We start from the raw sequence: 1,080,368 nt of genomic DNA on the forward strand, positions 1-1,080,368 counted from the left end.
GACTGGGTTTGGGAGGGAAAAAAAAAAATTATTCTAAGATTGTGCCTCAGGTGTCCATGACTGGGTTTGGGAGGGAAAAAAAAATTATTCTAAGATTGTGCCTCAGGTGTCCGAAACCATCCAGCAGGACCATCACAGAGAAGAGCAAGCCTGACCCCACGTTGCATCTGTTCCTTTAGCGCTAACCCTGTGCTCCGCTGCTGAACTCAGTATTGTTAGCTCTGCACCTTCTGTAAAGGAATGTTGCTTGTAGCCTGGAATATACAGGAGAGTCCATTTGCAGGAGTCTGACCTTTAAAAGTATAACGCTTTCCCATTCATGTAGAGATAAAAAGTTTCAGATCAGAGAGTAACACTTGTCTTGTGGAGGTTTACACGAACAACCTGACCAGACCTGCATGGACAGCTGCAAGAACAGAGGATTATGACATATCCTCCGGAGTCTGGCCAGCACCTAGAAGCCTGCAACAACCAACCGTACCCCCTCCCCTTTTAGTATAAAAGAAGCCTGCATTCTAACTGGGTAAGATGGTTCTTTAGGACTCTAGACCACTGTCTTCTCCACCTGAGGGCTTTCTGAATTAAGTTGCTTTTCCTTGCCCCAACACCTCCTCTCTGGATTTATTGGATTATGAAGGGCACGCTGTACAAACTTAGACACAGTAACACCTTCTGCTTTTAACTGTAGTCTTGTTTTCTTGGTCCCACAAGTGGAATTTCATTCTGCTTGCCTTTTTCTCTTTTTCATTGCATTTGACAGAATTACTGATCCACGACTTATCCACTTTGGAGATGAAATTAAAAGACTATGTACAAACGTGGAAAAACAACGTCTTAGTGGTGTTGGCAGCCAAAAGATATGTTAAAATCCTCATAAATGCTCAGGAACCTGGTGTATTAGAATTTTTCTTAAAGCTTAATAGAAAAAAATATTGAATGAAATTCCCTTTGCTACCAACGATGTTAATCTTGACTATGAGGTAGCATTTTTTTCATCTTTTGTGTATAGACATTTTCATGTCGCATGATGTTTTAAAAGCCTTGATATTTGAAACATTCACTTGAGTTCGAAAGAATGCATCCTCCCTTTGATCCTAATGTAATATCCTTACGTCCCACTAGAGGGCAGTAACTGGAGCACCACCCGGCGGGCTCGGAGGGAGAGAGAGATGAAGCCGTTTTTTTGGACCCGGGAAGAAGATGGCGCCCTCCCAACCCGGAGACGGCGGGGAGTGACAGCTTGCCTGATTCACAGACCCTTCCTCCCACCCCAACACTTTAATAACTTTCCTTGGGCTCTTTTAAATCCATCTCGCGTAAACTGCAAAGCCAGAAACAAGAAGCGTCCTTCTTTTCAAGCCCAAACAGCAGCGAGCACACTAACAGGATGGTTTCCGCTCCCACACGCCCAGCTCCTATGGCTCAGCGCCTCTGTCTCACTTCAGTCTGCCTTCATGCGTCTCTCACATCTTTCCCCGGACAGAGTCCAATATAATCTGCCCTTCTGCATTTTCTGGGTTTCTCCTGTGTTTCCATTTCTAGCCTTTATTAATTTACAAGTTTTCTTACTGGATTATTTGTAATCACCTCTGGTTCCCTAAACTGATTCAGAGTATGTCAGTCTCCTTAAAGAAAGATGCTGGGGCTTCCCTGGTACTTAGACATTAAAGAATCCACCTGCAATGCAGGAGACCTGGTGGGGAATATCCCCTGAGAAAGGGAATGGCTGCCCACTCCAGTGTTCTTGCCTGGAGAATCCCATGGACAGAAGAGCCTGGCGGGCTACAGTCCATGGAGTAGCAAAGAGCTGGACACGACTGAGCAACTAACACTTTTAAAGAGAGATGCTAATAATGAGTAGTAAAAACAGTTAACAAAACAGACGCTACTAGTATCAAATCAAAGGTAATTCAAAATAATCCACTAAAATAAGAATTTAAATTCTTAAGAAACAAACAATTCTTAAAGGAAGGAATATTGAAGGCTTAGCACACAACAGTTACTTTACCAATTTATGGAATCATTAATGGCAGAAAACTTGGAAGTCATTTTACTCTTTTACTGTGGTATGAGAATCCCTCCTGATTTCCAAGTATTCAACCAGTCTCTGCCTGAACACTTCCTGGGAGAGAGAAGAAATTTGGTCTGGAATGAAGAAAGGAGCATGGGCTCCAACACGAACAGCTCGAGTTCTAATCCATGTGCTTGCTGTTACTAGCTTTGTGACCTTGGGTACTATCAAAACCTCTGAAATGTCCTTTTTCTCATCTAATATAGTATAGTTTGATTCGGGGTTGAGTAAAAAAGTAAAGGTCTCAATCTCCAAGACTATTCTAGAATCAAATGAGCTAAGACACTGCCTTTCACAAGTGGTCCGTTTCACTCTGGGACAATTCTGATGGCAACTTGCATTTGCCTCCCTGTGTATTTGCCCCCCATTGACCCTGTTTTTACCCGAATTACTCTTTCCCAGTTTTCCGAGTAGACAAAGACTTTAACCTCCACCCAAACTCACACCTCCTGACCCCCAAACTTAACTCAGGTGTTCCACAGTCCTGGTTAGGACTCCACATCTCTGTCAGCCGTCCTTCATAGCAACACTTCCCAAACTTCCTCACGTGGTACCACATGTGGAAAGTGATGAGATTTGAACAGTGCAGGGCTAGATGGGTAAGGCTGCTCAAAACTCCCAGGTTCCAGGGCAGTCCCGGGGGACCCCAGTGGGGTTGGGCCCAGCTGACCTTGGCAGTGGCTGCTCACCAAGGCACCCTGAGTGCCATTTCCCTTCTGCCAGCCTCACTTCCCCCTCCATGATCATGTTAGCTGGTTTCACTTCCCAAATGAGCTTTTTGCACCCAAATTCTTTTTCCATCCTAGTAAATATCGAGTACCCAAAGAACTGGCAAAATGAGAATAAAAATAATATCCAAGTAAAGTCAACCTTTGTGGACTTCCCTGGTGGTTCAAATGGCAAAGAATCTGCCTGCGTTGCAGAAGACCCAGGTTTGATCCCTGGGTCGGGGAGATCACTGGAGAAGGGAATGGCAACACACTCCAGTATTCCTGCTTGGATTCAATGGACAGAGGAGTCTGGTAGGCTAGAGTCCATGGGGTCCCAAAGAGTCAGACACGACTGAGTGACTAAAACCCACAAAGTAAACCTTAGTGCATTAAATTCTGCTCCAAAGCATGTATCAACCATTAAGGTAAACAGTATCTGGATTAATTAATAAGGTAATTGTTTAAATTCTACTTTGCATGCGGAGGTAATATATTCATATTAAGAGCATTTCCAGACTCATCAGTTCAGTTCGTTCAGTCGCTCAGTCATGTCCGACTCTTTGTGACCCCATGAATGGCAGCACGCCAGGCCTCCCTATCCATTGCCAACTCCCAGAGTTTACTCAGACTCATGTCCATCAAGTCAGCGATGCCATCCAGCCATCTCATCCTCTGTCGTCCCCTTCTCCTCCTGCCCCCAATCCCTCCCAGCATCAGAGTCTTTTCCAATGAGTCAACTCTTCTCATCAGGTGGCCAAAGTACTGGAGTTTCAGCTTTAGCATCATTCCTTCCAAAGAAATCCCAGGGCCGATCTCCTTCAGAATGGACTGGTTGGATCTCCTTGCAGTCCAAGGGACTCTCAAGAGTCTTCTCCAACACCGTAGTTCAAAAGCATCAATTCTTCGGCGTTCAGCTTTCTTCACAGTCCAACTCTCACATCCATACATGACCACAGGAAAAACCATAGCCTTGACTAGACAGACCTTTGTTGGCAAAGTAATGTCTCTGCTTTTCAATATGCTATGTAGGTTGGTCATAACTTTTCTTCCAAGGAGTAAGCGTCTTTTAATTTCATGGCTGCAGTCACCATCTGCAGTGATTTTGGAGCCCAAAAAAAATAAAGTCTGACACTGTTTCCACTGTTTCCCCATCCATTTCCCATGAAGTGATGAGACCGAATGCCATGATCTTCATTTTCTGAATGTTGAGCTTTAAGCCAACTTTTTCACTCTCCATTTTCACTTTCATCAAGAGGCTTTTGAGTTCCTCTTCACTTTCTGCCATAAGGGTGGTGTCATCTGCATATCTGAGGTTATTGATATTTCTCCTGGCAATCTTGATTCCAGCTTGTGTTTCCTGCAGTCCAGCATTTCTCATGATGTACTCTGCATAGAAGTTAAATAAGCAGGGTGACAATATATAGCCTTGACATACTCCTTTTCCTATTTGGAACCAGTCTGTTGTTCCATGTCCAGTTCTAACTATTGCTTCTTGACCTGCATATAGGTTTCTCAAGAGGCAGGTCAGGTGCTCTGGTATTCCCATCTCTTTCAGAATTTTCCACAGTTTATTGTGATCCACACAGTCAAAGGCTTTGGCATAGTCAATAAAGCAGAAATAGATGTTTTTCTGGAACTCTCTTGCCTTTTCCATGATCCAGTGGATGTTGGCAATCTGATCTCTGGTTCCTCTGCCTTTTCTAAAACCAGCTTGAACATCTGGAACTTCACAGTTCACCATATTGCTGAAGCCTGGCTTGGAGAATTTTGAGCATTACTTTGCTAGCGTGTGAGATGAGTGCAATTGTGCGGTAGTTTGAGCATTCTTTGGCATTGCCTTTCTTTGGGATTGGAATGAAAACTGACCTTTTCCAGTCCTGCGGCCACTGCTGAGTTTTCCAAGAAAATAGAAGCAAGGTCCGATGCTGTAAAGAGCAATATTGCATAGCAACCTGGAATGTCAGGTCCATGAATCAAGGCAAATTGGAAGTGGTCAAATAGGAGATGGCAAGAGTGAACATCGACATTCTAGGAATCACCAAACTAAAATGGACTGGAATAGGTGAATTTAACTCAGATGACCATTATATCTACTACTGCGGGCAGGAATCCCTTAGAAGAAATGGACTAGCCATAATGGTCAACAAAATAGTCCGAAATGCAGTACTTGGGTGCAATCTCAAAAACGACAGAATGATCTCTGTTCATTTCCAAGGCAAATCATTCAATATCACAGTAATCCAAGTCTATGCCCCAACCAGTAATGCTGAAGAAGCTGAAGTTGAACGGTTCTATGAAGACCTATAAGACCTTTTAGAACTAACACCCAAAAAAGATGTCCTTTTCATTATAGGGGACTGGAATGCAAAAGTAGGAAGTCAAGAAACACCTGGAGTAACAGGCAAATTTGACCTTGCAATACGGAATGAAGCAGGGCAAAGACTAATAGAGTTTTGCCAAGAAAATGTACTGGTCGTAGCAAACACCCTCTTCCCACAACACAAGAGAAGACTCTACACATGGACATCACCAGATGGTCAACATCAAAATCAGATTGATTATATTCTTTGCAGCCAAAGATGGAGAAGCTCTATACAGTCAACAAACACAAGACCAGAAGCTGACTGTGGCTCAGACCATGAACTCCTTATTGCCAAATTCAGACTGAAATTGAAGAAAGTAGGGAAAACCACTAGACCATTCAGGTATGACCTAAATCAAATCCCTTATGATTATTCAGTGGAAATGGAAATAGATTTAAGGGACTAGATCTGATAGATAGAGTGCCTGATGAACTATGGACGGAGGTTCGTGACATTGTACAGGAGACAGGGATCAAGACCATCCCCATGGAAAAGAAATGCAAAAAAGCAAAATGGCTGTCTGGGGAGGCCTTACAAATAGCTGTGAAAAGAAGAGAAGCGAAAAGCAAAGGAGAAAAGGAAAGATATAAGCATCTGAATGCAGAGCTGCTGGGGTCCAGCCCCGGCTGATCCAGGGTATTCGAAGTGGGGACGGCGTCGGCGAGGGTCAGGATACAATAGCTTCAATTAGATATTAATTAAAGATATAAAGAGTAATAGAATAAGGATAGCTCAGTAGGAAAATTCAGTGGAGAAAAGAGGCTGAGTAGCTTGGTTTACGCGGGAGACCAATAAAACTTCAAGACAAGAAGCTTGCACCACTTACATAGGCCGCAGGCGTCCTTCCGTTCTCCCGAAGGAGAGGAGACACCGAGGCCTCCCCGGTCGGATCTTAGAAGCCCAGGCATAATTAGTAAGCATGGCGGGTTCCATGCTCCAGATGGAAACTCAGCCAGAGTTTGAGAGAGAGAGCGACATGGGGAGACCAGTATTTCGAGAAACTGATCCCAATTCTTTATTTTCCAGAGTCTGTTTTTATACACTGAGATGTTATACAAAAGTCACTCAGGGACAGCAGTCCTGACTTTTATTAAAGTCAGGTGCTTCACACAAATGTATACAGAGGTCTTAGGGGTGTTACATCATCTTCTGGCCAGGGGGCCTGCTGACAATTTATGACCCTCTCCTTGTGACAACGGTCAGTCAACCAGGACACTTATTTCTCCAGGGGTGATTATTCTTAAAACAGACGCCACCCAAATAAAGTTACATTCCTATAGGGTGAGGGTGTAGTGGGTTTTAGGAAAGAATTTACTTAGCCTAAGGTCTAACATGATTAATACCAAAGGTTAATACTTATTTCTTCTATATACTCATTAATGTGTGTAAGGGCAGGGGATGTGAAGACTTAGCAGTAAACATTGGCTCAACAAATGAAAAACCCTTCACCAATACAATTTCTAATTAGCCCATTATACTTATACTAATAGTTTTCTAACTTCTCTAAAGAACCTGTTTTTTAGAAGGTTTAAAGCATCTTGTGCCTCTCACAGTTGGGAGGCTGTGAGCAATCACATGTGGCTGGACAAGCCTGTCAGGCAGGCTAGAGAACCTTCAGAGGAGTTTGTAGGTTGAAACACTCCTATCACGCCCAGGAATTATTATTAACTGGAGCTCTAAGTTAATTCCTTCTCCAAAAGAGGTGGTGGGGGACAGCCCCCCATAAAGTCAGAGGTGTAGGTGAGAGCACAAAGTAGTAAAGTAGGCAGGCTCTGGTTAATGGGGGTAGATGCTCGAGGATTTCCAGGGGGACTCCTGAGGCTCAATCCCGCCTTTGCGTATATCGAGCCTCCTTCCTCATGACCTTTGCCATGGGCAGAGTACCTCACTCTGGCCCCCAACACAGAGCTCCAAAGAATAGCAAGGAGAGATAAGAAAGCCTTCCTCGCGATCAATGCAAAGAAATAGAGGGAAATGACAGAATGGGAAAGACTAGAGATCTCTTCAAGAAAATTAGAGATACCAAGGGAACATTTCATGCAAAGATGGGCTCGATAAAGGACAGAAATGGTATGGACCTAACAGAAGCAGAAGATATTAAGAAGAGGTGGCAAGAATACACAGAAGAACTGTACAAAAAAGATCTTCATGACCCAGATAATCACGATGGTGTGATCACTGACCTAGAGCCAGACATCCTGGAATGTGAAGTCAAGTGGGCCTTAGAAAGCATCACTATGAACAACGGTAGTGGAGGTGATGGAATTCCAGTTGAGCTATTTTAAATCCAGACTCATACTGAGACATTATCTTTCATAGCTAAAGAACTAGGCTGCAAAAGATTTAATGACTTTCAAGATCCCATCTTTAACAGTAAAAGTACTAATTGTTGTCATCGTTCAGTCCCTAAGTCCTGTCTGACTCTTTGAGACCCCATAGACTATAGCACACCAGATTCCTCTGTCCTCTACCATCTCCTGAAATTTGCTCAAGTTCATGTCCATTGAATCAGTAATGCTATCTAACCATCTCATCTTCTGCCACTCCCTTCTCCTTTTGCTTTCAATCTTTCCCAGCATCAGGGTCTTTTCCACTGGGTTGCCTATTCACATCAGGTAGCTAGAGTATTTGGAGAAGGAAATGGCAACCCACTCGAGTACTCTTGTCTGGAAAATCCCATGGACGGAGGAGCCTGGTAGGCTGCAGTCCATGGGGTCGCTAAGGCTCAGACACAACTGAGAGACTTCACTTTCACTTTTCACTTTAATGCATTGGGGAAGGAAATGGCAACCCACTCCAGTGTTCCTGCCTGGAGAATCCCAGGGATGGGGGAGCCTGGTGGGCTGCCATCTATGGGGTCTCACAGAGTCGGACACGACTGAAGCGACTTAGCAGCAGCAGCAGCTAGAGTATTGGAGCTTCAGCTTCACCATCAGTCCTTCTAATGAATATTCAGGGTTGACTTCCTTTAGGATTGACTGCTTTGATCTCCTTGAAGTCCAAGGCATTCTCAAGAGTCTTCCCCAGCACCACAATTTGAAAGCATCAACTCTTCAGTGCTCATTCAGCCTTCCTTATGGACCAACTCTCACATCCAAACATGACTAATGGAAAAATCATAGCTTTGACTATACAGATCTTTGTTGCAGTGATGTTTCTACTTTTTAATATGCTGTCTAGGTTTGTAATAGCTTTCCTTCCAAGAAGCAAGCATCTTTTAACTTCATGGCTGCAGTCACTGTCCACAGTGATTTTGGAGCCCAGGAAAATAAAATCTGTCACTGCTTCTACTTTTTCCTCTTCTATTTCCCATGAAGTGATGGGACCAGATGCCATGATCTTAGTTTTCTGAATGCTGAGCTTTAAGCCAGCTTTCTCACTGTCCTCTTTCACCCTTATCTAGAAGCTCTTTATTTTTCTCTTCACTTTCTGCCATTAGAGTGGTATTGTCTGGATATCTGAGATTGTTGATATTTCTCCCAGCAATCTTGATTCCAGCTTGTGCTCCACCCAGCCTGGCGTTTCGCATGATGTACTCTGCAGAGAAGTTAAATAAGCAGGGTGACAATATATAGACTTGTCATACTCTTTCCATTTGGAACCAGTATGTTGTTCCAGGCACAGTTCTAACTATTGCTTCTTGACCTGCATACAGTAGACAGGTAAGGTGGTCTGATATTCCAATCCCATCACCTCCATTAGCTCTGTTCATAGTAATGCTTCCTAAGGCCCATCTGACTTCACATTCCCAGATGTCTGGCTCTAGGTGAGTGACCACATCGTGGTTATCCCACTCATTAAGATCTTTTCTGTATAGTTCTTCTGTGTATTCTTGCCACCTCTAATTAAGATTTATTGAGCATTTACTATATGCCAGAAATGTGTTAAATCCTTTGCATCATCCCACTAATCATCACAACAACCTTATATTGTTTTAGAGGTGTTACTATACCTATTTTAAAGTTTTGAACTGGAAAATAGAACTTTTTATATAAATAGGCAAGGTAAACTATTTTTACCCTACAAAATATTATTCTAATAAAGGCTGCATACACAGGTGAAGTAGAGAGGATGACAGAGGCAGGTAAACTGATCATTCAACAGCCACAAATTATCCTTTTCCCTGGTAACTTATGAAGAACATTTTGCAGATGAATTATCCATGTGGCTGAATCAAATCTCCCCTATATATTGTACATTCAGCTAACTTTAGACTTCATCTTAAACAAATGGCCACTGAGGTCAGCCCAGTAATCAATAATGGCTGCAAAAGGGTCAAGGTGATTATTTGATTTAGTAGAACTAAAAATTTGCGTATTTTTAGAGCTGACATTATCAGAACTTAAGTAAAATGAGTTGTTTATTCTTGACTTAGTAAGACTTCTGGGTTTGTTTTCTAGATACAGAGATGGAATTTGCACCAAAATTCTAAATACAGAGAAATAGTCCTGAGCATATGGCCAAGTTTTCATGTCGAGATGCTTAAATACTTGTCTGCCCACATGAAACGGCTGTCATATTCCATGAAGCCTTGGCTCCTTAGTTTATATATATTGACTCACATTACAGCTATTTTGTATTTAAAGTAAAATGGAAAATTTGCTGCATTCTACTCAAAACCATGCAAATTACAGATCTTGCTTTTGTTTCTGGGTGTCTCATTTGTTCAAGCTTCTTAGAATAGTAGTCCCAAGCTTGGAAATTACTTAGGTTTCTGGCTATTCTTTTTTTTTCCTTATAATTTAAAAATCAAATTATCTGACTTCATTCTATTTCTGTAAGAGTAGGCAAAAAGCCTGTTCCCTATTAATGATGAGTTGACCATATTCTGACAGTATTTTAAAAAGTTGGACGACACACTGGCAGGAAAAAGTCAATTGGGAAAAAAAAATGTACTCGTATTCTGAAAATGAGTCAGTGTCTGGGAACCAATTGCATTCAACACAGAAGACTGGCTCTGAAGCAGCAAATTGAAAATGTGTCAAGAGAAGCTGCGTATTAAATATATCTAGAGTTGTCAGGCAGGAAATTCTTTATAAAGAATTCTGTTGAATTGCAATGACATCAGTTTCTGAAGCATCTCTAGACTGAATTGATGGATTTAAAAAAAACTAAAATACATCACTAAACACATTCAGAACTTTCCCTAGAATGATTAGAGTCTGCAGGCCTAAAATGTGTTCTGGTAAGTCACTGAGTGTCTATCCTAAAACAAAGTACATTAAAAACACACATATAAACACACTTTTTAGAGAAGCAAAATTACAATGGTGCATGCCAACACGCCAAACAAGCAACAGGGGCATCACAGAAACTGTATATTAAACAACTAACTGGAAAAAGATATCCAAACCATCAAGGTTTTTCCTCCTTTTCAATCTAATAATAAAAGTCACATTATCCCTTCCCTCCCCAAAATAAAAGAGGAAGAAAGAATAGACAAGGTTAACATACACAATGATATTGAAATGCTGTGAGACAGCCTGTTTGCTCAGGTGATTTAGGAAAGAGGCCAAATCAGGTCTTCGGATTTAAGTTGCCTCCCCCTCACCAGGTCACAGGCAGAACCAGGACTACTGGGATTCTACTTGCTGTGACGCACATGACGTTGTGAGCATTTGTAGCACTGTGAAGCTTACAAATCGCTTCCATAGACATTAATCATATTATCCTTATAACAATCCTATCAAGCAAGCAGGACATATATCACTATTACTGCTTCCCTTCCACAGAAGAGACCAAATCCAAGTCTCTAGGCAGCTCAGTTTTCTCTCCTCCAACCACTCCTCAAGCTCAGTTCTTGAACTGTGTGTATATTCTTAAAAGAGTTCGAGTGCTTTCACAAGCTTAGCTTGCCCCTTACCACACTGATATCAGAGGGACTGCATCTGTTTACCGATTTATTCAATGTCAAGAGAACGAGGCTATTTCTGTCATTACACTCTGTGAAATAATGGGTTGATTATTTAAGATGATGAGCACTCCAGAACCAATGCGAAAAAAAATCTATGATAAATCAGGAGACTAAAATAAACATGCATCTTTTCCCTGATGACAACAAGTTAGGAGGCCAGAAAACTAGCAAATGAAGCACCCCCAGCTCGGGCAGTGTCAGAAACCACACTAAAATGTCTCCAGGCAGCGCCCCACCCAGCACTGCAGGAAATATCAAAATACTCCCATAGCAACTGTAACTAAGCCCATCATCAGAACATTGAAAACTGAAATGAAGAAAAAAACATGAACTGGGAACAAACAAGGTTGTTTCCTGGTAGCATGAAGCCCCCTGTTCACTCCCAGAAAGAATAAATATTTAACCATCTGAGGCAGACTGTAACCAGCTATTTCAGCTAGCCAAAACCATCCTTCTAGTTTATATTCACTTTTTTGGCTACAGTTCTCAGTTTATGGGATCTTAGTTCCCCAACCAGGCACTGAACCTGGACCACAACATGAAAGTGCCAACTCTAACCAGTAGGCACCAGGGAACTCCCAGACCCATATTCTTTTAAGAAAAGAAATCAACCAAAGAGTTGAAAACACAAGAAAGTCAGAAATACATGTTCTAAGCATGTGGTAGCATGCTCTAGCCTGATGGATTGGTCCTGAGTCCGCAGGGGAGCCCAGTGACTGATTAACCAGTAACCCTACTATGGCCAGGTAGGTATTGTCGAAGACACGGAAGTGGATCAGAAGTAGATTCTGTCCTTGGAGTGTTCCCTGGTGGCTCAGATGGTAAAGAGTCTGCCTGCAATGCTGGAGACTCGGGTTCGATCCCTTGGTCGGGAAGATCCCCTGGAGAAGGAAATGACTACCCCACTCCAGTACTCTTGCCTGGGAAATCCCATGGACAGAGGAGCCTGGCGGGCTACAGCGCACGTAACAAAAAGTCGTACACAACTGGGCGACTTTACTTTCTTCTTTGGAGTGTTCAGTGCTGTAGGGAGAAATAAATTAGTATAAAATAAGCTAAAATGTTACGGTTGTCAAAAGAGAAATAAGATTATTACCGTTTGATTTTAGATGATTGGAGAGTCTTATGGGTTGAATTGTGTCCAGCCTCCCCCAAAATATGTTAAAATCCTAACCCCTAGTACCTCAGAATATGACCTGATCTAGAAATAAGGTCTTTGCAAATACAATCAAGTTAAAGTGAGGTCACTGATATGGGCCTTAATCTGCTGTGACTGAAGGAGAAGAAAAGAAAAGCCGTGAGTGACAGAGACACAGGAAGAGGATGGAGGAGGCATGAGCAGAGGGATGACACCGTAAGCCAGGGAGCGCCAGAGAGGCAGAGACCAGCAGACGCCCGGGAGAGGCGAGGATGCAGCAGACAGACAGGGAGAAGACGGATCGCTTACGCAGCGATTTCAGACTTCCAGCCTCCAGACCTGTGGGAATAAATTTCTGTTGTTCTAAGCCACCCAGGTCTTGGTAAGTGGTAACTGCAGCCCTAGGAACCTAACACAGAGGGAGAGAACACTTCGTGGGAATAGATTATTGTAAGAAGTTCTTCTAAATGGAACCTTGAAAAACCTTGTTGCTGTTCAGTCGCTCAGTTGTGTCTGATTCTTTCCAACCCCAAGGACTGCAGCACACCAGGCTTCCCTGTCCTTCACCAACTCCCAGAGCCTGCTCAAATTCATGTCCATTGAGTGAGTGATGCCTTCCAACCATCTCATCCTCTGTCGTCCCCTTCTCCTCCCGCCTTCAATCCTTCCCAGCATCAGGGTCTTTTCTAAAGAGTCAGTTCTTCGCATCAGGTGGCCAAAGTATTGGAGCTGGCAACATCTAAAAATGGCAGGAAATGGGATTTCCTATTTCTATGGTCATAGAGTCTACCATTATGAGGTCACACCATGTGCCAATATTGTACCAGGAATCATTTGTGTATCACTGGCTCAGACTCCGGGAGCTAGACTCACCTCCCTAGTTGACCTCCCACCCCACCCACAGTGGTTGACACGTGTGGCAGCTTCAGTTTGGTAAATGGAAGAGGAAAGGTGGGGGGTGTGGGGCTGAGGAGGGGGAGAACAGTGGGGCAGCCGGCACAGCATGCATTTCCACCCAGCCCTGCCATGATACCCTGAAGGAGACAGGATGGAAGCAAGGTCCAGAAGCTCTCTGACCTGTTTTGTTCTGGTGTGAAACCAAGTGCAGGAGGCTCTGCGCTCAGGACTGAGACAGGTTCCAGCCAGTGCAGCCCGTCCCCTCCCCCAGCGCGAGGCCACACAGAGGCATCCAAGGACCAGGCTCTAGGGGAGTTGACCCTCGCGGGCCGTGTTCTCATGGTGGACGGTGACCCTGGGGACACTCCGGCCTTGACGAAGCTGCAGCCAGCGGCCTTGCAAGCAGACGGTGGGCATGTGGGAGATGGGGGAGGAGCACAGAGCAGGGTGGAGGCCTTCAGCAGCGTCTGCGCAGGCAGGGCGGCAAGAGAGCGTCTTCAGGAACTTCGGGGAAGAGCTGGAAATACTTTGAAGGGAGTTCACTGCCTGCAAGCAAGTATGAAGAGATTCATGCCATAAAAATTTAAATAGGAAGGGAATGTGAGACCTTGTTTGGTGATAGCAGGTGAAGGAGGCCCAGAACACATTGGTCAGGACAGATATTTCCCACTCGATTCACCCGAAACCCATCCCTGTCCCCCCTTTCAGGCCGGGAAACTGAAGCTCTGGAGGTTACATAACCTTCCAACCCTGTGACCCAGTCACCAAGTGACCGAACCAGAAATAAATCCGCATTTGGCTTCCTGTGCTCTTTCTGTTATTCCATGTTTGCTGATCCAGGCAGGGGGTGCGCATGACACTTGCAACGAGTTTGGAAAAGACTGCAGGAGGTCAGGACACCAGCCAGAGCTCTGGCAAGAAAGAGAATGCTGCCCAAGTTGTTCAGGTAAAGAGACAAAAGGCACGCGGGTGCAGCTGTGCGCAGCATCAGGAGAACCATCGGGGATGGTGGGAAACGCAGAGGCCAGCAGCGGACAGGAACCATGGCTGTCCCGGGCGGTCCTCGTGGGACCTAGAGCCACAGCGGACAGGCCGCCAGCCTCACCCGTGACCTGGAGGCACACAGCCCTGCCGGGTGCGGCCGCGCGGCAGGGGGAGGGCGGGCAAGGGTAATCCGACCTCTCCTCTCACTGCCCATCTGCCCCTGCCCCCTACCAGCTGTGCCTGCTGGGATCCCTGTGCCCGCTGGAAACCCGCTGTCAGAGAGCCTGGAGAGGCGGGAAGCGGGGATCAGAGCCTCCCCAGACCACGGAGAGGGCGGACACGTCAGTGGAGAGAAGGGCGCTGAGGCCCCGCCCCGCCCTGTCTGGTGTCACTAGGGGTCGTGGCCCCCAGCCTCCCTCGCCCTCTGTTTTCTGCATCAGTTCAGCCGGAGGGAGGCCCTGACGGAGACGCTGGGGCAGGAGAGTAGAAGCAGGGCATTTGCCCTCTCTCCTGCTGCCTTGGGCACTGTCGCAGCAGTGGCTGCCTCTCCAGTGGGCCCTATTCTCGCAGCAAGAACCACCGCGGCCCCAGTTTCTTCCTGGCAAGCCCGGTCCTTTCCCCTTAAGCTCTAGGGAGGGGCAGCAGGGTCTCGCTCCGAATGACCTCGAAGATGCCTCTCTGTCCCACTCCAGGCCTCTCTACTCTGAAATCTCCTGTTTAACAATTCCCTGATACGAAATTCTCTCTGTTTAAAATATCAAAAATATTTGCTGAACTCTGAATGAATGACATAGAAAACACATCAGAAACCTCACCTTCCCAGCAAAGTAGGAAGAAAAGGAATGTAAGCATGACTCACAAACCATCAAAGGACGGAGTAGATGGCTATCGTGAGCCTGTCTCTTGCTCTCAGCGGGACCCCCGCTTCCCCAAGCCCCAGGCTTCCCATCTGCTTTCCAGCCCAGCACGCCCTTCTGACCCCTGAGGTCGCGAACACCATGTAAGAACTATCCTACCAGAATTCTTGGTTTTCTTGCAGAGTTGTCCTCCTGCTACAGTAGTGTTATCAATACCATCCCTGAATAGAGCAAATTGTCTTCTTTCTCTGTTCCTGCTTGTTTACCAGAGAAACACTACTTGGTCAAAAATCTCTTCTCTTGGGATGTTTTTCTGCTCTGTTCTCTGTATCCAGCAGTCCTGCACCCATATCTTTCTCCAGAGTTCCTTAATCTGCTGAGATTCCTATCTGTTGATGCAAAGGAAATCTACTAAGAATCGAAGCCCCCAAACTAATGACAATGTGCTGTAATTTCACATGCGGAATTATAAACAAAGTGGAATGGGTTTATAAAAATGAAGTAAATGCTAATATAGAAAACCCGACAAAGAAAAATCGATGTGATTAAGGTGATAGTCCACAAAACAGTTCTGTGCCTTTTTCACTTTAGAACACCAAACTTCCACCATGCACTTGAAATTAAATTCAATTTACAAAGCTTCCATTTGCCCACAACGCTTCAGGACCACCTACCTTTGCAAACTGAGTTCCAGTTCTAGTTAAGGGTCCGAGTACGTATTAGGACATTTCAGACACAGGTTCAGTGTTTCTCTAACACACACTTGTGTTCTAAGCTGAGATGCATTTAGTTGTTGAATGCGGAGGTGTGATTTGTAGGAAATCACCTTCTTGGTGGGATTCTTCCCACACTCCATCCGTACCCTCTGGCACCGTCTTTGGAATTTCTCCAAAGGTTAGATGTGTGTGTGGTCGCTACTGAGAAGTACTCTTAGGAGCAGCACTTTTTACAGAATGAGGAAGCAAGATTGGACAGAGAGGAAAGGGGGCTCAGTTAGATGCAACTGAGGCTTCAGCCAGTCCCACGGGGACCTCTGGAGCTTGTGGCCCTTCAGAGATGTTCTGGGTTAAGGCAAGGTGTCAGGCCTTCACTTGCTCACGTCTGACCCCGTCAATGTGGGTGGGCCACCCGAGTCGGGCACCCAAGGGCAAGGCCGTGTCCTTCACCCGAGGGCCATGCCTAGCAGGCAGTGGGCTGGGGGACCAGGGGTGAGGGCGGAGGTGGGAGTTGGGGTGAGTCTGTCTGGGAGCCGCCATCAGCAAGCACTGCTCCCAGCTGCCCAGTAAATCAGAGCCTTCGTTCTGATCAAGGATCAGAACACAGAGCACAGTCAGGGAGGTGTGTCTTTTCTTCTTGACACCAGGTTTGGGCTGGCGATTGGCCTTGCCCAGGGAACGGGGCAGAAGTGGGTGTGCAGCACCAAGCGTCGGCCTTAGAGAGCTTGCATGTTTCCAGTCTCCTCATCCCGTCCAGGCAGCCCTGTTGCTCTCAGGCACGTGTGCGTCACCTCCGCAGCTCCCACAGCCACTCGGCCCAGGCTGGTGCAGACCCACTGACCCCCAGGGAGGCCCATCGCAGCCATCGGACAAGTGCTAGCTGTGTACAATGTGGTTTTTATGCTTTGACAGCAAGTGGCCAGGACAGACTCCATCTCAGCCACCCTGGTCCAGCATCCAGTACTTGTGGCGGTTAAATCTATGTGTCACTGTGACCGGCTGTGGGTGCCCAGAGTCAGCGTGATTCCCGGGTGTGTCTGTTAGGGTGTCTCCTGCTGAGACTCGCACCGGAGTCAGTGGACTAACTTGCCCCACCACCACCACCCCCCGTGTGAGTGGACAGCACCCACTGTCACCGCCCTGGATAGGGGAAGGCAGAGGAAGGAGGAATTTGTTTTGTTCCCACCTCACTACTTGAGCTCACTACACCTCACGACATCGCGCCCTATCTTCTGCCCTTGGACTGCGGTTTGCACCATTAGATCCCCTGGCTCGCAGACCTTTGGACTTAGACTGAGTCACACCACTGACTCTACTGGGCTCCAGCATGCAGAGAGCAGATATCATCTTCTTAGGGGGCTTCTCAGCCTCCACAAATCATCATAAGAAATCTCCCCAGGGCAACTCAGAAGCACCTGATCACTGTGAGTTACGGTTCATATTCGCTTGCTTTTATTTCTAGTCGCAGGGATCCTGCCCCTGGAAGGCCCTGTGGGTAAAAGGGGCACAGAGGGCTCAGTCCCTGCTGCCCTCCAGCCCCCGCGGCCCAGCCCTCTGCCCTCCACATGCAGGTTCTGGCTGTGGACGAGCAGCTGGAGTTGGGTACGGCAGTGCCCGTGGTCAACTGGAGTGTCTGCTCACGGGTTCCTGATCCTTGAGCCAAAGACAGTGTCAGATGGAAGAAGCAAGGAGGAACGTGGGGCAGGGACCCTGTGTCTTTCCCCGTGTCTTCCAGCCTCTGGGACTTGCTTCACTTCAAGTCACGTTGTGCCCTGAGGCATCAGGAGCAGCCGTGGGGCCTCACTGTGCAATCACTTCAAACGCTGCTGAGGCTGGGGAGACTGTGTTCCCTGAAAATTCTACTGCCAGGTTTTGGCAATGTGCTTTGCTTTTTTTCTCTTCCTTTTAAAGCTGACAAGGAGAGACAAAGTGCAGAAATAATGTTGACCAAATAAAGAGACTATTTTTTTTTAACCTCATTTGCGTCAGAAAATCCATTCCCAAATGAGCCATAACCAGATGAGATTCCACGTCCCCTGAGTCTTACAAGAGAAAGTTCTAATTGCAAATTTCATATTTTTATGTGCAGGAGATTCAAAGGCAGTTGAGATTTGAAACTGTTCAAATCTCCAGTTCTGAAATCCTAACCATGGCACACTATTCCTAATTATTAGGTTATTTCATTTTAAACATGAGAGACACTGAGAGCCATCCCCCTTCACTCCTCAAATTCCTAAAACAGCCACTAGTTGTTTGTAATGGTGTTAGGAAAAAAAAAAAAAACCAGAAAGAAAACAGTGCATTCCTGAGACATTACAAAAGACCGACAGAAGACGAGCAGGGGCGGCAACTGGAGGAGATCCTGGAGAGGGCTTCTCAGACGCCATCACCGAGCCACCACCGCAGACGGGGAGAGGGCGGCCCGGCACGCGCGGCGCACAGACAAAATGAACAGTCCTCACATCGGTGACGGCTGGCTCTGCGCCGGCCCCGCTCCTCGCGTGCAGCGTGTGCTTGTCCTTTATTCTCACGGTGACCTCACTACTACGCCCATTTTATAGACGAGAAGATTAAGAAACTAGCCACAAGGAGGTGAAGCTGCATCCCAAGAACCCTGGCTAGAAAAGGATGGGGCTGGGATTCAAAGTCTCGCTCCGAGCTTGCGGTTTCAGCCGTGAGTCGCCATGAGTGGTCCTCTCACAAATTTAAAAATGCACGTGGAGGGCAGGAGACAGGACGTGGCGTGGAAGGACTTGAGCTCATCTCCGCTTGTGAGCGCACCAAAATCACAGCTAACGGCTGAACAGCTATTGATAAAAAGGCTGGAACCTACCTAAAAAATCCTACATCCAAAGACAAAGAGGATACCACAACAAGATGGTAAGAGGGCCACACTCATGACATAATAAAAAATTCATATAATAAAAAAATGAATATTTTATTCTGGTCCATGATATTTACACATGTGCTTTAAGTTAAAAATACTCTTTCAAAGGTTTTTATCTACATTTTCCAAGGTCCTACATACTTCCCTTTCAAGTAAAACTGATGCTCCAAGAAGATACACCAAGCGTCTGAGGTGACTGCACAGTTTGAGAAGTACTGACCCAGGGTAGCTAACTTGCCCCCACAAAATAGAAATACCTTCATGGTAGCAGTCATAATTAATGTGTTCAATTCACCAGATATATAAGAAAGATTCATTTCTTCCCCAAAGTCAAGGCAACTAATTCCAAAGGCTGTGGGTACAATGAAATCAAATAAAATAGATTAACAGTAACTTAGCAGAAGAAAGGAGGCTAACACGTGAGTTAGATGCTCACCAGGGCTAAATTCAGCATAAACAGAGACTCGACATAAGGCAGAGCACCTTATAAGCAGAATATTTTTAGTTTGGACCGAGATTCAGGCCATGTAAGAAAGAGAGAGAGAGAGGAAGAAAGTGTGTGTGTGTGTGTACGTGTGACTTTCTGTGTGTGTGTGTGTGTGTGTGTGTGTGTGTGTAAGAGGGAGAGAGAAATTTTGGAGAAGGAGCACAAAGCCTGCTTTTGTTCAGAAAGCCCATGCTATTTAGTTGGGGGAAAGGTACAAGACTCAGAGCAAATTCAACGCTGAATGAGAACAGTGTATGTAATACTAAGAGTGCAACTTATTTTATCAGTTCTACAACGTCGTCAATGACAAGATTCATTCAGGGGGCTTCCCTGGTGGTCCAGTGGCTGAGACTCCGTGCTCCCAATTCAGGGGGCTTGGGTTTGATTCCTGGTTGGGAACTAGATCCCACATTGCTACGACTAAGAAATTCCACGTGCAGCAGCTGAAGGTCCCGAAAGCTGCAGCGAAGATGGAAGATCCCAGGTGCCACAGCCAAGACCCAGCACAACCAAACAAGTAAATAAAACTTCTTTTTAAAAGATTCATTCACATTTCAAAGATCAAAAGCATTTCTTTAAATTTCATTTTGGAATTGATGAAATACAATCATTTATCAAAATCCCATTTGCAAAGTGAAGTTAATACACAGTACAGACTTGCAGGGCCGTGGTGGGGAAGAAATGAGGTAACATATGCCCAACAAATGGTAGGTCCTCAGGAAACATAACAAGTATTATTATTTCTACCCCTTTTTGCCAAAAGCAAGTTGATTTCCTTCTTCTTCAAATAATATTTTAATTTTTACTACAAAAGCTTAAGTTGCAAAAGGGGGCATTCACCTCATTGCACAAATAAAAACATCATGCTGATGGATAAAGCAAGGCACTATTTATCTTCCTCCCCAGATTTTTCAATCTTTACAGAACAAATATGTATGTGTAAGTATCTACACACACATAAACAGTAATAAATCACTTTTTAAAATGTATTCATTGGCGCACCCTTAGGGTATTTCACACTGTACTGCATAAAAGATAAAGTATCACATTAGAGAAGACACAATTCATTAATTCTCTTTTTAAAAGTGTTAGGTACTATGAGTGAAATGAATATAAATTGCAGCATTCTGAAAGAACTTTAGAGACTAGCAGTGTGTCTCTTGTATTTGTGTTTTGAAGATTTTTCTGATCATCCTAATTAGATAGTCTTTCCCAGCCTTGCAAGTTCATGGATTTCTGTATTATGCTTATCATTTTTATGCGACACTGCACATGGTGGGTTACCTATATTTATACCTTATCACCTCTTCTAGCACGCTGAACAACAGTCATGATAGGCTGGAAAGGGCAGTAGAAAAATAAGATTGGAAATAAATGGAGAGTAATTCTAACAACCAGCCTTGGGCTCCAGGCCATATAGGGTTAGAAGGGCTAGAAGGGCTGAATTTGTCCAAGGCATTTCGACATCCATGGACCTTCAGAACTAAAGCAGCAGGGAAAACAGCGAGCTTAATGCTGTTAGGTCCTCTGAGAGAGAGTATATGGGGTTACTGGGATGTCTGTGAAACACAGCCACAGGTTGGAGAATGTGTAGCAAAGGAAGAAGAGCATTTTCAGGCTGAAATAGCAAGGAATCTCATGCTGGGTCTCACAGTGTGGTTCCTGAGTTGCAACACCTAGAAATTTGTTAAAAATGCCCATTCTGGGGGCTTCCCTGGAGGTCCAGTGGTAAAAAACCCACCTGCTAATGCAGGGGACATGGGTTCCATCCCTGGTCTGGGAAGATCCCACTTGCTGGAGCAACTAAGTCCTCGCGTCACAGCTGCTGAAGCCTGTGCACCCAGAGCCCGTGCTCAGCAGCAAGAGAAGTCACCTTAGTGAGAAGCTGGGGCACCACAAGAGAAGAGTAGCCCCCACGCTCTCTGAGTGCAGCAACGAAGACCCCGCACAGCCAAAAAGAAATAAACACATCTTTAAAAAAGAAAAAGAGAGATGGAGGAAAATACCTTCTCTAATTGAAGAGTCCATGCTGATTTCCCTTAAAAAACAAATAAAATGCACATTCTAGGCTCCACCCCAGAGGGACAGAATCAGAAACTGAGGGCAAGGCTCAGAAATCAGTGTTTAGACAAGCCCTTGGAAAGATGCTGAGGTTTGCCAAAGTGTGATGGCCACTGGTCCCAAGGTGGCCGTGGGGAGGACTGAAGGGCAAATCAGCACCACCAGCTGACCGTCACACCATCTCGTGAGTCGCCTGGGAAGCTTAAATTCCAGTATAAGCCAGGAAGTGCAGGGAGCATCATGAAGAAAATCTGCAGGGAGAGGAGATGGTCACAGTGGAAGGAGCTTCCAAAGGCAGCCTGAAGTGGACCCTCTGCCTGTCTATCCTCAGCCGTCCACGATGGAAACTCGGGGCCAGTTGGACCACTAACTATGTGTCAGTGCTTTATAAAACAGCCAAACTTCTAGTAACTACACGTAATTTGTAACGATTAACCCAGGTGCAATTATAAAACCAGCAGGCCAAGCTCCCGGTCTGCCAGTGCAGAAGGATGGGACATTAGCTTTTCAGATGAAACAGATAGAGCCACACAGACTGAAGACTGTTCAGCTTAGCCTCAGTCCAACAGCACATCAACAAGCCTGAGTACCTAAGAAGCACTCAAGTTCATGGAGTGATTTATACTCAGAGATACAAGTTCCTCCTGAACCACCACTGGGATCACCCCCAATAGAACTAACTACGCCTCACGTTGCTTCGGCCCACAAGTTCCTTCATTGCTGTTTATGTCATTTGCATGTTGCTTCCTTAGGAAATTGAGGAGGGGTCCTGGAACGCAGACCGTGGAGATGGATGGGGTGGGGGCTGGCGCCTGCGGGGTGTATATAGCTGGACTCTCTCCACTCCTTGTGCACGACACTGCTCTCAGCTGTCTCTGCTTCTGAGACCCCGCACTGCACACATTGGGAACTTCACCCTCTTTATCTTGTCTGAAACTCCCAATGTCTCCCTGCATTTACTGACCTATTTCAAATAACTATTAGCCAAATACATTTCTTTCCTTCAATAAAATAGATCTTCTTTCTGATCAAACAACCCCCAGTGGGGACTTCTCTGGGGGTCCAGTGGCTAAAACTCCCAATGCAGGGGGCCAGGGTTCCATTCCTGGTCAGGGAACTAGATCCCACCTGTCACAACTAAAAGAGATCCCACATGCAGCAACTAAGGTCTGGAGCAGCAAGATGAATAAATATTAAAAAAAAAAAAAAACCCAAAATACAACCCCAGTGGACATGGCGGGAAGGTAGGATGGGGCATCCACAGTGAGGAACGTGGGGTCTGAGAACATCCGGAGCTTCACTAGGAATGTGTTCAAGGCGAGAGTTTGGAAATGTAGACAGACTTGGGTTCCAGAAGGAGATGAGCCAGGAATTAGCCGTGTGACCCCAGAAAATAGTGATAGCGTTACAGGTTACAAGATAATGCATATAAATGTGCAGGGTTCTCAGTAGAGGGGAACCTCAATAAATGGTAACGTGAGTTTGCCCTTCTTGTAGGTAAACGACACCATCCCATAGGCCAATTAAGAGACAATGGACAATACAGAACCAAGTGATAATTGAGTATTTGCTGCTTTTGATGAGCATAAAAATATTTCTGAGGAAGGAGATACTATGAAGTCTTCAAATAAGATTCAGTGAAAAATACAGTTGTCGAAGAAGAATTCCTAGTAGAAGATATGTCTTCTTTCTCAACAGGGAAGACAGGAAATTTTTAAAAGCTTAATTTTTTGGAGGACTTTTGGGTTTACAGCAAAACTGAAAGGCACAGAAATTCCCCATATATGCCTTGCCCCCACACATGCACAGCCTCTCCCATTATTAACATCACCCAGCAGAAGGATATACATGTTTTGTTTTTTTTTACGGAGGATGAACCTACATTGATAACATCATAATTACCCAAAGTTTGTAGTTTACTATTAACTCTTGCTGTTGTACGTTCTGGGTTTCCCTGGTGGCTCAGATGGTAAAAAAATTCGCCTGCAATGCAGGAGACCCAAGAGACAAGTGTTCCATCCCTGGGTCAGGAAGATCCCCTGGAGAAGGGAATGGTAACCCACTCTGGTGTTCTTACCTGGAGGAGCCTGGACGGCTACTCTCCATGGGGTTGCAAAGAGTCAGACATGACTGAGCGACTAAGCACACACGCACGTTGAACTTTCTACAAATTTGAACAAAACTGAAAGGCACATATCCATCATTAAAACATACAGAGTATTTTCACTGCCCTAAAAGCTGCCTGTGTTCTATCTATTCCTCTCTCCCCACTCCCACCCTGGCAACCACTGATCTTTTTATCATCTTCACAGCTTTGCCTTGTCCAGAATTCTTTATAGTTGGATTTATACCATATACAACCTTTTCTAATTGGCTTCTTTCACTTAGTAATGTGCATTGAAGATTCCTCCATGTTTTTTCATGACTTGATAGCTGACTTATTTTCAGTGCTGAATAACATTTCCACGATCTGGATGAATCACACTCAGCTACTGAAGGAAGGTTGCCTCCCAGTTTGCCAAGTATAGATAAAGCTTCTATAAACAGCTACGTGCATGTTTTTGTGTGGACAAAAGTTTTCAGCACCTTTGGGTAAATATCAAGGGTAAATACCTAGCAATTGGTGGATCATATAGTAAAAATATGTTTGGTTTTTATAAGAAACTGCCAAATTGTCTTCCAATGGGGCTAGACCAATTTGCATTAACACCAGCATGTTCTGCATTTTGGCCCTTCTAATAGTGAGTTGTGGTATCTCACTGTTATTTTCATTTGTGTTTGCATTTCAGTGGTGATATACAATGTGAAGCTTTTCACATGCTTATTTGTCGTGTGTATGTCTTCTTTGGTGAGGTGTCTGTTAACGTCACTGGCCCATTTTCTAATTGGGTAGTTTGTTTTCTTATTGTCAATGTTTGAGTCCTTTTATATTTTGGATAACAATCTTTTATCAGATATGTCTTTTGCAAATCTTTTCTCCCAGTGTGTGGCTGAGTTTCTAATAGTCTTGACAGTCTCTTTCAAGAGCAGACATTTTTTACTGTAATGAAGTCCGATTTCTCATTTTTTTTCCTTTCATGGATTATGTCTTTGGTGTTGTATTTAAAAAAGTACCACTTTACCTAAGGTCATTTAGGTTTTCTCTTATATTTTCTTCTAGGAATCTGTTAATTTTGCTTTTTACATTTACTTCTATGATCCATCTTGAACTAATGTTTGTAAAGCTTGTAAGGCAAGATATGGAATTTTAAATGCCGAAGATTAATGCTAAGCAACTGTCAAACAAGGTTAAAAGCTGTTTGATTGGATAGATTGTAGGAATTAGGAACCACAGAATAATTAGTAAGGAAAGGACTTAACTAAGAACCTCTTCTTAGAGGAGGTAAAGTTTAAAGGAAATTTTTAACTAGAATTTTTAGAAGAATGTTGACAAACTAGTGTAAATAACCTAGATTGTTCAGGCTCTAGAAAGCTGACAATATTTAAAATGAAGCTGGTGGGAAAGAAAAGGATTGGATGATTTTTCAACCATATGAAGAGCTATTATACAAAGTAGAAGTGGCTGCCTGAACAACACCCCTGGTATCTGCCCAGCTCCTTCCCCCTTCTGCGTCAATGGTTCCAATCCACAAAAATGACCACCACACCCATGTTTGAAGGACTTAACCACCCCCCTCCTTGGCCTCAGTTGATGGGACCAAAGGAAACATCTAATCCAAGCTAGGCATTCAGATTCTCTCTTCTGGAAATTTGAACTTGGTCCAGAAGAGTCGAAAGCTTAGTGGTGACTTACCCACTAAGCAGAAGTGACCACGAAATGACTGCTGGAGCAGAGCACCCCTGCCAACCTGCACTGGCCTGTGACCAGCGGGAAGCAACGTGCCTTGCGTTAGGCCCCCAGGACTCGGGGATGTTTGCCGCAGCATTTGCCCTGCTTGAGAATATAGTAAGCCAGACTGTCTCACCTTTAAATATTTCAAATCCTTCAAAAGCTTCTATTTGTTAATGAAAGTAAGGTTTTTGAAAAGTCTAACATTTAGATGACCTGAAAGATGCATCAGAGGGAAAGGGAATTTGGGAACAGGGAAGAAACAGAAAATAAGATATGACTGAGAGGAAGATTACAAAAAATAAATCAAAATAACTAACTGCATTAGTCATGTCTGTCTATAGCCTGTGTCTCTGATGCTTTGGCATCTGGCATCTTTCTGACCCTGGGGAGCCTGGCCCTTCCAGGGCTAACTAGTTTCTAGAGATGGAGAAGCCCAGGCAGTCAGCACCCCTGTGTAAACTGAGGCGTCCAGACCCCACAGGGTAACTACCTGCTCTTCACCTGCCCTTATCGCTCAAGGGCCAGGGACAGACAACTGGAGATGACCCCGGTGCCCCGTAGCCCACAGAAACCACTCCCATGCGTCACCCTAAGCCCGCCCCCACCCCACACCTTCCTCCCCTGGAGCCAGCACTAAGGCTCCCATCCTGTCCTCCCTTCCTCACTCTGCCGCGACGCCCTGGTGCTTTTCCTCAGGGCCCACGCAGCCCAGCACGGCACATGCGCCCCTGCTCTTCTAACTGCGGAGAGCAACCTCTCTCTTCAATGGCAGTGCCCCGACCTGTGCATCTTCACAGTGCCTAAGTAATAATAAAATTTATCCTGAAACCCCAATCAGGTATGATGAGTGAGAAGGAAACCTGACCTTCACCCTCTCCACCTGCCCACTGTCGTTAGTGGTCACTCAGAATCTTGAACACACTCAGCTGTCTCCTGCCTCAGTCCTTCTTTTTGCTTGAAATTTTCTTTTTTAGCATTACTACAAGCAAAGCTAGTGAAGGTGATGGAATGCCAACTGAGGTATTTAAAATCCTAAAAGATGATGCTGTTAAAGTGCTGCACTCAATATGTCAGCAAATTTGGAAATCTCAGCAATGGCTACAGGACTGGAAAAGGTCAGTTTTCATTCCAACCCCAAGGAAGGGCAATGCCAAAGAATGTTCAAACTACTGTATAATTGCGCTCACTTCACATGCTAGCAAGTGAAAGTGTTAGTCATTCAGCTGTGTCTGACTCTTTGGACCCCATGGGCTATAACCCAACGGGCTCCTCTGTTCATGGAATTCTCTAGGCAAGAATACTGGAGTGGGTTGTCATTCTCTTCTCCAGGGGACCCTCCCAAAACAGGAATCAAACTCAGGTCTCCTGCATTGCAGGCAGATTCTTTACCATCTGAGCCACCAGGGAAGCACTACACGACTTGCTAGCAAAGTTATGCTCAAAATCCTTCAGGCTAGGCCTCAGCAGTATGTGAACTGAGAACTTTCAGATGTAAAAGTGGGGTTGTGGAAAAGGCAGAGGAACCAGAGTTCAAATTGCCAACATTTGTTGGATCATAGAAAAAGCAAGAGAGTTCCAGAAAAATGTCTACTTCTGCTTCATTGACTATGCTAAAGCCTTTGACTGTGTGGATCACAACAAACTATGGAAAATTCTTAGAGATGGGAGTAACACACCACCCTACCTGTCTCCCCAGAAACCTGTATGCAGGTCAAGAAGCAACATGTTCCAGATATGGAACAATGGACTGGTTCCAAATTGGGAAAGGGTGTATATTATCACCCTGCTTATTTAACTTCTCTGCAGAGTACATCATGTGAAATGTCAGGCTGGATGAAACACAAGCTGGAATCAAGATTTCTGGGAGAAATATCAACCTGAGACATGCAAATGATACCACTCTAATGGCAGAAAGCAAAGAGGAACTAAAGAGCCTCTTAATGAGGGTGAAAGAATAGAGTGAAAAGCTGGCTTGAAACTCAGCATTCAAATAACTATGATCATGGTATCCAGTCCCATCTCTTCATGGCAAATAGAAGAGGGAAAATTGGAAGCAGTGACAGATTTTTTTCCACTGGAATCCAAAATCACTCTGAATCATGACTCCAACAATGAAATTAAAAGACGCTTGCTCCTTGGAGGGAAAGCTATGACAAATCTAGACAGCATTTTAAAAAACAGAGGCATCACTTTACCGACAAAAGTCCCTATAGTCTAAGCTACGGTTTTTCCAGTCGTCGTGTACAGTGTGAGAGCTGATCCACAAAGAAGGCCGAGCTCCAAAGAATTGATGCTTTCAAACTGTGATGCTGGAGAAGACTCTTGAGAGTTTCTTGAAGAGCAAGGAGACCAAACCAGTCCATCCTAAAGGAATCAACCCTGAATATTCATTGGAAGGACTGATGCTCAAGCTGAAGCTCCAATATTGTGGCCATCTGATGTGATGAGCCGACTCATTGGAAAAGATTCTGATTCTGGGAAAGATTGAAGGCAAAAGGATGAAGCAGAGGATGAGATGGGTAGATAGCATCTTCGACTCAATGGACATGAGTTTGAGCAAACTCCGGGAAACAGTGGAGGACAAAGAAGCCTAGTGTCCTGCAGCCCATGGGGTCACAGAGCGTCAGACATGACTTAGCAACTGAACAACAACCAATAGCTGATTGACAACGTTGTGTTAGTGTCAGGTAGAAAGCAAAGTGATCCAGTTATACATGTATCTACTCTTTTTCAGACTGATTTCCCATATAGGTTATCACAGAATACTGAGCGGACCTCCCTGTGCACAGAGGTCTTTGTGGTTATCTGCTTGGCCTTTTCTTACCCTCTCTCTTCACATGGCTAACTCTCTCCTGGCTGTCCTCCAGTGTCTGTTCACGTGTCACTTTCATAAAAGGCTTTCCTTGACTCCTCAAGCCTCATTATTGTTTTTCACAGTTCCCTGAACTTTTTCTGTCACAGTATTTACCATAAATCACTCTTGAAGCTGTGATTACAAATATCTGTAGCTATTAGTTTACTCACACTCAGTCTGTCCCCCTGGGTGGTTAGTGTCATGAAGTTAGAGTCACTCTTTTATACCGAGTCCCCAGCATCATACCTGACACTAGCCTAGCAAATACTCCATAAATACTTGCTGAGGGGATGAATGAATTCCCAGACTTCTAACCTGAAACCCTGGAGAAATGACACACACTATCTGAGCCAGTATTCACATGTTGAAGAAATAGCAATATTTGTAGAATCAAATAATTAAAGGCTTAGGGAATAAGAGTGAGTGAGTCAGGGAAGGTCGGTGGTCAGGTGCCATGTCCAGGGCACAAGAGCAGTCAGCTCCTTCCTTTGTCTCCTGGGATTGTGCCCCAAACTGGCAGGCGAACCGCCTGCCACCATGATACTCCCACTGAAAGAAGAAAGATGGCTTTTTGATACTGATCTTCCTAAATCCAAGAAGGCCAAAAACTAGTCCAGGCAGGATGGAGTGACCTTAGGCGCTTCAGGCCTGTAGGTGAGCAACTCTCCCCCTTGGCAATGACCAAGACTCCACGTTAAAGCCTCTCCTGGTTCAGGCTGTCAAGCTCAGGGCACCAGCTCGTGGGTCTCCACAGCCTGTGGGCTCCCAGGCTTTGACCAGCACTTTGACCTGAAAGTCCGTTCCCTCTCACTAGAGAGCCTGTGTCCCCTCTTAGGAAGCCTCACCCCGCTCTGACCAGGGAGACTGGGGCTAGTCTTACTCCCAATATCCAATTACAAAAGGACTTCTTTCTTCCACAGCTGGCCTATTTTTCATAATAGAGAAAACCTGCTCAGCAAATATGTGGGCAAAATATGCTCTTTGCAGAAGCAAAGGAGGAAAGAAAAAGCTAGTTTAGATTTTCCTAGAATATTTCACGTCTTATAAAATGTTCGCTGAAATCAGCATGTCACATCCCAGATGCAATTATTTTTGGAGAACAGTTTTTACAAATTTGTAGCGTCATAGTCCAGTCTTTCAAATTGACATTTTTTCATAACTGTCCTCTGCATGCTTGCATGCTTAGTCGTTCAGTCATGCCTGACTCTTAGTGACCCGTGGTCTGTAGCCCACCAGGCTCCTCTGTACATGGGATTGTTCAGGAAAGAATACTGGAGTGGGTTGCCATTTTCCTCCTCCAGGGGATCTTTCCAATGTAGGAATCAAACCCATGTCTCCTGTGTCTCCTGCATTGCAGATGGATTCTATATCCACTGAGCCATTGGGTAAGCCTCAACTGTCCTCTGATCATTGTTCAAAGGGAACTGAGTCATTTCCCCAGTATATTAACGTGGCTTCAATAATGTGGAGAAGGGGAATGGCAGAATAGATCTACAGAAATAACATGCTGAGAAAGTTGACACAGTGCCAGTCAGTGAATGTTGGTGTTTTGAAGTAACAACTACTTAAAGGGATGAAGAGATACCACTAGCCCCACTGTCAGGCACCATCTAAACATCGCACTCTCTCTCAGATGGCTGTCAAATGAGAGTGGAAGGCTCACAAAGCTGAACCTAAAATTCTTAGCTAAGGACAATTAGGTAAGTTAATACGTGTGATTTATCTCTCTCCATGGAGAGCAAAATGAATTTGAAAATCTCTTTGTAACCCAGAGAGTTGGCTCAGGTTCAAACTGCTCCCACCATCTGTTCCCAGTATTAATTTGCCGAGTGACCTGCTGCTGTGTGTTCCCAGCCAGCTCTGCAGTCACAAGTCAAAGTCATGTGGATCTACATTTGGACACATTTGGTCAAAGCCGGTGACATACATGTTATATGATTTGGTTATGCCACTCAACAAGATTCTATATAATCCAAGATTTTATGTATATTCCTCACATGAAAGGTATGGTCTCATTCTGACCATTGGCATCTGTAATAGATTCAATTCTTTTTTTGGTTAAATTCAAAATTCCCAAGCAAAGTTGAGTGGCATGCTATGTTCACTAGTGTTACTGCACCTCTGGTCTTTTCTTTAAACTCACTATTCTCTAAGGATTTCAGAACTGATCTCATCACACTCACTAGCTAGGGCTACAAATACATCCAGAGAGAGCGTTTTTTTGTTTGTTTGATTTTTAAAGCTTAAATAGAGGTTTCCCTTGCTAGAGTAAATCCTTTGAGTTATACAGAAATCTGTTGCCAGAGGTTTCTAGGCCATGTCAAGAGAAAAACCCCAAGATTCTTTAAATTACCACTTGAAAATTTTAGGATCCTAAATTATATATATATATATATATATATATATATGTTTTTGAGTCCTCCCCATCAAATTCATATATTGAGCCCTAACCCCAATATGGTGGTAATAGGAGGTGGGGCTTTTGGAAAGTGATTAGGTATAGCTGAGGTCATGAGGGTGGAACCCCCAGGATTGTATTTGTGACCTTGTATGAGGAAAAAGGGACATCAGTGAAGAAACACCATGTGAAGATACTGTGCAACCAGTCAAGAAGAGAGCCTTCCCCAAGAACCAAATCAGACAGGACCTTGATCTTAGACTTTCCAGCCTCTAAAACTGTTGAGAAATAAATATCCGCTGTTCAAGCCAAATAAAAAAAAATATATAGTTGATTTATAATGCTGTGTTAATTTCTGCTATACAGCAGTGATTCGGTTATACATATACAGACATTCCTTGCCATATTCTTTTCTGTTATGGTTTATCACAGGATATTGAACGGTTCCTTAATGTGACGCTGTAGGACTTTGCTGTTTATCTGTTCTGTATATAACAACATCTGCTGAACCCGCCTCCCACTCTCCCTCCCCCACCGCTTGGCAACCACGAGTCTGCTCTCTCTGTCTGCGAGTCTGTTTGGTAGATAAGTTCATTTGTTTCATACTTTAGATGCCACATCTAAACCACATTTTAAGACATAATTTTGGTAGCCCTGTGAAACACTTTCTCACACAGACCACATAGAGAGAATTTCTGTTTTGTCTGCAGCAGGAGCAAATGTGAATTTATGCCATTTCAGTCATTTTTGCTATTTATCATTGGTTTCCTCGACATTTATCTGGTGCTCAAAATATACCAGAAATAATTTTGCCCTGAATAAGTCTCAATTATAACTTTGTCATTTATTTCACAAAACTTTTTCTCTTCCTTCAAAGTTATTCACTGATGGGGAATTATTAAGCATTTTTCAAATTCCTAACACTAGGTGTGGTATGAAACAGAGCCTTGAAATTTGACAAGCCCTAAAACTCATTACAATACATTCAGGGCAGAGAAGACTTCCACTCTCAACCAGCATCACCTCTGGATGTAAGGCTAGTTTCCCAGCAAAGTGGGAGAGATTGTGGATACCCTGGCTCCATGCGATCAAGGAATTATGTCCAGAGATGTCAGCCAGACAGGCAGGAGCACGTGAGGACAGCAGTGGCCGAAGCTAGCAGGGGAGGGGATTGCAGGAGTGCTCCCTTGGTAGGTGTCTGCCCAGCGTAACAGAGCAGCACCCTGGGGGGGGCTTCCCAGAGCAGAACATCCCCCCCACACACACACCCCACCTCTTGTCTGTAGAAAAACGTTTGCCTCCAAATTCCAAAGAATGAATTTAATCAGAAAAGTGAGAAAATGCAGAAAGGAAAACAAATAAGACAAAATAATAATAGTTTAGCCATTAAACAAAATCAAGGACCTTTCATTTCTCCTCAGGGCTTCCCAGGCAGCACAGTGGTGAAGAATCTGCCTGCCAATTCAGGAGGCAAGAGATGCGGGTTTGATCCTTGGGTTGGGAAGATCCCCTGGAATAGGAAATGGAAACCCACTCCAGTATTCTTGCTGGAAAATCCCATGGACAGAGGAGCCTGGGGGGCTACAGTCCATGGGGTCACAAAGAGTGGGACACAATTGAGCAATAGCACCCGTGCACTGCACGCAACGGCTGTAGATAATATTCTGAGCCATATGCTTGAGCTGTTTTGCAGATACTGAAACCCCATCAAGTGGGAGATGTTAACAGCATGCTGCTCACAAGCACATAGACCCTCAGGCTGGTTGGAACCGACAGGTTGATGCTGTTGACACCCAATTACCACGCCACCAACCAATCAGAAGAATGTCCACGAGTTGACCACACACCCAAACCTTCCTTCTCACCTCCTCATCTTTAAAAACCTTTCCCTGAAAGCCTCCAGGGAGTTCGGGCCTTTTGAATACTCAAGCTGCCAGAACTTCTTGCGTGGGACCTGCAGTAAACACTTTCTTTCAACACGACCTGCTGTCCGTGGACTGGCTTCACGCATATGAGTGAGCAGACCCCCGCCGGGCGGTGACCCCAGCACTCCCGCGGTGGTGAGCGCCCCCCAGCCTCTCCTCCCCATCCTCCCAGCACAGGCTCGATCCACAGAACAGGCTGAGTAGACAAACACCACCGCATCAGGCTTCACTGCGCTCCTGGTCTCTGAGCTGCTGCAACCCTGCCCTGCCTTCAGCTCCTGCCCTATTGCCAGAACAAGCATCACTTAGGTGGGCAAGTTGTTGGTAGGATCCGAGCCAGAAGAGGAAGGAGTGGCTGCTTTTTCCTCCCTGGTGAAGCATGTCTCAGCTGTATCTAATGAGCATCCCAGGACACCCAGGCACAGCGAAGGTAGAATGGTATTATCTCAAGTTTCACAGACATTTTTTCTTTTGGCCTCTGGAGGAAAGAAAATCTATGATTTCCTACTGTTTGTCACTTGAAGAAGTAAGTTATACAGGAATAGAAGGAATAGATGCCTTCGGAATAGAGACCAAGAAAACTTAGGCTGAAATACACCTCTAGGCCCAAGACGGAGCAGCTCCTGCCAAAGGCCAGGTCAGCAAATCAAAACTTCAATAACTTTCTCTGTCCCATGGACAGAGGAGCTGGCAGGCTACAATCTATACGGTCACAAAGAGTCGGACAAGACTGAGTGACTAACACTATATGCTATAAGGATAAATAGACTTACAAGTTGTTTGATCCCTAGGAGCTCTGAGGTCCCAGCAGCTGTGCTAACCCAGGAACCTGGGCCACAGTCTCTCAGAGCTAGAGGAGGAGAATCCAGGCAATAATGTGCAAAACTGAAACCATGGAGAGTAGGACTGAGGGGTGGAAACGGAGCTTTCTTGCGATTTCTGGAGCTTACTTGGCTAACTGGTTACCAGGCCCAGGCAAAGTGAGCTTACAGGTGCGCTTTCAGAGAGGACCGATACAGCAGTCTGTAACAGGAGGTCAGCAGACTGGGCCTCGTGTGTGAGACTCGGGCTGTGCTCTCAGAAGGACTCACATGGTCTTGAAATCATTAATAATTTCCCCTTGAGCTTGTGCTTTGTGAGGTGTGAGGGCGCCCCGCACAGGCACTGAGCGCAGACAGACAGGGTGCCTGCGTGCACAGGCGGGCTCAGGCCAGGAGCAAGGCCTGCGCAGGAAGCCAAGCCACCCAGCGCCGGGTGACCTGGCGGGCACCTGCGTGCCTCGGGGCAGGCAGCTGAGGGTGTGTGGGGTCCCAAGGTGATGGGAGACTGGCCTGGCAAAGGCTGGAGCGGCAGGGAGCGAGGAGGGCCTCCACTAGGGACATGCTGGGAGGACCACTGCCCGTCCATCCTCAGTGGGTCCCGGGGCGCTGCATCTGAACAGACATCTTATCAGCTCAGTGAGGCAGGAAATGCCCGAGCTCAGGCTGTAAACTCAGTAAATTTTGTCTTGGTAAACTTTTATTTTGTAGTGTATTACAAAATAAAGGAAATTATTATGCAATAAAAATATAGACTTAATAGACACTGCATTAAGCATTTTTAAGGGAGTTATTTCAATTCTTCAAGGAGTTTGGAATCTTTGGTTTTGAAAACTGCTGCAGGCTTACAAATAGAAATTAAGTGCAAAGATTGTTCTATTCAGTGGTAAAGAATGCTATTGGATTCACCAGAAAGTTTGCTTGGGTTTTTCTGTAAGACATTATGGAAAAACCAGAATGAAGTTTTTGGCCAACCCAATGGCTTTGAATGAATGAATTATTAAGAAGGAAGATAACTTTAAAATTGCTTTTTTTCCTTGAAATTGAAGATACAACAATGCATGTATAAATGGGTCTACTGAATTTTATGAAAATCATGAAGCCATTTTAGGTTCTTATAAGACCTCCACAGTTAAAGGAAATGTCAGAAGAAACATCAAAATGCCATCGTATGGAATACCATGGAGCCATGAAAATGAATGAAATAATGCCATCTGCAGCAACATGGACCTAGAGATTATCACACTAAGTCAAATAAGTCAGAAAGAGAAAGACAGATGTCATGTGATATCATTTATTGGTGGAAACTAAAATATGACACAGATGAACATATCTCCAAAATAGAAACACACTCACAGACATAGAGAACAGACCTGCGGTTGCCGAGAGGGAGGGAGGGGGGCTGGACTCGGAGTTTGGGATGAGCAGATGCAAACTGTCACATATAGGACAGATAGACAAGGTCCTGCTGCACAGCACAGGGAACCATATTCAGTACCCTGTGATAAACCATAATGAAAAGAATATGAAAAAGAATATATATATGTATATCTGAGTCACTTTACTGTACAACAGAAACACAACATTTTAAATCAACTATATTTTAATAAAAAAAATTTAATGTCATTATATACACTTTCACTGAAAATTAAATTTCCACTCGGGCTTACACGAAACATATTGGTATGAAGAATTAAATCTTTCTAGAAAAATTGTTCCACAAGAAGCATGAGATTTACATGTGTCACAATTTCTATTTCAAAATAATTAATCAGAAACATATCACAACCTTGTCACAGCTTGTAAAATACTCATAAGAGCTTCAGTAACAGCTGCATCAGCAGACCTCAAAAATTTTAACTATAAAACAATCATGTGTGGTCTTGTATTTGCCAAGTGTGACTCATACTACTTTCTGTTATATCAGTTGAAAACGAAGTTGCTAAAAGTGTAAATTTGATGACCTAATAAATTAATTTGCAGAAATCCAATATAGAAGTCTTATGATCATTCAAGATATTATATTATCATGTTATTATTTATTGTAGTAATGAAAATTATGACATCAAAGACATTAATTTTCAGTTTGAAAGTTATGTTGTTACTTAGGTGTCACTATTTCCCAGCTCATCTTTAGTAATAAAGACATTAAGAAAAAGCATTACATTTTAGCTCCTTTAGTGACACTTTACCCCTACTTTTTGAACAAGGGGCTCCACAGTCTTACTTTGCACTGGTCCCTTCCGATCATATAGCCAGCCTGAAGATAGGACTAAACCAAAGAACTGGCTGTCTAACAATTTGCTTTTCTATATCACCCCAGAACTATGGGAGTAAATTTTTTTCTTTTGAAAAGAGGTGGAACAGGAAAGCTTTCACAGTGTCTGTTAAGTTACATCATAAGAACCTGCTCTGATTATTCATGAATTATTCCTAGTGACCTTATTCATATGTACGGTTAAAAAAGAAAACAAACTAATATTCAAAATATGGAAGAATAATTCATTGAGATAATTATGCTTAGGTTTCATCAGCCATTGTCACATTTAACTATTTTTATCCAAGAGTTTACTGAATGTCACCATGTCAAAGGCATGTGAAGTACAAAGAAAGATTTCTTGTTTTGCTTTTGTTTATTTCAGGGGTATTTTGTTTGCCACATGGTGCAGCAGGCAGTATCTTAGTTCCCCAGTCAGGGATCAAACCTGTGTCCCCCTGTGTTGGAAACCAGACTCCTAACCATTGGACAAACAGGGAAGTCCCCAAAGTATAAAAAGTATTTAAAAGGATGTGGAGTTCAGGCTTTAGGATATGGCTTTGAGGCAGGAGACAGATGGACTCCAAGTTCAGTTCAGTTCAGTTCAGTCGCTCAGTCATGTCCAACTCTTTGCGACCCCATGAATCGCAGCACGCCAGGCCTCCCTGTCCATCACCAACTCCCGGAGTTCACTCAGACTCATGTCCATCGAGTCAGTGATGCCATCCAGCCATCTCATCCTCTGTCGTCCCCTTCTCCTCCTGCCCCCAATCCCTCCCAGCATCAGAGTCTTTTCCAATGAGTCAACTCTTCGCATGAGGTGGCCAAAGTACTGGAATTTCAGCTTTAGCATCAGTCCTTCCAAAGAAATCCCAGGGCTGATCTCCTTCAGAATGGACTGGTTGGATCTCCTTGCAGTCCAAGGGACTCTCAAGAGTCTTCTCCAACACCACAGTTCAAAAGCATCAATTCTTCGGTGCACAACTTTCTTCACAGTCCAACTCTCACATCCATACATGACCACAGGAAAAACCATAGCCTTGACTAGATGGACCTTTGTTGGCAAAGTAATGTCTCTGCTTTTGAACATGCTATCTAGGTTGGTCATAACCTTCCTTCCAAGGAGTAAGTGTCTTCTAATTTCATGGCTGCAGTCACCATCTGCAGTGACCTTGGAGCACAAAAAAAAAAAGTCTGACACAGTTTCCACTGTTTCCCCATCTCTTTCCCACGAAGTGATGGGACCAGATGCCATGATCTTCGTTTTCTGAATGTTGAGCTTTAAGCCAACTTTTTCACTCTCCTCTTTCACTTTCATCAAGAGGCTTTTGAGTTCCTCTTCACTTTCTGCCATAAGGGTGGTGTCATCTGCATATCTGAAGTTCCTGATATTTCTCCTGGCAATCTTGATTCCAGCTTGTGCTTCTTCCAGCCCAGTGTTTCTCATGATGTACTCTGCATATAAGTTAAATAAGCAGGGTGACAATATACAGCCTTGATGTACTCCTTTTCCTATTTGGAACCAGTCTATTGTTCTATGTCCCGTTCTAACTGTTGCTACCTGACCTGAATATAGGTTTCTCAAGAGGCAGGTCAGGTGCTCTGGTATTCCCATCTCTTGAAGAATTTTCCACAGTTTATTGTGATCCACACAGTCAAAGGCTTTGGCATAGTCAATAAAGCAGAAATAGATGTTTTTCTGGAACTCTCTTGCTTTTTTGATGATCCAGCTGATTTTGGCAATTTGATCTCTGATTTCTCTGCCTTTTCTAAAACCAGCTTGAACATCTGGAAATTCACAATTCATATACTGCTGAAGCCTGGCTTGGAGAATTTTGAGCATTACTTTACTAGCATGTGAGATGACTATAACCGTGCAGTAGTTTGAGCATTCTTTGGCATTGCCTTTCTTTGGGATTGGAATGAAAACTGACCTTTTCCAGTCCTGTGGCCACTGCTGAGTTTTCCAAATTTGCTGGCATATTGAGTGCAACACTTTCACAGCATCATCTTTCAGGATTTGAAAGAGCTCAACTGGAATGCCATCACCTCCATTAGCTTTGTTCGTAGTGATGCTTTCTAAGGCCCACTTGACTTCTCATTCCAGGATGTCTGGTTCTAGTTAAGTGATCATACCATCGTGATTATCTTGGTCATGAAGATCTTTTTTGTACAGTTCTTCTGTGTATTCTTGCCACCTCTTCTTAATATCTTCTGCTTCTGTTAGGTCCATACCATTTCTCTCCTTTATCGAGCCCATCTTTGCATGAAATGTTCCTTTGGTATCTCTGATTTTCTTGAAGAGATCTCTAGTCTTTCCTATTCTGTTGTTTTCCTCTATTTCTTTGCATTGATCGCCGAGGAGGGCTTTCTTATCTCTTCTTGCTATTCTTTGGAACTCTGCATTCAGATGCTTATATCTTTCCTTTTCTCCTTTGCTTTTTGCTTCTCTTCTTTTCACGGCTATTTGTAAGGCCTCCCCAGACAGCCATTTTGCTTTTTTGCATTTCTTTTCCATGGGGACGGTCTTGATCCCTGTCTCCTGTACAATGTCACGAACCTCCATCCATAGTTCATCAGGCACTCTATCTATCAGATCTAGTCCCTTAAATCTATTTCTCACTTCCACTGAATAATCATAAGGGATTTGATTTAGGTCATACCTGAATGGTCTAGTGGTTTTCCCTACTTTCTTCAATTTCAGTCTGAATTTGGCAATAAGTAGTTTATGATCTGAGCCACAGTCAGCTTCTGGTCTTGTTTTTGTTGACTGTATAGAGCTTCTCCATCTTTGGCTGCAAAGAATATAATCAATCTGATTTTGATGTTGACCATCTGTGATGTCCATGTGTAGAGTCTTCTCTTGTGTTGTTGGAAGAGGGTGTTTGCTATGACCAGTGCATTCTCTTGGCAAAACTCTATTAGCCTTTGCCCTACTTCATTCCATATTCCAAGGTCAAATTTGCCTGTTACTCCAGGTGTTTCTTGACTTCCTACTTTTGCATTCCAGTCCCCTATAATGAAAAGGACATCTTTTTGGGGTGTTAGTTCTAAAAGGTCTTGTAGGTCTTCATAGAACCATTCAACTTCAGCTTCTTCAGTGTTACTGGTTGGGGCATAGACTTGGATTACTGTGATGTTGAATGGTTTGCCTTGGAAAGTACAACTAGCCTGCTGTTTGCATTTCCTAAGACGCGCGGGCTGCAGGTAAGGCGTCTGCACTCTGCCTCCTGATCTCCAGTGTGGAAGTAACAACGGAAACGGTAAATAGCCAGGCTTTGTCACCTGTGGACACTTCAAGGTAACAGTCATGACGAGAAGAGAGGAGTTGCACCTTGTTTGAATAAACGATTAAGGGATCTCTACTTCCTCCCTTCCTTGGGGCAGGGAGACACTACACGCTCCTTGGGGATCAAAAGCAAGAGGACAATGCCAGGCCATAATGAGTTTTGCTTCTTTCCTCCCGGGGGCCTTTGTGTTGAAATCCGTCTTGGCTGAGGATACTCAGAACCAGCATAGGGCTTTGTTCCATGTGGCTGTTCACAAAAACAAAGAGGGAGGTGCCATGTTATACAAGGATCCGTTTCCTTTGCAAAGAATCTCTCTCTCTCTCTTTTAAAGTCATGAAGAGCTAGCGGTGAGACACAATAATCTGTGACACTATCTGTGCGTCTAGGCTGTGCACACCCAGGGGAGGGTCCAGAGACAAATCAGCCAGGGGGGCGAAGCAAGATGATTGGCCAGAGAGAAGACAAAGACCCAGAAAACTGCCCCCATAACAGATTTAAACTTCCCAAAGGCACGACTCTCGGGACTCTCGCAGAGTTCGCCCGTGCATCTTTCTCCATGTACTCTGCTTTCCCAATAAATGTTTTACTTTTCTCTTTACCTTCCACCTTCTGGTCAGAATTCTTTCTTGTCAACGTAGTCAAGGTCTGGAGGACTTAGGCCCTAGCCACTGAACTCTGTCATAGATGGTTAGGACTCCTGGTCAGGGAACTAACATCCTGCTTCACACTCTTTGAGACCCTATGGACCGCAGCACGCCAGGCTTCCCTGTCCTTCACTATCTCCTGAAGTTTGCTCAGATTTATGTCCATTGAGTTGGTGGTGCTATTTAGCCATCTCATCAACTGTCCTCTTCTCCTCCTGCCTTCAGTCTTTCCCAGCATCAGGGTCTTTTCTAGGGAGTCAGCTCTTCACATCAGGTGGCCAAAGTATTGGAGCTTCAGCTTCAGCATCAGTCCTTCCAATGAACATTCAGGACTGATTACCTTTAGTTTGGTTTCTTTTGGTTTGATCTCCTTACTCCAAAGGACTCTCAAGAGTCTTCTCCAGCCCTACAGTTCGAAGGCATCAGTTCTTCAGTGCTCAGCCTTCTTTATGGTCCAACTCTCACATCCATACATGACTACTAGAAAAACGGTAGCTTTGACCATATGGACCTTTGTCGACAAAATGATGCCTTTGGTTTTTAATATGCTGTCTAGATTTGTCATAGCTTACCTTCCAAGGAGCAAGCATCTTTTCATTTCATGGGTGCAGTCACCATCTTCAGTGATTTTAAAGCCCAAGAAAATAAAGTCTCTCACTGTTTCCACTTTCCCCCATCTATGTGGCATGAAGTGATGGGACCAGATGCCATGATCTTAGGTTTTTTTAAAGTTGAGTTTTTAAGCCAGCTTTTTCACTCTCCTTTGAGTCCTCTTAGACAAATACTTCAGTGGTTTTTGTGTATTAAAGGAAAAAGAAAAAAAAGACAAAGTACTTCCTTACCTTTTCACACTAAACAAGAAGAAAAATCTATTTAAACGGTGTCATTTCCCCTCAAACTCCTGCCATGATGTTCAGAGATCATCCCTCAGTATCACCCTCCTGCCTAGAAAAGTGCACTCTTAATTGAATGTTTTGTATCATTGGTGAATAGAGTTCAGCTTTGTGTTGCAAGATAAAGGGGGAAATGTCACACAAAGCAACATCATTCCCCAGGTTACTGAGAAGAGCTCCCGTTGATCCCAGTGTGTCCCCGATGCCCTGTGGATGAGGCCTCGGGCTGTCAGCGTCTGCAGGTGCCTGCGAGGCAGGACACTGCTGCGGGGCCTCTGCTGCTCCCTGAGTGAAGGTCCTACTGAGGTACTGACCCTAGTCGAGAGAGTAATCGGGGTAAACCAACATTTCCTCCTCATGAAGCCTTCTTCAAGTGACTTCAGGCTCTTGAGATGTGAGTCCAGGACGGTGGTTTCCTTTACGTGTTCTTTCTCTTGTCCCCAAGAACAGGACCCATTCTCCACTTCTCTATCCAGATACGTTCCTGAGCTCACCTTGCCCAGTTCCGTGACTTTAGTCTCCTCACCGTGATGACTCATGTTTCTCACTCTCCATCTCTCCCCTGAACTCCAGACCCACATACCCAGCTGTCTATTCAGTGACTATTCAGGGCTTCCCTGGTGGCTCAGATGGTAAAGAATCCACCCGCAATGCAGGAGACCTGGGTTCGATCCCTGGGTAGAGAAGATCCCCTGGAGGAGGGCATGGCAACCCACTCCAGTATTCTTGCCTGGAGAATCCCACGGACAGGGGAGCCTGGTGGGCTGCAGTCCATGGGGTTGCAAAGAGTCAGACACAACTGAGCAACTAAGCACACGGCACATGCAGTGACTCAACTTGAATTTCCAATAGAAACCTCCAGCCTAACACATGCACATACATGTTCTGCCGGTTCTCCTCTGTGTGGTGGGAGCCCCTGCCCTTTACAAGGTAGAGCCCCTTCCACTACAGAAGCTGAAAGTGCTGGGTTCCACTTTCCCAGCCTCTCACTGCTGGAACGCGAGCATGTGAACGAGGCTCTGCCAACCACATCCACCTGCGCCAGACTCTGAAGCCACAGCTATGCACATGGAGAGACCGTGTCCACTCGGGGTCCTTTCCAGGGACACGCTGTGGCAGCAGTGGCCACAGCTGGTCAGGACGCTAACGTGAGCAACAGCAGCAGTGCTGAAGCTGCATTCGGTTCTGGGTCCTGATGAGATCAGCCGTGGGGATTGCAGTGTCTGCCCGGAAGGGAGAGTGTATCTTCACAACACCCATTTCTGAACACGATTTAGGGATTGGTTTCTGGCTTTGTAGACTTGAGGCCTTGCTTCCTCATCCTCCCAGAGATTCTCAGAACTACTTAATGTTCATTTAATGAATTATTTTTCTTAAAGTATCTGTTGCTTGCAGCTAGGAGTCCTGACTTCTAAAATATCTAAACTCAAGACAATCCTCAAGGTAACAACTTCTTTTCCATTAATATTGCTAAGAAATTTAAAACAGTTACAAGAAACAAGTCCAGTTAACCAGTTGTAACTAACCCAGCAGACATGGTGCTAGGAATCCTAAAACATAAGGAAGTCCAGGCTCTGGTTATAAATTAGCATGCTTATGATAGATTTTAAACAATGACTTCATTACAGGCTTCTTTTTCTTATATTTTTTAAACTTTATTTTTAATTGGAGGATAATTGCTTTACAATATTGTGTTGGTTTCTGCAGTACAAGAGCATAAATCAGCCCTAAGTATACATATATTCTTTCCCTCTTGAACCTCCCTCCCACCCGCTTCCCATCCCATCCGTCTGGGTCGTCACAGAGTACAGAGCTGAGCTCCCTGTGTGCAAGCTTCTATTAAAGAAAAAACTCCTATGTTATACTGAAATTATGATATGATGTGATGACATGTTATATTCAAGCAGTTATTCGTGAACACTGCTATAGCCGAGAGCAAGTAACCCTGTACAGCTGCTGTACCTCAATGCATGAGGACGGAATTCTGGCTGGTCCTCTGGGTGAATTTAATTTACCTTCCAGTAAGTTCCTCAACAGAGATGCTAAGGAGTAGGTCAGAGTGGTCTCGGCCAGGTCGTATTTGCGGAAAGCTTATTCCACAATTGCTTTTCTGTTTTCACAAACTTACTTCTCAGTATTTACAAGATCTGGGCTGAATATGATTTTGGATTTTTACCAACTTGTTTCTCACACTAAAGCTGACTCATGGTGTCCTCAGGGTGAGCTCTTTGCAGGGCTCCAGGAGACCTCTGGCTGCAAGATTCCCATAGGACGTGTGAGATGTGAGGTCCAGTTCTGGTTTGTCATCCCTGCCTGCAGCCTCTCCTGACGGTAACTGGCAGCTGCAGCCCACTCACCGATGAGCCACCCTCCGGTGGCGGGCTGGGGGTGGGGTGGGGGCAGGGTACCCTCGAGATGGCGGCAGCCCAGCCCCCTTCAGCATTTTCACCGCATCTGCTGGAAAACGATGAATCCTTTCAACACCAAAGCACAGGTGCGCAGGTTGCATCTGCCCTTCCTTCTCTCCTCCCGAAAAGGCACCCTCCACTGCCCTCTCCTCATTCAGCCGGCACAGGGCACACACAGCAGTACCGCCCTCCCTGTGGGCACCCTCCACCTTTCTGAACCGTTTTGTGAGCACTCCCACAGCCTGGTTTAGAGCGGGGGACGCAGGGTCTCCCCCATCACGGAATAGTTCCCCTCTCACCGTGAAGCTTGCTCTCACCAGTGTCTCGTCTTGACTCCACAGCCGCTCAGTCCCCTCCTCCTCCCCAGCCTTCTGCTCAGATGGGCTGGAGGGAAGTGGGATAAGGCGTTGTCTTTGAGCCAATGCCTAGGAAGCCCAGAGGGCCCATATATCACAATATATCATAATTGTGATACATTTCATATATGATATGAAACATAATTTCATAATTCATTTATGAAGACTGTGGAAGTTTCTTCAGGGGTTGGGGTCCTTGGCATCTTTCGTCATAGTCAGTGATCCTGGAGAAACTTGCATTGTCCCATTCATCACCCCTGTGATGTTCTTTCACTGAAGTGCCCCAACCACAAGTTGACTATGCTTGAGGGCAAACATGCTTTTTGGCAACAAAATCCAAAGTCATCATGGAACAATTTTAGTGGTAGAATCTATGTGTTTGCTTCCATTGCAGTGACTTCTGTTGAGGTAAAATGACCTTTATAATTAGAATGTATTCTTTTTTTAAAAAAAGTTTTTAGTTTTAGTTGTGGCGTGCAGGATCTTCAATCAATGTTGGGGTGTGCAGATCTTTCAGTTGTGGCATGCAAACTCCTAATTGCAGTATGTGGGATCTTGTTCCCCAGCCAGGGATGGAACCTGGGCCCTCTGCGTTGAAAGCACAGAGTCTTAGCCACTGGACAACCAGGGATTATGTATAGTATGTATTCAATAGTATGTATTCTTATTGATTCATTCGATAACCATTTGTGGAAAATCTACCCCTAACCAGGCACACTGCCAAACACTGGGTTACAATGCTGAGCCAAAAATAGATGAGGTGCTTCTCTTTAGGGAACTTACAGTCTAGGGGGTGAGCATAATGAAATAAAAGAATCACACAAATATGTGTAAAATTCAAACTTAATAAACTTGTGGAAGAAAAGACTATAACTAAGAGGACTGGGGAAGCAGGAAAGTGTTCTCAGGTGATCGAGGTAGCAGTGTTTCCACATTATATTAACTGGATTCCAGTGATACAGGAAGAAATAGATTGTGGGCCTAAAGCTGAGTCAAGGCCTCCTTCTGCCAACATCATTTGCCTTTTTCACCACCTGCATTTTAAGAAGCTATGTAATATTGATATTCAGGAAATGTGAAAATGTGAAATTATGAATTGTAGATTGCAGATAAGAGTGGGCTGACATTAGGAACCTTCTAAGATTCAGTTTTTTTCCACAGGTGACCTGCCTTGGTATCTGGTATTGACATTTGATACCAGGTTGGTGAACAAGTAATACTGTATTGATTGAGGATGTTAATGAAATTCCCCAAGCCATTTAAAACAAAATTTCTAGAAAGCTCTTCTTTTCCATGCAAATTCGCTCAGTGACTGAGTGAAGTCGCTCAGTCGTGTCCAACTCTTTGCGACCCCGTGGACTGTAGCCCACCAGGCTCCTCTGTCCATGGGATTCTCCAGGCAAGAATACTGGAGCGGGTTGCCATTTCCTTCTCCAGGGGAAGCTTTCCGACCCAGGGATCAAACCAAGGTCTCCCACATTGCAGGAAGACGCTTTAACCTCTGAGCCACCGGGGAAGCAATAATGAAATTCCCCAAGCCATTTAAAACAAAATTTCTAGAAAGCTCTTCTTTTCCATGCAATGAATATTCCATGCAATGAATATTAGGAATGAATATTCCTAAAACACAAAATTCAAATTAACTATGAGATGACATGTGATTATTCCATATACAAATCCAGGTCAGATCACATCATCACTTAATTATAATGTAAGAAGCCTGGACTTTTCAGGGCTCTAAACAAAGTCTGGTAGCAACTTGGTTAAAAAAAAAACCCAGGCACATGATACGTTACTAATCGTCCTCTGAGAAAATACACACCCTAAAATGTTATACAGTAAGAACTTTAAAATTGTTTCTACCATATTAGGAAATATTAGGAAAAAAGCTTATGCTATGATTAACTGGCATGATTTCCCTTTTGATTTGGTAACCATCATGTTGGTTTGGGAAAACATGAAACAATTTAAGTCAATTGTAAGCTATTTGATTTTCATTCTGTAGGTATAGAACTATAATTTTTCAGTATCAAAATATTATTTTATATTATGATAATTCTCTCAAGGAATATTTGTTGGTAGATCCAAAAAATTAAAGCACATCACTATTCTCTTTTCTTTTCAAATTTTTGTATTTGTTAACCCAGTTATTCTATTGACAGGAAATTACTAATGCTTTTAATAGAGGCTTTTAATGTATTTTGATATGAGGACAGTTTTTAGGTACTTTGATTTAGAGGTATAGAAGAAAGGAATCTTTATTTATTGATCTTATGTGTCAAGCAGTGGACATGAGTTGATCTTATATCATGTGTCAAGCAGCAGATATCAAAAAACGTATTATATTTATTGATCTTATATTATGTGCCAAGCAGCAGACATTATATTGACCAATGCCGTGGACATGGGTTCGATCCCTCCTCCAGGAAGATCTCACATGTCTGGGAGCAACACACCCTTGTGTGCCACAACTACTGAGCCTGGACTCTAGAGCCCACCAGCCGCAACTACTGAAGCCCGCACACCCAACAAAGAGGAGCCGCCACTCACCGCAACGAGAGAAAGCCCGCGGAAAAGCGAAAAAGACCCCCCACAGCCAAAATAAATTAATTAAAAAATTGTAATCATGATAATCTCTGTCGCTTTACAGTTTACAAAGAAAATTTAATGTAATTTTCTTTATGAGTTTACATAATCATAGTTTTAAAAATTAAATAGCTGCACAAGTTTATTGTGAAAGATAATAAAGCAAAAAAAGGTTCATATGCTCTCTTCCCAATTCTTGTTCCCAAAGCACTAGTTTTCAACCCTTTTCTGTTTCGTTTAGTATTTATAGTTGTATTTCTATATTTGGTCAATAACTTTTAAACAATTTTTCAGTTTTATATATCAACTTCCTGTTACAAAAGGTGAGAACGTGTTTCTCCTACACCTTTACTGCCCCTCCACCAACACATACTCACTTATATGTCTCCTTCTTCCTCTTAATGTGATGTATTATTGTCTCATCTTTGAATCAATAATCAGTACCTACATTGCTATGATTATGAAATATTTTTTGTTACTCAGCCATATATGATTATGTTTCCTTTCTTTACCACTTTGTTTTTCTGGTATTTGATCTGTCATTTGCTTAGTTTTCTGCATATCTTGCATTAATTTACCCTGAACGCCTTCTAGAACATATCTTCTCTCACATCCTTTTCCAGCACACTGCACCCTCCCTCAGTTCTGTCTCCTTGGAGACAGCCCTTCCTGCCTCTCCCTCTTCCACCAGTCGGGCTGCGCCTGTGCTCCTGTCTCTGACCTGGGCTCTCCCTTCTCGATCACCTGCGCTGGATCTCCATTTCCTGGATCCTGCACGTGCCCCTTTCTTTGCTGACTCTTTCATTTTAATAAAGCATTGTCTCCATTAGCTTCCTGAACAAATGTGTATAGAAGATAATTTTTTCAGACCTTGTAATGTCATCACTACAGATGGTGACTGCAGCCATGAAATTAAAAGACGCTTACTCCTTGGAAGGAAAGTTATGACCAACCTAGATAGCATGTTCAAAAGCAGAGACATTACTTTGCCAACAAAGGTCCGTCTAGTCAAGGCTATGGTTTTTCCTGTAGTCATGTATGGATGTGAGAGTTGGACTGTGAAGGCTGAGTGCCGAAGAATTGATGCTTTTGAACTGTGGTGTTGGAGAAGACTCTTGAGAGTCCATTGGGCTGCAAGGAGATCCAATCAGTCCATTCTGAAGGAGATGAGCCCTGGGATTTCTTTGGAAGGAATGATGCTAAAGCTGAAACTGCAGTACTTTGGCCACCTCATGCGAAGAGTTGACTCATTGGAAAAGACTCTGATGCTGGGAGGGATTGGGGGCAGGAGGAGAAGGGGACGACAGAGGATGAGATGGCTGGATGGCATCACTGACTCGATGGACGTGAGTCTGAGTGAACTCCGGGAGTTGGTGATGGACAGGGAGGCCTGGCGTGCTGTGATTCATGGGGTCGCAAAGAGTTGGACATGACTGAGCGACTGATCTGATCTGATCTAATGTCTAAAAATGTTTCGACTTAAAAACAAATGGGACCTAATCAAACTTACAAGCTTTTGTACAGCAAAGGAAACCATGTGCTCAGTCGTGTCCAACTCTTTGTGACCCCATGGACTGTAGCTCACCAGGCTCCTCTGTCCATGGAATTTTCTAGGCAAGAATACTGGAGCAGTATTTCCTACTTCAGGGGATCTTCCTGACCCAGGGATCGAACCCACATCTCTTGTGTCTCCTGCATTGCAAGCAGATTCTTTACCACTGCACCACCTGGGAAGCCCCATAAGCAAAACGAAAAGAAAATCTATGGACTGGGAGAAAACATTTTCAAATGATGCTACTGACAATAGCTTAATCTCCAAATTATACAAACAGCTCATATGAGTCCATGACAAAATAACAAACAACCCAATCAAAAAATGGGAAGAAGATCTACATGGACATTTTTCCAAAGAAGACACACTGATAACCAAAAGGCACAGGAAAAAATGCTCAATGCTACTAATTATTAGAGAAATGCAAATCAAAACTATAAAGAGTTCATACCCATCAGTATGGACATCATAAAAATTCTACGACTAACAAATGTTGGAGAAGGTGTGGAGAAAAGGGAAGTACACTGCTGGTGGGAATATAAATTGGTGCAGCCACTATGGAAAACAGTATGTAGGTTCATCAAAAAAACTAAAAATAGAGACTCCCCTGGTGGTCCAGTGGTTACGAATCCATCTTGCAATGCAGGGGACACAGGCTCGAACCCTGGTCTAGGAAGATCCCATGTGCTGAGGAGGAGTAGCTGAGCCTGTGCCACAGCTAGAGAGTCTAGTGCACCGCAAGAAGGATCCTACCGTTCAAAAAGATGCCTGCACCCCTATGTTCATAGCAGCACTATTTACAATAGCCAAGACATAGAAACAACCTAAGTGTCCATCAACAGTTGAATGGATAAAGGTGTGGTACACACACACACACACACACACACACACACACACACACACTAGAATACTACTCAGCCCTAAAAAGAATGAATAATGCCATTTGCAGCAACATGGAGAGACCTAGAGAATTTCCAGGAATTCTTTCTTTGTTCTCATAAATTTCTTTTTTTGTACTCATCTGGTCATTTCATGAATGTATTATTTTTTCCTTATATTTCTGTAGATTGAGTTGAGGTTTTTTATAACTTTTCCTCTCTCTTAGTTTCTGTTTTCTATAAATTCTAGCTTAAATTTTTATTCTGTCTCTGTCACTGGTGTTGCAGACTTTTCTCTGTTTGAAATCCTTGTCTGTTCACTTCATCTAAGGGTGAACGCGTTCAAGTCCACGTTGAAGCTCTTTGTGCATGGGCAGGACATATTAACTGGTGGGCTTCACTACAGAGTGATCATCCGGCTGAGGGGAATTAGGAAAGACCCCCAATTATCAGGATGTTTAGGACTGTCTTTGGGCTTCTTAGAGTTGCAGAGAAAATGTGTCCAATGTTCTGCTTGGAGGCCCTCAGTCTGTTTGCTTCTAACCTTGGAGTGGAATGAATCTATGGTTTCTCTCTTCACTACTAGACTTGCACTTGCTACTCGTGTTTTCGGTGTAGTGGCCTCACTCCAGGGCCTAGTGCTCGCTCTGGTTCACTTGTGTTAGAAAGCAAAGTTTCTGCTGAGTGGGGAGGGGGGTTGAGCAGCCATGTGTGGTGGCAGGTAAGGGGTGGGGGAACAGCCAAGGACAACTGGAGTGTTTAACTGCCTCTTATATAAACTCTCCAAATCCTCCTGCTTTACCTTCTTTTTTCAGAGATTCCTGGCACTTTAAAATTTAGGTTTTATACTTATCCATATACTGTGAGGCCAACAGCTTAGGAAACAACTGCTGTGGAAAAGATAGCCTGTGAGTCGCTTGTCCTGAGAGGAGGAGCAGGCCACATGCCTTCGAACCACATGGGGAAGCTCCAGGGTTGGTCATAAGACAGACGGGAATGGGGGGCTGGGGCCAAGAGCCTTTATTGTGGTTTTCACGGGAGGCGTGGGAGGGGCAGGGCCAGCGGGCTGAGGACTGGGCAGCTTGATTAATTTCAGCTCTGTGGCATTGGGGCTGTCCCTAGCCGCCGGGTACCTAGCCCTGGGATATAGAAGAGGTGGGGGTGATGTGGGCTCAGGATTGGTTGGTTTACAGGTGAAAGGCACATCAAAAGGGATCTTTATCATCTCCAGGAATTGGCTGGTTCTGGGAGGTGCAGTCTCCTCATGAAGTAAGGCCCCAGATGTCAAAACAAGGGAGTAAAAGGTGTGCATAATGTACTTGGCATCACCAGCTCCTGAGCCTCTGAGAAGGACTGTCTGCAAGACGGCTCCCTTCTGGATTCCGTCCACTGCTTGTTCTCAGTTCTGCTTTCATGGATAAAAGATGATTATGACAGGTGAGGGTTACTCACCTGTCCAGCTACTCTCCAGCTTCCAAAATCTTCTCCTGTTGTACCTCCATCATTCTGTTTGAATGGGAGACATTTATGTCTTTTAAAAAAATCCTTTATGGTCATTTGAGTGGGATTTGGAGAGGCAGCAAAGGTGAGTGCCTGTGTTCAACCCACCACCTTTAACTGGTCATCAAATACTACCTCTTACACAAATGCTTTTTCCTTCTTACTTTGAAGGAATGGGGATATTTAACCACTCCACTCCACCCATTTCTGCCCAGAACAGGATATACACAGGGCCATATAACTTACTTATCTTAAAATACTTGAAGAGCTAACACAGAAGAAAGAGTGAGCTTACCCTGAATACCTCCAGACCATATGTAGGAACAAAGAATAAAAATTTTAAAGAGACTGTCCAGATAAACAAAAGAAAAAATATATTATACACTCTGAAAATGTAAGGGACTTCTCTGCAGTCTAGTGGTTAAGATCCTGTGTTTCCATTGCAGGGGACACAAGTCCCATCCCTGGTCAGGGAGCTAAGATTCCGCATGCTGCAACAAAGACCTGGTGCAGCCAAATAAATAATTTTTTAAATGCATGTTTTAAATTTTTTTAATCAAAAAAGAATAATAAAATTTAATCTGCTGCCTCATGAAATAAAGAGCTTTGCATCATGGAACGCATGAAAATGCAGTAGGCAGAAATGTCTGACCCTAAAGATTCCTAATCCCATGGGTCTTCCTGTGACTTCTCTTTTGTAGCACTTATAGTTGCTGTTTTCTCTTCAGGCTATGAGCTGTATACGAGCAAGAGCTGTCTTTATTAATAACCCCTTTACCAGTTAGATTTAGCATGGGGCCTGATACATCGTAGGTGCGCTAAAGCAAACCAAAATTTACATAGCAGATTAAGAACTAGGACGATATTAAATGTATCATGACACTAGAAGAGGATTCTAGAAGAAATAGAATTAAGTAAAGATATTTAATTCAATGTGGGATGATAAGGGAGGACTTCCTAAGGGCAGTGGTGTTTAAATTAATTCTTGTGCTATGTGCTAAGTCACTTCAGTCATGTCCGACTCTGTGCGACCCCATAGACGGCAGCCCACCAGGCTCCCCCGTCCCTGGGATTCTCCAGGCAAGAACACTGGAGTGGGTTGCCATTTCCTTCTCCAGTGCATGAAAGTGAAAAGTGAAAGGGAAGTCGCTCAGTCGGGTCCGACTCTTAGAGACCCCATGGACTGCCCACCAGGCTCCTCCATCCATGGGATTTTCCAGGCAGGAGTACTGGAGTGGGGTGCCATCTTAGAGAGCATAAAAGAGTTAGTAAGGCAAGGAAGGGAGGGAAGAGAATTCTAGGAGAAAAAACATCAGATCAATGTCACAGAGACATCAGATAACATGATGTATTCTGGGAACTTATTCCAAACAGCAGGGTAACATGGAAGACGTGGAGGGATTCGGAGAGAGAGGAGACCAGAGCACAAGACCAGGTCAATGTCACGCTAAGAATTTGACAATTATGTGCTGGAAAGAGTTGCTCCAGACTCTGAAGCAGAAAGTCTTACAGTTCAGTTTGGAAGGGTCATCCTGGCAGCGACAGGTAAGGCGCATGAGAGGCGGAGGCTAGAAGTACAGGACCGAGAGAGAAGTGGGAACCGGGACAAAACGAGAACATAATTCAGCCAAGTTCTTTGATACCTGGTAACAAGAATCACCCTTTCTCCAGCTTCCAAGAACATGTTCCCCATTTCTGTCTGGATCTCCCCAGAATGGCCTTCACTGTCACCGTACTCTTAGGTACCTCGTAAGATTATGGCTGTTTCCACAGCCCTCCTGCTTTCTCTCTTGCACATTCATGTCAATGTACACTTTTTCCAGCAGGAATTTCATGTTACCAGAATTTCCTCTGCTTCTAGAAATTCATTCCTCAGGAAAGGAGTTATGAGAAGCCCTACATGTTTTCCTTTGATCTGATCCCACATGTACTGACAGAAATTCCTCCACATTTGCAGCATATAGATGGTATTTTTTCTTCATATTTCAGTATTAATTCAAGCTGTTTTAACTATCAAATGCTGTGTAATACACAGCCCTCAAATTTAGTAACTTAAAACAATAACTATTTCTTTGCTTGTGATTTTGCAACCTGGGCTGGCTCCATGGGCAGCTCCTGTCTCCCCTACGTGCCACTGAGGAGGCTGGTGAGACTCAGTCTGGGGGTCCACGTGTAAGCTGGCCCTCAGCTATCATGTGGGAGCTCAACAGGGCCGCAGAGGCCTTCATTCTGGGCCATGGGAACCCCCACTGGACTCAGACATTTCACTGCAGCATGGCTACTGAGTCTCAGAGATAAGGAGGAAAGCGAGCGGGGCTTACTCGTGCCTGCGCTCAGAGGCCCTGAACGCCACTTCTCTGCATTCCCCTGGACAAAGCAGCTCCAGGCCCAGGTCAGACTCAAGAGGAGGACATGTAAGCTCTCCTGCCTGAGGGAAGGATGTGCGTGATGTACAGGGATGGGCAGAATTATTTGGAGGCATCTTCAGAGAGTATTTACTACTCAGGTTGCTCCTCAGTGTTATATTTCATTGGTCATATTAATAAGTGGTGTCTCCCAGAAAAGAAGCACAACATTGCTGTTCTAATTTTCTTACTGAAGTACAATTTACATTCAATGAAACAAACAGTCTTAAGTGTACAGTTCAATGAGTTTTGGTGCATGTACATAGTTGTGTAACACGTACCCACATCAAGATACAGATTATGTTTCTCACTTTAGAACATTCTCTTGTGCTTTTTCCTTGTCAAGACATGTTTCCAGAGGGAACCACTCACTGCTCTGACTTTTTCCATCTTAGATTAGACTTCCCCGCTTTAGAACTTAAATGAAATTATAAAGCACCTATTCTGGTGTGCTAGACTTTTGTTCATCATAAAATTTTTGAGATTCATTCATGTTGTTTTGTGTATTATTATTTTGTTCCTTTTAATTATGAGTACTATTTCATTTTATGAATATATTTATAGTTTAGTAACTATTCATTTGTTAGTGGATACCTGAATTGTTTTCCCTTCGAAAGTTAGTTGCTCAGTCATGTCTGACTGTTTATGACCCCATGGACTATAGCCCCCCAGGCTCCTTAGTCTGTGGAATTTCCCAGGCAAGAATCCTGGAGTGGGTTGCCTTTCTTTTCTCCAAGGGATCTTTTCAACCCAGGGATTGAACCTGCTCTCTTGCTTTGCAGGTAGACTTTACCATTTGAGCCACCAAGGAAGCCCTTGATAGTACAAATAAAGTGGTTTTGAACATTCTTGAACTCATACATATAATATTTTCTTTATTTTGGGTTAGGACTAGGAATTCACCTGGAAGTAAATTACTAAGTCATAGAGAAGACATTTCTTTAATTGTACAAGAAATTGTCAAACACTTTCCCAAAGTGGTTGAACTAGAGTTCCAGTTGTTCCACCTCTATCTAAGTATTTGGTGTTGTCAGTCATTAATTGTAGCCATTCTGCAAATGTGAGTGGGCTTCCCTGGTGGCTTATATGGTAAAGAATTCATCTGCATGCAGGAGACTGAGGTTCGATCCCTGGCTTGGAAGGATCCCCTGGAGAAGGAAATGGCAACCCACTCCAGTACTCTTGCCTGGAGAATTCCACGGGCAGAGGAGCCTGATGGGCTACAGGTCATAGGGTCGCAGAGTTGAACAGACTGAGCAACTAACACACACTTAGAAGTGTGATGGTATCCCACTGTTGTATTAATTTTCATTTCCCTGATGACTAATCATGTTGAGCACATTTTCATGCATTTATTGCTCATTCATTGTGATATTTCCTTGTGAAGTGTCCATTAAAGTATTTTGCCCATGTTAAACACATTTACAATGTTTCAGGTGTGCAACACAGTGATTCTGTTTTTAAACTACACATCAATGAAAAATAAATTAGAAAGAAGAAACCCTGATCTCATAATTTCAGATTAAAAGTGGCCTAATTAGAACCCAAGTGTTGTGATTCCCCCAGAACTACTCCCACTGCCCCAAGATCCTGCCGCCTTTCAGAGGGAAGTGCTGAGCACACCCCAAGCACAGATGGTGCTGGGTAGCCAGGCCCTGCACCTGGCTGTGGACAAACAAGGAAAACAAGTACCAACAAGGGAACCTCCTCACCCAAGTTTAGTTCTCCTATTACATCTCAGCAATGCTTTATTAACCTCTGGCAAAAAACCAGAGTCCCTCATAGGCAATATCCATATTAATACCATCCAATTAATATCCTAGGACCCTAACGTTAAATCATCAAGAAAAAAAATAAAGTGTATTATTAAAAATCCTTATAATTCAAGAATAGACAGTTTCCATATCAAGTTACAAAATATGAGATGAAAGCATTCCTGTAACTATGAATACAAAAATCTACTTGTGCTGTTTGCCTTTTTATAAATGAGTTTTACACGTTTTTGGAGAGAAATGACAAAAAATAAGATATGATTCCAATCATATACATAACATATCTCTCTAGTTAAGTCTTCTTTAATTTATCTCAGCAATAGGTATCACATATTTTAATTTAAAATGTTTGTTTATAATCTGCTGTAATTACTGTTAATTTTTAATCTAAAAGTTCCAAGAGGAAATTTCAAGAGAGTATGATAAATTTTTCCCTACAATCTAAGAGAAGACAGAATAGCATCATTACTATTTTAGAAGTAGAAACTTTTGAATAAAAATTTTTAATTAGAAGAAATGAAATATGCACCATTTAATAACAGTACCAAGGTGGAATTTGATGAGTTATGGAAGAGTTACACATGGTACAATACAAAAGTCAAGGAGAAAGCAAATTCAGCCTTTGATATTTCTTAACCAGTTAAAAATAATAAAAACATACTTAGGCAAATCTGTCTTAACTATATGAAAAATTGAATCCTAAAAGATGTAAGAAATTGGAAAAATAAAAAAGATTCTTATGACAACTTCTACATCCAAGATGGCATTCAACATGGATAACAGTCTATTTTTTTAATTTAATGTTTTCATTTATAGAGACTGCTCTTCTTACTTCATTAAATGATTTCAGCATTTAGTAATCAACATAACCAAGCTAAGTCCTTCAGATTTGATCTTTCACTATAATTAAAAGTAGCTGGTCAGTAAGTAGACATTTCTTCAAAGAAGACATACAGAGCCCAACAAACACATGAAAACGTGCTCATCCTCAATAATTATGAACACAACTTAGCAACTGAACAACAGCAACAACAAAGCCAAAACTACAATGAGGTCCCCCCTCACACTAGTCAGAATGGCCACTGTTAAAAAGTCTACAAATAACAAATGTTGGAGAGAGCATGGAGAAAAGGGAACCCTCTAATACTGTTGTGGGAATGCAAATTGGTGCAGTCATTATGGAAAACATTATGGAGTTCCCTCAAAAAGCTAAAAACAGAGTTGCCATATGATCCAGAAATTCCATTCCTGGGCATACATATACTCAGGTAAAACTGTAAAGATAAAAAAGTATTCAAAAAGATACTGCAGGGAGCAATGGAGACACAGACGCAGAGAAAAGACTTGTGGACACAGGGGAGGAAGGAGAGGGTGGGACAAACTGAGAGAGTAGCATTGAAACATACATATTATCATACGGAAAATTAGATAGCCAGCGGACATTTCATGTATGACACAGGGAGCTCAAATCTGGTGCTCTGCGACAACCTAGAGGGGTGGGAAGGGGTAGGAGGTGGGAGGAGTTTCAAGAGGGAGGGGACACATGTATACCTATGGCTGATTCATGCTGATATATGGTAGAAACCAATAAATATTGTAAAGCGATTATCCTCCAACTAAAAATAAATTGATTAAAAAAATTAAAACCAATAAATAAATAACTAAAATAGGCAGGCAGCATGGCACAGGCAACATAAGCAAAAATGTATACTCAGGCCATAGGGAAAAAAAAATCCTGACCTCCTCTCTTGCCAAGCAACAATTCCATAGAAAGTTTGTGTTCTAATGGTATCAGTTCAGTTCGGTTCAGTCGCTCAGTCGTGTCCGACTCTTTGCGAATCCATGAATCGCAGCACGCCAGGCCTCCCTGTCCATCACCAACTCCCGGAGTTCACTCAGACTCACGTCCATCGAGTCAGTGATGCCATCCAGCCATCTCATCCTCTGTCATCCCCTTCTCCTCCTGCCCCCAATCCCTCCCAGCATCAGAGTCTTTTTCCAATGAGTCAACTCTTCGCATGAGGTGGCCAAAGTACTGGAGTTTTAGCTTTAGCATCATTCCCTCCAAAGACATCCCAGGGCTCATCTCCTTCAGAATGGACTGCTTGGATCTCCTTGCAGTCCAAGGGACTCTCAAGAGTCTTCTCCCAACACCACAGTTCAAAAGCATCAATTCTTCGGCGCTCAGTCTTCTTCACAGTCCAACTCTCACATCCATACATGACCACAGGGAAAACCATAGCCTTGACTAGATGGACCTTTGTTGGCAAAGTAATGTCTCTGCTTTTGAATATGCTATCTAGGTTGGTCATAACTTTCCTTCCAAGGAGTAAGCGTCTTTTAATTTCATGGCTGCAGTCACCATCTAATGGTATAGGGAGTATAAAATTTTCATATTCCAGGTATGTTTTATTTTTTCACAGAATCATAACCCTTTATTTGTTTCATAAGTGCTTCTTACATGGATAGAGGAGCCTATACATTTCACAAAACATTCTCAGCTCTAATAACTATTAACATGTTAAGACACATACAATGTCATGAGGCCATAAGCATGTGCTGGGAAATAAAGCCAGACTTTCCCATCTCCAGTGTTACTCACACTTTCTTTAAGAATTACCTAGAAACTGTTAACACAGTTTCCCTGGTCCTGGCCTGAGATTCTGACTTAGTAGGTAAAGGTTGAGCCCTGGAATTTGCGTTTTTAATAAACACAGACATCATCCTGAAAAAAAAGATATATTGACCCCTATGTTCATAACACTGTTCACAACAGCCAAAACATGGAAACAACCTAAATGTTTATCAATAGATGAATGGATAAAGATGTGGTATATAAACACAATGGAATATTGTTGCTGTTCAGTCATGCAGTCGTGTCTGACTTTCTGTGACTACATGGAGTGCAGCACGCCAGACCTCCCTGTCCCTTGAAATTTGCCCAAGTTCATGTCCATTGCATCGGGGACACCATCCAGCCATTTCATCCTCTGACACCCTCTTCTCTTTCTGCCCTCCGTCTTTCCCAGCATCACAGACTTTTCCAATGAGTCATTTGCTCCATCAGGTGACCAAAATACTGGAGCTTCAGCTTCAGCATCAGTCCTTCCAATGAGTACTTAGGGTTGATTTCCCTTAAGATTGACTGGTTCATCTCCTTGCTGTCCCAGGGACTCTCAGGAGTCTTCTCCAGCACCACAGTTCAAAGGCATCAATTCTTTGGAGCTCTGACTTCTTTACGGTTTAGCTCTCACAAATGTACATTACCACTGGCAAGACCATAGCCTTGACTATACAGACCTTTGTCCACAGAGTAATGTCTGCTTTTCAACATGATGTCTAGGTTTATCTTAGCTTTCCTGCTGAGAAGGAATCGTCCTCTGATTTCATGACTGCAGTCACCATAAGCAGTGATTTTAGAGCCCAAGAAGAGGAAATCTGTCACTACTTCCACCATTTCCCCCTTCTATCACATAAATAGGGAGTCCAAAGGGTCGCAAAGAGTCAGACACAACTGAGCACGCAGAGCACACACAAGCACCATGGAGCCAGACGCCACAATCTTATTTTTTTTAATATTTAGTTTTAAGCTGGCTCTTTCACTCTCCTCCTTCACTGTCATTAAGAGGATCTTTAGCTATTTTTGCTTTCTGCCATTAGAGTGGTGTCATACACATAATTGAGGTTGTTGATGTTACTCCCACCTATCTTGATTCCAGCTTGTAATGGCCCGGTGTTTCTCATGATGTGCTCAGCGCATACATTAAACAAACAGGGAGACAGCAGACAGCTCTATTGTCCTCCGTTCCCAATCTTAACCAATCGGTTGTTCCATACAGGGCTCTAACTGTTGTTTCTTGACCCGCATCCAGGTTTCTCAGGAAACAGGTAAGATGCTCTAGTGTTATCATCACTTTAAGAGCTTTCCACAGTTTGTTACCATCCACACAGAAAAAGGCTTTAGTAGATGAAACAGAGGTAGATTTTTTAAAATTTACAGTTTGATTTATAATTAGATATATCTAACTGTATAGAAAGACAAAAAAGACAAGTGAAATATTACTCAGCCATAAAAAATGAAATAATGCCATTTACAGTTACATGGATGGACCTCGAGATTATTACACGAAGGAAAGTAAGTCAGACAGAGAAAGACAAACACCATATGATACCACTTATATGTGAAATCTAAAACATGACACAAATGAACGTATCTACAATAACAGAAACAACCTCATAGACATAGAGAACAGGCTGGTGTTTGCCAAGGGAGTGGGGATGGTGAAGGAGGGAAGGATTGGGAGTTTGAGTTTGAGTTCAGTTCAGTTCAGTCGCTCAGTAGTGTCTGACTCTTTGGGACTCCATCGCACCAGGCTTCCCTGTCCATCACCAGCTCCCAGAGCTTGCTCAAACTCATGTCCATAGAGTAGGTGATGCCATCCAACCATCTCATCCTCTGTTGTCCCCTTTTCCTCCTGCCTTCAATCTTTCCCAGCATCAGGGTCTTTTCCAATGAGTCAGTTCTTGCACCAGGTGGCCAAAGTACTGGAGTTTCAGCTTCAGCATCAGTCCTTCCAATGGACACCCAGGACTGATCTCCTTTAGGATGGACTGGTTGGATCTCCTTGCAGTCCAAGGGACTCTTAAGAGTCTTCTCCAACACCACAGCTCAAAAGCATCAATTCTTCAGTGCTCAGCTTTCTTTATGATCCAACTCTCACATCCATATATGACTACTGGAAAAACCATAGCTTTGACTAGATGGACCTTTGTTGGCAAAGTAATGTCTCTGCTTTTGAATATGCTATCTAGATTGGTCATAGCTTTTCTTCCAAAAAGCAAGTGTCTTTTAATTTCATGGCTGCAGTCACCATCTGCAGTGATTTTGGAGCTCAAGAAAATAAAGTCTGTCACTGTTTCCATTGTTTCCCCATCTATTTGCCATGAAGTGATAGGACCAGATGCCATGATCTTCATTTTTTGAATGGTGAGCTTTAAGTCAACTTTTTTACTCTCCTCTTTCCCTTTCATCAAGAGGATCTTTAGTTCCTCTTTGCTTTCTGCATATCTGAGGTTATCGATATTTCTCCCGGCAATCTTGATTCCAGCTTGTGCTTCATCCAGCTGGGCATTTCACATGATGTACTCTGCATATAAGTTAAATAAACAGGGTGACAATATACAGCCTTGATGTAGTCCTTTACCAATTTGGAACCAGTCCATTGTTCAATGTCTGGTTCTAACTGTTGCTTCTTGACCTGCATACACATTTCTCAGGAGGCATGTCAGGTAGTTTGGTATTCCCATCTCTTGAAGAATTTTCCACAGTTTGTTGTGATCCACACAGTTAAAGGCTCTGGAGTAGTCAATAAGGCAGAAGTAGATGTTTTTCTGGAACCTAAAAAGGTACTTATGACCAAACCTGTTATAAAGGATGTGGATTTATTCAAATAGACTTAATGATCTTAGGCAACGCACACCTCAGTGATTATTATAGTTGACTGTGTCAGAGGTGCTTCCCCAGGTTTTGCAAACTGTGCAAGCCTCTGACAAGCCTTGCGGTACTGTGGAAAGGGGAAGGAGCTCTTAAAGACTGATATTACATATCTTAAGGTATCCCTAGGTGGTGCAGTTGTAAAGAATCCTCCGGCCAATACAGGAGACACAAGAGACACAGATGCAATCCCTGAGTAGGAAAGATCCCCTGGAGAAGGAAATGGCAACCACTCCAGTATTCTTGCCTGGGAAATCCCATGGACAGAGGAGCCTGGCAGGCTATAGTCCATGGAGGTGCAAGAGTTGGAATGACTTAGTGACTAAACCATCACCCCACATTGGGTATCTTACAACCCTAACAAGTGAGGGCTCAGATCAGAATTGAATGCGATATGAAAAACAGAGCAAGATTTCCTGTTCCTGTAACAAAGCTGACTGAGCTTATCTCAACCCTCCCACTGGGTATACATAGACTTGACAAGCTTAGATGAACAGACACAGCTGGATAAACTATAAACACACACACTCAAGAACATATAGCCTAAATCAAGAGAAAGAAAAGGAACAATCCAGGACAGTGCCATTCCTGAGTCTCAAAACAGAGGTTTTAATGACTCAAAGGATTGAAGATATGTCTTGGTCTTGGTGAAAGACAGAGTTGAAAGTGAGACACTTACATAAAGACAAGATGCTAGAAGAGCCATCAAGCTGTGAAAAGAGAACTAGAAAAATTAGATCAAGTGAAATTTCAGAGAAGCAGCAAGGAAGCTTGTCATCCTCTAGGGTTCTGAACAGGCAAGACATTTCTCAAGAGTCAAACCCCAAATTTATACCACGTGTAGGTATAGTCTCTTAATTCATACTATCCATGTGATGTGGTAATTACAGCTGTGAATTTAACATAAATGCTAGTCCCAGATCCATGAATATTTTAAAACTCTGACTTTGGAAAAAGCAAATATCAAAAGCAGATATTAAATCACTGTGCAGGGGCTCAGCCCCAGTCACATAGAAAACACAGCCTCAGTGAAGATGAGTTCACATTCCTAAACTACAAATTACACAAAGACATATAATAAGGCAGAGTCATCAAGGGAAACAAAGAAAGAGAATTAGAAACAATGGAACAATCTAAAAAGGACTAATTAATTGTGTTCAAAATAATTACAGCAATGCAAAAAAGATTCAAAAGCATAAGGAATAAAATAATTTGACTGCGGGAAAAAAATAAAGATTTTAACACAGCAGTGGACATCTAGATTTTTTTTTAACATAGTCACTGTAATTACAAACTCAATGGACACATTTAAACTGTAATTGGAGAGATTAGTAAACTGAGAGATCATTCATCACACATAATGAAGCCCTAAACACAAAAGATATGGAAAATATAAGAGAGGGTTGACTTCATGCAATAGGAGCTCCAGCTGAAGAAAATAAAATACGTTAGAGGCCATATTTGAAGAGATAGGGCTGAGAATTTCCTAGAATTGAAGAAAGGCATTATTGTAGTAGCTCATCAAATATTGTAGGTAAAATAAAAACAACTCGTATTCAGACACTACAGAACAGTAAAAATGAAGAAGAACTCTTAAATGCAACTAGAAGAAAAAAAAAAGATGTATCATTGGCAATGCCATTGGCATTTCTGGAGATGTGTTCATTCAGAGGTATTTCTGCACATTCCATTGCCATAGTGGCTTTCAAATATGAATACTACCATCTGGGACACTCCCACACTACACAAGCTATCAGTGTAAAACTGCCATGGGTATCTTATCTTAGACTTAATCTTCTGTTCATTCCCAAACGCCCCCCTTTGCCTGCCCAATCCATTTATTTGTCCCTCTGGTTGATAGTAACTCAATTTTAAAAATAGCTTCAGTCATGAAATTCCAATCTCTGATCAATGTGGAAATGACTATATTTGAGAGGAAAAAAATTCTGTTGTGAGCAAGGATTTCATTGTTACCATAAGTAGAACATCTCCCCACCACTGTATGTGGCTTAATAATTGTACATCAAGGGAATGGACAACTCAATGAGCTTGAATTCATAATTGACCATTAAAACAAATGGATTCTTATACCTAATCTACCTGCAGGGCACATAACCTTTACTTACATCTAAAATTAGGGTTGATCATATACTCCCCTACTTATTTGGTGAGAACACTGAGAAGAATTTAAATGGAGTGGGTGACAAAATGCTGAATGTGAATAAGGTCTTGAGAATGCATTAACTGCCAGATCATTAGTATGATGTCTAAACTAATATTCCAGTAGATGTACAAGACCATGACACTCTGATGTACCATCAGTGAAGTCCTCAAAAATCAGAGTTGTCTAAACAACCCAGCCGTTTCAGAGATCTCTCAGTACATTAAGACCATTTCAACAAAAACAAATGTGTATATGAGAAAGACTTGGGCAGTGAAGGAGAATAAAGATTTTTATGTTCTAACAATTTATTTATTAGTAAGTGCCTTAAATCCAGAAGTGTATGGATGTTATAGTTAGCTCATGTGAGACAAAAACAATCTGTGAAAAACCAAAAAGGAACCTAGAATGAACTGACGACTCCCTGACTCACACTGGTTAGCAGTTGTCATTAGTGTCTGTAGTGACCGCTATCGGCAGCGTGTTGTGATATTGTGATTTGTAATATGAAAAATATATTTGGTCTTTGTCCTTCTTAGCTCCTGGGATAGAGCTCCTAAGACCTTTGGAATTTCCTATGGGATAAGAGCCTTAAAGGTGCTTTTTGTTATGTTTAGGAGGTGACTTTTGGAAAATCCCGAAGTCACCTGAGGATGGGAGCTGGTTGCCAGGGGAATAAACCCAATAATTAGAGGGTAGGAACTCTCAGTTCCAGCCCCTGACCTCTGGGGACTGAATATTAAGTTCAATCACCTATGTCCAATGATCAAGTAAATTATGCCTATGGAATGATGCTTCCATAAATCCCGAAAGGACCAGCCTGGAGAGCTGGTGACCACACGGAGATGCTGGGAGAGTAGGCTCTGACAGGCATGAAAGTTCCCCAGCCTTTCGCCATAGCTGGCCCTATGCGTCCCTTCTATCTGGCTGGTCTGAGTTATATTCTTTTTTAAAACATTTTTACTTATTTACTTTATTTTTGGTTGTGCTAATTCTTCGTTGCTGCACACGCTTTCTTTAGTCTTGGTGAGCAGGGGCTACTCTAGTTGTAGTTCACAGGTTTCTCACTGCAATGACTTCCCTTCTTTCGGAACACAGGCTCCAGGCTTGCAGTCTTCAGTATTTGCTGTGCACAGGCTTAGTTGCCCTGCGGCACATGCGATCTTCCTGGACCAGGGATTGAACCTGTGTCTCCTGCACTGGCAGGTGGATTCTTAACCACTGGACCACCGGAAGTTCCTATATTCTTTTATAATAAACCAGTATCTCGGAGAAGGCAATGGCACCCCACTCCAGTACTCTTGCCTGGAAAATCCCATGGACGGAGGAGCCTGGTAGGCTGCAGTCCTTGGGGTCGCTAAGGGTCAGACACGACTGAGCAACTTCACTTTCATTTTTCACTTTCATGCATTGAAGAAGGAAATGGCAACCCACTCCAATGTTCTTGCCTGGAGAATCATAGGGACGGGGGAGCCTCGTGGGCTGCCGTCTATGGGGTTGCACAGAGTCGGACACGACTGAAGTGACTTAGCAGCAGCAAACCAGTATCTAGTAAATAAAATGTTTTTCTGAATTCCATGAGCCGCAATAGCAAATTAATTGCCCTCAAGGAGAGGGTGGTGGTTGATTAGAAACACAGGTGATAACCTGGACTTGTGATTGGCATCTGAAGTGGGGGTGGGAGGTGAAGAGGGCAGTCCTCCAGGACTGAGCCCCTAACCTGCAGAATCTTGACGCCATCTCCAGGTAGATAGTATTTGAACTGTATTGAATTGTAGGACAGTCTAGCTGGTGTTTGAAAACTGCTTGCTAGCATGTGGAAAAAAATCAGAATTTCAGGGGATCATCCAAGAAGTCCGCGAGTCACTGTTGATGTTCCCTCTGTTCCTGCTCCATAGCCAAGTCCAGGAGATTCTACCTCCAAACTTAAAAACAAATAGATCCACTTTTCCGTATCAACCCTATTACCAGCTCAGCAAGCCTCCATCATTTCTCCCCTAGATCAGCCTTCCACTGGTCCATTTTTCCTCTACTCTATCCTTTCGTAACAGCCAAAGTAATCTTCCAAGTGGATCTTCTTACCGTCACACTAAACATCCTTCAAAGGCTTCCTAATATTCTTGATATAATCCAAGTTGCCTATGTGACCTACCAGGTCTGCACAATCTGGCCCCTGCCTCCCTCATGCCTTCGTTTTATACCACTTCGTTTTATACCACTCCCCCATACTGGCTCCCTTTCAATTCCTCAAACTCACCAGGTTATTTCCTGCTTCGGGCCTTCGTGCTTGGTGATTCCTCTTTTTAATATCTTTTTCTGCCTATACTTTACCCAGCTGACTCATTTACCTTACAGATAATAGATTGAATGCCACTTTGTCAGAAAAGCTTCTCTTGCTCCAATTTAAAATTTTATACATTTCCATTACATTGACTAATTTTCTTCATATAATTATGAGATATAGCCATAATGTCTCCCTTCCAAGACTATAAGCTCCAAGAGGGCACAAATCATATCCATCATTCAGTTGTCCATCATTGAATACCCAATGCTCAGCACAGAACTTGGCACAATAAATTTTTTTTTTGAGTGAATGACCCAGTAAGGTAGATTATTCCATATTACAGGTGAGGATATTAAGATCCATTGTGAAACAACTTTTAAGACCTGGAATAGCACTCTGGGTCTGAGTAGAAAGTATTACATTAAAAAAATTTCCAGTATCATTTATTTGATTTTGTTGACTATTAGATGCTACCTGTTTAGACCAATACTGTGGCTTCCACTAAGCTTCTCATGAGGCCCATGATGCATTCACATGTGTTTGCAGACCTGTGGTCTAAGTGGTAAAATTCTCAAGGATTTCTTAAGAATGCGTTCTAATTTTTCTTTGATGGTTTTCATTTCATTCATCTACAATTTGTGATCTCTGAAAAGTATTTAATTCATTAGAGTCAGATGCAGGAAATTGACTAGCAAAGATCAATAGACATTTTTCTTCTGGGTCAGGGAAGGTACTAGATTCAGATAATCATTAAATGACTTAAAAGTATGACTTTTCAGAATGTTTTCCCTAAAACAATTTTGTGCCCCTCATTTCTAGTCACAGTAGGTAAAATTTCCTTCCGAGCCCTTCAGATTAATTCTGTTGCCATTTGTGCTAGAGCACAAGTGCAGGGCTTCTACATAGGCTTTCCTTATCTCACTGAAAGGGCTTCCCAGGGGGAGCTAACGGTAAAGAACCCACCTGCCAATGCAGGAGACATAAGAGATGTGGGTTTGATCCCTGGGTTGGGAAGAACCCCTGGAGGAGGAAATGGCAACCCACTCCAGTATTCTTGCCTGGAGAATCCCATGGACACAGAAGACCTGTGTGGGTTACAGTCCATAGGGTCACAAAGAGTCGGACACACTGAAGAGACTTAACACGCAGTCACGCATCTCACTAAAGGGAGTATAAGGAGCTCTGCTGTGTCCTTGGGTACAGACTTGAGTTAAATAAAAGGTGGACTTTACTGCACTGAGAATGTCCAACAATCCCATGGAAGGGCAAAGCAGGGCGGGAGGTGGAGAAGAAAAATAATGATTTGGGGAGGATCCCCTTGAAGACGTTTTTCTCAAAAGAATTTTCTCTCAAATTTGAATTTTCAGATTTATTCTCTGAGATTCACTAGGAATTTTTCTTTTTCCCTTTCAAAAAAATGTGGTAAAAAGTACTTAACATAAAAATTACTATTTTGACCATTTTTAAGTGTACAGTTCAGGGGTACGAGAAATAGTCACATGATTGCACAACCACCATCATTATCCATTTCCAAGACTCTTTTCATCTTGCAAGAGTAAGACTGTACCCATTGAACACTATGGGTTCATTCTCATCTCCCTTCTGCCTCTGGCAACCATGATTCTACTTGGTGTTTCTATGAATTTGACTACTTTAGTTACTTTATATAAGTGGAATCATACTTGTATTTGTCCTGTTATGACTCAGCATGTCTTCAAGGTTCATCCAAGGTAGAGCATTTGTTAAGAATGTGCTTCCTTTTTATTAGTAGTTTTAATTTTTTTTTACAAACCGCCGTACTGTTTTCCATAGTTGCTGCCCCATTTTACATTCCTACCAGAAAGCAGTGTGTCAGGGTTATGATTTCTCACCATCCTTGCCAGTATTTGTTATTTTCTGACCTTTGTCTGTTTTATAATAGTCATCCTATGGGTGTGAAATGGTATCTCGTTGTGGTTTCGATTTGCATTTCCCTGATGATTAGTGATATTGAGCCTCTTTCCCTGGAATTATTAGTCATTTGTATATCTTCTTATATCTTCTTTGAAGAAATGTCTATTCAAGTCATTAGTCCATTTCTTCACTGAGGTTTGTTTTCTTTTCTTTTAAAGGGGGTGTCTATATACAGTCAGCAAAAACAAGACCAGGAGCTGACTGTGGCTCAGACCATGAACTCCTTATTGCCAAATTCAGACTTAAATTGAAGAAAGTAGGGAAAACCACTAGACCATTCAGGTATGACCTCAATTAAATCCCTTATGATTATACAGTGGAAGTGAGAAATAGATTTAAGGGCCTAGATCTGACAGAGTGCCTGATGAACTATGGAATGAGGTTCATGACATTGTACAGGAGACAGGGATCAAGACCATCCCCATGGAAAAGAAATGCAAAAAAGCAAAATGGCTGTCTGGGGAGGCCTTACAAATAGCTGTGAAAACAAGAGAAGTGAAAAGCAAAGGAGAAAAGGAAAGATATAAACATCTGAATGCAGAGTTCCAAAGAATAGCAAGAAGAGATAAGAAAGCCTTCTTCAGCGACCAATGCAAAGAAATAGAGGAAAACAACAGAATGGGAAAGACTAGAGATCTCTTCAAGAAAATCAGAGATACCAAAGGAACATTTCATGCAAAGATGGGCTCGATAAAGGGCAGAAATGGTATGGACCTAACAGAAGCAGAAGATATTAAGAAGAGATGGCAAGAATACACAGAAGAACTGTACAAAAAAGATCTTCACGACCAAGATAATCACGATGGTGTGATCACTGACCTAGAGCCAGACATCCTGGAATGTGAAGTCAAGTGGGCCTTGGAAAGCATCACTACAAACAAAGCTAGTGGAGGTGATGGAATTCCAGTTGAGCTATTCCAAATCCTGAAAGATGCTGTGAAAGTGCTGCACTCAATATGCCAGCAAATTTGGAAAACTCAGCAGTGGCCACAGGACTGGAAAAGGTCAGTTTTCATTCCAATCTCAAAGAAAGGCAATGCCAAAGAATGCTCAAACTACCGCACAATTGCACTCATCTCACAGGCTAGCAAAGTAATGCTCAAAATTCTCCAAGCCAGGCTTCAGCAATATGTGAACCGTGAACTTCCTGATGTTCAAGCTGGTTTTAGAAAAGGCAGAGGAACCAGAGATCAAATTGCCAACATCCGCTGGATCATCAAAAAAGCAAGAGAGTTCCCGAAAAACATCTATTTCTGCTTTATTGACTATGCCAAAGCCTTTGACTATGTGGATCACAATAAACTGTGGAAAATTCTGAAAAAGATCGGAAAACCAGACCATCTGATCTGCCTCTTGAGAAATTTGTATGCATGTCAGGAAGCAACAGTTAGAACTGGACATGGAACAACAGACTGGTTCCAAATAGGAAAAGGAGTTCGTCAAGGCTGTATATTGTCACCCTGTTTATTTAACTTCTATGCAGAGTACATCATGAGAAACGCTGGACTGGAAGAAACACAAGCTGGAATCAAGATTGCCGAGAGAAATATCAATAACCTCAGATATGCAGATGACACTACCCTTATGGCAGAAAGTGAAGAGGAACTCAAAAGCCTCTTGATGAAAGTGAAAGAGGAGAGTGAAAAAGTTGGCTTAAAGCTCAACATTCAGAAAACTAAGATTATGGCATCCGGTCCCATCACTTCATGGGAAATAGATGGGGAAACAGTGGAAACAGTGTCAGACTTTATTTTTCTGGGCTCCAAAATCACTGCAGATGGTGACTGCAGCCATGAAATTAAAAGACGCTTCCTCCTTGGAAGGAAAGTTATGACCAACCTAGATAGCATATTCAAAAGCAGAGACATTACTTTGCCAACAAAGGTTCACCTAGTCAAGGCTATGGTTTTTCCTGTGGTCATGTGTGGATGTGAGAGTTGGACTGTGAAGAAGGCTGAGCGCCGAATATTGATGCTTTTGAACTGTGGTATTGGAGAAGACTCTGGAGAGTCCCTTGGACTGCAAGGAGATCCAACCAGTCCATTCTGAAGGAGATCAGCCCCGGGTGTTCTTTGGAAGGAATGATGCCAAAGCTGAAACTGCAGTACTTTGGCCACCTCATGCGAAGAGTTGACTCATTGGAAAAGACTCTGATGCTTGGAGGGATTGGGGGCAGGAGGAGAAGGGGACGACAGAGGATGAGATGGCTGGATGGCATCACTGACTAGATGGACGTGAGTCTGAGTGAACTCTGGGAGTTGGTGATGGACAGGGAGGCCTGGCGTGCTGCGATTCATGGGGTGGAAAAGAGTTGGACACTACTGAGCGACTGATCTGATCTGATCTGGTCTGATATTACTTAAGTTTACCAGACAATGGACTTCCCTGGTGCCTCAGATGGTAAAGCGTCCGTCTACAATGTGGGAGACTGGGGTTCGATCCCTGGGTTGGGAAGATCCCTTGGAGAAGGAAATGGCAATCCACTCCAGTACTATTGTCTGGAAAGTCCCATGGACAGAGGAGCCTGGTAGGCTACAGTCCATGGGGTCGCAAAGAGGTGGACACGACTGAGCGACTTCACATTCATGTACCAGACGATACTAACCAAATCCTACAGATAAGGTGGGTATCTGACATTAAATTTCTTGCAAATAATTACTATGTTTACAAGACTATATTGAAATTATAGCTAAAACAATTTGTACATTTTTAAACTAAAAAATTTAAATTATTGCACCACATAATTCATATACATACATATGTGCATAAGTGTACAGTTTAGTAGATTTTCAGCAAATCATGTGTAACTAGCACCAAGATCAACAACCAGAGCCCATTAGAAGCCCCTCCCCCATTCACTAGCCCCTCCTCACCTAGGTAATCGCTATCATGACTTTTAGCATATTATTTTTCCTATTTTTGGGCTTTATAGAGATGACCTTACCCCTATGTCCTTTCCTGTCTGACATCTTATGCTCAACTTTATGTTTTCGCAGTTTATCCATGTTGTCGCCTGTAGTAGGTCATCCTTTTCATTGCTGAGAAGTATCCCATTATATGAACACTGTGAATGTATTACCTTATTCTATCCTTGATGGTCTTTTTGGTTATTTCCATTTGGGGTTATTAAAACAAATGCATCGTCAACATTCTGATAACTGTTGGTGCCTTGTAAGCACACATTTCTCTTGGCTGTACACATAACCATGGAACTGCTGGGTCACAGGGTTGGCTTCTATAGTTCAGTTCAGTTTAGTCGCTCAGTCGTGTCCGATTCTTTGCAATCCCATGGACTGCAGCAACCAGGTCTCCCTGTCAATCACCAACTCCCGGAGTTTGCTCAAACTCACGTCCGTTGAGTCGGTGATGCCATCCAACCACCTCATCCTCTGTCGTCCCCTTCTCCTCCCGCCTTCAGTCTTTCCTAGCATCAGGGTCTTTTCAAATGAGTAAGCTCTTTGCATCAGATGGCCAAAGTATTGGAATTTCAGCTCCAGCCATCAGTCCTTCCAATGAATGTTCAGGACTGCTTTCCTTTAGGATGGACTGGTTGGATCTCCTTGCAGTCCAAGGGACTCTCAAGAGTCTTCTCCAACACCACAGTTCAAAAGCATCAATTCTTCGAAGTTCAGCTTTCTTTATAGTCCAACTCTCACATCCATACATGACCACTGGAAAAACCATAGCCTTGGCTTCTATAGTACAGCGCCAAATTGTTTTCGAAAGTTATTACTTTTTTTTTTTAGTAGTTTATACTCCAGCAGCATGAGGAATTCTGTTACTCCACATCCTCATCAGCACTTGGTATCCGTCCCCGTGAAGCAAAGTTTAGGTTGCTTTGGGGGCGAACCTCCGGATTTTGGTTTGGTTGTCTGACTTATTAACCACCGCAGACTTCCACTCGGTCCAGCCACAGCGTGTGAACTCAGCGCGTTTCGACTGGTCTCCACGGTTTTGCTCTCCCCGCCCCTTGGAGGTCCTCTCAGCCAGGCGCATCAGGTGCGTCCAGTCCTGTGAAGACTCTGAAGGCCGCCCCCAGTGCAGCGGAAGCGCGTGCAGCGCCTTCCCGGCCGCCTCCTCGCGCGGCCAGGTAGCGCCCCGCGCCCCTGGCGGCGGCCGGCTGGAGGCGGAGCCCCGCGCGCGCGTGCGCACCGCGAGCCCGGCGCATGCTCGGAGCGCGGAGGGGCCGGGCTGAGCGGAGGCTGGGCGCCCGCTCCCGGCCCTTCCCGGCGAGGTACTGAGCACCACCCGTTCCGAGCCCTGCTGCCAGTAAAGTTCCCGAAGCATCACAGTCACCCCTAAAGAGCGAAGAGGGCACGAGCCGGCCGGACGCCCAGCCGGGGGCCGGCGCGCTCGGACGCGGCGAGGCGGCGGTTGCGCCGCGCCCCGGAGGAGCTGTAGCACCGGGCGGCGGGCGGCGCGGGGAGGGTGAGTAGCGGCTCGCGCACGGGCCGGCGGCCGCACTCCTCGCCCTCGTCGCGGCCCGGGGCCTGCGCAGGGGCGCGGCGGGGCCTCCAAGCCGGGCGCTCGCTCCCACCCGGCCGCCGCGCGCACGCCTGGAGCGCGGGCCCGGGCCCGGCGGCGGCCCCCCGGCCCCCGTCTCCCCGCCCCTCCCCGCGCTCCTGGCGCCCCGCGTCTCCCTGGCTCCCTCGTCTCCCCGCTCTCCCTTCTCCCCGCTCTCCCCTGGCCCCCGCGTCTCCCCCCGCCCCGGTCTCCCTGGACGTGGCGGGCCGTTCAGTGCCGGTCGGGGATGGCTGGGAAAGGGCCCCAGCCCACCCTGGCTTCCAGACTGGGTCCAGGCAGCGGGCCCCTCCCTGCCCGGCCGCACCCTGCCCGGGGTGTTGCCGGGGCGCTCCTGGAATACGGATGAACCGGCTGCGCGCTCCCCTTGACACCCGGCGCGGCAGAGTCGCTTCCCATGGGGACCCCAGGCTCGGGACCCTTAGGGTGTGATAGGGGGACAGCTTCACTGTCACGGCCCGGGCAAGTGACTTTACAGTCTGAGAAGGACTGTTTACGTCTCTAGATTTCATACAGGTCAGGATATCTTCCAGGTAACTTCAGTGAACCTGAGGTTTTCCGTGTTTAAGTATAATCATAACATGTGTTGAAGTACAGGCAGTGATGGAAAAACCACTGTTTTAATCATTGAGTTAACTCTTCGTTTTCTAATGTATTGGACTGCTGTGGATTGTAAACTTAAACTTGGGAATAGAACACATATACAGTATTACTGTCAAGCTTTTAAGGTATTATACTTAGAATGATACTTTTCTAAGAACTTGATTGTGTTGGTTCTTTTTAGTCTGTAGAGAAGTGAGTGGCTGATGATAATCACAAAGGTCAGACTGCCTGTGTTAAGATCTAATTCCATTTATTTTTCTTTATATTTTATTCTTTTAAACGTTATCATGTGATAATGTGGACTTTGTTGGGGAGTGTGCAGTTCTGTGAATTTTAGATTCATGTAACCACCATAATAGAATATGGAACAGTTCTGTCACCTCCAACCACTCATGCTGTCTTTCGTCTCATAAACTCCCCCTTATTCCAACCCCTGGCAATTACTGATCTTCTCTAGAATGTCATGTAAATGGAATCGTACAACATGTAAGCTTTTTTCACTCAGTACAATGCCTTTGAGATTCCTTCAAGTTGCTGCATGTATCAACGTATCCTTTTTTATTACTGAGTAGTATTCTGGTGGATGGATATGCATCCACTGAAGGACGTTGGATTGTTTCTAGTTTATGGTGACTATAGGTGCTGTAATCATTCCTATGCAGGTTTTTGTGTGAACACAAGTTTTTGTTTCTCTGCTGCTGCTGTTGCTGCTAAGTCGCTTCAGTCGTGTCGGATTCTGTGCGACCCCAGAGACGGCAGCCCACCAGGCTCCCCAGTCCCTGGGATTCTTCAGGCAAGAACACTAGAGTGGGTTGCCATTTCCTTCTTCAATGCATGAAAGTGAAAAGTGAAAGTGAAGTCGCTTAGTCCGTCCGACTCCCAGCGACCCCATGGACTGCAGCCTACCAGGCTCCTCCCTCCATGGGATTTGCCAAGCAAGAGTACTGGAGTGGGTTGCCATTGCCTATCATCAGCCAAATGTTTGTGGGGCTTTTTGGAAAGTAAAAGAGAAAAAACTTACCATAGGAGTTTTAAGACTTTCCAGTCAAGGGAAATTCATGCTACTGCTGCTGCTAAGTCGCTTCAGTCCTGTCGGACTCTGTGCAATCCCATAGACGGCAGCCCACCAGGCTCCCCTGTCCCTGGGATTCTCCAGGCAAGAACACTGGAGTGGGTTGCCATTTTGTTTCTCTAGGGTACTGCTACGATTAGTGTTGTAGGATCACATAAAGTATGTTTAACTTTATAAGAAACTGTCACACACGTTTCCAGAGTGACTATCATTTTGCATTCTCACCAGCAAAATGTGAGAGTTGCAGTTGCTCCACTTCCTGTCTAGCACTTGGTGTGGTCAGATTTTTTAATTTAGCCATTCTGATAGGCATATAGTGGTAATGGCAACCCACTCCTGTATTCTTGCCTGGGAAATCTCATGGACAGAATGTGAGCCTGGTGGGCTGCAGTCTGTGGGGTCGCAAAGAGTAGGATGCAGCAACGGAGCCCAGTGTGTCTTTAACTAATGGCCAAAGCTGTTGAATATCTTTTTGTGTGCTTACTTGGCATATATAATCTTGGGTGAATATCTGGCCAAGACTTTTACCTATTTTTAAATTTGGTAGTTTCTTATGTTGACTTTTTAAGGTTCTTTATATGCTCTGGATACAAGTTGTTAGGTATGTTTTGCAACTATTTTCTTGCAGTCTATAACTTGTTTTATTGTTTTAACAGGATCTTTCACAGAGCTGATATTTTTAATTTTGATGAAATCTAATTTATCTATATTTCCTTTTGTACATCTTTTGGTAGCATGTCTAAGAATTTTGCCTAATCCCAGGTCAAGAAGGTTTTCACCTCTAGATATTAAAGTTTTACATTTAGATCTATAATCTATTTTGAATTATTTATATAAGGTGTGAGATTTAGGGGAAGGTTTACTTTTTTGCATATGAATGTCCAGTTGTTCCATCACAATTTGTTGAAAAGACTGCCTTGTCTCCATTTAATAGTTTTGCATTTTTGTCAGACATCAATTGGCTGTATTTGCGTGGGTCTATTTTTGGGCCCTCTGTTGTATTGGGCCTGTGCTGTGTTGATTTCTGTATCTTTCTCTTTGCCAGTATCACTCTTCATGAATGTAGCTTTAAGTGTCTTAAAATTGGGTGGTATGATTTTCTCCAACTTTCAGTCAATTCAGTCAGTCAGTCGTGTCTGAATTTGATTCATATCAAAGAATTTCGTTTTGGGAGGATGCTATTGTAAATATCATTTAAATTTTTTTTGGCTTCAAATTGTACCTTGTTAGGATATTAGAAATACAGTTCAGTCTTATGTGTTACTCTTGTATCCTGTGTCCTTGCTAAATTCACTTACTAGTTTCAGGATTGTTTGTTTGATTCCTTGGACAATCCATAGACAACCATGTCATCTGTGAATAGGGATAGTTTTTCCCTATTGTCTGTAAGCACTTTGTGTATTTTTGTTGCTATTGCTCTGGCCATGCCTAATGATAAACCGGAGTAGTGAGAATGAACATCCTTACCTTGTTCTCACTCTAAGGGGGAAAGCAGTCTGTCTTTCAGAATTAAGTATGATGTTAGCTGTATGTTTTTCTGTGTGTGTTTTTTTTAATAGATGCCCTTTATCAGGCTGAAAAATTCCCCTTCTCTTTCTAGTTTGCTGAGAAATTTTCTCACAAATGGATGTTGAATTATGTTAAATATTTCCTCTGCATTAGTTGATATGGTGATGGGGTTTTCCTTCTTTACTCTATTAATGTGGTGGGTTACATTGATATTTTAATGTTGAAACAGCCTTGCATTCCCAAGTAAAGCCCATTTGGTCCTATTCTTTTTGTGCATTGCTGGATGTGATTTACTCATATTTTGTTGAAGATTCTTGCATTATGTTCATGAGGGGCTGTCTGTCTGGTTTTCTTTTTTGTCCTGTCCTTGTGTGCTGCTGGTATCAAGATAATGCTGGCTTTATAAATAAGTTAGGGGATGTTTCCTTCTCCTCTATATTCTGGGGGGATTGTGTATCATTCTTGAACTGTTTGGTAGAATTCTTCAGTGAAATCACCTGAGCTTGGAGCTTTCTTTTTGAGTTTTTAAAGTTACAGATTTTATTTTCCTAATAGTTATATCAATTTTATTGATTTCTTCTCTTTATTATTTCCATCCTTTTGCTTGCTTTGGGTTTATTTTGCACTTGTTTTTCCAGTTTTTTGACGTGGGAGCTTAGGTTATTGCTTTGAGACTTTTCTTCCTTTCTAAGGTAAGCATTTCAGTTCAGTTCAGTTCAGTCACTCAGTTGTGTCCGACTCTTTGCAACCCCATGAATCACAGCACGCCAGGCCTCCCTGTCCATCACCAACTCCCGGAGTTCACTCAGACTCACGTCCATCGAGTCAGTGATGCCATCCAGCCATCTCATCCTGTGTCATCATCTTCTCCTCCTGCCCCCAATCCCTCCCAGCATCAGAGTCTTTTCCAGTGAGTCAACTCTTCGCATGAGGTGGCCAAAGTACTGGAGATTCAGCTTTAGCATCATTCCAAAGAAATCCCAGGGCTGATCTCCTTCAGAATGGACTGGTTGGATCTCCTTGCAGTCCAAGGGACTCTATTTAGTGTTGTAAATTTTCTCTCTCAGCACTAAGTTAGCTGTGTCCAACAAACTTTTGACACTTTGTATTTTCATTTTATTTCAATTCAGTTATTTTTAAAATTTCTCTTGAGCTTCTGTTTTGGCCCATGGATTGTTGAGAAATCTGTTTTTAGTTTCCAAATGCTTGGAGACTTTCCTGTTATCTTTCTGTTACTGACTTCTAGTTTGATCCCACTGTGGTCTCTTTATTTTAATTTTTTTGAGGGTTGTTTGATGGCCTAGACTATGTCCTATCTTGATACATGTTCAGTGGGTGCTTGAAGAATGTTCTGCTGTTGTGTGGACAGCTCTATAAATGTCAATTACATTCTGATATTTTTATGGTGTTTTTATAATTTCATTTTGTTTTATCATGTTTTCTAGTATTTTTGAGTATTTCTTTGTGTAATTTGTTTAGCCGTGTAGATAATTTATCACAGTCTATTGGTGTCAGCATTTTACAAGCCCAAGCGAAGTATAGAAACCTTACCTCCCTTCACATCCTTTTGTTCTCTCCCATGTATAAATAATTGTCTTAAATGTTTTCTCTACGTATATTGAAAACCACATCGAACAGTATTATGATTTTTCTTTCAACTGTCACATGTAACATAGAACATTCAAGAGGATAAGTCTCTCTGTATTTATCCATATTTTTGCTTCTGTCATCTTTCTTTGGTTCTGATACTTTAGGTTGTTTTAATAATTTAATTATGTCTGAAGTGGAGACCTAGAACTTGTACTTTAACAAGTACTTTTAGATGCTTCTTAAATCATGCAAGTTTATGGAGCATTAGGGCCAGTTACTGAGTCTCCATTAGGGACAAAGAAAGGAATGCTCTTCACATTTCAGACATGTTTTGTGTAGTGGTTGTATAAATGAATTTTTGGTTCAGGTAGCTAGAATATAATAGTTAAGTAGGTAGGAACTTGGATAGCATTAATAATTTTAAGAAATGTGAAAAAATTAGCCCTCTGTTCTAAGGGTCTAGACAGTTCATTCAGTCTAAAATGCAAACAGTACACGTACTACTGCTTCCATTGTGTGAATAACTGTAACTAGTCTGAAAGTAACGGAGAAGGCGATGGCACCCACTCCAGTACTCTTGCCTGGAAAATCCCATGGACAGATGAGCCTGGTAGGCTGTAGTTCATGGGGTTGCTAAGAGTTGGACACGACTGAGCGACTTAACTTTCACTTTCCTGCATTGGAGAAGGAAATGGCAACCCACTCCAGTGTTCTTGCCTGGAGAATTCCAGGGACAGGAGAGCCTGGTGGGCTGCCGTCTATGGGATCGCACAGAGTCGGACACGACTGAAGTGACTTAGCAGTAGCAGCAGTCTGAAAGTAAAGAAAAAAAGTATGCTGTAAGATTATGGGTAATGGATTCATTGTAACCTAAATACTAAAGTGCTGTAACTTAAGAGCTGGATGCTGTCACTTGGTTGCATAGTACATTACACAAAACCCTTTTGGGTGCGGACCTAGGGATGTTAATTATCACTTGTGAGGATGATGAGCAGTTCCCTTAGACTTTGTATTTGTTTCCCATTTGGTGTTAACTATCTATGGAGGATTTCTTCTGGTGTATGAAACTACCATTTTTTGAATGCTTAACTTTCACTGTGCTAAGTGCTTTATATGTATCAATCAATGATCCTGTGAGGTTAAATATCTTCAGAAAACTGAAGCTTGAAGAGGATAAGCAATAACTTCACAAAGAGCACAGAACCAGTAAAAGGCAACTTTAAGTCAGGCCTCAACTCTAAAGCCCATAGTCTTTATCGGCTAATCTTTGTGAAAGGCAGAATCTACTCATTTATCACTACCTAAAAGTCATACATTGTGCTATTGATAAGGATTCAAAAGTGAATATTATTGTCTCTCTTTTCATAGAATTTAAGTTAGATGAACAGAGTGGGGAGGGGGGCCCTTCATCATGGAAACAAATTCTTGGAATTCAGTTTGATTATTTCTTGATAAAATAATTATAGCTTATTTTTATGTCATGAAAAGAATAATTTCATTTTAAACCACAGGTTTGAGAGAGAAGATCTGATCACCTGGAATTAAAGTTGGCACAGAAACCTTTTCAACTCCAAAAATGTTGGAGGAAGATATGGAAGTGGCCATCAAGATGGTGGTTGTAGGGAACGGTGCAGTTGGAAAGTCAAGTATGATTCAGCGGTATTGCAAAGGCATTTTTACAAAAGACTACAAGAAAACCATTGGAGTTGATTTTTTGGAGCGACAAATCCAGTATGTACTTGGCCATTTTGTCCTCTGGGTTTTGGTTTGTGAGCAGTGTCCGATGACGGTGTCGGAATGACGGTGACTGGTTACCGCACAAACGCTAGGCGTCGGGCGGCAGCGATGTTCAGTCACTCACTCCTCCGTGTGTCCTCACCGTCTTTCTCCCCCCTCCTCCATCTCTCCCTTTCCTCTGTCATTTTTCTTCTTTTTTGCTACCCTTCTCCCTTCTCTCTTTTTTTCTACTTATATCTGTTTTATATTTATTGGTGGCACCTTGGGCACGTTTTTAAAAAATTTCATTGATTATTTGGCTGTGTTGGGTCTCAGTTGTGGCGCACGGACTCTGGTTGCAGCACGTGGGCTCAGTTGCTCCGTGGCTTGTGGACCTTGGTTCCCTGACCAGGGTTGAGCCCGTGTCCCCTGTGCTGCAAGTCGGATTAACCACCAGGCCACAGGGACGTCCCATCGTGGGCACTTCTTAGATAGAAAGTAGTGCTTGATTCTGCGGAGATTTCTGTCCACAATTTTATTTGGAAGGAAAGTTACCTTTCACAGTAATTTTCATCTCTTATATATTAAGGGATCTGTTTGTATAATCTTCTCTTTTTAAAACTGGACAGGACTATGTAGAAGTTAGAGAATTAATAATTTATTTTTACTTTAAAGAAATAAGAGAAGGATTTGAGGGGATTAAATACGCCCGTGAAAAGGAAATCCAGTTCTAAAACACATCAAAGTAACAATTTTTGTCCTTAGTCCTGAGAACTTTTGAGGTTATTTTAAATTGTAGGAGACAAACTAAAATTTATCACAGAGAAATAAGTAACATTAAACAAATCTGACGTAACTGTCCCAGACATTAGCATCAGAGATAATTGTGTTCATTGTTGTAAAAATTGTTGAATTTATAATCTGTTCACCTTCTTTCTAAAAATACTTCTGTTTTTGCTTCCTTTCTTAGGTGTCTTAAGAGGATTCATTTTAAATCTTGATGATGTTTATTTTTGTACTTGTTATCTGGACCAAATTAATATTTTAAGTATATAGTTGACCCTCATTATTTGTAGATTCCATGTTAATATTTTAAGTATGCAGTTAGTTACTTCTCATTATTTGTGGACTTTGTATGTTCGGATTCACTACTTGCTAAAATGTATTTGCGACCCCAGACTCGGGACCCCATTCATGGACATGTACAGAGCCTCAAAACATTTGCGTCACCTGCACACACAGGTCTGGTTGAGGCTGAACGCGACGACCTCCATCTTTTTGTTTCATCTCTCATAAGTACATAAGTGGCCTTTTCCTGTTCTGTTTTTGTGTGTTTCGTTGGTTTTGCTGTTTAAAACGGCCCCAAGCCTAGAACTGAAGTGCTGTCTGGTGAGCTGTGATGTGCCTCGTGGAGAAGACACATGTATTAAAGAAGCTTCTTTCAAGTACCAGTAATAGTGCTGTTGGCCATGAGTTCAAAGGTGATGAATCAACAATACATATTAAATAAGGTGTCTTTAAATAGAACAATGCAGAAAAAGAAGTTATATATTGATTGGTTGATGCAGTTGTAACCAGGAGCTTGAAGGCCCCTTGCCGGGTATTTTCGCTCAGAGCCACGGTTCAGGACTTGCTGACTGGCTGTTGGCAGTGGCTCTATAAAGGGACTGCTGCCCGTGAGTAACACAGGAGGTGCACAGAACAGTCAGTGTCTGCGTTAAGGGGCCCGCGCGGTGAGCTGCTTGGTCCTCTCTCTCTGGTCTCCGCGTTAGAGTAGGCCGGCCGGAGGCGGCAGCTGACCTGAGGAAGCTTTCTCAGGACAGGCCAGGATCCTGTGGATACCAGCCTCCACAGACACTCAGTTCCATGTACCAGATGGCATAGTGTTTGCATTTAACCTCCACACGTGCTCCCATAGACTTTCATTATCTCCACATCACTTACAACATCTAATACAAGGTAAATGCTGCGTGAATAGTTGCCGGACACATGGCATGTTCAGGTTTTGCTTTTTGGAACTTTCTAGAGTTTTTCCCACATATTTTCAAAAAATAACTTTATTTATTTCTGGCTGTGCTGGGTCTTTGTTGCTGAGTGGGCTTTTTTCTAGTTGCGGTGTGTGGGCTTCTCATCGAGGAGGCTTCTCATGTGCGGCACTAGGCTCTAGGGCGTGACTTCAGTGGTTGTGGCGCGCGGGCTCGGAAGTCCGGCTCCTGGTTCTGGAGCACAGGCTCCATAGTGTGATTCGCAGGCTCAGTGGCTCTGCGTGGGATCTCCCAGGATAAGGGATCGGACCCATGTCTTCTTTACCACTGAGCCACCCGAGAAGCCCTCCAAATATATTCTGTCTGTGGTTGGTTGAATCTGCAGGTGTGGGCCCTTCTGATGCTAGTCCTAGAGCCACCTCTATCTGTGACTGTTGTTGAAGGAAGAAACACAACAGGTAACTCCAAATCGTGTAAAGTGACAGCGTTAGGGGGTGTCTTTCACCCTTTACTCTCACTGTGGTTAATGGTCTCAGCACTTAAAAGCACTTAGACTTTTTCAGATTGAAGCCCACAATGTAGTTTTAATACCTCCAGATTTTAAAAATAAAGACATTTCCTTTGCATATAAAATAAATTCATCTCGTTTCAGAGTTAATGACGAAGACGTCAGGCTCATGTTATGGGATACAGCGGGTCAGGAGGAGTTTGACGCAATAACCAAGGCCTACTATCGAGGTAAGTTGTGGGTGTCTTTAGTCTGTTTGGATGTGTTCTTTTGGCTGAACAAAGAATTTTGCCTTTTTTGTTCCCCATAGAAGGATTTCTCTTTAAGAATATTTAAATTAATTCCAAAGTATTTTTGAAAACCCCAGGCCCTTATTCTTATAAAGATCTCATTGGGTGGTAAATAATACTTTATACTATAGACTGTTTGTGTCTGCCTTAGAATTACATGACTCATACAGGCATTCCCAGACCTAGTAAGTCAGAAACTATGAAATGTCTTCTCTGACTCCAGGGAAATGACTATGTAGTCAGAGAATGGAAACTACTATAAGAAAAAGGAAAACTCCGGCAAACAAAATGGCATTTTGTTATGACATTAATGTGTGTGGGTACAGCCTTTTCAGGGCTGCACAAATTCAGAGAAGTATGAGGTACAAGTGAAAGGAAAGAGCTACCATGACAGGATCTAAGACTAAATTGTGGGCAGAATTCCCCTTTTTACCTACCTAGCTTTTTTCTCTAAATTCTCAGTATATAATGCATTCTTTTTGTGAGAAATAAATAGGTTGGTTTATTTCTTTTTAAGCTTTTAACACTGTGATTTGCCAGTATTACTTTTTCATTAGTGTGGTTATTTTTTGAGAAAGTAATTACCATTATGTATTTCTAATAAGACAAGTTTGTGTGAGTCTACAATTATTTCAAAATGAAGTTAAAAAAAGAACTGGTCAAATGTGAAAAATGATTTTATTTGTATATGAATAAAAAGGAGAAAATGTTGCAATTGTACATTAAGGATATCATTTGGGTCCCTAATTTAAAGAAAAAGACCAGGTAGCTAAAAATATTTTAATTTCCACTGCAGTTGAGGTTATAACCCTTTTTCCAGTTTTTGCCATAAGACTGTGTTCATTATCATCTATTAATTTTTTTAACTTGGCTCATCGAGTTTGTCACAGACTTCTTATTTTAACTGTTCAGTTTAGTTCAGTCGCTCAGTTGTGTCCAACTGTTTGTGACCCCATGGACTGCAGCATGCCAGGCTTCCCTGTCCATCACCAACTCCTGGAGTTTACTCAGACTCTTGTCCATTGAGTCGGTGATGCCATCCAACCATCTCATCCTCTCTCGTCCCCTTCTCCTCCTGCCTTCAACCTTTCCCAGCGTCAGGGTCTTTTCAGATGAGTCAGCTCTTGGCATCAGGTGGCCAAAGTATTGGAGCTTCAGCTTAAGCATCAGTCCTTCCAATGAACATTCAGGACTGATCTCCTTTAGGATGGACTGGTTGGATCTCCTTGCAGTCCAAGGGACTCTCAAGAGTCTTCTCTAACACCGCAGTTCAAAAGCATCAATTCTTTGGTGCTCAGCATGCTTCATGGTCCAACTCTCACATCCGTACATGACTGCCGGAAAAACCATAGCTTTGACTAGACGGACCTTTGTTGGCAAAGTAATGTCTCTGCTTTTGAATATGCTATCTAGGTTGGTCATAACTTTTCTTCCAAGGAGCAAATGTCTTTTAATTTCATGGCTGCAGTCACCATCTGCAGTGGTTTTGGAGCCCAAGAAAATAAAGTCTGTCACTGTTTCCCTTGTTTCCCTATCTATTTGCCGTGAAGTGATGGGACTGGATGCCATGATCTTCATTTTTGGAATGTTGAGTTTTAAGCCAGCTTTTTCATTCTCCTCTATGACTTTCATCAAGAGGCTCTTTAGTTTCTCTTCCTGCCCTAAGGGTCATGTCATCTGCATATCTGAGGTTATTGATATTTCTCTTGGCAATCTTGATTCCAGCTTGTGCTTCATCCAGCCCAGCGTTTCTCATGACGGACTCTGCATATATCATCCATTTCTCTTTCATATGTTTACAAAAGACATTCTTTGCCAGAAACTAAAACGAGAGCCCGTAATTATTAGTATTTACATCTTAATGGAAGAACTGACTGATGCTGAAGCTGAAACTCCAGTACTTTGGCCACTTCATGTGAAGAGTTGACTCATTGGAAAAGACTCTGATGCTGGGAGGGATTGGGGGCAGGAGGAGAAGGGGACGACAGAGGATGAGATGGCTGGATGGCATCACCGACTCGATGCACATGAGTTTGGGTAAACTCCAGGAGTTGATGATGGACAGGGAGGCATGGTGTGCTGTGATTCATGGTGTCGCGAAGGGTTGGACACGACTGAGCGACTGAACTGAACATTTTAATTTACTATGGGTGATACTCAAATTTCTTTTCCCTTTGTTTCATTTGGACTAGAAGGCTTTAAACAGATTTAATCTCCCTGTATTTAACGTTTTAAAGCTATCATAAGTATATAAATAGATGTGTTAAAAGCTTTTCTTAAAATGTAACTTTTTTTAGCCAACTCTGTTAAAATGGCAGAGGGTGGATACTGAGCCAGGTCTTAAGCCTGAGCTTTTTTCCCCTCACATCCCTATTTGAATTAAGGAACAAACAGTGGCAACATTATGTCAATTTGACATATTGGACATTCTTTTATGCTTTTTTTTTAGGCTCCATAAGAATGCTTTTGGCTACTGACAGCAGAAAATAGATTTCACACTGACTTATTTACCGTCTGTTGACTTGTTAGTGGGAGTAGCTTTCAGTTGCGGTTTTGTTGGGATGGTAGCCTCACTAATCTCCGGGCTGGCACCCTCCCAATGTGGGGTTCCTCCTCATGTTGATTTTCCTCTAGGCTGCAGGGTTACAGTGCTTTGTTCACATCCTTGGGGACCCAAGGTTACTTCCCACAACTGTGCATCAAAAGTCCAGAGCTTTTATCTGATCAGACCACCTTTGACCAGATTACAGTGAGAAGTTAGAGGAAGATGATTAACCTAATCGGCTTGTTGCACATGTGGCCCCCCCAGGGCAGATGGTAGGGTTGGCTGCCTAAACTGTAGGCTGCTGTTCAGAGAGGGAGAGGTGTTCTCAGAGGCGGGGGTGCAGGATGACAATTGGCACCAGGTAACATCTGCTTCTAGTGTAGATTCCAGTGATGATTTAATTAAGCAGAAATAAAGAGTAGGGAGAAAAGGTAAGGTGGGCAGAATGAGTTCTGATGGAGATTCAGTGACTGAAACACTATGCCTTAAAAAATTATGACCTACTAATTTTTATTCTAAAAATGTGTTATTCAAGATACATAAAAATTATATTTAAAAAAAATTATTATAATTCATTTAGAAGACCTATTACAGCAAGATTGTTGCTCCAAGGGGTGGTTATGTTCTTAGAGTACTGGCTTAATTGCACAGTGAGGCATGTGGAAACATGATTTCCTTGTCAGTAGGTTAGAACAGAGTGCAGATCATATTAGGAAGTCTTTAGCACCCCAGATGACTCCTCTTAAACTCTTAAGGAAGTCCACCCTTGGCAATAGAAACCATACTTAGAAAGTTGCATACAACATAAAAGAGATTTTCATTACAGTTTTTTACTGTGACTTGGTTCTCAGGAAAAAAAAAAAGCTTCTGACTAAATATATGGAAATGAGGTTTTAGACTTAAGACCTGTTATTTGAGATTATGCACATAAATAGCTGAGCGCTAGGAATTGATGCTTTTGAACTGTGGTGTTGGAGAAGACTCTCGAGAGTCCCTTGGACTGCAAGGAGATCCAGCCAGTCCGTCCTGAAGGAAATCAGTCCTGAATGTGCATTGGCAGGACTGATGCTAAAGCTGAAACTCTGATACTTTGGCCACCTGATGCGAAGAGCCAACTCATTGGAAAAGACCCTGATGCTGGGAAAGATTTAAGGCAGGAGGAGAAGAGGACAACAGAGGATGAGGTGGTTGGATGGTGTCACCAAGTCAGTGGACATGGGTTTGAGCAAGCTCTGGGGGTTGGTAATGGACAGGGAAGCCTGGTGTGCTGCTGTCCATGGGGTTGCAAAGACTCGGACATGACTAAGCGACTATACTGAACTCACATAAGTAGAAGAAAACACTTATTTTCTTAAAAAAAAAAAAACTTTATTTCACAAATATAAATGAATATAAATTGTTGGAAATTGAATAGCTCTGGACAAGAAACTGGTTTTAAGTTATAATTATAAACACAAGAATTTAGGAATAACAGAATTAGATTGCAATGTCAGGTTTGTTTTGAAGTTACATGAGCATGGAATCTGTGACAAATTGGTTCATTGAATAATTTGTGTGCTTTAGGTTATAAAGTGTCAAAAAGAATAGGGGCCAACATTTTAAATCCTTAGTAATATCTATAATAGTGTTTTTAAAGCCTTGTGATTCCAGCTGGCCTTTTTCAGTGTTCTCTAGAGCAGTGTTTCTTCCAATCTGCTGTGCACAGGAATCCCCTGGGGAGCTCATTAAAATGCAGCCTGACTTCCCTAGGTCTGCGGTGGCTCCAAGAGCCTGCTTTCCCGCCGCCTCCCGGGTGACACTGATCCTGCTCCTCAGCCACTCTGGACTGGCCTGCAGACCATCTTGTAGTATCTGTCAGTGGTTTGAGGACAGAATTAACTCTGCATATTATGTATCTTGGAGACTATTTTCTGAATTGTATTAAAATATGGTGACTTTTTTGGAATGATCTTGTTAATGAGGAATAAACACTTGCTATTGGTGATCTTGTCATTGACACCAAAAATTTATTCAGAGCTCCGTATTCTGATCTGTGCATAAGTGAGGTAGTTTATTAACTGTTAGAAGTGATCCATTTATGGGTGGTTTATTGTTACCTATGATATTGAAGAAACTTTTCCAGTGCTCCAGTTTTTAGGGTAGGTAGTATTGAAGGTATGTTGAATAATAGGAAAATAAAGGTCTTTGTAAAATATATGGATAGAAGACACTAGCTGCTTTTCAGTGTCAACAACAGAGAAATTAAAACATTAACTTTTCCAAAGATGTTTAGCACTAACAGAGGTTGGAGGAAGAAAAAGAATGGAGAGCAGCATGGGGTCATTTTATTTTGTTTTTTTTATGGTCATTTAAAAATTAAATGTAGTTATAATTGATATATGGCAGAAAACAACACAATATTAGAAAGCATTCATCCTCCAATGTAAAATAAACACATTAAAAAAAAATAGTTACAGTTGTTATGCTGGAGAGCCATAGCTCCTGAAGGTAGGGAAACGCAGCTCTGTGTCTCGGCCCCTCTTTATGTGCGCATGGATGGAGGAGCCTGGTGGTCTGCCGTCTGTGGGGTCGCACAGAGTCGGACACGACTGATGCAGCTTAGCAGCAGCAGCAGCAGGCAGTAGAAGGAAAAGGCCTTTCCTTGACAATACCCTCAGCTCATGTCTCTTCTGCGCACTCTTTCTTTAACTTTATATTGGAGTGTAGCTGATTAACAGTGTCGTGATAGTTTCAGATGAATAGTGAAGGGATTTAGCCATTCATGTACATGTACCCATTCTCTCCCAGACTTACCTCCCATCCAGGCCAACTCCTGGTCACTCTTAAATAATTTTTCTCAGCTGCCTCAGTGATTTCTAGTCATAAACATATCTCAATTAGTAGTAGGAATAGCCAGATAATGTAAGTTATATCTCTTTTTCTCTGGGACAGGCCTTGTGGTCTGGGAGGGGAATGCGGATGGCTTCACTCCCAGCTCTTCCCAAGCGGGCCAGGCCCTGAGGCCCCTGGAGCGGGCACGGAGCAGGGTGGCAGGGTGGTGTGGTGCCAGGGCCTCTGTGTGCCGATGGTAGCAGGTGCTTCTCTCTCTGGGACTTCGTCCTGGCTTCCTCGGTGCTTCCCGGTCTTGGGGCACAAGTGTGTCCTTGATTCTGTCAGCTGATTTCCTTTTTGTGGGAGTCAGCGCTGCACTGCCATCTCCCCTGGTGCCAGCTCCCAGTGCCCCGAAGTGGCCCTGCTGGACATGGTTTGAAGTGACCCTGCGCGGGCTTCTGTCCGGTACGTGGCTCACCGCTGCCCGTGTGAGGCCCTCGTGTGCTGTTGGGCCTGCTGTTGGTGCGGCACAGTCACCCTGCAGACGCGGCCCTTCTCTGCTGGTCCCATCAGCTTGGATGCGGGCAGTGCTTCTTTAAGGAAATCCTTCGAGTATCTCCTGCCTTTCCACTTCTTCTCAATTCTTAAAAAATGCTTGAAGAGCTTAAGGGAGTTCCAGACTTGTATAATAGATTTGTAGCCATTTTCTTTGTATGTTTGGCAAATAACAATCTTCTCACACACATTTTGGAATCTGGTATTTGTCATTTGTTTTGTCAGTGCCTCAGTCACAATTCTGTAGGAGTCTTCTTTTAGTTTATTTTTTGTGTCTTTTAGAAAGGACTTTTTTTTTGTTTGTTTAGCTTTTTGGGTTTTCCGTAGCCATGAAGTTAAAAGACGCTTACTCCTTGAAAGGAAAGCTATGACCAACCTAGATAGCATATTCAAAAGCAGAAACATTACTTTGCCAACAAAGGTCTGTCTAGTCAAGGCTATGGTTTTCCCTGTGGTCATGTATGGATGTGAGAGTTGGACTGTGAAGAAAGCTGAGCACCGAAGAATTGATGCTTTTGAACTGTGGTGTTGGAGAAGACTCTTGAGAGTCCCTTGGACTGCAAGGAGATCCAACCAGTCCATCCTAAAGGATATCAGTCCTGAGTGTTCTTTGGAAGGAATGATGCTAAAGCTGAAACTCCAATACTTTGGCCACCTGGTGAGAAGAGTTGACTCATTGGAAAAGACCCTGATGCTGGGAGGGATTGGGGGCAAGAGGAGAAGGGGACGACAGAGGATGAGATGGCTGGATGGCATCACTGACTCGATGGACGTGAGTCTGAGTGAACTCCGGGAGTTGGTGATGGACAGGGAGGCCTGGTATGCTGCGATTCATGGGGTCGAAAAGAGTTGGACACGACTGAGCGACTGAACTGAACTGAACTGAGGGCTATTCAGTTGTTTGGTAGTTTCTCATTTAAAATTGGATAATTCTACTTTGCTCCTTTGGTTTGATAGTCACACATTTTTTTTATTCTTAGGGTGATTCCCTTTAGCTTAAGATTCTGTCTTGGCTTACAACCCACCTCCACACACACACACCCACCCCCCTACACACAGGGGATGGGTGTGGGGTGTAGAAGTGAGAAGCCAGGGAAGGAAGGAGAGCTATCCACAGAGGGTGCAGTGATGAGCCGGTTACTGCTGCGGGCAGCTGGGTGCCCACCCTAGTTAGGGGCTGGGGAGACAAGCTGAGGTTTTCACCCTCCCCCCCTCCTCCCCAGGCGTCAAGGCCTCACTGGGTGCACTAAAGCAGGGGTCCTCTGAGGCCTGGGCAGACGAGCACCCCTGCAGCCAGTGCTGGAGGTGAGGGGGGACCCCCAGCTCTCCTGTGCCCACCTCCCTGTGGATGAATCGAGTCCAGATCCCTCTTCCTCCTCCTCAGCGGGCACTGTGCCCCTTCTCAGTCCTGGGGACTCTCTCCGCACAGCCCCCCACTAAAGAATTTTGTTTTATGGACAGACTTTTATACTTTGATCCTTGATTTTTTAAAAACAAAATTGTGCTTTTCTTAGTTAATCATCCTTACTGCCCTTATCTCTGGTGCTCTCTGCTTAGATTTTTGTTGTTTGTTGGCTGTTTTTGTTTTGTTTACATACTTCTCTGAGTGTTTGTTTGTTTGTTTTTTGTGACTGAGAGCTTGTATGCTTGGAAATACCCTATTGGACCCTCAAATTTAAATGATACTTGACTGGATATAAAAGTCTATGTTTAAAGCTAACAATTTTATTAACAAAGAATGCTTTCTTAAAGTATGAGTAAATAATGTTCTATTTATAGTTTAAGTAAATATGAGAGTTAAACATAAATTTATTGTCCAGTATGCTAGTGTGATCGCTTCAGTCTCTTTCTCCTTCAATTCTGAGAAAGTCTCAGGGTGTGTCTTATCAGTCTGCCTGTCCCCTAGCCCTGAGTTTTGCATAACTGATTTATTCTTTGGTTTCAAGCCTGTGGTAGTGGAGGGAAGCATCTGCTTTTCAGCCATAGTGAAGTGCCATGTTTTCCTTCATTAATTGTTCTTTGGCTTTCTACCAAATTCCCTCAGGGGATGAGCAACTCTGTTTTGGCCTCAGAGTGTCCTGGTAGCCCTGTGTTTGTGTCTGGCCTCTGAGTGGCAGGAGACTCTCACACCTGAGGGCCTTGGAAGGAAGGCGCAGCAATGAGGAGTCCTCTGGCTCAGGAGAGTTTTCTCTTGTCGCCTGCTTTTGTTACCAGGCTGCCTGATTCAGGAGCTAATCATTTGTCAAAACCCTCTTCCAGAAGATTGCTGCTTATTTTTAAAATTAGATATTATAACCTAATATGATAGTTGATGATTAAAATATTGTCAGTAAGTATGCTATGGGAATTCAGTTGAACAGGATGAAAAACTAAAACTTTCTTCCTCTCTATTATATATAAATATTTTACTCTTGGCACTGCACTGGTTCTTTGGTGGGGCACTGGCTTCTCATTGCTGTGGCTTCTCTTGTTGCAGAGCACAGGCTCTTCGTACACGGGCTTTAGTAGTTGGAGCATGTGGGGTCAGTAGTTCCGGCCCCTGGGCCCTAGAGCGCGCAGGCTTTAGAGTTGGAGCATGTGGGGTCAGTAGTTCCGGCCCCTGGGCCCTAGAGCGCGCAGGCTTTAGAGCTGGAGCGTGTGGGGTCAGTGTTCCGGCCCCGGGGCCCTCGAGCGCGCAGGCTTTAGTGGCTGCAGTGCTTGAGCTTTGTTGGTCCTCGGCATATGGAATCTTCCCTGACCAGGGATTGAACCCCTGTTCCCTGCATTGGCAGGCGGATTCTTACCCACTGTGCCACCAGGGAAGTCTGGCATTGGTTCTTAAGTTGTGTTCTTCAGCATCATTGGTATTCTCCTAAAATAAAATAATACAGATTTTTTTGAAAGTAAATAGAATGAGAAAATTGTGCTTTTTCTTAAATCTGCACTGAAGAAAATTAAGAAAAAAGTGACAGGGATTAACAGGAAGAATTTGGCAACAGCCTGTTATTCAGGGCTAGTTTACTGTTCTCTCTGGCTCTTATTGTATCATTAAACGTATTAGTATTTTGTGGTATTTCACAAGGAATGTGTATAATTTTGAGGGCACCTTGATGTACAAATTTGAGAACCACTGTTCTTGGTAAAAATTGGTTCTTTGAAATGGAAAATAGAGTTTATATGTTAAAAAAATAAGCAATGCTACAAAGATGAGTTCAACATTACTTACATAAAAATCATTTTGAGTACATAAAAGTTGCCTGCACCCTGCATAGGACTGTTTCATTAATGTAAATAACATTTTTATTTTGTGACCTTACAGGAGCCCAGGCTTGTGTGCTTGTATTTTCTACCACAGACAGGGAATCTTTTGAAGCCATTTCCAGTTGGAGAGAGAAAGTGGTGGCTGAAGTTGGAGACATACCAACTGCACTCGTACAAAACAAGATCGATCTCCTGGATGACTCCTGTATAAAGAAGTAAGGTGGCCATTGTTGAGGGGGTGGTGGTAATTCTAGAAAGATAAAACCTATTTTATTTCTTTGTATAGACTTACAAAAGACAGGTTTATACTTAAAATTTTCTGTGAGCTATTGTGTGACTGGTTTGAGTTTAAACAAGTTCACTCTGAATCAGAAGTAAAGAAAATTAAAGGAATACATTTTGGAGGCCCTTTTAGAGTTCTAGGTCCTTGCAACTCAATCCAACTGTTTGTGTGAAGTCAAATCTAGACAGAGTATGAGTGTTAACTCTATATGTTCTAGTATCCAGCATAAGTATGTTGATGAGTTTAAATAGGTAAGCAGTTCAAATTCACAGTTTTGTGTACTCAGTACCATTATGTTCACATGTGTGAACAGCATTTGGCATCCAGATAATTTCTCTCTGTAAGTATTAGTTTATTGCATTATTAACATTTTGCTGACTTTGAAAACAGTTGCCTGGTTCTTTCTTACCTTACCTTATTTTTTTGGTATGTTCATTAGTCATCTGATGCTGTGTAACAAATTAGCCCAAAACTTGGTGGTTTAAGACAGCGAACGTTATTTCATAGTTTTTGTGGGTCAGGAATTTGGGAGTGGCTTAGCTGGCTGGCTTCATTTTGGGTGTTTCGTGAGGTTGCTGTCAAGAAGCTGCTGGGGCCTTGTGGTCACTGGAAGGCTGGACTGGGGCAGGGGGTCTGCTGTCAGGCTGGCACCCTTGCTTGGGTCCAGGCAGGAGGCCCCTCTTGAGCTGGGAGTGTCCTTATGGCGCGGCAGCCTCTGTCCCAGGCATGTGATCCCAGAGAGGGAAAGGCAGGAAAGCCGCAGTGCCTCTTAGGGTGCTTATGAGGGACTCTTGAGTCACACACTGTTGTGTTATTGACGACACAGGCCAGCTTGATTACAGGGAGGGGCAGTGTGGGCAGAGGAGTCACTGGGAACCCTTTTAAAGAATCAGCAGCTGTAACGAAACTAGAATTAGGGGTCCTCTCTCGGAGACACTTCAGCATACTGACTTTGGCTTAGGCAGCAAAGTAGTTTTGTAGCCAAGGAGAGTCAAATAGGTAATGCAGTTAAGACTCTGGGAGTGTAATTAAATTCAAGTGTTTTTAAAAATGGAAGAGAGAAAATTAAAGTATTAGATAAAGAAAAGTGATATTTAACTATTCTAAGGCTAGAATTAGTGACTTTATGGAAAAGTGTCTTTTACAATTACAGTGAGATGGCTGGTGTTTACCCCCCAAGAGCAATGACAACTGAAAATCCTCCTCAGGCACTGACCCCCCTCGGGCACTGACCCCACCTCAGGCACTGATTCCCCTCTGCTCAGGCACTCACTCCACCTTGACACTGACCTCCCCTTGTCGGGCACTCACCCCACCTCAGACACTGACCCCACCCCCCACCCCAGACACTGACCTCCCCGCCTCAGGTACTGACTCCCGACCTTGGGCACTGACTCCCCACCCTCGGTCACTGACCTACCCCCTCCCAGGTACTGACCCCTGCCCTCAGGCACTCACCCCACCTCGACACTGATTCCCCCCCCCAGACACTGACCCCCCCTCCTCGGGTAATGACCCCCCCACCTTGAGCACTGAGCCCCCCTCCCTCGGGCACTGACCCCCCCCCAGGCACTGACCCCCACTTCGGGCACTGACGCGCCCCCCGCCCCCCCCCCGGGCACTCATCCTTCCTCAGACACTGACACTGCCCCCAGACACTGACCCCCCCGCCTCAGGTACTGACCCCCCCACCTCGGGCACTGACCCCCGCTTTGGGCACTGACCCTCCCGCCTTAGGCACTGACCCCCGCCCCCTCCTTGGGCACTGACCCCCCTCAGGCACTGACCCTCCCCCTCAGGCTGTATGCAGTAAATGTAGTAAAACAAGTGCTCAGAAAGTACCTTTACATGCATTTTTTTTTTTAACTTGATGTGTAGTGAGGAAGCCGAGGCACTGGCAAAAAAGTTGAAGTTGAGATTCTACAGGACTTCAGTGAAGGAGGACCTGAATGTCAGTGAAGGTAAAGTGCCTCTTAATACTAATGGCAAGACGTTTGTTTTTTCTTCTTATGCCTCTTCTCTGTGTGGTTTGGAAATCATGTTTCTACTTTGGGGGGGAGGGGGGATTGTCTGATTAACTTTATTTTTTTTTTTTATTTTAACTTTACAATATCGTATTGGTTTTGCCATATATCAAAATGAATCCGCAGTCATGTTTGTATTTTTAATGTTTTTATTTAGTTTTGCTTGCACCGGCCTTTGTTGCTGTGCAGGCTCTTTCTCTAGCTGTGAGGAGCGGGCTGCCCTCTGGCCGCGTTGCACGGGCCATTGTGGAGGCTCCCCTCATCGTGGTGCGCTCTTGGGCGCAGGCTCAGCAGCTCTGACCACAGGCTTAGTTGCTCTGTGGTATGTGGAATCTTCCCAACCAGGAATCCAACTCGTGTCCCCTGAATTGGCAGGCGGATTCTTACCCACTGTGCCACCAGAGAAGTTCTAGAAGTCTTATTTATAATGCGAATAGGATTTTTCTCGTTGTTACATGTCATCAAGTAGTGTAAAGGCTTGATGCTGCTCTGGGTTTGAGTCCTTAGTTATTTACTAATGTCTTTGAATAATTCTTACTCTACAGCAGAATTCCAGTGGGCTTTTGTTCTGTTTTTTATCTTTAAAAATACAGCTGACTGTGTGTGAGTGTATATGTGTGTTTTTCAAGCGTACCTTCTAAAGTTGCTGCATTGTCCTGAAACACAGCAGTGGACACCCACTAGGTAGTTACGGCACCCTTAACTTGTATTTCCTACTTTCTGGGATTGGAGGAAGATGATGGTTATTTTTCTCATTCTGGAATTGCTACTTATTTTGTTAGATTGCAGCTTGATTGTTGGAGAAGGCAGTGGCACCCCACTCCGGTACTCTTGCCTGGAAAATCCCATGGATGGCAGAGCCTGGTGGGCTGCAGACCATGGGGTCGCGAAGAGTCAGACATGACTGAGCAACTTCACTTTCAGTTTTCACTTTCATGCACTAGAGAAGGAAATGGCAACCCACTCCAGTGTTCTTGCCTGGAGAATCCCAGGGACGGGGGAGCCTGGTGGGCTGCCGTCTATGGGGTCGCACAGAGTCGGACACGACTGAAGCGACTTAGCAGCAGCTTGATTGTTGCTTCAGTGTCCCAAGTAATACTTATCACCTAAAGAAAGAGGCACCTTTTTAAGACTGAGTCAGATTAGTGTTGCTGAATATTAATTACTGTTCAGGTATACTTTAAAGAGCCAATGACTACAGTGTTATTTTATTTCTTTACTAATAAAATGCGTGTCCACTGTGTATTTATTGGTATTACCATCGTAATTAGGTATTACTCAGATAATTTTTAGAAGTTGAATTTTTTTCAACTCATTTGTATACTTCTAATTTTAAATTTGTTTCATAAATATAAATATTATAATAAGTGATGTACAATAACAGGTTTTCTGTGCATAGATTATACTGACCTGGCAAGGCTTCTGGTTTTGTTTTCATTCCAGTTTTTAAATATTTGGCTGAAAAATATCTTCAAAAGCTTAAACAACAAATAGCTGAGAATCCAGAATCAATGCATTCAAGTAGTAACAAAATTGGTAAGTACCCAGAAAGTTTTAGCCGCATGTTTACCTGGCAAATTTATTTTCCATTCATTATCATATTTACCTTAAAGGATACAGTATGCTCATTTCTTTAAAGAAATGTGAGATTATTAGGAGTATCAGCTCTCTTATTAAAGGTATATTGAGTTAAAAGATTTTACCTGAGGAATTTTCTAAAGGTCTCTCCTATTTGACTTGACAGTTGCCCTGTCTCGGCACCTTTTCCCTTTCCTGCCGCCTTGCTTAGTACCCAGCCTGATTTTAGCATGCGATGCCAGCAGAGTGTCGTGCTCGCCAGGGAGCAGGGACCACCTGCCCGTGTCTTGACTTTGGACAGTGGGTTTCTGGGAGGGCAGGTACTAGTCCTGTCCTAAGGACCCTTGCCTGCACCCCACCTACACATTCACATACGGCATTTTCCTGACCTGTTTTAACTTTTCTTACTTCACCTTTTTTATTGCCTGTGTTCCTACTGTCAGACCCCACACGTGCGCCGACCCATGCCCGGGCTGTAGTGCCAAGCTGCTGTCGTGTCTGGTCTCCTGGGCCCACCCTGTCTCCTCCAGTCTGCTGAGTAGAACCCTTTGCTAGATCCTGGTTGTGCAGCACATTGAGTGCAGGCTCACCACATCCCAGCATTTGAAGACCGTGTGGGCCATCCTTCCTGCGCAGCCTCATGCCTGCTTCCATCACATACCTTGTTTACTGTTCCACTGAAGGCCCGCTGTTTCTTGAGTCTTCTCTTGTGCTCATGTTGGCTCTTCCATCAAGAATGGCCTCCCCTTCCCATCTTCTGTCTGGAACTGTGCATCCTTCGAGGTCTGTGTCCAAAGCTCTTGACTCTGGCTGGAGCACGGCCTTCACTTCTCTTAAACAATCAGAGACCTGAGTGCAGGGTATGTCCAGGGCCCAGTCCCTCCTTCCTGTCGTTTGTCCTTTCTTACGAGTTAGATGTGGTTGACCCTTCCTTTGAGCTCTCTGTGGGACGTCGCGTCTCTTTTATGACACCTAACGTCGTGTCCTGCAGCATCGCTGCACCCCTCAGAGTGTAAGCCCCTTGGGCACGAACAGTCTTGGCTGTCATGGTATTGCCCAAAGTGTCTGTGCAGAGTCTTGTGTATCACGGATGGTAAATAGCTCATGGATTGGAGATTACATTGTGGGACCCTCATAGTGCAAAATGAAAACTGTAACAGTTGAAAGTTTTTCTTTAGTTCATCCCTTTTGTCTGCTCATCACTTTGAGGATCTGCAGACCATTTTGCCATTGTTTTAGCCTGGACAGAAACATCTGCCATCACTGCCAGCTCTTACATGTGTGGCGTCTTTATTAATATGACTTATAACAAGACAGATGCTATTGAGGAAGTTCTATGATGTGAAGTTAGTAAGTGAAGCTATTAAAGTGATCATACAGATTTCAAATTTCAAAAACTGATTGTTACGGAAAAGAGGCAGAGGGATGTGCAGAGAGTGTCGCCTCTGGGCAGTAGAGGCAGGAAGGCCTCCATGCGCTCTTGACCCCACGTGTGTGTCCCGCGGTGCCGTGGGGCTCTGAGGCACTGAGGGGGAGAGACTTCACTGCCACCCTCCTGGTTCTTATTGAACTTGAACTCTCTTATTGTCTATTAAAAATAGATGAAGTGAAAACAAAAGCTTCATATTGTAAATACTTGCAAACGTGGCTAATTTACTAAGAAGCCGGGAGCACAGCCTAGTAGGTGAGCCTGCAGTCCGTCAGTGTCAACATCTGTATCGTCCCTCACTTTTTCCAGGGGTCTTTAGCACGTCTGCTGGGAGTCACTTGGGTCAGAATTCAAGTACCCTCAATGGTGGAGATGTCATCAACCTCAGGCCCAACAGACAGAGGACCAAGAAAAACCGAAATCCTTTCAGCAGCTGTAGCATACCCTAACAGGCCTCAGGGAGGAGGAAATGGAATTACATTGTGCAGTAAGACACGTCCAGCTATCACGGTATGTTACACGATGTTTCGCAGACTTTGCACCTAATCGGCTGTCTGAAAATCGACAGACTTAAACATTATTCTGCAGTGCTTTTCAGAATGGAGCAAGATCTCTGAAAAATTACTGCCCTGTGGACTCATTTTAATTTTTTTACATTAGACGAAGCTTCTCCTGTTATTCAAGGAACGATATAAGAAACATCAAAAACAGGTTTTGCTGAATTTGAAATGCAGAAACACATAAATGAAATGCCTAAATATATTGGTATAGATTTTAATATTAGGGGTCAAGGAAAGATAGCAGGCGTTCTTTTTCTGAAATTGGTCATCTAGCTTTTCTGGGAAATAATATTGACTCTGAATACTTACAAGAATAATATTGAAAGGCGAGCCCTAATCTTGCCAGACTGCATTAGTGTGTACTTTATGATGTTAGTTGTGCGATGTCTGTATATGTGGAACATGGAGGTGTGTGCACACAGATCCCTGGTTCTGGAGTAAAGGAAGGTATGTGCAGTGTTTAAGGAAACATGGAATCTAACTTGTTCATTCATGAAACCATTTACACACTTACGTGTATGTTCTAAGTTTTAATTTTCAAATGAGAAATTCCAGATAGATGTTTTGCAAAATGAGGTTGACTTTAAAAAGTGCTTTGTGCCAAAAATCTCATACCTAATTCTCAGTGCTTTACTAGAATTTATACTGTTGGTAATCTCTTTTAAAAGCAGCTTTCCTCTCTAACAGGGTAGATGAAAGAGGCGTGTAAGTGCATTAGTGCTGGAGCCCCTCCCAGGTGGGCCTGGTCATGGGATCTTTTCCACGTCCCTGCACGTGGGTGGTGGGCTCGAGCTGGCGGCTGCAGGACCCCTGCCCTGGGCAGCGTGGCCACCCCACGCCTGGGGCCTTTTGCTGTTGACAACACAATTCTGAACTTTTAGGATTATACTAGCAGTTTTTTTAAACATACAAGAGGTGATTTTTTTTTTTGTCTTAAACCACATTACCGATTTTATAATGCCCTGCAACTCTAAAGCTTCTTTTTGTTTACACATTTTTATATGTTTTTTTCAGGTTATAATTTTAAAATTTCTATAATCTTCAGTTTGTATAGAACTTTCTCAAGAGCTCTGTCAGCACCAAATACAAAGTAATTGTGGCAGAGCATACATTTTGTGATTTGGACAGTAGCTTTCCAGTGCAGATAAATAATTGCATGAACTGTACTAAAAGTGGTTATCATTCATCAATGACTTGTTTTTAACCCCTTGCAACATATACCTGGTCTTTACAGGATTTAAAAATATGTGAAATAACTTTTCTTAGAAAGTGTGTCACATTTTTAATTATTTGTACTAAATGCATAATGTCTTATATATTCCTTTTATATGTTTTCTCTTTTTTTTAAGTCTGCCATCTGCACCACCCTCATCCCCCTGTCCAGATTAATGTTGAGAACAGAATAGAATTTTTTAGGACATGTCTTTAAATGGTCAGGAGTGAATGTTTGCTTTTCATAATATTGAAATAATCTGGCATTATCTATTTCAAAGTAATATAAAATCTTTATTTTTATGTCACCAGTTGTCACCACTCCCACTGCTGGCAGTGGGGTAGGTGTTGGGAGAAAACCCTGTTCCTGACGTTGGGTGCCCACTGGCAATTCATCTTCCCTTTTCTACTCTCTGGAAATACAGTCCCTTTAATTTTTGCACAAAATATATTTTTCAGCAAACAGTCTTTATAGCAGAAAAATCATATGATATAAAATGTTGTAGTTCTATTTCACATTAATTAAATGTATGTGGGTAGAAGTTTGTTATTTTTCTATATAAAAAATGTACTCTCTGATGATGGTTGCAGTTCCCTTGATATCTGTAATATAATCTTATGTAGTTTTATTTTTTTAAGGAGAACTGGGATCTTTGTTACACGTTTGAATTTTTAATTTGCAATTCTGTATTTTACCTAACCATAATTGGTTAATTTAAATAATTAAATAGGCCCCCAAATCAGTCTCAAGTTACTTTCTCAGTTTGTAAAACCTTCAAAATTGACACTAAATTTTTTTGCTGAGACCTTTAATTCTTTTAAATAACTACTAATTTCTGAACCGTGGCTGCTAAAGAAATAAGGCCCCAGGACACTGTGCATCTGTGCACTGATACGCTTTTCTACATCGTGGCTGGTCCTCAGCTGCGGTGTGGTTGCCTTGTCTCAGAATGCTCAGGATTCCTTTTCCTCTTTGTCTGCCTGTTGAATTAATAGCATATAGAATAGCCCACATGAAGCAACAGAATTATATTACATCAAGCGAAATGGTTTCCTTTTTATCTGCCCAAAGCTGACAACACTCGTGTACTTCTTCAAAACCGAGTGAAACTAACATTACCAAGAAGAGCCCGTCCCACCGTGGCCTGAGCGCACGCTGATCTGGGTGTCCCCGGAGCTGGCAGTGCTGTGCGTGGGCAGGATCACTGAAGGGCCCCTCTGTGCCCGGAGTCCAGGCTGGGCTCTCCTCTGAGATCCTGGACTTGGCTGCAGGACCTGACATCCCAACTTAAAGACTGTCAGATTCTTGCCTCCTCTTAAACACCTTTCAAATAGTTGGTAACTTGCTGAGGTCCTTCCGTCACTAGGGTGTGTTTTTCTGGAAACAAAATGAACTGATCGGTGAAAATCGGTCCCACGGGCAGTCATCTGGTGAACAAGGCAGTCCTGGGCTGAACTGGCGTGAATGGGAAGGGGAGGATTCCCAGATGCTGAGAGTCTATGAGAACTTGAGGAAAACCTGGTTGTCTGCTGATAAAGAAAAAGATGGAACAGAAAATCTTTTATCTCGTAGTGAACCTGATGATAGCAAATGAGCTTGACAAATCAAGAGACTTTGCTAGTTATCATTAAGAATTAATGTCTCCCATGAGAAGAGACATTTACATAAGGTGGACTTGGGCTGGCATTGAAACTACCATGAATGTCCTCAGAGTGTAACTGCTTTTTATGAAAAGACATATAAATATATAAAACCAGTCTGGAGCTTGAGTGTTTTTTTTCCCCCAGTGTGAAAAAGTACCTACCTTTTAATGAAAACTGAATGTGATGTATTCGTCTTGAAGTATTTGGGGAAGGGGACGTGTGTGTATCAGTAAGCACTAGCAGATAGTCTATAGTTGCACTAAAAGAATCAATACACTGGTTATCCTTGTTAGTGAACAAAATGCAATCTAAATAAAGGTATTTCATATGTAATATTAGGAAAAATGCTCAATGCTGAAAAGTTTTCAGTGAAACAGCTACTTTTTAATTATTGAAGACATATAAATTGGTATCTCCCATACAAAAAACTTTGGAAACATATCAAGCCATGAAAATGCATACACCCTTTGACTCAGTAAAACCAGTTGCTAGCAATTTATATAAAGAAAATCGGAAACAAAAGAAGGGAAAAGCTCGGTGTGCGTAAATCTGTTGCATTGATAAGCAACAAACTGGAAACCACCTAAACGTTCAGTAAGTGAATGGGAGGCAATTGTATAACTACACGGGATAATGGTTTGTAAGTTGAGAATTAAAAGCAAACTTTAAAACAGCATTTTTCTTTTTAAAGGCAAATTACAACATCGTATTTCTCTAATGATTAAAACTTTAAAGAAATGATGCATTTTGAAACAGAAAGTAATGAAGTAGTAGAGTGGCAAAATCAGAGGCGGAGTCTCCCATCTTATGTCATGTTTTCACATCTTACCAAGAAATGCATATTAGGAGTTGCGTAAGTCTTTAAGTTCAAAATAATTTGATACAGATGACTAAAAACCTGCTGAATGAAGGTGATGTGATGTAGCGAAGGTTCCCTCCCATCCCTCCAAGCTCACTGCCGGGCTCACAGCAGAGGCGCGGTCAGTCACTGTGTGGCTGCTTTAGGGACAGGCTGGCTGGTCAGCCGAAAGCCCTGTGTGCCCACGTGTCTGTAGACAAAGTCCAGGAGATAACCATAATGCGTCTGCTCCGAGCCAAGCACTTGTTTCCCCACATGCTGTTATCCACAGAATAGTAAAATATATATATAGGAGGTGCTAGATCCTAGTAGAAGACAAGAATTCAATCTAAAAACTTCTAGAAAGGTAATCAAAATATTTCTAATTTTGTTATTCACAAAACTAACAACACTGAGATATTTTGTTCTTCAGAAATAACTATCAGTATCAAATGAATTATATATGACATACACAACTATTATCATTTAAGATAGTTCTTTATCGTTTTTACATGATTGTTTATAAGGACTGTTAGGTTTGAACACTAGTTGAATCTGGCTTCAGCGTTCTGCTGCAGCGTTTTGGAAGCAGCTCCTTTAGAATGCTCCAGCAGCTTGATGGCCTTGTCAGCGTTTTCAATGTTCCTAAGCAGGGTCTCTAGTCGTCTCTTAATTTTCTTCTGGTCCTCGAGAGCGCAGCCGATCACGATGGACTGGAACTTCTGGTCCACCGGCCCCGCAGGCACCTCGGAGGAACACGCGCTGTACAGCGACATCAGGTGACTCCGGGCGTTTCCCAGGTCATCCAGAAACTTGCTGACCACCTCATCGATGATCCGCGTGGCGTGCTTGAGGGACTCCTGCTGCTGGGGACTCCTAATTGTTTCTACTGAAACCTCCACAGTCAGGGTTCGTCCCATCAGACGGTTCGCAGTCAGATTTAATTCTTCTCGTTCTCCTAATCATAAAAAGTTTGAAATATGAATCAATATGAGACACACCTACATCTATGTCAGGAACACTAAGACATTTGTGTGTGGTTAAATCTAGCCTGCGAGCACCTATACATGTCTTAAAGGTATATACTGTTAGCAATAAGATTAACTTAGGATGCCAGGGAAGACTGAGGGCAAGAGGAGAGAGAGGAGGGCGAGAGAGGATGAGACGGCTGGATGATATCACTGACTCAGGGGACAGGAGTCTGAGCAAACTCAGGGAGATGATGAAGGACAGGGAGGCCTGGTGTGCTGCGGTCCATCGGGTCACAAGGAGTCCCCCGAGCAACTGAACAGCATCAGCAGTGAAGAGGATCAGCCTGGACACCAGGTGACTACTGTGGTCATCGTGTCTGCAGAGGCTGGGGCGGGTGTGCTGGTCAGAGCAGGAAATTGTGCCCTGCATCTACAGGACTATGTGCACTAGAGGAGGAAATACCTTTCCTTCTGCCTCTCTGAGCTTTTGGCTGAGACCTTGTGATCAGACAGATTAACAAGCAAAAACAAAACCAGAACCTTATTACCGTGTAGAGCTCATGTATACATGAGACCCCCAGGGAAACTGAGTAACTCCTGGAGATGGCCCAGGCCTCCATCCTCAGGTAGAGATGAGGGGAGAGGCGAGTTTCAAGGGCCCCAGAAAGAGGACCAGAGGTGAGGTTTTCGTGGAGACCCCTTATAAGCGGAGGTTTCAAATGTACATTTCCCTTACAAAACTGTGACCGTGTCTATTTCCAGAGCTGCTCCTGTGCCTGTGGTTTCTCAAAAATGACCAGCCCCAATAATCATTATGGCAGAGGCATGTTTTGGGCGGCACATCCCGTGCCTGTGAGCACACCGTGCCCGGCTCTGGCGGAGGAAACAGAGCCAAGACCCTGGAAGAAAGGCTGGCCCTAAACGAGGCGCTGACCTCATCCCGTCCGACCAACTCGGCCTGTGGTCTGAATCTTGGCCAGCAGGAGGAGGGTGCTGGGTCATCCTCTGCTTATTTGGAAACAAGAAATCTGCGCCGCTCTGTGTAACGCCTTCCAAGTTCACTGCTGGTTGGCCAGGACGAGGGGCAGAAACGCTGACCCACTGAGGCCGTGTGAGGGTCGTGGCGCACCAGCCCCACGACCCGGGGGCGGTCAGGGGGCACACCCAGCCCCCCCGGGGCGGCCCGCCCTCTCTCCAGAAGGGGCTGCAGGGGCGCCCGACCCCCGTCACGCCTCCCCCCACCCGCTCCTGTCCTCTGTGCGCCCCGCTCCCCGCGCGGGCTCACCGTCACTGATCTGCCGCATGTCCTGGCTGTTCTGGATGCTGTGGATCATCTCTAGGAGCACCTCCTTCTCCTGCTCCACGGCCGTGGCCGCCTCCCGCAGAGCCTCCACCCTGCGGGCAGGGACACAGTCAGTGCATGGAAGCCTCGTGCGCCCGCCCCGTCCCCCTCTCCGTCCAGCTCAGCTGTCAGGATGATCGGGGCACGCCCCTAACGCTTCACTCTCTTCTTTCCTATTCTGTCCTTTTTTCCTTCTTCATCCGCTTGCCCCGTGGCTCCTAGTTGCCTCCCTGCTCACAGGGCAAGCATTCTGTTTAGTGCTTTTCTATTTGTAGATAAAAACCTGTACTTGTTTACTCGTCACTGCTTCTTCACTCAGCAGCATATTTCTCTAAGACCCGCCGGGTTCCCTTGTTGCCCAGCCCCCAGCTCCCCTCACCACCCACCCGACTCCTGTCCCCTCGTGGCCCTGAAGACAGGCCCACCCCAGGGTGGCACAGCTGAGACCCAGGGTGTGTCGCCCTGGGGACGCCTCTCCAGAGCAGGCGCTCGGGGCGCCCCTGGGTCCCAGGAACCCCACCAGCACTCGCGTCCCCCAGTTGACAAGCGGTGTGTCAGCACTTAATCTGTGTTTCTTCACTGCTAATAATTTTGGACATCTCTTTGTATCCCTGTGAGCCTGTTCACAGCCGTTGCCTATTTTGCTCTTTCTTATTTAAACTGGGGTTACTGTCCTCTTGAGTTATCTCCCATCCAACCCCATATAATCTGTATCTGGGATGTCCTTCACTGAACACAGAGCCTTACTCTGAAGTGATCAGACCCATCTTTTCCTTGGTTTTGTTTTGCCTTCTGGCTCTCGCAGTGAAGTTTTGTTTCAGGGTCCTCCCGTCCTGAGATTGGGACGTACTTGCCTGCATCTCCTATTAACTTACTCTTTCACTTTTCTCATACTCATGTCTTCATCCATCCAGAATCCACCTCTGTTTATGATTAGATAAGGATTTTGTTTTTTCTCCAAATAGTGAACCATCTTCCCCAACACTATCTACCCTAAATCCATCTTTTCCTCAATGATTTGCAGACTGTCTGCCTCTGAAATCGATTCCTAAGCACCACTTGCCCCAACTCCCCTCCCCACCGCCACCTAGACACACATTCACTTACTGCACAGATACACAACAGTGACTAAAGAATGAGGCTGTGAAATCATCATAAAACAGAACCCTGTGTGTCTGAAGTGCCACAAGTAAATAAGTCACCAACTTATGCAAAATAAATATAAGACCCAGCTCCAGTCCTCTAGCACATGTTCCTGCCATACAAGGGGGTCCCTGCCCCACCCCAGCCACACGCAGGCCTCTTCCCCTACAGGCACCCACCTGTTACCCCCAAAATAGCACCAACACACTGTAAAGTCACAGGGTTTCAATTCTCGGGATACTAAATATATGTTGGACTCTGCTTGTAAGAGCCAGTAGAAGCAAAGAGCTTGTAAGAACCTTGTGTGACAAATGTGGCTGGAAAGCAATCAGAACCATGAGAACTCTACAGGACAGTGACCACGCATCAGACGGCCTTCCAGCAGCAAGCATGGCGCGCTCACACCTTCCACACAAGCAGACTCTCGGCCTGGGCCACACGAAAGGGGTCGGGTGAGCACAAACAAGAAACGCGCTACGAAAGTGACTCTAGTATTGAAATGGCACACGAGTCACTGGTAGAGGAGACGATGATGAAAGAAGAGCTGAATTTTCCAGCACTCCTGAGTTTGTATTCAAATATAAGATGATAAAGAGAAAATTGTTCCACAAAGAAGTATAATAATAAGTATAATAATTTATAATAGTATGTTCATGGAGTTGTTAATAAGAAAATGGCTTGAAAGGAGACACTCCAGAAAAAATATTTAATAAATCTGTCATATAAAGATGTTTTGTCATTAAATGAAACCAAATATAGAGGAAATTGGACGGAACTTTTCTCCCAAGGTTAGAAATTGCCAGGCATTTTCCCTGTGAAAAACAGATTTTGTTTTTTCTAGACTTTTTAATATATGATTTTATGTAAACTTCATTTCACAGCAAAGATACAATTCCATTCTTCAGCATGTGGATCCCCAGGGCTTTCCGGCAGCGTGGCCCTCTCATCTGCTGCCCCTCACCTCCTGAACATTCTTTATCCCTGGCCCAGGTCCACTAGGTGATCCTTTTTCAAAAGCCAGTCCTTTTGGCAGAACGGTTTCCTTAGCAACTTCCTCCTTCCTCTCCCTCGAGGCGTTCGAAACTACATCTGTCTAGTGTATGCACTCCATCACTGGCTTAGTTTTTTATTTTAAAAAGCTGGACCTGGGACTTCCCTGGTGGTTCAGTGGCTAAGACTCCAAGCTCCCAGTGCAGGGGGTCCAGGCTGGCCTGCTGCCCAGGGAACGAGACCCCACACGCTGCAACTGAAGATGCTGTGGGCTGCCGTGAACACTGAGGAGCCCGTGTGCTGCTGTGAAGACCCAATGCAACCAAGTATCCAAACGAGTATTTTCAAAAGCTGAACCTCTACTTAGTTTGCTTAAGTCATCTTGTTACTGTTTATCAGCTATTGGTCTTAATTCAACTCACGTGTGCTGTGTTCAGTCTCTTCAGTCGTGTCCAACTCTTTGTGATCCTATGGACTGTAGCCCGCCAGGCTCCTCTGTCCATGGGATTCTTCAGGCAAGAACACGAGTCGGTTGCCGTGCCCTCCTCCAGGGCATCTTCCCGACCCAGGGACTGAATTTGCGTCTCTTACCTCCCCTGCATTGGCAGGTGGGTTGTTTTTTTTTTTTGTTTTTTTTTTTTACCACTAGCAACACCTGGGAAGCCCTAAATTCAACTCGTATACACATCTTTTTGTCTCTGTCCCTTGCGTTAGTTTTAGAACAGTTAATTACTGAATATTCAAATATTTCCCACCCGCCCTTCCGTGATTTCTCCTGGAACTTTGCCCACAAGAGCGTTAGCCCATTTCACTTTATCCTTCACCTTCTTAACACATCACTTGACAATGCTCCTTGGCAGAGGGGGCAGCTCTGTTTTTACTAGCAGATCCTTCAAGAGCTGTGTGTCCAAATTGGGAAAGAACCGATCCTCACAGCAAGGCTGGCCTGGGCTGTGCTCCTGGAAAACTCTCTGCATGAGATCACAACTAAGCTTTAACTACAGAGGAACTGTTCAGAATGTTCCGTGAGGACAAAATCTGGAGTGTGTGCCTCCTCAGCTGGTCTCGGCAGCCCGGGGACCAGGGGACGAGGTGCCGGGAGACACACCGGCCGCCCCGCAGGCGCCCCGGGCCGGGTGCGGGCCAGCTCCGCTGCTGCGTCCTAGCTGAGTGACCTCGAGCAGCTGCTGACGTTCTCTCTGCCTCAGTTTCCTAATTTATGACACGGGGATCATGAGACGGTATGTGTGACTGAATGAAGTCAACGTGGTAAAGAGATTAACTCACCAACTGACAGCACAGACTAAATTATGAGTTAATAGAGTCACAGAACTATGAATATGTAGGGCTGACTCCCACACCCTTTTCTAGGAAAAATCGGAGCATCCCTGGTCTCCGGTACCCAGGGGCCCTGGGACCAATCCCTGCAGTCAGCAAGGGACCACCACACGCAGCACACGCCCACAACTGGGGCGTGAACACCAGCTTCCGGGTGTTTCTATGCACTCAGCAGTATGAACTCAGGACTGTAAGTAACAAGGCTCCTAATCATCACCCAAATAGTAAGGAACACTCACTACTGAGACACTGGTGTTAAAGCGGGCCGCGGCTTTAGGGTCAGGAGCTAGTCCTGAGCAGGACGGCCTCAGGTGGCCGCCCAGTCCCTCTGGACCTTTACTGCTGCTAAAGGAGATAATGGATGTCCTCCTGCCTTGGAGGGTTTTGGAAGGTTCACATGATACAGTTTATGAGAAGTGACCTTTTAAATTACAGACTCTGACACAGTATTAACTGGGGTGCTGTCTTCTGGCTCCGGGGGTCACATCAGCCCAGCAGGAAACTCAGCTAAAGGACCCCGGCCCCTGCTCCCTTGTTCCTTGGCAGCCAAGCGCCCAGGAGGCCGCTCTGCGGACACTTGACAACAGCCGGCTCCCCGTCCCGTCCGTCTCCTGGGTTGCTCTCCACACCCTCATGGCCCAAGCATCTTCACCACCAGCCAGAGCTTCAGGGCCACTCACAGCCTGCAGAGATGGCATTCAACAGCCCCTGATCTAAATCCAGATCTAAGTGGAATTTTCACTTCTTTCAGTAAAATCATATACTATTCCTACACTTTGAAATATGACATAGTAACTCAAAAACTTCAGGCATAAAGCATTAAGCTCTACAGCCACTCCTCCTGAGCTCTTTTAACTTCTCAAGCCTCAATTTCCCACTTGGAGAATGAGGGTGACATAATTTCCCAAAAGGCACAGGACCTGTAAAGTCAGGCTGGTTAACTAAAATACCTGTTGGAGGGCATCATTTATGAATTATGATCACTGCTAAAATAGTAACAATTGTGAGCAAAGTGCTTGGAGCCACTGACAAATGGAAAAATCAGAGGCCATTTGCACTGGTCACGAAAACCCGTAGAGAAAGACATCACCTTTTTAGGAGGAAGCAAAAAAGGAGGTCTAGTTTCGTGCTAACCCATTAGAAACAACTGGAGTTTCTTCAGCGATTTGTCAGATGCCATCAAACATTTAAAAGCGCTTTAAACACCGTGGACACCAGTTCACATGGCAGGTCATGAAGCACTGAGCAGAATTCTGTTTTCGATTTCATGTGGAGAAAGTTTTTGCCGAAACGTACATTGGAGGGACAGTAAACCCAGACCTCTCGGTACAGTCTGTAATTTTCAGTATGCCTAGAACACTGCTTTATTAGCCACCTGTAACATGAAATTAAATGACAGTATTAATTAACACGTGAATGTCTCATTTCCTTTTAAACTTGATCTTCGGGGCCTTATTCTAGTTTCTAACAGCGCAGTGCTCTCTTCCATGACCCATGTGCCTTCATAAACTCTATTTTTACTTAACCTTCCAAAGCACTTCCTTAACTTTGTCAGCATCACTTTTTTTTAAAAAGAAAGAAGCAAAGCTCGTCAGTCTAAAACTAGAAAAGTCCTTAAAATGAACAATTGAACACACATTTATCAGTCTCAGCTCAAGGGTTAATTCAGCAAGTGATTAACCACTTGTACACGGTAATCAGAATTCACTTCACATTAAGGAAGCCCTGCTGCTGCTGCTGCTGCTGCTGCTAAGTCGCTTCAGTCGTGTCCAACTCTGTGCGACTCCACAGATGGCAGCCCACCAGGCTCCCCCATCTCTAGGATTCTCCAGGCAAGAATACTGGAGTGGGTTGCCCTAGAATGTAGTATTTCAAACAAGAAACTTCCTTTTAAAGATTAGCACCTGCCCTATGTGAGGCATCAAGTCTTAGAACAATAACTCAGCTTCAAGAAAGGAACTGTGTCCTGTGCCGGAGCCTGGAAGAAAACATCCTTTCTTTCCAGCTAGGGAAGAGCCCCCCTGAAATGGCTGAGAACATGCCCTCAAAGTTCTTGAGACCAGAGACGCTGAGTCACTTGTTAACGCTGCTACATAAAATCGTCCACAGGAGCTGCTCTGCCTGTTCACCTGCTTCAGCTGGAGAAGGACCCTTGTCACTCTCCGTGAAATCATGGTGGTGGTGAGCGTCTCATTTTCTGAGAAGATATTGTTTCTTTCTGTAATAATATAATAAAAAGAACTATACAATAAATGACAAAAGTCAACATAAATATTAATAAATGATAGTAAGTGCCTCATTTGGTTATTAATGTACTTTACTAGCAAACAGACCCCTTGTCCTGTTTTGAGATAAAGCACATATGCAGCCCTTCTTAAAATTTTGTCTTACATATACTCCTTTGCTCACTCAGAGTCTGGTAACTATGGGAAAAATTCCCTGTGGTTTTAGGGAGTTTTGGACGCCTTGCTAAGATTTGCCTGTAATTACACCTGCACACAATTTACACGAACTTCAGTGACAATAAACAGTTATGGGAAGTACACAGAAGTCTTCATTCACTGTTAGAGAAAAAATTATTTCCCAAATTTCTTACAAATTATTTAGGAATCCTATACAAGCCGGTGACTACATTTGTCACTAAGGAGTGTCCCCGCACCGGTTTCTATAGGAATTGACAGCACAGCCTGGAAAGAATTTAGGAAAAGAGCCGGGTTGAGGCACTATGTGCTCTGGGAAAACTGGCAAAACAGGCTCTCAGGTTTTCAGGAAAATCTAAGGAACTCAGATTCCTGCATCTTCTCAAATTCAGAAAAGCACTAAAAGCCTTAAGGGAGACAGCAGCTCCTTCTGACCGGTGGTAACCTCTGCGCGCCTGACCCTGGGCCCTGCTCCAAAGTCACATCCTCGCTGACCTCGACCCGACCCTCGCCGCCAAAGCTTCCTTCTGCGCGCTGACCGCCGTGGACACGCCGACCACAGTGACACCCCGACCGGGAAGGGACACGCTGACAACAGTGACACCCCGACCGAGAGGGAGCGCTGCGGCTCGGGCTCTGGCGGCCGGGAAGGTGGGACGGCGCCCGGGGAGGCCGAGCGCCGCTTGGGGAGACACCTGTCCGCTGCTCTCGGGCCTGAGGCCAGACGGATTTTTCTGTTTTGCAAAGAGCTCGGTCGCCCAGCACATAAACCACTAACCGGCCCCGGTCCTAAAACCGCACGCGGCGGGGAGTGGGCCGGAAACACCTGGCCCCACGCGGAAGGTTCTGGAAGCTCCGCGGCGGCACGGCCGTCGTCTCAAGTCACATCCCCCCGACCTCCTCTGTTCGGGGTCGCGCGGTCCCGGCGCTCGGGGCCAGCCGCCGAAGGGTGGGGGGGCCGCTCCGCCGACCCAGCGCTGCGCTGCGCTCAGCGGGGCCGAGGCTGCCCCGCCGCTCCGCCCTCGCCCGCCGCTGCGTCCCCGCGCGCCCCCAGCCCCGCGCACCTGAGCTCCAGCTGGTCCAGGCTCTCGAGCAAGCGGCTGGAGCGGTCGGCCATGGACGAGGAGCGGCAGAAGCGGCCCTCGTTGGCCTTAGCGCTGATCCTCGCCTGAGCCATCTGCGCCGGCCGGGCGGCCCGAGGTCACCGCCGTCCCCACGCGCCAGCCGTCTCCTCGGACGCGCCGCCCGCAAACCCGAAGTCGGGGACCGGGGAACCCAGGTGAGGGCGCGAGGGCTTGGCAGCCGGGCTCCGACCGCGCGTGCTGCCTCGGGGGCGGCGCGGTGGGGCGGCTCCGCGTGGCGCCAGGCCCAGCCCCGCCCCGAGCACGCCCCGGGGGCGAGGCCCGCGCCAACCACGCCCTCGCCCCGCCCCGACCCGCGGAGGGCCCGCCCCCAAACATGGCCGGGGCGGGGCTCGCGTCAGCCACGCCCCACCCAGCCTGGCCCGCGGGGACCCCGCCTCCGACCACGCCCTGGGGCGGGCTCGCGCCAGCCCCGCCCTCGCCCCGCCCCGGGGCCCTCCGCCGCGAGGAAGGGGTCTTTTGCGCAGCCGTGGTTCCTGGGCACCTTCCCGAGGTGAGAACAGGAGTCTGGATGCCAACAGCGAAGCCTACAGAGCAGAAAACAAAAAGCCGCCCTGTCCAGCTGCGTGTAGGGGGCAAGGTGAACCTCACCGTTTTCACACCCACTCTCATGAAAGCATTTGTAATGACTTCTCTGTTTAAAAGCTACTGGTTGGAATTCGAGTGAAATGATTGTTATTTAAGACCGTTTCAAGCCCCATTTGTATAAACCTCCTGTTATGAGAAGACCATGGAGGCCGCTCGGCCACCGTGAAGGTCAGGGAGTAGTAGAGTGGTGGCGGGGCCGGGGCCTTTGCTCGCGTTTCCTCGTGGCTCTGCCCAGCAGTACACGGAGGGGATGCACAGGGCACCTGGAAGGGGATAATAACAGTTCAAGGCTGGAGCCCAGCCTTTAATCTGAGATCAAAGTCAAGGTACTTGAACAGAGATGAGGCCCCTAAGGCTAGATCCCAGTTCCTCTGAACTCTAAAAACTAATTCACAACTGCTGTAGGGGGTCATCTGGCCTCATTAGACGTTTTATCGTACCATGACAAACCTGGAATCCTTAGACACCTCAGACTCTGTGGATTCCAACTCCAGAGAATACCCAGGCCCATCTTCACTCCCCACTGGGCCAACATCCCAGCCCTGCCCTCCCATCTGGTCTGGTGCTGTTTGCACCACTGTCTGTGCTCAGCTCAGCAGCTACAGTGATCCAGAATAAGGCACAGCACAGCACTTCTCAGAAACCTTCAGCGGCTCCTCACTTGTAAAAAATGAGTAAAAGCTAAGGCCTTCAGAAGAGGCCTCAAAGGACTCTTGTCTCCAAGCTGCCTGCGCTAGCCTTACTTTGCATGTCTGGATAAGCTCACTCCCTGCCTTCAGGCCTTTGCTCAAGTTCACTAAGGACCCTGATCGCTCTAGTAGGAACAGCAAGCCCCCGTCCCCGGCCGCCCCCACCGGTCCTTCTCAGCCCATTCGGCTGTTTTCCTTCCTCATCTCAGCACCGCCCGCAGGTGTGCCCCACTGCGGAGGTGAGGGCTTCCTTTTGCTCACTGATGTATTTCAAGTGCTTAGAATAGTAGCTGACAAATATAAGTACTCAATAAATACTTTGTGAGTGAAAGAATAAATGGTTTAAAAGAAATTTAAAGGAAAAATATTGATGGAAAAAAAGAAAGCTCTTTAAGTTGAGGCCTATGCTATTGAGTCTCTGGTTACCCTGCCCGAGGGAGTCCAGGAGAGTCCTTGCACCTTGTTCTTGGGAGAGGTCTGAGTGACCAAATGGTCAGGAGGACAAGGAGACAGAAGGAAGGGTTGGGCTGGTAGGATACCAAGCATCCAAAAACAAACTCTTTAAGGGAGGAATTTTTATTTAAGACAGTCAATGATACCACCAACCAGACGCTGTCAGTACATTACCTATATATCCTTTTAAAAATAAACACTGTCATTCATTTTTTTGACAAAAGCAGTTATTCAGGTATAAAAAGGCATCACGATAAAAACTTTTTAAAAGAAAAAAAAACCTATCACAGTAAAATGAAAAACGAATAAAAGCAAACAAGTAAGCATCGTTGTCAGAAACATTCTCTTGATAATATTCCCCATTACTTTGTGTGACATCCACTCTCCTCCATGTGTCTAAATTAAGTTCAAATGAGTAAGCTGGATTTAGAAAAGGCAGAGAAACCAGGGATCAAATTGCCAACATCTGCTGGATCATTGAAAAAGCAAGAGAGTTCCAGAAAAACATCTATTTCTGCTTTATTGACTATGCCAAAGCCTTTGACTGTATGGATCACAATAAACTGTGGAAAATTCTGAAAGAGATGGGAATACCAGACCCCCTGACCTGCCTCTTGAGAAACCTATATGCAGGTCAGGAAGCAACAGTTAGAACTGGACATGGAACAACAGACTGGTTCCAAATAGGAAAAGGAGTACGTCAAGGCTGTATATTGTCACCTTGCTTATTTAACTTCTGTGCAGAGTACATCATGAGAAATGCTGGGCTGGAGGAAGCACAAGCTGGAATCAAGATTGCCAGGAGAAATATCAATAACCTCACACATGCAGAAGACATCACCCTTATGGCAGAAAGTGAAGAGACACTAAAAAGCCTCTTGATAAAAATGAAAGAGGAGAGTGAAAAAGTTGACTTAAAGCTCAACATTCAGAAAACGAAGATCATGGCATCTGGTCCCATCACTTCATGGGAAATAAGATGGGGAAACAGTGGAAACAGTATCAGACTTTATTTCTTGGGCTCCAAAATCACTGCAGATGGTGACTGCAGCCATGAAATTAAAAGACACTTACTCCTTGGAAAAAAAGTTATGACCAACCTAGATAGCATATTGAAAAGCAGAGACATTACTTTGCCAACAAAGGTCAGGTATGGATGTGAGAGTTGGACTGTGAAGAAAGCTGAGCCCCAAAGAATTGATGCTTTTGAACTGTGGTGTTGGAGAAGACTCCTGAGAGTCCCTTGGGCTGCAAGGAGATCCAACCAGTCCATTCTGAAGGAGATCAGCCCTGGGTGTTCCTTGGAAGGAATGATGCTAAAGCTGAAACTCCAGTACTTTGGCCACCTCATGCGAAGAGTTGACTCACTGGAAAAGACTCTGATGCTGGGAGGGATTGGGGGCAGGAGAAAAAGGGGATGACAGAGGATAAGATGGCTGGATGGCATCACTGACTCGATGGACTTGAGTTTGAGTGAACTCCGGGACTTGGTGATGGACAGGGAGGCCTGGCGTGCTGTGATTCATGGGGTTGCAAAGAGTCGGACACGACTGAGCGACTGAACTGAACTGAAACATGATTTTTAATTTTGTAGTAAGCAGAAATACAATCAGTGACAATTATTAAAACATTAAGCAACCCAATGACCTTAAGGATCATGATGACTACCCCTTCCCCACTGTGTCACTCTGGACCATTCACACATGAGTGTCCCAGCAACACAGCGCCCCTGCCCAGCAGGCGCCTCCAGCACAGCCGTCTCCTGGACACCCGTTCACCTCCCACTGCTGAGCAGGCTCCCCAGACGTCTTTAAGCTCTGTAACCACCTCCCAAAGCCTTAACCTACTCTTAACAAATTAACAGTACAGTGTGCTCGCTTTGGAAAAATGACTACGGCATTCTCAAGCTATGACGTCTACTTAAAAAGCAAGCACGGAGGACAGAACTGACAGCTTAAGAAAGAAAGAACACAAACTGGTTTCCAATGTGGACTGAAAAGACTATATGATAATAATAAAACAAGTCATACTATTTAACACTTAATTATCTAGTTGCAGAGAAAGACCAAAGTTCTAGCTATGATATTTTTTGTCTTAAAGAAAAATTTATATTTATAGAAAAATTTAAGTTTGGTAAATAATTACTACTCAAAATTTTTAGGGATGACATTTCTGGTCAAATAACATGAAGTATATTCACAAAGATTGTATGACAAGCCCCTTTTTAGTCTTCTAATTATATAACATTTTTTATTATTCATCATGGGGCTTCAACATTTAAAAATTAAATATGTAATACCAACTGTAGGACACTGATATTTTAATGAATAACTAACATGAAGATACTTCCATATGAATTAAAAATTTTAAAGGGTTAAGGAAGATTACTCCTGAGTAGACTTTCAACATTATTTTCTAAAGAATACTATGTTTACAGAAATATATATATATATATATATAAAAGGACTAATATTAAAAGTATGCCTAATTCTATGCAAATACTTTTACATCATTCCCTTTAAACAGAAAATAATACAAGTCATATGAAAGTCGAAGTAGGTAAAAAGAATGGAAAAACTTTCTTTTTACTACTTTCAAAGAAATTAGGTTGGTTTTCTTTTTCATTCCAGCAATGTACAGCTCTAATTAAAGCAGGACTATACATCTCAGTGAAAGCCACAAAGAACATTGCTGATAAAATTCTTCATCTGTTTTCACAATCAGTTTCCATTGCTCTCTTCCAATAATCATAAAAAGACCTCAAAGATAATATATATTAGTGCCACATGAGAAGTAAAATTTACAGAAAAAATGAGCTATGATAGTTTTATTTATATTCATTTTCACTCTTAAAAAAATAAACTAGAATTATCTGTACAGTACAATTAAAATTAAAGAACCAATTCTATTTGGGAAACATAAACAATAGTCAAGGGCTTCTTTATTTCTTTTTTTAAAATCCTTTTAACCTAAGTATATGAATTCAAGGTTACCTGGGAAACATGATACCTATATTAGAATATATAATTTGTATTTGCATTAACATATATTCTGTTCCTCTATACATTTTTGCAAATGGCACAAAAACACAAAGCAATATCAGAGTTTGAACATACAAAAGCAAAAACAGTGTGTTTTCAAATACATTTGTACTAGTAGGTCTGTGGTCTCCTTTAGAAAACAAACTCAAGAATTCATCATCCTGAGTCTCTTCAAGGCCACTTGATGTTGTGTGGTAATACCTTTAGTTACATTTCCTCAAGACTTCTTCTAATAGCTTCTTCTAATTCCACATCTGCATTAAAAAAGAATATTTTAACATTTAGGGCAGAAAACTGATAAAAATGTACTTAATGTAAGTCTCATCAACTACATCTGTATTTTCAGGAAGAAAAGGAAATACAACTTGGAGAAACTGAAGATAACTTTGCAGTTTCTTCATCATAAAATTTGACTTTTGAAATATGAGAATCTGGATATGATCTTAAACTGAATTACAGTATATCTGAGCTTAAAATGCTAAGAAACTTATTAGTTATTTCCATTTAGGGACATAGAAAGACAACAAACTTCGAGAATGACTGACAGGTATTCACCAGACTTAACAGGGGAAAAAAGAGTATCTATTTCCAAAAAAGATTTGAGGTAATACATATAAAACTTACCAGTAGAAAAAGAAAGGCAAAATCATGAAATGGCAAAACCTCAAAAGCTATTAAAATTTTAGTTTTAATTTTTCTAGTATCTAAGACAAAGAGTCAAATTCAAGGCTATATAATATCCTCTGAGAAGCATTTATTATATATACATATGCACTCACTGAACAAATTTATTGAATGCCCACTGTATATCAGGTACAAAATACAACAGTGAGCAAGACAGACATTCTTAGGTTCACTGGTCTTTTTCTCCATTTCCTGAGAATGATGCTAAAAACTCAAGGGGGTAATTAGGTGTCAAGTTTCTTGGCCTTCACTAGCTTTTCACACCAGATTTATCTAATCCTGTCCAGTCCATAGGCTCCCGCAGTCTACTGGGTTCACAAGCACAATAATTCCTCTAATATGCAGCCACCTCTTCCTATGAGCTGGGGCACTAGTGTTACATCGTTAGGAATTTAAAACACTACAAGCTACTCTACACTGTGTTAAAGCTAGGTTCTAGGTCAGTGCATTGCCCTAAGATGAATTCAAAGGGATGAAGAAATGTACAGAAAAGCCAAGATGCTCTTAGCAAACAAAGAAGAAAAAGGTGACAAGATTTCTTTTTATGAAAACTTATTACAAAGTTATAGTAATTAAGAATGTGGTACCAGTGCAAATCCGACTGCCAGTGCAGGAGATGCGGGTTCGATCCCTGGGTTGGGAAGATCCCCTTAAGAAGGAAATGGCAACCCGCTCCAGTATTCTTGCCTGGGAAATCTCAGTCCATTGGGTCGGGTACCAAAGAATCGGACACGACTTAGTGACTAAACTACAACAAACCAGCCCAAGAACTGGTGAACAGACCAAACAGGCAGCACCGACAGCTCTATGGAAACCTGATCGATTACACGGGCAGCCTTGCAGAATGGTGGGGCAAGGTGGGGTTTTCAATACATGATGGAGGGAAACTGGTAGGCCACATGGAAAAAAAATAAATTTATCCCCACCTTATGGAATATACAAAAATACAGTTCAGATTTACTGTGTATTAACTGTGTAAGAGCAAAGGTGGAACAACAAACAGCAAAGAACATGGGACTATGTTCAGGACCTTAGTGTAGGGAAAGAATTAAACAGGATTCAAAAACATTATGAAAAAGAATGGTACTTCGGAATGCATTAAAATTCCTTTAATCCATCAAAAGGAGAGTGTAAAAAGACAAGACATAAAGAGAAAATATTTGCAATACACAGATCTTATACCTAAAAAGATTTTCAACCCAGAAAAATCAGTAAAAAGATAGTCAAAACTCAAGAAATCTGCAAAGACACTGGCAAAAGATGTCAAAAGGTCAAATAAACATTAATCATCAGAAAAATGTAAATTCAAACCACAAAAAAATGCCTACCACTAGGTAAAATTAAAAAGACCAATAATTCAATGATTAGTGAAAATGTAGATCAGTAGGAGCTCACACTCACTACTGGAATGAAAAAAAAATTCGAACAACCACTTTTGTAAAAAACCTTGCATAATCTACTAGAGCTGAATGTCAGCAAGTCTCCACCTCAGTATATATTCCTAGAAATGTGGAAATTATTTGCAACAGCCAACCCAATGTCTGTAAGTGATACATGAATTGATTTATGTGTAAAGTTATCTTACAGGTACTGGAAATGAACAAACCAAAGCTACATGCTAACAATCAGATGAATCTGTAAAACAGTGTTAACTAAAGGCATTCAGACCCAAAATATGAGTAATATAGACCATGACTGTGCTGTTCAATGTGATGCACACTGACTATATGTGGCTATTTGTGTTCTGATTAACTGAAATTAAGTGAGGGGGATGCTTCTAGGGAACTGACCATTGTGGGCTGAATTGTGCCCCCCTCAAGATATGTTCTTACCCTGGTATGCGTGAATGTGACCTAATTTGGAAATAGGGTCTTTGTGAGTGTGACCAAGTTAAGATGAGGTCACTAGGGTGAGCCCTAATTCAACATGACTGACGTCCTTATTGGAAGAAAATGCCACGTGAAGATGGACACACAGGTAGATGGTCCCGTGATGATGGACGCAGAGACAGATACATCTACAAGCCAAGGAATGCCTGCTGTTGGGTAAGGGAGTTAGAGAAGGCAAGGTTCAGAAAAAGATGGAAGCCGGCACTTTACAGGAACAGATCACCTTAAATGAGGCGAGAAGGGGCAGCAGTCAGATTAGTGAGCTGCTGCACTAACCCAAGAAAAGAGTAAGTATATATAGGCATATGTGTGGAAATCTACTGTCTTAAGGGGGCCTGTTCTTCTCCAAGGTTGTTCGGAGTAGTAATCTCTTGAACAGCTGGGGCAAGGAATTTTGGAGATCGGCCAGAGGCTGGACCGGCTGGAAGCTGGGCATAACCAACCTAATGTCCATTTTCCCTTTGGATGATAGAGTTCTTTGTTTTGCATAGAATAGTGGGGAGGACCTGGAGGGGAGTTTTAACTCCAGGCTACCTCGAGCCATGCAACTTTCCTTCACCTACAGTTGACATTAACAACCAGAATCTGGGAGCAGGACCATGGCCCTACCAACAGCTTGACCTTAGATGGGTGAACGCGACGACTGTGAGACAATTTCTATTGTTTTAAGCCACCTCGTTTGTAGTACTTAGGTGAGCAGCCCCAGGAAATCAACCCACTGGTAATACTCTTTTTTAATCTGAAAGATGGTCACCTGTTTTGCGAGATGTTTTGTACAATTTCTGTGTGTATTATATACACATATACACACACAGAGAACCAAAAATCTGGAGGACCAGGGTATAAGTTGGGGAAAAGGATCAGAGCTGAAGTGTTCCAGAGTCCTTTTATTGTTTTATGGAGGCAGACAACATGTACATACACTTTAGTCTTTAAGTTACATATAAAAAATGTGATAAAATGCCAAGGTAACCACAGAAAGAACAGAAACAAATACACAGGATACACACCAACTTGAAAAAACAAAGAGGAAGCTAAGAATGAAATTGCAGAAGTAAATACAAAAACATTAATATCTCACAGTGAACTTACAGGAATTAAACTTGCCAGTTAGAATGGATAAAAACGAAAGTAACTAAATGGTTCCACTTCCAATAAACTTCCACTCTAACAGTAGAGTAGCTTATATTGGGGAGAAGGCAATGACACCCCACTCCAGTACTCCTGCCTGGAAAATCCCACGGACTGAGGAGCCTGGAAGGCTGCAGTCCATGGGGTTGCTGAGGGTCGGACACGACTGGGCGACTTCACTTTCACTTTTCACTTTCATGCAATGGAGAAGGAAATGGCACCCCACTCCAGTGTTCTTGCCTGGAGAATCCCAGGGACGGGGGAGCCTGGTGGGCTGCCGTCTATGGGGCTGCACAGAGTCGGACACAACTGAAGCGACTTAGCAGCAGCAGTAGCAGCTTATTGGATTAATTCTCCCCTAGATAACAATTATAAACTATTTTAAGGCACTAAAGAACAATAAAAATCAGGTAGAAATAGGACCGAAGTTAATTATTGAAATAAATGAATTACACAGGGCTAAATATGCAGCTTTACACCTTGTTTCTCATTTGCCTTAGGGCATGCCGACATCCCTGTGAAACAAGATGCAAACTGAGGAGTCAGACAGATGACAGAGGGTGCGAAGGGGAGGTGGTGGCAGGAGGGTAGGAACAGCAGAAAGAGATCCCAGCAGAAATGAGAAAGTAACAGAAGAGGATCCTCCGAATCTACAAATCGTTGGCTGACTTCTGAACTCTGTATACACGAGAAAGGAGCCGAGATTCTCGTGAGAAACAGCAGTCGGAAAGCTAAAAGAAGCAAGCGACTGCTGCCTGCTGTGGCGGAGAGAGAGTTTGGTGTCCGAGTCCAGCAAGTTAACTACCTACAAGAAAAAAAAAATTCCTCAGAGGAAGTTAACAGTATTCTGAGAATCTATAATTTACATCACAAACATCCAGCATACATAAAAAATCACGTGACTTGCAAAGAAAGAAGAAATGTGCCGCACAGTCAAGAGGAAGAGCAGACAAAAGAAACTGACACACAAGATAATCAAGCTACTGATTGGGATTAGCAGAAAAGAGATTTTAAGAAAAGTTAAAACTATTTTCAAGGACATAAGGTTGAGTGGATAAGAAATCTCAACAGAGAAATAAAAACTATTAAAGAGAAAACACAAGTTTTGAAACTGAAAATTTACTAAGTCAGCTTAACACTGGAGGTGGCAGAAGACTGAATAATAAACTTGAAGACTGGACAACAGAAGTGATCAAATATGAAGAAAAGAGAGAAAGAATACTGGAAGAAGATGACAAACCTGTGGGTAAATCTAAACCACAGAACATGCATAACTGGAGTTCCAAAAGAAAAGCAGACAGAAAGTGGGACAAACAATTGTGAAGAAATAATTGGGGGAAACTTATAAACTTAGAGATAACATGAAGCTAAGGAAACTCCAAGTAGATACAAAGATAGCTACATCCAGGGACATTACCAAAAACTGCTAAAATCCAAAGACAAAGAGGAAATATTAATAGCAATAAGAGGGAAAAAATGACATACGTGCATATAGGGGAGCAATAATAGAAATTATGGTCATTTGTCAGGACAAACAAAGGAGGCTGGCCACAAAACAAGAAAATGGAGCTCCAGCTCTAAAGTGCTGAAGAAAAAAACACTAGTTAACCAGAATTCTAAAGCCAGAGAAAATATACTTCAAAATTAAAGGGAAAATAAAGATATTTTCATAAATGAAACAATATTCAACACTAGCAAAACTGCATTACATTAATATAAAACAGGACAGGAAATTCTTTAGGCTGAAGAAAAAGGACATCAGATAGAAACCGTAATCTACTGGAAAGAATGAAAGGTCATTTGAAATGGTAACTATGTGGATAAATATTAAAAACTCTATTTCTTCTTTCCTTTCTTTAAAACTCAAAGCAATGTTTAGAGCAAAAAATAATATTTTCTTATAGTGTTTATAACAAAAGCCAAAGTATATATCTCATAACCGAGCAACCATAAAAAACTGGACAGATTGTCAGAGTAAATCAAAAAGTAAGATCAAACTTAGAGACGTAGTTTCAAATTCAGAATCAGATTTAGAGACGTAGTTTCAAAACAAAGATATAAATAGACTGAAAATAAAAGAATGGAAAAATATACACTGTGTCAATATTAAGCATAAGAAAGCTTGAGTAGCTATATTAATATCAAACAAAAACATTTTATGATAAAAGGTATTACCAGAGATAAAGAACAGTTCATAGTATCATAACGCTAAACAGATCAGTTTAGCACACATCAGAAATGTACATGCAACTAAAAACAGAACTTCAAAACACAAAATAACTAAAGAGAAAAAGTAAATCTACAATCCTTGATGAAGAAGCTCACTGTTACTACTGTGGTAACTGATAGGTTAACTAGATAAAAAAAAAATCACTGAGGATGAAGATCTGATATTATCAACCACCTTGACCTAACTGACAATCAAAAACAGAAATACATTCAAGTGCATACAGAATATTCATCAAGACAGACCACAGGTTGAGACACGAAAGTCTCAATAAATATCAAAAGTTTTAAATTTTACAGAGTATATTCTCTTACCACAACAAAATTAAATTAGAAATAATAAGACATTCAAATATTAATATTTGTAAATTCAACAATATATCTAAAGAGTCAATAGATCAAAGGAGACAATATAAGGAAAATTAGAAAATATTTCAAACTGATAGCAAAAACATGAAAATTTGTGGAACACAGTCAGTTCAGTCACTCAGTTGTGTCCAACTCTTTGCCACCCCATGGACTGCAGCACGCCAGGCTTCCCTGTCCATCACCAACTCCTGGAGTTTACTCAAATTCATGTCCATTGAGTTGGTGATGCCATGGGGACCATCTCATCCTCTGTCGTCCCCTGCTCCTCCTGCCTTCAATCTTTCTCAGCATCAGGGTCTTTTCCAGTGAGTGAGTTCTTCATGTCAGGTGGCCAAAGTATTGGAGTTTCAGCTTCACCATCAGTCCTTCCAATGAATATTCAGGATTGATTTCCTTTAGGATGGACTGGTTTGATCTCCTTGCAGCCCAACAGACTCTCAAGAGTCTTCTCCAACACCACAGCTCAAAAGCATCTATTCTTTTGACACTCAGCTTTCTTTATAGTCCAACTCTCACATCCATCCATGACTACTGGGAAAACCATAGCTTTGAGTAGATGGACCTTTGTTGGCAAAGTAATGTCACTGCTTTTTAATATGCTGTCTAGGTTGTGGAACACAGTAAAAAGTAGAAAGCTGACAAACTACAGTCTGTGGGCCAAATCCAGTCCACCAGTAACTTTTGTAAACTTCACTGTATACTTGACACTCCTTTGTTTATGTATTGAGAATAGCTGCTTTCATGCTATAATAGCAGAGTTGAGTAACTAACAGAGACCACAGGAACTACAAAGCCTAAAATATTTACTATCTAGTATTTTACAGAAAAAGCTTAAAGCTTGCTTATCCTGGCTTAGAGGGAAATAAACATCTTTAAATGTTTACATTTAAAAAATAAGGAAAAAAAAATTCAATCAACAGTCTAAATGTCACATTAAAAAGCTATAAAAGATGACAAAATTTAAGCTCAAAGTAGAAGGAAGGAAATAATAAAGAGCAGAAATCAATGAAATGGAGAGCAGACCAAAAGGAGAGAAATTATCAACTAAAAACAGTTCACTCTTTGAAATGATCAAATAAACTGATAAACTTCAAGTTAGTGAAGAGGAAAACAAAAATTACCAATATTAGGGGAAAAATGAGATGATATCATCAGCAATCCTAAAGAAATAAAAAGTATATAATAAAGGAATACTACTATGAACAACTTCACACTGGTACATTTGACCATCAAGGTAAAATGGACAAATTTCTCGCAAAACATCATTCTCCAAAACTGACATGAAGAAGAAGAACAGGTCCTAGAGTGAATTTTCAACAAATCAGTGGAATAGGTAGCTCCAAACACCTGTCCTTCCACATACAACACTGAAATACACGCCTAAACTGTTGGGCAGAAACAACTTTCTCAAAAGTTTGGAAAATCCTCAAAGGGTCACAGCAACGAAGCAAACACTGAATCCAGACAAAGATCACACAAACACCAGTATGGGGACTGCCCTGGTGGTGAAGTGGATAGGAATCTACCTGCCAATGCAGGGGACACGGTTCCATCCCTATCTAGGAAGATTCCACACGCCTCAGAGCAACTAAGCCCACGCACCACAACCACTGAGCCTGTACTCCACAGCAAGAGAAGCCAGCGCAATGAGAGGCCCGTACACAGCAGTGACGAGTAGCCCCTGCTCACTGCAACTTGAGAAAGCCCACACAAAAGCAACAGAGACCCAGTGCAGCCAAAAACAAATAATTAAAAAAACAAACAAACAAACAGTGGGAAAGCCTAGTGGTATCTGCACTTGCCCTTTCCCCACCACCTCACTATCCCTCCCTGCAGCAGCCCATACTCCTGGTGTGGGACCCTCGTCCCTGGCTCCAGGCAGAGCAGAGCAGAGCAGAAGTCACAACTTACTGCTTTTGTTCTATCCTGTATCTGAAGGCATCGTCTATTTTACAAGCTCAGGCCCCACACTGGGCAGAAAAGCAGTCTGCGTGGCTCAGAAACACTGTGAGGCAGACAAAAAGCCCATGGCCTGGGGTAAAAGATGATGGGTGAGACATACAATAGAACACCTAATATCTGGGAGGAAAAGCCATGAAGAGAATTTCCTTGGGAAATTAGGGCATTCAAAAGCACCTCTGTGTCCTGGGGAATTCAGTAACCAGGCACATACCCAGTACAGGATGCACGCTCAGAAAATGCCTGAGAAGACACTGAGCCTTCGCCACTGGCTGGTCTGCAGGCTCAGTGCACGCTTGCGTGCTAAGTCACTCCAACTGTGCTGGACTCTTTGGCCTGCCAGACTCCTCCGTCCATAGGATTTCCCAGGCAAGAATACCGGAGGGGGTTGCCATTTCCTCCACCAGGGGATCTTCCCGACCTGGGGATGGAACCTGAGTCTCCTGTGGCTCTTGCAGTGCAGGCAGATTCTTTACCACTGTGCCACCAGGCTCAGTGCACAGCTGGCTAAATGTTGAAGGTGCTAGCACACAGCTGAAGCTCAGGAGAGATTGTTGTTTGCTCCTGGTATTCAAAGAAATCTCTGTCAAAACAATAGTTGAAAACAAGCTAAAGGAACAGAGACTTCAGTAACCAAAAATGACAAGGAGTATAGTTTTTGCAAAAATAATCTGGAACTAAGCACATGGACAATTACAGCCTTTGACAATCACAAACAGCACACCAAGGGGAAGACAGAGAATCTGATTTCCAAAGTACTACATTATAATATTTGCACATCCAATTTTCATCAAAAACACAAATAATACAAAGAAACAGTAAAGTATACAAAGTGAAAAAAATTGCATTAAATTGTCCCTGAGGACACCTAGATATTGAATTTACTAAACAAAGACTTTAAACCAGCTGTCTTATGTTCTAAGACCTAGAGTAAACCATGAGCAAAGCAGTAAAGGAAATTGTGAAAACAATGTATGAACAAAATAGAATATCATAAAGAGGTGGATATTATGAAAGGCCACCAAATAGAAATTCTGGAGCTGAAAAGTACAACTAAAGTGAAAAATCTGTTACAGGAGTTTAACAAAATTAAGCAGATAGAAAAAAGAATCAACAGAGTTTAAATGTCCCAAATTTGATAAAAGATATGAATCTACACATCCAAGAAGCCCAACAAACTCCAAACAGGAGAAACTCAAAGAGATTCATGTTGAAGACATGTTACAGTTAAACTGTCAAAAGCCGAAGTCAACAGAAGCAGCAAGAGGAAAGCAACTCATCACGTGTAAGCCGTTTCTAATAAGACGAACAGCTTATTTCTCATAAAGATCATGGAGGCCAGAAGACAGTGAGAGAACATATTTAAAATGCTATAAGAAAAAACAAACAAAAATCTGTCAAGTAAGAATTCTGTATCTACAAAGAATGGAGGAGTAATCAAGACTTTCCCAGACAAAAACTAAAGGAATCTGTTATTAGCAAATCTGCCCTCCAAGAGATGCTAAGGGAATCCTTCAGGTTGAAATGATAGGAAATTAGACAGTGATTCAAAGCTACATGAAGAAATATAGAACACTTACAGCAAATATGTCCTTGTTTTTCTCTGTTATGGCTAAGTCTGTATTTCCCTTATTCTCTTTTCTCTCTGCCTTTATTTCATTCTCTTTGAAAGAGAGGTAATATGACTAAATAAGAAAGAACTCAGCAATAGGAGTTAGAAGGCCTATACTAAATCATGCTCCACTCATTTGGAGGCTATGAATCTGAAAGCAAATTACTAAATGTTTGAAGACTAAGTTTTTATGAAAAATAGGAGAAATATTCTGACTCTTATAGGTTGTTAAAATTAACAGCACTTTTAAATGTGTTAGGTTTTTTTCATATACAATTCAAGTAAAAACTGAACACAGTAGTCTCTTCTTTCTCTGTTCTTTAAACTGGCCACAGAGTTATACTGTTTTACTGTTTACGTTATAGTTTTACTATTTGTTATAATATTAATAATTGTACTGACAACTGCTATTAGTTGAAGGAACTCTAAGGCAAACTGATGACATTTACAGAAAGATGGTTTTACATTAGCAGCAACCCACATATTGCTGTCTTTTACTTCTTTTCCAGGGATTTGGGTCAGAATACCTCTATTGAACATGTATACTTCAGAGCAGACCTTATGCTATGCTATGCTATGCTAAGTCACTTCAGTTGTGTCCGACTCTGTGTGACCCCATAGACGGCAGCCCACCAGGCTCCCCCGTCCCTGGGATTCTCCAGGCAAGAACACTGGAGTGGGTTGCCATTTCCTTCTCCAATGCATGAAAGTGAAAAGTGAAAGTGAAGTCGCGCAGTCGTGTCTGACTCCCAGTGACCCCATGGACTGCAGCCTACCAGGCTCCTCCGTCCATGGGATTTTCCAGGCAAGAGTACTGGAGTGGGGTGCTGTTGCCTTCTCCACAGAGCAGACCTTAGGTGCAGGTAAACAGTGAATACTGATAATAATCACCATCATGGGGAATTCCCTGGTTCCATGCTTTCACTACTAAAGGTGTGGGTTTGATCCCTGCTTGGGGAACTAAGATTCCCACAAGCAGCAGCAACCAATTCAGTACTGCTTACCATGTGCCAGGCTACTCCAGTAAGGCAGGTATACTAGTATTTCTGTTTTTAAAACTGAGGAAACTGACACACAGTGAAGTTAAGGGACTTGGAAAATATTATATCACTCAGAGACCAAAGCTGAGACTACCCAGGATCTTTATAATGGGCTTGGGTAGTTAAAGACTCTGACAGGTCTACAGAGAATAACAAAGATTGAGATAATCACAGCGGGGGGAGAGGAGGCCACAAAAGAAAACTGCCTTTTCCCAGGGCAAAGTCACAAGCAAATTGACCCTGCTTTTTACCACCCATTTGTCAGGCTTTTAAAATGCTGTGTTGAGGAGAGAAGGAATGAGAGGAGATTGGAGAAGTTTTGCTATTGGGTTTGGACTAGAACATGACTTTGCTTCCATGGTGCAGAGTCAACTCAATCACCCAATATTCTCCAGCCAAATGGTTTCTGTCTTAATTTCCTTAATCCAGTTATAGGGAGCTGGGTCCTAGCAGCCCTAACTTATTTTGTTTGTTAGAAGTGTATTCATTCAACGATCATTTAGTGCTAAAACCCTGTGCTAGTTGTTACTGAAATAAAGATAAATAAAACATGATCCTACTCCTTGAATGGCTCACAGTCTGGTGGGCATGAGAAATACAAACAAAAAAATGTTTAAACCAGAGGGAGTCTGGAGATGGGAGCCGCTAGCTTTCTCTAAAGATGGAAGATCTAAGAGGCAGTGATCATACAAAACTGTCTACAAAGTGGCAATTCAACCTAAGAGATGATATTTGAGCTGGTTCTTGCTGGGTGAAAAGGAAGGGAAAGGAAGGCATTGGAGGCAAGTACAGAGGAGGCCGCCGCTCAGTAACTTAGAGTGGACACTGTGTGCTTCTCATACTCATTTTACATAAAGCAGGAAATGAAAACACACGTGACACCACTTTGATTTTCTTGGGATTAGAGCATTATATCTCTGCTTCATAGGACAGTTAATTAAAAGTTTAAAGTATCTTTACTTGAATCCACTAATGTAATACTTTTTCCAAACTAAGACGTGATAAAAATGTAAAAACTCTCAAAATCTCCCAGTCATAAAAAGTGTAACATAGATACAAAATGCTAGAAATTCTGATACATATTCAGTGATACAGATCTCAGATTTCCTGGGTTAGCTAGGAGCCCACAGGACTGTGGATGTTTTTCAAGTGTGGTTATTTAAAAGTTATCATTTTATTTGGCATTTTCCATGGGATTAGTCATGGGTAGTAAGTGAAGACTGTGAAGTCTTAAGTACTTAGGTGCTCAGTGGTATTTCTCTTTTCGTGGACTTCATAAACAACTTAGCTGGCAGTTTCTGTTTAAAACTCACAAACGTTCTTTCATCTGTTTAACCTGTCATTATGTGGCTGCTTAGCACCGAGCCAGACCTCGCAAGACCATGTTGGGAAAACAAGCTGGTCAGAAAACTTGCTTCCAATTAAGCTGTTGACTTACTGCCGATTTTGTTTAACTAATGAATTTTGACTATATGAAAGATCAGTCTTCTCTGAATAGAATCTTCCCTGAAAAGAATCAATTGCACTGCCAGACTCAATTCCCTACCCGAGACAGCACACAGTGTGCTCCTAGTCAGATCCATCGTACTCTAGAGCAGCGCCTGCAAACAGAAGCGCAGCAGCGGGCCATTCCCTGTGCCCGTTTTGCCACGCCTCCTTCCCTAAGTATACATTCCACTCTCAAGTCTCCACCAACCACCACATTGGAACGTATATTAAGACTCCTACTGTGGCAATTCCCTGGGGGTCCAGTGGTTAAGACCTCCATGCTTCCACAGCAGAGGGCATGGGTTCCATCCCTGGTTGAGGAACTAGGATCCCACATGCTGTGTGGCGTGGCCAAAAAATTAAAAAAAAAAAAAAAGACTCCTACTATTGTTCCTGAATGTTAAAGATGCTAATATGAGAGTTTCAACTTTCAGTAAGCTTATTTTCCAAAATCCTGTTGTTTCATTTCCTGCCCAGGATTATGAAAAAGCACAATCTGTTACGGAAAACCCACAGTAAAAGCTGGCACTTACATCACAACCAAACAGTGGCAGCTGGTAAATGATTTGATGTGAAGTGATATAAAAAGTTCTCTTAAACCTATGAAGGGAAACACACCTAATTTATAGAAAAAATCTTGTAATACTCAGATATAAGTGCTTGCTTTCATAGTTTCACTGCATAACTTTTAATATTTTTAATTTAATACTATTTAAATAAAAATTAGGAAACCAAAATCCTTTCTTAGCCCCAGGACAGCAACCTTTTTCTGCAAAGGGTCAAAAAATAATTATTTTAGGTTTGGTTGTGGGATGGGGCAGGATGTATACCATTTGTGTCACAACTAATGCTCTTGTGGTGAGAAAGCAACAGCACAGACCATACTTACACAAGAGTGTGGACAGGCTCCGGTAAAACCTCATTCATTCTACTCCCTAAATTATCTTACACAAGGAAATGCAAACTATCCTTTACATGAAAGAACAGCTTTAAAAAACCAAACAAGACACAGTGCGAGGAGGGGGATGAAGAAAGAGAGGAAGAAATTATAAAACATAGAATCAAGTAGGTGAAGGGTTAACTCCAGTAGGTTACCTTCTGCGGATCTGAATTCTTCTCCCACTGAAGCACTTTTTATACCCAGGTTATCATCACTGTCACATTCTGTAAGGAAGAATCAATAAACGCAAATGTACTTCTGAAAAAGTTACTGTGCCATTAATTTACGTACTCTAAAATGGTATGACTTTCAATGACTCCTCCACTCCTCCCATAGCCAAGCTTACTAATTACAATCCATTAGTATTACACATCTTTCCCTAGTTTTTTTTTAAAAATGATTACCAAATACTACTACATAAATCAAGAAAAAATAAAAATGAATGAAATAGGTAATTCACTTTTAGCTCTATATTCAAAAGATTATTTGAAAAGGTTTTTTTGTATGTTTAGGAAATAAGTTCCAGCATTTTTTTAAAAACTATAAATTTTAAAAAGCTAATTTATGTGGATCCAGCAAATAAACTCCAAAGTTTCATTTGCATTAAATCATCTTTAAAAGATTTCTTAGTGGTGACAGAAAAAATTCTCCTGTAGTTTGAAAATCATAAGCATTCATCTCTACAGAGATGTAGGTTTATTATTAATAATGCCTCTGCATGCCACAAACTCAGTTGATGTCTTTTATGCTTACTAATGAGAGACCTAAGGCTTTAAAATAATGAATGACAGCCACTTAAAACATGAACATGGTACCATCAGGGACCTGGCTTTCACTTTCACTACATTTAAATCAATTTCTATCAGAGTGACTGAATCAGGGTTTAAATAACTGAATACAAATCATATGGACATATATATATGAAAACATGTAAAATCCTAAAATATACATTTAAAAATTAATCAATTTACCATAGTCTACAAATAGAAACCACTGTATAACTCTTACATTCCTTTAGTGCAAAAATTTGTTATGTCATCTTTTGCTGTTCCAGCAAAAACAATGTTTTTTTCTACAATATGTTATATACACTTACTACTTCAAATATTTCAAGCTATGTCTTAGTGAAATAAAACATTATATTTACAATTTGAAGAACAGAAAAATTAATTCTTCAAACATTAGGAACAAAGAAAATGCCCAAGCTTTCCATTATTATAATTCAAAGTCAAGGCCAGTCAAAAGCAGTGTGTTGTAACTGGTCTAAATAACCCATCACTGCAGTGAAGGCCTATGTAGTCCTGGGCTACACAGGGCTATGAGTTTGACACTAGGTTGTGAACATTTTTAAAGGTTTCTTTTGCCTCAATCAGCACCACCCATAGAACAGAGAAAATCATGAATAATTTTTTCTGTCTTCAGTACCTTGCATAGAATTAACTGTACCATACGGAAAGAGGCAGACAGAAGCTCAGAATTAGACTTAACAGCTATTTCACATAATGCCTATTCAACAGGGCACGCCACTGCTTCAGTCGCCTACACTTTCACAGCAGGGTAAACTTATTGCTCAGTTTTTAAGATGGCTTTAGAAACCTGTGTAATTGGTACCAACCTCCATCCCACTCATTTCAAAATGAAGACACAAACCAAAAAAATACAACAAAGTCCCAGGGTCATAAACCAGGTGGCCATGGACAGTGTTCAGATTCAACAAAAACCATCTTGAAACATACTATGCTTTAAAGAGACTTAACTAAAGTCTTTAAACAGTAAACAGACTTTACTAAAGTCTGTTTTCAATTTAAATTCAGTAATTCATAACAGCCTATACTCTAGTTCACCCTTGTATTACTGAAGAAAAACTATTCTAGGAAAGTTCAAACTTTATATAAAATTCAAAGGAAGATGTTTAATTACTGAAGAACTATAAAAACCTGAATACACAAAACTGTTTTTAAAGAGAAAATCTTACATAAAGCAAATCAATATTGTTGAACTAACCTATAAGATAATGTCAAGTTCTTTACACAAACAGATCTTTAAGAGCTTATACAAAAACAAGTAGCAGTTATTTTATCTTACAAAGAGCGTGACAACCAGGAGCAACATCACACAGTGCAAATAAAAATGCTGCTGACATGGTTCCTTTGACTCAAGCAGCCCTCACAAACGGTGACTGCAATTCTACAGTCAAAAGAAAGAAAACAGGGCTTCCTAGTTGACTTACAAAAGATCCTGGGGAACTTAGAAAAGATCCTGGGGAACTTACAATGACAAGTTGGCTATGTTTGACAATCAGCTTACTTTTTAAAGGACCAGAATGCACAATCAAATCTTTTTATCTTCTACAAAAAGAAAAAGCATCTTCCTGTTATTTTTTTAAGCACTCATAGTTGGTATCTACACATGCTCTGCAAAGTCATTAGACTGTAGCACAGCGTCTCTCATCTTCATTCTTCAAGGATGTGGTAAGAGCCAACAACGCACACTAGACTCTCTAACATAAAACTGGGGCTTCGCATCAGTGAAAACCTGTCTCCGCAGATGATGGCTGTCTGGCCCTAGGCAGCTATTTCAACATTTCTGGGCCTCTGTTCTGTCATGTACAAAAGGAGAAGACCTAACATATCCCACCTCACAGTGCTGCAAGGAGGAGTAAACACGCGGAAGAAGTTCTTTGAATGTTATAAACCATCTTCAACACTACAAATACAAAAAACACCTAGCATGGCAGCCGGCATACAGTAGGTCCTCAATAAAAAGATTAGTTCCCTTTTTCTTCTTTAAAACAACACTGAAGTGACAAGTGATGTCTGCATCTTTGAAATATGAGGCCTGAGTTAGAATGAACACATATTTGTGAATAAGATGTGAAAGGTTTAAAAAAAGAAAAAGCCTACCAGGCTCCTCTGACCAGGATCACTAGAAAGCATCCATGTATCTTGGTAAACTTTTAAAAAGTGACAATCAGTACTAAAATAGAACTAATAGAACGATAAGGGGCCCATGGGTGTCAACTCAGGACAGGTTAGTATCGTTACATGTCTCCACAGGGATATGCATATACTGTAATCAAAGTGCTGCTGCTGGAGCCCTGATGCACAGGAGACTGAGTTTACAGGGCAGAAACCATGACACATTCAAATCTTAATCTTAACTTAAAGCCTCATCCTGCTACAGAGAGTAAATGATTTACCCCAAACAGTACCCACAGTAATATTCCGCCCCTGTGAGAGTGCGGGGTGCACACCGACCGCGAGGTCTGTGCACTGAGAAATGCTTCTCAGTTCTAATGCATATTAAATACCATTTCTTACCAAAAACTCTTATTATTCTTAAGGCCATTTGTTAGGAAAGGTGAAGGAATAAAGTTACCCACAAAAATCACTGGTCTTTGATTTTCTAATCAGTTATAAAGTTTATTGTTTGGCCACTTAATTTTAATAATTTTCATTACTTTTAAAATGCATTGGCTATAGCACATGAAAAGATGCTTATTTGGAAAATGGAAATGAAGACCAAAATGAGATACCACTGTGTACCCATTAGGATGGTTATCATCAAAAACAAAAATCAGAAAATAACAATTGTTGGCAAGGATGTAGAGAAACTGAAGCCTCATGACCTACTGGTGGGAATGTAAAATATTATAGTCCATGTGGAAAATAATATGGAGGTTTCTCAAAAAATTAGAATAGAGTTACCATGTTACCTAGCAACCACACTTCTGGGCATATACTCACAGAAACTAACGGAGGGTCTGGAAGAGACGCCTGCCCCCATGCTTACAGCAACATGACTCACAACAGCTAAAGCATGAACACGCACCAAGTGACCACCAATGGGTAAACAGATAGCAAAAGGGGGCACAGACATACAACGGAGCACTACTCAGCCTTAAAAAGGACCCTTCGACACAGGCTATAACATGGGTAAAACCTGAGGAAACGTTTTTCTCAGTGAAATAATAAGCCAGTCACAAAAACAGAAAGGCTGCATGATTTCACTTACAGGACACACTCAGGGTAGTCACATTCATAGACAGAAGACAGAATGCTGGCTCCTCACGGGCTGGGGGAAGGACAGTGGGGAGTTACTGTTTAATGGGCATGGGGTTTCAGTTGTCAAGATGAAAGGAGTTCTGGGGATGGATGGTGGTGATGGCCACACAGCAATGTGAATGCAGTTAACACCATACAACAGGTTTCCCAGGTGGCTCAGTGATAAAGAATCTGCCTTCAATGAAGATCTGGGTTCGATTCCTGGGTTGGGACGATCCCGTGGAGAAGGAAATGGAAACTCATTCCAGTATTTTTGCCTGAAAAATCCCATGAACAGAGGAGCCTGGCAGGCTACAGTCCATGGGGTCACAAAGAGGCGGACGTGACTGAGTGACTTCACACAAACACACCTCGCAACTGGACATTTCAGAATGGTTAACATGGTAAATCTTACATGTGAAAGTGTTAGCTGCTCAGTCGTGTCCAACTCTGCAACCCCACAGACTGTAGCCCCCCAAGCTCCTCTGTCCATGGAATTCTCCAGGCAAGAATACTAGAGTGGGTAACCATTCCCTTCTCCAGGGTATCTTCCCAACCCAGGGATCAAACCTGGATCTCCTACATTGCAGTTGGGTTCTTTACCATCTGAGTCATCAGGGAAGCCCCAAAGCATGTATATTTTGGTTCAATTAAAAAAAGAAAACAGTGGAGAGAAAATCTAAAAAATATATATATAGTGGCTGGGAATCATGTTTCCTTTTTATGGTATTAATGATTAATAATACCTACTATTTACTGAGCACCTATGTGCTTTCTGGGCTTCCCTTATAGCTCAGCTGGTAAAGAATCCGCCTGCAATGCAGGAGACTCTGGTTTGACTCCTGGATTGGGAAGATCTGCTGGAGAAGGTATAGGCTACCCACTCCAGTATTCTTGGGCTTCCCTTGTAGCTCAGCTGGTAAGAATCCGCCTGCAATGCAGGAGACCTGGGTTCGATCCCTGGGTTGGGAAGATCTGCTCGAGAAGGGAAAGGCTACCCACTCCAATATTCTTGGGCTTCCCTTGTGGCTCAGCTGGTAAAGAATCCACCTGCAATGCAGGAGACCTGGGTTCGATCCCTGGGTTGGGAGGATCTGCTGGAGAAGGGAAAGACTACCCCCCCAGTATTCTGGCCTGGAGAACTCAATGGACTATACAGTCCACGGGGGTGCAAAGAGTTGGACTCTAGACACTATACATGTCACTAATTCTTACAGACTTATAGATATGAAAGTGAGACTCACAGAAAGTTGAATATCTTTACCTGAAATCACACTGCTAGGAAGCAGCTGCCTTAGCATTTGAACAAATGCCCATGGCCTTCTTTATACACTGCATCGCCTCTGTTTATTTATCACAAAAATTCAAAATAAAGTACACATGTGCCCCCAAAGAGCAGTAAGTTCAAATGAGCACTGACTATGAATAAATGATTTTAAAAATATGTAGAGTATAAGAAATATTCATAAAAGAACTTCAGTATATAACAATAACCTACACCTTACCTCTAACCCTAACATACCCATGCAGACCTATTTATATGCAGCTTTCACTCCAAATAAAGTTGAAAGAAAGGCAAAATCATAACAGCTCTCAATACCAAAGCAATGCTCCCAAGAGCAGCAGGAGGAAGACAAGGGGGTTGGCCTAGGTGGCAAAGGTGAAAATTAAATATTTTATGAGATTATTACATAGATGTTTTTAAGGATCGGGGAAGGGATGATAAAAGAATGGAAGAAAAAGTGGTTAAAAAAAGCCACGGACACAGGGAATTCTACTCAGTACTCAGTAACGCCCTGTATGGGAAAAGAATCTACAAAAGAGGATTTACAGGTATATGTACAACGGACTCACTTGGCTGTACACCTGAAACTAACACAACATTGTAAATCAACTATACTCCAATAAAAATATTAACTAACATTTTTTTAAAAAGAAAGAAAAGAAAAAAAAAAGCCACAAACAGAAAAAGCAAGTGAATGAAAACAAAAACTATAGAACAGGAAGATAAAATTCAGTACTACAATATGACATAAATAAGCAAAACAGAGTTGACTTTCCTTTAAAGAGCACGAGTGTGCCAGCAGCTCAATGGCTCCTAACTTTGAATTTATCCATTGCAATGAGTGACCAGAGCAAAGTTCTTCACAACAGATCTTCAATCAAAATGCGGCTCTACATATATGAAATGAAGAAATTAGCAAGGAGGAGGGCATACTTGGGAAATGTAAAGGCAAATAATAAACATTCCAAGAAGTAGTCAGTTTCTCACTGAAGTCAGTCATCAGTATCTTTAAACTCTTCTCATGGCTGCAACTTATTAGGATATTTAAAAACTATTCTTTTCTTCTCTCCTACCCACATTTACTTCAGAAATTAAAAAAACAAAAACAAAAAATACCCATCTGGGTCCCTAGAATTATACCCTTTCCTAAATATTGGTTAGTTAAACTGGCCCCCAGCATGCCCATTCACTGAACAATCTCAGAAAGGCAGAGAGAGTGCAGGACAGAGGCTCCTAGTCCTTCAAGGTCATAAAATCGCTCAGGGCTTCGTTCTATTACTGTCAACCTCCTAAATGCTCTTTTTTTTTGGTATTGCCATATTTACTGCTTTCTGGTTTCTCCTATAAGCACTTTGCTTTCTGAAAAACTGAAGATAAATTTAGAATTTCCAAAACAAAATGAAGATCCAGATTCTGAGCTTTACAAAACTCTAATAGCATATTTCAAACCATTAAATATACGAATATAAATTTTATCCTTCAGACGAAAAAGGGCTCCAGAAAATCACGAATTCCTTCTCCTTCTAACACACTGAAAATGAAAGCAGACAAGGAATGAAACACAGCAAAAGCATGAGCGCGTGGCAGTTTAGTGAGCAGGCGGCAGGGCAGAGTGGACAGCAGTTTATTGGCTTCTCTCAGCAGTGAAGTCTCCTCCTTTTGGGCGGTTTGCCCCGAGGCTGCAGCTGCATACCTTTGGTGGTGTCAGATATGCTATTTAACAAGGCACACATCATATCTCCCTCCAAGTGGTGAGGGTTGAGTATATGTGCTGGCCTCTGAGTCTTCTTAAACTGATTCTCTAGCTCCAGAAAACCTTGATCTCCTGAGAGGATGGTGAAAGGAATCTGCTTGGGCAGCTGTTCATCTAGACGGCCAGCCTAAGTTGGAACAAACGGCACACGTCAAATCAGCATCTGTGCTTCCAATCAAGTTACAGCTGTTTCAGAATGAACGCCTACCTAGAAAGGTATATTTCACATGTCCCCTTGCTCCCACTAAAGTATGATATAAAGATCTCATTCACAAATAAAATATATTAATACCATATTTTAAAAATGTAAAGTGCTGCCAATTTTAAGATAAACTGTTTAATGTGCCACTAAGACAGAAAGAAAAAAAGAAGAGGCCCCCATATAAAGGTGGAACAGTAGTAACAGGGCTAAAGTAAGCAAAGTAACAGTAAGGCAAGTAAGCTCAACCTTAAAACTGGCTAGATGGAAAAAGAAATTATCTTGTGGTTTAAAATATAAGCAGCAGTCAACAAATCTACAGAGTAAATTCATGTTATCAGTGTGACACAGAAAAGCTTAAGCAGAAAATTTAATTTAAGCTGGGTCTCAGGTGGGTCATTTCTCCAGGCGACTAGCCGAGACAGAAGCAAATGCAGATTCCACCTGGGCCAACAGTGACTATCATGGGGCGTGCTCATTTCAGATGTTAAATGTGGAAGCGCCTCATGCGTCAGGAGTGACACCTCCTGATCATTTATTCTAGAAACAGTTAAGGTTCTACTGTGCACAGCCGAGGGCTGGCTAGAACTGGGATGAAGCAGTACTGCGTTCTGCATCCCCGCATTCCTGCTCCCAACGGTCTTAAGTAGAACTTGATGCAAAAGGTTTTACACAAAAGACACAGCACTGAAAAGGAATCTACAGTGTCATTACGATTTAAGTGGGAGAATTAATCAAAAGGGTCCTAGATTCACAGCAGATTCTGAATAAAGCAATGACTCACGTGCATACATATGGCGAAATCAGCAGCATCTTTTCTCTTGCTGCAGCGAGGATGCAGGAAGAAGCAGCCGATGCGGTTCAGGTAGTTGTAGACCTTACAGTGGGCCGGGGGCTTCCAGTTGGTGTTTCCCCCTGTCGTGTTTAGAATAATAACAACACTGTTGTTTACAACAGGCATAAACGGAGTCAAATAGAAGAAGCCAGAACCGAAGAGCAGACACAACTGAAAATTCCATAAGGAAAAACAAATACTAGGAAAAAAATGTTTCTAGAAAAAAAGTACCAGAGTAGAAGGCAGAACAGGCAGTTCCAGCACAGGGATCACCAGAGTGCTGCTGAAACCTCAGGAAAGTAGACACCTGCCCCAAACCTGACTAGTAAGCGGAAGACTCACAGGGACGTTAAGCAGAATCACAGTAATGTGTGTGAAATTCTTTGGTGGTGTTCTACATGAATGTATGCATTAGTGGATTTTTTACGAGTACGTTAAGGCTGCTCGCTGAAGTTAAAAAGTGGTCAATCAGGAAAGCTGGACTTACTAAAAGCCTTATCCAGGTCAGTGGGTTTCTATCTTAAGTCCTACTCCTCTTCTTTGTATACGGTTTCCTATCAAACGTGGCAAATGCACCGTATTTCATTGTACTGTGCTTTAATACTGTTGTTTTTTTTATTACAAATAAAAGTCTGTGGCAACTTTGCCTTGAGTGGGCTTATCAATGTCATTTATCAAACAGCATTTGCTAACTTTCTGTCACATTTTGATGATATTCATGACATTTCACACTTTTCCATCATTGTTGTGATGGTGATCACTGATGTTACCATTGTAACTGCTTGGGTGCACCACAAACCATGCCATACAAGACAGCAAACTTAACTAACATGTGTTCTGTGCATTCTCATCGCTCCACCGACTTGCCTTCACTGCCTTTCTGCCCTTTTGGGCATCCTACACCCTGAGACGCAATATTGAAAGTAGGCCAATTAATAAGCCCACAATGGCCTCTAAGTGTTCTAGTGAAATGAAGAGTCTCACATTTCTCAAATTAAACCAAAAGCTAGCAGTGATTAAGCTCAGTGAGAAAGGAGTGTCCAAAGACAAGACAGGCTCAAAGGCAGGCCTGTAGCTAGGTGACCGTCACATGATGACCGTCACATGATGGCCATTGTATCTACTGCTGTGGGCAGGAATCCCTTAGAGAAATGGAGAAGCCACACAATAAGAGAGACCAAAATGCAGCACTTAGATGCAATTTCAAAAATGACAGAATGATCTCTGTTCGTTTCCAAGGCAAACTATTCAATATCACAGTAATTAAAATCTATGCCCCAACCAGTAATGCTGAAGAAGCTGAAGTTGAATGGTTCTATGAAGACCTACAAGACATTCTAGAACTAACACCAAAAACACATGTCCTCTTCATTATAAGGGACTAGAATGCAAAAGTAGGAAGTCAAGAAACACCTGGAATAACACACAAATTTGGCCTTGGGAGTATAGAATGAAGCAGGGCAAAGGCTAATACAGTTTTGCCAAGAGAACGCACTGGTCATAGCAAAAACCCTCTCCCAACAACATAAGAGAAGACTCTACACATGGACATCACCAGGTGGTCAATACCAAAATCAGATTGATTATATTCTTTGCAGCCATAGACAGAGAAATTCTATATGGTTAGCAAAAACAAGACCAGGAGCTGACTGTGGCTTAGAGCATGAACTCCTTATTGTCAAATTCAGACTTAAACGGAAGAAAGTAGGGGAAACCACTAGACCATTCAGGTATGACCTAAATCAAATCCCTTACAATTATACAGTGGAAGTGACAAATAGATTCAGTGGATTAGATATGACAGGTAGAGTGCCTGAAGAACTATGGATGGTGGTTCGTGACCTCCTGTACAAACAGGAGGCAGGGATCAAGATCATCCCCAAGGAAAAGAAATGCAAAAAGGCAAAAGGGTTGTCTGAGGAGGACTTACAAATAGCTGTGAAAAGAAGAGAACCTAAAGGCAAAGGAGAAAAGGAAAGCTATACCCATTTGAACACCGAGTTCCAAAGAATAGCAAGGAGAGATAAGAAAGCCTTCCTCGGTGATCAATGCAAAGAAATTGAGGGAAACAATAGAGTGGGCAAGTCTAGAGATGTCTTCAAGAAAATCAGAGATACGAAGGGAACATTTCACGCAAAGATGGGCTCAATAAAGGACAGAAATGGTATGGACCTACCAGAAGCAGAAGATATTAAGAAGAGGTGGCAAGAATACACAGAAGAACTATACAAAAAAGATCTCCATGACCCAGATAATCACAACAGTGTGATCACTCACCTAGAGCCAGACATCATGGAATGTGAAGTCAAGTGGGCCTTAGGAAGCATCACTATAAACAAAGCTGGTGGAGGTGATGGAATTCCCATTGAGCTATTTCAAATCCTAAAAGATGATGCTGTGAAAGTGCTGCACTCAATATGTCAGCAAATTTGGAAAACTCAGCAGTGGCCACAGGACTGGAAAAGGTCAGTTTTCATTCCAATCCCAAAGGAAGGCAATGCTAAAGAATGTTCAAACTACCGCACAATTGCACTCATCTCACACGCTAGTAAAGTAATGCTCAAAATTCTCCAAGCCAGGAACAGTACATGAACCGTGAACTTCCAGATGTTCAAGCTGGATTTAGAAAAAGTACAGGAACCAGAAATGAAATTGCCAACATCCACTGGATCACTGAAAACCCAAGAGAGTTCCAGAAAAACATCTTTTTCTGCTTTATTGACTATGCCAAAGCCTTTGACTGTGTGGATCACAACACACTGCGGAAAATTCTTCAAGAGCTGGGAATACCAGACCACCTGACCTGCCTCTTGAGAAATCTGTATGTAGGTAAAGAAGCAACAGTTAAGAGCTGGACATGGAACAACAGACTGGTTCCAAATTGGCAAAGGAGTACATCAAGGCTATATATTGTCACCCTGCTTATTTAACATATGCAGAGTATATCATGCAAACTGATGACAAGCTGGAATAAAGATCACAGGGAGAAATATCAACAACCTCAGATATGCAGATGATACCAGCCTAATGGCAAAAAGTGAAAAGGAACTAGAGAGACTCTTGATGAGGGTGAGAGGAGAGTGAAAAAAGCTGGCTTAAAACCCAGCATACAGAAAACTAAGATCATAGCATCCAGTCCTATCACTTCATGGCAGACAGACAGGGAAGTAATGGAAACTGTGACAGATTCTTTTTCTTAGGCTCCAAAATCACTGTGAACAGTGGTGACTGCAGCCATGAAATTAAAACACACTTGCTCCTTGGAAGAAAAGCTATGACAAACCTAGACAGCATATTAAAAAACAGTGACATCACTCTGCTGCAAAGGTCCGTCTAGTCAAAGCTATGGTTTTTTGCAATAGTCGTGTACGGATCTGAGAGTTGGGCCACAAAGAAGGCCAAGCGCCAAAGTATTGATGCTTTCTAATTGTGGTGCTGGAGAAGACTCCTGAGAGTCCCCTGGACAATCAGGAGATTGAACCAGTCAATGCAAAGGAAATCAACCCTAAATATTCATTGGAAGGACTGATGCTGAAGCTGAAGCTCCAATACTTTGGCCATCTTGGGCATCTGATGCAAAGTGTCAACTCATTCGAAAAGCCCCTGATGCTGGGAAAGACTGGGGGGGTGGGGAGAAGGGGACGCAGAGGATGAGATGGGTGGGTGACATCACCAACTCAACAGACATGAGTTTGAGCAAGCTCTGAGAGATACTGAAGGACAGGAAAACCTGGTGTGCTGCAGTCCGTGGGGTTGCAAAGAGTTGGACGTGACTGAGCAACTGAGCAACAATGCAGTTACAGTTATCAAAGCAGTATGGTCGTGGCATAAATACAGAAATATAGATCAACGGAACAGGACAGAAAACCCAGACATAAGCCCAACCAGTTATGGCCAGCTAATCCATGACAAAGTAGGCGAGTTTACACAATGGTGGCAAGACAGTCTCTTCAACAAATGGTGCTGGGAAAACTGAACAGCGACATGTAAAAAAATTAAGTTAACTCATACCTTAATTCCATACGCAAAAATAAGCTCAAAATGGATTAAAGATCTTAATGTGAGACAAGACTATATAAACTCTTAGAGGAAAACACAGGCAGAACATGCTCTAACATAAATTACAGCAGCATCTTTTTTCATCCATCTCCCAGAATAATGAAATACAAACAAAAATAAATGAATGGGACCTACTTAAACTCAAAAACTTTTGCACAGCAAAGGAAACAATAAACAAAATGAAAGACAACTCACAGAATGGGAGAAAATATTTGCAAATGATGTGACTGATAGGGATTAGTCTCCAAAATTTACATTTTATGACACTTAACAGCATCAAAACAAATAACCCACTCAAAAAATGGGCAGAGACCTGAACATACATTTTTCCAATGAGGACATACAGATACACCTATGAACAGATTTCAGTATCTCTAAGAATTAGAGAAATGCAAATGAAAACTACAATGAGGTATCCTGTCACACCAGTCAGAACAGTTATCTTCAAAAAACCCACAAGCAACAACTGCTGGAAAGAGTGTGGTGAAAAGGCAACCCTGTTATACTCTTGGCTGCAATGTAACCTGGTACAGCCAGTATGGAGAACAGTACGGAGGTTCCTGAAAACACTGAACAGAGCTACCATATGACCCTGCAATCCCACTCCTGGGCATACAGCTGGAGAAAAACACGATCCGAAAGGAGACACGCACCCCTGTCCTTCACTCACTGCAGCACTGTTTACAACAGGCAAGACAGGAAAGCAATTTAAACGTCAATCAACAGAGGAACAGATAAACAAGATGTGGTACATATATACGACGGTGTATTACTCAGCCATTAAAGAGAGTGAAAGAATGCCATTCGCAGCAACATGGATGGACCTAGAGAATGTCATATGAGTGAAGTCTGTCAGACAGAGAAGGAGAAATGTTGTATGAATCCCTTACGTGTGGAATTGAAAAAGAAATAATACAAATGAACTTACTTACAAAACAGACAGAGGCTCATAGAGTTAGAAAACTTACGGTTGCCAGGGGAAAGGGATAGTTAGGGACTTTGGGAAGGCCGTGTACAAACTGCTATTTAAAATGATAACCAACAGGAACTACCATATAGCACGTGGAACACTGCTCAATGTGTGCGCCAGCCAGGAGGGAGGAGGTCTCGGGGGAGAATGGATACATGTATATGTATGGCTGAGTCCCTTTGCTGTTCACCTGAAACTACCACAACATTATAATTGGCTATACACCAACACAAAATAAAAAATTTAAAGTTTAAAAAAAAAACTCATGATTGGGGAAGATGTGAAAAGGTCAAAATACCAACAGCAACAGGAGTTTGGAAAAAGTTGATTCCAACTCTCATGGATGACTTGGAGGGGTTCAAGAACTCAGTAGAAAAGGGAACTGCAGATGTGGTGCAAAGAGCAAGAGAACCAGAATCAGAAGTAGAGTCTGAAGATGTGACTGAACTGCTGCAATCTCAAGATAAACCTTTAATGGATGATGAGCAAGGAAAGTGGTTTTTTGAGAATGAATCTACCCTAGTGAAGATGCTGTGATGACTGTCGAAATGACAAGTAAGGATTTGAAATATCACATAAATTTAGTTGATAAAACAGCAGCAGGATTTGAGAGGATCAATTCCAGTTTTGAAAGAAGTTCTACTGTGGGTAAAACGCTATCACACAGCACTGCAGACTACAAAGAAATCATTCATGAAAGGAAGAGTCAGTCAATGCAGCAAACTTGATTTTAAGAAATTGCCACAGTCGTCCCAACCTTCAGCAACCACCACCCAAATCAGTCACTAGGCATCAACATGGAGGCAAGATACCACCCCCGCCAGCTGAAAGATTATGACTCACTGAAGGCTAAGGTAATACTTAGCGTTTTATAGCAATAAGATGTCTTTCAATTAAGACATATTTTAAGACATAATGTTCTTGCCCACTTAACAGACTACAGTAATACTGTAAACATGACTTTTATATGCATAGAGAAACCAAAAAATTCGTGTGACTTGCAGTGGTCTGGAACTGAAACTGCAGTATCTACTGGGTGTGCCTATACGCAAGAGGCTCACTGTACTAAATCTCAGTTAATCAAAGAGAAGTCTCTCTCTCAGGTTTGGTCAATGGCTTATGAAGACATTCAGTGTATGGCCAAACCAACCTGAATGCACCCAATCTCATGTCATCTCAGACGCTGAGCCTGGTTAGTACCCGAATGGGAGATTCATACAAAGATGCACATTTATAAGCAGTAAGGAAGAACTGAAGAGGTCCAAGCTCAAAAGCTAACTCTATTATTTTTATACTTTGCAAAAAAAAAATAAACTTCTCAGCCTAATTCCTTATATTTAAAGGGAGAAAATTATAATAATCAGTAAGCATGGGCTCCCCTGGTGGTTTCAGGTGGTAACGAATTCACCTGCATTGCAGGAGACCCAGGTTCAATCCCTGGGTCAGGAAAATCCCCCGAAGAAGGGAAATGGCTACCCACTCCAGTATTCTTACCTGGAGAATTCCAGACAGAGGAGCCTGACTGGTTACAGTCCATTGGGTCACAAAGAATCAGACATGACTGAGCGACTATTTTTCTTTAAAAAAACAAACAAACCAGTACCTGGCATACTGTAGGTATTGAATAAAAAGGCTCTTTCAATCTGTAGCTACAGATTTATAAACTGTGGGTCCATCAAAAAGAGCTAACACCCATCACAGAGAAATGCAAGGAGAAAAATATTCTAGCACTGTAACTATAATGCAAGGTGACAACATTTCAATTTTGTTTCTATCTCCTATTCAGGAAGGTTCAAGAAGAGTCCTTTTAAAGCAAAACATATTCTAAAGTGTGTGTAGGGAGTGGGAGAGGTAGCCTCAAATGTTTTTCTTATTGCCATACCTTGAAAGCCCCAAATAAATGTTCCTTGGTTAAGATGCCCTGGTAGGTGACCAAAAAAGTTGGACCAGTTATCGAAGTCAACAAAGACTATGTGAGTCATAGTTCTCAGGTAATCCAAGTCTGGGAGCTCAACAACCTCTTCATCTGAGAAAAAAGAAACATCGACAGGAATTTGAGAAGAATTAGCTAAAAACTTTTCAACTTGTCAACTTAACATTAATCTTGCATGTGTTTTTACTTCTATCTAAGCCATGTTGTGAAATCCAAATGACACAGTATATTTATATCAGATAAAAATATTTTGAATATTTCAGAAATGATTGTCCTTTCTACAAATATGTGCCACTGATCCTGGCTTTCTTTAAAAGTCATTTATAAAGGGAATTTTTTTTTTTTTTTAATTAGTGTATTGGAAGATCTAGAAGACCAGGCTTTAAGGCTAAGTAACTAAAACTCGCATCATTCATCAAAATAAACTTTAGAGGTTACTTGCTAAGAACTTTCTTGCTACCAGGAGTCTGTTCTTTTCCTAACCTGGACTGATCCATCGGCATGCCTCTGGCTCCATGCTACGCCCTGGAGTGCAGACGTGAGACAGCCCACACGCTGCTCCTGGGCGCCTCCCGCAAAGACACCTCTTCTCCGCTCTCCCAGGGCCTCTCCGCTCTGACCCTCTCCAACTCTTGTTCTCCCTCCTCTTCCCTCCTGTCACACCTCTTTACTTTGACAGGGCCTTAAGAGTTTCCAGCGGTAGCAATGAAGACCCTGAATGTTTAAACTCTTTTTAAAACAGACAGCTTCTCAGTTCAGTTCAGTAGCTCAGTCGTGTTCAACTCTCTGTGACCCCATGAACCGGAGCACACCAGGCCTCCCTGTCCATCACCATCTCCCAGAGTTCACTCAAACTCATGTCCATCGAGTCGGTGATGCCATCCAGCCATCTCATCCTCTGTCGTCCCTTCTCCTCCTGCCCCCAATCCCTCCCAGCATCAGAGTCTTTTCCAATGAGTCAACTCTTCGCATGAGGTGGCCAAAGTACTGCAGTTTCAGCTTTGGCATCATTCCTTCCAAAGAAATCCCAGGGCTGATCTCCTTTAGAATGGACTGGTTGGATCTCCTTGCAGTCCAAGGGACTCTCAAGAGTCTTCTCCAACACCACAGTTCAAAAGCATCAATTCTTCCGCACTCAGCTTTCTTCACAGCTTCTATTCCACCTAATAAAGACTGACTCAGAAAGAGCCTGCCATTCTTTCTCATTTCTAAACCATTTTCTTATCTCCTTTCTTAAAATACTTAGTAATTTAGATTTAGATATGACAATGACCTCCTGTCAAACATAAACCAACACAAATTCCCCAAAAAGAAAAGAACAGAACATAAAACAGTATGGCCACGGTTCCACTGTTAGAAGAAGAGTTGAATGGGGCTGGAGTACATCATTTAATCAACATAAAACACATGGCTAATGGTGATGGCAAGAGCTACCTGTGCTACAGAGCAAGTCTAAAAATTCAGTAGTTCATAACAATATTTTATTAGCCGAAACTTTTACATATCCTCATTTTTCCACTCTACACTGCATAATTTACAGTCAATTTTTATTTAAAAGAATATATAATTAAAGTTATACTCAAAAGGAAACAATCATACTTCTAAACAAAATAAAAACTTGCACTCTTGTAGAGTTCTTCAATCTTTTTGTAGAAGTAAAGTCTAGAGTAATCCATACTCTGAATTCAGTATTCTGCCTGGTTTCTTGTTTCCACTTAACAACTCAATTTCTAATTGCTATTTTAACTCTAAGTAAAAGCTTTGCTTCCAAAAAGGAATAAGGAAAATATATTCTCAAGTGATCTTTAAGATTTCTCAGAGAATAAGGCCAAAATAGAAACAAAAAGAAATCACTGACTTATATTCTACTGAATTTTAGTCTAAATGATAGTAATGGGCAGTGTACTTTCAAATCTGACTTTCAGAAAACCATCCATTTTCCTTATCTTTCAAAATTCCCAAGTCCTTTGGAAAAGAAAACAAAACGTTATCTAAAATACCTATTAGTGTAACAGGTATTCTTTGTCCCCTCAGGTTAAGAGGGTAGTTGCACGAAGCAGCAGGAACACGGATCTCTGTACCCGCTGCAGAAACGATTACCCCATCTCACCCAACCCCGGGCAGCTGCCCCTGGCCCGCGCCTATCAATCACCAGCACGTGGGACGCCCCGCGTCAGGGCTGGTTACCTGCCGTACCTGCGCTCTGGCCGCTCAGCTCCACCTCAGCGGCTCTGTCCGGTTCTGCAGTCTGCAGCCCGTCTGCGGTCTGTCTGGGCTTTCTCTCTGCCCGGGCGGGTGGTGGGCTCTTGGGCTCGGCCGAAAGGCGGGCCCCCACCGGTCCCCGCAGCGAGCAGTGCTTCGTGTGGAAGTGCTGCTGCGCGCTCTCGGGGTCCTGGAAGGCCTTGGTGCACGTGCCGCACTTGATGAGGCCCCGCGGCGGGGTCTCCAGGTCCGCGTGCGCCTGGCGCACGTGCGTGTGCAGGTCACCGAGGCTCTGAGTTGTGGCTGAGCAAACGCCACAGCGGAACCACAGGCGGCCCTGGCCCAGCAGGGTCTGCAGACAGCGGCCGTGGTCCTCCCGCCTGTTGACTTTGCAGAGGTAGCTCTCGCGGCAGCCGCAGGTCAGCAGATTACCCGTCTCTATTACTGGAAAATCACTCTCCGTTTTAATGGAAGGTTCCGTTTTTTCTGACACAAATACATAGTCTGTGCTGTGGTGCTCCTTATAATGAGTCAAAAATGCATCTTCCACATTAAAACTCAGATCGCAAAGCCCGCAGAAGTACTTCATCTTTACCTCACTGTTGTGCTCATCTTGGCAATGTCGTTGTAGTGTTTCCATCTTGTGAAAAGTCTTTTTGCAATGGGTGCAGCTGTACCTGTGAAACTGGTGACTTGTTAAAGACATGCAGTGTTGCTTTACGCATTCTTGGGAGTCAAACATATCTTCACAAATTCGGCATTGCCATTTACCCCTCGGAGGACGGTTTGCTGGGGAGTGATCAACAATAGTAAGAGCTGAAGAAGGATTCTCAGCAGTCAGATCACTCACCAGCGCGGTACAGGATGATGGCGAAGTGTCACCTGCCACCTCATCCGTCTCATAAAAATACCTGTGTCCACTGTGAAACTCAGTCACATGGGCCATTATAGCCTCTTTCCTCCTCAATTCCTTTTTACATGTCCGACACCAGAAAAGAAAGTTATTTAAATGTGCCCCTCCGTGAATGCGGCTCATGTGTAAACGGATGACTCCCAAATCTTCACACACCTTCCCACAGACCACACACTTGTAACACATTGTGTTTGCTGAGAAAACATGCTTTTCTACTGCATCTTCACTCGGGAAGCGTTGATGGCATTCACAAAACCAGGTTTTAACAAGTGACCTTTCCTTCTGAAAACAAACCACACCCCCAAGGCTTTTAACTCCTAAATTCATCTTCTTTTTTGGAACAGTGCTGCAATCCTGTGAGCTAGATTCTTGAGAGGACATATTTCTTTTCAGTGATGAAAATTTTGACCCATCTTGCAACAGGTGCAGGTCAGAAAGAGGTTTGTTCCCTTCATTGCTGTGGCAATAAAGTAAAATTGATTCTTCCATTGAGTTAATGACTCGGACTTTGTGTCCTAAATTCTGCTTGTGATTCCAGGTACTGGTTTCATCCACAAAGACATGGTTGCAGTGTGGACAGTAACCTCTCAGGAGGAATTTCTCTGCCACCTGAGCAATGCTCTTCTCAGCTAGAGCTACAGGACCGGCATTTCGACAACGAACTCTAAATTGGATAAAAAGATAAACTTGTAAGTATTTCTAAATGCAGTATCTCTGCTTTTTATTGTAGTAATTATTAAGTAAACATGTGTACATAAGCACTAAAGATTGTTTTTCAACAAAGAGGCAGATGATATAATAATATCCTATCTACCTGAACATTACCTACATTTTGTTTAATCCAGACAAATTTTAGAAAAGTAGAAACAATGTAAAATGCACTGATAGGAATGTTATGAGACAAGCAGGTAACTAACTTCTCTGTGGTACAGAGGAACACGACAGTGACATTCTCAACAACCTGGTACCTGTTCTTTAAGAATGGACTGATTTTAGGTCAGGAACATGCCATGCTCGTGGTTGCTTTTACACTAAAAAGTGTCCAACATCACTGTTCATCAGGGAAATCCAGATTAAAACCACAATGAGACTCTCAAAAGAACAACTAAAATGAAACAAGACTGGTAACAGCAAACCTTGGCAAGGATGTAGAGAAATTGCAACTCTCTCACCTGGCTGGTAGAAACATGCACCAGTACACACTGAGAGAATGTCGAGAAGAGACTTATAAAATTAAATACACATCTACTCTTTGATCTAGCAATTCCAATCCTAGATATTTATCCAAGAGAAATGAAGACATATGTCTATAAAATGATTTGTATAAGATGTATGTAATAGCTTTATTCACAATAGCTAAAAACTGAAAAAAATCCAAAGGTCCATCAACATGAGAATGAATAAGCAAATTGTGCTATATTATTCACAAATAAAAAAGAACAATGAACTAAACAATATGGATGAATTGTACAGATGCTATGACAAATACAAAAGAGTACATACTATACATGATTCCATTTACATAAAGATCTAGAGGAGATATGTCAATGTAAGGTAGGAAAAATATCCGAACAGACTGCCTGGGGATGAGACGGTGGGAGATGACCAGGAAGGGAAGGATGGGTTGACAGCTGTATCCAGTCTACAAATCATAAAGGTTAAGGGGGCAGAGGGCTAGGTATGAAAAACACATGAAAAAAATCATAAAGGTTAAGATTTGTATACGTCAATAAATTGAAACAATACGTCAGAAACAAAGAACTATAAACAATCATTAAGCATGGTAAGGCGCATAAAGATGTATAAGAATGGTGGTGTTGAGCATTATCAAAGTTGGGAGATGGATAAATAGGGTTCACTATACTAGTCTGTTGACGTGCATACAGTGAAATTTTCCATGAAATAATTAAGAATAAAAATCCTGGCAGAATGAGGATTTGAATGCATGAACTCAAGAAATACAAGTCAGAACTAGGACTGTTAACATCAGTAATTACACCGAGTTTATACAGAATAATTATACTCAGCTGCCTGTTTTTTTGAGAATGTATTTTACTTGAAAATTTGTGAAAACAACTGTTCTAAGTAAACAAACCCAATTGTATCACTTAGTAGATATAAACTTTTAATGCATGTTAAAGAAATAAGGAGGGGGGAGACCTAAGAGAGCATCAGATGCAAAGTACAGTCTTTGAATTATGAATCCAACAAACCAAATGTAAAAAACTTCAGGAAGTGACCAGGGAAAATTTGATAACTGATCAGATATTTGATGATATTAAAAAACTAGTTTTTTAGGTATCATGGTATTACAGTTATTTTTCTTAAAAAAAAAAAAAAAAAAAAAAAAGAGCTCTTATCATCCATAGGTATATCCTGGAGTATTTACAGATATAATGACAAGATTTGCTTCCAAAGTAAGAATTTCCAGGGATGAAAGTGTCATGTAGTGACAACTACCGAAGCCTGGTGACAGCCCATTAATATACCTAATGGGCTTACTGTATTCATTACTTTTGTATATTGCTTGATAATTTTCATTGTAAAGACAAAAATATCACACTCGATTATTTGATCAATTTGGCCTTTGATTGACATGCATTTTTTCACACATTTGTCATACTTTCCATGCTAGCTGAATCAAAGCCAACATTCTATCTTAACCCTCTCCTCCCACAGGCACAACCCTCAGCAACCCACATGAAACTTGGAACTGTCAGTTTGTTTTACATTTACAGCAGTATCAATGAATCCACTTTTCTCACACTTCTCCTCTTATTCATGTCACTTCATGAAGTTTTTTACATTTGCTTTGTTGGATTCATAATTCAAAGACTGTACTTTGCATCTGATGCTCTCTTAGGTCTCCCCCTCCTTATTTCTTTAAAATGCATTAAAAGTTTGTATCTACTAAGTGATACAGTTGGGTTTGGTAAATTTGGGTAATGTCCAGGCAAATAGCCATTCTCATTTTAAAGGAGAGAAACACAGAATATAAAACTATTTGTTGAATCCCCCTGCTGGTGAAGAGCCTTTTGGGCAGGACCAGTACAAACCTGAAATGGGCAGTAAGCTCCATGTGGGAACGCAGGGTCTGGTGGCAGGCCACACACTTAACTTGAAATGGAACATCTTTGCACAGAGAGATCAAAAGTTTCTTTGCAAAAGATGGAAATGATATTGGCTGTGCCACTGCCTTGTCATCTGAAAGACAAAATGAACTATAACTTGCAAAGATTTGAGTGGAGTGACCCGGCCTTCCTCCCCTCTGCCTTTTCATAACATCCGGTTAGTAAGTGAAAGAAGATAATTATTTATGTGATAAAAATCTATGAAAAGTCATTTTCTAGCTTCAATTAAATGCAATGGATGCTGAACTCATGCTCAGACTAAAATCTGAGTTTAAATGCAGGGATTTACAAAACAGATATACAAAAACATCATTGTACATAAATGTTTTCTTCCCAAGTTTGTCTTCATTCCTCAAAGTAAACCTTACTCTTATGTACAGATAAATATTAAGAATCTTTTTTTTTGAAAAATAAAAACTGAGATAAACATCTTTCACTTTCATGGTTCTCAAAATTAATGTGAAAATAAGTTATCTCAAGAATTATCTGAGATGTACAGTAAATCAGCAAACGTTAAAGGAGTTTAATAATTTTCATCAGAAGAGAGTATGAACATACCACCCAGTTTAAAACTCTGATGGAAATGATTCTTTCCAGACATATGCTTCAAACACTCATCCTTGCTGCTAAAAAGGAGGAAGCAATTTGGACACGCAAAACACTGAATAATCTGAGGAAGAAGGTTGTTTTTATGTCCATCATCTGCAGCTTCCTAAAATATAAGGCAAAGCTATATTATAGACAACTAAAATCAATATTCAGTTTCTTAAGTCAACTTTCAAAATACCCTATTTATTATACATTTGGAATATTTTGTATCAGTTTTTAACATGAAAACTTTTCTTCCCTGTGAACTGTGGAATTGTTTTATCATAAATAAGGTCCCATATATAAATTTTTAAATTTTTTCCTTAAAAACAAATTGTTACCATCTTTCTGTGATAATAAAGATAAAAGTATGTTTGCTTTCTAGACATTTTTTTATAAATGTATATGCAATATTATATAAATGCATAAATGTTTTCATATCACATATGTTTTCTTATGTTTTGCTTTGCCCACTCTGCAATATAACCTATGTTTACAAATATGTATTCTTCCATAAATCTCTCCATGTTTGTCATTTATAAAAAATACATAAAAATAAATATACAAGGGGAACTGCCATTGTTTTATCAAATATTGTTATCTTACAGATCTTCTGCCTCTCAGTTTTCTTATTCCATAATTCCTAACAGAAATCCCTAAAAATCAGCTGGTGTCACTCTAATTTATTCTTTGTAATGATCACAAACTACTTCATGGTGTGGATCTACTAAGATTTAGTCAACTATTCATTTTCAGGCTTTTTTTTTTTGCCACTACAATGATTTTGGAAATATATTTATAAAAATATATTGTTGACTACATATCCTTATTATATTTACTGCTTTTCCCTCATCAGGAGTGGCCCTATTGGGTTAAAAGTTTTTGGTAATTAAAAGATATTGTGTAATTGCTGCTCAAAAGATTCTACCAATTCAGGTTCCCTAGCACTAAATGAGTCTGGCACAGGCTTTTATGGACCTTATTTTCATGTCTGCAGTCTTATAGACATGTGCTGTGTTAACTTGCCTTTCCTGTCTACTTGTGCTATGAGCTTTCATTCATATAATTCTGTGTGTTGCTTACTCCATTCCAGTCTCGGGTTTTATTTTTTCCCCTCTGGTCAACCTGTATTCATTCTTTGTTATCAAACTAACCCTGTCTCATCCTCCATCTTTAAAATATTTTTCATCAAACACCTATCTATTAATTTTGTATATGGTCACCTTAAAATTCTGATAGTCAAACGGGCATGCCTTTTGTCCAGGTTTCCAAACCTGGTTAAGAGCTTCCTCTATTTCTTTATTTTTGTTTTTATTTCCATTATTCTAGGTGGGTCACAAGGATCTTGCTGTAATTTATGTCAAAGAGTATTCTGCCTATGTTTTCCTCTAAAAGTTTTCTAGATTCTGGCCTTATATTTAGATCTTTAAACCATTTTGAGTTTAATTTTGTGTATGGTGTGAGAAAGTGTTCCAGTTTCATTCTTTTATAGGTGGCTAACAAGTTCTCCCAGCACCACCTGTCCTTTCTCCATTGTCAAAGATAAGGTGCCCATAGGTGCGTGGATTTATTTCCAGGCTTTCTCTCTTGCTCCATTGGCCTATATTTGTTTTTGTGCCAGTACCATACTGTCTTGATGACTGCAGCTTTGTAGTACAGTTTGAAGGCAGAAAGATTGGTTCCTCCAGCTCCATTCTTCTTTTTCAAGATTGCTTTGGCTGTTCATCAAAACTTTACAAATAATAAATGCTGGAGAGGGTGTGAAGAAAATAGAACCCTCTTACCCTGTTGGTGGGAATGCAAATTGATAAAGCCACTATGGAGAACAGCATGAAGATTCCTTAAAAAAAAAAAAAAAAACAACTAGGACTAAAACTGCCATCAGTTAAGTTAGTCGCTCAGTTGTGTCTGACTCTTTGCAACCCCATGAACTGCAGCACGCCAGGCTTCCCTATTCATCACCAACTCCCAAAGCTTACTCAAACTCATGTCCATTGAGTTGGTGATGCCACCCAACCATCTCATCCTCTGTTGTCTCCTTCTCTTCCTGCCTTCAATCTTTCCAGCATCAGGATCTTTTCCAATGAGTCAGTTCTTCGCAGCAGGTGGCCAAAGTATTGGAGGTTCAGCTTCAGCATCAGTCCTTTCAATGAATATTCAGAACTGATTTCCTTTAGGATTGACTGGTTGGACCTCCTTGCAGTCCCAGGGGGCTCTCAAGAGTCTTCTCCAACACCACAGTGTTGGTGAAGTTCAAAAGCAGTTCAAAATTCAAACAGTTCAAAAGCATCAATTCTTCAGCATTCAGCTTTCTTTATGGTCCGACTCTCACGTCCATACATGACTACTGGGAAAACCATAGCTTTAACTAGATGGACCTTTGTCAGCAAAGTAATGTCTCTGCTTTTTAATATGCTATCTAGGTTTGTCATACCTTTTCTTCGAAGAAGCAAGTGTCTTTTAATTTCATGGCTGCAGTCACCATCTGCACTGATTTTGGAGCCCAAGAAAATAAAGTCTGTCACTGTTGCCATTATTTCCCCATCTATTTGGCGTGAAGTGATGGGACCAGATGCCATGATATTAGTTTTCTGAATGTTCAGTTTTAAGACAAAATTTTCACTTTCCTCTTTCACTTTCATCAAGAGGCTCTTTAGCTCTTCTTCATTTTCTGCCATAAGGGTGGTGTCATCTGCATATCTGAGGTTATTGATATTTCTCCCGGCAATCTTGATTCCAGCTTGTGCTTCCTCCAGTTCAGCATTTCTCATGATGTACTCTGCATATAAATTAAATAAGCAGGGTGACAATATATAGCCTTGACGTACTCCTTTCCCAATTTGGGACCAGTCTGTTGTTCCATGTCCAGTTCTAATTATTGCTTCCTGACCTGCATACAGATTTCTCAAGAGGCAGGTCAGCTGGTCTGGTATTCCCATCTCTAAGAATTTTCCACAGTGTGTTGTGATCCACACAGTCAAAGGCTTTGGCACAATCAATAAAACATAAGTAGATGTTTTTCTCTGGAACTCTCTTGCTTTTTCGATGATCCAATGGATGTTGGCAATTCGATTTCTGGTTCCTCTGCGTTTTCTAAATCCAGCTTGAACATCTGGAAGTTCATGGTTCATGTACTGTTGAAGTCTGGCTTGGAGAATTTTAAACATTACTTTGCTAGCATATGAGATGAGTGCAATTGTGCAGTGGTTTGAACATTCTTTGGCATTGCCTTTCTTTGGGATTGGAATGAAAACTGACCTTTTCTAGGCCTTTGGCTGGAAACTACCATATGACCCAATAAATCCCACTCCTAGGCATATATCTCAAGGAAACAATAATTGAAAAAGACACATATACCCCAATGTTCACTGCAGCACTATTTACAATAGCTAGGCAATGGAAGCAACCTAGATGTCCAATGGCAGATGAATGGATAAGGAATACTACTCAGCTATAAAAAGGAACATGTATGAGTTAATTCTAATGAGGTGGATGAACCTAGAGCCTATATTACACAGCATGAAGTAAGTCAGAAAAACCAGTATATATTAACATGTTTATATGGAATCTCAGAGAAGGTGATGGCACCGCACTCCAGTCCTCCTGCCTGGAAAATCCCAGGGACGGAGGAGCCTGGTGGGCTGCAGTCCATGGGGTCGCAGAGGGTTGGACACGACTGAGCGACTTCACTTTCACTTTTCACTTTCATGCATTGGCGAAGGAAACGGCAACCCACTCCAGTGTTCTTGCCTGGAGAATCCCAGGGATGGGGGAGCCTGGTGGGCTGCCATCTATGGGGTCACACAGAGTCAGACACGACTTAAGTGACTTAGCATAGCTATTGGGAATCTAGAAAGATGGTACTGTTGCTCCTAATTGTAGAGCAGCAAAAGAGACGCAGACGTAAAGAACAGAGTTTTGGACACAGTGGGGGAAGGAGAGGGTGGCATGATTTGAGAGCATAGCATTGAAACATATACATTACCATATGTAAAACAGAGAGCTAGTGGGATCTGCTGCTGAGAACCTAGAGAGGCAGGGGTGGGATGTGGTGGGAGGTGGGAGGGAGGTTCAAGAAGGAGGGAACATATGTGTACCTATGGCTGATTCATGTTGATATATGGCAGAAACCATCACAATACTGTAAAGCAATTATCCTCCAACTAAAAATAAAAATATAAAAAAAATCCTGATCCCCACAAAAATAAAAATTTTAAAAAGAGCCTCCTCTATCCCAAAATTGGAAGTATTTTTCAGCGTATATTTATATGTGTATGTATATGTACGTGTGTTTGTGTATAAATATAATTTAACTTGTTAATGGTCTTTAGAGTAATAGCCTTAAAAGTTGTATTGTGTCTTCCTAAATTTCTATCATTAAGTATACACAATAGTTTGTGTAGTTGCTTATGAGATGCAACAGGAGGGGGGATAGGAAATTCACATTCATACTAAGTACTTATGGTTCAAATGTGCTTTTCCAGTTAATCCTTACAATAACCCATGAAGTACTATTTTCATTATTTACTAATGAGAAAGCTAAAGTTTAGGTAAGTCAACAAAATCAGCACTGCCCTTCCAGCTGCACCCTCAGAAGACAGAGGGCTGCCATCCACCCAGCTTTATAGCTTTGGTGGGAAATCCTATGCTCTTTTCGTCACTCTTCATCCATTTTATTTTGGTGACAGCGTGTAAAAGATAACCCCTAGTCTGACTTTGTACATTCTGATTAGAAGGTTCCAAAAAAGAGCACTAAAAGCATTTACTAACTTATACACATAACTTACCAATTTACACACATGGCCCCTACTTGAAGAACTCTAAGAAAATAAGCTGTAGTTCAAATGTGAGTTATAACTGGATTCAAAACAAGTTTGTTTAAATTGTCTGCTCAATAGAATAAAATTGTGATTCCACATAAAATTTTATGGGAATATACCTAATTGCAAAGGTATAGCATATTTGCAAATATCTTCCAAAAACCAGAAGGAATGGGAAATATGATGTCTGGTAAGTTAAAAGTACTCAAATCCCTTTTACCACTGTATTTCCAGTCATACTAAATCAAAATACACCATAGAAATTAGAACCACAACAAGATACCACATCACACACACCCCTAGGATGGGTATTTTATAGACAGATAATAGTGCTGGCAAGGCTGTGAAGAAACGGGAGCCCACACACTGTGACCAGGAAGGCAAGCTGACACACTGCGCTGGGTAACAGTTTGCAGTTCTTTAAAAACTTAAGCATAATAACTGAATGGCCCAACAATTAGCTCATTAGAGAACTGAAAACATAGGACCACACAAAGACTTGTACATTTGTTTCTGTCAGCATTATTCACAACAGTCAAAAACGGAAATAACCCACGTGTCCACCAGCTGAACTGACAAACAAAAGTGGCGCATGTTCACACGATGGAAAATTATTTGGCAACAAAAAGCATGAAGTACTGACACAAGCTACAACAAGGACAAGCCCTGAACACACGATGGGAGGTAATGTCTGCTCACCCACAAGGGACGCTGAGGCAGCCTTGGGCTTGCAACACGTCCGCCACCACCCCCCGCACCAGGAGCGAGAAAGGCAGCAAGCTACCTGGGGACAGACCCACTAGCCTGAATGTCAAAAAAAAAAAAAAAGGCTAAACACTTGCTGCTCAAGTATGATCCAAAGACTAGAAGCACTGCCATCACTCAGAAGTTTGTTAAAAATCTTGACTCTAAGGCACAACACTAACCCGCACTTTAAATGACTGGTGCGCACTAAGATTTGAGAGGCACCATTCCAGACAGAAGACACTGGAGACAAAAAGGGAAGGGCAGAAAGGCAAACATAAATTGTGGACAGTTTCACAGAGTTCACTGAAGAGCATCATCTTTATGAAACAGAATGCACAGCTAAGCAATCTTCTAGCGACCTCTTCTGGTTGATTTATGATACGTAATGACAACACCATGCACACTAGCTCATTTTGAGTCCTTGTGATAGACACTCCAAAGAATAAGCAATAAAAAGTCTTTATTAAATACGTATGGCAGGCCCTAAGTGCTTTATAACATATTATGCTTTCTCTCAACAATTCTGGATGAAAGTGTAATGATTTCACTTTAGAGATAAAGAACTAAGCTCACAGGTGTGCCGTGACTTGGTGAGAACACACAGTTAATAAACCTGACATGGAATCCAGGCTTGTCTGACACCAAAGACTTTGCTCTGTTTCACCATACTGCCTCCGGGAAGGCTGAACATTACAAACTTACTTCCCAGAGAGATGGCAAAAGGGAGGCCAAAAGAGCATGGAATGAGCAATTCCTAGAAAGAACGGATAACTAATGAAATTCGGGAAAACACAAATGAGAGTGAGTATTCATTAATTTTAAAGGTTAAAATGCCTATTCAGATTTATTGAAGGAAAAGGATAAATATACTTACAGCATGGAATTAAAAAAAAAACCATGCCCTGAAGGAGTTCTAGTTCTGAAAAGGGTAGAATACTAACAACTCAGTGCAAACAATTCAAAACTGTGTGATGAAGTTGCACCTTTTCCCCTTCTCTCCCCCAACCTGGATCAGGACACTCAGCAGACCTATCATTTCTTTCTTCATGGTGTCTTTTGGGTCCACTTTAAGTTCTTTATTCTAAATGCCCTTATCTAAGTAAACTCTTCTCTCATCTCAAACCTACATTACTGCCAAACTCACCTAAACTGGTCTCCTTGTCCATGTCTTCGAATCCACCCTCAACACGGGTGCCATTCCAATACCACTCAGTCTCTGGTGTCCACCCCCCTCCCCCCAAAAGGAAAAGGACTTTGGTTCTAGAATTAAAGCACTTTAACTCTGAAGACACAAGCATTCTTCTCATCAGGTCACATCCCACAGTCGTGCCAGGACCTGCCCACTACCAAGTTTAAATCCTGTAGCTGTGCAGTCCAGTTACTAGTTGAGTTGGGATCCCCAGGACCACCCCCAGGGCTGGGGGTCTGGCTGGGACTTACAGAATTTGGGGGACAGCTATACTCATGGCTATGGATAGCTATACTCTAATTTATTAGAGCAAAAGGAAACCAAGGGGAAAGGCACACTGGGCAGAGCCCAGAGGAACTAGGTTTAAGATTCCAAAGATCCTCTCCATGGAGACAAACAGAACACACTTGACAATCAACACCACCTTAAAGACTCAGTACCCACCGTACGTGATTCAAGTTGAGCTAGGGCAAAAACCACCACAATATTGTAAAGATGATCCACAAACTGCAGAACAATTATGCCAAAGAAATTCTCGCACTGTTAAGAAAGTGCTAGGACCCACAACAGATTTTCCAGCCTGGGGATCTGGCAAAGGGACTAAGAACCCGCAGGGAATTTGACTTTGGAGGCCAGTGGGATTTGATTACACAACTTACACTGGACTAGGGGAAACAGACTCTTGGAGGGCACAAACAAAACCTTGTGCACACCAGGACCCAGGAGAAAGGAGCACTAACCCAACAGGAGACTGACCCAGACTTGCCTGTGAGTGTCCAGCAGTCTCCGGCGGAGGCGTGGGTCGGTGGTGGCCTACTGCAGGGTCAGTGGCACTGAATACAACAGAGCATGCACCAGACAAGGCAGGACCAGAGATCTAATTGCCAATATCCACTGGATCATTGAAAAAGCAAGACTTCCAAAAAAACATCTATTTTTGCTTTATTGACAATGCCAAAGCCTTTGACTGTGTGGATCACAATAAAATGGAAAATTCTTCAGGAAATGGGAATACCAGACCACCTGACCTGCCTCTTGAAAAATCTGTGTGCAGGTCAGGAAGCACAATTAGAACTGGACATGGAACAGACTGGTTCCAAATAGGAAAAGGAGTACGTCAAGGCTGTATATTGTCACCCTGCTTATTTAACTTATATGCAGAGTACATCATGAGAAACACTGGGTTAAAGGAAGCACAAGCTGGAATCAAGATTGCCAGGAGAAATATCAATAACCTCAGATATGCAGATGACACCACCCTTATGGTAGAAAATGAATAAGAGCTAAAGAGCCTTTTGATGAAAGTGAAAGAGGAGAGTGAAAAAGTTGGCTTAAAGATCAGCATTCAGAAAACTAAGATCATGGCATCTGGTCCTATCACTTGATGGCAAATAGATGGGGAAACAGTGGAAACAGGGGCAGAGTTTATTTTTTTGGGCTCCAAAGTCACTGCAGATGGTGACTGCAGCCATGAAATTAAAAGATGCTTGTTCCTTAGAAGAAAAGTTATGACCAACCTAGACAGCATATTAAAAAGCAGAGACATTACTTCGCCAACAAAGGTCTGTCTAGTCAAAGCTATGGTTTTTTCCAGTAGTCATATATGCATGTGAGAGTTGAACTATAAAGAAAGCTGAGCACCAAAGAATTGATACTTTTGAACTGTGGTGTTGGAGAAGACTCTTGAGAGTCCCTTGGATTGCAAGGAGATCCAACCAGTCCAACCTAAAGGAAATCAGTTCTGAATATTCATTGGAAGGACTGATGCTGAAGCTGAACCTCCAATACTTTGGCCACCTGATGCGAAGAACTGACTCATTGGAAAAGATTCTGATGCTGGGAAAGATTGAAGGCAGGAAGAGAAGGGGACAACAGAGGATGAGATGGTTGGGTGGCATCACCAACTCAATAGACATGAGTTTGAGCAAGCTCTGGAAGTTGGTGATGGACAGGAAAGCCTGGCGTGCTGCAGTCCATGGGGTTGCAAAGAGTAGGACACGACAGCAGCTCAGTGACAACCTTACAAGCCAGTCCGTCTAAGGATGGAAGTCTCGGGCCTGCTGTGTACCCTGCTCTCTGCACCACCCCTATTCCCTACTTGCTATTCTCTGCAGGCTCCTTTCCACCTATCCAAATCCAAGCCTGGAAGACCACTTCTCCTCCGCAGGGCTCTGCCAACTTTTCCAGCTTCTCCTCTCCCCTTCCTCTGAACCTGTTTCCTCTGACGATTACTATTATGGCTTATTCATTCTAGAGCACATGGATTCCCCTCATACTACGGCCACTCGCCAGGGTTCAACAAGACACAGGCTCCCCAAAACTAATGATGGAGCAGACAGCAAACTCACTGCCAAGAGGCACATCTATTCTGGGAACACAGAACTCAATCAGAGACAGCTGAGAGCACAAGTCTCCACTTTGTGTGAACCTACACAGAATCTAGGGTATTACCGACATGACTTTTCAAGAATAGGTCACAGACTAGTAAATTCTGAAAATATGGTTTAAAGAAAAACCTTACTAGTCTTTGGACGTTAGCATTTTACTATTTCAAAATCTAATATTTACTCAGCAAATACCTGAAGTATGAATCTTCGCATAGGTTTTTAGCTACAAGGGTATTTAAGGTGTTACTGTTTATAATGACAGAAAAATGTAAACTAATACATCTAATAGGAAATAAAAAGAGAGGCTTCTCAGCTGGCTCAGTGGGAAAGAATCCACACTGCCAATGCAGGAGACACAGGTTTGACCCCTGATCCAAGAAGATCCCACATGCTGCAGAGCACCTCACCCAGTGGCCAGCTACGACGACAGAGCCTGTGCTCTAGAACCCAGGGACCACAATCACTCAGCCCACAGGCTGCAATTCCTGAAGCCCCTGCACCCGAGGGCCCGTGCTCTGCAGCAAGTGAAGCCACCGCAGTGAGAAGCCTGCACACTGCAGCAACATGCAGCCCCCGCTTGCAGGAGCTACAGAAAACCCACGCAGCAACGAAGACCAGCACAGCCAACCACAAGTAAATAAATATCGTCATACAGAAAACCCACAGAGCAGCGAAGACCGGCACAGCCAACCACAAATAAATAAGTAAATACCTTACAGTCATACAGAATGCCATTCACTTATTTTAAATGTACATACTGATTCAACATTTAAACATTTATGCTTATAACACACTGCTTTTTTAAATTATGAAATAACTTAGATACCTTATCTTATATAAAAATATTTACATATGGAGAAATAACAGAAATATATATATATAAATGTTAATAATGCTTATCTCTATAGTGACAATAGAGTGATATCCCAGTGGTTGCCATGGGGGAGAGGGGGTGGAGATGGGATGGATTGGGAGTTTAAGGTTAGTAAATGCAAACTATAATATTTAGAATAAACAAGGTCCTACTGTATAGCACAGGGAACTATATTCGATATCTTGTGATAAACAATAATGGAGAAGAATATGCAAAGAAATGTCTGTACGTGTAGAACTAAATACTCTGCTGCACAACAGACATTAACACAACACTATAAATCAACTATTCGGGGAGCGAGCTCCGCCCATGGCAAAGGTCATGAGGAAGGAGGCTCGGCATACGCAAAGGGGGGATCGAGCCTCAGGAGTCCCCCTGGAAATTCTCGAGCATCTACCCCCAAAACCAGAGCCTGCCTACTTTCTGCTTTGTGCTTTCACCTACACCTCTGACTTTACGGGGGGCTGTCCCCCACTACCTCTCTCTGAAAAAAGAGTTAGCTTACAGCTCCAGTTAATAATTCCTGGGTGTGACAGCGTTTCAACCTACAAACTCCTTTGGAAATCCTCTAGCCTGCCTGAATAGGTTTTTTTCGGCCACATGTGATTGTTCAGAGCCTCCCAACTGTGAGAGAGAGGAGATGTTCTAAACTGTCTAAACACAGATTCCTTTGAGTTGTTAAAAGATTGATTAGAAATTGTATTGGTGAAGGGTTTTTCACTTATTGGGCCAATGTTTGCTGCTAAGTCTCCATACTCCTTACCTACTGTGTCCTTGGCAGTGTATTGATTGATATAATGGGTGTATAGAAATGTAAGTAGTAGCTCAATGTTTGTAACCTTGGACCCTTGAGTTAATTCTTTTCTTGATGGAGCCCACCTCACTTTTGCCCTATAGGAATGCAGCTTTGTCCAATGCTTTTTTGGAGGCTGGTGCCTGACTTTGGAATAATCACCTTTAGAGAAAAATAAGTTCCTTAAAATGTTAACAGGCCTCCTGGCCAGAAGATGATGTAAATCACCTGAACTTTTGCATATGATAAGTTTGAAAGCCTGGCTTCGATTAGGACCAGGAACTGCTGTCCTTGCATGACTCCGCCCCTTCCCCCATTATCCTCTACGCACAACTTAAAGTATAAAAAACTACTTTGGAAAATAAAGTGCGGGCCTTGTTCACCGAAACTTGGTCTCCCCATGGCGTCCTTTCTTTCACCTTCTAGCTCAATTTTTCCTCTGAGGCGGGGAAGCTCATCAAGCCTACTAATTTTGCCTGGGCTTCTAAGATCTGACCGGGGAGGCCTTAGTGTCTCCTCTCCTTCGGGAGAACAGGAGGACGCCTGCGGCCTTCGTAGGTGACGTAAATTCCCTGCTTTGGAATTTTATTCAGCCTCTTTTCTCCACTGAATTTCCTCACTGAGCTATCCTCATTCTATTACTCTTTACATCTCTAGTTAATATCTAATTGAAGCTATTGTATCCTGACCCTCGCCAACGCCGTACCCGCTTCGAATACCCTGGATCAGCCGGGGCTGGACCCCGGCACAACTATACTTTAATAAATTTTTTTAAAAAAGCGTTTCTTATTTTCTTTTTGTTAGTATTTTAAAACTTTTCCAGAGTGAAAAATATCACATAATTAACATTTTGTAACATTAGTAAGTTAACATTAGTACCTGCTAATATCAAGTCTGATAAACACTTATTACAGGGCTCTTTATTACACTGAATTGAGATTTCACACACTGTGAGTCACGTAACACAACCTTTTAAATACCAGATCTCCTAATACCAGCATTGATAAAGGATCATCACTGACTACATGGCTCTGATATGTCAACCAGCACTGAACAGCAGTGTCCTTAATACCATTCTGATTATCATGTGATTAACTCACAGAACATCTTGAACAAAGTAAGTCAATTTCACAGAGCAATTCAATAAAAAGAGTTTCAATGATAATCTTTAGGACTGTTAGCTTTCAGCTCTCAGGGTTAACTTCCCACAATAACGTTCCAAATCATTTTATTTATCATAGACAATCACAATTTTGATCCTTATGTGCATCACGGTGGACTGCAAGCTTAAGAACAGCAAGAAAACACCCCACGGATCTCCAGGAAAAGAATACCTATCCTTAACTTAGGACATGTTCTTACCTTAGCAAAAAGGTGATCCCTATACTGTTGCTGAGTAACAAAATTTTTATAACATACTACACAAGCAAAGGAGCTGATGAAAGGTCCGTGCAGTGTGATTGTTGGATCACATGGAGAGTGGTCGAACCTACTTGGCAAAACAGAGGGAACATTAGAAAATCTGACATATTCTAGAGGCAGCACTAAGTTGCTTCATTTGTTAAGTCAGACACACACATTCAAGTGTTTGCACTTTTTCTACTGAAGTATTAAATAACGTTCTTTATATTCAAGAAATATCAAGTGGCTCTCATATGCCATGCAATCTCTTGAAACAGTGACCAACAGCTTAAAATTTCAAAAAAGTACTCAAGATACAATAAAATGGATTTAAGCATGTTTCACCAAATTGGTAAACTTCCAGTCTGAAAACTGTACAGCCATTATCTGTTTCTTCTTGCAAGGAACAAAATAAAACTCACAAATAATTGTAAATGAATCACTAGAATAATAATGTCATGTCAAGCTTTCTGGTGCACACCTATTTCCTAAAAATGGCTTTTAATCCTTGTAGTGTCATTTTAATCATTTAACAAATTCGTGTCATTGAAAACTGCCTCAAAGACTTTTTAAAAATTAAAAACACTTAAAATACAGTTATCTGTAGAATACTGAACCCCTCTCCAGAAGGCTCTCACACCAGGGTCAGGCATAAGCAGGATGAGACATCTGGAGAAGGTCAAGAGCCCCAAACTCAACTCCCCTCTTCAAACTATAAGAAGGGGAGACTACGAAGATAAGGACTATTTAACTCCTTTAATATTGCCTTCTCTTGATATTTACTTTCTCAAGCTGTACTATTCAAACTTCAGTAAATTATGGATCTCATAAATAGAACATTTATTATTAATTTTGCTACACTTTGTTTGCCTTTAGCATTTACTTTGCAATGAAATATTATCTTTCTTTGAGCTAGCCCACATATCTGTAAATGCTTTGTGTCTCTTAAAATTTGCTAACGGACTGGATTTCTCTAAAGCTGATCCAAATGTACATCAATGCAAAAAGTCTGGTCAGAATTTTATGAAACATATTAGGACTGAATATCACTAGAATAATCTGACTTCAAGCCTCCTAGGAAGCCTAAGAAATGTAAATTAGAAAAAATTGTATCGTAAGAGTTTGGAACATAAAGCTACAATCGCAATGGCAGAGGTGCCTCACGCTCTCAGTTCATCTTCAGCACCGACTGTTCTGAACATCACACTTACCTTTTCAAATGTCCTAAGAGAAGGTGCCCATTATCAAATTCCTTGTTACAGTGCATTATGGGACATGAAATTGGTTTCCCAGATGCTCGAATTTGGCTTCCTCTTCGGAATGAACCTTTTGTTCCAGAATTAATCGTGCCTGTTTTGAGTCCTGTATCATCAGAATATAAATTCTTAAGTTCCTATTTCAGGTAACTGTCCTTTGGACTGGTAATCAAAATTATGAAAAAACAATAAAAAAAAAAAAACACTGGGCAGCATCAAATGGGTGATCCTACTTGTAATTAAGTGCTTACAAACTTTCTTATAAAAGATATAACAACCTACAAATAAATAGCTATTTGGGACAAGGAAAGCCATTAAGATCTCCAAGTAATATTATCTTGAGGAAAAGAACTGTTCCCTTAAGTTCAACAGTCAAGAAATGTCAAAGATGGAATATATTAGAAAACCAGTTGCTCTACAACCCCTGTACCTGCCTCCCTTCTGTTCATTTATATAAGTTGGCAAAGATTTTTTCTTCTAATTCTTATTTTCTCTTTTAAGTATCTTACACACATTGTAAGGTTCAGTTATACAGGCTGTAACTGAGACAGGGAGGGAATGGGGAGGACAAGGAGAATGCCTTCACCAGTCCTTTTATCTGGTGAAGATTATCCCTTTTATCTGGTGAAGATTATCCCTTTCCGTCATAATCTTGGTCTTACAGTCACACAACTTTCCAGCCTCAGCCAAATTCTGTTTCCAGGCAAACTCCCAATGCATGTTGTACAGTGAAAAATTTAGAGTTAAGTTCTATAAACAAAGAATTTTAAAAATTCTAGGAGGATTCTGATATATAGTTTGACTATTATTATTTCTTATAACTTGTTTCACTCAAATACTTTGAATATTTCATATAACAAAAAATTGTATATTTATCTTTATGGCCATTTCTACCAAGTCCCTAAGCGTTTAACTGGAATAAAATGTTACACCTTTAACATCATCTAGTTAAGATCCCCAAATGGTTATCTATGTTGAAGGTTTCAATGCTCTTCTGTTTATGGAAGAAATGCCTCTATTAAATGCTGTCAAAATGCTTATAAATGTGTTCTATCAATAAAAAAAGACTAACACAGCATTAATCACATTCAAAGAGGCATTAATAACAATACACCTTTTTTTGCTTTAATTTTATAATGCAGTCAGAATTAAGAGTAATTTTTACTGTCCATCCACATTCCAGGTGTTGCCTATTAAGACCTTTATTTAGCCATAGAGGTTCTGGGTAAAAATTAAAGTGGAGAAAGCAATCAATTAGAAGAAAATAAGCTTTATCCAAGGAAAGGCAAAATACAGAAAGATTTAAACAGCTCTTTTCCTTAAACAGTATAGCGTGTTGTTTTTAAATTACTAAGTATTCAAATGTGCAGAAACTGGTCTAACTATAAATGTCTATAAAAAAGTTGGATTTCCAAAGCTTGAGTAATTATAAATAATGTCCTTACACTGCTAAGTCGCTTCAGTCGTGTCCGACTCTGTGAGATCCCATAGACGGCAGCCCACCAGGCTCCCCTGTCCCTGGGATTCTCCAGGCAAGAACACTGGAGTCGGTTGCCATTTCCTTCTCCAATGCATGAAAGTGAAAAGTGAAAGTGAGGTCGCTCAGTCGTGACTGACTCCTAGTGACCCCAAGGACTGCAGCCTACCAGGCTCTGGCATCCATGGGATTTTCCAGGCAAGAGTACTCGAGTGGGTTGCCATTGCCTTCTCCAGTCCTTACACTACTTCTAATCAAAGAACTGAATTATAATGGCTGGATACTTTGGAATAGACTGAATGGAGTCCCTTAATGCTATTGAGAAGTAGAATCTCACTTTTTATAATTGACAGCAAAAAGACATCTCTGTTTTCCCCAGTTCTCCACTCCTCAAAAGAATGGCACCGCAGCAAGTACAGCCCAGTGCTAAAGCCGCTATGCCAGCAACAGCCCCCTGACTCTTCAGTGCTACAGTGTGGCAGGGACCAAGCAAGAAGATAAAACAACCACATAAAAAGAATGTAACTAAAGACCTTAACTCACAGCACAAGCTTATCAGCCGCCAATGAACCAGGTGTAACCTGAAGTGATCTACAGTACCACATCTTGACAAGAATTATAAAGACAGCTAACTGAGTCATTTGTTCCCACTTGATCCACTCAGAAAAATATATACTCAGATGTTCGTGAGTTCAATTTATAGTGAATTAAAATATTCTGAAACTCTAGTACTTTGGCCACCTCATGCGAAGAGTTGACTCATTGGAAAAGACTGATGCTGGGAGGGATTGGGGGCAGGAGGAGAAGGGGACGACAGAGGATGAGATGGCTGGATGGCATCACTGACTCGATGGACATAAGTTTGAGTGAACTCTGGGAGTTGGTGATGGACATGGAGGCCTGGCGTGCTGCGATTCATGGGGTCACAAAGAGTCGGACACGACTGAGAGACTGAACTGAACTGAACTGAAAATATTCTGACAACCTGAAAGCCAGAGATTAGGCCTAAAGGGATATATTACTGACCCAACAATCATTCTAGGCAAGACTTGAAAGTGAAGAATGAGAGAAACAGTATGAGAAGAGAAACATATGAGAGAAACAATTTTACAAGAGATCTTGTAAGCCTTGTAGTTCTAGACCATTTTTGTATCCAAATCTTCCCAAATCTACAGATAGCCTCTAGAGGTGAGGCCCAGGCATGTATTTAAGACTCCCACGTGATTCTGATATAGCTAAAGACAGCAATTTTCAAGTAAACTTTTCTAAAGTAGGTCTGGAATACCAAACAATTCTTTTGTTTAGTTGAATGACAGTCAAATTTGGAACATGGTTCTAGGCTTCCTTTCTGTGTTCATATGCAAATACTCATTGCCCACTCTGGTATAATATTCAACCAACACTTATTGGACATCTCTGTGCAGAGCCTTCTTCTTAGGCACTGACACTAAAAAAGATTAATTAGGCTTAGCCTCTGTCCCCATAACATATCAATCTAGTAAAAGACACAGATATGTAAACATATGAATCCAACACAACAGGGTAAAAACTATAGGCAAAAAATGAATAAAACACTGTGGCATCAAAGACAGCTGGGCAATCAAACTTAGGCAGACTAAAAAACCTAGCACCCTCTAGTACTGAATGTAGTACTTACTTGCCTGTGGCTAACCCCACGGGCAAGTAAGAAAAAAGGAAAAGGCATTTAAGAGAGAGGATAGGGCAAGGGGGGAGGTTTGCCAGGCACAAACATACCGGGAGATAAGAAGGAAATGCAGTGTCAGGGAGTAGCCAAGTGTCAAAATACCTACAAATTACTGGAATTATTTTAAAAGTGGCGATTTGATTCTGTCCAAAGAAAAGCCCTCTGAAAACTATAGAACAAGATATCCAGGTTCAAAGTTGAGCACTGCATACATAGATTATTTCTAAGACTTTGTGCAACTAAACTTTTGGCTGGATTAAATCCACAGCTAAGGTTTCTGTGAGTAACCCAAGCCTCTAAGGGCTCAGTGGGTCTTTTACAAGACAGGCTAGAAAAGCTGCCTTGATGGGACTATCCTGAAAGTGTTAGTTGCTCAGTCGTGTCCGACTCTTTGCAACCCCATGGACTGAAGCCCGCCAGGCTCCACTGTCCATGGGATTCTCCAGGGAAGAATACTGGAGCGAGTTGCCATTCCCTTCTCCAAGGGATCTTCCCAACCCAGGGATCGAATCCAAGTCTCCCACATTGCAGGCAGATTCTTTGCTGTCTGAGCGGAAGCCCCAAGGGACTGTCCTACTGACTCAAAAATTTTACCAAACTATCTGGTGGAAGGAAAACGCTCCACAGTGATTCCTCCAGGAATCTCAGGTCTGTAGAGTTAGTAATGAAGAAGCTACCCACTGCTTTAGATGAGCCTCCCATGTTGACACTTCCAACAAAATATCTACATAGGTTGCATGGACAAATAAGTAAATGCTAATCTTTTCCATCTCAGCTTAAATTCCATTTCCTTACAGAATCCTGACCTCAAATAACCCGTTACACACCTTCACATAGCCTCACATAGTACTATTTCATGTAGGACACACATGAATGAATAAATGAGCAATATCTAATCTGCTCAAGGATTACTTTTACTCAAAATACATTTTTGCCAAAATAGGAAGACAACTGGTAGGTAAAGCAGACCTCCAGTTAAGTAAGTTTTAATACTTTATATACTTACTAGCAACTGAATAAACAGACACAATGCCTTAGGGCTTCAGGGAAGCCTCTGATCTCTAAAGAATACCTGGCATTTTTAACCACTGGTCCACACACAGTCTTGCTGCTTCTGTATCAGAATGTCCTCGAATAAATTCCAATTCTTGTAACCCATGAGCATGCTGAAAATCAATTTTTTCCTAAAGATATTAAGAAAAAAAATCAATTAAACTGTGATTACTAATCTTGTTTCCTTAAGAAAATGATTTTGTCACAACAGTGATCAAAAAATACTGATTATCCTTTATCCCTGTAACTCCAAGTCTAGAACTCTATCCTAAGGAGCTAAGTCAAACCAAAGTTTCCTGCTCTAAATAAGATGTTGATCCCAATGTCATCTCTATTTGCACACAGTTTGCAACAACTTAATCTCCAACAATAGGGTACTGTTTAAGTAAATTACGGTGTGTACATTTCATGAAAGTCATTAGAAACACTAACCAAACTTTTCTGTGAATTAGGAGTATACTTTTGATATCAAGTATGTTACCAAATTGTATTAAATGAATAGGGTCAAATATAAGCAAAGATTATTTCAAGCTATATGTAACTCTGCCTGCTGAGAGGGAAAAAAGCAGAAAATAAATATGATAAATGTCAATGGTTATCTCTGGAATGGAAATGTGAATGATTCTTTTCATCCTTACATTTTAAAACATTTTTTTTCCAATTTTCCAAATGTAGTCTGAAGTATATAGAAGCCTATTAAATATTTGTTCAATGAACAGTGTAAGAGCAGACCTTCATTAGTACTTAATATGTACCAGTACAAAACATCTACTCCATCTAGATCAAAGGTTGGCAGATTTTTTCCATAAAGGGCCACAGGATAAATATTTAAGGCTCTGCAGCCCATACAGTCTCTTTTGCAACTACTCAACTCTGCTGCTGCAGCACAAAAGCAGCCATAGATAATATGTAAACAAATGGACATGGCTATGTTCCAATAAAACTTTATTTACAAAAACAGGCAGTGGGCCAGTGCCAACTACTAAACTAGATGCTTTAGACTTTTACAGTCTCTAAATCTTTCTGGTTATGTTACTGATAAATCTATTTGCATACTCTAATCATGCTGTATCTATAGGTTGGTACAAAAGTAATTGTGGTTTCAGACCATGAATTTTAAATCATTATAACTAGGCTCAACATATCTTTATTAATCAAAATAGGAACCATTACAATCAACACATTTTTGCCAACAAGAAATGTTTATTCCTGTAGCATAAAAATCCATGCTTTGGGATTCAATGAACTCTTGGGAAACATTTTCTGCCTCTTGCTGTTGTGGAAGTGTTTTCGCTGGAAAAAGTTGTTGAGATGCTTGAAGAAAGTGGTAGTTGGTTGGTGAGACATCAGGTTAATATGGTGGATGAGGCAAAACTTTGTAGCCCAATTAGTTCAACTTTTGAAGTGTTGGCTGTGCAATGTATAGTCCAATGTTGTCATGGAGAAGAACTGGGCCCCACTGGTCACCACTGTTGACCAACACTGGTGCCAGGCACTGCAGTTTTCGGTGCATCTAATCGATTTGCTAAGCATACTTCTCAGATGGAAGGTTTCACGGGGATTCAGAAAGCTGTAGTGGATCAGACTGGCAGCAGACTACTAAATAGTGATCGTGACCTTTTTTTGGTGCAAGCTGGACTTTGAGAAGTGCTTTGGAGCTGCTTCTCAGCCCAACCACTGAGCTGGTCGTCATTGTTTGTCATAAAAATCCACTTTTCATTGCATGTCATAATCCAATCCAGAAGTGATTCATTGTTATTGCATAGAATAAGAGAAGACACTTCAAAACAACAATATTTTTTATTTGGTCAGCTCACGAGGCACCCACTTTATTGAGCTTTTTCACCTCTCCAATTTGCTTCAAATGCTGAACGACCATAAAATTGTCCATGTTGAGCTCTTCCGCAACTTGTGTAGTTGTAAGAGGATCAGCTTCAATAAAGGCTCTCAGTTGGTCACTGTCAACTTCCGTTGGCTGGCCACTACACTCCTCATCTTCAAGGTTCCGGTCTTCTTCACAAAACTTCTTGAATCAGCACTGCACTACACGTTCGTTAGCAGTTCCTGGGCCAAATGCGTTGTCGATGTTGCGAGTTGTCTCTGCTGCTTAATGAACCATTTTGAACTCGAGTAAGAAAATCACTTGAATTTGCTTTTAGTCTAGTATCAATTTCCATAGTCTAAATACATATAAAATAAACAGTAAGATATCAGAAAAAAAATACAGCAGGAAATGTGCATTAAAATGATGCATAACATAACCACATTTATTTAAGAATGTATTTCAATATCAAATGGCAAAGTTCAATAATGCAAAACTGCAATTACTTTTGCACCAACCTAATAACAATTAATATTTATTAACCACTTACCATGTGCCAGGCACTATTCTAAAAGCGTCTGAGATCTAATTCTCTCAATAACTCTGTAAGATGGGTACCAGTATGGTTCCCATTTTATAATGGGAAAACTGAGGCATAGGAAGTCCAAATACATTGCACAGGGACAAGTAACAATGCCAGGATTTAAACTCTCATTCTCTAATCTGATTCTAGAACTCATGCACTTAACCAGTATACCATACTGTATCTCAAAAAGGTTTTTATATCCTTAAAAAGAAATAACAAAGCCACAAACGCTAGATTTGCAAGAAACAGACCAGGATACTGAATGACCCTGTTAGCAATGTAACAGGATCTTCTATCAGCATAGGTAAGAGGCAGACAGGGAGATTCAAGACTGTAATCAGAAAAAAAATCAGCTACACAACACTGTTCTAAGTATAGCCATAGAGTACTAATTCTCCAAAGATGCTAATATGCATTATATAGCTATTCCTACATATGTTAGGGGCACATCCCCTCTTGTGAGTCATTTTAACTCTTGGAATATCAACAAGCAAAGCTGGTAACTGGTCAACTAGTCAAGCACAACACATTATCTCTGAAAGTGATTTATTCAGTGAAGATTTTAATAGATTTTATTTTTTTAAAAACATTTCCGTCAAAAGAGATGGACAAACCACTTTAACAGTGAGACACCAAAAATCAAAAGGCCTAGACGAGCTGGAAGATGTTTTCTACTATATTCTGTAGTCACAGTTAACACCTACTACAATTCTTCAAGAATTAGTTTTATTATCTTTCTTTCTAGGTAGTTTATTTTGGTTTTTGTTTTCTGTCATCTATCGATAGTTTTTTTAAAATAAGCTATATATAAGGAAAACCAAATTTTCAAAAAACCATGAATGGATAGCAAGCAAGGAGCTACAGAACCTGTGTGAGTCACTTTCTCTTTAAGAAAGAAATCTAGAAAAATGCATTCTTTAAAATTGGGTAAACAAGAATTTCAAAGTTTTAAAAAACTTTCTCCAACAAGCTAAAGTCTTTAATACACTGAATGAACGTTTGTATAGGTAAAAGCTGAAACTACCCTTGAGAAAAACCCTTGCTGTCAAAGCAACTACTCTGAACTCATCACAAAAGCAGTGAGCATCACTGAGGAAATGGGCAGAAAAAGAGGACAGCTTGATAACCACTCCTCTCTCAGAGACTTTCCCCATACACACACATTTAATGTAATTTGCGGAAAGCTTCCTTAAAAATGAATAGTGTCTCTGCCAGGAAAGAAATAATCTTTTTTTAAAAAAATATCACTAATGTATTAAGCATTTTAAACATACAATTAGAATATTATGCTCTAGTTTAATTGGTATTACATTATAAAGTATTAATAAAAGTCCCCAAACAAAGGTACTTCTAAATTTAAAGATTAAGGTATTTTACATTAGATTAAGCAGATACTAAAACAAAGGCGACAGAAATATATAAATTCCTTTATAATAACAAACGGAACAAGGAAGCAAAAACATACATGGTAAAATTATGCTGTGATTTGTATTTCCATTTTTAAACTCCCAAGAGGAAGTTTTTTTACCCAACTGGCCAACATTTTACTCCTAATAGACATTTGGCAGTATTGGGAGAGTTCTCTAAGGTAATTTCATTTGGTAACCTTCTGTAAAGCAAGTCAAAGTTTGAAATGGTTTATATCATGCAAGATTCTAAATCAGGCTTCATCTTCTATTGCCCTAATTCAATAACCGAAGGAAGAGGTTGAAGTGAAAGTGGTCTGGCTCTATTGCATAGAAAATAACCTTTCAACAGCTTGAAGCCCTGATAAACTGTGATAAAGTAACTAGAAACTTATATAATTCCATGAGTTTAAATTCCCAAAATAAAGTTCACTCAAGTCTATTTTTTCTTTTTTGTTGGTCTGTATACATATATGATCAAAATCCAACAAACAAGAACAGATATAAAATGCCATCACGAACTACTACTAAATCAGTGAGCTATACAGATTTCATGCTGAACTTGTATCCAATTATGTAAGTGTCTATTTAACTTTCTTACAAACAATTCTATAATCTGGTAAAACACCAATGAAAGCAGCCACATACCCTGAATGCCCTGTTCTTTTCTTCTTTCTGCTGTTTCTCCACTTCAACATGGCGGGCTAGGCGTGCCAGAGTCAAGGCGACTTTATCCTTCTGATGGTCAATATGGTCTTTATGCTTATCCTATAATTGAAAACAATTTTCATTACTTTTAGCTAACAAAATGAGCTTTGGGATTACATATATCCATTTACCAAAGAGTTACTATACTAAAGAACCATTTACAGAACTTCCCTGGCAGTCCAATGGTTAAGACTCTATGCCTCCACTGTAGGGGGTATGGGTTTGATTCCCAGTCAGGAAGCTAAGATTCCACATGCCATGTAGTACAGCCAAAAAAATAAAAAGAACCACTTACGTTTTAAATTTTATTTTATATTGGGGCACAGTTGATTTACAATGTTGTGTTAGTTTCAGGTATACAACAAAGTGATTCATTTACAAATATACATATATCCATTCTTTGCAGACTCTTCTTCCATACAGGCTGTTACAGAATACTGAGTTCCTGTGTTACACAGCAGGTCCTTGTTGATTAAGGAATTATTTACTTTAATATTATCAAACTTCTAAGAACTTGTCTTGTTTATGTTTAAATTGTGGTAGTCTGTAGGACAGCTAATCACCCACCAGCAGCTTTGATTTTCACAAAGTTATATAACCTATCAATCATCCTTATATCCTTCTCTTTTTAGGTTTATTCATTTATTTTTTGGCTGCGGTGGGTCTTTTTGCTGCACGTGGGCTTTCTCTAGCTGCGGCAAGCAGAGGCTACTCTTACTGAGGACAGGCTCTAAGGCGCGGGGGCTTCAGCAGTAGCAGCACACGGCCTCCATAGTTGCAGCTCAGGGGCTCCAGAGCGCGGGCCGCAGCAGGTGTGGCCCGTGGGCTTAGCTGCTCTGTGCCATGTGGGAATCTCCTCAGAACGGTGTCCCCTGCATTCCAAGGTGGATTCTTAACCACTGGACTACTAGAGAAGTCCCATCTTTATTTCCTTTATAACCATCTGGATACTGAAGAGTTTGGCTCTGCTTTGCTCTGAGCCTGTAAGGTAATCTTGAGCCATTAGTCCACCCACTAAAAGGTCTGACAGCGCAAACACTCTTGGCTCTGGATTTTCAGCAATTCCTGGACAGTATGTATACAAGAGAAATTATTGATTAAAAAGAAATGATCTAATTTCTGTTTTCTGGCCCAACATACAAGGAAGAATCTTAGAAGTTGCCACTCAATTATAACAAGTAAAAAGCTTGAATGAACTGTGAAGTCAACTGAGTGGAGCAGAAACCCATGCATGGAAACCTCAGTGGGACCAGTGCTGGTGTGGGGACTGGCCTTGGAACTGACTGGGCGCTGGGAGCTCCGTGTGGACAAGTTTTAACCAGACTTAAATGCCAGAGGAACTCAGTCATGCGAGGGCCTCACCCTCTCGTGAGGCCCTTCAGAAGCTTTACCAGGTCTTCAGTGACGGTTGAAGAAAGATCCCATCATGTTTCCAGTGCGGGGAGAAAAAAGTGAGTATTTTGAAGCGTGTCAAGAGCATTAAGTTCTTATTGATGTGTGCCCTTCAGAGATACTACTTCATGAGAAACTACAATCTGAGAGACAGGAAACAGCCATCCTCCCAGGAGAGTGGAAGGCCTGGGAAGCCCTGACATGGTTCCAGTCCAGGGACGCAAGCTCTCCATGGCTGAGACCAGTCACACAGAGCACGACCCTTCTGTTTACTGCAGCTCCTTTACCTAGGACAGCATGTCCACTTTCCACATGAAAACTACAAGCATACCGAAGGGCAGAAACACAGTGTGAAGAGCAAGCAAAGAATGGCAGAGCTGGTACGGATGTTGGAATCATCAGACCAGGAATCTAAAACTACCAAGATTACTATGCCTAGAGCCCTAATGGAAAAAGCAGGCAACATGCAAGAACAGATGTGTAATGTAAGAGAGATGGAAATCCTAAAAGAGAACCAAAAAGAAATCAGACATCAAAACACCACAACACAAGTGAACAGTGCCTTTGATGGCTCACCACAGAGTGCACACCACAAAAGGAAAAAATCTCTGAGCCTGAGAGTATGTCAACAGAAACTTCCAAAACTGGAAGACAGGAAAAAAGACTGAAAAAGAAAAAAAAAAAAAATATATATATATATAAGAACTGTTGGGCTTCCCTGGTGGCTCAGATGGTAAAGAATTCGCCTGCAATGCAGGAGACCTGGGTTCAATCCCTGGATTGGGAAGATGGCCTGGAGACGGGCATGGCAACCCACTCCAGTATTCTTGCCTGCAGAATCCCCACAGACAGAGGAGCCTGGCAGACTACTGTCCATGGGATCACAAATAGTCATGACTGAGCGACACAGTCCATGGGGTCGCAAAGAGTCGGACACAACTGAGCAACTAAGCACAGCACACACACGAGAACTGTTACGAAAGATATAGCAAATGCATAATGGGAATGCCAGGAGAAAGAAAAAGGAACAGAGGAAACATCTGAAGCAGTAACAACAATTTCCCCAAATTAAGAGCAGACACCAAATCAGAAATCAAGGAAGAAATAAAACCTTTCTTTGCAGATGACATGCTTTTCCTAAGAAAATAACATGCAAATAAACCAAACAGAGTTAGGGATGAAGTAACTCACTATGAACAAAGCTAGTGGAGGTGATGGAATTCCAGTTGAGCTATTCCAAATACTGAAAGATGATGCTGTGAAAGTGCTGCACTCAATATGCCAGCAAATTTGGAAAACTCAGCAGTGGCCACAGGACTGGAAAAGGTCAGTTTTCATTCCAATCCCAAAGAAAGGCAATGCCAAAGAATGCTCAAACTACCGCACAACTGCACTCATCTCACACACTAGTAAGGTAATGCTCAAAATTCTTCAAGCTAGGCTTCAGCAATACGTGAACCGTAAACTTCCAGATGTTCACGCTGGTTTTAGAAAAGGCAGAGAAATCAGAGATCAAATTGCCAACATCCGCTGGATCATGGAAAAAGCAAGAGAGTTCCAGAAAAACATCTATTTCTGCTTTATTGACTATGCCAAAGCCTTTGACTGTGTGGATCACAACACACTGTGGAAAATTCTGAAAGAGATGGGAATACCAGACCACCTGACCTGCCTCTTGAGAAACCTATATGCAGGTCAGGAAGCAACAGTTAGAACTGGACATGGAACAACAGACTGGTTCCAAATAGGAAAAGGAGTACGTCAAGGCTGTATATTGTCACCCTGCTTATTTAACGTATACGCAGAGTACATCATGAGAAACGCTGGACTGGAGGAAGCACAAGCTGGAAATCAAGATTGCCAAGAGAAATATCAATAACCTCATATATGCAGATGACACCACCCTTATGACAGAAAGTGAAGAGGAACTGAAAAGCCTTTTGATCAAAGTGAAAGAGGAGAGTGAAAAAGTTGGCTTAAAGCTCGACGTTCAGAGAACGAAGATCATGGCATCTGATCCTATCACTTCATGGGAAATAGATGGGGAAACAGTGGAAACAGTGTCAGACTTTATTTTTTGGGGCTCCAAAATCACTGCAGATGGTGACTGCAGCCATGAAATTAAAAGACGCTTACTCCTTGGAAGGAAAGTTATGACCAACCTAGATAGCATATTCAAAAGCAACAAAGGTCCGTCTAGTCAAGTCTATGGTTTTTCCAGTAGTCATGTATGGATGTGAGAGTTGGACCGTGAAGAAAGCTGAGCACCAAAGAACTGATGCTTTTGAACTGTGGTGTTGGAGAAGACTGTTGAGTGTCCCTTGGACTGCAAGGAGATCCAACCAGTCCATTCTGAAGGAGATCAGCCCTGGGTGTTCTTTGGAAGGAATGATGCTAAAGCTGAAACCCCAGTACTTTGGCGAAGAGTTGACTCACTGCGAAGAGTTGACTCACTGGAAAAGCCTCTGATGCGAGGAGGAATTGGGGGCAGGAGAAGGGGACGACAGAGGATGAGATGGCTGGATGGCATCACGGACTTGATGGATGTGAGTTTGAGTGAACTCTGAGAGTTGGTGATGGACAGGGAGGCCTAGCGTGCTGCAATTCATGGGGTTGCAAAGAGTTGGACACGACTGAGCGACTGAACTGAACTGAACCGAACTGACTGAACCTGTGTAATGAGACATTTACAGCAGTTTTTTTCATAACCTTAGAAGCAACCAAGCACCTTCAATAGGTAAATGGATAACTGTATATATCCAGATGATGGAGTATTATTCACTGCTAAAAAGAAATACTCATTGGAAGGACTGATGCTGAAGCTCCAATACTTTGGCCACCTGATGCAAAGAGCTGACTCATTAGAAAAGACACTGATCCTGGGAAGGACTGAAGGCCAGAGGAGAAGGGGACGACAGAGGACAATGGCCTCAGCATCACTGGATGGATGGCATCACTGACTCAATGGACATGAGTCTGAACAAGCTCCAGGAGATGGTGAAGAACAGGGAAGCCTGGCATGCTACAGTCCATGGGGTTACAAACAGTCGAACATAACTGAGCGACTGAACAACAAAAAAGAAATGAGCTACCAAATCTTTAAAAGCATGGAAGAATACCTAAATACGTATTCCTAAATGAAAGTAGCCGATCTGGAAACACGACATACTGTATGGTTCCAACTATATGGCATCCTGGAAAAGGCGAATCTATAGTGACAATTAAAATAAAATCAGTGGTTGCCAGGCGGAACGGGAGAGGGAGGGATGAACTGGTAGAGTACAGAGGATGTTTAGGGTAGAAAATCTATTCAGTATGACACTTTACAGGTAGGTATCTTACTACATTTGTTCAAACTCATAGAACGTATAACTCCAAGAGTGAACCCTAATGTAAACTATGGACTTTGGGTGATACTGTGTCAACAACAGGCTCACTGATTATTCCATATGTACCACTATGTTGGGGGAAGTTGATAGTGAGGGAAGATATACATTGTGGGCAGAGGTATATGGGAAGTCTCTTCCTCTTTTTTTGCTGTGAATCTAAAATAAAAGTTTTCTTAAAAAATAAACTCTATTAAAAATGTTTTCTACCAGAAAGATTGGTTTAGTAAGATATTAATTACACACGTACAAACCAAAGTTTATGTAAAGTGGGACAGAGTTGCATCAAGCAAACCAAGCAGCGGGTGTGATTCTGCAGGTACACAGGAGTTCCACTGAAGTGAACACATATAACAAAACTGACTGGGGTTTCTGTGAAGGCTGCATTTCTGCAATAAAGAGTGTTCACAGCATCACTCTGGGTGGGAGTCGTCCCAACGGCCATACCACTGCACCAGATATTAGGTGGCATCCCACCAACTTCAAAATGTCCTTTCACAAGTCAGAGGACAACGCAGGGGGTGTGGGCTGGATCTCTGGTCGGAGAGCTAAGATCCCACAGGCCTCATGGCCCAAAACCCAAAACATAAACAACAGAAGCAATACTGTAACAAATTCAACAAAGACTATAAAAATGATCCATATTTTAAAAAATCTTTCAAAAAAGAAAGCAAGCAGAAAAGCAGATCTGGGAGATAATCTGTTAGGAGTAGATGAAAAGAAATGCTAGCTAGAGAAAGGAAGAACTTCAACTTTGAAATCCTTGCATTTAAAAATGACAAAATGGAAGTACTTTAAACAAGAATGTTTTCTCTTAAAGGGTAAAGAAACAAACCATTGCAGCAGGGTGATATTCATTGGATACTTTTCTACCACAAACTTGGGTTTGGGGATTAAGGTTGTTGGTTAAAGCCAGGCATGAGTGGGTCATCTACGAACACCCACTCTCTCCGGAAAGCCAAGTCTCAGGAATTTCCGTGGTTAGTGATCCAAGACGAGGGCTGGCCTCAGATCTCACTTAATCCCACAACAGAGGGATATTAAAATGCATGCTAGGGAATTCACTGATTAGGTCAGAGAAGGCCTTCTTTGGGACAGAAGTTTAACAGGTAATCCAAGGTTCAATAGGTACAGAAATAAATTTTAAATGATCAGAACTCAGGGGGGTAAAACTTATTGCAGGCCACCTTGCTGGTGACCCAACTGCAGAACCAAAGCTTCAGTATCATCAGGCACATGGGCAGAAATTGAACTAGTTTTAGGCTAGATGAAAATGTCTTAAACGTTTGCTGTAGAACTAAGATGAATAGGAATTAATATGCTCTTCAGTTTGGGAATTCCCACCATTCCATTAGTGCCACAATGCTTGCAATTTAAGGTGAACTCACAAAATTCCAGGACTCTTCCTAGGCTAGATTTGGCAGTCTCCGCAAAATCCTAGTCTAAAGAAGTGTTTAGGCCCTTGGAGACTTTTCTAAGAAAGGTCAGGCTTTCAGATATGAAACTTCTCAAACTAGAAATGGAACTGGCTCTGGTAAGAACAATGTGCTTCATGTTTCATTCAGAAAGTTATTCCCAGCTGTAGATTCTGGGTCATCTTTCTTGAAGCACTTGCTGTGGTTACCCTGGATTAACTTCTATATTAAATACTACTACAGAGTAACATTGGAGAAGGCAATGGCAACCCACTCCGGTACTCTTGCCTGGAAAATCTCATGGACGGAGGAGGCTGGTGGGCTGCAGTCCATGGGGTTACTAAGAGTCGGACACGACTGAGAGACTTCACTTTCACTTTTCACTTTCATGCATTGGAGAAGGAAATGGCAACCCACTCCAGTGTTCTTGCCTGGAGAATCCTAGGGATGGGGGAGCCTGGTGGGCTGCCATCTATAGCGTCGCAGAGTCGGACACGACTGAAGCGACTTAGCAGCAGCACACAGTAACATTAGAGTCCACAATGATAGCAAATTATCAGCAAGAAAGTGTATCCATTGTGTTATTTGGGGGGAGATGCACAGGAAAGAAAAGTCCTATGAAATATACTGGGGAGGGAGGGTCTCTATATGCTTATATATAAATATATATATTTTTGGCTGTCCCACATGGCACACAGGATCTGTTTCTAGGGATTGAACCAGTGCCCCTGAAGTGCTGGCGGGGCATCTTAACCACTGGACCACCAGGAAAGTCCCTGTTTGTCAACACCTTACATCTGAGTCAGTTTTTCTTCCATACCCACCCCGTCCCACTAGGGAAGCTGTGTAGGGTCCTAACAGAATTAAGAAGAAAGTTTCAACACCAGAAAAAGCAGATTCTAGTTAGTCCCTATGAAAAAAATTTTTAAACTAAAAGTGAGAACCAGAGGTATGATTCCAGTGACACAGTCTGACATACAAATCCATGGAGGAGCTGGAAGGTTACAGAATGAGGGCCACACTGAGGAAGGAAGAGACTGCTGCAGAGCCTCGGAAGCCAGGTTCCCGTGGCCTGCCCCTGCAGCCCGTCGATGCTCACCCCGGACTCCAGGAGACCTCTCACACACAAAGCAAATCTGAGTTGTGTCCTAGAAATGGTAGCAGACTAAGGATACTGGTTAAATCTGAGTGCACATATCCACAAAAGATAAACCTATACAGGAGACAGTAAGCAAGAATTCTTCTGCTCTAGAAGATAATGTTTATCTTTTAATGGAGTTTGGTAGTTACCATCAAAATTCCAAGTCTAAAAACATACAGCCTGGGCAGGACAGGAAGAGGGCTTTCTCCTGACATCTGATCTGCAGTAGTGGGGTTCAGTGGCGGGTCTCCTAACTCGGGCAGGGGCAAGGGAGGGAGCAAAGCCTGACGGCGGGGGCCCTCATTCTGCCACATCCCTCCTCTCTCTTCCGGCTAACAGAGTACGGGGGCTTCCCAGGTGCCACAGTGGTCAAGGGGCTGCCTGTCAGTGCAGGAGGTGCAAAGAGACACAGGGTGGTCCCTGGGCCGGGAAGGTACCCTGGAGTAGGAAATGGTAATCCTCTCCAGTATTCTTGCCTAAAAAATTCCATGGACAGAGGAGCTTGGTAAGCTACAGTCTATGCGGTCACAAAGAGATGGACAGTACTGAGCACATTTTATCAAGTAAGGGTGTTTTCAAAAGGGAACCAGTATCAATTTGTGTCTTTATTTCATAAGAATTAAGACACATATTCAAGCTAATACTTCAAAACCTCCCTCAGAAGTTTCCTTAATGAATAAACTTAACCTTGTTAAAAACTAGCTACACTGTCCTGATCTTTCTTTTTGCTACAGATGAATACACTGCTTCAAACTTGAAATCAGTTCAGCTGAACTTGAAATCAGTTCTGACTATGAACTCATAACTTTTATGAACTTAGCTCATAAAAGATCATCAGGAATCATGTCCAATGAGAATTCCACTATTTAGGCAAAAATTTTACCGAAGAAATTAATACTTTCATATACTAATCAGTTTAATGAGCTAACAAAAATTTCCTGGGAACTTAAAATTTCTAGCGTTGCTATGAAACTGTGACCTGCTATATGAACTGCAAAATCATTAAACAGGCGAATGACACAGCACAAAAATCCCACCTTTCCATGGAAGCTCTAACATACACGTTTCAATGTCTTTCTTATCACTTGTATTTGTTTTAAAATGAAAATGATCCTATTTTTGGTAAAAATACTTAGAAGCAACCAAATCTAGAAAGCTAAAAATTAAAATGTTAACAGTATTTATTTCTGTCTAGAGGGACTTTTTCCTTTTCTAAACTGTTTTCAAATATTTCTACGTCAGAATATGCAATAAAACTGTTAACGTAGTGAACAACAAAAAGTGTTGAAGATTTCAACCTTCTGTTTGGAAATGCAATGCATGCATGTATGCTAAGTCGTTTCAGTCGTGTCTTACTCTGTGCGACACTATGGACAGCAGCCCACCAGGCTCCTCTCCACAGGATTCTCTAGGCAAGAACACTGGAGTAGGCGGCCATTTCCTTCCCCAGGGGAAATGCAATGGATTTGGTTTAAATCACTACTTTTTACCTTTTAAAAATATAAGTTTAACATCTATCCTTCACAAAAGCAGGTGGAAATTTTGTCTCTAAAAGGAACATAATCTTCTTAGTAAATTGTATTTAACTTTTTCCCTCTGGGTTTTTTTCGTCTCTAGAAGTACAATGACTGCATTACATTATTGCCCAAACATAACAGAAACACATTAATCAGGAATTAGGGCAAGTCATTCTCAGTTCAACAGGCTGAAGAGAATTCCTGAAACAATGCCTTACTTCACACAAACTCCAGTTTCAAAGCCTGCTTCTCACTGATCAGTCCTTCAAAGTTTGGGTCCATGGTTTGGTCTCATGAGCTTTATACCCCCAGAGTAAGTTCTGTTTACCAGAATCCCCTTGTACCTATCTTGTACCTGAAGCTATACTCCCAAATAACATCTTGAAAAGCAACAATTTTTCTCAAGAATGTTATATTCAAATACAGACAGAGCAGAAGAAATAAACACAGCAAAGCAGTACAATATTTATTTACCAACTCCAGCAGCAAAGCTTTAAACCCAAGAAACAATCCTGTTGTACAAAGCAACTTCCTTCCCACCCCCAAACTATTGTTTACAAAGTACATGGAACATACGCCTTATATGAACAAGTCTTAAAACACACATACAGATACACCATATTCTGTAAAGTACTACTCGGTGAAGAAGGCCGTACTATCAAACCTGTTCAAAAAGCTTCTTCCTACCTTGTCTTTTGGTTAATCACCAGTATCTGTATTTATAAAATTCCCCTCCCAGGAAGAATGACTGATTCTCTTTTGATACAGGACCCACCCCCCAAACCCCCCAAAACCACCTCGGAACTTCGGAGAATTTCTAAGCGTCTCCTACTACGAAGTTGTAACAAAGCAAAAGGGAGTTAAGAATGCTTCAGTCCTGAGGGCCACTGCTCTACCTCTGGCACTGTACTGAAAAGGGAGAACTGAGGAGAGGAGAGAAGAGGTCAAAGGGGCAACCAGAACAGGGAAAGAAATCCAAAGCAGAGGAAAAGACAAAAAGGAAGCTGACAGAGTGTCCTCCAGGTGCTGCTGGAGATACCACCGGCACAAGGCGCAGTCCCTGCTTCAAACCGCCAGCGAAGCTACATTCTGAACAAGTACGCTCCCTCCCCAAGCGCACCTCAGGTCATCTGCAGGCCAGGGCACAGGGAGCGAGCCACATGGGGACTGTGGCCCCCAGCTGGCCCTGCAGGCACTGGCCTACATGGAAGGGGCGGCCTCCCCGGGGGTGGCTCCCGGCTCACCCCCGCCGCTGCTCGCGGTCAGCGCCAGAACCTCGTGGGTGACTGCTGCACTATCTGAGAGCCTTCCTTCGGCTCAGTCTAAGGGAGAAAAGGAATTAAATGTCCATAGGAATGGCACCCCACTCCAGTACTCTTGCCTGGAGAATCCCATGGACAGAGGAGCCTGGTAGGCTGCAGTCCATGGGGTCGCGAAGAGTCGGACACAACTGAGCGACTTCACTTTCACTTTTCACTTTCATGCACTGGAGAAGGCAATGGCAAGCCACTCCAGTGTTCTTGCCTGGAGAATCCCAGGGACGGGGGAGCCTGGTGGGCTGCCGTCTATGGGGTCGCACAGAGTCGGACACGACTGAAGTGACTTAGCAGCAGCATACATCTTAGTACACTTTGAACACGTAAGAACCAATACATTCTCATGGGGAATTTATCCTTCTTCAACCCGATCTCCTCAACTGTGCCCATTAAGGCGGTTCTCCGCGGTTCTGAAAGCAGAGACGCCGTGTGCCCCGCACTGTGCACACAACTGGCGCCTTCACCTGATGCCTGGCTCCTGCTCCTCCACTGGCTCCACTCACTCTTCTCTAGTCACATTCCAGCCTCAGCTCAAGCATCTGGTAAAGAAAAGCTTCCCTGGGCCCTGCAGACAGCCCTCTTTTGCCCCAGTCTCACCACAGGCGTTCCTCTAACAGGACAACTACATTGTGTTGGCATTTCCTTCTCTTCTGAAGAGAACAGACCATTTCTTAACAATTCACAGTACCCACAGACCTTCCTCAGGGTCTGCCTGCATATAACAGGTTTTGAAGATGTTTACAAATAAAAAGATTGTTTCTATCAGAGACACAAAAAGACAAAATACCATCCATCAAAAATTGTATACATATACGTACACATCCTAGCTCTTCATTCTACATTCTTTTTAATTTTTTTCTTGTTGTTGATTATGAGCATTTCTTAGCTTGCACTTAAGAGACTGTTTTACTTTAAATATATCTCTCAATACCTTAATCCACTGTTGGACTTGTATAATATGCAGCTTAATATTTCAGCCTTAAAAAACCATAAAGAGGGAAGCATGATGTGACGACATGAACTATTACATACTATTAAATACATCTTCAAGAGAATCTGTATTAATACCATCCCATGGTTATGAGAAATCTATAAATGTGGGCAAAAACAGTATAACCACTAAAGAAAGGCAATTTATATCAGGCTGTGACGTTTCCAAAGTACTTCCAGGCATTATTATCTCATTTGAGAGTAGGAAAACTGAGTCTCAGAGAATAAGTGACTTACTAATATTCACATCAAGGTCTCTGGAATTCAAACACTACGTGCTTAACATCATTCCACCATCTTTCATTAAGCCAATATCCTCAAGACACCAGTTTTTAAAAAATTTTAAGTATGTATCTGAGACAAAATGAGTATAACAAATAAAAAAGGTACAACAAAGAAAAAAAACAGCATCAAGAACCATGGCGGAGATGATCAGTGCTGACAATGAACAGGATACAAATAAGGAATCCACAAAACAGAAGACAACCAGTACCACCTCAGCAAAACCTCAGTGTGAGCATGACTGTCCACTATGACCAAGGTTTCTGATCAGGTAAATGAAATAACCAGGAATTACTTAATGAAGACATTAAGTTATAAGGGATGACAGTACAGCCATAAACACAAAATCCAGGGAAGGAGAAGGCTAGTTGTTTGACAAATTAGCTTCTCAGGGAGGTTAAGACTTTAAGCGGCACCTTGAAAAACAGACAGAGGCCACCGAGCACAATGCTGAGTGGAGACTTTAAGAACAGAGCGCAAACTCGAAGCTCAGCTCCGCCACCTGAGCAAATCGTTTAACGTTCAGTTCCACTTCCTTATCTGCAAAATAAGGGTGCATTTCTACCTCAAGAGTCCCCGCTGCCAGCACAGTGCCTGATACACAGAAGCTCTGCTGATGGAGGTTCCCCCCTCTACTTCCTTCCCAGGCAGGGAGACAACATTTTATACCCAATACTATCAAGGAGCTTCCAACATCTGTCAAATACAACTTTTGTCAAAAGTTAAAGAAAACAGGAGTTGTTATAAGCCATTAGACAAAGCAACATACATCCAGCTGTGCTAATAATCTAAATGAGACTAAATTATCTGCGTTCTACCCAAGGCAGAAGGGAATGGGCTACACACTTGAAAGCAAGAAGCTTATTGTGATTAAATGTCTGTTTTTTTTTAATGGAACTGAAAATTTAAAACTGTGTTTAGTGACTTGGAAAATGTCTTTTTCCCCATCACCCACACCACTGTTGCCTCACTAAATAAAAGCACTATAGATACATGGATCTCAGACATAACGCTTTTAGCACGTCAAGGAAGTGTGAAACACAGGCATTACAGATAAAAGCAAGAGTTAACAAGAGGTCTAACTGTAGCCCTTAAAACTGAATGCTTGATAGAGCCACTTTTATGGGTAATGAAAGGAAACAGAAAGCATAGGATAGCTCATGGGGAAAAAATAGCTATGAAATTCTTACAAAGGGACCACCAACAGAACCTATAAGATAACACTTGAAGCATTTAAAGTCAAAGGATTTTTTTTAATTACCAGATACAATGCATTTACAATCACTTCTACCAAGAAACATACTGCTCAGGAATATCAGAAAACACAATGCAACTTGAGAGATCTCCAAAGTCCTAAAAAAAACTACAGACAACCTGAGAACTCTTACTGAATTGACAAGACATCAGAAAATCCAACAGATCATTTGAAATAGACAGTTAACATGACAAAACCAGTAAAGCGTTTACAACCTAGAGAAAACCGATTAAGATATGGTATTAAATATGTCAGGGCTTCCCTAGTGGTTCAGTGGTAAAGAATCCACCTGCCAATGCAGGAGTCTCGGGTTTAACCCATGCGTTGGGAAGATCCCCTGGAGAAGGAAATGGCCCGGACAGAGGAGCCTGGACAGAGGATCCCCATGGACAGAGGAGCCTGGCGGGCTACAGTCCATGGGGCTGCAGAGTCGGACACTCAGTGACTCAACACACACACACACAGTACATGTGACAGCGGTGCTGTAAGTTCATGATGATGAACTTAAAATTTCTGGTAAGAGAGAAAAGATGCAACTGACCACAAATTACGTATAGCAATACATGCATGTGAAGACTATACAGAAATGAGAAAATAGTACTATCAGGAAATAAGAAGGCATTAAAAACTGAGGAAATTCAATAGCCAATGAGTAGTATGAGACTGAATTGGCTACTTTTATTTTTTTAAGAAAAAGACATTTTTAAGAGAGAACTAGAAAACCTCTTAAAATAATGCTGAAGGCATTGCATTTAAACATACAAAACCACATGAAAATCCTGGTTAGTAGAGATTGGCAGAATAAAAAATATAATCTACATCAAGAGATTAAGGAAGATAAGACATCCTTTTAAGAAGAGGTTTACATAAAGGGAAAGAAAAGATCAATACAAAGAATAACTGAGATGCTAACATCAAAACGACATACATGTTTGGCCTGTGATCACTTCCTGATATATCACACGAGAAACTCAAATAATCTCCAGTAATATCTCAATGGCACTGAACACTACTACAAAAAAGGTTTTCATCCCTATAAAGTCAAGCAGATGAAAAGAAAAGTAATACAAAAGTACCACCCCACTAATCAATACAAGAAAAAAAGACTTAATAAAACAATATTCTCAGCACTCATCCAGGAAGAGAAATTCCACAACATATTTTAAGTTTACAAAACTAGTTATATGTGGAGAAACAACTAAGCGGGTAATGACAGGCAGGAGAGACATACAGATCTGACAGTCAATTACAGGACCAGCCACTAAGAATGGCATCTTTCAAAAGATAAGGAAACCTGAACAGTGCAAGTCTGGGCAAAACATGCCTCACGCCATTAAAAAAAAAAGTTTTCAGTTATTGCAGTCTTTAAACTATTTCTGCAAAGATCTAATCCTTAATTTCTAACCTTCACCAGAATCCCAGTCAATTAAGTGTATCCTCAAGAATACTGAATGTGGCGTTTAACTTTGTTCATCCATGTCATTTAACTCTGTATCCAAGTTTATAGCTAGAAGAGATTCTGGACTGTGCTGATTCCAACCTCCTGTTTACAGTACCTGAGAGGTTATCCTGGATGGAGCAGGCCTTTAAGGACATTATCAATCAGGACACTTAGGCATCATTCAGTAAATTATTAGTATAATGGTAATGTAACATAATGTAATATACTAAATAGTACCCAAGTAGCCTGAGTTTATGCTCTCCTCAAAATATTATTTTGAGGGCTAGGTAAATAAATGTAATAATACATAAAGAAGCTGTCACACAGTAAATAATAATAATAAGTTTAAATGCAATTACACTGATAAGCTGTCACACAGTCTGAAAAAAAAAGATAAAGTGTCAACAAATATACTTTAATTTCCAAATATCTTTGTTTCTTATTACCAAGCAACACACCCACTTACAAATGAGCTGTGTTACTATGGCTATGAACAAGGTTAGACATAAGACAAATGCTTCAATCAGAAACCTAGAACCTAGAGACAGAAAACAAAGCTGCCTCAATGCCCAGAAAACTGAGCCAATCACTAGTAACTAAAATAGCTACTGCTAAGTTATTTAAATAAAGGCGGGGGGACATACTCTACAAGTCCTTCTGAAATGCATCAACAGTGCTGTAATGAAAATAAAGTAACATTCAGAAGGAGAGTACCCTTAGATAGTGCAATTGTACAGATGAGGCATAAACTATAAGATAAAAAAAGCACTATACAGAATTCACATAAATATCACCAGCGACATGCAAGACATTAAAATGTTGTTTTAAACAATAGTGTAAAATTCAAAAAGGCACTTCATATAACAATGAATGGAAACAGTATTTCTGTGTACACACAGTAAACACGAGAAATCTTAGTTTCCACATACATTTTATATCTAGTCAAACAATGACATTTTAAAGAAGGATCATTAGATGCATCCCTTTCAGGAACACCACATCACTCAACCTGTGATGACCGCGAGGCCTCCTAGAAAACCCAGCGACGTTCAAACATCAGAGGCTGGCCTGATGGAGGATCTTGGCTTTGCACACGGCAGACGTGACCTGAAAACCTGTTATCTGACTAATTATGAGTTCCAAATACTACTGCGGCTGTTTCCCTAGACCAAGTCCCCATTTTTAGTTTTATAACATCATCTTCATTCAAGTATGCCAGAGAAAGACTTTAAAATAGCAATAATAAAAAAGCAGGTCAATCGCTTCTTCTGCAGTCAATCGCATCACCTCCAACTAAACCTGCTCCCACTCTACTGCATTCTGCTCCATCCCCACGAGATGGCCGCGTGCTTCAGAAGTCAGCTACCTGACCACTAACTGGATGATTTCTCAATACTTTTTCATTTTTAGGGAAGACCTATGGAGGTCCTTGGGCATATCAATCAGACAGTGGGAAAGAAATGCTACTTATCTTGTTGCTATGGAGCAACAAACATAACGCAGAAGGAAGACAAAAGAAATGCTGCTCTATGAGCAGTGAGGAAAGGAGGAATACACCGAAGTGAACACAGCTAACTCTACTCCAAGGTACACTTAAACTGGTTACAATGGTAAATTCTACATTGCGTCCTTTTTTAAACACCATTAAAAGTAAAAAGTTTCAAAGGAAGAGCAGGTTAGGTGAAAATGCCAGAGCAGTCTCAGAGTCAGGTCTTCAAGCACCATTAATTCCAGTTCAAATTTTGGAAAATAAGAGTTCTCAAAAGTCACCAAATTTGTGACCCAGCACCTAATTCAGGGAAGGGATGGAGAGAAATGGAGAAGCGGGAGCAGTGTGAAGAAGCCTCAGCTAACTGGGAACACCTCGGGCAGCCATCGTGGAGTGTCAAGGTCTTTCTCTCTCTCAAGTTCCCACGGCTATCCTTTCACAGAAGAAACTAGAAGGTCACGGCAAGGGCACGTGAGGCCGCTGAGCTAGTGGGCCAAATATTGTGAACTATTATCATCTTCGTGTGATTTCTTAGGCTTTTGGTTCTTTCAGCCAGTTATCAGTGCTCTTCTAGGGTTCAGTTTGAAGGACAGCTTCTTTGAGCATGGGCCTCAAACAACGTTAGTAAAACTTGGTGAAAAGTACAGAAAAATTAAAGGTAAATGTTAACTCTAAATAAGCCCTGACCAAATTTGCCAAGAGGAAACTATCAAGACTGCAACTTAAGCTTCATCTACCAATACGACAATCAGAATCAATTATAAATTATCCCTGAAATTATCTGACAAAGTAGCTTCCAAGTAGGGATATATGCATCTTTGACTGCTACAGCACACACAAGGAAAGGAAGAAAAAGCAGACAAAAAGTGTGCTGAAGGTGGTTATGACGAGGAGAGAGGATGGCCTTCCAACAAGCCATTAAAAAGTGGACCACCAGGAAAACATCAGGTACCACTATGCAGGCAAGAAACAGAAACCACATGAATGCGAAAACGGTGTCAGAGTCCACCAACAGTGGACCCAAAATACTACGGGAAGCAGAAAAAAATGCAGATGCTTAACAAACCAAGAAATTACAAAATTATCAGTCTATTGATAAAATTTTTTTCTATTTGGCCAAGCAAATAATACTGGATGATGTATTCAGACCCCTCCAATTTGGCATCTTCTCCATCTCTGAAGTCACGCTGTGAAGACAAGGGTCTAAGGGCTGGGACACCACACAGCCACTGCCTCAGGATAAAAACACTATAGGATGTTTAGCTGAGGTATCTGCTGTCAGTTCCAGTCTGATGGAGAAACAGTACCTCGAAGAGCTGGGAACAAAAATGTAAGTTGTCTCTCATGGTAGAGTGTGACTAGGTTAAGGGACGAAAAAACCAAGAACACATCACTGAAGTCTTGACTTCAGACTTTCAAGAAATCGTTAATGGAATCTAGAAAGGGAAGTGTGTGAAATGTACTTTTTACTACATCCACAGTTACACTCTGAATCTGAAGGATTTCTCAGTAAAATCTAGACTGATAGCATCCATTTATTACAATCAGAGGACCAGACTATCAGGCATGTTTGGAATTCTTGCTCTTTCAAGAGTTCAGATTTTGCATGCCGAGACGGTGTAAAATCCTTGATTTCCAGGGCACTAATATGCAATCTCTCTCTTTTTTTGTTTTTAGAGCTTGATGAATCATCAAGCTTAAAGTTTAGAAAGCAGTCAAGGTCATCTTGGTGAAATGTCCAGATTATCCTGCAAGAACAGCATGATCAGGTCTCACAGCTTGTTGATGCTTGACAGACTTGGGAGTGACAACTGCAGATAATTAATTCTGTGTAGCTCTGGGTGGTGAAGACAGTTACTGTGAAAGTTTCCACAGAGATATCACAGGAAAGTCTTCTTCCAGCTGGTGTTCACAGCCCATCTAGAATATCCAGCCACACCACTGGCAGGGACTGGATTTGGCAAATTTTGATTTGAATTCCAGTTCTTGACATATAGCTTCAAGGCTGATTCTGAAGTCTTACAGAGACTGACAGTAGTATGGACACTTGGTGAGCTGATCACCCTGATACAGAGAGATTAAAACACATTTGTCGTTCTGTGGACAAAAAGATGTTTTGTGACGATCTGACAAATGGAAGCCTAAACAAGGAAGCACTGATGACCTAAAAATGAATGATCTGCCTCTGGTGTTAGAGATAATAGGTTATTTCCAGATCCAAAACCTGCTCGCCATCAGTTTATCAGTGAGAGTTTTCTGAGGGGGAAGAAATCTTTATATTTTTCCTTAATCATAAAAGGATTTGGATTCCTGAGGACCCACCTCTAGACTTATTTTGGACTAGAAATAATGCGTAACCTTTGTTCGATCCAACTCAAAGTCTCTACTGCTCACTTGGCCAAGAAAGCACGAGTCTCTGTATTATCTACTTCATTCCCAAAGTCTAGAACTCAATGTCAGCTGTGATCATCCCAGACACGTATTCAGTGTCCTGTGGGGGAGGGGGCATTGTGCGTGGCTGCACTGCAGACCGTGAATGGGTCACTAATTCTTGTACCCATGGCGTTCCGGAGAGTCTGCCCTTTTTCTGTGTCTATAGGGGTGGTTGCGAGGTCTGTACCAGTCCCCTCGGGAGTACCCGCGACTGTGGTAATGTGCTTTCTGGTCGTGACTGTAGAAGCATCGATGCTGGTTATAGTATTTACTGTGGTCTTTATAGTCGTTTTCTTTCACACTGTTTTCTTCTGCAACAACAGCATTCACATCTTGTCCAAAGAGGCAAGTACCATCAAAGGGCAAGTGTGAGATTTTCTCCTGGGTCTTCTTCGTGAGGGATGTGAGCCGAAGCCACGCCTGCCTTCTGTAGTCTATTGCCATCGCCATAACTCTGACCACAGAGTCCATTATGTCCCTGGTAGTACACAGCTGCCAGAGGCCTGCATCCATGCCATCAGATATGATACATCTTGCCTTTCCACGATCAAACTCGGGGTCATGGACCAGGTCCTCCATGTCTTCCCAGAGTTTACGCTGATACTGCGTCATGTAGGCCATGTAGCTGGCAGCTCGGGCTGCGATGGAAGCAGCATGGTAGAACCTGCAGCCCATGACCTCCATCTCCTTTGAGGTGGAATCCAGGGGTGACGTGGTGCCTCCTCTCCTGCTGTGCTCTAGCGCTTCGACAATGGGGCCCCCTGCTGGGGGATTTGGCTGGAAAGGAGAGGTGTCCTTAGCCACAGGATACACCCTGTGTCCCATGAAAGAAGAGGGATGGCAATCAGCAGGGTCTTTGAAAACCTCCGCGGTGGCAATTTTCAGAAGAGGATGCAACGGAGGGACCAAGCGCTTCTTGGAGGTCACACAGTCAGGCTTCCCCTCACACGGTTCTGCTTCTGACTGTAAGGTGACTCTCTTGATAACACCTCTCTGTTCCATTCTTTTCAACAGCCCTGTGAAGCTGGACTGACTCGGGTCAGCTGGCTGCCCTTTGTCGTCGGCCGAGGGGGACTTGCACTCAGCCTCTTCTTCGACTGCGGATATCTGTTCTTCTCTGGAGGTGGAGATGTCCCAAGGAACCGAGGAGGCCTCACCTGTGCGGGAATGATGAAATCGGAAGCAGCTCCTGGACTGCAGGTCACGTATCACTCGGGACATCTCAGCCACCTGTGTCTGGAGATACAGGAGGGCATCCCGCCCGTGCTGGGAAGCTGGAGACTCTACGGGCAAACCCTCCTCGACCTCTGAGGAGGCCATAGACTCTTGGGGCACCAGGAGTGGAGATGGAGGCAGACTCTGGTAATTCTGTGATGGCTCAAGTGTCTCTGTCTCAGAGATCTTAATATCTGAATTACTGTGATCATTTCTCTGGGTCTCCAATGGGTTCTCAACGGAAGAAGGGTGAGAAACCATCCTTTGAGGACTGCTGGCGCAGCGCCCAGAGGAGGAGCTGCTGTCTCCACTGGGAGGAGGAGCCCTGCAGCCAGAGCACATTTCTGGGCGACGACTCTCTGAGGATGGCGCCTTAGACTCAGGCATTCTCTGGGTTATCCACGTGAACAAGAGAACCAAGGAAGAAAGAAAATATGCTTTTAATATGTTAACTTTCAAGTGCAGAGATGCATGTCCAGTAAGTAGAACTCAACTTTTTAAATTATTATAATTAACAATGAAACATACAATCCACTTCAGGTCAGCAAGGGGATCACAGAAGTCAAATCCACAAGTTTCATTACCCCAAAAGCCCAATACCAACTACTGGCGTTAACCTGGCACTCTATGAAAAAAGAGCAAAAACAAGCCCAGTTCAAGGGGCGCCATCCTAGCCTGCTGCTTATTTCCATGTTAGAATAAGAGGTAACAAGACTGCTGATGAAAATAGTTTTTTTAAAAATCCCATTGAACATGTGTAAGACAATAAGCAGAAGTTAATAATGGCAGAGAGAACATGGAAAAGTTCCACTGAAGAGAAAAAAAAAATATTTCTAAAAGTCCCCCATTGCAGAGACACTTTTAGGTCCCTTTAAAAATTCTCATTCACTGACCATAAATAACAAAATTTTCCAGGTGGGCAGTTCTCCTCTATAGTTTGTAGTTTTCAGGAGCTTTGTAACCTTATTGCATCCTCACAACAACCCTGTGAGGTAGGTTATTATTCTTATGTGATAAAGAAACCGAAGTTGATAGGCTACTGATCCAAATTCACAAAATAATAAGGAGCTAAGCGGGAACTAAAACCTAGGTATTTTGATTGTAAGTCCCAGTCCCAATCCCTTGTGTATCATAGGCCACCCTGAACACACAGCCAGGAGTCCTCTAATCCATCAAGAAAACAGTCCAGTAATAGAAATTCGGGCTAAGACAAAAAAAAAGCAAGACAAGACTGATAAAACGGCTCAGTTACTTTGGTTCTCAGAGTAAGGGAAGGATTTGTTTAAGGGTCAAACACACAACCAAAAAACCACAGTTCAGAGAGAACCCCAAATATGAGGGGGAGAGGCGGTTAGAGGGACGATGCCTAAATGACCCAGCAGCCTTCCCCACAATCCATTTCTAAAGGAACTTCTCACAGCCTTTCTTCCAAACAGAATAAATTTTCTGTGGCCACGTGGTTCTGGAAGAAAAGGATCCAGTTCTATAGGGCATCTGAGGAAAGACAGGAAAGGAAAAGGGTGCCAAAAATATTGCAGTTTTATTCCATTTCCCTTTCATCAGATACCACCTTCAAGGCTTAGGACACTCCTGTGTCATGTAATACTTTCACATCCTCGCTCAAAGTAGAGGAACAAAGCTAGAAGCAGAACTTCCAGGCTAAGGACTCCCTGCACTACCTCTCAGGGCTATTCCAACAGAAATGGGCCGTTTCCTAGAGCACAACAGCGCCTAAACATTGACTTGATGACTTCCTTTAGAGGACATCTCTGAACTATGAAAAGCGAAGAAACCCAAGTTAAATGTACTCACCTCACGTTGAGAGGTGCTGGGCTCATCATCATCACTGCTGACCAGGTCAATGTATTCCAGAACAGGCCTCAACGGTCCTTCCTAGAAAAGAACGAACAAACTAACAAACCATGCAAAGCTACTCAAGCTAAATTAGCATTTAAGGCAATCCTTTTTGTTGATGTTGGGACTGACTGGTGAGAACTCTTCTGAAGAGGAAACCTTATGGGTGGTACAAAATAATCAGAACAAATGCAGAGGGAAATGCTCAGAGTCCATGACTAATAAATGATAAAACCTGAAAGAGCCCAAGCCACGAAGGGTATTGGGACTATGCCGACTCCTTGGGGAGAGGATTAGTAACACGGGAACGGTGCTGCAAGAACACAGACACTCTAAGCCAATGCTTTTCAGATGAGATGGGGATCTCTGACTAGAAGCTGGGCTGTATTCTGCAGTCGTGCATCAAACCTGGCTCTCCTTCATCTTTTCTTTCCATCCACTCTGACTCTACCATAGACCAAGTCTTGAACATGAGACTTAAAAGCCTAGATCTTATTCTGTAGGCAAAAGGCAATCAATAAATACTAAGATAGGAATAACATCAATCACACAGAGAAGTATGGCAGCAAGAAAAGCAGGAGCAGGATAATTTATCAGTCCACACATAACAATGCAAAACTAAATAGCAGAGATGGCAAAAATAACGGAAGGGCTTTTTTTTTCAGACTGTAAAGAATCTGCCCACAATGCAAGAGATCCAGGTTCAATCCCTGGGTCGGGAAGAACCCTTGGAGAAGGAAATGGCAACCCACTCCAGTATCCTTGTCTAGAGAACTACATGGACAGAGGAGCCTGGCAGGCTACAGTCCACAGGCTCGCAAAGAGTTGGACATGACTGAGTGATTACACTTTCACTTTCATGGTGCATATACAAAAGGATACAAAGGTGAGATGGAAACAAACACCAAAAAATAATCAACTATAAAAAACAGAAGTCAAACAATAACAAGAAGTCAGAGCTATCTCTAAGATTTCAAGCTTGAATGACTACACAACAGTCACATAAAAGGTATACCTCTGGAATATGGAGATGGAAGGCTGGCATTCTTCTGGCCATAATGGGTGATGTACAACTGGCAGACAGAGGCAACTGGCAGACAGCTGGAAATGCAGGCCTGTAGTCTGGGTACAGGAACATTACTGCAAATGCAGACTGGAAAGCTGCTCCCCTAGAAAATTATTAACTCTAGAACTAAACTGGAACTATGATATTACCAAGGAGGGCAAAGAGGACAAAGAAGAAATTCAAGGAGGTTCTTGAGGAAATGATGGAATTTTAAGATTTAAGAAGAGCTAAGTAATCAGAGATCTATGAGAATCAGGAATGCACAAATCCAAAGAATCTAAAGATAGAGAAAACCTCAATGAAAAGGTATCAATGCAAATGTGGCCAAAAATACTGAGCACCAAAAAAAAAGCCACAGAATTTAGCAACAAGGAGATTTTAAAATGTCTTTGAGAGAGCAACTTTCAAGAAAGTAATGAGCATACAAGTCAGACTACAACATTAAGCAGAAAATGAGGAGTAAAGGCCAAGAGTGATTATTCTTTCAAAAAGTCTATGTTGAAAAAAGAGAAAGGAGCACAGGGGAGATTAGGGCTGGGGAAAGATTTCTCAGGTTGGGAAAGATGGCTGTTGGGAAGCCAAAGTGATATGTTCAGTTGAAAAACTAACAGAAAAAGACCTGGGGTCAGGAGACAGAGGATAACATCTAGGTAAAGATCCTCTCTCTGAGACATGGCATCCAGTCCTACAGACAGCTTGCTTCTCTGCCAGCTTCCATCCCTCCCCAAGCAGGAAAATGCTTTCCCTGCAGGTGGGGTGAAAGTGAAAGTGAAAAGTTGCTCAGTTGTATCCAGTCTTTGCAACCCCAAGCACTATCCAGTCCATGGAATTCTCCAGGCCAGAACACTGGAGTGGGTAGCCTTTCCCTTCTCCAGGGGATCTTCCCAACCCAGAGATCGAATCCAGGTCTCCCATATTGCAGGCAGATTCCTTACCAACTGAGCCACAAGGGAAGCCCACAGAGGGGTGATTCAGCCGCTAAGATAAAACCAGACAGCAAAACTGGGCAGGGGCCCCTTGATAAAGTAATCAGGATTTCTGCCTAAACTGTAAAAATGGACATTTAAAAAAAGAGGGTAAGAAGAATATTCTCCTCTGTGGGATCACAGAGGTGGATCACCTACTTTAAGACCCAAACCTGCCACTTGTCATAAGACTGTCAAAGTCAAACAGTCAAGTCAAGAAGGTAGTGGAGGAGAAAAACTATAATAGCTTGCTCTCCTCAAGAAATGTACATTAGGAACTTTATTACATGCCTACTGAGACAGCACACCAAGAAAGTCCCTGAGCTACCAGAAACCAGGAACACACAGAGGCTGGGGCAGAGCTTCCACGAAGGGAAAGCAGGTAGAGAAAAAAGGGAGATGACAGGCTAACAGGGCACAGAGCACAATGGGACAGGCAGAAAACACCACCATCAGGACAATGGTCACAAATGATGAAAAAGTAGCTGCAGAAACAGAAGGAAAGGCAGGAATAAGGAGAGATCAGAGCAGCAGAAATGCCCCACTGGGGTCAGCCACAACACTGACACAAGCCCACTCCTGAACTACTCAACGACAACGACTTAGGATTCCCAGCAGAATAAAACAATCAGGATTGAGGCCCATAAATGAGAAAAAGCAGGGGTCATTTATTCATTTACTCAAAGCGTGTTACGGAGTTATAAGTGACAGACAGGTAGAAGAAGACAGCATGTGTTTCAGACCCCAAAAGGAAGAGGCTGAGCAGAAGAAACAAAAGGTAACTATCCCAAAGGAAAATACTACTTACAAACACTCTACACTACAGCTAATTTTTACAGTGGATATGGACAAGCTTCCATCATAATGAACCTAAGGAATCAAAACCCTTTGGCCCTCCATTTATTTCACTCTAGTCGGGAACATCTGTCACTGAGCCCCATTCAGGCAATGGTGCTCAACTTTCCATGTACACTGTTCCATTCAATCCCCCACTCCTTGGCTTTTATGCCATGTAACAAAGGAGAAAACTAAGTGAGGCCCCCTGGTTCTGTAATCACAACGCTGGCTGTGTGGCCACACCAACTCTGAGCCAGTCCAAAGTATACACACTACTTTTAAATCAATACTTATGTCCTAAGCTTATAAGATAAGCTACTGTCTCCTTTAATATGAGCAAAAAGACTATCTGCTCTTGTTCCCAACTCTGAATAACTCATAAAACTGACCAAAAGATAAGTTATTAATTCTCCCCAAACAGTAATGTTTATAATACAAATATTAAGAAAAGGTAATTTATTATGTTTACACTGGCTGCTTATATCAAAAAGTATAAACGCATGTGGTTCTCCGATCACAAGGTATTTTTTTTTCTTAAATTTGTTCCATCTATCAACTCTTTCCCTCCATATCAGTAACAAAGTCAAAGAATTCTATTACAAGGCCAAACAATTTAGGGGCAGGAGCACAGGCAGAAGCAAAACAGCTTCTGTTCTGAGGAACACGGTTTAATATTCTAAGGTTTAAAAAATATTTTTAAAGAAATAAGAAGCTTTCATCTTTAATTTGTTTTCTATTTCTTTAATTTTGTACCTCTATGAGATGATGTTGCTGGTTAGTCGCTAAGTCCTATCCAACTCTTTTGCAACCCCCTGACTGTAGCCCTCCAGACTCCTCTGCCCATAGGATTTCCCAGGCAAGAATACTGGAGTGGGCTGCCATTTCCTTCTCCAAAAGAGCTTTCATCTTGTTATTAGAAAACTGATTCTCATACAATGCCAACACCAATTACCTACTAACTGAAAAGTGACATCAATATACTAAAATACAGTCTACAGAAAAGGCAGATAGTCTACTTCAGTCTAAAACAAACAACATGAATTTGAGCACAGATGCAAAAATCTAATCTGAAACCCTAAATAATTGATATATTTTCCCACACAAAGAAAAGTTCCAGACATAATGAACTTCTACAGTCCTGCCTGATTCAAACATTTCAAATGATTCCCAAATGCCTACTTTAAATCAAATTTAGTCCACAATTCAAAATCTATACTATCTGTCCCAACTGCTCCTCTTCCATTTAAAAAACAAAAACAAAAAACGTATCCTCCAGAACTAAGCATAATTGTTTTCTCATTTTGATGACTTGTTTCTTCTCAAACTACCCTTTTAAACACATATAAACACAAAATGCTCCCTGTGCAAAAGTAACAAACCGAAAATCATGTCTTTTTTTATAGCACATGTACTTTTTTTTTTTTTGCACCATGTACTTTTTATAAAAGAACTCTCTCCTACAACTATTTACAAAGTCCTCCTCCCTATCTCATCTCTCACACTGAAACACTGACACTTATGAGCAGGATTTATTTACAGCTAATCTCTGCAGCTCTAAAGTACTTTATTCAGGACTTAACATATTATGAGCTCAAACATTTATTGAGCTAGTTACAACCCCAAGACACTCAGCCAAAAACCACCCTATTTGTCCAAAACCCCTTGAAATAATTTATGAAAATATACCTGGATTTTCTTCCCTATTTCCACATGTTCAATGATTCCACACTACACCAATCATCTTGACTGAAGCCTAAACCTCACGTGCTGTTACCAACATTATAACAAGCTGCCTCAGCAGTTCTGATACCTTCTTATCTAAAGTATATCTCTTATCTGTGAAAGATCATGTCATTAGCCCTAAGTTAACACGGTTCTCTGGGAGTAAATTAACTAACATATCCGCAGTTTCAAAGGATGCAGAGAATAAAGATGATGGCTGAAAAAGGGAAAGGAAATATCAATAACTTAGAAAATTAGAGCAAAAAACCTAAATGAAAAGTGTGTATGGTAACATCTGGGCTTCCCTCATAGCTCAGTTGGTAAAGAATCTGCCTGCAATGCAGGAGACTGGGGTTTGATCCCTGGGTTGGGAAGACCCCCTGGAGAAGGAAATGGCAACCCACCCCAGTAGTCCTGTCTAGAGAATCCCACAGACAGAAGAGCCTGGCAGGCTACAGTCAGTGGGGTAGCAAGAGTCCAAGAGTCGGACACAACTTAGCGACTAAACCACCACCTTATGATAACATTCTGTCTCCTGAGTTAAGCGATGTTTACACAGGTGTGCTGGCTCTGAAAAAAAATCAGAGGGTAAAGTTACAAACTGTGCAATTCTCTGTATGTGTATTTCAATAAAATTTAAATGAAAGGGCTCATTTTTGCATCTCCACATCTATAGCCTTCCTTTCCTTCAGCATGCTAAGTTTAGTTTTGAACTCTGCATTTTCCAAACCACACAAAGACTACCGTACCACTAGGTGGACACACACGGATTAAAGATGGGAGAGTTAGACAAAGAATGAACTAATAAATCTAACCCAGAGTAAATCAAGAAGAAACATCACAGTGTGCTTTTTGTATCTGAAAAATCTTAAGCACAGAACTAGTCATTATCTTTATTGAACAAGCAATACCCAGAGCTGTCAAATATAGACTGGGTTACAGAGTGAAGTAAAAGATTCTGTTTCTAATGTGTTTTTATTGTCACTGAAGTTTTATCACCAAAAAGGCAGAAGGAATGTTTGTAATAGGTTTCTTCTGGTACTGTAATTGCATTAATACATGTAAGTCACTTATCCATTTGGAACTAGCAAACCTTTGAACTTATATTTGGAAAGAGAGATGAATACAAAATGGATCAAGTTGAACACAATTACATTGGTTGTGTATTTTCTATTCTGGATACAAAGATAAAACAGATCCTCTACATTTAAAGTAATACTTAAAAGAATATTCAACTTCAGAGTAACAGAAGCTTATATTAGGTACTAACAAGCTACAATACAATTCTCCATTCCACAAAGTACATATATATATATATATTTAAATCTTATTTTTGTAGAGTCCATCTGTGACTCTCAAAGTAAGCCCTATAGTTCATGAAGAAGTGTGTCCCTCTTTAATTTCCACAAAATGCCAAAGTAAATACTCTCCATTCATAAATTTTGCCATATTCAGGGAGAACCTTTATCCTAAAGAGCCAAACAAACTTCAGAGTTCAATTTCTTCTACCACCATCCCCCAAAACTTAAAAAATTTAAAATGAAAAGGACAGCATACCACATAGAGGGGCAAAGGCAAAAAAAGCCAAGAAAAGATCTTGTGAAAGATTCCTAAACAAACTCATTGAAACACAGCACAACAGATCATCACAATGGTCTAATGTTGGGGTACATAGAGGACACTGTTTAATAACCAATCTTTGAAAACTAAAACTGCCCAAGAACCAAAATACACAAATACACATCCGACAGGGAATTAAAGAAAGACTGCGTGTATGCATGCTTAGTCCCTTCAGACATGTCCGACTCTGCAGCCCTATGGACCATGGCCTGCCAGGCTCCTCTGTCCATGGGATTCTCCAGGCAAGAACACTAGAGTGGGTTGCCATTTCCTTCTCCAAAAGAAAGATTATACACCTTCAATAACAAAACTTCAACTAAGTGCAGAATTCAAAAAGAATCCTTTACAGTACAATTCTCCAGCTAACGAGGATACTAAAATACTACTTTAAGCAGAATCTTTATAAAACTTTAACAGTCTGAGGTGGAAATTATCCCCAAATATATCACAGCACCTCCTTCGGTTATTGCAACCAATGTTTTTCTAACTGTGTTCAGAGCTTCCTATACCCCTGCAACAACATGAGGATTCCTGGGCCCTACCTACAAATCCTGATTCCATAGGTCTGCAGCGGGGAGCAGGATTCTGCACACTTCCACTCCCTCATGCTTGAAAACTCTGTCAGAAGGGGATAAACACAGAAAGATACAGGATGCTCCTGTGATGCAGGCCCCTCACTGTGAACCTGGCCTGCGGGACTGTGATGTAACAGGGTGACCTCAGAGCTCAGTGAGGTCTTCAGGGCACCTGCCCCCACTCTACAGAGACATACAGGCTCTGATGCTGACCTCCTGCAGCCCGCCTCCTTCCCCCTCACTAGCCGCCCCTTCTCCCTAACCTGGGGGCCATCTTGCAGAAGTTACTCTGGTCTCAATTCAAACACAGTCTTAGGAGACCAGAACCCTGTGCACACCAGCGGCTCCATGTACAAAGGAGAGGGGGAGGCATGATCCAGGGTTCAACAGGCCCACAGGCCACAGTCTCTGGGATGGCTAAGGGGGCGGCCGAGACCTCTCTCTGGGCAAACGCTCTACTCCTGTGTCCTGCTGCACGGTGTCCACTCTGATACCCACTCCTGTGACCTGGTCCACGGTGTCCACTCTGATACCCACTCCTGTGCCCTGGTCCACGGTGTCCACTGATACCCGCTCCTGTGCCCTGCTCCACGGTGTCCACTCTGATACCCGCTCCTGTGCCCTGCTCCACGGTGTCCATTCTGATACCCACTCCTGTGTCCTGCTCCATGGTGTCCACTCTGATACCCACTCCTGTGCCTGCTCCACGGTGTCCACTCTGATACCCACTCCTGCGCCTGCTCCACGGTGTCCACTCTGATACCCGCTCCTGTGTCCTGCTCCATGGTGTCCACTCTGATACCCACTCCTGTGCCTGCTCCACGGTGTCCACTCTGATACCCACTCCTGTGCCCTACTCCACGGTGTCCACTCTGATACCCACTCCTGTGTCCTGCTCCACACTGTCCAGTCTGATACCTGCTCCTGTGACCTGCTCCAAAGTGTCCAGTCGGTATGAGACGTCCACACGTTTGCTGGACGATGAGTGAACAGGCGAGGGGAAATCACATCGCGGCTTGTCCCGCACAATCTCTGACTCGGAAAACCCCAAATACCGCTGCTACTTACACTCACAAACTGGATGTCATCTTCGTTTTCCTCCACGGTTGACTCGGACGCCTCAGGCCCAGCTGGAGGGATACATTCTATTATCTATAAAATAAGCCAAAACACAGTTATCCAGACAGCCATGGCTCACAGGAGGCGATTTTTCCAAAGGGAATGAAAAGGCAGAGCTCTCGAGGAGACCGCCCGGAGCCCCAGTCCCGGGACCGCAGGCCCCCGCCGGCCCCTTCTCCCGAGGAAGGAAGCCTGCCCACGGGGCCAACGGGCCTCGGAACCCGCGCCGCGCCCGGGCCCAGCCGCGGCCCCGGGGCCGGGCCGGGCGGCCATTGTTGCCCCCGGCCCAGGCCCACGCCCCTGGGCCCCCAGGCTCCGGATCCCGGGTCATAGGCCCCCAGGCCCAGTCCGCACCCTCTGAGCCTGCAGCACACCCGGCCCAGCCCGCGACTCACCTCAGACCCTGGGTCTCCCATCTCCGCGACCGCCCGCCTGCCGGCACCCGCGCTGCGGTCTCCGCGGCCGCCTCCCCCGCCCGGCCGGCCGTCAGCCCCGCGCCGCCGTGACCCGCCGCCGCGTGACCGCTGAGCCGCCGACTACGCCGCCGAGCCACCGACGCCGCGGGCGTAAAGGGATGCACGCCGCTTCCCGGGAAGAGCAGCCCGCTAGGCCCGCGGCCCCCAGCCTCCCTCGCGCCGCCCAGGCTTCCCGCCCCCGCCGCAAAGACCATTGGGAACTGTAGTTCGGGCCAACTCCCCCGACGCAAGGGCTGCTGGGAACTGTAGTTTCGCCCACACCGAAACCTCCCAAAGAGGCATTGGAACAGCGCGGGGAAAAGACCCTAACCCTTGGAGGGGAAAAGACCCCTCCTGCGCTTCTTGAGGTTGACGTCACTGTCGCTCGCCGGGCGGAGGACTGGCTGCGTCCTGTTTCACAGGGAAGGAGGGGGACGAGGATGGAGAGGAGGGCGTAGGCGTGGGTTCTGTGTTGTTGTGGAAGCGAAGCTCCCTGATAAATCTTAACCTTCAAGGCTGAGTGTTAATGCAGCACTAATTTATTAGTGCTTTTTTCTTCGACGGGTCGGAAATCTGGCTGTTTAGCTGAAGACTAAGATCAGAATCTCTAAACTGAACTGAGCTGAAGATCAGAATAGAAATCTGAGGCAGTCTTACCCTGCTCACCTGTTCGCCATGTCAGCCGCCACTCAGAGCCTGTATTGACGCACCTGAGGAGGAAGGCTAGGGTTGACCTGAAGAAACCTGGCAAGGCTGGAGGACCCTGATTCAGTACGTCTAGGACCCGAGGTCCAGCCAACTGTATTTTGGGGCCCTAGACCAGTGATACTATATCGAACTTTTAAAGATGTTCTCAGGTAGTAGGTTAGTGAAATAGAATAGTTGACTGTTTTCCAGTGTTCACACTCAAAAAAACCTGTAAAATAGTCCACTTATGTTCAGATATGTGTTCTCATTTTTTTCACTTACTGCCTTACCAAAAATACCTACTCGAAGGTTTTGAAAAGAGTTTAAGTTGGAAAATTCTTAGACGCTTTTGTTGCCTGTCTGCATGCATGCCCAACATCTGTTACCTGTTACAGGCAGTAATTATTGCTTAATTCTGTACTTCCCACATTTCCACCATGACTTTATGAGTTCAATTGCTTTTATACATCGTAAGTTTGAGAATTTGTAGAAGCAAGTTGAAAATGAGAGACCTGCTTGCTGTGTTTCCCAAAAGTTGTATGTGAAGTAAATATTTCTAAAATTTTTAAATGTCTATGCAAAACTTATATTTAGAATTCTTCTAACGTGCTTCTGAGAGTTCAGTGGAAAATTTACTTTAACTGTAGGTAGGAGTTAATGGGTAAAATTTGGAAAACAAGAGCCCAAGTATGACCATAACTCTTCAATCCTTTTCATTGCAAGGATTTATCGTGAGGACATAATTTAATCTGTAGGAAAACCGTCACGCAAAATTTATTTACCACAAATTTGTAACAGCAGAAATTGGAAAACATCTAAATGTCTATTGACTGGGAATGGAATGGTTAAACTTTGGCATGTACTTGGCTCAGAACTTAAAGAACCTGCCTGCAATGCAGGATACCTGGGTTCCATCCCTGGGTTCTGAAGATCCCCAGGAGGAGGGGATGGCTACCCACCCCAGTATTCTTGTTTGGAGAATTCCAATGGATAGAAGAGCTTAGCTGGCTAAGTCAATGAGGTCACAAAGAGTCTGACAGAAGGAACTGAGCCACTAACAGTTTCACTTTTACCAACATAAGAATGGGACAGACTGGGACCCTCTGTTGCAGTGCTGCAGTGCTTGCAGCTCGACGTGCTTCTCTTACAGCAACAGAATACAGAGAAACTAAATGGGACTAAAAATGCAAGCACAGGTAGGGCAAATTCTGAACAAAGGAGACCAAGAAATTCAACTGTTACTTCTGAAGAGCCCAGAGCAAAAGCAGGATACTGTACATGCCCCCTGCACACAGCACCACTTGGGTGGGCAAAACACCTAAGCCACCCCTCCAGCCTGACCTCTGGACTCACCCCTACCCTTGAAACTGTACAAACCCCTGTGTCCTTGCCTTTTGAAGCAAAATGCTGACTCAAGAGTTAGTGATTGGGAAATGTGAAGATGTAGAAACAAAGAATAGCTGTTGGGCTAAGGAACTGGTAACAATTTAGACTATAATTCTGCCACATAGCACAGTTACCAAACTCCCAGTTCCCTGAAGGATATAAAGACCTGACACATATTCCTAGATTGTTTTTACAGGAAGCAGCACCCCCCATCCCCAGATAAAAATTGCTGACCACAAGAACATAGATCGTGAACTGGTTGAAACAAAATTGGAGATGCTTGAAACTTCACCTTGGTGCCAACCAATCCAAGAACTGTCCTTGAGCTGATCACTTCCTTCTCCTTAAACACTGAAACTTCTCACTACCTCTCCCGCGGTGGGGCGGAGGAAGGATGGTTCAACACAGTCTTGAGGGCCTTAGCTCACTGTGGCCCCTTTTGCCTGGCAAAGCAATAAAAGCTACCCTTTTCTACTGCACCCAAAACTCTCTATGTTTCTCTTTGGCACCAGTGAACAGAGGCTGAGTTCTGGCAACAGAATTTTGGGGGCTCGTCTGGGATTGACTGGTGGGCAGGTGGCCCTGTGGGGCTGCTAGGCTTGATTAGACTGAGTTTTTCTCCAAGCCAGCCTCTGGAGATGGGGGGGGGGGGTTGGACAGAGGGTGGTTGGGAGATGCCTCTGGAGGCCAAATGGCCAGGCATTCCCCCACCACAGGGCCATCTCCCAATCATATCCAGACTTCCATTTTGGTAGTTGGTGTATAGGGGCAGGGATGGAAGATAGGAGAGAGGCTTCCCTAGCAGCTGCCAAAGCTACCTTTCCCTTGAGGACATCCCCCTCTCCTGCCCACAACAGTCCTGACTTCCTGCTGAGAAAATATTCTGAGGGAGGAGAAAAGTAGCATTTTGGATGTCATGACACCTCTGCCAGCACTTTGGTAAGTCCTCCGGCATACACTCTGAGGCCACTTGACCTTGTCTGTCTGGCGAACCTTATGTTCCCTTTGGAGGATTTTTTTCATCCTGTTTGTAAGGTGCCACTTGGACTAAGGCCACAGGCTTAGGGGGACTTGGAAGCCAATTTAAGCCTTGGGCTATTTGAGTTTTGCTTTTTTTTTTTTTTTTTTTTTGCTTTGTGGCTTCTGTTTGGCTGGCAAGGATTTGGTTTCCTTTGGTTTTGCCAGTGAGTATATAGTAGTAATAATTTGACTCAACATGAGAAGTGCTCCTTGAATTTCATCTGACAGACCCCTAGAAAATTTTTGCAGACTGGTCAACCAATAATTATAAACTTAAAAATAAGGAAAAAATAATTTAACATCATGTGGTCACAATATTCATTAGGCTCCAGAAAAAATCAGTTGAGATGAAACTGTTTTGAAATTCCAAAACTTGTTCTTTTTGCATGTGCAGTTAGAGAAAGCTAGCTTGATACAATACTTTTTTTCAGAACACTATCTCTCAGAGAATAAAAATATTCTCAGAAGAAAACTTGAAGTTAATTCTTATCGTGTCCTTGAAGTACAAATACAGCCCAGTTTTCCTGGGACGTCAGCATTGGGATACTTAGTAAAACTTCAAGCCAAGGGGGAAAAAAGAAGATTTTAAATCAAATGTGTAAATTTGACTATTCTGTTATTTATAAACTAATAAATTTAACTGCAATGCCTGATAAATACAAAAAAATGAAATGAGATCTCTGTCTGGATATATGTATCTCTCAGTATGTTTCTTTGTCTTTGGAAAATATTGTTGGGGTTAATGTGTAAATGAGCTCTACTTAATTGGCTTAAAGAAAAGTAAGTGCTTACAAATAAAACAAATCTAAATTTACCTACTGGTGTCTTCTTGAAAGAGAGAAACTAAGGACGCTTGCATTTATTAAACATGTCTTGTGCCACTTTGAGAAAAGAATTTATGCTTTTGGAAAATGCATGTTTTGGAGGTTACAGAACATGTTCTTAAGTTTGCTAATCAGAGAATGCCAACATGACAAACAGTTCACAATTGCTTTCTTCTTGTTTCTCACTAGAGAGAGGGTTTTTTTTTTAAGTGTTAAAAATGACAACACATAATTAAAGCTACCAAAATGATAAGGGAAACATTTCAATATGTAAAGGAAGCAGGAAGTGAAGTGAAAGTCATTCAGTTGTGTCTGATTCTTTGAGACCCCATGGACTATACAGTCCATGGAATTCTCCAGGCTACTGGAGTGGGTAGCCTCTCCCTTCTCCAGGGGATCTTCCCGACCCAGGAATTGAACCTAGGTCTCCCGCATTTCAGGCGGATTCTTTACCAACTGAGCCACCAGGGAAGCCCATGGAAGCAGGAGATGGCTGCAAAAGAAGGTATGAGGAACAGAATTACATTTTAAGGGAAAAGGAAATAAATCTGACTTACAGGTGGCTGTTTCTGAATGGACAAATAAAATAAGAGATACAGAGAGTGATAAGTTTTGTGGAAAGTGGACCCCAAGAAAAGTATTTTGTACATAATACAAGTTTTCTTGAGATATTGAACCACCTTTGATAACAGACTGTAAGTTTCTTTACCTAAGTGATCTCTTCTATATTTACCTTTGAAATCTTTCATTGTTACTTTGGCTGAATGAGTAACTACAGTTTCACAGGGACCTATGATCCTGTCTCACTGAATGTTCTAAACTCTATATTTTTGATGAAACTTTCTAAGACCAAATTTCTAATAAAGTTCTTTTGACCTCTGGATAACTTTGGGATGCTTCAGTGGCATCCCAATGTGCTCAGTCACTCAGTTATGTCTGACCCTTTGCAGCCCCATGAACTGTAGCCCACCAAGTCCCTTTATCCATGGAATTTTCCCAGCAAGAATATTACAGTGGGTTGCTACTTACTACTCCAGGAGATCTTTGACCCAGGGATTGAACTTGTGTCTTTTGTGTCTCCTGCATTGGCAGAACTGGCAAGCGGGTTCTTTACCACTAGCACCACCTGGGAAGGCCCTAGGCCTCCCGAAGATAGATATTAAACTAATTAGGTTCATTTGGTATGTTAAAAGGCTTCCCTGATAGCTCAGTTAGTAAAGAATCCGCCTGCAATGCAGGAGACCCTGGTTCGATTCCTGGGTCGGGAAGAGCCCCTAGAGAAGAGATAGGAAGGTGCATGGGAAGTATGGTCAAATAAGTAATAAATCTTCTCAGGTTATCCTGGATGGTATACGTCGCCAATACAGATAATCTAGAAATTGTACAGAATTCATAAAGATCTTGTATGTCCTGGTAAAATGTTTTTAGTCATAATTCTAGTTACTATCTCAAAGTGTTACATGTCACAGCAGTAACCAAGTTACTTCTGTCAATTGCACTGTAGTCAGATTTTATGTATGTCATCTTGAGCCTTTTTGTCATTATAGATAGCTATTGTTTCACTCTGATGCCTTAGAAAAATACTACCTCTTCAAGATTTATAGAAAGGACTTTCTAAGATTAAATTAAAATTAACTAGATAAACAAATTTTGTTATTAACAGTAAGCTGGTATCACATTGCAATTTTGTTTTCTCTGTTAAGAATACAAAATTTTCTTGGAATGTGACTTTTGATAACAGACTATGTAAATTTCTTTGCCTTTAAATGATCTATATTTTTAAAAATATTTTGTTACTTTGATAAAGTAATTGAGTACCATTTCACAATGATCTATGAATATTATGACACATATAAATAAAGTTCATTCTGCTTCTACAAAAAGTTAACCCTTGATGGTCAGACTTCTGCTATCCTGATGTCCTTAAAACATGACAACAGTCTACTCCTGAATCAGTGAATTTTAAATGAATAGACAATAGTTATAACTTTAAAAAAATCAAGGCTTTGAGAAATCCAAGATGGTGGCTTAGCTTTTCCTGGCTCCCTAATAAACCTCCGTTTCTATTTGATGAATTAAAGCCTTCCCTGGCTACAGGGCTGATGCCTTCACAGTGAAAAGGAAAAGGTTAGAAAATATGTTTCCCGCCTGGAATATAGGTTCTACAATCCAGTGATCAAGACAACCACTTCACTGGACAAATCATACAAACATTAACAAAAACTTTACAAACCTCTTGAAATTATCACTGTCAAAAGCAGAGACATTACTTTGCCAACAAAGGTCCATCTAGTCAAGGCTATGGTTTTTCCTGTGGTCATGTATGGATGTGAGAGTTGGACTGTGAAGAAGGCTGAGCACTGAAGAATTGATGCTTTTGAACTGTGGTGTTGGAGAAGACTCTTGAGAGTCCCTTGGACTGCAAGGAGATCCAACCAGTCCATTCTGAAGGAGATCAGCCCTGGGATTTCTTTGGAAGGAATGTTGCTAAAGCTGAAACTCCAGTACTTTGGCCACGTCATGCAAAGAGTTGACTCATTGGAAAAGCCTCTGATGTGGGGAGGGGTTGGGGGCAAGAGGAGAAGGGGACGACAGAGGATGAGATGGCTGGATGGCATCACTGACTTGATGGACGTGAGTCTCAGTGAACTCTGGGAGTTGGTGATGGACAGGGAGGCCTGGCGTGCTGCAATTCATGGGGTCGCAAGGAGCTGGACACAACTGAGCGACTGATCTGATCTGATCTGATCATCCTTAATCATGAGACAAGGTTGACAAAACTAATAGAAAAAAAACTGGACTCAAATGGAACAAAGATTAACTATATGGGATTAGATGGACAGTTAAATATTATTATAATTTTTATGACTTGTCTGACATACTACTGGCTTCTAATGTTTGTTTTTCAGATGTTGAAAAGCCCTTTTCTACAAGCTACTTAAGATTTACAACAATTTGGTAATGTACACCTCTGGGTAAAACTAAAATATTTTCCTTTTCTGTCTATCTGGTTCCTCCAGAAATTGGAGACTCGAGTTCTGAGCAAACTTATGAACCTAATGAAATGGATTGTCTCTTGACATGTGCAAGAATCTAGATATTCTGGATGTCTAAAAAGGAGATATCACAGGCAAAATCTGAAGGCAAGCCATGGGCATGGCTTTCTCGGCCTTGAGAGCCTTTTAGAAGTTTACTCTGAAGATCCTAATGAAAGGCTCCAGTGCAGCAGCCAACTTAGAAGACCCCATATGAGCAATTACATGAATAATCAGCCATGTTTGTTGAACCAGACTTATTTTGAACAAATAAGCATTAATTTGGCTGGATTTAACAGAAAGGAGAAGGAAATGGCAACCCACTTCAGTATTCTTGCCTGGAAGATCCCATGGACAGAGAAGCCTGGCAGGCTACAGTCCACAGGGTCACAAAGAGTTGGACACAATTGAGTGGCTTCACTTCAGTAGAAAGGAGAATGATCTAGAGAGGAAAATTATGTCTCAGTAGTATACCTTCATGGATATTAAAGGTTTCTATTTACTGAGGCTTAGCATTTATGATCCATGTCCAAGATGGTTCCTTGGTGCTCTGTTACATTATTATAAAGCTTAATTGAATTAGCAGAATAATATTCTAAGCTTTTCTAAATGTGATCATAAAAATCTATATTTGAATAAAGATCAGATGCCCTGGGAACTGCAACTAAGAGATTATACGCACTGATAAAGACAACATTTAAAGGAGGCTCTCCAGACTAGATAAAAGAACCCATATCAAGTACTCTTAACTAGCACATGTGCAACAAAGCTGAAGGGAACTGACTCTTGAATTCACATTTCCCATTCAAGAAGGGCCTCTGCACTGGACTGTCTAGACGACAAGGGAATACAGGCGTGAAATACTGAGAGAGTCAATTCCTAGGTGGGTTGATAAGAAGTCCAGGGGTCCCCAAGGAAAGAGGGATTTGGGATTCTCAAGGAGAAGACAGGGGTCTGGAATTCTCAAGGAGGACGAAAGGACAAATGTCTTGTTTTTGCTTTTTCTCTCTACATTCCTTAGTCTTAGCCACATGAAACAGTTTATTTTCTTTACACTTGGAACTGATGTCTACACAACAACTCAGTTTAAACTCTGTACTAGGGATTATATAGAAACAATGTATCCTGCCTGAGCACAGTTTCTCCTTCCTGAAAACCTTCTGACTAATCCTGGTATCACAGAATGTATATTATGGGAGTAGGTCTGGTTCAGTTCAGTTCAGTCCAATCGATCATTCGATCAGTCCTGTGTGACTCTTTGCAATCCCATGGACTGCAGCACACCAGGCCTCCCTGTCCATCACCAACTCCTGGAGATTACACAAACTCACGTCCATTGAGTCCATGATGCCATCCAACCATCTCATCCTCTGTTGTCCCCTTCTGCTCCCGCCTTCAATCTTTGCCAGCATCAGGGTCTTCTCAAATGAGTCAATTCCTTGCATCAGGTGGCCAAAGTATTGGAGTTTCAGCTTCAGCATCAGTCCTTCCAATGAATATTCAGGACTGATTTCCTTTAGGATGGACTGGTTGGATCTCCTTGCAGTCCAAGGGACTCTCAAGAGTCTTCTCCAACACCACAGTTCAAAAGCATTGATTCTTTGGCACTAAGCTTTCTTTATACTCCAACTCTCACACCCATACATGACTACTGGAAAAATCATAGCTTTGACTAGATGGACCTTTGTTGGTAAAGCAATATTTCTGCTTTTTAATAAGCTGTCTAGGTTGGTCATAGTTTTTCTTCCAAGGGGCAAATGTCTTTTAATTTCATGGCTGTAGTCACCATCGGCAGTGATTTTGGAGCCCAAGAAAATAAAGTCTGTTACTTTCCACTGTTTCCCCATATATTTGCCATAAAGTAATGGGACAGGATGCCATGATCTTACTCTTCTGAATGTTAAGTCAACTTTTTAACTCTCCTCTTTCACTTTCATCAAGAGGCTCTTTAGTTCTTCTTTGCTTTCTGCCATAAGGGTGGTGTCATCTCTGAATCTGAGGTTACTGATGTTTCTCCTGGCAATCTTGATTCAAGCTTGTGTCTCATCCAGCCCAGTATTTCCCATGATGTACTAAGCAGGGTGACAATATACAGCCTTGAAATACTCCTTTCCCGATTTGAAACCAGTCTGTTTTTCCATGTCCAGTTCTAACTGTTGCTTCCTGACCTGCATACAGCTTTCTCAGGAGGCAGGTCAGGTGGTCTGGTATTCCCATCTCTTTAAGAATTTTCCAGTTTGTTGTGATCCACACAAAGGCTTTGGCAATAGAGGAGAAGCAGTTTTTCTGGAACTCTCTTGCTTTTTCGGTCATCCAGTGGATGTTGGCAATTTGATCTCTGGTTCCTCTGCCTTTTCTAAATCCAGCTTGAACATCTGGAAGGTCACGGTTCACATAATGTTGAAGCCTGGCTTGGAGAATTTTGAGCATTACCTTACTAGCATGTAAGATGAGTTCAATTGTGCACTAGTTTGAACATTATTGGCATTGCCTTTCTTTGGGACTGGAATGAAAACGGACCTTTTCCAGTCCTGTGGCCACTGCTGAGTTTTGCAAATTTGCTGGCATATAGAGTGGAGTGCTTTAACAAAATCATCTTTTAGGATTTGAAATTGCTCAACTGAATTCCATTACCTCCACTAGCTTTGTTTGGAGTGATGCTTTCTAAGGCCCACTTGACTTCACATTCCAGGATGTCTGGCTCTAGGTGAGTGATCACACCATCATGATTATCTGGGTTGTGAAGCTCTTTTTTTGTATAATTCTTCTGTTTATTCTTGCCACCTGTTCTCAGTATTTTCTACTTCTGTTAGGTCCATACCATTTCTGTCCTTTACTGTGCCCATCTTTGCATGAAATGTTCCCTTGGTATCTCTAATTGTCTTGAAGAGATCTCTAGTCTTTTCCATTCTGTTTTCCTCTATTTTTTTTTTTTTTTGCATTGATCACTGAAGAAGGCTTTCTTATCTCTGCTTGCTATTGCTAGATATTGCTAATATCTCTTGCTATTCTTTGGAACTCTACATTCAAATGGGTATGTTTTTTCTTTTCTCCTTTGCCTTTCGCTTCTCTTCTTTTCTCAGTCATTTGTAAGGCCACCTCAGACAACCATTATGCTGTTTTGCATTTCTTTTCCATGGGGATGGTCTTGGTCCCTGCCTCCTATACAATGTCACGAACCTCCATCCATAGTTCTTCAGGCACTCTATCAGATCTATTTGTCAAATCTATTTGACAAATAGATTCCCCTGAATCTATTCGTTGTTTCCACTGTATAATTGTAAGGGATTTGATATAGGTCATACCTGAATGGTCTAGTGGTTTCCACTACTTTCTTCAGTTTAAGTCTGAATTTGGCAATAAAGAGTTCACGATCTGAGCCACAGTCAGCTCCTGGTCTTGTTTTCGCTGACTGTATAGAGCTTCTCCGTCTTTGGCTACAAAGAATATAATCAATCTGATTTCAGTATTGACCATCTGGTGATGTCCATGTGTAGAGTCTTCTCTTGTGTTGTTGGAAGAGGGTGTTTGCTATGACCAGTACGCTCTCTTGGCAAAACTCTGTTAGCCTTTGCCTTGCTTCGTTTTGTACTCCAAGGCCAAATTTGCCTGTTACTCCAGGTATTTCTTGACTTCCTACTTTTGCACTCCAGTCCCCTATCATGAAGAGGACATCTCTTTTGGGTGTTAGTTCTAGAAGGCCTTGTAGGTCTACATAGAACCATTCAACTTCAGCTTCTTCAGCATTACTGGTTGAGGCATAGACTTGGATTACTATGATATTGAATGGTTTGCCTTAGAAACGAACAGAGATCATTCTGTCGTTTTGAGATTGCATCCAAGTACTGCATTTTGGTCTCTTTTATTGTGTGGCTTCTCCATTTCTTCTAAGGGATTCTTGCCTACAGTAGTTGGTATAATGGTCATCTGAGTTAAATTTACCCATTCAAGTCCATTTTAGTTCACTGATTCCTAAAATGTCAACTTTCACTCTTGCCATTTCCTGTTTGACCTCTTCCAATTTGCCTTGATTCACGGACGTAACATTCCAAGTTCCTATGCAATATTGCTCTTTACAGCATCGGACTTTACTTTCATCACCAGTCACATCCACAACTGGGTGTTGTTTTTGCTTTGGCTCCGTCTCTTCATTCTTACTGGAGTTATTTCTCCACTCTTCTCCTGTAGCATATTGGGCACCTACTGACCTGGGGAATTCAGCTTTAAGTGTCCTATCTTTTTGCCTTTTCATGCTGTTCACGGGATTCTCAAGGCAGTACTGAAGTGGCTTGCCATTCCCTTCTCCAGTGGGCCACATTTTGTCAGAAACGTGTGTTTGGTAGGATCTTTCTACTGTTAAGTTCTAATCCTGTTATCCCAAAATGTAAATTGTGGGAGTGGGTCTGGTAAAATTTTCACAAACTTGAGACTTTCTTTTGATTTATTGTAATAATGAATTAAAAAGAATATAATTTCCTTGCTAAAGACTAGCAAGCAGGGCACTCTCTGTCCCCCTTCTGATGTCTATGTGAGCTTTCTCTGTCCCTTTTTCATACTTTAATAAAACTCTCCTATACAAAAGTTCTTGAGTGATCAAGCCTGGTCCCCTGATCCCAAATTCTTCTTCTTTGGAGATCACGAATCCAATACCATTCACCATAAACTATCAATATCTGGATCAGGCCTGTAAGAAACTGAAAACTCAAACATTCGCTCAGTGGTGTCTGACTCTTTGTGAACCCATGGACTGTAGCCTGCTAGGCTCCTCTGTCCATGGAATTCTTCCTGCAGGAATACTGGAGTGGAGTAGCCACTCCCTTCTCCAGGGGACTTTCCTGTCCCAGGGACTTATCCTAGGTCTCCCCCATTTCAGGAGGATTCTTTACCACCTGAGCCACCAGGGAGGCAGGCCTGTAAGAACCATCCAACTATTCAAGTGCACTGCTTACCAAATTTTGTCTTTCTATAAAAATGGAAAGTTGTTGTTTTTCTTATAACCATACTTTTGACCCCAATGATCAGGATGAAAAAAAAAAAAATTCTCTAGTGAAGTTCTCACAGAATATAACTATTCATGACATGTATCACTGTTTGTTTTAAGTGTATTGCTTAAAGCACATGTACAATGCTTGTGTGACCAGGTCTATGAAGAGCTACAACACCTTCTAGAACTAACACCAAAAACTATGTCCTTTTCATCGTAGGGTATTGGAATGCAAAAGTAGGAAGTCAAGAGATTTCTGGAGTAACAGGCAAGTTTGGCCTTGGAGTACAAAATGAAGCAGGGTAAAGGTTAACAGAGTTTTGTCAAGAGAACACACTGGTCACAGCAAACACCCTTTTCCAAAAACATAAAAGATGATTTTACACATGGACATCACCAGATAGTCAATACTAAAATCAGATTGATTATGTTCTTTGCAGTCAAAGATGGAGAAGCTCTATACAGTCAATAAAAATAAGACCTGGAGCTGACTGTGGCACAGATCATGAACTCCTTACTGCAAAACTCAGGCTTCAATTGAATAAAGTAAGGAAAATCACCAGGCCATGCAGCTATGACCTAAATCAAATACCTTGTAATTATACAGTTGTATTGTGTTAGTTGCTCAGTCGTGTCCGACTCTTTGTGACCCCATGGACTGTAGTCCACCAGGCTCCCCTGTCCATGGAATTCTCCAGGCAAGAATATTGGAGTGGATTGCCATTCCCTTCTCGAGGGGCTCTTCCTGACCCAGGGATCGAACCCAGGGCTCCTGCATTGTAGGCAAATTCTTTACCATCTAAGCCACCATACAGTAGAAGTGATGAATAGACTAAAAGGATCAGATCTGGTAGACAGAGTGCCTGAAGAAGGATGGACAGAGGTTCATAACATTGTACAGGAGGCAGTGACCAAAACCATCTCACAGAAAAAGAAATGCAAGAAGGCAAAGTGGTTGTCTCGGGAGCTTTTTACAAATAGCTGAGGAAAGAAGAAAAGTGAAAGGCAAGGGAGAAAGGGAAAGATAAACCCAACTGAATGAAGAGTTCTAGAGAATAGCAAGGAGAGATAAGAAGGCCTTCTTAAATGCACAATGCAAGAAAATAGAGGAAAACAATAGCATGGGTAGGACTAGAGATCTCTTCAAGAAAACTGGAGCTATCTAAGTAACATTTCATGCAAGGATGGACATGATAAAGGACAGAAATAGCAAGGACTTAACGGAAGTAGAAGATACTAAGAGGTTGCAAGAATATACAGAAAAACTGTACCAAAAAAGTCTTAACAACCCAGATAACCACAATGGTGTGGTGACTCAAGAGCCAGACATCCTGGAGTGTGAAGTCAAGTGGGCCTTAGGAAGCATTACTGTGAACAAACCTAGTGAAAGCGATGGAATTCCAGCTGAGCTAATACAAATCCTTAGAGATGATCAATATGTCAGCAAATTTATAAAGTTCAACAGTGGCCATGGGACTGGAAAAAGTCAGTTTTCGTTGTAATCCCAAAGAAGGGTAATATCAAAGAATGTTCAAACAATTGTACAATTGTGCCTATTTCACATGCTAGCAAGGTAATGCTCAAAATCCTTCATGCTAGGCTTCAGCAGTATGTGAAATAAGAACTTTCAGATGTACAAGCTGGGTTTTGAAGAGACAGAGGAAACAGAGATCAAATTGCCAACATACCTTGGACCTTAGAGAAAGCAAGAGAATTTCAGAAAAAAACATCTACTCTACTTCCTTGACTACAATCAAGCCTCTGACTCTGTGGATAACAACAAACTCTAGAAAATTATTAAAAGAGATGCGAATACCAGACCACCTTCCCTGTCTCCTGAGAAACTTGCATGCTGGTCAAGAAACAATAGTTAGAACTGGACATGGATCAATGAACTGGTTCAAAATCGAGAAAGGAGTATGACAAGGCTGTATATTGTCACCCTGTTTATTTAACTTTTATGCAGAGTACATCATGGGAAATGCCAGGACGGATGAATCACAAGCTGGCATCAAGACTGCTGGGAGAAATGTCAACAAACTCCGATAGGCCAATGATAGTACTCCAATGGCAGAAAGTGAAGAGGAACTAAAGAGCCTCTTGATAAAGAGAGAAAGAGGAAAGGGAAAAAGCTAGCTTGAAACTCAACATTTAACAACTAAGATCACGGCATCTGGTCCCATCACTTCATGGCATATAGAAGGGGCAGAAGTGGAAGCAGTGACAGATTTTATTTTCTTGGGCTCCAAAATTTCTACAGACAGTGACTGCAGCCCTGAAATTAAAATATGCTTGCTCCTTGGAAGGAAAGCTAGGACAAACCTAGACAGCATATAAAAAAGCAGAGACATCACTTTGCCAACCAAGGTCTGAACAGTCAAATCTATGGTTTTTCTAGTAGTCATGTATGAATGTGAGAGCTGGACCATAAAAAAGGCAGAGCACTGAAGAATTGATGGCTTTCCAATTGAGGTGCTGGAGAAGACTCTTGAGAGTCTCTTGGACAGCAAGGAGGTCAAACCAGGCAATTCTAAAGGAATTCAACCCTGTATATTCATTGGAAGGACTAATGCTGAAGCTCCAGTACTTTGGCCACCAGATGCAAAGTGCCGACTCATTGGAAAAGACTCTTATGCTAGGAAAGGCTGAAGTCAAAGGAGAAGGAAGCAGCAGAGGACAAAATGGCTGGATAGCATCGCTGACTCAACAGACATGAATTTGAACAAACTCTGGGAGATAGTAGAGTAGAGAGGAACCTGGTGTGCTCCAGTCCATGGGGTCACAAAGAGTAGGACACAACTCAGTGATGAAACAACGTGACAATTCCAATGAAAATTTTAAAGGTATTTAAAGGGAAGAGGGATTAGGCAAGATCGATCATAAAACTTATCTGGGCTAAAAAACTTATGAAAATTGTCAAAACATTGTTAAAAAAATTTTAGTTATAATTATCAGGTATTATAATCTCTAGTAATTAGGACATTAAAATGGCAGAATTAAGGCATAAATTAATTTCATTTCTCTCCCACTTTTTTTCTGAAATGAATATTTAAAAAATAAGTCCATAAAGACAGCAACAGAGGAGACTTTCTTTTGTCATCATCGTGTTGGGAATATAGAATGACTACTCCATGCCAGGTACTCTGTTATGCATCTTACACACGTAACTTCATTTGATCCATATAAACTAATGGTGTATTATCTGGTATCATCTCCATGAGCCATTTGAAAAACCTTTGTGAGAAATGAAATAGAGCAGTAACTGATTTCACAGGATAGAGGAAGCAAACCAGCTTGCCCCAGAAAACCCAGGAGGGACTCAGAACTGACATCAGGTTGTAACAGATGATGCAGATAAGGTTCCATGTAACAAAGAGACGTTGAAAGACTGCATAAAGGGGCCCTAAATCCCTCCTCCTACACATCTCCACATCTCAGCAGTAAGTGAAAAGGAGACATCCAGGGCCCAGGACACCATGAGGAAGAGCTAAAGAGAATTCACTGTAAGTCTTGTTGGGGAACACTGTCACTTCCAGCCCCTTTCCCCTGTCATGTGTGCAAAGTATTATCACTGGGAGAACCACAGGATCCTCTGGAGAACAAGTCAGTACCAATCAAAGGAGTCAGACTCAGACTGAGGATAATCAGGATAATTCCCCACAGAGATAGCTTTCTACCAAGGGACTCAACATTTAGATATGTAAAAACATCCAAGGATCAAATACTAAGACCCTTGAGAGGAAAGGTAAATCTAAGATAGCAGAAAAAAAAGAGGGGGGTGGGGATCTTGGCTGAAAATGGGGCTTCCCTGGTAGCTCAGATGGTAAAGAATCTGCCTGCAATGCGGGAGACCCAGGTTTGATTCCTGGGTCAGGAAGATGCCCTGGAGAGGGGAATGGCTACCCACTGCAGTATTCTTGCCTGTAGAATTCCATAGACACAGGAGCCTGGTGAGCTACAGCCCATGGGGTCTCAAAGAGTTGGACATGACTGAGTGACTTAACACACTGACTGAAACAGATACTACCTAGAAAATAATATTAAAAAATTTTTATTCTAGAGGGCATCCAGAAATCAACACTGTATTTTATTGAAAACAAAACAAGAGAACAAGAAACAGGTCTCCAAAATTAGAATTTTGACAGTTGAAATTAAATATTCAATAGATGTCTGGAAGTTATATAGCCAAGGCAATGTTCCAGAAATGGAAAAAGAAAGAAGGTTGGTTCAGTTCAGTTCAGTCGCTCAGTGGTGTCTGACTCTTTGCGACCCCATGAATCGCAGCACGCCAGGCCTCCCTGTCCATCACCAACTCCCGGAGTCCACCCAGACTCACGTCCATTGAATCAGTGATGCCATCTAGCCATCTCATCCTCTGTCATCCCCTTCTCCTCCTGCCCCCAATCCCTCCCAGCATCAGAGTCTTTTCTAATGAGTCAACCCTTCACATGACATGGCCAAAGTACTGGAGTTTCAGCTTTAGCATCATTCCTTCCAAAGAAATCCCAGGGCTGATCTCCTTCAGAATGGACTGGTTGGATCTCCTTGCAGTCCAAGGGACTCTCAAGAGTCTTCTCCAACACCACAGTTCAAAAGCATCAATTCTTCGGCGCTCAGCCTTCTTCACAGTCCAACTCTCACATCCATACATGACCACAGGAAAAACCATAGCCTTGACTAGATGAACCTTTGTTGGCAAAGTAATGTCTCTGCTTTTGAATATACTATCTAGGTTGGTCATAACTTTCCTTCCAAGGAGTAAGCGTAGACACACACAAAAAACTGCAGAGACAGATAAAATGAAGGAAGGGTGGGAGAACATTACATCCCTGAATTCTGGGAAAATTACTTTTTATACAAATCCTACGAACATTACATAGGATTTGTATAAAAAGTAATAAATTTTCCCAGAATTCAGGGATATAAGTATCCAGATTGAAAGGGTCCATCATGTACCCAGCACAATAAATTTAAAAAGATAAACAACAGGCACATTTTCATCCAGTTCTAGACTATCAGAGACAAAGAAGATTACAAGAGCCCTAAGGAGTATGAGGAGATAGGCTGTACAGAAAAGAAGGTGAACCGGAGTTGCGCTGCACATCTGAATAGCAATTGCTATTGATATCTTAACAATATCGAGTATTGCTATCCATGAACCTGGAATATCTCTCCATTTACTTAGATCTTGATTCCCTTCTTCAGAATTTTAAGTTTTCCTCATATAGACTTTACACATATTTTGTTAGATTTATACCTAAATATTTCTGTAGACAACATATAGTTAGATCTTACTTTTTTAATCTACTCGATAATCTCTTTTAATTACCATATTTTGACCATTCACATTTAAAAAGTGACTACCAGGGCAATTCTCTGGTGGTACAGTGGTTAGGACTCTACATTTCCACAGCAGGGAACCAAGATTTGATACCTAGTTGAAGAACTAGGATCCCAAAAGCTATGTGACAGGGTCAAACAAATAAAAACTTAAATAAATAAATAAAATGACTATTGGTATAGATGGATTAACATATACTACATCTGTTACCTTGTTCTTTTTTCCTTCTTTTGTTTTTGTTTTCCACTCTTTACCTGCCTTCTCTGGTTTTACTTGAGCATTTTATATGATCCTATTTTATCTTATCTCTTGGCATATCAATTATATATTTTTTTTAAATTTTAGTGGTTTTTCCAGTGGTTGCAACATATATTCACAACAAATTTAAGTCCACATTTAAGTAACACAATATTGCTTTCTGCTTACTCTTATTTTTCACTTACTGTATTTTCTTTCAGATGTTCCAAGATTCTCCTTTAATGGTTTACAGAACTTCCTTTAAACATTCATTTTAGCATTGGCCTGTAGATGACAAATGTCCTTAGTTTTCCTTCATTTGAAAATGTTTTGGTTCCTCCTTCATTCCTGAAGGATAGTTTCACCATATAGTATAGTCTATGTTGACAGTTCTTTCAGTATTTGAAAACTGTGCCACTTCCTTCTGGTCTCTTCTGTTATTCAAATTATCTTCCTCTGTATGTAAGGTTGGAGAAGGAAATGGCAATCCACTCCAGTGTTCTTGCCTTGAGAATCCCAGGGACGGGGGAGCCCGGTGGGCTGCTGTCTATGGGTCGCACAGGGTCGGACACGACTGAAGCGACTTAACAGTAGCATATGTAAGGTGCCTTTCCTCAAAGCTTTCAAGATTTATCTTTAGTTTTCCAAAGTCAGACTCTATACAGTTGGTATGGATCTCTTTGGACTTATCTTCTTTAAATTCACTTGGCTTCTTGAATTGAGGTTTGTCTTTGCTCACTGGGGGAAGTTTTCAGAAAATGTATCTTCAAATACTTTTCCAGCCTTGCCCTCCTCCTTTCCTTCTGGTTCCCTGGTGACATGGATACCAAACTCTGTTACAGCCCAAGAGGTCCCTGTAGCTGGACTGTTTTTTCCCCAGGTCTGTTTCCTCTCTATTGTTCAGTTTGTGTAGCTTGTATTGTTTTACTTTTAGATTTACGGATTCCTTCCTCTGTTCCATCCATTCTTCTCCTGAATCAATCCAGGGTTTTTATTTTGGTTATTATACTTTTCATTACTAAAATTTTCATTTGGTTCTTCTTTCAGTTCAGTTCAGTTGCTCAGTTGTGTCCGACTCTTTGCGACCCCATGAATCACAGCACGCCAGGCCTCCCTGTCCATCACCAACTCCCGGAGTTCACCCAAACTCATGTGCATCGAGTTGGTGACGCCATCCAGCCACCTCATCCTCCGTCATCCCCTTCTCCTGCCCCCAATCCCTCCCAGCATCAGGGTCTTTTCCAATGAGTCGACTCTTTGCATGAGGTGGGTTCTTCTTTACATCTTCCATTTCTGAGACTTACTCTTTTTGTGCAGATACTTTCTATGTTTTTGTTTCAAATTCAAAAGCATGTTCTTAACTGCCCATTGAAGCATTTAATGACAACTGCTTATAATCTGTATAATTCTAGCATCTATGGCAACTCAGTTGGTATCTACTGTCTTTTTTGCACTGGAGATAGTCTGGGTTCTAGGAATGACATGCCACTTTATAACTGAAACAGATATAACTGGTTATTATAAGACCTTAGATCTTAAACTTTCCAGAGATACTAATTTAGAAGCAGAAAGGGGGATGTTGTTTGTTGCCTAGTTACTCCCAGGTAGAAGTAGTCCAGGCTTCCTATTTATCTTCTGTTAATACCTGAAATTGAGGAAGAGGCTTCATGCTGAGCAAAGGTAAAAGTCATGACTCTCCATTAGGCCTTCTCTGGTATCAGCGCAGTGGGGTGGGGTTCAGGTCAGTGGTACTTCCTTATAAACTGGCAGAGATGAAGTCCAGGCTCCCCACGTGGCCTTTGGTGATTTGGATGAAGCTACCATGTTTTCTGTGGTAGTGGGCAAAAGCAGAGAGGCTACTGTATAAAAAAAATAGTTTCTGTCTTGCTAGCTTGCCCCTCCCTGATCCTTTGACTAGAGACAGCAGGCTTTCTGCAGGGTTTTTCTATCTGCATCCACTGGCATTTCCAGGTTACTGGCTTCTTCAGTTCCAAGCTTAGGATTTATGAGGCAAAAACTCCGTGGTTCTAAGATGGTTTTGTTTGTTTTCCACATTATCAGTTGCTATTAAAAATGGTAAGTATAAAAATCTTGTTGAAAATTCTAAACCATGAACATCTCTACAACATTAAACAAACAGGAAATATTTCCAACTAATTTTTAAGACAACCTCAATTTCTCTTCAAAGTAAACATGAAAGGTCAATTAAGGCATAAAAACTATATATCTGAAATTTAAAACTGAAGAGAATCTTTTTTCCCTTAAAAGTTCACTGGGAAATAGGAACATTTAGAGGTGTAAACAACTCATAAAAATGAACTGACATATAGGAAACACCCAAAACTAAGCAAACATTTACTGAGATTCTATTATTATGTGATAGACATTACTAATAACCAATGTTCAACTCTTTCCCAGAAACTCACTACCTAGTTGGGGGTGGGGGGTGGGGGGCGGATACAAAAAATTGAACTCTTATAAGGGAAGCAGAAAGATTGAAGACATTAGGAAACTAGTAAAGGATTTTCAGCAGGGGAGAAAAATGGTAAACGACATTCCTCCCTCCCTTGCCTACCTTTATTACTGAAGCTAGGAAATGTCAAAGCTCACATTCTAAGCCTCAACTCCAATGAAGGATGGCCACATTCATACACTTCTGGCCAGTGAAATGCAAACCCACTTGAAAAGGCTTCTGGCAAAGCTCTTAATTTTCTGATATCCAGAGTTTGTTCTTGCCTTAAATCCAGCATGTACAAAACTGTGCCAGCCATCCTGTAACCCTAAAAGAAAGGCCAAAAACATCCCAGGTAACACAGTAATGACACTATCGAGCTACTCAAGCAAAGCCTGCAGCCCTCTCCAGATTTGTTATTCAAAATAAGTCCATTCAAGTGATTTAAGTTAGGTTTTCTGTTATCTGAATATATTCTTGACCAATAAAAGTTTTAAGAATAAATGTATATTTCAGAATGGCCATTCCTGAGTTATTATGGAGGACGGATTGGAAGGGGCAAGAATGACACAAGGAGACTTAAAGAAAATATTTTTATTTTTTAAATCCACACGGAAAAATTCCTGTTCTTCTTTTTTAAAAGAATTTATTTGCCTTCAGAGTAAAAGCACACCAGTTTACAAACTACATTTGTCCAAATTAAGTAAATTCAATAAATCTTATGTCAATTCAGTATCATTAATACTGAATTCAGTGTTACTGGGTAAATTGAACAGCAACTCTAAATTGATCAAAAAATGACATTAAAAACTTTTTTCTTGTAGTTTTTATAGTAAATTTATAGAACTGTCAAAGTTAAAATCTGACCCATACTGATTCATATTAGAAATATGTGTGAAGTTACATGATTTTTAAAGTTTCTATTTCAAAATAAATTCTAGTACTAGTCTAGGTAGCACAAATGGGCTTTTCCCCATATTTGGAGTTTCAAATTTAGATCATTCATATGCTATGTAATACTGGGCACAAAAGTGCCATTTTCTCTAATTACTAATTAAGTATTTGGCTAGCATTTCTGTTGCTGCAGGAAAATCTTGAACTGGTGTTAATGGTATAGTAAGTTTCTTTCACAATTCAACCAACTGGCAGAGATCACTAAATTTACTGTCTTTTAATTTGTTCAGCAATCCTCCAATAAGCTGACATTGATTCATAGCACTGCAACTGTACTCACGACATCTCTCAGAGAAACCATTTCCGAAAACTGAGCCCAAATACTTTCAAACTGTATCAAACAGTGCAACAAAGAAATAAGGGAAACACTACACTCATTTAAAAATCCCAGTGAAATCTGACATTGACCTAACCTAGCTGGAACACCAGTTATTGTGGCAAAAAGTTTTTTTTTTTCCTCATCTAGCTGAAACTTTTGATAATTAATTAAAATATAGCTATACACATTTGACTTTTCAGGCCATGAACTGAAGTTATTTCATAAGCTTTTAAGCCTGATGAGACAAAAGGTACTCCAAGTATTCGTTGGACAGCAACTCTTCTGTTACATAACTCATCTAAAGCTAAAGAAAAGTACTTGTAATTTTTCAGCTTTTGAATCAATTAATCCTTAATACTGTTATAAATTTCTGTATTCCATAAGCAACGTTTGGTGACAACTAAAGACTGTACTTTTTTTCAAAAGATATTTTTAGGCTTTAACTCATAAATTTCTAACAATTTCTATAACTGAAATAATATTACTATCTATCTATGTAAAGCTAGTTCTTTTTCATGCAAGAATTCAAGCTGTTACACATCTGGCCAAATTTAACATACTCAACCCTTTAAAAAATTTTTGTTAGAAATTTCACTGAGATTTCAGGTGCCTAAATTTCAATTCTTTTTTGACCTTTGAAAGGTAACTTCATTCATTCATTCATTACGCATTTTCTGGGACTGTCTCAATACTGTCGACTTTACTGTCTTATTTTTTGTTAAATTACAGCTTGCTTTTCTCTGCCGTAACAAACTGCAATCATCATTCACTGTGACGATGCCACATACCTTCCTCCAGTCTTTCTGTTTACTGTCCTAGTTGCAGTCCTAGCTTCTGCAGCTCTACTGGTTCTTTTTCAGTAGGCCTTCATTTTAAACTAAAAATTGTTCATATTTATATCTAAAACAGAAAAATAATTAAGCACCTTATTTTAATCACCAATTCTGATTTACAAAAGTAATCACTATAATTCCTTTCGTCAACCAAAAATATTCAGATAAACACACTATGTTACATTGATTCAAAGGAAAAAATAATTTACACTGAATACATCCACTGATACTAACCAGTGATTGTTTGTACGTAATACCAGACTTAGCACACTCTAATAATCACCCCTTAAGCAAGATAACAAACTTAAAATATATTTTTTAAAAAACAAGTGAGTTCAATAAAATATTTTACACTATTTTCCTTTTTATGTTTAATTAAAATTAAATATTTGCTTCCTTAGTCCTAAGGCATATGTTGCTAGTGGTTACCATATTTGATAACATATAGGGAAATGAAAAAGACAAAAGCCACAAGGATTGTAGTTTTTATTCTATTTCTCTTTTATTTGCTATAACTTTCAGGGCTTAGAAGTAATCTGGGTTATATTACTCTTTTATATCCTTACTAAACGTAAAACAAAGCCAAAGTGGAATCATTGGATGTTCTTATAGAGTCCATGAAAAACATATTCGGCCTACTCTAGCAGACATGGGCCAATCTCTAAAAACCCACTACTCCAAAAATAATCAACTTTATCTCCTTGGAGAATGCCTTTAAACAGCAATATACGGACAAAAGTTTAACAACTGACTTTCAAAATAAAAATTTATGTATATATAAAGTGTGCAGAACACATAACTTACAAATAATAAATCATACACAATCCTATTTCTGGCCAGCTTGCAGGATCTTAGTTTCCCTACCAGGGACTGAACCAAGGCCACAACAGTGAAAGCACCGAGTCCTAACCACTGGACCACAAGGGAATTCCAACACAATACACTTTAAGTTTCAGAGAGCCAGCTGATTCTCATAGGCTCTTGTTGACTTTTGCTGAACTCCCGTATCTATAGCTAACCTGTGGTTGCAGTTTGACCAGGATTTTACAAAGGCAGTTGCATCCCGACCAGCTAATTCTTTTTCCAACAAATTTATTGTCATTAAATCGGATATATGATCTATAGTTAAACTGTTTCTCACCCTTGTACAAATTATGTTCATTAAATTGAAACCTTTCAGCTTCTGCACTACTTCACTACTGACTACAATGGTGCTATTAGCTTTTTGTATGGTTTTAGGAACTGAAACATTGACTTTATACTATTATTTACAAATTCCCCAAAATCATTCAAATCAATTTCAAATTTTAAAATTTCACACAAATAATTTTTTTTCACCAGTTATCCATGGTGAAGTTATTTCTTCATATGGCCATGTAGAAGGTTCTGGCAAATCAAAATAATTAAAAATACTTTCATCATACTTCCTGTTTGATAAAAGACATAAGTTCATGTGTTGAATTATATTTTCTAGTAACATGTTCCTAGGAAGGGCATTCAATTTATTATTTCTATTAAATGGAATATCTTTAAACTTATCTGATTTAATCAAACCTTCAATTTGAGATTCATGCTTTCCAGTACCAATTTTTAAAATTTCCAAGGTTTTTATTGTGCATTTGATCAATTTTTGTGCTTTCTGAATGTTAGTTGAGCTTGACTGTAGTGCAGTTGAAAGTAGTCAAAATTCTTCAAGAATGTCAATCATTAAAGGTTTTACAAGATATTGGAATGTTAGGTAACCTCTTTGCCAAACCAGAATGCGAATGAGAAAAATGCAAATATATACAGGATATGCATTCCACACAGCAGTAGCAGGTTGCAGACTACAAAATGCCTGCTTTGGTCCCTTTACCTGGCCAATTTTAACAAGTTCAACTTCAAGATCTTTAGGTACATTCCCTAAAAGCTTGTTTTGATTTTTATTAGGTGGATGATAATTGGAACAACTTTTATCAAGAAATATTTTTAAATGATTCACTTGTTTTATTTCAGATATTGAGTCTTCAAGTGACAAATGCAATCGATGGTTTAAACAGTTCCAAATAATAATTTCAGGACAATTTTCTAACGACTTCGTGGCTACTCCAGACTTTCTACCCAGCATTGTATTAGCACCATCAGGATAAAATGCAATTAAATTTGCTTTCAAATACTCATTAGTGAAGCCACAATCATTTAAAGTACTCGATAACGTACTGAAGATACATTCTACTGTGGCTGACACCAGTTCCTTTAAAGTAACAAACAACATAACTGGTGCAGGAGCTGACTATACTGTGTACTGGACATAAATCACGAGGGTCCTCTTCTTTCAAACTGCGGATGCCTCATCAACTATAAGACAGATTTTGGCCTTCTCTTCTATAATATCCTTAAAGATTGTCATCTTCATTTCTTTTGCGGCATGCACTGCTATTCTCACCCCATTTCTTCTTGTAATTCTATTGCCTCTGCAATATCAGACTAAGGTCTATTATGTTTTACTAAACTATAAACTGTCTTGAAAACTTTTACAGTAGCATCAACATTTTTATTACATTATTTATGCACTAAATTAGAAACTGAGTCATTAATTGATTCCTTTAACAATCCTGAATTTTACCATGGGCTTTAGAAACATCATGCTCCTTAATTTTTTTTCGCAGAGAAGCCTGTCTAATAGTTTTATAATTGCCATTAGGGGTTACCAAATATGCAATCCACTCCTTGGACATGTGAACATGATCTTCTGCTTTTAATCCCAAATGCTGAACTGTTGAGTAATCCTTACATCCTAATTTACCTTCTTTTATTTCAAGCCATTTGTACTGTTCTGTAAACATAACCACTTGTTTTTCATTCCAACAATCTGGAAGCACAAGATTATCCAGTTTTTCCTTTGATGAAGATGACGGCTTTTCTTCAATGATTGGTTGTTCAGCATATTTGAAATCCAATTCCTTTGACTTAGACAACCCACAATAGTTCTTATTACTATCGCTACTTTCTGTATCTGTTTTCACCTTCTTCGCATTTAAAAAATGCAAAAATAACCCTGTCATTTTGTCATCCTAGGAACAAAATCTGAAAAATAATTTTACAAATATAAATAAAATTTATGGTAACACTTTTAGGGTTAATGCAGAAAGTTCTGTTAATGATTTCTTAATTTTAGAAATAAAATTTAATCTAGAATACTTACCTTGATTTTCAGTTTGTGCCTATAACTTCAATGACTTGTTAATTTCTTGAAAAATCCACTATCAGTTTTTTAAATTCTATTGTCAATAATAATGTCACAAAATCTGGCTTAATTTTTGATTATTACCCAATTCAACATAAAAGTTGCTCATATTATTTACAAGACAGTTCTAGTGTGAAAAATGGTTGATATTTTCATGTACATGATTAAGAAGAAAGTTAAAAAATATACATCTCAGAACTCCACTCATTCATCAATGATATATCAACACTTGTTGAATCAATGAACAGTTTTCAAATACTGCAAGATTTCCTCAATTTTTCATACAGAACACCGTCTAGTAGTTAAGACACATAACACATTTTTAAGCTTAATCCATATTAAGATTTCACCTATCACTTTCTTCAGTTTAGACAATCAACAAGTAAACCAACCCCTACTTTGCAGTCAACTACCTCGCTGTAAAATACTCCCATCACCCTTCAGGAGCACACCATTATACAGTGTTTCTACCACACAGTACAACAGACGTGAATAACCTCAAGTGTGTAGACATTAGGTTATTGAGATTTGCGTATCTATTACCTTAAATGTAATAATAACCTATTTACTTTCAAATTTGTATACACTTGAACTTTTTAATTGAAGTACAGTTGATTTACAATGTTGTGTTAGCTTCTGGCTTACAGAGAAGTGATTGAGTTATATATATTCTTTTCCATTATAGGTTATTACAACACACAATAGGACCTTGTTGTTTATCTTCTTTATATATAAAAGTTTGTATCTGCTAATTCCAAACTCCTAATTCATTCCTCTCTCCTCTTTGCCTTTCATAACTGTAAATTTGTTTTCTATCTCTGTAAGTCTATTCCTGTCTTGTAAATAAGTTCATTTGTATCGTATTTTAGATTCCATATGTAAGTAATATCATACTTGTCTTGTGCTTGTCTTTCTGACTTATTTCACTTAGTATCATAATCTTTAGGTCTATCCATGTTGATGCAAATGGCATTACTTCATTCTTTTTTATGGCTGAGTTATACTTGAAGTTTTAATAATATCTATGTTTAACAATCAGCTCAAATTTAACAATTGATTCTTGCAAGCCAGTTCAAGCCATGTCCAGAACATACTGCACTTAATGACAGAACTGAAGAAACACAAACATACTTATATCACTACAATAGGTTCTAGGCTCTTTATCATCACTACAGATCAGATCAATGTATTCAAGAACAGGTATTGATGGTCTCTCCTAAAAAGGAAGTCAGCAGACTTACAAGTCATGAACAATCATTGAAACCACATGTACATTTACAGTCACTGGGGTTTTTTGGTTGGAATTAACAAGAATTCCTATGAAGAAGAGGCCTCACAGGTGGCACAAAATAATCAGAAACAGAAGCAGCAGACGTAAAGATTCAGAGAAGACCAATATGCAAAATGACAAAACCGAAAAGAGCCTAAATATACATAGAGGGGGAAAAAGCCAAATATTCCTTGGAAATAGGGAAACAGTCCAAGGATAATGTTAAAAATACAGATATCATGGTACAGTATTTTACAACTGGGATGGTTATCAATAATCTTTTAGATCTCTAAGCTCAAAATCATGGAGTTCTCTGATAGTTCGGCTTCATCCTCTTTATCTTTATGAAATCAAATATCAAATTTCCTCAATCCTTTCCTAACACACATACTACCTTCAACATCAATAAGGCCTTAAATACCCCAGTCAAAACCTAGATTTTATTCTACAGGCAAAGGAATCAAATTAGTAGTGTTGAGATGGGAACCACATTAGAGATGTGTTTCAGGGAGATTAGCAGAGTATGAAATGGGGGATTAGTTAACAAGATAACCAATTCAGACAAACAGTAATGTAGTACTAATGTAGAGTGAGGGCAAGGAGAACAGTGAGCCAGCTGGCGGCCTCTTCTGCAGTACACTGGACTTCAGAAAAATTACGCCAAAGATACTGGTGCTCTCTGTACTCCCCAATTTTCATCCTTCCTTCCTTTCAGCATATTGTGTTTCAGTTCAGTTCAGTGCCTCAGTCGTGTCCGACTCTGAGACGCCATGGACTACAGCACGCCAGGCTTCCCTGTCCATCACCTGTCCCAGAAATTGGTCAAACTCATGTCCATCGAGTCAGTGATGCCATCCAACCATCTCATCCTCTGTTGTCCCCTTCTCCTCCTGCCTTCAATCTTTCCCAGCATCAGGATCTTTTCCAAGGAGTCAGATTTTCACATCAGGTGGCCAAAGTATAGGAGTCTCAGCTTCAGCATGAGTCCTTCCGATGAATATTCAGGACTGATTTCCTTTAGGATTGACTGGTTTGATCTCCTTGCAGTTCAAGGGACTCTCAAGAGTCTTCTCCAACACCACAGTTCAAAAGCATCAATAAACAATATTGTGTTTAGTTTGGCGTTTATATATATGGCAATATACAGAGATGATGCTATGCCATAATGCAAACTGATGGCTGGAAAATTAGATTTATATGAGAAAACTAAGAAACGTAAACCAGAATACATCAAGGAGTAACATTCTTCTCGATAAAAGATAAAAAGAACACAAAAATTTTTTGTATCTGACAACACTCAAGCAGAGACTTGTACCCAGTAGCATTTCATCTTTGCTGGATGGTACTATAAAAAATATAGTAATAAAACACATCCTGATGGAACCCAGCATAGGATAGGGTGAGAGGAAAGTAAATTCTGATCTGAATGTAGCTTAAAATAGAATTGAATTCTAATTTTTCTGTGCCACCATTTAAATGCAACAGGAATATTTTTACTAGATTCTTCTCATATTGTAATTCCACTCAGAGCATATAATTCACTTCTTATGGAGCTGTCAAATTTTTAATCCTCTATTTGTAAACAAAGCTATTTCTATTTATAAGAGGTTCTATCAGGTTGGATATACACTCCTCTGGATGCAAAAATACAAAAAATTCTCTATATTTAAAGTAAATTTAAATTGAGTTCTAAACCTCAGCTGAACACAAGTGGATATATTAACTGTCAGAATTTACAACTTAATTATGCATTTAAACCTCAGAGTATGACACTAAAATTGTACCTATTTTTCCAAATTAATTTTATAGAATTTTACTGTATTTCTCAAAGTAAAACACATATCATAAACACTTACATTACGCATATCTAGAGGTGCACAAAACACCATCAAAGTTATCATGTCCTATTCATTGTCTTTACACCATAATCAGAATCTAAACTATTTTTCCTAATGACCCCTGCAGTCCTCTTTCCTAATGTTTTTCAGTACGAAAACAGACATCATGGCTCTTCAGTTTCCATAGCTGCATCATTTATTCCTCACCACATGGGGAGGTGAAGTCAGCATACAGTTCTTGGTACCTCAAAGCTCCAAGTGTCAAGAAGAGAGTATCATATGAACAATTTTGGGGAAGAACATCAAAGAAATGATCTGGTAAAGAATTTCTATATAACCCTAAGAAAACAACAAAAACAAAGTTACCACAATCCTTAGGGAGGGAATTTTGTTTGATTTAAAACCAAGTCATTTACATGAGTGCCCTAAGCCTACAGCAACTAAGAAACACACAAACATTGTGTGTTTCTCGGTCAACAGGAACCCAGTTAAAGAAAGACTATACTTTTAATAGCAAACCTCAACTAACTATATTCAAAAAGAGTAGTTCACAGTAGACACATTCTCCAGCTAATTGAGATACTACTTTAAGCAGAGACTTTGTAAAACTTAACAGTTTGGGATGGAAATTATCCTGAAATATATCACAATACCCCATTTGGTTATTGCAACCAATGTTTTACTGTGTTCAGAGCTACCTATTGGCACCCCACTCCAGTACTCTTGCCTGGAAAATCCCATGGACGGCGGAGCTGGTAGGCTGCAGTCCGTGGGGTTGCTAAGAGTCAGACACGACTGAGCAACTTCACTTTCACTTTTCACTTTCATGCATTGGAGAAGGAAATGGCAATCCACTCGTGTTCTTGCCTGGAGAATCCCAGGGACAGAGGGGCCCGGTAGGAGGCCGTCTGTGGGGTCGCACAGACACGACTGAAGCGACTTAGCAGTAGCAGCAGCATACCCCTGCACCAACATTAGGGTTCCCAAGCCCCACCATCAAATCCTCATTCCATAGGTCTGCAGCGGGGAGCAGGATTCTGCACACTTCCACTCCCTCGTGCTTGAAAACTCTGTCAGAAGGGGATAAACACAGAAAGATACAGGATGCTCCTGTGATGCAGGCCCCTCACTGTGAACCTGGCCTGCGGGACTGTGATGTAACAGGGTGACCTCAGAGCTCAGTGAGGTCTTCAGGGCACCTGCCCCCACTCTACAGAGACACACAGGCTCTGATGCTGACCTCCTGCAGCCCGCCTCCTTCCCCATCACTAGCCGCCCCTTCTCCCTAACCTGGGGGCCATCTTGCAGAAGTTACTCTGGTCTCAATTCAAACACAGTCTTAGGAGACCAGAACCCTGCGCACACCAGCGGCTCCATGTGCAAAGGAGAGGAGGAGGCGTGATCCAGGCTCCAACAGGCCCGCAGGCCACAGTCTCTGGGATGGCTAAGGGGGCGACCGAGACCTCTCTCTGGGCAACCGCTCTACTCCTGTGCCCTGCTCCATAGTGTCCAGTCTGATACCCACTCCTGTGTCCTGCTCCACGGTGTCCACTCTGATACCTGCTCCTGTGTCCTGCTCCACGGTGTCCACTCTGATACCTACTCCTGAGAGGGTAACAGGCAGGAAGGCCAGGGGTCTCCAAATGGAGGAAATAGCCTGCAAGTGTCAGACATTTTTATCTCTCTTAAGCGGCAGGAGGAAACAAACTACGGATATTTTTTCCTTCTCTATACAAATTTAAAAGGAGGTTTCTCTTCAAATACTGTGTTGCCATAACAACACCTGGTTTCACCTGAAGTTAACTATTTTCAAACCTAGAAACAACCAATGCCTTTTTCTTATGGAAATGTTTGTCTTAAGCTATGCTAATGTAGTATGCATTTACCCCAAACTCTGTCTTCAAGTCGGTTCTGCCTCTCGGCTCAGAACATACTTGAAAAACCAGTTTGTTACACTCAGATATTGTTCCCCTAATCTATGTAAATGAAACTATTTGTATGGTAATCTGCCCTTCTTCAAGATTCAAGTTAATCATTTTATGGCCCAGGATGAATCATTTGGTGCCAAGATTATCCCAAAATGCATCTTATGGGTGAGGGGCCTGGTGCCATTCTGAGTTTTAAGACACTTCTTTCTTTTATTAACAGACTGCTAGTGACTGCTAGCTGCCCTGGTGGCTCAGAGATTAAAGCAGTCTGCCTGCAATGCGGGAGACCAGGGTTCGATCCCTGGGTCCGGAAGATCCCCTGGAGAAGGAAATGGCAACCCACTCCAGTACTCTTGCCTGGAGAATCCCATGGACAGAGGAGACTGGTAGGCTACAGTCCACGGGGTCACAAAGAGTCAGACACAACTGAGGGACTTCACATACATACAAAAGTATGTTGTATGTATATAACATCCAGCTGAAGACTAGCAGGGGGGTACTCTTTCTGCCATCTTTTGATGCCTATGTCAGAAGCTTTCTCTATCTCCTTTATACTTTAATAAAACTATTACACAAAAGCTCTGAGCAATCAAGCCTCGTTTCTGGCCCTGGATTGAATTCTTCTCCTCCAGGGGCCAAGAATCCCAGCGTCTTTGCATGATTCAAAAACAACCTTTCACTCCTGTGCCCTGCTCCACGGTGTCCACTCTGATACCCACTCCTGTGCCCTGCTCCACGTTGTCCAGTTTGATACCCACTCCTGTGTCCTGCTCCACGGTGTCCACTCTGATACCCACTCCTGTGCCCTGCTCCACGGTGTCCACTGATACCCGCTCCTGTGTCCTGCTCCACAGTGTCCACTCTGATACCCACTCCTGTGCCCTGCTCCACGGTGTCCACTCTGATACCCGCTCCTGTGTCCTGCTCCACGGTGTCCAGTCTGATATCCACTCCTGTGCCCTGCTCCACAGTGTCCAGTCGGTATGAGACGTCCACACGTTTGCTGGACGATGAGTGAACAGGCGAGGGGAAATCACATCGTGGCTTGTCCCGCACAATCTCTGACTCGGGAAAACCCAAACACCGCTGCTACTTACACTCACAAACTGGATGTCATCTTCGTTTTCCTCCACGGCTGACTCAGACGCCTCAGGCCCAGCTGGAAGGGACACATTCTATTATCTATAAAATTAGCCAAAACACGGTTATCCAGACAACCACGGCTTGCAGGAGGCGATTTTTCCAAAGGGAATGAAAAGGCAGAGCTCTCGAGGAGACCGCCTGGAGCCCCAGCCCCCGCGACCCGCCGGAGAACAGCGCTGGCACTGGGGACCGCAGGCCCCTGCCGGCCCCTTCTCCAGAGGAAGGAAGCCTGCCCACAGGGCCAACGGGCCTCGGAACCCGCGCCGTGCCCTCGGTTCCCCAGTCCCCCGGAGCCCAGGCTCCTCAGGACCCTAGAGTCCCCAAGTCCCAGGTCCCGCACAGCACCTACCGGACTCTGGCTCAAGGCCGGACCCAGCCCACCACGCATTTCCGACCCTGCGTCTCCCGTCTCCCGCAGTCGTCGCTGCCACCACAGCAGAAAAGACCGCTAGCCGCGCCCGGCAGAGGCCCCCCGCTAGGGTACCGGCGCCCAGCCTCCCTTGCACAGCGCCCGCCTCCTCCCCCGCCTTCAGGGCCTCTGGGAACTGTAGTCCGCTCGGCCAGCCTCGCCGCAAGAGCTACTGGGAAATGTAGTTCCGATCGCGAGACCGGTCGGCGTGTGGAGTGGCGCGAACAAGGAGCTATGAGGCTTGCGCTCCTCCTAAAGCCTGTGCTACTCAAGTAAAATCATAGGGGATCTTTCTTTTCCAGCACCCCCCCTCTCTTTCTCTCTCTTTTAAACCAAAACTATCGTCTAGATACTTTATAGTGAGATAGTGGCCAGGATTTTGTTTATAATTGATTAAGTCGCTCAATCCTGTCTGACTCTTTGCAGCCCCATGGACTGCGGCCTGCCAGGCTTCCCTGTCCTTCACCATCTCCCAGAATTTGCTCAAGCTCATGTCCATTGAGTCGGTGATGCCATCCAACCATGTCATCCTCTGTCGTTCCTTTCTCCTCCTGCCTTCAATCCTTCCCAGCATCAGGATCTTTTCCAATGATGAGTCACTTCTTCCCATCAGGTGGCTGAAGTATTGGAGTTTCAGCTTCAGTATCAGTCCTTCCAATGAATATTCAGGACTGATTTCCTTTAGGATGGACTGGTTGGATCTCCTTGCAGTCCAAGGGACTCTCAAGGATCTTCTCCAATACCACAGTTGGAAAGCATCAATTCTTTGGCTCAGCCTTCTTTATGGCCCAACTCTCACATCTAAACAACTGTAAATAGATAAAATGTGTGAAAACCAGTATTAACTGAGAACATGCAGAGCTTTTTCTCCTTTCCCATCAGTCTGTAGTCTGACAAACCTGATTCTGTATCACCACAGAATCACCTTTATGATCCTGGCCTGCAGTAAGCAAGGTCATACAGTGGCGGAACCATGGGGCATCTCAGGGGATATGAGTGTCATTATTATGAGATTTTAGGGAAGGGTGTAGGGAGGTGAAATGTTGGTGAATCAGTGTTCTCATAGGGTCACAGTCAACTTTAGGGCCATGTGTAAAGGGTTCAGTATTAGGTCTGGGTTGCAAAGGGTCTTGCCAACTTGGGAACTTCAGGTTAATATAGATACTTGATATATATATATATATACTTAATATAGATCATTTGATATGTCCAGAAACTCCTGCACTGGGCATGAGATAGGCTGGTTCTCTGTGTTGAAGAGACCAGCCAACAGAAGGGTATTTCACTCTTCCTGATATATTTTCAAAGAACAAAGTGTCTCATACTCGGATTTTAGAGAACAAAGTTTCTCGTTGAGCAGGTAAAAAGCTCTATTTATCAAAGCCACTTCGACTTTCTGCGGTGTTTCTTTGGGAGAAATCTTGTCCCTTGTTAATGTTTCAGCAGACTTTATGTGCACGAGTTATTTTTGCCCAGCAGACATTTAATTTCTTGTGGGAGATCTCTTCTGCCGGTGTAAATGAGAACATGACATGGCTGGTATTAGATTCAACTGTTTTTTTATTTTTTTCTTTCTTATTCACATATTGCACAAAGAGTGCACAAAAAGTACAGGTGTATTTGTTCCAACTTAATTTGGGGCTTGTAAAGTTGAGAACAGGATGACCTCCACAATGACCTCCCCAAAAGCTGCAGGTAAAGTAACCGTTTCTAAATCCCTTAAATGTCTAGGAAAGATTTGCATTTAAAAGGTTTTCCTAATGTTCTAATAAGCATTCAGTAGAAATGTACTGTGATAGTTTGCTGGCTGGGGGGTGAGGGGTGGGGGTTAGTGGGGGACAGGGGTGAGGAGTGGTGGGGGGATAGTTCAGTTAAGCTCTTGGAAAACAACAGCCAAGTATGTGTCTAGAGCCTGAATGGGCTCATGACCTTCAGTTTGGTATTTGTTGAGGGGACAGTCTTTTCCATTTAGGATACTCAGATGGCACTAATGGTAAAGAACCCACCTGCCCATGCAGGAGATGTAAGAGATGCGGTTTGCATTGTAAGGGGTTGGGAAGATCCCCTGGAGGAGGAAATGGCAACCCACTCCAGCATTCTTCCCTGGAGAATCCCATGGACAGAGAAGCCTTGTAGGCTACAGTCCATGGAAGAGCAAAGAGCCAGACACAACGGAGTGACTAAGAACAGCACAGCATAGCTATGACTAACAATGCTGAGCATCTTTTTATGAATTCCTTTGCCATTGGCTTCCCTAGTGGCTCAGATGGTAAAGAAACTGCCTGCAATGTGGGAGACCTGGGTTTGATTCCTGGGTTGGGAAGATCCCCTGAAGAAGGGAATGGCTACCCACTCCAGTATCCTTGGGGCTTCCTAGGTGGTTCAGTGGTAAAAGAATCCACCTGCCAATGCAAGAGATGCAGGAGACATAGGTTTGATCCCTGAATCAGGAAGATCCCCTGGAGAAGGAAATGACAATCCATTCCACTGTTCTTGCCTGGGAAATCTCTTGGACAGAGGTGCCTGGCAGTCTCCAGTCCTTGGGATTGCAAAAGAGTCGGATATTATTTAGTAAATAAACAACAACAGCAAGTATCTTCATTGATAGTGTCTGTTAAAACCTTCTGTTCATTATTTAAATGGGTTATTTGTTTTCTTTTTTTTAAAAAAATATATATTGTATTGAAGTATAGTTGACTTACAATGTTTCAGGTACACAGTAAGGTGATTCAGATATACAAATACACATTATTATTTTTGAAATTATTTTACATCATGGATTATTACAAGATATTGACTATAGTTCCCTGTGCTGTATAGTAAACCTTTGTTGCTTGTTGAACATTTATTTTTGAAGTAGAAATCTAGCATTCTATTCATAGTAAGTCAAACAAATGGAATCAAAATGTCATAAACTTTTTAGTTAGGCAAAATTAATGTTTTCTAAAATATATATTGCTGGGAAAGATTGAAGGTGGAAGGAGAAGGAGACGACAGAGGATGAGATGGTTGGATGGCATCACCAACTCAATGGACATGAGTTTGAGTAAACTCCGGAAGTTGGTGATAGACAGGGAGGCCTGGTTTGCTGCAGTCCATGGGGTTGCAAAGAGTCAGACACGACTGAACAACTGACCTGAACTGAAAATATGTATTATACATACATATATATGTATACAAAAGCTTTTCTACTACACTTGATACAAAATTGAGAAAGAATAGACAAAAAAGAAGATGAGATGGCGAAACTGGAAAACATAAACTAAATGAAATGGGAGCACTGACTATGAAATAGAAAAAGTGAAACAAACTAGACAAAAATAAAAGATCATCATATAGTCCAGTTGTTCTTAAATGAGAGAAAAAAAGCAATATCTTAGCATTTGTGTTTTTCAAAAAATTTCAAAATCTGATATGCATCTGGATTTTAAAAAGTGATTACAGGTTTTTCTATTAGCTCCTAGTTTTGGTGATAGAGAGTTCTATTATTTTCTGTTGAACAATCATGACACAATGGTAATAAGTAGTAATATTTACATAATCACAAGAGTAAAAGATGTTTATCAATTTTCACAATCAATAACCAGGCAAAAAATAAAAATTACAATTGCAAGCCATAATGGGAACACGATTAACTTAACAATATAAAATAATTACATACAATTTGTGGGGGGGTGGGGGGGGGTGGGTGTCAGGCACAGTGATGTGATAAGTGGAAGTGCATACATGCACACGTTTTCATGCACCCAGCCTGTCTATCTTGTTTGGTTGGTGTATTTAAACTATTTACATTTAAGTTAGTGATTGATATGTATGATCCTATGACCATTTTTCTTAATTATTTTGACTTTATTTTCTGTACATATCTTCCTTCTCTTGTGTTGCCAGTCTAGAGAAGTTCCTTTAGCATTTGTTGCAAAGCTGGTTTGGTGGTGCTGAATTCTCTTAACTTTTGTTTGTCTGGAAAGGTTTGATTTCTCCGTCAAATCTGAAAGAGAGTCTTGCTAGGTAGAGTATTCTTGGATGCAGATTCTTCCCTTTCTTAACTTTAAATATATCATGCCATTCCCTTCTGGCTTGTAGAGTTTCTGTTGAGATGCCTGATGGGAGTTCCCTTGTATGTTATTTGTCATTTTCCCCTTGTTGCTTTTAATATTTTATCTCTGTCTTTAATTTTTGTCAGTTTGATTACTATGTGTTTCAGTGTGTTATGGGTTTATCCTGCCTGGCTGTCTGTGTTTCCTGAACTTGGTTGACTATTTCCTTTCCCATGTTGAGGAAGTTTTCAGCTATTATCTCTTCAAATATTTTCTCAGGTCCTGTTTCTCTCCTCCTTCTGGGACCCCTGTAATGAGAATGTTGGTGCGTTTAATGTTGTCCCAGAGGTCTCTTAGGCAGTCTTCATTTCTTTTCACTTTTTTTTTTCTATATGCTGTACTGTGGCAGTGATTTCCACCATTCTGTCCTCCCAGTCATTTATCCATTCTTCTTCCTCAATTATTCTGTTATTGATGCCTCCTAGTGTATTATTCATCTCTATGTGTTTCTTCTTTAGTTCTTCTAGGTCTTTGGTAAACATTTCTTGCATCTTCTCAATCTTTGCCTCCATTCTTTCCCCGAGATCCTGGATCATCTTCACTATCGTTATTCTGAATTGCTTTTCTGTAAAGTGCCTATCTCCACTTATTTAGTTGTTTCTCTGGGGTTTTACCTTGTCCCTTCCTTTCACCTGAGACATAACTTTCTGCTTTCTCATTGTGATTAACTCTCTGTAATACATTTTTGTTTTAGCTTCTGTGATACTGTACTTCTTGTTGCTTCTGTCTGCGCTTTGATGGATGAGGCTAAGAATCTTGTGTAAGCTTCTTGACTGGAGGGACTGGTGATGGGAAAAACTGGATCTTGCTGTGGTGGGCAGGGCCTTCCTCAGTTCAGTTCAGTTCAGTTGCTCAATTGTGTCTGACTCTGTGTAACCTGTGGACTGCAGCACACCAGTCTTCTCTGTCCATCACCAACTCCCAGAGTTTACTCAAACTCATGTCCATTGAGTCAGTGATGCCATCCAACCATCTCATCCTCTGTCACCCCCTGCTGCTCCTGCCTTCAGTCTTTCCCAGCATCAGGGTCTTTTCCAATAAGTCAGTTCTTCACATCAGGTGGCCAAAGTATTGGAGTTTCAGCTTCACCATCAGTCCTTCCAATGAGTGTTCAGGACTGATTTCCTTTAGGATGGACTGGTTGGATTTCCTTGCAGTCCAAGGGACTCTCAAGAGTCTTCTCCAACACCACAGTTCAAAAGCATCAATTCTTCGGTGCTCAGCTTTCTTTATAGTCCAACTCACACATCCATACAAGACTACTGGAAAAATCATACCTTTGACTATATGGACCTTTGTCGGCAAGGTAATGTCTCTGCTTTTTACTATGCTTTCTAGGTTTATCATAACTTTTCTTCCAAGGAGCAAGTGTCTTTTAATTTCATGGCTGCAGTCACCATCTGCAGTGATTTTGGAGCCCAAGAAAATAATGTCACTGTTTCCCCATCTATTTGCCATGAAGTGATGGGACCAGATGCCATGATCTTCGTTTTCTAAATGTTGAGTTTTAAGTCAACTTTTTCACTCTCCTCTTTCACTTTCATCATGAGGGTCTTTAGCTCTTCTTCACTTTCTGCCATAAGGGTGGTGTCATCTGCATATCTGAGGTTATTGCTATTTCTCCCAGCAGTCTTAATTCCAGCTTTTGCTTCATCCAGCCCTGCACTTCACATGATGTACTCTAAGTTATATAAGTGATGCATGGAAGTTAAATAAGCAGGGTGACAATATCCAGCCTTGATGTACTCCTTTCCCTATTTGGAACCGGTCTGTTGATCCATGTCCGGGTCTAACTGTTGCTTTTTGACCTGCATACAGATTTCTCAGGAGGCAGATCAGGTGGTCTGGTATTCTCATCTCTTCAAGAATTTTCCACAATTTGTTGTGATCCACACAGTCAAAGCCTTTGGCATAGTCAATGAAACAGAAATAGACATTTTTCTGGAAGTCTCTTGCTTTTTTGATGATCCAGTGGATATTGTCAATTTGATCTCTGGTTCCTCTGCCTTTTCTAAATCCAGCTTGAACAAAGCTTTAATCCAATTATCTGCTGATGGGTGGTATTGTAGCTCTCCCTCCTTTGTAGTTGTTTGGTCTGAGGTGACTCAGCCATGGGATCTATGGTAGGGTTAATGGCAAACTCCAAGAGGATTTTCAACAAGGGGGACCTTCCAGTGCCCCGGCTCCTGTGGTAAGGCTCTACTGACCCACACCTCCAGAGGATGCCCTCACATGCTAGCAGGTAGCCTTGGTTCAGTCTCCTGTGGGGTCACTGCTCCTATCCTGTGGGTCTTGGTGCATGCTAAGTTTTATTTGTGCCCTCCAAAACTGGAGTTTGTGGAGTCTTTGCTTCCCCTCATCCTCTGGAAGTCCTATAATCAAATCCTGCTGGCCCTTGAGGCCAGATTCCCTCGGGATTCCCAGTCTGTTTGTCAGATCCCCAGGCTAGGAAGTCTGACATGGTGTTCAGAACCTTCACAACAGGGTAAGAACTTCTTTAGTATTACTGTTCTCCAGTCTGTGAGTCACCCACCCGGCGAGTATGGGATTTGATTTTATCATGATTGTGCCCCCCCCTACCATCTTGCTGCAGCTTCTTCTTTGCCTTTGGATGTAGGGTATCATTTTTGGTGAGTTCCAGTGTCCTCCTGTCAATGCTTTTTCAACAGCTAGTTGCAATTTTGGTGCTCTTGGAGGAGGAGATGAGCGCACATATTTCTACTCCGCCATCTTGAGTCCTAAATGGATTATTTATTTTCTTGTCGAATATTGAGAATCGCTTATTTATTTGGGTAAAAGTCCTTAACAGATCTGTGATTTGCAAATATTTTCTCCCAGTCTGTGGCTTTTCTTTCCATTTTTTTAAAGTTGTCTTTCAAAGAGAAGTTCTTACATTTGATGAAGTCTAATTTATCAATTTTTTCTTTTGGTGGTGTATTTAAGAAATCTTTGCCTCAGCTCAGTTCAGTCACTCAGTCATGTCTGACTCTTTGCAACCCCATGGGCTGCAGCACTCTGGGATTCCCTATCATCATCAATTTCCAGAGCTTGCTCAAACTCATGTCCATTGAATTGGTGATGCCGTCCAACCATCTCATCCTCTGTCATCCCCTTCTCCTGCCTTCAATCTTTCCCAGCATCAGGGTGTTTTCCAATCTTTGCCTAAGAAGTTACAAATATTCTCATTTGTTTTATTATGGAGATTTTAGAATTAGGTTTTAATTTTATGTCTGTGATCCACTTAGAATTCATTTCTGTATATGGTGTGGGATATGATATGGATATGTTATTGTTCCAGGATCAGTTGTTGAAAAGAATAATTTTCATTTGAATTGCCTTTGCACTTTGTCAAATACCAATTGTCCATATTCATGTGGGTCTATTTCTGAACTTTGAATTATATTCTGTTGGTGAAATTTATCTATTTTGATACCCAGTACCACACTATCTTCTTGATTACTATAGTTTTTCAATAAGTCTTGAAATCAAGTAATGTTGGTCTCTCAGCTTTATCTTCTTTTTCTAATTGTTGTAGATGTTAAACTTAGCAACATTTTGTAGTTTTCACTGTCAGATGTTTCATATATCTTGTTAACTGCTAAGTATTTCATATTTTTTGTGCTATTATAACTGGTATGATTTTTCAAATTTAAATTTCTGATTGTTCATTGTTATTACAAGTAAAACTTATTTTTCTTTCCAGGCAGATGCTTTAACCCCTGAGCCACCAGGGAAGCCACCTTATTGAGCTATAATTGACAAATAAAAATTGTGTACATTTAGGTGTTCAACACGATGTTTTGATATTATTAAACATTGTGAAAAGATTCCCACAAACTAATTAACACATGTGTGTGGTGAGAACACTTAAGATCCACTCTTAGCAAATTTCAAGTATGCAAAACATTATTGTTAACTAGAAGGCAATGGCACCCCACTCCAGTACTCTTGCCTGGAAAATCCCATGGATGGAGGAGCCTGGTAGGCTGCAGTCCATGGGGTCACTAAGAGTTGGACACGACTGAGTGACTTCCCTTTCACTTTTCACTTTCATGCATTGGAGAAGGAAATGACAACCCACTCCAGTGTTCTTGCCTGGAGAGTCCCAGGGACGGGGGAGCCTGGTGGGCTGCCGTCTATGGGGTCACGCAGAGTCGAACACGACTGAAGCGACTTAGCAAAAAGAGTCATCTATACATTAGTCACCTCTCTGTACATTAAGTCTCCAGAACTTATTCATCTTATAATTGGAAGTTTGTACCCTTTGACAAACATGCCCTCATTCTCTTCACACCCACAGCCCATGGAAACAACCATTTTGCTCTCTGTTTCAATAAGTTCATTTTTTTTAGATTCTTCATATGAGATCATATGCTATTTGTCCTTCTGTGTTTGGCTTATTTCACTTAGCATAATGTCCTCCAGGTTCATCCACATTGCTGTAAATGGCAGGATTTCCTTCTTTTCTAAAGTGGGATAGTATTCCACTGTGTGTGTGTGTGTGTGCACGCGCGTGCACTCAGTCGTATCTGACTCTTTGTGACCCTATGGACTGTAGCCCACCAGGCTCCTCAGTCCATGGTATTCTCCAGGCAAGAACACTGGAGTGGATTGCCATTTCCTCCTCCAGGGGATCTTCCCAACCCAGGGATCAAGGCTGCATCCCCTGTGTTTCCTGCATTGCAAGTGGATTCTTTACCACTGAGCCACCGGGGAAGCCCACTCCACTGTGTATCTATACTGTATTGTCTTTATCCAGTCTTCTGTCACCAGATGCTTAGGTTGTTTCCACGTCTTGGTTATTGCAATGATGGTGCAATGGACATAGGAGTTCATATATCTCTTTGAGATATAGATTTTATTTCTTTTTATTTATATTACCCAGGAGACACATGCTAAATCATATTGTAGTTCTATTTTTAAGCACTGTACTGTTTTCTTTAGTGACTGTACCAATTTACATCCCATCAACAGTGTACAAGAATTCCCTTTTCTCTGCACATTTGCCAGAGCACTTATTATCTCTCTCTCTCTCTCTTTTTTTTATAATAGTTATCTTAACAGAAATGAAGTGATATGTCCTTGTGGTTTTGCCTTTCATTTCCGTGATGATTAATGACACTGAGCACCTTATCATATAACTGCTGGTGATTTGTATGTCTTCTTTGGAAAAATATCTATTTGTTCATTTTTAAATTGTGTTATTTGTTTTTTGCTATTGAATTGTAAGAATTCCATATATAGTTGGATAGTAATCTCTCTTTAAGGAGAAGGCAATGGCACCCCACTCCAGTACTCTTGCCTGGAAAATTCCATGAGCGAAGGAGCCTGTTAGGCTGCAATCCATGGGGTCGCTAAGAGTCGGACATGACTGAGCAACTTCACTTTCACTCTTCACTTTCATGCATTGGAGAAGGAGGTGGCAACCCACTCCAGTGTTCTTGCCTGGAGAATCCCAGGGATGGGGGAGCCTGGTGGGCTGCCGTCTATGGGGTCGCACAGAGTCGGACACGACTGAAGTGACTTAGCATAGCATAGCATAGCAATCTCTCTTTAAAGAGATTTGGTATGTGGTTTGTGAATATTTTATTCCATTTTGCAGGTTGATTTTGGTTTGTTGATTGTTTCCTTTGCTGTGTCAGAAACTTTTTAGTTTTAGTTTGAACTTATTTGTTTTTGAACAAAAATTTTGAAGGTTTAGTTTGAACTTATTTATTTTTGTCTGTGCTTCTGGTGTTGTATCCAGAAAAATCATTGCAAAGACCAATGTCAATGAGCTTTTCTCCTACATTTTCTTCTATCAGTTTGCATTTTCAGACTTTAATTTAGTTTGAATTAATTTTTGTTTATGAAGATAAGGGCCCAATTTTATTTTTTGCATGTGAATAGCCAGTTTTCCCAATGCCATATATTGAAGAGACTGTTATTTCCCCATTGTGTGTTCTTGGTACCCATGCCAAAACTTAGATGTCTGTATATGGAGTGATTTTATTTCTAAGTTTTCTATACTGTTCTATTGGTCTATTTTTATGCCAGTATCTGTTTTTATGCCAGTATTATACTGTTTTGATTACTATAGCTTTGTAATATAACTTTAAATCAGGAATTGTGATGTCTTCAACTTTTGTTTTTCTTTCTCATGATTTCTTAGGCTACTCAGGAGTTTTGTGGTAACATAAAAATTTTAGGACTGTTTGTCCTATTTCTTGAAAATGCCATTGGGATTTTGATAGAGATTACGGTTGAATCTGTAGATCATTTTATGTAGTTTGGAAATTTTAACAGTATTATTCTTATAATCTATGAACAGACCAGTAGGGGTGTCCCATTTGTGGGGTCTACGTGTGAGGTGTCCCACTCCACTGGTTGGCAGGCCTCCTGGGGGAGCCTGTCAATCAGTGGGTTCCTTGGCCTTTTGTTCAGTTTAAGCCTTCATTGCTTGTGATTCTTATCTCTCTTTCCTGCACCACAGCCTCTCCCCTATTCAGCCATGCCAAATACGTTGGTATTCTGGAAGGGCAAGAAAGAAGTGGGCCTCTTAGCCAGCATTCAGATAACTTATTTGGGCCAGCTCATTCACTACCTCTCTCTTACCCATATGGGAGACATCATGAGTCAAGGAGGTTTCCCTTGGCACTAAGCTGCGCCAGTTTGGGGCGTGGTGATGTGAGTAAAGTGAAACTGTTTTTACCATCTTCAGTCTGTCTATTCTTGTACTTATTTTGTTCAGTGGTGTGCTGGAACTTCTTTGCTGGAGCTGGGGGCTCTCATCCAGAATGAAAATACAGGAAAGATACTCTCATCCATGGATGAAAATGATGATCAGTTCAGTTCAGTTGCTCAGTTGTACCTGACTCTGTGTGACCCCATGTACTGCAGCACACTAGGCTTCCCTGTCCATCAACAATTCCAGGATCCTTCTCAAACACATATCCATCACATTGGTGATGCCATTCAACCATCTCATTTTCTGTCGTCCTCTTCTCCTCCCGCCTTCAATCTTTCTCAGCATCAGGGTCTTTTCCAGTGAGTCAGTTCTTGCATCAGGAGGCCAAGTATTACAGTTTCAGCTTCAGCATCAGTCCTTCCAATGAATATTCAGGACGGATTTCCTTTATGATGGACTGGTTGGATCTCCTTGCAGTTCAAGGGACTCTCAAGAGTCTTCTCCAACACCACAGTTCAAAAGCATCAATTCTTTGGTGCTCAGCTTTCTTTATAGTCCAACTCACACATCCATACAAGACTACTGGAAAAATCATACCTTTGACTATATGGACCTTTGTCAGCAAGGTAATGTCTCTGCTTTTTACTATGCTTTCTAGGTTTATCATAACTTTTCTTCCAAGGAGCAAGTGTCTTTTAATTTCATGGCTGCAGTCACCATCTGCAGTGATTTTGGAGCCCAAGAAAATAAAGTCTGCCACTGTTTCCATTGTTTCCCCATCTATTTGCCATGAAGTGATGGGACCAGATCCCATGATCTTAGTTTTCTGAATGTTGAGTTTTAAGTCAACTTTTTCACTCTCCACTTTCACTTTCATCAAGAGGCTCTTTAGTTCTTCTTTGCTTTCTGCTATAAGGGTAGTGTCATCTGCATGTCTGAGGTTATTGATATTTCTCCTGGCAATCTTGATTCCAGCTTGTGCTTCATCCAGCCTGGCATTTCGCATGATGTATTCTGCATGTAAGTTAAATAAGCAGGGTGACAATATACAGCCTTGATGTACTCCTTTTCCTATTTGGAACCAGTCTGTTGTTCCATGTCCAGTTCTAACTGTTGCTTCTTGACCTGAAGACAGATTTCTCAAGAAGCAGGTCAGGTGGTCTGGTATTCCCATCTCTTTAAGAATTTCCCACAGTTTGTTGTGATCCACACAGTCAACTTTTTTGGCCTACTCAATAAAGCAAAAGCAGACATTTTTCTGGAGCTCTGTTGTTTTTTCACTGATCCAGTAAATGTTGGCAATTTGATCTCTGGTTCCTCTGCCTTTTCTAAATCGAGATTGAACATCCGGAAGTTCACGATTCACATACTGTTGAAGCCTGGCTTGGAGGATTTTACTTTACTAGCATGTGAGATGAGTGCAATTGTTCAGTAGTTTGAACTTTCTTTGGCATTGCCTTTCTTTGGGATTGGAATGAAAACTGGCCTTTTCCAGTCCTGTGGCCACTGCTGAGTTTTCCAAATTTGCTGGCATATTGAGTGCAGCACTTTCACAGCATCATCCTTTGGGATTTGATATAGCTCAACTGGAATTCCAACACCTCCACTAACTTTGTTCATAGTGATGCTTCCTAAGGCCCACTTGACTTCGAATTCCAGGATGTCTGGCTCTAGGTGAGTAATCACACCATTGTGGTTATCTTGGTCCTGAAGATCTTTTTTGTATAGTTCTTCTGGGTATTCTTGCCACCTCTTCTTAATATCTCCTTCTTCTGTTAGGGCCATACCATTTCTGTCCTTTATTGAGCCCATTTTTGCATGAAATGTTCCCTTGGTATCTCTAATTTTCTTGAAGAGATCTCTAGTCTTTCCCATTCTACTGCTTTCCTCTATTTCTTTGCTTTGATCACTGAGGAAGCCTTTCTTATCTCCCTGTGCTATTCTTTGGAACTCTGCATTCAAATGGGTATATCTTTCCTTTTCTCCTTTCACTTCTCTTCTTTTCTCAGCTAATTGTAAGGCCTCCTCAGACAGCCATTTTGCCTCTTTGCATTTCTTTTCCTTGGGGATGGTCTTGATCCCTGCCTCCTGTACAATATCATGAACCACCATCCATAGTTCTTCAGGCACTGTGTCTATCCGATGTAATCCCTTGATTTATTTGTCACTGTCATTGTATAATCATAAGGGATTTGATTTAGGTCATACCTGAATGGTCTAGTGATTTTCTCTACTTTCTTCAACTTAAGTCTGAATACTTAAGAAGAAGTTCATGATCTGAGCCACAGTCAGCTCCTGGTCTTGTTTTTGCTGACTGTATAGAGCTTCTCCATCTTTGGCTGCAAAGAATATAATCAATCTGATTTCGGTATTGACCATCTGGTGATGTTCTTGTGTAGAGTCTTCTCTTGTGTTGTTGAAAGAGGGTGTTTGCTATGACCAGCGTGTTCTCTTGGTAAAACTCTGTTAGCCTTTGACCAGCTTTGTTTTATACTCCAAGGTCAGATTTGCCTGTCACTCCAGGTCCACTGGAGAAGGAAATGGCAACCCACTCCAGCGTTCTTGCCTGGAGAATCCCAGGGACAGGGGAGTCTGGTGGGCTGCTGTCTATGGGGTCGCACAGAGTCGGACACGACTGAAGTGACTTAGCCAGGTATTTCTTGACTTCCTGCTTTTGAATTCCAGTCCCCTATAATGAAGAGGACATCTGTTTTGGGTGTTAATTTTAGAAGGTCTTGTAAGTCTTCATAGAATCATTCAACCTCAGCTTCTTCAGCATTACTGTTTGGGGCATAGACTTGGAGTACTGTGATATTGAATGGTTTGCCTTGGAAACGAACAGAGATCATTCTGTTGTTTTGAGATTGCATCCAAGTATTGCATTTCTGATTCTTTTGTTGACTATGATGACTACCCCATTTATTCTAAGGGATTCTTGCCCACAGTAGTGGATATAATGGTCATCTGAGTTAAATTCATCCATTCCAATCCATTTTAGTTCACTGATTCCTAAAATGTCAATGTTCACTCTTACCATCTCCTGTTTGACCACTTTCAATTTGCCTTGATTCGTGGACCTAACATTCCAGGTTCCTATGCAATGTTGCTCTTTACAGCATCAGACTTTACTTCCATCACCATTGACATCCACAATTGGGTGTTGTTTTTACTTTGGCTCTGTCTCTTCATTGTTTCTGGAGTTATTTCTCCCCTGATCTCTGGTAGCTTATTGGGCACCTACTGACCTGTGGAGTTCATCTTTCAGTGTCCTATCTTTTTGCATTTTCATACTGTTCATGGGGTTGTCAAGGCAAGAATACTGAAGTGGTTTGCTATTCCCTTCTCCAGTGGACCACATTTTATCAGAAAAAGGTGACATTAAACTTCTATTCTGTCATCTTGCTGACCCAACAGCTGAAATACAATTGACTTCTATAAATTGATCTTGTATCTTGCATCTTTGCTGAACTCACTTTTTAGTTTTTCTACTTTTTAGACACTCCATTTGATCATCTGCATAGATAAACCTGTTGTCTGTGGATAAAGACAATCTTTCTGCTTCTCTTCTAATCTGAATGACTTTTCTTTCTTTCCTTGGCTTACTGTACTAGTTAGAAGCTCCAACACAATCTTGACTATATGTAGTGAGAATGAACATTCTTGATTTGTTCTTCCTTTAGAGGGAAAGCATTCTGTCTTCCATCATGAAATATGATGTTAGCTGTAGCTTTCAACTGCTTTGTTAATTTTCACATTTGGAACTTCCTGCAACACGTTGACTTTTTGACCCTCTATTTGGCTATGACAAGGTTAACAGGAGCACTGATATTTGTTATTGACCCCCAGGACGATTAGCCCTTGCCAGGCTCCACCTCACAGTGACCAGGGTCCAAAGAATGAACATGGACATAACTTCCAGTGGATGGTCTATCAGGTGACCACACACCTGAAACCCAGAGAGCAAACAATGACATTGCAGATATTGAATTTAGAAAAAAATTCACCTCAGCTCTTATTTGACAAGCATATACGATCATTAAATATATGAAGCTTTTCAGTTTTTTAGTTCTTTTAAATCTTTTTAAAAAGTTTACAGATAATAAATGCTGAAGAGGATGTGAAGAAAAGGGAACCCTCCTATACTGTTGATGGAAATGTAAATTGATGCAGCCACTAGGGAGAACAGTATTGAGATTCCTCAAAAAACTAAAATTAGAGTTATCATCGGATCCAGCAATTCCACTTCTGGGCATACATCCAGACAGAACTTTGATTTGAAAAGATACTAATACAAGCAACCCTATGTTATGTAAAAAAACTATCAGCCCAGAAAATTATTTTCTCCCTGGATTTTTCACATTAATAAGAAACAAGCAAATGGTTTTTATATTTTCAATGAAATTTATTCATATTTAGTTAAAAGTAGCAAATGTCAACCTAAGTTATTTCCTTAAGAATATTTATTTTGTACAATCACATTGTTGTCAAGCAACCGTTATGGAATGTTCCCGGGTCCACAGTACTGGACTTTGTAACCATCTTAGGGATCCTCCTCTCCAAGTCTGAGCATGGCCTTTTGTGCTGAAGAAGCATGGCTTGACACTGCACAATTGTCACTTGTGACAACCTGACGTCAAATGAGAAGTCTATTGATAAAGAATATTTTATCTTTCATTCGTTTACAAAATGGTATTCGTGTATGTGGCTAATTACTAAACCCATTTTTGTTTTCAATTATTTTCTCCTCTGAAACTATGAAAACAAATTAGGTAAAACTAAGCAATGTAGCAGTATAACCAACAACAAAAAGGCTTTTATCTTATACACAATGTTTTAGATATTGATGCTTTATATTACACACGTGCATTTAATATACTTTAGGCAATAAAAAGAAGCAGGTAAACAGACAAACATAAAAAAGGTTTTTTTTAAAAGTTGATGCATGTTTTAACAATCAAAAACTTGGATTTATTTCTTTTTCAGGAGTACAGTGGAATAAGTTTATAGTAAAATGAAAAGTTCTTCCTGTTCTTATTTTCTCAGATTCTTATTTTATAAATTTTATGTAATCTTATTGCTAAGATACTAGTAGTTCATTAGATATAATGATCAATTAAGTTGATTTTGTTGCTCTCATGTTTGTGAACATTGATTTTTTCACTGTTTACTTTTCCAAACATGTGCTTATACTAAAGATCCAAAAGCTAAAATGGAGAGTCATTGGTAATAATAAATGGAACAGGGATTGATCAGGACAATGATGACTCTTAGGGGTTAAAGTTTTTGTTGTTATGATAAGAGCTCAGATTATCCTGTTGGGTTAGCTGTACAGGGAAGCACTTTGGGGCAGGAAAGTGCATATTTCCAAGAAACTATACTGCATGCTCGTGGGCCTGCTAGAAACTCTGTGGTTTGATGCATCACTGGTACTGAGGGTGGCGTCTACATGCAGCTTCTTCGTGAGCTTGTGCTCCAGTAGGACGGCCAGCGGTGTCCCAAGTGCCTCTCGGCCTGTCCCTGCGCCTGTCCCTGTGCTCACTGCCAGGGAGGCTGCAGAGTCTCCAGCAAGAGCCGGTATTAGACTTACAACTGAAGGTGCTCTTGTTTCAGGAACTGAGGATACCTATAAGAAGCAAGTAAAAAAAAGAAAAGAACATATTTATGTGAGACTTCTTATAGTATTTTTAACAGTTGTTTTTTTTTTTTTTTTAATAAGCTTCCCTGATAGCTCAGTGGCAAAGGAATTGTTTTACGATCTACTCTGAAGAGTTCCGGCATAGGTAACAACTAAAATATTTAATATATATTTTTAACAAATGACTTTAAAGAAAACTTGAACACACAAAGGAAAATGAACAATCCCCACATACCCGTTAAAAAATTATGTACAGTTCTGTTTGTCACTCTTCAATAATACTCGCTGAGTGTTTAAATATTAGGAAATTTCCCAAACCTACCTTACCTCTTTCATAGATATATGAAATTATATATATGTATATATATAAATATCCCACATCTTCTTTGTCCATTCATCTGTCAGTGAACATTAGGCTTCTTCCAGTCTTGGCTACTGTAAATAATGCTTCTATGAACACAGGGGTACATATATCTTTTCTAATTACTGTTTTTGGTTTTTTTTTGGAAAAATACCCAGAAGTGTAATTGCTGGCTCATATGGTAATTTTATTTTTTTATTTTTTGAGGAACCTCCATACTGTTTTCCACAGAGGGTGTACCAATTTTTCAGTCCACCAACAGTACATGAGGGTTCTCTTTTCTCTTTTCTCATCCTTGCCAACGCTTCTTATTTGCTGTATTTTTGATAATAGCCATTCTGACAGGTGTGAGATGATATCTCGTTGTGGTTTTGATTTGCATTTCCCTGATGATTAGTGATGCTGAGCATCTTTTGATATGCCTTTTCGCCATCTGTATGTCTTCTTTGGAAAAATGTCTATTCAGGTCCTCTATACATTTTTAAATGGGGCTGTTTGTGTTTTTTTTTTTATGTTCAATTGTATGAGTTCTCTGTATTTTGGATATTAACTCCTATGGAGTATATCATTTACAAATATCTTCTCTCATTCAGTAGGGTGACTTTTTGTCTTGTTTATAGTTTCCTCATTATTCATTTTTCTTTCTTTGTTTGTTTCTTTTCTCTTCTTTTGCTCTCTTTCCTCTGGTTTGATGACTATATTTAGAGTTACGTTTGGATCCCTTTCTCTTTTGTGGGGGAATGTATTATGGATTTGTGTTTTTAGTTATCATAAGGTTTATATGAGCGTGCTCAGTCGCTTCAGTCGTATCCAGCTCTTTGTGACCCCATAGACTGTAGCCTTGGAGAAGGCAATGGCACCACATTCCAGTACTCTTGCCTGGAAAATCCCATGCAGGAGGAGCCTGGTAGGCTGCAGTCCATGGGGTCGTGAAGAGTCGGACACGACTGAGGGACTTCACTTTCACTTTTCACTTTCATGCATTTGGAGAAGGAAGTGGCAACCCACTCCATTGTTCTTGCCTGGAGAATCCCAGGGACAGGGAAGCCTGGTGGGCTGCCGTCTATGGGGTCACACAGAGTCGGACACAACTGAAGCGACTTAGCAGCAGTAGCAGCAGACTGTAGCCTGCCAGGCTCTTCTGTTGATGGAATTTCCCAGGCAAGAATACTAGAGTGGGTTGCCATGCCCTTTTCCAGGGGATCTTCCCAACCCAAAGATCGATCCCATGTCTCCTGCACTGCAGACAGGTTCTTTATCCACTGAGCCATCTGGGAAGCCCGAGGTTTATATATGGCAACCTATATATACAGATAATTTTTTTTTAAGTTGATAATCTCCTAAATTCAAACACATTCTAACAATCCTACATTTTTACTTCCTCCCCAGAACATGTCATGTTTTTTACATCATATTTATGTCTTTGTATTTTGTGTACTCTTTAACTATTCAACATAGATGATTTTGTCTTTTAACTTTCATACTAGCATTATAAGTGGTGGGTATACTGCCCTTACTGTCTGTTTGCTCTTACTGGTGAGTTTTTTTTCCTTGTGAAATTTTACCTTTCTTGTTTTTCTAGAAATATAATTCTATTTTCTGGTTTTCTGTTTTTTCTGGAGTTTCTGGTTTTTCTTTTTCATTTAGAGAAGTCCCTTTAGAAGAACTACTTCAGTGTTCCAGCTGTGAGAACCCCATGAACAGTATGAAAAAGCAAAAAGATATGACACTGGAAGATGAGCCTCTTAGTTCAGAATATGCTACAGATGAAGAGAGGAAATCAATTACTAATAGCTCCAGAAAGAATGAAGTGAAGCGGTTGGGTCAAACTGGAAACGACACTCAGTTGTGGATGTGTCTGGTGGTGAAAGTAAAGTTTGATGCTGTAAAGAAAAATATTGCATAGGAACCTGGAATGTTAGGTCCATGAATCAAAGCAAATTGGATGTGATGAAGCAGGAGATGGCATGAGTGAATATTGATATTTTAAGAATCAGTGAACTAAAATGGACAGGAATGAGTGAATTTAACTCAGATGACCATTATGTCTACTATTGTGGGCAAGAATCCAGTGGACTAAATGTAGTAGCCCTCATAGCCAACAAAAGAATAAAAAATGCAGCACTTAAGTTCAATCTCAAAAATGACAGAATGTACTTGGTTCTTTTCCAAGGCAACTGATTCAGCATCACAGTAATCCAAGTCTATGCCTCAACCAGTAATGCAAGAGAAGGTGAAGTTGACTGGTTCTATGAAGACCTACAACACATTCTAGAACTAACATCAAAAAAAGATGCCCTTTTCATCACTGGGGATTGGAATGCAAAAGTAGGAAATCAAGAGATACCTGGAGTAACAGACAAGTTTGACCTTGGAGTACAACATGAAGCAGGTCAAAGGCTCACAGAGTTTTGTCTGTGAAACAAAGAAGAGAAGTGAAAGGTGAAGGAGAAAGGGAAAGACATACCCACTGAGTGCAGAATTCCAGAGAATAGTGAGACATAAGAAAGCTTTCTTAAATGAACAGTGCAAAGAAATAAAAGACAGTAGAATGGGAAAGAATAGGGATCTCTTCAAGAGAACTGGTGTTATAAAGGGAATGTTTCATGCAAGGAAATGAACAATACAGGGCAGAAATAGTAAAGACCTAATAGAAGCAGGAGAGATTAAGAAGAGGTGGCAAGAATACAAAAAAGGTCTTGGAGAACAAGATGGCGGGGGAGGAGGTGGACACGGAGTACATCTCTTTTCATGGATACATCAGGAATACACCTTCACACACAGAGATGCATAAAGACCACCAGCTGAGAGTGGACAGGAGTACCTGACCCGTGGAAAAGAATATATAGAACCACGCAAAAACTTGTTAGGATGAAGGAACTAGGGGGAAAAACAGGAGTGTTACTAGGTCTGGACCTGCCTTCAGTGGGTGGGAGAACTGAAGCAGGGGTCTGATCCCCACATCGGGGCAATTGTCTGAGTCAGAGGAAAAACTTTTAAGGCTGAGAGTGAAACAGTTGATCTCTGTCAACCTAAATGGAATGAGAATCAGACAGTCCTTGCTGCAGCCATACATACCCTGGACAGGGACACATGTCCCTTACTTAGAAGGTGCAGTGGCTGGGAGCTGGAGCTTAGGGATTGTGGAGCAACCCCAGGGCAAGGGCTGCTGTCGACTGGAGAGACGGACAGAGAGGATGTGAGGGAGGAGATTGTGGTGGAAAATGCCTGTGGAGGAAAGCCAGGCAGCCATGGAAGCAAGGCAATACTGCTGAGTCACACGTAGGGAGTGGAGCCATCACCATAGCCTCTCTTTCCCCACACGTCACACTGATCAGTAGACGGGATGGCCCATCAAGTGCCTGATGCACCGAACTAGAGTTAAGACCCCACCCAGGGTGCCCCTTTAAGTGCCTGACATGCTGATCTCCAGAGTAGGACCCCAGCCAGGGGGGCCCCTCTATGTGCCTGACACTCAGAACAACATAGAAGGACCCCAGGCAAGAGAACCCTCTAAGTGCCTGAATGGGCGGAGCTATGGAGAAAGACTAGCCAAAGAGGCCTTCTGATTGCCAGCTACCAGAGGCTCTAAAAAAGACTGATAGCACCATAACTCCTGAGGCTGAGGCAGTCCGTGTCCCTGCACACTTGGTGCCACCAGGGTTCCCGCAACCCAAGTAGCTGCACCACCTTCACACTCAACCCTCACTGGGGCAGAGCTGCCACAGGCAAAGAAAAGTCTATGCACATGGGGTCACTTCAATTATGTCCAACTCTTTGCAACTGTATGGACTGTGGCCTGCCAGGCTTCTCTGTCAGGGGGGTTCTTCAGGCAAGAATACTGGAGCGTACTGGCCAATACTGGTTGCCGTACCCTTCTAGAGCACTGTATTTTCTGCTGCCCTAGCCGCCAGCCCTACTGAGTACTGTTGCTGCCAGAACCCCTGAGACTCAAACAGCTGCACTGCCTCCACACCTGGCCCTCACAGAGGCAAACCCAAGCCCTCCAGGGCAGCCTGAGGAGCAAACCCCAGTGGACACAAACCCCCAAACCACATGCAGAGGTGGAAATAAAACCACAATTGAAACCCAGAGGCAGTGTGGCTAAGGAAGAAGACCCAAAACCTCCTCACCAGCTGTACAAGCTGCAGATTAAATCCACACAATCAACAAGGCAGACCCTGTGTCTATGGAATAGATAAAAGGACGTTGAGAGCTCCCACAAAAGAAAACATACTAGTTCTGATAGCTGTGGACATTGGAGGCAAGAGCATACAGGAGTAGGACCAGATTAGAATCCGAGCTGCCCCCACAGCAGGTCCAGAGACCAGCACAGTATTGGAGGCCATCCTAGGGAGGTGAGGTGGACTGTGACTCCCTGACAGCAGTAACTCAAGAAAAACATTTGTTACTCTGTTTTGACTTGCTCTGTGGTTCTTTTGGATGTTCTTTCTTTTTCTTTTTTTTCCCTCTTTCACCTCTCCTCTGTTGTAGTTGTCAGTTTTATTGGCACTATGAAAGCTAATCAAGCTTTTGAGTTTTTTTCTTTCAATCACACTTATTATTGTTGTTATAAACCTCTGCTTCTACATTGGACCTTTGCAGTTCTGTGGAGTTTTTCTTTATTTTATTTTTTTTCTTTCCTTTCTTCTTCTTTTTTTCTTTCCTCTTCTTTTTTTAAATTTTAATTTTTTAAACCTATTATTCTTTCTACATTTATTCCTTTGTTTGCTTTTTCCTACTGTTCTTTTTCCCTTGCAGTTAATCTTTAATGTATATAACTTTCCTTTATCTACCTCTATTTAACTTTGAATATCTATTCTTTCTTTGTTTTTCTCCTTTACTTTCCTCTCAACATATTTGCTAGTTTTGTTTTCTTTGCTTAATCCTCAGCTGGCACCTTGCTCTAGCTTTGTTTTCCAGTTTGTGCCGTAGTTAGTTTTGTTCCTAACTGGTAGATATAACTTTTGGTTTCCGTTTTCACCAGGTCAATCCATTGTACTTTACTTTTATTGGACTGTTCTCATTTTGTTTATGGGTGTATATGTATAGGTGTATTTTCCATTTTTTAAATTATTTTGCCTGATTTTGTAACTGCCATTTGTCTGGGGTTCATCTTTGGTTCCTCGTTTTTGGGTATTTGTTTTAATCTCACTTAGTGCCATAACACACCACTTCTGGAATCTTCATTCCTGACCAGAGATCAAGCCCTGAGCCTTTGGAGTGGGGGCACTGACTCCAAGACCCCAGACTACCAGAGAACTAATCCTAGGGATTATCAAATAGTGAGAACTCCCACAAAAGAAACCACTTGAATACAAGACCCAGCATCTCCCAACCATGAGTAGCACCCTGTGCAGGATGCCTCATCCAAACAACAAACAAAACAAAAATACAAACCCAATCATCAGCAGACAGGATTACCACCTCACTCAGCCTTGCCCATCAGAGGACCACCACCACCAACAAAACAGCACAAATCTCACCCTGTATGAAGTTTACACAAACCCCTGCACCACCATTAGGAGGGCAGAAACCAAAAGAAAGTATTCAACCTTGAAGCCTGGGAAAAGAAGATCTCAAACACAGTAAGTTTAAGAAAAGTAATGAAATGGCAGAGAAATACTGCACAAATGAGTAAAACTATAAACACAGAAGCCAAAATAAATGAAGAGGAGATAAGCAAACTACCTGAAAAAGAATTCAGAATAATGATAGTAAAGATGATCAAAAACCTTGAAAAAACAGAATGGAGAAAATGCAAGAATCAATTAACAAAGACCTAGAAGAATTAAAGAACAAACATACAGAGACAAACATAATTACTGAAATTAAAAATATGGCAGAAGGAATCAATAGCAGAATATCTGAAGCAGAAGAATGAATCAGTGAGCTGGAAGATAAAATGGTAGAAATAACTTCTGAAGAACAGAATAAAGTATGAATGAATGAAAAGAATGAAAAGAACTGAGGATAGTTCCAGAGGCCCCTTGGACAATGTCAAATGCACCAAGATTCAAATTATAGGGGTCCGAGAAGAAGAGAAAAAGAAAAGGTATGAGAACATTTTTGAAGAGATTATAGGTGAAAATATCCCCAACATGGAAAAGGAAATAATCAATCAAGTCCAAGAGGCACAAAGAGTCCCATACAGGGTAAATCCAAGGAGAAACAGGCCAAGACACATAATAATCAAACTAACAAAGATGAAACACAGTAAAGAATATTAAAAGCAGCAAGGGAAAAGAAACAAGGAACATACAGGGGAAACCCGATACGTTTAACAGCTGATCTTTCAGCAGAAACTCTGCAGGCCAGAAGGGAATGGCAGCATATATTTTAAGTACTGAAAGGGAAAAATCTACAACCAAGATTACTGTACCCAGCAAGGACCTCATTCAAAATTGATGGAGAAATCAAAAGCTTTTCACACAAGCAAAAGTTAAGAGAATTCAGTAACCCCAAATCAGCTTTACAACAAATGTTAAAGGGACTTATAGAGTCAAGAAATACAAGAGAAGAAAAAGATCTACAATATCAAACCCCAAACAGTTAAGAAACTGGCAATAGGAACACATATATCAATAATTACTTTAAATGTAAATGGATTAAATGCTCCAACCAAAAGACGCAGACTGGCTGAATGGATATAAAAACAAGACCCATATATGTACTGTCTACAAGAAACCCACTTCAGACCTAAAGACACATATAGACTGAAAGTGAGAGTCTGGATGGAAAAATATATTCTAGATGTCTGGATGGAAAAATATATTCCATGCACATGGAAAGCAAAAGAGAGCTGGAATAGCAATCTTCATACCAGAAAAAATAGACTTTAAAACAAAGAATATTACAAGAGATAAGGAAGGACACTACATAATGATCAAGGGATCAATCCAAGAGGAAGACATAACAATTGTAAATATCTATGCACCCAACATAGGAGCACCGCAATACATTAAGACAAACACTAACAGACATAAAAGCAGAAATTAATAGTAACACAATAATAGTAGGAGACTTTAACACCCCACTCATACCAATGGACAGATCATCGAAACAGAAAATTAATAAGGAAACACAAGTCTTAACTGAAACATTAGATGAGATGGATCTCATTGGTATCTTCAGGACATTCCATCTAAATGCAGAAAAATACATCTTCTCAAGTGCACATGGAACATTCTCCAGGACAGACCACATCTTGAGTCACAAATCAAACCTCAGTAAATTTAAGAAAACTGAAATCATATCAAGTGTCTTTTCTGACCACAATGCTATGAGACTAGATATCAAATACAACAGAAAAACTGTAAAAAACACAAACACATGGAGATTAAACAATACGTTTCTAAGTAACCAACAGGTTACTGAAGAAATCAAAAGGGAAATCAAAAAATTTCTAGAAACAAATGACAATGAAAACACAACTCAAAACCTATGGGATGCAGCAAAAAGCAGTTCTAAGAGGAAGTTTATAGCAATACAATCCTACCTCAAGAAACAAGAAAAACATTGAATATACAACCTAACTTTACACCTAAAACAACTGGAAAAAGAAGAGCAAACCCCCCCAGAATTAGCAGAAGGAAAGAAATCATAAAAATAGAGCAGAAATAACTGAAAAAGAAATGAAAGAAACAAGAGTAAAGCTTAATAAAACTAAAAGCTGCTTCTTTGAGAAGATACACAAAGCGGACAAAACTTTAGCCAGACTCATCAAGGAAAAGAGAGAGAAGAAACAAATCAACATAATTAGAAATGAAAAAGGAGAGATTACAACAGACAGTGCAGAAATACAAAGGATTATTAGAGACTATTATGAACAACTATATGGCAATAAAATGGATAACCTGGAAGAAACAGAGATTCTTAGAAATGTTCAATCTTCCAAGACTGAACCAGGAAGAAGTAGAAATTATGAACAATCCAATTGCAATCACTGAAATTGAAGCTGCAATAAAAAAAATCTCCCCCCCACCAAAAAAGGCCCTCAGATGGTTTCACAGGAGAATTCTATCAAACATTTAGAGATGAGCTAATGCCTATTCTTCTAAAACTCTTTCAAAAAATTGCAGAGGAAGGAACACTTCCAAACTCATTCTATGAAGCCACCATCACCCTGATACCAAAACCAGATAAAGACAACACAAAAAAAGAAAACTACAGGGCAATATCACTGATGAACATAGATGCAAAAATCCTCAACAAAATTTTAGCAAACAGAATTGAACAATACATTAAAAAGCTCATACACCATGATCAAGTTGGGTTTATTCCAGGGAGGCAGGATTCTTCAATATATGCAAATCAATCAATGTGATACACCATATTAACAAACTGAAAGATAAAAACTATATGATAATCTCAATAGATGCAGAAAAAGCCTTTGACAAAACTCAGCACCCATTTATGATGAAAACTCTTCAAAAAATAGGCACAGAAGGAACCAACCTCAACATTGTAGAGGCCATATATGACAAGCCTACAGGAAACATTATTCTCAATGGTGAAAAACTGAAAGCATTCTCCGTAAGATCAGGAACAGGACAAGGGTTTCACCACTATTATTCAACATAGTTCTGGAAGTCCTAGCTACAGCAGTCAGAGAACAAAAAGAAATAAAAGGAATCCAGATTGGAAAGAAGTCAAGCTCTCACTGTTTGCAGATGACATGATACTGTACGTTAAAAACAATAAAGATACTATCAGAAAATTACTAGAGCTAATCAGTGAATTTAGCAAAGTCACAGGATACAAAATCAACGCACAGAAATCACTTGCATTTCTACATACTAACAACGAAAAATCAGAAAGAGAAATCAAGGAATTAATCCCATTCACCACTGCAACAAAAAGAATAAAATATCTAGGAATAAACTTACCTAATGAGACAAAAGAAGTGTACACAGAAAATTTTAAGACACTGATGAAAGAAATAAAAGATGACATAAACAAATTGAGAGATATTCCATGTTTCTGGGTAGGAAGAATCAATATTGTGAAAAAGACTATACCACCAAACACAATCTACAGATTCAATGCAATCCCTATCAAATTACCAATGGCAGTTTTCACAGAACTAGAACAAAAAACTTCAAAATTCATATGAAACACAAGAGACCCCAAATAGCTACAGCAGTCTTGAGAAAAAACAATGGAGCTGGAAGAATTAACCTTCCTGACTTCAGATTACACCACAAAACGACAGTCATCAAGACAGTATGGTACCGGCACAAAAAAAGAAATATAGACCAATGGAACAAGATAGAAAGCCCAGAAATAAACCCATGCACCTGTGGGCACCTTATTTTTGACAAAGGAGGCAAGAATATACAATGGGGCAAAGACAGCCTCTTCAATAAATGGTGCTGGAAAAATTGGACAGCTACATGTAAAAGAATGAAATTAGAATACTTCCTAACACCATACACAAAGATAAACTTAAAATGGATTAAAGACCTAAATGTAAGACCAGAAATTAGAAAACCCTTAGAGGAAAACATAGGCGGAACACTCGAGGACATAAATCAAAGCAAGACCCTCTATGACCCACCTCCTAGAGTAATGGAAATAAAAACAAAAGTAAACAAGTGGGACCTGATTAAACGTAAAAGCTTTTGCACAGCACAGGAAACTCTAAGTAAGGTGAAAAGACAACCCTCAGAATGGGAGAAAATAATAGCAGGTGAAACAACTGACAAAGGATTAATTTCCAAAATATACAAGCAGCTCATACAACTTAATACCAGAAAAACAACCCAATCAAAAAATGGGAAAAAGACCTAAACAGACATTTCTCCAAAGAAGACAGACAGATGACTAACAAACACATGAAAAGATGCTCAACATCCCTCATTATTAGAGAAATGCAAATCAAAATTACAATGAGGTATCACCTCACACCAGTCAGAATGTCCATCATCAGAAGTCTACAAACAATAAATGCTGGAGTGGGTGTGGAGAAAAGGGAATGCTCTTGCACTGTTGGTGGGAATGTAAATGGATACAGCCACTATGGAAGATGGTATGGAGATTCCTTAAAAATCTAGGAATAAAACTACCATATGACTCAGCATACACAGAAGAACTGTACAAAAAAGATCTTCATGACCCAGATAATCACGATGGTGTGATCACTGACCTAGAGCCAGACATCCTGGAATGTGAAGTCAAGTGGGCCTTAGAAAGCATCACTATGAACAAAGCTAGTGGAGGTGATGGAATTTCAGTTGAGCTATTCCAAATCCTGAAAGATGATGCTGTGAAAGCACTGCACTCAATATGCCAGCAAATTTGGAAAACTCAGCAGTGGCCACAGGACTGGAAAAGGTCAGTTTTCATTCCAATCCCAAAGAAAGGCAATGCCAAAGAATGCTCAAACTACCACACAATTGCACTCATCTCACACGCTAGTAAAGTAATGCTCAAAAGTCTCCAAGCCAGGCTTCAGCAATACGTGAACTCTGAACTTCCTGATGTTCAAGCTGGTTTTAGAAAAGGCAGAGGAACCAGAGATCAAATTGCCAACATCCGCTGGATCATGGAAAAAGCAAGAGAGTTCCAGAAAAGCATCTATTTCTGGTTTATTGACTATGCCAAAGCCTTTGACTGTGTGGATCACAATAAACTGTGGAAAATTCTGAAAGAGATGGGAATACCAGACCACCTGATCTGCCTCTAGAGAAATTTGTATGCCGGTCAGGAAGCAACAGTTAGAACTGGACATGGAACAACAGACTGGTTCCAAATAGGAAAAGGAGTATGTCAAGGCTGTATATTGTCACCCTGTTTATTTAACTTATATGCAGAGTACATCATGAGAAACGCTGGACTGGAAGAAACATAAGCTGGAATCAAGATTGCCAGGAGAAATATCAATAACCTCAGATATGCAGATGACACCACCCTTATGGCAGAAAGTGAAGAGGAACTAAAAAGCCTCTTGAGGAAAGTGAAAGTGGAGAGTGAAAAAGTTGGCTTAAAGCTCAACATTCAGTAAACGAAGATCATGGCATCCGGTCCCACCACTTCATGGGAAATAGATGGGGAAACAGTGGAAACACTGGAAACAGTGTCAGACTTTATTTTTCTGGGCTCCAAAATCACTGCAGATGGTGACTGCAGCCATGAAATTAAAAGAAACTTACTCCTTGGAAGGAAAGTTATGACCAACCTAGATAGCATATTCAAAAGCAGAGACATTACTTTGCCAACAAAGGTCCGTCTAGTCAAGGCTATGGTTTTTCCTGTGGTCATGTATGGATGTGAGAGTTGGACTGTGAAGAAGGCTGAATGCCAAAGAATTGATGCTTTTGAACTGTGGTGTTGGAGAAGACTCTTGAGAGTGCCTTGGCCTGCAAGGAGATCCAACCAGTCCATTCTGAAGGAGATCAGCCTTGGGATTTCTTTGGAAGGAATGATGCTAAAGCTGAAACTCCAGTACTTTGGCCACCTCATGCGAAGAGTTGACTCATTGGAAAAGACTCTGATGCTGGGAGGGATTGGGGGCAAGAGGAGAAGGGGACGACAGAGGATGAGATGGCTGGATGGCATCACTGACTCGATGGACGTGAGTCTGAGTGAACTCCGGGAGTTGGTGATGGACAGGGAGGCCTGACATGCTGCGATTCATGGGTTTGCAAAGAGTCGGACATGACTGCGTGACTGATCTGATCTGATGACTCAGCAATCCCTCTCCTAGGCACATACCCTGAAGAAACCAAAATTTAAAAAGACACATGTATCCCATTGTTCATTGCACCACTATTTACAATAGCTAGAACATGGAAGCAACCTAGATGTCCATCGACAGATGAATGGATAAAGAAGTTGTGGTACATATACACATATTACTCAACCATAAAAAGGAACGCATTTGATTCTAGTGAGGTGGATGAACCTAGAGCCTATTATATACAGTGAAGTGAGTCAGAAAGAGAAAGATAATTATCGTATACTAATGCACATATACAGAATCTAGAAAAATGGTACAGAAGAATTTATTTGCAGGGCAGCAATGGAGAAACAGACATAGAGAATAAACTTATGGACATGGGGAGAGGGGAGGAGAGGATGAAATGTATGGAAAGAGTAGCATGGAAACTTACATTATCATATGTAAAATAGATAGCCAACGGGAATTTGCTGTATGGCTCAGGAAACTCAAACAGGGGCTCTGTATCAACCTAGAGGGGTGAGATGGGGAGGGAAATGGGAGGGAGGTTCAAAAGGGAGGGGATATATTGTATACCTATGGCTTATTCATGTTGAAGTTTGACAGAAAACAACAAAATTCTGTAAAGCAATTATCCTTCAATTAAAAAATAAGTAAACTAAAATACAAACAAAAAAATAGAAATAAAAAATAAATAAACTATAGTGATGTATAACATGAAACAGTAGATTGCAATTAAAGGTAATAATATAGATATACTAACTCACAAGTGGGAGTGGTTTTACATGTTTTTAAGAAAAGTTGTCTCTCAACCAGAAAAAAAAAAAAAGGTCTTAATGACCTGGATAACCACAATGATGTGGTTACTCACCTAGAGCCAGACATCCTGGAGTGTGAAGTCAAATGGGCCTTAGGAAGCAGTACTAGGAATAAAGCTAGTGGAGGTGATGGAATTCCAGTTATTTCAAATCCTAAAGGATGATGCTGTTAAAATGCTGCCCTCAATATGACAGCAAATTTGGAAAGCTCAATAGTGGTCACAGGACTAGAAAAGGTCAGTTTTCATTCCAATTACCAAAAAGGGCAATGCTCTTTTTTAGGATTTTCCAAGTAGGGTACAATTGCATTCATTTTACATGTTAGTAAGGTTATGTTCAAAATGGCTCAAGTTAGGCTTCAGGAGTATGTGAACCAAGAACTTCTAGATGTCCAAATTGGTTTTCAAAGAAGCAGAGGAACTAGAGATCAAATTTTCAACATTCGTTGGATTACAGAATGGAGTCGTTGGGTCACAATGGAATTCATTGGGTCACAATGGAATTCCAGGAAATTTGGAATCTATTTCTGCTTCATTGACTATGCTAAAGCCTTTCACTGTGTGGATCACAAGAAACTGGAAAATTCTTAAAGAGATGGGAATACCAGAACACCTGATCTGCCTCCTGAGAAACCTGTATGTGGGTCAAGAAGCAACAGTTAATGGGACATGGGACAATGGACTAGTTCAAAATTGGGGAAAAAGTATGAGAAGGCTGTGTATTGTCACCCTGCTTATTTAACTTCTTTGCAGTGTACATCATATAGCATGCCAGGCTGGAAGAATTATAAGCTGGAATCAAGGATGCCAGGCGATATATCAACAACCTCAGATATGGAAATGATATAATGGCAGAAAGTGAAGAGGAACTAGAGTGCGGCACTTGTCTGGGAAACTATCTCTCCTTCAAACGTCAACGAGAGCCTTGATGGGTGGACTATGTTGATTGAGGTTTCTCTTTTTATCACTTTGACTATACTGTGCCACTCCTTTCTGGCCTGCATAGTTTCTGTTGAAAAGGTGGCTGACAGTGGAATGGAAGTTCCCTTGCTTACATTTCCATCCAGATTTTGGAGAAGTGGACTTCTGTGGGAGACACGCTGTGCATACCAGTAGTGCACGCCCCTTGTGCGCTATCAGGGTGCCCAGGTAGGCTGAGTGGGCCCTCCTGTTGTGGTAGGGCATGCTGTGGGCATGCTGGTATATGGGACTCTCCCTTGTCCAGTTGGCTGCCAGGCCCTGCCTCCTGCAGAAGCTACTGGCTGCTGGTGGAAGGGGCCACATCCTGGCACAGCTGGCTGCCAGGCCTGCAGAGCCCTGGGATTTATGCTGAGCCACTGGGCAAGGCAGGATCCTGGTAAACTGGCTGCAGGTGATCCAGGGCAGGTCCTGTGGGGCCCAGTGAGGGCTGAGGCTTGTGCCAGCCCACTGGTGTGAGGTGTGATCTTGGCACTGCTGGCTGTGGGACCAGGGCTCCCAGTGCTGGTTCTGGCCTTGGGGGTACCAGGGCTTCTGCCAGCCTGCTAGAGGGTGGGGCCAGGTCCCTGTTCAACCTGAGGGGTCCCAAGACTAGTGGTGACCGGCTGGTGGGTGGGTAAGTCCCGGAGCTAATAGGCTAGAGAGAGGGCTCCAAAACGGTGGTTGCCAGCACCAGTGTCCTTGCGGTAGAATGAGCTCCCAAAAGTGGCTGCCACCAGCGTCTCTGTCTCTAGGGAAGTCCCCGTTGCCTCCTACTGGTCCAGGAGGCTGTCCAAGGGCAGCAAGTGAGTCTGACCCAGGCTTCTTTCAGATTGTTGCTTCTGAACTGGGACTTACAATGTGTGAGATTCTGCACATACCCTGTTTGAGTGGGGTCTCTATTTCCTACAGGCCCCTAGCTCTCTTGAATGCAAGCTGCACCTTCAAAGCCAGATATTCTGGGGGCTTGTCTTCCTGGTGCCAGGACCCCCATGGCTGGGAAGCTTGATATGGGTCTTGGACCCATCACTCCCTGGGGAGAACCTCTGCGATTGTGACTATCCTCCTGTTCATTGGTTACTTACTTGGGTCTTGACTATACCATGTCTCCACCCCTCCTACCCTTCTTCTTGTGGTTCCTTCTTCATCTCTTTAGTTGTAGAAGATCCTTTCTGCTAGTCTTCAGGTCATTCCTATTGATAGATGGTCTGCAAACAGGTTTAATCTTGGTGTGCCCCTGGGAGGAGGTATGCTCAGGGTCTTCCTACTCTATCATCCTGGTGACCAGGAAATCATTTACGTCAGGATTTCTCAGCCTTGGGCTTCCCTTATAGCTCAGTTGGTAAAGAATCTGCCTGCAGTCCAGAAGACCCTGGTTTGATTCCTGGGTTGGGAAGATCCCCTGGAGAAGGGATAGGCTACCCACTCCAGTATTCTTGGGCTTCTTTTGTGGCTCAGCTGGGAAAGAATCTGCCTGCGATGGCAGGCCTGGGTTTGATCCCTGGATTGGGAAGATCCCCTGGAGAAGGCAAAAGCTACCCACTCCAGTATTCTGGCCTGGAGAATTCCATGGACTGTACAGTCCATGGGGTCGCAAAGAGTCAGACACAACTGAGCAACTTTCACTTTCACTTTCTCAACTTAGGCAGAATTGACAGATGGACTGGGTAATTCTTTATTATGGGGGCTGTCCTGTATATTGTTGGATGTATAGCAGCATCCCTGGTGCCTCTCTAACCCAAAGGCCTCCAAGACATTTTCACATATCCCCTTTCAGGGGCAGGGGACAAAACCCCTCCCAATCGTGTCTGAGCACTGCTGTATTAGATCACCTTGCAGTTACATGCACATGTAATATTATGGTAGAGATTATATACACTGCAGCAGCCACGGACATTTCAGAAGGCTGTTTGACCACCGAGGAATGTTACAGAGGTGATGGTCTAATATTCTGTGATCCTTATAGATAAAATGTTCTACAGCTCTTGTAAGAAAAAAGCAGAACAATGGAGAAAGGTCAGAAAGATTGGCAACATGAAGCTCTAGGCAGAGTGAGAGCTGCAGACAAGTCACGGAAGTGAGAGGGGATGGACTCAAAGTGGCAGGATGGGCTTAGCTCTTATTCTTACAAAGACGAGTCTGAGCTGGGAAATGTTTGTCTTCTCAAATCCAAGCTGGGGGCCACTGGGAGCTCAGTCCTGCATGGAGGGCACAGTCTACCAGAGCCCTGGTAGGCCTGCTGGGTTTCCTAGATATATTGGAATTCATAGAAATCTACATGGTTTTGAAGTATCTACTGCTTTTACTGCAGTAATGGGAGAGCAATGATTTTTCCAAAGAATACTTTTGAAGGCATGGTGAGGAGGAGTATGGTTTGCCTGAGTAAAGGCAGTCACTTTAGGTTCCTACCCATCAAATGAGCAAAAAGAGAAAAGTGCAGCAGTGCTCCACCAGGTGGCGCTGTAAGTGTAGCAGTGCTCCACCAGGTGGCGCTGTAAGTGTAGCAGTGCTCCACCAGGTGGTGCTGTATCTGACTCATTCATCAAGCACGGCTGAATCAGGGCTTCTGTGACCCTGTCTTTCCCAGTGAATTTTCTCAGTCCTTTTGAAATAATTGGATTGAGCCTATACTTCAAATGAAAGGTATCTGCCAATTAAACAAAAATCCCATTCTACTGTTTATCTCTACTTCTGATTCAAAATATACGCATTTCTATTCCAAGCATCTTGGCCCCCAAGCTCAGGGGCACGAGGCACCAGAGTTTCCTGCATTCATAACAAAAGATTCCTTCTTCCTTTCAGTTTTAATTAATGTCATCACCAGGTGATTTTTATGGCTGGCAAGTGCAAGCAAAACTGATAGAAAAACCTTTTAACTTTAATTTCTTCAATATTCTGCTGTTATCAGATATGAGTTTCATGCCTGCCCTCACAGCCTGGGATATAAAACAGGAAGGAGTTAGGATATGAAAATGCTTTGCGGAGCTCTGAGACACAATTATGTGCTCCAAAAGAGAGCCCTATGACTTGGAGGTCTGGTAACATGACCTGTAGATGGGGAACTTGGCCATGATACAACTGAGGAGCCTCATGTCAAAAAAGAAGTCCATATTTTGAATATCCTGGGATTAACCATAATGAAAAGAATACAAAAAAGAATATATATATATATATGTATATATATACGTGAATCACTTTGCTCTACAGTAGAAATTAACATTGTAAATCAACTGTACTTCAATAAAATAAATTTTAAAAAAAACCCAAGAAGTTCCAAGGGCTCTTTTAAGCAATTAGCTCTTAACTGGGTGACTGTGAGATTTACCATCTACTGAAATTTTTAATCCCTGGGGGAGAAAAAGGATACAAGTATCTTTACCTTTTATAAATTCTTCAGGCAGGTCTGCCAGTATGTGTGAGCCAAGGGAAAGAATTTCCCTGCAGCTATTATAAGTAGGTGTTTTGGTCATTTTGTTTTGTTACAGGAAGAGAGACTATTGTTGACCCTCAGCAGAGGTAGCCTTAAATGTACAGCAACATAGTAAGGGACCCTCAAGGAGGATGAGGTGGTAGTCAGTGATGGATGGGGGAATCGCTGTATTACACTCATATCCACATCTATTTAAAACACAGAAGAAAAAGACAAATGACATGGTCTCAAGGTGACGAATCAGGCAGAGAACAGGCAAAGTGGAAGTCAAAGGCAGAAGTAAAGAAAATGGAAGGAAAACCTGCCCTCACTTGCTTATCATATACTCTGTTTAAAAGTTATTAAAAGCATAACAGTGCACATGTGTCATGTATTTTCCATCAAAATAATGAAGAGGAAGAGTGAGGACAGGTGAAAAGGCCAAGACTTTCACTTAGTAAACAAACACAATTCCACATCACACTCTTGCCTAGGGCAAGGCCTGATCATAAAGTGAATTTCCTTTAGAACTCACTAAAAACAAATAGTTCTTCCTTTGAGTATTTTAATACAAATATATTGGTAAAAAATACTTATCTCACAAATACAAACTGTAACAACTGACTGAACGATTTAAAGACACTGGGAAGCAGGATGGGATGGTAGAGGAGACCCTCGACCAGCGGTTTGTTCTCTGTTCAGCGTTGTAAGTGCAGCCCCAGTGACGGGCCTCAGGGACCTCCCAAGGGTCTGTAGCCCCCTTATTCTAGAGAAGCACTTCCTAAATTGTCATGTGTCTTTCCCCTGGCTCCCTTCTAGCTCCACCCATAGTTAAGACGTGAAGAAAAATAAAACTCCCTCAGTGAAATGCACTTGGGAAACACTATACCCAATATGCCCTTCTTAGAGATTTCTGCTGCACTCGGGCGTGTTTAAAGGGCATCAGAATATTTGAGAGGCTCTGGGAGAGGAGAATCTGTGTACCTGACCCAGCATTTCCCAAGTTTACATCCCCTTCCCTGTCTTTGCTTCACCCCAGGAATACTCATCAGCTTCGCACAGCCAACTGGTCTCCTCCAGCAGAGTGTTTGGGAAAGGCTGTCTCATGGTACAGGCACTGCATCTTCTTGCCACACTGAAAGGATTACAGAGATTGACAAGACTTACCGAGAAGTTCTACTTAATATCCTGAGAGCTCAGAGTTTTGCTTAAATTTGGCTTCTTGGTACAATTGTTTAGCTTTTGCCCTATCATTCTCCTGATTGAAACGTCGTCTGTGCTGGGAAACAATTGCTTTGTGATTCCTGTAACAACAGCAACAAAACACAGAAAAACATTTTATCAGATGGGAGTAGAGTCACAAAAACAAAGAACAAACCGGTGGTTACCAGTGGGGAGTGGGGGAGTAGGGGCGGGGTGATGTTGGGCTGGGAGGATAAGAGGTACAATGATTATGCATAAAGTAAGTTATACGGGCTTCCCTTGTGGCTCAGCTGGTAAAGAATCTGCCTCCAATGCAGGAGACCCTGGTTTGAATCCTGAGTCAGGAAGATCCCCTGGAGAAGGGATAGGCTATCCACTCCAGTATTCTTGGGCTGCCCTGGTGGCTCAGCTGGTAAAGAATCCGCCCGCAATGCGGGAGACCTGGGTTCAATCCCTGAGTTGGGAAGATACCCTGGAGAGGAGATAGGCTATCCACTCCAGTATTTTGGCCTGGAGAATACAATCCATGAGGTTGCAGAGAGTCTGAAACAGCTGAGCAACTTTCTCTTTCACGTTCATTGTACAACCTGGGAAATAGAGCCAATAGTTTATAATAACTGTAAATAGAGTATAAACATTAAAAACTGTGAAACACTATATTGCATGTGTGCCTGCTCAGTTACTGAGCCGTGTCCGACGCTTTTTTTACCCCATGGACTATAGCTGGCCAGGCTCCTCTGTCCATAGGATTCTCCAGGCAAGAACACTGGAGTGGGTTGCCAGTGGGAGATCTTTCCCACCCAGGGACTGAACCCACATCTCCTGTGTTCCCTTGCATTGGCAGGTGGATTCTTTACCACTGAGCCACCTGGGAAGTCCCGAAACACTATATTGTACACCTATAATTTATGTAATACTATACATCAACTATACTTGAATAAAAATAAGTAAATTAATTAAAAACCCACATTATCAGGCCTTTGCATCTTAAGATACGAACTGAGATAAAACACCAAATACCACACATTATAATTTTGGCCTCCATTTTGAAAAAGCAGCCCACACACCATGAGATATTTAAACAGACTATATAGGCAGATTTTCCAAAGCAAAGCAAGAGATAACTAGGTCTATATCATAAACTGAGAACATATGTATGAGTCTTCCTACGGTACCACCCAGCTTAACCCTTGTTGCTTGTTCTGAATATCACGTGCCCTTGACCCAAAATGCTGAGAATTTATTTTTACCCATTCCCAGCATCAGCTGAAACAAGCAGATTCCAACTGACTATTTTCCAACTAAGAAATGAAGTACTATCAAAATACAGAGAGCTGGGATTCAGTGAGTACTTAAAATTGTTACTTGATAACCTAGATTATTATATTTAAGGAGATGAACTTAAAAACTGTAGGTAGGATGGTTACATTAACCTTCATTTTTCTGAATAAAAGATAAGGGACATTTCTAACCAAAATAAAGAAAAAGAATACAAGATATGAACAGTTACTAAAATTTTGTTGGAGTGAATTTTGAAACTTTACTCTTCTAAAGCTATGAATTGTATGAATTCAAATTTTTCAGTGATATAGAATTCATTTTTATTTTAATAACCACCTAAAATTTTTTAAACTAATTAATTTTCGGCCACACTGGGTTCTTGGTGCCTCTCATTGGCTTTCTCTAGTCGTGGCGGCACACAGTGTATTTTTCAGTAGGCGCTTGGGCTTAGATATTCCTCAACATGTGGGATCTTCCTGGACCAGGGATCGAACCTGCGTCCTCTGCATTGGCAGGCGGATTCTTAACCACTGAACCACCAAGGAAGTCCCACTAACCACTTTTAATGTAAGTTGTTCCACAAAATTCACCATGTATCCTAAGAGGTTTCGGCTACCCCGAGATATTTCTCTCAAAGAAAAATAAATCTGAAGAAAAAAAGGTAATGAAAGAACAACCAAATGTTGAATGGTAAACTAATTTCAGATTCATGTGACACAATATAATGCAATCATATCACCTATAATTTCTTGAACTTCATTCTGATTCATAGCTGGTTTCACGGCCTTGTCCCTTGAAGTAGAGGATTTTGCCCCCGTCAGGCTGTGTGTGGCCATGTATTCATTTGTGTAAAGCACCTGCATTAAATCATTAATGAACTTCTGAGGCTTGCTCTTGTTGCAACGTGCAATCTGCCATTTTTCAATCTTGAACTGAAAAATTAAAAATAATAATTGAAAAAACGGAAAAAGGAAAGGAGTATCTAAAGAAATATATTATTCATTGAATTCATACAGACCAGAAAACAAAATCAACATTCTTTAAGGTGATGCCCATATATTTAATATATATTTATATATATATATATATCAGGGGTTAGAGTTAGATGTTATTTTTGAGATAGATTCCCAATATGTATGAGGTATTTGTTACAAAGTGTATTCAAATTCTTGTCATGTAATCTGGATTTGGTGCTTGAAGGATTATTCCACCCTCAACCGTTCCTACTAAACAGAATAATGGCCCACGGACAACATCGTCATCCCCGAAACCTGTGAATGTGTCACCCTATGTGGGAAAATCAACTTTGCAGGAGTCATTAAAGGACCTTGAGATGGGGAAAGCTGGAGAGTATGCTGGTTATTCATAAAGGCCCAATCTAATTATGAGAAGTTTTTACATTTTACCTTTTTTACACTTAAATTCATGTACTTTATTGCAAGTATGAATATATATTTACATACACACATACATATATAATCTTATGTGTGTAAATATATACACACACTGAGCAGTGTCTGGTGTATAATAAGCACACAGTAAGTGTTTAATAATAATAAAGAAAATGGCTAACATTTATTGAGGGCTCACGTGAGCCCTCTGAATGCAGAAGAGTGGCCAAGAAAGAAGACACAGAGGAAGGACAGACTCGGAGAGTGAGAGGTTTGCCTGCTCTGACTGGCTTTGAAGATGGTGGAGGAGGACCACGAATCGGGGCATGTGGGAACATCCTTCAGTTTACAGCTGACAAGAAAACAGGGAGCTCAGCTGTAACGCCACAAGAGACTGAATTCTAGAACCCACACGGCCAGGAAACAGAGCCTTCCCCTGAGCCTCTAGAAAGGAAAGAAGTAGCCCGCACCTTGGGTTTATAGCATCTGAGTTTGTAATATTATAAATCACTCAGTTTGTGGGATCCTGTTACATCGCAGGAGGAAACTGGTACACTAAGATTCAAGTGTTCTGAAAGCTAGATTGTGAGCATTTACAGTTATTACTTGCTCTTGAAGGCATATTTTCCCAGGCTGATTCTAACAAAACTTGTATTTTTAGCTTGTGTTTCTTGATTAAGAGAAATTGGTAAAGAAGACAAAGAATTGTGTTCAGCCAGCATGTACAGGCTGAAATTCACCTGGTCTCAATAATACAGTTTTATAACCTTTAATGCATAATTGTCCTTTTCTCACTGGTTTAAGAATTTTCTAGTTTAATAACTTCATCATTGTTCACCATTTATTTACTAAACTGGATATTTTTCACAGATATTAGATTTATTGTAAAAAAATTGTTTTGTGTCATCAGAATATTATGACTGACCCAAAGTTCCATAAAGTGATCTGATAAGACAATGACTATGTTGTTCTGTGATTTTCATTTCGCCTGTAACTGCACCCCAGAGAAAGATGGGACAGTCTCCCTGCTGACCTGTTTCTCATCCGTCTGATGGTCTTCCTCAGCTTTCAAGGAGATGGGTGAACTGGAATCAGAGTTAGAATTACTGCATGTAGAAGCAAAGGAATCTGGTGAGGAGTTATTCGCTGCTCTCCAGAGGGTGGATGCGGATGTGGACAGGGTTCCTCCACCCTTGAGCAGTGCCTCGGCCATACCGACCAGTTCTTCAAACTGAGTGACGGCCTGCGGTAACACTGAAATGGCAAGAACAGGTAGCACTTTACAGATGCTTGTCATAACAGCATAGACACGTATTTTTTATTGTGTGTCTATGTATAGAAGTGTATAGAACAAACTGTTAACACTTGCTACATCTGGAAAATAAACATGGTAAGAACAGTGATTGGAACACATTTACTTTTTATTATTCAATAATTTAATAATTGCTGAATAATAGTAAATCAGTGTTAAATCATTTGGTTGTTGTATCCGAATATATATGCATTACTTTGTAACTAAAAAAATGTTTTTAGAAGTTGATTCTTTTTCTAATTGCTAATGGTATTACTTGAAGGTGCTTAATCTCTTGTTTGGAGACATTACTGATTGTATCACTTTCCATCAGGCCAGTTTAAGTGACAAGATTAAATAAATAGGTTGCTCACTAAATCTTCTATAATCTTAGTGTATGATTTGCCAGGGAGTCAAATGACATCAAATTATTAAAAATTTATGGCCACAATTCAAATCTATGTGTTCACAGATAACAGATGGATTTTGGTAGTCAGCTTGAATGTTCTTTGTTCCTTTTTTTAAATGGAAACTTACACATTCATAGGTTTCATGCCTCCATGTAAAATGGTCTTCTCTGTTGTTTTATCTAATTTGTTTCCTAAGGACAAATAACATTTTGTTGGAGCTGGAAGACACTTTGAACCCTGTCTAATTCAACTCCTCACTCTGTGGTTGGGGGTAATGCCTGGTAGAGAGGCGAAAAGACTGGAAGTTTTTTGTACTTTTCTAAGCATATTATTGAGCTACATAATCTTTAGAATTATAGATGATTAAAGACCTGAACATCAGATATAGTGATGGTATGTCCAAATCAACACATTTAATACTATGTTAATAGAAAAATAATAGAAAAAAACCTGCTAAAGAAGAAAATCGTATTCTATATTTTTCAGTTAACATTTGCTAAGCACCTCTCATGTGATAGCCAGGTGCTCTGTCAGCAATTACTTATTGAGCACTTAATAATAGCAGACATTTAGCTAGTTTTTACTCTGCACCAGGCACTATTTTGGGAACTTCACTGATGTTTATTCATTTACTCCTCATTGCAATTCTCCAAGAAAGGTATTAATATAATATTATCACTACCCGCAATTTATAGATGAGGACAATGAGGCAATGAGAGGTTAAATAACCCATCAGGGTCTACTCAGTGAAAAGAAGAGCCAACATTCAAATTAGGACTCTGCCCATCCCCTGCTGTAAACCACAATGTTACACCGACTCTCAACATTTGCTCACCACTCTGTTAGGCGCAAGGAATGAAACCGGGAGCAAAACTAGATGCGGTCCTAGCCTTTTGGAACTGGGACAGGTGGGGAGCACTCTTTACCTAACAGTGCTGTGTGTAAGCATTTGGCCTGCTCAGAAAGAAATCTGATCGCCAGCCCTAACCCCCACCCACCACCCCCCAGTTCCTGGGAAGTAATCTCTATACCCTTGAATTTCTTCAGCTATATCAGGAGTGTCACGGTGAGCCCCTCAGAACACATCTGATTTATGTTTATGCTAAGGAGTTTCTCAGGGTGGGGACAATCATACAGCCTAGTCTTAGGGCAGAAGCTGGCCATGGCCAGAAAGCCAGAAAGACCTAGAGCCTGAGTTCAACCCTGTGAGCAGTCAATCAATCTATTATGCTTACATAATGAACTTTCATTTAAAAACTTTGGATGCCCAAGCTCAGAGAGCTTCCTGGGTGGACAATCCTCTGTGTGTATTGTTGTAACGTGTAAAGACTAGGAGGTAATGGGTCCTGGGGACAGAAATTTTTCACTTGGAAACTGATCAGACTCTGCCCTATAGGTCTCTTCCAACTTTGGCTAGTTCTAATTTGTATTCTTTTCTTGTAATAAGTATAACCATGAGTATCACAGGTTTTGGTGAATTTAATGTCTTTAGCAAATTACTGAGCCTGAGAGTGGTTTTTGAAAACCCCTAAATTTGCAGTTGGTATCAGGTGTCTTAGAGACTTGGCCATCTAGAAGACAGTGCACTTAACTTTACGGTTTGGGTAACTCAAGGTGCATGCAAAGAAATGAAAAATTGCAGTTGTTAAGACCACTGAGGAGAGGCAAGCAGCCTCTCCTCTAAGGGAAGGGGCACAGAGGGCTTCTCTGGGGCAGTCAAGAGTTACCTGAGAGCTGCGGGCTGAGCAGGAACTAAATACCTGGAGGTCATCAGGAGCATAGGAAACACAAAAACACAAGGTCTGTATTTAAGGAACTGCAAGAAGGCCAAAGCTAGACTGTAAGGAGAAAAAGGGAATTCCGTATAAAGTGGGTTTTAGAAAACATTCACCGCTTTTTCTAATAATGAAAGCTGTACATGTTCATCAGAAGATATCCTTCTTGCCAATTCTATCTCTGTATCTTTATCGTACATTTTCTTTTGTATAATTAGGACTGTGCTACATCCAGAGCATTGTATCATGGTTCTTTTTTTTTTTCAGTTAAGATCATACATCGAATATTTTACCTATTTTATTAAATCTTGGAAAATATGACCTTTTGAGGTGTAATTTGCTTAGCATCAAAGGTAAGATCTTATATGAAGTCTGAACAGGATATAAGTAGGTATAGGGGGATGAGTTTGACAAAAGAATAAACCCAATTAGCACACACCAATATGTTCATAGAATGTTTCTGTCTGCCCAGAAAGTTGCCTCATGTTCTTTCCAAATAAATTAATTCCTGGACTCACCTCAAAAGCAACGACTAATGTGACTTCTTTACCTGTTCTAGAATTCCATATAAATGGATACAAGTGGTATATTCTCCTTGTTTTGGTCTGATTTTTGTTCTGCATAATGTTTTGAGATTGATTCCTGTTGTGTCAGTTATTCATTCTTTTTTTTTAGGAGAATGAATATTATTTATTTTTATTTAATTATACTTTATTTATTTATTTATTGAAGTACAGTTGATTAATTTGAGAGTTCCTTGGACTGCAAGGAGATCAAGCCAGTCAATCTTAAAGGAAATCAACCCTGAATATTCAATGGAAGGACTGATGATGAAGCTGAAGCTCCAACACTTTGGCCACCTTATGTGAAGAGCCAACTCTTTGGAAATGACCTTGATGCTGGGAAAGATTGAAGGCAAAAAGAGGAGAGGGCAACAGAGGATGAGATGGTCGGATAGCATCACCAACTAAATGGGCATGAATTTGAGCAAACTCCAGGAGACAGTGAAGGACAGGGAAGCCTGGCATGCTGCAGTCTATGGGGTCACAAAGAGTTGGACACGACTTAGTGACTGAGCACCATCAACAAATAGTTGATTTACTATGTTTCGGGTATATAGCAAAGTGGTTCAGATACACACACACACACACACATTCATTCTTTTCCAATTAAAATACACTTTAAGGATTTCCTAATATTTCAAGGTATTGATTCCTATAATTTATTTAAATGCTCCTTTTTTTTTCTTTTTGGAATTTAAGTTGCTTCAATTTTTCTTGATTATAGACAACATTCTTATGAACCATTTACCAGAGACATCTATATATGTATCTCTGAGCATATCGATAACTACAAATTCCTGAAAGCATAACAATAGGCTCAGAGGTATGAATGTTTCTAAGACTCAGTCAATATTGTTGAATGGCTCTCCAGAATTTTCCAACTTACATGCCCACTAGTAAGGTATGAAGTCAACCAGTCACTGCACTATCAACAAGAGATGTTCATTATTAACAATGATCTTCACTATTTTGATAGCTAAAATTTTAGAACAGACTCACGGACATGGGGAGGGGGGAGGAGAGGGTGAGATGTATGGAAAGAGTCACATGGAAACATATATTACCATATGTAAAATAGATAGCCAACGGGAATTTGCTGTATGGCTCAGAGAACTCAAACAGGGGCCCTGTATCAACCTAGAGGGGTGGGATGGGAGGCAGCTTCAAAAGGGAGGGGATATATGTATACCTATGGCTGATTCGTGTTGAGGTTTGACAGAAAACAACAAAATTCTGTAAAGCAATTATCCTTCAATAAAAAATAAATTAATTAAAAAATTTAGTACAACTTAAATTGCAATTATTTTATTATTGTGAAGTTAAATATTTATTGATTGATTATTTGAACTTATCATATGAGATAGTTATTAGGCCAAGGAATGTTAGTACTTTTTCTATTTTATAATATGCTAGACGGCATGGACGGAGGAGCCTGGTAGGCTGCAGTCTATGGGGTCGCTAGGAGTTAGACACGACTGAGCGACTTCACTTTCACTTTTCACTTTCATGCATTGGAGAAGGAAATGGCAACCCACTCCAGTATTCTTGCCTGGAGAATCCCAGGGATGGGGGAGCCTGGTGGGCTGCCGTCTATGGGGTCGCACAGAGTCGGACACGACTGAGGCGACTTAGCAGCAGCAGCAGCAGACGGCTTTTGTAAAGTGCTTATAGGAGTGCCTACTACACTATAAGCACAATGTATTAGCTTTGCTTTTATTATTAATTTCTTTGTCTTAAGCACTTTAACCTTTAATTTGTCATCAATTACAATTATTTTTCTTAGAGTGTTTATTTTAATTTTAGTATGTTTTATAAGCAGACACATATTTTAAGTTTTTATTTCAGTTAAAAGTAGTAGTCTTTTCCCTAATATACTATTTATTTGTTTAGAAAGCCATTCATATTAAATATTCACTCACATATTTCATACAGTCTAAACATCTTTCCACAAGTAAGCTTTATTTCTCCCTGTATACATATTTTTCCTAGCCTTTAATGGAAATGTTTAAACACATATACACAAAATAGTAAACTCTCATGTATTCCAACTCATAGCCAATCTCATTACACCTGTACCTCCATCCACTTTCTCCTCACCTGCAAAATTACTTCAAGCAAATCACAGCCATCATTTCATTTTATCTGTAAATATTTTCGTGTATATCACCGGTCAGAAATTTAAAAAAATATATATATATAAATATATAAATACATAAAACCATAACACCATTGTTACAACCAGAAATACTTAGCAATAGTTTTTGAATACCATTAAAAAACTAGCAAATGTTCAGATTTCTCCTCGCTGCTGTCTTTGTTGTTTTCAGTTTGTTTGAATCAGAATCCAAATAAAGTCCACATATTACAATTTGCTGGGCTTCCAAAGTGGTGCAGAGGTAAAGAATCTGCCTGCCAATTCAGGAGATGCAGGTTGGCTCTCTAGGTCAGAAAGATCCCCCGGAGCAGGAAATGGCAACCCACCCCAGTATGCTTGCCTGGAGAATTCCACAGGTAGAGGAGCCTGGAGGGCTACATTCCTTGGTGTCGCTCAGTTGGACAGAACTAAGCACACACGCTAATACAATCCGTTGCTGTCTCTTACAAACTATGCTTTTCCTTTCCCTCTTCTAGTTTTTTCCTTGTGATTGATAGTTGTTTTTCGTTGTTGTTCAGTCGCTCAGTTGTGTCTGACTCTTTGCGACCGCATGGACTGCAGCACACCAGGCTGTTAGTTGAAGAAATTTGAGTCCTTTGGCCTGTAGGGTTTCCCACAGTCTGGATTTTGCTGATCGCACCCTTAAGAGAGTATTTCACATATTCTTTTGTTCCTTACTTGGTGTAAATTGGTAGTTAGATCTAAAGGCTTGGAAGTTAAAAACACTTCCAGCAGAGGGCACTGAATGCATAATAACCTTTTGTTGTAATATTAGCAGTCAATGGTTTTTCCAGTAGTCATGTATGGATGTGAGGGTTGGACTATGAAGAAGGCTGAGCGCCGAAGAATTGATGCTTTTGAACTGTGGTGTTGGAGAAGACTCTTGAGAGTCCCTTGGACTGCAAGGAGATCCAACCAGTCCATTCTGAAGCAGATCAGTCCTGGGTGTTCTTTGGAAGGAATGTTGCTAAAGCTGAAACTCCAGTACTTTGGCCACCTTATGCGAAGAGTTGACTCATTGGAAAAGACTCTGATGCTGGGAGGGATTGGGGGCAGGAGGAGAAGGGGATGACAGAGGATGAGATGGCTGGATGGTATCACCGACTCAATGGACATGAGTTTGGGTGGACTCTGGGAGTTGGTGATGGACAGGGAGGCCTGGCGTGCTGCAATTCATGGGGTCGCAAAGAGCCGGACACGACTGAGCGACTGAACTGAACTGAACTGAATGATCACTGCCTAGGTTCATTAAATCACAAGAGGTTATGAAATGGTGATATCCTAATTCTTTTCTTCTTCATTTAGCTAGAATTCTTCTACCAAGGGAAACTTTCTCTCATCAACTATTTGGTTACCCTGAGGTTAATTTCTATAATAATGGCAGGATAAACACTTGATTTTTCAGTCCATATTTGCCAGTTTTCAAAACAATGAGTTGGTTCTTTCAGATGGTCATTAAGTGTTCTCTCTTTTGAATGAACTCATGCATGTGAACACACATGAAAACCAATTGCCACAGTCATTATTATTGATGCTCCAGTGATAATTTTTGGCCAGTAGGAACTTCTTCCAGTTGACATGCTCACATGGTCTTTGCTGACCTTCTTCTTTCCCAATAGGACAACATTTTCATCTGCATTTCCCTTCAACTCTCCTGACAAGGCTCATCTTGTCCATTTCCTGGGCGAGTTCTGGAATCAGCTGTTTCTCCAGGGAACCCCAGCTCCTTTTAGTGGGAAACATCATTTCGAGACCATAACCCAGGTGCTGGAAGTGCTCTTTGCTATTGGTTTCTTGTTTCTAGGCCTCTTCAGTGAATATTATTAGAAAATATGCAGTATTAATTTTCAAGAATAAAATTCATCTTGTGTTGAAACTCAAATTCAGAACATGAAGTTTTAATTTAAACTGTACAGTTATGTTTTTAGTATGCCATATGGTGTGAAACGAGAGCCTAACTTAAACCTGTCCCTCCCCCAACACTGGAATGTCAGTTTGCCCAGCATCCTCTGTTGAATAATTCATCCTTATCCTAAACGCTTGTAGGACTCACTACATAGTAAATTGCCAGGCTCACTATGAAATGAAAATGCAGGACTCCTTGTTCCAAGCTTCTTCAGAATTTGAATCTGGTGACAGCAACGCCTTTAACAAGCATGTGCGGCTTTCCTAGGAGCAGAGCCCTGTGTGGCTGTGCTGGTTGTCGTACAGCAAGAAGCAAACACTCTACGCACGTGCCTTGCCAGCCTCTGCTCTGAATGCTTTGCGTGTCACCCAGGGCAGCGCTTTCATCATTTCCATTTATCTCACACTCAGCTACACAGCTAGTAGGTGGCAGAGCCAGGGTTTGAACCCAGGTGGTTTGATCTCTCTAAACCATGCCCGTGTGCCATAGTGGCTCCGGGACATTTCTTCTCTGTGTGGAAGGTATTATCTGGGAATGTGTGTTCTGTTCCATTGATCTGCTGCCTCTTGTCCTAGCAAGTTGCTTGGAATTATCAGAACCACATGGTTTCATGTTGACAGTATGCCCTCAGATTCTTTTTCAGAATATTCTTACTTGGTTTTGCTTATTAATTCTTTCACATTAACTTTAGAATAATTATTGTCAAATTATCCCAAAGATAAAAACCCCAAAGCAATTATTGACATTTTGACTGGGATTCCATTCAAACTAGGAGTTATTTTGGGATGAACTGGCATCTTCTCATCTATGAATTTGAGGTCTTTCTATTCAGCTTTGTGTATTTCTTTTTTTTCTGGCCACACTGAGTCTCTGTTGCTGCATGCGGGCTTCCTCTAGTCATGGAGAGTGGCAGCTACTCCCCAGTTGTGGTGTGTGGGCTTCTCTTGTTGCGGAGCGTAGGTTCTAGACTGCAGGCACATTAACTGTGGTGCACCAGCCTTGTCCTGAGGTATGTGGGATCCTCCTAGTCCAGGAATCGAACCTGTGTCCACTGTATTAGCAGGAGGCTTCTTAATCACTGGGCCGTCAGGGAAGTCCAGACTTGTGTATTTCTCTGTTGAGGTTTTAATCTCCCATCATAGATCCTACACATTCTGTGCTCAGTTGCTCAGCTGTGTCTGACTCTTTGTGACCCTATGGACTGTAGCCCTCCAGGCTCCTCTGTCCATGGGATTTCCCAGGTGAGAATACTGGAGCAGGTTGCCATTTCCTCCTCCAGGGGATCTTCATCTTCCCAACCCAGGGACTGAAACTGTGCCTCCTGTGTCTCCTGCATCTCCTGCATTGGCAGGCGGACTCTTTACCACTGAGCCACCTGGGAAGCCAACGCATTTCTTGTTAGGGTGACTAGTAGATATTTTATAGCTATTTGTAATTAATATGTGTAGATTCTTTTTATTTTTTTAGGGACATAACCAGCAGTTTCTGATCTTTAAGAAAATTACTGATTTTTTAAAAAATGGTAGCTGTTAGATTTGGGGTACCTATTATGTACTAGGCATTTATTTTTTAAATACAATAAGGCTTATAATGAAAAATAGGAGTCCTCTGCCCTACTGCTACCACTCTGGATTACCTAGTGCTTTAGAGGGACAATTTCTAATTCATTTACCTGTTTCTATGGTCATTACCATTACAGTCTTTAATAACAATAATAAGCATAACCAACTGTTCTTTTATTTTTTTCAGATTCATACAATTGTTTACTGACTTTCGACTATGTCATCTCTCAGTTTCATATTTCTCTCAGTCATCTCTCTCCTGGAACCCCCTCCACCTCTCTGAACCAGCTGCGTCCGGCCCACTGTGGAGCCGTTCCCCTGGAGTGTCCCCTCACTATTAGTCTGGGGCTACTCTCTGTCCCTCTCCTGAACTGGACTACCATTTTCAGATTGACTTTCTAGATTCACTCTCTCATTTAGAGGAACACACCCTCCCTTAATTTTTGAAAAAGGAAGCACAGGAAGAGCACTGAGCCATTGTAAGTGTGACAGTATCATTATTATGCCCTCACCCTTGGTTGATGGTTTCACTGGGTATAGAAGTCTAGGTTTAAATCATTTCTCCTCAGAATGTTAAAGGCATTGCTCAATTGCCTTGGAACTTCCAGGGTTGCTGGTGAAAAGTCCAACATCATCTGACCCCCACGTCTTAGCAGGTAACATGCCTGCTCCCTCTGAAAGCTTCTGGATCTTCCCTTCCTGGTGTTCTGAAATTTCACATTATTGTGCCTTAAATAAGCCTTTTTGCTTTTGGTAGCATCTTTTAGTCTAGAATTTTATGTCTTTCAGTTCTAGAAGTTTACTGTATTTATTTTTAAGATAATTTCTCCCTCTTCTCTCTCCTCTCTATCAGGACTTCTTTTCTTTGGATGTTTGACCTCCTGGACTCATTCTCTGTTTTTCCCAATCTCTTTTATTTCCCTTTTCTTAGTCTCCTTCTTGCGATAGCTACAAGACTTTCTTAACTTTCACTTCCAGCCATTTTATTGATGTCTTTGACTGTTCCTTCCTTAAACCACCCTGTTTCATGGAGCCTCCCTCTGCCCCCTGCATTTTCTCTGTTTCCTGTGACCTTACTTTCCCCTTTGTTTCGGTCTCTGCATTACATGTTAGAGGAGTTCCTCCATGATCACACCCCTTCCCTCAACTGTGCCCAGTGTCCCTGAGTTCATGGCTTTGGATCAACCTCTCCTAAGAGAACACACCCGTCCTTGGCTGTGGGAAGGGTGGAAGTTGCCGGCTGTACAGAAAAAATGTGAGACTTTGGGTCCTAAGGGGTTTTGATGAAGTTTTTCAATGACTCCTCCAGTTTTCGCACTATCAGGACTAACATAATCCTTTTCTCAAGTACAATTCTAAGCCTTCTGTAGTTCTGGGCTGGGATGTGGCTTATTTCCTTTGAATTCCTCTTCCTCAGTCCTGTGCCCGTACCTCCCCCACTCCATCACAGACACTGAGCTTTCAGATTTCTCCAGATGGAGTCAGTTACCATTCATCCATCTGCTCTTAGCTTCTCAAATTTTATCGGCATCTTTTATCTGCTGTGGTCTTCTTTTGAGTTTTCTTGGTCCTTGTGGTTTTATGCATTTTAAGTTTCTTTTTCATAGGATTTCAAGAAAAGAGGGAGATTCACACATTTAACTCAAGCTTTGTTAAAAATCAGAAATGAAGACCAGCCTTGAAACTTCCCCAAGCAGACAGAACCATTTAATCACACAAACAAGGCTTAATTTAGCTTGTTTTGCAAGACTTAACTTGTCCTGGGCCATTTCTTGTTTTCATCTCTGAAAAATCATAAACAAAACTTGAACTGCTTCCCAAGGTTGATATGAGGCAACCACTGACCCAATTCCCTGCCATTTAAAAAAAATTCTAATATTATAACCAATATTATAAAGAAGTGTAAACAGTCACTGTGTTCTCACTATACAAGCTGCTTTATAAAAATATACTCCTGAGCCTCATTCCATATTCTGATTTGAGTGCTCCTGATTTGCAAACTGTCTTTTTGATGTGAGCACAATAAACTTTTAATGATTACTACTTCAGTGATTCATTGGTTTTACTTTGCCTATGTCTGAAACTTTGACAGCTTTCTACTATATTTAAATGAGCCTCGGCAAAACTTAATTGAGTTTTCCTTCTTTACTGAAATCTCTTTAGTTAATAGAGTTGAGTTTTCAGCTGAGGCTTTATTTTTCCTGGGTATATATTCACCCTTCACATGTAACAATTTAATAGCATTCTGTACAGAAGAGATATCGCTTCTCCCCTTCTCTATCTTACTGTGCTGGTTAGCTGTGGTCCACAAGATGTGCTTCAAATGTTTAACACGTGCACACAGAGTGCACACACATCTGCTGTTCTGAACATCTACAACGGCATATATGCTCTGCCATATTTCTTAGTTAATAGGCTTTATAGACAGAAAAACTGATTCTTAGTTCAAAGAAGAATACTGCTGAGCAAAAGATGACTAACCACCGTGCACTCTTCTCTCAGATCCCTTTCTTACTTGGATTAACATGAAATTTCAACTTTTTGATATCGTCCTAGTTCCCAACTATAGATTCACAAGAAGACCTACTATGACCCACATTATTCTAAAACACACATGCTCTCTCTCAAATCCCCATCCTCCTTGACCACCTATTTTTTCCCATAGCTTTTTCCACTTGCTAACATATTATGTAATTTATTTAATCACTATTTTTCATGATCTTGATTGCTTGCCTCACTGGAATGTGAGTTTCACGAGAGCAGGGATCTTTTGCTATTTTGTTCACTGGGTTTTCCTAGGTACTTGCAGCAGTGCCTGATATACAGAGGACTTTATAAATATTGGTTGAACGAAGAAATGCATGCATGAATACTGCAGTGGCAGTTGGCAGTTCCTGACTCTTCCTGTTGCCTGAAGTCCAGCCAATAGCCAACTTTACTTTGGTTTCCAGGAGTACATTCCAGTGTGTGCACATGTGGGGGGCAGACAATATTAAATATGGAATAGAGGATATAGAGTTGTAAATACCAAAGAGGAAGCAAAGCAAGGGAGGGGGATAAAAAACGTTGTGAGGGAAGAGAGGCTGATAGTTTAAATGGAGAGAGTAAGTCAGGGCAAAAATGAATTTAGAGTGAAGTCTTGAAGTATGTGGGGGGGCAAACCACATGGATATCTGGGGGAGGAACATCCCAGGCCAAGGAGAAAGTTGGTACAGAGACCCTGAAGTCAGATCACCTCTGATGTATTCAGAGGGAAAACAAGCGGTCCAGGATGGGTTGAATCACGAAGAAGGATGGGGAGAGAGTAGAAAACAAGGCCAGAAAGGGAGGTGGCGGGGAGGTGCCTGGATCATGTAAGGACTCTAGATCATAAAACTGACCTTGGTTCTCCCCCCTGTCAGGTGGATGTGCACCAAAGAGTTTTCAGAGAACGGCATGAGCTGGCCTACAAGGAGCCGGGTTGCAACTGCTGCATATTGAGAGGGGACTGCACAGGAGCATGAGCAAAAGCGCAAGACCAGGGAGAAAGCCCCCATGATAGCCGGGGTGAGGGATGCTGGTGATCTGGACTAGTCTAAACCAGAGATATTTTGAAGGGGAAGTTAGTAGGATTTGCCAAGAGACTGAGTGTAGGATGTAAAAGAACTACAAGACAGCATCGTGATTTTTGACTTGAGAAACTTTAACTATGCAGTTAGCATTAACCAAGACAAGGAAGAAGGAAATACAGGAGCAGGCGGAGGGGAAGGCTGGGCACATGGACGGGACAGGCTGACCTGGGATACCTGCTGGTCATGTAAATACAGTCAGACAGTGAGTCGGGAGCTAAAGGGAGAAGTCCAGGCCAGAGGTACGTCTGAGAATCACCGTTACTGTTGAATTTAACCCCATAGAATTGGACATGAGCCCCTGTGGAATGCACGCAGACAGAAAAGAAAGGCGTCCAAGGGCTGAGCCTGGGCATCATTAGATATTTGGAGGGTAAAATGATGAAATGAGGCAGACACACGACCGGGGTGGAAAGCTCAGCAGCACCTGAGGACACAGGTGTCCTTGAAGCCAAGGGAGGAGAGGTAGCCAAGGTGTCAAAAGTAGCAGGCACTTAATGGGACCCTTCAGAAAGGACCTTTGGGGTTAGCAATATGGAATATTGTGGGCTGAACTGTGTACCCCCCCAAAAAGAGATGCTGAAGTCCAACCTCCAAAATCTCAGAGTGTGACCTTATTTGGAAATAGGGTCTTACAGATGTAATCAAGTTAAAATGAGGTAGGCCTTAATCCAAAATGACTGACATCCTTATGAAAAGGAAAACTGCAAAAACCTCACCAGGAAAAACCATCAGTTATAAAAATGCAACATTTAAGACGTAAAAAATAAAGAGAGAATAGCTTGTTGGTGGAATAAATATCTTATTTCCATTCACCTGTCCCTGTTTCTACTTAAAACTAAGAAGCCTTCAACTTAACCAATAATGGTAGGAAGGCATCTGAGCCATCACTGTGTCGACCTAGCTCACGACATTGTTCTGTCTCCTGCCATTTCTGCAAGATTGTCTTCTTTATTTCCATGGCCACAGCCCTGCGCGAGGCTGCCATCCTGCTAGTATGAGGACTGGAACACCTTTCAGAGTGGTTCTTCCCCACTTTCCTTTCTGTGCTCCTTGTACTCATTCTGTACACAGCAGCCAGAGGGATGTATTTTCAAAATACACTGTGCATTTACCGTTTTATGTTGGAAAGAATGCTTTCCAACACAGAATATAATTCAGCTGTAAAAATAGGGCATGACGCTGAACTACAAATGGAAACCATAATTTAAAAAATAAACACTTAAACATAATATATTAATAGGTTCTTCCAAAAGGCATTATACCAGGGGAGTTTTCATTTTCTTGGGCCTATCTTTCTCCTTTGTAAGTCTTCAATGGAATGTGATTATTTTCCACTCCTCCCAACTCTAAATCTAAAATTTAATATATGGAATGTTTAATTCCAGTGATTCTATAAGGGATCACCACAGGCCCCATTTTCTAGTGCTTCATTAGCAGAGGGGAATGAGATAAGTACATCGTGAACACATTGATGTATCTCTTGTCTAACTGGTCTTTTCTGTCTAAGCCTATATTAAATGCTCAGTAAATATTTGTTGGGCATTATTAAATGAATACAACATTTGGTGTTTTGTAGGAATAATCTAAAATTTTCTAAGCAATAAATTTAGGATTTGATAGAGTGTATCCATGTTAAATTGTGTAATCATAGATTTTCTTAACATGTAGTTTTTAATTTTTTCTCTAAGGCACTGATTTTTTCATTCTTGACAACTGATTTAAATACTTTTCACTCATCACGTATTTTTCTTTTTATCTAAAAATGTCAATTTTCTCTAGGTTTACCTTGCAGCATGACCAAAGACTGTCGAAGGCGGCTGTTTTCTTTCCGGATGTTTGTTAGTTTTTGTTTCAGGCTTTTTATTTTTGTGCACAATTCCTCCTTTGACAGTTCTGCTAGAGGCTCTTCATCCTCACTGGAGCTTTCACCAGGCAGAAAGGCATTTCCCGAATATGGGTCTCTCTAAAATACAAGGCAGGCACAACAAAAGCATCAAGGCAGCTTTGTGGTTTCTCCTGTGTTCTGGATGCTGCTGGGACTTAATCAGACCTCCAGGCTCCTGCTCTCCCAGGAGGGGGCTGGGTCCTTGCGAGTGATCTAGCCTCAGCTTGGTCCTCCACCATCCAGGGGAGCTCAGAGTAAGGGAGGACATCAAAGCTTCATGCACACGTCTTTTTCAAAACAGTCATCAGGATTCTGACTTTCAGCTTAACGTCAGTGAAAAACACAAAGTTGAAAAATAGTATAACAGAGCAGAAACAACCAGAGTGCTACTCAGATCTTTATAACTCATCCACATCCTCCATTTTTCTCCCATTGCCTCATCCTCAGCTTCTCTGTTGAGACTAAGCCATGAGGCCAATTTGGGGGTTTATTCCACCAGAGAAAGGAGAGAGATTTACCCAGAACAAAGCACTAATGTTTACCTTTTAGTTTAAAAGATATTTTTTGAGGCCAGCAGGACAACAGTCTGAAATGTGTACACTTGAGCTGTAAAACCTAGGCTGTGTAGAGAAAGAAAAATTTTCTCAAATTATAAAGCTTATCTTTATATTTATATAAATCTAAATCTGGGAAATTACAACACAGAATAGAATTTATAAAGATCCAACCCTAGAAGCCTGGAGTATGATGTTTATAAAAATAAACTTCAAAGGAGAAGAGATAAAGGCACATGTACATCTGAAACTAACACAACATTGTAGACCAGCTTTACTACAACAATTCTTTTATATAGAGAGAGATAAAGGCATGGCATCAAGAAAGTTCCTGCTGAATAGGAAGGGAAGAGACTTCCTGGGGCCGGGTTGAGGAGCAAGAGGGATTAGGGACAAGAAAGACAGAAAGATTCGTGTCTGCTCTTCCTGCCCTGACCTTTGTGGGGAATGGAGGCGGATCACGGGGTCAGGGTAGATGACAGAAACATCCAGATGAATGAAGGCAGTCTAGGCAGTAGGGTCGGCTCCGGGCTTCTCAGTGCATCATAAATGCCTTAAATGGGCTCCCTGTCTAGCAACATCAGGGCAACACGGTGCCTTTCTGAGCCCCAGATCAGAAATGGCCAAAAGGGGCGTGTGGTCAAATGAACCAGAGACAGTGTCCAGACCCCTCGGAGGTCAGGCAAAGCAGCTGGAGAATCCGAATGGTCCCTGTGTCCCAGTCAGGAACTGGGTAAGTGCTGGGGGACCAGGGGAACAGAGAGGCTACAGAGCGACAGAACCTTACAGAAGATGGCAGCGGGTTCCAGCACGGCAAACATCAGTAGACGGTGCCAACAGGACCCCCGGGGGGCTGGAGGGACCCCTGTGCCTCAGCAGTCGCAGTACGGGACACCCAGGAACCACAGAGAAGACTCGAGCCCAGGTGCAAGAGCAGCCGCCCCTCCGCAGAAACGCTGGATGATGTAGAAGACTCCTCAAAACTTGAACCATTTCTTAGAAAAAAACAGGAAGCGGAGGAGGGTGAGAGTCTAGTCTCACTGAGACTTAAATCATACCAATATCTCAAAGGGACTTTTAAACCCCGGAACACTCTAACTGTAATTCACTGTCAATGGACAAGTTCAAATTCCCCATCTCCCCACTTCCTTGTCAAGCAGGGAAGGAGAATTGAAAGCCAGGTAGGATCAGTTATAGAAAATACAATTTCATTTTTGTATGTTTGGTAATGTGTACATTCAACCTCACTCCTTATTTTACAAATATACAAATCTATGTATGTGTATATATTTCATTATTCCATATATTTATGTGACATATATAATATATATATACTGGTAATGAAAATGACTACTGTCCTATGTGGGCAAGTAGCTAATGTATTCACAGTAGATATATAAATTTTAAATTAAAAGATGATAGATTTGGTTAAATAGAAATGAAATATTTTTGAAAAAAAACTGAAGGATGCCTACTGAGATCATAATTCTATGCAGAGCAATTGGAAAAAAGTAATTGGAAAAAAAGCAGAGTACATGATCTAGTTCTTACAGCAAGTTCATACAAGAGAGAAATAAAATCAAGCTAAAGCGAATCCATTTGTAAACATCATTGGAAGACAAAGTTAATAGACAATAGATCTAGCTGCTGCTGCTGCTAAGCCGCTTCAGTCATGTCCGACTCTGTGCAGCCCATAGCGGGCAGCCCACCAGGCTCCTCCGTCCCTGGGATTCTCCAGGCAAGAACACTGGAGTGGGTTGCCATTTCCTCTCCAATGCATGAATTACATTTTCCAGACTCCTGGGCATCTCAGTGTGGCTATGTGACTAAGCTTCCACCAATCAACAGGAGTAGAAACCATGTGTACCACCACTGGGTCATGGCCCTAGAAGGAACAGGCATGTTTTATCCTGCCTCAATTCTCCTTTTTCTACTGGCAAAGAGAGAGGCGTGACAGTAGGTGCTGAAGCAGCCACCTTGACCCAGATGCCAAGGCTATGTGTTCAGGAAGGTAGATACAGAAGATAAGAGGGATCCTCAACATTGTGGAGCTGCCATAGCAACCAGGACTCTGCTTCCTGTTATGTGAAAGGGAAATAAACCATCTTTATACACCACTGTGATGTTTGGGTCTTTGTTACAGCTTTTGCAACATGCATCCTAATGTAGATTCTATAAACTAGAAGCCAGATACCCAAAAAGTGACATACGTTTCAATTAGAGGTCAGGCTGTGAGCAAAAAGAGCACAGGTATACCATGTTGGAAGGTCATTGACTCTTGTTAGGCCTCAGTGATGACACAGTTGATCCACGGTCACCTGCAATGCCTTGGGAGGCAGACCATGTGCTTATTGGGCCTGGAAAGAGAATGTGTGTGTGCATCAGTGACTTCCTGTCAGTGCTAGCTGGTTTGCAGAAACGGAAGACTTTCTTCATCCATTGACACTGAGAATGCAGCAAGCGATCTAAACTGAGTCCAATAATGTTAAATCTTCAAGGCTTGAAAAAAAAATGATGTCTATATCTAAATTGCAGGAGGTAAGCCTGTGACCTAAGGCTTTCTCAAGAGCTTCTCTTTAAGTGCTCTCTGCCAGACACTGAAATCCATCCCGGAAGTAAACCTCGGCTTTCAGAGCGTTACCTTCAAGGCTTTTGTTTCACACGAGAATTAACTCACTGCCAAAAGTTGGAGAGAAAGGAGGCTGGGCAACCGTAATAAAAGAGGAGAGTTTTCAGGCTTATTTAGTACCAAATAAGATGTGTGGCAGTAGTTATTTGCAAGGGAACCAAATAGAAAGAGTTTGATCAGCTGTTAAAGTTTTTGAGAGACACAAATTGCAAGAGAAACCATAACACTGGCCTGCTAGAGCAGGTGAACTATTTTATCCTCGAGGAACCTCTGGACCCCCATACCTGCACTAGCAAATCGAAACATTTTCTCCCCTCAGTTACCAAATATATGCAATAAGGACATAAATGCTATGTGTTGACAGAGAAGCACAAACACGGAACCCCTGAGGCGCTGCTGCTGGGCATATGGACCAAGGCACACCTTCTGGAAAGTAATTTCATCGTCATACGAAAGCAATTACTCACACTCCCGAGTGTTTATCACAGAGACATTCTCACGCTGTTTCTTAAAAGGACGTGTATATGGACATTTACTTTGTCATTGTTTGTAGTACTAAGATGCTGGAGGAAATCTAAGTCTTCATCATTGGAGGAAAGCACATGTGAAATAATGAATGCTGTTCTTTGTTAGACACAATGAATCATGTATAATAGCAGTATAGACAGAAGTTAAAAGCAGCACTGATTGAAAAATTAGAAACAGATTGAGGTGTATATTATGATACCAGCATAATACTAAGTGATGTGCAAGATGATGGAGCCATAATGTTGTACGGTACAGCGTGATTTGTAGAAAGAAGACTGGAAACAAGCCATATCCATGCTAGGTGCCTGGATAAGTAAAAAAAGGATACACACGCCCAGGGGGTGCTGATGTACAGAAGAGAAAGTTCTTTATGCACTAATAGAAAGATCTGCAAAATACGCTAAATTAAAAAAGCAAAGTACAAAGCAGCCTATTTGTAAGTTACTCTTTGTGCTGAAGAGGGGATAAGAATATCTACATTCAATTTGCTTTATTTTACTGGGATGATAAACAAGAAAGCCAAACATGTGGTTCCCTATAATGGGGGCTGGGGGGTGGGGAACAGGATGGGTGGGAGATGTTTTATAGGCACACACACACACACATATAATATGATATATATATATATATACAATGATCATACTATATATTATATATATACTATATATACACTATATAATGTTTAGCCTTTTGATTTTTTAATTACCCAAAAGTGCTTCATTTAATTTTTATTTTATTTTAAAAATCTAAAATTTTATATTGGAGTATAATTGATTAACAGTATTTCATTAACTTCAGGTGAAAAAGGCTTCATTTTAAATTTAGGTTCGTGACTCTGTGCTTGTGCCTCCAACACTTTTACAAGGATTTTCTGTCCCTCTATAAGGAGAGACTGTGTAATCCAGTCGCGGAGACACTTAGCAGACACGGACCCACCATATGCCCAGCTGAGATGTTTCATTTCAGGAAACCTTGTAAGATCTTTTGGTCTCACAGAGCCAACTTCTCAAAGTCAGCCTGGGCACATTCCACACGTGGATTTTGGTACTTCCCCAAACTTCTGGGTTTAAAGGTAAAAAATTCTATTGCCAGGGGTTCAAGTCAGTCTAGCTTTGTTCGAGGCTGTGCTGTAGGGCAGCCTAGGATGGACATGTGCCACATGCTGGACCATTCTCAATGCCTCTAGACACCATTCCCAGGGGCTAAAATATATTCTAAACCTTAAGAAAAATTAAAAATGTATGCACACAAACACTTCATGCATTACAAAGACACACAAAAAGGCACAGAATACACACATGGATGGTTTGTCGAAAGTGTAGGAGGAGAATGTGAGTAGGGAATTCAGATCAGAAAGGAATAAATGAATGAATACAAACAAGAAAGGGGCCCCGACTACAAACAGCAGTCAAAAAAGAAAAGCAGCTGGTAAATTTTAGAAGAGGTGTTCCAATGTCTCCAGTGGTTTGGGGAAGAAAAAAACATTTTTGATAGTTTGCTGATCTTTAATATACCAGGATATCAAGGAAAGTTTGAACAATGCATAATTGGCCACACTTCAATAGAAGTATGTAAGATGTCTTTTGAGTATGTTTCTAATTCAACTTGTTCAATAATAAAAAGATAACATGAAATTTTATTCCCTCAGTTGAATAAAGAATTAAAGGGAAGAATAAATTGAGACAAGAGGGGGAAATGCACCAGTAAATTGAGAAAGGAATTGTGGAGTCGCGGTGGACCCCCAGCAGCAGCACACCCACCTGGGCTTTGTCTGGGTCACTGTTCACGTTCTCTGAGTCCATCGGCTCCGTCCTTTTCCTCTTTCCTTTTCTGAGAGCTTGGGAATCAGTGGTTTCCTCTGTTTGAAAGATCTTCTGCATTTTCTTAGTTAGTTACCAAAGGTTTTGTGAAATTGTGGGAGGAGGGAAAGCCCATGAGATGGGGATACGCTGTTAATATTTTGCCCTAAAATGAAAAGCGAGAGAAAAACATGGTTTGAAAAGATCCATGCATCCCTGTGTTTATTGCAGCACTGTTTACAGTAGCCAAGACATGGAAGCAACCTAAATGTCATCAACAAAGGAATGGATAAAGGAGATATGGTACATATATACAACAGACTACTGCTGCTGCTGCTGCTAAGTCGCTTCAGTCGTGTCTGACTCTGTGCGACCCCATAGACGGCAGCCCACCAGGCTCCCCTGTCCCTGGGATCTCCAGGCAAGAACACTGGAGTGGGTTGCCATTTCCTTTTCCAATGCATCAAAGTGAAAAAATAAAGTGAAGTCGCTCAGTCGTGTCCGACTCCTAGTGACCCCATGGATTACAGCCCAGCAGGCCCCTCTGTCCATGGGATTTTCCAGGCAAGAGTACTGGAGTGGGGTGCCATTGCCTTCTTCACAACGGACTACTAGTCAGCCATAAAAAGAACAAAATAATGCCATTTGCACCAACATGGATGGACCTGGAGATTATCACACTAAGTGAAGTAACATAGAGCAACACAAATATATGATATCAATTATATGCAGAATTGAAAAAGAAAATATACAGATGAACTTATTAAAAACCAGAAACAGACTCACAAACTTAGAGAATGAACTTGTGGTTACCAGGGAGGAAGTGAGAGAGGGTAGGTTGGGAGTTTGAGATTGACACTGCTTGAGTTTGAGATTGAGTACACACTGCTTGCTATGTTTAAAATAAAATACCTTTCCATAAAAAACAAATAAACAGAAAAAATGAAAGCATATGTAGGTATGTATAAAATTGTAACATTTTTCTATCTTTACTAGACTGTTGAATAAAGTTAATACAATCTAAAAAAGTAGGGATATTTTGAGATGTTTGGTCATATATGAAATAAAAAAGAAAAAGCAAAGGGATACATAATATGTTTGTAACTGTATGTTTCGTAAAGGCACTAGCCACTCAAGTGAACTAGTTTACTCAATACTTCCTGTCGTTCTTCTCCCATGAGCCTATTTAGGACACATTTCCACTCAATTCAAAATCACGAGGATGTCATGTTTCCAATATGTGGGATGCAGGAAGTTGTCACTTATAAAATTAAATAGTATAATTTTTTCCCCATCTTTACAAGTTTTTTTCTTGTCAGTTATGAGGAGTCTAAGTAGAAAGATTACAAAATGATGCAAATGAGGACGGAAGTTATATACCTTTAGGAAAAAGACATTAAAGATAGCAGATCTCACCAGGACCAAAATATTCCAAGGGAGATCAATAATGGCCTAGAAATTGGTCCTTTTTTTTTTTCTGAAACCTCTAAAGTTTGGAGATGGAATATCTTCTTTGGTATAAACTTAAGAATAGTACTATAAAGAATGAGGGCAAATTTCAAAGGTAATAGACTTCATAAAAATTTTAAGGGAGAATCATTTTTTCAAAATGTGATAAAGCAGACGATAGTGTTTAAGTTGAATAGAGTGGAAATGATCAAATCTATCTTTTACTGTCTGTGGATGATTCAGCACATTTGATCCGAGCATCCTTTTTACTTGCAAATGTTGGTTTGTTTTCATGAAAAGATATATAATTTATATAGTTGATGGCTCAGCAGGTCAAGAATCTGTCTGCAATGCAAGAGACATAGGAGACACGAGTTTGGGTCAGGAAGATCCTGGAGAAGGAAATGGCAACCCCCTCCAGTATTCTTGCCTGAAAATCCCATGGACAGAGGAGCCTGATGAGCTACAGTCCATGGGGTTGCAAAGAGTCATACATGACTGAGGGACTAAGTACGCTTGCGATAAAACTTTACAGAAGAGACTGATCTCAAAGGGACTGTTAAACAGAAGGTAACTATGCTGCTGCTACTGCTAAGTCACTTCAGTCGTGTCTGACTCTGTGTGATCCCACAGATGGCGGCCACCAGGCTCCCCCGTCCCTGGGATTCTCCAGGCAAGAACACTGGAGTGGGTTGCCATTTCCTTCTCCAATGCATGAAAGTGAAAAGTGAAAGGGAAGTCGCTCAGTCGTGTCCGACTCTTAGCGACCCCATGGACTGCAGCCCACCAGGCTCCTCCATCCATGGGATTTTCCAGGCAAAGTACTGGAGTGGGGTGCCATTGCCTTCTCCGGAAGGTAACTATGCTCCTTACCAAATTACACCAAGTACTCCTTTGAGAAAATATGGATCTTTTACCTATTTTCAGAGAAATTAATTATTCTCTACTCCAAGCATAAAATTATATCCGGGATGGTCTTTCCAAGACTGCTTGGTTTGACTCTTTGAAAATTTAAGTTTTTAAATGCATGAAGAGTGTTTCAACTAACACATTGGACTAGACTATCACACCTCACAACCATCAGAGACCTTACCTAGTATCAAGTTTTGTTAATAATTTCAAAGACACAAACAATCAAAAGGCACGGGCAAGAAACTAACACAACATTGTAAAGCAATTATACTCCAATTTAAAAAAAAAGGCACAGGCAGAATGGGGAGAAATTTAGGACTTCCTGCTGGTTTTGTAGGTCCTTCCTTCTAGAATAACAGGTGAGACCTCTGAGAGTTGGGGGTCAGCTCACACAGGGTGTGTGTTTAGCTTGTGACATACCTCCACTTTATACCTCAGAGCTGTGTAGCTCGCATGATCTTCTCTGCTGCTGCTGCTAAATGGCTTCAGTCGTGTCCAACTCTGTGCCACCCCATAGACAGCAGCCCACCAGGCTCCCCCGTCCCTGGGATTCTCCAGGCAAGAACACTGGAGTGGGTTGCCATTTCCTTCTCCAAAGCATGAAAGTGAAAAGTGAAAGTGAAGTCGCTCAGTTGTGTCCGACTCTTAGCGACCCCATGGACTGCAGCCTACCAGGCTTCTCTGTCCATGGATTTTCCAGGCAAGAGTACTGGAGTGGGGTGCCATTGCCTTCTCTGATGACCTTCTCTAGGGAGTTGTAAATCCACAGATCCTAAGTGTGTTTGCCATAAGCAATCTTAAATTGGTGATATATAATTATTTAGAGAGCATTCTGTCAACAAAGTCTCCACTTACAGTAAATCTCATTCATCTGGTTACTCAGAGCAAGGTCAACACACATGTTCTGTGAAGGGTCAGATAGTATGTTTTTTAGGCTTTGCAGGCCAAGAGGCAAAATCAAGGATATTATGTGGGTACTTGTAAGTAAGAAAGAACATAAATCTTCAAAACTTTTCATTCATGAATTTGAAATGTTGTTGTTGTTCATTCTAAGTTGTATTTGACTCTTTGCAACTCCAGCAAAGGAAGAAGGTAGCACACCAGATTCCTCTGTAGTCCATTATCTCCCAGAATGTGCTCAAATGTATGTCCACTGAGGTGATGCTGTCTAACCTCTGCCACCCCCTTCTTCTTTTTCTTCAATCTTTCCCAGCATCAGGGTCTTCTCCAATGAGTTGGCTCTTTGCATCAGGTGGCCAAAGTATTGGAACTTCAGCATCAGTCCTTCCAATGAATATTCAGGGTTGAGTTCCTTTAGGATTGACTGATTCCAGCTCCCTTCAGTGCAAGAACTCTCGAGTCTTCTCCAGCACCACAATTCAAAAGCATTAATTCTTTGGCACTCAGCACTTTTTATAGTCCGGCTCTCACATCCGTACCTAACTACTGGAAAAACCATAGCTTTGACTTTATGAACCTTCATCGACAAAGTGGTATCTCTGCTTTTTAATATGCTGTCTAGGTTTGTCATAGTTTTCCTTCCAAGGAGCAAGCATCTTTTAATTTCATGGCTGCAGTCACCATCTGCACTGATTTTGAAGCCCAGGAAATTACAATCTGTCACTGCTTCCACTTTTTCCTCCTTTTATTTGCTGTGAAGTTATGGGACTGGATGCCATGATCTTAATTTTTCTGATGTTGAGTTTCAAGCCAGCTTTTTCACTCTCCTCTTTCACCCTCATGAAGAGACTCTTTAGTTCCTCTTTACTTTCTGCCATCAGAGTGGTATCATCTACATATCTGAAGTAGTTGATATTTCTCTTGGCAATGTTGATTCCAACTTACGATTCATCCAGCATGGCATTTCTCATGATGTACTATGCATATTTGAAACTAAACTAATAATAATTGAGTACAATTTTTTGTAAGATAGACCTAGGGAGAATGGAATTTTAAAAAATCTTGTTTAATTAGTGTTCAACGTTTTCCCTTTTCTTTTTCTTTCCTTCCCTTTTCCTTTTCAAAATTAAAGTCAAATGCTCACTTGCTAACGCTGACGTGTTATCAGAGTTTATATAAATTTTGTGATCTTGGGTTAGGCAATGATTTCATAGATATGAACAAACACATTATTTTCACAAATGATACCATCAAGAAAGTAAAAAGAAAACTTATACAATGGAAGGAAATATTTGAAAGTAGATCTCATAAGGGACTTGAATACAGGATATCTAAAAACTTTTACAACACAATAATACAAAGATGAATGACCCAGCTTTTTTTAAACAAAGGATAATAAAAATTATTATTTTAAAATAAAAAATAAATCCTTTTTTAAACAAAGGATTTAAACAGACATTACTTCAATGAAGATAAACAATGAGTAACCCAGTGTTATTAATCACTACACAAATGCTCATAAAAATTACAGTAAGATTCCTCTTCATATCCACTGAGATGGCTATAACCAAAAAAGACAAAAAACAAAAAGTTTTGGTACTGATGTGGAGAAATTGGAACCCTTATGGTACAGATGTGGAGAAACTGGAATCCCACTCTTGCTGGTGGGATTGTAAAAATAGAGCATGCATTTTGGAAAACAGTCTGGCAGTTCTCCCAAAAGTTAACTATTGCATCACCGTATGACACATCAGTTTCTCTCCTAAGTATGCATCCAGCAGAAGTGAAACCATACTTCAAAACAAACATTTGTACTCAAATGTTCACAGCGGTATTAGCCGTAACAGCTAAAAAGTAGAAAAACCCAGAAGTGTATCAACTTCGGACTAGACGAATAAAAGTAAGTACATTCTTACTGTGAAATATGATTCAGCAACAAGAAGAAATGAAGTTCTGATACATGCTACAACATACATGAGCCTTGGAAACCTTATGCTAAGTTGAGGACATCAATCTCAAAAGATCGCACATTGTATGATTACATTTCTAAGAAATGTCAAGAATTGTCAAATTTCTAGAAACAAAAATACATTAGTGGTTTCTTAGAGGTGAAAGATTGGTGGATGGGGAAAGGAATGCCTGTTGATGGGTTTCTTTTAAAAAAAGACAAAAATATGTTTAAAAATTAAAAAAAATTTTTTTGGCCAAGCCATGTGACATGTGGGATCTTAGTTCCCCAACGAGAGACTGAACCCATAAGCCCTGCACTTGAAGCACAGAGTCTTAACCAATGGACCACAAGGGAGGCCCCAAAAGTATTTTTTAAAAACTGGATTGTGGTGGTTGTTGCACAAACCCTGTGAATAAAACAAATAATAATAAAAATAAAACTCCACGTTGAACTGTGTACTTCAAATGGGTAAATTGCATTTAAATAATAATTCAATACAGCTATGTAAAAATATATATTTATATAATAGGTTAAAACATTTTCTTCAAAGTATCTTCTGATGAAAAATAAAATGAATAACTGTAGGCTTTAAATACTTTATATTTTCACAAGTTTTATAAATTTTTCCAACAAATCTTTTTTTGGCTTCACACACATTTTGAACCACCATCAACTGCATCACATCTTAGTAGATTCCACATCAGGTTGTACTGAATCAGTGTTTTCTCAACTTCTTAGGAATTATTCTCTCCCACAGTAGTTTCACAAAAACTATTTATAATGGCTAATTTATCAGTCACTTTAAACTCAGCAATTACTCCCCAAATAAATAAGAACAACTAAGCAATATCAGTAACATCTGTTGATTCATCATGAGCCAAGAAACACGCAGTCATTTGCTGTGTATTTTAATTACATTGCTCCTGATGTCCTCATTCCTTTGAGTAACTCTTTCTGCTGAAAAGCTGAGTCTTAAGTATATTTGTTTTTTTTTTGGGCGCATGCCTTTAGCTACTGCAAAAAGGGATGACTTCATTAACTGTCACTAATGGCTTTCCTTGCTAACAAATAAACCACCCAGAAACTTACTCTAGTCACAGACTCCTTTTCATTCCTCATTTTTGTGAAAAAATTCTGTTGTGATATTTCACTTTAAATTTTCAAGGAGAATTCCCTGGCAATCCAGTGGTTAGGACTTCGGGCTCTTACTGCCAAGGTCCTGGGTTCAATCCCTGGTCAGGAAACTAAGATCCCACAAGCCACAGGGCACGGCCCAAAGTAAAAATAAATAAATTTTCTAATTGTTGTGACTTGCTGTCTGGTGAGCTGGAAATACTGTGATGAATGCTGAGTTTGGTAATGTGTTTTTTTTATAGCACAGCTATAGTGTCTTGTATAATACACACAATGCTTTGCCATCTAATTTGGTAGCAAAATAACCCACATGCCACTCTGCTTCAGAAGCCGTGAGTCCAGATTTCTCTTTCTTTCTAGCTTTGGCATGACTGCCATGCACTGATAGTAAGAAAATAAAACGCAGTGTCATATAGTGGTATGACAATGTGCATGACACTGAAACACTGTTCAGTTATTGCAACGGCACTGCACTGCACGGCTGCCCGTGTGGCCTCTGTCACAACTACTCAGCTGTGCCCTTGCAGCACGAAAGCACACGGGCAGTCTGTACACACAACAGTGTGGATGTACTCCAATGAAAGTTTATGGACACCGAAACTTCAATTTTATACAATTCTCACATATCATGATACGATATTCTCACTTTTTTTTTTCATGACTTGAAACTGTAAAAAACTGCTCTTAGTTTACAGGCTTTACAGAAACAAAAGGCAGGCAGAGGGGCAGCAGTTTGCTGAACCCTGACCTAGGGGCTCAGTTATCACACTGAAAAGGAGTTTAGCTGTGTCACACACTTCCTTTACTTTCATCTTCATTTCTTTTCCTGGTGAGCAAAACAACTGCTTTAACCTTTTCCTCTCCGTGCCTTACTTCACTGCACATTATTACTAAAATATTTAGAACGGTACTTGAAAGACATAATTTAGAGCCTGTAATCTGGTCCCATCACTTCATGGGAAATAGATGGGGAAACAGTGGAAACAGTGTCAGACTTTATTTTTTTGGGCTCCAAAATCACTGCAGATGGTGATTGCAGCCATGAAATTAAAAGACGCTTACTTCTTGGAAGGAAAGTTATGACCAACCTAGATGGCATATTGAAAAGCAGAGACATTACTTTGCCAACAGATGTCCGTCTAGTCAAGGCTATGGTTTTTCCAGTAGTCAGGTATGGATGTGAGAGTTGGACTGTGAAGAAGGCTGAGCGCCAAAGAATTGATGCTTTTGAACTGTGGTGTTGGAGAAGACTCTTGAGAGTCCCTTGGACTGCAAGGAGATCCAACCAGTCCATTCTGAAGGACATCAGCCCTGGGATTTCTTTGGAAGGAATGATGCTAAAGCTGAAACTCCAGTATTTTGGCCACCTTATGCGAAGAGTTGACTCATTGGAAAAGACTCTGATGCTGGGAGGGATTGGGGGCAGGAAGAGAAGGGGACGACAGAGGATGAGATGGCTGGATGGCATCACCAACTCGATGGACATGAGTTTGGGTCAACTTCGGGAGTTGGTGATGGACAGGGAGGCCTGGCGTGCTGCAATTCGTGGGGTCGCAAAGAGCCAGACACGACTGAGCGACTGAACTGAACTGAAGATCCAACAGCAAATTGTTATTATTTGATAAAACTGGATTTGCCAGATTTAACCAGTTCAGTTCAGTTCATTCCCTCAATCCTGTCTGACTCTTTGCAACCCCATGAACCGCAGCACGCCAGGCCTCCCTGCACCAACTCCAAGACCTGTTAAGTATTCCTTAGTGATGGTGACAGATATGAGTCCCATTCACAGCAGTTGCTCATATGCTCAGGGTGGGGGGAGGGGGAACTTGGAAATTATTGATATAGAGCTCAGTTTTGCAAAATGAAAAGCAGTTTGGAGATGGATGGTGGTGATGGTTGCACAGTAATGTGAATGTACTTTATGCCCTTGAACTATATACTTAAAAATGATTAAGATGTAAATTTGATGCTATGTGTTTTGGTAAAAAACGATGCTATGTTTTTTGTGTTTAGTAAAAAAATTGGAAAAAATCAGTTGGCAAAAATATAGAATTTTTTAATATTCTTAACTGTACTAAAATTTTCTCCTGCTGACATAATTTCCTTATAGAACAAATCTTCAAGTTTCTTCACAAACAGACAATTCATTTAAGACCAACCAGAATAGACATATCAGACCTCTTGCAGAATTTCTGCTTTTCAGTAGATTTCAGGCCACTGTTCTAATATCCACAAACAAGTGGGTCAATGTATATATTACCAGCCAATTAGCAAATTCAGAAGGGATATTATGAATATGACTGTATATTAAACATTATTAGTTAGTAAAAAAAAATCGTGTAGTTATATGCCCTTCTTTATTTTTTACTTTTTTGCTAAAAGAAACCATTAACTTCCCAGGTAGTTGTAGTGGGCAAGATTAAATACGACCACAGCCATGAGATTCTCCAAGACATGGGATTGGATGAATAATATGTCAATGACTTTCAGTCTTTCAAAGCTCACAGTAAATATATTCTGTATATTAAATATATTTATCAGATCAGATCAGATCAGTCGCTCAGTCATGTCGGACTCTTTGTGACCCCATGAATCGCAGCACGCCAGGCCTCCCTGTCCATCACCAACTCTCGGAGTTCCCTGAGACTCTCGTCCATCGAGTCAGTGATGCCATCCAGCCATCTCATCCTCTGTCGTCCCCTTCTTCTCTTGCCCCCAATCCCTCCCAGCATCAGAGTCTTTTCCAATGAGTCAACTCTTCGCATGAGGTGGCCAAAGTACTGCAGTTTCAGCTTTAGCATCATTCCTTCCAAAGAAATCCCAGGGCTGATGTCCTTCAGAATGGACTGGTTGGATCTCCTTGCAGTCCAAGGGACTCTCAAGAGTCTTCTCCAACACCACAGTTCAAAAGCATCAATTCTTTGGCGCTCAGCCTTCTTCACAGTCCAACTCTCACATCCATACATGACCACATATTATATTAGAATTTATAAATAAAATATATACTATTATATTTAAATATATTAAATGTAATCTATATTAATACATTCTATATTTTGATCCAGAAAACACACACCTGCAGACATACCCACACACATACATCTAAAACAAAATTTCAGGAAATATACTCATTTTTACTGCATGTGATGCATTCTCTCAGTTTTTATTCTATGTACTGTATTTTGTTTCATTTTAATAAGGGATGATCATAGCATATTAAATTGATTTCACAACTCACTAATGGATTATAACCAATAGTTTGAAAAAGAATATTCCAAGAAACCTTCAAATTATACAAAACATATCTGAGAAATAAGAGAGAACAGAGAACTTTGTAACTAATGAAGGCAAATGAATTTAATAAAAATATAAATTATTAATGCATTTAGGTTTACTTTTAATATGTCATTAATACAATTAATTCAGGAATTCAAAATACAAAAGCCACCTCTTAAACTGTAAGAAACAAAAGGTACCACATTTAAAGAAATAGCAAAATAAAACTTAAGTATTCTTCCAAATTGCCAAAAGTTTTGTTTTCTATACATATTAGTTTTAGAATGTGTAGACATAGGAGGTCCCTTTCAGTACTCAAGTCAGAATACAAACTGAGAACTCTCCTCTCAGGGAGTTCCAAAGTGCCAGGAAAATAATGGCAACATATTTCTAAATATCCAGTGCTGGTTTAATGCTCTCTGTGAAATGGGCTACCAGTCTGAGCTCTGCCTCTGGCAAGGTGGGACATGGGGGTAGGAGACGTCCATATTATTTTTTAAACTATATATATACTGGAGGAAGTTCCTCCTGGTTTCCCTACACCCAGCTGCTATGGTCAGAATGGGTGCCTCCCGAAATCCATATGTTGAAATCCTCACCCTCATTGGTGATGGTATCAGGTGGTGGAGCTTTGGGGAGGTGATGAGGTCATGAAGCGGTGGGGGGCCTCATGAATGGATTAGTTCCCTTGTTAGAAAGGCTTCCAGGGGATCCTTAGCCTTCTGCCGGGGGAGGACACAGTGAGGAATCGGCAGTCTGCAGCCGGAAGAGGGGCTTCGCCAGCACCTGACCATGCTGGCACCTGATCCAGGACCTCAGCCTCCAGAACTGTGAGAGGAACATTTCTGTTGTTTATGAGCTACTCAATGTCTCGTATTTTTCTATAGTAGCTTGAACAAAGAAAGACATCAACCTCATATTCTGCACTGAAGTCTCTCTGCTGCTCCTGACTTAGTGGGAGAGCCAGGTGCAAAATGGCCCAGTCTCCAACTCTTCTGTAATGAGACAGTGAGACCACTTCATTTTTATCCTGATGTGTTCAGGAAGAAGATGTTTACAGCAGAGCGGTAATAGTGTGGAAGTCAGAGGCTGGGAGCAGTGGAAGACAACCTTCACCTGCTCCACAATGTCACCTGTCCCCTCTAATGTCTACAGAAAGCCTGTAGCCACATAGAGAACAAACTTGTGATTGCCAGGGGGGCAGGGGGATGGAACGATTGGGAGTCTGGGATTAGCAGATTTAAACTATTACATATAGGATGGATAAATAAGGTCCTACTGTATAGCACAGGGAAGTATATTCAATATCCTGTGATAAACCATAATAGAAAAAATACAAAAAAGAGTATATGTGTATAACTGAGTCACTTTACTGTACAGCAGAAATTAACATTGTAAATCCACTATACTTCAATTTAAAAAAGCCTATAGCCGTGTGTGTCTGTGTAGGACCGTCTAAAAGTCTGCATAAGAGAGTATATGCAAAACTCAGAAGGACTCGGATAAGTTTTCCCATGGTTATAGGGCCTCCAAAATCTTTTCTAAGGAATACCAGTCTTTGTGAGTATTATTTTCCTTGGCTATTCCTCTGTTATTACTTGTCCCTTCACTCTACACTCTGATATTTATGTGCTTTTCCCAATTTATCAGAAACACAAGTGCAGAGTCACGCCTAAAGAAGAGTAAGAATCAATGAAACGTTCTATATTAGGATAGTTGTTAAGTCATGTAAACCATCTTCCACTTCACATTTTTTTTGATTAATGTAGAACATTCTATTTGTCTTGAAAGTTGACTGCAAGATGAGATCACTATAATTTTAATAATTTTTAGACAAATTTTAAAAATTCATAAAATGTAATCATTCTGATGCAGGAATTAATGCCTATGCCTAAAAATCAGGAGTGATTCAACTTTCAAATATTAATCTATCTTATTGATTATAACATAAAGGACAAGCTAATTTCTCTTTGAAATATCTGCCCCATTCCCTGGTGGCTCAGCTGGTAAAGAATCCACCTGCAATGCGGGAGACCTGGGTTCAATCCCTGGGTTGGGAAAATCCCCTGGAGGAGGGCACGGCAACCCATTCCAGTATTCTTGCCTGCAGAATCCCATGGACAGCCCTGGTGGGCTACACTCCATGGGGTCACAAAGAGTCAGATACTACTGAGCGACTAAGCACATACCCTATATCCTATATTAATGTTGTATACTAATGAAATTAAGTGTATACCAATTACCAATGTCTCTATTAATTTTGTACTTTAATAGTCTTAAAAGTTTAGATCTGAACATAATTAATCTGCTGAGTCACATACTTCAGATAATTTACTTAATCAATTGTAACAAAAAAGTAGGTGCCCCTTCACCTACTATCAGTAATTTTTTGGCTCTAATATTCTTTCACACACTGTTGAAGCAGTATTCCATTCCGTGATGAGGAAGCCCAGCACACAGAGTCCTGAGCCCTGTGAGTGAGGGCAAGAGGTGAACAGCGATCACACCAGCCAGCTTCCGGGGCCCCAAGACCCAGACCAGGTCAGCTCGCCTGGGCAGACCACCAGGAGGCGGGGCACGAACTGTGAGCTCGCAGTATCTCCTCAAAGTGGATTCCTGCTTCACTGCAGATGGACCCCAAATGAAACTGTGCCAAGAGCAGTGCAGAGAGGGACCAGAGACACTCTGGAAATGGCATTGTCTCAAGTCCGCTCCTGTGTGGAATGTGTGTATGTCGTACCCCAAAACCTTCCACAGCCTGTGGGGTCGGTAGGGAACCTGGAGGAGATGCAGCCACCAGACCCAGAGACGAGGACCCCTGGATGGTGGACTTGCCCACTGGGGTGAGGCAGTCCCGTAATGAAGCAAAGGGCCTCGTGAAGTGGGGGAGTGTGATCCCAGGAACAGGTCACAGGACCCAGCGTCCTGGGAAATGAGGGGCAGGGGAGCGGGGCTCACAGGCACGGCAAGGGGAGGGGAAGGCAGAGTAGTGGGAGGACGGGGCTGAGCTCCTGGGGACGGATGGCAGTCTTCCACACCACGTGCACGAGGGCTCACTGCTTCAGGCGTGTCTAACTCTGCAGCCCCATGGAATCCTCCGTCCACGGGATTTCCTAGGCAAGAATACTGGAGCAGGTGGCCATGCCCTCCTCCAGGGGACCTTCCTGACCCAGGGCTCAAACCTGTGTCTCCTGCATCTCCTGCACTGCAGGCAGATTCTTTACCTACCGAGCCACCTGAAAAGCCCATTCCACACTTCGGGCAGGGTTATCCTGGCGGGATTCAGGGCCCCAGTTCTCAGATCCCCAGGGAACACTGGGTATTGAAAAGCCTCACAGCTGTGGCTTAAGCAGGATACAGGAGGAGTGGCTGCTAAATTCACTAGGATGTCTAGGAGTAGTTTCCGGGAGCCTAATACTAAGTCCTTGCCTCGCTCTTTTTAAAAATTTTTCTTATTTTTAGTTTTTGGCCACACAGAGTGGCACATTCCCTGACTAGGGATGGAACCCCAGCCCTCCACAGTGGAGAGGGAGTCTTAACCACTGGACTGTCAGGGAAGTCCGCCTGCCTCTGTGTTAAGCTTTAAGATTGTATGGAGATCCCTGCAGACTCTGAGCTGAAGACTAAATTCCAGGACCAGTGTTTCTGGCTCAGAATGGGCTTCTGCCTTCAAACATCTAGCTGTCTGTGGAGTGGCCCTGGATTAATTAATTAATTAATTAATTAATACAGGTTTCCCCTCTCAGGGTTGAAACTGACATCCCAATAAAAGTTACTGAAGGAGCCCTTTAGTTCCTCTTCAAACTCATTTAAAGTTGCAGGAGGACAAGGAAGCTCAGAGCACACTGTCTCTGCCTAGCTGTTTCCCTGCACTGGGGAAGCATCCCTGAGCTTGTTTAATTACAGCTGAGAGCTTCCTCAGTTCATCCTAGTCTGAAGATGCTTCAGACCCTTCTCCCAGTCTGGGACGGGGGTGGTCCCTGATGTGATGTGATGCTGATGGATGAAAAAATGATTTGATGGTGCAGAAGCCTTGGTATATCTGTGTGGCTGTGTATGGTTCTGAGGATGCTCTTTTTGGTAATAACTCCTTAAGAAGCTGGTGAAAACTGTGGATCATGTCCCTCTAAAGAGATCCACAGTTTTACATATAATTTCAGGTCCCTAGAATCCTGTTTGTGAATCCCAGATTAAAGACTCCTACAGCACAGATAAGACCAGCAAGAACACACTTTAGATTTTTGGCTTTTGTCTTTGAAATATAAATTTTACTATATCCTAATTTAGTGAGTTTGCTATTTGTTTTCCTATTTTACTACAAAAAGTATTTTGGAACCATAAAGTCATGTTAAGATAAATTTTTTCTTTCTGTTCCTAGATCCATGGGATGCCATTACACCTGGATAATTTCAATAACATCTGGAGCTGTATGTTATTGACATATCTTTTACTAATTCTCAGTTACTCATTCTCTTTTCCTGGGTACACATGCTACTTCTGTTCTCTTGGTGACATCCTTTCAGGCTACCAGCACATTGATGCATTAGTATACAAATCTGTTACCACAAAACAGTTAATGGAAAAGTCCTACAAAAACTATTGTAAGAAATGGAGATCCTTTAGTTAATAAATACTGCTGTCATTTTATTAAGAAATCTGGAATTTAATCCATAAACATTAGCTAATCAAGAATTTACTCATCTTGTAACCTATTTGCTTTGCTTTTTGTTTAGTTTAGTTGCTCAGTCTTGTCCAACTGTTTTGTGACTCCATGGACTGCAGCCCACCAGGCCTCTCTGTCCATGGGATTTCCTAGGCAAGAACACGGGTTGCCATTTCCTTCTCCAGCGGATCTTCCCAACCCAAAGACTGAACTCAAAATCTCCTGAGTCTCCTGCATTGGTAGGCAGATTCTTTATCGTAGAGCCACCAGGTGGGCTTCAACTATAAACCACTTGCTTATCTTACTTTTTTCCCTTAAGAATGTTGAAATGCTTGTAATGAATATGACAACTCTTATCTTGGATCTAGAAGGCAGTGACTTCTGCTTTCAACTTGCTTTGTATAAGTTGCCCATTCTTAGAAATGGTAGAAGTAGTCCACACTATCTGAACAATAATGAATAAGGTTGTGCAGTGATTTATAACTCTGAGAGCTTTATAATTTGATTTATGAACAGCTCTCACATCTTCCATTGGCAGTTCATACAACTATGAGTAAATTTTCCAGCCAAATGACTCAGTATTTTGCTGCATGACTAATCCCACACTCAGTGTGGAAACTATAGAAATGAATTCTATTTGCTTCTGGATAATAAATGATTACTTTCCAAAAACTGTCTGCAAAGCGTTACAGAGGAGATGAATTCAATTATATTGATGTTTTTAAACTCTCAAAGTCAGCAGACGTTTTCGAGAAGTCTGTAGTGTTCAGAAAAAAAGAACAAACCCCTTCCCCCGCCCAAGAATGATCATGAATTTTGCCACCGCTAGGACAACAAATCCGAATCTGACTCTAAAATTTCTAAAACATAAAAGAACAATTTGGGATGATGTCATATAAAATATTTTCTCTTATAATGATGCCTTTATTTTTCAAATTTTTATTATGGTAAAATAAAGACCTTTTATAGGACATATTTGCTACAAATAATATTTGGTATTTATTGCAAAGAATAATTCTTTTACCTTCAAATGCAAACTTTTCAAAGAAAACAGTGATCCATTCATATGATGGCTCCCCTGATTCTGGTGGCTGGAAACTGCCTCCTGGATTACATTAGATGCTGTAGTGATGCTCCCAAATGATGTGGCTCCTTGGACTTTCAAATCAAGGGCATGTATACGGTTGGCACAGCCCCTGGTCTCAGATTGTCATGAAAACCACTTGGGAATGAACAAGCATACAACCTTTCTCAGACTCCTCCCAATTCCTTTCACACCACTGATTTCTGAGAGTAAACAAGTTCAATCAAGAAGGTCATCAGTATGATTTCAAGTAACTTATTGCTAGAGTCATTCTTACCTCAATTTTTTTTAGGTAAGTCATTCTTACCTAAACTTATTATTATTTGAAATCAGTATGATTTCATGTATCTTATTGCTAGAGTCATTCTTACTAAATTTTTTGTTTTCCGGGGTAATATTCCAGTGGAATATCTCTGCATCATTACCAACCAGGTCATCCACTCACTTCCACCGAAGTTTGTAATAAACGCTTACAAATAGCCTCAGCGATATTCCAAGGTATTCTTTCTTTTTCCCTAAAAATCCTTCTTCTATCTGAACATTAGTAGCCAGAGCCGGTGGGGAGGAGTTGGGGTAGGGAGCCAGCACAACCAGTCAGGGCTAGTTTTAACTCTGTAGAGTCAGAGGTAGCCTGAGAGCAGAAAGAACAGGTCTGGGAGACTCAGGGGGCCTGAGGACAAGTAGCGGAACGACAAAACACACGGGAGAGGCGGTTGTCTTCTCCCCTCCCTTCAACTCTCAATTTCTCTTCCACTATTGGCTCCTTCTCCCAAGTTGTATCCTGTTCTGACGAAAGCACAATTATTGGGCTTTACTCGCATTTCTGCCCATTCATTCTAGAGCTAAATTTCTCCAAAGATTGTAGACATCGCTCTTGCCTCTTCTCCACATCCTAGTCCCTCTCCAACCCCCTCCCGTCTGGTTTCAGCCTCTCCCAGTGTGATGAACCGATTCCCTGGAAGGTGTGCACAGGGCTCTTCCCCACTGGTCCTCGGTGCTCTGACTCCTTACTCCGGATGTGCGCCTGTCCTGAGAAGCCCCTGAACCGGAAGCACTTCCTGCTCTCATTTTCCAACCCACAAGGGATTAGACGTGTCCAAAGTTCTGATATTAGTTCTTCTTCTTCTTCTTTTTTTTTTTTACTTTCTGCACAAAGTGTAAAGGTTTTCTTTTTAAAATTATTATTATTATGTGTAACAGGCAAAACTATTTCATTCAATAAAATTTTAAGGAATTTCACGTGTTCTGATTCTTTTCACTACCAATCGCCAGTTCTCCAAAGTCAGAATCTTCAAGATAGCCCTTTCAAACAGATGTTTTGCTCAATCCACAGCTGTCATGTCAGTGTGTCCACAATTCTTTTAGTTGGCTTCTTTGTTCTCCAAATGGAATATGGACACACTTGAAAGTTCCTCACCTGTAATTTTTGGGATCCAATTTCCTCAAGCAATTTACCATGTTTAGGGGCAGGAGATGGATCTGCATGGTTCTGAATTTTAGACACCCTCAATGAATGCATGAAGTTCAGATTATATTCATTCCTAAGCTATCACACACTAGAACAGCACAGATCATTGGGATATACCAATATCTATGATAAAAAAGTTTGGTCATTTTTTCATAGTTTACTTGGCAGTTCCGACTTACAGTTCTTTACCACAGATCTAATACATAGCTCTGTGATTAAAGGAAACCACAGTTACTCTATGAGGCATTTCCAGCAATGTAGGTTTACCAAAAAGCCCCATCAGGATAGACCTCAACAGATTTCAGTTCTTTCTACACTTTCTCTTCCTTTGTAATTCTGTCCACCTGCGTGACTTCAACTATAATTGTTGTGTGTGATTCCCACCCTTCTCTGCTTCTGATTCCCCAGCCAGGTTTCCATGGGTAATTTCACACGGATGACTTTCTGACAACTCTGCTCCTCAATGGGTCTGAACCTCAGTTTGTCTTCTTTGCCTTCACAACTGTTCCTTCATCTGAGCCCCAAACCTGAGTCATTTGCAATCCCTGTCTTTTCCTCAACTGGTCACCACACAGCTTAGGTGAAGACACTTCTTCTTGATGTTTCTTTCTGATGCACACATGAGGAATTCGTGCCATTCCTACCTCTAGGGAGGTACTGTAGAAGATGTTTCTGTCACCTTATTAAGCCCCTTACTCACGTTTATCTTTGGGAGCAGAATGACTCCGTGAGGAGGGTTCCTGGGGAGGGACTGGGACCACTGTTGGCAGGGCTGGTGTAGGAAAGGTCCTCTCACAGATGGTCCTGTCTCTTGCTCACTTGTGCTGCAGGCCATGTGGACTGGAGGGTGTCAGGCTCTTTTGAGTCCCTAGTCTTCAGGTGAGAAGCAGTACAGGTAGGGTTCCTTCCTGCCTCAGTGTTGGGAAGGACTATACTTCACTTGTGACTGGGCGGGTCAGCAGAATTAGGGGGAAAAGGGATAAGATGCTCCATCTTGGCTCTGAATCTAAGCCAGGCTCTTAATTTCCTTTTGAATCCTTGTATGCATTCTCAGTTTGGTTGAAAATCTAAAGGGAAAAAGGGCTGCAGGATGTATCATCTACATCCCTGATACCAAATTCTCTTAACTAATTTTCACAACTCATTTGTCTTGGGTGACAATGCTAACTCACTATCATAAAAATAAAAAAATTATATATACTTTTCCATCTTGATTTTTCATTCCAAGGTATGAAAGACTTTCTTCCTCCTCCATTGCTACCTCCAAACTTTAAATTTGTGATTTTGTTATATCAATTATTCTTTATTAATAAAAACCTACTGGAAAGAATAGGTATGAATTCTACTAAATTAACCAAAAGGATTGATTGGCTGATTTAATATTTATTGAATTCCACAATGCATTAGCATTGCACAACAACACAGAAAGAAGCAATTAATAACATGCCATCATTTGGATAAGGGGATGATAAATTAGCAACAAACAAGCCAGAAAATAAGAATAGAACCTAAATACCAAATTCTTTCAACGATTTTGTTAGCTTATTATTAGTATCCTTGAAATTTTGATGCAAAGAACAGAAATGAACAGCTCTAAAACGAAGTATCTATAATCTTAACTGCAGGGCGGTAAAGTATTTGCCTGCCAAAAGAGATAAATGATGTTCTTGTGTGCACTTGAAACTTACAAATGGCTGCAGTAAGACTCAGGATGATAACAGTTGTGCTCAAGTTATAGCTCAGAAAACCATAATTGCTATTTAGTTGCTTTTTCTTGTTATAAATGTACAGTTTGGGGCAAACTGGTTACTATGCTGTGTTTGTGCTCTTAGGCATGTTTCAAGGAGAGTTAGGCCATTTCTTCTCACTCAGAAATTTTCCTCAATAAGAAGGATAAAGTAAAGATGACCTTCCTATCTTCTGTGAGATATTTCTCCCAATGTTTGCAAAAGGTTAATTCCGTTTTGTTGTTGCTTTAAATTACTCCATTGTGCCTCTGCGAAGCAAAGGGATATGGAATTCTTCCTTTTCTGGTGTGCCCCTCACGGCAGGCTCCCAGACTTTTCCTCAATGACCCCTGCACAGTGGATGGGAATGTGGTGTCTCACTGCAGTGGCTGCAGAATCAGGAAACCTTTGAGCTACCTGCACAGATACAGTGCTACCTGTCAGCCCAAGAGCCTGGGACCTTGCTGGTAAGCCCATCCTGCTGGCACTCTGATCCACCATTCTCACTTTATACAACCACTGCAAGCAAGGTCCATCTTCAAACCAGAACATGTTGTTTTAAGAAACAAGATGTTCATAAGAAAACTCAACCCCATGTTTCCCGTGGTGATGAATCTCATTTAAGACATGCGCTAGGCAATGCCTTTTTGAGTGTCCCATAACACTTAGATGTGATGATGCTTAAAGGCCTTAAGAACATCAAGAGTTAAGCCTTTATGCAGAGCTGAACAGTAGATTACGTATAGTTAGAAAACTATACGGATTTTTATATCCTACAATCAAGTAACTAAACAAGAATTGCCATCAATTCTTTAACTGCTTTCCAGAATTTTACAAAATTACACGATTTCTTCAGCCTCCTAAATATTTGAGTTCACCTTAGTAGTTAGCAGAAACTCCACACATGTAGTAATGGGTTACCTTGTCATTCTAATTGCTGTTTCATTATTCAAGTAAACAAAACAAGCAAAACCCAGCCCCGCATGAGCAAAACCAGCCCCGGCTATGGGGCAGCAGCCAGCGGCGCAGAATCGGCCGGCCGAGGTCGCTGTTGTCATTGGTTCCGATCCGGTGCCCTGCGGCCGCTGCAGCGCCCCCTCCGCGCCTCCCGCGTCCGCACTGCGCCAGCGGCCCCGGGACAACCTCCAACTGCAGGATCGCTTTTGCTGATGACGAAGGAAGGGGAGCGGGCAAGACGGAGAGAAGGAGTGTGTGCCTTTTGAGTGGGACAGATTACTATTTCCTCCCTCTCCCTACAAAATCTCTCCTCAAAATAGAGTATTTACAAGTCAACCTCCAGCTTCTCCATCTGCTGGTTCCATAAACTGAAATTGCCTCTCCCTCCAGCTGCACTAAAGGAGGCGAGGTTTTAGGGTCAACGCATGGATGGATAGAGGGGGATGGCAAGTGCCCACTTCTCGGCTGCCAAACTGTGCCAAGTTAGGGGTGGTAGGGGTCACCTCTGCAGACCCAAGCTGGGGCGCGCGTCCAGTTCAGGGGGGCTGGAGAGGTAGGGGTAGGCCCCCTGTTCCGGGGAACCCCGAATCCCAGGGAAGGCCCTGCCTGGGGCTCACGCGTGGTCGTGCAGGAACCCCACCCCCGCAAGCAATCGCTCACCCGGCTGCATCCTCCGAAGCCCCAGCCGCGCGGGTCGGGGTGCGGGGGGGTGGGAGGCGGGGGCAGCACCGCTCGGAGGCTCCCGCCCGCGCCCTGCGGTCTACCCCCGGCTCCGGGGCGCCCCCTGTCGCCGGACTCCCCAGCGATCCGGCCGCGGGAGGCCAGGGAGGCGGCAGCCCGGTCGCTCGGGAGCTAAGGGGCGCCCGGCCGGAGCCCCGCGGACGGCGCGGACGGGCGGGCGGCCCGGCGAGAGGGCGCTGGGCGCTCAGGCCCGGGCGCAGCCGGGGGCCGCCGGAGCCGCCGCAGCCATGTCCGCGCGCGCCGCCGCAGCCCGGCCGTGATGTCATCGCGGGCCCCCGCCGCGGCGCCCCGCGCCCGCCCCCCGCGCCCCGCGCCCGCCCCGCCCCACGAGCTCCGGCTCCGGGGATGCTGCGGCCGCCGCGGCCGCGGGGCGATGCGCCGGGTCCGGGCGGGGCCGGCGGGGCCCGCTGGGCGGGCCCTCCCCCTCCCCCCGCGCCGCGTCTGCGGCGGGGCTGCGCCCGGGGGCTGCGCGCGGGGCGGGGCGGGGGCGCCCGCGGGGGGCGGGGGCGGCTCCCCGCCGCCGATTGCCCGCCGGGCCGCCGTCTGCTGAGTCATGGGCAGCGCTGCCCGCAGCCCGGGCTCATTCGCACAGCGCGGCGGGCGCGGGTGCGCAGCCATTGGGCCGGCGCGGGGCCGCGAGCGCCGGGCATGACGCGCTGAGCCTCGCTCGCCGCGCCGCGTGCGCCCCGCGCGGGTGCCTGTGCCGCCGCCCTCCGGTCCCGCCGCCCGCCGGCCGGCCGCGCCGCGCCAGCACCATGATCGCCGCCGCGTTCCTCGTCCTGCTGAGACCCTATAGCATCCAATGTGCCCTCTTCCTCCTGCTGCTTCTGCTGGGCACCATCGCCACCATCATCTTCTTCTGCTGCTGGCACCGCAGGCTCCAGAAGGCGAGGCATCCCATGAAATCGGTCTTTTCGGGTCGTTCAAGGAGCCGAGGTAAGGCGCGTCGCGGCGGGCTTCCTCGGGACCGGGGAGACCGCTCGGCGAGTCTGGAGAGGGGAGCGCGGTTCGCTCCCTCAGCGCCGCTGCCCTCGCCGCGTCCTCGCTCTCCCTCCCCCGGCCCGGTGCGCTTCGCTGTTTCAAGCCCCGGCCGCCTCCTCGGGTCCGCCGGGTCGTGGTGCCCGTGGCGCGCACAGCTCCGGGAGAGGGGAGGCGGCGGACGCTCGGGCTCGGCGCCTGAGCCCGGGGTGACCGAGCTGAGTCCAGGCTGCGGCAGCCGCCTCCACCCGCGCCCCCCGGCGCCGGAGCCTGGGGCAGGGAGACGTCGGGGCGCCCCAACTCCCCCAAAACTTTCCCTGAAACTTCTAAACTGATGGCCTAGCAGCCAACCCGCCCTGCGGTCTGTCCCCACTGCGTTCAAGGCGTCCGGAACGCGCCTTCCGGTCCCCGGCCCCCCAGGTAAGTCGTCGGTGACTCGGCAGGTGAAGAACAAGGAGTTAACTGAAGTCTCGTTTTTCTCTTTTTTTTTTCTCCCCTAGATGCTGTTCTGAGATCTCACCACTTTCGTTCCGAGGTAATTTATTTAGCGCGCACGCTCAAGGTCAGAAGAAGTTCTCTTTCCTGGGTACCCGTATTAATCATAGGCGTGTTTAGAAGCCAGCAGGGAGGGTGTTGTATTGCGAGCCCACAGCCCCCAAGCCAAAAGGGACATGTTTGCTTTGAAGCGACTCCCCAGCATGAGTTCCCGGGGAGTGGTTGTGACAGATTTCTTGTGTCGTGGAGCCGCTGTGCTGGAAGGGGAGAGACAGCCCCTAAAAGCCGCCTGACCTCAGGAACGCAGCCTTGCGGTGGCTGTCAGCTTCCTTGACCATCTGGAAGTGGCCGGAAGCTTTCAGGGCGCAGTCAGGCACCCGCTGCTGTTCACTTGGGTATCCAACCACGCTGGGAGCTTTTAAGGAGTTAGTGCAGGGCAATTTGATCCGTGTGTATTACCTTTTAGACTTGCAAGTTTGTATTCCTATTCACCCAGAAAGCGCTCCATGTTTTGCTAGGGACGTCTGATGACTTTTGCAAAGTGATGATGATAGTGATCCGGCTTTACCCTCAAAAGGTGAACCATCCATCCCTACTTAAACAGGTGACCGGCTGCACTGATCCAGTGGAACTCTTGTAGGACTAGGCCTGCTGGAGACAGAACAAAACCGAGAAGCACAAGCTCTCCCAACGCAACGTTTCTCAATGAGTTTCCAGGCCAACCCCCACTTAAGGCCAGATGATTTCCCCTTCTTTCCCGGGGAGTTTCACACAGCCAGGAGGTTGCTAGTAGCAATGGGTGATGTGGCTTGATCATCTTAGCAAAGACTTGATAGTTAAACACCCTGCATCGGCTTGCTATGTACCTGAGAAGTTATTTCACATTTCATTTCCCTTGTTAATCCGGTGTTTTGTTGCACCCTGGATGTTTGATTGGACGCTGGTTGCTTGAAAGCTTTCACTGTACTACTGTAACACCCTGATAATGCTGCCCAGTGAGGAATTATGCGTGGGGTCCCGGTGGGTGAGAACTCTGGGCTCAATTTAGGACTGTAAAGAGAATAAAATAACCAATCAGATAATCAGAGGTTCCAATGCTAACTAATTGTGTGGTGCTGGAAGACTCAACTTCTCAGACCCTCAGTTCCCCTTCCTGTAAAATAGGGCTAATAGTACCTTACAGGGCTGTAAGGGGAGGGCAGGGTTTACCACAATCATGTTTTTTAAAAAAAAACCCATTTATGGGAATTCCCTGGCGGCCCAGTGATTAGCACTCTGCCCTTCCATTGCAGGGGGCCTGGATTCAGGGAACTAGGATCCCAGAAGCTGTGCAGTGAGGCCAAAAAAAAAAAAAAACAACCCAGAAACAAAAACTCATTTAGTTTATAGTAGCTATTCAGTACCTGATAGGTATCATTACATTTTGTAAAATTGAATTAAAATATGTAAAAATAAAAGATTTGTCTGCAAATCTTAAAGTCTTTATTAGATTAATTAATTCAAAGTTATCTGAAACAACATAAACTGTGTCTATTATAAACCAGCCCTTTTTGAATATCTGATTAATAGAATAACCCATCTAGAAGTGATAAAAAAAATCCATCACAGTCAAGGTATGAACACCAAAATTTACGATTTTTATTTTAAGGAGAGATTACCAGTCCAATACACATCAATGCTAGAACCAGAATTAAAATTCTGTTATGGGTTGTTAGATCAACCATCAAGTGTTTCAGCGAAAAGTGCAGACAGAAAAAATGAGATAGGACTATGTTTTGTTTAGTTACCTGTCAGTTAAGTATTTATTCCTAAACTTGCCTTTGGTTAGGAAAGCTGAGAGTGACTATTTAACTCTATAGTTCATTTCACAAGATCCCCTGTAGAGACTGACGTCCTGTGTGTGCTTCATATTTGCCTAATCTGCTGGGTTGTGAGCATCTTGACGGCCTGGACCAAGTGTCTCATTTAGGGCTGTATCCCCACTGCCTGTTGTATAATAAATATTTATCAAATGAGTGAAAAATTCCTCAATGAGTGCCTGTTCCCATAACTGGGCAAATACAACTCAGAATTGGGCCGAAGAGAAAAACTTTTTGTACTTTCTCAGGACAGTGCTCAGAATTCAGTATTTGCTAAATCCCAGCTCTTATTTCCAGATGTTAAAATATTGCTCTGGAGTTTGTACTGAAAATGTACATCACTAATTACAAGAAAACGGATTTGGTTAGAATTTTTTTCTCAGAAAGTTCAGTGCAGTGTTACTGTCGTTTGTTGATAGCCCACCTGTGTTCTTGTTCGTACCAAGGTCTGGTGTTAAACTACTCAAAGAAAGTCATGTGATAAGTGAACACCCTTAGACTGTTCCAGGAGAATGTCTGTTTCATCATTGTTTCATGTTCACTACAAATAAAACATTTTCTCCTAAGGAAAACAGAGGGGTGGAGTTTTTCCCCCTTCTCCCTTTCAAAACGCCATTTCCTGCAGGATTTTCTCCATGGGAAATACCTCTGAAGTTTTTGGATTCTAGCAAATTAGAAAATTAGAACTTGGGTTGCTTTTTAGCAGTAGCTGATGCAAAATAAGTATCAAATAAAACGATTTTGTTTTCTTACAAGTTATAGTCCTGTCGAGTATTCTATTACTTATCCCAGTCTCAGTCTGTAGGTAAGTCACTCTCAGTGTTTCTGTAGTGGTCAGATGAGGGAAGTGGGTTTAAGATCTGCTGGCATATTTGGAAATGTGAAAGAGGTTTGGGGATGCCCTCGAACACAGGAGAAGTTCAGTTAGCGCTTGGTGCTTTACTTGGTGGAGGATATCGCTTCTGTTTTCCATATGTCCAGAAAGGAGTCCCATTGGACAGGAAATTTCAGGATGTTTCTTCCCAGGTAGGGAGAGAAATACTCCCAGCGGGGAGACTTTGTCATCAGGACCCAGCATGCTTTGGGGAAGTTTTGCAGCAGGAAAAAAAAAAATCCACGTCTCTCATCTGAGTGGCTGCAGCTTTTTAGTTCTCACTAAGTGAATAATCGGGCTTCCCTGGTGGCTCAGATGGTAAAAGCGTCTGCCTACAACTCGAGAGACACAGGTTCGATTCCTGGGTCAGGAAGATCCACTGGAGGAGGAAGTGGCAACCCACTCCAGTACTTCTGCCTGGAAAATTCCATGGATGGAGGAGCCTGGCGGGCTACAGTCCTTGGGGTCGCAAAGAGTCGGACACGACTGAGCAACTAGACTTTCACAGGTGAATAATCTCATCTCAATCTCTCTCTCATAAAGCTAGAAATAATTGATACAGATATTTATGAGATATTTGGCAACTACCAACAATCCCCTTTCGGAGAAGGCAATGGCACCCCACTCCAGTACTCTTGCCTGGAAAATCCCATGGACGGAGGAGCCTGGTGGGCTACAGTCCATGGGGTCGCAAAGAGTCGGACGTGACTGAGCAACTTCACTTTCACTTTCACAAGTGACTAATCAACATCTCATCTCAATCTCTCCCTCATAAAGCTAGAAGTAATTGATACAGATATTTATGAGATATTTGGCAACTACCAACAATCCCTTTTTATTTTCACACACTTGCAAACTCATCTTTACTGGCTTAGGATTTCCCTAAATTTTAATGATAGCATATGAGAATGTGAAATTATTAACGACCCAGCAAGGGCTAAACCCCAATTCTCTAACAGATGAAGAGGGGCTCAGTTAGATAACTAGAAATATGCACTTTGTATGTAAAAATAAAGAACTTGTTCTGTGTGACACACACACACATACACACATACATATATATATCAACAATACATATACTGATGAGAAGTGATTTCATATTGATGTGAGACAGTCTGGAAACCAAGTGCTCATTCTGGGTCTGTAAGAAGGATACTTTTCCTGAGGACTTATAAGATTTGATGCTGTGACTTTACACAATGCCTGTTACCCTAGACGCCTGTGATGAGGACCAGACAATGACAATCTTGATTTTAAGGAAATCTCAGAAAGTGATACGGGTAATTGAGGTACCATTAGATTACAAGAAAGAGCTTTGGGAGCCCTTCAGGAGAGTGGAGACAATTACATATAATGCCCTTGAGAATACCCAGTGTGGACAGCGGTACATGATCCCTATTCATCAGCTCAGTGGAATAAGGGCAGCCTTGTTTGATATCAGGAAAAGCAAGAGTGTGCTTTGTGTCCATCAGGATTGAGTAAATAACTTCACTTCCCGTTTCAGGGAAAAGGAACCACTGTGTGATTTTTAACTGTGTCGTTCACATTCCAGAGAATCATGTGCCCAGAATTCTCAGTGAAAGAGAGAAGCTCAGTGGAATGAGTTTTTAGTGGCCATTTGATGAAGCTGTCAAGGCATATCCTTTAGATTTTCCCAGGGACTCTCCACATTACCTTCTCCTAGATGAATAGGTGGTCCACAGACTCTCTCGGCCTCATCGTGTTCCCAGAGCCTCTCTGCACCAAACCATGGAAGCATGTTCAGTGGAGTAACCGTGGTTCACAGCTTCTCCTGGAATCTGCATCTTCCATTAAGAATTACCAATCTAGGGACTTCCCTGACGGTCCAGTGGCTAAGATTCTGAGCTTCCAGTGCATAGGACCAGGGTTCGATTCCTTACCGGGGGACTAGATCCCATGTGCTGCAACTAAAGATCCTGTGTGCTGCAGCTGAGACCCAAAGGAAAAAGAGTGTTACTCATTTAGTGAATTAGAGAAAATGATAGTTTATTATTGAGTTTTCTTTTGCAATTAATGTATCTTTATAAACAGATTCCTTGCCTGGAGTTAAATTCTAGATCTAAGTCAGTTTATGCTAATTAAACCAATCTTAAGTTGAACTCGACACATGATATTGGGTTCGTTTTGCTTCACTCAATTATTTTAAAAGCAGACATTTATTTTTTCATCACCTACAAGGTATAACATTAGATGGTAGGAATAACAAAGGGTCTGAGGTATAGCCCTTGCCCTTAATGATAACTTTTCAGGTCACTCCCAATAGCAGTGCTGGAATTTTGCAGTTACTGGTTGGGTTCCCGTAACTGAGCTGTTGTGCGATTTCCAGCTATGAATCACAAATGTGATGGAAGCATCAGAGGCCAAGCTGTGCAAGTACAGCGAGTACATTCATGAAAAGGACAAATTCACCCCATCCACCGGGTCACCACTAGCGTAGAAGTCACCCTTACTTCAGCTCTGTGGTGACAGAGGATGCTGAGAGCTAAAGAAGAAAAAAAGAAAGAAACCTAGTGTTTTTTCTTGTATCCAAACCTATTAAATCTAATCTAGAAGAAAGCTTTTTCAGAGAAGTCTGAAATCTTTGTCTAAACTTAAGGGTTAAGAACTCAATTTTTGACACTGCAGTTACAGCATAGAACCAGGCAGAAAACAAGCAGTGGTTTGATGAGACTACAGGAATAAGAGTTTAGAGTCTTGGTTTGGGTTCCAGCTCTGCCACTAACTGTGCCATCTTAGTCTAGTCTCTCAGGGGCTCTGACACAGACCTGCTGTTCTCACTGGTAACACGAAGGTGATCTCTGAGTAAACAGGCCCTGTTTTTGCTATGTGCAAAAAAAGCAACCTGCTAAAAAAGGCATCATGTAAAGCACAATTCTTTCTACGAATTTAAAGCAGGTAGAGGTAAAATAGCTTCCCTGGTGGCTCAGACGCTAAAGCGTCTGCCTGCAATGCGGGAGACCCGGGTTCGATTCCTGGGTGGGGAAGATCCCCTGGAGAAGGAAATGGCAATCCACTCCAGCACTCTTGCCTGGAAAATCCCATGGATGGAGGAGCCTGATAGGCTACAGTCCATGGGGTCGCAAAGAGTCGGTCACGACTGAGCGACTTCACTTCCAAAGGTAAAATAAGCATGTCACAGAATATAGCATAAGCATGAAGTAACAGATTATTATAAAAAGGTTGGAATAATTCTGATGATGTGATGGCTTCTGGCTGGGGTGATCAGAGAAGCCTTCCAGGAGCAGGTGATATTTCTGTTGCAGCGTGCAGGCTGAGTAGTATCCAGCTAGACAGAGAGGGACTCAGAGCAAACCCCCAAGACAGCAGAACCACTTAATAATAAGCAACAGTTTAGGAAACACACTTGTTTTTTGATAGCTCAGAACATGTCCATGTGGTTAGAAGGTAGGGGTCTTGAGATCATATCATGGAATGTAGAACTGGAAACATAAGTAGGTGCCAGCTATAATAAAAAATTATTTTTGAGTACCACTAAGTAGCTGACAAAGGCTTTCACAGAACGTTATTTGAGTGTCTTAGGAGGAAACCTGCTCTGAACTCTCAAAAGAAGCAGAGTTTTTATTTCTTTTCTAGCAACTACGGCAAAATAGCCCATTTACTCTTTTTACTGTGTCACAGAGTGTGGAGAGTTGTGGCCTCAGCTCTAAGGCCTGGGACCATGGCTGGCCGGGGACCTTCCTGGTCACTGGAAAGCTGTGTTCTTGCAGGACATTGTGCGTTTCAGATTTACTTCTCAAGCATCACTGGGTTATACTTGACCACGGACACCGTGTGTGTCCAGGGATTTGCAGGCAATTTATTATGTACAAGGCCATGTGATACATTACAGTTTTCAAAAATATTTCAAATATGTCTCTGCTTTTAAACTTCTTCTTGAAGAAAATCCCCCTCCCATAATAATCTGAATGTCTGTTTCCTCCTCAAATCTTCAAGCCTAGCCCGTCACCCTCAGCCAGTGACTTCTGTCTCCTAACTCACTGAAGACATCAGTGCCACCAAGTAATAGCACTTTAAAGTTCTTGCCCCTGCATATTAAGTGGCATCTTAATCTTCCCTCCCACCCATTTGTCCGCCTCCTTATGGATGTTTTATGCTTATGCCATGAATTCCTTGTCTTCTTGTCTCTCAGGGGAGTTGACTCTGCTGTTTTGTCTTCTGTTGCTCCCTCTCTGCTGGCACCTGCTCCTGACATATAAACATCATAGGTGCATCCTTTCAAAAACAGTGCAAACCTCCCTATACCACTAGCTCTTCTCTTGGCAAAAAAAGTTCCCTGAAAAAGGTTCTTTATCTGCCACCTCCCATTCCTTCAGTTCAGTTCAGTTGCTCAGTCATGTCCAACTCTTTCCGACCCCATGGACTGCAGCATGCCATGCTTCCCTGTTCATCACCAACTCCTGGAGCTTACTCAAACTCATGTCCATCAAGTCGGTGATGCCATCCAACCATCTCGTCCTCTGGTAGCCCCTTCTCCTCCTGCCTTCAATCTTTCCCAGCATCAGGGTCTTTTTCAGTGAGTCAGTTGTTTGCATCAGGTAGCCGAAGTATTGGGAGTTTCAGCTTCAGCATCAGTCCTGCCAATGAATATTCAGGACTGATTTCCTTTAGGATTGACTGGTTTGATCTTTCAGTCCAAAGGACTCTCAGGAGTCTTCTCCAACACCACAGTTCAGAAGCATCAATTCTTCAACACTCAGCTTTCTTTATAGTCCAACTCTCATATCCATACATGACCACTGGAAAACCATAGTTGTGACTAGATGGACCTTTGTTGTTGGCAAAGCAATGCCTCTGCTTTTTAATGCGCTGTCTAGGTTGGTCATAGCTTTTCTTCCAAGGAGCAAGCATCTTTTAATTTCATGGCTGCAGTCACCATCTGCAGTGATTTTGGAGCCCAAGAAAATAAAGCCTGTCACTGTTTCCATGCTCTTATTTATTTCTCGACTTAGTAAAATCTACTTCTGCTGCTGCAGCTTGAAACCACTCACCCTTTGCTCAGCCATGAGTTCCATATTACATTCCATATTTCTGTATTAGGTTTCATCGGCCTGTCTTGCATTGGACTTTGTTGACAACTGATCCCTTCTTTTTAAAAAATATTTATTTATTTGTTTATTATGTATTTATTTGGTTTCGCTGGGTCTTAGTTGCTGCATGTGGGATCCAGCTCCCCGACCAAGGATTGGACCCAGGCCTCCCACATTGGGAGCTTGAAGTCCCAGCCACTGGACCACCACAGAAGTCCCAACACCAGTCCCTTCTTGAAACTCTTCCCCCTTTTATTTTCTGGCCACGGCTCCCTCTGTTCCTATGCTAAACCCTCTTTTTACTTACGTTGATATTCCCAAGTTATTCCCTTTCTCCTAATTTTTAAAATAACTTTGTTGAGATAAAATTCACATACTATATAGTTCACCCATTCAGTGATTTTTAGTGTGTTTATAATGTGCAACCATCCCCCCCGAGAAAGCCCATACCAGTTAGCAGTCACTCTGCATTCACCTCCCACCTCCACACCCCAACCATAGGCAACCACTTACCTAGTTTTGTCTAAATAGATTGGCTGGACCTCATGTTACTCATCCTGTTCAAACTGTGCTTGTACTCACATATTTCCTGTTTTAGTTCCTTTTCACAGAATGAAAGTGAAAATTGCTCGGTCGTGTCTGACTCTTCGCAGCCATACAGTCCATGGAACTCTCCAGGCCAGAATACTGGAGTGGGTAGCCTTTCCCCTCTCCAGGGGATCTTTCCAACCCAGGGATAACCCAGGTCTCCTGCTTTGCGGGCGGATTCTCTACCAGCTGAGCTACAAGGGAAGCCCAAGAATACTGGAGAGGGTAGCCGATCCCTTCTCCAGCAGATCTTCCTGACCCAGGAATCAAACTGGGGTCTCCTGCATTGCAGGTGGATTCTTTACCAACTGAGCTATCAGGGAAGCCCCTTCACAGAATGGTTACTTTGAAATCCCTATGTCAATTCAGGCTTCACTCTTGACCTCCAGATACACAGAGTCAACCCTTTTCTCTCATCCTCACGTAGGTGCCCCGCAGGGATCTCAGACTAAGTATGTGCCCCCGTTGTGGAGAGTGGCACACCCTCACCCCTGAGGCTGCAGTTGTCCAAGCTAGAAATCTAGAAGCTGTGACAGACCCCCTCATCCATCCTATCCTGTCCTGCCTTCCTTACCATCCTCCCAATGACTACCTTGCTTCAGACCCTATAACAATCCTCCAGGCAAGTCTCCCTAACTCCCCACTCCCAGTCCATGTACACTAATTTAGTAAAGATCATCTAAAATACAGATTAAGTCTTAAAACTTACTAGTCAGGGAGCCGTTCTGATCCTGGTGATCCCAGCATAAGATGGGTTATTAATAACCATGGATTTCTATGGACTTCTCTGGAGGCCCAGTGGTTAAGACTCCATGCTTCCAGTGCAGAGGAGCTTGCATTTGATCCTTGGTTGGGGAACTAAGACCCTGCATGCTTCGTGGTGTGGCCAAAAAAAAAAAAAAAAAACAGCTAAGAAAAAAAGTAGAAACTACAGGGATTTCTGTTCTCTCACAGCAGGAAGTCTAGAGATGCCGCTGGCTTTGGTGCAGCAGTCCCGCTTGTTATCGCTGGGGCGATTCGGATGGTCCTGGCCTTTCCCTCGTGGTTGCACCGTTCTAGACATCATGCCCGAATTCAAGGAAGGAAGTGAGGGAAAAGGCAGAGCCAGTCAAGGAAAGATATTCATTAGGAAATCAAAATCTTTGCCGGATGCCTTTCCAGTTAGATTTCTTATGCTTCATTGGTCAGAACTGTGTCACAGCTTCACCTCTCACTGCAGAGGAAGTTTCGAATATGAGCTTTCATTTTTCCTGGCTTCCTGGTAGAGGTAGGCAGGAAGAAAAGGTTGGATAGGCCATATTCCTCCCCTGCTTAAAATCTTTCAGTGGCTTTCCACTTTGTTCTGAGTAATAAAGTTTGACCTTTTTAATGTGATATCAGAGGGATCCCTATGCTGATGTCCTGGTGACGGTTCTAATTCTCCAAACAGACCATGACTTTTTGGATTATTGGTTTTGATCATGTTATTTCCAACAGAGAAAGCCCTTCTTTGTCTTCCTTTTCTTTCTTTGCACACCCACTCCTAACTAAAGCAGAAATACTCAGGCACCGAAAGACAAACTCTTTGCTCTTCCTTCAAAACTCAGTTCATAAGTTGTCTTCAGGAACCTTTCTTAACTCCCTTGTTATAATAATAATAATAGTTGAGTTTTAAAAATTTGTCTCTCTTAAAAGATTGTAAGTATCTTGAAAGTGAAGGTGAAGTCTCTCAGTCGTGTCCGACTCTGCGATCCAGTGGACTGTTGAAGATAGACTAAAACCCTGGTTTTTAGCTCCGTAAATGTTTGGTGAAGGAATGAATGTATTTGATGTTTTCTAAAGTCAGTTTAGTTTTCAGTTCTCATGGATGTTAACTTTCAAAATATTCCCGTATCCTTGTTTTATTTAAAGGGAAAGAGACAGATTTTTTCATTTTTTATTTCGGGCATACTCATAACCCCTGATGGTTACCTTAGTTGCGCCTTGGTTAACGTCCTGTGTTTGCTTTGAAAATATGCAGATTCAGACACTTTTTTTTTAATATAAGGATAACTGCTTTACAAAATTTTGTTGTTTTCTGTCAAACCTCAACATGAATCAGCCATAGGTATACATATATCCCCTCTCTTTTGAAAGTGCCTCCCATCTTCCTCCCATCTCACCCCTCTGGGTTGATACAGAGCCCCTGTTTGAGTTTCCTGAGCCATACAGCAAATTCCCGTTGGCTATCTGTTTTACATATGGTAATGTAAGTTTCCATGCTACTCTCTCCACACATCTCACCCTCTCCTCCCCTCTCCCCATGTCCACAAGTCTGTTGTCTATGTGTTTCTCCGCTGCTGCCCTGCAAATAAATTCTTCAGTGCCATTTTTATAGATGCCGTATATATGCATTAGTATGCGATATTTATTTTCTTTTTCGGACTTACTTTAGTCTGTATAATAGGCTCTAGGTTCATCCACCTCATTAGAACTGACTCATATGTGTTCCTTTTTATGGCTGAATAATATTCCATTGTGTATATGTACCACAACTTCTTTATCCATTCATCTGTCCATGGGCATCTAGGTTGCTTCTGTGTCCTAGCTATTGTAAATAGTGCTGCAGTGAACAATGGGATGTGTCTTTTTCCATTTTGGTTTCCTCAGGGTGTATGGCTAAGAGTGGGATTGCTGAGTCATATGGTGGTTTTATTCCTAGTACTTTAAGGAATCTCCATGCCGTCTTCCATACTGGCTGTATCAATCTACATTCCCACCAACAGTGCAAGAGCGTTCCCTTTTGTTCACACCCTCTCCAGCATTTATTGTTCGTAGACTTTTTGATGATGGCCATTCTGACTGGTGTGAGGTGATACCTCATTGTAATTTTTATTAGCATTTGTCTAATAATGAGGGATGTTGAGCATCTTTTCATGTGTTTGTTAGCCATCTGTATGTCCTTTTTGGAGAAATGTGTGTTTAGGTCTTTTTCTCACTTTTTGATTGGGTTGTTTGTTTTTCTGGTATTGAGTTGTATGAGTTGCTTGTATATTTTGGAAATTAATCCTTTGTCAGTTGTTTCATCTGCTATTATTTTCTCCCATTCTGAGGGTTGTCTTTTCACCTTGCTTAAAGTTTCCTTTGCTGTGCAAAAGCTTTTAAGTTTAATCAGGTCCCACTTGTTTACTTTTGTTTTTATTTCCATTACTCTAGGAGGTGGGTCATAGAGGATCTTGCTTTGATTTATGTCATTGAGTGTTCTGCCTTTGTTTTCCTCTAAGAGTTTTCTAGTTTCTGGTCTTACATTGAGGTCTTTAATCCATTTTGAGTTTATCTTGTGTATGGTGTTAGGAAGTGTTCTAATTTCATTCTTTTACATGTAGCTGTCCAGTTCCCCCAGCACCATTTATTGAAGAGGCTGTCTTTGCCCCATTGTATATTCTTGCCTCCTTTGTCAAAATAAGGTACCCATAGGTGCATGGGTTTATTTCTGGGCTTTCTATCTTGTTTCATTGGTCTGTATTTCTGTTTTTATGCTGGTACTATACTGTCTTGATGACTGTCGTTTTGTAGTATAATCTGAAGTCAGGAAGGTTGATTCTTCCAGCTCCATTCTTCTTTCTCAAGACTACTTTAGCTATTCGGGGTCTCTTGTGTTTCCATATAAATTGTGAAATTTTTTGTTCTAGTTCTGTGAAAACTTCCATTGGTAATTTGATAGGGATTGCATTGAATCTGTAGATTGTGTTTGGTAGTATAGTCTTCACAATATTGATTCTTCCTACCCAGGAACATGGAATATTTCCCCATCTGTTTATGTCTTCTTTGATTTCTTTCATTAGTGTCTTATAATTTTCTGTGTACACTTCTTTTGTCTCCTTAGGTAAGTTTATTCCTAGATATTTAATTATTTTTGTTGTAATGGTGAATGGGATTGATTCCTTAATTTCTCTTTCTGATTTTTCATTGTTAGTATAGAGAAATACAATTGATTTCTGTGTCCTAATTTTGTATCCTGCAACTTTGCTAAATTCACTGATTAGCTCTAGTAATTTTCTGGTAGTATCCTTATGGTTTTCTGTATACAGTATCATGTCATCTGCAAACAGTGAGATCTTTACTTCTTCTTTTCCAATCTGGATTCCTTTTATTCCTTTTTCTTCTCTGATTGCTGTAGCTAGGACTTCCAGAACTATGTTGAATAACGGTGAAAGTAGACACCCTTGTCTTGTTCCCGATCTTACGAATAATGCTTTCAGTTTTTCACCATTGAGAATAATGTTTGCTGTAGGCTTATCATATATGACCTTTACAATGTTGAGGTAGTTTCCTTCTGTGCCCATTTTTTGAAGAGTTTTCATCATAAATGGGTGTTGAATTTTATCAAAGGCTTTTTCTGCATGTCTTGAGATTATCGTTTGTCTTTATCTTTGAATTGGCTAATATTGTTATATCACATTGATTGATTTGCATATATTGAAGAATCCTTGCATCCCTGGAATAACTTGATCATGGTGTATGAGCTTTTTCAATGTGTTGTTGAATTCTGTTTGCTAAAATTTTTATTGAGGATTTTTGCATCTGTGTTTATCAGTGATGTTGGCCTGTAGTTTTCTTTTTTTTTGTTGCGTTTGTCTGGTTTTGGTATCAGGGTGATGGTGGCCTCATAGAATGAGTTTGGAAGTGGTCCTTCCTCTGCAATTTTTTGAAAGAGCTTTAGAAGGATAGGCATTAGCTCTTCTGTAAATGTTTGACAGAATTCTCCTGTGAAACCATCTGGTCCTGGGCTTTTGTTTTTTGGGAGATTTTTGATCACAGTTTTAATTTCAATGCTTAAAATTGGGTTATTCATAATTTCTGGTTCAGTCTTGGAAGATTGAACTTTTCTAAGAATCTGTCCGTTTCTTCCAGATTATCCATTTTATTGCCATAGAGTTGTTCATAATAGTCTCTTATAATCCTTTGTATTTCTGCATTGTCTGTTGTAACCTCTCCTTTTTCATTTCTAATTTTGTTGATTTGATTCTTCTCTCTTTTTTTTTCTTGATGATTCTGGCTAAAGATTTGTCAATTTTGTTTATCTTCGCAAAGAACCAGCTTTTAGTTTTATTAATCTTTACTATTGTTTCTCGGAGAAGGCAATGGCACCCCACTCCAGTACTCTTGCCTGGAAAATCCCACGGACGGAAGGGCCTGGTGGGCTGCAGTCCATGGGGTCGCTAGGAGTCGGACACGACTGAGTGACTTCACTTTCACTTTTCACTTTCATGCACTGGAGAAGGAAATGGCAACCCACTCCAGTGTTCTTGCCTGGAGAATCCCAGGGACGGGGGAGCCTGGTGGGCTGCCGTCTATGGGGTCGCACAGAGTCGGACATGACTGAAGCGACTTAGCAGCAGCAGCAACTATTGTTTCTTTCATTTCTTTTTCACTTATTTCTGCTCTGATCTTTATGATTTCTTTCCTTCTGCTAATTTTTTTTGTCTTTTTCCAGTCGTTTTAGGTGTAAAGTTAGGTTGTCTATTCGATGTTTTTCTTGTTTCTTGAAGTAGGATTGCATTGCTATAAACTTCCTTCTTAGAACTGCTTTTGCTGCATCCCATAGGTTTTGAGTTGTTGTGTTTTCATTATCATTTGTTTCTAGAAGTTTTTTGATTTCTTCAGTAACCTGTTGGTTATTTAGAAATGTATTGTTTAATCTCCATGTGTTTGTGTTTCTTACGGTTTTTTTCTTGTAATTGATATCTAGTCTTATAGCGCTGTGGTCAGAAAAGATGCTTGATACAATTTCTTAAATTTATTGAGGTTTGGTTTATGACCTAAGATGTGGTCTATCCTGGAGAATGTTCCATGCACATTTGAGAAGAAAGTGTATTCTTCTGCATTTGGATGGAATGTCCTGAAGATATCAATGATATCCATCTCATCTACAGGCCCTTTTTAAAATGAGTTGAAAGTATTTACCAACATTTTTATATATTATTGAAGAGATTTTTATACTTTGAGGTGAGAATTTTGAACTTTAATATTTTGAATTTTGAGCTTTAATATTTAATGTGTGTGCATGTGTGCTTAGTCGGGTCTGCCTCTTTGCAACCTCATAGACAAGCCCACCACCCTCCTCTGTCCATGGAATTCTCCAGGCAAGAATACTGGAGTGGGTTGCCATTTCCCATTCCAGGCGATCTTCCCCACCCAGGGATCAAACCCATGTCTCCATCTCCTCAATTAGTGGGCAGATTCTTTACCACTGAGCCTACAGGCAAGCCTAATATTTAACGTTGCTTCAATTTATAATCTGAAACATCAACATAAATGTACTTTGAATTATCTTGTACATGTTTCCCTTATTACCAGTTTTGGTTTCCCAGCTGTAGTACCTCATCTTATGTTTTGTTCGAAATCAAATTGGTGTCCAGTGGTGTTGCTTTAACTGTCATGATCTTAAGTGAAAACACCAGGGCAATTTTAACCTATGCTTTATGCATTCATGCCAGGTGAAGGCCAAGTAATGTGCTGTGGGTATCTTTGTTCAGCTAGTTTTAAGAAGTGTGGTGGTAAGTTTAAATAAAAAAGATCAGAAATGCCAAATACCAAGGTAAATATAAAATTTTATTCTTTGTAATTTCTGTTTTTTTAAATTGAAGGATGATTGCTTTACAGAATTCTGCTGGATTCTGCCATACGTCAATATGAATCAGTCATAGGTATACGTATGTCCCCTCCCTCTTGAACCTCCCTCCCACTTCCCTCCCCATTCCACCCCTCTAGGTTGTTACAGAGCACTGGTTTGAGTTCCCTGAGTCATGCAGCCAATTCCCATTGGCTGTCTCTTTTACATATGGTGATGTAAGTTTCCGTGTTTCTCTCTCCATATGTCCCTCCCTCTCCTTCCTCCACCACTGTGTCCATAAGTCTGTTCTCTAGGTCTGTATCTCCATTGCTGCCCTGCAAACAATTTCATCATTACCATCTTTCTAGTGAAACTGTAAAACATATGATTGTTTAAAGCACAAATGATAACATTGTGGGAGTTGTAATGTATACGAAGAATGACAGCTATAGTGTAGAGAAGTACAGGGGAGTAAATGGGCTCCCCATATGATTGCAGGATTTCTATATTTTATATGAAGTGGTGTATTAACTCTAAATACTAAATAGAATGAAACGTTAAAGATGAACATTTTAATTCTCAGAGGAACCAGTAAAAAATAATACACAGCCAAAAGATAAACCTAAATTTAATTCTAAAAAAATATCCAAATGATCCATAGAAGGAAGGGACAAAGGAAGAAAAAACAGAGAAGACAGAATGAAAATAAGAAGATGGTAGACCTCAGTCCAATCCTATCAATTATTATATTAGATTGAAAGAGAACAGATGGAAAAATGTAAATGCTATAAATAATAATCAGAAGAAGATTGGAGTGGCTCAGACAAAATAGATATCAAGGCAAATAACAGAGATTAAAAAGGATGTTTCTTTTTTAATGATTTAAAGACTAAATGTTCAGGAAGATGTAATCATAAATGTATGCATGGAGTAAACATTGTCAAAATTAAAGGGAGAAGCAAACAGTTTTGGAATCACAGTTGATGATTTCAACATCCTTCTCTCAGCAATTGGTACAATATCCAAATAGAAAATCAGTAAAACTATAAGCAATCTTAATAATGCCATCAACTGCCTTGACCTAATTGATATTTATAGAACACCATACCCACATGACTCATTCCCAAAGACAGACTATATTCTAGGCCATAAATCAGTTCACAATACAAATTAATTTAAATATGAAAGGATTGAAATCATATATAGTATATTTTCTGATCATAACACAATTAAACTAGGAATCAATAACAATAATATCTCTAGGAAAAACCTCCCATATTTGGAAGCTAAATAACATGCTTTAGAAAATTCGTTCACCAAGAAAGAAACCATAAGGAAAATTAGAAAATATTTCGAAGTGAATGATAATGAAACACAGTATCTCAAAATTGTGGGATGCAGCCAAAGCAGTGCTGAGAGGAAAACATATAGCTTTTACTGCTTATGGTCTATAATCTAACAAATTGTCAACTTTAAGAAGCTAGGGGATTAAGAAAAGGAGAAGTAAATGCAAAATAAGTAGAAGGAAGGACATAATAAAAATCAGTAAACATTGGTATTAAACAAAAGACATACAATAGAGAAAATTAACAAAAGCAAGATTGTTTTTTTAAAAGTATTTTAAAATTGAAGTATAATCTACAATTTTTTGTTAGTTTCAGGTAGATGGCAAAGTGATTCATTTATATATACGTGTATGTTCCTTTTTAGATTCTTTCCTGTTGCAGATTATTACAAGATATTGTGTATAGTTCCCTGTGCTTCACAGTAGATCCTTGTTGTTTACCTATTTCATATATAGTAGAGTGTATATATTAGGAGAAGGCAATGGCACCCCACTCCAGTACTCTTGCCTGGAAAATCCCACGGATGGAGGAATCTGGTAGGCTGCAGTCCATGGGGTTGCCAAGAGTTGGACACGACTGAGCGACTTCACTTTGACTTTTCACTTTCATGCACTGGAGAAGGAAATGGCAACCCACTCCAGTGTTCTTGCCTGGAGAATCCCAGGGATGGGGGAGCCTGGTGGGCTGCCGTCTATGGGGTCACACAGAGTCAGACACAACTGAAATGACTTAGCAGAAGCAGCAGCAGAGTGTATATATTAAAGTTGGTTTTTTGAAAAGATCAACAAAGTTTATAAATATCAAGCTAGACTGATCAAAAAATGACAAATCACTGATATAACACGTGGAAGAAACATTTTAACAATAAAAATCACAGACATTAAGAGGAAAAGAGAGTATTCTGTACAACTTTATGCCAAGAAATTTGACAACTTAGATGAAATGGACAAATATCTTATAGCTCTCTAATTATTCACCATGTCTTAGAACTACTCTAAGTCCCAGATCCTAAGTTCTGAAGTATCTCTCTTTGACCACATCCCTGCCTGTCTCTGCATCTCATCATGAGCTCTTAATGAGTTTCTTGCTTCTCTAAGTTCAGCCTGTCACCACTTCCTGGTTTAACTTCACTTGCCTTTCTGCTTAGTATAGACTGTTAATCAATTGTGTAGAGAAGCTTTTACTGTTGTTCTCACTTTGGTCATTCAGTTCCTCTACCACAGTGACTTGAAATTTATCAGATCTGAGTCAGTGACTTTGCTTTTCTTTCTTATGCCCAGGAGGCCTGGCCTTACTGGACAGCATCGTAAAACCCAGCCATTTGTTATGTTATCCAGCAACCAGGTTTGCTCCTAGAGAGTATCAGCTAGCTTCTGCTTTGTAACAGTGAACAATAACAGTTCGAATGTTAACTATTTAGCCTGCAAGTCTGAGAACTGGCAGTTTGAGCTGTGCCCAGCTGGCCAGTGGTTCTGGTCTGAGTCAGGCTTGGCTCATCACAGCCGGCCCCAGTCACATGTTGGCTTCAATTGATGAGCTTCTGGCTGACTCACAGTTTGCCTGTACATAGTCTGTCCCCTTCCATCAGACCACCCGGGCTTGGTTCACCCGTGGTTGGTTAGATTCGGATTCTCAAAGCAGCAAGAGTGGAAGTGCATGAGGCCTTTGGGGGTCTGTCTAGGCTCTCAGCTCATCTGTGGCCTCTGCTCATACATTGTTTTGACCAAAGCAAGTTATAGGAAGTGAGGGAAGTAGAGTCCTGGTGGGAAAAGTAGAATCATGTGCTGGCCACTTCTGTAATCTTGTGGCTAGTCTTTTGATTTATGTCTGGTTTGCTGCTGTCTGCTGTTCCTTAGCACTGATTTTAAGGTTTTTCTGTTGTTTTCCCTGGGTAGTCTTCTAATGCCTTTGTTTACATCCATATAAAAATTACTTCCGCCTGAAAAAATTTTAAGCCTAACAATTTCAACAACGTGGGTGGCTCTATGTTCCAGTTTTAGAATATTTTCCATTACCCTAGAAAGATTTCTCATGTCTATTTGCCATTGATCCCTGTTCCCACCCCTAATCTGCAAAACTATGAATCTGCTTTTAGTATCTATGGATTTGTCTTTTCTGGACATTATATATAAGTGGAATCTTAAGTACATAGTCTTTTGCATCTGGCTTCTTTCATGAATATTAATGTTTTTGAGGTTCATCCACGTTGTGTCATGTATCAGTAGTTTGTTCATTTTTATTTTAGTCTATGATATACCATACTTCATTTATCCATTCAACAATTGATGGACATTTTATTTTTCTCCAATTTTTAGCTATTATAAATAATACTGCTGAATATTTGCTTGGAATCTTTGTGTGGACATACATTTCCATTTGTCTTGGGTTGATGCCTGGGAGTTGAATTCCTAGCTTATGTGATAAGTGTATGTTTAATTTTTAAAGGTAATTATTACACTCTTTCCCAAAGTGACTGTACAATTTAACATTCTCATCAGCAACATATGAGGGTTCCAGTTTCTCTACCTCCTTGGCAAACTTGTTGTCTTTCTGATTATAGCTCTTCTAGTGGGTCTGAAGTGGTATCACTGTAGTTTTCACTTTGCATTTCCCTAATGACTAATGATTTTTGAGCGTTTTTGTGTGTGCCTGTTAGCAGTTCAGATATCTTCTTTAGTGAAACGTTCAACTCTTTTCCCATCTTTATTTTACTTTTTGCTTTATTGAAATACTGCATTTGTTTCACATGTATATTTTCGTCTTTCCACCATTTTAGTTTGTCTGATCACCATGACTACTGGGTCCTATCACGGCATTCCATATATTCTTAAGACTGAGCAAATGGTAGAGTTCCATTTTTAAAAATAAAATGGCCATTTTGGACAATGCGTTCTTGGCAGTGAACCTGGGTAGCATTTATCCGATACAGTAGGGGAAGTTTTCACCCTGCATTATAAAAAGTACAACCAGATATCAACTGGGACAGAAATGAAATAAGATGGAAAGTTTTGACAAAAGATTTACATTGTTTTCTTAAAGAGAATTCCTCAACTGCAGGAAATCTTGAGTAGTTTTCAGGTCAGTCATCTGGAGCAATTCTTCACATAATCGATAATTTTGGTTTCCATTTTGGGAGATAACCACCCTTTTCTATACTTGCTTGCATTTTTTTTAATGTCTTCTACAAAACAGGTCCTTTCTGTGTCTTAGGAGTTTTTCCCCCTCCCATTTTAAAAAATATTCTTGACATCTTGATCTTGGTAGTGATGGTTTGAGTCTCTTCCATTCTCGTTTGATTTTTGTGTGCAATTTTTGCTTGAGTATCTCATATAGATTTCTTAAAAAAATTTTTTTATTGGAGTCTAGTTGATATACAATATGTGTTACTTTCTGCTGTAGACCGCAGTGAATCAGTGATACATCATGAAGATTTCTTTACTGGAGCTTTTCAGCTTGCAAAAATCATCATCATCACCTTCATCAGCATCACGTTTTGCTTTTTCCTGTGGAAGCTTGTTACCACTTCCAGGGGCAGATTGCTCTCCAGAGATACTTAGGAGTTTCCATCATCTTCATCTTCCTCCACTGCTGCCACGTGCTGTCCGCTAATACGCACAGACCTGCACCGCCATTCAACTGTGAGACCCCAGGTGGTGTCATTTCATAGTCCCCAAGGCAAACCGTTGACTGGAAAGATATTTCTCAAAGTCGCCAGTGTTGCTTTACTTGGGCTCATCATTCGTTGCCTCTGCTTCAATAATGTGCAAAACCATCTTTTGCCCTGGCCCCTCTACTGATTGTTTTCAAAGATACCTGCTCACTTTCATCACAGTTCACGACCAGGACAGTTCTGCGGCCTCTGGGTGGCTTTCTGTGGACTGTGGCTCACTCGTAGGTGGGAGAGAAGGCAGAGAAAGAGAAATGACTTCTGTTCCAGGGAAGAGCTGTACAAGATGGGATCCTCCTAGACCTAATCTCTGCCTATTTTAAAATTGGTTCTCTGTCTTCCTCTTGAGTTGTAACAGTTCTTTATATATTCTGGTTGCAAGTCCTTTAATAGACACATGATTTGCAAATGTTTTCTTACAGTGTGTGGTTTGTCATTTCATTTACCTAATGGTATCTTTTTAAATGCAAAAGTTTAAAATTTTTAAGAAGTTATTTTATCAGTTATTTTCCTTTATTATCATGCTTTTGATGTCATATCTCAGAACTTCTACCTCACCCAAAGTCATGAACATTTTCCTTTTTTTTCCTAGAAATTTACAGTTCTGGTTCTTACATGTAGGCCATGATCCATTTTGAGTTTTTCTCTGTTTTTTGAGTTTGTAAATTATTGGTATTGACTATTTAAATATTTGATAGGGTTCAAAGTGAAGCCATTTGAGGCTGATGTTTTCTTTGTGGGAATATTTTTAAGATATCAATTTAAAATTTAAGTATTCAGATTTTAAACTTTATGTACCTGCCTGTTAAGATATTCTATTTTTTCTTGAGTCAGTTTGATAATTTGTGTCTTTCTAAAATTTGTTCATTTTATCTAAATTGTCTGATTTGTTGGCCAACAAATCTCTTCTACTCCTTTTAATTTCTGTAGGGTTGTTAATACTTTCAGATTGCTTTCATTCAGCCAGGAAGTTGGAGTTTGTTTTCCTGTTCCGTTGCACACTTTTGTCACTATTCTTGTATCCAGGGCCAAGTGGGAGGAAGAGAGAGAAAGAGTAAGATGGGAGTTTTTCCCACTTTCTTGAGATCAGAGAGGAAGGTTTCCTTCCTAAGAGTTCTAATTCCTATTCCCCTGGGACTTCTAATGTCATCGGATTAGCAGTGACTTCTAATGTCAGTGCGCATGGGATTGCTTGAAAGCTGAGGCTTAAGAGACCTCAGAGAAGAAAAAGATGGGGGAGGTCTGTTTTCTGTCTAAGTCTTAAGGATTCCCTCCCTCACTCCAGAAGCCAGGATGAGGGGGTGTTTCCTGGAACTGTCTTTGCTTCAGACTCAGTACCAGCTCTGGGTTTCAAGCTGTCCTGCTGAGTTGCATTCAGCCTGGGGGATGCTGGAGGTCAAACACAGCAAACACAGCAAACACAGCACTGGTTTGGTGGTACTTGGAATTCTGGCCTTTTTGCTTCAGGCTTCTCACTACTCTTTCCTATTCAGAATCCTCAGAAGTGGCTCAGTGCATTCTGTCCAAGTGTGTATCTGTGCTCAGTGGCGGGTATACGCTTGTTCTTATTTATTGTAACCAGAACCACAGCCTGTTTTCAATCAGTCTATCTCCCTTTCACCTTAAACCCATTGCCTTCCTTCTTTAATTTATTTACTTTTTGGAAAATCTCATTGTATTTTGCCGTCTAATAAGATGATGCTGGTAGGTGGGGGCTTCCCTGGTGGCTCACTGGCAGGCATATATGCCAGTGCGGGAGACATGGGTTCAGTCCCTGGTCCCGGAAGATCCTGCATGCTGTGAAGCATGTGAGCCCATGGGCCACAACTATTGAGCCTGTGCTCTAGAGCCCAGAAGCCAGAACTACTGAGCCCATGTGCTGCAGCTACTGAAGGCCAAATGCCCTAGAGCCTGTGCTCTGCAACAGGAGAAGCCACCACAATGAGGAGCCTGAGCGCTGCAACTAAGGAAAAACCCGCACAGCAATGAAGACCTAGCACAGCCACCAAAAAAAAAGATGATGCTGGTAGAGATGTGTTTTGCTACATATAACCCATGCAGTACTGAAGATTCCACCTCTTTCATCATTATGCAGGTTTTTTAGAAATCTAAATTCAATACACTGTCTTTTGAAAAAAAAAATTCTTTTCGTTTAATCTTATCATTCTCCAGATTTTCTGGATTTCTTTCTAATTCTTGAAAACCAAATAGGTTGAGATTAAAGAACCACATACAGATTTTATTTACAAAGAGAATAGAAATCTCACATTAAGAAGTAATTTAGCATTAGACTGTTACTTTTAAATAACTAGCTGATCGACTCTGGAGAATCCTTAATGAATCCCGATAGGTAAATTCCTGACCTGACCCCCTGTGCAGTGGCTGCAGGGATGAGGCAGTAGGAGTCTGTATTTCCAAGTCACCTAGACTATAGCTCTCTTGTTTTGAAAGCTGCTCTAGGGTGTCCTGAAGGAATTACAGATATATATGGGGAGATATATATGTGGGCTTCCCTGGTGGCTCAGACGGTAAAGCATCTGCCTGCAATGCAGGAGACCTGGGTTCAATCCCTGGGTCAGGAAGATCTCCTGGAGAAGGAAATGGCAATCCACTCCAGTACTCTTGTCTGGAAAATTCCATGGATGAAGGAGCCTGGTAGGCTACAGTCCATGGGATTGCAAAGACTGAGCAACTTCACTGGTTCACTAGTATGCGGAGATTTGGTGTAATTTTCCAATTTAAAAAAATGACATAGTCACAAACAGAAACTTAAAATTTTTCCAAGTAAAATAATAATAATGAGATCCAACTAATTCCTGCTGCTCTGAAATCCTTGTACAGGATCTTAACCCATGGTGGGGAGGCATTCTGAGAATCTGATGAAAACTGTGGTCCACATCTTGAGAAAAATTGGAGATACACAGACATAGTTTTGCACATACTTTTAAGTGCACATACTTTATTCATGCTCATCTTTGGAAACCCAGGGCAGAGGTAGACCCCCCAGGTAAGAATTCCTGCAGTGAAATGACCAGACATCCTTGCCTGTTAGGATTGTCCTGGGCAGTGCCTTGGCAGGTTGAACTTAGATGTGAGATGTTGTGGAAAACCTCCTGTAAATTACCTGTGATACTTGGAGAAATAGTATCACAGAGTCCTCAGTCCCTAGCCTACAACTTGAAATTCCAGCTCAGATCTTTTTCCTGCAGTAAGGAGGCAGGAGGTACCCTTCAGGCCGGTGAGGTTGCTCCAAGTTTGTTGGAACTTATGAAGTGTGTGTTCTGGAGTGTATGGGGCTACAAAAGCTCCCCGAGGAGAGATTTCTCAGCCCCCCTTCAAATGCTGCTGTTACAGGGCCCATGAGAGTGGGGAGAGTGCTGACCAAGCGGAGGGGTGGGGAGAGTCCTGACTCAGGCATTGAAGACCTACTGGCAACGTGTTCCTTAGCTTACCTTGGGTGAGTCGCTTAGTACTGCTGTGAATCCCTTTCTCTTTAGGTAACGTAGAAATAGCAGTACCTGTTCTGTCATTTTATAGGACTTTGTGAGAATTGGAGAAGGAAATGGCAGCCCACTCCAGTGTTCTTGCCTGGAGAATCCCAGGGACGGGGGAGCCTGGTGGGCTGCCGTCTATGGGGTCGTACAGAGTCGGACACGACTGAAGCGACTTAGCAGCAGTTAGCAGTTGTGAGAATTAGTGACAATAATATATGTGATTTTTAAAATACGCAAGCGTCTCAAAGTGGAAGGGACACATTGCATAATAGCTATGAAAAAATGGCACTGTCGTTACTCATCATGCATTTACTCATAGTAAATACGTCTCATCTCATACTCAGGGCATCTGTAACTTGCCTGTGCTCCTGGTTGGGAATATGGTTCTTCTGTCTTTCAAATAGGCCTTCCCTAGTGGCTCAGCGATAAAGAATCCACCTGTTAATTCAGGAGACATGGGTTTGACTTCTGGGTCAGGAAGATCCCCTGGAGAAGGAAATGGCAATCCACTGCAGTATTCTTGCCTGGGAAATCCCATGGACAGAGGAGCCTGGTGGGCTACAGTTCATGGGCTTGCAAAGAGTCAGGCACAACTTAGCGACTGAAAGAACCACAGCAGTATCTCTCAAATACTTTCTAGAATCTCTTCATATGTAGAAAAGAGAATAAAAGGAAGTTTGGTAATACAGAATAAGGAAGTCAAATGATTTGTATAATGTTTACACTGGAAAGATCAGTAATTGCATAGTTTATCGTGGCTTTTAAAATGACAGTCAAAGGGAGTAGGATGAGTTTCGGCTTTCCTGAAACTAGTGAGATCTGATCCTGTCCCCTTCCCTGTCCTGGAGATGAACTAGTTACAGGGGCGAATGATAGCTGCCCTTTCCTGAGCGCGCCCCATCTTTACAGATGTCTATCTCGTTTAATCATCCCTTGCCTGAGGTTCAGGGGCTCCCCGAGTTGAAATTCCAGCCCTGGCTCTTTAACCTGCAGAGTCTGTGCTCACAGCTCCTGAGAAGCCGGGAAGTGGGGTTGAATTACAGCGAGCTGAACTGGCATTTGCCCTTCCTGGGGTTCATAGGGGTCAGTGTTAATTCACATTCTTTAACCTTGAAGGCTCAGAATAACCTTCGAGCTTACTCTTCAAGACCTAGAGATAGTGGTAATTGCCATCTGAGAGCAGGGTGAGAACTAGGACGGAAGCAGGTTCTTTTAGGAAGTGATCATTTTGCTGTACACCTGAAGCTCATACAACATTGTAAATCAACTATACTCCAAAATAAAATAAAAATTAGGGCGACTTTCTCGGTGGTCCAATGCTTAAGGTTCCATGCTTCCATGGCACGGAGTACCCAGTTCCATTCCTGGGCAGGGAACTGAGATCTCATATGCTGTGTGGTGTGCACGAAAATTAAAACAAAACCCCCCAAAAGTAAGGTTCTGTGCGTTCCACTTTTTAATTTTGAAATCCTTAAAGAAATGAACTTCCATTGCTTTTCTCTATTTTTGAGAGCTTTCCCCCAACATGTTGGGCTTACATATCTGAGTTATTAGGTGATATGAAGCAAAAGATGCTATTAATGTGCAAATACAGTGCATTTTCTCCTTTAGTGTGAGAAAGGAAAAAGTGCTGGTGTTTCCACAGACGCAGGCAGTGTTGTGTCTGTAGGCTGAATCCCCCATCAATCTGGGCCTGCTGGTTACATTACCAACGTGGCAGAAGAGAAGAAACCAAAGGCTGAATTTTAAGTAACATTCCTGGTTGTTTCGAGTCTCTTAAAAATGTTCAGAATACCTAGCTCTGTGTCTGAGTCATCTGCTGTACTGGGTGGGAGGTAAAATTGGGGAATTTTGGCTGGCTACTGCTATGTTACAATTTCTCTAGAAACCTTAAGAAAATAATGGTCTTGAGCATGCCTCGAGCTGTTCTCAGGGAAACTATGGCAACGGGCCTTTTAATTAAAGCTGAAGTAGTGTGTGTGGCTTAGAAAACAGAGATGCTGCCAGTTGATAGGAAGAGTGTACGAGAATAATCCAGACAACTGAAAAAAAAATACTTCGTTTTAGATATATTTGGTAATTCTTTGTTCTGTATATTGTTCAAAGAAATGATAGGGAAACTCTTTTAGTGGACATCAGTATTTGATGTTAGAATGTTATGCATATATTTAAAGAGAATATAGTTTCCTGATTATGGTTTTAAGATTAGTGTTCAAATTAATTTATAATTCTTGAGTACACATTAACTGACAGTTGGAAGGCCAACCTGGAGGGCGGCCAACCTAGGGTGGGTCACAGAATGGATGTTATTTCCATTTTGATGCTGGAGACTGTTAACATGTCCCAGTGAAATGCACCAGTGGGTTGATGGGCAACAAATTAGTAAACGGTTCCTCTCTTGAGCTGAACCATTGACAGCCTACATGCTAGAATTTATTATAAAGGCACAGCATACCACAGAGTAACTTACAAAACAGAAACTGAACGGAAAAGCTAAAGTTGCCACTCTTCTCGAGTCAGAGTACATGTTGTGTACCAACACCCAGTGATGGAGAGATCTGATCATCCTCCGGGTCAGAGGGAGTGTACCAACACCCAGTGATGGAGAGATCTGATCATCCTCCGGGTCAGAGGGAGTGTACCAACACCCAGTGATGGAGCGATCTGATCATCCTCCGGGTCAGAGGGAGTGTACCAACACCCAGTGATGGAGAGGTCTGATCATCCTCCGGGTCAGAGGGAGTGTACCAACACCCAGTGATGGAGAGGTCTGATCATCCTCCGGGTCAGAGGGAGTGTACCAACACCCAGTGATGGAGAGATCTGATCATCCTCCGGGTCAGAGGGAGTGTACCAACACCCAGTGATGGAGAGATCTGATCATCCTCCGGGTCAGAGGGAGTGTACCAACACCCAGTGATGGAGAGATCTGATCATCCTCTGGGTCAGAGGGAGTGTGAGTGTATGCCTGTTGTGGTGCTCCTTCCATTTGCTCTTCCGAACGCACCTGTTTGGAGGGTGAGTTGCGTAGCCCCTTGGTGAGGGCAGTCGCTGCAGAGGTGAGGAGCGCCTGATAAAATAGAGTCACAGCGACAGACGTAGGGCCGGGACACGGAGGGGACCGCTCCTACACAGTCTGTTACCTGGTCTCCTGGCCTGCGGTTCCAGGTCGCCTGTTGCTATCCTGTCGGCCGAGTTAGTTGCCTGGGTCAGGTGGCACCCCCAGCTCCGTCTGCCTGTGGGATCGGTCGTGTTTTCTCAGCCTCAGCTGGGCACACAGCCTGAACTCAGAAGCGGCCCAGCCGCCCCCCGTGCCCTGCCTGCTGTGCTTTCGCATTGGCCGTTCTGTGGTAGAGTTCTCACCTCCCATCCTGCTACGCTTTCATGCTACTGCCAGAGCTGGAATTCTGCCGCTCTTTTATTTGTGTGTTTGGTAATTGTGTGTGTGTGTGTGTGTATGTGTGTTAAGCCACTTCAGTCGTTCCTTTTCCTACTTCAGAAGGAGAATGAAGCCTCACCTCTTCCGTCCCTTTATCTCACAATCCTTCCTTAATCCTCCCGGGACTGGATGAGGGCACCAGGTATAGGGACCAATGCATCTGTCTTCCCAAGGCAGGTGCCACACACCTTTCATCTTGTCTCTCTGTAGCCTTACGTGGCATCTGGCGTGGGATGTGTCCTTCCTCCCTGTGTGTTGAATATTTGATGTTTGGTAAATATTTGATGGACCAATGAATGGGATTAAGTGGGTAAGATCATTGGAGTCACTGGGGCCTGTGTGAGAAAAACGCAGTAGTTGAACTTCGGTTTTCCTGTTTTCCGTCTTGTCCCTCATCCTCCTGCCGCTCTGGGTATCACTGCCCTCAGGCTGGTTTTCGGGCTTCCCAGAACATGTTCCTCTGGGTATTACAGGCTTGCCTTGTCCCTGAGTGCCTTGAACTCCTACAATACTCTTTCCTTTCCAGATTTTCACCCTTGGTTCCAATCAGAATGCCATTTCTATACTGAAGGATGCAGCTAGACACAATTAAAGGATAATCATGTCAACCTAATTCATCCCAGGTTATAAAAGACTGATGGAGAGACCCCAAGGAGACGCTGAGATTTGGATTCCACAGTACACGGGGTTGCAGATTTCTGACTGGGCACATTGCCTTCCACTTCCTGCAGAATATTAATGCCGTCTCTACTCAGGTTTTCATGCCGGGATTTGGATTATGTCATTCAGTCATGACAAAGGAATATTTTGAGAGCTGCCTTGCCTGCAACCCGTTTCAGCAAAATTACTGTCTTTGTTCAGCAGCATTTGTACAGTTATTTGAATACTTTATTGATTTTTTGTGTCTTTTTTAAAAAAACATAAATGACTGAACATTGGAAAAATAACTACCTATGCTGGTAATGGGAAATTAAATCTCACACAGTTAATGCACTTCATACAAAAATATACAAAATCATCAGGTGAGGCCAAAGAGTCAACTCTCTGCCTCAAATGGATGCTTATGGAATTGAAGCCCATCTCTAGTCTTTCATTATGTGGAGAAAGAAAGCCCAAGTCAGGGACGTGTCTGGAATTCTGAAACTCTGTCCCTGAGGGTTCTATGCAGAAGGGGAGCTCTTGGTAAGGGTTTTTAAAAGAATATTTCCAATAACATTTATTTATTTTGTTGTGTTTTTATTTATTTATTTATTGGAGTATAAATGTTTACAATATTGTGTTAGATTCTGCTGTATAGGAAAGGGAATCAGACGCATGTATACATATGTCCCCTCCTTTTTGAATTTCCTTCCTATTTAGGTCACCACAGAGCACTGAGTAGAGTTCTCTGTGCTATTCAGTAAGTTCTCGTTAGTTACCTTCTTATGTATAGCATCAGTAGTGTGTAACGTTAATAAGAAGCTCACAATTCATCCCACCCCCTCTTTCCCCCGTTGGTGTCTATACATGTGTTCTCTACATCTGTGTCTCTATTTCTGTTTCCCAGATAAGTTTATCTTTACCATTTTTCTAGATTCCATATATATATGTATTTAATATATGGTATTTGTTTTTCTCTTTCTGACTTACTTCACCCTGTATGACAGTCTCTAGGTCCATTACTAAGGATTCTTATCTTACAGTTTCTGGGCTTGAAGCCTAACTCTGTTACGTGAGTTTTGCACATTTAATTTCTTTTGTGCTTTCACAGGCACATTTTGTACAGAGGAGGGGCTGCTTGTCAAAGGGAAAGAAGATATGCCTAGGTTTCCTTCAAGGTGCCCCCTTTTCGGTGTTACTAACTTTTGCTTTAAACCCTTCAGCTTCCCTGGTAGCTCAGTGCTAAAGAATCTGCCTGCCAATGCAGGAGACAAGGGTTTGATCCCTGGGTTGGGAACATCCCCTTGAGGAGGAAATGGCAGCCCACTCCAGTGTTCTTGCCTGAGAAATCCCATGGACAGAGGAGCCTGGCGGGCTACAGTCCATGGGGTTGCAAAGAGTCGGACACGACTTAACTGCAACAGTGTCCCATGGTGGGTTTGTACCACGTTTCCTTTATCTGTTCATTTGTTATGAACGTTTAGGTTGTATCCACATCTAGGCTATTGTAAATAGTGTTGCCATGAACATTGGGTGCATGCTAAGTCACTTCAGTCGTTTCTGACTCTGCGACCCCATAGACTGTAGCCCACCAGCCTCCGCTGTCCATGGAATTCTGCAGGCCAGAATACTGGAGTGGGTAGCCTTTCCCTTCTCCAGGGGATCTTCCCTACCCAGGGATCGAACCCAGGTCTTCTGCATTGCAGGAGGATTCTTTCTGTCTGAGCCACCAGGGAAGCCCAGAAGATTGGGGTACATGTATCTTTTTTAATTATAGTTTTGTCTGGATATATGCCCAGGAATGGCATTGCTGAATCATATGGTAGTTCTATTTTTAGTTTTTTAAGGACCCTTCATACTATTCTCCATAGTGCCTGCACCAACTTACATTTCCACCAGTAGTGTAGGAGGGCTCCCTTTTCTTCACACCCTCTCCAGCATTTGTTATTTGTAGGTTTTTTAATGTTGGCCATTCTGACCGATGTTAGGTGATACCTCATTGTAGTTTTGATTCGCATTTCTTTAATAATTACTGGTGTTGAGCTTTTTTTCATGTGTCTTTTGGCCAATTTTTATGTCTCCTTTGGAAAAATGTCTATTTATATGTTTCTGCCCATTTTTTCATTGGGTTTTCATTGGGTTGTTTATTTTGTTTGTTTGTTATTGAGTTGTATAAGCTGTTTGTATATTTTGGAAAGTAAGCCCTTGTTAGTCGAGAAATGCTTGCATTTTAATAGGCGAATCATGAATGTAATCATGACAGAATCATGTTCTGTCATGGATATAGACATGTGCACAGTTGGTGCCCCCGGCTTCTCTGTTAGGTTCTCCGGGCACACTCAATCTGCGGTGACGCATAAATGCGCCAGGTAGGGGAGAGTCCATCCTCCCATGGACTCCGTTAATAAACTTTCCACTCGGGAACCTTAGCAGGTCCCCAGCCTTCTTTAAAGCACACCCATCAGGGTCACCATGTGGCTCCCTTGGAGTAAGTCCAGGAAAAGATGAAATGACACCTTGTCAAGTTTCTGATCTCAGCTCTAGCCTCAGTTATGTTCACCCTCTCCGGTCAGCAGGCCTTCCCTCGCCTCTGGCTCATTTTTGACGCCGTGGCCCTGGCCCCCTGCCCCACTCCCCGTCGCTGACCGCCTCCTCCTCTGCCCTGCACCGTCTCCTGAGCGTGAGTCCTGTTTCGCTCACCACATCCCTTGCTTCACATTTGTGTCCCCTCTGGACTGAGTGCTTCTGGGCAGCGTTCTGTGTCTCAGCTCTTTTGTTTCCAGGGCTCCCAGTGCTGCTGCACATAGGAGGCCTCAAAAATCTTAGTTGAATTATTGAATAAATGAAATCCAAGTAATGTGGACATAAAGAAAGGTGGATGGCAAATGGATGAATGGACCCTGAACGGATTTCAGTACCATGTGCCAGATGCTAAAAGGGTTTTTAAAAATAATTCACTTGAAACAGTATGAAAGCAACCATAATGTTTTCATTCAGAGGGAATTGAATTTATATTCGATATGTTTACATTGCAGATGCTTTCCTGGCAACACACATTTAAAATCTGCTTATTGGTAGATGTACATCAAAATAAGTCAGAAAACAGCTTTCAAAATTTAGAGCCTCTGGTGGTTTTATAATAATTCACCTTTCGTATCAGGACATTTGTGTTTTTATTTCCTGCTTCAGGAAATGCTGACAGGAGAGGTAAGGGGCTCAAAGAGAGTAATACGAAGGCTAAGAATAGATCTTTGGGGAGACTGGCTGACCTGAATGGTCAGGATTAAACTGAGGGGTTTGCAGGAAATCAGAGCTCTTTCCATGATGCCTCCACCTGCAAAGTGTAAATATAAATAGAACATGGGATTAGGTTTTGCTTGAATGTGTTCCCATCGTGAGCTGCTGGAAAATTTTTAATTAGCAGCCCATGTTTGGATGACAAAGGGAGGAATTTCGAATTCTTTCGACCCACTTTAGCTGCAGAAATTATTCTGGGCCATTGAAACACTGTTATCCTTGCCTACCCCTCCACTGATGCTGGGTATCCTGCCCAGGGTACCCCTCTGTGTGTTCTTTATTCTTACTCTCTAGGTAGCTATTTTGTGTGCCAGTTTTTTTTTTTTTACTGATTTACTTAATTATGTTTAGTCATGCTGAATCTTATGGGGACACTTTTGAAGATTTGCACACGTGTCTATGCTTATTATTGAATTGCATTAATATTCAGAATTAATCTTCATAAAGAGTTTAGCATCACTGCCAAGTGAAGGAAAATTTTTTGATGCTGACAGGATAGATTTGATGATTTTATAACCTGGCTTCAGAAGTGTTTTTCCATTTCATTTTACCAACTGTGATAGGGGAGGCTAATTCTTACCTGTAAGTCAGTTTGAGTGCTTCTTTCTATTCCCAGAGCTGGTTTCTGTCTTCTTTTGGTGGTGGTGGGTGTGCTGTGGGTATAGGATGGAGTCCGGGGGAGGTTGATCTTGTTTCTCCAGATAAGCAGTGGCCTCCCGGCTCCCCAGGGAAGAGTGGGAACGCCTGCTGCCTCCTGTCCTTGACATCGGTGCACACTGAATCCCAGGAAGATCCAGTAAGGCTTTAGCTGCATGTTCCAGAATGCTCAGAGTGGAGGATGAGGGGAGGAGGACCTGGGCTCTGTCAAGGACCAGCCCAGCCCCGCCGCCCAGGCCTTTGGATCTCTTTACTCCGTATGGTTGTTGTTTGTTTTTCTTGCTGGTTGTGCTGCCGGCATGGGGGTCTTAGTTCCCCAACCAGGGGTCACACCCACAGCCCCACTGTGGCAGCTCAGAGTCTGGACCTCTGGACTGCCAGGGAAGGCCTCGGTCTCTGATTCGTGAGCTCTTCTCTTGTCTCCTGGTCAGTCTGCATCCTCAGCACAGGCGTTTCCTCCTCCTGTGTCTCTGTCCTAGACGTCGCCCCTGTGCCATCCTCACTCACCCCAGGACCAGGCATCCTGTGAAGGGCCGTGCTCCTCTCCTCGCTCTGAGAAGGGCAGGCCGAGCTGTCAAGGACTTGTGACTGCTGTCCTTGGCAGGCTCTGCAGGGTCTGGATGAGAAAGTCACACTCTTCCTGCTTAATGCTGTTGTGACTGTATCTTTTTCTGACCTGTTGGCCCAGCATTACTCTGCTAAGAAAGCTTTTTAAATTAGACAGCCTATGGCACCCCACTCCAGTACTCTTGCCTGGAAAATCCCATGGACGGAGGAGCCTTGTAGGCTGCAGTCCATGGGGTCGCACAGAGTTGGACACAACTGAAGCGACTTAGCAGCAGCAGCAGCAGGGTGCCCATATGAATTATTCTTGACCCCTGTGAGAAAAAGCACATGCAAATATGTCAGCCAATTCATCTGTGATACACAGTTTACATTCATTTTTATAGTTAGGACTATGATTTTTCCTCAGAGTTCATCCTTCCCTTTTCTCTGTAATATAAATGCTGCAGTTATAAATGGGCATATAGTGAACCGCAGGAGCCTCCATTTCTCAGCCTGTCCTGCAGTTTTTAAAATTCTGGCCAGTGTAAGCGGAAGTGATGCATGCACATGCCTGGAGAGAGAGCTACTTATCTCCGCCGGTATCTTCCTTTCCTCTGTTTGGAAAGGAGTTGCCAGGTTCAGCCATGAGGATGTGGTGTGCCTGTGGGGAACGCAGGGCAGCGACGGAGTAGAACTGTGGTCCTCAGGTGAGCTCATGGGCAGAGCCATCTGTCAGCCGCAAGAACTAGCCACAGAGAAGGTGAATTTCTACTTGTTTATATCACCGTATTTTTGGATTTTTGTTACAGGAATAGGCTTGTATTTTCCTGTGCTTTTCAGATCATTATAACGTAGTATATAAAGAGTATATTCTTATTGTTTTTACAAAAATTTTTATGTGTTTCTGTATTTTATAAGGGGCTTCCCAGGTGGTGCTAGTGTAAAGAATACGCCTGCCAATGCAGAAGACGCAAGAGATGTGGATCAGGTACCTGGGTTGGGAAGATCCCCTGCAGGAAGGCATGGCAACCTGCTCCAGTATTCTTGCCTGGAGAATCCCATGGACAGGAGCCTGGCAGGCTACGTACAGTCCATGGGGTTGCAAAGAGTCAGACGTGACTGAAGCGAATTAACACACACCCATATTTTTATAAGAATATTAACGACCACATTGATGAAAGTAGCACAGAGCAGATCGTTCAGATGTATATCCAAGTACATGTAGAGGTTTGCTACTGCTAAGTTACTTCAGTCGTGTCCGACTCTGTGCGACCCCATAGACGGCAGCCCACCAGGCTCCCCCGTCCCTGGGATTCTCCAGGCAAGAACACTGGAGTGGGTTGCCATTTCCTTCTCCAATGCATGAAAGTGAAAAGTGAAAGTGAAGTCGCTCAGTCGTGTCCTACCCTCAGTGACCCCATGGACTGCAGCCTTCCAGGCTCCTCTGTCCATGGGATTTTCCAGGCAAGAGTACTGAAGTGGGGTGCCATTGCTTTCTCCGATGTAGAGGTTTAGTAAATGATAAAAATACTGTTTTGAATCAAAAAGGATGAACTGATAGTTCTTGAGGTTGGGTGATGGCTACTTAGGGTTCTTTGTACTCATGTTACCAACCTAAGTCCTTGGACTCTAATAGAAATTGATGAAGCCAGATGAGAAATTCAGGCAAGGCCTTACTGGGGTTCGTGGTGCAGCGGGAGGGAGGGAAAACAAGTCAGAGGTGCCCTTTCTTGCTCCCTGCGGCGGGGCAGGCTGGTCCCTTAAATGGGGTTTTGGTGGGGGCTGTTGCCTGAGTGGCGTCATTGGAGTGGCTTCAGTGGTTTGCCCTTCCCCTTGGTGGTGCAGGGATCACGCTCCTAGCACCTCAGAAGTGCCGGCTGGTTGGTAGTCTTTTTGTATCTTACTGTTCATGATTTGCCCCAGCTGGGCATGGGTGCAGTTATTTTTAGTCCCTTATAGTTTCATTGTGTCTGTTGTCTGAGGGGACATTGGACCAGGTGCAAGTGTGCAAGTAGAGGGACCCAGAACCCAGTCTGTCTCACTTCTTCGTTCTATATATTTTTGAATTTTCTACAATAAAAAAACAAACATTTAGAAAATTAAAAATAAACTCTTTGAAGAAAGGATAGGTCAATGGACAATATTACCCACTTGGGAGGAAGTAAAATTAGCCTATAGTTTATACTACAGCCAAAAAATGATTTCAGATAGATTAGAAATGTGTGTGTAATTTCCAGATGGATTGTAAATATGCCCTTAAAGGAGTTAAGGAATAGAAGAGGATATAGGAGAACATTTTGTAATCTTGCAAGTTGGGAAAACTTTCTAGGAAAAAAATTTAGAAGTCATTAAGGCAAGGGAGGGATAAATTAGGAGGTTGGGATTAAAATATACACATAACTATAGATAAAATAGATAATCAACAAGGACTTACTATATAGCACATAAAACTGTACTCATTATCTTGTAATGACCTATAATGGAAGAGAATGTAAGAAAAGAATATGTATTTATATGTACATGTGTAACTGAATCACTTTGCTGTTAGTTCCTGAAACTAAAACAACATGGTAGATCAATTATATTTCAATAAAAATTATTAAAGTCATAAAGAAAAAGATGGGCAGATTTGAATAAAGAATTATAGATTTCTGTACAATAAAATTAAAAGTTTGCAACCTAGGCAAACATACTTGCTCTATATTTAGGAAATACTTGTATTCATATTATATAAAAAGCTTCCACAAAAGCAATATGGCACATACATACAGTTCATTGAAAAGTGAGTAAAGGAGGGACTTCCCTGGTGGTTCAGTGGTTAAGATTGTGCCTTCCAGCGCAAGGGATCAGAGAGCTGGGATCCCCCATGCCTCTTGGCCAAAAAGGCAAAACATAGACCAGAAGCCATATTGTAACAAATTCAATAAAGACCTTAAAATTAAAAAAAAAAAAAAAAGACTAAAGGATATGAACTGATAATTTAAAGCAGAAAACAAAAAAAGACTGATAAAAATATGAGGATCTTTCCAGCCTTACTAATAAAAAGTACAAATCAAGACTGGTTTTTTTACCCCATCAGACTGGCAACAAATAAGACTGATACTCTCCTGTTGCTTTTGGGGACAGGAGGAAACAGGGCTTTCAGAGCGTTGCTAGAAATGTGATCGGCTCGACATTTTTAGAGACAAATGTGGTAGTGTCTTTATTTAATTTATTTATTTGGCTGCAGCGGGTTTTAGTTGCAGTACTAGGGATCTTTGATCTTTGTTTCTTTAATCGCAAAATGTGCGATCTTGTTCCCTGACCAGGGATTTAACTATGGTATGGCATACCAATATACTGGAGAATTCTTCAATTGTTAAAAAGGATGTATATCTGAAATGCTATCTCTGTTATTGTTAGATAAAAAGAACAAAGTGCAACCCAATATATATAACAAGATCCTGTTTTGTTAAAAATTATTATTTATTATTCTGTAAATATCTGTGTAAGCATAAGGAAAAAATCAGGATGCTATTTACTGACTTCCCAGGTATTACTCTGGAGAGGTGTTTCGAGGTACAGAAGAGGAACATTCATTAATTTATATACTTTAAAGAGGGTAGTGTGCTCTTTGGGGAGGGTTTAAGTTTCTAATTTGTTCTTTTCTGCAAATTTTAGACAAGTAGATCTTTATAAAAGAAAATAAAACCCCAAACTTAATGAGAATGGACTTTGTGCCAAGTTCAGATAGGAACAATGAAGAATACAGAGGAAAAAGAAGCTTGTTTCTGCTCTCAGGTCCATGAATGAGCCAGACTGTGATAAATGCTGTAAAAAAAAAAAACAAAACCAAAAATGCCACATTGAAATAAACACCACTTCCATTAGTCTACTGGGAAAGACAAGATCATATGATCTAGGTTAAAAAGTTCATAGCTCTTGTCCCAATAACTGCCAGAGAGAGTAACAAAATCTCTTTAATGCTTTTAGCTAGTGTTCAATAACATCATCTCAGGACAAAAGCCCAAGGTGACTTCTAATGCAGAGCTTTTGCTCGTGTCCGTGAGATGCGGGCCAAAGACGGAGCAGAAACGCACAGTAAGCGATGCTGCCGCCACCCCCAGACTGGGCAAGTTCACGTGTCTTGGTCTGATGAGCTGTGTTTGTTTGGCCCTTGATCCTTTTAGCTCCCTTCTCCTTGTCTCTCTCTACTTAGTATCAATTATCCGAAGACATGAGGTCATGAAAACATTTCTTTTTCCTTCTTGTTGATAAGTGTGTCTTCAGAGTAAGCCAACTTTGAGAGAAAATGTGCTTCCAGAAAGGCATTTAAGACTTGAACACAGACCAAATGCACCTTCGATTCCTTTCTTTAGGGGAAAGGTTCCACCTTTAGACTATGAGTGGGAATGCCCACTGAATTCCCAGTGAGGGCTGGTGATACTTCTGAGATGTTTCTGGTCTCAGCTCTGTGTGCCGGAAGCTCCTGCCCTTCAAGGCGCTGCCCAGGGCTTGGTGCTGAGCTTGTCAAACATCGGTCCCCGGCTCTGGGCTGGGTCTCAGTGAATGGCTCCCACACTGGCCTGCGCTTGTGCTGGAGCTCACCTCTGGGATATGAAAGCCCGCCCTGAGCACCGGTGCAGAAGCTGGAATAGCTCTTGTTACTGTTGTACTGGGTTGGCCAAAAAGTTCGTTCTGGTTTTTCTGTACCATCTTATAGGAAGCCCGAAGAAGCTTTTTGGCCAGCCCAATGCTTTGGTAGCAGTATTTGATATTCGAAATATTTAACCACAAGGAGAAAATGGGCTCTGATCCATCAGAACAGGTGCCGAATGAAAGGCTGATGCCTTTAGGTTGCTTAAAGCCGGGGGGCAGTTCAGGAGCTCAGTGTGGAGAAGAGGTGAGCAGCCCTGAGGACACCTGGGGTCTCGGGGCTTCTCCCCCTCAGGGCCACTATGCTCTCACCCTGGCCGAGCCGATCCCCGGGTGCCCTGACACTCCTGCACGCCTGGCCAGAGGCTCCTGGCTGCGCCCGCCCGCGGGGTCTTGCCTGTGCGGACCCGTGACCCCTGGCAGGCCTGGCTAACTCCTCCCCATCACTGTTCAGGGGCAGAGGCCCCCTGAACCAGTGAGGCCCCGTTTGTCTTGAGCCTGACTTGCCCCGAGGCATCGTTCCATCGGTCTCAGTGTAGGAATTTCTCAGAAACAATATCTTGTTGGGACTACACTGGACTGTAAGACTGGACTCTGACTTGAGAATAGCTTGTTGACGACACTGTTGATGGAGCTGCAGCTGTGAAGTTAATCACCATTCTTCCTTTGTATGGAGTGTTAGCTGTTCAGTTTGTTCAGTGTTAGCCTTTTAGTCTCTCACTTTCTCCTCTTGGTCATGTCCACTGCCCTCTACTGTGACTTGAGTTGTTTCTTCCTTTTTCAAAAATGTGATTTATTTGGCTGTGTTGGGGCTTAGTTGCAGCATTTGGGCTCTCTAATTGTGGTGCAGGGGCTTGATTGCCTGACCAAGGATGGAACCCAGTCCCTTGTATAAGGCAGATTCTTAACCACTGGACCACCAGGGAAGTCCCTTGAGTTGTTTCTGCTGTGCTGTCTCATAAATTGCCTTTAGTCTCTTAAAGACTCTGATTTTGTAATGAGTATTGAAGGTGCTTAAAGGATGCCCTTGTAAAGGCTTGGTGACCCCTTGCTAGGACTTTGCTGTGGCTTGTTGCAAACAGGCACACGCTCCTGTTTTCCTCTTGTCTCCTTTCTTGCTTTCCCCGCCTGTCTTCTCCTTCTTGCTGTCCCCTGCCTGTCCGCCCTGCACCCCTCTGGGCTGCCCCTGTACTGCTTCTTTCTTAGGCCTGAGGTTTGTGGCTTCTGCTTTGTGCGGCCGTCACTGTGGGTGTCTTGATGTTTGGATGCTGTTTGGCGTCTTGGCAACTGGGAAGTTTATACATGCCACAAGACAAGCTTCCGTGTTTTCTGTTATCTAGTTTTTTGTCCTGAAAAGGACAGTGCCTCTGGCACATCCCTGTTTTAAACTGTGACTCTTATTTAGTAGACACGGTGGTTAGTTACTGTCTGTGAGTGGGCAGCTCAGAAAAGGCTAGCTGCAAGCTGACCATGCTCTTATTTAGAGAATCATCTGTGAGACCCCTGGGCCTGTAATCACGAAGGCTGGGTTATGATTTCCTGGTTGATCTGCTATTTATAGAGCCTGTCACTGCGCATGACTGTCTGCGCCCGGAGCTGTGGTTGCAGAGAGCAGATGGCACTGATTCTGCTCCACCTTCACTCGCTCTCCTTAACTTCACTCCGGACCTCTGTCTGTCTCTGCCTCACCTCCCCAATGCCCGCTGCTTCTCTGCCTTGACACTCCCTGTGTTGGATGTTTATACCGCCTGACGTTTTGTTGTTACTGTTATTTTTTTGTACTGATGGATTTGCTGTCCCCTGGAATCTCCTTATTGCTGATTCTTTGCTGTTATTGAATGTTTAATATGGCGCATCAGTTATTGATGGTGCTGTTTAGGAAATCAGACTTCATGTTTGTTGCAGGTCAGTTTCCCTGCAGAAGCAGAGAAACTTTTAGAGGGCAGTTATGTGCCAGGGGAATTGACAGGGGGAGGGGGCCCTGGGGAAGAGTGCTTAGAGGGAAGGGAGAAGCAGGACCTGGCGGGGGAGAAGCTGCAACGTGAGGCATGTGCAGCAGTGGTCCCAGCTGGTCCCACAGACTGTTCTGGAGCCGAGAGGCCCGGCAGAGTTGTTTCTGCTTGAGGCCAGCATGTGCGCTTTCTGCGGACCAGCGCTGGCCCCGGGGAGGGCTGTGATGCTGGCCCAGGCAGCCAGTGCTCAGGCTGAGGGGAATTTCCACACAGGGGTTCAGCTAAAAGTCAGGCTGCCCGCAGTCCTAGCGGCTGGTTCTTGAAGGTGGCGTTTGGGTGGTGCCTGCATGGCATCCACTCACATACCCTTTCTCTAGTGTTGGATAAGTAGGTGAAATTTCTATCCTCTTTTGCTCTTATTTCAACGTGCAGCCAATGTGGGTTCCATGCTCTTGAGTCTCTTGAAGGTTAAGCATATTTATATTCTTTTTACGGTTCATTTTTGTAAAAAAAAAAAAAAAACACGTTGGTGAATTGCATCGAATAAAAAAGTGAGTGTAGGCCAGTTTCGCAGAACATTCCTCACCTTACTGGACAGCCACTGACCATAAAATTCACTGTTGCCCTGTGCTGATGGTTTTATCTTGAAAAACCAAAGCAGGAAGTGGAAAGGGTAAAAGGATGAAACCTGTTGTGTCAAAAGCCATAGAGCTCATAAATTTGTGCAAACCTTTTGCTTGGTAGTTACAGTCCAAGTCTTAAACAATCATCAGGGAATAGGCATATTCCTTACTAGAAAATAATGCAAGTGTATCCTTCAATGGTGTCACCTGTGTGTTTGATGAAACAGTGTAGCAGATGTTGTTTAATCTGCTTGTGAAACAGCAGACACAAACAGATGGAGTAGAGGCTGCCAGCAGGGTATTATTAGCCTGACCTGTATATTTCACAGACCAGGTTGTTGGTTCAGAGCACAGATCAGCCAACCAAAACACCAAGTCAGGGTTACTTTTCAGTCTACGGGAGAAGCAAGTGCTCAAGGCCCTGCGGGGCACTGCAGAGCAGGGGTTGGCAGAGATTTTCTGTAACGAGCCACCTCGTAGAGATTTTTGACTTTGCAGGGCGTGTGAACTCTTATTGCAGCTACTCAACTGTGCTCCTTTCTAGTACAGAAGTAGCCATAGGCAATGAAGGGCAATGGGCATGCTGGCATTCCAATAAAACTTTGCAAAAACAGGTAGTCGGTCAGACTTGGCCTGAGGGTTACAGTTTGCTGACCCCTGTTGGAGAGGGAAGGTCTGGTTGCCGGAGGCCTGGGGCTTCCCTGGTGGCTCAGATGGTCAAGAACCTGCCTGCGATGTGAGTAAACCCAGGTTCGATCCCTGGTCGGGAAGATCTCCTGGAGTATTATTCCTGGGGCTTCCTCGGGAGAGCAGATACTTTCTAAGTCTTAGGCAAAATTCTAAGTATCTATTTTATGAGTTTAAAATAATTTTTATATATTTTATTTGCATGTTTGTTGCTGTATGAGGGCTTTGTTGCTGTATGAGGGCCACTCTGTAGTTGTGGTGCATGGACTTTTCATTGCAGTGGCTTTTCTTGTGGAGTACGGGCTCTAGGCTCCAATTCAGAAGTTGTGGTGCACGGACTCACTGGCCTTGTGGCACATGGAATCTTCCTAGACCAGGGATTGAACCTGTGTCCCCTGCATTGGCATGCAAATTCTTAACCACTGGACCATCAGGGAAGCCCAAGTGTCTATATTTTAAATCTGTAAAATTGCATTAAAATATTTACCTCCTAGGAATGCTATAAGAAATAATGATATAATGCAGGCATAGTATTTGGCACGTGGGAAATGTTTGATGACTAGAAATTGCTATTATTAATGCTAATTAATTCTAAAGAGAGTTGGATGTAATTAACCAGCTGAACAGGGTTGGAAAAGTGTTAGATAAATGGGCTCAAATTAAATTTGGCTGTGTAACCAGACGTGTGCAGGCAACTCTTTTTGTCTGGGTTTGTCTGAGGCCCTATGAGTTGCTGTTGGGGAGGCTCACAGTGCCAGACAGGACTCCCAGAGGAGGGGGTGAGTGGAGAGCAGTTTGTGACCAGCTCTGCGGCCGAACCGCTGTGCTCAAGACATCTGTGTTCTCTCCGTCTGGGCACGTGGTCTAGCCATGTTTGCAGCCTCCCTTGATGGCTGTGTCAGTGGATTCTGGTTGATGAGCTATGAGAAGGGACAGGTGCTGTCTACAGGCCGGGCCCGTGGATTCCCTGCGTACACGGTCCTGGTTTTTTCTCCATCAACTGGCAGCCTGGAGAGAACGTAGGGCGCCTCCTGGGCTGCAAGGTGGAAGGTGCCTCGTGCCCCGCGTGAGTGTCTGGAGCAGAGCGGCTCTCCCCCTGCTGGCTGTGTGTGACGGCGCCCTGAGCGGGGCAGAAGCCACTGTTTTTCAGGATGAGATTGTGGTGCAGGCTTACCGCTGCACCAGGATGCTGCAGTGGTGAGCCTGCGCTGAAGAGATCACTGTTTTTCAGTTTGAGATTGTGGTGGTGCCTGCTGCAGTGGTGAGCCTGTGCTGACATTCAGAGTCTCCCGTCATCAGGTCTAGGCTGTGTGGATAAAGGCTGAGTATCCAGGGTTGAGAGGTTGGAGAAGTGCTGTTAAGAACTTTCTGTGATAATGGAAATGTTTTACCTGCATCACCCAGTACAGCATCTGCATGTGCCCTTGAGATCTGGGAATGTGGCTAGTGTGTCCGAGGAACTGAATTTTCAGTTTGATTTTAATTCATTGTCATCTGAATGCATATATATATATATAAATATATATATACTGTGCTGAGTCGCTTCAGTCGTGTCTGACTCTTCATGACCCTATGGACTATAGCCTGCCAGGCTCCTCTGTCCGTGGGTTCTCCAGGCGAGAATACTGGAGTGGGTCGCTGTGCCCACCTCCAGGGGGTCTTTCTGACCCAGGGGTTGAACCGCATCTCTTTTGTTTCCTGCATTGGCAGGCAGGTTCTTTACCACTAGCGCCACCTGGGATGCCCATAGATCTGCTTGTTGTTTTTGAGTCACTCAGTTCTGTCTGACTCTGTGACCCCATGGACTGCAGCCTGCCAGGCTTCACTTTCCTTCACTGTCTCCTGGAGTTTGCTCAGATTCATGTCCAATATATGTGTATATATTCTTTTTCAGGTTCTTCTCCTTCCTTTATAGGTTATTACAAAATACTGAGTAAAGTTTCCTTTGCTACACAGGACGACCTTGTTGGTTCTCTATTTTATATGTAGTAATGTTGCTCTTGTTGTTCAGTTGTTATGTCTGACTCTTTGAGATCCCATGGATTGCAGTACACCAGGCTCTTCTGTTTCCCACTGTCTCCAGCGTTTGCTCAAATTCATGTTGGTGATGCTACCTAACCATCTCATCCTCTGCTGCTCCCTTCTTTTGCCTTCAATCTTGCCCGTATCAGAATCTTTTCTAATGAGTTGGCTCTTCATATCAGGTGCCAAAGTATTGGAGCTTCAGCTATAGCAACAGTCCTTCCGATGCATATTCAGGGTTGATAATAGTGCATGTATGTTAAACCCAAATTCCTAATATATTTATCCCCCTTTTTTCCCCTTTGATAACTGTAAGTTTGTTTTCTGTGTCTGTGAGCCTTTTTCTGTTTTGTAAATAAGTTCATTTGTAGCTTTTTTTTTTCCCCAGAAAAAGAATATATATCTGGGCTTCCCAGGTTGCTCAGTGGGTAAAGAATCCACCAGCAAAGCAGGAGACACAGGAGATGTGGGTTCAACTTCTGGGTCTGGAAGATCCCCTGAAGGAGGGCATGGCAACCTGATACTCCAGGATTCTTGCCTGGAGAATTCCATAGATAGAGGAGCCTGGAGTCCATAGGATCAGAGTCGGACACGACTGAGGCAACTGAGCATACACATGTGTGTATATGTATATACATATTCAGAAAAGAACATGCATATGTATGTATGACTGAATCACTGTGCTTTATATCTGAAACTAACACAGCATTGTAAATAACTGTGTGTATATATGCTCCATCCCTCAGTTGTGTCCAGCTCTTTGCAACCCCATGGACTGTAGCCCACCAGGCTCCTCTCTCCATGGAATCTTCCGTGCAAAAATCTAGAGTGGGTTACCATGCCTTCCTCCAGGGGATTTTCCCAACTATACTTCAATTAAAAAATATGTATATATCTAAAGCCTAACATTTATTTATTTAAAATAGATTGACTACTCTTTCCTTTATTATTTTTAGTACGCTTCTTTTTTTGGCTGCACCACACAGCCTGTGGGAATCTTAGTTCCCTGGCCAGGGATAGAACCTGTGCCCGCTATGTCAGAAGCCTGGAGTCTTAACTACTGGATCACCAGGGAGGTCCCTAGAGCCTAGAAGTTGAATGCACATCGTCTCCTGTGGCCAGTGGCTCCCCTGCTGGGAGCTCAGGGTTAGAGGCTGGGGAGTTCTGAGCAGGGCTCTGGGTCCACGCCAGGCTGTCTGAAGCTTAGTGAGCAACTGAAGGAGACCACTAGGGAGCTGACTTGAGTCCTCAGGGCCAGTGTGCCAAGGCTGGTGCCAGACCGCAGGCGATGACTGCAAAGAGCCGGGGACTGTGGCTGGCTGAGTGCCGCAGGGGAGCGGGCAGAGGAGGGAAGCAGAGTGAGTTGGGGCGAAGCATGTGTATTTCCTGTGGATTTCTTGGGGGAGAGCCTGCAGTCACTTTAAATGCGTCCAAGAGGAGGCCGAGAGGAGTGGAATGACCTCACTGAAATAGCACTGTTTTTCACTGTCAGTGGCTAGAGCACTTTTAAATCATCTGAGAACAACCAGAGCAATTATAGGCTCTACCCCACACTGTACATAGGTTGAGAAAGAACTGATTCCGGATGGTGGATTTGAAGGACAGCGGGAGGGGCAGTCTAGTTGGCTTTCGGCATGGATCCTGTGGTCCTGGCTTAGGTTAATCTAACAGTTATAATTAAAAAGCACTTGAAGCTCCTTACAGGAGATGATGCTCCATCTCAAGTAGTTTCAACCTCCAAATCTCCTTTTATTCTTTTTCCCCTCCCCTAGTCCCACCATGGTGGACGTGTTTTCTGTCTTAGGCTCACTTGGACGCAGAATCAGAGACCTGCTGTATTTGAGGGCGTGTTGTAAGGATATATGTGTACTTTAGTGGAATTTAAGAATCAGACCCGTGAGGGAGTTTGGCTTCAGAGAAATGAGAGTTGTGGTTGTGGGGGTTGCCATACGGAAATGGCGAAGGTGTGACTCAGAGCCACTCCAGCGGCTGCCGCCTTTCCTTTGCTGTCCGCTGGTTTTCAGTCCTCACCGCGGTTTCTGTACTTTCACCCTCAGCCTGTAAGAGGGCCACACAGCTTCCATCAGGCCTTTGGAAACTGAGTCTGCAGACCCACAACCCTGGGATTCTCTGGGAGCTTGTTAGAAATTCAGAATCTCAGGCTCTACCATCTGCATTTTATTAAGAATCCTAGGCTGTGCATATACATTATGAGTACAGTTTGAGAAGGACTGGCCACAGAATGATTTTTTTTTTCAGTTTCAAGTTCTGTTCTAAGTGGTCCAGGCTCTTGATGTTTCTCTATCATACTTGGGACTCCGCCCCGGCATCGTGACCCAGGGTACAAAGCACACACCCCCAGGCAGCAGGAGCTGTGGGTGGGGCATATGTCCAAAAGGGAATGATTAGCATCAGTACAAAACTGCATTTCAGTTGGAATTCATTCACAATTTGAAAAAAACATCAAGGCTGTCTGCTCATTAGAGATTCTGATCGGCAGGAATAAATCACCAGTTGATATACTATTAGTAAATATTAAAGAAACACAGTTACGTTAGTAAGTGAGCCTTTGTCTAACATAAATGTATAATTCCTTAGATTTTGCAAAGATTAAAAAAAGACTTTCTGCTGTCATCATACCTCTAGGACCAGTGATCTATACCAACTAATGATTAATTAATAGGGAATAAGGTTTTTAAAAAGTAATATGGTGACCTGCTTATTCCTTGTCAGGGAATAAGTTCCCTCTGAAAACAGAAAGGTACAGTGTTTTCCCGTTCAGCTGACAGAGTGGCTTTCATGGCCATTCTTTTCATGTGGGGTTATTAAGATCCACAAAGGGAGGAATCGCTTTGATCTGGAGGGCCCTGCTGCACACAGCACAGGGGGAACAGTATTATTCTGACCCAAGTACTCACCAGCCACACAGCAAGGGTCAGGAGCTGGTGTGGGTTAGAGCAGGGATTGTCAGACTGCAGTCACAGGCGGGCAGCGGCAGCGTCACCTGAGGACACATTAGAAAACTCTCAGGCTTCATCCCAGAGCTGCTGAACCAGAAGCTCCGGACTGGGCCCAGCAGTCTTAGTCTTCTTTCCTGGAGGTTTCTGGTGCTTGATAAAGTTTGAGAACCACTCACTGGGTCATGCAAACTCCTATACTGAATGCTCAGTTCAGTGTATAATGGTTCAACGACTCAAACAAATAGACATATATTTGTTGCTCATTTAAAGGTGCAGGTGGGTGAACAGGCTGCCAGAGTGGGCTCCTCTGTGCAGTTATTCAGGGACTCAGGGTGATGAAGGTGCTGCCGTCTTTATTATGTGACTTTCAAGGCTGTCTGGAGGTCATCCCAGCCAAAAGAGAAGAGTGTGGAGAAAGGGCAGAGGGATGAGTCCCTGGGCTGGGTCCAGAATTACTTGTGTCCATAGTCCATTGGCTAGAGCTCAGTCACGTGGCCCTGCTGGCCTGCAGGGGAGGCTGTGAAAGTAGTCTAGCTTGTGCTGAGGGGAAAGAGGCAAACGTGCATTTTGGTGAGCAGCTTGCAGTATCTTTATGAACATTTCTGAGGTTCTTTCTCTGTATCATTCTGGACTTATTTTGTAGCAGAAACTCCTTTGACAGCCTCATCAGAGCTCATGGACTGATTCTCAAGATGTTTTTAAATGCATAAAATAATAGAATACAAAGGAAATCAATTATATTGAAACATAATTATAAATTGTTAAAAAATTTTCACCTAGAATTGCTAAAGAGGAAAAAGAACAAAGCTGTGGAAGCATAACCTTCTAGACTTTAGACAGTATTACAGAGCTACAGTAACCAAAAACAGCGTGCTATTGGTACAAAAGCAGACACGTGAATCGACAGAACAGAATAGAGAGCCCCAGACTAAACCTACATACCTCTGTCAATTAATCTTTGACAGAGGAGGCAAGAATATACAACTGAGCAAAGACAATCTCTTCAGCAAGTTAATCAATGAAGTTAGAGCACTCCCTCACACCATACACAAAAATAGACTCAAAATGGCTTAAAGACTCAAACATAAGCTGTTGCTGCTGTTGTTTGGCCACTCAGTCATGTCCAGCTCTTTTGCAACCCCATGAACTGCCAGGCTGCCAGGCTCCTCTGTCTGTGGGATTCTCCAGGCAAGCATACTGGAGTGGGTTGCCATTTCCTTCTCCAGGGGATCTTCCCAACCCAGGAATCAAACCTGCGTCTCCTGCTTGGCAGGTGGGTTCTTTACCACTGATCTACCTGGGAAACCCAAACATAAGATATGATACCATAAAACTCCTAGAAGAGGTTAGAGGCAAAACACTCTTGGGCATAAATCGTACCAGTGTTTGCTTAGGTCAGTCTCCCAAGGCAATAGAAATAAAAGCAAAGTTAAACAGCGAGAGGGAAACCATAAACAAAATGAAAGGACAACCTACAGACTGGGACAAAATATTTGCAAACGATGTGACTAAAGACTCCAAAGAAGACATACAGATGGCCAACGGGCACGTGAAAAGACGCTCAACATCACTAATTATTATGGAAATGCAAATCAAAACTGCAGTGTGGTACTACCTCACACTGGTCAGAATGGCCATCATCAAAAAGTGTACAAATAACAAATGCTGGAAAGGGTGTGGAAAAAAGGGAACCCTACACTATTGATAGGAGTGTAAACTGGTGCAGCCACTATGGAGACAGTGCTGCTGCTGCTGCTGCTGCTAAGTCGCTTCAGTCGTGTCCGACTCTGTGCGACCCCATAGACGGCAGCCCACCAGGCTCCCCCGTCCCTGGGATTCTCCAGGCAAGAACACTGGAGTGGGTTGCCATTTCCTTCTCCAATGCATGAAAGTGAAAAATGAAAGTGAAGCCGCTCAGTCGTATCCGACTCTTAGCGACCCCATGGACTGCAGCCTTCCAGGCTCCTGCCCCATGGGATTTTCCAGGCACAAGTACTGGAGTGGGGTGCCATTGCCTTCTCCGATGGAGACAGTACAGAGGTATGTTAAAAACTAAAAGTAGAGTTGCCGTATGATCCAGCATTCCATTCCTGGGCATATATCCAGAAAAGACAAAAACTCTACTTTGAAAAGATGCATGCACTCCAGTGTTCACAGCAGCACTAATTATAATAGCCAACACGTGGAAGCAGCCTAAAGGTTCACTCACAGATGAGTGGATAAAGAAGTTGTGGTACATATACACAATAGAATATTACTCAGCCATGATGAATGAAATATGGCCATTTGAAGCAACATGGATGGATCTAGAGATGATCGTACTAAGTGAAGTAAGTCAGAGAAAGACACATATTATATGATATCACTTATATGTGGAATCTAAAAAATAGTACAAATGAACTTATTTACAGAACAGAAAGAGATTCATAGATACAGAAAACAAATTTATGGTTACCAAAGGGGAAGGGGTGAGAGCGCGATAAACTAGGGTATGGGATTAACAGATTCACATTACCATATATAAAACACATAAACAATAAAGTTTTACTGTATAGCACAGGAAACTATATTCAATACCTTGTAGTAAATTATAATGGAAAATAATTGAAAAATAATATAAATATATACGTATATCTCAATTGCACCCCACTCCAGTACTCTTGCCTGGAAAATCCCATGGGTGGAGGTGTCTGGTAGGCTGCAGTCCATGGGGTCGCTAAGAGTCGGACACGACTGAGCGGCTTCACTTTCACTTTTCACTTTCATGCATTGGAGAAGGAAATGGCAACCCACTCCAGTGTTCTTGCCTGGAGAATCCCAGGGACGGGGAGCCTGGTGGGCTGCCATCTCTGGGGCCGCACAGAGTCGGACACGACTGAAGCGACTTAGCAGCAGCAGCAGCATACATATATCTGTATAACTGAATTGCTTTGCTGTACACTTGAAGCTAATGCAGATAGTGTAAATCAATTATGCTTCAATAAAAAACATTTTTGACAGAGCAATAAATGTACTTCTTTATTAATGCAGTCCATGGGGTCGCAAAGAGTTGGACACGACTGGTGACTAAACTGAACTGATTAATGCATTAAATGACAAGATCTAGTGGCATGTTTACCAACTACTATGATTTTGAAGTAACAGTGAATGAATATAAATGGTATTTCTAGATATCTGCAGCCCCTATAATTCAGTATTCAAATATCTATGATTTCTTTTGGTGGCAGAGGTTTTGGCCATAGGGAGATTTCTTAATCCTGATAAGCCTCAGTTTGCTTGTCTCAGTGGGTATACTAGGCTTAGCATCTAAATGGTGCTTAGTAAATTGTTGCTTTCTCCTTTTTTTTATCAGTCTACACAAACAGCCTGGTTCAGTCTGAGTGTTTAGCACCTGAGGGAAATAGCTAGCCACGTGCATGCATCAGGGGTTTTGTTTACAGGCAGTGGGATCCGAGTCTGACTTAAACTGAAAGAGTATATATGGATGTGCCGTGTTCATTTGTGTCTGACTCTTTGTGACCCTGTGGACTGTAGCCCGTCTGGCTCCTCTGTCCTTGGAATTTTCCAGGCAAGAATAAGGGAGTGCAGTGTCATCTCCTACTGAAAGAGAATTTAATACAAATATATGGTAAAACTCACAATTAAGACTGAAAGATTAGAACAGACAGAATTAGGAGCTTCAGAAGGTGGTTGGTGTGGCCACTGGATGAGTGAATTCCTTCTGCTATTTTCAGTCTCTCCCTCCCTCCATTCAGTACTCAGTGTCCAAACAGTGGGACTTTGGTGGGCTGACTCTCAGCCTCGAGCTCCCCCAGGCACTGTGCCGGGTTATTAAGAGAGGAGATGCTGGGTGGTCTGTGGAGCTCCTGGGCTTAGCTGCGTATCAGGACTGCAAGTCTGAGAGGGTGCTGACTCAAAGGGTGCTGACAACATGGGGTGGCCTGTAGACATGGAAGCAGCCTAAATGTCTATTGACAGAGGAGTGGATCAAAAATGTGTGTACATACACACAATGGAATATTACTCAGCCATAAGAAAGAATGAAATAATGCCATTTGCAGCCACATGGGTGGACCTAGAGATTATCATACATGAGAAACGCTGGGCTGGAAGAAGCACAAGCTGGAATCAAGATTGCCCGGAGAAATAGCAATCACCTCAGATATGCAGATGACACCACCCTTATGGCAGAAAGTGAAGAGGAACTAAAGAGCCTCTTGATGAAAGTGAAAGAGGAGAGTGAAAAAGTTGGCTTAAAGCTCAACATTCAGAAAACGAAGATCATGGGATCCGGTCCCATCACTTCATGGGAAATAGATGGGGAAACAGTAGAAACAGTGTCAGACTTTATTTTTTGGGGGCTCCAAAATCACTGCAGATGGTGACTGTAGCCATGAAATTAAAAGACATTTACTCCTTGGAAGAAAAGTTATGACCAACCTAGAAAGCATATTCAAAAGCAAAGAAATTACTTTGCCAACAAAGGTCTGTCTAGTCAAGGCTATGGTTTTTCTTGTGGTCATGTATGGATGTGAGAGTTGGACTGTGAAGAAGGCTGAGCACCGAAGAATTGATGCTTTTGAACTGTGGTGTTGGAGAAGACTCTTAAGAGTCCCTTGGGCTGCAAGGAGATCCAACCAGTCCATTCTGAAGGAGATCAGCCCTGGGATTTCTTTGAAAGGACTGATGCTAAAGCTGAAACTCCAGTACTTTGGCCACCTCATGCGAAGAGTTGACTCATTGGAAAAGACTCTGATGCTGGGAGGGATTAGGGGCAGGAGGAGAAGGGAACGACAGAGGATAAGATGGCTGGATGGCATCACTGACTCGATGGACATGAGTCTGGGTGAACTCCGGGAGTTGGTGATGGACAGGGAGGCCTGGCATGCTGCGATTCATGGGGTCACAAAGAGTCGGACACGACTGAGCGACTGAACTGAACTGAAGTCAGAAAGACAAATATCGTATGATATAACTTATTTGTGGAATCTAAAAAAAATGGTACAAATGAATTTATTTACAAAACAGAACTAGACTCACAGACATAGAAAATGAACTTATTGTTGCCAAAGGGAAAAGGAGGGGAGGGATAAATTAGTAGTTTGGGATTAACATATACACACTACTATAAATAAAATGGGTGATCTACAAGGACCTATTGTATAGTGCAGGGAACTATACTCAAATTCTTTGTGATAACCTATATGGGAAAGGAATCTGAAAAAGAATATATGTGGGCATGTGCATGCTAAGTCTCTTCAGTTGTGTCTGACTCTTTGTGATCCCATAATGTAGCCCGCCAGCCTCCTCTGTCCATGGAATTCTCCAGCCAAGAACACTGGAGTGGGTTGCAATGCCCTTCTTCAGGGGATTTTCCCGACCCAGGGATCAAACTTGTGTCTCTTATGTCTCCTACATTAGCAGTCTGGTTCTTTATCTTTACCACTAGTACCACCTGGGGAGCCTTATATATATGTGTGTATGTATATAAAATAAAAAAAAGTTGGAGAAGGAAATGGCAACCCACTCCAGTGTTCTTGCCTGGAGAATCCTATGGACAGAGGAGCCTGGCAGGCTACTGTCCATGGGGTCACAAGAGTCGGACATAATTTAGCTGCTGCTGCTGCTAAGTCGCTTCAGTCACGTCCAACTCTGTGCGAACCCATACATGGCAGCCCACCAGGCTCCCCCGTCCCTGGGATTTTCCAGGCAGGAACAGTGGGTTGCCATTTCCTTCTCCAGTGCATGAAAGTGAAAAGTGAAAGTGAAGTTGCTCAGTCATGTCCGACTCTTCTCAACCCATGGACTGCAGCCTACCAGGTTCCTCCATCCATGGGATTTTCCAGGCAAGAGTACTTGAGTGGGTTGGCATTGCCTTTTCCGGACTTAGCAGCTAAACCACCATATATAATACAATTATGGAATCATTGTGCTGTGCACCGGAAACAGACACATTTTAAATCAACTATGCTTCAATAAAGAATTTTAAAAATTTAATAATAGCGTGCCCTAAAAATGACAGAAGTCCATTACCGAGAGACTGCCAAGTGCCTGTCACCTACTGGTTGAAGGGCATGTTCAGTTCAGTTCAGTTGCTCAGTCGTGTCCGACTCTTTGCGACCCTGTGCCCTGCAGCACTCCAGGCCTCCCTGTCCATCACCAACTCCCAGAGGTTACTCAAACCCATGTCCACTGAGTCGGTGATGCCATCCAACCATCTCATCTTCTGTTGTCCTCTTATCCTCCCGCCTTCAATCTTTCCCAGCAGTAGGGTCTTTTCAAATGAGTCAGCTCTTCGCATCAGGTGGCCAAAGTATTGGAGTTTCAGCTTCAGCATCAGTCCTTGAAGGGCACATGGGCAAGATCAAATGACTGGAGGGAGAAGTGGACTTTATACTGATGGCATCAAAGCCTGTTAACACCTATGAGAGCTTATAGCACCACCTGCTGTTTCAAAAGAAAATTTCTTTTTGTTAAAAGTCATGACTTAGGAACTTCCTGTTGGCACAGTGGATAAGAGTCTGCCTGCCAACGCAGGGGACATGGGTTCGATCTCTGCCCTGGAAGATTCCACGTTGTGTGGAGCAGCTTCATCCATGCCCTGAAACTACTGAACCTGCGCGCTGCAGCTGCTGACGGCTGGGCACCTGGAGTCTGTGCTCACAGCAGGAGAAGCCAGAGCAGTGAGAAGCCCCCACTCCCTGCAACTGGAGAAAGACCGCAAAGCACCCAAGACCCAGCTCTGCCCTAAATAAATAAATAAATTGTTTTTAAAAGTCACGGCATATTTTTTGATAGTGTTTAGAACGAGCCCGTGCAGTAAACCCCAATGCTCTGCATTGCTTTAGGGAAACGAAGAAGCTGCCCGCTCAGTGATGAGTCCGTTCGGTTTGCAGTGTCTGTGGTCGTAGTTCTGAGCTTCTGGCAGGTGAATTGGTACCTCAGGATCCAGGAAGTGGGACTGTAGTAATAAAGGGGGTAACGCATCGACTGCGTACACTGATATGTGTACTGTTCCAGGAGGCTCATGTGGACCGTCTCCTTTAAACACTGTCTGACCCCGTGAGAGGCGAGTATTGTATGCATTCGGCAGAAGAAGAATCTGAGGCTCTGAGAAGTAGTGATCTCTGAGCTCCGAGATCGTACATCTAGAAGTGGGAGAGCTGGGGTTCCAGCGCAGATGGTTCTGACTCAGGACAGTGAGCGCCTGGGATGCTCTGGAGTGAAGAGCTCTCCTGATGAGCAGGGAGGTTGGTGCCTCCGTGTCTGGCAGCGAGGAATACCTGCAGTGTGATCCTTTTCCTTTTTGTATTGGATTAATAACACGCCTTAGTCTTTAAGAATATCTTTTATTTACACAAGCAATATACTGAATGATCATAGGTGACCCTTATGTTTTACGGTGTACCAGGCAGTAAGTACTTTACATTTATTTATTCTTCTTAACAAATCTGTGAATTAAGTAGTGTTTTTAAGCTCCATTTTACAGATGAGGATGTGGCTAAGCAACTCTTCAAGATGAGACAGCTAGGAAGTGACAGAGGCCGTCATGAGCCCAGATAGGCTGGCTGTTGTCTGTGTCCTGCCCTGTCATGCTTGTAAAGAGTTATTTTAAAATAGTGCACGTGTATTTGGATATGAGAGAAATCACAGAGGCTTATGTGATGGTGCTCAGAGCTTCACAAATGTGAAGGTGGAATGAAAATTGAAGAATCTTAGAAAAGACTGATTTAAACAGTTTCTAATTTTTATGTAAGCAATGCTTGACCATCTTCTTGGGCATACTTGGCAAAGTTCCTCTAGAGTAGATACAGGGGTGTGGATTTACTGGGTTATTATTCTCCAGAATGACTACTAATTTTTTTTTGATCACTTTAAGCGAGTTTTTTGTGGTTTTATTTCTAGAATTTGTAAGGCCTTTGAGGCCTTCTATTGGTAATAATAGAAAAGAAAGTGAAGTTGCTTAGTTGTGTCCGACTCTTTGCAACCCCATGGACTGTAGCCTACCAGGCTCCTCTGTCCATGGAGTTTTCCAGGCAAGAATATTGGAGTTGGTTGCCATTCCCTTCTCCAGGAGATCTTCTCGACCCAGGGATTGAACTTGGGTTTCCCACATTGTAGGCAGACGCTTTACCATCTGAGCCACCAAGAAAGTCTATTGGTAATAACATTAGTGGAGAAGGCAATAGCAACCCGCTCCAGTACTCTTGCCTGGCAAATCCCATGGACAGAGCTGCTGCTGCTGCTAAGTCATCCCTTACCCCTCTGTTCTTCCCTCTTGCTCCCATGCCTGGAGCATAGATCCTATCTGCTCTGCACGTGCCGCTCACCCCACTGAGCTCAGCTTCATCCATTTATCCTCGTGTGGGATCTGCTGGCCCCACGTGCCCTCTGCTGCCCCCCGTCACCCATCCCAGTCTGCTCATGAACTCTGTGGCTGGCTTCTGCTCTGCCGCAAAGCACCGGCCGTGGATAGGCATCATTTTATGGAATTCTGTGGTGTTTTCCAAAACCAGATGCACATTCCCAGATGCACAACAGAGCTTGTTTCCTTGTCCAGCGAGTTGTCCTTATACTTACCTTACTTAAAAGAGAAGGGAAATTAACCTTTTGTTCAGCGCCTGCCGTTTGCCAGATGCTGTGCTTAGAATTTTAACATCCATTGAAATTGAAGTGAAAGTCGCACAATCGCGTCCAACTCTTTGCAACCCCATTGACTATACAGTCCATGGAATTCTCCAGGCCAGAATACTGGAGTGGGGAGCCTTTCCCTTCTCCAGGGGATCTTCCCGACCCAAGGATCGAACCCAGGGCTCCCGCATTGTAGGCAGATTCTTTACCAGCTGAGCCATCAGGGAAGCCCTTTAACATCTGTTACCTTCTAAAAAACCCTGTGAGAGAAAGCAGAAACAGACACAGAGTAGAGAAAAAATGTATGGATACCAAGGGAGGAAAGGAGGGTGGGGGTAATTGGGAGATTGAGATGGATACGTATAGGCTATTGATACTGTGTGTAAAATAGATAAGTAATGGGAACAGAGTATATAGCACAGGGAACTCTACTCAGTGTTCTGTGGTGACCTAAATGGGAAAGAAATTTAAAAAGAGAGGATATATGTATACACAGGGCTGATTCACTTTGCTGTACGGCAGAAAATAACATTATAAAGCAACTATGCTGCTGCTGCTGCTAAGTCTCTTCAGTCGTGTCTGACTCTGTGTGACCCCATAGACGGCAGCCCACGAGGCTCCCCTGTCCCTGGGATTCTCCAGGCAAGAACACTGGAGTGGGTTGCCATTTCCTTCTCCAATGCATGAAAGTGAAAAGTGAAAGTGAAGTCCATCAGTCGTGTCCGACTCTTAGCGACCCCATGGACTATGGCCCACCAGGCTCCTCTATCCATGGGATTTTCCAGGCAAGAGTGCTGGAGTGGGGTGCCATTGCCTTCTCCGATAAAGCAACTATACACTTCAATAAAAGTTAATTAGAAAAAATAATAAAATTCTATGCGTGTAGTAAAATAAAGGGTAAAATAAAAACCTTTGAGAATGTTATCCATTTGTTAGACTAGAAAAGTTAGGTCATTAATATTTAATAAACGTGTAGCTATAATGAGCAGCGTTTGGACCCCGGCCCATCTGACCTCCAAAGCCACACTACACCGTCCTTCGTCCAGTTAGTTTTAGGTCTTCACTTTAAGGTGTTGCTTGGTGATGCCTTGCATTCCTGGCCTTCCTTCCTGAAGGGAGGCAGAAGGCCCTTTCTCCGGGGTACTACTGGGTCCCAACCCTCCCCATCATCACGGAGCCCCCTTCTTCACACTTTGACTGTGTACACAGAAGTAAAGCAGTGTGTCTGCCTACTCTTTTTTTAAAAAACTGGCATTTCTGGGTTAAAAACAGTTCTCTTTTTTTAAAAAAATGTATTGAAGTGTAGTCGATTATAATGTATTAATTTCTGCTGTACAGCAAAGTGACTCAGTTGTACACACATCTATTCTTTTTCATATTCTCTTCCATGACGGTTTATCACAGGATATTGAGTATGGTTCCCTGCGCTTTATACGGTAGGACTCTGTTGTTTATTAAAAGCGTTTCTCAGTGTAGAATAACTCTGGACCGGGAACCTGGGTCTTGCCCCGCGTCGGGCTTCCTGTGGGTGGGCAGAGGGCCCCCGCGGGGCTGGTGGCTTTGGCGCCGCCTGCACCGCGAGCCGCAGGGAACAGCGCAGCTGACCGGCACCAACCTGCATGTGTCCGCTTGTGTCTCCTGCCCAGGGATTCCGATCCAGCCCCCGACACCTCCGCAGACGCGCCGCCGCGGCCGCCCGGCTGGAGGACGTGAAGCCCGCCGCGGAGGTCCCGGTGCAGAGCGAGCAGGACGGCGCAGTGAGGCGGCGGCGGCTCCGCAGGGGCGCGCGCGTCCCGCCCGAGTTCTACCAGAGCGTGCAGAGCGCCGCTGCCCGCAGACCGGTGAGTGGGGGCGGGCGTGCCGGGAGTGTTAGGTGCGGTGTCGCCTGGAGCGGTCCATCTCAGTCCTCAGAAATGGTCAGGTCGACCTGAAGTGCTCAGTGAGTCTCTGATCGTCCCGGCCAGTGGCACTGAGCTCCGCTGTGTCAGTGTGGAGTGTGGTTTCCCAGGAAGTCCTGGTCGCTGGCGGGAGGGGAGACTGAAAACGGGAATCCTGACCCTGAGTGCGGGGTCCACAGGCCGGATGGGGCCACAAGGTTCCCCCGCCAAGGCCTGGCCGTGGTGAGAGCTGGGCCAGGGACCAGGGGCCTCCACAAAGCGGCATTGGAGTTGGGAGGCCTGGGCGGAGGGCTGACCCCTCCTCTGCAGCTCCTGTTGGGGCGATGCTGGGGTGCTGCGTCCTCTGGGATGGGCTTTCTTTTGCTCCCACGGGACCATGCTCTCATTTTCTAGGGAGTACCCTGGGTCTCTGTCAGCCAGACTGGACAGTTAGCTGGGAAGTCACCTGGACAGTTAGCTGGGAAGTCATCTGGACAGTTACCTGGGAAGTGTGGGGCTTACCTGGAAGCCGGTCTCCCCTCCTCACCCCCTGAGCACACTATTACATGTGCTCTGATTTTCTGTCTCCGTTGGGGCTCTCACCAAGGGATGTGTTGCCAGGCTTGTAACAGTTAAGACTTTGGGGCTTAGAAGCTGACATTTTTAAAAGCTTGTAGAGAGTATTTCATGACTTCACTAACCTTGCATTGCTTCAGCGTTGAGACAAGTTTTCCTGTGGGTCACTTCTGTGTCGTGGGGGCCCATGGTCGTTGTGACTCTGGTCACCCGAGGGGAGCCGGCAAGAGTTGATGTGATGATATGTCCCTGTGAGTTGTGAAAACAGCCCTGCTGTTCATTCAGTGGGGTGACTGTGTAGCAAATGTATGTGGAGTTTGCTCCCAGGCCAGAAACAGTGGCAAGAAGCTGAATTCCTTTACAGAAAAGGTCCCATTTAACCACCTGTAAGATAAACACATATTTAGAGAGTCTTCCTTTCATGCTTATATAAAGCAAAGGCTAAGCAGAATTTGGTGTCTACATGGAGCAAAATGAAATAGTGGGAAAATTCATCCATTCAACAAAAACTTTTCTACACAGGAAATAAGGGATACACAGACATATGTTAACAACTGACATTACTGACGGCTTCTTTGTGGCCCAGGCATTGTTCTACGTGACTCACTTAACAAGCCTCTGAGGTGGAGGCTGGTGTTATCCCCATTTTCTGGATGATGAAATAGAGCCCCAGAGAGGGTCATAACTTGCCTGAGTTCACCCAGGGGCTGGAACAGTGCCAGGGATTGGAGCCCCAGCACCTTTCTGCAAGCTGCCGCCCTCCTGCTTCCTGGGCCTCCTGGCCCCATCGGTGGACAGATGCGCATAAGTAAGCAGGGTGGGTCCGAGTTAGCGAAGTGCTGCTGTGGACTATGCACCGGCACAAGGGAACGTTGTGCAGATCCAGCCGTGTGTGCAGAGAAGCAGACGCCTGAGGCGTCCTGAGAGGGGAGTCGAGCGGGTGGGAAGCAGAGGGCAGCGTCTCTGATGAGGAGGGCAGACACAGAAGCCAGGATGCCCGATGGTGCGGCAGGCTCGGGGCAGCTCAGTGATGCTGGGAGATGAGACCAGGGTCTGGCTGGGCGTTAGGGGGCATCTTATGCTAAACAGCAGCGGGGCTTATCTTCTGCAATGTGGCCTTGTTGAAGGTAGGGCTCTCCTGCTTGGTTTTCCTGCTCTGAATTTAGCTAATTCTCTCTCCCGTTTTTCCTACGTGGATGGAGAAGTAAGTCGGCATCATCGCGCCTTTATTCTCCCCTGAGCCCTGTGCCCGACTGCCGCGGGTGGTCAGACGTGGTCCTCATGCCTGGTGAGTCTGTCCTGGATCACCTTGCCTTGCTCTCTTTTTGCCTGGTGGTTTCCAGTCCACCTTGACCACTGACTTGTCATCAGGCGACCCGCTCAGGGAAGTCTTTTCTGATCCTTCCCATGAGAGTGAGGTGCTTTGCCCAGATGTTGAGCAGAGCAGTTACCCAGGTGAGAAAGACAAGCTCTATAGTGAGACAGATGCATGTTTGCCTTCCCCTCCGTGGACCTGGCAGGAAGCAGTCTTCACACTAAGAGTTTCATGTAAAGACTGCCCAGAAGTGTGACTAGGGCTGCGATGGTGCAGCCAGCTTCCTGTGGAGCCTGTCTACCGCTTACCCACCACTCCTGGCCTGCAGGGGTGACAGCAGGCAGTCGTCTTGCTGGGTCCCTGTGGGAAGGCTGGTTTCCAGGAGCTGTGGCTGAGGGCTGCAGCCCGCCAGAGCCTGCTGAGTCAGGACGAGGGTGGGGGGGCAGGTGCGCCGCTTTTCCATGACCCGACCCAGCAGGATGCCAGAGGGCAGGGGGCGTGAGTGATGCGGATCTCAGAGCTCAGCACCCGAGGACAAGGCAGGGCAGGGATGAGCAGTGTGGGGGGCAGACAGGGACCCTAGAGGGCAAAGAACACATGTGATCATCTTTACCCAGCTGTCCAACTCCTGGAGACCCAGCTTTCTTATTGTGGAGTCATCATAGCGACGGTGGCCTCCCTGACGGGTGAGGATGAACTGACGTGTGGAGGTGATGGCCTGCTTGGCATCAACACTCAGAACGTAGTGATACTTTCATTTCCTTTCCTCCCAGACCTGTCTTCCCCAGGGGCTGAATCGTCTGATCTAGAATATCTCCTGGTAAACAGCATCTGATGCTTTTTTTTAAATAAACAGATGAGTGATGTGCACACACGACACGGCATACGCCCTACACGATCTGGATGACAGGGAGGGTTTTTTTTTTTTCCCTTTTATCTCCCAAATGGGATGGTCAGGGAGCAACTACTTCAAGAGACAGGACTGAGTTGGGCTTAAGTACACGTAGGAATTGGACAGGCAGCAGAGGTCAGGTCTGGGATGGTGCTGAGACCCTTCTGGCTGGATGTGGGGGTTTATGAGAAATGTACAGGATAAAGCTGGAAAGAGAGAGGGGGCCGTGATACCACTGCATTTAAACTGCATCTTCTGTGTGTCATGGAGGCCCTGGAGGAGGTGAGCCGTCATCAGGAACTGAACCGGAGCAGGGCAGGGCTGGGTTGGCAGCTGTCCCAGGGGTCTGGTGCCTGGTGTTTGGGACCTGAACGTGGGCTTTGCCAGTTGCTCTGTGACGCCATCTGGTGGTGACTTCTGGTGGGGACGCTGCGGGTGGCCTTTGCCCTGTTCAGCAGGATTCTTTGGGAGGCAGTGGGGTTGGAGGGCAGGAAGGGGCGGTGGGGGCTATCCTGTTGTGAGCAAGCGAGAAGGATGAGAAGGACGTTGCAGGAGCTTTCTCTGCGCGGGTGAAGCTCACCTCGTCCATCCGTGTGCGTCTCCTCGGGGTCGTTCTGGAGACTGGAGGTTGTCAGAGCTGGTAGCACAGCCTTGTTGGCATTTCTTTGCATGCTGTACCGGGACGTGAGCGCCAGCCTCCGGTCCCTCTCCGGGTGGGGTTGGGTCCAGCCCGTGGGCCGCTGGGTGCCACCTCCTCTCCCCAAGCCCAGAGCCTGCTACTGCGGTGCCCCGAGGGCAGCTCTCATGGGGGCCTGGAGGTGGAATAAAGTACATCAGCTGTGCTGACTCGGGATTGTGTGAATGACTTTACAGGAAGCACTGCAGGCCTTTCTGGCGGTAGTCTGAGTGAGCAAAAGGCCCAGGAGTCTGCTGGACTGACACCAGATCTCGCTGTGAGGAGGTGACTCAGAAACGTGACGGTGCAGTTTCAGCCAGAAGCGCCCGAGCCACGGGCAGTGCATTATGTTTCAGCGTCTTAGCGGCTCTGACCTGTTTACTTGTTCTGTGTGTAGCTTTTATATTCCGGTGTGGCTCTGAGAATTTGTAATAGAGATCACTAATATAAATGAAGTTAATAATATGATTTTCTTTCCCTGCTCTTTTGGGGAAATGAGATGATTCTAAGAGTGAGTAAGGCAAACATCCATCCTGATTTTCTCTCTTGCGTCTTCGGACTTATCCTGTAAACGAAGACATGTCGCTGGAACATTTAGGAATTTTTACCATCTTGAAGCAGAAAAGATAACTAGATCCAGATCTCCCTTGCTTCTCTAGTATTTTGACTTTGCAGAGCCTTTTGGGGTCTGACTCCTAGAGCCAAAACGTCCCCATCCCACCATCCCCGGGGTGGGTGCCGTGTCACCGCACACTTGCTCCCTCGCGCCCCCGCAAGCACGCGGCTCTGTGCGTCCCTGCTTTCTGCCTTTTACCTTCCCAGTCGTTCTCTGGCACAGGTGCTCACTTTCCAGAGGAGGAAGCTTGTCAAGGTCACTCAGCTGGGGGATGACAGAATGAAGACGTAAGCCCAGGAGTTCCTACCAGAGCACGTGGAATACAGAGGTTCAGACGATCCCATTTCTGGGGCTAGAAGTTCATCCTCACGGATGGATCATAGTTTCATCACGTAAAGTCTCAGTTTTCCTACATGTGTAGATGTTTTTCAACTTTTGCATCCATCAGTACCCATTTTTAAATGGCACTGAGCAGCACAGAGAAGCCCTGAACCTCCTTCTGGCCACGCTTCTCGGTGAGCTTGGCCTTCTGGGGCAGAGGACTGGGGAGGCAGCAGGAATGTTTCTGCCCTCACGTGAGCCTCTTAACATAGAACACACAGGGGGGATCAGAACTTGAGAGCACTGGCAGATAACCAGGTGCCCTGACTCTGACCCTGTTATGCTTACGGATCCCAGTTCTGTGCACGTTTCAACCTCATCGCGGGCATTTCCTTGACCCAGAGCCTCTGAATCTTTTTTAGTGGCGGTGAAGGACTTTGAGTAAAAACCACCAGCACCTCCAGGCACCAGCCAAGCGGTCACCCACTCCCCCTGCTGGCAAAACCAAGGCTTCTGTCCTTCACTCTGGGGCCCCTGCCCTGAGTAACTGGATAATCAAGCTTGGTACTTTTAAAAAGTTTATTGAAGTACTGTTGATTCAGTGTTGTGTTAATTTCTGCTGTACAGTAAGGTGATTCAAATGTATGCCAGAACATACGCAAGACTGGGGACACAGACTCTTGGAGGGCACAAACCAAACCTTGTGCGCACCAGGACCCAGGAGAAAGGAGCACTAACCCAACAGGAGACTGACCCAGACTTGCCTGTGAGTGCACAGGAGTCTCCGGCGGAGGCGTGGGTTGGAGGTGTGGTCTGCTGCAGGGTCAGGGCACTGAGTGCAGCAGTGCGTGCATGGGATCTTTTGGAGCAGGTCACCAGTATCTTAATTCAGTTTAGTTCAGTTCAGTTCAGTCGCTCAGTCCTGTCCGACTCTTTGCGACCCCATGGACTGCTGTACGCCAGGCCTCCCTGTCCATCACCAAATACTGGAGTTTACTCAAACTCATGTCCGTTGAGTCGGTGATGCCATCCAACCATTTCATGCTCTGTGATCCCCTTCTCCTCCCGCCTTCAATCATTCCCAGCATCAGGGTCTTTTCCAGTGAGTCAGTTCTTCACATCAGGTGGCCAAAGTTTTGGAGTTTTAGCTGCAGCATCAGTCCTTCCAATGAATATTCAAGACGGATTTTCTTTAGGATGGACTGGTTGGATTTCCTTGCAGTCCAAGGGACTCTCAAGAGTCTTCTCCAACACCATAGTTCAAAAGCATCAATTCTTCGGGGCTCAGCTATCTTTATACTCCAACTCTCACATCCATGCATGACTACTGAAAAAACCATAGCTTTGACTAGATGGACCTTTGTTGGCAGAGTAATGTCTCTGCTTTTTAATATGCTATCTAGGTTTGTCATAGGTTTTCTTTGAAGGAGCAAGCGTCTTTTAATTTCATGGCTGCAATCACCATCTGCAGTGATTTTGGAGCCCCCAAAAATAACGTCTGTCACTGTTTCCATTGTTTCTCCATCTATTTGCCATGAAGTGATGGGACCAGATGCCATGATCTTCGTTTTCTGAGTGATGAGCTTTAAGCCAACTTTTTCACTCTCCTCTTTCACTTTCATCAAGAAGCTCTTTAGTTCTTCACTTTCTGCCATAAGGGTGGTATCATCTGCATATCTGAGGTTATTGATATTTCTCCTGGCAATCTTGATTCCAGCTTGTGCTTCCTCCAGCCCAGCGTTTCTCATGATGTACTCTGCATACAAGCTAAATAAGCAGGGTGACAGTAAAGAGCCTTGACATACTGTTTTCCCAATTTGGAACCAGTCTGTTGTTCCATATACAGTTCTGTTCTTGACTTGCATACAGATTTCTCAGGAGGCAGGTCAGGTGGTTTGGTATTCCCATCTCTTGAAGAATTTTCCACACTTTGTTGTGATCCACACAGTCAAAGGCTTTGGCATAGTCAATAAAGCAGAAATAGATGTTTTTGTGGAACTCTCTTGTTTTTTCTATGACCCACCAGATGTTGGCAATTTGATCTTTTGTTCCTCTGCCTTTTCTAAATCCAGCTTGAACATCTGGAAGGTCATGGTTCATGTACTATTGAAGCCTGGCTTGGAGAATTTTGAGCATTACTTTACTAGCATGTGAGATGAGTGCAATTGTGCAGTAGTTTAAACATTCTTTGGCATTGCCTTTCTTTGGGACTGGAATTAAAACTGACCTTTCCAGTCCTGTGGCCACTGCTGAGTTTTCCAAATTTGCTGGCATATTGAGTGCAGCACTTTTACAGCATCATCTTTTAGGATTTGAAATAGCTCAACTGGAATTCCATCACCTCCACTAGCTTTGTTCGTAGTGATACTTCCTAAGGCCCACTTGACTTCACATTCCAGGATGTCTGGCTCTAGGTGAGTGATCACACCATTGTGGTTATCTGTGTCATGAAGATCTTTTTTGTGCAGTTCTTCTGTGTATTCTTGCCACCTCTTCTTAATATCTTCTGCTTTTGTTAGGTCCATACCATTTCTGTCCTTTATCAAGCCCATCTTCGCATGAAATGTTCCCTTGGTATCTCTAATTTTCTTGAAGAGATCTGTTGTCTTCCCCATTCTATTATTTTCCTCTATTTCTTGGCATTGATCACTGAGGAAGGCTTTCTTATCTTTCCTTGCTATTTTTTGGAACTCTGCATTGAAATGGGTATATCTTTCCTTTTCTCATTTGCCTTTCACTTCTCTTCTTTTCTCAGCTATTTGTAAAGCCTCCAGACAACCATTTTGTCTTTTTGCATTTCTTTTCCTTGGGGATGGTCTTGATCCCTGCCTCCTGTACAATGTCATGAACCTCCATCTATAGTTCTTCAGGCACTCTGTCTATCAGATGTAATCCCTTGATCTATTTGTCACTTTCACTGTATAATCATAAGGGATTTGATTTCGGTCATACCTGAATGGTCTAGTGGTTTTCCCTAGTTTCTTCTATTTAAGTCTGAATTTGGCAATAAGGAGTTCATGATCTGAGTCACACTCAGCTCCTGGTCTTGTTTTGCTGACTGTATAGAGCTTCTCCATCTGTGGCTGCAAAAAATATAATCAATCCAATTTCAGTGTTGACCATCTAGTGGTGTCCATGTGTGGAGTCTTCTCTTGTGTTGTTAGAAGACAGTGTTTGCTATGACTAGTGCATTTTCTTAACAAAACTCTGTTAGCCTTTGCCCTGCTTCATTCTGTACTCCAAGGCCTAACTTGTCTGTTACTCCATGTATTTCTTGACTTCCTACGTTTGCATTCCAGCCCCCTGTGATGAAAAGGACATCTTTTTTGGGTGTTAGTTCTAGAAGATCTTGTAGGTCTTCATAGAACCATTCAATTTCAGCTTCTTCAGCATTACTGGTTGGGGCATAGACTTGGATTACTGTGATATTGAATGGTTTGCCTCGGAAACGAACAGAGACCATTCTGTCGTTTTTGAGATTGCACCCAAGTACTGCATTTCAGACTCAAGTACTGCATTTCGGACCCAAGTACTGCATTTGACTATGAGGGCTATTCCATTTTTTCTAAGGGATTCTTGCCCACAGTAGTGATAAAATGGTCATCTGAGTTAAATTCAGCCATTCCAGTCCATTTTAGTTCACTGATTCCTAGAATGTCGATGTTCACTCTTACCATCTCCTGTTTGACCACTTCCAATTTACTTTGATTCATGGACCTAACATTCCAGGTTCCTATGCAATATTGCTCTTTACAGCATCGGACTTTACTTCCTTCACCAGGCATATCCACAACTGGGTTTTGTTTTGCTTTGGCTCCGTCTCTTCATTCTTTCTGGAGTTATTTCTCCACTGATCTCCAGTAGCATATTGGGCACCTACAGACCTGGGGAGTTCATCTTTCAGTGTCCTGTCTTTTTGCCTTTTCATACCATTCATGGGGTTCTCAAAGCAAGAATACTGAAGTGGTTTGCCATTCCCTTCTCCAGTGGACCACATTTTGTCAGAACTCTCCACCGTGACCTGTTCATCTTGGGGCCCTACATGACATGATTCATAGTTTCATTGAGTTGGACAAGGCTGTGGTCCATGTGATCAGTTTGATTAATTTTCTGTGATTGTGGTTTTCATTCTCTCTGCCCTCTGAGGGATAAGCATAAGAGGCTTATGGAAGCTTCCTGATGAGAGAAACTGACTGTGAGGGAAACTGGGTCTTGGTATGATGGTTGGGGCCATGCTCAGTAAATCTTTAATCTAAATTTCTGAGATTGGCTGGGCTGTGTTCCCTCCCTGTTGTTTGACCTCAGGCCAAACTCAAGGGGATAGATCTGATAGATAGAGTACCTGAAGAACTATGGACAGAGGTTTGTGACATTGTACAAGAGGCAGTGGTCAAGACCATCCCCAAGAAAAAGAAATGCAAAAAGACAAAATGGCTTTTGGAAAGGGTCTTACAAATAGCTGTGAAAAGAAGAGCACCTAAAGGCAAGGAGAAAAGGAAAGATGCACCCATTTGAATGCAGAGTTCCATAGAATAGCAAGGACAGATAAGAAAGCCTTCCTTAGTGGTCAGTGCAAAGAAATAGAGGAAAACAGTAGAATGGAAAAGACTAGAGGTCTCTTCAAGAAAATTAGAGATACCAAAGGAACATTTCACATAAATATGGGCACAATAAAGGACAGGAATGGTATGGACCTAACAAAAGCAGAAGATATTAAGAAGACATGGCAAGAATACACAGAAGAACTATACAAAAAGATCTTCACGACCCAGATAACCATGATGGTGTGATCACTCACCTAGAGCCAGACATCCTGGAATGTGAAGTCAAGTGGGCCTTAGGAAGCATCACTACGAACAAAGCTAGTGGAGGTGATGGAATTCCAGTTGAGCTATTTCAAATCCTAAAAGATGATGCTGTAAAAGTGCTGCACTCAATATGCCAGCAAATTTGGAAAACTCAGTGGTGGCCACACGACTGGAAAAGGTCAGTTTTCATTCTGATCCCAAAGAAAGGCAATGCCAAAGAATGCTCAAACTACCATAAAATTGCCCTCATCTCCCACGCTAGCAAAGCGATGCTCAAAATTCTCCAAGCCAGGCTTCAACAGTACATGAACCGTGACCTTCCAGATGTTCAAGCTGGATTTAGAAAAGGCAGAGGAACCAGAGATAAGTGGCCAACATCCGTGAATCATTTGTTCATTTGTACATATACGTACATTTACGCATATGTATTCTTTTCATACCTTTTTCATTTGGTTCATCCCAGCATATTGAATATGGTTCCCAGTGTTACAGGGCCTTGTTGTCTGTCCATCCTGTATGTAATAGTGTGCGTCTGCTAATCCCAGACTCCCAGTCCACCTCTCCACCACCCCATCCTGTTTGGCAGCCACAAGTCTGTTCTTTATGTCTGCGAGTCTGAGTCTTGGCTTCTGTTTTGTAGACAAGTTCATTCCTGTCATATTGTGTCATATTTTAGATTCCACATATAGGTGATATCATGATATTTGTCTTTCTCTTTCTTAGTTACTTTACTTAGTATGATCATCTCTGGGTCCATTCATGTTACTGCAAATGGCGTTATTTCATTCTTTTTTATGACTGAGTAGTATTCCACTGTATATATGTACCACTTCTTCTTTATCCATTCATCTGTTGATGGACACTTGGGTTGTTTCCATGTTTTTAGCTTGGTACTTGACTGAGGTTGGAGGACAGGCAGGCTTAGCACAGATGACTGGTGGTCTTGATTTCTGAAAGGCGAATACTAGGGAAGAAGCTGTTTTGGGTTGAGGGGTAGAAATCAAATTTCCAGTTTGGATATATTAAGTCTGAAATATCTACTAGACTTCCTAGGGTTTGGACTTCATGGAGTCATTACTATCAATACATGGATGCTATCAAAGCCATGAGACTGGGTAGGATGGCCCAGGAAGTGAATACTGACAGAAAAGAGAGCTGAGGTCTGAGTTGGGGGGTCCTCCATAGCCAAGAGGTCGGGAAGAGGGTGGAGGTTCCTTTAACTTCAACACCTTCCTCAGAATTATAGATGCAGAGAGCAGAGAGGTGGTTAGCAGAGGTGGGGAGCAGGGGCAGGGAAAATGCAGTTTAAAACAGCACACATATCTGAATACGTCTTGTGTTTTCAGTGACACAGGAAAACAAACCCTTGAATATACCAAAAAAAAAAAAAAGAAGGAAAGGAAAAAAATTACAAATGCCTTAGGCAGAGGTGGGTCCAGGGCTCTTGACTTTCACTGAAGGATGTGTGTACTTGGCCCAGAAAAGGTGTCTCAGGTAGAACCGGGAAAGGATTTCCCAGGCAGGCGGATTTCCCCTCCCAGCCCGGTCCTTTCTCCTACCAGAACACTTCCTTGACCTCACTCTCTTTTTCCTTTTCTTGTTGGATTTTGTTTTCAAGTCTTGGGGAAATTTTCTGTTTTTTTCTTTGCAGCTTAGGTCATTTTAAGGGGGAAAGGTATTTTGGAACATTGCATAGTTTTTATTTTAAGTTAATATTAACAGGATTTCAGGTTATCTTTGTAATTGGGAGCTTGCTGCCGTGTAGCAAAGACTAACCAGACCTCTGTGATCTCGCTGAGAATGTAGGATGTTTCTCTCTCCCTTTCCTGCTTGGGGACTAAGGTGGTCTTGCCTTTTCCTCTCCTTTCCCTGTGTGGAGCCCCCTGTAGCTTTATTTGCATAACCTCAGGACACTGCCCTTTGTGGGGAAGGCTTACTTACAGCTCACACCTTCCTCTGGCTTAATTAATTGGCAGACACAGAGCTCCTAGAGGAAATGTTTGTTTCCTTTTCCTCTTTGGGTTCTGGAGAATGCATTAAATGAATAAAGTCAAATTTCTTCTGCTGACTGCTTCAGAAGGAATTTGTGGACTAATATCCATTCAGCTTACTGAGTCTTGCTCATTGCTACCCATTATACGACTCTACCAGAGATTTCATTTATTATAAGTTTACTGTCAGTAGGTGTAAGAATAATTGGTCCCCAGGAGCTTGCAGGGTAGGTGGTCTGTATAAATGAATGGTGCGGATACAGATAAAGTTTAATTTCTCAAGCAGCTCATGAAACCAAGATGAGCTTGGCGAAGGGATTGATGTGCTCTGCTTGGGGAAAAATAAGCACATTCTTCTAACTGATGATTCTTTTTGACATCAGTATTTTGATGGCAGCAAGGCCTGTTGCCATTCTGTTCATCTGGTACTCAGCATCATTCCTTGTCTTAAAAAGTTTAAATTGTTTAAGTTCCAGGCAAAGAGAGCTTATAGAAATTTTAAAAATTAGAAAATTTTTATTATTATTTTAAAAATATTTATGTATTATTCTGGCTTAGTTGCAGCAGGCGGGATCTTTCTCTGTGGCACGTGAACCCTATAGTTGAAGTACCTGGGCTCAATAGTTGAGGTACTTGGGCTCAGTAGTTGAGGTACTTGGGCTCAGTAGTTGAGGTACTTGAGCTCAGTAGTTGTGTTGAACAGGCTTCGTTGCTCTGGTGCATGTGGGATCTTTGTTCTCCAACCAGGGTTGACCTCTGTCCCCCACGTTGCAAGGCAGATTTTTAACCATTGGTCCACCTGGGAAGTCCCTATTTTTTATTTTCTAAATTATTTTCTTTAGTCTTCCTTTTCCAGAAAAATTTTAGATAGCCACTTGTGCCTTTAAAGTTTTCATGCACAATGGTGGATCAAAGAGCTGAAAAGACAGTGTCTTCAGAGATGGTCTAGTTGATTACTTTGCCTTTAACCAGAAAAATGTGTACCTCTAAACAGAATGATTGTTAAATTGTTCTAGGAAGATAGGTATAAATGTCTTTATTTATTTTAAAGGACACACTCAGAGCTTCTTTTGGAATTCTGTTTGCCTGGGATGACTTCTTGGTCTTGGCCTGAATATTGTGGGTTACAGTGGTGCCATCCGTGAAGATGCCGAAGTAGTGCTCCTGCAGCTCTGTGTCCCCTCCATTCTTGAGAAATCACACTGGGAAAGACCTGGAGCTTGTCCAGGGCCTCAGTGAGGAGGCCTCCCGTGGTCTGATGGCTTGGATTTGTAGCCAGTCATCCCACTTGAGAATCAAAGTGCGGTTTCTTTTCTGGGTCATGAATCCATCTCTCTGGACCTTTTTTCTCCAGCCCAGTCCTCCAGTTCAGTTCAGTTCAGTCGCTCAGTTGTGTCCAACTCTTTGCGACCCCATGAATCGCAGCACGCCAGGCCTCCCTGTCCATCACCACCTCCCGGAGTTCACTCAGACTCACGTCCTTCCAGTCAGTGATGCCATCCAGCCATCTCATCCTCTGTCGTTCCCTTCTCCTTCTGCCCCCCATCCCTCCCAGCATCAGAATCTTTTCCAATGAGTCAACTCTGCGCATGAGGTGGCCAAAGTACTGGAGTTTCAGCTTTAGCATCGTTCCTTCCAAAGAAATCCCAGGGCTGATGTCCTTCAGAATGGACTGGTTGGATCTCCTTGCAGTCCAAGGGACTCTCAAGAGTCTTCTCCAACACCACAGTTCAAAAGCATCAATTCTTTGGCACTCAGCTTTCTTCACAGTCCAACTCTCCGTACTCTCCATACTGGACTCCTCACAGTCTAGTCATCCATACATGACCACTGGAAAAACCATAGCCTTGACTAGACAGACCTTTGTTGGCAAAGTAATGTCTCTGCTTTTTAATATGCTATCTAGGTTGGTCATAACTTTCCTTCCAAGGAGTAAGTTTCTTTTAATTTCATGGCTGCAGTCACCATCCACAGTGATTTTGGAGCCCAGAAAAATAGTCTGACACTGTTTCCACTGTTTCCCCATCTATTCCCATAAAGTGATGGGACCAGATGCCATGATCTTAGTTTTCTGAATGTTGAGCTTTAAGCCAACTTTTTCACTCTCCTCTTTCACTTTCAACAAGAGGCTTTTTAGTTCCTCTTCACTTTCTGCCATAAGGGTGGTGTCATCTGCATATCTCAGGTTATTGATATTTCTCCTGGAAATCTTGATTCCAGCTTGTGCTTCCTCCAGCCCAGCATTTCTCATGATGTACTCTGCATATAAGTTAAATAAACAGGGTGACAATATACAGCCTTGATGTACTCCTTTTCCTATTTGGAACCAGTCTGTTGTTCCATGTCCAGTTCTAACTGTTGCTTCCTGACCTGCATACAGGTTTCTCAAGAGGCAGGTGAGGTGGTCTGGTATTCCCATCTCTTTCAGAATTTTCCACAGTTTATTGTGATCCACACAGTCAAAGGCTAGCCCTCAGGTTTCCCAAATACCACTGTTGCGCTCCTCTCCGCCCCCTCCTGGTGAGCGGCATCAATCCATCTGCTCTCTCTCAATAGTGCCTCTTCGTTTTTGTATTTTTATCTTTTCTTTTTTCCAGCTGTGTGGTTAAAAAGAAAATCCAACTATGGAGATTCAACAGTGGGCCATCAGTTCAGTTCAGTCACTCAGTGGTGTCTGACTCCTTGCAACCCCATGAACCGCAGCACACCGGGCCTCCCTGTCCATCACCAACTCCCGGAGTCCACCCAAACCCATGTCCATTGAGTCGGTGATGCCATCCAACCATCTCATCCTCTGTTGTCCCCTTCTCCCGCCTTCAATCTTTCCCAGCATCAGGGTTTTTTCAAATGAGTCAGCTCTTCCCATCAGGTGGCCAAAGCATTGAAGTTTCAGCTTCAACATCAGTCCTATCAATGAACACCCAGGACTGATCTCCTTTAGGATGGACTGGTTGGATCTCCTTGCAGTCCAAGGGACTCTCAAGAGTCTTCTCCAACACCACAGTTCAAAAGCATCAATTCTTCGGCGCTCAGCTTTCTTTATAGTCCAACTCTCACATCCATACATGACTACTGGAAAAACCATAGCCTTGACTAGACAGACCTTTGTTGACAAAGTAATGTCTCTACTTTTTAATATGCTGTCTAAGTTGGTCATAACTTTCCTTCCAAGGAGTGTCTTTTAATTTCATGGCTGCAGTCACCATCCACAGTGATTTTGGAGCCCAGAAAAATAAAGTCAGCCACTGTTTCCACTGTTTCCCCATCTATTTCCCATGAAGTGATGGGACCAGATGCCATGATCTTAGTTTTCTGAATGTTGAGCTTTAAGCCAACTTTTTCACTCTCCTCTTTCACTTTCAACAAGAGGCTTTTTAGTTCCTCTTCACTTTCTGCCATAAGGGTGGTGTCATCTGCATATCTGAGGTTATTGATATTTCTCTTGGCAATCTTGATTCCAGCTTGTGCTTCCTCCAGCCCAGCGTTTCTCATGATGTACTCTGAATAGAACTTAAATAAGCAGGGTGACAATATACAGCCTTGACATACTCCTTTTCCTATTTGGAACCAGTCTGTTGTTCCATGTCCAGTTCTAACTGTTGCTTCCTGACCTGCATACAGATTTCTCAAGAGGCAGGTCAGGTGGTCTGGTATTCCCATCTCTTTTAGAATTTTCCACAGGTTATTGTGATCCACACAGTCAAAGGCTTTGGCATAGTCAATAAAGCAGAAATAGATGTTTTTCTGGAACACTCTTGCTTTTTCAGTCATCCAGTGGATGTTGGCAATTTGATCTCTGGTTCCTCTGCCTTTTCTAAAACCAGCTTGAACATCTGGAAGTTCACGGTTCATGTATTGCTGAAGCCTGGCTTGGAGAATTTTGAGCATTACTTTACTAGCGCGTGAGATGAGTGCAATTGTGCGGTAGTTTGAGCATTCTTTGGCATTGCCTTTCTTGGGGATCAGAATGAAAACTGACCTTTTCCAGTCCTGTGGCCACTGCTGAATTTTCCAAATTTGCTGGCATATTGAGTGTAGCACTTTCACAGCATCATCTTTTAGGATTTGAAATAGCTCAACTAGAATTCCATCACCTCCACCAACTTTGTTCGCAGTGATGCTTCCTAAAGGCCCACTTGACTTCACATTCCAGGATGTCTGGCTATAGGTGAGTGTGAGTAATCACACCATCGTGATTATCTGGATTGTGAAGATTTTTTTTTGTATAGTTCTTCTGTGTATTCTTGCCACGTCTTCTTAATATCTTCTGCTTCTGTTAGGTCCATACCATTTCTGTCCTTTATTGAGCCCATCTTTGCATGAAATGTTCCCTTGGTATCTGTAATTTTCTTGAAAGAGATCTCTGCTGCTGCTGCTGCTAAGTCGCTTCAGTCGTGTCCTACTCCTAGCAACCCCATGGACTGCAGCCTACTAGGCTCCTCCGTCCATGGGATTTGCCAGACAAGTCTTTCCGATTCTGTTGTTTTCCTCTATTTCTTTGCACTGATCCCTGAGGAAGGCTTTCGTATCTCTCCTTGCTATTCTTTGGAACTCTGCATTCATATGAAAAGGAAAGATATACCCATTTGAATGCAGAGTTCCAAAGAATACAGTGGGCCATAGCCAAACCAAATTTAGTTTGTGCCTTGGGAGAGGAGAGGTCAGATCTGGAAATGACAGTGATGTTTCAGGAGAACTACTGCTTTGCAATAACACTTGTGAATGAAAAATGCTGCCTGCAGTGTTATTGAGCAGAGGGTGTTGCAGTCTTCGAGCCATGCGCATTACGATGGTGAGCCTTGGGGTGGAGACAGGGTGCTTGCCATCAACTGTAAGCCGCTGCAGCCCCCTGCCGCCTGCAGTAGCACCTCTGAGGAGACCGGGGGTGAGGATGGCAGGATGCTGGCCCCAGACAGCTGAGGTGCAGATCAAAGGGATGACATCAGTGAGCCCAGACTCCTGCACCTTCCCACACATGGCAAAGCGCTAAATTCATTAACTTGAGATGTCTGGCTTTCCTTAATTAGCAGTCACCTTTTGCTGTTCCATGTAGCTGGTCTTTGTTGCAGAAACTCCTGGATATCCTGGCCCCTCCCTTGCTTCAGAGCAGTCCCTCTGCTGTTGTGTCCCGGCCTTAAGTCCTCAGTTTTGTCCACTGAATTATATTAACACAGCTCTCAGCGTTCAGGTTGTGCTTTTTTTTCACACATGTTTTTAAGTGTTCGTATTAGTGAATATCTCATTGAATCTGCACAAGCAGTTTTTACCTTGGGCGGACCCCTAGTCTGACAGCTCTGAGTCTCAGAGTTAGGACTGACCCAGGTCATCAGTCTAGATGGGAGTGTTTCTGACATCCCTTGTGCTTGCCATCTGTTAGGGAGAGCTTCAGCTCCGAGAGCTCTTGGGGAGTCAGCTGAGGAATTTCACCTAGGAGCCACCATCGTAGATTCCAGTAGACTGGGTGAATTATGCATTTCTCATCCTGACTCACCCTGGAAGAGTAACTGTGTGTCTTGAGAGCATGCTCATGGCATGCTTTATCTGTGTGGCCACCCCAGGGTACCAGTGTGTGGGCAAGTCTGCTTTCGTCCAATATTCCCAATTCCATGAGGCAGCCTCCACACTTCCTGCTCAGCGTTCATGTGGCTCATCAGTCCTGGTGCTGGGAAATATCCCCGACCTGTCATCACTGACCCCCACTCTGTGCAGCTTGGATCCCTCTGGTGGGTAAAGACCAGGTACCTCAGTTAACCTCGCATTAAAATGAACTTTAAGTACTCTGGTGTACTGTTTCTGGGGATGTGAAACAGTGCAACTGCTCTGGAAAACAGTATGGCAGTTCCTCGAAAAATCAGAAATGGAAATTGTAGGGTCCAGCAATCCCACTTCTGGATGAATTTGTCGTTGTTTAGTCACTAAGCCGTGTCTGACTCTTTTGCAACTCCATGGACTGTAGCCCACCAGGCAAGAATACTGGAGTTGGTTGCCATTTCCTCGTCCAGGGGATTTTCGCCACCCAGGGATCAAACCCGGGTCTCTTGCATTGGCAGGTGGTTTCTTGACCGTTGAGCCACCAGGCATGTGTACCCAGAAGAACTGAAAGCAAGGTCTCGAAGGCATGTTTGGGTGCCGATGTTGACAGTAGTGTGACTTATAGTATCCAAAAGGTAGAAGCACCGAGCTGTCCTTTTAAGGATTAACATAAAACAGAATATGGTGTGTACATACCATGAAATATTATTCAGCCGTAATGAGGAAGGAAAGCCTGGCCTGCTGCAACATGGTGGACCTTGAGGACATTATGCTAAGTGACATGACAGTCACCAAAGGACAAGTACTGTGGATTCCACGTCCATGAGGTTCCTAGAGTAGGAGAATCATAGAGATAGAAAGTAGAGTGGTGGTAGCTGGGGGTGAAGGGAGGAGGATGTGGGGAGTGTTTGATGAGTGTGGCATTTTAATTTTCAAAACTAAAAGAGTTTGGAGATTGGGTGCTCAGCAAGGTGACTGGGCTTAGTAATGCTGAACTTTGAAAGGCTGAGATCATAGAGTTGGGACTTCCCGGTGGTCCAGTGGTAAGAATCTGCTTTGCAGTGCGGGGGACGCAGATTTGACCCCTGGTTGGGAAACTAAGATCCCATATGCCGCCAGCAAGTAAACCCGCCCACCACCACTGCTGAGCCTACGACCCAGCTAGAGAGTCTGTGCGCCGCAAGGGAAGTTCCCATGTGCTGCAGCTAAGGCCAGACACAGCCAGGTATACATATATTTAAAAAGTGATAGAGTTTACCTTTTATGTATTTTATCGCAATTAAAAGGAAATTGGGTTTAAACAGCAGCTGTAGGCAAAGAGGCAGAAGAATCACAATAAAGGTTCACAAAAGAAGGGCCCAAGTGATAAGAACATCAGAGAAGATACATTTAGCTTATTTTAAATAAAACAACGATGGAGTGTGAGAGGCACAAGGTAAATAAAGAGGTAATTACAAGTAGCAGATGCTGAGAAAGCTCTGACTTAGTAATTGAAGAATGTGTCCTTGTATACCTGATGTGGTCACGAGTGTGGATTGAATGTCATGAGGCAAGAGAAGCTGTTTAGAAACTCCTTAGAATGTTATGTCTTAGTTGAGGCTTTACGGGCTATTGTATAACACGTTTGCATGAATTAAAATGTTATACTCTGCAATAAGCAAGTTTGATCTAAAATGATGTAAACTTGGATTTCAAGTCAAAATGTTGTATTAAATATTTTATGATGGATTTTTTTTCTTGTGTCAGAAAACTTCAGAAACTTTATTTAGTAAATAGATATGTTGATTTTTTCAGAGCCAGGATTTTTCAGTTGGGAGAGAGAAGAAATGCAGGTGCGAAGTTGGAGAAGTTAAATAAATCCCTTTAATCCCAAAATTTAATTGGAAATATCAGTTTGAACTCATAGTGAGTTTTTCTTATTAAAAAAAAATTTTCCTGGCTCCACCCACTGGACAGGACTAGAAACAGTGACCAATCCAGCAGAAATAGCCTGTATTATGGTATCCTAATATCGTTTCTTTTAAAAACTTAATTCATTTTTAAACATGAAGTCTAGTTGAATCAGGCATGTTGTATCGTGATTCAGCATTTTTGCAGATTATTGTAGGTTATTACAAGATAGTGGCTATCATTCCCTGTGTCATTTCCGTTTTAACTGGGGATTTTTATTTATTTTTAGGAATTGAGGGGGTGGGCTGTGCCGTGCATCGTGTAGGATCTTAGTTCCCTGACCAGGGGTTGAGGCCACGCCCCCTGCAGTGGAAGCGCAGAATCCTAACCACTGGACCGTTGGGGAATCCCCTGTGTCATTTCTTCTTCTCTTAAATTTTATGATTTCTTTGGCTTCACTGTGTCTTTGTTGCTGCATGCAGAATCTTTAGTTGTGGCACGCGGGATCTAGCTCCCTAACCAGGGATTGAACCTTGTCTCCTGCCTTGGAAGCATGGAGTTGTAACTGCTAGACCACCGGCCAAGCCTCCTGTGTTGTTTCCTATGGAAACAAGTTCAGGCTGTGTCCAGCTGTGTCAGACTCAGGCTGGCTCAGGTTCTGAGGCGGAGCTTGGGGGCTCTGCAGTGTAAGTGATGCATCGAGGGGGAGCACCCGGGGGTACAGGCTGAGTTGGTGCAGGCAGGGTGGGGGGCCGGCTCCGGGCCTGGTCGCAGCAGCGTGGTCTCCCCTGGAAGCCAGCTCGCTGCCTCACTTGGGTTAGTCCCAGGTTTTGGTGTGAGGAGCCCAGGACAACCCAGGAGAGTGCCGTGAGGAAGGGCCGCCGTGAGTCACTGGGCTCGAGGGCTAGGTGGAAGGACAGGCTGAGGGCACTTAGCAGCACTTGGAGAAACGGCTAATTCTAGGTCTGCAATGAGAAAGGAAGGATGAGCCCAGTACATCTTTTTTTTTTTTTTTTTTGCCTTTTACCTTCAATTCCTTATTTTTTTGAAATTTCAAACTTATAAGTTCAAGAGCAATAATTCTGAATACTATAATCTTCATCTAGATTATCAGTATTTTGCCATTTGATTTCTCTGTACACACATACACACATTTTTGGGAACAATTTGGGGAAGTGGCAAACATCATAACTCTTCATTCCCAAATACTTTAAATTTGTATCACCTAAGAACCAGGACTTTCTCTTACATATTACATGACAGTTACCCAATTCAGCAATTTTAACATTGATTTGATACTGTTGTCTAACATGTATACATGTTCAGATTTGCCAGTTGTTCCAATATTGGCCTTGTTTTTTCCATCGAGGATCTCATTGTGCATTTAGTTGTCACTAGATTGACCTCTTAGTCTCCTTTAATATACACCTGTGTGAAAGTCTCTCAGTTGTGTCCAACTCTTGCGACCCCGTGGACTGTAGCCTGCCAGGCTCCTCTGTCCATGGGATTCTCCAGGCAGGAACACTGGAGTGGGTTGCTGTTCCCTTCTCTGGGAGATCTTCCCAACCCAGGGATCAAACCCAGGCCTACCACATTGCAGGCGGATTCTTTACTGTCTGAGCCACCAGAGAAATATGCCTGATATACACAATGGCTACCAAGTCTGAAACCTTAGGAGAGTATGTGATATGTGGTTTATTAGTATTACATTAAAATACATGTGAAGTATTAGTACCTTTTTCCAGACTTCACAAACCTTGGAAAATATTGTCAAAACAGAAGACAAGAAAGCATCAAACATGATTGTAGTCTTGTCAAAATAACCAGGAGAGGTTCTTTGGAGATTCAATACCGTTTCGAATCAGTATTAAACTTGGAGAGGCTCCTGCTTGCCTGGTCAATGAGGATAATGATCACAGTAGATTGAGTCACATCAGTGTATTTAAAATCCATGATATATGATATTAAAAAAAAAACAACCCACACCCTTATTGCTGACCTTTGGAGAATGCTAAGTGAACTGACTCACTTTTCCGGAAAATAGTAAAGGGAAAGAATGAAGCATTGTCATGTCTTTGCTGTAAGAATTACTCTACACAGTAATCGTATGGTTGTGGAGGGAAGGACTGATGGAATTAGGTGTCACCACTTTGCAGACACTGATGAACGGTGACCTAGAGGGTGGTCATCCGTGATGCTGACCCTCAGGAGAGACCTCAGGTGCCCGCTGATGAAAGGACCATCACCACTTTGGATCAGACAGGCTCACACAGAGCATGTGGCGGGGCTGTGTGTCAGGTGATATACTGAAGGCAGGGTCAGCAAAATCCAGACTCTGGGGAGCTTTGGGGCAAGCACTGCAATTTCCTCAACAAATAAATTGTAAGACATAAAAAGTGGGAGGGATAATCTATGGATTAACAGTGGTTTAAGAGACCTATCCACCAAATGTAAGATGTAAGCCTTGTTTGAATAAACAAATCAAATGAAAAAAAGACCCTTGAGAAAATGGATGACTGATGGGATATTTGATGGTATTAAGAAACATATTAATATTTACATCGATAAGGGATAATTATCTTTTAGAGATTTATACTATTGATATAATAGTAATGAAATAATAAGATCCCTGGAGTTTGCTTCAGAATAATCCAGCAGGGGGAGGAGGGGAGGAAATGTGAGTGTGGGTCTCATCCAAATGCTGCTGATCAAGAGATGGTGATTGTTGAAGCTGGGTGTAGACAGATGGTAGCTCTTTATTTTTCTATTATAAGTATAAGCTCGAAACTTTTCACAATGAAAAACAAACAAAAAAACCAAACATATCTTTATTCAAAATTTACCTCATTAACACTTTGTTTTATCTAGTCCCTCTTCTGGGTTTTGTTTTCCATAGAGCCTAAATTTTTGTTAATATGGTTTCCAGATTTTGAATATTTACTTAAATTTTTAAAATTATAGTTGATTTGTAATCTTGTATTAGTTTGTAGTGTGCAGCATAGTGATTCAGTTATACATATTATATACATATTCTTTTTCATATTCAGATATTTACTATTAAAATGTTTTCAGGAAGACAGAAGGGAGCTATATTCCCATGGCTATCTTTTCATGTCTTTTATTTTTTCTCTTAACAAAGGACAGTTTGCTCATTTGTTGGCTTTCACTTGGAGCATTTTATGAAGCCGTATTGGTGAATGGTGGGGAAAAGTGTGCTTATTATTTAAAATTTAAACAAATACTGTAAAACAGACGAGTCAGTTATATAGGCATATTCTTTAATTGTCATCTCTAAAGAGCTGATTTCTCCCTAAGACTGCTTTTCTGCTTCTTTGTAGATTTATTGATGAAACTGGAATTATTACTGAAACAAAACTGGCCTGAAGGCAACGTGCCATCCCGTGGCATGACTTTGTCTTGCTGAAACTCGAATGATACCTAATCTTACAGTCTTTTCATAGTAATGGAGTTCTTCCATTTCAGCATTACTTTACTCCAGCAAATTGCACTTTACATCTTCTCACAGAGATCATGAAATTTTGATGAGGGCTGAAATGCGAGTTGCCTAATCGATTGGAGTTAATAATATTGACCTCACATTCCATTATGTGACTGGGCTCAGGAGATGATTTTCCGGAGGAATGTTATTGCTTTCATTTTGCTGCTCATACTTGTATTTCTCTGTCACTAAATAGGGCCATGAGCTGATGACCAGTTTGGTTTAAAGCTTACTTAAGACTGCTTGAATCTCTTACTAGCTGGGGTGCTTTAGAATTGTCTGTGAATTTTATTTAGCCCTATTAGAAATGGGCATGGGTAATTGAGAATGGACTGTAATTTTTAGCTGCTTTGCCACCATTTATATTTATCGAACTGGACAGCTAAGCATGGATCTTTAAGAGGCAATGGAGTCCTTACAGGATGTGTGACCTCATGCTGTTAACTGTTAACAACTTGTAGCTGCAGAAAACTAATTCTTTTTAAACAGGCAGCATAAGTGTTGAAAATGAGCTCCTTTTTCAGAGTAAGACAACTTACGGAGTAAGACAACTCAGTTGTCACATTTCCCTTGAACTGTGATTATAACCAGTTGTGACATTTCCCTCTCAGCCTTTCCTCCTCCTGTGTTCCCAGAAGGTTAAACATTATTGAGCATCAGCCTTTGTCTCAAGAGTTCAGAAGGACAAAAATTACCCATTCAGACTGAACATAAACTTTCAAGTGGGGTTCAACATGCTCATTGAACTCTTGGGAGTTTTAGAGAAGAGATGTAGGGAAAGTCATTCATTGTTGGCACCTTTTCCATCCTTTTCTTTGATGCTTTTTTTGTCTTTGCGAAACAGAAGATTAGTCTCCCATTTATTTAATAAACTGTGAACCAAACTTTATTTCTTCCACTGATGGCAAATTACAGGAATTGGTGAATATCACCAATAAAAAAAATCATGAGAATTAGATATCTGATTGTTGATCTGCTTTTGAGATACTTAGATAGTATCACCAACTCAATGGAGGTGAATTTGAGCAAACCTCAGGAGATGGTGAGGACAGGGGAGCTGGCCTGACAGGGACTGGCACGCTGCTGTCCACAGGGTGGCAGAGAGTCGGACACGACTTAACGACTGAACAGCAGCAACTCTCTGTTCTCAGGAGTAAAAGACTGAGTATGGTTGGAGAGTTTTAGAATTCTGTGGTCCATAGTCTGCTCCTAAACCCTGAATGCTTCCTTTTTTAATATAAAAATAAACCGTTGGACCTGAAGGTGGAGACTCAGTGGGGTGATGAGTCAGCTTGGTGTCAGGCGTTGTGATTCTTCTGGGAGTTACTTAGTGTTTGCTTTATATTCTTAGTTATTTTCACTGGTTCTTTTTTATCTCCCTGGGTGTATGTAACTTTGAGTGAGAGAGTATTTTATTATTGCTTGGTGCTGTATGAGTATATTATTAGCTGATATTTTAAAAACTTAATTACTTTATTTTAATTGGAGGGTAATTGCTTTACAATATCGTGATGGCTTTTGCCATACATCAGCATGAGTCAGCCATAGGTATACATGTGTCCCTCCCATCCTGAACCCCCTCCCACCTCCCTCCCCACCCTATCCCTCTAGGTTGTCCCAGAGCACCCGCTTTTGTTATACGGAGTGAAGAAAGAGAAAGACAAATACTGTCTATTAACACATATATAGAGACTTTAGAAAGGTGGTACCGACAGTCCTACCTCCAGGGCAGCAAAGGAGACACAGGCGTGAAGATCAGACTTTTGGACTCTGTGGGGGAGGCGAGGGTGGGATGATTGGAGAGAATAGCTTTGAAACATATAAGTTACCATATGTAAAACAGATAGCCAGTGTGAATTAGCTGATATTTTATCTTTAAAATACTTAATTATTTGGTTGCTCATGGGCTATTCCTTGCACCGTGCGGGGGCTGTCCTTATGTTGCGCGGACTCTTGAGTTGTGGCTGTGGAGCACACGGGCTCAGTTGCAGTGCATGGGCTTAGTTGCTCCCAGGCGTGTGGGATCTTAGTTCCCTGCCCAGGGATCAAGCGCATCCTTTGCATTGCAAGGTGAATTCTTAACCACTGGACCACCAGGGAAGTTCCTATTAGCTGATATTTAAAATATCTCTCACTATTTGTGGAGCCAGGTAAGTTGCAAACCAGAACAGCACTGATTTCTTAGAGACGTATGAAAGCTATCTTTACAAAAAGTCATTGCTTCATTGTAGTCTTGTCTCTACTCTGACTTTAATAATGAGAATGGGAACTGTATTCAATCCTGTGATAAACCATGATGGAAAAGAATATGAAAAAGAGTATATATGTGTAACTGGGTCATTTTGCTATGTAGCAGAAGTTAACACAAAATTATAAATCAACTGTACTTTAATAAAATTCTGAGAGGAGTGATGTCCCCTTAGAAGAAGGAGACTGGGCTTTGTAGTCTAAGCCTCTGAATTGTGGAATTTCAATAAATTTTTAATAATGAACCTCTGATCTCCTTTTTTTCTGAATAGTTACTGCTGAGTCATCATGGAGTAAGAGAAAGCTGTGAGGTGAGAAATAAGGGAGAGGAGTGGAGAAAAGGAAAATCATAGGCTCAGTTATTGTGGTGAAAAGCCAAGTTAGATTGTGGTTTATATTGATATATCCAAAAGCAGCTTTCTGGATACCTTTTTGAAATTCATCTGTTCATCCTGGGGGCAGAAGTTTGAACATTTGTGTGTTGTATGCTACAGCTGCACCTGGTTTATCAGCAGGCTGGGCCAGTTTACTTTTTCTTGAGTTAAGACAAGCTTCTCTGCAGTGTAAGCAGTCTGACGGAGAGGCGGACAGTGTGTTTTCTGGAGCCACCTGCCTGTGTGAGCTTCAGCTCTGGATTTAGCACGCCTAGCTCAGGGCCAGGGGTGCTGTGACTCTATCTGCTTCCAGTGGGCTTGATTCCTCAGCTGTAGATGGGCAGCTGTGACTTCATCATGTTCCTGTGAGCATCATCTTTTCACTGTGCTCGGAACAGTGGTTGGCACGTAGCACTGACATGCTGGGTGTGGATAGAGCGCCAGCTGGATAGGATCCTGGGGTCACAGAGGTGGGTGACACGATGCTCCTACCTCAAGGGCCTTCAGGTCTCGTGGACCACGGACAAAGCTGTTACAACATAGTAGGGTAGGGGTGTTCTAAGAGAACATCAGACACTTAGCACCCAATAGGAAGGTCAGTGAAGAGACAAAGAGGATCAGCAGATGATGACGGAGGGTGGCCCAGCATCATCGTACAGCAGACCTGGGGGCAGGCAGCTGAGATGGAGTAGGAGGGCGGACGGCACCAGAAAAGACTTCTCCAGGAACAAAAATGGGGCCGATTTGACCATAGGGAAAATGAATGTTGAGAGGAGCTTTTTGCATGTGTCAGAAATTAGAAATTTAAATGAAGACAATAGGAAGAAATGAGCCAATTATTAACTCCAAGAAAAATGAAATTTTGATTATGCAAGGAAATCTAATCATGATATGCTGCCTGACTCAGCAGTGAATAAATTAGCATGAAATTAACCACGAAATCACTAGCTATGGCTTTAAGCAAAAGTTATGTAACAATGGTATAATCTTTGTCTACCATAATTGGAATTCATTAGATAATATCTAAAATCGATGAATATGGAGATACTACCACGTGCATATTGTTTAGAACTGTAGAGATGAATGCCATAAAAACCAGAGTTGAAGCTGGTTGCCTATGGGAAGAGGGGGAGGACAGCTACAGAGCACTATCTTTGTGTGCAATCTATTTATTGATTAGGGTAGGAAGAGAAATCAGATTTATTCTTTTTCACCAATCTCTATTTCTGCCCCCAAGGAAAAACTCAAGACAGATTCCGCTTTTCCAGTCACTCTTAGATAATGGAAAGTGTTACTGAGGTCAGGCTCATGTTGCTCACCACGTGACAGGCCAGTAAATCAAGAAACAAGTTGTTGGGGGCAAGGAATAGCAGCTTTATTGAAAAGTCAGCAAGCTAAGAAGATGGTGAACTCATGTCCCAAAGAACCGTCCTGCCTGAGTTAGAATTCAGGCTTTTATACTAAAATGGGAGGGTGTGGAGTCAAACATTCCCTGGTTCTGGTCAGTCTCCCGAGGGGATGTGTTAATTTCTCCCTTCCTGCAGTCATTCACAGGTGGGCCTGGTCAGGACGGTTCCTGTGAGCTAAACAAAGGTATTTTTGCTTAATGCTCATTACCTCGGAGGAAGAGTTCGCAGAGATGGGCTGTTGTGTAGACATTTCCCTTTAGTGATTAACTGGTAATAGAACAAAGTTTCTTCCCTATTGCACGAGTCCTTGGATTACTTTCAAACATTAAAGATTTGAGCCTAAACGTGTAACAATATAATGCAGTCTGGTCTTCTGTGTTATCACAGCTTCAGATCCAGTGCTCCTCTCTTCACTCAGCTTGAGCCAGATTCAGGTGGAAGTGGCAAAGGACATAACTGGCTTCCTGTCTCTGTCTTCTCCATTTTCTCCCTTACCCACCAGCTGTTGCTTCCGAAGGCTCTAGCGTCAGCCCAGGGAGAGAAGGCTGGGGGTGTGGGCTTTGCACAGCACGTGGCTGGTTCATCGTTGGCGCCCTGCGAGTGGGTTGCAGTTCTCTTCATGAGGGAAAAGCGCTTCCCTGCTTGCGTGTTCCTGCTTGGCCTCCAAGTTTCCCTCTCCTTGATCCCTTCCTCCAGCCACAGAATCCCCTTGGAGAGGGTTCCTCTGAGTCGAAGTCTAAGCTCCCTCTGTCGCGGGGCCCAGTTCACAAAGCCTGTGCCTTTGCTGCCATGCAGGGCCCAGGAAAGTGATCTGAGATGCTGGATGTATCTGTAGTTGCAGATGTATCCTGTGATTTTCAGACTCAGTGGAGGCAGAACCTTCTAGTTGAACTTAGTGTTTCTTTTGTGCTGTAGTGTTTCTAGGCTTAAATGCCCAGGTTAGCTAAACATTTCAAATGCTTTATATCTATAAATTTTTAAAAATGTATATTATGTTTCATAAAATGAAACATTCTGTGCTGTAGTGTTTCTAGGCTTAAATGCCCAGGTTAGCTAAACATTTCAAATGCTTTATATCTATAAATTTTTAAAAATGTATATTATGTTTCATAAAATGAACCGAGTCCCCATGTTTGAAATTAATTTAGAAAATCCAGAAAACTTATCTTAAAGAACTCTATAATAGGCCTTTCCGGGTGGTCCGGTGGTTAAGAATCTGCCTTGCAATGCAGGGGAGACCGGTTCCACGCCTGGTTCAGGGAGGTCCCACATGCCGCGGAGCAGCTCAGCCTGTGTGCCACAGCTGCTGAGCCCACATGTTACCACTGCTGAAGCCATGTGCCTAGAGCCTGTGCCCAAGACAAGAGAAGCCCCCAGAACAGGAAGCCTGTGCACCCCGGCTAGAAATAGGATGTGTGCCGCACAGACCCGCCAGAGCCAATAAATAAACAAGTCTTAAAAAAAAAACCTCTATCATAATGGTAGTATTAACTAGACAACACAGATATCTTAAATTTGTTTCTAGAATACATGTAATCACTATGACTCCAGGCAGACTTATCTTGTTAGTAGAACCGAAGAATCAGGAAGTCTGAGGTGTAGATGTTTCAGAATCCTAGGGAAGTGAAAAATGGCTTCTGAAATGAGAATGCTGCTTTTTATAAGCAAAAGACTATCACTATTTCCTGTTTTTAGATCCGCCTAAAATCTGAGGACTCCATTAGCTCCAGAGTTAACCATAAATAAGTGAAACCATCTAAGAATAGAAGTTGTGAAGATGCGAATACCTTTCACACTGACAGCATATTCCCTGGTGCTAACTGATGATCATAACGGGAGCTGGCATTTCGTCAGCACTTCCAGGCGCTGTGCTCACTTTGTCCCAGCAGCAGCCCTAGGAGGTGGATTCTCTCTGCAGATTAGGAAACAGAAGCCCAGAGCAGGTCCTGGGCTGACCCACGGTCACGTGGCAGGTGGGTGGTGAGGCTGGGCAGGGGGCCGGTGCTGCCAGCCCCCAGGGCTCTGCCTGACCTCGGTCTCTGACCCTCCCCAGTGAGCTGGCTGAGGGTGGTTCCACTTCTGCTGTGTGGTTAGAAAGTTCACTGTGGGTTGTGGGTGATGCTGTGAACGTCTTCTTTCAAGACAAGCTTCAGGACAAGTCTGGCGGGCCATGACTGTGGGAGCGGGGAGGAGAGACCGGCGTTTCCTGAGCCCTTCCTGAGTGTTGGGCAGGACAGGTGCTTTTGCAAATCCCACGCACTGTTTATCTTTCCATTTCACAAATGCGGACTGAGCCCCTGCTATGGGCTTGTCACTGGGTCAGGAGCTGGTGAGCGAACCGAGAAGAAAACACAGCTCCTGTGCTCATGGAGCATGTTTTGCAGACAGGCAGCACACAGATTCCTGTGGACTGAACAACGTGTCGGGTGGTGACGGGTGCTGTGGGGGAACTGAAGCAGGTTGGTGGCGTTGGGGCAGGGGGAGGCGGGAGTTTGAGGGAAGGGAGGAGGGGGCGATATTACAGTGTCCGGTTGTTCAGAAAGAACTTCTCTAAAAAGATGGCATTTGGATGTCCTTGGTGGTCCAGCAGTTAAGACTCTGCACTTCCACTGCAGGGGCGCGGGTTCAATCCCTATTTGGGGAAATGAGATCTCGCATGCTGCTGGGTGTGGCCAAACAAGACAAAACACAAGAAACAAACATTTGAGCAGAAAGCTGAAGACTGACAGTGAGGCCTTGTGGCCAGAGCACGGGCTTTGGGGTCACTCCGAGGGCAGCGGGGTGGTCGCTGGGGGTCTGAGGACGGGCAGGCTGCACTCTGACGGCTGCTTTTAAAGGTTCAGTCCTGCTTCTCTGTGGGGAATGGACTGTAGAGGAGCTTGGGTAAGAACTGCTATACGCGTGTCCCTGCTGACCCTTTCAGTAATCTGGTTGAATTCAGTCATTAACTAAGATAGGACCGGAAAGCTCCCAGGGGCTTGGAAGTTTGCCCCGGGCTGCGCAGCTCTGACCGTGGGGCTCTGTCCAGTCGGCTGTGTTGGCATAGCTCTTTAAAATGATCACTGTCCTTCGTCTGTTCCTCCTGTTGCTTGGCTTGGTCCTCTGGGCCCTGGACCATATATTCCTCTTCTGGAACAACTCTGGGAGGTAGGTGCTGTTCCCAGTCATAGATGAGGAATCCAGGGTTCACAGAAGCTGTGACTCAAAGGCGTGTAACAAGGCCATGTGGCCAGTAAATGCCTGAACTGGTGGTGAAAGCCCTGATCTGTGGGCCTCTTACTTTATTATAGTGAGGCAGAGAATTCACCAGATTGGGAACAGTTTTACTTTTTTTCAGCTTTCTGCCTTTTCTCTGTGGCTTTGATTGCTCTCAGGTGACCTGTAGCATTCTGTTTTGGGGGAGATTGCCTGCATTACTAATAGCTTAGGGGGCCTTTTTGTGTTCTATTAGCCCTCCTGTAAGTGCGTGCAGTTTGCAGGCCTGTCACAGCGAGAACACTGGCGAGTGAGGCCCTCACAGGAGGATCTCAGACGCTATGGCACCAGGCTTTGAAGCAGATCTTCTGATTCTGTCACACTGCTGGACAGATCACGTTCTCCCTGGAGAGGCAGCGCAGCGGAGAGAAGACGAGGCTGTCTGTCTCTGGCTCAGCAGAGTGGGAGAGAGAGCCTGAGACCTGAGCTAAGGAAGCAGAGGAGAGCACCGTCACATCTGAATTATGAGCTTGAACCCCAGGCAGTGGTCCTCTTTAGCGGCGATCTGAATTACGGCCAGCCCACGGTTCTGTTAGTACTCCTTTGGGTCCTTGAATCTCTGTCTCTGAGAGTCACATGGCTCTAGGGGAAATGATGAGGCAGACAGAGTTTGTTTTACCTCTTAAGAGCCTCTGTGTCACCTCTTCCTTTTATCAAAATATCCTTCAGGATGGACGCTCACGCCCTTATTCACACTAACGGGTGAATGACTGACATCACTTACTGTTTCCTGTATGGGAGAAACTGGATTAGAAATAAAAAAGCTTTAAACTAGAATAATGAATCTTTATTTTATGAATCATCCTTAGAGTTACCATATGATCCAGCAATCCCACTCCTCGGCATATATTTGGTGAAAACTGTAATTTGAAAGATACATTCCCCCCAGCGTTCACTGTAGCACTGTTTACATCAGCCAAGACGTGGACGCAACCCAGAGGTCCATTCAGCCACGAAAGAGAATGAAATAATGCTATTCGCAGCAGGATAAGTGGACCCAGAGATGATCATACTAAGTGAAGTAAGTCAGACAGAGAAAAATAAGTATCATATGATATCACTTATCTGTGGAGTCTACAAAGATGATACAAATTGATTTATTTACAGAACAGAAATAGAATTACAGACATAGAAAACAAGCTTAGGGCTACCAAAGGGGAAAGAGGGGGAGGAATAAATTAGGAGTTTGAGATTAGCAGATACTCATTATTGTATATAAAGTAGACAACCAATGAGGACCTACTGGATAGCACAGGAAACTGTACTCAATATCTTGCAAAAATCTGTAAGAGAAAAGAACATTAGAAAGAACACGTTTGTGTTATATAACTGAATCACTTTGCTGTATCCCTGAACCTAACACAACATTGTAAATCAGCTACACTTCAGTTAAAAAAAAAGAATGAATGTTAATTGCTGGAATTCTAGGCGTCAGTGTGAAAGGAGGTGAGAAGTTTTTTCAAGTCCCCCAAATTATATACTTTTTGTAATCTGCCATCGTTGCCATTCTAAGTACTTTTTGTCTGGTTTTCATTTTATGTTTTCCTTGTAGGATGCTATAAGAATGCATTGAGTATCGTGTCAGGCAGGCATTGTGTTAGATGCTTTACACACATGATCTCATTTTAGTAGTGTCTGACATCCAAGGAGGTGGGTGCGAGTCACTGCGTTTAGAATATGGGCAAGTCAGAGAGGTGAAATGACTTTCTCAGGGTAGTTTGCGTGGTGAGATCTGGTGAAGGTCCTGCCTGGTCTTCCGTGAAATTGTGAAATGTGAATTATTCGAGGTGTTTCTATTTCCCTAACATGCAGTAAATGTGAGTCAAGTTAGGGTTCCCCAGACAAACAGAACCCATGGAACACACACACACACAGATTTATTTTCCAACATCTCTAGGACAGTCCGCAGCCTGGAAATTCAGGTTAAGAGTTGACATTGCAGCTTTGAATCTGAATTCCATGGGACATCAGGCTGAAAACTCATGTTGGGTTTCTGTATTGATTCTTAAGGAAAATTCCTTCTTTTTTGAGAAAATTTGCTCTTTGCTCTTAAGACCTTCAACTGCTTGGATGAGGCCCACCCACGCTATGGATGTGCTTAGCTTGAAATCGCATCTGAAGAATCTTCACAGCAGCATCTAGACTGGCATTTTGCCAAAAACTCTGTGCCATGGCCTAGCTGAGTTGACATGTAAAATTAGCCATCAGACTAATAAGTGGTTAATTTATTAATGCAGTGGTTTTCACTGAATAGATTTTTTTAAGGTAGCTGAATTCCTTACCTGCTCACTTTCCAGCTGGTTCTGGTGCTGTGGACACAGACACAAGACCAGTTCAGGAGGAAGCGCAATGGCCCCCAGGGGACGGCTCTTCACTTATTCCATGGCGTGTGTGTGTTTCTGGTAGGAGTCATTGTATTGTTTTCTGAACACGGATATCCATTAAAAAAAATTCTTGGTCTTATATTATTGTTGGAGGAAGTGCTCAGGCTGACTGGGAAAGCACCAGTTGAGAAGGAGAGAAGGGAAAAACCCTTAAGCAGGATTTCATGGTCAGGAGTTGCAGCTGGGAAGGGGAGGAAGGTGGGGTTGGAGTTCAGACTAATCCCAAGTGTGCAGCAGGACTAAGCGGGGACCTGGAGAGAGAGCTGTGCGGTCAGCTCTGCAAAAGCAGGAATGGATTTGTCTTAAAAGCGCAGGGAAAAGAGTTTACCTGTTTTCTTGTTATAGAGAAGTCAGAAAAACAGGAGTATTGATAGTATTTTTTAAATTTTATTGAAGTCTAGTTGATTTACAGTGTTGTGTTAGCTTTTGCTATATAGCAAAGTGACTCCGTTATACCTACATTTATTGTGTTTCATCTTCTTTCTCATTAATGGTTTATCACAGGATATTGAATACAGTTCCCTGTGCTCTACAGTAAGGACCTTATTGTTTATCCTTCCTATATATACTAGTTTGCATCTGCTAACCCCAAACTCCCAGTCCTTTCCACCTCCTCCTCCCTCCCCCTTGGCAACTACAAGTCTGTTCTCTATGCTGTGAGTCTCTTTCTGTTTTGTAGATAAATTCATTTGTGTCATATTTCACATTCCATATGTAAGTGGTTATCATATGGTATTTGTGTCTTTCCGACTTACTTTGCTTAGTATGATCATCTCTAGGTCCGTCCATGTTGCTGCAAATGGCATTATTTCATCCCTTTTTATGGCTGAATAGTATTGCATTGTATAAATGTACTACATCTTCTTTAGCCATTCCTCCATTGATGGACTTTAGCTTGTTTCCAAGTCTTGGCTATTGTGAATAGTACTGCTGTCTGTCTTTTTCCTAAAACCTTAACCTCAATAGATTTAGGTTGGTGGAAAATAAAAGCCAGGTTCATGTGCAGGCTATTTCTGCTTCCTGTTTGGATACCTAACCTCCCCTAGGGATAAAGCAGGGAAGATTCTCCGATTTCTGATTATCTCTCTGAAAAAGAGATCTGTTACAAACCAGAGGACACCACGTAGGGGCCTTGGACCACGTGGTGGTTCTGCATGGATCTCAAGTATTTTGGGGCTGGGATAGGCAGCAGATCTTTGGGAAAACTCAAATGTCAGTGAAGAGCATTTGAAATCTACTTTGCATTGTGATTGGACTGGGTTGCCAGCAGCGTGAAGCATCCCGGTTGGGCCGCTTCCAGAGACCCGGCTGTGGCAGTGGCCCTCCTTGTGGTGGGCTCTGCTCGCTGGTCCCACGCTGGTGGGGCCCACAGCCCACGGTTACCTTCCCTGAACACGTGGAGCCGTGGAGCCAGCCCTGTCTTCCTCAGAAGGTAGAAGCCAGACACTGCAAGCTTCATGGACTTGGCTTCACTTCAACGATAAAAGCTATTTTTTTTTAACGAAAAACTAATTCTTCCACCTAATTGCAGTAGTAACTGAAGTGGGAGAATAGCTGTGTACAAGCTGTTATCTAGAGTCTCATTAATGAAGACAGGTAATGAAATGAAGGTGTAAAGACAGCCTTGTTTGTTTCAACAGAAAAGAATTGCTTTTTTTTTTTCCCCCTAAAACGTGTTTGTCTAAATTTTCGTTGTTTTCTACAACAATGAAGACAATGAATTTAAAAGGATATTGATTTTAAAAGCAATTGATTTTAAAAAGAATAAAGGCGAAGTGCACTGGAAAGATACAAGGGTATCTCAAAGAGCTGAGGGCTTGGTCAGCGAGGATGGGAAGGACAGATGTGAGGATGATGTGGATCTGCCTCCTGAGAGCAGCTCCTTAATGTGACCTAGTTCCAGGCACTTCCAGCTTCTCTGTCTTTCTCTGTTGGTTCAGTGTTTCCTGGAATGACAGTCATATAGGCTTACCTGGACTTAGTCCCTGCCCAGATTACACAAACATCTCCCTTGTCCCCCACCACTTTTTTATTAGTTACCTTACTTTCCATTTTGGAGTAAGGTATGATCAGCCAGGGATGTGACTGGGTAGCGTCAAGTGACGCTCAGGTTCCTGAAGGCTCTCTACGTGTTGGCCTCTGAGCTCAGCACTTTTCAAGTATCCCGCATCCTGCCCCTGCAGCCCCGTGTCTCGTATACTGTTTCGTCTCCCACTTCTCAGATGAGCAAACCAAAGCCCAGAGAGGCCCAACAGTTTCTCAGGTCCTAAAGCTTCTCCCTGACATCCAGTCTTTAGCAGGTCAGTTCAGCTCACTTCAGTTGCCCAGTTGTGTCCAACTCTTTGCAGTCCCCTGAACTGCAGCATGCCAGGCCTCCCTGTCCATCACCAACTACTGGAGTTTATTCAAACTCACGTCCATTGAGTCGGTGATGCCATCCAGCCATCTCATCCTCTGTCATCCCCTTCTCCCACCTTCAGTCTTTTCCTGCATCAGGGTCTTTTCCAATGAGTCAGTTCTCATCAGGTTGCCAAAGTATTGGAGCTTCAGCTTCAGCATCAGTCCTTCCAATGAATATTCAGGATAGATTTCCTTTAGGATGGACTGGTTGGATCTCCTTGCAGTCCAAGAGACTCTCAAGAGTCTTCTCCAACACCACGGTTCAAAAGCATCAATTCTTCAGCGTTCAGCTTTCTTTATAGTCCAACTCTCACATCCATACATGACTACTGGAAAAACCATAGCCTTGACTAGCTGGACCTTTGTTGGTAAAGTGATGTCTCTGTTTTTAAATATGCTGTCTAGGTTTGTCATAGGTTTTCTTCCAAGGAGCAGTCGTCTTTTAATTTCATGGCTGCATTCACCACGTGCAGTGATTTTAGAGCCCAAGAAAATAAATTCTGTCACTGTTTCCATTGTTTCCCCATCTATTTGCCATGAAATGATGGGACCAGATGTCATGATCTTTATATTTTGAATCAACATTGGAACAAGTCTGTTGTTCCATGTCCAGTTCTAACTGTTGCTTCTTGACCTGTGTACAGATTTCTCAGGAGGCGGGTAAGGTGGTCAGGTATTCCCATCTCTTTAAGAATTTTCCACAGTTTTTTGTGATCCACACAGTCAAAGGCTTTGGCATAGCCAATAAAGCAGAAATAGATGTTTTTCTGGAAGTCTCTTGCTTTTTGATGATCCTGTTGGTAATTTGATCTCTGTTTCCTTTGCCTCTTCTTCAGATCAGATCAGATCAGATCAGTCGCTCAGTCGTATCTGACTCTTTGCAACCCCATGAATCACAGCATGCCAGGCCTCCCTGTCCATCACCAACTCCCAGAGTTCACCCAGACTCATGTCCATCGAGTCAGTGATGCCATCCAGCCATCTACCTCTGTCATCCCCTTCTCCTCTTGCCCCCAATCCCTCCCAGCATCAGAGTCTTTTCCGATGAGTCAGCTCTTCGCATGAGGTGGCCAAAGTACTGGAGTTTCAGCTTTAGCATCATTCCTTCCAAAGAAATCCCAGGGCTGATCTCCTTCAGAATGGACTGGTTGGATCTCCTTGCAGTCCAAGGGACTTTAAAGAAGTTCTCAATTCATGTACTGTTGAAACCTAATTTGGAGAATTTTGAGCATTTTTGATAGCATGTGAGATGAGTGCAATTGTGCAGTAGTTTGAACATTCTTTGGCATTACTTTTCTTTGGGATTGGAACGAAAACTGACCTTTTCCAGTCCTGTGGCCACTGCAGCGCCTTAAAAGCACTTTCACAGCATCATCTTTCAGGATTTGAAATAGCTCAACTGGAATTCCATCACCTCCACTAGCTTTGTTCATAGTGATGCTTTTCTAAGGCCCAATTGACTTCACATTCCAGGATGTCTGGCTCTAGGTGGGTGATCACACCATCATGATTATCTGGGTCATGAAGGTTTTTTCTGTACCATTATGTGTATTCTTGCCACCTTTTCTTAATATCTTCTGCTTCTGTTAGGTCCATACTGTTTCTGTCCTTTATTGTGCCCCACCTTTGCATGAAATGTTTCCCTGGTATCTCTAATTGTCTTGAAGAGATCTCTAGTCTTTCCCATTCTGTTGTTTTCCTCTATTTCTTGGCATTGATCACCGAGGAAGCCTTTCTTCTCTCTCCTTGCTATTCTTTGGAACTCTGCATTCAAATAGGTATATCTTTCCTTTTCTCCTTTGCCTTTCATTTCTCTTTTCTCAGCTATTTGTAAAGCCTCCTCAGACAACCATTTTGTCTTTTTGCATTTCTTTTTCTTGGGGATGGTCTTGATCACTGCCTCCTGTACAATGTTCTTCAGGCACTCTGTCTATCAGATCTTATTCCTTAAATATATTTCTCACTTCCACTGTATAATCATAAGATTATATTTGATTTAGGTCATACCTGAATGGTTTTCCCTACTTTCTTCTATTTCAGTCTGAATTTGGCAATAAGGAGTTCATGATCTGAGCCACAGTCAGCTCCTGGTATTGTTTTTGCTGACTGTATAGAGCTTCTCCATCTTTGACTGCAAAGAATATAATCAATCTGATTTTGATATTGACCATCTGGTGATGTCCATGTGTAGAGTCTTCTCTTGTGTTGTTGGAAGAGGGTGTTTGCTATGATCAATAAGTTCTCTTGGCAAAAGTTTATTAGCCTTTGCCCTGTTTCACTTGTACTCCAAGGTCAAACTTGTCTGTTACTTCAGGTATCTCTTGGACTTCCTACGTTTGCATTCCAGTCTCCTGTGATGAAGACAACATCATGTACATCTTTTAGCTTCATGACTAACAGCGTGGATGGTAGTTGGGGTTTGGTCTCTGCAAACATCCTGTGCTAATACCTTAGGATTCCACATGCATGATCATACCCATGTCTTCTTTCCAACAGAAAACCTCCCACAACCTAGAGTGGGGTGGGAGGAACACGTGTGGAGCAGGGTTGACCAGGGGAAGGATTAGGAGCAAAACCAGTGGGCTCAGCAGTGTGGTGGGGGCAGGTCCAGCTCAGTTCGCAGCGATCACGGGCCAGTTCTTCCTGAATCCTGCAGCAGGGTCTGGTTCCCAGGGTTCTTGGGGATGGAGCAGAATGAGAGCGTCAGGGGCATCAGGGTCTGGTTCCCGGGGTTCTTGGGGATGGAGCAGAATGAGAGCAGCAGGGGCATCAGTAGGAATGTAGCAGCACTCTTTCTGTCTGACACCAGTGAACCGACGTCTTTGATTGCCCTCTTTGTTTTATTTTGTCTTCTCTTCAGTTCCCTTCTCCTTAGTTTTTAAACGTCCCCCTTTTATTGATTACCATCATCCCCACATCCCTGCCTCTGTCATTCTTAATCTCTGCATGCAGCAGTGTCTTTCTTGCCTTAATTTATTGGAGGGCCCTAAAGTCAGCTGCCTGCAGGGGCAGGTGTCATAAATGGATAAAGAGGCTAGTAAGCTCTGTGTTAGCCTGGAAAGCATGTGTTCTTTCTAGAAAGGGGAAACTATCTCTAGGATCAATGATCCACACCTGCAATTTCATGTAAAATTCCCAATTTTAAATGTTTGCCAATAATTTTTAAAAGTCGGCAGGCCAAAGACATGGAAACAACCTAAACGTCCATTGATAGATGAATGGATAATGAAGTTGTGGTACGTGTGTGTGTGTGTGTGTGTGTACATACATATATACGTATGTATATATACATACGTATATCTGTAGTGCTCTGCTTAATCGCTCAGTTGTGTCCAACTCTTTGTGACCCCACGGACTGTAGCCCTCCAGGGTCCTGTCCATGGGGATTCTGCAGGAAAGAATACTGGAGTGGGTAGCCTTTCCCTTTTCCAGAGGATATTCCCATCCCAGGGATCGAACCCAGGTCTTCTACATTGCAGGTGGATTCTTTACCATCTGAGTCACCAGGGAAGCCACTGAAGTGGGTAGCCTATCCCTTCTCAGGGGAACTTCCCGACCCATGAATCAAAACCCATGAATTCTTTACCAGCTGAGCTACCCCGGAAGCCCATATATATCTACATAGATATATAGCTATAATAGAATACTGCACAGCCATAAAAAGCGATGAGATAATGCCATGTCCAGCAACACGGATGGACCTAGAGATTATCACACTAAGTGAAGTAAGTCAGAGAAAGACAGACACCATATGATATCACTTATGTGTGGAATCTAAAATATGACACAAATGAACTTACCTGTCTACGAAAGAGACTCACAGACACAGAGAGCAGACATCTGGTTGCCAAGGATTGGGAGTTTGGCATTAGCAGATTCAGACTATCACATGTAGAATGGATGAGCAACAAGGTCCTACAGTATAGCACAGGGAACTGTATTCAATATGCTTTGATAAAGCGTAATGGAAAAGGAAATGAAGAAGAATGTCTGTATATGGATATCTGAGTCACTGTGCTATACAGCGGAAATTAATGCCACATTGTAAATCAGCTATATTTCAATAACATAAATTTAAAAAGTGGGCAGGGGAACACAGTGCGTCTATGGCAGGGGTCCCCGGTCCATGGCCCGCTAGGAACCGAGCCGCACAGCAGAGTAAGTGGCGGCGAGTGCGCGAGGCCCGTCTGTATCTGCAGTCACTCCACAGTGCTCACATTCCCCCGGAGCGCCACCTCCTGCCAGATCAGTGGAGGCATAACAGACGTGATGTGCTTGAATCATCCCGAAACCATCCCCTCCCCCTGGGCTGTGGAGAAATTGTCTCCCACAGAACCAATCCCTGGTGCCAAAAAGGCTGGGGACCGCTGCTCTCCGGGAGAGCCTTGTCAGCATTGCCAGTCTGGGGTGATACGGTCGGAGGAAGGCAGGGGGCTGGAGCAGTAAAGCTCCATCCTGGCTTCCGCAGGAACCACAGGTGCTCCTGCATCAGACCCTTTCTCCTGCTTGACTTTGTGCTGTAAACCATATTTTTACACACATATTTATATTGTCCCATGGAAGACTTATTTCACAGCCTAGTACATGAAGATAAAATGATGGTATTTAAAAGTGGGCTCTCTTAATCACCGTTACTCTCCTGGTTGGATGTCAGACTCTTCCAAAGCAGAAGCTTATGGATGCTTAAGATACATGTTTAATTGATTGGTATAAATAATCATCCATTCAAAATATAAAATTAAGTATTATTTAGGTACAGAGCTGTTTTCAGTGGTTTTTGTCTTCTTAATGTGTTTCTGTGTCGTGGAACTATTTTCAGAGTTATGTTTTACTTTTCTTTGAGGCAGATTTTTAAAAATTCCCTTCCTTAGTTTGCAAAGCCGCTCAAATGCAAACTCGTTTGTAGATGCTCAAATGCAAACTTGTTCTTTTTTTCTTTGTCATATTCTTTTCCGTTATGGTTTATTACAGGACATTGAGTATAGTTCCCTGTACCATGAAGTAGGACCTTGTTATTTAGCCATCCTGTGTATAATTGTTTGCATCTGCTAACCCCAGAGCCTCAGTTTCTCTCTCTCCCAGCCCCTCCCACTAGGCAATCACAAGTCTGTTCTCTCCGTCTGTGAGTCTGTTTCTGCTTTGTAGATAAGTCCATCTGTGTCACATTGTTTTAAAAATGCTCATTTATTTGGCTGTTCCAGGGCTTCACTGCGGCACACAGGGTCTAGTCCTCTGACTAGGGATCGAATCTGGGCTGGGCCGCCTGCCTTGGGAGTGACGCATCTTAGCCCCTGGATCACACTGGGGAGGCCCTGTGTCATATTTTAGATTCTGCAAACTAGTTCTCAGTGTCTCCGTTTCTGTAATTTTAATATGATTTCATTAAGGTTGACATGCAAAAAATTTTGTGGTATTTTTGAAAGATTTTTGCAATTTTCAAACAATTTGAAATTTTACAAATTTCAAACAGTTTCAAACTGTTTTGATACTTCTCATGGTCTTTCTTTTATTTATCTGTATGGGAAGAGGATTTATGGAGGTGTGAGAACACCCCGGGCTGGAGAATCTTGGGGTTGGAAGAACATGGAGTTGGTGTGAGGTTGTCCTCAGTGAAGGCTTGGTCTCTTGGGTAGGAGGGAGCTCCCTGACGCTCAAAGCTGTCCTTATCTGAGCAGTCATATTTTTTGGAATGTTTTTTCATCATTGTGGACTGACACCTGTCTCCTGGTCATTTCCGTGCTTTGAACTGGAGTAAATACAGAGCAAGTCTAATCCTTTTGGGCTCTCCAAATCCATGGTAAGAGATTTGAGGGCTGTGAGCGTGTTCTGTGTTCCTCTGAGGCCTGGGACATTCTAGGGCACTTTGGTGTCCAAAAGACCCAGGTGGAATTCCAGCTCCACCTTGGACTGAGAGAACGCCTATGGACAAGTGACTTAACCTCCCTAATCATACTTCCTTACTGGGTTACTGTGAGAATTAAATTGGACAGTGAGTAAAAATGCTCAGTCCAGCCCCTGACCTCAGTCACTGAATAAACGATGCAGGGTAAGAACTTGCTGGTTAAATTGAAAGGAAGGAAGTCTTGCAGAATGCCTGAGAGCTGAGCCAAGACAGCCTAGACCTGAGGCTAGGCTCTTCAGGAAATGAGTCTGGTGCTTACTTTGTAGAGCATCCCTCAGAGCTACAGAAGGCGTTGGGGAGCACTTCTCCTGCCTGTATCCCATCAGTGAGGCTGGTTGCCCTGGAAACCTAACACCAAGGACCACTGTGACCGGAACACAGTCTCACACGCTGGAGAGAGTTTGTGTCCTGAATCTCAGTGTCCTTCTTTCAGAGGCTGGTGAACTGGGCTTCTCAACTTAGAAGGAAACCTTGGACTTCCTTCACTTTCTGCCGCAAATCTCCTCCCTGAATTGGATCTAAGAACCTTCCAGCTCCACCTCCCTCTGACGCCCCTCCACCCAACCCGCTCTCCTCTAGCTTCACCAGGCTCTCCTCCTGGTTTACAGTTCTGCAAATCTCTCCTGAAAGAAGAGGGTGAAAGCCGACCTGCTGCTGCTACTGCTGCTAAGTCACTTCAGTCGTGTCTGACTCTCTGCAACCCCATAGACGGCAGCCCACCAGGCTCCCCCGTCCCTGGGAGTCTCCAGGCAAGAACACTGGAGTGGGTTGCCATTTCCTTCTCCAACCTAGGCCCTACCAAACCAGAAGTCTCCCCGCTTACTATTTAAAGGTAGCTTCCAGTTAAGAGGCTGATTAGGAGTCATTTATTCAATGAGCAAGTACCTGCATTGTTCAACTAGTTTGGGAAGCATTTTAAACTAAGACAAGCACACAGCCCCAAAGTTTTCCCTAAGTTATTTTGTCTTCAGCGGGTTAAACACATTTTCCAACATTTTCTGTTTTCTTCCACATCTATTTCTTTGTGGTAGAGATGGTTTTCCTTGAGATCTCTAAAATCACATAGTGTGCCCTTCTTTTGGACTTATTTTCAAATAGAAAACTAGTATGGAAGAATAGTCTTGGGCCAGATCAAGTATTTTTATACACTTTGTAAGAAGTTAGTATTTAGTATTTGTGCTTACCTAATCAACAGAGTTTTAAACAAAACTGGATCTTCACTTATTCTAAATTTTGTTTTTTTGGTGGGAGTTTATATAAAATATATAAAAATTATGTGATACTGCACCAATGTTGTGCTCGCTGGATTGTGTATTAAGTGAATAACACCAAGGCACCTTTTAAATATCTTTCCACTGTTGGAAAGATGTAACTGTGATTGGGACAAAGGCAGAGAGATCTGGGGTCCCTTTGAGGTTGGCATCTGTTTCGGTTCTTCTCCAGGTGTCTATGAGATGCTCTGGGGGACCTGGGTTCACTCCCTGGGTTGGGAAGCTCCCCTGGAGGAGGGCATGGCAAGCCACTCCAGAATCCTTGCCTGGAGAATCCCAGGGACAGAGAAGCCCGACAGACTACAGTCCATGGGGTTGCAGAGTGGGACACGACTGAGCGACTTTCACATGAGCAATTACTTAGTTAGGTTCTGTCACCGAGGACATAAACCCAGGGGATCTGATCTTGTGAGAACAGGCCTGGACTAAGCAACACACACAAACCATAAAAGACCTTGCTCTGTGTTTCCCCAGCCCTTCATTTTGAAAATATTCAAATTTACAGCAAAGTTGGGAGAGCAGTACAGTGAAGACTCACTGTTAAGCTGTTGCCACGTTTACCAATTCCTGTTTATACGGAAACAGCTGAGAGCGAGTGCGGCAGAGTGAATTTAGATAGGGATGCTCTTCTTCGCAACCAGCATACCATTTGCACACCTCAGAAAATTGACAGCAGTCTCCCAGTATCAGCTAATAAACAGTTGGTGATCCAGGTGCACATTCTCCCCGTTGTCCCTAACATGTCTTTTTAGCTTAAAGAGAAATTCAGACTCCCACCAAGGCTCATAACTGTGTTGTTAGGCTTCCATTGTCTTTTTAAATTGAGCAGAGTCCCCACTTTGGGTCGGAGAAGGCAATGGCACCCATAGGGTCGCGATGAGTCAGACACGACTGAGTGACTTCCTTTTCACTTTTCACTTTCATGTATTGGAGAAGGAAATGGCAACCCACTCCAGTGTTCTTGCCTGGAGAATCCCAGGGACGGTGGATCCTGGTGGGCTGCAGTCTACGGGGTTGTACAGAGTCGGACACGACTGAAGTGACTTAGCAGCAGCAGCAGCCACTTTGGGTAGTGTGTGTGTTCTGTGACATTGACCTTTTTCCTCTTTGAAAGAGTCCAGGATAAAATTATCTTCGAATATCCCTCAATCTGAATTTGTCTAATTGATTCCTCACAGGCTTTTTATTCTCTTGTTAAATTTTTGGAACCGTGCTTACAGCAGCCTGCCGACGTCTCAGGTGTGCGCGTTTGTGAGAGCCCATGTGTCCGCCTCTGGGCCTTGGGCCGTCTGGCTACCTCTCCAGGTCTTATCTCCGCACTGATTTCTTGCTGCCTTCAGAGAATGCTGGGCCAAGGCAGTTTCCTGGCACCTTCCTGGCACCTTCCTCCAGATCCGGGTGCTGAGGCTGGGCGGCTTCCAGGGTAGGCAGCTCCATTGTGCTAGTCCAGATCCCCCACTGGGGTTTCAATTAGAGCGATTATTGTTTAGTTCCCCTGCTAAAAATGCCGCATTATGTCACTATCCTGGCTTTAGGAGATCTGGGTTGTTTTTGCACCGTGGGAGTGAATTGGCGATTAGGAAGGTCCCTTTGCTCACTTTTGGTGATCTAATCCAGCTGCTCAGACTGCCTTCCCAAGGAGGCTGTGCTGACACAGCACGTGGGTCTCTGTCCCTCACAGCCTAGCTGTTTGTTCTTGGTCGCAGAGATCCGCTGTCAGACTGGAGGACTCTCACAGTCCTTTATTTAAGGAAAAAGGCTAAATATTAAACCATGATGACCTGGGCCAGCTTTGTCTTTACTCTCCTAATTACCTTTCTTCACTTTTGAATACTGCACATTCTTTCCCACTCCCCACTTTTTTTGTTTTCAACACGCAGGCCAAATGGGGTTGACAGTTGATGATGTACCTTGGGGGCTTAGTCCGGAGCCAGTGAATCCCATAAAATCACACTTGAAGTTTGTGTGTCTTTGCTTATGGGCTCTGGTCTGACTTTTAGAGGTGTCCGTGAGCCCCAGACAGTTAAAATCACTGGGTTAAATGGTTGTTTCTTTCTATAGCCTTTGATATTTTCTCTGACCCTTGATGTAGTATCTTCTCCCTTTCAGTAATCTTTTTGTATACTGTTTGTTTTACGTTAAAAAATTATAAGGAATAAAATTAAATTCATTCATAGCATTAGTCATCACCCAGAGATAACTGCTGTTTACACTCTGGTAGATAGTTACCTGTCTGCCTATTTGTCTAGATATCATCTATCTTTCTATTCATTTCCACATACACACACACACACACACACACAGAGACTTTTTTTTTAATAGGAATCATTCTGTATGTACCCTTCCCACTTTGCTAAATGTAGATCAATAACATTTTTGTTTAATTGCTGCAAAGTAGTCCATTGTATGGTTATACTGTCACTTACTTAATGAATTCCCTATAGACAGATATTTATATTTTAACAGGAATCAAACCTTAGGCAACAGGAGCAGAGCAGGAGGAACTTGGGTCTTTTCTGGTCCCAAGAGTTCTCTTCCTTTGTCTGAACTTTAAGCCCCACATCGAAGGCGAGGCCTGGACTTTGGGTCAGAGAACACATTTGCTTTTTCCAAAAGAAAGGACTGTACCCCCAGCTCTTTCCTTTAACCCCCATGGCAGAGTTGTAAAGCGGCAAGTCATTTCAAATCAATAAAGAATAGTTTTGGAGGGTCAGTCGACTTCAAAGCAGCTTCATTTGAATCCATTCTCAGGAAAAAGAATATATATATATATATATGTATGTATAACCGGATCACTTTGCTGTACATCTGAAACTAACACAACATTGTAAATCAATTGTACTTCAATTTGTTGCTCAGTCGCTGTCTTGTCCGACTCTTGGCAACGCCACGGACTGTAGCAGGCCAGGCTTTTCGGTCCTTCACCATTTCCCAGAGTTTGCTCAAATCCATGTCCATTGAGTCGTTGATGCTGTCTGACCATCTCATCCTCTGCTGCCCCCTTCTCTTTTTGCTTTCCATCTTTCCCAGCATCAGGGTCTTTTCCAATGAGTCTGCTCTTTGAATCAGGTGGCCAAAGTACTGGAGCTTAAGCTTCAGCATCAGTCCTTCCAATGAATATTCATGGTTGATTTCCTTTAGGATTGACAGGTTTGATCTCCTTGCAGTCCAAGGGACTCTCAAGAATCTTCTCCAGCACCACAGTTCAAAAGCATCAATTATTCAGTGCTCAGCCTTCTTTATGGTCCAACTCTCACATCCATACAGGGCTGCTGGAAAAACTATAGCCTTGATTGTACAAACCTTTGTTGGCCAAGTGATGTCTTTGCTTTTTAATATGCTTTTTAGGTTTGTCATAGGTTTCCATCCAAGGAGCAAGTGTCTTTTAATTTCATGGCTGCAGTCACCATCTGCAGTGATTTTGGAGCCCAAGAGAATCTGTCACTGCTTCTACTTTTTCTGCTTCTATTTGTCACGAAGTGATGGGACTAGATGCCATGATCTTACTTTTAAGCCAACTTTTTCACTCTCTTCTTTCACCTCATCAAATATTAAATAAAAAAGAAACAGAAAAACAATTATCAATGGTTCATCCAGTTTGCCTGATATTAGGAAAGGACAGGTGAGTGGTGGAATTTTCAGCCTCCCACCTGGAACACTTGATTTAGAAAGTCTGCTTGATTCACTGGCATGGATGCCACTGACATTAGAAAGAATGCAAATTTACTAAGATTCGAAATATATTTTCCCCAAATTTGAAGACAGAAACCATAGACAACCTTCATTGATTAAAATAAAAGCATTCATTTAATCACACACTTAAAACCTAAAAGACTAAATTCAATAGCCCTTAAAAGGTGGCCAATTTAGTCTCTATCTTGTTGGCAGCTAAACAGCCAACAGCAAACACCACCAATTAAAATAGAAAATTCAAATTCAATAAAGCAGCCAGATAAGGCTAAAAAGATATAGAAAAAAATTTCTGTACTGCTGAGTGCATATGTCTAAAATTTAAAAAGTGAATTAAAAGGTAATTCTCAGAATATGAAGCATGTAAATGATAAAAAAAAAAAATCTGTTCTCAGTTTCCAAGGTTCACATGGGCCTAATTTTGTATAGTTTACCTTATATTTAAAGAGTGTTCATGAAGATTGTTGTGGGGAAAAACCAAATGCTTTGATGGTTAGCACTCGAGTCCTGCAGCCTGGGAGAGACTTGGCTGTGTACAAGCCAGCGTGCTTTCCCTCCGTCTGCGTGTGTATTTCCCTGCGCTGTGTTGTTGAAAGAGGTGCTGCTGATTGCCTTGTCTTCCTTTCTCTCTTACCCATTCACCAAGGACACGTCCAGATTAGAGGCTGCACCAGTCAAACACCCTTGGGTCCAGGGTTGTAAATGTTCCCATCTGGCTGGGTGATGAGTGGTGTTTATGTCATGGCATAAATCATGTTTTGCTCTTCCATTAGCTGAGACTCTAATCATTAGAAAAATTTACTTCATCTACAAAAATCAATAATCAGAGTTTTTGGATGGGGGTGGTCCTTTAACCATTTATTCCCCAAGTCTGTCTCTAAACAACCAAATGACTACTCTCACTGAAAGAGTGCATGAAACAACAAGAAATACAAGCTCACAGATAAAAGTTGACCTTTCTTAAGGACAGGTTGGAAGCCAGTTTAAGGAAGACAGAAGGCAACCAAGGAAACCCGTTACCCTTTTGAAAGTCTTTAAGAATGTCATCCTTTTTTGTGGACCTACCCAGCATCACAGCCTTATAGAGCTCAGGACGAATTTTCAGAAAAACATGGAAAATAAAGTAGGTTGATAGTAGCATCCTGTGACTGACTTAATGCCTCCTCACAACTCTGTGGATTCCAATGAATACAGAAAATCAGTGGAATTTATTTATTTGCTTAGTACACGATTTCCACTAAGAAAACACACAAAATCTAAATAAATTGATAATTAGCCAAAGCGATGCATTTCATGTAAAATGGAAAACTGCTTTTGAGGGGACACAGTAAAGCCAAAGATAAATCTTAGACACTTTGCAGGAGATAGTATGTTTGCTTTTAAAATGATGGTGTTGGTCACTACATGTGCATCAGGACTTCATGTCGGTCATGCCTGACTAGACCGAGGCCAGATCCTGATTCACTTCTGGTTTATCCCTCGTGCTTTGGGAGGTTGTCACACAGCCTTTTTTTTTTTTTTTTCCCATGGATGCTTTATCTTGTTTATAACCCTGTTCACAGCACAGTTAGCAGTCTCCTTTCAGTGGTAAATGAGTGGCTCACTAGATTATCACAAATTTAACCCAACCAAAGAGGAAGGGCTAATGACTGGTGACTTTTCCCTGCAGGGCAGACAGCCGGACACGCCCTGCGCCCGGCTCCGCTCCTGCAGGGAGGACAGAGCTCAGGCCGCGCACGCGGGTCCGAGCCGCGTCTCCGGTTTCCGCGTGTGATGACGGGGCAGGCCGGGCCGGGGAGCTCTTTCCCCTCCCCACCGCATCCCTCCGTCTCCATCGCTGGCAGCTGTTCCTCTGCTCGAAGTTTATATGATCTCTAGAGCTCCAAACCGAGTTCAGACGTTTGTTTACTGGCGCTGCCTTTGGCTTCGGCAAACAGCCTTTTGTACTCTCCAGGTCTGCAGAAAAGGCTCTTCTCAGAATCAGCCCCTCCTCCCTCCTTCCTCCAGAAGAGTCTGGGAACTAGCTTCAAACTCAGGAAAAAAAAAATGAACTGAAAAGAACGAGGGGCTCAAACCTGGTCGGAGGGGAGACTCGGAGGGGAAGCGGAAAGGAGTCAGGACTCAGCATCCTGCGTTTGTGCTTTGTGTTTGCAACTTGGAGTGAGTTGCATTAATGAATTAAGCAGCAGCTCGTAATGGAAAATCTCGGTCCCGGCCTGGTGGGGGAGCCAGATACTATAGATTTGTAACAGGAAGGCTGTGGATTCTGGCTTCATTGTTGGGCCAGTCATCTGTGAGCTGGTGGCCGGACCACAGGCCACACACTTGGGTGCCCATCTTCCTGGAACCGGAGCTGCCCAGGCCTTGTGGCTGGGCTTGGAGCCGGGGCCCGGAGAAGATGGTGAGCGCTGGGGTCAGCCCTGGGGCGCGTTCCCCCCGCCGCTCGGAGGAGGGTGGGGGACAGCGGACTCCCTTTGGGGGCAGGGAGGGGGCTGCTGAAATGGACGAGCTGACGCGAGTGCCCTGCCATTGATGCTTTTCTCTGTGTCATCCCCTGTAGAGCTCCGGGAACGCGTCCTATCGCTGCTCCATGTCTTCCTCTGCGGATTTTTCTGACGAAGATGATTTCAGCCAGAAATCTGGCTCTGCATCTCCAGCTCCTGGAGACACCTTACCCTGGAATTTGCCTAAACATGAGCGATCGAAAAGAAAGATCCACGGGGGCTCGGTGCTGGACCCCGCGGAGAGGGCTGTGCTTAGGATCGCAGGTAAGAGCGAGCGGAGGGGGGGCCCGGCTGGGGGGTGCAGAGAGGTGGAAATTCACCCACCGGCTCCCCGGGGGCCCTGTCTGGCCGGGAGCTGAGGCTTAAGGTGGGGGAGGAGGATGACCATGTTTACTTTCTGTCCCGATTTTATCGAAGGAGCAATTGGCCCTGTCTGCTAGTGACTAAGCTGTTTGGCCCCGTCTTCTGGTTGGAGGACCCGATATCTTTGAAACCAAGAGGATATTTACAGGCATCTGCGTTGAAGTTTCCTATATGTGTGCAGTCGCCACCGTGACAATCTGAAAGTATTAATTCAGTGTTTCACAGTGTGTTTGCTGGAAGCTTCGTTTCCCTGTTGCCTGGGAGCTCCGAGCCACCAGATTTATCAGGGGGCTAGATTCCTGGGTTCTGGTACCCAAGATTGCGTAGGGCTCTCTACAGGTTTTTTTTTTTTTTTTTTTAAGCATAGCATCTGTATTAGCATCATATGTTCATAGCAACTCCTGCCTTTGGTGCTTTTGAGGGTTTAGCCATCATGCATCCCTGATTAATTAATACATGGGAGGGACCCATGTTTCTCTTCTGTTACCTGGTGTTCCCTTGCACTGCCTGTAGGTCCCAGAAGGGATGGCTTGTTTTACTCAGCTGTAAGCTGAGCCTGCTGTGGAAATCTATCCCCCAGCCTGCAGTGCCTGTGTGGTTTGTGTATATATGACCTATGCTTTTTGAGGTGGTTGTTACCTAATTTTTTTCTCAGAAATGGCAACGGGGTAGGTTGGGGTGTGTCCCGGGGGCCTCTCTTGCAAAGGCCAGAGGCGAGGTGTTTACCAGAGTTGATTTTTACTGTGGATTGGGCCTCTTCCCCCTCCGTCTCTCCCTCCCAGGCCCCTGCCCACTCAGTTTCTCTTGCTTCCCACCATCATGCAGAGCTGGGACTTGTCTACCTTCTAGGGGGCTGCAGGGGACTAGCTCAGATCCTGGCCACCATGGTGGCCGAGAGTCCCCCGAGGGTCCCCTCAGTGGGATTTTCTGATTACGGGAAAAATAAACAGCGCCCAGCCAGCCATTCTCTCATCTGGGTTTCTGGGGCAACAGCCTTGAGCTTCTCCTGGCTTCTTTTGTGAGATGCTGGCTGGTCTCGCCCAGGCCTTTGACGCGGAGGGTGGAGGTGGGCAGGGCAGGGAGGATGGAAACAGTTTGGGAGCCAAGGGAGGGTGAGCAGGGCAGCCGGGGGGTTGTGGAGGGCTGGGTGGGCACCGGAGGGTCTAGTCACCAAGGCCGGATTCCCTGCCCGGTCATGACACCCCCAGGGGGCGGAGGAAACAGTGCCGGAACCAGGGTACCAGATACTCATCTCGGCGGAAAGGGAAGATGGTGACAGGTGGTGCTCTGTGGCAAGCCTGGGTCTCCAAAGCAGGATGCCTGGACGGCGGAAGGTGCTCCTGGGCTGAGAGTTTTGATGGTTGTGGCAGAGATGGGCATTTTGCTTTTGGTAGTGAAGGAGGGGCTAGGGGAGAAGGACAGGCACCTGTTTGTCGGGGGATGAGATCACATAAACTACTAGACAGGCAGCCAGCAGCGGCTGGCGGTAGTAGCCGGCGGCGTGTACGGCTGGTGGGGAATGGAGGACCCGGGGGTTCTGATGGGGTGCAGTGGAAAAGTGGGCACTGGGGTCATGGGAGTCTCGGCTCTGTGAGGGCGAGGCCACACCTTACTTACTGTAAAGGGTTTGCTATGAAGTTAGTGGTAGTTGCTGCACTGGAGACCTCCGAGTTACGGACTTTAAGATTACATTAGTTCTTCAAAAATAGAACAAAAGAAAATAAAACAACAGACAGAATAAGCGGCTCTAGTATGGACGTGTACTAATGACCATGTTTAAAATAAACACTGGTAAATTGGCTATTGCACACAAGTTACATCCATCCTCACACACACAGCATAGGCTGAGGGGTCAATAAACACCTGTTTCATCATCATATGGCTAAACTATGAAGTTCAGATATATTATGTGTTAAACTTGCCACACAGCATCCAGGTAAGGGGACAGGTCATCTGAGGGGATGTGGTACAGTGGAGAGCTGGAAAACATATCATTCAGGTTTCAGCTTCTCATTTTATTAGGCATTTTCGCACTTGGCCTGAAACCTAATCTGTCTGTGAAGTTCATCCCTAATAAGAGACAGGGCAAGGGTCAGAAAGGGTGTGGGGATGTCCACTGTGTTTATTATTTAGTAATAAAGGAATTGAAAGTTGGACACGGTTATTTGTGTTTAAGGTTGTAAAAATAGAATGGAATGAGGAAATGTCTCGAGTGGAGAAGACCATATGGTTTGGGGGATCCCGTTAGTCACTCTCGTTCAATACATGTTTATTACGCTTCTGGGACAACATGAAGGTGCATACTTGGTTCTGCCTTGAAAGCAGTTCTAACCTCACACGCGCGAGTGAGAGAGTCACAGCAGGGTGAGAGGCCAGCTGTGACGGCTTTGAGGGCCTGGATGAGGAGAACCCAGAGGGAGAGTCTGATTACCCCGGACCGAGAGCAGGCCGGCAGCTTCCCGAAGGGCTGCTGGGGGGCTTGCTGCGGGAGGGGCGATTTCACTAGCCTGATGGACTGGTGCAAACTGGAGGTCATGTCCGCGGGATGGAGCTGCAGACACACAGCAGGGAGGTGGGTTCAGGTGGAAACTGCAAGTCATCTGTGCAGCTGAAGCCTGGGATTTGTAGGGAAGAGTGGGAACTGTTAGGACGCTTTGGAGCAATTCTGCAGAGACTGGACTATTTAGCTGTCAGTGGTGCAGAATCACTTGAAGATGTAAAAAGCAGTGTGATGAGATAATCAGATGTACATTTCCCGGCGACGATGTCACATGTCTGATACTTTACAATTTTAAAAGTGATTCTGCATTTATCGCAGTGTCTTCATGTTAAAATCTGAGCCTATCATGCCATATATGCTCTCCTGATCTCAGGGTCAAGGTGAAAATGACATGGTAACATGGAAGGAAAGGGGCTTTGTTTTCTTTAACATCGTAACCAGCAGATCTGCTGTTTTTGCCTGCATGATATCGTAAGCTGGGTTTTTCAGTCTTGAAGTGCTTGTGAAGGTATATGGTTGGTTAGTGATGATGCTATTTTAAATTATGGATATTTGTCCCATGTGAATTCTTTGAAGTGAAGAATTGAAAGATCTTCGCAGAGTTAGACTTGGATTTTAATTCCTCCTCTATCCCAAACTGGTTGTGTTTTCTTGGACAATTTACTGAACATTTACTTCTTAGCTTCATTTTGTCTATCCAAGGATCATGGTGGCTATGGTGATTAAAGTAGTAAATGCAAAACATTTTGCAAATTCCCTGACACATGGTAAATGCTCTGTGAATGAGGGTTGACTGATGGCCCTATGCACCTGATGAAAAGTGAAAGTGAAAGTCGCTCAGTCATGTCCGACTCTTTGTATATACAGTCCATGGAATTCTCCAGGCCAGAATACTGGAGTGGATAGCCTTTCCTTTCTCCAGGGGATCTTCCCAACCCAGGGATTGAACCCAGGTCTCTCACATGGTAGGCGGATATTTTAGCAACTGAGCCACAAGGGAAGCCCATATGTTATCTCATTCAGGCTTCTTGACAATTTTGTGAAGTAGGCACTGTTATTTTCAGGGCTTCCCAGGTGGCACAGTGGTAAAGAATCCACCTGCCAATGCAGGAGACCCAAGAGACACGGGCTCGATCCCTGGGTCGGGAAGATCCCCTGGAGTAGGAAATGGCAGTCCACTCCAGTATTCTTGCCTGAAAAATTCCATGGACAGAGGATCCTGGAGGGCTGCTTTGCATTGGATTGCAAAGATTTGGACATGACCGAGTGACTGAGCACACACACTCTTATTTTCTCCATTTTTTTCAGGCCAGAAATCTGCCAAAAGAGGAGAGACTCTTCCCGAGGTTCTAGGAAGTGGTGGAGCTAGGATCTGAATTCAGGCCATTTTGACTTGGGGGACCAAGCTCTAAACTGCTGTGCTTTTGCCGCTTCCTCGTGGAATACACTAAGATTATTAGCAGATTGAGCCTCGATTATCATTCCAGGAATATACATTTACCCCAACAACTACCAGTGCTGCTTGTTCCTTTTGACTAGTTCCTTAAATGAACAGTTAAAAATCACTTGAGTGTGCAGTTATTATATTCACAAAACTGGGTGCTTGTGAAAGTCGCTGTCGTGTCCGACTCTTTGTGACCCCATGGCTATATAGTCCATGGAATTCTCCAAGCCAGAATACTGGAGTGGGTAGCCTTTCCCTTCTCCAGGGGATCTTCACAACCCAGGGATCAAACCTAGGTCTCCCGCATTGTGGGCGGATTCTTTACCACAAGGGAAGCCCAGGAATACTGGAGTGGGTACCTATCCCCTCGCCAGTGGATCTTCTGGACCCAGGAATCGTACCAACTGAGCTATCAGGGAAGCTACTGGGTGGCAATTTCTGATTAAGGCTCAGACTATGCCCTCAATGACCTTATTCATTGGGAGGGAGACAAGACAGTTTAAATTTTTTTTTAAATTGAAGTAAAATTGATTCACAATGTGTTAATTTCTGCTATACAGCAGCAGTGATTCAGTTATATATATATTCTTTTTTTCATTTTTTTTTCTCTCATGGTTATCACGGGATACTAGTTCCCTATGCTATACAGTAGGACCTGGTTTTTTACCTATCATATATATAATAGTTTGCATCTGCTAATCCCAAGCTTCCACTCCATTCCTCCCCCCAAGCCTGTACCCCCTGGCAACCACAACTCTGTTCTCTGTGTCCATGAGAGACAGGAGAGTTCTGAGAGACTTATTTGTACGTATGTGATTTGTAAATGGAACGACTCTTAGGGATTGAATTGCTAATCCTTTCAGTTCTAGGTGTCCCATATGGATCATGCTTGTTGCTTCATGAGCTAATGTGCACATAAATGCATGCCAAGTCGCAAGAAAATTCTAGTGATCCTAAAGGCTTAGTGGGATGTGAGATCAAACTCAGATCAGTGGTCAGGATAGAAAAGAGAAGGGTGGTCTTATTATGTTTGGAGTCACATAGGCCAATTACTAATGCGAAGTAAAGCTTTCCAATTCTAACTTAAGGAAGTTTTATCCAGAGTATACAGTGTTCTCAAGACTACTCATTCCCATGTAACAATTCATGGAAATCGGACCAGATTCACATCACTAAAAAAGAAAAAAAGACTCATCAAGGACAAAAGGTCAGTACTCATGAAAGAAGAAATAGGGAGGGGAGATGTGGCCAGAGTCATCAATCAGAGTCAACAATGAAGTGGCTCATCTGATAATAGTAACAGCGAACACGTACAATGTTGACATGTCACACGTTTGTGATATGATGATATGATATGATGAACTTTATGATATGATTATCCTGATGAAGACAGGGTAAGTCACTTGGCCACATCACACCGCCGGATGATCCGCGGCGGGGAGGAGCCGGTGGCGGAGCCTGGTGTCTTTGGCGGCGCAGCGGCGCGGCCAGGCTCTGGGGGGCGGCAGGGAGGGGCCGCCGGCCGGGCCGGGGCTGCGGGGCGCGCAGGCGCAGGCGGCCCCCGAGGCGCGGACCCCGGCTCCCCCGCCCGTGCGCCCCGCGCTGTCGCGGGGCCCGGCCCTTCCGCGCGGCCGGCCGGTCCCGGAGGCTCCCCCGGTCTCCCCCGGAGCCCCGCGGGGGTTGCGAGCGCGGGAGGCGCGATCCGCGGCTTTGTTTCCCAGGCACCTGTTGTGGGTCCCAAATAGAAACCTCGCCCCTGGGATCCGGGCGGCGCCCCGCGCCCGGGGAGGGCGGGCCGGGGAGGGGCCGGGCGCTGCCCGCCGGAGGCCGCCGCCCGCCCGCCCTCTCGCCCGCCCCCTCCCCGCGCTCCCCCTCCCGGGCGCGGGCGCGCGTCTGCGGCGCGGCGGCCAGGAAATGCCGCAGATGCGCCGCGGAGCACCGCGGGCGGAGGCAGCGCGCGCGTCCTCCCGGCCCCGAGCGGGCGCGCAGAGCCGGGCCCAGGCGGCCGCCGCCTCGGCTCACGAGGGTGCAGGCGCCCGTCGCCCCGCGCCCGCCTTCGCCGGGCCCCGGGCTCCCCCGCGCCGCGTGGCGCTGCGCGCCGCCGCCGGGCTCGCCTGCACGGACCGTTGCTGAGACCCCGGGGCGTCTCTCCGGCCGAACCCCTGTGCGCCCCGGCGCTCCCCCCTCCTCGCGCGTTTCCGTGCCCGCGGCTGCCCCTCGCTGACTGCGGTCCTGTCCGGGTTTCGAGCGGGAGAGGGGGCTCGGCCGGTCCCCGCTGAGATAAACCTGGGCATGGCGGGGTACCTCTCCCCGGCCGCCTACATGTGCGTGGACGAGCAGGAGTACCTCCAGGCCTACGAGGATGTCCTGGAGAGGTACAAAGGTATGTCGCCCCCGCCGCCTGGGCGGGGCACAAACCTGCGGGGTGACCGTCTCCTTTGCTTGACAGGAGCCACTGCTGCTTGGGCACAAGTAAACAGGTGTCTGGACCAGTCCTGGGACTGAACCTGGTCTTTGGGGGACGGGGTTCCGTATCCCACCGCAGGGAGGGTGGCCGGGTGGGCGATGGCCGGGAGACACCGTCGGATGGGCAGTACAGTGCGGGGGAGGGGTTTGGTTTCCAAGAGGCACCTTGCGTTTTTCTCCTTTGTAAAAAGCTCTTAAGCACTACGCATAATCATCCTTCTTGCTGGGAGGGTGGTTACAGGTTCATTCTCCGTGGGATTACTAAGGCATTGCTGACCTTGCTTGATACGGGGTATTGGTTAACCCTTAAAAAAAGGTTCTTAGCTTCTTAAATAAATGGACTGTTTCACCACTGAGAGCATCACCAAATCGTTTTTCTTAAAATGATTTTATTTGAAAAGTTTATGGTTCGTGACTATATTAAATCTATTCCTACCTATCGTAAAGGTTACTTGATAGTGTGATGGATGAAAGACTTTCGTCAGAGAGTCTGTTGTAAATTTAAAGGTGAAGGAGTATATTTTGAGATATTTTTCTGCCTGTCCTTTACGTTGGGGAAATTCTATGATAAATAGTATTGACGTTTTAGCATTGTGTTTATTTTGACTTTATAGTTAAATGAGAGGTTAGATTAAAGAACACTTTCTCATCTTAAAGGGTCTTTTAGTCTCTGGACATTGTCTTTCAATATGTCTAGACAATCTCCTAACTGTGGCTCTACTTAAGCGCTCCACACCCAGGGATGGCTAAGAGCCTTAATATATTAATGGTGAATCGTGGCCTGTTTCATCAGTTGATTTCAAGTGGTCTTGCTTCTTTTGAATATTTGCTTTGGTCTTAAGAAACTCAATTTCTGTAAATTGAGTGGGGATTATATGGTTAAAGATGCATGAACTGAATAATTAAATTCCAGGCCCCCTCCCCCCAAAGCTCAAAATCTACATGAACATGTTTCATCTCCTTCTAGAACATATTTTATTTTTGACATTCCTTTAATGCATGTAGAATTCTGTATACAGCACAATCAGAATTCCTTTGTGCCAAGGCTCTATTGTATGATACTACCACCGAGCAAGTGCTATGATATTTTAGGCTAAAGCACATTTGTAGCATCTGTATATGCGTTCGTGTCCAATACACTCATGTTTACATCTATACTTCCATTTGAAAATAAGATTCTTAATCATTTGTTCCAGAACCTTAAAAATGAGAGATATTGCAATACACTAATAAACCTTATGGAACAGGCACACCTGTGTTCTTTAAGGTCAGAAAGAAAGAGTCTGAAAGTTTGAAAGTAAATACCTTTTTTACTTTAAAAAAAAAAAAAGATAGCTGTATGAATTTTTGTCCCATCAAGTTTTACCTCTGTGACATGTGGGTACTTGCAGATGACTTAGAAAACAGAAATAACTGAGGTGCTGATTTGACTTGCCTTGAGGAAGTGGACGTTCTGTAAAAGATGGTTTTTATTTGCCTTTGGAAGTAAAAGGAAATAGAAGATCCTGGAGGTCGTTGCCGATTTCACTTTATCTCATTTTCATTATAGCCTAATAATCAGTATGGAACTTTACACATCCACTTTTTCAAACTTGTAGTCCCGAATTTGCTGAAAAAGTGGAGGTTGTTTCCTTCATCTTCTTTGTTGTGTTAAAACGCATAAGTCATCAGTTTGTCCTCGGCTTTATAGATGTTCTGTGTTTCATCTGGTCTTGGAAAGAAAAGTAAGAGTATTGGCCAGTGTGTTATGTGGAAAGCTAGAGACCTGGAAAACTCATTGTTTCCCGATGTATTTTGAAGCCGGTTATGATTTCCCATCAGTATCCAATTCGATGACTTCATTACAGTGCTTATTATCCCGATGACTTGCTGTGGGGGCTGATCTAATCAGAAAAGAATTGTAGGCTGTGAATAGGGAGTGTCAGCTCACTCAACTTTCAAAGTACAGTTGTTCCATTTTCTGAAATCGTGCATTGTTCAAAACATTTTCCATTCCTATCTGAACTTGAGAGCTTATTTCGATATTCATTTCTGACCAAGTTCCTTGATTCCAGGGTGACTTTGCGTTTGGCTGGAGTGTTATCAGGTTGCCAAGTGATCATATGCCCCAGCTGTTGAAAGTGTGGGTCAGCTGTAACAAATTCAGAGTTTGTCTGTTGACAGAAACGGAGAATTACAGTAATGTATAACGTTAGCAATTATGACTATTAGGTTTAGAAGTTGAGAGTTGAGTCCTCAGATGGCTTTGGAAGAACTTCAAACCTAGCCTTCTGGATCAGAACAAGAATAGCGGCAAGTGAGTGAGCCCTAATTATTTATGGTGTAGTCTATTCTTGGGTCTTGCTTTGGTCCTTACTTTTGAGTGAAAAGAGGCAACTGTCTGTTGAATTAGAATAACACAGAAAGAGCAATTTGCTGCAGAGAAGGGTGCCGTGTTCTGATTCATATTCCAGGGCCTTTACTTATAAAATGTATTTATTGCCAGGATGTTCAAGGCATCTAATTAAAAAAAAAAAATCTCATTACTTCAGCAGATTGCCAGAGGCAGGGTGAATAAAAGCATTTATTTACAAATAAAACATATTTCTTTATTATTGTTTATACTAGAAATAGCCCATATCAGTGACTTTCTTTAAGATCTTACAGTGAATTATCCAGGGTATTTACCATGTAATATAAGACATTTTTAGTAGGTTAGCATAAAAGATGCCCAGTATCCCTCTTGTCTTTCCTGTCAGTATAAGGAAACCAACTTACATACTGTTATTAGAATTAATTTCTGTGTATTATTATATTACTAGTATTAATTAGCTGTCACTGTGAAATTCTGCTGTTTGAGTCTGTGATGGAAGATTTTCTTTTCTCAACACATTGTTAATTTTTAAAATTGATGTTAAGTGTGAAAATGAGAGCGCTAATGTGAATCAGACACGACTGAGCAACTGAACTGAACTGAACTGAATGTGAATCCAATGAATTGTATTCTATACATTTTAGACTTAATGGACAAGGAAGGTAAATTATTTTGGTCCAAGAAAATGAGTATTTTCCCATTGACCTGGAAATTGATCAGTTATCCTCAAATAACTATAACAAGGGTTTCTTACTATTCTCTGTGAAAGCTGAGTGGCAGGTTTCTTACTTATGTATGACTATGTATCTTTGTGTATGCTGCTGCTGCTGCTAAGTCGCTTTAGTCGTGTCTGACTCTCTGTGACCCCATAGACGGCAGCCCACCAGGCCCCTCTGTCCCTGGGATTCTCCAGGCAAGAACACTGGAGTAGGTTGCCATTTCCTTCTCCAATGCATGAAAGTGAAAAGTAAAAGTGAAGTCGCTCAGTCGTGTCCGACTCTTAGCGATCCCATGGACTGCAACCTACCAGGCTCCTCCGCCCATGGGATTTTCCAGGCAAGAGTACTGGAGTGGGTTGCCATTTCCTTCTCCAATCTGTGTGTATAGATCATGGAAAAAACCTCTTTGATTAAGAAAAAAGACAGAAGTTTCTATTTTCCATGAAAACGCTGAGGAGTTGCTTTAATCCCTTTTCACGTTAAGGCCCCGTGATTCTGCTTTTGTGCATGGTGACAAAAGGAACTGAGAACTATTCCAGCTGTAATTTTCATTTTCAGTTCACTTTTAAGGCATACACAGATACATGAATGGTCAAAATCCTATCTTTTACTGTGTAAATTAATTCTGGTGCTGGCTGAATTGGAAGCTGGAGTGTAAAGATTTCAGAGAACTTTGCCCCCTTCAATCCATGTGACCTCAGTGGTTTTCAGTTGGCTTCAGGATTCTGCAAAATCTTGATTTCAGATTTCATCTCCTCTTTGAGATTCATAGTCAGTTGTGTAGTGAGTGGTCTTTAGTAGGGCCTCATCATGATTGGGAAGAACCCTGGAGAAGGAAATGGCAACCCACTCCAGTATTCTTGTCTGGGAAATCCCATGGACTGAAGAGTCTGGAGGGCTACAGTCCATGGGGTCACAAAGTGTCAGATATGACTGAGTGACTGAGCATTGCACATCGCGATAGTGCTACTTGTAGCTAGTTACGGTGGTATTAGTCTGGGCTTTTTCTTCTCTTTTAAAAAATGAAATAGGTTTAACTAGTAATGAGTGTTAGCTAAGATTGTGTTTGGATGTTTGTAACAAAGAACAGTTGATGATGTTTTCTTTTTCTCAGGGACTGGGTTCTGTGGGGAACCTCTCTTTGCCACCAGGACCCAGACTTGTGTGTTGCTTCTTGGCCATCATGTGGTTGTTCTCGGGTTACAAGGTGGCTGCTGCTCTTCCAGCCTTTGCATCTCAATTCTAGATGGGAAGAAAGGGGAATATTAGAGGAAGCACCCTGACTGAAACTGCCCACCCTGACCAGGCACCCTAATAACCATTTGCATGCATAAATATTTTAAAACAGGAGGTCCTGGTAAGGAAAATGGAACTAATAAGCCACCACTAAAATAGGAGTTTGGAATTAACATATACATACTACTCTCTATAAAATAGGTAACCAACAAGGACCTATTGTATAGTACTGGGAACTGTACTCAATATCTTGATTACCTATTTTATATATAGTAGTATGAAAATGTTAATCCCAAGCTCCTAATTTATCTCCCCCCTTTCTCTTTTGGTAACCCTAAGTTTGTTTTCTATGTTTGTGAGTCTATGTTTTATAAATTAAAGTTCACTTGATCTTTTTTTAAGATTCCACATATAAGAGATAGCTTATGATATTTGTCTTTCTCTGTCTGACTTGTTCACTTAGTATGATAATATCTAGGTTTATCAATGTTGCCTCAGATAGCATTATTTCTTTTTTATGGCTGAGTAATATTTCACTGTATGGTCTATTCCTTTAATGTAATTATAATTGTCATAGTTTTCTACTCTACTCTCTTTTCATTCAGAAGAGGAAGCAAATAGTCCTCCTGGGGTTGGGTATTGGGGAAAACTCTGTCCTTCAGGTCAAGTGGGATTTTCCGTGAACAGAGGCTGAAGGTGGCAGGGAGGAGAGCCTCAGGGGGAGGGTCTGGCGGGGCAATTCTGTTGCATTAGCAGAACCACAGAACTCATTTGGAGAGTTTGGCTGAATGGGATGGGGTGGCGGTTATGGGAAGGTGGATCTGGCTGAATATGGACCAGGTTGAAGAGAGCCTGGGATGCCATAGCCAGCACCAGATTTGGGGTTTCTTCTCTAGGCAGGGAACTCTCATGATCTTTGCCAGGGTATTAGATCAGTTTCAGGAAGATACCTCTGGTAACAGTGTGGAGGCTGAATGGGATGGGAGCCTCAGGAAGCCACCAAAAGATTGGGGTGGTTGGATGGAAGGCTGGTTCAATAGGAGCTTACTTCAGAAACTTACAGCGTGGCTGATGGTTGGCTGTATGTGTGGGGACAGGATGGGGTGCAATGACTTTGTTATAGAAGTTACAGTTGAAGATACTTGGGGTCTTTTTAATTTGTAGAAAATCTCTTATAGTGTATGTTCATTACAAAACATAGTTTGGAGTTTTAAAAATTCATTTAAAGCTGCTGTTAAATAGACCTTTAGCTTAGCTGTAGATGGATGGAACCCAGTTAATTCAGTAAATGATGCAAAGAGCTGACTCAGTGGAAAAGACCCTGATGCTGGGAAAGATTGAGGGCAGGAGGAAAAGAGGGTGACAGAGGATGAGATGGTTGGATGGCATCACCGACTCAATGGACATGAGTTTGAACAACCTCTGGGAGATGGTGAAGCACAGGGAAGCCTGGCCTGCTGCAGTCCATGGGGCTGCAAAGAGTCGGACACAACTGAGCTACTGAACAACAACAAATAAATATTTATCAAAAAAAGAAAATGCTGTTTTAAAATAGTCTTTTTCCTCTTTTTTTTAAAAAGGGGTGTAGTTGACATAACATTAGAAAAAATTCTTGGTATTAATCATTGTTAGGGCTTCCCAGGTGGTCCTAGTGGTAAAGAACCACTACAGGAGACATAAGAGACTTGGGTTTGATCCCTGGGTCAGGAAGATCCCATGGAGGAGGGCATGGCAACCCACTCCAGTATCCTTGCCTGGAGAATCCCATGGACAGAGGAGCCTGGCAGGCGACGGTCCACAGGGTTGCAGAGTTGGACACGACCGAAGTGACTTAGCACACATGCACTTATATGACAGGCACCGGGTAGTGTATTGCAAATGAGTTCTCTCTCATTTCTGAATCTCATAACTATTTAACTACTGCCGTTTCACCAATCGGAGAAGGCAATGGCACCCCACTCCAGTCCTCTTGCCTGGAAAATCCATGGACGGAGGAGCCTGGTAGGCTGCAGTCCATGGGGTCGCTAAGAGTCGGACACGACTGAGTGACTTCACTTTCACTTTTCACTTTCATGCATTGGAGAAGGAAATGGCAACCCACTCCAGTGTTCTTGCCTGGAGAATCCCAGGGACAGGGGAGCCTGGTGGGCTGCCGTCTATGGGGTCACACACAGTCGGACATGACTGAAGTGGCTTAGCATAGCATAGCATAGCATTTCACCAATATGAACACTGAGGCTTAGAGAAGTTGGTAGCAATGACATTTGAACATTAAGTGTATATTTGATATAAACTATATGTTATGAGTTTTGTTATACTAACCAGGAAATGTTGCAGAAGTAGTATTTTTAAGCATATTTTAAAAGTTAGGATTATGATTTTATTACTAGATCTTTCTGAAGTGTGTTAAATGGATACATGAAATAAAAAGTAATAGTTTAAAAATTCATAGAGACTTAGTTCAAATATTAAATAGACTTTGGAGCTTGAACCTGTTTTATCTTAGCTGGATTATATATTCGAATGGGTAGATATCCATGAAAATAAAATAGAATTTTAGTATGAGCATTTCCAGTGTGTATTTAGATTGAGATTTTTGAAAAGAATTATGTTTTGTAAATGTCACTGATGAATGTGGCTGCCTTGATACATGCCTGAGATGTTTCCTGGAAAGAATCGTCAAAGGGAGCTGACAAAGTCCTGATTTTTCTCTAGTGGGTGAAAATATTTCCCAGTGAATCCTGGTATTAAAGGCATTATACAAAGATACCATTGTCCCAGTGAATTAAAAACATGTCCCTCTTTTCACTGGTACAGTTCTCCATGCTGGCCGTGCCAGTGGGGCAGTTTGTCTTCGTGATGCTGGGCATGAAGCAGAACTATTCGGTGGCTTATTTTACCCTCCTGAAGGGAGAAAGGCAGACCTCCCTCACTCTCCACCTCACTAGCTTAAAAACGAAGCTGAAAGTTGCTCAGCCACGTCCGACTCTGCGCTCCAGGCCAGAATACGGGAGTGGGCAGCCTTTCCCTTCTCCAGGGGCTCTTCCCAACCCAGGGGTCGAACCCAGGTTTCCCGAATTGCAGGCGGATTCTTTACCAGCTGAGCCACAAGGGAAGCCGTTTTGTGTTAATAAAGGTGGGATAAAATAGGGCATATGAGGTATTTTGGGCAGTAGAGATTACATAGTCAGTGAATGATGTAGACCTGAGAATGCAAGTCCTCTGACTCCTCCTAGGGCAGTGGCCATAAAAAACAAATTTTTTTCTTTTTTAGGGAAGTTTTGGTTTTATGGAAAAATTGAGCAGAGAGTCCAGTGCTCCCTCCCCTCCCCACAGTTTCCCCTTTAGATATCTTGCATTGGTGTGGTGCATTTGTTTAACTGATGAACCAGTATTGGTACATTAGTATTACTAAGATCCAGCTTGCGTTTGTAACACAGCACGCTCTTTCTGGGCTGTGTTACAGGAGAGACTGTTTCTTTGGTCTGTGTGTCTGCTTTTGTGCCCCTACCCCACTGTTTTGGTTACTGTAGCTTTGTATGTGGTCTCAAGTCAGGGAGCCTGATTCTTTTAGCTGTGTTCTTTCTTCTCAAGATTGTTTTGGCTCTTCAGGGTCTTTTGTTTTTCCATACAAATTTTAAAATTATTTGTTCCAGTTCTGTGAAAAATGCCATCAGTGTTTTGATAGGGGCTGCATTGGTGTAGTTTGCTTTGGGTAGTATGCTCATTTTAACAGTATTAATTCTTCCTGTCCAAAACCACAGTGTATCTTTGCAACTGTTTCTGTTGTCTCCAGTTTTTTTCATTGATCTTATAGTTTTCTGAGTACAGCTCTTTTACTTCCTTAGATAGGTTTATTCCGAGGTATTTTATTCTTTTTGATGTGATGGTAAATGGGATTGTTGCCTTAATTTCTTTCTGATAGTTCTTTATTAGTGTATAGAAATGCGACAGCTTTCTATATATTAATTTTGTATCCTGCAGCTTAACCAAATTCATCGATGAGCTCTAGTAGTTTTCTGGTGATGTCTGTAGGGTTTTCTTTGTATAGTATTGTGTCATCTGCCAACAGTGACAGTTTTCTTTTTTTTTCCAATTTAAATTCCTTTTATTTCTTTTTCTTGTCTGATTTCTGTGGCTGGGACTTTCAAAACTATGTTGAATATGTACAGTTCTTTGGGAGCTGACACATGCATGTCATGTGTTCACTATTACAGTCTCATACGGAATAGTTTGATAGCCCCCAAGTCCTGTGCTCTGCCTCTTCATTCTCCCATGCTTCTGGCAACCACTGATCTTTTTTTTGTCTCCATATAGTTGAATCTTTTCCAGAATTTCCTGTAGTTGGAATTATACAGTATGTAGTCTCTTTAGACTGGTTTCTTTCCCTTGAAACTGAAAGTCGCTCAGTCGTGCCTGACTCTTTGTGATCCCATGGACTATACAGTCCATGGCGTTCTCCAGGCCAGAATACTGGAGTGGGTAGCCTTTCCCTTCTCCAGGGGATCTTCCTGACCCAGGGATTGAACCCAGTTCTCCCACATTACGGGCGGATTCTTTACCAGCTGAGCCGCAAGGGAAGCCCTTCTTTCACTTAGTAACGTGCATTTAAGGTTCCTCCATGTCTCTTCATGGCTTGATGGATCATTTCTTTTGACTATTGAATAGTATTCCATTGTATGAATTTACGGAGAAGGCAGTGGCACCCCACTCCAGTACTCTTGCCTAGAAAATCCCATGGATGGAGGAGCCTGGTAGGCTGCAGTCCATGTGGTCGCTACAAGTCGGAAGCGACTGAGCGACTTCACTTTCACTTTTCACTTTCACACAATGGAGAAGGCAATGGCAACCCACTCCAGTGTTCTTGCCTGGAGAATCCCAGGGACGGCAGAGCCTGGTGGGCTGCCGTCTATGGGGTCGCACAGAGTCGGACACGACTGAAGCGACTTAGCAGTAGCAGTATGAATGTACGTTTGTTTATTCATTCAACTTTTGAAGGACATCTTGGTTGCTTTCAACTTCTGTCAATTTTGAGTAAAGAAAGTGAAAGCGAAGTCGTTCAGTCATGTCTGACTCTTTGCGACCCCATGGACTGTAGCCCACCAGGCTCCGCCGTCCATGGGATTTTCCAGGCAAGAATACTGAAGTTGGTTGCCATTTCCTTCTCCAGGAGATCTTCCCGACCCAGGGATTGAACCCAGGTCTCCCGCATTGTAGGCAGACACTTAAGCCACCAGGGAAGTCATTTGGGTAAATAACTGGGAGTGTGACTGCTGGATCATAGGGAAGCCTGTGTCTACCCTTTAAGAAACCGCTAAACTCTCTTCCAAAGGGGTTGTACCATCTTTCGTTTCCACCAGCAGTGAATGAGAGTTCTTGTCACTCCACACCCTCCTTAGCATTTGGTGTTGGCAGTGTTCTGGATTTTAGCCATTCTGATAGGGTGTGGTAGCGTTGAATTGGTTTAATTTGCACTTCCCTAGTGACATGTGATGTGGAGTATCTTTTCATATGTGCATTTGCATTTATGTATCTCCTTTGGTGAGTTGTCTGGTCAGATCTTTTGCCTTTTGTTTTTTTCCTGTTGAATTTTGCATCCTTTGTGTCTTTCAGATATCAGTCCTTTATCACACATCTTTCATGAATGATTGGTAATCTTTTTTTTTAAGTTTACTTAAACTTCAATTTTATTAAGTTTATTTTGAAATTTTAATGATATTTCAAAATTTAACTTAAGAGATTTGAATATTTTATTTTAAATTTAATTTTATATTAAAGTATAGTCGATTTATTACTACAATGTTGTGTTACTTTCAGGCATTTGGCAAAATGATTCAGTTATACGTGTACATATATTCGTTCTTTGTCAGATTCTTTCCCCATAGAGGTTATTACAGAATACTGAGTAGACTTCCCTGTGTTATACAGTAGGTCCTTGTTCATTATCTATGTTATATATAGTAGTGTGTATATGTTGTTGTTGTTGAGTCGTTCAGTTGTGTCTGACTCTTTGTGACCCCTTGGACTGCAGCACGCCAGGCTTCCCTGTCCTTCACAATCTTCCAGAGCTTACTCAAACTCATGTCCATTGAGTTGGTGATGCCGTCCAACCATCTCATCCTCTGTCGACCCCTTCTCCTCCTGCCCTCAATCTTTCCCAGCATCAGGGTCTTTTCCAATGAGTCAGTTCTTTGCGTCGGGTGGCCAAAGTATTGGAGCTTCAGCATCAGTCCTTCCAATGAATATTCAGGACTGATTTCCTTTAGGATGGACTGGTTTGATCTCCTTGCAGTCCAAGGGACTCTCAAGAGTCTTCTCCAGCACCACAGATCAAAAGCATCAAATTCTTCGGCACTCAGCCTTCTTTATGGTCCAACTCTCACATCCATACATGACTACTGGAAAAACCATAACTTTGACTATCCGGACCTTTGTTGGCAAAGTAATGTCTCTGCTTTTTAATATGTTGTCTAGGTTTGCCATAGCTTTTCTCCCAAGGAGCAAGCATCTTTTAATTTCTGGAGATGGCTGCAGTCACCATCTGCAGTGATTTTGGAGCCCCCCAAAATAAAGTCTGTCACTGTTTCCATTGTTTCCCCATCTGTTTGCCTTGAAGTCATGGGACGGGATGCCATGATCTTTGATTTTTGAGTGTTGAGTTTTAATAGCTTTTTCACTTTCCTCTTTAACTTTCCTGAAGAGGCACTTTAGTTCCTCTTTGTTTTCTGCCATAAGGGAGGTTTCATCTGCATACCTGAAGTTACTGATACTTCTCCTGGCAGTTTTGATTCCAGCTTGTGCTTCATCCAGCCTGGCATTTTGCACGATGTACTCTGCATATAAGTTAAATAAGCAGGGTGGACATATTCCTTCCCTAATTTGCAACCAGTCTGTTTTTCCATGTCCGGTTCTAACTGTTGCTTCCTGACTTGCATACAGGTTTCTCAGGAGGCAGGTCAGGTGGTCTGGTATTCCCATCTCTTTCAGAATTTTCCACAGTTTGTTGTGATCCACTCAGTCAAAGGCTTTAGTGTCATCAGTGAAGCAGAAGTAGATGTTTTTCTGGAATTCTCTTGCTTTTTCAGTGATCCAGCAGATGTTGGCAATTTGATCTCTGGTTCCTTTGCCTTTTCTAAATCGAGCTTGAACATCTGAGAGTTCTCGATTCATGTAGTGTTGAAGCCTAGCTTTTAGAATTTTGAGCATTACTTTGCTAACATGTGAAGTGAGTGCAACTCTGCAGTCGTTTGAACATTGTTTATGTATATGATAGTAGTATTTTTATGTCGTTACCTCCTTTTGACACTTTCGAACCACTGCATGTTATAGATACTATTTAAATCAATAGGGCCCTGGGCATTTTTTTTCCCAGGGGCACATTATTTGTAAGTACTGTTTTGTTTTGCATAGGTACACCATGTGGACCTCCTCCGTGGGCTTGCATGGGGTGGCTCAGAGTTCAGCAATCTGACAGTTTGCTTTGGTGAATCTGCATATGCTGCTGGTACAGTTCAGGTATCCTGCCGGCTGGCAGCTATGATGCGTTATAACACTTGAGTCTAAAATTAGTTGAACTATTCTATTTTAAGGATAGGCTGACATTAGTAGTTCATGTCCTGCAAAACATGTGAAAGTTAAACTCTTAGGGTATTGAGTTACTTCTTTTAAAATGTAGTCAGAAATAGGGCTAAATAGATAGTAGTTTATATAATTGACTCAAGAATTTTTGTGATGGTGATTTGATTGTAGCCTGAGTATCATTCTATGCATATAGATAATGTCTAAGAGCACAAAGTTTTACTGTTACTACTTAGAATTAAGCAGCAGGTAAATGATCGTGTTTGAGTTTTAAAACCATGAGTTATGAGGTAAAACAAGATTACCTGATTTTTCTTTCAGCGTAGTTTTGGAAGAGCTACCGCCTATAAATATTTATGAATGCTGGAAACCACTGGCTGCCTTCGCTAGGAAAAAAGTATTTGGTTGTACGTTTTGTGATCTTTGTAATAACTTTATTTACATGACAGAAACTAGAGAATATTGATAATACTTGGTAGATAAAAAGCCAAATGGTTGAAATTCAGAGTTTTGATTTTGCTTCAGTTCAGTTCAGTGGCTCAGTATAGATACTATTTAAATAAATAACTTTATGATCTTCCTGAGGAAGGGCTTATGGTTATGAAGGCAATTGTAGTATTATTTGACTATCTTTCACACAGTCTCAGAAGCTCGAACAAGTTAGCTGCTGCAGATAACATGGTCTTCTTACTTTTCTTTGAGCAAAACGGACAGATTGAAGAATTCTAAATTACAGAAAGCAAAATGCAAGGGTGCTTTCTGTTCCTCGTTGAAAAATCGATGTATTTAATGTTACAAATGTTTTCTCATTTAGAATAGAAATTCAAATCTGTGCTTTAGTAGAGTTAAAATAATAAACAGGATAAAATACGTTTGTAACTAGCGTTTCATTGAAAGCTGTCAAGCTGCATTATTCCCAGCCTCATCTTTCTATATTTCTCACTGGAAGTTAGTTGATTCTGTGCTCAGATGCGCAGATCACCTGGTCACTTACACCCTCCCAGAGCCTCCATCATGTGTTCTAATCAGGATCCTTGGGAAGGCTGGGGAGAGAGGAGACACTTGGGGGCAGGAGAAATTTATCTTCACCAAATTGAGATATGTGGTTTAATTCTTTTTTTCTTGTCCTTTATTTTATTTTTTAAAATTTTATTTATTTTAATTGGAGGCTAATTACTTTACAATATTGTAGTGGTTTTGCCATACATTGACTTGAATCAGCCGTGGGTGTACACGTGTTCCCCATCCTGAACCCCCCCCTCCCACCTTCCTCCCCACCGCATCCCTCAGGGTCATCCCAGTACTCCGGCCCTGAGCACCCTATCTCACGCATCTAAATGCTTGTTGATCAAATACTTAGAAATGTGCAGAGGAACGGGGGCCTGTGCAAGGAAGGGGGACGCAGGCTGTGGGCTGTAGCCTCTGGAAGAGCAGAGACAGTGAGGCCAGTGGGCCCGCTCCACGTGGTGTCAGTGAGCCCTCAGCCCTCAGAGACGACTGTCCAGACCTCGAAGGTTCTCAGGGGCGGGAGGGTCTCAGGGGCAGGGCTGGTGTCTGAGGGAGGTGGTCTGGGGAGGAGGCTGTGCGCTGTGGGTGAGGGTGGGCGGTGTTGGTGGAGGGTTTTCTGCTTTTGCTTTTTCATCTGCACAGTCTAACCTTGTATTTCACTCTTTGCCCTGTGGGAAGAGTATTATCATAATGACTTAATCAATCCTTTAAACAAGAGCGATTTTATTTGTGGATAATCAGTGTTAAGCTGTGCATTTCATCCTCTGTTTTTAAGAACTTTGCTAATACCATGGATATATTATCAAATCTTAGGCTCCAGTTGTGAGAAATAACTTGAAGACCTGGCTCAACAAATGCAAAGGTTGAGACAATTTTGCCATTGGAGAGAGGCCTGTGTTGCTATGAACTTCCCTCCAAGGACTGCTTTTGCTGTGTTCACAGATCTTGTCCAGTGGTGTCGTTGTGGAATGAGTCTTGATGTGGTGTAGGAAATTCAGAGATCCATGATCCTAACTCCTTACATATTGATCGTATTTTTATAAACATGTTATAATTTCATTCTTACGCCTCCTCTCTGAGACAAGTAACGCAAGAGTCAGTTCCCTCAGAAGCTGGTTTCCCATGCCTGCATTGACGGGTGGCTGACGAGTTCTGACGGCGAGTCCACAGAGGCCTCTGCTCTTGGTGGTTGAGGTCTGTCTTTATACGCATTCACAGCTGTTATTAACCGTAGAGATTATAAGCGATGTATGTGACGAGAGGTGAATAGTCTCAGTTTAAATAAACAGCTATTTAATAAGTCCTGGGATTATTGGTAGAGGTCTATATTCAGAAAGTAGATAAATACAGTTTCCTTTTTGTGTAATGTTGTTTTGGGCTATCCTTAACCTGTAAACTTTAGTGAAAAATTTTGTTGCTGGCTATTGGGAATTTAGGTATTGGAGAGAAAAACTCCATTATCTTTTATTTCTGTTGTTAACTGAAGCAGCTTTTAAAATTTTAGGGTTTTACGTTTAGACAAGAAAACTATCCCAATGACTAAATGTATAATTTCTGTATTACTCAATGGAAAAGCAGGAACTACATCTATGTAAATTTGGGGGGAATGTGAGAAGAAAAATCTATGATACAAGGTAGGTAGCATTTCTGGGAAATAAAGAAATGTGCAAAATATGTATAAAAGACCTATAGTTCCATTATCCAAATACACTAATTAATGTTCTGACATATTTTCTCTTCTTTTCCTTTTCTCTTTTCTCGTTAATATATAACATTTAAATTTGGACCGTGTATGTAAAATTCTATATCCTGCTTCTGTCCAACTCTTCATGACCCCATGGTCTGCAGCATGCCAGGCTTCCCTGGCCTTCAGTATCTCCTGGAATTTACTCAAATTTATGTCCATTGAGTTGGTGATGCTGTCTGAGCATCTCGTCCTCTGTACCCCCTTCTCCTTTTGCTTTCAGTCTTTCCCAGCATCATAGCCTTTTCCAATAAGTTGGCTCCTTGCAGTCCAAGGGACTCTGAAGAATCTTGTCCAGCACAGCCATTCGAAGGAAGTCAGTTCCTTGGTGCTCAGTCTTAATTATGGTTCAACTCTCACATGTGTGCATGGCTACTGGAAAAACCATAGCTTTGACTGTATGGACCTTTGTTGGCAAAGTAATGGCTCTGCTTTTAAATATACTGTCTAGGTTTGTCGTAGCTTTCCTTCCAAGGAGTAAGTGTCTTTTAATTTCATGGCTGCAATCACCATACACAGTGATTTTGGAGCCCAAGAAAATAAAGTCTCCCACTGCTTCTACCTTTTCCCCGCCATGAAGTGATGGGACCAGATGCTGTGATCTTAGTTTTCTGAGTGTTGAGTTTTAAGCCAGCTTTTTTACTATCTTCTTTCACACTCATCAAGAGGGCTCTTTAGTTCCTCTTCACTTTCTGCCATTAGAGTGGTATCATCTGCATATCTGAGGTTGTTGATATTTCTTCTGGCAATCTTGATTCCAGATTGTGATTCATCCAGCATTTCTCATGCCCTGCTTACCCACTTAATATATCAGGATATTTGCTAAATGCCATTAAATATTGAGGTTGGCCAAAAAGTTCATTTGGGTTTTTCTGTACCATCTTTTGGAAAAACCCAAAAGAACTTTTTGGCCAACCCAATATTGTTTCAAAGTGTTTTTAATGACTGATGCATGCATTCTGTTATGTATAGTGATAAACAGTGTGGTGACACCATTTAAGCAATTTTGTGTCCTGATAGATTTGGTTAATATTATTATGTTGGTATATTTTTGATCTAATTACAAGCTTCAAAAATACGTTTTCAAGATAAGAAAGAAATCTCACGGGTTATATAAGCTGTTAACGGTTAACTGGTTATAAGATCCTGCCTAGTTCATGACTGAGTAGATTCTTGAGTTATATATCCAACTAAAATTTTCTCATTGGTCTGAAGTCTAGAAATTCCACAATAAATTAAGCAATGATGAATAATCTAGAGACCCGATTTCCCTTCTTGGCTCGCAGTGCTGACTAGCTAGTCTTGCATGGGCTCATAAGTTAAAGGAATGATTGCCTCATCATCCTGTAGTACTTGTGGTAATGAGTTAATTCATTGTTTATTCATTTAGAAAACATGTGTTGAGTATTTATTTGTTGAGTATTTCTTGTGTGCCAGCAAGTACTATATGTTAGGTCACCAGGGTGACCAATATATGAAAAACAGTTACCTTTTCTTTTACTTGTTGAGTTGTGGATGCATTTCTTTATTCTTTTCTTTGGTCCATATTTAATTTTATTATTTTTACATTCTGTGTCACTTTGCTCTGATATGATGGTCTGTCTGGTTATCCTTGGCATCACTTTCTGACCTACTTTCCATTTATTGTCTTTGGCATACACTTTATGTTTTATTTGAGATGATCACCATATTCATAGTTTTAATTTATTTATGAAACTACTGTTGATTCCTTTTGAAAACGCCTTTGTTCTGTGCTTAGTTGTTCAGTCATGTCCGACTCTGTGTGACCCCATAGACTAGCCCACCAGGCTCCTCCGTGCATGGGATTCTCCAGGCAGGAATACTGGAGGCGGTTGCCATGCGCTCCTCCAGGGGATCTTCCCAACCCAGGGATTGACCCCAGGTCTCCCGCATTGCAGGCGGATTCTTTACCATCTGAGCCACCAGGGAAAATGACTTTAGGACTTTTGATATAGGCTGTAATCCTTGATTGCATTTGCCTTTTATTGTTCACGCTGGTCTTCAAGATTGTCCTCTTTGTTAGTGGTACTGAATTAAGCAGTACTTGGGAGGAACTAGGCTTATTTATAACACTGATTGAAGTAAAACTTTAGAAGAAATTCCTAATTTAAAACCTTTTCCCACTTTCTTCACATGAGTTATGTAAACTTGGTGCCTTCAAGTGTGAACAAATGACCTATATTAATCAGTGAAAAGAACTGTAGTTCTGCATCTGACCCTGAGTCTGCTCCCTTGTTGGCCCATCTTTGAGAATTACCGTTGCTCGTGGTTGATACAGAGAAACAATGAGTGCACTGATTTCTCGACTTTCATTTTATAATTGAGAAAACTGAAGTCCAGGGAAGGGGAGTCAGCAGGGGAAGAGCAAGATCTGCGCTGAGGTCTCTTGACCCTGCATCCCCACACGCCTCCTGCTCCTTTATGGCTTTCAGTGGATAAAAGAGGTGCTTTCATGGGCTAGGTATGAGCCACTTCAGGAAAAAGCCCTGGCTTACGAGAGAGTTAGTAAGGAAATTAATGGAGAAGAAATGAGTGGAAAAAGTGAAGCGACAGGGCGTCGTGTGACATGTCCTGCGGTGAGAAGACTGCTGAGTTGTCAGCGTTGTGTTTGATGTTTACGGACTTCGGGGGCCAGTGGGATGTCAGTGAACTTACACTGCGAGCAGCAGGCTCATCACTGCTCTGGTGCTTTAAGAAATAGATTAGGTTTAATATAAATTGGATTCATAAACCCAGACAAAATAGTCCTCCATTTTGAAAAATTTAGTGATACTGGGCTGCAGCGTTTGATCAGTGTGTGGATTCCTGGCTGCTTTCTGATTGACTGTAGGATTCAGGCTCCCGGCAGGCGGGCTGGGCCAGTAGCCATTCCCGTTCCCTTCCCCATGGCTGCCTTCTGGGGTGAGACTCTGGGGCTGTCCTCATGCTGTGGGTCAGGGTGGACACGGGATGCTGCTCTATGACCTGTTTCCAGTCTGCCTCCAGAGTGCGAGCGGCAGGGAAGGGATGGGACGTTGGGGTCTACTTGCATCCTGGAGGGGCGTGTGCCGTGTGTGGGAGGTGTGCCCTGGCGGGAAGGGGCCGAGAAGAGGAGAGGCAGCTCATCTCTTGGCATTTCTGGGGAGTCTGAGGTGGGGGTTGGAGGTGAATGGTGGCCCGACTCCGATGCCCATCTTTGGTTCTTCCTGCTTCCGTTCGCTTACCCTGCACCCTCCAAGCTCAGTTTTGCTTCTTCTGGCTGGTCCAGGCTCCTCAGCCTCCCTGTGACAGCAGCAGGTGAGTATGTGGTTGGAGGGATGTGATTTGGAAAGTGCGTTTCCATAGCAACATGCCTGATTTAGGTATTTATTAAACTTTATTTTTTTTGTAGATCCAGTTATTTAATTATTCTAGATTGACTCCAAAATGTCAATATATGTTGTACAGCAATAATGTTATTGTTTTACCATTTTTGCAATTAAAAATAGAGCCTTGTATGACCAGGGGTTATCTAATCTTTATTTAAACAGGATTTTAAGGAGGAAATGTGTTATACATTGGGTTTTTTTTGGAATTTACAAGTAAATTTCTATAGTAAAATTTTCATTGGCAAATATTTGGGAGTAGGTCTCTGGGGAAATTTAAAGGATTTTGGAAAATGTTAGTATTTTTTTTAAGGTTAGTGACCACTTTTATTCCTGTTGTCATCCTCCAAAAGCATTTAGTGTAACATCCAGGACTGGCAAGGATGTGGGAAAATAGTACTCTATGCATTGCTTCTGACATGTGATTTCCTAACCATCTTTGGGGAAAGGAGGTTGCTGCTGAAGGAACATCTACTCTGACCCACCAAAATTCCAGAATCTTCCTTACAGGTAGAATTCAAGATGTTTATTGTGACATTGTTTATAATGGCAAAATACTGGAAACAGCTATCAAGAGGGGATGCTGCTAAGTCGCTTCAGTCATGTTCGACTCTGTGCGACCCCACAGACGGCAGCCCACCAGGCTCCCCCGTCCCTGGGATTCTCCAGGCAAGAACACTGGAGTGGGTTGCCATTTCCTTCTCCAGTGCATTAAAGTGAAAACTGAAAGTGAAGTCGATCAGTCACGTCCTACTCTTAGCAACCCCATGGACTGCAGCCTACCAGGTTCCTCCATCCATGGGATTTTCCAGGCAAGAGTACTGGAGTGGGGTGCCATCGCCTTCTCCATCAATAGGGGATAGCTGAGTAAATTTATATACTTCTGTACCTTGAAATGTTAAGAAACTATTAAAAAAATATGAGTTAGATGTCTCATTATTGACCCATAACATTTCCCCAGTGTTTTAAGAAAAATTAAAAGGCAGAAGACTAGTGTGTATGGCATTTTTATAAAACAGGAAAAATTATGTATTGAAGCATAGGGAGAGAGAGGAAGGTTAGAAACTGAGCTGTTAATGTGGTTAACTCCAGGAGGTAAGATTTTTTTCAGTCTTGGCATTTGACATTTTGAAAAGTATCTTATTTCTTCTTTTATAAATATAGATGCCACCACAAATAAAGGAGAACATTCATAAGAAGAAAATTATTAAATACTTGAACAAATGTGATGAAGCGGTACTGGTTTTTGAGAATAGCTTTCACCGTGTGACTCTGATGAGTATGATTTATAAGTTGTGGGTATTAAGTGACATTGACTTAATAGACCATCTGGCACTCTCATGAACAATTTACAGACTTATGGTTTGTGTGGTCCCTATGTCTGAAGTGGCTCATTATGACCTCAGCTACCATTCTTCACATCTGATTTGATCAGTCACTTGCTGGCAAAGTCCAGTGGGGCGTGAAGGTGCTGACTCAAAGAGTTAGGCAGATGGAACCCTGGTCCCTAAGGAGTGCTGTCCTGAGTCACACTTCTGTTTGTTTTCTTATCTGGCTTCATTTTTTACTCATTTATTTAACAAGTTACCTGAAAGTGTATTGAGTGCTCATGACATAAACAAAGATGGAAAAAAAATGGCATTGCTTTTTAGGAGATTTCAGTCTGTTCGGGGAAATCAGCAACATGAATAAGGAACAGCTAAGATGCTGTACATTCAGTGTGAATAAAGTATCCTAGGAGTGACTTCCTCACACGCTTTACCTAATGAGGTCAACCTGTCTTGTATCTCTTAACTTCTTTCATAAAGTTTTGTTTCTCTGACAAATAGGAAGAAAGAAATTATGGGAAAGCCCGGTTATAGTATTAACTTTTTCTTTTTCTGTGGGTTGGAATATTAATATAACATAACTCAGGGTTAGAGGGGAGTGCCTACTACTAATAAATCATATGGAAATACAGGAGGGGGACTGAGGAAAATGAATTGCATATTTGTTTATAGGATCATAAAATAAGGGAATATTCAGTAGTTCTGACAAGTTGGGAAGCTATAGAAAATACTTTTAAGACTTTTAAATATTTCCAGTGCTTATCATGGTACTTTTTATTGTTATTATTTAGTTAAGTCGTGTCCCACTCTTGGGACCCCCACGGACTGTAGCCTGCCAGGCTCTTCTGTCCATGGGATTTCCCAGGCAAGAATACTGGAGTGGGTTGCCATTTCCTTCTTCAGGGCATCTTCCCAACTCAGGGATTGAACCTGAGTGTCTCCTGCATTGCAGGCAGGTTCTTTCACTGAGCTGCCAGGGAAGCCCATCATGGTACTTGGCATATTGCAAATGCTTAATAGTTATTTTGCTTTTTTAAAAAGATTGAATGAATTTCTGTTGAGGATTTTGGGCTGTACGATTTTCTGAATTTCGCGTTTCCCTGGCGGTCCAGTGGTTGAGATTCCGTACTTCCAATGCAAGGGGCACGGGTTCAATCCCTGTTCGAGGAACTAAGATCCTGCATGCAGTGTTACAAAAAGTAAAAATTAAAAAAAATAAAGTGTACAACTTGAAAAGTTTTGAGTAGATTTAAAAAAAGATTTTCTAAATTCAGTTTCTTATTAAGGCTAAACAGAATGACTCTGTCTTAAGCTTCACCAGTACTTTCTTTTTCAGTGTCTAATCTGTTATTAATGTCCTCCAGTATATTTTTCATCTCTAGCAGGTCAATTTGGGTCTTTTTTCGCTTCTTTTGTGTCTTGTCTGTGTCTCTATAACATGCTTACACTTTCCTCAGTCTGTTTGGACATGCGTGGTATACTAATAATAGTTCTTTTAATATCCTGGTCTACTATTTCTACTTTTTGTGTCATTTTCTGGGTCTGTTCCTTTGATTACTATTTCTCTGTATTTTCCAGCGTCATTGTATGCCTGGTAATTTTTTGTATAGATGCTAAACATTCTTGATTTTAGTTAGTTGGGTGCTGAATTTCTAAAATTTTTTTTATGTTTTTGTTTGCCAAGTATTAGAAGAGACCGACCCTTCTAAGGTTTGCTTTCTAAGCTTGGCTGGGTAGGGCCTTGTCAGCCTTGGCCTGGGGCTTGTCTTCCTGTAACCAAGGTGACACCTTTCCGCATTCTGCCTGCTGCTTTCTGCTCGTCCTCTTCCTGGCTCTGGCAGTTTCCTAACGCATATGTGCACACCTTCGATGAACACAGCTCCTCACATGGCTCCAGGCTTGGCCTTTGTGCAGCTCCTGCCTGTTCCCCCGGGTGAAGTTTCTGGTGGTCTTGAGCTCCTCAGGTGGGCTGTCTTCTCCTCTCATGGAGACCACCCTCCCTCCTTGACCCTGTTCTCCCTTCCACAGCTGTACTGAGGCCTGGAAACTCACTCCAGGCAGGCAGCTGGGCTGGTAGGGCTCATTTGGTTGGTTTCCATTTTCTCAGAAATCACTGTTGTCTCTGTTTTATCTGATGTCCAAAGACATAAATACATTCTGTGCCTCTTTTTAGAGAGAAATAGTTGTGTCAAGTGGCAGAGTAAATCCAGTTCCTATTCGTGTCCGGAGGTGGCAGGCCCTCCTTTTCTCTTTAAAGGAGAGACTTCCCTGGTGGTCCAGTCGTTAAGCATCCACCTTGTAATGCAGGGGGTGTGGGTTTGGTCCCTGGTGGGGAACTGAGACCCCACGTGGCGGGGAGCATCTAAGGCCATGTGCCGCAGCTGCTGAAGCCTGTGCCACAACTAGAGAGTCTGTGTGCCACAAAGAAAGACCCCACGTCGTGCAGTGAAGATCCTGCATGTTGCAACCAAGGCCTGACACAGCCAGATAAATAAGTAAACTTAAAAAAGAAGGCTTATGTGCATGCAAATCGTGCACAAAGTTACCAGTTACAGCTAGATAGAATGTAGCAAGATAGACTTAAAACCCTCAGAGTCCTTCCTGTATCATTCATCTGTAAGGTTATTACCTTCCTTCTGTTCGACGGGTGCCCTGGACTTGGCTGCGGAAAGTATGGAAAAGAAAACCCATGGTCCTGGTTCACGTGTTGCCTCTGTGTTAGTATTGACATAGCCCTGAGACGTGAGCGTTGTACAGCAGAGAATGAAGACGTGACACACAGATTTCTGTATTCTCACATTAATGTAAGTGTTTCTGTTTGTGTGATATTAAACTTGAGTCAGTTTAATAAAACTATGTTCTCTTGGTTGGGCAGGGAGAAGGGAAGGATTCTTTTATTCTTTTTTGTAGTGACAGCACATTTATTCTGAAAAACAGAGCAGAATCAGAGCTGAGATGGCCTAATTTAGCGGAATTGTTCAAAGATTAAGCTCTTTGAACTGGGTAGAAGCAGAGTTAGAAGCAGAGCCCGGGAATTCTCATTTCTGGTTTAATGCTTTCCCGCTCAGTCATTCTGTCTGTGTCCTCTGTGCTCCAGGCGCAGGCGCAGGCACAGTATTTCTCTTCCTCTGCACGCACGGCGCGTCTTCGGGCCCAGCAGGCAGTGTTGTAGGCTTTGTTCTATGCTGCACAAACTGCCATACTTTGGGCCTGAATTAGAACATGTAGTTGGTCCCTCTGAACACATTAGTCCCGTGTGTACTGTTTTAACACAGGCATGCACTGAGCAGTTAGAAGGCAGTTGAGCGCTTGACCTTTTTTTTGAAAGTTAGTTTCAGCCGGAGTGACTGTGGGCTCGTTTGATATTGACTGAGTTGCTAAGTAATGTCAGAAGGTCAAACAGTTTTAAGAGATGTGAGGACTGTATCTGATGACAGTTTGGCACTTGGCTTTTACCTCCTTAAGGTGGCCTTCATATTCAGCTGTGGCAAATTAGCCCTGTTATTTTTAAAGAATAATGAATCTACCTGGCTTTGGCAAAGCAGAAAAGACAAGGCTGGTGCAGTTACGCACTGGGGTATGCGGTTCTTTGGGGACACAGTTTTGAAAAGGAACCTGAACTTGGCCGTCATGTACACACTATGACATAGGGACAAGGCGACTAGAGATAACTTATATTTTGATTTGTTACCCTTTCTTTTTCTCCTGTGAAAAAGGAAGAGATTGAAGGTGACTTATTATAATAAATCTATAATAATGGGTATTAGTGTGCTGGTAAGTTTTTGATCACCAGTTCATCCAGGATAAAAGCCATGATTTGTAGCATTCATGCTTTTCCAAGGTGTAAGTTGAGCTACACCTTAAGTTGGGACTTCCCTGGTGGTCCAGTGGTTAGGAATCTGCCTTGTAATGCAGGGGACGTGGGTTCAATCTCTGGTCAGGGAAGTAAGATCCCACATGCCATGGAGCAAATAAGTCTGCGTGCCACAACTAGAGGGTCCGAACTTCACAACAAAATACCTTTTGGGTTTCCCTGATAGCTCAGTTGGTAAAGAATCTGCCTGCAATGCAGGAGACCCCCGCTTTGATTCCTGGGTTGGGAAGATCCACTGGAGAAGAAGTAGGCTACCCACTCCAGATTCTTGGGCTTTCCTTGTGGCTCAGCTGGTAAAGAATCCGCCTGCAATCCCTGGGCTGGAAAGATCCCCTGGAGAAGGGAACGGCTACCCACTCCAGTATTCTGGCATGGAGAATCCGATGGACTGTATATTAGTCCGTGAGATTGCAGAGTCAGACACTCACTTTCAAAAGCGACTTTCACGTTCAAGGTGTAAATACTTTTAGCACAGTCGATTTCCGGGTACCGTTTGACGGCTTTGGATGCAGAGTTGGAGAGAGAGGTGCAGCGTCTCACCAGGACCTGGTCTCCACCATGCACGTCCTTTAGGCATAAGCAGTGAAACAGTGATGTCAGTAGTAAGTGACAAGTTGTATTTATTGTCTTGGTTTTTAGTGTAAGTCATTTAATTATAGTTTCAGGTAATTTAATTTTTAAAGAAAAGGCTGTTGTTAACAGCTAGCTTACAGAATTCCAAAAATTCAGCACTTCATTCAAGCTTGCCTTCCACTGAAAATAGATAACATTTATTTAGTTTGTATTATCTGCCTTGGGTGGTCTATTTAGTGTGAGTTATGTCACCTTCCGATTAACCCTTTGAAGGAGGTTCTTAGATAATCTGCATTGCACAGGTGGTAAAGTTGAGCATACAGAGGTGTAGTAATTGCCCAGGTCACAGTTTAGGGGTGGCTGATCTGGGGTTCAGAACCAGGCCCCCTGTTCCCAGAGCTTGTGATCTTAACCCCCTTGCAGTATTACCTCTTGGGGTTAAAGATATTCTTCTTAAATTTTTTTAAAAAGGATTAAAAAATTAATTTATTTATTTGGGAGCTCCAGGTCTGAGTTGCAGCCTGTGAACTCTTAGGTGGGGCACGTGCCATATCAGTTCCCTGACTGGGGATCAAACCCAGGCCCTCTTAATTGGACCACCAGGGATGTCCCTAAAGGTATTCTTGAATGTGAGTAACTCTAATAGTAGTAACTGTAGTAACTATAGTAAATTTTGAGTTAAAACTACTTATGCTTCAGAATTATTTAGTGATTTGTTTAGTAATTGTTTAGATTTTATTTGAATTTTCATTTATGATAAAGTGTTGTTGTTGTGTCCAACTCTTTGCGACCCCACGGGCTGCCGCACGCCAGGCTTCCTTGTCCTTCACCATCTCTCAGAGCTTGCTCAAACTCAGGTCCATCGAGTCGATGATGCCATCCAACCATCTCGTCCTCTCTCATCCTCTTCTCCTGCCTTCAGTCTTTCCCAGTCATCAGGGTCTTAGCTAGTGAATTGGCTCTTCCCATCAGGTGGCGAAAGTATTGGAACTTCAGCTTCAGCCTCAGTCCTTCCAGTGAATATTCAGGATTGATTTCCTTCAGGATTGACTTGCAAAGGACTCTCAGGAATCTTCTCCAACACCACAGTTCAGAAGCATCAGTTCTTTGGTACTCAGCCTTGTTTATAGTCCAGCTCTCACATCCATACATGACTACTGGAAAAATCATAGCTTTGACTATATGAAATATTCACATAAATCAGCAGGAAGAGTAGGACTCTCTCCAGTAGAAAAACAGCCTGGAGACTTCACTATGGGTGGGGACAGTGTCCATTCTGTTCACGTGGTGTCAGCTCCAGCCTTGCAGAGGGCCTGATCCACAGCAGAACTACATAAAGGCCATTTTATTCCTGTAAATTGTTTACATGTCTTAATGAAGCATATGTAGATTTCTTGACCTTTTCCTTATGTATTTTCTAATGTTGCCTTAATTAAAGAATTGAAAATTTTCAAGAAAGTGTTTCTGGTTGTATTGTTAGAGACATTTTATTCCCTGTGTTCAAACAAGGATGATGAGGCCTAATCAGTTTTTTTGTATTATAATTAGGAAGCAGTGTATGCCATTTAATGTCATTTCCGTACATAAAATTGATGTTCCTAAATTTGAGAATTAGGGAGTTGCTGGGTAATTTCTAGCACCTTCAGGTTGCAGTGATGTTTAATACACTGAGCTGCTTATCTACAAACTCATGTGAAGGTTGCTCAGTGAACTCGGAACCATGCAGACTGATTTTCACTGAGCGTCTTTTCCCAGCTTCCATGTCTGTCTTCTCTCTGGGAGATGTGATTTTGGCCATCTGAGAACTCACAGGGACTTCTGAAGGATGTTGTGAATTACCTTGAGATGTGATGAAATGTATCAGAATGGTGCTTTTGGTGCTGACAGCTAGAATTTGGAGATTAGGAACTAGGAGTTTTTTGAGTTGGTTTGAAGGAGGTGTTCAGGTGATGTTAATAGGTCACTGCTGCTACTGCTAAGTCACTTAAGTCGTGTCCAACTCTGTGCGACCCCATAGGTGGCAGCCCACTAGGCCCTCCCGTCCCTGGGATTCTCCAGGCAAGAACACTGGAGTGGGTTGCCATTTCCTTCTCCAGGGCATGAAAGTGAAAACTGAAAGTGAAGTTGCTCAGTCGTGTCTGACTCTTCATGACCCCATGGACTGCAGCCTACCAGGCTCCTCCATCTATGGGATTTTCCAGGCAAGAGTACTGGAGTGGGGTGCCATTGCCTTCTCCGGTGATGTTAATAGGCTTGTCATCTTTTGATGTGGGCAGTCAGGGACTTGCTGAAGATAAAAAAGGCAGGAAGGGGAGGAAGAAGAAAAAGGGACACATGTTGAATGAGGATGACCCAGGGTCAGATCCAGCCTGAGCGGGTACATGCATTAGGATTAAAGGGAAAGCTGTCTTATTCAGCAGGAGGTGGCAGGGGGTAGGTTCCTTTAAACAAATAATTTACTGAAAAGAAATTGTCTTTTCTCTCTCTGGGCTTACATATCAGAGCCCTTGAAACTCTTGGGGTCTGGACCCTTCTCTGTATTCCAAAAATCTCCCAAATAAGATTGGTCAGATTATCAAGTTCTTTTGAGTTTAACTGAAATTATATTCATTTATTCTGAGTTTTATGTTGATTAACATTTCTGATTGACTAATCGAAAAGAAAACTTCTTATTTATTAAATGTAATTGATTTTGGAGATGGTGAAGGGTTGGGCACAGAGTGAAGTGGGTGTTAAGCCCTGCAGAGACTGATGGCTGTCCTCTGCTCTAAGTCGCTCCTGCCGCAGACCGGCCCACCCGTCACAGGGATAGCACTGTGCTTCTCTTGGGCGCCTGTTCCTTTGCTGAGCCCCCAGGAGGCAGAAACCCTCCCTTTCACCCTTGCTTCTCCTCCCCCTTGCCCGTCCGATAGCACTGGTTCTTGTTAAAAAAACAAAAAGGGGTAGTTTGCTCCAGGAGGAGCTGCTCTCACAAATTACCACCAGCTCAGCAGCTTATGTAACACAAGTTTATTATCGTACAGCTCTGGCGGTCAGAGTCCAACGTGGATCTCATGGCACTAAAATCAAGGTGTCAGCAGAACTGCTTCTTTGGGGGCATTGTAGGGAGAATCCGGCTCCTCACCTTTCCTGGCTTCCGGAGGCTGCCCACCTTGCTGGGCCGGTGGCCCGACCACCCCCACCTCCCTGTCTTTGTCACGCCTCCCCTCCCTCTGCGAGGCCTGGAATGACGGTGTGTGCTCCCGGGTGGACCACCCCCACCTCCCTGTCTTTGTCACACCTCCCCTCCCTCTGCGAGGCCTGGAATGACGGTGTGTGCTCCCGGGTGGACCATCCCCACCTCCCTGTCTTTGTCGCGCCTCCCCTCCCTCTGCGAGGCCTGGAATGACGGTGTGTGCTCCGGGGTACCCAGAGGCTGCTTCTGTGTCTCTGGACCTTTAGCTTAATGACCTTCGCAAAGTGTCTTTTCCATGGATGGTAACATATTTACAGATTCTACAGATTAGAGGGTGGATATCTTTGGGGAACTAGTTTTTTACCTGCCACAGAAATTTTTAGAATTTTCTGATAAGATACCAGATCACATAACTTCTCTTATATTAGTTGATCATAATGGAGACCAGGAGCTTCCCTGGTGGGTCAGACAGTAAAGAATCAGCCTGCAATACAGGAGACCCAGGTTCTAATCCCTGGGTTAGGAAGATCCACTGGAGAAGGGAATGGCTATCCATTCCAATATTCTTGCCTGGAGAAAAGGAAACCAGAGATGGTGACCACTAACCTTTAGAAAAATCATCATGATTTCCTTTAACACATAAATATGATTTAATTTTGAAAAGTATGACAAATTTGGCTAATTTTCATTGTGCTTTTCTAAGTTAAAATGGGGGAAATAGTCAAAGAAAACATGTCTTGATATCTAGAGTTTAGTGATAAAATGCTAACGCTATTGAAAAAAAAATCCACCCCACAGTATCCCATCAGAAGTCTTATTTTCACAAATTGCTTTTTAAATATACAGATGTGTATATATATAAATAACATCTTTCATCTTCATCTGAAAAGGAAAATAAAATAAAATCATCCTTAGATGCTCTTGGAAAGGTTGCTATTTTCAGTTGCTTTAAGTTGCCTTTAGAACTCCTTAAATTCTTCGTCATCCAAGAAAGGAAATGATGAGATCAGTCAGATTACCTGAGAGAAACTGTCTTTAAAAGGGGAAATACCGTATATTTATGGTATATATGAGGAGAGCATGGCACCCCACTCCAGTATTCTTGCCTGGAGAATCCCCATGGACAGAGGCGTCTGCGGGGCTACAGTCCATAGAGTTACAGTGTGTGTCTTGGCAACCCCATGGACTGTAGCTCCCTGGTCTCGCTGTCCATGGGGATTCTCCAGGCAAGCATACTGGAGTGGGGTGTCATTTCCTTCTCCAAGGGATCTTCCCGACCTGGGGATTGAACCGGCGTCTCCCATGTCTCCTGCGTTGCAGGCAGATTCTTTACCACTGAACCACTGGGGAAGCCCATATATATGGCGTGGGCTTATATATACATATATATTTTTTCAGATTCTTTTCCCATGTAGGTTGTTACAAAATACTGAGTATACTTTATAAACATTTTTTAGACGTCTGTCTTTTTTTTTCTAGTTCTTCCCCAATATCTATTTCCTTGTACTTTTTTAAAGAGTTTAAAACAGCACCGGTTTGTTATCTCACAGTTTCCACTGGTCAGGCATCTGGACGTTGCTTGGCAGGTGAGCTTTCTGCCCAGGATCCCATTGGCCGCGCTGGTGCCTAGTTTTTAGGGCATATCACAATGTGATATCCACATTGAGCAGAGACTACAGAGATCTCTGGTGGAGAGAATTTAAAGACTAAATATGAACATTTTTGCTAACAAGTTGTATTTTATATATGGTGAGAAGACCTTGGAAATTAGCCAAAAGGCAGAAAAATGGTCTATTTGAAACCATTCTTCCTTCTACTTTGAGAATATTTCTGGAAATATGACATTTGAGATGAAGGGAAACGTAGACTGACGGCTGGGGAACTTCGAGGCTTGTCGAGCGTTTCCTGCCCACCCGCCTGCCGGAGCCCTCCCACAGATGGGGACTCCTCTGGGCCTGTAAATTTTACAGGTGAGGCTTGATAATCAGGACGCTCGTCAGCCAGCAGCCGGAACGATGATTAGTAGAGGCCAGGCCTGCAGTGACGCCTGAGGGATGCGGACAAGGGCCCTCCACGTGCTGCGGCTCCTGGGGCTCTGCCGACCCGCCCTGGGTCTGTCTGTGGAGGCCGCCTTCTCGCCATGTGAGGCGAGGGTGTGTCTCAGGGGCTGCAGAGATGCAGCGCTCACTGTCCTCCTGAAGCAGCAGTGAGCTGCTTTTCACGTTTGTTTGGTTTTATGCGATGCCAAAGAGTACCAGGTAGACAATTTCCCAGGTTCATGAAATTTTCATCCATTCATTAACACTTCACTTCTGTGACTAAAGGTGATAAAAACTGGAGTGGAGTCCGTAGGCAATTTTAGGAAGAAAGGAGTGGGCCTGACACATTGATGAGTCTGGGAGAGTGGTCCTTTTAGGGCGTTCATTTCTCTCCTCTAAAGGTGCCCTTGTGGTCAAAACTCAATAATTTTATAAGTAACTTCACATCATTTTTGGAACATGACGGGAATACCGGTAAACAAATACGTGAAACCCTGCAGCGTGTACTTTGCCTCTGACTATTTTTGTTCAGTAATATTTTGATTGAGCAATTCAGCTTCTTAAGATAGCATGAGATACCTTGACCAAAATATACCTCTAGAATCAGCCTTGGGGTCCTCCTGGACTCTGGGTGATGGCCGGTTGGTTTCCCCGTGTTCAGGGTTTGCTTTGGGTGGTTGTGTAGCACAGTCAGCTAGGTTTTCTTTGTCACAGAGCACAGCTGTGGGTGTTGTTGACAAATGCTGTTGGGGAAACTGCTGCTGAGTGGGGCTGGCGGGGAGGTGGCGGTGAAATGCTTCTTTGCTCTGTCGTGGACTGAGGAGGTCGGATCCCGCTCGGAAGGGCTGTTGGTGGCAGGTGCTGCGTCTGTCCCCAGGATGGTCCCTGCTCATTTTTAATGCAGTGACAGCCCCAAATAGCAGCATTCTGTCATCCCCTGAATCCATCCATTTGTGGAAGGATTTTGATCAAAGAGCGCTTTTTGCTCCTTGTTTATTTAGTGAGACACAGCATCGTATTTCACATGGAAGTACTGTATGATGGTAAAAATAAAAGTTAAAGTCAAATAGCTCATTTTCTTTGCTCATTTTTCAGAGATGTGGATTTTGTACTTTAAAAATGAAGTCATGTAGAATAAGTTTCCCTGTATCCACTTACATCTGCATAATAAATGTAATAATAAATTATAATGAGTAATTTCTTTTGTATGTTGTTACCATCATAATTATATTCATGTTCTTAGTTATTTTCTGTTTGGGAATCAGCTTGAGTTAGTGATACAAAAAGCATGTTTAGGCACGATAATTTAAAAAAAATGACAAATGGAAGAGAATGATTTCATTTATAATTGAGATTGGCTGTTGGGGGATAAAAGAGCTGAAATATTTTTACTGTTTGTAGTTTGTTAGGCTTTAAGTAGCATAAGAATTAAATGTATTAAAATAGGGTTTAAAAATATTTGCTTCATAACTGAACAGCGCAAATGAAATGAATATATTTGTATCGAGGTTGTTTGTGCCGTCGCTTCAGTCGTGTCCGACTCTTTGCAGCCCCATGGATTGTAGCCTGCCAGGCTCTCTCCATGGGACTGTCCAGGCAACAACACTGGAGTGGGTTGCCATTCCCTACACCAGGGGATCTTCCCGACCCAGGGATCGAACTGGCATCTCTTATTTCTCCTGAGTCAGCAGGAGGGTTCTTTACCACCAGTGCCACCTGGAAGCCCTGGAGGGTGTTTAAATATATGTTATTCTGAGGTTTGAAGATACACAAGCATGTTCTAACTGTTTCCGTTCAGTGTTTCACAGAAGAATTTGAGGTCTTTGATGAAGTCCTACATTTAAAACATTAGTCACTTTATTTAGCGTAAGCATTTTAGAAGATTAAAGGTTATTTTTGGAAAATAGATATTGTTAGATTTGCCCTTTGGAAAATTTTGCCCCTTATCAACCTTCCATCAGGGTATTTTCTCCTTTTGTGGAATATGGTTTTATGTTTTTAGGTTGCATTTCCTTGTATTTTTAAACTTTTTTCTGAAAAAAATTTTAGACTTATTAGTAAATTCTCATCTTAATTAGAATTAGTTATGATCTACTTTTTAAAACTGATAAAGCAAAAAAAATAAATAAAATAAATAAAACCAATAAAGCATTTGAGTATTTCTTTTTAATTATTTTATATTAATTGAAATATAGTTTATTTATAGTATTATCTAAGGAGTATATTTATAAAAACGTAATTTTAGTATTTCTCCCTTCATGAATCACAGCCTTGGCAAAGGGGCTTGTGTGACTGATTGAATCTATGAGTGATGTCATGCACAGCCACCCAGGATGGACGGGTCACAGTGAAGGGTTCTGACACAACGTGGCCCACTGAAGGAGGACATGGCAACCCGCTCCAGTATTCTTGCCTGGAGAACCCCAGGAACAGTATGAAAAGTCAAAAAGATACGGCAGGAAGATGAGCCCTTCAGGTTGGAAGGAGTCCAGTATGCTCCTAGGGAAGAGCGGGCGACAGCTACTAGTCGCTCCAGAAAGAAGGAAGCGGCTGGGCCACAGCAGAAAGGATGCTCAGCTGTGAATGTATCTGGTGGTGAAAGTAAAGTCCAATGCTCTAAAGATCAGTATTTCATAGGAACCTAAAATGTTAGATCCCTGAATCAAGGTAAATTGGAGGTGGTCAATCAGGAGATGGCAAGATCGAACATTGATATCTTAGAAATTAGTGACATCTTAGAAATCAGTGAACTAAAATGGACAGGAACAGGCAAAGTTAATTCAGATGGCCATTATATCTATTATTGTGGGCAAGAATCCAGTAGAAGAAATGGAGTAGCCCATGTTATAGTCAACAAAAGAGTTTGAAATATAATATTTGGGTGCAACCTCAAAAACGACAGAATGATCGCGGTTCATTTCTAAGTCATTTCAGTTGCTCAGTTGTGTCTGACTCTTTGCGACCCCATGGACTGCAGCATGCCAGGCTTCCCTGTCCATTACCAACTCCCGGAGCATACTCAAACTCATGTCCGTCGTGTTGGTGGTGACATCCAACCGTCTCATCCTCTGTTGTCCCCTTCTTCTCCCTCCTTCAATCTTTCCCAGCATCAGGGTCTTTTCCAATGAGTCGGTTCTTTACATCAGGTGGCCAAAGTATTGGAGTTTCAGCTTCAGCATCAGTCCTTCCAGTGAATATTCAGGAGTGATTTCCTTTAGGATTGACAGGTTGGATCTCCTTGTAGTCCAAGGGACTTTCAAGAGTCTTCTCCAACACCCCAGTTCAAAAGCATCAATTCTTCTGCACTCAGCTTTCATAATCCAACTTGTTTTTCCATTAAACGTCATAGTAATCCAAGTCTGTGCCCCCAACACTGATGCTGAAGAAGCTGAAGTTGACCAGTTCTATGAAGACCTACAAGACCTTCTAGAACTAACACCATAAAAAGATGTCCTTTTCATTATAGGGGACTGGAATGCAAAAATAGGAAGTCAAGAGAGAGATACCTGGAATAACAGGCAAGGTTAGCCTTGGAATACAAAATGAAGCAGGGCAAAGGCTAACAGTTTTGCCAAGAGAACACGCTGGTCATAGCAAACACCCTTTTCCAACAACCCAAGAGATGGCTCTACACATGAGCATTACCAGATCGTCAATACTGAAATCAGACTGATTTTCTTCTTTGCAGCCGATGATGGAGAACCTCTATACAGTCAACAAAAATAAGACCTGGAGCTGACTGTGGCTCAGCAGCAACATGGATGCAACTAGAGATGATCGTACTAAGTGAAATGTCAGAAAGAGAAAGGCAAATACCATATGATACCACTTATATGTAGAATCTAAAATAGGAGAAAAATGAACTTATCTGCAGAACAGAAACAGACTCACATAGAGAACAGACTCGTGGTTGCTAAGGGGGCGGGGGTTGGGAAGGACGGGTTGGGAGTCTGGGGTTAGCAGATGCAAACGAGTATATACGGGATGGGTGAGCAACAGGGTGCTGCATAGGGAACTGTATTCGGTTCCTGTGATAAACTATGATGGAGAAGAATATAAGAACAGAGAATGAATATGTACCTATAACTGAGTCAGCAGAAATTAACACAATATTATAAATCAACTGCAATTAAAAAAAATGAAAACAACGTGGAGTCAAGATACCTGAAATTATCCAGATTTTGCTCTTTGCTTGCTATGGAGCCTTGAACACATCATTTAACCTTTTTTTGGTGTAGTGTGTTTGGTGAGTAGATTGTATTAGGTTAACGTCTAATGTTCCTTCCTGCTTTAGCATTTCAGTGATCCTGTATTTCAGAACGGGGTTTACGAATCATGGCACTAGTGGTAAACAACCTGCCTACCTGTGCAGGTTAGACCTAAGAGATGAAGGTTCGATCCCTGGGTTGGGAAGATCTCCTGGAGGAGGGCATGGCAACCCACTCCAGTATTCTTGCCTGGAGAATCCCCATGGACAGAGGTTCCTGGCAGTCTGCAGTCCACAGGGTCACACAAGAGTCGGACACAACTGAAGTGACTTAGCACACACAGGTTCTTAAAAGATAGGAAAACAGAATTTTTTAAACATAGGATACACAAACTTTCACCCATCATCGAACAAGAAACTCCTTAGAATTAAGATGTTTAGAATGGAATGTATAATGAATAACTGACATTATGATCTCAGTGTATTACTAATGAAATGCCATGATGTCTGGTGGTGCTGATCTTATCTTGTACAGAAATATGATATTAATATAATACCTAAAATGTGCTCTTTTAGCTGTTTACTAAAAGTACAGGTTGTCGTTCTTTTATTTTCTCTAACCTAACATAGTAAGTAGGAGAAGGCAATGGTACCCCAGTCCAGTACTCTTGCCTGGAAAATCCCATGGGTGGAGGAGCCTGGTAGGCTGCAGTCCATGGGGTCGCTAAGAGTCGGACACAACTCAGCGACTTCACTTTCACTTTTCACTTTCATGCATTAGAGAAGGAAATGGCAACCCACTCCAGCATTCTTGCCTGGAGAATCCCAGGGACGGGGAAGCCTGGTGGGCTGCCGTCTATGGGGTCACACAGAGTCAGACGCAACTGAAGCGACTTAGCAGCAACATAGTAAGTGCTCCCGGGAGGCAAACATATGCTATAAGAAAGTGAAGTAATACTGATCAGTAAGCATGTCATGTTTACAATTCCTAAAAGTTCGCAAAATTTAAATGGTTCGTGGAATTTCTTATGTGAAAGTGAAGCAGAGACTAGACTTTTAAGAGACTCTCTTAGTTAAAACTGTCTTTAAAATATGATTTCTTTTTGGTGTTTTTTTAAACATGTTTATTTATTTGCTTTTGACTCTGCTGGGTGGGTCTTTGTTGCTGGGAGCACCTCTGGTGGCAGTGAGCTGGGGTTACTCCCAAGTTGCCTGCTTGGGCTTTTCACCGGGGTGGCTTCTCTCACTGCAGAGCACGGCCTCTGGGGCGCGCGGGCTTCAGCGTTCCTGGCCCGTGGGCTTGAGCGCAGGCGCAGTAGTTCTGGCGGTAGAGCTGCGCCATGGCCTGTGTGATCATCCTGGTGTTCCCTGCATTGCAAGGTGGAGTCTTAACCACTGGATCACCGGGGAAGCTGTTTCATGGGGTTTCTTAGTTCAAGGTGGTAGGTATCACTGAAGCTCTATGTTGGCACAGGGCCAGTCATTCGTGGAACTTTCTCTGTAATCTCACCAGCTGTCCATGTGAAAGGTGGGCATTAACTAAATGTTTGCTGACACCCCCCAACAATCAATCTGTATTTTAATCGTCTGCAGTTTTTCTTTCCAGTGGGGCTGTGAGGGATGGTATTTTGAAGGCTGTAGTTTGTTGGGTTTCTGATGTTTTACTGCATGATCAGTTAGTCAGTTACAAGGTGGCAGTATTTACACATTTATTTATGCTACCACCCAGAGGACTAGATTGGGAAACAGCGTTGTTAATAGAGTTCTGAAGGGTTAGTGTACCTCTTTTCAGATAGCCCCCTAACTCTGGAGAAGATGCCAGAACCCTCTAGAAGTTAGTTTTGCCCAGGGAGGGGCAGTGCAGAGCCATGCTATGGGGCTGCCCCATTCCTCTCATGCTTGTCATGGGGAGACCACCTTGGAATTTGGGGTGGGGTGGCGTCCTGGAGCCGGGAGCGAGGGCAGACAGCAGCAAGTCCTGGGGCAAAAGGCGGATTAGTATCTCCCAGGAGAGTGTTTTGGGAGGACTGACCCATAGTGGGTGGAGGTGGTCCTCACACCATCCCCCATCCCAGCTGCTGCCATGATGCCCAGCTGCTGAGTGACTGACAGCCTCGGAGTCAGTGAGTGATGGAGGTGCCGCCCTGGAGGACCTGCTTCACACAGTCCAGCGTGTGCATCGTGTTGGGCCTCGTGTAACACATTTGCCATCCAGCCATTATTCACAGATTATTGAGATCCTCATCACTGACTAATAACCACAGACTGCTAGCAGGTGGTAGAAAATGTTTTCCAGTGTCTATTATTAGATGGTGCTTCATCTGCTAATTATAAAAATATCAGTGGTTTATTGTTTTTATCCTCTCAATTAAGGCTGACTAAGGGAAAGCATGGTAGACTATTTCTTACTGGCTATGGGAAAATCAGTTTAATTTGGATATCAGTTAGCAAACAACAGTATTTCATGCTGATTCTAAGTAGTTTCCTTTATTACAGAGATGTTGGTTAGACTCAGTTGTATATAATCTCATTATTTTAATTTAGAAAGTGAGCACAAAATATTAGATAAAATGGTAGAGCATTTTTTCCTTTTTATCCATTATGTTTTTCTTTCTTTATGGGAAACATATTTTAAGGGTTTTTTCCTCCACTCTGTCAGATTTGGTTAATTTATGATTATGATTTTCTTTGTTTTCATCTCAGACCATTCATTTCTCATGCCCTTTTTTCCCCCATACTTGTTGGAGTAGCAAGTGTAATTCTTGCAACAGATCTAAGCAAACTTTTTGTATCTTTGAAAAAAAAAAAAACAGGCCTGGGAAAATCCTTACATAGAGTATAGGATTTCAAAAGTACTCTTTGTTATAATTTAAAAATAGGTGTGTGTATGTGTGTGTGTGTGTATATATATATATATATATATATATATATATGTATGTATGTATATAAAGAGAGACTTTACTAGGGTTTGGGTGATGATGGCCTGGGAGTCCTTGTGGTGTAACTTGGATGTAGTCCTCCAACTTGGAAATAGCCCAGGGTCTCGGTTTAGCTTTGTGGGTGTAGAACATGAACCTTGTTAATGCTCCCTGCCCAGGGAGACTGACTTGTTCTGGGTGAGTGAGCTCTCAGGACACTGACATGTGAGCCAGAATGTCAGTTTATTAATATACAGTGAAAAGAATGCAGCTGTCAGTTGGACTGGACTTCCGTGATGGATTTTCCCCATCAGAAAAGCTGCAGGAGAGCCATGCTGTGTGTGAAAATGGAAAGTGCATAGATCTTGTTGAAAAGCACAATTTTTTAATTTTGATTAAGTCTAGTTTATCATTGTTTTCTCTTGTGGTTTATCTTTTGATGTCATATTTAAGAAGTCTTTGCCTAACTTAAGATCATAAAGATTCTCACCCATATTTTCCTCTGGAAGTTTTGTAATTTTGTCTCTTAAATTTAGGACCATGGTCTATTTTGAATTAATTAAAAAATTCATTTTGTTCAGATATAATTGATTTACAATGTTGTAGTTAATTTCTGCTATACACCTAAGTATAGGAAACAGTGTCAGACTTTATTTTTTTGGGCTCCAAAATCACTGCAGATGGTGACTGCAGCCATGAAATTAAAAGATGCTTACTCCTTGGAAGGAAAGTTATGACCAACCTAGATAGCATATTCAAAAGCAGAGACATTACTTTGCCAACAAAGGTCCGTCTAGTCAAGGCTATGGTTTTTCCTGTGGTCATGTATGGATGTGAGAGTTGGACTGTGAAGAAGGCTGAGCGCCGAAGAATTGATGCTTTTGAACTGTGGTGTTGGAGAAGACTCTTGAGTGTCCCTTGGACTGCAAGGAGATCCAACCAGTCCATTCTGAAGGAGATCAGCCCTGGGATTTCTTTGGAAGGAATGATGCTAAAGCTGAAACTCCAGTTCTTTGGCCACCTCATGCGAAGAGTTGACTCATTGGAGAAGACTCTGATGCTGGGAGGGATTGGGGGCAAGAGGAGAAGGGGACGACAGAGGATGAGATGGCTGGATGGCATCACTGACTTGATGGGCGTGAGTCTGGGTGAACTCCCGGAGTTGGTGATGGACAGGGAGGCCTGGCGTGCTGCAATTCATGGGGTTGCAAAGAGTCGGACACGACTGAGAGAGTGAAGTGAGCTGAAGTGATACACCTAAGTGACTCAGTTATACATATATATATTCTCTTCATTTTGATTTAATTTTTATGTATAGTACTGGGTATATATGTTAGTTCTAGCACCATTTATTGAAAAGGCTGTCTTTTCCCCATTGAGTGACCTTGGACGTCTTTGTTAAGGATATATTGACGACAGGTGCTTGGGTCTTTCTGGTCTATTCTTTTCCATTGATCCATGTGTTTTATTTTAAGCCACATCATTTTGATGATTCTAGGTTTAAGTATTGAAATCAGGGAGCACAAGCCCTACAGTTTTGTTCTTTTACAAAATTGTTTTGGTTTTTCTATTCCTTTCTATTTCTGTATAATTTTTTATATCGTCTTATTAGTCATTTTTATAAAAAATTTGCCATGATTTTAACTGTGGGTATATTTAGTCTCTAGGTCACTTGCGGAAAATTCAGCCTTACCAGTGTGAGCCCCTGAATCAGTGAATACAGTATTTGTTTGGTCTCCTCTAATTTCTCTCACCAGTCTTTACAGGGGTAGTATCTTCATCGGTAGCAGAGCATAGCCTGTGAAGTCTGACCTGGGCTCAGATCATGCCTCTGTGGAGGCCATGTGATGACTTTGGGCACGTCGGTACAGTGGGGACAGGGGCTCACGGCTCCCTGGAGATGGTAGATGCACTAGCGTGTGTGGGGCGCGGAGCTCAGCGTGGAGTGGATGGTGACTGTCCCCGTCGCTGCCCTGTCGTCCTTACTGCCGGCCGGTGGCAGCCTGGGGCGGCTGGCTCTCCCGCCGCACTGGCCCAGCCCCCGCGGGTCCGGGCACCTCGCCGGCCCCTCCTGGCCATGTGGGGGGGACCACCGCACACGCCCCCTCTTCCGGCTCTCTGCCCCCCGACCTTCTCCAGGGGTCCCGCGGTGTCTCTGATTAGACCACAGCTTTCCTTTGCATCAGCCCATCTTTTCCTGATTTTCCAGTCTTGCTCTCTTCTCTTTGGCCTGGAAGACGTTGCCCTGAGTGTTCTCCTGTCTCGAGTGTGTGGTGAGCTCTCCTGCTGCCTGTTTGTTGGCTGAGTCTCTCTTGTGGGGTTGGAGGCTCCCTCCCTCCCCGTCTCCTCAGCCTCCTCTTGAGTGTTTTGTAGATGGCATAATAGTTTATGTTGATTAGGACAGCATTATTTTTAAAACAAAGTTCACATTTTATTTAGGTTGAAATAAACCATACAAAATTGATTTTTTTCACCAAAAATAAGAGCAGTGTTTTCTGTATTATTCCTAGGTAAACCACAAACACTTACTTTTGTAGGTTTTCTAGGTTTTGCTTGTAAATCAAGAAGAGACAGTAGATATAGTCATGGAAAAACACAGAGAAAACAGACAAATCAGTTGCCAGTATCCACAGCCTCTGACCCTTTCTCGACCATGAAACTGAAGCGTTCAGCATTTCCCTGTCCAAAAGCTTATGAAGATGTAGGCTCAGGAAAGGGATGTCACCAGCGGCAGGTAGGTGAGAACAGCAGCGGCTGGCTTGTCCATTCAGACTGTATAACCCATTCCTTTCACTTCATCTAATAAAGACAGAAATTACACTGAAATCCTTGTTTGGCGAGCTCACACGTCTCTTACAGTCTGATAATTTTCTCAACTGTCCCTTACAGATTTTTAACAGCATACTTAAAACTGCCACTCCAAGGTCAGTCATGAATTTCATTGTAATGTTTTGTAAAATAAATTCCTTCCTTCCATACCTCCTCAAAATTTATTTCTTCAAAGAACTGATAGCTCAGTACCTGACAGTTGGACTCACAGTGACAGCCATTATATCTGAATACCTAACTAAAGCAGTTCCACACTGCCATTGGCGGAGATCACACCCAAGTATAACATGGAGACTTTCAGTGCTATCTTCTGGAAGAACAGTTACTCTTCAAAGCATGGGATTTCAAAAGGGCCGTTTACGCGGGCAAATTGTTAGGACTTCCCTGGTGGTCCAGTGGTTGGGAACCCACAGTGTAGTGCTGGGTGTGGGGTTTGATCCCTGCTCAGGGTTCTAAGACCCTGGCTGCTGCAGCGGCTGAGCCTGCACACCGCAAACTCCAGAGTCCATGTTCCCCGGTGAGAAATCCACACAGCACAGCAGAGACCCTGTGTGCACAGGTAAGAGCTGGTGTAGCCAAGTAAGTAAATAAGTAAGTATTAAAAAACAAAAAACCCCAAACAGGCAGGTTATCAATGACAAATGTACTCAGTGGGGGGCCTACAGGTCAAGATACTCGGTGATGAAGCGGCCTGCACGCACCTTACAGCGTTTCTATGAGATATTTTTCAAATTTCATACAGAGTTTTTTCAAATATCAAATACAAGAGAAAACCTGTGTTAAAAGTCTCTTTGTTAAGTATTTTCAGTGGCTTCTCAGTTATCTGTAGGAACCTCTGACTTGCTTGTGTAGAGCAAGCAGATATATAGATCTACTGTTAAATTCAAATCATATTTTATGTTAGAATGTGTGTTAAGCAAAGCCACGTTACTGGACATTTGGTCTGTCAGAGTGTTCCTGGGGGGTGCCTTCAGATGCTCTCACCCACTTTCACAGCATTCATTCTCAACCTTCATCATAGGAAGAATACATCAGGTTTTAGCAATGCATAAACTTTAGGAAAAGAATGATATCTGGCAGATGAAGGACTTCATAAATAGTGGATGGAAGTTCTTTATCTTTCCCTCTGTGTTTCCACTTGATTCTCCAACAGTGCAGCTGAGCAGAGAGCATGTCAGGATTAGGTAAATCCCTTCTGTACATGTCAGCATGGTGCTCTTCCGGTGTATTGAATTTGAGCTGTCTCATGATATAGGGTGGACATCCCTGGTAGCTCAGCCGGTAAAGAATCTGCCTGCAATGCAGGAGACCCCGGTTCTATTCCTGGGTCTGGAAGGTCCCCTGGAGAAGGGATAGGCTGCCCACTCCAGTATTCTTGCTGGGAGAATCCCCGTGGACAGAGGAGCCTGGTGGGATCGCCAGGAGTCATACACAGCTGAGCGACCAAGCACAGCACATGATTCAGGGCACCAGAGATGAGCATTGAAGAGCACCGGGAAGCTGTTCTGAGAATATATCTTTCGGTTCCTGACTAATGTGTTCCATTGTTGGAGACTTAGAGCTTCTTTATAGTAACTCTCAGAGCTTAGCTGAGATTTCAGATCACTGTGCTGAACTCTGCTGCTCCATTTCCCTGGGAGTTTCATCTGAATGTCAATATATATATTAAAAAAATTTTTGGCTGCCCTGTGTGGTGTGCAGGTTCCTAGTTCCCCAAGCAGGATTTAACTCATACTCCTACATTGGGAGCATGAAGTCTTAACCCCCGAACCACCAGGGAAGTCCCAGCATATTTTAAGCATTTATACAGGATATGTATTTGTACATTTTCCCATTTATGAGAAAGTGGGGGACAGCAGGGTGAGATATTTGTGTTTTTTTTCTTCTTAGATGTTTTAAAGATGTGAGTGGTGGTGTAGAAAGTGATCTGACGTGGTCTCAGTCCGCTTGTAGTTTTCATGTACCTTCCGGTTGTCCGGATGCAGGACGCCAGTTGCTTGGGAGGTAGACCCTGCCCTCCTGCCCAGCCTGAGGGGCTTTCGCTGGTGGCATTCTCCCTCCCAGGGACCCCAGGGCAAGGGGAGGATTTGGGGCTCCTTTTTCACGTCTGCCTGTGTGCACATACTCAGGAAGTGTGTTCTGTGTTTAGCACAAGATACTCTTACTTTTTTCTGAATCATCAAATGTTATTATGTTTTGTTCAGTAGCAATTTTATTTATTTAATTGAACTATAGTTGATTTACAATGTTACGTTAGTTTCAGGTGTACAGCAAGGTGATTCAATTATGCACACATATGTGTGTGTGTGTGGATATATGTATTATCTTTTTCAGATTCTTGATTTCATTATAGGTTTTTATAAGATGCTGAATATAGTTCCCTGTGCTATACGGTAGGTCCTTGTGGATCATCTGTTTTATATATAGTAGCGTGTATCTGTTGATCTCATACTCCTAATTTCTCTGTCTCTCCTTTTCCCCTTTGGTAACTGTAAGTTTGTTCTCTGTGTCTGTGAGTCTGTTTCTGTTATTATATATAAGTTCATTTGTATCGTATTTTTGATTCCAGTATAGGTGATATCATATGATACTTGTCTTTCTCTGTCTGATTTTTCAGTATTTATTTTAGAACAAAATATGCCGCTCCCTAACCATGTAATCCCAGGGAAACACGTATTCCATCTGTGCCTGCTTCCTTGTCTTATATTTTGAAGATTACATTGAGTGAAACTCAGAACAGCCCTGGAACATGGCAGGTTCTCAGTAAATGCTGGCAGCCTATTTTATTCCAGTTCTTTGAAGAAGGACATCATATATTTGCTCCATTCAGTGAAAATCATTTAGCCAGATCAAGGGTTTAACTAGTTGTTTCATTCTTTAATCATCCTGCTTACATAGGAAGTGCTGAGTTATTTTTCTTTTTAAATGTGAATGCCCTTGTTTGTACTTACGAGTTGGTATCACTCCTGTGGTAGCTTAGAGACAGTCTTTTGACTCCATGGTTTTATTATTTTCCAATACTAGGTCATGTCAAGTTCAGTTTTATTTATTAAAATATCACGGAAATTTTATTGGATTGGCCAAAATATTTGTTTGGGTTTCCGTAAGCCGTAATGGAAAAATCCAAACAAACTTTTTGGACAACCCAATATATTCAAATATTGACTCCGATTTTCCAAAGATCCTGTTTTACCTTGTTTCTACATAAATCCACTGAGTTACAAGGAAGGTATTTGATTTGCTCATGACTGCAAAGGAAATCGCAACTCCTGGCTTCTCGTTTGTTTCTCTTGTCCCAGATGATTCTGTTTCCTTAGAAACTGCATGATACACATGATTTATGCATCGAGGATCAAGTAAGCTTAAGCACTCACTCAACTATTTGAAACTTGTTTTAAAGACTTCAAATCCCTGTGTGCTGCATCCTGCTGAGGTGACGTGTTGGTCTGTAACCCGTGCCCCACGCTGTGTGACCCCGTGGATGGAAGCCCGCCAGGCTCCTCTGTCCATGGAATTCTGCAGGCAAGAACACTGGAGTGGGTTGCCATTCCCTTCAGGGGATCTTCCCGACCCAGGGATCGGACTCAGGCCTCCTGCCTTTGCAGGCAGATTCTTTACCATGTGAGCCACCAGGGAAGCCCATTGCATCCTGGGGAATGTCCTGAATCTTTAGCATAGGACAGTGACCTCTTAGAATGTTCTAAAGGTCTCCATACTGTTAGTCAGCATTTCAGCTCTTGCTGTTAGGATGGGTGTCAACTTGCGGGTCAGCTTGGTCTGCTTGTAAGAGTCACATCAGGGAATGGATTGGCATTTCCTTCTGGTTTTCTCCCTTTGAAAGGGAGTTCTGCCTCTGATCGTCAGGGAAACATTTGGTAGATGTTTGATAATTTTATTGGTGAAATTCCATAGAAGCTGCTTATACTCAGATTATTTAATTCAAGATGATCTTACAAATTTTAATTTAAGATGATCCTATAAATTCTCCTCTATTATATTTTGCAGTCTCCTGAACACTTAAGAGACAGAAGGTGTCTTTAAGCAATATTGCTTCCCAAGTGATGCAGTGGTAAAGAATCCTCCTGACAGTGCAGGAGATGCAGGAGACGTGGGTTCAATCCCTGGGTCGGGGAGATCCCCTGGAGAAGGAAATGGCAACCCACTCCAGTATTCTTGCCTGGAGAATCCCATGGACAGAGGAACCTGGTGGGCTGTAGTCCATGGGGTCACAAAAAGAGTCGGACATCACTGAGAGACGGAGCACTCACAGATGTCACTATTACAGCGAATAAGGAAGGGAAAATAAAAAACACTTCCCCTGGAAAAGAAAGAAAGTATCAACTAAGATTGCAGCATATATTTGAAAAGTATTTCCAAAGGGAATAGATAGCTGCTGTTTTCCAGCAGCTGATGTCATTGCCCAGTGTTGTTGAGTTAGCGGTGGATAGGCCGTAGTGTTTAAAGAGGACCAGAGTTTATAATTTGGCTCTGGCAGTTTGCTTCTCTAAATTCACTTTCCTCACCTGCAGAATGTGGTTCATATCCACTTACAGGATTTTTGTGAGAAGGAAATGGGATGGTACAGTGCAGACAGACCCCCCCGCAGATGGCCACTCTCATGGCATAGATGTTCATGCCCGGTACGGTGGAGTATTTTGGATCATTTGTTAGCATTGTACTATACTTTATGATATTTCTATGTTCTGGGCCTTCTTAAATATAATGATTTTCTTCTTTTCAAATTGAATTTTGACCTTTTCAAAAGTCTGGAATTCACTGAAGACGGAGTTTTCCAGCACTTCATGAATGGTGGTGTTTATGTTGGATTGGCTGAGAGCCAGGTGGCAAACACCATTGAAAAGGAGACATCAATTTTCCCCTTTACGAGAGGCCGCATGGTGACCCTTGCCTGCCCTTGGCCATGGATATCAATGAGTGTAATGTGTATAGAGCGGGGGAAAGGTCTTGCTGCTCAACATAAGGCCATGGTTCTCTGAGGTACATTAGTATGTTCCCATGAGCTCATGTTTGATGTGAACGGTGTCTTTGTCCTGAGGTCCTTAGGATCTAGCTAGTCGTAGAGAATCAATATTTGGTACAATTCCCAGTGGTTAGATTTTATGAGAATATACTGTGTTTTTTTGTAAAAAAAAATCCACAAAACTAGTGGTATTAAAGCCCAAACAAAATATTTATTGAACTCTTATTACATGTTACACTTTGTTAAAGTATCTTTGTTACAGAGTTGATGCTTGTTACCAAATTTAAAAGATTGATTTAATAAATGTAGCATTGCAAGTCAACTATGATAAAGTCAAATTAAAAAGAATAAAAGGTTGGTTTAAGTTTTTTCCTTAAGAGTTTTAAGATAAGTGTAATTGAACCCGTAAAGTTAAGATATTTTTTCCTCATTGTCCATGGAGATGAGAAAATGTCATTCTATTTATAGAATTCTAAAATTTAAATATGGTTCTCATTATGTAATTCATGTCATAATGAATTCTTCTTATAATGCTCGGTTTTCAAACCCATTTTCTGACTGTTCCCTAAATGTAAAATGTAAGTAGATTGATGAAAAAACAAATAATCAAGAAGTAGAAATAGAAGTGGATATTAAGAATTAGAAATCAACTTTAGTTTCTCCCTTAAGATTTATTATGTGACATGTATCAGGAAGATTATAACATTTAGTTAAGTTTTATTATCGTTTCTCCAGATTTATAATTTTTTTACTTAAGAGTTTCTCAGAAATTTCATTATATATAAGTCCTTTATGCATATACCAAGAGTCTTTGATTTCTCCATGTTATAATAAGGGTGAAGTTGCATGATCTAGGGGGAAAGGAAGGTTTTAATTCTTTTCTGAATATTTTATAAAAAAAGATATTCCTGATCCTTGTCTAGCTTGTGAATAATGCATATAAACAAACACACTCCCAGTAGGAAAACAGAGTTTATAGGGCCTTTTCATAACATAATCTTGTTAGTTTTCCTCAAAGAACGAGATGAGCAATAATAATTGCTCATCTTACAGCAAAGGGCTCAGAGGTTAAATTTGTTTTGTTTTGGTTTAACAGTTGGCATTGCTTAAACAGGTTTCTGATGAGTATAAGTGAGAAACAGCCCTTGACCCTGGCAAGATGTGTAAATGCACTGTTAAATGCATCACTGTCCTCTGGACGGGATCCTGGAACAAAAAGAGGACATTAATGGAAATACCACTGAAATCCAAATGAAGGCTGGAGTTTCATTTTTTAAAATGTATCGGTTCAGTTCAGTTCAGTCGCTCAGTCGGGTCCGACTCTTTGCGACCCCATGAATTACAGCACACCAGGCCTCCCTGTCCATCACCAACTCCCAGAGTTCACTCAAACTCACATCCATCGAGTTGGTGATGCCATCCAGCCATCTCATCCTCTGTCGTCCCCTTCTCCTCCTGCCCCCAATCCCTCCCAGCATCAGAGTCTTTTCCAATGAGTCAACTCTTCGCATGAGGTGGCCAAAGTACTGGAATTTCAGCTTTAGCATCAGTCCTTCCAAAGAAATCCCAGGGCTGATCTCCTTCAGAATGGACTGGTTGGATCTCCTTGCAGTCCAAGGGACTCTCAAGAGTCTTCTCCAACACCACAGTTCAAAAGCATCAATTCTTTGGCACTCAGCCTTCTTCACAGTCCAACTCTCACATCCATACATGACCACAGGAAAAACCATAGCCTTGACTAGACTGGCCTTTGTTGGCAAAGTAATGTCTCTGCTTTCGAATATGCTGTCTAGGTTGGTCATAACTTTTCTTCCAAGGACTAAGTGTCTTTTCATGGCTGCAGTCACCATCTGCAGTGATTTTGGAGCCCAAGAAATAAAGTCTGCCACTGTTTCCACTGTTTCCCCATCTATTTCCCATGAAGTGATGGGACCAGATGCCATGATCTTCGTTTTCTGAATGTTGAGCTTTAAGCCAACTTTTTCACTCTCCACTTTCACTTTCATCAACAGGCTCTTTAGTTCATCTTCACTTTCTGCCATAAGGGTGGTGTCATCTGCGTATCTGAGGTTATTGATATTTCTCCTGGCAATCTTGATTCCAGCTTGTGCTTCTTCCAGTCCAGCGTTTCTCATCATGTACTCTGCATATAAGTTAAATAAGCAGGGTGACAATATACAGCCTTGACGCGCTCCTTTTCCTATTTGGAACCAGTCTGTTGTTCCATGTCCAGTTCTAACTGTTGTTTCCTGACCTGCATATAGGTTTCTCAAGAGGCAGGTCAGGTGGTCTGGTATTCCCATCTCTTTCAGAATTTTCCACAGTTTATTGTGATCCACACAGTCAAAGGCTTTGGCATAGTCAATAAAGCAGAAATAGATGTTTTTCTGGAACTCTCTTGCTTTTTCGATGATCCAGCGGATGTTGGCAATTTGATCTCTGGGTTCCTCTGCCTTTTCTAAAACCAGCTTAAAAAGTATGTAAAGAGTTAAAAATTTGGTGGTGGGGGCACAGAACACAAGACAAAAAAATGTGACAGGCAACTGAACAGATGAAAATATCACATTATCACATGTGTGCAAGTAGGTATAAGACTTTTTAAAAAATTGTGCTGTTGCTTTTAGTAGGGAAACTGGTGGTAACCTAGGTGCCCGTCAGTATTATAATGGATAAATATCGGGTTGTGTAATTGGGCAGTGAGTGCCACATATCAGAAGTATGAGCTGGTATTATGTCAACATAGTTAATTCTGAAGTTAATGTCAGTAAATAAAGCAAGTTACCAAAAAAAGAAGCCTTCTTTTTGAATATTTTAAAAACGCTTTATTTAAACATTATACGCACACTGTTACAAAATCTAACAGAAAAGAAGATTTATAATGAAAATGCAGTTTCACCTGCACTTCTTCCCTTTTCCTGTCCCTAGAAGCCTTCGGGAATCGTGTCTTGGTTTTTCTGGTGGTTCCTTCCAGGTCTCTAAGTAAGATATTTATGTTGCTATTTTTATGACTAGACCAACTGTAGACATCTTCTGTTAATTCCTGTTATGATAGATGCAGAGTTACCATGCTCATAGCATGCCTTTTTTGTGACTCTGGTTTTGGGTGGACTTCTGGAGTCTGTCCACGTGTTGTCCACCGGGCTCTCTGGAGGGTGAGCCTCTGTCTTGCCCTCCCTCCTCACACCCCCACCCTGCCCTCTGCTTCTGCCGGCAGAGACGGCCCGCCACTTCCCTTGTCCTCTTGAGCTGATCATAGCATTCATTAGTATTTTGTGTTCACAGATCAGTATTTTGTGTTCACAGCGTTGTGACTTAGTAAATGCTGCTCACAGCTGAAGCACAGAATAAATGTGATGACTTTCTCTTCCTTGAAAACCTTTTGCATTTCCTGGAGTCAATAGTCATGTTGCTTTTTGCTCGATTTTCTATGTACTCACCACACATCCATCCCCAGATTGTTGCCCAGTTGTTAGAATTTTTCTCCCAGTACAGTGTTCTCCCCTGAGAAAGGGGCGGGGAGGATAAATTCTGTGAGACCTCAGTAGTCTGGAGGCTTTTGTTATATGCTTACAAGTAGTTAATAATCTCTAGGTTGGAAGTTAATTTTCTTTCACAATTTTGAAAGTCTGATCTGTTGTCTTTGAGCTTTCACTTTTGCTGTTAAGAAGTCTCAAGCTTTGACCAAATCCTAGTATGACAGATTCTGAAATAATTGGTCTGGATTGGAGCCCAAACATAGGTATTTCTGGAAAGCTCCTTGGTAGTTCTGATTTGCAGCCAGAGTTGAGAACCCCTGTTTCAAGGTCTTTTTTTGTCTAGAATACAGTGGCTTTTCATGATGCACGGTAATGGGGGTCTCTTCATCCATTACAGTAGGTGCTTAGTGTCCTAATAATCTGTAAATTTATGACCTTTAAATTTGGGAAGTTTTTTATTTTCTTCCTTCAAGTTTCCCTCTTCTACTGTTTGTAGGTCCTGTGCTCCCATCTTCTATTTTCTGTGCTTAGACGCTCAGTTGTGTCTGACTTTTTGTGACCCCATGGACTGTAGCCCGCCAGGCTCCGCTGTCCATGGGGACTCCAGGCAAGAACACTGGAGTGGGTTGCCATTCCCTCCTCCAGGGGATCTTCCCAACCCAGGAATCGAACCCAGGTCTTCCGCATTGCAGGCAGATTCTTCACCATCTGAGCCACCAGGGAAGCCCTCCATTTTCTGTAACTTTCTCTTGTTTTGTTTTGGTTTCTGAGTGATTTCCTCAGTTTGATCTTACAGTGTTTCCATTGAGTTTTTCTTCTTTTTTTTTTTTTTAATTTAATTTTTTAACTTTACAATATTGTATTGGTTTTCCCATATATCAACATGAATCTGCCACAGGTATACATGTGTTCCCCATCCTGAACCCTCCTCCCTCTGAGTTTTTCTTCTTTATTATATTTTTATTTTCCAGAAGTTTATGTTCTTGGTTCTGAATATTCTATTTTATGGACTCCTTTCTCTCCCATCTTTACTGAGATCATATTAATTGGACATATACCATTGTGTAAGTTTTAAGGTGTACAAGGTGATGATTTGATACATATATTGTGAAAAGATTACCACAACAAGGTTAGTTAACACATCTATCACCTCGCATAGGTACCTTTTTTGTGTGTGTGATAACATTTAAAATTTATTTTCTACAATTTTGTAAAGTTTAAAAATAAAATAAAATTAAAAAAAACCAAAATTTATTTTCTTAGTGGGAAGAATGGGATGGGAGTTTGGAATTAGCAGAGGCAAGCTATTATACATAGAATGGATGATCAACAAGGTCTTACTGTATAGCAGAGGGAACTCTATTCAATATCCTCTGATAAACCATAATGAAAAAGAATGAAATGAAAAAGAATATAAAAAGAATGTATATGTAGGTATAATTGAATCACTTTGCTGTACAGCAGAAATTAATACAATAGTATAAATTAAGGATGCTTCAACAAAATAAATTTACAGAGATTTGCTCTCCTAGCACCTGTCAGGGATGTAGTGCTGTGTTGTTGACTGTAAGCGCTCTGCTCTACATTGGATGCCCAGAACTTATTCATCTTATAGCTGAAGTTGTTCCTTTTGATTAGTATCTCCCCATCTCTTCCACCCCTGTCAGCCATCAGTCTGATCTCTGTTTCTGTGAGTTTTTTTTTTTTTTTTTTTTTAAAGATTCCACATGTAAGTGAGATCACACAGTAGTTTCTCCCTGTCTGACTTATTTTAATGCTCTCAAGGTTCATCTGTGTTGTGGCATATGGCACGATTTCTTTCTTTTTATGGTTGAATAATATTCCATTGTATAAGTGGATGTCACGTTTTCTTTCTTCATTCATGGACGCTTGGATTATTTCCACGTCTTGGCTGTTGTGAGTAGTATTGCAATGAACACGTAAGTGCAGACATCTCTTCAGGACGGAGATTTCAGTCTCTTCAGCTGTGTGCACAGAAGAGGGCTTGACGTGTCACATGGCGGCTCCACTTCAGGTTTTCGAGAAGCCTCCACACTGTTCTCCATGGACATGGCGCCAGTTTACACTCCCAGCAGCAGCGTAGGAGGGGTTCCTTTTCTCCGCATCTATAGTAATACTTGTTACCTCTTGCCTCTTTGGCAGTGGCCATTCTGGCAGGTATGTCTCGTATCTCGTTGAGGTTTGGTTTGTGTTTCCCTGATGATTGGTGGTGTTGAGCATCTTTCCGTGTGCCTCCTGGTGTGGATGGCCTCCTACTTTTATCTGTCCTCCTCTCTAAGGATGTCAGTAACTTTCTGTTAAGTTTCCATCTCCCTTCCCAGTTCTCTTTCCTCCAAGTTTGTTTTAAAAAACCCGTCATTCGTATCGGTGCCCGCCTTCCCTACTGGAGGCTTTCCTCAGCACTCTTAGTGGCTTACCTGCTCACGTTGAAAGGCTGACTGAGAGGTTCTGTCTGTGTGGTCAACACGGCAGCTTTAGCCTTTGCTCTGATGATCTGGCTGGGCCATTGCATCAGAGGGGCGTGGGGAGTCCCTGCTGTCATTGTCTGAGGGCCGTTTCTCCTGGGCCGCTCAGCTTCCTCAGAGAGTATGGTTTTCAGCTCCAGCTGATGAGGGAACTGAGTGGGCGGAAGGTGGGAGGATGTCCAAATTGAAAAAATTTTATTAAATATTGGAGCATGGTTGATTGACAATGTTGTGTTAGCTTCAGGGGTACAGCAGAGTGACTCAGTTACATATGCGTATGTCCACTCTTTTTCAGATTCTTTCCCCGTGTAGGTTATTACAGAATATTGAGCAGAGTTCCCTGTGCTATACGATAGGTCCTTGTTGATTATGTACTTTATATCTAGTAGGGTATAAATGTTAATCCCAGCTCCCAATTTATCCCTCCCCTCAATCTTTCCCTTTGTTTTCTGTGTCTGTGAGTCTGTTTGTAAATAAGTTCATTGCTACCATTTTTAAAACTTCCACATGGAAGTGACATCACATACTTGTCTTCCTGTGACTTGTTTCGCTTAGTATGATCTTCGGGTCCAAGAGCGTGTCCGGTTTTCGTGTGGCCTCACTCTTCACCGCCTTTGGCATCCGTGTCTCCAAGACGAGAGACCCCATCTCTCTCTCTCTGTCTCCTCTGTTGGTCGGCGGTCATGGAGGGTGGGGCACCTCCCTCAGAGACCACCCCTGCCCCTCTAGAGCTGCCGGTCCGTCAGCTTCTGGGGGGCGTCCAGCAGGGTTTCAGATAGGAACCGGGATGCTCTGCTACTGCCTGAGGCTCTAGCTTTTCATCTGTTGGGTCAGGTATCACCAGTTCCTTTGCTTTTGGGCTCCCAAATCTTGTCTTTTTTTAAAAAAGTATTGAAGTACAGTTGGTTTCACAATATGGTGTTGATTTCTGCTGTGCAGCACATGACTCAGGTAAACATATATTCTTTTCATACTCTTTCCCTTTGTGATTTGTCAGGATATTGAACACAGTTCCTGAATCTTATTCTTAACAAGTCCTTTTCCTTTCTCCTTGTTTGTAGGAGGAGATCCTAAAATTAGATCCCCTCACTGTCAGTGTAGTGGCTTTCAGGAGAGGAGACGTGAGCTCAGAGTTGAGCTGCCCAACTTGATCAGAACCGAATCCTGTGATTATGAAAAGTGAAAGCTAGACGATAAAAGGCCTCAGGTTGCTGTCATGGCTCCACGTGGAGCCCCAGCCCTCTCAGCAGCCCTCCCGCTGGCCTCCGTGGTGTCTGAGTGTCTGCACAGACCTCGCAGGGCCTTGTGTCTGCTGTTCTTTCCCAGTAGATCTGGCTGCCACTCGTTGGACTGAAGAGTTAAATTTGGAAAAGTTATTTAAACTCTTCTGCTGCAGTGCAGGTTGACAGCCGGTTTTAAAATAAAATGTTGAGTTTAGAAACCCTAAAAATGCTGTGTTGGTTTTCACCAGAAGAGCTGGTGTGTGTGTGCTAAGTCGCTTCAGTTGTGTCTGAGTCTTTGTGACCCTATGGGCTAGAGCCAGTCAGGCTTCTCTGTCTGTGGGATTCTCCAGGCAAGAATACTGGAGTGGGTTGCCCTGCCCTCCTCCAGGGGACCTTCCCAACCCAGGGATGGGACCCACATCTGCTACGTGTCCTGCGTTGGCAGGCGGGTTCTTTGCCACAAGCGCCGCCTGCATCTTCTCCTGAAATCACTCATTGCCTGCACTGGCATTTTAAACATTTCTGCTTTCTCAGTGTCAGCTCTACCTCACCCAGGTGTCACGAAGGAAAGTTAGAAATTACAACGCATGTGGCTTCTTTGATTAGACGTTTGAAGCAGAAACTCTGTGATGTTTCATTTTAAGACCTTTTTCTTCCTCTGAAGAATTGATAACAGCATCTTAAGGAACTTTTACTAAAAATAGTTTGGGGGGGGTAAGTTTTTGTCACGACTTACTTATCAGGGACAAAGTGTACATTCTTCACTGCATATTCATTTAAGTTGAAAAAAGCAGTCTGAAATTAGGCCGGATTTGCTAAACTAAAGAAAAGCTAGATTTTTAACGTTTAGACGGACCAGGAACTTCCATTTTTTGGTGAATATTTCTCTCCTCTTCAAAAGCATGTGGTTGTTTTGGTTGGTAGAATTCTCTTTGGGTAGTTTGCTTTTCTTGTATTTTATTTGCAAAAACTTAAAATCTGTACAAAAGCTGAAAGAAGGATTAAGTGAACACTTTGTATCCTTTCACCTAGGTTATCTAGGTTCAGTGTTAACGATTATTAACATTTTGGTGCCTTTGTATGCTGTCTCTTTATTTTTAATTTTTTCTGAACCATTAAACATTGTTTATACATTAGGTACTTTGTCCCTAAGTCATCACATATGTCCTCAGAATGTGGAATTTCTCTTATATAATCAGCATACTGTCTTCATCCCTAAGAAGGTGTCTGTAATACTGTCTGATATATAATAGGCATTCTTCCCTCATTTTTCCCAACTTTTCACTCCCACCCTCCCCTAGGCCCCCAGGACCTCAAGATTCAGACAAGGATTGCAGGTTGTGTTTGATTGGTATATATCTTTGGTCTCATTTATTCTAGAAAAGACCCCTCCTTGCCAGTCATCTGAAGGAATGTCCTGCAATCTGGATTTTTTATTTTGATCCTCACTTGATTCATTGCTATTGTAGAAACTGATCGTTTCTTCCTCATTTATTAGCTGGTGTTCTTCTGTACAGAAGACCGTTCACCACTGCCCCCCCCACCGCCCCCCCCCCCCCCCCCCCCCCCCCCCCACCGCCAGCTCTTTTCTACACGTCACTGTTGACTTACGGATTCTTTTTTTTTCTCTGTGTGTTAGAACCCATTACCACTGCTATTCTTTTTGATGCTTAAATTGTCCCAGGTTTGGCTAGTGGGAGCCCTTGCAGCCAGCTTCTGCTTTTTTTTTTTTTTTTTTACCATGTTCTTGTTAATCTTGAGGCATCCCTGTTTTCTGGCACAAGATATTCCCAGTTCCCCTTGTGCTTTCTCTGCCCCAGATCTGCAAATCAGGTATCTGAAGAGTCCTGGTTTCTTTTGCTGGGGATGTGTTTTTGGAAGCTGAGATCTGGGAGCTAGATGCCTTTATTGTTATCTGGTTACCCCTGCTCTTAGGGCCTTTTAATGGAAGTAGCTAGGAAATAGATGTTTTCTTTTTTCTTTAGAGATTTCTTGTTTTTATAGACCCAGGAAATTATAGCATACGTAGAAGGATTTTATTCTTTTAAAACTAAAAAAGAACTTTTTAAAATTGGAGGATGATTGCTTTAGAATGTTGTGTTGGTTTCTGCTGTATAACCGCACTAATCCGTCGTAATTGTGTGTGTATCCCCTCCCTGCCCCTCCCCCCGCCCCTCCCTGTAAGTCATCACAGAGCAGGCTGGGCCCCTGTGTTGCAGAGGAGCTTCCCACCAGCGACCTGCTTCACACATGGCAGTGCCTGTCAGGGCTGCTCTCTCAGCTTGTCCTAATCTCTCCCTCCCTCGCTGTGACCGCAAGTCCCTCCCCTACATCTGCGTCTCTGTCTGTCCCCTGCAGATGCGTTCCTCAGTCCTGTTTTTCTAGATTCCATACATATGTGTTAATATATGATATTTGTTTTTCTCTTTCTGACTTACTTCACTCTATAGCAGGCTCAGATTGATGCACCTCACTAGAACTGACTCAGATTCGTTCCGTTTTATGGCTGAGTAATATTCCATTGTATACCTGTACTCCGTCTTCATGTTGATGGTCATCTAGGTGGCTTTCATGTTCTGGCTATTATAAATAGTGCTGAAGCCTGTTTTTAAGTCATAAATTTATTAGTGATGCTCACTATTTGAATCTGATATCATGGGGTTCTTTTTCACCTTCTTCTGATGTAACCTTTTGGTTCCTACCAGCATTTGTATATAACCTAATTGCTCTTTCCTACAATATTCATGGAACAGCGCCTCTGTTACTACATCTTATCCTTACCAGCCTCATTCGGTGTCAAGGTCTGGAGGCTCTCCCAGGCTGCCTACTGGAAATAGATGAAAGGATGAGGGATTTGATGCAGGCATAAATGGTGGCCCAGATCTAAGGCAGCTTTTAGAGTCAGCTGCTTGCGTCCCCCTGCTGTCTTGGCCTTGGTTACATTTTCACTCCAGGTATCTCTGCTCCTTGTCTCCCACCTTCAGCCTTCCCCAGTGTGGAGGAATTTTCCAGGCTGATCGTTTACCCTCTGTTCAGCAGCACCCCTTTTGGGCGATGTCTTTGCTATTGTTGGTCACGAGCAGGGCGGAGAGATTTGTGGAAAGGGTCTGGCTGCTTTCTTTTGTTTGAACATTGTAATCACTGGACGTTCTCAGGTTTAATGGACTAGTACAAACTGGCTTTTATTTTTCTTAGAATGGCTGTAGACTGTTTCATCCAGAAGTGTGGTTCAGTTCAGTTCAGTTCAGTCGCTCAGTCGTGTCTGACTCTTTGCGACCCCATGAATTGCAGCACGCAGGCCTCCCTGTCCATCACCAACTCCCGGAGTTCACCCGGACTCACGTCCATCGAGTCCGTGATGCCATCCAGCCATCTCATCCTCGGTCGTCCCCTTCTCTTCCTGCTGAAGTGTGGTTAATGGCGTATTTTCAGTTCATGAGTAATTTCGAAAATAAGGTAGTAAAATGTGTTTAATTTCCAGCTTGCCAACCGCAAGCTGTAGTCTCTTTCTGAACAAATCAAAGTCATTATACAGGGCAAATATATTTAGCTACTGATGACATCTTAGAGAGCGCCCAAAAGGAGGAAAAAGATATGTGTTTTTTTTTTTTTCCCCTAGATTTCTGAATGAGAAGAAAAGGTAAGCTGCCCAAAGTCTGTCAACTTGATATTTTAAGAAGAATAAGTTTTTTTTAAAGAAAATCTATGGTAGGTGTTGTTAGTGACTGAGAATTAACAAGCCAGTTTGTAAAATAGTGAATAAAATAGTGAACAGAACATAAACTTTCAACTTAACAGACTTAAATTTGAAATTGGCTTGTTCAAACTTTGTGACATTTAGTAGATGGCGAATGCAGTCTTGAGCCTCAGTTTCCCTTTTGTAAAAGGAGCATTATAACACCCACTATCTCCAGAGTTCAGTTCAGTCACGTCCAACTGTTTTTGACCCCGTGGACTGCAGCACGTCAGGCCTCCCTGTCCATCATCAACTCCTGGAGCTTGCTCAAACTTGTGTCCATCAAGTTGGTGATGCCATCCAACCATCTCATCCTCTGTCGTCCCCTTCTCCTCCCGCGTTCAGTCTTTCCCAGCATCAGGGACTTTTCCCATGAGTCAGTCATCATGGAGCCAAAGTATTGGAGTTTCAGCTTCAGCATCAGTCCTTCCAATGAATATTCAAGACTGATTTCCTTTAGGATGGACTGGTTGGATCTCCTTGTAGTCCAAGGGACTCTCAAGAGTCTTCTCCAACACCATAGCAAAAAGATCAATTCTTTGGCGCTCAGCCTTCTTTATGATCCAACTCTCACATCTATACATGACCACTGGAAAAACCATAGCTTTGACTAGATGGACCTTTGTTGGTAAAGTAACATCTCTGCTTTTTAATATGCTGTCTAGATTGGTCATAGGTTTTCAAGTGTCTTTCAGTTTCATGGCTGCAGTCACCATCTGCAGTGATTTTGGAGCCCAAGAAAATAAAGTCTGTCACTGTTTCCATTGTTTCCCCATCTATTTTGTCATGAAGTGATGGGACCAGATGCCATAATCTTAGTTTTTTTAATGTTGAGCTTTAAGCCAGCTTTTCCACTGTTCTCTTTCACTTTCATCACTATAAGTGAGAAATCACAGAGGGTTAGACACACAAAAAAATACCTTTTAGCTTTATTTTCTGGTAAGTCCGAAGTCCTAGCTCTGAAGAAATAAAGGATCTGCAGTGAAGCCATGGTCGGGAAGTGTGACAGCGGGCCCATCTCTAAGAGGTGGGGTCTGAACCCCAGGGGGCAGCCGTGAGCACGGTGGGGGCACCCCTGCCAGGGCTGGGGGACTGGGGCCCCGAACCTCGTCCGGGCAGGTGAGGTGGGCTCCCATTCCCACAGGTGGTCCTGACCTCCATGCTCGGTGTGGGAGCCCAGGGACTGAGCGCTGGGAGGGCACACTTCCTCATCCCAGCCCTACCCAGGGGAGATAACAGTTATTAATTTTTCTTGCCAGTGAGTGATTTCTTTCCAGTGCACTCATAGTGGTACATTATGGTCTAGCCAGTAAGTGGAAGTTGTGGAAGGTGTCGGGGAATTCTTCACCCTCCTTCCTGGAATGATCGGAGTTCTTTGCGCTGAGGACTTCTGCATAGAGTCTCACTGTGCTGATGAACGCTTGTAAACAGGCACTGTGTTTTATACGGCAGCACCACTCACAGTCGCAGAGAGCTGGGAGCAACCTGAGTGTCTGCCGATGGCAGAATGGATAAACAAAATGTGGTCTGTACAGGCAGTGGGATATGACCAGCTTTAGTAAGGGAGGAAGTCCTACATCTGGGACAACAGGGACTGCCCTTGAGAACATTATGCCGGGAGAAGTAAGGTAGTCACAGAAAGACAGATGCTGTCTTCGTCCACTTATAGGTGGCCGCTGCTGCTAAGTCGCTTTAGTCATGTCCGACTCTGTGTGACCCCATAGACGGCAGCCCACCAGGCTCCCCCGTCCCTGGGGTTCAGGCAAGAACACTGGAGTGGGTTGCCATTTCCTTCTCCAATGCAATTCACAGAAACAGAAGGTAGAAGGGTCCTTACCAGGGATGGTGGGCCGGGTTGGGGCTGGGGGCGGGAATGGAGGCATCATTTAATGAGTGAAGTGTCTGGGAGGAAAAGGTTCTGGGGACTGGCTGCACAGCAGTGTGAACATACTTAGCACTAATGAGCCATAGCCTTAAAAATGGTCAAGATGGTAAATTCTATGTTACAAATCTTTTACTGCAATAAAAAGCACAATAGTTTACAAGATACTGTCTGTATAATAGACATTTATGTATATATAAACATATACTAACATTTATGTCTATGTATGGTTATTATATACACATATTTAAAAATTTAGTGTAGACTTACATGTATTTTATATTGTGCTATTTCAGTGTTTCTAAAAGATAAAAGAGTAAAAGATACACAGACTAAAAGTGATACAATCTTTCCACAGGACAACGTACATATTCATGTTAACTGAGATTTCGCTTCCAAGAATTTGTTACAAGGCAAAAATTGTGCATAAATGTTTAACAAGGGTATTAGTTTACAGCCCTGTTGATAATAATAATGAAAAGTTGGAAGCAATTCTGATTGCTCAGTTTTAGAGAATTGGTTAGATTATGGTGCGTCCATCATTTTATTGAAACAGAGATCCAGCTCTCTGTTGGCTGTGCAGCTCTCTATTGGTTGTGGGGATAAAACTTGATTGACGAATACCTTGATTCTGTTAACACTTGAAAACGTTTATGTTCTTTGTATAAACGACAGAACTCAGGTTCTTTTAACTACAGATTATGCTGTAGCCACTGTAACAGATGAATTCTCTCTCCCTTTTTAAAGTCTTGGTTTAATTTTTAAATTTTTATCTTAATTGATTTGTTTAGTTTTATTTTTGGCTGCGCTGTGTCTGTTACTCTTCGTGGGTTTTCTCTAGTTGCGCCGTGCGGGAGCTGCTCTCCAGCTGTGGTGAGCGGACTCCGGACCTCAGGAGCTGGGGTGCAGGAGCCTAGCTGCTCCGTGCCCTGTGGTGTCTTCCTGGACAAGGGGTTGAACCCGTGTGCCCTGCATTGGCAGGTGGATTCTTAACCACTGGACCACCAGGGAAATCGCAGAGAGAGGGGGTCTCTTGATCATGTAAATTATTCTAGCCCTTTTTTCAAAAGTTGGATGCCAACTAATAGAAGAGTATTATATACAATTCCGTATTTCATAAACTTTTGCTTCTCAAAATATTTGATGAAGAAAAACTTGGTAGCATCTTTATGACTGTCCTAATTAAATTTAAATGTTGTTTAGATGTATATGTCATGAAAGTTGCCTTTCTTTTCTAATATTCATTTTATCAAGTTAACATTACTCACCCATACAGAGAAAGTCATTAAACAATTCCATGTTAGAACCTCTTTATAGCCATGCTTCTTTTTCTTCCCCCGCCTTTTTTTTTTTAAATCTGACATTTATTTGGTCTTTAATAATCTTCAGATAAGATGATCAAAATGCCCATGAGTAAATTAGTCTGCTTCTCTGTGAGCTCTGAGTTTCATTCTGAAGAGATGGGAGTCTAATTTTATCTTTTGTGGTGTATGTTACAGTGTTTTATATTTTTCCATGCTAACTTTGATGAGAATTGCAACCAGTCTTAAATAATGAAATACTCAAGCTCATAAAATAACTAAGCTATTTTGTTTCAATTTGTGTAGTGTCTAGGAATGCAAAGCATTTAGTCTAGTTTGTTTTGGAGAAGACTGACCTTCTACCTCAAGTCTTGATTTAAGTAACCTTGGTTAAATTACTGTATCTCTCTGAGCATCCATCAGTTTACTCATCTGAAATTTAACTTCTGTGAACAGAGCATTTTTATACCTCAGGTGCCTTTATCTTAGGCACGTTCACTATCGCAGCCCAGGTGCCAGATCTGTTGCACCATCTCTGCTCTGAGAGTTGGAGCACCCTCATGCCTTACTTATAAATGGGAGGGGTCACTGCGTGCACTTCAGAGAGTTGTTGTGAGGTGGGTATGAGTTACTGCATCTAGACTTCTTGGAAGAATGCCTGGTACATGGTAACTCAATCATACAAGAATGTTGTTTTTATCATAGTTCTGAGTCTGCGATGGTGCTTTACAATTTAAAATTTTCAGTGTTTCAGTGAATAAGAACTTGCCAACTAGTTATTGTTGTTCAGTCACTCAGTCATGTCCAACTCTTTGTGACTTCATGGACTGCAGCACACCAGGCTGCCCTGTCCTTCACCATCTCCTGAAGTTTGCTCAAAAACGTGTCCATTGAGTCAGATGGATGGTTAAGTCTACCCAACCATCTCATCCTCTGTCGTCCCTTCTCCTCCTGCCTTCAATCTTTCCCAGCATCAGGGTCTTTTCAAATGAGTCGGCTCTTAGCCATAGGTATCAAAAGTAGTGGAGCTTCAGCATCAGTCCTTCCAATGAATATTTAGGGTTGATTTCCTTTAGGATTGGCTGGTTTGATCTCCTTGCTATCTAAGGGACTCTCAAGAGTCTTCTCCAACACCACAGTTCAAAAGCATCAGTTCTTCAGCACTCAGCCTTTTTTATTGTCCAGCTCTCACATCCATAGATGACTACTAGAAAAAGCATAGCTTTGACTATACGGCCCTTTGCCAGCAAAGTAACATCTCTGCTTTTTAATGGGTTTCCTAGGTTTGTCACAGCTTTTCTTCCAAGGAGGAAGTGTCTTTTAATTTTATGGCTGCAGTCCCATCTGCAGTGATTTTGGAGCCCAAGAAAATAAATTCTGTCACTGTTTCCATTGTTTCCCCATCCATTTGCCATGAAGTAATGGGACTCCACTCCAGTACTCTTGCCTGGAGAATCCCATGGATGGAGGAGCCTGGTAGGCTGCAGTCCATGGGGTCGCTAAGAGTCGGACACGACTGAGCGACTTCACTTTGGTTTTTCACTTTCATGCATTGGAGAAGGAAATGGCAACCTACTCCAGTGTTCTTGCCTGGAGAATCCCAGGGACGGGGGAGCCTGGTGGGCTGCTGTCTATGGGGTCGCACAGAATCGGACACGACTGAAGTGACTTAGCAGCAGCAGCAGCCATATATATATGAAAACGAAAGTTGCTGAGTCGTGTCCAAGTCTTTGTGACCCCATGGACTAAATATAATCCGTGGAATTCTCCAGGCCAGAATAACCGAGTGGGTAGCCTTTCTTCAGGGGGTCTTCCCAACCCAGGGATCGAACCCAAGTCTCCCACATTGCAGGCAGATTGTTTATCATCTGAGCCACCAGAGAAGCCCATACAAAAGCCAAAGACCTACTGTATGCTGACTTCTCTGTTTATTGTAAGCCCTGAAGTTCCAGATTATTCTTTCTCTTGGTATCACGCTCCAGGCATCCCAGTCCTAGAACATTTTTAACTCAAGATGTATCTAAGAATAGCAAAGACTTCCCAGGTGGCCCTGGTGGTAAAGAACCCAGCTGCCAGTGCAGGAGATATAAGAAGTGTGGCTTCAATCCCTGGGTTGGGAAGATCTGCTAGAGTAGGAAATAGCAACCCACTCCAGTATCTTTGCCTGGAGAATCCCATGGACAGAGGAGCCTGGTGGGCCAGAGTCCATGGGGTTGCAAAGAGTTGGACACGACTGAAGCAGCTTAGCACGCATCAGTAGGCCACCAGATCTGTAATCCTTTTGTTTTGATTAAAAAAAATTGATGTATAGTTGATTGACAGTGTTGTATTAATTTCTTCCGTACAGCAACATGAGTCAGTTATGTACATACATGTGTATATTGTTTTTCTGCAATCCTTCTGTTGTATTCCTGCCTCAGTTCTGCACAATAAGACCCTGGACAGTTTTGTTTTCCTTTTGTTCTAATTCATGGTGTTGTTTAGAGGAGGCAGAGAGAAAGGAAAGACCCCCAGTTCGATGGAATCAACCACTTCTCACACTGACTCAGTCCTTCTGCTTTGACATCTGTGGCATAAATTGGCCGTGAAATCCTGAGCCAAGGAATGTGCGTATTTAAATGGCTAGACTTTCACGTGCATTTAAAAATATTTTTCATGATACCTAACAAGATGCAGCAAAATGATGATTTTTTCCCTGCTGCCTAGTGGGGGAGATGCTTATTCCCACGCCTGATGCTTGCTTCTGGCGGTGGGGACACCCTCTTCAGAGGGCGGAGGCCGAGGCCCCAGCCTGACTGGTGAGTTTCTGATGAGAAGTGGCCCCCCGGCTGCAAGTGCTCAGGGACCCACACCCCTCCACCCCAGGGGCACCTACTGCCTGTGGCTGGGGGGTCAGTCTGTTGATCTGGGGGTGGTAAGTGTCCCCAGCTTGGGCTCCTGTTTGCCTTCTCGCCTCTCCCCTCGTATCCGTCCGTGTTGAGCTGGGGGTGGTCAGTGTCCCCAGCTTGGGTTCCTGTTTGCCTTCTCGCCTCTCCCCTCGTATCCGTCCGTGTTGAGCTGGGGGTGGTCAGTGTCTCCAGCTTGGGCTCCTGTTTGCCTTCTCGCCTCTCCCCTCTTATCCATCCATGTTGAGCTGGGGGTGGTCAGTGTCCCCAGCTTGGGCTCCTGTTTGCCTTCTCGCCTCTCCCCTCTTATCCATCCATGTTGAGCTGGGGGTGGTAAGTGTCCCCAGCTTGGGCTCCTGTTTGCCTTCTCGCCTCTCCCCTCGTATCTGTCCGTGTTGAGCTGGGGGTGGTCAGTGTCCCCAGCTTGGGTTCCTGTTTGCCTTCTCGCCTCTCCCCTCGTATCCGTCCGTGTTGAGCTGGGGGTGGTCAGTGTCTCCAGCTTGGGCTCCTGTTTGCCTTCTCGCCTCTCCCCTCTTATCCATCCATGTTGAGCTGGGGGTGGTCAGTGTCCCCAGCTTGGGCTCCTGTTTGCCTTCTCGCCTCTCCCCTCGTATCCGTCCGTGTTGAGCTGGGGGTGGTCAGTGTCCCCAGCTTGGGCTCCTGTTTGCCTTCTCGCCTCTCCCCTCGTATCCGTCCGTGTTGAGCTGGGGGTGGTCAGTGTCCCCAGCTTGGGCTCCTGTTTGCCTTCTGACCTCTCCCCTCGTATCCGTCCGTGTTGAGCTGGGGGTGGTCAGTGTCCCCGGTTGGGCTCCTGTTTGCCTTCTCGCCTCTCCCCTCGTATCCGTCCATGTTGAGCTGGGGGTGGTCAGTGTCCCCGGTTGGGCTCCTGTTTGCCTTCTCGCCTCTCCCCTCGTATCCGTCCGTGTTGAGCTGGGGGTGGTCAGTGTCCCCAGTTGGGCTCCTGTTTGCCTTCTCGCCTCTCCCCTCGTATCCGTCCGTGTTGAGCTGGGGATGGTCAGTGTCCCCAGTTGGGCTCCTGTTTGCCTTCTCGCCTCTCCCCTCGTATCCGTCCATGTTGAGCTGGGGGTGGTCAGTGTCCCCAGCTTGGGCTCCTGTGCCTTCTTGCCTCTCCCCTTGTATCCGTCCGTGTTGAGCTGGGGGTGGTCAGTGTCCCCAGCTTGGGCTCCTGTTTGCCTTCTCGCCTCTCCCCTTGTATCCGTCCGTGTTGAGCTGGGGGTGGTCAGTGTCCCCAGCTTGGGCTCCTGTTTGCCTTCTCGCCTCTCCCCTCGTATCCGTCCATGTTGAGATGGGGGTGGTCAGTGTCCCCAGCTTGGGCTCCTGTTTGCCTTCTCGCCTCTCCCCTCGTATCCATCCGTGTTGAGCTGGGGGTGGTCAGTGTCCCCAGCTTGGGTTCCTGTTTGCCTTCTCGCCTCTCCCCTCGTATCCGTCCGTGTTGAGCTGGGGGTGGTCAGTGTCTCCAGCTTGGGCTCCTGTTTGCCTTCTCGCCTCTCCCCTCTTATCCATCCATGTTGAGCTGGGGGTGGTCAGTGTCCCCAGCTTGGGCTCCTGTTTGCCTTCTCGCCTCTCCCCTCGTATCCGTCCGTGTTGAGCTGGGGGTGGTCAGTGTCCCCAGCTTGGGCTCCTGTTTGCCTTCTCGCCTCTCCCCTCGTATCCGTCCGTGTTGAGCTGGGGGTGGTCAGTGTCCCCAGCTTGGGCTCCTGTTTGCCTTCTGACCTCTCCCCTCGTATCCGTCCGTGTTGAGCTGGGGGTGGTCAGTGTCCCCGGTTGGGCTCCTGTTTGCCTTCTCGCCTCTCCCCTTGTATCCGTCCATGTTGAGCTGGGGGTGGTCAGTGTCCCCGGTTGGGCTCCTGTTTGCCTTCTCGCCTCTCCCCTCGTATCCGTCCGTGTTGAGCTGGGGGTGGTCAGTGTCCCCAGTTGGGCTCCTGTTTGCCTTCTCGCCTCTCCCCTCGTATCCGTCCGTGTTGAGCTGGGGATGGTCAGTGTCCCCAGTTGGGCTCCTGTTTGCCTTCTCGCCTCTCCCCTCGTATCCGTCCATGTTGAGCTGGGGGTGGTCAGTGTCCCCAGCTTGGGCTCCTGTTTGCCTTCTTGCCTCTCCCCTTGTATCCGTCCGTGTTGAGCTGGGGGTGGTCAGTGTCCCCAGCTTGGGCTCCTGTTTGCCTTCTCGCCTCTCCCCTTGTATCCGTCCGTGTTGAGCTGGGGGTGGTCAGTGTCCCCAGCTTGGGCTCCTGTTTGCCTTCTCGCCTCTCCCCTCGTATCCGTCCATGTTGAGATGGGGGTGGTCAGTGTCCCCAGCTTGGGCTCCTGTTTGCCTTCTCGCCTCTCCCCTCGTATCCGTCCGTGTTGAGCTGGGGGTGGTCAGTGTCCCCGGTTGGGCTCCTGTTTGCCTTCTCGCCTCTCCCCTCGTATCTGTCCAGTTGCAGTATTGCTCTTAGTGCTCATCTGTTTTATTCCACTTCTGAATTGGTTTAAAGTCTGGACAAGGGGTTTGCTAGTTGCTGGCTCTCCTGAAGACATGGGTGCCTTGTTTTCTTAGGCCTTACGTTTCTCAGTTGAATTCCCTGCCAATGACAGTTTGTATAGAGAAACCACAGTTCATTCAGGTTAAGTACTGGGGGCCATTTTCAAGGAAAAAACAATCAGCGGTAAAGGTACATGCTCATCTCTGCTTAAAGATGAACAGGGTTCCTTCTTAATTTACTTTTTAAAATATATTTATTTATTTGACTGTACCAGGTCTTAGTTGCAGCATGTGGCATCTAGTTCCCTGACCAGGGATCGAACCTGGGTCCCCTGCACTGGGAGCACAGAGTCTTAGCCAGTGCACCACCAGGGGAAGGCCTTCATTCTCAGTTTCTAGTAACTTACTGTGTAAAGCATAAGGGACCCTGTGAGTGCACATTAGTATTTGCCTGGATGTTCTGCTCCCCTGACTGTTAGCATTTCAGATGAAGCTGTCACAGTGTGTATAACCTCGAAACTTACTTTCCTCCAGGTCTTGATTTGACTGTGACCTTTGAAGAGACAATTTGTTTTTGTAATGCTATTCAAAATAAAATCTTTGGATGTGATAAAGGGGGTTTAGTGAGCAAGAAAGGTTTTCGAAAGCTTTTCAAAATAAAATTGAGTAGTTTAGGGTACTTCCCTGGTGGTCCAGTGGTTAAGAGTCTGCCTTCCAGCGCAGGGGATGCGGGAACTGGGACCCCGTATTCTGAGGGGCAACCAAGCCCGCATGCCCTAACAAAGACCCAGGGCAGACCCCCTCCCCCCGAAAGAAAAACAACAGCTTAGGTTAGTGTTTAGTATAAAGTCTTAGTATAAAGCTTAAGTTCAGAGCTCTCTTTTTCACTCAGAAAATTAAAAGCTGTTAACTGCTAGGAGGTCCTTCAGGAGCTGTGTGTCTGTATGCCTTTGACCCGTCTCCCTGCCTTGTTTTTTGAGCACTTTCTTTTGTTCTGATGTTACTGAATGTTCTAGGCTTATTTTGTATCTTCCCTGCCCCACCCTTTGAATCATCCATTTCTCCCAGGAGCCTTGGCGCCTTTTTTTGGAGACAGTTTGAGAAACTAAGATCTCAGCACTGGGCCTTTGAAATCTTCTGGTTTAAGAGTGGTTCTGGTATTTTGGAATCATAAAATGTTAGACTGGCTTTCAGTTAATAGGTGTAATAGTTCCTGGCACCCATTATATGGATAATTGTGATGGTTACAGTTTTGTTTAGAGGTAAGAATGAGACATTTGAGGTTAAATAACAAAGCAGTTTATATCACTGATGGGATGCAGGGATGCCCCAGTTGTGCAAAGTGGGCAGTGCCCAGAGGCCTCCTCCTGGCTGAGCAAGGCTGGGAAGGCTTCTTTATTGGGGGTAACTGTTGACTAGTCCCAGCCCAGCTCAGCTATCACCTTCTTTAAAATTGAAATATAGGTGATTTCCAATGTTGTGTTACTTTCTGCTGTCCAGCAGTCAGTTACACGTGTGTGTATGTGTATATGTATATGTATACCCACATTCTTTGTATACTCCTTCCAGCGTAGCTTCCTGTAGTGGACTGAGCATAGCTCCCTGTGCTGCACAGTAGGCCCTTGCTCGTCATCATCCTGTATGCAATAGTTTGCATCTGCTAATGTGGACTCCGTCCCTCCCCCTGCCGACCACAAGTCGGTCCTCTGTGTCTTGGCGTATGTTTCTGAGTCATAGATAGGCGCACTGGTGTCGTAGTTTAGAGTCTCCATGTGGGTGATGTCATGTGGTGTCTTTCTCTTCCTGACTTCAGTCAGTATGATCACTTCAGTGCATCCACGTTGCTGCAGATGGCATTGTTCCATTCCTTTTTATGACTGAGTAATACTTCGCTGTCTCTCTGTACCACATCTTTATCCATTTCTTTGTCGATGAACATTCAGGTTGTCTCCGTGTCTTGATTACTGTGAGGTTGTTGTGAATAGTGCCACAGTGGACTTTGGGGTTTCATGTATCTTTTTGAATTACTTTTGTCTGGATAGATGCCCAGGAGTGGGATTGCCGGTTCATATGATAGCTCTATTTTCAGTTTTTTGAGGGCCTCTGTACTGTTCTCCATGGTGGCTGCACCGGTTTACATCCCCACGGACAGTGTCGGAGGATTGTCTCTTCTCCCCACCCTCTCCAGCGTTTGCTGTTTGTAGATTTTCCGGTGATTGCCATTCTGCCCAGTGTGAGGTGCCTCATTGTAGCTGTGATTCAGCTGTAATCGCTTCTTTCTTTCCTTCCTGAAAGAGCTCCATTGTTGCTGCATCTGTGACCCTCAGCAGCGATCACGCTGTTTGCATCTCCCTTTCCTAAGAATCTGTGAGCTTTTTGAGGTCAGGGATTGTGTCTCGTCTTTGTATAATCTTTAGAACACAGTTCAGTAAGTGAGGACTTCTGCACGTTTTGGTTATGAATGCGCTGAATGCAGAGTGTCGCACATACGATATCACAGAATCATTCCTGAACAGTATTTGTTGTTGTTGTTCAGTTGTCTGCTCCACTGTGTCTGACTCTGCGACCCCGTGGACTGCAGCGTGACAGGTTTCCCAGTTCTTCACCATCTCCCTGAGCTTGCTCAAACCTATGTCCATCGAGTCGGTGATGCCGTCCAACCATCTCATCCTCTGTTGCCCTCTTCTCCTCCTGCCCTCAATCTTTCCCAACATCAGCATCTTTTCCAGTGAGTTGGCTGTCTTATCAGGTGGCCAAAGTATCGGAGCTTCAGCATCAGTCCTTCCAGTGCATATGCAGGGTTGATTTCCTTTAGGATTGACTGGTTTGATCTTGCTGTCCAAGAGACTCTCAAGAGTCTTCTCCAGCACCACAGTTTGAAAGTATCAATTCTTTGATACTCAGCCTTTATAGTCCAAGTATCACATCAGTACATGACCACTGGAAAAACCATGGCTTTGACTGTATGGACCTTTGTAGGCAAAGTGATGTCTCTGCTTTTTAATACCCTAAATTTGTCATAGCTTTTCTTCCAAGGAGCAAGCGTCTTTTAATTTCATGGCTGCAGTCCCCATCTGCAGTGATTTTGGTGCCCAAGGAAAAAAAACCTGAACAAGGTACAGGTTTCACTCAGGTTTGAAAAGCTGAGTGAATATGCCAAGTTCAAATGCAAGTTCAAGATGGTACTGAGAGTCACTGACCTGATCTGAGGTTGATGATTGCATTAATATCCTCACAGTTCTCTGCTGCAGGACTTCGGAAGATGGCTGGGAGTCAGGAGGCTTTGCTGGAGGAAGTGGCATTTTGTTTGGTTTTACTTTTTTAGTTTCTAAACATTTTATTGGAGTATAGTTCATTTATAGTGTTGTATTTCAGGTATACAGCAGAATGAATCAATCATACACATAATATATTCATTTTTTAAAAAGATTCTTCTCTTGTAGGTTATCACAGAATACTGAGTAGAGTTCCCTGGCCTATAGAGTTGGTCATTATTGAGTATGTATATGTCTTCTATATAATAGTGTGTATCCTTTCTGAGCTCCTGATTTATTTCCTCCCCACTTTTTCCCTTTTGGTAACCATAAATTTGCTTTCTATAAGTCCATTTCTGTTTTGTAAAAGAGTTCATTTTATCATTTTTAAAAAGTAGATGCTACATATGAGTGGTAAGGGTATGACATTTCTTTGACTGACTTCATGAGTCTAGTTTGGTTTTAAACATGGATGGGGTATGGATGGGCCGTGGACCAGAACTTTGGGACTGGGAGGTGCAGGCTTCTTCCAGGGAGAGTTGGGAGGTCTGTCTGCTGACATAGGACGTTCGGAAGGAGAGCAGAGTACTGAAGGGGTAAGCAGGGGTCCTGGGAAGAGGTGTGTCAAAGCTTGCAGAGTGACTTTGTCTCAGTTAGGCAGCTGGTAGGTTGGAGATTGTGAGCAGGGGAATGTGGATAAGAGAAAGATTTGAGAAAGAGTCATCCAGTGTGGACACTGGGAACTGGTAGCTCACAGGCTGAATAAGGGAGCATATCTCATGAACTGCTATAAAGTTTTAAACCAATATGTAGAAGTTGGGAGATTTTATTTAAAAATTCAGAGTTTACGCTCCTCTTGAACAGGCCATCCAGTAATTCTGGGCCCACGGGGTCCATGGTGACAGTTGGCAGAAGCTGAGCGGAAGACGCCCCTGAAGCAGGTCTCACCCTGTCGCCTTGAATGTGGCCCACCTCCCCATGGCCATTGACCCTGCCCGCATGTCTCCTGTGTACATTTGAGCTTGGGGTCCTTGGTTCAGAGGTGTGTAGAAAGCAGCCTTCTGTGTGTTGGGTGTGGGCTTTTGTGGCGTTTGTAGTGGTGAGATACAGGGGAGCCAGGTCTAGGCGGGGGAGAGGAAGTGAAGGAGCGTGTGTGGGGCGGTTATACTGGATGACCCGGGAAGAAAAGCTCACTGGTGACCAATCGCTTGTAAGGCCCAGGAGATAGCGGTACCAGTGTTCTGATCTACTGTGTAACAAAAAGTTTTTATTGAAGTGTAGTTGATTTACAGTGTTGCGTTGGTTTCAAGTATACAGTAGTGTGATTCAGTTTCATATATATATATATATATAAAATGTATCTATTATATATATGGCTTCCTTGGTGGCTCAGCAGTAAAGAATCTGCCTGCAATACAGGAGACTTGGGTTTGATCCCTGGCAACCCACTCCATTGTTCTTGCCTGGGAAACCCCATGGACAAAATGGGCTACAGTCCATGGGGTCACAAAAGTCACACACAACTTAGTGACTGATATATATATCTACATATTTATGTAGATACATATTCTTTTCTAGAATTTGTATATCTGTACCTATATTCTTTTCCAGAGTTTTTTCCATTATAGATTATTAGAAGATAGTGAATATATTTCCATGTGCTGTATGGTCCTTGTTGGTTATCTATTTTATATATAGTCATGTGTATATTTTAATCCTGAACTCCTAGTTTATTCCTTCCCTGACCTTTCCCTTTTGGTAACCATAAGTTTCTTTTCTCTGTCTGTGAGTTTGTTTCTCTATTGTAGAGAAGTTCATTTGTATCATTTTTTAAGATTCCATGTATAAGCTGTATCATATGGTGTCTGTCTTTCCCCATCTGACTTCCTTAGTGGGATCATCTCTAGATCCATCCGTGGTGCTGCAGTGTTCTGTATAACAAATCACTCAACCCCCTAGAAGCTTTGAACAGTCACTCTCTACTGACTCACCAGGAGTCTGGGGATAGCTCGGCTGGGAGTCTGTCGTCCAGGTCTCCAGGCTCTGCGGTGCCGTGGGTCCCTGCCCCCAGGCCTCAGTGCTCACCTGTCCCTGGAGGCCCCAGTGCTCACCTGTCCCCGGAAGCCACAGTGCTCACCTGTCCCTGGAAGCCTCTGTGCTCACCTGTCTGGAAGCTTCAGGTGCTCGCAGCGGGGCCACCGGAGACTGAGGAGGGTGGGGGAAGAGAGTGGACCCTGCAGGGGGGCCCTGTCGTCTATGCTCTGACCCCAGAGAGACATGTTGTTTCTGCTTTGTGTAGGTGATCCCATGACGGAAGAGACTGTATAGGTGTGAACCCCAGAAACGGGGACTACGGGGGTGACCCTGAGGGGTACTGTATGGGGGCGGCCACCGCAGTGGCCGAGAGACACACGCCTTGGCTATGCCTTCTGGCGCTCTGGCCCCTGTCTGTGTTGCCAGCGTAGTCCCCCGGGACAGAATTATTCGTGATTCTGATTGTTCTGTTCCACTGACTCTCATTGTTCACTTGTGATGTCCTCATGGAATGAAAATCAAAACAGTTTTGGAGTTTTAAAGAGCATGTTGTTCATTCTCTTAATTTTATAGTCTTTTAGACTAGAGAGGCTGCAAGGCAGTGCCTTGATCAGCGTCAGGAGGCTGCAGAGTGAGTAGCGGACAAGGCAGGGCTGCGGAGGGTCAGTTCAGCCATGCCTCCCAGCCTGCGGTCCCCAGCACATTGGAGCGTCATTGTATAAAAACAGCATCGCAAGCAACTTCTCATGATTCAGCTATTAAATTAAGTCTTCTGTGAATTTTATTTTCCTTGCTGTAAAAGAATTCAGATGTTATACTGAAAATTTACCCAATGTCTCTTAATATATGCATCTGACATTTGGTTTTACCAAAGGATTAAGTGCTTATAGAACAGAAGTTGACTAAACATCTAAAATTATGCTATGTAAGTGCTGAGGTTCGGATGGCTCAGCTCTCTTCGCCTGGCCCAGTGCTTGTGTTTAAAATAGCCTGACCCACGGTATAAGGTGCAGCTTTTCCCTGCTTCCTTTGTGATTTCCCTTTCAGAGTGCGTTTTATTAGTCGTGTTGGTATTCCTTTCTCGCTGGAGTATTTCTCGCTTTATGTTTAAGTCATTGTCCCATGAGCTCACCGGCCAGAGCAGGAGCCTTGTGACTCTGACATAATCTTGCAGTGGGATTTTTCTCCAGGTTTGAAGTTTTTAAGCAGAGGTTAAAAGGTCATACCCTCCTTAAGGATGTAGGTAAAATTTTGTGTTCGTTTTCACCTTCTGTGTGCATTTGGAAGAAAGCCCACTGATTTTATCAGATTCTTGGAGAAACCTACGATCCCCAACTATTAATGACACTCAGTGTTTACTGCAATTTTGTCCTCTAGTTGTGATGGATTTTGTTGTTTTGCATGTGTAGTTTGTGTGCAGATATTTCTACATTTCTGAAAACGGAGTCTCAGCATTTTTCCCATAAAAACTTAAAACCAAAACACGTACTTGAATATTTTGACCCGGAGTTTTTGTACTTCTTTGATGATTATTTATATATTTAGAATTGCTAGAAATAACAGTTTTTGCAATTTAATGTTTTTAGATGTTTTACTTCTCTAGGTTCAAAAAATTCTAACGTCTCCTTAAATGACACCACATTTTTTAACTATGACATTACAGATGCAGCCACAACGTCAGTTGAACAACTGCTCTTTGCAGACAATTTTAGTCACATAGCTGGTGTGAGGATTAGTGTTTGTCTAAATTGGGGGCCCTGTGGAAGAGAATTTCTGAGCTTCTAAAATAATACCCAGTTTTCCTAGGTAATGTTTATCATTCTCTTCCCTTTTGAAGAGACTTTATTATCTAACAGGAATGCTGTTAAGATCTCTCCTGGTAATTGTATGGCCAGAGTCCTTTTAAAAGTTAAATTATTCTGGGATGTGGTAGCTCTAAGGCTGTGTGCATATAAAGTCCAGAGAGATTTTATAAATAGAGCATTCCTTTCTCCAGCTCCTACCTTACTCCTCAATAATTCAGTTTCCTGGCTGGTTATTTCTTTGTTTCCATGTTTAAAGATGGCAGGTTTTACCCAGAGTCCCATTTTAAGGGTGCAGCAAAAACCAGTGCGGGTAGCAGTCTAGTTCGTCTTTTCAAATCCTCATTACGTCACAGGTCTCAGTAGATAGAGTCATGCGCTCTGCCGCCAGGGGTATGTCCCATCGGTAGTAGACCCAGCTCTGGGGAGACGCAGGGGATGGAATAGGGCGTCTCACACTCCGGGTTTTAATTTATTGACTGGCTTTGAAATTAGGAGCAGTTATGGTCTTTTTTGGTTAAATTAGGCTGATTTCTACCTTAACCACTAAGTCGTGTTTATTTTATTCTTTAAAAATTTTTATTGGAGTATAGTTGATTTATAATGTCGGGTTAATTTCAGGTGTACAGTAAAGTGATTCAGTTATACATATACTTGAATCCACTCTTTTTCAGAATCTTTTCCTGTATAAGTTAGAGGATATAGAGTTCCCTGTGCTGAATAGAAGGTCACTTTGGTTATCTGTCTTACAGCTGTGTGTTATGTTTATTGTATTGCTACCTCTGACAGCTTGAAGGGAACATATAGCACAAAAATTTCGTCATACTTTTCGTGTAACACCGAGACCACTCAGCCTTGGGGTCTAACAGTCCAGGTGTGGAAATCCTGGCTCTGCCAGTTTTAAGTTGAAACTTTTCATTGCTGAACTTTTCTGCACCTTAGTCTGTTTGCAGATGTACGCTTCCTGGTTACTGTGGCTCCCTCTAACTCCTTCACCAGCTCTTATGGAGTCTGACGTGGGCAGGCGTCAATGAGATCGTTAGACACCTGGAAAGTTACGGCTGGGGTAGGAGCTGTTACACCTGGAAAGTTACGGCTGGGGTAGGTGCTGTAACACCTGGAAAGTTACGGCTGCAATAGGTGCTGTGACGGGCAGATCGGTGCGTGGAGAGATGACAGATGTGGTGGGGTTTGGTGGAGGGAAGTCAGCGAAGGAATGTTGAAAAGGAACTCTTTTGCTTGAAGTTGTGTAATAGTTGTGTTGCTTGCCTTTCTCATGGCTTTTGTTATTTTATTTCTACTTTTAGATCCCTTATCTGTGTATTTCATCTGAACTCCATTTTGGAAGTGGGTGGAAAGTGGATAATAAATGAGAGTAAGCATTTTGAGGGCAGGGATAATTTTTTAAATGAATAGGCTTTTAGAGTAGTTTTAAGTTCACAGAAGAGTTGGGCATAAGGTCCAGAGAGTTCCCACATACCCTATTCTCCCCAGTTTTCCTTATTGTTCAATGAACATTTTGTATTAGTGTGGCATATTGATTTTAATTGATGAACCAATATGGCTATATTATTATTAAGCACAGTCAATAGTTAAAGTGTTGTAAAGCTCTTTGGGGTCTGACAAATGCCCTAAAAATCACCTGTCCTCCACCTGTTTATCCCTCTCTTCCTCCCTGCCCTCATTGGCCTTTTTTTGTCTCAATATCTCTGCCTTTTCTGGAATGTTCCATAGTTGGAACCATGTAGCTCTTTCACACTGGCTTTGTTCACCTAACAATATACTATTAAGTTTCCTCCTTGTCTTCTCCTGGCTTGGTAGCTCACTTTTTCTTCCTTAAAAAAACATTGATTCATTTATTTGGCTGCACCAGCTCTTAGTCGTGGCTTGTGGAGTCTTTACTTGTGACACGTGGGGTCTATTAACAGTTCCCTGACCAGGGATCGAACCTGGGCCCCCTGCATTGGGAGTACAGAGTCTTAGCCACTGCACCACCAGGGAAGTCCCTCATTTTTCCTTCTTTTTCTTTTTTTAGCATCAAAAATAAAAAAAGAATAAATTTTTACCCTGTTCACTCACTTTTTTTTATTGCAGAATAATACGCCATTGGATGGATGTTTATTCATTCACCTGCTGAAGGACATCGTGGTTGCTTTTGAGTTTTGTCAAGTCTGAATGAAGCTGCTATAAACATTCATGTGCACATTGTATGTGGATATGAGTTTTCAGTTCCTTTGAGTGAATGTCTGTGAGCATGGTTTATGGTTTGCATGATAAGACTGTGTTTAGCTTGGTAAGAAACCGCTAACCTGTCTTCCAAAGTGCCTCTGCTTTTTGCCTTTCTGTCAACACCGACTGGGGATTTCTGTTGGTTGACCCTCTTCGAAGCACTTGGAGTTGTCTGGTGTTTGGGATTTGGCTATTGGAATAGGTGTGCAGGGATACTTCATTGTCCTGCTCTGCCGTTTCCTGATGACATGCCACGTGGAGCATCCTTTCATGCGCTTACTTGCCATCTGTACATCTCCTTTGGAGAGGCGCCTCTTCAGACCTTTTGCTACTTTTCATTTGGGTTGTTTGTTTAGTTCTTGTTGAGTTTTAAGAGTCTGTTGTCTATTTTGCATAAAAGGCCTTTTTCAAATGCATATTTTACAAATGTTTTCTCATTCTGTGCCTGGTCCTTTCCTTCTCGTTCCAGTATCTTCTGCTGAGCAGAAGTTTTTGATTTTAATGAAGTCCAACTTACTGCTTTTCTCTTTCAGGGACTGTCTTATTTATAAAGTCATCATTTATTTATAAAGTTATTTATTATAAAGTCATCTACCCAACCCATAGTCACCCAGATTTTATTCCATGTTATCATCTCGAAGTTTTGTAGTTTTACATTAGGCCTGTGATCCATTTTCAGTTAATTTTTGTGAGACATCTGTGCCTGGATTCACTTGTTCTGCCTGTGAGTGTCCAGTTGTTCCAGCACCATTTGTTGCAAAGACTATCCTTTCCCTGCTGGGTTGTCTCTGCTGCTTTGTCAAGATCTGTGTTGTTCTATTTCTGGGTTCCCTGTTCATTTCCATTGACCTGCTTGTCTGCTTCCTCACCACCACCTCGCCGTCTTGACGATGTCGGTCCTTCAGCCTTGTTCCTTTTCAGGATTATGTTGGCTGTCCTGGGCTGGAATGATTTTTTGTGTCTGAAGAATAAGCCCTTGCAGACTTCCCTGGTGGTCCAGTGCAGGCCGTGTGGTTCTGTCCCCGGTCGGGGGACTAAGATTCCCCCTGCCATGGGGCAGCCAAGCCTGTGTGCCCCAACCGGAGAGCTGGCACCCCACAAGACACACCAGCGCGGCCAAAGGAAAAATCAGCACTCGCTAAACGCTCTTTGTTAAGTACTAGCTTTTCAATATGGCAGCTGTGGTGATCTTTTAAAGCTCCAGTCTGATCTGTTATTCTGCCCGAGTCCCACCTCTGTTTTCCGATTGCGGTGAGGGTCACATTGAAAGTCCTGAGCTGGGCTGCTTTCCTGGCTTTGAATGTCTTTCCCCCCAGGTCTGCAGGGCTGATGCTCCTTTGTCTATTTCAAGTCCTGTTCACATGCAACCTTCCCACCAAGGATCCTGTGGTCATTTTATCTGAGATCTCAGCTTGCCCCCTTTCTCTCCTTTAAACTCTATACTCTCTCAGCCTCTCTTAGCCTGCTGTTTTCTTCATAACTGTCATCACCTTCAAAACCTTATGTACTTACTTGTTATTTTTATCATTTATTCTCTCTCTCTGCTTAGAATTTAATTCCAAATAGCAGAGTTCTTTGTTTTGTTGACTAATATGTCTTCAGCAGATAAAACATTGTAGGTTTTCAATACATTTCATTTTAAAAAATGAATAAGTGAGTGAATGATACGGTGATGTGCAGAGCATTAGTTATGTGGAAGGAGGCTGAGTGCCAGTCCGTTCGGTCCCACTGGGACCTTGTAAGATCAAGTCAAAATCCAAACCAAACCAAGATTAATATTGGACAGATGTATTGATTTCTGACAAGGTGCAGCTGCTTGTGTGGTAGTAGGTTTTCCTGACTGTGTGACTTACGAGTAGCTTAGGAGCAGCAGCTGAGTCAAAGTAGAAGCAGAACCACTGATTCATTAGACTTTCTGAACACAAGTCGCCCACTGTGTGTCTCAGCTAAGAGAACTGGGATTTCCCTGAGTGTAAGGATGATGAAAAGAGAAATGCGGCAATGACAGAGAAAGGCCCGTGTGCCTGAAATGAGAGACTTCAGACTTTAGCAAGTTCATGGTGCTGTCTTCCAGAGCAACACCATAGCCAGGACTTCAAAGCAGATCGGTTTACCCACCTGTGTATCCCATTACCTGGGCTGGTGGGGACTTGGCATGTAGTAGGCGTCAAATGCAGAGAAGGCAGTGGCACCCCACTCTAGTACTCTTGCCTGGCAAATCCCATGGACGGAGGAGCCTGGTAGGCTGCAGTCTGTGGGGTCGCTAAGAGTCGGACACGACTGAGCGACTTCTCTTTCACTTTTCACTTTCATGCATTGGAGAAGGAAATGGCAACCCACTCCAGTGTTCTTGCCTGGAGAACCCTAGGGAAGGGGTAGTCTGGTGGGCTGCCGTCTCTGGGGTCACACAGAGTTGGACATGACTGAAGCGACTTAGCAGCAGCAGCAGCAGGCATCAAATGAGTGTCAAAAGAATGAATATTGTAAGAGGCAATGAATTGTCAATGACATTGAGGATCTGGGCATCATGGTATTTGCCTTTGTCATGATTTATCTATAAAAAGAGATATTTTTCTACCTTGAAGAAGTAAGTTGCCTTTGACTTAAAAGTCTGAGGTGAGTACATTTTCAGCAAACGTGGAATGGTGCTTCAGTTAGTGAATCTTCGAATGCGAGGTTTAACTTCTGCAGTGGTCATGATTGGCAGGTTCTGGAGCTGGGAAGTTGTGGTGTGTGTGCCCAGCTGAGCAGGACAAGTAGCTACGCTTAGATTTTCTCTGCCCGCAAGCAGTTCACGAAAAACAGGAGATCCCAAACCAAATGTAGTAAGTTCTGAGAGGAACTGTTTCAGGTGTTTTCATTCTGTTTTATTGAAGTTTTGCTGATTTACAATGTTCTTTTAATTTCTGCTGTGCAGCAAAGTGACTCAGTTATACAGATACACATTCTTTTTCCTATTTTTTTTCATGTTGGTTCCTCAGTTCAGTCACTCAGTCATGTCTGATTCTTTGTGACCCCATGGACTGCAGCATACCAGGCCCCCCTGTCCATCACCAACTCCCAGAGCTAACTCAAACTCATGTCTATCAAGTCGGTGATGCCATCCAACCATCTCATCCTCTGTTGTCCCCTTCTCCTCCTGACCACAATCCCTCCCAGCATCAGGGTCTTTTCAAATGAGTCAGCTTTTCACATCAGGTGGCCAAAGTGGTGGAGCTTCAGGTTCAACATCAGTCCTTCCAGTGAACACCCAGGACTGATCTCCTTGAGGATGGACTGGTTGGATCTCCTTGCAGTCCAAGGGACTCTAAAGAGTTTTCTCCAACACCATAGTTCAGAAACATCACTTCTTCGGTACTCGGCTTTCTTCATGGTCCAACTCTCACATCCGTACATGACTACTGGAAAAGCCATAGCTTTGACTAGATGGATCTTTGTTGGCAATGAAATGTCTCTGCTTTTTAATATGCTGTCTAGGTTGGTCATAGCTTTTCTTCCCAGGAGCAAGTGTCTTTTAATTTCATGGCTGCAGTCACTATCTGCAGTGATTTTGGAGCCCCCCCAAAATAAAGTCAGCCACTGTTTCCCCATCTATTTGCCATGAAGTGATGGGACTGGATACCATGTTCTTAGTTTTTTGAATGTTGAGTTTTAAGCCAGCTTTTTCACTCTCCTCTTTCACTTTTATCAAGAGGCTCTTTAGTTCCTCTTCACTTTCTGTTATAAGGGTAGTGTCAACTGTGTATGTGAGGTCATTGATATTTCTCCCGGCAATCTTGATTCCAGCTTGTGCTTCATCCAGCCCGGGATTTTGCATGACGTACTCTGCATAGAAGTTAAATAAGCATGTTGACAATATACAGCCTTGGCCTACTCCTTTCCTGATTTAGAACTAGTCTGTTCCATGTCTGGTTCTAACTGTTGCTTCCTAACCTGCATACACAATTCTCAGGAGGCAGGTCGGGTAGTCTGGTATTCCCATCTCTTGAAGAATTTTCCACAGTTTGTTGTGATCTACACAGTCAAAGGCTTTGGCGTAATCAATAAAGCAGAAGTAGATGTTTTTCTGGAACTCTCTTGCTTTTTTGATCATCCATTGGGTGTTGTCAATTTGATCTCTGGTTCCTTTGCCTTTTCTAAATCCAGCTTGAACATCTGGAAGTTCACAGTTCACATACTGTTGAAGACTGGCTTGGAGAATTTTGAGAATTATCTTGCTAGCGTGTGAGATGAGTGCAATTGTGCAGTCATTTGAACATTTCTTTGGCATTGCCCTTCTTTGGGATTGGAATGAAAACTGACCTTTTCCAGTCCTTTGGCCACTTCTGAGTTTTCCAAATTTGCTGGCATATTGAGTGGAGCGCTTTCACAGTATCATCTTTTAGGATTTGAAATAGCTCAACTGGAATTCCATCACCTCCCCTAGTTTTATAGTGATGCTTCCTAAGCCTCACTTGACTTCACATTCCAGGATGTCTGGCTCTAGGTGAGTGGTCACATCATTGTGGTTATCTGAGTATTGAAGATCTTTTTTGTATAGTTTTTCTGTGTATTCTTGCTACCTCTTCTTAATATCTTCTGCTTCTGTTAGGTCCATTCCATTTCTGTCCTTTATTGAGCCCATCTTTGCATGAAATGTTCCCTTGGTATCTCTGATTTTCTTGAAGAGATCTCTAGTCTTTCCCATTCTATTGTTTTCCTCCATTTCTTTGTGTTGATCACTGAGGAAGGCTTTCTTATCTCCCTGTGCTATTCTTTGGAACTCTGCACTAGGGTGGTTGGTTTCTCACAGGATAATAGATTTGGCTCCCTGTGCTCTACAGCAGACCCTGTTTATCCATCCTGTATGTACCAGTTTGCATGGACTAACCCCAGACTCTCAGTCCTTCCCTGCACCATCCCCCTCCCCCTTGACAACCACAGATCTGTTCTCTGTATCTGGCAGGTGTTTTTAAGTGATCAGTTTAGGTGTTTTTCTTTGAGTGGACAGATGCCTTTTTTCCTGCTGAAGAAAGTCGACGAGGAGGAGGCTGTTGTAATTCAGTTCTGGAAAGTTTCCTCCTACCGGTTGTCAGGGATCAGGAATTAAAGTCTCACTGAGACCCCGAGGGTCTTCTTCCAGACACTGGTAGTTTCTCTAACTGGGGTCTGTCTAGTGTTGCCTCCAAACACCGTCAGGTCTCAGAATGTGTCCTTCTCTACCGCTGTGGCTCTGGTCTCGAGGCTGGCTGACTTCTCCCCTTACACCTCTGCCCCAACTCAGTCCTCACGTTTGCGTGCCAGCCTTCTGCACATCCCTTGGTGCCACGGCCTTTCCCTTGATGCCCTGGCATAGGTCTCTGGCCTGTATTCTTTCTGCCAGATGGTTGGTTGGGATTCACCCCTTTTCTTGGAAGTCGTAAGTCTTGCCTAATTTCTTTGTGCAGTGACGTCTTACTATAATTCTAGGATGGTGATTGAAGAGGACACTCGCAAGTACTAAGTGATGGCATTTCGGTGTCCATATCTGTTCATATCTGTGAAGTGAAGACTATTTTTTAAACCCCAAATGGAGGAGGTGTAAGATGGCAAAGGCGGTGGAGACCTGGCTTTGGAAAGTCCCGTGTCAGTGAAAGTGGGTGCTTCCCCCCCCGACCTGAGGAGCTTTGGGCAAGGCCGTGGGGTGTCCGGGTCACGGGGTCTCTGCAGTGTGGACCCCAGCTGCCTGCGCATGATGAGCCGGGCCCAGGGCCTGAGCAGTCTCTGTCCGTCCGGGGCCGGCGGTCACGTGCATTTTTGCTGGATCTGAATTTGTCGTCTTCTGCTTCTTCCCTTGCCCCACGTCTCCCCTAACATCCTTCCTCCCTCCTTTCTGTCCCAGTTTTCTTCCCCTTTTTAAAAAAACAAATATTTGGATATCTCCTCTCTGCTGGAGAGTGTGCTTGCTGGGAGTACGAAGCTGGATGAAACAGGGTCCTTGGCCTCAAACTGCTGGGAGCCATGGGGCGGCTGGCTGGGGAGCAGAGGCCTGAGCCTGCGGCCCGAGACCCCAGGCCAGCGGTGCCGGGGAGCAAGGCAGGCCCAGCCTGTGATGGCACCAAAGGCAGGGGACAGTGACCCGAGGGGGTGTCTGGGCAGGAGAAGACGCGCTATTGCTGTTACAGTGGTCTTGAAGAGGTGCTGCTTGCTTTGCTCCTGCTGACTTGCATTTTTCAGTGTAGCCACTGGGGGGCGCAGGACAGTTGGGCTGTGATTTTCAGAGAGGCTCCTGGAACCTGCCTGCAGTGAGGGAGACCTGGGTTCGATCCCTGGGTTGGGAAGATCCCCTGGAGAAGGGAAAGGCTGCCCATGACAGTATTCTGACCTGGAGAATTCCACGGACTGTATAGTCCATGGGGTCGCAAAGAGTCAGACACGACTGAGCGACTTTCCCTTTGACTCTCCTGTCCAGGCAGGAGTGGTCAGACCGGGACTGTGTCCCTGCGTCTTTGCAGGGCACCTGGGACCGCGTGTGTGTGTCTGTGTGTGTATGTGCGTGTAAGTGTGTGTGTGCACGTGTGCTTGTGCTGGAAAAAGTTTTGCCTTTAAGGAACAGGTGGTTAGATGGGTGGGCGACTTCCTATTATTGAACTGTAGTCACTGTCAGTTCAGGTGGATTATCATTAATCTGTGTATTTATAGCGCTCAGTTACATTAGAGGGGAGCTTCCATAATAATAACGAAAATATCCTCAAACCTTAGGTTTGTACTTATCTGAGTACATTCTGGAACAGTGAACAGTGTAGGTGATAGAGAATGAGAGTTCCTCGTGAGATTAGACCGAGTTTCTTGAGGGCAATGGTAGTTTACAACGTGACCCCTTTAAGGCCTTCTCTCTCTCTCTCTCAATTTATTGATCGTAGAGAAAATCTGGGACGTGTTGACTTGATCCAGGCAGAGAGAAGAGGCACTTTGACATAATTAGGTAAATGATCAGAGAGCTGAGGCCTGAATTAATGTTTTTGTGAATATGACTGGAATATTTAAGGACAAAATTAGAGCACATGGCCACAGGTGCCAAATTCCTAAGGATAAACAAGATGGAACTACTTTCTGTAAAGGTGTTACTCTCATACATTTGTTTTACCCATGGTACAGGACACAGTAGGCATTAAAATAAGTCCCTGTTGAACAAATACAATAATCAAGAAAAAAATCAACTTTGTTTGTGTCCTTACTGTCTTGTTAAGCAAACAGTTTTGAGTGAATGACATTGAGAGAAGGGAGTCTGAGGAGTTAAGGCAGGATTCCTGTCTTCAAAGAGGTATGATCGGGGAGAGAGACATGCACAGAGGATGTTGGGGGATGTGGTAAGAACTGTGAGCAGAGGCGGCTGTGAGCAGGGTTTGCAGAGGCGGCTCTGGTCCCTGAGCCTGGAGGAGCTGCTTTTATTATTTTTTATTTTTTTTATTTTTTTTTATTTTTAAACTTTACATAATTGTATTAGTTTTGCCAAATATCAAAATGAATCCGCCACAGGTATACATGTGCTCCCCATCCCGAACCCTCCTCCCTCCTCCCTCCCCATACCATCCCTCTGGGCCGTCCCAGTGCACCAGCCCCCAGCATCCAGCATCATGCATCGATCCTGGACTGGCAACTCGTTTCCTACATGATATTTTACATGTTTCGTTGCCATTCTCCCAAATCTTCCCACCCTCTCCCTCTCCCACAGAGTCCATAAGACTGTTCTATACATCAGTGTCTCTTTTGCTGTCTCGTACACCGGGTTATTGTTACCATCTTTCTAAATTCCATATATATGCGTTAGTATACTGTATTTATGTTTTTCCTTCTGGCTTACTTCACTCTGTATAATAGGCTCCAGTTTCATCCACCTCATTAGAACTGATTCAAATGTATTCTTTTTAATGGCTGAGTAATACTCCATTGTGTATATGTACCACAGCTTTCTTATCCATTCATCTGCTGATGGACATCTAGGTTGCTTCCATGTCTTGGCTATTATAAACAGTGCTGCGATGAACATTGGGGTACACGTGTCTCTTTCCCTTCTGGTTTCCTCAGTGTGTATGCCCAGCAGTGGGGTTGCTGGATCATAAGGCAGTTCTATTTCCAGTTTTTTAAGGAATCTCCACACTGTTCTCCATAGTGGCTGTACTAGTTTGCATTCCCACCAACAGTGTAAAAGGGTTCCCTTTTCTCCACACCATCTCCAGCATTTATTATTTGTAGACTTTTGGATCGCAGCCATTCTGACTGGTGTGAAATGGTACCTCATAGTGGTTTTGATTTGCATTTCTCTGATAATGAGTGATGTTGAGCATCTTTTCATGTGTTTGTTAGCCATCTGTATGTCTTCTTTGGAGAAATGTCTATTTAGTTCTTTGGCCCATTTTTTGATTGGGTCGTTTATTTTTCTGGAGTTGAGCTGTAGGAGTTGCTTGTATATTTTTGAGATTAGTTGTTTGTCCGTTGCTTCATTTGCTATTATTTTCTCCCATTCTGAAGGCTGTCTTTTCACCTTGCTAATAGTTTCCTTTGATGTGCAGAAGCTTTTAAGGTTAATTAGGTCCCATTTGTTTATTTTTGCTTTTATTTCCAATATTCTGGGAGGTGGGTCATAGAGGATCCTGCTGTGATGTATGTCGGAGAGTGTTTTGCCTATGTTCTCCTCTAGGAGTTTTATAGTTTCTGGTCTTACGTTTAGATCTTTAATCCATTTTGAGTTTATTTTTGTGTATGGTGTTAGAAAGTGGTCCAGTTTCATTCTTTTACAAGTGGTTGACCAGATTTCCCAGCACCACTTGTTAAAGAGATTGTCTTTAATCCATTGTATATTCTTGCCTCCTTTGTCGAAGATAAGGTGTCCATATGTGCGTGGATTTATCTCTGGGCTTTCTATTTTATTCCATTGATCAATATTTCTGTCTTTGTGCCAGTACCATACTGTCTTGATAACTGTGGCTTTGTAGTAGAGCCTGAAGTCAGGTAGGTTGATTCCTCCAGTTCCATTCTTCTTTCTCAAGATCGCTTTGGCTATTCGAGGTTTTTTGTATTTCCATACAAATTGTGAAATTATTTGTTCTAGCTCTGTGAAGAATACTGTTGGTAGCTTGATAGGGATTGCGAGGAGCTGCTTTTAAAGCCCGTTTCTGCTGAGTGGTCTTTGCCGGGGGCGGGGCAGGCCGTCAGACCACACAAGACGGCCCCTAAAGCTGCTGTTCCCTTTGAGCTCTGTGAGCCTGTTTGAAAGTTTCCACACCATGGCCTCAGGTTGACATTTGTGTCCTGAGGAGGCAGAAGATTGGGAAACTAATAGAAACTGCTTTTGGGGTTTCAGATGCTCAGCTGTGAGGGCCATTAAGTAATCGTCAGTGAGTACTGAAAGCAAAAGCTGTAGTCAGTTCATACGTAAGTCAAGTTCCTGTATACAGTTATTTGCTAAAAGTGATTATGATGTAAGACCTTGTTTCTTGAAATGTCAATGAGAACCCGGTTAATCCTTTTCCAAGTTGTTGGAAGGAATTTTAAGTGTTGTTATGAGAGTTCAAGCATGCTTTTTTCACGGATTTTTTTAACCTAAGATGCCAGGATCCCTGCCCATGCTTGTATGAATCTTTGAAGGTGAAGTGTAGGTATCTTGTATTTTTCAGTAGTTGCACAAGTGACTTTTCCAGCTTTATGGAGACGTAATTGACCGGTACTGTGGTGTGAATTGAAGGCGTGCTGCATGCTGACGGATCCTCTTGTGTGTTGCATGGTTGAAGGCATTTGGTACCAGGGTGGTTATGACTGCAGCAAGTGGTATATTTGCCCCTGACTCTTATCTGTAGGACAGCAGGGAGATTTCATTTCCTGGACCCAGTGCGTCCTTCTAGGGCATCTTGTGATCAGCACCTGGCAGCTGCATTCAGTCTACAGGTGCAGTTGGGATTCCCTTTTAGTAATTAGCCAGAAAGAAGCCATTAAAAGAGTGTATTGCCATTAAGGCCCATGTTGACTTCTGGTCTCATCCTGCCTCCAAGAAACCTTGGGATTTATGGAAATCTCTTTAATCTCTTAAACTCTTCTTTAATAATTTTTTTCGTTTCTTCTGTTGTATCATTTTGTCATTTTATGTCATTTTAGTAGGTTGCTAATATTACAGTAGAGAATGATCTTAACATTTGGAGCGTGCAGATGAAGGGATATATGGGAATTCTTCATGTGATTTTTATGACTTTTTTTTGGTAGGTCTGAAATTTCAAAATTGAAAGCTAAAAAAAACAAAAGCTGCATATTTAATGTCAATAAGTAGATTTGTAATACACAATGTACTTTTTCATGCATTAAGCTGAAATTTACTTGAATTTAGAGAATGATTCTGTCACTTTTCCTGTGTAAGAAATTAAGACAGAGTTGGCTTTTCTCTGTGTACTTACCTCATCAAAGTCCTTTTTCTGCAGTCTTGTTTGAAAGTGTCATCTTTCTATAGTCAAAATCCCATTTAAAGCATGAATTAGTCTATATGTTTGTTTCTGTAAAAAGCATGTTTATAGAGGACTAAGTACACCCTGTTTTTTTTTCTTTTTGTAATAGTTTTTTTGAGATACAGTTTGCATACCATACAATTCACCTGTTTAAAATGTTCAGTGCAGTGGTTTTTACAATATTCATAGAATTGAGCAACCAATACTATTATCACATATAGAATATCTTTATCACTCCCAAAAGAAACCCTGAACTCCAGAAGGGTTGATCCTTCAATGAAACACTGTTGCTGTGATGGAAAGACCAGGGATGCAGGAAGGATGTGATTGACAGGTGACATCTGAATGAGGCACACTGTATGTAGGAGAACCGTCCTTCGATTTCATTAGTATTATTGGAATCATTACAGTTCTTTGATTCTTTTTTCCTTAAAAAGGTAGTCCAGTGCTGAGGACTCTGAGCTTCCAAACAGGGGCATGGGCTCTGTCCATGGTCATCAGGGAACGAAGATCCCACAGCATCTCCAAAAAAGGTAGTTATACTGTGTGCTGTGTTGGTATTTATTTGCCTAGTGGGTAGATTTCAGACTAGTCTATATTCGAATTCTGTGTCTGCAGGATCGGAGAAGGCAATGGCACCCCACTCCAGTACTCTTGCCTGGCAAATCCCATGGACGGAGGAGCCTGTAGGCTGCAATCCATGGGGTCGCTGAGGGTCGGACACGACTGAGCGACTTCACTTTCACTTTTCACTTTCATGCGTTGGAGAAGGAAATGGCAACCCACTCCAGTGTTCTTGCCTGGAGAATCCCAGGGTCGGCAGAGCCTGGTGGGCTGCCGTCTCTGGGGTCGCACAGAGTCGGACACGACTGAAGCGACTTAGCAGCAGCAGCAGCAGTGTCTGCAGGATATGTTTAAATTTTCGTTTAAAGGTTCAGAATTAATATCCCCTTGTCTGTTGGAGTCGGGTTCATTTTGAATCCATCTGTCACAGTTCAGAGGACTATCTTTACGTACCTTTGTGCAGTGGTCTTCAGTGAATTCCCACCTTCTTGTGAATCGGAGCCCACGGGGTGGCAGGGGCCCGCATGACCTGTTCATCAGTTCAGCTTCTGCCTTCCTTCTTGTCACCTTTTCTTCCTCCAGTTTCTGCAGTGACTCAGTCACTGAAGTTGCGGTAGCTTTTTGGTTGAGCCATTTGGATAAATAGCCATAAATTGCTTTATTTCTTAAAAAAGGTTTTAAACCTTATTTAAATTAAATACCAGGCTTCCCTGGTGGCACAGCTGGTAAAGAGTCCGCCTGCAATGTGAGAGACCTGGGGTTTGATCCCTTTGTTGGGAAGATCCCCTGGAGGAGGGAACAGCTCCCCACTCCAATATTCTGGCCTGGAGAATCCCATGGACTGTGTAGTCCGTGGGGAGTTTAGTAATTTAAGTCATTGTAATTCTTGAAAAAAAATGGAAACATTGGAAATTCTTAAAAAAAATGGAAAGCAAATGGAAACATTTCAAAGCAATAGTGCATACCTTTCTGATATATAGGGCCTATTGTCTGCCTATAAAAAGAGGGTCACTTCTTCCTTTGAGGGTCTCCTCCTGTGCAAAATAAAAGGTGTTAGCTAATCACTTATCCTTCGGGGGCTGATGTGGTTTTGTAGACTTCTGTCACTTAACTCATCAGCCCATCAGCAGTGCCCACGGAGGCCTGGGAAATTCTCCTTTGTCTCTGTGCTAGCTTATCATGGCAGAGATGGTCTTTCAGTGTCTGGAAATAAAGGAATCTCCCATCATTTTGGGGCTTTGAAAACTGTGTAGCGTGTAAATTGATGCTCAAAGTCATCACTTTCAGTTTGGAAAGCAACGCAAGTTTGTTGCAATAAACAGATCAAGACTCAGTTGTTTCGATCTCTGTACCCTGGTTTCCCTGTGATAACTAGTGCAAATGGTTTATTTACACTCTCCCTTCAGTTTCTCATAAAATGTATGAAACCATGCATTCACACTTTTTAATTTTCCGCACACACACACATACAATTTATATCGTAAGTTTTTTTGAGAAACAAGATCACACTCTTTCTGCAGAGTGTTCTTTTTTTAACTTACCACTTGAAGGAGGAAGGAAAAACCAACATATTACTTTTGTTAAAAGGCAAAAAACCTTTTTGCTTTTTTCAAGTTTTGTCAAATTTTCCCTTAGCAATTAGCATCTGGCTTGCCAGAAAGATTTGCTAACTGTAAACCAAAGAATACATACCAGAACCCAAAAAGCTAAAGTATAAGAGAAATTTAGACCAGGGTATCTACTTTCTTGACTAACTGTGGTCAGAACGGAGCATTTTTCCTTTCTGCTGCACTTTTCTGGTGTTTTCTCTGACTCAAAGCGTGGCTCATCAGAACCTAGACATTGGGGAATATAAAGCTGCCCTCCATATCTCCCTCCCCTTTTCGTCCATCAGCCACCCAGTCCTAGAAGAGTCTAGGGAACCCACTTACTATTTTGAAAACTTGAAATAAAAAGTAAGATCCAAGCATTTACTTGTATGAACTATGCCTATACCTCAGGGAAAACATATTTAAGGAAAGGAAGATTCTTTTTATAGAGAGAATTTCTCTTCAGTAGAGACTGAGTTCCAAGGTGTGATGCAGTCTAGGCTGCTGACTTAAAGAGACGATCAGGCTTTATGTGCTTAAATCTCACCAGTGGACTTTATCCAGCTTCCAGTTTCCTGGAAACATTAGGGATATTCTAAGTGACACTGTGGGAATGCAGACCCAGAGGTCACCTTTGGGAGACCCTGGGACAGAGGATCCCATTACTTCAGCAGATAAATTGTGAGGAAGTGAAGGTGGGGAGAGACCCCGGTGGCTGAGGGAGGTACCCAGCTGCAGGGTCTTGGCTCATGGGGGAGGAGCCGAAAAGACGCTTGCAGGTGGTCTGTGGAATCCGAACACTGTATTTCATGATATTAAGGAAATCCTTACTGTTAGATACACGTGCTGAACAGTTTTTGGATGAAGTAATGTGCTTTCTGAGATTTATTGACACAGTTTCTGGGAGAAAGACTGGGTGGGATTTGATGGACCAGGGGTGTCTGTGTATTGATAATTTTTTTTAAAAATTTGTTTTTAATTGGAGGATCATTGCTTTACAATGTTGTATTGGTTTCCGCTGTACAACAGTGTGAATCAGCTGTAAGTATACATGTATCCCCTCCTTTTTAAACCTCCCCGCGCCCCTCCTGTTTGTAGTTAATTAATTCATCTGTGTCAGGTCTTACTTGCGGCACATGGGATCTTCCTTGGGTCATGCAGGGTGGCGCGTGGATTCTCTAGTTGTGGCTCGGTAGCTGTGGCTCTGGGGCTCAGTTGCTCTGCAGCTTGTGGGATCTTAGTTCCCAGACCAGAGATTGAACCTGCGTCCCCTGCATTGCAAGGTAGATTCTTAACCACTGTCTTCTTAACCAGGGAAGTCCCTATTGATAATTGGTGAAGCTGATGATATGTATATGCATCCATATGTAGCAGCTCATTTTACTCTTCCCAGTATTTTTTTTTTTTTAGGTTTTTCTGTAGTAAAAAGCTCTTTAAAAAAAGGTTTTTCATGGGTAGCTAAATGCATAATCATCTGCAGGTGAGATCTCCTTTAAATTAGGTAATAAAGCTCCTTTAAATGATGTTTCACAGACCACAAACACAACTCTTAAAATTTTTTAAATTTAATTAAAAATTTTTTTTTAGTTTTTATTTTATATTGGACTCTAGTTGATTTACAATGTTTTGTTAGTTTCCAGTGTATAGCAGAGTCATGCAGCTATACATATACAAGTATCCATTCTTTTTCAAATTGTTTTTCAGTTTAGGTGAGCAGAGTTCCCTGTGCTGTTCATTCAGTAGGTCCTTATTGGTTGTTTTATATATAGTAGTGTGTATATGTTAATCCCAGACTCCCAGTTTATCCCCCCTCAGTAGTGGAAGTGTTAGTCATTCAGTGAGCCATTCCCATCTCAGCTGCTGTGTGTAGGTGGTCGCCTGGGAGAAGGATGAGTCCCGACCTCATGGGAGAGGCGTGCTGGTCCTAGTCGGCCGTCCCTGGTCTGTCCAGAAGAAGGCACCATGGGCCCCTTGAGGACCACGCCCGTCTGCAGGTGACACAGTGTTCTGTCGGCCTGGCTGTGATGGACAGATGAAGGCGGTGGAGAGGGTGCCGTGTGTGGCTTTTTCTTGGGAGTGTGTACACTATACACAGTGTGTATACACTATACACGGTGTGTACACTATACACTGTACATACTATACGTGATGTGTACATACACAGTGTGTACAGTGTACACTATACACAGAGTGTACACACTACACACGGTGTGTACACTATACATGGTGTGTACACTATACGCGGTGTGTACATACACAATGTGTACAGTGTACACTAAACACTGTGTACACACTATACATGGAGTGTACACTATACACTGGGTGCCCTCTGTTTGCAGCAGCTCCCCAGATAGTCTGATTCTGTCAAAGAGAATCTGTGATTTTCTGTTTGACTAAATATTGCCTATATTCTCCATTTGTTAAAATCCAAGCACAGTTGGATGTAGCATTTTGGAAGCTAAATGGACTTTTGTGATCTGGGAAGGAAGCTGTGATGAGTTCGGGCAGTGTGCGTGGCCATACAGTGAGTCAGTGGCCCATGAGTTGAAGAGGAGCCAGTGGACGCGGGTCGGGCGCGGTACGGTCTTGGCCTGTGTTGGCGCCTGTTCCATCTTGCAGACCTGAGTCTGCAGGGCTCAGGGACAGTAAAGTCACTTCCCCAGGTCACACAGCTGGTAGGTGTGGAACCTGATTTTAACTCCATTTCCGATACCCTTATTTTGTGAATTCTACATTCATAGATTTCGATATTAAAGTACTCTTCTCTAGGGAAATATTTCAGAGTCACGTGTGGTTTTGAATTTATTTTTTTACGCGCTTATTTAATTTATCTTTGGCTGCATCGAGGGCTAGCTCTGGTGCGTGGGCTGTTTGTCTTGATGCACAGGCTGAGCGGCCCTGCCGCATGTGGGGTCTGAGTTCTTCACAGAGATTGAAGCCCCATACCCTGCACTGGAAGGCAGATTCTTAACCACTGGACTGCCAGGGATTCCCTCTTGAGTGTGCTTTGAGATGATCAGACTTCCAGTTTCCTGTGAAACTATATGCTCTCAGAGTTTGCTTTCTTGTTTTGCGGAAGCGTAAAGAAACCAGTGCTCCTTTTACATGCTTTGCTTTGTGTGGGTTTGAGGAGGTAAAAGTTCTCTTGTCCATTAATTGTTTAAAAAAGAAGGGTGTATCCAGAGTGTACTAAATGATAGAGTGACATGATTCTGTGACGCTGTTGGGTTTGTGGGGTTTGCTCTGCTCGTGCACATAGCTGACGGGGAGGCGGGGGAGTGGCCGCTTCCCTTGGTCTCGGTGGGGTCTGTGGGGAAGGTAGCCGTGATGGGGGGCATTCGGGGCCCCCACAGTCACGTTCGCGTCTGGAGCTCTCTGTTTTCAGGCTGCAGGTTCTGGGCTGTGTCGGGGTCCTTATTGTCTGGGCTCAGAAGCCCTCAGTGCACCAAACCAGAAAGGTCAGCATGGTAACGGAAGGATTGTACTCTGCTGGGAGTTTCTGATGTTCATAGACACTCATGGATGAAGAAGATATGCAGTCGTTGATAATATATAATGCATTGTAGACACAGAGTCGTCCTAGGTACTGTAAAGGTGGCTGAGTTCTGTGTTGGAGTGGTTGTCACCCAGCCCCAGGGACAGAGACAGGGACCTTTGCCGTCTTCTTGCTTCCTTTCAGAGGTTGTCACCCTCTTGTGGTTCTGACGTGTTTGCTCACCACAGCTGATCCCAGCTGTCTGGACCAAGGATGGACAGAAAGACACCACCCTCCTCCTGAAGGACATGCCCCAGAAGTAGCACAGTCACTTCTGCTGACATCTGGTGGGCAAGAACATAGCCGGAACATGCCACGTGGAGCTCAGGGAAGCCAGGAGGGTGAACTCGCTGCTGGTGACCATGCCCCCAGCTAAAAATTAAGGGAGCCATTTCTTTGGGAGGGAAGGGTGCATGGAGAGTTATGTTGGCTTGATTATCCTAAATTACTTTTTAATTGAAGTATAGTTGGTTTACAATATTGTGTTTATTTCTGCTGTACAGGAAAGTGATCCAGTTAATTTTTTTTTCCTTTATGCTCTACAGTAGGACCAAGGTTTTGTCCATTCCTTATGTAATCCTTTGCATCTGTTAACCCCAAACCCTGAGTCCACCCACATACCGTCCCCAGCCCCCATTCTGTTCGCGTGTCTGCTTCACGCCCCGCCCGCCCCCGCCAGCACCCACGGGTCTGTTCTCGTGACTGTGTGTCTGTTTTGGAGGTAGGCTCTTTGGGTCTTATTTTAGATTCCACCTACAAGTGGTATCTTATAGGTGTTGGCTTTCTCTTTCTGACTTATTTCACTTATATACTGAATTCTTTGCTTTGTTCTTTGTAAATAGTGTCTTTTTCTTTCCTAGGAGATTTTCCATTTCAAGGAGTTCTCAGTAGCAGATTTGCTGGAAAACTGAATTTTGGGTAGGATTAGAATCAGCCAATAATAATGCTATATTGCAAATGAAAATCAGATAAGAGGGACTTAAAAGGAATGTCGTTTACTTCTCTCTAGTGTGGAACCCAGGCTGGCTCCGCAGCAATACTGAACACCACCCCTGTCAGCAGCCCAGACTTAGCAGGCTGCCTTCTGGTTCAGGATGTTGCTTGAACTTCATCCGTCAGGTCAGCCAAGACAAAGGAAGGAAGAAAGAGGGAAGAAGGGACACAGGGGAGTCAGGCATCTTTCATGGAAAATTCCTAGAAGTTGCCACAGCACACTTTTGCTTTCATTTCATCGACCAGAACACCATCATTTGGCCATGCCCACGAAGCAAGGCTAGAAAGTGTGGGTTTTTCCCCCCAAGCAACAATGAGACTCATCAAAATCAGAGTTTCTGTTACTAAGGAAGGGAATCACCAGCAGGCTCTGCTACACGCTGTCAATTTGGGAAGAACAGTCTAATCTACCTACCTGATATGTTGCAACATGGAAAACTATTAGAAAACATTTTGCTGATTTACAGTCGTGTTCACATGAGGCTGTCAGCCCTTTCTCCCCTCCCACTCCTTATAAACACTTGGGTTTGTAGGGACGTCTGACGTTCACAGCTCACGGCTGTGTACGGACAGTCACTGTCTTAGGTCGACCCCCAAAGCCTTTCCTGAAAAAGAGAGTCCCATTTGCCAGTGGATGCACAGTGGCCCTGTCACTGGCTTGCAGTGCTTCAAAGTTGCTTTGTTTGAGGTTCTGCTTTTCGGAAAGTGGACTCTTTTTTTTTTTTTTTCCTATTTTGCTCCCTAGAAGGATTTCCCCCCTTTGTTTTAGAGTAGAAACAGTCTGAATGCATATTTTAGCTGTTTCTGGCTCAACAGTGAAGTAGTTGTGAGACATTGATTCTTCCCTAGACCATGTACAATGACTGCAGAATTTTTATCTTAAGACTTCTCTTGAGAAAATACCATGACTTGTTCTCTGTAAAAAGTGACTTTTCTGCCAGTGTAGCAGGGTGGAAAGATTTGATTTACAATTAAACTTCGAAATGCAAAGAAAATATTTTCTGTTGAAAGGGAAGCCTCTGACACAATTGGTGGGAATGGGAGTCGGTGCAGCCACTGTGGAAAACAGTACAGAGGTTCCTCAGAAAACCAAAAATAGAGCTACTATATGACCCAGCAACCTCACCCCTGAGCGCATAGCTGGACAAAACTATAATTCAGAAAGATCCACGCACCCCTGTGTTCATAGCAGCAATATTCACAATATCAAGGAGGTAGAAACAACCTAAGTGGCCATCGACAGGTGAATGGATGAGGAAGATGTGTGCGTACACACACACACACGCACACACACACACACACACACTAGAATATTACTCAGCCACGAAAAAGAATGAAATAATGGCACTTGCAGCAACATGGATACAACTAGAGGGTATCATGCTAAGTGGAGTAACTCAGAAAGAGAAAGACAAAGACGCTATATCACTTACACGTGGAATCTGAAGTTGGACACAGATGAACTTACCTGTGAAACAGAAACAGAACTCGTAGACTTAGAGAGCAGACTGGGGGTTTCCAAGGAGGAGGGGTAGGTGGGGAGGAAGGGACTGGGAGTTTGGGGTTAGCAGATGAAGCTGTAATACATAGAATGGATAAACAACAAGGTCCTTTCGTGTAGCACGAATAGCTATGTTCAGTGTTCTTTGATAAACCATAATGGAAAAGAACATTAAAAAAAAAAGGTGGGCGTTGTTTGTTTCGTTCCAGCTTCTCTGGTGTCTTCGGGGAGCCCAGCCTCTGCCTGGTAGAGGAAATGCACACAGTTGTGCCTGTTCCCAGGCACAGTGTGCGCGGCCGTGTGAAAGCCTCTGTGGTCCCGCGTCCCCCCGTCTGGCCGCTGCCCACCCCGCCCTGCCTCCAGCTCCGGGGAGAGGCGCTGACCCTCCAGCGTGCTCATCCCCCTCAGTGCCCCTGGCTCCCCCGGCACCTCTGCCCTGCCCGATGCCTGTCCCTGGCGTGCTGCCGGCTGCTGATTCCAAGTCAGTCACATGGACTTGGGGCTCATTTGTGGCTCAGGCCGTGTCCTTCCTTTCCTTGACTGTCCCTGCGGTCCTGCGGGGGCTGCAGCCCCTGCGAGGTCTGCCCAGGTGGTCTGCTCCGCCTCCTTGTTCAGAGCCCTAGGGGACCTCTGGCCAGGCTCGCAGGTCCTGCCGCGTTTAGTCTGTGCCGGGAAGGACCAAGGTGACGGGAGGGGAGGCCGGGAGCCGCCTTCTGCCTCCCGCCACTTCTCACCTCCTGCTCCCCTCCCCGCAGCCTGGGCAGGGGGCATCCTCTGACCCTTGGTCCGGCCCCTGGCTCCTTCCTCTCCCCTAGTCTGCCTGCCTGAAGCCTATACTGCACTCCTATAGCTGGTCCTGTGGCTTTGATGTCAGGCTGAAAGGGTGTCTTTTCTTCCCTAGAGGAGCCTTCCATGAACTCCTGATGAGGGAAAGGAATAAAGTATTTTGTAAATTTCTCTCTAGATAGTAGCGTGGCTAGCAGAGTTACATGGTTTTGCTGAGTAGTCCCAGTGCATCAGTTGAAATGACTCTCCATCTTGTAGTAACATTCCTGTGATTTTTTTTAGGGTGATGATCTCTTTGTGTCTAGAGGCAAAGGAGAACCAATGAGTACTTTTCAAAATGCTATTTTATGACACTTGATTTTATGGTGTGTGAAAATTTCAGTGTTCCTTTTTAAAAAATTTTTTGTTGGAGTGTAGTTGATCTACAGTGTTGAATTAATCTCTGTTGTACAGCAAAGTGGCTCGGCACATGTATACATATATATCCTCTTTGCACGTTCTTTTCCATTATGGTCTGTCGTAGGGTGTTGAATATCTGTGCTCTAAGGTAGTCCTTGCTGTCCATCCATCCTATATATAAGATTCTGCATCTGCTCATCTCAACACCCAGCTTCCCTGGCGGTTCAGTGCTTAGGACTCAGCACGTCCACTGCTTTGGGCCCTAGTTCAGCCCCTGGTTAGGGAACTAAGATCTCATAAGCCGCTTGGCAAGACCAAAAAAAAAACCAAGGAAAAAGTCCAAATCAAACTCCCAGGCCTTCCCCCTCCTCACCCCTTTGGCAGCCAACCTGCAGGCTGGTCTTTATGTCTTCTGTTTTGTAGACATGCTTATTTGTGTCTTATGTTCCACATATAAATGATGCCATATTGTAACTGTCTTTCTCTCTCTGATTATTTCACGTAGTATGATTATCTCTAGGTGCATCCATGTTGCTGCCAATGGCATTGTTTTATTCTTTTTTTTATGGCTGAGTAGTATTACCTTGCATTTCTGTTTATATGCCGCATTGTCTATCTGTCCATCTGTTGAAGGACATTCAGGCTGTTTCTGTGCCTTGGCTGTTGTGAATAGCACTGCTGTGAACCTAGCTGTGCCTGTATCTTTCTGAATTACACTTTTGTGTGATGCATGCCCAGGAGTGGGGTTGCTGGATCATGTGGGAATTCTGTTTTTAGTTTTTAAAGGACCCTCCATGCAGTTTCCCATAGCGGTTGCACCGCTTTACATTCCCACCGGTAGTGGAAGAGGATTCTCTCTTCTCCATACCGTCTCCAGCATTTACTAAAATTTCATTGTTCTTAAACTTTTCATTCTCTAAGTCAGCCTCTTTCCTGGTAGTTTTAGCAAGAATATGGGGTTTGGTGATCCAGAGACGGGTAAAGCCGATGGCTGGCCAGGTTGGGTTGGATAAGTCATTCTTATCTGTTGGGATCTCAGTGATTCCATCTTTAACTCTGAGTCCGTACCTACCTCACAAAGTCGGGGTGTGTATAACGTGGGGAAGCCATGTGCTGGGACATCTGGGGTGCAAGTGGCCCCACTCATGCACGTTCCCAGCACCTGTCTGCCCAGGGGGCCATCTGCCCTGGTACCCACGGGCCTTCACAGGTGCTCGGGATGACGCCAGCCATCCTGCATCGGATTCCCCTCCTACTTACGGTCAGTCAGTTCAGTTCAGTCGCTCAGTCATGTCCGACTCTTTCCAACTCCATGGACTGCAGCACGCCAGGCCTCCCTGTCCATCACCAACTCCCGAAGTTTACTCAGACTCATCTCCATTGAGTCGGTGATGCCATCCAACCATCTCATCCTCTGTCGTCCCCTTCTCCTCCTGCCTACTTACGGTCAGTAGGCTTCCCATTCTGTGTCCAGGTTTTGCTTTATTTCCTCCGTAGACACGAAGTGCCTTGATGTTTTGCACACTCATATCACACCCTGCACTTTCCCTGTATCAAAAGCTCCTGTTAACCTCTCCTTCGCACTTGCATATTTAATGCTTTGGGGGATATTTTCTGTAACTCTTGGGCAGACTTTGCAGCTGAAAAAAATAGGCATTGGTTAATATTACCAGAAATTAGTGAACTAAAAAGTCTGATCTCATCATGTATACTTTATAATCCTATTTCTTATCTGATCCTTTCAGATTCTGAAAAGTACCCAGACTCTAAATAACTTGTAACTAACTAGCTGAAATTATTCAGGACTTGTAAAATCAAGAACATATGTCTTAATTTAAATACTTTTCCCACATACAGTTTTGACTGAGAAGTATTTTTAGATTTAAGAAATTTATCTTAGAACTATGAAGTCATTTCATTTATCACACTAAAATATTTATGGCTCAGAAGTATTTTTTGACAGTTCGTTTGTGGAACTCCAGACCTAATATATGTGACATTTCAATTTTGGTGGCCATGTTTACATAGCTCTTGGGTCTTCTCAAGGGCTGAATCCTCAGTTATTATAATTAAGCCATCTCAGATTTCACATATATTTAGCTAGTGAATATTCATGAGGTTCGGGAGAGGATAAAGGAGATGGTCTATATTCAGAGTCAGTTGAGCACATATACACTTAAGGCCTGTTCTGGATGACCTGCTAAAATAAATTAAGTCTGGATCTCTCAGCAAAGAGACAGACCCCAGAAGGAATGAGTCATGCAGTCACACAGACCCCATCTAAGGAATAGAATTAAAAAATTGTTTAGCTATAGAGGACAAACCAGTGGTGGGAAAGGGAAGTGGGGAGGCTCAAGATAGGGGTAGGAGATGAAGAGTTACAAACTCTTGTGTATAAGGCAGATAAGCAACAAGGATATATGGTGCAGCCCAGTGAATGTTGCCTGTATTTTACAGTAACAATAAATGGAATATAACCTTTAAAAATTGTGAGTCACTATGTTGTATACCTGTAACTTGAATAATCCCGTTCATCAGCAATACCTCAAAAAAGCTATCAATTTAAAAAAAAAAGAAAAAATTGTATGAAGTTAGACAAAGATCTGCCTTTACTATGAAAGTCAGTATATTTTGCTTATACTTTTAAAAAAGGTCAGCCTCTACAAAATAAGCCTTGTATTTCTTCTGTTGAATTAATGAATTTCCTTTAAAAAGTTTTACTTTATACGAAGTTACAGTATGTCCACCAGAGCTCCCTGGGAGGGTATATGTCACCATCTAATACTTGCATTTATTTTTCATTCCTATTGCGAAAAGGCACAGGAAGTTGTTGTTGTTTATAAATTTCATTATCAATAGAAGTGGATTTCTAAGAAGGTTCATGCAGACAGAAAGTTCTGTTCTCAGAAGCGTTACTGTGGTCTTTGTTGTAGGCTGCATTTTGGAGCGATGGGCATGTGAGTGGCTGTGTGGTTGCACTGCGCCTGGAGCTGGGTAATCAGCCTTGTTTTCATGGCAGCGGGAGCCTGTGGTCAGGGTCACACTGCATGCTGTAGCCATGATTCAGGTTCTCTGGCTACTCCAAACTCATGCTGTTCACTTGCCATCACTCTTTTTCTTCTCCCTAGAAATCTCCCTAAAAATCTTCTCCAGGGAAAACTGGTTACCTTACTTCACAAATGGGTTCAAAAACGCACTACTAGACGTAGATCTGCAGCTTCTGAAGCTGCGAGAGGTTAGCAGGGGCCCTGCAGGGTGCCTGATGATGGTGGCATGTGGACTCCAGGCCCCGTTTGAGACAAGTGCATGTAAATTGACCCTGGCACCGAGAGGGGTTCCCGTTTTATGCTAAGCATTCTTCTATTATCCTATTTGCATGGCTTTCATGATATATTTCCAGTCTTTCTTCAAGTCTTTGAAACGAGTGGTATTTTCTCCATTTTGCAGATGAAGAAAAGAAATTTTAGGGACTTTTATTAACTTGCTGCAGCCTATGGCCTTGCCAGGTGGCACACTGCTAAAGAATCCACCTGCCAATGCAGGAGACACAGGTTCAGTCCCTGGGTTGGGAAGATCCCCTGGAGAAGGAAATGGCAACCCACTCCAGTATTCTTGCCTGTGAAATCCCGTGGACAGAGGAGCCTGGCGGCCTACAGCCCATGGGGTGGCAAAGAGTCAGACACGACCGAGCGACTGAGCATGCACACACAGGGTTATTAGCAAGAGAGGGGGTGTGAGGCCAGGTCTTTCAGCCTTCAGAATCGGTGTGCTTTGAAACCACCTTGCTGAAGCTGGGAGGAACCTAAAGTTATGCTCATCGCCCTTCGTACCATCCTCACAGAACCGCGGCTCCTTAGGCCGCCTGTCTTTACGGGCCTCTCCTCCTGGCCCAGTCGCCCGGGTCTCTTCCACACACATCTATCTGTACTTGATTCACGCCTGACGTCACACCCTTGGTTCTCCACATTTTGCCTTTTCTGCCATCTGTCTTCTTTGCGAACCAGTTGTACTGTGTATCTCCTTGCCCCATATATTAAAAACACAGACAAATATAAATCAGAGATGAAGCAAAACAGATGAAACTCAGCCTTGTTTGCAGTAGTGCAGATCACTGCAACGCTGTTGGAAAGTGCCAGCATCCATCCGCAGGTGAGTGGATAAGCAAACTGGGGCATCCACACGGTGAAACACCGCTCTGTCATCCTAGGGAACAGATCACAAGTACATGGCGGCAACACGGATGAATCTGAAAAACGTGAGGCTGGCGGTGCCCTGGGGCCCGCGCCCCACAGTAGAAGCCGCCGCCCTGAAAGGCCCAGCTCCGCAACTGAGGAGTAGCTTCCGCTCAGCCCAGCTGGAGAGAAGACATGGGCGGCAGTGAAGGCCCAGCACAGCCGGGGGAAAAAAAAAAATCCCCCAAAGATGTGAGGCTGGGGACTTCTGGGTGGTCCCGTGCAGCGGGGGCTGTGGGCCAGTCCATGGTCTGGAAGCTGAGCTTCCACCGTCACAGAGCAGCTCTGCCTGCACTGCAACTGGAGAGTCCCTGTGTTGCAGTGAAGATCCCGCGTGACACAGAGAGGGTGCCGTGTGACGGTTGAGACCTGGCAGCCAAGTAAATAAACAAGTAGTTTTTAAAAATTGAGCCTTGATCATTAAAAAAAAAATGTTAGCCTGAGTGAAAGAAGCTACACTCAAATTGATTCTATTTATAAATTTCAGAACCTGTGAAACTGTAACAATCAAAATCACGTTGCCTTTGGGAGGGGTGTGGGGTGGGCTGCAAGGCGCACAGGAGTGTGGAAATATTTTCTGTCTTGTTTTGGGTGCCAGGCATCCTAGCAAACAGTTTTTGAAACTCTCTTAACTGAACACTTAGTATTTATTTTATTTTGTTTAAAAAGTAAAATAAGGCTGTGGTTCTTTTGCATAATTCATGGCATTTGTCATGCAGTTTTGACAGTTCTGGCTTCCAGTCTCTTTTCCCACCGGACAGAAGCAGGTATGGGACATGACATTTTGTAGGCATCCATGCCTGGCACTTTGTGATACTGGGGAGGAAGAAATATTTCTCTACCGTTCTAGGTTCTGCCTGGTCCAAGAATTAAATTGATAGGAAACAGGTTAACAGGAGAAAATTAAAAGTTTAATGACATGTATGCATGGGTCCCTTAAATTCCATCTGCAGCTGAAGACAAAAGAGGATAGGGAGGTGGGGGCTTGGGACTTTAAAGGCAAGAACGGGAGTTCACAAGAAGAGGGAAGAACAAAGGTTTGGTGAGTGAACGTTTGCTGGGCCAGGCAGACGCAGTGGGACACAGCGTGGACTCTGCCCCCGGCCCTGTTCCCTGACCACACGTAGCCGTATTCCTTGCAGATAACAGATAGCTCTGTTCTGGGAACAGGCCTTCTATCTAAATTCTTCAGTCAGCTAGGTGGAAGGTCAAAGTTTCTTCCTGAGTCTTTTGGGCATTGACTGTTTTCAGCTGGACAGAATCCACAGGCCAGAGAGGCCTTTTGGGTTGGCAGATTTTGTCCCTCTATGGTGGGTTCTTGAGATACTGTTGAATGCATGGAATACTACCTTCTGAAAAAACCTGGTCCATTAGGAAAAAAGAGTGTGTTTGGAATAGTGGGGGCTGAGGAGGATGTTTAACATGGTGTTTAGGTGCCTGGAAATCTAAGCTTCATAGAAGATGCAGATCAAGCCTTTATGAATTTAGTTACAGAGATTTGCCTACAAAAAAGTGAAGACTGAGTTTGTATATTTTTAGTGGTGTGCTTTGAATTTTTTAGCCTCTAGATGTCAGGTGATGCCTGCAGTTTAAACTAGCATGACTTCTCTAACCGTCTCCCCCTTGTTTTTGGAATAGCTTTGGACTGGAGCAGGTCTCTGACTCACATCTCTGACCTTAGGGCTGTGAAGGTACTTCATTGCTGGAATAAATCTGAGTTTACAGATTCCCTTTCAGCAGCCAGGCGGAGATGCTGAGCACCCAGTGGAGTTCTGGCTAGTGAGCTATGTGGTGGTGCCCTGCACTCTGGGGGAGCCAGAAGCTTGTCTTCTGGGAAGAACTCCCCATTTAAAGGCCGACTTTCAATGTCTGCCTGAGTCTGCTGGTTCACTCCCAGCCATCCGTGTTTACAGTGACACCAGGAGCAGTCAGGAATGGAAGGCATAAGACATTTTTGTACAAACTGAGGGGTTCTCAGCAAAACTCCCACATGAATGCCTGCTATACAACTTTTCCTTCCAACTGTAAAAAATACATTCCTTGAGGAAAAATGGGAAGAAAATACTGATGTTGTAACTGGCATTTTCATGTCCTGGAAACTGTGCACTGTCTGTTTAACGAAAGCGTGATCATTCTGTTCCCATGCTGGAACTGAGTTGCTTGCTTTTCTGTCCTTGGATATTGAAATTATTTCATATTTTTCTGTTAATAGGTAATAATTAATAAGAGCTTCATAAATTTTAAGTACCAGGCAAGGATTATATGTAGTGGTTTTTTTTTTTCACTGATAATCTTTTATTGTTATACAATATGAAGCAAAGAAGTTGTTAATTATCTAAAAATTTTATGGCCAGAAATTTTTAGAGCCACACGTAATAAACAGGGGAGCATGTGTAGAAGGACGAATGGGTTCTTTTTTAAAAAATCAATTTATTTTTTAACTGCACTGGATGGCCTGCAGGACCAAGAATTGAACCTGGGTGCTGCAGGGAAAGCTCTGGGTCCTAACCACCGGACCGCCAGAGAAGTCCTTTCATTTTGCTATTGAAGTAGAGTTGATTCACAATGTCATGTTGGTTTCAGGTATATTTAATGTTGAGATGACTCTTTCCTTGTATAAATCTCTGTCTGGGCTTTGGATTTTCTGTCACTGTATTCCAGAGGCAGCGTGGTCTCAGAGGTCAAGAGTGTGGGTGGTGAGCCCATCTGCTGTGGTTGATCCCAGATTCTCTCTACTAATGCAGTCAGTAGGAAAGAGAAAATAAGCTATGAGGTTTAGATTAAAAATCTTATATGTTAGACAGAAATATTTCCTCTATATTGATTTTCTTCTACAATATTGTATAAGAATATTCTTATACAAGAGTATTCTTGTGAATATTCAAGTTCATATTCTTATACAATATTCACTTGAGATATGGTACATATTCAGGGAGAAAGGGGGCAGGAGAGAGGCAGGCCCCTTACCTTTACTGACTCACCCTACTCCCTTCTGACTGCACGCAGTAACGTCCTGGTGCCTCGGTTTCCTCCACTGTGAGGGTGGAGGAGAACAGCAGATCTCCAGGGTGAAGTATCAAATGCTTAGGGCAGGGCGTGGCTCGGGAGGTGCTGGATTACTCAGGCATTATACTTGCTAAGTCAGAACACAGAGCATTGTGAGCATTATAAAGGCTCCCGTGTCACCATCACCAGCTTCCCAAAGGTGCCATCAGCAGCACCTCAGGGTGCCCGTTTTCCCACACAGTCAGCTGTTAGCAAAACTTTCTTGAGAGCCTCTGGTACCATTGGCACGTGATCCTTCAGGTTCTCTTTGTTCTTTGAGCCCTGACTTCCATTACGTAATGTATCATTAATAAATGTGCTTTGACTTTCATCTTATATGTTTTCTTCTTTTGGGGGGCCAGGATAGGCATGTTGGTTTCTTATAAAGACGGGTGGGGAGGGGTCACGGGATCGGAACGTTTGGAATCGCTCTTCTAATAGTATGTGATAGAGGTGCGTAGAGTCTTTAGAAACTCTGGGAAGTGTCTCTGAGGATCCGTTTTTTTCGAAACTTGCCTTTGGTTTTCAAGGAAGAAAACTTGGTTGAGAAGGCAAGAGTGCTGTAGGAAGTGGAGGCGTGGAAATGGTCAACCCAAGGTGATGCTCTGGTGGATAACCCGGGGAGAAGCTCTTTGCTACTCTGACTTCAGTCAGAGCTGTTTTCCCTCCTTTGTTATCTGGGGTGTTCTAGGTGAGCTCTGGTTGGGAGAATGCAGCCCTGGCTAACACGGGTTTGAAGATCTTCTCCGCACAAGAGGACGTAAGCCCCAGGGGGTGCTGTCCTGGCTCCCCAGATGCTTAATCATCTGCCGGCCTCTCTTGCTCTTCAGCGATCCTGGGAGGGCCTGTGGGGGGTGTGTGGTGGTGGTTACGGTAGGGGTGATGGGGGTGATTATCATGGTGGGGGTGATGGGGTGGTGATAGTTGATGGGGTGGGTGATGGGGTGGGAGTGATGGGGTGATGGGGTGGTGATAGTGATGGGGTCGGGGTGATGGGGGTGGGGGTAGGGGTGATGGGGTGGCAGTTGGTGGCTGGGGTGGGGTGATGGGGGTGGTGATAGTGATGGGGTGGGGGTGATGGGGTGATGGGGGTGGGGATAGTAGTGATGGGGGTGGGGATAGTAGTGATGGGTGGGGTGATGGGGTGATGGGGTGGTGATAGTGATGGGGTGGGGGTGATGGGGGGGGATAGTAGTGATGGGGGTGGGGGTAGGGGTGATGATGGTGGGGTGGTAGTTGGTGGCTGGGGTGGGGGTAATGGTGTGATAGTAGTGATGGGGGTGGGGGTAGGGGTAGGGGTGATGGGGTGGTAGTTGGTGGCTGGGGTGGGGTGATGGGGGTGGTGATAGTGATGGGGTGGGGATAGTAGTCATGGGGGTGGGGGTGATGGTGGGGTGGTAGTTGGTGGCTGGGGTGGGGTGATGGGGGTGGGGACAGTGTAGGGGGGTTGGGGGGGAAACGGTAGTGAGTGTGGTGGTTATGGTGGTGGTGATGGGGTGGGGTGGGTCATGGCAGAGCCCTTCTGGGGTGCGTTGAGTCACCTGGTTTGTGGCTCCTGAAGTGCACGGGCATGCTTCCTGATTCTGTAACTGAGACAGGTGCCCCCACAAGCTGTAAGCTACCCTGAAATAAAAGCCCTGGGCAGGAGGCAGTCTCTCTGTGAAACAAGCCTCTGTTGATGTTTTCCCAGTGGCTTGGGGTCTTGTTTTTTATCTCCACCCTCTTAGCCTGCCGCTGACTCCCTCTGGGTCTAGCCCAGCTCTTACAGGAGGGAAAGTACACGTGAGTCACCCTGTAATTCCACAGCCTCGGGCGAGTGTAACACAGATGGAGCCCTGTGCAGACTTTGTGTCCTGCGTGGTGCCTCAGAACAGCCGCGGTCACGTACCTTCCAGCAGTGTAGCTGCACCCGGAAGGTTCTTGGTGTTCTCGTGTTCCTGTGTTCTTAGGATGCTCAGGGGGACAAGGTAGATTAAAAGCAGATGCTGGCAGTTTTATATCCTTGGCCAATTCTTGGCCAGTCGTGAGAACAGATACCAGCGAAGTCTTCTTCCGAGCAGAACGCATCAGTGCCGTTTGGTTTCCAGCCGCCGACCCTATGGATCCTGTCCCGGGTCCACAGCTGCCGCCCCTGACAGCGAGCACGCGGCCGAGGCTGACGGTGCGGGAGGCTCCGGAGGGCGTCTGCGGGCGGGCTTCCTGCGGCTATTGTTCCGGGTCAGCCCTGCCTCAGCTTGCGGAGCACATTCCCCCGGCCCTGCCTCGGGATTGCGGACAACCTGGGCAGAACCGGACTGCGTTTCGTTCCATGGCGATTACACTTGGGGGGTGATTGCTGAATATTTTCTGTTACGGGTTCTCCTTTCAAGATCTCTAAAGACTCATCACTGCGTATCCCAGCCTGGGCGCAGCCCTCTGAGGAGGCGTCACCAGCTGCTCCGCCCTTCTCCCCCAGCCTCCAGCCCACTCCGCTCCCCATTCTCCCTCTCCCCTCCCCCATCTTCCATTCCCGTCCCCCTCCCCTCCCCCTCCCTCCATCCCCTCTCCCCGCAGCCTCCATCCCTCCCCCCTCCTCCCCATCCCCTCCCCGTCCCCTATCTTCCATCCCCCTCCCCTCCCCTATCTTCCATCCCCCTCCCCTCCCCTATCTTCCATCCCCTCCCCTCCCCTCCATCCCCATCACCCCTCCCTCCATCCCCTCTCCCCCAGCCTTCAGCCCTCCCCCCTCCCCTCCCCCTCCCCTATCTTCCATCCCCCTCCCCCTCCATCCCCATCCCCCCCATCCCCTCTCCCCCCAGCCTCCAGCCCTCCCCCCTCCCCCTCCCCTCGATCCCCTCCCCCCTCCCCTCCCCTCCCCCTCCATCCCCCCTCTCCTGCCCCTCCCCCTCGTCCCTCCCCTGCCCCGTCCCCCCTTCCCCTCCCCCCTCAGGACCAGCAGCCTGAGGCAGGTGCCCGCAGTGCGGGTATTTCTCTCCATGTTCAGATCCCGGTGGGTGCGCCTGCCCGTGTCTGTCTTTTCTCTGTGTCTTCTCTAGAGAGAGTTGTTTACTCACCAAGTCCTGTCCGACTCTTTGGAGACCCCATGGGCTGTACCCCGCCAGGCTTCTCCGTTCATGTCCATGGGACTCTCCAGGCAAGGAGACTGGAATGGGGTGCCGTTTCCTTCTCCAGGGGGTCTTCCCTACCCAGGAACCCAGCCTACTTCTCCTGCAGAGTATTCGATACATAAATAAATAAAAACCATGAAACACTTTTTCTCTCACAGTTGTTAATAGTCCTACACAGCACATCTTTCTTGTAAAAGGTAGAAACACTCCATCTAGAAAGATGCAAAATGAAATGTGAAATTTACCAGCACCCGCCCCCCGCCTTCTAGTTTCAGCCCCTTTGATGAAATGGCTCTTTCTCAATTTGGTGTATATTCCCTCTCTCTCTCTCTCTCTCTCTCTCTCTCTATATATATATATATATATATATATATATATAATTTTGCATTTTTCCCACTTAACTGTATATCTTGCAATCTTTTTATGTCATGTTGTACACGTTTTCCCTTGTTAGTATTCTAGAAGGTGGATTAGGTATAATTCATTCATCTAGTCTACTGACTGACACTTAAGTGGTTTCATGTATTTTGCTACAGTAAACATCTTTGTATGCTGATCATATATACACAAATATTTCTTTAGATTTACTACACGTAGAATTGTTCATGCAGAAAGTTGTTTTCATTTGTAATGGATCCTGGCAAATTGCCCTCATAATTTTTTTTTTTTGCCATTGCACATATGGAGCTGTCTGCCTCTGCTTTAGTTACTGTCATTCTTATAAAATTTATGCTGGTATGAAATATTTTGCTTCGTGTACGTTTCTTGATTGGAAGGCTGGGGGAGCCTTTCCCTGAGTCTTTTTCATTCCTTCTTTGAATTGTGTGCTGACATCATTTGTAGTAGGGGAGGGACTGTCTTTTTATCTTATTGATTACTAATGGGATTTTTCATCTACTTCGGATATTCTTGGTGTGTATTATATCTATAGCATATATTTTCTTTGTCATTTTTTAAACTTCATTTATAGCATCTGTTGTATCAGGGCTTCATCAGATTTGTCAGCCATTGATATGTTCATTTTTGGGGGGGTGTAACTAGTTTTGAAACCCTCTTCCTACCCAACTATTTTAAAACATAATTTTTAATACTTTCTTCTAAATGGTTTAACTTTTTCTCATTCTCCTTTCTGGTATTGTATAGTTTCTTGATATACTGTCAGGGAGGATACATCTGAAGATTGTATTATGCTGTGTGTCTGAGGTACATTGTCAGCACCGTCTCCTTTTTAAGCTGTCTTCATTTCCTTGGGAGAAAGTTTAAGGATTTCTAAAAGAATAAAGACCTTCTCTATGAAGATGATCATTTAGATGTGTCTCCTTTTGAAGTGTGGCTTTTAACCATGCTTAGATCTAGCAATAAACTGTAGATCATGCTCTGACCAAGGAGCACCTGTGATTGAAAATAATGTCAATTTCATTTCGATTCAGATCTTAACAAATAATAGTTATAAAAAACACTCAGAAAAATCATCAGCGTTGGGAATTTAAACAGATAAAAGCAGTAATGATAAAAGGAGACCCCTAGAGTTTTGATGCTGTCATTTCTTGTAGAAGAGGAAGAATTCTGTTTAAGCGAAGAAGAATTGAGAATGAAGAAAAGAGAACCTCTCTCCCCCAGAGTGTTAAACTGCATACATCATGCAGAGCACGAGATGTGCTGTGATTGGAAGAAAGGACCGCAGATCTGGACCAGGCTCCTTGGTGGGGGACCAGTTGTAGGCTTGAAGTCAGTGGAACTTTGAGGTCATGACTAAGCTGAGGAGTTACTGGGAAATAACACTGGTCTACTAACTCTCTTCCATGGAGTCCTGGGATAGTTTGCAATCTTATTCTTTCTAATGATGAATAGATCAGTGGCGTGATTTTGGTGGAATTGTCCTGAAGAGTCTTGCTTTTAACAAAGTGGGCTGGGGGAAAGCTTGGCTAGGGCTCCAAGATATCCAGTTTCTTCCTTTCCATCCGTGGTCCCCCAGAGGTTGGGCACACAGACCAATGGACCAGCTGGAAATTGGATGTCAGCTGTGCTCATGGGGACATCATGATGCTTCTGTTATTGGGGAAGAGTTTTCAACCAAAATGGGATTGCGCCTTCAATCTCCAGTCCCAGTGTCGTTGGTCGAGACCCCTGTGGGTGAAGGTCCTGACAGGTGGGCGGGGCTGCTGTTACTGGGATGAGGCCCAGGGCCCGAGTGATGGGGGGCGAAGCTCACGGCAGGGGTAGGGACCATGGCATCAGGCCTGACTCCCGCCCTGCCCCATTCCTGCCCACCCGAGCTTCCTGGTCACAGCCTGTCAGTCTCAGAAGCTGGTCGTCTCAGTAATCCCAGCTGTTTCTTCCAGCCAGTTTTCCTTCTTCTGTAACAAATCTTACAGCTTCCCCCCACTGTTTGCACCGTCTTATATCACAGAGGTGCTTCCTGGCAGGAGCAGGGAAATTCCCTAGACGCCCTTTTCCTCTGCCTCCTGTCTTCCCTCACATGGACTCCACACTTTATCTTGTCTTTTCCCTCTGCTCCCCTTCCATCTGTCTGTCCCTTCTCTCTCTCTGTTTGGATAGAGCCTTTTGCCAGGTGGCTCCTAGTCTTCCAAAATTCACACCTGACTGTTATTAGTAAATGCAGAGGTCTCATCCTTGTCCTAAATTCCAGTGTGACCCCCTGGGAAGCCCTCCTGAGTATCCTTCCTACACCCTCTAGAATCACTGATCTGCAGAAGGTGAATTCCATCTTTTGTGTATCCCCACCACTGAAGATTTGGCCACGCCTCACCTTTTCCTTTTTGTTAGTTTATTTTTTAAAAGCTGGCATTTTGTTTTCTGAGTATGAAACGATAATATTGCAATACGCTCTTGCAAATTGCATCTTCTCCCCACCCTCTGCCCTTGGTGGCTGTGTGATCCTGGGCAAATGTTTAAGCTCTAAGCGCTTCAGATCCTGCTGTGAGTGGGTGGCGTGATCCCATGACGGATTTTGTTCGCATGCCTGGCAGTCTATGTGTGTTACATGTCTGTAGGTAAAAATAGTACCTGGCACATAGCAGCCTCTCCCTGAGTGTTTGCTAACGTTATCACAGTCTTTCAAGAAAGTAGGTAGGCTGAGGCTTTTTGGTAGTGGAGTTTGGGGCTCTGAAACAGACAATTGAAATGGGAGAGAAAGTGAAGGATACTTTAAACTTTTGTAGAAGTTGATATAATTTTGTCACAATCTATTTAGAGTAGAGTTAGCCATCATACTTGAACATTTCAAAGCACATTCAAAGCCACTGTTCACCTGGCTTTGTCTTTCCCCTTGGCCTGGTCAAAGAGGCAGGTTCCCTGTTGCCAAATGTTTGTTGTTTGTGGAATTACTGTTTGCACAGTTTTTATTCGAGCAGGTCTGTTTGCCTAATGTCTCAGACAAACAGAGTTGTGCTGAGGACACTTGGTCTGGTGTTTCTTTAGAACAAAGGTCCTCATTTCTTGACATTTTTCTTCATGCTTGAAAGTGAAGTCCTTTTAAATTGGAGACTCCTTGTTTTTCCTGCATTATTAGATTGGGGCTTCTGTCATGGTGACACAGAAAAGAAGTGGGTTTTGGCATCAGATTTCAGGTCCCACTTAGGCTCTGAAATCTCAGGCTAGTTTCTTAATCTCCCCAACCTTGTTTGTGACATCATTAAAATGTGGATGTACCATCCAGCTCCAAGACTCATGGTGAGATTCACGTGGAAATGTGTGAGGGTACAGAAAGAAACACCTGCCGGTGGCATTTCCCCTGAAGGACTTGTGTCCAGCCTATAAGCTCAGCTTCCTGTGTAAATCACCTTCATGTAGTGCGTGTCAGAGATGAGTTAAACTAGTTGAGCTGGTTGTTTTTTTCTTTATTTATTAATCCCGGGGGAATCCTGCCTGGGGTGTTAGAGGAGGGAATGTGATGAGCTGGTGCTGCAGTGAAATCTAACATCTGATTGGTTTGCCCGGTTGCAAAAAAAGTTAGGCAAGCACAACTTTGTTTTCGAGGGACTTCATTTGAACAGCTCTTAGGGTCAAAGGAGAAAGAGATGATTTAGTTTCTTTTTAGTAAGAGTTGTCTGCGTCCCCGGCAAAATAGTGGTGGAGGCGGGCTTTGCTCATGTTTGCTTAAAAGGGGGAGTTGACTGCTTGTGAGTGGGAGTGTCTAGTCAGTGTTTTCCCTCCTGTCCAGAAACTTGCCAGGACTCTGACACATGAGTGCTGGTACGGAAAGCTTAGGGAGCTGCCGGATAGATTTCCCGCGGAAGGATGGGCCAGGTCCTGAGGGACGATGGAGACTGGAACTCGAGGCTGGTGGCGCTGATGTGCTGCATGGGTCAGTAGCCACCTGTCCACTGGCCTCCGCGCTGCAGGGTCGGGGAGGGGGTGCGGTGCAGGACCCGATGGGCCCCACGGCGGGGCTGTCGTAGACTGCGGGGCTCCTTTCAGAGTCTGGGCGGGCTTCCATGACCACTCCTGCAGCTCCCTGGACAGGACTTCCCCCTCGTTGTTGGATCTAGGGCACGCACTGAGATACTCCTATAGTTATTTTATGGGTGATACAAAGTGGTTTAGCTTTGATTGGATTTTGCCGAAGACCAGACAGTGTAAGTTGTAATAATCGGTACTCTTTTTATACTTTTTGTTTTTTCAAACTCTGCTATTGTTTGCCTTCTTTGTCATTGTGGAATGTTCAGCCACGTCGTACTTTATGAGGTGATCATAAATGTATGTTTTCATTTAAGACGTACTCTCTAAATGAAGTACTTTTCCAATAGAGGAATGTTTTACAGCTCCATTGAGAAAAATAGTTTGTAAAACAAGCAGAATCAGTTAATAACTCGAGAGTCTTTTCCTTTGTGTTGCCTTAGCAACATCACCCTAAATATAAACCTCAGCGTTAGACCTCCCTCACTGAAGTGAAAGAAAGAGCCATTATGAAACTTATAATTGGAAAATTAGATGCTGTCATCTTGAATACTCCCTCTTGAAATAATGTGTGTGGAAAGTGGTAGATCACTGTCTGCCCAGACTTCAGTTATTCCCGGGTTGTAAGTTGCTTTCTAAAAGAAAGTAGAGGCCCTGAGTCCACGTTAACTCTTTCCTTATTACCGTAGCATCCTGGGAGCCTTTGAGGGTAAAAGACCATCCTTTGGTGTACTTGAAGGGGGCTCATCTAGGGTTACCATGGCTTAAAAGGTTAGGTTATTACTGTTAGAAAACAGTATCAGAATCTATGAATCCTGTGTTATTTATTTAGTTCAGGTTAGTCTTCGTGCCTTACCCACTACTTCAGTTGTGGACCGTAATCCCCAGATACTACCTCAGTATCGACCTGCTAAATGTCTAACACCCACCTTACATTTTCAATAGTGCTTTTGAGCTACTATCAACCACAACAAAATGTCAGTGATCGAAAAAGCCTTTATATGGTTGTATTATGTGAATAAGTCGCATTATTTGATTATTTGATGTAATCAGCTTTCTTGATCTGTCACATGGCTAAGAAATTAACCAATACGTGAGTAGTTTTTAAGAACTTGTGTTCTGTTCTTCCTGTTCCTTAAAATATAGGACTGGTTTTTATTAATTTGAGAAAATAAATATATATTTAAAAGGAAAAATCAGAATTTAATAATCATTAAATATCATATAATTAGATTCCAATTTTTCATTGTAAATTATGCAATTAACATATCAATGCACATGGCTTTCCATGACCCAAGACATATATTTTTTTATTTTTAAATTTATTTTTTTGAAGTCTGCTGCTGCTGCTGCTAAGTCACTTCAGTCACGTCCGACTCTGTGCCGACCCCATAGACGGCAGCCCACCAGGCTCCCCCATCCCTGGGATTCTCTAGGCAAGAGTACTGGAGTGGGGTGCCATTTCCTTCTCCAGTGCATGAAAGTGAAAAGTGAAAGTGAAGTCGCTCAGTCCTGACCCCATGGACTGCTGCCTACCAGGCTCCTCTGTCCATGGGATTTTCTAGGCAAGAGTACTGGAGTGGGGTGCCATTGCCTTCTCTGACCTGGGAGGCTACTTAGGTTCTTTCTGATCACTTTAGAGATAGCAAGGCTGAAAGATATTTAAAACGTCACTATTGCTTCAAGAGATGTAATAATGATAGTGATATATACCACTGTATCTAAGTATATAGGGGATTATACCTTGTTATTCTGAGGAGGATTGTCCTTTGAGAAACATAATTAATTCACATCACGGGCCTATGTTTGTTGAGTGCACTAAAGCTTCATGGCCTCTACTGTGGGGTAGATAAAGATGACTAAGGTCTGGGTCATGCCCCAGGGGACTCGCAGGGGAATTCATAAATATTTTGTGGATGGTGATATTGGTTAACAATTATTGATGCAATTGGTCTTGGCAGAGTAGTTATATGCACAATGCCTGTGGTTCTTATGTTGGGGATCAGGCCAGTTTCTTTTCTCGGGTGTGGACCACATGGCACATGGGGTCCTGGTTCCCCAACCAGGGACCCAGCCCTCGCCCCTGTGGAAGCTTGGAGTCCTAACCACTCTCTGGATTGCCCGGGAAGTCCCAAGGCAAGTTTAATAATTTTAGCATAAATTCTAAGCATTTATATTCAGATTCAGCAACCTTCTATCTCCTTGGTCAGCTTTTCTAGTCTTTAATACCCAGTGTGAAGTTAAGAATGAGACTAACCCTGGTGATCTGCTGGTTGGGACACCATGCTCACCGCAGGGGGTACAGCTTCAGTCTCTGGTTGGCGGAAATGGGATCCCATGTGCCGCAGCCAAAAAAAGTTAGGCTAGAGGTTTGCTCACTGAAAGGGAGTGTATTATTGACAGTACCCAGCGATAGTCTCTGTTCAGGTGTCTTTCTGGTTCCCCCTGACGTTGATGGGAAGTGGGAAGGGTTTCCAGGGGATACTTTGGGGAACAAATGCTTGTGAAACATGAGAGAGACTACGTGGTCTGCCCCCTTCCGTTCTTGATGGCATTAAAGGGTAAGAGAGCTCTAAGTAACATGCCATCACTAGGTAGCTTGCAAAGATGTGGATCTGAACAAACTTTTGGATTGCTTTACTGAAAATTATTTATTCATTTCCTTATCATTGAACATTTATTTTTTTCCAAAACTTTTGTCTTGAAATAGTTACACTGATTTATATTGTCATAGATACATTTTGTGCACAACCATCATTCTAGTTGTAGGATAAATTTTAGAAGTGGGCTTGCTGGGATACGTCATCTATATTTTTAAGGCTTTTTATATTTATTGGCAAATTGTCCTAGAGCAGCACTCTCCAGTAGAAATGTTTGTGATGGTGGGAATGTTCTTTATCTGTATTGTCCAGTGTTAGCCAGTACACACTTGAGTTGTGACTGGGTAATAAAAGAACTGAATTGTTCATTTTATTTTGTTTTAATTAAATTCAGAGTTTAATAGCCATATATGTGACTCATGACTAGAGTGTTGACAGTGAAGTTCTAGAGGATTTAAACCGAAGTACATTTCCAATAGCAATGTGTATGTGTGTATATACACACCCACTGTATGTGTATATATATATGTATATTGTAGGGGGCGACAGAGGAAGAGATGGTTAATAGCATCACTGACTCAATGAACATGAATTTGAACAAATTCTGGGAGGTACTGGGGGACAGAGGAGCCTGACATGCTGCAATTCATGGGATTGCAACGAATCAGACTTGACTGAGCAACTGAACAACAGTATATACACATACATACTATATGCATATATGTGCGTGCTTAGTTGCTCAGTTGTGTCCGACTCTTTAAGACCCTATGGACTGTAGCCCCCCAGGCGGCTCTGTCCATGGGATTTCCCAGGTAAGAATACTGGAGTCGGTTGCCATTTCCTTCTCCAGGGGATCTTCTCAGCCCAGGGATTGAACCCATGTCTCCTGGGTCTCCTGCACTGCAGGCAGAGTCTTTACTGCTGAGCCACTGGGGAAGCTCCACTGTTCCTTTGTCAATATGAATTTATTTTTTCATAAAATCTTGGCAACTTGATAGGTTAAAAAGCTTATTTTTATTACTTTATTATTTTGTATATTTTATGTTATATACATTTATATATATAACTATTTACATATATTGTTATTTTATTATTATTTGCTAGTGAGGTTGAGTACCCGTGGGCATTTAATTTTTCATTTAAAAATTTTATTAATTTCATTTCATAAATTTTAATCATCTTCATTGTTTGCCTTTTTTTGCCCAGTTATACTTTATGATACTCATTTTTTTCTTTTTTATTTGTGTTTTTTGTGTTAATAGTAACTAATAGATATTTTTCCCAGTTGACATATACCAGACTTTTTGTTTATGTTTAAATTAGTATAAGGCATATAAATACTTTTCATACATAGGACAACCATTTCTTTTTTTAAAAATTTTATAGGATTATAGTTGATTTGCAATGTTGTGTTGGAGAAGGCAGTGGCACCCCACTTCAGTACTCTTGCCTGGAAAATCCCATGGATGCAGGGGCCTGGTAGGCTGCAGTCCATGGGGTCGTGAAGAGTTGGACACAACTGAGTGACTTTTCACTTTCATGCATTGGAGAAGGAAATGGCAACCCACTCCAGTGTTCTTGCCTGGAGGATCCCAGGGACGGCGGAGCCTGTTGGGGTCGCATAGAGTTGGACACGACTGACGTGACTTAGCCGCAGCAGCAGGAGTGTGTTAGTTTCAAGTGTGCAGCAGTGTGCTTCAGTTACACATATGCATATGTTCATTCTTTCTGAGATTCGTTTCCCATATAGGTTATCACAGAATATTGAGTAGAGTTCCCTAGGCTATACAGTAGATCCTTGTTGATTGTCTATCTGATATATAGTAGTGTGTGTATGTTAATCCCAAACTCTTGATTTATCTCCCATTCCATATTTCCCCTTTGGTAACTGTAAGTTTGTTTTTGACACCTGTAAGTCTGTTTCTGTTTTGTAAGGAAGTTCATTTGCATCACCTTTTAAATCAGCAAAGCGATTCAGTTTTTTATATATATATATATATATATATATATTCCTTCTTGTATCCCTTTCCTCACAGTTTATCACAGGATGTTGAATGTAGTCCCCTGTGCTGTACAGTAGGGCCTAGTGTATCCATCCTGTGTAACCGTTTGCATCTGCTGATCCCACACTCCCACTGCTTCCCCCACCCCCTTGGCAACCACGTCTGTTCTCTATGTCTGTGAGTCTGTTTCTGTTTCATAGGTTGATCTGTATCATTTTAGGTTCCACATTTAGGTGACATCATATGGCATTTGTCTTTCTGTGTCTGACTTTCTTCACGCAGTGTGGGACTCTCTAGGTCCGTCTGTGTTGCTATAGCATCACTCTTTTTATGGCTGAGTAGTATTCCATCGTGTGTATGTACTGCGGCTTTATCCACTCATCTGTCAGTGGACACTTAGATTGTTTTCACTTCTTGGCTGTTGTAAACGCTGCTGCTGTGAAGATTGTGGTGCATGCGTCTTTTGGAATTATGGTTTTCTTGGATCTGTGCCTGGGAGTAGGATTGTAGGATCATATGGTTGCCCTGTTTTTAGGCAAGCATTTTCAGAGACACTTCTTTCTGTTAAAGTAGTTTATGGGGACTCAGGGACGAAGAATGAGGAGGGAAAGAGATGAAGAGAGTGAGGCCTGTTTGCCCCCAAGGAAGGGATGGAGATGTGGACCAGTGAGAGGAAAGGAAAGAGGACTGCAGAGGGGAGAGGAAGAGCCATCCCCAGATGCAGAGAGAGGAGGACGGAACAGCACAGCAAGGATTCCTGCCTTGGAGCAGGACAGGGAGCGGGTGTGGCTACCAGCCTCCTCTCTAGGCGTTGGAGATCAGGGTTCTCTTTGAAATGATAACTTGATGAGCCAGAGTATTCTAGTGCACTCCTAAATCATAAGACCCCCCTCACTGTTCTCTGAACCATGTCTAGAAACCAGGACGGCATCACCCTCCATGCCAAGGATCTAGTGAGGGGTTCCGTTGTTACCAGATGGTTCAACACAGGGAATCTAACAGAGAGGCCGCTTGGTTTGTAATTCAAGCTAGAGGACATGAATTCAGTCATGCCTTTCAACTTTACGTGTTTGCGAACTAATCATCGACACATCTTTTAACTGCTGGAGGTCTTGGTTTCCTCTTCTGTGAGATGGAAATGACCCTACCTTTTGTGATCTTGAAGACCAAGTGGGATGTTATCTGTGACCAAGTGCTTTGGAAGTTCATGCAAGGGCTTGCCCTAAGCTGGTGGCGACGGAGGGGGTGAGAGGGCTTCTTGGTGGTGGCGGCGGTGAGGGGAGAGGGTGGTGCAGCAGAGGTCAGTGCTGGCAGACGCCGTATTAGGAAGAGGTCTCTCAAACCTCACGATGTAAATGCAAGTGCACTGAAGAGTACCTTTTGAACATCTTACTTTTCTTTATTTGCATTATGATAATGAAGGTCTCCTCTTCCTGGATTTTTACCAACCTCCTTTTATATCTTTTCTCCCCCTTGCAGATGAACGGGACAAAGTTCAAAAGAAAACATTTACAAAATGGATAAATCAGCATCTCATGAAGGTCAGTGTGCGTTTCTTTTGCATCTTGGGATGGTTTTGCAGACTTTAATTTATTGTACAGTACTTTAGTATATGGCTCTGAAGAAAAACCTTTCAGTGTCAGCTGCCGAGTTTCAGTTCTAGAGTATTTCATGTTCATTTCAGGCATCTGTTGTTACTTGGTGTGTGGCCTGCGGGTCCTGATGGGGGTTGGAGACGACTGCCCAGTGATGGCGGTTCGGTCTGTGACCTCAGTCCAACCTCTTATTATTAGACTCTCAAAAATCTCCGCAGGTTACATGTTAGGGCATTATAAACTGCAATTTTTAATAACCTTTTTTTTTCCTCTCAAGACTGCAGGCAAGTTCTGGTGTCAGGTTTATGTGAATGGTGGAGAGTTAGGTGGGAATAAAGATGGGTTATAGACAGAAGTCTAGACTCAGTTTTCTTATACTTAATGTGAACCAGAAGTTGATGCTAATTCTGGATTTATCTGTGAAATAGTTAATAGTTGTGGTTCTTAATTAATATTTGTGTTCTATGGGTCACTTTGAGAATCTGTTGTAGGCTCTCCTCAGAAATACACATGTGTACCACGCATGCATACAATTTCTTGGCATTATTGGGTCCCACCAATCCAGTGATTCTATAAATCTCATCTAAGGACCCCATGGGATTTCACAGTCCCCTTTTTTTGGCTTTTTATGGCCAGTCCTGAAGTTAGAAGGAGGCAGTATTTTAAGTCTGTTGTTTGGGACTTGGAGAGAGTTTTCTCACATAGAAACATTATGGTAAAAGTGGTTATATTCTTAGGCTGTCCTGGAGATCCTATTTAAACCATCATGTAGCCTAGGGAGATGGTGCCCATACTATAATCACATCTAATAACCATCTATGAAAGTGATGCGTATTTCATGGGATATGTCAGATGACGTGAGAGGTTTTAGTCCTCTCTCTCATCACCCATGGACAGAATCCTTTTCCCAAATCTGACACGCCCTTCAGGTGAGCCATGTCACCCACTCCCCATCTGAGGGTCAGTTTGTGGGCATTTCTGTTACTGCTGGGATTTCTGTTCCTCATCCTCTGATGCGTTGGTCAGAGGTCTGCTGTCTGATGCTTTCAGGAGGAAGTGTGTTGTGACTTCTACGGAGAGCATCATGCCAGCAGCCTGCCTGCCCTCCGCCTGGCTTCTGTGTCATCCTGTGTCCCATGCCTCCCGTGAGAGCGGACCCTGCACAGGCTGGAGCAGAGCGGGGCTGGTGTGTGGGCTGGGGTGTGGGATGTCGGAGCTGAAGACTCTGACAAGACTTTTCCATTTCTGAAATGAGTCCAGGGGAAGTGAGGTTTTGGATGAAAAGATGCCCCTTTGGTGGCTGCCAATCTTTTTTCAAGAAAAATTTTTATTGAAGTATAATTGATTTACAATGTGTTAATTTCTGCTGTACAGCAAAGTGACTTAGTTATACAGATATATACATTTTCTTCCCTGGTGGCTCAGTGGTAAAGAATCCACCTGCAATGCAGGAGAACCTGGGTTCGATCCCTGGGTCGGGAAGATCCCCTGGAGAATGAAATGGCAACCCACTCCAGTGTTCTTGCCTGGAGAGTCCCATGGACAGAGGAGCCTGACAGTCCACGGAGTCACAAAAGAATCAGACATGACTTCGCAACTAAACAACAACAGCGTACATTTTCTTCAGATTCTTTTCCATTCTGGTTTATCAGAGGATGCTGATCATGGTTCCCTGTGCCATGCAGGGGGACCTTGTCTCCCATCCTGTGTGTAATAGTTTGCATCTGCCAACCCCACACGCCCGCTCCATCTCTCCCTTTCCCTCTTCCCTTGGCAACCACAGTCTTTTCTCTATGACTGTGGAACTGTTTCTTTTTCATCAGTTCAGTCGCTCAGTCGTGTCCGACTCTTTGCGACCCCATGAATCGCAGCACACCAGGCCTCCCTGTCCATCACCAACTCCCGGAGTTCACTCAGACTCACATCCATCGAGTCGGTGATGCCATCCAGCCATCTCATCCTCTGTCGTCCCCTTCTCCTCCTGCCCCCAATCCCTCCCAGCATCAGGGTCTTTTCCAATGAGTCAACTCTTCGCATGAGGTGGCCAAAGTACTGGAGTTTCAGCTTTAGCATCAGTCCTTCAAAAGAACACTCAGGACTGATCTTCAGAATGGACTGGCTGGATCTCCTTGCAGTCCAAGGGACTCTCAAGAGTCTTCTCCAACACCACAGTTCAAAAGCATCAATTCTTCGGCACTCAGCTTTCTTCACAGACCAACTCTTACATCCATACATGACCACAGGAAAAACCATAGCCTTGACTAGACGGACCTTTGTTGGCAAAGTAATGTCTCTGTTTTTGAATATGCTATCTGTTGGTCATAACTTTCCTTCCAAGGAGTAAGCGTCTTTTAGTTTCATGGCTGCAGTCACCATCTGCAGTGATTTTGGAGCCCCAAAATAAAGTCTGACACTGTTTCCACTGTTTCCCCATCTGTTTGCCATGAGGTGATGGGACCGGATGCCATGTTTTGCTGTTTCATAGATAAGTTCATTTGTGTCATATTTTATTTAGTGTTTAGTTTAAAAAGTTTTAATTGGAGGATAGTTACTTTCAATGTTGTGTTGGTTTCGGCCATACAGCAGTGTCAATCAGCCTAAGTATACATATGTGTGTGTATCTACAAGTATATATCCCCCTCTTAAGCCTCCGTCCCAGCCCCCTTATCCCACCCCTCTCGGTTGTGTCACATTTTAGATTCCTTCTACGTGGTATCATATGATGTTTGTCTTTTTCTTTCTGACTTACTTCACTTAGTATGATAATTTCCAGATCCATCCATAGTGCTGCAAATGGCATCTCTCATTCTCAGATGGTTGAGTAGTAGTTCATTGTATGTGTGTACCGCCTCTTTATCTTTTTATCTGTTGATGGGCATTTAGATTATTCTATGTCTTGTCTATTGTGAATAGTCCGGCTAAGAATATAGACATGCATGTATCTTTTTGAATTACAGTTTTGTCCATATCTACGCCCAGGAGTGGGATTGTAGGATTATGTGGTAGCTCTATTTTTAGTTTTTTGAAGAACCTCCATGCTGTTTTTCATAGTGTCTGCACCAGGTTACATTCCCACCAGCATTGTATAGCACTGTATAGTTGTCCCTTTTCTCCACAACCTCTTCAGTATTTGTTACTTGTAGACGTTTTAATGGTGGCTCTTCTGACTGGCGTGAGGTGGTACTTCGTGGTAGTTTTGATTTGCATTTCTCTGATAATCCATGATGTGGAGCATCTCTCCATGTGCCTGTCTGGCCTGGCAGTCTGTGTGACTGTGGCCATCGGGGTGTGGGGGAGGGTGGTGCAGAGGGTTGGCCAGTGTCCCTGGAGCGTAAGCCCCATAGTGCTGACAGCTGAGGATAGAAGTTCACCAGGGTGACCCGTGGGAACGCCCTGCTGGCCTGAGATGGATGCTAGTGGGGACCCACCGTCTCCTGGATGTGTTGGGCTGGACCACTCATCTGATGAGCATTTTGTAAACTGGATGAATGTGTTTAAGGAAAGTGCGTTTGCTAAAAATTCAAAACGCTGACAACAAGGCTGCGTCATCCACTCCTAGGGTGCATCCTGGTGCCTTGCGTGGATAATGCACACACATGCTTAAATCACTTAACCCTCCAACAACCCTCCAACGGTGGTTTCATTTAGTGGTTACGCACACACAGCCTTCAGAGTCAGATGGCAAGGGTGCCCATCTTGATTTATGTGGAGTAAGTGATGTCTTTTTTTTTTTTTTTTAGTAAAATAACACATCTCAAAGATATAAGGCTTCTGCTGTAACCCAGTAAGAATTAGGAAAATAATAATTTTACACACAATAGCCATTTGATAGATGCCAGTCCAACTGGTTAGGGTTATAATCAAAGTAGCATATTTGTTTCTTGATGTAGGTCAGAGTTTAAAATTTACTCTTATTAAAAAATTGTGCACTAAAATTTCTGACACAAAACTCAAATGTGTGAGAACATAATTTTATGATATTTTATTCTTTTCTGTTTGGAAGTTAGAGCATTACCTTCAACTGGGAAAGGTGATTACGTATCCCCAGATGTGGGGCAGCAGGCTGTTCAGGTTTGTGTCCCGAGCTGGCCAGAAAAAGGCCAGCCTTTGTGTCATTTCTTGTGTGTTTCACCCAAGGGATGACAGAGGAGTGTAAGACACTTGTGCTGTCAGAGATCATTTGGTCACAACCCAGTTTGCAGGAAATGGAAAATAAGTGTATGGATTTTAGGTTAAAATGTCAATATTAGAAATATTTCTTCTGTGTTGATTTTCTTATGTTCTTCCCTTGAAATACTGAACGTATTCAGGAGAAACAGGGACAGAAGAGAAGTGAGTCTCTTATCTTTCTTGCCCCACCGTGTTCCTTTTTAGTGAATGGAAAGTATGTTATTTGAAGAGTTTTTCATAAAATTAATCATGCCAAAAATGTGAAGGGAAAGGGTGACCATGAGTCAACAGAATGGAGTAATTGATGGGTAAAGAGAGAAAAAAGTGGGAATAAAATCATTTAGAAGGCGTTTGAGTCATTCTGTGTGTGTACTTGCTCTGCTTTGTCTGATTGTGGCCCTCCTTAAACCTGGGAGCAGGGAGAGGAAAGTGGGGACAGAGGAGGAGAAAGAGAAGAAGGGGGGAGGTTTGGGGTTAGAGGGGCGGGGCGCCCCGACAGCGGGACCTGTGTGCTGGGACTGCGTCCAGGGGCCTCTGCCCTGCGCTCAGCGGCCTGGGGGGCTGACTCAGACCACAGGGTGCTCCCCATCTTTTGAAAGAATTCTTAAAACTTTTGCTCTATGTTATTATTTTATGTGTTTACTTTAATGTAATTTTATGCAATTATTTTACCCCAGTTGTGGCTCCAAGAAGACTGTTCCTTGTAGTTCTGCTTCTTCAGGCAGTGAGGTGATTGAGAGCTTAGTCCCAGGACAGATCTTCACGGGATTTTCCCTTTCATTTGATAACTATTTTGTCTTTGAAAAGAGACTTGCTTCCTGCAAAACTGTCGGCCTGTGACACTTAAGGCAAAGGTGGGAGGCAGATGACCCTGCGGTTGGTCGTCTGTGACGCTGCTCTGGCCCTCCTCCCTGGGCGGTGGGAGTGGTGGGTTGGTGGGGGGCTTGATGCCATCGCCCAGATGAGCAGGCAGGCGGCGCCTGGCCGGTGGGCAACCCACAGCAAGCGGTGGCCGAAGAGGAGGCCGAAATGGGTGCTGCCGATAAGACAGAGAAGCAGGGCTGGGACGCCCGGGCACTGCCTGCCTCGTCCGCGTCTCCGCTTGACCGCAAGCACTTCCCTCTTAGTTCATCTGGTTTAGAAAGAGCCGGAGCTCTTGGAGCCCTTGGAGCCCTGCGGGGACCCTTGGCTCCAGACTCCGATCATCTAAGGCTCGCTCATCTCCTTAAATGAGTCCTTTCCCCACACGCCCCTCCCCATCCGTGGTTGCTCTTGGGGCCCAAGGCCTCTTCTCCCTCCTTTTCCCTCTTCTTGCACACAGTCCCCTCGCGGAAAGGGGCCTGTGGACTCCGTGTACCTGCGCTTGGGTTCTCACGTCTCGCGTCTTCGTCCCCGATCTCACGGGGAGCAGCCAGCCGCACTGGTCCCGCCGCGTCAGCAGGGATGCGGCAGCGTGACCTGGCCGGGCGCCCGCCCCGCCCGGAGCGCCTTGGCGCACCGACGTGCCGCCGGCTTCCAGGGCTGTTAGACTGTTGACTTTCCCCACCTTACAGTTTCAGCTATTTGCTAATTAATCCTCGTGACTCAGGAAGTTAGGATTTATCCGGCTCTAAACTAGTGTATACTCAGTGCCCGGGGAAGCTTCTGGCAAGGTCGATTTTTCAAAGTTGATTTGACCGAGTAAAGTAAACACTGCGGACTTTTTAGATGATTGCTTAGGTTACTGTTGTATCCAAGCGCGTAAACGTTGTTTCCTTGAAATACTTGGTTAGGATTTTTTTTCATATAGCTTTCTCTCCAGAAAAGATGACTAGAGCCTTATTTTATATTGGGGCTAAAATGACATTTGTTTAAATAGTTTGCTTAATTAAAACTTATGTTTGTTGGTGAGCAGACGTCTCTGGCTTTTTTCCAAGTGTATTTAAATTTTAGTGCTCTGGTATTTCAGTTGTATGACTAAGCCTGTCCTTAAACTGATTGTTCTAGCAAGAACGTTTTCCTTTTGGTTCCTCCTTCTTCAGAATATATTTAAGAATATATCCCAGTTAACACATTCATCTGCTACCTCTACATGTTTATTCACACACAGAATATACTGGATTATTTTCCTTGCAGATTATGATCTCTGTATAAAACTATTGTTAAGTAACAATTATGTATTATTCTTTGACTTCCCTGGTGGGAAGTATTGGATTATTCTTTAGCATAATTTAAATTGTAGCGCTAAAACATGAGCTGGGTGTTATTGAAAATACCTGTGACTTCAGTTAGCTAAATTTTACTGAGAGAGTTATTCTAAAATATAAAATTGATGAGTATTTATTTTTGCCCATTCTGCCAATGGGACTTTATATACTAGAGGGTCTTAGGTCACTGTTTAATTTTTGTTATTCTTGATCACATGCAGTTCTGTCTTTCTGTCTAGAACTTCATGAGCATGTGTATGGCACCCAGATCTCTAAGTCCTGATGATGTAGCTTTTGTCTTGCTCTAAGGACACAGGAGGCAAGGCATCCTTTTATTTCCTGAAACATTTGAAAGACTAGAAGATTCCTTTTTAACTCATTGTTTGCCTGGACCCAGAATTAGAACTTGAGCTGTGACTGAGAGGCTGTATTGAAGAAGAATAATTTAAGGTGAAGAACAGTTTTTGGAAGCTTGGAGTCTGGGCAATTCATATAGTGTGCTTCCCTTGTGTTGGATTCCTCTAGCTAACCATTTATGGTGGAGTTATGTTCTTCAGCACTGCTTGACTGTACTGTGAACTTATTCTTAACATTGTGTAGTCAGATGTTTGGGCTGAGCTTTACTTTGTGTGCTCAGTCGTGTCCGGCTCCTTGTGACCCCGTGGACTGTAGCCCGCCAGGCTCCACTGTCCATGGAATTCTCTAGGCAAGAATACCAGAGTGGGTTGTCATTCCCTCCTCTAGGGGATCTTCCCCACCCAGGGATCAAACCTGCATCTCCTGCATTGTCAGGCAGATTCTTTACTACTGAGCCACCTGGGAAGCCCGAATTTTAGTTTATTGACACATAAGTGCATTTGGAGAGGAAAAGGCCCTGGATTCCAGTACTGAACTACTCCCTCTTAGTAACCTGCGTGGTTACCACCTGGGAGACAGCCTGCTAAGGATCACACTTTAATCTCTGTTCCGTCTTGTCTTGGGAAAGCTTGATTTACTCAAGGCAGAGATATCCTTTGCACGTATTGTAAAGGCAACAACTTCATGGCTCCGCTGAATCAATCACACTATTTTTTATTGATTTGGTGGCTGGAAGAAAATGTAGACCCCTAAGCTGAGAATATGGTGATAACTTTTAAGGAATGTGTTCTCAGCCATCACATACTTCTTGAGTAATTTTACCATCTGTGGGCACAGATGAGAGAGGAGAATTTTTGAAGCATCAACTTTATACAGGACTAATGACAAATGCTTTTTCTGAAACTATAATGCAAGTATTGGTTCTTAAAATCCGCAAATAAGATCTTTTTTTCAAGACCTTAGACTTACATGAGTGGTTCTTAAACTTGAGCTACATCAGAGTCTCTTGGAGGGCTTGTTACAGTAGATGGTTGGGCTTCAGCCCAAGGCTTCTTATTCAGTAGATCTGGGAGGGACCTGAAACTCTACCATTCTAATAAGTTCCAGGAAGTTAGGTTTTCAACAAAAAGCTGTTGCTGCTGAGCCAGGGCCACTCTATGAGAGAGCACCTGTCATAGAGAAAATGATAAATGTTATAATGGACCATCAGATTCATTTGATATAATCAACAAATATTATAAGCAGGTTTAAAAAATAATTGTAGCTACTGCATATCTATTGTAAGCTGTATTTATTAATAATGAATTAATATTAACTAATACCTTCAATATTAATACTATTATTACTACCAATAGTAATAGCTGCTAATATTATTTGAGAGCAAACCACATACCAGGATTTGTCACTTTTGTGTCTTAATGTCTATTTCTCATAACAATTCTTATGGAAAGGACCTGTTCTTTTTTTAAAAAATTTTATTTTATTGAAGTATAGTTGATTTACAATATGATGTTAATTTTTGTTGTACAGCAAAGTGATTCAGTTTTTTATGTATGTGTGTGTGTGTGTCTTCCCTGGTGGATTCCCTGGTGGTTCAGCTGGTAAAGAATCTTTCTGTGATGCGGGAGACCTGGGTTCGCTCCTTGGGTTGGGAAGATCCCCTGGAGAAGGGAAAGGCTCCCCACTCCAGTAGCCACTCCGGTAGCCTGGAGAATTCCACGGGCGGTACAGTCCATGGGATCGCAAAGAGTCAGACACGACTGAGCGACTTCCACTTCACATCTGTGTATGTCTCACATTTTTTCCACATTCTTTTCCATTGTGATTTGTCACAGGATACTGAAGATAGCTCCCTGTGCTGGGCAGCAGGCATGTCCTTTGATGCTGTGTGGACTAGCTTGTGTCTGCTAACCCTCTCTTCCCCACAGCCCCGCCTCCCCCTTAGCAGCCACGGGTCTGCTCTGTCTGTGGGTCTGTTTCTGTTTTGTATAAAAGTGCATTTATGTTGTAGTTTAGATTCCACATGTAAGCAGTATCGTACGATATTTGTCTTTATCTGTCTGACTCACTTCACTCAGGATGATCATCTCTAGGTTCATCCATGTAGCTGCAGATGGCATTGTTCCCTTCTGCTTTGCGGATGAGTAACATTCCGTTGTGTATATGTGCCACACCTTCTTCGTTCATTCGTCTCCATCCTGACTGTTCTGAATCCCTGTGTTACAGGTGTTGAAACTGATGCCCAGGGAGGTTGCATAATTTCCTCAGGTCGTGAAGCTGGTAGACCTCAGGATGCATGTGGGAAAGAGGCTAAGAGAGATCACGCAGGCTGGAGACCTGTCTAGGGAGGAAGTGAGGGTCACACGCCAGTCTGCCTGACTCCAGACATTGTGCTCTCTCTGCTGCTCGAAGGATGAATGCAGTGAGCAGAGCTGAAGGGGGAGTCGAGCTCACCTTTGGACCCTGGTCTAGTATCTTTACAAATGCGATGTGATGTTTGAGTTATTTCTGTTGTGGTGTTAGAGATATGTATGTAGTAGAGGAAGGGTTAAACGGGGAGGGGGGATAGACTCAAAAGTGTAGAGTTTAGAAGCAAATCATGTTTTTTTAAATGCAAAAAATTGTTGATTTGGTAACCCTGACCATTTCAAAACAGTAAGAGATAACACAGATGAGTCTGACATGGTTTCATATAGACGGTCATAGCTTGGGACTGAGAAATTCTGAATATCTTCTCATCATGAAGAATAGTGATTTCTTTGGGTCAGTTCCTCATCAGTAAAGTAAAAGTTGCTCAGTTGTTTCTGACTCTTTGTGATCCCATGGACTATACAGTCCCTGGAATTCTCCAGGCCAGAATACTGGAGTGGGGGTAGCCTTTCCCTTCTCTAGGGGATCATCCCAACCCAGGGATCGAACCCAGGTCTCCCACATTGGAGGCAGACTGTTTACCAGCTGAGCCACAAGGGAAGCCCCTCACCAATTAAAAATGTCCAAGATAATACTGTTTACTTTCAACAGGGCTGTATTGAACATTTGTATAATCAGGGCTGTATCTGAAATACAGTTTAGAAAGTACTGTTTTTTTCTTTTTAATTAATTAATTTTAAATGGAGGCTAATTACTTTACAGTATTGTGGTGGTTTTTGCCATACATTGACATGAATCTGCCACGGGTGTACATGTGTTCCCCATCCTGAACCCCCCTCCCACCTCCCTCCCAGTCCCATCCCTCTAGGTCATCCCAGTGCATCAGCCCTGAGCTCCCTGTCTCATGCATTGAACCTGGACCGGTGATTCATTTCACATATGATAATATACGTGATTCAATGCTATTCTCTCAAATCATCCCCCCCAGCCCTCTCCCACAGAGTCCAAAAGTCTGTTCTTTACATCTGTGTCCCTTTCACTGTCTCGCATACAGGGTCATCATTACCATCTTTCTAAATTGCATATGTATTCGTTAATACACTGTATTGGTGTTTTTCTTTCTGACTTACTTCACTCTGTGTAATAGGCTCCAGTTTTAATGCAGCTTACCACTTTGCTGGAGACATTAAATACATTTGTGAGAAGATCCCTTGGAGAAGGGAGTGACTGGCTACCCACTCCAGTATTCTTGCCTGGAGAACGGCTTGGATAGAGGAGTCTGGTGGGCTCTAGTCCACGGGGTTGCAAGAGTTGGACATGACGGGGTGACTGACTCTTTCACTGCTACCTCTTTTGTTTCAAAACCATTACCTGTTACGCCTGGCAGCACAGGATGAAGTGTCAGAACGAGTGCTAAACAGTGGGGTTTTACAAGATCGGGGCCAGGAGATTTGGGGTGGCTCTGAGTGTCAAGGGCACTCTGAGTGTGCCAGGACAGGGGTGCTGGCTTGAGCGGGGTGCAGCGGAGGGGTGGGCCAGGGCTGGGCGGGGCCGTGAGTCTTGAGCCTGCTGCACTGGACGCTGGGTTTGCTGGGAGGAGATCAGGTGGAGAGAAACGGCAAAGCCGCACGCAAGACTAACACAGCATCATCAGTCAGCTGTATCTCAATTAAAAAAAGAAATGGTGAAGACAGATAAGAAGCAGATGGGATGGGTCAGCCAAGGATGTTGGAAGTACCTGAGGACAAGAGCAACGTGGTATAACTGGCACTCTGAAGTCATGTGACTGCCGTTGGGAAGAGCCTTGAGTGCACACGTAGGCATTGAGGAACTACAGGTGATGGCACTGTGAACTCTGCGATGGAGCTGTCTTCCTGTGATGGCTCCGTGTCTGCTGAGTGAGGGAACCTACAGAGGGGACTGCGGGGCCTCTGTCTTAGTTCTTCCCCTTGTTTGTAGCTGGTACTCGGATGGGGTTGCGGAAGGCTTGCTGATCAGATTATAGGTTGAAGGAACACTCAGTGTAGTAAACAGATCAAGAAGGCTGGACCTCTGGTCTCATCAGAAAGAGAGAACTTAACGGTGAAAATGTAAAGTTCTGCTCAAAGACTGAAGATTTCCCTGTAGGATTTAGAAGGTGCAGAAGGTCTGGCGGGCAGCAATTCCTGTCATCGGAGCTGGGGGTTCCGATGACCTCAGGCTGACGGCAGTGGTGTGCCTGCACGCAGGCTGTGTTAGCAGAGCTCAGAGTGTGCTGGGCACCCAACATCCCAGGGTGTTTGTTCAGGTCCTGACTGCGCATAAAGGGGCAGTCAAAAGGAAAGTGACTGCTGGAGGCAACCATGATGGTGAGCATCTGGAAACATCTCTTGGATGAGGGACGATGGAGACAATTGAGAAGGAGACTTTGAGAAGAGAGGGTTACAGAGAAACGTGATGGGCATTTTCAGATATTGGTCAGGGTAGTCATATAAGAAGCTACAGTTTAGGATTTATTAGATCCAAAGATTGATGGATACTTTCCAGTTTGAATATGTAAGCTCAATGTAAAACCCCTCTGTAAACATCCACAGTGCCCAGTAATAGGTGTTCACTTAAGTCTGTTTTGATCTAAGGGTATATTCTTAGTTTCCAGTGGCTGCTATAACCAATTACACAGGCTTGCTGACTTAGAACAGTGATCTCTATGCTGTCAAATCTGGGGGCTGAAAGTCTGGACTCAGTTTTTCTGGGCTCGAATCACCATGGTAGCAAGGCTGTGCTCCCTTCAGAACCTCTTGGGGAGAATGCCGTGCCCGTCTGTCTCAGCGTCTGGGGATACCAGCATTGCCTTTCCCGTCGCCACATGCTGCCTCCTGGTCCGTGGGTTAGGACCCCCAAGCATCTCTTTTCTAAGGAGGTTGGAGACTGGATTTCGAGCCCACGGGCATAATCCAGGATAATCGTCCCACCACAGATTTTTAACACACCTGCAAAGATTGTTTTCCAAATAAGGCAACATTCAGTTTCCAGAGATTTGGACCTGATATCTTTGGGGCCACCATCATCCTCTTATACGTGAACCAGTAAAACTGCCTCATGTGAAGTCAGCTAAGGCTTCATGGGATAGGCACTCCCCAGTCATTCCCAAATTTCCACCGAAATCCTGTGGGGATGTAGTTGGAATCTATCAGAGGTGGAACAGAAATGGTTCATGCGTTGGTAGGAGGGTGAACTAGGTGGTGATGCGTTTGCTTTCCAAGACCAAGACTATATAGTCATGTCATTCGTTTATGATAAGATTTGTGAAGCAGTAATTAATAGGGATAGACCAGAGATTTGTTTTTATATTTTTTAATGTTTGAAATAATTTTATGCTTTAACAAGTTGTAAAAATAAAAATAGTACAAGGAGCCCTGTTAGGTATGCTCATTACTCAGATTGACTCTTGGGAGCACTTACCCTGTTTGCTGTATCATGACTCTAATACCGCACGTGTGTGCGTGTGTGTGTGTGTATTTTTTATCTGAACCACATGGGGGTAAGTCCTACACTATACAGATGGCCCTTTCCCCTCAGTACTGCAGCATTTCCCAAGAGTAGGGGTGTTCTCTTTCATAGCCCCACATCTACCTACTTCGTAAAGTTACGCTGGCTCACAGTCTCTTGCCTGTGTTTCAGTTTGGTGGTTGGTCCTTTACACTGTTACCCCAGAGCAGCTTGCAGGTCGTGGTCAGCTGTTGCATTTAGCTGCTGTGTCTCTCTATCCTGCTTCAGATAGAAACAGTTTAACAGCCCTTTAACAGACTTTTATGACATGAACATTTTTTGAAGACTGCAGAACAGGGGTTTATAGAGAATGGAAGATCAATTAATAGTAAAATGTATTTTGAACTTCAGACTATTTTATGACAAGAAGATAAGCCCTTTTCTGAGATTTTAGTACTTGTTGATAAGTAATGAGTATCTTTTCAAATTTTTCAGATAATACAGTATCTTTTCAAATTGAGAACCTCACAACTTGACTCAGTAATTCATCAAATGACTTTAGTTCTGTCTTGTGGTCAATTATAGTTTTTCTTGATTTCCTTACTGCTAATAATAGTATTACTTCTGCTTCCAACACTGCCATTTTGAATGCCTAGGCTGAGCCACATGCTGGATGGGCCGTGTAACGTGGGTTGTCTGGTTGAGCCCTTGTTTAGCCAGTGACATTCCGGAGGCTCAGGAACGACATGACCTGACCGGCGTGGGCGGGCCGAAACGTGGCAGAGAACCTTCTGGTTCTCCAGGAAAGCTCCGCCATCTTGGCCCCTCTTGCCTGAGCAGAGCCACAAGGCTGAAGAGCGGTCAAGAGCTGCAGACCCGACCTGACCAGCGTGGGTGGGCTGGAACGTGGCAGAGAACCTTCTGGTTCTCCAGGAAAGCTCCGCCATCTTGGCCCCTCTTGCCTGAGCAGAGCCACGGGGCTGAAGAGCGGTCAGGAGGGGCAGACACGGCTCAGTGGAAAGGCGCGGTGCTGAGGTGCAGCTCTCGTTTCTTTCTGCGTTACTTCTAGTCTTTGCTGTGATGCTTCGGCCATAAATTTTTATTTGCATTCTTCTCTAATCAATATGCTTTACAAGCATTTAGAGATACAGATAAAAGTATATGAGAAAGCCAACCAGCACTCCCAGAGGCTGGGGTTTTAGCTGGAGAAGGGCACTGACTAAGCCCTTTTCAAAGAAGAGGATAAGGCGGTTTGCTCAGTGGAGCTGACAGCCCCATCCTGCCGCGCAGGCTTCACAGCGGCGCCGGTCCCGTCCTTCCGTCGTGGGCAGGTCCCGCAGAAGCTTTGTTGCGTCGTCTGTTCTGGACTCCAGGCTGCAGCTCAGCCCAGCACGGTGCCTGATACGCTGCTTCTGTCAGGCCCCTGTTGCTTCCTCAGTGAACCTGAAACCAGATGATGCTTTCCCCCGTGTTTGTGATATACCCCTGACTACTGCGATGGGAAGATGAAAAGTGTCACTTTGTGAGAAGTGAGGTGAAAGTCCGGAAGGAAAGGCATTGCGTGATGACTCCTTCCTGTGAAGGCTGAGGAGCCCCGCTGCGTTGTGGGTGCAGAACGTGAGTCGCCCGGTCAGGCAGGAGGAGCTGCCACGCTGATGCTCTGCGTTCTTCCACAGCCCAGTGCAGGGTCTCCGTTCACTTCGGGGGCAGGAAGTTTACTCTTACTTATAACTGATATTAATGTATTTATCTAGCGTTAAATACGTACAAGTAAATAAAACAATATAATAAAAAGAACCAGCCTGAATATTCTTTGGAAGGACCTATGCTGAAGCTGAAGCTCCAAGACTTTGGCCACCTGATGCAAACAGCTGACTCACTGGAAAAGACCCTGATGCTGGGAAAGATTGAGGGCAGGAAGAGAAGGCGACAGCAGAGGATGAGATGATTGGATGGTATCACTGATTCGATAAGGACACAAACTTGGGCAAACTCCAGGAAATGGTGAAGGACAGGGAAGCCTGGCCTGCTCCAGTCCATGGGGTCGTAAAGAGTCGGACATGACTTGATGACTGAACAACAGCAAGAATTACGTACGTGTAAATAAATGAATAAGTAAAGTTTGCCCAACTTACCTATTGTTATTTCCCTCAGCTCAGAATGTAGAAGACTATTGATTGAAGCTAGCTTTTCCTCACTGGGGAATTTTCTAATAGTTTGCTGACAATATTAGTAGATTCTTTGCAGCCTTATTGCATGTGAGGAAGAAGAAATCTTTTCCTTCTAACCTTTCTAGGTTCCTGGCTGGGCTGTAAAACAAAAGACAGATAAATAAGAGAAAAGCATACAGATTATTTAATAAGAACTTTGTATAATCAGGAGCCTTCGAGGAGAAATGAAGACCTGAAGAAACGGTTAAACCTGAGTGTGTTTTAACACCAGGCTTGGTGGGGAGTGGAGGGTCACAGGGAAACGTGGCAGAACAGAAGGGCATAAGCCAAGGGTAATAAACTTGAGAAGTTCAGGAAGGCCTGTCTGTTCAGACTCCTCTCACCTGCAGAGATAAGGATGCTCCTTTCGTCCAGGTGCAGAGTGAGCACCTCCCCGCTGAGGTCTCATGACCTGCCTGGGGGTGGGTGGTGGCAGCGCCCTTCCAGCACCCGCTGTCTCCCAGCTCCTTCGGCTGGAAATGTCCAGTTTGCCCAGGGGCTGTGTTTGGGGTTGTGCGTCCTGAGCCCTGTCTTACAGGTGTGGTTAGGTTTCTCATCCCTTAGGATCTTAGAGAAAACCCCGTTTCCAGGCACTGTCAAGTTGGCTGTGCTGCAAACCCAAGGGAAATTCAGAAACTGGTTTTAAAAGGGGCTGATGAGGAGGACAAGCAGGGGGAGGCAGAAGCCGGTGATGAAGATGGGGGCGTGCCCTGCTGGTGGAGAACTTGACCTTGAGAGCGGTCAGTGTGTCAGGGGCTGGGGACGAGTCACGTTGGACTTGGGCATGGAGTTTGGAAGCAGTTGCCTGCGTAGTCGTGTCTGACTCTTTGTGACCCCATGGACCGCAGCATGCCAGGCCTCCCTGTCCATCACCAACTCCCGAAGCTTGCTCAGACTCATGTCTATTGAGTCAGTGATGCCATACAACCATCTCATCCTCTGTAGAAGTAGATGTTTTTTCTGGAACTCTCCTGCTTTTTTGATGATCTCTGGAAGTTCATGGTTCATGTACTGTTGAAGCCTGGGGTTGTGCGTCCTGAGCCCTGTCTTGCAGGTGTGGTTAAGTTTCTCACTTCTTAGGATCTTACAGAAACCCCAATTCCAGGCACTGTCAAGTTGGCTGTGCTGCAAACCCGAGGGGAAATTCAGAAACTGGTTTTAAAAGGGGCTGATGAGGAGGACAAGCGGGGGGAGAACTTTGAGCTTTACTTGGCTAGCGTGTGAGATGAGTGCAATTGTGCAGTAGTTTGAACATTCTTTGGCATTGCCTTTCTTTGGGATTGGAATGAAAACTGACCTTTTCAAGTAATCAATGCAAAGAAATAGAGGAAGATAATAGAATGAGAAAGACTAGAGATCTCTTCAACAAAATTAGAGATACCAAGGGAACATTTCATGCAAAGATGGGCAAAATAAAGGACAGAAGTGGTATGGACCTAACAGAAGCAGAAGATATTAAGAAGAAGTGGCAAGAATACACAGAAGAACTATTAATAAAAGATCTTTATGACCCAGACAACCACAATGGTGTGATCACTCACCTAGAGCCAGACATCCTGGAATGCTAAGTCAAGTGGGCCTTAGGAAGCATCACTGCAAACAAAGCTAGTGGAGGTGATGGAATTCAAATTGAGCTATTTTAAATCCTAAAAGATGATCTTAATGTGATATAGAAGAAATGTCTGTGTGAAAGAGGGAGAGATCAGTGACCTCAGAGGGAAGCTGTTGAAGCTGGGAGGACCACTGTGTACATCTAAAAATGCTGAACTGAACACCGATGGCCTGAGCTGTGGATTCATGGTGCTGACATAGTCTAACACTTGATGATGTCTTAAAGAATTTCTTTTTTTCCCTTCTTCCAGTTTCATTGAGATATAATTGATGTACAGCACTGTATAAGTCTAGGCTTTGCGGCGTAATGACCTGACTTACATGCATTACAAAATGATGACCACAGTAAGTTTAGTGAGCCTTCATTACCTCATATAGATACAAAATTAAAAGAGAAAAAATTTTCTCTTATGATGGAAAGTCTTAGGATTTACTGTCTTTAATTTCATATATAACTTACAGCAGTGTTAATTACCTTCAGTTCGGTTCAGTCACTCAGTCGTGTCCAACTCTTTGTGACTCCATGAACTGCAGCACGCCAGGCCTCCCTGTCCATCACCATCACCAACTCCTGGAGTTTACCCAAACTCATGTCCATTGAGTCAGTGATGCCACCCAAAAGTATAAATCTCATCCTTTGTCGTCCCCTTCTCGCCTTCAATCTTTCCCAACATCAGGGTCTTTTCAAATGAGTCCGCACTTCGCATCAGGTGGCCAGAGTATTGGAGTTTCAGTTTTAGCATCAGTCGTTCCAGTGAATATTCAGGACTGATTTCCTTTAGGACGGACTGGTTGGATCTCCTTGCAGTCCAAGGGACTTTCAAGAGTCTTCTCCGACACCACAGTTCAAAAGCATCAATTCTTTGGCGCTCGGCTTTCTTTATGGTCCAACTCTCACATCCATATGTGACTACTGGAAAAACCATAGCCTTGATGAGATGGACCTTTGTTGGCAAAGTAATGTCTCTGCTTTTTAACATCCTGTCTAGGCTGGTCATAACTTTTCTTCCAAGGAGTAAGCGTCTTTTAATTTCATGACTGCAGTCACCGTCTACAGTGATTTTGGAGCCCAAGAAAATCAAGTCTGCCACTGTTTCCATTGTTTCCCCATCTATTTGCCATTTAGTGATGGGACCAGATGCCATAATCTTAGTTTTCTGAATGTTGAGTTTTAAGCCAACTTTTTCACTGTTCTCTTTCACTTTCATCAAGAAGCTCTTTAGTTCTACTTCACTTTCTGCCATAAGGGTGGTATCATCTGCATATCTGAGGTTATTGATATTTCTCCCTGGAATCTTGAATCCAGCTTGTGCTTCATCCAGCCCAGTATTTCTCATGATGTACTCTGCATATAAGTTAAATAAGCAGGGTGACAATATATAGCCTTGACGTACTCCTTCCCCTTTTTGGAACCAGTCTATTGTTCCATGTCCAGTTCTGTTACTTCCTGACCTGCATACAGGTTTCTCAAGAGGCAGGTCAGGTATTCCCATCTGGTATTCCCATCTCTTTAAGAATTTTTCACAGTTAATTGTTAATTTCACAGTTAATTTCCCACATGTTAATTACCTTAATCATGTTGTATATCACATGCCTAGTATTTATTTGAGAGTTTATGTGCTTATAGGTTCAATTCAGTGCAGATTATTAACTCTTAATTTCCTCTGTTGGGGTCTACACATACATTAAAGCTACACCACCCTAAGTGATCATGAAAAGTATAAAACTGTGGAATTAAACCTATGTTTAAAGATGTACAAATACAGTCAAATAATACGCATTTTGAAAGGCTCTCTGTCCTTAGTTGTACATGAGTTATCTACATTTACCTGACTAGTCAGCTCAGTTGCATTATAATCTTGAAAGTACAAATATACAAACAGATCTCTCTGGTGATTTTCCTACCTTCACTTGCTCTTGTCACTTCACTTAAACAGTTGCTCACAGATGATGTGTTCGAAGGAGTTTTCATATCATAGGTCCAGTTTATATCCCACAAGTCTGTATGAATGTTTAGCCTTTTCCCTTGGGATGTATTCGTATCAGATGTCCACTTCTTTATTGATGATTTCTTGGCTGTGCTCAGGCTCCGTTGCTGTGCGTGGGCTTCCTGTAGTTGCAGCGAGGGCGATCTGCCCTTGTTGTGGTGCTCGGGCTTCCCAGTGCGGTGAGCGGCTCCTCCTGGGAAGTGCGTGGGCTCCACTGGTTGCAGCACACAGGCTTGGTGGTTGCAACACGGGCTCTGGGGCACCCGCCAGGAGTTGCGATGCTCTGGTTTAGTTGCTCTGCAGCAGGTAAATCTTCCCGGGTCAGGGATTGAACCTATCTGTGTTCCCTGCGTTGGCTGGCGGTACCGCTAAGGAAGTCCAGATGTCCATTTTTTTAATTTAAAATTTTTTTATTTTTTAAAAAATTTATTGACATATAGTTGATTTATGATGTGTTTCTGCTCTATAGCAAAGAGATTCAGTTATGCATATATATATATTCTTTCCCCTTATGGTCTGTCCCACGATACTGAATATAGTTCCCTGTGCTACACAGTAGGGAATGGTGTTTATCCATCCTATATATGATAGTTTTCATACGATGCCCACTTTTGACAACTTTTTGTTACCAATTTTTCTATTTTCAAAAAGAAAAATGTTTCACAAATAAAAGTAGCAAAAATCTATGTTGTTTTAGGATTTTTCCAGCAGGATATCTATCAGATGGTATACAGGAAATGCACAGCACTGCTGAAGTGCTCTTGCTTAATATTTATGCACAATATTGAGATGCATTTATGAGGGAGAATCAATAGCTAAAATTAATGTAAGAACATCTACCAACATAATATGGACAAGACTACATTTTTATTATAATTGCTTCCTTACAATGCATTTTATTCATTCACTACCAGAATTTTCAGATTCCACTGGAATGAAAGCAAAATCGAGCCAGGAATATGCTAACATTTAAATTGCATGTCCATTGTAGGGGTATGGGGAATCATATTTATTGGCAACCTACATGCCTTATATTAAAAGTTTTATACATTATTTTGTGACTTTCTTACCTGTTTAAAGAATTTCTTATCAAAATTGTTTAAGTGTTCTTGTTTGTGATTTTTTAAAAAAACTCTCATGGGAAATATACTACTCATTTTCAAATAAAATTTAGAGATACCATGGCGCTGGTGGTCGGATTGTGTTTTGATAGAGCACGTGTGCACAGTCCCTCACATGTGAGTGGGGCTGTTTGTCCGTCACTTTTAGAGAACTGCATTTCCCCAGGTGGTTGAAGTAGGAAGCAGGCTGCTCTTCTTCTTAGACCGGCCCCGGAGATGCAATCTAGTGCATATATCTTGATGGATGGATGTTAAGAGCTTAAGTCCTGAGGTCGAGGAGCCCCCCTAACACACCAGAGCGGCCCCTCGCCAGCCCCACAGAGGTGTAGGTTCAAGCGTCCTTGGGCTTCTCTGTTTATTTCGGAGACTCCCTTGCCCCCTTTCCCCAGGGGCGCCTGGGTGAGTGGGTCCTCCTGACTCTCTATGTTTCATCCTGGAGTCCCAGAGCAGCTGGTCTTGGCGAGGGTTGGGGCAGGCCCTCAAGGGGAGATGATGAGCACCAGATTCTCCGCAGTCCGTAAGGAGTGCAGCACTCAGCCCTCGTGCTGGGGAAGAACGCCTGGGGTGAGTGGGTAGGAAGGCAGCCTGGAAGTAAGCTAGTCTTGCCTGGAGTCTGTCCTGGTGGGCAGTCTCTGTGAGCTAGTCCGCCTTTTCCAGCATCTTCCCTCACTGTGCCCTAGAGCCCGGAGGAGGTCTGTCCTTTTTTTTTTTTTTTTCTTGGATTTATAAAACTGTCCCTCCCTTTTCATTTAAAAAATCTAAATTGAAGTATATTTGATTTACAATATCATATAAGTTTCAGGTATACAGCTCAACGATTCTCTTATACATCTCTGTGTGTGTGTGTATATATATATATATATATATATATATGGATTCCCTGCTGGCTTAAGACTGTAAAGAATCCGCCTGCAATGCAAGAATCCCAGGTTTGATCCCTGAATCAGGAAGATCCCCTGGAGAATGGAACGGCTACCCATTCCAGTATTCTTGCCTGGAGAATTGCATGGATAGAGGAGCCTGGTAGGCTACATCCCATGGAGTCACAAAGATTTGGACAGAACAGAGTGACTAACATATGTATATGTTGTATATATAATTTAGGTTAACCTTGAACTGTTCTAAGCCTTTGTTTTCTCATCTGGAAAGCGCAGAGAATAGTGCCCTCTTCAGAAATCTTTCAGATTAGCAAAAGCTCAGGTCTGTCCTCCAGTCTTCCATAGCAGTGGCGGTGGGTCATGATGGTTGCATTTTTATGGTTTGTGTCATAGTATTGCCTATGAGAAGAGGAGTATCGCATTGAGTATTGCATATTGAGGAGATGGCCCATCTGAGAAGGGGCTGTGGTTTTCTGTTGCAGTGCCAGATGCCAGTTAGACGGTGAACTCCAAATAAAGGAGTGTGTTTCCCATGGTCTGGCTGAAGCCCACACCGTGTCCCTTCCCGTGGGCATGGCAGTTTGAGATGAGATGCTGTGATTATTTGTGTGCCATCACATCTCTGGTTGAGTTTAGCCCGGATAAAATAATCCACATAGCAGCAACCTGGGAGAGTCATAAACACAAGATGGCATTTCAACCTTCTGCCTGAGCAGAGAGAATCTGGCACTTGTATTTCCTATAAGAGCATTAACAGCCTTCTAGTACTTGAAAAAACAAAGCAAAATCTCCAAAATCAGTAACACTTAACTGAATTCTTGAAGAATAGTGTAAAAGCTCTATTTCTTAGAGTTAAGTACAGTTATACCAGGAAGATATAATATAGGTGCCCTGACCTAAAAGTAGAAATGTGTCCTGTAGATCTGTGCCCAAGTTAATGATCTTCAGGGTTATCTTTTTTTTTAATCTCACAGTTTGTCTCACATTGTTCACAGATGTTTTAAGCATCTCATTATGCATAAGCTTAAAAAACTAAAGAAGCCCTATTTGCAGACACTTTGATTTCACTGGAGCATAGTGCATGCCTGCGTGCGTGTTAAGTTGCTTCAGTCGAGTCCAGCTCGTTGCGACATCATGGACTGTGTCAAGACCAACAAGTCTTTGTGACACCATAGCCCACCAGGCTCCTCTGTCCCAGGGATTCTGCAGGCAAGAATACTAGACTGAGTTGCTAGTTCCTCCTCCAGGGGAGCTTCCCCACCCAGGGACTGAACCAGTTAAGTCTCCTGCGCTGGCAGGTGGGTTCTTTACCGCTAGCGCCACCTGCGAAGCCCTGCTGGAGCACTGTATGTAACAGCAAATTTAAAAAATCGATGAATAGTTGATATAAGCTAGTTGTATAACACAGTGGCTCACACTTTTTAAAGGTTTTACTCCATTTGTAGTTACTCTAAAATATTGGCTGTGTTGTACAGTATATCCGTGTAGCTTACTCGTCTTCTACGTGTTAATAATAGTTTGTAGCTCTTAATCACCTACCCCTGTCTTGCCTTCTCTCCTTGCCTCTCCCCACTGGTCACCATTAGTTGGTTCTCTTTATCTGTGAGTCTGTAACAAGAAGTTTTAATGTTTCTTCTCATTTGTTAAATTCCAGACTTTTGGTTTGTGGATTTAATTTCTGAAGAAGACTTTTCTTGATCATTTTAAAATTAATTTTCCTGAGTTGACAGGATCAAATAAAAACATATATATATATATATATATAATTTTTTTTTTTGGCAAAGAAAAGCATTTTTAAAAACAGGTTCCCAGGAACACCAGTGCTGTGAGATGCCTTGGGGTAAGGTGGGGGTGGTGGGGAAGGCTTCCTTTGCCAAGAGTTTGGAAAGCAGCCTTCCCAGATTGGAGAGATTTATGGTACACATTAGCATATTAAAGACTGAATTTCTGTGGAAAAGAACCCTATTTAATCCAGTGTTACACAAAACCACTTGGTCATGGATTCTTTTTTTTTATCAAAGAATATCTATTAACATCCCTTTGAGAAATCCTGCAGGAGAGTTTTAGAAATGACTGTTTGTAAGCAAGTCTAATTAATTTTGTGTTAATTTGAATCCCAGATTTGGACAGGATCTAGTTAATTTGGTTGTCCTTGCAGGAATGTTTTCTCACAGCCTTTCTTCTGGGTCATTGGCTTTCTAATTCATGGATAACTCACACTTTCAGCCTACTTGAGTTGTAACTGAGCCAGAATCTGCTCATTGTAACTCCCACCCTCATATCTTGGGTCAGCAGGATATTAAACATGTATGTCAGCTCTTAAATATGTGAAGAATTAATTTTGTCCCTTTTTTAAAAGTTTTCTTGTCAAAAAGTTTTAAGAACACTCAAAGCTTCTGTTGACTAAAAAAATATGTACAACCTGTAAGTTGAGAGTTAGGTTTTATTCAGTGGGGATGTTGGACTTGAGCCCAGGAGACAGGACCTCAGGTGACCCGGGGAAAGCGGACTCCGAGGGGCAGGAGAGGAGCCAGGCTACATACAGGTTTACAGCAAGGGCAGGTAGTCTATGGAAATATTACTGTTAGTTAAAAGAAAACGAAATCTCTCATATGAAGAGATTTAGCAGTTTTCTGTGTATGGGAAGATGCTAGTGGCCCGCTTGCTGAAATTATTTCTTTCCTATGTGTTTGGCCTTCTGGGGCCAATCCTGCTTTCTTTATTGTTCACTTGCTTCTTCCTTGTTTACCGTTGGGGAATGTGGTGGATGGTGCCTCTCACACCCCGCATCCCCCCCCCCCCCCACCTCGCCCCAGTCCCAGACCCCTCAGCTCTTAGCTGATGGCTTCTGAATAGCTGGCTTTGTTTCACCTGGGCTCAGAAATTTGCATTTGGAAAAGTATTGTTTATTGGTAGAGCCTAAAGCAGAAAATACTTCATTTCACACTTTCATAGCCTTCATTTCATGTGATGATTCCATTTTTACACTGCATATTTGTTTTTCTAGCACGTTCTCTTTGTGTTCTTACCTGTGTTAAGACTTGAGTTGAAGGCAGACAGTGAGTTGAAGGAAAGTCAGTCAGGTCATCACAGCTGTGCAGCAGGAGCTTGGGCCCACGTTATCCACTCTGTGCTCAGCACCTTCCAAATTATCTCTGACCTTCCACCTCCCTACCTTTGTACGTGTTGAGCTGTTTCCCTGTGGACTTACCTTTAAGGGTTTTTTTCTTTCTTGCAGAACAGCCCCTTTTGCTGTAACTATTTTCCAGTTTTTCTACAAAGAGCAAGTATTGCTTTTATTTTCAGAAAAGAACAAGATAATGTTATTTTATAAAACCTTAGTCGTTTTCATTCTGAATTTGCTTTGGGAAGGGAAGGCAGTTGGATCATTCACCTCTTTCACAGGAATGGCCTGATAATGACAAATGTGCTGCTATTCCCCAGAGTATTTGTGTTTCAGATGTCTTGGTGGTGATGCTGGTGGGAGAGGCCTTCAAATATGGCCAGAGGGCCAAACCAGGCCACAGCCTGTCTTTTTGTACAGACCATGGGTTAAGAATTATTTCTACAGTTTTTTAAAGAATTAGAGACAAATCAAAAGGAGAATATTATTTGGGGGCATATGAAAGTTATATGAAATTCAACATTCAGTGTCCATAAATAATTATGCGGAACCCAGGCATGCCCATTCATTTGTGTGTTCTTGTACCACGTGGCCCTTAAAGCCAAAAATATTTCCCACCTGGCTCTTCACAGAAAATGTTTGTGGAGCTCTTATCTCCGGGTGAGGTTTTGTGTATATTTAGGGTAAGCTTTTGTGTGAATTCACTTTGCTCTGAATCTCTTTGTGAAGATGGCTTTCTTTTCCTACATGTAAGATCTGCTGTGGTTCAGTGAATGAAGTTTTATACCATAGCTGCATTGACCTGAGCCAAATAGATGGCCAGATATTTCTCCAGCAAAGATAGTTTATTCAAGAGCAGCAGAGAATTGCAGTACAGGGTCTGCAGCCAAGGGGAATCACAGGAACATTCAGGCATCACAAGGGAGGGGACCACTGTTACAGTGGGGAGAGGAGGTGGGTGCGCTGCAATTAACACAAACCTCATGGCTTTTCATTGGCCGAGCCCTGGCCGGCTAGGAAGGTGGGTCTTCTCCTGCTGGGCTCCGCTGTCATCACAGACGGTGAGAGCGCCCCCTGCTGGCCACCTGACTCTATTTAATTGAGGTTTTTAAAACTTTTAATTTATTAATTTTTTACAGCTGCTGAATGTGCGTCCTTCTTTGATTTATTTTTTAAAATGGCATTCGAAAAGGCCAACTCAATACATTGCTTCATATTTTAGGCAAGATTTTCTTTCTGTGATAACCCTTTTTGAATGAGATGGAGTCAAGAAAGAGATACCTGCTTCAAGTAAGAGTTCAGTAAGTCGTGCTGATGGAATTGTACTCCTTGTCCTTCAAATTAGATGTTTCCCAGCTGCATCACTGGGTAGCCCTTTCAGTATGGCTGTTCCATTTGCTTTTTGCTCTTTTAATATAGATCTCCTTTTTTGTTTAGGTGAAAGTGGTTGGCATTGCCAGTTTTTCTAGCCTCGTTAGTATTATAATTAATATAATGGTTTAATTATTAATTGATTACTTTGGAAACTATTTTTAATAAATACAAATCATAAGTCCTTTTAAGTGTATTTTCATTGTGTGTACCTCCAGATTGGAACGGCCTGACTTCCTGTCTTATATTCTGGGCACTGTTCTTATTCTTAATTCCTGGTGAATTCTGATGAGTGTAGTAAGCATGTCCTGTGTGCAAACAAAATTGCCACTCAGTAACTCAAAGGGCGTGTGAGTTATATAGTTTTAGCTCTCATACAGTATTTAGGTCTCTGATCCATTTGGAAGAAAAGGTTCAAATGAATCCTTTTGCATGATGAATATTAGTTTCTCAGCGTCATTTGTGGAAAAGATTCAACACTGAATTGCTTTTGTTCTTTTGTGAAAAACCAATTGTTAGGACTTCCCTGGAGGTCCATTGGTTAAAACTCTTCCAATGCAGGAGGCGCAGGTTCAATCCTTGCTTGGGGAATTAAGATTCCACATGCTGTGTGTTACGGTATGGTGAGAAAAAATAAAAAACAATTGTCCATAAATATGTGTCTATTTCTGGACTCTGTTGGGTTCCATTGATCTATATGTCAATTTTTTAAAAAAGCATTTTAAAAAAAGATTCTTGTTTAAGTCCTAAAACTTGGTTTACCTGAACTCCATTCTGGCAGTCACTTCCCAGGTCAGTTTGGATGGGTCAAGAGGAACACTTAGAGGATTTGGTGCAGGAGTGGAGGTTTCCCTCTGTGTGTTGGTCATTGAGCAGCATTATTTAGCTCCAGCTGTATGAGAGGACACAGTGCCAGGTACCGATTGTCACAGATGCCCTGGTGGGCCCTGCAGGAGAGACAGATTCCCTCTGGGAAGTGGGTGATGGAGTTCATGATTCTGTGTCCTGAGTTTCTCTTTTCTTCCCCATCACCAGGCAGGCACTCAGGAGCCCACAGCTGAAGGCATGGCTAAGGTCACAGACAAAGTACAGATGGCTCGTCTTTTATTTATTGAACAGAACTTCTTTGTCTGCTGTATGAAGGGTACTGTGTGAAGCACGAAGCATTTATAATGAGGACCTAAGACTCTGTCCTCTTAAGGGGCTTACGCTTGTGCTATCATGTACATAAAACTCTTCTTGAAGGAAAAGGATGGTCGGTGCCCTGGTATAAGCCAAGGAATACGGGAGGGCAAAGGAAGGATGCTTTCACGGTTTTGGTGACACTGGAGTTTGACCTTGAAGAAAGAGCAAGATTCAGTAGCCAGAGGAGTGGGGACAGAACAGCATTTCGGGTAGAAAGAATACCTCAAGTGCAAGCAGAGACCGCCACTGTCCATCCGACATTCCTTTCCAGCTCTCTCAGCCCTCGGGGTTGGAAGTGCAGCTGTCCCGCCCAGGCGCTGGGGCGCGTGTGTGCTGCAGGGCACCGCAGCTGTGTCCCCACTTCACCTTTGCACACGTGGCCCCTGTGTTTCAAGGTGGTCTCTTATCTGTCTAAAAGAGAGGATGTTCAGAACAGGGACTGGAGGAAAAATAAGATCCGCTTAGATTTTAGGCTTTAGTAGGCGGCGTACGTGGGTATCGCCTCTGATTCTGGTCATGAATGCCTGTGAGGACTAACTGTCGAACGTCCGTGGTCCACAGGTCTCTGCTGAGCAGTTTGAAATCTGGAAATTTGGTAAAATTGCAGTGTCATTTAGGAGGTAGTCCTTTTTTTAAAAAAAATTTAAGTATATTGGATTTACACTGTTAATTTCTGCTGTACAGCAAAATTATTCAGCTATGTATCTATATGTATCTATATATACTCTGTATCTTTACATATCTATATTCCATAAAAAGAATACACACACACACACATACACACACACATACTTTTTCACATTCTCTTCCTTTATGGTGTATAGGATGTTGAATACACTTCTTTGTGCTATACAGTGGGACCATGTTGTTGTCCAGCCTGTGTATAATAGCTTACATCTGCTAAGCCCAGCCTCCCGCTCCATCCCTGGGAGGTGATCACTTTGAAGAAATTGATGCCAGCTTTTTAAGCTTGAATCTTTCCACAGAAGGTATAATTCTGTGGCAGAGATTCTTTTCAACAACAGCGTATACAACATGTGTCAAAAATTTTCTTTATCAGTGATGGATAAACCAATATTTATGATTCTGCCCACATGTTTGGGTCTGGGGGCCTTGGAGTTTCATCTGGATTGAAGGAAACGTTTTAACAGGGGGCAGGTTTCAGCGTGGTCGGGAGCAGAAGCAGTGGGATCGCATGATCTGGGGGTGTCTTTAAAAATAGTCTCCATGCTCATCTCCCTGCGGCAGTTGTCCTGTCCTAATCCCGGTTGCTTCAGAGGTTTAGTGAAGAGGATGCAGCCAGTTGTTCTCAGCTGTTTACTTGTAAGGACTCGAGGACCTGGGCTTATGTGTAAAGAAGGGTGAATCAGTTGCATGTGGAGTATCAGAGAGCATCGCAGGGTTTTAAAGGGCTCAGAACCTTAACATGCGCTCCTGAGAGACCCTGAGATTTTCTAGTCCTCAAGACTTAAAAAGACATGAAGCCACGGCTCGTGTCATCCCTCTCTTGGAAGCACAGTGCTCCGAACGGCACACGGGCAGTGCCCGCGCCGGTGTGACCCAGGGCGGCCCTCCTGGCCGGCTCCCCGCCCAGAGTGGCACCCTCAGCCCCAGCCCCGCTGCCTGCAGAGGTCTCCCCACCTCCCAGTCCTGAGCCTTGCCACCGGGCACCATCCCAGCTGCTGGCACAGCCTCGCTCATCGTCCTCTACAAAGGAGGCGAAGTGACTCCTTGAGGGCTTGGTGGGGCCTTTGCTTTTTTGTGTGCCCCGAGGTTGTGGTTCTTTTTGCTATAAACAGTTGTCCTAAAAGGAATTTTATTTTATGTATTTAAAAGAAATTTAAATCGAAGTGTAGTTGATTTACAGTATCTTGTTAGTTTCAAGTGTACAGCACAGTGATTCAGAGTGTGTGTGTATATATATATATATAGAATATAGTACATTATAAAATATAGAATATACTATATAATATATATTTAATATATGTAATATATTATATTGTATATTCTATAATATAGAATATAATATATATTTAATATAATATATGTAATATATATTATATTGTATATTCTATATTATATTCTATATATATTATATATAGAATACATATACTATATACTTTTCAGATTCTTTTGCCTTACAGGTTATTACAAAATATTGAGTAAAGTTCCCTGTGCTATATACAGTAGGACCTTGTTTATTATCTATTGTTTTTTGGTTTTTTTTGGCCAAGAGGCATGTGAAATCTTAGTTCTCTGACCAGGGATCAAACCCTTGCCCCCTCCATTGGAAGTGAAATATTGACCACTGGACTGCAAGACAAGTCGTTATCTATTTTATATATAGTAGTGTGTATATATTAATCCCAACCTCCTACTTTGTCCCCCAACTCCCCTTTCCCCTTTGGTAACCATAAGTTTGTTTTGTATGTCTGTGAGTCTCTTTCTGTTTTATAAATAAATTCATTTATATCTTTTTTTTTTTTACATTCTACATATATTTGTCTTTGTTTGACTTACTTAGTATGATAATGTCTGGGTTCATTCGTGTTGCTGCAGATGGCCTTATTTCATCCTTTTAATGACTGAGTAGTATTCCAGCGCATATATGTACCACATCTTCTTATCCATTCATCTGTCCGTGTACACTTAGATAGCCATGTCTTGGCTACTGTAAATACTGCTGCAGTGGACATAGGGTTGCATGCATCTTTTCGAATGATGATTTTTTTTCCCCAGATACATGCCCAGGAGTGAGATTGCAGGGTCATATGGTAGCTCTATTTTTAGTTTTTTAAGAAACCTTCATACTGTTCTCCATAGTGGCTGTTGCCAGTTTACATTCCCAGCAGTGTAGGAGGGTTCCTGTAAAAGGTATTTTAAATGGTGCCAAAAGGAGAGAGGCCAGCTCCTATTCAGGACAAGTGTCCACTTCACTGTTGAATTACTGTGCAACAGGCTGGGCTCTGACAGCCGGTCAGGCGTTTGACACAAGCCCCAGAGGAGATGATTCAGCTCAGAGGTATTCAGAAAGCAGGGGCCACAGCAAGCCTTTGCGTTAGAATTGCCAAGTCGTTGGAGGTTCTGACCCTCTCCCTGACCCCTCTCTTGGACTCTTCTCTCTCTGCCCAGCAACTGCTGAAGGCCCTCATGTTCTTTCTCACTTTCAAAGCTCTTCTCTGGACCCCTGGGTGCCCCAGGGTGCCTCCCTCCCACACCCAGCCCCCACAGTTACTCCATCTAATCACTAACGGTGATCAAAGCTTCTTTGAAATTGATAACAGACAGGTGTTAAGAAGAATATCAGTGTGATAAAGTGACTTGGAATTCGGAGGCAATGACCGATCGTTTCTTTATCCCAGGAGCTGTCTTATTTTTATCTGGGGACTGGTTTATTTACTTGAGTTCGTCTCCAGTTTCTAATAGTTAACCTGACCTAACTTACCTTATTGGGAATACCTTACCAGAGAGTCATTTAGTGGGGGTTTATGGAGAAGGAAATGGCAACCCACTCCAGTATTCTTGCTTGGAGAATCCCAGGGATGGTGGAGCCTGGTGGGCTGCCGTCTGTGGGGTCGCACAGAGTCGGACACGACTGAAGCGACTTAGCATTAGCATGGAGGAAATACACATTTCTTGAACTAGTTGTAAGTTTTGGGCATGTCTGTAACTTAAATTTTAAATGAAAGTTAAAATTAAAAAAAAGAAAATTTAGGTGCTTCCCTGATGTCCAACGGTTAAGACACCTCCAATGCAACGGACACGGGTTCAGTCCCTGGTTAGGAACTAAGATCCCATGTACTGTGACGTGGCCAAAAAAAAAGAGTACTTCTAGATAAAGTTGGTCAAGAAAAGGGAAAAAAATGTTAAACATTTTTTACATGATTTGTATTGAAAAACATGTGCAATTCTGTTTCAGAACTTTTCCAGTAAAAGCTAGAATTTGAGAAAACAGTGGAATTTGTTAAAAATGTTGGTGATAAAGTAATAGGACTTTGATAGTGGAGCGTGGACTCCGTATGTCAGATCGGCTCATTTCGTGTGTTTAGGACTTGGCACGTATGAGCTCACATTGTGTGTTGCTTTTATAATAATATTCTGCAGAGCAATCATTATCTGTCTTGTTACATCACTGTAGTCACATGCTTACATCTGTATCAATTTTGTTTCCCCGACCAGCTCATTGATTATTCCTTGTCAGTGCTGAGTGACTCTGGCACCCGCTTTCCCAGCTCTTGCTTCCTCTTGCCCAAACTGTAAGAAGGTGAACGGGAAAGAGATGAGTGTCAAAATGCAGATGATTGGTGTCCTCCCATTTCCTGATGTTTTTATTGAAAACTGTCCATGATTTCTTGAAGTGGTAAATGGTTTAAAGAAAGACGTGTGTCATGTATGAGCCAGGTGGGCACTGGATACATTGAAAGGAGAGACCCACATCGTCCGGCCGAGCATCCCTGCCTTTGAGCTCAGTGACTATCCTGCACCTAACCCCCACCCTTACCCCGCCACCCCTTGTAAAGCTCACACGGAATGGATGATGCTAACGTCTTTGTGAACCAGGGCTCCTTTGTTTGACGTTGTAGTATGGAGGCTCTTTAGAATACATCCTTAATGAAAACCAACCCCCAAACAGTGGGCAGATACACAATAATATGTACAGTAATTGACTTCTGAATTTTATTTTTCTCCTTCAATTACATTATTTATAATTGTTCAGCACCAAGACATAATACAGTTCTGCAGGCCATAAAAGATGTGCAGACCAAGGGGAAGACCCATGCAAAAACAGATTTTTATCTGTCTTTCTGTTGTAAAAGGGAAGAACTGAAAGGAAAAGTAGACCCACATCAGACCAAACTAAACCAGAACCAGCCACCCAAACCCCACACAAATTATTACAGAAAATAATTTCATCCTTTAAAATTTCTAAAAGTTGAAATCTTCTTTTATAAATGTCCCTATGACAGTGGTAAAATTATACGGAAGAAAATCAGAAGTACCTGGGTTAAAACCATAATCAAAAAGCTCCCACATCTTGACGTGTTTACCAGTAAGAAAGATGACTTAACAACCGGTAGTTCTACCTCGTGATGAAAGACTAGAGAAAACCTTTTGATTTTGTTTGGTTTTTTAAAATTGGTTGTCGACTGTCCATCTGAAAGCTTGAAAGAGAAGTCTTCTTTGTCTGAGAACTAATCATGTCCTTTATGGAACAGACAGATTATTGGTACTACTTGGGGCCAACAACTGAGTTGTTTGAAATGCTTCCTTATTTTATTCATTAATACCTTAAGATGTGTGATGAATGTCTTTATTTTATGGTTAGAAACCACTGAAGGAGATAATTATGAGTTGCCTTAATGCCGACCTAACACACTGCCTAGAGAAAAGCATGACCACCTTTTTATTACATCAGATAATGATATTTACCCTTTATATTTCCCTGAACCAGATTAGAATTTATGGTAATTTAGCAAGAGTCTGAGCTGTGGTTTTATTTCTTCACCATGCTTGAAGAAATAGTACTGACATAAGTTTGTAATAAACAACCATTCAGAAAAGGCACCTACCAAAGCGAATGCAGTGTTTTGAAGCATTTCTGTGCATTTTTAAAGCATCAATTTACCTATCAATAATTGATGTAGTAACTTATTGGCAGGTTATTTTTATTTTTGAAGTAGGACTTGTAAGGAGCTCACTCCCAAGAATGTGGTTGCTTATTTTTCCTGAATGTATTTGTTCAGAATCAAAAAATTGCTTTGAATAACATCTTCATTTGTAGTTTCGCCTGAAGCGGAGTCTCCCGTTTCTTTCCACCCAAGGCTGCGAGGTGCTCCGTCTTGGGGCAAGCCTTTATTATTTATGTGCCTTTCTAAAGTTTGGGGTTGTTTGCCAGAGTGGCGTGTCCTTCAGCTTTAGGACTGCCCTAAGAGGGGCCTGGCCATCCTTGCCCGTGGTCTGCTCCTTGCTGCTGGGGTGGGGGCATCCCCTTTCCCCGGGCTCACGAGGGACTGCGTGGCCTCTGTGTGCCCCGCACCAGCGGCCTTTCCTGCATCCTCGCCTATTGCCTGGACCTCCAGCAGCTCTTTCTGGGTTTGCTCAGGACAGGGTGGGAGCTTTCATGTTGCTCAGAGATGGTGTGTCCTCATTCTGCTTGGGGCTCAGCGGCTGGCTTTGCTCAGCGCAGGCTGTCGGTACCCAGGAGGAGGTCAGCCCCCCGTGCCCTGCCCCTGCGCCCCATCCCCGCTCCTGTCCCCTTGGCATCCCAGACGCTGTCCTTCCCCGGAGCTGGGAGCTCCCTCGTCTGGCCCCCTGTCCAGTTCTTTACTTCAGGTGGGACACTCCCATCTTTGGGGGAGGCCTTCTCAGACTCCCACAAAGTTTCTGTCATCCCAGCCTGTGGGCCTCAAGAGGTGGCGTGCGCTCTTTATCCACGTCTGCACCCTTCGCGTCAGTTTAGGGGCTTGCCTGGTGGTCCAGTGGTTGAAAATCCACTTCCAGTGCAGGGGTGTGGGTTTGGTCCCTGGTTGGAGAACTAAGACCCCAGACGCCGCAGGGCGTCTCAGCCCTCCTGCCGCAGCTACTGAGTCTGTGACTTAGAGAGCCTGCCTCATGCAGTGAAGAACCACTTTTTATTTTTGTGGCCAAAAAATAAAAGCGAAGTGGTACCCTGGCATATGAGGAATGCTTAATAAATATTTGCTGACATGAACTGCAGCTCTACAGTAGCACTAAGGATAAATATGGGAAGTGAGATTTTCGTCTAGATTGACATCAACCACTAAAAGTCAGACTTTTGAAAAAGGCATCCTTAAGCATTACATAAGCAACTGTGTTTATATGTCTGAAGGTCAGCCCGATCTTCAGACTTGAATTTGATTTAGCCCACCTGAAATCAAGCAGTTACAAGCTAAAATAAAAATTCCAGAGTGCTATTTTGAGCAGTTAAGCCATTGCGATGATGAAGACCCGGCATACTCTACTCTGTTCTCTATCGAAAATAAAATGGGAATATTTTTGTGTCATCAGCAGGACCTTGTTCAGGGTCTCACCCCACCCATTTCGCATGTATTTCCCTTCCTTAGGAAAACTCCTAAGCAAAAGATGAGCGCCCTCTAGGGGTGAGCTTGTAGGTGCAATGCAGGACCGCATTTTAAGAAAGCCTGCAAAATTCTGGGAGAATCCCATAGGATTCAGAAAACACAGAAAAAGATGCTTCATCCCTGTTATGTAATTCAAGTTATGTAATTTAACCCCAGAGTGTCCCAGAGTGCTTTCAACTTGCTCATCATTTCCTCGAGCTCTATTTATTCAGACAGCTTTCTGTCCCACAGGGAGAGAATATCCAAAATGAGAAGAAAGAATGTTTTATTAAAAAGTGAAAGCCGAAGGTTGAAGCTCTTGGCAGTTCGCAGTCATCTGTGAAGGAAAGTTACCAGGCCACGTGTCTGTGACTCAGACATTGGACAGAATAAAAGGCTTTTCTGTGGCAGCTGAACTATTTCCTTCCTTTTTCACCCCGATTGATCACATGCCTGGGTATTTCTCTAGGACCTCAGCTGCTTACACTCAGTTCGCCCATTAGCACTCCTTCCTCGTAACACTCTACTTTTTATTTTCCATAATGCTGATATTTAGTTTTTACTTGGCATTCCTTTTCTATCTCGTTTGTTTGTCGTGAGGAAAATGAGTCATTCCTTATAAAGCACTTACACAGGGTCAGGTCCGTTTATGTATTTTTATTATTGTTACTAATGGTGCATTTGTTTTATATGGAGTCATGAAGATGAAAGTAATGGTATCTTGCATTTAGGTAGCATTTTTCATACACAGTATTTCTCTGGAACCTCAGAATGTCCCCCTGAGACAAGGAAGATAAGCAGTATTCCATGATAAATAATGACTCAGCATGTTTTCAAGCATTACAGAAGCTGAGTTAATCTGTTTCTGTATTTCTTCCTAAAATTCTTAGCAGCTTTCCATTTTACATATTTTCTCTTTTAAGTTGACAGTGATTTTTTTAAAAAAGATAACAGTTTTATTTTCAGGTCACAGAATTCTCATTCCCTAGTTTGAACTCGAGGCCTTCTGTTTTCAGTCTTTATTTGCAGGTGAGGAAACGGAGGCCTCGAGAGGTTGGGTAGCTGGTTCATGAGGCCTGCGGCAGAGACGTGGCTGAAATCCTTTTTTCTGCGTAGAATGTTTTCTCTTTCCCTTACTTGGTTTTGCTTGGCTTAATCTTCTTCTTTAAACATGCCTGATTTAATTTTTCTTTATTGGTGCATGAATGTGGTTGTGGAAAAGGACCCCTTGTGGTGGAAAGTTTCCCTCATGTCCATGGTCGGGTTCAGTCTGGCAGAGCAAGTTGTGAAATTGCTTTTATGTGAAATATGTGTTCAGAATCATACCTCATCTTTTAAAAAATTGATTTCTAATTGATTTTTAATTAATTGATCTTTTAAATTTTAATTGAAGTAAATCTACTTATCTATAACGTTATGTTAATTGCTGCTGTATGGCAAGTAATTCAGTTATACACACACACTCGGGTGCACACACACACACACACACACTGTTTTAAAAAATGTTTTCTATTATGGCTTATCATAAGATATTGAAGATATAGTCCCTGAGCTGTGCAGAAGGCCCTTGTTTATCCATCCTGTGTATTGAAGCTTGTCTGTTCTAGCCCCAGCCTTCCACTCCATCTATCCCACATGCCCTTGCCCCTTGGCAACCACCGGTCTGTTCTCTGTGTCTGTGATTCTGTTTCTGAAAGTGAAAGTTTCTCAGTCGCGTCCAACTCTTTGCAACCCCATGGACTGTGGCCTACGAGATTCCCGCATCCATGGAATTTTCCAGGCAGGAATACTGGAGTGGGTTGCCATTTCCTTCTCCAGGGGAGAACCTGGGTCTCCTGCCTCAGAGGCAGATTTTGTTACTGTCTGAGCCACCAGGAAGCCATGTTTCATAGATCGCTGCATTAGTGTCACGTTTTAGATTCCACGTGGAGAGGTGCCCTGTGGTCTGTGTCTTTCTCTTTCCGACGTACTTCGCTTCGTGTGATCCTCTCTAGGTCCGTCCATGCTGCTGCAAATGGCATTATTTCATTCTTGCTAATGGCTGAGTCGTATTCCTTTGTATATATGTACCACATCTTTTTCCATTCATCTGTCGATGGACATTTAGGCTGTTGCCACGTCTTGGCTATTGATCACACCTCATCATTAACCGTCCTGGAGTGAGAAAGACAGAGGAAGTGGATCTGGATTGAAGTGTGGCTCTGGCAGGCACGGGTGGGCACAGGGGACCAAGAGCGCGTGGCTTTCTTAGCTTTGATTGTTCGTTCCTGCCCGGGGCGGGGGCATCCTTACGGCGCGCTTGTTTCCACTGTCCCTTCTGAAGATGTCAGACCTGCATGATAGACTTGTCTATTTTGAGAGATTCGACAGCTGCCTCAGGGTCAAGAGATGCATAATATTGTTTATATAACTGTGGTCTCTCGTGTTCCTGCTCAGGCTCTCAAGAATTAGTCTACTCTCTGATTACACTGGAGATACTCAGAGGAGTATATTGATTTAGATGTACACATATGCATGAAATTCACAAGCTTAGCTCTTCTGCCTTGTTTTTTTGTTGTTGTTAATTGAAGTATAGTTGACAGATAACATTATATTGGTTTCAGGTATATGACATCATGATTTGATATTTGTATATGTTACAAGATGATAAAAAATTCTAGTTATAATACCATTCATCTCCAAAGTTAACTTTCAGGACTTGGTTTCTTGGCAGCTTTCAAGTATGTGATACAATACTATTGACTACAGTCACCCTGCTGTACACTACATCCCCATGTCTTATTTATTTTATAACTGGAAGTTTGTTTCTTGTGATCTGCTTCGCCTGTTTCACCCACTCCTGAGCCCCAACCCTTGGCAACCACCATTCTGTTCTCTGTATCTATGATTTTTGTTTTGTTTGCTCACTTGTTGTTTTTTAGATTCTACTTATAAGTGAAATCATACAGCATTTGTTCTCTGTCTGACTTATTTCACTTAGTCTAATTCCCTGAAGGTCTCTGTTGTTTAGTGGCTGAGTAACATTCCACTGTGTGTCTTCTTTATCCATACGTCCATCCATGGACATCTTGTTTTTAAGTGGGCCCTTAGCCTTACATTCAAGCTCATGGCTTGGAATGAGACCACGTCAGTTCTTACAGGACTCTGATATGTGAGTAGAAAATTGAGTATTAGCATTCATTTCACATGTGTGCTTGTCTGCACATGTGTGTGTTATGTATATCACAGATTTCTTCCTGAAAAGATCCTTGGAAATTGGCTCATCTCTGAAATGTAATTGAGTAGTTCAGGGGAATGTCATTTAATGCCATTTATTTAATAGAAGGTAAATATTTAATGGAAGGAATACTCTCTTTGTACCTTATTTAGGTTTTTATAGCTTTTCTAAATAGGACTGTCTGAAATGTGTTATGATGTGCTCCTTTTTTTTTTTTTTTTTTAGAAAAATGAATTATTTTTAAGCTTGCTTTTACTATTATATAATTATCTTGTGACACCAAAGAGTCAGCTGATATTCCTTGGGTATTGGGAAATCAAAATAAAAATACCAACTTGTGAAAATGGGAACACTTGGTTAAAAATAATCTGACTGTTTCAGTTTTGCTGGTCATTTTATAGGTTCTATTGGCATTAGTAGTTACTTAGAGCTATTAGGCCTGAGTGTAATGCTTACATTATTTGTCATTAATGATGCATAGATGGGTAAATGAATATTAGTTGAATATTAAAAAGTACTGTGACTTAGGCAGAAAGTCCCCAAATACTAGTCATAGGAGCTGAATAAGTTTGATATGAAACTCTTAAGGGAATTTTATCCTTCACTAATTACAAATAGTTTCTGACAGTAAATCATACTGTAAAGCATGTAGTCAGTTAAGATAATAAAATTTAGTAGTATTAAATTTTTTTTTAATTGGAAGATTTTAAAATTGGGGTATGGACTCAATGGACATGAGTTTGAGCAAACTCCGGGGAACAGTGAAGGGCAGGGAAGCCTGGCGTGGTGCAGTCCATGGGGTTCGCAGAGTCGGACACGACTGAGCGGCGAATGACGACAACTAGTTAAAATGTCCCGGTAGTTTCAGCTTTACAACGAAGTGAATCTGCAATATGTATACATGTATCCCCTCTTTTTTTTGGATTTCCTTCCCATTTAGGTCACTGCAGAGCAAAATTTAGTGGTATTTAAACTGCTTTTGGAGATGGAAATGGCAACCCACTCCAGTGTTCTTGCCTGGAGAATCCCATGGATGGAGAAGCCTGGTAGGCTGCAGTCCATGGGGTCGCACAGAGTCAGACACGACTGAAGCGACTTAGCAAGCTGCTTTTTTAGACCCGAAAATCTTAACCATCAAAGGCTGGCTTCCAGTTTACGTTAGGCCCTTTCTTGCTGGTTGCTCTGGAGTCGGAAAGTTTTGACCATACTTTGGATCTTTTTGTTTCTTTCTGCTGTTTAGTTACATGACACTTTGCACGTGCACAGAAGCTTGACTCCTGCGTGTAAACCTCCAGAGTGTGTGTCCACGCAGATGGGGCCCGCAGGCCCGTGCCCACATGCTGTGGGGGATGCTGGTCTCTGCCTTTGTGGACCCCGTCCTCGGCTCGCGAAGTAGCACAGCCCAGCATCAGCCCAGGGGAGCAGGGTGGGGTGGGCCTGCCCGCCGTGGGACAGCCGCGCTTGCGACCTGCTCTGACCGTGTCTGTCCGGTCGAAACTGACTGCGTGTGCCAGGGGTGTCCCTCTGTGGGAAAAGCAGAGCTTTGGGGAAGTCTTTGGTGGTTTGAGCTATAAACTCAAACGTAAACCATCCTTGCTAACTGTCAGTTACTGTGAGTGTGGTTATGTGATTTATCCCTCCCATGGATTGGGTTGGGTTTAACATACACACACTACTGTATATAAAATAGATAATCAGCAAGGGCATACAGGGAACTCTGCTCAGTACCCTGCAGTAACCTGATTGGGAAAAGACTGAAAAAGAATCGATATATATATAACTGAACCATTTTGCTGTGTACCTGAATCAAGAACAATATTGTAAATTAACTGTAGTCCAATAGAAAATTTAAAAAGAAGCTATTCAAAAAGAAAAGAAAACCCTTCACCACAGGAAAATTTATGCTGTGCAGAGAAATCTTGAGTAGAGGCCTTATAACCTCACATATATTTTAAAAAACTTTTAATTTTGAGATAATCATAGACTCACAGGAATTTTCAGAAGTAGTACCTAGAGTCTCATGGACCTTTTACCCAGGCTGCATCTCTGGATTTTTAACATGTGGAGGGCGTGCCTCTGGCATCTTGAATTTTGGGATGCAGAGATCAGGAAGACCAACTCGGGGCTGGGGGGCTCAACACTCAGCTTGTTAAGGTGTCCCTGGTTTCTGTCTCAGGAATCGTGATTCAGGTCAGGGCCCGTGTAAAACACCTCATGAATGAACACACGGGGAATGTTTTCTCCTCGTCCACTTTCTTGTTCGGGTGTTAAGGATAATCCAAGTTCTATAACCAAATATTTTAAATTGTGTTTCTGTACATAGGTTCGAAAACACGTGAACGATCTCTATGAAGACTTGAGGGACGGACACAATTTGATTTCTCTTTTGGAGGTTCTTTCCGGAGACACCTTGGTAAGTTTTAAATTTCATAATTTATTTGGAGGAACGTGTGGTCCTTTTTGCGTATGACCTAGTATGTTTTTGGCACAAACTATTCAGATTTTTGCAGCATCCATCTTGTGAGCTGCTATGAATTCCGCTGGAAAGAAGAGTTCTGGTTAGATTCTAAAGCATTTTCAGACTTTAAATGGTGTGCATTTGGGAGATGGAAACACTTTGATGACCTTGCTTATGTAAATTAAAATACTACTGCTGTTCTTTTTACCTTGGGTTTTTTTTTTTTTTTTTTTTTTAATGCTTAGCAGAATTTGGATGCATAATATAACCCCCTATTAAAAGACTCACCAATAGCAAGGGAATAAGCACCGCTTTCTGACAGATGGTCTAACCCCTCCACAGGTGTCATCTCCTTTTTTGTGAACATCCCTCCCCCTCTCGGTTACCCGGTCTCCTTCATTATGTTCTGTTCATGCTCTTCTTTTCATTTCTGGTCTGTCTGTGTATTTGCTGTCCTGTCTTCTGTCTGTTATATTCATTAGCCAAGGGAGCGAGATTTTTTGAAGACCTTACGGTTGGTGAGTGCCTCAGAAGCATGCGAGTATGAACGGCATGAGGATGTGGAGGATGAGGATAAGGGGGTAGGTGTCGCCCCCGTAACTCGACTAACCTAGCCGGTACAGTGCGGTGAGCGCTAACACCGTAGAGTAACCCACGGCTTCTGGCTCCTGTTTAGAAAATGGTGCAAAGGCCCAAAGACCCACAGGGAGGTGGATGTGTGTGGACCAACAGATTGGACAAAGGACATATTTTCTCTTTAAATTTATTTCTGTATCTCTATGCATTGCATGGTATTTGAACATATGTGCTTAAACTATAGGATGGCATCTGAGCTAAAGAAGTTTATATACCTTTTGTATAAGTGTGAAGGTTTACAGTTACAACCAGCCTGCTAATTTTTATGCACATCAGTTCCACTTTTGAAATTCATATTTCAGACATAACTGCTCATTGCTTTATTGGAAGGAACGTATGGACATTTATTTTATATTTAAGACTATGCTTTAAGTCATGCCTATTGGCAGTTGGCATTAGACAGACATTCTCTGCCTGCCTTATCTGTCTCATTTTATTTGGGGAGGATGTTTTAAATGCCAGGGTCCTGACAGAGCTGTTTCACCCCTATGGCACTCAGTCACCTGAGCCTACCTCTGCAGGACAGATGCGCTTCTTTGGTCATCATATCCCCAGAGCCCCCTGTTCTCACTGGAACGTGTGTTTTGTGGATGCAGTGGGGATTCATCGCCATCATTTCTCCTGTTATATGGGGTTATTTCCCCAGTCTGGGGTCCGCTGTCTGTTTAATTCTGCTGCCTTTGGCTTCAGCAACCTAGTCACATTTCAGCTCAGCTCTCAGTTTTCTTTTTTTCCCTTTGGAAGATTTTATGTGGTCAGTTATCAGCTCCATCCTTTGTATTTTTGTTGACCATTTTCTCAGCTCTGTTTCCTTATGTTTTCCTTCTGCTGACTTGTAACGTTTCTTACGGGAAACGGCATCAAGGAAAAGAATTATGGTTTGTCAGGTTCCCTGACACAGCACGTCATCACGTCCATCCCCAGGCAGTGTCAGACTATTAGAGTCCAACCGATTGTGTGCAAAAACGAAAATAAAATAAAGAGGAAATATATTACGTGGCTTTAATTGCTTTTCTCTCTCCTGTATCATGGCTAAGTAAACCTTTACTGCCTTTCTCCTTCTTGGTGGTTTTTATACTAACTGCATGCTACTTTACCTCATTTTCATTAACATGCCATACATGTATAATTAAAAAACCCTCTTGAGTTAGAGTTTATTAAGAAGGCAAATGGGGAATGGTATTTAATTTTTTGCGTGCATCCATAGCTAAATAATTGTACGCTAGACGTGTAGTTTAGTGAATATGAAATGTCTGTATATTCTGTGATACTTTCTCTTTTCCGTTTGTTTAAATAAAATATTCATAGTAAAGGATCTATTTAAATAAAACATATTCAGAAAAATCCCTAGTTTACATTGAATCTCAGGTAATTCAAAAAAATGAAAATATCATTAAAAATTTAATGGGTTTCCCCAAACAGTAAATTTTTGACAGTATGACGAGCATGCAGTGTATTTATATAGTATATTCAGTATATTTAGCATGGTCAATGGTGTCAGAAAATACAATGTTTTTCATACCCTGCATTTTTCTCTTCTTAGCCCAGAGAGAAGGGTCGGATGCGTTTTCACAGACTCCAGAATGTACAAATTGCACTTGACTATTTGAAAAGACGCCAGGTATGATGTTTGAATTTCAAAGCTGTAATCATATAATACAACACATGTGTGACTGAATAAATCTGCATAGGACCATGACAGGGAACGAACAGGTTAAATTTGACTTTGAGTTAATCATTAACATTTAATATGATTTGATAATGATTTAATAATCATTAACAGAGGTTCTTTGGTGGCTCAGAGAGTAAAGAGTCTGCCTACCATGCAGAAACCTGGGTTCGATCCCTGGATCGGGAAGATCCCCTGGAGAGGGAAATGACAACCCACTCCAGTATTCTTGCCTGGAAAATCCCATGGTTGGAGGAGCTTGGCGGGCTACAGTCCATGGGGTTGCAAAGAGTCGGACACAACTGAGCGACTTCACTTTCCTAAGCATTAAACTTGTGCTTTTGTGAGACTGATATTTTAAAATATTTTTAAACGTTTGTTCCAAAGAAAAGAAAATTAATCGTAGGTGTAAGCCCAGAGGAATTATAAGTGGCTACATTACCATCTGAATAACAGCTACTGATTTTCCTTCTATTAGAATTGTAATGCTTTTGCCTGGGAAGTTAGCGACATTTTAGTAGCAACAGAATGTTAAGAATGTCAAAGAACAGTTATTAGTAGTGGGGAGAGAATATTTTTTAGACTCACTTTACAAAATTGCCTTATTTTTATAAAAGATAGTTTATATAATATTAAAAAAAAACTTTGCATGTGTTTATTTTTAAAATGTAGTAGTGAGGAGGCAGTAGTTCATATTTTAAAAGCAGGTACAACTGGATGATTTAGAAGCGGTTAAAAATGAAACAGTTCTGACAACAGTCCCCAACTCGCTTAAGGTTTCAGAGGAAATCATGGGAGAAAAATGAACACCGAATTGGATTTGATCTTGATTGGGTATTACTGTGATTAAAATGGTATAAGCCAAGTAATTGGTAGCTTTCAGTTAGTAGAAAAAAGGAGGAGACAGTGAAACTCAGGAGAATTGAAAGCAACTGAAAACTGAGAAATCAGAGGTGGCAACAATTTTGCTTTTTTATGGAGAGGGAAAAAAGAGAAGAGAGGGTAAGGAAGAGAAGGAAAAACTGTTGTTAGTCCTTTAGTTGGTTTATTATGAACATCATAGTGCTTTTAGTTACTAAATTTAGTTAGTAAATTCTAGCAAATACTTGGAGAAGGCAATGGCAGCTCACTCCAGTCTTGCCTGGAAAATCCCATGGACGGAGGAGCCTGGTAGGCTGCAGTCCATGGGGTCGCTAAGAGTCAGATATGACTGAGCAACTTCACTTTCACTTTTCACTTTGATGCATTGGAGAAGGAAATGGCAACCCACTCCAGTGTTCTTGCCTGGAGAATCCCAGGGATAGGGGAGCCTCGTGGGCTGCCGTCTGTGGGGTCGCACAGAGTCGGACACGACTGAAGCGACTTAGCAGCCACAGCAAATACTCAGTGGTTATATATATATATTTTTTTCAGTGGTTATATTTTAAGTGTTATTGGTATTTGCCTTACTAGTCTTAATTCTAGTGGAAATTTTCAGAAGATTAATGGTTAATTATGTCTCCTTGTCAAAATATTTTTGGTAGTGATTTGTCCAGGAAGTAAAATGTTAGGTATCATTCATGATATTTAATTATTTTTCCAGGAAGTGTTAGTTATCATTATTGCATTAATTTATCTGAATGCATAATTTGACAGTTGATGAACTTTAAATCTGGTTATTACTGGCATATTATTTTTAAAGCTTTGAACAGTCTGCTAAATGTCCAGTGACTTACATAGTTCCTTATCCTGGTAGCAGTCTATGGTAGACAAATGGAATAATAATGTTAGATTTCTTTTTTACACTCTTTGGGATAGAAGTGTGATAAAATAGTTAAAATTATTTGATGGTTCAGAATAGTTTCCTACTTAATTATAAAATAACACTTATTTTCAAAAGACAATATTATTTCTAGTTTAAAAACTTAGGTATTTAGGACTTCTTACTTGAACAGTGATTTTGTTTTGACAAGTGTACTTTTAGTGCTTGCTGTAGAAAAGAAACATTTTGGCTTTGTTGTTCCTCTGTAATTTGCAGCCTAAGATGAGTGGGGTTAGGGGTAAAACAGTATTTTAAAGGATTATTGGTATTAAAATTATTCAGGCTTCTTTTTATCTGTAATTTAGAATCATTTATGTAGGTAAAAATAACTCATGTGCTGCTTGAAAAGCATTTTGTTTTCTCTTTTCATATACAAAACAGGTGAAATTAGTGAATATTAGAAATGATGACATAACAGATGGAAATCCCAAATTGACTTTGGGATTAATATGGACGATAATTTTGCACTTTCAGGTAAGCCCAGTTTTCTTAATTGTCATTTCTTTTAACCTCATTGCTGGTTTTCAAGTGATTCAGGTGAAGGGTGAATTATGCATTCACATCCAACAGGGGGAAATAAATTTCACTTTGTTTCTCTTTTAATTTAGTTTTTATTTTATATTGATGTATAGTTAATTTACAATGTTGTGTTAGTTTCAGGAGTACAGCCGATTGATTCATAGGCATGTACATATATCCATTCTTTTTCAGATTGTTTTCTCATATAGATTATTACAGAATTTTGATTAGAGTTTCCTGTGCTCTACAGTAGGTCCTTGCTGATTATTTATTTTATGTTTGGTAGTATGTATCTATTAATCCCAGACTCCTAATTTATCTGTCCCCACCCTTTCCCCTTGGGTAACCATAAATTTGTGTTTGAAGTCTGTGCATCTGATTCTGTTTCGTAAATAAGCTCATTTGTATCAGTTTTTTTTAAAGATGCTGTATGTAAATGATACGATATTCGGACTTTGTTTCCTAAACAATATATTTGTATTGCTCCCCTCAGAAACATGCCGCTTATGGGCTTGGTACCCTTTATCCTGTTGTTGAAAAGCTTAGAATGTTTTTAGAACAGTGCTTGTTATCTCCAAAGTTGAAAGACAGAGATTCCTTTTATTGAATGTAGACATTTTTTTTTGTTTATTGGCCAACATTACCTGACTTAGATGCATAAAAATGTTAGGACTCAGTCCTGACCTGGAGTGGATTTCCTTGATCCTGCAGTTTCTGAACATGCCGCTTTCTCCTGGTGTTGTAGACGCTAGGTGGCAGTGTCGTTCTCACAGAGAGATTCCCTGCATTGGAGCCATCCGTGTTTCCTGTGGCCTTGTACTTTCTCAAACGGGATTTAAGAGCGTAAAATCCCAGGGACGGGAGAGCCTGGTGGGGAGCCGTCTATGGGGTCGCACAGAGCAGTAGCAGCAGCAAAGGCAAATTTATTACTATGAATTATTATCTAATTGCCAATAAAAGGCTGCTTTTGATCCTTTGGTTTTTGTAAAATGATGCATTAAAAAATAATCTGCATTTGATTTAAAGTCAGTCCTACTTTTGGTGCTTGCTTTGGTTTATCAATCCCTTGGGTGACCGTGGAGTGTCGTATTGGTGGGCACACGGCACGTCCACTGATTGATGGCTGTGTGGCAGGCCTTGGAGGAGGAAGACACGGCTTGCCGGCTTCAGAGAGGAGCTGTGGTTTTGACCACATCTTGGGAGAAAGAAGACTTATTTCTAATATTTAAAAAATTTGAGTGGGGTACAGGGTTTATAGGGGAATGGTGGAAATAATGTACCTGGGGCTCATTTGGGAACAGGCTAAATCTGGCATATATGGACAGCTATAGGAAGTAGAATCTTACAGGTTCCAGGACTTGGGTAGGCCCTAGAACATCAGAGGAGAGGACCCAGGGACCAGGAGACCAGGTAACCGGGTGTCAGCCAGCCAGCCGATACAGCAGCTAATACAGATATATTAGGCGAATGTCCGCTCAGCGGGCTTGATGACTGGGAGCTGGAGTCAGGGACCCTCATCACTAGAGGCCCTATCCTTTGGGGACCTAGGGTACCGAGCAAGGCAGGGTTTGGGGCCTGGCTCCAGACCTGAAACCTTGTTGTCAGAACAGGTGAAGTCTAACTAGAATGGGCCAAAAAGCAGAATTCACGTGGAGTTGCTCAGCAACTTTCCCAGGGATCCAGAACTTTTAGGGTTGAAACTGCAGGAGACCTTTAGAAACAGTCCCATTGTTACCGACAACTGATGATACAGGCTGTGTCTGGATTTTGAATGTCAGAGTTGGGGGGCACCCAGGCTCTAGAGGGAGTGTCATTGTCAGTTCTTTTATCTGTGGCCGTGAAGACATTGAGCAAGTCACCCAACCATCCTGCGCCTGAAAAATGATGTTTTAGAACTCTATATGGACTCTAGTAAAATAAACAAATGACCACAGGCCACGGTCAAGGAGATGAGAGGAGAGGTGGAGGTGGTGCCCTCAGAACGGGGTGTTGAAGGCCAGGACTCGGATGCGGAAGAAAAGGTGAATCCAGGGTGGTGTTTTGGAAGAAGACAGGATGGACTTGGAGGGGGTGGTTAAGGATGCCGCTGAGCCGTTAAACCCAGAGGTAAAAAGCCGGCAGACAGCTGGGGAAGTGGAGGTGAGGGGAGAGGAAAAGGTCACAGCGTTGGTGGCCTTGACATGTGTGGTGGGGTCCCCTGGCTTCTGTTGGCCGAGCAGCTGAGATGGGGGCAGAGCAGAGCCGGGGAGTCAGAAGTGCTGCGGATAAACCTGGGGGTCTCCAGAAGGCAAGGGTCCTGAGTCTGTCAGAGAGGAGGGGGCCTTCAGAGGGGCCAGTGGAGAAGAGCAGAGAGAGAGGACGGAAGTTTGGGGGAGACCATCCACCTGGCGACACAGAAGGAGCGAGGGGCCCGGCCCGCAGCTGGCCGGCGTCGGTGACCACCTGCTTTCTCTCCAGCACCTTCCCAGTCTTGCAGAACCCCCTCGTCCTTCTCTTTATTTATATTGAGAAGGATTCGTCACCCCGGATTATAGTCGGTTTTACCAGAATTCTCCTAATAAGAGAAACATGGACTTCGTTTCTTGTTATAGCTACAAGAAAATGTAGCATTGATGAAACCAGGGAAGAGAATTTCAAGTAGAAGGGGAACAGTGGGCAGCGAGGAATGCCCCCAGAGGGCCTGACAGAGTTAAGAGTGAGTGCAGGTTGGTAGTTTTGACTGGGAAGACCCCGGGAGTTTTGGGGAAGGTCCATTCAAGTTCCCGAGAGCAGAAACCAGAAAGTAACAGACCGAAATGTAACTGGTTGGAAATTAGAGGCAATGTGTTTAGACCCTAAGTTGAAAGAAATGGAAAGCAAAGAATCATTCAAAAAAGAATTATATAAAGTGTCTTTGGAGGAGAGAGGAGGATCAGCCAAAAAAGTACCAACATCAGTTCTGTTTCTTTTTTTTAAATGTATTTTTTATATAAATATAGTTGATTTGTAATGTCATGTTAATTTCTGCTGTACCCCAAATGTTTTAGTTTTACACGCACACACACACACAGTATTTTCCATATTCTTTTCCATTATGGTTTAATCACAGGATTCTGAGTATGGTTCCATGTGCTATACAGGAGGACTGTGTTTATCCGTTCGATATATAATAGTTAATGCACGTGCTAATCCCAAACTCCCAAGGGTTTTGCTTCTAGTATGATACTGTGGCATATTTTATGAAACCCAGTGTATTTTAGGACCTGAATTACAAGATATTATGACTGTTAGATTATCACCAGTATTTAAAAATTAGACCAAGGTTTATTTAAAATGGAACATTTCAGTGTTTTGTATAAAATAGAAATGTTCTTTTTTATTTAAAGAAATACTTTTAGTCCTATGATAATTTAAGATTAGAATGGTTTTACTTGTTATGCCAAGACAGAAGGCTATTTATAGCAGTGGTAATTGTCCTCACTCAATGTGACGGGGCCTTTTTTCTCTATACTTTATATAAATAAGGGAAATGATTTCAGAAGACCAATTTATTGATTGATTTAAAAATATTTATTTGAGCATCACAAATTGACTGTCTGTTATAGTTGGGCAGTCTGAAGGTTAGTGTTGCCAGGACAGTAATCTTGTGTGAGTTACCCTATGCTAAGTCCAGGATACTATGTGATGGACTAGGGTTCTTGGCCTCCTTAATCAATAGCAGTTGATGAGAGGCCAGATAAGAAATTCAGGCAGGGCTTTCTGGGGGCTTGTGCCTGCAGCATGGGAAGTGAGAACAGGTTCCCTGCTCAGTCCCCAAGGTGGGGTGAGCACCTTCCTCACGTGGGGTCAGGGTGGGGGCCTGACCCACGTGGGGTCAGGGTGGGGGCCTGACCGGGGCTTGGCTGGAGGCGTGGCCCAGGTGGTGTGCCCACCCCTTTGGTGGTGGTGTGTGCAGGGGGCATGCGCAATACCTTGCTTTTGCTCCTGGCCTCTGCTTTTGCTCTGGGCTCTTCAGAAGTGGCAGTTGGGTTTTTTGGTCTCTTTGTATCTTTTGTCCAGAATTTGCCCCAACTGTGCTGCATGCAGTCAGTTTCAGTCCCATATAGTTTCTTTGTATTTTGTTGCTCAGGAGAGGTTTGTTCAGGTGCAAGTATTGCAACAAAGGGTCCCAGATCCCAGTCTGTCTCCTGGAGATGATGGAAGAGTGTTGCTCTGTCTATTGGGAGAATGTTTGTAATACTGACTATAATCTGGGCTGCTGAATCTGTCACAGTATAAATAAAAGTAGGGATGTAGAGGAGGATGTGTTTCGGTAGGATTAGGAAGGTCTTAGAGAATAAAGGCAATTGCCCCTGATGTTGTAGACAGGCTTTGCAAGATGAATGCCAGCTAACCAGGCAGAGACTGAAGTGGAGCCATTTCCGGGGGAGACAGCAGTGTGCAGTGGCCTCAAGAGGGGCAGCTTCTGGGTTTGGCGGGGCTGGAAGGAAGTGCAGGTCAGTGGTTGTCCCTTTGTCATGTTAGTGACATTATACTTCTGAGTTCTCTTGAAAAATGTCCCAGTGCCAACAAAGACATTGAGAATAAATTAAAAGCAAACCAGCCGGAAGCTTTATTTTTACCAGCTTGTCTTCTAGGATATAATTCTTTTTTCTGATAGAGATTGTTTAATTTCCTCTTGAATTGATTAAGGAAAACCTCACCGTGCAGGTCTGTTACTGACAATTATCAGGCACATTGCTAACTTGACTATTTAATTGAATATTTTTGTTTAGAAAAATATGAGTTCCATTTTTGGATCAGTCTAAAGACAACCTAGAGAAAGTCAGTTGTCAATTTTTTTTATTAGTCAGCTGATTTGAGCTTTTGTGTAAGACTAGTCATATGATACTAATTTCCTTTTTACCATATCAATGACTCAGTCTTAGAAAGAGGCACACCTTGGGTCATCAGGCTCCATTCTGATTTATCATTCATACAGCACAGCCCTGGTAAAACTGCATAATATTCAACTAGGGTACAAGTATAAAAGTTACATGTAAAGTTCAACTGCCTTAATTCATGTGTAAGAACACACAGGTGTTTCTTTTGGCTAAGTGTTTCAAGCTTGAAATCATAAAATTTATCAAGCTACTCATGAAAATCCTAATGATCAGAGAAAGAGAAATGGCTTGGAAATTTGTCATATGAAAAATATGACAAGCTATTTAAAGGGATTGATTTTAGAAATGATTTGACTGGAGTGTTTTAGGAATTTAGCATGTTTTATCTCTCCTTCAGCTGTGGAATCACCCTGTTTTTGTTCTTTTTTTGTGTGTGTGTGTGGTTGTTTTTAAATGATTCTTAATACAGTTTATATAGGTTTCTGAGCCTAGTTTTTGGGGCAGGTGCCAACATTTGTTTGTGTTTCTTAAGTAAAAAAATTGTACAGTCAGGAGTTTCTGAAACTAAATCTGAAAGGCACTTTGGAACTAAGTTTGAAAGGCACTTTGCTAAACGTCTCCTGACTGGTGTTGCTTTCTGTTTGCGCTCAGATTTGTCGCATCGCCAGTCATTCCAAAGGTTAGGCAGACTTGGGTCGTGTAACTGCATTTCAGAAAACCGAAAGGAAAGTGAGGGTCAGAATGTTTTCGTACAGCCAAGGCTAAGGGTTTGCCTTGAAAGCTCATCAGCATGTTATTTGACAGTGAGCAGTGATGTTTGTCTAAGAGGATTGCTGGCCAGAAATAAGCCACGGCGTCTAATGAGACCCGGGGCCGGCCGGGCAGGATGCCACGGCGTTTCTTGCGGGTGCCTTTCTCATGAGCAAGATGGCCTCACGCTGAAGAGCATGGTCAGGAAGTCTGAGGAGTTAGGCTGCGTGGAGATCTGAGGAAGCCCCGGCTTTTGAAATGAGGGACTCTGTGTAGCTGTGAGTTTCTGCAAATCAAATGGGGAATGTCTGTGGATGTGTCCGAGCCGAGAAAGAAGAACAGTGTCTGGATCCTGCCAAAACTCCTCTGAGACTTGAAAAGTACTCTGCTGGAAGAAGAAAATACTTTAGACGGGACCTGACCAAGAAAGCAGCAGATGACACAGAGTCAGGAGGGCCTCGGCTTGATGATGAAGGGAAGAGACGCGCCCGCCCGCTCTCCGGAGGGCAGGCAGCCCCCTGGGCCTGGGGGCTGGTGCAGGAGCGGGGGGCCAGCCCCGGCCTCACTCTGCAGGCAGGGGTCCAGCCCCAGATGGCGAGCGGTCAGCGTTACCCGGGGTGCCCTTCTCAACATCAGGAAACCCAAATCAGAGTCAGCATACCAGAGGAAAGGGTTTCAGAAAAAGACAGCACCCCCTACCATGCAAAGAGAAAGGACCACTTTGATGATGTCAACACAAGAAAAAGAACATTCCAGAGAAAAACGGGTGGCTTTTCTTCACGAAAGGCAGCCAGCTTAAGTTCCATTCACTGTGGTACAGAGAGATCACTTGAAAAAGGTGGGTTTTCTGAAGATCCATCAAAAAATGACAGCGGTATTCAGGAAAAGCAAAACACGGAAAGATCTTGCCTTCAGGAAGCACACCGTTTCCAGTTTGGAAAAAAGAGATGTCATTCCCTCTGTGATAATATGTCCTTCCCTTCCAGGGACACGAAGGAGGTAAGTGCAGCCAGATCCCGAGTTCACCGTGTAAATAAGGACTCCAGGTGCGCACAGCTGCTGGAGGTTCTGCAGCTTGTCCTTCGTAGGTGCTCTCTTTATGGTCATCTCTGTGGAAGCTCTTGATGCATTTCACTAGGTTGGATTGTGATTTTATTTTTTGTGATGCATTCTTTAATCATGACTTTATTTTCAAACCCTTTACATTTTTGTTATTATTGGAAGACTTGGCACGTCTTTTGAATTTCTGTAGTTAATGTTTCCTGTTTTTTCCAATGGAATAGCCTTGGCAAACAATAGTTAAATAAAAAAGACAATTTTGACAAGACAGATGTAAGAGGAGACACTGCAGTGATCAGTCAGTATGGACTTGCTGATCCACAAGTTTGCTGATACAAAAGGCAAATTCCAGTTCTCTGTGTCCATACATAGGGACGCTCACATGACTGCTTTCAATTCCATGTGTGTTTGTGTGTTGGGGGCAGCAGGCACAGATGAAACTGACCAAATCTGTTCTCTCTGATACATGAGTTCCTCCCCCAGCCAACTCTAAAATCAGAACTCACTTGGGCAGCGGGTCATAGGAATTTGCTTATGACTCAGACTGCCAGGAAGTTGCAATCTTTATTCCTAACACAGATATTTAGCATTAGACAAAGTTACTTCTCTGGGATTTTTACTTGTCTTTAAAATGTAAAATATTGATATACTTGCTGAGAAGCCCATCACCCAAGCAGTGTCCTGTACATGTTAGTAGTGGAAGTTGATGAGTTTTTCTTTAAGTTGATGGCTTTGCCTTTTAAGAAAAAAGTCCAGAAATAAGAGGTAAATGTGATATGAAACATTCGTGGCAAAGTCCTTGTGTTGTCGGGTAGAGATTCTTTGCCCAGGGACCAGATGCAGCTCTGTTCGGGCCAGTGTGTGTGGTCGTCGTTGACTTTCGTTGGCCCTCCCGAAGCTGGTTCCCTGTTTGCATCCACCCCCATCCTTGGCAGTGTTATGTCATGCTTTCTGTTTACATTTTACAGTGGTCACATTGAAAAAGAAAGCATCCGGTCTAGTCCGTTGTCTGTGTAGGTCTGACATGGATGGAGGTCAGTGTGAAAGAAAGCTGCTTGGTCGCTGTGTGTTTATGAATGTAGCCACTTGGCTTTGCTCACATATGTTTTCCATCTGTTTTTTGTTTGTTTGTTTGTTTTCACAATTTGGCTTCAAGGAAGCCTTACACATTTTGATGAGTGGAAACTTAAAATCTGTTTCTTAAGTGGTACATAAGCCTTTTTCTCCCCCCTTGTGTTATCTTCATGCCAAGGATTTTACCCCTTCTTTATACTTTGTGTAGCTAATGATTTTTGAAACTTCAATGGAAAATACATGTGAAAATAGGTCATAAACCTGTCAACCAGATTTGTTAAATAGTTGTGATATGGAGGTACTTAACAAAGGCTCACATCTTCTATGGGAATGCAAAATGGAATAAATAGTCTTATTTTTTCACTTTTTAAACAATTTTTATTTTATACTGGAGTGTAGTTGATTGACAATGTTGTGTTCATTTCAGATGTACAGCAAAGTGGTTCAGTTATACACATACCTATAACCATTCTTTTTCAGATTCTTTCCCTAAGGTTATTACAGAATATTGATCCCCTGGAGAAGGGAATGGCTACCCACTCCAGTATTCTTACCTGGGAAATCCCATGGACAGAGGAGCCTGGCGGGCTGCAGTCCCTGGGGTTGCAAAGAGTCACGCACAACTGAGTGGCTGACACTTCCACTTTCTCACAGAATATTGAGTAGAGTTCACTGCTGTACAGTAGGTCCGTGTTAATTATTTGTTATAATATTAGTGTGTATATGCTAATCCCAGTTCATAATTTATTCTCTCCCCCCACCTTCCCCTTTGGTAACCATAAATTTGTTGTCGAAGTATCTGAGTCTGTTTCTGTTTTGTAAACAAATTCATTTGTATAATTTTTTAGATTCCACATAGAAGTGCAATCATGAGTTTGTCTGACTTACTGCACTTAATATAATCATCTCTAGGTCCATAGATGTGGCTACGAATGGCATTATTTTGCTCTTTTTTATGTGAGCAGTGTTACATATATACATGTGTGTGTATTCACCACATCCTCTTTACCCATCCACCTGTTCGTGGGTGTTTAGGTCATCCCCATGTCTTGGCCGTTGTGAACAGTGTTGCAGTGAACACCGGGGTGCATGTATCTTTCCGCATTATGGTTTCCTCTAGATATATCCCCAGGCTTGGGATCCCTGGATCGTATGGTAGCTCTGTATTTAGTTTTTAAAGGAACCTCCATTCCATGTTCTCCATAGTGTCTGCACCAATTTACATTCCCACCCACAGTGTAGGAGGGCTCCCTTTTCTCCACACTGTCTCCAGCATTTATTTGTAGACTTTTTAATGAGGGCTAGTCCTTATTTATGGCACCCCACTCCAGTACTCTTGCCTGGGGAATCCCATGGCCGGAGGAGCCTGGTAGGCTGCAGTCCATAGGGGTCGAGAAGAGTCGGATACGACTAAGCAACTTCACTTTCACTTTTCACTTTCACGCATTGGAGAAGGAAATGGCAACCCACTCCAGTGTTCTTGCCTGGAGAATCCCGGGGACGGGGGAGCCTGGTGGGCTGCCGTCCGTTGGGCCGCACAGAGTTGAACACAACTGAAGCGACTTAGCAGCAGCAGCAGCAGTCCTTATTTTATCTGAGGATTTTGAGGTCTCACTTTGCTGTGGTCCACTTAAAGATGGTTCTGTGGCAAACAGAATCAGACCAATAGCTTGCTGCTCTTTGTCACTGCATTCTTCCCAGAACCTTGGAGGTGGACTCTGCCTAATTATCTTTGGTTAGAACTGTGCATGGCTCTTTATTTTATATTGGATTCTCCATTTTCCATTTCAGAATTGGATGGACGTGAGAGCTCTCAGCCCCTACAATGTCCTGTTAGCCAGCATTTGTTTGCAAGACATAGTCCCTTCAAAATCTTTTTCATTGCTTCTCTATTTGAGCCATCTTTACACTCAGTTATGTGTAAGGATTGGGCTCAGTGATGTTTGAGTTAATCTCCAAATGGAATAGTGTACAATTCTTTGAACTTTTCTTCAGCTTAGACTTACTTTAGGCCTCTGCCTTGAACTTCCTAGTTCCTGTGATATTTGTCATTCTTGCTCTAGGTGACCAGCCGACCTCCCCTTTAGTCCTTGCCCCATCAGCTGACCTTGGGTGGTCCTCCAGGCTCTGGGGTTCTGAGAAGGGAGTTCAGCTGGCCCTCCTTGGGCACATACTGGATGTAAATGTCATAGTACGTTATAGCTTTGCTAGGGTAAGGAGGTATAAGTGAAAACAGAAGCATCGCAGAGTTGCATATTGATTTGGAAGCAGAAAACGCTTTCAGACTCATCGTCTTTTGATCATTCTTAAAAACTGTATTAAATAGAACTGTATTAAATAGGTGAAACAGACAGTTCCTCTTTTCTGGAACTAAGAAATGGAAACTCGGGTTAAATAAGATCCTTAAGGCCGCACAGTAGATGTGAGTAGCTGAGTCAATGATGGCTTAGCATCCCACATGAACTGTCAGAGTTCTAAAGGAGATGCTGTGAGCTTGGGGCAGAGGTTGATGTTTCTAAGCGCTGATGTTCATTGGGGAGGGTGAGTGTTACCCACAGAGGTGGCCAGGGTGCAGCACGATTAGGGGCAGGGTGTGATGAGCTCAGGGGCCCCTTCTTTGTCTGACGCACATGCTCCCTGGACTTGTGATGAGGAGCTTGCTGTTGCCCTTGAGCTGTTCCCACAAAGCTTTCTTCATCCTTAAGTTTCACAAGTCCCATTTCTTCACAATCTTGTGCTGATCTCCACAAAGATGGTTATTTTCTGTCTTTATGGGTTATTGTTTTTCTGACTGACCACGTATAAATGTTACCTAAGGAGCTCTTAAGCAATAAGCTGTGGGACTTCCCTGATGACCCAGTGGCTAAGACTGTGCTCCCAGTGCAGGGGACCCAAGTTCCATCCCCGGTCAGAGAACTAGATCCTGCCACAAGTAAGAGTTTGCATGTTCCAACTGAATGATCCTGCGTGCTGCATCTACAGTCCAGCGCAGACACATAAATTAAAAAAAAAAAAGTATATATATAGGTGGCTGGATGTGAACTACAGCGATCCTGATACACAGGATCACTGCGGGCTGGTGATTCTGACGGTCAAGACTGTGGCCAGAGCGCTCATTTCCTTCCATGTTCTCAAGTGGCCCCTGGGGTGGTGGAGCCATCCCCAGATGAAGCCTTCCCCTGGATTTAACTGAATGACAGTATCTTCTGGTGGAATGTGAGAACACTGCTTATGTTTCAGGCACCCTCTCTTGCATTTCATGAAAACCACATTAAATTCTGAAAACCAGCATCACCCTCGTTTTCCCCTCATCATGTGTTTTCTGGCAAGCGGTGTGGATCACGGGCCCGGAGGCAGGAGGTGTGAGTTCCCGCCAGGCCTTGCTGCCAGAGAGCCGGGTGCCTTGGATGCCTCCTGCGATTTCTCCAGGTCTCGGGTCCCCATTCCAGAAACGGAGGATGTGGGGCTGGTTGATGACATGACTATTAATAGGCATGGTGTTTGTGGAGCCCTGCTGCATGCTCGGCACCCCCACGGGGCTGTTCAAGCATCATGAGATGGTTCTGTTGTTCACTCCAGTTACGGATGAGGACGTGGAGCCTCAGGAGACCTGATGACTTGCTCAGGCCTCTCTGCCGGGGTGAGGGAGGGTTTGGGTCTCGCCGGGGACTGTCTCCAGCCAGGCTTAGAGCGGCTGCTACTTCCCCACCTTCCCCTGCATGCATCTCTTTCAATTCCTGCGAATCCGCAGATTCCACTGCACACCCTTGTGCTGTGTTTTCACCCCTCCCTCCAGCCCCCTCTTCTTTGATTTCTCTACCATTTATTCTGGGCCTGTTATATGTCTAACCAACACCAACACATCCCATCGTTTCTTCATTACAGATGTTGGGGGTGTGGCTGTAAGCTTAGATGCCCTGGAGGCTTTGGGGATCTGGACCGTGGATATCATGGTACTCTCTGTATGTTCAGGGGACACATTCCAAGGCTCCCAGTGGACTCCTGAAACTGGATAGTACTCAGCCCTCTCTGTATACACTGTACTTTTGCTGTACTTAAATACTTACAGTGAAGTTTAGTTTGCAAATTAGGCACAGTAGGAGAGTAGCTGAATTACTGGCATCACTTTTGCATCTTAGGTCCATTATGAAGATAAGCGTTCCTTGAATACACTCACTGAGAAACCACAATCAGTTCAGTCGCTCAGTTGTGTCTGACTCTTTGCAACCCCATGAACCGCAGCACACCAGGCCCTCTGTCCATCACCAACTCCCAGAGTTTACTCAAACTCGTGTCCATCGAGTTGGTGATGCCATCCAGCCATCTCATCCTCTGTCGTCCCCTTCTCCTCCCGCCTTCAATCTTTCCCAGCATCAGGGTCTTTTCCAGTGAGTCAGTTCTTCATATCAGGTGGCCAAACCACAATAGTCAGTCTGATAACCAAGACATTTATGAAGTGACTAGTGGGGTGATTCCTCTTAGGGGTGGGACGGACTTGGACGGGGCAGGATTTTGTCTCACTACTCAGAACGTTGTGCCATTTAAGACTTAAAAATTGTTTATTTCTGAAAGTTTCCGTTAATATTTTCGGACTGTGCTAGACTGGGATCATTGAAATAACAGAAAGCCAAACTGTGGTTCAAGGGAGAATTTTGTCATTTTGACGTCCCACCCTGTCATACAGCCATGTAAACTAGTTCAGACTGACTTCTTTTCACCTTCCTTTTCTTTTCATCCTTTGGTGAATTGCCGTGAATAGGGCAGTGGTGTGCAGGGAAAAGCCAAGGAGGGAAGGATGGGGAGGGGTGTGCATAGTGTACAAGTGACATTATCAGCATCTGAGTAAAAGGAGGGTTGGATATTTTATTAATTGACTTCCCATTGTATCAGAATAACATAATTCAGAAACACTCAAAATGTTAGAATAATACATGAATAGTCAACTTTAGTTCAGTTCAGTTGCTCAGTCATGTCCGACTCTTTGCAACCCCATGGACTGGAGCCCCAGGCAAGAATACTGGAGTGGGTTGCCATTTCCTTCTCCAGGGGATCTTCCCAACCTAGGGATCGAACCCCGGCCTCCCGCATTATAGGCAGGCACTTTACCGTCTGAGCCACCAGGGAAGCCCATGGAAAAACCATAGCTCTGACTAGATGGAGCTTTGTCAGTAAAGTAATGTCTCTGCTTTTTAATATACTGTCTAGGTTGGTCATAACTTTTCTTCCAAGGAGCAAGTGTCTTTTAATTTCATGGCTGTAGTCACCATTTACAGTGGTTTTGGAGCCCGAGAAAATAAAGTCTGACACTGTTTCCACTGTTTCCCCATCTATTTGCCATGAAGTGATGGGACTGGACGCCATGATCTAGTTTTCTGAATTGAGTTTTAAGCCAGCTTCTTCACTCTCCTCTTTTACTTTCATCAAGAGGCTTTTTAGTTCCTCTTCACTTTCTGCCATAAGGGTAGTGTCATCTGCATATCTGAGGTTATTGATGTTTCTCCCGGCAATCTTGATTCCAGCTTGTGCTTCATCCTGTCTGCCTCATTGAAACATAATACTTATTCAGAAGAGTTTTCTTTAACCAAGTCTTCTATGAATCTTAAGCTACAAAATTGTACTTAGAATTCAAGGACTAGGATAAATTCTAAGTATTTCTCCTTTTCTATAGTAGCTTTTGCTCTGTAGATTTTTAAAAATTAATTTATTTTTAAATTGGAGGATAATTGCTTTACAGTGTTGTGTTGGTTTCTGCCGTACAGCAATGCAAATCAGCCATAATTATACACACACACACACATATATATATATATTCCCTCCGTCTTGAGCCTGCCTCCCCCTCCCCACCTCACCCCTTAGGGTGTCGGAGTACCAGGCTGAACTCCCCGTGTCCCATAGCAGCCTCCCACCAGCCATCTGTTCTCCACGTGGTAGTGTGTATGTGTCATCGTTGCTCTCTCAGTTCGTGCCCCGCCCTCTCCTCCCCCTGCAAATCCCTTCTCTGTGTCTGTCCTGCAAATAGGTTCATCAGTGCCGTTTTTCTAGATCTCGTAAGCAAAGGTCATTTGGTTTACAGTTGACTTAACTCATTTCTTTCTGAAACAGTTCATCTTTTTAAATGAAAATGTATTTATGGGTATTTTTTTTTTCTAGTCTTCATTTAGATTTCATAACCAGTTTGTGAAAATTTAGTTCTAAAATAATTGCACAGAACGTGGCTGTGTGTCAGCATTAAAATGCTTCTGTCTTTTCTGTTAAAGGAAGGACATGTCAAAGTTTCAGATCCTTTGCTGTACAAGAGAAATAGTTAAATCTATGTTAATTTATCCTGTATTTGAATAAGAAATAAATGAACCTTTGCTCAAGGTGACCCTTAATGTAGAGCATCAGCACTTGAATTTTATCAGCTTTTATTTTGCTTTAATCCTCTATTTACCTCTTCCTTTTAGGGAGGCAGTTTTTTAACGAGATACAATTTTCAAAATACATGTGCCCTCTTTGCAGTTAAGAATATTTTGTGGAGCCTTTTCACACATTTTTGAAACTTGGAAGCAGACACTAAAAATGTGTTGATTACATCGGTTTCTGCCAAAACAGTTGAAACATCGTTGAAGAGATTGTCTTTGAAAGCAAACATACAGGCTTGGAAATATTTGTGTGTTTTGACACATTCAGTATGGAATTTGCTTTTGCCTGACTAGAGTGTCCAGCAGTGTGAGTAAAAAATTGTTAGGAATAACCCCCAGTATGGTGCAGTCCCTTCCACTCACATGGGCAGGCACAGTTCTGAACTCTGTGTGTGTGTGTGTGTGTGTGTGGACATCTCCGTGAGAGGAGACCAAGGCCCAGGAAGCCGTGGGGTTGGGGGTGGAACACAGGTCACCGCCCTCCGTGGCTCTGCAGTACCTTTCCCCCCAAGGATCAGCTTTCACTCTTGAAATCATTGTGTTAACAGAGGTGGAAGCATCCTGAGATCACCTGTTCCAACCTCCTGCTTTCCTCCTTGGTAGTACCTGAACTCTCTCAATTAGAGTGTAAACTCTCTTGTAGATTTGAACACAAATATGTGAAGGAATTGAAATTCGGTGGATGGTGCTCGCGTCCAGCTCTCTGAACCAGTAGGGGTTTGGGTTCTGCAGGGAGGAACGTTTGACAACTAGCTTTCCCACACCCACCGTGTCGGTTTTTGCTTCTGTAAAATGAGCTGGTTTCTCAGTAGACAAAACTCTTCCTGAAATGCCGTGGAGTGTCACTGTCGATTTGGTGTGGCAGAGGAAAGGGGACTTAGCTCTTGAGTCAGAAGACTTAAATGTTTTTCTAATTAAATTTTTTTGTAATTGAAGTCTAGTTGATTTACACTGTTGTGTTAATTTCTGCTGTATAGCAGAGTGATTCAGTTATATATATACATGTATGTGTGTGTGTGTGTATGTATATGCACACATTCTCTTTTATGTTCTTCTGCATTATAGTCTATCACAGGACTCTGAATATAGTCCCCGTGTAGCGCTGTGCCGTAGGACCGTTTATCCCTCCCATATATGATAGTTTGCATCTACTATTCCCTGCCTCCCCGACCTTCAAAACCACAACATTCTCTCTGTCTGTGGGTCTGTTATGTTCCATAGATGTGTTCATTTGTGTCATATTTCAGAGTCCACATAGAAGTATTGCCACGTGGCATTTGTCTCTCTTTCTGAGATGTTTTCACTTAGTGTGATAATCTCTAGTTGCCTCCATGTTGCTGCAGATGGCGTTATTTTGTTCTTTTTTGTGGCTGAATAACATTCCGTTGTATATATGTGCCACGTCTTCTTTATCCGTTCATCTGTTGATGGGCATTCAGGTCTTCTCCATGCCTTGGCTATTGTGGACAGTGCTGCTATGAACATAGGGGTGTGTTTATCTTTTCGAGTTACAGTTTTGCCTGGATATACGCCTAAGAGTGGGATTGCTGGATCATATGGTAATTCTATTTTCAGTGTTTTGAGAAACGTCCATACTGTTTTTTATAGTGGCTGCACCAACTTACATTCTCACCAGCTCTGTAGGAGGGTTCCCTTCTCTGCACACCCTCTCCAGCATTTGTTATCTGTAGATTTTTTAATGATGGCCACTGTGACCAGTGTGAGTATAGTCTAGTGTTGTATCCGACTGTTTGTGACCCCATGGGCTGTAGCCCGCCAGGCTCCTCTGTCCATGGGGTTCTCTAGGCAAGAACACTGGAGTGGGTTGCCATTTCCTTCTCCACCTTGACCCTTAACCCTTAACCACAGTCGAGTGGAGACATCTCTCCAGCACTGAGAGTGAGCACCCACCGGGCTTCCTGACCCGGAGGAAAGATCAGTCCGAGTTGGCAGGATAGGTGTCTATTCTAAATGTGAAGGAGAGAGTTCACTCTCCTCTTGCAGGTCCTGAGCTGGAATTTAGGAGCCTCAGGTCCGTGCCTCGGGCCCTCCCAGCCGGCCTGCTGAGACCCTGGACATGTCCCGGAGCCTCCTGTGTCCTCAGCTTGTTCACCAGTGAAACCAGGGGCTGACAGCAGGCTCCTCGATCTTCCAGTTAGAGTTCCCTGGATTCCTTAATCCTTTCCTATAGTCATAGCTTCTCTGAGTTATGTTTCTTAGTCTTCTCAGCCTCAGAGATGTTGCCTTTCTGCTGTTACATGTCTGATTATTTAACCTTTTCATAAATTCTAATTATTTTTTAAAAATTTAAAAATTGCCTTTGCCTTAGATAGAATTAAATATGATAGAACTGTGAATAGTCTCCTGGGGACTGTGTGAGTTAGCTTTGGAAATTGGCCCTTGGCGTGCCCTCCCTTCCCACATGCCAGAACTATGACAGCATAGTGGTAAAAAGCGGGTGTGGCTGCCTCCCAGTCTTCTCGTGGCTTTGACTTTGCTTAGAGGACTGAGGCTGGCAGCCTCAGCTGACCAGCACGGGAGGCTTGGCCCTCCATGCCTGCCCCCCCACACCTCCCACCCCCACCCCCCACCCGCATCCGCAGGGAGGGAAGTCAAGTGAGCATTCTGATGGAGGTGTCGGCTTCTTTTCTTGCATTGAAAAGACATTTCAAAACTATATCCCGGGTTAAGTTTATGACACTGTTACAGAAACGAGATGACACTTGGGTAGCGTTGGGCTCTCGCTGAGTAATCTCCAGGCCTGGGTTCGCTGCCGGGCACTCCTAGACAGTGGCTGGGGGTATGGCAGTTACTGCGAAGTGACCTTAGTTGGAAACCTTTTATTTCCTAAGGTGACAAGGGTTACATGATAGGCTAAAACTCATTCATCCCCAGTGCAAACATGACACTTCTTCTGATGCTTCCTCCCCCTCCTCCCTGCCTTCCTCCCCGTCCCTCCTCCCCTCCCCCTCCCTCCATTCCCCCTCCCTCCTCCCCTTCCCTGTCCCTGGCCTTCCCCTCTCTCCCTTCCAGCAGGTCTCCCGCCCCTTGAGCACTTCAGTCTATGTTGAGCTGGGCATGGGCGGTGGGGACGCTCCAGGGGAGAAGCGGCCTGAGCAGAGCCCCTGCGGAGAGAGGGCCTCTGATGCCGTGTGGTTTGACCGTGGAACAGAAGGCGAATGGCCTGGGCCTGGGCAGACCAGCCAAGACTGACGTGGATCGATGTGTCCGTGGGGTGAGGGGCGGGTGTGGTGCGCGGGGCCTGTTTAGGAGACTGTTACTCACTTGACACCGGGGCTTGGTTCTAGAGGCGGGAGGCTCTCCTGAGCCCCGTGTGGTTCTAGGTCTGTCGTGGCTGTGTCTTAGGTGGGGTTGATGCTGACACAGGAACCTGGAGGTGGTGGTCTTGACTAAAGGTAGTTGCTTCTGCTCCCCACAGTCCCAGGGCAGCCTGCGCCCCCCCCAGAGTCCGCTGCTGTCTCTCCAGGGCACAGGAAGTGTGCAGGTGCCCAGCTTTGGCAGCGCTGACCCTTGGCGGGACCGCCCACGCTCCGCACCTGACCCCTCCCCACGCTGCACAGACCATCTCCTCTCCCACCTCCTGTGAGCAGAGTCACGAGCGCTGACCCCCTCTTTCTGTCTGCTCACCCCTTCTTACTTTCCATGGAATGACTGGGACAGAAGCCAAGACTCAACAGGCTGAAGAGTAAAGATAAAGGTTACAAAGTGCAGAGTGGTTTCTCCAGGTGCTTTACCAACGAGAGAGAGGTGGTGCTGCTGCTAAGTCGCTTCAGTCGTGTCCAACTCTGCGACCCCACAGATGGCAGCCCACCAGGCTCCCCCGTCCCTGGGACTCTCCAGGCAAGAACGCTGGAGTGGGGTGCCATTTCCTTCTCTGATGCATGAAAGTGAAAAGTGAAAGTGAAGTCACTCAGTCATGTCCGACTAGCGACCCCATGGACTGCAGCCCACCAGGCTCCTCCGTCCATGGTATTTTCCAGGCAAGAGTACTGGAGTGGGGTGCCATTGCCTTCTCCGATGGTGCTGAGTACAGAGGAAACCGGGTTTATGAAGGTTATTTGTTTTTACTCAATTTAGGATGGAAGAGACTTGGGTGTTGTACATACTGAGAGCAAACACCCAGAGGGGAGCCCCTCACAGAGACCCAGGGTGACAGGCCAGGGCCCTTACACGTCTCTCTGTCCTCTGTGAAGATGACGAAAGGCGATGCCAAACACAAGGAGAGCAGGCGGGTAGGCGCTTCACCACACGGGGGAGAGTGGACAGAAACTCGCGGAGGGATAGGAAGACTGGCCACTGAGGACACTGAGGAGAAAAGGCGCATTTCCTGGAGCCCCTGGCCGAGATCAGAGCTGGGGTTCAAGGAGGTGGTGGTCCACGTGGGATGCGGACATCCCCACAGAGGAGACAGCCTGCCTAGATCGGGGCTGAGGCTCGTCTGGGTGGCTGCGGGGTGAGGAAGTTGAGGACAGCGGGTGAAGTGAGGGGTCACGTGGTGGAGACAGAGGGAGGAGGCGGCGAAGCCAGCGGAGGGCTCAGAGACGGGGCAGAGTCGGGCCAGTGCAGGACCGCACGGTGCTGCTGGGACTCTGGTCGGTCCCACTGGAGCTGGGGAGCGGGAAAAATGGCCCTTGCTGTCGGAAGCCACAGACTTGCAGTGCACTGGATCAGGTTCAAGGTAACGAGATCCAGCTGAGGCTATGTGACTGGTCAGCATGGCGAGAAGGCTGAGACCTGTGAGGATGGGTCCCTGGATGCAGACAGGGACCCCCAGCGGATACTAGATGCCGGGAACATGGGTCGTCTTGAGGATGGGAAGTAGATGGTGGCACAAGAGTGACCAGATGTGCAAAGGCGAGGTCTTTGTGCCACAGATAATGATCTAAGAGCTGCTGCTTCCCATCATCGGGGGAGGTGGGAAATGTGCCCTGCCCGTGTGCCTGCTGGTATCCAGGACTTAACGCGCTGTGGGGCGTGGTGGCGGGGTTTCAATGGAAAGGCCGAAGCAGGGTGGTGGAGGTGAGCAGATTTTGTTTCCTGCAGGATAGATGCTTCTGGAAAGTTGGGAGTGGAGGCAGACTGGGTCTGGGGAGAGGAAGCAGAGGTGAAAGAAGGTCCGAGAGGCTCCGTGGGAGGAAGCACGTGCCCTCCAGTGGCGGCCGGCAGTGGCTCGAAGGAGAGTCACGCAGGCTTCCAGCGTCCAGGAGGAGCTCTGGTCTGAAACATCTTGTTTGTGTTGGATGCTGGCTGGCAGGTCGCTGGTGAGAGGCCTGAAGCAACAAGTACTGCTCATCAAATGGTGGGAGAAGCTGACATTTGTAGAGTTTTCTACCTGTGGGCCCTGTGCTGAGCACTTAATGTAGGTCATCTTGTCTAAACTTTAGAAAGATGTTGTTATATCATCATTTATGTTTCAAAAAGGAGGAAGATGGGTTTTAGGGAGATGATGTGAATAGCTCTAGGTCTTGTCTTTTAATTGAAGTGGAGTTAATTTACAGTGTTGCCTTGATTTCCAATATACAGCAAAGTGATTAATTTATATATATATGTATATATTCTTTTTTGTATTCTTTTCCAGTACAGATTACTACAAGATATTGTGTAGAGACCTCTGTAGGTCCTTGTTATTTAACTCTTTTATATATAGTAGCGTGTATATGTTAATCCTAACCTATTTTATTGCTCCCCCTACATTGCCCCTAGGGTGACCATAAGTTTAAGTCTGTGAGTCTTTTTTCTGTTTTCTAAATAAATTCGTTTGTATCATTTTTTAAGAGTCCACATATCAGTGATACCATATGACATTTGTCTTTCTCTGTCTTCACTTAGTTTGGCCATCTCTAGATCTGCCCACGTTAAGTGGCTCTGGGTCTTAATCCTGTTAGCAATTGCACTTGGGATTTGAACCCAGACAGCAGGAGCTGAAACCTTCTGTGATCTCTATGTGCCTCTAGGATTTGGAGGAAGAGGCCTGGTTCCTTCCTAGAATCCCACCTGGCCTGCCGTTGATGGAGGAGTCAGGTTGTTCTGCTGATTTTATATTAGGAGTCGTGAGTGGCAACTTCAGATTTACAGTGTTTAGCATTTGGTTTATTTTTCTTTTTAATTTTTTTGCACCATATCTTAGTTAGATATACCTGCTGCTGCTAAGTCGCTGCAGTTGTGTCCGACTCTGTGTGACCCCATAGACAGCAGCCGACCAGGCTCCCCCGTCCCTGGGATTCTCCAGGCAAGAACACTGGAGTGGGTTGCCACTTCCTTCTCCAATGCATGAAAGTGAAAAGTGAAAGTGAAGTCACTCAAGTCATGCCGGACCCTCAGCGACCCTATGGACTGCAGCCTAATAGACTCCATCCACGGGAGTTTCCAGGCAGGAGTACTGGAGTTGGGTGCCATTGCCTTCTAGGTACATATAAAAGTTAGATATACCTATGCAGGCAATGGTGAGTGGTAACAGTATATCTAAAAATGCTTTAACTTCCCAGTGGGAATAATAGTTGATTGGAAATTGAAGGAGAAGGTGAAAGGCTTAACTTATTAGTGGTCTTTGATATGTTAAAATTTGGTTCATAACATATTTGAATATACCCCTTAAAACTATAGCTTTTAAACTAGTGTCTGCATGTGCAGTGGTCTGATAGAGTGTATGTGAGTGTAACATGCTACAAGATTTGGGAACTTTCAGGAACTCATTTAATAAAATATATTATTTTCTCCTGCTTGATGTTTAGTCATTTTCAGGCCTGTTAACTCTCCTTCCTTAATCCTGGATGTGCTGGGCAGCACTGTAGCCTGTTAAACTTACCATATGGTTGAAATGTGTTGACTTTCCTTGTTAATAGGCAGTTACCTTTGGCCCTTGACTGGACTGGAACATTCGTGACCCTGCAGAAATCAGTCCCTGCCTCTACCCAGCTATTGCCCTTTTTTTTATACTGCTATAAATACCACCCTGTGTTCTCAGGTTTTCCAGAAACAGCTAGTTTTACTTGTACAGGCATAGATCTTTTTAAAAATTTTTATTGAAGTGTACACTTCTGCTTTACAGCAGAGCAGCTTAGTTATACGTTTGTGTCTACAGTCCTCTTCATATCCTCCTCCATTCTGGTTCCCCGCGGGGTCCTGGTTCTGGTTCCCTGTGCCGTGCAGCCCATTCTGGTTCCCCGCAGGGTCCTGGTTCTGGTTCCCTGTGCCGTGCAGCCCATTCTGGTTCCCCGCGGGGTCCTGGTTCTGGTTCCCTGTGCCGTGCAGCAGGAGCTTGTTGGTTTCCGCCCTGTGTGTGATAGTTTGCATCTGCCAGTCCCGCACGCCCACGCCCCCTCTCCACTCCCCTCCCCCTGGCAGCCACACGCCTGTTCTCTGTGACCGGGAGTCTCCTTCTGTTTCGTAGATAGGTTCGTCTGTGTCGTATTTTAGGTTCCACATAAACGTGTCAGTGTGATCATCTCTGGGTCCGTCCATGTTGTGGCAAGTGGCATTGTTCCATTCCTTTGTATGAGGGAGTAATATTCCAGTGAATACGGGCACCACATCTTTATCCATTCGTCTTTCTAGACTAAAGGGCTTTAGTCCGGGTTTTTAAGTTTTCTGCTGTCAGTTGCCTGCCTGCCTGTGTGAACCTCTACCTCTGTGTCATTTTTACAGTGTCTTAGCCTCTCAGACTTCAGACTGAAGAGAGTCTTAAATAGTCCCTGCTCCTGCCTGCTGTCCCCTGTTTTATAGAAGAGGATGCTGGCTCACAGGCCTGAAAGGACGTCCCTGAGTGAGGGGACCAGTGGCCAGCTCTCTAGGCCGGGTCAGACTTGAGGGGTTTTCCTTCCTATGTAGTATAACGCCCCCTGCCCCACCGCCTTCCTTTCCATCTGACCCTGGTCAGCCGCCTGTCCTGACCGCCCCGGCTTGGAGGGCGTCCCTGAGTGAGGGGACCGGTGGCCAGCTCTCGAGGCTGGGTCCGGACTTGAGGGGTTTTCCTTCCCGTGTAGGATGACCCCCCCCCGCCCCACCGCCTTCCTTTCCATCTGACCCTGGTCGGCCGCCTGTCCTGACCCCCGGCTTGGCATCACCACTGACTGAGGGAACAGCTGTCTGCTGGTGTTAATCCCGGCTGGGGAGTCACTGTCTGACCCCTGCCAGAGTCACTTGGTGCCTTAACGTCATTATCAGCAGGTTAAATAGGACCCTTATCAAAGGGCCACGAGCAAATGGAGATCATGTGAACTGGTGACTGTTTCATTATCATTCAGTGGAAGAGATAAAAAAAAATAAGGCAAACAAAGTATCGGGAAAAATTATTTGATGAAAATTTCCCATTGGGTAAACTGAACGAAGCTTCATGAGAAAATCAGAAAGACTTCTGGCCAAACAGTTAAGCAGTGTGGTTAGTTGGAGAGGGGGCTGTTCTCCTTTTCTTTACACAGAATACCTGCTGGATCAGATTCTGCTCTGAAGATGGGTAACGTAGATTAATTTGTAGGTTCTACTGTGACCCATTTGAACTTGGAAAAACATGTGCTTAAGTTGTTTGAACAGATCTGATTAGTAAAAAGGATTGGAGACTTTTCAGTGCTGGGACATTTCGGTATAAAAATAAAAATGAGATGCTTGGGTTAAATCCTCCTTTTCTATCTGTTAATCTCTTTGAAACTCAGGTTCCCTCGATGGAGATGGGGGAAATATTGTCATCTTACAAGTGAGAGGAGGATTAAGTAAAAAGTGCTTGGCACATAGTAGGCTCTTAATCTGAGTTAGCTTCCTTCCTTCCTAATGGTTTACCATTCTCTGTTCCGTTTAGATATCTGATATCCATGTTACTGGTGAGTCAGAAGACATGTCAGCGAAAGAGAGACTGTTACTGTGGACGCAGCAGGCCACGGAGGGTTATGCTGGGATTCGGTGTGAAAATTTCACCACCTGCTGGAGAGATGGGAAATTATTTAATGCCATCATTCATAAATACAGGTATGAAATTTGAGTTTTCCTGCCTTTTGATAAATCTAAGTGTTTCTTTCATTTCCAAATTTTTTTTTTAACAGCAACTACCTTGGCATTTATTAGTTGTCAGAAAGCTTCACAGTCGGTTTTGTGATCAGAAAATAAAGCAATATTTCAGTTTGTTTTCTCTGCAAAATTGTTGCATTTCTGAAACATAAAGGATCATTTGCTTTCTTAAAAGGTTAGCATTGCCACATGGTATTCGCGAGATCTGACCTCAAAAGCTTCTCAAGTTTTACCATCCACAGAATCTTTATTTGTAACTGAGACCCATCTGTTTTCCATCTAAAGCTTCTTCAGCAGTTTATAGCAAAGTGCGAGAAGTTGAACCAAAACAGCCATCATGGAACTTACCTTTATAATACCCTTATCAGCCTTTAGAAACACTTGATTCTGCCCAAAGTGTCTTAAAACCCAAGAATACTGGAGTGGGCAGCTAATCCCTTTTCCAGTGGATCTTCCCGACCCAGGAATCGAACCGGAGTTTTCTGCATTGCAGATGGATTCTTTACCAACTGAGCTATCAGGGAAGCCCCTTGATTCTGCAAAGGTATCTCAATTATTGTCTGGAGCTGGTGGCAGAGAGGAACAAGCTTATTTATTTCCAGGAAAAGCATAAGCTTATCATTATCTTTGAGTTGTTCTGAGAAAGCTTATACACTTGAAGCAAGCTTCAGACCCTCTCAGCAAAAACCTCGAGTTGATGAATTAAATCTTGGTAAGTTTTTAGTGACCCCTAGTAAATAAATGGCAACCCACTCCAGTACTCTTGCCTGGCAAATCCCATGGACGGAGGGGACTGGTAGGCTGCAGTCCATGGGGTCGCTAAGAGTCGGACACGACTGAGCGACTTCACTTTCACTTTTCACTTTCATGCATTGGAGAAGAAAATGGCAAGCCACTCCAGTGTTCTTGCCTGGAGAATCCCAGGGACGGGGGAGCCTGGTGGGCTGCCGTCTATGGGGTCACACAGAGTCGGACACGACTGAAGTGACTTAGCAGTAAATAAATAGAGAGAATATGCCATACTGGACATGTTCCATCCATATCAAACAATCTCATTCTCCTGATCCTCCCACTTCTCAGTCTTGGAGTTGGCATTGCTCCTCTCGCAGAGGTTAGCAAACCCAGCTTGAGAACAAGCTTGCTATCTTGGCTTGCTCCTCAGAGTCAGGCGTGTCTGACTTTAATGATCTCAGGTTTGCGTTGTTCTTCACTGGCTTTGGAAATGAAAGGGAGCCATACTTCTCCCCTCATTTTCCTTCAAGCACATCACTGATTTCTCAGCAGTGTTGACATGTCACTGCTTTGGGATTCCCAGGCTTCACAGAATACATCTAGATTTTCTTTAGCGATTTTACTAGATGGATGCAATGTCAAAGTTTCAGCAGTGGAAATGATCTGTTGGCCAGTCAACCTGAAATGTCTCCTCATGTAGACAGGCTATTTCAAGAGGTTCTGTCCCACAAATGTGCCTCGACAATTGACAGGTCTTTGAGAAAACATTTTTATAGTTCAGCTTTCTCATTCTTCGCCATATATTGCATCGTTTTATATTTAATAAGGAAAATAAACTAGGGCTTCCCTGATGGCTCTGTGGTAAAGAATCCATCTGCCAATGCAGAAGGCATAGGTTCGAACTGGGAGCAACTGAGCCTGTGGGCTACTGAGCTTGCACTCCGGAGCCTGGGGACCACAGCCACCAAGCCCACGTGCTGCAGCTGCCGAAGGCCGTGCACCCGGAGCCTTGCTCCGCAGCTGCCGAAGGCCGTGCACCTGGGAGCCCGTGCTCCGCAGCTGCCGAAGGCTGTGCGCCCAGAGCCTGTGCTCCGCAGCTGCCGAAGGCCGTGCACCTGGGAGCCCGTGCTCTGCAGCTGCCAAAGGCTGTGCGCCCAGAGCCTGTGCTCCGCAGCTGCCGAAGGCCGTGCACCTGGGAGCCCGTGGTCTGCAGCTGCCGAAGGCTGTGCGCCCAGAGCCTATGCTCCGCAGCTGCCGAAGGCCGTGCACCCGGAGCCTTGCTCCGCAACAGGAGAAGCCACTGCAATGAGCAGGCTGTGTCGCACACCTGGAGAAAAGCTCACACGCAGCACGAAGACCCAGAACAGCCAGAATAAATACGTAAAGATAGATAAAGTGATCAGGAAAGAAAACATTACAACCTGTGCAAATAAATTTGTACATTAATGAGAAGATTATTATTATACCATACTGGTTCCCAACAGATTCTCTAGGGTAGCAAAGCTGGAACAAATAAGGGTTTAGCATATACCCTATTGTTTCTGCTTCCCATCTGAAAAGTGTAAGATGGTCACAGAATATTAGAACCAGGGGGAATCCTGAGACTCCCCTGGTGGTCCAGTGGTTAGGACTCCGTGCTGCCAATGCAGAAGCTCGGGTTCAGTCCCAGGTCAGGGAGAGAGCCCACCAGCAGGAATCCTGAAAGACACTGTTGTGCCCACATATTTTATGTATGAAGAAATGTGGCTCAGAGAAGGACTTACCCAAAATCTCTCAGCTAAACTGTGTCAGTCACCACAAGCTACACATTCTTTCTGACAACAAACAACACTTCTATCAATTAACACACCTTTTACTGGAGAGACGCCTGGATCAGGCAAGACTGATACAATGAGTAAAGAGGATGTATCAGTGAAAATGATATCTTGAGCCTTAAATGGTGCACGTGCATGGTAAAACACTAGAAAATACAGACAAGTGAAAAAAAATCACATTTCCACTGTCCAGAGATCATCACTCAGACACGCAGAGCTATGGTATGTGGTATGTCTTTGAATTTTGTCAGTGACTTAGCGGACAGTAAGCTCTCATATGTAGACTCTATAAGTGGAGGACCGAGATTGTATACTTAGAGCACTGATGATTAGTGAGGTCAGAGTTCAGACAAAGCCTTGTCAGTTTCTACGTCACAGCCTCCTCACCTAGCAACTCCAGTGCATAGGTGGGTTTAATGATGGCCAACTTTGGGGTGGCAAACAGCTTCCTGGTGAGAATTGCTGGATCTGAATGAACACTGACATAGCACCTGTTAAGGGCAAGGTGCTATCCTGAGCAGCTTACTTATGTTCATTCACTCAGTCCTGACAACATCTGTAAGAATGTCGTCCCCCCTGGTTACACACAGAAACCGAGACCAGAGTACATGCTTGCTTCAAGTCACACAGCCAGCGAGCGTCGGGCTAGGGACCCAAACCCCAGTGCCCAGCTGCTGTTCTTGTTCTTACAAGGCACACCTCTATTGCCTTATAAGAAGTGAAATCCACAGAAATTCCTTATTGAAAGCAATGTCATTCTTGATTTCAGTTATTTTTCTCAGTTTTGCAAGGAGTTTGTCATGCTCTTGAAGAGCTGAGTATCTTCCTGTGAGAGTAAGTCCAAACTCTAACTCACTGAACTGACAGAGTTACTTGGAAATAAAAGAATAATTATATAAAACAGTTAATATCCTGCTAACTTGCTGCCTGTGAGGCATTCTGTTAGACGCTTCCTCTATATTGTGGCATTCGTATCTTCCTCGAGCTCTGGGAGGAAGCCCACGTTACAGATGGGCCCCCTCAGGTTTGCCAAGGTCACAGTGCTGCTGAGATGCAGAGTGTGATTCCCACCTGGGCTGCTTGCCTGGCACCCCGCCCCATTCTCCCCTTTCCCTACCACTCTTCTCTCCCTCTTTTCACTTTGGAGACTTTGAGACATGTAACACTGTACCGAGTTTCCCGTGGCCCACACCCAAGAGCCCCTTTAAACGCGGTCAGTCTGCCTCCTTTACAGGATGGCATTTCAGTAGATGTGGGTGTTGGTTGCTGAGTTAGAAAGAAAAACCTGGTAGCTCTTGTCCAGAATAAAGCACAGCTGTCCTTGAGGGCCCCGCTGCCAGGAGGGTTTTGTGGCCACAGACACTGTGATGGTCACGCTGTGTGTTCTGTGTGACTTAGAATGCAGGCCATTGGAAGGCCGGACCCACTCTGTACCTGAGCGGAAAGGTCTTCGTAGCCTTTGGATGGCAGTGTGGGGGTTGTTAGACCGAAGGGTGGGTGTCAGGGTGCGTTTTGAAGGTGTGCTCTGCTTTGAAGTTTTTTAGGTAGAAGCAAAGCATTTGTAAGCCAGCTCTTCTTCTAAAATGACTGACTTTTAAAAGCCATACTCTGCAGGCATTGTCTCTGCGATACTTATGAAGGGTTATGAATGCAAATTGAGGTATACCTGCTGTGCCTTTTTTCCCCAAGTACTTAAATAAATCACTACCCTGTTTACGTTTCAGAGCTCACCTTGTTTTAGGACAGGATTTCACTCTTGTGAGCATTGTTCGTTTTGAACTTCCGTTTCGGCAGAGTAATCATTTTAGAACATTGCTTAGCTTTAGCTTTTTTTTCCTTTAACTTCTTGTTTGACTGAAGTGTAGTTGATTTACAGTGTTGCATTAGTTTCTGGTGTAAAGTGATTCAGTAATCTGAGTCTGTTCTTTCTCAGATTCTTTTCCCCTTAGGTTGTTAGCAAATACTGAGTATAGTTCTCTGTATATACACTAGGTCCTTGTTGGTTGTCTGTTTTGTGTACAGCAGTGTGTTTAGCCTTAACTTGGAACTTGATTCCCTCCTGTGTGTTGTTTTCCCTTATTAGAATTCATGGTAAAAATACCATCTGGTTTAAATGGTTACAAGATTTTTTGGTTGCTGAAATGTCAAGTTATTCTGTGCCTGGAATATCACTGTGGTTTCTTTAACTAGAAGAAACCTTTCATCTGTAGAACTGTATTTTTTCGAATCCTTGGGCCTTTGTTTTTTCTTAAAAAATAGTTGAGTACCTTTTCCCTAGTCCGTGTAATAATTAAGCAGATGGTGTTGATTTATACATGGTTTTCGTTGTTGATTGTCTTGACTTACTGAAGACAAAAGAGACAAAGTTATAAACAATTAACAAATCACTGTTACATTTTTGGCTATTGGGCAGAAATAATCGCATTTATAGAATTGTGTTTTAACAGTTTTCCCCTTGATAATTATTCTCTTAAATTTTGTGATGTATTTATTTGGATTTGCTGTGGAAATATACCCACTTAATTGGGCTTTTTTTTTTTTAATTGGGCTTTTTGAGATACAAATTTTATTATTTGCATGGATTTTATTTGACTTCTATAATAAAAATTATCTGAGGTGGCACATGTGTTGGGTTTCTTCTCAGATACCAAGCTTAATCTTATAGATTATTTTCTTGAGAAGGACCTTAGGTGGGAGTGAGGGTTTTGCAGGAAACAACCTCCTGATCAGGGCAGTGCGTGGAAAGAGGGGTATGGAACCCTGATGTGGCAGGGGTGCCTGGATAGAGTGCAGATTTCTCTGGAGCTGAGAAGGGAATAGGTAGGATTCATCAAATAAGAGTAGATCAGTATTATTTGACATAACTGATTTAGTAAGGTTTTTGTGTATCACTGTCCCCTTGTATCCACTGGGGTTTATCCCACGGATAACAAAATCTATGAATGCTCGCACTGTGCAGTGTTTGTATATAACCTCATGTATCCTCTGTATACTTTGAATCATCTCTGCTGCTGCTGCTGCTAAGTCACTTCAGTCATGTCTGACTCTGTGTGACCCCATAGACGGCCTCCCACCAGGCTCCCCCTGTCCCTGGGGTTCTCCAGGCAAGAACACTGGAGTGGGTTGCCATTTCCTTCTCCAATGAATCATCTCTAAGTTACTTCTAATACCTAATACAAAGGAAATGCTGTGTACACAGTGGCCAGCACACAGCAAAACTCATTTTGCTTTTTGGAACTTTCTAGAATTTTTTTTCAAATATTTTTGATCTGTGGTTAGTTGAATTTGAGGATGCAGAAACCACAGATACAGAGGGCTAACTGTATATAATATCGTCTAAAGATTCCAAAATAGGACCTGAAATGAGAAGAGTGATAGCATCGTTCAGCTTCCATATGCACGTGAATAATGTCAGTAGCGGAGAAGGCAGTGGCACCCTACTCCAGTACTCTTGCCTGGAAAATCCCATGGACGGAGCGGCCTGGTAGGCTGCAGTCCATGCTAAGGGTCAGACACGACTGAGCGACTTCACTTTCACTTTTCACTTTCATGCATCGGAGAAGGAAATGGCAACCCACTCCAGCGTTCTTGCCTGGAGAATCCCAGGGACGGGGGAGCCTGGTGTGCTGCCGTCTGTGGGGTCGCACAGAGTCGGACACGACTGAAGCGACTTAGCAGCAGCAATGTCAGTAGTTGTGAGTCAAGCACATTAATTTGAATTGTCTAGCATATTGCTATTAGTGTCCCTCATAGAGTATGACTTTTAAAAGTGGAGAGTGTGTTTGTTAACCCTGGTAAGCACTACTTTAATAACATTTCACTTATTCCTAAAGTTCCATAGAAACTTAATTTTCTAAAATTCTGTTTCTTGAAACAGAATTATATGAAATAAGTAATAATGAATAATATTATTAAATAAAAACAAAGACAAATTTATATAATAAGACTGATTTGTAGTTTTTAGGAAATAAAAATGTTTTATAAAGGTGAAAAGAAAGTAACCATCATATAGTGGGTACCCAAGAATTAGATGCAGGATGTTGAACAGATACTAGTTTCTGTCCTGCCTATTTTTTAGCATTTAGTATTTTAGTATTTGGTTGCTTGCTAAGTCGCTTCAGTCGTGTCCAACTCTGTGCGACCCCATAGACGGCAGCCCACCAGGCTCCCCCCGTCCCTGGGATTCTCCAGACAAGAGCACTGGAGTGGGCCGCCACCTCCTTCTCCAATGCAAATTAGTAGCTTTCAAAATTTGGAGAAGGCAATGGCACCCCACTCCAGTACTCTTGCCTGGAAAAGCCCATGGATGGAGGGGCCTGGTGGGCTGCAGTCCATGGGGTTGCGAAAAGTCGGACATGACTGAGCAACTTCACTTTCACTTTTCACTTTCATGCATTGGAGAAGGAAATGGCAACCCACTCCAGTGTTCTTGCCTGGAGAATCCCAGGGACGGGGGAGCCTGGTGGGCTGCCGTCTGTGGGGTCGCACAGAGTCGGACACGACTGAAGCGACTTAGCAGCAGCAGCAGCAGCAGCTTTCAAAATTACCACAATCCTGTGAAACGGATGGTACTGTTTTCACTGTTATCTATTTATTAAATTATCAAATTGTTAAATTATTAAACTGAGGCTCAAAAGGTAACTCATATGCTTCACACCAGATACCCTTTTAATAATGGACGTGTTTGCTCTGGATTCTCAAGTCCTCATCTACTTCTCTGTAAATACTTAGGTAATTTCCAGTAGGCAGACTAAATACCAAGAAACGGAACTGTTGGCCAGAGCAGTTGTGGTAGTGTGTCCTTAAAGACTAAAGATGTAAGAATTCTCAATGGATTTCAGAAATTGTTACCCCAAAACTGGGTTCACCTTTTGGTGGGTGTCAAGGCAAAAAACACAACCAAACCAAGATGGGGAGATGGAAGGATTTATTATTACTTGCTGCAAGTCAGGAGAACACTGAGGATCTTTCTAGAAGCAGCCTAGATAGCATAACTGGGGAAATTTTAAATTAAGGGTACTTGCATATGCATGAAGGCACTTGGGCAGCCAACAGATTGAAGTCTCTAGGGTCAGAAAAAGTCATCATCCTTTAGATTGTAGTTTATCTGTTGGTTGAGCATTTCAGGCTAATCTTTACCATTGAAACAGAACTGAGAGTCTTTATAACTAGTATATTATCTTTGCTATTGTTACTTATCTTACTGGATGACAGGGCAGAGTTTCTATGTTTTTTTGTTCCCATAAGATCGTTAATGACTGAGATCTGTTCAGGGGCAAGCATGGTGGCAAGGCTTAGATCACAAGACGGCTTAGGCCAAAAACGGTTCTCTTACGCCAAGAAAGCCTTGCCTGGTTCTCTTTCTCTGGGAGCACCTACCCTATCTGCTTACAAAATGACCAAATAAATAGTACCATATATAACTGCCAACTAAGATCTTGGTCTCTTGTAAGGAATTAATGAGGACAGCATTAATTGTTTAATCTAGAATGAGCCATCTCTGAAAACAGCATCAACAACTATCATATAGTGAGGAAAACTTAGATAATAAAGAGAACATTAGAACAGGACTAGTAAGAGCAAAGTCACAGATGAACTGTTCTGTAGTTTGAGTGTGTCCCTGGGATCCTAGAGGGTGGAGGGCCTGGATGGTGCGGTGGGTACTTATGCCCAAACTCAACCCCTGTGCATCCATTCTGGATCGGGTCTGGGAGACAGAGTTTTGGGTGAAGAGAAAAGAATAGTTTTATATCTTTGCCTGCAAAGGGGGCCACAGTGGGCTTGTGCCTCTCAAAATCCTTGTGGAGGATTAGTGGGGAATTTTATAGCAGTGGTTTAAAGGGGGTTGCTGATAAGATAAGGGTGTGTGCAGGGCCTCTGTTCCTTTAATCTGATCTCAGGTAATCTTCTGATGATCTTCTCTGGTTCACTTAACTTGGCCTTAGGTGGTTTTCTCTGGAATGAAAAATGCTGACATCTTCCATTTGTTGGGGGTTTTAGTTCTGTAAAGAGCTCAAAGACACTGTTAGTGTATCCCTTGAGGGGAACTGGAACCCCGTCTCAAGGCTACACTGTTGTGTCCTGGCTGCTCCTCACTGGTCTCTGCATCCCCTCGCTTCCTGATTCAGTTCAGTTGCTCAGTTGTGTCCGACTCTTTGTGACCCCATGGACTGCAGCACACCAGGCCTCCCTGTCCATCACCAACTCTTGGAGTTTGCTCAAACTCATGTCCGTTGAGTCGGTGATGCCATCCAACCATCTCATCCTCTGTTGTCCCTGTCTCCTCCTGCCTTCAGTCTTTCCCAACAGCAGGGTCTTTTCTAATGAATCAGCTCTTTGCATCAGGTGGCCAAAGTATTGGAGCTTTAGCTTCGGCATCAGTCCTTCCAGTGAATATTCAGGACTGATTTCCTTTAGGATGGACTGGTTTGATCTCCTTGCCATTTAAGGGACTCTCAAGAGTCTTCTCCAACACCACAGTTCAAAAGCATCAATTCTTTAGTGTTCAACTTTCCTTATGGTCCCACTCTCACATCCATACATGACTACTGGAGAAACCATAGCTTTGACTAGATGGACCTTTGTCAGCAAAGTAATGTCTCTGTTTTTTAATATGCTGTCTAGGTTTGTCATTGCTTTTCTTCCCCAGGAGCAAGCATATTTTAATTTCATGGCTTCATCTGCGGTGATTTTGGAGGCCCAAGAAAATGAAGTCTGTCACTGTTTCCATTGTTTTCCCATCTATTTGTCAGGAAGTGATGGGACCAGATGCCATGATCTTAGTTTTTTGACTGTTGAGTTTTAAGCCAGCTGTTTTTTTGTTTTTTTTTTTTTAATTCATTTCTGCCCTTTGGGCCTCAGAGAAGGTTGTAGAAGCTAGAGTCTGTTCCCTATAAGCAAGAAATAAGGAACAGAAAGGCTTCTGTGCTCAGGAGCCCTTCAGGGCCCTGCTTTATTTCAGTAGTAAGGGTGATAAAGTAATATGATTTAGAGATTACAAAGGTTGGTTCTGTGGGTTCTATTTAAATAAGTCACTGATAGATTATTTTCATGTTACTTCTGTCTTAGGAATCTGTCCCTAATTCCTTCTAGGAACATTCATTTGTTACATTCAGTTTTCAATGAAAGGGGGTTCAGATAATAAAAATACCATATGTTTTAGTAGTTCCCTGCTTGTTTTGTTTGTATAGTTTAAATTATCTTGAAAGCATGTTAAGATCTTTTCACCAACACTCAACTGGTCAGAGATCTTAGGTAAATTAGCCTTACAATGGCCCTCACAAGTCACCTTTCATTTGAAGGAAGAACAAAGCAGATTTTGATTTGATGGACTTAAATCAGAAGGATGTCACAAGAGCATTTGCGGAGTAAGGAGCTTGAAAGCAAGAGAGGATGAAGTAGAATTGATTGAGAATCAATAGCCACGGGATTCCAGGAGTGTCTCCTAGATAGTGGATTGATGTCACCAAGAGTTAAGACAGACAGGGAAGTGAAATCCCTGACAGTGTGCGTGTCCTTGAGAGGCAGGTGTCCCAGCAGAGGGGTTAACAGAGACTTCTGTGTGCTCAGGTACAGGAAAATGGACTTTTTTCTTGCTGAAAAATAACACTCTGATTCCAGCTTGAATTCAGCCCCCAGCTTGTCTGACTTTATCAGTCTCTGCCCTGGAACGCTCATGAAAGCCAAGTTCCAACTCAGCAGCGTGAAGCTTCTCTCAGCGTGAAAACATGTCTCTGTGACAGGCAGAGACACGAATGGGCGCCCACGGGCCAGAACGAGCAGCACAGACCGTGCAGCGGGTGAGCTCAGGTGGCCACATGAAGAGATGCTGATGAGTACGTCAGCACTGAACTGCTGCAGGGGTTTTGCCAAGAGATAATTTCAGGGCACTAGTTCCTGCTTGTCCTCCTCTTGTTCTTAATTTATCCCATTCTTGTGTTTAACTCTCCTTCTTGGCCCCCACATTCTTTTCACAAGCATGTTTTAAATCTGTTACCCACGTACGAGTCAATATTTTTGGAACAAGTTGTGTTTAAAAGCATGCCATTTGTTTTTTTTTTTTAATTAGGCAGCCAGGAATTTTTCACTCATCTGAGTGTAGAGATGGGTAGCAATGATTTTGTTCATTGTTTACATTTGGACTTAAACTTTAATAGGACCATCATTCTGCTGCATTCTATGAACTGTTGAAAGGCGCTGTAATTGGGAAGGTTGGGCTGTGAGGCTGTGTTCTAGTCATCTCCTTTAACAGGACCTGGAGGCTGTGATTCAGCCTCACACCTGGAGTCAGTCACACCTTACCAGCTAAACTGGACTGGACTGGTTTATACTGGGAGGAGGCCCTTGAGGGTTTGAAATGTTCCCATAGGAAGTTGGATTAGTATTAACTAGAAGATTCCTTTCTCTCGGAAACTGGTCTGCCCTCAGGCTGCAGATCCAGAGGTACCAGGATATGTGTGTGTGTGTGTGTGTGTGTGTATGTGTGTGTGTGTGTGTGTGCACGTGCACGCACACACAGGTAAGGTTTGTGTGGCCACAGGCTAGGCATAGCCTAGACTGAGCCCTGACGGTTGTTCATTGTTTTTTAAAGTCACAAACGTGTGAGTTTGTGAGGCAAAATCAAATGTCTTATTTCCCTTACCAGGTAAACTTAAAACACTTAGAACTCTGAGAGTACATGTGGGTGACTTGTATACATGATCACATTTTAAAATCTTCAGGGAGCTCACATGCATGGTTTGTAACGCCTCTGTACCCAAGCGAGGTGTGTGCGTTAGTGTCTATGTCCAGGGAATGTTTTTAGTGTTCGTCTGTGTATTTTTACATGTAGCTTTGGGACTTTAGTTAGCATGTAAATATTAATATTTATAGGAGTATGTGTTTACATTACCTTTTTTTCTGTGTTCCTGGCCCTCTTGCCAAGATTAATTTACAGAAATGCACTATCGCACTAAGCCTTCCATTATTCTGTGAAATAGGTCCTTGTATCTAGGAAGTCAGCACAGCCTCATTCTCCTAGTTGCATTTTGGAGTCAGAAAACTGAAAACGTTATCCACCCATAATAGGAAGATGTCTCCCCTGGCTGGCCTGACCATGAAAGCGGGCTGCAGTCCATGGGTTCACAAGAAGTTGGACACAACTGATCCCGTATGCCCTGCACTATGGATGGATGTTGTTTACTGCCACTAAAAACTACTGTACTGAACTTCGTATGTGCCTCTGTGCAGATGTATGAATACGCCTGTAGGATAAGTTCCTAGAAGCAGAATCTGTGGGTCATTTAAATTGTAGGACTTGTGTCTGCATTGTCTGTGAGCTGCACTGACCTGTACCTCCTCCTGTGCTGTTTGCCCTGCGTGTCGCTTTTGAGAAAGAACGGTTTGCTTCCTTGTCCGTTGCGTCCTAGCAGATCCAACCCCCTTTCATGTTCTTAGCTTTCTTTTTAAATTGACTCCTTTGTTCATGCAGTTAATTTTCTTCAGCTTTTAAACTCTGTGCTGGAGCTGACATGGCAGGCCTGCCCGTCCCTCTGTCTGGCGTACAGGCTGTTAGTCTAAACATGTATGTGTTGAGTTTAAGGGGAGAAATGACCGAGTGAGTGAGGACATTTCTGAATGATGTGATCATGTAAGATGTTGGGATACTAGTGGGAAGGGAGGGGTGTCTTGAGATAACAGATGAAACTGTGTCTGGTGAGATTAAGGAGGTGCGTCACAGATGTCAGATTCCTTCCCTCCTCCAGGCTGCTGCCAGCCCCCTGATAACAGGCTGTGACTGGGGGGCCCAGGAGAAGACGGCTTTGCTGGAGGAACCCCTCCTGTCTGTGGAGCTGGTACAGCCCTCCTTCACCATTTCCGCTGCGCTCTCCCTGACCTCCTCCACCCAGAGACTCCTCCTGCGATCGGGACCACGGCTGGCTCTCTCCAGCCCTTCCTCTGTTCTCTTGCAAGGCCACTTTTATTCTGGCGCATTGATAGGTTCATATTGTCGTGCTGCTCTCCGATGGGAGCAGTTTAGTATTTTCTCCCAGAGTAAATAAGTTGATTTCATTGCCATCCCCCCTTTTTCCGGGGAAGGGCAGCAGTATTCATCCCCTAGATTTATTTCCAGTTTACTGTTGTAAGTTCACTTTAATATGGAGACTGAAGAAGTTACTCCTTTCTCAAGATCAGTACTGTTTTTTGTATTTAGTGAAGTCTGTGAGGCTGTGAGGGGTTAACTGTTCTCTGTGAATGGAGAGTCTTAATTCGTTAGATGTCTCCTGATGTCTCCTGTTAGATTCTAATCTTGAAGTCCTGACAAAGCTTGCTGTGAATTATAGTGCTTCTCCTTCTTTGCTTTCTGCTGTGTTAGGTAGGGGAGAGTCACCTCGCAGGAAAAAATGAGAATATTGAGAGTAAATTCAGGCATTTCATTGTGAGATGAGGGAAAGTTACCTTTATAGCTTGTTGCTGCCTTGGGGCCCCTGGCCTTGTTCCGTTAACAGTGTGTACCCAAATATGAGCATCAGGGACTGTCTGTGCCCAGTTACACAACAGTGGGGGTGTCTCCTGCATGTTCCCAGTTACTGCTGGGGGAGGGCAAGGACCATATTACAGGTCCCCGCCGCAATGAGGGGCGGGGGCCAAGGTGAGATGCTTTTCCCCAGCAAGAACAATAAGAATACGCTAGTCTGAACATGATTTGGTCCACATAGTCATCTTCAGGAGTCTGTTATGGCGACTGTCCTGCTGTCAGAGGCTAAGCGAGGTGTCATCAGTGCACACTCGTGTGTGAGATGTATCTGAGAGCGGATGTGAACCGCCGCAGGCGGCTTCATGCATCTGCGTGTAAGGCGGTGTGCGGTGTGCTGACCCCGAGGTTGGGCTAGTAGTGGCGTCTGGTGAGCAGAGTGGGTCCCTCCTCCCTGACCCTGCAGGGCCTTCCTCTCCCCCGCCCCCCTCCCCCTCCTCCCTCCTTCTTTCTTTCTCTCTGTCTCCCCCTCCCTCCTCCTTTCCTTTCTTTCTCTCTCTGTCTCTCTCTTTCTGTCTCCTCTCTCTGTCTGTCTGTCTACCCTTCCTCCTTCCCTCTTTTCTTGCACAGAATCCTGTTTACTTCTGTCCATGCCGCTGAGCACACACCAGTTTCCCAGAGAAGCCTGGCCTGTCTGATCCCAGCCCTCGGCTTGCTCGGGGCCTGTGCCCAGCACAGAAGCAGAGGAGACCGAGGCGGACTGCAGGGCGGGTTCCCAGCCTCGTGGCTCCCAGGCGTCCTTCTGTGCCTGTTCATCCACTCCTCTCCCTGTCACCACCTGGTCTTCCTCACTCCTGCTTTCAGAGGATTTTGAAGCCAGCAAGTGGAGAGTTGTCCTGTTGGCTCTCCAAGGAGCAAACCCGCCTTCCTCTGCCTGCCTCTTGCCATCTCTGCCCCCGTTTGCCAGGTGCCCTCTTGCCACCTGTCCGGGCCTGTCCCTCGTACCCCATGTCCTCTACTGCTCCAGAAACCTTCTTTCCCATTCTAGTAAATGTCTCTCAGCGGGTCTTTCTCATTGGGCGTGGCTTGTGGGATCTTAGTTCTCTGACCAGGGATCGAACCCACAACCCTGCAATGGGAGCACCACGCCCTAAATACTGGACCCCAGGGGAGGGCCCTCTCATCGGATATTAAACATGCTGAAACCTCTTCATCTCTAAAACAGCAAACAATTTAAAAACGTCCCTTAATCCCTAGCTTTTGTTCTGGGTACTGCCTTAACCTCCTTACAGGCTAGATTTCTCAGAAGAGTCGTCTGCACTCTCTTTTTATTTTTATTTTTTCCCCCCATCCTTACTCCTCAGCCGACTGGGAACCTGGCTCCCAGCCCCTCAAACCCCCAGAACCACTTCTCCTCGCATCACGAGGGATTTCAGGATGACTGTGGACACATCCAGCGCACGCGTCCCAGGCCTCGTCTTACCTGCCAGTATTGGGCTCTGTTGACCGTCCTTTCTTCGTGAATTGCCCTTTTTCTCTTCCAGCCCCACTTGCCCTAGGTTTCCTCGTGTTTCTGGGGCTTATTTGCGGCGCCCTTTCCGCATCCGACCTCCTGGAGGCTGGTGGACGTGGGGATCTCAGGGCGGCCTGTCTCCTTTCTCCTTCCTCCCTGTTGACCCCCGTCCCTGCGTCCAGCCCCGAGTACTGTAAGTGGGTGGGAAAGCTAAGCTCCGTGCCGTGCCCTTCTCATAGCTCCCGGCCCACGACGTTTCCCTCTGCAGCCGTGTCCTTCCGCGAGTCTCCCGCGCCTCGCCCTGGATTCTGTGAGAGGACTGTCTCCCTTTTACATTTCTTCTCCACCTGGCCTGGAGCTGATGGCTTAGTCTCTTAATCCTCCTAATGCATTTGAGTGGTTTTCCATAGTTGTTGGGAAAACAAAATCCCGTAAGAAGTTCATGAGGTTGGGCATCACCTGGGCTCCTGTCCCCGCCTCCCGCGTGCCCCTGCTGCTGGCTCCTGAGCTGAGCTGGGCCCCTGGGCCTCGACTCCCCCGACAGTGCAGTCCATGCTCCCCGCCCCACACCTGCCGCTCTCACCAGGGGCTCTCCAGGATTCCCCCCCAGCTCCCTTCAGGGTTTTGAGCTCTCCATACACAGTCCTATACTCTTTAAAAATTTTTTTCTTGTTTTTGCTGAAGTGTGGTTGACTTACAGTGTTGTTCTGATTGCTGCTGTACGGCACACTGCTTCAGTTTTATGTATCTGTATATACTTTTTCCATATTCTTTTCCCTTATTGTTCATCATAGGATATTGAATATAGTGCCCTGTGGGACCTTGTTGTTTATCCGTCTTATATATACTAGTTTGTTTCGAAAAATGGCCTGAAGACCTGAATAAACATTTCTCCAAAGAAGACATACAGACGGCCAGTAGGCACATGGAAGGATGCTCAACATCACCAGTTATTCAGAGAAATGCAAGTCAGTGTCCGTTATTCTTAATGCCTCACTCATCAGCCAGGCTCATGTAGATGCTTATTAAATATGAGTGAATGAACGAACTGCTAGTGTGTTGCCGGGGGAGGATTATCTATGATTAGCATTCCAAAGCCCCACAGTCTGCCTTCTCCGATTGCGTCATGTCATGTGTTTATGTTCCCATAAGAACTTCTTAGTGACCTGTACACGTGGCTCTGTGTGCTTGGTTTCCCAAGTACCTTCATGGGATCTCCTGTTGAGACTTGAGGCAAATCGGTGGGGTTCCTCAGACCGTATGGCCGCAGCAGCCCCAGCATCTCCCTCCACCCCACACACATTTGCAGATGCTCACTCAGGATAACTGAAATTCTAGATGGTTCCTGGTGATTCTCAGTGTTCGTTCTTTATAGACAGGAGGTGAGACAAGGGTGTCTGGATGTGTGTTCAAAGTCCAAGCAAGTTAGGACTAAGTCACAGGACACCTGAATCACATCCCTCTGACTTTTTTCTACCTCCATATAGCCCATTTTTCTCAAATATGTGAAAATTTGTCTGTAATGATTTTTGGAAACTTTTAAAAACACTGGTAAAACATACTGTTGCCCATCAATATCAATCCAGAGGTAATGGGATATGCAGATGCAACCACCTGGTGATCTAAAATATTAGGTTGGTGCAAAAGTAATTATAGTTTCAGACCCTGAATTTTAAATCATTTTAATTAAGCTCAAACACATCTTTATTAGTCAAAATAGGTACCATTACAATCAAGTCATTTTTGCCAGGGAGAAAGAAGTCTATTTCTGTAGCATAAAAATCTGTGCTTCAGGATTCAATGAACTCTTGGAAAGCATTTTCTGCCTCCTGCTTGCGGTGGAAACTTTTTCCTTGAAAAATGGTGTCTAGGTGCTTGAAGAAGTGCTAGTCAGTTGGTGAGAGTCAGGTGAATATGGCAGATGAGGCAAAACTTCATGGCCCAATTCGTTCAGCTTTTGAAGCGTTGGTTGTGCAGTGTGTGGTTGGGTGTGGTTGCAGAGTTGGGCCCACTCTGCTCACCAGTGCTGGCTGCCGCTGTTTCAGTTTTCTGTGCATCTCATCGATTTGCTGAGCATACGTCTCTTAGGTAATGGTTTGCTGGGATTTGGAAAGTTGTGGGTGGGTCAGACCAGCAGCAGACCACTGAACAGTGACCGTGACTCCTTTTTTGGTGCAAGCTTGGCTTAGGGAAGTGCTTTGGAGTTTCTTCTCAGTCCATCCACTGAGCTGGTTGTCACTGGTTTTTGTATAAAATCTACTTTTCATTGCACATCACAATCCAATTGAGAAATGGTTCATTGTTGTTGTGTAGAATAAGAGAATATAAACTTCAAAATGTGTATTTTTTTGATCTGCAGTCAGCTCGTGAGGCACCCAGTTACCGAGCCTTTTCACCTTTCCAGTTGGCTTCAGTGCCAAACGACGGTAGAATGGTTGATGTTGGCTTCTTGGGCAGCTTCTCATGTCGTTGTGAAGGATCAGCTTCGATGCTCCTCTCAGTTGTTGTCAGCTCCCAGTGGCCAGCCACTGAACCTCCTCATCTTCAAGGCACTTGTTTCCTTCGCAAAGCTTCTTGAACCACCCTTGCGCTGTATGTTCGCTAGCAGTTTCTGGGCCAAATGCACTGCTTTATGACCCATTTTGAACTCGAATAAGAAAATTGCTCAAGTTTGCTTTTTGTCTAACATCGTTTCCATAGTCTAAAATATACATAAAATAAACAGCAAGTAATGATTCACTAGCAGAAAACATAAAGCAAGAAATACCTGTTAAAATGATACATAGCACAACCACATTTCTTTAAGAATGTATTCCAGTATCAACTGGCGAAAGTTCAACAGTGCAAAGCCAGAATTACTTTGTACCAACCTAAAGCTGCACAGCCCAGGGTTGACTGAACCCACTGATGCAGAGCTGCCTGTGCGCGGAGGGTCGTAAGAGACTTGAGCGTCAGGGGACTTGTGTCCCTGTGGGTCCAGGACTGATCCACCACGGATGCTGAGGGGCCGTGGCGTGTAACAGAAAAAAACTGTTTACTTATTTGGCTGCTCAGGGTCTTAGTTGCAGCGCATAGGGTCTTCTGTCTTTGCTGTCGCATGCAGGTTTTAGTTGCAGCATGAGAAATCTTGTTCCCTGACCAGAGATTGAACCCAGGCCCCCTGCATTGGGAGCACAGAGTCCTAGCCACTGGACCACCAGGGAAGTCCCCTTAACCATTTTTAGTGTACAGTTTACTGGGATTAAACACAACCACAGTGTTATACAAACATTACCACCACGCATCTGCAGAACTGTTTTCATCTTGCAAAACTCAAGCTCTGTGCCCATTGAGCAGTAACTTCCCCTCCCCCTCTCCCAGACCTTGCAACTGCCTATCTTTCTATTTTTTTTTTTTCCAACTGAGAAAGAAAACTGTTGCTCAGTGTCCTTTCAGATGAGCAGATATCTCCAATCACAAGGTTTATTTCAGTGGTTTTGATTTTATTTAAAAACATCAGGTAAGAATCGTGGAGAGAACAGAGTGTTGGTTGTCAGAGGGGAGGGGGTGGCAGAGGGAAGGACTGGGAGTTTGGAGTCCGCAGAGGTAAACTGTTACCTGCAGGATGGGTAGGCAGCAAGGCCCTACTGCTGGCGCAGGGAACTGTATTTAGTACCCTATGATAAACCGTAATGGAAAAGATATATATAAAAAAGAATGCATACATATGAATAACTGAATCATTTTGCTGTGCAGCTGAAACACAGCATTGTTAATCAATTATACTCCAATATAAAATAAAAAGTTAAAACATAAAAGCTAAAACTATAAAACTTAGAAGAAATCATAAAAGAAAAACTTTATGACATTGGGTTAGGCAGGGATTTTTTGCATATGTTACCAAAGCATGGGTAACTAAGAAAAAATACAAGAACTGGACTACATGAAAGCAAAAGCTTCTGTGCATCAGAAAACAGTATCAACAGTGTGAAAAAGCAGCCTACAGAATGGTAGAATATATTTGAAAATCATACATGTGAAAGTAATTTAATACCTAAAATATATACAATCCTACAATTTAACAATGAAAAATCAAACAACTCGATTTTAAAATTGGCAAAGGACTTGGTTAGATGCTATCCAGAGAAGATGCACAGATGGCCTGTAAGTACATGAAAAGATGCTCAACATCATAAATCATTCAGTTCAGTTCAGTCTCTCAATCGTTTCTGACACTTTGCGACCCCATGGACTGCAGCACGCCAGGCCTCCCTGTCCATCACCAATCATCATCCTAGAGTTTACTCAAACTCATGTCCATTGAGTCAGTGATGCCATCCAACCATCTCATCCTCTGTCGTCCCCTTCTCCTCTGGCCTTCAATCGTTCCCAGCATCAGGGTCTTTTCAAATGAGTCCGCTCTTAACATCAGGTGGCCAAAGTATTGGAGTTTCAGCTTGAACATCACTCAGGACTGATCTCCTTTAGGTTGGACTGGTTGGATCTCCTTGCAGTCCAAGGGACTTGCAAGAGTCTTCTCCAAAACCACAGTTCAAAAGCATCAATTCTGTGGTACTCAGCTTTCTTTATAATCCAACTCTCACATCCTTACATGACTATTGGAAAAACCATAGCCTTGATGAGATGGACCGTTCTTGGCAAAGTAATGTCTCTGCTTTTTAATATGCTGTCTACATTGGTCATAACTTTCTTTCCAAGGAGCAAGTGTCTTTAAATTTCATGGCTGCAGTCACGATCTGCAGTGATTTTTGGAGCCCCCCCAAAATAAAGTCAGCCACTGTTTCCCCATCTATTTGCCATGAAGTGATGGGACCAGATCCATGATCTTAGTTTTCTGAATGTTGAGCTTTAAGCCAATGTTTTTACTCTCCTGTTTCACTTTCATCAAGAGGCTCTTTAGTTCTTCACTTTCTGGCATAAAAAGTGACATATGCCATATGTCATCTGCATATCTGAGGTTGTTGATATTTTTCCCTGCAATCTTGATTCCAGGTTGTACTTCTTCCAGCCCAGCATTTCTCATGATGTACTCTGCATATAAGTTAAATAAGCAGGGTGACAATATACAGCTTTGACGTACTCCTTTTCCTATTTGGAACCAGTCTGTTGTTCCATGTCCAGTTCTAACTGTTGCTTCCTTACCTGCATACAAGTTTCTCAAGAGGCAGGTCGGGTGGTCTGGTATTTACATCTCTTTCAGAACTTTCCACAGTTTGTGGTGATCCACACAGTCAAAGGCTTTGGCATAGTCATTAAAGCAAAAATAGATGTTTTCTGGAACTCTGTTGCTTTTTCATTATCCATTGGTTGTTGGCAATTTGATCTCTGGTTCCTCTTCCTTTTCTAAAACTAGCTTGAACATCTGGAATTTCACTGTTCACATATTGCTGAAGCCTGGCTTGGAGAATTTTGAGCATTACTTTACTAGTGTGTGAGATGAGTGCAATTGTGCAGTAGTTTGAGCATTCTTTGGCACTGCCTTTCTTTGGGATTGGAATGAAAACTGACCTTTTCTGGTCCTGTGGCCACTTCTGAGTTTTCCAAATTTGCTGGCGTATTGAGTGCAGCACTTTCACAGCATCATCTTTTAGGATTTGAAATAGCTCAACTGGAATTCCATCACCTCCACTAGCTTTGTTTATAATGATGCTTCCTAAGGCCCACTTGACTTCATATTCCAGGATGTCTGGCTCTAGGTGAGTGATCACACCATCATGGTTATCTAAGTCGTGAAGATCTTTTTTGTATAGTGTGTATTCTTGCTACCTCTTCTTAATATCTTCTGCTTCTGTTAGGTCCATACCATTTCTGTCCTTTATCAAGCCCATCTTTGCATGAAATGTTCCCTTGATACCTCTAATTTTCTTGAAGAGATCTCTAGTCTTTCCCATTCTATTGTTTTCCTCTATTTCTTTGCACTAATCACCAAGGAAGGCTTTCTTATCTCACCTTGCTGTTCTTTGGAACTCTGCATTCAAATGGGTATATCTTTGCTTTTCTCCTTTGCGTTTTGCTTCTTTTCTTTTCACAGCTGTTTGTAAGGCCTCCTCAGACAGGCATTTTGCTTTTTTGCATTTCTTTTTCTTAGGGGAGTTCTTGATCCCAGTCTCCTGTACAGTGTCACAAACCTGTCCATGGCTCATCAGGCTCTGTCTATCAGACCTAGTCCCTTAAATCTATTTCTCATTTCCACTGTATAATTGTAAGGGATTTGATTTAGGTCATACCTGAATGGTCTAGTGGTTTTCCCTACTTTTTTCAATTTCAGTCTGAATTTGGCAATGAGGAGTTCATGATCTGAGCCACAGTCAGCTCCCGGTCTTGTTTTTGCTGACTGTATAGTGCTTCTCCATCTTTGGCTGCAAAGAATATAATCAGTCTGATTTCAATGTTAGCCATCTGGTGATGTCCATGTGTAGAGTCTTCTCTTGTGTTGTTGGAAGAGGGTGTTTGTTATGACCAGTGCATTCTCTTGGCAAAATTCTATTAGCCTTTGCCCTACTTCATTCCGTATTCCAAGGCCAAATTTGCCTGTTACTCCAGGTGTTTCTTGACTTCCTACTTTTGCATTCCAGTCCCCTATAATGAAAAAGACATCTTTGTTAGGTGTTAGTTCTAAAAGGTCTTGTAGGTCTTCATAGCACCGTTCGATTTCAGCTTCTTCAGCGTTACTGGTCAGGGTATTAGACTTGGATTACTGTGATATTGTATGGTTTGCCTTGGAAACGAACAGAGATCATTCTGTCGTTTTTGAGATTGCATCCAGGTACTGCATTTTGGACTGTTTTGTTGACCATGGTGGCTACTCCATTTCTTCTGAGGGATTCCTGCCCACAGTAGTAAATATAATGGTCATCTGAGTTAAATTCACCCATTTCAGTCCATTTTAGTTAGCTGATTCCTAGAATGTCGACATTCACTCTTGCCATCTCCTGTTTGACCACTTCCAATTTGCCTTGGTTCATGGACCTAACATTCCAGATTCCTATGCAATATTGCTCTTTACAGCATTGGACCTTGCTTCCATCACCAGTCACATCCACAGCTGGGTGTTGTTTTTGCTTGGCTCCATCCCTTCATTCTTTCTGGAGTTATTTCTCCACTGATCTCCAGTAGCCTGTTGGGCACCTACTGGCCTGGGGAGTTCATCTTCAGTGTCTTATCTTTTTTTGCCTTTTCATACTGTTCATGGGGTTCTCAAGGCAAGGATACTGAAGTGGTTTGCCATTCCCTTCTCCAGTGGACCACATTCTGTCAGACCTCTCCACCATGACCCGCCTGTCTTGGGTGGCCCCAAGCTTGCACATTTGGAGATTCTCAGTTCACGTACTATTCTCCGTTCTTGTAGTGTTGAAGGCTAGCTTGAAGCTTTTTGAGCATTACCTTGGTGGCACGTGAAATGAACGCAATTTCATGGTAGTTTGACCGTTCCTTGGTATTGCCTTTCTTTGGATTGTGTCTGTTTCATAGATAGAGATAGGTGCATTTGTGTCATGCTTTAGATTCTACATATAAGTGATATCATATGGTACTTTTCTTTCTCTTTCTGACTGACTTCACTGAATATGATATTCTCTAGGTCCATCCAGTTGCTGCAAATGGCGTTATGTTGTTCCTTTTTATGGTTGAGTAGTATTCTATGGTGTATGTGTATGTATATATATACCACATCTTTTTTGTCCAGTCATCTGCTGATGGATATTTAGGTTGTAACAGACTTCATGAATTTAAATCATTTCTTTCTATAGCTTGAAAAAAGTGCTGATTTGGACTTTGACTATTGATATTTCTTAGATACGTCCTGTCGGCATCCTTTCATTTTTGGTTCAGGATTTGGTCACCTGTGTCTGTACTAACGTATTCTTCTCTTAATTGATGTGTATCTGTGCCTCTCTGGGATTTCCCATGGCAGTTTCTAAGGACTTTCTTTCCAGTTGTTTGACTTTGCTTCATGTTCCTCTTGGTTGGGCTTGTTGGTGTTTGACATGATAAAACACGAAAGCCTAATCTTCAGCCATTTATGACACTTAAGTCACAGTTTTCTTGTAGAATTCCATCTAATTCTTATGTGAGAGAATATACTGATAAAGCACTTGGGGACTGCAGAGTTATTTTGGGGCATCTATACTAAAAAATCTCTTATATAATTTTAATGTTCCACTAGTTTGGCTATCAATGTGAGTGTTGCAATCTTTATATCTATCTATATATCTGTATATCTGTATGTGTATGCCTCTCTCTATATAAATGCCATGCATATATATGTATATATGCCTATAAGTTAGTCATTCAGTCTTGTCTGACTCTTTGCAATCCCGTGGACTATAGCCCGTCAGGCTCCCTGTCCGTGGAATTCTCCAGGCAAGAATACTGGAGTGGGTAGCCATTCCCTTCTCCAAGACATCTTCTTGACCCAAGAATTATACCTGAGTCTCCTGCATTGCAAACAGATTCTTTACCATCTCAGCCACCAGGCAAGCCCATATATGCCTCTGGGTATACATATATCCGTTTTGTCTGGGAAGAATACTTTTAATTTGGGTGTTGTATGAAAGATAAGCATTACTTTTATCCAAGATTATTTTGTATTATGACAATAGCCATTTTGCTTGGTACCTTTTTGTCCTGTGTTTTTGAGACAAAGTCATTAAGCATGCATAGAAGTGGCTTCGGCCTGACTTTCAACTTCCTCATACGGCGTCTGTTGGTTTTATACATCTAGCGTGAAAAATGTATGTGATCACCTCCCGTTTTTTATGTCTTTGTAAGCGCTTTCTATTAATTTAGTGGGGGAAAAAGTGGTATGTAAAGGTGTGCTTTAAAAAGCTGCTATCCATGATGAAGGAGTCATTCAGAAAAGATGACGTCATCATAGAATAATAATACAAGTAAGGCTTAGATGGCTTTTATGGCTTTTATCCCATTTGAAAAACTGGTATAATTTTAGGTGGCAGAGGATTACATCATATAATTTGGAATGGTTTTCAGAAAACAGGGAAATTAGACTGGTTAATACTCAGTGTGGAGAAGGCAATGGCACCCCACTCCAGTGATGTAAACTAGGGCACGAACAGTCGCTTACAGTATAATACAGTGTTTGCTTAGTGAAACCTAAGATGAGAATAAAATTTCCTGTAAAAATTCCACAAAAGGGGATGTTACAGTGAAATGAAGCCTTTAGAATGAAAACAAAAATCTTGCATATGTGGGAACTAGCCAGGTTTTTAAGGGTTATATGATCCCAGTGAAGCTGTGAAGGAAAAGGAAGGTAGGTCCCAGCATGTGCAGCTTCTGGAAGCTCCAGACAAATAGGAGAAGCAGAATGGGAAGCTGCAGAGGGACCCCAGGGGAGGTAGAATTCCGACAACGCTCAGGCTGCTCCTTCTCCAGGGTGGTTTTAGAACACTTTTTGCTTCATTAAGTTTTGTTCACTGGAGTCTTAACAGAGGAAACCCCCTGCAAGCTTTTGTTTCATGAAAGGGTTAAGTATCAGGAAAACAGAGGCAGCTTATCCCAGATTGATGTATTACACAGCTGCTTTTGTGCTCAAACAACTCTGTCATTCTGAAGGAGTGCTTTGTTCTCTCAGTGGAAAGCTGGATTCTTCAATGACTGGATTCATTCTCCGGGATTACTCAGTGTTTACTCTATCTGCTAATGGCAGGCTTTGCTTGACAACATGCCCTTTCTTGTTGGGAGACTTGGCAAACTCAGAAACACTGGCTTTTATTTCTTCAAAATGTCTGAACTTTGTGGATGCAAAGCAGTTTTTTGAACTTCAGAGATTTGTTTTTGTCTCGACTGTTATGCACACCTGTTTAGTAATCTTGAGGTTATCACTCTTCAAACTACACATTTGTGAATAAAAAGTGTTACTTTAGAGGTGACGTCATTTACCTGTATTGTTGTCAGCGGATTCATTGTTTGTATAATCAATGTGAGATACCTTTCTAGTGATCATATTGGTGGCAATGTGAAAAGCATTAAAGAATTTCCAGATAATTCCCAGGAAATCCGTAGGTAGGTACATTTCAAGGTTACGAACACTTTGAAAGTGCAGTAAAACAGTGAGTAGATAGATATCTTTGGAGGTCTGCTTTCTTAATAGAGATAAGCGTCCTGATTGCTGCCTCCCTCCCTGAAGTTAGTGGTCTGTTTCTGTCCTGTAATCTGTTTTCTCGCTGTGTTCAGAATAACCACCTCAGTCTCCTGTCCTACCTCTGAACGCTCCCACCCTTCTGCAGACCCCAGAGGGTGATTTTGAGGGAGACAGGATGCCCTTGGAGGCTGGAATGAGAGCCTTTCCTTAGAAGCTGAGAAACAGGTTCCTAGAGATTTGGGGGTTGGTACTGCTCTTTTTGATGGCTTTACTGTTTCCATATTTGTTTCTACATTCTTTAAATGATTTTGAGAGGAAAGTTTCCTGACTGGCTTCTGGCCTTGAGTTAAGTTTCTGGCTACAGTGTTTTACACTTAGTATTCAGGAGTATTTGGGAAGTCTTATAAAATCCTATGTCGATAGAGCCGGTTTTAAGTAATCTTTGTGGTTTATAGCATCATGGGGTGTGTGTGTGTGTGTGTGTGTGTGTGTGTGTGTGTGTGTGAAGATATAAGCTGGTGCTTATTTTAGTCTTTTATGATTCTGTGTAATAACCAATCTACTTACCTTATCTGTAGATATTTATTCAGTGTCTACAATATATATATGCCACTGTTTATCTCAGTAGAAGGATAAGATACAAAAGTCTGTTAAAATCACGTGGCTCTTGTTATCTTGGAATTAGCCGGTTGGGAGAAACAAGATGCAGTTTTGAACAGTAAATTTAAAGGGCAAAGAAGTATATGATTCTTCCAGGTGCCAGATTAATTGGCACAGGCTTAGGAGTAGGACTTCCCGGCATCTCAGATGGTAGAGAATCCACCTGCAGCGCGGGAGATGTGGGTTCAATGCATGGGTCAGGAAGATCCCCTGGAGGAGAGCATGGCAACCTCCTCCAGTCTTCTTGCCGGGAGAATCCCATGGACAGGGGAGCCTGGTGGGCTACAGTCCATAGGGTTGCGAAGAGTTGGACACGACTGGGCAACTACGCATGGTGGAGTTCAGGGACCAAAGTGGGAAATGAGGGCTGGGGAGGTGAGTGACGGCCCTGGAGGAGGTGGGGCTGGATGTCTGCTCCCAGGATGGGCAGGCCTGTGCAGGGGGGCTGCGACCGGGAGGGTGTTCTGCGTGGTGGTACCCTGAGGGTAACAGTGTGTGGGGCCTGAGCTCCTTGGGAGGAACACTGAGAAGCTGCCAGTTGGATTAGAAGGATACTGTTGAGGTAATGGGGCTTAAATAGATTGAATGCGACAGATACTCATACATGTTCTGATCACGGGCAATTTGTGGATTTTGCTGAAATTTTATACATGAAAGTTGTTACATTTTTCCACAATTGCTTTTGGCTCACAAAAGTTTCTGAGAGAAGTGAGTATTGACTGAAAAACTGAATGATCTAAAAGGTGAGAGTTACATCTGGTGAACAAAATTAAAGCCTCAACCCTAGGACACGGCCTCTCAGACGGCTCTGAGGGATGGCTCTGAAGAGGCCGGGGAGGCCAGGATGCATGGGGGCTTTGCAACAGAGATCAGGTAGTCGCAACATCAGAAGACTACCTGATTAATTAACTAGAGAAAACAAGATCTCTCAAGATAATGAATTGAGTGCTTTTCTGTGTATGGGAAGGTGCAGGACTCTGAGCTCCTCTAGCTCGTTTTTTTGATCTGTGCCTCAGCTGCCCGGGGCCAGGATCCCGTGCTTTCTCACCCTGAGGTGAGTTTGATGATGGTTTGATGGCTTTGGGCTGGAGGTTTGAAACTCGGGTGTTTCCATCCTGAGTTCCCTCAGGGCTCAAGGTCCAGGCGGCCGTAATGAGACGGCTTGCTGACTGCAGCATCCTTTCTTTACCAATATGACAGGAGGCATTCTTAGTTCACAGGAGCAGTGGTGAAGATTGGATTGAAAAGCTCTGTATTTCAACACACGCTTAGTATTAAGATTTGCAGGAGTTGTTATGTCAATAAGTACACATGTAAATTTCATGTTGAATTGGCAAGTGAGAAGCCTCATTAATACAGCATATGTTTTTCCTAGGCCGGACCTGATAGACATGAATACTGTTGCTGTTCAAAGCAACCTTGCAAATTTAGAGCACGCTTTCTATGTAGCAGAAAAAATCGGTGTTATAAGACTTCTGGATCCTGAAGGTGAGTGATTGTCTTGACCAGATGTTGACGGGCTGGAAGGTCTGATCTAAAGTAATTGATCAGCATTCTGAAATAATTCATGTTGCTGCTTTTAGATGTGGATGTCTCCTCACCTGATGAAAAGTCAGTAATAACTTACGTATCATCTCTCTATGATGCATTTCCCAAAGTCCCTGAAGGTGGTGAAGGCATCGGGGCAAATGTGAGTATTGATTTTTCCATTCTGAAGTTGATAACACAGTTGACTGAATTCTCTGAGAGTGCTTTTTGCAGTCATATTTTTTGTTCATATGACCTAAAAGAAATGGAAGTGTAGTAGATTTACAATGTTCTGTTAATTTATGCTGTACAGCAAAGTGATTGAGTTATCTGTATATTTGCATTCTTTTTTGAATATTCTTTTTCATTATAGTTTATCATAGGGTATAGCCTCCCAGTCCCTACCTCCCCCACGCTCTCCCGCTTGGCACCCATCAGTGTGTTCTCTGTGTTTGTGATTCTGTGTCTGTTTCATAGATAAGTTCATGTGTGTCATATTTTAGATACAATACCATTCATATTGTGTGGTAATTGTCTTTCTCCGTCTTCCTTCACTTAGTATGATACCCTCTGGGTCTGTCCATGTTGCTACACATGGCATTATTTTATTCTTTTATATGGTCAAGTAATATTCCATTGTATATATGTACCATATCTTTTTTTTTTAAAAAAAACTTCTTGTCTTTAGTCTCACATGAACAGCAACGGGATCCATTCTTCCCCAAACTCCCCTCCCATCCAGGCTGCCACATAACACTGAGCATAGTTCCATGTGCTATGTAGTAGGTCCTTGTTGGTTATCCGTTTTAAATATAGCAGTGTGTACCTGTCCATCCCGGACTCCCTAATTATCCCTTTCCCCATCCTCCCCTGCCAGCAATCATAAGTTCGTCCTCTAAGTCCGTGAGTTTGTTTGTTTTGTAAGTAAGTTCCTTTGTATCATTTCTTTTTAGATTCCACATATAAGGGGTGCCATGCAATATTTCTGTTTCCCTGTCTGACTTACTTCGCTCATTATGACGATCTCTAGATCCATCCGTGTTGCTGTAGATGGCATTATTTCATTCTTTTCCATGGCTGAGTAGTATTCCTTTGTATATATGTACACATTTTCTTTATCCTTTCATCTGTTGATCAACATTCAGGTTGTTTCCATGTCGTGGCAACTGTGAGTAGCGCTGCTATGAGTGTAGATGTATGGCTCTTTTTGAATTAGAATTCTGCCTGGGTATATGCCCAGGAGTAGCATTGCTGGATCATATACTAATTGTATTTTTAGTTTTCTGAAGAGCCTCCATACTGTTCTCCATGGTGGCTGTAACATTCCCACCAGCAGTCTAAAAGGGTTCCCTTCTCTCTGTACCCTCTCCAGCATTTATTGTTTGTTGACTTTTTAATGATGTCTGTTCTGATCAGTGTGAGGTGATGCCTCATTATGGTTTTGACTTACATTTCTCTAATAATTAGTGATGTTGAGCATCTTTTCACGTGCCTGTTGACCATGTGTACGTTCTCATTGGAGAAATGTCTATTTATAGCTTCTGCCCACTTTCCAATTCAGTTGTTTTTGTATTGTCGAGTTGTATGGATTTACAGTCTTTAAATGTCAAATGTTTTTTAATGGATTTGAGTTAATAGGCTACTCAATAAATTGATACTATATGCATTTTAATGGTACCATTCCACCATTACAATTCAAGTATAACTCAGAAACATTTCATTTCGTAAAGTAGGTTATTCAGAGTTGCATGTCACTTGTAAATGAAAACTGGAACCACTCAATTGAGAGTTTTTTTTTTCTTTTTTAATGTGCTGCTGTTTAACAGCCACCCAGTTTGCTATCCTTCTCTCTGTAGAGACTATCTCACTTCCGAAATCACTTTCAAGTTTATAGACTTATATGATCCCAGGAAGTAAGGCCGCTCTGTGTTGTGTTCTGGTTTGAAGGTGAGGCCCAGAGGAGGGTGATTGGATTTTGTCAGACTCTGTAGCAGGGCAGGATCTCTGACACATGGCTCTGGGTTCTTGGTTTAGTCCCGTGCTTCCAGAAGCCTGCAGTGTATTTTCGCCGTGTGTGTCGTGCTGGCCCTACTGACGAGCGCTGTGCTTCTCTGGAGGACAGGACCCCCGCCCCACACATGCTGTGCTCCTGGGGGACCCCCTCGCCCTGGCCGCTCTGCTCCTTCAGCTGCCACCTTTACTCACCTTTACTGTTTCATCTTGAGGATTTGGGAGCTCTCTGGTCTCTTGTGTCGCCTCCGTGTGCTCTGGTTTAGGCTTGTTCCTCTTCCCTCCTGTGTGCTCTGTCTTGAAGGCTGGTCCCCAAGCAACTTGCTGCCGTGCTCACCCTCCGCTCTGGTGTCTGCTGTGACTCAGGCTAGAGCTGCCCAAGAAAGTGCCTGTGGCCGCTCCGGGCTCCTCCCCACAGCCTGCACGCAGCTCCTCACTCCCACCCCTTCACCGGGATGAGGATGTGAGCTTGCTTGTGGCCTTGCTGGCTCCCCTGATTTTCTTCTACCATCATCTCTGCACACTGTCGGCATATTAGCTTGGAAACCTCCCACGGCTTCATGTGGCTTGCAAGGCTCAATGCGGTCTAGATGTACTGACCTCCAATGGCTCTGCATGTGTCCGTTCTTCCCAGCATCAGTTCCCACGTGAGCTTTTGGTGGTGGCCAGGGCGTTCCTGTCTCAGAGTCCGTGCCTCCATCCCATGCGTCACCTGTCTGTCCCTCCCACCGCCCACTCCAGTTCCTGCTCACTGCACAGCCGCCCAGGGACGGCCTCTTCCCAAGAGGCCTTCAGGTGATGCTTTTGAGGCACATCTGTGCTCACCTCACTTTTTATCTTGATGCCTCGCATAAACTACCCACTTTTGTTATTTCAACACTTCTTCAGTACTGCTTTTCATTTTGCATAACTGTTTATATTATGACTCTCTCTTGCCTGCTCGTCTAGACAGAAAACTCTTTGATAAAAGGGATCATCTCTTAAAGTATATTTTTATTACAGCGCTTACCACAGTGCTTTGAACATCATAAGCACTTCCTCAAATGCTTAATTGAAGAAAACAGTTGACAGTCTTCCAGTCTCCTTCATTTAAAAACAAAAGTTTGCTTAAGGAATATTGAATGATTCCCCCCATGTACATTTCCTGTAGGTTTCATTCCTGTCAAGTTTCCTGTGTCTTATGTAGTTCTGTGAGTTTCAGATATCAGGTAGACTTAGGCTGGCAGAGAAGGTAGCTCACCTGGCTTTCGCAGGCCATTACTCCCTTTCTTGACTGCCCGGGAAACACTCCAAATTGATCATGGCGTTTTTTTCTGCTACATTTCAATGCAGCCTCAGAAGCCGCCTTAACAAGGTACCTCAGTCAGCCTGGATCCTTGGATCAGAGTTGGCGTTCCTTAGGGGAGTCTTAGTGGTCAACTGTTGATAGCATGTTTTTAGAGCTGTTTAAGTGGACAGAATTGAGACTGGGAGGAAATGAAGAAAACCTTGAACTGGTCCTCTCTGTCAGGCTTAAAGACCCGCAGATCCACATAACGACCTCTGGCCAGGCTATGTTAGACGTGAATGTTGCCATCTGCAGATACAGACCTTCTTTGCCATCTTCTCCTTGTAGGATGTCGAAGTCAAGTGGATTGAATACCAGAATATGGTCAACTACCTCGTCCAGTGGATCAGACACCACGTGGCCACTATGTCGGAGAGAACGTTTCCTAATAATCCTGTAGAACTCAAGGTCTGTGTCCCTACAGAAGTTAAGTAGGGTTAAGTTTATTCCTAAACCTTAAAAAAATGCTGAAATGGTTCTATCATTTCAGAAACTGAAGAAAAATTACCCTTGGCAAGGTACCAGTCAGCAGGCAAATTATTTATTTATCCATCTTCTATTATACAGAGGAAATGGAAGTCGACACCAATACTTAAAACATCAGAGCAACAACATCTTAAATTTATAGTCCCTTCACTTTGCCTTGTTGAGAGTTAGTATGGGAGGGTCTCTGGGAATGCCGTTGTGGTGTTATTTTTGGAACCTGGGAGACACCTGGAGCCAGCAGGTGGCCGGGGCAGGAGCTGTGTGGGAAGCTTGTGCAATGCAGGGGTGGCCGGGCGTGTGCCTGTGGTCACATCCCGTTAGAAACGGCCTCAGAGGCTTCTGTGGTACAAGACGTACATTCAGTATTTCACCACGAATTCGAAAGGACGTACCCGACTCCCGGGGTAAATGAGTTCCTGGTTTAGTAGAACAGGTGCTACTGCCTAAGAAACGGGGTCCGTCTCTTTGTCAGAGACGTCACAGAGGTATTGAAAGATGGTGTAGTTGTATAAACATTGAAAATAAGTTGACTCTTCTTGAACCTTGGGATTTGTCATAGCAGAGTAGTGTACTTTATTTCAAGCAATGGCTCATGTGAATATGAACAACAAGGTCTAATTCCTTGAACTGTAGACACTGTTTTCCTGATCGGAATTTCAGGAATGGTTCTAATCTAGGAGAGGCCCTGTTCACATGAGCAATTGCGTCCACGCATCTGTACACAATGTCTATGGAACAGCTTTTACTCACGCTGCCACGGGGAGTTTGTTCTTGGCACCAGGCTCCTTGGCGCGTGTCCATGTGATGCTCCTTTGGGTCTTTCTGAAGCGGTTTTGTGCGATGTCTCCCAGTGTGGATGGTAACCTCTCCCGGCAGGAAAGCGTTCCTCCCCCTTCCATGACCACATCTACTGTGAACAGCGTCAGCACAGGATGGCATTCTGTACTTATTCACTGATGGACATCCTAAAATGTTGCACTTTGGGTTTAGCCAACTTTTAGATTTCAAGTTCTACTTATTTTCAAATAGATTCATTGTCCAGACATTTGAGTAAATTCATGCTGGCTTCTGATTAGTGCAGATGCTTAAATTATTGAAGAAGTTTGACTACAGATTACTTGCTGGTGTCTGGGATAAGACAGGATATAGGAAAAAAATACATCATGGGGAAATACCAAATATTGGGTTCGCCAAGGAGTTTATTTGGGTTTTTCTCAAAGGAACTTTTTGGCCAACTGAATAATTTTCTTAATCAGCAAAACATTAAATGGAATCCTTCAGATAAATATGTCTCCTCGAACATTTTCATGGACTTGTTTTAAAGCAGCATGAATTAGGATGAAATAATCAGTGTATACTTACTAAATGTGGAGCTATTTTATCAACATAATTTTTAGAAGCTCCTTGTTAATAAACATAATATACATATATTTAAGAGATTCCCAAATTAATATCTATAAATTAGATAGTAATTTAATTATATGGCTCAGACTTTTATAATAGCAGGAACCAGTAGCATCTTTTCTTACTGTAAGATCTGCTTAATTAGGCCATGGGACATTGAACGCAAACTTTAGTCCTGTCTGATGAGAATTCTGTTTTTCAAGGATGGACCACGAAACATAGAAGCATGCTTCCCACCCCGTTTTATGAGAATCGCATCAGATGATTTTTCCAAAAAGTAAAAGCTAAAGTACAGCATTTGCAAAGTGTATCTTTTAAAGGATGTGTCTTCTTATTTGGATGATGAGATCCTTAGTAGAGTTGTGGTTCCCTGGTGGCTCAGCTGGTAAAGAATCCGCCTGCAGTGTGGAGACCCGGGTTCGATCCCTGGGTCAGGAAGATCCCCTGGAGAAGGGAAAGGCTACCCATTCCGGGATTCTGGCCTGGAGATTCTCATGGACACAGGAGCCCGACAGGCTACAGTCCCCGGGGTCGCAAAGAGTCAGACACGACTGAGCAACTAACAGACACTGTTGTGGTTTTCATTATCCAGATGCCTGGGCAGCATATGTTGAATCGGGCTCACAGCCCTAATTACATCCTCTTCAGATCCCTTAGATCCTGTTTACCAGCTGGCTCAGAACTGGCATCCTTGATTGTCTTATTTTATGAAGGAATACCTCCCCGGGTGGGAGAGTGGTAAAGAATCTGCCTGCCAATGCAGGAGATGCAAGAGATGCAAGCTTGATCTCTGGGTCAGGAAGATCCCCTGGAGTAGGAAATGGAAACCCACTCCAGTATTCTTGCCTGGAAAATTCCACAGACAGAGGTGCTTGGTGGGCTGCAGTCCATGGGGTCTCAAAGAGTCGGATGTAGCTGAGTATGCATGCCACGCCACCCAGGCAGGTGACAGAATAGAAAGCATTTGAAGTCGTGACGTTATGTGATAATGAAAACAGATTTTTGAAGTTCAGCTCTTCATTTATTTTCCCTTTCATTTTAGGCACTTTACAATCAGTATTTACAGTTTAAAGAAACAGAAATTCCACCAAAGGAGACAGAAAAATCAAAAATTAAACGCTTATATAAATTATTAGAGGTAAGAAAAAATTTCCTTTGAATTGGCAAATGTCTCCTTTTAAAAAATTTTATTGATGTAGTTGATTATAGTGTGTCAATTTCTGCTCCTCAGCATGGTAACTCAGTTATATACCTCAGTTATATATGTATTTACTGGGCTGTACCGTAGGACCTTGCTGTTTGTCCATTCTCTGTATAATGTTCTTTGTATCTGCTAATCCCAAACTCAGTCCTTCCCTTCCCCCCTCTCCAACCCCTCCCCCTTGTCAACCACAAGTTTGTTCTCTGTGTCGGGGATTCCGTTTCGTAGATTAGCTTTTTTGTGTCATCTTTTAGAGTCCATCTGTAAGTGATAGCATATGGTATCAAATGTAATCTTTATAAATAGTCTGTCTTGATTTAAGAAGCGTGATTTTTAATGTCTTTGCTTCACATCACCTTTTTGTGCTGTTTTCTCTAGATTTGGATAGAGTTTGGACGCATCAAACTCCTTCAAGGTTATCACCCAAACGACATAGAAAAGGAATGGGGAAAGCTCATCATCGCCATGCTGGAGAGGGAGAAGGCTCTTCGTCCCGAAGTTGAAAGGTTGGGGGCGTTCTCTGCCCGGGGTGTCCAGTGAGGGGGTCCGCTTGTGGTGCGCAAACAGCTTAAGCTTTGGAGACATGCCACCCTGGACCAACATTAGCCTTTTCCATTTGCTTGTTTGCGTGACCTTGGCTAAGTCTTTCTGATTCTCCCATTTTGTTATCTAGAAACTCTTCCAAGAGGTTTGAGGAAGGAATCAGGGAAGTAATGCTGGAGGGGGCCTGGGTTGGTGTGTGCAGTTGCATCTCATATGGCGGTTACAGACTTAGTCAGGAGGACCCGTGAGAATTTCTCCAGCTTTTAAGTCACCAGAAGCTCATCCATACATAACATAGGTTAACCGTGAGCTTACCTTGTTTCTTGGTATGTTTTGGGCTACGGCCCTCTCTGTGGGCAGTGAACCCTCTGTTTAAAGAAGGGCAGTGAGGCAGCGCCCGGAGGACTTGTGATCGCTGGTTCAGTCCCACCCTGTCTGTGGGCCCGAAACCATCCCTCAGCTTCCTCCTTTCTCTCCTGCCTCACCAGGCGCCCCGGAAGGTCGCCTAGGTCCTCAGGAGGGGTTTGTTGGATGGTCCTTCCGTTCCAGCCTGAGCTGTGCTGCGTGGGGCTCATGGTCCGAGTCCCCAAGGCTGGCCTTCTGGTCCTCGGCGAGCCACGCCGGCCGCCTCTCAGGAGCGCTGGCCTGCCCGTTTCCCAGCCTCCGCGTTTGTGAGATCTGGCACTGTCTTTTCCTGTGGCTGGGTTGTCTGGTTTGTCCTCTCCTTACTCCTGGTCTTCCTCTGATCTCAGCTCCCGTATGATTTCCTCCAGAAACTTTCTGAAGTCTCCCAGGCTGGTTCAGGTGTTTTGGGGTTGACCCTCCTGTTCCATGTGGTCCTCCTTCATAGACTCATCTCGGTTGTAATGTATACATTTCTCTGCGATTGCTTGAATGAGGACTGCCAGTTCCACAGAGTGAGCATGCAGACAGATTCCTGTGTTTGTGGTTCCTTGTACTGCCCACAACACCGGCTCTGCTACCCGGAGGCCCTCAATATACTGATGTTCTCTGCACCCACTCCTAACTTCCACGTGGAAGAAGTGTGAACTAATGCATTGAAGATCCGAGGGTGGGTCTGATTTGTCAGGCCTTTATGACATCATTGATGACACGCTTGTTAAAGCAGAGTATTATGTCTACATAACTGGATCCTTTTGAACCAGAACAAGTGCAAAATACCTAGGATGGACCTTGTAGGGAGGAGATAATTCTGGGTGGTTCAAATGAAATGCTCAGCTTCTAATCTGATGAAAGGATAGAAAAGGTGCCAGAGAAAGGGGGCAGAGTTGATTTTAGTTGTCAGAATAGCAGCTGGATTTTAATTTATGTAAATAAAAGAATGCTGTGGTTAAGAGTTCAAGGTCTAGGAGCCAGTCAATCCTGGATGAATTATTAGCTCAGTGTTCATGCCATGTAATCTTAGATTGACTATCCTCTCTAAACTTCAGTTTCCTCATTTGTAAATAGGATGTAATAGTAGGAACCACATTTGGTGGTTCTGAGTATGTCTATAAAGTGATTAGTTAATTTCCTGGCACCTAACAATTGCTTCAGAAATGTTAGGTGCTGGCTACTATTATTATTTTGTGCTTTTCTGTTTACTAACTATATTTGACATGACACTCTCAAATTCCCTCCTAAAAAGGACAGTGTCTGCCTCTAGTTGGGGAAGCAGCAATTTGGCTTTGCAGTGTTGGGGATAGGAAAATATTTAGCATGGCTGATTCAATGCCTTCATTTTTCTTGAAGCAACAAGTTTTTTGGCATTAACTCTGTATTGCAAAATAATAGCTCTGTGGCATGGGAGTATGTAAAAGGCAAATGAGAAAGAGCCAATGATCTTAGGCCAGGTAATAACCTGTAGAAAGGAAAAACAAGCACAGACAAATTAAATCTCCAAGCATCACACTGATACTCTTCTTAGCACTTTGGCTTTTAAAAATAAAAAGTAACTTTAGTGAGAGTAGACATAACATTCCTGGGAGTGGTTCCTGTGGTGGGGAAAAGGTAACTGGACAATTTTCCAGTTAATGTAACCTAATCGACAAATGCTGTGCTGGTTAAAAAGGAAAGATGCTTTGCTTCTTGTCAAATTCCTTTGTTTGTAGGTGTTTGTACGTACCAGTTTTCTAACCCTGTGTTGTTCAGTACAGAGCTGGTTTTTCCAAAATGCTAGGATGAGGCTCTGATTGGCTGTTTGTGTTCTTTTAGCTGATGATTGGTATTGCCAGAGTGACCTGATTGTTCTTTGGCTTCTGTGAAGCATCAGAGTTGTTTTTGAGTTGGTGGCAAGTGAATGATTCTTGGTGAAAATATTTGGCAAGTCTTGTCCAGTGACGCCCCATCAGCCTGCCTTGTCTGTACATGTAGGGCTTTAGTGTAGGCTACAAAAGGCAGACCGTAGCTAGCAAACCCATGGCTCTAGGCGGGATTCTTTTGAATAGTTATCAGCGTATTATTTGCTGCGTGTTGAATATGCATGTTGGGGCATATTTAAGGAGCCATTAAAAGCTGTAACAGCCAGTCGCCTCTTTTCACCATTAGAAGTAGCACTTTCTGCAGACTGTGTACTTTCTAGTCTACTTTTAATGGTGGAAGAAAAAACATCATTGCGAGATAAAAATGCACAGCAGTAGTTACAGTTACCGGAGCAGTGATTCTGTGTTTAGTAACACGACTAGCACTCGGACTAGTCTTGACTCAAATGAGAATTTCCTCTCGGTTCATTGTGGTCCAACCCTGATCAACTCCTGTATTAGCTTTGGCAATGAATCCTTTGATGGACACAGGTATGGAGTCCTTGATGTGGGGTTGTGGTTTTTCTTTTGGTGGGCCTCGTTTTTCAGGGGTGGCTAGCTCTCTGACTTCAGAAGGAAAGAGTTTATTTTGTTTCTTCTTTTAGGTTGGAGATGTTGCAGCAGATTGCTAACCGAGTTCAGAGGGGCAGTGTCATCTGTGAAGACAAACTGTTGCTTGCCCGAAATGCTCTCCAGTCTGTAAGTTCATTTCAGGAGCTGCTGGAATTGCTGTAGAGGGGTCGGTACATTCAGATGAAATAAAATCTTCTACGCTTCCCAGGTGGCTCAGACGGTAAAGAATCTGCCTGCAGTGTAGGAGACATGAGTTCAATCACTGGGTTGGGGAGATCTCCTGGAGAAGGGAATGGCACCCCGCTCCAGTATTCTTGCCTGGAGAATTCCTTGGATAGAGGAGCCTGATGGGCTACAGTCCATGGGGTGCCAAAGAGTCAGACATGACTGAGCGACTAACGCTTTCACTTTCATGGCGTGCGGGGTCTAGTTCCCTGACCGCAGATCCAACCCATGCCCCCTACAGTGGACACGCCGAGTCCTAACTCCTGGCCCACCACCAGGGAAGTCCCTGAGGCTAGATTTGCAATTTGTTTAATTAGTTAATTAATGTAGAATTAATACTGAATTGTTTTAAAATATAGGATTCTAAAAGATTGGAATCCGGGCTGCAGTTTCAGAATGAAGCAGAGATTGCCGGATATATCCTTGAATGTGAGAACCTTTTACGCCAGCATGTCATTGATGTACAGATTCTTATTGATGGAAAGTACTACCAGGCAGACCAGTTGGTGCAGAGGTAAGAGAGCTTCCTAGTCAGCCTTGTCCTCCTCGCTGACTGTTCCGTGGCCCCTCATTAAGGACGTAGAGGGTGGCGATTTTATGAAGTGTTCCCTAAGCTCTTTTTTGTTGACAATGTGTGTCACATTAATTGTGTCATATTTCGGTGTGTTTAGTAGGTTTTGTTCTTCAAAGATAAATAAGAGAAAAAAATTTTAGATACATGTAGTATTTAATACTGTAGTAACTAACCTGCAGTTGAAATATTCATGTGTGATATTTGAAAAAGGGACAATAATGAGAAAATAATCTTTTAAGTCAACTTATCAGTTTTGTGTTTATCTTATGAAAATGCTCATAACAAAATATTGGGAAAATATGTATATAAAAATCTGTGTCTCTGAGAAGTGGATTTGGGGATAGGAATGGAACATTTCTGGTTGTATATAATATATATTATGTAAATATCTAAATATATGATATATATGTATAAGGCAAAAACTATGAATGATGCTTCAAATGAGTAATTCTGCTTTTAGGCATCTATAATAATTCTAAATATAGAACTTATCTAAATAAATATAGGAAAAAAAGTGTCCGTGTCAAAAATTTGGAATCCTGTGTGTCAAATAATAGGAGAATGAGCATATACTATGATAGTGTTGTAATTGAGTTCATTATAAATTACAGTTGTAAAGATCATATGATAATATAGAATACTTATAGTACAACATTGAGTGAAAAAATCGTGATGTAAATTTTTATCAGTGTGACTATAATGACATTTTAAAATAGACTTTATTTATTTGAGCAACTTAGGTTTATAAAAAATTGCGTGGACAGTCTAGAGTTCCCATAACACCCCTTCAAAGCCTCTTCCCCTGTTATTAACATCTTGCACTAGTGTGATGCCTTTGTTATGGCTGATGAGCCAATATTGATCATTTTGGTAACTAGAGTCCCTAGTTTTAGGGGTCAGCCTTTGTGAACAATACCTCTCACATTATAGCTTACGCATTTTGATTTTCTTTTCAGGGTTGCAAAACTGCGCGATGACATCATGGCCTTGCGGAACGAATGTTCCTCAGTGTACAGCAAAGGCCGCGTGCTGACGACGGAGCAGACGAAGCTCATGATATCAGGAATCTCTCAGAGTTTAAACGCAGGATTTGCACAGACCTTAAACCCCAGCATGAACTCAGGGCTGACGCAGGGTCTCACACCTTCCCTGACCCCGTCTAGCGTGACCTCGGGCCTGTCGTCAGGGCTGACTTCCCGCCTGACCCCGTCTGTCACTCCTGCCTATACGCCTGGCTTCCCATCAGGGTTAGTTCCAAGTTTCGGCTCAGGAGGGGAGACAAGCTCCCTGCAGACTCTGAAGCTGATGCAGATCCGAAAGCCCCTTCTCAAGTCATCTCTGCTGGACCAGAATTTAACAGAAGAGGAAATCAACATGAAATTTGTTCAGGACCTTTTGAATTGGGTGGATGAGATGCAGGTAAAAATATTTACTCTTACCTAAGTTTCAGGCCTTATTGCTACCAGTTTTTTTTTTTTTTTAAACCTCATATCTTCCTATTTAAAGGTGCAGCTGGACCGCACTGAATGGGGATCAGATTTGCCAAGTGTTGAAAGCCACTTAGAAAATCATAAAAATGTCCACCGAGCTATTGAAGAATTTGAATCTAGCCTTAAAGAAGCTAAGATCAGTGAGGTATGTGAATTTAAAGTCTGTATGTATATATTTCATCCCAGCTTCTGCTGTGCTCTTTCTGTTAAGACCCTGTTGTCACAGGATAAAAGATAGATTGCCAGTGAATCAGAATTTCTTAAGATTCCTAACCTGCTGTCTTTTTATCCCATGTTATAGATCCAGATGACGGCACCTCTTAAACTAACTTACGCAGAAAAGTTACACAGATTAGAGAATCAGTATGCAAAACTCTTGGTAAGTTTTTTTTAACTTTCCCTTCCCTTTATATGGCAAAGACATGATTCTTACCATGATTCTCCTTATAAAGAATACATCCAGGAATCAGGAGCGGCACCTTGACACACTCCACAATTTTGTAACTCGTGCAACGAATGAACTTATTTGGTTGAATGAAAAAGAAGAGGAGGAAGTTGCTTACGACTGGAGTGAAAGAAACACCAACATAGCCCGGAAGAGAGATTACCACGCTGTGAGTGCAGCTTCTGTGGCTGAATGTTACCAGTGCCTCTCAGGTTTTATCATTTCCTAACGTATTTATTTCAATTAGGAATTGATGAGAGAACTTGATCAAAAGGAAGAAACTATTAAGTCAGTTCAAGAGATAGCGGAGCAGCTGCTTCTGGAAAATCACCCAGCCCGGTTAACCATTGAGGTGAGTCAGAAAGTGTAATATGGATATTCGAATGTTACCTTTCAGATTCTTTTATTGTTTGTGGATAAATAGAAAAATGCAAACTATCAAACTTTTACTACAACCTGGCTCAAAAATAACACTTCTGACAAATCATAGTGATGTGCCTTCTGCTCTGCGTGAAGCGTGCCACCCATTGGTGTCAACCCCTGTGGCCATAGAGATGCAGGACAGTAACTCTGAAGGACCTTGTCTTGTCAGGCTTTGACGTTAGTTTCTTCCCGACCACGTGATGTTGCATGCGGTTGTAACCTTGCTGGGTCCCGTTCACTTACCTAAAATGGGGGAAGTTGCTCCTAACTGTAGAGTTGTGTGAGGAGGACAAAAGTGTACTGTTAGCTTAGTTCAGTTCTTGATACATAGTAGGTTCTCAAGAAGTCCTAGTTATTATTATTATTTCATTTACTAATCCTGTCCATGATCTGGCTCTGACAGGAACGTCCTCAGGGTGTAACACACATTTCAGACCCAGAAGGGGAGGGCTGACCTGGAGTTTATCAGGCTGCCCGTGAGGTGCAGGTGGGGTGGGGGGTGTTTAGTTTTTAGGCCTGGGATCTGCTAGAGTTAGTGACTTTCTAAATGTGCTGGAGGTTATGGAAGAGAGGAGAAGTATCAAATGTGGACAGTTGTATATTTCCAGAGGAAGAAAAATGAAACTGTGCTTACAATGGGATGTGTGGTTGAGGAAAGGGATCTGAGAATCTTTGTTCCCTAAAATAAGTTGTCATGACACAAAAGATTCATGAAATTCTAGACCTCATCTGGAGGTCTGGGGAATGTTACAGTTGCCCTTCTTTCATGTAAAAATGTGGTTTTCATCCCCAGGCAATGCTACATAGAAATGTTAAGGACCTAGAAGAGTGGGGCGGGGGGTGGGGGGGTTGGAGGGGAGCACTAGGGAAAGGAGATTAGAATCATGATGGGTCTGGATATACTTTTATACTATGGTCAACTGAAGGTGGGGTATTCCTTAAAATAGAGAAGTGACGGCTGCTAGAAGTGCGATTATAGGTTGAGACTTTTGATGGGCGTGGATGAAGTGGATGTGAACCTGATTACCTTTAGGTAGAGCTGTTAGTCTAATTAACTAAGGATGTGGAAGGATAAAATTAAGCCTTAGTCATCTTTATGGTTCTTCAGGCCCATCTAATGTATTGTAGGCGATGGATAGTAGTTAATTATCAACACTATTTTGTATTTTATGAGGAAAAGAAGCTAATAATTTAACAATGCACAATGTGTATTTTATAGCCAATTTACTCTAAGTAGCTTAATTGGAGGGAGCACGTAACGTGATCAGGAAGTGTTGCCAGATTTCCACGGTTGCCTTGTACGTTCCATCCAGAAAGCTGCCTGGACCGAGCTCAGCGGCCTGTTTCTCCAGGAGGGACCGTCTTATGTAAGACAGTCGTTAGAGCAGCTAGGCCGCCCTCTTCTGGAAGCCAGGGAACTGCACCTTAAATAGGAAAGGGTGTTTCCTGTTTCCGTGTAAGTAGGTGCCTTTCCTACAGTATTTTTGCTCTCATGAAAGAGGCACCTTGTACTGAATAAAGATTCAAGTAAAAAACATTTGAAATAAAACTTCCTAGTATTATCTCTGATATTATCCCATAATTATACTGATAAAGAATTACATAAGCTTCTCCACCCTTCCCAAACAGTCCCGATAAAACAGATCAGCCCCACTCCTGCCAAGAGCTTCAAGACTAGTTTTGGAAGCAAAAACAGGACAAAAACTACACACCATGTACTTTGATGTCAGAAGGGGGATTTTATTATCCAATAATACAAAAATTCAGAAAACAGACAGAGGAAAATTGAGTGAAGGGGGTGTATCTGAGGATTCCACACAGGAGAGTGTTGGATAGCTTGCATCCATCTCAAGTGTTAAAGAAGTCTGCCTGGAAAAACAGCCCCAGAGTTAGCACTTTTCATATATGTGACAAGAAAAACGAGTCAAGAAACTGAAAATTTGAAAGAAATTGGACTGATTGAAAAATGTATGCGAGACAGGAAAAGAGACACAGATGTATAGAACAGTCTTTTGGACTCTGTGGGAGAGGGCGAGGGTGGGAGAATGGCATTGAAACATGTAAATTATCATATGTGAAACAAATCGCCAGTCCAGGTTGGATGCATGAGACAGGGTACTCAGGGCTGGTGCACTGGGATGACCCAGGTGGATGGGATGGGGAGGGAGGTGGGAGGATGGTTCAGGATGGGGAACACATGTATCCCCATGATGGATTCATGTCAATGTATGGCAAAACCAATACAATTTTGTAAAGTAATTAGTCTCCAATTAAAATAAATACATTTATATTAAAAAAATTTTTTAAAAGAAAAATGTATGTTTAAAGTTTTAGGACTGGCTTTGTGCAAGTGGGGATGTTTAGCTTAGCGGGACAGTTCACGTCCCTGCTTCTCAAGTCTCTGTTAAAGGCATCTCATCACCTGTGTAGACCGCCGTCTTTTAACCCTGAGAAGCCTGGGTGTGTCTTGCTGTGCAGACGGCAGTGGTGACTGTGTTTTCCCTGGCAGGCTTACCGCGCGGCAATGCAGACGCAGTGGAGCTGGATCCTGCAGCTCTGCCAGTGTGTGGAACAGCATGTGAAGGAGAACAGCGCTTATTTCGAGGTATGGAACGGTCACCGTGTCGGCGGGTGGTACTGCAATTTCAGCTGAGTTACAGGAACCATTTCCATGGTGTAATGTTGGGATGCGTGTATGTCTGACTGCAGCGGAAAGAAACCAAAATGTCTTCATTTTAGGATAGAAGGGTTATATGTCCTTTAGGATAAATGGAAGCATTTTAGTAAAGAAGAAATACTTTAAAAACCACTTAAAATGTCAGAAAATCTTAACTTTGTCCATGCTTGTCTTTTTGAGGAACAATTTTACTAGGGGGAGCTTTTTTCCTATTCTTCAGAAGTTTTAAAATATTCTTGCAATTTCATTCCCGCTTAACAACTGTTTGGGCTTCCCTGGTAGCTCAGCTGGTAGAGTCCGCCTGCAATGCAGGAGACTCTGGTTTGATTCCTGGATCAGGACGATCCACTGGAGAAGGGACAGGCTACCCACTCCAGTTTTCTTGGGCTTCCCTGGCTCAGCTGGTATAGAATCTGCCTACAATGCGGGAGACCTAGGTTCAATCCTTGTGTGGGGCAGATCCCTTGGAGAAGGGAAAGGCTACCCACTTCAGTATCCTAGCCTGGAGAATTCCATGGAGAGAAGAGCCTGCCAGGCTATAGAACATGGGGTCGCAAGGAGTCAGACATGACTGACTTTCACTTTCGTTTAACAACTGTTTAAGTGTTTATAGATGTTCTAAAGTGAAATAGATGTTCAGTCAAAGTAATATAGGGCCACGACCACAATATAGACATACACTTTGTTATATAGCTGTATTATTTTTCATATTCTTTGCCATTGTGGTTTATCACAGGATACTGAATACAGTTCCCTCTGCTATACCAGTAGGACCTTGGTGTTTATCCCCCCTGTGTTTGATAGTTTGCATCCGCTAACCCCAGAGTCCTAGTCCTTCCTTCTCCCACCTCTCCTCCCCCTGGGCATCCACAGGTTTGTTCTCTGGAGACATAAACTCTGGACACTTAGCATTCGCTCATCATCATCCAAGTTCAGGAGTTGGTGTTTGGTTAAGGGAAGGGCTCTGGAGAAGAAGTCTTGCGGCTCCTTCTGTGCCCACGTAGGAGGGGTACACACAGGACTCTGGTACTCAAACCTGACACCTGGGGGCTTTGCTGGCGTTTCGTACACTTTTAACTGCCAGTTTTCATCTTTTGCTAGTTTTTCAATGATGCCAAAGAAGCCACAGATTACTTGAGGAATCTAAAAGATGCCATCCAGCGGAAGTACAGCTGTGACAGGTCCAGCAGCATCCACAAACTGGAGGACCTCGTTCAGGAGTCCATGGTATGAGCAGGAAGACCCCCTGCTTCGTCAGCGACGCGTAGTGGGGCTGGATGCGTGCCTGGTTGCGTTTCTGTGCATGGAGCTTCGCATTTTATTGGTACTCTTGGTGTTTCCGCCTCACTCAACCACTTAAACGTTGAGTTTTAGCATTTTTTTCTTTTTGGCACACAGCAAGAGTGTTGTTTGATGTGATTGCCTTAGTATTTTAAAATGCTCTCACTGTGCTTTGTGTGTGAGTATGTGTGTTTAGTCATTTATTCCATAAAGACTTGTCAGTATTTCTAGACCCTAGACACTATTTTTAGTGCTGGGACTGAACACAGCAGACAAGAACCCTGCCAGGGGGGGATGCAATAAACATGATAAATTAGTACAGCACAATACATGTAGTCTGTTAGGTACTGGTAAATGTGAAGGAGGAAAGAAAGCAACCAGACAACACAGGGGGAGAGTGGGCGGCGAGGGGCTGACGGTTCAGACGGAAGACTCTGCTGGGGAAGCTGCATTTGTGCACAGCCCTAAAAGAACAGAGAGTACACACTGTTTGCTTCTAAAAGCCTTCTGATTTATTCCTCAGGAAGAGAAAGAAGAGCTTCTGCAGTATAAAAGTACAGTGGCGAGCCTGATGGGGAGAGCAAAAACAATCGTTCAGTTGAAGCCCAGAAATGCTGACTGTCCACTCAAAACTTCTCTTCCGATCAAAGCCATCTGTGACTACAGACAAATTGAGGTACTTTAACTCCTAGAAACAGACCTGTTTCTGGCATTATTCATATATCTAAAAAACAAGGTCATATTGCTCACTAGTGGTAAAGTTTCCCACTTTAAAAAGACAAAAAAAATACCCAAGATTGGGTGTGGAAAGAGACAAATACCGCAGTGACCACATCTGGTTGTTCTGTTCTTCTTTTAAAACCAGATAACCATTTTCAAAGACGATGAATGCGTTTTGGCAAACAACTCTCATCGCGCTAAGTGGAAGGTCATCAGCCCCACTGGGAATGAGGCCATGGTCCCTTCTGTGTGCTTCACCGTCCCTCCTCCAAACAAAGAGGCGGTTGACCTTGCAAACAGGTTTGTGTGCTTTAGTTCCAGATGTAGGGCTGGCTTTGGGGGTTTCTGAAGGTAAAAGAAACAATCAATGCTTTGGCAAGGCTAATAGAATATGAGTTTGAGCAAACTCCCAGAGATAGTGAAGGACAGGAAAGCCTGGCATGCTGCAGTCCATGAGGTTGCAAAGAGTCAGATAAGACTTAGCAACTGAACAGTAACAGCACTGGATCAGAAGGACCTCGAGCTAGTAAACTTGAGATATGTCTCAAACACAGAAAGAAACCGTCACACATGTTGGTGGGGAATGGAAGGGCTGAATCTGAGTTTCTTCCTTGTGTTTCAGAATTGAGCAGCAATATCAGAATGTCCTGACCCTTTGGCACGAGTCTCACATAAACATGAAGAGTGTGGTCTCCTGGCACCATCTCATCAATGAAATTGACAGAATCCGAGCGAGCAATGTGGCTTCAGTAAGTGCAGATCTGCACGTCCACCCAACCTGTCCCAAGATGCAGGCTCTTGTCATGAAGAGTGGCCTTTGTGTTATCCCTTGAGTCAGATGAGGTCCAGCAAATCCATGATAAAATTCATTTACTCACTGAATATCTGTTACATGCCTGTTTTATATGAGGTACTTTCTAAGAATTGGGGGATCTGAAAATCCCATACTTCATTCAGTGTTTCTGTTTTCATTGGGAGGCATAGTATATAGTGTTTGGGCATACAGACATGGGTATAGTTTCATTCATCTATGAAATTCTGTAGTCTTGTTTTCCCTTGTCTTTTAAAACCTAAAGTTGTGAATGAAGAAAAAATTAATTTCCAATGATTTTCTATTATGATTATTTAATATAAACTCATGTCCCATAAGAACCACTTGAGATCAGTCCTATTGAAATTTCACCCTTAATACTATAATGGATCATTGGTCTTCTTTAGATAAAGACCATGTTGCCTGGTGAACATCAGCAAGTTCTGAGTAATCTGCAGTCCCGTTTTGAAGATTTTCTTGAAGATAGCCAGGAATCCCAAATATTTTCAGGCTCAGATATAACACAACTGGAAAAGGAGGTTAATGTGTGCAAGCAGTATTATCAAGAACTCCTTAAATCTGCAGAAAGAGGTAAAGCGTGGGAGCCCTTGCCTTTTCTCCTCATGGGTGTTTAGTCCAGGCTGTTTTCTATTATCACTGGGACTCTCAGTCTTAGGTATATTATGTCACTCAACCTGTGATAGGTAGAGACAGTTACTAAAGCATCAGATGGATGTTCGAGGTAGGAAGATTCAAGAAGGAATTCATTTTTTCCCAAATAATTAAGTAGTAAAAAGCTGCCAACCAAGTTGTATGACAGTGAATTCTTAATGCATCTACTTTTAACCATTTTCTCTAGTTTGCAGTGTAATGTTCAGAATGATATTTTAGTTTCAGACAAGTTTCAATTACTTTTTCATATGTCAAACTTGGATTTTTTTAAAGAATATTTTTTTTAAGAGAAGTTTTAGATTCACAGCAAAATTGAAAGCAAAGGGGAGAGGTTTCCTGTAACCAAACCTGGATTTTATATAGGGGTTGAAGGAAAAGATTTTGTCCTGTTAATGTTTGTTAAATATAAATTTTATTCCAAATTCTTGACGTCCATAAAACTTAGAGACCAAAAACACTTTAGTAGTAATACTCTAATTTTTTTAAAACATTATTCTTATAACTAATCTGCTACTAATATATTTCACATTTTTGTGAAAACAAAACAAACCAATGTATTACTTTCCTCAGACATCTTAAGTCAGATGTTGGTACTTTAAGTGGCATTAGGGAAGTTGTATTTAAGTCTTTGTAAATTGTAAGGTCCACAGTTTCAAGGTTTATATCCTTGGTGTGGGTTTGTGGTGATAACTGGTAACATTAGTCTGACTAGCTATGTCTCAGTAATGGTAAAATTGCCTTATTAATTCATGAGCAAGAACGTCCAAACGACAGAAAATGAGGAATTTTCTAAACATCATGTTTACTCTCACAGAGGAGCAAGAGGAATCGGCTTACAACCTCTACATCTCTGAAGTTCGAAACCTCAGGCTTCGGCTAGAGAGCTGTGAGGACCGTCTCATCAGACAGATCCGCACCCCGCTGGAGAGAGACGACCTGCATGAGAGCGTGTTCAGGATCTCGGAGCAGGAGGTGAGGCTGCGAGTGCGTGGGCCGAGGTCAGCGCAGATGGGGTCTCGCGACCTTCGCCGCTGACCCTGCGACCCCTCACGCGCGCTGTGCCGGGGCCACCTTGTGCGCTCTGACTGTGCTCACGGCTGACGGCAGACGAGGCTCCGGGTTCAGCTCTGCCTCGCACTGGGTGAACGCGGAGCACTGCGTCCTCGCCGTTTACGTGGAGGCTGCAGGGCCTCTCCGTCGGGCACGTGCTGACGCACAGGCCCTAAACTAGGTGTTTGGGCCCGAGCGCTGTGCGGTGAGGGAATGACTGGTGGTAAAAGTAGACTGCCTCGGCTTCGTTTCTTTGGTAAAGAAAAAATAAAAATACGTAAATGTTTTGCAGCTAGAGACGATCATACTAGGTGAAGTAAGTCAGAAGGAGAAAGAAAGACACCATATGATATTGCTTATGTGTGGGATCCAAAATAGGACTCAGATGAACTTATCTATGAAATAGATACAGACTCAGACACAGAGAATGGACTTGGGGTTGCCCGGCGGGGGATGGAGTGGGAGTGCTGGATTAGCAAATGCAAGCTGTAGGATGAATACACTGGATAAACAGCAGGGGCCTGCTGTACAGCACAGGGAACTGCCTCCCACATCCTGTGATAAACCGTAATGGAAAAGAATAGGAAAAAAGGATGTATATATGTGTGTGACTGAATCACTTTGATGTACAGCGTAAATGAGCATGACATTGTAAATCAACTGTGGTGCAGTTTAAAAAAAGAATATGTATTTACCTCAAGAGTAATAATGGGAAATGTGTGTTTTTAAAGTGTTTGAAGAAAGAGGCCCTGTCTAATCCTTATGGTTTGTTCTTTGTCGTGTAGAAACTAAAGAAAGAACTGGAGCGACTTAAAGATGATTTGGCCACGATCACAAGTAAATGTGAAGACTTTTTCAGTCAGGCGCCTGCCTCTGCCTCCACGCCCGCCTTGCGGTCTGAGCTCAGCGTGGTTGTCCAGAGCATGAACCATGTCTATTCCATGTCGTCCACCTACATAGAGAAGTATGGAACCACTGCCTTGATAGAAATCATCTAAGCTGACTTCATATAGCTGCCATTTATATACAGATGCTGTTTAGGCTAAAAATGTTAATTTTTAAGAATATAAAAAATTATTTTCTTTTCTTCAATTATTTTTATTTTTAGCTGTGTCAGTTGGTGCTAGTGGTAAAGAACCCGCCTGCCAATGCAGGAGACATAAGAGATGTGGGTTTGATTCCTGGGTTGGGAAGATCCCCTGGAGGAGGGCATGGCAACCCACTCCAGTGTTCTTGCCTGGAGAATCCTATGGACAAAGGAGCCTGATGGACTATGGTCCATCAGGTCGTAAAGAGTCAGACACGACTGAAGCGACTTTGCGTGCACGCGTGGATTTGCTTTCTGCACATGGGCTTTCTCTAGTTCAGCCAGTGGAGGCTACTCTTTGTTGTGGTGTGTGGGTTTCTCACTGTGGTGGCTTCTCTTGCTGTGGAGCACAGATTCCAGGCGCGTGGCCATCGCTAGTTGTGGCTCAGGAGCTTAGTGGCTCCACATTTTCCTGGACCAGGGATCAAGCCCATATCCCCTGCAATGGCAGGTGGGTTCTTACCCCCTGTACCACCAGCAAAATCCCTCAAATTTTTTTTCTTAGTAACAAATATGCTAAATATTTCTGTGGATTTATGATGCTGCTTCATGCTGAAAGGGAATGAGCATCAGAGACAAAAGCATTAATGATCTTCCCACATGTTCCCTGTAGTTTTGGTAGCTCAGCTGTTACGGTCTGTTGAACTTACCTTCCAGTCTTGGTCTAAAGTAGCTTTGAAAGAAGCCCCTCTTCTGTTGGAATCTTCTGCTGAAGACAACTTGGGGGCATGGTGTGGATTCTATTAGATTGTTGCTGCTACTGCTGCTAAGTCGCTTCAGTCGTGTCTGACTCTGTGCAACCCCATTGACGGCAGCCCACCAGGCTCTCCGTCCCTGGGATTCTCCAGGCAAGATCACTGGAGTGGGTTGCCATTTCCTTCTCCAATGCATGAAAGTGAAAAGTGAAAGTGAAGTCGCTCAGTCGTGTCCGACTCTTAGCGACCCCATGGACTGCAGCCTACCAGGCTCCTCCATCCATGGGATTTTCCAGGCAAGAGTACTGGAGTGGGGTGCCATTGCCTTCTCTGATTAGATAGTTAGTGGGATGTTAATCTTTTAAAAAAATTTTTATTGAAATATAGTTGATTTACAAGGCTGTGTTAATTTCTGCTATACAGCAAAGTGACTGTTATACATAGATATATTGTCTGTATCCCTTTCCATTATAGTTCATTACAGGGTGTTGAATACAGTTCCCTGTGCTGTACAATAGGACCTTGTGTCCATCCATCCTGTAGCCATAGCTTGCATCCGCTGACCCCAGACCCCCACCGCACCTTCTCCCGGCGCCCCCTCCGCCTCCACAGGGCTGTTCTCTGTGCCTGTGAGTCAGCTTCCGTTTCACAGATGAGTTCCTTGCTGTTGTATTTTAGGTTTCACATATAGGTGATACCATGTGGCATTTGTCTGTCTCTTCCTGACTGACTGAGCGGGATGTGAACCTTGTAGTAAAAACTGTCTTTGTGCCGCATGAGGAACACACTGCATCACCCAGCCTCATGGTCCGTCAAGGCTGTACTGCGGGGAAATAAACACTTAACAGAAGGGGTGTTGTTTAATTATCTTTTTCAGGTTGAAAACGGTCAACTTGGTGTTAAAAAACACTCAAGCTGCAGAAGCCCTTGTCAAACTCTATGAAACTAAATTGTGTGAAGAGGAAGCAGTTATAGCTGACAAGAATAACATTGAGAATCTGATAAGTACTTTAAAGGTATGCGTCTCACTGCTGGCTGTTTTTAAGACTGTGCTCTAACAGTATTTCTCTAGAACTTGGCTCAGGTCTTCAGACATCAAGCATTAAATATATGAACTTGAATACTTCTCTATTCATTCCATATCTTTTCTCTGTAATACTATGACTTAATAAGTATGTTGATTCATTTTTAGTTTGAGATGAGTTCTTTTCATTTGAAGTTTTTATCTTTTTGACAGTAGATTTTTATACTCTGTTCATGTTGGCAGCAAGAGGAGTTGAAACTTAAAAGTAAATTGTTTGTAATTAGATGCCCCTGCAGAAAGAGGCAGTTATGTTAAGAAATTAAAGAGGTGAATAGACTAGTTAATCTAAGAAGGAAAAGGACGATGGTTGTACGTGTATGTTTCTGTCCTTCCGCTTATAAAGCCCTGAGTAAAGGTTTTGTAAAACAGTTGTGAAAAGTTGTTTCAGTGATTTTTTTTTAAATTTTATTTTATTTTTAAACTTTACAATATTGTATTAGTTTTGCCAAATATCGAAATGAATCTGCCACAGGTATACCCCTGCTCCCCGTCCTGAACCCTCCTCCCTCCTCCCTCCCCATACCCTACCTCTGGGTCGTCCCAGTGCACCAGCCCCAAGCATCCAGTATCATGCATCGAACCTGGACTGGCGACCCGTTTCATACATTATATTATACATGTTTCAATGCCATTCTCGCAAATCTCCCCACCCTCTCCCTCTTCCACAGAGTCCATAAGGCTGATCTATACATCAGTGTCTCTTTTGCTGTCTTGTACAGGGTTATTGTTACCATCTTTCTAAATTCCATATATATGCGTTAGTATACTGTATTGGTGTTTTTCTTTCTGGCTTACTTCACTCTGTATAATAGGTTCCAGTTTCATCCATCTCATTAGAACTGATTTAAATGTATTCTTTTTAATGGCTGAGTAATACTCCATTGTGTATATGTACCACAGCTTTCTTATCCATTCATCTGCTGATGGGCATCTAGGTTGCTTCCATGTCCTGGCTATTATAAACAGTGCTGCGATAAACATTGGGGTACACATGTCTCTTTCCCTTCTGGTTTCCTCAGTGTGTATGCCCAGCAGTGGGATTGCTGGATTTTTAATGCACATGTTCATTTTAAACAATGGGATCAGTAGATATATAAAAAATAAACAATGAAAAAGACTTACTGAGTTGGCAGACTTACTTATGGAATATGTTTTATTTTATTGACGTGCAAAATCTATTAGGCTGAACTTTACATATAATATTGTTATTTTTTTTTAGGTCAAAGTACAGCCAAATATGACAATTTTATAAGGTTCAACCTAATGTAATATTTTGTATATGAAATATATTCTTTCCATTGTCTGATTTTATGTCAGTCATTTGTAAATGAGTTGTAAAATTAGGCAAGTGAAGTGTTTACCTGGTGAGCACCTTACACATTTTTATAACTTTGTAAATTGTTCCATTTTAGCAATGGAGATCTGAAGTGGATGAAAAGAGAGAGGTCTTCCATGAGCTGGAGGATGAGCTGCAGAGAGCAAAGACCATCAGTGATGAGATGTTTAAAACCTACAAAGAGCGTGACCTTGACTTTGACTGGCACAAAGAAAAAGCAGATCAGTTGGTTGAGAGATGGCAGAATGTTCATGTTCAGATTGACAACAGGTTAGTAGCCTTTTCATTCAGTTTTAGCTCAGATTTAATCTCTCTATTCTGGGTAAAGTCTAAATATATTAGGCTTTCTACCCCCATATGTAATTCATTCCATAGAACAGTTACTTGTGTTAATTGCAAGAGCTGCGTCTAATTACATTTCTTTTTTATAGGATGGCCTTGAGCAAGATGCTTAACTTCCAAATGAGTACTTAGTCTAGCATTTGTAGTGTTAATCTACTTGCATTTTATGAAGGAAAAAACAATGCAGTTCTCTAGTTATTGCAAACTGGTAATATCCCAATAACCATGCCTTAGTCATAGGAGCGTGAATCATGCATTTCCTAGGGTGGGATGCAGTATCTATAGTAGGCAAGAAGGGAAAAGAAACTGAAATTGCCTGATGTTCATTCTAGCCAAAGATAAAAGAAAGTCAAGATCATTTGCCCAGTGACTGAAATAAAGAAGTGAAAGGAAATGGGATAGTTTTGGGGACGAAACAGAATAGTGTTCTTTCTCATTTATTTTTTATGTTTTTATTAATGTAGCTAAAATGCTTTTATAATATAGTGTCGTGTGTGACAAATACGTTATTTTTAAATACACAGTAGCTAATCTCTAAAATACATGATCTGTAGGTTTAATGTAGTGGTTTTACAGTCATAGAGACTGGGTGTTCAGTTACAGCTCCTGAAACGTATTCTCTGAGTTCATGTTGAACCATTCATTACAACCAGGTCATGAGTTCAGAAGTGAAACTGTCATTGCTACAAGCTTTGGGTCTTCAAGACTTGCTGATTGTTTCCAGTTTTCCTGCTTTCCAGCTTTAGTCTCTTGGATTTGCCCCTAGAGCAGTCAGTACTAATAAACTGCACAAGTCCTGGAGAAAAGTAATTTGTATTCAACCCACAGCAGTGCAGGGGCCCTTGGAAACTGGCCTAGAGTGCTTCAGCCTTGAACTCTGGACACTCCCCTGTGGTGGCACTTAGGACAGTTAGTTTGTCCCTCCCTCCTCTTCTACATGTTCCAACTCCCTACTGGTTGCTCTTGAAAACTGGCTATTCTGTTGTGATCCTCTTAGGTTACGGGACTTGGAAGGCATTGGCAAGTCACTGAAGTACTACAGAGATACGTATCACCTGTTGGATGATTGGATCCAGCAAGTTGAAACTACTCAGAGGAAGATTCAAGAAAATCAGCCTGAAAATAGTAAAGCTCTGGCCACACAGTTGAATCAACAGAAGGTGTGCAAACATAGCTCCTCATGGTTGTGTCTGCGTTTAGTCACTCATGACCTTGACCTTCCTTTCTCTTGTTAAGGCAGTAGGTCAGCAACTATTTCAAGGAAGACAGGAATAAATCATAAATGTTAAAAATGTGCTCTCAGACCTATATACATTACTTCTTTGATTTATTGGAGGTCAATTTTGAAACCATAAGGAATAAGAAAGGTTCATGTTGGGACAGTTCAAGTGTCTAATGATCACTGAGGTTAGATTAGGACCCTACATTTTAAAAAATGGTTAGTTGTAGAAAATTAAACAGCCACATTTGACAGAGTTAAATGCTTTGAGATTTTTGTTCCATCTTGAGGGGCCAGTAATTTCTAGCTCTCTTTAGGTCAAGATTAGGATTAAGGAGCAAAGGGTTTCAGGCCTACTTGTGGATAATTTCCATGGAGTTTAGTAATTTCTGCTTTGGAAGCCCCATGAGGGGGTGTCACGTAGTGGCTTGAACTTGAATGTTTGAACTTCACCCATAAGGCAGATGACATTAAGTGCAGTGGGGTAGAGGGAATTCCCTGGCAGTGCAGTGGTTAGGAATCTCTGCTTTCATTGCCGAGGACATGGGTTCAATCCCTGGTGTGGGAACTAAGATCCCATAGGCCAAGCGGTGCAGCCAGATAAATTAATTGATTAATAAAGGCTGTACTTAAAAGTAAAGTAGGGTAGAGAGCTGTAGTCTTAAATGATGTAGGTATTAGTGCCTGAGATCTCAAGTTGTTGGACAGCATAGAATTCCTTGTTGCTTTTCTGCTAACCTGTGTGCATTTATAGATGCTGGTTTCTGAAATAGAAATGAAACAGAGCAAAATGGACGAGTGTCAGAAGTACGCAGAACAGTACTCCACTGCGGTGAAGGTGAGACTAGTTCCTTGCATCAGATTTCACGTTCAGGTGTTCAGGGGGATGTTTCCACAGTGCTCTTTAAAGCCTTCACGGGTTATTCAGTCTGTGTTGAAAAGTGAAACAGAGCATCTTCACTGTCACTTAACCTGTTAATTCTTCATGGAAACCTGAGTCATGTGAAAACCCCTGCTTCTTTACTTCTCTCTCCGTGTCACACACACGCACAGCTTGCCCACACCCCCATGTACACCAGGAGAAAATGTAGCTCTGTCATCTGCCTCTTTCTGCTTCACTTACTCCTTCCTTCCCTTACCCCTTCAAGCATTGCTGGAACACCCACCTAATCCTAACCCATTAGTCTGGGTTAGGATTCCATGTGAGTATTGCTGCAGTATTCCATGGAAGTATTGATGGAGTGTCCCTGGAAATATTGCTTGAATATCCATGCAAATATTGCTGTGATATTCCATGGAAGAACATCTCCCTTAGGGATGGTTCCCATGTGCTCTGAGTCACCCGCCACATCTCGGCTCTGGCCATTCGGATCTGCAGTCCCATTTTTTATCTAGAAGAAGGGGAGACTGAAAATAACTGGCACGTTGTTCCTAAATGTGTCCATGAGCTCCTAAAGGGACTTAGGAACTTTCCTGACCACCCTAAATGTTTCTGATTTTTATTACCACCTTGGAAACATCTCAGGATTGGATTGATTCCTGAAAATGTGTTTTTGCAATATTTTTTATTTAAAGTCATTCAGTGAAACTGGATTCCCTTTCTCTGCATCAAAGATCACTATAGAATGAAGCGTTAGTGCTTTGCCATGATTAATCTTACCGATATCTCATGCAGGACTACGAATTACAAACGATGACCTACCGGGCCATGGTGGATTCGCAGCAAAAGTCTCCAGTGAAACGACGGAGAATGCAGAGCTCAGCAGATCTCGTCATTCAGGAGGTGGTAACCGTCTAGAGACAGGGAGCATGCAAAACAGAGACGCAGCACTCTAGCAGTTTTAGATTTATATATTTGTATTATGGTGAAATATACATAGTAGAAAATTCACCATCTTAATCATTTTTACGTGTAGACTTTAGTGACATTCAGTACCTTTGAAATGTTGTACAACTTTGATCACAATCCAAGTCCAGAGCAGTCCATCATTCCAAGTAGCTGCTCTTTACCTATAACAATACATTTTGTTAAGAGTTTTAAGAAGCTCTTTGAAAATCCTCATTCAAGATGAGTGAATTGCAGAGAATACTAAATGCCTGTTGCTCCTATGTGGTTATCGTTACTAGGAGTCATGAGCTTCCCTGCCCCAAAGCCTAATTAATGTTTTAATTATTACTTGGTGCTTGCTCAACTGATTTAGGGCAAATGGAGATTATGTTTCTATCATTTTGTTTTTCTTTACTTGTAGTTCATGGACCTGAGGACCCGATACACGGCTCTGGTCACCCTCATGACACAATATATTAAATTTGCTGGGGACTCATTGAAGAGACTGGAGGAGGAGGAGGTAACCATTAACCATGGGCAGGTCACTGGCAAGGAGCCATGAGGTGGCTTCATGATAAACTCACATGGTTGAGATCTGATGTATAAGTGATTAGTTATAAAATTACAGTGAAAAACAGTAGAGACCAGGCATTTTTTGGATTGTTACTGAGATTCTGTCAAATTGAAAAGCATTGCAAAAAAAGAAACAACCATTTTGGGGAACAAAAGAAAAACATTTTTATTTTCTCTCTGGGACTCTATCTAATATGAGAGGGTTAATGTCATAAATGGCTCTGTTTACATTATGGAATGTAGGCAGTTTAGCAGAATTTTTTCCAGTTTTCTTTGACGTATAGTTACTACTGTTAGGATGTCTGGAGAAATATTACATAAACAAATTTGTTTTATATCTTTTAAATTAATTTACATCTTCAAGGATTTAAAACAGAAATACCATTAAGTTAGAAGTAGCAGGTATTTATACAAAATGGTAATGCTTTTTAATAATTGAGGTGTTTTGTTTTTATTTTTGTCAAAAAGATATGGTATATATTAAAAAGACTATATGCATTTAATAATATATTCAGAAACCGAATAGGGAGTTATTCATGAATGTATGTTTTTATAAGAGGCTATTATATCTAATTTTGAAGGTATTATGCTGTGCTTTGTCATCTTGATATACTTTCTATTCCTGACCTCAGAACAGACAAAAATAGTCAATTGAATGCTATAATAAGTAAAGTGTGGGATATTGGCCATTTAAATTAGACCATTGTTGAAATTCTGAAGGTGATTGTACTTAGTATAACTCCATTCATATAATAAGAGGACCAAAATGGTAGCAAATGTCTAATAGATGTTGCTTTCTTAGTTTTTAAAAAAAGTGTGACTACTTTTGTAAACTATTTCTGTCTGTTCAGAGTTACTAGCACTAACATCGCTATTTGCAAGTCTTTATAACTAACTACCTTTGGGCTTAGAAAGGAGAACCAGAGTATTTTCACATTCAAATAATTGGCATACACTTCTCAACTATGAAAGGTCCACAGTTTTTTTACATATTTAGTTTTTAAGAGATATTCCATTTTAAGTGGTAGGCAGATCTTTTAAATTGTATATTTAGTAGTTAAAGGTAAAATAAAATAAGTTAAGGCTTTCCTTTATTACTATGTATGTCTGATTGTACACATATGAGCCACTGTGCTCAATTTATCTGATGGGGTAGAGTACCAGAAGTTGATAGACCCAAAAGATATTTCAAAAAGCCTGAAATATATCTAAATTATGCTTGTCATCCTTTGAAATGTTAAAGATTTATATTGAAGTGAAAGTCAAAATAATATAGTTTATGGAAGTCTGTGAAAAGACTATTATAATTTAGAATAGATTTTTAAATTCTTTATTAAAAATTCACCACTTAAGGGTCTTAATAATGGAGTATCTTATAAAAGATACATAGCTCAATTTTCAGATTCCACAAAGAAGTGTTTCTGAAACTGGGTCTCTAAGACCCACATGCGAAATCTTGGTCAGAGAGCAGAATTTTCCATAATAAACATGGAATCAAAGAGGGAGCCATGTTAATTTCAAAGATAATACCAAATTAGCTACAGAAATATTAGTAGGGTATCTGTAATGTATATTTAATGGATAAAGAGATTTTTCTAGTCTGTGTTGACAGCAGAATATATTAATTGCTGAGATTAAGACAGCATGTCTCCTTGGGAAAAATTTAGTTAAAACTTGAAGTTATTTTATGTGAATAAGTTTGAGATACACAAGAGAGGAAATCAGTAATAGAACTAAATGATCTCTAGTAATTTTTCTGATCTTTGCTTAAAAAGATTATAGTTATCTAGGCAACATGAGATTAGCAGTCACTTAAATGATTCCAAGACACTGAGAGTTTAACTTCTTTTTTTTTTTTCCTGAGAGAATTTTCATTTTTCTTAAACCTCAGACTATGACCAAGAAAAAAAAAGAAAGGGACTCAAAACTTCTTCACAACAGCTAAGCTGGAAAGGAAATTTGATGAGAAATAAGAAACACCCTTTTAGAAGTTGTCTACTCAAAATATTAATATATGGAATACTTTTAATGTCTAAGAAGATAAAATGCTTCAGTGTCATTAAGAGTTGACCCTGATAACAGAGCACTAAATATTACAGACTGTGATGAGATTTGTTTTCATATGAATTCTTACTATAAATCATATTTAGGTTAGCAAAGGAAACAACCAAAATTCTCATCAAAATTATTGGCAATCATGTTATGAGAGGATGCAAAATAAGATGTGTGGTCTGTAATACAAATCAGATTCTTAAGATTTACTAAGGCATTTCAATGAAAATAAAACCTGCTATTTAGAATAATTTCCTTCCTTCTGTTTAAGTTACTTCTAACTATGATGATTTTTAACTGATAATACAACACTAATAAGCTTATGATGTTAGTAAAGAGAAGTTAAATGTGATTATAAACTAGCTGTGATCACTTTGTTCTAGTCAAGTATGTTCCTCCCAGCTGAGATCGATTTGTAATCAATAGAGTGAACAAATTTTCTTAATTGGAGCTGAATTCCTAAGTATACTTTTATAAGCATTTATGTTTAACACATATCTTTATGTTTGTGGAGTATCTGAAGGTACTTGTCAAGGTGGATTCATATGGGCCATGTCATTAATGACAGCAACAAAGTCTGTGAGTATATGAAGCACGTCTTCTCTAAAGCCACCAGGACTGTGGCTGCCTTTGCATTAGCAATTCTGATTATTGTAAGTATCATAGTAGGGCAAATATAAATTAGTGAGGAATTAGATTTTAGAAAATTATAAATTTTTATATAATTTCCTCCTTCCTCCTGTTAAGTATTGTTTCCTCAATTGGCTCTTAGTTCCAGAGTTCTGTATCTTCTTTCTTTTAGATATCATTTTTAATTTCTTTTGGGCTAGAAACTGAAGACAATTCTCTCATGTCGTTCAGTTCCTATATGTTGTATGTTCTTAGCTCGTAGGACTAGGTTGTGTGTGAGTGAAAGAGGACTGCTATGAGAACTGTTGTTCCTACTTTGTCATCTGCCTGTTTTGCATGGGTTTTCAAAATTACTGGTTTTCTAGACCTCAGTGTCCTCAGCTGAGGTGAGAGTCAGGCTGTAAGGTTCCTTCTTGCTCTAAAATCCTGAGCTAGCAAATTTTAAAAGCAAAATTATCCGTAAGAGGCAAAAAAGAAAAAGATTCCTTGGCTTAGCAAAGCCGCCACACAGGGTTTGTGGTTCCCCCCCACTGCTGACTTCCTGAAGCTCCTTCTCTGGTGGCGGTGGCGGGGCTCGGGCTGCCTTGGGTCTCCCTCCCCGTTGTCGGTCCTTTGGCGAGCGCTGCTCTGGACGCCTGCAGACGGGCTGGGGCGGCGCGGGTCTGACCCTTCTGAACGTCTCTCGTAGATGCAGAGGCGTCAGGAGGCTTCAGAGCAAGGGGTGTACTCAGACCTGCTCCAGCGGCAGGAGGCGACCGTGCGGGAGAACCGCCAGCTCGCGGGGAAGATCACAGAGCTGGAGAAGGTGCTGGCCGAGCTCGAGAGGCAGAAGTCCCGGGCGGAGCAGGAGCTCCCCAGAGTCCGGGAGGAGGCGGAGGACGCGCTGAGGAGGCAGCGCAGGGACGCGGCGGACATCGCGCTGCAGAAAGTGCGCGCGGAGAGCGAGGCCCAGCGGTACCGTCGGGAGCTGCAGGCGGTGGAGCGCGACCTGCGCGGCTTCCGGGAGCAGCTGGCGGAGCACAGCGCTGCCCAGAGGGCGCTGGAGGAGCGCCTGACCAGGAAGGACTGCAGCCTCCAGGAGCTCGAGCGGCAGAGGGGCGAGCTCATGGCGGAGCTGAGGAGGAAGAAGGCCCACGAAGCCGAACTCCTGGAGCTGATGGAACGGATGGAGAAAGACCTCACGTTCCGGAAGCAGGCGGCAGAGAAGCAGCTGGAGGGAAAGCAGAAAATCGACTCAGAAGCCCGAAGAACAGTAACAGAAATGCAGCATCCGTGCAGAGAAAGCGCGCACCCAGCTTGTCCTAATGCCGAGGCGAAGGACCTGAAGGAGCAGGTGGATGAGCTGATGGCGGCCAACAGGAGGGCCGAGCAGGACGTGAGGAAGCTGAAGTGTGAACTCGGCGCCCTGCAGCTCGAAAAAACCTCCTCGGAGGAGAAGGCCCGCTTGCTCAAAGAGAAACTGGATGAGACCAACAAGTCCCTGAGGTGCCTGAAGCTGGAACTGGAAAGGAAGGACCAGGCCGAGGAGGGGTACTCGAGGCAGCTCCAGGAGCTGGGCAGGCAGCTGAGCCAGACCACGGGGAGGGCTGCGGAGGTCAGGCAGGAGGCTGCCGACCTCACGAGGATGAAGCACAGCTATGAGCTGGAACTGGAGTCGCTGCAGCAGGAGCGGGGCAAGCTCCAGAGGGAGGGGGACCGGATCAGCAGGACGCAGGCTGCCGCCGAGAGGAGCATGCAGCATCTAAACTCACAGGTTACTTCTCCACAGGATAGCAAGGTGTCCTCTAGAGAAAGAGCATGGTCCTGCCAGAGAACGTCAGATAACCTGAAAGAGCAGTTTGAGAAAAGTCACGCACAGTTGCTTCAGAATATTCAAGCCGAAAAGGAGAATAACGAGAAAATCCAAAAGCTGAAAGAGGAATTGGAGAGAAGTAATGAGCGTGCAGACAAGCTTAGGCACAAGGTGGAGGAGCTCACCAGGCAGAATAACCAAACCAAGTTAACGATGCAGAGAATTCAGGCAGAATCGGCAGACGTGGTCTTAGAGAAACAAGCCATCCAGCAAAGATGTGAAACACTGAAACTCCAGGCGGATGGTTTCAAAGACCAGCTTCGCACCACCACCGAGCACTTGCACAAACAGACCAAAACGGAACAGGATTTCCAAAGGAGAATCAAATGCCTGGAAGAAGACCTGGCCCAGAGTCAGCATTTAGTGAGTGAATTCAAGCAGAAGTGTGACCAGCAAGACCGCATCATCCAGAACACAGAGAAGGAGGTGCGGAGTCTGAGCGCGGAGCTGAGCGCATCGAAAGAGGAGAAGCGCCTCGGGGAGCAGACGGTGCAGAGGCAGCGGGCGCAGGTGCAGGACCTGAACAACAGGCTGAAGAAGGTGCAAGACGAACTGCACTTAAAGACCCTAGAGGAGCAGGTGACCCACAGGAAGATGGTTCTGTTTCAGGAAGAGTCTGAGAAATTTAAGCGCTCTGCAGAGGAGTTTCGGAAGAAGATGGAAAAATTGATGGACTCCAAAGATATTACAGAACGTGATATTTCGGGCATCCAGCTGGACTTCGTGTCTCTGCAGCGGGAAAACAGCAGGGCTCAAGAGAATGCCAGGCTCTGTGAGACAAACATCCAAGAACTTGAGAAGCAGCTCCAGCAGTATCGCCAGCAGATGCACCAAGGGCAGGATGGGCAGGCCCATCACTATCAGAAGTGTCGGAAGCTGGAGGAAGAGCTGGTGGCCCAGAAGCAGGAGGTGGAAAACCTGAAGCAGAAGATGGACCAGCAGATAAAGGAGCACGAGCATCAGTTAGTGGTGCTCCAGGGTGAAATCCAGAAAAAGAACACAGCCATCAAGCCAGACCCTGAGATGGCAGGGAAAGAGGGTCCGGGCCCCAGGGACCTCCCCTCCACTCCCCCCGTGTCTGGGGTCCCTCTGCAGAGGTGGACTCAGGAACCACAGCCCTCGGAGGAAAGATGGCAGCGTTGGGGTGCAGAGAATGTACAGAAGGAGGTCCAGGGCAGGCCATCAGGGGCTCCAGTTGAGAAAGAGAAAATCCAGCAGTGCTACTCGGAGTACTTTTCTCAAACAAGCACCGAGTTACAGATAACTTTTGATGAGACGAACCCCATTGCAAGACTGTCAGAAATTGAGAAGCTAAGAGATCAAGCTCTGTGTAATTCCAGACCCGCCATCAGGTGTCAAGATGACAAGTATGAAATAGACCTGGTGACGCTTCTGGCGCCCTTCGAGGTATTACCTGGGTTCTGGGACTTTTACCAGTTACCCTCTGTCAAGTTTTCGCTCTTGTTTCCTTTCTCTGCTAGGCTGTATTCTTTTAGCCATATTGAATGTGATTGGCTGTTTGTAGTTCCGACAGAAAATCATGCTATCATTTTCTAGTGATTTACCTGAATCTTTATTACAAACCATAGTCTTTAGTTTTTAAATGCTTAAGATGAAAAACACAGATGGCATGGCTATCCTGTTGGTATCAAAAGGGATTCTATTCTGAAAAATTTGACCCTAAAGAAAACTAGAAAAAGCAAGCAGTTAGTTTTAATTTCTAACACATTCTGTGGACAGGTTTCATCTCCCATCTTTTTCAGATATACCATTTTAATACTTAATAGTCATCTAAAGTTTAAACTTCAGACTCTCAAAATAGCATTCCTTATTCATGAACCCTCTGGGGCTTAACAGTTTTTTTCTCTTATGTAATCTTTGTTATGCTAAGAATTATATTTGGATTAGGAGTGGGTAACGTGAGAACGTTCTCTAGATGACTTTTAACATCTTGTAAATTCCTGTTACAGATAGCTAAGAGCAAGCAGTGTGCTATGCGTGCGGAAGTCACAGCATTAAAGCAAGAGAAGAATCCAGCCCCTGGCAGTGATGAATGGATGCTCAAAGGGTGCAGGGCAGCGGGTGGGCTCAAGAGAGATTTTCTAAACAAAAACTCAGAACCAGAGACCTTTCAGAACTTTGATGGTGATCACGCATGCTCGGTCAGGGATGATGAGTTTCACTTCCAAGGGCTCCGGCACACTGTGACAGCCAGGCAGTTGGTTGAGGCTAAGCTTCTGGACATGAAAACAGTTGAGCAGCTGCGACTTGGTCTTAAGACCATTGAAGAAGTTCAGAAAACTCTGAGCAAGTTTTTGACAAAAGCCACTTCCATCGCAGGGCTTTACCTGGAATCCACAAAAGAAAAGATTTCCTTTTCCTCAGCTGCCAAGAAAATCATCATTGACAAGATGATGGCTTTAGCGTTTTTAGAAGCTCAGGCGGCCACAGGTTTCATAATTGACCCCGTTTCAGGGCAGACCTATTCTGTTGAGGATGCAGTCCTTAAAGGTGTGGTTGACCCTGAATTTAAAATCAGGCTCCTTGAGGCAGAGAAGGCAGCCCTGGGCTATCCATGTTCCTCTAAGGTGCTGTCAGTGTTTCAGGCCATGGAAAATAGAATGGTTGATAGACAGAGGGGCAAACATATATTGGAGGTGCAGATCGCCAGTGGGGGCGTCATCGACCCCACAAGGGGCATTCGGGTTCCCCCAGAAATTGCCCTGCAGCAAGGACTGCTAAATAATGCCATCCTGCAGTTTTTACATGAGCCCTCCAGCAATAGCCGCGTCTTCCCTAATCCCAATAACAAGCAAGCCCTGTATTACTCAGAATTACTGCGCATGTGTGTCTTTGATGTAGACAGCCAGTGCTTTCTGTTTCCATTTGGGGAGAAGAACATTTCCAATCTCAATGTAGCAAAAACTCACAGGATTGCTGTTGTAGATACTAGGACGGGAGCAGAGCTGACTGCCTACGAGGCTTTCCAGAGAACCCTGATTGAGAAAAGTACATACCTGGAGCTCTCGGGGCAGCAGTATCAGTGGAAGGAAGCCACGTTTTATGAGTCCTATGGGCAGCCTTGTCACATGCTGACTGATGCTAAGACCGGATTACAGTTCAGTATCAGCGAGGCTGTAGAGCAGGGAACTATCGACAAAGCCGCCATCAAAAAGTATCAGGAAGGCCTCCTCACGCTCACAGAACTTGCCGATTCCTTGCTGAGCCAGTTGGTCCCCAAGAAGGATGTGCACAGTCCTATTGCGGGTTACTGGCTGACGTCCAGCGGGGAGAGGATCTCTGTGCTAAAGGCCTCCCGTCGGAATCTGATCGATCGGATCACTGCCCTCCGATGCCTTGAAGCCCAAGTCAGCACCGGGGGCATCATCGACCCGCTGACCGGCAAGAGGTACCGGGTGGCCGAGGCCTTGCACAGAGGCCTGGTGGACGAGGGCTTTGCCCAGCAGCTGCGGCAGTGCGAGCTAGTGGTCACGGGGGTCAGCCACCCTGTCACCAACAAAGTGATGTCCGTGGTGGAAACTGTGGGTGCAAATATCATCAGTAAGGACATGGGAATCCGATGTCTAGAATTTCAGTACCTGACAGGGGGCCTGATGGAGCCCCAGGCTCAGTCCCGCTTGTCCATTGAAGAAGCTCTGCAAGTAGGGATTATAGATGTCTTCATTGCTACGAAGCTCAAAGATCAAAAGTCCTATGTCAGAAACATCCTGTGTCCCCAGACGAAAAGAAAGCTGACATACAAAGAAGCCTTAGAAAAAGCCGATTTTGATTTCCACACAGGACTTAAACTCCTAGAAGTGTCTGAACCCTTGATGACAGGAATTTCCAGCCTCTATTATTCTTCGTAACAGGGCATGTTCACATAAGCAGTCATACGGGAAATGCTGTGTTAGTTCTCATTGCTGTGCCCACAGCTTAATGATAAGATCCACGCTCTGGTCACTGTCACACGCTGGAAGCACCCTCAGTTTCTTGAGGGCTGGAAACACTGACTGCTCAGAAAAGAGAATACTTTTCATTTATAATTTTTTTTTTAAATAAAGTTTTATTGGAACGCAGACACACTCTTATGTACATACTGTCTTTGGCTTACTTTTGGGCACAAGGACAGAGTTGAGTAGTTCTGACAGTGACCGTATGGTTCCCAGAGCCTGAAATACTTGTCCTCTGGTCCTTTACAAAACACAGTTGCTGTCTCCTGATCTGGAAGAAATTTGCATCGCTCCTCTAGACTAAATGTCAGGTTACTTGGATTTTAGACTCCAATCTGCCCGAGAGAGAATATGTTTAAAATTGAAAATAACAAAATATTTACTGCTCTTCATAATGGTTCCATTTAGCTTTGATTTGTTTTTTGAACTCCTACCCACAGTAAAATAAAAGTATTTTACCTGGAATATGAGACAAGCTTGAGAAACATCACTGAGTTTACAGCATCCTTACTTCAGAATTCTGCATCCCTGATGGGATCCAGCCTGCCATTAGGGTTCCCATTTGTTCAAGGATTCATTACACTCACCGAAAGAACACTTCAAAAGCACCATGAAATCCAAGGGGAAATGTGTATTTGTTCCCATATCCGTGAAGCTGTGGTGGTTCAGATCACCTTGGAAAATGCATGTTTTTAGTTTTTCTGTATGTTGTAATCTACATATAATATGTTTACCACCATCTCCCATTTCTAGTTACAACTTTGTAATTAAAAGCAGCATTGTGAGTGGTTTACCTGCTGCAGGAGGGGGAAGGTTTTTCTTAGTTCTGTGTGTTTTTTTTTGTCTTTTGTAGACTTCATTTTTTCAACATGCCATTGTCTTAGATTTTTCTGTCTAGAGAATTCTGATTGTAATGCTAATGCAAAGGCAGCGATTCAAAGAGTGCTTCATGAATAAAGTTGAGTTTTTGAATATGTCATGTTAATAGACCAGCTGGGAGGTTAGATTGATCATTCAAAAGTGTTTGTCACAGTTTGCTTTGCTACCCTAAATTTTTGGAAGTACATCTGCCACGTGATGTGTTGAATGTGGTTAAGTGAATGAATAAAATATCTCAGTAACCTGTGTGTGATGAAAAAAATATTTTTACATCCTTGTTTTCTGTGAAGTGATTAATAGTTTGGTCATTTACTGGAATATGTCTTTTTTTTTTTTAAATCACTCACACCCATCAGAAGTCACTGGAAGAAGAAAAGAAAGAGCATGTTGAAAAAGTCAAAGAATTACAAAAATGGGTATCAAATATCAGCAAGACATTGAGAGATGGAGAGAAGGCTGGAAAGTCTTCCTTTTCTAAGCAAAAGGTATTCACCGAGATGCTGGTTTACTAATAATTACAGTGATAAGAATTTACTGAGTCGATATAGTCCATCTAAAAAATACTTTTAATTCTTTAGTTTTCCCCATTTCTTTGGGCAACTATAAATGAAGATCAGAGAGGTTCAGTAACTTGCCCAAGGAAGCACAGTATGTGGCAGAAGATGCGCTCTCTGCTCCAAATTCTGAACTTTATCAGTACTAATCTCACTGTTAGTCAGCCAATATGTGGCCTGGTCCTCCTCACAGTGAGCTCTGCTTCTTGGTCTTTGTGATAAGCACTGCTGGAGAGCAGAGTCACTCTCTTTTGTGCCCTGAGTATATCCACGCACTCTTGTGTCATAAAGAGATGCAGGTTCCTTCTTACAATGTGAACAACAAGTTTCCAGAAGAACAAAACACAAACCAAGATGACAACCTGTGAGGATTGAAATTAGTTGTGCTTTTCTGGATCTTTTCTATCTCCTAAAGAAAACAACTGCCCTCCACCAGGAATTCTAGGTTCTTTCCCTCTCCTAATGAAGCCTTCAGTTCTGTGGGCTAAACTTGTCTACTTGGCTTCGGTTGACTGGCTACCTCTTGTGAGATGTTACTGCTCCGAGGTGTCCATTGGAATGCCCCACCTGATGCTCCTAGGGGACTGGATTAAATTAAGCAGGGTTACTGTTGCTGGTGATAGCATTGGAATTGCTGGTTTATTTAAAAAAAATAAACCTCTGCTAAGTTAAGCAGCATTTTTCTGGGGTACGTTTCCTATAGTGCCCTCCTGACCTGTGGAAATCACAGAGGTGTTCAGTAGCTTTTTACCTTCAAGCTCTGCATCGACACACACTTGTCATCACTTGAAACAGACATTGTTGGCATAATCTAATAGTGGAGAACTTCAGTATCTTGTCAAATTTCACCTGTGGTGCAAGGCAGGTGTGCCATCTCTGAGCTTCCCCCAGGAGAGGTTTATAAACCTGAGTATTTGCTTGAATTCTCATTCAGTTGAAATCAAGCCAGCTTAGCTCATAGTCTAGCAAACTGCATTTTATAGAGTGTAGAGGAAATAAGTTGGAAAACACAATTACATTGAGTGTTTAAAACCTAAAGCCATCAAAGTGAATGTGAATATTTAGTTTTAAAACATCTTAATTTCCCCCCTGTTAAACAGGAAAATAATTAAAATAGGGACACAGACCTTAGCAAGGATTTCTTTGTGGAGAACAAGTTTCTTCTGAGGAATGTGGTTTATGAACCCTTGGTATTTCTTCATTCTGTGGTTAGGAGTGCTCCCAAATTTTATAGATCAGTTTCAGGTTTACACCTGGCAGACATAAGAAGAGATACTTTGCCAGTGCAGATTGTGGCCTCAGTTGCAAATCTTGAATTACTCTTGGTCACTCTATTAAAGGAAATTTCAGGTAATTTGATGTCAATAATAAGTGTCTCTCAAAAAATTAGTATGGCCTCATGCTTTCCTCTAACCACAAAAAATAGACTTTAAAATGATTCTTAATAGCATATGTCTGGGGAATATATACCTTTTCATTGCCCCATCACTTAAAAGAATGGTAATTACTTTCTGACGTTGTTGTTTAATCACTAAGTGGTATCCGACTCTTCTGCCACCCCGTGGGCCATAGCCTACCAGCCTCCACTTGTCCATGGGATTTAGGGCTTCAGAAATGATACACTTCTGAATTAGGAGAAAGTAATACAAGGGCTTGCTTTTCCCAAACAGTTCAGTTTTATTTCTTTGACTGTCACTGGCGACTTTTGCAATCAAATGTCTTAATAATAGAAATTATTTAACCTCGTTCTGCAGATCTAGAGAGAAATACTTCCACTATGTTTTTTTCCAAATGAGCGCTGTATCCATCTCTGTGAGGACGGTGATGTTCCAGTGCCGAGCATCTGTGCCTCCTTCATTCGTGGTTGGGCTGGGATGGATGCAAGAATCTTACCATGCTGTATTATTATTTCCTGGTGGAAGTAATGGCCTTAGGATTAGAGGGAGGGGCTCCACTCATTGTACATTCTCAATGAAGTATTCCTCTTATCCAGACCTGCAGACTGGGAATAACTCATGGTATTGACTCAGGTCACCTGAAAATAGACCCATCGTGTGGGTGTTGATGGAAACTTGGATCAGTTTTTTAAAAAGACTGTTATCTAGCCTTTGTGAAGGAAGAGCCTGAGTGTACTTTCTTTACCTTGCAGATTTCCAGTGAGGAAATTTCAATCAAGAAGGAACAGTTATCTGAAGCACTACAAGGCATGCAGCTGTTTTTGGCTAAACATGGAGACAAGTATGTTGGTTTTAATTAAGTCTTTTATTCAGAGTAGCGAAGTGGTTTTCAAAATGCTCAGCAAAGTAGAGGATGTTAAATTTTAGTGGAGGGTTTAAAAATGGAACTCAGTCACAAGTTTAGTTAATAACCTGTGATTATAAAGTGATTTAACTGTCACTTTTCTTGACTCTCAGTCTTTATCAAAATTCTGAAATATACTTATTATCTCCATATATTGCTGATAAGAAAAACAGGCTCAGAGTTAAGGATGAGTTGCTAGTTAGTTGTAAAGATTCCAAGCCAAGTCCTGATTCTAAGTAGTACTTACTCTCCAAGACCTGCCTTTTGGAAAATATGTATAAATGTGTTCTTTATTTCCTTAGCTGAGACCTTTGGCAACAAGATTTCTAATGGTTTGGTTCTTGCTTTGAGGCCCTTCATTTATTTTAGCCTTAGGAAGGGATGGAATCTACCCTTTTCTTAAAACCTTCTTTGGCTGTCATCAGAATTAATCTAGAATGATTTTGTACCTTAGTGAATTGGGTTAATTTCCTTATGAATTTCATTTTTATTCATCTTTCTGCTTGAACAAGTTTAATCTTGAGTCATGGCACATTACTTGTCCCTTTTCCATGTTGGAACTAACAATGGGATCTTTCCCTCTGTTCAGTTTAGTTCAGTCGCTCAGTTGTGTCCAACTCTTTGTGACCCCATGAATCACAGCATGCCAGGCCTCCCTGTCCATCACCAACTCCCAGAGTTCACCCAAACTCATGTGCATTGAGTCAGTGATGCCATCCAGCCAATCTCATCCTCTGTCATACCCTTCTCCTCTTGCCCCCAATCCCTCCCAGCATCGGGGTCTTTTCCAATCAGTCAACTCTTTGCATGAGGTGGCTAAAGTATTGGAGTTTCAGCCTCAGCATCAGTCCTTCCAATGAACACCCAGGACTGGTCTCCTTATAGGATGGACTGGTTGGATCTCATTGCAGTCCAAGGGACTCTCAAGAGTCTTCTCCAACACCACAGTTCAAAAGCATCAATTCTTCGGCACTCAGCTTTCTTAGTAGTCCAACTCTCACATCCACACATGACCACTGACAAAACCATAGCCTTGACTAGATGGACCTTTGTTGGCAAAGTAATGTCTCTGCTTTTGAATATGCTATCTAGGTTGGTCATAACTTTCCTTCCAAGGAGTAAGCGTTTTTTAATTTCATGGCTGCAGTCACCATCTGCAGTGATTTTGGAGCCCCCAAAAAAGTCTGACACTGTTTCCACTGTTTGCCCATCTATTTCCCATGAAGTGATGGGACCAGATGCCATGATCTTCGTTTTCTGAATGTTGAGCTTTATGCCAACTTTTTGACTTTCCTCTTTCACTTTCATCAAGAGGCTTGTTAGTTCCTCTTCACTTTCTGCCATAAGGGTGGTGTCATCTGCATATCTGAGGTTATTGATATTTCTCCCGGCAATCTTGATTCCAGCTTGTGTTTTCTTCCAGTCCAGCGTTTCTCATGATGTACTCTGCATATAAGTTAAATAAGCAGGGTGACAAAATGCAGCCTTGACGTACTCCTTTTCCTATTTGGAACCAGTCTGTTGTTCCATGTCTAGTTCTAACTGTTGCTTCCTGACCTGCATATAGGTTTCTTAAGAGGCAGGTCAGGTGGTCTGGTATTCCCATCTCTTTCAGAATTTTCCGCAGTTTCTTGTGATGCACACAGTCAAAGGCTTTGGCATAGTCAATAAAGCAAAAGTAGATGTTTTTCTGGAACTCTCTTGCTTTTTCCATGATCCAGCAGATGTTGGCAATTTGATCTCTGGTCCCTCTGCCTTTTCTAAAACCAGGTTAAACATTTGGAAGTTCACAGTTCACGTATTGCTGAAGCCTGGCTTGGAGAATTTTGAGCATTACTTTACTAGCGTGTGAGATGAGTGCAATTGTGTGGTAGTTTGAGCATTCTTTGGCATTGCCTTTCTTTGGGATTGGAATGAAAACTGACCTTTTCCAGTCCTGTGGCCACTGCTGAGTTTTCCAAATTTGTTGGCATATTGAGTGCAGCACTTTCACAGCATCATCTTTCAGGATTTGAAATAGCTCACCTGGAATTCCATCACCTCCACTAGCTTTGTTCATAGTGACACTTTCTAATGCCCACTTGACTTCACATTCCAGGATGTCTGGCTCTAGGTGAGTGATCACACCATCATGATTATCTGGGTCGTGAAGATCTTTTTTGTACAGTTCTTCTGTGTATTCTTGCCACCTCTTCTTAATACCTTCTGCTTCTGTTAGGTCCATACCATTTCTGTCCTTTATGGAGCCCATCTTTGCATGAAATGTTCCCTTGGTATCTCTAATTTTCTTGAAGAGATCTCTGGTCTTTCCCATTCTGTTGTTTTCCTCTATTTCTTTGCATTGATCGATGAGGAAGGCTTTCTTATCTCTCCTTGCTATTCTTTGGAAGTCTGCATTCAAATGGGAATACCTTCCGTTTTCCCTCTGTTAGATAACAGCAATTGTTGTTTTAGAAGTTTGCATATGCTAGAGAGATGCTGATATATTATTAGTCTATACTCTTTCCTTTGGTTCTTTATAAAGGCCATCCTTAATTTACATACATAGCCACTCTAGACCTGAGCCATCTGTGTATGAGATTATGTTATTTTTTACTGTATTATAGTATTGATATATTATTGATTTTTTACATTATATTTTATGAGCCAATACTAATTTAGAAAAGTATTTTTCTTTATAAAATCATTGCACCTAGTATGTCATAATTATCACTTGCAGACTTATATTCTTCATTTCCTACTTTCTGGTTATTTTAGAATGACAGATGAAGAAAGAAATGAATTGGAAAAACAAGTGAAAACTCTCCAAGAAAGTTATAATTTATTCTTTAGTGAATCTCTGAAGCAACTGCAACAGTTGCAAACCTTAGGAGACATAAAGGTAGAGGAGAAGGTAATGTTATTTATTTACAACGCGAGGCTGTTTCAAGACTCTCAGTCTAACTGCATGGTTCTAGAAATATATGTCAATGACAAAGAGATGATCTTGAGTTGTGTACGTGGAAGAAACATGGGTGGGGTTTATGTAAGTACTTGGAGATTTCCGTGTTGGTTATTAAATGCAACCTTTCACCTGCTGTCATCAGTTTCTGTGACATCTTAATCTCTGCCTTGCATGGTTAAAGAAAAGAATCATTCATTTTTCTAACTCTTCTCTTTCAAAGTCATTCTGCTGCTGCTACAGTAGGTATTTTAATATATAAATGTGATGATATAAAATAGTCTATGAGTCATCTCTAAAGGTGCCACTGGAATATTAAGGGGTTTGTCTGCCTTTCAGAGATAGCCAGGAGATTTATTTGAGAAATACTAGGCTATATGTCTTAGTAAGGATCCTCTAGCATCTTCAAAATATAACAAAAATTGCTTACAATTTGGCCTATCCTTGAACTTTCTAAACTTTACAATACTCAGTATTCAACACAATATTCAGAATTCAAAGTTATTTTTATATTCAATTCTCTTACTCCCTGGAGTACTTTGCATACTATTTGTCGCATTTTGAGGGTACGTAGTGATTTTTTCTGGCTTGTCTGAAGAAGTCCGTATGCTGTAAACATCAATAGCATGGGGGTTTGAAACTCTCCCGTGTCAGGAGACTAATCTCATTGGGTTGCAGAGAGCATGGTTTGCCTTGCAGGTGTGTGTCCTGTCTCCTCACCCTCATCTTTTCCGTGTCCTCACTAACCTGTTGATGTCCACAATATGAAGTTTTCAATTCACAGATGCATGTCGTTTTCAAAGCTTTATCACATCCTGTGCTCTCGATAGATCACTGACTTAGATCACTTGTGCATTTGAGCTGCCTAACACTCACAGCCTTGCCACACCTCGGTAAGTAGAGGATTTTTATGCTAAAGTGTCTTTTTTTATTAAAAAAAAAAAAAAACTTGCAAACTAAATTTCTTGACGCTCTGCTCACCCTTGTGTCAGCCACTGAGACTTCTGTGCTTTCCTTTCAGCTGGATAAAGTCATCGCGGGCACCGTCGATCAGAGCACAGGGGAAGTCCTTTCTGTCTTTCAGTCAGTTCTGAGAGGCCTCCTTGATTATGACACGGGAATTCGGTTGCTTGAGACCCAGCTCATGATTTCTGGGCTCATTTCGCCAGAATTAAGAACGTGCTTTAACCTCAAAGATGCCCAGAGTCACGGCCTTATCGATGAGCAAGTTCTGAGCCAACTCCAAGAACTCAATGAAATGAAGGAGATTATCTCCGCTGTGTCATCCACCAGGGTTCCGGTGCTGGACGCCCTGGCTGAAGGTGTGATCTCAGAGCCCATGGCCATCAGAGTGCTCGAGATCCTGCTTTCCACGGGCTCGCTGGTTATTCCAGCCACAGGAGAACAGCTGACCTTGCAGAAGGCTTTCCAGCAGCACCTGGTTTCCTCAGCCTTATTTTCTAAAATCCTGGAAAGGCAGAGTCTGTGCAAAGACCTTATCGACCCCTCCACCTCTGAGAAGGTGTCCTTAATAGATATCATGCAAAGAAGTGTTTTGCAGGAAGACTTAGGGATGCGGCTTCTGCCTGTGAGGCCGCAGGAAGGAGGCAGAATAACATTGAAATGTGGCCGAAATGTGAGCATTTTAAGGGCAGCACACGAAGGCCTCATAGACCGTGAGACCATGTTCAGGTTACTGGGCGCCCAGCTGCTTTCAGGAGGTCTGATCAATTCCAAGTCTGGTCGGAGGCTGACTGTCGAAGAAGCCGTGGCAGAGGGTGTGATGGACAGAGACACTGCGAACAGCATCCTCACCTACCAGGTGGAGACAGGAGGAATCATCCGCTGCAACCCCGCCAAGCGTCTGACTGTCGACGAGGCAGTCCAGTGCAATCTGATCCCGTCCAGCAGTGCCCTTCTGGTCCTTGAGGCTCAGCGAGGCTATGTGGGCTTCATCTGGCCTCACTCTGGGGAAATCTTCCCCACATCATCATCTCTGCAGCAGGAGTTGATTACCAACGAATTGGCCTCCAAGATCCTGGAAGGGAGGCAGAAAATCGCTGCTCTTTACATCCCAGAAACTTGTCAAGTCATTGATTTGGAGGTTGCCACGCAACTCGGAATTATAGATAATTACACAGCATCGATTTTAAAAAGTATAACACTGCCCGATAAAATGCCAAACTTGGGAGATTTAGAAGCTTGTAAAAATGCCAGAAGATGGCTCTCTTTTTGTAAATTCCAACCGTCTATGGTCCATGATTACAGGCTAGACGAGGATGCTTTTGATGGAGAAGAGCCAGTGGCAACTCAGAGCTCAGAACAAACTAAAAAATTGTTCCTGTCTTATTTGATGATAAATAGCTATATGGATGCAAACACAGGGCAGAGGCTTTTGCTGTATGATGGAGACTTGAATGAGGCTGTTGGGATGCTCCTGGAAGGCTGTGGTGCAGAAATTGACAAGGACACACCCATCGAAGAATGTTTTGATGTCTTAAGACTCTCTGGTATATCTCTGAATAACACTGCAAGTAAAGAAATGGGTGAAAGTCCAGCTTCACCAAGTAGTTTTGATAAATGTCATCAGAGAGAACCTGAACACAAAGAAACCCCTGAAAATACCATAGACGAAGAGTTTCAGGAATTGGAAACTAATGTTATCAGGAGTGAATTTTGGCTGTCAGAAAACCTGGCAGATGTAATCACAACTGATCTTAAAGTTAAGAAATCACCCGGTGTGAGTGTTCCCAGTTCCAGATCACACTTAACACAGCTTGGACTTGCTGATGTTAGCCTGCCCAGACAAGACTCTGAAAACAGAGTTGAAAATGGTGAAAATCAATGTCAATTAGAAACAAAGGAACATGCAGATGAATGTAGTCACTCTAAAAACCTTCAGAACTTGGCAAGTGATTTGATAACAGATCCTATGATAAAATCAAAAACTAGTAGAGCCTATGATTTAAATGAAACAGAAAATGAAGATAATATTAGCAGGGGTTCAGTTCTCTTTGACTATTCCCCCAGGCTGAGTGCTTTGTTAAGTCATGATAAACTGAGGACCGAGCAGGGAAGTTTTCATGATGTACACAGCGCAGAGAGTAATGGAAAGAAATGTGAAACCTCTACATTGCCATTCAATGACCAAACTGAGTCATCAGGTCAAAGAATAAGAGAAAAATTTCAAGACCAGTTTCTGGGAATTGCAGCTATTAACATCAGTTTAAAGGGAGAACAGGCTGAAGAGAAATCTTTCAATGTTGGTTGTAGTAATCCTCAGGTAGAGTGTCAGAGTGATGAATTTAGTTCAGATACTTGTGGTGAAGATGAAAATGCGCTTGCTACTTCTCAGCAGGAACCTGAAGATGAGAACCGTGAGTCCACAGTGGAAGGGTCCTCAGGTGCCCCGACCCCAAGGGCTGGTGGTCATGATGTTGGCCTGGCTCCCACCCATACCCCATCTTTTGAAGGAACTGTCGGCGCCAGTGCTGGCGACTATGAAACGTCCCTGCTGGATGACCGGTGCAGTGAAACAGACACAGACAGCGATGCTGACTTCTATGACACACCCTTGTCTGAAGACGACGACCATGATTCCCTGCTCCTTGAAGGTGACGACTGTGATTGTCTGCAGCCCGAGGACTATGACTCGCTGCCAGAGGAAGACGAATGGGCCGCTCCTCCTGGAGAGGTTTTCTATGATGTTTCTAAAGAGGAGGAACATTCTGTGGGGACCCAGGCAGGGCTGGCTGATAGCTTAGGTGTGAGGCGAGGAGCACAGTCTCTGCAGGATTTTCTCATAGGTGCTGAGAAAGCAGAGTTCGGTTCTGGTGAAGAAATCCAGTTAAATTCATTTGAGTCCTATGAAGTGAGTGGACCGTTGATGGAAACTGTATCAGAAAGGGACAGCACAGATGACCTTGAAGGTGATGAGTCTGATTCATTGACTGACTATGAAACTGAGGGAGGAAAAGAGAGCTTCACGATGGCGGTAAAATCTGAGGACGCTGGCTGCTGGGAAGGGAGAGAAAAAGACTGTGTGGCTGGACAAGGATTTGAATCTGCTCCTGATCATTTAGATTCTGTGCAAAGCAAAGACAGTTATGAGGAATCTGTATCTGGCCCTAACGAGCAGGACGACGATGACCGTGGCGCTGATGCTGGAGATGGCGCAGGAGGGGAGGGTGCGGAGCCCATGGGCCAGGGCGCAGCTGCGGCCGTGGTCGTCCCCGGGTGTGTTGCTGCTGCTCCCAAAACAGAAAACAGCCATGCAAGTCAAAGGAACAATAAAATGATTCTCCTGACTCAAAAGCACCATCATAATTCTAAACAAAAACAGCAGTGTGTGAATGTTTTACAGCCAGAATCAAGTAGTATAAGTAGCTTAGGTCCTGAAATAAACTGCTTTCCAGAAGATACAAATGAGGTTGTTGGAAAAAGCATAGAAGATCTGTTGAATCATGAGATGGTCCTTCAGGATGAATTACTGCCTATCATGAAAGACACTGAATCAGAAAACATCTTTAGCCCTGTTGGTGCCTTACCTAATACCAGTGTCAGTTCAGCCTCTGAACTCGAGGGCCACCTAAAGAACACAGGGCTTGAGCTGATTCAGCCGGGATCTGCTGACTCTGTGAAAGGTGGAAATCCATATTGTGAGAATGTGACACTTCGTGGTAACTCCTCTTCTGATAAAATCATTTGTCCTGAGCCCAGTTTAACAGGAAAACCTGCAGAGGAAAGCCATTTGTCATTCACAATGTCTGTAGCTGATAACGATCCTCCAGGCAGTGGAAGGGATCTAATTAAAAGGAGAGCTGACAAAAGCAATGTACAAATAGAAGATGAAGCATCAGTTCCTAAAATGTGCGAAGGTAAAGGAGAAGTTCTCATAGAAGGTCCCTTAGAAGATAAATATCCTAAACTTTTGCCCAGTAAAAGTACAAGGGAGAGTCTTGATATAGTTAATAGTCTGTTTCCAGTCCCACAAACCACACACAGTGAAGAACACAGTCAGGAAGAAAGCCTTAAAAACACAGCAGTAGCTCTTAAAGATGAACCACAGAACCTACCAACAGTAGTTAGTAGAAGTCCCGTTCAGTTTGAGAATCTTGAAGAAATATTTGACTCATCAGTTTCCCAAGTGATCAATGATGACATGACTTCAGACGTGACCTTGTCCGAAGGGTTTACAAAGATTGAGACAGATTCACTCACCGATGGACCTGAAGATGAGCTTGATCTGTTTACTTACTTAAAACATTGTGCTAAAGATGTAAAAGCAAAGGATGTACTGAAACCAGGTGAAGATACCCCAAGCTGTATTCCAGTCACTTCCCCTCCCATTAAAGAGCATTTACAGTTAGGAGTTAATAATGCAGACGAGAAGGCAGCTCTTGCCCAAGAAGACTCACCTCCAAAGGAGATGGGCCAACAGAAAGACCTTCCTGCTGAAGAAAGCAGATCAGGAATCCCCAAGCTCACACCAGCAGGAGATGAAAGCATGCCTTCAGGCTTCCCTCTTGGAAATGCGGAAGGCCTTGGAAAACACATGGATTTTGTGCAGTCAGACCTCTGTGCAGATGGAGTAAGAAATAACTCCAGTAAGGCTTTAAGCACTGACTGCTCATCCTTAGAAATTAACAGCGAGAAAGAGGGGATTGAGCAGCAGAAAGGGAAAGAACCAGCCCCGTCGCCAGGAGCCCAGGGCAGCAAGGTGCAGGTCGCTGAACTATCTCAGGTCCTGGTGGAGGACATCACAGACACCTTAAAAGGTAATTTGAAAGAAGGTCGTGTGACTCCTCAAGAGCTTGGAAAACCTTCAGCCTGTGCAGATGCTAACATTCTAATTCAGACCTTAATTAAAAGAGTTAGCTCATCACAGTTGGTGAATGAAACACCTGGTGTGCCCAGCAACTCTAACACCAGTGGCTGTGGCATTTCCTGTGCCAAAAACTCAGAGAGCAGAGAGGATCCGCTCTGCGCTGCAAACCTCAAGTCTGAATTGCTCCTTGATATACTTAAGCAAAGTCAGTATAGCCAAAAAGTTATAGGAGCTTTTGAACTGATGAAAGAATTAACTCAGATGGAGTGTGATCTGGAGGAAAAGGGTGGGGCATCTGAACTTCTTCCTCTGCAGCTTGAAGATATATTCTGCAAGCTGCTTCCCGATGGATATTCGGAGAAGGGAGGACAGTGTACAGACTTGAGTAAAAAATCACCTACAGCTCCTGAGGTGACAGATGAGGAGCCACACATTCTTGAAGAATTCAACAGCAAGGAAGGAAACCCCTGTTCCCTAAATTTACAAAGTGTGAAAGAGAGTGGCCCAGAAAACTCTCCTGTCTGTGCACCAGCTTTGTCAAGAGATGGGAGGCTGAAGGAGCTGTGTGCTGCGTCCCCAGGCCATTTGGAATGTATTTCAGGGTCAGAAGACTTGGCTTCTGGAGACAGCTTGATGGAGCGAGTAAGTGGACTTTCCATTTTATAAGCAAGTAGCTGTGTGGAGCATTTGGGAATAATCACATTTATTTTATTTGGTTGAAAAACCTGCACAGAGCAATTGAATGAAATGTCCACGTTTATCTTCAGTTTTCCAAGGAGCTGCAGCAATGTTTACAGCACAGATCAAAGATGTGCGAGTATTTGGCTTTGCTTCAAGACATGAAGCCTCCCTTTGGCAGCCAAGACTCCCGGGATGGCAGTCTAGAAGCTTTGAGAGACCAGCTGAAACAGTTGGAGGTAAGAATCGTCTGCTGATGGTTATGGAGGGTGGTCAGCTAATGTTAATTTGGAAAATTAAGAAGAGCACTTGTCTATTTTGAATGTTAGTTATACTTGTGTTTCTCACTAAATAGATACGAGATGTGTATTTTTTTCTGCAGACATTTGAATTGGGATTGGCTCCAATTGGTGTGATTTTAAGAAAGGACATGACGCTGGCGGAGGAATTTGTAAAGTCTGTGCCGAGTGACTTCCCCAGGGGACCCCTCGAGGACCTGAGCATGAGCCTCCAGAGTCTGCAGACGGCCCTTTCATCCCTCCAGGCTGCGTCTTCAGAAAGAATGAGCCACATCACGCTGGCGATCGACTCCGAGGTGGTAGGTACCAGAACGTCTCGTGCTAAGTCAGATCTAGCTTTTGGGAGAAAGTTGAGGGTTTGAAAATTTAGTCATAAGACGAAATATTTGTTCTTAAATTGTTAAGCCCTTAACACAGGATCATTATTTGTAGGAATTTAAAATGTGCGGAAAGATAAAAATGAACATGCAATTTTTATTTTCTAGTCTAAACTAGCCGTTTCCCATGAAGAGTTTCTGCAGAAACTCCAGTCATTCTCATGTTGGATATCGGAGACGGGCAAATCTGTGAAGGATGTGGAGATCATGACAGTTCGAGATGCTGAACTCATAAAACAAAGCTTGGAGTTTCTCAAGGCAAGTATCAAAATCAATAAGATAAAGTGTGTGTGTGTATGTGTGTGTGTTAGTCGCTCAGTTGTGTCCAGCTCTTTGAGATCCCATGGACTCCTCTGGCAGGCTTCTCTGTCCATGGGATTCTCCAGACAAGAATACTGGAGTGGGTTCCCATTCCCTCCTCCAGGGAATCTTCCAGACCCAGGGAATGAACCCAAGTCTCATTATGTCTCGCATTGGCAGCTGGGTTCCTTACCACTAGCGCCACCTGGGAAGCCCCCGTATTTTGTAATAAATGTTACTGTTGATAGAAGCTTTCTATTATGGCTTAACTTGCTGTTCATAACTAGTGCTACTTTGTTCACAGAATGTGTTGAAAGACCTCGGACACACCAAGACGCAGCTGGAGACCACCGCCTTTGACGTGCAGTTCTTCATCTCTGAACATGCTCAAGATCTGTCTCCCACCCAAAGCAGACAACTATTAAGGCTCTTAAACACAACTCAGAAGGGTTTCCTTGACATGCAGGACTCAGTAACTACCCAGGTGGAACATTTAGAGGCTCAGTTACAGCTAGAACAAGATCTCGATCATCAGAAGGTCTGCCTTTCTTTGTGGAGTCGAAATTCTTGGCTTTTAGTGCTTCAGTGTGAAACCTGTAATGTAGACCCCAGGGGCTGTGGGTAGGAAAAGATAGGAAGGGTTTTCTGGAATGGCAGTGAATGGACAGGGTATGATGTGGCAATTCTACAATATATAAAGGTATTTTTGGTCCTAAGAAGGCTTTTAATTTTCATGACTCCCTCAAACTGCTGCTTTTAGGGGAGAGTTGTAATTTTTTTCCCTAGGAGGAAGAAATGTGTATGCACTGAGAAGTGTCCAGGGATAAACTGATGAACATATGGAGAGCGAAGGTTAAGGGTGTCTCTTCTTCTTGGGAGCAGGGTGGCCCAGCTGGATGGGACTGGGCTCTGGAGCCAGGCTGCCTAAGCTTACACCCTGTTCACACCACTCACCCACTGTGGGACCCAGGGCAAGTCACTGAACCGGTTTTCTCACTGGGAAATTGGAGATTGTAGCAGTGCTTACCCAGTAGTATCGTGGGCATCAATGAAAGAAAGAATTAAAACTCTTAGGACCTTGCCTGGCACGTGTCAGGCTCCTAGTCAACCTGATCCATGGCTGTAGAATGAGTAGAGTGAATTTAATAGACAAAAGATGCAACCAATGGCTCGATTAATCTCTTAGGATGATGTAATGAATTGTTTGGGGTGGTCCATTCAGTAGGAACAGTGCGCAGAGGTGGGGACAGAATTGGCCCCAGTGATGAAGGCACGAGACCTTGTGCAAAGCTCCTTCGATCTCTTCTGGAAGAATAAGCGTGGTCTCCAGCATGATATCCTGTCTACGCATAACAAATATATGCTCACAGACTGATCACAACTAACTTCTGTTTTGATATCCTTTTGCAGAATTAATTGTGTGTGTCGCAGGTTCCCAGAGCTTCAGGAAATGGGATGTTTCTTCCCGTCGGTCAGAAGCTCCACCTCTTACACATACGCGTGGCCAGTGTTCTGTTGAGCGGTGCCATCGAAGCGTGGCCTCCTTCTGTGTGCATGAGCCACGCTCTCGCGTTCTGTGTCACTCGCTCAGTGTACACCCCACTGCTATCGTGTTTACAGCATACGTAGGGACGCTTATGTAGACGAAACTTGCAAAATGTGTTGTGGTAAACAGCTGTGACAGCAGTGAGCTGGGGACCAGTTCACGAGGCTGTGGTTTTCCTCCCTTCAGCTGGTGGCCGAGCGTCAGCAGGAGTACAAAGAGAAACTGCAGGGCATCTGCGACCTCCTCACCCAAACCGAAAACCGCCTCATCGGTCACCAGGAAGCCTTCGTGATTGGAGATGGCACGGCTGAGTTAAAGAAGTACCAGTCCAAGCAAGAGGTAGAGTCCAGCTTTGCGTTCGGGGATCGAGTCCATGTTGACTTGGAGTACTGGTATTTGGAAAGCAGTTGGGGCTACTGGAAAGTAGTCATCCCTTTACCTTTTCAGAGGCAGGGTGCACCAAAGACACCCCTAGATCTGAGCTTGAAGCTTCATACTAAAAGTTGTATTTCAGGCTCCAGCCAGCCAGGTAATTTTCTTGACTTTGTTTTGGTGAGATGTTGAATGGAGGAGACATATAGAGGAAGTTTGATAGGTGGGGAGAAACCTTGTATGATGAGTTAAAATCTGAATCCACTGAAGACCAAGTCACTCACAAATCAGGAAACACGTCCATGAGTTTGGGTTCTTGGTTCATCTCATTCCTTTCATTGTTCTCTGAGATTTGTTTCTTTTCACTGAAGGAACAAGCAATAGTAACAGATAAAGAAAGCTTTATTTCGGTGTCAGGAGAAGGGACATTCTCTTCGCTGTGAGATAGTTCCTGGTTCTGCTCCCAGACTCTGAAGCTCTCAGAGCCTCACTGACTCTGTTGCTCATACTTCCACTGCAACGTTACTGTCAGAGTTAAATATTATATGTCAGGGGACCAGCAGTTAATGCCGTATACTACATTGGAGAAGGAAATGGCAACCCACTCCAGTGTTCTTGCCTGGAGAATCCCAGGGACGGGGGAGCCTGGTGGGCTGCCGTCTATGGGGTTGCACAGAGTCGGACATGACTGAAGCGACTTAGCAGTAGCAGCAGCAGCAGTGGCTCAGTGAAATGTATCTCTTTTAAAAAAATATATTTATATATTTTAAAGTATAGTTGACTACAGTATTATATTAGCTTCACACACAGAACACAGTGACTCAACATTTAACAGATTACACTCCATTTAAAACTAATATGTTGGCTATATTCCCTGTGCTGTACAATATATTCTTATATCTTATGTATTCTATACATAGTATTCATAGATTGGAAGAATTAACATTGTAAACATTGTCCATACCGCCCAAAGAAATCTGTAGATTCAGTGTGATCCCTATCAGAGTACCCATGACATTTTTCACAGAACTACAGCCAATAATCCTAAAGTTTATATGGAACTACAAAGACCTTGAATAGCCAAAGCAATCTCGAAAAAGAACAAAGCTAGAGTTATCTTGCTTCTGGATTTCAAACTGTCCTGCAAAGCTATTGCCATGAAACGAGATGGTGTCGGCACAAAACAGACACAGAAATCAATGGGGCAGAATAGAGTCCCAAAATAGACCCACACACTTACAGTCAATTAGTTATGACGAAGGAGGCAAGAATATACAAGGAAAAAAAAAAAGAATATACAAGGAGAAAAAGCCTCTTCACTCGGTGGTGCTGGGCAACTGGACACTGTCTCTTTCAATTCAGATACTTCCCAGAAAAATTTGGGGAGCCTTAAGTTATGGGGGAACATAGCATGAAGAGTTAAACATAGTGCAATATAGAGAATGAAATTATAATGGGTGAAAAAAAGAGGAAGAATTACATAGAGAAATCTAACGAGAGGAAAGCTATATTACTTGAGGAGAGATCTTACTCTGAGCTTCCTAGCAGCCAGGGCAAAGAAGCAAACGTTACATTTTATAGAACTCTGGCATTTAGTAGAAAAAAATTGTCTTTGGAAATTATCTTAGGGACAACTTAGCTCATAATTTAGGGAATTATTTGTTTTTATTTTGAGCAGTAGATAGATGTTAATGTTTAGAAACAGAATTGATAATATTAACGTGTATTTAAAAACTTTTATTATGTACTCACATAATGTAAAAAAATCTGATGTGTGCAAATTTGTAAAGATTATACTAAATATTTCTTTTCAGTGTTTTACAAACCACATCCATTTATTAACCATGCAAATCTTATATCTTTCTTTAATATTCTTTGAGGTTTCAAATTACATTAAATATTATGATTTAAATAAAACCATTCAGATGAACATTGTATTGAATATGCTTTTTCAACCTGTATGCATTGTATGCATTCTCCTCTGCCCACACCTACCCCCACTTTCAGAATGATGGTTTTGAAAGAATTAAATAGGTTTACTAATTTAATAATTTTTTTTCTTCTGTGTTAAAAGGAATTACAGAAAGATATGCAAGGAAGTGCACAGGCATTGGCAGAAATAGTGAAAAACACAGAGAATTTCTTAAAAGAGAGTGGTGAAAAGCTGTCACGAGAAGATAAGGCTGTGATTGAACAGAAACTGAACGAAGCTAAGATAAAGTGTGAACAGCTGACTATAAAGGCGGAGCAGTCAAAGAAAGAGCTGGACAAGGTTGTGACGACAGCAATCCGAGAGGAAACGGAAAAGGTCCTTATTCAGATGTGTGGTGCCCACTCCTGCGGCTTTGTTGAGAATGACGAGGCTCTCCAGGGCCTTGATTTGTTACCTGCTGTCAGGAGGTCAAAGCGATGATTAGCGCAGAGACTAGAATTTGGGGTGTTCATGCATGTAATTGACCAGATTTGAAGAATTGGCCTTGCTGAACTTAAAATTTTTTTTATCAAAGTTGATGTGCAATATTATAGAAGTTACAGATGTACAACACAGTGGTTCGCAGCTTTTAAAGGTTATATTCAATAGATAGTTACTATATAATATTGGCTGTATTCCCTGTGCTGTACCATATATCCTTGCAGCCTTTTTTTTGGGCCTTGCAGCTTGCACAGTTCTCTGATAAGGGATCAAACCTGTGTCCTCGGCAGTGAAAGCATCAAGTCCTAACCGCTGGACTACCAGGGGATTCCCTTCTTGTAGCTTAATTTCTTTTACATATAGTAGTGTGTAGGCTTTGTTGAACTTTAAAAAAAAAAAATCTAAGTGGGATTGTGGAACTTTGTACTTGTGAGATGTTTGAGGTCTCATCAGTTATAATTTTGGAATGTATTTTAAGAACAATGGAAACTTCAGAGTAACTACCAGTTGCTGTAAGACTTAATTTCATAATGTTCAGTTTTCAGCGTGGGTCTGGTTTGTTTCCCCACTCTGATTTTTCAGTGATCTAACTATTTGCTTTCGGAATGTCTAAACACCCATGCCTCGGCCCACATTCACTGTTACCTATTGTGACTTTTCCTGCCCAGGTCGTGGCTGCGAAGCAGCTGGAAGAGAGCAAAACCAAAATCGAAAACCTCTTGGACTGGTTGGCAAATGTTGAAAGAGACTCAGGACGGGCAGCGATGGAGCCGAAACAGATCATTGAGCAGAACGGGACGCACTTTCAAGAGGGTGATGGCAAGTTGATGATGGGAGAAGAGGATGAGTTTAACGGTAACCTGTTGGACACGGATGTTGACGGGCGTGTCGGGACCACCGAGGAGAACCTGAACCAGCAGTACCAGAAGATGAAGGTGTGTTGTTTCAAACAGGATATTGTTAGAGTCTCTTTTCGGGTCTATAAAGATAGGAAGAACTTAGCACATGAGTTGTCCCTTCAAAGTTCAGGGACCCTTGAGAGTAAAGTCCTTTTTTTCTAGGCCCATCATTATGTCAGAATAAGTTGTGCTGAGAACTGTAAACAAGTCAAAAGCAATGAGAACTACATCATTAAATGTGGAGTTCTTCTCTGTAAAGCAGAGTTGTAAGGAATTAACAGCAGTAACAATAATAGCTAGCATTCGTAGAGCGGTGACAGTGGTCCAGGCAAACTTCAAAGCTCTTCCCGGCTTGACTCATCACTTTGTCCCTTTCGTCCTCCCCACTACTCTGTAAAATGAGAATACAATTATAACGGTGATGAGCTTATTATTGTTAATGTTATTATTATTCTCATTTTACAGATGGGAAGGCTTCCCTGGTGGCTCAGTGGTAAAGAATCCACCTGCCAGTGCAGGAGACCTGGGTTTGATCCCTGGGTCGGGACAGTTCCCTGGAGAAGGAAATGGCAACCCACTCCAGGATTCTTGGAATACTTGGGAATGCTTGGGAAATCCCATGGACACAGTAACCTGGCTTCTGTAGTTGCCGGAGTTGCGAAAGAGTTGGACACAACTTAGCGACTGAACAACAACAGATGGGAAAAGTAACTTACAGAATGAGCTGGCTTGGCCAGGTCATGCTTCTAGTGAGGGATGGAGTTTGGGCTTAAACCTAGGCTGTGAGTCCCTCTGCTGAATTCCAGTCCGTGCCTGCTGTGTCCTTTTGGGTTCATGCGAGTCCTCTGCAGACCTCAGCTTGTCTGTTTGGTGAAGGTGCTGTAGAGGAGAGGAGTGAAAGCTTACTGCATGAAGGAAGTCAGAGCTGATGTGAATGCGGTTCCAGGAGCCAAGGGGGCGTTTGAAAGCTGTTTTTAGAGAGTGTTTTAATCATTTTATTTCAGTGTTTGGCTTTTGGTGGGTTTCAGAAATGTTTGTGGTTCTGCTGTTTGCCTCTGAGCCTTTATCTTTGGCGTTTTGGGAACAGAGTGCTCTCTGAGAAGCTATTCTATTAAAGGAATTAGAAAGTAAACCAGAAGAGGAGTGGGGTGTTCATTACATCACAATTTCAAGAGGTTATTTCAAAACCTGACTGTAATTGCGTCTTAAAATGAAAAATGTAACGATTTCCTAAAGGAACCTTGTGAGTCAGTTACAGAGGAGTCGGGAAAGGTTAGAAACTCTACTGAAGGAGTGGAAAATACCAGGGTGGACCAGACACACAGGTGCTGCCCAGGAAACCCTTGTTTTTGGCCACAGTATGACGTTTACCCTTCTGAATGCTTTACTGCTGAGAAGATGGGAACCTAAGGAACTTAGAAATTCCCGCTCTCCTGGCAGAGCGGAAAGATGGCCCAGAGGCTCAGGAGCACAGGGCTTTGGGGCCAGCTCTTTGTCTGTGCCACGCATCCTGGGCTCGGTGCTTCCCCACCTGCAGCCTGTCTCCCCTCATCTGTCAGAGGGAAGGACGGATCGGGTGACCTACAGGTATGATTACACCTGTCCAGCCCACTGGACGGAGGCGTCCTGTGAATATAACTCACGTATGGAAGACATCACCTGTGGGAGAAAAGTCATTGAGACAGAAGTCCTTGCATATGTCTGCCACACAGCAGGTGTTGTTACAGGCAGGGTGGGGACCAGGACTGGTGAGTCTGTTCTCTGCTGATGTCTGGGATCAGACTTTTCAGGACAAGCTGCCCCACAGCAGTGCTTCTCGGCCCTGTTCATCTGATGGCTGGCGTGATCTTTTCTCAGCCCCTGGGTGCCAGCTCTTTTGTCGGTCATGAGCAGAATGAATCCCATCCTGGTTCTTGTCTGCGGGGCTGAGGATGACTGGGCAGGTGGTAACCATCTGCATTCTGTGGGTGCTGGGAGGCAGCGACTTCCTACTGAGTTGAGCTGGGTATGGGTTGGGTGAGTATGGGATTGGGGCCCTCTTTCAGGGTTAATAGGATCAACAGAGAAGGGACACACAGGAGAGGGAGATTTGTGGCAAGACTTAGGGGAGATGGGGGTTGCCAGGCAAGTATTTTGGGGTAGAGCTGGAGCCAGACAAGAGAACAGCTGGAGAAAAGGGTCCCAGCGCATCTGCGGGTGGGGATGGGTAGAGGTGGAGGCCAGGTGCCTGGTCGGCGGGGGTGGGGGACAGTCAGGTCCCAGAGGGGGTTTGGAAGTGGTTGGGATCAGGCATCTGGCTTCAAGTAAGTCATCACAAGAAATGCAGAAATGGCCCCAAAGGATTATTACATGTTTTAAAAATTGAAGTATAGTTGATTTACAGTGTTGTGCTAGTTTCTATGGTACTGCAAAGTGATCTAGTCATACGTATGTATACACTTGTGTCTTTTCCATTATGCTTTTGACCACATTTTAATGGCATGATGGGGTGGATGGAAGAAGCTGGTTATGGCTGGAGAGGAAGGGCTCCTGGCCTTCTGAGGCCTGCATGGCTGCCCTGAGGGGCCAGGGTGGGTAGCTGTGCACACCAGCGAGCAGCCCCTCACCTGTGACCTGCTCTGTGCTCCGCCCCCAGGGTGGACCTGGATCCCTGGGTGTGCCAGGCTCTGAGGACAGTGTTCTTCCCGCGTGGCTTCCTGTGGTCCTTTCCGAATATCTGTGACTGTAGGGTATTGTCCTCTTTCCACTGTGGAAACCGAGGCTCAGCCAGCCCAGGAGCAGCTCCAAGATGCTCCTCTATTGTACATGCTCCTCTGACTTCCCTTGAGCTTCTCCAAATGTGTATTGTTCTTGCTTACTGCTTATCTTTGTGTGTGTGTGTGTTTTTTTATGCTTTCAAATTATAGATTCTTTTTTTCCTATTAAGTATTTTTTCAAGATCATTTCGTAAGCAAACATCATACTTCCTTGATCAATAATCAGGTGAAGACGCTCCCCGTCCCTTTAGGGAGCTCGTGAGGAAGGGATGAGCCGAACTAGAGCAGGTGGTGGGTGCTTGTTTTCAAGTTGGAAGAGTAATTTGTTCCGTTCCTCCCCAAACTTCTCAAAACGGTACTTGTTTTGTGCGCTTGCCCAAGTCCTTTCCAGAGAAGACTGGAAATCCTAAGATGAGCTGAGCCTCCCCTCCTTTGGGGAAATTCATCAGTGGAGCAGAGGCGGGGCGCCCGGGGTGGCGGGAGGCGGGGGTGAGCGTCAGGGGCCGGGAGACCCCACGCCCTGACCCCACCGCTCTCGCGCAGGCGCAGCACGCGGAGCTCGTGGCCCAGCAGCAGGCGGTCCTCGCGGCCACACAGGCGGCCCAAGCCTTGCTGGAGACGCAGGGCCACCACCTGTGCCCGGAGGAGAAGGAGAAGCTGCAGAGGAACGTGACGGAGCTGAAGACACACTTCGAAAGCGCGCTGGCTGCATCGGAGACGGCGGTGCGCCGGACGCGCTCCCTGCAGGAGGAGCTGCAGAAGTTCGACACGGACTGCGGTGAGTTTGAGCAGTGGCTTCAGCAGGCAGAGCAGGACCTGCAGAACCTGGAGGCCGGCGCGGACGACCTCAGCGGGCTGACGGCCAAGCTCAAGCGGCAGAAGAGCTTCTCGGAAGACGTCATTTCGCACAAAGGGGACTTGAGGTACATCACCATCTCTGGCAACAGAGTGCTGGAGGCAGCCAAGTCTTGCGGCGGGAGAGAGGGAGGCGGCCGGGCTGATCGGGACCAGGTGGACACCTCTGCCGCCCACAGAGAAGTGCAGGGCCGGCTGGACCGCGCCACCGAGCGTTTCAGGTCCCTCTACACAAAGGTAAGTGCAGTGTTTAAAATTGATGTCTAATTGATTTGCAACGTCATGTTAATTTCTGCTATACAGCAAAGTGACTCAGTTGTACACGTGCATACATTCTCTCTGATATTCTTTCCATTACGGTTCATCACAGACAATGAATATAGTCCCCAGTCCTGTGTTGCTAATCCTCTCTATGTAAGATAGCTCACCTCTGCTAGTCACCTCTGCTTTTCCTCTGAGGGAGGGAAAGGTTAGGAGTCTGGGATTATGTCTATGACTCTGCTTTTGTTTCTCAGGCAACTTTGTGTCATATTTTAGATCCTACGTACAAGTGATATCATATGGCATTTGTCTTTCTCTTTCTGACTTAACTTCACCGATCATCTCTAGATCCATCCATGTTGCTGCAGATGGCATAATTTCATTCTTCTTCAGGCTGAGTAACATTCCACTGTATATACGTACCACCTCTTCTTTATCCATTTGTCTCTATCTGTGGACACTTACAGAGAAGGCAGTGGCACCCCACTCCAGTACTCTTGCCTGGAAAATCCCATGGACAGAGGAGCCTGGAAGGCTGCAGTCCATGGGGTCGCTGAGGGTCGGACACGACTGAGCGACTTCACTTTCTCTTTGCATTTTCATGCATTGGAGAAGGAAATGCAACCCACTCCAGTGTTCTTGCTTAGAGAATCCCAGGGACAGAGAAGCCTGGTGGGCTGCCGTCTATGGGATCACATAGAGTCGGACATGACTGAAGTGACTTAGCAATAGCAATGGACACTTAAGTAGTTTCCATGTCTTGGCCATTGTGAATTAGCACTGCTATGAACATAGCGGTTAGAGTGCTTGTCTGAATGTATGCCCAGGAGTGGTATTGTTAGATTAGGTGGTAGCTCCAATTTTATTTTTTTTGAGGCAACTTCCTACTGTTCTCCATAGTGGCTGCACCAGTTTACATTCCCACCAACAGTGTAGTAGGGTTTCGTTTTCTCCACACCCTCTCCAGCTTTTATTATTTGTAGACTTTCTGATGATGCCCATTATGACTGGTGTCAGGTGGTAACCTCGTAATATTGATTTGCATTTCGCTTACTATTTAGTGATGTTGAGCATCTTCTCATGTGCCTCTTGGCCATCTGTATGTCTTCTTTGGATAAATGTCTATTTAGTTCTGCCCATTTTTCAATTGGATTTTGTTTTGTTATTGAGTTGTATGAGCAGTTTATATGTTTTAGAATTTAAGCCCTTTTTGGTTTCACCATTTGCAAATATTTTCTCTGATTCCATCGGTATTCATTTTGTTTTTTGACTTCATTTTCTGTGCAATAAGGTTATTTCATTTTTAACTTTTTAATCTGTACCTATAGTTTTCACTCTGTCCTGTTACTTTAGTTTTGGAATTAGAAGCAAGAAATTTGAAAACTGAAGCAGGGAAAATAAGGCATTTTCATCTTGCTTCTATCAGTCTTATTCATCTACTTTACTTCTGCAATATGTATTTAAAGATTAAGACTGTAAAGTTATTTTTTAGTTCACGTAGTGTGGTTTCCAGGCAGCCCTGACTATAAAACTCTGTACTACCCATTTTGACCAGCAGGTGGTGTGTGTATTTTGGCTCTAAGCGCAGAGTACTTTGGCAAAGGAGAAAAGGAATGATAGAACCATTAGAATGCAGAGTTCCAAAGAATAGCAAGGAGAGATAAGAAAGCCTTCCTCGGTGATCAATGCAAAGAAATAGAGGAAAACAATAGAATGGGAAAGACTAGAGATCTCTTCAAGAAAATTGGAGATACCAAGGGAACTTTTCATGCAAAGATGGGCACAATAAAGGACAGAAATGGTATGGACCTAACAGAAGCAGAAGATATTAAGAAGAGGTAGCAAGAATACACAGAACTATACAAAAAAGATCTTCACTACCCAGATAATCACAATGGTGTGATCACTCACCTAAAGCCAGACATCCTGGAATGTGAAGTCAAGTGGGCATTAGGAAGCATCACTATGAACAAAGCTAGTGGAGGTGATGGAATTCCAGTTGAGCTATTTCAAATCCTAAAGAATGATGCTGTGAAAATGCTGTATTCAATATGCCAGCAAATTCAGAAAACTCAGCAGTGGCCACAAGACTGGAAAAGGTGTTTTCATTCCAATCCCAAAGAAAGGCAATGCCAAAGAATGCTCAAACTACCGCACAATTACACTCATCTCACATGCTAGCAAAGTAATGCTCAAATTCTTCAAGCCAGGCTTCAACAGTATGTGAACCGTGAACTTCTAGATATTCAAGCTGGATTTAGAAAAGGCAGAGGAACCAGAGATCAAATTGCCGACATCTGTAGGATCATCAAAAAAGCGAGAGTTCCAGAAAAACATCTCTTTCTGCTTTATTGACTGTGCCGACCGCAACCAACTGTGGAAAATTCTTCAAGAGATGGGACCACTTGACCTGCCTCCTGAGAAATCTGTATGCAGGTCAAGAAGCAACAGTTAGAACTGGACATAGAAGAACACACTGGTTCCAAATAGGAAAAGCAGTACATTAAGGCTGTATTTTGTCTTCCTGCTTATTTAACTTATATGCAGAGTACATCATGCTAAATGCCGGGATGAATGAAGCACAGGCTGGAATCAAGATTGCCGGGAGAAATAGCAATAACCTCAGATATGCAGATGACACCACCTTGATGGCCAAAGGCAAAGAAGAACTAAAGAGGCTCTTGATGAAAGTGAAAGAGGAGAGTGAAAAAGTTGGCTTAAAACTCAGCATTCAGAAAACTAAAATCATGTTTTTAGCATGTTTCTAGCATCTGGTCCCATGACTTCATGGCAAATAGATGGAGAAACAGTGGAAACAATGACTTTATTTTTGGGGCTCCGACATCAGTGCAAATGGTGACTGCAGCCATGAAACTAAAAGATGCTTGTTCCTTGGAAGAAAAGTTATGACCAACCTGCTGCTGCTGCTGCTAAGTCGCTTCAGTCGTGTCCGACTGTGTGTGACCCCATAGATGGCAGCCCACCAGGCTCCCCTGTCCCTGGGATTCTCCAGGCAAGAACACTGGAGTGGGTTGCCATTTCCTTCTCCAATGCATGAAAGTGAAAAGTGAAAGTGAAGTCGCTCTGTTGTGTCTGACCCTCAGTGACCCCATGGACTGCAGCCTTCCAGGCTCCTCCACCAATGGGATTTTCCAGGCAAATGGGTTGCCATTGCTTTCTCCTTATGACCAACCTAGACAGCATATTAAAAAGCAGAGACATTACTTTGCCAACAAAGGTCCGTCTAGTCAAAGCTATGGTTTTTTCAGTAGTCATGTATGGATGTGAGAGTTGAACCATAAAAAATGTTGAGTGACAAGAATTGATGCTTTTGACGTGTGGTGTTGGAGAAAATTCTTCTGGGTCCCTTGGACTGCAAGGAATCCAACCAGTCCATCCTAAAGGAGATCAGTCCTGGGTGTTCATTGGAAGGACTAATGCTGAAGCTGAAACTCCAATACTTTTGCTACTTGATGCGAAGAGCTGACTCATTTGAAAAGACCCTGATGCTGGGAAAGGTTGAAGGTGGGAGAAGAAGGGGACGACAGAGGATGAGATGTTTGGATGGCATCAGCGACTCAGTGGACATGAGTTTGAGTGAACTCTGGGAGTTGGTGGTGGACAGGGAGGCCTGGTGTGCTGCAGTGCATCGGGTGGCAAAGAGTCAAACACGATTGAGCAACTGAAATATAAACTGTAACTATAGAGTACTTTGCAGCCTCAAACTTGAGAAAGGAATCTTTGTCTCTTAAAATTCGCTTCACAAGTGTTTGCTTTACATGTATATTTGATTGGTATTATTTTAATACTGAGTGGCTAAGAGACAGTTTCCATTTCTATTATTCTTGTGGACCAGTAAGAGAATTTTGTTTAAAAACAGTGAAAGAAATAAAAAAGAGAAAACATGTCCCAGTTTAGAGTATAAACTGAACAGGTTGACCAGGCTGCATCCATGGCTTGCGGAGCATCATTGACTGTTGGCCTTTTCTTTTCCTGGTCTGGATTCTTCCCTCCTCATGTTGATCAGTCTTGTGCAACATAGAGAAGTTGATCAGTCTTGTGCAACATGAAGCACAGGGACCATGTCTCTGTCTGATGTACACTCTACGCCTGGTGTGTCAACTCTGTGAGATGAGCCCCTCTGATGACTGACACTTAAGGCCTTCAGTCTAGCTGAAGACCCAGCCCTGTGCGTATGTTTTTGAACTGGCATAAATGTAATCTGTCGGCTCACGTTTAAGGTGACTTTCTGATTGGTTAGAGGAAGCATCTTCATATAAAGGAGAAGCTCTTTGCTCTGTAGGTGTCGCTCGCTGTGGTTGAAGTCTGGCGTCTTACAGGTGGCATGACTCCTAGGTCCTGAAGACTGTGTATAGAGGTAGCAGATTTTGATTCCCACTCTTCCTTTGTTTGATTCTCAGTGCAATGTCCTCGGGAATAACCTCAAAGACCTGGTGGATAAATACCAGCACTACGAAGACGCCTCGAGTGGGCTTCTCTCTGGGCTCCAGGCCTGCGAGGCCACAGCCAGCAGACACTTATCCGAGCCCATTGCCGTGGACCCTAAAAACCTGCAGCGGCAGCTGGAAGAGATGAAGGTAAGAGAAACGAGAGGGAGGGAGAGATCCAGCCCCGGGGTCGTCCCACAGGAAACCTTGCTTTCCCCCCACTTCTGTGATCCTGCCCACAGGGCAAGGGGAGAGGGGTTGGGAAGGTGTGCGTGTCCCTCCTCAGGACTCCTGACTTGGTCTTCCGATGTCTGTCCATTTCTCTTTCTTCTGCTCTGGTTTAGCTGGTCTGACACTGCTGTTGTGGTTTGTATCCACCACCTGCTCCTGCCCAGACACAGACCAGTGCTGCCCGGACTAGCTGTGGTCTTTACTCTCACTTATTTTGTTCATCATCTTTCTCCTTCGTTAGCTCTGAGGTCCGCAGGACTGACCCTTGGTCTGTTTTGTTCACTGCTGCGTGCCGGGGCCCTCATGGGTCCTCGGTGAGCGTTCACGAGTGGACGGGGTACGGGGGACTGTCACCGTCACACTCCACGTGGGTTCCTGTTGAGTTGCCCCCTGATTCACAGAGGTGCACAGTTCAGCTGTCACCTCGCCCACTTCTCAGAGAAGCCGCCTGCCCTTTTGAATGTGCAGGGTTGCTGGGGGACAGTGTAATTGTGGGGTCTCAGCCACACCCCCAGCGGCCCAGAGAGTCCAGCCCATTTCGTACATTTCAGGTATATTTTCAAATCTTCATGTAAGGGGACAGAACTTTTGAAAAATTTTCTTCTCCTTTCATGTGACCAGTAATTCTGATTTTGAGGGGTGTCCCTGGTGGTTCAGGGTTAAGATTTCATGCTTCCACTGCAGGAGGCACAGGTTGGATGGCAGGTCAGGAGACTAGTATCCCACACGCCAGGCCATGAGGCCAAGAAAGGAAGAAAAAAAATTTGAGTTTGTAAGTTTCATTTCTTAAATCTCTCCTGTGTTTCCTCTTAGCAGGTGGATAGTAATAGATTATTCTCAGCTTGATAGAAAGTCAGCGTTAGTGCCAGTGAAACCACCGCCCTTCAGACTTGGTTCCATCTATTAGTTACAGAGTCGGAAATCACTGTTCTGTTAACGAGAGAAGCAGGTCCTCTACTGACTTCGCTGACCATTAGGTATTGCGTGAGGCCAGTGTCTTCCGGCAGGAGGAGTGCTGTGTTGTTCCCTGGAGTAAAGTGTGGCAGCTTAAAGCCATGGAGAGACAGGAGGGAGGGCCTGGGGCTAGAGGGCAGGGCCTGTGACTTCCCAGGCAGGGCTGACCCAGCGCTACCTGTGGCCCGAGCCAGGCCAGCCCCACGTGATGTAGCTTGCCAACGTCAGGGGTATGTTCTCAGTCCTAGGCTCGTGTGTGTGTGTGTGTGTGTGTGTGTGTGTTTCTCTCTTGCCCACAAGCCCGAGAATAGATCCATCTAAATGAAGTTTTCAGTCCCCACTGGATAACAGGTCCAAGGACAGTGTATGCTGGCAGAGGAAATGTTGTGACTTAAAGGCCATTATTTTAATAGGAAATGTCAGGAGCTGATGGTTATTAAGATTTCTGGTATTACATTTACTTAGGAAGTTAGGTATTTTTAGCATTAGAAACTATGTCAAACAGAAATAATACATTTTTAGTTAGGTCTATACTAACAAACTGATTACATCCTGTATAAAAGTAGTTTTAATATAACTAAAGGAAAAAAAAGTGAAATGAATGCTATAGCTTTTAAATGAAATAGAAACGTGGATTAATTCTAAAACCTAAAGACTTCCTTGGTTCGTACAGAGGAAGAAGACTCCTCTAGTCTTAAGGCAGCCAAAGAAGTAGAAAAAGAGGAACGTCTCCAAGGAGAATGAATTCCAGTTAAGCCACAGCATCATTTTAGAAAATAAATGTGTGACTAGAGTTTTTCCTGGCACATGGCCGTGTCTTCCTCACCGATGATCTCAACAGGTAGCGAGGATCTGTTTTTATGAGGACTAAGGAGTCTCCATTTCTTTCCTTTTACCAACAACGTCTTACAATCATTTGTCTTTTAACAATAATACAGGCACATGACTACTAGAAAATAATCAGTCTTTTCTACGTTTTCCATACTAACTTCTACTTATATTCTGTTGTATGATGAATGTAATTTGGGGCGCCCAGTGGGTTCATTTGAAATCTTTAGGCCAATAGCACATTGTTAGTAGTGTTATTTTTCAAATCACCATTGGCTGTCCTGTCAGCAGTCTGATACCACTGGGCTAGAATGCTGCTTTTCAAAGTCAGTGGACGAAATGAGATCTTAGGTTCCACGTGAAGCACAGAAAGACAAGACCCTGGGACCCAAGTAGAGGCCTGGGTTTGGAGCCAGGCATGGGACCGTGTCCCACGGATGACATTGACCTTCCAGGCTTGCTCTGATCTCAGGGAGGGTGACGAGTGTACGGAGATTTTTATGAGCTGGACACGTGCCCGTGGCTTTATAAACTTCACTCTTCTCTGGTCCAGGCTGGAAGCCAAGGTCGTCATCTTGCATCGTTCCCTGTCACAGATGCTGCTTTCATGCTTTAATTTAATCGAAGTCCATTAAAAACAACGTATGGCACCCATTTGAGACTTCAGTTTGCAGTCTTGTAGTGTTTTAAACTACTGCCGTGGCTAAATCAAAACCTGGTAACACGTTGTTGCTTAGTCACTAAGTCAGGTCCAACTCTGCGACCCCATGGACTGCAGCCTGCCAGGCGTCCCTGTCCTTCACTCTCTGTTGTCTGAGGGGCTCTCAAAAGTGTTCTCCAGCACCACAGTTCAAAAGCATCAATTCTTAGGCACTCAGCTTTCTTTATGATCCAGTTCTCACATCCACATGTGACTACCGGAAAAGCCATAGCTTTCACTTTATGGACCTTTGACAGCAAAGTTATGTCTCTGCCTTTTAATACGCTGTCTAGATTTGTCATAGCTTTTCTTCCAAGAAGCAAGAAATGCTTGCTTGCATTAAGAAATTAAATGCTTGCTTTAATTTCATGGCTGCAGTCACCATCCAGAGTGATTTTGGAGCCCAGGAAAGTAAAATCTGTCACTGTTTCCACTCTTTTCCCTTCTATTTGCCATAAAGTGATGGGACCTACCTTGTTAGGGACTGAAACCTATTGACTGTTTTGAACATAATTATGAAGAGAAAAGCTGTGGATGTTTTAAAGAGAATAGGTAAAGAAGAGATGCTTTTTTGTAATCTATTTTAAGTTTTAGGATGGTCGGTAGGGCCATCGTTGGTATAGGATATTTTTATAAAACCATGATCACTTTTACATAAATTCGTTCGTTCGGAGACATTTATATACTAGGTCAGCTATTAGATTTTGTGAAGATGCAAGGAGTTAAAACCCTGTCTCTGACTTTGGGGAACTCACATTCTAAAGAATACTCTTTTTGGAGGTACCTTTAAACTTGCTTCATTTCCTATTAACCTGTGTGAGGTGAGTAAGCTGTCTGTGTGGCTTAGACTTCAGTCCATTTTAGGTGAAGTTCCTGTTTTGAGAAACTTCTTACCGTTAATGGCAACTAAACCTGTGGGAGAATTTCCCAAAATGACCATTTGGATGCGGATTCTCTGGTCTCTTGGATCAACTTTAGGATCTGGTACTCAGATCACAGGTCCCAAGCTGGTCCTTTTTTGTCGAACCTTTGGACATATGTCCAGCTGCCTGTATTATCACAGCTTCTTGGATATGGGAGTTAATTGAGGAGATTTTTGCTACTGGCTTTAGGCATTTGCTTTTTGTTGTTGCTGTTGGAGGCTAAAATAGAAGAGGAGCTTTTAAAACCTTACACCTTATATCTTCATTTATTTACTTATGCACTTACTCATTTATTCCAGAAACTTCCATCAGTGCTATGTGACCAGCACTGGGTGAGGCAGTGGTAACGGAACTTGGACAGTATCAATTCCTAGTTCACACGGAGGTTCCAGTTTGATGGAAGAGACAGATCAATGCAGTGATATTCACAGGGCAAATCTGGGAGCTCCTCGGGGCGGTGTTCCAGGTTGGGGTGGGAAGAGACAGGGAGGCCCCCAGGCTGAATGTTCAAGGTAAGAGCCAAGCTCAGGGTTGCCTGCCAAGCTCAGTGTGTAGAGATGCTGGGGCCTTGGGTCCAGGAAGAGTGACTCTTTGAGGGATAGCTGTATCGTGGGCCACACCTGGAACCGGAGGTGGATAAAGATGAAACTGAAGATAGAACTGAGGAATAGATTTCCTTGGGCCATTGATAGAAAGTTCCAGTATCCCCTCTATTCTGAAGCATGAGGAAGCCATGAAAGATTTTCAGAGGTGAGTCATGAAGCCGGGTGTGTGTCTTCCATCAAACACACTGGGGACTGTATCGGGGGAGAGACTGGAGGGAGAGCGTGTGGTTAGGAGGCTTTTTCCAGTGAAGTAAGAGATCATCCTCCTGTGATTCAAAAATACAGAGCAGGAGCCCAAGTTTAAACAAAGGTGAAGAAGCTGAAATTGTCAGGGCTTGCTTCGTGGTTTGCAGATGGGAAGGAGGGGGAAGACACCACCTGGGGACCGTGCAGCCCAGGAGGAGGCCCGGAGCCACCCCTTCCCCAGACCCAGCCCGGCCCACCCCACGGAGGAGTCCTCCCCGCTCAGCTTTTCTTACTCATCTTTAGCAGTCACCACTTCCTGCCTTAGACCAGAAGACCCTGTGGCTAAGCTTTGTGTCTGTGTGGTCTTTGTATTTTTCGTAAAAATTTCAAGCTTTTTTGAAATTGGTTAGATGTTAAATAACTTCTATTTCATTGATGGAAATGAATATGACTCAGAATTGAGTCAGGATGTGCTGAGAATCCGTAACTGTCTCCTTACCTGGAGTCTGAAACGGCCCCAAAGGTTTTTTGTTGCTTGTTTGTCTCTCATCTGTCTTTGTTTTCTGGAGGTTGTGGGGAACTTGGGCTGGGGGTGGAGTGTCTGAGGATGGGGAATGAGGCTGTTTATCGTGCGCAGATGCTGAGCGTTTATTCCGGGAGTGAATCTGGGTGATCCTAAGTGGCTGGTGGTTCCTAGTGCCACTTTATAATTGGCCTGATTCTCAGAATTCTGGTGTCAGTTTCTGCTAATGGCAAATCTCTGTCCGATTTCGCTTTGTCTTACCGTGCACCTTTTTTTCATGCTGCAAATCTGTTATTCAGTCCTACTGAGTATAATTGAGGCATTTGATTCTCCAGGCTCTGCAGGGACAGATATCAAGTCAGCAAGTGGCTGTAGAGAAACTGAAGAAAACAGCTGAAGTGTTGTTAGACTCCAGGGCATCTCTCCTTCCCGCCAAAAGTGACATCCAGAAAACGCTGGGTAAGTGTGCAGTGTCCCTGTGTCTGGTCTCGTGGGCGTGTTCTAAACAAAGGTCTCCTAATAGACACGGGGGCATCACTCGCTAGCACGTTCCCGTCACTTTCTCTCAGAAACGGCTCCTCCCAGTCTGAGCAAAGACCCGCCCCCTGTGGCAGGCGTCTTAGCGTCTTGGGAGTGGGGACTGGTCATGTGGTTTACAAAGAACATCCTTAAGTTTTAATTTAGACAATATAGCAAAACTTTTTAAAAACTTTTATATTATAGTTGATGAACAGTATTTTGTTAGTTTAAGGGGTACAGCAAAATCATTCAGTCATACATGTATCTATACTCTTTTTCAAATTCTTTTCTCATAGGTTAGTTATTAGAAAATACTGAGTAGAGTTCCCAGGGCTGTACAGTAGGTCCATGTGACTATGTACTTTCTGCCGGCAGTGTGTACTTTCTTGATCCCAAACTCCTAGTTTATTCCAACCCCCAGCATTTTCCGTTTAGTATCGTTTGTGTTGTGTGTCTGAGTCTGTTTCTGTTTTGTGAATAAGTTCATTTGTATCAGTATTTTTAGATTCCACATATAAATGACATCGTGTATTTGTCACTCTGTGTCTGACTTCGCTCACTATGATAATCTCTGGGTCCATCCGTGTTGGTGCAGATGGCATTACCCTGTTCTTTTTATGGCTGAGTAATCCTCCACTGTATAGATGTTTTGATGCTACATCTTCTTTATCCGTTCATCTGTCAATGGACGTTTAGGTTGTCTCCATGTCTTGGCTAACGTAAGTAGTCCTGCTCTGCACATTGGGGTGCGTGCATGTTTTCGAATTATGGTTTTCTCTGGATATATACTCAGGAATGGGATTGCTGGATCATACGGTAACTCTATTTTTGGTTTTTGTGAGGAACTATTCTCCCCAGTGACTGTACCAAATTATATTTGCACCAGCAGTGTATGAGGGTTTCCTTTTCTCCACAACCTTGCCAGTGTTTTATTGTCTGTGGACTTTTTGGTGATGGCCATTCTGACCAGTGTGAGGTGATACTTCATTGTGGTTTTCATTTATATTTCTCTAATAATTAGTGATGTTGAGCATCTTCTCATGTGATTGTTGGCCATCTGTATGTCTTCTTTAGGGGAATGTCTATTTAGATCTGCCCATTTTTTGATGGAGTTGCTAGTTTTTCTGATACTCAGCTGCATAAACTGTATATTTTAGAGATGACCCCCTTGTCAGTTGCTTCATTTGCAAATATTTCATCCCATTCTGTGGGTTGTCTTTTCGTTGTGTTTATGGTTTCCTTTGCTGTGCAAAAGCTTTTAAGTTTAATTAGGTCCCAGTTGTTTATTTTTGTTTTTGTCTCCGTTACTGTAGGCAGTGGATCCAAAAAGACACTGCTGCGATTTATTTCACAGGCTCTGCCTGTGTTTTCTTCTTAGAGTTTTATTGTATCCAGCCTTACATTTAGGTTTTTTAAAAAACTCCATTTTATATTTTAGTTGATTAAAAAAGAAATAATGTGCAATGATCAGGGAAAGTAGACCCGAGCAAGATTCTTTTGGTTGTTGGGATTGGGCTGGGCTAGATTTTCAACCTGTGGCCAGGAGCAGAAGCTTGAGAAGTCTTGTCAGGGTGGGAGCTCGGTGATAAGAGGTTGAAATGTCCCCGCTTCTCCTCTCCTGGGGTCTTTCGTGATCCTGGAATCTGTTCAGTTACAGTCAGGCTTGTGCATCCTCTCACATTAGATGGTGACTTTCTTGAGAACAGAGCTGTTACGTTACCCTTGGTATCTACTCACAGTGTTTAGTTTAAATGCCCAGTGGATTATCAGTTAAGGTCACTTATTGTCCTACTGTATTTTTTGTTTTGACTTTGCTGCTTTTCCTGTATTTAATGTGTTGTTTGACATTATTAAGTATTTCTTGGTGTGAAAATTTCTTGGTGTTCAAGGTGGATTTAGAAAAGACAGAGGAACCAGAGATCAAATTGCCAACATCCTTTGGATCATAGAAAAAGCAAGAGAATTCCAGAAAAACATCTACTTTTGCTTTATTGACTACACCAAAGCCTTTGACTGTGTGGATCACAACACACTGTGGAAAATTCTTCAAGAGATGGGAATACCAGACACTTGACCTGCCTCCTGAGAAATCTGTATGCAGGTCAAGAAGCAACAGTTAGAACTGGACCTGGAACAACAGACTGGTTCCAGATAGGGAAAGGAGTCCGTCAAGGCTGTATATTGTCACCCTGCTTATTTAACTTCTATGCAGTGTGCATCATGAGAAATGCCAGGCTGGATGAAGCACAAGCTGGAATCAAGATTGCAGGGAGAAATATCAGTAACCTCAGATATGCAGATGACACAACCCTTATGGCAGAAAGTGAAGAACTAAAGAGCCTCTTGATGAAAGTGAAAGAAGAGAGTGAAAAAGTTGGCTTAAAACTCAACATTCAGAAAACGAAGATCATGGCATCTGGTCCTATCACTTCATGGCAAATAGATGGGAAAACAATGGAAACAGTGACAGACTTTATTTTGGGGGGCTCCAAAATCACTGCTGATGGTGACTGCAGCCATAAAACTAAAAGATGCTTGCTCCTGGGAGGAAAAGCTATGACCAACCTGGACAGCATATTCAAAAGCAGAGACAGTACTTTGCCAGCAAAGGTTATTCTAGTCGAAGCTATGGTTTTCCCAGTGGTCATGTATGGATGTGAGAGTTGGACCATAAAGAAAGCTGAGCGCCAAAGAATTGATGCTTTTAAACTCTGGTATTGGAGAAGACTCTTAAGAGTCCCTTGGGCTGCAAAGAGATCAAACCAGTCAATCCTAAAGGAAATTAGTCCTGAATATTCATTGGAAGGACTGATGCTGAAGCCGAAGCTCCAAAACTTTGGTCACCTGATGTGAAGAACTGACTCATTAGAAAAGACCCTGATGCTGGGAATGACTGAAGGCAGGAGGAGAAGGGGATGACAGAGGATGAGATGGTTGGATGGCATCACTGACTCAATGGACATGAGTTTGAGCAAGCTCCGGGAGTTGGTGATGGACAGGGAGGCCTGGCACATTTCAGTCCATGGGGCCGCAAAGTATCAGACACGACTGAGTGACTGAACTGGTGTGAAATAAAAATCCTAACACAGCAAATGATTAACAGACCTTTCACCACAACAGAGCTGGCATTAAAATCTGAACTGAAATTTTAGGTAAAGAGAAGGATGATATATATATATATATATGTATGTATATGGATGGATAACTGATATACTTTGCTGTACTGCAGAAAATAACACAACATTGTAAATTAACTATACTCCAATAAAAATGAATTTAAAAAATAAACCACTCTGTAGAAGACACACCTTTTTTGTTTTTTCAGGCGGTCAGAATCTTTTTACAAAAATGTTTTTTTCGGATGACTTGTTTCCAGCTGTATACAGTATGCTTCTTCTAACTTACAAGAAAAAATGTTTCATCTTATTTATGATTTTGTATTGAAAGAAGCAAGAACCCTGGAGGCAAAATATCAGTAATAATGACCATAACGACTGCATTGTTTGAAGAAAATGTAAAAGAAATATATGAAATTTTATACTTTTTCTGCTACAGTATTAATTTCACGGATTTAAACAGTGATGTAGTGCAGTTTCTTTATCAGCTTTTTAAATTGCAGTATAGTTGAATTGCAGCCTTGTATTAATTTCTGCTGTACAGCAGTGGTCCGGTTGTACCTGTATATGCATTCTTGTATAATGTTCTTTTCCTTTGTGGTTTATCACAGGACATTGAGCACAGTTCCCTGTGCCATGCAGCAGGACCGTGTTCTTTATCCATCCTGTGTACAAAAGCTTACGTGTGCTAACCGCCCCCGACTCCATCCTCCCTGACCCCCACTGCCTTGGCTGCCACCAGTTTGTTCTCGAGAGACAGTCACAATCTCCTGATCACACATTTTGTCCTGTACTTTTCAGCATCTGTATATATAGATACTCAGAGATGCATGTGTATTTATAAATTTCAGATGTTACTATCTTAACATGTACATTATGATTATACGACACAAAAAAATGTAATATGTTCAAGTATAAGATCAAAATATGAGTGGACGTTACAACATGTTGCTCCTCTGTCCCAGGCACTGGTTACATTGGTAACCACTGCTGAGAGGACTTGGGTACAGGGGCTTGGGGGAGAAAAATGACTCTTATTATGTGTAATTCTGTGACTTGAAGAAGTACTTGGACATTTTCCCCATTGTTGCTGCTAAGTCGCTTCAGTCGTGTCCGACTCTGTGTGACCCCATTGACGGCAGCCCACCAGGCTCCCCCATCCATGGGATTCTCCAGGCAGGAACACTGGAGTGGGTTGCCACTTCCTTCTCCAATGTGTGAAAGTGAAAAGTGAAAGTGAAGTCGCTCAGTCGTGTCTGACTCTTAGCGACCCCATGGACTGCAGCCTACCAGGCTCCTCCGTCCATGGTATTTTCCAGGCAAGAGTACTGGAGTGGGGTGCCATTGCCTTCTCTGATTGTTAAGTGTACACAATTCACTTGCATTTGTTTAAAAATATGTGTTACATTATTTAACATATGTTACATTGTTTTAAGAGTAAAACTTCTCTCTCTGGCATAGTTTTCTAGGAATATGTGAAAGTATATTTAAGATATAGAGGAGTTTCTCTAAGATCTAGTTGACTTCTAAGAGAACCAACCACTTTACAAAGTAACATTCTAAAAGTAAATTTTGTTTGTATGTTTTTCTAGCATAATTTTTAGTTACTAAAATTAAGAATTTAGTGATATTTTATTACTAAGTCCAAAAGTAAACCACGCATTGATTAAAAAAAATTTTTAATTGTCGTATAGTTGATTTACAGTGTTGTGTGTGCTAAGTTTATTAAAATAGTGACCTTACTTGGGAAATCACTTACCATGGCTAAACAGACAGGATGTTGCCCTGGGGAAGCTGCCCACGTGAGAAATGGCCCACCTGCCAGTTGTGGCCTGCAGTTTGGGTGGCCTGCTCTGTGACTTCACAGAATCGTGAACTTGAACCTGCTGTGTCCTCCCCACCCCCTTCCCAGGGCCTTCTTAGTGTTTTCATAAAAGGAGCATGACTGACTCTCTAATTCATCCCAGCTTGACCTCTCAGTCAGGTGAAAACTTGTCAAACTGTTTTCTCATGATGTAGTGTTAGAACAAACAAAAATTATATGGAATATGTTCTGTGGGCCAAACATAAGAATATAAGGTCATAGTGTATAAATGATGGCATTCAGAAATCATTACAATTTTTTTCAGATTCTTGGACAGTAAGTGATAATTGATGATTGTTTTCCAGAGAGACAGGTTGTGGGGAGGAAAGGAGAGGGGAATACAGTAAAAACCATTGTTCTTTGAATTTCTCATTGGTCTGCAACATAGAATATAGGATGTTAAAATGTAGAGCTTTATATACGAATGAAAACTAGCCAGAAAGTTTTTTTTTAAGCGTCTTAAGTCTTCAGAATGGAAACTGATCTCATCTGATAGGTCAGCCTGTTTGTGTTTTTCCTTCCCTTTTTGTCTGCTATTAAATTTATCAGAGAAATTCAGTGTTAACCTTAGAAGTGTAATCTCAACCGCCTTCATTTAATGTGGATTTTCATTGTCTGTTTTCTATTAACATTTGCTTTTGCCACCTTCTATGTGTTTGAATCCTTTGCTTAGGATGCAAAGGATGACAGAACCTAAATGTCTATGTGTGTGTATGAGAGACAGCAAGAGAGACAGAGATTGAAATACTTTTTATGTGTAAAGGTGAATTCTGAATAAATCCTTGGAAGTGTGTTTTCCCTTGGAATTGGCTCTGTGCAGCTGTCGCCTCCCCCCCCACGTAGTTATGAAGTGTGGCTAATATGAAATGTCACATTGAGAAACCACCATGTACTCCAAAGATTGGCTATCTGGAACTCGTTCATTTCTCTGGGACAGTTCAAATGTTTATACATCCCCAAATCTCTTTTCCAATCCAGATGATGTACACACGTATACACTAGTCAAAAATCCCCGGCTTTTTATTTTCCACTGGGATCTTTGCTTTCTGTTTTCAGGTTTTGGTGGTGCTCTGATGGTGCAAATATGAATTTGCCACTTAAATCTTTTCTTCTTCTTCCAGTTCTAGTGTGGGAATTTTGTGAATCTCCTTAGCATATTCTGGAAAGGAATGGGGCAGAGAGCTCTTAGTGGTTGACGTTCCCTGATTCTTTTGGACTAGATGACATTGTCGGGAGGTACGATGACCTGTCTGCGTCTGTGAGTGAGCGGAACGAGAAGCTGCAGATGACGCTGACCCGCTCGCTGAGCGTGCAAGACGGCCTGGACGAGATGCTGCTCTGGATGGAGGGGGTGGAGCGCTGCCTGCAGGAGCCGTGCCAGCTGCCCTTGAGTTCCACCGCTCTGCAGGATGTCATCAGTAAAAGCATCGTAAGTGACTTCAAACAAGTAGACCACTATTCAGTGGGGGAAAAACAGTATCTCAGGTTATTTAAAAAGTGTGGATGCTTTCATGCTCTGCCCGTCTCAAAGCATTTCACTCATCCTCACTACACATTTTCATCCCTAAAATTCATATATCCTGGATTTTCCCATGTGCAGACATAAAATCTATATATAAAGTGTTACTGTAACATTATCTGCTCTTTTATATATCCTCCTCAACATACAGTCTTGAGTTGTAAGCCTCATTCTAGATGGCAGAAAGCACAACCCTCTAATTTTCTTTAGGGAAAAACAGACTTATTTTTCCTGGGAACTTGAACCTGTGTACTGTTGGGTTCTCTGGCTAAAATAGCACTTGATATTGGGTATATTCAAAATAATTGTAGGAAAGTTACTAAGCGGGTAGATCTTAAAAGTTTTTATCACAAGAAAAAAAATTGTAACTAGGTGTGGTGATGGACGTTACCTAGACTTATTGTAGTGATCATTTAGCAATATTTCCAACTATCGAATGTTCATGTTATATGCGCATGTGAACTCAGTTGCTCAGTCCTATCTGACTCTTTGAGACCCATTTAATTGGAGCCCGCCAGGCTTCTCTGTTTGTGGGAGTTTTCAGGCAAGAATACTGGGTTGCCATTTCCTTCTCCAGGGGATCTTCCTGACCTAGCGATTGAACCCACATCTCCTGTGACTCCTGCACTGCAGGCGGATTCTTTACCTGCTGGGGCATCGGGGGAGCCCCATTATGTTGTCCAGCTGAAACTGACTTACTGTTTAACATTATTGTAACATAATGTTATATATGTCAGTTATATCTCAGTTAAAAATTATATTGAAAAAAGTGTAATGAGCTCCAAAGATGGGTAGATTTAAGATGAATTTAAGGCATAAAGAGATGTTTCCTGAGTACAGCAGCGTGCAAAGTAGTGCCTGCACAGTCACGTGTGCGAAGGAGCAGAGAGGGGCTGCTTGTACCTTTCCTGAGCGTCGCTCATGGCAGACGGCGTCTCACACGCTGGGCCCTGTTTGTTCGCCCGGCTTCAGCCCGCTGCCCAGGAGTTAATCAGATCAGTCTTGTCTGGCCTTCAGAAACCCAGCAGCGTGGCTAATCCCTGGGCTGCAGGAGATCCTGGGGTCGCAGAGTGGCAGCCACCTGCCGCGTCTCCAGGGCAGCCGGCCAGCTGTCTGCAGGCTCCGTGGTTGGCCGGGCGGGGGCGGGGGGTGGGGTGGGCTGGGGCTGGGGGACCCCGTCAGCTGGTCGGTCACTCCCGTTAGCTTCCTTAGTCACAGGTGGCTCAAGCTTCTGTTGTTGTGAATAGTAATCTTTACAAGTCTGTGACGTTATTTGTAAACATATTGGGCACATGGTCTTTGGTCCATTTCAGATGCTGGAGCAGGACATTGCAGGGCGGCAGAGCAGCATAAACGCCATGAATGAGAAAGTGAAGCGGTTCACAGAAACCACCGACCCATCCACCGCATCCTCGCTACAGGCCCGGATGAAGGACTTAGCCTTCCGGTTTTCAGAAGCAAGTCACAAACACAAGGAAAAACTTGCCCAGGTGGAGAAGCTCAAAACCAAAGTGGAGCGGTTTGAGAACCTCTCAGAGAAGCTCCACACGTTCTTAGAAGCCAAAACCCAGGCTCTCACTGAGGCAGATGTACCTGGGAAGGATGTTACTGAGCTGTCTCAGTTTATGCAGGTATGTCTTCCTTGGAACTCACAAGGCTGATCAAGTGTATCAGCAGCCAAGACAAGCGCATACATTTACGGGCAGAATTGCGATTAACAGGCATCATTTAAATTGCTGATGGATTGGAAAAGATCCGTGCTTTTCTCCTTTAAAAACTTCAGAGCCCGTCTCCTCCTTGAGGCCTCTGCTCATTGCCCAGAAGTGAACCCCATCTCTCATTTTCTGTATATCATAGATACCATGCATATCCTGTTCCAGAACTCAGAGTAGAACGTAGGGTGCACTTTTAAATTAAAGTTTACCGTGTTCTCTTTCAGACAGCCTGCCTGCATGTTGGTTTACACTTAGATCGTAGGCAGGATCGTTCTCTGACATTCTGAGTAGCGTCATTTGCGTCCATACCCACAACTTGGTGGAAAGCCCTTTGAAGATCTGGCAACATCCTATATATTGTTTTATTTTTCTTATTGAAGTCTAGTTCATTTACAGTGTTGTGTTAATTTCTGCTGTACAGCAAACTAAGTCAGTTTTATATGTGTGTGTGTGTTGTTGTTGTTCAGTCATCCAGTCAGATCTGTCTCTTTGCAACCCCATGACTACAGCACGCCAGACCTCCCTGTCCCTCACCATCTCCCAAAGTTTGCCCAAGTTCATGTCCATTGCATCGGTGATGCCGTCCAGCCATCTCATCCTCTGACACCCTCTTCTCCTTCTGCCCTCAGTCTTTCCCAGTATCAGGGACTTTTCCAGTGAGTCAGCTGTTTGCATCAGATGACCAAAACATGGGAGTTTCAACTTGAGCATCAGTCCTTCCAACAAGTGTTCAAGGTTGATCTCCCTTAAGATTGACTGATTTGATCTTGCAGCCCAAGGGACTCTCAGGAGTCTTCTCCAGCACCATAGTTCGAAGGCATCAGTTCTTTGGAGCTCTGACTTCTTTATGGTCCAGCTCTCACAATTGCACATGACCACTGGGAAGACCAAAGCCTTGACTATACAGACCTTTTTGGCAGAGTAATGTCTCTGCTTTCCAGCACACTCTCTAGGTTTGTCATAGCTTTCCTGCCAAAAAGCAAGCATTCTCTGATTTCATGGCTGCAGTCACCATCGTCAGTGATTTTAGAGCCCAGAAGAGAAAATCTGTCACTCTTTGCACTGTTTTTCCCCTCTATTTGCCATGAAGTGATGGGGCTGGATGCCATGATCTTTGTTTTTTGAATGTTGAGTTTTAAGGCAACTTTTTTGCTCTCCTCCTTCACCCTCATCAAGAGGTTCTTTAGTGCCTTTTCACTTTCCTCCTTTAGAGTGGTATCATCTGCGTATCTGAGGTTGTTGATGTTTCTCCTGCCTGTCTTGATTCCAGCTTGTAACGCATCTAGCCCAGCGTTTCTCCTGATGTGCTCAGCATATAAATTAAACAAACACAGTGACTATAGACAGCCTAGTTGCACTCCTTTCTTAATCTTGAACCAGCCAGCTGTTTCATACAGGGTTCTAACTGTTGCATCTTGACCTGAGTACAGATTTCTCAGGAGACAGGTCAGGTGGTCTGGTATTCCCATCTCTTGAAGAGCTTTCTACAGTTTATTATGATCCATACAATCAAATTCTTTGGCTTAATCAGTGAAACAGAAGTAGATGTTTTTCTGGAATTCCCTTGCTTTCTCTGTGATCCAGCAGATGTTGGCAATTTGATCTCTGGTCCCTCTTCCTTTTCTAAACCCAGCTTGGACATCTAGAAGTTCTTGGTTCACATAATGCTGAAACTTAGCATGCAAGATTTTAAGCATGATCTTACTAGCATGCGAGATGAGTGCAGTTGTCTGATGGTTAGCACATTCTTCAGTATTCTTGGGATGAGGATTGACCTTTTCCAGTCCTGTGGTCACTGCTGGGTCTTCCAGATTTTTGACATATTGAATGCAATACCTTGATGGCATCATCCTTCAGGGTTTTGAGCAGTTCTACTGGAATTCTGTTGCATCCACTAGCTTTGATAATAACAGTGCTTCCTAAGGCCCACATGGCTTCTTCACTTTTCAGAATGCCTGGCTCTCGGTGGCTGACCACACCATCGTGGTCATCCAGTTCATTTGGGTCTTTTTTACAGTTTTTCTGTGTGTTCTTTCCGTCTCTTCTTTATCTCTTCAGCGTCTGCTAGGTCTCTCCTCTTTATGTCCTTTATTGTGCATATCTTTGGATAAAATGATCCCTTGGTATCTCCGGTTCTCCTGAAGACTGCTGTTTTCTTCTAGTTTTATACACGGATCGTTGGAGAAGGCCCTCCCGTCTCTCTGTGCTGCTCTTTGGAAATCTGCGTTTAGTTGGATACACGCTTGCCTTTCTCCCTTGCTTTTCACTTCTCTTCTCCCTTTTGCTATTTGTGAGGCCTCCTCTGATAACCACTTTGCCTTTTTGCTTTTCTTTTTCTTTGGGATGGTTTTGTTTGCCCCTCCTGTACAATGTCACGGACCTCTGACCACAGTTCTTCAGGCACAGTGTTTACAAGTTCTGATCCCTCGAATCTGTTCTTTACCCCTGCTGCATATTCATAGGGGGTTTGATTTAAGTCATACCTGGCTGGCCTAGTGGTTTTCCCCTCTTTCTTTAGTTCAAGCCTGAAATTTGCTGTGAGAAGCTGTTGATCTGAGCCACAGTCAGCTCCAGGTCTTATTTTGCTGACTGTTTACAACTTCTGCATCTTTGGCTATTAAGAATGTAATCGATTTGATTTCAGTATTGTCCATTTGGTGATGTCCATGTGTAAAGTCATCTCTCATGTTGTTGAAAAAGGGTATTTGTGTATATATACGAATACGTATGTTCTTTTCCATATTCTTTTCCATCGTGGTTTGTCATCAGATACTGAGTGTAGTTCTCCATGCTGCACAGTAGGACCCTGTTTGTCCTCCTGCATCTAAGAGTCTGCCTCTGCTGATCTCAGACCCCCACCCCACCCCTCCCCAACCCCTCCCCTTTGACAGCCACTGGTCTGTTCTCTGTGTCTGCAGCAACATCTCATGTTGATATTTTGTAGGAATCAACATCTGAATTGCTAGAACGCAAGAAAGATCTGGAAGTTTTGCAGAACCTCTTGAAGGAGATCTCCAGCCATGGCTTGCCAGGGGATAAGGCTCTGGTATTTGAAAAAACAAATAATTTGTCAAAAAAATTCAAGGAAATGGAGGACACTGTCAAAGAAAAGTGAGCACCACTTAAGAAACTGAATTTCATTCCACTTGATACTAATTGAAATGCATGATTTTTATTTCTTTACACAGATAACCTGGAACACTTTTAGAAACTTGAGAATAAGCATAGGGCTACTTTATAAGTCCTTCTGTGTTGCTAAGTCTTTTGCTGTTAAAATGAAGTGTATTTTTGTTAAATTGTTTAGGAGGGAAAGTGAATTTTTCTTGCATGAAAGTAGAAGGCATTATGTGAGGAGCACGGTGGTGGTGGTGTTTTACTGAAAGTAGTCTGAACTTACTTTAGTCTAAAATCTTCAGCAAAAGCCTTGAAATAACCTTGAAAGATAGCCAGTGGCCATGGCTTTCTGGACTCAGTTCAGAAACTATGCATCAATCCAATATAGTTCTGGATGTCTTTTTTTAAAAAAGTAGTTTGGTTTTTAAGGAATTGTAGATCAGACATGCAGGATCACCCCACTCCAGTGCTCTTGCCTGGAAAATCCCATGGGCAGAGGAGCCTGGTAGGCTGCAGTCCATGGGGTCGCAAAGAGTTGGACATGACTGAGCGACTTCACTTTCACGTTTTACTTTCACACATTGGAGAAGGAAATGGCAACCCACTCCAGTGTTCTTGCCTGGAGAATCTCAGGGACGGGGCAGCCTGGTGGGCTACTGTCTGCGGGGTCGCAGACAGTTGGACACGACTGAAGCAACTTAGCAGCAGCAGCAGCAGCAGATCAGACATGATTCCATGAACAAACAAGATAAGATACAAAAGTGAACCTAAATTAAGGTAAAAAGCTGCACGGGGGTGAGCCTTGTGACTGAGCTTTGATTGAATATACTGTTGATCTCGTGCTAGTTTAAAATATATATCTGGTTTTGCCAGAATTCATATGGAAGCGCCCCCCCGCCGCCAAAGATAGAAAGTAACCATTTCTCTTTCAACTCTTTTTATTTCTTTAGAATTCTCTACCTGAAACTTCTGGGCGCTGTGGGAACTACTCACAGAGCTATCATTTCCATCCCGTTTAGTTCACATTTCACAGAAGAAGTAATCTTGGTTTCCCTGGGTAAATCTAGGTTGTTTTTTTCTGTCAAATGGACCCAATGGTAAAACCGCGTGGTCCTCAGTGATTAGTTTAGCAGCCGCGGACTCTCTGCCGATAATCCACACCCCTGCACGTGAGCACACACGATCCGCAAAGTATCCAGGAGCCGAATCCAGTTGCCAGACCTCTCCTCAGAGCTGTGCATGTGCCAGGCGGTACCCTCCGTCCCTGGTGCTGCGTGTCCAGGGAGGTCTGTGTACAGTTCACCGTGGAGCTTTCTGAGTACTGTGGGGGAGGCATCCATTAAAATTCAGCATCACTAGGTCTCACCTTGTGTTTTAGAAACTCAGTCCTGTCCTCTCTAAAGACCCAATATGTCATTCAGTTGCCAAGTCATGTCCAACTCTTCACGACCCCATGGACTGCAGCCTGCCAGGCTTCCCTGTTCCTCACTGTCTCCTGGCGTTTGTCCAAGTTCATGTCCATTGAAGACCAGTTTACCCATCCACTAAATTGACAGCAGAGGATGAGATGGCGGATGGCATCACCCACCCGATGGACATGAGTTTGAGTAAGCTCTGGAGTTGGTGATGGACAGGGAGGCCTGGCGGAGAAGGCAATGGCACCCCACTCCAGCACTCTTGCCTGGAAAATCCCATGGACAGAGGAGCCTGGTGGGCTGCAGTCCATGGGGCCGCTAAGAGTCAGACACGACTGAGCGACTTCACTTGCACTTTTCACTTTTCATGCATTGGAGAAGGAAATGGCAACCGACTCCAGTGTTTTGCCTGGAGAATCCCAGGGACAGGGGAGCCTGGTGGGCTGCCGTCTATGGGGTCACACAGAGTCGGACACGACTAAAGTGACTTAGCAGCAGCAGCAGCCGGGAGGCCTGGCGTGCTGCAGTCCATGGGGTCACAGAGTCGGACACGACTGAGTCAAGGAACTGAACTGAACTGGGCTGGACTGGACTGTAATGCAGCATAAACACCACTGGGTGGCGCTGTGCTTCCCTCACGTCGGTGGCTTGTTTCCCTTCTGGGTCTCAGCCTGCTGGCGTTTAGCACCGTATAAAGCAGACAGATCAAAGCACACTGACTGTAAATCATGTTAAAGATGTTTATATGGCCTTTAGAGTTTGTGTAGCACTGTAGAGAGCTGTTCCATATGGGTTACAGACATCATAACCGTTTTGTCTTGATCTGTGGACTCTACTGAAAACAGACAAGGACTTCACTGATTTCACTTGCCACCTACGAAATCTTTCCTCCTGTATCTGAGGGTTGGCATGTGCGTGGGCGAAGATTTTTTTTTCTTAATGTTAAATCTGATATAGGAGTAATAATTTGTTTATTAGTTATGAGTCCTTTGGGGTATCTCCCTTTGTGGCTTAAATTTGTCAATGGTGTTTGTGATCTAGAAAAGAAGCAGTATCTTCTTGTCAAGAACAGATGGGTGCCTTTCAAGTCCTGGTTAAATCATTAAAATCATGGATAAAAGAAACCACAGAAAGAGTTCCCGTTGTGCAGCCTTCTTTTGGTGCAGAAGATTTGCAGAAATCTTTGGAAGAAACCAAGGTGAATCACTGTCTGTGTTTGATACCAAGTTCTCGTTTGCTGGTGTCAGGAATGGCAGGTTTCCTTTTCATAGGAATAGGAATGGGAACGGAGGCTTCCTATTCATGTTAGATCTTCACGAATATACAGTGTATTTTGGTGAAACTTGTAAATCATGACATGAGTTTAACTGAACCTTTTAAAGGACACAGACTTGCAGTGAATTTGCTTTTTTAGAGAGACGTATAAGTGAGTTGCTAAGTGGTCCAAGTTGCTTTCGCCCCTATGTGTCTTAGTTTCAGTTATTTTTTATACTATTTCTCATCATGTTAATAAGAGATGCTTTTCTTCAGTTCTGCATTTCGCCCTAGTTTGAACATAATCACTCAAACCGGTATCTGAAGATAGAAGTTATTGTCGTCTGACTCAGGTCTAAAACTTAGGACCAGTTATGGCAAGATTTCTACTCCAAGTTTGTGGAGTCGTGTATTTTTTAAAATTCACTGAAGTTTTTACATTATTGTTTTTTGCTTTTGAGTGATATTTATCTAGTGCCCTTCTATGATTTCACTATTTTTACTTTTTTTGTGATAGTTTTAGATATGTATAATTTGAGTGGATATGCATGAGTATTTTGATTATTCATCATTTATATGCTTTATGTAAAAATACAGGTATTTCTACTTTGAATCTTATTTAACATATGCACGTTTATTGTTTTTCTTTTGTCCTTATATTTATTCCAACTGTTTATGTTTGAAGCTCACCATGTAGTCTAATTTTTCTTTTTAAAATTTTGTTGAGTTGCTTGAATCTCCTTTGTTATGTACTATTTAAAGTTAAAAAATGTATGTTATGTTTGCTGATTCCAGTGCTGGAAGAAAATAATAGGATGAGTTTTAGATATTAAAAAATTCATTGAAATTTTGATAATTAAAAATCGCTGTTAAGTAGAATTCTGAATTTACATTTTTAAGAACACTTTCTAGTACCTTTCTTCTTGTAGCTTGGCTGTCGCCTAGTACAGTCTGCAGACTTACAGTTGACAGTTACTTTGGAACTCAGGCAGCTGGGGCCGGCCCAGCTTCCACTGTGGCTGGGAGCAGAATTCAGGATGGTGCCAACCCCACTCCTCACTAGCAACAGTGTTAACAGTCACCTGGGCTGTTGGAACGAATAGAGATGCTGTTCTTCTCTTGCATCCACTCTCCCATAAGTCAGAAGCCACAATCGTCACTGTTTTAAGATATGTTTCAGATCCTGAATTATAATGTGTAACTTGGAAAAGATTACTAAGACTGAAAAATAATGTATTTTTATATCTCAAGAAATTACAAGAGAAGTGGAGCTTAAAAACACCAGAGATTCAGAAAGTCAGCGACAGTGGGAACTCACTATGTAACTTGATCAGCGCTGTCACCACCCCTGCGAAGGCCATAGCAGCAGTTAAGTCAGGTATGTGCGCTGTTTACATTTGTGGCAAAACCCCTAAGAATTGGGTCCACCCGTGTTTATTTCATGTGTTTATGTTATTTCTTTTAATTAATGCATAAAATAACCTCAGAAATACAAAGGGAAAGTGACAAGAAATATGACGTGTCTAAACACACTAAATGCTGCCACAGAAAAGTGTCTGTACTGTTCAAATTTCAGATCTCTTGGGTTTTACTACGATTTAAAATGTAGCCAAATTCATCTGTAAGAAGAAGGAGCATTATATTGGGAAAGGGGAAAGATTAGATTCCAGTTTGTTTGTTTTTACCTTCATTGATGGAAATGTAGCAATTCTATTTGAAACATTTGATAAAGAAATGCATCTGGTCTCCTGGGAAAAAAGGAAGTAAGGGGAGGAAACAGGTTTGCTTTTTTTTTTTTGTCAAGTGGACCTCTCAATTTATTCCCATCTGCTTTATTCTTTTATTCCCAAAGAAAACAGTCCTGTCTTAGGTTAGCCAGCATGTCTGAATCACAGTCTTGTCATGCTTCTCAACAGAAGGGGAGAGTCATATAAAAAGGGTTCTAAAATTTAAGTTGTAGATAGGGTTTTAAGTGCAAAACATATTTATATTGTTGTCACTATCAGGTTTGAAATAATCCAAGAGTAGACTGCAGGCAGATCTCGCATCTTTATCCTGAGAGTTTCTGAGGGTCCTCTGTGGTTTATCTGCTCTTTCCACCCCCGACTGTCCCCATTGTGAGGCTGGCGTTCAGCTGGGCCTCTCCCCACACTGTTCATTCTGCTCTATTAATCCCATTTCAGGCAATACTCACAGTGTATGTGTGTGATGATCGCTTCTTTCTCTCCTAATCAGATTTCCTGAAATGTCAAGGTTTTTTTTTTTTTTTTTTTTAAAGGGAAGGAATTCTGCGGTGTTTTATATTAGTTCTCCATGTCCTCTTTGTATTTGTAATAAGCAAAAAACATTTTTTTTCCCCTGCTCTTTAACAACTCCCAAGCATGGTAGGAATTAATCTTGAGTATCCACAGGGCATTTTCACTTCCATTTGAAATGCCATGGTGTGTGATTTTTGTTTTACGGGGATAACACTTAGATTAAGATTCAGATATGTAAGTGTTTTTGTTCAGGTTTGTTCTCGTGTGTTTAGTTGGGGGAAATGTGTTTTGGAGAGAGAGCCAAGGCGTACTCATATGAGAAAGTCTTAATTGATTTTTTAAAAAATATTTTGATTATAAAAAGATACCGATGCTAGATGTTTATAGAATTAAAGAGAAGTAATTACTACCACTCACCGAGCCGTTCCTATTTCTAGGCAGTAGGGTGCCTGTCTTTAATTCCCACTGGGCTTTCGTGAGCCAGGTCTTCCTCTCCCCAGCAGCAGGGAGGGCTGGCTGCATCTGTGCAGACTCACAGGGTCATCAGTGGGCTGGTTGAAGCTCAGGTGAGACGGACACCAGGGCCTAGGGCCCCAGCTCCTATGCCTCCTCTCCCTGTGCTGATTCAGTGTGGTTTCTTTTACTTCTGACTTTCCCTTCATGTCTTTTTACATTATTCCACCTCCAGTAAACCCACGAAAAGACTGTCACTGCAGCAGACAGTTTCGGTTCCTTACATTGAGGTGGATGTTCTTCTGTCCGTCAGGCATTTATGCTTCAAGCAACACACACTGTAACCAGCTTCTGTGCTTCGGTGACTGTATCATTAAAATAACTTCAGCATTAAAGCAATTATCACCCCAAAATTGTCTTTTCAGTTCAGTTGCTCAGTCGTGTCCGACTTTGCAACCCCATGAATCGCAGCACACCAGGCCTCCCTGTCCATCACCAACTCCCAGAGTTCACTCAAACTCACATCCATCGAGTCGGTGATACCATCCAGCCATCTCATCCTCTGTCGTCCCTTTCTCCTCCTGCCCCCAATCCCTCCCAGCATCAGAGTCTTTTCCAATGAGTCAGTTCTTGGCATGAGGTGGCCAGAGTACTGGAGTTTCAGCTTTAGCATCATTCCTTCCAAAGAACACCCAGGACTGATCTCCTTTAGAATGGACTGGTTGGATCTCCTTGCAGTCCAAGGGACTCTCAAGAGTCTTCTCCAACACCACAATTCAAAAGCATCAATCAAGTTGTCTTATAGATTAATAGTTAATGATTAATGTATCAGTAATCTAAAGTTTCTGAAACTCTGGAGTTTAAATTGATCGTGTTATGACTTTAGGAGTAAATTTTATACAGAAGAGAGGACATAGCTTGATCTTTTAAACCTTCATTTGATTTTGAAATTGAATCACTATTTTAAATTTTAAAATATAATAACATTTTAAAATAATTACTGTTTATGGGGTTTGTTTTAATGCCACCTGGGCTTCCCCTGGTGGCTCAGATGGTAAAGAATCTGCCTGCAATGGAGGAAAGTTTGATTCCTGGGTTGGGAAGATTCCCTGAAGAAGGGAATAGCAACCCATTCCAGTATTCTTGCCTGGAGAATCCCATGGACAGAGGAGCCTGACGGGCTACAGTCCATGGGGTTGCAAAGAGTCTGACACGACTGAGCAACTATTTTTTTTAATGCCACCTGCTATTAATACACATGTAATATGACAGAAGTCTATGATGACTTCAGTTTTAATATTTTTGCAGGTGGCGTAATATTAAATGGTGAAGGAACAGCCACAGATACTCAGGAAGTTTTGGCAAATAAAGGTAAATAGTAACTTTAAATGTTTCTTGATTAAATAACTTTTTTTTTTTTGAGAAAGAGAAAATCTTTTTAGGGACAAAAAGTAATTATATCAAAATTTCAAACTTTGAATTAAAATGACATAAAAATAATCATGTTCTCCATAAATAACATATTTATATAACATTCTGTGCAGTTTTGTTCATTTGAAGGTAAAATCTGGTCGTTTAGTTTGGCATTTCGTTTATATTTCCTTCTTTTGGGTTAATTTGAGGTAGTTTCTCACTGGGGATAACATTATTTGAGCTATTTTTTAATTTGATGCCTGAGGAATTAATATGTAACATTTCATGGTTTGGGTAGTTTATTCCATGTAAAATATCTACCTCATTTCACCGGTATTATGCAGTGTGCTTAATGTATTGGTCATGAAGTACCATTGTAAGATGAAAGTGACATTTTAGTTCTAAAAACTCTTTGACTTTATCATAGTAGACTTAATCTTGACCACATGTCAGGTTGGCCAAAATAGTTCGGTCGGGTTTTTCAGTAACGTCTTATGGAAGAACCCTAACAAACGATTGACCAACCTAATAGAAGGAAATAGCACCTAGAACCAGTTTTTATTTCTGGAGCTCTAAATACCCTGAAAATGTGTCGGTGTTAATTTTTTTTCTTACGTTTAGGCTTAACATCCATTAAAAAGGACATGACTGACATAAGCCATGGCTATGAAGATCTCGGCCTCTTGCTTAAGGACAAAATAGGCGAGCTGAGCACCAAGCTCTCCAGGCTGCAGAAGGCCCAGGAGGAGTCCAGCGCCATGATGCAGTGGTTGCAGACCATGAGCAACACTGCCACGAAGTGGCACCAGGCGCCAACACCTGTGGACACGGAGGCTGTGAAAAGCCAAGTCGAACAGAACAAGGTATCGTCCACGGGTCCGTCCACGGGAGACACGAGGGAGCCATCAGGGCCCAGAATGCGCCCTCGGGCTCACGAGCCGGTTCTGGTTTCCCGCTCTGTAACCGCCAGCAGGTCGTGGGCCAGCTTGGTTGGATGCGCCTTTCTGTAGATGGATCCTAACAGTCACTTGTTTTTACCCACAGACGTTATAAAGATGAGTGAGCTGTTGGGTGCAAGCAACTTTGACTTTCCAGCTCAAGTCTGGGATTTTAGCCAGTCCTTATTGGAAAAGATGCACTTAAGGGCCAGGTGTATTAGGAGTCTGTTCTGTCCAGTATAAAATAGGGGAGCTCACGCTTTCCCTTTCTTTAATAGACAGTATTTCTTTCTACAGCTTTCAGGGTTAGAAAAATGGTTCTGTACGCTAGCAGTGCTGGCAAAAATGTCTCCAGATGACTGACTTATCCTTGAGCTCTATAATGTGTTATCCAGAAAGCTGCTCATTCACTAGTAGAGTCTCAAGCCTCTCTCAAGACTGATTTTCTGGTTAATTACAGTCTTAGTGGTGTCACTTCCTTTTTCCAAAGGGATTTGAGAATATATGAAATTCTTCCCAGGTGGTGGGGTGAGCTCTCTAGCATTCTTCTTTGGGATTCTTTTCTCACTTAGTTGAAGAATAGTTACAAAGAGGAAAAGAAAATATAATTGACTCCTGAATCCGGTCCTCACTCACGTCAACCTCTAACTGTGGATATTTCCCCGTATTTTGGTCGTGTTAAAGAAAAAAGTGCTCTATTATAATTGTGTCTTTGTCTTTTGATGTTGACATGCTTTAATGCAGTTACTTTTTTTATTTCCTTGTTAGTTGTTTGATGCAGAACTGAAGCAGAATGTGAACAAAGTGCAGGAGTTGAAGGACAAGCTGACGGAGCTTCTGGAGGAGAACCCGGACACGCCGGAGGCCCCCAGGTGGAAGCAGATGTTGACGGAAATAGGTAGGTCACCAATTACACCAGAGGCCTTCAACAGGAACCCAGGCATTTTAAAAAAAATCATAATGTTTATTAGAAAACATCTATCCGACAGTCTCCCTGACTTTGAGATTTGCTTCCACGTTTCAGAATCTATTTTTGCAATTTCAGAAGTGTCATTTCATGTTGTCTGGGGCCAGGCCTTGGCATATCTTTTGTTTTTCTCACTAAACACAGTAACGAAATTTATGTTTACAAAGAAGGTAGATACTCGTTACTACAGTGCTGTGCATTGAGTCACATGTTTTCTTTATGGTCTTTTTTTTTTTTTTAAGCTAGATTTTGGGTGCCTCTAATTTTTTATCTTTGTTATATTTTAGTGTAGAGAGTCCTTTTAGTTTATTTGTCTGGAAAAGACGGGTGCCCTTTTCTGCCACGGAGTTCCCGACGGGACCCTGCCAGCCTCTGCTTCGTGCTCCCGGGCCCTTCCCTGTCAGGCCTGTGGAGGCCGCTCCCCACGGGGTCGGGGCTCTGCTCTTTATGAAGAGTGCTGTGCACGTTCCCACCCTGTCCCTGCGTGCGCCGTTCCTCGGAGATGCAGAATCTCCTCCACAGTCCCTGTTGGCGTATCGCCCCCTTTCCTTATTGTGATGACACTGAAATGAGCGTAAGACGGTGAGTCGTTCTCTGTATGCCGTAGTGCTGTTTGGGGAATGCAGTGAGTCAGTGTGTGCAGCTCAGACACGGGCACAGAGTGAAGGTGCTTACTCGTCACAAACATCATTTCACTGTCAGTTGTTCCGTTACATTGAGCTATACCTTGTCCTTCCTTTAGAGTTAGCTATGCTGTGGTGAGGAGAAGGCAATGGCACCCCACTCCAGTACTCTTGCCTGGAAAATCGCATGGACGGAGGAGCCTGGTGGGCTGCAGTCCATGGGGTCGCTAGGAGTCAGACACGACTGAGCGACTTGACTTTCACTTTTCACTTTCATGCCTTGGAGAAGGAAATGGCAACCCACTCCAGTGTTCTTGCCTAGAGAATCCCAGGGATGGCGGAGCCTGGTGAGCTGCCGTTGATGGGGTCACACAGAGTCGGACACGACTGAAGCGACTTAGCAGCAGCAGCGTGCTGTGGTGAACTTAGACGTCTCGAAGTATGTTTCAGTTTAGTAGGAGTCATCCTTACATGTGTAGTTGGTTTACTTTGTTGTACACCAGAAACTGACATAACATTGTAAAATCCACTCTGCTGCAGTAAAAAAAGAGGCATCCTAAAAGATCTTAATGTTGAAAGGTTTATTTTGCTAGAAACTCTTGTTGCCTGATAATTAATCGGGCTCTATTTCAGTGACTGTCGCCTAGAATATCAGAATTACTTGGGAGAATACTGTCAAAGCATTTTAAGATAGGGGTGGGAGTGAGGAACGTATGTTTCAGAAAGCTTCCTGATAAGATCTTGATATTTCTTCTTCTTCTTCGCTTATGTTTACTTGCGTTGTTTTGCTGTCAGATTGTGACTGACTAGAACAGGCGGTATGGAATGATGTCACTTAGGGAAGGTTTCAGGGGTTGGGTTATAGGAAAAGCAGCTCTGTGCTGGCTGAAAAGCAGCCTGTCACAGCTCATCACAGCTTCCATGACTGTGCAGTGTTTGGTGTTCAAGGATGGTCAGTAACTTGGCTCCAGGGAGCGTGCTGTTGTCTGGGCGGCAGTGGCAGGCAGGCATCCTAGCAGGGTGTGAGACCCAGCGGGTCCTGAAGGCAGGATGGGGCGTGTGGGCAGAAGGGCCTGTGTGCGCCCGCCCAGTTTGGATGAGGGTATGAGGCCAGCGGTGCAGACGAGAGGAGGACAGACACTCTGGGATGAGCAGACAAGGCCAGTTTTGGGGCACCTCTGCAGGTCAAGCAAAGCTGGTTAGATTTTGCCGTCTGCATGGTGGTGGGTGGCGTATTGAGAGCTTTGAGCCCAGGAGTGACGTGTTCAGTGATGTCTAAGGGAGATTATTTAAGAACAAGTTCGCTGAAGCTGAGGGTCGTGGGTGGTGGTGGAGCAGGGTAGACGGCTGCTGGTCTGGGTGTGCGTGTGACACGCTCGTAGCAGCAAGAGCTGAGCACCCCGGGGCCGTGTTAGAAGTGCACCTTCAGGCCTCACTCAGACCTGCTCCTCAGTCCTCAGTCCCCAGTCGTGTGTGAGCAGACTCCAGGGGTCTCTGACGTAGCTCCAGTTTGAGAACCACTGGTCTGGGCGAAACAGGGTCAGGACCCACATGGCGTTTGGGTATTGGGAGTGGAAGAACTGGCTTTAAGGTTTGGTGATCGAGGACGTAGGAGTGTCATGAAAGAAATCTAACTATTGCATCTCACGATGTGTGAGAGAAGAACCTTCAAAAAAATCTAAAAGCTGGAAAAATCTACCCGTTCAGATAGGAACATCATAGCTTTCTTTTTTCCCCAACATTGAGTTTAAAGGGTTGGTGAGATCTCTTAGCGTAACTTCCGAGCAGCGGGCTGCTGGTTTGCATAGAAGGGCATGGTTGGCCGTGGGTACACGTACTTGGGGGTCACTTACCTCGAACTGGTCATTGAAGGTTTGCTATTAAAGAAAAGGATATATGTTCATTGTTCTAGTAGGTCAGTTCTAGGTGAATGAACAAACTCTGTAGGACTTCTAGAAGGAGTGAGGTTTCTTAGGAGTATCCCATAATTTACGACGTCTTCCAAAATCAGATTCAAATTCATTTTTCGTATACTTCAGCTGACATACAACCCTCAGGACCATAAAATTTGTATTGTTAAATGCAATGAATCCTTAGGTTAGGCTTTTTAATAGACTATATAGGGAGAGTCATGAGGGTGGAATGATGGCCATTGGGGATCCTTTTGAGTTGTTACGTAATCTTCATTAAGATATAGTTGTGTTAAATGTACAAAAACCAAACCTCTGTTGCATCCTTTATCTTGTTTTTGTTTTTTAGATTCTAAGTGGCAAGAACTCAATCAATTGACAGTTGATAGACAACAAAAGCTGGAAGAATCCTCAAATACTCTAACCCAGTTCCAGACGGTGGAGGCCCAGTTAAAGCAGTGGCTCGTGGAAAAAGAGCTGATGGTCAGCGTCCTCGGGCCCTTGTCAGTTGACCCGAACATGCTGAACACACAGAGGCAGCAGGTGCAGGTGAGCCTGTGACTTAACAAGGGGGCGTTTTCACGGGAAGTACGCTGGCGTTGGACAGTGTGTGCTCTGCCTGCCTGGGTGGGCATCTGTGAAGCATCACACGCCCGTGAGGTGCTAGTGTGATGCTGATGGGGACCCCAGAGGAGCAAAGCGCTGGACCATCCCTGAGTGGCCCACAGGGCCCATGGATGGTCACGTCCCCTGACTGTCTCGTTCATATTGTGGTTTGTACAGACCCCTGTTAAAGAGGACCTCCTTTGAAGTATTAATGTGATTGCATAAGCAATAGCATTTTTATGAGAAGCTAGTATCTTGTTTAGAAATGACTCCTTTGGAGTTTGATTCATTTTGACTGTGGTAGTAGATAATGAAACTTAGAAAGGTCATGCAAAACAGCCCTGAGCTGGGGAGGAGAAGAAAGAAGGGAGGCAGAGAGGGAACCTTGAAACCCACAAGGTTACTTAGACTTTTATGAGCAGATAAATCCACACGGGGAAACACTGATAAAATGTGAGTCAGTCGTGGTCGCAGGAGCACCGCCACTGGGGTCTCGGGAGCGTCTTTCGGTGCGGGGGGTGGTTTTCATGCAGGGAGGCTGATCCCTGCTCTGAAAATACAAATCAGTCCAGGCAGCTGAGTTACATACTGTTCTAGGCTTGTACGTTCTTCATCTGAATAGGCTGGAAGCAAAAGAGGTAAAGAAACATTTGAGAAGAAATAATTGTCCATGGTCTCCCAGAGATAGACAAAATACTACATTAAAAGGACAATTTGGAGATTATCCATTTTACAGTGAAAGCCTCTGTGAGCCTGCACGCTTGGAACGATGTGATTTATTGGCTAAATCTTTACAAAAAAGCCTACACATCAATCTTGGGTTTAAAAAGAAATCTTTGTAAATCAATGCACCGTGAATCGGTATAGCCTGATACTGTTATCACTGTGCATTTTTTTTTTTTTTTTGGTGTAAAATGCTATAGAGCATTCCAAAAATTCCTGTAAAAAGAAAAGTACAAGGAGGAAAAATCGCATTTGGTGCTAGGGTGATGTGAACTTGTCTAAACTCCGTGTTTCCCTTTGTGTGTGAGAACTTGTGCATAAATTTCTCTTCCTTCTCCCCAGGCTAGCAAAAATATTTATTTATTTCTCCCCCGCCTTTGGGGGATGTTATTTTAGACCAAGTGTTATCTCTGTGAGGCAGCATTGCCCTTTGGGTTTAGTTTATGATAACCGCACTGCCTTTGAAATAAAAGCTAGGAAAGCGGTAACAAAAGCAAAAATAAAAGCTAGACAATTAACTATCATTTCTGCGCAGAAGCATAAAGCCGTGTTTCCTGTAACTGGTTCTCCAGTCATCTGTGTGCTTAGTTACCCTCGCTCTCTCTTTCTCTCAGATTCTCCTGCAGGAGTTCGACACCAGGAAGCCGCAGTACGAGCAGCTGACCACGGCCGGCCAGGGCATCCTGCAGAGACCTGGGGAGCACCCGTCCCTCCACGGGACTGTGAAGGAGCAGCTGGCGGCCGTGACCCAGAAATGGGACAGCCTCACCGGCCAGCTGAGGGACCGGTGTGACCGCATCGACCAGGCCGTTGGGAAAAGCACCCAGTATCAAAGCCTGCTGAGAAGCCTGTCCGAGAAGCTGGCCGACCTGGACGATCAGCTCAGCAGCAGCGTGGCCGGCAGTGCACACCCCGACGCCATGAGCCAGCAGCTGGAAACGGCCCAGAAGCTGAAGCAGGCGGTGGAGCAGGAGGGGAAGCGGATCAGCGCGGCGCAGGCCCTGGGCGACGACCTGGCGGCCCTGGTCCGAGAAGAGTATCTGAGAGCAGAGCTCAGCCGGCAGCTGGAAGGCGTCTTGAAATCGTTCAAGGATCTGGAGCAGAAAGCAGGTGTGTGTGTCTTCTGTGAGTGCACGTGTGTCCTAGAGAGAGGGATCCATGAACAAGCCAAGCTGCCGGGTAAATCGGGCTCCAACAGAGGACCTGCCCGTAGTGAGAAGTGCGTGTGAAGAGGCAGTCTCAGGCACGTGGAACGCAGGTCCTGGCCGCCGTGCACACGGCCTGCGGGGTGGGGTCTGTGCAGGTGCCGGGGGATCCGGTGTGGGCGCAGGCCACCGCACAGCTGGCCCAGGAAATCTCAGGTGCCCCCGACTGGTATTCACAGACGAACAGAGAGCGAGAGTAGACTTGAGACCGCCAAGGGGAGAGGGATAGGGGAGTGACGGTGAGGGAGTCTGAGGCTAGCAGATGCATACTATTTAAAAAAATTTTTGTTGTTGTTGTTGAAGTTTAGTTAATCACAGTGTTTTTTGTTTTTTGTTTTTTTTTTTTTAATCACAGTGTTGTGTTAATTTTGGCATTGTGCAGCAGAGTGATTCAGTTATGCACGCGTGCTCTGTCGTCTTCAACTCTGTGATCCCACAGACTGGTAGCCTGCCAGGCTCCTCCGTCCTTGGGATTTTCTTGGCAAGAACACTGGAGTGGGTTGCCATGCCCTCCTCCAGGGGATCTTCCTGACCCAGCGACCAAACTCATGTCTCCCAAGTCTTCTGCCTTGGCAGGCGGATTCCCATGAGCTACATAGGAAGCCTGTGATTCAGTTACACACACACACACACACACATTCTTTTTAAATATTCTTTTCCATTATGGTTTATCATAGGATATAACATAGAATGCGTAAACAACAGAGTCCTGCCGTACAGCACAGGGAACTGTATTCAGTGGCCTGGGATAAACCATAATGGTAAGGAATATGAAAAAGAATGTGTGTGTATGTAAAACTGAATCACTTTGCTCTACAGCGGAAGTTAACACAACTTCGTAAATCACCTATGCTTCATTTTAAAGAAAATAGTAAAAAAAAATAGAAAAATTGATTTTTAAAAGTGTAGACGTTCATGCTACGTCACAGTTTTGTTTTTATCGGGAAAGGAGATGAACAGTTACCAAAAAGGCTTGGTGTCATTTTCTTGCCCGCAGTTAGTTCGTCTGGCTGTGTCACGGGAGCTTCTCCCAAGAGACACGTGGGAGAGAGCCGCCCTGCCCGTTCCCCTCTCGCCTGCTGTGGTGTTTCTGGGCCGAGTGGGGCCGGGCAGAGGAGAGCGCGCGGGCGTCTGTTTGTGTCGTTTGCAGAGAAACACCCTCACCCGGTTTATGTTTGTTAATAATGGATTGGACTTGTTTACTGATCGGAGCAACCATTTCAGGCTTGTCCCTGGATTCTGATGTGGTGCGGGTAGCAGATACGAGCTGTGACAATCACAGTGGTGATGACTCCATCAGGAGCCCTGTTCCATCACTGGCGTTCAGCTCAGTGCATGCAGGGTCCCCTCACGCCCGAGACAGCGTCTGTCAGTGTTGCTGCTTCAGACTTGGGGAAATGAGACCTTGGGCTTCAGTCATTCGCCCCGGGCCCTGCAGCACATAACAGGCTGATTGAAACCCAGAACCCTGTAGTCCTCGCAGACTGCCTTATTTTGTCCAAGTGATGGGTAAAAATTGCACAGGTGGGACTTCCCTGGTGGTTCAGGGGTTAGGTTCCTTGCTCCCGAGGCAGGGACACAGGTTCAGTCCCTAGTCCAGGGACTGAGATCCTGCATGCTGTGCAGCCAAAGCGGGGGAAATCACAGGTCGAAAGGTCACGATTGATAAGGGGTGAGTTGTTTATCAGCATCACCTGGAGCTTTGAGCAGTAGTCACGTCTCTGCCCTGGGACAGAGGTGGCTGTGGCATCTGGCCACGAAGCTCCCTCTTCTTCTTGTAGAGCCCTTCTCTTGCCCTCCCACCCACTCTTTGTGTGTAACGTCAGTGCTAGTAGCCTTTGCATTTAGATTACTCTGTGTTTCTAGTTGGTGGTTTTTCCCTTAGCTTTTCACAGGTTCATTCAACATTTTGATGTAAAATAAACCTGTCTGTGATTTCACTTTTTAGAGACCCATGTCGAGCACCTTCAATCAGCCTGTGCCAGCTCTCACCAATTTCAGCAAATGTCTAGAGATTTCCAGGCTTGGCTGGATACTAAGAAGGAAGAACAAAACAATTCTCCCCTGATATCCGCCAAAATTGACGTCTTGGAGTCATTAGTGAAAGATCAGAAAGACTTCAGGAAAACGCTGACTGCCCAGTCTCACCTTTATGAGAAAACCATTGCAGAAGGTGAAAACCTGTTACTAAAAACCCAAGGGTCTGAGAAAGTAGCCTTGCAGTTACAGCTGAACACTATTAAAACCAACTGGGATGGACTGCAGAAGCAGGTGAAGGACCGAGAAGACAGGGTGAAGGACACGCTGGAGAGAGCCCTCAAGTATAAAGAGCACGTGGACACGCTCAGGCCGTGGATAGACAGATGTCAAGGCAGCCTTGAGGAAATCAAGTGTAGCTTGGATCCCGCTGAGACAGAGAATGCCCTCGCCCGGTTGAAGGCTCTGCAGAAGGAGATGGACCAGCATTTCGGGCTGGTGGAGCAGCTGAGTGGTGCAGCTGGCAGCCTGCTCGGCGTCTGTGAGGTGGACCAGGAGGTGGTAGCAGAGGAGAGGGAGTGCCTGCTCCGGAAGGTGGACACGGTCACTGAGCAGGTGCACAGGAAGAAATTCTCCCTTGAGAACATGGCCCAGAAGTTTAAAGAGTTCCAGGAAGTTTCCAGAGAAGCTCAGCGCCAGCTTCAGGGTGCAAAGGACCAGCTCGCGGTGCACGACTCCCTTGGGCCCCAGGCTCACAGCAGCAAGTCCCTGACCGTGTTGCAGACCCAGCAGAAAGCCCTCCAGACCTTGAAGTCGCAGGTGGATCTGGCCCAGGGGCTTGCCCGGGACCTCGTGGCGGAGGCCTCTGACTCCAAGGGCACCTCTGAGATCCTGCTCCAAGCGGAGACCTTAGCTCAGGAGCACGACTCCCTTAGCCAGCAGGTGGACGACAAGTGCTCGTTCTTAGAAACCAAGCTTCAGGGCATTGGCCATTTCCAGAACACCATCCGAGAGATGTTTTCTCAGTTCGCAGAGTTTGATGATGAGCTGGACGGCATGGCCCCAGTTGGGAGAGACGCGGAGACACTGCAGAAGCAGAAGGAAGCCATCAGAGCCTTCCTGGAGAAGCTGGATGCGCTCATCGCAAACAACGCCAATGCCAATAAGACCTGCAAGATGATGCTGGCCACGGAGGAAGCCTCTCCCGACCTCGTCGGCATTAAGCGGGACCTGGAGGCTTTAAGCAAACAGTGCAACAAGCTCTGGGACCGTGCACAAGCCAGGAAAGAGCAGGTCGAAGGGACCATTGTGCGCCTTGAGGAATTCTATAGCAAACTCCGGGAGTTTTCTACTCTGCTCCAGAAGGCTGAGGAGCTTGAGGAGTCTCAAGGCCCCGTTGGCATGGAAACAGAAACAATTAATCAACAGCTCGATGTGTTCAAGGTAGGGAGTGCTTCCTTTTTATTCTGCGTTTTGGTTATTCAGAGATGTGAATAGAGATTTCCTGGTGGCCCAGTGGTTAAGACTCGATGCTTCCGCTGCAGGGGGCACAGGTTCGATCCTTGGTCGAACTGAAATCCCACATATCTTGCAGCGTGACCAAAAATAATAATGATAATAAAATAAAAAATAAAACTTCCATTAAAGAAGACTGGTTGACAGAGAAGGAGGTGGCCTGTTTTGCAGCATCTTCAAGTAGGATCATCAGGCAGTGTTGGAGCTCAAATGAGCATCTGTGTAGCGGGTATCTGGGCAGGGCAGGTGGGTCCTTCTGCTTCTGCTTTGGCCTCTTGTGGGATAAGGCTTGAGATGACCTAGGAAGTCACAGGGTGCTTGGAAGGCTGGTGTCTATTTTTTTAAATTTCATTTATTTGCATTTGGCTCTGCTGGGTCTTCGTTGCTGTGCGGGCGCTTTCCCTACTTGCGGGGCTGCTCTCCAGAGGTGGTGTGCGGGTGTCCTGTTGTGGTGGCTGCTCTGGTTTCGGAACGCAGGCTCCGGGGCCCAGCACTGGGCACCCCTGCCTTCTGGCGCACAGGCCCGAGGAACGTGGCACCCAGGCTTAGCTGCTCCATGGCGTGTGCAGTCTCCTGTGCTGGGGACTGAAGCCTGTCTCCTGCACTGGCAGGCTGATTCTTTACCCCTGAGCCTCCAGGGAAGCCTGGCGTCGGTTTCTGACGTCGCTCACGGCTCCCGCAACTCGACCACGGAGACCGGCGCATCCACCCATCACGAGTGTGTGCTCTTCTGTTTGTGTCCTCGCATTTTCTCTCATGGTGAATTACAGTCTCTTCCTCCCCTTATCCTTTTCATGGTCTTCTTCTCCTTTTTAGCTTAGTTTTTTCCCCAAATTCTTCTTTTAAAAGCAGAGTTTCCCTTTTGTAATCCTGGGTCTATAAAACTTAAGATTTGGGGCTCATGCCCCAGACGATTGCGAGTAAATTATTTCTGATGGGACTGTGAGCGCCCTGGGACTGAGTACACGTGGGGCTTCCCTTGTGGCTCAGCTGGTAAAGAATCTGCCTGTAATGCAGGAGAGCCTGGTTCGATCCCTGGGTTGGGAAGATCCTCTGGAGAAGGGAAAGGCTACCCACTCCAGTATTCTGGCCTGGAGAATTCCATAGACCATATAGTCCAAGGGGTCACAAAGAGTCGGACACGACTGAATGACTTTCATTTCATATGTGGGGCTGTACACGTGGAGCTGAGTACACGTGGGGCTGTACACTTGGGCCGAGTACACATGGAGCTGAGTACACGTGGGGCTGTACACTTGGAGTGAGTACACATTTCTCACCAGCAGCGGCAGTGATGCCTGACGATGGGGTGCAGGAGAAGGTGGTGAGGTCAGTGCCAGGGTCCGGGTCAGTGATGTGGCCTTGCTCAGGGTGTCGTGCACAGAATCCCATCTGGATGGGGACAGAGGGAAGGTCCTGGCTGCCCAGCCTTTGCTGCTTGGGACTGACGGGAGCCTGTGGAGTGGCTGGGGGACCATCCACGAGGTTCATTCTGCTTTGCAGTAAAGGCCTGTGTGACGCTGAGTCCCACCGCCAGCCCGTGAAACATCAGAGAGGATCAAATACAAACAGAATTTGCAAACCTAGAAATCATTTCCCAGGAGAAATGAATATAAATCAAATAGACTTCAAAATTCTCTGCTACTGTACTTGACAATGTCTTTCCTTTGCTTCTCTTTCATGACATTGTTTTTAGGTGACTGAATTTTAAAAAGTAACTTCAAAGTAGCTTCTTTTTCTTCTCTGTTACTAACATGATTATTTGCTGTTTATGGAGTGCCTTTGAAGCCCCGTCCCTGCAGGGCTTAAAAACCTGCGGTTCTGAATTTGGGTCTTGATTCTGGAGGTGGAAGGAGCGGCCTCACTGTTGACTTAACTCCCTTCATTTCTCTGTCACACTGTCATACTTGTGGTTTGAAAAATAAAGGTTTCATATAAGATAATTCTGTATTAGAAAAACAAAATTCTGTGGCCATTGCAACTTGGAAGACTGGGTGGAGGCTCTGAGGAGTGAGTCTCTGGAATTTTTGTGGAGCCCAACAAGCAAGGCTTGATGCTTACATGACAGTGATCAGATGGTCTTTGCACTGATGCAAGTTGGCTCTGTTCACTGCCTTCATGAAGTGGTACCATTTCCCTAGATGTTCTGTGACTTTGTGTAGAAAAAAAAAGAGTAGGCCTCATCTCTTTTCACTGCTGCTGCTAAGTCACTTCAGTCATGTCCGACTCTGTGCGACCCCATAGATGGCAGCCCACCAGGCTCCCCCGTCCCTGGGATTCCCAGGCAAGAACACTGGAGTGGGTTGCCATTTCCTTCTCCAATGCATGAAAGTGAAAAGTGAAAGTGAAGTTGCTCAGTCGTGTCCGACTCTTAGCGACCCCATGGACTATGGCCCACCAGGCTCCTCCGTCCATGGGATTCTCCAGGCAAGAGTACCAGAGTGGGGTGCCATTGCCTTCTCCGTCTCTTTTCACTACTTCAACTATTTGTAAGAAAAAAAATCACTATTTCTTTGAAAGTATTTTGCAAACTGAAAAGCACTAAATAAGCCTCGTTACCGTTCATGTATACAGAGATTGTTTTATTTGACTGTGAAGAAAAACAAAGGGATCATGTCTTCTGAAATAAGCCACTTGACATGCTGTATTTGTTTTCTGATTACTTTGGAGGGAGTTGACTGCTTTTAACGAAATTGAGTAATAATAATATCATGACATAGCTTCAGTGTCTTGAAACCCAGTGATTGAAATAAAAGTTTCCAAGGAGACAGTTATCTGCCTTTGGTATACCAGTGCCATGGGTAAAAAAGAACAGGAATGTATGGTGAATAAAGACAGTGGCTTACACAGTCACTCATTCTGTTTTCTGTGTGTGTGTTACATGTGCATGTTCTGAAAAATAACCATTACAACGATTAACATTTATTGTGGGCTTCCCTGGTGGCTCAGATGGTAAAGCGTCTGCCTGCAATGTGGGAGACCTGGGTTGGATTCCTGGGTCGGGAAGATCCCCTGGAGAAGGAAATGGCAATCCATTCCAGCACTCTTGCCTGGAAAATCCCATGGACGGAGGAGCCTGATAGGCTACAGCCCATGGGGTCGCAAAGAGTCGGACACGACTGAGCAACTTCACTTTCTTTCACTTTCTGTGTGTCAAGCATAACACTTGGAGAAGGAAATTGCAACCCATTCCAGTATTCTTGCCTGGAAAACGCCATGGACGGAAAAACCTGGTGGGCTACAGTCCAGTTCAGTTCAGTCACTCAGTCGTGTCTGACTCTTTGCAAGCCCATGGACTGCAGCACGCCAGGCCTCCCTGTCCATCACCAACTCCCAGAGCTTACTCAAACTCATGTCCATTGAGTCGGTGATGCCATCCAACCATTTCATCCTCTGTCGTCCCCTTCTGCTCCTGCCTTCAATATTTCACATCAGCAGGGTCTTTTCAAGTGAGTTAGCTCTTGGCATCACGTGGCCAAAGTATTGGAGTTTCAGCTTCAACATCAGTCCTTCCAATGAACATTTAGGACTGATCTCGTTTAGGATGGACTGGTGGATCTCCTTGCAGTCCAAGGGACTCTCAAGAGTCTTCTCCAACACCACAGTTCATAAGCATCAATTCTTCGGTGCTCAGCTTTCTTTATAGTCCAACTCTCACATCCATACATGACCACTGGAAAAACCATAGCCTTGATGAGATGGACCTTTGTTCCATAAAGTAATGTCTCTGCTTTTGAATATGCTGTCTAGATTGGTCATAACTTTCCTTCCAAGGAGTAAGCATCTTTTAATTTCATGGCTACCATCTGCAGTCCATGGGGTTGAAAAGAGTTGGATACGACTGAGCAAACACTAGACTGTCTTTAATCCAGTTGACAGTCTTGAGAGTTGGGTCCTATTATTATTTGCATCTTATTGTAAGAAAGCTGAGACGAGGGAGGGGAAGTGACATTCCCAGGGTCATGTAGGTGTTAAGTTGTTAGAGAGAGCCTGGATGTTTTGTGAATATAGTGCAGTGTTTTGGTCAACTTTATTCATCACATTGCACATCTTACATTTTTTTCTGGGAAACTTTCAAATCATCTTTGCTCTAGACTGATTTGGGTGCCTTGAATAACCATCCATTGTTGTCATTTATGTTTGTTTTCCTGATTTTTAATATTGAAGTATGGTTGATTTACAATATCATGTTAGTTTTAGGTGTACAGCCAGAGATTCAGTTATGTGTGTGTGTGTGTATATATATATATATATGTATGTATATTTATTGTTTAATCCCTCTCTCCCCCATATACATATATATAAAAATTTTCAGATTCATTTCCCTTATTGGTTATTTAAGAATCTTCAGTATAGTTCCCTGTGCTGTACAGTAGGTCCTTGTTGGTTATCTGTTTTATATATAGTACCCACTCGAGTGTTCTTGCCTGGAGAATCCCAAGGACGGGGGAGCCTGGTGGGCTGCCGTCTATGGGGTCGCACGGAGTTGGACACGACTGAAGCGACTTAGCAGCAGCAGCAGCAGCAGTGTGTATATCTGTTAATCCCAACTTCCTAGTTTATCCCTACCCCACCTTTTCCCTTGGGAAACCATAAACTTGTTTCTCTGTCTGTGAGTCTCTGTTTTGTAAATAGGTGCATTTGTCTTTTTTTTTTTTAGGTTTATCATTTGACATTTTTCTCTATCTGACTTACTTCACTCAGTATGACAGTCTTTATGTCCATCCATGTTCTTTCTTATGGCTGAGTATTCCATTTTGTATATGTATCACATCTGTTTTAGCCATTCATCTGTCAATCAATCATTATTTGTCTTAATCCAGAACACCAGGAGCACTTAAAGAATACGTTAGGTACTATAGTTGTCGAAACAGATCCGTAGATACGGTGATGAGGCTAATGATGAGAACAGTTAACCTCCAGCACCACTGCTTCTGAAAGGGAACCAAACATTTCCTTGTCCTGGTAATTATATCTTTCTTGATCATAGTTGTAAATTAATTCAGATCTCGATCTAACTTTTGCTGGGCATTAAGCTTAGTCCAATGACTAATATTTAGAAATAGGAAAATGATTCAAATTCTTTTAAAACATAGCTAACGTAACCCAAAAGGTAGTACCAATCTCTTTTCAGCAACTTGGAATACGTGGTTGAACATGAGTTTTAACATAATATTTTAGGAAGATTTAAAAATTGTCTTCATTGGAATAATGTGTATTGAGTTAAAAAAAAAAACTAGTAGTTTGCTATGTTATAATTTCTAAAAATGAAACAGAAAAGCACCACAGTGCGGGACCTATTTTCATTATAGACTTTGGAATAAAATGCAATTTGTCATTATTCTACCAGGGAGCTTTAGTTTAACCTAATGTCAGGGGAAAAATCTTTCAACAGTTTTTCATGGTATAGAATAGGCTGCCCTCTGAGTTGTTCTGAAGCTTCATAGCTATTACCCAGTTGCTCAGTAAGGATGCCTTATATTCACCAGGAGCATAATGGATTATATAAGCTAGGTGAGACAGAGTTTTAGGGTTCCATTCTTTTCCCCCCTAAAATTTAACCTTAGAAATAGCTGTTAATATCCTTGAAAGGATAAAGTTAATTCATATTTAATACAACCCAAATGTAACGATTGAAAATAAAAATTGTTCAGAACCAAGAGTGCTAATTCACTGTCAGTGAAAGTATTCCAGGTTGCTGAAAAGAGATTGGTACTACCTTTTGGGTTACTTCAGCTATGTTTTAAAATAATTTGAATCATTTTCCTATTTCTAAATAGTAGTCATTGGACTAAAATGTCTAAAGACTGATGTATTTTCTATTACTATTGATAACCCAAAGTACCATTTTTCTACTTATGCTTCCATAAGTTATTGCATTAAATTCTGTGTACACTATCATACATTCCCAGACAAAAAGAAAAAGTCCCTTTGGAGTTCCCTATCACTGTCTCCTGTTGAAGATTCTCAGCTCAAGATTGTCTTCAAATCAAAACTCCATTATCAAATAGAATATTAAGGTTTTCATGTTTTTACTGTGTTTCAAAGACCTACCAATTCTACACAAGGAATATACACCGGCCTTCCTATGATGTCACCAACAGCCAATCAGATCTTCTGATCATTGTGAAGTAATTATTATAAGCACACTGAATTGATTTAATCTCGGTGAAGAGCAAAGAAACGTGATGTTTTAGCGAACACATGCAGTCACATTCCAGCTAAATAATGACCTTCCCCAGCTCCATCTGGGCCGCGGTAGAAAGCCTCACCCACAACCTGTTGCTGGTTTTTCCGGCCACTCTGTGGCTGCCCCAGTTGTCACTGTTTGTTCCCACAAATGAACAAATCACTGGTATTCGTCTCTCTGAACCAAAAATTTCTTAAGGCAGAGAATTTTTAAGCCAGTACTTAAGTTTCAGGTTTGAAGAACTCATTAACAAAAGAAACCACTTGTTACACACAAAAAAAGTTTCATTTTTTCTAGATTATTTGACTTAATCTTGATGTACAGTCATTAGAAGAAAAGAAATAGGAACAATGCTGTTGTTCAGTCACTCAGTTGTGTCCGAGTCTCTGTGACCCCATGGCCCGCAGCACGCCAGGCTTCCCTGTCCTTCACCATATCCCGGAGTGTGCTCAAACTCATGTCCATTGAGTCAGTGATGCCATCCAACCATCTCATCCTCTGTTGTCCCCTTCTCCTCCTGCCTTCAGTCTTTGCCAGCATCAGGGTCTTTTCCAATGAGTCAGCTCTTTGCATCAGGTGACCAAAGTATTGGAGCGTCAGCTTCAGCATCAGTCCTTCCAATGAATATTCAGGGTTGATTTCCTTTAGGATTAACTGGTTTGATCTCCTTGCAGTCCAAGGGACTCTCAAGAGTCTTTTCCAACACCACAGTTTGAAGCATTTCTTCAGCGCTCAGCCCTCTTTATGGTCCAACTCTCACATCCTTACTTGACTGTTGGAAGAACCATAGCTTTGACTGTACCGACCTTTGTCAGCAAAGTAATGTCTCTGCTTTTTAATATACTGTCTAGGTTGGTCACAGGTTTTCTACCAAGGAGCAAGTGTCTTTTAATTTCATGCTGCAGTAACCGTCTGCAGTGATTTTGGAGCCCAAGAAGGAAGTAATAGCATATACATCACCAAATTGAGCCAACCACCTACATCCAGATTAAACAGTGCTGGAAAGTCCCTTGTTGACAGCAGTCTGGAATCCCAGTTGGGAAAGGGTCCCGAGCAGTGTGTCCACCCCATGGGCAAGACTTCAAATTGCAGTTTTGTGGACTCCTGCTTGTAATCACAGGCTGCAAGTGATGTCATCGTGCTTGCACACGCAAGTCTATGTCATCGTGCTTGCACACGCAAGTCTATGTCATCGTGCTTGCACACGCAAGTCTATGTCATCGTGCTTGCACACGCAAGTCTATGTCATCGTGCTTGCACACGCAAGTCTATGTCATCGTGCTTGCACACGCAAGTCTGTCTCTGGTTTAGTTTTTACAGAGCTGCTTGTTTCACCTTGTGAGTCAGAAGACTTCTTACACCGTAGGGGATTGGCCAGGCCCTCAGGGGCTTAAGAGATTCCAGGACATATCCTTTCTTATCTACGGTGCTGTGTGACTTGCTGTGCTTCTAGGGCAGGCGTGGAAGCCAGGGTCGGAGGCAGGTCAGAGGCTGGCTCTTGCTTCTAGAGCCTGAAGACTTCCTCCATTTTAATTTCCCTGACAGCCAAGTTGAAACCGGATACAAAAACCAGAACACATGTAACTGTGCCGTGATGAATGTTCTTGGGCACAGGGGAAGGCAGTGGGCACCCAGCATCCTCCTATGAATGCTGGGGGACCTAAAATGACAGGTGCCATGAAGCTGGCGCAGCCGGGTTATTTGATCCTATTTGTAAATAGTACTGCTAAAAAAAAATCACTTTCCAAGTATCCTATTAAGATATTTATTAAATGATCCTGAAACAACCTCTGTAATGTCACCATATTTTCCAAGATAAAAGTAAACTGTCCAAAGAATGCTTTAATAGTGGTTTTTAAGTGCTCCATATTGTTCCATTTGAGATCAATGGCAGATTGTTCTCTGTTTTGTTGAGAACAGGAGGAAATGCAGTAAAGCTTTCTCAGAAGTGGTTTTTCATGGGGGAAATAGTCTTACTTGCCTGGATTTTTGTTAATAAACCTGTATTAGTAGGCAGATTTCACAGCACCTTCCTCTGGTATATTTAAAGGTGACTATTTCCACTGTAGAAACTACCCCTTGATGCATGGGCTGTATCAGCTGGTCCCGTTTATTCAGTCAGCTGTGTCAGAGTGGCTTTAGGATGCTGGGAAGAAGAAATCTCAGCTGTGCTGGCAAGCGAGAAGGCCCACGGACGCAGAGGCCACGCCATGCTGCGGGGATGGTGCTGCCGTGGGGCAGGGTTCCACCACGCACGCCAGCGGAGCAGGTGGGCCTTCATGCTTTGAAAGGCTTTGCTCCTGGGAGCATGGCCTGCGGGCTCTCTTTCCATGTCTGCTTCTAACTGATGCCATGCTCTGGGTGTCCTGTGACCTCTTAACTCCTGTGGCTTCACTGAAGACCCAGGAGTTAAACACAGAAAACAAACTTACAGTGACCAGCAGAGAAAGGGGAGTGAGGGATAAATTAGGAGTTTGGGATTAGCCAGATATATACTACAAGATATAAAACAGATAGACAACAAGGACCTACTGGACACCAGGGAACTATATTCAATATCTTGTAATAGATTGTGTGTGTGTGTGTGTGTGTGTGTGTGTGTGTGTGTAGATGGCTATTCACCGGGAACTAACACAGTATTGTAAACATTGTAAATCAACTACACTTCAATTACAAAAGAAAGGTCAAGGAGTCAAAGTGGGTCATTCTCAACACAGTTCCAGCCAGTGATTTCATACCAGGGGACTTTTTGGTGGTTTATTGTTATCTGGATAAATTTGTATCTTAAAGTGGTTCCCACTCCCCACCCCTGAAAAATGCCAGGCTGTAGCATCTCTTATCATTATCAAGGGCCTTCCTTAGATAAAAGGAGACCTACATAATTTATTTTACTCACGTGGGAAGTTGCTTAAAGGTATGGGTGTCCATGTGTGTGAGAGATGGGAACAGAGAGAGAGAGGAATTTGCTTTGTTGTTATGAAATGATGTAGGTTTCTTGATAAGAAAATCTGATGAGTTAATGTTTTTTAAACATTCATCTAGATCTCTATTCATTCATTAAAAAATAGCCTCAGTTGGTAAATGCTGTGAAGATAACTCACAGGAAGCTAAGGAGCGCACGTTTAAAGGCCCTACCCAATGTTCAAGATAAATATCCATCAAGACCAGTCAGTCTGATAAGTTTCATTACTTGTTTGCTTTGGTCATGGGGTCTGAATACCCTTCTTTCCTTCAAATGTAAAGTGTGTTAAACTGAAATAAATAGTTACTGCGTAGTCATCTAATGGAGTTTCCCCGGTGACTTAGCAGTAAGAATCTGCCTGCAGTGCAGGAGCAACAGGAGACGCCTGGAGGAAGGCATGGCAGCCCACTGCAGTATTCTTGCCTGGAGAATCCCACGGATAGAGGAGTCTGGTGGGCTACAGTCCGCAGAGTCGCAAAGGAAGAGTCAGACACAGCTGAAGCAACTTAGCATGCACGCACACTCACATTCATCTGATGACTATTCTTGAAGATCCTTTATCCATGCATGAAGTTTATCACTTTAAAACCTGAGAACCTAAGATGCTTTCAGTTTTCCTTAGCAAAAAGCATATCTGTTTTAGAAAGAATAATAGAAATTGTTGTCTCTAAGGCCTAGGTTTGTACTTAAAACACCCCACACATCTCTTGTCTGGCTTCTAATTCATATTTCAGGAGCTACTGGGCCAGGAAGATAAGTTCATCAGCTTTTATGGATAATATTGCATTTACTCACAAACATTGTCCACTTACTACACTTGAATTTCCTAATATTTCTAGCCTTTCAGCTCTAAAAACTCCATGTTTCAGTTGATAAAATTGGCCTTTTATCTTTTCTAAGACATGGATCATTGTATGATACTTTGTGGTAAGATTCTTCAGAAACTTTCTTTTTTAATTTTAGAAATATAAAATATTTCTTGCTTATAATTCAACTAGTGTTTGTGTACTTTTCCAAAATTATCTACCTTTACAAAGTATTTTAACTGGATCACATCAAGTAGGCTGTGTAGACTTGCCTTTCGAGACCAGTTTAACATTGTGATTTCTGAATACTTTTGACTGCTTTTCGGAAGAGCTTTGCTCATTTATTCATTGTATATTTCTTATATGTATAATGGTAAACATATTTAACACAGTTCAATACATTTTGATTTTATTAATACTAACTTTAGAGAGCATCGCATTGAAAAGTAGCTGTATAACTCGAATTTAGGAAGAAATGATCAACCAGTCGGGTCCTGCTCTAAATATGAGTTCTCTTAAGTTACCCAGATAGATCTTTGGAATCTGATTTCAGGTAACAAAGATAAATATACAAGTTGTTGTCATCAATACCAATGTAATGTTAAGAGTACAAATATCAAATGGAACACTAATGTACCAGGATCATCTTTTGTAGAGTTAGTTGAAATCAGCTTAATAAAATAGGAACTCAGTTATTACATAAATGGTGCACTGTTAAATATAATCCATCAGAGGAGATTTCTCCATCGCACTTCCTGCTTCCCGGCTGTGTCCCACACACTTTCTCATCCACACTCTCCACCTCACTGTCAGTCACACGGGGCGAGGGTCCTGCCTCTCTGGGCACCTGCACTTTGCCAGGGTTTCCTGTGCTGCTTGGCAGATAGTGGAGCCTGTTTGATGAATGGCTGAAATTATGAATGAATTATTTGTGTAGCTTTAAAAGTGTACTCTTCATTTCAAATGCAGGGTTGCTGTCTTTAGCTTTACAGAGAGCTGGAAGACCAGATTAGAACTGAGTTCATGATTTAGAGTTAGAGGCTACGGGGGCTGGAAGGAGGGCCGTTGTTTCTTAGGAAAAGTTCTGTGAGCAACTCTGGTCCACACTTTGTGGAAACTTTCTTATCCACGTAGCCACGAGTGAGTAGCTTCCCAGGAGCTACTTGCGTAAGGAAGGCCGTGGCAGCTGGCAGTCAGTCACTCCATCTCTGCTGATTGTGGCCTGGTGCCCGACTCATTGTTCAAACATGGTAACTGTGGGCGGGTTTTCTTTGTCTTATTATCCAGGCAGCAGAACAGCCTGTGTGCTCAGATAGAATCAAGTGCTTGCTGAGATATTTCACTTCTTGACCGTGAAGAGTGGGCTTTGATATTATTATGTTGATGGGTAGTTTATTATGTATATTATCCCTTATAGTTGGCTATGTATATATTTTTTCCAACTTAATATGAGTTACATCTAATAAGTGAATGGGTATGTTGCCTATAGAGTTCTGGTTATGGATAGATTTTTTTTTAAAAAAAAGATTCAGTTCTTACTTTTATAAAAAATCATTTTGGAATCATTTTCTCACGAAAGGTACAAAAGGCCCCTCCCACATCTCTTCTGTTAAGTTATCAGAGAAGTTTACTGTTGTTTTTACTAGACCTGTCTTCACTTGGGGCCAGCACAGTTTTATTTATGTTCGAAAGATTATTTTGTGAGTTTGAGGAAAGAAAATCTGCCCTCTATCTGCTATTCTGGCATGATTGCTTATTTCATAAAATAAAGAATGGATAGATCTTAGTTTATTTAAATGAAACTGTGAAATTTTCTCCCCCCGCCAAAGGCTAAGATTTGGCTTGCTGAGTTAATATTCAAACAGTATTATTTAAAGAGTGTTTGTTCAGTGGATAAAACTCCCTGGCTGTGATTTTGTTAATGAAATATCCAGAGTCGCTTAACCGCCCTTGATCTTAGCCCAAGCCTTGCAGTAACCTCGAGAGGCATGCATAGTTATTAGTAACGGCTCATATCCACGTCCACGGTGCCCAGGGCTCCATACCCTAAGGAGTGGTTTCCTCCGGAGAACAGTTCGACTTGAACTTGGGCTTTTAAAAAGAACGACAGGAGATCCGACTTGAAAGTGATGCGCGCTCTACATCGCGGACCTCGAAGGGCTGCGAGTCCGCCGCAGCAGCGCCCCTAGAGTGGTTCCCGGTGGGCGGGTTAGCCCGACTCCCCGTTTCTCTCTGCGGGGTAGGGTGGGGCGCGGTTCCCGCGGGGCCCCGCTGTCCGCGCGGAGGTGGCCCCCGCCCCGCCGGCCGGTCGCGCCTCCGCGCCCGCTGCGCGCCCCCGGGCCGGGTCTGGTTCGCGCTGATGTCACCGCCGGGCGGTTGCCTCCCGCCGCCCGCCTCTGGGCACCTCCCCCTGAAAGACTTGCGGGCGCCCGGCCGGCCGGGGCCGGAGTCCGGGGCACATGCCCGCCGAGCCGGGTCTCGGGAGCGCGTAGCGGCGGAGCGGGCCCCGGGCCTCGGCGAGGGGCGCGCGGCAGATGCGCCCCCGGAGCGCCCAGGCTCGGGACGCCCGCCCGCCCGCCCGCCCGCCGCCCCGCCGCGCGGCTGCCCAGCCTCGGAGGAAGTGCGGGGCTGCTCTCCACTGCGGTGGCCTCAGGTGGAATCAGCTGTCTTAAGGAAGATCAGATAAGACTCTTTGAAAATGACTTTTTTTTTTTTTCTCTGAATGGAGTTTATACTACACCATGCTGTCTATTTACTTCGAACGGTTGCTAGACTGTGCCGGCCTGGCCTTCCAAAAGCCTATTTTTTTCCTCTTTGGATAATTCTGAATAGCCTCGAAGACGCTTAATATGGGAAGAGCCTGCCTTTCGAATCAGGATTATTTATAGCTACTCCCAAAAAGAGTAAAAGAAAATTTGAACTTTCTTACAGTGTGTTAGACTTATTTTTCTCTGAAGACTTGATCTGTGCCTTCATCGGAATAGTCTGTGGTCTCAAGTCTCCAAGTGTTTTTAAATTTCTGAACCTTGGTTTATTTATAAGAGATGGAGTTTTGCAAGCTGTGTTTAAGTGGATTACAATTAACCAGACCTCTGCTGAAATTGACACTCAGTGGATAAAGATGCTTGCTCCTGGGGAAATTGTAATCTGGAAATCTCAGATGCAGAATTAGAATAAAAAGGGAAATGGACCGACAATGGAATGTTCTGAGTGTTTGAGCCACTGATAAGTGTATTATTTGTTTTCTTTTTTCTGTGTTTTGGAGTATGTGAAAGGGAACTTCCAGGGGCTGGGGAGGAGACTTCAGTTCTCTGTTATTGGATGCACTTTATTTTTGAGAATCATTCTCACACAACCAGGTAAAGGGAGGATTGCACGTGGACTGGTGCCCTGCTGCTGGCCTTCAGCCCCTCATCTGTGATGACGTGTGTTATCTAAGATGCATCTTTGGGCTGGAGACACTTTATAGTTCTGTTCAGAAGTGTGCTTTTCTGGAACATGCCTGGCCTTACTTCCCACTTTCTGCGTCAAGAGCTGCAGTGTTTGTTGTAACAGGCTCCGCAATGGGGAAGCCGCTGAGCAGACCAGACTGTTTACGTCAGAATCCCCCTTGCGTAGGAAAAGGTGAGGAGGAGGAGGATCTCAACATTGAGGACTGCTATGTCCCCCAGCGCTCCATCTATGACACGGTTAGGCTGAATGAGCAGATTGACTCGGGTTCCAAGGGCAGCCTGTCTTCCAGGCACTTCACAGACCGGACTTTACCCTACAGTCACAGAACACTGGATGTCAGCTCTTTGTGCTCCAACGGTCCCCTTGCTTCTTCCAGTGCGTTCGAGCTGAGAGGCCGTGAAGCCCACAAGCTCGATGAAAAGATGATCTTTGATGCCCTCAAACTCAATAGCGACGTCATCCGGAGCACAGGCTTACCCAAAGCCAAATCCCATGCGGAAAAGAAAGAGCATAGACGGTCATGGCGAATGTTCGTCCCGGCCAATTTCGTGGATTATGCAAACAAAAGTGAAAGCTCTTTTGTTGAACCTGCTGATCTGTCAGATGCTGTTGCCAAGGCTGGCAAGTGCAGAGGGGCTACTAGCTCTCTCCCGTCGGAGGAGGACGACTCTGGCTTGTGCGGCCCTCCGGCGGAGAGGGAGGAAAGGCAGCGCCTTTTCCCCGGAGACCCGTCCCAAATCAGAAGCCTGTCTTCTGTGGAAGATGCTCACACCGCAGAGCAATACAGACCCTTTTTTTCTGTTAATTCCATCAGCGAACAGAAGATGCCCTTGCTTTCATGCAGAAGCACCCACCTTGATGACAACTTCAAGATGATTTTACATGATGCTTCTCCACCAGAGGAAACGAAACCTGTCCATGGTCAAAGGGAAATCCGTGGTGAAAACAGCTGCCTGCAGGATGATGTCAGAGAGAGCGCTCTTAAGGGTGGTTCATTCATTCTGCCAAGAGAGGGAGAAAGCAAGTGCATTTCTAACCCCAGAGAAGAAGGAAGAACCTACGGATCAGGAGAATTCCAAACCACTGCCCAAAGGAGGGAATTTGTGGGAGACTCTCCCGAGGAGCTGGCTGTCTCTTGCACAGATCTGGGGGGAAATGTCATAGATTGGGGTGGCACGGGTTTAGTGGAAAATCTGACGGTATTGACACAGTACGATTCAGAAGAATCCAACGTAGCATCCCAAGAGGGTGTGGAGGCTCCTCTTTCTGTCCAGGAGATGGAGGCGGTCTGTGAGCCGTGCTCCTCACAATTCAGAGCAGTAAGAAAGCAAGCCGCTCCCCGGAAAACAGGGGCCCATGCAGGAACCTTGGACCCTGTCTGTAATGGCTTTCACTCTGCTCAGGTAATTAATGGGGATGGGAAATTTGCCATCAGGTGGTCATTGGTGTCTCTGACCATGGTCAGTCCTGTCCTGTCTCTGGCTGGGGTGCAGTGGGCGGGGGGCAAGGGGTGGTTGACTGGTACCCAGCCAGATGGCAGACATTGATCCATCGATCACTGCAAGCTAATTAGGGATGGTTCCTGAGGAGCATGATCACTGCCAGCTGTTTGCGTTCCTGCTCCTGGTGGTAGGATGGTGGCCATTCCCCTTCATTTGCATGCCCCCCCTCCACTGTGAATTCATGTTAAGCTTAGGCTTCTCCACAAATTGTGGTTTAAGGTCCTGCCACTTAAGGGCAGTTATATGGGATTTATTACGCTTGAAGGGGCTTAGGAAGGAGCAAACACAGTATTCCATTGTTGTGGTCTGAGAAGTGCTCTCCTCAAGCTGAGGACTCTGTACACGTGCTCAAAGTGTTCTCTCTGCAGCTCTGCATGCGGGGAAAAGCGGTTGTGCTGCCTTCTGCAGTCCACGAAGCCCGCCTTCCCTTTTGCTAAGTGCTGAGTGAAGTGAGCGCGTGAAGGGTGCAGCCTTGTCAGAGGGAGACGTCGGTTGTCAAGCCTGTAATTTTTTTCTTCCCACTTAGATTGAAGCTCAGCTATTTTGGTCCTTTTCCTAAGCTCTTCTGGTAAACTTTGCCTCAGAGGTAATTTTACTTTATTTTAAGCTTCTCTTGTGTGTGTATGCTTGAGGGTTAGCCTTAGGGAGAGTCTCTCTTCCTAGGTATTTTGTTACTGAGAGATAAGGCTTTTGGATGCTATCAGTCTGTGAAATAATTGATCTAATTAGCCATGCCCTTTCCTTGCATTGAATGGTGTGCTAGTTTGAGAGCTTAACAGAGTGTTTGCTTACTATAAAGGATTTTGTAGTTTATTTGTAGAAAGTAATTAAACTCTTAGAGTATATAGATTCTTTAGTAGTTTTTTTTTTTAAACCCTTAGTGAATATTGAGAAGCACTTTTGAAAATTACTAGACTCAGCCAGAACTATGCTGATAGACAACCCTGAAATCCATTCCTTTCAAACCAAGACGAGAGGTTAAGACACTTTACTGGAACATTTTTATTAGTTTTGTTGTTTTTTGCCCTGAAAACTAGCTATGCTACTGCTAAGTCGCTTTAGTCGTGTCCGACTCTGTGCAACCCCATAGACGGCAGTCCACCAGGCTCCGCCGTCCCTGGGATTTGCCAGGCAAGAATACTGGAGTGGGTTGCCATTTCCTTCTCCAGTGCATGAAAGTAAAGAGCGAAAGTGAAGTCACTCAGTCCTTAGCCCTACCAGGCTTCTCCGTCCATGGGATTTGCCAGGCAAGAGTACTGGAGTGGTGCCTTCTCCACCGAAAACTAGCTGTGGGCGAGAACAAAACTTCCCTGAATCCTTATGTACCAGACAAGTTCCCGGAATTAAAAATGTAGCCATTTTCCTCCCCTCTTTTTTTTTTTTTTTGGTAAGTAGTAAAACATATCTACAGCTATTCCTAGAAATAGTAACTTGGAAAGTGGTATAGAAAAGAAGTGGGATCATATGGCAGAATTCTGTTTTCACTAACTTGCAGTGTTTCTGTTGACTTATTAGGTACATTAATGCCTTTTAAAAATCATGAAAAATTTTATGTATTTGTCCCCGTGATTTGGGGAACTCCTATAATTCTCTGTGTGTAATTGACTTTTTATATTGAGTATTGTTCTATAGAAGCAATTAGCTAGTGTGGAAACTGTCAGAAAGTTTGGGCTTTTTGCTGAAAGGGGACTTTTAGAAGAGGTGATCATGCATTTTTTGTTTGCTCTTCTTTAATGTACTCATTCATACTATAGCACAGACATATGCTGGCATGGGCCAAAGTCTGGGGAGTTTGGCAGCCTCTACATCTTTCAGAATTATTTTCCATACTGTGCCTGTAGTGTTTTCTCAACTCCTATTTTGATATTTGCTTTTATTGTGTTTTCCTATATTCTGTTTAACTATTCATTCACTTGGACTGTTACATTTATGTAGTATAATGACTCAGCACCCCAAACCTTGTTTTCCCTTAATCTCCAGCTGAAGCTTTCCTTCCTTAGTTAAATGAGTTTATTGTCCTCTTGACACCTTCAGGCCGTATATTAAAGCATTGGTATTATCTATGAAAGAGTTGACGTATAGTATTATCTATTGAGGAATGATCATCACCCACCCCAAGATAGGAATACAATTTTCTATACTGATAATTCATTTGGCAAGTAGTTACCAGGTCCATATTACAAGCTGGGTCCTGTGGTAGGCCCAGGAAATAGAGCAGCTCTAAGGAAAACAAATTGGCGTTTTTGTGGAACTTGCATTTTACTCTAACACATTAGTTAGATACTTTGCCAGTTGCAGGCAGTGCGGCCTGTAAGTTGGGTGGGCTGGAGGGTTGGCTGGGAGGTGCTGGAAAGCCGCCGACAGTGCAGGCAGGGCCCACAGAGTGGCCGTGCGAGCCACGTGTGCTGGGATCCGGTGGGGAGGCCTCTGTGCCTCTCGCGCGCCCATTGGTGTCTTGGCGGAGGCTGAGGGGCTGGGCGTGTCGGCGTCCATGCTGTTGCAGTGCCCGCCTGCCCCTTTCTGCCGTCTGTGTCCCCGTGTGGCCCCTCTGGCTCAGCTCATCTTCTTGTCAGTGACCCCCATTTCCAGCTGAGGCTCCGATGTCATGCCAGCTAGCAGCAGGCCTGCTTAGAAGAGCCCATAAGGATTCTTGTCCAGGAAGGCCCATCTTATCATCTTGCTACTTGGCATTTTCTGTACCTTTTTTTTGGCTTTTTAAAAAGTTATTTTATTGAAGTATAGTTGAGTTAACAATGTTGTGTTAATTTCTGCTATACAGCAAAGTGACTCAGTTATATAGGTACACTTTTTCATATTCTTGTCCATTAGGGTTTATCACAGGATACTGAATATACTTCCCTGTGATACACAGTAGGACTTTGTTGTTATCCATCTTAGTTTTTATTTGTTGTTAATTGAGGATCATTGCTGTATTGTGTTGGTTTCTGCCGAACGTCAGCATGGGTCAGCCATAGGTACACATGCATCCTCTCCTCCTGTGCCTCCCTCCCATCCCCTGACCACCCACCCCTCCAGGTTGTCACAGAGCCTCAGTTTGAATTGAAGCATACACTGGGTAATTTCTAGCGTACGGCAGAGTGACTCACGGATACATAAAGGTGTACATATTGGTTTTTTCTGTTCTTTTTCATTATGAAATGGATGTTGAGTAGGGTTGAGTGTGCTGTACAGCAGAACTTGGTTGTTTATTCATTCTGTGTGTAACAGCTTGCATCTTCTAACTCTGAAGTCCCAGTCCGCCCTTCTCACCTTGGCAACCATGAGTCCGTTCTCTGTATCTGTGAGTCTGTTTCTGCTCTGTAAATAAGCTCATTTGTGTCATATTTTAGATTCTGTGTATGAGTGATATCATACAGTATTTGTCATTCTCTGACTTTGTTAGTATAATAATCGGTAGTTGCATTCATGTTGCTGCAAATGACATTTAGAAAAAAGAATGAAATAATGCCACTCTAAACCTTTTTTTACTAGTTAAATTGGAGTGATAGGAGATTCCTAGTGCTGTGATAATGAAGCGATACAGAAGACATGTCCACTCTTGTTTTCGTTTTATAGGTAATCTGATGAAATGCAGCTAGAATATCATTCCTGAATATTTCTGAGTGGTCATGATAATATTATGAATTTATGTTTAGTTTTTTACTAGTATTTGTAAGGCAGACTAGGCAACAACACATGACTTAGGCAACCAGGATTATCTTTATCTGTAATAATCCATATTGGCTGATGGAACAGATGTTTGTATTTGGTGACTGTTAGGTACGCTAATTCAGAGAATTACTGTTCTTTTCAAACGTAGGTGTTCCAAAAAGAAGAGATCGAACCCCTGCAGGTGAAGCATCAGGATGTGAACTGGCTGGGGCAGGGCCTCATCCAGAGTGCCGCCAAGGGCGCCAGCACCGAGGCCCTGGAGCACGACCTGGACGACGCCGGCGCGCGCTGGAAGACCCTCAACAAGAAGGTGGTGTGGCGCTCCCTCCCTTGTCCTTCCTGCAGATTGTTCGCCAGCGTTTTCTAGGACCCCCAGTCCTGTGTCCCGTAGCCCAGCCTCCCTGCCCTGCCTGCTCCTTGGCCGCCCTGTGACCCATGGCCCATCCCAGGTGTCCCCAGGGCTGGGGGCACAGACGCAGGCAGCGAGCCGGGTGAGGCGGGCCCTGTCTGGACGGTGGCCAGGTCCTCTGCCCTGGGCTGGGACCGTGCACATACCTCCGAGGGCATGGGGGCTGCTTGGCGCCTCAGGTTAGTGCCACCCAGGGGCCTGGGCTCCCTGCTGCCAAATGGTCTACTTATTTTCCAGAGAACTTGGAAATCTCACTTTGTATGTGAAACCTAATTTTCATTCATCAGCAGCTCATTCCGCACTGTGTAGCAGGTCACACAGTGCAGCCATGTGTCTGTCCGCCCTATAGATGGCTGAGTCCAAATGTCATTTGATGAAATGAAGATCCCCTCTTTTCCCAAATGAGCGTGACAGAAAACACTGGAAAGTAACTCTGATAGCTTAAGGAGATGATGCTGAAACACAACAGCAGCTCTTTATGTGACAGAAATGATCAGAAAAGGGTTTTGGGATGGCAGGGCTCGTCTGGTGCTGGAGGGAATTGTTTTTGGAGTTTTTCCTGCTCTGAAATCTTCCTTGGTGGCCAGATCTCAAGACAGCATTTATCCTTCTTTAGAGTCTGATTCATACTGTAGTGCTACTCACACAAACGGGGATGCAGTGTCAGGTATAAATATATTCCATGGTACTTAAACTGTCTTGCCAAGTACTTGTTCAGTCCAAAAAGAAAAGACCTTTGAGGGGACGATAGGGTATGTCTGTGTGGGACACAGAGACTCCATTTACTGGAGGACAAAGGCCCTGTCTTGTTAAGAAAGGCCTATATAGAGCTTGGAGCTGGCGGGATTTAATTGGATACTTCATAGTTATTTTGTGTGGCTGAATATAATTCTGATTCTCTCTATTAAATAATAGTTTTTTTTTTTTTTAATCTTAGTCTTTAAAAAAATTACTATCCTTGATTTTCAACGTAGGAAATAGTGGAACCCCATGGATAATGGTAAAAATGAAAAAGGCACTGTTTCTTTCAGTAACCTTAAAATATTTGAACCCTTCTTTGCTAATCATTGGTGTATTGGATACATCCAAAATCCGAGAGTCCTCCTCTTTGGCATTTGGGTTGAGAGGGTAACCTTATCTGCTGGGCTGACTTGCTGATGAGCTTGTCTCCTTTCTGTCTGTATCCTGCCCACGAGGAGTGCCTTGAGTAAGTTTTTTTTTTTTTTTTTTTTTTATACATTCATTTTATTTCAGGAATGAAATCAGCAAGTTTTTTTTGGCCAGGAAATAAAGATTATATAAAAGTGATAGTTTATGCAGTAATATAGTATACTCTTCCAAAAATATATTTATGAATTTTAAAATCCATTATGAAAAAGTAATTTGTACTATTGCTTGCTATTAGTCACTAAGTCATGCGTGACTCTTTGGAACCCCATGGACTGCAACACACCAGGCTTCTCTGTCCTTCACCATCTCCTGGAGTTTGCTCAAACTTATGTCCACTGAGTCAAGTGATGCTATTCAACCATCTCATCCTGGGTCACTCCCTTCTCTTCCTGCCTTCAATCTTTCCCATCATCTTTTCCAGTGGGTCAGCTCTTTGCTTCAGGTGGCCAAAGTACTGGAGCTTCGGCATCAATCCTTCCAATGAATATTCAGGGTTGTTTTCCTTTAGCAATGACTGGTTTGATCTCTTTGCTGCCCAAGGGACTCTCAAGAGTATTTTCTAGCACCACAATTCAAAAGCATCAATTTTTCAGTGCTCAGCCTTCTTTATGGTCCAACTCTCACATCTGCACATGACCACGGGAAAAACCATAGCTTTGTTGTTTTTTTTTTTTTTTTTTTTTGCATTTTAATTCACTTTATTTTTTTTTCTCTAATTTTATTTTATTTTTAAACTTTACATAATTGTATTAGTTTTGCCAAATATCAAAATGAATCCGCCACAGGTATACATGTGCTCCCCATCCCGAACCCTCCTCCCTCCTCCCTCCCCATACCATCCCTCTGGGCCGTCCCAGTGCACCAGCCCCAAGCATCCAGCATCATGCATCGAACCTGGACTGGCAACTCGTTTCCTACATGATATTTTACATGTTTCATTGCCATTCTCCCAAATCTTCCCACCCTCTCCCTCTCCCACAGAGTCCATAAGACTGTTCTATACATCAGTGTCTCTTTTGCTGTCTCGTACACCGGGTTATTGTTACCATCTTTCTAAATTCCATATATATGCGTTAGTATACTGTATTTATGTTTTTCCTTCTGGCTTACTTCACTCTGTATAATAGGCTCCAGTTTCATCCACCTCATTAGAACTGATTGAAATGTATTCTTTTTAATGGCTGAGTAATACTCCATTGTGTATATGTACCACAGCTTTCTTATCCATTCATCTGCTGATGGACATCTAGGTTGCTTCCATGTCTTGGCTATTATAAACAGTGCTGCGATGAACATTGGGGTACACGTGTCTCTTTCCCTTCTGGTTTCCTCAGTGTGTATGCCCAGCAGTGGGGTTGCTGGATCATAAGGCAGTTCTATTTCCAGTTTTTTAAGGAATCTCCACACTGTTCTCCATAGTGGCTGTACTAGTTTGCATTCCTGAGTAAGTTTTAAGTGAGAAGGAAGAGAGAATCTGTGATCAGTGGGCAGACGAGCTTGGACAGGGCGGGCTGGTGGGCGTGTGTGGTTCCTCACAAGCACGGTGGTAACTGAGGCCCCGGCTGTGCAGGTGGCCCAGCGGGCAGCCCAGCTGCAGGAGGCCCTGCTGCACTGCGGGCGCTTCCAGGACGCCCTGGAGTCCCTGCTCAGCTGGATGGGCGACACCGAGGAGCTCGTGGCCAATCAGAAAGCCCCGTCCGCCGAGTTCAAGGTGGTGAAGGCCCAGATACAGGAGCAGAAGGTGAGTTAGCGGTGCGCGCTTCCTGTTTCCCGTTACACCTTAATAACGAGAGTAAACGTTTACCTTGTGACTCTGTCTGTATTAATAGAATGTTTTCATTAACCAGTAATCGATGTTCTAGACCTTGTTTTGTTGGTCATTCAACCAATATTCGTCCATCATCTGCCACAGGTGAGTCATCCTTGCAGGTGCTGGAGCTATACCGTCAAATTAAAAACATAAAAGTCCCTCATCAAGTTTAAGTGTTAATGGGAAGGGAAGAACAGGGAGAGAGAGACAGTAAACAAAAGTAAGCAATTAGTGTTAACCTTGGCCGCTGATAAATAAAGCCGGGTGGGAGCTAAGAACTGGGAAGAGAGCGGGTAGAGCTGGGGACAGTAAGTGCTAAGTGGAGATGGGACGTGTACAATTTTTTAAAAAAAATAGTGCAGTCAAGGACGACCTCACTCAGCGAAAAGGTGACTTCGAACAGAGATATCACGGTTCTTTGATGTACTGGTTTGGTGCATATGCAGTTGTCTTTGTATGAGGTCAGTATGGGCAGTTTATTATGATTCAGCCTGTACTGACGAGGCAGAGAGTTGATCCCTGTGTTCAAAACTGGGCTCTTGTGTCTTTTGACGCTGCACATACAGGACCCAGTTGGAAAGACACTCCTTAGAGGGATGCTGACGCCTTAGGGCCACACATACAACTTCTGTGGTCATTGGGAAACATTAATGACCCGTCCAGTATTGATTCGTGTCATCCACGGCTTGAAATGACTCATGGCATTGGGGGGCTCCTGGCATACAGTGTGTTGATAAGGTTTACCTTTAAAAAGACAACACGCTTAAAAAAAGGAATGGATTCAGAGGCTTGGTTGGGTTTTGGCATCCAGTACTACTCTCTCTGAAAATTCTTTGAAGACTTTAGTATCTTGAGAAATTAACTAATTAGAAATAGATTTAGAGGTAAGGAATAAAGAAGCATAAGAGGAAACACATTGCATTTGTTTGGTTTTTGAAAAAAATTGATACATATAATACGTAATAAAATATAATATGTAATTTCTATAATGTAATAAATATAAAATATATACTATGGTGTTAAATAAAATAATATGACTATTACCATTCATGATTTAATTTAAACCTTTAGTATTTACCCAGAGTTAATGAACAAGGCTTAGCCAACAAAACCTGTCTGTTGACTTTGCTCTTAATTGCTAGAAGCTATTCGTTAAAGTTTACTGAAAGTAATCCACTTAATTGTTCCTTTTACTGCCTAAACCACCTGTCCTACTTTGATTTTATGATCTCTGACCTGTGTTAAAAGAGGACGTCTCTTCCCCTTCATTTGGACCCTGTTCCTCTCCCCTCCTATGTGGTGGTCTCTCTTAAATTGCTGTTAAGCTTCTTGTTTTATATTGGAGTATAGCTGATTAACAACGTAGTAATAGTCTCAGGTAGACAGCAAAGGAACTCAGCCATACACACACATGCACCTGTTTTCCGCCAAACCCCCCTCCCATCCAGGCTGCTGCGTAACACGGAGCAGAGCGGGCTTGGTGGCGAAGTGGCAGTGATGGGATACCCTCCCGCGGCGTGTTGCCCCTGGGTGACGGGATACCCTCCCGCGGCGTGTTGCCCCTGGGTGACGGGATACCCTCCCATGGCGTGTTGCCCCTGGGTGCCTGTCCGTGGCTTTGGTCCTCCAGGATCAGTCAGGGTCAGGTTCAGGCAGCAGTGGTGTTCAGCGTTCCGTGTGCCTTGCTCACCACTCTGCACGTGGGGCCTGGGGCTGGCACTTATTACTGAAATGCTTGTTTTGTTTAAGTGGAGGAAGGGAATCCTGATTTTTGGCTCCCTATGTCAAACACTCCCTTCCAGGCTTCTTGAAATGAAGAATTGGATTGACTTTTTTTTCTGCTGCTCAGTCCTAAATGTTAGTCTTCTTTCGCCAACTTTGAAGGTTTCTGAAATGTTCCACTCTCTGGTCGTTGTGGAAATGCTAGTTAAAGGCTCGTTTTTATCCTCATAAAGAATTTTAGGAGCTATCCTACCTCCCAAAAGCAGCCAGGAGCCTCCGGTTTCAGCCTCATTGACCTGTGAAGTGGTCTGAGTCTCAGCTTCCCTCCTGTGGTAGATTGTTTAATGTGGGAAAAGGTTTTGAAAATTGTGATGATTTGTAATGAACTTTCTGTCTCAGTGGGACAGCTCATGGTTGAGTGTTAGGGCGTTCCCATTTCGCTATAGTAATGAGGGTTTTGCGCTTCCAGTGCAGTGATGTTTTCCTGAGTAGAAGGATCCTTCTACCCCATTATCTTGTATTAAAAAGTTGAGAATGAATAGTTTAGTGGCCTTACCAATATTCATTTTACTTACTGCGAAAAGCCTCTACCACAGTGTCTAACACAGTAGTAATGAATCATTAAATAGGATGAGGTGTTTGAAAAAGCTCTACTTCTCAAATCCTTTTGTATGTGAACCCATCCAACATGATTTTTGTCACATGTCAAAAGTATGCTACAAAGCATATGTTTTGCATATGTTTATACAGTTATTCCTTTGTTTCCTTTCCATTTATTTATTGTTTTCTTATTTACTATTTTTTCCTAAGCTTCTCCAAAGATTGCTGGATGACCGCAAATCTACTGTGGAGGTGATCAAACGGGAAGGAGAGAAAATCGCCGCCACGGCAGAACCTCCGGATAAAGTGAAGATTTTGAAACAGCTGAGTCTGCTGGATAGCCGATGGGAGGCGCTGCTTAGTAAGGCCGAAACGAGGTAACGTAAATGCTGCCAGGGTTTGAGGAGAGCGGCAGTGGCTTTTGTACTGACTTCTCTATTTTGGTCCCACTTTGTTTCCAGACTGTTCTCTTCCTGTGTTTGTCACGTATGTGAACATAGAGGGCAGGGGTGCTGGCGCTTCTCGTCTCATTCCTCCGACGGGGATGTCTTGTAGTCCCCAGATCTTTCGCAACTCTTGTGTGTGTGTTTTTGTTTTTATCTGTTTATTTGTCTGGCTGCGACCTGTCGTAGTTTCAGCACACAGGATCTTTTGTTGCGGTGCACTGACTCTCTCGTTGCGTCACGTGGACCTCGTAGGTAGTCGCAGTGTGCAGGCTTAGTTGCTCTGCAGCGTCTGGGATCTTAGTTCCCCGACCAGGGATCAGGGTGGATTCTTATCTGCTGGACCACCAGGAAGGTCCCTATTACAACTCTCTAAGAACAGTGTATCGCTCGCAGGGTCCTTTTTTCATTCATTTGTAACATTAGTTATTGCCTGCCTGCCACGCATCAGGCAAGGCCAGGCATTCCGGGGCTGCACTGGTCAGATCATCCCTACTACCTTCAGGGAATACCGTAGCAGGGTTTGGTGGCCATTGAAGAGCAGGGACGAATGTGATGGTTCAGAGTGAAACCTGCACACAGGGTGCCATGGCAGTGGAGAATCGGAAGAACCCCGCCTGGGGTGGGGAGGTGACAGGCAACCTCTGTTTTTTTCTATTTTTGTTTCTAATTAAGTTTTGACTGTCTAATAATATTTTTTAAATGGTGCCCTCAGTTACTTAATTTTATTTTATTTTTGGCCACACCCTGCGACATGTGGGATCTTAGTTCCCAAACCAGGGATCAAAGCCACACCCACTGCAGTGGAAGCACTGAAAGTGCGAAGGCTGAGCGGCTGCAGCAGGGATGTCCCACGTTCTGGTTTAAAGTGGAGTGGGAGGTGTCTGGGAAGTGAGGCTGGTGGAGGGTGCTGTGACGTTTACCAAGGTGAGGAGCTGGAGTGTGGCTCCGCTGGGCTTCACTACATTTCTTTTTTTTTGTTTTATTAAAGTATACATGATTTATGATGATATGATGATGTTTTCATTTCTGCTGTATAGCAAAGTGACTCAGTTGCACACATATGTGTGTGTATGTGTATATATATATACATATGTATAAGAATGTGGGCTTCCCTGGTGGCTCAGACAGTAAAGCGTCTGCCTGCAATTTGGGAGACCTGGGTTCCATCCCTGTGTCAGGAAGATCCCCTGGAGAAGGAAATGGCAACCCACTCTAGTACTCTTGCCTTGAAAATTCCATGGACGGAGGAGCCTGGTAAGCTGCAGTCCGTGGGATGGCAAAGAGTCGGACATGACTGAGCAACTTCACTTCATATAAGAATGCATATATACATTCTTTTAAAAGTATTCTTCCCCATTTCGGTTTACCACTTGTCGTGGGATACTGAGTATAGTTCCTCCTTCATTCTCTCCGTTGACGCTCCACTGACCCACGTCCAGTCATTGTGACACTGGAGTGCCTACTGGTTGGGTTGGAAACAGATGACCCGCTGAACAGAATGAGCGTCTCCACTCATTCCTGCCTTTGTTGGAACTCTTCATAGGATAATGCAGAGAAGGGTTTGTCTAATCTTGAATTACAGGGTAGAAGGAAACGATGTTCTAGGACAAGTGAGTAAGGGGCTCCCACGGAGGCTGGGAGTTCCACATTCCCTTTAACGTGTATCAGTAGATTATTCCTTCTGTGTAATGCCCTAGAATTACTATTACTACCATGGGAGAGGTGCTCAGTACTTTTTTTAAATGAATGAAAGCCAAGATCTCTGCTTTTCTTCCAGGACTGTCCTTTTCCCAAGCCATCCTCACAGTAGTATTAAGTGGAGGGATTGTGGTCATATTGTGATTCACACACCGATTAATAAATCCCCTTACAGTTTAAATCACAGCCAATTAAACCTAGTCTCAAAAGTTATTTCCATTCATTCTAGGTGATTAGATACTGTTTAATAGAATTTAGAAAGAAGAGTCATAGATAGTGATCATCCAGAAGGTAAAAATAATATAGTAATTTATTCATTTTTTTTAAAGGTGAAATGTGTTTCAACTGAAAGTTTTAAAAATATATACATATGTGGTTTGTGATATAAAGATACAAAAATTGTTAGGTTGGCCAAAAAGTTCATTTTGGTTTTCCAGTGGGATCTTACGGAAAAACCCTAGCAAACCTTTTGGCCAACTCAATACATTCAGCAGCATGTGCCAGTTTTTCATAATTCCCTTTGTCCCTAAAGAACATCCATGTCTCAAATCAGGTCATTTCCTAAGCATTAAACACGATGACAGGTCAAGACAGCAGCTCTTGGTCCCAGCAGAAAGGATTCGCAGAATTAGATACTGAATCAGGTTCTCCGTACACAGACCGGCACAATCACTTGCCCTCAGTGGAAACCAAGGACCGCTCGAGCAGGTTTTAACTCACACGGCCCCCTTTCAATGGAGGAAACGATGAGTCTTCTAAAAGCATTTCAAGCTCTGTTTTGTAGAAGTCAGAGAAATAGTTCTTCTCTTTCCTGATATTTTTAGTCCATAAAATAATAAATGTTGCTTCGGGGAAATGTACCTGACACTATATTTTTTAAAGGAGGAGAGGAATTACTAGTAATTCCAGTGCAAGGGATGCTTTATTTTTCAAAACTTGCATCTAATTTTGACCATTTGACTAACACAGTCTCAGTAACTGGTGCTCTGGCTGAATTTAACTAATTTGTAAATCATAGAATACATGTTCAGTAAATATTGCCTATTATTATCATTATTATTGCTGCTATTGTTATTATACCATTACTAAGATTATAACTATTGTAAGAATTACGATGAGTTACTTAAGATTTTCATAAGATTCAGCTTCTTGAGGTTGGTCTTTGTTCAGTTTTAAAAATTAAAGGAGAATTTAATAGAACTATTATTTTTTTAAAAAAAGATTTATAGATATCTGTTTTATTTTTTCCACCGTGCTGAGTGGCTTGAGGGATCTTAGTTCCCCAACCAGGGATTGAACCCTGGCAGGGGAAGCACAGGGAATATAAGAACTATTTTAAACTGTCCTCTCAGTGTGAGAGGTTTTAATTTTAACCTTAGATGTTTTCTACAAAAAGTGTTGGGAGCGGAACGCAGGAGCATGAGTGAAGCTTTCTGTTGACAGCTTCCCACATTCCTCATCCCCGAATGACCTTCCTGTTGGCACGTTTTCAGGAACCGTCAGCTGGAAGGTATCTCCGTGGTAGCACAGCAGTTTCACGAAACCTTAGAGCCGCTGAACGAGTGGCTGTCGACCACAGAGAAGAGGCTGGCGAACTGCGAGCCTGTTGGAACCCAGGCGTCCAAGCTAGAGGAGCAGATTGAGCAGCACAAAGTAAGGTTCCCATCACACACCCGTGGGATCCAGTTGTCCCTTTGCTTTGAGGTTTTATGACACACATTTGAGTTACGCGCTATTGGGTGACGCCTCAGTTCAACCTTATACCCATTTCATGTGTCATCTTTTTGTTCAATTTATGTTGTCATTTTTATTTGTCCATTCTTTCTGTTTCCCTTTTTTAAACCTCGTTTAGGCCTTAGAAGATGACATCCTGCATCACAATAAGCATTTACACCAGGCTGTTAGCATTGGCCAGTCTTTAAAGGTTTTGAGCTCCAGGGAGGATAAAGATATGGTGCAGAGTAAACTAGACTCCTCCCAAGTGTGGTACATTGAGATTCAAGAGAAAAGCCACAGCAGGTCTGAGCTCCTGCAGCAGGCTCTGTGTAATGCTAAGATTTTTGGGGAAGATGAAGTGGAGCTGATGAACTGGCTGAGTGAAGTGCATGACAAGCTGAGGCGGCTCTCGGTCCAGGACTCCAGCCCCGAGGGGCTGTGGACACAGCAGGCTGAGTTGCGGGTATTTTGATTTATTTTACTTTTTCATTTCAGTTGACCTTATTTTCTCAGTTCTCTTTATTTCTGTATTATTTTACGTTCGCTATGATTTAGGTTAATTCCTGTACTCAAAAAAGACATTGCCTTTGTATACAATGACCTTTTTTTAAATTGAAGTTTAGTTGATTTACAGTGTGGTGTTAGTTTTACGTGTACAGTAAACCAATTCAGTTATATATATATGTATATATATACTTTTTCAGATTCTTTTCCCATCTAGATTATTATACAATATTGAGTATCGTTCCCTGTGCTATACAGTAGGTCCTTGTTGTTTATCCATTTTAAATATAGAGTGTTAGATTCAATTAAATCACACGTAATGTAAGAAGAGATTCAGTTTATCCAGTAATAGATTGCTCATTTTTCATTTTATTATTTCATCATTGTATACAAAGGCCCACAATTAACCAATACTCCAGTCTCTCCACGTAGCTCATTTTCTGAGTAGGGGAGAGAATTTCGATAGTTGAACTGAGACATGGGCACAGTGCTGAAACAAGGAGAAGTAAATGTGAGAACAGTGAGGAATATTTGAAAATGCGAGGTGTTTACTCAAAAAAATGAAACCTAGTTGACATTCTCTTAAGATTAGCTGATAACAAGATGGTACCTGTATTTTAGGTTCTTCAAGAGGACATCCAGCTTAGAAAACAAAATGTAGACCAGGCTCTGCTGAATGGCCTGGAACTACTTAAACGAACAACAGGTGAGATACCTTTCAAATCATCATTCCATGAACACTGTGCATTGCTTTCAGAATATTTTAGAGATGGGGGAGGGAGAACACAAAGCACTTTAGAATTTTGGGGCCAGTCCAAGACTTCGTTCTGGAGAACACTTTGAAGGCCGATCAAGGGGATTTTGGACTATGATTTCACTTTTTTCTCATGATCTCACTGAGTTCTTAATGAAAGTTTTGTGTATTACTCATAATACTGAGCACTGGTCAGAGAATTGCATGGCAGAATGAAATTAGCTTTCCACTTGTGGAAGGCAGTTGTTGTAGAGGCAGAGCGGTTGTGGACAGGTTTGTAAAATTTTAAAAGAGGTGCTATTTGGTGACACATAGATGGCACCCCACTCGAGTACTCTTGCCTGGAAAATCCCATGGACGGAGGAGCCTGGTACGCTGCAGTCCATGGGGTCGTGAAGAGTCAGACACGACTGAGCGACTTCACTTTCACTTTTCACTTTGATGCATTGGAGAAGGAAATGGCAATCCACTCCAGTGTTCTTGCCTGGAGAATCCCAGGGACAGGGAAGCCTGGTGGGCTGCCCTCTATGGGGTCGCACAGAGCTGGACACGACTGAAGCGACTTAGCAGCAGCAGCAGTGTGATTGTGCCCAAGCTTCCTTTCTCTGCGCTTGAACTCACCAAGAAAATAAATGCGACTTGTTTTTAGTAATCCCTTTGGCTTTAAGAACATCTCACTGTATCTGTATTCAGCTCAGCATGCGTGTTGTGGGGGCAGGTACTGTTCATTATGCACGGGAGGAATTTGGTATCATAGCTACAGCCTTACACTTGGAACCTGAAGCCCAGGATGCAATTTTTCTGTGTGTCTGAAAATTAAATAGAGTCAGGTGAAGATCTGTCGGAACAGTACAGATGAGTTTATTATTTTTAACACACACACGGATTATACATTGGAGGAGGAAATGGCAACCCACTCCAGTATTCTTGCCTGGAGAATCCCATGGACAGAGGACCCTGGAGGGCTACAGTCCATGGGGTTGCAAGAGTCCAAGAACCGGACGTGACTTAGTGACTAAACGACCACCACCCAGGCTGTACATAAACATGTGTATGCCTGTGACAGGCACCATTCTAAATACTTTGCAAATATAAACTAATTGAATTTTTATCACAACCTTATGAAGTAGGCTCTGTTCTTACAATAAGTACTCAGGGGCACAGAGAGGTCAGGTACCTTGTACAAGGTAATGAGTCACAAACTCAGTATTTGGACCCAGGTGGTTTTTAACCTCAAACACGGAAAGACCATACAGATAGACGCAAGGTGGTGCTTTCACAAGACAGAAGGTGCTGTGGTCCTTGGCAGTTTTTTGTATTTGCATTTGCAGAGTTGTTGACATCAGCCAGAAATCCCCAGAAAGATTCAAACCTAGGAAAGGACTTTTCTTGGGTCAGAGCTTTTTAAGAAAAGTGTCTCCTCTCCCCCACCCCCCAAAATCTCATCAGCGTAGCATCACCTCTGAAGAACTCTGCTTCCCCTTTCATGAGATATAACATGCCTTTGAAATTCTAGGTGATGAGGTTTTAATCATTCAAGATAAGCTGGAAGCCATTAAAGCGAGATACCAGGACATCACTAAGCTGAGCACGGACGTTGCGAAGACCCTGGAGCAGGCACTGCAGCTTGCACGGCGGCTGCAGTCCACCCACGAGGAGCTGTGCGCCTGGCTGGACAAGGTGGAAGTCGAGCTGCTCTCGTACGAAACACAGGTTCTGAAGGGAGAGGCTGCCAGCCAAGCACACGCAAGGCAAAAAGTACGCTCCAACATATATTCTTTGTGTCTGCTTGTTATCTCTCAAGGGAGGCCTAGTCACTCAGGGGTGAAGTGATGTTTATCACATGTCACTGCTAATGTGTTCAAGGGCGCCTTTGTGGGCGTGGACCCAACAGAAACTGGCAACGGACCAGCTGTGTGAACTTTTAGGAGCCCAGACAAAAAAACAGCGTCTTGTCGTTTGTCCCTCGAACCTTATGGTGGGAGTTTACTATTATGCATAAAAACAGGAAAAAAAGGGCAATGATCAGTGTTTCAGAGAGACACATAATTTGGTCAGGATAATCATGTTTATAAGGTCAGTGCATGGCATGAGGTGACTTTCCTAATCATGTTGCAAAAATTGGTATTCTCCCACGCTGAGTGTCTTTCTTCTCAAGTGGCCAGCCTCCGTTTTCATCATCCCTGAAGTATGACCACACGTGGGTTCAGGGAGTTAGGGAGGCTAGGTTCACTGAGCCTGTGATGATTCAACAGGGATGATTTAAAGCCAGTGTGTCCTCCTTTTGAGGGTCACTTGATTCTGGTCCAGACTTTCCTCTTTAGTTTTCTGGTACCTGATTATTTTTTGATATTAATTTTTATTAGAGTATGGTTGCTTCGCAGTGTTGTGTTCATTTCTGTTGTATAACACAGCGAGGCAGCCGTACGCATGCATGTATCTGCCGGTTTTTGGATTTCCTTCCCTTTCAGGTCACCGCAGAGCACTGAGTGGAGCTCGCTGAGCTGCACAGGAGGTTCTCGTCAGTTATCTGTTCTGGTTCCCGATTACTTTGAGGTTGCCAGCCAGCAAAGAATAATCCATATTAACTTGCTGGGTTTGGGTTCCCAATTTTTAAACATTGATGTTACGTTTCAAAGTTGAAATTGTGCCATATTGACAAGGGGGTTGTCCTTTTGAGCTTCTTAGGGAATGGTTTCCCTTGTGTGAAATACCTGTGGTATACAGAACGTAACTGCGGCCAAGGGGGCCCATGCGGCCTGTTGTCTGTGAAGGGCTCTGGCCCCGAGGGCAGTTGAAGGGGAAGCTCATTTAGCTGTGGCGTGTCCCCCAGGCCTGTGTCTCTCGGCTTGCGTCCCCAGGAGCTGAAGAAGGAAGCCAAGAGCCACAAAGCCCTGCTGGACTCGCTGAATGAGGCGAGCACCGCCCTGCTGGAGCTGGTGCCCTGGAGGGCGAGGGAAGGCCTGGAGCGGACGGTGGCCGAGGACAACGACCGCTTCCGTCTGGTGAGCGACGCCGTGGCACAGCGGGTAGAGGCCATCGACGCGGCGCTCCTGCGGGCCCAGCAGGTAGGTGGGCATGCACCTCCCGGAACCTCTCTTCCCAGGGGCCTTCCCACCCACTGCTCACTCTTTCAGAGCCACAGGAGGGGCCGAGAGGGTCAGCGGGCTCGTGCAGGTGTGTGCGCGCCGGGTGGGGCCCGGCTGTGCATCGCGGGCAGCCGTCTGCCCTCTGGTCTCCGGCCTGGTCCCCCCGTCGGCCAGTGGAAGGAGCAGCCCCGCTCCCCCGCTCCCCGCACAGAAGGCCTTTTGTCTCCACATGTGCAGGCTGTTCATGTTGATTTCAGGTCCTGGCTAGGTCAAATCTGTGTGTGCGTAATTATTATTATTCTTCTTATATTTTTAAGTTATCATGTAAGTCACTATTAACATTCCTTGACATACATGGCAAAGAAAGGCTGAGTTCTTTCTGAAAAGGAAACTGCTGTATTGGTGATGTCGTGTTTGTTTTTTTTCTTTCTGGAGATGACTGAAAGGGGAAAAAATGATCGTTTCTGACCTGTCTGCAACTCACACAGAGCCTCTGGTTCCAGAGAGTTTCATAGGCCCCACCCCTTAGCCACAGCTGGGTCAGAAGACTCTGGGCAACCAGGGGGGTCTTGGATCCAGAAGCTTGTGAGACATGTTTGGATTAACTTGTATTGAGATCTCTGGATATTTACATTAAGTCATCAGCCCTTTGTTGCAGGCTTTCTCTGATGGGGTTAGTGCGGTTTTGCTGTGTACTGCAGAGTGGGGCTCAGGAAGGTGGGTGACTCAGCCTTACTCATCCAGGCCAAAAGCAAGACACACTAACCAAGCAGATTGTGCAGGAGCATCCAAAATCGGTTCTCTCAGGTTGCTGTAAAAGTGCAGTTTGTCTAGTTCTAAAGCATGGCCGCTCGCCCCTCATTTGAGTGCCGTGCTCTAGAATCACCAGGGCCGCCTGAATACAGTATTAGCAAAAGGCCCGCCTGAGGTATTTTTTGCGAGGGAGACCTTCGTGCCTGAGGAATGCATTTGCATGGCTCTGTTTTCAAACTTGGGAGGAATTTGTATGCCTCATTATCATAGGGAAATAAGCATGTTTACTTGCGAGGCTATTCAACTATTTGAAAAGAGTCGGATTATTTTTTTCACCAGAATTTCTGCCGACCTTTCCGAGTTGGCACTGAAGACTTCTCTAAATAGCAAGACAAATATTCTGTCCTCTGGGGAATAGGGCTCTCTCGAGAAGCTGATCGTGGTTGGCTCGTTCAGTGAAGGACGACGGTAATGAGGGTGTAACCAAACTAAGGTTTGGCTGCTTGCCTCTCATAAGCCAGTAATTCGAGAGGCAAATGTCAGGAGAGAGGAAAGGTGCTTAACTGTAAGAGTGGGCTGTCTGGGGGAAAGGGAGACTCGTGTCCAGAGACCAATTCCAAAGATTCTGCTCAGCCAGGACGGTTTTTAAAGGAAAAAAGTGGGGCGAATCTCTGAATCATGGAGGCAGGAGGGTGCTTCTGCCTCCATCTGCATTGAGTGCAGGTGGCTGGCTCTGTCTTCAAACGTTATCTTGCTGTGATCTCTGGCAGGATTGCTTAGGGGGCTCGTGGGATAGAGGGCTAGTCATTTTTAACTGGTTGTTTCATCATTCTTACTCCTTCTAATCTAGGAAAAGAACCAGCAGGTTAGGCAAGGCATGATGTGCGTTCAAGAGGGCATAAGTCAGGAGTCAGTTTGAATTGCTTAGTGATCTCATTCATCTCACTGGGTTCTTTTAAGGATAGAGGGAAATATAAATGGGCAAACAGGAAAGGGGCAAAGAGCTGCTCTAAAGCACAGGTGACAGGCTGAGCGCCTTGTTGGTTTGTAAGCTCTGCTGGGTGCCAAGGTCATTAAACTGGAGTCTAGTTCTATTCAAGGTTTTTGCAAATATTTTCCACAAGTTGGTCTGTGTTTTCTAGATCCAAAACATATATCCTGTAGGAAAATAACAATTAATGGGTTTTTTACCAGATAAAGTCATTCCTTATTGAAAGTTTCAAGACTTTGAGAAAGAATGCAGGAAAAACTCATGGAAGCAAGACCATGCACACACAGTGGTCTGAAATCCTTCAAGCCTTGCTCGTGAGAGAGAGGGAGAGCTTTTGGATAAAGCACCTCACTGCCACTAGATTGTAGCTAATATCAGTGCCATTGGTCTGTTAATATCTCCTGGTTGTTCATGTGTATTTATTCCATATGTATATGTGCATTCCTTGGAAATGCCTGCACATCTGTCCAGTGAAATACCTCCAATAAAATGCACTTTTTTTGTTGTTGTTCATTTGCTAAGTCGTGTCCAGCTCTCTGTGACTCCATGGACTGCAGCATGCCATGCTTCCCTGTCCTTCACTATCTATGAGTTTTCTCAGATTCGTGTCTATTGAGTCAGTGATGCCATGCAACCATCTCACCCTCTTTTGCCCCCTTCTTCTTTTGTTTTCAATTTTTCCCAGCCATCAGGGTCTCTTTCCAGTGAGTCAGCTCTTCACATCATGTGGCCAAAGTATTGGAGCTTCAGCTTCAGCATCAGTACTTCCAATGAATATTCAGGGTTGATTTCCTTAAGGGTTGACTGGTTTGATATCCTTGCTGTCCAAGGGACTCTCAAGAGTCTTCTCCAGCAGCACAATTCGAATTTGGCGCTCAGCCTTAAAAATGCACTTAAGCCAGTTAAAAAAAGAGAGAGAAATTAGAAGAGAAATACCTTTCCAGTAAGGCTGAGATGCACTGTTTAGAGCTGGTGTGTGGTGAGGTGACCTCCCTCCCACCAGAGGGGTCCTGCCTCTGGTATGTAGTGGAGTTGTAATCAGGACTTAGTTCAGATCTCATTCTACTCCACTCTGGTGCCTCTTTATAGATCAGGTAGAAAGGAAAAGTCTTAAATGGTGATCCATTTTTTTCTAACCTCCCTCCATAATCTGAAGGTAGGCACTATTATTGCTACAAAGTAGAAATATGAGGATATTTCCAGAAAGGGCTGTGAGCCATGGGCATCCATGCTGAAAGGATCAAGAAATCTCTCACTCCAGACAAGTTTAAGAAGACATCCATGCCTGTCTTTCTGGTTTGACAGATTTACTTTTGCATTCAAAAGAATGGCTTCTGAACTCATGATTTCCAGGTTTAGAAAAGGCTTAACATGTCATTGAAATTATTTTATAACCTTGCTCAATTGTAAATGTTTGGAATTAGGACCAGAATACAGTTTGATACTAAAATGCTTGTTTTCTGTTTATGCAGTGTTAGTACATCCATGAAATACAAAAGGAATGGTGGAAAAAGAAAAAAATTGCACTTGGATGTGAGCCACATGTTTTGTAAATGCTATTTTATGTTGTATAAACAAATCATCTCCCACTCTTGTTTCTTCTCCGTCTGAGCCATGGACATGATCTGGCCGTATCCATCTTTCTCTGTACACCTTTAGTCACATACAACTTGTTTTATTAACAGCTACTCCCTCCTGGGTCCCTCCCCCAACATATCCCACCCATGAGTGACAGCGTGAGGGTATGGGCCTTGAAAATGACTTGGTAAAGTTTACATTTATAAATTTAATGCTGTGTCCCCAAATAACCTAAGTTCAGCTAGACTGAAAATAACTGAAGGGGCTGTTTTCCAGGCAGATTTCTCATAAGATGTTTTAGTCTTTTGACATTAAAATTGTTTATATATAGGCCTGCCTCCTTGATACTGTTATAAGCTACGCTTTGGAATTCCGCAGCTTTAGGGACGTTGTGAATGGTCAGGTCACCATCTCAGGTTATATTCATCTACGTGGAAGACGCCAGGGAAATGTGGCAAAGGGCTGAGGTCTAAAGAGAAGTGGGAAGAGTGTCCAGATACCTTCTCATTAGCACGTACTTCGTATCCACCCAGTATACTCAAAATACTTCTGATGTTACATGGTTAGGTTTTTCATGTTAATTCTGTTATATTACATAGCAGTTTTGAAAAGATCTGTCATTGAGTTTTGAGAACATAGTGCCAAGAGCCTTACATAAATTTGAGTGATGTTTATTATTATTTTGGAAGTAATAGAACAGCCTCAATTACGGGTGAATGCAGTGAGCTTGGTGTCCGTTTGTTGCGACTGGTTAATAAGCCCCTGAATCTGACTCAACAGATTTACAATCATCAATATTCTGAAGAGGATTTTTAGTTGGGCCCATTCATAAGTTTTAGGAAAAATCTGAGTAGAATAAGGCAGCTTCTTAAGTAGTAATAATGATCTTTATATAAAAGCAAAACAACTGCCTCCTCACCAAGGCCTGCCATTATCTGAGTTAGAAACTGTAGGTATTTCAGCATGTTAAACCCACACAATGCAACGTATCTTTGTTGCTTTCTTTTTCTGCTCATTGAATTAAATGAGCCACTTGGAAATGGGGAAATGCACTTTTGCTTCAGAAATGTAGACTTTACCGCCTGAGTTCAGCTCACTGTGATTATTTAAACCCGGGATGTTTGTGTTCACTTCACTTCACTTCACTAGCCGCTTATAAATGTACAGTTATCAGAAGGTGCTGAGGTGTGTATCTCGCAGGGTCTGGGTATCCCAGGCACTCTCTGGCAGTTCTGATTGCCTGGCTTGTTTTATTGGGCCGTCATAAGCCCCCCCAGTATAAAGGCGTATGGGTACAATTAAAATAAACAGCTCACTGGGTCATTAGGGATCTGCCTGGGAGAAAAATAACACCTGTTAATTTCTTTTAAAGAACTAGAGGGAAGCCTCCCCCACGGAAGGGAGATTTCTTTAGACCTTCCAGGTGTTGGGGTAGGAAAATATGGGCTGGGCTATGAGTAATGGGAAGGAGAATGGGAGGAAATGCTAATGGAAAGAAAGCGCCAAGACCCTCTCGGAGTAAGAGGGTGTCCTGAAGGTTAAGGTCTGCTTACCACTTAAGTCTTTCTTAAACCTCTGCTTCCGCTCAAGTGAAACTTTCTGGAGAAATCCAAAAACAATTTGTCAAAGATGGGAGAGATACTTAAATAGTAAGTAAAAACTCACCGCTTAATGACTGTTGTGGTATTTGAACCGATTCTGGTGAAATCCCATGAATAATGTGAGTTCTTAAGCCGAGGCCGTCCACAGGCACAGGGGCGTGCCAGGGCGACTGCGATGCGGACTCGGGTCAGACCACAGTCGTGCGAATCTCAGACCCGCAGTTACCAGCCGGGTAACCTCTGGTGAGTCAGTCCGTCTCTCTCTGCCTTGGCTTGCTCAGCTGCAAATGAGATTAGTGGTGGTGCCCACTGGATTTAGTTGCTGTCAGGATACAAGGAGGGAGTCGTGAATGTTCAAGCACTTAGAACAGTGTGTTCAGTAGAATGTTGGTCGTTACTGTTTTACAGAGTGTTTTTCAGGAACATTTAGAGATTAACCAATTAAAATGTCTTTTACCAACTTGTAGGAACTTTCTAAAATACTGGTTCAACTAGGAATTAGTGTAGTTGGGGTTGATGGTTGGACTCCACAGATGATGTCTTTTAGACTGTTTGCCAGAATGCAGTTAAGGATGCTGACATTCTCTACAATTCATTTGAAGTCTTTTTTTTTTTTTTTTTTTGCTACTTACAAGGGCAGTAAGCAAATTTATTAAAATTTGGTGTAGGGAGCTTTCTGTCCATGTTATTCAACAAGTAAAATAAGCCACACTTATGGTCTGCTAAGGAATTCTCACATTAAGTACTTATTTGAAAGAGTCCCAGATCTAAATAAAATACCTTGCTTGACTGTAAATTGCTGCATGTAGACCCTGCGGCTATCCCTTTTGTTGTTGGATAATAAATATTTTCTAACCTAATTAAAAAAATTCAAAAGACAGAAGGGAAATTTCTGCTTGAAGTCTTGTTTTCTTTTAGCAGAGCAAATATTTGCCTTGGTTAAAGAAACAGTGTTTGAGTTTCAGCTTTCTATTTTGGCAACTTGGGTATCATCACACTGTTTTACATTGGATGCTTTTTTTTTTTCCCCTTAGGAAAGGGAGACTTAGTATTAAACTAATATTAACACTAACAGTCTGACTTTCTTTATTAGGACCGTCATATAAATACTAAAAATAGCCTGAACACAAGCAAAAGGGTTGGGGCATCACTTTATTTTTTCAAGGACTAGTAGAAGAATTATTTATTTTGCAGCACTGGCACTCAGGTGGAAAGGCCTGAACTATTTTTCTCAGTTATGTGCCAAGTGCACCGCACACAGTAGAGCTGTGCCCAGGAGTTTCATCATGTGCCGTTTCAAAGCCAGTGATCCGGACTCTTCCACCTGTCTCGTGATGATTTCTTTTTCCACATCTGAAGCTGCTGAGTTAGTTGATGAAACTTTTTTTCCCTCTTCACATTGATCTACAATTGCTAATGAGTAGTTCCAGTCGAAACTAAGTCATGTCGTAACAATTATTGAACCAGATGAATTCAGATAGCATTTTTCAGATGTCTTATCAAGATTCCTTCTGGAGTCCGCATTGTTCTGGCTTGTCCCCACAGCAGCAAAAGTGATGAATTAGTGAGCAGAATACTTAAACAACACCACTACGTGCAGATCACAGGGTGGCTTCAAAAAACAACGCGTGATGTTATGGGAAACTTAAAAAGGAGAAAGGCTTCTGTTTGAGTATATAAATGTGCAGAGTCATCTCAGAAGTACAGTAAGTCCCCTGCATACCGACAACCCACATGCAAACGAGTTCCATTCCAAGAGCTCTTTCTTCAGTCCCAATTTGTTCGTAAATCCAACAAAGTTAGCCTACATACCCAATTGGCAGTGTAGTATTGTAATAGGTTTATAATACTTTTCACATAAATAATACCTAAAAAACACACAATAAGAAAACGTTTTTGATCTTACAGTACAGTGCTTTGGAAAGTATAGTGGTGGTGGTGGTGGTGGTTTGGTCACTAAGTCGTGTCTGACTCTTGCCATCCCATGGACTGTAGCCTGCCAGGCACCTCTGCCCATGGGATTCTCCAGGCGAGAGTACTGGAGTGGGTTGCTGTTTCCTTCTCCAGCACAGTATAGTAGCACAGTACAGTAGCTGGCACACAGGGGCTGGTCAAGTGAAGAGGCAAGAAGCGTCACTCCCTAGAGGAGGGAGAGGAGGCGGGAGATGGTGGAGCTGAAGGATCGTCCCCGCAGGAGACAGAGGGCAAGCTGCAGTTTCTCTCATGCCTCACGTTGATGGAGCAGGTCCTGGTTCCTTGTTGGAACCAGAGCGCATTCGCACCTTTGAAAGTTTACACCTTGAAGGTGGCTGTGGCGAACTTCCTGTAATTGCCCTTGTGGGGGAGCTCACCCACTCTGAGCACTCAAGTTCTGTGTATTTCTGTCTGGAACTGCTTGGCCTGTCAGTGATCCCGTCAGACGTGTGACACTTGGCAGGGCACCCGTGGGCCACGTGTCTCAGCTTCTCACGTGATGGTGTGACTGCTGCCCATACGCCAGAGGAGTCTCAGAGCAGCCTGACTTTGCATCCTTTTCGGTTAGATGTTGGTGTAGATTCAGATTTTGTTCAGGCAGCATTGCTAGAGGTTGTTAAGTAAAGGTCTGTTAAACCATATCTTCCCTTTCATATCCTTATGCTGTCAATATTTAAAGGTAAATGTAAAAAAATAATTGCTGTTGTTTGGTCGCTAAATCATGTCTGACTCTGCGACCCCGTGGACTGTAGCACACCAGGCGTCTCTGTCCTTCTATCTCCTGGAGCTTGCTCAAACTCATGTCCATTCAGTCGGTGATGCCATCCAACTATTTCATCCTCTGTCCTCCCCTTCTCCTGCCTTCAATCTTTCCCAGCATCAGGGTCTTTGCCAACGAGTCGGCTCTTCACATCAAATGGCCAAAGTAGTGGAGCTTCAGCATCAGTCCTTCCAATGAATATTCAGGACCAATTTCCTTTAGGATTGACTGGTTTGATCTCCTTGTAGACCAACAACTCTGAAGAGTCTTCTCCAGCACCACAATTCTAAAGCATCAATTCTTCAGCACTCAGCCTTCTTTATGGTCCAGCTGTCACATCTGTACATGACCACTGGAAAAACCATAGCTTTGACTATATGGACCTTTGTCAGCAAAGTAATGTCTCAGATTTTTAATACACTGACTAGGTTTGTCATAGCTTTTGTTCCAATGAGCAAATGTATTTTCTGGTTTGGTCCCATATTTTAATGATTATCTAATTTTTTTTCTATCTAAACTTGTTGACTAAGAGAAATTAACTTTCAAATAGCTTCAGTATTTATTTACTCATTCATGACCTGGCAAAGGTGAAAACAAGTGGGTACATGATAGGTAGAAAAAAATCTTGATAAATAACAATTCAGTAATAATAAGGCTTTTTTACCTATCTAATGCTGACTCTTTATTTGTGAGATTGGAGCCATTACAGTGACTCATTCGGTACTATCTTATTTGCATCAGCTTATACTGGCGGGTAATTATATGCCCTGTGTTGATGAGGGGAAGGCCAGACTCTGCTTGTGGGAACAGGAATCAGTACATCCAGGACAACTTGGGAGCATAGATCGAAAAGAGAAGACGCGCACAGGACTTGCCAGTGAGAGGTTACCCACAGAGAGGTTTTTTTTGTTTTTTTAATTAACTTGTTTTAAGATCATTGTAGATTCACGTGCAGTTGTGAGATGTAATGCAGAGCCCCCTTGTAATGTTTCTTCAGTTTCCCCAATGGGAGACCATCTTGCAAAATTACGGTCCAGTGTCACAAGCAGGAAGTGGATGCAGAACGTTTCCATCAGGACGCAGGACATGGCCATCACGGAGACCCTCATGCCACCCCGTTACAGCTGCATTTGCCCCTCCTGTCTCTGCCTCCCCCTCGATCCTAGCCAAAATCTGGCCTCCATTTCTACAATTTTATTGCTTTAAGAATGCTTGCGTACCTTTCAGCCACAAGGTATCCCCCATCTCCTCTCCACAGTGACTTGAATTTTAGATCTTTTATTACGGTTCCTTCCTCAGGCCCTGGGCTCTGTTAGTTTTCTCCAGTCTATTCTCTGTCATTCGGGTTGGGTAACTTCTGCCATTCTGTCTTCCATTTCGATGACTCTTTCCTCTATTGTGTTCCTTGGTCTCATCCTCTGAGCTTTTACTGTAGTTGTTATATTTTAAGTTCTAAAATCTCCATTTGGTTCTTCTCGGTGTATTCTGTGTCTTTTACGGATTTTACCTTTTGTTGCCGAGGCCTTCTGATTTCCCCCTCATTTCCACTGCCTGTGAGATCGCTCCTAGTGTGTCTATCACAGCCGCTCTAAGGTCTGTCAGATGCTTCTGAGGTCATCTGGGGACCAGCCCCTGCTCGTGATCTTCAGTTCCGTCTTGATTCCTTGCGGTTCTTGGTGCCCTGTGTCTTGGGGCCTCAGATCGGCCTTCTCCTTTGGTGGGCAATCCCCAGCACCACTCTGGCTGAGACGGTGGGGGTGCCGCCCGGAGGAAGGAGAAGTCCATGGACCCCAGGGAACTTGCGTGACCCCTAAGCTGGGGGCACCCCTCATTGCTTGGTGGGGCTGGGAGCTCCCCGGCACCGTGGGCAAGGGGCCACCTCCCCACTGAGTGCTGTGCAGATCCTGACTGTGACAGGCCTCACCTGACACCCCTGAGGAGAGGAGGAGAGCCTGCCTGAGCCTCCAGGGCTGCAAGTCCAGGCTCTCCATGGGACTGCCCAGCGCTCCCCACTGACCCGGGGGCAGAGGCCTGTGCTCGCCTGGGAAGTGAGAGGACCTGCCCCCTGCTGGGCTGACGTCACCCCAGCAGGGGTTCTGGGCCCGGCCCAGGGGGTAGACCTCTGGGCTCCCCGTTCAGCCCTTGTTGGCAGGAGGGTAGGGAACCCAGGGCTTTGTTCTCTGGTGTTTGGTTGGAGCAGAATGCTTATTGTCTAGACGCTTTCTGTCTTGCAACGCTTCCCCTTTCCTGTACCTTTGACTAGAGAGAGGCTTTCCTGGGGGCCTTGTCTGGCCTCTGGGTACTTCTGGGGGGCAGTTTCTCCAGCATCCCGTCCAGGGTATGGGAGCAAAAGAAAACCAGGGGACTGGCCTCTGTGGTGTTCCTGGGGTCCAAGACTCGTAGCAGTTCTGCTTTCCTGTCTCCCGGATCCTCCTAGTGTGTGTTCTGTATGATGCCCGGGCTCTGAGATGCATCAGTCCTTGGGTGAAAAGCATGTCTTCTCCACCCTCCTGTGAGTCTGCAGAGTGTTGCCTTGTGTCTTAAGAGTATGAGTTATCTTCCAGTTTAGTGTCTTACCTCCACCCTCACCCCCCTCCACTTACTATCCCCCGACCCCAAACTGGGTTTCCAGGTGCTCTTGAAAAATTAGGGGCTTCCCTGGTGGCTCAGATGGTAAAGAATCTGCCTGCAATGCAGGAGACCTGGGTTCAATCCCTGGGAAGATCCCCTGGAGAAGGAAATGGCAACCCACTCCAGTACTCTGACCTGGAGAATTCCATGGACAGGGGAACCTGGCTGCAGTCCATGGGGTTACAAAGAGTCGGACACCACTGAGCTACTGACACTTGAAAAATTGGAGGTTCTGGCAGTACCGGACTTGAAAATCACAATCTCTTTCTCTCACTCTTTCTGCCGAGGTGTTGCTAATTACCATTTATAGTCAGCACTGTGTTGACTGGTACTGCTTCCTGCTATATTTGTTCATGATAACTGGAAGGCATGGGGTGTGTCTGGTACAAAGTATAGAAAGTGTTCATACCCTTTGATTTAGAAGTCACCTTCTAGGAATCAACTCTAAGGGACTACTTAGAGATGCCAACGGAAATTTATTTACATTTATTTACAAGCATATCCATTACTGCATTGTTTGTGTAACATCAGACAAATGCAGAGAACCTAAGTGAAAATATCCAAGGATGCTGGGATACAATTATGGTATTTTAAAAATCACACTTTTGACATGGGAAAGGTTCACCATAAATGAAAAAGAATGAGACCGTTTATACCGTATTATCCCAGCACTTTCTAAGTTTTAACTTCTGAAAGAAAATTCACTGAAATAACAATAGTATTAACTTCAGCCTTTAATTTTCTTCTATGTAGTTTTCTGTACTTTGCAGATTTAGACCACAAATTATTCTTGTGATCAGGAAAAGAAAAATCTCTTAAAATATTTAAGAAGGCTTTTGAAAATGTATTCTGCTGTTATTAAATGAGAGGCAAAATATGATGCATGAGACATTTGGGGTACACTCTGCATACATGGAAAGATATTTTCCACAAGCAGTAAATAAATGGGACTACGTCATTCTTTTTGCTAGGAATTGCGGACTTTGATAGCAGAATGTTACCTGCGTATCACGTTAAAGTGATACAGTGAAGGATGAAGTGATGTAAAGATGGTGTCTAACCGCTCTTATAGCTGCTTAATTTATATAGTATTGTATAGAAAATCTTTATATCACCACCAGGGAGAAGGCAGCAGTGTGAGCGATCCTCACATCATTACCATGTTATGGATTCAGCACATTTTAAGAGGTTGTGTTTAATTTCTCTGTGGAAACTTCTCCTTTCTCTTTATAACATGAGTCACTCTCATGGATCATTTCCGGTTGTCATGAGGAGACAGGCCCAGATTTTCCATTTATGTGATAAGGATATTTGAAAGACATGTAGATAGATATTTCTCTGGCACCAGTTACAGGAACTTGCTGACCTGATTATTTATCTTTTGTTTAGTTTGACCAAGCGGCCGATGCTGAGTTAGCCTGGATTAATGAAACAGAGAAGAAATTGACGTCTCTGGGTGACATCAGGCTTGAGCAAGACCAGACCTCAGCTCAGCTGCAGGTTCAAAAGGTGAAGACACAGGTTTCCAGTCACATCTGTGTGGTTTGTCAGCGTGCTCCGAGGAGATGCACTTGCATGATTGAGTGTGACTTAGTCATTTTAACTGCTTTGCCTTATTGTTTTTGTTTTAATCATATGCTCTCTTTAAAAAAAAAAATCTGTATTTTGGTAAATACAGACGTTCACCATGGAGATTTTGCGACACAAGGACATTATTGATGAGCTTGTTAAATCTGGACATAAAATCATGAGCACGTGCAGCGAAGAGGAAAAGCAGCCTATGAAGGTACAATCTCGTCCATGTGACTAGTGTGAGACCCGTAAGCAGACAGTGTGTGTGGGGCTTTCACTCGGAGCAAAGCTCTTTTCCTTTATCCACAGCTGCTGTTTAAACAGCTAAATCATTAGTTTTAAATAAAACATTTTTCAAGCTTACAGAATAACAGTGAAAAGAATACTCCTTAAGGGAATCACTTTGGGGATAATCTTTTTTAATAGACAGAAAAGCTATTAATGTTTGAATCCTTGAGTAACTGGGACCCATTAAGCATCCAATTAATGTTTGCTGTATTATCATTGCTATTATCAGAGTAAATTGTTATTCTATACGTCAACTGTTGTTTATAGGTTTCAGGAACATTGGGTCCTCTGGAGTCGAAACAAAACCTGAAATACATAGTTCTCTCTAGCTTAAACCCATTCTGTATAAAGTTACAGTAATCCATATAGAAAAAAAGGAGTGGAGTCATTAAGGAAGTATTCAGTTTATGTAGTTTTAATGATCTTTACATTGGTGGGAAAGCAGCCTCAAATAAAAATGTTTAGTTCAATTCATATTCAGACCTCTGAGCAGCATAAAGAAATTAATGCTTCTCATAGGAAAATAGCCCATGGCAGAAAAACATATTTGTTATACAAATGTCTATGCCTGAGATCCCATTGAAAAGATGGTGCATTGCTTTTAAGGCATACCATACGCAAGTAATAGAATGCACAGTGTGTGGTGATATTTTTTCTCTTTTATTTAAATACTCCACAGTGGCACTTGGTTTTAATATAATCTTTATTATTTTTGCAAAAAATCTTATGTGGAAAATATAGATGATCATGAAAGAATCTCTGTGTTATTCTGTGGTTTATTAGGTTATGGTTGTGCTCTGTCTTTTGCTATTGGATTATAGTGAATTTATACCATAAACAAGATCACTGTGACCACCCGATCAAATCAGTGTACAGCATAATATTCTACTTTGCTTCTCAGTCTATGTAATTAATTTTCCTGACTAGGAGTCCCTTTTAGAATTTCAATTTTGAAAGACAGTCCTTGTATTTTAACAGAAAGCAGTGTTCGTGTTGGACTTGCCAGGTAGCTCAGTGTTAAAGAATCCACCTGCCAGTGCAAGAGACTTGGGTTTGACCCTTAGGTCAGATAGATCCCCTGGAGGAGGAAACGGCAACCCACTCCAGTATTCTTGTCTGGAACATCCCATGGACAGCGAAGCCTGGCAGGCTACAGCCCATGGGGTCACAAGAGTCAGACGTGACTGAGCGACTGAGCGTGGACTTGCCGTCCGTGTTGCCAGACCCTTCTCTCACATAGAAGACCTGGAAGAAATTGTGTTTGGGAAGCTCAGTCTCTTAGTCAGAACAACTTGAAGCTTTTTATTTATTTGGGGGGTGGTTTGTTACCTAATATTTTTTGAGAAGTCCTCCATGTTATCAAGCCCCCTGATTTTTGATGACTGCATAGAAATTCATGAGTATAGGAACATATACTCGTTTTTTACCGTAATCTCCAGTTGGTGTACTTTTAAAACTTTTAACACATTTTTGCTATTTTATACATGAAATTTTTTTTATTGTAGTAAAAGCATAGCATTTGCATATAGCATTTTCAGCCTTGAAAAGGAGGGACTTCCTGCCTTATGCAACAACATAGCAAGGCCTTTCTTTTAAGATGAGCTTCTCTACATAGACACTAACTAGCCGCTGTTGATCAGTCATTTACCATGCATTTATTCATTGAGTGCTTACTCTGTTCCAGGTAAATAGTGCTGATCAAGCACTCTGGAGTGTATATATGTGTCCCTTGGTTTGCCTGACTGGATAAACACATTTTTTCATCTGATTTTCTAGAAAAAACTGGACACAGTGCTGAAGAACTATGACGCCATCTGCCAGGTAAACTCGGAGAGGTACCTGCAGCTGGAGCGGGCCCAGTCCCTAGTGAGCCAGTTCTGGGAGACGTACGAGGAGCTCTGGCCATGGCTGACGGACACGCAGAAGGCCATCGCTCAGCTGCCCGCCCCTGCCCTGGAGTACGAGACCCTGAGGCAGCAGCAGGAGGAGCACCGGGTGAGCTCAGGACCCGGGCGGACGCGGGGGTCCCGGGGAAGGAACCACAGCTGTCAGGGGGCTTCTGGTTCAGACGCCTTCTGAGGTGGGGAAGTGTCCGCCGTGCAGGGTCCGGTTTGCACGGTCTGCTCACCTCTGAGCCCCACCCAGCTGTCCTGGTCTGTGGCGGGAAGACTCATACGGGCAGACACCCTGTGCACGTCACGTGACACCGTCACAGCTCTTAGCACAGGAGTGGTGGCTCAGTGACAGAGAACCTGCCTGCCAGGGCAGGAGACACAAGAGACTCAGGTGCAGTCCTTGGGTCAGGAAGACCCGGAAGTAAGAAATGGCAACCCGCTCCAGTATTCCTGCCTTTAAAATTCCATGGACTGAGGAGCCTGGCGGGCTGCAGTCCATGAACGAGGTCACAAAGAGTTGGACACAAGTGAGCGTGCACGCTCTACGCCATACTAGTACATGCAGTGCACGCCGAGTGCGCAGTGAGACCCTCTCTCAGAGCGTCAGGGAAGTAAGCTTTCGAGTCCTTTCAGTTGATCAGGTCGAATTGCTTTCAGTGTACCCTAATTTGACTAAGTTTTATACTTCATAGTGATGGGAGCCATCTGAATTAAGCAGAAGAAATATGTGGAAGCAGCCTCACACAGACAAGGCTGTTGAGCTTGGAGAAAATAGACGCTGTAACAAATGTGGCAACATTGTCATGAAATTCTGTGAAAAGCGAAAAACTGCTGAAGTTTAAAGACCAGTTGTCCCCCCCCCCCTTTTTTTAACCTTTTGTACATAGAAATCTTTTGAAGTTCTCTGCTCCTATAAGTTTACATGAGCAAATGAGAGAGTATTTTTCTATATACAAATAAACCCTATTTTAGACATATAAAAAGGCATCATGAAGCCCTCGTTTCTGCAGTCACAGAAATGTTGATTAGCTTAAAATTTTGCGAGGATTTGAGTGAGAAGATTCGAGACTGTTGGAAGAAAGTCTAGAATTCTTATTACTTATGATCTTGTGAACCTTAGTTGCTCTCCTAGATCTGTATAAGATGTACTCCGAAACTACTACTACTATTCCAAGTCATCGAGTGTGTGCACGTGTATAAAGTTTAACTCGGTATATTACATCATCGTTTCAAGTAACGTGCTTATTGGTCTTATTGTTTACTCTTTAAATGTATTGGCATTGGAAAGGATCTTTTAAGTATTTGTTTAGAGGACACTTTAGTGCACAAAATGGAAACTTTATGGCATTCTATCTAAATTGTTCAGTGGGAGAAAGACTTATAAACTATGTATAATTAATTTTAGTAGAAAGGTTATATTTGGCAGAAACCCTCATGCCTAGCCACAGAATGATTTTTAAGATAAAATATTTCAAAAAAATATATTTCATGGATCTCTTCTACTCTGAGGTGAGATTTGAGTAGCTGTTTTTCAGCATAACATCAAATAGGTTGAAAAGAATCGTTACTGAATGGAAAATTTTAAAATTGAGTTAATTTTCCTTTTTGGCATAATCTTTCAGTTCTCGAAACAAATATAAGATTTGTATGGAGAAAGAGGATTTCAAAACTTCGTAGCCAAATCTTCAAATTGTTCAAACTAAATTGTTCAGAATATTTTCAGCATTCTTCTGCAACTTCATAGCGTCCACTTCACTGTCCTGGGGAACATCTTTTCATTCATTCTAGCCAGGGATGAAAAATGGCCCTGAGAGCCATGTTATAAATAAGCGGTAGTTACCTTGAAGTCACATTAAGTATCTCCCGCATGAGTGGGCTCTGAGGATGGTTGCCAAGAATCATTTTGTTATGTATAAAGCAAAAGACCTCTCCTGCCAAGCCTTTTCTCCACGCACACACCTACCAAGCAGCTGTCCTGTGGTTGTTTGCTTGTCTGTCATGGAGTAGTCTTCAGAAAGGCTCACTGACAACTTCTCGGGAAAGGTGTTTGCTACACAGGTGGGGCTTCCCTGATAGCTCAGTTGGTAAAGAATCCACCTGCAAGGCAGGAGACCCTGGTTCAATTCTTGGGTTGGAAAGATCCACTGGAGAAGGGATAGGCTACCCGTTCTGGTGTTCTTGGGCTTCCCTTGGGATCAGCTGGTAAAGAATCAGCCTGCAATATGGGAGACCTGAATTCCATCCCTGGGTTGGGAAGATCCCCTGGACAAGGGAAAGGTTACCCACTCCAGTATTCTGGCCTGGAGAATTCCATAGACTGTATAGTCCATGGGGTCAGTTGCAGAGAATCGGACATGACTGAGCGACTTGCACTGCACAGGTGACAGCCACTTAGAGTCCAGGCTACTCAAGAGCTCTCAACAGAGATCCCTCACTTTACTGAGAGTCCCTTGATACTCATAGTATGAACTCCTTTTTCAAACATGCCCGCTGGGATGTTGAAGCCAGAACTTGGGTGACATGTTTCTTCTCCATGAGATTGTATAGTAGCTGATCTTACCATCATCACCTCCGTTCTATAAAACAGGATGAATTTATCAAATAATGTAGAACAAAATGAGGAAATCGCTGCCTGGACTGCCCAGGGGCTGTGCCTAGCACGCTAGACTGATTAGACCTTCCTTCTTTTTTTTATTTTTAAAGCTGATTTTTTTCTTATTTTGCTCTTTTCCAAAAGAATTTTGAGACCACCTTCAGAAAAACTTCAAAAATAGAGATATTGCACTGGGGTTTATTCATGATGTACTGAACAGTTTTCTCAACCACTTCGTAAAGAATTTGCATGACTGATTTTAGTAGCCACTTTTAAAAAAATTATTTATTTTTAATTGAAAGATAGTTGCTTTACAATATTGTGTTGGTTTCTGCCATACATCAGCATGAATCAGCCATAGGTATGCACATGTCCCCTCCCTCTGAAGCCTCTCTTTCACCTCCCACTCCGTCCTATTCCTCGAAGTTGTCACAGAGCCCCAAGTTGAGTTCTTGAGTCATGCGGCAAATTCCCACTGGCGCTCTGTTTACATGTGATAGTGTATACCTTTCCATGCCAGTCTCTCCATTCGTCCCACTCTCTCCTTTCCCCAAACCCCCTGTGTCCGTAAGTCTGTTCTCTAGGTCTGTTTCTTCACTGCTGCTGCTGCTGCTAAGTTGCTTCAGTTGTGTCCGACTCTGTGCAGCCCCATAGATGGCAGCCCACCAGGCTCCCCTGTCCCTGGGATTCTCCAGGCAAGAACACTGGAGTGGGTTGCCATTTCCTTCTCCAATGCATGAAAGTGAAAAGTGAAAGTGAAGTCGCTCAGTCGTGTCTGACTCTTCTCGACCCCATGGACTGTAGCCCACCAGGCTCCTCTGTCCATGGGATTCCTGCTGCCCTGCAGATAGGTTCATCAGTACCATCTTTCTAGATTCCTCAGTTCAGTTCAGTTCAGTCACTCAGTCGTGTCCGACTCTTTGCCACCCCATGAATCGCAGCACGCCAGGCCTCTCTGTCCATCACCAGCTCCCGGAGTTCACCCAGACTCACGTCCATCGAGTCAGTGATGCCGTCTAGCCATCTCATCCTCTGTCGTCCCCTTCTCCTCCTGCCCCCAATCCCTCCCAGCATCAGAGTCTTTTCCAATGAGTCAACTCTTCGCATAAGGTGGCCAAAGTACTGGAGTTTCAGATTTAGCATATATATGCGTTAATATGCGATATTTGTTTTTCTCTTTCTGACTTACTTCACTGTGTATAATAGACTCTGGGTTCATCCACCTCATTAGCACTGACTCAGATGCATTCCTTAGTGGCCACTTTTAAAATAAAAGTCCATGCGTGTGGCCATCCTGGTGATTCTGCTCAATGAGTGATGGAAATTAAAATATTTGCAGAGAAAGATCGTTTTCCTCTAGACTGTCTTTCCTGAGTGTAATTTCTCTCAGAGGAGCTTTCACCAGGGGCTGGATAGCAGCTTGGAGGCACACCTTCTGGTGAGGATGAGAAGCTGCTGGTTGGGGAAACTCAGGAATAACGAAGAGAAACGGGGCACCTCAGTGCCGCAGGAGGCCAGCCCTGGAGAAGGCTGTGGACAGTCACAGGAGGCCCTGGACTCTGGAGAGAGTCACGATCCCCAGTGGAGCCATCTCCCCAGAAGGAATGGGGCTCCACCTGGATTCCACCTCCCTCATTAGTATCGCTACCATCATATTTCTTGATTAGATGGTATTATGCAGAATACTCAAATGTCACATGTTTTCTCTTAAGTACACCTTACAGTTAATACTCGGTATACAGCTGTGTATTTGATAGATGGGTTGATTACCCTTGTGGCCATGAACATTTAAAAATAAGTGCCAATAGATTTGTTTATATACGTGAGTATCACACAGATCACATATATACATAGAATAGACTGACAGATACATAATGTAATATATATGGACACTTTTTTGTTGGTTTACATACAGTATAATGACAATGCCTTGTGCCTTGTATTATGTATAATATATATATAATATATATGCCATATATCCATTCTCTTCCATATAATATAATGAAAGTGCCTCACTTATCTGTCGTATTTTCTCTCAGCATCATGTCCACCTTCTACTGAGCTTCTTTTCCTTTCTTCTTCTCCCTCCCTCTCCCTTCCATCCTAACTTCTAAATAATTTTCATATGTATCACGAATGTGCAAAAAGGAATACTGAGAATTACAGCTTGGTCTCTGTAGGTTGGGGCATAGTGAGTTCATAATCCTTGTATGTAAGAGGACCCTCGGCTAATACTCTTGTTAGAACGTACTGCTCTTAGTAGAAAAGTCGTAATGAATTGGGAGTAGGTGCTTCACTCATCCAGAAGTTTCGCATGTGCCCTGAGAGGGACTTGACACGACCAGACTGTTGTTTAATCTTTGTGTCAGGGGCATCTCTTCCTGGCAGAGGGCTGCTGGTTCAGAGCCTTGTGATGGGAGGGTGTGTGTTTGGAGTTCTGTGCCAGCTGGATGCACTGAGGATGTTGACAGCTGTGTGGTGGAGGTGCGCCTCTGAGATACTGAAATGCTGTTTGCTTTGTTGTAGCAACTGCGAGAGTTGATAGCTGAACACAAGCCTCATATAGATAAGATGAACAAAACTGGGCCACAGTTATTGGAGCTGAGCCCGAGGGAAGGCTTTTCTATCCAAGAGAAGTACGTGGCTGCGGACACCCTCTACAGTCAGATTAAAGAAGATGTCAGAAAGAGAGCTGTGGCCCTGGATGAAGCCATTTCTCAGTCAACTCAGGTGAGGCTTTGCACCCCGAGTGTGACGGGCTCTCCCACAGCAGTGCTTGGGAGGATGGTCTCCAGGTCTCCTAATTCAACTCCAGCTGAAATTGTTTCATTGCATTAACTCTTGAGTATGGATATTTTAGTCTCAGAGGTGATACCTGCCTGCATCCAGTCCTTACATTTCTCTGCCTGCTTGTATATAAGTAAGGCATAATTTTCAGTGACTTAAGAAATATGCAGTTGTCCAGACATCTAAATAAGTGTCCATCTAGAGTGGAATTCTGTGTTTGCCATTGGAAGAGATAAAAGAAAGTGTGATTATCATTTTTAATAAATCACTCCCAAGATAGCAATAAGATGACTATGAAGGATAGGCTGAAGAAGAAGAAAGAAAAGTTGAAAAAAATTATTTTGAAAATATCTTTCTCAAGAAGTCTATTTGTAGTACCTGCAGATTTTCCATTTTGAAGGCTTGGTGTTTATTTTTAGATACACTGGTCCATTTCCTGTAATCCTGGCTGACAGTTCATTTAATGTTGAGGATTGTGTGAAATCTATTAATATAAATGAACAAGTGTTTATAACTTTGCTTCATTGTCTGTGCAAATTTAAAATTCTTTCATGGATCTCATTATGGGTTTGACCATGAATTAAATGCAAGCTTCCATCACATCTTTTGTTTTGTTTCGTTTTGTTTTTTTTAACATTTTTTAGTTCAGGACACTTGTAAATTAAGAAATCCCTTTCATCTCATCAAACCTGCCCATGAATTTCTCAGTAAAAATGTAACTTTTTGAGGATGCCAAAATAATCAGTAAAGTGAATGAAACTATCAGTGTTGATAGACACCCAGATTATTGAACTATTTTTTGAAATTATTGTTATTTTGATTGCAGTAATATGCAGCAGTCGTCAGATGCTGCCGTCAGGTGGCCCAATTGTATATTAACAGACACTATTTCTAGTGAATTTATTTCCAAGCAGCAGTCCTGTGCCCATAGCAGTGTGACTCAAAGAGGCGTACATAAGCTGTGATTCTAGGAATAGGTTCCCTCACCAGCTGGATGGAGCTCTCTTTGGATGTGTTCCCAGCGGAGCCAAGGTTTGGTTCCCGGCCGTGATCTTAAGCAGGAGTTTGGTCGCTTGAATCCCACCTGTGGTGTCTTTCCCCTGTAAGCGGCCCCTGTGCTTGACCTGCAGTTCCATGACAAGATCGACCAGATCCTGGAGAGCCTGGAGCGTGTGGTGGAGCGGCTGCGGCAGCCGCCGTCCATCTCGGCGGAGGTGGAGAAGATCAGGGAGCAGGTCAGCGAGAACAAGAATGTGGCGGTGGACATGGAGAAGCTGCAGCCTCTGTACGAGACCCTCAGACAGCGGGGCGAGGAGATGATCGCGCGGTCCCAGGGCACGGACAAGGACATATCTGCCAAAGGTGAGCTCTTTGGTGAAGGACCTCTGAATGTTACTCTTAGAATGATTGTGGGTGTCCCCTGACAGCCCAGTTGCATATCAACACACTGGAGTTTAGGAAAAAAGTATCTCACAGGTGGGGCTTGTTTGGGGTGGAAGGGCTGTGCACACCAGTCTCTGGTTACTGTCTTCCTGTGTCTGTGAAATCAGTCCAGTAAATACAGCGCGCATCATGATGCGAAACCATGTGGTCTCCAGGCCCTTTAAATCAGGTGATTCAAGCATAATGCTAATTAAAGACCAAACCTAGGGATAGTGTGTCCTCGTTACTGACTGCATTAACTAATGTAACGGGTACCCAATCCCACAGCCACAGAAATGGCCACCAGGGTCCTAAGCTGACACCTTCAAGGTCTGGCCTGGGGTTGAAAGGAAGAGCTTGTGCACAGGTCAATGGAAATTCATGGTAAGGGAATGCTAGAAGGGAACTCAAAATACGTGTCCTACTTCGTTACATTCCAGGGATTGCATGGACATCTCTATTCTTGATTTGGAGAGCATAAAGAATAGACTAAACCTCTTTTGGAAGTAAGGCCAGCCTCGGTGAACTCAGGTCTCCCCTGAGCTCCGGTGCCTCTGAGCATTGTCCTGTGTCAGGAGGACTTGGTTCATAAGGAACAGGACACCCTCATGAACTGCATTTGTCTGGAAAGGCCACTGGGCCCAGGGATACCCACTAGATGGGCTCAACCCACATTTGGCCCAGGTTTAGACCCTTGGCAGACAGAATTGTGATTCCTGTGTGAGCTAGAAAGTTGTGCTTTTTTGATAAGGAAGTGTGTCTTCTCGATACTCTTCTGCTCGTAGCTGTTCAGGATAAGCTCGACCAGATGGTGTTCATCTGGGAGAACATCCACGTGCTGGTGGAGGAGCGGGAGGCCAAGCTGCTGGACGTGATGGAGCTGGCGGAGAAGTTCTGGTGTGATCACCTGTCCCTGGTGGTCACCACGAAAGACACGCAGGACTTCATCCGCGACCTGGAGGACCCGGGCATCGACCCCTCCGTGGTGAAGCAGCAGCAGGAAGCAGCAGAGGTGAGCCGAGTCTCCCTTAAAGTTAAGAGAACAAGGCGTAGCGGCGTGAATGCTGGGTTCCTTTAGTGTAAATATTTGGAATTATGCTGTTAAGACTGATACTTGACTCTGAAAGTGGAATGCACAGGATGTAGTACGGGAAAGAGTCCCCCCTCAGGTTTCCCTTGGAGAATGTGTATTTAGAAAGTTTCTCTCCATCCCCACTGCTTCTGCCTCACTGCTGGGCCTTGTCATGTCCTTTTTGTCTACAAAAGGAATCTGAGAGGCAGCCCCACCTGCAGTCTCTCTCCCTCCAGCCTCTAAGCTTACTGCCCATTGTCCTCTAGACCCGCTCTTGCTATCCTGCGGCTTCAGAAGCCCTTGGAGGATTGCATCCATTACCCAGTATCCAGGTCACCTGGAACATGGGATCAGCCCTTTCCACCCCAGCCTAGCCCAGGCCTATGTTTCCAAAGCCACCTTTTTCTCCTCTCCTTTCCCCAGCTCCTTCTCCAAAGCAGCTTTGTTCTTTCTAGCATCTGCATTTTGCACATTTTGTTTCCTCGCCCTGGGATGCCTCTCCTGACACGCCTCTGGTGAATCTCACTCAGACTCCGAGGCTCGGGTGGATTGTCACCCTCCACCCTCTCATATACTCAGCTGAGTCAGTCTGTTCCCATAGCACTCCCCTCACTCCCAAGACTGCAGAGGGTGACTTCCTGTTGGCGGTACCTCTGTCTTTCCTGATGGACTTGGAGCCCCTTCTCCCTGTGTCTCCGATGCCTGGTGTGGGGCTTGGTTCATCCGTGGTCAATAAATGCATCTTGAATGAATAAATGTAGTTAACCAAGAAAATGAAAGAAAAGATAGATTAGTGCATATACTTTTTTTTAAAAAACAAGTATTTGTTTTATTTTTTAATTATTTATTTTAACTGGAGGATAGTTGCTTTACGATATTGTGATGGTTTTGCCATACAGCAACATGAATTGGCATTTCCGTCATAGGTTTTGTTTTGTTTTTGTACTTTACGTGTCCTAGGATAAAACTGAAAATCCAGAGTTAGATTATTCTACACCTGGTAACTAAGCAAATACATTAATTTGTGTGACGTCTTTAAGGTTATATTATACTTGTGTCTGTTTTAAGTGTGTATTGCCAAACTCATTGGTTTAAAAGACAAAACATATTTTCATGCTTTTCAGTACTGTTGATATTTTTTTAAAAAAACTTATTCTGTTATGTGTTACATGGAATTATTTCCTAAATATTGTCTTTATAATAAACACTTGACATTTGTTCCTTCAAAGGACACTTGTTCTTGGTTTTTCTATTGTTGAAAAAATTTAGTGCAGAAACTTAGAAAACAGGTGGAAAGAGAATAAAAATTGATTCTTATCCCGTTTCCTAGAGACAACTGCCATCAATGTCTGTGTGCATTTTTTTGGTTTCACTGTGGTTTGGCTTAAAATACTAAGGCTGCCATTTCTTATTCTAGGTCATAAGGGAGGAGATAGATGGATTGCAGGAAGAGCTGGACATGGTTATTAACCTCGGTTCTGAACTCATTGCTGCGTGTGGGGAGCCTGACAAGCCCATTGTCAAAAAAAGTATAGACGAGGTACAGCCCCCATTTCTAGCTCATCAGATGGTTTTTAAAAGGATTTTGCTAATTAAAGCATGTTTGATAGTAGTTGAAAATTTACCATATGACACTGAAAGAGTTCTGATATTTACATTGTAGCTAAATTCAGCATGGGATTCTCTCAACAAAGCTTGGAAAGATCGGGTAGACAGACTTGAGGAGGCGATGCAGACTGCCGTTCAGTACCAGGATGGACTGCAGGTAAGGCTTACAGCGTGTGCTGGAGGGGAGGGTTCAGATTAAACGATGCTCACAAATTCACGCGTTGGTATTGCCCCGTAGCTGCAGGTGTGATACCGTCAACTCACCTGCTTCGATTCGTGCTGTGTCTTTTCAAAGAGATTTCTGACACTGGAGATACATACAGATTTATAGACGCCCCTTTACACACATTCAGTGAAATTTACTTTGGAAAAAAAAATATTTTAACTTTTTAAGGTGAAAGTCACAGTATTTTTCATAAATGTCTCAACCCCAGACAGTGAAGTGGAGCTGAATCTGAGTTCTGTCCTGGAGTTGAGTGGAGTCAGATGAAAGGGGTAAACACTGTCTAAAAATATCACCAAGTGTGTGTAGCTCAAGTCAGACATAAAGAAATGTGATTTGAAGCCAGTGTTCCTGGTGAACTAAAATAGATTTCTATTTTATTAGGTCATAATCAGTCATGTAAAAAGTGTTTTCTTCTTTTCTGTGTATATAATCCCTTTTAATGGTTGTTTTTCACATCCCTCACAGATTCTCATTCAGTTCACTAACCAGTTTTTTAGTTTATTCTTTACATTAAAAATTCTCCTATCAGTTGAAGCCAACTCAGGGATCTTTCTCTCCCTATTTTCCTTAACGTTGTTCCATTTCCTGACAAGGCTTCAGCCTTCATCCAACCATATGGAAAAGGCCTCTCTAAGTATTTCCATAACACCAAGAGAATATTATTTGCAAAGCTCAGATGAGGACATCTTTTCCCTTTGACTAGGCCACTTCATTTCTAAATTTACAAAAATAAATATCACAATCCTGGCTTTATGCCAGCTGAGAAGTATTTTGAACCTTGTAAATATATTTTAAAAAATTCACCACAAGGGACACCTTATTATCATTCTCCTGCCTTTCTTTTTAAACCAGTGTGATCATTTATTGGTTGGGTATCAGCAGCCAGTAACCTGTCAGGCTCCAGCTCTGTCTGCGTGGCCAGCGGGTGATTCGCACATCTGTTTGGCGGGTCCCTGGGACTGTGTCCTCTCCCTGGGCTGGAGATGGCAATGCCATCAATAGCCCCGGGGGGTCAAGGTCCCAGCTGGACACTGAGACTACTCTCATCACTACTGATAGAAAAACAAGGCCCTTCAGAGGTCCCGCTGGTCCTGGGTCGGTAGCCTCACCTTGGGGATGAAGGGCAGTGAGGCACTGAACTGTATGTAGCTCAGTGTCCAAAGCTGAAGACACTCCCTCCAGAGGTTTCAGAGCTTGATTGTTAAGTAAAACACAGTTTGTTTCCCAAATTGTTGCTTAACCTCTCAGGGCTTGTTCCAAAGTTTTTTCCCCCTGAGTGTATGTCCTGGCAACTTCATTAAGTGGCACAATAATTTTGTATATTCAGTACCTGAAGAAAAAGTAAGTAGAGCCTTTTTAGAATATTTATATTGCATAAAAAGAATAAGAATTATAGGAGATTTTGCAGGTTTTTTGCAGTTAATAATGCTGGTCTTAATCATTATATGTGTAGGATTTTAATGCTAATCTAAATAATACATAAGAGTTTACTTGAGACAAATTGTTTCAAGTGCCTAGCAGTCAACTTCTTGATTATTTGAATCAACAGGATGGGTTTGAATCTTTTTCTTTCAGTATATTTATGCAGTCTGCCTTTTAGGCAGACATAAAAGAGGACAGAATTTTATTCTGTGTGGTAACTTTATAAAACTTTTTTTCAAATAGACTTTTCTTAAGTTCTGGATATTCTAAGATTCTGTTCGAGGTAGAATTCCTTCTTCAAATTTGGATACAAAAATGGAGATTTCATCTATTTCATATCTGGAATAATTGTTCCAGTATATTACCACTTACTTTTTTTTTTATAAAACAGGCTCATTGCTTAATATATAGATTTATGATTATACTTCTCTCTCACAGTTGAGATGGTGTAGTAGCTTCAAATATACTGTTATAATAATGTGACCTTGTGTGTTTTTCAGGCATTATTTGACTGGGTAGATATCGCAGGTGGCAAATTGGCTTCCATGTCTCCAATTGGAACGGATCTTGAAACCGTCAAGCAGCAGATTGAGGAGCTAAAGGTATGGTAAGGGCTGAGAAATCCACCAGGCACGTTGCGTTCTTAGGTTCTTGATTCATGGGACGCTTTGTGCAGATTTTTCTATGTTACATAATTGAAGTGCTTTATTTTGATTATATAACTGGTTTACTATAGTGCCTGCACCTAATAAGCTGTGTATAAGTGCTCATTCAATAAAGGATACAAAATACTAGTAGTATTTCTTACCAAAGCAATACTGGTTTATTATAGAAAAATTCGAAAATGCAGATAAGCAGACTAAAATGTTATATACCAAGTGGCAGGCACTCTTAAATTTTGATTTATAGCCTTACAGATGTCCTCATGTTGAGAGTAGGATAAGGTATGCGTGTGTGTGTGTGTGTTTTACATATTACCTATGTATACTATACTGTTGGGCTTTCCTGGTGGCTCAGACTGTAAAGAATCTGCCTGCAGTGCTGGAGACCTCGGTTTGATCCCTGGGTCAGGACCATCCACTGGAGAAAGGAATGGCTACCCACTCCGGTATTCTTGCCTGCAAATTCCCATGGACAGAAGAGCCTGGCATGGCAGGCAACAGTCAGAAAGAGTCGCACACGACTGAGCAACTAACACTTTCACACACTATACTGTAAAGATTTTAGAACTGAATTATTTCGTACCATGCTGTAGTCACTGATACATACACTGGCTTCCCCGATGGCTTAGCGGGTAAAGAATCCGCCTGCAATGCAGGAGACACAGGTTCGATCCGTGGGTCAGGAAGATCCCCTGGAGAAGGAAGTGGCAATGACCACCAGTATTCTTGCCTGGAGAATTCCATGGACAGAGGGGCCTGGCGGGTGGGCTACAGTCCATGGGTTCACAAAGAGTTTGACACAACTGAGGGAGTGTGTGCGTGCACACACACACACACACACACACGCATATACAGCAACGCTTCTGTTTTCTTCCTTGTTCAGAATAATTCAGTTAGTCTCATAGGCGGAAGGAGGATCCTGTGAGTGGATGGGATCACAGTGTTTCCCCAAATGTTTGTTCTGTAGATATTTGTTGTTTCCCATCTGCTTTCCTTTGTAATCTTTTTTCCTTTGTGGCTCTTGATCTCCAGCTGTGAAAATGGCTGGGCCATTTCCTCCACTGATGCTCCTTTATCAAAGTAGGGGCAGCATTTCCTCCCGAGGTTTAAGTCTTCCTCTGCAGAGGCATCGTGCCCCTTTCCATCAGTGCTACTACATTTTCACATAAAGTTACTATCTGGCTTTAGAAATGTAGCGTTTTCCTCTCTGAGTGTGATATAGAATATTTTGGTTAGAAAAAAAATTGTTTCTTTTTGAGAACTTTACTCTTACCATCATTATTAGATTGTGATTTTTTTTTTTCACTCTGTCTGCTCCTGTAGTAAACACATGATATCCTTTATATACAATTACAGATGTGCAGGGTTTGTGCATTTTACATATGTCTCAGTGGTTTGCATATAGCAGACTAGGTGGAGTGGTTGCCTTGGAATCAGGTATCTGAAATTGCACTCCCTTTAATCCACTTACCAGCCAAATGGTGTTATCTAACTGCTCTCAATTCTGTGTCCCCAGCTTAGTTGAGGATAAAGTGAATTTCTTTAGAAGTTTATTGAGAACACCTTGACTCTAGCAAATGTTCACTGTGCTTTTGTTTTTAATTATTATTTTAATTTGCTTGAAAAAAAGGAAGCGACTGCTTAGCTCATTAATCATTTACTCTTTAATTATTTACTATTAGAGATTAAACTCAATACTTTATGAAAGGACAGTTTCCTATTACAAGTAACCCCTGGCTAACTTGTATTAGTTGGCAAAGCTAGGATGATTACATACATGTCATTAAACACCAGGAGAGAGGAATGTTATTCTGAGTCATCACTGATTGAGCCATAGGATAAATAAATATTAATAAGCACAGCATGGGAGGGAATTCCCTGGCAGTCCAGTGGTTAGGACTTAGCACTCTCTCGGCCAGGGCCTGGGCTTGATCCCTGATCCCTGGTCGGGAAACAGATCCCGCAAGCTACGTAGCACGGCCAAAGAGAAAAAGAACAATAATAATTAAAAAACAGAACAGCATGGCTACAGAAAACATACGATGTTGAGTGAATGCAAGATGTATGTGTGCTTTGAGCAGGAAATTAAGTTTGTTAGAGATTTTTTCCCCTGGGTTTCATATATGCAAATATATATTTTGTTTTATTCTTTCCTGTAGCTTCAAAACATTTATTAAATATGTGTAATCAGACACTGAAAGAAGTTCATCATTGAAATTTGTTTGCTCTTTATTGTGGAGACAGAAGTGAAATAACCAAACTATAAAAACATTGTTTTCATCAGATTATGTTGAATAATGAAAAAGGTTAATTTTTTAAATTAATTTTTATTTTATATTGTAATACAGTTGATTTACAATGTTGCGTTAGTTTCAGGTGTGAGAAAATTTCCTTTTATCTATGCCTTTTTTTTTCTAATCAGTAAACCCTGTATTAGATTTTTATTCCTCTTCGGCCCTCCCCAATATGAAGTATGAATTAGAATAAAGATCTGACCCATAGAATTTTGGTTTAAAAAGTTAGTGATGTGTGACAAATTTTCCTTATATGTCTCTTTTTTTAAAAAACAGCAATTTAAGTCAGAGGCATATCAACAGCAGATAGAAATGGAGAGACTGAACCATCAGGCAGAGCTTCTGCTGAAGAAAGTAACAGAAGAAAGTGACAAACACACTGTTCAGGACCCACTGATGGAGCTGAAGTTGATATGGGACAGTCTGGATGAGAGAATCATCAACAGACAGGTAAATACCAATTTCAAGGTCGTATATTAATGTAAAATAACTATTAAAAAGTAAAATAAGGTGTTCCTGGATACAAACTTTGAAAACCCTTACATTCACTTGTTTCCTTAGAATTTTTCCTGCTTTTCATGCTATTTAAAGAATTTTTTTTCAAACTTAAAATGTAGGAGGATGTGTGATTGGGTTCATTGGCTTTGTCTGTAGACCTCTGCAGCATGGATCAATCGTTTGTTCACTTGTGTTTTATAAATGTGGGCCGTCTGTCCTGTCGGACATGTGGGTTGATCATCTTCCACCCCTCTGTCTGCAGCACAAGCTGGAGGGCGCCCTTTTAGCGCTGGGGCAGTTCCAGCACGCCCTGGACGAGCTGCTGGCCTGGCTCACGCACACCGAGGGCTTGCTCGGCGAACAGAAGCCTGTTGGAGGAGACCCCAAGGCCATCGAAATTGAACTCGCCAAGCATCACGTATGTGGCTGTTACTGCATTGTCTGTTTTCTTCTCTCTGCGTTTCTAGGGTCACCAGATGTTTCTGGTCTGTTTCTTTTTTAGGCATTTTATGGTTTTGACCCAAGTTTCTATTTGACATCTGCAACATAAGCACATTCCTTAAAAGATGATAGTCAAAATGTTTTTCTCATTGGTCAAGGTAGTTATTCTCCAAAAGAGCAAGAATGGGGAATTTCTGACTAAATTTTAGGAGGGCTGCGAGACCAACACTGGAGGGTTTAAATTTCTGATTACCCCTGTCCTTGGATGACATCGTTTTACAAGTAGTTGAGACAGCCTGACGAGTCAGTTTTCTTACAGGCTCTTGTGTGTTCCCTCCGGTCACCCTTCCCTTCACGTGTCTCCATTGTGCTTTTAGGCTTGTTGCCTATTTCTGTCTGTCTCTCTAATCATGTTGGAGCTTATCCTTGTGTTTCTTTCTCTACTTTTCACTGGCTTTTTGTGTCTCGTAGTCTTTTTCTTTCAGAGTTAGCCTTTTAAAAGTGTTTGTTATGTTGCGAAGAGTTTTTACATTTCCTGTGCTTGATTGAAAGCTTATAAATGGAAAATGTTTGCCTTGAGATACATGCAAAAGAGTTTCATATTTTTGTCATCTTTGTGACACTGGTTAATAATTCTTGGTGGAAAATTCCATCCATCTTAGTCAAGTCATGAGGTTTAATGAATAAAAGTTATGGCCCGTAGAGTTGATCCCGACATTAAGCAGGCTCTCACTCCAGTACTCTTGCCTGGAAAATCCCATGGACAGAGGAGCCTGGTAGGCTGCAGTCCATGGGGTCGCTAAGAGTCGGACACAACTGAGCGACTTCACTTTCACTTTCACTTTCATGCATTGGAGGAGGAAAGGGCAACCCACTCCAGTGTTCTTGCCTGGAGAATCCCAGGGACGGCGGGGCCTGGTGGGCTGCCGTCTGTGGGGTCGCACAGAGTCGGACATAAAGCGACTTAGCAGTAGCAGCAGCATAGAACTTTTAACATTCACATTATGTGGTATCTTATCCTGATCTTAATAAGTTTTCCTTGATTATCATATTGAAATATTTAATTATTTTACATATTAACACCATTTTAAAATAATAGGTGTCTAGGGCTTTAAGGTCATGATGTACAGTTTTTGATTATTCTTGCTTAATTCCTCTTCCTTTATGTGTTTCCTTGCAGTAATTGTTCCCTAATGTAAATTTTTCTTCTGTTTTTCCCTGGAGAAAGGGAGGGGATATTCTCATCTCTGTCCTGCCTTGTGCTCTGGTTCCTAGGCCGTGGCTTATATAGCGGGACTCCGAACATTTATAAGAATGACTTTTATAGAATTATCATTTGCTTTTATTATGAAAATATTGAGCTCTTAGCTTTTGAAAGTGGCTCCTACTGTTACCGTATCAAAATACCTGCTGCTTATAAAGATCACTCCTTACTCAGCTGACTTTATAGCTTTTGAAAAACCCTCCCTCGCCAGATGCCCCAGAACCCGAGTGAATGGAGTCAGAGAACAGTGATCACAGGTGTTTCGTGCCCTTGGCTGAAATCCTCCTGATCTGGGGTTCCCAGGGTGGGACATCCCACCCAGGATAACACACAGTGCTCTTCTTCTTTGCAACACACATCTGAGTGTAGAAAAGGATTGTCACAGACTTTTGCTAAAAATAGAGGAAGATTTCTTCTGGTTTCCAAAAACATAGCACAGTCTTCATGAAAGGAAACTATTCCTGAGCTGTTATTTGTTCTTTAAAATTCTTTTAGCCTTGCAGTTGCTTTCTGCACTTACCACTCTTGTCCATGTTAATGCAGCTAAGTGTTATTAATCTGTCCTTATATTCCCACCGGATAATAGAATAGGAAGGTATTATGCACTGGGGTCTGCGGTGGGCATTTTACGTGTGTATTTTCTAGTAAGAGAACAACTAAATGGAGTGCTGGGCTCATGCATTCCCAGTGGATGGTGAAATCTCTTTCCCTTTAATAGTAGAGCCTCCTGGGGTTCCTGTCAACTTAAGAGTTAATTCTGGCACCCTTAAAACCTGAGATGATAAAAGAATATTCTATGATCATCATTTGTTTACTTTTTAAGAGTACTAATTGTAAGACATGGGAATGTATTCATTTTATGTTCAAATATATATCAGTATATTAATATATGTTTGAAGTTGTTTACCCAAGACATGGAAATTAAGTTCAATTAAAATGAGCTTGAATCAAATGAATATTTTTGAGTCTTTTAACTATAATCTCTAGATAATGTCATCAGTTGCAAAGCTGTTCTGATGGGAAGCACAAGCAGTGTTCTCAGCACAATCATTTCAGGGGATGTTGGTAGATTGAAGATAATACTCATCAAAGCTGCAAAGCTAAGGGGAAAGAAGTCCACCATTTTAAAAAGTTCACAATATTAAAATTCTGTGTATATCATGTTTTAATTTCAAAAGGTTTCCTAACCAGGAAATAAAACAATTGCGTTAGAAGCGATAATAGTATATTACAAACTAGCAAACATAGTGTTATTGGAATGTTTTCAGGTGCTCCAGAATGATGTGTTAGCTCATCAATCCACTGTGGAAGCCGTGAATAAAGCAGGAAATGACCTAATTGAATCAAGTGCAGGAGAAGAAGCGAGCAGCCTTCAGAACAAGCTGGAGGTTTTGAATCAACGCTGGCAAAATGTTTTGGAAAAAACAGAACAAAGGAAGCAGCAGCTGGATGCTGCCTTGCGCCAGGTGAATAAGGGGATAAATCCTGAAACCTTCCGTAGTCTTCAAGATCAAGATGGCATGGCCTTCTCTGACTGGTTTTCAGACCCCTGTTTCGTTTTTATACCTTGGGGAGAGGAGTAAAAATAAGTGGGATAAAGGCGCAGAGCTGAAGAGAAGGCAGCTTTGTAGCTCTTAGCCTGGTGGTCTGATCTCCTGACGAAGAAGGGCAGGTGGTCCAGGGGCCCCTGCCGTTGTTCAGAGTGCATGGCGAGGCTTAGCAGGCTGCTTAAGCTTTGTTTGTGGCTTCAAAGTGACCATATTTGGGACCTGTCTTGAACCTCTCTCTCACTCCAGGCCAAAGGGTTCCACGGTGAAATTGAGGATCTGCAGCAGTGGTTGACCGACACCGAGCGGCATCTGTTAGCATCCAAGCCTCTGGGAGGTTTACCAGAAACAGCCAGGGAGCAGCTCAATGCCCACTTGGTAACTCTGTTGTTTCCTCCAGCTCTGGCCTCAGGTTAAGAAATTGACCATTTTGTATAGGCCCTGGTGGTAAATAAACCGTAGGTGAAGGTTTAAAGGCTGTCCAGTTTTGTAGCATAAATGTAAGTGGTTGAGAATCTGTTTTAAAGTATAGTGTGTCAATATATGAAAAACAGGTTTTAGAAGTTAGGCATTTTTTTAGAAGCAAATCTTCCCCCATAAAATGATAAACTTTTATGGATAGTAATAGGGTAAATTTTAAACTGTGGTGCCTTGAGTGAAAATAAAAATCCCAAAAGGAATCAGAATGAACTGAAAAAGTATTGCTGTGAACATGAGATGCTCACTGAGTTTCACAGAAGGCTAGAAGATGTGTTCTTGTCCTGTGAAGACAGAGTGACTTATTTGCTCCTTTGAACGTTGGTGGGGCAGTGCCTTCAACCTCACAGCCACCAGGTTTGGACAAGAGGACGCTTGTTTTTCACTGTCTGTCCCCGAGCAGTGCCTCCTGCCTGCGGGCTGTTCCCACTCAGACTGTAGCCCTGTCCTCTCTTAGGGATAAGGAAGAAAAATAATTGAACTTGAGATTCTGACTTTCTATCATGGCAGTATGGAAACATTTGACTGTCTCTGATCCTTGCCTATTCATTTCCCATCGTAATTCTACTCCAAAAGTTATAGGAGAAAGCAGTGTGTTGCAGGTGTTGGAAACTAACCCTCTTAATTTTTATATTTATGAATTTGCATCATAAATCTTTTTTAATATTCTAATGCTTACAGTTAGCATCTTAAGAAATTAAAGCAGAAGTACTTAAGGGTTTGGCAAAAGGAAAGGTCCATTGTTTGTGAAAATCTGTCCTCTCTAGTAATTCTCATGTTACTGTAAAATCCTACTAATAAAGCTGCACTTATTGGGGATAATTTTGCATTTGATGATTTGGAGAGGAAGTGCCATCCTGTAGGTGCTGTGAAGAAATACAGCAGAGGTAACATTTGTTACACAGTGGCTGTGAGCAGTTAAAATGAATCCTGTTAGTCCAGTAGAGAATTTTCTAGAGTCTATTTTCCTTGTTTTAGAAAATTATTGTGTATGTGGTTTTGTTGTTATATGTTGGGTTTTGGGTGCCACAGGAGACTCATTTGTTCACTGAAAAAGTAGTTGAACTTGGGAGTGCTTGTCTTTTCCATAAATCTGGCCATCTTCCAGTTATCTCCTTACTTCCCAAGAAGTACCTGCATAGCTGTCACAGTCCAACAAGTATAAGTTTAATGAATTCTTGAGCAAACATGCTTGAGATGTTTGTCTAATAACAGCTATTTTTTAAATGTTAATTTAGAAGAATGTAAAGGAAAAGTTGGAAAGCAAAGGACTTACCTTTAGAATATTTTATTTTAGAAAAATATCACATATCATCATGTCTGGTTTGGGTAGGATATTTAAAATGAATTTGCTGATATAATTTGCTAGATTATAAAATTCCATGATTTAAGGAATTCTAAAGAGTTACTGATTTTCATAATACTGTTTTAGTCATGTTCTTTTGAGTTCGTTCTCTTATACGTGAAGAAACCTAGAAAACTTGTGCTATTACTATTTCCTGAGATTTAGCAATATTTAGAAGCTTTGCTCTGATTAGATGATATTGTAAATATGTTTAGAGGGGGATTTTTGTAAATATGTTTAGATGATACTATAAATATGTTTAGAAAGGAACTTCTTAAGGTTTTAGAAATTACAAAGTGTTGAGGCAATAAAGTTCTAAAATTAGTAGTGATTGTCGCACATCCTTATGAATATACTAAAACACTGACTTCTAGACTTTAAAAAGGTGATTTTTATGGACTGTATCTCAATTTTTAAAATTATAAAATTGAAAGTGTTAGATAGTATATAGTTTTTCAGTGAGAGCTGTGGTTTGACTTATATTAAATCAAATCAATGGAATAGAACTGGTCTTATTTATTACATGAATGTAACTATTGTTTCATTGATCTTCCATCCTGAATCCTTTAAGGAGTATTTTTTATATTCTTTGTAGAAGATACACACTGCATTCTAGTTGAAAACTTTTAAAATGTTATACGAGAGAAGAATATTATATTCATAGGGCCACAAGTCTGGCTTCTGTGATTTCAAAGTCTGAATCATCAACTTTTGTCTTACTATACTGGGTCTTTCCTTCTATCCACTGTAAGTCTTCTGAGCATAGAATTATGTTATACAAAAAATATCATAGTTGCTGTCTCATGTCCCAGGGAGAGACTTAGAGAACCCATTTTACAGAGAGGAAGTTGAGGCTCTCTGAGGTTACGTTATGCACCCAGGGTCACAGAGCTGATTGGTTACTGTACGCTGTAACCTTTTGCAGTAGCAGTAGTTTAAAATATTGACATATGTGAGATAGATTGATGACAATAGCCCCATTTCTAGGATTTCTTGGTAGAAACAGTATGACTGTACGGTTAGGTGTTCTTTGAATATAGCAGAAAGTTCGAGTGTCAGGGTTATTTGTGAGCTGGATGGATTGATAATGTGGAAAAAGAACTCAGAGTTTGTTGTCTTAAAAGTGATGTAATTTGGGGGAATATCTCCATTTAGGAAATCTGTGCTGCCTTTGATGTTAAAGAAGAAACATATAAGAATCTGATGCAGAAAGGCCAGCAGATGCTTGCAAGATGCCCCAAATCAGCAGAGACAAATATTGACCAAGACATAAATAACTTGAAAGAAAAGTGGGAATCGGTGGAAACGAAGCTCAATGAAAGGAAAGTATGTGCCTTGATGAATACTATAGAATGAATGTCTCAGTTTCGTTGCATGAGTCTGACCTTATCTCTGAGTAAAACGTCAGTGGAACTTTTAATGACTCGTGTTTAAATTTTCTTTGTATGTGTTTGGACATTAATGGGTTCTGAAAATAGTATTCTGTCTTAACATAGGAGAGCAGAGTTGAAGGAGCCTATTCAGACACAGATAGAGAAAGGTATATCATAGATCAAGTGTTAATAGATATAGTTTAAGCCTGTGAACCACTTGAATTCTGAGTGGTTAAATAATTTTAATCACACTTTTTAAGCAAAAGGCAGGCCATATGTAGGCTTGGGGTAGGGGGAGGGAGACCAAGAAAATGAAATGAATTGTATATATAAAAATAAGCACTTATGCAACAGAAATCTTTGAGAGGGAATTAAAAATATTAATCATATAAAAATGATAGGCTTGGAATACTAGATCATGTGCCTTCACCAACAGAGCATAATGTATATATATTTCATAGTATTTTGACCCCCAAAATGAGTTGTATGCATGTCAAATTTTCTTTTTCTACATTCTGCTTTGTAATTATGTTCTGTTGCAGATTGTTCCCAAGCCATAATTTTAGTGTATATAAATTCTTTTTTACCTGCAGTGAGATGCTTCTCACTCTACTTGAAGGGGGTTAGCCAGTATTCAAAAACTGTCTGGGAGAGATGCAGAAATACACAGACTATGCAGAAATACAGCGTGGATGGAAAGGAGATCTGTCAGAGAGTGGTTACACTGGGGGAAAGCACCTTGAATACCACAGAATGCTCAATAATCCATCTTTACAGGTTAAACTGGAAGAGGCTCTCACCTTGGCCATGGAGTTCCACAACTCCCTCCAGGACTTCATCAACTGGCTCACCCAGGCGGAGCAGACCCTCAACGTGGCTTCCCGGCCCAGCCTGATCTTGGACACTGTCTTGTTTCAAATCGATGAACACAAGGTAAAGCTGCAGCCCTGATGTAGAGCACTTAACTCTCAGACGTTTTTAGACACCAGGCTGTTTTAATGGGAAAAGCGTACATTTGGTGGTTTGACTACTGTCTTTTGTCCTTTGAGACCAGCTCATCATCCCAGAAGCATTTCAAGATCCATTTTTCCTTACCATGCTTTTTTCTTTTTTGGAAAGGTCTTTGCCAATGAAGTCAATTCTCACCGAGAGCAGATCATAGAGCTGGACAAAACTGGAACCCACCTGAAATATTTCAGTCAGAAGCAAGATGTCGTTCTCATTAAGAATCTGCTTATCAGCGTACAGAGTCGCTGGGAGAAAGTGGTGCAGCGCTTAGTGGAGAGAGGAAGATCTTTGGATGAAGCAAGGAAGAGGGCCAAGCAGGTAAACCTCTGTAAAGATCCTCTGAACTCGTCAGTGACTCAGTTAGGTTATTAAATGGATGCTATGTTATTAAAGTCCTTTTATGGCAGGCTGTGCCTTGTGTAGCTGTCATGGCCTGGGGCCAAGGTGTTTATTTCCTACAAGGAGCGTGGCCTGAGTCTGGAGGATGACTTCACTTTCTGAGCTGGCAGCAGCCCCAAGCCCTGGGGATCAGCCTTGGAGGGACTGATCTTAGCTTGATCTCACTGATGGACCCTTATCATCAGGGCTCGAAAAGAGCCTCCATAGTTCTGTTGTTGGTTCTATTTGTTTTCTTTGTCCTTCCAGCATCCACTCAGAGTGAGGCAGTCTATTACACTGCTATGGCTGTGTAGCTCTAAAACCAGGCTCTCTCCCCACGGGCCCCCACGCAGCTTTCTGAAGGTGTGCTCTGGGTCTGAGCTACTACCAGGGTCCTCTTCTCCTCTCCCAGTCTGTGCACTTGTTGGCAAGCCTTCCTTTCTTCTCTGGTTGGATACCGCTCCATCCGACTTTGAAATGAACTGTTTGAATCTTGGGGGGGGGCTGGTTTTTTAATCTAAAGAATCTCACAAGGAGCTTTTCTTCCTTCCTTTATCTGTCGTTAATATTCTGTTCTAGACTGAACGCTGAAAAGTACAGTGATACATTTCTGTACTCCAGGGAAGAAGGAAGATGCACCCCCCTGACTTGGCATATAGCTTTGATTTTTCACTCGGAACTTCTTGGAATAACATCTTTATCATGACTCTTTCTAACCCATTCATTTGCACTTGTCTGGCATTGGTGTTGGGTTGGTTATTTGGGGAGCGAGGTTCAGTTGGGCGATGCAGTAGATGACCTGGGAGTCCAGTGTTGGAGCATTTCAAGCAGTCAGCATGACATGTTTAAAGGCTTGCGAAATGACAAATTGAATTGTGATAGGATTACAGGCCGCGTGTCTCCTTTTGAGTGGGAAGTGTGGTGTGTTCCATGTTATAAGTGCGTCTCTGGAATGGAATCAGCCTGGATGTTTTTGTAGGACAGCACTCAGGCCAGACCTGCCATGTCTCCTCCCGCCTGTGCAGCTCCATCGGCTGTACTGGACGCACTCTGAGTTAGGAACGTCTGATCACCAAAGCCTCTTCATATCAGTTGCCGATCGGCCACTGTCTTCCACCTTTCTCTATTGAGTCCATCTTATTTTCTCAATTTGTTCAGTTAAACATGTAAGGGTACTGTTCTCCGTGCAGAGGGATGTTGTTTCTTCTATTTGAGTGACTTCAGAACAGTTTTGAGAGCAGAACCAGTCTCAGAACGTGTACATTTATGTCCTCGTACTTACTGCTTGGTTGTTACAGGCTGTGCTGTCTGCAGATGGCCGGGCACCATCGTCAGCTGTTTATTTATTTACTCTGTTATCTCACGTTTGGCTCAGATCTTGGCTGCAGTTCTCTGACTTGGGCAATCTGTGTGGCTGTTCTGGCCTCTCTGTTTTCATTGCTGAGTTGATTACCCCTGGGGAGGGGCCTGGGGAGAGGTCTCTAACGAGATGGTCTCCCCTGGACCTTTGCTGCCTTGCCATTTTGTGCTGTCACTGAGCTTGTTGTCAGAAGTCTTTTTGTTATTTCACTGTTCATGTTCTTTGATAGAAAGCAGACTATATTTTGATTGCTCAAGTTTTTGCTATGTTTCTGTTCCCTTGAGTTCCTTAGAAGAAATAATTTGTAACCAGTTTCCCAGTTTGGTATCCAGAAACAGTACCAGCTGAAATCAAATATTGGATCAGCCAAAAAGTCCATTCAAGCTTTTCCATACCATCGTATGGAAAAACCCAAACGAACTTTTTGGCCAACTCAGTGTATATAGCACCAGAATAGTTCAAGGTTGAAGACAGACAGAATTCTGTTTTACTAGAAGTCAGGTACGGTGGGCACTCTTATATATAAAGCCAACATGGGAGGCTCAGGCTTTGATGGGAGGGTTCAGAGAGCAACAAGAAAGACACTGAACTGTCCTTGCATTAAATAGGAATGTAATGGCCCCTTTTTGTTAAAAATGAATGTACAAACTTTATCCTTTTTGTACCCCTCTCTTATCATAGGAATTAAACACCTGAGAAGTAAACCCAGATCTGTCAGGAGACAACAACAGAAGCCTACATTATTGTTTTTTTATTATTTTATTGAAGTATAGTTGATTTACAATGTTGTGGTTAATTTCTGCTGTGCAGCAGAGTGACTCAGTTACGCATATATATATTCTTTTTCATTATGGATTATCACAGGATATTGAACAGAGTTCCCTGTGCTGTACAGCAGAACCTTATTGTTTGTCCATCCCATATGTAACAGTTTGCATCTGCTAATCCCAGTCTCGCCAATTCTTCCCTTCCTCGCCCTCCCCCTCAGCAGCCACAAGTCTGTTCTCTGTCTGTGAATCTGGTTTGTTTTGTAGAATGTTCATTTGTGTCATATTTTAGATTCCAATCAGAACAGCATTCAGAAAGCCAAATGAAAAAAAAAAAAAATGAAAGCAATAGGAGAGACCTATGGGATAACATAAAGCATGCTGGTCTATATTTAGTTAGTTATTAAGCAAAAGAAGGGGTTGGGGGTGTTCTGCCTGATCTCCCTGCCTCCCCAAGCCCTACTTCTGTTTCTGTTAAGGCTGACTGTGTTTGAATGAGTTGTAACAAAGTGACCGTGGGGCGTGACCATAGAAGCATTAACAAGATGTTTTGCAATCTGCTGATGAAAATATTCTTTCTCCTTCTTCTTCAAGGAAAACTTTGAATAAATAATTTCTTACATTTCTGTTACTATTAGTTTCTGTTTAAAAATGTATTCAATTTCAAATCTAGTGAGTGTGCCCGACTGGACAAAGATGTGAATTTCTTTTACAGTTCCATGACGCTTGGAGTAAGCTTATGGAGTGGCTGGAAGAGTCAGAAAAGTCTCTGGATTCTGAACTGGAAATTGCCAACGACCCAGACAAAATCAAAACACAACTGGCACAGCATAAGGTGGGTGGGCAGCTAAAGGAAGCACATTGTGTCATTGTACGTCTCAAGGTCACTTTGAAATTCTTATCTGATTGCGTGTTTATTCATCACAAGAGAAGAAAGGCTGTCCAATGTGGACTCATACTAAATTTAAAACCGCTTGCCCTTCTTGTTGATCAAAGAGCAGTAGTATCTTTACTCTCCAAGAATCATTCCATTATGATTCCAGGATTAGCTGTTAAAGGAAAACACACAAGATTAAAACCAGATCTTTAACTATCTAAAATAATACATGAAGGATTTCCAGAGGTTGAACATTGGTACCTCAGTTTATCACAACTACCTTGTCTTGTCATTTCCTTCATAGCCATGCAGAAGATAATTGTGTACTGAAAAGAATGTTTTGCCATGTAGATTGCTCTAAACAGTGCAGTGGGGAAAATTGGTTGCCTCATCCTAAGTTGGTATTATTGTGTATGTGTGTGAAATTTCACCCCTTTCCTCAAAGGGACATGGTCACCGGCTTCCCTGTGCAGACAAGAAGATATGGGAACAACGTTTTTTGTATTTTCTAATGTATATATCCAATCACATGCCATTCAAAGACCACTTCCCCATTCTCCCCAGCACTTTTTAATTTGGGTCTTCCTATATATTACTCTGTTTGTAATGTGATCATCAGCCCTCAGGGTGAGGATGTGTGTTGAAGGAGCATGTTCCTTCAACGGGTTTGTAATTTTAGGTTTTACATGTAAATCATTGCTTGGAACATGATAATTTTTAAAAGGCTGTGAGAAATTGGTTGATGTAAGTTTTATCGTCATCATGAAGTTCTAGCCATCGTGTTTATCCAGGCTGGTGGCTCCATTCATGGGTGTTACTGACTGCAGGGGTCGGGATGCTGGGATCATGGGGGCCCTTTCTTTGGCTGGATGAGGGGTTGCGAGTGGCTTGTCCTGCTGGCCCCTCTGCATCTTCCCAAGAGCTGCCCCTCCAGCACTGGCAGCCCAGAAACAGGGACCAGCACCCTCCCTGCCCTTCTCAGAGTACACTGACCGCCTGATATGAACGTAAGCATAGACGTGGAATTATGAAGTCTGATGAAAGCACGTTACATATTTAACATAGGAAGTCCTGGGCATACAAATGTGTGCAGAACCCTATTAGATTCTCTTTTTCCTAGTATGACCTCTCATGGTCACCCTTCTCTGAGATAAGGATACAAGGTACATTAAGCCAGTTTTAAAAGAAGTCTTTTCTCTTTATCATTTGGATATGTTTAAAAACGTTGACTCTGTCCTGTATTCAGCTATAACATTTGTTATGTATCTGATGTGTGAGGAGATAAACACACATGTCAATACCATGATTCTAAATCTAGCATTCTATTAGGAATAACAGGAAAAAATAATAATAACAGAAAACAAACTACAAAAATAGATAGTGGAATGAGTACATGAGTGTGTGCCAAGCTGCTTCAGTCGTGTCTGACTCTGTGCGACCCCATGGACTGTAGTCTGCCAGGAGGCCCCTTTGTCCATGGGATTCTCCAGGCCTGAATACCGGGATGGGTTGCCATTTCCTTCTCCAGGGGCTCTTCCTGACTCGGGGATAGAAGCTGGGTCTCTTACGCTGCCCGCACTGGCAGGCAGGTTCTGTACCACTGGTGCCACCTGGGAAACTTACTGCCAAAAATAAAGTCATTCTGGACTTTAAGTCATAATTGCTCTGAGTACTAGCTACCTTTTCCTCTCCAAACTGTCTTGGGTCTCTCAATAGTTTATTAGCAATTCCTTTTTATCATCACTGTTTATATTGTTTGCAGTTTATATCTACATGAGATTCAGGATTGGTTTTGCTTGGAACCTGTTCTTGTGGTAATGGTAGGTGCTCTGAAAGACACTTGGATTCTGCGAAAAGTGAATCCTTCCGTTTGAAAGTGTAAAGACTCTGCTCTCCCCTGGCGTGTTCCCGTGTTGTGCACGCTGCAGCGCCTGACTCAACGATGGCCCGTGTCTCCGCTTATTTGTCCGGGGTTTTTCACTGTCTCTTACCCATTTGTGGATTGGTCCCGAGTAGACATGCGCACTGTTTTCTTGTTGAACACGTAGGAGTTTCAGAAATCCCTCGGAGCCAAGCATTCTGTGTACGACACCACCAGTAGGACCGGGCGTTCCCTGAAGGAGAAGACCACCCTGGCTGACGACAACCTGAAGCTGGACGACATGCTGAGTGAGCTCCGGGACAAGTGGGACACCATCTGCGGGAAGTCGGTGGAGAGGTGAGACGCTCCCGACGGCGGCCGCTCGCCGTGCTGGACCCGGCGGACTCCGGGCCTGGTGCCTTGCAGGGAGGGCTGGGGCCCCTGAATACGTGCCTCCTGTGCCTGGAGAGCGCCTGCTCACCCTGGAGGCGTTGCTGTCCATTACTATTTGTCTCTAAGGGCTCAGTTCATTCAAAATGACCTCCCCCTCTGCGCCTCCCACCGCCCCTGCCATGGGACTGGCCCCCAGGTCTGCCATTGTCCTCCTCACACCCATCCCCACATCCCAGCAGACCTGTGTGCTTAGAGCAGAGTGGGTTCTTGGGGCCTCCCTGCCCATAGCCTTAGGGACCAGCTCTCGAGTGTGGACCAGGACACGGGCTCCTCACTGCGCTCAGCAGCGTCCTCCCAGCCTGGCCCCACCGCCCCTTCCTGTCTCCTGCCTCCTCTTCCTCACGTATCAACCAGGAAAAACCCAAAGCTTCGAATAGTTTTTAAGCACCTGAGAAAGTAAAATAGCGGTTGCAGAGTTTGTGCACGCACGTGTGCTCGGTTGCTTAGTTGTGTCCGACTCTGTGCGACTCTGTGGACTGCAGCCCAGCAGGCTCCTCTGTCCATGGATTCTCCAGGCACTGGTGCTGCTGCGGGCTGCCGTTTCCTCCTCTCGGGGATCTTCCCGAGCCAGGGATCACTTCTGCGCCTCTTGTGTCTCCTGCATTGGCAGGCAGGTTCATGTTGCTTATGAATGCTTTCAAGTTTCTCATCCAGAGTTGGTCTAATTGCTTTTGTCAGTGTCCAAATTAAACAGCCTATTATATATTTCACTCTAGGAGCTTCATCATGTTTTTATGGTTACTTTAAAAAAAAAATCTTTAAAATCGTCTCCAGTCTCAGAAGGTTACAGCTTTTTGCAATGTCCTCTAAATGATTTCACAGCATTTTGTAAGGCATTCTTGCAGAGACAGACAGGCCCAGTGATGAACAGACGCCTGAGTGGCAGGCGTTAGCGGTGGGGCATGGTGACCACATAGCCAGCTGAGGGGCTTTGGGGTGATAGACTGTGTCCTGATTGCGATGACGTTACATGAATACAGACGTTACGTGAATACAGTGTTTAAATCCACGGAACTGTACCTCTGCAGACTCAAACGTACTGCGTGACTCCTGAAAATGTACATTTTTTCATGGAAAAGGCAGATTTTCATGACGAAAGCAAAGGGTCCATGATTTCCAGAGGTGATGATGAGGGACATTTCCTGGAATAGATGCCATGTATTTAAGGGATAAAAAAGAAAATTTGAGAGAAATTTTGTTATTTTTTTAGGAAAGCAGAGAAACCACAGTGAATCCTAGTATGCTCCTTTTTCTCTTGAGGTCTGCCCAGCCTTCGCAGATGGATTTTAGATGTTCCGTTCTTAGAGGGTGGCTTTTTTGTTGCCCAGATTGATTGTTTTCCATTTTTCCCGCCAGACAAAACAAATTGGAGGAAGCCCTCTTATTCTCTGGGCAATTCACGGACGCCCTGCAGGCCCTCATTGACTGGCTCTACAGGGTCGAGCCCCAGCTGGCCGAGGACCAGCCTGTCCATGGAGACATCGATCTGGTGATGAATCTGATCGATAATCACAAGGTATGATTATCCGGGACATGTTATTTTATCTCGTCTGATTATTCTGAATATAGAGGGAACTGTAATTACTTCATTGAGCCTTTTAAGATCTAGAGACTGTGTGTCACGCTGCGTCATAGTCTTTAATATTGAAATACGTAGGCCTCTGAGCAGAATCACGAAGTCCGCTTTAAAAGCCATGCAGGAAAATTGCTTTAGTATCAGTGAAATACTTTGGTTTTACATTTCCACATCTGATACCTTGCTAGAATTTGGGAAGTGATTTCATTGTCTGCCACTTTAAAGAGCTTTATAAGAATGTTTTATTATCTTTAGTTAATGCATTTAAGTAATTGTGTGATGCAATTTGAAATCACGCATGCGGTGACCTGGAACTAGGTCGTTGCTGAAATACCATGTTTGTGACATGCGCTGCATCACAGATCGGTGTCTCTGTTTTCAGGAACTGTGTTAGCCTTGTCCCCTGGACCTGTAGCAGTTCATGAGATAACCGCGTGAGCCATCAGGGATTTGATGACTACTTTAAGAAAAATGGTTTCCTTGCTATCTCCTGATATGTATGTTAAACTGTTGTAGAAGTCAGAGGTGATATTTGAGACTCCCACTGATACTGAGTGTGAGGTCTTCGATTAGGATCAAATGCTGTTAAAACTTAAAGAATCTTGAAAACAACATGAGGCCTGGTACTCTTGTAGGGTTGTTAGGCGCATGCACAGTTACAACACTCCACTTGAATTCATATATAATTCTCTATAATTTTGCAGTTCAGAAACTTTAGTTAATTTTAAATGTTCTCTTTACACCTTCCTGGTTATGCTGTTTTGATCTTATCTGTTAGTTTTAAAATAACTGGTGTTTTGCATATTTGTTTGCCTTTTTCTCATTCCATAATCACGTTATATTCATAGAAGGGAATTTGTTAGGTTTGAGCATGAACAGGAATTAAGAGAATAGATGAAGAGCATCAATCAGGTCTACAAACATGTTAAAAGCTTTAAATTATGTTGCTTTGCCTATACTGAGACAAATGTTTTGTGGGTGATTTTAATGCAGTCTTTCCCATCCCCTGGCACTCATTCAGTGAGTAATGAATAATGTAATGTTACTTTGTACATAAATGCCGTTTTTATAAGCTCACTGTCTAAATATTTACTCCCCTAGGCACTTGCCAGGTTTTTTATATACCAAAGGTCAACAAGAATGAATTAATCATTCAGCATTAGTAATACAATTGAAAGGCCCAATAAGAAGTTAACGTATGCGAGTGCATTGGAAGGTCTACTCAGAACCGCTGGGCTACTCGTATCACAAATGGAAGCATTAGAGCCTGTACCTTGGATCTGTGTGTGTGTGTGTGTGTGTGTGTGTGTGTGTGTGTGTTTATCTACGGGTACGCCTCATTTAACACTGTCAGTGTGAAGTCAGCAAAGAACTCATCACGCTGTTTTTGGATTATTTTCAACAGGCTCGCTTTTGTGAATGATCCAAGTATCAGACTAGAAACTCATGGATAGAGTCAAAAGGATAAAATGTGCTTGGTAGTGTTCGTTTGTGATGACTTTTTAGAAAAATAAGTTGATTTTAGTTTATAAAGGAAGATGGTTATTTGAAAGATCTGGTTGCAGACAGACTCTTAGGGTCAGAAATGGGTTCATTTTGTGGCCAAAGAAGTCATTTTAACCCCTGGCAAATCAGCACCAGAACTGGGCGAGAAAGAAGAATAAAAAGCTTTTTCTTCAAGGTGACAGATGAGGGGTTGAGCTTCTAAAACCTGTCCTCATGAGTTAGTGCCCAGGGTGCTATGAAAGATGCGACAGAGGATTGTTAGAAGGAAAAAGGCTGCGTGCCAGCCCCGCTGGGCTCCCTGCCCTTCTCCTCGAGTCAGTCTCTGAGGCGCGTTTGCTGGTGGAGAGCAGTCTGGTGGCCAGCACAGGGTGACGGAGTCCAGAGCAGCTGGAACACCCTCACAAAGAATCACAGAGACAGTCTGACGCATTTTGTTTTCTGAAGGTTGTTTATTTGGCCTCACCATGTGGCACACGTTGGGATCTTAGTTCCCCAACCAGGGATCAAACCCTTGCCCCTGCAGTGGAAGCCCAAAGTCTTAGCCACTGGACTGCCAGGGAAGGCCTGAATTTGATGCATTGATGCATGGGATTGAAATAAAGAGGGTGCCCACCAGTATTTAAACCCAACATATTATTTAAGAAGGAACATTCACTCAGGAAGGCATTACAAGGTTGATCAAATTGATGTAAGCCCGGACTTGACAGGAGTGGTGTGACTTGTCTTATTTTCTGAAATTCTGCAGAAAACCCGAGTCGTTAAACCGTAGGTGTTGGAGAGCCGTGCATGATGTTGGGTGCACGTGCCTGTTTCATATAGTATGTGTTACTGTTTGGGCTTGGCAATTAAAAGTTCGTTTTAACAAATTTGCTCCCAGGTCTTCCAGAAGGAGCTGGGGAAGAGGACCAGCAGTGTGCAGGCGCTGAAGCGCTCGGCCCGGGAGCTCATAGAGGGCAACCAGGATGACTCCTCCTGGGTCAGGGTCCAGGTGCAGGAGCTGAGTACACGCTGGGAGACTGTGTGCGCCCTGTCCATCTCCAAGCAGAGCCGCCTCGAGGCTGCCCTGCGCCAGGTAAAGTCCTGTGCTCAACTGCCAGCGGTGCCCCCTTGTCTCAGCTGGGATACTCAAGGGAGGAAGTTCTTAGAGCATCCTTCCATACCTTCTCCCACGTACCATCTCCTCTCAATTTCAGTGACTCACAGAGTGAGGTTTTCTAATCTTCCCATAAAAGTGCTGGTGGAGCCTTTTTTCAGCAAAAACATTAAGATGGGCTGCCATTCCCTGCAAATCAGATGGTTAAAATGGTGAACTGTTCTTCCTACAGGCATTTCCAACAGATTTTCCTACATTTGTAAAATGCAGCACCATGTGTCTTTCTCTTTTTCCTGGGAATCATGGATATAATGAATCAGTTTAAATATAAGAGTTGTTTTTTTTTTTCCCATGGAGAGGAAGATTTGACTCTACTAACAAGCATATTTGCGAATCTCTTTTGGGCACACGTGCACCCTTAGGCGGAGGAGTTCCACTCGGTGGTCCACGCCCTCCTGGAGTGGCTGGCAGAAGCCGAGCAGACGCTTCGTTTCCATGGTGTTCTCCCAGACGATGAGGATGCTCTCCGGACTCTCATCGACCAGCATAAAGTGAGTTACATGAATGCTCAGTAAAAAATAAGTGAGAAAGCCAAACAAAATAGAGAAAATGAATTCCTGATTGCAAATACCAGCTGCGTGAATATCTTCGTTTCTGAGAAGTAGTGTAAGATCTGGTACGTTTTTAGAATTTATCTGTATCTTCCATCCTTACATAGGTATGTCCGCATGCACCTACCCACATGGATGTGTGGCTGTCTTATTATGCCTTCTTCATAGAAGGTGGATCTTTTAAGACTAGTTACTCAGAGGGGACCCTCCTACACTGTTGGTGGGAATGTGAGTTGGTGCAGCCACTATGGAGAACAATGTGGAGGTACTTCATAAAACTGAACACAGAGCCACTATATGATCCAGGAACCCTCCTCCTGGGCATATGTCCAGATAAAACTGTAATTCAAAAAGACACATGCACCCCTATGTTCATAGCAGCACTATCCACAATAGCCAAGGCATGGAAGCAACCTAAATGTCCACCAACAAACAAATGGATAAAGACGATGTGGTACATAAATATATAACAGTGGAATGTTACTCAGCCATAAAGAAGAAGGAAATAATGCCATTATGCAGGAACATGGATGGACCGAGGAATTATCATACTAAATGAAGTCAGACAGAGAAAGACAAATATCATATGATATCACTTACATGTGGAATCTAAACTATGATGCAAGTGAACTTACCTACGAAACAGTCTCATAGACATAGAGAACAGGCTTGTGGTTTCCGTGGAAAGGGGGAAGCTGGGAGGGGTGGATTGGACATTTATAGGATGGATGAACCGCAGGGTCCTGGTGTACAGTACAGGGAAGTATATTCAATATCCTGGGATAATCCGTAATGGAAAAGAATATAGAAATATGTATCTGTATAGCTGAGTCACTCTGCTGTACAACAGAAATTAACACAACATTGTAAATCAAGTATACTTCACTATAAAAAAGAAATTAAAAAATAAAGCTAGTCACTCTTGTTTTTCTGTCTCCAGGAAGCACGTTTTTTCTAGGGGGCTACGTGGCTCCTGACAAAATTGATCACTTTTGTTGCACTTAGGTACACATTAGAAAGATGAAATGTCCTTTTCTGAGCAGTATAACATCTATAAAATTACGCCATTAGAATTGTAAATTAATAATTTTTACCTTTGTAAGAAAGACAAGTAGTTTAATAACTGGTCTTGAAATTTTATTTTTATGCCTCTGCAATTCTGTTCCTAATCAAGAGCTACTTTAAATTCTTTTGCAAAGTAACTTATATTGCAACTTATAGATTAAAATGGTTTATGTAAGTAGACATACTATTAAGTAACTAACCAAATAAAATTCTGACCAAAGTTTTCAGATCAAGATTTTTCTTGTGATAATACATAGGACTCGCAAAACCCTTAGGAGAGTGGTCCAGAGAGCTCTTCAACAGATTATTTTCTAATCTTTGATTCTAAAAATGAGGAATTTGCAGTGCTAATAGTGTTATGTTTTCCCCCTGGGATATAGTGTTCATTAATTGTCTTAAAATTAAGTATCTTGAGGGTTTTTTCTGTTTTTTAATTAAAGTATAATTGATTTACAGTGTTGTATTAATTTTATAAATAAATATGTACATTGTATACTTTACATATACACACACACACACATACATACAGTCTTTTTTACATTCTTTTGCTTATGGGTCATCCCCAGATACTGAATATAATTCCCTGTACTACATGATGGGACCTTGCTGTTTTTTGTCCTGTGTATAAAAGCTTGCCTTGGCTGACCTCAACTTCCCACTCCATCCCTCGCCCAGCCCCCTCCCTCCTGGCACCCGCAAGTCTGCTCTGTGTCCCTGAGTTTGTTTCTGTTTCATAAGTAAGTTCTTTTGTGTCACAGTTGAGGTTCCCCATGTAAGTGGTATCGTGTGGTATTGGTCTTTCTCTGACTTCTCTTAGTATGATCATCTCTAGATCCATCCACGTCACCGCAGAGGGTATGATCTCATTCTTTGTCTGGCTGCGTGATGTTCCATTGAATATATGTGCCACATCCTCGTTGTTCCCCCATCTGTTGATGGATCGCATCTGTTGGTGGAATCTAGGTGGCTTCCTTGTCTTGGCTATTGTGAATATGCTGCTGTGAACACAGGGGTGCATGGGTCTTTGTGAATTAGAGTTTGGTCTGGATATATTCCCAGGAGTATGATTGCTGGATCATATGGTAATTCTGTTTTTAGTTTCTGAAGAACTTCCATACTGTTCACCATAGTGGCTACCAACTTACATTCCCACCAACAGTGTGGGAAGGTTCCCTTTTCCCCACACCCTCTCCAGCACCTGTCATTTGCAGACTTTTTAATGATGGCCATTCTAACCAGTGTGAGGTGGTACCTCATTGTAGTTTTGATTTGCATTTCTCTCATAATTAGTGATGTTGAGCATCTTTTCATGTGCCTGTTGCCTGTTTCAATGTATTGATAGTATTAGTGTCAGCATTTCCTGTGAATTGTAAAGGATCTTTTTAATAACCATTGAGTAACCTTGTGTTTGTTGGAAACACATCGTTAATTCCAGTGTAGAACAGATGCCATCATGTATGGTGACTGCTTATTTTAATCACCATACTCACTCTCTCAGTGATGGTTTGCCTACCCTGTAGCAATGAAATATTGCCTTGTTATTCATAAAAGGGATGTGAGCTTGTATAACCTTATCTGGAGGAAACAAATGCTGCATGCACTTTTTCAAGTTGAAGCTAGACGGTATAAGTAGGAAAATGACATCACGTTTGCCATCCTTTTTTGACTCAGTTCAGTATTATGAAGATCTGCTTTGTGTTACCATGTGCTGACCGTCAGCTGCGTTGGGCTCCGCTGACATGCTGGGGTTTGGGTGTCAGAGTGTCTCCTGAAGCCCCGGGTACATAAGTGCCCTGCAGCACGACGCCCGCTGAGGTGTCACCACCTTCACAGCGGGGCCAGGAAGCCCTCAGAAACACGGGAGGCAGGCAGCCAGGCTGGGGTAGTGGTTTTAACAACAGACTCCTTTTAAATATTTTTAAATTAGCATACAGTTACATGCAGTGTTATAAATGTAATAGCATTTTACAGTAACATTGTTCTTTCTTTTCCATTTCCTTTCTTGCCCTTCACACATTCACCAATAGAAGGCAAACAGAATCCTTCATTTCTTGGACTAGAGCCCTCTCGGTAGAATCCAGTTTCTAAATTGGCAGGGTTTCCCACGTGACCACAAGCCACCAAGCAGCGCTCAGTCGGGCCTGGAGGAGCCCGGGACGCTGTGTTGGCTGGCACCTGGTCCACACCATGCCATGGGGCCTGGTTTGCAGTGTGGGAGTGGTTAAATGTGCATGATTGGGTCAGCTCCCCTCTGGAAAGGCACAGCTGCTCTTAACCTCTGCTTTTCTCTCTTCCTAGTAAAGTTTGTTTTCTTTCACCTTTAAGTGAAAATTTAAATATTTTTAAAGTAGGTCCTGATATTTGAAAAGTGGGTCATTAGAGTCTGTGAGTCTGTTTCTGTTTTGTACGTAAGTTCATTTGTTTATGGTTACCAAGGGAAAGGGTGGGTGGAAGGATACACTGGAGTCTCAGGTTAACATGTGCACACTCCTGTATATAAAGGAGGTACTCAACAAGGACCCACTGTACAGTCCAGGGAACTCCACTCAGTACTCTGTAGCAACCTTTATGGGGAAAAAATGTGGAAAAGAATGGGTACGTGTATATATATAACTGAATCGTTTTGCTGTGCACCTACATCTAGCACAGCATTGTCAGGCAACTGTACCCCCGTGTAAACTAAGTTACAGCAGGTCATGTTAGCGGAGTGACTGGGCCTTGACTCCCCCAGCATTTATTCAGCCACAGAGACACGGAATTGAATGAGACGCTCTCTTGATCTTGTGCACCTTAACATCTGGTAGCTGTGCATGTAAATGGATTGTTTTATCAGAGCAAAATGCCAGCCTAGGACGCATCAGATGGCCACTCTGGAGGTTCGAAAGGAAAGGTCACTAGACATGCACGCCCATGATTTGAGATGACCCCCTGGTTACCGGGCGTGGGTAACACCGGTGCCGTCCATCCCCTCCCACTCTTGTCAGGGCAGGAATCGTTCTTGGTGTGCGGTCCAGATAGATCAGAGGGGTCAGTGGGTATTTGAAATTCAGTGCAGGGTTCGGGAGGCATGTCACATTTTTTAGGGCCAAGATTCTCATCTTTCAGCCCCACTTTGTGAGTTCTGTGATCCATGAATCTACAGATACAGTTCTGATGGCCAAAAGTAAAGCATGTGAGATACTTGTAAGCAGGTTGGTTTGACTGCCTCCAGACCTGTTGAGGTTTGTGTATCCTGCCGAAGCTGAGGATAGCTCTCTTTACCGGACTTTGAGATGGGCGCTTCTCCCAGAGCCCAGCCCTGTCAGACCACTTGCTCCAGCCTCTCGGGCCTGCTTCCCGCCTGGATGCTGGGGCTTCTCTGCTGCAGCCCAGACCTTCCCAGTTCCCGGCCAGCCCGCTCTCTTCCTTGGCACTCTTTGGATACACATTCCTGTCATTCCTGGCACAGTGAATGCTTCATTAAACACTAACCTCCTTGTCTTATTTACTAGAACATTTTTTTTTCAGTCCATATTGTTTCTGTCTCTTAAGGTTTAGGCCAAGTCCCAATTCTCCTCTCTGTGAATATAATAATTATCATATATTCAAGTTCAGGAGTGTGTTTTTTTGTATCATGTGTTTGTAAAGCATGAGATGGTATCCTGCAGTTGGATTTTGAGAGTGGGTTAGAAGATGCTTTTTCCGATTTCTGTTCCTCCCCTCTCTCAGTTCCTTGTCAGTGAACAATTTCCAGCTGTGAATAAATCGATTTAAGTTCTTGCTTGCTGGTTTAGCTCTGAGAGTCCAGTGGGCACTGCCTGAGTTTTGGTTTCAGCCTGCGCGCCTTTGTTTCTGCCGCAGGAGTTCATGAAGAGACTGGAGGAGAAGCGCGCCGCCCTCAACAAAGCCACCAGCATGGGGGACGCCATCCTGGCCATCTGCCACCCCGACTCCATCACCACCATTAAGCACTGGATAACCATCATCCGGGCCAGATTCGAGGAGGTGAGTGCGCCGCAGGCCGTGCGTAGGACAGCGGGAGCTGTGAGAGTCAGGGCGAGGGGCTGTGCACACTTGGGCAATTGATGATGCCTTTAAGGCTGTGGGAACCTGGAGGCTTGCACCCTTTGTGAGACCATTCCTCTGGGTATTACCTGTCTCTGCCACCCACTTTTCTTGAAGAAGTTACAGGCGTTCTGCAGCTGTGTCCCTGAAACATGAAGAGACAAATACTTGGTTCACTGTAGAACTTTCTGTCCAACTCCACTTCATATTTGCAGAATAGGTTTTTCAGAGCCATCTATGCTTATCTATGCACACCCAAGTGAATTCGTTTTGTATTTAAGATCTTAGCTATTTTTATTTCCACCCTGCGCTCCGTGGAGTTAGCATGCATAATCCTTCAGGGGATGCCAGTTCGAACTTAAATTAGAAGGTGAAGGGAAGCCTGGGTGATTGATGGCCATCTTCCCTTATGAGGGTGACCAGTGTTGTAAAGGGTTCCCATATCCTCCACCAGCTGGGTCTCGGGACCATTGATGGAATCTTGAAAGATTGGAAGAGTTACGAGTCTAGCCCAGGGTGATCCTGATACATGTTTCAATTTTGTGTACTTAACACCCGTGAAATCATGCCCTATGATGGAAGGGAGTGGGAACAAGGTCTGTTTGTCCATCAGGTGCTGGCCTGGGCGAAGCAGCACCAGCAGAGATTGGCCAGCGCCCTGGCTGGGCTCATCGCAAAGCAGGAGCTGCTGGAAGCCCTGCTGGCCTGGCTGCAGTGGGCCGAAACCACGCTGAGCGACAGGGACAAGGAGGTCATCCCCCAGGAGATCGAAGAGGTGAAAGCCCTCATCGCGGAGCACCAGGTAACAGACGTCACCCCAGCCCGCCTTCTCGGGCCTTCCCAGAAGGCCATGCTGCCTATTTCACTTCCTCAGCCCCCACCCCGGCCCTGGAGCTTCTCTCGCTTTGCTGGGGTCTCCTCCCCTTTTTGGACGCTCCTTCTCTTGGCCCCATGAGGGCGCCCCCCTCGGATGGGTTCTCCCTACCGGCCACCTCCTGCTCCCTCAGCGGGCAGCTCTCCCTGCGTTTTGTCCCCAGGCCCACCCCTCCCTCCTGCACCCCTGTGGCCTCCTCACCTCTTTTGTTCACTGGTCCACGTTTGCATCTTCTGCTGCCTGCTCTCAGCATCTCACAGGAAGCCCGCCAGTCCTTCAGACACATCTCATCTCAATGGGAACATACGGTCTCACTCAAAAAAGTTTCAGGTTCGGAAATGATGGGCATCGTACTGACCTACTGTTCGCTCATTCATTTCTTTAATATGAATTTATGAAGATCACTGAGTGTCAGATTACTTGGCTAAGCAATTAGCAGTGCAATCGTATTTTAATAGAAGTGTAAGATTTCAGCGCCTGTGCGGCCCTGAAGCGTCTCTGGCACCTGCAGTGTTAAAGTGATCAGTGTTCTCCAGGGTGATGAACATTCTGCAAACGTGCTTCTTCACTTTTCTCACTTTTGTCTGCTTCGTCCTTTTCCCATCGTTTTTATCAGTCTCTGCCTTTGCCACAGATTTCGTATACAGGGACACATGGTCAATCATGATCATAAGCCCAAGGAGAGGAGACAAATGACAAGACAGTCAGACCTTTTAAATATAAACTTGAGCCCAGAGGGCCCTCACTGGTAGAGCCCATTTATTAATAGGGATATTTGAGGTGTTTCCACATTTAATGTGAATGCTTTCTGTCACTGTATATCAAAGACATCTTAAACACTTTAGATATGTAGGTGAGATGTGTCCCTAGACAGCCCAGCTGACTTGTTGCTGAGCAAACAGATAGTCACTTTGAGATTCTTCATGGGGAGCCAGGATGCTTGGTCCTGGCTGGCCACACACAGGTTGTGTTCTTCATACAGCTGCTCCCAGGGTGGTCTTCAAACAAAAACAAATTGCTTTTGAAACACTGTACTTACTACCTATAACGCTTTGTAGTCTTTAGAAGTAAGTAAATGCTGTATTATGGTGGTTAGATTTTTTTCCCCCCTAGATAAAACATGCATTTTGTTCTTTTTCCAGAAATCGTAGTGTGGTCTTTTTATCCTCTCTCTTTTTAATTCATTTCTAAAGATAGTGTTCACTGATGAACTTGTATTTAGTTGATATCACTGCTTTCTTTCAGACCTTCATGGAAGAAATGACAAGAAAGCAGCCTGACGTGGACAAAGTCACCAAGACCTACAAGAGGAGGGCAGCAGACCCTTCCTCCTTGCAGTCCCACATCCCGGTCTTGGATAAGGGGCGAGCAGGACGTAAGCAGGCCATTTCTTTAAAATGAGGATGGTTATACAAGAAAGTTAACTTCCTTTTATTTTGAGTTTATGGTTTGACACTGGGACTTCTCTGGTGGCTCAGATGGTAAAGCGTCTGCCTACAATGCGGGAGACCCGGGTTCAGTCCCCAGGTCGGGAACATCTCCTGGAGAAGGAAGTGGCACCCCACTCCAGTGCTCTTGCCTGGAAAATCCCATGGACGGAGGAGCCCGGTAGGTTACAGTCCATGGGGTTGCAGAGAGTTGAACATGACTGAGCGACTTCACTTTCCTCTCACTTTGACATTTTGGAGGCATAGGTGATTCTACACGAGCCCTCAATAACAAAAAGTTTTCTTGAAAGAAAACATGGGCTACGTATTATAGCAACTTATTTTAAAATAAGAAGGTAAATCCAGGTTTCTATGTGTAACCTTATTTGCTTGAAGTATATCTTTAAGATTAGCCAGAAGAAATTAGAAAGATTTGCAATAAGAACAGAAATCATGACCTCCTTTGAAATGACTTGTTCTGCTTCTAGTATGTAAATAACCTTCAAGTGGAACGGAATAGGAATGACCGTGACCTAACTGTTCACTAGTAACCAGTAATCTGATTGATTTTGCTCATGGTCATATGACTTCAGGCTCTATTTACTGACTTCCCAGCCTGTCTTGACCCAACAAAATGACATCAAATTCAATAATAGCTTGGATAAGGTTTAGAAGACACACAATTTATACCAATTTGTTGATTTTCTGAATGCTGTATTAATTAAAAAAAAAAAAAGAAGAAAAAATGGTTTTGGGTCTGCCATGGTAAGAAAGTGGTTAGGGACTCTGCACAGACTCTTGGCTGTCCTGTGCCATACCCCTCCCCACCACCAGCTGGATCACGCAACCTTGGACGTGTTATCTAAACCCTTTCTGAACCTCAGTTTTCTCGCCTGTAAAAGGGGAGGATTATAACCTTCTTGGGCTGTGGTGAGGATTTAATTTAACTGCTGTGTGTGAAGTGTTTAGCGTACTTCCTGGACCATTGTTAAATATTAGCTCATTAAATTATGAGCTAATATTAAATTAGCTTTTTAATTTAATATTTAAAATTTTAAATTTAATTTAATTTTAAATTAAATTAAAAATGCTCATTAAATATTAGCTATTGATATCTCTGTACAGCCCCATGGGGGTTAGGAAATCTAGGCAAATCTCAGCTTGGACACTACCTTCCTATGTAAGCTGAGGCCAGTGATGTGTTTTTCCAGCTCACATCGAGCCGTTTAGTTGGATCAGGGAGCTCTGTGATGTTATAGAAGCCTGTAAGTGATAGAAAGAGGGCGGAAGCTCGAGGAGGGTGGTAAGTTGGGGCGTGAGCCAGTGTGCGGGGCTCAGCCTCAGCAGGAAGCGGGCCTGGAGGAAGGCCGTGCTGCCTCACACCAGGTGGTCAGGTTGGGGCTGTCGGGCGTCTCACTGACTGCGGCGTCCCCGGCATCGCCTGCCCGCACCTGCCATCCTCGGGGCCTTAGCCTCTCAGTCACAGCCAGGCTTCTGGAACCGAGTCACAGACAGCAGTGCCCTGATTAGGTAGCAAAGAGGAAGGTGGCAGGGTGCTTCTTTGGAACTCAAGTGGCACAGAATTTAGGTTGAAAAGTGTTTGAAGCATCAGTGTATTGAGAGAGCATCCTAGTACTTCAGGGCTCCTGTCAAGACATGTTAAAATGCCTCTGTCTCTGAACAGTATGTGATCCCTGTTAAGTAAAACGCACTTGGACCCTGATACCGCACTTCACCTCAATCAGAGTTTCTACTCATCACAGTCGGTAGGGAACTTGATTCACTCTGAATGAGGAGCAGGAGAGGTCAGACCTTAACACCTTCCAGACCCCTGGAGACTTTGCCATCCTAATCAAGTTGTGTTTTAACAGGTAAACGCCTCCCAGCCCCAAGCTTCTATCCTTCTGGATCACAGACGCAAATTGAAACCAAAAATCCCAGAGTCAACTTACTGGTGAGCAAGTGGCAGCAAGTCTGGCTTCTCGCCTTAGAGAGAAGGAGGAAGCTGAACGACGCCTTGGACAGACTGGAGGAGGTGAGGGGCTCGTGTGGGCATACTGGCATTTGCCCCCATTCACCAGGACGCAGTGCCAGCGTCTTGGGTTTTTTCAACATTTCTGGTAATAGATAAACTCTTGATGTCAGAGTGCATATTTTATTAATATTTCTGAAATTAATGCTGCAAGTATGAATGTTTTTATGGTGAAAAAACCCCTGATAGACGGGCTTTGGATTTAAGGGATCAAAGTCAAAAACAGATACATTGTAACATAATCAAAAGCTGCCGCCTCAGGTAAAGGTCTGGTTTGACACATTTGCTGGCAGCATCACCTAGCAACTGTAATCATTTATAATGCAGATCTTTTAATTATACATACTCTGATCTGAGGCTCTTAGAGTTTCAGATTCTGGAGCTGGTGAATGTTTAAAAGGTGGGAGTTGAGAGCGCCTGGTGGCGGAGAGCCCGAGGGGTTAAATGGGTCGTGCTGAGCTGGGCCTGCTCCCCAGGGGCACAGAGAATGAGTTTGCTGTACCAAAAAATTTCCTTTTGACATTTTGAGTTTTGTTTCTTCTGCTAAGTACAGAACAGAACAGTGGCAGTAATGAAATAAACTTTACAGGGTAAGCATTGAGGCCCCCTTTGCAAGACGATGTCTCTCTTGGAAAGAACGATGTGTGTGTAGTCTAGATGACCATCAAAAATAGCGTTAATCATATTGTGTAAGATAGGATTCTTGTCATCTAGAGCAGCAGTCCCCAACCTTTTTGGCACCAGGGATCAATTTCGTGGAAGAGAGTTTCCACAGACCGGGGGTGGGGTTGGGGGGAGGGGGTGGTTTCAGAATGATTCAAGCACGTTACATTCCTTGTGCACTTGATTTCTGTTATTATTGCACAGGCTCCACCTTAGCTCATCAAGCAGTGGATCCCAGAGACTGGGGACCCTTGAATCTAGAGGGTCATTAAAAATAATGGTAATTCATATTATATAAGATACAATTTTTTTTTCTAGAGGACCATTAAAAATAACGTTCATATCATATAAGATAAAATTTTTGTTGTCTAGAGGATCGTTAGGAATCACACTCATGTTGTATATGTAATTTGAGCACAGTAGTCACGCAGCCAAATGCCTCTTGCCCTTTTCAGCTTAGAGAATTTGCCAACTTTGACTTTGATGTCTGGCGCAAAAAGTACATGCGCTGGATGAACCACAAGAAATCTCGAGTGATGGACTTTTTCAGGAGGATAGATAAAGATCAAGATGGGAAAATAACCCGACAAGAGTTTATTGACGGAATCCTTTCCTCAAGTAAGTCCCAAGTGAGGTGGCCAGAATGAATGTAGTTTTTTTAAGAAAATGAGCACAGTTTAAGTTTTGGAGCCAGGAATCTTGTGTTATTTATAAGTAATTAGCATCACATTTAAATTCGGCTTTAAAGTCATTGCCCTCAAAAAACCAAAAAACCGTTCTTGGTTAAAATGTATGGCTTTGGAGGCAGGCACACTTACTAATTGTGTCACCACAGATAAATGGCGGTGGGTAAGCAGGTTGATAATTTTTAATTCTTAGATTGTGTTGCCTGGCATAGAATGGGCAGTCAGTAAATGCAAAGCATCCCTCTTTTCTGTTGTAGTTCACATTCTAATCTGATATTGTCATTAGTAGGAAATTACAAGGCTATAGAAATTCTTAAAGTACGTGCCCCCTTCTTGTTGACAAAATTAGTTTGATCCTGTGTTTGTGGTTTCTTTGGCGGAGGTTACCGGAAACCATTCTCAAAGTAAATTTCATGTAAATTATTCCATAAGTGGTACTTGAACCATATGAAATTTGCTAATCTTAAATAGCTTTTAGCCTAGACAAATAGCCACTTCAAAGGATTCAAGTAGTAAATAAGGGTAAATTTAGGCCACATATCTAGTGATTGTGCTTATGTTACATAAATCAGGTTTTTCTCTTTTTAAAGATTTTATTATATTTGATCATGCTAATCATTTAACTGGCCACACTATAATTCAGATGTACAACCAAGAGTGTCTCAAGGCAGAATTAACAAGTTAGTGCCACTTACTTTTTTTTAAGACTTAAAGGGGACTTCCCTGGTGGTTCATTGGCTAAAACTCTGCACTTCCGCTGCAGTGGTCATAGATTCAATTCCTCGTCAGGGAACTAAGATCCTCCAAAGGACCCACACGAGGAGGCAAAAACAAAAAAACCCACACAAATCTTTTTTGTAAAATGTTATTATAGGTGGAAGGTCTTATCAGCTTTCATTGGGAGTAGAGTGTACTGAGAATATCTTAATTATCAGTTGTATGTGGAATCTAAACAAAAAGTCGGACTCATAGAAACAGGGCAGGAAAGTGTTTGGCCGGGAGGTGGGGGAGAGGCTGGTATGAGGGTACAAATTTCCAGATATAAAATTAATAAGGCCTGAAAATGTAATGTATGACTGTGGTTTATATATGTATATAAATATGTTTGGTTATATATGTATAACATACGTATGTATATGTATATATACATGTATATATATATATGACATGTATATATGTGTATATATATATACACACACACATATATATACATATGTATGTATATATGTATACATTATATATACATATATATATATATGACATGGTGACTATGATTGATAACATGTATAGATTGGAATTTGCTGGAAGAGTGAAACTTACTCTTACCAAAAAAAAAGTGCAAAAGATAAATATGTTAGGTGATGGATGTGTTAACTAGATGAGAGGAATCCCTCCACAGTGTACATATATCACATTATTACGGTTGCACCTTAAATATCTTGCAGTTTCATTTGTCAGTGATTCCCTCAATAATGCTACTTACTATTGTTTTGAAACTGTTAAGAGTTCCCTACCAGCCGCCTGGAGATGAGTGCAGTTGCAGACATCTTCGACAGAGATGGTGACGGGTACATCGACTACTATGAATTTGTAGCTGCCCTTCACCCAAATAAGGATGCATACAAACCCATCACTGATGCTGACAAAATCGAAGATGAGGTACTGCTTACCTTTATACTGTGTGCAGAGGTCACCTCATGTTCTGCCCAGATACCCTGCACGATTGATGCTGCAGCTTTATTTCCACGTTTCGTTGTTACATAACGGTTTTAAGGATGCCACGATGTAATATTAACATTAGAGTGACTATTTTATCATTGCTTTTGGCAGGTGACAAGGCAGGTAGCTAAGTGCAAATGTGCAAAACGATTCCAGGTTGAACAGATTGGAGATAACAAATACAGGGTAAGTTTCCAAAATAGCTGTGTGGTCTGCTTAAAGGATGAGAATTAAACATGTGATCTGCATTGCTTCCCAGGAGTGCTAATGACTTATTTTTACCATCTATCAAAGGGTACTGGTATGTGAAATTCCAGCTTTTGTAACTTTAAATGATATAAAGGTAGCTTGTTGTATATTAGGACATATCTTTGACATGTACAGGATGTCCATTCAAGGAGAAAAATATTCAGAGGAAAACACATCTTGTATATTTAGATTGCTTCATATTACTTTATAATCTATTTTATTATGATCAGAGGTAAGTTTTCATACCTTCAGTAACAAAACTATTCCAAGCCAGGAAGCAAAGTTAAAATGTTGACTTGTTTTTATAAACGTGAGAAAGAGGCAGTGTTGTCCTCTGATGCAGAAATTTTTTTTTTTAATTTAAATCTCAATAATTCAGTTTACCTTCTTTCAAAACAATTACTTGAAAGCACTTGTGACTTAGTCACACTTTCTCTATCATTTTTTTCTCTCTTTTTTTGGAACATCTCTTATTTGTAGTAGCTAGATAGGAAATGTGCTGGTTTCCCTCCTATAGTCTGTTACTTATAAATGAAACAGTATTCATTTTGTTTTTTGTATTTCTACATTGAAAAACATTCATCTATTGGGCTGGCCAAAAAGCTTGTTCACATTTTTCCAGATGATGGCACCGAAAAACCCAAATGAACTTTTTAGCCAACCCAGTATACGTTTGAATTTTTACCTTAAATTTGAAGCCCAAACACTTTCCAAAAAACTTGCATAGAAAATTTTCTGATTATTTGGTTTGAAGTTGGGAAAAATGGGTACCTGCACATCTCTAAACTAGATACTATATCCAGAATCCCAAAGTGTGAGAGAGAGGGTGTGTGTGTGTTTTCTTGAGTCATATGAAAAGTTTCCTATTGAACTAATTGTGTCTTTCTTCCATTTTTCATTTTTTTTTATCAGTTCTTCCTGGGAAATCAGGTATAAACCAGTGGAATGTATTCTCCAGTTCCCAATGGTTTTTTTTTAACTTTAATTCATAGTCATTAAAGCTTGCCCTGGCCCGTCTTTCCCATGCTGTCCCCCTAGCGGCTACATTGTTGGTTGGCGTGGTGTTTCTGTCAGCGCTATAAGGGTCCTCGATCCAGGACTCCTTTCTGCTTTGTGTCTCAAATGAGGAGATTACCTTCAAGCACACCAGATAATCAGTTGTAGTCTGGCTAGGCACAGTGTTGAGTGCAGTTTTCAGCCCTATCTTTGATAATGCTGTTCCCACCTGTCACACGCAACTGCTCATCGCAGCACAAACTTGACTGTTGACAGTCTCCGTGCGGTCTTGGTGCTTGGCCATTGAGGAGGAGGTTGCTCTGATGAGGGCAGTGAGAATAGGGCCAGCCTCTGGCAGGGACCTGGGAGGACAGCTCAGAGTGGTCAGCACGGCACTCGGCCTCAGTGATGGTTTTCTCCAGAGCAGCCGCCATCCGTGTGCCCTGGTCCATCGAGTTCAGGCTTTGCATTCTGGGTAAAGTGTCGCTCTGACGGTCCTAAATGATACAAATCCCCGTGAGGAGCTGTTTCTCTTGTGACTTGACGAAATCCTAGCCGTGCTTATGCCGTTTTGCCCTCAGATTTAAGTCAGAATATTATAACTAAAGACAGAGAAATCATATTTTAATTTAAACAAGGAAAGTTTTTTTTTTTAACTCTGTGCTTTTGAAAACAGGCATGCTATTTGTGACACCTGACCATTTGTGTGTGCCCAGTTGCTTCAGTAGGGTCTGACTCTACGCCACCTCACAGACAGCAGCCCAGCAGGCTCCTCTGTCCATGGGATTCCCCCGGCAAGGCTCCTGCAGTGCACTGCCATGCCCTCCTCCAGGGGATCTGGCCATATCTACAGATACTACTCTCCTCCTCAGTTTCTAAGTCAGATTAGATCTTAAGTTTCAAACTACCAAGTATCATTTACTTGCAAGCAAATTATTTTTTCAAATAACATTTTAAAGTCATTTTGAATAGATGTTTTGAAACCTTCCATTGGTTTGCATAAGAAGTTACTTTCCCTTTCTTGTTATTTTCTAAGTTAGTAATTGTGACAGCATCTTTTATTTTTGGAAAGGATGAAATGACCCCAAAGGTTTAAGTCACTGAAAATACAAACAACAACATTATGTATTTTTCAATTTAGCTGTTGAAAAAAATCAGGGAAATTCTGAAGACATTGGTACCTGTCAGAGAATGCCATCTCAGAATTTAAGCTTATTCATATTTAGTATGATGGAAATAAATTGAAATATCATCCCTATAAAATAAATATTTTATATTATATGTGATATAAATATTTACCTATATCCTTAAAGCTTGTTTTCAATGTAATCTTGGACCAAAAGTGTATGTATGGTCTGATTATCTGGTTCCTTAAGGGTAATTTTCTTTGAATCCCCTCCTTTTCCTTTGCTTATTAGCAGCACCAAATTTTTTCTAACAAATTAAATATGTGTTTTGATTTTTAAATTTTAATTTACAGTTCACTAGCAGGTTCAGTTACAGGAGAGTTGAAATCTCAAGGCTTAAAAACCATTTTAGAAAAAGCAATGTAAAAAGGTTTGATGTGACTATCTTGAGTCCCACTGGTACATTTTACATACTTTCTGGATCCTTCTGAGTTTCAGGGTCTGGGATGGTTGGCTTTGTTCTAGTGTTCTCTTCCTGAAACTCAGCGTTAAAATTTATGAAAAGCAGCAAATTGTTTCTACTTCAAGTTTTTCTATTTATCATGAGCCCAGACAAATAGTCACAATTGTATGTTCCCTGCCTTATAAAGAAGCTCTTTATGTCAACTTGACTGTTGATTTTGCTATGGTATCCGCCAGGTTGGCAACCATGAAATTCAGTCTGGTGGTTTTTGTAAGTTGGTCATGAGCTTGTTAGAAATGATTTAAGGGTATAAAATCATTTCTCATGGGCTTTCATAGTAAATCAACCTTATGATCAGAAACTGCCTGCAGTCTACTTGTGTATTCAAGAGTTGAAGAATTTGTAGCATATCTGAGTGATCAGAGATCCACTGAAAGTGCAGGAAAAGACAAATGCTTCTCAGTGTCAGCAATTTTGATGCATACAGCTTTAAAGAAGGCCTTTTAGATTTAAAAGCTGTATCATTCCTAATGTGTCAGTGTCTGTCCAATATGACAGTAATCTAAAATGGCATGTTAATCCAGCCTTTAACAAATTAGCCTACCAGATCATTAGTGATGCAGAAATTTTATTTAACTGTGAAATTTGTATTAGTCATGATCATTTATTGTCTCTTTTGCTAAGTCAGAATTGCTTAGAGAAAGCAGATGAGTTTATGAACATTTCTGCCACAGATTTCCAACAGCTTTAGGTGTAAGATGAAGTTTTCATGAAGAAGAATCAGAGTTTATTAAATTTTCTTTAGGATCATGTTACCTCCTGGAACCCCCAGGAGACTGGATCAGTGCTTATTTTCATGGCTGTGTTTACTCTCTAGAAACATTTTTCAATTACTTCCTTACTAATGTTGTTTCTGTCGTAAGTGAGAAAAATCATTTTTAGAAGAAAGCTTCAGGATTACACGTGATAACCTTCGTCATCTTTTTTCACCCTATTTCCTCTGGGCTAAATCAGCATGCAGCCGTCTAACGCAGATCATGACAAACCCCTCTCTGAGATTTTACTAATCGCTGCGAACTAAGCAAGAAGTTAGAGTTGGTTGCTTATAGCAGATCGCACTTCCTGCCTTGGCTGAGATTTACTCTGGACAATTAGAGGGTCTTCTTTCTTTCCCTTCCCAGTTTGGAGACTCCCAGCAACTTCGGCTCGTCCGCATCCTGCGCAGCACCGTGATGGTTCGCGTTGGAGGTGGATGGATGGCGCTCGATGAGTTCCTAGTGAAAAACGACCCTTGCAGGGGTAAGGAGATGCTTACCGTCAGGGTAGTCACCCCGTGCAAGTATGTCCATCCCGTGTTATTTTCCAGCATCAAAAACATACTGGGGTGTACACCTGAATCTATCACAGCATTGTTCATCAACTCTGCTCCAGTGTATCAAGTAAAACTATACTCCCAGTACATAAAGTCAAACGTTTTTTAAAAAGTTAGCTAAAAATAACTTACTGAGGCTCATTTTGGTCATATATTATTGGGTTGGCTAAAAAGTTCTCTTGGGTTTGCCCATAAGACATTACGGAAAAACCCAAACGAACTTTTTGGCCAGCCCAATATGATGAATGTTCACATTGGTCTGTCAGCCTGAAGTTCCCAAAGAACTTGGGGCAGTTGTGTAAACTGTGTTCCTCGCTCTTGTTTTTTTTTTTTTTTTTTTTTTATTTTCCACTTCTCCTGGATAGCTGGGAGACTGGGGGATGGGAAACACTAGAATGTATTTTTCTGTATGAGACACCCCACCATCTGCAGTTTTCAGAATGAGCGATTCTACCAGCCAAGGACAGGATTTCCTCTGTCATTGAAAAGCAAAGTAAGAGGAAAGAAAACCGAGTGATGAAGATTGAAGATAGTGTACAGGAGAAGTTTGAAAGCAAAAGTGTTTCTGAAATTAGGGGGAGGTGAGGAAAGCAGTATTGAAAAAAATGTTTAAACAATAAGCTCCTGATTTGACTCTGAATTTTGAAGTTACAGATCAGCGCCCTAAGAAGGTGCACACACACCGCACCATAGCACTCAGGCGGGTGGGACTGGGCTCGGGTGGCCAGTCCGCGGGCCTCCCTGCTGGCCACCGTGGGTGATGACGCCTAAAGGAGTGAAGTAAAAGCAAAGGCGCCCTTTTGTTTTGTATTTGGAAACAGTGCAGCCTAAGGTAGCACAGCTCCACTTATGAAACAAGGGAGAAGGCAGAGTGCTCTGTGCGGTTGCCTGAGAAAGGCAGCTTGCCTGGGGCAGGGTCTTCAGGTGCGGTTTTCCTCCCGAGTCAGCCCTGTGCGTGCTTCTCTTCTAAACTGTGCACCAAGGCCCGACCTGAGAAGCCTTGGCGTAGTCGACCACTGTGCTGTGTTTCTTCTTCTGCTAACAGTTCTCTTGAATGTGATTGATATCCTGTGTCATTTCTTCTAGTTCATCATCATGGGAGTAAAATGTTACGCTCGGAATCAAACTCTTCAATCACTACTACTCAGCCTACTATAGGTTGGCGACCCCTCTCTTTGCCTCTCCCCTCCGGCCTCTCCTCTTTCCTCCTTTGACATTCTTGCTTTCGTTGTTTGTTTTCAAATAACGCGCTTCATCCATCACGTATGGCTTAACTCACATCCAACTGAGCTGGTGCTTCCAAATTGAAACTCTCGACATTGGACGCCCTTCCAGTGTTGCAGACGCAGGGGTTGTGTCTGTGATCAAACACAGGCCAATGCCCCACACGCGAGGCTCTGGCGGCGCCTCAAGAGCGCGTGCACACGTGTCGGCCTGAGTGTTGAATCACAGATGACCTCCCAGATCCTCCGGTCTGGCGTTTGTTATTTTGCATGTTGTAAAACCAGGTTTTTAAGGCATAAAATAAAAATACCAGCCGCCTTCTTGAAAGTGAAAAACCCGAAAGTTTATGTGTTGTCATCATGATTAATAACCCATCTCTCATTCTATATAACTGTTCAATTAATCCTGATGGTGAAATATTGGTCTCAATCTCCTGGCCTCAGTAGTACCTACAAAAGCCATAGTCCCTGCCTCCCTGGTCCCCTTGGGGTGGGGATGGCATAGGGAAACACTGCAGGCATCAGTAGCGGGTGGATTAACGGTATTTGAGCATGAGCTTGTCATTTTCATGCTGACTCTCTCTTTAATAGTGGTTCCTCTTGCTCTGGTGTCTAGTGTTAGAAGAAGCACACTTTTATTTCTATCTTCCCCCAACTTACTTGTATCTAAAAGGAATGCATTGTAAAGGAATGCATTTGACTTTTTGTGATGCTGAGTTGGAGTTGGCATGGCAAAAAGGTGTTCTTGCAATCCTCCACGTGGTCTGTGGTGCCCGGTGGCGATTTTTCCCCTCACATACTGAGCCCCTGTTTTTTGTTTTTTTTTTTCCCTTCCTTTCTTGTGTGCGTGCCTTCTCACGTGTTCCACCATCCAGCTAAAGGAAGGACGAACATGGAACTGCGGGAGAAGTTCATCTTGGCGGATGGAGCCACTCAGGGCATGGCTGCCTTCCGGCCGCGGGGCCGGAGATCCAGGCCCTCATCCCGGGCGGCCTCGCCCAGTCGGTCCACGTCCGTGTCCGGTCAGGCCGGCCAGGCCGCCTCCCCGCAGGTCCCTGCCAGCAGCACGCCTAAGGTAGGACGCGTTTTCTTCTCCTCCACACTCCCCGTCTAGAGCAGCAGTCCCAGCCTCTGGGGTCTAATGTCTGATGTTCTGTGGTGAAGCTGCTATAATAATAAATAGGAATAAAGTATGCAATTCATGTAACGCTCTTGAGTCATCCCCAGACCAATCCCTGGTGCCAGAAAAGGTTGGGGACTGCTGTGCTAGAGTCTGCTTTTCAGTGTTTGGGGTTCCTAGAATTTGCAGGACCAGCTTTCTCCAGATGTGTCCCTTATCACAATATGGAAGATGCAGGATTAAATATATGTGTGTGGATGTGTGTGTGTGTGTGTGTGTGTGTGTGTGTATTTTTTTTTTTGGTATGCCTTTGCCTTGTGGCCCATATAGAGACAATCTGTTTGGAGACTTTGATACCTTTTAGACTGCATTTTCTTTTTAAAGCTTCATTCATGTTTTTGGTGTGTATGATTTGCCATCAGACCTTTCCATTTGTTTTTAATGACGATCATTCTTACTGCAAAATGAGTAGCTGTGAATCTCTCTCTCCATGGCTTTGCTTTTTATCTGCCATCCTTCACGTTTGATTTGCCATTGTTCCATACAGATTCTCCATCCTTTAACACGCAATTATGGTAAACCCTGGTTGACAAACAGCAAGGTGTCAACTCCCTGTAAACCAGCCGAGTGCCCTGACTTCCCCGTGTCATCTCCAGAGGTATCGTAAGGCCCCAGATTCCAGCCTAACAGCTGCCTTTAACTATCACTAGCCCTGCTGCACCTCCCCCTTGATAACTGCACTTTTGACAATACTGTGTCTTTTTAAACACTTCTTTGTAGTAAGTCTCAACCCAGCATTTCTAGGCAGACACGAGAGTAAGGGGTCAAACAGAAAAGACGGCTTGTAGCTCCCTTAACCTTGCCACCACTGCGGGCTCTTGATCGCTTTTGCTTTTTGTTCTCTTGCTCATACTTCTGCTTTTCTCCCCTGGGAGAGTGAAATACAGGAGACTATACCCAGACCTGAGTCCAGTTTCTTTTCAAGCTGATGGTTTCCTTCTGCTTCTAGACATAATTTCAGCAAGAAATACTATAATCCTTTTTGGGAGAGAGTGAAAGGCAGTGTCATTTGCAAGAGAATCACTTAAAAGAATGTGGATTGAGTGTTCTCTCTGGGCAAGGTCCTTCTGACTGTCTGGTATGTTACGTCTGTCCAAGAACACTGGGTGGTTGGGACATAGCCTTTTAGTCATCAGTGCCGGAGGTCAGGGGCTAAGGTAGGCACAAAGTTATCTCTCTTTCTCAAAAGGTGTATGTCTTTATTAGACTTGATGATTTTTAGTCAGTGTGCTCTTTTTTAAATGACATGCTCTATGGGGATAAGATATTTAGGTGATATAAGATTTGCCAAGATTAACTCCTATATCAGATCATTTATGTTCAACTGGAAGTCAACCATATGTCTTTTAAAGAAACTTCTCTGTAAAATGATAAACATAGGCACATATTTGACCAGAATCACAAGAATTGGGTGGGAGAGAATCTCTAAATAACTCTTCCTGAAACCAAGGAGGCATTTCATATTAAAGGCAAGGACTCTTGGATGCAAGTAACTTAGTACCACTCGAAAGCCTTTTATGCTTTTCCAAAACTCTTTCTTACGTATTATTTAACCCTCACACTCATAATGAGAGGCAGGCAGAGGAAATATCATTGCCCTCCTGAGACCGGAATGGTGTAAATGGAAATTGCTGATGGAGGTAGAATCGGGCACAAACCAGTCCTCATCCCCAGCCCCTCGTCCCTCTCCCTTCCCCCGAGTGAGCGATGTGGTTTAGTATCACATGTTCTGTCTCGAGGTGTCACTTCTGATGGATCTGTTGTGGCCAGAACTGAAAGCAGAGGAGGGAACCTTACGTGAGATGTTTGTTTTAAATATTTAGGGCTTATGAATGGATAAGAAAGCTGTGGTACATATACACAATGGAGTATTACTCAGCCATTAAAAAGAATACATTTGAATCAGTTCTAATGAGGTGGATGAAACTGGAGCCTATTATACAGAGTGAAGTAAGCCAGAAAGAAAAACACCAGTACAGTATACTAACGCATATATATGGAATTTAGAAAGATGGTAACAATAACCCTGTGTACGAGACAGCAAAAGAGACACTGATGTATAGATCAGTCTTATGGACTCTGTGGAAGAGGGAGAGGGTGGGGAGATTTGGGAGAATGGCATTGAAACATGTATAATATCATGTATGAAACAAGTCGCCAGTCCAGGTTCGATGCACGATACTGGATGCTTGGGGCTGGTGCACTGGGATGACCCAGAGGGAGGGTATGGGGAGGGAGGAGGGAGGAGGGTTCAGGATGGGGAACACAGGTATACCTGTGGCGGATTCATTTCGCTATTTGGCAAAACTAATACAATATTGTAAAGTTTAAAAATAAAATAAAATCAAAAATAAATAAATAAATAAATAAATATTTAGGGCTGTGCTACTCCGTTAGTTCAAGTTTTTAAAAAATGGAAACCACCCCCCCACCCAAATTAAAGTCTTTAGGTAATAGAAAACTAGGTATGATTTCAAGTAGCCTCATGAGACAAAACAACAGTATCCTTCCGTGGAGGGGTCTTTCAGAGGACTGAGTAGCTTTGTGATCATAAAATCAAGCGCGTCAAGGCACCTGACGAGTGCTTTTGGTGTTCCGGGGGCAGGAACTGTCACCTCGCATAATATATTTCATCACCTGCGAGTCGTCAGTCTCTCTTGCGTTGCTGAGATTCTCAGTTAGGGATTTAGCTGAAGCAGAGCTGTCAGACTTCATTTGGGGAAGTTACTGCCCTCCTCAAGCCCTCCTCTTTCATGACTGTGAAAAAGTGATTAGGTAAGTGTGAGGATTGGTTGTGGTTAGATGTGTGATAATATTTTGAACACTCAAGTAATCTATATGAATTCTATTTACATTCTATACTTAAATGTATAGAGAGTATGTAAATGAATTATGAATATCACTAATATTAACAAATTGCAAGTCTGATGTATCAGGAGGTCTTACATGTGCTTTATTAAGCATTTAAAAGTATTTGATAAAGGAAAATTAATTTTAAAAAGCACATATAATTATATAGATTTATTTCCTCCAAACAGCTCCCTGACTGTGAGCTCATTGAGGGATGTGATATCCTTATACTTCTCAGGAGATTTGTTTTTTCTTTTTTTTAACTTTGGAAGAATTTTCAAAATGTTGTCGTGATGAAGAAAAAGTGCAGTGATTTTAGACTTATAATAAAAATTTCATAGCTGTGACTGCTTGAACGCTTGTAAGAATTTTAAGAGAATCATCCCAAAATGGTGTAAGGTATCTTGTGTGTGAGGACCATAGAAAGTGACAGGGCCAAGGGATAAAAGTGACGTCTTACAGATTAATAAAGTGTCACTTTTGGGGGCCATTTTGTTTGTTTAAATGATGGCTGTCTAAGCATTTCTTATTTTCTTTCTGTTCTGTTTATTTCTGTCTTGGTCCCTAAAAGCCTTGCAAGCAGCAGATAATCCAAACACAATTTTTCAGAGCCCCATCTTCTGTCTGTACCATGCAATCACCATCCTCTTTTTTGGCTGAACTCGGAACTCTGTGATATTCACTGACTGTCAGAGATACTAACATACTCACAGTTTGTTGCCTCTATTTTCATATCTTCTCTCCGACATGGACTCATCTCCTTTAGAGGGTTCCCTCTGAATGCAGGGAGAGAACAAGAAGTTCGTAGGTGGGAGCTCAGTGCCTTGTTAACCGGTAGGCTGTCCCCTCCACCTCTCAAGTGTCAGCGGAGGGTTCCCACAGCCTGCGAAGCAGTGTCGGTGGAGGATCATGGGACAAACGCAGTGTCTGAAATGTCTTTTCCCTACTTAACCACAGGGAACTCCGATACAGGGAAGCAAGCTCCGACTTCCGGGATACTTGTCAGGGAAAGGCTTCCACTCCGGGGAAGACAGTGGCTTGATCACCACCGCAGCTGCCAGAGTGCGGACCCAGTTTGCCGGTGAGTCCGGGGTGTTTCCTCCCTGATGTGATCTAAAGGTGAGAGTCCCGTTTCTTCCTAGTCAGGGAAGACGAATGATGCTGCTGTGTGCTTCTGAAATGACAGGTGGTCCCAGTCATCCATTTAAGATAGGGGATCAATGAGCCAAGGGGAATAAGAGACTCAAAAGGGAAGGTACTTCCCTTTCAGAAAGTACCAGAGAAAGATGAGAGAGTGACTGTGAAATCAAAGAAAAGCTACAACAGAATCTACCCTTTCAGGCCAGAAGGTCTGGCCTCCTTTGCTGCTTGATAATTGCGCTGGGCTGTTTTGGGTGGTTGGAAGAGCCCAACCACTCTGGTTCTGACTCCAGGGTCCTGAGCACAGCAAGCCTCAGTTCAGTTCAGTTCAGTCACTCAGTCGTGTCCAACTCTTTGCAACCCCATGGACCACATCACGCCGGGCCTCCCTGTCCATCACCAACTCCCGGAGTTTACTTAAACTCATGTCCATTGAGTCAGTGATGCCATCCAACCATCTCGTCCTCTGTCGTCCCCTTTTCTTCCCACCTTCAATCTTACCCAGCCTCAGGGATTTTCCATTGAATCAGTTCTTTGCATCAGGTGGCCAAAGTATTGGAGTTTGAGCTTCAACATCAGTCCTTCCAATGAACACTCAAGGACTGATCTCCTTTAGGAAGGACTGTTTGGATTTCCTTGTGGTTCAAGGGACTCTCAAGAGTCTTTTCCAACACCACAGTTCAAAAGCAGCAATTCTTTGGCGCTCAGCTTTCTTTATAGCAAGCCTGAAGCTTCTTTAAACAAAGTTTTTTGTCTTCCGTTCCCCTCTGCTTTGAATTCCTTATCTGCAGGTAAAACTTTGACCAAGTGCATGCTGTGCAATTGCACTGCGCACATCCCTAGGGCAGACCTGCCACACTTTGGAAAACACAGTCTCCAGTTCAATACGTCTAATCCTTCCATCTGTGTCCAGTCAGTGGAATTCCTGTTTAAGTGGGATGGCTCCCAACCTCCACTTTGTGTGTGTATCCAGCTTTTTGTATATTTCATCCACTTAAGGGTCACAGCAAGGCCATAAAACCCACAGGTATTGCCTGAGCACCTCCTGGGTGTTCAGCAGACTGGCTGAGATTGAGTGTGGTGGTGAGCTTCGAGAACCGGTGGCAGGGGGCGCAGGAGGCAGGATGACCTGTCTCTGCCCTCTCTCTGCTCAGATCCCAGGAGGACGCCGAGCCGACCCGGGAGCCGGGCCGGCAGCAAAGCCGGCAGCCGGGCCAGCAGCCGCCGCGGCAGTGACGCCTCGGACTTCGACATCTCGGAGATCCAGTCCGTGTGCTCCGACGTGGAGACTGTCCCCCCAACACACAGGCCTACGCCCCGAGCAGGTTCTCGGCCGCCTGGAGCCAAGCCTTCCAAAATCCCCACGCCCCAGAGGAAATCACCTGCCAGCAAATTGGACAAGTCCTCCAAGAGATAGTGCAGTTGGTTCCGCCGCGGCCCTTCCTGAAGCCTTTACTATTTAAGTCTGAGAGATGTAACATATGATGTAGAGATTATTGTGAAATATTGCAAGAGGTGAGTTTAAAAATTCTGCAGATGGCCTTATCTGTGTATTTGTCTTTTTCTTTCCTCTGTATGATTTTGGGTCAGATAGTCTGGGGTTGGACTCACACCCTCTGTGAGGCAGGAGAGAGTGTTTGACAGGCACAGAGGTTCCTACACTGAGCACACGGTACCTGAAGGTAAGTCCACAGCCTCCCGGCAGCCAGCCCTCCACTGGGCGCTAATGTGAAGGATACCTCATGACACGCCCCTGCTTCTCTGGAGACCCCGAAAAGCCAACAGACACCCCCAGGGATCTGTTCCGAGATGATGTCAGTGTGAACTGCGAGATGGGGGGCAGAAAGACAGACACACCCACCACGGTTCTTATCCTCCTGCTGACAGAACTCACAGGAGGTTCCTTTCCGCGCCTTCCCATGCTCTGAGACTCCCAGACTCTTGTGCATTTCTGCGCCCATGGCTTCACCTGAGGCCAGAGGCCACCTGGACCTGAGACCTAGTATCCTGTAAGAGTATCATCATAAAGTGCATTCATCTAAATGTGAGGTTTTCTTTTGCTTGAGTGGACAGTAGCGCCTGTACCATTGAACTCATTTTGTATCAAAGCAAGTTTGCTTGCGGAAAAGCTATGAAATAAAATATGTCCCTTAACTACATTGCTATGGAATTAATTTTTTTCCCCAGGGAAAAAAAAAACAAATCCGTGTATTTTTTTATGAGCAAATATCCATTTGGAGTGACCAAAAGAGACTTAAAAATGGGTTTATTTTGATTTTCTCATCTGAAATAATCATGTTCTGGTATTATATCTATATTTAATAAATATATACCTTTTAATTTATTATGTATACTCACATACTATAGAAAGATATTATTATAGTATGCATTTAATAAAACATATTCACATGAACATATGGAATAACTGATTCTTTAAAGTGAATTTTTTCCATTTATTTGTTTTAAATAAATGTTATATGGATGATCTCTCTTTAGTAACAGTGTGATAGGCTAAGTTTGGGGGACAGAAACACAAGGATATAATATATAATGAACAAATGATAAAATAACAGTCATTCTACTTTTAATTCAAAAGTGCCAACCATGTGCCAGCCACTGTTGGTGACACTGAGCCTACAGGGTCCCCAGCCCTCTTCTCTTCAAAAGGGGAAAAGTTAAATCACTAAAAAACATGAACTGAAAGCAGGGAATGTATGACAAGGTAATATAGTTATATCCTTTTAGCCTGCGTACATTTAAGAATCAAATGGTAGAGTTTTATTTAAAATGGCATCAAATATGATTAGAAGGATAGCAAATGGTTCCTTTGGAACCATGACCAGTTATGACTTCCCTCGTGACATTGTCAATTTATTTCACAAGTGGGAGTGGTGGTGATCAGGTTCAAGGTGATAATCATGTTTTCCTCACGTGACCTTTATCACAGAGGACCTGGAATCTCCACGGACAGAAATTCAGTACTTCTTTCAATGACAAAAACTTCTTTCTCAAAGCATGGGCCTCAAATGTGTGCCTTTGATGGGAAGCATAGTTCTAACCTAAGAGATCGTGTGTTATAATTCATGCATTTTGATTGTAAAAACGTCATCTGAGAAGGCAGTTGAAGTTGTTACTCCTTTGGTGCTTTGAATATGCTTATGTGTTCAGAGACAAATTTAAGAACATAATTTTATCTCAGCTCATTTGAATGCTGCCCCTGTTAAAGACCTAGGGATTTTGCCTTTTTGTAACAGAAAAATACACTTTGGGAGAAAGGTAAGTGGTTTAAAATATTCCTGAGAGTCTTCGGGAGCTGTTCCCAGTCACTAGCAGTTGCCTTGTGGGGAACTTTTCACTCTCTGATGTCTGATGTTTATTTCCTCTTGAATGCTTGTTTTCTGGAGCCTCATCCTGACTTCCGAGGTCCTCCTGTAAACTGTCCTCCTCCTCCCTATGTACATTGCCTTCTCTTCCTCTTCTTTTTGTCTTTTTGCATTCTTTCCTTCTTCTTTTTTTAAAACCATGACATTGGACTGACTCACAGCACTAAAAATCAGTGTAAAGATTGGGTCTGTTAAAGATAAATTGAGGCATATTAAGAACTTTAAAAGACCTACAATACAGAGACAGACTCACAAACATAGAGAACACGGTGGTGGTTGCCGTAGGGGTTGGGTGGGAGGGGAAGGACTGGGAGCATGGGGTTAACAGATGCAAACTATTGTATATAGGATGGATAAACAACAAGGTTCTACTACATAGTACAGTGAGCTGTATTCAATATCCTGGGATAAACCGTAGTGGAAAAGAATATGACTATAAAACAGAATCAGTCCGCTGTACAGCAGAAATTAACACAACATCATAAACGGACTACATTAAAATTTTTTTTAAATAATGAGCAAAATCCAATTCTAATCTGGCAGCCACCAACCAGAAGTGATTAGGAGTGTTCCACCAGCTGGAGAAAGAGAGCAAGGAAATTGTTGCGTGGCTGCCACTCAGAGCCCCGCTGACATCCTGTCATCGGCTGTCCTTAGGCTTTGATCTCATAACCTTGGCGTTATGGACTAGATTTGCAGGACCACCTGTTTTTTGGTTCACTTTCAGTGCTTTCTGCAGATGTCAGGGTAGAGGAATTGGCCCTATGGAAAGGGACATGCCTTTTGAGTAGGAAGGACTGCGAAAAATAAGGTGGTTAGCATGGGAACTTACACAGCACTGTACATTAGTTCAGATCAGATCAGTCGCTCAGTCGTGTCCGACTCTTTGCGACCCCATGAATCGCAGCATGCCAGGCCTCCCTGTCCATCACCAACTCCCGGAGTTCACTCAGACTCAGGTCCATCGAGTCAGTGATGCCATCCAGCCATCTCATCCTCTGTTGTCCACTTCTCCTCCTGCCCCAATCCCTCCCAGCATCACAGTCTTTTCCAATGAGTCAACTCTTCGCGTGAGGTGGCCAAAGTACTGGAGTTTCAGCTTTAGCATCATTCCTTCCAAAGAAATCCCAGGGCTGATCTTCAGAATGGACTGGTTGGATCTCCTTGCAGTCCAAGTTACGTCTCAGTAAAACTGGACGGGAGTTACGTTACCTAACTACACTGACTGTTCTCAGCAAATTAGAAGCAACGGTGTCTTACTTAACGAAAGGGCCATAGATTATGATGTTTCAAGGTTATGAGCCAAAAAGATTTGAAACAGTTGAGACCAGGGCAGGTCTACAGTTACCCTCATCTACAGAGTGTACCCTGCTGTAGGAATGCAAGGTTAATTGAAAGTTAAGAGCTGAAATCAAAATGTTTACAGACAAGCAAAAACTAGAATTCATCACCACCAAACCAACTGTGTAACAAATGCTAAAGGAACTTTTCTAGGTGGAAAGGAAAAGGCCACAGCTAGAAACAAGAAAATTACAAAATGGGAAAGCTCACCAGTAAAGACAAACATATAGTAAAAGCAGGAAATCATCAACACACAAATATATCAAAACCAGGAATCATGAGAGGAGGAGAGTGCAAAGGCATGATGTTTGAAATTTAGAGATCAACTTGAACCAAATTTTTAATTTATATATATAAATACATATACACCAAATTATATATATTTATATATATATGTATTTGTGTCTATATATACACACATACATACATACTGCTATATCAAAACCTTGTGATCAAACCAAAAATCTACAATAGATACACAAAAAAGAAAGATAGCCCAAACACAACATTAAAGATAATCATCAAATCACAAGAGAAGAGAACAAAAGAGGAAGAGAAGATAAAAAGACCTACAAAAACATACAAAGCAATAAAACAACATCATGGCAACTATATATAGGTAATTGCATTAAATGTAGAGAGATTAAATGCCCCAACCAAAACACACACACTGCTTGAATTGATTTTTTTTTAAATGAGACCCAGTGTATGCTGTCTACAAGAGATCCACTTCAGATTTAGGAACACCTGCAGACTGAAAGTGAGGGGATGGAAAAAGTTATTCCATGCAAATGGAAATCAAAAGGAAACTGGAATAGCAATACTCATATCAGATAAAACAATTTAAAGACTGCTAAAGAGACAAGGACATGACACTATTATCAAGAGATCAACCCAAGAAGAATACATAATAATTGTGAATATATATGCAGCAATATAGGAGCACCTCAATGCTTAAGACAAATATTAACATACATGAAAAATTGACACTACCACAGTAATAGTGGGGACTTTAACCCCTCACGTCAATAGATCAGCAGAAAATGAGGAAACAGGCTTTGAATGATCCATTAGACCATATAGGCTTAATTAACATTCATAGAGCATTCCATCGGAAAGCAGAATACACAGTTTTCAAGTGTATATGGAACATTTTCCAGGATAGATCACATGCTGGAACACAAAGCCTTGGTAAATTTAAGAAAACCGAAATTTTTATCAAGCATCTTTTCTGACCACAATATTACGAGATTAAGAATCCGCTACAATTTTAAAAAATGCAAAAAACAATATGTGGAAGTTACTACTATGCTACTGAACAACCAATGGGTCACTGAGGAAATAAAGAGAAAATTAAACAATACCTAGAGACAAATGAAAATGAAACCCGATAATCCAGAACCAATGACGGGCTTCCCTGGTGGTCCACTCTGACTGCATGCTCCCCAAGCAGGGGGCCTGGGTTTGATCGCTGGTCAGGGAACTAGACTCTACATGCTGAAACTTCGAGTTTGCAAACCACAACTGAAAGATACCACCCACCACAGCTAGTGATCTTGCATGCCGCAACTAAGACCTGGTACAGTCAAATAAGTAAATATTCCTAAATAAAAATTTCAGAAACCTGTAAGATGCAGAAAACAGCTCTAAGACATTTATAGCCATACAAGCTTATCTCAGGAAACAAGAAATCTCAAACAACGTAACCTTCAGTTCAGTCACTCAGTCGTGTCTGACTCTTCGCAACCCCATGAACTGCAGCACGCCAGGCCTCCCTGTCCATCACCAACTCCCGGAGTTCATTCAAACTCATGTCCATCAAGTCAGTGATGCCATCTAGCCATCTCATTCTCTGTCATCCCCTTCTCCTCTTGCCTTCTATCTTTCCCAGCATCAGGGTCTTTTCAAATGAGTCAGTTCTTCGCATAAGGTGGCCAAAGTATTGGAGTTTCAGCTTCAGTCCTTCCAAAGAATATTCAATTTCCTTATAGGATGGACTCGTTGGATTTCCTTGCAGTCCAAGGGACTCTCAAGGGTCTTCTCCAACACCACAGTTCAAAGTTAACAAACTGAAGAACAAAAAATATGGTCGTATTAATAGATGCAGCAAAATACTACAGGCAGCCAGATGCCAATTAACTGAACAATCTAGAAGAAATGGAAAAATTCTAAGGTACAATTGCCTAAGACTGAACTAGGAAGAAATAGAAAATATACATAGATCAGTTACAAATACTGAAACTGAATCTATGATTTATAAACTCCCAACAAATGAAAGCCTAGGACCAGATAGCTTCACAGGAGAATTCTATCAAACATTAAAAGAAGAATTAATGCCAATCCTTCTGAAACTATTCCCAAAAATGCCAGAGTAAGGAATACTTCGAAACTCTTTGCATGATACCAACATCACCCTGATAACAAGACAAAGATATCACCAAAAAAAGAAAATTACAGGCCAATCTCACTGATGAACATAGACACAAAATTCCTCAACAAAATACTAGCAAACCAAATCCAGCAGTACATTAAAAGGATCAAACATCATGATCAAATGGGGCTTATTTCAGGGATGAAAGGATTTTTCAATACCAACTCATCAATCAGTGTGATGAAACAACAAACTGAAGAACAAAAAATATGGTCATATTAATAGACTCAAAAAGATTTTCATAAAATTTAACATTATGACAAAATCTCTCCAGAAAGGGGATATAAAGGGAACATACTTCAGCATTATAAAGGCTTATATGAAAAGTCCACAGTTAACATCATACTCAATGGTGAAAAGCATTTCCTCTAAAATCAGGACCAGTACATGGATGTCCACTCTTATTACTTTTATTCAACATAGTTTTGGAAGTCCTACCTTTGGCACTCAGAGAAGAAAAAGAAAGAAATGTTATCCAAGTTGGAAAGGAAGAAACAAAACTCAGTATTTGCAGACAACATGATACTATACATAGAACATCTTAATTTTATTTTATTTTTAAACTTTACATAATTGTATTAGTTTTGCCAAATGTCAAAATGAATCCACCACAGGTATACATGTGTTCCCCATCCTGAACCCTCCTCCCTCCTCCCTCCCCATACCATCCCTCTGGGTCGTCCCAGTGCACTAGCCCCAAGCATCCGGTATCGTGTATCGAACCTGGACTGGCAGCTCGTTTCTTACATGATATTTTACATGTTTCAATGTCATTCTCCCAAATCTTCCCACCCTCTCCCTCTCCCACAGAGTCCATAAGACTGTTCTATACATCAGTGTCTCTTTTGCTGTCTCGTATACAGGGTTATTGTTACCATCTTTCTAAATTCCATATATATGCGTTAGTATACTGTATTTATGTTTTTCCTTCTGGCTTACTTCACTCTGTATAATAGGCTCCAGTTTCATCCACCTCATTAGAACTGATTCAAATGTATTCTTTTTAATGGCTGAGTAATACTCCATTATGTATATGTACCACAGCTTTCTTATCCATTCATCTGTTGATGGACATCTAGGTTGCTTCCATGTCCTGGCTATTATAAACAGTGCTGCGATGAACATTGTGGTACACGTATCTCTCTCCCTTCTGGTTTCCTCAGTGTGTATGCCCAGCAGTGGGATTGCTGGATCATAAGGCAGTTCTATTTCCAGGTTTTTAAGGAATCTCCACACTGTTCTCCATAGTGGCTGTACTAGTTAGAACATCTTAAAGACACTACCTGAAAACTGGAGCTCACCCATGAATCTGCTGAAGTTATAAGATACAAAATTAATACACAGAAACCTCTTGTATTTCTATATTCTAACAACAAAAGATCAGAAACGAGAAATTAAACAAAGGAGGTAAAAGACCTGTACAATGGAAACTAACATGCTGATGAAAGAAATTAAAGATGACTAATGGAAAGATACACCATGTTCTTTGCCTGGAAGAATTCATACTGTCAAAATGACTATACTACCCAAGGTAATCTACAGGTTCAATGCAATCTCTATCAAAATGCCAATGGCATTTCTTGATAGAACAAGATCAAAAATTGCTTTTAATCTATAAGGAAACATAAAAGACTTCAAATACCCAAAGCAGTCTTGAGAAAGAAAAACAGAGTGGGAGGAATAAGGATCCCTGACTTCACACAGTCTATAATAAAGCCACAGTAATCAAACAGTATGGCACCAGCACAAAGACAGAAATATAAATCAGTGGAACACATAGAACATCCAGAAATAAGCTCACACACCATTAGTAAAATAATCCATAACGAAGGAGGCAAGAATATGCAATGGAGAAAAGACAGTTTTCAAAAAGCAGTGCTGGGAAAACTGGACAGCTACATGTAAAAGAATGAAATCAGAACATTCTCTAGCACCATGACCCCAAAAAAACTCAAAATGGATAAAAGACTTAAATGTAAACCAGACATTATAGAAGTTCTAGAGGAATACATAGGCAGAATACTCTTTGACATAAATTGCAGCATTATCTTTTTAGATCTGTCTCCTAGGGTAATGGAAACAAACAAACAAATGGGATCTAATTAAACTTAAAATCTTTTGCACAATAAAGGAAACCATAAACAAAACAGACAACCCCTGGACTGGTGGAAAATATTTGTAAGTGAAGCAACTGACAAGGAATTAATCTCCAAAATATACAGAGTTCATACAACTTAGTGTCAAAGAAACAAACAAAAAAAATATATGTAGAAGGTCTAAATAGACATTTCTCCAAAGAAGATATACAGATGACCAACAGGCACAGAAAAGATTCTCAACACTAATTATTAGAGAAATGCAGATCAGAAACTACAATGAGGTGTCATCTCATACTAGTCAGAATGACAATCATCAAAAGTCTACAAATAATAAATGCTGGAGAGGGTGTAGGGAAAAGGGAACCCTCCTACACTGTTGGTGGGCATGTAAATTGATATTACAGTATGGAGAGCAGTATGGAGATTTCTAGAAAAAAAACTAGAATTACCATATGACCCTGCAGTCCCACTTCTAGACATATAGTTGGAGAAAATTATAATTTGAAAAGATATATGCATCTTAATGTTTATTGCACCACTATTTACAATAGCCAAGACCTGGAAGCAACCTAGATGTCCATCAACAGATGAATGGAAAAGATGTATAACAGTCCATATATACAATGGACTGTTAGTCATAAAAAAATGAAATATTGCCATTTGCAACAACATGGATGGAACTAAACATTATCATACCAAGTGAAGTCAGGAAGAGAAAGACAAATATTACATGATTTCACTTATATGTGGAATCTGAAAAAAAAAAGATACAAATGAACTTATTTTCCGAATAGAAAGAGACTCACGACACAGAAAACAAATTTGTTCTTACAAAAGGGGAAGGGGGAGAGAAAAAATTAAGAGTTTGGGATTAACATATACACACTACATTATATAAAATAGGTAACCAACAAGGACCTACTGTATAGCACAAGGAAGTATACTCAGTACTTTGTAATAACCTATAAGGGAAGAGAATCTGAAGAAGAATATATGTATATGCCTATATATGTATATGTATGCCTATATGTATATAACTGAATCACCGTGCTGTACAATTGAAACTAACATGGTATTATAAATCAATTAGAGGTCAATAAAAACAAAAGAATAAAAAACTTTACCCAAAAGAAAAATTCAATACTGAATGTGTACTTTGGTGATTTCCATGAAATATTTAGTATTTCATGAATATTAAATAAAATATTAAATATTAAATAAAAATATTAAATATTCATGAATAATAAATATTAAATGAAAATGAATATCAAATTTACAAAAATCATCCAAAAAAGGAAAAAAGGAACAAACACTTCACAGTTCATTTTATGAGGCATCACCTTGATACCAAAATCAAGGGCATTATAAGAAAGGAAAACTGTATATTAATACCAATATCACTCATGAATATGGATACAATAATCCTTAAAAGTTAGCAAATCAAATACAACAATATATGATAAAAATAATACATCATGACTGTCACAGACTGACTGGTGTCCTCCCCATCCTATCCTGGCCAAACTCTTTTAAGGTGAAGCTCTAAGCTGCAATATGACTATAGTCAGAGACAAGGCCTTTAAAGAGATAACTAAGGTTAAATGAGGTCATAAAAATGGGCCCTAATCCTAAGGACTGGTGTTCTTGCACGAAGAAGGGGAGAGACCTGAGACTTCTCTCACTGCAGGTCCACAGAGGCAAGGCTGTGAGAACTCATCAAGGAGGGCCTTCTGCAAGCCAGGAGACATCTCACCAGAAACCAGCCCTAGTAGCAACTTAGGGTTGTTGTTGTTCAGTCGCCCGGTTGTGTCCAGCTCTTTGCGACCCCACGGACTGCAGCACGCCAGGCCTCCCTGTCCCTCAACATCGCCTGAATTTGCCCAAGTTCATGTCATTTGCATTGGTGATGCCATCCAGCCATCTCATCCTCTGACGCCCTCTTCTCCTGCCCTCAATCTTTCCCAGCGTCAGGGACTATTCCAATGAGTCAGCTGTTGGCATCAGATGACCAAAATACTGGAGCGTCAGCTTCAGCATCAGTGCTCCAATGAGTAATCAGGGTTGATCTCCCTTAGGATGGACTGGTTGGATCTCCTTGCAGTCCAGGGGACCCTCAGGAGTCTTCTCCAGCACCACAGTTCGAAGGCATCAGTTCTTTGGTGCTCTGCCTTCTTTACAGTCCCGCTCTCACAACAGTATGTGACCACTGGAAAGACCAAAGCCTTGACGAAGCAGACCCTTGTCGGCAGAGTCATATCTCTGCTTTTCAACACGCTGTCTAGGTTCGTCATAACTTTCCTGCTGAGAAGCAATCACCTTCTGGTTTCATGGCTGCTGTCATCATCCAGAGTGATTTTAGAGGAAATCTGTCACTGCTTCCATGTTTTCCCCTTCTATTTGCCATGAAGTCATGGAGCCGGATGCCATGATCTTAGTTTTTTTAATATTTAGTTTTAAGCCGGCTCTTTCACTGTTCTTCACCCTCATCAAGAGGCTCCTTAGTTCCTCTTTGCTTTCTGCCATATCTGAGGTTGTTGAAGTTTGTCCCGCTCATCTTGATTCCAGCTTGTAACTCATCCAGCCCGGCATTTCTCATGAAGTGCTCAGTGTATACGTTAAACAAGCAGGGTGACGGGACGGCTCTGTCGCACCCCATTCTCAATCCTGAATCAATCAGCTGTTCCATACAGGGTTCTAACTGTTGCTTCTTGACCCGCATCCAGGTTTCTCAGGAGACAGGTAAGATGTTCTGGTTTTCCCATCTCTTTAAGAGCTTTCCTCAGTTTGTTACGATCCACACAGTCAAAGGCTTTATTGGAGTCAATAAAACAGAGGTAGATGTTTTTCTGGAATTCCCTTGCTTTCTCTACGATCCAGCAAATGTTGGCAATTTGATCTCTGGTTCCTCTGCCTTTTCTAAACCCAGCTTAGACGTCTGGAAGTTCTTGGTTTGCATAATGCTGAAGCCTAGCATGCAAGATTTGGATTATAGCCTCTAAAATGTGAGAAAATAAATTTCTGTTTTTTAAGCCATCCAATCTGTCGTATCCTGGTATGGCAGCTCTAGAAGGCTAATACAGTGACCAAATGTAAGAGTTTATCCCAGGAATGTGAGGTTGTATTAACACTAGAAAGCTAAGCATGTTTTTCCATTATATTAACTGACTAAAAAAAAAAAGACAAATAATATGATAACCTCAGCAGATGCAGAAATAGCATTTGATGATCTTCAAATGCCACTCATGAGGGAAAAAAAAATGGTTCAATAAACTCAGAGTGGAAGGGAACTTTCTCAACTTGATAAAGAAGAGCTAACATTGTATTTAACAGTAGAAGACTAACTGCTTTCCCTCAAGGTCAGAAATGAGGCAAAGATATTTTCTCTCACCATTCCCATTCAACATCCTAGTAGAAGCTAAGTGCACTACAGTAAGGCCAGTGAAAGAATGAAAGATTTATAGATTGGCAAAGAGGAATGAGATTATTTTAATTCTCAGATTACACCATTGTCCACATAGAATATCCTAAGGAATTTACAAAAAAGCTACAGATGACTTTAGCAAGGTCACTATATATAAAGTCAGTATAATCAGTTGTATTTCCACATGCTAGTAATAACTAGTTGGAAGTTGAAAATAAAAATTATAATAGCAAAAACCCCAAAATACTTGGGGATACATTTAACAAGACATATGCAAATTTGTACACAAACTACAAAATGTTGAGAAAGATAAAAAAAACTTAAAAGGTACTATATTTATCAGTCAGAAGAGTTAATATTGTTAAGATGTCAATTATCCTCCAATTAATCTATAAATTGAGTGTAATCCCAAGCCAAATTCCAGAAGATTTTTTTTTAGAAAATTGATCAGATTTTCTTTAAAAAAAGAAAAAAAAAGAGTTGGAGTCTTTTTTTAGTCAGGCTCAAAAGGATGAGCAAGGGATTGGAGCTGTAGGAAGAAGCAGAATCAGGTTTTAGGGTACCCAGAGGAAAGGGCTTGAAGGAAGATATGCTGTGGATGGGAGTTTGGATCAACTTGGTGGAAGGCTAGAGCAGTAGGGATGAGAGCCCAGGAGAAGATGTATGGATGTATGATCAAGAGGGACTTATACTGGGGGCATTGTCCAAGGGTGAATTTTGGCAGCCTCAGCATTTAAAAATTAGTCTCAGCTGTTCCAAGTCTATATTGATTTTCATTGTGCTTGTAGTAGAATCTCCATGGAGAAAGCAATAATAATCTCCTAGGTCCAGGGACAGGGAGGAAGAGCCTGCATTTCATCTGGAATTGGTTGTGCTTCAAAGCTCCAGTTAGGTTGATGCGTGTGTGCATGTGTGCAGCTCTAGTCTCTCAAGAAGACGGAAGTCTCAGGAAATTTGTATGTTGATATATACCCATTAGATCTGGCTATGGACGTGAGTTAAAAATATAGAAACGTGGATGGACCTAGAATCTGTCATACAGGGTGAAGTAAGTCAGAAAGAGAAAAACAAATACCGTTTATTAATGCATACATGTAGAATCTAGGGGAAATGGCACAGATGAACCTAGTTCTGGGGCAGGAATAGAGATGCAGACAGAGAGAACGGACATGTGGGCACAGCGGGGGAAGCGGGGTGGGATGGATCAGGAGATTAGGATTGACATATGCATACTACGTGTGCGGAATAGTGGGAAGCTGCTGTATTAACACCGGGGCTCAGCTCGGCACTGTGATGGTACTCTAGGTTGGCGCAATGGGGGGCACTGGGGGGGAGGTCTAAGAGGGAGAGTATACACACACACACACACACATACATACACACACATACACATATACACACATATATATACACATACATATATACACACACATACACATAAACACATATACACACATACACACATATACACACACATACACATACACACATATACACACATACACATACACACACATACACATATACACACATACACACATATACACACACATACACACATATATATACACACACATACATACATATAGATGATGCACTTCATTGTATAGCAGAAAATAACAAAACATTGTAAAGCAACTATAGCCCAATAAGAAAAAATGCATTACCATAAAGACTACATTTCAGAAACAAGGACCAACTAGATAGAAAAATACACATTGTTATGGTTTTAATTGCTAGTGTAGAAAAGTTTGTTTCAAAAATAACCAGTCAGTGGACATATGTCTGGTCAACAACTGAGTCATAAAATACCTGTTTGAGAAATGACCAGTGAATTTGGGGGAACAGAATCAGTCTGAAGCAATCAATGTCTTGAGAAATAAAGCATCAACTTTACAATGCCGTATCTGTTCACGGATTAATTTAGAATTGCTTCTCCTGGGTAACCTTTTGCTCTTTTAGGTACTTGGTTACACCCAGATTGATTTTTTTTAAGTCACTTCTGGTTTGAAAAGCTCTTTACACAAATATATATCTTATATGAGGTTCCCAACCCGTCATTGAAATAGTAGATAAGTATTATTTTAATTTTATGACTAATTTAAACAAACCTAGAGAGGCTGTTATTTGTCCAGCCTCACACAGCTAAAAATGACCCAGTAGATAAATATTTTCCTGCCAGGACCAGTCATCATCCAAGTCTACCTCACTATTACCCCAGGGCCTCTGCATTCCTATCTAAGATAGTGACTTCACAAGGAAAGCATGTTCACGGGCTCCTGGGAACCGAAGTCTGCACTGTCCAGAGCACAGGCTGTATGTTGAGATAGTTTTAGACTCTTCTTTGGAGTGTTGGAAATGTCTTGAGTTCTGTAACTAGTTCATTTTCCATTATTTCATGTCTCATCAAATTATCCAATTCCAAGAAAGCAGTGGCCTTTTAAAACTGGTCACTGAGTAAGATGGTCTGCTTCAAGGCAGTTAATATATAACACCATTTTCTCTCTGACCGTCACAAGATGAGTCATGAGTTCTCCTGTAAAGCGGCTTCGTCACTTAGCTACCAGAGTCCTGATTCCTCCTGCTGCTAGATGGGTATCCTGAATGACTTACTTGAATTAGACTTCTGAATATCCTAATTTTTGCTTAAATTCATTGATAAAATATGTGGGTAAATGTTGGAATTTTTCACTATGTCATGGGGTACCATTTTCAAAAATTTATTTCAGGCATGGGGACATATATGCGAGCTAACCAAAAAAAGTTAATAAAAATATATAAGGAAAGGTATATTTCTTTTCCTGCTTCATTTTTGGTCAGTTTGACTATTTTACAAAGTGCTCCAAAGCATTTACTTTTTTTTTTTTTAAATAAAGGCTATGAGTCTTCTGTCTCCACACTGTGAACTGAAATTGTTCATAGATAAAAACAACTTCTTTTTCCTAGAAAGCTGGAGCCTTAAAAAAAAAAAAAAAAATGGCTGTCTCAGGTCTTAGCTGTGCCAAGCAGGACCTTTGTCGTATCACTTGAGATCCTTCATTGCTGGAACAGACTCTCTAGGCCTGCACCCGGGCTCTGCGGCGTGTGGGCTGGGTTGTGGTGGTGTGCAGGCTTAGTTGCTCTGCTGCGTGTGGGATCCTAGTTCACCAACCAGTGACCGAACCTGTGTCCCCTGCGTTGCAGGGTAGATCCTTAACCACTGGACCACAAGTCCCCCAAGGCATTTCTTTTGATTCTATCACTCAAATATATTTCAAATCATGTTAGTACATTCATTGTGTGTTCCTTTGACTTAGCAACTAAACAACCAACCATATTTTATACATTCAATGATATATTTCATTATCAGTTTCTGATTATAATTCTACACTTGCTAATTGTAGAAAATGTAATAGATACATAAAAGTACAAAGAGGAATACACTCATTATACCACTCAGTTCAGTTCAGTTCAGTTGCTCAGTCATGTCCGACTTTTTGTGGCCCCATGAACTGCAGCACGCCAGGCCTCCCTGTCCATCACCAAATCCCAGAGTTTACCCAAACATGTCCACTGAGTCAGTGATGCCATCCAACCATCTCATCCTCTGTCGTCCCCTTCTCCTCCCACCTTCAATCTTTCCCAGCATCAGGGTCTTTTCAAATGAGTCAACTCTTCATATCAGGTGGCCAAAGTATTGGCGTTTCAGCTTCAACATCAGTCCTTCCAAATGAACACTCAGGACTGATCTCCTTTAGGATGGACTGGTTGGATCTCCGTGCTGTCCAAGGGACTCTCAAGAGTCTTCTCCAAAACCACAGTTCAAAAGCATCAATTCTTCAGTGCTCAGCATTTTTTATGATCCAACTCTCACATCCATACACGACCACAGGAAAAACCATAGCCTTGACTAGACGGACCTTTGTTGCCAAAGTAATGTCTCTGCTTTTCAATATGCTATCTAGGTTGGTCATAACTTTCCTTCCAAGGAGTAAGCATCTTTTAATTTCATGGCTGCAGTCACCATCTACAGTGATTTTGGAGCCCCCCAAAATAAAGTCAGCCATTGTTTCCACTGTTTTCCTATCTATTTGCCATGAAGTGATGGGACCAGATGCCATGATCTTCGTTTTCTGAAGGTTGAGCTTTAAGCCAACATTTTCACTCTCCTCTTTCACTTTCATCAAGAGGCTTTTTAGTTCCTCTTCACTTTCTGCCATAAGGGTGGTGTCATCTGCGTATCTGAGGTTATTGATATTTCTCCCGGCAATCTTGATTCCAGCTTGTGCTTCATCCAGCCCAGTGTTTCTCATGATGTACTCTGCATATAAGTTAAATAAGCAGACAATATACAGCCTTGACATACTACTTTTCCTATTTGGAACCAGTCTGTTGTTCTGTGTCCAGTTCTAACTGTTGCTTCCTGACCTGCATACAGGTTTCTCAAGAGGCAGGTCAGGTGGTCTGGTATTTCCATCTCGTTCAGAATTTTCCACAGTTTATTGTGATCCACACAGTCAAAGACTTTGGCATAGTCAATAAAGCAGATATTTTTCTGGAACTCTCTTGCTTTTTTGATGATCCAGTGGATGTTGGCAATTTGATCTCTGGTCCCTCTGCCTTTTCCAAAACCAGCTTGAACATCTGGAAGTTCACATATTGTTGAACCCTGGCTTGGAGAATTTTGAGCATTACTTTAGTGGCGTGAGATGAGTGCAATTGTGTGGTAGTTTGAGCATTCTTTGGCATTGCCTTTCTTTGGGATTGGAATGAAAACTGACCTTTTCCAGTCCTGTGGCCACTGCTGAGTTTTCCAAATTTGCTGGCATATGGAATGCAACACTTTCACAGCATCATCTTTTGGGATTTGAAATAGCTTAACTGGAATTCCATTACCTCCACTAGCTTTGTTTGTAGTGATGCTTCCTAAGGCCCACTTGACTTCACATTTCAGGATGTCTGGCTCTAGGTGAGTGATCATACCATCATGATTATCTAGGTGGTGAAGATCTTTTTTGTGCAGTTCTTCTGTGTATTCTTGCCACCTCTTCTTAATATCTTCTGCTTCTGTTAGGTCCAAACCATTTCTGTCCTTTATCAAGCCCATCTTTGCATGAAATATTTCCTTGGTATCTCTAATTTTCTTGAAGAGATCTCTAGTCGTTCCCATTCCGTTGTTTTCCTCGATTTTTTTGCATTGATCGCTGAGGAAGGCTTTCTTATCTCTCCTTGCTATTCTTTAGAACTCTGCATTCAAATGGGGATATCTTTCCTTTTCTCCTTTGCTTTTCGCTTCTCTTCTTTTCACAGCTATTTGTAAGGCCTCCTCCAACAGCCATTTCACTTTTTTGCATTTCTTTTCCATGGGGATGGTCTTGATCCCTGTCTCCTGTACAATGTCATGAACCTCCGTCCATAGTTCATCAGGCATTCTGTCTATCAGATCTAGTCCCTTAAATGTATTTCTCACTTCCACTGTATAATCGTAAGGGATTTGATTTAGGTCATACCTGAATGGTCTAGTGGTTTTCCCTACTTTCTTCAATTTAAGTCTGAGTTTGGCAATAAGGAGCTCATGATCTGAGCCACAGTCAGCTCCTGGTCTTGTTTTTGCTGACGGTATAGAGTTTCTACATCTTTGGCTGCAAAGAATATAATCAATCTTATTTCGGTGTTGGCCATCTGGTTGACGTCCATGTATAGAGTCTTCTCTTGTGCTGTTGGCAGAGGATGTTTGCTATGACCAGAGTGTTCTCTTGGCAAAACTCTGTTAGCCTTTGCCCTGCTTCATTCTGTACTCCAAGGCCAAATTTGCCTGTTACTCCAGGTGTTTCTTGACTTCCTACTTTTGCTTTCCAGTCCCCTATAATGTAAAAGATATCTTTTTTGTGTGTTCGTTCTAAAACGTATTGTAGGTCTTCATAGAACTGTTCGACTTCAACTTCTTCAGCATTTCTGGTCAGGGCATAGACTTGGATTACCGTGATATTGAACGGTTTTCCTTGGAAATGATCAGAGATCATTCTGTTGTTTTTGAGACTGCATCCAACTACTGCATTTTGGACTCTTTTGTTGACTATGATGGCTACTCCATTTGTTCTAAGGGATTCCTGCCCACAGAAGTAGATATAATGGTCATCTGAGTTAAATTCACTCATTCCAGTCCATTTTAGTTCACTGATTCCTCCATTCCAGTCCGTTTTAGTTTACTGATTCCTGAAATGTCAGTGTTCTCTCTTGCCATCTCCTGTTTGAGCATTTCCAATTTACCTTGATTCACAGACCTAACATTCCAGGTTCCCATGTAATATTGCTCTTTACAGCATTGGACCTTGCTTCCATCACCAGTCACATCCACAGCTGGGTGTTGTTTTTGCTTTGGCTCTGTCTCTTCATTCTTTCTGGAAGTATTTCTCCATTGATCTCCAGTAGCATATTGGGCACCTACCGACCTGGGAGTTCATCTTTCAGTATCCAATCATTTTGCCTTTCGATACTGTTCATGGGGTTCTCAAGGCAAGAATACTGAAGTGGTTTGCCATTCCCTTCTCCAGTGGACCCCATTTTGTCAGAACTCTCCACGATGACCTGTCTGTCTTGGGTGGCCCTACACAGCATGGCTCTATTTGGAATAAATCACTGATAATGAGGAATGTGTGGTATTTTAAATTTCTGATATCATATTGTACTTCAATTTTTGTATCTCAAATTATTTAAAGTTTTAAAGGCCATAGAGTTGTAAGTTATCCAGTTATTTTAGTCTTTAAAACTAGAAAAAGGTGCTTCTTATATTGCTTTTTACTGCTAGAAAATCGTTGCCCAAGAACTTGGTGATTTCAAGCAACTCATCCTGCAGTTTGTCTGGACAGGAATTCAGGCAAAGCTTGTCTTCCTGGGTCCTCTGCTTCAGGGGCTCTTACAAGGCTGCATCCAGAGCTCCACCTGGGACCGCTGTCATCTGTGTCTTGGTCCGTCTGAGGCAGGATCTACCCTTTGGTTCACTCCTTGGTTGCCTGGGTGTCTACATTCCATTTCTCATGGGTTGTTGGACTCAGGGCCTCAGTTCCTTGCTAGCTGTCGGCTGGAGACCACCCTCAGTTCCTTGTCACACAGGCCCCTGCAGGATGGCAGCTTACTTCATCAAGCTGGACAAACCAAGACAGCAGTAGGTTCCAGAGTCACAGTCTCCCAAACTGAAGCACAGAAATTATGACCTCTCACTTTGGCCATATTCTCCTAGTCAGGAGAAAATTGCCAGGTCCAGCCTACATTCGAAGGAAGGGAGTTAACAGGCTTGAACCAGAAAGAAATAGAAAATACGAACAAAGCAATCACAACTACTAAAATTGAAACTGTGATTTGAAAACTTCCAACCAACAAAAGTCCAGGACCAGATGGCTTCACAGACAAATTTTATCAAACATTTAGAGAACAGTTAATACCTATCTTTCTGAAACTCTTCCAAAAAATTGCAAAGAAAGAAACACTCCCAAGCTCATTCTATGAGGTCACCCTCAAGTTGGTACCAAAACCAGGCAGAGATGTCACATAGAAAAGAAGATTACAGGCCCATATCACTGATGAACATAGATACAAAATCCTCAACACAATACTTACAAACTGAATCCAACAACACATTAAAAGGATCATAAGCCATAACCAAGTGGATTTTTCCCAGAGATGCAAAAATTCTTCAGTATATGCAAATCAATCAATCAATGTGATACACTACATTAACAAACTGAAGAATAAAAACTATATGATCATCTCAATAGATGCAGAAAAGTCTTTTGGCAAAATTCAACATTCATTTATGATTAAAAAAAAAAAAAACTCTCCAGAAAGAGGGCATAAAGGGAACCTACCGCAACATACTACAGGCCATGTAACAAACCCATGGCAAACACCATTTCATTCTCAGCTGTGAAAACTGAAAGCATTACCGGGAAGATCTGAGTTACCTGAAGGAGGCAAGGCTGTCCACTCTTGTCACTCTCATTTAACATAGTTTTTGAAACCCTAGCCATGGCACTCAGAGAAGAAAAAAGAAATAAAAGAAATCCACATTTGAAAAGAAGAAATAAAATGGTCACTGTTTGCAGATGACATGATACTATACATTGAAAATCCTAAAGACACTATTAGAAAACTACTAGAGCTCATCAGTGAATTTGGTAAAGGTGTAGGATACAAAATTAATATGCAGAAATATCTTGCATTCCTGTATACTAACAACAAAAGATCAGAAAGAGAAATTAAGGAAATAATCTCATTTATTTATTCAAAAAGAATAAATACCCAGGAATAAACCTACCTAAGGAGGCAAACGGAGAAGGCACTGGTGACCCACTCCAGTACTCTTGCCTGGAAAATCCCATGGGCAGAGGAGGCTGGTAGGCTACAGTCCATGGGGTCGCTAAGAGTCAGACACGACTGAGCAACTTCACTTTCACTTTTCACTTCCATGCACTGGAGAAGGAAATAGCAACCCACTCCAGTGTTCTTGCCTGGAGAATCCCAGGGACGGGAGCCTCGTGGGCTACCGTCTATGGGGTCGCACAGAGTCGGACACGACTGAAGCGACTTAGCAGCAGCAGCAGTAGCAGCAGCAAGAAGGCAAAAGACTGATACTTGGAAAACTATAAGATAATGTTGAAAGAAATAAAGGATGACACAAACAGATGGAGAGATATACCATGTTCTTTCATTGGAAGAATCAATATTGTGCAAATGACTATACTGTTCAAACAATCTACAGATTTAATGCAATACCTATCAAAATACCAATGGCATCTTTCACACAAGAAGAACAAAAAATTTTACAATTTATATGGAAGCACAGATGACCATGAATAGCAAAAGCAATCTTGAGAAAGAAAACCAGCTGGAGGAATCAGGCTCCCTGACTTCAGACTATACTGCAAAATAATCAAACAGTATGTTCCTGGCCCAATAACAAAAATAGAGATTAATAGAACAGGATAGAAACCCCAGAGAAAACCCAGGCACCTACGGTAACCTAATGTATGACGTGAGAGGCAGAAACACACAATGGAGAAAGGACAGTCTCTTCAATTAGTGGTGCTGGAAAAACTGGACAGCTACACTTAATGAAATTAGAGCACACTCTGACACATACACAAAAATAAACTCAAAATGGATTAAAGACAAATTTAAGGCTGGGTAGCTTAAAACCCTTAGAGGAAAACATAGGCAGAACACTCTCTGACATAAATCACAGCAAGATCTTTTTTGATCTACCTCCTATAGTAGTGAAAAATAAAAACAGAAATAAAGGGAGCCTAATTAAACTTAAAGTCTTCTGCATAGGAAAGGACACCATACACAGAATGAAAAGACAATGCTTAGAATGGGAGAAAATATTTACAAATGAAGCAACAAAAAAGGGATTAATCTCTAAAACATACAAAGAGCTCATATAGCTCAATATATATATAAATAAAAAAAAAAAACAATCAAAAAATGGGAGGATGATCTAAATGAATATTTCTCCAAAGAAGACAACAGATGGCCAAAATGCACATGAAAAGATGTTCAACATCACTAATTATCAGAGAAATGCAAACCAAAACTACAATGAAATATTGCTTCACATCAGTCAGAATGGCCATCATCAAAAAATCTACAAATAATAAATGCTGGAGAAAAGGGAACTCTTGTATAGTTTGTGACAATATAAATTGGTACAGCTACTATGTAAAACAGTTCAGAGGTTCCTCAAAAAAACTAAAAATAGAGCTACCATATGATCCAGCAATCTAGACATATATCTAGACAAAACAATAATTCAAAAATACTTACACCCCAACGTTCACAGTAGTCAAGGTATGGAAACAACCTAAATGTCCATCAAGAGATGAATGGATAAAGACGATGTGGTATATATATATATATATAATCCACAATGGAATGCTACTCAGCCAAAAAAAAAGAATGAAATAATGTCTTTGCAGCAACATAGATAGGCCTAGGTGTTGTCATGCTGAGTGAAGTAAGTCAGACAGAGAAAGACACATATCATCTAATACCACTTAAATGTAGAATCTTAAAAAATAGTACAAATGAACTTATTTACAAAACAGAAATAGAGTCAAAGATTTGGAAAACAAACTTATAGTTACTGATGGGGGAGGAGGAAGGGATAAATTGGGATATTGGGATTGCCATGTGCATACTACTATATATAGATTAGATAACCAGCACAGACCTACTGCATAACACAGGGAACTCAATACCCTTTAATGACCTAAAGGGAAAAGAATCTTAAAAAGAGTGGATATTTGTATATGTTTAACTGAACCACTTTGCTGTATACCTGAAATGAATAGAACATTGTAAATCAACTATACTCCAGTAAAAATTTTAAAAATAAAAATTATGGCTTTCCTATGAAAAAACAAAATTTAATGACCAGTTCAATGCAATCTAGTTAGGAAAAGGAATGTTTCTTGAAAACTTTACTGAAGAGTTGCTTATACTGGGAAATGAGCAACAAAAACATCCGAAACAGGATAGAGTATGAATAGGCCTCAGTGACCCCATAAATAGAACCAGAGATGTACAGGGCAGTTAAGGAGCAACATTCTACAAATACGGTGAGAGGAGGGGTGGGGGAGTAATGAGAACCACCTTACCCCTTCATGGTTAAGTGCTGCCCTGCCTCATCCTCCGCCTCTGACTCCCATCCTTGTAATGCTGGACCCGACAAGTTGCTGGTATTTGGAAACCTTGGATTCTCTCCACTGGGGACACCCGGATTCCATGGCTGGCACAAGTGCTTGTGATCATTGGCACCCAAGTGGGCCTCTGTTGACCTAGGAGCTCCCAGGAATTAACTAACCAGTCAGGCTTAATCTCATTCACTTTTTCTTCCAAAGGATCCCACATATACAGCACACACATTTTAAAGGCCTCTTGTGAAGCAGAGGAATCAAGTGTGGTTGCAAATAAAATGTGCCCCTAGGGCCTCCTCCCTTGAACCAAGTCCTCTGTAGTTTGACATCTGGTTTGTGCTGGTGAGATCACATTCATATTCAGAGGAACTGCTCCATAGGGTTTCCTAGAAAACACCTCATGAGCAGGCACTGCTTTGTGGACTTCGAACCAAAGTTTATCCAAGAAATTTTATGTATAATGAAGCAAGACTAGCTGGAGAATTTTGTAGCAGCTGTGAGGCAGCTTGCCTAGGAATTATTGTTGAAAGTCCATAAACAATCGAGATAGCACTTTTCATACCATATAAGGACATTGGCTTTCAGGGGCCAGAGTGGTTTTTCCTGTTTTCATTACTTCTAGAGAAAAGCCAAAAGCTATTGGCGCCATTTTGGAGTTCTTGACTGCCCCCACACACTGTGGACAGTTCCGAAAGGATGGCAGGAATCAGACATTCCTGCAGGTTTCTCTGTGCCAGGAACCATGTTTTTTCCATTCTCATCCAACACTTTGGGGGAGCACTTATCCCAAACTGCTGGTTAGGAATTTAATGAGGCTGAGGCTCTGAGAATTACATGACCAAGGTCACTAGCTATTAAGTAGAGGGATTCATGTTTTCCAGCCCAGTTCTGGCTGAACAAAAGCCTGTGGTCTTTTTGTGACAGGTATCATGTTGTGTCAGCCATTATTTTTCAGATTTATTTTTTTTGTGACCCGGCCCACATCTGATTCATCAGTTTCTTTTCTTATTTGCTCCTAACTTGAGTGCTTTAGAAAATTAAAAGTCCTGAAAATATATTCTTTCCCATCCTGCTTCTCCCACCACCACCACCACCACCACCAAGAGTGAGATAAAGCACATATTTTTAAAAATAGAACTCACCTACTTTGCACAAACATTCCTTCCCTGACAGTTACATATGGGGAAAGATCAGAAAGACAGAGGCAGAAGCATTTAAGATGCCAGTTGGGAAGCACCCAGAAATGTGGCTCTTCAACATTGTGAAGTCAAGTCAAACCACACAACTGATTTGTGCTCAGCTTTGCAGGGAAATCCTTGGCTTTAGAGGATAATATGTAAACACTCTTTAGGATTAGGTTGAAATATGGTTCTAAGTGGGTGGAGGGGTGCATCTTCCGTGCCAAGAATCAGTGATCTTGGCTTTGAGTTCCCTCCTATCTCTTTGGCATGTGGTGCTTGGGTCTCTTAAGATGGAAGACTGCTTTTGGAGTAATCCTCCAGACAGAAAGCTGCTCCTAATCTGGATATATGGCTATAAATGTGAGAACTACAACATTATATCACATGCACCTACCAACAGGTCTGTGGGAAAATACTAGGAAAGAACTGAGGCCAGAGGTAGATGCCCCACCATCACCTCCCACCCAGGGTAAAGCAACTGGAGATTCATTCCCAGTGGACTGAAACTCCAAGACAGCAATAGCAGAACAATTAAGGGAAGAGGCTGGGCCCTGCCCAGACCACGTATTTCTCATTCTCAAAGTCAGGAGACCTCTCTGACCACACATGCAAAGAGGATCCTTGGAAGTCAAAGGGGAGTGATGTCAAGGGATGCTCTACCTATAGGTCTCTCGAGTAGAATCCATCTTGGCCAAGAGGTGCATGTATACACGTGGGAAGATCCTGAGATATACCAAATATGGACTGTGAACCAGGCAAATCAACATGACTGGCCAAAGGAAACCTAGAAGAAATCCCCATAAAAGTAATTCAAACTGCCAGGAGGTCACAGCTCAGAGACTCTCCTTCGAGTCTGCCTGTGGGTCTCTCCACACATACTGTACTCTTTTTCCTCTAAATATATACTTTACCTGCCTCACTACTTTTTGACTTTGTGGAAATTCTCTTCTGCCAAGCTCAAGGGCCAGGGCCCTTGCCACTGACCACTGGTTTAGTGGTTAGGGTTTGGCCCTTTCCCTTCTGCGACCTGGCCTCAGTCTCTGGCTGGGAACCCAAGCCCTACTCCAAGCCACTGCTGGTCAAGGCCACCTGAGATCAGAATGACCACCTGATCCTACGATGTATTCTAGAATAAATGTTTGAAAATGCAAAATAAATCTTATCTATTTTTCCTGCTTAGAATACTGCAAAGACCTTTAATCTTTGTCAGTTACCTCCGGGTCATGACCTCCCTGTGAGGTAGATACACTAGACTGATTACTCATCTAGTCGAACACCTTGTCTGGTAATTGACATCACCAAACAATTGCTGGTGAGAACTACCCCCAACACAGTCCAATACTATAAATCTACCTGGGGTTGGGGGTGGTGTGGAGGAAGCAGGTCTCTTAGTTTTTAAACCTGAGTTGTTTTTCAAAGCTTGAGTTTCTATATCATGGAGGGTTTAAAAAACAAATAGAAGGTAGATGAAGATGTGGAGGAGTGCAAAAGCAACCCTTCCATGCAAGACTGATGACTTAATGTACAATCAGAAATTGCAACAAGTTTTATAAACGCGAATGAGAAAGCCAAATTTAGAATATAAGATAGTTTTTTTCTCTTACTTATGCTATGGATACATTTGAGTTGACAGCTAGTGGTAGTCAGTTGATGATGTGTAAATGACCTTGAACCACATTAATAGAAATGCAGTGCCCAGCACACAGGAGTTGGAGGAGTCCTGCTCCACCGTGGTACCTCGTTATGAGATGTGGGCATCCTGCCACTTCCGCAAGTGAGGGGCCAGCATGCAGCTCAGAACCTTATCGGAAATGGACATCATAATGTGGAAAAATTAGATTTTATGTTGTGTTTTAATGGAAATGCCTGCAAGTACTGTTATTCCAAGGAAATTAATTTTTGCAAGAGAAACCGCACAGCTTATATACTGCTTACTTTAACTATAACAAGTTAGTGAAATCATAATTAACAGATTACTTATCACAAGTTTGATGAAGTACTCTCTGAAACTTTTAAGTAAAATAACAATTTTATGACAGCTAATATTTTCTCTCTTAAAACATACTCACAAGGTTACAGTTACTGTAGTTGAGAAATGATTATTAAAACCTCCGAATATTACAGGAATGCTCTTTATACTTTTAAGATGAAAGGCTTAGGAATATGACTCCATGAAGGTTAGAGACAGAATGTATCTAGAGTAATCAGCAAGTAAACATTCTCTAATCATTTCTCTAATATTCTTTCTTATCCCTTAAGAAAGAGATAGTAGCAAGCTTAGTATTTCACCCTTATGAAAACATTCTTTTCTAGATTTCCATTATCATTCAGAATTCTAGAACTGTGATCCCTTTAATGGGATGACATAACATGCTAAAAAAACCACCACTGGGTAGAAGATAGATCTTTATTTCATCATGAGAAACAACTTTTTCCATTACCAAAGGTGGCTATCTTGTTAGTAGAGGTACCAAATAAAATATAGGACACCAGCTATGTTTGACTAATGATGAAAAATTATAGCATAAGTAAGTCCCAAACATTGCATTTGGCATTCTTATACTAAATATCATTCATTGTTTATCTGGAATTCAAATTTAATCCTGTGTTCTTATTTGCTAAATCTGGCTACCTATTTGGAAACAGTTGTGTGTCTAGGTGCTATGATTAAAAACACTAATGATCACATGGAGTTGTGTTATCGAGGGTCCAAGAGTCAGACTGTACAGTAGGCATTGTATGAAGAGTGAGGTCCGAATTTCATCATAGACATCTCCTTTGAGTTCAGAGCTGGACTAGGTGTTGGGGTAGGGTGAGGAGCAAATGACTCTACATTTCATGACTTTGAGGGGACAGTGGCTTTTTACGATCTTCCCATTTTCTTTGTTTCTTGTTCCTTTGGCAGGATCAACTTACTGCTCTCCAACCATTAGCAGGGAGGGGACAGTGGAAAGTGCAAAATAAAAAAACACTTGCTTCTTATTAATATTTCTTAACCCGTGTTGGTGGTGGGGATCCTTGGGAATACATCTACCTGGAGGATTGTGTTCCCACAAGGAGCTCTGGAATTTTCATAACCAAGATGCAGTATGTCCAATATATTTTTCTGTTCTGTTCCCCAAAGATTGTGGCATAAGAACAATTCTTCCTAGAGAAGGGGACTAGGATAAATAACTTCTGGCAGACCCTCCAAATCACATAAGAAGATAAAAGTTGGCCCTACTTTGAAGTTGATGAATCCATTGCTTTGGAAATATTTCTTAATGTTTCTGAAGAAAACTCTTTAGAAGGATTCTTGCTTAATGGATGCTTTACAGGACACAGTATTAATGATCTGTTGCATGAAATCCTAAAGTTGCTCCATGCTGATAATTGACAAACAATGAAAAGTTCAACTAAGGCCCCTTTCAAATTTGGTTTCCCATGCAGGGTGATCTGTTTACTGGAGACTGTTGTTAAGACTATAAAAACAACTGGGTCTGGGTGCAGGACAGGGTGCAGGATTCCCAAGGCATGAAGATCCAGTTGTATGTATGCTTAGTGGTAGTGATATTGCTGTGGATGTGTTTTTACGTTACAACAATGAGGAAAACAACAATACCTTCAGAGCGCTGGGGCCAGAGCCATGATGTCTTCAGGGAGCCAAAAATACCCAATTATATGAAATGTTTTCATTATTCTGGGGTTCACTGGTAGCTCAGCTGGTAAAGAATCTGCCTGCAATTCAGGAGACCCCGGTTTGATTCCTGGGCCAGGAAGATCTGCAGGAGAAGGGATAGGCTACCCACTCCAGTATTCTTGGGCTTCCCTGGTGGCTCAGACGGTAAAGAATCTACCTGCAATGTGAGAGACCTGGGTTCAATTCCTGGGTTGGGAAGATCCCCGGAGAAGGGAATGGTTACCCGCTCTAGTATTCTGACCTGGAGACCCAAGGAACCTGGCAGGCTACAGTCCATGGGGTCGCAAAGAGTTGGACATGACAGCAACTTTCACTTGCTTTTTCACTATTTTAACTGGTATAAACCTGCTTTCCTTTAAAATAAGACCCTGTTAATGTTTCCTACCCAGATCCAAACTGAAAAAGTCTGACAATATGAGAGAATTTCAAAAATATATATACTTTCAGGAGTTTAGCCAAAGACGGAAGACTAGAAGGATTAAGCTCACCTCCTCTCAAAAGCATACCAAAATCACACCTAACAGTTGAATCACCATCAATAAAAAAGACTAGAACCTACCAATAAGGATATTCTACATCCAAAGACATAGAGAAGAAACCATAGTGAGGAAGGCCACACTCACAGTATAACCAATTCCCAGGTCCCCAGGTGGGTGACCCTTCTCTTATAGGTGTGAGAGTTCTGAGCCCATGTGAGGCTCCCCAGGCTGGGGGGCCTGGTGTCTAGAGGACAAAGCCCTAGGTAACTTGGCTTTGAAGGCAGTGGGTTTGACTGGAGGGGCTCCACAGGACTGAAGGAAGCAGAGACTCTGCTCTTAGAGGGCACACACAAGCTCTCATGCACACTGAAACCAGGGGCAGAAGCAGTGGCATCACTGGGGCCTGTGTCAGACCTACCTTCTAGTCTTGGAGTTTCCCTGGGAAGATCGGGTATGGATGTGGCTCACTCTGGGGACAAGGATGCTATTCATGAAAGATATTGGGGAGTATTCATTGGCATGGGCTCTCTTGGAGTCTGGCGTTTTGGTACCAAGACTTGGCTCCATCCAACAGCCTGTAGGCTCCAGTGCTGGGACAACTCAGGTCAAACAATTGACAGGCAGGAACACAGCCCTACTCATCATCATACAGGCTGATTAAAGAGTTCCTGAAGCCACAGCTACCTCGAGACTTTCTCCATGACCCAGCACTGCTCACTAGAGGGCCAAGACCCAGCTCCACAATAACTGAAGTGAAAAACACACTAGAAGGAATTAGTAGCAGAATAAATGAGGCAGAAGAAAAAATAAGTGAGCTGGAAGACAGAGTTGTAGAAATTACTACCATGAAAAAGAATAAAGGAAAAATAATTAAAAGAAATGAGGACAGTTTAAGAGATCTCTGAGACAATGTAAAATGCACCAACATTCACATTATAGGGGTCTCAGAAGGAGAAGAGAGAAAGGGCCTGAGAAGATATTTGAAGATAAAATAGTTGAAAATTTCCCCCACATGGGAAAGGAAGCATTCACTCAGGTTTAGGAAGTACTGAGAGTCCCAGAATGTGGACAGAAGGTGGTCCACTGGAGAAGGGAATGGCAAACCACTTCAGTATTCTTGCCTTGAGAACCCCATGAACAGTATGAAAAGGCAAAATGATAGGGTACTGAAAGAGAAACTCCCAGGTCGGTAGGTGCCCCATATGGTACTGGAGATCAGTGGAGAAATAACTCCAGAAAGAATGAAGGGATGGAGCCAAAGCAAAAACACTACCCAGCTGTGGATGTGACTGGTGATAGAAGCAAGGTCCGATGCTGTAAAGAGCAATATTGCATAGGAACCTGGAATGTTAGGTCCATGAATCAAGGGAAATTGGAAGTGGTCAAACAGGAGATGGCAAGAGTGAACGTCGACATTCTAGGAATCAGCGAACTGAAATGGACTGGAATGGGTGAATTTAACTCAGATGACCATTATATCTACTACTGTGGGCAGGAATCCCTTAGAAGAAATGGAGTAGCCATCATAGTCAACAAAAGAGTCCAAAATGCAGTACTTGGATGCAATCTCAAAAACGACAGAATGTCTCTGTTTGTTTCCAAGGCAAACCATTCAGTATCACAGTAATCCAAGTCTACGCCCCAACCAGTAATGCTGAAGGAGCTGAAGTTGAACGGTTCTATGAAGACCTACAAGACCTTTTAGAACTAACACCCAAAAAAGATGTCCTTTTCATTATAAGGGACTGGAAAGCAAAAGTAGGAAGTCAAGAAACCCCTGGGGTAACAGGCAAATTTGGCCTTGGAATACGGAATGAAGCAGGGCAAAGGTTAATAGAGTTTTGCCAAGAGAACGCACTGGTCATAGCAAACACCCTCTTCCAACAACACAAGAGAAGACTCTACACGTGGACATCACCAGATGGTTGACACCAAAATCAGAGTGATTATATTCTTTGCAGTCAAAGATGGAGAAGCTCTATACAGTCAGCAAAACAAGACCAGGAGCTGACTGTGGCTCAGATCATGAACTCCTTATTGCCAAACTCGGACTTAAATTGAAGAAAGTAGGGAAAACCACTAGACTATCCAGGTATGACCAAAATCAAATCCCTTATGATTATACAGTGGAAGTGAGAAATAGATTTAGGGACTAGATCTGATAGATAGAGTGCCTGATGAACTATGGACAGAGGTTTGTGATATTGTACAGGAGACAGGGATCAAGACCATCCCTATGGAAAAGAAATGCAAAAAAGCAAAATGACTGTCTGGGGAGGTCTTACAAATAGCTGTGAAAAGAAGAGAAGCAAAAAGCAAAGGAGAAAAGGAAAGATATAAGCATCTGAATTCAGAGTTCCAAAGAATAGCAAGAAGAGGTAAGAAACCTTCCTCAGCAATCAATGCAAAGAAATCGAGGAAAAGAATAGAATGGGAAAGACTAGAGATCTCGTCAAGAAAATTAGAGATACCAAGGGAATATTTCATGCAAAGAGGGGCTCCATAAAGGACAGAAATGGTAGGGACCTAACAGAAGCACAAGATATTAAGAAGAGGTGGCAAGAATACACAGAAGAACTGTACAAAAAAGATCTTCACGACCCAGATAATCACTATGGTGTGATCACTGACCTAGAGCCAGACATCCTGGAATGTGAAGTCAAGTGGGCCTTAGAAAGCATCACTATGAACAAAGTTAGTGGAGGTGATGGAATTCCAGTTAAGCTATTTTAAATCCCGAAAGAAGATGCTGTGAAAGTGCTGCACTCAATATGCCAGCAAATTTGGAAAACTCAGCAGTGGCCATAGGACTGGAAAAGGTCAGTTTTCATTCCAATTCCAAAGAAAGGCAATGCCAGAGAATGCTCAAACTACTGCACAATTGCACTCATCTCACATGCTAGTAAAGTAATGCTCAAAATTCTCCAAGGCAGGCTTCAACCATGTGTGAACCATGAACTTCCAGATGTTCAAGCTGGTTTTAGCAAAGGCAGAGGAACCAGAGATCAAATTGCCAACATCCGCTGGATCATGGAAAAAGCAAGAGAGTTCCAGAAAAACATCTACTTCTGCTTTATTGACTATGACAAAGCCTTTGACTGTGTGGATCACAATAAACTGTGGGAAATTCTGAAAGAGATGGGAATACCAGACCACCTGACCTGCCTCTTGAGAAACCTGTATGCAGGTCAGGAAGCAACAGTTAGAACTGGACATGGAACAACAGACTGGTTCCAAATAGGAAAAGGAGTATGTCAAGGCTGTATATTGTCAACTTGCTTATTTAACTTATATGCAGAGTATATCATGAGAAACACTGGGCTGGATGAAGCACAAGCTGGAATCAAGATTGCCAGGAGAAATATCAATAACCTCAGATATGCAGATGACACCACCGTTATGGCAGAAAATGAAGAAGAATTAAAAAGCCTCTTGATGAAAGTGAAAGAGGAGAGTGAAAATGTTGGCTTAAAAGTCAACATTCAGAAAACGAAGATCATGGCATCTGGTCCTATCACTTCATGGGAAATAGATGGGGAAACAGTGTCAGATTTTTTTGGGGGGGGGCTCTAAAATCACTGTGGATGTTGATTGCAGCCATGAAATTAAAAGACACTTACTCCTTGGCAGGAAAGTTATGACCAACCTAGATAGCATATTAAAAAGCAGAGACATTACTTTGCCAACAAAGTTCTGTCTAGTCAAGGCTTTGGTTTTTCCAGTGGTCATGTATGGATGTGAGAGTTGGACTGTGAAGAAAGCTGAGCACAGAAGAATTGATGCTTTTGAACTGTGGTGTTGGAGAAGACTCTTGAGAGTCTCTTGGACTGCAAGGAGATCCAACCAGTCCATTCTGAAGTAGATCAGCCCTGGGTGTTCTTTGGAAGGAATGATGCTAAAGCTGAAACTCCAGTACTTTGTCCACCTCATGCGAAGAGTTGACTCATTGGAAAAGACTCTGATGCTGGGAGGGATTGGGGGCAGGAGGAGAATGGGACGACAGAGGATGAGATGGCTGGATGGCATCACCGACTCGATGCAGATGAGTTTGAGTGAACTCCTGGAGATGGTGATGGACAGGGAGGCCTGGCATGCTGCAATTCATGGGGTTGTAAAGAGTCAGACAAGCCTGAGTGACTGAACTGAACTGAGAGTCCCATACAGGATTAATCTAAGGAGCAGCATGCTCAGACACATAATAATCAAATTGACAAAAACCTAAGATAATAGAGAAAATGTTTAAAATGATTAGGGAGAAGCAAAAAGTAATATTCAAGGGAAGTCTCATAAGGTTATCAGAAACACTACAGGCCAAAACGGAAAGGCATGACGTATTTAAAGTGAAGAAAGGGGAAAACCTACAACCAAGAATACTCTACCCAGCAAGACTTTCATATACATTTGATGGAGAAATAAAAATCTTTACAGGCAAGCAAAAGATAAAGAAGTTCAGGACCACCAAACCAGCTTTACAACAAATGCTAAGGGAACTTCTCTAGACAGAAAAGAAAAGCCCAGAACAAGAAATAAGAAAATTGCAAAATGGAAAATCTTACTGATAAAAGGAAACACACAGTAAAGATAGGAAATCAGCCACACACAAATGCGATATCAAAACCATTTTATTCAGTATAGTTTTGGAAGTCCTAGCCATGGCCATCAGAGAGGAAAAAAAGAAATAAAATGATTCAAATTGGAAAAAGAGAAGTAAAACTGTCACTGTGTGTAGATGACATGATACTACACATAGCAAAGCCAGAAAACTACTAGAGTTCAAAAATGAATTTCATAAAGTTGCAGGATAAAAAATTAATACACAGGAAACTCTTGCATTTCTATACACTAAGAATGAAAAATCAGAAAGGAAAATTCCCATTTACCATCACATCCAAACGAATACTATACCTAGGAATAAACCTACTTAAGGAGGCAAAAGACCTGCATTCTGAAAACTATAAGACACTGATGAAAAAAATCCAAGATGACAGAAACACATGGGAAGATATATCATGTTCTTAGGTTGGAAGAATCAGTACTGTCAAAATGACTATACTACACAAGAGAATCCACAGATTCAATGCAATCCCTATCAAAATATCAATGGCACTTTTCATAGAACTAGAAAAAAAAACTTTTTTTAATATGTATGGAAACACGATTCTGGATAGCCAATATAATCTTCTTTAAAAATATTATTTTTAATTGAAGGATAATTGCTTTATAATGTTGTTTTGGTTTCTGCTGTACATCAACATGAGCCAATACAATCTTGATAAAGAAAAATGGAATAGAGGAATCAGGCTCCCTGACTTCAGACTATAGTACAAAGCTACAGTCGTTAAAACAGCATGGTACTTGCACAATAGCAGAAATATAGATCAGTGGAACACAGTAGAAAGTCCAGAGATAAACCCACGCACCTATGGCACCTAATCTATGACAAAGGAGGGAAGAGTATACAGTGGAGGAAAGACAATCTCTTCAAAAAATGGTGCTGGGAAAACTGGACAGCAGTCTGTAAATGATGGAAATTAGAACACTCCGTAACACCATACACACACCAAAACATTCAAAATGGATTAAATACTTAAATGTAAAACTGGACAGTCTAAAAGTCTTAGAGGAAAACAGGCAGAATATTCTCTTCATAAACTGCAGCAGTATCTTCTTGGATCTGTCTCCTAGAGTAATGGAAATAAAAACAAAAATAAATAAATGGGACCTAATTAAACTTAAAAGCCTTTTGATAGCAAAAGAAACCATAAACAAAAGGAAAAGACAACCCACAGAATGGGAGAGAATATTTGCAAATGATGCAATAGACAAGGAATTAATCTCCAAAATATACAAACAGCTCATACAGCTTTGTTTCTTAACTTTTCAAAATATCTTTATTTTTAATAGGCAGTATATTTACATGATTCGAAAGTTAAAACTATAAAAAGGTGAACATAAGAAATCTCAGTCCCACTGCCCCCCATCCCATTTTATCAGTTTCCCATTTATTCTTCTAAGGGTTCTTGATATAGATGTGTTCATGTGTCTATCTATCTATATTTGTGTGTATATAAACCATGACATAAAGGAGATTATCTTAAGATGTATCCCACTTTCTTAAAAATATTTATATATGATATAAAATGTACTACCTCTCTCTTTTTTTACCTAAAAATATCTGTATTTATATGTATACATTTAATGGGACAAAATACACATAACAGAATTTACTGTTTTAACACTACTGACCTATGCATTTTACAAATGGTTGATTAGAGTCACATTGTTGGGCAATTTCCAGAAGTCTTTTCATCTTGCAAAACAGAAACTCTGTATCAATTAAAACTGGTACAGAATTAAATTCCCTACTCTTCCTCCAGTCAGTTCAGTCACTAAGTTGTGTCCTACTCTTTGCTACCCCATGGACTGCATCACACCAGGCCTCCCTGTGCATCACCAACTCCCGGAGCTTACTCAAACTCGTGTCCGTCAAGTCGGTGATGCCATCCAGCCATCTCTTCCTCTATTGTCCCCTTCTCCTCCTGCCTTCAATCTTTCCCAGCATCAGAGTCTTTTCCAACGAGTAAGTTCTTCACATCAGGTGGCCAAAGTATTGAAGTTTCAGCATCAGTCCTTCCAGTGCATATTCAGGACTGATCTCCTTTAGGATGGACTGGTTGGATCTCCTTACTGTCCAAGGGACCCTCAAAGTCTTCTCCAACACCACAGTTCAAAAGCATCAATTCTTCTGCGCTTAGCTTTCTTTACAGTCCAACTCTCACATCCATACATGACCACTGGAAAAACCATAGCTTTGACTAGACGGACCTTTGTTGGCAAAGTAATGTCTGCTTTTTAATATGCTGTCTAGGTTGGTCATAGCTTTTCTTCCAAGGAGCCAGTGTCTTTTATCTCATGGCTGCAGTCACCATCAGCAGTGATTTTGGAGCTCAATTCTCTCACTGTTTCCATTGTTTCTCCATCTATTTGCCATGAAGTGTTGGGACCGGATGCCATGATCTTCGTTTTCTGAATGTTGAGCTTTAAGCCAGCTTTTTCACTCTCCTCTTTCACTTTCGTCAAGAGGCTCTTTAGTTCTTCTTCACTTTCTGCCATAAGGCTGGTGTCATCTGCATAACTGAGGTTATTGATATTTCTCCCAGCAATCCTGATTCCAGCTTGTGCTTCTTCCAGCCCTGCGTTTCTCAAGATGTACTCTCCATATAAGTTAAATAAGCAGGGTGACAATATACAGTCTTGATGTACTCCTTTCCCGATTTGGAACCAGTCTGTTGTTCCATGTCCAGTTCTAACTGTTGCTTCCTGACCTGCACACAGATTTCTCAGGAGGCAGGTCAGGTGGTCTGGTATTCCCATCTCTTGAAGAAATTTCCACAGTTTATTGTGATTCACACAGTTAAAGGCTTTGGTATAGTCAATAAAGCAGAAGTAGATGTTTTTCTAGAACTCTCTTGCCTTTTCAATGATCCAACAGATTTTGGCAATTTGATCTCTGGTTCCTCTGCCTTTGCTAAATCCAGTTTGAACATCTGGAAGTTCATGGTTCATGTACTGTTGAAGCCTGGCTTGGAGAGTTTTGAGCATTATTTTACTAGTGTCTGAGATGAGTGCAATTGTATGGTAGTTTGAGCATTCTTTGGCATTGCCTTTCTTTGGGATTGGAATGAAAACTGACCTTTTCCAGTCCTGTGGCCACTGCTGAGTTTTCCAAATTTGCTGGCATATTGAGTGAAGCACTTTAACAGCATCATCTTTTAGGATTTAAAATAGCTCAACTGGAATTCCATCACCTCCACTACCTTTGTTTGTAGTGATGTTTCCTAAGGCCTACTTGACTTTGCATTCCAGGATGTCTGGCTCTAGGTGAGTGATCACACCATCGTGGTTATCTGGGTCATGAAGATCTTTTTTGTATAGTTCTTCCCCCAATCCCTGGCCACCTCCATTCTACTTTGTTTCCGTAAGTTTGACTACTCTGGATACCACATAAGTATAAGTGGAATTACAATATTTGTCTTTTTGTGACTAGTTTATTTCACTTAGCATACTGTCCACAAGGCTCATCCATGTCATAGTTTATGTCAGAAATTCCTTCTTTTTCCAGGCCGAATAATATTCCACTGTACGTATAGACCACATTTTGTTTATCCATTCATTCACCAGTGAACAGCTGGGTTGCTTCCATTTTTTGGCTCTTGTCAGTAATGCTGCTATAAACAGGGATTTACAGATATTTTTATGGGGTTCCCGTTTCAATTCCTTTTGAGTCAATACTCAGAAGTTGAATTGCTAGATCATATGGTAGTTCTGCTTTTAATTTTTTGAGGAAATTCTATATTGTGTTATGTAGTGGTTGCACCTTTTTATTCCCTTCTATAGTGCATAAGAATGACAATTCCTCCTCATTCTTGCCAATATCTGCTATTTTCTGTTTTTTTGTTTTGTTTGTTTTGCTTTTGATAATAGCCATCCTAGTGGTGTGAGGTGGTTTCTCATTGCAGTTTTAACTTGTGTTTCCCTGATGCTTAGTGGTCTTGACCATCTCTTCATGTGCTTGTTGGCCATTTTGACCCAGCCTGTGACTATTCCAGGCCTTGAAGAGCTTATCAGTTTCAGTGGCAACAGAAATATATGGCCCCCTTCTTCAGGTTATGTCTTTCTCTGTACAAGTGGGGTATCCCATTATGTTTCATTTCCCCACTCCTTTCTCCTTTACGATCTTCATCTTCACCTAAGGTTAATTCTTATCCTTATACTGGCTGTAAAGACGCTTTTGACGAAGGAGAGATTAGGAAGCAGGATGAGGATATGGAACCCACCTACTCCCACAAATACATCAAGAATACATCAACACGTTGACAAATTCTCACTCCATTTCAACCCACCTCACACCACATCCTTATAAACAGATCGGAGGGTTATATCCCAACAACTGGGGAGCAGACCTGGCCTCTGGCAGGGCTGTAACAACCACAGAGCAAAGAGGAGGCCCTGCTCAACCTCCAGTGCTGATCACACTACCAATCACACTTCCTATTAAGGGGAGATGGGCCTGCATATCCTGAGGAGAGACATGGCAGGCATTCATGCTAAAAACAGCCCTTGCACCAAAAATATTAAGCTTTTGTGGGCTAGACAGGAAGGCTCCCAGATAAAAACAACCCTTCAAGGCCACAGTAGATAACAGTTTCTTTGTAATTTATAGAGTCAGAGAAATATAAGTAAAAAAAAGTAACAGAGGAGCCACTCCCAATTAGAATAACAAGAGAAGTCTCCTGAAAGAACAAACAATGAAACAGACCTCTCCAGTCTACCAGATCATGAGTTCAAAAAGGAGACAGTAAAAATACTGAAGGAGATAAAAAGTGTTATCAGTACAAATGCAGATCACTATAACAGGGAACTAGAAATTATAAAGAGGAGCCAATTAAAATTAGAAAATTCACATGCTGAGACAATAGCCAAGCTAAAGGCAATAAATAACAAAATGCAGAAGAAAGCATGAGTGAACTCCCAGAAGAGAACACAGGCAAAACATTCTCCAACAGAAGTTATAGCAGTTTTCTTAGGTTGGTCTCCCAAGGCAATAGACATAACAACAAAAATAATCAAATGGGACCTAATCAAACTTGTAAGCTTTGGTACAGCAAAGGAAACCATAAACAAAATGAAAGGTCAGCCTATGGGCTGGGAGAAAAGATTTCCAAACTATGCGACTGACAAGGGCTGAGTTTCCTAATTATACAAACAGCTGATACAACTCAACAACAGAACAGCAAACAATCCCATGAAAAAATGGGCAGAAGATCTAAACTGACGTTTCTCCAAAGGAGCTATCCAGATGGCCAACATGTCCGTGAAAAGGCACTCAACATCACTAACTATTAGAGAAATGCAAATCAAAACTGCAACGAGGTATCTCACACTGGTTAGAATGGCCATAATTTAAAAATCTACAAATAACAAATGCTGGAGAAGGTGTGGAGAAAAGGAAACCCTATTGTACTGCGGGTGGGAATGTAAGCTGGGGCGGCCACTTTGGAAAACAGTATGGAGGTTCCTTAAAAAGCTAAACAAAATTACCATATGATCCAGCAAGCCCACTCCTGAGCATATATCTGGATGAAACTAATTAAAAAAGATACATGTGTCCCTATGTTCATAATAGCACTTTTCACAATAACCGATACATGGAAACAGCCTAAATGTTTATCCACAGATGAATGGATTAAAAAGTGGTACATGTATACAATGGAATACTACTCAGCCCTAAAGAAGAAGGAAATAATGCCATTTGCAGCAACATGAAAGGATTTACAGATTCTCATTCTAAGTGAACTTAGAGAAAAACAAATACCAAATAATATCACTTGTATGTGGAATCTAAAGTAGGACACAATGAACTTATTTACCAAACAGAAACAGACAGATGTAGAAAACAAACTTATGTACTAAAGGTTAAAGAGGGTAGGGATAAATTAGGACTTTGGAATTATCCGACTCAAACTGCTGTATGTTGTCACTAAGTCGTGTCTGACTCTTTGCAACCCCATGGACTGCAGCATGCCAGGCCTCCCTGTCCCTCACCATCTGCTGGAGTTTGCCCAAGTTCATGTCCATTGAATTGGTGATGCCATCCAACCATATCATCCTCTGTCAACCCTCTTTTCCTTCTGCCTTCAGTCTTTCCCAGCATCAGGGTCTTTTTCCAGTGAGTCAGCTCTTCTCATCAGGTGGCCAAAGTATTTGAGTTTCAACTTCAGCATCAGTCCTTCCAATGAGTATTCAGGGTTGATCTCCTTTAGGATTGACTGGTTTGATTTCCTTGCAGTCCAAGGGACTCTCAAGAGTCTTCTCCAGCACCACAGTTTGAAAACATCAATTCTTTGGCACTCAGCTTTCTTTATGGTCCAGCTCTCACTTCTATACATGACTGTGGGAAAAACCAGAGCTTTGATTATATGGATTTTTGTCAGAAAATGATGTCTCTGCTCTTTAATACACCGTCTAGGTTTGTCATAGCTTTCCTTCCAAGAAGCAAGTGTCTTCTAATTTTATGGCTGCAGTCACCATCCACAGTGATTTTAGAGCCTGAGAAGCAAAATCTGTCATTGCTTCCAACTTTTCCTCTTCTATTTGCCATGAAGTGATGGAACTGGATGCCGTGATCTTAGCTATTTTAATAGTGAGTTTTAAGCCGGCTTTTGCACTCTTCTCTTTGACAAAACATGGTCCACTGGAGAAGGGAATGGCAGACCACTGCAGTATTCTTGCCATGAGAACCCCATGAATAGTATTTAAAAAGGCAAAAATGGCTATATACAAAAATAGATAAACAATAAAATCCTACTGAAATGCACAGGGTACTATAGTCAATATCCTATATTGAATATATGTAATTTTTCTTTCCATTACAGTTCATTATATGCATGTGCGGTGCTGCGTGCTGTGCTTAGTCGCTCAGTTGTGTCCAACTCTTTGCAACCCCATGGACTATAGCCTGCCAGGCTCCTCTGTCCATGGGATTCTTCAGGCAAGAATACAGGAGTGGTTTGCCATGCCCTCCTCCAGGGGATCTTCCCAACCCAGGGATTGAACCCAGGTCTCCCACATTGTAGGTGGATTCTTTACTGTCTGAGCCACCAGGGAAGCCCAAGAACAAAGGAGTGGGTAGTCCATCCCTTCTCCGGGAAACTTCCTGACCCAGGAGTTGAACTGGGGTCTCCTGCAATCCTCCTCTATTGCAGGCAGATTCTTTACATATATATATATATATATATATATATATATATATATATATATGTATATATATTCCCAGTGCTCAGGAGCATCAAATCATGGAGCTTTTCAGGAGGCCCATAATTTACTGACTTCATCTCTCCATAGTGGTGCTACATAATGCAGAATCTGGAGAAGGCTGTCAAACAGTGTGAGGAGTTAAAGTAATGAAGACAACCTCTTTTTTTTTTTAAATTGAAGTTTAGTTGATTTCCAATGCTGTACTATATATATATAACATATATATATATATATATAAATAAATATGTAAAAATAAAAAATATATGTTATATAACATATATATAAATATAAATATATAAAAATATATGTTAATAACATATATATATAAATAAATATATAAAAATAATATATATATGTTATATAACATATATAAATATAAAATAAATATATAAAAATAATATATATATGTGTTTATATATATATATATATAGTACAGCATTGGAAGTCAACTAAACTTCAATTAAAAAAAAAAAAAGAGGTTGTCTTCATTACTTTAACTCCTCACACTGTTTGACAGCCTTCTCCAGATTCTGCATTATGTAGCACCACAGTGGAGAGATGAAGTCAGTAAATTATGGGCCTCCTGAAAAGCTCCATGATTTGATGCTCCTGAGCACTGAGAGATTTCTTCTCCTTGAGGCTGGATAATTGTGTTACCTGCTGCTCTCAGGGGTCTGCCTGGTCTCAGCTGAACCTGGGCAGGTTCCCTTTTGGATGATCAATACTTCCACCCAGAGCTTCTTGCCCTCTGAAACTCACTTCATAATGCTGGAAATAATAAGTCCTGTTCTTTTCAATCTGTCTTTCTCCATCCTGCCTACATCAGCGGTTCTCAATTTTGGCTGCAACTTGGGATCCACTGGAGAGATTTTTAAAGACAGGTTTAAAGACTGAAGTTCCTGCCTATTATACAGAGTGAAGTAAGCCAGAAGGAAAAACACCAATACAGTATACTAACGCATATATATGGAATTTAGAAAGATGGTAACAATAACCCTGTGTACGAGACAGCAAAAGAGACACTGATATATAGAACAGTCTTATGGACTCTGTGGGAGAGGGAAAGGGTGGGAAGATTTGGGAGAATGGCATTGAAACATGTAAAATATCATGTATGAAACGAGTCGCCAGTCCAGGTTCGATGCACAATACTGGATGCTTGGGGCTAGTGCACTGGGACGACCCAGAGGGATGGTATGGGGAGGCAGGAGGGAGGAGGGTTCAGGATGGGGAACACATGTATACCTGTGGCGGATTCAGTTTGATATTTGGCAAAACTAATACAATTATGTAAAGTTTAAAAATAAAATAAAATTAATTAAAAAAAAATAAAATAAAGACTGAAGTTCCACCCGCAGTAGTTTTTACTTAGTTGATCCATTTGTAGCCTGGGCATTGAGATTCTAATGGGGTTGAGAGCTTCTCACCTAAATTTTTCCAACAGTTGATTGATATTCTTAACGAATGGTATTAATAAACCCTCATAACACCCCATCTCTCAATAGCATCCTACCATGGGCTCTCTGGGGGAGCCACTTGTGGCTCTTGGAGGTCTGATCCTCTGCCAAGTATCTTCTGCTTCCTGGGCTTCTTCTGTGATTTACTCACAAGTCCATTTCCTAATTCCAGCTGTAAAAGGAGTGTGTCTCTTTTGATCTTTCATCTCTCTCTAGACAGTCAGGAGCAAAGTAGTAGAAAATATCTTTTCTACCCCACCTTGAACTGTTTCCACAGGTAGGTATACATACTGGCAAATACGAGGTTCAAGGTTTATTGGAAAAACCTCTGGGGCCTGGTTTCTATGATTCTAAAATCCGATTGAAGTGACTTATTTCTAAGTATATTCAGCTGGCAGCTTCTACACTAAAGGCGCATGAGACGCTGGAAAGGCAAGACGCTTAGAGTATAGCAGAAAAAAAGGGAGACTGGCTGCACTCCACAGGCCTGCATGCTCTGCAGTTGCCCAGTCTTGAGACCAAAGAAAAAGCCAAGAGGCAGCATCGGGGACATCACTGCTTAATACACGGGGTGTCGGTTCGGGAGCAACGTGTCCACTTAATGTGACAGCTGGAGGGGACGAGTGGCCGCATCTGTGCTTCTGGGGGAGGAGGGGCTTTCCCGGTGTTGGGAGAATTCACACCAGGTGGGCTCATCCGTCATCCCGGACATCTGTGGCTGGGGAAGGGGCGAGCACACAGGCAGCTACTAACTGCGCCCCGTAATGAAGAGGGCTGACGGCCACGCGAGGGAAGCAGGGACTGGCTGAGTGTGCCGAGAGCGAGAGGACAGCCACCTTCAGCGGAAGGAGACCGGCAACCGGGATGCTTTGAGGCTCAATTTGCCCCTGAGTGGAAACTCCAGAATTCTTACTCTTAGATCAGTTCCCATGATTGTTATCAGGTGTACCACCTCTAGAAGCAGCACACTAAATGTTTTTTCCCTGGTATTCATAGGGGTGTGTGTGGACCGCTTACTGATAGGAGCAGCAAGGGAGCCTTCCCTCCGATGGCTTTCCCTCTGCATTCTAAGGTGCCGCTTGGTGGAAGCTGTCTTTGTTTTAAGTCCCAACGGCAGCCCTGGCCCGTGCTGTTGGGGCCATATGAGGACAGAAGGTGTGATAGACACGCCTCGAGGTAACAGGCTCTCTGGCCAGAGCTCTCCCAGGAGTCAGAGGTCAGTGTGGCTCAGCCAAAAGCTGCAGTTCGTCAAGATGCAATTAACCTGCCAGGCGCAGCCCTTTCATCCCCTTTCTCTGGAAGGAGTAGAGGATTGTTCTGTCTCTGCACTTAGTCGACTCGGGGGCCTATAACAAACTACCACGACGGGGAGGCTTAAGTCACGACCCTGTGTGTCTCAGTTTTGAAGTCTGGGAAGTCCAGGATCAAGGTGCCAGCAGGTTTAGCTCTTGGTGAGGGCTCACCTTCTGGTCTGTACCTGATTGTCTTCTCCTTGTATCCTCACCCGGTGCAGGGCAGAGAATCAAGCTCTCTCAAGTCTCTTCTTTTAAGGACACTAATCTCATCTTGGGGGCTCTGCCCTCACGACCTTGCTGCTGCTGCTAAGTCACTTCAGTCGTGTCCAACTCTGTGCGACCCCATAGACGGAAGCCCACCAGGCTTCCCCGTCCCTGGGATTCTCCAGGCAAGAACACTGGAGTGGGTTGCCATTTCCTTCGCCAATGCATGGAAGTGGAAAGTGAAAGTGAAGTCACTCAGTCGTGTCGGACTCTTAGCGACCCCATGGACTGCAGCCCACCAGGCTCCTCCATCCGTGGGATTTTCCAGGCAAGAGTACTGGAGTGGGGTGCCATTGCCTTCTCCACACACATCAATGGTTATCAGCAAAATAGAAACCTGAACACATCCAAAACAGCCCTCCCTTTATATGTCCTTCTGCCCCTCTGTTGCCAACCTAATGATCAAGTCCTGATGGTTTAACACTTCCATGTCCAAGATGTTGCTTTATGTTTTCATCAGTTATAACCCAGGTATTTAAAAATTGGTTAATTCACTAGCTCTATTTTTTATCATACATTTTCACCTTAGGACATTCCTATCCCTTCTCCAGGGGCTCTTCCCCACCCAGGGATTGAACCCAGGTCTCCTGCATTGCAGGTGGATTCTTTACCAGCTGAGCTACCAGAGAAGCCCTCTAAAAAGCCTAGATGTTGCATAATAAAGAATGAGCTTGTCCACAATAAACATAGGTACTTTACAAAAATGCACACACAGACTTATGGTTATAACCTAAATCTGTCTTCTGATATGCAGATATTTATTAGCCAAGAAGTCCTCCCCTCACCCTTTCTCTTACCCCGCCTCCAGCATCTCAGAGACTAAGTACTGGAGTAGCTCCAAGAAGTGGAGTAACATAGACACTCCCAGAAGACACAGCTCTTCCCAATACCAACAAAAGGGCATTTAATGAAGGGTTATTTTACTACCTCTACTTTTAATATACTTTGGGCATTAGACTTGCTTATTTTTTTTTTTTGGTCCCGTTCAATTCAACACATTTATTGAGAATTTGAAATATATAAAAGTTACATCCAGCAAAAGAAATTGTTTAAATAATTATACTATGTGTTAAATGATAATTTAGTTTCTTCTGTGAGATATAAATGTTTCATAAATAATTGCTATTTAAAAGGCTGACACGGATTTTAAAATATCATTTGAATTGTTTCTACATATATTTTCCTGTGTCAGTTAGTTACTGCTGTGTAACAAACCATCCCCAAACATAGCAACTTACACCATTTCTTCAGTGCCAGTTCAGTGGGGCAGTACTTCCACCTGGGCTTCCTGGCTTGCTCTGGTCTTGACTGCCTCCCGTGTGTGTGGTCAGCCTTGAACCTGCTAAGTGTGCTCCGGTTCTCAGAGTTGGTTGGCTGTTGGCTGGAGTGCTTCAGTTCTTCCCTGCCTCAGTCTCCTCTCATCCTCCAGAGAGTAGGACTTGCTTACTCTTTAAAACACAGTGACGGTAACTAACAGAACAATGCTAGACAATCCAAACCAGTCTAAAGACTGATGGGCACTGAGCCCTTTTCTCTGCATTTCCTTCCTGTTCTGCCCCCACACCCCCACCACACCGTGAACAGTCAGCTTACTCTCCAAAATGCACATTTAACAATTCCACTCCCCAAACACAGCCATTCCTATGAATTAACAGAAAAAATACTTCGAAGCTGATACTTTAACTCTCTACTTTCGAAATACATTGTGTACTTCTATACATTTAGAAAGGCTAGATATTTCAAACAAGAATTTGTCTACTATACATCCTTGGAAGGAAAGTTATGACCAACTTAGCATATTCAAAAGCAGAGACATTACTTTGCCAACAAAGGTCCGTCTAGTCAAGGCTATGGTTTTTCCTGTGGTCACGTATGGATGTGAGAGTTGGACTGTAAAGAAGGCTGAGCGCCGAAGAATTGATGCTTTTGAACTGTGATGTTGGAGAAGACTCTTGAGAGTCCCTTGGACTGCAAGGAGATCCAACCAGTCCATTCTGAAGGAGATGAGCCCTGGGATTTCTTTGGAAGGAATGATGCTAAAGCTGAAACTCCAGTACTTTGACCACCTCATGCAAAGAGTTGACTCATTGGAAAAGACTGTGATGCTGGGAGGGATTGGGGGTGAGAGGAGAAGGGGACGACAGAGGATGAGATGGCTGGATGGCATCACTGACTCGATGGACGTGAGTCTGAGTGAACTCCGGGAGCTGGTGATAGGCAGGGAGGCCTGGCGTGGGATTCATGGGGTCGCGAAGAGTCCGGCACGACCGAGCGACTGAACTGGACTGATGCATGTAATGGCATTGAATAAACTGCACACAAAAGCTGGTCTCAAAGTGCCATCTAAACAGGAACACTCTGGCCGAGAGCCCTTTCACTTCTCATCTCCATCAACCCAGTGGACAAGTCCAATAAGCTTCTGTAATGCTTAGAGGGGATTTTACCAATTTCACTTCTGCCAGTTGTTTTCAGAAGTCTTTCCTATGGATTTTAACATGAAGTGTACACAATGTATTTATTTGCTAATTTTGTCATACACGGGAAACTTCTTTAACATCTACGAAGACTGCCGCTGCTGCTAAGTCGCTTCAGGCGTTTCCGACTCTAAATTTGGATGCTTGTTCCTTATGAACACTATATACACAGTTAAAGTAAAACAAAATGCAGACACATATGTGACAATGGATAATCTTGCCTAACTATAAACACACTGATATAACCCCCTTGTGCTTTCTTCTTTCCCCCTGAATCAGCACACATAAGATAATGTGTACTGCTCAGAGAGATGGTTTGATCATTTTAATCATTCCGTTTCTAATAGACAGTATTTCATATTAATTTTAACAAAAGGATATATATGCAAAATATGTTATTTCACTACCTCTACTTTTAACGTAACTTGTGCTCTTCTAAACATAAGTTTGTCCACTATACACACAATAGTGTTGAATGAACTACACACATGTAACAATAGGTATATCCAAAAGTGTCTTCTACGAAGGAACATTCTAGTCTAGAACCCTTCATTTCTCCCAATTCTTCCTTTTCACATCTGTCCAAAAGTGGGCAAGTACAGGCACATGTATCACCTAGACGTGATTTATAATTTCATTTCCAAGGTCCTTTTCAGAAGATGGCCTTTCAGTGAATTTTAACACAAAGTGTACAAAATGTGTTAGATTGCTAACCTTACTTTTGTCACACCTTGGCAACCTCAATCTAGAAACTAGATATTTTTAAATTGGGACCCATTTGTCCAGTGTATACCTAATGTATACAGTAAAGTTAAATGAAATGCACTTAACATATAGAGCAATGGTAAGCTGAAATCTAGTACCCACTAGCAAAGTATCTTTTGCAATCTTCCGTCCCACCTCCCTCAACCCAGCAAAAAAGCACAGAGTATACTGTTCAGAGCAGAGGTTTAACAATTCCATTTCCAAAGACAGTATTTCCCATCAGTTTTTAACAGCTTTTTATAAGAAGTTATTTAACAGCATTTTTAAATGCGTCAAGCACTTCTAAATATCTAGAGAGACCAGATATTTCATATAATAGCTTATTTGTCCACTATATCCACTTGTACGCTATGTACACATTTTATTAAATAAAATCGCACACATGTAACAAAGGTTATAATCTGAGGTATCTTCTAAATACGACCATGCCTTCTCTCACTTCCTTCTCCCCACCACCAATCCAGTGGACAAGTTCAGGCATGTGTATTGCTTAAAGGTGGTTTAACAAATTCATATCCAAAAGTCATTTACAGAAGACAAGCTTTCCTGTGAATTTCAACACTAAAGTGTACAAAATGTGTTAATTTTACTACCTACTTTGTCATACGGTGGCAACCTCTTTAACATCTAGAGACTAGATGTTGCAAAATTAGGACTCATTTGTCCATTATATATACTATATACTTAGCAAAACAAAATGCACATAACATAAAAAAATGGTTTTGTTTGAAACTGTCCAGGTATGTCCATATGACGTTTTGCAATTCTTCCCACTTCCTCCAAACCACTGAACAAGTGTAGGCAAGAGTACACTGCTCACAGAGGAGGTCTGACATTTAACTTTCCCAGAGACAGTGCTTCCTATGAATCCGAGCAAAAAGATAATTACAAAGTGATATTTTACTACCTCTACGTAACACTGGGGCTTCCCTAGTGGCTCAGACAGTAAAGAATTGCCTGCAACGCAGGAGACACAGGTTCAATCCCTGTGTTAGGAAGATCCCCTGGAGAATGGCAACCCATTCCAGTATTCTTGTCTGGAGAATTCCATGGACAGAGGAGCCTGGCAGGCTACAGTCCATGAGGTCACAAAGAGTCAGACATGACTGAGTGATTAACACACACACACCCATTTAACATGCATCTGGCACTTCTAAATATCTAGATGAAAGAGATGTTTCAAATAAGGACTTAATTTGTCCATTATGTATGTGAGCAGTCTTGAATAAATTGCAACAGTGTAACAGTTACAATCTGAAAGTGTCTTCAAAATATGAGCACTCTAGCCTATGACCAACCCCCTTCCCTCCTCTCCCTCCTCCCCCAATACTACTTTTAAGAGCAGCTGCTCATCATTGTCCAACTGACTCAAAGTTCTAGTTTCCGTTTTCACATTCTGATTGGACAGGCTCGCGTGAGCTGTGTTGAGCCCTGCCTCCAGGCCACAGGTGTGCAGCCTTACACCGAGGCCACAGCTGTGGAGCCCGAACCAAGGCCACCTCTGAAGCTGACTGAGCCCCTTTGCAACCGTTGCCAAAACCCCCCTGTGATCATCACTAACAAGCCTCCTGACTCCCAGTTAGGCAAAGATGCCCACTCCAGTCAACACCCTATAATGGCCCAACCAATCACCTAACGCCAACCTTCTATCAGAAATTTTCTTTGTCTTGAGGCTATAAAAATTGGCTACTAACCCAAGAAAACTGTCGCTGCTCCATTGTCAGGAGGTCAGCCCACTGCGCTGGCAGTGCCCACATTATTTCTGCTCTTTGTTCTTAATAAACTCACTCCCTTCTGAAATGCTCCATATCTGGAAATTCTTTTCTGACCCTTGCTCAGATTGCCCCAACTAGCTGTCTACCCTGGTCCAATCATGTGTGGCCCGGGGCTTGGGGTGGAGGGGGAGAGGGTGAGGGCAGCCTTCTGTCCAAGGACTGTCTATACACCCGTGAGGAGACCGTGTCTTCAATACATGGTGCTGGGAGAACAGGACGGCTACATTTAAAAAAATGAAATTTGAATATTTTTAATTCCATGCACAAAAATAAGCTCAAAATGGATTAGACCTAAATGTTAGACCGGACACTATACAACTCTCAGAGGAAAATATGGGCCACACACTCTCTGACAAAAATTGCAGGAATATTTTCTTTTTCAATCTGTCTCCTAGAGTAATGGAAATAAAAACAAAAATAAACAAATGGAACTTAATTAAATTAAAAACCTTTTGCATAGCAAAGGAAACTATAAACAAAATGAAAAGACAACTCTCCGATTAAGAGAAAATATTTGAAAATGATGTGATCCTCAAGGGATCAGTCTCCAAAATTTACAAACAGCCCCTGCAGCTCAATATCATCAAAGCAAACAATTCAATCAAAAAAAAACAGAAGACCTAAATAGACATTTTCCAGAGAAGACACACAGATGTCCAAGAAACACATGAGCAAATGTTCAACATCACTAATTATTAGAGAAATGCAAATCAAAAATACGAGATATCATCTCACACCAGTAAAAATGACTATCATAAAAAAAAATCCACAAACAATAAATGCTGGAAAGCATGTGAAGAGAAGGGAAACCTCCTACACTGTTGGTTGGAGGTTTATTAAAACCAACAAAACCACTTTTATTGGTTTTACATTTACCAATGTAAATTGGTACAACCATTATGGAGAACAGTGTAGTTTCCTTTAAAAACTGACAATAGAACAACAGTATGATCCCACAATCCCACTTCTGGACATATTCTGGAGGAAAAAAACGTGATCCAAAAGGATACATGCACCTCAGTGTTCATTGTAGCACTGTTAACATTAAAGTACTGGAGTGGGGTGCCATTGCCTTCTCCAAGACAGGGAAGCAACCTAAATGTCCTTTGTCAGAGGGAGGGATAAAGATGTGATGCATATATACAATGGAATATTAGCCATAAAAAGAATGAAATAATGCAACACAAATGTCCAGAAAACAAGCTTCTGTTGGTTTTTAAAAAAACTTTCTAGGCTCAGTCAGGCATCAGGAAAGAGTCAAAATAAACCTCCAGAACTCTCTACTTTTGTAAGACTGCATAATAATCACTGAATAAAGTAAAGTGAAAGTTGCTTAGTTGTGTCTGACTCTTTGTGACCCCCATGGATTATACAGTTCATGGAATTCTCCAGGCCAGAGTACTGGAGTGGGTAGCCTGTCCCTTCTCCAGGGGATCTTCCCAACCCAAGGATCGAACCCAGGTCCCCTGCATTGCAGATGGATTCTTTACCAGCTGAGCCACCAGGGAAGCCCAATAATACTAGAGTGGCTAGCCTATCCCTTCTTCAGTGGATATTCCCAACCCAGGAATTGAAACGGGGTTTTCCTGCCCTGCAGGTGGATTCTTTACCAGCTGAGCTATGAGGGAAGGCTCCCCACCATCTGCTTTTTTCTAACACCTAAAGTAACCTGAATTAGCCAGAAAACTCAATATAGTCAGGCATTTTGTACACTGGGAAATTTAGGTTATTCAGATTTTGGTGTCTATGAAAGATTTTTTAGCTGTGACATTGTCAAAATGCTTTGATGATAATATAATTACTTAGGTACATGAGGCACATTTAGCTCCCATAAAGAGTCATACCCTACTTAAACTCCAGATCAATATCAAAGTGATACCAACCAGGGTTCTTGGCCCTCCCCAATCAATAGAAATTGACTAGAGACCAGACAAGAAATTCAGGCAAAGCTCTATTAGGGTTCTTCTGCCAGCTGCAGGAGAAAATGAAAACAAGGAACCCTCTTGCTTGCTTCTGGAGAGGCTGTGAGCTCATTCCTTATTCGAGGAAAGAGCGGGGGTATGCCCAGAGGTCAGGCTGGAGGGATGGCTTAGGTGTCTGCCCGCCCCCACTCTGTGGTATTGAGTACATGCTTTTGCTCCTGACACCCATGGCTCGTGGCTCTTCAGGGATGGATGTCAGGGACTTTTTTCTTTTTTGTCTTTTTGTATCTTTTGGTCCAGAATTTGCCCCAAGTGCATACGCACAGAGTTATTTTCAGTCCTGTGTAATTTCTCTGTATTTTGTATCTCCAGGAGAGGTGTGTCCAGGTGGAAGCTTTGCTGCACTGTAGCACAGAGTGCCAGGTCTCAGACTCACAAGGACAGTGGGAGATTATTAGGGATACAGTCCCTGAGACACTTCTTTTCTAGCAGAGAAGCCAGTTCACGTCCACCAAGCCTATTCAGTAGCATTTCCAAAAGTGTGTTCTGTAGACCACTGGGACCTCCAGGATAAGAGGAGTTCCACTGTAAGATAAATTTGGAAAATATACTGCAAGTTAGAGTTTCCTCTTGGAGACTCACAGCGTTATACATAATGAAGGCTCTGGGACATCCTGCTGAAATGAAACATTTCACACCTGTTGAACATTGTTTAGTTCTGAGTTCCCCCCAAAGTTCACATTTTGGAAAATGCTGTGTATACATATGTACTAATATCCAAAAGGAGAGCTGGAGTGGTGACACTGAATAGAACCATAGGAAACAGAAGTCTGAGTAGCACAATCAGAGATTAGGCTGTTCCAAAAGGCAACATTTTCATGCTTTTAAGCTGTGAAGGGTTGTAGACACTTATAAATAGAGCGAAAGAAGTGAAGAGAAATATATTAACCTTTACCACCAGAGTTACGCCCATGCCTAACAACACAGCGATTTGTATTATACTTGATTATTTATAAGGCAATTATGTATATTTATAAACTTAATTTATGCTGCAGTTTCTGGGGTCGCAGGGAGTCGGACACGACTTAGCAACTGAACAACAAAAACATACTAACCTCATGATATAAAGTGTTACTCCATTTTTAAAATGAGAAAGATGAATGTCTGAGTGGTTGGTGACTGGATCTAAAACATGAGAACACATAGCAAGGATGTTAAGAAAAAGGGCGATCTTTAAATAAGTTTGAAGAGGAACGATACGCAATAGATCATTGAACATTTTAAAATATCGATAGTAGGAAAACACACTTACTTTAATTTCACCTGGTATTTGCCAAACTTTTTGCCTGCAAGACCATTTAAAAGTTATTTTTCCCTATTAATTTCCTATCAGATCAGATCAGTTGCTCAGTCGTGTCCGACTGTTTGCGACCCCATGAATTGCAGCAGGCCAGGCCTCCCTGTCCATCACCAACTCCCGGAGTTCACTCAGACTCATGTCCATCGAGTCAGTGATGCCATCCAGCCATCTCATCCTCTGTCGTCCCCTTCTCCTCTTGCCCCCAATCCCTCCCAGCATCAGAGTCTTTTCCAATGAGTCAGTGCCGGGCTCCAGCCCCGGCTGATCCAGGGTATTTGAAGCGGGGACGGCGTTGGCGAGGATCAGGATACAATAGCTTCAATTAGATATTAATTAAAGATATAAAGAGTAATAGAATGAGGATAGCTCAGTAGGAAAATTCAGTGGAGAAAAGAGGCTGAGTAGCTTGGTTTACGCGGGAGACCAATAAAACTTCAAGACAAGAAGCTTGCACCACTTACGTAGGCTGCAGGCGTCCTTCCATTCTCCCGAAGGAGAGGAGACACTGAGGCCTCCCTGGTCGGATCTTAGAAGCCCAGGCATAATTAGTAAGCATGGTGGGTTCCGCGCTCCAGATGGAGACTCAGCCAGAGTGAGAGAGAGAGAGACATGGGGAGACCAGTCTTTCGAGGAACTGATCCCAATTCTTTATTTTCCAGAGTCTGTTTTTATACACTGAGATGTTATACAAAAGTCACATGGGGTCAGCAGTCCTGACTTTTATCAAAGTCAGGTGCTTCATATAAATGTATAGAGAGGTCTTAGGGGTGTTACATCATCTTCTGGCCAGGGGGCCTGCTGACAATTTATGACCCTCTCCTTGTGACAGCGGTCAGTCAACCAGGACACTTATTTCTCCAGGGGTGATTATTCTTAAAGCAGACACCACCCAAATAAAGTTACATTCCTATAGGGTGAGGGTGTAGTGGGTTTTAGTTAAGGAAAGAATTTACTTAGCCTAAGGTCTAACGTGATTTATATCAAAGGTTAATACTTATTTCTTCTATATACTCATTAATGTGTGTAAGGGCAGGGGATGTGGAGACTTAGCAACAAACATTGGCTCAACAAATGAAAAACCCTTCACCAATACAGTTTCTAATCAGCCCATTATACTTATACTAATAGTTTTCTAGCTTTTCTAAGGAACCTGTTTTTAGAAGGTTTAAAGCATCTCGTGCCTCTCACGGTTGGGAGGCTGTGAGCAATCACATGTGGCCGGACAAGCCTGTCAGGCAGGCTAGAGAACCTTCAGAGGAGTTTGTAGGTTAAAACACTCTTGTCACGCCCAGGAATTTTTATTAACTGGAGCTCTAGGTTAACTCCTTCTCTGAAAGAGGTGGTGGGGAACAGCCCCGCATAAAGTCAGAGGTGTAGGTGAGAGCACAAAGTAGTAAAGCAGGGAGGCTCTGGTTATGGGGGTAGATGCTCGAGGATTTCCAGGGGGACTCCTGAGGCTCGATCCCGCCTTTGCATATGTCGAGCCTCCTTCCTCATGACCATTGCCATGGGCCGAGTGCCTCACTCTGGCCCCCAACAAGTCAACTCTTTTGCATGAGGTGGCCAAAGTACTGGAGTTTCAGCTTTAGCATCATTCCTTTCAAAGAAATCCCAGGGCTGATCTTCAGAATGGACTGGTTGGATCTCCTTGCAGTCCAAGGGACTCTCAAGAGTCTTCTCCAATACCACAGTTCAAAAGCATCAATTCTTCAGCACTCAGCTTTCTTCACAGTCCAACTCTCACATCCATACATGACCACTGGAAAAACCATAGCCTTGACTAGACGAACCTTTGTTGCCAAAGTAATGTCTCTGCTTTTGAATATGCTATCTAGGTTGGTCATAACTTTCCTTCCAAGGAGTAAGCGTCTTTTAATTTCATGGCTGCAGTCACCATCTGCAGTGATTTTGGAGCCCAGAAAAATAAAGTCTGACACCGTTTCCACTGTTTCCCCATCTATTTCCCATGAAGTGATGGGACCGGATGCCATGATCTTCGTTTTCTGAATGTTGAGCTTTAAGCCAACTTTTTCACTCTCCACTTTCACCTTCATCAAGAGGCTTTTTAGTTCCTCTTCACTTTCTGCCATAAGGGTGGTGTCATCTGCATATGAGAATGGCTGTTCATTCTCATGAACATTGCTTTCTTACTGTCATCATGGCAACGGCCCTCACACAGATCATGGCTTGTTAGACCACATTATACAGAAATATACAAGAATTTCTGGAACTGGATTAAAGGTTATCTTTGTGGTTTATATAAAGAATGTCCTTGCTAAGTAATTAGTATCAATTGGATCTCCCTTCCGACTGCCATTTTCCCAAATTATTCAGGTGTGACTTAACTCATAGAAGTTTCTGCTGTACCTCCTTTCCAAGAACTGAGCCAGGTTGGAGCCTACCATGGGTTGCTTCAAATATTTGGAATCTTATATACCTTCTGAAAAATAAATGGGAAGCATGGGCCAAACTTTAAAAATGAATATTCCAGATGAAAACAAAGATAACCCAGATGTTAATTCGCTGAATTCATCTCATGTGATGCCATTGCAATAGCAAATTCCAAGTTTTTGGTGGGCTTCAAGTCTTCCTGACTCCAGTTAAAAGTCACATGCCCTTTGTTGGGGAGGTGCTGCTCTTTTCAGGTGCCATACTTAATTAGATCGGTCTCCAAGCAGACTATGAGAAGTCCTTATGAACACACTGAAGGATGATTCCAGGAAAGGAACCTAACAGTGTACTGTGCAAATGCAAATACAGCAAGGCCATAAACCAAACCCTGAAAGTATTTGGGGGGAGAAAAAGTTTATGCTACTTAACTTTTTCTTGATTCAAACTTTCCTTTAATTTGTTTTTATTCTAAGTGACTAACTGAACAGAATAGCAGTAATTTGTAATAAATGTTTACAAGTTTGATCTTTTAAGTACTTTTTAAAAGCTTTATTGAGATGTAATTGACATATAACATTGTGAAAGTTTAAGGTGTATAACATGCTGATTTGACTGGTCTTCCCAGTGGTTGTGAGAATGGGACCATAAAGACAGCTGAGCTCCAAGGAATTGATGATTTTGAACTGTGTTGCTGGAGAGTTGCTCTTGAGAGTCATTTGAACAGCAAGGAGATCAAACCAGTTGGTCTTCAGAGAAATCAGCCCTGAATATTCATTGGAAGAAGCTGAAACTCCAATACTTTGGCCCCTTGATGGGAAGAGCCAAGTCATTGGAAAAGACCCTGATGTGGAAAAAGATTCAGGGCAGGAGGAGAAGGGGGTGACAGAGGATAAGATGGTTGGATGGCATCACTGACTCAATGGACATGAGTTTGAGCAAACTCCTGGAGATCATGAAGGACAGGGAAGCCTGGCATGCTGCAGTCCATGGGGTCTCAAAGAGTCAGGAGTGGGCAACTGAACAACAGCATACATTATGAAACACCTTCATCATCTCACACAATCACCATTTTTCCCCCAGTGGAGACAACATTTAGGGTTTTCCAGTGGCGCAGTGGTAAAGGATCTGCCTGTCAATACAGGAGATTCAGGTTCCATCCCTGAGCTGGGAAGATGCCCTGGAGGAGGAAATGGCAACGCAACACACTGCAGTATTTTTGCCTGGAGAGTCCCACGGACAGAGGGGCCTGGCGGCTACAGTGCATGGGGTTTCACAGAGTCGGACACGACTGAGCGAGTGAGCATGAGCAGCAGCAGCCTAGTATTATTAGCTGTAATGACTGTATTGTACCCTGAGGTCCATGGAACTTATTCATTTTAAATAAAGGGTGTGAGTGAGTGAGGGACGTTGTTCAGTCGTGTCCGACTCTTTGCAACCCCATGGACTGTAGCCTACCACGCTCCTCTGTCCATGGGATTTTCCAGGCAAGAGTACTGGAGTGGGTTGCCATTGCCTTCTCGAGAGAATCTTCCAAACCCAGGGATTGAACCCGGGTCTTCCGCATTGTAAGCAGATGCTTTACCGTCTGAGCTACCAGGGAAGTCCTAAATAAAGGGTGTAAGTTTATACTTTTTGTCCAAAACATCTACTTTTGCTAATTTCTCAGTCCTTTTTGCCAATTTCTCAACCACCATTTTGCTTTCTGTATGTTGTTGTTCAATCGCTAAGTCATATCTGACTCTTTGTGACCCCGTGGACTATAGCCTGCCAGTCTTCCCTGTCCTTCACTATCTTCTGGAGTTTGCTCAGACTCATGTCCACTGAGTCGGTGATGCCATCCAACCATCTCATCCTCTGTTGTCCCCTTCTCCTCCTGCCTTCAATCTTTCCCAGCGTTGTGGTCTTTGTCAATAGGTCGGTTCTTCACATCAGGTGGCCCAAGTATTGGAGCTTCAGCTTTAGCATGAGTCCTTCCAGTGAATATTGTCAGGACTGATCTCCTTTAGGATGGACTGGTTGGATCTCCTTGCAGTCCAAGGGACTCTCAAGAGTCTTCTCCAACACCACAGTTCAAAAGCATCATTTGTCTGGCACTCAGCTTTGCTTGTGGTCCAACTCTCATTTAAGTACATGACTACTGGAAAAACCATATATGGACATTTGTTGGCAAAGTGAGGTCTCTGCTTCTTAGTATGCAGTCTAGGTTAGTCATAGCTTTTCTCTCATTCTGTTTGTATGAGTTCAGTGATTTTTTTATTCCATGTATAAGAAATTGTATAGTATTTGTCTTTTTGTGTCTGTCACTTAGTATATGTATTGTCACAAATGAGGAAATTCTCTTTTCTCATGGCTGTGTGTCTTCTTTATCAGTTCATCCTTTGACAGATACTTACAAAGTTTCCATGTCTTGGCTACTCTAAATAATGCTTTGGTGAGTGTAGATATCTCTGAGATAGAAATTTTATTTCCTTTTGATCTATACCTAGAAGTGGGCTTGCTGGATCATATGGTAGTTCAATTGTTAATTTTTTGAGGAACTGCTATACTGATTTTCATAGAACTTGTACCAATTTACACTCCTACAAATAGTACACAAGAATTCTCTTTTCTCCACATCCTCACCAGCATTTGCTATCTCTTGCTTTTTGGCTAGTAGTCGTTCCAGCAGGCATGAGGTGATATCTCATAGTTTTGCTCTGTGTTCCCCTAAGGATTCATGGTGTTTGGAACCTTTCACGTGCCTGTTGGCCACTTGTATGTCTTCCCTGGAGATGGGTTTCCTCAAGTCCTCTGCTAATTTTTTAATCAGGATGTTTAATTTTTTTTTTGCTACTGAGTTGTTTGATTTTCTTATATATTTTGGATACTAACCCCTTATCAGATACATGATTTACAAATGTTGTCTCTCTTTCCATGGGTTGCCTTTTCATTTTATTGTTTCTTTTGTGACGCAGAGGTTGTCTAGGTTGATGTAGACTCACTCGATAATGCTTTTGTTGCTTGTACTTTTGGTATTATGTCTAAAAAATTGCCAAGATCAATGTCAATGAGCTTTTTTTCCCTTTTTCCTAGGAGATTTATAGTTTGAGGTCTTATATTTAAGTCCTTAATCCATTTTGAGACACTTCTAGTGTGTGTCTCACTAAAAGTGAAACAAACATAAGATAGAGGTCCAATTTCATTTTTTTTTTTGCATGTAATATCTGCTTTTCACAGTACCATGTCCCTCCCCCTCCACCGTGTATTCTTAGCTCCTTTGCCAATTATCAGTTGTGTGTATGCCGGGGAGTGTGTAAGCCACAGCTGGCTTCTAGGCGCTTTCTGTTTTATTGGTCTGTGGGTTTTTATATTAGTGTCCTACTGCTTTGATTACCATGGCTTTGAAGTATCATTTGAAATCAGCAAGTGTGATGCCTTAGTTTTATTCTTTCTCAGGATTATGTCAGCTTTTCAAGGTATTTTAAAAATAAATTTTAGAATTTTTTTCTATTTCTATGTAAACTTCCAATGGAATTTTGATAGGGACTACATTGAATTTGTAGACCACTTTTGACAGTATGCACAGTTTAGCAATATTAATTTTTCCAATTCATGAACATGGAATCTCTTTTTATTTATTTGTGTCTTCTTCAATTTCTTTCATCAAACTATACACAGTTTTTGTCTACAGTTTTTTGGTTAAGTTTATTTCTAGATATTTTACTGCTTTGGATACTATTGTACATGGGGTTGTCTTCTTTATTTCTTTTTCATAAAGTTCAATGGTAGTGTATAAAAATGCAGCTGATTTCACATGTTTATTTTATACCTTGGAGCTTAATTTGTTTACTGGTTTTGCTGGTTTTTTTGGTGGAATCATTAGGACTTTGTGTACACAAGATCATTTTATCAGCAGAGACAATTTTACTTCTTCCTTTCTGATTCTGATTTGGGTGCTCTGGAAGCTGCAGGGGTCCTGGCTGTCAGCTTGCACTTTTGTGACTGCCGGAGCTCCCCAGGAGAATGGACACAGCAGTAGAGGCCGGGGTCAGGGGTCAGACCAGGGGCGCACAGCTGGGGAGATGAGCGTTGAGCTCATGAATGATGGCAGAGCCAGCCTTAAGCTCTCTGAGCTTGCGTTTTGCAGCCTGAAGATTCAGAAGCCAGGCACGGTGCTTCTGGTGGGGGCCCTGCAGCCCTGAAGATTCAGGAGCCAGGCACGGTGCTCCTGGTGGGGGCCCTGGGGACAGGAGTGGTGCAGGGAATGAGAAGCAGTTCAGTGGCTGGCGTCCGCTAAGGTAGACACTTGCGGGATGGACACCCATTGAAATCTGCAGGGGCAGGAGGATCTGTGGCAACTGTATGGCCATTGCTTTCTTTGGTGGTGAAAATGGCTGGACTCCTCTGCAGAGCAGGTCACTGGAGACTGTGGTTGCTTCCTGTGAGGCTGCTAATGGTAGCCCTGCTCACTCTCATTCTTAGCATTGCCATTTCAGCTTTGCTTTTCTCAAGGTGGGGTGCAACCCAAGCTAGTTCCTTGAAAGCCTGGGGAAGCCGCTCCATCTCCCTGCTTGCCCTGTCCCCACGAGGGGAACTCTTTGTAGCTGAGGCATTCCCTCTGGGTGCTGAGCAGCGCTGGTTTGGGGTGCAGTGGGGTGATGCAGGAAAAATGACTCTGTTCTCCCCAGCTCTTCCTTCCTTTCACATGTAGTTATTTTCAGGTGTTTTGTTCCTCTGTGTTGCTGAGGTTCCTCAAGTGGACCCTGACCTCTCCTGGAGCTGCTTCTGCTTGTGGGTATCTATCTCACTGTTAATCATTGTCAGAGGCCAGAGGCTGAGGTCTACGACTGCCATCTTGGTGATGTCACCACCTAAATATTTAAAACTAAAAATCCATAGACCTATCATTTTCCTGTTTTCTTAGCTTTGTCTTCCCTTCAAAGCTGACAAAGATAGAATGGCACTTTGTTATAAACTCCCTCAATTTTTGCGGGCTTCAGGTTTTTTAAACCTAAAATGAGTGGATTGGACCAGAAGCGTTTAAGGCCCCTTCATTTTATAATTTTAGTGTAGTTTGTGGCCACAGTGGGGACTGGATAAATACTTGCTGAATGACTCTGGATATTCAGTCACATATTCTGACCTCTACTAAGCACAATAGTTCTGCCATCCAGCAGACCCAGGTTAATGCCATGGCTGTACAATTTTTTTTAATTATTTATTTTTAATTGAAGGACAACTGCTTTATAATATTGTGTTGGTTTCTGCATACATAAACAGGAATCAGCCATAGGTATACAGATGTCTCCTTCCTCTTGAACCTCCCTCCCGCCTCCCACCCCATCCCACCCTTCTGGCTGTTATCGAGCCCTGGTTTGAGCTCCCTGAGTCATGCAGCAAATTATCAGTTCCAACCCCTTGAACAGATTCAAGGGGTTAGATCTGATAGAGTGCCTGAAGAACTGTGGATGGAGGTTCATAACATTGTACAGAAGGCGGTGATCAAAACCATCCCCAAGAAAAAGAAATGCAAAAGGCAAAATGGTTGTCTGTGGAGGCCTTACAAATAGTTGAGAAAAGAAGAGAAGCTAAAGGCAAAGGAGAAAAGGAAAGACATACCCATCTGAATACAGAGTTCCAAAGAAGAGCAAGGAGAGATAAGAAAGCCTTCCTCAGTGATCAGTGCAAAGAAATGATCAGAGGAAAACAACAGAATAGGGAAGACTAGAGATCTCTTCAAGAAAATTAGAGCTAACAAGGGAACATTTCATGCAAAGATGGACACAATAAAGGACAGAAATGGATTAAGAAGCAGAAAAGATTAAGAAGAGATGGTAAGAATACATGGAAGAACTATACAAACAAGGTCTTAATGACCCAGATAACATGATGGTGTGATCACTCACCTGGAGCCAGACATCCTGGAATGCAAAGTCAAGTAGGGCTCAGGAAGCATAACTACAAACAAAGCTAGTGGAGGTGATAGAATTATAGCTGACCTATTTCAAATCCTAAAAGATGATGTTGTGAAGGTGCTGCACTCAATATGCCAGCAAATATAAAAAACTCAGCAGTGGCTACAAGACTGGAAAAGGTCACTTTACATTCCAATCCCAAGAAAGGGCAATGCCAAATAAAGTCCAAATTACCACACAATTGCACTCATTTCATACGCTAGCAAAGAAATGATCAAAATTCTCCAAGCTAGGCTTCAACAGAACGTGAACCAAAAACTTTTAGATGTTCAAGCTGGATTTAGAAAAGGCAGATGAACCAGAGATCAAATTGCCAACATCCACTGGATTATAGAAAAAGTAAAAGAATTCCAGAAAAGCCTCTCCTTATGCTTCATAGACTATGCTAAAGTCTTTGTGCAGATCACAACAAGTTGGAAAATTCTTCAAGAGATAGGAATAGTAGAACACTTTACCTGTCTCCTGAGAAACCTGTTAGCAGGTCAGGAAGCAACAGTTAGAACCAGACATGGAAGAACAGACTGGTTCAAAATTGGGAAATGAGTACATCAAGACTGTATTTGTCACCCTGCTTATTTAACTTACATTCAGAGTGTATCATGTGAAATGCTGGGCTGGATGAAGCAGAAGCTGCAATCAAGAATGCAGGGAGAAATATCAATAACCTCAAATATGCAGATGACAACACCCTAATGGCAGAAAGTGAAGAAGAGCTAAAGAGCCTCTAGATGAAAGGGAAAGAGGAGATTGAAAAGCTGGCTTAAAATTCAGCTTTCAAAAAACTATGATCATGGCACTGGTCCCATCACTTCATGGCAAATAGAAGGGGGAAAAGTGGAAATGGTGAGAGACTTTATTTGCTTGGGCCCCAAAATCACTGCAGATGGTGACTGAAGTCATGAAATCAAAAGACACTTGCACCTTGGAAGAGCACCTATGACAAATCTATACAGCATATTAAAAAGCAGAGACATTACTTTGCCAACAAAAGTCTATAGAGTCAAAGCTATAGTTTTCCAGTAGTCAAGTATGGATGTGAGAGTTGGACCATAAAGAAGGCTGAGCGCTGAGGAGTTGATGCTTTTGAACTGTGGTGTTGGAAAAGACTCTTGAGAGTCCCTTGGACTGCAAGGAGATCCAATCAGTCCAACCTAAAGGAAATCAGTCATGAATATTCATTGAAAGGACTGATGCTGAAGCTGAAGCTCCAATACTTTGGCCACCTGATGTGAAGAACTTATTCATTGGAAAAGACCCTGATGCTGGGAAAGATTGAAGGTGGGAGGAGAAGGGGACAACAGAGGATGAGATGGTTGGATGGCATTACTAACTCAATGGACATGAGTTTGAGTAAGCCCCAGGCATTGGTGATGGACAGGGAGGCCTGGTGTGCTGCTGTCCATGGGGTTGCTAAAAGTTGGACATGACTGAGCAACTAAACAATAAAATCTATTTTATATATGATGATGTATATGTTTCTATGTTGCTCTCTCCATTTGCCCCACTCTCTCCTTCCTCCCCCACCCCTCTGTCCAAAGTCTGTTCTCTATGTTTACATTGCTATTGCTGCTCTGCAGATAGGTTTATCAGTTCCATCTTTCTAGATTCCATATATATGAGTTAATACACAATATTTGTTTTACTCTTTCTAGCTTACTTTAGTCTGTATAATGGGCTGTAGGTTCACCCACCTCATTAGCACTGTCTCAAATGTGCTCCTTTTTCATGGCTGAGTAATAGTCCATTGTATATATGTCCCACACCTTCTTTATCCATTCATCTATCAATGGACATTAGGTTGCTTCCATGACCTAACTATTGTAAATAGTGCTGCAATGAACTTTGGAGTACCTGTGTCTTTTTGAATTATGGTTTTCTCGGGGTATATGTCCAGTAGAGGGATTGTTGAGTCATGTGATAGTTTTATTCCTAGTTTTGTAAGGAATTTCCATACTGTCTTCTACAGTGGCTGTATGAATTTACATTCTCACCAACAGTTCAAGAGAGTTCCCTTTTTTCCACACCTTCTCCAGCATTTATTCTCTGTAGATTTTCTGTTGATGGCCATTCTGACCAGTTTGAGGTGATATCTCATTGCAGCTTTGATTTGCATTTCTCTAATAGTGCTATTGACCTTCCTTTCTAGTGTTTGTTAGCTATCTGTATGTCTTCTTTGATGGCTCCACAATTTATTAGTTCTGAGAACCTGAGCAAATTATCCCCTTCAAGTCTTTGTGGCAATATGTATTATACATTAAAAACGTGCACACCACTGTGCTGTAGAGGATAAGCTGAGGCAGCTTCCAGAGCCCTCAGTGCACTGCTCCACCCAGAGCAAGCATACAAAAATAGTTAAAGCTGTTATCATGTTGCTAGGTGCTTATGAGAAAGAATTATCTCTAACAGCTCCGTGGGAATTCTCTGGAAGTCTTGCAAGAACAATTCCATTTAAGGGCACTTGTCTGCCTCACATGGCATCCATTACCCTAGGGGATATGTTAGGGATGTCAAAAAGTTCTAACATCTCCATATTTGTGGTACCTAGGAAATCACTTGTCTCATTATGAATGTTCCCAAGTTCCTCATCTCTACCTCAGCTTCTCCATCTTAACACAGTGTCTTTGCTCCATGTTACCTGGTCAACTTCTGTGCATCCCGTCTTGCCAGCTTTGCATCCTGCCCCTTCCTAATCATGGCAACTACACTGTCTCCCAGCTCTGTCTCTGAATGTGAGCTGTTTGACCATTATGATTTTGACTATATTACCTAACCCCTTATTGCCAAATTCAGACTTAAACTGAAAAAATAGGGAAAACCACTAGACCATTCAGGTATCAAATCAAATCCCTTACAATTATACAGTGGAAGTGACAAATAGATTCAAGGGATTATATCTGATAGACAGTATGCCTGAAGAACTATGGATGGAGGTTTGTGACATTGTACAGAAGGAAGTGATCAAGACCATCCCCAAGAAAAATAAATGAAAAAAGGAAAAATGGTTGTCTGAGGAGGCCTTACAAATAGCTGTGAAAAGAAGAGAAGTGAAAGGCAAAGGAGAAAAGGAAAGATGTACCCATTTGAATGTACAGTTTCACAGAATAGCAAGGAGAGATAAGAAAGCCTTCCTCAGTGATCAATGCAAAGAAATAGATGAAAACAATACAATGGGAAAAACTAGAGATCTCTTCAAGACAAGGGAACATTTCATGCAAAGATGGGCTCGATAAAGGACAGAAATGGTATGGACCTAACAGAAGGAGAAGATATTAAGAAGAGGTGGCAAGAATACATAGAACTATACAAAAAAGATCTCCATGACCCAGATAATAATGAGGGTATGATCACTCACCTAGAACCAGACATCCTGGAATTTGAAGTTAAGTGGGCCTTAGGAAGCATCACTACAAACAAAGCTAGTGGAGGTGATAGAATTCCAGGTGAGCTATCTCAAATCCTAAAAGATGATGTTGTGAAAGTGCTGCATTCAATATGCCAGCAAATTCAGAAAACTCAGCAGTGGCCACAGGACTGGAAAAGGTCAGTTTTCATTCCAATCCCTAAGAAAGGCAATGCCAAAGAATGCTCAAACTACTGAACAATTGCACTCATCTCACACGCTAGCAAACTAATGCTCAGAATTCTTCAAGCCAGGCTGTAACAGTACATGTGAACTTGCAGACGTTCAAGCTGGATTTAGAAAAGGCAGATGAACCAGAGGTCAAATTGCCAACATCCGTAGGATCATCAAAAAAGTGAGAGAGTTCTAGAAAAACATCTGCTTTTGTTTTATTGACTATGCCAAAGACTTTGACTGTGTGGATCACAACAAACTGTGAAAAATTCTTCAAGAGATGGGAATATAAGACCACCTGATCTGCCTCCTGAGAAATCTGTATACAGGTCAAGAGGTAACAGAACTGGACATGAAACAACAGACTGGTTTCAAATTGGGAAAGGAGTACGTCAAAGCTGTATATTGTCACCCTGCTTATTTAAATTACATGCAGAGTACATCATGAGAAATGCTGGACTGGAAGAAGCACAAGCTGGAATCAAGATTGCTGGGAAAAATATCAATAACCTCAGATATGCAGATGACACCACCCTTATGGCAGAAAACGAAGAAGAACTAAAGAGCCTCTTGATGAAAGTGAAAGAGGAGAGTGAAAAAGTTGGCTTAAAACTCAACATTCAGAAAACTAAGATCATGGCATCTAGTCCCATCACTTCATGGCAAATAGATGGACAAACAATGAAAACGGTGACAGACTTTATATTTTTGGGCTCTAAAATCACTGCAGATGGTGACTGCAGCCATGAAATTAAAAGACGCTTGCTGCTTGGAAGAAAATTGTGACCAACCTAGACAGTATACTAAAAAGCAGAGACATTACTTTGCCAACAAAGGTCTGTCTAGTCAAAGCTATGGTTTTTCCAGTAGTCATGTATCAATGTAAGAGATGGACTATAAAGAAAGCTGAGCACTGAAGAATTGATGCTTTTGAAATGTGGTGTTGGAGAAGACTCTTGAGAATCCCTTGGACAGCAAGGAGATCAAACCAATCAATCCTAAAGGAAATTAGTCCTGAATATTCATTGGAAGGACTAATGCTTAAGCTGAAACTCCAGTACTTTGGCCACCTGATGTGAAGAACTGATTCATTTGAAAAGATCCTGATGCTGGGAAAGATTGAGGGCAGGAGGAGAAGGGGACGACAGAGGATGAGATGCTTGGATGGCATCACAGATGTGATGGCCATGAGTTTGAGCAGGATCCAGGAGTTGGTGATGGACTGGGAGGCCTGGCATGCTGCAGTCCATGGGGTCACAAAGAGTCTGACATGACTGAGTGACTAAACTGACTGACTATATCCCAAACACTTAAGCACATAATAGATGTACAACAAATATTTGTTAAATAAACAGATAATAGTTTATGCATAGAGACTTCCCTGGCAATCCAATTACTAAAACTCCATACTCTCAATACAGGGGGCCTTCAATCCTTGGTCTGGGAACTAGATCCCACAGGTTGCAATTAACGGTTCCTCGTGCTTCAATGCAGATTCAAGACCCTGCATGCTGCAACTAAAACCTGGTGCAGCCAAATATAAATAAATAAACATTAAAAAATGATTAAAAATAGTGTAAAAGACTAAAGGTGGCTCAGACAGTAAAGAATCTGCCTGCCAATACAGGAAACCTGTCCCCTGAGAAACCTGTATGTAGGTCAAGAAACAACAGTTAAAACTGAATATGAAATAACAGAGTGGTTCAAAATTGGGAAAGTACAACAAGGTGACGATATACAACAAGGATGTATATTGTCACCCTGCTTATTTAAGTCCTATGCAGAGCACATCATGTCAAATGCCAGGCTGGATGAAACACAGGCCAGAATCAAGATTGCCAGGAGAAATATCAACAACCTCAGATATGCAGATGATACTGTTCTAATGGCAGAAAGTTAAGAATAAATAAAAAGCCTCTTGATGAGAGTGAAAAAGTTGGCCTAAAACTCAACATTCAAAAAACTAAGATCACGGCATCCAGTCCCATCACTTCATGGCAAATAGATGCGGAAAAAGTAGAAATTGGCAGATTTTATTTTCTTGGACCCCAAAATCACTGTGGACGGTGATTGCAACCACAAAATTAAAAGACACTTGCTCCTTGGAAGAAAAGCTGTGCAAACCTAGACAGTGTATTAAAAATCAGAGACATCACTTTGCCGACTAAGGTCTGTAGAGTTAAAGCTATGGTTTTTCCAGTAGTCATGTATGTCTATAGAGTTGGATAGTAAAGAAGGCTGAGTGCTGAAGAACTGATGTTTTCAAATAGCAGTGCTGGAGAAGACTCTTGAGAGTCCCTTGGGCAGCAAGGAAATCAAACCAGTCAATCCTAACAAATTTTTCCTGTAGGAAAATTTTCTGGATTTTCACTGGAAGGAATAATAGCAATCTTAAGTGTAATCTTTTAGAAAACAGATGAAGAGGGAACACTTCTCAAGTTACTTTATGAAGAGAGTGTAACAATGAAACCACAAGCTGACAAAATAAATAGAAGAAAGGAAACTACAAGCCAATATAGTTCATGAAAAGTGAAAGTGAAATCACTCAGTCGGGTCTGATTCTTTGTGACCACATGGACTGTATGTGGCCTACCAAGCTCCTCCATCCATGGGATTCCCCAGGCAAGAATACTGGAGTGGGTTGCCATTTTCTTCTCCAGGGGATCTTCCCAACACAGGGTTTGAACCTGGGTCTCCTGCATTGCAGGCAGACGCTTTACCATCTAAGCCACCAGGGAAGCCAGAATATAGTTCATAAACATACAGAAAAAACCCTAAGCAGAATATTATCAAATGAGACCTGTATTGACCATTATTCAAGAGAATAATTGTCAGCACATGCTAAGGGAGGAGGCAGCAGGCCTCTACAACAAACAGCCCTTGCATCAAAAATATTAAACTCGCAAAAGCTACACAGGGATGCTCCCACATAAAAACAGCCCTCCAAGACTACAGTGTGCTGTGCTGTGTGCTTAGTCACTCAGTCGTGTCTGACTCTTGTGGCCTCGTAGGCTGTAGCCTGCCAGGCTCCTCTGTCCATGGGATTCTCCAGGCAAGAATACTGGAGTGGGTTGCCCTTTCCTTCTCCAGGGGATCTTCCTGACCCAGGAATTGAACCTGGGTTTCCTGCATTGCAGGCAGACTCTTTACTGACTTGAGCTATCAGGGAAGCCCCAAGACTACAGAAGATAAGTGTTTCTCCTAAACTCATACAGTAAGAAAAATAAAAGCACGATGAAAAAGCAGATGAGGCACTCTCCATTTAAAGACCAAGAAAATCCCCCTGAAGGAACAATGAAACAGACTTCTTCAGTCTAATAAATACTGAGTTCAAAAAGGAGATAATAAAAATATCGAAGGAATTAAAAAAGGCAATTGACAGAAATGCAGATTTTTGTAAAAAGGAACTAGAAACTACAAAGAGGAGCCAAGAAAAATTAGAGAATTCATTTGCTGAGATGAAAGTGGAGTTAAGGCAATGACTAGCAGAATGAATAATGCGGGAGAATAAATAAGTGATCTGGAACATAGAATAATAGAAATCACCCAATCAGGTCAACAAAGAGAAAGCAAAATTAAAAGAAAAAAAAAGAAAGCAATATAAAAGACTTATGGATAATATAAAGTGGGCCAATCTATGCATAATAGAGAGCCTATTGGGTGAAGAAGGAAAAAAGTGGATCAAAAATGTATTTAAAGAAATTATGGCTGACGAATTCCCAAACCTAAAGAAGGAAACAGATATCCAGGAACAGAAAGACAGAAGGTCCCAAACAAGATGAACCCAAACAGATCTATACCAAGACATATTATAATTAACATGGCAAAAGTTAAAGATAGAGAGTTTTCAAAGAAGCAAGAGACAAGGAGTTATATACAAAGGAACCCCCATAATGCTATCAGCTGATTTCTCTACAGAAACATTGTAGCAGAGCACAACATTAACATATAGAAATCAGTTGCACTTCTTTATATTAACAATGAAATATCAAAAAGGGAATGTAAAAAAAAAAAAACTTTTAAAAACACATCCCCTCCCAAAATACTCAGAAATTAATCTGACCAAGGAAGTGAAAGATTTATCAAGAAATAGAAAATGTTAATAAAGAAAACTGAATATGATTCAAAGAAATGGAAAGATATCTCATGTTCTTGGGTTGGAAGAATGAATGTTGTTGAAATGGCCATAATACCCCCAAAATCTATAGATTTAATGTGATCCCCATCAAATTACCCTTGACATTTTCCATAGAGCTAAAATAAATCATCCTAAAATTGATACTGAATCACAAAATACCCAGAATTGCCAAAGCTATTCTCAGGAAAAGGAACAAAGCAGGAGGAATAACCCTCCCAGACTTTGAAGCTACACTAATCAAAACAGCATTGTCCTGGCACAAAAACAGATGTATGAATCAATGGAACAGAATAGAGTGCCCAGAAATAAACCCATACAACTACAGTGAACTAATCTTCGACAAAGCAGCAAGAATACACCACAGAGAAAAGACAGTACCTTCAATAATTGATGTTGTGAAACTTGGACAGCTGTATGCAAATTAGTGAAGTTAAAACACTCCCTCACACCATACCCAAAAATGAACTCAAAATAGCTTTAAGGTTCAAACATGAGAAGACACCATCCAACTCCTAGAAAAGATTATGGGCAAAACATTCTCTGACATAAATTGTACCGATGTTTTCTTAGGTCAGTCTTCAAAAACAATAGAAATTTTTTTAAAAGTCACCTAATCAAACTTATAAGCTTTTGCACAGCAAAGGAAGCCATAAACAGAATGAAAAGACAACCTATGGACTGGGAGAAAATATTTCCAAATGATGTGACTAACATGGGCTTAATTTCCAAAATATGTGAACAGTTCATACACCTCAACAACAAACAACCCAAACAAGTTCAAACAACCCAATTAAAAAAACTGTCAGAAGACCTATTATAAACAGATATTTCTCCAAAGTAGACATACAAATGGCCAATAGGCACTTGAGAAGATGCTTAAAGTGTTATTTATTAGAGAAATTCAAATTAAAACTATAATGAGGTACCACCTCACACCAGCAGAATGCCCATCATCAGAAAGTCTACAAGTAACCAATGCTGGAGAGTGTGTGAAGAAAGAGAATCCTCCTACACTGTTGGTGGGAATGAAAGTTGGAATGACCACTATGGAAAACAATATGGAGGTTCCTTAAAAAACTAACAATAGAATTACCATATGATCCAGGAATCCAACTCCTGGGCATATATCTAGCAAAACTATAATTCAAAAAGACACACGAACCCTTATGTTCACAGGAGCACTACTCACAATAGTCAAAACATGGAAACAACCTGCATGTCTATCAAGAGATGAATGGATACAGGAGACGTGGCACACACATATATATACAATGGGACAATATTCAGCCATAAAAAGAAGGAAAGAATAAAATAATGTCATTTACAGCAACATGGATAGACCGAGATATTATCACACTAAGTGAAGTAAGTCAGAAAGACAAATGCCATATGGCATCACTTATATGTGGAATCCAAAGTGAAGTGAAAGTGAAAGTCACTCAGTCGTGTCCGACTCTTTGCGACCCCATGGACTATACAGTCCATGGAATTCTCCAGGCCAGAATACTGGGGTGGGTAGCCTTTCCCTTCTCCAGGGCATCTTCCCAACCCAGGGACCAAACCCAGGTCTCCCAAGTAGCAGGCGGATTCTTTACCAGCTGAGCCACAAGGGAAGCCTATGGAATCTAAAATAGAACACAAATGAACTTATCTATGAAACAGAATAGATAAGTTTGACTTATCTTTGACCGTGTGGATCACAACAAACTGTGGAAAATTCTTCAGGAGATGGGAATACTACACCACCTGACCTGCCTCCTGAGAAATCTGTATACAGGTCAAGAAGCAACAGTTAGAAATGGACATGGAACAACAGACTGGCTCCAAATTGGGAAAGAAGTACGTCAAGGCTGTTTATTGTCACCTGCTTATTTAACTTACATGCAGAGTACATCACGCGAAATGCTGGGCTGGGTGAAGCACAAGCTGGAATCAAGATTGCCAGGAGAAATATCAATAACCTCAGATATGCAGATGACACCACACGTATGGCAGAAAGTGAAGAAGAACTAAAGAGCCTCCTGATGAAAGTGAAAGAGGAGAGTGAAAAAGTTGGCTTAAAGCTCAACATTCAGAAAACTAAGATCATGACATCTGGTCCCATCACTTCATGCAAATAGATGGGGGAAACAATGGAAACACTGAGAGACTTTATTTTTTTAGGCTCCAAAATCACTGCAGATGGTGACATCAGCCATGAAATTAATGACATCAGCCATTCTTCCTTGGAAGAAAAGTCATGACCAACCTAGACAGCATATTAAAAAGCAGAAGTGGAAAAAGATGGCGGAGGAGTAGGTGACATGGAATACATCTCTCTCCACGGATATATCAGGAATACACCTTCAGACACAGAAGTGCATGCAGAACACCAGCTGAGAGCAGAGAGGAGTACCCGACCAGCGGAAAAGAATATATAGACTCGCACAAAACTTGAGATCAAGCCCTGAGCCTTTGGAGTTGGGAGCACTGACTCCAAGACACTAGACTACCAGAGAACTAACCCTATGGGGCATCAAATAGTGAGAACTCACACTAAGGAAATCACTGGAATACAAGACCCAGCATCACCCAACCACCAATAGCACCCTAGGATGCCTCATCTACACAACAACAACAACAAACCCAATCATCAGCAGACAGGATTACCACCTCACTCAGCCTTGACCATCAGAGGAAAAACAAATAAACAAACAAAAATTCAGCACAAATCTCACCCTATAAGAAGCTTGCAGAAACCACTGGACCAACCTTAGAGGGCAGAAACCAATGAAAGGAAGAATTCAACCTTGAAGCCTGGGAAAAGGAGACTTCAAACACAATAAGTTTTAAAAAAAAATGAAAAGGTAGAAAAATACTACACAAATGAAGGAGCAAACTAGAAGCACAGAAGTCCAAATAAATGAAGAGGAAATAGGCAAACTACATGAAAAAGAATTTAGAATAACGATAGTAAAGATGATCAAAAACCTTGAAAGCAAAGTGGAGAAAATGCAATAATCAATTAACAAAGACCTAGAAGAATTAAAGAATACATTTGCAGAGACAAACACAATTACTGAAATTAAAAAGACTCTAGAAGGAATCAGTAGCAGAATATCTGAATCAGAAGAATGAATCAGTGAGTTGGAAGATAAAATGGTGAAAATAACTCCTGAAGAGTAGAATGAAGTAAAAAGAATGAAAAGAACTGAGGATAGTCTCAGAGATACCTGGGACAATATCAAATGAACTAACATTTGAATTATAAGGGTCTCAGAAGAAGAAGAGAAAAAAAGGATATGAGAAAAATTTTGAAGAGATTATAGTTGAAAATTTCCCCAACATGGAAAGGAAATAGTCAATCAAGTCCAAGAGGCACAAAGAGTCCCATACAGGATAAACCCAAGGAGAAACACACCAAGGCACATACAGGTCAAGGTAACAAAGACTAAACACAAAGAAAGAATATCAAAAGCAGCAAGGGAGAAGCAACAGGTAACATACAAAGGAAACCCCATACGCTTAACAGCTTATCTTTCAGCAGAAATTCTGTAGGCCAGAAGGGAATGGCAGAATATATTTAAAGTACTGATAGAAAAAATCTACAACCAAGATTACGGTACCTGGCAAGGATCTCATTTAAAATTGATGGAGAAATCAAAAGCTTTTCAGACAAGCAAAAGTTAAGAGAATTCAGTACCACCAAACCAGCTTTACAACAAATGTTAAAGGGACTTATTTAGTCAAGAAATACAAGAGAAGAAAAACGATCTACAAAATCAACCCCAAACAATTAAGAAAACAGCAATAGGAACATATATATCAATAATTACTTTAAATGTAAATGGATGAAATGTTGCAACCAAAAGACACAGGCTGGCTGAATGGATATAAAAACAAGACCCATGTATATGCTGTCTGCAAGAAACCCACTTCAGACCTAAAGGCACATATAGACTGAAAGTGAGAAGATGGAAAATATATTCCACGCAAATAGGAAGCAAAAGAAAGCTGGAGTAGCAATCCTCATATCAGACAAAATAGACCATAAAAATAAAGATCACAAGAGATAAGGAAGGACACTACATAATGATCAAGGGATCAGTCCAAGAGGAAGACATAACAATTGTAAATATCTATGCACCCAACACAGAAGCAACTCAGTACACAAGACAAACACTAACAGACATAAAAGGAGAAGTGGACAGTAACACAGTAATAATAGGAGACTTTAACACCCCACTCACACCAATGGACAGAGCATCGAAACAGAAAATTAATAAGGAAACACAAATCTTAAATGATACATTAGATGAGATGGATCTCATTGATGTCTTCAGGACATTCCATCCAAATGCAGAAGTGCACATGGAACATTCTCCAGGATAGAACACATCTTGGGTCACAAATTGAACTTGAGTAAATTTAAGAAAATTGGTCATATCAAGCATCTTCTCCGACCACAACACTGTAAGACTAGATATGAGTTACAAGAAAAATACTGTGAGAAACACAAACACATGGACATTAAACAACACGTTTCTAAAGAACCAACAGGTTACTGAAGGGATCAAAAGGGAAATCTAAAAATTTCTAGAAACAAATGACCATGAAAACATGACAACTGAAAACCTATGGGATGCAGCAAAAGCAGTTCTGAGAGGGAAGTTGATAGCGATACAATCCTACCTCAAGAAACAAGAAAAACATCGATAGACAGCCTAAGTTTACAACTAAAACAACTGGAAAAAGAAGAAGAACAACAACAAAAAAACCCCAAAATTAGTAGAAGGAAAGAAATCATAAAGATTAGAGCAGAAATAAAAGAAAAAGAAATGAAAGAAACAATTGTAAAATTTAGTAAATCTAAAAGCTGGCTCTTTGAAAAGATAAACAAAATTTACAAAACTTTAGCCAGAATCATCAAGAAAAAAAGAGAGAAGAATCAAAGCAACAAAATTAGAAATGAAAAGGGAGGGGTTACAACAGACAATGCAGAAATACAAAGGATTATAAGAGACTATTATGAACAACTATATGGCAATAAAATGGATAACCTGGAAGAAATGGACAGACTCTTAGAAACGTTCAATCTTTCAAGACTGAACCAGGAACAAATAGAAATTATGAACAACCCAATTACAAGCACTGAAAATGGAGCTGTGATAAAAAATGTCCCAAAAAAACAAAAGCCCAGGACCAGATGCCTTCAAAGAAGAATTCTATCAAATATTTAGAGAAGAGCTAATGCCTATCCTTCTAAAATGCTTACAAAAAATTGCAGAGGAAGGAACACTTCCAAACTCATTCTCGGAGGCCACTATCACTCTGATACCAAAATCAAAGACAGCACACAAAAAAGAAAACTAAGTAGGAAAAGGAGTTCGTCAAGGCTGTATATTGTCACCCTGCTTATTTAACTTCTATGCAGAGTAATCATGAGAAACACTGGGCTGGAAGAAGCACAAGCTGGAATCAAGATTGCCGGGAGAAATATCAATCACCTCAGATATGCAGATGACAGCACCCTTATGGCAGAAAGTGAAGAGGAACTAAAAAGCCTCTTGATGAGAGTGAAAGCGGAGAGTGAAAAAGTTGGCTTAAAGCTCAACATTCAGAAAACGAAGATCATGGCATCCGGCCCCATCACTTCATGGGAAATAGATGGGAAAACAGTGGAAACAGTGTCAGACTTTATTTTTGGGGGCTCCAAAATCACTGCAGATGGTGACTGCAGCCATGAAATTAAAAGACGCTTACTCCTTGGAAGGAAAGTTATGACCAACCTAGATAGCATATTCAAAAGCAGAGACATTACTTTGCCAACAAAGGTCCGTCTAGTCAAGGCTATGGTTTTTCCAGTAGTCATGTATGGATGTGAGAGTTGGACTGTGAAGAAAGCTGAGTGCCGAAGAATTGATGCTTTTGAACTGTGGTATTGGAGAAGACTCTTGAGAGTCCCTTGGACTGCAAGGAGATCCAACCAGTCCATTCTGAAGGAGATCAGCCCTGGGATTTCTTTGGAAGGAATGATGCTAAAGCTGAAACTCCAGTACTTTGGCCACCTCATGCGAAGAGTTGACTCACTGGAAAAGACTCTGATGCTGGGAGGGATTGGGGGCAGGAGGAGAAGGGGACGACAGAGATGGCTGGATGGCATCACTGACTCGATGGACGTGAGTCTGAGTGAACTCCAGGAGTTGATGATAGACAGGGAGGCGTGGCGTGCTGCGATTCATGGGGTCGCAAAGAGTCGGACACGACTGAGTGACTGAACTGAACTGAACTGAATATCACTGATGAACATAGATGTAAAAATCTTCAACAAAATTTTAGCAAACAGAGTTCAGCAACACATCAAAAAGCTCATACACCATGAGCAAGTTGGATTTATTCCAGGGATGCAAGGATTCTTCAATATATGCAAATCAATCAATGTGATACACCGTATTAACAAATTGAAAGACAAAAACCATATGATAATCTCAATAGATGCAGAGAAAGCCTTTGACAAAATTCAGCACCAATTTATGATTAAAACTCTTCAAAAAATGGGCATAGAAGGAACCTACCTCAGCATGCTGCTGCTGCTGCTGCTAAGTCACTTCAGTCATGTCCGACTCTGTGCGACCCCATAGACGGCCTCCTACCAGGCCCCTCTGTCCCTGGAATTTTCCAGGCAAGAGTACTGGAGTGGGGTGCAATTGCCTTCTCCAACCTCAGCATAGTAAAGGCCGTATATGATAAGCTGGAGAAGGCAATGGCATCCTACTCCAGTACTCTTGCCTGGAAAATCCCATGGATGGAGGAGCCTGGTAGGCTGCAGTCCATGGGGTCGCTGAGGGTCGGACACGACTGAGCGACTTCACTTTCACTTTTAACTTTCATGCATTGGAGAAGGAAATGGCAACCCACTCCAGTGTTCTTGCCTAGAGAATCCCAGGGACGGGGGAGCCTGGTGGGCTGCCATCTATGGGGTCGCACAGAGTCGGACACGACTGAAGCAACTTAGCAGCAGCAGCAGCATGATAAGCCTACAGCAAACATTCTCAATGGTGAAAAACTGAAAGCATTTCCCCTAAGATCAGGAATAAGACAAGTGTGTCCACCTTCACCACTATTATTCAACATAGTTCTGAAAAGTCCTAGCTACAGCAATCAGAGAAGAAAAAGAAATAAAGGAATCCAAGTTGGAAAAGAAGAAGTAAAGTTCTCACTGTTTGCAGATGACATGACTGTACACAGAAAACCCTGAAGATAGTATCAGAAAATTACGAGAGCTTATCAGTGAACTTAGCAAAGTTGCAGGATACAAAACACACAGAAATCACTTTCATTTCTATATACTAACAATGAAAAATCAGAAAAAGAAATTAAGGAATCAATCCCATTCACCATTGCAACAAAAAGAATTAAATATCTCGGAATAAACTTACCTAAGGAGACAAAGGAACTGTACACAAAAAATTATAAGACACTGATGAAAGAAATCAAAGATGACATAAACAGATGGAGAGATATTCCATGTTCCTGGGTAGGAAGAATCAATATTGTGAAAATGACTCTACTACCAAACACAATCAATGTGAACCCTACCAAATTACTAGTGGCATTTTTCACAGAACTAGAACAAAAAATTTCACAATTCATACGGAAACACAAAAGACCCTGAAAAGCCAAAGCAGTTTTGAGAAAGAAGAATGGAGCTGGAGAAATCAACCCTGACTTCAGATTATACTACAAAGCTACAGTCATTAAGACAGTATGGTACTGGCACAAAAACAGAAATATACACCAATGGAACAAGAAAAAACGCCCAGAAATAAACCCATGCACCTATCGGTACCTTATTTCTGACAAAGGAGGTAAGAATATACAATGGGGCAAAGACAGCCTCTTCAATAAATGCTGCTGGGAAAGCTAGACAGTTACATGTAAAAGAATGAAATTAAAATACTTCCTAACACCATACACAAAGATAAACTCAAAATGGATTAAAGACCTAAATTTAAGACCAGAAACTAGAAAACTCTTAGAGGAAAACATAGGCAGAACACCGATGACATAAATCAAAGCAAAATCCTCTATGACCCACCTCCTAGAGTAATGGAAATAAAAACAAGAGTAAACAGTGGGACCTGATTAAACTTAAAAGGTTTTGCACAGCAAAAGAAGCTCTAAGCAAGGTGAAAAGACAGCTTTCAGAATGGGAGAAAATATTAGCAAATGAAACAACTGACAAAGGATTGATTTCCAAAATATACAAGCAGCTCATACAACTCACTACCAGAAAAACAAACCGCCCCATCAAAAAGCAGGGAAAAGACCTAAACAGACATTTATCCAAAGAAGACATACAGATGGCTAACAGACACATCAAAAGATGCTCAACATTGCTCATTACTAGAGAAATACAAATGAGAACTGCAATGAGACATCACCTCACAATGGTTGGAATGGCCCTCATCAAAAAGTCTACAAACAATAAATGCTGGAGAGGGTGTGAAGAAAAGGGAACACTCTTGCACGGTTGGTGGGAATGTAAATTGATACAGCCACTATTGAAGATGGTATGGAGACTCCTTAAAAAACTAGGAATAAAACCACCATATGACCCAGCAATCCCACTCCTAGGCATATACCCTGAGGAAACCAGGTTTGAAAAAGGCACATGTATCCCATTGTTCATTGCAGCACTATTTACAATAGCTAGAACATGGAAGCAACCTAGATGCCCATCGACAGATGAAAGGATAAAGAAGTTGTGGTACATATACACAATGGAATATTACTTAGCCATAAAAGGAATGCATTTGAGTCAGTTCTGATAAGGTTGATGGACCTAGAACTTATCATTCAGAGTGAAGTGAATCAGAAGGACAAAGATAAATATCGTGTTCTAATGCACATATGCAGAATCTAGAAAAATGGTTCTGAAGAATTTATTTGCAGGGCAGCAATGGAGAAATAGACACAGAGAATAGACTTGTGGACCTGGGGAGAGGGGAGGAGAGTGTGAGATGTGTGGAGAGAGCAGCATGGAAACTTACATTACCATGTGTAAAATAGATAGTGGGAATTTGCTATATGGCTCAGGAAACTCAAACAGGGGCTCTGTATCAACCTAGAGGGGTGAGATGGGGAAGGAGTTGGGAGGGAGTTTCAAAAGGGAGGGGATATATGTATACCTATTGCTGATTCATGTTGAAGTTTGACAGAAAACAACAAAACTCTGTAAAGCAAGTATCCTTCAATAAAAAAATAAATTAAAAAAAATAGCAGAGACAATACTTTGCTGACAAAGGTCCATCTAGTCAAATCTGTGGTTTTTCCAGTGGTCATGTATGGATGTGAGAGTTGGACTATAAAGAAAGCTGAGCACTGAAGAATTGATGCTTTTGAACTGTGGTGTTGAAGAAGACTCTTGAAAGTCCCTTGGACTACAAGGAGATCCAGCCAGTCCATCCTCAAGGAAATCAGTCCTGAATATTCATTGGAAGGACTGATGCTGAAGCTGAAACTCCAATACTTTGGCCACCTGATGTGAAGAACTGACTCATTGGAAAAAGACCCTGATGCTGGGGAAGACTGAAGGTGGAAGGAGAACGGGATGGCAGAGGATGAGATGGTTGGACGGCATCACCGACTCAATGGACATGAGTTTGAATAAACTCTGGGAGTTGGTGATGGACAGGGAAGCCTAGCGTGCTGCAGAGCATGGGGTTGCAAAGAGTCAGATACAACTGAGCGACTGAACAGAGCTGATGAAACAGAAACAGACTCATGGACATAAAGAATAGACTTATGGTTACCAAGGGGAAGAGGGGTGGGGAAACAGTGGGTTGGGAGTTTGGGATTAGCAGATGCAAATGATAATATATAGGGTGGATAAACAACAAGGTCCAACTCTACAGCACCGAGAACTATGTTCATTACCCTGTGATAAACCAAAGTGGAAAGAAGATTAAAAAAAAAAAAAGAAAACAAAGGGCCTAGCACAGGGTCTGTAAGCAGCATTAATTATGACAATTCTAAAACAGGGCCTGGATTGGAAAAGAAAAGAAAGTGTAAGCATTCCGGAGGAGATGATGCCAGCTTGGCACTGACGGAGCTGGTGGTGACAGCTAGACCAGGAAGCCAGATAACACTTGCTTGATAAAATAAAGTATGTTGAGTAGCCTGTTCCAGGCACTGCCACGCTCAGGAAATTAAGTAAATAGGATCCAGGCCCTGCCCTCAAGGAACCCACATTTCAGTAGAGGAGACAGACCTGTCAATTAAAAACGATGATGCTGTAGGTCATTCTGCCTCTCCCTCTGTGAGTGCCATGTGGATATAAACACAGGAAGGCAGGGTGGGTTCAGGAGAGTCCTGGGACATGGGCACCTTTGAGCTGACTTTTAAATGTAATTTGCATGAGGCTGAGCTGTCATGAGGCTCAGTCATTGGGGGAGGGCAAACATTAAAAAAAAAAAGACCATCAGCAACAGATAACAGAAGGAAATTGAAATCTTTCCCACCAGTTATCCCCAAAGACCAAGTTGTTTGAATTTTTGTTTTAGAAAAGCAAACAAGGGAGAGAGGTGGAGGGGCTTGTGGTACTTTTATAAACCACAGGGAGGTTTCTTTAAACTTCTTCTCCCTCCTCGTACGCACATCCAGGTTCTCTACTAGTTCACATTCCTGAGTCCAAACTCATCATAAACCCACATGATGCAGACTCTTCTCTCCTCTACCTGTCCAGCTCAGCGCTCGCTGCAGCGCTGGTTTCACTTCCCCAAAGTCTTCCACTTGCTTTGGTTCTCATTGTTGCTTTAGATGTAGTATCATCAACAGCCCAGAGCTGATCAAGCCGGTCAGCATCTTTCCTAGTCGGGAAGGCAGGCAATGAGAACGGAAGGATGATCTAGAATTCTGCTTAGAGGCACAGACAGAGGCTACAGATATGCGTTAACTAATGATTTGCATGTGTGTGTTTGCTTACCTTGCAATTCATTTATTTTTATTGGAATATAATTGCATTACAATGTCGTATTAGTTTCTGCTATACAACAGCACGAACCAGCCATATGTACACCTGTATCTCCTCCTTGAGTCTCCCCCCTCCACATTCCACCATCTAGGTCATTAAGGGTGCCAAGCTGAGCCCCTTGTGCTATACTGCGGCTTCCCACTAGCTCTCTGTTTTATACATGACAGTGTGTATATGTCAATCCCAATGTCCCAGATTGTCTCACCCTCCTCTCCCCTTCTGTGTCCACATGTCCCTTCTCTATATCTGGGTCTCTATTCCTGCCTTGTAAATAGGTGCGTAGTGGAAATGTAAATTGATACAGCCACTATGGAGAACAGTATGGAGGTTCCTTAAAAAACTCAAAGTAAAACTACCATATGACCCAGATATCCCACTCCTGGGCACATACCCTGAGAAAACCACAATTCAAAAAGACACGTGTACCCCACTGTTAACAGCAGCACTGTTTACATAACCAAGACGTGGAAACAATCTAAATGTCCACCTACAGATGAATGATATAGAGCTGTGGTACATATACACAATGGCATACGGTACACTCAGCCATAAAAAGGAATGAAGTTGGGTCATTTGTAGTGATGTGGATGGATGGAACTGGAGTCTGGTGTACAGAGTGAAGCACGTCAGAAAGAGAAAAACAAATATCATATATTAATGCATATATAAACAATCTGGAAAAATTGACTAGTGATTTTTGAAGATTCTGTTTTAAAGAATGATTTTTGAAGATTCTGTTTTAAAGAATGATTAAGAGTGAATCTTAAAAGAGAGAAACTTGAATTTTCCACGTTAGCTACCTTTCACAGCACAAAGGAGCCACCTACCTTTGCTTGAACTGTAAGATATTACAAGCACTTCGGTTTGTTATTGCATTGATAGTGTCCTCTGGTCAGAGATGACCAGGGATCCACCTGCATGGAAGAAAGTTTGCATTTATCAATTTATTGCAGTGAGAGCACCTTCACTCCATGGGGAGTTGGGGGGTATCTCAGTAAGGGGGCACTGATAGGACTTATTACAGTGTTCAGGCTGGAAGCAGGTGATTTTGGTGAGAGTTCAAGGAAGCTGGGTTTATCCTGGGTCAGACGCCACAGGAAGCAGAGGTCACTCTGATTGGGTGGAACTCTGTTTAGGAGGCACAGAAGTATGTCTCTCGATGCTTCCTCTGCTCTCCTTCTGGCCCCTTGGTGCAGAAAGCCAAGGTCTGAAAACAACAGAGGAAAGTCTCTTAACTCATTTGTTTTTGGAGGGCTTCCTAGATAATCCTCATTTCAACTCTAGTTCTGTAACTAGAATGTTATATGGAGTTATTTTCTTAGTCCCAGTGAGGCTTGTCGCATGATGAAGCCTTTCCTATTTTAATTTTTATGGAGTCTTTTCTAATTTTTAAAAGCCATCCCAGAAAGTGATAGATGCTCTGCCTGGGCTTGGCCACAGTTTGCCTCCAGACGCAATTTCATGGCTTGCTGGGTAAATTTGTGGTCGTTGGGACAGGAAATGAATTGCTGTAGCTGGCTATGACTGCTCTGTCACCTTGGGCACAGTGACCTAGCTTAATGTTCCATAGAGATCATTTTCCTCTGTCATCTGCGCACATCTCCTTGTGAGTTAAATATTTGTGAAATTCCCCTTTTGCAGTTACTTTATTTGTTTGTGATACAGATTCTTTAAACACCAGAGCTCTAGCCTCATCTCCTCACCATATGGTCGTCCTTTAAGAAAAATACACATTAGACTTTCCACAAATAGCCTGTAATGGGTGGTGTGCACTGCACAATTCTTGACCTCCTCCTGAACTTGACGACCAGCGTGACTGCGGGCCTTTGCCAAGGTTGCCGTGCCCCGCTCTGTTATTCTGTGACTTGGGGCTTCTGGGGGACAGTGACTCTCAAGGAGGGTTCAGTGCATCTGTCACCTGTGTCCCGAGAGGGTCATCAGTCAGACACAGTTCTCCCAAGGGTTCAGAGCCTTCCCTGCACTCATGGGTAGACTTCCAGACAGAGGGCAACAGAGTCTCTTAACTTTTATCTATGCTTTTATCATTTGTAGGACGCTAAATGCTTTTGCAACTTTTAAATAACAGACTAAGAAGATTTCATGGTTCTCTTATCGTTAGACTTTTGACCAATAAATCTACCTCATGGGATCTTTCTGGCCTTGGAACAAGATTCCTTTCCAAAACTGTAAAGACTGCAGTTGCAACCAGGTCCTTGATGGAGAGGCTGTGGGTCCGAGTGCCTTGGCACACGTGCTTGGCTCTCTAGGGTCCCCTGGGTTTTGTAACTAAAGCCAGACCTTATCTAGCATCCAGCTTTCAGGGAAATAGAAACAGCCTCCAAGCAGTGGAAGGAGGAGCAGGGTGAGGCTTCAGTGCTCTGAGGCCTCTCATGGCCCTTCCAGAGTAAAGGCGAGAAACTGAACCGACTATGGTCAGATTGCAGAAACAAATGGAATGTTGTCCCTCAGTCTGCCTTTGAGGACTGGACCATTGAGGGCCATTTCAGGAGGCCAACGGATGCTCTACCAGCCTCAAGGAAGCAGTGGCACCTCTCTTACAGTCATTCCCACTGGAGACTCCTCCCGGAGCCGGCTGTGCACAAGGGAATTCTCCCAGTAGACTTTTTCGGGGGTGGGTGTAGCCCAGAGGGCATCTGCACGTGTGTGCATGCGCCGTCCATGGCGCACCCCATGAACACCCTTGTGCTGAGCCTCGAAAAGGATGCTTTTATTTTTTTTAATTAAAAGGATGCCTTTAAATGAAAATGTTCCCAAAAGTTCCCTTATGTGATCTAGCAAGGTCAGTCTAAAAAGTCGTCTTGCTAACTAACTGTGCCTCTATCACACTGGGTAAATGTTCTATTAACTAAAGCAAACCCGGGAGAACAGCACTTGTTCCAGATCAGCAGTTCTGACATAGTGGATGTATCCACGGGGAGAGAAGAGTCCTAACGTAGGTTGATTGTTAGATTACTGATTTGAACTGACCCAGGGAAGGACAGGTTTTCCTCTGAAATGAGAATGCTTGCTTTTTCCTTCGGGGCTTCCCAGGTGGTTCAGCTCTAAAGAATCTGCCTGCCAATGCAGGAGAGGTGGGCTGGGAAGATCCCCCGGAGAGGGAAATGGCAGCTCACTCCAGTATTCTTGCCTGGGAAATTCCATGGACAGAGGAGCCTGGTGTCCATGGGGTTGCAAAGAGTTGCACACGACTTGGCACCTAAACAGCAGCAGCAGCAGCAGCAGCAGCAGTATCCGTCCTTTCTCCCTCCCCAGTTGTTCACGTCCCCACAGATCCTCCTCAGACAGGATCCAGTACCTGTGCCTGGAAAGGCTCGGAAGTGTCAGGAGTTATGGAGCTGCCCGGCTTCCTCCTTGTTTCCTTCTGAGGACACGTGTCTAGTGAGTGAAAAGTGAAAGCCCCAGATGAGTCTCAACACCTGCATATCTGTTACTGGAGCGTCCCTTAGCCTGGTTCTCGGCTCCCCAGGGGAAAACTTCATCCTCCCCAGGCCTGTCTGCTCCTGTGACCTTGGGCTTCCACCATCAAAGGCGTGGCCTGGGTCCAGTGTTTCCAGAACCCGATTGTCGCACTTCTAAAGGAACAAGTGGTTAAGCTTATGACTAATGGATACGAGATTCATTCTTGTCACTGAAGTGTGCTCTAGGTGGCATGGATACACTGGTGTTGGCTGGCTAATTCCGGAACAGACTGGATAGGATGAGCCCCTGGAGAGGCCAAGGCCCTCTTCAATCAGCAACCAGCTTTGCATCTTAGGCAAGTTGCCTTTCTAGATCTCAGTTTCCTCAAGCTTAAATTTGATGAAATAATAACAACAGGTAACATTTATTGACGGAAAAGGCAATGGCACCCCACTCCAGTACTCTTGCCTGGAAAAGCCCATGGACGGAGGAGCCAGGTGGGCTGCAGTCCATGGGGTTGCTGAGAGTTGGACACAACTTAGCGACTTCACTTTCACTTTTCACTTTCCTGCATTCGAGAAGGAAATGGCAACCCACTCCAGTGTTCTTGCCTGGAGAATCCCAGGGACGGAGGAGCCTGGTGGGTTGGCATCTATAGGGTTGCATTTATTGAATGCTTCCTCTTTGCTTACTGTCCTAAGCATATCATCATCTGTTAACTCACAGAAACGGGACAACAAACTTAACTTCGCTTCTCTGAGGGGTGTGTGTGTGTGTGTTTAGTCTGGTAAATTTAGATAATTTTATTGACATGTTATGAAAACAAGTGTAATATGCTCATAATGAATCTGTGTGTGATGAATGGGTGTGAGAAATACTGTGATGGTCCTTACTCTTCACTGGATTTATGGTGAATGGAAAATCTGCTTTTTCACTTAAGGAATACTCCAAAGGAGCTTGACTTCTTCCTTTCATGAATTAATAAATTTTCCCCATACTGTTGAGCAGTAACCTATCTCCATGTATTAGTTTTTGGATCTTGCTTCTTCAAAAAGTTATTTAAACCTAACTGGAAATATGCAAAACAGTCATCTTGTGTTTGAGGATGTAAATGACAGGAGGACAGGGATTTTGTTCTTTTCTTTTCCCGCTGCTGGGCTCCCAGAGTTTAGAACAGTGTCTGGCACATTAAAGGCAACGAGTGCTTATTGATTGAATAAATGAATGAATGAGTGGGACTGCAGACAGGAATGCACACCCTGTCTTTGTAGAACTGTTCTAAGTAGAGCTACAAGAAGCTTAAACTTGTTTTTTATCAAAAGAATGAATGCAAATGGAAGAGTGAATGTTCTTCAACAAACGAATGCTCGTTAAAGAATCTTGAAAACTGCACAACACTGCAGAAATAGAGAGTGTCACTTTTATTTCCTGCTGGGTAAGAGATTGGGGGGAAAAAGAAGTTCTATAGGGAACAATATCAGACTAAGTTTGTTCTGAGTTTATTTAAGGAAAATGCATGTAAGCAATAATCAGAGCACTGTATTCTATTTGAAAATTGAAAAGGGTCCAGGAAGTAAAATGTGAGGAAAATCTGGCTTCTCTGATCATTTGCTGAGTGTGTGGCAGATGTCTTTGTAATTCAGCATAATTGTTTTTCCACCCAAAGCCAATGCTAATCTTTTAACAGCTTCTTACCACATTAGACTCTGTCTTTCACTTTATCAATTCCATCTGAAGAGTCAATTTCATCTGTTTGAAAGAAACCCGAATGACACCCAGATGCTCCAGGATGTGCAGGGAGAGAGTTAGGTCTTCTGTGTGTCTTCATAAGACACACACACACAGTCTTCTGTTCCCAACATGATGCCTTGAAGCCCAGCAACTAGCTGAAATTCATGACATCCTGACGCCACTTTTGACTGCTGGGGCCCTACTGTATGATTTTTTAAAGACTGATTTTACTGAAGTAGTTTACAACATTTCATTAATTTCTTCTGTACAGCAAAGTGATTCAGCTATACATAAATTAATATGTACAGGTTTTCATATTCCTTTCCATTATGGTTTAGCATATGGTATTGAATATAGCTTCCTGTGCTATACAGTGGAGCCTCTTGGTTTGCCCATTCTACATAATGGTTTGTGAGCCTTGTTGCCAGTGCCAAGTTGGCCCAGCTCTCTGTAGACACCCCTATCATGTTCAGTAGTGCACTTAAAGACGCATAAATTACAGATTTTAATGCTGATGATATACAACTGGTGATTAAGTTGTTTATTGCCCTTTTCTGTTGGTGATTTTAAAATGTGATTTATTTAAAATGAAATTTCTCAAGGAAACTTTATGAAATTCTCTTGCTAGAGGAGAATTCTTATTTTTGTTATATTTGCTTTTTTTTTCTTTGCAAATTTATACCTCCTTACTTTATCCTTAATTCTATGACTTCTGGATAGTTCTTTCATGAAAAGAATTATTGTCACTTTTTTTTCCTTAAACCTCCAACATTAATGGAAGTAATTGAAATGCTTATTGCCCACAAGTTCCCTCTGTAGGGATGCTACTTGAAATCATTAGTAATTATTATAACTTAGTTCCCCAATTTTCCCCAGTGATATATCTTGAGGGTTTGTTTGGTTTTTTCCCCCAGGAAATCTGGCCCTATTTCAGATGATGTTATAGGAAATTTTATGAGCATTCTGGCCTAGGGATGTTTTTCCCTTCCGTTTATTTAACCACTTATTATACCCTGAGGATGAGAATTGTGAGACTGTTAGCAAAGAGCAGAGCAAAGACCAAAGAGGAATATCCCCGGGGTAGAAGTCCTGTGGATCTACCCTCTGAATATGTTAGGCTGCTGTCTGCTGAAAAGACCATCAAACCCCACCCCAATTGGCTTGAACAACAAGGAGATTCATTAATTCACATCAGAAGATATTCTGAGGGAGGGTGGGTTTGGGGCACTGTTTGTTAGGCTCTGACTTTGCTTCTCTGTGATCTTGGCACCACCTTCACTGAGGGTAACAAGAGGCTACCAAGCCTAGACATCACCTCCAGACACGACTCAGAGAACATGTGGGTGCTTTTTCCTGTATGTCTTTAGAAAAGCCTGCCTTTCCCACGCAAACCTGAGCAGTCGTCCCTTAATGTGTGAGTGGCTGCAACCGCACGGACCGATCAAGGACAAGGCGATGGGATCGCTGCAGAAGGTTGGCTAAGGCTTTGGCTTTTGGAGGAAGCAGGTTATCCAGGTAGAACTGGGGTTTAGTGTAGGCAACCAAGAACGTAAGCTGTGCCTTTGGAGGACAATCTAGGGAACACTTTTGAAAGAGAAGAAAGGTAAATGGAGTTCTTGACTTCTTCCAGGTGTGTGTGTGTGGAGGGGGTGGGCTCCAAAAGGCATGAATCAGTCTCTTAAACCTTTGAAGTTAGGAGCATTAGGCAAGACACTAAAACCTTGGGATTATACAGCTAAATGAAATGTATTTCTTGGCCTTGCTATCCAGAGATTTCTAACTCTAAAAGGTTTGATTGCCTCAATGCATCTTCCAGTTAGCAAACCAGTAAATAAGGAAAGTAGAGAAAGAGCTTTGGAGGTGCTGATGACATTAGAGCTTCTGCGTGAGTGGAAGATTTCACTTATTTTTCCAATCGCCCTTCCCCACTATGTACAAAGCATTGTTAAATTATCCTGTTTGGGGTACTGAGATGTCAGTTGAGAGATGACTGATGGAATTAAAAACGCTCTTTTGCATTACCTCTGATTAAGGGTACGTGGGCTGGTGAGGTGGGTGGAGAGCTGTGCTGGCTGGGTTCTGACCTCTAATTCTGAAAGTCCTGGTGATTACAGGGTGGCTCACAGCCCTCTCCTCTCAACAGTTTACAGAGGTCACCTCTTAAGTGCTCAACCATTTGACATGTCTTTTATCATATCCTTATGACTCACTGCTTATGATTAATATATGCCTCTTCCGATTTTATTCTTACTTCTTAGTTTTTAATTCCTTTGGGAGTTTTCCCACATTAAGGAAAACAAGTAAGGGAAGCCTCTTAACTAATCATAAATAAATATTCCTGCTGACAAGGGCTTTTATTGGAAAAAGCAGAGGAACTGAGAGGGCTTTGGTGAAATTCAATGGACTATAGGCCCAAATATGGAAAAGAAGTGCTTTCTGGGATAGCTTTTCATCTTTATCAAAAAATAATTGAAGAGGAGAGGGTAGCTTTGCAAGTGACCAGTTCTAGAAAGGCTAAAAAATAAAAGAATTTTCTTCAGTGTTGTGTGAATGTCTGGCAAAATCTTACTTAATTTCTTCCTTTTAGGTAGGGATGCCTGCCAACGTGCAAAAAAAGAGTGACTTAAATATTCTTCTGCATTTTATGACTGATGTTATTTGGCATCCTTTGAGTTTGGCAGAGGCTCTAAGTGAACTATAGATCACCAAAGGGAACTGTTGGTATAAAGTCTTGCTCTACAGCCAATTAATGTGCAACTGCAAAAGCTCACTGATTCAAAGCCACTCTGGACTAGAACGTCACCTAACACTTCTTAATTTAGTGGAGTTTTTTTTGGTCTGTGTGTGTCTTCTTTAATATATCTCACAACCCTAACATAGATCCCAGCAAATGACTCAAAATCTGTGAAAAAGGCTTTTCTGGCCATTTTTTTGCCTCCATAATGTTTGAAGACTTTCTTATGCTAAGTCCAAACATTCATGTACCAAATTCCATGGGGGCCTAATCATCTTTAATGTGAAAAGAATTTGGTTTTGGTTTCTTTCATCTTTTGTGGTCGAAGTTGGTCCAGAGATGAAACCCTGGACCAACAGTTTCCAACTCAACAGCATTACTAACGGAGAGGAAACCTGTAGACCTGTGTGATCAGATGTCCAAAGTAGAGGTGAATTGTTTTCCTTCACTCTTGAAACGAAGAGAACAATTTGATATGTGAGAGAAAAAGCGTCCTCAGGTCTCAAAGCCGCTGAGGGCAGGAACTAATTTTAGAGCCTCATTTCTTAGAGAAAAGCTCCCGGAGCCTCTGTCTGAGGCCAATCTCTGCTTTCATCATCACCTTGGACTCCCTTCATCTCTCTTCTGATAGGACCACCTGCCTGAAGGAGTTAGACTTTTCATTATCTTGGTTTGCTCCATGATTTTTCTATAACACATTTTTGGATAACATTCCAAGGAAGGTTGCATGCGTAATAAATGTTTGGAGGTTTTGCATGTCCGAAATGTTCTAATTCTGCCCTCACAATTGACTGATAGTTGGTTTATCATAGAATTTCAGGTTTAAAATGATATTGTCTCAGAATTTTTGAAAATATCTAAACAATAGTACTTCACTGATGAAAAGTTAATTGAGCAGACATGAAAGTACTGTGCAAAATAAGTTTCCAAATTACATATACATAGGTATTAGTAGCCGGAGAAGGCAATGGCACCCCACTCCAGTACTCTTGCCTGGAAAATCCCATGGATGGAGGAGCCTGGTAGGCTGCAGTCCATGGGGTCGCTAAGAGTCGGACACGACTGAGCGACTTCACTTTCACTTTTCACTTTCATGCATTGGAGAAGGAAATGGCAACCCACTCCAGTGTTCTTGCCTGGAGAATCCCAGGGACGGGGGAGCCTGGTGGGCTGCCATCTATGGGGTCTCACAGAGTTGGACACGACTGAAGTGACTTAGCAGTAGCAGGTATTAGTAGCATTTTGGTAAAATAGCAAGTAAAATACCATGAACAAAAGCATTTTAAGAAAAATCTAGGCATCAATACAATGGCATAAAACGTGTAGGCCCCCCACCCTCATAAAAATCACTGAGTGTTCATTTCTGCTGAGTAGTAATTGTATTCAAACATCAGAATGCTTAGTTTATGGTGATAATTTACAAATAGATGTTTTAAAATAGTTTTCTCTAGTATAACTAACAAATGCCAAAATAATTTAAAAAGTGACCTTCTGTGTAATGCACTGGAGTCATAGAATACATCTTCTTGGTAAGAATATGCATAATAGCTCAAATATAAGCTATAATAGACTTTCTAAAGGTAATACTAAAAAGCTCCTTAAAAGGAAACCATATCATATTTGACTATTGATAGTTGCTCAAGGATAAAGTTGCAGTATTAGTGAGAAACTTGAATATTTTTGAAATAGTATATCTTCAAAGCTAATATTTTAAATGTATTCTTTTTTTAGCTTGGTTTGATGAAATATAAAACAAAACTCCCACCCCCTCCTTAAGTTGAACTTTTTTCCAATCCCACTGATGAAAATGAAAATACAAATACTTCCTGCTGTCTTTATTCCCAGTTTCCTTATTATATCACTTTTGGGGGACTAACTTTAAAATGTCAGTAGGAATATTGAAAGAAAGCAAGCACTTTATATTTCAACTCTCCTATCAATGTACTACAGTAAGATATGTTAATAAGGAAAAAGGCCACATTTTCACACAGTAGATGAACTTGAGTACCTTTGACCTCTGGCACCTGAAATTGACTGGCATTGAATTCAAATACATCTTATCCTTGGACAACATATGGAGAAGTTTATATTAGGCAGAATGAAGGGGATGACAGTGCATGGCAACAGCTGAGACCATCCACACGTGACACAGCAATTACTACTTATCACATTCCATTAAAAACTATAAAAAAGAAATCAAGTCCCGGTAGGTACCAGGACTTCATCTGGCCAAAGCCACAAGAGCATCCTGGATCTGGAATCTTGAAGACTCCACCCCAAATGAACCTAATGAATAATTCTGAAACTGGTTTTTAAACAGGCCTACTAAAGCTTTTAATACTGTCTTTGAAAAGAGAGATTATATTAAAATTTAATTAATGAAAATATAGTTTTGTAGGTAAGAATCTTAACTTAAAATCCAGTAAGTGGAACTTACAGGCTATTTTTACTTTTCTCTATAGCACAGAGTAACCAACTTTCGAGGGATAAACATTTTAGAAGATTATAAACTAAAAATAGCTTAGAATGCAATTGTTTTAACTGTTAAAGTTATTTGGCATCAGAATTCAGAAGGCTTTTCAAATTACCACCTGGAATTACCATATTTACGATACTTACCACCTAGAAGTTTCTTTTTTTTCCTCCCAAAGGTATTTAAGTATAATTTTCTCATTATACTATTTTATTTGGTTAGCAGATAAGTGTATAGGTAAATTATCTGTATTGAATGGTGGCAACAAGCTAGTTTTAAGTGTTGCTGCTGCTAAATCGCTTCAGTCGTGTCTGACTCTGTGCGACCCCATAGACGGCAGCCCACCAGGCTCTCCCGTCCCTGGAATTCTCCAGGCAAGAACACTAGAGTGGGTTGCCATTTCCTTCTCCAATGCAGGAAAGTGAAAAGTGAAAGTGAAGTTGCTCAGTCATCTCCAACTCTTCTCGACCCCGTGGACTGCGGCCTACCAGGCTCCTCCGTCCATGGGATTTTCCAGGCAAGAGTACTGGAGTGGGGTGCCATCACCTTCTCTGAAGTTTTAAGTGTTGTGCGCAAACAAATACAGCAAGAAAGAAGAAAGAGACTTAGAATGGAACATTATGGTGAGTGATGATCTCATCCTGGACCCCCATCAGCCAGTGTTTCTGAATCTGCAGATAGAAATCCTGCCTCTCAAAAACAACTGAAGTAAAAAATGAATTTTTAATTTTTTGTAATTAAAAAATTTAAATTGAAGTATAGTTGATTTATAATGTTGTGTTAGTTTCAGGTGTACAGCAAACTGATCGAGATATATATATATATTTTTTTTTTTTCAGATTTTTTCCTTTATAGGTTATTACAAAATACTGAGTATAGAGCAAGAAAAGAAATTACAGAACTAAAGAAGAAGCTAAGCCTCTTCTCTCAGGACAAAGAGGTTAAGGATAACATGAAAGATAGGGATGTGCCCATCTAGCCTTAATAGGTTCTATAGATATTGAAGTGAAATTAAACTGTTTAAGCTAAATAGTCAACTGGAATGTAAATTTTCAATTCTTATTAGGATATAGATGGTATAACTCTTAATGGTATTTAGTAATCCTGTACAAGACTTAACTAAAGTGAAATTGTAAAAGTATTTTAAAAAAAAATCCTTGTTTATTTATTTTATAGTTGGTTGTATATGTTAATCCCAAATTCCCAATTTACCCTTCCTCTACCCTCTTTCCCTCTTGGTAACCATAATTTTTTTTTCTATGTCTGTGAATCTATTTCTGTTTTGTAAATTAGTTCATTTGTATCATTTTTTTAGACTTCACAAGTAAAAGATATGTGATATTTGTCCTTGTCTGACTTAATGAATTTTTTTCTTGATGTAAATCAATTGTTCGAATCCCCTAGGATCTTCCCTGGTGGCTCAGATGGTAAAGGATCTGCCTGCAATGTGGGAGACCCAGGTTCGCACTCTGGGTTGGGAAGATCCCCTGGAGAAGGGAATGGCAACCCACTCCAGTATTCTTGCCTGGGGAATCCCCTGGAGAGAGGAGCTTCATGGGCTATAGACCATGGGGTTGCAAAGACCTGGACGTGACTGAACAACTAACACTTTCACTTTTCAAATCAATGATTTGCTAGTTAGGTCTATTGACCTCAAATTAATTATTAATGATACTGTCTGAGCTGTTATTGAAAACCAACTTCAGCATTCATGGTTAAATAAGAAGAAAAGTGAAAAGACATTTATAGCACAATTGAAAAATGTAACAGTGATAAATAATGTTGAAGTACTTTTTTAGACAAAAGATGCTTTTATTTTTCATCTAAAGGTGAAAGCAAAATTTAATTCCATAGGAACTGTTAAAAGGATGGGCATTCTTCCAATGACCACATGAACAACAGCCTTCCTGCTCTGGCAGTTCCCTTACACAGGTGGTCACGACACAGTTCTCTCCATTTTCTCCCTGTCTTTGTTTCTGCATCCATACCTGCGTTCATGGAACTCATGTGCATTCACTTCTTTGAGTGAATTGCGGTCTTTATTCATGTCTTCACTTTTTTCTTATTTTTTTTTAAAGCCTTTCAGAGTAAAAGTTTTCAAATTGAAAGTCCTTGGCTAGTCCCTCGAGGTCTGTGGGTAAGCAATGACTGCTGTGCTCAGCCACTGTCGTATTGTCCTGGAGTCTTCATGCCCACAAAGCCCCATAGAGAGCAATGACTTCTAACTCCTCGACATTCATGTCCATCTACAGAAATTGGATCCTACCACAAAAGTTAGGATCTAAGACTTGAGAGAGCCCAGTCTGATCTTTAAACTCTTCATCTGATTCTTCTGGGAATTGATAACATTTGATGCTATGTTTTCTGTTTTTATCAAGAATGTATTTCTTCAATGGCTCTCATTTTATCAATGAGGTTGTCAACTTATGCAATTACAAGTACAGAGTTCATGTCATTATCTTCATAAACTTAGCTTCACAGAATTTAAGTTCATGTTCAAAAGATGAAGTAGTGTAAAACAACAGTGCGTCATGTTCTCTGTGACATGACTGTCTGTTCTAAACATGTTCATCACGCAGATATCATTTGAGCTGCTCATCAGTGTAATACATGGTTGACTATATTACCATATCTTGCTGTAACCATTGCTGTAAGTCGCAGTTTGATTCCTCCTTTAATCTTAGCTCTTTAAGCCTCGATTTGGAAAGCTTTTTTAGTTTTCTCTGTTCTATGTAAAATTATTTTGAATTGGAGATCAGTCAAGAGTAGTCTGTGAACATGGACTTTGAATCATTAGTACAGACTTGATTGGGAACATTTGCAAATGCAAGATAGCCAAGTATTTCTAGATTAGTAAGTAAACCCTGCAGCCTACTTGAACATTTTTTAATAGCTTTGGTCAATCAACAGACAAGTCAGAGTGCATGCTAACAAATGAGCCACAGACCCCCCTGACATCTGTGATCATGCCTTCAAAAATATTAAAATAACACTTAATTGAGATATAATTCACACATCCATTTAAAGTACACAATCAAATGGTTTTTAGTATATTCACAGGGTTGTACAGTCATGACCACTATCTGATTCCTGAATATTTTCATTACCTTTAAGAGAAACCTTAAGGCAGTCATTTGCCACTTGCCTCCGCCCCTAGCAAACATAACTCATCCTTAAATTTGTATGAATTTGCCTGTTCTGGGTGTTTAATGCAAATGGATTAATAAAATATGTGCTTTTTTGTGACTGATTTCTTTCACTTAGCATAACGTTTCAAGGTTTATTCATATTGTAATATTAATAATACTTTCCTTTTTTGGCTAAATAATATTCCATTATAAGGATATAGCAATTTTGTTTATTCATGTATCAGTTAATAGACATTTGAATTGTTTCCACTTTTGGATGATTACAAATAATGCTGCTATGAACATTAAAGTCCATGTTTTTATGGGGATATATGTTTTCAGCTCTGAAATTTCAGGTCATGTAGCTCCATGTTTAACAGTTTGAGGAACCGCCAAACTGTTTTCCAAAGAGTTTTACCATTTTGCAGTCATGCCAATAATACGTGTAGGTTGCCCCTTCTCCACAGCCCTGCCAGCACTTTTTATGGTCTGTCTTTTTTGTTACAGCCTTCCTAGTGGCTGTGAAGGCTTCACAGGTGGCTCAGTGGTAAAAGAATCCCTCTGCCAATGCAGGAGACATAGGAGATGCAGGTTCGATCCTTGGATTGGGAAGATCTTTTGAAGAAGAAAAGGGCAATCCACCTCGGTATTCATGCCTGGAAAATCCCATGGACAAAGGAGCCTGGCGGGCTACAGTCCATGGGGTCGCAAAGAGTCGGACATGACTGAGCACGCAGTGGATATGAAGCGGTGTCTCAGGGTGGTTGGATTTGCAACCCCTAATGACTAATGATTTTGGGCATCTTTTCACATGCTGACTTCTAAATTTGTATGTCTTCTTTGGAAAAATTTTTTTAGCCTGTTTAAATTCTTTGCTAGTGTTTTAATTGGGTTATTTGTCTTCATGTTGTTGAATTGTGAAAGTTCTTTTTATATTTTGGGTACAAGTCTCTTATCAGTTTATGATTAGCAGATATTTTCTCCATTCTGTGAGTAGAAATATGTGTCTCAGAATCTTGAAGACACTTTTTCATTGTCTTCTAGGGTAGAATCTGCTATTTGGGAATCCAATGTCATTTTAATTCTTCTTTCTATGGATTGAATTTTTGTAATTCTTGATCCTTTTTATGTGATCTGTTCTCTCCCTCTCTCAGCTTCTAGGACTTTTATTTTGTCTCTTATATTCACAAATTTCTGGATAATGTACATTAATGATGTCAATTAAAAAATCCATTGCATTTGGAGATAGCTATTTTTATTACAGTAATTTCCAAATATATGCAAAAATAAAGAGAATAGCATAATGAATGCTGACATGCAATCATGTTTAATCATACAGATTAAACAATTACAACATTTTTCCTGTTTTGTTTTTTCCATCAAGTTTGTTTGAATTTTTTTCTGGAATATTTTAAGGGTAATGCAAGACATCTATTATCTCACCATCAGTTCTTCAATATGTGTCTCTAAGAGATGAGTTTTCTTTTAACATATTTATGATGTCATTATTACCTCTATAAAAATAAATAATAATGCTTTAATGTTACCCAACTTTCCATTCATATTCACATTCCTTCTAATGATCAAAATTTTTAATAGCTTATGCCATCATTCTCCTCTTGATAAACATCTGGATTGTTTTCAGTCTTTTAATACTACAAATAACTCTAAAATAAATATCCTTATGCTTATGGCATTTGGCACATTTGCAAGTATCTCTTTTGAATAGAGCCTTAGAGTAGGACTGCTCGGTCTAATGGTAAATGTGTATATATTTTGTTGGCTGAAGCCCAACATCTTTACATGAGTGCTGTGTAATTTTGTATTCTCTTGGTGCGAAAATTATTCTGAAAACACGTGTCCTTCAGTTCTGGGAAATGAATTCTTTATTTGATCATCTTCTCTTTCCATTATCTCATTTTCTGGAATTTCCAGTATCTGATATTTTCCTTTCTTTTTTAATTTTCTTATTTGTTCTCCTATTTTCTATCTTTTTTGCTTTTTCTTCTATTTTGGGGAGAATTTACTTCACTAAATCTTCAGATTAGTCTAATAGATTTTAATTGCAATGTCATATTTTAATTTTCAAGAGATTTTGGTTTCTTTTTCTGGATGCTCTTTTTTGGTCTTATTTTGGGGATTCCACTTAATTTCAATCCATCATTTTCATTCAACAAATATTTATTCAGCACCATTAGTTATGTCCCAGGTATTTTTCTAGGCATAAACAGTGACAGGCTTTATTATGGGGGGGCTCCAAAATCACTGCAGATGGTGACTGCAGCCATAAAATTATAAGACGCTTGCTTCTAAGAAGAAAAGCTATGACCAACCTAGATAGCATATTAAAAAGCAGAGACATTACTTTGCCAACAAAGGATGGTTTTTCTAGTAGTCATGTATGGATGTGAGAGTTGGACTATAAAGAAAGCTGAGTGCTGAAAAATTGATGCTTTTGAACTGTGATGTTGGAGAAGACTCTTGAGGGTCCCCTGGACTGCAAGGAGATCAAACCAGTCTGTCCTAAAGGAAATCAGTCTTGAATATTCATTGCAGAACTGATGCTAAAGCTGAAGCTCCAATTACTTTGGCCACCTGATGCAAAGAGCTGACTCACTGGAAAAGACCCTGATGCTGGGAAAGATTGAAGGCAGAAGGAGAAGGGGATGACAGAGGATGAGATGGTTGAATGACATCACTGATGCGATGGACATGAGTTTGAGTAAGCTCCAGGAGTTGGCGATGGACAGGGAAGCCTGGTATGCTGCCATCTACGGGGTCACAAAGAGTCGGACATGACTGAGTGACTGAACTAACTTACTATTATTCTTGGCACTAGGGAATTGGCAGAAAATAAAAAGATGAAATCTCTTTCTTTAAGAGGCTCACAATCAAAACCACATTCAGTGGGTCAATTAGGTAGAGATGAGTCTGATGAAAAAAGCAGAGTCAAAAAAGGTTGAGAAGGACTGCAAGATGGGTAGTCAGGACAGGCTTCAAAGGCAAGGGGAAACTCATGAACAGAAAAGAAAGAGGTAAAGGAGTAATAGGCATATTGGGGAAGAACTTTTAAGGCCGAGGAAACTGAAAGCACAAAAGTTTTGAGGTGGGGACGTGGGAAGTTTAGGGAAAATCAAGGAGATGAGTGAGGCTGGACTCAGATGAGCAGGGGGGCGAGTGATCAGAGGTGAAGTCAGAGGATCACAGGTGTGAAATCATGGAGGATTTTGAGTATAGGGAAAGCATAGTTTGATTTACACTTTAAAAATATTGCTCTGAACAGTCTTGCGGTTGCCAAGGAGGAGGGGTGTTAGGGGTGGGATGGAGTCGGGGTTTGAGATTAGCAGGTGCAGCCTATTATATACAGGATGGATAAACACGGTCCTAGTGCACAGCACAGGAGACTATGTTCAATATCCTGTGATAAGCCACGATGGAAAAGAATCTGAAAAAGAATGCATATGTGTATATATATGTGTGCGTGCATGCGAGTCTCTTCAGTCAGGTTCTACTCTGTTCAACCCCATGGACTGTAGCCTGCCAGGTTCCTCTGTCCATGAGGAAAGAATACTGGAGTGGTGGTCATTTCCTTCTCCATATTCCTTCTCTGAATCACTGTGCTGTATACCTGAAACTTATACAACATTGTAAATGAACAATGCTTCAATTGAAAAAAAAACTAAAAGAAATTAAAATACAATATTTCTCTGGCTGCCTGGTGGAGAATGGATGACACAAGGGCAATGGTGAAATAGAATATTAGGGAGGCTGTTGCAACAGTACAGGTTAGTAACTTGAATCTGATGTAGATGGTAACCTGAACCCAAGTAATAGATCAAGAAGTGGCCAGATTCTGAACATATTTCAAAAGAAGCACTGACAAGAGTTGTTGAGGAAATCGAGGGCTCAAGAAAGAAGCTGAGGTTTTAGGACAAAGCCCAGGCAAAGAATCATTGCCATTTACTGAGACACGGACAATATAGGAAGAGCTAGGTTGGGAGGGTAATAAAAAATTTGGCTTTAGTCATGTGAAGTTTGAGATACATATTAGAGATCCAAGTTCATTCATTTAAAAAGAAGACAATGGATAGGTGAGTCTGAATTTCAGTGGAGAGGTCTGGACTAGAGATATAAGTTGCTGCTGCTAAGTCACTTCAGTCATGTCTGACTCTGTGCGACCCCATGGACTGCAGCCTACCAGGCTTCTCTGTCCATGGGATTCTCCAGGCAAGAACACTGGAGTGGGTTGCCATTTCCTAGGAGTGATCAATAACCAAGCCATTTAGGGAGAAGCAAAGAAAAGAGCTCCAAGGACTGAGCCCTGGAGACTCCAACATTCAGAAATTGGGAAGGTGAGGAAGAATCTGCAAAGGGAGACTAATGAGGAATTGTTGGCAAATAGGAGGAAAACTAACAGAGTCCTAGAAATGAAGAGAAGAGGGTGTTCGTGAAAAGAGGAAAGGATTGACTATCAATGCTGCTATTAGATATGAAGAGTAACATGAGGACTGAGAAGTATTTCACTGACAACAGAAAAAGCTGTACTGATTGTCACGAGGGCCAGAGTCTAATTGCAGTGGATTCCAGGGGAACGAAGGGAAGGAATTGGGCACAACTAGTATAGAAACCCCTTTGTAGGTTTTGCTAAAAGGGTGGCAGGATGAGACAGTGACGCCTAATGATACCTACAAATTCAAGCATGTTTGTGCCTCCTTGTTTTTCCCCTCCCCCACCAGCCTCTTTAATTTGCATGAAAATTGATGACATGGCATAGAAAGGGCAGTTGTAGCACAGATGTTCTTGAGTAGGTGGGGGTGTAATTTGTAAACACTGAAGGACTTGGCCAGGAGTGAAGCTAGGACCACTCATCTGCAAAGGCAGAATAGATGGCGTAGATGCAGGTAGACCAGGAGAACTGGTGGTAATGGCATGAACATGCTTTCTTCAAACTATATCTGTTTGATTAAACAAGAAGCCAGGACATCGACTGAAGATAAGCATAGGGATGGAGATGTTGAAGGCTAGGGGAGCAGGGTTTATTGAAGCACAGTTGATTTACAATGCTGCATTAGTATATGGTGTATACTAAAGTGATTCAGTTACATGCATATATTCATACTCTTTTCCATTAGGTATCACAGGATACTGCACATAGGTCCCTGCGCTATACAATAGGACCTTAGTGTTTATCCAACCTACAGAGTTTGCATCTGCTCATCCCAAACTCCAGGCCCTTCCCTCTCCCAACTCTCCCACCCTTGGCAACTACAAGTCTATTGTCTGTGTCTGCATCTGTTTCTGTTTTGTAGATAAGTTCATTTGTCCCCTATTGTAGATTCCACATATAAGTGATATCATATGGTATTTGTCTTTCTCTAGCTTACTTCCCTTTGTACAATAATCTCTAGACTCACTCATGTTGCTGCAAATACCGTCATTTCATTCATTTTGTGGCTGGGCAATCCTCCACTGTGTGTATGTACCACATCTTCTTTATCCATTCATCTGTTGATGGACATTTAAGTTGTTTTCATGTCTTGTTCATAGTGCTACTATGAACACAGGAGTGCATGCATATTTTTGAATTATAGTTTTCTCCAGATATATGACCAGGAGTGGGATTGCTGTATCAAAGGTAACTCTATTTTAGCTTTTTGAGGAACCTCCAAATTGTTTTCTATAGTAGCTGCACCAGTTTACATTCCCACCAACAGTGTACAAGGATTTGAAAAGCTGCAAAATATTAACCTAGGAGATTAGAAGTGGAAAGGAAGAAGGAAGGAAGAATTGATCCTAAAATTCAGCACTTAAGACCCACATGGGGTTCAGTTCAGTTCAGTTCAGTCACTCAGTCATGTCCAATGCTTTGCGACTCCATGAACCGCAGCACACCAGGCCTCCCTGTCCATCACCAACTCCCAGAGTCCACCCAAACCCATGTCCATTCAGTTGGTGATGCCATCTAACTGTCTCATCTTCTGTTGTCCCCTTCTCCTCCTGCCCTCAATCTTTCCCAGCATCAGGGTCTTTTCAAGTGAGTCAGCTCTTCGCATCAGGTGGCCAAAGTATTGGAGTTTCAGCTTCAACATCAGTCCTTCCAATGAACACCCAAGACTGATATCCTTTAGGATGGACTGGTTGGATTTCCTTGCAGTCCAAGGGATTCTCAAGAGTCTTCTCCAACATCATAGTTCAAAAGCATCAATTCTTTGGGGCTCAGCTTTCTTTATAGTCCAACTCTCACATCCATACATGACCACTGAAAAAATCATAGCCTTGACTAGATGGACCTTTGTTGATAAAGTAATGTCTCTGCTTTTTAATCTGCTGTCTAGGTTGGTCATAACTTTCCTTCCAGGGAGTAAGCGTCTTTTAATTTCATGGCTGCAGTCACCATCTGCAGTGATTTGGGAGCCCAGAAAAATAAAGTCCGCCACTGTTTCTACTGTTTCCCCATCTATTTCCCATGAAGTGATGGGACTGGATGCCATGATCTTAGTTTTCTTAATGTTGAGCTTTAACCCAACTTTTTCATTTTCCTCTTTCACTCTCATCAAGAGGCTCTTTAGTTCATCTTCACTTTCTGCCATAAGGGTGGTGTCATCTGCATATCTGAGGTGATTGATATTTCTCCTGGCAATCTTGATTCCAGCTTGTGCTTCCTCCAGCCCAGTGTTTCTCATGATGTACTCTGCATATAAGTTAAATAAGCAGGTGACAATATATGGCCTTGACGTACTCCTTTTCCTATTTGGAACCAGTCTGTTGTTCCATGTCCAGTTCTAACTGTTGCTTCCTGATCTGCATATAGGCTTCTCAAGAGGCAGGTCAGGTGGTCTGGTATTCCCATCTCTTTCAGAATTTTCCACAGTTTATTGTGATCCACACAGTCAAAGGCTTTGGCATAGTCAATAAAGCAGAAATAGATGTTTTTCTGGAACTTTCTTGCTTTTTTGATGATCCAGCAGATGTTGGCAATTTGATCTCTGGTTCCTCTGCCTTTTCTAAAACCAGCTTGGACATCTGGAAGTTCATAGTTCACATATTGCTGAAGCCTGGCTTGGAGAATTTTGAGCATGACTTTACTAGCATGTGAGATGAGTGCAATTGTGCGGTAGTTTGACCATTCTTTGGCATTGCCTTTCTTTGGGATTGGAATGAAAACTGACCTTTTCCAGTCCTGTGGCCACTGCTGAGTTTTCCAAATTTGCTGGCATATTGAGTGCAGCACTTTCACAGCATCATCTTTCAGGATTTGAAATAGCTCATCTGGAATTCCATCACCTCCACTAGCTTTGTTCATAGTGATGCTTCCTTAGGCCCACTTGACTCCACATTCACATGGGGTTACTGATCACAAATTTAAAGAAGGCCAGTCAGCATGGCTGTCTGGTGTCCTGCCAGCCACACTGAACTGTGTCGTTGCATGTGTGCAGTGGGTGGAACTGGGGTCTGGCAGAGCTGGGCACAGAGCAGGGTCGTGATGAAGGGCCCCGGGGGCAGGGGCGCTGAGGAAAGGGTTGCTGGAGAAGGGAGACACAAGGAATCGTGCAGCCAGTGTTTTGGGAAAATCATCTCCCTATTGACATGCCAAGTGTAACAGCTGGTTCAGGGTTGGAGGAACAAAACACAAGCCAGGTGGTAACATTTTCGTGGAATGAAGGCAAGTGACCCCGAGAAAGTTTAGTAAAGGTGATGGCTGATATTGCATGTGCACTTAAGCTTCAGAGGAACTTCAGAGGGAGGGCAGATGGAAATGGTGAGTTGGCCCCTGGAGCAGGGGGTGCGGGAGAGAGATGGACGCTATGTGCAGTGGGCACGTGGGAAGCTATGGCTATGTGAGAAGCTAGGTGCCTTGGAGATCAGAAAGGGAATGGAATTTTCAGGAAAGAAAGTGAGGATGTCAGAGTTTGCTGGTGATGGAGCTTGTATCCTGTATTCCAGAGGTCAGAGTGGAAGTTCAGGGCTAGGAAACCAACAGTAGTAGGGCAGTTTAAGGGAATTCAGAGCCGCTGGGTGAAGCTCTGGTCTGGTTCATCTCAGTGACCGAGGGGCACAGGTTCAGGCCCGAGGGTACAGAGCATCGGGGTGGGAGAGTTCTTGCTGTAAGCACAAGAGCTGTGGGGTCCCCTATGGTGCCCGGAAGGCGGTGCCATGGAGGGTGTGACACCCTCCAGGGCAGAATGTTCTCACAGGGAGCACAGGACACTCCAAAGGGCTCCTGTTCTCTCAAGCTGGCCGCGGTGCTCGGGCCAGGGACAGGCGACCCCTGGGAGCGGGGGGTGGGCGGAGGCTCCTTCCGCCTCTTGGTAGAGAGATGTCTTCCTGTCTCCACAAGGATGTCATTTAGAGCATGCCTTGTTGTTGCTGTTGATTTGTTTGTGTTCCCTCCACTGTGTTCTTCAAGTTTCCTTTTTCCTGTTGGTTTTGAACTCTCTTTGTAGGACCTGAGGCAAGAGTCCCGTATGCATGTGTGTATGTGTGCTCAGTCGCTAAGTTGTGTCCAACTCTTTGCAACCCCATGGACTGCAGCCTTCCAGGCTCCTCTGTCCATGGAATTCTCCAGGCAAGAAAACTGGAGTGGGTTGCCATTTCCTTCTCCAGGGGATCTTCCTGACCCAGGAATTGAACCCGCATCTCCTGCTTTGGCAGGCTGATTCTTTACCAATGAGCCACCAGGGAAGCCCAGGGTGGGGAGCACAAACTACATCTCTATAACCATAAAAAGCATAAACAGAGCTAACAAATTGCTAAGAAAATACATTCCAGACTTGTGGTTGCCGAGAGGGAATGGTGTGGGGGAGGGATGTATTGGGGGTTAGAGGTTGGCAGATGCAAACTATTATATATAGGCTACATTCACTCTCCTATGATAAGCCAAAATGAGAAAGAATATATATATATATGCATATAACTGAATCACTTTGCAGAAGGGTAAGTACAGCATTTACAGCAGAATGGAAGCCCACATTGTAAATCAACTACATTTCAATAAAATAAATTTAAAAAATATGTTCTTTTTTCTATTTGACAACTATACCTTCATAATGGCTTCCCTCATAGCTCAGTTGGTAAAGAATCTGCCTGCAATGCAGGAGACCCCAGTTTGATTCCTAGGTCGGGAAGATTCCCTGGAGAAGGGAAAGGCTACCCATTCCAGTATTCTGGTTTGGAGAATTCCATGGACTGTATAGTCCATGGGGTCGCAAAGAGTCGGACACAACTGAGCGACTTTCACTCACTTTACTTCACTTTCATAATAACTGGGAAATCCAGGCTCAAATTTAGGGTAGTAGTCATATTAACACAACTGTATCCAATCAACACATACCCCTTAAACACACACAATGTTAATTATATCGTATGTAAAAATCAGGTTCGGGATTCTTGAGGGCAAGCACTCTGGGGTCTCACTCTTCTGTCCGTCTCCTTCAGCCCCTGCAGAGCCGACGCCTCCAACCTTTGAGTGCTATAAGGCAGCCTTCAGGCTACTCAGAATTGGAAGGCAGGTCTTGATGTGTGTCTATTTCCCTGCCTAACTTTAAAATTGGAGTATAATTGCTTTACAAGGTTTTGTTAGTTTCTGCTGTACAATAATTCAAATCAACCATAAGTATACATTTATCTCCATGTTCTTAAGCCTCCCTCCCCACCTCTCTAGGTTAGCACAGAGCACCAAACTGAGTGCCCTGGGTTAGAGGTCAGGTTGCACCCCACTCCAGTACTCTTGCCTGGAAAATCCCATGGACGGAGGAGCCTGGTGGGCTGCAGTCCATGGGGTCACTAAGAGTTGGACACGACTAGGCGACTTCACTTTCACTTTTCACTTTCATGCATTGGAGAAGGAAATGGCAACCCACTCCAGTGTTCTTGCCTGGAGAATCCCAGGGACGTGGGAGCCTGGTAGGCTACCATCTATGGGGTCGCACAGAGTCAGACACGACTGAAGTGACTTAGCATAGCATAGCATAGCATAGTGTATACATGTCTGCTGCTGCTACTGGTAAGTTGCTTCAGTCGTGTCCAACTCTGTGCAACCCCATAGACGGCAGCCCACCAGGCCCCTCCGTCCACGGGATTCTCCAGGCAAGAACACTGGAGTGGGTTGCCATTTCCTTCTCCAATGCATGCATGCATGCTAAGTCGCTTCAGTTGTGCCCGACTCCGTGCGACCTTATGGACAGCAGCCCACCAGGCTCCTCTGTCTACGGGATTCTCTAAGCAAGAACACTGGAGTGCTTGCCGTTTCCTTCTCCCAGTGTATATGTGTCACCGCTCCTCTCTTCGTCCAGCCCTCTGTCCCCGTGTCCTCTCTCTACGTCTGCATCTCTATTGCCCTGAAAATAGGTTCATTAGTACCATTTTTCTAGATTCCATGTACGTGTTAATATACGATTCTCTGCCTAACTTTCGTCAGACGTTTCTGCTTTCATCCCCACCTAAACAACTCTCAGGGCCCTTAACTTTCATCTGCGCTGTTTGATTTCCTTGTTTCTGGATCCCACAAGCCTTGCTGGCCTGGCTTTCACCTTTCCCAAGTTTTACTGATCTGCTTCCCAGCTTCCAAGGTCTTTTTTGCTGTCATCTCTTCTATGATTCTCTCTGTACTACTGAGTTTATGCTTATGTTTTTCTTAATGTCCTTTTAGTGGGCTTTTGGAAGATAGATGAGATAAATATGTTGCCTTAACTTTAGCTGGAGTTATTAACCCTTCTTGGGGTGCATGATGACTGCGGTGTGCTACTGCACTGGTGTGTGTGATGACAGCAGATAGTCTGACAAGAGAAATACTTAGAGGCTCTATATTTCAACACAGTGCAGAATTTCAAATGTTTTTTCACTCACCTAGTTTCTTGACTGAATCATTTGGTTTGTGTAAGCACAGTAGTTAAATAAGAGGACTGAGAGTCAGATCTTATTTGGAGGGATACTTGATTTTTCAAACTAGGGAGCTTAGTAGGTATTTATTTTATGTATTTCCCACATATTCTGGCAATCAGCTTGATTTTTCCATGGGAAATACCCCTCTGTACTCTCTGTTCAAGTGTTGGATGGGCTTGGATCCAGGAGCTACAAATGGCCCAAGTGTTTGATGGATAGACTTTACCCTGTGGCCACAGGAGTTGGTTCAGGGATGAGCACATAATCCAAACCAGTCCAATGTGGCACCGTCCAGAACTTTTGTTGGAACTCTTCGGGAAAAATGAGTTTTCTCGCTGCAGTCACGAGGCTGGTGGGCAGGCTGTAAGGCCGAAGGTGCTGGGGACTATCCTGACCCCATGTAGGCAAATTCCGTTGCAAGAAGGAAGGAAAGGAGAGAAAGAGATTGAGACTGAGACCTAGAAATGCTGCTTGTTGCTGGAGCACCTGGGTCATCAGTGCTTGAAAATCTGCCCTTGGATTTTCAGGTTATTTGAACCAGTGAATTTTCACTTGGTTAAATTAGTTTGTGTTGGTTTTCTGCTTTGTGCAACCACAGGGGTTATAGCCAAAGTAGAGTATATACAAAGCCGTATGTGTGTGTGTGTGTGTGTGTGTGTGTGTGTATGTGTGTGTGTGTGTGGGTGTGTGTGATGCACATAAACAGAATTCCAAGAAATCACTGCTGTTTCTCTTTCTCTTAAGTGTAAATATAATGCCATTGTGCTTGTAGAAATAAGTTAAGCTAAATAATTCATGTGAATATTGACTTTTTATATGTGAAAAGCACTAGAAACCCTGATGCTAGAGGTATGATTCTTTGATAAAGTTCTTTTCAGAGTCTTTGGGGATGATTTCATCTAACGCTAATGGCTCACATGGGGATTTCAGAGTATAAGAAAAAATGAACAGTACATGATTCCACCAGATGTAGGATAAGGGAATGACTTTAGAATTTAAATAACAAGAAATGCCTCTGGAGTGCTTCTTATGTTTCAGTATATGCAAATTAGATTTTTATATGATGTATCTCATAATATGGTCAACAATGGAGCAAAATTGAAATTTAATTGAAAACAGAGCTAGAGGAAAGTTGGGACTGGAAAGCATAATCTCTAGTTCCAACAAAAGCCATTTATACTGCATGTCAAGACTAGTCCACACTTTCAAACTCAATTAGAAATAGACCAATAGAAAGGAATTTATTCCAAAGAGTGGAAGCAGATTGAGAGGCACAGGGTAAAATATTATTTATTTGGCAATTATTCATATGTAAATAAGAGAAATTGTTATGCATAACTAAAAAACTACTCACAGAAAAATAGTTAATAGGGAAAGGAATAAAATAATGCTAGATTGAGAAGAACAACTGATATGAAATACTATCAGAATAGACATCATTTTAACATGGATCTTGTTGTTTTTAATTACATTTTCTGCAGGTTTTGCATTAGATATCAGCCAGAATCATAATCTAAGAAAACATAACACTGAAATCTTATTATAGGATTATAGAAAGCTTCCTCTTCCCCGACACCTCACTACTATCTTAATTATATTATATTATTATAATGTATTGCTGCTGCTGCTGCTAAGTCACTTCAGTCGTGTCTGACTCTGTGCGACCCCATAGAGGGCAGCCTACCAGGCTCCCTGGTCCCTGGGATTCTCTAGGCAAGAACACTGGAGTGGGTTGCCATTTCCTTCTCCAATGGATGAAAGTGAAAAGTGAAAGTGAAGTCACTCAGTCGTGTCCGACTCTTAGCGACCCCATGGACTGCAGCCCACCAGGCTCCTCCGTCCATGGGATTTTCCAGGCAAGAGTACTGGAGTGAGGTGCCATTGCCATAATGTATTACTATATTATTAAAGTCTATTACAATAGTTTCTTTTACCCAGTATATCATGTTAGGCTATGAAGAAAAAGTTACAAGACATACTAAAAGGCAAAAACACAGTTTAAAGAGATAGAACAAGCATCAGAACCAGAGTCAGATAGGGCAGAAATGTTAGAATGATCACATTGGGGATCCAAAACAACTATGATTAATATGCTGAGCTCTAAGGAGTAAAGTAGACAGCACATAAGAACAAAAGGACAATATAAGAAGAGAGATGAGAATTCTAAGAAAAAAAAGAAATGATAGAGATAACAAACACTGTGGAATGAAGAATGCCTTCAGTGGGATTTTAGTAGACTGGTCATAGCTGAGGGAAGACTCTGAGTTTGAGGATGTCTCAATAGAATGTCCCAAGACCCCAAAAGCAAATAAACCAGAGACTGGGAAGAAATAGAACAGAAAATCCAAACAACAACAAAAGGTTTAATAGAAGAATAATAGGAGTACCAGAAGGAGAAGAGAAAGGAACAGGAGAATAATTGAAACAGTAATGACCAGGAATTTCTCCAAATTAATGTTAGACATCAAACCACAGATCTAGAAAGCTTAGAGAACATCAAATAGGGTAAATGCAGAAACAAACTAACAAACACCCCAGACCTACAAGTACACATATGTTTCAAACTGCAGAAAATTGAAGGATAAGGAAAACTGAAAGAAGCCAGAGAGGAAAAACACTTTACTTGTAGAGTAGCACAGATTAAGAACTACATCTGATTTCTCAGAAACCAGGCAAGCAAGAAGAAACTGGAATAAAATTATTTAAATGGTTGAGAGAAACCCCTCCCCACCCAACCTAGAATTCAGTACCCTGTGAAGTCATCCTTCAAAAGTGAATGAGAAGCAAAGACTTTCTCCAAAAAACAAAAGTTGAGGGAATTTATCACCAGCAGACTTGTTTTGCAAGAAATGTTAAAAGTTCTTTTACAGAGAAGGAAAACATTGTAGGTCAGAAACTTAGATTTATACAAAGTAAGAAAGAACATCAAAGAAGGAATAAGTGAAAGTAAACTATGAAACTTTATTTTTAAATGATCTTATAGTTAACAGTTTCTTTTCCCAATATAATAGCAAGGAAACCAAAAGCTGGTGCTGTGCAAAGATCTATCAGATTGATCTAGTCTGCCTAACTGAGAAAATACAGTGACAGCACAAATTGCCAGTGCCAGAAATGAAGGACGTCACATCACTAGAGATCCTGCAAACGCTGAAAGAATAATGAAGAGACACCATGAACAAGTCTATGCTCACAATTTTAATAACCTAAAGAGATCAATTCCTTGAATAATCAGTTCCTGCCAGAACTCACACAGGAAGAAATAAACCATCTGAACAGACCTATATATGTATCTGTGTGTATACATATATACAAAATAGATTGAATAGTTAACAGCCTTCTAAAACGGAAAGATACCAGTGTTAATTGGATTAATTACAAATGAACTTGTAAATGTTACAAATTTAATTAATTTGTAAATTCTACAAAATATTTAGGGAAGAAATTATACCAATTCTCTACAATACTTTTCAGAGAACAGAAGCAAAAGGTATACTCCTTAAGGTATTTTTGTGAAGGCAGCATGATCCTATTATCAAAACCACATAAAGGCATTACAAGAGAAGAAAACCATAGACTAGATGCAAATTTCCTAAATAAAATATTCACAAGTCAAATCCAACAATGTATACAAAGAATTAGATACAGAGCCAAGTGGGATTTATCCAGATATGCAAGGCTATTTCAACACTTAAAAATCAACTTATTTAATCTGTCACAGCAACAGGCTAAAGAAGAAAATTCACATGATCATAAGAATTAGAAAGAGCATGTGACAAAATCCAACACCTACTCATGATAAAAACTCTTCAGTAAACTAGGAACTTGAACTTCCTCAACTTGATTAAAAAATCTACGAAAAGGCTTACAGCTAATGTTATAATTAAAGGAGAGAAACTCAAAGCTTTCAACATCACACTGGATGTGCAGTTTTTCGGTTGCTAAGTTGTGTCTGACTCTTTGCGACCCCGTGAACTGCAGTACTCCAGGCTTCCCTGTCCTTCACTATCTCCTGGAGTTTGCTCAAACTCAAGATAATGCTATAAGATAATAAAAGGAGTTCAGTTGAGCTCAGTTGCTCAGTTGTGTATGAATCTTTGTGACCCCAAGGACTGCAGCATGCTAGGCTTCCCTGTCCATCACCAACTCCTGGAGCTTGCTCAAACTCATGTCCATTGAGTTGGTGATGCCACCCAACAATTTCATCCTCTGTTGTCCCCTTCTCCTCCTGCCTTCAATGTTTCCCAGCATCAAGGTTTTTTCCCATGGAGTCAGTTCTTTGCAACAGGTGACCAAATTATTGGAGTTTCAACTTCAGCATCAGTCCTTCCAATGAATATTCAGGACTGATTTCCTTTAGGACTGATTGATTTGATCTCCTTGCAGTCCAAGAGATTCTCAAGAGTCTTCTCCAACACCACAGTTCAAAAGCATCAAAATAAAAGGAAATGAAAGGCAAATAGATTAGGAAGAAAGAAATGAAACTGTTTGTTTGCAGATGACATGATTGACTATGGAGAAAATCTGACAGAGCTAGCAAAAAATCTCATAAGTTATTATAGCAAGTTTTTGGGATACAAGGTTAACATTACAAAAGTCAATAGTGTTCCTATATACTAGCAAAGAACAAATGGAATTTGAAACTAAAAACACACTGCCTAAAAACACCACAATACCATTTCCACTGCTGAGCTGTGCTTAGTCACTCAGTAGTGTCCAACTCTTTGCAAATCCCATGGACTGTAGCCCACCAGGCTCCTCTGTCCATGGGGATTCTCCAGGCAAGAATACTGGAATGGGTTGCCATGCCCTCCTCCAGGGGATCTTCCCAACACAGGGATTGAACCCAGGTCTCCCCCATTGCAGGCAGATTCTTTACCATCTGAGCCACTGGGCAAGCCCAAGAATACTGGAGTGGGTAGCCTATTCCTTACCCAGAGGGAACTTCCTGACCCAGGAATCAAACCAGGATCTTCTGCATTGCACGTGGATTCTTTACCAGCTGAGCTACCTGGGAAGCCCACCATTTACATTCAGTTCAGTTCAGTTCAGTCGCTCAGTCGTGTCCGATTCTTTGCGACCCCATGAATCGCAGCATGCCAGGCCTCCCTGTCCATCACCAACTCCCAGAGTTCACTCAGACTCACGTCCATTGAGTCGGTGATGCCATCCAGCCATCTCAACCTCTGTCGTCCCCTTCTCCTCCTGCCCCCAATCCCTCCCAGCATCAGACTCTTTTCCAATGAGTCAACTCTTCGCATGAGGTGGCCAAAGTACTGGAGTTTCAGCTTTAGCATCATTCCTTCCAAAGAAATCCCAGGGCTGATCTCCTTCAGAATGGACTGGTTGGATCTCCTTGCAGTCCAAGGGACTCTCAAGAGTCTTCTCCAACACCACAGCTCAAAAGCATCAACTCTTCAGTGCTCAGCCTTCTTTACAGTCCAACTCTCACATCCATACATGACCACAAGAAAAACCATAGCCTTGACTAGCCGGACCTTTGTTGGCAAAGTAATGTCTCTGCTTTTGAATATGCTATCTAGGTTGGTCATAACTTTCCTTCCAAGGAGTAAGTGTCTTTTAATTTCATGGCTGCAGTCACCATCTGCAGTGATTTGGGAGCCCAGAAAAATAAAGTCAGCCACTGTTTCCACTGTTTCCCCATCTATTTCCCATGAAGTGATGGGACCAGATGCCATGATCTTTGTTTTCTGAATGTTGAGTTTTAAGCCAACTTTTTCACTCTCCTCTTTCACTCTCATCAAGAGGCTTTTTAGTTCCTCTTCACTTTCTGCCATAAGGGTGGTGTCATCTGCATATCTGAGGTGATTGATATTTCTCCCGGCAATCTTGATTCCAGCTTGTGTTTTTTCCAGTCCAGCGTTTCTCATGATGTACTCTGCATATAAGTTAAATAAACAGGGTGACAATATACAGCCTTGACGTACTCCTTTTCCTATTTGGAACCAGTCTGTTGTTCCATGTCCAGTTCTGACTGTTGCTTCCTGACCTGCATACAGATTTCTCAAGAGGCAGGTCAGGTGGTCTGGTATTCCCATCTCTTTCAGAATTTTCCTACATTAACACTCCAAAATAGAAAATACTTAGGTACAAATCTAACAAGATCTATATGAGTAAAACTACAAAACTCTGATGAAATAAATCAGAAGAACTAAATAAATGAATATATATTCCTTGTCCATGAACAGAAAAACTCATTAAAAGTTCCTTCCAACTTGATCTATGGATTCAATGTCTTCTCAATCAAAATTCCAGCAAATTATTATGTGAAGATCAATAAACTGATTCTAAAGTTTATGTGGATAGGCGAAAGACTCAGAATAGCCAACACAATATTAAGCGATTAAGAACAAAGTTGGAGGACTGACACTAACCGACTTTAAACCTTACTATAAAGCTAAAATAAACATGACAGTGTAGTACTGACAAAAGAATAGACAGATAGATTAGTGTAATGGGATACATTACATTAATATATTCCATTACATTAATGTATTCCCTTAAAGCACAGAAGTAGACCCACACAAATGCAGTCAACTTATTTTTGGCAAAGGAATGAAGGCACTTACACTGGAGAAAAGTAGTCTTTTCAGCAAATGGAGCTGGAACAACTGGACATCACATGAGCATAGATACAGATGAAACAGTCTCCATAAAAACTAACTCAAAATGGGTCACAGACCTAAATGTGTGATGGAGAACTATAAGACTTTTAGATGATAACAGAAAATGTGAATGATCTTCGATTTGGCAGACTTTCTAGACACAGTACCAAAGGTATGGTTCATGAAAGAAATAATCAATAAGCTGAATTTCATTAAAAGTAAAAATATTTGTTTTGCAAAAAGATACTCTCAAGGGAATGAAAGCATAAGCCACACTGAGAAAAAATATTTTCAAAAGACACATCTCATAAAGGATTGTTATCCAAAATATACAAAGAACTTCTAAAAGTCAACAATTAAAAAACAAGCAACCTAACGTAAAAAATGGGCCAAAGACCTCATCAAAAAAGATATACAAATGGCAAATAAATATATTAAAAAGAAGCTCCATATCCTGTATCATTGGAGGAGTGCAAATTAAAATGAAAAGGAGAGATAACAGCACATCTATAAAAACGGGTAAAACCCAGAACGCGGACATTGCCAAGTGCTGGTGAGAATGTGGAGCAGCAGGAACTCTTACCAATTGCTGGTGGAAATGCAAACTGATACAGTCACTTTAGAAGACAGTTTCTCAAAAAAAAAAAAAACAAAACCCAAAATTGGCTTGTCATATGATCCAGCAATCACGTTCCTTGGTACATAAACATATTCACACAAAAACCGGCACACAGATGTTAAAACATCTTTATTCATGGAGTTATCTATATAATAAAGTAAATTCTTTATATATCTGACATTGAGTGACTGGAAATTGGTTAAATAAATTATGATGCAACTCGTAAAATGATGCTGGTAAATTAGTCACTGATGTAGGAAAATACTCATGACTTGCTAAGTTGATTCCAACAACTATGCACATTGCAGAAGGTATGCGTTTTCTTTAATAGGTATATTCAAGAACAAGATGGTCTATACTATCACACAGTAGGAACAGATGATCAGTGTTAAAAGGTTTTTACAGCCTTTCTCAAAAATGATTCATGCTTCCGTATTTATTATTATTTAGACAGAGGATGAGATGGTTGGATGGCATCACCTACTCAATGGCCATGAGTTTGAGTAAACTCCAGGAGTAGGTGATGGATGGAGAGGCCTGTTGAGTAAACTCCAGGAGTAGGTGATGGACGGAGAGGCCTGGCGTGCTGCAGTCCGTGGGGTCACAAAGAGTTGGACATGACTGAGTGACTGAACTGAACTGAACTGATTCAGGTATTCATTCAACTGCTATGTTCCCTGGGGTTTTAAAAAAATGCTTAGAAACTCGTTGATGCTCCTCTGAGAGGATGGATTCCAGTTTTCCCTCTTGTGTTTGTGGGCTGGTTTTAGAGACTTGATTCCAACAAGTGGAATGTGGTGGAAGTGATGGTGTGTGTTTCCAAGGCTAAATCATAAAAGGTGACACTGTGTTTCCCTAAAACTCCAGCAGTAGAGAAGCCTTGGGAATCCTAAGCTGACATGGAAGATGTCTAGCTCACCAAAAGCTACCATGCTGGAGACACCACGGGGGCAGAGCAAATAGAAAACAAGAGGTGCCTGGGGACACCCAGCTCTCTAGCCCCAGGTCTTCCAGTCTATGCACTGGGCATGCAGGGCACGTGGCCTTCAGATGATTCTACCCCAATCCTTTGAGCCATCCTGGCTGGTGCTGAGTGGAGCACAGACAAGCTATCTCCTTCAAACCCTGCCCAAACTGCAGATCTGTGAGCAAATCCTGATGTTTTCAAAGCTATTAAATTTGTATGTGGTTTGTTATGCAGACTTAGATATTGGAACAAACCCGTGCCTGCCAGGCAGGTTACAAACATATGAACAACTGTACAAAGATCATCTCTTTCTATCTCTTGTGAAAAATTCTAGAAGTACACAAAACAAAAACCTGTTTCCAGGATTATATTTGGTATGGAAATATGCAGAATTTTTGGCTATTCCCTTGTGATTTTCTGCAACCTACAGATTATCTGAAATTGATAATGTAGTTATTACTTCTATCATTAGAGACAGTCAACAAGAATAAATAATAAACAAGGAAAGATGAATCACTTCTGAAAAGCTGTGATAACTTTTTAACACTAACCACCTGCTTACAAGGTGACAAAGTATAGCCCATCTTATCCTTTTAATGGGCTTATTATACAGGACATCTTCAGTGTCACAGTCTGAGCTCTCTGGCTTCACAGAGGTGTATTTAAAATTAGGAGCCACGACCTGGGAGAAGAAAGACACAGCTCCAGGTGGCCTCCTAGTACCTTGCATCCGCTGAAGCTACCATTATTTCCATCAATGTTCCTGTCTTATGGGAAAAAAATAGCTAGACTGAGTCTGGGCCCTGGGTATTTATAATCATGATATTCATCCATCATATAAAGACTCATGGAAGAGAGAAGTCCGTGGCACTCAGATAGGGGTCTTTTTTATACCAGCATAAGCTGATCATTGATACGTATCAGTGCCAGCTACACACATTTCAGATGCCCTTCACATAGACGGGAAAATATAAAAGTGTATATTCTTGGCTACTTGGGCTGTGATAGTGTAGAGCGTCTGGTTGGTGAAGACATTTGCTTTCTATTAAATAAGGCAGTCAAACATGTTGGGGAAGCTGCTTTTAGTAAAAAGTGACTAACATTTTCATCCCCAGGAAAAGATGTCATGGTCCCAAGGGGTCTCAAAGCATTGGGCAGTGGTCATAGTAACCTGTGAAAGTGTGTTGTGCATCATTACTGTGTGAGAATGAGGGCAAAACGTAGAGAAATGAAAGTGTGGAATTTATCTTTGCTTTCAGGATTCTGGAACAGGTCTATTTTAATAATGTTTGAGGCAAGGGTGAGCTGGTTTCCCAGCACAGTTATAAATAGCTGGTTCTTTCGTGCAAGTTTGAGCTGCCAAAGGTCTCCGGCATCCTCTGAGCAGTTGCGCCATCCTCTCCATGTCACCACCATTTCTTCCCCTTTCGTTTCCTTACATTATGAAGATGTTGGCTGCAGTGTGATTCCCCGTGCTCCGGAGAACAACCGCATTCACTTATTTAGTGACTCTTGTTTGCCAGACACTCAGTGTCTCGTGCCTATTAAATCCTTACTTATCCCCCTAATACCCTTGTGAGGTAGAAAACACCATTATCTCCATTTTATAGATGAAAAAACTAAAGCAAAGAGATAACACTGCCTAAGACCACTCAGCTAGTATGCAGCAGAGCTAGGATTATAAAGACAGAAATGATAAATATGCCATCATATTTTCAGCACTTATATAACAAGCTCTGTGCTAAACACTTTAGCTGTGTTAAGAAAAATTAGCCCAAATTTGGAAATAAGGCAAAATGATGATCGCATGTCTTTTCATGCTGGAATATTGTCTAATAGGACCACCCAAAGATTATCTAATTCCCTAGGCATACATCTTGTTTGACTTCCTATTGACTATTTTCTTTCAGCTCCAGTGGAATTAGATGCAACTTGTAGCAGATGGATACATTTCAAGTAATTTTTGGATGGCAGAAATACAAATAATTTCTATAGAAAAGATAAACCCAAATATTAAGTTTTATTGCTCTAAAGGATGTAACAAGTTAAAAATAATTTAGCGATCTTATTCCAGCACTTTCTTTCATTTATTATGTGTACCAGTCTTTCCCATATGTCTTTGAATCATCTTTGTGACCCTGCTGGTTTCCTCACTAGTGAGTTAAATAATCCTTTGTCTCACGTTCAGTGTAGGTTTGGAAGATAGTCGTGTCTTTAACATTTGGGGAATTATACAATTTAATTGCCACAAAATCAAACAAAGTCGATTATGTGTTTTTCTCTGTTTTATAAAGACCCTGAGGATTGAAGAGGCCAAATAGTGAGTTCAAATTTTACCTTAATAAGGAAAGGAGCTGGGACACAGGCCTAGGGCTGCCTGACTCCACAGACCAGTTTTGAAGCCATGTGTTCGGTTTTTTGTTTCTGAGTCATTGGTGGCAGGCCTTATTCTATTCATTTACATAAAAGAGCCTGCCATCATAGATACTTGGTAAGTGTTTGTGCCGAAATAAATTCCAGAAATAATCTTTAGCCTTGATGGAATAAAATAAGATATAAGAATTTAAAAAATAGGGAAATCACCCAACTCCGAATATGTCTAAAACTATTGCTTTGAAATTCTCACATCTGCTGACAGCTTAAAATGTTCTAATTGTCAGACCTTCCTTTAAGGTTATTTGGAGTTAGAAACATTAGTCATATTTAGGATAATGTTAATTTTGAGTTCCTATTAAGAGTAAGAACTATCTTATCACTAAGTCCCAGCTGGGAGTCCCTTCTCTTGACTCCAGTGTAGTAACTATCTCTGTATTTGAAAATGAGGTGTTTTCTTTTTATTTCCCTTGTTTGGAATTTCCTACTGGTCTTTCCTAAGTGATTTTGAACCTATAAGTAGTTACCCTTCTCAGATTGTAAACAAGTCCCTAGGTGATGCTTATATACACATTCAATAGCTGGTTGGTTAAAACTCTGAAGAGCCTGGGTGACAGTCCTTCATTTTCTGGGCACATTACTGCTCAATTCTGTGCTTTGGTTTTCTCATCTATTTAAAACATGAATACTGGCATTTGCCCAACAGACAGTGGTGATTGTAGCTTGAATCCAGCGATGCTGAACAAACTTCCATGAAAGCTGGTAAGACAGGGTTCTGAAATCTATCAAGAACAATGTACCTGGGGGGCAGACTTAGGCCACCTGTGGAAGGCAGAATTGAATTGCTGTGTTTTGGAAAAGGAATTAGCAGGAACTGATGAATTACTCTTATAGGAATCCAGCAACATATTTTGGCTGATGAGGAAGAAACCAGCAGACTTGAATCTAGATCAATAGAGATCATGCAATCTGAAGAACAGGGGAAAAAAAGATGAAACATGAACAGATTTTCAAAAAAATGTACGGCACCATAAATGCATTAAAATATGTGCAATATGAATACCAAAAAAAAAAGAGGATAGAGAAGAGGCAAAAAATAATTTAAAGAATAATGACTGAAAAGTTCCCAGTTTGATTAAAATAAAGCATTAACATACTGTTTAAAAAGCTCAGTGAACTCCATGAAGATTAAACACAAAGACATCCACACTCAGGCACATCATAGTCAAACAAACAGAAAGAGAAAAATATTGAAAGCAGCAAGAAAAACGACTCTACATATTGAAGCAAACTCCAGTAAAGTTAACAGCTGACTTTTTGTCAGAGACAGTGGAGCCCAGAAGAAAGTGGAATAGTACAGTCAATGTTCTTGAAAAAATATGTCAATCAAGAGCCCTATATCCAGCAAAATACCTTTCAAACACGAAGGCACAATGATTTCCAGGTAAACAAAAACTGAGCTAATTCAGTGCTAGAATACTTAGATTACAAGAAATACTAAAGGAAATGCTTGATGCTGAAAATAAATTAACCCAGAGAGTCATTTGATTTCACATAGAAAAACAAGGTATGCAGTAAAGGTAATTACGTAGGTAGCTATAAAATAAAGTAAAATTATATATTCCTTTTCCTAATTGATTCAAAAATTGCTTAGAACAATATCTATGAAACAAATTTTCAATATAGTTGAAACAGCCTTCTACTGAAAGAAGTTGCCATCTAGGACTTTCATAGATAGAAGTCATTGCCTGGCTTCACAGCTTCAAAGGACAGGTGGATTCTCTTGTTAGAGGCCTTTAAGTTGAAGCCAGTGCTCATTTACCATTCTGAAAATATTAGGATCCTCAAGAATTATTCTAACTCTGTGTGTGCTCTATAAATGGAACAAGACCTAGAGGACAGTAATATGTTTACATGGTTTACTGAATGTTTTATACACATTATTGAGACCTACTGCTTAGAAAGATTCCTTTAAAAATATTACTGCTCATTGACATTGCACCTGATTACCCAGGAGATCTAATGGAGATGTACAAGGAGATTTATGTTGTTTTCATGTTTGCTCATGCAACATTCAGTCTGCAGCCCATGAATCAAGGAGCAATTTTGATTTTAAGTTATTGCTGTTTAAGAAATACGTTCTGTAAGGCTATAGCTGCCATAGAGGGTGATTCCTCGGATGAATCTGAAACAAACAGATTGAAAAACTTCTGGAGAGGATTCTAGATGCCATGATGAACACATCTAAGAATTCTAGATGCCATTATGAACATTTTTGATTCATTGAAAAAGGCAAAAATATCAACAAATGATAACAGGAGTTTAGGAGAAATTGATTCTAATCTTCTTGTATGACTTTGAGGGGTTCAGGACTTCAGTGGAGGAAGTAACTGCAGATGCGGTGGAAATTTCCAAGAACTAGAATTAGAAGTGCAGCCTGAAGATATGTCTGCAATCTCAGGATAGAAATTAGACAGACGAGGAGTTGCTTCTTATGGATGAGCAAAAGAAATGTTTCTTTTAGATAGTGTTACTCCTAGTGAAAATACTGTGAGAATTGTTGAAATGACAACAAGGATTTAGAATATTACATAGAAGTAGCAGATGAAGCAGCTGCAGGTTTTGAGAGGATTTGCTCCAATATTGAAAAAATGTCTATCATGGGTAAAATACTATCAAACAAAACAGCAAGGCCTGCTACAGAGAAATCAATTATGAAAGAGAGCCAACTGATGTGGCAAACTTCACTGTTGTCTCATTTTAAGGAATTGACACAGCCACCCCAAATTTCAGCAACCACCACGTCAAGGCAGCACCTTCCACCAGGAAAAAAGATTATGATGTGCTGAAGGCTCAGATAAGGGTTAGCAATTTTTAGCAATAAGGTATTTTTAAATTAAGGTATGCCCATTGTATCAATGTGGAGATGATGGCATTCCAGTTGAGCTATTTCAAATCCTAAAAGATGATGCCGTGAAAGTGCTGCACTCAGTGTGCCAGCAAATTTGGAAAACTCAGCAGTGGCCACAGGACTGGAAAAGGTCAGTTTTCATTCCAATCCCAAAGAAAGGCAATGCCAAAGAATGTTCAAACTGCCACATAATTGCACTCATCTCGCATGCTGGCAAAGTAATGCTCTAAATTCTCCAAGCCAGGCTTCAACAGTATGTAAACCAAGAACTTCCAGATGTTCAAGCAGGATTTAGAAAAGGCAGAGGAACCAGAAATCAAATTGCCAACATCTGTTGGATCATTAAAAAAGCAATAGAATTCCAGAAAAACATCTACTTCTGCTTTATTGACTACACAAAAGTCTTTGACTGTGTGGATCACAACAAACTGTGGAAAATTTTTCAAGAGATGGGAATACCAGACTACCTGACCTGCCTTCTGAGAAATCTATATGCAGGTCAGGAAGCAACAGTTAGAACTGGGCATGGAACAAAGGACTGGTTCCAAATTGGGAAAGGATTACGTCAAGGCTGTATACTGTCACCTTGCTTATTTAACTTATATGCAAAGTACATCATGCAAAATGCCAGGCTGGATGAAACACAAGCTGGAGTCAAGATTGCCTGGAGAACAATAACCTTAGATACGCAGATGATATCACATTTATGGCAGAAAGTGAAGAGGAACTGAAGAGCCTCTTGTTGAAAGTGAAAGAGGAGAGTGAAAAATCTGGCTTGAAACCCAACATTCAAAAATCGAAGATCATGGCATCCAGTCCCATCACTTCATGGCAAATAGATGAGAAAACAATGGAAACAGTGAGAGACTTTATTTTCTTGGGCTCAAAAATCACTGCAGATGGTGACTGCATCCATGAAATTAAAAGACATTTGTTCCCTGGAAGAAAAGCTATGACTAACCTAGACAGCATATCAGAAAGCAGAGACATGACGTTGCCAACAAAAGTCCATCTAGTCAAAGCTATGGTCTTTCCAGTAGTCATGTATGGATGTGAGTTGAACCATAAAAAAGCTGAGTGCCAAAGAAATGATGCTTTTGAACTGTGGTGTTGGAGAGACTCTTGAGAGTCCCTTGGACTACAAGGAGATCAAACTAATTGATCCTAAAGGAAATCAGTCCTGAATATTCATTGAAAGGACTGATGCTGAAGCTGAAGCTCCAATACTTCGGCCACCTGATGCAAAGAACCGACTCATTGGAAAAGAGCCTGATGCTGGGAAAGATTGAAGGCAGGAGAAGGGGATGACAGAGGATAAGATGGTTGGATGGCATCACCGACTCTACGGACATTAGTTTGAGTAAACTCTGGGCGTTGGTGATGGACAAGGAGGCCTGGTGTGCTGTGGTCCATGGGGTTGCAAAGAATTGGACACGACTGAGCAACTGAACTGAACTGATGCACATTATTGTTTTAGACAAAATACTTTAGACACTTAATAGACTACAGTATAGTATAAACACAACTTTTATAAGCATTGGGAAACTAAAAATTTCCTGTGACTTTCTTTTTTGTGATTTCACTTTATTGTGGTGGTCTGGAACTAAACCTGTGATTTCTTTGAAGAATGTCTCTATGTCAATAATCATGTTAAATATGAAGGAATAAAACAATACAATCAAAAGGTAGTAATTGTCACAGAGGTAAAAGGAAAAAGAGCCAACCATCTGCTGTCTGAAAGAGACATGCTTTAGAGTCAAAGAAACAAATAGGGACTTTCATGGTGGTCCAGTGGTTAAGACTTTGCATTCCAATGCAAAGCTAAGATCTCACATGCCTCATGATCAAAAAACCAGGATACACAGGGTTCTCGGGGCTGGTGCACTGGGATGACCCAGAGGGATGGGAGGGGGATGGAGGTGGGAGGGGGGTTTAGGATGGGGAACACATGTACACCCGTGGCAGATTCATGTAAATGTATGGCAAAACCACTACAATATTGTAAAGTAATTAGCCTCCAAAAAAAAAAAAAGAATATAAACAATAGAAGCAATATTGTAACAAACTGAATAAAGACTTAAAAAATGGTCCACATCAAAAAAATCTTAAAAGAAATAACTAAGTTGAAATAAAAGGATACTGTATATTTTTTAGACACCAAAGATGTGTTTATTTCTCACGCCAGTTCTCCAATTCTCTGACACTAACTGGATGTCCTATTCAATCCTACCTGAAGTTAGCATCTACCTACATGAAGTTAGCATCTTCTCCTAGAAGTTAAAGGATTTATTCCTAAAGGCTGCTTCTACTTCAGACACCAGCCACAAGTGGGGTTCTCAGGCAACCCATACTTCTGGCCAGATGACAACAAATTTGAAGTTTCCACTGACCAGTACCCCCCACCATCTCAGTTTCAATAATTTGCCAGAATAACTCATAAAATCAAGAAAGTGCTCTATTCACTATTATAGTTTATTATAAAGGACATCAGTGAACTGTCAGATCTTCAAAAAAGTAGATAGAGTCTGGAAGTGTTCCAAGCAGGAGAGTCTCTGCCTCCATGCAGACAAAGGGTATGTGGATGTATTCACCAACTCAGAGGTTCTTCAAACTCTGTCACTTAGGAGTTTTATGGGCATTCCATTATGTATGCACAACTGATTAGATCACAGGCATGCATGATTGAACTATCTCCAGCTCCAATCCTCTCCCCGTGGGTTGGGGTTTGGGCTGAAATTCCTAGCCCTCTACTCATATGGTTGGTTTTCTGGCATCTAGCCTCCATTCTGAATCCATTCTCCCCTCCCCTTACCAATTTGAATGATTCAGATGGATTGATTCAGCATTAGTCATTCAACATACAGAAGGTTAAGTTACAAGGGTTTTCAGAGCTCTGTTCCAGGGGCCAAATAATTATTTTCATTTTAGTATACAAAGACCAAATATTTATTTTTAATTATGGCACAGATGGAAAAAGATATTTAATGCAAGCAGCAATCATAAGAGAACTGGAGTATCTGTATCTGTACTAAGAGGAGACAAAACAGAGTTTAAGACAAAATGTGGCTAGAGACAAAGGACATTTTATACTGTAAAGAAAAGTTGGTGGATGGGAAGAGAGGGAGGGTCAGAAGTTGGGATGCTTGCTCACCCTTCTAGGAATTTGTTTACCCTTCATGAACTTGGCTGGCCCAAGTATGAGCAGGACATGTTAGGATAAAAATGTTCCAGATACATGGGCTGGGGAAGGCACGATCAGGAAGAAGAGATAGTGCCTCTAATTCCTTTCCTCACAAACCTCACAGTTAAACCTTTAACTTTCATCCTGGCCTCCCTGTGAACCCTCAGTGGAGACAATTTCCTGAATATGCTGAGTCCCAGAAAAATGTACATATTATATCTTGTTAGGAATAAGATTGAGAGAATATACCCTACTTGGTAGGATGGTAATTCAATTTAATGGTTGAATGGAATTGTGTGCCTTGAAGATGACTAAGCTAAGAAAAAGGAATTGAATGATTGCAAGTGAACTGGAGAAAAGTACTTGAGAAGATGAAAGATATTTTAAAACAGCTTATAGAGGGCAAAATCTCTTTCATTTTTTTGATATCTTAATGACATAGCAATAAAAAAACCAAAGGATGCATCAATTGTTCAAAAAAAGTGTTTTATAGTGACTGGTTGGGTTTTAGTCCTTAATGTTATATATAATATTATATCCTGTGTTCACTATCACACTATCAAATGAAATTGACTCAGCATTAACACAGATGATAGATTTATCACTTCTGTGTTTTTTAAAAGTAGGTGCACTTCTTTCTTGTTAAGATTATACCATAAAAAATTTATTTTTGAATTAGATTCATTGCTAAATTGTGAAGAGAAAATGATATAATGAACAATTTTCTAGTGATTCATTTACAACTTTTGAAGAAGCGTTCATATGGAAATTGTTATGGCTCCAATCAAGTCAGCTGTAAGGTAAACTTGGAGGAGTGACAGATTTGGCATTTTTCTGTAATAATGGAGAAAAACAGAACCCAAATCAAAGAAATTGTACATTAAAAAATCTTTGACTACTAATGTAACTACTAATGTAAGCTTGACCTTTCTTATCAGGGAATTATGCTGCTTTAAAATAAAACTTTAATGCCTTTAATTATGAATTGGAGCATTGACTCATTCCCATTGTGCAGACTTTGAAAAATAATTCCCATTATAATTCATATTTCTGTTTTGATAGGGGGTAGGCTGAATCAGGGTGACAAATTTTTGGCACTGACTGGTGGGATGTATGTAAAACATAATGACTGATAATTTAGAGGTTACATTGGTGTAAATTAATTGCTTCATTAATTAGCAATTAATTTTAAATAAATTGCTTCCATTTAAATCATGTCTCAGCTCTCCCTGCAGTGACAGGGGCTCATTCTCAGAAGCAGTTAATATGTGAGTGCAACGATTTTATGGAACCCTGAGTAAATTTCACCTGACAAGCCTCTTTGATACTTGAGGCAGAGTCCATCTGAGAAAGAACTTCAGAACTGGTGCATCCAGGCAGCCCGGCCCCACCCTCCCCTCTTACAGATGAGGTTGGGGGGCTATTTGAGTCTCCTTTCCTTTAATTACCATGTGAAATTGTCCTGAAATTCTGACCATTTTACTTTCTGATTTTTTTCTCTAATTTGTTCCCTCTTGTATTTCTGCTCTCCCATGGTTTATTCGTGGCTTCATCAGATTTAAGCTGTAAATCTTTCTTGCTTTCTTTCACTTCTCTTAAAATTTCTTTTGCTGCTACTGCTAAGTCGCTTCAGTCGTGTCTGACTCTGTGCGACCCCATAGATGGCAGCCCACCAGGCTCCCCTGTCCCTGGGATTCTCCAGGCAAGAACACTGGAGTGGGTTGCCATTTCCTTCTCCAGTGCATGAAAGTGAAAAGTTAAAGTGAAATCGCTCAGTCGTGTCCGACTCTTAGTGACCCCATGGACTGCAGCCTACCAGGGTCCTCCATCCATGGGATTTTCCAGGCAAGAGTACTGGAGTGGGGTACCATTGCCTTCTTCAAAATCTCTTTTACCACTCCCAAATTCAGTTATTTAAAAAGCAGATCTTGAAAAGAGACTCAGCATCATTAGTCATTAAGGTCAATGCAAATCAAAACCACAATAATACCTCACACCTGTCAGGCACACACACCCCAAAAAAACAGAGAAGAACAAGTGCTGATGAAGATGAGGGGAAATTGTGACCCTCATACATTATTGGCAGGGATGTCAAACGGTGAAGCTGCTTGCAAAACAGGTTGGTGGATTCTTCAAAAGTTGAACACAGAGTTAAGATATGACTCAGCAACTCTGGTCCTGAGAGTGTACTCCAAAGAACTAAAAACAGGCACTCAGACAAATACAAACATTCATAGAGCCACTGTTCACATTAGTTAAAGGGGAAACATTCTAACTGCTCATCAAAGGACGAACAGATAGACAAAATGTGGCATATCCATACGACGGGATATTTCTTATCCATAAAAATCAAGGAAGTAATGATACATATTACAACATGCATGAATCTCAAAAACATGCTAAGTGAAGGAAGTCAGACACTAAACATCACTTACTGGATGATTCCATTTATATGCAATATTCAGAATAGGTAAATCTATAGACATAGAAGTAAGATTAGTGGTTGCCAGAAGCTGGGGCAGGGGCAGTGGATACAGAGTTTTCTTTTTAGGTGTTTCAAGGGCTCTGGAACTTGATATACATGGTGGTTGAACAACACTGTGAGTATACTAAATGCCAATGAATTGTGCACCTTAAAATCGTAATTTCATGTACAGTAATTTTACCTCAATTTAAAAAGTATATTTAAGTGTACGAGGGAGGCAGAAAATGTCAGAGTGGTGCTGTGTGGGAAGGACTTGACTCACCTTTTCTGGCAATGAAGACAGAGGAAGGGATCATGTGAGCAAGAAGCTGGACAAGGCAAGGAAATGGATTCTCCTCTAGAAATTCCAGAAGAAACTCAGCCTTGCCAAACCCTGACTTTAGCCCGTGAGACCTCCGTCAGACTTGTGACCTGCAGACCTGCAAGATATAAAATTTGTGTTGTTTAAGCTGCTTTAAAAAACCCGTCAAATCTTAGCATATAACCTTTTGCCCCAAAGCTATTTCAAGTTACTTTATTGCCCTCAGGAGACTTCATCATGGAGATAAGAGCACAGGGGTTGCTGACCCCTCCAGGAGCCTCAGACATCCCCTGTCTTGCTGTTCTGTTCCCCAGGGGCTACCCTTCCAACATCTGGGCTTAGACAGCATCTACTGCTCTCCGCTCCCCCGGCCATGTTAAATTCTTCTCCTTGGTGCTGGGAGGTGGTTTTCCTCGAAGTTGACCCTGAGCTGATTATGTGCAGCCTGAGATCAAAGACATATCTTTAAGCCCCAAGACCTACGCGGCATTCTCCCCAAATTCCTGCAGAGAGTAGTGCTTATAAATATTTGTTGAATGCATCAGTAGACAAAATTTAGTTCAGAGAGGTGAAGTAACCGATAGGGGATTATTAAGAGCTGGGAGTGAGTCTTCTTTCCAGGCTGATGCTTTTATGAGCTGCCTAATAACAAGTCAGTGAGAAAAACTTGCCTGCAGTTGTATCAGATATTTCTACTCAGGATGTGCATTGTGTGGACCAGGATCCTCTAAGGAAGTATTACTTATTCTCTTCGCATGTTCCCTTTCCCTTTTGTTCTACAAGGGTCACCAAGCCCTCAGATGTTCTTTTGGCTTAGAGAAAGTTTTTCTAATTGGGCCGGAAGCAGAAGTTGTCAGTGAGATATCTGTCTTCCTGGCTTTTGTTTTTCTAAACCCTCAACTTTGACAGGTTTATGCTGAGCTCTTTTAAGGACAATCCAAGGAAGAGATTTTTTTCCCCTTAGATCAAGGGAGAGAAGCGGGGTTCATGTGATGGTTGCACTTAGGCCCTGCACCCACTCATGATGCAGACGCAAAGAGCAAAGGGATGCTGTTTAAGGAAGTAGGTGGGCAGGCCAATGAGGACATCAGGGCACCATGAGAAACTGGCCATCAGGAGGTCCTGATCTTTTGGATCTTGGAGTGACCATATGCTAAGAGGAAGGATGGCTGAACAACAGATTGGCAGGAAAGGGCTTGTAACTGTATTTCTTGCATTTTTGAATTTGTGGACTAAGATCCATACTTAGATGTGGATAAATGGAATAAAAGTATGAAGTTATGGGGAAGTGGTCTAAAAGGCCCTTTACTTTCTAACAAGAAGACCTGTTTTGGGACTTCCCTGAAAGTCCAGTGGTTAAGACTCCATGCTTCCACTCCAGGGGGTGGGGGTTGATTCCAGGTCAGGGAACTAAGAGCCTGTGTGCTGTGTGGTGAGGCAAAAAAAAAAAAAAAAAGAAAATGAAAAAAACCTGCTTCAACATCTGAAATGATCCCATTTTAGCTCTTTAAAGATTGTTATGATCCTAACGCTACTGACGGAGGCAACAGGGTATCTGGAAGTTTGGTTGAATAGGAAGCCAAAGGCCGGGCTGTTCCCAAGAGCAGAGACCAGAAGGCTGTAGTTGGCCTTCGGTGGTGACTCTTTGGGGGGTGATTTTTTGGCCCTTTCCGCTGCCAATCTCTGGAATAAGCACAGGGTCGGGCCCTTGTCAAAGTCTGTACGAGGATCTTGGGCCGATTATCAAGACTCTCTGCCTCTGGATACCTGGGATAGGATGGCGGGGAAAGCATGTGACAATGCAGCATGGAGGAGTTGGTCAAACCAGCCATCACCTATGCGAACAGGGCTCCAAGGAACAGTAAAAGGAGGAAGAAGAGGAGGATGTTGCTAGAAAGGTTAGCATGGTGGGTGCTATCTGAGGTGGAGCTGGTGGGGAAACTTGTGGCTGACAGCTTACGGTGATTGATTCATGATCTCTGAAGAAGATTTAGCCTCGGGACCAGGTACCAGGCTTGATCACTCAAGAGCTTTTGTGTAGCAGAGTTTTATTAAAGTGAAAAAGGAACAGAGAAAGCTTCTGACATGGACATCAGAAGGGGGACAGAGTGCCCCCCTCGCTAGTCTTAGCAAGGGAGCCAGATACTTTTTCAATTGGTTATTACAGTAAATCAAAAGAATGTCTCAAGGTTGTAAAGAGACCAGACCCACTCCCATAATATATGTTTTAAGATGATAGGATTAGTCAGAAGGTTCTCAAGAAGGAGAAACATGTCCTCAAGCAGGATGCATTGTTGTTATATAATCATTGGTACAGAGTTTAAGGAAAAACATATCCTTGAGCAAGATGAGTTGTTTTGTTGTGCAATCATCAGTTCTGGGCTTAAAGGAAAAAAGTTGGTCCTTTTCTCCTTGAACTCCAGACTCCTTCTCCTTCTCGAGAGCCCCAGACCCCTTTCTCCTCCTCAGAGACCCTGAACTTTTTATCAACCTGCCTAAGGATTGACTCTTTCTTGACCAAACCCAGGCCCTTCAGAGCCAACATGGTATCGGCAGCCCCTGAGGTGCCAGAGCAAAACATTGCAAGCTAAGGGCTTTGGTTGGATCATAGAAAAAGCAAGAGAGTTCCAGAAAAACATCTATTTCTGCTTTATTGACTATGCCAAAGCCTTTGACTGTGTGGATCACAATAAACTGTGGAAAATTCTGAAAGAGATGGGAATACCAGACCACCTGACCTGCCTCTTGAGAAACCTATATGCAGGTCAGGAAGCAACAGTTAGAACTGGACATGGAACAACAGACTGGTTCCAAATAGGAAAAGGAGTATGTCAAGGCTGTATATTGTCACCCTGCTTATTAAACTTATACACAGAGTACATCATGAGAAACACTGAGTTGGAAGAAACACAAGCTGGAATCAAGATTTCTGGGAGAAATATCAATAACCTCAGATATGCAGATGACACCACCCTTATGGCAGAAAGTGAAGAGGAACTAAAAAGCCTCTTGATGAAAGTGAAAGAGGAGCATGAAAACATTGGCTTAAAGCTCAACATTCAGAAAACGAAGATCATGGCATCCGGCCCCATCACTTCATGTGAAATAGATGGAGAAACAGTGGAAACAGTGTCAGACTTTATTTTTTGGGGCTCCAGAATCACTGCAGATGGTGATTGCAGCCATGAAATTAAAAGACGCTTACTCCTTGGAAGGAAAGTTATGACCAACCTAGACAGCATATTCAAAAGCAGAGACATTACTTTGCCAACAAAGGTCTGTCTAGTCAAGGCTATGGTTTTTCCAGTGGTCATGTATGGTTGTGAGAGTTGGACTGTGAAGAAAGCTGAGTGCCGAAGAATTGATGCTTTTGAACTGTGGTGTTGGAGAAGACTCTTGAGAGTCCCTTGGACTGCAAGGAGATCCAACCAGTCCATCCTAAAGGAGATCAGTCCTGAATATTCATTGGAAGGACTGATGCTGAAGCTGAAACTCCAATACTTTGGCCACCTGATGTGAAGAGCTGACTCATTGGAAAAGACCCTGATGCTGGGAGGGATTGGGGGCAGGAGGAAAAGGGGATGACAGAGGTTGAGATGACTGGATGGCATCACTGACTCGATGGACATGAGTTTGGGTAGACTCCAGGAGTTGGTGATGGACAGGGAGGCCTGGCGTGCTGCGATTCATGGGGTTGCAAAGAGTGGGACACGATTGAGTGACTGAACTGAACTGAACTGAACGGACATTTATGTCCTCACCATTCTGGAGGCTGGAAGTCAAGGTCAAGGTAACGGCATGTCAGGTTCTGGTGAGGGCTTTCCTCCCGGCTTGGAAATGGCCCATCTCGATGTGTAATCATGTGGCCTTTTCTTCCTACATGAGTGGAGAGAACCAGAGAGTGAGAGCAAGCCTTATAAAGTCATCAGCCCTATTGGACTAGGACATCACATTTAGCCTTTTGTGATGAGTCGCTTCAGTAGTATCCGACTCTGTCCCATGGACTGTAGCCCACCAGGCTCCTCTGTTCATGGGATTCCCCAGGCAAGAATACTAGAGCAGGTTGCCATTTCCTCCTCCAGGGAATCTTCCTGACCCAGGGGTTGAACCCCCATCTCTTATGTCTACTGCATTGACAGGCAGATTCTTTACCACTAGTGCTACCTGGGAAGCACTAATGATCTTTCAGTTCAGTTCAGTTCAGTTGCTCAGTCGTGTCCAACTCTTTGTGACCCCATGGACTGCAGCATACCAGGCTTCTCTGTCCATCACCAACTCCCGGAACTTAGTCAAACTCATGTCCATCAAGTTGGTGATACCATCCAAATATCTCATGCTCTGTCGTCCTCTTCTCCTCCCACCTTTAATCTTTCCCAGTCTTTTCCAATGAGGTGGCCAAAGTATTGGAGTTTCAGCTTCAACATCAGTCCTTCCAATGAATACTCAGGACTAATTTTCTTTAGGATGGACTGGTTGGATATCCTTGCAGTCCAAGGGACTCTCAAGAGTCTTCTCCAACATCACAGTTCAAATGAATCAATTCTTCGGTGCTCAGCTTTCTTTATAGTCCAACCCTCACATCCATACATGACCACTGGAAAAACCATAGCCTTGACTAGACAGACCTTTGTTGGCAAAGTAATGTCTCTTCTTTTTAATATGCTGCTTAGGTTGGTCATAACTTTTCTTCCAAGGAGAAAGTGTCTTTTAATTTCATGGCTGCAATCAACATCTTCAGTGATTTTATAGCCCCCCCAAAATAAAGTCTGTCACTGTTTCCCCATCTATTTCCCATGAAGTGATGGGACCAGATGCTATGATCTTCGTTTTCTGAATGTTGAGCTTTAAGCCAACTTTTTCACTCTCCTCTCTCACTTTCATCAGGAGGCTCCTTAGTTCTTCTAATGACCTTATTTATGAATTTATTTAACCTTAATTACCTCCTCAAAGCCCTACCTTCAAATACAGTCACATTGAGGGGTTAGAGCTTTGATACATGCATTTTGGGAGGACACAGTTCAATCTGTTGCAGTCAGAAAGAGAAGGAGGATGCAGCAGGGAGCAGAGAACCCATTCTCCAACCTTGCCACCGGTGATACCTAATGTCTTCTTTAAGAGCAAGGACAACCCCACTTGGGTTGTCTATAGAATTATGGGAACATTGAGACAATACAGTGTTTTGTTTCATATGAAAGACAAGTATTTTGGAATAACCAATGGTGAATTAGAAGGGAAAGAAAAGGAAAGTGAAAGTCACTCAGTCATATCTGACTCTTTGCAACCAGATGGGCTATACAGTCCATAGAATTCTCAGGCCAGAATTCTCCAGAATACTGGAGTGGGAAGTCATTCCCTTCTCCAGGGGATCTTCCCAACTCAGGGGTCAAACCCAGGTCTCCTGCATTGCAGGCAGATTCTTTACCAGCTGAACCACCAGGGAAGCCCAAGAGCAGGCAGATTCTTTGCCATCTGAGCTACCAGGGGAATTAGAAGGGAGGGCTTGAGCATTCCAAATGCATACTCAGGGCACAAAAATGCACAAATGTGGGGATTACTCCACCAACAAACCAAGAATCCAGTGATACTAAATCATACATGATAAAGTTCACCAACTCTGAGAGATGGGGCTTATTGCCCCAGTGGTGGTCAAACTGGATGCTTCTGTTAGTCTTCATTATACAGCTCTGTATCCATATCATCAGGACTAATTTGCAGGTAGGTCACAGATTCATATCTGTTGCTGAAGTCAAATTACTGGCCAAATTGACCATGGGCCAGGGGAAGGCTTGTACAGTCCACTGTGTTCAGTTCAGTTCAGTCACTCAGTTGTGTCCGACTTTTTGTGACCCCATGAACTGCAGCATGCCAGGACTCCCTGTCCATCACCAGCTCCCAGTGTCCACCCAAACCTATGTCCATTGAGGCAGTGGTGCCATCCAACCATCTCATCCTCTGTTGTCCCCTTCTCCTCCTGCCCTAAATCTTTCCCAGCATCAGGGTCTTTTCAAATGAGTCAGCTCTTCACATCAGGTGGCCAAAGTATTGGAGTTTCAGCTTCAGCATCAGTCCTTCCAATGAATATTCAGGACTGATCTCCTTTAGGATGGACTGGTTGGATTTCCTTGCAGTCTAAGGGACTCTCAAGAGTCTTCTCCAACACCACAGTTCAAAAGCATTAATTCTTCGTCCCTCAGCTTTCTTCACAGTCCAACTCTCACATCCATACATGACCACTGGAAAAAACCATAGCCTTGACTAGATGGACCTTTGTTGACAAAGTAATGTCTCTGCTTTTGAATATGCTATCTAGGTTGGTCATAACTTTCCTTCCAAGGAGTAAGCATCTTTTAATTTCATGGCTGCAGTCATCATCTGCAGTGATTTTTGGAGCCCTGAAAAATAAAGTCAACCACTGTTTCCATTGTTTTCCCATTTATTTGCCATGAAGTGATGGGGCCAGATGCCATGATCTTAGTTTTCTGAATATTGAGCTTTAAGTCAATGTTTTCACTCTCCTCTTTCACTTTCATCAAGAGGCTTTTTAGTTCCTCTTCACTTTCTGCCATAAGGGTAGTGTCATCTGCGTATCTGAGGTTATTGATATATTTCCTGGCAATCTTGATTCCAGCTTGTGTTTCTTCCAGCCCAGTGTTTCTCATGATGTACTCTGCATATAGGTTAAATAAACAGGGTGACAATATACAGCCTTGACATACTCCTTTTCCTATTTGGAACCAGTCTGTTGTTCCATGTCCAGTTCTAACTGTTGCTTCCTGACCTGCATATAGGTTTCTCAAGAGGCAGGTCAGGTGGTCTGGTATTTACATCTTTTTCAGAACTTTCCACAGTTTGTGGTGATCCACACAGTCAAAGGCTTTGGCATAGTCAATAAAGCAGAAATAGATGTTTTTCTGGAACTCTCTTGCTTTTTCAATGATGCAGTGAATGTTGGCAATTGGGTCTCTGGTTCCTCTGCCTTTTCTAAAACCAGCTTGAACATCAAGAAGTTCACAGTTCAAGTATTGCTGAAGCCTGGCTTGGAGAATTTTAAGCATCACTTTACAAGCGTGTGAGATGAGTGCAATTGTGTGGTAGACTGAACATTCTTTGGCATTGCCTTTCTTTGGGATTGGAATGAAAACTGACCTTTTCCAGTCCTGTGGCCACTGCTGAGTTTTCCAAATTTGCTGGCATATTGAGTGCAGCACTTTCACAGCATCATCTTTCAGGATTTGAAATAGCTCAACTGGAATTCTATCACCTCCACTAGCTTTGTTTGTAGTGATGCTTCCTAAGGCCCACTTGACTTCACATTCCAGGATGTCTGGCTCTAGGTCAGTGATCACACCATCGTGATTATCTGGGTCGTGAAATCTTTTTTGTGCAGTTCTTCTGTGTATTCTTGCCACCTCTTCTTAATATCTTCTGCTTCTGTTAGGTCCCTACAATTTCTGTCCTTTATTGAGCCTATCTTTGCATGAAGTGTTCCCTTGGTATCTCTAATTTTCTTGAAGAGATCTCTAGTCTTTCCCATTCTGTTGTTTTCCTCGATTTCTTTGCGTTGATTGCTGAGGAAGGCTTTCTTATCTCTCCTTGCTATTTTGGAACTCTGCGTTCAAATGGGTATATCTTTCCTTTTCTCCTTTGCTTTTCACTTCCCTTCTTTTCACAGCTATTTGTAAGGCCTCCTCAGACAGCCATTTTGCTTTTTTGCATTTCTTTTTCTCGGGGATGGTCTTGATGCCTGTCTCCTGTACAATGGCACGAACCTCCATAAGTGTGTGTGTGTGTGTGTGTGTGTGTGTGTTTACAGTCTCAATGGCTTTCTTCTATGACTTATAAGTCATAAGTGCCTGATAGAGTTCATCAGGCACTCTATCAGATCTAGTCCCTTAAATCTATTTCTCACTTCCACTGTATAGGGATTTGATTTAAGTCATACCTGAATGGTCTAGTGGTTTTCCCTACTTTCTTCAATTTGGCAATAAGGAGTTCATGATCTGAGTGACAGTCAGCTGCCAGTCTTGTTTTTGCTGACTGTATAGAGCTTCTCCATCTTTGGCTGCAAAGAATATAATCAATCTGATTTCGGTGTTGACCGTCTGGTGATGTCCATGTGTAGAGTCTTCTCTTGTGTTGTTGGAAGAGGGTGTTTGCTATGACCAGTGTGTTCTCTTGGCAGAACTCTATTAGCCTTTGCCGTGCTTCATTCTGTACTCCAAGGCCAAATTTGCCTGTTACTCCAGGTGTTTCTTGACTTCCTACTTTTGCGTTCCAGTCCCCTATAATGAAAAGGACATCTTTTTTGTGTGTTAGTTCTAGAAGGTCTTCATAGAGCTGTTCAACTTCAGCTTCTTCAGCGTTCCTGGGTGGGGTATAGACTTGGATTACTGTGATATTGAATGGTTTGCTTTGGAAACGAACAGAGATCATTCTGTCGTTTTTGAGATTGCATCCAAGTACTGCATTTTGGACTCTTTTGTTGACTATGATGGCTACTCCATTTCTTATAAGGGATTCCTGCCCACAGTAGTAGATATAATGGTCATCTGAGTTAAATTCACCCATTCCAGTCCATCTTAGTTCACTGACACTAGAATGTTGATATTTACTCTTGTCATGTCCTTATTGAACACTTCCAATTTGCCTTGATTCATGGACCTAATATTTGAGGTTCCTATGCAATATTGCTCTTTACAGCATCAAACCTTGCTTCTATCACCAGTCCCACCCACAACTGTGTGTTGTTTTTGCTTTGGCTCCATCCCTTCATTCTTTCTGGAGTTATTTCTCCACTGATCTCCAGTAGCATATTGGGCACCTACCGACCTGGGGAGTTCATCTTTCAGTGTCCTATCTTTTTGCCTTTTCATACTGTTTATGGGGTTCTCAAGGCAAGAATACTGAAGTGGTTTGCCATTCCCTTCTCCAGTGGACCACATTCTGTCAGACCTCTCCACCATGACCCACCCATCTGGGGTGGCCCCCATGGTGTGGCTTAGTTTCATTGAGTTAGACAAGGCTGTGGTCCGTGTGATCAGATTGGCTGGTTTTCTGTGATTGTGGTTTCAGTCTGTCCACCCTCTGGTGCCCTCTCAGTGCCTACCGTCTTACTTGGGTTTCTCTTACCTTGGACGTGGGGCATCTCTTCACGGCTGCTCCAGCAACGTGCAGCCGCTGCTCCTTACCTTGGATATGGGGTAGCTCCTCTCAGCCACTGCCCCTGACCTTGGGTGTGGGGTAGCTCCTCTCAGCTGCTTGTGTTAAAAGTGTTATTATTGGTGTCTGGAAATCAGCCACCATCTGAGATTTGACAAGCTGAGGTCCTGGAAGTGTGACTTCCAATTTGGAGTCATTTGTTACTTGCAACTTCATTAAAATACAACTTGTGGACTCTCTTAGTTGATAATTGACAAAGTACTCCTCACTTTGCCGGAAAGTAGGTCTCCATTCTTTTGGGGGATGATGCTTACCCAAAGCAACATTTGTAGCTTATGTTGGGATAAATGTGATGCCAACAATATTCCTACTGATAATTACATAGAAATGGAAGTGAAAGCCTCATTTATTTCATGCTTGTAACTGAGGCCATAAACTCATGCTGTCCCCAAATAAATATTTGAAGGGCAAAGTGAAACAGTACCCTGGGAGTCTAATTGCTCCTCTTTGAAGTAACTGTCATATAATCTCTCTCTACCTCTCTATCGGCTTATTTCTCTTTGGGCAGAGATTTGCAGACCAGATGACAGGTAATGCCTGGACTCAGGTGTTTATTACACTCATTCATTTTCCCCCTTCTAATTAAATTGCAATAGCCAGAGGCCTATGGTAACTTCATAAACTTGCCCACGTAAAAATAAAAACATCCGTTCAAAAAAAATAAGAAAATGAAAAGATGGATAACAAGCTAGACACAATTACCACAACTTATATCACAAAGTGCTAATTTCTCAAATGGTTGCATTATTCAAGATAGTTCTGTTCTAAAAAGTCACTGTGAACACTGTCTTAGCAAATCCTGAGCCATTGCTCCTGAGGGAACACAAGGGTTTTTTCTGAAAAGCTTTCGGTCACAACGTTTTTGTCAGCCAATCACATATATAACCTAATATCTTATGTGTTTCTGTTTGAAGACAACTTATTTAACATACTCACAACCAATAGCACTATAAGTCATGCCTGAATGAAGCTTATCAAACATATAAATTTTATTCATAAGGCACTTCATAGCCATCTTGCTCTTAGGAACACTAGACAGACTTTAGCACTGTAAATGGAGGGCCATTTTAAATAGCCAAGTCACCAACTGAAAACCACAAAAATTGTCTACTTATTAAGTAGATCATGAAAAGGACATTTTTTATTGTATGAGAGCTGAAACAAGAGGGCAGGGCACAGCATTGCTTGACCTCAGTTGTCCATGTTGGGTGACTCAGATTTTTTCCCGTCTGTGAACAACCACAAAAGCAAGCGTGGGCATTTGGGGATTACAAAAAATTTTTAACAAAGGAGCAAATTCTTCAATCTGGAATCTGTGAATAGTGGGATCTATTGTATATATAAGCAATTTATAAAACTCAATAAGAAAAAGACTAAATGCCTAATAGAAAATGGGCAAAGGCATTGGAGAGACAGATCTCAGAGTCGGACACATGCATGCCTCCTAACTATGTGAAAAGATGCTCAATATCCCTCATACAAGAAGAAATGCAGATTAAGCTAAAATTACACTGAGATGCCATTTTTAAAACTCTCAGATTAGTGAAGATAGAAAATGCTGTTCAAGTGTTGTGTTAGAAAGGTTGTAAGGATATAGGCATTCTCATATTTTGCCTGTGGGGTGTAAAATGATATGCTATTAAATACCAGATCACTTGCTCCTTCCCCTAGCATTCCCATTTCCAGGAATTCAGTTCATAGATATATTTGTATGTGTGCAAAATGACATACATACAACATTTTTCATTGCAGTATTGTTTATAAAGGGAAGTGTCTTGATAACAACCTAAATGTCCATCAATAACCCTCTGGTTAAAGAATGATGATACATCAAGAGTATGAAATATACTTCAGCTTTAAAAAAGAATGAGAAACTCGCTGAGATATAGTGAATTTAAAAGGTGTGCAGCATGTTATCATTGTGTGTGCATAAGTGTGTGTGTGTGTTTACAGTCTCAATGGCATTCTAATTTCCATCGAATTGTATTTTAGTCAGGGTTATATACAGCATTACATGATCACAGGTGGGTACAGTGAGGATACTGAGGCTTTCCCCATCCCTTCCTCCTCCAAACTTAAAGATTTAAATTTTATGAATATAAATTTCTAGGCAGGAGAGTAGGATGGGGGAAAGGACTGATGAGTATGAATAATCTTGCCTTAGCCTACATATGTATTTATTATCTATATTAATCTATATCTTATCTACATTTAATTATCTCTTCCCGAAGTAGCTACCACACACTCCTCCCCCTGGGTCTTTGATTACAAAAAAATCTAGGTCATGCATCACCCTCTTTTAGACTAGCTCCAGGGTAGCTACCCCTACTTTTTTTTTTCTTCTGTAACTATTCAAAATCTCCCAAGGCCCCTATCCTATTCCAATGGCTTACATCGAATATCCTTTCCTCCTAATTTATTGATAAAACTGAGGCCATAAGATACACAGTGTCTCTACTTGGTCTTGCTCTCTGAAAGATCCGTCTACACACGGTACTCATCCTTCCTGCAGCGTCTCCTTGGCCTCCAAGGAGGAAATGCGCCCTTTCTGCCGGTGTATTCCCCTCTGCATATGAAGAGTCACCTGTTTCTCTTACAAAGAAAAATTCTCTCCTCTTCCTCTCCTGGTTACTCTTGTATCTTACTATTCTGTCTTCCTTTCTCATCTACGATGCCTGAACCCCGGTCTCTGCAGCCGACCTCTCTCTCCTCCCTTTCCTCCTCCCTAGGGGATTCCCACGGAGAAGGCAATGGCACCCCACTCCAGTACTCTTGCCTGGAAAATCCCATGGATGGAGGAGCCTGGTGGGCTGCAGTCCATGGGGTCGGTGAGAGTTGGACATGACTGAGCAACTTCACTTTCACTTTTTACTTCCATGCACTGGAGAAGGAAATGGCAACCCACTCCAGTGTTCTTGCCTGGAGAATCCCAGGGATTGCGGAGCCTGGTGGGCTGCCGTCTATGGGGTCCCACAGAGTCGGACACGACTGAGGCGACTTAGCAGCAGCAGCAGCAGCAGCAGGGGATTCCCAGGCTGCCCGGGCCCACAGTTCCGCCCTTTGGAAACAAAGGTAATGTGTGTTTCCTCAGATGCTGCAGTCAGTGGAAGAGTTTCAACCATTATCTTAAAAGATTTCTTCTTAGAGGCACTATTAACCAGTCCGTTTTTCCCTCCTGAAGTCCCCCCTTCAGCCACAGGGGCCGCTCACACCACCGGTTCCCTCCTACTTCTTGGCTGCTCCCTGTTGGCCACCATTTTCCCTTTTATCCATTGAATACTGTTCAGGGGAACACACCAGCTCTCCTCCGCAGTTCTTCTCATCATTTTTTCCCCCGTTTGGGAATCATCTTTTTGAGGCATAAATTTTATATAATACTCAGTATCCTCTTAAAGTCTGTATTTCAAAGGATTTTAACAGATGTCTGCACTCACGAACCCACCGCTACCATCCAGATGCAGAACCATCACAACCAGTGTTTCCAACTGCTGCCTGTTCCTCCCTCTGACCCCTGACTCCAACAAACTCTGAAACTCGTGTTTGGTCACTACTGATGTTAGCGATTTCTAGGATTTTATATCAATAAAATCATATGCTATGTATTTGTTTGTTTCTGGCTACTTTTACCCAGTAAAAAAAAAAAGAACATTGATTTATAATGTTTTTGAGTATCAGTAGTTGGTTCCTTTTTATTGTGGAGAACTTCTTCATTGTATATGAAGAAGTATTTGGATATGGATATGGATATGTCACAGTTTGCTTCTCCATTAATCTCTTAATGGACATTTATGTTTTCTAAACCTGGCAACCCACTCCAGTGTTCTTGCCTGGAGAATCCCAGGGATGGGGGAGACTGGTGGGCTGCCATCTACGGGGTCGCACAGAGTCGGGCACGACTGGGGCGACTTAGCAGCAGCAAACCCTATTGTGATATTTCTTCACCAAATCTTGTTCTTTAGTGCCATTTGCTAATTGTTTCATTCATCTTTTTTCATTTGTTATACTACTTGGATATGTAGTTTATATGTTAGCAGAAAACAAAAATAGGAATAAAAGTATATAAAAGACATGTAAAATTTCTTAGGATTAAAATTTTTATTTTTTTAATGATTTCAGGAATACCTTGTTTTATTGCACTTTGCTTTACTGCACTTCACAGGTAATTGTGTTTTCTACAAATTGAAGCTTCAGGGCAACCCTGTGTTAGGCAAGTTCATCTATGCCGTGTTTCCAACAGCATTTGCTCAGTTTGTGTCTCTGTGTCACATTCTGGTAATTTGCAAAATATTTTAAACTTTTTCATTATTATTATATTTGTCCTGGTGATCTGTGGCCTTTGCTGTTACTACTTCAGCTCACTGAAGGCTTAGATGATGTTTAGCATGTGTTAGCAGAAAGGTACTTTTTAATTACACCATGTACATTGTTTTTTTAGGCAAAATGCTATTGCACACTTCATAGACTACAGCGTAGTATAAACAAATTTTATATGCAACGGAGGAAACCTAAAAATTCTGGTAACACACTTTATTGTGATATTCACTTTACTGAGGTGGTCTGGAATAAACCACACTATCTCCAAGGTATGCCTGTATTTTTCAAAGGAAATTGCCGTTAATTAAGAAAGTGTAATCTTTTCCTCCAGAGGACACTTTTATCTCTGGGTCATTTGGTCACTCTGATGGCTGTAAGCAACAATGAAGATTTCTGTAGAAATACATGCTGACATGTAAGTAAACCAGAGCCTCCAACAAAGTGCCTCCTTGACTGTAAGACATTTACTGGAATTTCAGTTATAAAAGTTAATGTATTTTTAAATTTCTTTTTAAAAATTTTCTTTTTTTTTCCCCTTCTCTTTTTTTATACATTTTTTTTATTTAAAATAAATTTTAAATAAAATGTCCTTCTAAGAATTACCCTACAAATTTTGATGTATAGTATTCTTTATTTCGGTATTGACCATCTTAAAACTCATCTGGCTTAAACCTCAAGGTTCAAAAAACTAACATCATGGCATCCAGCCCCATCACTTCATGGCAAGTAGGTGGGGAAACAATGGAAACAATGACAGACTTAATTTTCTTGGGCTCCAAAATCACTGCAGATGGTGACTGTAACAATAAAATTAAAAGATGCTTGCTCCTTGGAAGAAAAGCTATGAAAAAAAAATAAATGAAAGTTGATATATGAAGTGTAGTGTATTCTATGTTATTCAAATGAAATGTAAGCTTTTTGAGACTTTCATTAGTTTTTTTAAGTGACAATCATCTCTTTTCACTCTGTTGTGTTTCCTAAACAACCTTGTCTATTTTCCTAGCTTTATTAACTCCTGACCTGTGAATAACTCCTAAACCTCATCACTGATGGTGAATTCTTTTCTCCTCTCTGACATCCATATCAGGTGCAACAGAGGAACACATTTGCACTGAATACAGCACAGCTAACACCCTCAGTCCCATCCTGCTTCCTGTCTTCCTGTCTTTGAATTTATCCGTTTGCTTCATTCCCTCCATGACCACTCACTCCAATGTGGTCAATCATCAAGTCTTTTACAGATGTTCTGACTTTGCATCAGTCTTGGTCCCAGAAGGAAACTGATGACTTGCTCACACAGTGTAATTCAGAGGTGTAAAACCACCGTGTAAAGGAGTTGTTTGCAAAGCGTGGGCATGGTTCAGGAAATCCAACAGGGCTGGAGCCGGGCGCAGCAGGGAGAGCTTCTTGCCTAGTCCTGGAGGGCACGTGGCATGCTCCATCCCATACAACCCCCCAGCTCTTTTCTCAGTTTGCTCCTGTCTCCTACTCTGCATTCTTTCCCTGGCGCCGCCCACAGGTGGAACCCACTGGAAGCCAGCAGACAGAGGTGAAGGGAGGCAGCCCAGGCTTCTTGGTCGGGGGAGCAAAGGGGAGAAGCTGCGAGCAAAGCTGGAGAGCCAGCCGGAAAACATCCAGCGCGGACTCCTCCTGCGGGGCGGGCACAGCTGTTACTATTTACATTAGGGTTTTGCTGACCTTGATGTAATTAGCGCACGCTGCCTTTCTCACTCTTTAACATGCTTTCTATCATATTTCCTTCGCTCTGGCTTTCTCCCACTTTCCTTCTAAATTGGCTTTCTGCCTCCAGCTGGCCTGAATTTCCCGAGTTTTGCCTTCCTGTCCGACTCCACCCAGCTTGTGGCGGGGGTCTTGCTCTCTGGGGGTGCGGTGACACCACGTGATGGTTGAAGCTGTAGATTTCTCTCGCAAAGATGGGCTTTCCGGCAAACTTCCACTCGGGGGTCCTCCTCTCATAAGACACTCAGACTCTCCCTACATTCTGGGTGAACTGAAATAGGTAGATAATCAGGAAAAAGTAAGGTGGTAATTTTGTTCAGAAGCAGTGTTTTCCTAGTAATGTCTAGGTGTGATTGAACATCTTCTATACAAACATTCATAGATTTGGAGATAAGAAACCTTTTACCTTATTTTGAGAAATTCCACACACAAAGAGCCCTTCTGTTTATGCTATTTCTTTTTCCTCAGACCCAGAGGCAGGAAACTCTGAGCATATTTCTTGGTTTCTTCACTTTAAGGTGTCCTATTTTGTTCTTCTGAGGAGGCAGAACTAACAAACACGACCTCTTCTTTCAATTCTTCGCAGTCTCATATTTGAGAGTTTTTAAAGATTAGTGAGTAAATAGGGAAAATTCTACGGAAAAGGAGCGTTTATCACACACAGTCGTTTCCTTGGAGAAATCTCACCTCCTCCATCCACAATTCCTTGTCAAGCTGTCCTTCATGAGCGCCATGGTCATCTCCCGAAGCTGCGACGATCACAAAGTCTCATCCTTCTAGTAACGTGACTGGGAGAGGGTGACATGTGACCCCCAAAGGAGCTGTGAGATCCTTGGCTGTATTGATAGACCTTCTTAGAGGAGAGAAGTTTCTTTTCATCTGAGGTTGTTCAGCTGGGTGGATGTGACCTTGGGGCAGCTGCTTGCAATCAACTTCTTATTTGTGAGCAATAGAAACCCATTCTGGATCCCTTAAGCAGAAAAGAAATTTAGGAAAATGTCACTGGTATTAAAAGGAATCTCTAGGATGGCTGGAGAATCAAGTACTGTCGTTAGCAACTGTGTGAATGGCCCCCAGTTACGCGCCAGGAGGGGTCTCCTGAGAACACCATTGCCACTGAGCACCAAGGCCCCTAGCGGGCGGAGCTGATGTGCGCACAGGACCCCAGAGACCACCAGGAACATGAGCTCCTCAGGGAAAAGCCCCTCCCACGTTCCTGCTCTTCTTTCTTTCCTCTTGCTTTGTTTTTTCTGCCTCTAGTTCCAAGTAAGTGTAGGATGGCTTTGTCTGGTTGCTGTCACCTTGGTTGCACGTCTGAGCTCCAGCTGCAAAGGTGTTTGGGAAATGAAACAGCTGACATCGTCAGCTCCTGCAGCGGGAGGGCGCATGCCCTGCGGAGACGCAGGACGTGGGAAAGTCCCTAAACTGAGAGGAGTTCCAGATGCTGTGGAATGAAAGTCACGGGAGAAGAGGTCTGCAGAACTCAGCCTAGGTAGAGAGGGAAGAAGAGCCAAGAAATGGAGAGACAGACAAAAACCAGACAATGTGATTGAAGCCTCTGAATCTAGATGTGCCTCAGCCTTAAAAAAAAGAAACAAAAGCCCTGGCCTATTTATATTAGCTGATGAATTCTTCTTCTGGCCTAAATTATAAACTTGCTTTTGAGTTGAGCATCTGTCACTAGTCAACAAGAGCCTCCTGCCTTATATGGTGCTGCTTTCATATTGGTGGTGAAATCATATTCTTGCTTCTTTATTGGGGGATTTTTCCCCGAGTTTCCTCTGCCAGTGCCTTCTGAATGCACTTGATTTCTCGGCCATTGGGCAGGCCCAGGGGAGGACGGAAACCACCCTGCCCACCAGCCTCCTGGGGGTAGGGAGCTCTGCCTCATCCCACCCAGGCTCCCTCTCATACAACCCCCAGATTTTTTCTCAATTTGCTTTTGTCTCCTGGAGCTGCCCCTGGAAGCTGTCTGCTAACTGCGCTGTTGGGAGACTGACTACTCCTTGAAGAAAGCTCCAGTAGCACCTCTTTGGGGGGGCACATAAACTGTGGGTATCCTTGCTGCCTTGTGAGGATACTTGACCCAACAGTGACTCCAGTGCAGAAGGGAGCAGACCCTTGGTGAGATGGAAGAAGAACATTAAGGTCATTGTTTGAGGTCCTGGATCCAGCCATGCTTGAAATCCATCCTTGGGGTCTTCTGTTGCATTAGCCAATAAAGTATTTCCTTTTCCTTAAAAAAAAAAAATTATTCTCAGCCAGTGAACCTGTGAGAGCCATGCTCTGTGTCCAGTTATGGGATCAAGATGTCTGGTTCATCTCTAAATTGTTTGGGTTTGTTCAGAGAACTGTTTGTAAGCACAAGACCAGGAGTCATATCCTTTCCCTTCAGGAACTAGTGTATCTTGACCCCATGGAACTAGTTTCCAGGTTGTTAGGTCAAGTCTTCTTCCTTGGTTCTTGTCTCATCTTAGCAAAGAATTGAAACAGCAGCCCAATTACAGCTCAGGCAGGCAGGGTAAACTGGACATGCATCGGGCAGTGCACTCTCAAGGTGTGAGAGCAGACCAGCCCTGAGGCGGGTCCTGTCCTAGCTTTGGCTTCCCTCTTTTATGTCCCTTTATGTCCCTGGTTCCCTCCCTTAAGCGAGTTTCTGGGGCCTGTACTCTTCCTGGGTCTGGTCAGTGATGCCCAAGACCAATCAGGGAAGGGGGTACCTTTCCCACTAGAGGTTCTCACTCCCCTCTGTGGCTTCCTCTTTTTTGTGGGCTTTTTTTCCTAGTCACCACTTCCTCTGATCACCATCTTGGACCCTGTTTCCCTAGTCTAACTACCAGACAGGGTAAAGGGTGCACCCCAAAGATTTATCCTCTGGAGGAGTGCATCTTAGAAGTATGCCCTCAGTCCCCAGGGAAGAACCCTCGTTACTGATCCCCCTGAATCCTCTGGTCCCTCTACTTCATAGGCTTACCCTGGTCGCAAGGGGCTCCCCCCAGCTTCATGGAGCAGGGATGAGGACTGGACACCCCTTTCTGTCCCTCTGATGTTTTGGGGATGAGGCCTTGGTAGGGGTTGGTCCAGGAGAAGCAGTTGAGAGGTAAAGCAATTTAGGGAACAAAAGGAGTGAAGTCTAATATCTCCTTGGCCTCCTAGAATGTACGCCTTCCTCCTAGGTGCCTGAGACACTCTGCGGAGGGTCTGGCTCCCTCGTCTGATCTCACTGGGGGGCTGGACTCCAGCCTGTCTGGGGTTTCTGAGAACCAGCCCCTCTATCCCAACTGTCCCTTCCTAGGGAACTGTGATAAATTTCAAGGCTGCCAAGAGGAGGAAAGGACTTGGTACACCAAAGCTGGGCTGACCTCTGTTCACCTGCTCAACCCTGAGGCACCGGAGCTGTGGCACATCTGTCAGCTGATGAGACCTTGTCATCAGGAAGCAGCAGGTGGGCTGTGATGCTCTGAGATGCAGCTGTGCTTAGTCACTAGTCATGTCCAACCCTTTGCAACCCCGTGGACTGTAGCCCTCCAGGCTCCTCTGTCCCTGGGGATTCTCCAGGCAAGAGTACTGGAGTGGGTTGTCATGCCCTTCTCCAGGGAGATGCAGCTGAGCCAAAGCCAAATGACTCTTAAGCAACGCCTTAGCATGTTGCTGAGTCCAACTTCACTCTGCTCACTGCATGACAGGCCAGTAAGTCTGTAGACAAAGTATTGAGGCAAGGAATAATGACTTTATTTGAAAAGGCAGCAGACTGACAAGATGGCAGACTAATGTCTGAAAATAATCATCTTATTGGGGTCTGGATGCCAGGTTCTTTTATAGAACATGGTGGGTGCTGAGGATGTTTAATTCAGTTCAGTTCAGTCACTCAGTCGTGTCCGACTCTTTGTGACCCCATGGACTGCACACCAGGCTTCCCTGTCCATCACCAATTCCCAGAGTTTACTCAAACTCATGTCCATCAAGTCCATGATGCCATCCAACCATCTCATCCTCTGTCATCCCCTTCTCCTCCTGCCTTCAATCTTTCCCAGCATCAGAGTCTTTTCCAACGAGTCAGTTCTTCGCATCAGGTGGCCAAAGTATTGGAGTTTCAGCTTCAGCATCAGTCCTTCCAATGAATATTCATGACTGATTTCCTTGAGGATTGACTGTTTTGATCTCTTTGCAGTCCAAGGGACTCTCAAGAGTCTTCTCTAATACTACAGTTCAAAAGCATCTATTCTTTGGTGCTCAGCTTTCTTTATAACTCAACTCTCACATCCATACATGACTACTGGAAAGACCATAGCTTTGACTAGATGGACGTTTGTTGACAAAGTAATGTCTGCTTTTTAATATGTTGTCTAGGTTGGTCATAGTTTTTCTTCCAAGGAGCAAACATCTTTTAATTTCATGGCTGCAGTCACCATCTGCAGTGATTTTGGAGCTCAAAAAAATAGTCTGTAACTGTTTCCATTGTTTCCCCATCTATTTGCCATGAAGTGATGGGACCAGATGCCATGATATTAGTTTTCTGAATGTTGAGTTTTAAGCCAACTTTTTCACTCTCCTCTTTCATTTTCATCCTTCTGCCATAAGCATGATGTCATCTGCGTATCTGAGGTTATTGATATTTCTCCTGGCAGTCTTGATTCCAGCTTGTGCTTCTTCCAGCCCGGCACTTCGCATGATGTACTCTGCATATAAGTTAAATAAGCAGGGTGACAATATACAGCCTTCACATACTCCTTTCCCTATTTGGAATCTCTGTTGTTCCATGTCCAGTTCTAAATGTTGCTTCTTGACCTGCATACAGATTTCTCAGGAGCAGGTCAGGTGGTCTGGTATTCCCATCTCTTGAAGAATTTTCCAGTTTGTTGTGATCCACACAGTCGAAGGCTGTGGAAGTAAAGTAATATAAAATAGATAGCTAATGAGTCTCAGTGAACTCTGGGAGTTGGTGATGGACAGGGAGGCTTGGCGTGCTGCATGTGATTCATGGGGTCGCAAAGAGTCGGACACGACTGAGCGACTGATCTGATCTGATCTGAATGGCAACTGGCTGCATAGGGAGCTCAATCCTGTACTTTGTGATACCCTGGAGCAGTGGGACGGGGTGAGGAGGAGGTTCAGGAGGGAGGGGACGTATGTATACTTGTGGCTGATTTGTGTTGTTGTTTGGAGGAAGCCAATGCAATATTGTGAGGCAATCATCCTCCAATTAAAAATGAATTTTTAAAAAAAGGCCATTAATCTTGCAATTATCTCCTGGAATAGCCAGCCTCAGGGAGGGGATGTGTTGATTTCTTCTTCCGTGAAGCCATTCACAGGTAGACAGAGTCAAGACGTTTCTCTGAATAAAGGCACTTTGGTTTAACATTCAGGCCGACGGGCAGGGTTCCCTGAGGCAAGACATTATGTATATTTAGGAGATCCAACCAGTCCATCCTAAAGGAAATCAGTCCTGAACATTCATTGGAAGGACTGATGTTGAAACTGAAACTCCAATACTTTGGCCACCTGATGCGAAGAGCTGACTCATTTGAAAAACCCTGATGCTGGGAAAGATCGAAGGCTAGAGGAGAAGGGGACAAGAGAGGATGAGATGGTTGGATGGCATCACTGACTCAGTGGACATGGGTTTGGGTGGATTCTGGGAGTTGGTGATGGACAGGGAGGCTTGGCGTGCTGCAGTCCATGGGGTCGCAAAGAGCTGGACACGACTGAGTGACTGAACTGAACTGAACTGTATTCTTTTAGTGAACAAAATCAAGTAAAGTTTAAAGAGACAGATCCAACAAGGAGCCAGATTTTGTTCTTCCCTGTAAGCACAGGGGACTCTGCTTCACACACTGTAACAAACTAAATTGGGGGGAGGGGGAGATATATGTATGTGTGTAACTGAATCACTGCTGTACACCTCAAACTACCACAACATTGTTAATCAACTACACTCCAGTACACGGTAAAATAAAAATACAATGACATCCCTTATCTCACCCCAGCTCGGCGCCCACATTTGACTCTGAATCTTCTCTCTGCTTTTGGATTAGCAGTGCATCTACTGAGTAAATAGCAGATAACTAAGAACTGAGTGATGATACGTTTTTCACTTTTCAAACATGGGAATGGCATTTAACTTCTCCCAGAGCTTCCAGACTGGGCTATCACACACTTGTTGGCTGCCTTTCCCTTTGAACCTGGAGATTTTTCAGCGGAGGTTGTGGTTAGCAGGTGGTATGGATCCCGCGGGAAGTGAAAGCAGGTTCTGAAAATGACCTTTCCATTCTTTAAAGCATTTCCTTTCCCCATAAAAATTATAGATTAATCTAATTAGGAATATGTAAATCAGCTGTCTCCTTCCTCTCCTCTTCGTCTGTTGCTCTGCAAAACCCGTCCTTCCTCTGGAAATGGGAGAAACTGATGTAATTGTTCTCTGCTGAGGACAATGCAGGGCTCCAGGCTCCTTGCCAGGTACGTTTCCTGCCAGGCCCACTCCTTCACTCTGTTTAATTATGAGCGATTGTTTGGGCTACGATGTGAAGAAATATTAGAGAATGGAAAAAAAAGAGGAGCAGAGTTCAGAATATCCTGCTGTAACTGATTCATGATTTGGCAAGAACCGTTCACTAGATTTTATGCTTTAGCCTTGTGACGGGATCCCAGGGAGCAACCTTGCCATATAAGCACATAAAGCCCAGTTCTCTGGTTTATTTTGAAAAGGGCCAAGAAGAAGCATTTGAAAAATGCAGGAATAGCATCAGCCAGCCACAGGGTGAAGCTCTGTTTTAGTCACGGGAGTGCCCTCCTCTGAGGGACCAAGGTTATTTTAAACTGGACGTTTGCACCACCTATATTTAGCTGGTGTGTCACATCTTAGCTCTTATTTTCATATATCTGACATATCTCCTGTTTTGCAGGAGGCCCTGATTTGCTTTCATGGGGCGTGCTCAGAGAGGGACATGGAGCTGAGCCCTGGGAGGCAGGTGAGGACAGAGGCTTTTATCCCAGGTCTGGGTCTGAATCCAGCAGCCCCATCGCAGAAGCATCAGGCGACCCCTAGTAGGAGAGGAGCTGAGAGCGAGACGGTTTGAGGCCAGAAGATGAAGGGCATTTATTTTTTCTGTTTTTTGATTAATAAAGTGAAAGACTGTGAATGAAAAGTGCCACCTGTCATATCAGTAAACAAGGGACGTTGCAGCCTATCAAGCCTTCACATCACAGTCACCCAGACGGTGAACCCCCAGGGAACTCAAGATGGAAAGAGGGTGTCCACATGGAGCATCAGCCACTGCAGCCACCCCCCTGCCCCCCAAGGGTGCACCTGAGGAGACAGGGTGAGAAAGCTGTGATACTGGCCCCAGACAGCTGAGGTACATACCAAAGGAGTGATTTCAGGGCACCCAGACTCTTGCGTCTTTCCATACTGAGAAAAGCATTAAATTCCTTAATTTGAGATGTCTGGTTTTCTTTAATCAACAGTGATCTCTTGATGTTCTGTCTACCTGGTCTTTGTTGCAAAACCTCTATCTGTCCTGGCTCCCCACTTACCTCTTAGGAGCAGTCCTTTAGAGCTATCCGAGATGCTATGTCCCAGGCTTAGGTTCTCAGAAACTCTGCCAGAGAAAATGGAATTCTCAATTTTTAGGTTTGCATTTCTTTGGTTTGTTTGTTTTTGGGTTGACAAGACAAGTACAGAAAAGCATAATAAGAAATTTTTAATTGCCTGGTCCCCCACCACCTGGAGACAACACCTGTGAATCTTCAAGGCTTTTTCTGTGCATTTATTTGTGAATAATTCCGAAGATTCAACTAAGCTGTTTTGTTTTCAATTGAAACATATCATGAGCATCTCCTTTGCTATTAATTCAAAGGAAACAAGTCTTAGTGACTGGGTGTGATTGCATTTAGCAGCCTTACAAGCATTCTGAATATTAGAAGGTTTTGTGTAATATATGTTGTGGTTCTTTTAATTGTGTTTATTTGAGTATCATTGAGGTTGAGAACTGGTTTTCATACTTAGGACCATTTCTAATTGATTAGAAAGCTCTTTCTCTGCTAAACATATTAGCACATATTTTGCACTTGTTTGCCTTCTTATTTTGTTCAGGGTTCTTATTTTTTAAGGTAGGAAGATTTGCAACCATTTGTGGTCACATACATCAGTTTTTTTCTTCACCTTTTCTTCTGCTTTTATGCCCCCAAAAATCTCTGGGCGCCAAGAGCATGCACTTTTCACCCTCTTTTTCCCAGCTTTTCCACAGACATGGTTTTACATTCAATTCCCTCTTACATCTGGAATTCCTTTTGCTGTGTGATGTCAGGAACACTTTGAATTGTCCTTGCACCTGTGGAATATTCTTTTCTGTCTCGAATTGACTTATATCTATTCTCTCACCTTGGCCACAGTGATTGAACTTCTTATAACTTTGTAAAATGCCTTCATATCTGAGGGGAAGTATTCCCTCTGTTTTGCTATTGTTTTGGAATTTGTTTGGCTATTTATGCCTGTTGAGTTTCTTTTGGTAAATGTTATAATCATTTGGTCAAATGTCCTCTGGAAAATTTTCCTCTTCAGGAACATAATGTTTCTTTCCATTCACTATATTCTTCCTTGATATTTTTATAATTTTTCTCACCCTTTTGTAATTTTTCTACCCTCAAGACAGGTAGTCTGGGGCGGGGGGAAACAAAAACAAACAAAAATTAATTTAGTGTGAAAAAATCAGCTTTGGGTGAAAATAGAATGCAATAGCTGATGTTGAGATATTTGAGCTGAATATAGCAAAGCAGGAGTTTTACAAGATATTTTGCCAAATATGTCAAACATGATCAGATATTTAAAGCCCTCTATAATTTAATGTGTTTACTGGGAAACTGTGTTTACAGCGAGTGCAGAGAAAAAGAGAGCAAGCTGGGCAGTCAGGGAAGAAAAGGAAATTTATTAAAGAGAATATGAGGGGGTGACTGGCCTTTAAGAAGAACCAGTGTCCTCCCTTTCTGGTGGGGTCTTTCTTATACTCTGACAATGAAAAAATCTCTGAAGGGATGGTTAATTTTTAGCCTGTAGCTGAGTCCTGTAGTCATATAGCTGGAGGCCTGTAATCTGATAATCTTGTAGCCTTGAGAAGGTAGACGCCAGCAGGAAAACAGAATGTTGCTTGGGCACTTTGGTCAGTCTTAAGGGTCACCGTGACTTTATCCTTTGTTTATGAGGTCAACGTAATAAGCCATTTTAGCAGTGGGCCCCATTGTAGGCCCCATCACTTATGATCTTACATATCCAATCAGAAAATGAAAATAATCATTCTGTTAACTGATTATCCCTTCTTTACAAAGCCATCAATGATTAAAATAATTTTTTTAGCTTAAATGAATGTATTCAATTCAAAGGGTCTAGTTAATAAAGAAGACCAAAGTAGTTGTTTCTGGATGGTCAGCTCATCATTCTGGATTTATAATTAGTGCTTGTTTGCATTGACTTCTAAGTAACTTGAATTCAAGCTGGTTTGCTTCCAAAGATGGAAGAAAATACCGCATTGCCCATTCTACAGACGCTCTCAGTAAGGAATGAGCAAGATTTGTATCAGAGGCCTTACGTTGGCTTGCTTCTACCCAAATAGTTACAGATAAATGAAATGAATGGTAAACTAGCACATATTTGAAGAAATTGTAGAGGATGAGAATTAGGCACCATTGTGAATTTGTCTTCCTCAGCATTGTTGAGGACAGGAACAGGAAGTGCCCCAGGTGACACTTGCTGACAGGAGATTAATGGTAGGAAGTGACCTTGAAGCTTGTTTCCAAGAAATACAAGCAAACTTTCCCTGGCAGCTGAAGGCAGATCATTCTGAACCAAAGGGAGGTGTGAATAAATTTTAATGGGAATGAGAAGAGGGTGTGAAGTGAGGTTCCCTGTGTGGCTACCTGCAATTTCAGTCAGGTGACAAAATGGTCACTACCCTGCACCTTAACCAGGAGTCCTTTCAGCCACAGAAAAAGCAAACCACTTAGTATTTAGCTTTTTCCACTGTCATGAGTCAAGATGTATCAATATGCATTTCATCATTTATCTAAAATCATTATAAAAATGACATTTTATCTCTTTGTGATGAATCTACATACGTACAGGACATCGTTTTAAAGTCTATAGATGCAGAGACTTAAAATTTGATTTTGTCTGTTCCATGAATCATAAATTATAGATAAACAAATGAGGGAATAATTGTCCAGGGTAACAGTCTTCTAGAATAGTTTATTTATCTTAATGTTTAAAGTTATTTATAAAATGTGAAAATATGAACTCTGTACATCCCACCCCAAGCCTCACCTTGTTGAGTCATAAGAGAGATTGTTAGAAGTTTCTGACTGGAGTGTTGAGATGAGTGTAAATTCAAAATGCTCGATCTCACTGAACAGTGTTTTAACCAAAGGAATGGTACTCCAATGTTCATGGGTGTTTATGAGGCACCTTTAAGAATTATGTCACTCCCGACTAGTAGAAAATGGGATGAATGGGCTTACACAACGAGGATATTTATTATCTCACATAACAGGCCCAGAGGCAGATGCTCCAAGCAGAGCAGTCTTTGGCTTCATCCTCTGGAGTCATCTGTTCTGCTCTGGCTTCATTGTGTTGGGAGGGGTTGGCCATCTCCCCTTGCTGTCTCAGAGCATCATTTCCAGACATGAAATTATCCTGTGGAAGAATGTGCCTGCTTTCTCTTATTTCTGTTTTTTGAGAAGGTGGAAAATTCTTCCAGAAGTCCCCAGAAGACTTGCCCTCACATCTCATTGGCCAGATCTGGGCCACGTGCCCACTCCTAAATGAATCACTCATAAGGGAAGTAATGTGACCACTCTGGGTTTAGACTAATCAGGGTTCACATTCTGAATTACATGGGGCTGAACAAGCAAACAAAATTAGGGTTATACCAACAGAAAAGAAGGAAGAGGCTGTTGACTGAACCACTAGGAATAGAGAGAGAGTTCCCATTTACCACACATGCAGGATAACTAGGGAATAATGGCATTTTAAATCAGCTCTAAATATTTTAATATTGATTTAAGTAAAAAGGGAAATCTACTGAAGTTACATGTTTCTGATGTGCCGTTAAATTTTGTATTTACTTGGAAGATCACAGAGACCTTATATCTTCTTGAAATGTTTAGCTGCCAATCTAAGTGTATCTTGGAGAAATTATGATTTTTGTTAAATTAAGGTAGAGTATATACAAGTGCGTTTCTAGTAGCACAAAGAACACCCCCAAGCCCTAGGATCACCACTGGTCCATCGTGGTTGATCAGTTCTCCTTCTAAAAACAAACTGGCCCAGTGGAAATTAAACCTCTTAGAAACGATTGCTTCTTCGGTTGCTAAGTTTACATGCTCTTTTTCTTGCCATGAAACAATTTTCCACTCATGGTACTGTGAAACACTCATCTGGAAGAAACCTGCGTTTGTCCCTCTGAGAGGTGCTGGCCTCAAGTTCAAACCAAATCCCATCAACCTAATTGCTCCTGCCACATGGCCTCAGGAGTGAAGAATTCTCCCTTTGTTTGCAAGCTGACAGAGGGGCAGGGCCCCCAAGATGTATGGCTCGCAAGAGAAGAGAGAAATCCTACCGCGCACAACACCCTCCTCCTGGTTTAGTTGCTTTTCTGGCTCTGCTTGGTTCTGCATTTGGATGTTGGTGTGTTTTACAAAACATATTTCAAGTGCGAGCAGCCCAGTCTCACTCCTGATCCGCAGCTTCTGAACATTGACATGATCTCAACCACCAGACAGTCGTCAGATTTTCCTGTTGTAAGACTTGGCCTTCAGAGCCGAGGGCCTGCCCCTGCGCGGGCCCAGAGGTCTCCCTGGTTTGCAGAGGGAGGTGCTGGGAGGAAAGAGGCTGCACAGGCTCAGCCCTGGAAGGCTGGGCTGCACTCAAAATTTTGCCTCTGAGTCAGACTGTCTTACCTTTTAGTGCTTTTGCATTTTCATGTTTCCTCTCATTGCGCCTTTCCTATCTTTCATCCTTTTTTTTTTTTAAATCCCTTTTTGTTCTATCCCAATGTAATCTCAGAACAGGAATCCAAAAAACTCAACATACAAGAATAAACATTACAAGGTTAGAGATACATTTGCATTCATCCTTCCCTTGCATTTTCAAGTGAGACAAATCTCTAAGTCAAGGGATGCATGCCTAATTGTGACATTTTAGTCTTCAATAAAAGTCAGTAAAAAAAGGTTTTCTTTCTTTCTTGTTTTTTTTTTTTTTTCTTTTTTTTCCTCTCTTTTGAGGGATTGGAAATTTTCCTGGGACCTTGAAATCCTCCCATATACTGAGATGATTCCTAGTAAGCGAGAAGGGGCTCTGGTGAAGTGAAAACAGACTGGGAAAGAAATGATTATTACAGATGATATAAAGGTTCAGAGTCCAAGTCTCAGATCAGTGAAACAGCTCTGCACCCTACCCACCTGTGAGGCTTTGACAAGTGAGAACCATGTTGGAACTCACGGGCTATGACCTTGAGTGGTCCTCTGGCTTTATTAGCAAACCAGACTACTGGGGATAAATTTTACATTAGGAATATCTTAGAAAATCCCAAATACCATATTCATGTCCTACCTACAGTCAAAGCAGCAGGAAGGCAGCTTACATTAAAGAAGATGTGCAAGTATAAACAATGGAATATTACTCAGCCATAAAAAGAATGAAATAATGCCATTTGCAGTAATATATGTGCACCTAATCATATTAAATGAAATGTCAGACAGTGAAAGACAAATATCATACGATATCACTTAAATGTGGAATCTAAAAAAATGATACAAATGAACTTATTTACAAATGAGAAATAGACTCACAGATAGAAAGCAAACATGGTTAGGTGGGGGAAGGGATAAATTAGGAGTTTAAGATTAACATACACACACTACTGTGTATAAAATAAACAAGGACCTACTGTGTAGCACTGGAAACTGTACTCAACATCTTGTAATCACCTATAATGGAAGAGAATGTTAAAAAGAATATATCTTTGTATATACGTTTATATATATACGTTTAGGGGTTTCCTGCTGAGTCATTGGTAATGAATCTGCCTGCAATGCAAGAGATGTGAGTTCAGTCCCTGGGTCGGGAAGATCCTCTGGAGTAGAAAATGGCAATCCACTCCAGTATTCTTGCCAGGAAAATCCCATGGACAGAGGCGCCTGGAAGGTCTATGGGGTCACAGAGTTGAACACGACTGAAGCGGCTGAGCACACACACACATGTTTTTAACTGAGTCACTTTGCTGTACACATGAAGCTAACACAGTTTTGTAAGTCAACTATATTTTGACAAAATTAAAAAAAAAACTCAAGCAATAAAATAATGAAACCATTAAAACAAGAGAAATAAAAAGATTTAAGAACCAAGAATTTATAGGGTAAGGATATGCCAGAAAATTATTTACATTAAACTATTCTTTGGAGCATAAAACTTAATTCTGACCTCAGAATCAAAAAGCAGGTGAGAGGTACACAGTTCTCATGATCTTCCTTGATCATCCATAAGGAGAAAGAAACCTAGCTTTCAACTCAGGAAGGAATATGTCATGTAGGACTTTATTTGGGAAACAGTGAAAATACACAAGAAAAGAAAATTTATTCCTGGAGAGTCCTTTTGGTCAAATGCGGATAGCTATTTAAAATTATTAGAGATTTGAGCAATTTGGGTACAGAGAATTTTGTGGTGAGCTGTAAATGTTTTTTCCTGATAAATTTGACTCCTGACTATTTAGGATTCCTGAGATTAAAGGAGGCAACTGAATCTATTTTAAAAACCTGAAAAAGTGTTTTCTGGAGCGTTATCCAGGAGCAAGGTTACAGAGATGACCCAGGCCCTTGGCATGCTCTCTTGGGGAAGGTGCTTTACGCAACTCCCCTCCTCCCCATGCAGCCCCGGGGCGGGGCATTGGCTGTTCAAGCATTCAGTTTGCCAGTGACTCAGAGACGAAAATGGAATCAAATACTTTCTTGAAACTTGTATAGTCCTTGTATAAGCCTGAAAAAGGTGCCCAATAACAGCTATGGTGAACGATTGTGCCTTGAGCATGAGACAGCAGAACACTTGAATTTCTGAGTCTTTTTTTTCCTGGACTCTTTAAAGAGAGAGATAACATCTAGCAACTTGGGTAGAATAAATTCAGAGCCGCTTTTGCTGTGTAATCTTTACCCAGGGAAAAGCAAATTGTAGCCCCAAAGCCGTCCAAGAGAAACTGAGAGGCAGCGGGCTCGGCTGTCTGAGAACCAGGCAGGGCTCGTGGTGGGGAAGTGGGGAAGCACACAGCCCTCCCAGCAGCTGCCCTGGGATTCAGATGGCTTTGCTCTGCATGGAGATAAGTTAGATTTATGGGAGGGGTCTCCCTAAAGAGTCTAAAACACAATCCCTTCTCCTGGTCAAACAGGAGAGTCATTCATCTGTTAACAACATCCAGGAGAAAATGGCCCTTGAAGATGGTATCTGGGCAAAAGCATTATGTGCCGGTGAAAGGAGCTCCCTGTTCCCATGGAGGTGGAGGAGTCACTGGGACTTTTAATTCTCTTTTTTGAAAGGTCACTGCCTAGAATTTCTCATTTACAGTATCTGACTCGGCTACTTCTGCCAAGATCTGTTAGTACTGTCTCAATGGTTCCCTTTGCCAGTTTGAAAGAATTTCACCTTCATGAGGGTCTGGGACCCTGAAGGGCTCATCATCGCCAATTCAGGGGACAACTGGGAGAGACACAAGCTTTGTCAAAGATGTAGATGCTTGTTCTTTCCATTCTAGTGAAACCATACAGCCTCATTATGCTCATAATACATTTATCTTGGCCGCTGACTGAGGGAATGCTTGCTGATTACATCAGCCATCGACTCATGTTCAGTATAAGCTCTGAGTGAGGCCAGGTCAGTCCAGCTCAAATGATCTGCCCTGGCCAGTAATTATTTTCCTTTTGATCTAATTATTCTGACTTGTCAATTATTAGGATATAGCCATTTCTTTTAATAGCACCACCCTAGAAGGTGGGATTTTTTATTTTATTTTTTTGACTATTCCATGTGGCATATGAGATGTTAGCTCTCCCACCAGGGATCAAACCCATGCCCCCTGCAGTGGAAGTGTAGAGTCTTAACTATTAGACCACCAGGGAATTCCCTGGGCATTGCTTTTAAATCAGAGGTTCTCAGATTCCTGCTCTAGTTCTCAATCCTGGGAAGGCAAAATGCCCCCGGGGGTGTGGAAATGTGTATGTGTATATGTGTGTATGTGTATATGTGTGGGTATGTGTGTGTATGCGCATTTTGGATTGTCCCAATCAGATTTTAGTAGGCAGAGGTCAAGGATGCTAATAGCCCTGAAACCTGTAATACAGACCTATACAAGCAAGAACTGCATCACCAGAATGTCCCCGATAAGAAATACTGCCTGATATCTATCTTTCAGGCCCAGGTTGGGCCCTCCTAGGGTCCACTTAAGACCATGGTAAGCAAATATCCTGAAATTCACAACCAGTTCTTATAGCCACAGGTGACCAACTTCAAAATATCTCTCAGAGTGACCTGTGATATAACAGGGGTCACCTTGTATTAAGTCAAAAATACATATATTGAAGTCTCTAATATTTGCTAGTGGTGTGACTTATACCAGATGTCTTAACATCTGAAGCCCTGATGTCTAGGTCAGTAAAATGAAGGTATAAAAGCCCATCTTGCGCAGCTATGAGCATTAAAACAGATGATCAATGTTTGATCACATGGTGCTCATTGTGCCTATATGGCCTAGGCTCCTGCTGTCTGGGACCCTGACTTAGAAAAAGAGTCCGAAGCCCCAGAAGATCAAGGATCTCTCAAAGCACACATTCATTTATTAGTTTAGGAAAGACAATCTGTCTCTCCATTCAAAGCTGCACAAAACATGAACTAATTCTCCAGGGAGTTACTACTGGTCTAGTCTCCTCTGGCCGTAGGTCCTGCCTGACCCTGGTGGAGATTCAGGGCAGAGAAGTTTCAGAGGAAAAGGGAGAGAGACAGAGTTTGTCTTTAAATTGACAAACTACCTCATTCATTTTATTTAAAACTGCGAAGTGATACCTAATTCTTGTACTAACCCTGGTGGCTCAGAGGATAAAGAATCTGCCTGCAATGCAGGAAACCCAGATTTGGTACCTGGATTGGGGAGATGCCCTGGAGAAGGAAGTGGCAACCCACTTCTGTACTCTGGCCTGGAGAATCCCATGGGCAGAGGAGCCTGGAGGGCCACAGCCCATGGGGTCGCAAAGAACTGGACGTGACTTTCATTCCTTTTTTTGCCCATTTCTTATAGAAAATTGAGAAAATAGAGAAAAGCGAAAAGAAGAACATTTAAGGCACTTACAGGCCCACAGAGGGAGAACCATGAAAACATTCAGGTGAATTTCCTTCACGTGTTACTACTGACATATAAGTTTACAAAAAAAAAAAAAGACTAGCATGACACTTGAGACACTTTCTTCTTCAAGTGACACAGAGTTGCTTGCAAGACTCGGTCCTTCCAGTTGGGCTGAATTTGCCTCTAATCTGTGTTTGGTCATCTGGTGAGCTGGAGGGTTCTCTGGGTAGTGTGAGCTGGTGGGCGGTGCAGGGGTTGGGGCGGAGGGGGTGGGGGGCGTGCATTTCTAGGGGAAAGTGCTCACTGTATACCCTTGACCTGGAGACCTGGTTCACATCCGCCTGGGGACTGGGAAGGCAGCTTGTTCCTGATGGGATGCCAAAGGGCCAGGGAGCCAGAGGAAAAGCTTACGTCTGCTTGAAAACAATGCCCAGGGCCCTCCTGCAAGAACCACAGGCCCCTGCTTCCTGGCTCAGGCTTCAAGACAGCTTTCAGAGCCTTCAAAAAGATATCGTGGTCTTTGTTTTATTTATGTTGGGGCAAAGCACAGTCGCGCACGTGCGCACACACACATATGCACACATGCACACAAGACATAAAATCACTCCCACAAAAAAGAACTGCTATTCCTGTTTTAATTTTTGTGCTTTCATCTTTTGTTCTTAATTTAAAATGACATGTCTCTGGTGATGAACACTGTCAACATTGAGGTGTCCTTATTTCTTTGTAAGAAACAGTGTGATCCTTCTGTTTGCAGCTTCTTTTTCTCTCTGTAACAAACTCCTATAAACACTTTACCCTAAGCGCTAGGTGATCTACATCATTTCCAATGGATGCTTGGTTATCCACTGAATTTGTGCGTGTGTGTGTGTGCACTAAGTCACTTCAGTCGTGTGCGACTCTTTGCAACCCCATGGGCTGTAGCCGGCCAGGTTCCTCTGTCCATGGGGTTTTCCAGGCAAGCATACTGGAGTGGTTTGCCCTGCCCTCCTCCAGGGGATCTTCCAACCCAGGTATCGAACCTGCAGTTAGTTTGTTTCCTGTGTTGGCAGGCGGGTTCTTTACCTCTAGTGCCACCTGGGAAGCCCTGTCCACTGAATATATCAGAATAATGGAAAAGAACTTCATATCATTGGACATTTCACTTATTTACAACTTTGGACTTGTTTTCAAACAATGTTTGTCATGTTAAAAATAAAGTTAAACAAATAATTCTGTAGCCTGCATACAAAATCATGATTAATAAGTGCCCTGGTCATTCATGTGTGAGACAGAGCACGGACTAGGAGAAGCTCCAGAGATGGACGCACCTCTGGCTCTGCTTCTGAGGGATGTAGTTTAATCGAACCCTCTTGTTTTACTGTAGGAAATTGAGAGCAAAGCTAAACTGCTGCTGCTGCTGCTAAGTCACTTGAGTCGTGTCAGACTCTGTGCGACCCCATAGACAGCAGCCCACCAGGCTCCCCCGTCCCTGGGATTCTCCAGGCAAGAACACTGGAGTGGGTTGCCATTTCTTTCTCCAATGCATGAAAGTGAAAAGTGAAAGTGAAGTCGCTCAGTCGTGTCCGACTCTTCGCGACCCCATGGACTGCAGCCTACCAGGCTCCTCCGTCCATGGGATTTTCCAGTCAACAGTACTAGAGCTAAACTACCCGTTCCAATTACAAGCAAATACAAACTGCAGGTTTCTGACTTCCTGGCTTGCACCCTTGATCTGTTTAGTGTTCAAACTCAGTAGTCTCAGATGTAAAAATGAAAATAATAGCAGAAGAAAGTGGAGGTTGCTGCCAATAATTCCAGTATTCTATCTACCTGAGGCCTATAGAAATATGTGTTTGCTATTCAAATATATTTCCATTCATTTCTGAGGAATGGTGTCTTGAAAAGTCACCATGGGTATTTATCTGTTCTCTTCAACTCATGCCATTTTAATTTTAAACCTTTTCAATGCCTTTTATATTTATGCAGCCAACTTTTGGCCAGACACTTTTCACCTGTCTGTTGCCTGGTCTTGTCTTCTGCTATTTCGTTTCTGTGACCTCTGCTGTGACCTCACCTCAGTTAGTGCTCAGGTTCAGAACACTTATTGTGTCAGGCCGTTCTTTTTTAATTTAGAAAAGGTCATTTTCCATGTCTGTCATCTGGCTTGCAATAATCTCAAGCATATCCCTATCTTTGTTGCCTACCGCCTCTGTTCTCCCTGACATTGTGGTGTGAACCCTGCTGCTTCCTGCCATTGCGACATCAAAGTGGTCCATGTGTCTCCCTGTGTGACCTTCGAAGGATGCTGGCTGCAGGCAGGAGGCAACAGCTTCCTGCCTGCTGCACACGTCACTGGTGTCTGTGAGGACCTCCAGTTCCAGGAGGGTGACCTAGAATCCTATGAAAACATCAGCACTGCAATACCCCCGCCTGTCAATCTTCTTAGGATAATTGACGAGCATTCTTTTGTTTAAGTGATGGTTTATTGCAGTCAAAATAAAATTATTTCTCAGTGGTTTTCTGAGCAAATTACATCTCGGTAGCTTTCTGCTTGTCTGTTTTCAGTGACTTTGTACTCAGAAAGGATCACTGATTAGATTAAGGAAGAGTTCCACATCCTTTGATAGGACTTCAAAGTGCTGACAGTTCTTTGTCTTGCTTCTCAGACTCACATAATGGAACATCTGTCTTGCAAAGTATCTCTCTGCCCAAATCACCAGGTTTAATTTAATAGGCTGCTTGATTGGGACTGGGAGCCTTTATCTTTCATCTTGATTAATATGTCAATTCCAAGCACTATGGAAAAATGGGACATGACTCAGGAAGAAAAATTTGAGCATGTGCTCAGACATAGTTTTTAGAAAAATCAATGACAAATGTTCTCATACCTTGTATTTTTAGATTATAAAAAGTAACTTTATTGATTAATATAGTAAAAGACTTACAAGACAAGAAAGCAGAAAAATAAACACTGATTCCAGGAGCTGATCTGATGGCTCCAGATTATGTCTTATGAGGTGCTTTGCTGTCCCCTGGTGGTTGATTGTCTCCATAACACAGACCTGGCTCAGTGGCTTTTCCAACTAGTTTTCAGAAAATATTATCAGGAAAATTCTTCCACAGAGCAATTTTGATGTGGAATGAGCTGATACATTCTATGATAAACTTTGGCAGAAAATTATATTTTGAAATTGATAATCAATTAAAATTCTTCTCAAAGTCTATCAAAATTTTAATAAAATTATTCATAGGTGCACGCGTGCTAAGTTGCTTCAGTCATGTCTGACTCTGCAACCCTATGGACTATAACCCACCAGGCTTCTCTGTCTATGGGATTCTCCAGGCAAGAATATTGGAGTGGGTTGCTATGCCCACCTCCAGGGGATCTTCCTGATCCAGGGATCGAAGCCTTATATTTCCTGTGTTGTCAGACAGGTTCTTTACTACTGGCGCCACCTGGGAAGTAACTTTAATATTGAAAGAAAATAAAATGTGCTTTGCTGTAGGTAAACATCCATTGTAGAACTATTTTGTCATTCAGATGGGAAAATACTCTACATTGCCCTGTTTGTATAAAATAGACCTTCTCCACATGTTTCCATTTGGCCATAACAGGTATTTTCATGCAATTTAAAATAATATTTATATCACTTCTTTCCCCAGAATATTTGGAGATTTTAGATATTTTCTTTTCTTCTTTAATTTATATACTTTGAGTATCTTTCCTGACATGGGACTATGTTTGGGGGAATTTTATACTCAGATGTTATTCTTTTTTTTCTAATTCCTTGAAATTTCAGTGAGATGAAATCAAAAGTGCTAATGCTTAACAGCATACCAGACTGAGTCACGGGTGTGTAAGAGCTGTACGGGGTTAGAACTGCTTTGGTTTTAGTTCTCCTGCTCTGCCTGCCTCCTGATGCTGTGTGGTCCCTACCACATAGACCAGATACCCAGGGACAGAGGGTAAGGGAGAAAGTGGTTCAAATACCCTTTGGAGTCATCATGCCTTGAGGGTTCAAGTTCAATAATGAAATCAATAGCTTTGAAAGGACATTAACATGTAAGTTGTAATATACATCATCTGTGCCACACTTGATTTGGGGGATTTTTTTACATAATAAATTTACAGATGGTCTTTAAGTTTTGCCCCTTGATTCAGCCAGGTTTGACAGCCTTGAGACCCTAACAGCAGCCACTGTGACAGTTTGCTGAGGACCGACTAGGTTCTGAGGCACTGTCGTGGCCTTCCCTGTATTCTGTTCCCTCAAATCAAAGATAAAGATGATACAAACCATCATTTTATGTGTCACCAATAAAGTTATGCAAGCCACAGTCAGCTCCAGGTCTTGTTTTTGCTGACTATATAGAGCTTCTGCATCTTCAGCTGCAAAGAATCCCATCAGTCTGGTTTCAGTATTGGCCATCTTCATGGATTACAGCCTTGTCGTGGCAAAGGGGCTTGCATGACTCCATAAAGCTATGAGCCATGCCATGCAGGGCCACCTAAGACAGACAGGTCACAGTGAAGAGTTCTGACAAAACGTGATCCACTGGAGAAGGGTATGGCAAACTACTCCAGTATGCTTGCCCCAGGAACCCCATGAACTGTATGAAAAAACAAAAAGATATGAACACCAGCAAATGAGCTCCCCAGTTTGGAAGGGATCCAATATGCTACTGGAGAAAAGCCGAGAGCGGTTACTAATAGCTCCAGAAAGAAAGAAGCAGCTAGGCCAAAGCAGAAATTATGCTTGGTTGTGGATGTATCTGGTGGTGAAAGTAAAGTCTGCTCCTGTGAAGAACAATATTGCATAGGAACCTGGAATATTAGGTCCATGAATCAGAGTAAACTGGATGTAGTCAAGCAGGAGATGGCAAGAGTGAACACTGACATCTTAGGAATCAGTGAACTCAAATGGACTGGAATGGGCAAATTTAATTCAGATGGCCATTATGTCTATTACTGTGGGCAAGGATCCCTTAGAAGAAATGGAGTAGCCACCGCAGTCAACAAAAGAGTCCAAAATGCAGTACTTGGGTGCAGTCTCAAAAATGACAGAATGATCTCTGCTTGTTTCCAAGGCAAACCATTCAACACCACAGTAAACCAAGACTACGCCCCAACCACTAATGCTAAGAAGCTGAAGTTAACCAGTTCTATGAAGACCTACAAGACCTTCTAGAAATAACGCCAAAAAAAGATGTCCTTTTCATCATAGGCGATTGGAATGCAAAAGTTGGAAGTCAAGAGATACCTGGAGTAATAGGCAAGTTTAGTCTTGGAGTACAAAATGAAGCAGGACAAAGGTTGGCAGAGTTTTGTCAAGAGAACTCACTACTCATAGCAAACACTGTTTTCCAGCAACACAAGAGACAGCTCTACACATGGACATCACCAAACGGTCAATACTGAAACCAGATTATTATTATTGTTAAGTACTCTGCTTTGGTGCAGTCTATTTATTATGAAAGATTGTCTAACATAGGTTTCATGGCCAATCTCACACTGTGTCATTAAAAAATGTTTTTTATTTTATATTGGAATATGGTTGATTTATAATGTTGCATTAGTTCCAGGTATACAATTCAGTGATTCAGACACACACACACATTTATATATATATATATCTAGAAAGAAAGAGAAACAGCTATTCTTTTACAGATTCTTTTCCCATATAGGTTATTATAGAATATTGAGTATAGTTCCATGTGCTATACAATAGGTCCTTGCTGTTTATCTGTTTTGTATATAGCTATGTGTGTATATTAATACCAAATTCCTAATTTATCCGTCCCTCACCCCACTTTCCCCTTTGATAACCATAAGTATGTTTTCAAGGTCTGTGACTCTGTTTCTGACTATAGAAAATTATATTTCCAAAGTTTTAAAATTTATTAATAAATTAATACTACATTAGACAAGTATGTCTGTTGTCCAAGAAAGAAATCTGGACCCAGGTGGGCTCTGGCTGGATGTCCCAGATGTGAGGACAAAGCAGGAATGCCCCCACTCCCCCGCCCCCCATCTGGCCCCGTGAGCCTCTCTGGTCCAGGCTACTAACTTGTAGAAAGTAAGCCCAACTTGGGGGGACTATGAATACAATTCTGGTCTATGTCTAGTCATGTTTACAACCTCTTCTTCTAGATGTTAACTGAGTATATCTGGGGGAGAGCTTTGAGATCTTAAAGTCCTTTGAGGAAGGTCCAGAAGACAAACTAAAATGAAACAGCAGCATTCTTGTTGGGCAGTGTTTCCCTGAAACGTTTTTAGCTTCTTTTTTGGTTTATCCATTCAGTACACATTGCTCAGTGTCTGTTTTGTGAGAGGCAGCATGTAGCACATTGTGAGCGATAAAAACAAGCACTTCTTGAGAAAACTATGGTCACTGCTCCGTGGCCAGCTGATGTTCTGCCAGCCAAGCGCTCCTATGGGCTGACGGCCCTTACTGCATCTCCATGGCCGCCCCTTCTCAGGACCCTCCCACCTGTCTGCATGTTCACCGCAGGCAGTCTTATCCCTGCTAGGCTGAGGGTGGGCCAGGGGATCCTGGGCACCCTGTCCAGCCCCCCAGTTCAGAGTGGAGCAGAAGTGCATCCAGGACCTAGCAGGCCAGTCTGACTTCCTCTCTTGGTGATTCTGAACTGGGACCAAGTTCTGAATTGGCGAGGTTTCCATGCCCATGTGTCCTCAGATGGGGAACTGCAATTTTGAGCAGACTTTGAGGGCCGGTGGCTGAGTAGTAAGGGAAGGTCTTGTCTACATGGCGGAAAGAGAGAAGAGAAGGAAGAGAGGACCTGAGGGAAGAGTCCAAGTTGGTCCTGAGAGACGGAGAGAGTCCTACTTAGTTTCCAATGTCACCCCAGCCAGTCCCCGATTCCAGAAGACGTCTAATTCCTTATGATAGGATGCCTGTTAGTGCCAACTTGAGTGGATTTCTGGGTTATTTTAACAATGAAATTCTTCTTGATTAGAATGAAAAAAAAAAAGCTCAAAATGAAATACAAGCTAACTAGAAATAGAAACAATAATGTAAAATATGATGGTTAATTCAGAAGATGGCATATTAATTTTACACTTCAGCTAAATGATCACTATGCTCCTCCTCTCCACACTTCTAAATATGAAAGTTAAAAAACTGTGTCCTGGACTTCTGTGGTGGCTCACTAGTAAAGAATCTGCCTGCCAATGCAGGGGACACAGGTTCCGTCCCTGGTCCAGGAAGATTTCACAAGACTCAGAGCAACGAAGCCCGTGCGCCACAGCTACTGAAGCGCGTGCACCTGGAGTCCGTGATCTGCAACGTGAGAAGGCACCGCGGTGAGAACCTCGTGTACCACAGCTAGAGAGGAGCCCCACTCACCACAACCAAAGAAGGCCTGTGCAGCCAAAATTAAAAAAAAAATTGTGTCCTGAAAATTTCAATTATTTTGTATCTGATTGATGATTGAAAATTTTAATCCTATAGGAATATCTTTTGGCACTTTGAGGATAACCCTTAGCATCTCCAATTTCTTTGGTCAAAAACCATTTTCTGGCAAGAATGCAACTTGAGATAATTATGGCTTTAGGCACTGAGTTTGTTTTCTGAAGGTTATTTTGATTTATGATGACTCAGCTGCTCAGTCTCCGTGGTTAACTTTGGTGGGGGACTGGTCTTCATGGATTACCATGCTCTGTCTTCAAAAGGCATGAAATTCAAGGCACTATAGTTTCTTTCCTTACCTCAATCCATTTTACTGTCTCTGGGTATTTAGTATTAAGGTTCTCAACCTTAGTATTAAGGTTTCTCTGTCTTAGTATTAAGACAGGAAAGTTCCTGTCTTACTAAAAGGGTAATTGTCAAGGCAATGGATTATTGTCTACGGCTTGTTTTTTTAGTGCTCTAGCCAAGGATTAGAAATATAGTGTTTTTAATTTCTTTTCTTCAGACTAGATTCCTTGATCTTTTCTCTGCTGCAGGGCACTTTTTTTTCCTGAAGGAACACTATAAATGAAAACTCTTATTTGCCCTTCCTCTCTTAGTGATAGAGGCATGGGTGTGTGTATTGGTTACTCAGTCACGTCTGACTTTTTTCGACCCCATGGACTATAGCTCTCCAGGCTCCTCAGTCCATGGAATTCTCCAGGCAAGAATACTGGAGTGGGTTGCCATTCTCTTCTCCAGGGAATCTTCCTGACCCAGGGATTGAACCCAGGACTCCCGCACTGCAGGCAGATTCTTTACATCTGTGCCACCAGGGAAGCACCGAGGCATGCGTAGAATCTTTGCCATTGACCTAACCAGTCTAAACTTTTATTTATTTATTTTTGGCTGTGTTTGGTCTTCAAAAGTCTGCATGGGCTTTTTGGATCAGGAATCAAACTTGGTGTGGGATTTCTAGCTCCTTAAGTGGTTCACAGGGGAATTGTACTCAGCGTGCTGCTGAGCCTGGAGCCGCCTGGGTGATATTTCAATCCAGGAATGGGACCAAGTGTCTGAGGCAGAAGGAGGCACCGCAGGCCCGTCACCCCTGAGCTTGGTGTATCCAGGGCATCTGAGTTGTCCAAGGTTGTATATAGGGTATAATTCACATAGTGCTACAAAGAAGTAGGCGGTAGATAAAACAGTCCTACTCATTTTTCACCCAAACGCTTGGGCTAAATTGTTGAAATATAAATCAAAGTGTTGAAAAGTAGATGGTGCTGGATAAAAACACACATGATGCTCGAATCTGCCCGGAGTTAACTCAGTCAGTCAGAGAGAAGACGGAGGGTAGACGTGAGCCACAGGAAAATGTGTTTTCATCAAAAGGCCCCCGGGCCTCCTCTGACTGTTTCTCTCTCCCTTGGAATGTTTTAGATGCCATTATGTTGCCATAACATTTTTTCCAAAACTCTCCTCCTGGAATTGATTTGTCTAAAGACACACTGGTTCCTTTAAAATCAAAACTAAGCTGTCAAAAAACATCCTAATGGCATTTTTTGGAGGCAAGATTGGTGACCTCAGTGGCCCTGGGAGATGCAGGATCAGGCCTGTGCACGCTCTCAGTCCCGGGGAAATTTGCTCCTTTTCATTGAGGTGCCGTGGGAACAGTGTTGGGTTCAACATCACAGAGGTATGAGTTCAGGACCCAACTCTGCTTTTTCTTTTCGAGGTGATCTTGGGAAACTTGCTTCGTCTTTCAGAGCCTTTGTTTCTTCATCTGCCCAAAGGATGACAGATTGGGCTGTGAAGATTAAACTGGGTCAAATATAAGTGTTTGGCATATGGCAGACTTTCCACAAAGGAGTGCTTATTCTTATCATAGGATTGCAAAAGACCACCCGCCGAATAGCAGCACCGGTCACGGGCTTCAGTTCACGTGACTGGGCTTGTTCGCACTTCTCTTCCTCTCTCTGCTCCCTACTCAAGTGCTATCAGCCTCAGCTCAGGCCTTTTGTCTCCCTTGTTACTTTATAAGGCGCTTAAAGGAAGAGCCCCTTTTTGGCTCACTGTGCACCCCACAGAAGGGCCAGCCCAGTGACTTATACACAGAGACAACTAGTGCTTAACTTGAAAGATTCTTTAAGGACACTAATGTTTTGGGACTTCCCTGGTGGTCCAGTGGTTGGCTCCAAGCTTCCACTGTAGGGGGTGGAGGTTTAATCTCTGATCAGGAACTAAGATCCCACGTGTCATGTGGTGTGGCCAAAAAAAAAAAAAAAAGAAACCTAAGTGTTTTATTAGAAAAATATATAGTATGAATATGCTTTAGCACACTTCAGTGTGCTTTAACAACCTCTACTAGCTTATGATTGTTGTTCAGTCACTAAGTTGTATCCAACTTTTTATAACACCATGAACAGCAGCACACTGGGCTTCCCTGTCCTTCATCAACTCCCAGAGTTTGCTCAAACTCACGTCCATTGAGTCCGTGATGCCATCCAACCATCTCATCCTGTGTCGTCCCCTTCTCCTCTTGCCCTCGATCCTTCCCAGCATCAGGGTCTTTTCCAATGAGTCGGCTCTTCGCATCAGGTGGCCAAAGTATTGGAGCTTCAGGTTCAGCATCAGTCCTTTCAGTGAGTATTCAGGGCTGATTTCCTTTAGGATTGATGTCAACTTTTTTTTTATGGTATCAACTTTTTATTAACACCAGACAGCATCTCCTGGTCTCTTGGGGAGAAGATATACTTCAACAGAGGCTTCACTGGGGGAAGGAGAATGGTAACATTCAGGACCAATACTAACCCTGGGTCTTAGTTATCTACTGTTGTGTAAAAGCCTCCCCCCAAATCCAGTGGCATAACACAGTAATAAATCATTCATTATCCCTCACAACAGTGAGAGCTGAGAATTTGAGAGCAGTTTGGCTGCATGGTTCTGACTTGAGATTCTTATGAAGCTGCTGTTAGGTGTCACAGGTGGCTTGCCATCATCTGAAAGCTGGGCCCAGGGTGAGGTTCCACCTTCAAGGTGCTCACGGCTGTCAGCTTAGTCGTGGCTCTCAGTGGGGGAGGAAGGGGCTAGTTCCACTCCATGTAGCTTCTCCCCAGGGCAGCTTAAGTGTCCTCACATCAAGGTGACTGGCGTCCCCAGAGTGAGAATTTCAAGGATCCAGGCAGAAGCTGCAATGCTTTCATGATCCAGCCTTGGAAGTCATGCCATCAGTTCAGTTCAGTTACTCAGTCATGTCCGACTCTTTGTGACCCCATGGACTGCAGCACACCAGGCCTCTCTGTCCATCACCAACTCCCAGAGTTTACCCAAACTCATGTCCATTGAGTCAGTGATGCTATCCAACCATCTCATCCTCTGTCGTCCCCTTCTCCTCCTGCCTTCAATCTTTCCCAGCATCAGGTTCTTTTCAAATGAGTCAGTTCTTTGCATCAGGTGACCAAAGTATTGGAGTTTCAGCTTCAACATCAGTCCTTCCAATGAACATTCAGGACTGATTTCCTTTAGGATGGCCTGGTTGGATTTCCTTGCAGTCCAAGGGACTCTCAAGAGTCTTCTCCAACACCACAGTTCAAAAGCATCAATTCTTTGGTGTTCAGCTTTCTTTATAATCCAACTCTCATATCCATACATGACTACCAGAGAAAACTTAACTTCGACTAGATGAACATTTGTTGGCAAAGTAATGTCTCTGCCTTTTAATATGCTGTCTAGGTTGATCATAACTTTTCTTCCAAGAAGCAAGCGTCTTTTAATTTCACATTCTATGGGTCACAGTGTGAAAGCCACTGACCCAAGGGCTTGGATACCAGGAAGTGAGGATCACTGAAGCCACTGGGGAGGTGGACATCAGATGCTGGCACAAGAATTAGGTAGATCCCAGTCCATACACTTCCAGCAGGATGGCGGGCTCTTATACGCTTGATTCCGCTTGGAGGACTAGTGGGTTGTACAACTATAGAGGCTTAGTCGGCACCTGAGTTTGGTACCCTCTTGAACTGTGTAAAAAAGCAGCCCACTGCAGAGCCCTTGAAACACCAGCTTTGGAGGGCCTTCTGGACTGGAAGAAAGAGGCTAGAAATTTAAAAAGCAAAGGACGACATTAAAAATAGCCTTCAGTGGAACAAGCTTCCTAAAGGAGGAATTTTTTTGTTCTTGGCTGTATCCCAAGAGTCAGAACGGTACCTGGCATCTGGTGATATTCAAAAAATATGTGTGGGATACATGAATGGGTTTGAAATTTGCTTAACAAATAATCTCTAGTACAACTTACTGTAAACAAACTATAGGATTCTTAGTCTGTTATGTAAATATACATGCGATAACACATGGTTAATCATTAATGTTAAGAAAAGCTTGTTTTGTAGTTAGATGAATATTACTTAACGTTTTACTTAAGTATCTGAAGAATTTAGGTTTATGAACATTTTTACATGGCATTTCTCATGAAACGTTCCTTTTTCTTATTTGTATAGCACAGCCAAGAAAGAAAATAGAAAAAATTGTAATTGGAATTAGTTGGAAACACTAGTTCTGGAAACAGAGTTTCTTATTTCCATTATAACAGTAAGTTTTAAGAAACTATCACTATTATGGTGGCTCCGATGGTAAGGAGTTTACCTGCAATGCAGGATACTCAGGTTCAATCTCTGGATCAGGAAGATCCCTTGGAGAAGGGAATGGCAACCCACTCCAGTATTATTGCCTGGAGAATTCCATGGACAGAGGAACGTGGCAGGCTATAGTTCATGCGGTCACAAAGAGTCAGACACGACTGAGTGACTAACACACACACCACTGTTATATGAGGCTGGCACAGTGTGCACTGATGAAATACACAATAAAGACCCTGAACTCAGTTGTTCCATGCCGATGAGTACAGTAAAAATAATTTTTTTATGTCTATAATATTGAGTAATGTATTTTGCCTGAAAAATTTGAGCCACAGAATTAAAATGTAGGAGAACTTCGACAGCAAATTTGAACTCTGAAATTGGAGTTACTCCTCATTATGAAAACTGGCTGAAATCAACAGTCCAAAGCGAGTGTCTGTCAACTTCCCATTGGATTACGATCGGTTATTGTTGTGAAGTTGACTTTGCTCCTGAATCAGAGAGAAGCACCTGAGGTGCACCAAGGCCACCTTACCTCCATCCCAGCAAAGGAGTAAAGGGTCGCAGGTGAAAGCAGGTGAACAAAAGGAGAAAGAACAGAATGTAGTCAAAGATAGAGTTAAGCATCAGCACTTAAATTGTGATGGAAGCTGACGGTTATTGCTTCCATATGCAAGCAAAGTACAATTTTTGAAAGCTTGGCATTAATTGTAATCAGAGGTTTTGGAGGTTATTAGCACGATAGACTGGGAGAGGGCAATGGCACCCCACTCTAGTACTCTTGCCTGGCAAATGTCATGGACGGAGGAGTCTGGTAGGCTGCAGTCCATGTGGTCGCTAGGAGTCGGACACGACTGAGAGACTTCACTTTCACTTTTCACTTTCATGCATTGGAGAAGGAAATGGCAACCCACTCCAGTGTTCTTGCCTGGAGAATCCCAGGGACGGCGGAGCCTGGTGGGCTGCCGTCTATGGGGTCGCACGACTGAGGCGACTTAGCAACAGCAGCAGCACGACAGACTAAGAAGGCACTTGATTCTTGCCTGGCACTAGTGACCCTCCACTCAAAGAAAGCATTATGGAACCCCCAGAATTGTAGATCTCAAAGATCAGATACAGACACTTAGTGACTTTAACTGAAGTGCCTTCCCTGTATCTCTGGGTGGCCCTGCTGCTGATTACTTTCAAAGGAAACCCTTCCTTTCAGCCTTGGAGAAGCTCCCAAGGTGGGTCTACAGAAGGGCAGGTGTCACTTTCCTGTTGTCTTGAGAAGCTGTCCCAGGCACCGTCCCTGGACAGGCAAGGGAGTCCCTCCTTTGGCAATTTCCACCTTTAAACTTCACTTGAGTTGCCAGCTCTAGGCTGTCAGCAGTGGGTCCCACAGTCCCAGGCTTCAGGAGAACCTCTTTCCTGCTGAGGAACTGACTGGGATCCCAGGAAGGTTATAATTGGAAACAATCTCCAGGATTCCTGGTTCACATGTACAGAGAGTTGAAAATAGTAATCCCAGGGGTGCACACCTCTCAGTGTGGTGTGTTGGCAAAATTATGCCAGTGGAAGAAAGGAGATTCAGATCACTGTTCCACTGCTGTCATTAACTTGTAGGAGATTTGACTTTACAAAGTATCATTATTTTAATTAAAAAAAATCTATTTATTATTTCTATGCTTTTAGAAAGTTTTGTATTCAGTATAGTTGGTTTATAATATTGTGTTACTTTCAGGTTTGCACCAAAGTGACATGATTATACATTATCTACTCTGTATCAGACTATTTTCCCATTTAGGTAATTACGGGTTATTGATTGTAGTTCCTTATGCTATACAGTAGGTCCTTGTTGATTACCTATTTTAAATATGTGTGTGTGCTAAGTTGCTTCAGTTGTGTTCAATTCTGCGACCCTATGGACAGTAGCCCTCCAAGCTCATCTGTGCATGGGATTCTCCAGGCAAGAGTACTGGAATGGGTTGCCATGGCCTCCTCCAGGGGATCTTCCCAACCCAAGGATTGAAGCCATGTCTCTTATGTCTCCTGCATCGGCAGGCAGGTTCTTTTACCACTAGTTTATATATAGTAGTGCATATGTGTTGATCCCAAACTCTTAATTTATCCCTTCCCCCACTTTCTCCTTTGGTAACCATAGCATTTTCTATGTCTGTGAGTGTCTGTTTTGTAAGTAAGCTCATTTGTATCTTTTTTTAGATTCCGCATATAAGTGATATCACATGATATTTGTCTGACTCATGCAAAGTTCCTGTGTCTCCATGTCTTTTTTTCACTAAATGGAGACAGCAATGTTAATTTTCAGTTTCTATTTTCTACCTACAGTATTTACTGCCAAGCCACACTGGAGTGTTTTCCCATCTGTAAAATGATACATATGCTGGATGGTAAAAATCTTATTGTTGCTATTGTTGTGTAGTTGCTAAGTAAATTCTTATATATGTGAAATATTTTATAGAGGGAAACCCAAGGTGTGTGCACTGATTTTATCTTGTCGGTGTGGTATCCAAGTGGTCAGCTCACCAGTGAGTTAGCTTAATCCTCTCCTCCCAGGATTCCTCTGCTTGCTCCCATGGAGCAGTTGACTGCAGGGTGCATGGCTGGGTTTCATCCTCAGGTCAATGGGATTAATAATACAGATGTTAGGATAAGTTGAGGTAAAATAACCAACACTGAGGTGGTCTAGATGGAGCTCAATTCTGGCAGAAGAAAGGGGGAACAAGAAAGTTACACTAGACAAAAAAAAAACAAACAAAAAACGGGTTATGGCAAGGCTTCTTTTCTTCAGGGGATGATGGCAGGGTCTATCGGAGGGTTACCTCACTGGAGCTGATGGAACGATTTCTGATTGACTGGTTTAAGATTCCATTTCTGGGAGAGCCAAAACTGTAATTAAGTCTCAATTTGTCAGCCTTGGGCTTAGCATAAGAGTGACTTCATTTTGGGCCTGTTGTCTTATTTTCAATAGAACCCTTCCATCCTCCAGCCTTGCAGGGTAGAAGCAAGGGCTGGAAGATCTTGGAACATCTTAGACCTTCAATCAGTGGTTGTAGCTGTTATTGCTATTGTTAGTTTTTAATTTCAAAAGTTTTACTCAAAAATGTGTGAACTATATAGCACATTACATATTACATTGGTTTGGGCAAAAAAAGTCCACTCTGGTTTTTCCATAACATATGGGGAAACCCTAATGAAGTGTTTGGCCAACGCAATATTATACACCCTCATTTAGGATAGACTTGGACAAATACATGCTTAAAGTACATGAAATGTGAGATAGTGTTATGTGCCCTGTCGAATTTTCACATAAATGCTAATGCTATGCTATTTCCATTATTAATTCAGCAGAGCCCTGGAGAAACTCATTCTAAATAGCAAAGAGGTTCACTGCCCAGGACATTTTGCAGACTGTGGATGTCTGGTACTGCCACGTCCACTCATGATTGTTCTTGGTGGGTCAAGAAAATCATCCAGGAACGTTTAACAAATGTTTGTTAAGCATGCTTGAGAACGACGACGAAATGAGACAAACCTCTTGAAAAAGCTCAGATCAAACTCAGAACAGTTCCACGAAACAATTAAGGAAGCAGAGGAGGATGCCTGGAGACTTAAATATGGGAAAAGGCACAGAAATATCCACACAGAAGTATCCAAACAAAGCAACTGAGGCCATCTTAGTTTTGCTGAAATAATTGGATGAAAAATGATCTACCCATTGTTTTGGACTAGACAGAACCAAATGACTGGCTTGACAGACTTCTTTCTCCCGCCTTGACCAGCATACTGGCACTGAGCAGACACAGCGTCAGTCACAGGGAGATCACTTTACAGATGCTTTTATTGGTTCTACTAACAATAATGGCAGTAACTTGAATCTTCAGAACGCCTTACAAAGTATCTTCACATGAGTGATCTCATTTGGTTGAGACTGATCTCAGTTTGTGTTTTTCAGCAATTCACTGTTATACAGCCTTGAAGGGGAAAACGGGCAAAACCCATGTAAACAATCCCTGAGGCTTCTTCAGGGCTCTGGGGGAAAAAAATCTTTAATAGAATATTTTCCTCTTGTGCTTATCTTTCTGCTATTTTAATTCCTTAAAATCTCACACACTGAATAGTGTTCACATAGATTAATTTAAGAAAACTGGAAAAAATTTTGTATCTTTCTGCATAACTAGAGAATCTCTGACGGCCTGGGTGGGAATTCAGCCTTTATCCCTTTCTGGATGTGGGCGTTTGGGTGAGTTACTTAGTTGCCCTGTGCCTCAGTGTTTTCATCTTAGAATAATATGAATTACAATGAATTCATGGTAGGAAATTCCCTGGTGGTCCAATGGTTAGGGCTTTACAGTCTCACCGATGGGCGTAGGTCAGATCCCTGGTCAGGGAACTAAGATAGCACGTGCTGTGTGGCACAGTTAAGAAAGGAAGAAAGAATTCACATGCATATATTCCTGCTTCTTTTGGATTTCCTTTCCATTTAGGAAAAACTGAGCTGTAAAGTATAAAGTTTACACTTCATATAGGTTTTATGAAGTGTGTATATATAAAGTGTGAAGTTCCCTGAGCTACAAAGCAGGTTCTCATTAGTTATCTATTTGACACACAGTGTCATTGATGTATCTGCGTCAATCCCAGTCTCCTGGTTCATCCCACCCCTGCAGCCCTTAGTGTCCGTATACTTTTCTCTACATCTGTGTCTCTATTTCTGTTTCGTAAAGACTATCTAAACCATTTTTCTAGATTCTACATGCACGCATTAATAAACAATAGTGGTTTTTCTCTTTCTGACTTACTTCACTTTGTATGATAGTCTCTCGGTCCATCCACACGTCTACAAATGTTCATTGCAACACTGTTTACAGTAGCCAGGATGTGGAAGCAATCTAAGTGTCCATCAGCAAAGAAATGGATAAAGAAGATGTGATATATATGTGTGTGTGTGTGTGTGTGTGTAGACAATGGAATATTACTCAGCTGTAGAAAGGAACAAAATGGAGCCATTCAGCAGCATCAGAATCAGCCGGAGGGTTAGTCAGTCAGCAGAGGGAGCAGAGAGCTTGCATTTCTAACGTGTCCTCAGGTGGGACCGAAACACTTTAAGAGCTAATTATGTAGCACAAGTGCCCATCAGAGGACCTAAGAGCATTTGATAGATGCTAGCTATTATCCCGGAGAAGGCAATGGCACCTCACTCCAGTACTCATGCCTGGAAAATCCCATGGATGGAGGAACCTGGTAGGCTGCAGTCCATGGGGTCGCTAAGGGTCGAACACGACTGAGCGACTTCACTTTCACTTTTCATTTTCATGCATTGGAGAAGGAAATGGCAACCCACTCCAGTGTTCTTGCCTGGAGAATCCCAGGGACGGGGGAGCCTGGTGGGCTTCCGTCTATGGGGTCGCACAGAGTCCGACACGATTGAAGTGACTTAGCAGCAGTAGCAGCAGCATCACAGTTGCCCTCATCATCGTCATCACTGTCGTCATCATCAAATAGACAGTGGAAGGAATCAACAACCAGGCAGTCCCCAAACTCTGTGGTTAAGATAAAATTGTTATTTTATTCTTAGGACTCCAGAATGGAGGCATCTTTCAGCATTCCTGAGCAATTTGTAACAGACTGGACCAGGTATCCTGGAAGACATCATTATGGGCAGCTCACCTGGCTTATCCATAAAGCTGTGGAAATAAACTAAGACCAACCAAATGAGAAAAGCAAAGGTGGTTTATTCTGATCTCACAGTAGCAAAGGAGTCAGCCACCAACATTTTGGCAGAGACTCAAGGGCAGACAGAGGAGTGGGTGTGCTTCATGGTGGCAAAAGGGGAAGGCTTCAGGTGTGCCCTGGGTGGAGGCTGGGGCAAGGGGAAGTGGTAGGCAGGCTTGCTAGACACAGGGCATCCTGTGTGATTGGTTAGGGTGTGTATTTGTCTTTCTTTGGTTGTTCTGGGATTGAAAGCTGTCAGTTCTTAAACAAGTCTGGGCCATTTGCGGCTGGTTGTTACTGAAGTTATTGTTTGGCTTCCTGCATTGTCCCTAGCGATAGCAGTCTGGGTTTTCCTGCAGGTCTGACCCAGGGCAGGCTGGTTTCCTGGGCTGCTGATTGTAGATAACGTGTTTGGCCTCCCAGGCAGATGGCTGCAGGCTGTGGGTCAACATTCAAGTTCAGATTTATCCAAGGGCTGGTTGTTTTCCATTTTATCTTCAGCAGAAGATGCTGAGACGCTTTGCAGGGATAGGAGGTCCTGACCGCACTGACTTGTGATCCAACCCATGTGGGGCTTGCGATCTTTATCACAACTCTCAGACGGGCTCATTTCTGAGTCAGTTACTGGCGAGCCTGGTTGGCGCTACTCTGTACCAGGAAATGACCCACTGTTGGCACACCAGCAAATCATGGCTGAGCCTACGAAACCGAGGAATAGATTCTATCATTTACCAAATGATAAGCTGATGCTGCATGACAAGCTTCTTGTTGGCCATGCAGCCATTCTTCCAAGGGCAGCAACCCAACTTCATTGTAGGTTCTGTTTAACTCGAAATTTTCTTGCTCTGTACAGCTCCATGAGGAGGAAAAGGAGTATGTCAAGGCTGTATATTGTCACCCTGCTTATTTAACTTATATACAGAGTACATCATGAGAAACGCTGGACTAGAAGAAACACAAGTTGGAATCAAGATTGCCGGGAGACATATCAATAACCTCAGATATGCAGATGACACCACCCTTATGGCAGAAAGTGAAGAGGAACTCAAAAGCCTCTTGATGAAAGTGAAAGTGGAGAGTGAAAAAGTTGGCTTAAAGCTCAACATTCAGAAAACAAAGATCATGGCATCTGGTCCCATCACTTCATGGCAAATATTTGGGGAAACAGTGGGAACAGTGTTAGACTTTATTTTCCTGGGCTCCAAAATCACTGTAGATGGTGACTGCAGCCATGAAATTAAAAGACGCTTACTCCTTGGAAGGAAAGTTATGACCAACCTAGATAGTATATTCAAAAGCCAGAGACATTACTTTGCCAACAAAGGTCTGTCTAGTCAAGGCTATGGTTTTTCCAGTAGTCATGTATGGATGTGAGAGTTGAACTGTGAAGAAAGCTGAGCACTGAAGACTTGATGCTTTTGAACTGTGGTGTTGGAGAAGACTCTTGAGAGTCCCTTGGACTGCAAGGAGATCAACCAGTCCATTTTAAAGGAGATCAGCCCTGGGTGTTCCTTGGAAGGAAAGATGCTAAAGCTGAAACTCCAGTACTTTGGCCACCTCATGTGAAGAGTTGACTCACTGGAAAAGACTCTGATGCTAGGAGGGATTGGGGGCAGGAAGAAAAGGGGATGACCGAGGATGAGATGGCTGGATGGCATCACGGACTCGATGGACGTGAGTTTGAGTGAACTCCGGGAGTTGGTGATGGACAGGGATGCCTGGCGTGCTGCAATTCATGGGGTCGCAAAGAGTCGGACATGACTGAGTGACTGAACTGAACTGAACTGAACAGCTCCCTGAAGCCACTCAACCAAGGTCTAGAAGTAATAAGGCTGACTGTAACTCAAAATTATTATGTTTTCCTTGAGTATCAGGTTAATAGGTTAAAAAAATGTTTTACATATGGCATTTCACTTTGTCTCCTTACATAGCAATACTGTCCAGAGATCAACAGTTTTACCACTCATTTCCTATGAATGCAAGGGTGGGTTTCTCCATATTAACCAACGATTCCAGGAACCACAGCTGAGTTGTGGTCAATCCTGACCAAATCTACCTGGAGAGAGCATCATATCCAGAAGTAAAGGGCTTAGCCCTATAAGACTGCTTTGCCACAGCCACTTCTATATTCAGTTGAAAGCCCAGGTTGTTACCTGAGCATCTGACGCACCAACTATGGATTCTCAGCCCCTCCTTGGAATTCGAATGCCCCTTCAAAGTCCAGATTGTTACTTGTACTTCTGACTGACTGTAAATCGGAGGGTCCCATGACCCTCTCATGAGGTGATTATTTTGCTAGAGCACTTCCCAGAACTCAGAGAAACATTTTACTTATTGGATTACTGGTTTATTGTAAAGGGTTATAACTCCAGAACAGTCTGATGGCAGAGATGCACAGGGCATGGTGTGGGGAAAGGGTTCAGAGACTGCACGTCCTCTCCAGGTACCCATGTGTCCACCAACCAGAAGCTCTCCAAGCCCCATCCTCCTGGGGTTTTATGGAGGCTTCATTGCATAGGCATGATTGATTAAATCATTGGCCTTTGGCGAATGACCCAACATCCTGCCCACTTCTCCTCCATGGAGGTCGGGGAGGGGACTATGAAGTGCCAGCCCTCTAATCACATTGGTGCTTCTTCTGGCAATGAGCCCCCATCCTTAGGTGCCTCCTCAAAGTCACATAACAAAAACATTTGTCACTCTCATCTCAAGGATTTAGGAGGTTTATGCAAGAAATATGGATGGGGACCAAAGATGCAGTTCTTGTCTTAATCATAGTGTCACAGGTGGGTAATATATTTATCTTACTGTCTTGGTGACCCACTGACAGTGCCAATTGTCTTGCTGTATCTCACTGTGTGCATTGTTCGCTGACCCCACAGTAGACGAGGTGCAAGTGGGGAAGCTGGAAGAAAACTCAAGGAGCCTTAGGAGCTGCAGATGTGTTTATTCTCTCTTGGCTGATGCAGTAGCCATAGCAGCAGACACACTGTAGTCTCTCCTCTCATGGCTGACCCAATGGACACAGCCGTTAAGCATCAGTAAATGCCGCTGCTTTTTAGGTGGAGCTCATATACCCTCACCCCACACAGTAGCCTCTGACCAAGTGGGTAGCTCGTGATGCGCATGTGCAGTGCTATAAAGTGATCTCAGCTGTTACATAGTCATTATTTACAAAACGTGGGGCAAGAGAGCCACTACACACCATCTTGGCTAATTTTGCTCTCTCCTGACTTCCCTGGTGGCTTAGATGATAAAGTGTCTGTCTACAATGCAGGAGATTGGGTTCGATCCCTGGGTCGGGAAGATCCCCTGGAGAAGAAAATGGCAATCCACTCCAGTACTATTGCCTGGAAAATCCCATGGACAGAGGAGCCTGGTGGGCTACAGTCCATGGGGTCGCAAAGAGTCAGACACAACTGAGCGACTTCACTTCACTACACATGCTGTTCATACTGTTCATGGGGTTCTCAGGGCAAGAATACTGAAGTGGTCTGCCATTCCCTTTTCCAGTGGACCACGTTTTGTCAGAACTCTCCACTATGACCCGTCCCTCTTGGGTGGCCCTACACGGCATGGCTCATAGTTTCATTGAGTTAGACAAGGCTGTGATCCAAGTGATCAGTTTGATTAGTTTTCTGTGATTGTGGTTTTCCGTCTGTCAGCCCTCTGATGAATAAGGATAAGAGGCTTATGGAAGCTTCCTGATGGGAGAGACTGACTGAGGGGCAAACTGGGTCTTGTTCTGATGGGCGGGGTAATGCTCAGTAAATGGTGGAGGTGATGGAGATAATGGCGACCTCCTTCAAAAAGTCTCATGTGTGCCCTTCTGCACTCAGTGCCCCCAGCCCTGTAGCAGTCCACCGCCGACTCACGCCTCTGCCGGAGACTCCTGGACACTCACAGCAAGTCTGGGTCAGTCTCCTGTGGGGTCACTGCTCCTTTCTCCTGGGTTCTGGTGAGCACATAGTTTTGTTTTGCCCTCCAAGAGTCTGCTTTCCTGGTCCTGTGGAAGTTCTGTAATCAAATCCCACTTGCCTCTGAAGTCAAGTTCTCTGTGGGTTCTCAGTCCCTTTGCCAGATCCCCGGGTTGGGAAATCTGTTTTGGGCCCTAGAACTTTCTTAACAGTGCAAGAATTTCTTTGGTGTAATTGTTCTGCAGTTTGTGGGTCGTCTGCTTGGCAGCTCTATGGTGGGGTTAATGGTGACCTCCTCCAAGAGGGCTTATGCCACAGGCTGGGTGACCCAGGTCTGCTGCACCCAGAGCCCCTGCCCCTGCAACCAGCCACTGCTAACCTGTACCTCTGCAGGAGACTAAAGTCTGGCTCAGTCTCTCTGGGGTCCCTGGGTCCTGGTGTGACAATGTTTTGTTTGAACCCTCTAAGCATCTCTGGCAGGTATGGGGTTTGATTCTAAATGCAACTTTGCTCCTCCTGCCATCTTGCTGGGGCTTCTCCTTTGCCCTTGGATGTGGGGTATCTTTTTTTGGTGGGGTCCAACATTCTCCTGTCAATGATTGTTCAGCAGTGACTTGTAATTGTGGAGTTCAAGCATGAGAAGATGATGCTGTTAAAGTGCTGCATTCAGTATGCCAGCAAATTTGGAAAACTCAGCAGTGGCCACAGGACTGGAAAAGGTCAGTTTTCATTCCAATCTCAAAGAAGGGCAATGTCAAATGCCCTTTGCTCAAACTACCACACAATTGCACTCATCTCATACGCTAGCAAAGTAATGCTCAAAATTCTCCCAAGCCAGGCTTCAACAGTACACGAACCATGAACTTCCAGATGTTCAAGTTGGATTTAGACAAGGCAGAGGAACCAGAGATCAAATTGCCAACATCCACTGGATCATAGGAAAAGCAAGAGAGTTCCAGAAAACATCTATTTCTGCTTTATTGATTAGGCCAAAGCCTTTGACTTTGTAGATCACCACACACTGTGAAAAATTCAAGAGATGGGAATACCAGACTATCTGACCTGCCTCCTGAGAAATTTGTATGCAGGTCAGGAAGCAACAGTTAGAACTGGACATGAAACAACAGACTGGGTCCAAATAGGAAAATGAGTACGTCAAAGCTGTATATTGTCACCGTGCTTATTTTAACTTATATATACATCATGCGAAATGCTGAATTGGATGAAGCACAAGCTGGAATCAAGATAGCTGGGAGAAATATCAATAACCTCAGATACGCAGATGATACCACCCTTATGGAAGAAAGTGAAGAGGAACTAAACAACTTCTGAATGAAAGTGAAAGAGGAGAGTGAAAAAGCTGTCTTAAAACTCAACATTCAAAAAACAAGCATCATGGCATCATTTCATGGCAAATAGATGGGGAGACAATGGGAACAGTGAGAGCCTTTATTTTCTTGGGCTCCAAAATCACTGCAGATGGTGATTGCAGTCATGAAATTAAAAGACCTTTGCTCCTTGGAAGAAAAGCTATGACCAACCTAGACAGCATATTAAAAAGCAGAGGCATTACTTTGCTGACAAAGGTCTGTCTAGTCAAATCTATGGTTTTTCCAGTGGTCATGTATGAGTGTGAGAGTTGGACTATAAAGAAACCTGAGTGCTGAAGAACTGATGCTTTTGAACTGTGGTGTTGAAGAAAATTCTTGAGAGTCCCTTGGACTGCAAAGAGATCCAGCCAGTCCATCCTAAAGGAAATCAGTCCTGAATATTCATTGGAAGGACTGATGCTGAAGCTGAAACTCCAATACTTGGCCACACGATGCGAAGAACTGACTCACTGGAAAAGACCCTGATGCTGGGAAAGATTGAAGACAGGAGGAGAAGGGGATGACAGAGGATGAGATGGTTCGATGGCATCACTGACTCGATGGACATGAGTTTGAGTAAGCTCCAGAAGTTGGTGATGGACAGGGAAACCTGCTGTGCTGCACTCCGTGGGGTTGCAAAGAGTCTGTTTCAACTGAGAGACTGAACTGAACTGAACTACCAATGCTAATGAGTTTCCTAGTTAGCCAGGCTGAGATTATTTAAACTCTTAGGGTTCACAAATGATGGGAATGCTGCTGAGGCAATGGTGGCGGGACTTTGAGACCCATGTTCTAAGAGAGAAAAAGGATTAGAAACTGTGACGAATTCTGCAAACAATACAGAAGATCCAAATTTGGTAGTGTAGCGAAAGGGCCGTTCTCAGTAAGCAACTTCCTGTATATTCCCTCTTACTGCAGTCCTTTGAGGTCTGATGACTCTTTGCTGAAACTGGGCTCTCAGAGTATGGTGATGCTTCTCTGGCACTTCTAAAAAACGTTTGGAGCCAGAAATGGCAACCCACTCCAGTATTCTTGCCTGGAAAATTCCATGGACAGAAGGAGCCTGGTGGGTGGGTTACAGTCCATGGGGTCACAAAGAGTTGGACACGACTGAGCAGCTGAGCATGCATGCACTGAGAAGCTAACTCACAGCCAGGAATCGTGACAGTGAAGAATTTGTAACTGGAGTCTACATCTGAATGTTGTCAGGATTCATAGACATAAGTAGCTTCTCTTCTCCTGGGTTGTCTTTACTTCCTTCATTTTAAATCTCTGTATTGTTTGGCACTGGGGACCAACCAGCTTTCTGGAAGCTCTCCACCATTGGATTTCATGTTCTTGGCTGGTTGCCTTTTGTTTTACTTTTCCCTCTGCCTTCTTTATTCCCTAGCAGTGGGTGCACAGCAGGATCTGCTCCAAGTTCTGAGTTCCGTGTTGCACTCTCTAACTCCTTTTCCGTTTGCATGATTGTAAATGAAGTCTTTCAGATCTCCACTCCCAAATCGACATTTTACATCCCATCCTGTCAACACTCCAAGCACAGGTGTCTCTTCCTCACCTTACACCTACCATGTGGAGCCAAGAGGAAGGGAAGAGACTGGAGGCTCAGGAAGCAAATCACTTGATTGATAGAGGAAGGTCCCTGACAAATGGAAAAGAGTTGGGACTTAAAATATGAATGGAGAGATTATCACTGGACAAGAGGAAGTTCCACTTTTTACCCAGATGAGGATGGAAGAAGACCAGGGAGACTTGAGGATGTGTTTGTTAAGTGTGAGGAGGGGGTTGAAGTTGTGAGATCATGTACAAGAAAGCCTCTTTTTTCAGTGAATTATGAGCCAAAGCCTTCCGACACTGAGGATAAAGGTGACAGGAGATAAAGTTTGAAAAGAGAGGGAGACTTACACCTTAGTTATCAAAGTCCACAAGAATTTCTGAGCACAAATATGAGTGTGGCCAAGAAAATTCCTTTGGGTTTTTCCAAAACAGTTTGTGAAAAACTCAAATGAATTTTTTGACCAACACAATAGTTATCTAAATAACTATTGATTTTTTCATATCATGACTGTATTTTTGTGATGACTTTTGGTTACAGTTAATATTTAGTTTATAATGTAAAGTTGCTCTGGGAAATAGCATTTGATTCAATGCCAGTAAATCATTTTTTTAAAAAAAAGTTTGCTTTGATTACAGGATACTGTTCATGGTCTTTTATATTTTTGTTCCAGTTTATCTCTCTAAGATTATTTTTGATGACTTTTCAATGTCTTTTCTTTACCATAGGGTCTATTCCTTTTCCCCTGAAGTGCCTTTCTGTCTTTACATTCATGTACATATTTTCCTGGGTAGAATTCACTAATCCATGAGCTAATTTATACACATATCACTCACTCGAAAATGGCAATGTAGTACCTGCAGTGTTCCAAACATCCGACCAGTGGAAAGACTGGAAACAATAATAGATGATGCCTAATCCTGGGGAATTCACATGATATCAGGTGATGGAAGTAAATGAATAGTGTACAGTAAACACCCCAAAGCAGCGGGTGACTGAGATTTTATCTATGCCTTAAGGAATAAGCAGGCACTTTCCTAGCAGAGTGTGGCTGGGGAAGCTTACTGAGGAGAAGGCGTGCTGGTCAAAGGTCAGTAGCGTGAAAACCTCAGGTGTGTGGAGAGCACCGTGCGGGGTGGATGTGTGGGGCGGGGAGCCCGGGAGGACACAGAGGCTCCTGAGGGAAAAGGGAGCCAGACACTGTGGGAACAGCACGGCCTGGAGGGAGGCTCGGGAGTCTGTGGAGTGGACCGGGAGGTCTAGAACAGTCTGTGGAGTGGACCGGGAGGTCTAGAACAGAAGAGCCTGAAGTCTGGTGGCAGAGTGGCTGTTGTGCGTTCAGCTTAGAGGCTGGCAAAGCTGCTCTGTGAAAGGCCAGGCAGAGAGCATTCCTGAACCTGTGGGCCCCACACGGGCTCCTGTCACGACCCCACTCTGTGTGTGTGCGGTCAAGGCAGCTGCCAACAGTTCATAAACGAATGGACAGGGCTGTGTTCGATTACGTGTGAGGGGCGGAGGTGTAGCATAGAGTGTCTTACGTCAATTCTATGAGTTCTCCCGTGAGAGACTAGCTGATTATGACACCATTACTGACATAGAAAACAGCAAGATGCAAGCTATCATATGCCTGATGGATAAACAACAAGGCCCTGCTGTAGAGCACAGTATCCTGTGATAAACCACAATGGAAACAATATGAGTAAGAATATGTGTATGGATATGTATGTATGAATTGCTTTGTCCAGAAATTAACACAACAACGGAAACCAACTGTTCTTATAAAAGAAACTCACCAAGGAGAAGGAGCAGGTGTTTGTGGAAGAGCCATCACGTGTTCTTTTGGAATATGTAACTCGCTTTTGGAATATGTAACTCGATTTGAATTCATTTAGCTCTTAAGGGCTAGACATACAAGTTTTTACTTGTGAAATATCTTCAAGAGATAATTGGTTAGGTAAACAACAATAAAATAATGTATAGCAAGGCTTTTATGTAAAGTTATGTTATATATTAAAATTTAAGTAAAAGAATTGAAATAAAATATATCTACAAAGGTGAGAGGATTGAAATAGGAGTATACTATTTCAAGATTCTTACATGATCTAAGTTGTATATCATTTGAAAACAGATAGTAAAAGTTAAAGGAGTACACCATAAACAGTTCAGCAATGACTAAAATTATTTAAAAAGCATTTAACTAATAAACAACATAAAGGAAACTCGATCAACAAGAAAAAGACAAAGAAGAAGACAGAAATGAAAAATAGATGGAACAAAGAGGACATAATAATTCTAAAAGTTTGTGTACCTAACAGAGTTTCAAAATACAACCGATAGAGCTGCAGAAAATTTAATACCAATTCCTTAATAATTGATAGTACAGATCAGATAAGATCAGTCGCTCAGTCGTGTCTCACTCTTTGCGACCCCATGAATCACAGCACTCCAGGCCTCCCTGTCCATCACCAACTCCCGGAGTTCACTGAGACTCACGTCCATCGAGTCAGTGATGCCATCCAGCCATCTCATCCCCTGTCGTCCCCTTCTCCTCCTGCCCCCAATACCTCCCAGCATCAGAGTCTTTTCCAATGAGTCAACTCTTCGCATGGAGTGGCCAAAGTACTGGAGTTTCAGCTTTAGCATCATTCCTTCCAAAGAAATCCCAGGGCTGATCTCCTTCAGAAACTGGTTGGATCTCCTTGCAGTCGAAGGGACTCTCAAGAGTCTTCTCCAACACCACAGTTTAAAAGCATCAATTCTTCGGCGTTCAGCCTTCTTCAAAGTCCAACTCTCACATCCATACATGACCACAGGAAAAACCATAGCCTTGACTAGACGGACCTTTGTTGGCAAAGTAGTGTCTCTGCTTTTGAATATGCTATCTAGGTTGGTCATAACTTTCCTTCCAAGGAGTAAGCATCTTTTAATTTCATGGCTGCAGTCACCATCTACAGTGATTTTGGAGCCCAGAAAAATAAAGTCTGACACTGTTTCCACTGTTTCCCCATCTATTTCCCATGAAGTGATGGGACCAGATGCCATGATCTTCGTTTTCTGAATGTTGAGCTTTAAGCCAACTTCTTCACTCTCCACTTTCACTTTCATCAAGAGGCTTTTGAGTTCCTCTTCACTTTCTGCCATAAGGGTGGTGTCATCTGCATATCTGAGGTTATTGATATTTCTCCCGGCAATCTTGATTCCAGCTTGTGTTTCTTCCAGTCCAGCGTTTCTCATGATGTACTCTGCATATAGGTTAAATAAACAGGGTGACAATATACAGCCTTGACGTACTCCTTTTCCTATTTGGAACCAGTCTGTTGTTCCATGTCCAGTTCTAACTGTTGCTTCCTGACCTGCATACAAATTTCTCAAGAGGCAGGTCAGGTGGTCTGGTATTCCCATCTCTTTCAGAATTTTCCACAGTTTCTTGTGATCCACACAGTCAAAGGCTTTGGCATAGTCAATAAAGCAGAAATAGATGCTTTTCTGGAACTCTCTTGCTTTTTCCATGATCCAGCGGATGTTGGCAATTTGATCTCTGGCTCCTCTGCCTTTTCTAAAACCAGCTTGAACATTGGGAAGTTCATGGTTCACATATTGCTGAAGCCTGGCTTGGAGAATTTTGAGCATTACTTTACTAGCGTGTGAGATGAGTGCAATTGTGCGGTAGTTTGAGCATTCTTTGGCATTGCCTTTCTTTGGAATTGGAATGAAAACTGACCTTTTCCAGTCCTGTGGCCACTGCTGAGTTTTCCAAATTTGCTGGCATATTGAGTGCAGTACTTTCACAGCATCATCTTTCAGGATTTGGAATAGCTCAACTGGAATTCTATCATCTCCACTAGCTTTGTTTGTAGTGATGCTTTCTAAGGCCCACTTGACTTCACATTCCAGGATGTCTGGCTCTAGGTCAGTGATTACACCATTGTGATTATCTGGGCTGTGAAGATTTTTTTTGTACAGTTCTTCTGTGTATTCTTGCCATCTCTTCTTAATATCTTCTGCTTCTGTTAGGTCCATACTGCGGGGAGCTGTCCGTGAGAACGGGGTCCTTTGTCTGAAGGACACAGCTCTGGGAGCTGCCTCAGTCCTTGAGGGTTTGCTTGCAAACATAGCTCTCTGTCCCGCCACCCCAGAGATTAGGCGATTATTTACTGCAGACACCTGGAGTTCTGTGCAAACTTCTCACGCACAGGGAAATGTTATCTGGTGTAAGAAATAATAACAGGGTGCCATTCCCATGCTCTCAAGATTTCTTGTGACTGTTTGTAAGATGTATAGGTCAACCAAGAAAAAATGTCAACTGTCTTGTCTTTCTCAAGCTCTCCTGTATATATATAAGATGCTGAATAAAGTCGGTGTCAGACCGCTTCCCTTTGTGGAGACGTGTCTGAACCTCTCGACCCCATCTTTGTTGTAGTCTCTTGCTGTAGTTTTCTTTCTCAGCCGCGCCGTGCACGTTCTTGGGACCTGATCGACTTTGCCGGCTGGCACCGGCACCGGCACCATACCATTTCTGTTCTTTATCGAGCCCATCTTTGCATGAAATGTTCCTTTGGTATCTCTGATTTTCTTGAAGAGATCTCTAGTCTTTCCCATTCTGTTGTTTTCCTCTATTTCTTTGCATTGATCGCTGAAGAAGGCTTTCTTATTTCTTCTTGCTATTCTTTGGAACTCTGCATTCAAATGTTTATATCTTTCCTTTTCTCCTTTGCTTTTCGCTTCTCTTCTTTTCACAGCTACTTGTACGGCCTCCCCAGACAGCCGTTTTGCTTTTTTGCATTTTTTTCCCACGGCGATGGTCTTGATCCCTGTTTCCTGTACAATGTCACAAACCTCATTCCATAGCTCATCAGGCACTCTATCTATCAGATCTAGGCCCTTAAGTCTATTTCTCACTTCCACTATATAATAATAAGGGATTTGATTTAGGTCATACCTGAATGGTCTAGTGGTTTCCCCTACTTTCTTCAATTTAAGTCTGAATTTGGCACTAAGGAGTTCATGGTCTGAGCCACAGTCAGCTCCTGGTCTTGTTTTTGCTGACTGTATAGAGCTTCTCCATCTTTGGCTGCAGATAGACAGAAATGGATAGAAAAGTTTTGAATAAGACTGTCAACTAGATCAGAATGACATGCATAGTGTACTCTATTGAACAACAGCAGGATACATATTATTTTTAAGTTCACATGGAACATTTGACAATATGGATTGTATTCTGAGTCATAAAAGTCTCAATAAATTTAAAAGCATTTGAATCATTCAAAGTATGTTCTCTAACTGCAATGGAATTAAAATATAAATCAATAACATGATAGCTCTCAAAAATCCCTAAATATTTAGAAATGAAATGACATACTTTAAATAACTTGTTGGTCAAAATAATAAAACTGTAATTAAACAACATTTTGAACTAAATGACAATAAAAACAGTGTATCAAGATTCACAGGATGCTGCCAAAACAGTACTTTGTGGTGAATTTCACAGCACTAAGTGCATATACTAGAAAAGAAGGAAAGTCTGAAGTCTGTGACCTCAGTTTCTACCTTAAGAAACTAAGAGAAGAGAAAAGCAAATCCACATTAAGTAAAAATAGGGAATAATAAATGTCAGAGTAGAAATCAATGAAATAGAAAGCTAAACAATAAAGGAAAGTGAATGAAAACCAAAACCAGTTCGTTGAGAAGTTGAGTTAAGTTGATGAAATTTTAGCCACACTGATCAAGATAAACAGAAAAGAGATACATATGACCCATGTTAAAAATAAGAGCTGTGACAGCCCTATAGATGCTACAGAGTACAGATATCAAAAGGATAATAAAGAGATATTATGGACAATTTTATGCCAATAAAGTCAACAGCTTGGATAAAATGAACAGTTTCTCTGAAGTTTCCAATAAAGATCACTCAAGAAGAAATAGATACCCTGACTAGCCTTATTATATCTTCAAAAGTATTGAATTTATAGTTAAAAACTTACCTATATCGAAAACTTCAGGTCTAGGTAGTTTCACAAATGAATCCTAGAAAAATTTAAGGCAGAAATAATACTTAATTTTACCCAATCTTTTTGAGAATGCAGAAGAGGGTTAAAATATTCCAAATTATTCATTCACCCAACTCAACCAGAATTACCCTGATACCAAAACCAGATGAAGATATAATAAGAAAAGAAAACTACAAACTAAAATTCCTTATATACATAGAAGTAAACATGTATACAAAATTTTAGCAAATTAAATGCAACAACTTACAAAAAGGAAAATGTATCACGACTATATGGTTCAACATTAGAAAACCAATCAATGTTATTTGCCAAATTATTAAACTAAGAAAGGAAAATCAAGTTATCATCTCAGACACAGAAAAAAGTATTTGAAAATACTTAACATCCATTCCTGATAAAAATGTTCAAAAAATAGGAATAGAATGAAATTCTCTGAATCTGATAAGCTGCATCTACCAAAAAAAAAAAAAAAAAAAACCAACAACAAAATGAAAACAGATAACATAATATTAAGTAGAGAAAGATTGATTGACCTGAAGATCAGTCATAAGCCAAGGGTGTTCACTTTCACTACTTTATTCAAAATTGGGTGTTCAATTTTGGACTGAAAAAAGATCTAGATTGGAACCATCAGCCTGTTCTCTATGTCTGTGAATCTCTTTCTGTTTTGTAGATAAGTTCATTTTTCATTTGGCACACACAAATTTTCTAAGTATTTTTAAGTAGTCATTAACGTTAAAGAAACTTGAAATGGCAGGAGATACATGTCATTTAGTCATGGTAGTGATGGATAATAGCTCTCATAGGTGAGCCTAGTACTTTGTGCCTGATGCTATTAATATTATGAGCAATTTGTAGATAGATGTTGCTTTTCTCATTTAAAAGATGAGAAAGCTGAGATTAGAGTGGTTCCATCACTTGCTCTAGGTCACCTGGCTGGGATCTGAACCCAGGTTTGTTCTGCCTCTAATTCAAGACTGTGAACTATAATGGCCCTTCGTTTTTGGAATTATTTCCCTGAATACAGACTCTTGCTGCTGCTGAGGATTTTTCTCCCTATTTAACATTGGAGAGCATGCTTTTCAGTTCAATATCTGAAAACAGCAGGCGGAAAAACATTCTTAAATAGTAGAGATCAATATTTACAAAGTAACTGTTTTTTCTTAAAAGTTTGAAAACTTTTAAAGGAAATAATTCTAAGATTTTTAGAGCTGCCATCAATTCTGCAAATTGATTTTGTTAGGCTCGAAAGTATTTCCGCCTTTGATATGTTTGCAGATATATAGCTTTCATCAAATTGAAGGAAGTTTGGTTGTTCTGTGATTCATATTAGTGCTTCAGTATGACTTGACATTCGTTCAATAATATTTCCTCAGCTGAGAATTTTTAAAACTATGACAAGTAGAGTTTCTATGTGATTTTTTTCTGCAGTGTGAAAGACAAATCTGTAATCAGCAAATGACTGATGAATTATAGCAGCTGTGAGTTGTCTAGAATAGGTGAAGTCCACTCTTGTGACTAGGAAAGTCTTAAAACCAATGGCAAATGAAAAGACAATTGTACATGGACTTGTGTCATGCAAAATCTATTTTGTGTTGTACCTAGCATTTAGTATGCATATTGTTGTATCAAAATTTGAATTGGGCTAGATCTAAAAATACTTGAGGCTTTCATTGAAAAGAACTCATAGTTTTAAAAATAGTTGATTATAAAACTACAGCTGTTACTGTGAAGAGAAGTTTATATACTTTGCTTATATAACTATCAATTTTTTTCTACTCATTTATTGAAAGATCTAGAAATAATTTAAGAATTTGAGGGGGAGGTAGATTGTGAAACCCTTAAAATAAACATTAATGTATTTTCTCTTAAAGGTAGATCATAAGTTACACTTTGAATCAGAATGTCAAGTGTCTGCAGCTATTCAACTAATTATTTTCCATATTTGATATTGAAATTGGTGGGTAGGAGAGAAAATGTTCATACATAGTAGATAAACAGGAACATTTTGCAGTTTGATCTGAAGCAGAGCCTAGTCTGTGTGAGAAAGGCATGAGGCTGTCGTTCTAGATGAGAAGTCATTAAAGCTCGTGGCTTAGGCTGAGCGGTTTTCAGAGGATAGAGGATGTAATGAGAAAATGTTCCAGACTTCGATGGAGGAAGGGGTTCTGACATCTGGAAAGCAATGAATCAGCTTAATGTAGACAAAATAGGACTTAAAGACATTACATAAAGTTAGGGATGTTAGCAAGGATGACTCATAGTACTCCTGAAGTCACTTTCTAGAAACCATGTGATTGTGAGTCATTCAGTTCAGTTCAGTCACTCAGTCATGTCCGACTCTTTGCGACCCCATGGACTGCAGCGTGGCAGACTTCCCTGTCCATCACCAGAGTTTGCTCAAACTCAGTCCATCGAGTTGGTGATGCCATCCAACCATCTCATCCTCTGTCTTCTTCTTCTCTTGTGCCTTCAATTTTTCCCAGCATCAGGGTCTTTTCAAATAGATCTGCTCTTCGCATCAGGTGGCCAGAGTATTGGAGTTTCAGCTTCAGCATCAGTCCTTCCAGTGAATATTCAGGACTGATTTCCTTAGGATGGACTGGTTAGATCTCCTTGCAGTCCAAGGGACTCCCAAGAGTCTTCTCCAACACCACAGTTCAAAAGCATCAATTCTTCAGCACTCAGCTTTCTTTATAGTCCAACTCTTACAGCCATACATGACTACTGGAAAAACTATAGTTTTGGTTAGATGAACATTGTCAACAAAGTAATGTCTCTCCTTTTTAATATGCCCTCTAGCTTGGTCATAGCTTTTCTTCCAAGGAGCAAACGTTTTTTAATTTCATAGCTGCAGTCACCATCTGCAGTGATTTTGGACCCCAAGAAAATAGTGTCTCACTGTTTCCATTGTTTCCCCATCTATTTGTCATGAAGTGATGGGACCAGATGCCATGATGTTTGTTTTTCGAATTTGAGTTTTAAGCCAACTTTTTCACTCTCCTCTTTCACTTTCATGAAGAGGCTCTTTAGTTCTTCACTTTCTGCCATAAGGGTGGTGTCTTCTGCACATCTGAGGTTATTGATATTTCTCCCAGCAATCTTGATTCAAGCTTGTGCTTCATCCAGCCCAACATTTTGCATGATGCACACTGCATATAAGTTAAATAAGCAGGGTGACAATATACAGCCTTGACATACTCCTTTTCCTATTTGGAACCAGTCTGTTGTTCCATGTCCAGTTCTATCTGTTGCTTCTTGACCTGCATACAGATTTCTCAGGAGGCAAGTCAGGTGGTCTGGTATTCCCATCTCTTTCAGAATTTTCCACAGTTTCTTGTGATCCACACAGTCAAAGTCTTTGGCGTAGTCAATAAAGTAAAAGTAGATGTTTTTCTGGAATTCTCTTGCTTTTTCAATGATCCAGCGGATGTTGGCAATTTGATCTCTGGCTCCTCTGCCTTTTCTAAATCCAGCTTGAACATCTGGAAGTTCATGGTTCCCGTATTGCTGAAGCCTGGCTTGGAGAATTTTGAGCATTACTTTACTAGCATGTGAGATGAGTGCAATTGTGTGGTAGTTTGAAAATTCTTTGGCATTGCCTTTCTGTGGGATTGGAATGAAAACTGACCTTTTCCAGTCCTGTGGCCACTGTTGAATTTTCCAAATTTGCTGGCATATTGAGTGCAGCACTTTCACAGCATCATCTTTTAGGATTTGAAATAGCTCAACTGGAATTCCATCACCTCCACTAGCTTTCTTCAGTGATGCTTCCTAAGGCCCACTTGACTTCACATTCCAGGATGTCTGGCTCTAGGTGAGTGATCACACTATCATGGTTATCTGGGTCATGAAGGTCTTTTTTGTACAGTTCTCCTGTGTATTCTTGCCATGTCTTCTTAATATCTTCTGTTTCTGTTAGGTCCATACCATTTCTATCCTTTATTGTGCTCATCGTTGTGTGAAATATTCCCTTGGTATCTCTAATTTTCTTGAAGAGATCTCTAGTCTTTTCCACTCTATTTTTTTTTCTATTTCTTTCCATTGATCACTAGTTATGAGTCATAGAAAATGAATTATTTGCTTAATGATGTGACTTGTAGGTTGGATGCATTTCTATATTGTTAATAACCACTGGGTTGAGTTTCCATGTGCCCAGTGGTAGTAACTTTGGGGATAAATTTAGGGTTGCTTGTCTAGTCTCTATTTTAGTACTAAAACAGACCTCTGTTGTATACCATCACTTCTGACCTGGTCAAATAGACATGAAGATGTGCTTTAAACTGAACAGATGAGCTGTTTTATAAGAGTTTTTCAAAATTTCCTCTCTAACTTAATCAAAATAATTACTTTGCTAGTAATAAATGTTTTGAAGGATTTGAACAACAGACTGGTTCCAAATAGGAAAAGGAGTACGTCAAGGCTGTATATTGTCACCCTGTTTATTTAACTTCTATGCAGAGTACATCATGAGAAACGCTGGGCTGGAAGAAGCACAAGCTGGAATCAAGATTGTCAGGAGAAATATCAATAACTTCAGATATGTAGATGCAACCACCCTTATGGCAGAAAGTGAAGAGGAACTAAAAAGCCTCTTGATGAATGTGAAAGTGGAGAGTAAAAAAGTTGGCTTAAAGCTCAACATTCAGAAAACGAAGATCATGGCATCTGGTCCCATCGCCTCATGGCAAATAGATGGGGAAACAGTGGAAACAATGTCAGACTTTATTTTTCTGGGCTCCAAAATCACTGCAGATGGTGACTGCAGCCATGAAATTAAAAGACGCTTATTCCTTGGAAGGAAAGTTATGACCAACCTAGATAGCATATTCAAAAGCAGAGACATTACTTTGCCAACAAAGGCCCGTCTAGTCAAGGCTATGGTTTTTCCAGTAGTCATGTATGGATGTGAGAGTTGGACTGTGAAGAAAGCTGAGTGCCGAAGAACTGATGCTTTTGAACTGTGGTGTTGGAGAAGACTCTTGAGAGTCCCTTGGACTGCAAGGAGATCCAACCAGTCCATTCTGAAGGAGATCAGTCCTGGGATTTCTTTGGAAGGAATGATGCTAAAGCTGAAACTCCAGTCCTTTGGCCACCTCATGTGAAGAATTGACTCATTGGAAAAGACTCTGACACTGGGAGGGATTGGGGGCAGGAGGAGAAGGGGACGACAGAGGATGAGATGGCTGGATGGCATCACTGACTCGATGGACATGAGTCTGAGTGAACTCCAGGAATTGGTGATGGACAGGGAGGCCTGGCATGCTGCAATTCGTGGGGTCTCAAAGTGTCGGACACGACTGAGTGACTGAAGTGAACTGAACCGAAGAATTGTCTTAACTGATCTTCATGTAAGAATATCAATCAGAAAGAAAAACAGGGTTGTCATTTTGATTTGTGATGTTATATTGTGAACATTGTGATGCAATGCCACTAAGTTATAATTAGTGTAGCTTTTAGAATGCTTCCTCTGGCAATACTTGAGAGCCTGATGAAATTAGGAAGGAGGAAATTTTATGTAAGGGAGAAACAATGGCTGTGCTCAGACTACATGCCACTGTCGCCGCTGTGTTCTGACTTGGAGAGCTGTGGTTATCCTAGTGTTTCCTATTCAATGCACTTTTATAATTTCCCAGGTTGCTTGAATTCATATGTGTGAACTACAAATTATAGTTTAATATAACTGAAAAATCCAACTTTTCAAAGTTATTGCCATTGGTTACTTTCAGAAAGATCAACAGGGTTTCAAGACTTAATTATATTTTCATGTCATATATATGTACTTCATTAAAATGTGTAAAGAACTTTAATTATGAAAGGCATCATATCTAATCAAGTGTGCTATTAAAACAGAACCATGAGTTTCCCCAGATCACTCTTGCTTTCTTTTACAGTTTTTGTCACTTGTCACAATAACGTTCATTTGATGTCCGTTGGGAGAATGACGTAGTCATAGAGGGAGTCTGCATTGCTACATCACTGTGATAGAGGTGGGTGCGGCACTGACCCACGGTTGTCTGGATGTGGTGGGACACCGGTTCTGTCTCACTGCCCCTTTCCAGGTGTGGCCGTGGCCTCTGCTCCATGCCACTCTCCTGGCCAGGTGGCTAGGCTCTCTCATGCCTCCTGCTCAGGGCCAGGGGATGGAGAGCTTGTCTTCTTAGCGCATTGCTAAGCGATGCATTGCCCTCACTCTGACCCAGTCTATGAGGAGGAAACCCTTAATTCATGATCATTTCATCTCTGAGCGTTTCCTCCTTTAACTCAAGCAATCTGTGCTCAGTCCCTACTACACTGAGGAAAGTGCCAGGCAGAAAACAAAGGTGCCAGCTTCTTCCATTCTAGAGGGATTTAGAAGTGAGCTTTCAGAGTGAGTTTTCCTGCCCCTGGAGCAGACAAAAGACATCCCAGATTTAGAAGGAGGTGGTGAGCAGGATGAGGACACAAGGTCTCCAAACACCGTGGCACACGCCTGAACCAGGGCCCAGTTGCCCTTCTCCTGTGGTCCAGCGAGTGGTGCAATGGTCACCTTGGACTGTCCATCAGGAATGAAACTTACCTGTGTCTCAACCCATTGCTGGGGGTCCACCTGGCACTTTGGCTTAAATATACACATAGGCAAAGTCAAACCTTTGATCTATAGCCAACTACACAACTGTACAGAGAATCCAATAAGGGGTTGGATTCCATTTTAGTGAGAGCTGGACTGTGAAGAAAGCTGAGGGCTGAAGAACTGATGCTTTTGAACTGTGGTGTTGGAGAAGACTCTTGAGAGTCCCTTGGACTGCAAGGAGATCCAACCAGTCCATTCTAAAGGAGATCAGTCCTGGGTGTTCTTTGGAAGGACTGCTGCTGAAGCTGAAACTCCAGTACTTTGGCCACCTCATGAGAAGAGTTGACTCACTGGAAAAGACTCTGATGCTGGGAGGGATTGGGGGCAGGAGGAGAAGGGGACGATAGAGGATGGGATGGCTGGATGGCATCACCAACTCAATGGACGTGCGTCTGGGTGAATTCCGGGAGTTGGTGATGGACAGGGAGGCCTGGTGTGCTGCGATTCATGGGGTCACAAAGAGTCGGACACGACTGAGCGACTGAACCGAACTGAACTGAAATTTAGGTTTTTTTATTCAGGTAAATTTAATCTGGTTGATTTAGGTTTCTAAGAATCAACACTAGAAACTGCTGGGATGCACTTGGGGCGCTTGGAATCAGCAGTATGTGGCTTGTCAATAGCTTTGTTGGGCTGAGAGCCACTTGTGAGCTCACAAGTTAGCTTGCCAAGTTTTGATGATGGAGGCAGACACGACTTCCTGCTCAGAGACAATGGACTTTATAACTCACAGCATGGCAAGCAGCACGCTCAAGTTATTGCAATAGATTCCATTGCCCAAAGTTCCAAGGCACCAATGTGTTAGGTCCAGATTGTGCCTATACGTGTGGTAGGTTTCATTACAGGAGAGACACTCTGAACTTATGGAATCCAAACATTTTATAGTCGGCAACAAGGATGCCTGTCCTTTGTTTTGGAGGGAGATATGACCTCTGATTTCTCGACTAATCAGTATACAGATATCTTTGAAAAGAGTCTGGGACAGAGGACAGCCAGTGCCTCTGCTTGTTAAGATGTGCAGAAACACAAGAGGCCCATACAGCTGAGTCCTAACTATGTCGTGACGATGATCCATGTTTAACTAGAAGTTTTGCAGCTTTGATCAGTTCTGTAACCCTAGTGGATAAGCCATTTTATATGCAGTCTATAAAATTTGGTTTTCTCATCTGTAAAATTTAGTCTTCTTTCAGCTAATGTTTATTGAATTCTCCCTTTGTCCAGGCACGGTTGTAGCACTTGGAATAAGGCAATAAATAAAGCAGGCCAAAGTCCTCACTTTGAGAAAGTTTACATTTCACGGGTGTATATTGATAATTAAAAAGAAATCAAAAGTACAGCATGACTCAAAGATGTTCTTGCCTTGGGGGGAAAAAAAAGCAGAGAAGAGGGAGAGAACTGGATGGAGTGTTGGGGGACAGTGCATTGCTTTCTGGAAAAGTTAGCAAACTTTGAAGGCTTTTCAAAGGTGAGAGTTGAGCAGAAATCTGAAAGAAATGAAGGTACAAGCCATGTGGATATTAAAGGAAAGAGATTTCCAGGTAAAGGAAACAGAAGATGTGAAACCTAGAGACGGGTCCTGAGTGGTGAGTTGTAGGAATTGTAAGGTAGTAGGGAAGCTGTATGGAGAAGGCAATGCACCCCACTCCAGTACTCTTGTCTGGAAAATCCCATGGGCAGAGGAGCCTGGTAGGCTGCAGTCCAGGAGGTCACGAAGAGTTGGACACGACTGAGCAACTTCCCTTTCACTTTTCACTTTCATGCATTGGAGAAGGAAATGGCAACCCACTCCAGTGTTCTTGCCTGGAGAATCCCAGGGACGGGGGAGCCTGGTGGGCTGTTGTCTATGGGGTCGCACAGAGTCGGACACGACTGAAGCGACTTAGCAGCAGCAGCAGGGAGGCTGTTTGGCTTCAGTGGATGGAGTGAGGGGAAGAGAAATAAGTACAAGGTAATGTTTGAGAGAGAAAGAGCCAGAGAGAGAGAGAGAAAGAGAGAGAGAAGATGAATGGATTGTTCACATATAGTCCCTGAAGTGTTTTGGGGGCAGAAGAACTAGAGGGATTGAGCTGGAGAGATAAGAGAGGGGCTGGCCAGGAAATGCAGTGTTTGAAATTGAGATTATGGAGAGATTAGTATCTGCAACGGCAAGCGTGCCTTTGATGTGGCCTTAGGGGTAGGGGAGCCGTGAGAGTAGAATGGAAGCGGTCAGCTGAGGGGGGAGAGTTCAAGAGTGAAGAGTCTGGAGTATTGGATGAGTCGTCCACATGGGCTTTGAGATTTCTCCAAGTTATGACAGGACTAACCGGTGGGTAGGAGCTAAAATCTTCTTAAAACAAGGAGGGCCCATCGAGGGGTCTGCTGCTGAGGTGCTGCTCATGAGGAGGCACTGCTGGGCTTACACTAGTGGGTGCTTTGCTGGGGCGCTTTGGGGAGAATCAAAGATATGGAAACTTAGGAGACACTTTGCCAGGCACAGAGTGAGTGCTCAATAAATCAGTTTTTGTTCTTGGCTGTAAAGAGCTTAGAAGTCATTACTCTTCCCTTGCAACAAGAGAAACCTGAACAGTCAAAAATCAATGGCTTTTCTCCCTTTAAAAAAAAATTATTGGATACCTATGTTGTTGTGTTAATTTCAGATGTATGGCAAAATAATTGAGTTGCAGGTATATATTAATTATTTTTCAGTTTCCATTCTCATAGAAGTTATTATAGAATACTGAGTGGAGTTCCCTGTGCTATACAGTCGGTTCTTGTTGGTTATCTGTCTTATATACAGTTGTGTGTGTGTGTTAACCCCAAGCTCCTGATTTATCCCTCCCTGCTACACATCCCTTTTGGTAGCCATAAGTTTGTTTTTGATATCTGTAAACCTGTTTCTGTTTTGTAAATATGTTTGTATCATTAAAAAATATTATATTTCATGTATGAGTGATGTCATATGATACTTGTCTTTGATTTATTTCACTTCATATGTTAATCTTTAGGCCCATCCATGTTGTGGTGTGTGTGTGTGTGTGTGTGTGTGTGTGTGTATGTACACTCATTCGTGTCCACCTCTGTGACCCCATGGACTGTATGTAGCCCACCAAGCTCCTCTGTCCATGGAATTTTCCAGGCAAGAGTACTGGAATGGGTTGCCATTTCCTACCTCAGGGGATCTTCCCGACCTAGGAACTGAACCCGCATCTCTTGTGTCTCCTGCATTGGCAGGCAGATTCTTTACCACTAGTACCACCTGGGAAGCCCCTCCATATTGCTGCAAATGCTATTATTTCATTATTTTTTATGGCTGAGTAATATTCCATTGTGTATAAATGTCATTGTTGTTCATGCTCTCAGTCATGTCCAACTCTTTGCGACCCCATGGATGGCAGCACACCAGGCTTCACTGTCCTTCACTATCTCCCCAAATTGTTCAAACTCATGCCCATTGAGTTGATGATGCCATCCATCTCATCCATGCCATCCCCTTCTCCTCTTGCCCTCAATCTTTCCTAGCATCCGGGCCTTTTCCGGTAAGTTGGCTCTTCATACAAAGTGGCTAAAGTTCTGGAGCTTCAGCTTCAGTACCAGTCCTTCTAAAGTATATTCAGGGTTCATTTCCTTTAGGATCGACTGGTTTGATTTCCTTGCAGTCCAAGAGACTCTGAAGAGTCTTCTCTGACACCACAGTTCAAAAGCATCAATTCTTCATTGCTCAGCTTCTTTATGGTCCAACTCTTACCTCTGCACATGACTACTGGAAAAACCATAGCTTTGACTATACAGACCTTTGTCAGCAAATTGATACCTCTGCTTTTTAAAGCACTGTTTAGGTTTGTCATAACTTTCCTTCCAAGGAGCAAGCATCTTTAATTACATGGCTGCAGTTACCATCTGCAGTGATTTTGGAGCCCCCCAAAATAAAGGCTGTTACTGTTTCCAATTTTTCCCCATCTATTTGCCATGAAGTGATGGGACTGGACGCATGATTTTAGTTTTTTGAATGTTGAGTTTTAAGTCAGCTTTTTCACTCTCCTCTTTCACCTTCATCAAGAGGCTCTTTAGTTCCTCTTTGCTTTCTTCCATAAGGGTGGTGTCATCTGCATATCTGAGGTTATGTACCGCATCTTCTTTATCCCTTCCTCTGTTGGTGAACACTTAGTTTGTTTCTTGGCTATTGTAAATAGTGTTGCAATGAACATTGGTGTGCATGTATCTTTTTAAATTATGGTTTTCTCTGGATATATGCCTCAGAGTGAGATTGCTGGATTTCAGTGGCTTTTCTTGATCCATCAGAGTACAGAATTTGCAGGACAAACTGCCGTCCTGAGATCAGGAGAGAGGGGAATTCAGACAGTCACGGCTGGGATCTGCTTCCCTGAAGCAGAAGCCACTAGAACCATGAGGGTAAGAACCCTTAGATGATGAGTTCCTAGAGGTGCAGTGTGGACTAGCGTGAAAGTGAGAACATCTGGGGGCTGTAGCCTTTATCTCCTAGATGATATTTCTGGAGAAGCAAGGGCCCCTGTGACTAGTCTTGGCTTGAAACTTGGACACTCTGTAATCCAGTCCCCTGCTCAGATCTCTTCATGTCAAATCTCTTGGTACTTTTTATAAAACTATAATTCAGAAAAAATAATAACCTGTTTGAAAATGCAAGAATGTTATAGCTATCACTAGTGAGTGAGTGAAGTTGTTCAGTTGTGTCCAACTCTTTGCGACCCCATGGACTGTAGCCTACCAGGCTTCTCCATCCATGGGATTCTCCAGGCAAGAATACTGGAGTGGGTTACCATTTCCTTCTCCAGGGGATCTTCCTGACCCAGGGATCGAACCCAGGTCTCCCACATTGGAGGCAGATGCTTTAACCTCTGACCCACATTGCAATTCAAAGATGTGCCATGGCAATAGAATAACACTTTAACAGACCACATGTAGCGTGAAAATTTGTTCTAGCAGCATGAGTCCCACGTGTGTGTTTTTAAAGCATCTTTTGGAGAGGGGAAGGGAAAATGATTCGTTAGATCTAACTCAGATCATTGACAAGATCCTCATGCAAGAACAGAGTGCGGAGGATTGAGAGGGAGGAGGGAGGAGAAAGGGAAAGAGGGGAAGAGAAATCTTAAACAAAGGTAGGTACAGCTCTAGAGAGGAACAGGAACAGTAGTTTGGAAGTGGGAAAGATTCCAGGTTCAACTTAGACCTAAGAAAGTGAAAGTGGAAGTCGTTCTGTTGTGTCCGACTCTTTGCAACCCAATGGACTATTCAGTCCGTGGAATTCTCAGGCCAGAATACTGGAGTGGGTAGCCTTTCCCTTCTCTAGGGGATCTTCCCAATCCAGGGATCAAACCCAGGTCTCCCACATTGCAGGCGTATTCTTTACCAGCTGAGCTACAAGGGAAGCCCAATGCAGCTCTAAGGATAGGCCTTAAAAAAAGCTATTTACTTCTATATTTACTTGGCTGCGTTGGCGTTGGTTGTGGCACATGGACCCTGCAGTTTGCAGCACGCAGGATTAGTTGCCCCGTGGCACTTGGGATCTTAGTCCCCTGACCAGGGATCAAGCCCCTCTCCCCTGCGCTGGGAGGTGGACTCTTAATCACTGCACCACCAGGGAAATCCCAAGATGGGCCTTTCTAAGGGTCATCAGGATAAGAAGCCAGAGATCATCACTGCATTTTCTTCTTTTATATCTATTCCTACCATCAACTGGATGATACCATAATTCTAAATGAAGATTTCAGAACCAGAGCATCTCACTGGTGCAGCTACTCTCCCCTGGCCATGTTTGTGTGGAACTTTGTATCAAGTTTTCTCCAGGATGGTTGGCCCCTCTGTGGGTTATCTGCTGTCCTGGATTCCAACCAAGAGGCAGGAGGGTGGGCCTGAGGAGGGGGCAGGGCTTTATAGGACAAAGGTTCCCTGCGCAGGGAATAGCGAAGGGCCCTTGTGAAGCAAAAGCCCTCAAAGAGAAACAGAACGGAGCTTTTCTGTATTGTATCATCAGACATCTGGAGGGAAAGAAAACAAGTCAATTGTGGGAATTTACTATTCAGGCATCTACCTTGTTTATGCTGCTGCTGCTGCTGCTGCTGCTAAGTCGCTTCAGTCGTGTCCGACTCCGTGCGACCCCATAGACGGCAGCCCACCAGGCTCCCCCGTCCCTGGGATTCTCCAGGCAAGAACACTGGAGTGGGTTGCCATTTCCTTCTCCAATGCATGAAAGTGAAAAGTGAAAGGGAAGTCGCTCAGTCGTGTCCGACTCTTCGCGACCCCATGAACTGCAGCCCACCAGGCTTCTCCGTCCATGGGATTTTCCAGGCAAGAGTACTGGAGTGGGGTGCCATTGCCTTCTCCATACCTTGTTTATAGGCAGTCAAAATATCTACATTTATCATGCTGGTTTTAAAGAATTCCCAGAAGCACTGATTTTTTTGTTTTTAGTTATATAGTCTATGTTTGCAGGGACACCACGTAATTCAGCTAGTGCTCAGATACTCTGGTGACCACTACGCCGTGCGTACTGGTGATGGGCTGCGGGATGAAATGCCAAGTACCGGAGAATCGCTGTCACTGTACTGCCCTCTAGTGGTGTATTCTTGGGATTGCAGTTACTTCGCTGCCACGTGCAGAAAGCGGCCTTTTGCTCTCAAGTTAGAAAGGGAACTGTGCTTTTCTTCAATTTAGAGAATGCACCAGGTGCCATAATATCACAATATCTATGTACGTCTTACCTAGGAAAGTCACAAGTTAGGCCCATCAGACTTTAATAGAAGATCCTGTGTTGAAGATGGTGGAAGCAGAGTGTTTTGAATCTGAAACGCTTGTCAGTGCTGTTAGAATTACATTACGTAAGGAATGGAACAAATCTTAAGACAGTTGAATCCAAACCAGTCATTTTACAATGAGAAAACAAGCTCCAAGCTTGAAGTATCTACTGCAGATAATTTACAATAGAACTTAGCTTAGAATTGAAGCTTCCTGCCTCCCAGGTGGGGAATCTTTCTTTACAGAACCCACATCATGTGCGTGCTAAGTCACTTCAGTCATGTCCAACTCTTTGTGACCCCATGGACTGTAGCCCTCCAGGCTCCTCTGTCCACAGGATTCTCCAGGCAAGAATTCTGGAGTGGGTTGCCAGGCCGTCCTCCAGGAGATCTTCCCCACCCAGGGATCAAACCTGGGTCTCCTGCATTGCAGGCGGATTCTTTACCACTGAGCCACCTGGGAAGTCCAACCCACATCATACATCACACCTATTCAATAGAAAGAGAGCCTAATATGCAGGTTCAAGATGCTATCAAGAAAAAAGGTATCACTGCAGATGGTGATTGCAGCCATGAAATTAAAAGACACTTACTCCTTGGAAGGAAAGTCATGACTAACCTAGATAGCATATTCAAAAGCAGAGACATTACTTTGGCAACAAAGGTCCGTCTAGTCAAGGCTATTGTTTTTCCAGTGGTCATGTATGGATGTGAGAGTTGGACTGTGAAGAAAGCTGGGTGCCGAAGAATTGATGCTTTTGAACTGTGGTGTTGGAGAAGACTCTTGAGCGTCCCTTGGACTGCAAGGAGATCCAACCAGTCCATTCTGAAGGAGATCAGTCCTGGGTGTTCATTGGAAGGACCGATGTTGAAACTGAAACTTCAATACTTTGGCCACCTAATGAGAAGAGTTGACTCACTGGAAATGACCCTATGCTGGGAGGGATTGGGAGCAGGAGGAGAAGGGGACGACAGAGGATGAGATGGCTGGATGGCATCACCGACTCAATGGACATGAGTCTGAGTTAACTCCGGGAGTTGGTGATGGACAGGGAGGCCTGGCATGCTGTGATTCATGGGGTCGCAAAGAGTTGGACACAACTGGGCAACTGAACTGAACTGAACTGAACATTAAAAATGAAAATTAATCCATTCATTATTTTAAGGGAGAGGAGGATATATATTTTTTCTCTTTCAGGAAAAAGAAAAATAGTTTAAAAACATTACCTTCTTTATTGATTCCAGAACATTTTCTTTGCAAAGCAGGAAAGGAGGAGAAAATGGGCCGAATAGGATAGAGGCAAGTAGGGGAGGGTCTATAAGAATGTCTCTCTCCACGTTTCTGACCTCAGGTCCTCTTTCTTAATCAGTGAACAGGTTACAAAGGTGACTTGGTTGGTGCAAGTCAGGGATCTGAATGGCTGTGATATGGACTGAATTGTGTCCCTGTGGTACCAATTTATATGTTGAAGCCCTAATCCCCAGTGTGACTATATCTGGAGATAGGCCTGTAAAGAGATAACTAATGTTAAGTGAGGTCATAATGGTGGGAGGTCTAAGGGTGGGCCCCTTAAGAGAAGCGGGGAGAGAGATCTGCCATGCTAGGGCAGCTGCTTGCACACATGCTCAGTTGTGTCCAACTCTATGCAACTCTGTGGGCTGCAGCCCAGGCTCCTCTGTCCATGGGATTTCCCAGGCAAGAATACTGGAGTGGGTTGCCATTTCCTCCTCCAGGGGATTTTTCCACCCCAGGGATTGAACCCACACTTCCTGCCTTGGTGGGTAGATTCTTTACCTCTGAGCCACCTGGGAAGCCTAGGACATAGTTAGAAGGTGCTGTATGCAATCCTGAAAGACTTCTTATTGGAATTTGACCATGTTGGCACCCTGCTTTCATTATTTCATTTTAATTTTACAAATTCTGGAAGCTGAAGATCAGAGGGTAACTTTCTATCTTTGTAAGGGGTTGTTGTTTTTGTTATTGTTCTTTAGTCATGAAGCCACGTCTGTCTCTTTACGACCCCACAGACCTTAGCCCACCAGACTCCTCTGTCCATGGAATTCTCCAGGCAAGAATGCTGGAATGGATAGGCATTCCCTTCTCCAGGGCACCTTCCTGACAAAAGGATCAGACCCGAGTCTCTTGCCCGTGAGCCAGTTGCATGACTAATCAAAACAAGGCTTGCGTGACTCTGAAGCCAGAGATTATCCCCTATCCCACCTCCACCCTGCACTTTGTCCATGCCGGCTCTTCACTAGCTGAACCTCCCTCACCCCATCTCGACTGATCCTGAGAAACCAATGGAGATTCACTAAGCTTGGCTTAGCAGTCACAACAGTTAGAGACATGTGCTGGGGGCCTAGTCCTCTAATATGGATGAATAAGGGTTCTGCTCTCTTCCTGACTTCTCTGGTGCTTTTGCCAGATCTCTCCTTGAAAAGCCCTCTTCCGTAGGTGTCCCTGATACCAATTTTTGTTGTCTGTCTTCCTGACTCTTTCTTCCTCTTTTCTTCAAGGGCATTCTTTCCTCTAGATGCATGTTAGCAGCCTGATGTGCCCTGAAAGTGAAAGTGAAGTCGTGTCCAACTCTTAGCGACCCCATGGACTGTAGTCCACCAGGCTCCTCCATCTATGGGACTTTGCAGGCAAGAGTACTGGAGTGGGTTGCCATTTCCTTCTCCCTGAGATCTTCCCGACCCAGGGATTGAACCTGATCAAATTGATGTGCCCTAACGGTATCTATCTATTGATCTTTTCTCTTGGCAATTTCATGCAATATGTATTATTTGGTTTTTTATTACCACCAATATTCTTAGACCTTCCAAGTAGCTTTCTCTTTCTTTCCTTTGTGTCTTGATGCCTCTCCTGAGCTTCTGATCCGTGTATCAAGTATATGCTGGATATATCTGTCTGTATCACTAACAGATACTTCAATACTAATTATACACCTGAACTTGGAAGTTTTTGTTCATTAAATGTTCTTACTCAAAGGAACCCAGAAATAGCAACAGTCACCCCCCGCAGAAAGCTGGGAACAAGTCCCAGTGTTTTTCTTCTACACACTCTTCTTTATCTGATCAGTCACCAATTTCTGGTTATCGATCACCTAAATAACCACAGCCTTCACCCCTTGTTCTCGTCCCTGCTGCCAATATCTTAGTTCACAATCTCTTCATTGCTGGCTTGCGTTAACCTTCTAACTCATCTCTCTGCTTCCATTTCGGATCCACTTAAATCTTTCCTGCTACAGCTAGACTGAATAATCTAAAATGCAAATATGATCAAGGGCAAAGAACATTCAGTCTCTAAAACAAAGTGCACAGGGTCCTTATCATCTAGTCACGGCCTTTCATTCCAGCTTCATTTCCGGTCACCTTTATAGCATATGCCACATTTCAAGTTTGCAAAGTTTTTTTTTATAATTCTTTGCTTACAAATATAATTCTGTTAGTTCTTTTTGCTCTTTTCTCTATCCACAACTCACTACCCCTCCAAACCCTCAGCAATAATCCTCACTCAGCAGAATGATGCCTATAGCAACTCTTTGTTTTTCAACACTCAGTTGAATTTTCATTTCTTCCAAGAATTCTTCCTGAGGTCACATTAGGCTAAGTATCCTTTCTTTATGCTAACAGAATCCTGACCATTCCTCTGCCCTTGGACCTACCATTTAATCTGTTTTTAAAATTTGCTTCTTAAAGGGAGTGGAGTCAGAATTCAGCCCAATGCTTAACAAGTCCAAATAAATGTTTGTTAAACTTTAGTTTTTAAGGGCAGGTTTTTTTAATGTCAGATTCTTAAGTTTCATTATCTTCTGGACCACTATTTGTTCTATCATTTAATTTTTTTATTTTTGGCTGCCCTCGGTCTTCATTGCTACATGCAGGCTTTCTCTGGTTGTGGAGAGCAGGGGCTACTCTCCAGCTGCTGTGCTTGGCTTCTCGTTGCAGTGATTTCTGTCGTGGACCACAGCTCGGGGGTGTAAAGTCTTCAGCAGCTGTGGGGCTCCACTTTCAGGCAGATTTTTTCAGTAAATACTACTATAATACTACACCATCCCTTGTTGGTTGAATCTGCAGAATGTGAAACTGTGGATCTGAAGGGTGTGCTATAAAGTCTCGCTTGGATTTTCGTCCTTTTGACTGGACAGGTTAGGTGCCCCCACCCCCACTGTTGTTTAAGGGTCCCCCACATGAGTGGATACATTAGCTCCTGTGTTGAAAAATACCATAGAGAAAATAACCTTGATTATAGGTGTCTTCTGATTGTCAAAAATTGTGCTGTTCCTCCACTTGGCGTGAACAAAAATGGCGGTGATGTTGAAGAGATTTTGGCCTCGCTTGGCCAAGATCTGACAGAGGAAGAGTGGATACAGTTGTATGTGGAAAGGATACAAACTGAAATCAAAAGCAATAGTGAACAGCCTGAAAATGAAGTCTTCCAGGGTCAGAAAGGAAGCACTCTGTGCAATTTTGCTGGGCTTGACAGTGATGCAAGGATTGCAGGTAAGTCAGTCTGACTCTAGTTTTGAAAAGGCGTGCATGTTCAGGGAGGTTTGCAGGAATTTTTTTGTGCATGCGAAGAATTGTGTGCTAGAAAAACACCCGGGGCTAGGCACCGAAGCATCCTGTGCTGGGTCACGCCATCCATAACGGCCACACCAGCCATGGCAGACCGAGCCTCAAGCTTTACATCAGGCACATGTTAGCGACCTGCCTGCCTGGATTGATTCAGACAATGATGAGCTGTTAAAAGGTGATGTTTTCCTTTCTTTCTTGCACCCTGTCTCCTGTACCTCCCGCCACCCCAGCCTCCGAGGAGCAAGCCTCACACTCTGCCATCAGCGCCACTCAGCCTCCCAGGGTGCTGGGCATCCTCCCAATGCGGGTGGGTGGAATCATGCAGCATATGTTATTTCTACTTTGTACAGGCTGTGTCTTTTCATATCATTCCTGCTTTTACTATATGGTAGTGTTATTTTACATTTTATGTGCTATTTTGTATGAATTGGTAGGTTATCTGGGAACACTCAAACATTTTTTCGTATGAATTAATAATAGTTGCTTCTCCACTTTATGCCATTTCTGCTTACAAAGGTTTTTAGAAACACTCTACTTTTGGCAAACTTATACGTATATATACAGATATGTACATATCTCTACATGTATATGTTAATTATAATTAATCTCCAACTGCATTAATTAAATATGATTATATTATTATATGCAACAGTAATATAAGGTAATGCTGTTTTAGTGATATATTAATTATAATTATGATTAATATATTAATATATGTACATATATGTGTAGATATACATATATATTTATATATGTATGATGTATGTATTTATACAGCTACAGCCACATTAAGTAACTGCTGTCTTCAAAATACCATAGAACTCATAAATATGTAGAGCTATACCACAGATCCAGTTGAAGGAAAATTACTCTGTCAAGGTCCAATTCGCTCGTGAATAGACTAAGTTTTCTTAATCCCCATTGTAAGGAATCCCAGCAACATCTTTCTCAGTGCTCTTTATCCTTTTCGTTGTTTATCTCAGGAGGAATTAGAGAAAGCATTAAAATATTGAAGGTGGCACCACAGGGTCCCGAGTGTTTCCCTTCCCAGGGGCTCTGATCTGGACCACTCCCATCAATATATCAGGAACACATGTTTTCAAACGATTGTTCTCAAAAAGCAGCTCATATCCTGGAATGAGATCCTACTCACTAATCCAAGAATTGTATTCTCTGGTTTGTTCTTTTCACTCACGATCTTTGTGCTTTTATCTTGGCCAGGAAAAGAGCCATTGTATTCTGCAGGACTGTTGTTTGATGGGTTAGCATTAGGACTTTTGAAAGTTTTGTTTTTATGGAAACGGTACTTTAAAAATACACTGGCATTTCATTATTAAACCCATGGCATGTCTTTTAAAAGCTGATAGCTGTTTATTATTCCTGGCTTCTGTGACTTAAGTCTCTATTAATTTGCTACATCTGTGCCAAGGTTAAAAACCTATGTTTTTAATGTATACTCCTAAAGTGTGCTTATGGGCTAAACCGTCAAGCAGATTTAGGCTATAAGTAAAAAAAAATAATGTACATACTATATACTATCAATATATGTTTATAGGTGTACTTTAAATGTTCTGAAACAACATTATAAATATTAGTAATAGTCAATCCACAAATATATTAACAAATACATATTTCTTCATTTGTTCTGGACATACCCCCTGGCATTGGATGGTAAGGTTTGTGCCATAAAACTTACTTAACTAGTCAGACATGTTTTTCTGGCTACAATTACATATTTGTAAATAGTCTCCAAGTAACTTTTATAAGAATAAAAAGAAAGATCTTTCCAACACCAGATTTCATATATTTAAATAAAATTACTATAATGGTTCTATTAAATTATAATGGGGAACAGTTTGCACTGTGATAAATTCACTTCTACTCTCTAAGTCTCCCTGCTTCTCAAACCTTCAGATGCCTTTCAGACTTCTTGCATGGATGTTGGTGTTATCTACAGAGCATTAATGATACTAATATTCAAACTTCCTCCTAGAGATTCTAAGTCAGTTGCTTTGGGTGGACATTAGTATTTTTTAAAAACTCCCCAGTACATTCTGAAGTGCAGGCAGAACGGATAGTGAAAGGCTGAGTGTGATTAACAAGTAGCTGAAAGTCAAGCAGAAGCTTCTGCATCTGCCCCAGCCCTGTCCCCTCCACCCTGGATGGGATGATGCGTCCAAAGCATGTCACATCCCAGGAGAATGACAGAAATTAGTGACACTCTTAAGGCTCTAAAACCAGGTGGCCTGAAAGAATTTTCTGTGATGATGGAATTGTTCTATGCCTACTGTGAGCTAAGGATGCCACCCACTCTATCAGTAAACGAAGGATATTGCAGCCACCAAACCCTCACACGGAGCCTCTTCCCTCCGGGGAACTCAGAATGCAAACGGAGAAGGCCCACGATTCCGCATCATTCAGCTGCAGCCTCGTCCCAAGTGGTGCCCCCGAGGAGACTCAGGGTGAGAGAGCACAGGGAAGAGAGGCCCCGCCAGCTGAGGTGCGCATCAGAGGACTGATTGCCGCGAGCTCAGACTCTTACATTTCCCCAAACACAGAAAAGTGCTAAATTCTTTAACTTGAGATATATATTCTTCAATTAATAGTAATCATTTGATGTTCTGACTACCTGGTTTTGGGGGCATAAACATCTATATATCCTGGCTCCTCTCTTGCCTCTTCAGAACAATCTCTCAAGAGTTATTCAAGATGCTATATCCTGGGCTTAAATCCTCAGGTTTGTTCACTGAATAAAACGTGATTCTCAATGTTTAGGTACATTTTCTTTTTTTTTTTAGCTGACACTATCCTATCCGACAGAGCATCCATTAGCCACTTCTAGTGGTTGAACTCTTGACATGTGACTAGTACAACTGAGAAAGTGGATTTAAAATTTTATTTCAGAAGCTTAAGTTTAAATAGCCACTGAGGTTAGCAGCTGGTCTCTAGACAATACACATCCAATGGATGCAGAAATGGTGAACTCTGTCTTGTTTCCATTTAAGCTCCCTTTTTATGTGTCTGGTTGCAAGTAATCTTGTTTCTATCTGTGCTTTCCTAGAGCTTCTGTAACAAATTACCACCAACACAGAAGCATAAAAGAACACAAATTTAAGATCCCAAGTTCTTAGGTCTGGAGCCCCTAGATGTCAGAAGTTCAAAACGAGTCTTTCTAGGCTAGAAGCAAGGTGTTGGCAGGGCTGCATGTCTTCTAGGGGCCCTAGGAGTAAATCTTCTTTGCCTTTTCCATCTGCTGGGGATCGCCTGTGCTCCTGAGCTTGTGGCCCCTCCATCCACCTTCAGAGGCAGCAGTTTAGGGTCTTCAGATCTCTCTCTGGCTCTGACATTCCCACCTCCCTTTGTTACCGAGTCCAAGCTCGCTCTGCTTTGCTGCATGATAAGCCGGTAAGTCCAAGAGACGAGGTGTTCAGGCAAGGAATTACAACTTTATTCGGAGAGCTGGCTGACCGAGAAGATGGCAGACTAAAGTCTCAAAATAACCCTCTTGTTATTTACAGCCTGATGCCAGGTTCTTTAATGGATCAGAGATGGGGGAGGGGTAAGGAAACAAAATGAAAAGACCATTTAATGCTTGCGAATATCTCCTAGAACCGCAAGCCTTGGGCAGAGGGGTGCGCTAGTTTTACTTCCTTACTGACATTTCACGGGTGGTGTGAAGTGGCCACAGCTATCTGTGATCCTGGCTCCCCCAAAAATGTGAATTTCTGAGCCATGCTGGCAAGCAGCATGTGGCAGCAGTACCATTCTTCGCACCAGGAAGTTAAGAACGTCCTTCACACGTGGGCAGGGCCAGGTTATCTCCCTGTCAGGTGAACACAGGCACTTTGGCTTAAGGGTCAGGCAGAGTTGGGGCAGGATTCCCCAGGGCAAGGCATTATGTATATGACAAAGGCAAAAATCAAGGATTAAAGTCACAGAAACAGATCGAGTATGGAATCAAAATTAACCCTTCCCGGTTGCACTTCTTTCACTTAGAACGATCCTTCTGATAACACTAGATGCACTTGAACAGATAGTGTCCTCAATTCAAAATCCTTCATTTAATCACACTTCACAGAGTCTTTCGCCATGTGAGGTAACACATTCGCAGGTTCTGGGGATTAGGCTGTGCATATCTATGGGAGGGGGCATTATTCAGCCTAACCCGCCAGGGTATTTATTCCACCTTGCCTGGTAGATGGTTTCCCATGTTTTTCTATCCACTTCATTCAAAGCAGCAAGTGAGTCTCAGTGATTTTAATCTCTGGGTTAAAGCTGGCTTTCACATCATAGCAGCTCAAAATATGTTTCCTGGAATGAGTTGATTAAAGAAATTGGCATACACACACTACTATACATAAAATAAAAAACTAATAAGGACCCACTGTATAGCACAGTGAACTCTACACAATACTCTGTAATGACCCATATGGGAAAATAACCTAAAAAAGAGTATATATATATATATATATATATATATATATATATATAACTGAAACACTTTGTTGAACAGCAGAAACTGAATTCAACATTGTAAATCAACTATACCCTAATAATTAAATTTTAAAATGAGAATGAAATATGACAAAAAAATTAAAGAATGAAGTATTTGATAGATACTGACTGAGTGAAGCAGCAAGATGGGTCTGATGCGGCAAATTAATTTTTAGAATTTCATGCATTGAAATAGTCACCAATCAGTTGATCAATGGGCCCATAGAATAGATTTTGGAGCAATACTCATCAATTACCAATCAAATGTAGACTTAAGAATTCTGCCCTGGTCTGTTCATTTTGGCTACATATGTGTTTTGCAAAGAGATCAAACCCATCAGTCCTAAAGGAAATCAACCCTGAGTATTCACTGGAAGGTCTAATGCTGTAGCTGAAGTTCCAGTATTTTGGCTACCTGAGGTGAAGAGTCAACTCATTGGAAAAGACCCTGGTGCTGGGAAAGATTGAAGGCAAAAAGAGAAGTGGGCAGCAGAGAACGGGATGGTTAGATAGTATCACTGACTCAGTGGACATGAGTGTGAGCAAACTGCAGGAGATAGTGAAGGACAGGGAAGCCTGGAGTGCTACAGTCCATGGGGTTGCAAAAAGTCAGACACGACTTAGTGACGGAATATGAGCTAATGTGGGCCTGGAAGCCATAGCCTGTTTGCCTGATTCTGAGGATGGAGGGATATCTCTTGATGCGTTTTAAAATGCCAGCAGAATATTTAAAGATTAATGCCATTATTTATGAAGGAAGTTAGTATACGAAACTTTGTGTGATTGCTTTATTGTGCCTTTATGTCAGAGGGAGCAATTTAGGCTTTTTTGAAAAGACAATCCGGAGAGAAAATGTCCATTTCGATTATTACATCCACAAAGTTTAAACATATATGAATGTGGAAAGGACCCTCTAATAGACCCCACAGACTCATCACCCTGCTTAGATAGCTGGCTTCCCACGGCCTGCGCTGGTTCCACCTATGCTCATTCCTCCTCCTCCATCCGGACCCTCCTGATTTTCAAGAAAATCCCAGAATTGTATAATTTTCTCCAAAATGTAATTATTTATAAACACATTTGGGAAGATTTGCTAATGAATTTCCTCTTATTCATGCTGGCTTCCTGCACATTTTGGCTCCTCCATCATCTCGCTGACAATTACTGTCTTTTCTTCACCTTACGTGGAATTTTGCACTAAAAGACAAAGCACGGCAACTAAAAATAGAAAAGGCTAAATTGGCCAGACTTGTTTAATTTTTCTATTATTTTAATTCATATTTTATAAAGTAGCTTACAAAGTGGAAATACATATTTCCATATGATATTGCATATGTGTTAAAACAATATTTTTATTTTAAGGAGCACTCTTAACCACAGGGGAAATATGAGTGAGAACCGAAGCTCTGCTTACTTTCATTTCAGGAACATGTTAAATAATGTTAAGGTAAGACATGAAATTAAAAGACGCTTACTCTTTGGAAGGAAAGTTATGACCAACCTAGATAGCGTATTGAAAAGCAGAGACATTACTTTGCTAACAAAGGTCCATCTAGTCAAGGCTATGGTTTTTCCTGTGGTCATGTATGGACGTGAGAGTTGGACTGTGAAGAAGGCTGAGCTCCGAAGAATTGATGTTTTTGAACTGTGGTGTTGGAGAAGACTCTTGAGAGTCCCTTGGACTGCAAGGAGATCCAACCAGTCCATTCTGAAGGAGATCAGCCCTGGGATTTCTTTGGAAGGACTGATGCTAAAGCTGAAACTCCAGTACTTTGGCCGCCTCATGCGAAGAGTTGACTCATTGGAAAAGACTCTGATGCTGGGAGGGATTGGGGGCAGGAGGAGAAGGGGACGACAGAGGATGAGACAGCTGGATGGCATCACCGACTCGATGGATGTGAGTTTGAGTGAACTCCAGGAATTGGTGATGGACAGGGAGGCGTGGTGTGCTGCGATTCATGGGGTTGCAAAGAGTCGGACACGACTGAACGACTGAACTGGAACTGGAGTGACTAACGCTTTCAATTCAGCTCTATGTTTGGACCCTGAGATCTCTGGATTAAATGAATTATTAAAGGTCACACAGTTAAAATGTGTCAGTTTGGAGACAAAAAGCCAGCTTTCTTGCCTTCTACGTTGGGTGCATCCATCCCAAATATCATTAATACATAAGATGAGCTTTTATCTCAAGTGACAGATGAAGAATTTATTTGTTTCTGTTAACTATGATGGTATATAAATTTGTGCTTTAATGAAATAGCTTTGAACACAAGTTATTTCAGGAAGTTAGTAACTTTTAAGATCCCTCCAAGCTCTAAGATGATGAATTTATAAGAAGAGGCCCTAGTTTGTGTTGTTTTCAAAGCAAACAACTTTTTATTGAAGTACAGTTAATTCAGTTAGTACAGTTAATTAAATTAAATTCAATTAATTCAGAAGTGCAGTTAGTTTCTGGTATACTGTAAGGTGACTCAAATACATATCTGCATATTTTTTAGATTCTTTTCCAAGAAAACTTATTACAAGATATTAAACTAAGTTCTCTGTGCCAGGTTGTTTATTTTTTATTTTTTAACTTTTTTATGAATTTGAAAGTTTGCTTGTGTATTATTTAAATATGTTCTTGATAGAAACAGAGTGTCAAAATTCCCCTTAGGTAGTTTCTCAGTGGGGTACTGTCTTTAGTCCAAGAAGGAAAAGACAAATTGAGACATAATATTTATTTTAAAATATTAATTATTTGATAATGCATGGCAGTAATTATTTATCATCATTTTGGTAAAATTAACTCATTTGCCTAAAATAATAATAAATTATTATTTTAATAATTAAAATAATAATCTTAATTATTTTGCCTAAAATAATTAAGAAAGATCAATGACAGTATATTCATTGCTGTCATCCCATTACTGTCATCCCATTACCCCAGTATTATGGGATTTGCACTAAGTTAGGTCATATTTGTATTAGGGACTGAGGGTGTTTCTATGACATTAAGCATGACTAATTTTCTTTTTTTTTTTTTTCTTTTTTTTTATTGTATTTTTTAAGTTTACAATATTGTATTGGTTTTGCCATATATCAAAATGAATCCACCACAGGTATACATGTGTTCCCCATCCTGAACCCTCCTCCCTCCCCGTACCATCCCTCTGGGTCGTCCCAGTGCACCAGCCCCAAGCATCCAGTATCGTGCATCAAACCTGGACTGATGACTCGTTTCCTATATGATATTATACATGTTTCAATGCCATTCTCCCAAATCATCCCACCCTCTCCCTCTCCCTCTCCCACAGAGTCCAAAAGGCTGTTCTATACATCAGTGTCTCTTTTGCTGTCTCGTATACAGGGTTATTGTTACCGTCTTTCTAAATTCCATATATATGCGTTAGTATACTGTATTGGTGTTTTTCTTTCTGGCTTACTTCACTCTGTATAATAGGCTCCAGTTTCATCCACCTCATTAGAACTGATTCAAATGTATTCTTTTTAATGGCTGAGTCATACTCCATTGTGTATATGTACCACAGCTTTCTTATCCATTCGTCTGCTGATGGACATCTAGGTTGCTTCCATGTCCTGGCTATTATAAACAGTGCTGCGAAGAACACTGGGGCACACGTGGCTCTGTTGTTTATTATTATACAGTAATTTGTGTCAGTTGATCCCAAACTCCTAATTTACCCTTCCCTACCATGTGTCCCCTTTGGTAATCATAAGAGTCTTTTCTATGTCTGAAATCTGTTTCTGTTTTGTATATAAGTTCATTTGTACTGTGTTTTAGGCTCTACATGTGAGTGACATCATATAATATTTGTCTTTTTCTGTCTTACTTCACGTGTTATGATAATCTCTAGGTCCATTCATGTTGCTGTAAATGACATTATTCTATTCTTTTACGGCTGAGTACTTCCACCTTTTGTATATGTATATACACATCTTCTTTATTTATCTGTTGGGGGACGGTTAGGTTGTCTCCATGTCTTGGTTATCGTGACTACTGCTGCTTTGAACATAGGGGTGCATGAATATTTTTGAATTACAGTTTTGTTTGGATATATGCCCAAGAGTGGGATTGCTGGATCACGTCAGCTCTAGTTTTAGATTTCTAAGGAACTTCCATACTGTTCTCCATAGTGGATGCCCCAACTCACATTCCTACCAACAGGGTAAGAGAGTTTCCTTTTCTCTACATCCGCTCCAGCTTTCTTATAGACTTTTTAATGATGAGGAGGCTCTCAACTTTTAAACCCTAATGTTCAACTGCTCGAAGGACTCATTCTGAGTCATAATAATGACATTTAGATACCATCAGTCCACTGTGTTGTGACCTTTTGAGAACCATAACTTCTTTGTGTACGGTTGTTTCCACTTGCCAATATGTCATTTTATTATTATTAATCACACTTGTTTTTTAAGGTTTTTAACTTTAAAATTATCCTAAATTAAGAACTGGTTTTCTTTGGTCAGAGTTATAACAATCAGTTGCCCATGAAGTCAAATAAAAAGAAATCACAATCAATGAAAAAACATGGTAAATATCTTCATTATTCTTGGCTACACTTTTCCCAGATTGGAATTTCACAATATGACAGAACATTAAGCAAAGTGAAAATATGTATGTTGGCTTACATACAGGGACCTGCCCATTTTTGCAAGGTCAGTTGGCTACTGCTCACATTTTAAGGTCAGTTAAAATTAATCTCAAGTTTAACCTAATTTTAGCTGGAGAGACTAAACAAGACAAGCGGATGAGTAAAAGGGGACTGAGATACACAGGTTTGGGGGAACTTAATGAGCAGCCTTTGAAGGGCAGAGAATGGCAGGAACTAGTTTTTACTTATCCTGTGTTTTATTCATTCTGCATAACTTGAGTTCATTGTAACTTAATATATAGTATTTTAAAAAATCAAAGTATGTTGTCATTTTGGCTTTTTTAAATGCCCTTCTCCCTTTGAAAGTTAGAAAGTATCTGGGGCCCACATTATTTAGCAAATTAATACAGCAGTTTGAAATTGCACTTCATTAAAATTAAAATCTTCTGCTTTGTGAAGGACACCTTTAAAATAATGAAAAAGTAAGCCACTGATTGGGAGAGAACCTTTGTAAAACGTATCTGATAAAGAGCTGGCATCCAAAATTTACAGAGATCTTTAAATTCCCATCAGTAAGAAAAACAATTTCATTAAAAAAAAATGAGCAGATCTGAACAGACATTTTGCCAAAAAAATAAACATTCGAGGCGATGATCAACACCATATGTCATTTAGGGAACTATACATTAAAACAAAAATGAGATGCCACTACATAACTATTAGAAATGGCCAGAATCCAAAAAACTGACACCACCCAATGCTGGTGAGGATGCGAAGCCACAGAAACCAATTCACGGATGGCAGTGATGCAAAACGGGACGGCCTCTTTGGGAGGCAGCTTGGCAGTGACTCACAAAAGTAAACACACTCTTACCATACGTGTGTGTGTTCAGTCACTCAGTCATGGCCCACCCTTTGTGACCCCATGGACTGTAGCCCACCAGGATCCTCTGTCCATGGAATTTTCCAGGAATTCTGGAAAATTTCCTACTCCAGGGGACCTTTCTGACCCAGGGATTGAATCCCTATCTCCTGCATTGGAAGGTAGATTCTTTACCACTGTGCCACCCAGGCAGCCCACTCTTACCATATGATTCAGCAATCATGTTCCTTGGGTATTTAATTAAAAAGGAGTTGAAAATTTATGTCCGCACAAAAACCTGTATGTGGGTTTTTACAGAAGTTTTATTCATAATTACCAGAACTTGGAGGCAACCAAGACATTTTCCATTAGATAACTGTATAAATAAACAGAGGAACATCTAGACAATAGAATATTATGCAGTTATAGAGTGAACTGTCTAGCTGCAAAGACATAGAGGGGTCTTAAATACATGCATGTGTGCATGCTAAGTTTCTTCAGTCATGTCTGACTCTTTGCGACCCTATGGACCATAGCCTGGCAGGCTCCTCTGTCCACAGGATTCTCCAGACAAGAATACTGGAGTGGACAGCTATGCCCTCCACCAGGGAAACTTCCTGCCCAGGGATCGAACCCACGTCTCTTGTGCCTCCTGCTTTGACAAGCGTGTTCTTTACCACTAGCGCCACCTGGGAAGCCCTGAAATGCATACTGCTATGTGAAACAAGCCTGTCTAAAAATACTAAAATGATAACTCTGACATTCTAGAAAAGGAAACACTATGGAAACAGAAGAAGGATCTGTGGTTTCTAGGGATTCAAGGGCTGGGAAGGATGAATAGGCAGAGTAGAGAGGATTTTAGAGCAGTGAAACTCATCTTATGATACTGTAATGGTAGATACATGTTATTCATAATGTATTATTAGACCCGTAGAATGTAAAATGCAAATAATGAACCCTAAATGAAATAGATGGGGAAACAGTGGAAACAGTGTCAGACTTTACTTTTTTGGGCTCCAAAATCACTGCAGATGGTGACTGCAGCCATGAAATTAAAAGACCCTTATTCCTTGGAAGGAAAGTTATGACCAACCTAGATACCATATTCAAAAGCAGAGACATAACTTTGCCAACAAAGGTCCGGCTAGTCAAGGCTATGGTTTTTCCTGTGGTCATGTATGGATGTAAGAGTTGGACTGTGAAGAAGGCTGAGTGCCGAAGAATTGATGCTTTTGAACTGTGGTGTTGGAGAAGACTCTTGAGAGTCCTTTGGACTGCAAGGAGATCCAAGCAGTCCATTCTGAAGGAGATCAGCCCTGGGATTTCTTTGGAAGGAATGATGCTAAAGCTGAAACTCCAGTACTTTGGCCTCCTCATGTGAAGAGTTGACTCATTGGAAAAGAGTCTGATGCTGGGAGGGATTGGGGGCAGGAGGAGAAGGGGACGACAGAGGATGAGATGGCTGGATGGCATCACTGACTCAATGGATGTGAGTCTGAGTGAACTCCGGGAGTTGGTGATGGACAGGGAGGCCTGGCGTGCTGCGATTCATGGGGTCGCAAAGAGTCGGACACGACTGAGCGACTGAACTAAACTGAACTGAATGTAAATTTTGGACTTTAGATAGTAATTATGTGTCAATAATGCATCAATTGTAAGAAATGTACTACATTAATGCAGCATGTTGATAATAGTGGAAACTGTGAGTGAGTGAGTGTGTGTGCATCGTGGTAGGAAGGGGGGAGGTAGATGGAAGCTCTCTGTACTTTCTACTCAATTTTCTGTAAACTTAAAAAGGAAGAGTGTGAAATGACTTCTGAAGATGCACTATGAATTTTTGAATATTATGTATTATTTCCTTTTTCAAACAACTTTGCTGCTGCTGCCACTAAGTCACTTCAGTCGTGTCCGACTCTGTGCGACCCCATAGACGGCAGCCCATCAGGCTCCCCCAAAAACAACTTTACTGAAATATAATTAATATACAAAGAACTGCACATATTTAATATATACAATTTGGTGAGTGTGCTGTTGTTACTGTTCAGTTGCTAAGTCGTGTCTGACTCTTTGTGACCCCATGAACTGCAGCATGCCAGGCTTCTCTGTTCTGCACTATTTCCCGGAGTTTGCTCAAATTCATGTCTATTGAGTTGGTAATGCTATCTAACCAACTCATACTCCGTCATTCCCTTCTCCTCCTACCCACAGTCTTTGCCAGCATCAGGGTCTTTTCCAATGAGATGGCTCTTTGCATCTGGTGGCCAAAGTATTGAAGCTTTAGAGTCATCATCAGTCCTTCCAATGAATATTCAAGGTTGAATTCCTTTAGGATTGACTGGCTTGATCACCTTGCAGTCCAAGGGATTCTCAAGTGTCTTCTCCAGCATCACAATTTGAAAGCATCAGTTATTTGGCACTCAGCTTTCTTTATGATCCAACTCTCACATCTGCACATGACTACATGAAAGAACATAGCTTTTGCTATATGAACCCATGGTGAGTTTGGACACATGCAAACACTTGCCATGCCATGACCACAGTCAAGATAATAGACATCCAACACTTCTCAGTTTCCTTGTATCCCGTTTTTCTCCCTTTGTGGTTAGAACACAACATCAGCTCTATCTACACTCTAAATAAAGTTTGAAGTGCACAGTACTACACAATTAGCAATTATAGGCACACTGTTATATAGCAGATCTCCAGAACTAATTCATCTAGTTTAACTGAAATTTTTATATCCATTGAACAAATCCTCATTTAATAAAAAAATATATAAGATGTTTAATATCTTCCTATGAAAATAGGAGAAAATATTTGGAAACCGTATGTCTGATATGCATTTTTTATTCTAGACCTTTTAAAATTCTAGTTCTGTGGAATTGATTGATTGAGTAAAAAATTTGATTGGAAGGGCAAGAAAGTTAAACCTTCACATATTACTATAAACTCACAAAGATAGCAGAGATTTGCTAGTTAATTCAATATTGTAGGATTCAGTATCAAAATATAAATTGAACTGATAACTTTATTTAGCTTACTAAAGTGAAGATAGGAGTTTGGAATGATTACGACTGGTAGAATAACAAAATACTTTGAGGTTCAGTTCCGGTTCAACTAAATTGCCATTTTAAATCAATTTCCTGGTTTAATTTTAATTAAGTTTGACTCACCACATGGAGTTTCCACCATATGCACTTTGCAATGAGCCAGAGTAAATTCCAAAAGGAGCCAGCACATTTCAGCTGTTATAGTTCAAGCTCAATAGAAATATTTTCCCTTTTTATAAAAGTTTCTCATGCCTGAGTGCACTTTGTGTAATTAGCCAACTGTTTGGAAATTATCATCTTTTACTTATTTTAATGAAATTTAAAAATTCAAATCATCTGCTTTCATGTGTCTTCTTAATCTTTTTACATTTTTCTTAACAATTCTTAAATTTTTCTGACAATTTTCCTTTTTAAATCAAGAGCAGGATTTTTATGTTTGTTAGTAATTGAGTGAAGCTGCCTAAAAAAATGAGAATTTTAGAAGTTTTTATCTATAATCTCATGTTTTACTTCATTAATTATCAAAAATGAATAATAAATTTATGAGATATAACACTGGGATTTTCTTCCTTTTAATATAGGGCTTGTGGTTTCTTTATAGTAAATGTATGGTTATTGTGAGTTACACGTATATTGTTCTTTGAAGAGTGTCATATATTTTTTTCTTACTTCAAATTATTTTTAAAAATAATTTTATTTTTTAATTTTTTCTCTAGTTGCAGAGAGCAGGGGGTACTCTGCAGTTGCGGTGTGTGGGCTTCTCACTGCAGTGGTTTCTCTTGTTGCAGAGCGTGAGCTCACGCAGGCTTCAGTGACTGTAGCCCCCGGGCTCGGGAACCCAGGCTTGATAGTTGTGGGGCCTGGGCTTAGTTGTTCTACAGCATGTGGGATCTTCCAGACCAGGGAGTGAACCTGTGTCTCCTGCATTGGCAGATGAATTCTTTACCACTGGGCCACTAAGGAAGCCCTACATTCTTTTTTTAAATGTATTTTTAGAATTGAAGTATGGTTGATTTACAATGTTATTTTAATTTCTGCAGTGCAGCAAAGTGGCTCAGTTATGCACAAACATGCATTCTTTCTTATATTCTTTTCCATTATGTTAGTCGCTCAGTTGTGTCTGACTCTGTGACCCCATGGACTGTAGCCCACCAGGCTCCTCTGTCCATGGAATTTTCCAGGTAAGAATACTGGAATGGGTAGCCATTCCCTTCTCCAGGGGATATTCTGGACCCAGGGCTGGACCCAGAGATTGAACCCAGGTCTCCTGCATTGGCAGGCAGATTCTTTATCACTGAGCCACCTAGTTCCCTAGATGTTATATAACATTTTAATTAACATATTTGTCAACCAATTTACTCAAATAAAATAAATTCTAAATGTCATATGTCATGTGTAGTTTAAAATAACTTGAAAATCTAAGAATTTATGCTTAATAACACTTGTGTGGGAAATCACCATACACACAAAAACAATCTGATAAAATCAAGTTGCTTCCACAAGTGCAAATGGATACCTTGGAATCAAAATCGTTGATACTTTCTATGTTATTTTGTTTTTAACTTCAACTCGAAAGAGAATTTTTAATGTTTGGAACTAAAACTCAACAAATACACATATATGGAACTGTGCTTCTCTCAGTATATCTTTAAACTTTAAAGAATCTCCACAAATTTGAAAAAGGTCATTTTGTTTTCATTCACACTTTCATGAACTGTGTTTTCATTATAAAAATATCCTGTAAATTTCCATTCGTATAAAATTAAATAGGTGGTAAAGAACCTGCCTGCCAATGAAGAGACATAAGAGACATAGTTTTGATCCCTGGGTCTGGAAGATCCCCTGGAGGAGGGCATTGCAAACTACTTGAGTATTCTTACCTGGAGAATTCCATGGACAGAGGAGCCTGGTGGTCCACAGTCCATAGGATTGTGAAGAGTCAGACATGAGTGAAGCAATTTAGTATGCACACATGCATGCATATATAATTACACTAGCCCAGATGGGGTGGGGTGTTAATATTTATATTTAATTTTAAAGTAAGTTTTAATGTATTTATAGAACGATTGGCAGTTTTCAGGAACAAATACAGCATATGCAAATCATTGTGATACATATACCACGTCAATAAGAATAAGACAACAACCACATAATTATCTCAATAGATGCAGAAAAGGCACTTGATAAAATTCAACATCCAACCGTGAGAAAAGTTCTTACCAAAGTGGGTATCCAAGGAACATATCTCAACATAATAAAGTCTATTTATGACAAACCCGCTGCTGCTGCTAAGTCGCTTCAGTCGTGTCCGACTCTGTGCGACCCCATAGACGGCAGCCCACCAGGCTCCCCTGTACCTGGGATTCTCCAGGCAAGAACACTGGAGCGGGTTGCCATTTCCTTCTCCAATGCATGAAAGTGAAAAGTGAAAGGGAAGTCGCTCAGTCGTGTCTGACCCTCAGCGACCCCATGGACTGCAGCCTTCCAGGCTCCTCCATCCATGGGGTTTTCCAGGCAAGAGTACTGGAGTGGGGTGCCATTGCCTTCTCCTATGACAAACCTACGGCCTACTAATACTCAATGGTGAAAGGTTGAAATACGTAAGTTTTGAAAGAAAAGGCTAGACTTCACAATTCACGTGTAAGCCTAGGAGTCAGGACGTCCACTAGGGGGCAGAAGTGCACCAGGAACGCGCACAGGCAGCCCAGCCCTTGAGCTCAGGGTGACGCCATCGTCAAGGGAACAGGCTGAGTCTCCCACGGAGGATGATTCTGGCCGGGGACTGTCTCCAGCTGTGCCCTGTGTGGGCGCCGAGCCCTGGCCTGGGTCACCCGCCTGCTCTCTCTCGTGGCCGAAGGGTACATCACCAGCTGCTGGGAGAGGCAGGCCCCCCGCCTTGGGCTTTCTCAGAGAGAAGCCGAGATGCCTGAGTATTTACATTTTTATACCGCTGGTCCCCTGGCGAGTTCAAGGACTCCAAGTCTCCTTGAGGCTCCCTGTTTTGTTAGTACTAATTTCACAACTGAAGTTTCTCGTTTTACTCAGTCATTTAAAGGAGGGTGAAGAAACAAAGGGCTGACAAGTTGCTTTTGTTTGTCATACTTTGAAATAGCAGGGAAAACCAGAGACATACATAGCTTTTAAGAGAACACAGAGACGGCATTCACCCCATTCCCCTACTGAAAATACTCCTTATGTGTAAGATGATAAACCGTGGTGAAGTCATGGTTTATATTCTTGGCATTAAGAAAAGAATGGCGATTAAAGTCGGCGTTGCTGCCAAGCTATGGACTAACTTGTGGTAACTTGTCTAGAAGCCAGAATAGGTACAAGAAGTGACCATCTCTAAAGCAGGATTCTCTTAGTTTGATGTGCACGGGGATCTCTGGGGATCTTGCTGAAATGTGGATTCAGAATCAGTGGACATGCCTGTGATTAAGCTATGGTTTCGCAATTCCAAACCTGTCCAGCCAAGCTCGGCTTTGGGAGGCTGGGCTGGACTCTTGTGCTTTGCCAACTGGGTCCGAGCTAGGCTTCTCCAGTAGGGGGCGCTAGAGGGAGCCTGCCAAACCAGATGCGGAGCAGGGGCCTGTGTCGTTCGGCTCCTGTGGGCATCGTGGGCATCACCCTGCGATGATTCCTCCGTCTGCAACAGCAGCAGCTCTTTCCTGTTGCACCAACTTCCGGTTTCCAGGTCTGACCACGCTCTCGCCATGAACTTTGTTATGCCCCTCAGGGACCCCGGCGCTAGCTAAGCAGTTCCCCGTCATAGTCCAACCTCTTTCCTTTATTGTATTCCTACTTTCTGTGGTTGCTGTTTTCCTAATTTGTTGTAGTTCTATTTTTACTCTTTCAGTTATGTAGTTAGTAAACTTATACCTAGTTAACAATGCTTTGTATGAAATGCTCACTGTTCAAATAATGGGTGTGGTTTCTTTCGGGTTCCTGCCTGGACTGTGATACAGGAGGGTCAGAGCAGGGCCTGAGATTTTGCGTTTCTCACAAGCTTCAAGGTGATGCCCAGGTGCTGGGTCCACTGACCACAGTATCAGGAGCAAGCAGCTACTAATCAAAAGTGGTCCTCAAACGTTGGCCGCTCATTTTGAGTCCCGGCCGCACATTTCCGGGAGCTTTAGGAAATGGCTGATGACCTAGATGCCACCCCAGTGAGTCAGATTTAGTTGGTCTGAGGCGTGCCCTAAGCACTGGGTTTTCAGAAGTCTTCCTAATTGATTCTAATATACAGCCAAAGTTGAGGACCTCTGCTTTAGAGCAGTGGTTCTTTTCTTACAGTTGGTGGTGGTGGTGGTGGTGGGGGGGGTTGACTTTATTGGGGGTGGGGCTGGGGATGCTCTGAACATCCTCTGATGCACAGACACTCCCCAGGTAAAGGATGATTTCACCCGTATATTAATAGCGCCTAGATTGAGAAACCCTGGTTAAGAAGATGTGGCATGATCAATCCAGTTCATTTTTATCTGTTTTCTATTTACTGATTCAAATTTACCGATGGAGTATCTACTGCGGGATTTCCTAGATGTTGGAGGCTACAAAAAATTTGAGAGCAAGGTATTCTCAGACAACCATAAAAGATAGAAAATAGTCCCATAGCGTGCTTGTTAGGGCAAGTAGCAGGCTTTGTTTTTTTAGGTCCTGGAAATTAACTGTAGGGGCCTCCCTCATAACTCAGTTGGTAAAAAATCCGCCTGCAATGTGAGAGACCTGGGTTCGATCCCTGGGTTGGGCAGATCCCCTGGAGAAGGGAAAGGCCACCCACTTCAGTATTCTGGCCTGGAAAATTCCATGGACTGTATAGTTCATGGGGTCGCAGAGTCAGACACGACTGAGCAACCTTCACTTTCACTTCACTTTCAAGTTAACTGTAGTGCAAGACTTGCTAGTATGTGTACAGTCTTAAGATTCTCCCAGAATCCTGCTTTGTCCCACTGTGTATTGTTAGCAAGCATTCTAGTGTCACTATCAAGAATGACAGTTCAAAAAAAGAAGCAGATTAGCAGATATGGAGAACAAACTAGTGATTACCGGTGGGGGAGGGGGAGGGAAACTATTAGGTATTAAATAAGCTACAGGGATATATTGTGTAACATGGGATAGAATATATATATAAATATAAAAATATAAATCTATATATTAAATAAAAATAAAAATAGATAAATAGACAAATATAGACAATATTTTTCAGTAACTATAAATACAGTATAATCAAAAAATTTGTGAATAACTATATTGTACACTAGTAACTTGTACAGTATTGTACATTGACTCTACTTCAGTAACAAAGAATGACAGTAGAAAGTGGAGAGAAAGCTGATCAGTTTCTATGAGCCTCCTTTTAGCTGCTAGTGTAGTATTCAGTTAATATCCTTGAGAATTGAGGGGCTGGTTAACTTCAGGGAGAATGAATGAAGACATCCTAATAATGAACGATTTCCACTGGCTGCACCTCTACTATTAATATGTGCCAGGTGCTTTGTTAGGCACTCCAGATATCATGGTTAATCCTTTGAGGGAAGTTTTGTTAACTTGATTGTCAAGTTAGCGGGATTAAGGCTTGGAGACCATCAATAGCATGCCAATGTTCCCTAGCTTATGAGGATTGGAGTTTGTGTCACTTCAGAAAATGATAACCATCCATATATTCCATTAAGAATACTAAGGATTTCCATCCAAGCAATGGTGGCGTGTCAATTGCGGTGACACCGGTACTGTGCTGTCAACATCAGAGCTTTAACAGGATTGCTCGCCAACACCCATAATGCCCTGCATCCCTGTACTTCATCACTACCCACAATGCCCTGCATCCCCGTACTGCATCATTACCCATAATGCCCTGCATCATTACCCCCGGGGTTGTGAGCATGGGTTTTTATTTCCTCCAAGATGTGGGGGCTTCCCTACTCCCCCCACCCTTGGCTTACATTGTACACTGGGCTCCCCTCAGAGATGGGGTGTCTGTGACCATGGTGAGCAGCTGCTGCTTCAGCGGTTCTCTTGGCTCTTTCTCTGCCTCTTGTTCTCTCCTGGCCCCTGGGCAAGCCTGGTATGCAGACAGGTAATGTGTCTTCAAAGGCAGGAAAATGCCAAGTCATTTGAAAGTTCATCCATCTCTAGAGCATAACTGCAGCAACCATTTTGGTGATTCCATCAAAATTGTAACAGATTTTCTTCTTTCCTGTTATTTAAACTCTACTAGATCTGTCCTTACTTACACCCCAGGGCAGTGTTCTGTACCCCAGAAGTCTTGTGAAAACCCTAGTGGGCCAAGCAGTCAGATGGGCAGCATTTCCTTTTTTTTTAATGAAATTCGCTGGAATAGAACTTTTGCTCCATGAATTCCTTTCCATATAGGGCCTATCTTAGTTTCCTATCACTGTTGTAACAAATTGCCAAACTCTTCAAGGCTTAAAACAACACAGATTTATGACCTTGTAGTTCTGTAGGTTAGAACTCTCACTGGGCTAAGATCACGGTATCTGCTGGCTTGCTCCTGCTGGAAGCTCCAGGGAGGGTCCACATCCTTGCGTTTTTCCGCTCAGAAGGATGCCCACTCTCCTTGGTTTGTGGCCCTCCTGACCCACCTTCAGAGCAGCGGAGGTGGATGGAGTTCTTTGCAGAGTACATCACTCTGACCGTCTCATCTTGTCAGCCTCCTTTTTCTACTTTTAAAGGCCCCTGTGATCACAATGGGCTCATGTGGCCCATGGATAACACAGGATGGGCACAAAGTCAGTTGATTAGAGTCTCATTTCCCCTTTGATCTTTAACTAACATATTCAAGGTCCAGAATATTAAGATGTAGACATTTTTTTGGAGGGGAATTATTCTACCCTTCTACTGTGTGGACCACAACAAACTCTGGAGAATTCTTCAAGAGATAGGAATACCAGACCACCTGACCTGCCTCTTGAGAAATCTGTATGCAGGTCAGGAAGCAACAGAACTGAACATGGAACTACAGACTGGTTCCAAATTGGGAAAGGAATACATGAAGGCTGTATATTGTCACCCTGCTTATTTAACTTATATGCAGAGTATATCATGAGAAATGCTAGGTGGCCTGGATAAAGCACAAGTTGGAATCAAGATTGCTGGGAGAAATATCAATAACCTCAAATATGCAGATGATGCCACCCTTATAGCAGAAAGCAAAGAAGAACTAAAGAGCCTCTTGATGAAAGTAAAAGAGGAGAGTGAAAACGTTGGCTTAAAGCTCAACATTCAGAAAACTAAGATCATGGCATCCAGTCCCATCACTTCATGGTGGGGAAACAGTGGAAGCAATGGCAGACTTTATTTTTTGGGGCTCCAGAATCACTTCAGATGCTGACTGCAGCCATGAAATTAAAAGACGCTTGGTCCTTGGAAGAAAAGCTATGACCAACCTAGACAGCATATTAAAAAGCATAGATATTACTTTGCCAACAAAGGTCTATCTAGTCAAAGCTATGGTTTTTCCAGTAGTCATGTATGGATGTGAGAGTTGGACCATAAAGACAGGTGATCACTGAAGAACTGATGCTTTTAATACTTTTTCCACCTGATGCGAAAAACTGACTCATTGGAAAAGATCCTGATGCTGGGAAAGATTGAAGGCGGGAGGAGAAGGGGACAACAGAGCATGAGATGGTTGGATGGCATCACTGACTAGATGGACATGAGTTTGAGTAAGCTCCAGGAGTTGGTGATGGACAGGGAAGCCTGATGTGCTCCAGTCCATGGGGTCGCAAAGAGTTGGACATGACTGAGCAACTGAATTGAACTGAAGTTATTTGAATATAAATGTAGAAAACTGTGTAACCATTTTGAGTTAATTTGTATGGACTAAGCCGGGCACTGAGTTCTTAAATACAGGAAGATATACCATGGTACCAGCCTCCTGGAACCTAGAAACTTGTTCGGCGGGTAAGATGTGAGTGTGTGTACTTGTACCTGTGTGCATGTGTGTGCACGGGTACACAGGCAGGTATGGGTGTGTGTCAGTGTGTGTGTGCATATGAGTGTGTACCTTTGAGAGTATGTGTAAGCATGTGTGTTTGCACTTGTGCAGCTATTGATGTGTGCCCATGTCAGAGTACATAGATGCATGCATGTAACCGAAAGTCAGTGGTAGCAGGGTACTCAGGCATGTAGATGCACTTTGAGTCAAACTGACTTCTCAGCTCCTCTTTCATGAATGTCCTCTTCTCTAACTTGCTTTGAACACGCCCTGTTTGAACTTTGTGGATTTAAATCATATGACAGCCTATTTAGGAGCCGCAACACTGGCAGGATTTCTGATGGGCCAGTTAATTAAGACTTCTCAAGAACACTGTAAGTCCTTTGCTCTTTTTGACTCTTCTGTTTCCTGAAGCAGATTGGGCTAGTGAAATCCACAGTTAATAAACTGTCACTATAAAAGCCTTGTGTGCACGTGTGCTCAGTGGCTTAGTTGTGTCTGACTCTTTGCAACCCCATGGACTGTAGCCCACCAGGCTCCTTTTTCCATGGGATTTCCCAGGCAAAAATACTGTACTGGGTTGCCATCCCCTTCTCCAGAGGATCTTCCTGACCCAGGGATTGAACCTGTGTCTGCAGTTTCTCTTGCATTGCAGGCAGATTCTTTATTGCTGAGCCACCAGGGAAGCCCATAAAAGCCTTAGGAACAACCTAAGTCTGCATTCCTGTTTCCTTTTAGTGGGAGGGTTAAAAATGGAATGATGAGGACTGCAGAAAGAAAAGAGTAAGCAAGCTGTGTTTGGGAGATTTGCAAGCTTTACTGCAAAGAGTGCCGGGTGAGAAGGATCCCTAGGGAGGAGGTCCAGGAAGGGAGGTAGTGTGACCCTGAGGAGGGGGTGAAGGGCTTGGAGGAGCACTTGGATCTTCTTAGAAATAGAACAAGGAGCTGCAGGAGGGTGCTGGCTGAGGACATTTGTAGCTAAACATGATGTGACATGAGCTCTTTCGCCTCCATCATCGTGGCGGCAGCTGCGGTGGCCGCGCAGTTTAGTCGCGCATGTGCAGTGTGTGGTCTACGCCTGGGAGCGGCACACCCTTGAGGTGACTGGCAGGAGATGGTTAGTCCCTGGGCTGAAGATCAGGTAGCGTGGCATCGCTCCAGAAGCTCAAACCGTTCTCCTGGTTGGCCCTAGAGGCTGAGACAGCCTGGGGTGGAGTGGAGCCTCTGACACCCTGGAAGCAGCAGACTGCGTGCTTGGAGGTCAAGGTCGTGGTTCCCTGACCTGGGCTGAGAGAGAAGACGTCAGCACACAGGGTGGCTAAACAGGAGAAAAGAAGACCTGACTGGCCAAAGAGGTGAGTGTGATACAGTGGGCACTGTGTCAACGTGGTACCCACCTTTGGCAAGAAGATGGGCCCCAATGCCAACTCTTAAGCCCCTTATAATCCCAGCTTTCTCTAAGGAAGCCACTCAGCCTCGTCAAAAAACTAAAATAAATATTACATCACATGGGTACCGGAGAAGACTTTACACTAACTTAATAGAGTCACTTTTTTGGCATGTTGTTTTCTTCTTGATGTCCTAACCAAAAATGAATGAATATAAACATTTGTGAAGAATTCTCATTCTGACATTTGCTAAGGATAAAACTACTAGGAAACGACAGTTTTTAAAACTGTGAATTTCTTATGCTGTCTTCAGAGAAAACTCAGGATGCCATCCCTTGACGTGAGATTTTAAGATCCTGTCCAGACCTAAAATATACAAAGTTAGGATAATGTTGAAAAGAGGCAAGAACCTGACATCTTTACTAAATGATGCTCTTTAAGAAGAGGTTGTTTAAGATTATGACTAAAAGCTGGAGGAAAACCCTTGCGATTTCAATGAATTAGGACACACTGAAAATTTATTTTACTATAGTTGATTTACAGTGTTGAGTTAATCTCTGCTATACAGCAAAGTGATTCACACACACACACACACACACACACATGCATTCTTTTTCATATTCTTTTCCACTATGGTTTATCACGGCTTAGTGAATGTAGTTCCCTCTGCTGTATAGAACCTTGGTATTTCCCCATCCTGTATGTGATCGTTTGCATCTGCTCACCCCAGCCGTTCAATACTTCCCTCCCCCTTGGCAACCACAAGTCTGTTCTCTGTGTCTGTGAGTCTGTTTATGTTTCATGGATAAGTAGAACATATTTTTAATTGAATTCTTATTCTGTGCTAGGCTTTATGTTAAGTGCTGGGCAGATAGAAAGGAGGAGAAGGAAGAAGTTAGATGTGAAGATGCAAATGCTTGGCATGTAAAGGGCCCATTGTAAATATCCATTGGACGCGTCCCTGCAGTGGATTGATTCAGTTTGTGGGGGAGGAGGGAGGAAGGGGAGGTGCTCTGGAGACAGACAGACGCAAAAATAAATGGAGATGGACAGAGAGCAGATCAGTCATTCTTAACATTTGCCTGCACGTTGGAATCACCTGGGAATGTAAAAAAATATTAATGATTGGATACCACCCTGAGTGAATCTGAGTTAGTCAGTCTGAAGACAAAGAAAAGAGGAGGGAAACCTTGCCTGAGGTCCCAGGAACTTGGAAAAGTGAGCCATAGTTGGAGGAGGATAGGTGATTTGGAGTAGGTGAGGTGCAGGGTGAGCTGATCTCAGCCAGAAAATAGAACTTCTGGATGGAAGATGGGCAGGTGTTTGGAGTTCAGCTTGTAAATGGCTTGGGCTGCCATTGTAATGGGTTTCCTTCTGCAGCCACTGGCAAGCCAAGGAAGAATTGTAAGGAAGGGATGTCAGGAGATTTACACTTTGGAAGGAAAGTGCCAGAGTGGGCGGGGCTCACTGCGGGGAGGGACGACTCATTGCCAGACCCCGTTGCCCTGGGCCAGGTGAATAAAAGCTTTGGATCTGGGGATGGAGACAGAGAGCCACATTCCGTAAACACCTGTGGGACAGACTCACACTGTCCTGCTAACCAACTGGCTGCAAGTGATGAGGAAAAAAGAGGATCCCAAGGTAACAGATTTTTCAGACTATGCTTTCAAGTATAAAGATTCCTTTTAAACATCAACTAAGAAACTTCAGGGCTTCCCAGGTTGCTCAGTGGTAAAAGAATCTACCTGCAAATGCAGGAGATACTGGCAACAGGAGTTCTATCCCTGGGTTGGGAAAAATCCCCTGGAGCAGGAAATGGCAAAGTGAAAGTCACTCAGTCGAGTCTGACTTTTTGCAACCATTCTCCCTGCCAGAATACTGGAGTGGGTAGCTGTTCTTTTCTCCAGGGGATCTTCCCAACCCAGGGGTCGAACCCAGGTCTCCCACTTTGCAGGTGGATTCTTTACCAGCCAAGCCACCAGGGAAGGCCAAGAATACTGGAGTGGGTAGCCTATCCCTTCTCCAGGGGATCTTCCTGACCCAGGAATCAAACCGGGGTCTCCTGCATTGCAGGTGGATTCTTTACCAGCTGAGCTACTGGGGAAGCCCCAGGAAATGGCAACCCTTTCCAATACCCTCTCCAGTATTCTTGCCTGGAAAATTCCATGGACAGTGGAGCCTGGTGGGCTTCTCTATGGGGAGTATGCTCATGACTGAGCACACACACAGCACAGCAGCAAGAAACTTCAGGAGGCCACATCCTAATAATTACAGCTTTATTATCTGTTGACTGAGAAACTAAAAATAATTGGCAAGCTTGCTCTAGCTGGGAAGGTGTGTGTGTGTGTGTGTGTGCACACGCATATGTATTCTGCCCTGCCTTTCTGAGACTGGATCTCTTTTATTGGCATTTTTGAGTTATGGCACTCTCTTCAGCAAGGTTTTTTGAAAACATGGTTCCTCCTACAGAGGACTACTCACATTGGTGTGTGTTATATGTTTGTCTCTTGGAGAGCTCTTATTGGTTACGTGTGGTCCTCTCACCTATTATCGGAGAAGGCAATGGCACCCCACTCCAGTACTTTTGCCTGGAAAATCCATGGATGGAGGAGCCTGGTAGGCTGCAGTCCATGGGGTCGCTAAGAGTCAGACACGACTGAGCGACTTCACTTTCACTTTTCTCTTTCATGCATTGGAGAAGGAAATGGTAACCCATTCCAGTATTCTCGCCTGGAGAATCCCAGGGACGGCGGGGCCTGGTGGGCTGCCGTCTCTGGGGTCGCACAGAGTTGGACACGACTGAAGCGACTTAGCAGCAGCAGCAGCAGCACCTATTACCAAGCATTATTCCTATTTTTCTATCACTAAGCACCAATGACAGAAATGATTTACTTGTGGTCTTTGTCTTTCTTTTAAAAAATAGTACATGTTTATGTGTTGGCCAAAAAATTCCTTTTGGTTTTTCTGTAACATCTTATGGAAAAACCCAAACGAACTTTTTGGCCAACCCAATACTTATAAAAGGTAGAAGAGTTGAAGAAGAATTACTCATAACAGACCTCTTTCATACTGTTAGCATATTGGTTTTAAGTATGCCTTTGGTTCACGCCTAGACTTCTTTGTCAAGTTTCGAGATGGCTTCCAAAAGCATTTTTACTCTTCCTCTCACATGATTAAATATTTTGTTAAGAAATAAATTAAATATTTGTTAATGATGTATTACTTCAGTAAATGGGTTAATACTCATTTTTGACTAATGCTCCTTTGTTAGACTTTATTTTTTCACTTTTTATAAATAATGCTACACTGAGAACTTTGCATGTAAATCTTGCAAATTCTGATTCTCTTAATATAGCTATTTAAAAGGAGGATTATTGGCTTAACGTATATTTCTCTTTGAAGATCTTTTACACAGATTGCTAAATTACTTATCAAAGATTTTGAGCACATTCACTGATTGTTAGAATATATATATTTTTTATCTCCATAATGTTCTATAATGGTAATCAAAGTTTCTTTTGGCCTATACTGAAAATGTTTTAAATGAAAAGGACTGGGGAACACATGTATACCTGTGGTGGATTCATTTTGATATATGGCAAAACCAATACAATATTGTAAAGTTAAAAAATAAAATAAAATTTAAAAAATATAAAATAAAATAAAATTTAAAAAAAGGACTAATCCAAAAAAAGTAGGTCTATGCTGAGAAAGCCATGGGAAAAAAGGAATCGGCTATTATGTAGCCTAGTAAGTGGATACAGCATATGCTTACTTTGTATAGTAGTAAAGGGAGTCACTGACAAATATTTTCTAAGAACTGGAGTTTATTAACTCCGTTGCCCAGCAGCAGGTTTGTGCCATGGTTTGGGTGGCAAGGAATCTTACTGACTAAGGGATAATCATTTTTGTTGGAGGAACATAACCTCTCAGCTGGGTAATTTGTATCCAGGTAATAAATATCCTTTTCTGAAAGATCATTCAAATAAACCGACACATTTCCTGGAAAGCCTTGAAAACTGTGTGAGACTAACAAGTGTCTGGATCTGGTTTGTTTAATCCAACACACAAACAGTGCATCTGGCGTGCATTTTCACACAGGGCCCGCTTCTCTGACCACAGAGGAGCTTTCCCATCGTGAGCTTGTGCTGGACACACTCGCCATGCATCTGGCATCCAGAACTCTCCTCTCTGGCTACACGTGTTTTGTAATAACAGAACAATAGAAAAATGGCTCTAGTCTTCATGCCTTTGTTTGCAATCTTCTTTTTATCCCTGGGAATATTTGCTTTAAAGTGATTTTCTGTTATTATGGAAAAGTAATGCTGGAGAAAATGAAATCTAAATAAAATTTGCCACCATTTCCCAAATGAAATTAGTATCTTGTTCACCCTTTCCATCTTAAAATTTCCCAATATTTTTCTTCTTTCCTTTAGGGTTCCAACAAAGTCCTCACTGATACCTATAATACCAACATTTTGATGGCATCCAAGATTGCTGAGGTGCTTCTCCAGTCTGGGACCAGACTCTTGTGTATGGCCTCAATCAGTAGTTCCTTATATGACATGACTGGAACTGTAATTTGAAGGCACCAGAGCTTTCAGAATTCCTCCAAAATATTTAGAATGGAAACTTACCACTTAGAAAATAGCAATCCTAAAAACCCACTCTGGACACGTCATTTCCCAAAACAACAGCAAAGTTGAAGAAGCTTTTCTAAGAGTTTTTAGAATTCAGTATTTCTCCTTTTTGAATTCCCAGACTATTTTTACTCCATCTTTCTGTAACTTCTTCTTGGGGTGTGGGAATTATGTCACTATAGGTTTATCTTCCAAGACCAGGCACCATCTGGCTCACACTGCCGCCTAGCCTTCTGTAACTGAAGGCAAGTCCGCGTGCCCGATGCAGCGAGGCCCCAGAAACCGAAACGTCGGCGTCTGAAGCAGAGGCAGGCTTAGTACGGGGGCATGCAAGCAGACTGGCGGCTTGTGCCCCTCAAAACCTGAACTCCCCAGAGTTTCAGCTTTTAAAGGTCAGGTGAAGGAGGGGCAGAGCTAGTTGTTGCAACGTTCTCGGGGCTGGAATCCTTTGTTCTGGCAGCTGTCCGTGTAGGTCAGGTCAGGATGTTCCTATAAACCTCCAACAAGAGGAATGTTATTGTCTGTCCTGCAACTTTTTAACCTTTATATGAATGGACCCTGAAAGGTCAGAGCCCTGAGAATGGGCTATCCTGTATATTTCAGGCTATAGGCAACATTTTTTTTTACAAAAAGTTCACAGCCAGCAAGAGTGAGCACATGCGACAGAGCATAAAGATTAAAGCCAAAGGAACAGATATAACATGGAGTCAGATTTGTTCTTCCATATTATATTTCCACAGAGTCTATACTCAACTAGTGCAAGGACTGGGGACATCCTTAATATCATGGATCGATCATTCATTATTTTTTTCAACCTGTAACCAGGAGGCAGTCACTCAATTTACAGGTCCTGGGGGTGCTACCCCAGGTTGGCAGCAGGAAGTTACCTGGGATAAAGGACATGGATAACTTAGTACAGTTATGGCAAAACATTCACTGCCTATGATGAGGAAAAAACCAGCAGAACTGGACATTTTGTTTTTATGAAACTCTGAAAGCACTCTTGATGTCTAGATCTCACGTGCTTGTTTGGGTTCGTGAGCCCATTGGTGGTGATCGGGGATGAAGTTTTTTCCTTGCTTTTTCCTATTCAGTTCAGTTCAGTCGCTCAGTCATGTCCAACTCTTTGCGACCTCAGGGAGGCACGCCAGGCCTCCCTGTCCATCACCAACTCCCGGAGTTCACTCAAACTCATGTCCATCGACTCGGTGATGCCATCCAGCCATCTCATCCTCTGTCATCCCTTTCTCCTCCTGCCCCCAATCCCTCCCAGAATCAGAGTCTTTTCCAATGAGTCAATTCTTTGCATGAGGTGGCCAAAGTATTGGAGTTTCAGCTTCAACATCAGTCCTTCCAATGAACACCCAGGACTGATCTCCTTTAGGATGGACTGGTTAGATCTCCTTGGAGTTCAAGGGACTTTCAAGAGTCTTCTCCAACACCACAGTTCAAAAGCATCAATTCTTTGGCGCTCAGCTTTTTTTCACAGTCCAACTCTCACATCCATACATGATCATTGGAAAAACCATAGCCTTGACTAGAAGGACCTTTGTTGGCAAAGTAATGTCTCTGCTTTTTAATATGCTGTCTAGGATGGTCATAACTTTCCTTCCAAGGAGTAAGTGTCTTTTAATTTCATGGTTGCAGTCACCATCTGCAGTGATTTTGGAGCCCCCCAAAATAGTCTGACACTGTTTCCACTGTTTCCCCATCTATTTCCCATGAAGTGATGGGACCAGATGCCATGATCTTAGTTTTCTGAATGTTGAGCTTTAAGCCAACTTTTTCACTCTCCTCTTTCACTTTCATCAAGAGGCTTTTTCCTATTACCGTACTACTAAAAAAAATCTTAGTAGTTTTTAACATGTGTGCATTAAATGTGAAGTGGCTTTGTAAACATGCAATTTTATAGCTGTTATTTGATGTTGTTGTTATCCATGAAAAGGTAACTATCTTCAAAGATATATGAAGTCTCAAATTTTCTTTCTTTCTGTTGGGTTCACCATGCAAGGCGGTGGTCTTGTGTCTGAAGTCTTCCCAGCCGGGACACCTGGGCTGTGAAAGCTGCAGGGAACACAAGCGGGCAGGGATTCTGAGTTACAAGCATCACAGGAGAGAGCATATGGTGAGGTGGAGGGAAATTTGCCTTGTAGAGACTGGGTACATTATTTCACTCCTCTGAAACTCAGTTTCCTCACCAGTAGAATGATGATAACAAAATCTCTCTCATATGCAAGATTATGCATTCTAGGTCCTGGCCTGGTCACACAGTGTGCAAGGCACATTGGTTTCCCATCCACTGTCCTTCAGTGTCCCTGACCTTTGACTGGGCTTCATTCAGCATCTTACAGTCACCTCCTCAAATGCTGAGTCCCTCGAGGCTGGAGATTATCTCTGATCTGCTTTTCATCTCCAGTGACCACTTTAGTTCCTGGCAGAAACCCAGAGGCTCTGTAAGTGGCAGTTACATTGAGATGTGTTCAATTGTGCAAAAGAATCCACAGTTATATCAGGCATTTGGAGAAGCATTGGGAAACTTGGAAAGAACAGAGCAATAAAAACCTGGTCCCGTGCCACTGAGTCAAACTTATCTGAATAGTTTGGGGCTTAGTCAATATCTGCTGAATGAGTGATATTAAAAAGAACGTTTTTACATGAACCTCACAGGAAAGGTAAGTGGGATGGAGATTAGGGACCTAGCTGAGTGCCTGGAGTGTGTTGGACTCTGAATAAACAGTCAAGTCCATGAAAAAGTGGTTAAGTAAATAGAAGACTGTAGCTAACTCATGGATGGTAGTTAAGTAAAACAGATTCTTTGGAAGGTAGGGAGTGTAGGACAAGTTTGGTAATCATTTTTATGTCACCTGCATTGTGTGTGTGTGTGTGTGTGTGTATGTGTGTGTAACAGGGAGAGAGGGGCTGGGGTGGGGAAGGAAGGGAAGAGGAAGGAAGGAGTGTTGTGTCCAAATGAACCACTGAGGGGACAAAGGGATTTATCAGGCTGGGTTTCCTTTCATCACTATGAAATGTGAATTTAAGTTGTTGAACGAGGTGGTGATCTCAGAGACAAAGGGAGAATTCTCATCTGACTCAGATAACCAGATACAAAGCTATCCCAGTGGATGGAGACCTGGCTCCTTGTTGGTCTCACTAGCGTCTCTGGACAGCCTGCCAGCATTGTTCACCAGCAGAAACTAGAGATAGGAGAGAGAATCTTGTTTGATTTTTAAAACAATTAAATGGGTGCAGCTTTTATTTTGCACCTGAGGTTTGTGAGTCATCTATAAGTATTTCCAGTGTTTTTCCTGCTCAAGCCCCAAGTTATAAAATCTGGCACCAGGCACAGAATAGTTCTCTTGAGGGCTGCAGCGGAGAGGAGTGGCTCCTGCCTCCCTGCCAAGAGAAAGACACTCCTGGCTCTGCGGCAGCTCCAGGCAATTCCAACCACAGCCGGGGCCCAGGCAGAGGTGCCAGCGCCCAGCAGAGCTGCCAACAAGCCCTGGGATCCCCTTCACCCTCCTCCTACTGCCACGAATCCCTGGCTCAGGGCTGAGAACTTCATTCTGCTGCATGTTCTATCTATCTAAAGACTGGGAGATCAGAGAATTTTATTGCCATCTCCAGGGAGGAGGTGGTTAGAGAACTGAAGGTATTCAGGTGTCAGAAGGGGGCTGCAGAGGTTTAGCCCAGGCTCAGGTGGTTCCCAGGCATCATGCTGATGTGTGCAGAGTCCCTGCCATTCCCCAGCCTTAGTTTCTTCATCTGGATTCTTATAAAATGCAAAGTGCTTTTCATTGTTCTGTGAAATGTACAAAGTGGTATGCATGTGCAGTGTGTATATTTCACACTGTGTAGATCTAGAGGAAGGAGGCAGGGGGACAGGGAGGGAAGGCTTCTCAGGCATGATCAGGAAGTTGGCCCATTGTGGGGGACAGTGGGATGCAGAGTCTACAGGCTCCTCTGTAGCAGCATGTCCTGAAAGGAGGGGACAAGGAGGGATGACCCTACCAGAAAGACCTTCTTTCTCTTCCTCTCCAACCTCCCCCTCCTTCCTGTCATACCTCTTGCTCCCTTCTGGCTTCTCATAGGCCCACGTCAGCCAGAAGGCTCTCTGAGATCATGAAGTGTAACCCCCCGGCAGTGATTTCAGGGTTTTTCAAACATCACTCCATTGATTCTAGCCTGCTCACATCAGTGGAGAGGCAGACTTAATGCCCGGGGGAGGATGTGGTGGTCAGAACGCTAATGGGGAAGGGAAGATGAAAGCTTCTCAGGCTTGTTTAATTTTGTGTTTGCCAAATGGAAAATGCACAAAGGAAAACTGCAATCTAAGCCACATCAAATATCCAAAATTGTTGTGAAATAGAATCCAGACTCAGAGGACAGAATTTGCCACTTTGAACAACATTGTTCTTTCACGCTCCAACATATAAACGATGCTCCAGCAGTCTTTCATTGCAACCAGAATTATTTAAATGCATGAGAATTCACTTAAAATCATTGGAGTAGGATCTCTGTTGCCTTTGTATAATTAGTACAAATATCATTCCCTCATCAGGTGTGTAAATATAAGACTCTGCTTTGTTCATCACCTTCACAACTTACCTGAATTCACAAACCATCATTGGCATTGGTGTAGTTCATGTGCTTATCTTGAACTTATTTAGTATTTTCTAGCTTTAACAAGGAAAGTTAATGTCTGAAATGACTTACCCAAAAAGTAATAAAAAATATCATGTGGATTTCTAAGATCAAGGAGTTTCAAGACATTTAAGAAATCTGCTACACAGTTGTGAAGTATCCACATGATTTAGCATATTTTTATAAATTACTGTGTGGATCTTAATAGAAATCATTAGTGCATTTGGTAACATACAGTAGTGATAATAAAACCCTCTTGATTAAATGAAATGCCTGTTAAAGTTATGCCAATTGTGGTAACAAACACGTCTCCAGAGGTATAATGGACCAGGCATCACAGAGGTTAATTTCCCACTCATGTAAAGTCTGTAAGAGGGAAACTTGATTGGCAAGATTGAGGGCCCAAATTGTGACTAGAGACCCAGGTTTATTCCATTTGGGAGGTTCCCGCCTTTTCAGCAGTGGTTCCCAAGGTTGCTAGGCTCATCTCCATCAAGTCAGTGCAAAACGAAAGAGGAAAGCTCATGAACAAGAGGTTTCTCTGGACCAGGAACGATCCATTGGCTAGAACTCAGGCTGTGTCCTTAGGATGAAGAGAAGGCAGGTTTGATGCTGAGCCAGGCAGTCTTTGCCACACTAGCCCGCGGTTAGTGCTCAGTGAGTATTGGCTAGTACTATTTTTATTATTTTGAACGCCATTATGTAGCTTTCATAACACCTTTATATTTTAGGATATGTGAAGGATAAAACATTTTTTTGCATATATAAATGTGTGCTAAAGTGAGAACTAAGATTGGTAATCCAGAGCTCTATTTGCAGGAGGAATTGAAGAGGATACTCATAACTTGTTCCTTAGACTGAAGTCAAGCTTAACTAACTGTATTTTTGAAGTAAATATGTACATTCAGGCCTTGGTTGTATGTTACAGAAAGTGTATAGAGAAGGCTGTCAATAGAAACTAGGAAAGTGAACTTCACAAAGGAAAACAATGGTGAAGTTTTATTTCCTTTACTTGGATATAGTTTGATGGAGATAATCTTCACCAAATACATTCTTTAAGGAATAAAAATAATTCTTAAATTGAGTTGAATAAAGCACTATCCTTTATTATGCATTTTCTTGTTGCTGCTGCTGCTAAGTCGCTTCAGTCGTGTCCAACTCTGTGCGACCCCATAGACGGAAGCCCACCAGTCTCCGCTGTCCCTGGGGTTCTCCAGGCAAGAGCACAGGAGTGGGTTGCCATTTCCTTCTCCAATGCATGAAAGAGAAAAGTGAAAGTGAAGTCACTCAGTCGTGTCTGACTCTTAGCGACCCCATGAACTGCAGCCTACCAGGCTCCTCTGTCCATGGGATTTTCCAGGCAGGAATACTGGAGTGGGGTGCCATTGCCTTCTCCGATGCATTTTCTTAGACACTACAAATAAAAATATTGCATGTGGGTAGAAATTCCTCTTGTGTATCTCTATCTATCTATCTTGTATGTGTGTATGTATGATCTACATATGTTTGTATGTATCTATAATCTGTGCATGTGTTTGTTTATGTCTCATCTATGTACGCATGTATATGTGTATGTATATGTATATAGATGGACGTGTGTGTATATATATATATATATACACACATATGTATATGTATCCATCATCTATGGGCTTCCCTGGTGGCTCAGTGGTAAAGAATCCACCTGCCAATGCAGGAGACATGGGTTCAATTTCCAGGTCAGGCAGATCCCCTGGAGAAGGAAATGGTAACCCACTCCAACATTTTTGCCTGGGAAATCCCATAGACAGAGGAGCCTGGTGGGCTACACTCAGCAACTAAACATCATCTGAGTATATGTGTACTATGTACGTATCTTATGTATATGTAATTATATATGTGTCTATCTGTCTAAATGAGAACTATCTGAAAAGGTTCAGGTACTGAGGTCATTTTTCTTTCAAAAGAGTGACAAAACTGGAGGTTTTGCACTGCAGCCGGCGCAGGGGTCAGCAAACGTTTTACGTAAAATGCCAGGTAGTAACTGTTTTAAGCATAGAAGGCCATCCAGTCTCTGGCAGATATAAATACCCAACTATGCTATTTTGGTGCGAAAGCATCTGCGGATGATATGTAAATAAAGCCTCGGGACCACGTTCAAAGCTTTCCTTACAAATAGACAGCAGCCGGGATTTGGTCCCTGGGCTGTAGTCTACTGACTTCCTGCTCCAGCTTCAGTACTTTCTAAAAAGCTTACGTTTTTAAATTTAGATGTTTATGACACTTATGTAGTTGATTTCTCTCCACAGAGTTTGGAATTTTAGTTTCACTTTGATTCTTGGTGGGAAGCATCACCATGACCTAAGATAACATTGACTAATTCACTGTATCTTTTGTCATCAGCATTGGTGAAGCTATAAATCATCATTGTCCTGGATGCTTTGTTAAACCACAGGCTTGGAAAGGCTATTGGTTATCCAGCATCCAACTGCCTGGTTAAAAGCACTGTGAGAAAGTCTCAAGTGACTGTTAGAGAAGACCCCCTTTTTATTAAATTTAGTCTTTAATGAAACAATTTTTTACTTCCATTTTTACTCAGTATTATAGCTGATTTACATTGTTATGTTAGTTTCAGATGTACAGCAAAGTGATTTAGTTATTTATATACATATAGCAATTCTTTCGCAGATGTTTTTTTCCATTTAGATTATTATAGACTATTGACTGGAGTTTCCTGTGCTATATAGTAGGTCCTTGTTGATTAGCCATTTTATATATAGTAATGTGTGTATGTTAATCCCAACCTCCTAATTCATCTCTCCCACCTTTAATGAAACTTTAGCTATATGCATTTGCTTAATTTTTCTTCTCATTGGCAGATGAAATTTAATTTTCTTACTTCAAAAGTTTTGCACTGTAAGACTCCAGGTAACATCAATCATTTTATTTCATGTTTTCAAACTATAAGACGGGATTGCTTCTTAAAGTGTTGTCATCAGCAAGTTGAGTGAAAAAATACAAAACAAGCCAGCGTGCCAGGCAGAAGCCCAGATAGAAACCTTATTAAATGATACAGGTGGAAGTAGGCCGACTGTTCACTGAAATAGGATGGTGTTATCTGTCACATATAGGAATTTAGGAGCTTTCCTGGTGGCTCAGCTGGTAAAGAATCCACCTGCAATGCAGGAGACCTGGGTTTGATCCCTGGGTTGGGAAGATCCCCTGGAGAAGGGAAAGGCTACCCACTCAAGTATTCTGGTCCGGAGAATTCCCTGACCGTATAGTCCATGGGGTCGAAAAGAGTTGGACACAACTGAGCGACTTTCACATTGGTGGCTCAGCAGTAAAGAATTCGCCTGCCAATGCAAGAGATGCAGGTTCAATCCCTTGGTCAAGAAGATCTCCTGCAGAAGGAAATGGCAACCCACTTCAGTATTCAAATCCCATGGACAGAGGAGCCTGGCAAGTTACAATTCATGGAATTGCAAAAGAGTTGGACATGGCTTAGAGACTAAACAACATCAAAGGGATTTGGAACTATGATACCTCCTGCATTCACGTATGTAACACATGTCTTTGAACTATACCTTACACTCACCTTGCAGGGGTATGGGGGAACTTCTTGTCTGTGCTTGGATCAGGCCCTTCTGTGGGTGGGGGTGGGGAATGGATAGTTTCTTTGCTGTGGCCCTCGAGATGCTGGATCCCACTTCTTGAACAAACACTGACTGGCCTCTGGTGACTCATGTGTGAAAGGCAAGCGTGTTCTGGATCCTTATGAAGAGCCTGCATGATTTCATGATGTTTTCCAACTCCCCTCTTGGTATCTGCCCAGGGCAGGCCAGCCCAGAGCTTCTGTTGCTGAGGTCCCACCAGGTGTCATGGGACATTCACTTGACTCATGATGAATGACACATTCCTTCTTTTTCCAAGCAGCCTGAAGATAATTTCATTGCCAGTCCTGTCTTATCCCCATCTTACCCCAGCTGTCTTCTCCTCTTACTCAAATAAACACGTCATGTCAGCATCTCCAAACTCTGAGTGAGTCTTTCCTAGTGTCTCCCTCCCTTGATGAGAAGTACCTTCCCTTCCCTGTGTGTTGAGAAGGGAAAAGATTCGTTAGGAACCACTGATGATTCCTGGGCAGCAAAAAAGTCCCACTCAGCATCCTGTTTCAATGTCTTGGAAGAGGTTCATGGTGGTGGTGAAGGATAGAGGATGACAAGTTAGAAATGTTGGGGACATGATTGTGGAGTAGAGTACTAGAGTAGATTAGGTGTATGGAGTAAAGAAGACAGGGATGAGAGGAGAACCCCAGAGTAGGGTGAGGCTGGGGGTTCATTATCATATATTCAAGTTAGGTATGTTGAGCTCTGCATGCTCTTGCAAGCACTGAGATGGAAACATTACATTAGCATCTGGTTACTGGTGCTTCAGAGGCCAGGTCTTGAAGCAGATATATATTTATGAATCTGGTGAACAAAATCTTTTAGGGAGACAGTCTAGGTGAAGAGAGAGCCTAGAATTGACCTTGGAGGAGCTCTGACAGTGGTGGGTGGAAAGGAATAGTATCCCCAGGAGTTGGGGGAGAAGCAGTCAGAGGGGTAGAAGGAAAACCAGGAGACTGTTTCCAATGTGGTCAAGAGGCTAAAGTCCGAGGCAAACTGGGATCAGGAGTGAGTAGTGGATGGTGACTTGTGGCCATTGTATTTCTGTATCTCCTACAGATGCTGGAAGACATTAACTAAGTGGAAATGCAAAAGCAAATAAAAGCAGTATGAACTTGTGGATTTTTCTGGAATGTTCATGCTTCTAAATAAAAATTTATTTCAGCAGTTTGCTTCCCATCTGTGTTATAATCAGTTCCAGAGAGACTTCATTTATCATAAAGACAATTCTTTATGTATTACAATGGAAACATCATAACTAGAAGGATGGTCCCATAAAGGAATATAATTTCATCCTTTATAGATTAGAAAAAAATCATTGTGTGTCTGTGATTCTCTTTATGAAGCCAACACAATCATTTGATTTCTTATAGTTTCTCATGTTGCGTGCTGGGTTAATGATCAAATATCAGGAAAATGTTTAAATGACCGCTTGAATTGTATAAAGCTTATTATAAAGAGAATGGCAAGCAGCTGTTTTCCATTTCTCCTGATAGAAAACAAGAATACAGCTCTATCCTAAGCTTTAGAAACTTGGGTAACAAAAAAAAAAAATGGACTTTTGCCTAGAACAGAATGAACAATGGAGAGTTCCTGGAGTACATAATACCACATGGCTTAATTAGACCATGATTTGGGGACTTCCTGGGGAATGTTCTCAGTTTCCATGGCTGTGGGCATTGCTGCAAGTGGAACTTTCTTTTGAAACACATGCAATTCTTAACTTCTCTCTGCCTTAAGCATCTGTCCATCCTGAAGATGGCAAAGCCTCTAGAATTTGATACCAATGTAATTTTGAAGATTTATTTCCCATTTTTCCCCTCGGCACTCTATTTCAGGAAACGTGCTATCTCCAAATAGGGCCTTTGTGCCATTTTCAGACTTTTCTCTAAATCTTTGGACTATCTGACACAGATGTCCCTTCTCCCATGGAACCTTCCAGAACACCCCAATAAAATGTGATCTCTCCTTCTTACTGAATTCTTTAAGCTTTCTTGAAATGCCATTTATTTACAGCTCATTCATTCATTCAATAAATGTTGACTGAGTGTCAATGGTGATGGGCTCTGTATTTGTGATAGGTGCTGGGACTGAAGTAGTCCTTGTTCTTCTGGAATTTGCATTCCTGCGGCAAGCTAGTGGTTGAAGACTCCATGCTTGGGGGCCAGTTTTCCTAGTTCACATCCTGTTACTCTCTAGCTGTGTCATCTTGTTCAGTTTTATATTTCTGGGCATCACTGTCTTCCTCCAAAAACTGCAAGTAAATTACAATTACCTGAACCAACCAGATCCATGTCTACATCTAGCTTTCCAGCTGGAACTGTCCTGGTGACATCTGGTCTTCTTCCCTTAGGCTCAGAGCCAGGAGGTGGCCTTGCTAATAGACTTGGGTCCTGCAGAGTGGCTGCCTGGTCTGTTTGGAGCTGGGATGGACTTTTCACAGACACAGCGATTTGTATTCCTCTGTCTCCCTGAGTAGCTCTTGATTTCCTGAGAGCACCCAGCTTGTCACTAAGCTCGGTACCCCAGTCCCTCATATGTTTCCCTTCTTCCCTGCCCCCTCACCCTCTTTTAACCCTCCTGCTTCCCGGGCATTGCCCATCTAATGCAGTGTGTACGCTAGTGTGCTTTCACTCGCGTACACACAGGCTAGTGTGTATGCTATGAGTGCAGGCTGTTTTCTAGGGAAGCTTAAACTAGTAGCATGCTACTTCAGTGGCTTACTGTGAGGACTATAAGAAGTGCCCAGAACAGGACCTGGCACAGAGTAGATGATAAATGCTAGCTAGTATTCTTGTGGGAAAAGTAAATGAGAGAAGAGGGTCTAGGTTGAAGTAAGGTGGGTTCTTCAAGGATCTTCAGAAGAAACCCTATTTAAACCAAGACCTAAATGTTGAGTGGATGGGACACATAAACCAGACAGAAAGCAGTGTTGTATTTGTGAACCTGAGGATAAGAGCCTAGATTTGAGGAACTGGATATGTTAATAATTAAATTTCACGTCTGTTTTATTCAGCCTTGATTCTTTGCATACTTGCATTTTGTAGGACAGTAAAGTTGATCTTTCCTAGTCTTCTTGCAGCTCTGTATAGTGATATGTGAAAGCTGACCTGTGTCACTTCTGGGCTGAGGCAGGGTCAAGTCCATATTCCTCATTTGCTACAGGGATCAGAGACCATGTGTTCCAGAGGGATGGCACGTGAACAAGAATCCTTTATTGAATTAAACCCTCCAACATTTGGGGCCTGGTTTGTTATTGCAGTGTCTCCCAGCTTATCCTGACTAGCACAGCAGTGAATCTTCCTGGTGGCAATGTTAGCTTCTGGGCTTCGATCACACCTGGGGTGAGAGTGAGTGACAGCTGGACCAAGGCAGGGTGAGTGTGCCAGAGGCAAGCCAGAGAGGTGTGGCTTCAGGGACCTTTGGCTGATCTTTGGATTTGTGGTGGAATTATAGTTTACTCTTATTTTCTACAAAGTAAGGCAAGGATGTTTAAAAAACCAGAAGACTTCATGTAGACATTGAAAACTTGCTTTCATTATTTAAAGCAAGGTTGCACTCCGAAAAGGGGCTTCTTTGAGAAGAAAATTATCTTCTACTTCCACTTTCTTTTTTTTTTAATTTTATTTTATTTTTAAACTTTACATAATTGTATTAGTTTTGCCAAATATCAAAATGAATCCATCACAGGTATACATGTGCTCCCCATCCTGAACCCTCCTCCCTCCTCCCTCCCCATACCATCCCTCTGGGTCTACTTCCACTTTCTTAAAAGTCTTCACTGGAGATTCCATGTTGTCTGTGATAAACTTCCTTTGAGTCATTTCTACCTAATACTTTCTTTTGATTTAAGTCCTTGGTTACAAAAGAACAACTCTACCAGGTATAGAGTCATTTCCTGAGAGAGGATAAAAAATAATTTGGCTTAAGCCTAGATTCCTGAGTAATAGTCTCCTGTTCAGCTCTCTCTCTCATTAATATTATTGGGTCTAACTCTTTTTCACTGTTGCTGAATTTGAAACACACCATGTGTGTGGTGGCATGGCAGTTGGTCACACCTACACTCTGGGTTAGAATCCAAATGTTCATGTGAGGATGTATGTCATGCTTCTGTTCCTTGATAAAGAGATTTTTCCTGAAAATGCCCAGAACGAATCCAGGATATCAAACTGTGGCTTGGAAACCAACAAATGACGAACAAATGATGAACTGGCCATTGGTTTCTTTAAAGTCTAGTTATAACGGGCACATATTTGCCATCTGACATAATTGGTTTTGTGAAAACAATCCTAAGTAACAACAATATTCTCATCTGTGTCCTTTGGAGAAACTTGCTTTTGGGGAAAGTACATGTTTTTCTAAGAAGTTATTAATTGACTTAAGGGTCCATGTGTAACTGTCCCTGGTGATTGGATAGTTGAGAGATACAGCCAAAAAAGAAACAATGGGATGCATTCAGAGAAGACTGTATATTGGAAGTGCTCAATTCTTAGAAAAATAAATGCAGAACATCTAATCTCACCACAGTTGGATACATATGTTTTTGCAGATGGAATGTAATTTTCTAAAAATGTCAGCTGTGTATGTCTCATAAATACTGAAAACATATGCTAATTTTTGGCAGCAGCCTGGGGAAGCCTTGGCTTCCCTTAAATGGGGCCTTAAATTTAAATTTAAGTGCACAATTGGTGAGTGAATCCTCAGCAATGATGGGAATGTATAAGAGAGATGGCTCATGTGATGCAGAGTCAGAGATTGATGGAAGGAAGAGCAGCAGGTGGAGAAGGAAGCAGCTGAAGACACTTCGGGGCCTGGTAGAAAGGCAGATGGCAGCAGGGCTCCGGTTGTTGGGGATGCAGTGGACCCCAGGACAGGATGGGTCTGACTCAGAGTCTGGGACCATCAAAGTCCTATGAAGAATGGCTTGAGGGATGCTAGACCCTATTATCCTGTCCTTCCTTTCCAAATCAGCTCTTCTGATGGCCAGGGATTTAACTTGGCTTTAAACTCCACATTCAAAAAACTAAGATCATGGCATCTGGTCCCATCACTTCAAAGCAAATAGATGGGGAAACAATGGAAACAGTGACAGACTTTATTTTTGGGGGCTCCAAAATCACTGCAGATGGTCACTGCAGCCATGAAATTAAAAGACACCTGCTCCTTGGAAGAAAAGCTATGACCAATGTAGACAGCATATTGAAAAGCAGAGACATTACTTTGCCAACAAAGGTCCATATAGTCAAAGCTAAGGTTTATCCAGTAGTCATGTATGAATTTGAGAGCTGGACTATAAAGAAAGTTGAGTGCCAAAGAATTGATGCTTTTGAACTGTGGTGTTGGAGAAGACACTTGAGAGTCCCTTGGACTGCAAGGAGATCCAACCAGTCCATCCTAAAGGAAATCACTCCTGAATATTCATCTGAAGGACTGATGTTGAAGCTGAAACTCCAATACTTTGGCCATTCATCTTGATGTGAAGAAGTGACCCACTAGAAAAGACCCTGATGCTGGGAAAGATTGAAGGCGGGAGAAGGGGATGACAGAGGAGGAGATGGTTGGATGGTATTACTGACTTGGTGGACATGAGTTTGAGTAAGCTCCAGGAGTTGGTGATGGACTGGGATGGTGTGCTGCAGTCCATGGGGTCACAAAGAGTCAGACACGACTGAGCGACTGAACTGATTGGCCAGGGCAGTGTATCCCCAAGAGTGTTCCTTGGGAGTGCTGCTTCTGCTGGATGTATTGGATGTTTATATGTGCCCATCAAAACAAAGGGCAAGGGGCCAGTTGGGGTAAAGAGGTTTGAAAATAAGTTGGAGATACAATGAATTGAACAAAGTTATATAAAAATCTTTACTTTTGGACTTTGCAAAGCCACATATGCCAGGTGGCGCTAGTGGCGAAGAATCCACCTGCCCATGCAGGAGACACAAGAGAAAGGGGTTTGATTCCGGGTGGGGAAAACCCCCTGGAGAAGGAAATGGTAATCCACTCCAGTATTCTTTTTTTTGAAAATGTTTTTATTTATTTTAATTGGAGGCTAATTACGTTGCAATATTGTAGTGGTTGTTGCCATACATTGACATGAATATTCTTGCCTGCGAAATCCCATGGACAGAGAGGCCTGGCAGGCCCCTCACAGTCCATGGGGTTGCAAAGAGTTGCTCATGACAACACACACACACACACACACACACATGCATGGGTTGGCCAGAAAGTTTGTTAGGGTTTTTCCAAACTTTCTTACATATATATATATATATATATATATATATATACAAACATACATACATATATATGTATATATATGTATACATTATAAGAATTGTGAGTCTTTAAAATGGAATATGGTATTCAGTATCTCTCAAAATGATCTAAACACAGATTTTTTTTTTCTTTTGCTATATCTCATAGGACAAGTGTTTGTGAAATATGCTTTGGGAATGCTGGCTTGGATGCCTGAAGTTTGCCTGTCAGCTAATTATTCAATTGAGTTAAGATAGCAAGATTCCAAACCTCCTTTTAAAATAAATACAAAGCTATTTCCAGAGGTCCTGCAGGGTGAATTGCTATCTGGTACACACACCACAGCACTGACAGAGCAAGCAAGGGGTTGCTTGTTAACTGACCATGAGTAGGGAGTGGGAGAACTGGAGGTGAGAGGGGATGGGGGGCCGTGCTCGTGGTCTTTGAACAGTGAGTCTGAGGCTGCAGGAGGGCAATCAAGGTTCTGGGCTGGATGCAGGCAAGGTGAGAAGTTGGAGGTGAAGTTACTGTATCGGCATGAAGAAAGGATATTTTAATTCTCTGGGAGCAGGGATTGCATGCATGTGCAAAGTAGCTGGGGAGAGGCGAAGGGTGCTCACGGGTGGAGGGAAATGAAACAGTGAGGGAGACAGGCTGACTTTGGGGCTACGATCTAAGTATTTAAAAGACATGTGCCTCTAAAACTAATGAATTGTCAGCTTCTGTTGAAAAAAAGTGGTGTTGTTTAAAAGTTATTCCTAAAACACAGTGTGAGTTTTGTCAAGAATTTCAGCATGTCCAGAGTTTCTGAGTAATGTCTAAAAGAATGAGAAAAAAATGCATCTTCTTAGCCAAAAAATTTCCCCTTAAAATATCATTTTTAATCATAAAATAACGTGTATTTATTGAAGAAATTTCCAAAAATATAAAAAATAAGATGAAAAGAAAGATCATCCTTATGATCCATAATCTTCCAATCTAGAAAAATCCGTTATTATAAAATACTATAAATCTTTACCATGTTATCTTCCAGTTTCCTCTCCCCTCTTTAGGCTCCTCAGTTTTCAAATTGTGTAGTTTTGACTGAGACTGAATATCGAACATAACATTTTCATGATGATACCGTAGCTTAACTGAGTGTGTGGTCAGTCACATCTAACTCTTTGCGACCCCATGGACTGTAGCCCACCAGGCTCCTCTGTCCATGGGATTTTGCTGGCAAGAACACCGGAGTGGCTTGCCATTTCCTTTTCCAGGGGATCTTACCAACACAGGGATTGAACCCCTGCATTGCAGGTGGCTTCTTTACCTATGAGCCACCACAGTCGGCAAATATGGCTACCTGCTTTTGTAAAAGCCTTGAGCGAAGAATGATTTTTACATTTTTAAACTGTTGAAAAGAATCAAAGAATAATATATCCTGATATTTGAAAATTCTATGAATTCTCATTTCAGTGTCTACTAGCAATGTTTATGGGGACCCAACCATGTCCACGTCTTTACTGGGCTGCTTTCCTGCCACGAAGACAGAGAAGTAGTTGGGACAGACACAGCACGGTCTGCAGAATTTAATACATATACTCTTTGCAGAATTCCCCCAAAATCTTGGCTGACTTCTGGTTTAATCAGTCTATAATTTGGGGGCTTCTGTTTGTTTCTTTGTTATTATTTTGCCTATTATAATTAATGTTTTAACTGATATCTTTTGATGGAAATCTTTGCCTACTTTTCTGGTTATACTACTGGGTATTTTCCTAAAAATCTGATTACTCTGTCGATATGAGGTATGAATATTTTAGGGCTCCTGATGTATGCATACCAATTTCTTTCCAGAAAGTTCAAACAAGTTTTACTCCCACTGGAAGCATACAAGAGCTGCACAGATTTTGCTTTTGGAAAGATAATCTTTGTACTATCCTGTCTTAAACTATCATCAGTTTGATAATTAAGCAGTATTAGTTAAGTCCAGCCTTGCTAGTTATGAGGATTTTCTGGGGAGTAAGTTTCACATCTTTAATCATTTCCCTCTCTCCTTTCAATGCAGCCCTGACTGCTAATACTTTGTTTACTGAAACCTCAAACAACCTACTTGCTCCTCAGTCACTGCAAGCAGGAATGTCTATTGGAGAAGGAGAAATAAAAGACTCATCAGGGTCTGCATCTGATTCTGTGTAAATCTGAGGTGAGGGCTCCTTTGCCTATTTACCTATATTTTGCATGACTGATTTTATGCTCAGCCTTACAAATTCCACCTGAATCTGCCCACACCCTCTTCTTCTACTGATGAACATTCTCATGTCATGAAGAGGGAAGCATTGTCAGTATCACTCCCATGGGGGCTAAAAAGGACAGAACTGTGCCCATGCCCAGGGTCCAGTGACTCTCACTGTAATGGTATTTCGTTGGAGAATGGATCTTTAAGCTTCAAAATGTTAAGTCTAGATTTTAACTGTCCTTAATGTGAAACTGATTTATGCTCTAGAGAATCCAGTTTTTTTTTTAATGTATTTTTAATGAAATATAGTTGATTTACAATGATTCAGGACTACAGTGGAGTGATTCATACATATACTTTATAGATGTTATATAAATAGAATAATATGTATTTATTCTTTTTCAGATTATTTTCCCTTATAGGTTATTACAAGATATTGAATATAGTTCCCTGTGCTATACAACAGGACCTTGTTGTTTATCTATTTTGTATACAGTAGTGTATTATCTTTTAATCCCAAATTCCGAATTTATTCCCCCCACCTTTCCCCTTTGGTAACCATAAGTTTAGGTCCCAGGTTCCAGCCTGTCTTAGAGGGACTGGGACTGAAAAGTATTATGAAACCATTGAATTAATTAACTTTAATCATTTTATTTTATTACTTTTTACAGCACATCAATGTATGTCACATTACCTCATACTAATATGTACTACATAATATAATACATTTACTACAAATTGTTTAAAAATTTTTTATTTTATGTTGGAGTATAGTTGATTTACAGTGCTATGTTAGTTTCAGGTGTACAGCAAACTGACTCAGTTATGCATATACATATATCTGTTCTTTTTCAAAAATCCTTTTCCCATTTGGGTTACTACAGAATATTGACCTACTGTGCTGTACAGTAGGTCCTTGTTGGTTATCTGTTGTAAATATAGCAGTGTGTACATGTCAGTCCCAATCTCCCAGTTTATCCATCCTCACCACATTTCCCTTTTGGTAACCATAAGTTTATTTTCTAAGTCTGTGAGTCTGTTTCTGTTTTGTAAATAAGTTCAGTTGTATCATTTTTTTTTTTTTTTAGATTCTGCATGTAAGCAATATCATTAATCATTTTAGCCTGGCCTTAGGCTGGTTGCCATCTGCTGCTGCTGCTGCTGCTAAGTCGCTTCAGTCTTGTCCGACTCTGTGCGACCCCAGAGACGGCAGCCCACCAAGCTCCCCGTCCCTGGGATTCTCCAGGCAAGAACACTGGAGTGGGTTGCCATTTCCTTCTCCAATTCATGAAAGTGAAAAGTGAAAGTGAAGTCGCTCAGTCGTGTCTGACTCCTAGCGACCCCATGAACTGCAGCCTACCAGGCTCCTCCGTCCATGGGATTTTCCAGGCAAGAGTACTGGAGTGGGGTGCCATTGCCTTCTCTGGTTGCCATCTAGAGAACCTCATTCCTTTATTCAGCAACTATTTAATGCAGTAGTCTCTACTGAAAATACTCTTGAGCCCTTAACTTTTCCTTTTCAAAAAATCAGAAAAAAATCCTAGGGAGACCATAGAATTATCACCTCCCATGTGTCGCAGAGACATTACTTTGCCAACAAAGGTCCATCTAGTCAAGGCTATGGTTTTTCCAGTAGTCATGTATGGATGTGAGAGTTGGACTGTGAAGAAAGCTGAGCGCCGAAGAATTGATGCTTTTGAACTGTGGTGTTAGAGAAGACTCTTGAGAGTCCCTTGGACTGCAAGGAGATCCAACCAGTCCATCCTAAATTAGGAGATCAGTTCTGGGTGTTCCTTGGAAGGAATGATGCTAAAGCTGAAACTCCAATACTTTGGCCACCTCATGCAAAGAGTTGACTCATTGGAAAAGACTCTGATGCTGGGAGGGATTGGGGGCAGGAGGAGAAGGGGACGACAGAGGATGAGATGGCTGGATGGCATCACCAACTCGATGGACGTGAGTTTGAGTGAACTGCAGGAGTTGGTGATGGACAGGGAGGCCTGGCGTGCTGAGATTCATGGTGTCGCAAAGAGTCGGACACGACTGAGCGACTGAGCTGAACTGAACTGATGCGTCGTCAGATAGGTCGCCTCGGTGACTGGACGGGGCCTTGGGTGAGGGTCTCCCTCAGCTGAGCGCGCAGGCTCCCAGGCTCCTCACAGTGCATGTCTGCAGGCAGCCTGTAGGGGGGGCCTGTGCAGACCTCCCCTCTCAGGGACCCGTTGCGGTGAGTGTGGGGCTGGGCCTTCTGTGCGTCTTGCTGTGAGCAGGTGCATTGTGGCTTTCTCAAATTCAGGCTCCAGCAGGTGCTCAAACCTGAGCTTTCAGAAGGGCTGAGGGGGAAGCCACGTCTCTCCTGTACACAGGTTCTAGCAGACTACTGGCTGTCCCGGCAGAGCTCCTCTGAGTCACTTGGCATCTCTGAAGCCCTGTACAGCCTGCCAAGTCTCCACCCCGCCCTCGCCACCCCAGGAGGCTTCCCAAGTACGCTTTTAGCCAGGGAGAGACCTTGGCAGAGTGTGAGGGAGAGATTTCTCCCTCTGTTCCTTACAACAGGATGTCATACAGGCAGGTGGCCTAATTTATGACCGCAAGTTCTAATAAAGAAGGCATATACATCTTCAAGAAAAAAATCAGCTTCCCAGGGCTCTGGGGCAAAATCCACAAAAGTACACACACACAGTCTCCCTTTGAAGGACAATGATGAATCTAGAAGGTTAGGAAAAAACGATTTTATACTAAACTCTGAAATGAAAGTGATGAATCTGGAAGACAGTTCGTTAAATTAGCTATGATTTACAGAACATGGGAAGTAAGAAAAAAAATGCAGTTTCTAAGGTATGATTGTACTGCTAGTGTGACAGTCCCCACAGAGGACACAGAAGTTCAAGCTCTTTAGATCTGGAAAGACAGAGACATCATTTCATCCATTATCTTAATTTTTCATATGACATATGATGAAATATCTCTTAAATGTGGTCTAAGTGACCTTTTAGAAAATAGCATTTGGAATTAAACTGAATTAAAATTTAAGAGGCTGAGTGCTGAGTCATTTACCTGGAGAAAAAATGCGAGTTGGATAATAAATGTCAGATGATGACAGAAAATAAGTCAAGGGATTATGAGCATGAATTGTGAAGCTGAATAGTATAGGACTGATTTTCATTTTTTGGAAAGTAAGCAGCATACTGCGGGGTGTCTTCTGCAAGTCATCACTGACAATTTTCTGGATGAATTATGATTCGGGGACATATGCAGCACTTGAAGAAATCTCAGAGGGGTACTAAGAAAATGACTACAGAAATGAAAATACAGCATTTAAGAAAACTTAAGGAACTGGGACTTTTAGAGTTTTCAAAAAATATATTAAATAACTTCAATATCTTTAAATATTTCCCATTCTCTCTCTTTTCTCTCTCTATCCCTCTTTCTCTCTCTCACACACCCATTGGAGCTTGAAACAATTTTTTTCTCACATATTGATATTTTAACTCCAAAGTTAATGGAAATTGAGCTCTTCATTACCCATCCTAGCCTGTTACTAACCATTCGTATTAAGAATTCAGGGATAAATGTTCATTCATAGATGAATGGATAAAAATGTGATACATACATACAATGGAATACTACTCAGCCATAAAAAAGGATTAAATAGAGCTATTTGCAACTACATGGGTGGACCTAGAGATTATCATACTGAGTAAGTCAGAAAGAGAGACAAAAATCATATGATATCACTTATATGGGGAATCTAAAAAAAGATACAAATGAACTTATTTACAAAACAGAAACAAACTCATAGACCTAGAAAACAAACTTACGGTTACCAAAGGGGAAAGAGGGAGGGGTAAAGTAGGAGTTTAGGACTAAGAGAACAGATATATACTACTGTATTTAGTATATATATAACCAACAAAGAACCAGTGTACAGCACAGAGAACTCTGCTAAAAATTCTATAACAACCTAAATGGAAACAAATTTGAAAAAAATAGGTACATGTATACAGATAACTGAAGCATCTTGCTGTACAACTGAAACTAACATAACATCGTTAATCAAATATACTCCAATAGGAAATAAAAATTAAAAATAAATAGATTCATTGAATTAAAAAAAAAAAAGAATTTGGGACCCTGTAAAATCCTAGTTGATAGGACTCTATTTCCAATTTTTAACCGAAACTCAAAGGAAAACCAGTAAATATGTTTTCACTTCAGATACATTTCAATCATAGATAGATGAACCAACAAAGCATTGATCTTCATCCTACTTTTGAAGATGCCTGTGTATAAATGACTCTGACACAGAGGCCAGTCATGTCTCCACTTCCCTCTCCACTTGGATAGCCAAAATGAAGCATCTTTTGAAGAATTTCTGTGGGAAGAGGCCTCACAAGAAATCACGGGTTAGAAATAGTCTAGTTTCTCATTTCTGTGTTATGGTTTAAATCTGAGGAGAGTTGAATTTGCCTTTCAGCCCTAAGATAAAAATATAAGAAATGTGACCCAAACCGTGGGGAACGTAAATTCCTTCAGTGTTCTCTTGTCCAGGAAAACTTGGGACTCTGAAATTAAGGAAGAAAGAAGCTATAAAATGGAGGAATTATCTCCAAACTCTTCTGGAGTATACTTGGATGCACTTTTGAATATACTTGTAATTTTTGTTTTTGCATCTTTATTTGCCAATGTGGGGGTCTTACAGTTGGATCTAAGAACAAGCCTTCAGAAATAAGACTTGCAGATAGCCTGGTGAAATTAGAATATATGTCAAATTTCCTTGGGCTTTTGCACTTTTAACTGAAGTTATAAAAATACCTGGTATAGGTGCTAAGCTGTGATGTTCAGCACGAATAGTTAGCAGTGCAAGTTAGATGTTTAAGCAGGACTTAAGGCACAAGACAGCTCTATGTTGACATTCTGTTTTCCTAAGTGTCTTTCACCTTCAGAGTTGCTTTGAGGGTTCAACTCAGGGCTCTTCTGGTTGACAGCGACAGAAACCCAAGCCAAAGGAGCTTAATGAAAGCAAAAAGGGTCTATTAGCTCGCAGAAGGGAAAAACCTGAAAGTAAGCCTACTTGCAGGACCCTTGGTCTTATTGCATTAGGTCCAGCCCTTCATGTAGTGAATATTGGTTTATTCTTCCCATAGGAATGAGCTGGTGAGAAGCATAGACATGGCCCTTACGCTCCACGACATTGACTCCTGGGGTAGGTGTGTGGCTCAGCCGGTGTAGATGGATGAAAGATGCTTTAGTTGTTGACACTTAAAATGCAATAATATAGCAAATATATAATGATTTATTTTTTTGGACCTCAAGCAGAAGTGAGTCCTGAAGAGTCAAGGCAGAAGGCAGAAGGCATTCCTAAGATGGCAGTATTTCAATTACAGGTAGTCTTTTTGTAACATAACTCCTAAATCTACAGCCTGGGTTGGTATGAAGCTGAGGTGAGACAAAGGTGAGACTCTGTTTCCTGTTTTATAATTTTGGGGTCTATGACTTAGATCTCTGTCATTGAGGAGGAAAAGGCCACATTGTGGATTTGGATACAATAATGT

At 42.7% G+C, this 1,080,368-nt stretch overlaps 5 protein-coding genes, 2 long non-coding RNA genes, 3 other non-coding genes and 1 pseudogene across 42 annotated transcripts; 2 read left to right on the forward strand and 9 right to left on the reverse strand.

The window, feature by feature from the left end:
* Nucleotides 1-43,318: 43,318 nt before the first annotated feature.
* On the reverse strand, nt 43,319-43,391 carry TRNAE-UUC. The gene has a single exon. It is a non-coding gene; the product is annotated as a tRNA-Glu (tRNA).
* A 26,124-nt stretch (nt 43,392-69,515) lies between these two features.
* Nucleotides 69,516-97,140, forward strand: RAB23 (RAB23, member RAS oncogene family). The gene is made up of 7 exons (XM_027525373.1): nt 69,516-69,773; nt 76,152-76,371; nt 78,994-79,079; nt 88,349-88,505; nt 90,452-90,534; nt 92,041-92,133; nt 93,914-97,140. Exons 2-7 carry the CDS (start codon nt 76,217-76,219, stop codon nt 94,051-94,053), a joined length of 714 nt encoding a protein of 237 aa, XP_027381174.1. The 5' UTR covers nt 69,516-69,773; nt 76,152-76,216; the 3' UTR covers nt 94,054-97,140.
* A 242-nt stretch (nt 97,141-97,382) lies between these two features.
* BAG2 (BCL2 associated athanogene 2) lies at nt 97,383-107,438 on the reverse strand. The gene is made up of 3 exons (XM_027525374.1): nt 107,127-107,438; nt 100,115-100,224; nt 97,383-98,816 (listed from the first exon to the last, which is right to left on the reverse strand). The coding sequence occupies exons 1-3, from the start codon at nt 107,237-107,239 to the stop codon at nt 98,404-98,406; spliced, it is 636 nt and encodes a 211-aa protein (XP_027381175.1). The 5' UTR covers nt 107,240-107,438; the 3' UTR covers nt 97,383-98,403.
* A 3,055-nt stretch (nt 107,439-110,493) lies between these two features.
* LOC113881224 (E3 SUMO-protein ligase ZNF451-like) lies at nt 110,494-201,611 on the reverse strand. 5 transcript variants are annotated; one of them, XM_027524062.1, is made up of 15 exons: nt 198,874-199,108; nt 198,428-198,511; nt 190,533-190,613; nt 169,389-169,508; nt 164,946-165,057; nt 160,647-160,797; nt 159,397-159,523; nt 147,195-147,348; nt 146,562-146,709; nt 142,587-144,169; nt 140,340-140,483; nt 133,378-133,508; nt 132,335-132,521; nt 125,469-125,537; nt 110,494-112,229 (listed from the first exon to the last, which is right to left on the reverse strand). In XM_027524062.1, the coding sequence occupies exons 1-15, from the start codon at nt 198,892-198,894 to the stop codon at nt 112,183-112,185; spliced, it is 3,159 nt and encodes a 1,052-aa protein (XP_027379863.1). In that variant the 5' UTR covers nt 198,895-199,108; the 3' UTR covers nt 110,494-112,182. The 5 variants fall into 5 exon arrangements, with proteins under 5 accessions (XP_027379863.1, XP_027379862.1, XP_027379866.1 ...); XM_027524061.1 differs by lacking the exons at nt 198,428-198,511; nt 198,874-199,108 and adding an exon at nt 191,590-192,396; XM_027524063.1 differs by lacking the exons at nt 110,494-112,229; nt 198,428-198,511; nt 198,874-199,108 and adding exons at nt 116,140-116,484; nt 191,590-192,398.
* Nucleotides 201,612-221,482: 19,871 nt separating this feature from the next.
* On the reverse strand, nt 221,483-230,933 carry LOC113881225. 2 transcript variants are annotated; one of them, XR_003507971.1, is made up of 2 exons: nt 230,760-230,933; nt 221,483-230,449 (listed from the first exon to the last, which is right to left on the reverse strand). It is a non-coding gene; the product is annotated as an uncharacterized LOC113881225 (long non-coding RNA). The 2 variants fall into 2 exon arrangements; XR_003507970.1 differs by having other exon boundaries at nt 221,483-230,426; nt 230,760-230,928.
* A 15,031-nt stretch (nt 230,934-245,964) lies between these two features.
* On the reverse strand, nt 245,965-309,499 carry BEND6 (BEN domain containing 6). 3 transcript variants are annotated; one of them, XM_027524541.1, is made up of 7 exons: nt 309,167-309,499; nt 288,947-289,151; nt 283,376-283,553; nt 269,351-269,571; nt 267,666-267,858; nt 265,610-265,746; nt 245,965-247,206 (listed from the first exon to the last, which is right to left on the reverse strand). In XM_027524541.1, exons 2-6 carry the CDS (start codon nt 289,064-289,066, stop codon nt 265,619-265,621), a joined length of 840 nt encoding a protein of 279 aa, XP_027380342.1. In that variant the 5' UTR covers nt 289,067-289,151; nt 309,167-309,499; the 3' UTR covers nt 245,965-247,206; nt 265,610-265,618. The 3 variants fall into 3 exon arrangements, with proteins under 3 accessions (XP_027380342.1, XP_027380343.1, XP_027380344.1); XM_027524542.1 differs by lacking the exon at nt 245,965-247,206 and having other exon boundaries at nt 265,612-265,745; XM_027524543.1 differs by lacking the exons at nt 245,965-247,206; nt 265,610-265,746; nt 267,666-267,858 and adding an exon at nt 271,746-271,778 and having other exon boundaries at nt 269,486-269,571.
* On the reverse strand, nt 287,941-288,933 carry LOC113881531 (annotated as a pseudogene).
* LOC113882331 lies at nt 305,991-306,118 on the reverse strand. Its single transcript, XR_003508344.1, has one exon. It is a non-coding gene; the product is annotated as a small nucleolar RNA SNORA18 (small nucleolar RNA).
* A 470-nt stretch (nt 309,500-309,969) lies between the features above and the next one.
* On the forward strand, nt 309,970-830,399 carry DST (dystonin). 26 transcript variants are annotated; one of them, XM_027524344.1, is made up of 104 exons: nt 309,970-310,183; nt 310,726-310,787; nt 365,926-366,120; nt 413,765-413,972; nt 533,899-533,960; nt 572,676-572,765; nt 573,293-573,391; nt 574,990-575,067; nt 577,298-577,390; nt 600,397-600,563; nt 627,249-627,361; nt 627,457-627,563; nt 631,026-631,145; nt 633,670-633,765; nt 634,207-634,334; nt 637,277-637,370; nt 637,829-637,983; nt 639,000-639,462; nt 639,550-639,678; nt 639,835-639,912; nt 639,986-640,147; nt 640,226-640,330; nt 642,911-643,006; nt 644,180-644,305; nt 644,883-645,035; nt 645,225-645,379; nt 645,702-645,828; nt 646,298-646,481; nt 647,377-647,534; nt 648,398-648,576; nt 650,272-650,410; nt 651,891-652,084; nt 653,154-653,316; nt 654,130-654,213; nt 655,051-655,158; nt 655,625-655,723; nt 665,499-665,627; nt 667,846-667,934; nt 670,755-670,890; nt 671,960-677,407; nt 677,533-677,682; nt 677,826-678,041; nt 678,228-678,377; nt 678,724-678,957; nt 680,152-680,304; nt 682,412-682,645; nt 683,419-683,685; nt 686,949-687,497; nt 691,943-692,119; nt 697,255-697,378; nt 703,639-703,847; nt 705,251-705,568; nt 708,597-708,763; nt 711,223-711,379; nt 712,687-712,813; nt 715,455-715,517; nt 716,181-716,422; nt 717,266-717,395; nt 720,347-720,546; nt 721,941-722,436; nt 724,480-725,951; nt 744,757-744,918; nt 747,758-747,928; nt 750,530-750,696; nt 753,957-754,116; nt 754,316-754,642; nt 755,305-755,389; nt 756,954-757,195; nt 758,299-758,505; nt 770,204-770,323; nt 770,493-770,600; nt 772,451-772,669; nt 777,689-777,892; nt 779,080-779,311; nt 780,157-780,383; nt 781,861-781,983; nt 782,107-782,208; nt 784,200-784,301; nt 786,932-787,105; nt 787,416-787,571; nt 790,127-790,324; nt 790,655-790,783; nt 793,383-793,553; nt 794,378-794,533; nt 794,720-794,926; nt 797,829-797,948; nt 800,039-800,208; nt 801,661-801,820; nt 804,264-804,458; nt 804,902-805,030; nt 809,996-810,139; nt 810,813-811,001; nt 812,319-812,448; nt 814,372-814,535; nt 815,651-815,813; nt 817,386-817,540; nt 817,712-817,786; nt 818,762-818,779; nt 821,617-821,734; nt 822,894-822,965; nt 823,906-824,105; nt 824,698-824,808; nt 828,018-828,141; nt 829,355-830,399. In XM_027524344.1, the coding sequence occupies exons 1-104, from the start codon at nt 310,003-310,005 to the stop codon at nt 829,615-829,617; spliced, it is 23,436 nt and encodes a 7,811-aa protein (XP_027380145.1). In that variant the 5' UTR covers nt 309,970-310,002; the 3' UTR covers nt 829,618-830,399. The 26 variants fall into 26 exon arrangements, with proteins under 26 accessions (XP_027380145.1, XP_027380147.1, XP_027380151.1 ...); XM_027524346.1 differs by having other exon boundaries at nt 310,726-310,760; XM_027524350.1 differs by lacking the exon at nt 824,698-824,808.
* Nucleotides 492,895-492,967, reverse strand: TRNAG-CCC. Its single transcript has one exon. It is a non-coding gene; the product is annotated as a tRNA-Gly (tRNA).
* Nucleotides 538,804-541,036, reverse strand: LOC113881364. Its single transcript, XR_003508008.1, has 2 exons — nt 539,542-541,036; nt 538,804-539,316 (listed from the first exon to the last, which is right to left on the reverse strand). It is a non-coding gene; the product is annotated as an uncharacterized LOC113881364 (long non-coding RNA).
* Nucleotides 830,400-1,080,368: the final 249,969 nt, after the last annotated feature.

Source organism: Bos indicus x Bos taurus, chromosome 23 (genome assembly GCF_003369695.1).
Source record: "Bos indicus x Bos taurus breed Angus x Brahman F1 hybrid chromosome 23, Bos_hybrid_MaternalHap_v2.0, whole genome shotgun sequence".
Taxonomy (NCBI): Eukaryota; Metazoa; Chordata; class Mammalia; order Artiodactyla; family Bovidae; genus Bos; species Bos indicus x Bos taurus.

Excerpts from the sequence above, each read along its gene's own strand:
- RAB23 (XM_027525373.1), top strand. The coding sequence starts at position 76,217 with ATGTTGGAGGAAGATATGGAAGTGGCCATCAAGATGGTGGTTGTAGGG. Across the intron at positions 79,080-88,348 it reads AACCAAGGCCTACTATCGAG|GAGCCCAGGCTTGTGTGCTT; the intron begins GTAAGTTGTGGG and ends GTGACCTTACAG. Across the intron at positions 88,506-90,451 it reads GATGACTCCTGTATAAAGAA|TGAGGAAGCCGAGGCACTGG; the intron begins GTAAGGTGGCCA and ends CTTGATGTGTAG.
- BAG2 (XM_027525374.1), bottom strand. The coding sequence starts at position 107,239 with ATGGCTCAGGCGAGGATCAGCGCTAAGGCCAACGAGGGCCGCTTCTGC. Across the intron at positions 100,225-107,126 it reads CTGGACCAGCTGGAGCTCAG|GGTGGAGGCTCTGCGGGAGG; the intron begins GTGCGCGGGGCT and ends CCCTGCCCGCAG. Across the intron at positions 98,817-100,114 it reads CATGCGGCAGATCAGTGACG|GAGAACGAGAAGAATTAAAT; the intron begins GTGAGCCCGCGC and ends TTTTATGATTAG.
- LOC113881224 (XM_027524061.1), bottom strand. The coding sequence starts at position 191,712 with ATGTTCCTGTACCCAGACTACAGGCCTGCATTTCCAGCTGTCTGCCAG. Across the intron at positions 169,509-190,532 it reads CCAGCACCTCTCAACGTGAG|GATAAGCATAAAGACCATAT; the intron begins GTGAGTACATTT and ends TTTCAATTATAG. Across the intron at positions 144,170-146,561 it reads GAGCTTACTGCCCATTTCAG|AGTTCGTTGTCGAAATGCCG; the intron begins GTTTGTACTGGT and ends TATCCAATTTAG.
- BEND6 (XM_027524541.1), bottom strand. The coding sequence starts at position 289,066 with ATGCAGAAGATCTTTCAAACAGAGGAAACCACTGATTCCCAAGCTCTC. Across the intron at positions 269,572-283,375 it reads GTCTTTGGTCATGCTGCAAG|TGTTACCGCAGGCCGTCACT; the intron begins GTAAACCTAGAG and ends TTGCCATTTCAG. Across the intron at positions 267,859-269,350 it reads ATCAGACGGATGAGAAACAG|TTCAAGATTGAAAAATGGCA; the intron begins GTCAGCAGGGAG and ends TTAATTTTTCAG.
- DST (XM_027524344.1), top strand. The coding sequence starts at position 310,003 with ATGATCGCCGCCGCGTTCCTCGTCCTGCTGAGACCCTATAGCATCCAA. Across the intron at positions 754,117-754,315 it reads AGCAGATTGAGCAGCACAAA|GCCTTAGAAGATGACATCCT; the intron begins GTAAGGTTCCCA and ends AACCTCGTTTAG. Across the intron at positions 797,949-800,038 it reads CACAACTGGCACAGCATAAG|GAGTTTCAGAAATCCCTCGG; the intron begins GTGGGTGGGCAG and ends TTGAACACGTAG.